The following is a 1,153,433-nucleotide window of genomic DNA, read 5'->3' on the forward strand; positions in this document are numbered from 1 at the left end:
TGTAGATGTAGAATGCCAGCTGTAATGGTCGTGAGCGTTAGTTACCGTTGGGGCTTGGCGTGGTAGTTATGCCTTTAAAGCGACAAAGACGCCATTATCAATAACTCACTGAGTCTAAATGAGATCTTATCATAAGGCTACGACAAGCTGGATATTCCTTTTGCGATACTGCAAAAAGACTTGGCAAGAATGTAACCACTGTACGCGGTGGACAGGAGAAGATCGCAATCCGAACGGCTAGGTGGCACTGCCGACAGGGAAGACCGTTGTTTTCGTCTTATGGTTCTGGCGCATCCTACTCCACGGACAGCGTCGAACCAGACGCACTGTAGCGTCCATTCCAATGATCCCAAACCACTGTGATCTGCGATGTCAATGGTGTCAAATGAGAGCTCATTGGAGGGAAAGGTGGAGGTCTCTTGTATTTTCTGACGAAGACTGCTCTGCCTCAGTGCCAGTGATGGCCGCGTATTGGTTAGAAGGAGGCCAGGAGAACGCCTTCAGCCAACCTGTATGCGTTCTAGACACACTAGACTTCCATCTGGAGTTACTGTCCGGGGGGAGAGTTCGTATCTCAGCAGGAGCATTCTCGTGGTTCTCTCCACACGCGCTGACTGCAAATTTGTACGTCAGTCTAGTAATTCGACCTGTTCGTGCTGCCATTCATGAACAGCATTCCAGTAGGCGTTTTCCAACAGGATAGTGCTCGATTAAATACCGCTGTTGTAACCCATTATGCTCTGCAGAGTCTCGGCATGTTGTCTTTGATTACTAGATCATGAAATCTGTCTCTTATCGAGCAGTTATGAGACATTATCGTATGACAACGCCAGTTTAATCCACAAACGGCATTAACCGTCCCTGTATTGACTAACCAAGTGCAATAGTCATATAACATCATCCCACAAACTGACATCCGGCACCTGTACAAAACAGTGCATCTGTGTTTGCATCTTTACATTCAGTATTCTTGCGATTTTACCAGTTAGTAATGAGCCTGTGTGTCACATTTGCAATAGCTCACTTTGCACTTACGTTTACCTGTGATCTTGCACTGTTACTCACCTAAACAGTAACCTAGGCAAATGTTTTCCCGAAATGTTATTATTCTACATCAATTGTTTTGTGGTGATACGACTTTTTCTGACAGAATATAATTATGAGGAAAGCCACACGTCTGTACTCTTGTTGGTCAGACGCTGTCCCTGAATATATCTTACATCACCAGGACTGGTACCGATTACCTCCTGGTCGATGGTCTCCGATCAGTGTGCTTTAACGATCATTTTTGTGTTTGTGTGTGAGAGAGAGAGAGAGAGAGAGAGAGAGAGAGAGAGAGAGAGAGAGAGCGCTCGTGCGCGCTTGAGTGTGTGTTTGTGGATTAGTAGTGCTCGCTACAATAGCTACGGTGACAGTAGTCTAAGCTCCTCAGGTAGATGTAAGCTACAAAGTGTCTCGCAGAAAAAGGGACAGTTGTTTTATAAGACGGAACTGGAGATTATGTCACGTAGTGTTGTCACAAATTGCTGTACATAAACACGTAAACTAAGAAGAATAGATATGACACTTTTCATAATTATGTGTTGAGTAATATTGGCGTCAAAAGTAAGAAAATAACAGAACGACGTTATAAAATTCTGCGCTGTTCGGCATTTATTAATGGTAATAAGCGACATTCATTTCCGTGGCTACGTTAATTGTTTGTAAATAATATATAATTATCGAGGAAAGATAAAAAGGGCGGGCTGTATATAGTAAAATCCTGCAATTACTGCATTGGTACTTAAAACTAATGAATAGTGGTCCTAAATAAATGAATCATACAAATATTTAATCATAATTGTGTTTACATTGCAGTGGATTCATTATCGGCTCATTGCTGCGTATATATACATTTCTACGAAAAATAAACAAATGAGAAGCAAAAGATTAAAAGTGGTCGTTTTTTCCTGCTGATTTCTAACTAAACAGCTACCTAAATTGTTCAGTGAATAACATTATTCACCAAATTATTCCATGTTGGAAACAGGCTCTAGCGACAGGAAACCATGTAAGGCAATGGTTATCTCATAGGCAGGCATAAGTACTGTGAGTAATACAGGACGGTAAATTTATTGAATGGGATAATATCGACGAAAACATCGGAGCAGGTAGAAATGGGCCAATAAAATAAATAAAAGGAAACACCGTCTGAACAAGCCGTGAAGGCCCAGCGGTACCTACCGGCCACCGTGTCGTCCTCAGACCTTAAGCGTCACCGGATACGAATACGGATGGGCATGTGGTCAGCACGTCGCTCTCCCGGCCGTTCCCAGTATTCCAAACCAGTACCGTTACTTCTCAATCAGCTAACTCCTCAATTGCCTTCACAGAGGCTGAGTGCACCCGGCTTGCACTCCGAAGGTACAAACGGTGACCCACTAAGCCTGACACAGCTTATCGATATGATTATTTTTTTCAATAATGTTAGTTCAATGAATTTACATTGTAACCTGAACATGATAAAGCTATGACTATCGTTTTTGAAACTATCTCTCACTCATTACGTTATATTCTGTTGTATTGCAGTGTATGGAAGTTGGATGCTTGTATTTCATGTTCTGTTTACTCAAGGCAGCTACAAAAACCAAATATTTTAGCACCTTTCCCAATTTTATGTACCTGATATATTTAAACTGTCTTACAGTGACTGACATATCATAACGGACTCCATAAAGTGATGAAGGAGTACTGTTTCACCGGATTACTGGACAAGTGGAGCAAAAAATAAAAGATGTGTCTGCAGGAAAAAACGTTATAGTCTTTTCGGATAAGTCAGCCACCAGACTCCAACACATGAATCGTCAAATCACTCAGTCTAAATCTGATAGTGAAAGTTCCTCGAGGGTGCGGTAGTACTAGGTACTGACTTTGGCTCTTCTAATATCGTATTAAGAAATTACGCGTACATTATCGACAGTAAGGATAAACAGGAAGGGGACAGAGTGGGTTTACCGCTCAGTCGTCATCGAGGCCATTAGAGACGGAGCACAGCCTCAAATGGTTCAAATGGCTCTGAGCACTATGGGACTTAACTCCTGAGGTCATCAGTCCCCTAGAACTTACAACTACTTAAACCTAACCAACCTAAGGACATCACAGACATCCATGCCCGAAGCAGAATTCGAACCTACGACCTGTAGCGTTCCCTCTTTCTGTTTATTTAGGTTTGATTTGTTTGATTGTTATTCTTTATTTCTATTATTCGGAATCTTTTTTTTATTAACTTGAGCCTGAAACTTACGTAATAAATACTTCGCGTGAAGTACGATTTGCAGCATAAACAAAAATTAATTTCGGAAATGTAATCCACTGAATATTAAAAGTAAAGCTTTTGAACAACGCGCGTGACTGACAAGATACATTCAGAGGGTACGTACATTCGCGTGCGAGTGGCTGCGGTCTGACGAGAAATTGTCATTGTGAAATAATTTCGTCGTAACACACTCGGAGATTGCGAACGTACATTCAGAGTAGAGGCACGTACGTTCTATCATTCCCCGTGGCCTGGGTAAAAGAATGGCAATTATTTAAATCTAAGAGTATTTCTTTTGCATCGGACTAGTATTTTTATAAGAAAAAGAAGATTGCAGGTTCTGAATGTCTCGGCAAAACGAATCGGAAGTAATTTTAGCGGCCACGAAAGGAAAGTAGAGAGCACAATCACGTACCTCTATTGTTGAGCAGCGCCGTTTTGAAGATTTCGGTTCCATCTAAAACTCGCCTTCTCTGCTTAACATAAATACTCCATAGGCATGGGAATAAGGCTTGTTGTGCGATGAAAATAATATAAAACACATCTTGCGTCTTTTAACTCATTCATTTACCACACACACACACACACACACACACACACACTAGTAATTAGACAGTCCGACATCCCACCAGCCCATCAGAACAAAAAGTAGTCGTTCATACAAGAAATAAAAAACGAAGGGCGAAATTGTTCCTATGTCTCTCCAAGATAAAAAGTTTACCAGATATTTCTCTGGTGTGTCACTGGAACAATTTTTCAGCACCTCTGCGATTAAATCACAATATTTTCAGTTCCTTTACAGACTGTAGACGTCGCGCGCGCGGTTCCAGTCTGTAGCATAACCAGGGATGGTGTCAAGGATAGGGAAGGAAAGAGAAAGTATCCTTTCAAAGGAACATCCCGGCGTTCACCTGGAGAGATTTAGGAAAACCACGGAAAAACTAATTCTGCATGGCCGGCTACGGATTTGAACTTCCTCCCGAATGGGTGTCTGATGCGCTAATCACTGCTCCTCCTTGCTCGATAGTATGAACAATCTATCTTGGGAAGTAATAGTGAACACAGTGTCGGCTATTCGTTAGACAACCCACACGAGAAAGAAGTATTTGGAACCTTCTCTCACCGAAAAGAAGTGTCAGCTGTTACAGGGATGATGGTCTCCAATGACAAAACAATTATGAAGATAGATGTTGAATGATATTTTTGTTGAACAAATAGACCATCTACATTACCAAACTTAAAAAAAAACAAATGGATAAAAACAGTTCAAATGTGATAAATGCAAAACAGTTATGGCGTAAGCTCAAAGACATCATCAATCGCACTCCAGAAAAATACGTACCAAGTAAAGTAATACATGATGTGGTACGGTATAGGATTGGTAAGCAGGGCTCATGGGCTGCTGGAGTGGAATGCTGACCCTATTTGAGAATACAAAAATTCTGAGGATACAAAATCAAAACAGAACACGGGTAACAAACAATGGTTAATTAGTATTTGCAAATGGCAGTGATCTACACCGATTATTCAATTGTATAAAAGCAATGAGAATAATTCAAAAAAGTGTTCGTTTTTCCCGCGCGCTGTTAGGGAGTGGAATAGTAGCGAGATAGTGTGATTGTGGTTCGATGAACCCTCTGCCAAGCACTTAAATGTGAAATGCAGAGTAGTCATATAGATGTAGAAGTTGGAAGGAAAAAAAACCTTATGCCCCAACTTTGAATTCAGAAAGAAATTACCTTACACAAATATAACTTGAATATATCTACACATCTGAGCTCACTAGCCAATTATCAGGCCTTGTGAATATGAAAAATAACAATTTGTAAAAGCTATTACGTTTGAGAAAAATACTCAAATAGAAAAATCTCATAAATACGTGAATTAACGATTATGGCAAACATTCGGCAATACGAAGGTACGATAGCCTGAAAGTTTTACACAGCAATCAGAACAACCTCGACGTTTGGCGTTGACATCGGCCACGCGTCTGACTTCCGTGCTGGAGAGCTCAAGTGACATCAACAGGCAGGAAGACCTGAGCACACCAATAACGGCTTCTAGGACACACAAACCCATTATTAATACACATTTGACTAAAATACTAAAACCAACAGCCAAGTACTGAGGAGCGCCAAGTACAGGAAGAGATATTCAATGTTGTAGTGTAACAACAGCTGTTACTATTAAAGCAATAGTTCACTACATTATCTCCAATGACGTGAAATTTCACTTGATAAATTTATAAACCACAACTACTTCAAGGTGAAAATGACCAGACAATCTGCACACACCCTTAAATGCCAAAGCACCGTTTAACGGCGCAAAATTGTTACTATTATAGTTGGCAACCAAAAGGAAGTTGGCAATTCCAATTTAAACTGGCGGCTGAAGTTTTGTACAGGGAATAAACGTCGATTCGTCAAATAGACCACTTAACATATTAACAACAATAATAAAATAAGGTATCGCCGAATATCGGCCACATTTATAATGCAACAGAATCAGGGCACAGGGCAATTACATGGACTTGCAATACCAATTAACACCGACCCACCTCCAAGTGGTTTAAGAAATGACTAGCGAAAATCAAAGCGGCTACACGGAGCAGTGACACCCAAAACTTCCACCACAAAATGGCTCACGATTTAAAGTTGGTCTAGGAGCTCGCCGATAACGTACACACCAGGGTATACTCCCGCGCTCTCCTCAGGATTCGAGATAGACACGACTCTTGAAACAGATCCTATGTTGACCGGTGACTACTTCCGCACTCCATTTCCGCTGGCCGCCAGACCCAGGCGCCGGAATGCCAAAACCGTTACGTCATCACAGTACACCAAGCGCCGACTGACTACTCGCGATGCTTCGGCGCTGTCTTCCCGCAGCCACTGCCGCCAAGCGAGTCTCCGTCACTGTTCTGACCGAGTCTTCTCATTGCCTCACCAGCGGCGGCCGTCCTAAATAGATGGCGTTGGCCAACCAGTACGCCGCAAAGCACGTAACCTCGACAGAGAAACTATCCTGCTAAGAGCATCGCAGGAAGTCACGGCTCATGATGGTAAAGGCCCACCTTGGTCGCATGGTACCACTCGGAGGCCATTGGGAAATAGAGACTACTACACCTTCGTCACAATATAAATTCAGGGAAACTGTTAGAGTGTGTGTGATGTCCTTAGGTTAGTTAGGTTTAATTACTTCTAAGTTCTAGGCGACTGATGACCTCAGAAGTTAAGTCGCATAGTGCTCAGAGACATTTGAACCATTTCTTAGAGGAAACATAATGGCAATTTCTACAACATAAGCAATCCAAAGAATTTCCACCGTCAAATACGGTTGGAATGAAAACATCACAAAGGCCGTCGAAGAAATACATAGAGCCTACGAAAACCTCCTGCTAGTTATAACATATCAAACTGGAGAGGAGATGAGGCAAAAGCGGAACGATCCATCAGACATCTAGGAAAGCGTATCAAGAGTCATAGGTTCATTGTATAACTAAAGTACAACAGGATATAGATCAGATGCAAGCTTTTACCTATAAATTAATGAAACCATAAATAGAGCAGGTGGGAACTACAGTACCAAGTATAATCACAGAGCATCACTGTAAAGAATTTTATAAAAATAGGAGATTCAGAATTGAAGGAAGAGGATACTGCATTTTACACTGATCAAATTTGTCTAAGGAATAGGTAAAATATTGTAAATATAAAGAGAACTGCCCAAGTTACAAAAGTGAATGGAGGCAAATGTGAAAGTACTAGTTATCTGTCTTTTCACCAGGGTACCACAGCAACAAATGTATTTTTGTATTGTTACATTGGAAATAACGACGTTAGTGTGTTTTTAACATGGGACATTAGTAGATAATTGTGTAAAATCGTAATAAACTACTAAGAATAGATTTATTGATGGAAGAATGTCGACATTTAAAATGTGACGAAGTATTTAAGGCCACTGGCATATCTGAAAATGGCGGAACACAAGCTCATGGGGAACAGGTTCTAAATAAAGGAAGAGGTGTATTTCTCACGTCACAATTCTACGAGTTTCTTTACAAATCTCACGCTGCAATATTTATTTTGAAAAAAAAAGATAGAGTACTGTTACAAATTCATGTAACGAAATAACTGAATTTTGCTACAAACTTGTGTAATTATATGTGCATATGATTAGTTACGTATAAAAGATTAGTACAAAATTAACCTCTTATGACTTTCCATTATCAGGAAAAAATTTGTTGCTTGGACAGTTTTGAAGTGTGTATGTAGTACTGTGGATTCAATTGCAATAGAACAACTGCAAGTAGTTTTGAAACGCACGAAAAACAGGAAATGGAGTCGACCAGTCCCTTATATAATTGTAAGCTATTACACTTATACTGATCAGCCAAAACATAATAGCCACCCACCTAATAGCCGGTACGTCCACCTTTGGCACGGATAATAGCGGCGACGCGTGGTAGCATGGAAGCATTGACGCTTTGGTAGATCTTTGGAGAGAGATGGCACCACATCTGAACACACAAGTCGTCTAAATCCCGTCAATTCCGGGGAGGGGGCGATGAGCTCTGACGCCACGTTCAATCACATACCAGATGTGCTCGATCGGGTTCAGTTCTGGCGAGTCAGGGAGCAAGATCATCAATCGGAACTCGACACTGTGTTCATGGAACCACTCGATCACCCTCCTGATCTTGCGACATGGCGCATTACCTTTTTGAAAAATGCCACTGCCGTCGGGAAGCATGATCCCCGCGTAGGGGTGTACGTGGTCTGCAACCAATGTAAGATATTTTTGGCTTTCATGACTCCTTGCACGAGCTCCACTGAACACATGGATGCCCACTTAAAATGTCCCCCAGATTGTCATGTAGCCACCGTCAGCTTTTCTCAGTTCCCGCAGTACAGGCGTCAAGGAGCTGTTCCCCTGGAAGACAACGGATTCGCTCCCTCCCGCCGGCATGGTAAAGAAGGTATCGGGTATACTGATAATTTTTACTTATGGACCTTCTGATAGCAACTGAATAAAACACAATTTTAGTGCCATGCGCGTTTCGCCTTTATTTTCTGCAAGGCATCATCAGTGGCACGTTGCGTGGACAGTTTCTTACATATTACGCTCCTGTTGAATTTTTGGTGGTGTTCTTCTTCTTATGAATGCCAATTTGCGGTTTTTTCCCACATACCACGGGCATGGCACTAAAATTATGTTTTTTTCAGTTGCTGTCAGACGGTCCATAAGTAAAAATTACCAATATACCGTAATATTACGCGCAACTGAGGAAGACAGGACCGAAAAATGTTGAAGGTATCGGGATTTTTTCAGACCATGCAACGGCCTGCCCTGCCAGTGCGCCAGCGTTTAGTGTCGGTGGTCACGTGCCCATTTCAGTCGTAGTTACCGATGTCGTGGAACTAATGTCGACTCGAGCATGGGTCGTTGGCTACGGAGGCCCATTTTTAGGAGCCTCAAGGACTCAAGAAAGCCTGTAGCTATACTCTAAACTCATTTAATGTGTAATAAATATTTTTTTAAGAACAGAAGACAAGAAGCAAATTTAGATACACAGATTAATAGAAAGATTTTTTTTAATTTGGTTACTATTCTTATGCGTAGAGATGATGTAACAATTTCGGAAGAAAGTGAAGATGAATTACAAATGTGTGTGTGTGTGTGTGTGTGTGTGTGTGTGTGTGTGTGTGTGTGCGTGAAATCTTATGGGACTTAACTGCTAGGTCATCAGTCCCTAAGCTTACACACTACTTAACCTAAATTATCCTAAGGACAAACACACACACCCATGCCCGAGGGAGGACTCGAACCTCCGCCGGTACCAGCCGCACAGTTCATGACTGCAGCGCCCCTAGACCGCTCGGCTAATCCCGCGCGGCTGAGTTACAAAAAGCAATGTATAAATTATATGGTTAAGAATAAGAGAATATAATGATTGCATGACAAGAAAGAGAACTAAAATCATTGGTCATCATGGGAAATACACCACCCATTCAAATGCAATAATAAATAAAACTCCACTTGATCAGAACTGCAGTTTTAATTTTTTAGCATGTAACATGACCTATGACAAGGACAAGGATGTAGAAAATAAGCATAGCAAATATCAATCAGAATGCAGATTGATAAACAAAAACATTTCGAAACAAAGTATGGAAGGAAACACAATTAAAATTTTGTTAAACCATGACAACACCTTTATTGCTATATGGAATTGACAAGTGTGGGTAGGCTCAGCTCCGAGGATTCTGCACAGACTTAATTACACTGAAGCGCCAAGGAAACTTGCATAGCTATGCGTATTCAAATAAAGACATATGTAAACAGGCAGAATACGGCGCCGCGGTCAGGACGCCTGTCTAAAACAATACGTATCTGACGGAGTTGTTGGACCGGTTAAGATTTAAGTGAGTTTGAACGTGGTGTTATAGACGACGCACGAGCGATGGGACACAGCACCCACGAGATAGCGATGTAGTGGCGAGTTGCTCGTACCACAATTTCACGACTGTACTGTAAATGTCAGGAATCCGGTAAAACATCGTATCTCCAAGATTGCTGCGGCGGGAAAAGGATCCTGCAAGAGCGGCACCAACGACGACTGAAGAGAATCGTTCAACGTAACAGAAGTGTAACCCTTCCGCAAATTGCTGCAGATTTCAGTACTGGGCCACCAAGAACTGTCAACGTGCGAATCGTTCAACGAAACATCATCGATATGGGCGTTCGGAGCCGAAGGTCCACTCGCGTACAATTGATGACGGTACGACATAACGTTTTACACCTCTCCTGGGCCCATCAACACCAACGTTGGACTGTTGATGACTGTAAACATGTTGCCTGGTCGGATGAGTCTCGTTGTTTGAAATTGTATTGAGCGGATGGACGTGTACGAGTATAGAAATAACCTGATAAAGCCATGGACCCTGCATGCCAGCAAGGAACTCTTCAAGCTGGTGGAGGCTCTGTAATGCTGTGAGGCGTGTGCAGTTGGAGTGATATGAGAATTCTGACACGTCTACATACGACTCTGGCAGGTGACACGTACGTAAGGATCCTGTCTGATCATTTGCATACATTCATCGCCGTTGTGCATTCCGACGGATTTTGACAATTCCAACAGGACAATGTGACACATTACACGTCCTCAGTTTCCACAGAGTGGCTCCAGGAACACACTACTGAGTTTAAACACTTCCACTGGCCACCGAATTCTCCAGACATGAACATTATTCGGAATATCTGGGATGCGTTGCAACGCGCTGTTCAGAAGAGATCTTCACCTCCTAGAAGTTTTGCCGATTTATGAAAACAGCCCTGCAGGATTCATGGTGTCAATTCCTTCCAGCACTACTTCAGACATTAGTCGAGTCCATTTCACGTTGCGGCGCTTCTGCGTGCCCGCAGGATCCCTACACAATATTAGGCAGCTGTACCAGTTTTTCTGGCACTTCAGTGTATGTGTGTAGATAGTTTATCCATTCCAGGAATGGAGACTCTTGGCGATTTTTGCTTGTTATCATATCGATATTGCTATGATATCGGTTCTAGGAATTCCAAGACTTTCGAGAATGTTGTAGTTTTAAGCTTCAAGTTCAAACTTTTGTGGAACTCTGCTTTTGTTATAGCAATTTTTAATTTATTTTACTAATTTTGGAGTTACGTGAATTTGCTATGTAACTGGCAGTGGCAGCTGTTTGGCTTTGTCAGCTCTCATTGCTTTTGTGATTAGTGGTAAGATGTGACCGAGGTCCAAGAGAGGAAAACAGTAGAGCGGGCCATGGGTTATTGTTGTTACCTAGATGTCGATTTGTTTTGTGGAATGTTTGAACCGATATTTTATGGGATGTGAGAACTTCATCCCAAAAAATGGAGGTGGTATCCTGCATCAATTACCTATGTTAATTTGCTTTCAAATATTACAGATACTGTACTTGCTGCAGACGAAGACTGCCAGGGAATGTTTGTTTGTAGAATGCGCAGAATAAGCAGTTCGCGGAGGACCCACATGCTAGCGCTGGTGTGGCATAGTGGTCGAGAGGTCTTACGACTATCACTGCTAAATGGCAAGGGTGCTGTTTTCACAGCTTTAGGAGACATCAGTTCATTGTAGCTCATCCAATTATCGTGAAATATTTGTAAATTATATACACAAGCCCTCCTCGTGAATGACTCTATTACTGGAAACCAAGTCCAAATCCTCACAATAGTTCCTGAGATTTCTTTAATGGCAATAGCAAAATACATCATTTCCTGTGATATAATAATTTTCAGAGATTTTTCCTGTACTTCTACTGTGAAAGCTTGCTTCTTACCAAATTTCATGATACTAGCATAACGGAAAGTAGCTCACAGATTTCAATGAGTGAGTTCTCGAGTATTAAAAAAAATGGCGTATTTTTGGCTGCATTGACCCAGAAGCTTGGGTTTCTTACACCGTCAAAGAACCGCAGATCTTCGCATGTGATATAAATTTCAACGTCATACCTCTCTCTCTCTCTCTCTCTCTCTATATATATATATATATATATATATATATATATATATATATATATATATATATATATATATATATATATACGGGCGGACACCAAACGACAGAATCAAAAAATGCGTGGTAGAAGTAAGTTTCAAGCAGTAGAAAGTAGATTCGTCAGTAAAGTTAGAGGTGTTACCAGGGAAGATTATTTTAAGAAATGAGGATTAGGAATCAATTAGATATTCATAATATTAATCAAAAGATGAAGAAAATATAATATTATGGAAACATCACCCACAGAGAATAAGTTTAAAGAGAATCCCACATGAGGCTGTGCTATACCAGCAAAGAGGAAGAAGGGAAGTAGGAAGACCTAAAACGATGTGACAGTGGACACTGAAGAACAGACAGAAGTGACTAACGACGAAGAGCGTGAGAGGAAGAAGATGTTACAATGATCTATTATGCTCACGAAAAAGAAAAATAACCCGATGTAATCCAATATAAGTTAGTCGACTTTCGCAATATCTGAAAAGCGTCACGTGGTTTAAAAAAATAGCACAAAGAAGCGACTGAAGAAAGTATAATGTACATTTTGTAACAGTGAAGTCAAATAAAGGGATGATAGGTGCCTGAAAGGTTCTAGGTATGTGCGGTACATCTGTAAAGGTATATCACAACAGTGCACAAAACACTAGCGCGATAAACTGTGGAGGACTTCTTCTTTGTTTGAATTCATTATGAAGTCGGAATGACCGCAGAAACAGGATAAATCCTGTGCCAAACTCTTTTTGCAGAAGCAGGCGTGAAAGTGTAGCAGACATCCTGTGTGAACTTAAATGGGTATGTGTGAAAGAAAGGTGACATTCTTTTAGAGAAAACCCCTTGGATAGATTTAAAGAGCCAAGACTCAAGCAAGAGAGTACGAAATGTCTGATACCATCGTCACATGTCGCATGTGGTGATCAAGATAATACGAAAAGAAAAATCGGGTAGTGTACAGAGGCAAAAATAGGACTCACTTTTTCTTCACTCCATGAACGAATGAAATAGGATAAAAAGTGCTAATATCAGTACAAAGTACTCTCCACTACCCACAGCAGCACGGATTTCTACGCATATACGTAGACGGAAGTCGAGGTAGGTAATAGTTTCATACAGCCCAGTGGCCCCGTGCTAGTCTTTCAATTGGAGGCCACCTCGCTGAGTTGCGTTTCTGTAATCTATCCCAGCTATCCTCCCATAGAAAGCGGACCTACAGTTTAACATGAAATTCGAACCACGTGTCGTTTCTAGCGAATCTACGGGATTTGATTTCGCGATCTTTGTTTCCAGGTACGCCCTTTACCGATAGACCTGACAGACGTAAGTAAAAATGCAAGAAACTATGGGATTTCTTAAAAATCAAACTCAGCGGTCAAGTCTCAATATCTATACATATTTGGGAACTGTTAAAGACAGAGAAGTGTAGTTTGTTGTAAACGCTTAGCAACTCTCAAAATTATTTTTCTTTTACCTTTTGTTGCAGATTTGACTTGGAGTGCATCAAAATGGCGACAGACCAGGAGAAGGCGCACTGTCTCATCCGGTATGCAGAATAAAAATGTGTGACAACGGTACTGAGATATTATCTCCGCCAGTATGGGAGGGCACAACCGGTAAGAACAAGCATAATGCGGTGGTTCGAATGCTTTGAAGAGATAGCTTAAGTCAGAAACCTTGCTCTAAGTGGAAGTCCACCTGTGTCTCAAGCACTTACTGACGGAGTACAAGCTGCATTTCAACGCAGCCCCCAGAAATCAATTCATCATGCATCACATGAATTGCGAGACTTATAAAGTGTCAATAAAATATTACATAAGCGGTTACGCCTTTTTCCATACTAAGTGCAAAATGTCCAAGCATTGCATCGAAACGACCTTCCTCAGCTAGTTCTATGCTGGCTGCCACAGACGTTGACAAGGTCTACCTGAAAAAGTGCCTGTTTTCATATGAAGCAAAATTCCACATTTCTGTAAGTTTGAATCGTCATAACGTTAGGATTTTAGGCTCCTAAAACCCAAAGAACTCACATGAACAGATCCATGGTAGCTCAAAACATAATATTTGGTGTAGTCTAGTGTACAGCAGGTTGATAAGCCAATTTTTCTTTGCAGAGGAAACAATATTGGGCAATGTTTGCAGGTATATGCTCGGACAGTTCCTGCTACCACAGAGCGAAGAGCTGCATCCGTCCATCATCTTCCAGCATGATGGAGCAACCACATATTGCATTGTGAGTGTACAGGATGTGTTGAATGGCACGTTTCCTAGAAGAGGGATTGTTCGTGTTAGTCGTATCACATAGCGCTCGCGCTCTCCCAGTGTCACGTCATTGGACTACTTTCTGTGGGGTTCGGTTGAGGATCTCGTGTATCTGACTCCATTACAGCCAATAATATTGTTACCCTTCGTGGAAAAATGAATGAATCGATCCGAACTGTTGATGCGGCAATACTGAAATGTACATGGGTAGAACTCCAATAACGTTGATGTATGAGCAATGTGTGGGGCATACACTGATATTGCGACGTAACGGATAAAGCTTTGACAACTGATAAACATTTCACAACAAACCATGACGCTCTATCTGTAATACACTCATGACAATAAATTAAGAATAGCTGCAAAATGTGGTGCCGCCACACAAAACTGGCGCTAATTGCATAGGCACATAGGGAAAAAACAAGACACAGATCTGCAAGTCAAAGGTATTGGTGATATATTGAGAAAACCGTCCCGAAACACATATGCTACAAAACGCTACTGTTTCCTGCGCATGTAACCCGACATCAGTATGAGATATGATCACCATGCACATGAACACTGGCCGCACAACGGGTTGGCGTACTCTGGATCAGGTGGCCGAGCAGGTGCTGGGGTATAGCCTCCCATTCTTGCACCAGTGCCTGTTGGGGCTCCTGAAGTGTCCTACGGGTTTGAAGACGTGCAGCGATACGTCGACCGAGAGCATCCCAGGCGTGCTCGATAGGGTTTAGGTCTGGAGAACAGGCAGGCCACTCCATTCGCCTGATATCTTCTGTTTCAAAGTACTCCTCCACGATGGCAGCTCGGTCGGACCGTGCATTATCATCCATTACGAGGAAGGTGGGACCCACTGCACCCCTGGAAAGGCGGACATACTGGTACAAAATGACGTCCCGATACATCTGATCTATTACAGATCCTCTGTCAAAGACATGCAGAGGTGTACGTGCACCAATCATAATCACACCTCACACCATCAAACCACGACCTCCATACAGGTCCATTTCAAGTAAGTTAAGGGGTTGCTATGTGGTTCATGGTTCACGCCGGATGAAAACCCGTCGAGGATCACTGTTCAGCCTATACCTGGACTCGTCTGTGAACATAACCTGGGACCACTGTTCCATTGACCATGTACTGTGTTCTTGACACCAGGATTTACGGACTCTCCTGTGACCAAGGGTAAGTGGAATGCACCTTGTAGATCTCCGGAAGAATAATTCATGTCTGTTCAGTCGTCTGTAGACTGTGTGTCTGGAGAGAACTGTTCCAGTGGCTGCGGGATGGTCTCGAGCATGGCTACCTGCAGTACTCCGTGACCATCTGCCAGCATTGTTGGTGAGATATCGGTCTTCTTGTGATGTTGTACACTGTGGACGTCCCGTACTGTAGCGCCTGGACACGTTTCCTGTCTCCTAGAAAAGTTGCCATAATCGTGAGATCACACTTCGTGGCACGCGGAGGAGGACCCGTGCTACGACCTGCTGTGTTTGGCCAGCCTCCAGTCGCCTCAGTATTCTACCCCTCTTAATATCATCAATATGTGTTCTTTGAGCCAATATGTGTTCTCAGTCACCATTAACAAGTCTGAAAACGTCTGCACACTTACTCGCTGCACCGTACTCTGACATGCACCCACACACCTCCGCGGATGTGGACTCCTGACAGCGCCACCCTGCGACGCCCGCTGGTCAAATGCACCGCATGGTCATACCCCGAGGTGATTTAAGCCGCAAACCGCCACCAGAGCGTTGTTTCACCATGTATCAGCATCATCCTTAATTTATGAGCATGGGTGTAGTTTCCAAGTTACTATCTTTTTAAATGATAGTGGGTCTTTATGGACACGCTCTAATATGTACTGCGGTTTCTTACCGTTCCATATGCGTATGAAGCATAGAGAGACCGTAAAATTCTTAAAAAGGAATCCACAGTCTTGCCTGCACAGCCACTTATTAGAAATATGACCAGTTTCGGTATCCAGTAGTATGCCATCTTCAGATGATGCACCATCCGGCTGATGGTAATGCCGCTTGGAACAGCTCTGCAGTTTTGCGACTGTGACAACACAGCTGTGCGAAACGTAATTATCCCCAGCCAAATGGCGCATTATCTGAAGATGGCCTACTGCTACTATCTCTAATAAATGACTGTGCGACCAAGATTGTTTTTTACTATACTTAACTGATAGATCGCTGTTAAATCCCAATAGAGTTATATAAAATTATGAAAATAGGAATGATTGCTTAAACGCCTCTGTGTGTGCAGTGATTAAACTAGCCAGTTTGGTCTCTGCAGGAGAGATACGTAGGAGGCTGTTGTGTATTCCTGTATTACTCAAAATCAGTTCTAGAAATTCTGGAAGCACTCTAACGAGGGGCGGATGACAACCTAAAATCCCTAGGCACATAATCAGAACACTGTTCTGACGACTGTTAACGTCAGATCTTTTAATCTGTAACCATAATTCCTTCTCCCTGAACATCAGATGTTGTTCTCCCGAGACTGAATACACTGCAGTTTAGACCATCATAATGGAGAAAAATTTTGGTTAGTGGCAAATAATCGATCCTTCGTCCTCCATGTAGCTGTTAGTCAAACGTATTGCTCAGCTACAAAACTCGACATACTATTTGTTTCATCTGAAATTATAGTAACAAGAGCTACTTGTAACTTGCAGCATCTGATGTTGTAGAAAGTCTCATGAACTAGTAAACCAAACTCAGCATTTTCAGTAAAGATGATCTGTTTCTTGTAACATTATTGGAAATAAAATAGGTAAGGACCATAATAACATAAAGATTCGTCTGAAAGAGCTTGAATAAAGGGAATTGGATAAGAGGATGCCACTGTAGGGCAGTGTGTTGTACCTGGAGAGATTTGAGGCTTTCTCCTCTAGCCAGCTCTGTAACGGAAGTTTAATATTACTTCATACTCAATTTTTAAATAATGGAAATTGCTTTTTGTGTGCTGCAGTTTTTGTTTCTAATTATGAAAACTGTTCCGGAAAATTAAGATTTTCCCCAGTGCGAAACTATGTTTCAAGGTACAACATGGTCATGTACCTAGGAACACAGTATTGAAATTTAAATGCGTTATAATGGAGAAAATCTTACCAGTACTGCATTTAGTCGTCTACATTTAACATTATTATTCTACTATTACATTATTATTCCACTACGTACCAATAATAATCAGTAAGTGAAATCAAGTGAAGCAGACGTATTATCAAAAAGCAGTTACAAGTTAAAATCATTTTGAAACAGAAGCTATCCGCAACCAACAAAAAAAATTTAAGACAGGTAAGATTGTTAAAATATTAACAGGCAGTTTCATGGCCATATATATATACATATATATATATATATATATATATATATATATATATATATATATATATATATATATACATGGCAAATGTGCCAGCACACAGTAAGTCAGTTTATTGATCAATAACACTAACGACTGCAACGTGATTATTTTTTATTTCAGCATTTCTTCTCGTTTTAGTGGGTATTATGTTGAACACAAAGCGATTTAACCGGAAAAGAACTTTCTGTACGATTATGATACCGACATTTATCGTTTCTTTCTAAGGTAATTTTACTCATAATGCACTGACTGTGAGTGGCGGGTCATGCAGAATTTCTGACCTCCAGAGGCATAACATTATTAAATGCACACCTGGAAATATTAATTAAGTTGAAAGCAGAGTTTAATATCTGTCCTCAGTCACAGTTTTTAATAATATGGTTCTGCGGTTTGCGCTAGAGGAAACATGAAGCGGCTCGTTGGATGAAAGCAAAACAAAGACAAATGGCGGCTGAAAGGAATCGCCGCAGATGGGATCCCAGGGTGAGAAAGAGTGAGCCGTCCCAGCCTGCCGAAGAGAGATTTCACGACGGAGGACTCTGCTCAAAGAGTCACTGGTTCAATGCCCCACGGCCAGATCACAATGGGGACGCAGTGAAAGGCGACCACACGACAAAGGAAACCCCCGTGATGAGAACGGGTATGAAAGGTGCCTCTCGATGCGCTGAAAGCTGGCTCTGTGCGTAATCGTTGCCCTGAAGAGCAACAATACGCCACAAGTACACATTTTTGGAAAAACTTTTAAACTCCTCTAATTACTATAGGTACTCCATCCATTCCACGATATAATTCTCAGAAAATTTACAGCTTTTAATTAAAGTAGCTTTTTTTTTACAGCATAAACTTACGTGAATGAACTTTCACAAGGACGACGTAAGATTGTGCAATATCTTCAAAATGTTAAGAAAAAATGATATATCCTGTAAGGAAAGATGGGTGATAAACAAAACGTACTTTTAACCAAGAAAAAACAATAAGAACAGGAGCCAAAAAACAAAGTTCTTACCTTAAAATGTTCTAAGATGTCTCCCTCTCTCATACAGTTCAATTTTTACGTCGAAGAAGTAGTGAAGTAAGTAAAAGATTCAAGATTGGAATTAAAATGCAGAGTCAACGTATATCAATGAGAAGATTCGCTGATAACATTGCTGTCCTCACCGATAGCGAGGAATTCGGGAGGACGACGGTTCAATCCCGTCTCCGGCCATCCTCATTTAGGTTTTCCGTGATTTCCCTAAATCGCTTCAGGCAAATGCCGGGATGGTTCCTTTGAAAGGGCACGGCCGATTTTCTTCCCAATCCTTCTCTAACCCGAGCTTGCGCTCCGTCTCTAATGACCTCGTTGTCGACGGGACGTTAAACACTAACCACCACCACCACCGATAGCGAGGCAGAATTACAGAACATACAGAAGGGAATGAATAATCTACTGAGTACAGTAGACGGACTGAGAATAAACCGCAGAAGGAAGAAAGTAATGAGGAGTAGCTGAAATCAGATTACTGAGAAACTTACTATCAATCCTAGAAACTGCGAAGTTGCCAAAGTGATAGGATTGTACTACCTTAGACGCAAAACAATGTATGACAGTCGAAGCGGGGAGGACACAGAAAGTGAACTAGCCCAGACAAAGAGGGCATTCCTGAGGACAATAAATGTCTTTGTATCAAACATTGGCCTTAATCTGACGAATAAACTTCTAAGAATACACGTTTGGAGCGCAACATCGTATGGTATTGAATCATGGACTACGGGATAACCGAAAACGGACACAACCGAAATGTTTCAGTTGGAGTGCTATAAATGGATGCTGAGAATTAGATGAACTACACTAAAGCGCCAGAGAAGCTGGTATAGGCATGAGTATTCAAATACAGAGATACTTCAAAATGCAGAATACGTTGCTACGACCGGCAAAGCCTCTATAAGACAACAGAGGCTCTGTAATAGTGTGGGGAATTGCAGCCGAAACGTCTCTGACAGGTAACATGTACGTGGCCATTCTGTCCCACCACCTGCATCCATTCATGTCCATTGTGCATTCCGACGGTCTTGGGCGATTCCAGCAGGACAATGCGACACCGAACACGTCAAGAACTGCTGCAGAGTGGCTCTTCTCAGTTTAAACACTTCCGCTGGTCATCAAACTCCCGAAACATGAACATTATCTGGGATACCTTGCTGTTAGGAAGATATCTCAATCAGCTCGAATTCTTACGGATTTATTGACAGCCCTGCAGAGTTCATGGCGTCAATTCCCTCCAACACTACTTCAGACACTAGTCGAGTCCATGCTACGTCCTGCTGCGGCTCTTCTGCGTGCTCGCGGGGGCCCTAAAGGCCTTTAGGCAGGTGTACCAGTTTCTTTGGATCTTCAGTGTGTTAACAAATGAGAAGACGACCAAATAATCGGGATGAACTGAAATTTGAGGAAAACACTCCCAGGAAGAAGGGGCAAGATGAAAGGACCTGTGTTAATGCATCTGGGAGTATCCTCCATGATACTACAAGGAGCTGTAGAGAGTAAAAACTGTAGAGGTTAAAAACTGTGGTGGAAGACAAAGATGGGAATACATTCTGCGAATAACAGAGGACGTATGTTGTAAGTGCTACTCTGAGATGAAATGGGAAAAAAGTATGAGGTCAGCGACTGTATTACAGAATTTATAAGGCAGTCTTTCTACTTCAGTCACTTTCTACTAATATTTATTAGCACAACATGTTTCGAGAGCGCGCTGCCATCATCAGATAGAAAGATAGATCCCTTATCATTTAGCTACAAAATATCAGGTCAGCAACTGGAAGCAGTTAATTCCATAAATTATCTGGGAGTACGCATTAGGAGTGATTTAAAATGGAATGATCATATAAAGTTGATTGTCGGTAAAGCAGATGCCAGACTGAGATTCATTGGAATAATCCTAAGGAAATGCAATCCGAAAACAAAAAAAGTAGGTTACAGTACGCTTGTTCGCCCACTGTTTGAATACTGCTCACCAGTGTGGGATCCGTACCAGATAGGGTTGATAGAAGAGATAGAGAAGATCCAACGGAGAGCAGCGCGCTTCGTTACAGGATCATTTAGTAATCGCGAAAGCGTTACGGAGATGATAGATAAACTCCAGTGGAAGACTCTGCAGGAGAGACGCTCAGCAGCTCGGTACGGGCTTTTGTTAAAGTTTCGAGAACATACCTTCACCGAAGAGTCAAGCAGTATATTGCTCCCTCCTACGTATATCTCGCGAAGAGACCATGAGGATAAAATCAGAGAGATTAGAGCCCACACAGAAGCATACCGACAATCCTTCTTTCCACGAACAATATGAGACTGGAATAGAAGGGAGAACCGATAAAGTTACTCAGGGTACGCTCCGTCACACACCGTCAGGTGGCTTGTGGAGCATGGATGTAGATGTAGATCAGATGCTTTGGACGCAGTTTACGTACACACTGAATTAAATTAATCTTTCTGTATGGGAATAGGTCACTGGGACATCAAGAAAACAGAGATCATCACTCGTCAAGATCCATCTATGGTAAAAAACTTAACGCAGGTATGACTGTAAGGCTCTCGAAGAAGCCAGTGCGCATGTAAATATGCTGGTGTCCAAAATTAAAGCAATAAATCGCTATTTCCCCTTCCTGTGTCTAATTCACGATACTATCATACAAACTGTATGCAGATCTCCGAACGCTCATGATCTGCAAGGAAGATGGCATTTCAGTCAACGGAAAACCACGCCAATGATGACGTTAGGGCACCTACACTATGTGATCAAAAGTATCCGGATACCCCCGAAAGCATACGTTTTTCATATTTGGTGCATTGTGCTGCCACCTACTGCCAGGTAGACCATATCGGTGACCTCAGTAGTCATTAGACATCGTGAGAGAGCAGAATGGGGCGATCTGCGAAACTCACGGACTTTGAACGTGGTCAGGTGATCGGGTGTCACTTGTGTTATACGTCTGTACGCAAGATTTCCACAGTCCTAAACATAGCTAGGTCCACTGTTTCCGATGTGACAGTGAAATGGAAACATGAAGGGACACGTACAGCACAAAATCGTACATGCCGACCTCGTCTGTTGACCCACAGAGACCGCCGTTGAAGAGAGTCGTAATGTGCAGTAGGTAGACATCTATCCAGACAATCACAGAGGAATTTCTAACTGCATCAGAATCCAGTACAAGTACTATGACAATTAGACGGGAGGTGGGAAAACTTGGATTTCATAGTCAAGCGGGTGCTCATAAGCCACACATCACGCCGGTAAATGCCAAATGACGCCTCGCTTGGCTTAAAGAGCGTAAAAATTGGACGACTGAACAGTGTAAAAATGTTGTATGCAATGAAGAATCACGATACACAATGTGGCGATCCGATGTCAGGGTGTGGGTATGGAGAAGTCGTGTTATAGTGCCAACTGTAAAATTCGGAGGTGGTGGAGTTATGGTGTGGTCGTGTTTTTCGTGGAGGAGGCATGCACCCTTGTTGTTTTATGTGGCATTATGATAGCACAGGCGTAGATCGATGTTTTAAGCACCTTCTTGCTTCCCAATGTCGAAGATCAATTCGGGGATGGCGACTGCATCTTTCAACACGATCGAGCACCTGATCACAATACACGGCCTGTGGCGGAGTGTTTCCACAACAATAACATCCCTGTAATGGACTGGCCTGCACACAGTCCTGACCTGAATCCTACAGAACACCTTTGGGATGTTTTAGAACGCTGATTTCGTGGCAGGCCTCACCGACCGGCATCGATACCTCTCCTCAGTGCTGCACTTCGTGAATAATGGGCTGCAATTCCTCAAGAAATCTTCCAGCACCTGATTGAACGTACCCCTGCGATAGTGGAAGCTGTCATCAAGTCTTAGGGTGGACCATCACCATACTGAATTCCAGCATTACCGATGGAGGATGCCACGAACTTGTAAGCCTCTTCATAAAATGGTGTGGGTACCGGAAAGGTTTCATTGCTGTCATGTATCGTGACGAGATCTTGGAGCTCATGTACGGTTGTTGCGAGGTGCTGTGCGCCCAGCATTCGTTTTGATAGACGATAATGCTCGATCTTACAGAGGACCCAGTGTTTGCTGTTTTCTTGGAAATGGAAGATACTGCACGCATGAAATGGCCTGCTCACTCTCCCGATTTGAATCCCACAGAGCATGTCGGGGGTGCACTAGGGAGACAGGTTTCATCACGTCAACATCCACCAACCACTCTCCAAGACTTGCGAGCAGCTCCGGAGGAAGAATGGGCGTTATTGAGTCAACATGACACTGATGACGTTATTCACAGCATGGTCCGTCGTTCTCAGGCGTGAACTACTACCAGAGGTGGTCACATCCGACAATGAGCACATGCAATTGTCGGAAGGTGCGCACATCTCTGTAAAGTTGGAAAAACGAGCATTTTTGTCTGTTGTTATACATGTTGTAGTTGTTTACATTCTGTGTAGCTTCCATTGTTTTTACTTTACTATCACCTGTTTGTACTTGTTTTGTGGCAAAATAAACGCAACCTGGCAAAACTTCAGTTTGTTACTTTAATTTTGGGATGCCAGCGTATTAGTAAAATGTAGCTGAACAGGAAAAATTTGTTTGTAATAAATCACGGCTCTATAATTGTAAATAGTAAGATACCTTAAACGTATTGCCAGGTAACACTACGTGTCGCATATTAAAAGATATATAGTAAAATAATTGTCTTTTATTTTACTGAGATTGACTAATATGAACAGAGGAGAAATGTTTTGTTAAAAAACATAATAAACATTCGGTTGCAAAAGACGGATAATATTTGTTCCAACATGTTAAAGGTTATTGATGTACTATTTGTGTATCTTAAGAGAACTGTGATTGCCATGAATTTGTTATTTATTTTGTTGCTAATAGAAGCTTGTTATCATTAACGTCAAGAGTCGTTTCTGGAATGTGCAGCTGGAGTCAGTCCACACAAATACCGCCTATCACGTCTATCACGCGGCGCCCAGCCTCAGAATAAGCGTCGGTTTGTTTCCCATTACGGACAAAATCATTTTTAAAGCGGAATTTTACGTGCCTGTTCAACAGAACGGTCCCAATTTGATCTAGTGCGATACTGGATTTATGGACGTGTATTAACAAGGACAGTAAAACATGACAAATAACGAGTTCTCCAGAGGCAACAGCATCGCCCTGGCTCTCGTTAGTTACTACAGCTATGAAATACAGCAGCTTAATTGCTGCTGGAGTACTAGTTATTCTGAGTGCGATGCTATCACTGTTAATACATATTACTAAAACACATATCGCTCTACACTAATCTGAGACCCTTATTTCGAATGTGAACGTAAAATTACACATTATAACCATTTTATTTGTAATGGGGAACAAACTGACACTTTCTGTCGACATTGGGCGTTGCATGAAAGACGCGGTAAACAGTCCTTGTTTGGGCTGACTCCAGCTGCACATTACAGAAACGAAATCGAAAACTTCTGACGGAACACCAGAAAAAGTGCACCTGATGGTTCTTAGGAGACCCACGCCAGATACCGGATCGTTGTAATGAAACTGACTGTGTTCCGTGTGCTACAGCGCAGGCTGTATACACAGCAGGACGTTGAAACATCCTAGACATGGTCATAATTCGGTGCGTTCGCTAATTATGCTGAAAAATACTAGCTCAGCGTTCTGCCACCAGGTGAAAAAATGGTTCTGTAAGCTGTCAAAATGTGAAATGTCACTTGATGAAGTTGCTGCAGCTATAGCCGCCCCTGCAGCACATAACTCAAATTATGCAGCCAGTGCTCGAGATGTGTCACGTTAATTCTCTCCCCCGGTTAACATTTCAAAGAGTTTTGCGGCGCGTTTTACACTGGTATCGGTACAAGATACGGGATGAGCACCAAATGAAGCCCCGAGATAGGCTACAGCGCAGTGACTTTGTCATTGGATGTGCACCAAATGAAGCCCCGAGATAGGCTACAGCGCAGTGACTTTGTCATTGATTTTTCGTCAGGCATGGAAATGGATAACATGTGGCTGGGGAATATTGTTTGGACGGACGAGACACATTTCACGCTGCACAGTGTCGTGAATGCTCAGAACTGTTGCATATGGCGCTCTACTCAGCCACGTGTTGTACAGGAATATCTACTGGGCTCAGCCTAAGTTACTGTGTGGTGTGGTTTCACAAGCTCCTTCACTCTCGGTCTACTTTTCTTGAGAGATGAAACCTCGCGTGCCTGTTAGGTGCACAGTGACGTCTGCACTGTGCAACACGTAGTTTCAGCTCAGCAAAGACGCAACTGTGTCCACATCATTATTTTCACCCAAGATGGGGCGATACCAATTGTCACTTGCTGGATGAAAAATTTGCTCCGAGAAAGGTTCGGTAGTGACTGCATCACCTCTAGGCAATTTCAAGATGTGTGCACTTCCAAATCTCCCGACTTAAATCCATGTGACTGGGGATATCTAAAAGATCGTGTCTGATAGATACAATCTTTCAGATATGTATCCGGGCTCTTCCTGATCAGAAGGACAGTATCCGACGACGTATCACACTGATTACACCCGATATGCTGCGAGCAACTCTCGACCATGCCGTGTTAACGATGCAGCATGTTGCCGAGTCAGTAGACCACGCATGTTGTTGTTTGTGACCACATCCCAATAAACGAGCCAGAACCACAGTTATCGAGTGTTTAATCGCTACTCCCCTTTTCATGCACCCACATTCCTTATAATACCATATTTTCATCTGTTGGTAGCTGAGTGGTCAGCGCGACAGACTGTCAATCCTAAGGGCGCAGGTTCGATTCCCGGCTGGCTCGGAGATTTTCTCCGCTCAGGGACTGGGTGTCGTGTTGTCCTAATCATCATCATTTCATCCCCATCGACGCGCAAGTCGCCGAAGTGTCGTCAAATCGAGAGACTTGCACCAGGCGAGCGGTCTACCCGACGGGAGGCCCTCGTCACATGCCATTATTTTATCTGTTGGCAAGTAGTGGAACTATTACTTTTCACATATTCGTCGAGTGCACCGATTTATGAACTTACTTACGATGTTTCAGCATCATGCGAAGTACACAGACTGCGCTGCACCACTCGGAACCCTGCAGCACAAGGTAGCCTGTCATTTTCATTATAACCACCCAGCATGAAACTCATCTGCAGTTGTCTGTCTGACTTTCTGCATGTGATACTAATTCCCGCCACTCTGATAAAAAAAGTAACAAGCACGGAACTCAAAAATATCGAAAATAATTGCAGAAGATAGCAGCTTTCACGTTTCACCTGTCGATAGCAACTGTTGCATTTCCCCGCATGGGAACTGAATGAGCAATTTTTAATCTTTGCTAAAGTCAGTAAGTTTCTGCTATGTAGATAAGCCAAGGGATATGTGCCTGTCTCTGTCTGAACCAGCGTGTCGGAAAAAGTCGCTTTTCCGCTCTCCTTAACGTTTCTCTGTAGAAAACTTGGGAGAGAAAATATTGGGAATAGTACACAGCCTGTGCCATCTCGGAGACGACCAGATTACACGATGCCAGCGGGCGATCCTTTGTTACTGCGATAATAGCCTCTTCGTTACGCTAGCACTTAGGAGGAACTTGAGACGCCAGTCGCTGCTCCCCATATAGGGGAGGCAACAATTTGGGCTCCGGACTGGCCAGAGACACTTCCAGGCACGTTGCTCTTGTTTAGAAGGCGAGAACTATTGTCGGCCATGTTCCAAGTTAGTAAGAAGCTCAGCCGACAGGCTGTTGGCACGCCGATTGGTTACAAACAGGCTCTCTCTTGTTGCGTGTATCATCTCCAATGACCGCGCTGTCGACGGGACGTTAAACTCTAATCTTGCTTCTCATCTTTCTTGCGTGGGAAGGTCCACTTTGTTATTTTCAAAATTTCCTTAGTAGGGGATTTTGGAGAGTCGATCTCCACTCAATCGTTGAGCACTGGTTACATGTTTTAATTGGCTGTTACATGTCACTATTACATGTCTAGGTACAGTTTTCTGCAGAGAAACGTTAAGGAGAGCGGAGAAGCGACGTTTTCCGACACGCTCGTTCAGACTGAGACAGGCACACATCCCTTGGCAACGGTTTCCGCCGGGCGCAGTCTCTGCTTTCAACTCTGATGGCGACTCGTAATTTACAAGCGTTGCTTTGCTCTGACGGTTGAGGTGAAAGGGAGGTTGACAAGACGTGTATTCGAGTAGGCGTTATTAATACTTAACGGATTCTGAGGGGACGCGTAATTTACTCAGTTCTTAAATAATTCTTTCCTCTGATTAGCAAGTGGACGTTAGCTTGGTGAATTGAGTCCACACGTTTTCGAACTGTTTCTCATACTGAGTCACATCAATAACGTTAACGTCTTGCGTATCTGATTAACGTCCCCAATTATATAACATGGTCTACGCAATTATTTCTGCCCCCCTGGTAACGTAAATTTGACTGAGATTTTTAGCGGTGATAATTTTCATTTTGTTTTAGCAGTTCCCTACCGCCCACATGCAAGTGTTAACTGTATAATCACAATAATTATGTCATATGTTCATTAACGATTTTGTTTCTTTTTCATATTTAAATATTATTTACATATCTTTTCTCATTTGTGTGCTCGTGGGAAATATTAAACTTGGCAAATCTGTTCCTAATAATTCATGTAGGAGTGGCACACATCACCCATTGTTAATTTATGAGAGCTTTTCTGCGTTATGCGTTGCGCGAAATTTTTATATTACTTATCTGTGCACTTGGGGAGCGTTTTTATTCCCGAAACTCCATAATGGATCAAGTTAAGTGGAGGTCTACAACGGGGAACTTGCAATAACACATGTGCAGTAGCTTGATCCACGTCTAAACGAAACTAATACTAGTGTTGTACTAATTATCTATGGATTCAGAACTACTCCTTCCACAGCGCTAACACATTATTTGTAATGGGTGAGTGCATTTAAACACTTCAGCAAAATTTCTTTGCTCTGCTCAGTGTCACATGAGGTGACATCAGAAGGATTCTGCTGTGGAGAAAGTTACTGTGTAAAATATCTTCAGGTTGCTCTTCGTGGCGAGGACCACAAAGAGCACCGGAAAACAACCGATGCGGTGCATCAATAATAATTTGGATTCCCTCTCTCGGCGTCTGCTCTCAGTACCTGCCAATGACCATGGTCCACTTTCTTACCCAGTGACTACACTTCCCACAAAAAGCACGGAATAACAGCCTTTTATAGTGAATGTCGGTAGTCTTCAGCCATCCTGGAGCACCAATGGAATCTTGAGGAAGATCCCAGCAGAGGGATAGAAACGTCGATGAGTGAAGACGCTTTAACAGGAATGCGACGCGACGTAACGGTTCAGAAGATTTTATCATTAAAGATGCTTATCTCAATGAAAACACGATGGCAATGGGATGTACATTTAAAAACATAATGAGAATTAGGCGATGTGAGCTCTCAATAACTGTTAGTGTGGACTGGGACATGAGTTTTCGGGACGTTGTTGGATGGGAAAGGAAAGAACTGTGAGCTGACATAGGAAAGAACTGTTAGCTGAGATGCAGGTATTAGGATGGGAGTGGGATGCTAGCAGGGCCAGAAAAGGGCAGTTTGGATGGGATGGGTACGTTAGGTTATGGTTGGAAGGAGGTCTAAACCACTTGGGGATGAATTCACGATGTCGGAGGGGAAAGCGTTTAAAATTCCGTTGGGAAAAGATATGGAACGCATGAGGATGAAGGAGAGATGGGAGATGTTGATACAGGCCCTCTAGGTGGACAGCTTTCTCGAGGATGGGGGAAAAAAGTAAGGTTTGGGACTCAGCTTTACAGAAGAAGGGGCGGAGGTGATCCAGGTGTGTAAGGAAATGTGGCAATTGGTTAGCTCTTCCACTAGCAACCTTTATTATCCACAATGAAAGTCACTGACTCTTGGTTATTTTAATTAATGCCATGGAAATAACAACATGAAAAATATATCAACCGTCGATTTGTTTATGAGTCCGGGGAGGAGGGTTATTCATAAGTTATTCATAAGTACTTCTGTGGTTTCAGAAGACGGCTGTGCAAAAACTACGTGACATACGAAAAGCAGACGCCCACCAGCGTATAGAGTGTATCTCCAAATTCATAATTCACTCTACAGGTGCTCAATATAGGGACATTCGTGAGATGTGCATGCAGTTCATTGACACGAACGGTACGAGAAAGCATGACAGCATCCTGCTTTCCATATATGTTCATTGGGTTGCCTATCTGCTGGCGCAAACCAATTCGGTGCGAAAATATGGAGCGGAGTGGACCAGAGAGTTAAAAATGAAACCTGAAGACAGCATAACTTACTATCACTATCTGTAATAATACGTCCATGCATGCATGCAAGCATGTTCGAAGGAACATTGCATCGTAATCTGGAACACGCAGGCACTGCAGTATCGTTTTTATCTGTCGTAATTGTGCGTCGACACCGAGCAAGCGACTTTCAAGTAAAATATCTCGGGATTATACATAATGGATGTACAAATATATATTGTAGACACATGGTTGACGACATACGGAAGTTTAGGACTAGCCGCTCGCGATAAGGACGAAATCAGGATTCGAGTAAGGATCCGCAACAAATTTTCATTGTAGTGATTCCATTATACCGCTGATGGTTGTCTATATTCGCAACTCCGAATACGTTTCACACACACTAAAGCGCCAAAGAAACTAGTACAGGCATTCGTATTCAAATGCAGGGATATGATAATTGGCAGAATACGGCGCTGCAAACGGCAACGCCTCTATAAGACAACAAGTAACTGGCGCAGATGTTATGTCAGTTACTGCTGCTACAATAGCAGGTTATCAAGATTTAATTGGGATTGGACGTAGTGTTATAGTCGGCGCACTTGAGATGGGCACAGCATCTCCAAGGCAGCAATTAAGTAGGGATTTTCCCGTACGACTATTTAACGAGTGTATCGAGAATATCAGGAGTCCGGTAAAACATCATATCTCCGACATCGCTGCTGCCGTACAAAGATCTTGACAGAACGGGACCAACGATGACTGAAGAGAATCGTTCAACTCGACAGAAGTGTAACCCTTCCGCAAAGTGCAGAACATTTCAATGTTGGGCCATCAATAAGTGTCATCGTGCGAACAATTCAACGTAACATCATCTATATTAGTTTACGGCGCCGAAGGCCCACTCGTGTACCCTCGATCACTGCACTACAGAAAGCTTTACGCCTCGCCTGTGCCCGTCAGGACCAACACTGGTCTGTTGATGGCTAGAAACATGTTTTCCGGTCGGACGAGTCTCGTTTCAAATTGTATCGAGTTTATTGAACGCGTACGGGTATGGAAACAACGTTACAAATCCAAGGACCCTGGGTGTCAGCAGGGGACTGTTCAAGCTGGTGGAGGATCTGCAAAGGCCGGCCGGAGTGGCCGAGCGGTTCTAGGCGCTACAGTCTGGAACCGCATGACCGCTACGGTTGCAGGTTCGAATCCTGCCTCGGGCCTCGGTGTGTGTGATGTCCTTAGGTCAGTTAGGTTTAAGTAAATCTAAGTTCTAGGGGACTGATGACCACAGCAGTTAACTCCCATAGTGCTCAGAGCCATTTGAACCTTTTTTTTTTTTTTTTATCTGCAAAGGTGTGGGGTGCTTGCCGTTGGAGTGAAATGAGACCCGTGATACTTCTAGATACGACTCTGACAGGTCACACGTACGTAAGCATCTCGTCTGATGACCTCCATCCATTCATGTTCATTGTGCATTCTGACGGACTTGAGCAGTTACAGTAGGACAATGCGACACCCGATACGTCCAGAACTGCTACAGAGTGGCTCCAGGAACACTTTTCTAAGTTTAAACACTTCCGCTAGCCACCAAACTCCCCAGACATGAACATTGTTGAGCTTGTCTGGGATGCCTTGCAACGTGCTGTTAGGAAGTGATATCTATCCCGTCGTACTCTCACTGATTTATGGGCAGCCCTGCAGGATTCATGGTGTCAGTTTCCTCCAGCACTACTGTAGACATTAGTCGAGTCCATGCCACGCCGTGTTCCGGTACTTCTGCGTGCTCGTGTGGGCCCTACACGATATTAGGCAGGTGTACCAGTTTTATTTGGCTCTTCAGTGTATTTCATAACGGTTGTAGTCGCTGCACTGTCGGTTCCTTTTGACATGCATACATGTGCGAAAGAATATTGCATTATACGTCCGAGCAACACACGCACTACAATATCGTATTTATCCACCGACACCGGGCAATCCAGTTTCAAGTATCTTGACTGGTACGGGAACGTACATTATGGATGTAAGAGTACACGTTCTAGACACATGGTGGACGACATATGGAAGATTGGGTCTAGTCGTGAATCGTGCTGGGATAGCCTAATGGTAAGGCGACTGCTCGCGATAAGCGGGAAACCTGGGTTCGAAGCCCGGTTCGGAACAAATTTTCATCGTCTTGGTTCTATTATACAGCTGAAGGTTATTCATATTCACAACTGCGGATACAATACACGTAGTTCTGGGTAGTTTGAGCCGTGCGCCGGCTCCTATCGATATCTTAGTAGTGCAGTCAAAGACGATGTTGCTGATCCACGGCGCGATGTCTTCGCCGTGGCCCAATTAGAGGAACACGAGGAAGAAATGAGAGGCTTTAACGTTTCATGGAGGAAGGAGTTTTGATCGACGCGTCTTAGGCCAGAATGCGTGTTTTTACGCTTCCTTGTGTGGAAGAGTGTAGAGGCACCACGTATTACAGTGGAGGCGTTATACCGGCTGATTACCTGGGAGTGGTGCACCGCGAGGAGTGGCGTTAGCTAGAACTGGCGTCCGGCAGCTTGTTGTGTTTCTTGGATTGAAGATTTATGCCAGGTAAGATTTAAACTTCGCTGTGGCTTGCCGAGGCATAAGCGCGATGGTTTACACCCATTTCATCTGCTCAACAGCATCGTATTGAATCCGTCGAGCACTCATTCTGTTAATGTGAGCGTGTTACTCATTGTTTTCACTGTACTGTTTTCATTGTACTGTTTTCATTGTTCTGTTCCTGGCTGTGCTGTGGCGATATTAGAAGTATTTCTGCTCAACATTGTACACTCCTGGAAATGGAAAAAAGAACACATTGACACCGGTGTGTCAGACCCACCATACTTGCTCCGGACACTGCGAGAGGGCTGTACAAGCAATGATCACACGCACGGCACAGCGGACACACCAGGAACCGCGGTGTTGGCCGTCGAATGGCGCTAGCTGCGCAGCATTTGTGCACCGCCGCCGTCAGTGTCAGCCAGTTTGCCGTGGCATACGGAGCTCCATCGCAGTCTTTAACACTGGTAGCATGCCTCGACAGCGTGGACGTGAACCGTATGTGCAGTTGACGGACTTTGAGCGAGGGCGTATCGTGGGCATGCGGGAGGCCGGGTGGACGTACCGCCGAATTGCTCAACACGTGGGGCGTGAGGTCTCCACCGTACATCGATGTTGTCGCCAGTGGTCGGCGGAAGGTGCACGTGCCCGTCGACCTGGGACCGGACCGCAGCGACGCACGGATGCACGCCAAGACCGTAGGATCCTACGCAGTGCCGTAGGGGACCGCACCGCCACTTCCCAGCAAATTAGGGACACTGTTGCTCCTGGGGTATCGGCGAGGACCATTCGCAACCGTCTCCATGAAGCTGGGCTACGGTCCCGCACACCGTTAGGCCGTCTTCCGTTCACGCCCCAACATCGTGCAGCCCGCCTCCAGTGGTGTCGCGACAGGCGTGAATGGAGGGACGAATGGAGACGTGTCGTCTTCAGCGATGAGAGTCGCTTCTGCCTTGGTGCCAATGATGGTCGTATGGGTCTTTGGCGCCGTGCAGGTGAGCGCCACAATCAGGACTGCATATGACCGAGGCACACAGGGCCAACACCCGGCATCATGGTGTGGGGAGCGATCTCCTACACTGGCCGTACACCTCTGGTGATCGTCGAGAGGACACTGAATAGTGCACGGTACATCCAAACCGTCATCGAACCCATCGTTCTACCATTCCTAGACCGGCAAGGGAAATTGCTGTTCCAACAGGACAATGCACGTCCGCATGTATCCCGTGCCACCCAACGTGCTCTAGAAGGTGTAAGTCAACTACCCTGGCCAGCAAGATCTCCGGAGTTGTCCCCCATTGAGCATGTTTGGGGCTGGATGAAGCGTCGTCTCACGCGGTCTGCACGTCCATCACGAACGCTGGTCCAACTGAGGCGCCAGGTGGAAATGGCATGGCAAGCCGTTCCACATGACTACATCCAGCATCTCTACGATCGTCTCCATGGGAGAATAGCAGCCTGCATTGCTGCGAAAGGTGGATATACACTGTACTAGTGCCGACATTGTGCATGCTCTGTTGCCTGTGTCTAAGTGCCTGTGGTTCTGTCAGTGTGATCATGTGATGTATCTGACCCCAGGAATGTGTTAATAAAGTTTCCCCTTCCTGGGACAATGAATTCACGGTGTTCTTATTTCAATTTCCAGGAGTGTATTAACGCCTGTTCCTGTTTTGGAATCAGTGGTATTTTGGTTAGTTTCCAGAAGTTCATTAATTAAAAGTAAAAGCTAATCAGGCTCTGGCATTACAGGATGTGTGCCTGTGGATTATCATGTTCAGGGTACTGCCAAGTGCAGCTTCACTACTGTAATGTCTGTTCTTGGCACGCATTTCATCTGTAGTATTTCATAGCAATTATACTTCCGATGTATTAATCTTTATGCTGTATATTTAACTTTGCTTTCTGTTTGTTGTAGTCGAGTGACCCGTTGGTGCTAGCGGTATCCGTTACTTGTAAGGCACACACAGCAACTATACGGTGCCACTTTCATTTGCTGCGGGCCCTTGGTGTAGAGGGTCGATTGTGAATTGTTATTTGATATGAAATCTGTGGGTCTATAAATCTTGCTATAAACCAAATATTTAAATCTTTTACTTTGTTCTTTTACTCTTTTGGTAATAGTAATTGCTTACTTCAAGCTGTAACTTTAATAGGCAACATTTTTAAAAGCATTGTTTTAGGTTTAATTGATTGCTGGGTACACAAAAAGTAAAAATAATTCTATGTAATTGTATTTTGATTGTTTCAGAGTGTTTTGTTTAATCTGTATTTAACTGACTAATCTTTTTAATCAATTTGTCAATTTTCTACGTGGAAACCTCTCAAAACTAATTAATTAATTAGTTTATCGTATGGAAATCTATATACAAATATTACAAACCTAGTAAATGCCAACTTTTAGACACAGAACTTCAGCATAAAATAACACAAAAGGCAACAGCTATATACCAATATCAATGTCTTTTATACATTTTGTCGCACCAATCATCACTGTCAGGAAATTTTGGAAAAGACCCCAGGCACGTGCGGGATGTTGATGTAACATGAGCAGGTGTCTGCCGTTAGGTCACCACCGACACATGACGGTGCCGAAGTTTTGCCCCCCCCCCCCCCCCCCACTCCGCCCTTCCACGGCCCGTTCGGATGCAGCACAGGGTAGTCCAAATTGGCCAAGACTGGCAAAATCCACAGGGTTTCATTGGGTGCAGGGCAGTTTCAGCTATTGAAGAGGATAGTTCTGTTGCCAGCAGCGTTTCTGTTCATCGTTGATACTGAATGCAATTTCCGTGGGAGCATTGGCTGTTATAAGAGTGGTATATTCTTAGTTTTTTCCCAGGGAATACATCATTCAGTACTGGGAAGTCGGTGTTATCAGCAGTCTTCTGGTATTTACACAGTGGCACTCTCTTCTGATATCAAGAGGTGGAATGTGGCTCAAGACAGGTAACTAGTATGTGGGAGCAGATCGTGCTGACCCAGTAAAAATGCGCAAGGCTTCGTTAAGTCGTAAATGGCGGCAATGACTGTTCGCGCCCTTCATATTCTCTAACTCACATGTGTCCTGTGGGAGGTACACAACAGTTCATTTCAAGGCAAAAGCAGAGGAAGCAAAAAAAAAAAAAAAAAAAAGGCACTGAGCGCTATGGGACTTAACATCTTAGGTCATCAGTCCCCGAGAACTTAGAACTACTTCAACCTAACTAACCTAAGGACATCACAGACATCCATGCCTGGGGCAGGATTCGAACCTGCGACCGTAGCGGTTGCGCGGTTCCAGACTGAAAAATAAAAATTAATTATTGTACGAAAACTTTTTTCTACTGGAGCCTTGCACCTACCTACCACTCTCCTGCTTCATGTAGGTGGTACCATGACCCTTCACCATATCATGGCTTCTGAGCGTTGATTCCATCTTTGTGACCCAGAGTATATACAAGTCAGTTTAGTGTTTTAGCTAGGATGACTGGAGGATTGTCAACTGTGAGGTAAAAGTCCCGAGGCGAAAGGCTGGAGTGATTTTTAGCTTGATTACTACCTTCGTGCGGCTGATGGTTACACAAGGAGATGATACTGTTAAGGTGGATTTGGAGGGATTGTTGGGATGGTTCTTACTTTTTTTTCTGCTCCTAGGAGAGGAGGAGGCTGTATATTTCTCGGACACCATCCTTCATGGAGGACGTTGTCCCAGCCGAAATTAAAATCTTGTGTATATGTAACAAATTTAAGTGCTATGTGTGTGCGTGAGTCTCTGAACAGTGGTGGTCTCATTGAGTGAGAACTCCAGATACGCTGAGATGTCTCTGTACGTCTCTGGAATGAGTTCAGTGTCAGCAATGAGTAGTTTGCGGTGCGGTACAGTCTGACATCCCTACCTCTCTCTCCAGAGACAGAGGTGACGCTAGTCCTTCATCCTATTCCACCGAGGCGCGGCCGTTGCTCCGAGTTGTTATGAAACAGATCCGACTGCTTGTAGCACGACAATTTTACATGCAATTAATTACCCGCCCGCAGCCTCCGCGCATCTCGCGGCGGCGGCGGCGGCGGCGCGCGCGCCTCGCAGTTGGGCAGTGCGCCACCGGATGGCAGCAGCGTCGCGGGGCCGGACGCGGGCCTGCTCGAGCGCGCGCTCGCTCCCCCAGTAGCGGCGTGCTGCCTGCCGCGGACGTGCGTGGTGGCTGGTCGCGGGTGTCTGGCGTCCGAGAGTTGCCGGCGTCGCGGTCGCGTGCTCTGTGTGTGCCCGCAGGAGGGCGGTTGCCGACGCGCGGCACCTCTGCTTCCGGCCGACAGCGCCGTTGTCCAGAGCGACTGCGACGGCGCTCGATCCGAAAATTCCGTGTTATTGTCATCGTGGTTGCTACTTGTGTAAAATCCGAGGAGACAGTTGTTCGTAGTGGTGTCGTCTCGAAGCAGGTGCCGTAGTTGGTAATTTATTAATCTCGTGGCTGCGCCAGGGGATGTAACGTGAGGGAAGGGTGGAAGGAGTCAGTGGCGTGTGTTGAGAGAGTCGGTTCCGGTGTCGGAGAAGAGCGAGTTGCATCGGCGAGGGTCTTGCGCTGCGCGACTGCTTTTCGCGTAGCCGAGAGCGGCAGAAGCAGAAGAATAGGCTAGCCGGCGGGGGCGACGAGCCTAGGGCTATTTCTGTTGGCCGTGTCGCGTCGCGCCAGCGTTGCCAGAAGCGTAGCGTCAGCGTCGGCGTCGGCGTGGCCCGCGGGAGGAGACCGTCAGGCGGACACAGCCGGTGACAGCCGCCGCCATGCCGTCCAAGAAACAGTACAACCTGGTGCAGAACGATGACTACGACACCAGGATCCCGCTCCACTCCGAAGAGGCCTTCCAGCATGGCATCACCTTCCAGGCAAAGGTAGAATAGATTAGATTTACTTCACTCCCATTGATCCGTAGTGAGGAGGTCCTCCAGGATGTGGAACGTGTCAGAAAAACAACACTACATGACAATTAGTTACAACTAAAACAAAAAAGCTAATGTACCATTCCAGGGGTCCCAAGTGGAATGATTGTCATTTCTTAATGAACACTGTATGAAAGAGTCACTTTACATATACTAATGCACTGAATTTAAAATAAATATGTTTTTTATTTATTTATAAGGTAATAAACATGTAATACAACTACTATAATACTTATTTACAATGAACACATTACTGCACTGAAATGGTGCAGAAATTAGATTGTACTTACACACACACACACACACACACACACACACACATATTTACAATGAACACATTACTGAACTGAAATAGTGCAGAAGTTATATATTGGTTCTACTGAGAAATTCATCAATGGAGTAGAAGGAATTGGCCACCAATAAATCCTTTAGGCTTCTCTTAAACTGAATTTCATTGGTTGTTAAGCTGCTGGAAAGTTATTGAAAATGTATGTTCCTGAAAAATGCACACCTTTTTGTACAAGACTAAGTGACTTTAAATCCTTGTGATGATTGTTCTTATTTCTTGTATTGATTCCATGAACTGAGCTGTTGGTTTGAAAAAGTGACTTATTTCATTAAGGATTAAATACATTGGGAAGCAGTAGTTAGTATACCTAGTTCCGTGAACAGGCTTCTGCGTGATGTTCTTGAGTTCACACCACATATAACTCTTACTGCACGTTTTTGTGCCCGGAAAACGTTAGCTTGGCTTGATGAATTACCCCGAAAAATAATTCCATATGACATTATGTCAGCTTTTTCATTTTTATATCCCCTATGTCTGACAAAATTCGCATTGCAAACAGAGACTTGTTAAGACGCTTCAGCAGTTCTGTGGTACCAATTGTGTTATACCATCCATTTCTCTGGTTGGTTGGCTGATTCCGGGGAGGGGACTAAACAGTGAGGTCATCGCTCCGATCCCCATAGATAAGGATGGGGAAGGAAGTCGGCCGTGCCCTTTCACAGGGACCACCCAGCGTTTACCTGAAACGATTTAGGGAAATCGCGGAAAACCTAAATCAGGATGGCCGGACACGGGTTTGAACCGTCGTCTTACCGAACACGAGTCCAGTGTGCTAACGACTGCGCTCGGTCCAGTTCTCCGCTTTTCGAATGTAGTCGAATTAAGTCGGGTGATGCTGAGGGAATTAGATTAGGAAATGAGACACGTAAAGTAGTAAAGGAGTTTTGCTGTTTGGGGAGCAAAATAACTAATGATGGTCGAAGTAGAGAGGATATAAAATATAAGTCCAGTCACGGATCACAAATATTTTTTTTAGTCAGGCAGTTCATTTCTGGCACCTATGACCATGTTCGTAAATCATGACATTGATTATGTAGATGGTACAGTCACATTAATCAGCCACACAAGCTTCGTCATAAAATCTTGAAATTTTCTGAGTGCCGTGGGTACTGTTACGCCAGACATATTAACATTTTGAAGAGAGAAAATTAATCGAAAACCTTACAGCACACATTCGCAATTATCTCGCAAGCGACTTTACGGATCTATTTTTATCTAGAATGTTTTTGTTCCTATTATGGTATACTGTTAGCCATCTAAGTTTCCGCTGTTAGTCTGATGTGCATCAGTTCTCCATCTAGAATGCACCCATTAAATACGGGCGCGTTTTCGAAGCGGGGCTCAAACCCACGACCCCAACTGCACGAGGAAAGCACGCTGCCAAAGTATACACAGGATGAAACATATCTTCACCGACATTCAGATAATGAAGCATGGGTCAAATTAAAAAATGTTACTAAACATGGTTTCCACAATGCATACCTTAAAAACTATGAGCACTTTTTCATCTTCGGTTATGTGGTTATGTGAGACGTTTCTTCTACTGAAGAAAGAAAAATTTTCTTGTTTTTGTCCATACTACCTCCTACAAAGAAGAAAGAAGGCTTGCAGCATAGAAAAGGCATGTTTTAAGATGAACGAAGTGCTCATAGTTTTTAAGGTATGCATTCACAACTCATGTCTACTAGGCGTTTTTCTCTTGGTGTGGTCAATCGATGGGAGTCCTAGAAAATCTTTTCTTTTACTACAGTTCGATTTTTATTTGGAAGTGAAAAAAAGATAGAACAATCAACATGCTAGTAGCTTCAGGAGAATTTACTGTATATACCTGTTAGTATAGCGGAGCTACAGAGGTGGGGGAAGGCAACATTGGATCCGTCGTCGGTGTTTCAGGGCCCGCGGGTCGTCCTGTTTTAGTGTCTACATCGCTTCATCAGAATGCCAGAACGATTCCATCAGCAAGGTCAGTTCCGCTTCACTCCACCATCTTTGTCAAACCGATCCATTACTAAGTCTCAAATGACCTAGAAGAAAGTGAAAGTAAGCCACCGGAGCCCACGCTTTGCTCTATGCCAATTTTCCTCCACGCGGATATAAGGATTCCGCTTTCGCTCTACACTCGCTACGTTGCTTTTAGTGATAAGTTTTCCGTGGTTTCCTTAAATATTCCAAGTCAAATGCAGTGAAGGCTTCACTGAAAGAGGAACGGCCAATCCTTTTCCTCAATCTAACATCGCGTTCCATCTCTGATACAGTTGTCAACAGAACGATCAGTACTAGCAGTCCTTTGAATAAAATCCATTCCAGCGTCGTGCCCCCACATTTTGAATCCAAAATCACGATTAAAATCAGTATTTCGACTGTCCTCTTCAGAACTACTAGTTTCTATGGGTGGTTCTGTTTATACGTTACTTTTCTGAACGTCACTGGACACTTCAGAGTCAGGATGCTGTCGAGGGATGGCCGTAGGAAAGGAGTACTTCATGTATTATTCTAGGAGGTGATTGGCAGGTAACAGCGAACGGCGAATTCCTTCGTTCGTTTCGTAGTTATCAAGTATTTTTCTTTGGCTTCCAGGATAAAGTCCATGTTTCCTAGCGTAGAACAACAAAGGAGAACGTATTTAAGGTGGGTCAGTCATAGCCTGTACGGGTTAGGCAGCTCAGAGGGGCTATGTGTTCGAGGACGTGATGGGCCATACTAAGCTGTGTTGGAATCAGAGCACAACTTCCCGTACCTGCATTGAACAGGAGTAATGTCAGCTAGGATTCCGAATAACTTCAAAAGTTACGTGTTGACAAACATATCCGTCCACCGTAATCATTGGGTGCTAAAGGTAATTTCTATCGCTACAATTTCCTAAAATTTGACAAAGTGTGAACTCAACGTGCAAACTGAGCGTAACTTAATAAATTGATGAGCGCAACAAGGCTCAAGTCCATAAATATATCACTTTACTTTATCAGATGATATAAAACGAAGTGCAATAATACGACGAGGACATAGAATAATGCATTAGCGTGTTTCGTTTTTTTCTGCTTTTTATCTGATTTCTGTGAGTTCCCTCATAAATAACTTTGAATTCACTGATTATACATATAAATGAGGTGTCCATACATTTTCAATGATTACTGAATTTTTAGTCTGTGGAGGGTAATATCTTTGATATTTCTCGAGATAGTATAAGGGAGAAAGAAGATTATAATTTAAATTCGCCAGCGTTGTGGTAATTGTGGAGAGTACATGTTGTGTTTGAGTGGGAGGAGGAGGGAGGGGGATTTTTGGAACAGATGGTTGGTAGCTCATGTCTGTCGAATAAATTATTTCGGGATTTGTCTAAAGCTGTAGAAGGAAATAAGTTCTACATTAGAATGGCCGTGTGATTTTCTGCTCCGTTCTTCCTAAAAGATAAACTACTGGTAAAGCGCTGAGCACCTACGTCGCCCGTGTGTCGAGCTGATGTGCTGGAAGATAGACGAAGCTCTCTCATACAATTATCGAGGTGATACCACAGCATCGTGTTTTATATCAGAGTCAACCGTTCAGTGATTACATATTTGAATGAAGATATTTATTCGAACTCTGACTGTTGAATATGAGATTTTTTAAAGACAAAAATGCATTTTTTTTCTTTTTTTTTTGTCAGTCTGCTGACTGGTTTGATGCGGCTCGCCACGAATTCCTTTCCTGTGCTAACCTCTTCATCTCAGAGTAGCACACTGCAACCTACGTCCTCAATTATGTTCTTGACGTATTCCAATCTCTGTCTTCCTCTACAGTTTTTGCCCTCTACAGCTCCCTCTAGTACCATGGAAGCCATTCCCTCATGTCTTAGCAGATGTCCTATCATCCTGTCTCTTCTCCTTATCAGTGTTTTCCACATATTACTTTCCTCTCCGATTCTGCGTAGAACCTCCTCATTCCATACCTTATCAGTCCACCTAATTTTCAACATTCGTCTATAGCACCACATCTCAAATGCTTCGATTCTCTTCTGTTCCGGTTTTCCCACAGTCCATGTTTCACTACCATACAATGCTGTACTCCAGACGTACATCCTCAGAAATTTCTTCCTCAAATTAAGGCCGGTATTTGATATTAGTAGACTTCCCTTGGCCAGAAATGCCTTTTTTGCCATAGCGAGTCTGCTTTTGGTGTCCTCCTTGCTCTGTCCGTCATTGGTTATTTTACTGCCTAGGTAGCAGAATTCCTTAACTTCATTGACTTCGTGACCACCAATCCTGATGTTAAGTTTCTCGCTGTTCTCATTTCTACTACTTTTCATTACCTTCGTCTTTCTCCGATTTACTCTCAAACAATACTGTGTACTCATTAGACTGTTCATTCCGTTCAGCAGATCATTTAATTCTTCTTCACTTTCACTCAGGATAGCAATGTCATCAGCGAATAGTATCATTGATATCCTTTCATCTTGTATTTTTATTCCATTCCTGAACCTTTCTTTTATTTCCATCATTGCTTCCTCGATGTACAGATTGAAGAGTAGGGGCGAAAGGCTACAGCCTTGTCTTACACCCTTCTTAATACGAGCACTTCGTTCTTGATCGTCCACTCTTATTATTCCCTCTTGGTTTTTGTACATATTGTATATGATCCGTCTCACCCTGTAGCTTACCCCTACTTTTTTCATAATGTCGAACAGCTTGCACCATTTTATATTGTCGAACGCTTTTTCCAGGTCGACAAATCCTATGAACGTGTCTTGATTTTTCTTTAGCCTTGCTTCCACTATTAGCCGTAACGTCAGAATTGCCTCTCTCGTGCCTTTACTTTTCCTAAAGCCAAACTGATCGTCAACTAGCACATTCTCAATTTTCTTTTCCATTCTTCTGTATATTATTCTTGTAAGTAGCTTCGATGGATGAGGTGTTAAGCTGATTGTGCGATAATTCTCGCACTTGTCAGCTCTTAGCGTCTTCGGAATTGTGTGGATGATGATTTTCCGAAAGTCAGATGGTATGTCGCCAGACTCATATATTCTACACACCAAGGTGAATAGTCGTTTTGTTGCCACTTCCCCTAATGATTTTAGAAATTCTGATGGAATGTTATCTATCCCTTCTGCCTTATTTGACCGTAAGTCCTCCAAAGCTCTTTTAAATTCCAATTCTAATACTGGATCCCCTATCTCTTCTAAATCGGCTCCTGGTGCTTCTTCTATCACATCAGACAAATCTTCACCCTCATAGAGGCTTTCAATGTATTCTTTCCACATATCTGCTCTCTCCTCTGCATTTAACAGTGGAATTCCCGTTGGACTCTTAATGTTACCACCGTTGCTTTTAATGTCACCAAAGGTTGTTTTGACTTTCCTGTATGCTGAGTCTGCCCTTCCGACAATCATATCTTTTTCGATGTCTTCACATTTTTCCTGCAGCCATTTCGTCTTAGCTTCCCTGCACTTCCTATTTATTTCATTCCTCAGCGACTTGTATTTCTGTATTCCTGATTTTCCCGGAACATGTTTGTACTTCCTCCTTTCATCAATCAACTGAAGTATTTCTTCTGTTACCCATGGTTTCCTCGCAGCTACCTTCTTAGTACCTATGTTTTCCTTCCCAACTTCTGTGATGGCCCTTTTTAGAGATGTCCATTCCTCTTCAACTGTGCTGCCTACTGCTCTATTCCTTATTGCTGTATCTATAGCGTTAGAGAACTTCAAACGTATCTCGTCATTCCTTAGAACTTCCATATCCCACTTCTTTGCGTATTGATTCTTCCTGACTAATGCCTTGAACTTCAGCCTACTCTTCATCACTACTATATTGTGATCTGAATCTATATCTGCTCCTGGGTACGCCTTACAATCCAGTATCTGATTTCGGAATCTCTGTCTGACCATGATGTAATCTAATTGAAATCTTCCTGTATCTCCCGGCCTTTTCCAAGTATACCTCCTCTTCTTGTGATTCTTGAACAGGGTATTCGCTATTACTTGCTGAAACTTGTTACAGAACTCAATTAGCCTTTCTCCTCTTTCATTCCTTGTCCCAAACCCATATTCTCCTGTAACCTTTTCTTCTACTCCATCCCCTACAACTGCATTCCAGTCGCCCGTGACTATTAGATTTTCGTCCCCCTTTACATACTGCATTATCCTTTCAATATCCTCATACACTTTCTCTATCTGTTCATCTTCAGCTTGCGACGTCGGCATGTTTACCTGAACTTACGTTGTCGGTGTTGGTCTGCTGTCGATTCTGATTAGAACAACCCGGTCACTGAACTGTTCACAGTAACACACCCTCTGCCCTACCTTCCTGTTCATAACGAATCCTACACTTGTTATACCATTTTCTGCTGCTGTTGATATTACACGATACTAATCCGACCAGAAATCCTTGTCTTCCCGTGGTCTAGGGATAGCATCTTTGATTCATAATCAAAACGTCTTCGGTACCGGGTTCGACTCCCGCCACTGCCGAAAATTTTGATAAATAATCAGCATTGGCGGCCGAGGACTTGCGGCATAAGAAGTCAGCCTCATTCTGCCAACGGCCTTGTCAAAGAGGGCGGAGGAGCGGATAGAGGTTCAGGGCACTCTCTTGTCCTAGGGGTGAGAAATTGCCCCTAAAGGCGGAAGAATCAGCAATGATCAACGACATGAGGATGCAGAAGGCTATGGAAACCACTGCATTAAAGACACGTAACGTGTATCCACAGGACATGTGGCCTGTAGTTGAAGAAGTGTCATGATGATCTCTCCATTGGCAAAAGATTCCGGAATAGTCTCCCATTCGGATCTCCGGGAGGGGACTGCCAAGGGGGAGGTTACCATGAGAAAAAGATTGAATAATCAACGAAAGGATAATGTTCTACGAGTCGGGGCGTGGAATGTCAGAAGCTTAAACGTGGTAGGGAATCTAGAAAATCTGAAAAGGGAAATGGAAAGGCTCAATCTAGATATAGTAGGGGTCAGTGAAGTGAAGTGGAAGGAAAATGCAGTTGTGTGATAATTATTACGCATAATTCGCACTTTCAGCGGTACATAGCAACATTTCGACATTTGAATATGTCCTCAGTGGCGTGTGTCTGGGGCAGTTAACTCGGAAATGAAAGTTTGACTTGCACCTTGGGGGTTGAGCACAGAGTCAACACCTGTGCCTTGTAAAAATAATTTAACAAGGACTGCCACACTGCCATTACGCAGACGAATTGCGCCAAGGAAGGGGAGAAATAATAAAAGTAGGAGAATAGCTTGGCTTGGACGTTTTCTTAGACGGATACAGGAAAAACAACTAAACTTTTTTTAAATACAGACCAACTGGCAGAGAAGAACGCCACGAATGCGGTGGACAGACGATGTGAAAGAATACGTAAAATGTGTCAGCGGACGGCGGAGACAGATGGGGGAAAGAGGCTAAGACCCACGGAGGTATGTAACGCAGAGAGGAGGAGAAGAGGATGAGGAGAAGGAGGAGGAAAGAGAGGAATGCAGGACTACAAAATGCAGGCTCTGTTGGATGTAGGTTACCACAGTAATGCAGAGATGAAAAGGTTTGCATGGGAAAGATTACCGTGACGAGCTGCATTAAGCATGTCTTTAGCTGACTATAACAAATTTTAACGAACATGGGACTGAAAGCACGGATTTGGCGTCGCTAATCAGTATAATGCTATTTCAGAGCAGTCTTATGACGTAGAAGCACATGAGAGGCGCTTGTGCAACAGAAACATTCTCGTTATATTTTTTTTTTTTCCACAGTTGTTCAGAGCTTGCCGTGACATCACTGGTCAATTCATTGTTTTCCGCAAACAAAATCCTATTACGTCTCCCAGCCATTATAGAGCTTTGATGTTTTCTTTAATGATATCACATATTCTGCGGTCTACCTTACTCGCCTTACTCGCCAGGTTTTAGGATGAAGTTTCTTACACATATCTCTTGTTATTTCTCGTTATCGATCCTTCAGGTTGATAAACTACGTTTCCAGAATGTAGGTTCGCTACACAACGAGGCTGAATACGCCATGCAAGCTTGTCTCTTCTGCTGCTGTTGCCTATTTACCCCACGTAATCACTAACTAAGATTTCGAATATTCTACACATCACACACACACATACACACACACACACACACACACACACACACACACACACACACACACACACACTATTTGGTGGTGAACCAAAATAACCATCAGTCTGAAGATGTCAGAGATTAATAGAAATTATTTATTTCGCTCTTTAGTCAAGTATAAGCTACGATTAAAGTTTTTGGCATGTTAAAGTTGTGCGCCCTATCGTTACTCGAATATGGACTTAAGAGTTTTGTGGGCAGCGCTCTACAATTTCCACTGTCTGAGCACTGCCGGAGTTAGTCACAATCTGTGGCTCATTGGCTCCCCTCCTACTCTCCTGAACCAGCACGTAGCTAAATGGTAGGAGAATATCGTGTCAGTAACATCCAAGAAGCTTCGGTTAAGATGAGCTCTGAGCTATAATATTTGTTCGAGGGGTCCACTCTAGAGGTACAGTATGAGAGACTCTGTACAGCTTGTCTGACGTGCTGTTATTGAGTGACAGGTTTAAGCTTTGAAACGCTGTATGAGCCGTGCACAGACACTATACTAAGTGGTGCACAGCCTATGAAACGGGTTCGATTCCTAGTTCCGCATACAATCTTAACTTTAGTTTTCGGGCCAATGTATCATTTATAGGCCCTTGCCTTCTTCTCACCTGTGAACTAACGAAACGTCCCAGTTATAGACGGACCTACCCCTTCCACGGTGTAACTTTTTTAATATATTTTCCGCATAGAGAAATCGTTTTCTAGGCATTTTACTTCACCTCCACTCGTGTTCAAGAGCCGAGACAACAGAAGATAGTGATATTGGACGCTAGGATTTGGGGCGGCGTTCTAATTCATCCAAAAGGTGTTGCATTGGGTTCATGTAGGGACACTGGGCAGGTTAGTCCATTTCACGAATCTTATTGTATAAACCCATTGCCTCACAAGTGATGCTATATGACGCGGTGCATTGCCATGCTGATAGTCATGGTCTGCGTGCTATTCCTCTACTGCACGCAGTACACGATGCTGTAGAATGTATTCTTATCCTCCTGCACTTAATGTTTTCTGAAACATAACCACGAAAGACACACTCGAACCGTTAACACCACCTCCTCCTTACTGCACTGTTGGCACTAAACAAAGATAACGCTGCTCAAGCAATCGACAAACCGAAATCCTTCCATCGGGTTGCCACAGGGTATAGCGTGACTCGTTACTCAAAATCACACGTTTTCGGTCATCCACTGTTCATGGGGTTCCTCCATGCACTACCGAAAGGGTCGCTCAGCACTGACTGCGAAGGTATGTGGCTTATGAGGAGCTTTTAGACCGTTCTACCCCATTCTCTTTAACTCTTTACGCACCCTCAATGTACTAGCTGGATTTCTGGAAACACTCTGGGCCTTGCTAGTGATTCCTTCCCTCATTTTCATGCGAGTTTTTATAACTACCTTTTGCAATGTGTGACGATCTTTGTCCGTTAGTACATGAGGTCTGTCTGACTTTTGTTTAGGTGTGGTTGTTCCTTCACGTTTCCACTTCACAATCATTTAATCAGAAGCGATCAAATGTACTTGATCAATATTTTACGCTGATGACATCCATCGACTAGACTTTCTTGTGTGTGCGGCTGATCCCGGCGGAGGTTCGAGTCCTCCCTCGGGCATGGGTGTGTGTTGATCCTTAGTATAATTTAGGTTAAGTAGTGTGTAAGCTTAGGAACTGATGCCCTTAGCAGTTAAGTCCCATAAGATTTCACACACATTTGAACTTTTTTTTTAACTTCCTTGTGCGATTCATCCTGCTGTCACTGCTCCTCTACGGACATTATACTCGCCGCTTTCTTTTGTATTGGCGTGTCCGCCTCTCATGACATCTGGGGTCCAATTCTGCATTACGTAGTGGCGTTTGTAAACTTCTGGTCAGTGTAGCTTCCTGAATAGTTCATCGGGCGTGGGGCCTCCCGGTCAACAGTTCACTGGTTCGAATTGATGGAGGCAAACATATTAATTTGAATAAGCAATAACGTGCTATGTGTTTATTTTATAAACGAACAGAAGTAATTAATGTTTGCTTTCCATCTGAACCAAGGTAACTGGCATGTTGGCAGCAGTGCTACATTGCTAAACAACTTGTTTAACTGACGGCTACACCCAGCATTCCGACTCGTACGAGAATTATGCACCAACTAACTTTGTTATGGGTCTGTCTTAAAACACCACGAACTACGCCATAGTTTGCCCGCCCGGTTGGCCGAGCGGTCTAACGCATGCCTTTCCGGGCGGGAAGGAGCGCCGGTCCCCGGCACGAATCCGCCCGGCAGACTTGTGTCGAGGTCCGGTGAGCCGGCCAGTCTGTGGATGGTTTTTAGGCGGTTTTCCATCTGCCTCGGCGAATGCGGGCTGGTTCCCCTCATTCCGCCTCAGCTACACTATGTCGGCGATTGCCGCGCAAACAAAATCTCCAGGTACGCGCACACCACCATTTCTCTACCACGCAAACATAGGGGCTACACTCGTCTGGTGTGAGACGTTCCCTGGGGGGTCCACCGGGGGCCGAACCGCACAATAACCCTGGGTTCGGTGTGGGGCGGCGGAGAGGTGACGTGGACCGCGGTACAGGTCGTGGGGTTGCGGACCACTGCGACTGCCGCGGGGACGGAGTCTCTCCGTCGTTTCTAGGTCACCGGTTAACATAACATAACATAACATAACACCATAGTTTACATAAAATCAGTCTTAACCCGAAGGTTGGTTTCAACACCACAAAATAATCACATATGACGGTTGTGTGAGGATAATGGAATGTAGTCGAATTAAGTCGGGTGATGGTGAGGGAATTTGATTAGGAAAGTAGACGCTTAAAGTTGTGAAGGAGTTGTGCTATTTGGGGAGCAAAATAACTGATGATTGTCGAAGTAGAGAGGATATAAAATGTAGGCTGGCAATGGCGAGGAAAGCGTTTCTGAAGAAGAGAAATTTGTTAACATCGAGTGTAGATTTAAGTGTCGGGAAGTAGTTTTTGAAAGTATTTGTATGGAGTGTAGCCATGTATGGAAGTGAAACATGGACGATAAATAGTTTGGACAAGAAGATGGTTGGTTGGCTTGTGTGTTTAAGGGACCAGACAGCAACGGTCATCGGTCCCTTTGGACAATAAGATAAGAGAATAGAAGCTTTCGAAATTTGGTGCTTCAGAAGAATGCTGAAGATTAGATGGGTAAATCACATAACTAATGAGGAGTTTCTAAGGAGAATTGGGGAGAAGAAGAGTTTGTGGCACAACTTGACTAGAAGAAGGGATCGGTTGGTAGGAAATGTTCTGAGGCATCAAGGGATCACCAATTTAGTACTGGAGGGCAGCGTGGAGGGTAAAAATCGTAGAGGGAGACCAAGAGATGAATACACTAAGCAGATTCAGAAGGATGTAGGTTGCAGCAGGTACTGGGAGATGAAGAAGCGTGCACAGGATAGAGTAGCATGGAGAGCTGCATCATACCAGTCTCAAGACTGAAGACCACAACAACAACAACAATGACGGTTGTCTGGGACGAACCGTTAATTGGAAAGAATTTTCTTCTGTCGAACAAATTGACACTCTTCCTTCGCAAACTGTGCCCATTTTAAGTTTAGGTGTTCTGTTTAGGTCACTATAGTGTGTGTATAATGTAGAGTCGATTTTATATTGTATGATAATGAGATACGTACGAAGATGGAACCGAGAGCTTGCACATAGCCTGCTTCTCTTGAATTCCACCAAGGTGACTGCTATCTCCATCCGACGAATCAACTGTGGCCTATGTTGTTCCTCAATGAGACATTGTGAAAGGCTTTAAATAGTTATACTAATACTCTTTGTTTTGCATGCTTTAACTGACAAGTGTGACGTTTTAGAACCTTGGGTACGCTAGACGCGTTTTTTCGGCAGAGGGAGCTTTGTCAAGTCGGACCGGCATCGTTCCAACACATAACGTGCGGGCATGCGAGTTAGTCGGTGCTCCGGTCGCATCGTAAACATGGGGAATCTGTCGTCGTAAAAGTTAAAGACGGTGTCTAGGGGAACAACTGTCTTAAGAAGTCGAATAGTTTTTCATTAATAATTACTCAGACCGGAGTTAAAAAGAAGGAGTGAGAGTTAGTGTGACCCTTATTTTGAACGATGTATGAGGGATATTAGTAACGACCTTGCAGCTGTATTAAATTTATGAAATTTATTGACAACTGTAGAATCTTTCTGACATTAGCTGCATTATGTATGAAGATATTACCTGTCGGTGAAACATAAAAATTTGCTCCCGATCGGTACTCGACCCCAAATTTTCCGCTTCACACGAACGGTCGGCTTAATCACTTCTGCTATTCGAACACGTTTCCAGGACCGACCTAAACTTTCATAATATGTCATACTGTCAACGGCCCTATCGCTCACCGTAGACAGTATGACATCATGGAAATTTGGGTCGCCGCGCGGGATTAGCAAAGCAGTCTCAGGCGATGCAGTCAAGGACTGTGCGCTGGTCCCAGCCGAGGTTCGAGGTTCGAGTCCTCCCTCGGGCATGGGTGTGTGTGTTTGTCCTTAGGATAATTTAGGTTAAGTAGTGTGTCAGCTTAGGAACTGATGACCTTAGCAGTTAAGTCCCACAAGATTTCACATACATTTGAACACAAATTTGGGTCGGTCCTGGAAGAGTGCTCGCTTAGCCGAATTTGTTAAGCCGACCGTTCGTGTCAAGCGGGAAATTTGGATTCCAGTCCCGGTCTAGGAAAAAATTTTCATGTTTCGCCAATAGGTAACGTCTTCATACCTAATGCAGCTAACCGCAGAAATATTTCGCAATTGCGAATAAATTTCGTATATTCTTAGTGTGAGTGGAACTGAAGTGACTGTCCAGAATTTACTTAATGTAACGGCCTGTAGTAGACTATAGTAAAAGCAGAAAACTTTTGTCCATAAAAGAATTAAGGTCAAGTATCTACATCCATACTCCGCAAGCTACCTGACGGTGTGTGGCGGAGGGTACCCTGAGTACCTCTATCGGTTCTCCCTTCTTTTCCAGTCTCGTATTGTTCGTGGAAAGACGGATTGTCGGTAAGCTTCTGTGTGGGCTCTAATCTCTCCGATTTTATCATCATGGTCTCTTCGCGAGATATACGTAGGAGGGAGCAATATACTGCTTGACTCTTCGGTGAAGGTATGTTCTAGAAACTTTAACAAAAGCCCGTACCGAGCTACTGAGCGTCTCTCCTGCGGAGTCTTCCACTGGAGTTTATCATCTCCGTAACGCTTTCGCGATTACTAAATGATCCTGTAACGAAGCGCGCTGCCCTCCGTTGGATCTTCTCTATCTCTTCTATCAACTCTATCTGGTACTGATCCCACACTGCTGAGCAGTATTCAAGCAGTGGGCGAACAAGTCTACTGTAACCTACTTCCTTTGTTTTAGGATTGCATTTCCTTAGGATTCTTCCAGTGAATCTCAGTCTGGCATCTGCTTTACCGATGATCAATTTTATATGATCATTCCATTTCAAATCACTTCTAATGCGTACTCCCAGATAATTTATGGAATTAACCGCTTCCAGTTGCTGACCTGCTATTTTGTAGCTAAATGATAAGGGATTTATCTTTCTATGTATTCGCAGCACATTACACTTGTCTACATTGAGATTCAATTGCCATTCGCTGCACCATGCGTCGATTCGCTGCAGATCCTCCTGCATTTCAGTACAATTTTCCATTGTTGCAACCTCTCGATATACCACAGCATCATCTGCAAAAAGCCTCAGTGAACTTCCGATGTCATCCACCAGGTCATTTCTGTATATTGTGAATAGCAACGATCCTATGACACTCCCCTGCGGCACACCTGAAATCACTCTTACTTCGGAAAACTTCTGTCCATTGAGAATGACATGCTGCGTTCTGTTATCTAGGAACTCCTCAATCCAATCACACAATTGGTCTGATAGTCCATATGCTCTTACTTTGTTCATTAAACGACTGTGGAGAACTGTATCGAACGCCTTGCGGAAGTCAAGAAACACGGCATCTATCTGTGAACCCATGTCTATGGACCTCTTAGTCTCGTGGACGAATAGCGCGAGCTGGGTTTCACACGATCGTCTTTTTCGAAACCCACTCTGATTCCTACAGAGTAGATTCCTAGTCTCCAGAAAAGTCATTATACTCAAACATAATACGTGTTCCAAAATTTTACAACTGATCGACGTTAGAGATATAGGTCCATAGTTCTGCACATCTGTTCGACGTCCCTTCTTGAAAACGGGGATGACCTGTGCCCTTTTCCAATCCTTTGGAACGCTACGCTCTTCTAGAGCGTAGATACTAGGTTCAGCGGGGAAATTTTTGTATCAGTGAGGACTGCAAAATTGTAGGTGTGGATGGCATAGTTAGGTACATTCACTGTCGGAAACCAATGCAACAAGATTGTATACATCATGTTATCTTTTAAAACTCGTCCTGGTCAGGCGTAATTTCGAGTAGATGGCCATCAGTTACAGACACGTCACCTCGTGATCTGTTGTAAATTGTCAAGACTCGAAGCGATAGCTACACGTTAATTTAAATACAATTTTTAGAACGCCGAGCCTACAATGACCCGTCACAGTCGCATTGTAGCAGACACAGTACTGTCACAGAATGTATCCTAATGTAGTGGCGCAAAGTACAGTGATCAGGGGCGTAAACCACCATCTGTCCTCCCATCTTCGGCAAAATACCAGCAATGAAATCATTTTCTTCCACGAGGGTTCGAACAGGATACCTCAAAATTGAGAGCCACAGCACATGTATGTGCTGCGGACCCTGCCTACAAAGGCAACGCCGCAGTGACTTCCTATAGTTGCGGTATTCATTAGAATTGCGAACTGACTTATAAAGCAGTAACAAGGGACTTCATGGTTTATCACTGATACCACATTACGGAGAAGCTTGTCATTTTCCACATTTACAAATGATTGCCAAATATTCGAGAATCGGCACCTGACAGACAATTTTCTGAGATAGACTCAGGAGTGAAGACGAAAACTGTATCTCTTTTCCGACATCATTTAACCAAGCCACACTTGATAATAAATATATTATTATTTTCAAAAAAATCTGTTCTTTTAGTATGGAATCATTATTATAATTATTTGCGGGGACTCATTTTACAATTCGAACGCATAAGTATTGTTTACTTTTAAAATTAAAGTAATAACTTCCCTCCAATAGCTCAAATTTTCCAGAGTGTGTTGATTCGCATCATTTACATTTATTGAAAATTTATGGTGTTAAAATGCTCATGAAATTAATGTACGTGAAGTAATTTATGCCTCTTTTCATAAAATTCTGGTTCCATTCGTTTTCCTGTGCCTCATTAGTCTGACACCCTGATTCGTTTGCAACACCATTAGCGCTATTATACGTGTTATTACCAAAGTGACACAAAACAACCTACACACTAATCAGATGTCAGTTATGACGGAACAGGTTAATGAAGTGAACACAAAACCTATTATGTTGCCATAACATATCTATCGTGAAAAAAAAACAACACACGGGGTAGACCTTAGACTGGCTGCAGCCTACGAGGCAGAACGAGCAACGATCTATGACCGTTTGACATGTGATCAGCATGTTGTCAATGCTTTCAGCCGTTATTTCCACTTGATGAACCCTGATGATGGGGCTGCTTCTTTATCCTAGCACATCCTCATTTGGCCTCATGATACTTAACGGACCCCATTGCAGATATCCGTACCTCAGAAAAATCGAAGGAGGTACCAGGAATCGAGCCTAGGACCTTCTGCGCTGAAGGCAACAATGGTAACCATTCGCCATCGGAGGCGGTTCGTCATGGCTTTCAGTAAATGTTAATTGAATCAGTAAGTGTGCCTCCAGTAGAGGACGAGGTGTAATTTGGATTCACTTACAAGTGACTGCAGGTGGTAACGAACAACTGAGAAAATTACGAGGAAATTATTATTGTGTTGTCAGAAATACAATTGAAAGCTATGTGAAGCACTGCATAGAATTGTATAAAAATTCGAAGACATATTATTGTGCAGAAGTGTGTCAGATGTCGACCCTGTTCCTGCAGTCGATACTTGTTGCGAGAAAGTCAGCTTTCTGTATTCAAAATCCATTGCAGAACCTTATTACTAGCTACTGTCGCTTTTGTAATTGCACATCTGCCTCTGTATGCCACGATGATCTTCCCTAGGTTTTCTGCGGAGCTATATTCAGCAAAGGAAACAAGTGTCCCAGAATACACCACGATGGGAGCAAAGGGTAAGCTAACGTGTACGGCATAGAGTTCGTTTATTGGATGTTGTCGGGACAGGACGTCGTAAGTTTTCCGTTCGTGACCTGAAGCACAACTCGCGACTGCCGATTTTCGACCTCCCCCCCCCCCCCCCCCCCCCCCCGCTTCGGCCACCAATTCAGAAAAGACGTATATGTCGGCAGGCGACGAGAGAAGAAAACGTTTTCTGAAGCTGTAAGGACCAAAAATTCACCTTGCATATTTTTGGGTCTCGTCCTTTGCAATTTTAATATAAGAACTCCACTAGACATAGCTACGATTCATGAGATAAGGATATTTATACTGCCAGGAATAGGATTTGTCACAAGCTCATGGTGTTCTTGTGGCAAACATATTCATACTCATCTACTTTGTTTCCGATGTACGTCAGTAATCTAGAGCGAAATGAGTAGTGAAAGGGCTAAGCGATACTCTACGCTAGTTGCCTGGGAATTACTAAGACTCTCATCTCTATCAGTGCTTAACAGTTTGCGAAAAGAACGATACATATCGTAATTCGCAATCCACAGCAATCAGTGCCTGTCTCTCCTACCTCCCACAGATGTGCAAGAACTAGTTCAAGGTTATAGGACGACTCAGTTTAACAAACGACTATGGTGTTCAAACAACGTAGTTTATTTTTAAAAGCTTTAATTATTTTTATCGATTCTCGTGTTGAAAACATCTACATGCGGTTCATTGGTTTACACTGGAGCCATTATATAGGATAGTAACAGTGTTTGAAGTAGTTCGAATTATTGTCTGCTTTGTTCTGATAGACTTAAACATAGAGTTACGCTCTACCAAAACTATAGTTCGTCACGTACACCGCATAAATGATGTAGCAAATGGTAGAATTGCCGGTAGCGATTGGTAGGGAAGGAAACATAAATGAATGTGTAGGAAGGAAACTGGGAACCAACGACTTCTCTTTGCTTTTTGTTGGTCTGTTTGTTAGTTTGTTTCGCACGTAATTATAACCAGGCATCATTCACTGTCAGTCCATGATGTATTTTTCATTCTTACAGAATATAAATTGCGTACTGCAAGTAATGAACATTTATTGATTGTGTAACTTCTATGCTTTTATGTAACCAAAGCAGTTACTTTTGATGCAAGTTCAGTTTACATGCACAAACATAAAAATACATATAATCATTGTTGTTGTTTCGCAACCAATAGCACGTTCTTCATTATGAACAAAGGCAAGAGTTTCTTGTTATTATTGATAAATACTGAAGTTTTTTATGAGTAACAGAAATGTTTTATATAAGTTCGACAAAGTATTAAATCGATGTTTGATATGTTGTTTTGCATATTTATTTATTTCACTTTATTGTTAAGGAATTTGCGTTTTCTAGCGCTACACGGTAAATCTCTATTGTTTCCTTCATTTCCACTACAACATGCCTCTATTGCACGTTACAAATTAACAATTTTCGAATACTGCTCACTTTTAAGTAGCAGATAGGAGGAAAAGAACAAAAATGTTGCATATGTTACCCAGCCCTTTATGCATCCTCATTAAGTTTCTAAATGGTTCACGGCTTCCTGTTTTTGGGGTATCTAGTAAGACACTGATCGCATACGTAAAGAAAAAGATGAGTGTGAGGTAACGCCCGATAGGTATACAACACAGTTAGTGTGCGGGTAACGTGGGTGCGACCTAAACTGACCAAAGCTACTAGGAAAAGTACTGTAGTCTACGCTTACTTATGATAGTCTACGGCAGTCAATCATAGTTTTGTAATGTTATTTACACATCGCGAACGGGAAATGTGAAACATGTAGCATGAATTTGCTACCGACGGCTGTGGGTCGATAATTCATCGTCAGTAGCATAAGCATGCAAGATGCCCTCGTTTCTAAACTGACAGTATAACTGGTCAGCATTTCTACCCGGAATTTGCGAGTGTAAGTCGGACCTTCCTTGATGCGCCTTGGTGGGTCGTGTCGTCGGATTTCCTCCTACCTGTGCGCGGTTCAGCTCTCGTAAATGTTGTCCCGTGCAGATTCTTCATTGGCGCATTGGATGTCTCTGTCCGTGGAAGCTAATTATCTGAAATTGCTGTCGATCAACTTTGGGGTATCTATTTACTCGAAATTAACATTCAGAATGCCGTAAATTCACTTTTGTTCCTATTAGATCAATAATGAGACACTCATGTCACAAACTACTCGTAACCGAGAGCATGGCTACCATCGAACAAGTCAGGAAGAGCTTTTAACGCCGACCGCCGGCGTTGGCGCGCAGTTCGTATCTCATGCTAATTTCGTCACAGTTCGTGGATTTCCGATCAAGTTAGTACCTACTAAGATATGCATTTGTTAATGAACGGGTGTGAATTTTAACGAGGCAAAATTATGATAACTTGTTTTAAACATCCAGAGGCTCCTCCTAGTATTCATGTTGTGATAAATGACTTTAATTGTTAAATATAAATAAACAAAATCGGTGAATTTGGCGCCAAGATGGCAGTACTTCCTGTCGTATATATTTCCCAGGCTGACGCTTGCTGCTACGGTCCAGCGCCGAGCTCCACCTCACTACACGCAACACATGGTCGCTTCGTCACCTAGCCAGCCAGCGTGGGAAATGCTCTCCGACACATGGCCGGCTACGGACTACAACACTTCCTAACTATCGTGAATACATCAATAAGAGACAATAATTTACGAAAACTGGTAAAATGTCTTCCTCACGTAAGAGGCACCTTACAACCACCGCAAGTTAATTTGAGGAAAAGCTGCTGTGATGCTATTTATAAAAAAGAGGCTGGCAGGCGGAGGTGGAATGTGAACCGAATATTCATGAAGGAACAAAATGCAATCGGCATCAACGCGGTATTGAAATAGCAACCCTTTGGAAACCTGCTATGAGGAAGTGTTTCCTGTAACGCTTAAAGTTGCATTGTTTTAAATACGATCGCCTCATAATGAATATTCCTGAAATATGTTTGTGAAATAATCTCTTGGAATGCTACAGTCTTTCTAGCATCATGAAACACTATGTAGGCATTTCTATTCTAACGGTAACACTACATCTATGTCTACATCATTACTCTGGAATTCACAATTAAGTGTCTGGCAGAGGGTTCATCGAACCACCTTCAACCTATTCCTCTGCCGTTCCACTATCGAACGGCGCTCGGGAAAAATGAGGACTTAAATCTTACTGAGCGAGCTTGATTTCTCTTATTTTATCACGTTGATCGTTTCTCCCTAGGTAGGTTGCGACGAAAGACTATTTCCCCAGTCGGAGGAGATGTTGATGACTTAAATGTCGTCAGAAAACCGTCCAGCAACGATAAACGGCCTCATTTTCATAGCTGCACCCCAATTTACGTACCAAATCCGTAGCATTCTCTCTAGTATTTTGCGATAATACAAAACGAGATGCCTCTCTTTGAACTCAATCCCATCTGATGCGGTTCCTACACCGCACAGCAATATCCGAGAAGAGAGAGGACAACCGCAGTGTGAGCAACCAATTTAGCAGACCTGTTGCATTTTCCAAGTATTTTGCCAATCAATCAGTCTTTGGTTTGCTTTCCCCACATCATTATCTGTGAGCTAGTTATTTAACTTATTCACAGTTGTAATCTCTAAGTATGTACTTGAATTTACAGCCTTTATATTCGTGCGGTTAAGCGGGTTTCTTTTAGTATTCATCTGAATGGCTTTACATTTCTTATTTTTTACAGTTAATTACCACTTTTCGTACAACACAGATATCTTGTCTAAGTGTTTTTAGTATTGCTTTCGATCATCTGATTACTTTACAAGTCAGTAAATGACTGCATCATTTGCAAAATATCTTAGAGAGCTGTTGAGAATGTCGTTTATATAGGTTACAAAGAGCAGAGAGGCTATGACACTTCCTTCGGGAACTCCAGATACTACTTCTATTTTACTTGATGACTTTCTGTCAGTTACTACGAACTGTGACCTTTCTGACAGGAATTCCCTAATTCGGTGGCACAACTGAGCCGATACTCCACTGGGACGCAATTTGGTTAGAAGTCGCTTGTGAGTAACGCTGTCAGAAACCTTCTGAAAACGTGAAAACGTGGAGTCAATTTGACACCAGATGTAGATATGTCTCATTACCTCGTGAGAACAAAGTGATAATTGTGTTATACAAGAATGATATTTCGTGAATCCGTACTGACTATTTGTCAATAAATCTTTTTCTTCTAAGTAATTCATAATATTCGAACACAGTACGAGGGGCGTTTGAAAAGTCCTTCCAAAGTCCGAGAGATTGCACCACCGGCTCGTACCGTGGTTATGTTTAGTCAGTAGCATCTTTTTAAAGAAGGCACACCAAGTTTCAGCCATATTGGTCTATTTCTTTGTGTTTGGCATTCTTGTGAATCAAGGAAGTCGAGTGATTGTCAAAAAGTGGACGAAAAAGAATTTCGTGTGGTGATTAAACATTACTTTATGAAAGGCAAAATGCCTCAGGAGACTAGAGAGAGGGTTGATAAACGTTACAGTGACTTTGCACCTTCGATTAGAACAGTTTATAACTGGTTTCAAAATTTTCGAAGCGGCCATATGGGCACAAGTGATGCTGAATTTTCTAGACGCCCTGTGGAGGTTACCACTCCAGAAATCATTGTTAAAATCCATGATATGGTGATTGATGACAGAAGAGTTAAGGTGCGTGAGATTGCTAGTACTGTGGGCATCTCGAATGAACGGGTACATAATATTTTGCATAAACATTTGGACATGAGAAAGCTATTCGCAAGATGGGTTCCGCGATAGCTCACGCTTGACCAAAAACGGAATCGTGTGAAGTGTTGTAAGGATGGTTTTCAGCTGTTCAGGGAGAATTCGCAGCACTTTAAGCGTCCTTTCCTCACTGTGGATGAAATATGGATACATTATTATACTCCCGACACCAAACAATAAACAATCTAATCTGCACCAAAAAAAGGCATGACCATTCGTTCGGCCAGGAAGGTTATGGCGACTGTCTTTTGGGATTCGCAAGGGATAGTTCTCATCGACGATCTGGAATAAGGTAAAACTATTACGGGTGCATATTATTCATCGTTAGTGGACCATTTGAAAACCGAACTGCAAGAAAAACGCTGGCGATTGGACAGAAAAATGTCCTGTTCCATCACGACAATGCACCAGCACACACCTCAGCAGTAGTGGACGCAAAATTAATGGAAATAGGATTCCAATTGGCTTCACATCCCCCCTATTCTCCAGACTTGGCTCCCTGGGACTACTATTTTGTCCAATTTGAAGAAATGGCTGGCGGGACAAAGATTTTATTCAAACGAGGAGTTGATTGCAGTAACTAACAGCTATTTAGCTGACTTGGACATTTCCTATTATTCTGAATGGATCAACAAATTAGAACAGTGTTGGACGAAGTGTGTAAATCTAAAAGGAGACTATGTCGAAAAATAAAAAAAAGATGTACCCCAAACACATAAGTAGTTTTTATTTTTGTACGGACTTTTCAAACGCCCCTCGTAAATGTTTCACATCCTACTGCAAATGACAGTTATTGACGTGGATCTGTAATTCAGGAGGTTTATCACTATTTCGTCTCTTGGATAGTGGTGCAACTTGCGCAACTTTCCAGTCTTCAGGTACGGATAATTTGACGAACGAGCGGTTCTGCATGAACCATGACTATGGAGCTATTGTATCAGCCTACTCTGATTGGAACCTGAGTGGTATACAATCTGGACGGGAGACCTCGTCTTTGGGAAACAATGTAAGCTGCGCCGCTACACCTAAGGTGTCTACTTCATGTTGCTAATGTTGGCAGTTGTTCTAGATTCGAATCCTGGAAAATTTACTTCGGCTTCTTTAGTGAAGGAGTTTCGAAAAACTGTAATTAGTAACTCCTATTTAGTGGCATTGCCGGCAGTGACACCACCATTGTTATCGCGCAGTGAAGGTATTGATTGCGTTTTGCCGATGGTGTACTTTGTATATGATCAATATATGACCAGTATCTCTTTGGGTTTTCTGTCAGATTCCGAGATAAGATTTCGTAGTGAAAACTGTAGAAAGCATGTCGCATTGAATTTCGCGCTAAATTCCGAGCTTCTTAGCGCCCAGTGATTAGTTTGTACCGGAAAGTTATAGGGCTTTTATTTTCGTAAGTACTTGTGAGAAATAATGAGATAATAATATAATAACCACATCCGTCCCTCGGTGTACAGCGAACGCAACGACAGAGCACTTGAGACCGCATCGCAGGGAAGCAGGGTTCAGATCTCCGTCCACTCGTCCAGACTTGGCTTTTCCGTGTTTGCTCTAAACCATTACGTCGAATGCCCGTCCTTGTTCTATACGGTCGAAGTCTGAACGTTACAGTCAGTCATTGCTTGTCAGCACATTATGTCCGTACGGTGTGGGTGGCTGTGCTGAGTGTCTGCTGGTGTTGTGTTGGTGTTGTTAGGGACAGTTAGCTAAATGAACGGAAGGGAGAGGGTTAAATCCGGGCCCGGCACATAGTCCATCCCTTCAGATTAGCACCAAGGGAGTGCCGAGCTTAATGCCCCAATCTCACTGGAGGACCACCATCAACAGTGCCATATGCTCTCATCCCACAAGATACCGGAGACAACTTTAACATTTATGCCACAACGTGGGCGCACAATCTGATAATCAAGAACTGGACATCGCCACTTCTTCTCCCATTACTGAGGAGACAATGACGTAAATTTCGTCCAGAGTAAAAATTACTTTAATGTCTTGAAACAATTTTTCTGCGTGGATCATCCATTCGGCTGTTGGGTTTAATGTATCTTTGTTGGTTGTTCGTCAAAAGCCGTGGCTTACCTAGAAGTGCTGAATACGTTCCAAGCATTTTCAGAGCTGTTGATCCTTTGACTACAGTAACGAAACTGAAGAGCGAGCTCATCTTCTTATTCTTTTTCTCCTTTTTTTGCTTCAGAAATTTCTTTCATCCCTTCGTAGGTCTTCGATGTTTATGCTTCCCTATTGTTTAAGACCTTAAATCAATTTTGGAAAATCTTTTATTGACGATCCATTGTACGTGTTCACACCAGTTGCTGCGGTACTTGTTATTTTCTCCTGGACTGCTTTTGTCTCTAGTAATTACTTTAGTATTTCATACCTTGTAATTAATTTTCCTTTTTTTATGATGAATTCGAGTCCTGCGGTAAAACTCCTCCAGAAGGTTACACTGGCTTCTCTTCAGGATGAGTAAGTGATGGGATGGAGGCGAGATAATAGTGTCTGTACTTATGACGAAAGATTTTCTTGAAAATCAACTGCGAGTGTAAAGTGACCGAAAGTTTTCACTCAGACTTACTGATCATAAAATTTTGGGGATCACTGTAGTATCTCAGAACACTAAAAGCTCAATCTAAAATCATAAGAATGTAGAAAATAAAGGAACAAAACAAATATTAACAGCAGAAAGTTATACCATTCCTTTACGAAGCACCAAAAGCGCACTTTCTTGGGGCAGTCCAGTTTCTTGAATTCGCAACACTCGTCTGATATTGTCTTCTAGTGGTTGGAATAATCGGACTTTGCATCTACTTAACGGTTCTTTTAGCAGCAGTAAGAGCAAACGCTGCGTCCTGTGGCGAACGACTTACACAGGTGGTTGATCGTGCCATGTACTTAACACTCCGAACCAGTTCTGAAAAGGTACTCTGTACTGTTAACACTGAAACGTCCCCTTAGAAAAATTATAAATGACTGCTTAAACTGACACAATATTTTTAGCGCAACGCAATCTGACTTTCAAAAATCCCTACAAAAGAATGGCCCTGACTAACAACAACCTATACCTTTCATGAATCACTTACCTCACAAAAGTCTTCGTTACTCGAACTACTGCAATACAGCGAGTGTCACTGCTGCCAGCTAAACAAAAGATTCTAACTACTGAAGGCACTAACTACTGATAGGCATAGTTAGCAAATGAAAGATTTTGATGGAGAACAACTGTATTTGCCTTAATAATGTTCAAAAGTCATAATACATATCAGTTCATGAGATCCAGTCTTACAAATTTACCGTTTCTGATGGACACACGTCCAGATCATCCGCTCTCAAAACTCCGCTATCTCTTTCCCCACATCCACCACTGCTGGCGGATCACTTCAAACTGCGCAACGCTACGCGCTGTTAACAGCCAACTGCCCAACGCTACAATAGCAAACAACAATGAAAACCAGCCACAGACTGCACACAGCACAGTCAGTGATTTTCGTACAGAGCGCTACATGGCTTTACCAACATAAAAACCTAAACAGCCTACTTGCAACACCCCGGTGACTATGTAATCATATGAATGTGTTTGGAATGGTGATGCATTCCTATTTATTAAATTTCATAACGAGAAATATTTTCAGTATTAATTTTTAATATTTTTTATGCAAAACACTGTATCTTGCCCTAAAGGTGTGTCCATATACGTATTGCTCGCAAATGCTTATTACAAGATACAAATAAGGTATAGAATACATCAGTTTACATAAGCTCGACACATACTAAACACTTGTTTAGAATGTATCCACCATATGTAAACAGTTGCTTAGTGTGCGTCCAGCATATGTAATTGTATGTCGTATTTGTATCATGTAACAAGCATCTGTAATACTTGGAAGGAGAGACCGAATTGGTCGTATTTTGTTGTTTTATTAACCTCAAAATCGATTTTCTGTCACTAAGTGACCATCCTCAGTGCTGTAATATACAATTTAAATTGGTAGGCACTGGTGTCAACAAGCTTAGAGCGATCACGTAAGTTTATGTGATCGCTCTAAGCTTGTTGACACCATATATCACAGCACTGAGGATGGTCACTTAGTGACCGAAAATCGATTTTGCGGTTAATAAAACAAAAAAATACGACCAATGCTGTCTGTCGTTCCAAGTATATCCATTATCTGGTCGTGGTGCACAGGACACTACACGGAGTGGCCAATCAATAAGCATCTGTAAGTTATATTTATATGGGCATGGTATTTTGGACAAGCTGTTGTGTGTTTTTAAGTATTTTAGCGGTGACAAACGTCTATAATGTACTCCGTTTTATCCACTAGACATCTTGTGCCTGAGGTTCAGCGTCAAATGAACATGTTATACTACAAAAAATGTTTAAGACATTAAGATGACAAGATTGTTGAAACTGGTTGTCTGGAATAAAAAATACCTTGTGCGATCTCGGCTTTCCAATGGTTATAACAATTAAAACAGCTCGATTTGAATACACTGGTAATGAGAAAATTTAACATTTGTAGTATACAACGTCGAAACCCTTGGTCCCAGTTGACTGAACCTGTCTGTACAGGCTTGTGCTCGCAATTTTTGCAAAGTTAAAAATACGTAATGTTGTACAGGACAGCAAATGTTCAGCAGTATCAAATGTAGCGTAGGTTGAGCCGAAAGGAAGCGTAGTGGAATGGCTAACATTTTGAATATACATATCCACCTTGGTTACACGAGCGATTCGTGTGTGTGTGTACAGAGTGAGTCAGCTAACGTTACCGCTGTAAATATTTCGTAAACCACATCAAATACTGACGAATCGATTCCACAGACCGAACGTGAGGAGAGGGCTAGTGTAATTGGTTAATACAAACCATACAAAAATTCAAGGAAGTATGTTTTTTAACACAAACCTCAGTTTTATAAATGGAACCACGTTAGTTTTCTTAGCACATCTGAACATATAAACAAATACGTAATCAGTGCCGTTTGTTGCATTGTAAAATGTTAATTACATCCGGAGGTATTGTAACTTAAAGTTGACGCTTGAGTACCACTCCTCCGCTGTTCTTTCGTGTGTATCAGAGAGCACCGAATTACGTAGGGATCCAAAGGCAACGGTGATGGACCTTAGGTACAGAAGAGACTGGAACAGCACATTAAGTCCACATGCTAACACCTTTTTATTGGTCTTTTTCACTGACGCACATGTACATTACCATGAGGGGTGAGGTACACGTACACACGTGGTTTCCGTTGTCAATTACGGAGTGGAATAGAGTGTGTCTCGACATGTCAGGCCAATAGATGTTCAATGTGGTGGCCATCATTTGATGCACACAATTGCAATCTCTGGCGTAATGAATGTCGTACACGCCGCAGTACATCTGGTGTAATGTCGCCGCAGGCTGCCACAATACGTTGTTTCATATCCTCTGGGGTTGTAGGCACATCACCGTACACATTCTCTTTTAACGTACCCCACACAAAGAAGTCCAGAGGTGTAAAATCAGGAGAACGGGCTGGCCAATTTGTGCGTCCTCCACGTCCTATGAAACGCCCGTCCAACATCCTGTCAAGGGTCAGCCTAGTGTTAATTGCGGAATGTGCAGGTGCACCATCATGCTGATACCGCATACGTCGACGCGTTTCCGGTGGGACATTTTCGAGCAACGTTGGCAGATCATTCTGTAGAAACGCGATGTTTGTTGCAGTGCTCTCCGATACACAAGATCGAACAGCGGAGGAGTGGTATTCAAGCGTCAACTTTAGGTTACAATATCTCCGGATGTAATTAACATTTTAAAATGCAACAAACAGCACTGATTACGTATTTTTTTATATGTTCAGATGTGCTAAGAAAACTAACGTGGTTCCATTTAAGAAAAACGTAGGCTTGTGTTAAAAAACATATTTCCGTGCATTTTTGTATGGTTTGTATTAAACAATTACACTAGCCCCTCTCCTCACGTTCGGTCTGTGGAATCGGTTCGTCAGTATTTGATGTGGTTTATGAAATATATCCAGCGGTAACGTTAGGTGACTCATCCTGTATATTGTGGCTGAAAATTTTATTTTTGTATTAGTGTAATTCTGATTTTATGCTCATCAAACGGAGCATGGTGTCTGGAACTGTGGATAAACGTTCGCATTTTTATTCAGGCTATTGGAAACTATACTCCAGTACGTCAAAGCCAACGTTCTAGAGTGGTCTTTAACACAACACTATGCCTTTAAAATGACAAACTGTCGAAACTGCGGTAGGAATAAATATTTTTAATAGACATGAGCGCAATGACTACTTTCAGTAATTGTGACAAAGCTGTTGACTCAGTCCTCATCAAAATTTGTCGTTTATAAAGAAGACACATTATGACAAATCTGTACGTTGTAGGAAAAAAAACTGAACTGAGATATGTATTCAGTGAGCCGAACTGTAATGTTAAGCTACTGCCGAAGCAAAAAGTAGTGTGACAGGTATTTTCCGTTGGCCCGTGTAATCAGAACACAGTCTCACTCTACCTTTGCTCTTCCGCACCGTGTTCGCGGACAGAACACAAGTTCCCGACAGAGCCGCAGCCCGGCGCAGTTCTCTGCTGTGATTTGAGGATTTACGCCGACGGCTGTTGTCACGGGTCACATGCACGCAGTGAGAGAGCGAGAGATAGCTCTTAAGCTGTGATCAAACGGATCCAGAGTTTGTTTACACGCCGGCGCTGGATGCGAGCTGCTGCCGTAAAATGGCTCGATAGATTAACAGCACGCGACCGCCGACGAATCTGTTTCAAATGTTTGCGCAAACCGAAAAAGAAACCCGCCAACGACTCCTGCGCAGTTGAAAATAACTGGAAACGTACTCGGTAGAAGCAGGGCTCAATTCTACCCGGTCCTTTCATTCAGGAGCTTCATTTACTATATCATGATGGTAGAGGAATGTAATTCTTATGCGATCACAACACATCGAGAGATTGCGGCCATTATGCGCATTTTTCAATGCTTTATTTTCCTTTAATAATCCTTGTGTTAGTTAATTCCCTGCTTTAAACTTCTTGCATCTGTACACAGACCTCGCTAGTAATAGGTCTACGCTTAGACTCGACGCTAAAGCACTTAATTTGGTACTTTACTAATCATGTCTTATAAAATTCGATACATCCCTTCGACTGAAGAAAGTTTACCTTAGCTGCCGAATTTTCAAATCGCACTCTCTTCATGTCAGTATCTGCAGCATCCTGTATCAACTATGGTCCATTGTATGCTGATATTTTGACTTGCGACTCTGTACTCCATAATCACTTTAACCACTCATTCGGCGACCATTGAGTCATCAGCGAATCAGATCACTGGAAAAAAATACATTTCGCTGATGCGGCCGGTGGTTGATTTATTAAAAACTTTTCTTTATTTCTTGAAGTAACCACTTTTTTATGACACAGTCATAACCGGTTCCGGCCACAACAGCCATCTTTAGATGTTACAAAAGTTTTAAAAAAAGCTTATAGTGAAATCATAAAATAAATAACAATATTTTTACTAGGTCTGCTTGTGAGCAAGTAAAGCGCTATTGAAATACATGTATATCATACCTGGAAGAGACATTTTCGTGAACACATGTTCATCCATTGTCTAACTGGACGTCAAACAAAAAAATCTGGGATTTATATTTTCTTTCCATAATCTTTACGCTAAATGCGGTGTCCTCTGTAAGACAGTCTTTCCTTTCGGAAGCCATATAATGTGACAGATATAACAATAATATTTCGATAAGTTATTCATAAAATATAAAACCGCATTGATTGCCAAAAAAAAGCTATATCGGTCGTACAATCCTTTGACTTGAGATTTAAAGAGTATACCTATTCCAGTAATAAGACATTAGTCTTTAATATGGCCTACCGGGGTGGCCGAGCGGTTCTAGGCGCTACAGTCTGAAACCGCTCGACCGCTATGGTCGCAGGTTCGAATCCTGCCCCGGGCATGGATGCGTGTAATGTCTTTAGGTTAGTTAGGTTTAAGTAGTTCTAAGTTCTAGCGGACTGATGACCTCAGAAGTTAAGTTCCAAAGTGCTCAGAGTCATTTGAACAATTTCTTTAAAATGCAAAATAACGGACATAATATTGATATCGATGGCGGGCAGCTACAAATTTTACATAAAGTTGAAAAAAGTAAGCTATCAGACAAGTCAAAACAACTGGAAGTTTATATTACGAAGGGAAGGAATCAAACAAACTCGTCATGGAACAGAATGAGTTTCCAACAGATGCGTATTTTAATATTTAGGACTATCTGTTCAACTCAGGGAGTCGCTGCGTCCTACGTGCATACCCTACCTGATGATGAGGCGTCCCTGAAACGGAATGCTGCCCTGTGCAGTCCAAGGCGCGCTGTCACATGATAGCATCTGCCCAGCAAATATAAACACACCTCGCAGCCGCAAGAAGAAAGCTAGCGAGCTGCAGCAGAATTCTGCTCTTGTCTAGTCCGTATTGACTCGTCTGAGATATTGGGTAAACATCTAGCATGCAGAAGTGCAGTGCCATCAGCCGTCGCCAGTTTGTACCATAAGAATTGCTCCTTTGTTTCTTTTTCTGTATTTTCTGTTCTTAAGTATGGTATTAGTGATTTAACGACATCTACACTATTTTTACATTTTACGAATAACTCATTGAAATATTATTGTTATATTTATTTTAGGTGTTAAAAAGTAAGATTGTGTTATAGGGGATGGCCGCTTCAATAACAAAGAATAAGGAGAGGAAAGCGCCCTTGGTTGAACACACATACTTCCCTAATGTTTGATTTTGACAACGCATGAGTATGTGTTCACCAAATGCCCCATTGGGTATGATCCACACGTATTTCGATTACACCCAAGCAGACCTAGTAACAATAATGTTGCTCGCTGCAAGTTTTCAGTACACGCTTTCTCATTTTTTTAACGTCTGAAGATGGCCATTTCAGCCGAAACCGCTTATGATTGAGTCATAAAAAGGGGATTATGACAATTATTAAACAGAACTTTATAATCGTATCATTATTTGTCCGTGACAAACCACACATGGAGGTGGTCTTTTACTTCCCCCGTTGTCTCTTCGACATACAAATTCAATATGAACCATAACAATGAGCGACACTGTCATTTGCTAAGCACAAAGAGAATGGAACAGTGCCGGTAGTGCAAACCACAACGCGTGAAAATACGAAGAGAAAAAAGGTCTACGACACATTAGCAAAAGTCGTCTTCAAATCAGATTCAGTGTAGTTCCTAAACCTCCACTCTGTTTTTAGACGCAGTCATTCTGGAGTGCCCATATATCTAGTGAAACAAAATTAGTTCTCCCTTAATCTATTTTCAATATTTCTTTACTTTCTTAAGTGAACAATTCTCATATTTTATAGGCACATGATACTGGATTGTGTAGTAATATTTCTCATTTCTTCCGAAGCACTGTCTTTAGATCAGAGTGCACTTTGGCCAGCTGTGGTTGATTTATGGTTCTTACAAAATTTATAGCCGAACAATGGTTCATTTTTCTCTGTGATGCACTCCAATGTTCTAACCTACATACTTCTTTAATCTGCTCTAATTTTTAAGTTATATAGCTTAGAAATTTGAAAACTGCACTCGATGCAATGGCTTAATCTTTGTCGTTTTAGGTATAAGATAGACAGTTGAAGATACGCGAAGGGCAAACGTCGTGTCAAAAAACGACATTAATAAATGAGTTGATAGATAAAATACAAAAGGGAAGATTTTTATCTCGATAAGGAGGTTCTGGACATTACCATGCTAGCAAAGCATCTCCTCAAATATTATTGTCATTCTGTAACAGAATTATAGATTTTTATACTTACGCTTGATGACGTTTTTCAAGAATGAAAATTTCCTTTACATGATTCCGTAAGCAGAGATCTCGCAAAACACTACTCGCTTTGTTCGTCCATCAAATTCACGGTACTGTAGACGAAGGAGCTCAGGTTGATTCTGTTTTCCTTAACTTCCGGATGGCATTCTATACAGTTCCACATTGTCGCTCAGAGAACAAAGTATGACTATTAGACTAGCTCTGTGGCTAGATTCTGGACTTCTCAATAAACTTCTTAGTAGACAGAACTCGTAATATACACTCCTGGAAATGGAAAAAAGAACACATTGACACCGGTGTGTCAGACCCACCATACTTGCTCCGGACACTGCGAGAGGGCTGTACAAGCAATGATCACACACACGGCACAGCGGACACACCAGGAACCGTGGTATTGGCCGTCGAATGGCGCTAGCTGCGCAGCATTTGTGCACCGCCGCCGTCAGAGTCAGCCAGTTTGCCGTGGCATACGGAGCTCCATCGCAGTCTTTAACACTGGTAGCATGCCGCGACAGCGTGGACGTGAACCGTATGTGCAGTTGACGGACGGACTTGAGCGAGGCCGTATAGTGGGCATGCGGGAGGCCGGGTGGACGTACCGCCGAATTGCTCAACACGTGGGGCATGAGGTCTCCACAGTACATCGACGTTGTCGCCAGTGGTCGGCGGAAGGTGCACGTGCCCGTCGACCTGGGACCGGACCGCAGCGACGCACGGATGCACGCCAAGACCGTAGGATCCTACGCAGTGCCGTAGGGGACCGCACCGCCACTTCCCAGCAAATTAGGGACACTGTTGCTCCTGAGGTATCGGCGAGGACCATTCGCAACCGTCTCCATGAAGCTGGGCTACGGTCCCGCACACCGTTAGGCCGTCTTCCGCTCACGCCCCAACATCGTGCAGCCCGCCTCCAGTGGTGTCGCGACAGGCGTGAATGGAGGGACGAATGGAGACGTGTCGTCTTCAGCGATGAGAGTCGCTTCTGCCTTGGTGCCAATGATTGTGGTATGCGTGTTTGGCGCCGTGCAGGTGAGCGCCACAATCAGGACTGCATACGACCGAGGCACACAGGACCAACACCCGGCATCATGGTGTGGGGAGCGATCTCCTACACCGGCCGTACACCTCTGGTGATCGTCGAGGGGACACTGAATAGTGCACGGTACATCCAAACCGTCATCGAACCCATCGTTCTACCATTCCTAGACCGGCAAGGGAACTTGCTGTTCCAACAGGACAATGCACGTCCGCATGTATCCCGTGCCACCCAACGTGCTCTAGAAGGTGTAAGTCAATTACCCTGGCCAGCAAGATCTCCGGATCTGTCCCCCATTGAGCATATTTGGGACTGGATGAAGCGTCGTGTCACGCGGTCTGCACGTCCAGCACGAACGCTGGTCCAACTGAGGCGCCAGGTGGAAATGGCATGGCAAGCCGTTCCACAGGACTACATCCAGCATCTCTACGATCGTCTCGATGGGAGAATAGCAGCCTGCATTGCTGCGAAAGGTGGATATACACTGTACTAGTGCCGACATTGTGCATGCTCTGTTGCCTATGTCTATGTGCCTGTGGTTCTGTCAGTGTGATCATGTGATGTATCTGACCCCAGGAATGTGTCAATAAAGTTTCCCCTCCCTGGGACAATGAATTCACGGTGTTCTTATTTCAATTTCCAGGAGTGTAGATTGTAACGGGTGTAACTGCGGATATTTTTATAATTAGTACCTTAATATACACACACAGCGGTCTGTTGGTTGCTTTTTCGCTGCGTCGAGCAGTCTTCCCGCAAACATGGCACATACTTCAGGACTTTGTTTTCGGCCTAGTGGTACTGTAACAAAAAGTGTACTACGCCTGTCAGTATAGACTAACCCTTTTACGTCCATGCGTCCACACCTCAACACCTGACCTGCTGCCAAGAGGAAAGTAAGTATTAATAGCTTACTCTTGCCACATATACTTGTATGTACTAACCAACCTAATACATACGAATTGTAATGGCTTTAATTATTATTCTGTAAATGACGTAAATAATATTGATGTAATGTTGTTCAGTACACCGTCCACTCAACAGAAACATCTGCACTTATACACGTTACACCCTGTACCTTATCTTCAGCTCTGAAGACCGGTTTGATGCAGCTCTGCAACCTAGATGAGTTTTAAGCTGTTAACTGTACTCAAACCTTGGGCTACCTCTACAATTTCCCCCTCTCCCCAATTCACCCCCCCCCCCTCCCACCCCCCAGACGCACACTTTCTGCCAACACCAAACTTTCAATTCCTTGCTGCCTTAGGCTGTGTCCTATCAAGTGATGAAGTTATGAAACATTTTTTCCTTGCAGCTCGCTTTATTATTTCTTCATTAGTTATCAGATCTACCTATCTAATCTTCAGCATTCTTCCGTAGCATCACGTACCTCTTCATTAGTTATTCTGTCTACCCACTTAATCTTAGCTGAAACACATCTAATATTAGGCCATGTCTGGATTGTCGTAAATACCTTAGAATTTAAACGGATTAAAATAACGAGAGCCAGCCGGTGTGGCCGAGCTGTTCTAGGCGGTTCATTACGGAACAGCACGACCGCTACAGTCGCAGGTTCGAATCCTGCCTAGGGCATGGATGTGTGTGATGTCAGTAGGTTAGTTAGGTTTACGTAGTTCTAAGTTCTAGGGGATTTTTGACCTCAGATGTTAAGTCCCACAGTGGTCAGAGCCATTTTTTGAAAATAGCGAGAAACCTAGTTTTTGACGGATGTACCTCTTTCCAAGTCACATTATTCTGTAAATAGAGGAGCTTTTCAATAAAAGACACTCTTGTTAGTAAGTGCGGTTATATAAACTAGTTTTCAACAACGAATCAATAAGAAAGGTCAATATCGCTGAAGTAATAATTTTTTTCAATTTTTGAGACGCTTTAGTAATTGAATTTTCACATCCTAGATTTCTGTTTCTCTTTCTCGTGCAAAAATGATTATTTACGAGCGTTTCAGGGAGGCATTCGGACTGATAGCTTTTCGTGTTTGTTAAGAGACAGCGCCGATAAAGTGGCAGTCGCCATACACCAAAGAGAAGGATAAACAAGAGTGCTGCCTCCTCCTTTTCTTGGTGGGTTTAAATCTCCATAGCAGTTGTCTGCCTACCGACTCGTGTTATTTCCCTACGGTGCCTGGGCAGGTTGCTAATCACATATGAAGATTGCCGTTACTGCCAAATGTGGATAACGGAGGACTGATGCTCCACTCACTATGAAGTGGAATACCATAAAACTAGCCACGATTACCACTGCATCGTCACGTCTGACCCTGACTCAGTACTTCCGTGACGCACCTGCACAACAGTGTCGTAATGCAGTTAACTCACTACGTCAGGTGCGTGAGTAATGTCAGACTTTACCCATAACGATGATTTCATGTACGAGGCATTTTCCAGTAGAATTCCAACCCTTTACCACTAAATCAACGAATTAATGGACGATTTTTCACATTTTAATACGAAATATCGTTACTATATCTAAAGTTTCCCATTGATGGCTATGATGGCTGACAGTTGATCTCTTATATTTGTTAGTTAGTGACTATGATCACAGTGAAGAATGTGAGAGGTCTCGGACAGCGACATTAGAGCTTGGAAAAAAGCAATGGCGGAAGATGAAACGGATCAAATTTCAAAACTTTTATTTTATGGTTGACAGCTATTTTCTAAGGCTTTACCGGTGTCATTGAAGAAACCAAACAACTTTTGATCACCAAGAATAGAAAATCATTCGCATTATTCTTTAACGAAACGCACTTTTTTCTACTTTGAATTATTTTAGGAAAACTCTTGAAAGTAATACACGCCTTTTGAGAGTGGACAATAATTCATTTTCAGGAAAATAAATATAAAATAACAACAGAACAATCGAAAAAAGCGGGTGCTCCTTCGGTAGTTGCTTAAAAATACTGACATTAAGAAACGTAAGTAAATAGGACGTATAACACGTGGAATAAGATCAGATAATGACTAAATGGAAATGTAACGTGTGACACTGAGATGATTGCAGGATGAACGGCGCAACAAGTAACCCAAAGAACGACCGTGGGTGCATCTGTCCTAGCCATTGGGCTCGCATCTGCGGACCCATACTATCTCCCTGCTCTTGGCGACAGATGAAAGAATAAAACCGGTGCACTTCTTATGTTATTCGTGGACACATATCAGAGAAAGACTTCGACCCTATAAATATTCGAAGACCCAGGAGGAATCCGGTTAAATTACAGATATCGTAGGTCAAAGTACAACATCTTAAACAAATACTTAGTGGCATAACGACACTGGAAATGGAAGAAAAGGTAAACTCGTGTAAAGGAAGGCTTGGTAGCAACCCTTGCGTAACTTTACTTAATATCGTTATATGGTACCGTGCAAATCGTAACTGACATCTCCATTACTCTTCGCCACTGTAGTCTTTCTTTTATCTTTAATCAATTTGTTAACAAGTAAGAGGTTTTGGAACTTGTTGGCGGATTAGAACTATGGTCGGAGTGGGACTCGAAACTGGGACCTCTGCATTTCAAGGGCAATGGCTCTACCGACTAAGCTCTCCACCACGGCTCACAGCTCGTCCTCGCAGCTTTGCTTCCGGCCGTATCTCTGATTCTAATCAAATTAATTCTGGAAACAACTTTCCGGGCTATGGCTCAGCGACTGTTGCTCAGCCATGTGTCCCGCAGTATCATTTCTTCCAGGAATGCGGTCATCCAAGGAATGCGGGAGATCTTCTGTGGAGTTTTGGAAGATAGGAGATGAGGGACTGACAGAGGTACAGTCGTGCGGGAAGGCCGGAAATCGTGTTCGGATAACCCAGTCGTAGAACACTTGCCCGCAAAAGGAAGAAGTCCCAGGTTCCAGTCTCTCTCCGACACACAGATTTAATCTGCCAGGAAGTTTCGGATCAGCGTACAGTCAGCTGCAGAGCAAAAATTCATTCCGGAAATGGAATGTAAATTCCAGTCCATAGTTTTGAGGACAAAAGACGAACATTATTACAGAATAAGAATATTTCATCAGCAGGAATGTTATTGCGATATTAAATAACGATAGAGAACTTCGAAATTCTGAAAAGGAGGCAGCTAAAAAGAGTGCTATACGTGTGTGGAATGAGGGCTGTGGGAAAAAAATTGAGAAAACTGAGGCATTTTCAATCTGCTGTTAAAGAATCATGACTGAGAATTATAAAATAAAGAAGTCGAGCAATAAGGAGGAAAGAACAAGAAATTAATATCACAGCGCATCCCAAAATCATCACATTACGTTTCAATGTGCAGTAGAGGCTGAAGATAGTGTTGGCATATAAAGATTAAAAAATCTGAAACATTTAGAGAACGGTAGACTAGTAGGTAGCCAACGGTCTTTCCGCAGTGGTAACACCGGTTCCCTTCAGATCACCGAAGTTAAGCGCTGTCGGACTGGGCTAGCACATGGATGGGTGACCATCCGGTCTGCCGAGCGCTGTTGGCAAGCGGGGTGCACTCAGCCCTTGTGAGGCAAACTGAGGAGCTGCTTGGTTGAGATGTAGCGTCTCCGGTCTCCGAAACTGACATACGGCCGGGAGAGCGATGTGCTGACCACATGCCCCACCACATCCACATCCAGTGACGCCTATGGCTGAGGATGACACGGCGGCCGGTCGGTACCATTGTGCCTTCATGGCCTGTTCGGAAGGAGGCGAGACTAGTAGATAAGTGGGATAAATTTATCAGCATAATGTAAGAAAAAAGGGAAGCATGAAACAAATCACTGAACTAATGGAAAGTGTTTCTTCTGATTTGTTTGAATATGTTTGTATGCTGATGTGATAAAACGAGATTCAAATCATCAGTAATTTTTTGTGTTACTTGATAAATGCTGAAATCGAACCGCAATATATCAACGTCTGAAATGTGTGACCTATATACCCTCTAAACACAAAGTCATTTTTGACTGACATGTTGAAAACGTGGCATTAATTTGCCCGTTCTCAACTTTCTCCACTCTTCTATGGTCTGAAAACGTTTCAGAGGATGGTAATTCGTAGCGGGACGAATTTCATTAGCTGCTGATGACAGATTTGCTGCAATATGAACGGTATTTTTACAGCCTCACTTATGTATTGTCTTTTTACCGGGAAACAGGTAACTGTTTTGCATGGAAACAGCAAATTGCCTTTGCAAGTTTTACGACTTTTGAAGCTTCATGGTGGAAAATTGCTGTCTCGGAGTTTGCGCAGTAACCTCTTACTAAATCAGTGGTATCACTTAGAAGCACTAAGGCTTGGAAAATCGAGTAATACGCTCACCACTTTCACTGCAAATTCAAATAGTATTCCAAACCACAGTATTTTAGTTCCTTCCTTGTTAGGGTTTAAGCACTAATTTGCGTTACCTTCAGTGTCACTAAAGGAAGAATTGTGGCATTCCCTCAAAGTACCTTACGGAGTTCACAAAATATGTAAATAATAGTACCTACTACAGGATTCGAAGCCAAATCTGTCGAACACAAATGCACAGTTTTTTGGGCTACCTGACTGACTCATTTATAGTATAGTTCTACAAATAGCGACACAATAGGCATTTATAATTTTATTATTATTCATACAGTGCAGTCAGGATACATATTTCGTGATTCGTTGTAAACGGCTACAAAGGGAGAAGTGCTTCTCACAATGAACGAACACGTAAATGTTTGAAACTGGAGTCGCCTTAGACAATGACCAATAGTGTTGTATGCGACAGGAACGATCATTCGAAGCAAAAATGTCTAGTAAAAAGGGGTCTAAAATCCATACTGCGAGAGTTGTGAGTAATTCTTCATCTTAGATGCTGTGAAACACATCTTTTCTACTGCAAGCTGTTCGCTTTCCAGAATTTGAGAGCTTAGCACTATAAACTAAAATATAAAAACATAGGCTCTTAAGTACATACATTAAGAGCTATGAGAACTTGTTCACCAACGCTACTGTGAAACACACACCTTCTGCTAGATAAGTGCTCACAGCTCATAATTTATAACTTTTTGGAGTCTGTGTTTATTTGACAATCTTTTCTTGTTTTGGTTCATACTACCTCCTTCCAAAATGACAATGTATTGAGAGGGTTTCGTTTGTGGGGGCTTATGCAGTCTGGCAGGTGACGTTCTGATTCACGCGGATACTTTCTATATACACATTTTATTGGTTTTTTGCACTGACTAGTAGACGAGAAAAATCTGATAGTGTTGAAAATATGTCTCTGTGAAATGACAGAATGCGAGTTAGGTTTGGGTAGATAATTTTAGTCTGTTTATTCTAGAGGGTGGGGGTGGAGGGTGGCGGACCGACGTTGAGGTAGCCTGTGTTGTCTCTCGCTCGGCACGCATAATAAATGTATGGCAAAGCAACAGACCAACAATCACTACTACAGAGCACTTCGGTACACAGTGTGTTTCGGCAGCTGCCGCTAATACTAACTACAAAAAACTTAATCGTCCTGACGACATCAGGCTTCCTCCAATTCAGAGCAAGGGATGCCAGATTGGGACTATTGATATTTTCCAAACTATTGGGGATCCGATGTACTGATATTTTTTTTAAAAAAATGGCATTATCAACTCCTGACGTAACGAAGAAAGGTTTCCATATATCGATGTACAAAATATCGACGCACCTGACTATAGAAACATGGGCTGCACATTGTAAATATACTGCCGGTTTTAGAGCTTTATATTTAAATATTGATTTATTATTAGATATTCTGTACATCAACAAGCCAACAACCTGCCTCCCCCCCCCCCCCCCCCCGCCCCCTTTTTAGAGCAAGAATTGAAAGGGAACGAAGCGCGTTCGCGCTTGGCGATAACCACTTTGCTAACAATGGTAAGTCTATATACGTGGCACGATAAAAGGTGTCAGAGGGGTCCGGAGAACCTCATGTCGACTTCCCCGGGCTTCCATTTCTGGCAACGGCAGTGTCCTAGCAGTTTTAGTGTCAAAATTCCATGCTGAAGCTAAACGTTGCAATTTTTAACGCAACTGGTGTACTATTTCTTCACATCGGAAATCTTGTTATTCCACTCACATCGCCACACCCCTGTGCAGTCGGACGTCTTCTTTTGTGTCACGTGTACTTGCTTCACACAGTCAAAGAGACCGCCTGGACATGATAAAAACTCAAGAAGTAGTAAGACTCCTTGCCACAGTGGAAGAAAAGTTACGTTCACTACGATTTCAAAAGAACACCTTCAAATATGTACCGAAAATTGTGAAAAAATATAACATAAAATATAAATATTGGTAATCGATATTGCCATCTTGATAGTATATATAGATAATTATGGGAAAAGATTTCGCCTGTATATATCGATATTTTTATAGATAGTATGTCGACTTATCGATATATTGGCATTTTATCAACTGTCTGGACACTAGACGTCGAGAAAAAGTGAAGCGATATTAGGTAAAGAGGCAGTTACACAGGTACTTTCTGTTAAACCTGACTGCAAGTGCTAATTTTGCACTTCGTAGCAAGATGTAGATGAGTGGACTATTTGAAACATGCATTTTACACTCAGTTTGTTTTGTTCGTAGCTATACGCACTACATTCTCAGTTGCCTGTGGAAAGCACCGTTACTTACAAACAGTAAAAAAATAAAATAAAAAATACGCTGTGGAACTGTGAGTGTTGTAAAGGTGATCTGGTGTTCTTTGTTACTGGACAATATTAGATGTTTACATGTAGTAGTATCAGAACTGAGATTCCTCGATCCAGAGTAACGAGACAAGAAGTAGCTAACTGCTACTTTTAGCCATCGTCGTTAGGAAGGACGAAGATATTTTAATGGTAGTACAAGAAATTACTCGACTGTAAGAGAGTAGCTGAAAATTTGACACTGTTACCTCGGCACCTGTCTTCCTGCGAGAGACATTATACGCATGACTATACTAAAACGTCACGCTGTTGCGGTATATCATTAATTATTACTTTAAGAAGATGAGTTAAAGTGAGCTCTGTGAGGAAATACTGTGCGAGTTGGTGGCTGTGTCACCTCGTTCCAGTGAATCAAAATATTTTTTTTCTGTATACCACTTTGTATTTGAAGCTCTCCGCCTGCACTGGCATATGCAGTGATTTCAGTTTACAGCCTGACTGCAACTGCGCATTTTTGCGCACTGAGTGAACGTTATGATTGGCTATTATCAATAAATGCTGGCAATTTGTCAGATAGAAATGTAGCACAACAACACGAAATAAAACGGGAGCCAATTACAATGGGCTGCTGCGCGTGAATAATAACCCAAATATTTACAGCTCTCCGCAATGTTTTCGTTGTCAAAATTACGATGAAGATTTGGAGTTTTGTAGAAAAACCTCCAACAGCGAGTTGCAATTATTGGTATTGCCTGTGGGACTGCGTAGTCACGGACATTTTCGTGGCGCCACAGAATGACTGACAACAAAAGATACTCTGATGGACGAACTCAGCAAAGCTATACGGAGAATTTCCCTCCGACGTGACGTATCGCAAAATTTTCTCGTCCCGTGACAAATGATCCATTGTCTTTCAGGGTGAATATTTCAAGTTTGGTTTGCAGAACCGTTTCCCTTTCTCGCAGCTGAAAGTTGAGCTAGCCACGGAGAATTTTGCGGCTGTATGTACACGCACACAGGCATCAGCCTTATACCGACTGTTATTCATTTTTTTCTGTTACGAAGCAACATCTTACTAATTTGAAAAACCACTTTGGGGTGGTTGAATTTTCTTAAGATCTTCTAGGGCAGTAGTGTGGCCCACACAGAAATAACTAATGACCGCACCACCTCCACGGACATCTTGTCTGGCGTAGAGCTAATATGTCACACTGACCAGCCAGAATATTATGACCACCGAACTACTGTCGATATAGGGGTAACCTGGCGACGACACTAGTCAGACATACGCACGGTGCATGAAGTACCACTGAGCGTGTTGTTTGTTTGTAGAACGTGGAAGGCGCGCGATCCATCTGAGTTTGACCGCGGACAGATTGTGATGGCCCGGAAGCTGTCTGTAGCGTCTCGGTTCAAATGGCTCTGAGCACTATGGGACTCAACTTTTGAGGTCATCAATCCCCTAGAACGTAGAACTACTTAAACCTAACTAACCATAGGACATCACGCACATCCATGCCCGAGGCAGAATTCGAACCTGCGACCGTAGCGGTCTCGCGGTTCCAGACTGTAGCGCCTAGAACCGCACGGCCACTCCGGCCGGCAGCGTTTCGGAAACCGCACAACTTCTCGGTTGTTGGAGGAGTGCTGTAGTGATTGTCTTCACACGTGGCGAAACCAAGCCAAAGCCACGTCCAGACGTTGTGGGGTTGGGCGGGCACCTACGATGCTGTGAGTAGTGGTTCAAATGGCTCTGAGCACTATGGGACTTCACATCTATGGTCATAAGTCGCCTAGAACTTAGAACTACTGAAACCTAACTAACCTAAGGACAGCATACAACACCCAGCCATCACGAGGCAGAGAAAATCCCTGACCCCAACGGGGAATCGAACCCGGGAACCCAAGCGTGGGAAGCGAGGAAGCTACCGCACGACCACGAGATGCGGGCTGCTGTGAGTAGTGGTCTGAGACAATTAACATGATTCGTACAGCTCATGGTATCTCTATGGAAAGCCTCCACTGTTTCGGAAAGGCTTCATCGTCTCAGAGCGACTTTCGTAATTAACATCAAACGATCAAACACATTATTACGAGATGTAGCAGACGAGCTTATCCAAAAAATTCAGATTTTCTTTTATTTTTTTTTTTTTAATGTGGTAGAGGCACACCTTGAGTAGACTGATGATATGTAGAGCTAGCGTTTTAGTTGTATTTATTGTTCCAATTTCAATTCATTCATGCTAGTTTCACTTCAGTTTGTATTGGCATACGTTAAATAACTGTATAATTCTTGTACACTTAAAATTTTTTTTATAATTTTACTCTTTTTAACCATGTTTTTCTCCATAGACTTTACTACTGGCGCTAAAGCTCTCAGTGTCTTGCATCCACATAATTCTGTCATCATCATCATCTGTTTTAGGGATACAAATAGGTCTCTATAATGCAAGGTCGAGGAAAGAACTGCACATTTTCTCCGCCTGTTCTGAAAGTATACTTTTGTAGGCTCTTATGTTTCTGGTGCTCTGTACATTAAAGCACAAATTGCACCTTTTTTGTTTTGAGAGTTGTTAGGTACTAAAACAAGACCTCAGAAATGTAGTGATCAACGAGCAGGAGAAGCAACACTATTTGGACTGAAACACCCCACGGGAGGCTTGGCAAGGGGATGGGCTAGGCTGCCAGCAAGTGGCTCGTCGTTCCGGCCCTACGTCATCAGCGCCTTACGACAGCGACGCATCTACAGCACGTCATCTTCATAGGCGATGCGGAGCGAGTGACAAATGATTCACGCATCAGAAACGCGGGCCAGTGAGGTGTAAGCTGCGTGCTGCGTAACGCTGAGGACACGCCCTGGTCACAGTAAACAGGACGTTACTCATAGCTCTACGTTGCTTCCGGATCGAGACTGAAACTAGGTGTGGAGACATGCGTAGGGCCGGAAGCGTACCCTTGTGATGATTTTTGCTGGACTTGCTTACCTAAACAGAGAAGCCGAATGGCATAAAGCACATACAACTGTTGTTACTTCAGCATGTATCCTGTTAACCGATCTCTTGTTTTAGTCAAGTTGTACCTTAAATTTCTTTTCTTCTCTGTTATATACAGCACCTCTTTATTACTTATCCGATTTACCCATCTAACCATGAGCCGTCTTCTGTAGCGGCACATTTCATTTACTGTTTATCGTCTTCGTTTTACTTCCTTGTAAGGCTATACTGCAGACAAAGTAAAGGACGTCAGTCTCTCATACAGATGAGACATCAATCCCAGCAAGTCTCAAAGTCATGACTACTGATAGAGGTGCACAGATTCAACTCAAAGGTCGATTAAAGGATGTGATTTCGTAGACTTTCCCGGCGTAATAACTGCTGATATTCTTCACGGGTTTGCAGCCGGATCATTTCGTCCTCCAGACACAATATTTCGGCGGACCAGCTGGCCGCCATCCTCAGGTGAGTTAATGCTGGTGCACTGCCTCGCCGGAACTGAGTTCCGGCGAGGCAGTGCACCAGCATTAACTCACCTGAGGATGGCGGCCAGCTGGTCCGCCGAAATATTGTGTCTGGAGGACGAAATGATCCGGCTGCAAACCCGTGAAGAATATCAGTCGATTAAAGGAGCTTGGAAATCGTTCATTCTTTCGTCTATCTTGCATCTCCCATGTGTGACATGGGAAACTGTGAAGATGGGATAGGAAGGCGGATCACGCTAAGGCGAGTGGCTACGAAGCAGTTCAACAAGATCTGACAGAACAGAGCGATACCGAAAAGCGCCAAAGATTTGGCTTTGTGTTTTCCATCTTATGGTTGCGAAACAAGCAGTGTATTCACGCGTTTGAGTTTTGGTGGTGGTGCAGGATGCTGCGATTAAAACGGACGGAAAGAGGGACAAATGTGCCCATTGTTGAGAAACGCAATATCTCTAGGCGCCTTCCCGTATCAACCAAAGAATTTTCAAGTTATTTGGTAATTTCGTGAGGCAAGGTGAAGAAGGTGTGGAGGAACTACTCATTGAAGGTACGTTCGTGGCTAATGGGGAAAGCAGCGAACAGATGGACATTATAGAAACGAGAAGATCTCCAATCTACATTTTCAGCAGACTGCAAGGGAAGCTGGCAACTGTCTGGAATGGAGACGCTTGGATCATGCGGTCACCACTCTCAGCAATCAGCACAATGACTTGCGACGATGAAGAAGACAATACACTTGTTTTCGGTATTATTTGGTGTTTAGAAAGACAAAATGGATCAAGTCAAAAAGCGCTACGTATCACTTTCTATGAAATGAATATACAGGTTTTAAGGCGTTGTAGCATTTATTACTATTTACATACAGTTTAAACAATACATCATAATGGAATTTTTGCAACAATTATTTCTGACAAAGATTTGGGAAGGGCTCGCCTGTCGACTCGAGTTGTGGCGAACACTTGTAAGAAAAACCGTTTAAGTTGCTATTCCACATGATTTATTTACAGTTGTAAGTTGAACGTAGTATATGCTAAAAAGCCTTAAAAACCACACATTCATTTTGAAACATTTTGTGATTCTGTGAAATTTACCATACACTTTAGTTCCCTCATTCTGATATTACACGACCTTTTGCTTCATGGATGGTATCTCGTCAACTCATTTTCACTGTTCCAACTGGGCTAAGCGAAGAGACATTCCATCTAGTGCAGAGGTATCTAAACTGCGGCCCAAAGCAAGAATCAGCGCGGCCCAAAGAGTGAGCATCCATCACACGACCGGAAAAAAAAATCTGTAAAATTCCGTTCATGTGAAGTTACGTACTGAAATCTCGTAGAGAGAGAGGGTGAAAAAAAATTGCGCACTCGACCTTTGCAGCGCGCTTCCTCACATACTAGCAATTGGAAAATGTCTGTCACAAAAATTCGTTCTGCCCCTATTTCGGGCAGTAGATGGACGTTAGAGACTGGCAATCTGGCAACACTGTAATCATGTATATAGTAACTGCTTCTGCCAAGTTCTAGCAGTGCAGTGGGCACAGTGGATAGCGTCTTGGGCTCGTAGTTGGACGGTTCGATTCTGGGTCGAGGCTTATTTGTTTTTACTTGCTAAAAGTAGTATGTGTGTTACAGCATCTGACGTCTTAATCGTCATACAGCTATAACAGCGAGTCTTCTATAAAACATGTGCAGCTATGTACTACAAACACAGAAATTTTAATTCAATCGTTTTCATTGGTCAGCCTTTAAAAAAACCTTTTGCATCTTATAGCTACGTATTGTTTCGAACCACTGCATCTAGATTCCAAACTTGTATTGTGTGTACCCTGCCCAATTTGTTCCATCGATTAACACCAACCATAATTCTTGATACGTTCAGATGCGTTACATTTCGCTAGGGCCATACGTCACCTATAGGGCTAGCAACGCGCTTTGCAAATAATTCCGATATGACCGTGTGAACATGCGTATGCTTTCTGCTGGTTAACCCACAATCGAAGTCTCGAACCCCTGCATTCTAACCCAAAACGCTATCCAATGCACTAATTGCACAGCACTGCCCTATCTGCTGACAGAGCTAGGTACCGTACATGTGATAACAGTGTTGCCAGAATGTCAGTCTTTAATGTCCATTTACTGACCGAAAAATGCGCAGGATAGAATTTTTTGGGACACATTTCTGTATTGGTAGTATGTGAGGAATCGCTGTGGAGCCCGAGTGCACGAATCTTTCTTCACCATATATATTGTCAGCGCTTACAGGGTGACAATTACTGAATGATATGAAGAGAACATACATCGGTTACAAACTGCGGCGTGCACACTGGTCATTCAACATGTAAACGACACTAAAGGTGTTCGGATTTAGGTTATGATATGTATGATATGCCTGCTATCATTAGCGCAGAGGAATTGCGAAATTCTACGTGACCCACTGAAGTGTCGAAACATCTATGCTGTCGATGACCTTATGAAGTGCTGTTTTCAAGCTCAGCAATGGTTTTAGATTTATTGCTGTACACCTTGTCTTTAACACAGCTCAACAAAAATGAGTCGGATGTCTTCAGATCCGGAGAATACGGCGGACAATTGAGACCTATGCCCATGCCAGTGGTCCCTGGGTACCCCAGAACCAGAATACGGTCACCAAAGTGCTCCTCCAGGGCACTGAAAACTCTCCGCTGCGAAGGGGTCGAGCTCCGTCTTGCATGACCCACATCTTGTCGAAATCAGGGTCACTTCGTATAATGGGGATGAAATCATCTTCCAAATCCTTTCACGTAGTGTTCGGTAGTCACTGTGCCATCAAGGAATATTGGATCGACTATTCCGTGACTGGACACTGCAAACCACACAGTCACCCATTGAGAGTGAAGAGACTTTTCGGTCGCGAAATGCAGTTTCTCAGTCCCCCAAATGCGCCAATTTTGCTTATTGGCGAACCCATCCAAATGAAATTGGGCTTCGTCACTAAACCAAACCATGCGTGCTCATACTAATTCCCATCACGCCCCACGGACAATCGTGCACTTTCAACGTGCGACCAATTGTGTAGTTTGAGCGTCCTGACGAAAACCGTCCGTAAGTTATGACGATTCTATTTCATATAGTTCAATAACTGTCACCCTGTATTATTAGTGTTAAATATATTATCTGTGGTCCACAAATACTCTTCTTCTTTCAGTGTCGCCCAGGTAAGCTACAAGGTTGGACAACCCTGCTCCTGAACTCTTCTCCTTTTGACGGTCACGTTCTCTTCTGTAAAGCTGTCGGCACACAGACCGCGCATTCGAACGTTGAGCGTTGAGCGTGCCGAGTTTCTGACGTCATAGTGTGGAATAGAACTTTCGGGAATCTTTCAGAACGTGCAGTGCGATGTCTGGCATGTCAGATATTCTGAGCGTGCGTCTAAGCGTTGACCAATGAGATGGCACAACGCCACCTACGTCACACGCACGCCGTCTCCCTTCAGTACAGAGTTATGAGGCGCCATATTGGCATTCATTTCAAGCCTATATGTGTATATGCCGTTTCTGAGCACCAGCAAATTGAGAATCACTGGAAAACCCGTAGTTAGTTGTGTGATTCGTTCCAATAAAATAATGAGAAACATCATATTCGTGGCAAAAGAATTATTGTAACTAGGCTATTTGAAGGCAGCGACACACTGAAGATCCACTCAAAACGCATTGTTCTTGGTACAATTTGTTATAATTAAATTTCAATTAGTAATATAATTGCCTGCGATTAACGTTTTCAGTAAGGGCTAAGACAATATGATTACGTAGTGTGAGCATGTTGTTGGTTTGCCGTAATGAGCAGCGTCTCTATCCGATAGTGAGTGTTTGTTGAGGTAGTGGTTTGCGTCTCATAACTTCCAAATTTTTTTCCTAACATTCGCGTTTTTATTAAGTTCTGATACTTTATTATTACTTTAATATAAGCATTTGCTATAATATTTGATGAACCATGTAAATATAAGTTCACCTTTTTTTGAGGGGTGACTTTGTTCGATTGGGTTAACCTACAGGAGAGCTTGCGCTACTTGTATATAGATATTTTGCTCCTTTTTCTTTTACGCTTCGTAACTCACATGTTGCAAAGATTCTGCTACTGGGTAGGAACAGTGATCAAGTAAGACTGACCTTGGGGTTTTACTAAAATATGGGAATGATGAAATAATGTTTACCTCACGCGGAGAAGTATTCCAAATTTGTACCGCACTGTTTGTATTGGAACTTTTATAATTCTGTGTCCTTATTGATTGGACATGGTTGCTTTCCTTTCCGTGGACGATGGAGGAAATGTGCGTTTTAAGAGAGCTAACGTGGGAATTTAAGCACGCCCGTTGAGTGAACTGTGTGATTTACGAACTAGGAACGTCGCTCAACTGCCGCTGGAGTGCGTTGCGATCTCGTATGCCACGTTGGGGCCCACGTACCGTATGCACAAATAGCATCGTTCCTGACCGTTCAGTAGCACGTTGAACTTGGGACGCTCAACGTTGACGTTCGACAGCACGGTCCGTGTACCGACGGCTTAAGGATATTAGAAGTATGAATAGGCGCATCCTTCCTGTTGCTTAACCCTCTGCCTGCAAGGTGGGGACGAAAACCACCCGCTCGGTCTATTTGCCTTTGTGCGCTACGTAGTTCAGGTCTCATCCCCAGATATTGCAACCTTCTAGATTGTCACGTTCATAGTACTGGAGGGGTCACCTGTTTCGTGGCAGATACTATCCGGCTGGGATTCTATCCTCCCTTGTTAACGTCCTTCCAGTCCACCTCTACATCTACACCTACATCTATACTCCGCAAGCCACCCAACGGTGTGTGGCGGAGGGCACTTTACGTGCCACTGTCATTACCTCCCTTTCCTGTTCCAGTCGCGTATGGTTCGCGGGAAGAACGACTGCCGGAAAGCTTCCGTACGCGCTCGAGTCTCTCTAATTTCACATTCGTGATCTCCTCGGGAGGTATAAGTAGGGGGATGCAATATATTCGATACCTCATGCAGAAACACACCCTCTGGAAACCTGGACAGGAAGCTTGCGATGCAGAGCGCCTCTCTTGCAGAGTCTACCACTTGAGTTTGCTAAACATCTCCGTAACGCTATCACGCTTACCAAATAACCCTGTGGCGAAACGCGCCGCTCTTCTTTGGATATTCTCTATCTCCTCTGTCAACCCGACCTGGTATGGATCCAACACTGATGAGCAGTACTCAAGTATACGTCGAACGAGTGTTTTGTAAGCCACCTCCTTTGTTGATTGACTACATTTTCTAAGGACTCTTCCAATGAATCTCAACGTGGCACCTGCCTCACCAACAATTAATTTTATTTGATCATTCCATTTCAAATGGTTCCGTACGCATACTCCCAGATATTTTACGGAAGTAACTGCTACGAGTGTTTGTTCCGCCATCATATAATCATACAATAGAGGATCCTTGTTTCAATTACATTTGTCTATGTTAAGGGTCAATTGCCACTCCTTGCACCAAGTGCCTATCCGCTGCAGATCTTCCTGCATTTCGCTCGTGTGCGGTAGGATTGCTAGGGTATGACAGTGTTAAAGTGCGTGTAAAGCTACTTTAGGTTAGCTGCTCGGAGCTGTAAAGATGCATCTTACTGGACTATTTGCTGCTAGCAACCCGAAGGAAGACGCTGAAGCCTACAGCGAGTGTTTACAAGTACCGCCGCCGCTCGCTCCATTCTACTATGACGGCAGGCGACTGTGGGCAGGGTGGCGGCCGCCGTGAAGACCTTCCACGCCGCGCCTGGCCGGCATGCCGGCTGCGGGGGAACCGGTTTCCCAGAGCCGCCCAGCCTCTCTCCCCAGTCCGCCTTACCTGCAACGGGCCAGCAGCGGTGGCGCACAACGGCACCGCAATAGCTCGCTCCTAGCGTGCACCTCTCACTCCGACAGCATCGGATTTTCGTGCACGGTACCTACACAGTAACTATATCGCTGACCTACATGGGTCACAGCGGGTTGCATTACGTACTGAATTAAATATTGAAGGGTGTCTGTAGAAACTATGAATGGTATCTAGTAAAACTCCGCGAAAAATATTTGATTGTAATTTACGAGGGGGACAAGGCTCTCTCATTAAATAGGAGTGTGCATTCTGCTCGTATATGGCAGTCGATGTCTTCGTAGACTGTGTACTTAACAAAACTGATATTCTACTTTAAAAGCAATTGAGTAAATAGGTCTGCGTGCATTACGTAAGGGACAACGGTGTAAAATGTTTCCTGAGAAATAGAGATTGAGATAAGTGGGATAAAACATTAACAGTGAGATGTAGTTTAAACTGGTTTGAGCACGGAAACTTCCTGGCAGATTAAAACTGTGTGCTGGACCGAGACACGAACTCAGGACCTTTGCCTTTCGCGGGCAAGTGCTCTACCATCTGAGCTACCCAAGGACGTCTCACGCCCCGTCCTCACAGCCTTACCTCTGCCAGTACCTCGCCTCCTACCGCTTTACAGAAGCTCTCCTGCGAGGTAGGAGACGAGGTACTGGCAGAAGTAAAGCTGTGAGGACGGGGCGTGAGTCGTGCTTGGGTAGCTCAGTTGGTTCCGGTACGGTAGCTCGGCGTGTTCGGTCAGAGGGTTAGCTGCCCTCTGTAATAAAAAAAAAATGGAGTTAATGGATCAACGACGAACTGAAACGGGTGTCTTGCGACGTCCACCCCGAGCAGATGAAACGAACAAAAACGAACAAAATGAGATTAAAATAATAATTGAAAGAAAGTTGGTAGAGCACTTGCCCGCGAAAGGCAAAGGTCCCGAGTTCGAGTCTCGGTCCGGCACACAGTTTTAATCTGCCAGGAAGTTTCAGTGCTTAAACCAGTTTAAATTACATCTCACTGTTAATGTGTGAAATTGTCGTACACATTAAACAAAAACATTTTACGAGACAGGGTCCACATATCAATGGTGCTTATCACAAACTAGTGGACACATTGGCCCCTGTCGAGTAGCTCTATTGAATAACAGGATCATATACCAGTGCCAGCAGGAAACTTCCTTCTGCATGAGCCTGTTACGTAGAACGATACTGTACTTCCTTTCCAATTTATTTTCTTTCGGTCTGTGCCGATTGACACGCATCAGTAATAGAAAGAAGATACAACAGTGTATGTATTGGAGACGATTTTCCTTATCATTTACGACGATAAAAACGTAAGGATAACACAAAACCCAGTCTTTGAGGGTATAAAATCGCCTACCCAGCCCAGCATCGAACTCGGCCCCTCCGGTTAGCGATATGTCGCACTGATAGCGCAACTACCGAGACTGACAGCCGGCACGGTAGCTCAGCGTGTTCGGTCAGAGCTGGTTGGCCTCTGTAATAAAAAACCAAGTGGAAGGATCAACCACCGAACTTGAACAGGATGTCGTGCGACGTCCGCAACGACCAAACCCAACGATCAATAACGAACAAAATGAAAAAAAAAAAACAACCTGACGGATCATGTTACACTACACTTCGTAATGGCTCATCATTATCATCACCATAATAATAGTAATCATGATTCTACTAATGTGCTTCTCTACTGAAAATACTAGTCGGTACCTTTGATACTGGCTCGTCCATCTCTGGTGACATCTTGTGGTCGAATGCGCTTTACGTAGAGGTGTCGGTACCATTGATCAGACAGCGTGTTTGTCAGGTACGTCGTAGTCTCGCAACGAAGACGGACTAATTTAATTACGTCACCATGTACGATCACAATTTTCCCCGTCACTGTTTATTCGGTAGAACAGTGAGGTTTGAAATAACCTGCAGTGAGGACTAATTGTTGTAGCTTTTGTTCCGCTGTCAGGTTTTCGTAACCTTCACGTCCGCCGCTATTGTCTTTATCTCTCCTAGGGACTTCTTCAACGGACGCAATTCACGGTGGATAATGTCACGTAAATGTTGGTGTGAATTCCCCATCCTTCACGTCACTCAAAGCCGGTGCACAGTCATGACGTGGGCGCGTGGCGCAGTTCCGTTTGTTCGGGTCGCCTGTAGGGAAATACTGTTCTGACACGTCACTGGCCTACCTCCTGAGTAAAGAGATACGATGTGACGGTTGCGTGGCGTACTCTGAAACGAAAAAATAAAAATAAAATAAACAAATATCACGACACGATCCAGAACTTTTTTTTCACCCTCTTGGCTCTTTTCTGGCAAAAGGAAATGACGATACAACATGAAGGCCAATTTATTTATTTATTTTTCAAACAAAAGTGATGTTAAACAGCATTTTGCTTCGTCATATTATGATGATAAATTTTTTACTTGTTGCAGGTACATATATTTTCAAGTACATATATCATTCACTATATTTTTCAACTTTTCAGTCTATGGTCTGGTTTAATTATTTCCTCCATCTTTCCCATCCTAGAGCTGATCACTTTATTGCTAAATAAGTATGCTCCACACTGGAAAAAATTTGTGGTATACTTCAAAATATCGTGAAGAACCTGCTTTTGCCCGGCGTAGTGCAGCAACTCAACGTGGCGTTGACTCAAAACGTCGCTGTAAGTCCTCTGCAGAAAAATTGCTTGATGCTCCGTCTATAGCCGTCCATAATTGCGACAGTGTTTGCCGTTACAAGATTTCGTGCACTGGCCTCTCTATTACGTCTCATAAATGTTCGATGGAATTCATGTCGAGCACATCATTCACTCGAACTGTCCAGAATGTTCTTCGAACCAATCGCGAACGATTGTGGCCTTGTGACATGACATCGTTATTTGGGAACATGGAGTCCATGAATGACTGAAAATGGTCTCCAAGTAGCCGCACATAACCATTTACAGTCAATGACGGGTTCATTTGGGCTACAGGACCTAGACCACTCCATACAAACACAGAAAAGTAAGAGTCAAAAAATCAATTTTTCTCTTAAAAATTCTCTGTAGTTTCTTAGCGCGAAAAAGATTATTTAGAGGAAATTGTGTCGACGAAAGCTCCAAAATTAGAGGGATTTAAATGTGCCTGCAAACATGACGACTCCCGTATTTGGCGCAGGTAACTATGTTAAAATGGAACTTGTCTGTTTTTTATGGCCTTTTAGTCTCTAATGACTTAGGAACACAAGATTATTAGAGAAATAATTACCTGGTAGGACTCAAGCCCAAATGAGCGTTTTAACAACGGTTACCAAAAGCTGTTCTGGTAGGTCTAAATACTTTGAAAATATGTGTGCTGGATGCTCTGCTATGTTCAATGATCGTGCAGTGTCAAGGTCTATGGCCATGGGACTGATGAGAGCACATGGAAGATTAAATATGCTAAAAACTTTGTCACTGACTGCAGGAGACTATTCCAAGCAGAGGAATGAGTGTTGAAAGCTACCAAAGAAGCACGAAGAAGAATAAGTCTGAAAAAGAAAAGGGAGGGAGAACGAAACCAGAAACAAGATGATTATGGAGCTGGGATCCATTAGTATTATGCAGAGTCGGTAGAGAAACAAGCTTTAACTTGAATTTCCCGGACGTTTACGTTTTCATTTTCTGCTGCACATTCGTTAAAACCGGTTAGAAAGATGAAATGTTGTATACTATCTTAAAACATATTTTACTAAAAACTGTACTATTCGTAGGAATTAAATTTGAAAATTATAGAGATTTTAAAGAAAAACGATGAGTTAATTACTGAAAGATTTCATTATCATTAATAAAAGATTTTGAACCATAATTTATGACAGCAACATATTTTCAACAATCTGCTTTAGACGTAATAGGGTAAAGAACTTCCAGAAAAAATGAAGCTACTACTTTGTTTTTACTTCGCGATATGTACCTATACTGTACATATATAATCAACATGTTTTATTTCACTTGTAACACAGAATACAATTCAGAAACAAGTGTGAGAGCAAAAGCTGTGATTCACACATCAAATTGTTTTCAGAAGATATGTTAAAAGATAGTAAGCATTACTTGGGTTACAATTCTTACTCTTTGAGCTACTCTATTTAAAAAAAAAACTGACAACAGATTTTTCAAAATTCTCTCCAGCCCCCCTCCCCTCTCTGTGTTCGCGAGTCAGTCCTCTTAACAGTGTCTGATCATAACTGACTGGTCGAAGGCACGTCTGTTGTTTACAATTGTTGGTTCAAGCTGCCACGTAGTCACAACAATGACGTGCTTATTCTCCAAGAATAAAACCAGTCTTGGAACTTTATGGACGAATGTAGCACGCGCCAGCTACTGTTTTGCTGACAATCTGCGCTGCCAGCTCGGACTTTGGTAGCAGAGTCTGACCGCATTTCTCACAGCAGTACGACTAACTTGTGCTTTTTTCACGGAGTTGCCGTATTTCAGTGTTCATTCTTTGAGTGCCCTCAGTCAGCCATGAATTCGTATCGTGCACTCACTCTCAACCTGTACCGCACTTTTAATTATTTTTTATCTGTGTAGAAAACAGCCAAAGTTGCGAAATTCAGTTATTTCTATTTGGTTGTTGACTGCTTTCGGGTATCAGAGCCCACTGTGAAATATGTCATCAGTTAAATAAAAAGAACTGAATTTTGCAACTTTGGCTGGTAATCACATGTTTCGGTCCTGTTATTAACCCAGTGTACTGGCAATCCAATAACTACTTTTTTTGCTAGAGTAAACGAAACTGAAACATCGCTACAGCATCACCAGAATAAAACCTCCTTTTATGAGGTATCTTCAGGGATGGAACTCAGCTTGGAACATAATTACTTGAAGGAGGCATCTGTAACAACGACTTGCAGGATGACGATGCAGTTGAAATCTTTTAAAGTCAGAAAAGCTCCGTTGTGCCTGACGCTTTCATGGAGGATAATTCACCAGGCAGAAGATAACATGCTGAAGCCATGTCACCATGTCGTAAACTAAATCAGAAGACACTTCCTATTTTCACTACACAGATTGTCTGGAAGGGGCGTTATACAACAGATATGTTTAAATGGATATCATTTTGATCTTGTTCATCTGCTTTAGGTCACTAGTGAGTACTTACATGCTAATATTGATCCCGAAAAGTTGGAACTATTACATTAGGTGGTCCGTTATCGACTTGTGCCCTATGGAGACGAACGGTAACGTTACTCCGAACGTCAGAATCGCAGTTGGTTCATTTGTTGATTTACGAACAGTGTGTGTGGTTCAGTGACGTTTCCCGAGAGGCAGTAACTATCCGTAAGGGAAGGCTGCGGTAATTTTTCCATAAGTTAATCGGTATGAACGTGACAGCATGCGAACCTATTACGTTCCAAAACGCCGAGCATAAAAACGGGATTTTCTGGCGCTCATCCCTCGGATTCCATTGGTAATAAAAAGGTAGGGTTAAGTGTTTCGGATAGTCCTTGGTCTAGGGACTATTTTTATACCCAACAAAAGCATTGTCTATGTGTTATTATCCTACAGTACATGGCCAACGTATGAGTTCAAATGGTTCTGAGCACTATGCGACTTAACATCTGTGGTCATCAGTCGCCTAGAACATAGAACTAATTAATCCTAACTAACCTAAGGACATCACACACATCCATGCCCGAGGCAGGATTCGAACCTGCGACCGTAGTAGTCGCGCGGTTCCGGACTGAGCGCCTAGAACCGCGAGACAACCGCGGCCGGCAACGTATGAGTATTACACAGTTCCCCAGCTTAGGCAAATACAGAAAATTGGTTGGTTCTTTATGCATTTAACTTGGTCTGCAGTCGGCTTGATGGGACTTGTGAAGGCACCGTTAGTTCGTGGACGGTTCCTCAGAAAACCCCATGAAAAGGGTTTTTTTACACATTTTCGCCGTTAGCAGCAGACTAAAATCCAGCCGAGGATTCCAAGACTGCTATGCACAAAAAATAGATGAAATTTTTACAATATATTTTTACAGTATGATCCCGATGTCAAACAACCTTGAAAATATTTGTGATATCTTTTTCCGTTGGAAAGATACAGAAATTAAAAGCTATCTTACTTGTACATGTGAAACAAGCACTTACAATCCGCTGTGAAGCGAAAATGTAATTCCTCAAATGATTTTGCACGGATAAATATTCGTTAATTGTCTCCACTACCATCTGGGAACACCATGCTGTCGTACTGAAGCACATGTAAAAAATTTTCGCACTTAAAATCCGCTCTAAGGTGTAAAATTAGTTTTGCGTTATTTCAGTTTCACATAACAATTTAAATTTCACAGACGAGTACATTTCTATCCGTATGTTACATGCCGTACTTCTGCAGGAAAAGAAGGGACCAGCAAAAAAATATTCGAATCGGAGCACACAAAATGGGAATGTGTTCCTGTTTATTTAAAAGACTCTGACTGAAAAGTGGGTACCAGCTACCTCATTCTTCCTTCCTCAGCACCCTCAAAACTTTTCCAGAAGTTTTGACGTGCTAACACTTTCGTGATGTTCTACGCTGAGAGAGAAGTCAGTGACAGTTGCAAAGAGATGGAAAAAGTAATAAATACTGGAAGATACCATAGAAAGAGAGCAGGACACAGTGGCAATGTGAGAGAAAGAGAGGGACACAGCGGCAGTGGAACATACTTGACAGTGACAGAAAAGTGCTAGGAAAAGAGTGAAGGAGACAGTGCCAAGAGGAAGGGGGTGGGAGGAAAAAAGAGAAAGAAAAAGTGGAAGTGAGTGAGAGCCAGTGATAGTGGGAGACAGAGTCCATGACAATGACAGCGAGGTAGAGAGAGATAGTGTCAGTGGCAAGAGACAGCAGCAGACACCAAAAGTAAGAGAGAGCAAGATAGGGACAGTGACAGTGAGAGGAGACTGTAGTAGTAGGAGAGGAGACAATGACAGAGAACACACAAAGATAATGACAATGTGTTGGACCGAATGAATGAGTGAGAAAGAGTAATTGGGAGTGGATGGGTATGAGCGACACATTCGGCAATGGGCTAGTGAGTGTGGGTGAGTTACGGTTAGCAGATATTGTGGAAATTTGAGATGTCGCATGTTAAAATTTTTGGGACAATTTTTAAAGCTGCTGTCGAAGGTAGGAAAAGGCAGCTGGCACCCCACTTTTACGACACAGTGTTTTAAGTAAACAGAAGCTAATTCGCTTTTTTTGTGGTTCGACAGGAGCATTTTACTGCTGGTAAAAAAGAGAAACATAATTAAAAGAGTCAACATTTTTGAGTTCTCGACAACGGTATAAAAGAAATAAACGAGGTACAATATGTCACTGAGACAAATCGCTGCCTCTTTAAGTAACGAAAGGGAGAGTAATGAATTCCCGTCAAACTAGTAGTAATATCATCGTGGTGCAACGCAGTCCATCAAAGAAGGAACCAACTAAACAGAAATACACTCCTGGAAATGGAAAAAAGAACACATTGACAGCGGTGTGTCAGACCCACCATACTTGCTCCGGACACTGCGAGAGGGCTGTACAAGCAATGATCACACGCACGGCACAGCGGACACACCAGGAACCGCGGTGTTGGCCGTCGAATGGCGCTAGCTGCGCAGCATTTGTGCACCGCCGCCGTCAGTGTCAGCCAGTTTGCCGTGGCATACGGAGCTCCATGGCAGTCTTTAACACTGGTAGCATGCCGCGACAGCGTGGACGTGAAGCGTATCTGCAGTTGACGGACTTTGAGCGAGGGCGTATAGTGGGCATGCGGGAGGCCGGGTGGACGTACCGCCGAATTGCTCAACACGTGGGGCGTGAGGTCTCCACAGTACATCGATGGTGTCGCCAGTGGTCGGCGGAAGGTGCACGTGCCCGTCGACCTGGGACAGGACCGCAGCGACGCACGGATGCACGCCAAGACCGTGGGATCCTACGCAGTGCCGTAGGGGACCGCATCGCCACTGCCCAGCAAATTAGGGACACTGTTGCTCCTGGGGTATCGGCGAGGACCATTCGCAACCGTCTCCATGAAGCTGGGCTACGGTCCCGCACACCGTTAGGCCGTCTTCCGCTCACGCCCCAACATCGTGCAGCCCGCCTCCAGTGGTGTCGCGACAGGCGTGAATGGAGGGACGAATGGAGACGTGTCGTCTTCAGCGATGAGAGTCGCTTCTGCTTTGGTGCCAATGATGGTCGTATGCGTGTTTGGCGCCGTGCAGGTGAGCGCCACAATCAGGACTGCATACGACCGAGGCACACAGGGCCAACACCCGGCATCATGGTGTGGGGAGCGATCTCCTACACTGGCCGTACGCCTCTGGTGATCGTCGAGGGGACACTGAATAGTGCACGGTACATCCAAACCGTCATCGAACCCATCATTCTACCATTCCTAGACCGCCAAGGGAACTTGCTGTTCCAACAGGACAATGCACGTCCGCATGTATCCCGTGCCACCCAACGTGCTCTAGAAGGTGTAAGTCAACTACCCTGGCCAGCAAGATCTCCGGATCTGTCCCCCATTGAGCATGTTTGGGACTGGATGAAGCGTCGTCTCACGCGGTCTGCACGTCCAGCACGAACGCTGGTCCAACTGAGGCGCCAGGTGGAAATGGCATGGCAAGCCGTTCCACAGGACTACATCCAGCATCTCTACGATGGTCTCCATGGGAGAATAGCAGCCTGCATTGCTGCGAAAGGTGGATATACACTGTACTAGTGCCGACATTGTGCATGCTCTGTTGCCTGTGTCTATGTGCCTGTGGTTCTGTCAGTGTGATCATGTGATGTATCTGACCCCAGGAATGTGTCAATAAAGTTTCCCCTTCCTGGGACAATGAATTCACGGTGTTCTTATTTCAATTTCCAGGAGTGTAGTTTACATAAAAAGACCAGATGTGAGACGTTAAGTATTATGCCATATAGTGAACTGAATAACATACGGAGACTAGAAAGAGCAGGGAACCTAAAGGTGAAAATGAATTAGCAAAATTACACCTAAATAAAAGGTAATAAAATCAACGATTCCAATGAAGCCATAAAAATAGTACCCAACATTAATCGACTTGTATTAGCACACGAAAGTTGAAGAATCGAATTGAGATGCCTACGAAACGCCACTGGCGCGATGGCACTTCAACAGTTCGGCGCCTGCGCTCTCCCGGCTGTGGAATGTTCCACATGTCGGAATTCCAAGAACTGGTCGCAATCATATGTGCTTACATCACGAATCAAGCCCTTTCTTCCTTTATAGGAAGATTATAATTTAATGTCCCACCAACAACGTGGTCGTGAGGACCGGAGCTCAGTCTCAGAATGTTTCAAGGATGGGGAAGGAACCAGGCCTTGCGCTTTCAAAGGAATCGTCCCGGCATTTGCCTGGAGCGATTTGGCGTAATCACGGGAAACGTAAATCAGTATGGCCGGACACAGATATGAACCGTCGTCCCCCCGAATGTGAATTCAGTCCTCTAATCACTGCATCACCTCACACGGTCTTTCTCCGTTCGACTGCAGACCTAAAGACGTCGCAGTGAGGTGAATCCCTGCAATGCCGAGAGACATAAGCATTTACTGCTCAGCACAACAGACACCCCTGACTCCATTGTCCGCTAGTGTAATTTGGTTTGTAGACTTGATGAATGGAAGTGTGACTCACCTTTCTACCTCGCAGTTTGGCACACTGCTCGATTACATATGTCGAGAGAGAGAGAGAAGATAATAATAATGTGTTCAAATGTGTGTGAAATCTTATGGGACTTAACTGCTAAAGTCATCAGTCCCTAAGCTTACACAGTACTTAACCTAAACTATCCTAATGACAAACACACACACCCACGCCCAAGGGAGGACTCGAATCTCCGCCGGGACCAGCCGCATAGTCCATGACTGGAGCGCCTCAGACCGCTCGGCGAATCATGCGCGGCCAAAGATAATACTATTTGCAGAAGTTCTACTGAACAGTTCGCGATGACGCCTACGTGCTAAAGTGCCGTACGGTTTGTGCGGCATTCTTCTGGCTGGAATTCCCGGCTTGCTTACGGCGGAAGCGTCGTGCCGCTGTTCACGGAACGACCCGCCTTCAGCCAGAGAATCCTGTGTAGCTGTGACTCATGAATGATCGACCGGATGATAACACAGCCTATGCTGTGGAGAAATAACGTTGCGCACCAACCTTTTGCCATTCAGGAGTTAGGAGATCACGGGTTACGGATTCTGATATTCGTTTCACCGACATTTGTAGTGGCATTAGAAAAGCGTACGCGATGTGCAAATTTCTCTCGCCAGCTTCCCCCAAGGATATACGATTGGGCCTTCAGCTCCGTAAGCCCGCATCGATGATGTTTCGTTATATGGTCCGCACGCTGACACTTGGTGATGGTCCAGCATTGAAATCTGCAGCAATCTGCGGGAGGGTTGCACTTCTGTCACGTTTGTAAGTAGGCTGTTTAGGTTTTTTATTGATAACGCCGCTGCCACGTAGCGCTCTGTATAAAAAAATACTGGCTGTGCTGTGTGCAGTCAGTGGCTGGTTGGCATTGTTGTAATACTCGCAACTGTAGTGTTGGGCAGCTGGATGCTAACAGCGCGTAGCGTTGCGCAGTTGGAGGTGAGCTGCCAGCAGTGGTGGACGTGGGGAGAGAGATGGCGGAGTTTTGAAATTTGTAAGAATTGGTGTCATGAACTGATATATATATATATATATATATATATATATATATATATATATATATATATATATATATATATATAATGAATATTAAGGTAAATCCATTGTTTGTTCTGTATTAAAATCTTTCATTTGCTAACTATGCCTATCAGTAGTTAGTGCCTTCAATAGTTTGAATCTTTTATTTAGCTGGCAGTAGTGGCGCTCGCTGTATTGCAATAGCTTGAGTAACGAAGATTTTTGTGAGGTAAGTGATTTGTGAAACGTATAGGTTAATGTTAGTCAGGGCCATTCTTTCGAAGGCATTTTTGGAAGTCAGATTGCGTTGCGCCAAAAATATTGTGTTTCAGTTTAAGCACAGTCTTGTATAATTTTTCAAAGGGGACGTTTCATATGTCGACCCTTAGCCGAGGATACCTTACTGGAATCTTCTGATTTTTTTCTTGTAGTTTGTGTAATTAGTGTAGATTTTGTTTATTGCTAGCGCGTAATTGTAGAGAGAATTTCCTCTGTAGTTGTAATTTTTCATTGTTGTACAGTAAAACAGTAGTGGCATGCATGTAGATTTGCACCAAGTATTTCGCAGCTACACTTGCAATTAACTAGATCTTATTTTCTGTACTACGTTAATGTGTTCTCTTATTTTGCTCTTCAAATTGTGGTTTTCTCTGTTGTCGTGTGAAATATTGTGACAATAATGGCGTGTGAAAAACGTAACACTAGGCTCCAGAGAAAACTGACAAATAATAGTGACGACGAGCGTAGCTGACCAGCACCACTGTGTAATGAATTAACAGACATTCTAAGTAGTAATTTGGTAACTATGCATAGGGAAATGGAGCGGGCGTCAAATAATGGCGTAGACAGTGAAACAGGTAGTGAACAGGGAAGCATCATCGATCGATCGGTCGGCAACAGCTCGCCTCAGGAATCGGGAATGACAGGACACAATCTTGCAAATACTGCAGATTCAGGTTTTGGGTCCTCACCGTTTTCTAAAATAAGTCAAGACACATTCTCTTCTTCTCAAAATGTGAATGTTGCCGGTGCAACTTCACTGCCGAAAAGCACTGAGGAACATATTTCAGACACCAGTGCATTGTTATTACAATTAATGCAACAAATGGGACAAAAGCTTCAAAAGTTAGACACGATGGAACAAAATCTTCAAAAGTTGGACACAATGGAACAAAAGCTTCAAAACTTAGACACCACGCTTGAAAAAAACATGTGAAGATTTAATTAATGAGTTACATAACATTGAATCGAAATGTCAAAAAGTCTGTAATGACGTAAAAACACAAATTTGTGAGCATTTTCAACCTATTTTTTCCCGGCATGAAAATGCATTACAGAATCATCAAGCAGCCATAAAAGAACTGCAAACTATTGTTCGTGAAAATCACGACACCTCGCAAGCTAAAATGGACTCAGTTGCATTCACCGATTCGGTTACGCAACTTGCAAGAACTCAGGAAAACTTAAAGGACACAGTAGATTCGATTTCAACACAAATGGACACTCTGAAATTTGGTTCAGAAAAACACACTGAGCAAATAAATACACTATCGTAGAAAGTAGCCGAACTTTCGGATCAGTTCATTAACTTATCTGCAAAGGTAGATGATGATCTGAATGACACAGAAGAGTGCGAACAAATTAGTAAATTCAAACAAAATCAGAATCAAATTAAAACGCAACACCAAAGAGAAATCCGGGAAGTACAAGATCAGCTGACACAGGTAATACAAGAATTACGTATTTCAGAGGACACTCGTGCTCCAATACGGGAAGAGGAACATAGAAATACGCAAAAGCCACAAAATAATAACACAGGGAATTTTGGAAATTATGAAATAAATTAGCAAAGTGCACCGAATTTTGAGATGGAACAGCCGACACGACGTAACAATGACCTATATGCTACCCGCCGACACGATGATTTTGGCTATAAGCTGTTCATTACTGCACGTAAATTCAAAACATTTAAGAATGCTGGCAATGACATTCATCCACAAGCGTGGCTCCATCAATTCTCTCATTTTTTCCCCCAACTGGTCATTAGAGCACAGATTAGAATTTATGTGTGGCTACTTGGAGAATGAACCAGCTGTAAGAATGCGATCGGTCATTCACGATTGTCACAGTGAAGGAGAATTTTATCATGCCTTCCTCTCAGCATATTGGTCTCAAGCCACACAAGACCGAGTAAAACATTGCATCATAATGATGAAACATTTCGAACAATCTGAATTTTCCAGTCTTGTGAAATATTTTGAAGACATGTTGCACAAGAATCAGTACCTTTCAAACCCATACAGCCCCTCAGAACTCATCCGCATTTGCTTAATCAAATTACCGGAACATTTACGGCATATTATTTTGGCAGGACGTTGCAAAGACGACATTGAAGCTTTTCAGGGGCTCTTACAAGAATTAGAAATTGACACTGACAATCGCGGAACGCGAAAACAGGAACACAACAATTACAGGTCACATCCGTCGCAATTCCGAGATGAAGAAATAATAACTGGACACGACAAGGCTATTCTCACAATACAAATCGTGACCAAAACAGACACCACCCGTATGACAACCGTTGGCAGAGTAGTAATAATTACAGGGAAAGATCACCTCTCCGCAGTAACGAATATCACAGAGACAATCAGAGAAACAGACAATACGGGAACCAAAACAATTATTATCAAGGGAGACGGAATAACTTTAGACGCAACGGTCCAGCACGCAGTTACGATTCAGGCAGAAATTCTCCACCACGTGACCGACAAGAAATTAATTACAGAAGTTACCGACATGACGACAGACGATATGATCGTAACGACAGACGTGAATTGCATCAGAACTGCCGGGATTCAAACAGAGCAGAGCCCTCTCGGCAAGGTGAATTTGTAGAAGTTAGGTCTCCTAATCCCAATAACGACGCGCGCCAACAAAGAAACAGACAATGACTCGCACCGCAGGCAGCCGCGTGCGCCGGCTGGATCAGAGAAAAATAACATAAGCTAACCTTGAGCAAAATTCCAGTTTTCCTTACCGACGTAATCCCATGATAATTGCTTTTCAGTTGACAGTGTGCGTACTAGGAAGAGTAAAGGTTTACACCACATTTCACATGTAAAACCGTTTATTGAAATATAATCAGCTTTTTAACTTTGTCTTTGCCATAAAACATTTCACTTCACATTACTAGTATGCTTTGTCAGACTTATAATCTGTTAACATGCAACAATATTTGAAGTTAAATACCCAATCAAGAACCAAGAGAACTTATCTAAACAGAAATAACGAATGCATTGTTGCAGCGAACAGACGACACAGTGTTATTGTGTGTGTACATTCTTGGTTGTTAGCTGCACGATTACGTAACGACCATAAGGCTCACATACTTAGAACATATACTGCTAATGAGATTTTTATGCAATATTTTGGTTTACTTGAAAAGACATTCTTTATTTGAAGTACCTTCTGTGGGACTAAAGATGACTTAGCATTTGGTTTCTTTGATAGCTACACGATTATATCACGACGCTACTAATGTGTGACACAATTTACATTGTGGTTTTGCGGTGTATTTGTTTTATATCTGCACAGTTTTTCTGAATTCTTCTGGAAAGGAAAACATGTTTTAGTAGTAACTTAGTGGTATAGCTGTAATGAGACAGCCTTTTCTGTAGCACAACAATACGTTACAGTACAGTACTTCATCACGGCAATAGGCGTAGTAACTACGATATCTATACGCAAAGCATTTCACTTTTGTTTATCATGAGGTAAGTACATTGACTTCTGCAGAACTTAGCTTTGGAGGACGATAACTACAACACTTCCATAGAGATTATCTTACAAGACGCACAGTTTAGCGCTACAGTACACGTATCTGAGTGATTAATTTTGTACTTAAAACATTTATTTTTAAAGATATTTGAAGTACAATGATACAAAGGTTTTCCGTGATACATTTCATTCCATTGCTGTAATCTGCAACACCTGAGGATATAATTACATTAATCCTCAGAGGGGTAAACGCTTACTTTGTGTACCATGTGTGTGGCAAGCACAAGGAGCCCTAGCTAATATGGTATTTGCTTATACAACTTTACACATCAGTACCATATTTCTCTAACACATTAATTACACAGCTATCTGATCATTTAACTGAGAGACAAACATTTTTTTTTATTACGTCAGTGACACATGTTTAACACTTACACAGCTGGATAATTTCACACTTACGAAATTCTATTTTGTCTGTACTTTGTGAAATGTTCATATTTTTTCAGAACCATTGTGATACTGTGAGAGGTTAGAATGATGTATTTGGTATGCGATCATGATTTTTAAAGTACGTTTGAGGTACATGACACTTTTGACATCAGCAGAGAATTTTTTTTTAGTTTTTGAAATTATTGGAAGAAGCTACGACGATTTTGAGATTTGGCTGAGGTTTTATGATGTTATGATGAAAATGTGTATTACGCTTTTGCGGTATGTTTATGATCAATAAGCTGATGCTATATGACTTATTTGATTATGCTACGTATCTGTTGTGATGAAATATTGAAGAAGTGTCGACGAATAAGGTAAGGAATAATGAGTAGTGGTTAGGGACTCTGGTTTGTGAAAAAGGTGGTTGGAAACCAAGAATCTTACTTTAAGAGTTATGAAATGTATGTAAATGTGTGAATGTATTACAATAGGATTTTTTTCTACAGATGTGTAACGCAAATTCTTGACCTGTGAAATTTTTTATATGAGATTGCCACTGTAGCGGAAACTGCTGTCATAAATATTTCAGTAAGAAAGGTAAGTGACCTTGACGTAATGCGTTTTGGGCACCCGGCTGAGAGGTAGTCGTCTGATAACAGAAAGCCATTAGGTGAAAAAAAGGGCATTAACCTCGCTATTGACATTCCTTTGTAGAAAGCATCGGAAATACGACACGCCCAAACTTGAAAACATATGATTACACTGTGAAGCTCTTAATTTATGACATTTACTGAAATGAAATGATGAGAAACATTTTATATCTATTGTCTTTCTAGCTGAGAGGTTGCTCATTTTGTTTAATATCCACTTTCTACCTGCACTGCAGCATTGGTTAAAATAAAATTTAATAGATGTACTAATATCACTATTTTCTGTCTACAGACCCAGTAAAGAATCATTTTATGTTGTACTTGCTTAGAAAAGAGAGCACAAATAGACATTTCCCTTCACAGGAATTGCAAAAATATTTTTTTTACAGTTTGGTAACTTATCTGCTAGCGTATGTTCTCGTGATGCATCACTCTAGTGTTAAGATGTGACATAGGTATTAAACATTTTTACTGTAATATTTTTTCTGCTTCAGCTTTGTCATGTTTAGGTATAAGTTATTACATTTATTGCTGCTTGCTTTGCTTACTTGCATTTTTTGTCATTGCTGTTTGTGTTAATTGTTTTGTGCTGCTGCATTGCATCGTTCCTTAGTTTAGCATCTGAGCTCAGTAGGTTTAAGTTAGCTTAAGAGGGGGTAGACTATATAAGAAATTAACTATGATGAATTGGAAGGAAAGCATTGAGAAGCTATAAGAAAATGGTTTGGCCAAAAAAGTAGTGTACAGTGGAGAAACTATTCTGAAAGAGGATAGGAACAAAAAAGTATGGTTTAGGGACAACAGGTTTAGGTAGGATTTTCTTTGAAATAAATGATAAGGTAAGAAATATGTGAACATATAAATACAAAAAGCATGCTTGGATAGAATTTTTTGGTGGAAACAAATGTTGAAATAAGACGAAAGATCTATGGAATGAAGTTTTGGGTTGGACTCCAGTACCAAATGTTACACTGAAAACAAACCTGTCCTTTCCTTGTGTTATCCCACTATGTGTTTGTGTACCCTTGTGTATTTATGTTCTACCAGTCTTTATATGTTTATCTGATAAGACTTATGTTGCAGAATTTTTCTAATACTCAGCTACATGAACTATGATGAGGAATACTGTTATCCTCAAATATAATTTGCATTAATAATATGTTATTTACTTTGTAAAGATGTTTAGACATTATTTATCTGTTCTGTTTTGTTGCTCATATGTGAAGTTCATGTTTCAAAAGTTATTCTGATCTTTATGTATGTACTTATGTCATATTTCTTGTAATACTGATGTGCATGTTTATTTCTATTCTTTTGTAAAGCCTGTATTACTGTAAATGTTATCTGTACTATTATGTTCTTTAATGATATATTTTGTACCTTTGTTATTGTATTCTCATATTATAAAATTGTAATTGACACCAGTTCATCAAATTAAGTAACTTGTAAATTAGATTTAACTGCACACGTTTCTGTTGGTCTTAGTATATGGACAATATGTGAGAAGTAGGGACTGATAGTGTTTGCACATGTGTTAATAATTCAGCAAGGGACTGGATAACAGCATTGCTGGTTTTAAGGACATTTCAAACAAATTCTTTGTGATTGGACAAGTGGTGGTTTATGGACTTGCTATATTGTCCACAAGACTCTTTGATGGTGATTGTGCACCTGCACAGTCGCAACAGTTGGCTGCTATCCATCTCTACAAGGACTGAAGTGGGTCTACACCTTCGATGGCCCACCAGTACCATTATTTCCAGAAGGACTGCAGTGGGTCTGCACCTCTGGTTGCCCACCAATACCGTAATCTCTAACAAGACTACAGTGGTCTGCTCTGTGATGACCTACCTACCAATATTCTTCCAAACTTTGACTGACTCTGCTGTGGGTATGCTCTGTTGTGGCCCATTACCTGTCTGCATGTCAAGAGTCAGAACTGTCTTTCCGTTGGAAGGACAACACTACTCCGTCAAGACTGCATGGAAATCCACTACTTCCGTGTGCGTTCTCTTTTGCTGCTCAGACTTTGAGAAAAGCACTGCAGTTTTACTGTGATGAACGATCAGGACTGTCTTTGTGGACTGTGAGAAAATTTTAGCTTTTGACCAACATTGTATAGATAAGTGTGTGCATTTCATTTCTTTGTTATTGTAATTATGAAAAAAATTTTCAAATCTATTGGCCACTGGCCAAAACAATTTGTAATTTTTTTTGTGGGGAGCATGGGGGCTATGTAAGTAGGCTGTTTAGCTTTTTTTATTGGTAACGCCGCCGCTACGTAGCGCTGTGTATAAAAAAAACACTGGCTGTGCTGTGTGCAGTCAGTGGCTGGTTGGCATTGTTGTAATACTCGCCATTGTAGTGTTGGGCAGCTGGATGCTAACAGCGCGTAGCGTTGCGAAGTTGGAGGTGAGCTGCCAGTAGTGGTGGACGTGGGGAGAGAGATGGCGGAGTTTTGAAATTTGTAAGAATTGGTGTCATGAACTGATATATATATTATGACTATTAAGGTAAATACCTTGTTTGTTCTGTATTAAAATCCTTCATTTGCTAACTACGCCTATCAATAGTTAGTGCCTTCAATAGAATCTTTTATTTAGCTGGCAGTAGTGGCGCTCGCTGTATTGAGTAGCTTGAGTAACGAAGATTTTTGTGAGGCAAGTGATTTGTGAAACGTATAGGTTAATGTTAGTCAGGGCCTTTCTTTCGAAGGGATTTTTGGAAGTCAGATTGCGTTGCGCCAAAAATATTGTGTTTCAGTTTAAGCACAGTCTTGTATAATTTTTCAAAGGGGACGTTTCACGTTGAATGAGTCTCTTCAGTCGTCTTGGTTCCGTTCTTGCAGGATCTTTTTCCGGCTCAGTGATGTCGGAGATTTGATGTTTTACCGGATTATTGATATTCACTGTACACTCGTGAAATTGTCATGCGAGAAAATCCCCACTTCATTGCTATCTCTGAGATGCTGTGTGCCATCGTCGTGAGACGACTATAACACCACATTCAAAGTCCTTTAAATAAACTGCCATTGTAGCACCAGTAACCGATCTAACAACTACGCCAGACGCTTATCTTATATAGGCGTTGCCGACCGCAGCGTCGTGTTCTGCACGTTTACATATCTCTGTATTTGAATACCCCTCCCTATACCATTTTCTTTGGAGATTTAGTGTATATGTGAACCTAGAATTTAGCACAGATTCCGAATCATGCTCCGACTCAGGATTTTTGAGGGTAAGGAGGGAAATAATTCCTACGTCTGATGGAGATCCATTCTCTCGCCACAAAGAAAGGAGCGTGGTTGCACAAATTGAACACAGAGGTGAAAACGGGCAACGGATGAGAAAATACTCAGTTTAGTTCAACAACGTTTGTCACATTTAAGAAATAGAAGCTCACGAGTAACAGGAGATTCGTCTACTCACTACCACGTATTTCAACAAAGAAAAAGTTTCAAGGTGGCCCTACAAAACTGGGCACTATTTACGTTATGTTTACAAGACCCAACTAATTATCATTGTTGCCACCAAACACATGTTACTCACAGCAAAATTGATGACCTACACTATATAAACAGGAAGATTTTAGTCGACACAAATAAGATGAATTAATTATTCCTTCTTGAAATTTACCAAATGTGGTTAGTAATTCATTATATCGAAAGTAAGTTCCTACTTTCTCTGTCTTGTTCGCAGTAGTCGGACACGAATAAAATAATGAAAGGTAATGAACTGAGAAGAAGACTCAAAGCTCTACATTTTCGTCTACAGACGAGCATCACAATTGGTTGTGAATATCGTGGCATGGTTAATGATTGATATTGCTAATGGTCCATGAAAATACATTTTCAGATTATGGAATATCTGGTGAATGGATATTACGGAGAAGATTGAGATACTGAAGGGGTCATTATTATAAACAATAAGGAATGTATATTTATCTCATGTCTATGCTTAAGAAACACTCTAATTGTGAGGAAACACAGAACATACAATTCATCGAGGATGGTGGTCTGTGCCACACAGATACCTGCGGTAGTAAATAAGTTCCAAAAAATTGTGTATATATTACTGTTACTGAGTAAATGGTTCAGCCAAATAGAAATTTGTGAAAGATTAGTAAAGAAATAAGAAATCGTTAAGTATGAAGGTGGAAGTAACCTCAGACAATCGTTGCTTGAACCCATATCAAATGCGACTGCTAAATACTGAATGAATAATATGTTAATTGGGGCCTCTTTACCAATTCCAGTGAGTGATTTCAAAACATTTAGGCCAGTTTATTTCCTTACATTGCTCAGCTGGAATTGCCCCTAACGGAGGCGTAACTTTTCCATCATGTGTTGCACTGCACCAGACATAATTTAGCTTCTTTGTCCTTTCATTTTGTTATAGATAATAATTACGTCCAGTTAATAATGCAACAGTACAAACGCGTGAACGTTGTACAGTCCCACGGGCTATGGATGGCGAATAAGATGTTGTAAATACTGTTACCAGGCTGCAGTTAATCAAACAGCTGAACCGGAACAATGTACTTACTTATTCTAATTGGCGTAATAAGATTCGAGTTTTCACGGGCTAATTTTGAGATGCCCATGAAATAAACACTGAGTCAGTTCCCAAAATATTTCAGTAAACACATTATCCACATTTACTATTCACTATTAAGTATTAACAGTTTCACTGCACAACAGGGTTGGTCCGAAAAACTGAAGAAAGACCGAAAAATTTACTTCAGACTGTGAAGTTACAAGCTTCCACGAAGGAAAAACGAGAGGAAGACCGGAAACATGAGGAGAAAGCATAACAAGAAGCCATGAATAGCAGACTTCTGACGGATGGAGCATGCGCACGAGAGACTTTTGCCATGATGGATGTGGTCAACAGCGAATGCAATAAATCATCGGCCTGTACACACGTAATCCTGTTTGATGTCGACAGAGATAGTGCACACAACATTCTTCACGTCTCCCACAAAAATATATAAAGGAGAAAGATAAGTCTTGTTATACGTCTTGTTTAGACGTGCAGGTTGTTACCATAGTGCCCCCCGTTTATGTTTGTTTTCATCCCGTTGAGTGGTTTCTCTATAGGCAGTGAAAGGGTTTACTGAAGGACGATGAACTTCAAATAGCAGTATGTAAACACGTGTAAAATTGTAGGCTCGTAAAATATATTTTCGCGCGCAAGTGCTTCACTTTTGAAGCGAATTACATTACTAATCCGCTGTGGAACATAAGCTACTCCTGCAGATTTAATTGAATTACGCTTTTGAATTGCTGTTCACAAGTATCTTATCACCGTCCTTTAGGATTTAAGTCACGGAATTAACTTACCACAGCATATGCTATTCGTCTCTCGAAGTAATGTGTGACACATCATACATGCGCCCTTGGTTACTGGAGTAACTGCACGTGGTCGTTCGAGCGATTATTGACAACTATCATTGCACCGAATTATGCTTTGGTTACGATCTCCACAGTCAAATTTGCCGACTATATCATATCCTCTGCGATTTTCGCTATAAACTTCATGAGAGTTCCAATGGATTCTCCGTACGATAGGTTTAATGCAGGGGCAATTTACTCCAGTCCAGTGGTGGTTTCTTGTACGAAGATCATTTGGAAGTGCCCTACTTCGAATGTTAATATTGTGAAGTTCCCTTGGTTGCTTAAGTTCTGAAATCACTGAATACCGTCCTCTTCTGCGGACCTAGGAAGCAGCTCTTTACTACGCAAGATCTTTAGGCGCTCAGTATTGTATAAGACATTTTTCTTAGTACAAATCTAATTTACGGTAAAACGCGCCTGCTCCAGACATTGGAACACACAGCTGATGGTTTTACTTGATATACAAATTAGTTCAAAACCGTATGTATGCACCCAAATGTGTAAACGTCTTGTCGGTTGAATCTGCCTTACTGAAAGTACATAATCAGTTGAACTCTTCTGAATAACTTAATTTCTTTTGGCCATGACGGGTTTCAAGCGTTTTAACCTCATCTTTTAGTGATTTACACTCAACTCGGATAGTTCATGTGGGTTGTGCAAACTCTTGTTCCACTTTACGCTCGGTTAATATATTAATACGGAAAAAGAGGTTATATAGTAATAAATTTCGGCCATACAGTGAATAACAATCAAAACTTACGTCAACTTATTGGTAAAGTGTTCGTTCCACATGTATGTAACACAATATAAACACGAACATGTCCGCAACGAGGAGGTTATCGAGTAAGTTTAACGACGTTTTTTGCCAGCATTAATTTCTTTTAAATTGGTTAATTGCAACAAAACTGCGCACCATCTACGTAAAATGTTCGCATTAAATGGCACCCATCAGAGTATGAGCTTAAAAGCCGTCCGCTGTGGCCGAACGGCTCTAGGCGCTTCAGTCTGGAACCGCGCGACCGCTACGGTCGCAGGTTCGAATCCTGCCTCGGGCATGGATGCGTGTGATGTCCTTACGTAGTTAGGTTTAAGTAGTTATACGTTCTATGGGGCTGATGACCTCAGAAGTTAGGTCCCATACTGCTCAGAGCCATTTGAACCTTAGGTTAGTTAGTTTTAAGTAGTTCTAAGTTCTAGGGGACTGATGACCTCAGATATTAAGTCCCATAGCCATGGCTCAGAGCCATTTGAACCCATTTTTGACTGAGTGTCTGTGATGTCGATACCATCATTCGGGAAGCACCGAGACTGCAAATGGAAACATTGGAATTTTACGGGCGCTGATGATCACGACGTAGAGCGCCCCACAAACTATCATCATCATCAGTGTTGTGGTGTGAGCTCCAGCATACTCGCACAAACGGCTGTGCTGAACTGCTAGACTTCCTAGCGTGCCTGTACCTGTGAAAAGCCGCAGGCTCTGTGCAAGTGTCATTCCTTGCAAATGTCACTCCGTGCAAGTGTTCCAATCCCTAAATGGTCACCTGTTGGTCTGATTCACGGGAAGAACGTCACGAATTGCTGAAAACCCTGAACTGAGAAACGCCTTAAGACAACCACACAGCATTAGACCAGTCACAGCACACACACGGAGACATTTCGGCATTCCCCTCGCCCCCTCAGTACGCGGATAAGAGGAGGAGAAATTTTGTTATGTGGTACCCAGAGATTTGAACTCTGCTATCTGTTTTACAGTGGCTTAGAGTGTACTGGTGTTAGGTGTAGAGCCGGAGTCGCACTCATGTTAAAGAACCCCCAGTAGCCTATCGCTTCTCCTAATATGCCTCAGGACTCGTATTGCATTTTACGATCAGTAATGGCTCGGCACTCGGATGCCGGCTGAAAGAGTTTCCAGCCGCGCGGCGGGCGGACAGCGCCTGCCCGGCCGCATCGCTCCGGGTGCGCGGGTAGACGTGCAGCGCCTCTAGCGGCAGCTGCGGCCGACAGACGTCCTTGGCGGTTCCCGCCAACACGCCGGCCCGCGCGGCCCAGCGCGGGAACCTGTTGCCTCCAGCGTCAGCCACGTGCCCGCGGTACGGCCCGCTGCAGCCTCCGACTGTCTGCAGCCAAGCGTCCAGAACAGCCCCAGCTGCGCGAGTCGTGTGCCGCGCTGGACCTCACTCACCATTGATACTTTATGAGCTACAGCTGGTCCCCCTGTTTGTGTGGTCCTCATGAATGACTTAGCCCTTTGATTACGTATGTTTGGCGCCGAGAACACTACCTGGTAAAAATACAAATTTATCAGTTCGATCCAAAGGGGAGGCCATGGGAAGATGATTGGTGCGTCTTGAAACCTCATCCACACTCTTCCGTAACCCCCCCCCCCCCCAAAAAAAAAAAAAAAAAAAAAAAAACATTTTTCCTGAAAGGGTGTACATTTCTTCCTATATCGGTTTCCAATTTCTCCAGATAATTTTAGAAGATGAAAGTGGCATGAATGTCACTAAACAGAAAAGGAATTCTACTAAATCACAGGTTAAGTTTAAGACCGGATACGTCTCACTTGTGTGCCTGAGGCTCACCTAAATGCGTCTGCGTCCTGACCAGCTGTGGAGAACACTGCAGCCAGTAAAGGCGCCCATTACATGATGAACGTACGTATTCCTGACAGCGAATCCTGTACAGTTCATAAATTCATTAGTAAAACTGGAAAACCACAGGAAATTGTTTAAAGCACGACAGAAAGAGATAAATCTTTCAGTCAGGGAAAATGGTGGAAAGACGACAGAACGGAAACGACTACAGGAACCGTCATTCCCCCATAGATACAGGTTACAGAAATGGTTTATTTGTGTTGTTTTGAAAAGCGGAACGAATTTCATGTGCTGGTCCTATTTTGTAGAAGGTTTCCAAATGGCTCTGAGCACTATGGGACTTAACTTCTGAGGTCATCAGACCCCTAGAGCTTAGAACTACTTAAACCTAACTAACCTAAGGACATCACACACATCCATGCCCGAGGCAGGATTCGAACTTGCGACCCGCAGCGGCTGCACGGTTCCAGACTGTAGCGCCTAGAACTGCTCGGCCACTGCGGCCGGCGTAGAAGGTTTATGTAACAGCATTTTCCAGAGAGAACTGAACACAAACATCTGGTAATTTTGGCGCCGAGATTACGCTGGCTCCATATGCTTTCAGCTTCTATTGATCAGTTCATCAGAGTTCTCTTTTAAGAAAGATGACGAAAATTGTGACCGTTGAGGAATTGGCCCATGTGAGGTCCCGTTAATTGTTTATTTACTTATTTTGTTTGTTGCTTTATTTAACCTGGAAAGATTAGAGGCATCTGGCCTTCTCTTACATCTAACTCAGCATTCTACGCAGTTTACATCAAATACAGGGACTTAGATGACGCTGAGGCAAGTAATTTAAAAAAAAATGTATATAGGGCCACAAATGTCGGGAAATACCCCGAAAGTGAATGTCAACTGTTGAGCATGTGACTTTATCGGATGACGTCGCTCGTTGCACTTACAATGATTGGGCTCGTTGATCCTACCTACGCCGATAGAGGGCAGTGCTGCACATGGCTCCCCTACGCTACTCATTTTCGAATACCTTTTTGTAAATATTATATGTTGTAGACGAAGGAGCGGCAAAATTATTGTCCTCGATGTAAACTGTTCTTGTTTCTTGTTTCTTTCCCCCCTTTCTTCCCTCCTTCGCTTTGTTTACAGATTTCACTTACTAAAGAACATGTGGGTCATTTACGTCTAGCCATGCAATTCGGAAGCTTATCCTTATTTACTTGTGACGTAATATGGTTTTTGGTGTACTATATTTTTCATTTAACCAGTGCAGATCGCGAGAACGGAAAATAAAATAATAAAATTTATCTCAACGTAAACGCATAAATGTCTAACGCTTCAGTCTGGAACCGCGCGACCGCTACCGTCGCATGTTCGAATCCTGTCTCGGGCATGACTGTGTGTGATGTCCTTAGGTTAGTTTGGTTTAAGTAGTTCTAAGTCTAGGGGACTGACGATCTCAGGTGTTGAGTCCCATAGCGTTCAGAGCCATTTTTTTCTAACGCAGTGTATTATGTACGACTTCGTAAACAGTGGTAAGAAGAAGTGGGCTGCAGACTGGATTGCAACTGCATCGTAGAAAAGCTAGACAGGCGCAGAAATGATTAGCGAACAAGGTGACACAGTGAACAGAAGATTTACTTAAGTTATATTTCTCCAACTATACGAAGAATCTTTACAAATAATGCAGCAGGAAACGGAGTCCAAGTGATACAGTAACAACGAAGATGAGGCTATCGGGTCTAAACCACGAACAGTTGATTAGGAGCTGCGACTATGAGGCGTCTGCGTAGCATTATGTACTGAACGGAGTCCAAGTGCTAGTGAGCCGTATGGCTGTCACCGGCCGTCCTATGTTGCGACGGCAGAGGGCGCCCCTGGTACGGAGCCACTGGAGGCGTGGTTGAGTGGGCGTGCTCCATGCTTCATTTAGTCCGCCGGATCCAGCACGACCACTATCGGTTTTTGTCAGGTGGACACTTGCAGTTCAATAAAAACTTTGACGCCCTCGTGGTGATATCGATACACGATACCACATCGGGCACAAAAACACACTGTATTCCTGATGCAAGGCTTGAACCCTGATTTCCACGTGTTAAATCGCGCATGTAGGCCCAGAGCAAAACCGACGTGAATACCTCTTGAATTGGATTGGGATCATGAGGTGCGACAGACCGATAGGCTCTACCGTTACAGATCGAGGTACGTCATCTGGTGATATCACATGTTCAGCATTTGTGACCCACTTTTATGGTATTTCCCCACATTTGCGACCTCATGTGTCTTGCATATAATTACTTGTCTCTGTGTCATCTACGTTGCTTCGAGGGTTTTTAAAGGTTTAAAAGTATTACCATGTATATTGCGATAAGTGTATGACACTTACACCCAATACAGAATATAACATTTAGAAATTACGCTAGTGCAGAAAAATCACAGTTTAAGTTCGGTCATTCGGAGTACAACAACAGATACAAGTTACAGGAAGGATGATATAAACAACGAGCGGTCCAAAGTTGGACAAGAGGGAATTGATGTGGAGGTGCTTATGCAATGTTACACCCTGCTTGTATGTATTGTATGTTAACCGGGGACCTAGAAACGACGGAGAGGCTCCGTCCCCGCTGCACCCGCAGTGGTCCACAACCCCACGACGACTACCGCAATCCACTTCAGCCCTCCGCCGCCCCACACCTAACCCAGGGTTATTGTGCGGTTCGGCCCCCGGTGGACCCCCCCCCCCCCCTGGGAACGTCACACACACACACACACACACACACACACACACACACACACACACACACACCAGACGAGTGTAACCTCTATGTTTGTGTGGTAGAGTAATGGTGGTGCGCGTACGTGGAGAATTTGTTTGCGCAGTAATCGCCGACATAGTGTAACTGAGGCGGAATAAGGGGAACCAGCCCGAATTCGCCAAGGTAGGTGGAAACCCGCCTAAAAACCATCCACAGACTGGCTGGTTCACCGGACCTCGACACAAATCCGCCGGGCGGATTCGTGCCGGGGACCAGACGCTCATTTCCGCCCAGAAAGCCGTGCGTTAGACCGCACGGTCAACCGGACGGACTTACACCCTACTACTCATTGTTTTCTAAAGAATAGAGGGCAGTTGTACGTGAAATTCTGAACTTAATAACTTCTGATGGAATTATAAAATTACGATAAACGTCACTGAAAGGCCGACTCTGTGACTCCCATTAGCGTTGTTTAGGACAGCAGCTTCCTAGCTTTCTCTATTTCCTCTGCATGAGTTAATAGCAGTTGGAGGACAAAGTACAGGTCCCTGCAAGTACATTTTTTTTTCTTTCGTTTCGGGTAAATTGCTTATTACACTCCTTAACCACAGCAGAACTACAGTCACCTCTGGGTCAAAACAATACCGTTTCCGAAGTGAATATTCGTGTCAGTATTCACATCAAAGTCGCTGTTTCACGGATCCTGACGCCATGGTCTTTCACAACGAGCGCCTCCGCTTCTTGAATGCACTCAGGCTGCTCTTTCTGCGTCCTTGAGAGCCGTCGGCCGCCTCCTCGGTATCGTGACTTGCACTCTGTGGAGAATGCAGCACACCTGTCACCGGAAACAGCAGCTTTTTAAACTTGGAAAGTAAACACTTTGCCCCTTTTGCCAGGAGAACACTTCTGGTCGACGGACGTCACTGTCTTACGTATTAAAGCCGCTGACAGACTTAATCGGCTGGTTTTCCACACTTCTATAACGGTGCAGAAAATTTTAGCTATTACGAAACCATATTTTTAGGAAAATACGAATTTCAGTATTCAGTAATCACTGCGTTGTTCCATGTATGATGAAAGTCAGTGGGAGAGGTACAAGGTAAACAAGGAAGTTTGACTTGAACTTGTCAAAGAAGTTCATATTTCTCTGCCTATTAAAAGAGTCTGGTTGGGGAGGTGCGCCTGACAGCCTTGAGCTATTTAAATCAAGAGGCCTGTAACACTAATAGCTCCCCAAATTTTTGTGTCGTCCTGCTTGGACAAGTAAAATTCACTTACAAGGGGGGGGGGGGGGGGGGGGGTAAAAATGCTGAGTAACTTCCACATTTACTCAAGAAAGGTAACTATTTTTTTTAAATACAGGTTGAGACAAGACACTCGTAGGAGTTATTGCTGTGAATAACTTTTTTATTTATCATTAATTTTCGTTGATATTTCACAAAGATCAATGACAGGAGATTGTTTACACTACCCTGTATTTCATTCTGTGTGTAGAGAGGCGTGATAGAGTAATTTTCCTGAGTCACAAACCTTTCACCCAAATGCAAGCTGGTAGAGAGGCATGGGGCTCAAAAATAGTTCAAATAGCTCTGAGCACTATGGGACTTAACATCCATGGTCATCAGTCCCCTAGAACTTAGAACTACTTAAACCTAACTAACCTGTGAACATCACACAACACCCAGTCATCACGAGGCAGGGAAAATGCCTGACCCCGCCGGGAATCGAACCCGGGCGTGGGAAGCGAGAACGCTACCGCACGGCCACGAGCTGCGGACAGGCATAGGGCCATTTGGGAATATTTCTGAGTTTCATTTCGAGTTCCAGCATTTGCCTTTCGTGGGAAATCCACCGGAAACCTTGGTCAGAGAGTGTGTGTGTGAGTGGGGGGTGGGGGGTTAGGGTAGTTTAATTTTGTAAGCTTTCGGTAAAAAAAATTGTCTGCCTGTGTCAAAACTATGTACACTGCAATGAAATTTTCCCTCTGTAACGGAGTGTGCATTGATATGAAACTTCCATGCAGATTAAAACGGTTTGTCAGAGCGAGACTCGAACTCGGGACCTCTGCCTCTCGCGGCCAAGTGCTCTATCTTCTGAGCTACCCAAGCACGACTCAGGACCCTGTACTCGCACCTTTGATTGCGCAAGTACTCGTCTCCCACCTCCCAAACTTCACAAAAGCTCTACTGCAGACTTTGCTGAAGTAGCACTAGCGGAGAATTGGCTTTGCCGCAGCCTGGAAGATATTACCACATCGAAATTTTGACGCCTACTTTATGACCGAGTCATTCTAGGCGCTTCAGTACGGAACCCCGCTGCTACTACAATCACAGGTTCGAATCGTGCCTCGGGCATGGATGTGTATGATGTCCTTAGGTTAGCTAGGTTTAAGTAGTTCTAAGTCCTATAGTGCATAGTGCCATTTGAACCATTTTTTTTTTTTTAATTTTACTCTGCAGGAGACAAGGCACTACGGAATTAAAGCTGGGAGGACTGCTAGTGGGTCGTGTTTGCGTAGCTCAGACGGTGGAGCACTTGCTCGCGAAAGGCAAAGGTACCGAGTTCGCGTCTTGGTCCGACACACAGTTTTAATCAACCACGAAGTTTCACGTCAACCCACACTTTGTTACAGAATGAAAATTTCATTCTGGAAACATCAACCAGGCTGTGGCTAAGCCATTTCTCCGCAGTATTTTTTCTTCCAGAAGGGCGATCCACAATAATGGTGACAGAGTCCACAGCTCTCATGGTGCATTTGATTACTATCACGGATGTCCTGGTGAACGTGCACTCAGAGCTTAGAACTACGCCCACCGCTTTGGGTCGGTAGTGCGGAGCACGATTTAAAAACCCGTTCGCCTGAATGGACAACAGCACATCAGTAATTTCGTCATTTGCAGATTAATAACAGTCGTATGTTATTACAGTGAGCAGTAACCCCAAGAACATGTGGCAAGATCAAGTCCTTAATGCTTATTTTTCACTTGCCAGCAGGTCAGGTGTTAAAGCGTGGGCGTGCGAAAGCAAAACGGTCAGTTTATCCTGAAAGGTTTAGTCACCTAATTGTGCAGTTACGATTCTGCAGCTTCAAAAGCTGGTACAGGATACGGATAGGACAGGATAATCTCATAGTGGTCTCATATTGCGCTGATAACCCAGCCTGGCTATCCGGACAAGTTTGCTTTTAGGAGGTAAAGGCACCAGTGTGGCATTTCTGGCTCTGCCCTTGATGATGGAAGCAACATCCAAGGAAATTCTACAAACCTTCATAAGATTTGTCGATCTGTAAAAAGCATTCGTTAAAGTCAAATGATGATTTACATTCTGTGAAGAATACGAGTAAGCCATAGACGGGTAATCAACGGTATCTATAAGAACCATGAGGTAAGACTGAAAGACTAAGACCGTGCTCGGGAGATGAAGGGTGTACCACAGGTTTACAAGCCTCTCACTCCTGCTGTCCGATGTACACATCGTAGAAGCAATGAGAGAAATAATAGAAAGGATTAAGAAGGTACTACATTTCGTGGTGAAACATATAAGTCAGACTATTTGCAGGTGACATAGCTACCCTATGTGACAGTAAAGGAGAATTACAAGTGTAAGTAGGCTGTTTAGGTTTTTTTATTGGTAACGCCGCCGCCAAGTAGCACTCTGTATGAAAATCACTGGCTGTGCCGTGTGCAGTCTGTGACTGGTTTGCATTGTTGTCTGCCATTGTAGTGTTGGGCAGCGGCAGATGGATGTGAAAAGCGCGTAGCGTTGCGCAGTTGGAGGTGAGCCGCCAGCAGTGGTGGACGTGGGGTGGGAGATGGCGGAGTTTTGAAATTTGTAAGACTGGATGTCATGAACTGCTATATATATATATTATGACTTTTGATGATTTTAAGGTAAATACATTGTTTGTTCTCTATTAAAATCTTTCATTTGCTAACTATACCTATCAGTAGTTAGTGCCTTCCGTAGTTTGAATCTTTTATTCAGCTGACAGTAGTGGTGCTCGCTGTATTGCAGTAGTTCGAGTAACCAAGATTTTTGTGAGGTAAGTGATATGTGAAACGTATAGGTTAATGTTAGTCAGGGCCGTTCTTTTGTAGGGATTTTTGAAAGTCAGATTGCGTTGCGCAAAAAATATTGTGTTTAAGCACAGTCATGTATAATTGTTCTAAGGGGACGTTTCACAAGATCTACTGGACGGACTGACCAGACTAATGAACACGCACTTTGGAGTGGGGGTAAACCGAAGAAAGGCAAAAGTAATGAGAAGTAGCAGAAAAGGGAACAGCGAGAAACTTAACACCAAAACTGGTGATTATGAAGTAAAGGGCGCTAGCGAAATCTGCTGCTTTCTCGGAAGCAAAGTAAAACATGGACGAAGCAAGGAGGAAATACAAAACAGACTAGCCCTGGAAAAGAGGGCATTCATGGCCAAGAGAAGCCTACTAGTATCACACACAGGCCTTAATTTGAAGAATACACTTCAGAATGTACCTTTTGGATCATAGAAGTGTATTGAAGTGAATCGCGAACTGTGGGAAAATCAGAACAGAAGAGGATCAAAAAATGGTTCAAATGGCTCTGAACACTATGGGACTTAAATTCTGAGGTCATCAGTCCCCGAGAACCTAGAACTACTTAAACCTAACTAACCTAAGGACATCACACACATCCATGCCCGAGGTAGGATTCGAACCTGCGACCGCAGCGGTCCCGCGGATCCAGACTGCAGCGCCTAGAACCGCTGGGCCACTCCTGCCACAGAAGAGCATCGAAACATTTGAAACGTGGTATTGTAGAAGGATGTTAGAAATGAGGTGGACTGATAAGGTAAGAAATGAGGACGTGCTCTGCAGAATTCATATGTTAAGACGTCAACGAATAACCTCTAGCCGGCCGCAGTGGCCGGGCGGTTCTAGGCGCTTCAGTCTGAAGCCGCGCGACTACTACGGTCGCATGTTCGAATCCTCCCTCGGGCATGGATGTGTGTGATGTCCTTAGGCTTGTTATGTTTAATTAGTTCTAAGTTATAGGGCGCTGATGACCTCAGATGTTAAGTCCCATAGTGCTCAGAGACATTTGAATCATTTTGAATAACCTATATTGTACTTGACATTCTAATTCTGTCAGAGAAAGTAAAGGACTTGGAAGAGCAGTTGAACGGAATAGACAGTTTCTTGAAAGGAGGATATATCATGAATATCAACAAAAGCAAAACGAGGATGATGAAATGTAGTCGGATTAAGTCGGGTTATGCTGAGGGAATTAGATTAGGAAATGAGACACTTCAAGTAGTAAAGGAGTTTTGCTATTTGGGGAGAAAATAACTGATGATGGTCGAAGTAGAGAGGATATAAAATGTAGACTGGCAATGGCAAGGAAAGCGTTTCAGAAGAGGAGAAATTTGTTAACATCGGGTATAGATTTAAGTGTCAGGAAGTTGTTTCTGAAAGTATTTGTATGGAGTGTAACCATATATGGAAGTGAAACATGGACGATAAATAGCACGGACAAGAAGAGAATAGAAGCTTTCGAAATGTGGTGCTACAGAAGAATGTTGAAGATTAGATGGGTAGATCACATAACTAATGAGGAGGTATTGAACAGGATTGGGGAGAAGAGGAGTTTGGTGCTCAATTTGACAAGAAGAAGGGACCGGTTGGTAGGACATGTTCTGAGGCATCAAGGGATCACAAATTTAGCATTGGGTGGCAGCGTGGAGGGTAAAAATAATAGAGGGAGACCAAGAGATGTATACACTAAATAGATTCAGAAGGATGTAGGTTGGAGTAAGTACTGGGAGATGAAGAAACTTGCACAGGATAGAGTAGCATGGAGAGTCGCATCAAACCAGTCTCAGGACTGAAGACCACAACAACAACAATTGCACTAGGGGAAGATGTAGACGATAAAAACTGTAGAGGAAGAATAGATACAAGTAATAACTGACTGCACAGGCTGCAAGAGCTGCTCTGAGATGAAGAGGTTTGTACAGGAGGGGAACTTGTGAGGCGCACCATCGAACCCGTCAGAACATTAATGATTTCAAAAATAATAATAACAGGAAAAAAATTTGGCTATGGTGTCCAGAGATATTTTTGCACCAGCATAAATAAAAAAGAATAATTGTATAAAGTAAACTACTGGCGTGACGACTGCGTGCAACCTTGCGTACGTCTGATCAGAAGTGAATGGAACAGCCCATCTTCATCTGGCGGCTGCCTCCGGCAGAAACGCGGCCGACAACCTTTGCGGACGTAACAGGAATGAGTCTCCGCTGGGGCTTTGCGACGTAAGCCACTTGAATCCGGCTGCCGCTGTAGGTGGCTCAGCGGAACCCGGTCTCATTCTCGTCCGTACCGAGGGGAGGAGCTGCAGCTGAGAGTGGGCGCTCTGCAGACGTCATTTCGCAGAAACTATGTCCGCTTGTCAGAAGGGCGCCGCTGACTGTCTGATGCGTTCTCAGCGCTTCGTGCTGCCTACAGAGCTCGAGAAAAGGAAATGATTGTAAGAGGAAACTAAGTGTAGCATTACCTGTCCGTCTCTTGCAAGATAAGGAAGCGCAAAAAAAATACGCCAAATTAAATTATAATACCAAATGACTAATTTTGCCTTCTAGCAAAGCTCTCTAGGAAACTTTATAGGCGTGCCCTCTTCGAGCTGTGTTTGCAGAATCTGAAATTGAGTACCCGGGCGCAAGTTTCCTGAAGCAGTAAGTCGTATTTCTAAACAACAACAACAAAAGAAGACTCGAATAATTTGCTTTCAGTGTCATAATATTTCCGAGTCGTGTTAAGTGTAAAATATGTTTGACTTAGTAACATATTCATAGATACGTCAATGTGCAGCGAAATAGAATTCCAAAAATTAAGTTGCTTGTTTGAATCTTGCGAGAACCATATTTCTTTCTTACTTTTTTCTTAAATTCTACATTTACTAACAAACGACAATATTTTTTAAGAACTTGAATTGTGATTATTAATAAAAGTAATATCCTTTTCACTTTTAACTACCAACCGCAAGAAAACTCGAATATTCGCATTAAATTAAAATTTAGTACTAAAATTTGAAACATCAAATAGAAAATAAAATCCTTTTTTTCTTGTTTTATTTGTATTATTGACGTTTGTAAATCTTTTCATTTAACGAAAAGGTGTTTTGCCTGTCTATATCTAATTTTAATTTTATTATATATTTTTAACTGTGATTCCGTATTTACTGCTGACATTTGCGTTTTTAAATAAATCTAATATTTAAATAAAATTTAAAAAAAATGCTACTAACGAGATTCGAAGCAGCGATTTCATGAATGCAAACCTATTTTGCTACTTACTAAGCTAACAACAAATAATCAGGAAACATTTTCGGCTTAAAAGCACTCAGAATTCTTGTAATCTGAAAATGTGATCTTATCAAAGCTTTTGTTGAGAGGCACCCACAACTCAGATTGTTCACTACGCATGGGCAAGACCACATTTTCTTTTTTACTCAACGGCTTTGATCAACAAGTGACCATCGCACTGAATATGAATGGGGCACACATTATAAATTCTGGACATCATGACTACACACTATTCGAAGAACAAGACCAATCTTTTTCTGTTCACTATCTTTTTTATTCCGATAAATTATATTATCCTATTATTACATTTTATACAATAATTACACATGAGAAACTCCGCCCAGTGGGCATGGCTTTACATTGGTGATTCTCTATCTTATGGTCTCGTAATTGTCTAACGCTACAGTGCACTTTCTGGATAGAATGGTGGATCTTTTCCTATATCTCACACTTCGACTCTCACACCCATCGTCACGAAAGTTTCCTCCAGACCGAGAGGTACAACATGCAACATGCATAACCCACTGCCTCTGAACTTCTCTGCTACTCTCCCATGCAAACTACTCATACTTAAATTACATTAAATACATCACACTGGCAACATAGAATACAACACAAACAATAGTCACAAGGTTAGAATCACATCACTTTCAGCTTTCCCACTTCAATTAGTATTCATCCCAGTTTCACACAACACTGCCCCACTTCGGAACTTTTCTTTCCTACTACGAACTCTGGAGGATATATGCACGTCTTCCTGTGCAATGAGAGCCAAGTGGCGTTGCCGGATAGACGGCTGACTCACTTTGCTTCTCTCTCAGTGTATAAGAGTTTGATTCTAATGTCACACGGAAACGTAACACGCAAAGTAATATTAAGAATATATTCGTCACACACGCGAGTCCTCAACTGATACCATGGACGAGTACTTCTCTTTATCCTTTGTCTCATACATAGATTGAGATTCACACAGTACTCACCACGTGGAAGTACTAGTCTCTAATTTCAAGTCCTGCACACGCCATTTCTTAAATATTTCCAACTTATAATACACACGCCAGTAATTCAGCTTAACTTTAGCACTCGATAAAGCGACGTTCCTCCTTAGTGGAAAAGTCGACAGACAAAATTTTTGCATATGGGGTTTGGAAAATCCACATTCACCATTGCAACAGGAAAGAGACTCAGCGAAGATGAACGTGTTCTGTGCCGTATCCCGTACAAAGGTTTGTGGACCATTTTTCTTTGCGTAAAGAACTGTATATGAAATCACTCTCTGGATATGTTGGAGCAGTGGCTGTTTCGTCAAGATGGTCAGTAGATGGTCAGGACTTCATTTTCCAACAGGATGGAGCTCCACCCTATTAGCACCGCGATGTAAGAGGCTTATTGAACGACTCCCTTCCTCAACGCTTGATCGGTAGCAAGGCATTTGAGGACCTGGCTTTGTCATTCTGGACACCGAGCTCTCCTGATCTGACACCCTGCGACTATTTCTCATAGGGTTATGTGAAGGAAGCTGTTTACATCCCGCCTCTACCAACCTCTCTGAACGATCTGCGGAACCGGTTCACTGCTGATGTCCACTCAGTAACAGCACGTACGCTTTCGCGTTTGTGGGACGAGTTCGGCTGCCGCATCTATGTTTTCCGTGCAACCAAAGATGGCTACATTGAACATTTACAACACGTATCACAGTTTTAATTATTAAATAATTATTAAAAACTAAAATTATTAGATTAATGAAACTGATATCAAACAAAATTTTGAATCTTTCTCTTTTCATTGGTAGAAAGCTTGTTCATTTTGGATCTCTACTTGAATAAACACAAAGTTTTGAAAATGGGTCCATCATTTAGAATCACCCTGTATAACAACGTTAACTGCCAAGTAACTGAAAATAAACTGTTTTCCAGCCGTGGTGTTGTTAATATAAATGTACATAACATGAGGTTATAAACGTTTGATCCGTTGTGAATCAAGTGTAATTTCACAAAGCAAACTGAAAGTAATTAATGGTATCTGAACTGAAACTGCATGTGAAATAACTATGAGAACGTTCCTATTGCTATTTGCGTAAGTATATACGTCAAGTGTACCTGCAGAGTGTCAATATCGAATAAATCTTTAAACAAAGTTATCACAGAAGGAAAAATGAAATTTAAATACATTTACTGCTTCTCTCTCTCTCTCTCTCTCTCTCTCTCTCTCTCTCTCTCTCTCTCTCTCTCTCTCTCAAGAAAACAATGTTTAAGTGCTGGTATTTACACAGTGTGTATAGCTGCGAATGATGAGTCTGCGTTTTGCTGTAGCTCTTCAACACTTTACACTGCTGGTAACTGCTCACTACTATGAAGTTTCATCTTTAGAATTTTTTTTAACTAACCGAGTTTAAAAAAAAGATTATATAGACCTTGTCGTCGTGTAACTGCGAAATGGCTGCCATTTTGTTTCTGTTAAAACCAATGCAGTTTCGTACCTGGAGCTGCCGACTTTCCGCTGTCTTTCCTTGCTGAGGTAACGACCATATGGTTAGCACTGCTGTTCAATATGGCCATGACGGTATTAGTACTTTTGTAATCAGAGAAATTAGCTGAAAATGCTAATGAGCGAAACTATGCGTCTTCCACCCTGTTCGGTAACTAGAACTCCTTTAAACACTTTAGGTGGGGTTTGTAGATCGGATTTACTCGGTTATTTCGTAAACACGCTCCGTTAATTGCAACAATGTACCCCCACGCAATAATTTATTGGCACGGTCTGGCGTCTGTTTAGTCAACTTTTTCGTCCTCAAGGCCGGCCGGAGTGGCCGTGCGGTTCTAGGCGCCGAGCGTCCGCTACGGTCGCAGGTTCGAATCCTGCCTCGGGCATGGATGTGTGTGATGTCCTTAGGTTAGTTAGGTTTAATTAGTTCTAAGTTCTAGGCGACTGATAACCTCAGAAGTTAAGTCCCATAGTGCTCAGAGCCATTTGAACCAAGCCATTTTTCGTCCTCAAAACTAACATTTGCTAGGCCCTCTCAATAAATTACTCCCAAGCACAAAGGTGGATTAACATTCAGCGTCTGTTTACACCGTCCACTCATACGCTACAGCCCACTGGTTGTTTTCTTGTCTCACTATTAGTCAGATAAGTAACTCATCCTTCTTCACACACTGTCTCTGCTATTTTACCATTCTCCTACACTTCTTTGGCGAAAATCTACACAGTTCTTGTCCTGCCGATATCTTGATCTCTTCTTTCTCGATGACTTGGATTTATTCTTCTTTCTTTTCCTCTTCCCCTTCATCTGTTCGCTTCTCCGTCGAAATCGTTAAGACATCAGTGTTCCACTGCAAATGTTTAACGATCCATTATAACACTGACACCGTGATCAATCTATGGTAACATCTTCTTTAGATCGTTGCTGTTCTTCCAAGCCAGCTTCTCACTCTCCCAATATCTTCTACTATCCTCTCCACATTTTATCAGTCATCGTTTACGACTAAAATACTTTTTGCCTTTCGCAAGATACAAGTCGTTTCTCCCGATCAAAACTATCACGTCCCAACCCACCTTCCTATTCTCCACTCCCAATACCAACTGCCTCCCTCCTCAATGTTAATTACAAGAATAATATCACATTCTAAGTAATATTGCATAGAATTTGTATTAATTTGACTTAAAACACAAAATAAACATTTATTTGTAGGTAACATTTCCAACTTTAGGATATGGGTGGATAAAAATAATCGGTATTATATTTGATCAGCGTTAAAATCATTGTCCATCATTGTTCATAAATGAAAAGTTAACGTTTTAATTTACAGTGGCATAAAATCTCTATCACTAGTAATAGCTGTCTATGCTTTTCGATTTTTCCGTATAATGATTTTCTCATCAAAAACTTATAAATTTATCTAAGTAGAACTCAAAATCGTTTATTTCGACCAGAGACAGTGTTACAGCCTCAACAGATAAAATTTAATGTGTTGATGAAGTTCAGAATGTTTAACTTCCTTATTATAATTCACTGCATTTGTTTCTAAATATAAAAAATTAGCAATTTGTAAAAGAAATAAAATATAAATTTAAAGAAAAATTTCGTAATCGGCAAAGGACATTCCTAAATGAAATCTGGGCCATGTTAATACATACAGTTCTTGCTTAAAAGTTATATAAAGAGGACGTAAAGGAAAACTACAGGGTTTTATGCCAGTGCACAAAAGAAGTTATTTACTATAGCTACCACCATCTGCTCAGATACAGTTCTATTCCGAGACAGAGCCTATAAGCACCCCTTGCAAACTCCCCCCTTATCGAGCCGATCTGTAATTGCATAGTGCCGGAGTTCGCCACTCCGCAGAACATTTGTAGATGAGTTGAACTGATAACGGCGAAAGCACCTGGTCACAGAGTATGGATCAGCTGTGGTAACGCAGCTAAGGCTGGACGCGATAGCAAGTGTTTATTGTACTTCCCAGACTTCACAGCGAGGCATTTTCTCGATCTGAACCACGAATAGACAGCTTACCAGCATCAATTAATCCATGACTTGCTTCAAACGTGTGCCGTGGTCGTACACTAAAATCAGAAGTTCCTGCTCCCGAAATATGGCGTACTTTCTTTTTACGTAAATGAGAGTAGCGTGCTTGAAAATGAGAGGGAAGGTCAGTTAATAAGTTTTCATTATGTGGAAGAGATTGTGAATTAGCTAGCTAAACAAAGTCAGTTACGATACCTAACAACGTACTCCTCCAACGTAACTGAAATTTATGACAAGTAAATTCCCTTTTTCTTACACGTAAGACTCATTTACAACAAATGTAAAATATTGCTATCGCTCGCTTATTCCACTAGTATATAATCCTTCTGAAACTGTATTTTAGGATTCCTTAAGGAATATATATTCCGTATGTTTAAACCACGTTAATAAATCACCTCGTATTTTACTAGAGTGGATTGAAGTATCTATAGCAACTAAAGACCATAATAAGCAAATAGGTTTCCTGTGTGACCAACACGTTTGGCTAATTGTATCACATACGAACAAAGGTAAGTGCTGCCTGATATTAAAAATCAATTAAATGACTATTTTGAAAAATAATATTTACCAAGCAGCTGCTGGAGGACAAAGGTCGTGATTTACACATGTAGTATGTGATTAAAAGTACCTCGACACCGCTACGTAAAGCGGAAGTCATTGCGAAAGGCGGACCCGACAGTATAAAAAGAGTTAGTGGCGGATCAAGTTAGGAGATGGGTGGCTCAGTGATTTCGAACGTGGGCCAGTCACTAACATCACATCATTAACCGAAGCACCAAGGACATTTTAACGCTTCTAAATACGCCCAACTCTAATTTTCGCAGTGTGAATTAAGTGGAAACGCGAATGAACAACCCTAGCTAAATCAAGACCAGGCGACATGTACCGACACACGGTGAGGGGCCGTCAAACACTGCAGATTACGACTGTAAAACATCAGATGAAGTTAGCGGCAAGTGTGAGTCGTGTGTTCCCAAGTGCTACCAGCAGTCCATCTAGCACAATGGCTACGCGCAGGGAATTGCAGACAGTGGAGTTCAGCGGTCGAACAGCTCCTCATTAGTCACACGTCTCTGTGGTCAGTGCTAAGTGACGGTTGAGGTGGTGCAGAACTACTCCACTGGATAGAGGATGAGCGCAAACAAGTGAAATTCAGTGACGAATCACGCTTTACGCAATGGTGATCCAATAGAAGGGTTTGGTTTTTGCGAAAGTTCGAAGAACCTTATTTAGAGCAAACAGTGAATTACGTAGGAGTCGGTGTCAGGGTATGGACGTGTTTTTCGTAGTTAGTGTATGGTCCACTTATTGCGCTTAAGAAAATGCTAAATGCGGACGGATATTGGAACGTAAAATTTACACTTCTTTAACAGTCACCAAGAGCAATAACAACAAAACACAACAAAGGCTTGTAGTTCACAAAGATTTATTACACATATCCGCAAAACAGTTTTACAAAATCTTTTACAAAACCGGTTCTCCTATAGCCATCAACAGGAAGGATAATAAAGCCCCTAGAACTTAGAACTACTTAAACCTAACCTAAGGACATCACACACATCCATGCCCGAGGCAGGATTCGAACCTGCGCGGTTCCAGACTGAAGCGCCTAGAACCGCCCGGCCGCAGGGCCAGTTACCGTTAGATGTGTCATACACGTACAGACGAATGAATGATTACATTTTCAGAAAAAAATGGACGATTTATTCAAGAGAAAGTGCTTCACAAATTGAGCAAAACTAATATCACATTGTTCACCTCTGGCCCTTTCTCCGAGTAGTTATTCAGCTTTTCATAGATTGATTTGGTGCTGTCTTCCTGAGGGATATCGTGCCAAATTCTGTCCAATTTTCACCTTAGAATGTGAAAACACTGAGCTGATTGGACGGCCTGCCCATAACGCAACATTGTCGATTGGGAATTGATCCGGCGACGTTGGTGGCCACTATAGGGTTTGGCAAGCACGAAGATAAGCAGCAGAAATTCTCGCTGTATGCAAGTGGGCGATATGTTGCTGAAACTTAAGCCCAGAATGGCTTGCAGTGAGGGGCAACATAACGGGGCGAAGAATATTGTCGACGTACTGCTGTGCTGTAAGGGTACCACGGATGATAACCATCACAGCAGGTTATCGGACCGTATGGCAGTCAGGTTTTTACCCAAGCACTGATCGCGGTCCTTCCAGTCACGTCTTGGGCCCAGAATGTCATTGAGTGGAGTAGAATTTCATCAGTGGCGAATCCCGCTCGGAACTGATCCCCGATGTCGAATGTAGACCTTTGTGGAGACGGCCTGAACAAAGGTGGGATGGCATTCTGACTGCAGCCCGCCATACGAACTGACAACCGGTAGTGATGGTCTGGTCATTTCGTGCTTGGCCGGCAAGCTCGCCGGATCTCTCCCTAATTGAAAAATTTTGGAGCCTTACGGACAAGCCCTCCAACCAGCTCGGGATTCTGCCGATTAACGCGTGAATTGAACATAATTTCGCACGATATACAGGGTGGTCGATTGATCGTGACCGGGCCAAATATCTCACGAAATAAGCGTCAAACGAAAAAACTACAAAGAAGTGGGAAAGCAGATGGCGCTACAGATGGCCCAGTACATGGCGCTGCCATAAGTTAAACGGATATCAACTGCGTTTTTTAAAATAGGAACCCCTAACTTTTATTACGTATCCGTGTAGTACGTAAAGAAATATGAATGTTTTAGTTGGACCATTTTTTCCGCTTTGTGATAGATGGCGCTGTAATAGTCACAAACATATGGCTCACAATTTTAGACGATCAGTTGGTAACAGACAGGTTTTTTAAATTAAAATATAGAACGTAGGTAAGTTTGAAAATTTTATTTCGGTTGTTCCAATGTGATACGTATACCTTTGTGAACGTAGCATTTCTGAGAACGCATGCTGTTACAGTGTGATTACCTTTAAATACCATATAAATGCAATAAATGCTCAAAATGATGTCCGTCAACCTCAAAGCATTTGGCAATAGGTGTAACGACATTTCTCTCAACAGTGAGTAGTTCTCCTTCCGTAATGTTCTCACATGCATTGACAATGCACTGACGCATGTCAGGTGTTGCCGATGGATCACGATAGCAAATATCCTTCAACTTTCCCCACAGAAAGAAATCGTGAGATCCGGTGAACGTGCGGGCCATGGTATGGTGCTTCGTCGACCAATCCACTTGTCATGAAATATGCTATTCAATACCGCTTCAACTGCACGCTCGCTATTCGCCGGACATCCATCATGTTGGCAGTACATCGCCATTCTCTCATGCAATGAAACATCTTGTACTAACTTCGGTAGAACATAACGTAGGAAATCAGCATACATTGCACCATTTAAATTGCTATCGATAAAATGGGGGCCAATTGTCCTTCCTCCGATAATGCCGCACCATACATTAACCCGCCAAGGTCGCTGATGTTCCATTTGTCGCAGCCATCGTGGATTTTCCGTTGCCCAATAGTGCATATTATACCGGTGTACTTTACCGCATTTGGTGAGTGACGCTTCATCGGTAAATGGAACGCGTGCAAAAAATCTGTCATCGTCCCTTAATTTCTCTCGTGTCCAGTGGCAGAACTGCACACTACGTTCAAAGTCGTCGCCATGCAATTCCTGGTGCATACAAATGTGGTCCGGGTGCAATCGATGTTGATGTAGCAATCTCAAGACCGACATTTTTGAGATTCGCGATTCTCGCGCAGTTTGTCTGCTATTGATGTGCGGATTAGCCGCAACAGCAGCTAAAACACCTACCTGGGCATCATCATTCGTTGCAGGTCATGGTTGACGTTTCACACGTGTCTGAAGACTGAATGTTTCCTTAAATAACGTAACTATCCAGCGAACGGTCCGGACACATGGAGGAGACCGAGCAGCATACGTAGCACACGCCCGTTGGGCATTTTGATCACAATAGCCATACATCAACACGATATCGACCTTTTCCGCAATTGGTAAACGGTCTGTTTTAACACGGTAATGTATAACGAAACAATTACCGTCCGCACTGGCGGAATGTTGCGTGATACCACGTACTTATACGTTTGCGACTGTTACAGCGCCATCTATCACAAAGCGAAAAAGGTGGTCCAACTTAAACACTCATGTTTCTTTACATACTACACGAATATGTAATGAAAAATGGGTGTTTCTATTTTTAAAAACGCAGCTTATATCCCTTTTGACCTATGGCAGCGCCATCTAGCGGGCCAACCATAGCGCCATCTGGTTTCCCTCTTCAAGCTAGACGAGTTTCGTTCTTTGTATTTTTTTCGTTTGATGTTTATTTCGTGAGATATTTGGCCCTGTTACTATGAATGGACCTCACTGTATATTGACATTTTTACTCACTTTTAACCGTTCGAATTAGGGGATGCCCAGGTCAGAAACAGGAAAAAATGTTCGGAAAGGAGCATCCGCCAGCCAGCAGACACGGGACGACGACAGGTAGCGGCCCGCTAGGCGCAGCGCAGCTGGGAGCAGCTCGCCGGGCCGCCGTTGTGTGGGGTCAGGGGCGGAGCATGTGTAGGCAGGGTGGAGCGTGTCCGCCGACAGCCGCGCCTGCATCTTTCAGCGCTCCCCTTGCCGGCAGCTGCCCGCGCCTCCTCCTGTTTGCTAGACCGGTTCGTCTGCTATGGAGCCTTCTGACTGACTTGTTGTTGTTTCGTCTTTCACAAAATGGAAAGTCTAACAGTGAGCCCTACGCTTCGTTCGAGAATTTTCATCAAAACATGCTTTGAAACGTCATCTTTTTCGATGCTGAACTACGGCATATACATTCGACTTCGGCAGCTTCTTTTCCTTTTTGGACCAAACGTGCACCCATTGTTGTTTCCTCATCGCTCTGGGTAAATGCTGTGGTGCCGCTAGAGCTGCTCCTAGATACGTTTTGCCACTAGAGACTACAGCGAGTCCAAAAAATATTCGTCTAGCTGCATATCTTTTAGAAAACATAGTCTGTCTAACATTAAAAGAAATGTACACAAAATCTAAAGAGCCAATTGTGTAAGAAGTACCTCGGTAAAGTCATTTTTGTTGAAAAGCAAGGAAAAAAACATACATCCAAATCGGCAGCAAGGTTAACAAAATAGAAAGTGTAATACAAGAGCTAGTTCATAAAGTATTCGTCCAGCATCTGAACGTGCCGAAATTCTGCACGCAGTGATTAAACTATAACACTGACCCACGGCACACACTGGAGTCAGCCGTGCGCGACCCCACTCTATCGCCTGTTGTGGTTCTGAACGGCGCCGATACAGTGCAGTTAGCGCCATGGGCCGTAAGGGTAGCGACATGACGCTGATCGAAAGGAAACTTATTCTGCGGTTACATAATGAGCAAAAATCTTCTTAAGAGATTGCTAAAGTAGTCGGTAGACATAGATGGAGGATTCAGTCGATAATATATCGATTTAGCGTAACAAAATCATTAAGAAACCTACCACGTACCGGACTCCCTCACCCTTTGACAGATGTAGATGTGAGCTTTATTATGAGGGAAATAAAGAAGAAACTTAAAATCAGCGCTCGTAAGTTAGCTTGGAAGTTAAGAGTCTAGGGGAAAGAAGGTGTGTGCCAACACAATCAGAAATACCTTCAAAACGTATGGGTATGACGGCCAGGTAAGATGCAACAAATTTTGGGTTGGTGAACAGAATCGAAAGAAACGTCTTCATTTTGCGATAGAACATAGATTCAAAAAAGAAGATTTCTGGAACAGAGTAATATTTTCTGATGAGAGTAAATAAAACGTATTCGGGTCGGATGGCAGGCGAATGGTGCGGCGTAAGAAGAATGAAGAGATGTTGCCACACAATCTTGTGCCAACGGTTAAACACAATGTGATGGTGGGATGTAGGAGTGCTGCAGGTGTTGGAGATGGATCACCATATGTATATCAACATTTTAAAGGACAATCTGAGTCCTAGGGCAGAAAAATTAGGTCTGCAAGGGAATTACACTTTTCAAAAAGGTAACGACACAAAGCATACGGCTTGTAGGCTGTGGCTCCTGCATAATACCCCAAAACAATTTAACACCCCTCCTCAGAGTCCAGACATTAATTCTATTGAACACCTTTGGAAATACCGGAAGATAGCATCAGGAGAAGACACATTTCTAACAAGACAGATGTAAAAGAAGTACTTCAAGATGAATGGCACAAAATTCCAGCCTGACGGCAAACTTGTTCAAGTCGATGCCCAGACGACTACAAGCAGTAGCAGCTGCAAATGGAAACCCCACTAAATATTAATTTTTGTAATTGAAATCATATTTTCAAATTGTAAATTAAAAAAAAATGAGAAGACGAATATTTTTTGAAGTATCACTTGAATAAATTCTCAATTTTGTCAAATTTGCTATCGCTATGGATGCATTTATTTCCTCGTCCATCAATAAAAATGATTTACCAAGTTCGTTGCATATGACTAGATGTTCACATTTTATGTTCCCTTCCTTTCACGTGACGTATACTTAGTTTTTTTTAAAAAATACAACTAGACGAATACTTTTTGGACTCACTGTATATGACACCGATACCAGTTGGGGATGGGTGGCGTCAAATCATCGAAGACGATTTCGATTTCATTTTCCACGTCGTTTAGTCAATGGCGGATGATGACGAACTCAGAATAATCAATGTTTTTAACATTGATGTAAAATAATGAATCTCTCGAACGAAGTAAAAGGAAACACAGCTAAAATATTTATTAATCAATCCCGTACCATCCTCTTCATCTCAGAGTAGCATTTGCAAACAACGGCCTGAATTATTTCCTGGATGTATTCCAATCCCTGTCTTTCTTAACAGATGTCCTATCATCCTGTCGCTTATTCCTATCAGGGTTTTCCATACAATTCTTTCCTCGTCGGCTCTGCGGACAACCTCCTCATTCTTTACCTTACGAGTCCACCTAATTTTCAGAACTCCTTTGTGGTACCACATCTTAAAATGCTTCGATTCTCTTGTTTTCCGATTTTACCACAGTCCATATTTCACTACCATAATTCAACGCTCCTAACGCACATTTTCAGAAATGCCTCCCTAACAATAAAGTCTATGTGTGATTCAGTATAGTCCTCTAGCCAGGAATGCCCTTTTTGCCAATGCTAGTCAGTTTTGTATGTCCTCCTTGCTCCGTCTGTCATGGATTATTTAGCTGCCTAGTTAGCAGAATTTCTCAATTTCATTCACTTCGTGACTTCCTGGCCAGTCTCTCAAACTTCAGCTTTCCTTCATCACTATTAAATTGTGGTCTGAGTCTATAGCTGCTCCTGGTTACGATAATCCAGTATCTGATTTCGAAATCTGTGCCGTGATGTAATCTGAAATCTTCTCGTGTCCAGCGATCTCTACCGAATATAGCTCCTTCTCTTGTTATTATTGAACTGGGTATTCGCTATTACTAACTGAAATTTATTTTAGAACTCAATTAGTCTTTTTCCCCTCTCCTTCCTAGTAATAAGCCCATATCCTCCAGTAACCCTCTGTTCTACTTCTTCTCCTACAACCGCTTTCCAACCCCTCATGATTATTAGATTTTCATCTTCCTCTACTTACTGAATTACCCGTTCAAAATGCCTATATACTTTCTCTGCCTCATCATCTTCGGCTTGCAACTTCGGCATATAGGCTTGAACTATCGTTGTCGGTGTTGGTTTGCTGTCGATTGTGATGAAAATAACCACATCGCTGGACTCTTCACAGTAACTTACTTCTACCCTAACTTCCTATTCAGCGCGTATCTTACTCCTGTTATACCATTTTCCGCTGCTGTTGATGTTACCCTATACTAATTTGACCAGAAATCCTTGTCTTGTTTCCACTTTAATTCACTGATCCCTCTATATCTAGATTGAACCTTAGCGTTTCCGCTTTAAGATTTCCAGTCTGTTAGGTTTTTGATCAAGTGATACAGCATTTGAGAACCATCTTTCTGGAACTGACCAGGTGGCTATCAACATTAACAATTTACGAGCAGTTTCTGGTAGCTCTCAATATGTTGTACCAGTGATGTGATCCACACTTCCGATGGAACTTCTTTAAAATCTAAAAGACAACCCTCCAGACGATAAATGAACTATGGTGGTAGTTCCCTTTCTGATTCACTTTGCCAGTTCTTCTTTTCTTGTGGAATCTTATAATGTTCAGTCCATCAATTAGATCCAGTTTCTGTATTTTAATATAATGTATCACTGAAAGTCGTATTAACATCTCCAACAAATCTTTGATGACTTTCATTACCTTCGAACATGCTAAATCATCTCGGAAGCATATGTTTTTGAAGCTGGGATTGTGCAAAGTCCATATGACAAACATATTAACGTATTCAGTTGGTAGAAAACATTATTTGTACTCATAAGAAGTCGATATTTGATCTTTAAAGCAGATGTTTTATTTCCCAACATTGATAATCGAAAATCACTAATAACATAATTAAAATTATATTGATAGTATCAGAATAACAAATTATCAGAAGTACTGCAAGGTACTGATTTCTTTTTTGTGTATTTTAGAATTAACACAAAAGAATTTGCTTGCAATGCAGGGTGAATAGTGGAGATTCTGCTGTGAATGAACGAACTTGAGTATAAAATATTCTTCACCAGATGCAAAAGTAAGCAGATGCAGTTTTTCTCAGACCATTTATCCCTATGTTTTCAGCCGGCTTCAATTGTGAAATGCTCGTACTCCTCTTGAGTTGGGCTCCAGGACGACCACTGGCGTAAAAGTTGTAATAAGAAGTTTCCGAAGCAGGAGAGCGCCATTCCTTTACGTTGTTAACGCTTGCCTTTGCTTTCAATTAGTTCACATAAAGTTGCATTTCTGAAAACTGTCTCCAGACTACTGACACATAAGCACTGTTATTGGAAATTTTGGGACCATAAGAAATTGGAAAATGCGTTTATGATGCTGTGGATGACAAGCTGTAATTATGTACGTTTCGGCAACAGTGACACAAGGCAGAAGCAGCCGTCGCATAATGTAATTGTAATCGAAATGATCTATGTAGTAACAAAGCATAGTTGATAACCTCTCATGCCGGATGCCACATACGAGTAAATTCATTAGAAGGTACTGAAAGAAGTTCGAATTTTGTTCCAAATAAATAACGTAATAAGTAATTTTAAATACGTTAGAGAATCACAAACAATGTAACATCAACCGGTACAGCGAAGGGAACTATTTTTGTTTGCTAATGAGCCACATTTTCTCCCGCGTGATTTTTACATATTTGTTTGCTAATATGTAAGTGGGTTTGGACATTAAAGTAAAACGTTCCATTACGATTGCTTTCTAAGCTTAACACCTGTTATCAACAAATATAATTTACAAAATAGAACGTTTACAGTTTGTTCTTTTCTTTCTGAAATGGTGACCTTCCTCAATAATTTGCTTATTCGAGGCATGCTGCCGCGTTATGGTAGGTTCGAAACTCTTCAGTACTGAGGAAATTGGACAATGCAACTGAGACGGACGAAACAAAAAGTTATCTAATTTCTCCATTCCTCAATAAGCTTTCTTGTGGTGTAGGAGCCACGTGTGAAACAGTGCATTCATTTTCATATGTTCACAATTTCACTTTTATTTTTTCAATCGCTGTTTGATTTTCAACTTTATTTTCCCTGTGTTAGCAGTATCAAACAAGCAATTTTTCCTTGCCCTTCCCCGATTTCCCTCTGAAGTTTAAAGGCATATTTGTAAAGAAAGTATCGCTTCCAGCCCATTTCAGTCATTTTTTTTACCCTTGTAAACGTGAATGAAACACTGATGAATTTATTGTTGTCCTTCTTCACTAAATATAACTTCTCTTCGCAGTATCAAACACTGGTTCTTTTTTGCTCATAATAGTAGAGCCACAGTTTGCTGTCCTCGTCTTTACTGCACGAAAAGTTTTTCGTGAAACGTTCTTACCATCTTTTCTGTTTATCTCGAAGCCATTGAAAATGTGCCTTTAACCATGTAGTAGCTCAATTTGTTGTTGATTTAAGGATACTTGTTTTATTGCAAGATCTACTGTGAACTGAAGCTTTACTGTTTTTTTGTGTAATCCATCGGTTTTTGTAATTTCATTAAGGCACTTAAATGTGTTAAATGTCCTTATTGTGTTAATAACGACACAGATGAGAGTGGCAGCTCCTTCAAACACGGGAATTTCAGTACATACATCGTTGTTAGCTGCATTAGTAAATTAATTTCCCTGAGTAATGATATGACCTGATACTCAGCAGGATAGTAAATTACCAGGATATCTACAGATAGATTTCAAGCGTTTGATAAGTCCAGGGGCACATAACCGACAGAGTTATCCCTTAATACCATATAACGCCTCAGTATAGAAAATCCTTTGTGTGTTTCGTTGTCCAGCTTCATGCAGCTACTTTTGAGGAAAAATAATGCATCATTTACTCTTTGAAGTACGAAGAGAGTTGTTAACACCCTACATAAACTGCCCTGATATTCGAGCACATACATTTCGTCCGTCAGAGTCCTGTAACACAGTGCCAGGTTGTCACTAGATCCCTACCGCTGGTAAGGGCGCCTTGGCGCCCTAGGCGTGGTGCGGCATGCATGCCATACAGCTGGCGCAGGTCGTAAAACTTGACGATCTTTCGTTGAATCAGTATTTCAGATCTTTCATTCAACTCAGCACTTTGTGAGCTTATCGCCATCCAAGCCAAGCTCTTCCCTTCTCCAGAGTCTCCGAGACCACCCAGTCAGTTTCATACTCGTAAAGCTGACGCCTACGCCCTTGCCGACGTGTTTGTACTACGTTTCAGGATTTAAAGAGGCAAAAGGCGAAGTCCAGAAAGATAAGATGTTTCAGATGATTCCCACAATCTTCATATAGAGGATAATGCTTACAAATACTGATGATCATAAATCAGATCCCTTGGATTTTTACTGTATATTGTTAATTTTTACTTGTTGACCCTCTAACTACAACTTAATGAAACACAATTTTTTTGCCATACGCGTTTTGCCTTTACTCTCTGCAAGTCCTCTTCAGTGGCGTGGAATATGTACATATTTTTACTGACTGGTTTACATTTTGGCACAATGTATATATAGGGTATAAACAGTCATGGTGGCTGGTTTTTCAAAGGCGTAGTAATATTTTAAAATCTACTTACAGATTCCGTGGATTATTTTCTACATCTTGTGTTTTAGTTCCGTTTCTGGCGCTGTTCTTCTTCTTATAATTGAATTTTTTTTCCGCACTTCACAGCACCAGGAACTGAACATTTGTTCTGATGTTGTCTTTTTTTTTGGATATCTATATCTGATTGTGTCTGAATGTTTCTGTGTGAGGAGCAGAAGGCGGGAGGGAGAGAGGGAGAGAGAGATAGAGACAGATAAAGAAGAGAGAGAGGAAGGTATATATTTGTTTTAATGTGGCTGCATGTGCAAGAGAGATAATTTTTTTCTTATGATTTTTTTTGTTAATTGTTCCCTCATTTATGACGTTTGTTTTCAGCAAGGGCTTTCCGAATGTGAAAGTATTTTTGTACTTGTATAAGGTATTTGTCATCGTTGTTTATTCTCATTATTTTCATATTTTGTTCCATGATCGCAGGATGGTGGTTATGGTGTTTCAAGTGTTCTTCAAAGGTGGAATGTTTTTTTTCGTACTTCCAATACCTGATATCTTTTTTGTATCGTGTATTAAAGTTCCAGAACGTCACACCTATGTATCTTGCATCACAACTTTGCTTGTCAAATTTGTATATTCCTGATCCCTGGACTTTATCCGTATGGGTTGTTGGTTGCCTTAAGTTCGATTGGAGGGTTTGAACAGTTTTACATGCTATTTGGAAGCCCTGTTTCTTTAGTTTGTTTGCCACACTGTGTGTTAATTTATGTGTATAAGTCCAGGATACAAGATAACTAGCAAGCTAGAAATTCACAAACACGCTCAACACACACACAGAACGACAACATCACGCAGAAAAGGAACAGATGGTACACTATGACTTACAAACATAAATTAACACACAAAGTGGCAAAACATGCTAAAGAAGTAGGGCTTCCAAATAGGATATAATACTGTGCAAACCCTCTAATCAAGTTTAAAGCAACCAACAACCACGAGGGGTAAATTCCTGGCATCAGGAGTATACCAACTTGAATGTGAAAGCTGTGATGCAAGATACATCGTGACATGCTCAGATCACAGATATATCAAAAAAATAATTACACTCGAAAATTGGCAATAACAATTCGTTTTTGGTAATAACATTTCACATTCGGCAACACAAATCAAAACAAGCGTTCAGTTCTTAGTGCTGTTAAGTGTGTCCAACAAAAACCCAAATATGAAGCTTCCTGGCAAATGCTCTACCATCTGAGCTACCGAAGCACGACTCACGCCCGATACTCACAGCTTTACTTCTGCCAGTATCTCGTCTCCTACCTTCCAAACATTACAGAAGCTCACCTGCGAAACTTGCAGAACTAGCACTCCTGAAAGAAAGGATATAGCGGAGACATGGCTTAGCCACAGCCTGGGGGATGTTTCCAGAATGAGATTTTCACTCTGCAGCGGAGTGTGCGCTGATATGAAACTTCCTGGCAGATTAAAACTGTGTGCCCGACCGAGACTCGAACTCGGGACCTTTGCCTTTCGCGGGCAAGTGCTCTACCAATTTTGTGTGTTTTTTTACTCTCACTTTTTTTTGCTTTTGTTCGTTGCATCTGCTCGGGACGGACGTCGTAAGACATCCATTTATGTTCATTGTTGATCGAATGTTTTTTTATTACAGAGGGCGCGTATCCCTCTACTACCGTGCGGGCTGGACTCATTTTGATCGCTTTCGTTCGTTGCATCTGCTCGGGGCGGACGTCGTACGACATCCATTTTTAAGTTCGTTGTTGATCGATTCGCTCAGTTTTTTATTACAGAGGGCAGCTAATCCTCTAACCGAACACGCTGAGCTACCGTGCCGGCATCAACTGAGCTACCGATGCACGACACACGCCCGGTACTCACAGCTTTACTTCTGCCAGTATCCGTCTCCTACCTTCCAAACTTTACAGAAGCTCTCCTGCGAACCTTGCAGAACTAGCACTCCTGAAAGAAAGGATATTGCGGACACACGGCTTAGCCACAGCCTAGGGGTGTTTCCAGAATGAGATTTTCACTCTGCAGCGGAGTGTGCGCTGAAATGAAACTTCCTGGCAGATTAAAACTGTGTGCCAGACCGAGACTCGAACCCGGGACCTTTGCCTTTCGCGGGCAAGTGCTCTACCAAGGTACGCAGGAGAACTTCTGTAAAGTTTGGAAGGTAGGAGACGGCTACTGGCAGAAGTAAAGCTGTGAGTTCCGGGCGTGAGTCGTGCTTCGGTAGCTCAGATGGTAGAGCACTTGCCCGTGAAAGGCAAAGGTCCTGAGTTCCAGTCTCGGTCTGGCACACAGTTTTAATCTGCCAGGAAGTTTCATAGCAGCGCACACTCCGCTGCAGAGTGAAAATCTCATTCTAAAAACCCAAATGTTAATTATGAGAAGAAGAACAGCCCCGAGAACTGAACTAAAACACGACATGTAGAAAATCATCCACGGAACCTGTAAGTAGAAATTAAAATATTACTACGCCATTGAAAAACCAACCACCAGGACTGTCTACAACCTATATATACATTGTCCCAAAATGTAAACCAAATAGCAAAAATATGTACATATTCCACTCCACTGAAGCTGCTTTGAAGATTTTTTTTTTTTTATTATTATTTCGTTTGGCATCAAGGATACATTACTTGAATTGAACAGCAATGGTGTTACTGGTAACGCAATATGCATATACTACAAATAAAATAGATTACATTCATTTATGGTAATAAAAGTCTTAGATTAGATCGATAAATCAATAATATTCATATGGATAAAAACACTAGGATGAGTTACATGTAAAAGAGAAAAAGTGGTTTTTATAAACAGTAATACTGACAAACGGAGTTTCAAGTTGTAATAAAAACTATAGGTTAATATCTGAAGTATCCAGCCAGGAGATTGCTTCCTCAGAGACCTCATGTATGCTGGTCAGAGTTCCAGCATATTTCCGTAGGGGACACTCGGCGACTATGCGGTGTATTGTTTGTCGTTGGTGTCCGCAGTCACACTTGGCGCCTTCGGCGATTCCCCACTTATGCTTCAAGTCCTGGAATCTTCCGTGCTTGGTGCGTATGCGATTTAGGGTTGTCCACGACCTCCTAGGTAAGTGGAATCCAGGAGGGACTCGTGTAGGATCAGCAACGAGACCTGCAGAATCGGGATTGGCTGCGAACCATTCTTCCCGCCATGCTGTTTCTGGTTGGAATCCTTCAGAAGTAAGCCTTTTTCCAAGTCTCCAGGAGGGTTTCCTGGACTTAAGACGTTGCCTTTGAGTGGAATCACAGTCCTGGTGTAGCGGTAACTCGGGATTCTTGGAGCATTTCTCCCATTCCCTTTTCAACGCTGCTTGACGTCGTAACTTCGGTGGTGCAATATTAGACAGAACGGGTAGCCATTCTGTGGGTGTGGATTTTATTATCCCGGATACGCTTCTCATGGCTACATTCAGCTGCGTGTCTACCATGGCTGCCTTGAAGAGAATGAAGGTGAAACGCGCATGTCACGAAAATTGTGTTTTATTCACTTATAGTTAGACGGTCAACAGGTAAAAATTAACAATATACCGTAATATTACAAGCAACTGAGGAAGACAGGACTACAAAAGCTAAAGATGTTAGACTCTTGGATATGTCAAAGTTCTATGGCATTAATTTTAGAGTCAAAAAGCAACACTAACATATAAGAACTCTACTGAGAGCACATTGGATTTGTCAGTGTAATGACACTGGATACTAAGAACATTGATAACTTTTAACATTGCAGCGCGTCAGCAATCTTGAATAATTTAATGATTATAAAGAATCCGCCACGATTGCAAACTGAAACCGGGTATTGACCTAGGTTTCGGTGCGGATAACCGAGCCTTCTTCGGAACACATTAAAACTACAAACAAATGTTGGACCATGCCTCTTTAGGGAGTGTGTAGTTTTTGGTTGTTCCGAAGAAGGCGTTTTTATCCTCGCCGAAACCTAGGTTTATGGGTTGAGAGGCAACTCCTGATATTTCGTATTCTCGGCACACTCTTGACACCGTAGGTCTGAATACTGTATTTTCTTACGATTTCCGAAATAGTGTGTCCCATGCGTCTAGCTCCAACTACGGTTCTGCGTTCAAAGTATGTTAATTCCCGGTATGCAGCAGTCGTCAAGTCGGAAACCATTTCACATGAATCACCTGAGTACAAATGACAGCTCCACTTCCCTTTCACACCTTGTATACGCGATACTACGTCTATTCGTATGTGTACATATCGCTGTCCTATGACCATACGTGATTTAAAAAGTTAGTTCACCCACTCATTACACAACTACAGTCGCTGCACACACGTATAGACACTATCAGTTGACAACAGGCCCATGATGATGATATTTGGTTTCATTGTTCATACCGCACCTTCTCAATTGGTTTCCTGGAAACTGAATCATCATATCTCATTAATGAGTTAGCTGTTGAACTGACAAAGAGAACAGGGCGTTAGTAATATCTACTGCAGATGTTTTGTGTATGTTGTTATCCAAAAAGTAAACATTATCCCACGAAATTGTCTATAAAATCATTCTTTCTTATTTACTTGTGTTAAATGTTTTATCGCACTCCAGTTTTTTTGTGTCTACGTAAGCGTTCACTGTATACAATATGTGGCCTGACATGTACTTTTGGATTACCTTTTAAAAGAAGTTTCTTTTTGTAATCGTATTAGGTAATTTATTATACGATTTTATTCCGTCGTAGAAAATGTTGTGTACCCTTTTATGTCTGTTCTTTCTTGGTAAATTAAGTTCTGTCCTTATTTCACTGTTATGAAAGGAGCTGATTCTGCAGTAACCATCAAGGTTATTTTTATATGCATAACTGATTAGTAAATGTACTAAAATAGTGTACTAAAAACTACACCATTTTCAAGAGATCTTTACATGTACCTTGATTACTATTTTGGCTTTTTATTTCTTTTTTTAGTTTGAAGACTGCTTACATTTTGTGTATTTATTCTGAAAAAGAATTCCAGAACTAAGAATCTGAATCTTCATGTGAATAGTTTGTAAAAAAAGGCCTAAAGTCTGACAGAGACTCTAAGACAGTAAGGGCATAAAATGCTGATGATAACGTGTGTGTTCACTTCACTGCAACTCATAATCAGTATTCATTCCTAGAAATGGTGTGTCTGTTACCTTTGCGTAGAGGTGCGTTCCACATTTAGTTTAGGTTGGCGGAGGGGTACAGAGTAGAACTGTACAGGTCGGGAAGAATGGACTATGCAGTACGGGTTACATGTACAGTAGTTATATATCGATGAAAATTGTTGTATCGGCCTGAAATCATGGGGTCACGTACATCGATACCATAGACATCTGCGAAGTCTCCCTGAAATCCGCAATAACGAATGGGAGAGTCTGATGAGGAAGCCCTCTCCCCCCCTCCCCTCTCCTCACACAGAGGGCAGAGCATGGAAGCGCTCTTCGGAGTTCGTTTACTCAGCTGAAGCAGTCAACATCGTTGGGTGGGCTAACGCGTTTTTTAAGTCTCACATGGAAACGTACTATTGTAGCTGTTGATCATTGTACTTAAGAGAACAATTTATTAATTAGTGCAATAAGTGATGCTTTAGTAGTCAGTCACTCCTGTGGCAAAGGATGGTATCACGTTAAGTAAACCTTCTTATCATTCATTTAATAAAGCGGACTAATATTTCATCTGTTGTAGTTCTGATCAGCCATCACCCAGAACAGTCAAAGAACACAGAGTTACGGCTGGATTTCAGTTGTTTCTTCTGATCATAACAAAAACACTGTCGCAAGATACGAAAGGAGGAACGGAATCAGGTTAATCGAAATATTGTACTGTATGACTACTTATTAGACGTCGGCCTATTCAAACTCGTGTTGGCTATTGTTGGAAGAGCTAGAGCCTAGTTCTCGTCACACTATTCATGGTTCGCAGCACCTCGCTAACACATAAACGTAATGCCGTTACCGCAGATCTATTCCTATTAGCGCGGAGTCGGCAAACAAAGCGCTAACGGCCATCAAAGATCATTTGCGAGATCCGTGGCAGCTTTCGGATTGGATGAAATACTGATCGTTGAAATTTATGCGAGAGGGACTACGCCGTACTGTTGTACAGCGCAAATAGGTCGGACACACACACAAAAGGCTGGAAGCGGAACAGATAGCGGAAACCGCGCAGTTGCGTGACAATTTAATCTGGCCCGGTCTGCACGGCGCACCTGTGATGACGCCGTGCGCGCGGCTGGCCCACAAAAGGGGCGAGCCGGTGGCATACCGGCCGCGTTATCAGAGGCCGAGATGAATCTGCAATTGCACGCTACAAACTCGGCCAACCGTTGATGGGCTTCATTCAATGGTATTAGTGTACAGTACTGTGAACATATTAAGCATATTCGACGACCAGTTTTCACTGACTCGCACCAGGGCAGTGTTAGCTACCTCGACGTGTCGCTTCTCCATACGTATCCAAAATGCCTCTTTGGTCGATGAATCACTCCTTTTGAGTTAGACCATGGAAAACGAACCAGAAATTTGCCTCTGGTGTTTATAAATTAATCTGATCTTTACTCATGCCCTGAAAATTTAATAATAGCGTATCTTCGAGATAACTAAAACTCTCGATAGTAGTGTTATAACCAAGCAGCTGAGATTCGGAGTCAGGCATCTGTGGGAAGTACAGTCTGATGGCGCATGACTTCCTACTCTGACGAGTGAGCTCAGCAACGAGCTTGCGAAGCTTGTGGAAGTCATATTTAAGTTAATCGTGATTTTGGAACTGTTACCTGAGCCGTTCGCCTGGGAGTAATGAAATCTTTTATGCTCTAAATAATGAAACACTGCACAAATTCGTATCTTTTCAGGCTTAGCACAACGCGTTTCGAGAATTTATGCTAATTATCAAGTGCAAATACATAAATGAGTGAAAGGAATGTTTGTAGCTCCGTCATAAGTTGCAATGAGAAGTATCTTCTCTTTCAAATAAAATAAAAGCAATAAGAGCACTTGGTCGCAAAAATTAAGTCTCTTGACCTGCTTTCGGCACTATTATGAGTGCCCTCATCAGAAGTAAAACAATCAAACTAGCTTATAACATAAGTGCAAAAGTTACGGGAAATTTTGGTGCGCTGTTAGTCAATACTTACACTTATATTTAAAAAAAAATTCCAATAATTTTTGTATTACGTTATACGCTAGTTTGATTGTTTTACTTCTTATGAAGGCACTCACAGTAGTGCCAACATCAAGTCAAAAACCTTAATTTATACGACCGAGGGCTGTTATTGTTTTTATTTTACTATGTAAACGGTTGCTGATCACGCCGCCATATTTAACACTATCTTTTCTTTATTTCTAGATGGTGACCAATTTGGGACACCTGTGTCTATTGTAAAACCCTCCTACAAAGAAAATTGCAGTTGACATAACAATTTTATACGAACGAGGCACGTATTTGCAACACAATTATAAAGCACTGATTTGTATGTAACCTATTTGCCATGGTTATATAGTCTCACGAGTTGCTCTCTTAGTTTTATTTAGTATCGTGCCCCGGTAGTGGTGATCAGTGCGGTACTTTGGCGGACCTAACGAGAATAAACCGACCACATAGGATGTACATTGGAGAACTGGTAAGCAGAGGCACCAGTAGTTGCAGTCAACAACAGAAATTTAGAAATCCGTCTCCTACAGTGATCCAGTATTGTCTGTCAGTATACCGATGGTCCAAATCTAATGACTCGACATCGTCTGCCTAAGTCTATGTACAAGGGGCGTTCAATAAGTAACGCAACACATTTTTTTCTCGGCCATTTTCGGTTGGAAAAATTCGGAGTTTGTTTTGGGGTATCGTGGAATATTTCCGTTTCAGCCCCTATAGCTTTATGAAGGTCCGATAGATCACGGTGCTACACGTAGGCTCCAAAATGATGTCCGTTCCAAGCACAGAGCTGCTACTGAGTTCCATTTAGTGGAAAAGCACTGAAAATATTCATAGGTGTTTGCAGAATGTCTGCAGAGACCTGGCAGTGAACAAAAGCATGGTGAGTCGTTGGGCGAGGCGCTGTCCAATCTGCAGCGTGCCCACCCGCCGCATACAGCTGTGACACCTGCAATGTTCGAACGAGCGGACAGTCTCGTTCGAGGTGATTGACAGATCACAAAGGCCTGGCTGCTCGACTGAACGTCTCTGTTGGCAGTGCTGACACACACGTCCACGAGTTGGGGTACACAACGGTGTGTGTCCGTTGGATTCCTCGCCACCTAGCTAAAACCCATAAAGAGCAACGAAGGACCATCTGGGCGGAACTGCTTGCGCGTACGAGGCTGATCGTCACATCTTTTTGTCGACCATCCTCACAGAGGATGAAACGTCGGTTCATCACTTCTAATCGGAAACAAAACGGAAATCAGTGGAGTGGTGCTACACGATCTCTCATCCGCAAAAAAAAAAAAAAAAATTCAAAGCTTCAATACTCAGCCAGTAAAGAGATTCCGACGGCCATCTGGGACTATGCAGCAGTTATTTTGTTTGATGTCCTCCCTCATGATGCAACGATCATCCCGGAAGTGTATTGTGCTACCCTCAGAAAATTGAAAAAACGACTTCAACGTGTTCGTGGCCACAAAAGTGCAAACGAAGTTCTCTTTCTCCATGAGAACACAAAGCGTCACACAACTTTGCATACAGAGAGAACTTCATTGGACAGTTGCTCCTCATCCACCCTACAGTCCCGGATCTCGCACCTTCCGCCTTCCGTCTGTTTGGTCCAATGAAGGACGCACTCCGCGGGAAGTAATACGTGGATGATGGAAAGGTTACTGATACAGCAGACGTTGTCTTCCCGACGACCAGTTGAGTGGTAGCACTCGTACGTACTGGCCATTCAGTAAGTGACGTAACGCTGTCACAATGAAAGGAGATTATACTGAAAAACAGAATTTTGTAGCTAAAATAATGAGGAATAATGTGGTGTGTTGGAATCCTGAATAAAACCAACCTGCTTTCGGAAAATAATGTGTTACATTACTTATTGAACGCCAGTCCTAGAATAAATTCAGTCATGCATTAATTGTTATTTTACACGACATGACATTGTTGTTGTTGGGGTCTTTAGTCCTGAGACTGGTTTGATGCAGCTCTCCATGCTACTCTATCCAGTGCAAGCTTCTTCATCTCCCAGTACCTACTGCAGCCAACATCCTTCTGAATCTGCTTGGTGTATTCATCTCTTGGTCTCCCTCTACGATTTTTACCCTCCACGCTGCCCTCCAATACTAAATTGGTGATCCCTTGATGCCTCAGAACATGTCCTACCAACCGATCCCTTCTTCTGGTCAAGTTGTGCCGCAAACTTCTTTTCTCCCCAATTCTATTCAATACTTCCTCATTAGTTATGTGATCTACCCATCTAATCTTCAGCATTCTTCTGTAATACCACATTTCGAAAGCTTCTATTCTCTTCTTGTCCAAACTATTTATCGTCCATGTTTCACTTCCATACATGGCTACACTCCATACAAATACTTTCAGAAATGACTTCCTGACACTTAAATCTATACTCGATGTTAACAAATGTCTCTTCTTCAGAAACGCTTTCCTTGCTATTGCCAGTCTACATTTTATGTCCTCTCTACTTCGACCATTATCAGTTATTTTGTTCCCCAAATAGCAAAATTCCTTTACTACCTTAAGTGTTTCATTTTCTAATCTAATTCCCTCAGCATCACCCGACTTAATTCGACTACATTCCATTACCCTCGTTTTGCTTTTGTTGATGTTCATCTCATATATTCCTCTCAAGACACTGTCCATTCCATTCAGCTGCTCTTCCAAGTCCATTGCTGTCGCTGACAGAATTACCATGTCATTGGCGAACCTCAAAGTTTTTATTTCTTCTCCATGAATTTTAATACCTACTCCGAATTTTTGTTTTGCTTCCTTTACTGCTTGCTCAATATACAGATTGAATAACATCGAGGAGAGGCTACAACCCTGTCTTACTCCCTTCCTAACTACTGCTTCCCTTTCATGTCCCTCGACTCTTATAACTGCCATCTGGTTTCTGTACAAATTGTAAATAGCCTTTCGCCCCCTGTATTTTATCCCTGCCACCTTTAGAATTTGAAAGAGACCACAAGAAAGATCGCCGACCGCTGGGTTCTACGAACGCTCACCGCAACTCTGAAAGTCCGTGAAACTGATGCCGAAATGCTGCAGCTGTGTCAGACCGAATTTCTCCAGTCTATGAAGGAAAATTGGGGAAATAAATAGTTTAGGCCCAAATTTTTGTACAGTGGTAGGAGGGAGTGTCATCTGCAACCGCACCGGGGGTTTTCAGCGTGGAAGTGGGGGAAGATCTTTAAAAGTACTCTTTTTTTAGGAATTCGAAACCAGTGACTTCTAGCGAAACGTTTCCTGGTTATCATTAGACTATATTAAATTTCCTACAAAACACGTCTGATTTATTTGTCTCTACGATAAACAATTTCCGCGTTGCAGAGAATGGAAAAATCGAAGCTTGTTAAAATACTTTTTAATGGTAAAAAATTACTGCTTGTTATTAAATAAAGTGAGTCAAGAATAAATGTTAAATATATGTACCACTTCCAAGTCCAGTAGAGCATTTTTAAGTCATAAAATGTGTTTTGGTAGTGTGACGGGTTGGAGAGGGTGGAAGTGGATGGTAGAAGTGTGAAGAGAGGTAGGTCACGGTTTGTGGTCATGTAATTCCTTCCTTCATATGTCTGCAAACTAAAGAGCGAGGAGGTGATTCCCTACTACGTCATAAGAACCAATTACATGGCGTTTCAAATCATCGGCGGCACGGAACGCAGACTTTCCCGGGGATGTTTTATTTTCCACAAAGTGAGTTTACGTTAGATGGAATACAGGTATGAAGTACTTATAATACTAATAAATTTGGAAATTTGTGGTAAGTTCCTGTGGGACCAAACTGCTGAGGTCATCGGTCCCTAGGCTTACACACTACTTAATCTAACGTTAAAAGTAACTTTCACTAAGGGCAACACACACACTCATCCCCGAGGGAGGACTCAAACTCTGACGGGCGGAGCGGCGCGAACAGTGGAAAGGCGCCCCAGACGGCGCGGCTATCCCGCGCGGCAATACTAATTTAAGAGAAACACATATGGACAGAAACTAGGTAAATCTCGGCGCATTGTTCTGTACTTCAAAAGGGGACACTGATTCTTGATCTTCTTGTACAGCGGCTTTCTGCCGATTTCTGTTATGTGAGCAGGCAATATATCTTCAGTGAGCTCGTGTTTGTATAGTGATTTTCAGTTTATTAAATGAGTACTTATTTGAATGTACGCGAGCTATTACATATGTTCCTATAAACAATGGCTGAGCACTGTAAAATTTGTAATTATGTCTTTCTCAGTGACCTTTGTAGCGTTTTTGGGAAAGGGATTTGATTGGTAAATGTGGCATCTTGCTGCCGTCAGTCGTTGACTGCATATTATAAAGCAATGTAATTGTGTTGTGGGCACTTAGCAGTGAATTAATGAATGATCAAAATTTTACTGCACTTCTCTCGCCAATAACTGTGTTATCAGTAGATTGTATAAAGCTCTCCCACTCAGGAATTGCTGGCACCTGTAGAGCGGGCCGCAATGAGTGGAACCACTTACCATACGCCGACAGGATATCTTCGAAGGTCAGTCAGAATATGTTTGTTGGAATGGGATTGTCAAGTCTAGATCAATAATCTGCTGTAATGCGTTGCTTGACTTACGTTGAAATATCTGGAGTTCCATAAAATCTAAGTGGCGTAGATAATTTGCAGAAGAAGATAGTTTAAGCCCTTGGGCTTCTTCAGATGTTGGGAGAGAGGAGGCTGGAGTGATGCATCTGATAGCCCTCAAGCTGTGAAAAGTATTCCAGTCACCAATGCTGGGGACAATGACACCGCCATTGTCTAATACACTGGTGCCCAAAATTAAAGCGACAAACTGCTGTTTCCCCGACCTGCGTCTAATTCACGATATAATTATACAAACTCTGTTCTGCGCGGAATATGGCATTCCGATCAACGGACAATCATGCCAGCAATGACGTCAGGACACATATCAAGCGGGGTAGTGTTTGCAGGGTAGTACCACATCAACAGTCGCTGTGTACACAGTCACAGACGGTGCAGTATGGCACAGAGAAGACGCTTACAGACTCTCTGTTGTGGAGGGCCACAGGAAGAATGGAAGCAAGATAGTGGCAAACTAATGTGGCCCCATGGCTGTTCCTTCTCGGATGAGACGACAGTTTACAGAGACCGAAACTGTATTCCAGAGACCAGGACAGTGCTGACCATGTGTGACATCAGGAAGGGTGGACCTTAATTTGGCTGTAAAGCCACGATGGCACTGTCTTACTACTGCACTGCAACTGGCATCGGACCTCGCAGCTTCCACTGGGCGCGCTGTATCGAGGCAGAAAGCTTCAGCAGAGTGGCCTTTGTTGCCTTTTTACCTCTGGCGTGTCTTCACAGAAGGGAACGTCTAAAGTGGAGTCGTCAACATGTCACCTAAATGGTTCAGATGGCTCTGAGCACTACGGGACTTAACATCTGCCGGTCATCAACCCCTAGAACTTAGAACTACTTAAACCTAACTAATCTGCCCGAGGCAGGATTCGAACTTGCGAATGTAGCAGTCGCGCGGTTCTTGACTGAAGCGCCTAGAACCGCTCGGCCACAGCGGCTGGCAAATGCCACCTAGGCGGTCGAACTGTGGGCCAATGTTCTTTTCACAAATGAGTCCCGATTTGGTCTGGAGAACGATTCTCGACGGATTCGCATCTGGATTGAACGTAGAACACGATTTTGGGACACAAAAATTGTGGAAAGAGATCGGTATCGAGGAGGATCCATAATGGTGTGGACAGGGATGACTGACCATTCGAACACCTCTTCATGAAATTGTAAAGATGAATCAGTAATATTTTACTTCTGTCAGGTACCGTGAGGAGGTCTTGGGATATTACACAGAGTTGTTGCGAGGTGCTATGGATCCAGACTTCGTATTGAAGGACGGTAATTCTCGACCTTATAGAACACAGATGGTTCATGTTTTTGTGTAAATGGAAGATATTGCTCGCATAGCGTGGCGTGCTCACTCTAATGACTTGAATCCCGTAGAGCATTTCTGGGATGCAATTGGGAGATGGATTGCATCATGTCAGTATCCACCAACCACTCTCCAAGACTTGCGAGCAGCCCTGTAGGAAGAATGGTCGTTATTGCCTCAACATAGGATTGATGACATCATTCATAGCGTGCCTCCCGTAGTCAGGCCTGTATTACTGCCGAAGATGGTCACACCCTATAATAAGCACATTAACCTGTTGTCGGAATGTGTGTGCAAATCCGTTAAGTTGGAAAGAAACGAAGAAAATTTTTGTCTGCCGTTATGCATGTTGCAGTTGTTAACGTTCTGTATTCTTTACTTTATTTCTACTTTACAGTCACTTTTTATACTGTTTTGTTGCAAAATAAATGCTACATTCCAAAATTTCCGTTTGCTGCTTCAATTTTGGACACCAATGTACATACTGCAGCAAGTTACCCTTGGGAGAGGTTCTGCAGAGCGAGAGAAGGGTTGACAGATCCAGCTGTTGAACTTTTCGTACAGAAGAGTTCACTGCTACAAATAAGTTCTCATTTAATAAACTGAATTCAACTCCACAAAATAAACACCAGCCCAAGGAAGTAATTTTGTTGGCTCTCGTAAAAGAACGGGATAGGAGATTCTGTAGGGATACAGTCTGCCTGCAAAATGAAAATCGAGCAGCGCTTGTAGTAGGGGAAGCTGTGTTTACAGGGAGAACGTTACAGTTGCCGTACAAGATTACTAACAACCTATTTCCCTCAAGCTGTGTAGAACAGCGTGCAGAGATATGCGTAGAGTCTGTCCATACGCGTTTATTGCTATAGTATTGTTAGTAACCCATATTCGTATTTCATGCAGTGTTAACGCATTTTGTGGCAAAATAAACAGCCTCGGGCATGTGTGCACACTGCGTCGCCACAGGTTCGTAAGGCCATCTGAGGAGGGCTCGGTAAAACTTTATGGAGCACACCGTAGTTGGTTTTGTGGCGTAGGTTGGTAGAGATAATGGAGTTCTGCTTGATGGCTCTTCATTTTGCAGACGTATGAAGGAGGGAAATGCATGACCACAATCTGGTGACCTACTTTCCCTCACGCTTCTAACCTCCATCCCCGTACCGTACTCTGCCACACCCTTGGAACACAGCTTCTCCCTTACTACGGCCTACTGCACCTACACGTATTACACACGTTTAATATTTGTTCTCACCCCACTTCATTTACCAGTAAACATTAATTTTATACAAGTGAGGCAATATTTTTAATAATCTGCGATTTTTCCTTTACCTGTAATGAGAAAACAGAAAAAAAATGAATACAGCCAGTTTCATAGGAAATGTAGTGAGGTTTAATTTTGTACTGGGTATCATTTTCGCTTGAAACCGCAGTTTTCGAGTTTTTTTAAAAAAACATAAAGGTTGGTCTTTAAACACCTCTTCTTGACCACACACTCACACCCCTTTGGTGGGGATTTTTAGGGTTTTGTTGTTGACACTGTGCCCTACCACTGCACTGCGACTACACGATGTTGCCCCTAATCGAACTTTTTCCGTCTTCGTTGACTGGGCTAACTTCTTTAGACGCCTAATCACTATGGACGAGTGCTATCATTATGACACCGCGACAAGGAGTAAACCAAGCAACGTAAAGACGTGGATTCAGCACTTCCGAACAAGACGAAGACCCAATAATGAGGCAAAGAGATACTAAACCTTTTTGGGCTTGCCATGGCGTGGTCCGAATAGATTATGCTCACTAAGGGCAGGCCTTGACAGGAGTGTATTACCGAAATCTCCTGAAGATGCTACGTAGTGCTATCAAGAAGAAGTGTCACAAGAAGCTATCCGAGGAGGTGGTTTTGTTCCACCACAACGCCCCAGCTCATTATTCACAGAACAGAGTCTCACACCCTGCTTCTTCAGGCTATAAAATTTTGTCTCACTCTCTCGACATTCTTCTTGCCTGGCAACGGTGACTTCCCCGGTTTTCCTCGCAGGGAGAAACCAGTCATTGGAAGGCATATCCAGAATGACGACAAGGCTGTTTGCGGTGTGTAACATTACCTGAAAAACCGAAATGTAGAGCTTTTCAACCACAGACCGAATCGTAGAAAAGTACATGTACCGTAAACCGGTTAAACTTTGACCACCGTGATTACTTCGACCACTCATTCATCAAAAGTTTTGCGGGACTGTGATGGCTCTCAATTGAATGTTTAGTATATACTGTTTGGTGGTAAAGTTCCGCCTGTATACACCAAATAACTGCATATAGTACTGACTTGCTTGCGCAACTGTTGCCGAAGCTGTTGCGACTTACAATTCTATACAAAATCTGGTTGTGCAAAATCCACCAATATTATTTAACTGAAAACCGATAGTTTTTTTTTTCAAAATATATCATGTGCGTTTCTCGATTAATTCTCAAAAGAGACCACTAATTACTGTTTTGTTGACATTTTTAATTCTGTCACATAGATTACGGTTTCTAATGTTGTTTGCATGCTTTCTCTGTTTCGGTGTTACTTCGACCACTAGTTATTGTTCTCCCAGGATTACTGATACATAATGTAAGAAACAATGTTGACGCCAATGAGATTGTGGAACCAAGGAATACACACATTAACCACTGGTTTATTGACGAAGGCGCATTTGTAATTGTTACTGTGCCTGCAACTAAGAAAAAAGACTATTAGTCATATATTGCTCAAATTGCCAGCAGTTGATGTTCAGGCGGTGATTCAAGTATAACATATAATGCCAAATATTTCCGAAAACAGGGAATGAACTTTGTCTCGATAAACGAAGAACATATAACCTTAATTCTGACTGCAGTGGGTGTTTTGAAACTAGTATTTAGGTATAAGATGAAAGAAATTGAAGGTATTAAGCTCATCTTAATTTGGAACCATATTTTCTGTGCTCCATCGTAGTTGTTGTTGTTGTTGTTGTTGTTGTGGTCTTCAGTCCTGAGACTGGTTTGATGCAGCTCTCCATGCTACTCTATCCTGCGCAGCTTCTTCATCTCCCAGTACCTAGTGCAACCTACATCCTTCTGAATCTGCTTAGTGTATTCATCTCTTGGTCTCCCTCTACAATTTTTACCCTCACACTGCCCTCCAATACTAAATTGGTGATCCCTTTATGCCTCAGAACATGTCCTACCAACCGATCCCTTCTTCTGGTCAAGTTGTGCCACAAACTTCTCTTCTCCCCAATTCTATTCAATACTTCGTCATTAGTTATGTGATCTACCCATATAATCTTCAGCATTCTTCTGTAATACCACATTTCGAAAGCTTCTATTCTCTTCTTGTCCAAACTATTTATCGTCCATGTTTCACTTCCGTACATGGCTACACTCCATACAAATACTTTCAGGAATGACTTCCTGACTCTTAAATCTATACTCGATGTTAACAAATTTCTCTTCTTCAGAAACGCTTTCCTTGCCATTGCCAGTCTACATTTTATATCCTCTCTACTTCGACCATCATCAGTTATTTTCCTCCACAAATAGTAAAACTCCTTTACTACTTTAAGTGTCTCATTTCCTAATCTAATTCCCTCAGCATCACCCGTCTTAATTCGACTACATTCCATTATCCTCGTTTTGCTTTTATTGATGTTCATCTTATATCCTCCTTTCAAGACACTATCCATTCCATTTAACTGCTCTTCCAAGTCCTTTGCTGTCTCTGACAGAATTACGATGTCATCGGCGAACCTCAATGTTTTATATCCTCTCCATGGATTTCAATACCTACCCCGAATTTTTCTTTTGTTTCCTTTACTGCTTGCTCAATATACAGATTGAATAACATCGGGGAGAGGCTACAACCCTGTCTTACTCCCTTCCCAACAACTGCTTCCCTTTCATGTCCCTTGACTCTTATAACTGCCATCTGGTTTCTGTACAAATTGTAAATAGCCTTTCGCTCCCTGTATTTTATCCCTGCCACCTTTAGAATTTGGAAGAGAGTATTCCAGTCAACATTGTCAAAAGCTTTCTCTAAGTCTACGAATGCTAGAAACGTAGGTTTGCCTTTCCTTAATCTTTCTTCTGAGATAAGTCGTAAGGTCAGTATTGCCTCACGTGTTCCAACATTTCTACGGAATCCAAACTGATCTTCCCCGAGGTCGGCTTCTACTAGTTTTTCCATTCGTCTGTAAAGAATTCGTGTTAGTATTTTGGATCTGTGGCTTATTAAACTGATTGTTCGATAATTTTCACATCTGTCAACACCTGCTTTCTTTGGGATTGGAAATATTATATTCTTCTTGAAGTCTGCGGGTATTTCGCCTGTTTCATACATCTTGTTCACCAGATGGTAGAGTTTTGTCAGGACTGGCTCTCCCAAGGCCGTCAGTAGTTCCAATGGAATGTTTTCTACTCCGGGGGCCTTGTTTCGGCTAAGGTCTCTCAGTGCTCTGTCAAACTCTTCACATAGTATCGTATCTCCCATTTCATCTTCATCCACATCCTCTTCCATTTCCATAATATTGTCCTCAAGTACATCGCCCTTGTATAGACCCTCTATATACTCCTTCCACCTTTCTGCTTTCCCTTCTTTGCTTAGAACTGGGTTTCCATCTGAGCTCTTGATGTTCATACAAGTGGTTCTCTTTTCTCCAAAGGTCTCTTTAATTTTCCTGTAGGCAGTATCTATCTTACCCCTAGTGAGATAAGCCTCTACATCCTTACATTTGTCCTCTAGCCATCCCTGCTTAGCCATTTTGCACTTCCTGTCGATCTCATTTTTGAGATATTTGTATTCCTTTTTGCCTGCTTCATTTACTGCATTTTTATATTTTCTCCTTTCATCAATTATATTCAATATTTCATCTATTACCCAAGGGTTTCTACTAGCCCTCGTCTTTTTACCTACTTGATTATCTGCTGCCTTCACTACTTTATCCCTCAAAGCTACCCATTCTTCTTCTACTATATTTGTTTCCCCCATTCCTGTCAATTGTTCCCTTACGCTCTCCCTGAAACTCTGTACAACCTCTGGTTCTTTCAGTTTATCCAGGTCACATCTCATTAAGTTCCCTCCTTTTTGCAGTTTCTTCAGTTTTAATCTACAGGTCATAACCAATAGATTGTGGTCAGAGTCCACATCTGCCCGTGGAAATGTCTTACAATTTAAAACCTGGTTCCTAAATCTCTGTCTTACCATTATATAATCTATCTGATACCTTTTAGTATCTCCAGGGTTCTTCCATGTATACAACGTTCTTTCATGATTCGTAAACCAAGTATTAGCTATGATTAAGTTGTGCTCTGTGCAAAATTCTACCAGGCGGGTTCCTCTTTCATTTCTTAGCCCCAATCCATATTCACCTACTACGTTTCCTTCTCTCCCTTTTCCTACTGCCGAATTCCAGTCACCTATGACTATTAAATTTTGATCACCCTTTACTATTTGAATAATTTCTTTTATTTCATCATACATTTCTTCAATTTCTTCGTCATCTGCAGAGCTAGTTGGCATATAAACTTGTACTACTGTAGTAGGTGTGGGCTTCGTATCTATCTTGGCTACAATAATGCGTTCACTATGCTTTTTGTAGTAGCTTACCCGCATTCCTATTTTCCTATTCATTATTAAACCTACTCCTGCATTACCCCTATTTGATTTTGTATTTATAACCCTGTAGTCACCTGACCAGAAGTCTTGTTCCTTCTGCCACCGAACTTCACTAATTCCCACTATATCTAACTTCAACCTATCCATTTCCCTTTTTAAATTTTCTAACCTACCTGCCCGATTAAGGGATCTGATATTCCACGCTCCGATCCGTAGAACGCCAGTTTTCGTTCTGAGGATAATGACATCCTCTTGAGTAGTCCCCGCCCGGAAATCCGAATGGGGGACTATTTTACGGAGGACGCCATCATCATTTAATCATACAGTAAAGCTGCATGACCTCGGGAAAAATTACGGCCGTAGTTTCCCCTTGCTTTCAGCCGTTCGCAGTAGCAGCACAACAAGGCCGTTTTGGTTATTGTTACAAGACCAGATTAGTCAATCATCCAGACTGTTGCCCTTGCAACTACTGAAAAGGCTGCTGCCCCTCTTCAGGAACCACACGTTTGTCTGGCCTCTCAACAGATACCCCTCCGTCGTGGTTGCACCTACGGTACGGTTATCTGTATCGCTGAGGCACGCAAGCCTCCCCACCAACTGCAAGGCCCATGGTTCATGGGGCGGGGGGGGGGGGGGGGGGGTGTGTCTATCGTAGTACCTTTGTAAGTTTAATCCATCGTAGTACCTTTCATTAAACTTACAATTTTGATGATGGATCACTCTGTTTGATTTATATATTATACTAGGCTGCTTCTTTTTTTTTTAAAAAAAAAAGCTTTAGGTCAATGTATTTATCTCAAAGTGTCATTGTGTTTTTGAAACATTGACCACAAATGGAATGATAACTGACTATTATGCTGGAAGTGTTGACCGATCAATCTATCCCCAAATCTATGCTAACTTTGACCAACTACTTTTTTTCCACATTACTTCCTCTGCTGTTTAGAAACTGTTCTGTACTAACTAGTATGTAATCCACTCACACAAGCCCATATATTCGCTAATATAAAAAACACGGAAGTTAAAAAACAGTCATGATAATCGTATTTGAGCGTGAAAGTCGATCGAAGTATACCCGGTTTGAGGTAGCACCATCAAGTTCCATTGTTCACAGGATCTTCTTTATGTGATACTCGTAATTAAAACCTAATGAGTATCCCTGACGTTTTAGAAGCTGGTGAGACAAGTGTGACAGCACTTTCAAAATTAAGTGAAAAATCTAGCGTATACCGTAAATTATAAGGAAGAAGGTTTTAATGTGACGTGAAGGTGCCTGGCTAAGCAACGTCGTAGAATATACAGTTATGGTGAGCTAATTCAAAAGAGGCATAAATGATGTATAGGGAGCACCGGAGTAATAGTGGCATGCAAGTCAATGCCGACGCTGAACACCGCTGTAGTTAACAAGGTGTAAGACTCTTGTATAGATGTTAGTAGACAGTGGAAGACAGTGCTGCATCGTAGCGCATGATGTCAGAATCAGGCTGCAGAGGCGACGAGTTCTTGTAAACAAGAATCTTATTGTGGCACTAAAAATTAATATTTATTCAATTTTGGTGTATTTTTGGTTTTTTCTTCAACTGAGGTAAGCTTTTCAGTAGTTTTTTTATTGAAATAACTATAATGTTGGTAGACAGTATGTTTTCTAATGCGTCTTTCACCATGAGTAACGTAACTTTTCGATCATCAGCAAAGCCATTAGTGTGTGGTCTTCCCCATGGTCTCTGAGTAGGGTACGAAGGCCTGCTACTAATACTATGGCTTTTCTTATAGTTAAAACTGATATAGATAAATTCTGCTATTTTGGCATTAAACCTTGTACTTTACGTTATATGTGATGGAAATTGCGTAGCACCAACCTTGGGTTTTATTTTTCTGTGCAACTCTGAAATGAACATATCGTAAGAAAATAGCGAATTCACAGTCAAAGAGAGTCGTGGTGTTATTAAATATATCTATTTTAAAGGGAAAATGGCCAAAGAAATTTCTAATGACAAGTCTGGTACACTGAGTGGTATATCAAGAATTTGGTTGCTACATTCAAAACTGGACATCTCGGCACTGATGACGAAGAGCGTCCTGGAAGGTCAACTTCATTTTCTGGAAGCGTGGATGCTGTTCGTTCCGTGCCCATGGATATCGGAATATAACTGCTAAAAAGATGACAGAGACCTCGGGCATATCCCGTGAACGTGTGGGTCATATTATTCATGAGATTTTAGACATGAGGAAACTCTCAGCCAAATAAGTTCCCAAAAGTATCCACGCATACGAAAAGCATGAACGAGTGACTGCTTCACAGTCCATTTCGGTACAGTTTTTCCGGAATCTCGAAGGATTTTTCCGATTGTCTCGTCACCATGAAAGAAACATCGACGTTCACTTATGTTCCAGAGACTAAAAAACAATCCAAAAAATGGAGATACATTGGTTCTGCACGTCCCAAAAAGTGCAAAAACATACAAATCAGCAGACAAATTGTCCGCATCCATCTTTTGGGATAAACATTGAATATTACTTATGGACTACTTATATCAAGGCAAACTAATACGTAAAATGAACTAACAGTTGGTGTCCACACATAAAGAAAAGCTGAGAAAACGATTCTAGTATTTGCAAGACAATGCCTCAGATCGGAAAGGATTAAATCATAAGGTATGTGCAAACAGGAAATTAGTGTGTGGAAGATACGCGTATTCGTGTTGGAAATTCGTATCTATCTGATTTTAGCCGTTTGAGATTGTTTAGTTCCTTTTTCTCAGTGAAGTGTATTATTATGAGCTGCGCTAGTGTAGAAAGCTGTTGTTGTCTTTAATTAGCTTCATTCCTAACTTATACCTGTTTGCTCCTTTATCTTCGCCAGATACTTGCAAGCGAAAGAAAAAATTCCCGTTAAAAAAAAAAAAATTGGCACCAAAGCTTCGTAACTGTCGGCAATTCGTGGATGGCTACGGAAATTTATTCGTGAGACAAGCACGGCTGGCTGCTCTTCAACATTCTTCACATATTTTTAGACACTGAGACTTTACAGGGCCAAACCGCCATTGTTGGCATCGGATTACTCGTTCGTGCGAGCGCAGCTATCGGGGTTTAGTGTCCTGTTGACAAACAGGCTGGCAAAACTCCTGTCTGAGGTTTGGCAAATTGCATGACACAAAGAAGTGTGATAGCTAATTTCTTAGGAGATTTCCATATTTCTCACACAGTGTCAACGTCTCTGTGAAGTTTATTCATTTCTGTTTTCTGTGTGGCCACAGTTACCAGGTGTTCTTCCTCAAGTTACCCCACGGTTTAACTTCCTCACTTTTCAACGCAGTGTTCCGTTCCCTCAACACTGCTCTGTTAGTACGTGTAAGGAAATTGAAATTCGGCCACATATTCGTTACCACGGATGTGATGAAGACTTAAGCAGCAGACAATGACTGGTGTATTAACAACGGTAATTATTTCACCGGGAGTTGAGATACGATTTCTCAAAGTCTGATTGCAAAGTTCTCACACACATGGCCATATTTTCGAAAAAAATACAAACATTTTTGCCATTATAGTTCACATGAGCTTCGTATTTTTGGAACTGATACAGTGTATGTCGTTAATATTCGGTCACTTCACAATCTCTACCAGTATGTGTTTTATTTTCCGTATAGTATTAACAAACAACGGAAATTTCAACAGAAAAATTGATTCTTTTAATAAATATGAACTCTAGGTTATAATTTTAAGTAACATAAGGAGACAATATTTTATTACTTTAGAAATTGATACAAACTGCCTCTGTCGCAAAAACATATATTCTGTGGTAACCGGTTTCAGTCAGTTTTGACCATGCTCAGATCCTCATACCGTGATGGTTGACAGTGGTGTTAAATGGAGTATTGTAACTGAAGCTGACGTTCGTCAAGTTACACCTGCCCCACTCACCGACAGCGCTCACTATCATGGCACGACGGCCTCAGGATGGTCAAAAACTGACTGAAACTAATCTCCACAAAGCTAATTTTAAAGTACACCACTGTTCTCCACTCTAAATGTTCTCAAAAATTACTAATTTTTCTTAAACAGCGTTTTTCACCTTAGCACTATAACGTTCTTAATATTCGCTCACAGCATAGTTGTTCTTCAGTAGTTCGTGGGATGTCCCTTCTGCTTCGTAGCCGCTTTCAAATGCCATTGCAGTGCGCTAACGTCCAATAGTTCCCGTTCTACCTTCAGCTTCTTTTTCAGATCTTTTTTCGAGTTGATTGTGGTTCTCATGATCCCTATTTGGGGTTCGTCCCGTAGGTTCTCTGTAAGTTAAGGGTTAGCGATTGAGCTGGTGTTTGAACAGCTTTGGGACATTTTTTAAAAGGCTTGATGTGTGTTTCGGGTATTATTTTGGAAAAAAAATTGAATGTGGATCGAGACCCACCTTCCCATGCAACTTCAGGACGTTTAGATACGCTACTTGTTTAACGTGCTGTCAATAATATAAATATCCCACATCAGCTCACAAAATAGTCCCAAAGCAAAACACTGCCACTCTCCCCTCATGTTTTACAGTATATTGTAATCCATACAAACCTGAACTAATTTACTGAGTCATAACATCTAAATCAGGACAGATTTGCAATTATGGAAGATGATAATACACAGTTGGGAGATTACATACATTTGTAAAAAGTCCTCACACAAAATGTTGGAAGTGCCCTCCACCAGCATCTATGCACAACTGTACTCATTTGACCATATTCCGAGATTTTCTGTGAAGTGTATCCTCGCCACTGGTGCTTATTTCGTGTGTAAAGGCTTCCCGGAGATCTGCTGTTGTCCAAGGCCTATTCTTGTACAGTCGACTTTTAAGATACCGCACAAAAACAAAAACAAATCCAGGGCAGTTAGGTCAGGTGATCTGGGGACAAGGGTGCGCAGGAGGACGGCAATAATTTTTTGAGATTATTCGATCATCGAAGAAACTGGTAACGAGTTGCATGGAAACGTTAGACATGTGACACGTTGCTCCAATCTGTTGAAAATAACCTTCCGTAAATTCGACATCATCCAGCTGCTTCACTAATGTACTGAAGATACCCATACACTGACAAGCCAAAACATTATGATCGTTGCCCACCGTGACCTTGGATGCCTCTTGATGGCTTTGTAGACATGTGACGCGGCAGCAGAAGTATGTAAGCGGAACAGACACTGACGGGGGATAAGCCTAACGAAGGTGTTGACTGCAAATGGTGAAATCCATTGAGATAAGTGACTCTGATAAGGAACAGATGATTATTACTCAGAGCCTGTGCACGAGTATCTCGAAAACGACGAAGATGGTTGAATGTTCACATGCTACTGTCGTAAGCATACACTCCTGGAAATTGAAATAAGAACACCGTGAATTCATTGTCCCAGGAAGGGGAAACTTTATTGACACATTCCTGGGGTCAGATACATCACATGATCACAATGACAGAACCACAGGCACATAGACACAGGCAACAGAGCATGCACAATGTCGGACTAGTACAGTGTATATCCACCTTTCGCAGCAATGCAGGCTGCTATTCTCCCATGAGGACGATCGTAGAGATGCTGGATGTAGTCCTGTGGAACGGCTTGCCATGCCATTTCCACCTGGCGCCTCAGTTGGACCAGCGTTCGTGCTGGACGTGCAGACCTCGTGAGACGGGGGACAGATCCAGAGATCTTGCTGGCCAGGGTAGTTGACTTACACCTTCTAGAGCACGTTGGGTGGCACGGGATACATGCGGACGTGCATTGTCCTGTTGGAACAGCAAGTTCCCTTGCCGGTCTAGGAATGGTAGAACGATGGGTTCGATGACGGTTTGGATGTACCGTGCACTATTCAGTGCCCCCTCGACGATCACCAGAGGTGTACGGCCAGTGTAAGAGATCGCTCCCCACACCACGATGCCGGGTGTTGGCCCTGTGTGCCTCGGTCGTATGCAGTCCTGATTGTGGCGCTTACCTGCACGGCGCCAAACACGCATACGACCATCATTGGCACCAAGGCAGAAGCGACTCTCATCGCTGAAGACGACACATCTCCATTCGTCCCTCCATTCACGCCTGTCGCGACACCACTGGAGGCGGGCTGCACGATGTTGGGGCGTGAGCGGAAGACGGCCTAACGGTGTGCGGGACCGTAGCCCAGCTTCATGGAGACGGTTGCGAATGGTCCTCGCCGATACCCCAGGAGCAACAGTGTCCCTAATTTGCTGGGAAGTGGCGGTGCGGTCCCCTACGGCACTGCGTAGGATCCTACGGTCTTGGCGTGCATCCGTGCGTCGCTGCGGTCCGGTCCCAGGTCGACGGGCACGTGCACCTTCCGCCGACCACTGGCGACAACATCGATGTACTGTGGAGACCTCATGCCCCACGTGTTGAGCAATTCGGCGGTACGTCCACCCGGCCTCCCGCATGCCCACTATACGCCCTCGCTCAAAGTCCGTCAGCTGCACATACGGTTCACGTCCACGCTGTCGCGGCATGCTACCAGTGTTAAAGATTGCGATGGAGCTCCGTATGCCACGGCAAACTGGCTGACACTGACGGCGGCGGTGCACAAATGCTGCGCAGCTAGCGCCATTCGACGGCCAACACCGCGGTTCCTGGTGTGTCCGCTGTGCCGTGCGTGTGATCATTGCTTGTACAGCCCTCTCGTAGTGTCCGGAGCAAGTATGGTGGGTCTGACACACCGGTGTCAATGTGTTCTTTTTTCCATTTCCAGGAGTGTATATGGAAAGAGGTAGGACAGTGAAACTACCACTGGTCGCTAAATGGTCGGACACTCATGACTCTTCAAAGAACGTGAGGTTCGGAGGATTGTCTGCTATGTAAAGTAGGATAGATGCATGCTCAATTGTTTCGGAGTACATAGGTTCAAATGGCTCTGAGCACTATGGGACTTAACTGCTAAGGTCATCAGTCCCCTAGAACTTAGAACTACTTAAACCTAACTAACCTAAGGACATAACAAACATCCATGCCCGAGGCTGGATTCGAACCTGCGACCGTAGCGGTCGCGCGGTTCCAGACTGTAGCGCCTAGAACCGCTCGGCCACCCAGGCCGGCAGTACATAGGTCTCCGTACATCGTTGAACATGCAGCACCGCAACAGACCACCCCTACGTATTCACATTTGTTGACACAATGACATCGTCAACTGCGATTTCAGTGGTCACGGACCCATCGGGATTCAGCCATCGATCAATGAAATCGTGTTGGCTCTTAGGGATAATCACCTTTTTTGCTACCGCAGGCGCCATCCAAGTTCAGGAGAATGTCTCCCATAGCAGAGTACTACCCCCACCAGCGTACCTCCTAGAGGTGACCACCTCCAGAAGGTAGGCTGGTGGGGGTAGTACTCTGCTATGGGAGACATTCTCCTGAACTTGCATGGCGCCTGCGGTAGTAATCAAAGACACACTGAGAGCTGCGAACCACCTGAAACCCGTCATGCTTGATGTCATCTTTCAGCTGTATAATTGTCCGTGCTATAATGGTATCACCTGACAGAAGAAAAAGGATTGAAGATAGGAGAGATGGAAGAATTCTGCAGGAACCATGATCAGGTAGTCGAGTCGAAAGATTCAAAAGTTGTTACCCTTGCCTACAGTTGTGCAGGATGCAAACTCGTAAACAATATTCAGAGATGGAGTAGAACAGAAAAGCAGTGCTTATCAGGGCCATGTCCTGCAGCTGTGGGGAGGTACACCCGGTGTACAAGGGGGAGTCTGTGATCAAATGATTGAGATTTACAGGACATTCTCGATTATTCATTTACTTGATTTGGCACGTGTCAGTGCCTGGATACAGTACAGAGGTGACTGTGAAGCTCCAAAAGTACAAAAGAAGAACAGTTTAGATCTCGTGCGGTGCGGCATGTTATTGGAGAGGCGCTTTTTATTAACCTTCAGATCAAGAAAACTTCAATGGGTCTGATGAACTGCTACGAAACAAACGTTGCAGGTCAAGTAATATATCATGTGATGACAAACGGCTAGACGGATAGCACCACTGTCGATGATTTGACGACCGGCCGTTGCTACAGACAAACTAATTGAAAAAAAAAAGTTCAAATGGCTCTGAGCACTATGGGACTCAACTTCTGAGGTCATCAGTCCCCTAGAACTTAGAAATACTTAAACCTAACTAACCTAAGGACAACACACACATCCATGCCCGAGGCAGGATTCGAAGCTGCTACCGTAGCGGGCGGGCGGGTTCCAGACTGTAGCGCCTAGAACCGCTCGGTCACTCAGGCCGGCAACTAATTGCAAGAAGAGTACAAGGATGCGAGGTTTGAAGTCCAATAATTGTGTGCCATTGTCAAAAGACAGTAACTGCTTTCGTGAATATCATTGTGAAAAGTGATTTGAATGTGTATAAAATGACTGAAATAAATATAAGGCAGTCCTGACCCACGCAACTTTGTGGGTCCAAAAGTTTTGAGAAAATGAGAAAATAAAAACTTCTTACCAATTAATAAACCATTCTAAGAATATTTTTGTTGCAAAAACACATTTATTTCAAAATTTCCATTTGCAGTTCAATAAGGGGTCTGAAAGTGGTAGGTCACGGAGAACACAAAAAGTGATTAAAACTGAGTTTCGTGTCATACCATCGGGAGACAATACGTATCAGTTGGCCATTGCGGGCGACGCGTGGATAGATACGAAGCCTTAAAGCCGCACTGCTGCTCTTCCATCATTAAGCTGCTTAATCGAATGATTAGTCAAAGCAAAAGAAGTACCTTTCTCTACTGCGGGAGATGGGAAATGGAATAACAACATTTATCATATATTGCAACAACATGCGAGTGGCAACTTCTGGTCGGGGACCGCAGGCTGGATATGCACAGTGGTCAGGATGCTAGCCGATATGGGGCTGCTGTCCATAACAGCCCGCAGGCGGAAGCGAGTCTGCGGTCACCAGGCCCTGATCAGACGCGCTGCGGTCTCCCGTTGTTCAGACTGGCGGCCGGTGCATGACCGCAGATGACAATGTCATCTCTCTCTCTCTCTCTCTCTCTCTCTCTCTCTCTCTCTCTCTGTGTGTGTGTGTGTGTGTGTGTGTGTGTGTGTGTGTGTGTGAGAGAGAGTTTGTGTGAGGTGTGTGTGTGTGTGTGTGTGTTTGTGTGTGAGGTGTGTGTGTGTGTGTGTGTGTGTGTGTGTGTGTGTGTGTGTGTGTGTGTCTGAGTGAGTGAGAGAGAGAGAGAGAGAGAGAGAGAGAGAGAGAGAGAGAGAGATTTGAGCATCGTGGCACACAGGTGAGCTGGCAATACTTGGTTCCGGACTAGCAGTAGGCTGTTACCAATGTTATTTGCATAGCGTTGTGGCTCTCCTGTCTGTCAATAGCATCAAACTTTCTTAGCACATCGTGTGCGTAGTTTAATTCATAGATTAATGAACTTTTAGGAGACGTGGAAAACAGTAATGAGACTGATTTTTTTTTTTATCTGGCAGTGTTTACATTTTTTTCAAACTACGATACTGACGTTTCAAAGTAATTCCCTTCGGCAGCTTTACAATGGTGGTGTCATTGTTCCCAGTGTTTGTAAAACACTTGGTTGACAGTTGACCGCCGGCCGTGGTGGCCGAGCGGTTCTAGGCACTACAGTCTGGAGCCGCGCGACCACTACGGCCGCAGGTTCGAATCCTGCCTCGGGCATGGATGTGTGTGATGTCCTTAGGTTAGTTAGGTTTAATTAGTTCTAAGTTCTAGGGGACTGATGAGCTTAGAACTTAAGTCCCATAGTGCTCAGAGCCATTTTTGACAGTTTGCCCTGCAGCAAAAAATTGTTCATGCACGATACTCCTACTGTCAAGAAAGAAATCAGTATTTTTTTGATCTCTGATTTGCTCATTCGAGCTTAGTTTGGTCGAGGAGATGTCTCAGTGTGCCCCTTCTCACTTTGCCGCTTTATGTGAGGATCGTACACAGAAATCCAGGATTCATCACCTGTGATTACACAACTGAACCATTCGTTGCCATTGGCAATTATCTCAAAAAAGATTGACGCAAGCATTTCATTGATTATCCTTCTGCTCTTTTATGAGGTTTTTCGGCATCATTTTGGCACAAACATTTTGCATGTACAAAACTTCGGTCAAAAAATGGTCATCCATCGACTTCTTGCCACACGTCGGTCTGATTTCAAAAGAGTACGCGCACGTTTTCGTCGGCTTTTTGAAGTTGACGAACTCCCTGGACGATTTTAATCTCCAATGCATTCTCCGCCATCCAAAAATGATTTTTACCAACGAAAATTTGGTGTTATTGGTACGGAATATTACCCATACGCCTGTTGCAACTTCTCAAAGTCTCGTCCGCGGATTAACACAAAACTCGATGGCATAACGTTGCTCTAAATCACGCTGTTCCATTTTTGTAACGCACAACAAAAACACAACTTCACTGACAGCTCTCTCAAAAATTAAGCGATGGCTGTATGGAGCTAAAACTCTGACTGTGCATGTGGAAGGGATGATAAAACCTGTCTTCACAAGTAAAACGAGACATCGTTGCCAGATCGCTCGCATTTTTGTCAGTCTCATTACTTTTCTCACACACTTCGTAAGTCACGTGGCAGATTCGGAGCGACTGACTAGCCACATCGATCGCAAATGACAAGTTATAGGACTATACTAAAGCGATCACCACGATATGTACTCCTACGATGCAGGAAAGCACTGGCCGCAGCTGTGTTTGTGATTCTTGGAGCATGCCCCGTCTATATAACTGTGGATTATGAGGATGCGTCGTAAAGGTTACGGCTAGAAGACTATGATTATTACTGATGCTATTTTACTTCATACTCATTTGTGAGTTGTTGTGAGGCCTACTTTATGCTGCTTAGAGCATTTGTGTATTACGTATGGTCACGTAAACGTATTGTAAGTCTGAGAACTTTCAATTCATGTGGGTGATATATGAATTGCTTACATATCTGATGTACTGCTTTTTCGTGCTGTGATGACGTTAACTACGACCGAAACCGGTAGAGTATGAAGAATAGTTAGTATAGCTGGTTGCTGAAATGCAGTTCTTCAGTTAACCTGCGCAATGCTGTTCTTCTCTGAACAACCACTGCAACCTACATCAATTTCAACTTGATTACTGTATTCAAACCTTTATAGTTTTCATGCCTCACACTTCCTCCCATTAAAAAACTGATCTCTGAAGATGTGTCCTGTGAATCAATCCCTTCCTTCAGTAACATAATGCCACAAAAATCTCTTTCTCCCTATTCGATATGGTATCCTCTCATAACTTATTCTTCTCAAGCACCAGATTTCAAAATTTCTATTCTAGTCTGCTACTTGACATCTACATTTCACTTCTGTGCAAGTCTGAACTCCATACAAATACCTTCAAAAATGTCCTAACACTTACGTTTATGTTCGATAATAAGAAATTTCACTTTCTCATAAATTAATTTCTGGTTACTGCCAGTACGCATTTAAATATTCTCTCCACTTCGCCTGCCTTCTCCATGAACTGTAATTCCCTTTTCATATTTTGCGTTGGTTACCTGTACTGCTTGTTTAATACATAGACTGAATGACACTGGAGAGAGGCCACGCCTCTTTTCACTCTCTTCTCAACTACTGCTTCTCTGTGCATCGACACTGTTAACGGCAGTCTAGTTTCTGCTCAAGTTGTAGATAACTCTTCGCTCCTTGTATTTTATTCCGACTACCTTTAAAGTTTCAGAGTGTATATTCCAGTCAACAATGTGAAAACCCTTCTCTACACTGACAAATGCTTTTCTGTAGTCCGTCTAAGGTACGTGGTAGCGTCAGTACAGGTTAGCGAGTTCCTATATTTGTGCGGAACCTCAATTGATATACGCTGAGGCCGGCTTCTACCAATTTTTCCTTTCTTCTGTAAAAAGTTTGCGTTAGTGTGTTGCAACTGTGACTTATTACATACCTAAATAGGACTCTTTAAATTACAGGTTCCTGAATTAGGAAAGTAAACGGCTAGCAACGTGAGACGAACTTGCGAAAGTGAGAAGATTTTACGGCTTCAGGGAAAGACTAAAGCTGAATCACTTTAAACCACGTCGAGGCATTATTAATTACATGAGTAGTCATAGTCACTACCTGACGTACTTCTTTGAAATTGGGGAACGATGTTAGAAATGCGTCACTAAGGACAGGTTTGGGGGGGGGGGGGGGGAGGAGCATGTTGTACTAGTTTTCCCAAATATGGTAGCTCCTTCAGATAATTTGTATAACTTTCTGACACACGCGGATCTGTTGTTATAAGTATGCACCTGTTTCACTCAGCGGTATTATAAGTAGTTTGTCAGTGAGATACTAGAATTTTAAAATACCAGCACAGACTTACGAAGATAGAAATGGTGTCAGAACACGTAACAGGCAGAGATTTAGGGCATCCGGAGTTACTGTTTCACACTGTAACGGAGAGTGCGGTGTTTCGAAACTTCCTTGCAGATTAAAATTGTACGCTGGGCCGGGACTGGAACTCAAAACTTTCCTAGATTCTGAAATCGAGTGCCCGTGAGGCATGTAGTTTTAATCCGCCAGGAAACTTCAGCTGCAGTATTGCTACTACATCTCTCTCTGTATCAGTAGCCCGCAAGTCACCTGGCGGAGGGTACTTCTGGCACCAAAAACTGATCCTCCATTCTTTATTCCGCTCGTGAGAGGCGCGTGGGAAGAACGGTCCTGAGAAGGCCTCTGTATTAGCTCTATGTTCTCGGATTTTCACATTCTGGTCATTTTGGGAGAGGCATGTGGGAGGAAGTAATATATTGTCTGACTCTTCCCGGAATTCAACAGCAAACCTCTCCATGATGCACAACGCCTCTATTGTGTCGTCTGTCTTACTCTTCCCAGAAAGTACTTTCTCGAAATTTCATAACAAACCTCTCCATGATGCACAACGCCTCTCTTGTACAGTGTGCCACTGGAGTTTGTTAAGCGTCCCTATAACGCTCTCGCTGTTCGTTGGATCTTCTGTGTATCTTCTATCAGTCCTACCTGGTAAGGGACCAGACTAATGAACAATACTCCAGACTATGTCGCACAAGCTCCTTGTAAGGCACCACGTTTGTGAATGGGTTACCTGTCCTTAAGATTACTCTTATGAATCTCCGTCTGGCATCTGCGGTCATTCCATTTAAGGTCGCTCTGGATAGTTACGCCTATATATTTTACACGAATAATGTTTCTAGCAATTTGTCAACACCAGTTTGCTGTATAGTAATGGATATCTTTTCCTATGTACGCGCAATATGTTACATTTACTTATGATCAGCATCATCTGCCAGAGCCTGCACCATTCATCACTCCTCTGAAGTCATTTTGCAAATCGACACTGTCTTTTGGCGTTGCTACTTTCTTTTAGACAACTACATAATCTGCGTACAGTCGTAAAGAGTTTCCGACTGTTCCTGTTAGATCATTTACGTACATTGTGAATAGTAAAGTTTCTTAAAATGGTAAAGGTGCTGAACAAGGGGCGGGAAAGAGTTGAAGTCTTCTGTGAAAGTTGTATAGAACAGAAAAAAATTAATGCATAGACAGGGTTTGATTTCCTTTATTTAGATGGTCGAGGGTTTAAAACAATTCTTTCGATTTCATTTTAATTGTATTTATGGTACACATTCTGTTAAAATTATTAGTAACAACAGAATATCTTTATGATAATAATATGGCAATAAAGGATTGCGCCAGATTAACACTTGTGTGTTAAACGACCTACATTACAGATTCACGTACCAACTCTTCAGACTTGGCTGATGCGGCCGACCCAGATTCTTCTCCTATGCTAACCTCTTCATGTCAGAGTAGCACATGCACCCCCCACCCCCATGTCCATTATTTGTTATGTGTATCCCAATCTCTGTCTTGCCCTACAGTTTATATGCTCTACAGACCCCTCTGGTATCATGGAAGTTTTCCCTTGATGCCTTAACACATGTCCTGTTATCCTGACCCTTCTTCTTGTCAGTATTCGTCATACGTCTCTTTATTCGTCGATTCTGAAGACTTATGCTACTGTGCTATAACACTAAGGCCAAACATCTCACGAATTAAGCACCAAACACAAAAACTACGAAGAACGAAACACGTCTAGCTTGAAGGGGGAAACTAGATGGCGCTATGGTTGGCCCGCTAGATGGCGCTGCCATAGGTCAAAAGGATATCAACTGCGTTTTTTAAATATTCGTGTAGTACGTAAAGATATATGAATGTTTTAGCTGGACCACTTTTTTCGCTTTGTGATAGATGGTACTGTAATAGTCACAAACGTATAAGTACGTAGTATCACGTAACATTCCGTCAGTGCGGACGGTACTTGCTTCGTGAGACATTACCCTTGTTAAAATGGACCGTTTACCAACATCAGCAGTGATCTGCCTAAAGGCAGGTTTTCAGATGGTAGTTCTCCAGGCTGCCCGGTCTTCTGCCATCCTCTTCAGGTCTGCATAATTTCCTCTTCCCTTTATGTCATCTATCACCTTGTATCTCCTTCTTCCTCTCAGTCTTCTCCCACAAACCAATCCTTCCAAAGCATCTATTAGCAAGCACTCCCTTCACAATGAATGCCGCAACAAGTTCTTTTTCCTTTCTCTTACAACCTTCAGCAGACATCATCTCTCACCAACCCTTTCCAATACTCTTTCATTACTCAATCTTTCCATCCAACTTATTCTCTCCATTCTCCTCCATATCCACATCTCAAATGCTTCTAACCTTTTTTTTTCATCCTCTCGTCTCAGAGTCCATGTTTCTGCCCCATATAGTGCCACACTCCAGACAAAACATTTGGCAAGCCTTTTCCTTAGTCCTTTATCTAATTTGCCACATCAGAGTCTCCTCTTCCTGTTGAATGCCTCCTTCTCTACGGAAATTCGAGTTTACCAATTGTGGAAATGGTCGATATCGTGTTAATGTGTTGCTATTGTGATTAAAATGCCCAACGGGCGTATGCTATGTATGCTGCTCGGTATTCTGAACGACATCATCCAAGTGTCCAGACCGTTCGCCGGATAGTTACGTTATTTAAGGAAACAGGAAGTGTTCAGCCACATGTGAAACGTCAACCACGACCTGCAACAAATGACGATGCCCAAGTAGGTGTTTTAGCTGCTGTCGCGGCTAATCTGCGCATCAGTAAGATACAAATTGCGCGAGAATTGGGTTGAGAATGCTACATCAACACCTATTGCACCCGTACCATATTTCTATGCACCAGAAATTGCATGGCGACGACTTTGAACGTCGTGTACAGTTCTGCCACAGGGCAGAAGAGAAATTAAGGGACGATGACAGATTTTTTTGTATGCGTTCTATTTAGCGACGAAGCGTCATTCACCAACAGCGGTAACGTAAACCGGCATAATATGTACTATTGGGCAACGGAAAATCCACAATGGCTGCGACAAGTGGAACATCGACGACCTTGGCGGGGTAATGTATGGTGCGGCATTATGGGAGGAAGCATAATTGGCCCCCATTTTATCGATGGCAATCTAAATGGTGCAATGTACGCAGATTTCCTACGTAATGTTCTACCGATGTTACTACAAAATGTTTCACTGCATGGCAGAATGGCGATGCACTTCCAACATGATGGATGTCCGGCACATGGCTCGCGTGCAGTTGAAGCGATATTGAACAGCATATTTCATGACAGGTGGATTGGTCGTCGAAACACTATACCATGGCCCGCAAGTTCACCGGATCTGACGTTCCCGGATTTCTTTCTGTGGGGAAGGTTGAAGGATCTTTGCTATCGTGATCCACCGACAACGCCTGACAACATGCGTCAGCTTATTGACAATGCATGTGCGAACATTACGGAGGGCGAACTCCTCGCTGTTGAGAGGAATGTCGTTACCCGTACTGTCAAATGCAATGTGGTTGACAGACATCATTTTGAGCATTTATTGCATTACTGTGGTATTTACAGGTAATCACACTACTACAATATGCGTTCTCAAAAATGATAAGTTCATAAAGGTACATGTATGACATTGGAACAACCGAAATAAAATGTTCAAAGGTACCTAAGATCTGTATTTTAGTTTAAAAAACCTACCTGTTACCAACTGTTCGGCTAAAATTGTGAGCCATATGTTTGTGCTCCAACTAAATCATTCATATTTCTTTACGTACTACACAAATATGTAATAAAAAATGGGAGTTTTTAAAAAACGCAGTTGATATCCGTTTGACCTATGGCAGCGCCCCCCCCCCCCCCCCCCCCATGAACCATGGACCTTGCCGTTGGTGGGGAGGCTTGCGTGCCTCAGCGATACAGATGGCCGTACCGTAGGTGCAACCACAACGGAGGGGTATCTGTTGAGAGGCCAGACAAACGTGTGGTTCCTGAAGAGGGGCAGCAGCCTTTTCAGTAGTTGCAGGGGCAACAGTCTGGATGATTGACTGATCTGGCCTTGCAATATTATCCAAAACGGCCTTGCTGTGCTGGTACTGCGAACGGCTGAAAGCAAGGGGAAACTACAGCCGTAATTTTTCCCGAGGACATGCAGCTTTACTGTATGATTAAATGATGATGGCATCCTCTTGGGTAAAATATTCCGGAGATAAAATAGTCCCCCATTCGGATCTCCGGGCGGGGACTACTCAGGAGGATGTCGTTATCAAGAGAAAGAAAACTGGCGTTCTACGGATCGGAGCGTGGAATGTCAGATCCCTTAATCGGGCAGGTAGGTTAGAAAATTTAAAAAGGGAAATGGATAGGTTACAGTTAGATATAGTGGGAATTAGTGAAGTTCGGTGGCAGAAGGAACAAGACTTCTGATCAGGTGACTACAGGGTTATAAACACAAAATCAAATAGGGGTAATGCAGGAGTAGGTTTAATAATGAATAGGAAAATAGGAATGCGGGTAAGCTACTACAAACAGCATAGTGAACGCATTATTGTGGCCAAGATAGATACGAAGCCCACACCTACTACAGTAGTACAAGTTTATATGCCAACTAGCTCTGCAGATGATGAAGAAATTGAAGAAATGTACGATGAAATAAAAGAAATTATTCAGATAGTGAAGGGAGACGAAAATTTAATAGTAATGGGTGACTGGAATTCGAGTGTAGGAAAAGGGAGAGAAGGAAACATAGTAGGTGAATATGGATTGGGGCTAAGAAATGAAAGAGGAAGCCGCCTAGTAGAATTTTGCACAGAGCACAACTTAATCATAGCTAACACTTGGTTTAAGAATCATAAAAGAAGGTTGTATACGTGGAAGAACCCTGGAGATACTAAATTGTATCAGATAGATTATATAATGGTAAGACAGAGATTTAGGAACCAGGTTTTAAGTTGTAAGACATTTCCAGGGGCAGATGTGGACTCTGACCACAATCTATTGGTTATGACCTGTAGATTAAAACTGAAGAAACTGCAAAAATGTGGGAAATTAAGGAGATGGGATCTGGATAAACTGAAAGAACCAGAGGTTGTACAGAGTTTCAGAGAGAGCATAAGGGAACAATTGACAGGAATAGGGGAAAGAAATACAGTAGAAGAAGAATGGGTAGCTCTGAGGGATGTAGTAGTGAAGGCAGCAGAGGATAAAGTAGGTACAAAGACGAGGGCTGCTAGAAATCCTTGGGTAACAGAAGAAATATTGAATTTAATTGATGAAAGGAGAAAATATAAAAATGCAGTAAATGAAGCAGGCAAAAAGGAATACAAACGTCTCAAAAATGAGATCGACAGGAAGTGCAAAATGGCTAAACAGGGATGGCTAGAGGACAAATGTAAGGATGTAGAAGCTTATCTCACTAGGGGAAAGATAGATACTGCCTACAGGAAAATTAAAGAGACCTTTGGAGAGAAGAGAACCACGTGTATGAATATCAAGAGCTCAGATGGCAGCCCAGTTCTAAGCAAAGAAGGGAAGGCAGAAAGGTGGAAGGAGTATATAGAAGGTTTATACAAGGGCGATGTACTTGAGGACAATATTATGGAAATAGAAGAGGATGTAGATGAAGACGAAATGGGAGATACGATACTGCGTGAAGAGTTTGACAGAGCACTGAAAGACCTGAGTCGAAACAAGGCCCCCGGAGTAGACAACATTCCATTAGAACTACTGACGGCCTTGGGAGAGCCAGTCATGACAAAACTCTACCAGCTGGTGAGCAAGATGTATGAGACAGGCGAAATGCCCTCAGACTTCAAGAAGAATGTAATAATTCCAATCCCAAAGAAATCAGGTGCTGACAGATGTGAAAATTACCGAACTATCAGTTTAATAAGCCACGGCTGCAAAATACTAACGCGAATTCTTTACAGACGAATGGAAAAACTGGTTGATGCAGACCTCGGGGAGGATCAGTTTGGATTCCGTCGAAATGTTGGAACACGTGAGGCAATACTGACCTTACGACTTATCTTAGAAGAAAGATTAAGAAAAGGCAAACCTACGTTTCTAGCATTTGTAGACTTAGAGAAAGCTTTTGACAATGTTGACTGGAATACTCTTTTTCAAATTCTAAAGGTGGCAGGGGTAAAATACAGGGAGCGAAAGGCTATTTATAATTTGTACAGAAACCAGATGGGAGTAATAAGAGTCGAGGGGCATGAAAGGGAAGCAGTGGTTGGGAAAGGAGTGAGACAGGGTTGTAGCCTCTCCCCGATGTTATTCAATCTGTATATTGAGCAAGCAGTAAAGGAAACAAAAGAAAAATTTGAAGTAGGTATTAAAATTCATGGAGACGAAGTAAAAACTTTGAGGTTCGCCGATGACATTGTAATTCTGTCAGAGACGGCAAAGGACTTGGAAGAGCAGCTGAACGGAATGGACAGTGTCTTGAAAGAAGGATATAAGATGAACATTAACAAAAGCAAAACGAGGATAATGGAATGTAGTCAAATTAAATCGGGTGATGCTGAGGGAATTAGATTAGGAAATGAGACACTTAAAGTAGTAAAGGAGTTTTGCTATTTAGGAAGTAAAATAACTGCTGATGGTCGAAGTAGAGAGGATATAAAATGTAGACTGGCAATGGCAAGGAAAGCGTTTCTGAAGAAGAGAAATTTGTTAACATCGAATATAGATTTATGTATCAGGAAGTCGTTTCTGAAAGTATTTGTTTGGAGTGTAGCCATGTATGGAAGTGAAACATGGACGATAACTAGTTTGGACAAGAAGAGAATAGAAGCTTTGGAAATGTGGTGCTACAGAAGAATACTGAAGATAAGGTGGATAGATCACGTAACTAATGAGGAGGTATTGAATAGGATTGGGGAGAAGAGAAGTTTGTGGCACAACTGGACTAGAAGAAGGGATCGGTTGGTAGGACATGTTTTGAGGCATCAAGGGATCACAAATTTAGCATTGGAGGGCAGCGTGGAGGGTAAAAATCGTAGAGGGAGACCGAGAGATGAGTACACTAAGCAGATTCAGAAGGATGTAGGTTGCAGTAAGTACTGGGAGATGAAGCAGCTTGCACAGGATAGAGTAGCATGGAGAGCTGCATCAAACCAGTCTCAGGACTGAAGACAACAACAACAACATGGCAGCGCCATCTAGCGGGCCAACCATAGCGCCATCTAGTTTCCCACTTCAAGCTAGACAAGTTACGTTCTTTATAGTTTTTTCGTTTGACGCTTATTTCGTGAGATATTTGGCTCGGTCACGATCAGTGGACGACCCTGTATATACCCTAATATATATGTTTGGGAATAGGAAAGTCAAATCTCGGAGATATTACTGACTTATTGCCTCACAGATTCCAGGATGATCTCTTCTAATAGATTACAATTTACACCTTTGCCTACGCACCTCATTGCTCAGTGTATTGATATCGTCATCGATGGAACGTTCACCACATAAAAAGTAAAAATAATGTCCGCTATCTTAAATACGCTGCTATTCGCCAATATCTGATTATTCTGTGGGCCACACCGTACCACGATCAGATATCTTCTGATTTCATGTAAACAATAGCGAGAAATAGAGAGATTATAAATTCAAGAAGCGATAGCAAGAGACGCATGACAGTCGCGGACAATGGTATATGTCAGTAATCTGAGGTAAATTCTTTGGACGAAAGTTTTCTGTAACGTCTGTAATTCTTTCACTTTTTGCGCCGTGTGCGCTGTATTTCGTGTGTGTACTGTCGCGTGCCGTTCCGGGTTCAGATGCTTTATTGGGGCCTTCGAATTGGGCCCCCTGTCCGATGGAACACTTTGCTCCACCTTCGATCCCCCGCCTACATTCCGCCTCGATGCTGCGGGGCTGGCTAGCATTCCGGCAGACCAGAGCTTGCCTTGTCCAGCGCCCCAGGCAATGAGGCTTCCGGAGCGTCAATGTTGTTCCTCGATAAAGACAAACGCCCCCAGCAGCTCTTGCACAAGAGAGTAGGAGGACTGTTATCAGCGGTAAGAAAGAACCTTCAACAAATAGGTTGTTTTGCATAGAATTTGTGACGCTGTTGAAGGGCAGGAAAAATATTCCCTATTGGAACTTAGTACATAAGTAGCTCATTACCTGACACTGCTCGGTTATACATTCATTTCAACTCTGTGCTATTCAGTAACAGGAATTAAATCTGTCCGCTGAGCAAAAGCACGTAGCGACAATAATCGAAAAGGAAGAATGTTAGCATTGAGTTAAAGTTCTACATCTACATCTACATGACTACTCTGCAATTCACATTTAAGTGCTTGGCAGAGGGTTCATCGAACCACAATCATACTATCTCTCTACTATTCCACTCCCGAACAGCGAGCGGGAAAAACGAACACCTAAACCTTTCTGTTCGAGCTCTGATTTCTCTTATTTTATTTTGATGATCATTCCTACCTATGTAGGTTGGGCTCAACAAAATATTTTCGCATTCGGAAGAGAAAGTTGGTGACTGAAATTTCGTAAAAAGCTCTCGCCGCGACGAAAAACGAAGTTCTCGATGTGACTCCCATCACACCGACATCCTTCCTCTAAAGTTATTAAAGGCATCTTGTCCCGTTAGACTATCATATTCTTAGCAAGATTCGTTGAAGATTGTAATTTTTCTATACTTTCAACAGTTATGCTCAAATTTCATCCCACTCCTTCCCAATTCCTGAAAACTGAAAGGGTGTCTTACTCTAACAGTATATTTTTGCTAATACCAAGTGCAAATATTTAGCAAGTATGATTGCAATTACGCCCGGCGTTCAAGGGTTACTCTTATACGTCGCTACTGAACCGCCGCTACACCTAAGGATCATGGAGATGCTTTACCTCCCATTTCGTCACCCAACGGTAATTTTATTCCGGTAATAAGCCGCCATAGAGTGTACGTTAACACGGACATCACTTGAATACTTTCACACAAAAATACTGAATACAAAATTAGGTAATCATACGGATTCAGACGTGGGCAGTGCGAACCGATACCGTTAAATAAGAGAAGTGACTGAGAAATTTGGAAACATGGATAGACTTTCTCCAAGACTCCGTGGAAGAAGCTAGCATTATAGGTCATATACACTCACTGCGGATCCCAGATGTGGCAATGTCTACCGTTAAGAATCATCCCGTTGTAGAGAATTTGAGGGGAGGCTGAAGTCACTGGCACAGTTACGTCCGCGGAACTAAAACATCCTAGAAAGTAATAGTTGTCAACAATGTGGTCAGCTTAACGAACTCATGGGTGTTAACCGCGGCGTTTAAGATTTGGCACAACGAGGAAAGTTCTTGTTGTAAGATTCGAACATACCTAACGTTTTAAAGCACGGATACGTTGCAATGAAGAAGAATAAGAGAATAAGGAGAAGAACAATAGCAAGTCTAGTCATCACTGGCAGGAACTAGCTGAGTGGAACCTAAGTGCAATGGTGATTCTGATGTGGGCATTACGATGAAATGAAGATGGTATTGACTTGAAACAATTTGAGGACACTACTGAAAATGTATATTTGTATGGCAAATAAATGGAATCCCATTCGTTTCGAATATGAACATAAGTTTTCCCACCTTTATACGAAGAATTTGTTTCTCGAACAAAACACCAGAAATTTGGGAACTATTCACGGTTTGGGCAATAGAGCTGATTTGAGCTGTGATAGAAACATTATCTCCCACATACTTCGAATGCAGTATGCAATTCTGGCGCGGTAGCGACCTCGAAGCATGTGAAGGCCACCAGATCTAGCGTTACATTCTCCGTTAGTTGCTACACTGCCCACGCTTGGCAAGGATCGCGTTTCATTTACCCATTAGTAGCCTCAGTACTGCAACGAGACCGTTGCTGTGCTGGCTATAATGAACCCCAGGTCACCGAAGAGGCTTTGGTACGTGTATAATTAATTGTTTTGAAACTCTAACGGCTGTCATGTTTAAAAGCTAGGCAAGTACTACAGGACAGAACTATTAAACGGATTTGCTACGATACGTAGATCTCACAGTTTGTGTAAATATTTTCAGCAGTGCTTCCTAACAGTTAAGAGGTTAAGAATACCACCAATGTGTAACTGCTTTATTGTCTATATGCTGATTTCTAGTTATACTACCTTGGAATGCTCTTTCTGTTCTACAGTAAACTTTGCGTATATATATAAATTACTGTTAAAAATTATGTGCATCTCTTAAACGATCATGTCTCTGTCATAAATTTAAACGCGGGCAGATTATGTGCAATGGCTGTAGTATATCTCCGCTTCGGAGGAAAGAGGTAAATTAAGAGGGGACTCTAGAATTCTCTGAAGATGTTTATACGAAAGTATTTTTAAGTACATTTTTGTCGATTTGTGCACTAGATCCGTGTATACCTGTGCGCGGGGCACCGAAGAAGGTGTCGCGCGATGCATAAAAACCATTGTTGACTAGTGTAAGGATATCCAAACACTTGTTATTTAGTTCGCGTCTGTGCAAGTAATAGACCTGTACTGTTTCTCGTAAATGTAATTATATGACGGCATTTCGAAATACTTTCTTTATTTTTCTGGGTAATGAAACGCAGAATTTGGTGTTTAATTTTTTCCTTCATTTCAGGTAGTACACTGTATTACACTTGCAAACATTTTTCTGACTGAAACCATCTTCGTAAACTTCTGTTCAGCTGAAATGACATTCCTTTTCATTTGACATCCATTATTACGACAAGGTCGTAATATTGGCGATGTAGCAGGCCTAACCCACGATGTTTGTCTGCTTACACGTCGTCTCTAAATCACTACAATTGCAGTACCGTGTTGGTTCCTCCAGTGAAGGCGAAATCTGACGTCCCTCCAACGTTTACCGATTGAAATGAGGGGAATGGCAGCAAATTACATAATATTGTAAAAGGTAAACACTGCAGCTGTACCAAAATTAGGCATATTTCACTATGCTATTCTCCAAGGTAAATTATGTCCCAGGCGAGATGACTGGGAACTGCTACTCACATAATTTTACGTAATACTTACCTTCGTCCCTAAAGACAGTAAACACAAGAGCAAAACACCTGCTCCATCGTCCATCCATCATCTGTCTGCTGACATCGACGAAAGCAGAGGAAATATTACACCAGCTTACTACTTCCCATAATTCAGTACGTGCCAACCGACGTAACACTGCCTTCGCTCAACTGAGTAATTACAAATTGGAAATAACTATCAATGTGATAGCTTTCTCAGGGTGCATGGGAAATTACTTGTTCGTCCTGTAAAAGTTTCTGACGAATAAACAACCAATCTTTATAATTCTAATTCTTGAGACCATAGTTCCCAGTGAGGATATATACCCACTGCCTCTATTGAAAGTCGTTGTCATGTATTTAACAATGTGTGACAGTACACGGTGATGCGCAGGTCGAGTAAATGTCAATCATTTCTTTCTCATAACGGACGGTTACTGCTTTCCTACTGCGACAGAGAAAGTATGCGCAGTGTGGAGTGTGGTGATTCTCTCTGGATTTTGCCAATGGATGACGAATAAGCTGTGTAAGTGGACTCTGGTGTGACTACTGCTATCGAGTAGACATGTTACATTTTCTGCATTGTTACAATCAGCCATCTTGATAATGTTTTAATTCAGAAAGTTTAGCGATCTGCTAGAGTCGCAATACAATAGGTACAAGAAAGATTTGTTATTGTGTAAGAAGAACATATGAAAATACAGTATTCTTTAGATGTGAAGAGGTGAAGCCGGTTTCCATTCCAAGAGATACTGTACAGTATATAAGAGTCCCTACGTTTGGCTCGTCACGCTAAACATTCGGACGGATGGAATTTGGTAGCAGGTTTCTTCTAGGACTGAAAGTGCTTACCAGAATACATCTCTATTCTTGTCTTGCGTGGAAAAGTTCCGAACGATCTATCAGTAGCATTCTAACGTACAGTGAAGGAAAAAAGAATCGCAGCACTAAGAAGGAGTTGTGCGACATAAACGACAGTTGGCAGGCCTGCTTTTAGATATGAAAGATGATGTCTATTCAGATTTCGCTCCAGTCGCGTAAGAGGGTTGGGTTGTTTGGGGGAAGGAGACCAGACAGCGAGGTCATCGGTCTCATCGGATTAGAGAAGGACGGGGAAGGAAGTCGGCCGTGCCCTTTCAAAGGAACCACCCCGGCATTTGCCTGGAGCGATTTAGGGAAATCGCGGAAAACCTAAATCAGGATGGCCGGACGCGGGATTGAACCGTCGTCCTCCCGAATGCGAGTCCAGTGTCTAACCAGTGCGTCACCTCGCTCGGTGGTCGCGTAAGAATCGCACTAGTTGTGCCACTATGAAGATGCCATTATGAACAACACGGAGTTGGAACGAGGTCGTGTAACAGGGCTACGAGGATCTGCATGTTCCTTAAGCTACACTGTAGAAAGACTCGGCAGGAATGTGGACACTGCACCTGCCTGTTGGAGTGGTGGTCGCGGTAAAGTACGTCGTAAGAAGACCAGGCTCCGGATAGCCACGCGGCTCTAGCGAGAGGGAAGGCCATAGTGTTCGTCGTATGACTTTTGCGCATAGTACTGTATCTACAGCAGCAGTTTGAGCAGGAGTTAGCTCCACAGTGATACAAGGAACCGGTACAAAAATGGTTCAAATGGCTCTGGGCACCATGGGACTTCACTTCTGAGGTCATCAATCCCCTAGAACGTAGAACTACTTAAACCTAACTAACCGAAGGACATCATACACATTTCATGCCCGAGGCAGGATTCGAACCTGCGACCGTAGCGGTCGCTCGGTTCCGGGCTGTAGCGCTTAGAACCGTTCGGCCACTGCGGCCGGCGATTTTGCTTAGGACAACACAACACCCAGTCCCTGAGCGGGAAAAAATCTCCGACCCAGCCGGGAATCGAACCCGTTACAAATCGGTTACTTCGAGGACAGCTCCGCCAGACACCCTGAAGCGTACATTCTACTGAGCCCAAATTGTCGCAACTTCAGTGGTGCCAAGTGAGAGGGTAGGTGGAGGTCTGTTTTGTTTTCTGATGAAAGCTGGATCTGCCTCGGTCTGAGTGGTGGCCGCTTGTTGGATAGTATGAGGCCAAGTTGAGGGCCTGCAGCCAACCTGTGTGTGAGCTATACATTCGAACCGCACCTGGAGTTATCATCCGGAGAGCGATTTCGTATGACAGTCGGAGCACTCGTTGTTATCCAAAGCACGCTGATTGCAAATCTGTCAGTGTGGTGGTTCGACTGGTTGTGCCGCCATTCACGAACAGCGTTCCAAGGGGTGTTTACCATTAGGAAAACGCTCGCCCACATACCGATGTCGTAACCCAACATTCTCTACAGAGATTTGACGTGTTGCCGTGGCCTGCTCGACCAACAGATCTGTCTCCTGTCCAGCACATGAGGACATCGCCAGACGACAGCTCCAGCATGATCCACAACCAGCATTAAGCGTCCCTGTATTGACCTACCAAATGCAACAGGTATGGAATGCATCTCACAAACGGACATCCGACATCTGTACAACACAATGTTACACGTTTGCATATTCAACATTCTGGCTGTTACACTCGTTATTAATATACTAGCATTTCACATTTGCAATTTCTTACCTCTCGCTTACATCAACCTGTGATATTGCAATGTTAATTACTTAAGTAGGTTACCTAGACAAATGTACTTCCGAAATTTCGTTATTCTCCATTAATTATTTTTTGGTGCTGCGATTTTCTTCCCGTCAGTGTGTTTATGAGTTGTAGCCTACGACGACCTGACCAGCGAGACGTAGGGGAGCAAACGTTTATTTTCGCCGAAATGCAGGATTCTTCATAGCAATTCTCAACACTAGACAGGAGCATCACTTCACATGCGCAGTACTTCATACAATAAAACCAACATACAAGTCTTTCTGATTTCTCAACGAGAAATTAAAACATTATCGGAATCATTGATCAGAGGTTCAGTTCTTTGATCATTCAGAACATTATTCAGATTCAGGTTTCACATTTTACATTGAAGAGTCAAGTACACTGCATTTTGAGTCATATCAGTTTACAATATATAGAGATTACGTTTGGTATTTCAAGATCAGTAGTTCAATTAACTCAAAAATCAAAATATCGCATTTTAGTGTTACATGTCCTTTATCTTTAAGCGGTACTTAGTGAAATCAGTAGTAAGAGATTCTTTTCATGGGCACGCATTAGAAAGAATGGGTGTTCAAATCCACATCCAGACGTCCACAGTTAGGTTCCCGTAGTTCCACTAAATCTTTAATACCAAAGTCCGAGACGTTTCCTTTAAAGAGGGCACAGCTAATTAGCTTCCCTACCTTTCTTCAACCTGAGCATTTGTTCTGTCCGTAGAAATCTCATCGTCGGTGTAACGTTAAACCATAATCTTTGTTTCGTTCGTCCTATTTTTAGATAAAGGAAAAAGGATTCAGTGAGGCTATTGCTCCTGCACTAAATTTGCTGAATAACTCTGTAGAGCCTATAGATTTCGCTTGAAAGACAATATTGCAAGATAGGCCAAGTAGTTACACATTTTGCTGACTGGTCCCGCTCTATCAATAAAAAAGAATATTTTTTAGGCTCATTTAGATAAATATGTTACCTGATCCTAAAGAGGAACTATATACGGCTATATGTTAAGCGTTCTGAGAAGGACAGAGGTGCTCTTTCTGATTCAAGGATAGTGAAAATTGTGAACGGTATCAAGACGAGTAATACATTCCCGACACCCTTGAAAAATGATATTTCAAATATTACAGAAATCTACATCTTCATGGACAGAAACAAAATATCCATGGAAAACAATAATTTCCCTAAATTTGCCTGACTGCCAGGATGTGTCCTTGGAAAAATTACAGTCGATAGCTACTCGCATTCACCCCCCACCCCCACCCCCCCTCCCCAATTTTCAGCCCGTTTTTAATGACGGGACGTTAGACTAAAACCTTCCTTTTTCATTATTCCAGTTTCCAACAAGCGCAAAATTAATTTCCGCAAGGGATCCAAGCGCCCGCCCAATCCCAACCGACCGCTGAATCATCTGTCTCTCTGGGATGCAATTTAGACTCCAATGTGACAACGTACGCAGGTAGCATTGCAAGTCCCCCCAGCCGTTAATATCGGCCGTTCCAGACCGTCATATCTCGATCCTGCAGTTCCCAAATTGTATTCATGAGACTGGGGACACCTCGTTACAATGTTCCCGCCTCGGTAAAGGCAGTGGTGGCAAGCGAACCCAACTACCCCACGTGGCAGTTGCTCGTTGACTGTTCAGCTACGGAGACTGAACAACAGGCGTAGCCTTAGGAACGAATGAGTAGAGCTGTGTTTAGTGTTCGAGTTCACGTTTCAAGCTAATAATCGCTGTTGTTAAGTGCACAATGAGAGCAGCGTTATCTGAGCTGGCACCGGCACCGACAGTAATGAACAGTGTCACACCGGAAACTGTGAGGCCAATACAATGTGCTCTACGAGAGGTACCTATGGATAGAAGCGTCTTACGTATTGTGCCAGCAGAAAGAAGTATGCGAGAAAACATTTCGAGTCGACAATTTCGTACGAACAGTGCTCCACAAGCAACTACGAGTTTTAAATATAGTACTATCTCGTCTGTTTACGAAAATCAACTTACATGTCTTTCGTGGCTAATCCATTAAATTCTAAGAACTTTTTATATATCTTTTATTCCTTTTTCGTGAGATCTAGAATGGGAAACAATTTCAATATTAAGGAAGGAAATGAATGAGTAAATGACCATTAACGAAGAGGCGTGATATTTTCGCAGAGTTGTTTGTAGAAGGTTGGGTAATACCAGACAATGCTACGCGCCTGGTTGGAGACAGCAGCCTGTACTTAAAGTGACTGATGTCTCTGATGAGGGCAAACATTTAGCTGATGGCATGCCGTTATCTCACGACCGCAGAAAGAAGAGCATCGTCAGGCCATTCATAACACCGCGAGAAACGAAAAGAAAGAAGAAAAAAATTAAGGTCTCAGAACTTCTTAGTTATAAACTAAAGCTATTGAGCCAGAAAAGAGGAAAATGTGTAAACGGAATGTGAAGTTTGTAAACCAGATGAAGCAATTACAACGCTTTCGATACAGTAAATCTGCGAGAAAATTCAAACGTGAAGGTATGTTGGAGATCTGAGCAAAGTTCGTCTCAAATACCAGGTCATTGTCTTGACCATTGTGCTATAACTCTCACTTTCAGCAGGAGATTTTTATTTATTTTTTGCCTTTAATATTATTTCCATCCGTGTCAAAGAAATGTGCACTTAATTTTTCTTTACATAAAGTAGCAGTCACATGAAATACTATGGAAATACAGCCACGAAAATACTCTACGAAGGTCGCGTTCAGTAACGCATGCGTTTGGAGAATATACCTAAAGATTCTGTACTGCTTTGCCAAAGAAAAAAAGACTGTCTTAAAATTTGTTTTGTGCAACGACATAACGACATGTTACTAGGTTTCTGAACCGTAATGTTGTACTGGAGCAGTTTTTTATTTGTTACGTTACTGCTAATTGATATACTTGAGAAATAAAAAAAATGGGACAGTGCCGATTTAAGTTGAAAATCTCTCTTCCTTGAACACTTTAGTAACATTTGGTTACGTATGTCTATGTGTCTACAAATACCAAACAAGTTTTGTTTCATGTATTTTTATGTGATTGTTTTTAAACAATGGCGTGAACGGCACTTCATCGATAATTTTTTCATAATGGGGGGCCACAGTCATAATATATTTCTTTAAAGTCAGTATCGCCATTAGACTGTTTTTTTCTTTATTTGCAGTGTTACATTACACTACGTGATCGCGTAATGTAAAACTGCAAATAAACAAGCAGTCTAATGGCGGTACTGACTATAAAGAAAGACTGTAGATAGTCGCAGAGAACTTAGGTTATAGTATTATCACTGGCATTTCCAGATAAGTTCAGTTATTCTACTTCATTAGACTGGAATGTAATAACGAACCTTTCTGGCCTTCATAATTTTCAGGTCTTTCTCAGTGTGATTCGTTCTCCAAATCATAACAGTAATAGAACTCAGATGAAAAGATTTGTGAAATCGTTTCCTTTGGCTTACAGTGTTTCGTTCATCATTCTTTCAGCGGACAGGCGATGCATTCATACAAGTCCTACATGTTTACTAAGCCATTTGACCTCCAAGTGTTGCTGTGTATCGTAAACTGCGATCATCCCACCGAGTATGACAAATGCCAACTGTTACTTTTCATGAACACGTCTTTACATGTTCTTGCTAGTAGACACTGTGAAACAGAGGAAACGCCTTTTTCGGCCGCAGATCACACAGATCGCCCGCCTCGTTCTTGTAGGAGCGGACGCCGCGCTGGCCTTCTCTCCTCCTAATCTCATCTGCCCACCTGCACTTTCACCACCAATCAGTCGAGTTACGTCTTACATACTCTCACCTCTCAGGGTCGACGATGGAATTCCGTGTGTGGCAGCTAATCCGATTAAGTAGTTGGAACTGAATGAAACGTGACGTGATTATTCGCAGACGGCGCGTGTTTCTAACCTTGTTTTACAAACACTTATAGGGGAGTGTCGTAATTGATGAGTCAAAACATTATGACCATCTGCTGAATACCATGTCGTTAATGAAATTAACACAGCAAAGATTCTGCATAATCTGCATCTGAGAAGATCTCGGTCAGTTTCCGGATGTACGCCGTGCAAAATTTTTATGTAGCAGGCAGTCCCCGTAAATTGCAGGCCGATATACATTGGGCGCAGAGCTGGATTTCATCGGCTTCAGTTCACTATTATGCTCCTCAAACCACGCAGTACGATTCTGGCCGTGTGATACGGGCAGTTATTCTGCTGGAAAATGTTATCCCCACCAGAGGAGACACCAAGCGTGAAGCTATGCAGGCGATTGGCAGTAACACGACGTCCCCAGATGCCACGGTGTATTCGGTTACTAACGCAGATTCCGTGGTTGTTCGTTTGAGTGTCCCCATACAATAATACTGCCCTCACAGACCTATGTCTTGTGCGTGGCTTTGTGCCGCATAGTCAGTTTGGGTATGAACAGATGTGACACGGTTAATTTAAGGGGCGGACGTATGCCCTTCTTGTCCCTTGATCTTGCCATCAGTAGAATAATGTATTAAGACAATCAGCAGTAGAATACATTAATATAGTTAAATAATGTTCGGACACTTTCTTCATTCAGGTGCTATCCTCACGGAATTAAGATTCAGTTGCTCCTTCGCCTTCCAAATTCACAATCAGATCAGCAACAGTCAACGTAGGCAGCTTTAGAAGTGTCAAAATTTTCCTAATAGATTTGTTACTCAGGTGGTATCCAATGACAAGACCAAAATCGAAGTCACTTATCTCTCTTGAAAGACTCATTCTGTTGTTGTTGTGGTCTTCAGTCCAGAGACTGGTTTGATGCAGCTCTCCATGCTACTCTATCCTGTGCAAGCGTCTTCATCTCCCAGTACGTACTGCAATCTACATCCTTCTGAATCTGTTTAGTGTATTCATCTCTTGGCCTCCCTCTACGATTTTTACCCTCCGTGCTGCCCTCCAGTACTAAATTGGTGATCCCTTTATGCCTCAGAATATGTCCTACCGACCGATCGCTTCTTCTAGTCAAGTTGTGCGACAAATTTCTCTTCTCCCCAATTCTACTCAATATCTCCTCATTAGTTATGTGATCTACCCATCTAATCTTAAGCATCCTTCTATAGCACCACATTTCTAATGATTCCATTCACTTTTTGTCCAAACTAGTTATCGTCCATGTTTCACTTCCGTACATGGATACAGTCCATACAAATCCTTTCAGAAACGACTTCCTGATACAAAAATCTATACTCGATGTTAACAAATTTCTCTTCTTCAGAAACGCTTTCCTTGCCATTGCCAGTCTACATTTTACATCCTCTCTATTTCGACCATCATTAGTTATTTAGCTCCCCAAATAGCAAAACTCATTTACTACTTTAAGTGTCTCATTTCCTAATTTAATTCCCTCAGCATCACCCGACTTAAGTCGACTACATTATCCTCGTTTTGGTTTTGTTGATGTTCATCTTACATCCTTCTTTCAAGGGACTGTCCATTCCGTTCAGCTACTCTTCCAGGTCCTTTGCTGTCTCTGACAGAATTAGAATGTCATCGTCGAACCTCAAAGTTTTTATTTCTTCTCCCTGAATTTTAATACCTACTTCGAATTTTTGTTTTGCTTCCTTTACTGCTTGCTCAATATACAGATTGAATAACATCGGGGAGAGGCTACAACCCTGTCTCACTCCCTCCTCAACCACTGCTTTCCTTTCATGCCCCTCCACTCTTATAACTGCCATCTGGTTTCTGTACAAATTATAAATAGCCTATTGCTCCCTGTATTTGACCTCTGCCACCTTCAGAATTTGGAAGAGAGTATTTCAGTCAACGTTTCAAAGGCTTTTTCTAATTTTACAAATGCTAGAAACGTAGGTTTGTTTTTCCTTAATCTATTTTATAAGATAAGTCGTAGGGTCAGTATTGCCTCAAGTGTTCCAACATTTCTACGGAATCCAAACTAATCTTCCCCGAGGTCGGCTTCTACCAGTTTTTCCATTCGTCTGTAAAGAATTCGTGTTAGTATTTTGCAGCCGTGGCTTATTAAACTTATAGTTCGGTAATTTTCACATCTGTCAACACCTGCTTTCTTTGGGATTAGAATTGCTATATTCTTTTTGAAGTATGAGAGTATTTCACCTGTCTCATACATCTTGCGCACCAGATGGTAGGGTTTTGTCAGGGCTGGCTCTCCCTAGGCTATCAGTAGTTCTAATAGAATGTTGTCTACTCCCGGGGCCTTGTTTCGACTTAGGTCTTTCAGCGCTCTGTCAAACTCTTCACGCAGTATATACTATACACTTCTTTTTTTGGGTAGTGCTGATTTGGTCACCCTACGTATGCTGCACGTATGCCAAAATACCACACAGTGATCCATATTCTAGGTGTGCGGGTATGCATTACGTTCTGATGTTCTACTCGGGTTAAGACGTGGCCAGCCGCCGTGGTTCTCGTTTAATTCTAGAGGAGTGGCAGCCCCAGGGGAGGGAGAGGCTCAGAGAGGAAAGACAAGACAAGCCGCGCGGAATGCGGCGCCTCGAGGCCGCTCGCCGTGGCTCTCCGCCGCGTTCTGCTCTCCTGCCACCGCGGCTGCCGCTGCTGCTGCGGCCACAAGGTGGCGAGCAGTTGCCGGTCTCGGCTGCTGCCAGCGATGTGCTGCAGCTCAAGCGGCCAACCTCTCTTCCCGTTACGTAACCCAATACGTGTTGTTTCAAAAGATTCATCCGATTTCGTGATATCGCACCTTCTACATGAATGAACATACAATCGCACCAAAAACTATTGGCACACGTGCGTATTTGTCGTTGGTAGTTACAAACGCCGCACCTTCCGATACACAGCACATCTACGTACCTACCATTAACAAAGAAAGGCAGTGTTAAGGGCAAACATGTATCTCCTCTGCACACTAAAAGTATTGGCACAGAGCGTGACTTCTCGGTATATTGCTGGGTTTTCAGGAACCGGAACGCCATCTGTTGACGCAATAGGCACTGCGTTTTGTTGACGGCCCAGTCGCTAGTATGTTGCTGTATTGCGCGACAGTGGTCAGCATGGGGCCGAAGAAGAAGGAACACTGAGTGGCGTTGCGTGAGAGAGTGGGTTGCTCCATTCACTAGGGAGAAGCTATAGACAAATCGGGCAGAGGCGTCTGTTAGCTACACCACGGTAGAAGCCATCACTCATTAGTATTAAGAGACTGGAACAACAGTGAATAAGTGTTGTCCTGGACGTCCAAAAATGCTTACAACCCGAGAGCGTCGCCGTATCATCTCACTTGATCGGAAGGAATCCGCTGCAAGTGCAGCAACTATTGCTGAGGTTGTTCAGACAACGTCCGACAAGATGGTTAGAATTCAAACTATGCGAAATGTGTGAATGAGGCTGACATGCATGGAAGTTCTACCAGGAGAAAGCCCTACATATCGGAAAACAACCGGCAGAAACGCCTGCAGCTAGCTGATGGAGTTATGGAACACTGTGATATTTAGCGATGAATCGAAGTTCAGTGTACTCGGATTTGATGCAAGAAAGAAAGTTTGACTCAAGCACTTCGCACCTCGACATCAAGCACATGCATCCCACAGTCAAACACAGTGGGGGCGGTATCATGGTCTGGGGCTGTATGGCGGCGTCCGGAAGTGGAAATCTACCTGTAATCCACGGTACAATGGATCATACGAGATATATCGACGTGTTGCGAGGTAATTTACACGCTAGTGCACAGACATTGGGTCTTACTGGGGTGTTTCATTTCCAGCAAGACAACGACCCAAAACCTACCGCCATGATAACCCTGGAGTGGTTACTGTATAATGCTCTCAGAACGGTTCTAACACCACCTCAGAGCCCTGATTTGAACCCCATTGAGAACCTGTGGGCTCACCTTGACACACAAGTCAGAAAAAGGCGTCCGTCCGGTCAAAACGTCTTGGAGAAAGTGGTCCTGGAGGAATGGTCGAAAACTACCCCTGATATCACCCGGAATTTAATACAAAGCATTCCTAGGTGTTTGCGTGCTGTTATAGATGCTAAAGGGATGCACACTAGCTATTAGAAGGTGAACATCAATGAAGAAAACGAACACACTGCCCGATTCATACGTGTGTGCCAATACTTTTTTGGATGCAGAAGAGCGACGTTTATGTTCATAACACTGTATGTTACTTTACGGACAGGTGATTTAGACATATTTGTAACCTATGTAATGTAAGGTGGCAAGTGTCTGGGTTCTGTTCTGAAATATATGTTTCGTTTAACCTACAACCACTAAAATGTAACTGTGCCAATACTTTTTGGCACGATTGTACAAATGTGACGTGTTTTAAATTCAGATTCGAATCTAAAAGTTAGCCAAGGTACCGCTGTAAGGGCCGGTTAATGGGGCTGCTGATAGATGTCTCCATGTTGCATCTAGCTGTCTTGCTCAACATCCATTGCGCGCCAAGCAAAGATTGCAAACCGAGCGAGGTGGCGCAGTGCTTAACGCACTAGACTCGCATTCGGGAGGACGATGATTCAAATCCTCTTCCGGCATCTAGGTTTAGGTTTCCCGGGATTTCCCTAAACCGTTCAGGCAAGTGTCCGGATGGTTCCTCTGAAAAGGGGACGGCCGATTTCCTTCTCCATCCTTTCGTAGTCTGATCCCGCTCTCCGTTTCTTACGTAAGCGCTGTTGACGGGACGTTAGATCCTAATCTTCATTCCTTTAAAGATGGCGACAGTTCATGCATACATGGTGCGTATTATAAGAGTGTAATCTACTCCTACAGGAAATAGGATTGTAGGAAACTAGAAGGAATATTCCTGTAACGATACGTTTCGAAAGCAATGCTTGTAATGTGTGGGACAATCTATCCTCTCATTTCAATTTGTCTGTTACTTATTACTAAGACACTGTAGGCAGTGCCGCATGCGCTGAACGACGATCCTGACACATCCTTCAGCCCTTCTTGTCAGTGCGTCATGCTTTCAAATACAAATGACTTCGTTCGGACTGCGTCACATGTATTTGTCACACGTCCCTATACCGTGTGCACATTCTCGATGCGTTCGGCTTACACCAATGCGCCCGCATCTCGTGGTCGTGCTGTGGCGTTCTCGCTTCCCACGCCCGGGTTCCCGTGTTCGATTCCCGGCGGGGTCAGGGATTTTCTCCGTCTCGTGATGGCTGGGTGTTGTGTGCTGTCCTTAGGTTAGTTAGGTTTAAGTAGTTCTAAGTTCTAGGGGACTGATGACCATAGATGTTAAGTCCCATAGTGCTCAGAGCCATTTGAACCATTTTTTGCTTACACCAATGCATGTAAATTGCCTTTAGACACAGACATGACGGATTAAGGAAGGAAAATGGGAAAACCATGTTACTGGACCTCCTCGACCAACCTATCGATCACGAAACGTTGCAGCGATTTATTATCGTATAAAATAGGGTAGTGATCCGTCGTGTGTATACCACGTTCGTTGTCTTTCAATGGTAATGGTAGCGCTGCTAACTCACTACGCAGAACTCGGCTATACAACATCAACCTACTAATCTGTTTCGTTAAGTGTAGGGCCCTATGAATCTGTAACCAATAATTGATGCCCGTTTATTAATACCGAAGCAGTCCTAATGCCTTGCCTCCACGACTGCTTGATGATGCCACAAGAGAAAAGACTTACATCTCAACAGGTACTGGTTTCCGGACATATAACCGAATTTTTCTTCTAGTTTTAACTAATACTACCTCTTATGGGAATATCTGGCACGTTTTAAACAGACTGTAAGTTTCGACAGGAAGGAGCATCATCCTACTGTAACATACATGTAAGAGTATTTCCTAAAAGTGAGGTGACGATGGATAGGCCGTGAGGGACACACGTACATGACAACAGATGTTAAGTCCCATAGTGCTCACAGCCATTTGAACCATTTTTGATACAGCATTCTGGTATGTACTTCTGAGTAGACGCAAACAGGATGCTGAAGATGATCCTGAGTGATTGAAACATGTAATCTAATTGAAAATGAACAATAGAGACTGAACAATAAATAAGAACTATCTTAAATATCAATACAGTTGCTAATTCTCACGAGACGAAATGTCGGCTATAGTAACCCTCGTGTGCTATTGGCTATCGTTTCAATGCCATGTAATCATCACAACCTATCCTTTTCTCGATGCATTCCGAATAATACATCCCAGGGCGTTCTCTTTCTTTTTTTTTCCCCGTCACTTTCCGTTGAAGAATATTAGTGATGAAAATGTTCCTTCAGATGGCGTGTCTAATAAATTTTATTTTTCACTTTTCCATTCCCTTTAATATTCTTATCTCTTCGTTGCCTTTCCTGAAGATTTCCAAATTCCTTTTTCTTTACATCCAGCCCGTTATTGTCACTATCCACCATATCCATATTTCAGCAGCTTTAAGTTGATTCCTCTCCAATTTACGCACAGTCCAACTTTCACTTCCACAAAGCCGTGTACTCCATACAGATTATTTTGTAAAGGATTTTCTGATATCGTACTCATATATTTGCTAGTCAAAATGTTTTTCTTAGTGACAAACGCCTCTTCTGTCAACGCAATCCTTCCCTTCACTTCCATTATGCATCTACTACCGAGATATCAAAACAATTTCTCCATTAATACTGGTTTTAATTTCTCCCATATTTCTTCCGTACCACCATTACTTTTGTTTTCCGTTTCTTCACTTAAATTTCTGTAGTTTAACAGAGCTTGCCACATTCTGAACATTATTGAACTGTAACTATCACGATATCATCAGAAAACCTAATAAACGTATACTTTCACTATTACTTCCTTTGGCTTCTCCTTCTTGATTTGAATACTTTTCTCAATGAACTTAGCAAATAAATAATAACTCCCATTCCAATTCGGGCTTCTCCTCTATCTTATTGGTGTTCATTTTTGTGTTTTCGTTACATACAGTTGATTACTCATTATTTTATTCTTCTAGTAAAGTCCTACTACCAGAAGATGCAACTTAAAAGTTGCGAAACTGATTACGTGAGTCTCTAACCGACGTCAATAAATATGCCTGTTACGGAATATTGGACTGTTCATTCAGTTTTATGTTTCAAAAGTCTTAACACCTGTACGTAAACAATTGTGTTAGACTGTATGAATGGTCAATCCACTACATATCCTTTTCATTTCCGAGTTGCTCCCATGTCACATTGTCAAAATCTTTTCTAAATCAAATCCCATACACGTAAAAGATATGCTCTTTAAAACGGGGTGATTCTTTTGAAATTAAAATCTTTGTCGTCCCATGCGTAAGTTAAAATGTGCTTAAAGTTCCCGTCTTCATTCATGTGGAAAATATATTCTTATGGAACCCGATGAAGTTCTTTTGAAACACACTGTTTATCACAGTTTCAGTCGTTGGTTATCAACGCAACAGGTGCTGTACGACTGCGAGGATGAGGGGTTGCAAATTCATAAAAAGTTCTGAATTTCTGTGTGCTGCAGGGTAGTGTACTAGGACCAACACTGTTTAGGCATGCAGGATATCTAGAAGGTCTTTAGGGAAAAAATATTACATAGCGATATAAGTAGTAGAGCTTTTTACCTAAAATGTCCTGAAGAAATTGTAGTTTATGTAATGGCTTGAGCTCACTATTTTAACATTATATTTACCCTGACAAGTGGATAACAGTAATAAACTTGCTGAGAAACTCGTGTCATGAAAAGGCAGAGGGTTTTATTAGTATTAAACTCGAGACTTCAGGCACAGCACGTGTTCCACGTCTTTAATTCGTCATTAGCTGGAAAACTTCACACAAGATTGTTCCCAGAAAGAAGTTTCAAAGGTGTCAGGTTAGAGTCCTAGTCCGATACGCGGTTTTAACTTGTCACGAGCTTTTCAGCACCCACTCCGCTGCACAGTGCAATTTATTTTGGAAATTATAATAATGGGTCTCTGTTCAGAAGGGAAGCACTGACCAGCGTCCTGTGGGGGCCGAAGTTCAGGTGGTTGGCATCGTAACATACCTATAGCATGTTCAAACACTGTCATTTTTTTCTTCTACCTCCAATAATGTCAAAGTTCAGCTGGCACTGTTGTATCGACACCGTATATGAATTGTATGTTGTCATTTTCCTATTGGCTAATCATTGTTGTTCACGTTGTATAATAGTGGCGTCAAGACGATTCCTTGTGGCAATTCATTCTTCTTCATCATCAATTTACTCACCGTAGCATCTGAGGTAGAAGAATAAAGCGAACGAAGGAAGTCGCACGGTGGTCTCTGGTCACGTCTGTATTTAAACCCCAGCTTTTGGCTGTTCAGCATGACGTACGTAACTGTCAGATCGACGAAGGCCATTCTAGTAATCTAATTATGAGAAGTGACAGGTGTGGATATATGTTTCTGTTCTGGGGTGTGGGGGTGGCCAAATTTTGTCACTGTCTCCAACACCGAACGCTTCAACCCCTAAATAATTAGCTATGACCACCATTTTTAAGGTGCTATGGATACTTACAGTTTTCATAATAATCACAATAAAACATATAAAATGCTGATATATAATAGTGTCAGAAATAATAATTTGCGTGCGTTAATATTTAAGTGTAACTTTAAGAATATGCATTTCAGAAAAGTGCAGAATTTGAAAAACATCCGTACGAAAGTTTGAGAAGTAAGTGTGTTATGCAACTGATTGGAGAACTTTAATACCAACAATCCCCCACAACTTTAACAATATAATTTTTTATAATTTCCTCAATCAAATGAACTTAAACGGTATTCGGCGTTCTCAAGTACTTTTTAATGAAGACGTACATAAGTCGAAATTACGTAATGCTGTAATACACAGAAACAATTATTATATATCAAATCTATGTAATTATTGGATTATTTAAGATTCACTGGGTACATATTGGTATTGTCAGAACTGCATATTTCGAAAATTCGTATGTAGTCATTGAATATGTTGTTACTTTGAGCGATCAATAGTTATTTACATTTCAATATGCACGCCATAGCATGGTCTAAGTAAAATGAAATTAAATTTATTAACTGTAAATCAGTAGTTTTGACAATATATATACTAATATTGATTGACATGAGGCCGAGCCCCTGAAGTCGGTAGTCAGTAGTTAAAAGCTAGTGCCCAGTTTTTGGTAGCGTCAACGTCAGCTAGTTTGCTTTGTGTTTTAAAAAATTATGATTTTTTTAGGTAAAAGTTAAACGGTACATTCGAGTTTCCTTTGAAAGTCTTAAAAATGTTTCACATAATTAAAACCTGGAATGAATCCCTTCGCAGCAATAAGCAGTTCATACCCATTGTTAACGGTGAAATTTAAGTATCATGACTATTGTACGTTAATGCTACCCAACTTAATTTATGTGTCATGTCTCCCTTTTATCATTTGAAAGGAGAGTAACACAGTGTGATATACTCTTCACATTCATAGAAGAAATTGTTGCAAATCAGGACGATATCGCACAAATAGTTCACTCACTGATATGGGTGGTACACTTACTACCACAACTATGAGCGCAGATCAGTAGACTATAGCTATGCTAACTTGTAAATAAGGGATGCTGCTGGTGATTCATTTTATCTTATTTATTTATTTGTTTATTCATTTTTAATTTTAGTAGCGTATCTTTTCATTTCTATTACGACTTACTCTAGGTTTGCCGGTTGTGCTTGTGGACTCAAACAAGCTGTATAAGATTTTATTATTATATGTGTTGTGCCTGTCCTAAAGTCGGACGGTGTGGCCGTGCAGTTCTAAGCGCTTCAGTCTGGAACCGCGTGACGGCTACGGTCGCCGGTTCGAATCCTGCCTCGGGCATGGATGTGTGTGATGTCCTTAGGTTAGTTAGGTTTAAGTAGTTCTAAGTTCAAGGGGACTGATGACCTCAGATGTTAAGTCCCATAGTCCTCAGAGCCATTTGAACCATTTTGAACCTGTCCTAAAGAACAGACACCACACATTTCTTTGTTGTTGTTATGGCATCAGTCCGAAGTCTGGTTTGATTGAGCTCTCCGTGATACACTATCCTGTGCAACCCTCTTTATCGCCAAATAACTACTGCAACCTACGTCCTTCTGAATCTGGTTACATTCTTCATCTCTTGGTCTCCCTTTATGATTTTTACCGCCACACTTACCCCCAGTACTAAACTGGTGATTGCTTGATGTCTCAGAACGTCTCCTACTAACCGATAGCTTCTTCTGCTCAGGTCGTGCCATAAATTTCTCCCCCCCCCCCCCCCCAGTTCTCTTCAGTACATCTTTATTAGTTACGTGATCTACCCATCCAGTCTTCAGCATTCTTCTGTAACACTACATTTCAGACACATAACAATAGTAGTACTTACGGCTTGTTGCATTACATGATACCTTCAGTGTGGATGCACTCTTGGTCCGGCTTAACGGGGATAATGCGAGATGCTGCGAACAATGAAGAAAATGGATGAGGACGGGGGGAGGCTACGGAAGTAGGGTGCGACAAGTAGAGAATCTGGGTTGTACAGGAAGCGTGCTCGGATAGCCGGAACTGTTAAGCTGAGATACCCGAGTTCGAGTCCCGGTGTGGCACAAATTTTTCACTGGTATATTTCAGTGCATCTTGCTGCTGACATCAGTATTTCTCTTTCATCAATTAGCAGATTTGTTGATATGTTGTTGGCACAAGATACTTTTAGTTGTTGAATGGGGACCTTTACTTGGAAGTAACTTTCTCTGCCAGCGCTTAGTATGCAAGCCTGTTCACGCCGGAAAGAAGCTGAACTATCCTATGCCAAGCACAACTCACTGTTTCTTGCTTTCCTACCAAATTCGGGACATTTATTTTTCATGCTCTCTTATTCTCAGAAAGTCAGATAAATACATTTTAAATTAATATAGCCCTGTATAAGGATCTAAACGCTTTCACTTTATGACGCCCATGACCTTCCCCACAGAGCTGCACCTGGGTAGTCAAGGCAGGAGCGGACGTACTGCGTATGTTCATGCCACCCGTCAATTGGTAGTTCAGAATAAGCAGTAATCAGAATTCCACATTTTACCCTCTTTATAACAGGTCGTATTTGTCCACAAGAGAAGCTACGAACTCCCCACGCTCCAAGTTTTAAACCCGCCTATGTTGGTGGCCCACGGCCCTGCACTTTGGATACCCCTGTCCTACCTGTTCCTCCCCCGCGGCGGCGTCTCGACTCAGCCCCTTTGTGCCTCCTGTTATGCATTATCCGGTCGCCGCACGCCCCCGGCTCCAACAAGTTTCCACCAGCCGCCAGCCTCCTTAAGGCTACTAACATCAGAAAGCGCTCTGTTCCACTTAGCACTTCACAGCGCTGCTCGGTGATTAGCGGCTCACTTCCACGAACGCTTAGAACTCCCTGACACGCTAATATTCGCGTAATGTTGCGATAGGAACGCAGTTTCGAACCCACTTTGCCGCCTAACGCTCTGTACGCCAAACGTTATACGTCACTCCGACTTGATACTTTGACGCATGTGGTCGAGTTCAGACAAATCCGTACACAAGCTACTACTAACACCTCCGATGGTGTTTCAAACATCGCTACAGGATTCGTTACATCGTTTTTCGCAAGGGGAGTACCCCAGCCCTAAAGGCTAAAACCAAATAAAGAGATTTTAGAATACGTGTCTTTTCTACCGCACATTGAGTCCATTAATGTGTAAAACTAAATTTGTTTACAATCGATGCTTGAAGGTTAAGTAGAACAAGCCGCTCAAGAAACAGTACTGTGATACAGATGACCACCATCTCCACAAGAGTTATAAATATGATATTTATTGTACAGAAAAACGTAACATTGGTTTAACTGTATACTTTGACACACGCAGTATTCACAGAGTCGTATGTCCCAAACTAGAAGTTACTATAGTATCATGCGTTCTTCCTTCATTCGTCAGCGAAGTGCTAATGTGGAGTTTCAATGAAGCAATTGAAACACAACACAGATGAACAGGGCGTGGCAAAGATGAGGAAAATGTTATCACTATCGATTTTGATACTGAGCTGTGTTTTGTCGAACAAGACTCGAATCTCGACATATTACGCTTTTTTTTCTGCCATCGATGGAGTGGCAAAGTTTTTCAGGCATTGGACTCCGAAAGAAATGCAGTTCAGATTTAGATCGAACCTTGTGCTCATTTTTCTGATGACTACGTTGACTGTAGGACAATAATATTAATCTTACTTAATTTCCGTTAGCCTTCAGATTACATTCACTGTCATATTAACCTCCAGTGCTATGTAGAAACCATTTTTGCGGAAGTAGATCAATATGAAAATCTTTTTACTACCCTATCCAATAGTTTTGGACGAGTATTGAAGATAATAAACAAAACGAAAGGTTAATATCTCAACGCTATAAATACTGATCTAACACTAGGATCGCTGATATTTCGTCATACCTGAAACTGCGATAGAGCCACTCAGGACCCGGCTATTGTCCTGCGTCATTGGGCTATTGTGCCTACTAATGAGTCTGTTTCGAAGAGTGCCAGATATTTTATTATAAAAGCAACAAAATGTTGTAGCTTTTCACAAATTATCAAATACTGAATTTTCTCGGTATGAAAGTATTTAAAGGCGATCTGTTTTAATTGTTAAAAACCATGCAAAATCCAAGACCTCAAAAAATATTTTTAATTCAAAATAACCGGTTTCAACAGTCTTAGCTGTCATATTCAAATGTTAAACATTTTTTATAGTAAAAAAACGTTCATTTTACGCTGAAACCCGTGCAAAAGATGTCAAGCCGATAAAGCTCAGCATATTATAAACGTTTGTCATCCCTAAAATATTTAAAAACACACAGCACCTTGTGCAAAAGACCATGTCCACATACATATTTCCCACAGATGTATTACTACAAAAAATGTTTAAGACCTGAAGATGACAGCTAAGACTGTTGAAACCGTTTGTCTTGAATAAAAAATATTTTGTGCGGTCTTAGCTTTTGAATGGTTTTTAACAATTATCAATTATTGTTAAGAAAACTTACATTTCCTGGATGCCGTTACTGGCTAGTATCACATAATGAGCACAAATGATCTTCTTTTGATGTGTATTTGTTGCAACAGCTTTCTTTCACGTAAGACACTTTACAAATGCTTTGTTTCCAGGACACACAGACATTACAAGGCATCATGTTCACTATCCCACTATCTTTACCTCTCGGGAATATCTTCGGAAGTAACGCAGTAATGCAGGTTCTAGTGTTTTTTTTTTCTTTTTCTTTTTCTTTAGCTGTGTTCAGTGTCAGCTAAGTCCTCTCCTGCCTGCTGTATGAAGACCCTGCGTTTCAGCCTTTCCTCGTTCAGACCATTGTGGAATACCTAGGTACTTATCCCAGCCAAATGCAGCAAGCTGTAAAATGTGTGAACAGGCCAACGTTTGGATGATACCCTTATTTGCGAGCCATTTCGTCGACTAAGTCGCTCCATATATAGAGCAGTTATAAAAATTTATCTGGCTACTTTTTCAAACCAACTGCAGTTTTCACATAAGGATACATAGCGCTGAAAATCAAGCTATTCTTCCTCCCCCTTCTCTGATAAACAATCACTGTTGTATTTGTCAGTAATCGAAAGCACGACGACACTTGTGATCTATAGTGAATACTATTACGGACCACCTACGTGACATAATACTTGATAGTTTTCCGGGGCGTTTCCTAGCAGAATAACTTTACGCGTCAGAAGGCCAGATTTTCTATACAGTGGTTTGAATAATATGATCTTGAACTCACATTGACGTCTTCGCCACCAAATTAGACTTCTCTTAACCCAACAGAATACATCTGGGACTCTACTGAGTACCACCTCTTGATCTACGGAAATTGCGTGAAATGTATGTAAACATCCGGTGCCACATTCCCGCACAAACGTACCAAGGAATTTTTGAATTGGTGCCACGCTGAATCTCTGTTCGATTGTCTTCCAAAGGTAGACCAGCAAGCTATTAAGCAAGTGGGCGGAATGGTTAGGTTCACCAGTATATGTTTGTATTTACCTACGTATGTATGTTTGTATACCTGAAGCCACTGTCTGACTCTGGTAGAAATAGGCAGCTTAACGTTTCCCTCTCAATATCTTATACTGACGATGGTGTGAGCCCTGATCAGTTTCGACCGATCATCACCGAGCCCAGTCCAACGAGAAACGCTGGAAAGTGTGCTGTCCTTACAATGCCGTGCGCAGCTTGGACCGACGTAAGCCTTGTTTTATTCCACAGGACGTAATAATCTCGTCTTAGTACTGCCGAGCTCGAAACCTGTGACGAGGCACACTGGCGGTCTTCGGGACGCAATTTCCGAAGCAGACCGTGGACGCGAGGACAGAACATTTGATCACTCGAAGTAAAAGACGAAACAATAATACAGCGTCCACTGACATTCGAATCCCGCTTCGCTGGAATATCTTCAACTGCGCTCCCATCACAGACGCTATTGCTACGTATGCCTATCCATCGGACAGATCCTGGTGGTGCATTCTGGTAGTACAACGGGAGCGTTCTCTTCCTGCAGAAATGTTTCTGGTGCTAGTGCTTTTGATCGTTTTAGGCATTCATTTTCCAATGTGTGCCAGAATGAAGACAAGGAAAAAGACGAATCGAACACCAACGTTTCTAGACGACTGTAAACATGATAGAATTTGATCATGCCATGCATCATGCATTCTTCACAGTGTAAAATAATATTTTAACATCCATTGCCCCTTGGTCCTTAAAATTAAGGAAAAGACTAGACTGAAAATTCTCCCCAAATTTCCGGCTTTCCCTTTCAGTGAGGCAGTTATGTCTCAAATGTGAAACGTATGGGCCTCAAGATACGCTTCCTTTTGATGTTTGAAAATGCTGAATATTAACCCCTTAGCAAATACATTAGCTCGGCTCGGATTGATGTCATGCTTATAAACATGGGAACTCGAGTTAGTAAGATTAGTGATCATAACTGGACATACTTTCAACAGGAAGTTTGAAATAATAAAAACAACGATCTCTAGATGGAACGTAAGTCTACTGTCTTGATCAGATGGTGGTTATTTATTGCAGTACTACAATAGACTTCTCTCATATGGTATTAAAATTGTCGGTACAGTAAAACGGCAGGAAAGAGTCGAGTCAGATAAACCCCTATTTGTTCCATCATTTCTTTCATACAATTGTGGGCAGTCGTTTTCGTTCGGAAAAAGTAGAAAATGATCTTTTGAAGATGTAAACTCGTTCATTGTTTGTGTTGTCAAACCGAGGTATACTAAAAATCAGTCCAACGGAAACCCTTACGGACAAAATGTGATGATTTTTTCTAGCCTGGTTATGAAGTATATTGCTCGTATACAAAGTTTGTTTGAATAATACCCAGAATTATACGTACAGTTCCGCGGGCTGTATATTTCTAAGACGCCAAATAAAAAGCCACAGTAAACTAAAATCCGACGACAAGGTCGAAAAAGTTTAAAAGAAATTTATCAGCTAAATCTTGCCACATATTATCAATAATGGACCTGAGCAGAGTTATTAGTTTTTGGAGAATTTTTGACCAAAGACAGCTGATATTCCCAACTGTAAGCATCGATTCTAAACTTTACTAAAACGTACTAAGGGAACACATTAATAAGCTCGAACTAATCATATTTAAATATTTTTTTGATAATAACATCAATGTTTTGTCACTTTGATACTTCCAAAAAACCGTCTCATGCGACACTTGCTCAAGCACAACAGACATCTTACGGTCCCCCCTTCCCTCACCCTACTCTAGAGCACAAAATAATTTCCTGTCACTAATCGGGCATTGTCTTCCCCTCCCAGACCCTTCGGCAGGATATTTGTAACAAGACATCCGTCTCTGCAACCCTCCTTTAGTAAGCACTTTTACTTGCACAACATCTTTTTCTTTATTGTAAACGTTAGGTCACAACCAGGCTTTTAAGCAGACGTTTACTTATGGAATCTAACACTACCAGAAAATACAATAAGTTGATTTCATCTTCTGGTAAACATGAAGATAATACCAATCACCCTTATAAAGAAATAAAATTCCCGCTATAAGTCTCCCACACGTTTGAAAAAGGAATGTAAACTAAGTGCATATACTAACTGCATCGTGGAATTTAATTTCCTTGTTGAAATGGAGATCGTGGTGAGTAAAGCTCCGAAGAATCCTAGCCACGTCTCCCAAGTTTCTAAATGCGTATAGACCTAAGTTCTGTTACCAGCTCGCGTTAACATGCGAAATTTCTTATGATGAAATTCAACCGGAATGGAGATGTTTTTCCACATTGACATGTATGCAGGACATCCCCCTGATGCCGAAAGCTTTTCCCTATTTTCGTAACAACACACCACCTTATGAGGAGACCGTAACTTTCTTGTTATGATAATGAAATGCACAGCATTCAGCATCTCTCTTATATCATGCTACATGCTTCTTTTCCTGCCTTTCTGCTTGCAGTATAAAAAATCTAGCTTAATAGCTCTCAGTTTGTTCCACTGACTAACAGAAACCTTTTTCTTCTTTCCAGGTACGTGTCAATCCAGTGACTCCAATGGTTGACGAATGTGTGAGATCGTCTGTAAGGTATGTGGGCATTTAGAGAACTCCATGTCACTGTATGTACATTGTGCACGTAGAAATACTATCTGAACACAGTATCGGCTAGGGCGCGTCTGCACTCTGTGTACCCTACGCCGCTGTGGCCTTCCGCATGCCTGTTGCTTTGCGAGAGCTGAACCCTCAAAGCTGTCACTGCTGCCAGCCAAGGCGCTGGGAGTCGGAATTTTATAGCTGACAATGCCGTCACAAACACAGAAGAATTTTATTGGCAATAGCGATGTTAATTTTTCAAAGCCTTCTTTTGTTTGTTAGTATCAGTTGGAGCCAGTAATTTTACTTTTCAAGAATTTGTAAATCTGATGGGTTTGCCCGTTTCGGTCTACTCTTTCTACGCATTGTAAACGCGATTTTTGGGACTTGCTATAGATTTATGCATTGATTTTTGGGAGGTGTATTACTTTTATACGTAGCCTTAAAATTTGTCTTTTATGTCTATTTATTTCCAATTGCTGTTTTAATGTTATTTATTGGAAACTGTGTGTTTCTAACGCCAATAGTGCCACTGATTTTTTTCAGTTGCAGGTGAGGCATTTTTGATAGTTGGGACGCAGTTTCCATTTTCTGAAATATGAACTCAATGGCCTTTATGTTAAAATTTCAGTGCTCCATTTACCTAAGTATTTAAGTTCTTTGACACAGAAGTACTTTGTTATTGCCAGTATTTTTCTGTAACCTGGTCTAGAATGTAGTAGCCATATCTCAATATATTTGTGTCTCTGTATATGGAAGCAGCCTATTAATTCGATATGAATATTTTCCACACAAGTACATGTTATATTTACTTAATTTTAAATATTAAAAAACTAATTGCTGGGCAAAATAAACTAAACAACCTTATATAAAGAGACAATGGAAACCGAAGTGTAAATTCTTTATAATAAATGCCTCATGTGTCTCTACAAATACCAAGCTTTTCTATGACTTTCCATGACTTGAGATTCCTGTTCACGCTGACTGCATTAAGTCAAAGCTTTTCAATTCACATGCTACTTTCAAAGTGCAGTTTACTTGCCAGTTGATGACATTAAATCCTCTGCATTAAATGGACCCTTTTAAGAGAAAAAGTCCTAACAAGCATACTTATTTATAAAGGCAGGCTACTGTGTTGATTTAAAAGCATAATGAAAAAGTAATTTGTGTTTTTGACGTCGGTTTCGTAATTTGTTGCTGTGCGCAGCGCCAGTATTCGTCCGCCATTTTTTTCCCCTTTGTTCTATAGCCTGAGGATATTTGTCCGTGTATGGAAGCCTAAATAACATTTGTCGGATTCCGCAAATTTTTTCTTCTGTAACACCGTGCCTTCTGTTATTTATTTGGCAAGTTTAGGATTACGCTGTAGCCATGGGATCGAAGAGGCTGCAACGTATACTTTACAGCTATTAACGTAAAAATTTATCTTGACAAATGACTACAGATTTTATGATACTGCTTGACAGTGGATGGAAATATGTGCGTGACTGCTTACGTTTCAGGAAAAAAAAAAAACGCCATCTGCTGTGTTAAAACAGAGCTACACGATCAGAAAATAAAATAAAAACTGGAGAACACACTTTAACGATAAGTGTTTGATTCGTAATAGAAATTCCTTCTGTATAAAATGATTGAATTAGAAACAAAAAAAGATCCACTGTTGACATTTTAAGCCAAAGATTTAACCCGTTGCAATATCTCTCTCGTAGAAAGATATTACCCATAAATACTAGGTGTCGATTGATCTGCCTTGTGACAGCACGCATCTAATACGCATTTGTGAGAGATGTGCTGTATGTGACAGTCAATGCGTGGTAAATTTTTCTAATATTTGTTATCTTCTTCAGCTACCTACTGCAGTTTTACACTTCTTTGTATCACGTTTCTATTAATCACTTTTAATACAACGAATATTAAAGCCGTCTGCGGTTGCATGCAAACATTCATCTACATTCTGAGCTTGTGACAAAAGATCAAATGTTTACTACTTACTATTCCTCAATGATCGGCTTTCTTATCTGTGATCACTTTGTAATACAGAATAGTAGTTGTAAGGTACCGATGCCTGCATGACCCTGTCATCCCTTCTGGATAACCCTGTCATCCATGATACACACTAAAAAAACACAAGACAACAAATCTTTACTAACAGGGCTTTAACTCCGGCGAGGAGGCTGTAATATAAAACAGAAGAATCACGAAAAACTCTCACCAAAGGTTTATTTCATATTTCTCAGACAGGAGCAGAATGTTTTCCCTTCAGTATCATGAACTAGGAAATAGATTTCAATCTGATTAGGGTGCTGTAGCGAAAAGAGTGTTACAGGCTTTCGCTTTAGTTTTTTTACTATCTTTTCTTACTACTCATAAATTATCGGCCACTACACGTGAAAGATACACGTACTTTTATTTTTTGCAGGTGCTACAAGTGTTATTGTTTAAGATGTGGATGGCTGTATCGCCTTCAGGCCAAAAGGCAAAACAGAAAAAAGACGTGGGATGTCGTAGCAAAGAGAATGCTGCATTATTTCAATTCTTTGATATCAGATTATTGCTTAACTACAACACAACACATTAGAAACTTTTGATTCACTTAAAAGGTAAGCGTTACTATCACAGGCAGGTTCCTGGACTCAAGAAACTTACTTGGATGTAACATATGCAGCATCTTATGCAGAAAGTGCACGCTATTATACTCACTATAAGAGTTATCTCCAGTGTTACCGAGTGCGAGACGCTAAAGCCTATTGATTTTGTTTAGAACTACTTTTGATTTACTATATCGTATGGTATTATACTTTTGGGAAACTGGGTATCCGTGATGAATACTCCTTGTACGGAAAATGATGTTCAGAGTAATGCTGAAAATAATGTCGCTGACTCCTGTCTCTGAATTTACAGTTTTCTACTATCCTGCTGAAGTGTACACATCGCAATCCTAATAGAATTCTGATGTTCGATTCGTGTATAGACACGACAGGTTGCTTATGAAATTACATAGATATGTAGATAATCAAGTGTAATATACAACTGAAATGAAAAAACAAACATTATAGTTTCTTTTAAAGTTCATATGATTCAATAATTCGTTCTCGGCTAGCAAATGGCACATCCTGCAGCTAGTTTCGTGGAAGCGAAAGCGGTAGAGTGACATAAAGTACCAAGAGACTTCTTTTGTTACATAATAATATATAAAGAAGAAAGTCATTTTCTTACATACTGTGTGTCTTTCATTTTAAAAATATTTTATACGGCATTTTAAATGGAAGCAGACGACCAATAAAAAATGAATGACTATTTTCATGATACCTGATTTTCCCTTACTACACATGCAAGTCCGTATTTTATAGCTGCCTGACCGCCTGCCTGAAAATGAAAGTGAACGTATACGTCACTTCATAGAATGTACAATACTTCTCTCGCAGCAGCACCATTGGTCGCTTAATATGTATATATCTTCTTTTTTCTCATTATTTTTCTCGTGCCTTTGTCCTGCGTCAGCACAAAGTGGGCATGGATATGAACGGATTTGGATTGGTTAAGTTAAGGGATTGCCGGATGCACATGTCACCACTCCGTTAACCCCCTTGGAGTTAGTATATGTGCCCCAACAGTGTCGTTACAATGTTATTCATGTGAAAGTGAGGGAAAGTTTTCTGAATGTCTGCCAATCCTGTAATTTAGGCCGGGACCTGGGTACTAGCCAAGTGTTCACCTAGAATGACGTGAGAAACCACCTAAAAACCACATGCAGCACACCGACTCTCGTCGTTAATACCTGGGGAGCGTTCAGTCCAGAGCTGACGCATCTCCCCGTCCAGGAAAACAGTGCTTTAACACGCACCGCTATCCGGACAGATAATATGTGGACATCACAAACTGTTAAATATAACGCAATATTAACTGAGCAGTGGGTTTGAGGTCCAGTTTAAATATCTCTGAAAGCTCAAGTGCCGAGTCAACGCCCCAATAATATTGTTCGATGTAATAAAATAGCTATTTCAGGAGTAGCAATTAGGTTTGTTACTGCTCTTTTTAGATTACCTGGACGAGTGGCAACTGAATAATGAATTTCGAGTAACAGTCGGAATATGAATATATATCTGCCGTCGCTATTCGCAATGTTAACTACAGAGACGTAATGAAAATAATATCCTATTAAAAAGTCGACATATAACAGCAAGCACATTGAAATGGATACTACGAGGGTCACTCCAAAAGAAATACACACTATTTTTGTAAAAATACAGTTTTGATTCTGCATGTGGGAAAGTTTTACAGTGTGTAGATAGATCCTTCCCGCTTATTTCAAACTTGTTTTCAAACTTAGTTCGAGCTGTTCCCGTGAGTCTTCCAGATGGCTGCTACACTTGACGTTCGTCAGAAGCAACGTGCTGTCATAGAATTCCTGTGCTGTCAGAACGAGACAGTGGGAAACATCCACAAGAGGTTGAAAAAGGTGTATGGAGATGCTGCTGTCGATCGCAGTATAGTTAGTCGGTGGGCAAGCAGGTTACGTGATGAAAGCGGGTACGGCAATATTGAGGATTGTCCTCGCAGCGCCAGGCCTCGTACTGCACACACTCCAGACAATGCGCAGAGAGTTAATGAATTGGTAACTGCTGACAGAAGCATCACAGTGAACGTATTGTCGCGCTACGTTGGGGATAGGGGAAGGAAGTGTTTGCAGTATAATGAAAGTGGTGGCGTTAAAAAAGATTTGTTCCAGGTGGGTTCCAAGGGTGTTGACAGTGGCTCACAAAGAAACAAGAAAAACGGTATGCAGCGAACTTTTGGAACAGTACGAGAATGGTGGAGATGAATTTCTCGGAAGAATTGTGACAGGTGATGAAACATGGCTCCATCATTTTTCACTAGAGACGAAGAGGCAATCAATGGAGTGGCATCATGCAAATTCACCCAAGGAAAAAAAAATCAAAACCACACCTTCTGTTGGAAAAGTTATGGCTACGGTGTTTTTCGATTTCGAAGCACTCTTGCTTGTGGACATCATGCCAAGTGGAACCACCATAAATTCTGATGCATATGTTACGACACTTAAGAAACTTCAAGCTCGACTGAGTCGTGTTCGACCACATCGGCAAAAGCAGGATGTTTTGCTGTTGTACGACAATGCACGGCCACATGTCAGTCAAAAAACCATGGAAGCGATCACATAACTCGGATGGACAACACTGAAACATCTGCCTTGCAGTCCTGACCTGGCTCCATGTGACTACCATCTGTTTGGGAAACTGAAAAGTTCTCTTCGTGTAACAAGGTTTGAAGATGATGACTCCCTTGTGCACACTGTCAAACAGTGCCTCCAATAGGTTGGTCCAGAATTTTACCGTGCGGTTATACAGGCGCTGGTTCCAAGATGGCGTAAGGCAGTTGAGAGGGATGGAAATTATGTGGAGAAATGAAAATATTGTTCCTAAAGGATGTATCTACACACTGTAAAACTTTCAAACATGTGAAATAAAAGATGGATTAAAAAAAATAGTGTGCGTTTCTTTTGGAGTGACCCTTGTACAATAAGTAACTCAGGTATAAACCAAAGGCGCAGCTGGATGCGCACAATTTCTTATGCTCACACACCTAGCCGCAACGCCAAGTACGTACCCTCGATGCAGTATGGCAAGCGTCTTTTCCTGTGACAGAGTGGAGAGAATTCCGCAGCTGCTTTAAGAGGCGATATGCTGAGCTGAGGAGGACGTTAGCGGGGCGACGTCGTCATGATCTTTCACGCCGTCCTGTCACGCTCGGCGGGATCCTTGTATGAGACGGCACTTCAATAATGGCGGTGTTATCGTGGCAATAACCCCGCGTCCGCAGGCAACCATACCACGTGCCAAGTGCCTATAAACTGTGCCGTACCTAAAGGCTTCGGTGGCGTTAAATGAAGATATGCGAGTTACGATTTAGGAACGTTCGGCTCTCGAACCTGTGTTAAGGGGGTTAGGACGTCAAACGGGCCGACTTGGAGCAGGAGAGGCACCACAGGACATTTTAATTTCCATTGCCTATACTTTTACAAATAAATTCATAAAACTCTGACAGCATGACCAGGAAGGATTCAGGATTCATACTCATACTCATAGAAGTGGAAGCTCAAAAACGTAATAAAACACATTTTTTTTTTACATGTGAAACTTCATCGTTTTTTCACTTACCACTGGCTGCATTTGTTGCTATAGGTACACTTTTCTTTCTAAGTAAGAGAGATTCTTCGATGACTTTTGCACAGCTTACAAACCATAGTTACAGGTGTATGAAACTCTACAAGTTATTTACTTTGTGAAAAAGTGAATTAACTGTTACATTTTAAACTGCATGTTTATAAAAAACTCAAGTTTTATAGTTAATTATCTCAATTTTTCACAGATTTTTAATACATTTGGAAAATTATAGAGTTTCATAAGCCTGTAACTACTGTTTGTATGCTATGAAAAATTCATCGAAGAATCTCTCTTACTTAGGGAGAAAAGTGTACCTATAGCAACAAATGCAGCCAGTAATAAGTGAAAAAATGATGAAATTTCACACGTAAAAGAACTGCGATGATTGTGAGTTCTCAATCCTTTTCTGGTCATGGTGACAAAGTTTTATGAATTTATTTGTAAAAGTATAGACAGTAGAAATTAAAATGTCCTGTGGTGACTCTCCTGCTCCAAGTCGGCCCGTATGACGTCCTACCCTCTTTAAGCGATGCTGAATCTTTTTTTATATAAGCATAAAGCTATATCATGTGTCATTTTAATGAAGAAAATTTTCTATTTATAGTTTAATCCATTAAATAGAAAACTTGTTTTCAATATGACTTCAAACAGGGAAAATAAGTGCCGTTCCAGCTACTGTTCTAGATCCAGACGTAAATAAATAAATTCTTCCCACACTGAAAGCTACATGTGAAAAATCCAGTTAGAAGAGCAGTCCACACATAACTGCGGGAAAAAATTATATTGATGATGACATTATCGGAATTTGTCTCTATTAAGTGAAACGCACTTGTTCTGTGCTACTTTGCCCAAACAGCTTTTGGCAATTTTGTGCAATGATCGGAGGTCATTCCTTTATTTTAAATCTGAAAGTTTAAACTATCTTTGAATAATTAAGGCCATCGCGATGTCTGATGAAAATAAGGCGTACACGTTTTGCTCTAACTATTGTCATTTTTAAATTGCTTTTTTACATCAGTTACTAGCTGATTAATTCTTTCTCCGCGGGTAACCTGCCTTCGGAACAATGAGATTACTTGCGAATATGACACTTTAAAAAGCTCTGTGCTTGAGAAGTTACACAGTGAAGATAATAATTACACTGTGGTGAAAACATAATGATGAGAAGTTGATAGCCAAGAACTGCAATGAAATAAAGGGAAATGAGCTCGTAAAAAGGAGAAGAGAGTGCTTCTGAAATGTCACTCTGTTAATATTGGCAATTTCAGAACTCTGAGTCACCCTACTCTAATCTCCAAGAACGTATAGGAATAAGAGGACATCTCGCTGATTCTTCTTCCTTCTTTGTAGGGCTCCTCGCTCTCACACCCTGATCAAGCCTATGTATCAGAAATATTCAGTAGATGAACAGTCTCTAACTTTCTGATGCATTTCTGTTATTCAGTACTTAATTTCATTAACGAACTTAGAAAGAACTTTTATAATGAGATTTTCTCCTGCAGTGGTGTACTGCTTTCTCTCTCTCTCTCTCTCTCTCTCTCTCTCTCTCTCTCTCTCTCTCTCTCTCCCCCTCTCCCTCTATCTTTCTTTAAAAATCGCACACACGCACACAAAAGGCCCGCATATAATTTCATTATTAAATTCTTCAGTGGCCATCAGTTTTTTTATTTTTAAATTTTTTTTTAGTGCTGCATCACTGCATCTTTTTCTTAACCAAAATTTCCAGTTTACTTCAGTGTTACTTCCAAGATTCCACTTTTTCTCATGTATTCAGTCTGACAATTAGTATAATGACGTATTGTTTCCAGCAGGGGCGGATATAGAATTTTTATCCGGGAGGTTTTTAGGCTTTGTGAGCCTCATTTGCCGGCCGCTGTAGCCGAGCGGTTGTAGGCACTTCAGTCCGGAACCGTGCTGTTGCTACTGCCGCAGGTTCGAATCCTGCCTCGGGCATGGATATGTGTGATGTCCTTAGGTTAATTACGCTTAAGTAGTTCTAAGTTCTAGGGAACTGATGACCTCAGATGTTAAGTCCCATAGTGCTCAGAGCCATTTGAACCATGTGAGGAACCTTTAACTCACTTACACATGGACAACTGTATTAATAGAGTGCAGGCTTTAAAAACGGCAACATAAAATCATTTGACTACAAGACACACAAAGCACCAGTAAAAGCTCTGAGAAAATTTTCAATTTAACGGACACCATTTAACTAGGCCAAGTGAACTCGTCCACACCGTGTTAAGGTTCGACTATGAAAGTCTCACCATAATAATAAAGTTTAAAATCTCTGTGTGCGTCGGTGAACGTCTTACCCCATATCAGGTACACAATGCGAGGGAGCGGATTCCACAGCTTCACCGCTGCCCTTCAAATTTTGTTCCCAGCGAAGAAACAGAACTTGTATCTCCAAGCTGCCCATGTCGGCAAAACGCCCAACCAATTTCACACCACAACGTGTAACGGTCATCACGCTCGTTCGGCAGCCGTTGACACTCGTCTCCCCGGAACGTCACCAGATCTCGAGGGTTACCCGTCGAAGGCTAACAACCAACTCTCTTCGACTGCGAAGCCACGAAATAAGACACGCGAAAAGCAAACACAGCTTACCTCAACCACAATCGATCTCAACGATAGAAGAACAAAATAACAACAAAATAAGACTGGCACCAGCTCGCCACGGCTCAGACATGATGGATACGGATGGGTGTACGTGGTCTGGAACCGGTGTGCGATACTCCTTGGCCGTCGTGGTGCCTTGCACTAGATCCACTGGACCCTTGGGTGCCCTCGTGAATGTTCCCCAGAGCATAACGGAGCCGTCGCCAGGTTGTCTCCGTGCCACAGTACAGGTGTCAAGGAGCTGTTTACCTGGAAGAGGACGGATTCACGCCCTCCCATTGGCATGATGAGAAAGGTATCGGGATTTATCACACCATGCAACGCTCTGCCAACGAGCCAATGTCCAGTGCCAATGGTGACGTGCCCATTTCAGTCGTAGTTGCCTACGTCATAGTTTTTACACTGGCACATGCATTGTCGTCGGCTGCAGAGGCCCATTATCAGGTGCGTTCGGTGCACTGTGTGTTCAGGCACACTTGTACTCTGCCCAGAATTAAAGTCTGACGCTAGTTCCGCCACTTTTCGCCGCCTGTCTGTTTTACCAGTGTTCCCGGCCTACGATGTCCGATATTTGTAGTGTGGGGTGCCCGCCCAAGCCCACGATATCCAGACGTGCTTTCACCTTTGTTTCACCACGTGTTGAATACGCTTGCCTCAACACTCCTTGGACGAAAGACAAGTCGTGCAGTTTCCGAAACGCTCGTCCGTGCCTCTGGGCGACTACAATCTGCCCTGGCTAAATCTCAGATACATGGCACACGTTCCCCATTCCACACACGTGGAGCACGTTCGCTGATATAACATATACCGTGCGTATGTCTGATCAACAGTTATTCTGGAAATTAATCTTATTACAATCTTGGTATTATCACTAGCACGAGACTCTAATATTTGGCAGCGCCGTTACTCTTTTATAGGCCTCTACTAGAAACTTATTCATATTTTCGTCCATTTGTTGCCTAATTTCTACCTACAAACCAAGGAAGATCGTCTTTGCACTCCATAGTTCAGCACAATATGCTCTCGATCCTCATCATTAAAGTTGTGCGACGTCAGTTTTTGTAGGTGTCTGATTCTATGCAGTGGAGCTGTAGGTACTTTTAAAGACACTTCGTTTCAAAAATGGTCGAGAAAAGGTACGAACACTGACAAATGGTAATATTCTTTCACAAACCTTGTCTGAAAATTGGGTCTGTTGGTTTATTCAGAGCATATTGCTACGTAAATGGAGTGCAATCTGTAAGCATTTCCGAAATTTCTCAGTCGATTAGTAATAGTGTCTTTTGATTTACATATTCACCTAGCTTTTGCCCCCGGCTTCTTCCGCAAGTTGGTAGTATTGTTATGATGAATAAGTACCGGAGAAGAACAGTTCGCGATGTGCGCCGTCAACTCCGCAGCCGCAACGCGCGAAGTCAGGTGTTACAGTTTTAACGCTTTTCAGAGTTGGTGGTATCACAGCTCCGACACGAATGCATCGATTTCAATACATTTGTTTATTTATTTAAAGACTAGTTTAATTAGAATTGTCGTGACTTAAGTTTGATGAAAGTTTGTTCAACCGTTTAAATGTAGTATGTTATGCACACAGCGTTTGCTGGCAGAAACGTGTTGCCTATTCAATATGTGGTACATAATTCGATGTTATACTGAAATACAGATCTCAGTTTATCTTTCACCTACAACCACTGTTTTTGTGATTTCTTGCGGATTCACCACGCCAGGTGCGATCAAAAGACAAAAATGGTGATTATGGATGAACTGTAAGACACAAGCATATGTTCTTGTGAAATTCGTTTCCTTGGTTCAGACGTGGGAAGGTGAGAGACTGACATCTATGATATTGGTACCTACGAGCTACTCGTGCCTTTCAACAAGAACTAAAGGGCTATAGCATGACTGAAATACTCTGGCTCCTGATAAAAACGCCAAACAGGACACAAAATAGTATTTGGCAACAAGAGAACTTTGGTGAAATTCCGAGGTGCATAGAACAAACCAAATGTACTGACTGTATGACGACGGAAAATCGAAACGTGAAGCTTTAAATAAAATTGTTTATAGTAACTGGCGGCAGTACTAGGAAAAGAATTCATACACAACAAATATTTAACGAAAATGTATAAATTTGTGAGTCTGAAACGCAGCACTAGTAATTTACAAATTTCCAGCAGAATAAAAGATTTAACTTTACCTGCATTGCTAATGAAAGCTACACAATAGCTTGTTTATCCGATACCAGTCGTGAAACGATAATGGACGTCATGTTTCATTGTATTTTTATCGTAAATTCTGACAAAAAAGAAACAAGAAGCAATGAAATGGAGGCAAAACACACGTTCCGTTTATTCCAGGTCTTCTACAATTTTTAAATTCACAATTACGTCCTGCCCATAAGTAAAGACTGTGATTACACCGGTATTCACTCTCTCTCTCCCGCCCTCTCTCTCTCTCTCCCTCCCTTTCTCTCTCTCTCTCTCTCCCTCTCTCGTTTTCTATCGGACTGTATGAGTGGTGTGTAGAGGGATGGGGAGGGGGAGGGGGAAGAGAGTATAGGATTGCAGAATGTAGGAAACGTGCGAAGGAGACAAAGGAAACTTCTACAGCATATAACCCATTCTCAGCTAACCATCCGTGAAATATGTGTGTACTTTTTTCTGAACAGTGTTTCAATAAACAGTTGCACATTACGCATGTTTTTCTTGACAGAACGTCCACAACCGTTATGTTTATTGTTTATGATTGATAATATCCGTTACAGTTGTAATAGGATTTTATTTTCCATTAAAAGGAAAGAAAAATGAGGTTTGAGGACAACTATCCCATCTTCAAGTGTACAGAATATCCGTAAGAGTCAACTAACGGGGGTTAATATACTTCTTCTTTGGAGAGGTTTCCCGTTCCGACCTAGGAATACACGCACGAGACAGATTTCCTGCTTACATGCAACAGAAGTGCTATATTAACTCTGTTAGAAGGCTTGTATGTACATTCTATGCCTCTGAAAATGGGACGTCTAGAAACCTGGCTCTGCTTGCCTTCTGTTGAAAAATAACAATCTTTTTATTAATTCCTGTTAGATGGCTTGTATGTACATGAAGATTGCACTGTTGTCCTGTAACCTGGCTGTACTTTCCTTTTGTTGCAAAATAAAAATCTTTTACAGCTGTAGCGGATTTTATTGTTCACGAATAAGCTGAAAATTACCTTAGACGGATTTCGGTAAATACTTAATACCGTAAACACAACAACTTTGTTATTCCTTTCGGATACGTCGACAAGTACAGGCGTACCCAGCGAGGGCAAATGTCCAAGACCTTCTCCCCCCCCCCCCCCCCCAGCCATCCCTCCCTCACACACTGAAAAAAATAATTTAGGAACGTAACTAACACCACTGCGGTTCATTAGCTTTGTGTGTTACTGTCAAATTACTGTTATACTCTTATTTAATCCAAGAATCTCTTTCCCTTTATTATTCATTTGTTTTTGTCCAAACCTATTCCTACTCAGTCCCAGCCACTCGTGTTATCGATATCATGCAGTTTGTTGATGGTCTCATCAATGTTGGATTTGTGGTTCGCTCGCCAGCTGCTGTTCTCCGTGCAAAGTTATGGAGGGCACCGGCCCTCTGTGTAATTGATTACTTTTTAATCAATAATTTCTTAAGAAAACAGTGTCACACACCTGCGGGCGCTCGGTTTGTTTCGATTCATTATTCAGAGTGAGAATAACATTGCGAGCAGTACTTGTAAACAGTGTGTCTTCCTTCCTAACCATGCGATCTTGCTGTTGACAGATTAAGCCATGTGAACTAAAGATTTTGTTACAACAACAAAAGTTGCATAATGGCCTACGAGGTTGTGTCAACAGCCGCTGATACTGAAACCAGAGCAACAAAGTTAAAAGATACGAACAAAACTTTGTATTTTCCACAATTGGAAATATCATCGACTGTACACTCGAATGACAACAAAATTTGAATTTATTATCGAGACAGATTACATGGATCAACTCATTGTGTATATATGAAACAAAACGAAATAACTGAAAATAATATTTTCATTATATGTTTAACATAGCAATAGTATTAACAGAAAATAACGATTGCAATCAATACAATGTTCAAATGATTCTGCACTCTTCTTTCCTGAAAAAGAAATATTGAAACATTTGGTTCATTTTACATTGGGGTTTGAGTTTAGAAGGAGTTAAGATTGTTGGTGGCCTAAGAGGCTTGAATTTTAACTTCGTAGAGGTTGTAAAGAGCGTTAGAGATAGTATTTGAGCTTGATTTGTTTTCAGAGGACCTTCAGCACAGTAGAAAATATTTCTAGCAATTTATATAAGCACTTCAGTCGTCAGGAAGTTTGGTACTATTTAGTAGATTACACACTGTCAGTAACGAATAAAGTGCTCTTGACAACATTCAATATTTAGCAAAACCCATTCCAACCGTTTTTCTAAATATTATTAGAGCTAGAGGATCGTTAGGCACTACTTTTTATTTAAAGTGGGGAATGTTGCCAGCTCTCTGTCCATTATTCAAGGAATTTATAGGCACATTGAGGCGTATTAATTTAGATATGAATATTCTCGTGTATGATATTCCAGCAAGCCTCTAAATTCCTTTATGCAGGTTATGTATACGTATATATTCCCGGAGGGTGGGGTGTTTTTTCGGGTACTAAAATAGTTCTGTTCATAGCCTCGTTGTTATTTCCTGTGTGTTTCACGGTGTTAAAATAGACGCTGGCCACAATGCGCTGTTGCTGGAGAACGTGGAATACATAGAACGTCACGTTCCTCAGTTAGTATAGGCTTTTTAAATATGAAAATATGTTGACTTACGAACTACACAGTAATGAAGATAAATAATAAAAATTACAGCTTTAACTGAACGATTTTATGCGATTCATGTGGATACTCCCCCTCTCCCCATTCCCTCCTCCCTCCCCCCTCTCTCTCTCTCTCTCTCTCTCTCTCTCTCTCTCTCTCTCTCTCTCTCTCTCTCTCTCTGTACCTCCCACCTCCCTCTCTACCTCCCTCATTGTCTCATATGTTTTTCGGAATTTTGGCTGCAGCGAGAGTTTTGCTGATGTGATATTTACATGGTGTCAGTATTTTACAAGCTTTAGAAAAATATTTCTCAATAAGATGTTAGCAGCCTATCTCTAATTTAGAAAACCCAAATAACGAGTTAGCCAAAGACTGGAGATAGAAGCTCCCATCATAGAGGTGTCTGAAAGAGCAAGTTATTGTTCAGTGCGTACATGATGACACAGATGTTTCAGCTCCTTGAAGATGTGTGATTTTCAACAAACAGACTTACGAGCGCATTAGTTGTACCATCTACTCATGGTGTAGCTAGGTTATGTTATAGTATGTGGAGAGATTCAGCTAAGTGACTGGGGCAATGACACTCCAACATTATTTTGTTTTTGAAAGGGTTTCTGTCTATCAGAAGGTCAAAATTCACAATAAAATCACTAGATGACATCTGGCTACAACATTTTGGTGGACCCTAAAGCTTAAACTGAGCAAACGGCCTTGCCAAGTTGGTTCAAATGGTTCAAATGGTTCAAATGGCTCTGAGCACTATGGGACTCAACATCTTAGGTCATAAGTCCCCTAGAACTTAGAACTACTTCAACCTAACTAACCTGAGGACATCACAAACACCCATGCCCGAGGCAGGATTCGAACCTGCGACCGTAGCAGTCCCGCGGTTCCGGACTGCAGCGCCAGAACCGCACGGCCCCCGCGGCCGGAGCCAAGTTGGTCATTCCGGTTCACTTCACATTACCCAAGTTATAGGACTTAGGTATCACTTGGATGAGTGAGCGTCCAGGTCTGCCGAGCACTGTTTGCAAGCAGGATGCACTCAGCCCTTATGAGGCCAGCTGAGGAACTATTTGATTCAGAAGTTGTAGCACGCCCGTAAGTATAACTGTTGGTGGACCCTTAAACTGTATGTTCTCGCTTTGCCGCTCTTCTTTGGAACTTCTCTATCTCCTCTGTCAACCCGACCTGTTACGGATCCCAAACTGATGAGCAATACTCAAGTATAGGTCGAACGAGTGTTTTGTAAGCCACCTCCTTTGTCGATGGACTACATTTTCTAAGGACTCTCTCAATGAATCTCAACCTTACACCCGCCTTACCAACAATTAATTTTATATGATCATTCCAATTCAAATCGTTCCGCGCGCACACTGACAGATATTTTACAGAAGTAACTTCTACCAGTGTTTGTTCCGCTAGGGGAGCCACTCAACGCTAAACACAACCCTACCTCTGGTATGAACAATTATTTGTGAGACGATAGGGAAATCGAACGTTACATTTTTACATACTAAGTCGTCAGTGTTGATGCCAATTAACATTCTTGGTAATGTGATGAGAGGTCATAATTGTCATTCCCTTATTATGGTACAGTATTCTTGACGATGTTACTGTCTGTCACTATTCTACTTCACGCCGTCACACGTATTTCACTGTCTTACTCTAGCCGTAACTTCGGTGATAGATAGACGGGCAATGCTGACGATTATCTGTCCACAGCTACCACTTCGGTGAGCGTACGCGCAACCGACACGACGCTGGTGATGGTGCATGATCCGGAAGCAGAATGATCGAACGAAAGTTCTTACGCTCGTCACTACACACAGATATCTAGCACCAGTCTTTCTTGACACTTGTAGTAATATAACACTGTTCATAAACGTTAATTTACAGTTCTAGTTCTCACTTGTACGAGCGTGAGCGTAATCGTAGCGACCCGGCTGATTGTTGATGCTGCGGAAACGCGATGACCGAACACATGTTCCCACTCCCGCTACAAGACGCTAGCACTTGACTGCTCTCTTTTGTGGTGAACTCTTTTACGGATTCACATTAATTCCATTCCGGGAAGCTGAACACGACGCGGGTGACTGATGTTGTACAGTACGACACTCTAACGCGCGGATACACAAATACGTTATCGGTGACACTGCTGATAGTTGATTACTTCTTTACGCACTTTTCAGTGAATCCACTTCCATATCTCATTACCTCACAGTGATAGTACTTACAGCCACACTTGAACTTCGACAACAGTACCTTGCCCATTCAGAGCTACTCAGCAGACAACATAGCCGCTTCGTACCCCGTGCTCGCAAAGATACTCCGCAGCCAAGCAAGCGGTGTGACAATAGGATTACAAAGTGATGGCACTAGTCACGAAAATTGGCAACGGCAGTAAGACCGCTGTGCTGACAACATGCACATACCCACACCCAGTGACGCTTCTGGGTTGAGGCCCTCAGCGAACTAACAGATATGGCATTACTGAAGCGTGACAAAGCCTTGTATTACGTGTTTCAGTTTTTCTGTGTGGCGGATTGACTGCAGTAAAGTTCGATTATTCGGTTTTATAGCTTTTCCTAATAGTAATACATTGGTAAAGAAGATTAGTAAACTGAGTGTTCCCAGTACAAATACAAATCGAAGAAAGAAAACTTCTCTGAATTTGAGAAAAAAATGAATCATTTATGTATTTGTCTTAACTTTTATAGACCGAAAAGGTTCTGATAAGTTGTCTCGGAGTGACAGTTATTTGTCAAATACTGCTAAAAGCAATAAATAATAATTCTTGAACAAAATAATGAAGCAAAATAAATAACATTTTTATACATAGTATCTTTTACACGTAATATATTTTATTTGCTCAATAAGAACATGGCAGCCTAGTCACAAATTTCGTACATCTTCACTGCAACTTTATCTGGCTCGTCCCATGTGAGGACGACATTCTAAGGAGGAACTCCCAAGAGCGAAACACGTGAAACTTCATTCAAGTTAGAGGTGTAATAATTATAAATAAAAGTCAAGGAGTGATAAGTTAAGACACATCGGTAATTCACGTGTTTACATTACAGTGAAGACACTGGATTAAATACCAACTTGCACATCGAAGACATTACGCTTGAGATGTCAAAATATACGAAAAACGATCTTTATATTGACAATTATTCTCCGGAACACTTCGTGCAGTAACTAAATAAAGAAAAAGCGCGACTGGCACTTATGTTGCTGTTATGGTTTTCTGTCCGAAGTCTGATCTGATGTACCTCTCCATGCTACTCTATCCTGCCAGAGCCTCTTCATCTCCGAATAACTGATGCAACTTACATTCTTCAGAATTTATTTACTGTATTCATCTCTTGCTCTCCCTCTACCATGTTCTCCCCCACACTTCCCTTCAGTACTAGAGTGGCGATAACTTTATGTCTCAGAATACTTCCTATCAACCAATCCCATCTTTTAGTGAAGCTGCGGCACAAATTTCTCGTCTTTCCAATTCTATTCAGTAGCTCCTCATTAGTTACGCGTTCTAACAGCCTAATCTTCAACATTCATCTGTAGCGCCACACTTAGAAAGCTTGTATCCTCTTTTAGTCAAAAATGTTCAGCCTCCACATTTAACTTTCATACATCGCTACAGTCCAGACAAATACCTTCAGAAAAGATTTCCTAACACCTAAATATATCGGGTGATCAAAAAGTCAGTATAAATTTGAAAACTTAATAAACCACGGAATAATGTAGATAGAGAGGTAAAAATTGACACACTTGCTTGGAATGACATGGGGTTTTATTGGAACCACCCTATATTGCAGGACGCGTGAAAGATCTCTTGCGGGCGTCGTTTGGTGATGATCGTATGCTCAGCCGCCACTTTCGTCATGCTTGGCCTCCCAGAACACCAGACCTCAGTCCGTGCGATTATTGCCTTTTGGGTTACCTGAAGTCGCAAGTGTATCGTGATCGACCGACATCTCTAGGGATGCTGAAAGACAACATCCGACGACAATGCCTCACCATAACTCCGGACATGCTTTACAGTGCTCTTCACAACATTATTCCTCGACTGCAACTATTGTTGACGAATGATGGCGGACATATTGAGCATTTCCTGTAAAGATCGTCATCTTTGCTTTGTCTTACTTTGTTATGCTAATTACTGCTACTTTGATCAGATGAAGCGCCATCTGTCGGATATTTTTTGAACTTCAGTGTTTTTTCGGTTCTAATACAACCCCATGTCATCCCAAGCATGTGTGTCAATTTGTACCTCTCTATCTACATTATTCCGTGATTTATTCAGTTTTCAATTTTATACTGACTTTTTGATCACCCGATATATTCGATGTTAACTAATTTTTGTTCTTCAGAAATGCTTTCCTCACCATTTCCAGTCTGCATTTTGCATCATATCTACTTCATTACTTATTTTGCTGCTCCAATAGCAAAGCTGTCTGCACTTTACGTCATCTCTACTTCATTAGTTATTTTGCTGCTCTAATAGCAAAGCTAATCTACTACTTTTAAGTGTCTCGTATCATAATTGAATACCCATATCTGATGTACTTCGACAACATTCCATTATCCTTGTCTCCTTTCAAGACACTTTCCATTCCATTCAGCTTCTTTTCCAAGTCCTTTGCTGTCTCTGACAGGATTACAATGTAATCGGCGAACCTCAAAGTTTTTATTTCTCCGTGAACGTTAATTCCTACTGGAAATTCTTCTTTGGTTTTCCTTACTGCTTGCTCAATGCACAGGCTGAGTAACATCGAGGACAGGCCATAGCTTTGTATCAGTCTCTTCTAAACTGCCGCCTCCCTTTCATGCCCCTCGACTATTACAACTGCTGTCTGCCAGTAGCAAATGTTATTCTTGTTGTTATGGTCTTCAATCCAGAGACTGCTTAGATGGAGCTCTCCATGCTACTCTATCCTGTGCAAACTTCTACTACTGCAACCTATATCCTTCTGAATCTGCTTAGTGTATTCATCTCTTGGTCTCCCTCTACGATATTTACCCTCCAAGCTGCCATCCAATTCATCTCTTGGTCTTCCTCTACGATTTTTACCCTCCAAGCTGCCCTTCAATACTAAACTGATGATCCCTTGATGCCTCAGAACATGTCTTACCAACCGATCCCTTCTTCTAGTCAAGTTGTGCCTCAAACTCCTCCCCAATTCTATTCAATACCTCCTCATTAGTGATCTACCCATCTAATCTTCAGCATTCTTCTGTAGCACCTCATTTCGAAAGCTTCTATTCTCTTCTTGTCCAAACTATTTATCGTTCATGTTTCACTTCCATACATAGCTACACTCCATACAAATACTTTCGGACACGATTTCCTTACACTTAAACGTATACTCGATGTTAACAAATTTCTCTTCTTCAGAAACGCTTTCCTTGCCATTGCCAGTCTACGTTTTATATCCTCTCTACTTCGACCATCATCAGTTATGTTGCTCCCCAAACATCAAAACCCATTTACTACTTCAAGTGTCTCATTTCATAATCTAATTCCCTCAGCATCACCTGACTTAATTCGACTACATTCCATTATCCTCGTTTTGCTTTTGTTGATGTTCATCTTATATCCTACTTTCAAGACACTGTCCATTGCATTCAAATGCTCTTCCAGGTCCTTTGCTGACTCTAACAGAATTACAATGTCATCGGCAAACCTCAAAGTTTTTATTTCTTCTCCATGGATTTTAATTCCTATTCCAAATTTTTTCTTTTGTTTCCTTTACTGCTTGCTCAATATACAGATTGAATAACATTGGGGATAGGCTACAATCTGTCTCACTCCCTCCCCAACCACTGCTTCCCTTTCATGCCCCTCGACTCTTACAACTGCCATCTGCTTTCTGTACAAATTGTAAATAGCCTTTCGCTCCCTGTATTTTACTCCTGCCACCTTTAGAATTTGAAAGAGAGTATTCCAGTCAACATTGTCAAAAGCTTTCTCTAAGTCTACAAATGCTAGAAATGTAGGTTTGCCTTTCCTTAATCTAGCTTCTAAGATAAGTCGTAGGGTCAGTATTGCCTCACGTGTTCCAACATTTCTACGGAATCCAAACTGATCTTCCCCGAGGTCAGCTTCTACCAGTTTTTCCATTCGCCTGTAAACAATTCGCGTTAGTATTTTGCAGCCGTGACTTATTAAACTGATAGTTCGGTAATTGTCACATCTGTCAACACCTGTATTCTTTGGGATTGGAATTATTATATTCTTCTTGAAGTCTAAGGGTACTTCGCCTGTTTCATACATCTTGCTCACCAGATGGTAAGATTTTGTTAGGACTGGCTCTCCCAAGGCTGTCAGTAGTTCTACTGGAATGTTGTCTACTACCGGGGCCTTGTTTAGACTTTCAGTGCTCTATCAAACTCTTCACACAGTATCGTATCTCCCATTTCATCTTCATCTACATCCTCTTCTATTTCCATAATATTGTTCTCAAGTACATCGCCCTTGTATAGACCCTCTAACTACTGCTTCCACCTCTCTGCTTTTCCTTTTTTTCTTAGAACTGGGTTTCCATCTGAGCACTTGATATTCATACAAGTAGTTCCCTTTTCTCCAAAGGTCTCTCTAGTTTTCCTGTAGGCAGTATCTATCTTATCTCTAGTGAGACAAGCCTCTACATCCTTACATTTGTCCTCTAGCCATGCCTGCTTAGCCATTTTGCACATACTGTCGATGTCATTTTTGATACGTTTGTATTCCTTTTTGCCTGTTTCATTTGCTGCATTTCTATATTTTCTCCTTTCATAAATTAAATTCAATATTTCTTCTGTTGCCCAAGGATTTCTACTAGCCCTCGTCTTTTTAATTGATTCTCTGCTGCCTTCACTACTTCATCTCTCAAAGCTACTCATTCTTCTTCTACTGTATTTATTTCCCCCATTACTGTGAATTGTTCCCTTATGATCTCCCTGAAACTCTGTAAAACCTCTGGTTCTTTCAAAATCAAACGATTCCACGCAACCAGCCGATCGCTACCAACATAAAGTTACAAAACATGTTGGCTAAGTTTTCAGTTGGCTGCAAATATGGCGGCGCCTTGGGCAGTCTGTGAGTTTCGTGTAGGTGGTTGGTCTCCCCACTTGGGGAACGCCGGCGTTGGCTGCCAGCTGTTGGTTCCGCCGCTGCGCCTACCACCTTGCGCCCCTGCGTGGACACCAAAGGTGGACCCGCCGCGCTAGCGCAGCTGCGTCGACCTTGAGCACACGTAGCGCGGGTCACTGGACCCGTCCAAGGACACCCCACTGACCGAGCGGCACGCCAACTCGTCCCGTGCTTTGCTTTGCCTGGCCGCCTGCCGGCTACCACTCTCTCCCGTCGTGCTATCTGCAGCGCCAAGCAGCCGCATCGCCACATCCACGCCGCATATGAACTGCGGTCAGTTTTGAAGCGTCGGCCTGTGGAACCAGCTTCCCGCGTGGAATGCGCGAATGGCATTCCTGAATTAGAATTCCTCTGTTACGTCTCGTTTCGAATTGCACGAATTTCCGAAGCGGACGAGCTGACATACGGCGCGACTGGAATAGACTGATTTCCCTAGAGCCAATGCGTTCTCTATGCCCGTCTGCAGAGAGGTACTCTAAAGCGTACAATCACTAACAGGAACTCGTATAGCTCCGATGTCACTAAGGTACACGCGGTGGACAGAAATATGGAATTACCGAAAACGTAACACATTATCATTCCTACTACGGCGTAGAATAACTGTTGGCATTCGAAACAGTTTCCTGTCGTCTCACAACGTCTCTTAAGGGAAGGGGGGTACGACATCAAACGGGCCAACATGGAGACGGAGAGGCAACACAGGACTTTTTAACTTCCACTGTCTCTACTTTCACAAAAAATTCATAAAACTTTGTCAGCATGACCAGAAAGGATTCAGGATTCACAATCTTAACAGTGGAAGTTCAAAAACGTAATAATTTTGTTTTTTTATGTCTGAAACTTCATCGTTTTTCACTTACTATTGGCTGCATTTGTTACTGTAGGTACACTTTTCTTCATAAATAGGAGAGATTTTTCGATGAATTTTGCACAGCATACAAACCATACTTACAGGGGTATGAAACTCTAGAATTTCTTTCGTTTACGAAAAAAATGAATGAGCTGTTATATTTTAAACTTCATGTTTAGAAAAAACTCAAATTCTATAGTTTATTACCTAAATTTTTACCGCAGTTTTCAATAGATTTTGAAAATCCTAGAGTTTCGTACACCGGTGAGTATTGTTTCTGTGCTGTGCATAATTCATGGAAGAATCTCTCTTACTTATGATGAAAACTGTACCTATAGCAACACATGCTGGCAATAGTAAGTGAAAAATGATGAAATCATTCCTGAATCCTTCCTGGTCATGCTGACAATGTTTTATGAATTTTATTGTAAAAGTATAGACAGTATAAATTAAAATGTCCTGTGGTGCCTCTCCTGCTCCAAGACGGCCCGTTTGACGTCCTAACCCACTTAACGTTCTGTATGTTTTTCAAGGGAATCTTATACTACTCTCGCTGCAAAGTAGTGGCAGCGATTACGCGTCCTTCTCTCCAAAGTGGACCACAAAGGCTCAACAAAATTGAGATCTGGTGACTATGGTTCACCTACGTCTATATCTACATAGATACTCGGCAAGCCACGGTACGGTGCGTGCAGGAGGTACCCTGTACCACTACTTGTCATTTCCTTTCCTATTCCACTAGCAAATAGAGCGAGAGAAAAACGATGTCTTTTTGCGTCCTTATGAGCCCTAGTTTCTCGTATCTTAGCTTCGTGTTCCTAACGCGCAATGTATGTTGGCGGCAATAGAATGGTTCCGCAGTCAGCTACAAATGCCTGTTCTCTACATTTTCTCAATAGTGTTTCCCTAAAAGAGCATTGCCTTCCGTCCAGAGATTCCCATTTGAGTACCCGAAGCATCACCGTTAACAAAAAATAGTTCAAATGTCTCTGAGCACTATGGGACGTAACTGCTGAGGTTATCAGTCCCCTAGAAATTAGAACTACGTAAACCTAACTAACCTAAGGACATCATACACATCCATGCCCGAGGCAGGACTTTAACCTGTGACCGTAGCGGTCGCGCGGTTCCAGACTGTAGCGCCTAGAACCGCTCGGCCAACTCGGCCGGCCTCCGTTAACACCTGCGTCCTGTTAGAACATACCCGTAACAAATCTAGCAGCGCGCCTCTGAACTGTTTCGATGTCTTCGTTCACTCCGACCTACTGCGGATCCCAAACACTCGAACAGCACTCAAGAAGAGGTCGCACCACCTACCTACAGGCGGTCTCTTTTACAGATTGAAAGGTATATGCACAGAGTAAGATTTTACATTGAACCAGAGTTAGTCAAATATAGTATCGAGTGTGTAGTAGCGTCGATGCTGAAGAGCGATCGCTGGTTCAAGGTTTTATGGGTAATATTTTAGTGTAACTTTAGATACAGAGATGTATGGAGGGCTTTCAAGTGTAAAAACGTGTTGTATCTGATGAGTGCTGGATATACACTAACTGGCTATGGGCAGTAATGATTTTTGTTTTCAAGATACCATACTGGATACAATTAAGGCAAATAATGTTCTTTTGTTACCAATGCAATGCGCGTATTCATAATTGATGATTGTGTCAATGTATAGCACCCACGTCCAATAAGTTTGTAAAGCTAATTGTTAATGTATAATCAGTTTATTGTGTGTTAATTGTGACCATTGTTAATTTTCAAAGATTCAAAATACAAGTTTTGAAATTAGTGCCAAACTGCTACTTACCACGAGGCAATACGAGTTCCCAGATCCATGACGTTATTGATTAACTATTTTGCTCAAGACGTTATTGTCTCAGTTACATTCGATTTAATTAAAATGTCTGCTTAGCAACAGCATTGCACAACAGATGTATGCTAACTATACAATTTAAAGTGCTAACAGACAGCGTTACCATTGCGCAGGTAAAGGTAAGAAGTTATATTACTTCAGGAGTAGCGTTCGTTAAGAAGAGGGACCATTATTTTCAAATTGATCTAGTTTTGTTTTATTACCATGGCCAATTTTAAATCAATAGTGCTGGATCATATTCAGTCTTTGTGTTACGTAAATTCATGCAATTTTGGTTTGGTGTGAAGTTATTGACAGTTGGGACCGGTGTGGCCGAGCGGTCCTAGGAGCTTCATTCTGGAACAGCACGACCGCTACGGGCGCAGGATCGAATCCTGCCTCGGGAATGGATGTGTGTGGTTTTCTTATGTTAGTTAGGTTTCAGAAGTTCTAAGTTCTAGTGGACTGATGACCTTAGGTGTTAAGTCCCATAGCGGTCAGAGCCATTTGAACTACACTCCTGGAAATTGAAATAAATTCACCGTGAATTCATTGTCCCAGGAAGGGGAAACTTTACTGACACATACCTGGGGTCAGATACATCACATGATCACACTGACAGAACCACAGGCACATAGACACAGGCAACAGAGCATGCGCAATGTCGGCACTAGTACATGGTATATCCACCTTTCGCAGCAATGCAGGCTGCGATTCTCGCATGGAGACGATCGTAGAGATGCTGGATGTAGTCCTGTGGAACGGCTTGCCATGCCGTGTCCACCTGACGCCTCAGTTGGACCAGCGTTCGTGCTGGACGTGCAGACCGCGTGAGACGACGCTTCATCCAGTCCCAAAGATGCTCAATGGGGGACAGATCCGGAGATCTTGCTGGACAGGGTAGTTGACTTACACCTTCTAGAGCACGTTGGGTGGCACGGGATACATGCGGACGTGCATTGTCCTGTTGGAACAGCAAGTTCCCTTGCCGGTCTAGAAATGGTAGAACGATGGGTTCGATGACGGTTTGGATGTACCGTGCACTATTCAGTGTCCCCTCGACGATCACCAGAGGTGTACGGCCAGTGTAGGAGATCGCTCCCCACACCATGTTGCCGGGTGTTAGCCCTGTGTGCCTCGGTCGTATGCAGTCCTGATTGTGGCGCTCACCTGCACGGCGCCAAACACGCATACGACCATCATTGGCACCAAGGCAGAAACGACTCTCATCGCTGAAGACGATACATCTCCATTCGTCCCTCCATTCACGCCTGTCGCGACACCACTGGAGGCGGGTTGCACGATGTTGGGGCGTGAGCGGAAGACGGCCAAACGGTGTACGGGACCTTAGCCCGGCTTCATGGAGACGGTTGCGAATGGTCCTCGCCGATACCCCAGGAGCAACAGTGTCCCTAATTTGCTGGGAAGTGGCGGTGAGGTCCCCTACGGCACTGCGTAGGATCCTACGATCTTGGCGTGCATCCGTGCGTCGCTGCGGTCCGGTCCCAGGTCGACGGGCACGTGCACCTTCCGCCGACCACTGGCGACAACATCGATGTACTGTGGAGACCTCACGCCCCACGTGTTGAGCAATTCGGCGGTACGTCCACCTGGCCTCCCGCATGCCCACTATACGCCCTCGCTCAAAGTCCGTCAACTGCACATACGGTTCACGTCCACGCTGTCGCGGCATGCTACCAGTGTTCAAGACTGCGATGGAGCTCCGTATGCCACGGCAAACTGGCTGACACTGACGGCGGCGGTGCACAAATGCTACGCAGCTAGCGCCATTCGACGGCCAACACCGCGGTGCCTGGTGTGTCCGCTGTGCCGTGTGTGTGATCGTTGCTTGTACAGCCCTCTCGCAGTGTCCGGAGCAAGTATGGTGGGTCTGACACACCGGTGTCAATGTGTTCTTTTTTCCATTTCCAGGAGTGTATTTTATTGACAGTTTGCAGTCAGAAAAGTTCAATACATGACAAAGCGCGTAAGCGACGAGATAAAATACACGTTCGCTTGACATTCCCGTTCTAACAGATGTGTTGTATGTTACTGTCAGTTACGTCATTTCAAACGTACATGTTTCAAGGTGAACCACTGTTTGCTAACATTCTCCCAATAAACCGAGGTCGACCATTGGCCTTCCCTACGACATTTTTCACGTGCTCGTTCCACCTCACATCGCTTGGCAATGTTATGCTCACACATTTAAACGACTTTAGTGTGTAAAGCAGGACACCAGTAATACTGTAGCCGAATATTACGCCTTTGATTTTCCTACTCTTAAATTTTTCCATATTTATGGCTAGCTGCCATTCATCAGACCAACGGGAAATTTTTTCCAAGTCATCATGTATCTTCCTACAAATACTCAACTTGGACACCTTACCTTACACCATGGAATCGTTGGCAAACAACGGCAGAATGCTGCCGCCGTGTCAGCCAAATCATTTGTGTATTTAGAGAACAACAGCAGTCCTACCACACTTCCCTGGGACACTCCTGACAATACCCTTGTCTCTGGTGAACACTCGCCGTCGGCGACAACATACTGGGCTCTATTATTTAAGAAGTCTTCAAGCTACTTAAATATTTGTAAACTTGTACCATATGCTTTTTCCTTCGACAACAGCCTGCAATGGGGCACCATGTCAAAATCTCTCTTGAAATCTAGAAATACCGAAACTGTCTGTTGGCCTTTCATCCATAGTTTTCACTATATCATGAGAGAACAGGGCAAGCGGAGTTTCGAACGAGCGATGCTTTCTAAAATCATGTTGACTCGTGCGCATAAGCTTCTCAGTTTCAAAAAAGTTTATTATATTCGAACTGAGAATATATTCAAGTATTCTGCACAAAACAGAAGTTAGGGTCCGTTCTTTTGCCCTTCTTATACACAGGAATCACCTGCGCTGTTTCGCAATCGCTTATGACTTTGCGCGTGGGACTTTGTTGCCAGAGGAGATTCGACAATTCATCCTCGTGCTTATAAAACCAGTCTTGGATGCTACGAGGTGTGTGAACAGATGCCATGTCGTCTTGGAAAATGGCATCACTATTACGGACAAACACTGTACCATAGGACGTACCTGATGAGCCAAAATGGTCACATAATTTTTAGGAGTAATGCGACCCTGCAGAATAACTATGGAGCCATGGAATACCACGATATGACTGCCCGAATTATCACCGAAACCCCGATATGTTTCGCTATTGCGACGTAAACTCGACAAGAAGTTGGAAACAGTTGAAGCAAGACTCATTTTGGAATTCTAGCTCACCATGCAATTTCCTTCGTATAGAGCTCTCTTCAGTTCTGGAATGCAGTTTTCAGCAGTTCTCTTATTTTTCGTCACAATCCTCTTCCATGAAAGTCCGTCACAATTACTCAACATACACTTTCGTACGCATTTTGACTTCACCAATGATATTTTTCCGATTGTCCTGTACGTGCTATATATCTTCGAAATGTGGCTCTTGAAACTCAAAACGCTTCGGTTCCCTTGGTTATGGAAGCACATACCATACGAGCAAAGATTTCCTACGTTGGAATGCACTGAGCTCCAACACACTCGTCCGCAGTTCGTGGTCTAGTGGCGAGCGTTGCTGACTCTAGATCACGGGGTGCCGGGTTTGATTCCCGTGTGGGTTACAGATTTTCTCTGTCCGGGTACTGGTTGTTTGTGTTGTCCTCATCATTTCATCGTCATCATCATCATTCGTGATAGTGGCTAGATTGGATCGGGTAAACACTGTAGAGGAGATAACACCCTTGTCTAAACACTATGGCAGGAACAGTCGGAACAAACCCTTTCTGTCTTATGCCATCGCTCGGATGCGTTTACGAAGTCATTTCCAATAGCACGAACCAGACTCTGGGAACCCCGCTCATTGTATCAGGGAACTAAATAACACAATTAACGGCCCACAATGGTTCAAATGGCTCTGAGCACTATGGGACTTAACATCTATGGTCATCAGTCCCCTAGAACTACTTAAACCTAACTAACCTAAGGACAGGACACAACACCCAGCCATCACGAGGCAGAGAAAATCCCTGACCCCGCCGGAATCGAACCCGGGAACCCGGGCGTGGGAAGCGAGAACGCTACCGCACGACCACGAGATGCGTAACGGCCCACATACTGAGGAAAAAATATCTACCTTTGTCCCAGTACGCTCTTCTTACCTCATTACATTCTTATTTGCACGCTCTATGTGTGGCAGTCTAGCTAAATTTCTTTCCTCAGAACTCGCTATGTCAGGAAATATCAGTTTATTCAGCTATAAGTAATTTTTGCATCTGCCATTATCACTATTATCATTGTTATTAGTGGCGGCAGCAGTTAATTCTTAGCCAGCACTCTTTGTTCGCACTGACTGCATTCAAATGATTTATAATTCTATTAACACTATTTTACTAGTTTTTATACTTTAAAATTGTTGTTTCTTAGCAAACTATTATGTTAAAATACATTGTACCTGTGAAATGCAGGTCAGATGTAAGATATGGCCTTAAGACCTTAACCTGATGAAGTAAAACAAACAAACAATATTAAAATTTAACTTTATCATTCGAAATCTGTACTAGCACTTCTAAAAAATTTGACGATAATAGATTTGTTTCTACACTCTAAACACATTTGATCCCTTTTTGTAACAAATAGTAGTTTCGCACAAAAAATTAGTGGCTGATGTTGAGTAAGAAGTTAGTTCCGTTACCAAAGCGTAGTTAATTAATGCCTGTCACTGAACCCTACGTCATTATGCAATTTGTTATCTGTTTCAAACGTCTAAAAATCTCACAGGTGGAAGACTATATTTAGAAAATCAGACTTAAACATTAGGAATTGCGTTACCACCTTTCCATTAGCCACCTCCATTGTAAGTTTCAGCAGTGTCACCGTAGCAATGCGTTCTGGAATACCACGGGTGCCAGAATAAGAGTTATGTCAACATGTTTTGTGTATTTGAACAAAATGTATCCAGTGACAAGTTAAACTCTTCTTCTTCTTCTCCCAAAAAAAAAACTCTTCTTCTGTCTTCCAAAATCATCAAAACACTATTAAGTTCTAATTCATATTTACAGAAAAACGCATGGGTTCTCACACAGTGGAGTGGATCAAACGTAACTTTACCATCTTATTATACTGAATATACTAATGAAAATTTTCCTCTCATGTAGAGTTACGTACCCATTAAGACGCTAGTATTTGTGTTCAGAGCTACTCAGATTCTCGTTCTCCCGTTGTGGTTTCAGTGGTTTCCCTCGTCAGTCAACGTCTGATTCCTTCCACCGACCATGTCCTGTCCGAGCTAGTGGTACCTCCTGCATAGGAACAAGTGGTCCCCCTTTCATAGTCATAATCAATGCGACATCAATTTCTCATCTTCCTTCCTTTCTCCATTTTCATTGACGCCCTCCTTTCTTCACAAAATTGTGATATGCATTGATGGAAAAAGAAGTCTCTACACCAAAAAGGAGTTGTGCGACATAAACGAAATATTTTAGGCACATTTCGACATCTGAAAGATGGTTCAAATGGTTCAAATGGCTCTGAACACTATGGGACTTAACAGCTGTGGTCATCAGTCCCCTAGAACTTAGAACTACTTAAACCTAACTAACCTCAGGACATCACACACATCCATGCCCGAGGCAGGATTCGAACCTGCGACCGTAGCAGTCGCACGGTTCCGGACTGCGCGCCTAGAACCGCGAGACCATCGCGGCCGGCATCTGAAAGTTGATGTAATTTGAAATTGGAAATTGTGATAAGGACTGTGGGACCAAACTGCTGAGATCATCGGTCCCTAGGCTTACACACTAATTAAACTAACTAAAACTAATTTAATCTAAGGACAGCACACACACCGATGCCCGAGGGAGGATTGTAACACGGGGGGAGCCGTACGAACCGTGACAAAACGCTGTAGACTACACGGCTACCCCACGCGGCATGTACAGGGTGTTTCAAAAATGACCGGTATATTTGAAACGGCAATAAAAACTAAACGAGCAGCGATAGAAATACACCGTTTGTTGCAATATGCTTGGGACAACAGTACATTTTCAGGCGGACAAACTTTCGAAATTACACTAGTTACAATTTTCAACAACAGATGGCGCTGCAAGTGATGTGAAAGATATAGAAGACAACGCAGTCTGTGGGTGCGCCATTCTGTACGCCGTCTTTCTGCTGTAAGCGTGTGCTGTTCACAACGTGCAAGTGTGCTGTGGACAACATGGTTTATTCCTTAGAACAGAGGATTTTTCTGGTGTTGGAATTCCACTGCCTAGAACACAGTGTTGTTGCAACAAGACGAAGTTTTCAACGGAGGTTTAATGTAACCAAAGGACCGAAAAGCGATACAATAAAGGATCTGTTTGAAAAATTTCAACAGACTGGGAACGTGACGGATGAACGTGCTGGAAAGGTAGGGCGACCGCGTACGGCAACCACAGAGGGCAACGCACAGCTAGTGCAGCAGGTGATCCAACAGCGGCCTCGGGTTTCCGTTCGCCGTGTTGCAGCTGCGGTCCAAATGACGCCAACGTCCATGTATCGTCTTATGCGCCAGAGTTTACACCTCTATCCATACAAAATTCAAACGCGGCAACCCCTCAGCGCCGCTACCATTGCTGCACGAGAGACATTCGCTAACGACATAGTGCACAGGATTGATGACGGCGATATGCATGTGGGCAGCATTTGGTTTACTGACGAAGCTTATTTTCACCTGGACGGCTTCGTCAATAAACAGAACTGGCGCATATGGGGAACCGAAAAGCCCCATGTTGCAGTCCCATCGTCCCTGCATCCTCAAAAAGTACTGGTCTGGGTCGAAATTTCTTCCAAAGGAATCATTGGCCCATTTTTCAGATCCAAAACGATTACTGCATCACGCTATCTGGACATTCTTCGTGAATTTGTGGCGGTACAAACTGCCTTAGACGACACTGCGAACACCTCGTGGTTTATGCAAGATGGTGCCCGGCCACATCGCTCGGCCGACGTCTTTAATTTCCTGAATGAATATTTCGATGATCGTGTGATTGTTTTGGGCTATCCGAAACATACAGGAGGCGGCGTGGATTGGCCTCCCTATTCGCCAGACATGAACCCCTGTGACTTCTTTCTGTGGGGACACTTGAAGGACCAGGTGTACCACCAGAATCCAGAAACTATTGAACAGCTGAAGCAGTACATCTCATCTGCATGTGAAGCCATTAAGCCAGACACGTTGTCAAAAGGTTTCGGATAATTTCATTGAGAGACTACGCCATATTATTGATACGCATGGTGGATATGTGGAAAATATCGTACTATAGTTTCCCAGACCGCAGCGCCATCTGTTGTTGACAATTGTAACTACTGTAATTTCGAAAGTTTGTCTGCCTGAAAATGTACTGTTGTCCCAAGCATATTGCAACAAACGGTGTATTTCTATCGCTGCTCGTTTAGTTTGTATTGCCGTTTCAAATATACCGGTAATTTTTGAAACACCCTGTAATTTTAAATATCACGTCAGTATCTTAAGAATGGCGCTACTGGCACCAATATGAAGATGCAAATATGATTTGCTTTAAATCACGCGGTAACGGTTGCGAGCGTTAGATATCTTTGAGACTGGACGCAGTGAGTTGATGTTAGCGAAGAATGCCATTTATCAACACCTCACTGAGTCTGAAAGAGGTTGTGCAGTAGGGTTACGAGAAGCTGGACGTTCCTTCTGCGACATTGCAGAAAGACTTGGCAGGAATGTAGCCACCGTATATGATAGCTAGCAGCAATGGTCGCGAGAATGTACGGTCGCAAGAAGACCGGGCTCCGGGTGGCCACCTGGCACTACCGAGAGGGAAGACCATCGTGTTCGGCGTATGGCTCTAGAGCATCCAACTGCATCTGCAGTAACAATTTGAGGAGCAGTTGGAACCGCAGTGACCCAACGAACTGTTACAAATAGGTTACGAGGGGCGTTTGAAACGTCCATGCAAAAATAAGAACTACTCACGTGTTTGTGGTAAACCTTTTTTATTTTTCGTCGTAGTCTCCTTTTAGACTTGTACACGTCGTCCAACTCTGTTCTAATTTGTTGATCCCTTCCGAATAATAGGAATTGTCCAAGTCTGCAAAATAGCTATTAGTTGCTGCAATCACCTCCTCGTTTGAATAAAATAATGCAGAACCACACTCTCTAATATGGATTGTATTTTAATTTTTTAGTTCTGATTGTTACATTCCTGCTCCAAAAGATTGAGTTAAACATCCCAATTACTTTCCGTCCGCTACTAATTCTTTTATTGATTTCTGTCTCCGATTTTCCCTCGATTTCTAAAGTGGATCCCAAATAACAGAAAGTGTTTATCTTTCTGATTTTCTTTCCTTTAATGTATAGCTCATCTGAATCATTAGTCAAGTATTCTGTTTTTCGGTAATTAACCTTCAAACCCCAAGTTTTCTATGCTACTGCTAGTTGATTTTACATATAGTTAGCATACTACCCATCTTGTGCTGCGTCTACTTGATCATCAGCAAACAATAAATGATGTAGGTAAACTCCACCTCTTATTTCTAATCCCATACTATTACATTTACGAGACCACGTTCTAAGGCTGATAACTACATAAGTTTTAAATAATGTTGGTGACATTGGACAGCCCTGTAAAAGGCCTTTGATTGTTCTAAATATCTGTGAAAGTTTATTACCAACTTTCACATAGCAAATATTATCTTTAGCCATCTGTTGTATTATTTTAATCAAGGAAGGGTTTATGTTTGCCATATGTAGTGTTCTCCAAAGTAATTTTCTTGGAACAGTACCATACATCTTAAATGTGTTACCTAGACAGAAGTATTCCCGCGTATTCATTACTCTACATTAATTATTTTGTGACGTTGCGATTTTTTCCGGCAGTGTATTTACACAAAAATTTCCCTGAGTATCTATATTTTAAGTGCCGTATCTGAATGTAAATATTTATTGACTTAAGCTTCACGTTCCTCTACAGTATATGTGCTACTGCAGTAGGTATCCCTCTGTTATTCATAAATTTCTTGTAACTGGACGAAGAATCATCGGAATAATTACTGAAAATACCGTTGACTGGTTTCTGACGAACTTTTTGCTCTTTAGATTACGATATGCGGCTGAATCTAACGAGGGAGATTTATTTTGGTAACGCTGTGTACATGTATACATGGAGTTCCGGTCATAGTAGTAGATGAAGGGCACGAGGCCGATTCCATGTTCCTAGATTTCCGGAAAGCGTTCGACACTGTGCGCCATTACAGAATGTTGACGGAATGGTCTGAAAGACAGGGTGAGCAGCAGTGTGTGACTGTTTGCAGATGACACTGTGGTTTACAGGAAGCTGTCGTCTTTGACTGACACTAGGAGGATACAACATTACTTAGACAAAAGTTCTAGTTGGTGTGAGGAATTATAGCTTACCGTAAATGTATGAAAGCGTAGGTTAATGCAGATGGATAGGAAAAACACTGCTGTAAAGTTCTAATGCAGTATTGGTACTGTGCTCCTTGACAGAGTCCCACCCATTAAATAACTTTGCAACGTAATATGAAACGGAACGAGAACGCGAGGGTGGTACTAAGGACGGCGACTAGTCGACTTTCGTTTATTGGGAGAGTTTTAGGAAAGTGTAGCTCATCTATTAAGGAGACCGCGTATGGAACACTACTGCGACCCATTCGTGAATACTACTAGAGTCTTCGGGATCTCCACCAGGTATGGAAGCATTCCAGAGACGAGCTGCTAGATTTGTTACCGATAGCTTCCATCAACATATAACTATTATAGAGATGTTTCGCGAATTCAGATGGTAATCCCTGGAGCGAAGGCGGTGTTCTTTTCAGGAAACATTACTGAGGAAATTTGAAGAACCTTCTTTTGAAGTTGATTGCAGAACTATTCTACTGCCGCCAACATACATTTCACGTGAGGACTACGAGATAAGAGAAATTGGGGCTCTTAGGGAGGCTTATAGACAGGTCATTTTTCTCTGTTGTTGTTGTGGTCTTCAGTCCTGAGACTGGTTTGATGCAGCTCTCCATGCTACTCTATCCTGTGCAAGCTTCTTCATCTACTGCAACCTACATTCTTCTGAATCTGCTTAGTGTATTCATCTCTTGGTCTCCCTCTACGATTTTTACCCTCCACGCTGCCCTCCAATACTAAATTGGAGATCCCTTGTTGCCTCAGAACATGTCCTACCAACCGATCCCTTCTTCGGGTTAAGTTGTGCCACAAACTTGTCTTCTCCCGAATCCTATTCAATACGCCCTCATTAGTTATGTGATCTACCCATCTAATCTTCAGCATTCTTCTGTAGCACCACATTTCGAAAGCTTCTATTCTCTTCTTGTCCAAACTATTTATCGTCCATGTTTCACTTCCGCACATGGCTACACTCCATACAAATACTTTCAGAAATGACTTCCTGACACTTAAATCTATACTCGATGTAAACAAATTTCTCTTCTTCAGAAACGCTTTCCTTGCCATTGCCAGTCTACATTTTATATCCTCCTACTTCGACCATCATCAGTTATATTGCTCCCCAAATAGCAAAACTCATTTACTACTTTAAGTGTCTCATTTCCTAATCTAATTCCCTCAGCAACACTCGACTTAGTTCGGCTACATTCCATTATCCTCGTTTTGCTTTTGTTCATGTTCATCTTATATCCTCCTTTCAAGACACTGTCCATTCCATTCAACTGCTCTTCCAAGTCCTTTGCTGTCTCTGACAGAATTACAATGTCATCTGCGAACCTCAAAGTTTTTATTTCTTCTCCATGGATTTTAATACCTACTCCGAACTTTTCTTTTGTTTCCTTCATTGCTTGCTCAATATACAGATTGAATAACATCGGGGAGAGACTACAACCCTGTCTCACTCCCTTCTCAACCACTGCTCCCCTTTCATGATGTCCCTCGACTCTTATAACTGCCATCTGGTTTCTGTACAAATTGTAAATAGCCTTTCGCTCCCTGTATTTTACCCCTGCCCCCTTCAGCTTCTCTAGCTGTATTAATTTTTGCAAAGGGAATAGAAAAAGTAGATGGCTAGTAGTGGTAAAAAGTTCTTTCCGCTGTGCGTCATACGGGGGCTAACGGCGTAAACATATTAACCTGAGGCAAGGAATCCTTGTCTGTAAGCTTTTGAGTCTAAATTTACGAAACCAAACTTGTTGACGAGTAAGTATGCAGGTATACAATAAATATACAAAAATACACAATAACCTACTAATCGTCATTTGTACGATGTGATAAAAAATGGCTCTGAGCACTATGGGACTTAACATCCAAGGTCATCAGTCCCCTAGAACATGCCCGAAGCAGAATACGAACCTTCGACCGTAGTGGTCGAGCGTTTCCAGCTTGAAGCGCCTAGAACCGCTCGGCCACACCGGCCGGCTACGATGTGATAAACAGGTTTTTTGTGCACGTAGTTGCAAACATTTTAGGATATGCAAAGTCCTGTAATGCAGCTGCAAATGGCGTAATTTTCATATTGACACATTTGCCTTTCTCCATCACCATGTATCGTTATCTCGGATATACCCTGTGTTAAATGCTGTCCTCTCAAGTCAAGAGAATGACACGGGCCGGACAAAGTAAAACTAGCCCGGAGGATATTTACAATAAGACTCACTGGCACGAGTATGACCCTTGTTAATGAACATCGCGGCTTTTATTCGCTACAGCGCCGGTTTCGGGCCATTTTGCATTTCAGGCATTGTTAGAGGTTTGGCCAAAGCACGTCTAATCTTAAACTCTTATTCAGACAGTTCCGTACAAGTATTCCACGAATTGTCCTTCGTATAAAACTCGAAAATGAAAAGGCGTTTTTTCATCGTGAGCACAATTTTGTGTTGTACGAGGCCAATATTTTAAATAGGTGCTGTTTTTTAAATAAAAACAAAACAAGTAGTCTCTTGCTAGCGATTTTATTTTTACATGATAGGCTGTACTTTACTCCGCTTTCCTACGCAATTGCCACAAATATTCGGCGTGTTTACCTTTGTTTCTGCGTATTTGACTCCTCCGATTGAGAATCCCTCCGAATGTGAAAGAAGCGCTGCGATTCCTTTTCTTAGTGCTAAAGGCCAAAAAACAGGCTGAAATTGATCAGTGAAGTGTATAGAGAAAACATAATGAGCGATGCGATAGTATGTGAGTGAGTGAGAGCTTTTAAAGTGGACAGTACGAATTTGCATAATGAGGAACGAAGTGGGCGACCTTGCGTTTACTTACGATTTGTTGCAGAAAGTTGATGAAGAAGTTTGAGACAGGAGACGCTTCACAATTTCAATGTGGTGCGATGACTTTCCTCGAGTTCCAAGAAGTGTATATTCCTACGAGGATGGTTGGCATACAAAAGCTGGTTTTACAATACGATAAGTGCCTTAATGTTGGTGGGAATTATGTAGAAAAGTAGATAACATGCAGACTTTGATGTAAGAATAAAACTGCTAAGAAAAGTTTAATTATTTGACTTTTATTTCAAAACTGTTCTTACTTTAAAAAAGAAAAAAAACACGCCTCGTATTTAACTGAATACTAAATACGTCTGCTCCTCTCATTCACTCAAAGGTAATGATACACCAAAGTACTCGGGACAGAGCATGTGGGACATGTGCATGTGCAGACATGTGACAGCAACCCACTGGTGCATCTAGACGATGGTTTCCAGCATTTTCTGTAATGGTCAGTCCCCCTGTTCAGTAACAAGGGTCCATTTCGCATCAGTCTTAGAAATATAATCCGGGACAGTTTTATTTTGTTTCGGTAACACTGCCTACGTCGGCAGATAATTTGTTAATTCAGGGACAAAGCGATGCTCCTACGCCTCTGCAGTTGAGTACAGACTCGTTACTGTGTAACCTTGCCTCTGAATGATTAAGTATCGGTATCAAGATTAATGTTCTGCCTTCAGTAGTTGGAAAGGAGTAGCCGGGGCAAGTTTATTACACATCGATCTTCAGATGTTGCGAAATTATAGCTGTTGACGTTGGATCGTCTATTACAAACTTCTAAAATTCCTTGACGTGGCGTTCTAGCGCTCAATATTCAGTATGGCTTTAACAGTTAAAGACATTACGAATCAGTGGTAACACAATACATCGTACATAAAGTTGTACAGTGATGCCTAAGCTGGTCAAGCCCTGATATTCAAACGAATTAAAAAGTGTTCGTAGAAACTAGACAAAAAAAGTTGATTTAGTATAAGTAGCTGAAGCTATTCAATTTTTTCCTCACAAAACATGAGTTTGAATGTGTATGTAAATTCTTTGGTCGCAGCGTATACATCTCGACAGCGTATAAGTAAAAAACTTGCAATTGCTGGCTGTGTTGCCTTGTAATTTTGCAAGCAAACACACTTATGCAAGACAATGGTCTTCGTCCTCTCTGTGTCTCCCATGTCACACATCTAATTGCGTTCCATTCTTACGTAAATTCGGATAATTTTGGCTACTGTAAATCACTCCTCAGTTACAAATATTAAACTTCTGATCGTATCATTGTGAGACGGAGATCTTTCTTGAACACGTGGAAACCCCAACATGGTCGTGTTGCAGTGTTTGAGCAAAGCAGGTACTGCCACGTGTAAGCCCCATTCTGATTATTCCGCTTCGATAAAGCGACATGCATATTCGCAACTAGTCACTTAGGTAGCCACTCAAAATGAATCTCCGTTGGACAGCTACATTGGCAAAAATGTTACTCTGAAAGCCAGCGCTCTCGGTTGAGCAGTGAAGAGGAAATACACCGCGTTTTAGTGATGAAATATTTACTGATGATGAGATGCGTGGGATGAACTTCCGAAAGAGTGTTTGTCATCGAGTCCACGAGATGAGAAGATCTGTTCCCCAGATCACTACATTGTCGCTGCTCGTCTACTTGCTCTCTCATGCTAGGCTCAATCCCTACTCTGTGTTTCAATGCTCAATGACCTTTTTGATAAAGGTATAGCTGCGGCCATCCTCGTGGATTAGTAGCGAGGCTGGAAAGGATTCTGTCTGATGGAACTATTTGGAGATACGTCTGTTTACTGTTTGTAACGGGGCACTCTTTGTTGCACTAGTTTTCATTTGTTTTGCAATGTATATGCCGTCCTTCCGCTGTAACAGTTTCTTGCGGGTACTAACCTTACGTGTTACTACAGTCACTGAGAAATCAAGAGAACTCCTTGCCGAGAAAGCAAACGAAACTCTCAAGGAAGTTTGTGATTGGTCAATAAACAATAAAGTGACATTGAATAAAGAAAACTAATCCTATGAATTTCAGTTTGAAGAGGAAAAATGACAATGTTTATTTAAATGTAGATGAAACCTCTACATCTGATTCTCAGTTGACGTGGTGTGAACACACAAAGATACTTGCAAACTGAATTTCATCAGCATGTTATGCCCTAGAGTCTTATCATCAGTCGGTAACATGCATTGTCTTTCAGTTGCGGATTATTCATATGAACACTCAATTCTTAGCTATAGCATTCTTTTTTGGGGATCAAACGTACAAAATATGAACACAATTTTCAAACTCCATAAAAGAGCCATAACAATAATAACAACAATACTAGTCGAGCTCATTGTAAAGATCTGTTCAAAACACTAGCGATTTTAACTGCTCCATGTGAATACATTTACGAGTCAGTTGTAAACATCAAAAATAACATTGGTAATTACTGCACATAAAGCTCTGTCCATGGTCATGCAACAAGAGATAGACTCAACTCACATTTACCAAGAAAAAATTAGCATAAAACTGAAAACAGCATTTTCTACCAAAGAATAAAACTGTACAGTAAATTACCAAAAGAGATTAAAGGAACTGCAAAAAGACACTTACATAAAAAGGCAGCTAAAAAGGACCTGTTATGCAATACATTTTATACATCGAAGTATTACTTAGATAAAACAAAGTAGGGGTTTGATAAAAAATTTTCACACAAATAAATAATACTAATAATGATTATAAAATATCCAACAATCCACATAGCACCTTCACTTTATGTTTTTTTTCCTTCTTTTTTCCTTTCTAGAAATACTTACCCCCCAAAGCTATGCATAGCACAATATTAAAACCTCCTCCACTTTCTGAGCTCAACATCTCACTCATTATGGAGGGATGCTGACTCAGTTTTTCAGGATAGTAAATGGGAAGCTGCGGTACAGAAAATGACTCAGAGATCACAAGTGTGTGTGTGTGTGTGTGTGTGTGTGTGTGTGTGTGTGCGTGCGTGCGTGCGTGCGTGCGTGTGTTTAGTGAGTGAAGTGTTACGAAACAATGTGCGTATAGTGTGTGCACTGGCTGATAGTGAGATATGAGTAAACAGTGTGGCATTGTTGTTTTTGTGGTCTTCAGTCCTGAGACTGGTTTGATGCAGCTCTCCACGCTACTCTGTCCTGTGCAAGCTAGATCTCTCAGTACCTAATGCAGCCTACATCCTTCTGAATCTGCTTAGTGTATTCATCTCTTGGTTTCCCTCTATGATTTTTACCCTCCACGCTGCCCTCCAATACTAAATTGCTGATCCCTTGATGCCTCAGAACATGTCCTACCAACCGATCCCTTCTTCTAGTCAAGTTGTGCCACAAACTCCTCCCCAATTCTATTCAATACCTCCTCACTAATTATGTAATCTACCCATATAATCTTCAGCATTCCTCCGTAACAAGTGTGGCATTACATTATTTAAAAAGTTATGTGTAAAAAAAGGTATTGTATACCAGGAGTAAATCTAATGAATGTCTCTAACTAGAAGTCTGTAAATACATGTGTACACGAATTAGCTTATTTTAATCCCAAAGAAAGCAAGTGTTGACAGATGTGAAAATTACCGAACAATCAGTTTAATAAGCCACAGCTGCAAAACGCTAACACGAATTCTTCACAGACGAATGGAAAAACTAGTAGAAGCCGACCTCGGGGAAGATCAGTTTGGATTCCGTAGAAATACTGGAATACGTGAGGCAATACTGACCTTACGACTTATCTTAGAAGCTAGATTAAGGAAGGGCAAACCTACGTTTCTAGCATTTGTAGACTTAGAGAAAGCTTTCGACAATGTTGACTGGAATACTCTCTTTCAAATTCTAAAGGTGGCAGGGGTAAAACACAGGGAGCGAAAGGCTATTTACAATTTGTACAGAAACCAGATGGCAGTTATAAGAGTCGAGGGACACGAAAGAGAAGCAGTGGTTGGGAAGGGAGTAAGACAGGGTTGTAGCCTCTCCCCGATGTTATTCAATCTGTATATTGAGCAAGCAATAAAGGAAACAAAAGAAAAGTTCGGACTAGATATTAAAATCCACGGAGAAGAAATAAAAAACTTTGAGGTTCGCCGATGACATTGTAATTCTGTCAGAGACAGAAAAGGACTTGGAAGAGCATTTGAATGGAATGGACAGTGTCTTGAAAGTAGGATATAAGATGAACATCAACAAAAGCAAAACGAGGATAATGGAATGTTGTCGAATTAAGTCGGGAGATGCTGAGAGAATTAGATTACACTTAAAGTAGTAAATGAGTTTTGCTGTTTGGGGAGCAAAATAACTGATGATGGTCGAAGTAGAGAGGATATAAAATGTAGACTGGCAATGGCAAGGAAAGCGTTTCTGAAGAAGAGAAATTTGTTAACATCGAGTTTAGATTTAGGTGTCAGGAAGTCATTTCTGAACGTATTTGTATGGAGTGTAGCCATGTATGGAAGTGAAACATGGATGATAAATAGTTTAGACAAGAAGAGAATAGAAGCTTTCGAAATGTGGTGCAACAGAAGAATGCTGAAGATTAGATGGGTAGATCACATAACTAATGAGGAAGTATTGAATAGGATTGGGGAGAAGAGAAGTTTGTGGCACAACTTGACCAGAAGAAGGGATCGGTTGGTAGGACATGTTCTGAGGCATCAAGGGATCACCAGTTTAGTATTGGAGGGCAGTGTGGAGGGTAAAAATCGTAGAGGGAGACCAAGAGATGAATACACTAAGCAGATTCAGAAGTATGTAGGTTGCAGTAGGTACTGGGAGATGAAGAAGCTTGCACAGGATAGAGTAGCATGGAGAGCCGCATCAAACTAGTCTCAGGACTGAAGACCACAATAACAACAAATTGGTAAAAACTTGTAAATACTTTGACATTTCCTATATCCTTGTAAAAAGTTACTACTGCTACTACTACTACTACTACTACTACTACTACTCCTACTACTATTTGGGGTCGCCTCCCCCTTGCGTTCATCATCGTCGAACTCACAAATATGACTATTTCTTAGAAGAAAATATTATTTGAAGAAACACCGTAGGCAGCCCCTTGTTTTATACCTGTATTTTATTAAAAAATGTGATATGTTCTCTCGCCCATGTTCAGCACGCGTTGTATATGTATTACTTCATCAGAATCATACTTCCATTGACAGCATCCTGAATACTGCAGCTGCCTTCCGTTTAAAATTTTTTACTCTTTTTTCGCCTTGCAGACCTCGGGGAGGTTCAGTTTGGATTCCGTCGAAATGTTGGGACACGTGAGGCAATACTGACCTTACGACTTATCTTAGAAGAAAGATTAAGAAAAGGCAAACCTACGTTTCTAGCATTTGTAGACTTAGAGAAAGCTTTTGACAATGTTGACTGGAATACTCTTTTTCAAATTCTAAAGGTGGCAGGGGTAAGATACAGGGAGCGAAAGGCTATTTATAATTTGTACAGAAACCAGATGGCAGTCATAAGAGTCGAGGGGCATGAAAGGGAAGCAGTGGTTGGGAAAGGAGTGAGACAGGGTTGTAGCCTCTCCCCGATGTTATTCAATCTGTATATTGAGCAAGCAGTAAAGGAAACAAAAGAAAAATTTGGAGTAGGTATTAAAATTCATGGAGACGAAGTAAAAACTTTGAGGTTCGCCGATGACATTGTAATTCTGTCAGAGACGGCAAAGGACTTGGAAGTGCAGTTGAACGGAATGGACAGTGTCTTGAAAGGAGGATATAAGATGAACATTAACAAAAGCAAAACGAGGATAATGGAATGTAGTCAAATTAAATCGGGTGATGCTGAGGGAATTAGATTAGGAAATGAGACACTTAAAGTAGTAAAGGAGTTTTGCTATTTAGGAAGTAAAATAACTGATGATGGTCGAAGTAGAGAGGATATAAAATGTAGACTGGCAATGGCAAGGAAAGCGTTTCTGAAGAAGAGAAATTTGTTAACATCGAATATAGATTTATGTATCAGGAAGTCGTTTCTGAAAGTATTTGTTTGGAGTGTAGCCATGTATGGAAGTGAAACATGGACGATAACTAGTTTGGACAAGAAGAGAATAGAAGCTTTCGAAATGTGGTGCTACAGAAGAATACTGAAGATAAGGTTGATAGAGCACGTAACTAATGAGGAGGTATTGAATAGGATTGGGGAGAAGAGAAGTTTGTGGCACAACTTGACTAGAAGAAGGGATCGGTTGGTAGGACATGTTTTGAGGCATCAAGGGATCACAAATTTAGCATTGGAGGGCAGCGTGGAGGGTAAAAATCGTAGAGGGAGACCGAGAGATGAGTACACTAAGCAGATTCAGAAGGATGTAGGTTGCAGTAGGTACTGGGAGATGAAGCAGCTTGCACAGGATAGAGTAGCATGGAGAGCTGCATCAAACCAGTGTCAGGACTGAAGACAACAACAACATCCAAACCAATATCCCATGCCGAATGGGAGGGGCCACAAGACAGGTGTAGGAATCAAAATGCAGTCCTTACATAAAATAAATCTCTACTGAAATGCCGCAGCTTTCTTTATTTCTTAGCATAATTCAGTCCGCAGCTACGGCACTCAGTCAGTATTAATAGGAATAAATTAATGAAAATTGCTAAATTAATCTTGCTGTTATGATCGAGTCCCATATTTTCAACTACGAACATCTTACACTTTTACTTGTTCCCTAATTCGTATTTTACTCGACACTGGCGTAAAGTCTGGTAATGTTGTACTTCTACAATATAATCCTCACCTTGCTGGGCAAAAAGTTACAGGGAGAATTTTGTACCATTAACAGAATTCCAACCAACTGCACAAGGTTTAGGAAAAGGCCGTGATGCGATATCGAAGTATTATTATTCTCGAGAAATGCTCACACCGAATGAGCAATTCCAGGACATTTCTGCTTCCATCTACCAGTAACTCTCTCATACATCTCAAACTCTCAACAATATCAGCTTTATACCTTACTAGGACTCCAAGAAGGTTTGCAAAGAGCATTTCCCGGAAAAGCAAGGCACCGTGTTCGAACACCATCTCAGCATACAGTTTGTGTTACGAAGTTTCACAAGAGTGAAGGAAAGGCTTATTGAGGAAATATATAAGTCCTAAGAAAGAAATGACAGGTAATAGCATTTGACATTTATTTCATAGAAAGGGATGTCTGTATCTTTACCACAAGATGCGAATATTTAGTGGCTGATTGTGACTTATATAATTACTTTAATATTTCATGTCCTAAATGTTGCCTGTATTGACTGTAGTAACTTAAAACTTACTACTGCGATATATATTACTGAATAACTTTCGGGTTCTTAAATTTGCAAAAGAAATCCATTGTTGTCCAAAGAGTGTCCGCCTTCTTGAGTGAACACAAAGGGAAGGGGCGTTGAAGGCTGGGAGAAATAATCCAGTTCTATAAATACATATAATGGGTGCTTGGCTTGGGCAGATAATAGAACACACGCCATACAACTGAAATGGCCCGGAGTTACAAACACTGCGGCTTGAAGGGGACGTAACAGCAGACAGAGTCCGCGCCAAGCAGTGGGCTATCCACCTGAGGGGGCCGGCAGTCGACGCGGTAGCTAGTTTTGTTAAATGGTATGAGTTACTGTAAACATCTCTTGCTTGTTTTGTAAAATGAATCTCGTATATCGAAATGCATTTCATTAAATTTTGGTAGTGGTGGTAAAGTTAAGCTCAGCACAGCTGTTCTCATGCTTTTTGGACACGTTTTTTCAGCGTTTGGTACCTGAACGACGTATCGTCACCTTCAAGAAGTTCTCACGTGATGTAAATATAAAACTAAAGCTAAATGAGAACTTTTTGTTTCTTTTAATGAAAAACCGCTCCATTTGCAAGGAAGAACTTTATTACCTCCACAACCGGTTTCGTTCTTTTCAAGTGGATTCCGATACTTTCACTGTAAATGAGTAAGATGAATACAAATATTCTACAAAACAGGACATGTAAAACAAAGCTCAGATATGTACAGTATAAGTACAGAAAGAATACATAACTCATATTGTGCTGTAGAAAAGCAACTTCATAAGGTGAGAAAAGTAGAAGTCGCATAGCCTTAAAAAGGTATGTGTCCGATGTCATTGTTAGAAAAATGGGCGTGTCTTGAGTATAAAAACTGTGCAGTTTGATACAGAAACATTATTAGCACGCTTTACTTTTAATAAGAGGTGTATTCTGTTGTGTTCAAAATTCTAAACTGCATGATTTACTAACAAAATGCTAAAAGTTTTTTTTAGATTTACTAAAATTGTAAAACAGTTGCAGTGTTCGGTTTGTCCAAGGTGAGTGCAACGTCACGTACTCTGGAAGGCAAAAGATAAAATACAAGAAACTCTAGAAGACTCTCGCATAGCTTCAACAGACCGTGGACTGCTTAAAAAAGCATGTTTTCCAACATCTAGATACACCTAAGAACCAGCAGAGCATCTTTAAAGTAAGTTTTCAATAACGGAAACGCAGACGTCCAAGTAACTGGTGTTTCTCATTGAGCTTGTTTTCCTTTGATTTTTCAGTTTTTCCATTTATGTCCATAAAGTATCCCCTCTTGAAACTTCCTCTTGCTGGCAAATTAAAACTGTGTGCTGCATCGAGACTTGAACTCGGGACCTTTACCTTTCGCGGGCACGTGCTCTACCATCTGCCAGAGCACAATCCGTTGCAGAGTGGAAATTTCATTCTGGAAACATCCCCCAGCCTGTGGCAAAGACATGTCTCCGCAATATCCTTTCATCCTGGAGTGCTAGTTCTGCAAGTTTCGCAGGAGAGCTTCTTTGAAGTTCGGAAGGTAGGAGACGAGGTACTGGCGGAAGTAAAGCTATTAGGAGGGGTCGTGAGTCGTGCTTGGGTAGCACAGTTGGTAGAGCACTTGTCCGTGATAGGCCAAGTCCCGAGTTCGAGTCTCTATCCGACACACAGTTTTAATCTTCCACGAAGTTTCATATCAGCGCACACACCACTGAAGAGGGGAAATTTCAGTCTGTAAAAATCCCGTCTGCGTTGTATGGACAACTAAGAGTTGTTATTGTACTGTGCATCGTGTCACTGCTTTGTACGACGTGAGCTGCGAAGGTGTATTTACTTCCTACGCTTTTTCTTTGTAAGCCTGTTGTATGTTCCTTGCAGCGCGTTTTACAATTGCTTCCCGTTTGTCCAATGTAGCTAGCCTTACAATCAGAGCAGTATATTTATTATGTACCACCATTTGGTACACGTCTTGCATTGTGTTGATGTCCTAAATTAAAAGAGCCGGTTCAAGATTCAGTTACATAAACCATTATCCAACCCGCGATACTATATGACTGTGAGACGAGGATTATCCCAAAGCAGGACTTTCATAATTTTCTCGCGTCTGGAAGAAAATGTCGCGGAAGATCTTTGGTGTGATGCTGGACTCAAACATGGATGAATGGAGAATGAGACACAATCATGAGCAAGATGAACTATACCAAGAAGCCAATATAGCAGGAATCATCAGAGGTAAGCCATTATATTGGTATTGATATGTGGTTCGGATTCTAAACCCGCAGATAGGAGACCCCTGGGAAGCACGAGGAAGAGGAGGGAGGAGGGCCTCCATAAAGACTTGTAACAGTCAGCGATAGATATGGATGGATGGCAGAAGGCAGCGATGAATAAAAGTCGATAAAGAAGGAAACTTGTAGCAGCGCCAAGTCCGTTACTCCTGATGGCGTTAAAGTAACTAAATAGCACCCAAGGTTGAGATTTATACGCTATGAGTACGTTGTTTTTTCGAAAGACTACTAGGTGTATATGAGACGTGGCCATGCATAGGAGACGATACATATCTGGGTAATATAATTTTGGATATGATACCGCCTTTTATTAAGAACTAAAACAACCGAAATACCGACGTTTCGACTGACATTGCTATGGCCCTTTTTATGTAGTGGTAGTGTTGCGTCAGTTGGTTTCTTTTAGACTTCGTCAAATTTGACATGACCATGCTGTAAAGAAGGAAAGCCGTCGTGGATTTAATAAAATTTTTATTAGCAAATGGAGCTTCATCTCATTAACTGAATATACAGCTGTGCTATCCGCACCTTCGTAAGAGAGTAACTGATAACTTTCCGTTTTTGTTAATATGATTCAGACAGATTGTGTGAACACTGTAAACAAAGAAGTTAAATCTGTGAAAGAAATAAGCAGCTGGACAGAAGATAATAAGTCCTGGACTGTGGGACACAACAGGTCATTCTGCATACGACGTCAGTAGCTTAAAAGTTATATTGTTAGCTTACTGAGGCTTCAGCGTGTGTTAGATTGTTAGTAAGAACCACGAGCATTTTGTTTTTGATGTTTAATGATATTTAGTATCGTTGATAAAATACGTATCAGTACATACATACTCAGTAAGAATTTCGTTTTACAAACGCAGTTGAAGTGATTGCCCTTAACTTTCGACTACCTTCGTGGGAACAATTAGGTCCCTGGTTTTGCAGGCACTTTACGGTTTCTTGGTGGCATTGCCTGGCCATGGGCCCCCGTGGGCCCTGGTCGATAGTTCCACAATTGCTGATCGGTGGCTGAAAGTTCGTTTCGGTGTTCCAACGTCTTCAGTAGGTTAACGTAACCGTGTGCGTTGTCGCGGTTTATAGGTAAATCCAACTTTAAGACGGAAGATCGACTGACGACAGGCAACAGTTACCCAATTGTAGATATTTAGGAACTTAAGCATATTTTATGGACTGCCATGAACAATCGGGAAGTGTAAACGATAACCAAGTGGAGTAAGTTACGTGTCAGGAGAAACAGACTGTAAAGTTGCAGTTGCCGCCGACATAACCACCACCCGAAAAACTGGTCTACTAAAGTATCCTAGAAGACCCTTCCAGTAAAACTATGTTAAGATTTCTTAGTCTTGCCATTAATGGTGCAGGATTTATGCAGCGCAGTAGTGCCGTACAACAGCTGCAGCCGCGGGAGAAATGTCACGCGTGCGCACGTGAGAGATCTCGGTTCGCGATTCGCTGCCTTTGCGGGACTTGTTGCATGTTGCAACAGGAAAGTGCCGGCCGGCTTTTTGCCATGAGTCGTCTGGACTGACGTCCCGCCGCCTTTCGTCTCCCAAGGTCAGCACTAGCGTCACTTGACCACTAGAGTCATGAAACTCATTTAAGGGACGTATGAAAAATACGAATAATGAACTTGCAGAATGCCGTTTTAAGTGAAAACAGAATTTGATAATCAGTACCGCAGTAAGCGCATATGGTTGTGGCCTGCAAATATTTGGTGTTCGTCATAAAATAATGTCTTCTGTACGTGTACTGTATGACAGCAGCTTTGAATAGGTATCCCACTTCATTAATACGTTCTGGGGCGGATGAAAGAAATATTTAATGGAATGTGAGTGCCGTCTATTTATGAAAACCACAATGTCTTCTCATATTACTTTGTCACCCAAATGTGTTTCGGTACATTTGTGCCATGATCAGAGAAATTATATTTCAATAGGTATTTAATTTTAGTGTTTCTCAACAAACTGTTGACCAAACAAGCACTCCGTCTGCTACATACACACTGATATACCAGATGATGTTCTTGTAACAAACCTCCTACAAGTGACCAGTCGTTACTGGTGATACAGGATCGTTAGAAAGTGTATTTACAGATGGCTGACGCTAAAAGATATTCGGGATAAAACACTGAAAATGCGTCAATCTACTTGGATGTTAAATGAAAGAACATTTTCTGTTACATTGCATCCGTTGTTCAAAGGAACCGTATGGAGGGAACCAAGGAATGTGTAATGCTCTACTTTCCTCACACTAAATGTCTGCCTTACGTTTCCACACAAGGGCATGATACAAATTTATCGCTATGGGACAGAAAAATAGTTAAAACACACATTTTTGTTCAGTACCATTTACATCTTCAATCTGTACATCGAGGAAGCAATGATGGAAATAAAAGAAAGGTTCAGGAGTGGAATTAAAATACAAGGTGAAAGGATATCAATGATACGATTCGCTGATGACATTGCTATCCTGAGTGAAAGTGAAGAAGAATTAAATGATCTGCCGAACGAAATGAACAGTCTAATGAGCAAACAGTATGGTTTGAGAGTAAATCGGAGAAAGACGAAGGTAATGAGAAGTAGTAGACATGAGAACAGTGAGAAACTTAACATCAGGATTGATGGTCACGAAGTCAATGAAGTTAAGGAATTCTGCTACCTAGGCAGTAAAATAACCAATGACGGACGGAGCAAGGAGGACACCAAAAGCAGACTCGCTATGGAAAAAAAGGCATTTCTGGCCAAGAGAAGTCTACTAATATCAAATACCGGCCGTAATTTGAGGAAGACATTTCTGAGGATGTACGTCTGGAGTACAGCATTGTATGGTAGTGAAACATGGACTGTGGGAATACCGGAACAGAAGAGAATCGAAGCATTTGAGATGTGGTGCTATAGACGAATGTTGAAAATTAGGTGGACTGATAAGGTAAGGAATGAGGAGGTTCTACGCAGAATCGGAGAGGAAAGGAATATGTGGAAAACACTGATAAGGAGAAGGGACAGGATGATAGGACATCTGTTAAGACATGAGGGAATGACTTCCATGGTACTAGAGGGAGCTGTAGAGGGCAAGAACTGTAAAGGAAGACAAAGATTGGAATACGTCAAGCAAATAATTGAGGACGTAGGTTGCAATTGCTGCTCTGAGATGAAGAGGTTAGCACAGGAAAGGAATTCGCGGCGGGCCGCATCAAACTAGTCAGTAGACTGATGACAAAAAAAACCTTTACATCAATTTGCTTGCTTTGATTTGATCTGAACAAGGAGATAAAACCAACAGCGTTCCCACCATAACATTGTCCACTCCGCAACAGGTTTTATTGTGACGTTTCACTCCCTGCAATTCTAGTTAAGTCAACCAGGGCCCTTAAAGTGTAGTAGGACTCCATTTACGAGTTCTTTATTAGACACAATTTGTTCAGGACTTGATGACCCGAAATTCTCTGTCTTTTGATCTCTGTGCAGTTTCATCACCAGTACCACACAGACTACACCTAGGCGCATCTTTCTCGATACCCATCATCTGTAGGCCTTCCCTGAAGTTTCTATCGCCCGCCATTAGCCCCACCATCAGTTTAGTCTGTCTCCTCTTCAAGCCTAGGATTACAGAACTTTTCATAAAACATGGCTTGGGCGTCATTAGTTTACCATGTGTCAATGAGCTTTGTCAGATTTTTTTTTTTTTTTTCGGAGAATGGATTCCTTCCTGAAATACAGTTATGCAAGGTTCGCAAAATACTGGTATCCAGCTGATATAACCTCATCATTTGACTGTACACGTTTACTGTAGTAACAATGAAATAATTTCCTGAGTGATGTTTCAACGAATCGAGTGCTAGGGATCAGCCGCCAACGAACAGTACCTCTCTCTCTCTCTCTCTCTCTCTCTCTCTTTCTCTCTCTTTCTTTTGCGCCGGGTGCTCGCTGTGTTGCCTGTGAAATAGGCGCATCCAGAGCTATGTCAGGGGTGGCTGGAGGCACGCTGTCCACTGCAATCTGTCAATCGCACAATGTTTTTATTTGAGGTGTACGCACTTTTTTATTTTTTACATGCGGAACTAGGTAGAAGTCCGAAGTAGCCAAATCTGATGACCAGCATGTATGTTCCAAAAATTATTGCTTCAAATACTTCTACATTGAGATAGTACTGTGGGATGGCGCCTTCCTTCAATGAAAGATGATTTATTCTCTAATACAATCTTTGCTGATTTTCGTGCATTTATTTCATTCCTTTAGACTAGGAGATCTGCCTACCATTCGTCAGTTATATTTTTGCTTTCTGCAAGGTTTATTTTATGTAATCGCATGGCTAGGGCCCCCAGTCGGGCAGACAGTTCGCCGGGTGCAGGTCTTTCAATTTGGAGCACAGCATTGTATGGTAGTGAAACATGGACTGTGAGAAAACCGGAACAGAAGAGAATCGAAGCATTTGAGATGTGGTGCTACAGACGAATGTTGAAATTAGGTGGACTGATAAGGTAAGGAATGAAGAGATTTTGCTCAGAATAAGAGAGGAAAGAAATACATGGAAAACACTGACAAGAAGAAGGGAGAGGATGATAGGAAATCTGTTAAAATATCAGGGAATAACTTCCAAGGTACTAGAGAGGGCTGTAGAGGATAAAAACTGTAGAGGGAGAGAGATACTGGAATGCGTAGTTTGCAAGTGCTGTCCTGAGATGAAGAGGTTGTTGCAGCAGAGGAATTCGTGGCGGGCCACATAAATCCAGTCATGCAGTCATGAGACTGATGGCTAAAAAAAGAAAAAAAAGCGCAGTATGACCACCACAAAGTAACCAGCTAAAACACGCCCACAAAGCTCCCCATACATCACTGCTGCCACTACACATGACGGAAAGTAACGTTATGCAGGCATTTGCCAAACCTGAACCCTTTCGTCCGATTGGAACCGGGTAGAGCGTGAATCATCGCTTCAAATCACTAGTTTTCAATCTTTCATAGCCCCTCGGGATCGATCTTTACATCAGATGAAGCATGGCTTAGCACCTTCTATAGAAGTGAGTGTCTCATAACGAGCTACTTGAACACTGTACTCAGCTCTTTTTAACTCACTACATACAGTCGTTGTATTGCCTTGACTGCTGGTAGCACTTTGGAAATCATGAGTGACTCTTTCATCTATTTCATACGATTCTTTACGTCCACAATTTGCAGTGCTCGACTTTCCTGTCCGTCAGAACATGAGGTCTACCTGGTGATGGTTTAGCTGTAGTTGTTCCTTCGCGTTTGCACTTCACAGTAACATCACTAACAGTAGAAATGGGCATCTTCAGACGGGTTCAAATGTTCTTGATGACTCTGTTACTCAGGTCCTCGTTGGTGCCTACAAATGATTGATCATAAATGTCCTGTAGGAAATAACATCTGGAGGTGGTAACTTCGTCAAACTCATCGTTGGTGATCAAAGAGCAGAATCAATCCGCATGATCTCTACAGTGAGCCATTCTTAGCCCACTGCATCTTGAATGTTTGTAAGTGCAAAATCCACTCTGCCGCCACGGAAGAAAGGGGGGACCAAGTCACGTGACTCTACTGACCGACCCATTATGCTGGTACTGCTCCTCTGCTGACAACACAATACTCCCCGCCTCTTTTTATAATGGCGCTTCCGTGTTTCGTGACAAATTACGCATTAAAAACTGGTGTCCGTATACTTGTGATCAGATCGTGTAGGTATGTCTATAGCGTCAACTGTGTCGTAGACATAAGTTACAGTCCATTTACTAACATACTGTGCATATCTCCAAGTTATTCATGTGCGTTTGCAGTTTACGATCACCTTTCATGTGCCACAGCTTCAGTAGGAGTATGGCCACATTTTTAATTTGTCTGTAAGCGTTAAAAATTAAAAACCGAACTTCTTGAAAATTTTCCCAAACTTCGTCTGAATTTCCATTGATGAATAGATAATTTTACATTGGTGTAGTGGAAAATGGGAATGAAGTACAATGCTCCTTGACAGAGCGTAGGGGAACGATTGGTGTAGTACATCATTTTATTTGTTTGACTGTTATATGATCTGTGGGTGGCTGTTGTCCGTATCACACGGCCTGAAAATGAATACATACACTGCCCTCCATAAGTTTGGAAACGATGCTGCGTAGTACAACGGAGCAAGATGGAAGTGATCTGTGTGAGTTATTGGTTAGAATTCGGAATAGCAGGCTCAAATAACTGTTAATAAAGACACGTACAGTATTGTACACTTAATTATTGTACCTATATACACATATTGGAACATACAAATATTGCTTAGATTTATGTAAACAGCCGGCCGGAGTGCCGTGCGGTTCTAGGCGCTACAGTCTGGAACGGTCGCAGGTTCGAATCCTGCCTCGGGCATGAATGTGTGTGATGTCCTTAGGTTAGTTAGGTTTGTTCTAGGTGACTGATGACCTCAGAAGTTAAGTCGCATAGTGTTCAGAGCCATTTGAACCATTTTTTTATGTAAACCGACGTTACCTGTCCAAGCAGTTCTACTAACACGCCAGATGGTGCGAGTAGACCGCATGGCTATGTGGAAGTACGATGTTTACATTTCTGTTCACTTGTGGTTGAGTTTGCATAAAGGTATAACATGTCGCGAAAGTAAATGAAAATGGCCCCAAAGTGCCAGATTCCTTATGAATCATGGGTGATGATAATCACTTTGCACCAAGAAGGCAACAGTGTCCGACAAGTAGCAAAGAAACTGATGATTTGCATCAGCGGAGTTGTCAAAACCATACACCGGCATCGAGCAACAGGCTCCTATGGAAATCGTCCTCGCTCAGGAGCACCCAGGAAAATATCAGAACGCCAGGAAAAGTATTTGGTAGTGACCAGTGAACGTAACAGATTAAAAACAGTCCTTGAATTGACTGCTGAACTAAACGCAACGAGGGATACACCGGTGAGTGAGTCAACACTGAGACGACGCCTGGCAGACAACAACCTCCGAGGATGTGTAGCAACAAGGAAACCACTGTTGCGCCCTGTTAACAAAAAGAAAAGGCTTCAGTCGGCTAAGACACACCAACAGTGGACAGCGGGGAATTGGGAAAGAGTCTTATTCACTGATAAACCCAAGTTCGAAATATTTGGAAGTAAACGCCGTCAATTTGTACGCCGTTTACCACATGAACGCTTGAATCCTCAGTGCGTAATTCCAACTGTAAAGTACGGAGGGAGTTCTGTGATGGTATGGGGATCCTTTGGAGGGAATAAAGTCGGAGATTTTGTGAAAATACATCGAAAACTAAACCAAAAGGATTATCATGCCATTCTCCAGCGACGTACTAAGACATCTGGTTTGCGTTTGATTGGGAAAGGGTTTGACTTTCAGCAAGACAACGACCCGAAACATACGTCTCGCTTGTGTCAGAACTATCTGAAGTCACTAGAGGTTCCTAAAATATTGAAAAACATGGAATGGCCGCCCCAGTCCCCTGACTGTAACCCAATCGAGCTGCTATGGGATGAATTGGACAGGAGGATCCGAAAACGAGAAATCACGAGTGGGTCACAATTGTGGGAGGTCCTGCAGCAAGAATGGAGATTAATTCCTACTGAAATCTTGGCAAAACTGACGCAGTGCATGCCGAGAATGTGCAACGCAGTAATGAAAGCAAAGGGAGTCTATTCTGAGGAATCGAAAATTTAATTGTTGCGTCTTCCTGTGTGTTATTTGAGGTTAATAAACAATGGGGAAACAACAAAACGCCTTTTTATACTGTATTTCCTTTCCATTGTCTATAATTACCAGGTGTTTCAAACTTATGGAGGGTAGTGTAACAAAGTGTTATAATGGACCCGTTCGATATTTAGGTAATTGCTTTCGTCGGAGGGCCTTAGTGCAGTTCTTCAAAGCAGTCACATGGCAACGGAGAACACATTTACCAAACGTGGGGCAATACATAACAGAGTCAGCTGAGAAAAGCTGCAAGTCCTGTGAATCAGAGAAGTTATCGATGAGCTATCGAGACAGTCGTGAATTACAAAGCGGACGACGAATCAAAAGATGCTCTCCGGTTTGGCATTTCTTAATGTCGTAACAAAGTGAAGGCCGTGCAGTTACAGCATACCTAAGGAAACTGAGGCCAGGTTTCTGACGCAGAAATAACTATAGTTTCGCTGTCGTTAGCATCGTTAGCTCTGTATTTGGCTGAAGAGTATGGCGCATCGTAACAGCTGCACTTGGTCTGTTGCTGCGTTGTCTGATACACATGCACTCAGGAACACCTGAGGAACGCCACGTTTTGTAAGAAAGGTGCAGCGACTGCATTATTGTCACAAGATGTGGGGAATGACCGTGTGTTTCCTTCGGCCGTCGTACCTGTTCACCTTGGTGTAGTTGCCCATGTGACCGAGACTATTTCACAAGCTCTACTCGCTATAGTGTACATCGTCACGAAGCCGTACGGCACTGGAGAGAATTATACAACTGATGTTCGATACAGTTTGGTTACGTAGTGTGCTAAAGGATGATGGACGCGAAACTGGCTCCTGAAAAGTGAGTAAGTTGCAGTGTTATGCACCAACAACATACCTCCCTTATTAATTAAGAAGCATTGCTAAACTTTGTTTCTTAGTCTTACTCAACAGAATTGAGAGAGAACAGTTGTGGGAAAAGGACTTGTAAGTGGCACACGAACTACTTCGTGAGTATACTAACGGGTAACCTTCCGAGAATCTTCAAAAGAACAAAAATCACAGCAGTACTCAGTCATAGTAAACCATCGAATAAAGCTGTTAGCCATCATCCAGTCGCCCTTCTGAACTGCTGCTGTAACAGTTTAGAATGATTCATCATTAACGGAAGTGGTACATATGTTCATGAAGTTGCTCCGATCGAACAAGCTAGATCATTGGAGTTTGTCGATTTTACAGCTACCTAGGATACTGTATGGAAGACTGCTGTACAAACCAGCAAGTGCTATAGACTGCCAAACTGTAATCAGACTTATAAACATTTTGTCTGAGAGATACTTCCAAGTGGTCCTTGGCACAACAAACAGACAGAAGAAACTTCATAATAGTCTTCCTCAAGTTTCAGCTTACGTAGAGCCTTGGATGTTGGTCAATCGACATACAAGTCTTGTAGCTGTTGAAAAGCTACTCCTGCAGATCTAAGTACAATGCATGATCACTTCAAAAATGGAGATTAAAACCAAATCCAACGAAATCTCAAGTCAGCTAAGTTCTTATTAACATTAGAATGGCCAATGCAACGCTAAATGTCACCTTTAATTGTCAGGTCCCGCACAAAAATATTTATCTGTCATTCCTTATAGAACCCTGTCATACAAGAAATACTTAGAAAACATAGCAGTAAAGCTGAGCTTCCGCAATAATATCATACAGAAGCTGATACCTCACGAGACGCAAGAGCTACAACACTACGATCTTATTCGTTAGGACTCCTCTACTCTGCTAACGAATTCTATCATCCAGTGTGGCTTGATTGTTCACATGTGATAAAAATTGTTGTCATGTAAACGCTGAAGTTAGGGCAACAACAAGATGTATCAGGCCTACTTCTGCAGTTACCATCTCGCAGTACACCACCAGATCTGCGAAGACAGACCGTCCTTCTCAGGGCATATGAAAAATTAATTAAAATTCCGCAGCTCCTAATCCACGCTGACGTGCCTGCACTTGGAATGAACCGATTAAAATGCAAGCAGTTACCCAGCATATTGACTGAATCGCTGCAAGCCTTGGATTTCAGTATGAACAGAAAAACGGTCAGAAAACTGGTCCAACATTTCCCATGACTAATATCAGATTCTCATAAAACTTGCTACAAGACCAGCTGGCATGGACCTAATATGACATTCTTCGAAGACAGTTGCCAGGATGCTCACAGGCCATGATATATGTGTATAATAAGTCACCGCTGATGGAGAAAGCCTTCGACTTCTCAAAGTGACTGCGGCAGTGAACATCAAACTATCAAACACAATGTAACAGGCTGTAGAAGACGAGTTTAGTCTGGAAATCTAGCAGACTTCTTCGAATTTACAAAGGTAGCCCTTGAATGAATTGAAAATTTAGGAATTAAATTTTCTATTAGTGTATTAGTTCTGTTTATTTTGTAACATTATGCAACTCATGAATATTACTTGCTCTTCAGGTTGTATTGTCATACGGTAAATAAATAATAAAATATTCGATTCCTTTTCATGTTCCTCTCAAGTATATCTCGGTTGTTCAAGCGACGAATTGTCTGTAGCTCGTAATTAACCTAGAAATGCAATATTAATGTAAAAGAAATAGAAGATATTTGTTATTCATAGTTTTCTCTATTTTTAGAGAAATGTTTAGTGTGGGCCCACAAATGTTAATTTTCTTTTCTTTAGGAAATGCTGCTTCTACGTCTGCAGTATTTATTTATGTGCTAACTGCTAGCTGTCATGCTCGCTGCAGGCAGCAAACTGTTTCGCGTACCACCTGGCATCATCACTGGCTAACGATAGTCAGCAGCGTCGACCCCAAAACTAACAGTACACAATTACGAAGAAAAAAAAACAAAAAAATGCATCTCTGAAAGATTCATTTCCTGAAATTCCAGAATGTGATTCCTTAACTGCTGGGCACTTTGAATAATATTAGTCTGGGCTACATCTACAAACACGTCGAGAGAGAGGAATAGCACCTCAAAATGGCTATGAGCACTATGGGACGTAACATCTGTGGTCATCAGTCCCCTAGAACTTAGAACTACTTAAACCTAACTAACCTAAGGACATCACACACATCCATGCCCGAGGCGGGATTCGAGCCTGCGACCGTAGCGGCCACGCGGTTCCAGACTGAAGCGCCTAGAAGCGCACGGCCACACCGGCCGGCCAATAGCACCTCATTTGATCAAATGAGGGTTATAATGAATCGTGACGAAAACTTAAAGAGGCCACTAAATCTTTGGGGGAACGATCCTAATTCATTATCAGCAACTACCCGTAATTCCGAGCCTGGTCAGAGCAGTGTTTAAGCCGCGCACGTCACCCTCGACCCTTTCAAACCTGTGCTCAGTACGACTGAGGTCAGTTGACCCTACACGTGAACACTCGTGTCTGTCAAGGCTCCCTTGCACAATTTTTGTAAGTAGAATTTTCTCTTTACTGCATGTTATTTTATTTATCAGTTTTCATAACAACCAGTTGCGGCAATTGCCATCATCAGACCATTACGAAGAAGCAAATGACTGCGTAGTTACAACGTATTTCATCGCAGCCTTCTGTGAACATACCACTTATCAGTGAACAGTCAGGTACGCTGTTACGTTGCTAGAAGAAAATATAATTTTCTTGTAGGCTGTCTATCAGTATCTATGGTTCCGGTTACAACTTTATATTCTGGTTCAAAAGTCTGTAACAGATTACCGACAGTTATCAGATATATAATCGAAAATTTGTAAATACGAGTATTATAAAACAAAGTAACAGAATACCTTATCAGCTACTCCTTCTACGGTCTACCTAAGTATTTGGACTAGGAGATGTAAACAACGATAAAGTTTGTATTAAAATCTTCGCTTTGCCAGTAAGAAAGAAAAAGCTGATGGTTGCGTGTGTTGAGTTACATACATGCTTTGTCTGAAGTGTTTGGTAAATACTGCAAAGGAGTTGTGTACGACGAGGAACAATGGCTCTTCTCTGTCTCTGGCTATTTTCTCGCATCTTGATTGTGTTCCGATGTTGCTGCTGGCCGAAACAAGTCACACAGCAAATTTAATACTAATACATTTAGGGATCTGGGCAAATTTATACGTGTGATTGCTAAAAACTAAATCACATAAATTTCTATGGGAAGTATTGAATCTAATCACTGACGCTACAATGAATTTTCTTTCCTGTTACCGTCTAAATCATTCTTCTGCCATTCTGCACCAATGATTCACGTCACAAGCAGATACCTGTAGACGAACAATGGATGTACATCCGTGAACAGAAGGTTCCTGTATCATCCGCCCTTGAGAGACAATAGCACCAGAGGCTCAGTTACACAGCAAGCAAACATCTTCCATAAGAGAGTACCTTCATGACAAGTGTCGCCACATTTCACACCGTTTCCTTCTCACATTTCCTCGCAGGCCTGTGGGCGAACAGTAAGCATAGGCTCGTGCGAATGCCTTGAAAGCAATCTACTCAGATTCCGCCGTCGGCGTGCAACAACGTGTATCACTCTTCAGTCCGGCAGACCTTCCTCGGTGACTCGTGCGGCCAAAGGCGGTGTTCTAGAGGCCATGTTGACGTGTGTCTTCTTGCTTATTGAGACCAGTGTTTCACTTGTGTAACGTTGGTCTCCGCATCCCCTAACGGACAAGTGGTTCTAGATATTGTGATACCCATCGCTAGCTGTCTTCTAGCATTTAGGTAGCGAGAAGCTGCACCGTGATCCGTGTGACCTCTGTACTGACTAGGCTTCGACGACCTCTGACATCAAGAAGTTGTTTTCCACGACGCTTGTATCAGGGAGGGGTGTTTTTTCGTGCTACGGGCTACATCCCGTTACACGATAGTACCTCAGCTCCTCTGCCAACTGGAAAATGGACTGTACCAAATTTTGGGCACCCGTAATCAGCGACAACGAAAGAGCTGCTATCGCGCATCTGAACTACTCCGCGGTCGTCCCTCATGTCACGGGGACGGCCAGTAGGGCCCCCTGGTGCCATGCTACACTCTTGACGTATTGCAAAAAATGGCTCTGAGCACTATGGGACTTAACATCTATGGTCATCAATCACCCGACCTTAGAGCTACTTAAACCTAACTAACCTAAGGACATCACACACATCCATACCCGAGGCAGGACTCGAACCTGCGACCGTAGCGGTCGCGCGGTTCCAGACTGACGCGCCTATACCGCTGGTCTCGTATTGGATTCGTCCCGGCTATTTTCTCAAGACAGGGGGTATCTCTCCATCCAGTTTCTCATGCGTTTTATTCGATGTAAATGAAAGAGATTTTTCTATAACTAGCATTTTCGTAACAGGTTTTTAGTCTTATTTTTAGAGATACAAAAGTTTTTATCAAGATAACAAACAGTAATTTGTAATTATAATATCGGTAAAATGAAGGTAATTAATTCTTAATTCTTTCTTTCCGGTTAAGTGTCAGCAGTTCTGGTATACAATAAAAACCCCGAGCTTCAGTATTATAGCATGCAGCTACATGAGTGAGTACGAAACGGAGCAGTCTACTGATGTAGTGGGTTGTCTTGCGGTAAATATTTTTCTGTAATGAAAAGGGATCAACGCTGCGACCAACAATACTCAGTTGTTGAGAATACAAGACAGTAATGCACCACCATATGACACAGTGTTGAGTGGCGTGCACGCTTTGGAATGTGGTCAGGCATCCTCGTTGTCGACCCCGTCTGATCACCGCAAAGGAAGATCAGTACTACTGTGCTGCACAAACATCGTGAGCCTGTCATCTGAGAACAAACAATGGACTCACCGCAACATTGTGTCTCATCCCGCACCATAGGTGAGAGACCAGCAGCAGCCCGGCTAGGGGATTGCCGGCCCATGCGTAGATCACCGTTAGAACGACATCACAAAGGACTGCGTTGGGAGTGGCGCCGTGGGATGGAAGCATGAACTGCTGATAAATGGCGTCTCATTGTGAATCGCGGTTCTGTACTACCTTGGATGAACATGGTGGCACCATGGGGAGAGGTCCCCTTCTTTCAATGTTGGCGCATGCCGTGTTCTTCCTGGCGTCATGGTTTGGAGATCCATCATACATGATTTCAGGTCACGGCTGTTAGGGATTGAGGGAACTCCGAGGGCACAGTGGTACGTCAAGGACATCCCTCGTCCTCATGTGACAGTATCGTGGTGCATTTTTCAGTAGCATTTGCTCGTTCACACTTGCTGCGTGTCTCTATGAACTGTCTGCGTCACGCTGAGGTATTCGGGTGGCCAGCAATGTCGCTAGATCTGTTCCTGAAATAATACGTATGTGGTCAGCGGGAATGTCAACTTTGTCTGGTGCCTGTGTCCAGGATATCAAGACACGTTACAACTGTGGCACAGCTTGCCTCAGGATAGGATACAACGACTGTATCACACCGTTCCCAACCTAGCCAGTGCGTGCGTCCAGGCCAGAGGTGACGTAACGTCATAGTGACACGTGGGCTCCTAACGCCAAGTTCATTGCAAGTTTCCTCGGTTTTGACAGTCGCTGAAATAACAGCATCCTCTCAACCCGTGAAGTTTCTTTTCGTTTCCTCCTCCCCTTCTGGTGCTTCAGGTTTTTTTTTTTTTTTCAATCGGTGTACACCACTCGTTAAGTAGAAGTTCATCCCAGTGTAAACTGCCAAGAATGGTTATAGAACTACTTCCTCCCTGTTACATCATACTGTGAAAACGAGTTTCCGAATACGCTTTTATTACGTTAACTCACGGAGGTTGTATAAAAGTACGTAGCGAGTCACCCTCTGGAAATTGTCAAGAATTCCATCTCCCTCTGATACGTAGGCGTAAATGTCTATATAATTTATTTTTTAACTCTTTCTCTTTGGGTCATTTATTCCCGAGTCAACACGCTGACAGGAGAAAATCGACCCTATCTATATCGGCATTGTTGTTCTAGTAGAACGCTCCCACTCAAACTACATCGCCTCTGCCAAGCGCCCGCCACGCTTTATTTAGCAGCATACCTTCCATCGTAGGAACCACGAGCGTTTATACACACGCTTTCAGATGGGAGAACAAGAGCTATTCTCTTACTCCTCTCACGTGTTTTGGCTCGTTCTCATCTAATACTCTCTGAGTGGTGCATTGTTTACTTCAGCTGACGTTCTATTAAAGTTGTTATGTTCTTCTTACTAACCACTGCTCCTTAACATTATTTATTAAAAATTAAAAAACAATTATCTAACATTTTAAAAAAGCATAAAAAAGCAAAGCTTTAGAGAGAATCAGGTTGAAGTTAGCCTTATATATTAATTCTTTCTCTCTGACGTTCTTTCCAGTTACTCACATATGCCGGCCGCAGTGTCCGTGCAGTTCTAGGCGCTGCAGTCTGGAGCCGAGCGACCGCTACGGTCGCAGGTTCGAATCCTGCCTCGGGCATGGATGTGTGCGATGTCCTTAGGTTAGTTAGGTTTAATTAGTTCTGAGTTCTAGGCGACTGATGACCTCAGAAGTTAGGTCGCATAGTGCTCAGAGCCATTTCACCCATTTGAACAATACTCACATATAATCGTTTTTAAATTCTTAGAATTGGCGAATCGTTCCCGCCCTTCTTAACTTCTATACATTGTGTTTCGTGTGTTACAATTATTACATTTGACATTTTATCAACTCCCTATCTCTTATTACTTTTGTAATATTTATTTAAATTATTGGTCATCTTTTATAGCGTATGCTACGTTGTGATTTTCTTTGTAATCTTCTTCCGATTGCTTTATTTTCAGCAGGGGCTGTTTTTTTTCGGTGGAGTTTTCACTTCTCTTTGTAAGCCCCTGTTTAACTCCTAGCCAACCATCATTAACTCATTATTTGAGCCACCTGTATAATGCACTTCATGACTGCGTAGCACAACCAAATCCAAATAATGTACATCATTATTTCCTTCGGGACCGCCCAGAACGTAAACCATATTGCAGAATATTTGAGATTTTGCTTTTCAGCCTGTAACAGGAATATACCATGGAGAATGAATCATGCCAAAACAACCTGAGAGATTACAGGAACTAACGGTTGACAGAGCAGAGTTCATACAGCATGGGAGTGTATACGCGGAGGAAGTGAAGTAGTTTACTCAGTATAGGAATCTTCGCTTAGTCTCATCCTACCATTTAAAATTATCGCAGTCAGGCAGACCAGAAACACCTTGCCAACACAGCTAAGAAAGTCCAGAGACAACTGAAACTGGTGAAGAAGTTGTCAAGTAGTGGAAAGGGAACATCTCTTGCGTTGGTATTCTCTACGGAAGAATATTGTGCAACAATCCAGCTCCGCAGTTCGGCTTGTGAAGGATGTTGTCGTTCTTTAAATGCAGCCGTGAGAACCAATTGTGATACAGTCAGACCTCCTATTCATCTACTTCTGCCTGAGGAATATAATTGGGCGTGACACAGTACGGTAATTAGGTAACAATTCGAAAGAAAACATAACGAAACATCCATTTACCATTTAAGCGCATTTGTTTGTATTAATACGAAAACAGTACGTTTTTACATTATTCCAAAACAAAAACGAACCCAGCCAAATTACATACAGAACCGTACTGGTGCATCGCAACAGCGGGTCGAAGCGGTTACCATCAATGTTGTTACAGACACTGTAACTACGAAGCGTGTTGTGGTACACACTGTGCATCCCACCTGGCGTGTCTTCAGTTTCTATGGCAGCGGCCAGAACTCGTGCCAGTGGATCTTCCTCTGTCACTACAGGAGTCTCGTAAATTAAATTTTGCGTAAGACCCCACAAGAAGTAGTACATGTCACCCTCTCTACCCTATCGCGTTCTAGGAAAGCAACTCGGAGACATTTCTCTTTAGCTCAACAGATGTGGACGCATTACACATCTGAATTGAAACCGTCGTAGCTTTCGCTACAATAAGTATGCGGAGTAAGTCGTCAGTGGAGTGCCGAAGGAACCAAAACAGCAGTGAGAATATAACTCACATGAATGTACGACGCTTTGAACACCGCTCATCAAAAACAGGAGACAAGTGCCCGAACTGCTAAGTCACGTTGTTCCCCCGTTATGAAAGAAATATAATCTATTACTTTGTGTTATATATATAAGGTGTGTTCATTGCTTAAACAAGAGCTAACGTTTCTACACTACTCGCCATAAAATTGCTACACCACGAAGATGACGTGCTACAGAAACGAAATTTAGCCGACAGGAAGAAGATGCTGTGATACACAAATGATGAGATTTTCAGAACATTCACACAAGGTTGGCGCCGGTGGCGACACCTACAGCGTGCTGACATGAGGAAAGTTTCCAACCGATTTCTCATACACAAATAGCAGTTGACCGGCGTTGCCTGGTGAAACGTAGTTGTGATGCCTCATGTAAGGAGCAGAAATAAGTACCATCACGTTTCCGACTTTGATACAAGACGGATTGTAGCCTATAGCGATAGCCGTTTATCGTATCGCGACACTGCTGCTCGCGTTGGTCGAAATCCAATGACTGTTATCATAATATGAAATCGGTGGTTTCAGGAGGGTAATACGGAACGCCGTGCTGGATCTCAACGGCCTCGTATCACTAGCAGTCGAGATGACATGCATGTTATTTGCATGGCTGTAACGGATAGTGCAGCCACGTCTCGATCCCTGAGTCAACAGTTGGGGACGTTTGCAAGACAACAACCATCTGCACGAACACTTCGACGACGTTTGCAGCAGCATGGACTATCAGCTCGGAGACCATGGCTACGGTTACTCCTGAGGTTGCATCACAGACAGGAGTGCCTGTGATGATGTACTCAACGACGAACCTGGGTGCACGAATGGCAAAATGTTATTTTTGCTGATGAATCCAGGTTCTGTTTAAAGCATCATAATGGTTGCATCTGTGTTTGGCGACATCGCAGTGACCGCACATTGGAATCGTGTATTCGTCATCGCCATATTGGCGTATCACTCGGCGTGATGGTATGGTGTGCCATTGGTTACACGTCTCGGTCACCTCTTGTTCGCATTGACGGCACTTTGAACAGTGGACGTTACATTTCAGATGTGTTACGATCCGTGGCTCTACCTTTTCATTCGATCCCTGCGAAACCCTACATTTCAGCAGCATAATGCACGACCGCATGTTGCAGGTCCTGTACGGGCCTTTCTGGATACAGAAAATGTTCGACTGCTGCCCTGGCCAGCACATTCTCCAGATCTCTCACCAATTGAAAACGTCTGGTCAATGGTGGCCGAGCAACTGGCTCGTCACAATATGCCGGTTACTACTCTTGATGGACTGTGATATCGTGTTGAAGCTGCATGGGCAGCTGTACCTGTACACGCCATCCAAGCTCTTTTTGACTCAATGCCCAGGCGTATCAAGGCCGTTATTACCGCCAGAGCGGGTTTTTGTGGGTAATGATTTCTCAGGATCTACGTACCCAAATTGCGTGAAAATGTAATCACATGTCAGTTGTAGTATAATATATTTGTCCAATGAATACCCGTTTAACTTCTGCAATTCTTCTTGGTGTAGCAATTTTAATGGCCAATAGTGTATTCTAGTTTCGTCTTAGAAGACTAGCTCTCCTGTGTAATGATATGGAATTCCTTAAGCTTCCGCAGTATTCCGATAATGTGCTTAATTTTAATCACTCTTAACTTTTCTTTTAAGGGTTAATTGTGTCGTTATGGTCTATACAAACACAGAGAGAATTTTTCATGTTCAGTTTGACCTAAATTCACTCCGTCCCCTTTGTAGTAGCTTACGTGTGGAATAAAGCGGTACTTTGCTACAACGGCTTCAAATAAGAGGAGAACAGGCACTGTAATCCCTGGAGAACCCACATAATTTTCTACCAGCCCAGTCCCCTACGCAGGAGATTTTCATTTTAAGGCTTCGACTTTCCGCAGTTGTACGCCGTCCACCGTGTTAACTGCGGATTACGTGGGATCAGCACTATAGGGCTTCTCTGCAGAACTGCATGGAGCGCTGTTTCATGGATTTGTCCAACCACTTTGTTTGATTTCCAATTTGCTGTGAAACTACACCTGCAGAAAATTGCTTTCCCTTTCCTGAAATGTGCCAACTTTCTTTACCTATAAGAACAACAGTTTCCTCAGTGTAATTCACATTTCTTGGCAACTGACTTACCAGTTATGCTACAAATAATATTCTGATAAGGATACACTTCCAAGGAACTCCGCCCTGACCACTGCACTGCTGGGTTTGTCAACTGCTCACCGTCTTTCCTGGCAGTTCATGTAGGCCTCTGAAGCGGCACGAAGCAGATGAACCCTTGTGTCAGTCTACCCATGAAGGAAACTTCCTCGAGCCCGGAGTAAGGTTCCTTGTTAGATGACGATCAACTTGGTTTCATAAAAGATAAAGGCTCCAGTGAGGTAGTTCTTACATTGCACTTGGTAACAGAAGCAATATTCGAGGAAAAAACAAGACACGTCCGTAGGATTTCTCAGCCTAGAAACGCATTCGACGATGTGAAATGGTGCAAGATACTGAAAATACTCTGCAAAATATATGAAACTATAGGAAAACACGGGTAGTGTATAATATGGACAAAAATCAAGAGAAAAAATTAAGAAATGAAAACTAATAACGAATTGATATAGTCTTTGAACCCCACTGTTCAACCTATAGATGGAAGAAGTAGTTATGGAAATGAAGGAAAGTTTCAAGAGTGGGATTACATTCAGGGACGAAAGATACCAGTTAAAAGATTCGCTGATGGCATTGCGATATGAGTGAAAGAATTGCAGAACCTATTGAATGTAGTTATCACTCCAACAAATGCACACTCTGGATTTAGGTTATAGTGAAGAAAGAAGAAAGTAGTGAGGAGTAGCACCGATGTCATTGGACCACAAAGTGAAGTGAAAGACTTTGGAACCAAAACATGAATGAAAAACGATCCACAAGCTAAGAGGGCATTCCTCGAACAAATAAGGCTACTAATAACAAACATGGGCATTCATTTGAGGAAGAAGTATCTGAGAATGTACGTTGGGACGATGGCAGTGTGTGATAGCGAATGACGGACAATGGGGAAACTGGTAAGAAGAGATTGAAGCGTCTGAGATGTGGAGCTATGGCTGGATGTTGAAAATGCGGCGGGCCGGTAAGATAAGAAATGAGAATTACAGTAATGCGAAGCGCCTGACATGGGGAAAACACTGACAAGAAGAAGTAACAGAACGACAGGATGTGTGGTAAGAGATCAGGGAATAACCTTCATGGTACCAGAGGGCACTGTAGACCGAAAAAACTGTAGGTCAGATATTGGAATACATCCAAAAAATAAATGGTTACGCAGGGACACAGTTCTACTCTGATATGGAGATGTGCGTACAGGAGAGAAAGTCCTGGCGGGCGTATCGGACTATTCAGAAGAACAATGATCGAAAGTAATTATAATAATAATCCTTGTGCATGATAGCAATGTAAGCATGTAGTACATGCTAAGGTCTCCGAGCTGTCATCTGGACTATTGTTTCGGTTATATGTTAGCAACCCTGAATCCAAAATAGTAACACTACCTAAAATTAACGAGCGAGGTGGCGCAGTGGTTAGCACCCTGGACTCGCATTCGGGAGGACGACGGTTCAATCCCGTCTCCGGCCATCCTGATTTAGGTTTTCCGTGATTTCCCTAAATCGTTTCAGGCAAATGCCGGGATGGTTCCTTTGAAAGGGCACGGCCGATTTCCTTCCCAATCCTTTCCTAACCCGAGCTTGCGCTCCGTCTCTCATGACCTCGTTGCCGACGGGGCGTTAAACACTAACAACCACCAACAACCACCTAAAATTATGTGCACATGATCATGCACTATTTTTATAGCACTTGAAATAATAAATAACTGACATGATATTGTCTGTAATTTCAAACGTTTTAAGAATACATTCGATGTAATCGCATTTAATTGAACCTTCTCTTACGTATTACAAACCTAGACAAGAGTTAATATATATGGTTTGTTCCGCTGTTGTATGCTATCCATTATTACGAACTTGGGTCACAGTGTTGGTGACAGACATTATTTGCTTTACAATATTATCAAAGTCAGCTTAAAAGTAGTTTCTACATGTACCATCACACCAAACGACGCAAGCCGATCATTGCAGCAGTCAGACACTGAGAACACTTCCAAAGACTTACAACACACGGGTTTAAATTAAGGGGAATGATTACCTATCTCATTTGCTGCTACTGTTTTATGTTCTTTCCGCTAAATTTTTTGTTCAGATATAGACTACCTTTAAAATATGTTTCTCAACAAAATGTCAACGCACTTCTGTAAAGTTTTCACGCGTGCGCTAATGTACAATCCACACGCTTACGCCACTGTTCTCGTTCTGTCCCGCTGAATGTTGCTGTGTTAGGTTTTCAACTCCCACCACTAACAAAATGTAGTCAGACTTTCGCAGAAGGTGTATCACGCCCTTTCGTTGTGTGGGAGCAAAATTCTGGACCTCGCCGACAGCTACCGCCATACAGCAACCCCGCTGAGTCGCTGGTTGAGTACTGTTTATTCCTCGTGTTTTACTTTCAGTGTTAATACATATCGATAAAAAGAATATTGCACTAGACTAATTTCAGACCGCTTTCAGAATCATTGTCCTTGTAACGATAAACAACCTGACGCTTTCCGTCGCCAATGGGTGTCGCATGAAAGACACGATGAGCAGTATTTGCTTGAGCTGATTGCACCTGCGCATCGCTAAAACTAAATTGTAAATTCCTGTCGAAACATCAGAGAAGGTGCACCTGAGGACTCTTAGGAGGGACACCCTATCTATATATATATCACAAGTAAACCGTACCGTTTATCACACAAGAAATTTAACTATTAATCGGAATGAAAACGAACGGAGTATGATACGAAAACACTTCAACTGTAGTGGAGTCATGATAAAAAGCACCAACTGAAAATAACTATTTATCGTAAAAAAGAAGACTAAAAAACGATTAAATATTATTATTCTCTCAGAAAAAAACAGACGGTATTTTATATGAATGCGTGATGTCTGTTCTTTCGGGCATGTCCGAAAAAACAGACACAATGCATTCGTATAATTTATTCGCCTCGATGGGTAATAGATCCACTTTCTTGAGGGAGGATGCACAAGTACGGCCGACCTCATGGGGAAATCTCAGAGTAGCAAGCATGAAGGAAATGGACAGCGACTGCGGATAGGTGGCGTTCGGTGGGGATGTGTACCGGCTGTGAGGTGTGCGGAGGTAGTCCGTGCAATTGGGGTAAACCGTGTCCCGGATGGCGCAGCTGATAACACACCTGCTCAATAAGCAAGTGATCCTCGGTTCGAATCCTGGTCCACTACACATTCAATCGTCACCCCTGATCAGTAATTCTTTCCCTTTCCATTGAATTCTCTCCGTGCCCACCTTCAAGTTAAACAGTATTTTATTTCCCATACGCAGATAAGATTAAAAGTACAATTTCTGTCGTAATCAACCAAAATATAGCAAGAAACTCACACATGTTATAACAATAGATATGTGTGTGTGTGTGTGTGTGTGTGTGTGTGTGTGTGTGTGGCCGGCCGCGGTGCTCTCGCGGTTCTAGGCGCGCAGTCCGGAACCGTGCGACTGCTACGGTCGCAGGTTCGAATCCTGCCTCGGGCATGGATGTGTGTGATGTCCTTAGGTTAGTTAGGTTTAAGTAGTTCTAAGTCCCATAGTGCTCAGAGCCATTTTTGAGTGTGTGTGTGTGTGTGTGTTCCACGTCTCCTCCTAAACCAATGGACCGATTTCAACTTGGTACACGTGTCCTTCATTTTGAGCCAACAATGCTGTAGGGGCAATAACAACCTATCTGTCATAGTTCATGAGATATGGCGTCATAAACTATGAGATCCACGAAAAACTTACGCATCACGCATGGCGTTTAAATTTATAATTTCTCTACTATTAACTCTATTCGCAGCATATTTCGTAGACAGTATCCACACACGCCGCTGAATGTGCCTACAAAATTATACCACTGTGTGACGTATAGATCAGGAGATATGTCATCGTAAACCTTGAGAAGTGTGAGAAACTACCGCATCATGCATGATGTTTAACTTTATAACTTCTTTGCTACTAACTCTGGTCGCAACATATTTCTCAGTCAGTACTCACATATATCGCTGAATGTACCTACACATATACATCATTTACGTCACGTAGTTCAATAGATGAGCCAACGGCCTTGCCGCAGTGATAACACCGGTTCCCGTCAGATCAACGAAGTTAAGAGTTATCGGACTGAGCTAGCACTAGGATGGGTGACCATCCGGTCTGCCGAGCGCTGTTGGCAAGCGGGTTGCACTCAGCCCATGTCAGGCGAGCTGAGGAACTACTTGATTGAGAAGCAGTGGTTCCGGCCTGGTAAATCAACGTGCGGACGGGAGAGCGGTTTGCTGACCACATGCCTCCATATCCGCATCCAGTGACGCCTGTGGGCTGAGGATGACACGGTGGTCGGCCGGTACCATTGGCCCTTCCAAGGCCTGTTTGGGCGGAGTTTAGTTTTAGTTTAGTTCAAGAGATATGACGTCACTTGCCACTAAGACACTCCTGCAGTGGAGTCAATTCAAGGAAATCCCTGTCACTTGGGAATTCTTTTGACACTTTTGACTGCGAAGTGCAAACATCTGTAGGCGAACTATCAATAAGCGTTCCTGTAGAGGCACTTACAAATTCACTAAACACATGAATGGGCTTTAATTATACATTTATACATTACACATATTTCTGTCTACGATTGTTTCATAATTTCAAAGGTGTTTTCATAAACAAATTAAAATGAATTTTTTTCGACATTTCGCAACAGACACATTTGCTTTTTTTGTTCCCGTTTGTAACAAAAAAATCGACAAATGAATACTCGGGCAACGGCAGGTTTGTCAGCTAGTACCATTATAAAGAACATTAAACTAAAATGCACACCTATAAGTAACGCCACATTGGCAATTACCGTTACGTCACCGATCTGAGCCAACGCTTAGTATTGCAAAGTCCTCTTGACCCCGTCTATATTATTAAGATATCTATAAAACCGTAATAGAAGATTCTCAGTACGTTTGAACAGCATCTGTCTGCACTAGCGATGTAATGACACTCAGGATCTGAAGACCACTTAATCGCAAAGCAGCACAGTCAGCAGACTGAATACAATTTATGTTAGCGACGAAAGTTCTCTTCTAAAACATCTGAACGCTCACTCCATAGATATTCCTGCTGTATGATCACCAACGCATACTCCCCTGAAGACAGAAACCTGTCTGCTCTAAGAGCAGTCAAATTGTAAAGTGAGACACCTATGGTTGAGAACATTTAGGAAAGCGAAGAAGTTCCACAAGGCACGGAAATTACATCCATTTGTTTGGAGTGGATGAGAAAAGAAAGAACAAATTTATTGCTTCAGGAATCTTCTTATATTTAAAGCATCAACTAAGATATTCAAATAATGTAGTCATTAGTGCCAGGTCGCTCCGTAGCCAAAATGTTACCTGGAATCGTTGGAGCTGAAGGCTGCGTAACTCGTTTGAACCTTTCTGAACGTTCTTCGCCACTCACGGGTGATATGGTTCAGAGCGCAGATCATTACAACACGGCAGTAGCTTCAAGTCAGAAATGAAACTCATGCGGTAAGCTAATTTCTTTCAGTAAAATACCACATGCTTAAGCGTCTGTTGTGACAACTGCACAACACGACTGCTCGGAAATAAGTGGTTGCCCAGCGACAGCTTCCAGGTATTAGCAGAGAGTAACAATACTGCTAGTTTCTTCCTCTAACCAAAGATTATGTTTTAATTCTTACATGTTCTAATATAGAAAGACAAGTCGTTGTTTAACGTTGTTCCCAAAAATATCGATAACTTCTTGACAACTTTGCTTCAGACTTTTACACGGTACTCTAATGCACATTCGGGCGGACATAGACTGAATATACATATTTTAAAAAATGGTTCAAATGGCTCTAAGCACTATGGGACTTAACATCTGAGGTCATCAGACTTAGAGATACTTAAACCTAACTAACTTAAAGACATCACACACATCCATTCCCGAGGCAGGATTCTAACTTGAGAGCGTAGCAGCCGCGTGGTTTCGGACTGAAGCGCCTAGAACCGCTCGGCCACAAGACCGGCGACATATTTTATAAGCCACAATGCGCAGCTATTCTGTTCAAAGCGACTTAGAGAAAGAAAATCCTGTACTGTAATGTGAAAAATGTTTGGTTTCGAGTTCTTTCTCACTGGCACTTTCAACTACCATAGGAGGGTACGCAAATGATTAGAAAAATGTTTTGTCCCATGTACACTGATCACCCAGAACATTATGACCACCGACCAACTATCGATACAAAGTCGTCCAGACGATAGCAGGGCCAACTAGAGAGGAATGGCTGCCAGAACCACGCACGGTGCTTTCTGTATCATTGCCCTTGCTATCCGCGTGTAGAATGGGGAAGGCGCGCGATCTATCTGAGTTTGACCAAGGGCAGATTGTGATGGCCTGGAAGCTCGGCACGAACCTTCCGGATACTGTACGCCTTGTGTGGTCTTCGAGGAGTGCTGAGTGTCTTCAACACGTGGCGAAACCAAGGTGATAGCACACCCAGACATCTCGGCGTTGGGCGGTAACCCATCATTACAGATATCGGCCGTCGTAGGATGAACAAACTGGTTAAACAGGACTGGCGGTGAACTGTGGCGGAACGAAAATCAGACTTATTGCACGGAAGAGTACAAGTCGCCGGCCCTAGTGGCCGAGCGGTTCTAGGCGCTACAGTCCGGAACCGCGCGACCGCTACGGTCGCAGGTTCCAATCCTGCCTAGGGCATGGATGTGTGTGATGTCCTTAGGTTAGTTAGCTCTAAGTAGTTCTAAGTTCTACGGGACTAATGACCTCAGAAGTTAAGTCGCATAGTGCTCAGAGCCATTTGAACCATTTGAAGTACAAGTCTGTCTGAACACACGGTGCACCGAACATTCCTAACGATGGACCTCCGCAGCCGACGACCCGTGCATTTGCCAATGTTAACGCCACGAATCGGCAGCTACGGTTGAAATGGGCACGTGACAATCGTCACTGGACGATCGACGTTGGCGCAGAGGCGGAGCGTTGCGTGGTCTGATGAATCCCGATACCTTCTTCATCATACCGAAGGGAGGGTGCGAATCCGTCGTCTTCCAGGGGAACAGCTCCTTGACACGTATACTGCGTGGCGAAGACAAGCTAGCGGGGGCACCATGGTGCTTTGGGGAACATTCACTTGAGCATCCACGGGTCCATTGGACCTCGGGCAAGGCACCATGACGGCCAAGCGGTATCGTACACTGGTTGCAGACTACGTACACATCATGACTCTCCATGGTAGCGGCCTTCTTCAGTAAGATTACGCGCCATGCCCCAAGGCCATGAGTGTAATAGAATGGTTCAACGAACACTGTGGTGAGTTCCAAGTGACGTGCTAGCCCCCATTTCACCAGATCTCAGCCCGGCCGAACGCAACTGGGATGCGATTGAACGTGGCGTCAGAGCTCATCGTCCCTCTCCCGGAATTTGCGGGAAATAGGTGACGTGTGTATGCAGGTGTGAAGCCAACTCCCTCCAGCGACCTGCCAAGGCCTCACTACTTCCGTGCCACGACGTGTCGCGCGGTAAACTCTAAAGCAGCATTTATGGCATACCAGCTTATCAAGAGAATACTACTACAAAGTCTGAATCGTCTGAAATTTTCTCTTCCTACCCATACACAGATTCAAACTACGTCCAGTACTGTCATTAAACTACTATACTCACCGGTCCAGCAACTGGGGAGGTCTCTCTCATATCCCGTATACTAATTACTCCCAACCGATTTACCCATTCATTCCAAGCGACTTCGATTCTGCGATTCCCAGTTACGGTTTGTTTGCAGTAACGATAAACAAAGCTAGTCAGGAGTGGAGGAAGGGGGACGGACATAAAAAGGAGATGCACAGATAGAGATAGGGGAGGAGGACGAGATGATCAGAGAGGAGTAGGAGAAGATGGTCAGAGAGAAGGGGCGGAAATTAAGATGTACTTCCAATTCCCATACGTATTTAGCAGTTCTGAAGCATTCCTGTTTTCGCTAGTAATTACATAATATTCAGCATCATACCCACAGTAAAGAAAGTGGGAGAGTGTTGCCAAGTAAAAGTAATTAATGTAACGATAGAATTTTGCCATAAACATCACAGCTAAATTGCTATTTCGCTCGCTAATTTGCCCGTTGTTTCGTAGTCTCCAATTCGCAAATACCCACAGGGACAGCTTTAACTCTGTACCTTCCAGTGTGGAAATAACGTAGGTCCATTGGTAAAGAGAATAAGCAATTAACTAGTTTACTTTAGTACTGATACACTTGTTATTTGTTGAACAAACATTAACACTGAAACATTCATTTACTATCATTATTGCTCATTTTAAATCTGCCTGACACTCGGCCATTAGGTAATAACCTTATGCACTCCATACTGGGCTGTGTTCATCATATTTCCGAGGTTTATGACATAAAAGATAAATTAAAACAATTGCCTGTGTCAGTCAGTTTTATTTTCTCCCGCGACGCGTTTCGAGGGCTTACACCACCACCTTCAGAATGATCAGTGATTTACATTATAACTTTGTTTCCTGGAGTGTCCATTTATTTGTTTTGAATTTCACACAATGACCGTCGGGGTTCTTTATGGAGGAACATTATTGAAATTAAGTTCAAAACAGACAACAGTCTACATCAAGCAAATAGAAATGTAATGTAAGCCACTGACCACCTGAAGAATCCATGGAAATGGTTCACGGTAGAAAATAAAAACCTCTGCACAGATAAATGTTTCAGTTTATCTTTTACTACAAAATGTATTATTCCCATAAAAACTGAGTTGTAATATCTTGTCATCAGTACACAGAATTAGCTTCAATATTAAATTTACAATTGCTTCGTGTCTTTAGCTTTAAAATACTAAACTAGAAACTACATAAAAAAGTGTCAAAAGTGTATTTAGCTACGTAATGGAGTTTATAAGGTCTTTTATCCAAGATGTCAGAAGAGGAGACGGAGATATTGAGAAACGACAGCAAATGAACATCCGGAACTTAGGAGAAAAGATTGCTAGTCACAGAAATTGTGAATCCGGATACAAGTAGTATTCAATGAAAAAGTATCTGAATGAATAGTCTACTACCACACTGGAGAAAAAGCTAACGATGTTATACGAAACAGGAGATGGATCCAACGAATGCAGACTTGACGCTCCAACAGACCTAAGGATCTACTGCTCGACTGTTGAAGAAGAGGACCATCATCACAGATTCACTTCAACTATTATTTCTCCTGCATTCAAAACATCACAGAAGCCCTCCTGTGCACTTTGTGGGTACAGCATTCTTGGAAGAAAGAATACTGCGAAGAAATGGCTTATCCATAGCCTACAATATTGTATCTGGAATGAATTTCACTCTCTTGAAAGGTATGTAATAGGACCACTGTGATATTTGGAAGGTAGAAAAGTTTTTCTAATAGAAGTGAAGCTGTTAGGCTGGGTAGTAAGTTTTACTTGGATAGTTCAGTTAGGAGAGCACTTCACCGCGAAAGTTAGACGTGTCAGCATTGAGACCCATAATTGGACACTACGCTGCAGAGTGAAACTTAATTTTGGAAAGTACTAACTCCGAGACTGGAACATTATAGAATCTTTAAAAAAGCTAGTGATGATACGAACTCAAATATAAAGTAAAGAAACACCGTGTTTATCTTCGTTTATTATCTACTAAAACCAGCTTACTTTGTAAAAGTATTTATAGAAGATAACTTCATATAATCGTGTAGCACCTAGAATCCACGAAAACCGCATGAGCATAACGCTGAATAATGTGCATTGCACGAATCTACTCGTGCAGAACATATGACCCACATAAACCCTTATAGTTAGCATGCAGTCAACTCCATTATTCCTCCAGTCAGCTCCATTATTTCTCTGCCCATCAATTTTTCTTTTTCTTCCTTCATAATACAGCGTCAATTGTACAATAATCGGAAGAGTAACTTTAAGTGGGAGTGGATAATAACATGAAAGAGTTGCGAATCCACTTAATTCAGTGATCGTCAAACTTGTTTGCTCAAGTGCCATTACTGACATTGTGGGGCAGCATCTGGGGCAGCATAAGCATCGATCCTAATATCAATTGATAACCTACATATATATGGATTTTGTGAGCTGCCAACAGACTAGCTACAGTAAGAGAGCGAAAAAGTGGTCGCCGCCCCCCAGGTACTGATCGTTAAAAGTCTGCACAATTCGGAACACTTCCTATCGACTGTTCTCTGTTTCAGATGCTGCCACCTTCGGTGCCCCAATAGCTATTGCACTATAATGCTTGGTGATGTGTTGTGTTATCTGTGTAATCATATGAGTGATTAATAACAGTAATTGTACTTACATTTAAATTCAATATGCAAAATGAGACGCGTTTACAAACGTTTGCTACGTATTTCGAATGTCCTTTTTCTTCTACTCATTGCGTTGTATTAAAACAGCCTCAATTTATTTTCATATTTCTTGCGAGACGTGTGTACAACATTTTAAAATGTTCGCCTCTATAACCCATATTCACGAGTCCATGTTACTTCCCCGTCAATGTTTAAACATAGCAGGGGATCGGTACAATGCCCGTGAGCTGTCCACACTACGACACAAACAATAAGAAATTCCCCCTCTCACATCCTCTAACCCCGAAGCACCCGTGCTACTTACCCCTCTTGCCCTTCTTGTAAGCGGCCAACTTTGCTTAGCTCACGACCGAATTCATTAACGTCAATTAAAATTAAGAATGTTGTTTTAAAATACTACTGTCTGTAATTTTGTTCGTTATTGGGAGGGAACCTACGCTGTTAGGAATCTCTTGAAGCTAGTTGGCATTTTTTAATTCGGCTGTCCGTTGCTAGATGCATTTCATTATACAAGTAAAATCGGCTGAGAACCGCACGCCGCAGGAATAATAGTGATTCGGAGCGCATTTGAAGACCGCTGCCTTAATGTGCAAGGTAGTGCAAAAGTCACTGAATAACTGTTTAAAAGAAAAGTAACATTAAGACGTAGTACAGCAGGAAGTTTTAATCCGTTGTTATTACCAAATGGTGATAATCATGCCTTGGTATACAAATGCAATGACAAATAAGACAAACAGAATTATGAAACTTGTGAATTGTTGAAAGCGTGATCTGTGAGACGCGTTCATAGTTGTAGTTGTTGTTTTTAGAACTGTAACGATGTTAAAGAAAGAAGAAAGGATTTTCGTGTTAAAAACATTTTATAAAAATGTTGCTACTGCAGTTAGTAATAAATGAGTAAGACACCGTCTAGACAACAGTGTACGACATAGATTTGAAGAACATGGATTTGTTATGGATGCACCAAGATCTGGTCACCCATTAACAGTCACAACAGAGGCAAATGAATTGGGGGTATGTTTCGCTGTGACCCAAAGTCCGCGAAAATCAACCAGACGATTAGCAACTGAGCTAGATTAATCGCGAAGGTCGGTGCAAAGAATGTTACTCTTTAAAGTTTACATTCCACGTTTACTATATGGGTTACTTGAAGACGATCCAGGTCGACGTCTTCAATTTTGTGAATTGATGCTTGTTCAACAGAAACATCACCCTAACGTATTCAGTAAAATTGTGCGGGCTGCCGAGGCCAATTTTGAGTTGAGCGAACACGTTAACAGACATAATTGCACTCAGTGGTATACTGAAAAATCTTTTGTTAGAATAACAACTAAGTTAACCTCGTGTGAGTGTTCAGTGGGCATCATTTGGTGTACTTGGGCCACATTTTTCGGAAAGAACAGTGAAAGGAGATAACTATTTGGATATGATTCAGAATTATGTGGTACACTTACGACGTGTGCTGAAAATATTCAAGAAATTTAATTTCAACACGATGATGCTCCACAACATTATGCCACTGCCATCCACGATTATTTAAACGAAAGTTCCCGAAGAGAAGTGATTGGTCGAAGGCAGATTCTGACATGCCTCCACGTTCACCAGGTATCACGCCCATTGGTTCTTTCCCGTGGTCTGTCGCTAATTAATTTGTTTATTCTCAAAAGCCTCACATCTTAGCTGGACCAAAAGACTACAAACACAACGCATTTCGTCATTTGGACAGTGATACCACACTAAACCATAGAGTATTTAAAATCTTCCAACAGACTTCAAAGATGTAGAAATGAAGACGGAAAACAATTTGAACAAAAAAATAATTGTAGGTATTGTTTGTATTTGTAATGAAACATAAGTTCAATCTTTTGTTTAAATCAATGCTCAGTGTCCAGTAACTTTTTCCCCGCCCTGTATTTATTGCGGCGACGAGACAGATTTTAACACAGGCGCGTTGCTGTACGAAAATTACAGTTAGCCCACGATTCACAGCACAATGGAAAACATCTATGCAGTGTGCTATTTTTTTTCGGAGTCTCAAGAAAATGTACTGATGAAATCTTAGCTACTTGGACATGCAGTTTACTGACTAACGTGCTAGTGAAACACGTAATGTTTTACGTTTATGCTGAAACGTTCTTAGCTAATTCCTGCACATGGACCGCAATTATACATTTAAGAACACCCGTCCCATGCCTCAAGAGGGAAGAGATAATGCAGCAGTTGCCGCACACCTTGCGGTAATGACAACGGTACAGGCAGTCTTTACTGAGACACCGGGAAACATCACGCAGCGGTACACTCTTGGCATGCAGTCCCGACGGCGTTATTTCTTTGCTGAAGAGTGGCGCGGACCCCTGAAAGGCACCGCTTCCAGCAGTACAGCGAATCGCGTGTCCTGCACAGCGACCGAACATTCCATTGTGCGCCATGTATGGAATACTCTGTCAGGACGGTCAAGGCTGCCGTGTCCAAGATTTCCAGTGGAATTATGTCCTGAGAAAAGTTACTGAAATGCGCCAGCCACAGGAAGGACTTCACTGACATGTCATCTATGTTTCTGAATACAACAGAGTGAAAAGGGAGATGTGTGAACAACTATATAATCTGAGCAACTTTTCCTTCATTCATGTTAAAATCTAAGGTTTTGTAGGTTGTAGAAAAATTTACGCTACCAGCCACAATAAAAGATTATTTATTCGTCACACGACCGGTTTCGGACTTGTGCCCATCCTCAGGCCTATATGCATTCATGCACATGTTTATATGGCTGAATATCATTGTATAAATACGTACAACAGAATTATTTTCTAGTGACTAAACAGATACATGTAGAATAATTGTAAGTCATAAGCATTTTTTTTTTTTTTTGTATTTATGAAGTGATCTCTAACAATATATACATGTACATGAATGTATAAACACATGAAGATGAGCACAAGCCCGAAACCGGTCGTGTGACGAATTAATTATCTTTAATTGTGAGTGGCAGCGGAAATTTTTCTAAACCCTATAAAGGAACAGACACGGAGTTCAGCGGCGTCCACTATCGATAAAATTCGCTCAGAGCTTTTGTACTGGCTCTCCACTGGCTACTATAATATTGTATTTGCCACAGACATGAATGCAGTGATGATGCCAGACGAGGTTGCAGGTGGGCCGGCCGCGGTGGCCGAGCGGCTGTAGGCGCTACAGTCCGGAACCGCGCGACTGCTACTGCCGCAGGTTCGAATCCTGCCACGGGCATGGATGTATGTGATGTCCTTAGGTTAGTTAGGTTTAAGTAGTTCTACGTTCTAGCGGACTGATGACCTCAGATGTCAAGTCCCATAGTGCTCAGAGCCATTCGAGGTTACAGGTAACAGAGCCTGGCGTCAAACTGAAAAGATAAGTGCACGAAAGTGTTGCGTCTCTTTAAAATATCTGGAAGAAAAATTTATTTCATTAAAGACTGTAAATCTATAAAAATAATTTTTGTGAGGTTTATAAAACGATTCAAAATGATTTCTTTGTGCCCCAGTTCTGTTCCTACTGATGTTCACCACGTCATGTGTTTTACATAGACAGTGCAATGACAGGGGCTGTTGAGAGACATAATGCAAAGAATTCTGCGTTTATTATACTGATACGGTATGCACTGGTCGGTCTTACCTTCATGAATCTCATAAGCAACATGAGCGGATGACGAAAGGTAGAGATATTTGAAGGAAACAGTAACATTTTCAGGACTAAGTTGAAATAATACAGAGGCAGGCTAAGTCGTCTGCCCTGGAATTGATGTAAAACGCACCCCTCTCTGTGCAGGCAGGCGCGTGAGGTACTCTCATTTCCTCCCATTACCTCCTTCCCAGGCCCCCTGATTGGTTATGTTGATCCACCTTGCGTCTCCGTACGGTTTCGGTCCCTTATTGCTGCGCTCATGTACATTCACAATGCAAAATCATAAATTTCTCGACGTCGACGTTGAGAATGACAAATGGGATTGAACACTACATACATTATTTACACTGTGTGTCATACGCATCGTTATATCACTTCTATCAAATTACACGACGCAGCAATGAGGAACTTAAGTCATGTTCAACAGTAGCAGCTGTATTAGTCTTATTTTTTATAGTTCGCGTAGTTTCACTGGCTTGGTACCGGTCCTTTTTATGCGGCCACTAAGTCTCCAGTCACAACTGAACCTGCGTCAGAAGAAGGAACATCGAATTACTCACGTCGCTCGCTTTGTATCGCACTAATGATGGTCACACAGCGCAGCTTTAGAAGGTTTGCATCAACAGATGCTTGATCGATGTGTTACCTGAACATGACGTGGAGAGAAAAGAATGGTACCGCTGAAAACGTAACTGCCATAACATTGACAAACGCGCAGACTATTTTGTGTCGTTACTCCATCTAAAAGTAATCCATTATGTTCAATAAGAGCTACTCGATACGAAACAGCCACATGTTTGAGTTTCTCTCTCTCTCTCTCTCTCTTTCTCCTTTCTCTGTCTACGTACATCCCGTCGTACAGTGTCTCATGTTTTCTCGACTTGGCAACCATTTTATTTCGACTTAGTGGCAGGACTGCCTCCTGCAGCCACAGTCAATACAAGAGAGAAAGCTAGCGTGTGCCATCTGAATGCAAATCGCGCTGTGACAACCCGCTTAAGATATTTTTTGTCATTTGTTCTAACTACTATATCCCGAGTGCCAAGTCCCCTCTGCTGACGCTCCCGACTTTGCTACAACCTTGAGTTGTCACAGACGCGTAAGTTACATTCATAAAAAGTGCAGCAAAGTGGTACGTCAAGATTACCCACGATTACTTATAATGAAATTTTTACTGGTTTAAGAACTGATTCACTTATACTAATTTAGGAACCGGTTAACCGTGTTATAACACCCATCCATACTACTGCAAAGGCTGCCGTGTTTTTCCGAAGCGTCTAGTGGACAGTATTCAGGCGACTGTCGACAAAATTTTCACTAACGCTTCATTTATTGCCTGAAAGATCTTTAAGATAGCTTCATATTATCTGGTAAACGTTGATGATAGCGTTCATGGCTGGGGCAATAAACCCACGATACAGAAATATTTCTATAAAAATTGTGGACAATGAAAAACAATCGGAATTCCAGGAGGGAAAAATTAAAAATATTATTCGATCTCGACCAGAAGTCAAAGGTTGGACGTAGCATGAGGATTTACACTCTATTATAAAAAGATAAAAATCATTCCCTCCCTGTTCTTTCATTAATTTTAGACAGTATATAAATACACAGCAACATAATTGAATTGAATAACATACATACAATTACCTAAAAAGAAGTATTGACCTAAGACAAACTAGTGACAATGTTACGTTGACAACACTACAAAACACAATACACACCAAGAAGTACAGAAATAAAGAGTAAACAACGGTGTAAGAAAAAGTGTGCTGTTTAAGACGAAATTGCGCGTAGTTCTGCAGAGCAACGGAAAGTATCAGTGTCTAATGAAGAAAGGCACCAAAGATCTGGTAGCAGACGGCATTTTCTGAAGGAGGCGAGAATCCGAGCAGAAATCACAGTAACTAAAAACCAACAAAGTTAACGACTTGTTTCTCGATCTTAAAAAAATCAAACTGTAAATATCTTTTATTACAGACCATTGACGATGCTTTACCTCAATAAAGTGAAAAGCGTCTGGTGACAAAACACGCATTTTCTTGTAGTTTTAACGACGGAATGAAAACTGCGTCAGGAATTGTATAGTCACTACGGCCAATATGCCCACACAAATGAAGTATTTAAACTCCCATCTCAGTGAAAACCAAATTGATTCACGCAAGTTCAGTTTCAGCACTTCTCTCAGTCAGAACTACTAAATGTTTTCATACGGAAATGTAACTGTAAATCTTCAACTATTTCAAGTTACTAATCCAATCACATTTAAACTGAATTAAGCATGTAAACAATAACATTAAGACTGTTCATTATAGCTAAACAACTCTAGTAGCTGTCCTGTAATTTGCGGAAATTTTAGTAACTTTACTGAATTATTAGCAATTTAGCAATTAGAAAATAGAAATATGCAATATAAAGTCACAATACATATCTACATTTTGAAGAATGCACTCAAATATGTACAACAGTTACATTATTGGTGGCATATGGTTCGTCCAATGTAACAAAATGAAAGGCTGTTTTAATTGTGTCAGACGGGTTTCGCTTCCTTTCATTTGTGAAGTCTGTTCCAGAGGCTGATGCAGAAGCTTCATAAAAAAAGGAAGCGAAACGCGTATGGCACAAGTAAAACAACCTTTCATTTATTTCAATAGACGAACCACACCCCAAGAATTTAGAAGCAACTAAGAATCGACGGAAAACGTAAAAACAGACGGAATTAGTTTTCTGTTGAGTTATTAAGCAACGTATAAAATTACTTTCCAAGAAACAAATGACCAGGCTAAATACTGAAGGTTGAAGGAAATGATTAGTGCAGAATAATTTACAATGAGTCTTGAATACTTTAAAAAAAGTAGTTTACTTATCAAAAGGAATACGTCTATAACTGATCTTCCTGTTACAGATCTACATATATCAAAACGTTCTTGCCTTCCTAATGACGTACAGACCTGTGGGCACTAATCAGCCAACACATATTAGTATCTTCATGTATCTTACAGCAATCATACCTCCGGCTCGCCACATTGTTTTTCCGTAAGCGTCGTGCTTCTCCTCAACTTGTGGAACGGTCAACTTTAACTTTTGTAACCTCAAAAATCTTGAAAGTTTCTGGCAGATTAGAACTGCGTGCTGGACCGAGACTCGAACTCGGGACCTTTGCCTTCTGCGGGCAAGTGCGCTACCGACATTTTTCTTTTTGTAAATCATCTGATTTCGTTCGTTACTGTTCGTTGCGTTTGTTTGAGGCAGACGTCCCATGACACCCGTTGAAGTTCATCGTTGATCCATTCACTCAATTTTATTATATATATATGGTACAGCTAACTCTCTGACCGAACACGCTGAGCTACCGTGCCGGCAACCGACTGAGCTAAACAAGCACAACTCACACCCCTTCCTCACATCTGTAGTTCTGCCAGTATCTCGATCTCGTCTCCTACCTGAGCTCTATTGCAAACCTTGCAGAAGCTGTGCTTGGGTAGCTCAGGCGGTAGAGCACTTGCCCGTGAAAGGCAAAAGTCCTGAGTTCGAATCTCCTCCGCACACAGCTTTAGTCTATCAGGGATTTTGGTATCAGGGCACACTCCGCTGCAGAGTGAAAATTTCATTCTCAAAAACCTTGCATTCAGGAGAACAACACAAAAGAGACACTTGCTGCAGAATTTACATACTTATGAACCTTTTACAGGTCATTAAATGTCACCACTGCTTGTTAAGGGCATCTGTCTGCGAATTTACTTGACTGACGACTAGCCGCGACTGACTCGATAGGCGTGGGCAAGAAAAGGCTCCAAAGTAAAAGGTGTTGCATTGTCCCGACTTGAGTGGTATAAAACCACGTTCAGAAATAATGTAAAAAGCGATCAAATGTTTCGGTTTGAAGGCCACACTAACCCCTTTCACACATAAAAAAGTGCCCAAAGTCAGTCTCCGGATCTCTTTCCTTTAAATCAGTATATTGAAACAAATGTGTATTGAAATAAATAACAAATCAGTAGACTGAATCAAAACACTTCTTAACAATCAACGATCACCGTAACTCAATCAAGACGAATACCCCTAGTTCTGGTAAATCTTGCCTTGTCATTGCTTGTATACCCGCATCGAAGTCGCGCTGGGTTACATAAAAGCTTCAGAAAATCTATGAAAACCAAACTTTTTGATCGCCTTTTATCCTGTGTTATGATCCCTCAGTTAAAAAACATTACATTTTCTAGATTTGACAATGTTAACAAATCATTTCCTTATACTAAAATCATTAGCTTCAGAATATGACGACTAAGCTTTGAGGTCACATAATATATGCTCGAAGCATACAACCATTACCACCATCGTACCTTAACAGAAGATCTGTCAGGGGGGCCGAAAATATTCTGGTCCTATATAAACTCGCTAATTAGTCCTAAGGATTCCGTCCAATAACTAATTGAACAGTCCGATGTTGCAGTTGAAGGTAGCAAAACGAAAGCCGAAGTCTTAAATTTCACGTTCAAGAAATCGTTGAAGCAAAAGAATTGTACAAGCGTCCTGTCGTTCGACCATCGAACAGACTCCTCTGTGGACGACAGAGTAATAAGCATCCCTGGCGTGGAGAAACAACTGAAAGAGTTTTAAACAAGTAAGTCAACAGGTCCGTATGGAATCTCTTTTTCAAAGAGTTTTCTATGACATTGGCCCCTCACTTAGCTTGCATTTATCACCAGTCTCTCGCCCGGCGCTATGTCTCAAGGGTCTGGAAAAAAGTGCAAGCGAGTCCTTGTGTGTAATAAGGGCAAAAGAACGGACCCACAACATTGCTGACAAACATCCCTAACAACGGTCTGCTGCAGAATTCTTGAACATGTCAGTTCGAATATAATAAATTTTCTTGAGATCTAAAAGCTTATCCACGAATCAGCATGGTTTTAGAAAACATAGCTCGTGCAAAACTCAGCTTCCCCTTTTCTCACTTGATACGCTGCGCTCTGTGGATGAGGGGCAACAGACAGACTCCGTATTTCCAGATTTACGGAAAACGTTAAACGCGGTGCTCCTTTGCAGGGCCGACCTCTGTGACCGAGCGGTTCTAGGCGCTTCAGTGCGGAACCGCGCTGCTACGGTCGCAGGTTCAAATCGTACCTCGGGCATGGATGTGTGAGTTGTCCTTAGGTTAGTTAGGTTTAAGTAGTTCTAGATCTAGGAGATTGATTACCGCCGGCCGTTGTGGCCGAGAGGTTCTAGGTGCTTCAGTCAGGAGCCGCGCGGCCGCACGGTCGCAGGTTCGAATCCTGCCGTAGACATGGATGTGTGTTATCTCCTTAAGTAGTTCTGAGTCTAGGGGGCAGATGACCTCAGATGTTAACTCCCATAGTGCCTAGAGCCATTTGAACCATTTGATTGATTAACTCAGATGTTAAGTCTCATAGTGCTTAGAGCCATTTGAATCATCTTTTGCAGGCTGCTAAAGATGGCATGCGTACATGTAACACGTTCACAGATATATGAGTGGCTCGAAGACTGACTAAGTTATGGAACACAGTGTATTGTCCTCGATGACGAGTGTCCATCAGAGACAAGGTTATCGGCACAAGTGCCCCAGTGAAGTGAGATAGGACTGCTATTATTCCTTATACATATAAACAATATGACGCACAGGTTGGGCAGTAAATAGCGGTGTACAGTAAGGTGTCGAAATTGAGTGAGTGTGGGAGGATACAAGATAATTTAGACAAACTTTGTAGTTGATGCGATAAACGGCAGCTGGCTCTAAATGTGAAAAAATGCTAGTTAATGCGGATGACTAGGAAAAACTAACCTGTAATGTTCGTATACAGAACTAGTAGTGTTTAAATATCTGGGCATAAGGTTGCAACGCGATATGAAATGGAACGAGCATGTGAGGATTGTAGTAGGAAAGGCGAACGGTCGACTTCAATTTATTGAGAGAACTCTAGAAAAGTCTAGTTCATGCGTAAAGGAGACTGCACATAGGACGCTGGTGCGACTTATTCTTGAGAACTGCTCAATTGTTTGGGATCCGCAGCAGGTCGGATTGAAGGAAGACATTGAAGGAATTGAGAACAGGGCTGCTAGATCTGTTTCTGATAGGTTCGAACAACACGCAAGTGTTACGGAGATGGCTGGCCTTAGTGACCGAGCGGTTCTAGGCGCTTCAGCCAGGAGTCTCGTGACCACTACGGGCGTAGGTTCGAATCCTGCCTCGGGCATGGATGTGTGTGACGTCCTTAGGTTTAGTTAGTTCTAAGGGACTGCTGACCTCAGATGTTAAGTTCCATAGTGCTCAGAGCCATTTCAACTATTTGTTACGGAGATGTTTCGCGAAATCAAATGGGGATCGCTGGTGGGAAGGCGACGTTCTTTTCGAGGAACACTATAAGGAAATTTAGAGAACCGGCATTTGAAGCTGAATGCTAAACAGTTCTGTTGCCTCCATCATACATTGCTTGTTAGGAGCATGAACATAAGATGCGAGAAATTAGATCTCATTCGAAGCCATACAGACAGTCGTTTCTTCCCTCGTTCTGTGTACGAGTGGAACAGGAAACGAAATGAATAGTAGTGGTAGGGGGTACCCACGGCCACGCACTGTAAGGTGGCTTGCGGAGTATTGATGTACATGTAGATAATTGTTGTGCTGTTACGTTACAGTGTGAACGTAACGTTCCTTATTCGATAATAACCTACCAGCTGTAAACAATGATAAACCCCGTGGAGACGTCAGTGACCACTGCGTATTGGTTTTCAATACAGCGCAAAAACATCGATGAAGTCAGCACAGCTTTTTTGTGAAACATAAGAAGCTAACAAACAAATGGTTTATAGGCAGTGCTTATTCAATACCTTGAACCACCGGAACTATATCTTTTGAAAGTTTATTTCTCATCTCAGATGTGAAGGAGAGAGAGGATGGTTCAAATGGCTCTAAGCACTATGGGATTTAACATCTGAGGTCATCAGTCCCCTAGACTTAGAACTGATTAAACCTAACTAATCTAAGGCCAACACACACATCCATGCCGGATTCAGGACTCGAACCTGCGACCGTAGCAGCAACGCTGTTTCGGACAGAAGCGCCTAGAACCGCTCGGGCACAAAGGCCGGCAGCGGATGGTTCAAATTTCTCTAAGCACTATGGGACTTAACATCTGAGGTCATCAGTCCCCTAGCCTTAAAACTACTTATACCTAACTAATGCCGAGGCAGGATTCGAGCATGCGACAATAGCAGCCGCGTGGTTCCGGGCTGAAGCCCCTAGAACCGCTCGGTCACATCGGCCGGCGGAGAGAGGGGAGACAGTGCTGGCGATAAAGTCCGCAGCTCGTGGTCGTGCGGTAGCGTTCTCGCTTCCCGCGCACGGGTTCCCGGGTTCGATTCCCGGCGGGGTCAGGGATTTTCTCTGCCTCGTGATGACTGGGTGTTGAGTGATGTCCTTAGGTTAGTTATGTTAAAGTAGTTCTAAGTTCTAGGGGACTGATGACCATAGATGTTAAATCCCATAGTGCTCAGAGCCATTTTGAACCTGGCAATAAATATGGCAGAACGTGCAAGCAAAATGTAAACGCTGATAACGGAAGGAGGGACAAAAAGCTGACCGTAGCAGGAGGAAGAAGTTCACACAATAAATGTTCCACAGGAAATATCAAAAATGTCTTTTAGAGTGGTATTTCTTCTATATAATGAACAATGTAATTAAATAACTATTTTGTGGACACGTCATAGCTCTTATCTCAGAACAGGGCATCACATGTAGCAGTGAAGAATTAGAAAAATTGCTCTATCTTGAGTTTTGGTTTAAAATGCTGCGGACATAACGTGGACGTATGAATCTAATCACAGTGTTATCGCCCATTATAGTTTTAACGTGAATAAGTAGACTACGTATCCCAATTTGACGATGTAATTTGTTTTTCGACGTCCTACATGATGGTGTGCATACTTTTGTGAACCTGATGATGGTCAGACGAATGGAACTGTTAGTGGAAATAAAGTATTTTATCAGCAGATCAAAACCATAATACATTTCTCAAAATATAAGTCATCATTTGCAAACGTGCCTCGTCTCTTAAAAGGAATATATGCCATATTTCACAGAAAAAGTGGACCATCACAATTGAAGTAGCTACAATTTATACACATTGCACTGTAAATAAATGTTGTCGCAGTGAGAATGTGTGGGAATTATTGTCAGCAGGTCCGTTTTTAATTGTTGTGATTCGGAGGGCTTTGGCGCGTGGGCGAATAACGTTTGATAGCGCTCCACTTGTAAGAACACTGAAGTTAGGGACGAAAATAACTTTCGCTACTGCCAGTTAACATAGACCGATGAAATTTGAACCACATGTAGAAAGAACTGGTACCATATATTACAGAAGGTTATTGAAACAAATGCACAATGAGACGAACTGAACTGAGACATTTACTCAGAGACATTAGTTAGCCTTCGTGTTATATGATGGTACCCAATACACTACAAAATGCGAGACATGGCTGTCAATATAGTGTGTGATTACTACTGCATGGTATGCAACGCACTCAGATGCTGGCCACAAGGTAGGTAAAGCGTTTTTGTAGTAGGACCCTCCAGTAGCGCGATTGATAACTGCTCCGTACACTCATATGGCGACAGGTGGGAACACGTGATGTACCCAGGAACATTATCTGACGCCGTCGTTGTGGTGCTGCAGGTGTTATGGTGTGGGGAGGCATAAAGTGGCATGGGCCTACTGAACTCCATATCTCTGAACGTGGTACACTCATCGGTTAGCGCTGTCGTGACGATGTGCTCCGTCCCATTATTCGTCTCTCCAGGGGTGCATAAGGCTCTGACTTCATTTTTCTGGATGGCAGTACGCAACGGCGTCAGTCGGCGGAGGTAGAGAAGTACTTGGAACGAGAGGATATTCGGCGCATGGACTGGCATGCCCATGACCCCTACTCAAATCCTATCGATAACGTGTGGGATGAGTTGGAGATGCGTATTGCAGCACCTTCACACGCACCAAAGACCATACAGCAGATGCCAACCACGCTGTTGTAGGAAGGCAAAGCACTACCACAAGACCTCATTACCGACCTCTTCGCAAGCATGAGTGTTGTCAACAAATCAATGAGGATTTGCAGAAAATAAATGCGTGGTGTAATAACTGGCAGTTATCTCTCAATATTAGTAGGTGTAACCTACTGCGTATAACAAGGAGAAAATCCCCATTAATGTACGAGTGCAAAATAAATGACCAGTCTTCGGAAGCTGTAACATCCGTCAAGTATCTGAGTGACACTATTCAAAATGATCTCAAATGGAATGATCAATTTCGCAACTAACTCTAGATTGCGGTTTATTGGTAGAATCCTGAAGCGATGCTGTCCTTCAACAAAGGAAATTACTTACAATACGGTAGTTCGTACAGTGTTTGAGTATTGTTCGTCTGTATGGGACCCTTACCAGTTGGGTCTGATTCAAGAGATAGTGAAGGTCCAAACAAGAGCGGCACGATTGGTGACTGGTCTATTTAGCCATGGTGAGAGCGTTACAAATCTCATTGAAAGTTTGAAATGAGACAGACTTGCAGATAGACCACGCGCTAGAGGGAAGGGGCTGCTCACTAAATTCCGAAATCCGATCTTCGCCAAGGATGTAGAGCATATATTATTACCACCAACTTTCAAATCGCCCAATGATCACCATTCAAAGATAAGGGAAATTAGGGCTCGTACTGAGGCGTTCAGACAGTCGTTTTTCCCTCGTGCTATTCGCGAGTGGAACAGAGAGGGGGAAATGTAACTTTGGCGCGAATTGTGCCCTCCGTCACACACCGCTTGGTGGCTAGCGGAGTATATATGTAGATGTAAAAACCGTGTCCCGCCTTTTGCAATGTCCAGGGAGCATCATAACACGTGGTGACTTCAATGTAATTATTTTCTTTGAATAAAAATGTCATTTCTTTTCCTCTCATTTCGTATCTTTTTCAGTTATCTTCTGTTCTGTATTGTGGCAGTCCTTTCTACCTATGGTCCGTGTTTCATCGGGCTATTTTACCCGGCAGTGACGCATCGTGCAAATGTCTCTTTCTTCTTAACTTGTGCATACCAGTCTACAAACCCTTCTTGTTTGCCGGACGTTAACCCGAGAGTGCTACCGTCTCGAGCAGGCCAGGTAACAACATTCATCGAAAAATATCACATGTTACAGGTCGCCGTAAACACACGCAATGCAAAGGCATTTACTGATCTGGTTCTTGGCTGTAGAAAACCCGTGTTGAAATTCTCAGTGCACAATTTAGAACTCGCGTCGTGAATGATGTACCTCTTTGTTTGCTGCTGTATGGGCTTTTTCGGCTTTTGGGACGCACTGTTTTAAATCAAATTGTCTAGTTGAAATCTAGGACGACATGTGTATTACATTCCTGTTTTGTAACGGTTCGCAGCCAGCGCTCTCCTTGTTACATAGTAGCGAGCTTTCGTGGCCATTTGTCTGAATCTCCATATTTCTCACAGCTACCGAAGCTCAGTGCTCCTCTCGTGCGTTGACGTGTAGGTAATACACGTCAGCGGCAGAATGCGAAAGGCAATCTGGTGGATAATATTTCATCCACCTGATGCTTTACGGGCAATATGTACAGTAACATACGATGGTGGGCGAAACTCAAGTTAGCGTTATCCGCCCTATAAATTGCCTTTTCATTCATAGCTTTATAATGAAACAGACTGACATAACATTCCTCAATTCACTTCCGTAACAGTATAGTACATAGTGTGCTAACGAACTGGTCACAATTTGTGATCAATGAAAAAAGATTACCATCTTCTCCGCATTCACGTCTAATATGAATTTTACCGTTAACTGTTATTGAATAGTTCGCACTGTGGCTTCCACCAGTAATTCATAAACAAAGACATAGTGTGTTTCATTTTTCATTATCGTTAGTTACGTTTCACTCCTGTTATTACTGCTTTTCTGTGTTCCACTAAATCCTAGACTTTAGAGTTTCTAATAGCCATGGTCTCATCAATCAGCCGACCTCGTCAAATGCAGTTTTCCTTTTGATAGTAACTTTTCGAAATCACGATACTCACAGTTCGCCATCAGTCATTTTCAATAGCTTTACTTAAACGATGGGTTCTAGTAGGCGTGTTAGACAGTTCATTGCATTCTATCCAGACGCGAGGACACACTAGCGTTTGCATACCGATCAGCCGCCACTTCAGTTTAACATAAGAAGGGGTTTGGAGAACATTTTTATAGGATGTCTGGACTACTTTCTACCTTGCTACGAAGGACATTTAAGAATACTACAAAGGAGATGACGTTTCTTCTCGTGAAACGGAACTCGTGTTTCGTTTTGGTCTCCTTGTAGAATTACTTACAAACGTTTCCGTAGCATTGCTCTTCTGTTGTTTGGAAATTAACCCGTAATACCTTCACAACCTTACGCGTGGAATGCACTATATACACAGCTATACTCTGAGGCTACTGTGATTCGCAGGGCAGAGGTTACTTCACATTCTACTGTCTATTAGAGGTTCGTGTGGTCAGTTCGCGTACGGAACACTGGAAGAATGATTGCATGAATGCTTCTGTGCGCTGTCTAACCTTGGCTTCGCGATCCCTACAGCAGCTGTCCTTTTTTCCTTTTTGTATATTCTTAGATTCGTCCCTTAATGCTTTTTCCTGAAACTTTGTAGGTAGGCTTTATCTGCCAATTCAAGTTTTTCAGTCTTCAGGACGGTCAATCAAGGGCCAAACAAACCTGTTACCACTCGTGCAGCCATTCTTTGTGTTTTTTCAGTTGATTGATATGTGTCCCACGCATTTGAGCAATATTCTGTGATTTATCACACGAATGCTTGGTGAGCAATTTCTTTTCATTTTCCCAAAATCCTCCCTACAAACCAAGATCTGCCTTCCGCTTCACCTACGAATTAAATACTATTAAGAATCACAGGGAAGTATCTTATAAAAATCTCTGCACTTATACCAATAAGTAACTTTGAATCAAACGTTTCGCTCGATAATTTTTTTTAAAGAAATTCCGCCATTTGACTGTTAACTTTGTGGGGTCTCCATAAATACAGACCAGTTAACTGGAAAATAATATAAGTGAGGACGAGAGCCTTTTTAGAAAAATTATACGATACATAGTGGTTTACGTCTCCACTGCTTTTGGTGCACTCGAATTTTGTTTTCCGACGATTAACTCTACCTGTAATTTTGACAATTACTGCTGTCCTTGAGGCGTTCTTCGTGCGTGCTGTGTGGACTTTCTCCACGCCCCGGGACTGGAAACAACTGGTAGCCTCTTTTTTCTACGTCGAAAATTCAAGAGCGAACGCACATAATGGCTGTTCTTTGCTACAAACACCCCAACAGGAAGAGCGGCCGTGTCCCGTGTCTTTAACTACTGCTGTACTTCACGCTATTGTATGGGCGACAGTAAAGGAAACGTCCCTTGTTGCAGCAGTTTTTGTAGCAAAGGATGGGTAATGAAGGGGAAACCTGTGACAAGTTTAAAACTTTGAGAAGGACCTTGAGGTGTTCTCGGCTAGCCGCGTTACAGGAACATTTGCGGTGAAACCTGACTGCGTTCAAATTCCTGTCCAGTACAGAATTTTTAATTGTTAGACGAGCTTGAAAGATTTCACATTGTTAATGAGAAAGTTTTCTCAGAAACTTTTCCTATTTTTATGGATAGATTAACGATGCCGTTTACACAGCAAACTAGGTGTTGTTAAATTAGAAACGAATAACTTGCGTACCGGCTCTGTAAACTGGAAGAAACAATCTTTTTCAAACGGAAAACTGAATCTGGATATTCTTCGACAGCTCGCAGACCGTATCCAGCAAGGCACAGAAATATACATTCACACTATTGTCTCTAACCATTTTGCTCAATACAAGTTTACCAGACAGAAATGAAATTACAGGTAACAAAATTCATCAGTTTCTGATACGATGTTCTCAAACAGCTTTGCTACTGCTAAGCACATAAAAATAACGCTTGCACGAAGGTGAAGCGACTGTTGATATAGTTCGAACTATTGATTCTTGTATGCACACACTGCTGTACTGATGGTTTCTTAAACCATGTTTCATGGTACCCATTGTGCAGGTGGTATGCAACAAGACTATTCATGGGTTGCCGGCCGGAGTGGCCGTGCGGTTCTAGGCGCTACAGTCTGGAGCCGAGAGACCGCTGCGGTCGCAGGTTCGAATCCTGCCTCGGGCATGGATGTGTGTGATGTCCTTAGGTTAGTTACGTTTAATTAGTTCTAAGTTCTAGGGGACTGATGACCTCAGAAGTTAAGTCTCATAGTGCTCAGAGACATTTGAACCATTTTTAAAGAAACGTCTTTTCTTTACTTTTAAGAACAAGTAGACCACGGTTTTGACCGAGAAGTGGTTATAACAGACTGCACGTGGACAAAAAAGGGAGACACTGGATTTTTTATGGAATCTATGAAAGATGGCAAGAAACTATGTATGCTGTGTTAAAACTAAACTAACGTTATACCTACGTTCATGTGCTGCAAGCGATGATTGCATTATCTTTTCATTTTATTTCCTGTTTCTTTGTTTTCTTGTTCATTATTGGTTATTGTCGGCTTCACAACTAGATACTGTAATACGTAAGAACATACTGTATTATTTCATTTCTGAGATTGTTATCACATTGCACTGTATAAAAGTAAGTGGATACTGCAACCGGTTTAACTACTTTAAAGGCTGAAATGGAATATGGGGAAACATAATGTACCTAGAAGGAAGCCAATAAAAACATGCCGGCTGTGCGTGAAGGAACGTGAAGTTACCTGAGGGAACTGTTTCACAGTTTTCATATTGATTATTCACAAAATGTCACTAATATAGAACTGTGATAAATTATTTTGGGATAGCAGATTAGTGATTGCTTTTTATAGTGGAACGTACACTGGAAAATGTTCTGCGAGATGTAGAGTACATCGCGAGGCGAACGGTCGAAGTGGAATTATAACGTTGCGCGAGGTCTCATCGAAGTTTACTGAGGAATTGAAAAGCAGCACCAACTCTGCTGTGACTTGAAAGATTCATTCTGGAATCATCTCAAGTGGTGTCAGCAAACCATAGAAAACTCAAATAAGGATTTTCGGAAGGGCATTTAAACCCAGCTCCTAAGTACGAGTCAATTTACTTTCCACTACTCCACTTTTTCCGATTAAAATATTGGATCCTCAAACGGAAACAGTGCAACAGATTCGTTTCCGTAATTCTAAGACTCTGCGAATACTGGAGAAGATAGTCCCCATAGCAAAGTTACGGAGGACGGGTGCAGCTCTTCTGTGACAAACGTAAAGCTTAGTGCAAGACTAGGCCACAGTCTGCGAGCAGCGTATGTAATATGGAAATCTGTTAAATATTTTCGAACAACGTCCTTATACAAGTGATTTGTCGTTGTCTTTGATGAGAAACTGACACTCGTCTGTACGTTTTCTACGATTATTAACATTGCCTGAAATAAAAATTGTTCTGAATTATGTACAGGTTTTTATAAACTCATACTAAAAACATTTTAAGTTTTTCTCCTCGCCTAAAATTTGTATGAAAATATAAAACAGGCAGTGTGTCATAGGCTGCAGACTTCCATCGCCTAAGTGTAATACATTTTATACACGTAAATTTACTTACAGAAATGAGTAAAAAATTACTGATGATTATTAGTGTATTTTGTGAGACTGAACCATAAACAAAATTTATTTGAAAATATAATAAAACAAAAGGAAATTCTAATACAACATTTGCTAGTACAGTGGTACATAATAAAGTTAAAATGAACTGACCATGACAGAATTTGAAGCTTAAGAAATTCAGTCCTGGGCTGAACTTAATGTTTACTAATTAAACAATAGAAGAACTATTCTTTAAACTTGAATCAGAAAAAGATTTAGTTTTGTACTAAAACTTTAAAGCTGGTAGTAGAAGAAGAAAACAGGATATTGTTTCGTAACTGATTAGCAAAATTATTCTGCTCTTATACAAACCACTATAACAGACCAACAAAAAACACAAAACCGCATCTCTGAAGTTATATAGATTAAGTGCTGACTTTTCCGTGAAAAGATACTCGTCCTCTGTCGAAGAAGTGCCTGGCGTAACGGGATAAACAAGTGTCAGTTGGTAGAATGAATGTAACATTTCACGCTTCTGACGTAACAAAGCAGTTTAGCGCTGTGGACCACTGACTGAAAGACAATAAACATGCCACAGTGTGGGACGAACTTGAGGGGAACCCAAGGATAACAACTGCAAGCCGCCCGACTCAAGCAGACCGCGAGCGACACCATCAGAAACCGAGCACTACAATAGTAATTGAACACATCACTCGAGTAACAATGAGAAACTAGGAAAATCATCGAATACTCGTCCTTTCCTCCCTTCTCCAACTCTCATATCACTCTTCCTTCCTCCACTTTGCTTTCGTTATTTATCGCCTTCTACGTGTTTATAAGTATCTTAGTCTCTCTCTCTCTCTCTCTTTCTCTCTTTCTCTCTCCCTCTCTCTGTCTTTTCCCCATTTCATTTGACCAAAACACTCTCTCTATGGGGTCATTAACTCCCTTATAAATAAATACTTACCGACCGACGTGAAATGACATATTACACATACGGCAAAATATATATCAGGCAAGTAAATGCCTATGCGCGTGTGTGTAGTCTGTGTGTTTTTCTGAAATAGTTTCATGGACAGAAGTTCTTCTGTAGTAGGTCACCAGCATCAATACATGCATCGCATTGGCGCTGGAAACTCCACCGTGCCATTTGTAGGGTCCGTGGGGTGCTGTCTATCAATTCAAAGTTCTGCGGCTAATTTAATTTTTCTGTCCCCTGAGACGCCATAAATAAGTCAGCACGCGTGTCCCGTGTGAAGTGATAGTGGCTAGCCCGGCTGCGTTAGCAGACAGTCGAACACCGTCTCTTCAGCTTTAAGCAGACTTTTTCTGATCTGGTTTCCTCGTCCCTATGTATGGTTACACTTTCTAAGTGTTCTACCAATAAAATACAGACCTTGGCTCGCCTTCCCCACGACATTCTATATGTGTTCTTTCCAATTTAAGTTTTCAAAATTGTAATTCCTAGTGTTTACAGTTGAAAACAGTAATGCCCATTTTATTCTTCGTCCTCAGACTTGCATTCAGTACTGTCCTGATCCGTTTAGGGTTTGTTTTTCCAACAGTGTTAATTGTGCATTTTGACTGATACACAGCTGAGAATGGCTAGGTTCAGTGATGGATGACTGGCCGATACGCACCTTAGGTGTGGATTCACCGAATGCAGTGGAAGGGACGCACAATGACGCTGTTCCCGCTGCGAAGGGAACCACATTGCAGTTCTTTCGCACCTGTTAGAAAATATCGCCCCTCCGTGATAGAATTATTGGAAATTTAATTAGAGTAGCAAATCGAATAAAATGCAACTATATCAGTTCTCTGTAACGAGCCATCTGTGGCTCGTGTACCAAGAAATACTCAGAAAACATCCTTCAGCACCTCCAACATTTTATCGGTTGAGTCCTTGTACATTTAAATATATAATTAGCTGCTTTATTTTAATGCCCGAGGAGGCAAATTTTTCTTCCGTACTTATTATCTCACGCAAATTGTTCCCTGATCTGTATGTAATTTGGATTCTTGAAATACATTGAGTTTTATGGGTTGCTGGTTAAGTCCAAAAAGTGTCCTGTTTATAAACTAAAAAAATCCCTGAGCTTCGTCGTTTCGACCCTGTTGCAGCAAGCAGTTTCAAGACGAAGGCCCCAACAAGGGCGCCGAATTTTGGGCTCTAGCGGTTCTGGAAAGAATGACTTCAACAACAGAAGCGAATCCTGCCTCGGGCATGGATGTGTGTGATGTCCTTAGGTTAGTTAGGTTTATGTAGCTGTAAGTTCTAGGGGACTGATGACCTCAGAAGTTAAGTCCCATAGTGCTCAGAGCCATTTGAACAATTTGAAGAGAAGAGTATTATACCTTAAGGATAGTGTACCTAGGATCACATGATGCTTTCTGGGCGATGTTTAAATCTAATGACTGATTTTAGCACCATAGAAAGAAATGGGCACTAGAGAGCGCCATTAGTAGTTTCCAATATTTTCTTCGGCTTGTGTGGACGTGAGATATGTGGTTACGTTTTGTGCAGCACTTGTAAATATTATGAGCTGCGAACATTTAGATGTCGTATAACCAATTAAAGCTATCTGAAAAATGTTGTTAGTTATTTAACTGCCGCATGTCATGCTGAGTAAAATTCTATACATAGGGTAGCAGGGGCATAGCTGCAGATACTGTGACCTTAACATGTATACACTTTAGTGTGTTAGTTTGTTTTTCTCGGCGTTAAACAGGCTTCCCGCAAAGACGTCACACAATTTACTACTTCTGCACGGTTTCAACTGCATCACAAAGTGGAAGATGCCTGTTAGTACAAACTAACCGTTCTGCGACCACGTGCCTAGACTTTTAAGCCTAACATACAGAGCAGTTGGAGGTACTAACCAACCTAAAAACATACCACTTCTGAGATCTATAACTATTTGTCTGCAAATGAGGTAGATACGATGTAATGTTGTTCAGTACAATGTCCTCAGTCACCAACGAAAAAATCTGTACTATAAGTAGTTCCAAAATAGAAATTTGTGTTAGTTTCTAATAGTTTTTATTTCGAAATCTATTTAACATTTGTGTGTAGTAGACTAATAATGCTACAGAGTGATTACTAATCACAGCATTGACAACTTTTTTTTATTGCAATACCTTAAATCCCAGCGACCATTTCATAACTTGAAACTTTTACAAAAAACTTACTTTTCGCCGCGCGGGATTAGCCGAGCGGTCTAGGGCACTGCAGTCATGGACTGTGCGGCTGGTCCCGGCGGAGGATCGAGTCCTCCTTCGGGCATGGGTGTGTGTGTTTGTCCTTAGGATAATTTAGGGTAAGTAGTGTGTAAGCTTAGGAACTGATGACCTTAGCAGTTAAGTCCCATAAGATTTCACACACATGTGTGAACTTAATTTTCCGGAGTAATTTTTGGAATTTCAGAAAAAAACTGCAGCACCTACATAATTAATAGTATCAATTAAAAATATAATCAGAAAACGCATTGACCTCCCGTTACTGAGGCGCAAACCTAGAAAGTGTGCCACGGAACTACAGTCTATCCTATTTGAGAGGATGAGTTTTACATAAAGCCAATATATAACAAAAGGAAGATGGCAAGTTGGTAAAAAATATCCGAGAAGTAAAATATAGTCCGAAGCAGAGAGGTGACAACAATAATCAAAGGCGGTGAAAGAAATAGTTCTGGTTGCAACACCACAAACAACTATTAAGTTGCGTTTTGCACTACGTGAAACAGCCTCGAGTAGCAGACTCGCAATGTAATTCTTGCGTAGTGTAAACTTCCTACCGTGAAACGTGCTGCGCGAGGCTGTTTCGTGGTAAGCCAGACCACTGTCGGTTATTGGCTGCGAAACGGGTCTCGCTTCCCCTTTTTTGGAAATCAACCACCTGCTTAAAATTTTCAAACGTAATTTACTTTTATTAGATCCCAAAGAGAGAAAAGCAGATCACAATCAAGCAAAAGAGAGATTGTGTGGAGGAAGCGAAAGTGATATTTCAGCAACTATTCTCCAGTCTGAAATCAAGAATAAAAGCTTTTTTGGAGCCATACAGAAGGCTTTGTTCAAACATTTTTGTTACCATTAATTATTGTCAAGTAATATTTTATGAAACTTAATATTTTACATCGTTTTACTTTTATATGTAAAATTAGCCGTTTACTTGTATTTAAAATAACTTGCTTGTTTATGTATGTCCTACAGATAGAAAAAGCACCCCATCTTCAGGCCACAAGTGGCCCATAGGGACCATCCGACCGCCGCGTCATGCGGATAGGATGTACATGGGGGTTTTCTTTGACCGGGACCGCTGCTATCCGTCGAGTAGCCCCTCAGTTGGCATCACGAGGCTGAGTGCACCCCGAAAAATGGCAACAGCGCGTGGTGGCCCGGATGGTCACCCATCCAAGTATTGGCCACACCCGACAGCGCTTAACGTCGGTGATTTGACGGGAACCGGTGTATCCACTGCGGCAAGGCTGTTGACTATAAACAGATGTTGAGAAATATTATTAGAATTATGAGTCACAAAAAATCAATGTTTCAAATGGCTCTGAGCTCTATGACACTCAGTCCCCTACAACTTAGAACTATTTAAACCTAACTAACCTCAGGACGTCACACACATCCATGCCCGAGGCAGGATTCGAACCAGCGACAGTAGCGGTCGCGCGGTTCCAGACTGAAGCGCCTATAACCGCTCTGCCACACCGGCTGGCCACAAAAAATCAAATAAGTGTAATAAATCTTACCTTTTTATCTACATCTACATCTACATCCATACTCCGCAAGCCACCTGACGGTGTGTGGCGGAGGGTACCCTGAGTACCTCTATCGGTTCTCCCTTCTAGCTTTATGTTCGTAAAGTACGTAAATCAATGTATTACAAGCTGCTATGATAACTCCTTGTATCGTATTCTTTGAAATTTAAAGCAGATACTCGAAACTTCTTCATAAATCAGATGTCACAATGAATCTGGGTCACAGCTAACCTTAGTCAAACACGTACTACTTCTGTCACCTACGTACCAGTCCTTCTGATTTTCACTCTCTTGATTTTCAGAGCGATCAGTAATACAACGTGTTCAAAATGTTAGCCATTTATACTAATGAAGTACCCAATTGCATTGTCGATGGATTCCATGCTATTTCCCCCATAAGCTGCTTCTCGTATTAGCATTCACAACCTCGTTTCGTTTCCTTTTTCAAATACAGCATCGTTATGAGGGCGAACTCGCTTGCAACAGCCGCAGATACAACAGAACGCCCCGACATGGTTGTGTGGCCCAGAATGATGGCTCACCGTTTTCGTGTCTGTTTCGGGCCATTGTTCACTCTCTGCGAATGAAAGAGAGACAAAGAGAGAGAGAGAGAGAGAGAGAGAGAGAGAAGAGAGAGAGAGAGAGAGAGAGAGAGAGAGAGACACAACTGTGTCGCGAAACAGCCTCGCGATGTAAGTCTCCCACAGTGTGGTCCAAATGGCACTATGGGACTTACCTTCTGAGGTCATCAGTCCCCTAAGAACTAGTTAAACCTAACTAACCTAAGGACATCACACACATCCATGCCCGAGGCAGGATTCGAACCTGCGACCATAGCATCTCGAGGTTCCAGACTGTAGCGCCTAGAACCGCTCGGCCACCCCCCGGCCGGCTCTCCCACAGTGTAAACGCTCCTTTACACATTGCCTTATCACCAACTAGGAACCGTCAAAATCTATTTACTCTTGCTGATGTAGTACATATCTCGACACATATCCTCACCAACGAGGAACCGTCAAAATCTATTTACTCTTGCTGATATAGTACACATCACGTCACGTATCCTCACCAACTAGGAACCGTCAAAATCTATTTACTCTTGCTGATATAGTACACATCACATCACGTATCCTCACCAACTAGGAACCGTCAAAATCTATTTACTCTTGCTGATATAGTACACATCACGTCACGTATCCTCGCCAACTAGGAACTGTCAAAATCTATTTACTCTTGTTGATATAGTACACATCACGTCACGTATCCTCACCAACTAGGAACCGCTAAAATCTATTTACTCTTGCTGATATAGTACACATCACGTCACGTATCCTCACCAACTAGGAACCGCCAAAATCTATTTACTCTTGCTGATATAGTACACATCACGTCGCGTATCCTCACCAACTAGGAACCGCCAAAATCTATTTACTCTTGCTGATATAGTACGCATCACATCACGTATCCTCACCAACTAGGAACTGTCAAAATCTATTTACTCTTGCTGATATAGTACACATCACGTCGCGTATCCTCACCAACTAGGAACTGTCAAAATCTATTTACTCTTGCTGATATAGTACACATCACGTCACGTATCCTCACCAACTAGGAACCGTCAAAATCTATTTACTCTTGCTGTTATAGTACACATCACATACGTATCCTCACCAACTAGGAACCGTCAAAATCTATTTACCCTTGCTGATATCCCACACATCACATATCCTCATACATCGGGTGTTACTCATGCCTTCTCACTCAAAAATGCGCTACAAGGTATTTCATGTGATTGCTTGTACACAGTGAGGCCCCTGAAGCAAGAGCATAACTGCTGATGCAGCAGCGTCTCGTAGTTGACTTGCGACGCAGCAGGGTAGAGGGTATCCTAGTGGCCTCTGCAGAAAGCCATGCCGGTCTGGCACGGTCTCCTCCGCTGCCCCCCCCCCCCCCCCCCCCACGACAGGTGGCCTGTGGTTTCCGCCCGCCTCGGTCGCCTCTCATGTTTCGGGGAGGGGGACTGAGCTGAGGGCAGGGGTCCTAACCGCGACACACGTGCTGGCTTCCTGCCACATCACTTCATTTAGGATATTGCACCGATCCTGCACGTACTAGCGAAAGTAGACTAATAAAAAAGTTATCTTGTTACTCATTTCTCAAATCTTTATACAGCGTAATTACAAAACCCATGAAACTTTAAAAAGTCGGTATAGGTAAACATTGAAAAAATAGGTATAGATAAATTTTATGTTAGTTTTTCTCCAGAAGTTTGATAAACACAACAGATACACGTAACAGGAGACTTTCGTCATCAATAATATAGTCTTCTTCGCTATTTACAACAGTCTGCCGATGCTGGTCTGACTTTTCGATTCCGTGACTGTAGAAATTACATACTTTTGGGCGAAGAACTTCGTCGAGAAATATTCGGAGCTCATTTTCATCCGAAAAGGAAGTTCGCTGAAGGCTGTTCGATAGAGAGCGGAAAGACTGAAAATCCGAGGGGAATATAGTGGATGCGGAATGACTTCTGAGCCCAACTCCTTTACGGTGCTTTTTCTCAGTCTAGTAGTCGATAAAGTTATCTGTCTACTATCTTTGTCCCACTGGTTTAAACTTCACACTAGTTTCTGCCCGCCATCAACGTGGAGCACTTGTTGATCTCACCGCGGACTTCTAGACTGAGCCACAAACAACTGATTTCATCAAAGTGTACGGGCCTGAAGATGGCGTTGACGCAGCGCCGAAACTAGTAAATAAAAAATCTTAAGTACAGCTGGAGGAATTTTATTTCAATAAAAATTACACCACCTGTGTCCCACCTTCATCCAGTTTAAATATGGATGTACGAAGAAACAATTTTCTTGCCGTGCTCTAACCAATAGTACCATTCCCATACACGGCGCAAATGTTTCTGTCTAGCTCCACTGTTGTCTCCCTTCTTTTGAACTCAAAGAGAAGATTATGTAAAATTTTCTGATTTCTTCACTTGCCACTCCGTTTTATATCTTCCACATCTCCACTCATTGTTTCCAGATGACAAAATAACAATATGTAAACTAAAGCAGCAACAGTGAATTACAAATAAAAAGTAACTATCGATAAATAACCTCATGGCAACCAGGACATCAAAAACATAAAGCATGAAAAACATAGATCCTACGAACTTATACTCCAATATCAATAGCTAAACTAAACATGACAATTGCTACAATACTATGAAAGACAAAGTGTCAAAATTTTCTTATGAATCTGGTGCCGGTACGGCGGTTTGGAAAGCAGTTAACAGGGGCGACATCAACCGCAGAGTCTTAACGGGTTGGGTTGATTTAGGGGAAGAGACCAAACAGCGAGGTCATCCGTCTCATTGGTTCAGGGAAGGATGGGTAAGGAAGCCGGCCGTACCCTATCGAAGGAACTATCCTGGCATTTGACTGAAGCGATTTAGGTAGATTACGGAAAACCCAAATCAGGATGACCGGAGGAGGGATTGAACCGTCGTCCTCTCGAATAAGAGCCCAGTGTGCTAACCACTGCGCCACTTTGTTCGGTGAGGGTTAATGATGGTGGAAAATGAAGAGGAGGCGTTTTGTATGCTGTAATTTGTCACTTGCCAATCGGTAGTAAGCGTGCAAGGAGATTTCCGTTGCAAGTTTCACAGGACACCACCAGTTTACAACAGCACAGTGAAGAGATACTAGAAATTCCAGGACGATAGTTGTTTGTGAGATTAAAACGTTCGGGCCGATCACGTGTTAGAAGAGACAGTGGACCGTGTGACAGACGTGATATTGAGAAGTTCCACAAAGTGCAGAACTGAACACGCATCAGCCAACAGTGTGGAAAACGCTTCATAAAATGTTGAAGAGCGGAGCTGTACAGAATGCAGATCTTTCTAGGCATATGTCATGACGACAAATTGCGCGGTCTGCAGTTCTTCATTCATATACAGACCACATTGAAAATGACGACTTCGCAAGCTAATTAATCTTCAGTGACGAAGCAACTTTCCGTCTTTCGTGAAAGATTGACCAAACACAACACACGCATATGATGGAAAGAAATCCACATGCAACTGTCGAAGGCATCCGGGATAGATGCACGTATAAGACGGTGTCCAGTGGAATTTGCACCCAGTGAAATTTGCGGCTAGTGAAATCTGTACCCAGGAAACGCCTAGAAAAGGTCCATTACTGTTCCTGCCCGATCTCCGCAACTTGCCTGGCAGGCAGAAGAGCAGAGGGCTCTTACGTAGTGTACCGATGAACACACGTGGAGTGCTCGAACCCTAATGCCAAATTTTTTACACTGGGAAGTAAACATAATTCGTTTTAGTTTCTGTCGGACGCAATAATGTGGGCTCTGAACACTATGGGACTTACCAGCTATGGTCCTCCAGAACTTAGAACTACTTAAACTGACTAACCTAAGGACATCACACAACACCCAGTCATCACGAGGCAGAGAAATTCCCGCCGGGAATCGAAGCCGGGAACCCGGGCGCGGGAAGCGAGAACGCTACCGCACGACCACGAGTTGCGGACGGACGCAATAATGTTTTTACTTACAACGGTATCTTCAGAAACTACAGCAGAAAAATAAACAAAATTACAAACACAAATTTTCAAAATCTGTATGCCTTCTGTCTGATAAAAGATACTTTAACATAAATATAAAATAAAATATGGTCCAGGCGTGGATCACCATATGGTATACGTAATGTACATAAGACGTGTTGTTAAATTAACTAAGAGGCCATGGAGGGTTATGCATCTGTATATGTACAGAATATATATAAATATACCATAACACCTATATATTGCTTCTCCTCTTATTCTAGCTAAATGGCATATACGTAAGCATATAAATTGGACGTTAAGTACATATTTTGAAAGGACAGAGTACATGTCTTCAAGTACGTTGCGTAACAACAAATAAACAAAAATACTAAGCTGGCAATGCACAACGGTTTTTCACATTAGGACACAGTGTGTTTCATAATAGAAGTAAAAGTATTGTTTAAATTTAAGTCAACTAGAAACATTGCAATTTTCATATGTAAGAGGGCATATCGTAGAACCGTATCTCGAGCACATATAATATCTCTCTTTATTTGTCTGGAGTTTTCAAGCAAGAGACTTCAAAAATCAGACTGCGTGACGAATACCTTTTTTGTTTGCTCACTCAGAGTCCTATGTGTACTCACGCAGTTCCTTCCGGTCAATACTTTGTAGCAGACAATACAGGTTCTAACAATGCTTATAAGGTCAATGGCTCGTATGTGAAAGACGGCTTTATTCTCGACGCTACGTTGGTAATACGTAAGTGTTAACTGCTTATTGTATCGGCGACAATATGCTTGGGGTATTAGTAACCAGCTAATTCGGGAATTAACACCAGGTCTACGACGGACGCTCCTGGAAGTTTATGTACAACTACGCTGAAAGTCTGCGGTGTCGGACATTGAACTCTTCTGTAATCTTAGTGAGTGTTCCTGTCTGTAATCATCCAAGCTACATCGTCAACTGAACACATTCGGCTGCTCTAAGTAAATGGTCAAAAGCTGGCAATATGCCCATTGTTCCCAATGAGACAAAAAAAACTTCATCATTCGGTTACACAACCCATTCGAAAGCAGTCTTCACAGTCACGTTGCAAACGCTATCCATGTAACGTACTTTGGGGGGCCAAAGAGAAGTTCTCTGGGGATTTCAAGAATCAGGGTAAGTTCTACTTTAAAGCAACAAATCACTCACTTTGAGTGAGAATGAAGAGACGAGAAAACATGTGTTTTATACGTTTGAACCTTGTAGTATGTGTTGGTTCATTATTGTCTTAAACGTCTGGTTTAAAACACACGTCTTATAATTCCGAATACAATTTGGAAACAAACTGTGGGAAAGAACTTGCTTTTCATCATTTAATATTACACTTGATTTTATGAAAGTTCCGTTCAGTATGTAGTATCTATAGTAGCAACAAACTTTGTGTTGTTAACTGTGGATATAAACACGTCTAACAACCACATATGTTTGGCTATTCCTCTGAAAGTGATTTCACCAAACAACGTGTGATGGCAAAATTATACGGAAATAAGCCTTTAGTACAAGTCTTGCCTTAGTGGTTTGAGTATTAATGTGAGATTTTGTACTCAGCGCTCTCTCTGAACCATCAAAAACTACGCTTACTGACCGACAGTACTCTCAACATAATTTCTTAACATGCAATATGATCGAAAATCGTTCTAAGAACTCATGCACTATGGAAGTGTCCGTAAACACTCTCTCTTCCTTCACTACCCTCTGTCGTTGTATTGGTGACTAAGGCTGAGGAATAAAACCTTGATACACGTCCTATGGTGATTAATGAAAGGTATTAATAATTTACGTTAATAATATCATTTATGTCCGCTATGGGGATAAATTCTGTTTTTAATTCTCTGAGCGGTCAGCGCCGCTGACTGTCATGCTGATAGAAGAGCTACGCAAGATGCAGTGAAGAGCGCCAACTTTCGCTATGGGTCTGTTTTGTCGACCCGAGAGCGTTACAGAGATGTGGTCCATTGGCAGACGTTACAAGAGTGGTGTTGCGCAGCGTTGAGAGGGTTGCTATTGAAATTCCGAGAGAACACTTTCCAGGACCCTCTTATATCTTGCGTAACGAACACGACGAGAAATTTCGAGAAATTAGAGGAAATTAGAGCCAATCGTTCTTCCCACACACCATTCGCGACTGGAACAGGATACAGGGAGATCAGTTAGTGCTACGAGATGTACCCTCGGCAACACACCATTAGCTGGCTTGCGGAGTACGATGTGGATGTAGAAATAGCAATCACACATACGTGCGCGTGCAAACACACTAGCGTGCACACACACACACACACACACACACACACACACACACACACACACACACAAAGAAAATGGTTCAAATGGCTCTGAGCACTATGGGACTTAACTTCTAAGGTCATCAGTCCCCTAGGACTTAGAACTACTTAAACCCAACTAACCTAAGGACATCACACACATCCATGCTCGAGGCAGGATTCGAACCTGCGACCGTAACGGTCTCCCGGTTCCAGACTAAAGCGCCTAGAACCGCTCGGCCACTCCGGCCGTCCCAGGAAGGACTGCAAGCAGCCTGTTGTTACAGAAGATCTCTGTCGACCAGGGAAGCCAGCAATTCCAGCCTGCTAAACAAACACAGCAAGGGAGATGTTTGTTTGGATCTGCTAGGAGAAACATAAGTTCGTTGACGCTCTCGCTGTTGCTCGCATGTCAGAACTGGGTGGCACTCAACAGGCCTCGGTCTTCAAAAGCGTCTGAATTGACGCCATGAGACGCCTTTCAGTGACTAGGGTCATCGGTCTGACTCTCAAAAATATTTACATTTCGCATCTGGCTCAGCCAGAGTACTTTTTCTAGCGGTGCTGGTTATGTTAGAAGGCTACGCTCGGTATTCCTGGGCTGCGTGGTCGCCCCAGCGCTTGCCCTCCGCACCGAAAGCGTTCACTGCGAGTCGCGCAGCTGTTGAGCGAGGTGGACAGACACTCGAGCCGCTCAGATGAAACTCAAACACGGGCCGAGCAGCTGCTGCCCCCGTGCCTGCCGCCGAAACACCAGCGGCCAGTTCCGGCCCCACGGACGTCCATTACGCGGCTGTCGCTCGCTGTTTGTACGCGTCAACGGTACGCCTCACGCTTCCGCTCCCTCTGTCCATTTCAAACGTCCCAATAACTGCCCTTTTAATTGATGTTGCCTCATTTTCTTTTCATCTCCATTGCTGTTGCCTGTTTTCTTCTGTCTTCATCCATAACGGTTGGCTACCAATATAAGATGATCTTTTTTACTGTTTTCGTGTTTCTTCAACTCCGGTCGAACAATATAGGGTCTGTTTTACACTATCAAATATCATTGGTTGCCTACAATCTACGAGAATCTTTTTCCCTGCTTAGGGTTTTTTCAACTCCGCTCGAACAACATAAGGTCTGTATAACAATACCAAATTTCACAATTAATAAAATATTCCGGGCTATTATGCCATACTCGAGGGAATTTCACTTTAAAACTCGACGTTTCTTCCCCGTCTGCGGAAGACATTTTCAAGGGGGATCGTGGCTTTGTTGGATGTCCGATTCACGCCCTGGCTCGCTACTGAATCTGACATTCAACAAAGCTACACATGTAAACGTCGCAAAATATATTTATGTGAATAAACGTACTGGAAAATGAGAATAAATTCGTGAAATGCCTTGTGTTAAGTATGAAAAAACTAGTATCTGGTGCAGTTTTTATTATTTAAATAATAGAAAACTTCCTTTTTTAACTATTTTCGAGTTATTTTTAGTTCATCTTCTGTTCTCATTATCATATTTTCACTCTGCAGCAAATTAAAACTGTGTGCCGGAGCGAGTCTCGACCTCGGGAACTTTGCCTTTCGCCGGCAAGTGCTCTACCAACTGCGCTACCCAAGCACAACTCACGCCCTCTCCTCACAGCTGTACGTCTGCCAGTACCTCACCTCCTACCTTCCAAACTTTACAGAAGCTCGCCTGCAAACCTTGCGGAACTAACACTGCTGAAAGAAAGTATATTGCAGAGACATGGCTTAGCCACAGCCTGGGGGATGTTTCCAGAATGAGATTTTCACTCTGCAGTTTAGTGTGGGCTGATATGAAACTTCCTAGCAGATTAAAACTGTGTGCCACACCGAGACTCCGAAATACACTCCTGGAAATGGAAAATAGAACACATTGACACCGGTGTGTCAGACCCACCATACTTGCTCCGGACATTGCGAGAGGGCTGTACAAGCAATGATCACACGCACGGCACAGCGGACACACCAGGAACCGCGGTGTTGGCCGTCGAATGGCGCTAGCTGCGCAGCATTTGCGCACCGCCGCCGTCAGTGTCAGTCAGTTTGCCGTGGCATACGGAGCTCCATCGCAGTCTTTAACACTGGCAGCTTTCCGCGACAGCGTGGAGGTGAACCGTATGTGCAGTTGACGGACTTTGAGCGAGGGCGTATAGTGGGCATGCGGGAGGCCGGGTGGACGTACCGCCGAATTGCTCAACATGTGGGGCGTGAGGTCTCCACAGTACATCGATGTTGTCGCCAGTGGTCGGCGGAAGGTGCACGTGCCCGTCGACCAGGGACCAGACCGCAGCGACGCACGGATGCACGCCAAGACTGTAGGATCCTACGCAGTGCCGTAGGGGACCGCACCGCCACTTCCCAGCAAATTAGGGACACTGTTGCTCCTAGGGTATCGGCGAGGACCATTCGCAACCGTCTGCATGAAGCTGGGCTACGGTCCCGCACACCGTTAGGCCGTCTTCCGCTCACGCCCCAACATCGTGCAGCCCGCCTCCAGTGGTGTCGCGACAGGCGTGAATGGAGGGACGAATGGAGACGTGTCGTCTTCAGCGATGAGAGTCGCTTCTGCCTTGGTGCCAATGATGGTCGTATGCGTGTTTGGCGCCGTGCAGGTGAGCGCCACAATCAGGACTGCATACGACCGAGGCACACAGGGCCAACACCCGGCATCATGGTGTGGGGAGCGATCTCCTACACTGGCCGTACACCTCTGGTGATCGTCGAGGGGACACTGAATAGTGCACGGTACATCCAAACCGTCATCGAACCCATCGTTCTACCATTCCTAGACCGGCAAGGGAACTTGCTGTTCCAAGAGGACAATGCACGTCCGCATGTATCCCGTGCCACCCAACGTGCTCTAGAGGGTTTAAGTCAACTACCCTGGCCAGCAAGATCTACGGATCTGTCCCCCATTGAGCATGTTTGGGACTGGATGAAGCGTAGTCTCACGCGGTCTGCACGTCCAGCACGAACGCTGGTCCAACTGAGGCGCCAGGTGGAAATGGCATGGCAAGCCGTTCCACACGACTACATCCAGCTTCTCTACTATCGTCTCCATGGGAGAATTGCAGCCTGCATTGCTGCGAAAGGTGGATATACACTGTACTAGTGCCGACATTGTGCATGCTCTGTTGCCTGTGTCTATGTGGCTGTGGTTCTGTCAGTGTGATCATGTGATGTATCTGACCCCAGGAATGTGTCAATAAAGTTTCCCCTTCCTGGGACAATGAATTCACGGTGTTCTTATTTCAATTTCCAGGAGTGTATATAGGGTGTTCAGAAAATGTCTGAAACGCTTGTAGGGATGTTGCGGGGCAGATTTTACTGAGACATAAACGTTAAGAAAAAAATTCGATACTTTGTGCCGTTTCCGAGTTATTTGGCACTGAAGTCAGTCAATCAGGTCATCGCGCACGCAAGTTCAGGTTTCAGCTAACCAAACAAAGCACGCGTTGGGCGACACCGCCCCTGGCAGGCCGTTTGAATGTGATCGGGTGACGCCTCGATTGGCTACTTTCACTGCTGTATAACTCGAAAATAGCTCAACGTATCTAATTTTTTTCTAAACATGTATGTCTCAACACAGCCTGCTCTACAACATCCCTAGAACCGTTTCAGACCTTTTTTGACCACCCTATATATATGTGTGTGTATTAGAATATACTCTTCGAATACATTGCTCAAACTCTTCTAACGTAGAAGAGCCAGAAAAGTAAGATTCGTCTATACATGCTTTTGCGTAAGCAGTACGCGTAAGTTTGCGGCGCGAGCTGAAAATAGCCGTAACTGCGGAGCCGTTGAAAACAGAACATATGTTTGCATGATATTTCCCGTGAAGAGCAGTCCGTAATATCTGCAAGTGATTTACGCTAGTGATTCAGTAAGGAACAGATTTTCAAAAGCATCACGTATGTAACGAAAAAAAACCTTGAAATAACACAGTTTACAGTAATATTTTCTGTGATGTTACACCTCTCCCCTTAAGAAACTCAACGAATGCACGTACTAAGATAGAGCAGGAAACAAAATGAAAGGACTGCACAAAACTCGGCGTCGTATGCGAGCGTAAAAGGGAACTGCGACCGGTGTAGGTGGCGGAATGTGAGCCTTTTAGAATAATGACGCAAAGCTTTTTGGAAAGGTGACGTGAAATGTAATGAAAAAGTTGTGTACATGAAATATTAAATCCGTATGCAAATGGCGCAGGCAAAGAGAGCTTCCCCAGTTGCTCGCGGACCTTTTTGCCGCAGACGGAAGCCGGAAGCCAAAGAGGAATTACTCGAGCCGTCGAGATTAAAGGGGCCATAACTCTAGCCACCGGCCTCAAACACCTGGTGCTCGCCGAAAACGCCACAGGCAAACGGATTAGCTTTCTGGCCCTGAGGGCCCAAGGGCGGGACATTGCCCCAAGGGATGAATCTTTCAGCCGGCACTGGAGACATCCTCGCTTTAAAAGACGTCCGAAGTAAGGGCGAAAGGAAAGCTTCCAACTGTGTCTACTCTACCAACGAAAGCTCATTATTTTCCTTAAAGAAACCAAATACCGGCACAACTTGTTGCCTCAGAAACTTGGACACATCTTAACTTGTACTACACGTGTTGTTTTTCACAAAGGCTTGTTAAGGTGTTTAGTAAATGGAGTGGGTACCTTCTTATGCTCATAGTTTTTAGAGTTCCGTACATTATTCGGTATAAATGGAAATATTATAGTATCACTTTTTTGTCCGTCTCTCTGTCGGTCTGTCTCTGTCCGACTGTTAAAAACCGTTTGTCTCGTGAACGTGTAGACGTAACAAGTTGGAATTTATGTCACATACTAAAGTGCAAAAACTGAAGTGATATCAGGTGTTCCCCAGGGAAGCGTCCTGGGACCTCTACTGTTCCTGATCTATATAAATGACCTGGGTGACAATCTGAGCAGTTCTCTTAGACTGTTCGCAAATGATGCTGTAATTTACCGTCTAGTAAGGTCATCCGAAGACCAGTATCAGTTCCAAAGCGATTTAGAAAAGATTGCTGTATGGTGTGTCAGGTGGCAGTTGACGCTAAATAACGAAAAGTGTGAGATGATCCACATGAGTTCCAAAAGAAATCCGTTGGAATTCGATTACTCGATAAATAGTACAATTCTCAAGGCTGTCAATTCAACTAAGTACCTGGGTGTTAAAATTACGAACAACTTCAGTTGGAAGGACCACATAGATAATATTGTCGGGAAGGCGAGCCAAAGGTTGCGTTTCATTGGCAGGACACTTAGAAGATGCAACAAGTCCACTAAAGAGACAGCTTACACTACACTCGTTCGTCCTCTGTTAGAATATTGCTGCGCGGTGTGGGATCCTTACCAGGTGGGATTGACGGAGGACATCGAAAGGGTGCAAAAAAGGGCAGCTCGTTTTGTATTATCACGTTATAGGGGAGAAAGTGTGGCAGATATGATACACGAGTTGGGATGGAAGTCATTACAGCATAGACGTTTTTCGTCGCGGCGAGACCTTTTTACGAAATTTCAGTCACCAACTTTCTCTTCCGAATGCGAAAATATTTTATTGAGCCCAACCTACATAGGTAGGAATGATCATCAAAATAAAATAAGAGAAATCAGAGCTCGAACAGAAAGGTTTAGGTGTTCGTTTTCCCGCTCGCTGTTAGGGAGTGGAATAGTAGAGAGATAGTATGATTGTGGTTCGATGAACCCTCTGCCAAGCACTTAAATGTGAACTGCAGAGTAGTCATGTAGATGTAGATGTAGATGTAGAACTCTTAGCGGTATAATAAACGTAAGCTTCTAAGACAGTTCAGTCAAAAGGTACAGCCATTTATGTAACATTTTTATACTTTGAAATTCTCTCATCATAGCCGCGCGGTGTAGCCACGGGATCTGATGCGCCTTGTCACGGTCAGAGGTTCAAAAAAATGGTTCAAATAGCTCTGAGCGCTATGGAACTTAACTTCTGAGGTCATCAGTCCCCTAGAAGTTAGAACTACTTAAACCTAACTAACCTAAGGATATCATCCACATCCATGCCCGAGGCAGGATTGGAACCTGCGACCGTAGCGGTCGCGCGGTTCCAGACTGTAGCGCCTAGAACCGCTCGGGCACCCAGGCCTGCGGTCAGAGGTTCGAGTCCCCGCTACGGCATGGGTCTGTGTGTCGTCCTTAGCGTAAGTTCGTTTCAGTTACATTAAATAGATCGTAAGCCTACGTACCGATGATCGCAGTAGTTTGGTACGTTAGGAAAATTTCCAATTTTCTACTATCACAAACTATAGGTTATGTTATGTTAACTGTGGACCTAGAAACGACGGAGAGGCTCCGTCCCCGCCGCAGCCGCAATGGTCCGCAACCCCAACGACTACCGCGGTCCACTTCACCCCTCCGCCGCTCCACACTGGACCCAGGGTTATTGTGCGGTTCGGCCCCCGGTGGATCCCTCAGGGAACGTCTGACACCAGACGAGTGTAACCCCTATGTTCGCGTAGTATAGTAATGGTGGTGTACGCGTACGTGGAGAACTTGTTTCTTCGTGGAGAACCCCATCGGATCCCCCCCCCCCTTCCCTCCCTCTCAAAAAAAAAAAAAAAATGGCTCTTAGCACTATGGGACTCAACTGCTGTGGTCATTAGTCCCCTAGAACTTAGAACTACTTAAACCTAACCAACCCAAGGACATCACACACATCCAAGCCCGAGGCAGGATTCGAACCTGCGACCGTAGCAGTCGCACGGTTCCGGACTGCGCGCCTAGAGCCGCGAGACCACCGCGGCCGGCCCCTCCCTCTCCCGCCGCTCTCTGAGATTGTACAGGGGACAATCATGTTCTAAAATTGGGCTGCGTATCGAACTACTGTCTGCTCTCTAGGGCAGAGAACGAGGAAAAGTAAGAATACGGCACCTTGAGTACAGCAGTGACCTTGCCTAAACGAGTGGGTAGCACTGTAACGTCTCGTACCGAGTGGTATCGAACGCCGTTGAAGTAGCTGCGTTGAGTGATCTGTAGCACTCAAACCGTCGACCTGACGACGTTGCCGAACTATGCACGTGCTGATTGAAGCTAAATGGTGTTAAAGCGTATCTGGTTCAGCGGCATTAAACTGACAGACGCCACACTGCCTCAGACGGCACGGGTACTTCAGGAGACCCTTTGTGTGTGTAGTCGCGCTGGCAGCCTTGGTTGGTGGGGCTGTTTAACATTCCGGCCTGCTCCTCTGACGCTGTGTCTCATGCATGAGCTTCGAGAGCTGATTCACAAACAGTTTGCGGACTGTTACGTTGAAAGATACTGAGACGCTGTTGGCAAAAATTCTCTCGCTGTTTTCAGCAACACAATTCATTTGGACTTTGCTGAATCTTAAATTATGTATGGGAACTGCGAATGCAGTCAATAGACTACAGTGGGAGCTATTCAAATTCTGACGGTTGGAAATACATTCAGCACCAAGGAGTACAGAGACTGCTTCTTTCTACCATCTATGATAAATATTCGTAGAACGGGTGACCCGTAAGCACTTTCCTTCTCACAGTACAGAAAGATAGAAATCTCGAATGCCTTTCGCATTTTCTTAAATTACAATGTGAACGGAGGGAAAAGCTGACAGAGACTGGAAAGTATACTATTTGTTCACTTTAGGGACAACTGGATGACTTTCTTTATTGATTACTGCACCGTAACGAAGCAAACAAAAAATCTAACTCATGTTATTGTTAACAGCTGCCAGTTAGATGATGCCTTTAGGTGTTATTTAAATTAATTTGTTTGATGTATGAGAATATTAGTGCTCTGCATTCATTTCATAAAATAATAATTCCAGAGAGGTATGTATGCTATAAAACAGTTTATCTCTGCCATCAATACAGGTACCTTGCTCACCTTTACCAAAGATTATTTTATGCAGTTACGAATGATTTTTGCCTGAAAACTCATCTTCAGTACTTTTCTAAGTGAATATTTCTATTTTTTAAATAACCGAGAATGAACTCTGTATTCTTTTTGCTTGTATAATCTTCTTCTGAAGATCTCTAGCCCTTAGTTCCTTGTATACCTACTCAGCTGCTGGTTTCCACGCTCTGCAAGCAATACTAATATGTATCTCTTTCTATTTCAGGTATGTCTTCCTTGAAATGACTTGCCGAGGATTCCTTGCATGACTGTAAGTTCAACACCTTGTCTTTTTGGTTATTCAGATTACAAACACATGTCTTTTGTTATGTATTTGGCATCTGAAAATATTTCTGTGATCCTCAACATTTTTATATCGGCATGGACGTTATTTATTTAGTCGTGTCCAAGCCATAGACAACCCACGTATTACATACACACACAAATACAAATAGAATTCACATATGTATAAATAAAACAAATCCAAAATGGGGAGTCACATTACAATATAAAGACAAACATAGTATATGTATCATATCACGTCCCGCCAAAATTCAGCGCATTTAACTGCCACTGCCGTAGCGTTTGCCAGATCTTCTTTCCTGCACACTTGCCCCATATTGCTGCACTCCAGGAGGTGGTCCGTTGTTTGGGTCTGCCCGCACTGGCACGTGTCCGTCAATTCTCGGTCTCCCCATTCTCACATGTTTACGTTGCACCTGCCCACCCCAGTTCGAAGGCGGTTGAGGGTTCTCCATAGTGGCCATTTTAGTTCATTTCCAGAGGCCAATTGTTCGTTGGGTGAGATTAGAGGAGCCTGATCTCCCGTAGGCAGTGTTGATTGCCATTTTGACAATCTGGCCTTTTGTTTTGAGGTTTCGAGCGGTTGAACTGAGATGAGGAAACTCCGTCTTGATTTTAGACGTGTGTGTGGAGGGTTTTGTCGGAAGAGAGGACGGCGCTGGTCGCGCAGCTGCTTGAGGCGCTCTACTTCGCTTGCTATAGCTGGTCTGATGTTGGGTGGAGCTACGGCACTAAGCAAATAAAGTTGGCTGACCGGGGTGGGTCTTAGGAGTCCCGTGATTACGCGACAGACATCGTTCAGCAGAGGATCCACTCGTTTCGCATGCGCTGATCTTTCCCAAACTGGGGCAGCGTTTACAGCAACCGAGTAGCAGAGTGCAAGTGCCGGCGTGCGTAAAGGATGTGGGTCGGCACCCCATTTTGTGGAGGTGAGCTTACTCAGGGGGTTGTTTCTTGTTGATAGTTTGCTCCTGACGTTGGCTACATGATGTAAGTAAGTGTGCGATCAAGGGTGACGCCTAAATAACAAGGAGTGCTGCTGAACGCGATCCGTTGGTTGTTCCACGTGATGTTTAGGGTATGTTTGGCGTCTCGGTTTCGAAGATGGAATAGGTAGGATAATGTTTTTACTGCGTTCGGGCGTAGGAAGTTGGCTTCGTAGTATGGCGTTAGACCGTTGAGGGCATTCGTAAGGCTAATTTCTATGTCATTAAAGTTCCGACCCTGCACGGCTATTGTAAGATCGTCCGGGTAAGCAAAGCTCCCAGTCCCTGGTGCAACTGGCTGATCATTCACATATACGAGGGTCGGTCAAAAAGTAATGCCTCCCATTTTTTTCTACTTAAAAAAATTAAGTCAAGTGAAAAATTTGAATTTGGCGCCATTCCTCAAACCTTCTTTTGCAATCCACTGCAGTAGTAACTTTCTGTGTCAACAGGTGGCAGCACAGCAGAAGTTTGTAAGATGGCCGACATCGATGATCGTTTGAGACAGCGTTGTGTGATTGAATTCTTGAACGCAGAAGGTGAAACGCCCATACACATTCATGAAAGACTGAAGAAGGTGTATGGTGTTGTGACAGTGGATGTCAGCACTGTTAGACGATGGGTTCGTCGTTGTAAGGAAGCTGAAGGGCATACACCGTTGACTGACGAAAAGCGGAGCGGCAGGCCGGTGAGTGCAGTGACTCCACACAACATTCAGCAAGTTGATGACATCATTCGTGGTGACCGTCGGGTGACTGCAGATGAAGTGTGTCGCATTATTTCTCTTAGTAAAGGCAGTGTGATCACGATTATGGCAGATGTTCTTCTTTTGCATGACAATGCAAGACCACACACCAGTCGTCACACCTCTGACGAGATTGTCAAAATTGGATGGGAAGTTTTGCCTCATCCCCCATACAGCCCTGACCTGGCACCATCAGACTTCCATCTGTTCGGGCCACTAAAAGAAGCTCATCGTGGGATTAATTTTGAAGATGAGGAGGCCGTCAAAACATCCGTGCGTCAATGGTTTAGGAAGCAGAGTTGTGATTTTTACCGTGCTGGGATACATGCCCTTGTTCAAAGATGGACCAAAACTGTAGAGATGGTCGGAGATTACATTGAAAAATGACAAAATGATCCTCAATGTTGTGGTTTTCAACCTATGTAATTGCATTTAAATTTCCTGACAATTAAACGTAGAAAAAAAATAGGAGGCATTACTTTTTGACTGACCCTCGTATGTTGAAAAGAGTGGGTGCGAGGACACTGCCTTGGGGTAGTACATTTTTCTGGAGACGCCATTGGCTTCGCTTCCCTCCTAGGTTTACGATGAACCGTCTTTTGCTGAGAAGTGTTGATATAATTTGTATCAGTCCGAAATCATTAGTCATAGCGTATATTTTAGTGAGCAGCAGTTTGTGATTTACTGTGTCGAATGCGGATGAGAGGTTGACAAGTACGGCTCTAGTAATTAGAGGGTTCTCGTACCCATGCTCTATGAATTGGGTAAGATTCAAGACCTGTCCAGTGCAAGTTTTCCCAGGGCGAAACCCCGCCTGTTCCGGAATTATCTGATGATCAATATTAGGCACAAGTCGATTCAATAGCATGCGCTCGAACACCTTGTACAAGCAGCAAAGTAATGTTACCGGTCTGAAATTTTTTGGCTCGTCCAATGGTTTGCGGGTTTTAGAATGGATATGACTTTGCCTTTCTCCAGATTTTCGGGATGTTGTTCAGCCGGATGCAGGTACTGAAAAGTAGGAGCAGCCAGTTTCCGCGTACTCCCCAAATTTAAGGATCTGTTCATTCCTAAGGTCGTCTAGCACTGCTGCTTTGCCAGGTTTCAGAGATTTAAGTGCGGACTCCAGCTCTTCGATGGTAAATAGACGGATGTAGTAGTTCGTGTCACTGTAGCCACTTCTTATTGGGATGGTTTTTGCTGGAGTCTTCGTTTTCCCGTTAAGAACGAGTTGGTGCGCCATTTGGTTGGCTGTTACTCTTGGTGCTTCCGTTTGCTGCTTAGGGTCATTATTTAGCTTCTTAATTGTCTTCCAGGCAATCCGGCTAGAATGTTTCATGTCTACACATTCAATCAGATGTAGCCATTCTTCTCGGCGCTTCTTGATTAGCTGGTCGGTAAGTGCATTTGCAAGTACAGGAGTCCACAGCAGAAGCGCCCACGTCGCGGCCCTGGGAGGACTACTTATAGTCCTGCTGCTTCTGCTACCACCAAGGTATGGAGGTGAATGGACGTTACTAGGGAGAAAATAATAACACGACACTGATTAGTAAATAAGGGAGCACTAGATCATGTTAAATATAACGCACACTCAAGGCCTCTACCTGTGTCAGTAATGAATTACCTCATTGAACAGTTGAAATCAATAAAGATATAAACATAGTGCAGATCTGGAAGTGAATAGGATACAGTCATCCATGTGGTACGTCATCTTTTATGTACGTAAGATAGAGTTTATGCATGTATATATGTCCAGGATCTCCTCCTAAACCCTTGAATCGATTTCAGCAAAATTTGGCACAAAAACAATAGGCCTCGCGAATATGAGCACTGTGAAGGCTACAACTTCCTAATTCCAATAGCAGTGGAGACATGGGAAAATGTGTTTCTACTGCCCCTGCAAATGGTATGCCCTCACAATAGGTATGTTGTGCACGAACAGCATTGGCCTGTCAAATCAACCTGCTCTGCAGCACCATCTAAATTTCAGGGGCAAGAAGTGGTTTTCTGGACCCCAATGTGTTAGGTTGCCCAGTGTGACAGGTGTGTTGTGATGGAGTAGTATCGGCCAGTTTTATCCAGCTGCTTTGCGTGCCAGCCTGTACATCATGGACACACAAATTCTTTCTGAGCCCATAAAGTGTGGCCTGACCTGCATAACAGGGATGTTTTGGGGGTATTATTAGCCTACTTCGTTGAACTGTATTGCAGAGACTACATGTGCTGATGAGTGTGATGGGACTGGTTGTGATGGATAGAGGGGATGAACTGAATGAGGGATTGAGGATATAGACACAGAGAGGATGGGGGATGCATGAGACAGATGGAAGGTCTACAAGTATAGTGGGTGGGTGTAGAAGGAAGACAGGAAGGCGAAGATAAAAATGGAGGAGATAGAGAGGGAGGATGGGGAGGGTGAGATAAACAGAGAGAGGTAGATGTAGTCACAGAGGAACGGGGCAGAATGAGTCTTAAATATATGTATGATGTTCCAGCATGCTGGAGCAGCTTAGGTAACAACTTCTGTTGTTCAGTAAAACGAAAAACCGGTCCAAGCCGCTAATTTTACGTTTTATCCATTCGATTACTAGTTTCAAGTTGAAACCCATTTTCAAATCATCAGAACATGGTCGAAAATGTCATTTCCGAAGGTGCCAAAAATGTACAATGAACATTTACAGTTCATACATACGGTAATGTAGACATGTGTTGAACACATGCACGAGAGAAGCTGCTAGGAAAGGCTAGTATGTACAATAAAGTCTTCAATTGCAAAATGACCAGTGTGCATTTTCTTTGTGTTTCCATTTGTTCATTGTCAGCTCCAGGATGTTGATGACTAATGTTACCCTGGGTAATTTCACTATATGCTATTATGGGAGAATTAAAGTCACTTTTATGTTACGTTTTTAATAACGTCTTGTTTACATATCTGGTACTTTGTGAAACGTTTTTGAACAGGTCTTGAGGAGAGGAAGTGGGGTGGCTAACAAAAAAATTAGGTTGCTCCTTTAAAATAGATATTACTATTCAAATGCTCAAATTTTTTATTTTGCTTCCGGACAAGAAGTTATTGCAGTTGGCCAAGATAAATGGGACGCTTGTATATACCGTTCCGTGAGATTTTCTTTTTTTTTCCTTCAACTAGCATAACCCAAGTGTTGTTTGCATTGTGTCACCTTCCCATTCTACCCACAAGGAAAAAGATCTCATCCTACAACATCAAGCAGGACAGAATCCGTTTCCTGTAGGATAATAGTCTACATTACTGTACAACAAAAGCTCTAGAGGTTCTTCGAAATTAATAATGTTCTCTATTTTTTTTTTTTTTTGAAAATTTACATCACCGACATACACTTATGCATTTATGCCTGATGACTTGACTCCTAAGTTGAAGCTAATTCTAATCATATGAAACCCTGACTAAAGAGTTTCAAAAAATATTTTGTGACTGCTAGAATTTGTTGCGCTTTGAACTTCTCCACTAGATGTGCTACAGATATCTAGCAACTACTTCGACATGTCACAATATTAATCATATGTTGTAGATTTACGTCCCTAAAACAGGGTCGCTGAGTGTTTTGTAGATTTTTGCATCTGGTTTATAGCTTCACACTTCGGCTTCAGAATCGGTCTGGCAATGGCAGCCAGTTATATCTCTAATATTTTCACTCCTTAACACAATCACTCGTTGGTAATGACTCATAATGTTGCCTTAGGTGAATGGTACATATGTTTCTGTTCTTCATCAATCGCGGAATCTGTCTTGTCGACAAGAGGTCAAACTCAAATAATAACCACTACAGTGTGATGCATGTTTTTGCCATTCAGTAAGTAGACCTACTTGTATGTGAATAAATCGATCAGTGTTAACGAACAAAGCCTGTTTTCATATTTACTAACATTGCAATAGTGTTGTGCGATAAAAGTGAAACACTACCATAAGTAAGATCCTGAACTGTCAAGCTATGCTGTAATATATGAATACTTATGCCGCAGAAAACGCGATCTGCCCACAAATGTTTAACGAGATTGTCACAAACAACACACACACACACACACACACACACACACACACACACACACACAGAAACTCCCCCTCACTCTCTCTCTCTCTCTCTCTCTCTCTCTCTCTCTCTCTCTCTCTCTTAACATAGGAGCAAAATATATTAATTTTGCGTAACTGGATATCTAAGTGGGAGGTTCCCGCTGCAAAGAGAAATGATGTCCGCCCTAAATCATGTACCATTTCCGTGACATTGCCTTCCCTATTTACGATAATACAAAACGTGTTGCCCTTCTTTGAGCTTTCTCGACGTACTCCGTTAACGTAATATAGTAAGGATCCCACACCGCGGAGCAATACTCCAATTGAGGCTGGATAAGCGCAGTGTAGGCAGTCTCTTTAGTTCTGCCAATAAATCACAGTCTTTGGTTCGTCTTCCCCACAACATTTTCTATGTGTCCTTTCCCATTTGAGTTGTTCGTAATTATAATTCCTAGGTATGTAGTTGAATTTACGGCCTTTAGATATGGCTGATTTATCTGCAGCCTACACGGTCACAGAACAATCTGATTCAGACTGTCGACTCGGATCCGAACCAAAGTTCCGCAACTGATCCTGCCGACCACGCTACAGGTGATGAGTTCTTCATGGCTCTTCATGGCCTACGGAAGACCCGCTCCACGTCCAGAAAGGCTCCACCCGGTATCCACTCTCATTGCACTCTGGCTTTCTTCCCGTCCGTAACAGTCATGTCCCTAAGGTCCACATAAAGCGCCTAACACTGGAGCTCCCTACTACCAACAATCCCATCCTCTGAGGCTGACCGGATCTTGCAGACCGAGAGTTTTACTCTGATACAGGACAAGTGACTGCATCTGGTGAAGGGACAGTGTCAGCTATATACAGCACCTGGTGCCTGCTTGTCAAGGAGGCCTTACGTTCGGCTCCACGAGAAGTCTTTCGTCTCCCGCCATCCCAAAGTGTCCTCCCAATCGTCCACAGATGAGGGGTCAAACTCAATGCGAGCAGTGACTGGGCTGGCCAGCGGTGCGGACCGATAGGTGGACTCGTGTGTGGTGTCGTGCTGGACGTCCGTTGGATACCCATGACCAGTCCACAACAGTGATGGCCATCCATTCCAGTTTCAAGCCACGTAACCGAAGCAAATACAGCCTGCAGCTGAGAGCGAAATGTCATTTACTCTGCTCTCATCTGCACTAAGAAATCACAGTCCCTAAAGACCGTGAAAACCTACACTACACAGGCAAACAAACGACTATCGACAAGCACTGCGAAACTCTACTGTGCACACTGCAGAACTGTGTCTGATACACTATGTGATCAAAAGCATCCGGACACCCTCACAAACATACGTTTGCACGCACGCCATATCAGCGACATCATTAGTCATTAGACATTGTGAGAGAGCAGAATGGGGCGCTCCACGGAACTCACGGACTTCGAACGTGGTCAGATGATTGGGTGTCACTTGTGTCATACGTCCGTACCCGAGATTTCCACACTCCTAAACATCCCTAGGTGCACTGTTTCCGATTTGATAGTGAAGTGGAAACGTGAAGGGAGACGTACAGCGCAAAAGCGTACAGGCCGATATCGTCTGTTGACTGACATAGACCGCTGACAGTTGAAGAGGGTCGTAACGTGCAATAAGCAGACATCTATCCAGACCATCACACAAGCTTTCCAGACTGCATCAGGATCACTGGAGTGACGAATCACGGTACACATTGTGGCGATCCGATCGTAGTGTGTGAGTATGGCGAACGCCCGGTGGACGTCATCTGCCAGATTGTCTAGTGTCAACAGTAGACTGCCGCAGCGGCCGCGCGGTTCTAGGCGCTACAGTCTGGAACCGCGCGACTGCTACGGTAGCAGGTTCGACTCCTGCCTCGGCCCTTGGTGTGTGTGATGTCCTTAGGTCAGTTAGGTTTAAGTAGTTCTAAGTTCTAGGGGACTGCTGACCTCAGGTGTCGCATAGTGATCATAGCCATTCGCCAACATTAAAAATCGGAGGCGGTGGTGTTATGGCAGAACTAGCCCTCCTGAAAGAAGGCAGTTTTCCATCTGCCTCGTCGAAAGCGGGCTGGTTCCCTTTATTGCGCCTCAGTTCTCAGTTACATTATGTCGGCGATTGCTGTTGAAACACTTTCTCCACGTGTGCCACTACTCTACCAGGGGAGGGGGGGGGGGGGGCGAACCGCACAACCCTGGGTTCGGTATGGGGCACCGGAGGGGTGAGTGGACTGCTGTAAGCTGTTTTGAGGTTGTTGTGAAAAACTGAGGTCTACGGTGGGGAGAAACTTCTCCGTCGTTTCTACGTCCCCGGTTCAGTACACGACACACACACAATATTCCTTGAAATAAGGTGTCATTCTCACACCCACCCTTTTATCGTCTTTGTTGTTTTGTTAACAATTTCGCCTAAATCAATCACATTAAAACTCTAAAACAATCATTAGTAATAAAAAGCAAGGGAATCACAGCCTCCTATCTTTTATCTTTCAGTTAAGAAATTAGTCTGTTATTGCCATATGTAATCGCTTTCATTCTGATCACACACAAAAGAATGGCTCTTAGTACTATAGGACTTAACTGCTGAGGTCATCAGTCCCCTAGAACTTAGAACTACTTAAACCTAAGTAACCTAAGGACGTCACACACATCCATGCCCGGGGTAGTATTCGAACCTGCGACCGTAGTGGTCGCGCGGTTCCAAATGTAGCGCCTAGAACCGCTCGGCCACTCCGGCCGGCTGATCACACACACACATTTCAGTGTAAAAAAGACTTAATTACTACTGACACTAAATCAAAATATTGAACCCTTGGTGTTTGGTCAAAGACTGGTAGGGGTATAATCATTTTCGCACTAACGTTTCTATTTATATGTCAATTTCCCGGCAACATACTGTTCTAAGGGAAAGATAAAATTGGATTTAATCTCCTTTTACAAGTCATGATTCAAACACTCCAGCCATTGACGATATGTGTACAGAGCAAAGAAGCAGAAGAAAAGAAAGCAGAAAGAAAAAAATTCTCTCATAGTTAGAAATATCGTCAAAGTGGAAAGTCAGAGTACAAGGCATGATAGCTGCGTACTGCTTTACGGTTCCGAAAGCGAAAGACGACGATCCACGGTAGGAGGTAACAGGTCGCCAGTCCAGTTTAAACGGCCTCGTGACGAAGCTGCCTTGGCCTTTGAGGTTTGGCAGACTTAACGCGACACAGACGCAGGGGGCACTTACTCACTGGCTGCTGTTTATAAATGTGAGTGACCGACAGACTTCAAAGCACTCTGTCTCGAATTCTACGGACGTTATCCCAGCCACTCTTTGCTGCAAGTTTCCATTCACGTGTGCCCTGCTCTTTCTCTCTTTTGGCCTTTCGTGCCTTCGAGACAGTATATTACTGTCTTATTTCTCGATATCTAAAATATAATTTCGACAACGAGTAGACATTTTCAAAATATACCTTCTCTTGATAGCGACTGCAAACAAGTGAATATCCGTCCGAAGTCATACACCTTCTAATGAAACAGCTGCTCCCGTCTGCTACTGCCCCGTAACTCTCCATAAGGTGAGCAGGCAGTAGGAAGAACACGGGAAAAGTACCAACATTTTTTGGTATCGAATACTTTCATCTCTATACCGACGTTTTACTCATTACTTTTCAACTGATTCTTTTACTCGTTAACAGTAATACTAATCATCTTTCACCATGCACTGCACAGCTATGCGTATTCATATAATCGTCTCATGCCTCGTGAGACCATTAAAACGTGGCAATTACTGTTGCTGTAATCTGAGCCATTAGAATTATATTGCAGTGATTCTCTTTCCACGTAGAACAGCCACACGAGAGAAGTTTTATATTTGTGAAAAAAGAAAATCAAATTCGCAGGGAACAATAAGGTGGGAAGCCTATAACAAGAATGGTCGGTTAATGGAATTTATCGATCGGAAATTCTTGATATAACCCAGGTACTAAACCGAAAGTTGCTTGGATATGAAATTCATTAAAGCAGTATTTACAGTTTTATTGGCAGCGATATTCCTAGTCATATTCTCTGTTCTGCACCTAACTACGTGTTATCATTAACAACTGTCTAATTGATCTAACTGTGCGGAATTAGTATGAAACTCCGCAGCGAATGAACTGGACTCTAAAATCGAGGAGGTAAAGGACATCCTTTCCTCCTTGCTTTATGTTTCTTTTGCACTGCCAGTCATTAATTGCTTTCATATTTATTCAGCTGCTATTTTAGATAAACTAAAATGTATACTGCAAAAGGAACCAGAAAGCTGTAAGTTTAATTTTCTCTTACGACTTTCAATTAGGGAACCAAACTAGTGTTCCGGACATGTTTGCGAAACGATTCTAAGAGCTACTTGTTTCTTTTTACGTCTGACTGTGAGAAAAGTATTCCTGAAGGAGGTATTTGACAATGTTTCGTAGACGCTATGTGACTCAAACTAAAATGTTAATAGCAACAAACAAAACGCAAAACGTGCGATAATCAGTTGCTGGAAGCAGGATTATTTTATTGCTTTGGAAAAACCTCTAATTTTTATGCAAAAATTGAGAACTTTATCCAATTATAATAACCTTTACCAAATTCAGAAGTGAAAGACTTGTCTTAGAAATTGTCTTATAATTCTGATACATTTTTAGTAGTCTGTTTCCTTAGTAATTATCAGATTTATTTGAATTATTAGTGTAACAATTATTAGTGCAACAGTGATCCTGCTTGGGTTGAAAGCGATAAAAGACATCCATTTCTTTATGATATTTGAGCCCATGTCAACAGCTGATACCACACTGTCAAGTCACATTAATGTAACCACCTGTTAAAATGCTGAACAACCATCTTACCGCTGACGTCAAGGACGAAAGTCAATTATCTTTGTTAATCCCTCATGGACTGTAGGACAACGGCTGGCATGTATTTCTTGATGCAATAATTTACCAACAGCCGTATGTATTGTACAAATTTATTTTATGAACTTCTTATGTGCTACCAGTTTCGGCATTACATTGATGCCATCTTCAGGTACAGACTGTCGCCTGGCCACCAAGAGCGGTTGCATAGCGATTTGATTCACGGATCCAGTTGTATGGCGCCTTCCGTGTATAGCGATTTTACGACTATGACGTTTGGGGCCTGAAGATGGCATCAATGTAATGGTTCAAATGGCTCTGAGCACTATGGGACTTAACAGCTGTGGTCATCAGTCCCCTAGAACTTAGAACTACTTAAACCTAACTAACCTAAGGACATCACACACATCCATGCCCGAGGCAGGATTCGAACCTGCGACCGTAGCAGTCGCACGGTTCCGGACTGCGCGCCAAGAACCGCGAGACCACCGCGGCCGGCCATCAATGTAATGCCGAAACTGGTAGCACATAAGAAGTTCACAAAATAAATTTCTACAATACATACGGCTGTTGGTAAATTATTGCATTAAGAAATTCAGTTAGGTTCTGGAAGTTACCGACAGGGATGTGGGGTTATGGCGACTCCACTTTTGTGGTGCGGTCGCTAGCTACGCTAGGATTCCCGGTTGAGGTCCGTCGCGCCAATAGACCGATCGAAGCGGTCCCACAGATTCTGGGCTGGATTTACATCACGGAAATTTGGTAGCCAGGGGAGTATGATAAACTCATCCTGGTGCTCTTCGAACCACATACGTACCCTGAAAGCTGTGTGACACATTGCTTTATCCTGCTGGTAGGTGCCATCGTGCCGAGGAGAAACCAACTGCACCTGAGGATGGATATGGTCGCCAAGGATGTACCTTTCGGAATGACGAGGTTACCCAGGGAATGTCACGAAAACTTTCTCCAGACCGTAACGGTCCAGATTCTGGCCTGAGCCGATCGACGATTGTTGTAGGGTGTTTGCTTTCAGACGTTTCACAGCTTCCACACCAAAGGTCATCTTTCCGACGGAGCATGAAACGTGAGTCGTCTTAAGAGACCTCGTGTCACCGCTTAGAGGACAACGCCGGTGAACAACAGTCAGTTGTTGGCGCCTGTTGCAGTGGCCCATTCACGGCAGCATCCACATAACAATTGTTGAGGACACACTGTTGCTTCATCTTGGTGGTCAACTGGTCAATAGTTGCACGTCTGTTCGCACGTACACCCCGTCGTTCACCCCTGTCAGCTGTTCCCCGTTTTGCATCACTGTTGCCTCGCCGCCGGCTTTGGGTAGCGCCGTTTTTCCAGGCGCATCATACTTTTAACAACTCAGTCGTTTCGGAAATGCTTCAACCCCTGGCCCAAAAGCCAATGATCATTTCCATTTGGAGATCAGATTAATCGATGTTTTCCGTATTAATACGTCAACGTCAATTGCACTGTTTTCAACGCCCCCCTCCCTCCCCTCCGACACCCTTCATATGGCCTCCACTGATCACGCTGCTATCTACAGTCTGTGAGTCGTTACTGCTCGTTAACGTCGAACATAGTGGTTTGTGTGATACGATGTCTAAGACTTTGCTTCCGCCGTTTTTTCTCGAAGTTCGGGTCTTTATTGTGAAAAATTTACAAAAATATTATGATTCATAGTGTTGCCAATCGCTGCTCACTACATTCTTCCATCTTTCGGGTAGCATACGAAGCCAGTGGCGGAAGAACTGGGCATCTTTTGTGGGGAGCCATGAATTGATTCAATTTTTCACTTGTTCATATGATCGGAAGTGCTGGTCAACCATACTGTATGTCACTGATCGAAAACGATGGTAGTCAGAGAGAGTAATGTATGGAGAACACGGCGGGGGTATAGGACTTCTCATTTCAACGTCTCCATGTATATTTTGATGCGTTTTGCGACATGGGCTAGAGCACTGACCTGGAGCACAATTACCTTTACGTGTATATCTCTGTATTGTGACCGTCTGTGTTTCAGTGCTGGGTTCGAACGCATCAATTGCTGTCGATAATGATGTCCTGTGACTGTTTTCGTCTGTTTCAGTAGCTACGAAAACGTTCTGTCTTCCACCGCCATGCCCGTCTTCGGCATCAAAATCACCGTTCTTACGGCGTTGAAAACATTCTCTGCACGTTCTTCCACTAATAGTTAACTCACCATTGGTCTTACGCAGTATTTTAAGAGCCACAGCCGCAGATTTCTTCATGTTAAAGCAGGAAATTATAACTTTCCTCAAATGGCGAGAAATGGGTACGTAAGTAGACGTACATAGTCGGGAATAATCTTATGAGGCAATCACAAATCGACTAATATTTTTATGGAATTATGTTTACAGATGGCTAAGCTTATTGTATTATACCTATGACCAACCACCTGAACCACACTTGCCGCTACTGCCGTCTACTGCAAAACGGCGGAAGCAAAGTTGTAGATCTACCATAACGATACACTTTCCTGCCCGTCAGCAGCCCTGACTCTTGAAGACCAGAGACAGACTCGTCTTGTTTGCAGACTACTCTTGCGCGTTATTTACACGTATCATTTTATTGGCCGTGAAATATGGTGTGTTAAAAAAAACTGCCCTTAGAATTTACTAAATCCAAGTCAATTTTTCGAATAACAATAGACAGGAGGATGCCTACCACACCTAAAGTCCTGCAGAACTGGATGTCAGAACACACTGGAATACCTGTTTCGGCTACTGGAGTAGAAAGGTTAGCTCTACCTCTCAAGCCGCAAGATACGGAGCCCGTTACATTGCTGAAGGGAATAACACAATTTCTTCATTTGTGTGGCCCTAGTGTCCGTAGCTGCTTTACAATTCTTGTGAGTATTTTGTGGTATGTATAATTGTGTTGCGTAAAACATAAGAAATGCATAGTGCTCCAGAACAACTAAAAATTAGACCAAAATTATCAGTATCTAGCGCAGAAAAACAACGATGAGGGAGAGGACGCGTTTCCCGATATACGCTAGAAATCGAGCGAAAATCACCGTAAGTACAAAACAACACACTCTTACCGAACTGTTTCTCGATCTAAAAGCAAATCTAAATGTAAATAACTTAATTACATACCACTCATGAAGCTTTACCTCAATAAAGGGCAACGCGTCTGTTGAAAAAAATCACGCTTTTTTGTCGTTGCAACGGCAGGACAAAAATACCCTAAAAATACGAGGTTTGTCCAGAAAGTAAGTTCCGATCGGAAACCGTAGTGAAAATCAGAAACGTTTTACTTGCAACAGTTAGGTACACCTTCCACCTACTTCTCTACATAGTCGCCGCTCCAACTTCGTGTTTTGTCGTAGTGTTGTATCGATTTTCCAATACCCTTGTCACAGAAAGCAGCAGCCTGTGCTTTCGGCCTGTTATCTACACTGGTCTGCAACTCATTGTCTGTGGAAAAATTTTGTCTTCATAGCCAGGGGTTTTTGTGAGCAAAGATGAGACTCAGGGGGAGCCAATAACGGACTATATTGTGGGTGATCAAACACTTCTCATCGGAAACGCTGCAGGAGCGCCTTCATTGCCCCTGCAGTGTGCAGCCGAGAATTGGTATGAAGAAGGAACTGCTCGACAGTTGTGTTACGTGGGATGCATGACACACGCGAAATCTCTAACCAGGCCCTTTTACTTGGAGGGAGGCACTGGTCCCTACGCGTCTTACGTGCTCACTGTTCACTCAAAACTAAAAAGAGCGACACGACACGTTCACGATCGACGGGCATACTAGAGACACTGCCCAAAACATATGTGCGAAGCTTTACCGGATTTACCAGTGGTTTCCATTTTCCGACCGATCGGAACTTACTTTCTGGACAACCCTCGTAATATAATTTCTTTCACAAAACATTCACGCCCAAATTCTCTTACAGTCGACTGCATTTCCCTCAGCATGCGAATTGATTTCTTCCAGTTCGTTCTTTTCTTTAAAGGTCGAACTTGATTTTAGCGTTAACTAGCAATGGATCTGAAAGTTTATTACATGCACTTGTTCCGTAGTCTTAAGGACAGGACAAGAAAACAAGTCCATAAAGAAGACTATCGGCACAATCGATGTTATCAATTTAGTAGTTAGTGTTAAATTAGCACCTGTGGAGAATTATTGTGCAACTTGGGAAACTAAGGCTGCACATTTAGGTAGAAATACTTTATACTGGATACAAAGCATCTTTCTGTCTTGAAGGCACATACCTATCCTCTAATGGCTAGCTACGCTTAACATAGCTTGACCGCCAGTCATAACGTTTATGTACATACCATGTTTTCGGACGTTGCCACTCTCCCATGGCTTAGATAAGAGCTCGAACTTACTGAGTAATTCTCAAGCAGTCCGATTGACAACTAGAAACTAATGGACAGAGACAATGAACAACTGTCTGTATTTAGGTAGCGTTGCCTCTTCAAATATCAGTGCACGTCAAGAAGTTGGTAACACAACACAGACTAGTCAATAAAATTCTTCTGCGTATGTGAAGCATTGTCAACGTGTAAATTCTCCAAAGTTTCGGTCATTATTGCAAATGGCCTTCCTCAGGCCTCAGGAGAGCCATTTGCAATAGTGGCGGAAACGCCGGAGAATTTACGCATTGATAACATGGTCACATATCGAGAAGAATTTTATTGGCCATGACAATGGACACGGAAGGCTGGCTTACAGTGTAACGAGTTTCCCAATTTGACCGCATAGTGCGCCACACACTTAGAGCTATAAAATTTTTACAATCTTAAAAACTGAACTGGTACAAAAAACGTTTTGTATCCATACTGAGGAACGGGTTCGAGCCAGCAACAATTAGCGGCCCAGCGAAACTGACTAGGAAACAGAACGTTCATCCGTTTTTACCGACAAAAGACAAAACAGCGCATAATACGAAGAAAGAAGGTATCTGAGAATTGTTAGATTTGTAAAGACACCATCTTGAGAAAAACGGCTGCAGTATTTTGCTTACTTAAATTGAGTGAATCTACACTGGACTTCGCTTACTTTGGGAGAGCCTGAAGATGTTCAAGGACGTCAAGACTAGGTATCAGAGCTGACGTCAAATATACAACCAAGAACTGTGAATCAACAAAGCGTTAAGACTCTTGGAGTGAGAAATTTATGGTGGTAATGAATGAATTTGAATCGAGAACTTTGCCGTACTTAAAACTTGTTATTTTACGCATAGGTGCACCAGCTATGAATAAATCTATCCACTAGTTGAAACTAAACGTTCGTGTAGAATTCGATGTCGTCTGTGAAAGACATGACTCTTGGGTAACACCATGCTCTCCTCTTTCTAGTGGTTATAATGCAATATGGAACTGACAAAACTTATTTAGAAAGTCCATCCCTTTTGTGTACGTGGGACACAGACTGACGATATAAATCATGAAAAATGAAACACCACAGCCGTATTTTCAATTTGTTACTCAGATGACTAGTTTCAACGCTACATTTGCGTCATCTTCAGTTCCTGTTTATCAAAAAACAAATTATATAGTTAGAATGTCTTTGTCTAATAACCGAATTAAAAATAAGATACTACAACTCCTTTAACATCGGTAAAACGAACAAAACTCTACAGAAGTACACTGTGAGTGTAGACATCAGCACAGTATATATAGAGATAACATTATTTTTCACGAAATGAATAAAAGTACGTGAACATACAAACACACAGTGGAAAAGTGTATCATAATAACCACACGTGTGGTTATTAGCATATATGGAAAAGGTGGAACCTTGTAAGGTAATTATTGACTTTAAAACTATGACAGTATAAAACAACATAGTATTCAAGCATTCTAAATTTCAATTAGGGCAGAATATCAAACATGAACAATCTTTAAACTATACGGTGATAGTCAACAAGCATGATACGTAAAATGTTGTAGAAGTGGTGTGAGGTGCGTATAATGGCAGTTAGGAACGAACATGGTGCAGGTCAGCCACACGAAAGTATAAACGCATTTACACTTTTTTTTTAACAACAGACCTGAAGATAACGCAAATGCAGCGTTGAAACTAGTCGTCTGAGTAATAAATACTTTGAAAATACAGCTGTGGTGTTCTATTTCCTTTGCTTAACATGCCATCGTCGCATACTCTCCAGATAAATCTGTAAGAGAGGTGCTAGCTTTAATCGTTTTGGTATCTTGCTGTTTACATGCGACCATCTAACCTGTGCAGTACTCCCGCACAGAGCTTCATTCACAGCTCTCGTGTCGGAAACAGCAGCGGTGCCAGTCAACGGGCCGAAGCTTTGAGAGGCTGCCGTTCCACGGTGTTGGTATGTAACCAGCGGCGCGCCATTAAGTAGAGTGGGGGCAGCAGTCTGTAAACCTGTGAACGGTCGCCGGCCGCGGTGCCAATGTGCCCTCAGTGGATCACGCGCCGGCAACAAAGAGCTAATTAAGCTGAGCGCTGTCCACAAATACTCCTAATGAAGCTCTCGGCAAGAGTACTGCAGTCCTGGGTTAGATGCCGGTAGCCACAATGGTGACGGCAATAGTAGTAATAGCATTAGCATATCAAGTCAGGCATGTATACAGCTGCGATGACAGAGGAAATTATCTGTAGGATTGCAAACAGCTGTGGGCAATAAAGCCGGTTATTAGGTTTCCTGTCCACCTCTGTGGCCCAGGTAGAGTACTTGGGCACATTTCCTGGTACTGCCACCGATTTTTCCATATAGGGAAAGGGATTCGCTCAGCCTCGTAAGGAGCTATGTGAATGACAAGTAGTGGCTCTGTAGCCTGAGAAGTCGAGAATGGCCGTCAGTGTGGTGTGCTGATCTCATGCCACTCCTTCTGCTTATGACCTAGAAGCAAGAACAAAATCTAAGAATTGTACTGTTTTCATTTGAAATTCATAAAGGTGGTTTTATAACTGTATTTGTAATAGTTATGGGTACAGACAGCACGAACTGTACTCCGTTGAATGTGAAGGGCTATGATTAGGCACTTATTTTATTTCATGTATAGAAGCTGAGGTGTGTTATTCTCTCCAGCTTCTGAGAGTTCCCTCGATCGGAAAAAATACGTCCTTTCAACAACATATCAGTTGTGATAAGATGTTGAAGGAAGAACCAGAGGGATTTTAGAAGCACCAGCCTGGCTCTCAATAATGTTTGAACAGTTGTTCCCCATGCTTTCCACGCTGCGGTATGTCATTATGAACTTTGCAGAGAGTTACCACAGTCTCGAGTATGCAGTGAGAGCTCCCAGTCTATGAGATGACTTTGTGCCCCGCAGATGCTGTTAGTAAATTTTCATATTGGGAATTGACTGATAAAAAATGTCCGGAATGATATAACAGAACCGTATCGCACCAAAAGCTACCTACTCGAGCTGTGAAGAATTTGTTAAGGGATGTAATGGCAACTAGCTGCCTGTCAGATGTTAGGAACTTTCAAGAGTTGCCGTATAGTGCCTGTATTACCCACCGCGTGGTAAATGTGACTTTATACATTATTTACTTTACGGCATGCAAATTTCTACTGTACTCACTTGCCAGTATCTTTAAATTAATAGTCCCGTCCTGGGGAGACATTGTAGCCTTTTCAGTTCCAATAGATAAGAGATGCTGGTCAACGTTTGTTGTAAAAACTAAAATATTAGTCGAACCCCCTAAAGAACTTGTATAACTGAGAAAATATTTTGAATCAATGCAGAATTATTTATACTTAAACGAATTGTTTTTCAATTTAATGTGGTATGTTAGTCATCTTAAACCTGATTTCAGCCCCATTCTTAGACACGTTAAATCCGATTTCGCCTCTATTTTTATGTCAGTTGCGGTAGAACTAGCTATTTCTCTGCTCGGTGTCAGTTGACATCGAATTGTAAGTAATAAGGTATGAAATATTCTCTAGTTACCGACAAAACTAGTCCATTGGTCCCTGCTCAGCTGGTACCAAGAAAGAAATTGTCATTTACAGGTGAAAATACTCAAACCCGCCACAGGCACATAACATTAAACTACACCACATACCTTGTATAAAATCATCCAAGTGGAATACATGAGGATCTTTTCTTAAAACTTGAACAGTCTTTTATGTAAACATGAATAGGAAAATAGCGTATCGGGCACAGTGACCAATTATCCAGTTAAACGGACGATTGATGGTAATGGAGGGATTGTAATACAGACAAAATCCATCGTGCACCTTCATGTTTTTTTTCTGTTATGTTTTCCTCTTTTTTATGTACAGCACGGGAACTCAGATGAGTTGGAAGTTTCAGCCAGAACGGTGGGTAAGTTTCCATTGTACCGGCGAAGCGTGCTAAGACTGAGCAGAGTTTCAAGAGCTGTGCAGATGTATGGCGAGGGGGGGGGGGGGATGCGGGAGGGAGGAAGGGGGGAGAGGAATTGTATTGCGGTCAGCACTCCTACCGCTGGTGCGGAACCCCTTGCAGCGACTCCCAGATAGCTAACTAACTTCGACCCGGGCAGCCGGCCACGTGCCCCAAACAATCTGTGGTACTCCGGCATTTCCTATAAGCCAGGCTGACGGCCTCAAACTCTTCTCTCCTCCTGCCCGGCTAGCAAAACGGCAGATGCAATTGTCACGTAGTTGCCGATTATCAGAAAGATAGTGAGGCGCAGGAGGCAGCGCGACTGCTCCGTGTGATGTAGTCCACAAACAGAGATTAAACATTGATACTATACGGTGTGGTTCAAGAGGAACAGTAAATATTTCAGGAGCTGGTAGATACAGACTAATTCGAATAAAACTTTCCGTGTAACATGTGTCCAATTTTCATTAGTTACAGAGATACGACAGGTTACAGCGATAAGTTTTCAGTTCTTCTGCTGGTACTTCTGCTCCTATGAGTTTGTATATCGTCATTCTTAGAGTTCCGTATCTCGATCACTAAAAAAGGAATCCTGACAAGTTTACTTTGTTTTCCGTCTGGCAGTCTTTCACCGTCTGTCCGACTGTTGAGAACGCTTTTTCTTATAAATAGTTCGAGAATCAAGTTCAAATTTATGTCACATACTAAGGTCCATGGCCTCCTGTTAGCGTAAAAAATTTAAGCTTCTAAGTCAGTGTAGTCAAAAAATACGGCCATTCATGTCAAATATTTTGATATTCCCAAACTCACTCATCAAAAACCTACAGAATACGTCACAGTTACCTATAACCGAGAGATCTGGCAAGAAGCTAGATCTCACAGTACGACTGAAGGAAAGAATCCGAAAACTGATAAGTTTTAATTATATCGCACAAAAAATATCTTTGGTCATTGGAATAAACATTACATTCATCACCTGCCAAAAGCATAATACAAAAATATTATTGCATGCAAACTAAAATGTAAATTGTAATCAAAGAAGCAAAGAAAAAAATGTTTTATAGAATGTCCTCTTCTTCAACGAAAACTGAAGTCCCCTGCACGCATCTTTTTGTATGTCCACGCTAGTCTCTGGAACTACTAGCCTCAGGAGCTGCTGTAGAGATCTTGGTAAGTCTTGGAATTTCGGGACCGATGTCTTTTCAGAAACAATATCGATAACAGGCCACAGATTCTCGACATTCTAGATCCCAGGATGGAAAACTGTCGATATACATAACTAAGTTTGCATGGAACCCTCAGTGCACGGGTCCTACTCGCATTTGGCCAATTTTTGTTTTAAAGTCAAGTCGTGAAGCGTAAGAAGTATTTCATCACGTCTCCTCTCTCTACATACACACGATGAACAGCTGCCCCTACTCATGGGTTTTATGCGACCAGCAGTACATTCAGATATCGCGTGCGATGTTTTAATGTTCTCTCCCTTTCTATGCACAAACTATTTGTCCCACACAAAAAAAAAATTAACATAGCTTTTTCGCAGAAAATTTAATTTTTATCACATTTTGTACTAGAATACGTTTTCGCTTGAGGCCGTACTTTTCGGATTTTTCGTAAAAACGTACTAAAATGACCATTAAACTCGTTTTACTTGGTTAACTCGAAAACCGTGGTCTCCAGCTGAAAGTACCCCAGTACGAAATTTAACTGCATTAAATTTCTGACAAAAAGTTCCTGTTCATTTTTCATGTAGGAGTAATAGTTCATACATAGTGGGCGAGAGAACATGAAAATCTCCAGCGTGTTTTTTGAAATCTTTGCAATTTGCATAAAACCCATAGAGAGTTGCAGCTGAACCACTCTGTATAAGCTGAATTCTCCTGAATCCTAAATTTCGTGTCAGGGCTAGTCTCAGAACTTACTGAAGAGATTTTGTTACAGTCTTGACTTTACATAAATGAATCCAGCAATTGTGTTTGGCTCATTCTGCTGTACCGTTTAACCATATAGCACGTACAGTATGTGATCAAAAGTACCCGAACACTCTCAAAAACATACGTTTTTCATATTAAGTGCATTTGGCTGCCATATTCTGAAAGGTACTCCATATCAGCGACCTCAGTATCATTAGACATCATGAGAGAGCAGAATGGGGCGCTCCGCGGAACTCACGGACCTCGAACGTCGTCGTGTGATTGGGTGTCATTTGTGTCATACGTCTGTATGCGAGAGACCCACACTCCTAAACATCCCTAGGTGCACTGTTTCCGATGTGATAGTGAAGTGGAAACGTGAGCGGACACGAACAGCACAAAACCGTACAAGCCGACCTCGTCTGTTGACTGACAGAGACCGCTGACAGTTGAAGAGGGTCGTGAAGTGTAATAGGCAGACGTCTATCCAGAGCATCACACAGGAACTCCAGACTGCATCAGTATCCACTGCAAGTACTATGACAGGCGGGAGGTGAGAAAACTTGGATTTCATGGTCGAGAGGCTGCTCATAAGCCACACATCACGCCGGTAAATGACAAACGACGCCTCGCTTGGTGTAAGGTGCGTAAACATTGGACGATTGAAGAATGGCAAAACGCTGTACATAACGTACACCCCGCATTCACTGGAAGGTGAATAGGCAGAATCGGTCATGTTTATTGGACACCGACGTCCTTGGGCGATACTCCTTTGGATTTCTCCCTATGAGAAAAGTTTACAGCAAAGGAAAATCCCACAGCAGTGAAGGGGAGACACTGTAGTTACTGTAGTCAAGAAAGGAGACCGGACGAATCTTAAAAACCACAACTGGTTTTAAACTGTGTGTATAAGCTCACCTCAACCCAATCATATAGACTTTCTTCCTAGAGGAACGGAGCGGATTTCGCAAGGACAGGGGCTTTGCTGATGTTTTCGACATGAAAACAGGTAACAGAAAAGGGCAGTGGAGCAGCAACATCTACATTAGTACTTACAGACTATATTTGGAGCCTTTCACAGAGTACTGATGAATAAACTATGGTACTACATGGCAGATATATTTTTTTTTCTTTTTTCCTTTACAAAGCATAGGTATGTGTTAAGAAGAGGTCATGAGAAATTATTTCATGAATATGCACGTACAACAGGGGTACTCTTCGTTCCGAATTTATTTAATTTGTGCACCAACAGCGCCACCCGAGACTTGAAAGGGAAGGTTTTACGGTTATGTCTTGACAGTGACGTAAATTAGGGATATCTTTGTCTTAACTATCTTGTTAACCGAAGTCAAGATGACAGTTTCGAATTCTGAAGATTTACAGCGAGCTCTGACTGAGTTGAATCAAGTAATGGAATAGCACAATCCTGAAATTTCGCTGTATTATACAGTATAGAATAGCATTACGTGATCTATATGAAGTCAGTGCAAGTTGATTGTTAATGAGGAACTTCATATTGGCGAAAAAAAGGAAAAATTAATAGAATGTGGTATGATGATTAGAACGATAAGAAATGAAGTAAGGAACGAAACATTCTTGAAGTCTACAAGATTGTTTTTTTAATTTTTATGTTTTTTATCCTTTTATGGATCGTCGGCTGTTCAAGCGGCATATTCTTTTAAATGTTCGTAGTTAACACAAAACTTTGAGTGAAAGTAAGCGACATCAAAACCCAGTTTGTGGATAGTGCAGTGTAATAAGGAGAGTTAGTTAAAGTCACCGTTGTATTAGATACATGATAGACAGCTTGTCTTCAAGAAAGGTATGAAAAGGTACAATAGTTTGATTCTGCTTACATAGATATTAGCTCTTCACGAGAAAAGTTTGTAAAGGCACAACGCATTATTTCAACGATCATCTGTCTCCATATGAACCAAGTGGGCTTACCAAACAAAGTTTACATCTGTATAGCCGTTTCTGTTTCCATCTGTACTTACTTACATCGGGTTTTAGAGTAGCGCGGCCGGCCGCTGTGACCGAGCGGTTCTAGGCGCTTCAGTCCGGAACCTCGATGCTCCTACGGGCGCAGGTTCGAATCCTGCCTCTGGCATGGATATGTGTGATGTCCTTAGGTTAGTTAGATTTAAGTAGTTCTAAGTCTAGGAGACTGATGACCTCAGCTGTTAAGTCCCATAGTGTTTAGAGCCATTTCAACCATTTAGAGTAGCGCGGTAACAACAGTAGATAGGGGAAAACCTCTTCAAAACATGGTTCAAATGGCTCTGAGCACTATGCGACTTAAGTTCTGAGGTCATCAGTCGCCTAGAACTTAGAACTAATTAAACCTAACTAACCTAAGGACATCACACACATCCAGGCCCGAGGCAGGATTCAAACCTGCGACCGTAGCGGTCGCTCGGTTCCAGACTGTAGCGCCTAGAACCGCACGACCACTTCGTCCGGAGAAAACCTCTTCCACCAGTCTCCTGTACAGTACATCTTGTGTTGCCCCGTACTTTCTACATGGCACGACAATATTATATGGTTGAGACAGGCCTCGTCAGTTCAGTCCTGACGACAGTTTTGCAGAAATTAGAATTTTTATTAATGTAAATGTGTCAATAGTAGTCAACAGGACACATGATGAACCGAGGTGACTGAAATGCTAATCGTTTCTGCAGAACTCACGAATGTACATGTCCTGTGAATATGAACGTCCTATTTTAATTCGCTCAAGGTGTTCTGTTTTTCCCCCAAATTGAGTGTAATTATGAGAATATATTCCAACACTCAACGTACAGATATCATCTTACTATGACTCTATAACAAACGATAAGTCTTGTGCCCCTCACAATATCTTCTGCTTTACAGTATGGGGGCGCCAAAGAACATGCCATAAATAAGATGGCAAGATACCCCTAAGGACAAATCTTAACCGCGTACACAATAACCCAAGAAACAGCCCACCAAAGGCTAACACATCTCAGCTTAAAACAACTAATTAACAAGAGAACAGAACATAATTAATAGAACTGACCAATCAAGTTACCCACTGCTGACTATAACCCACAATAAATGAGAAAGCAATTCAGTCAACGTCAGCAGTAGATCAGGTCAAAATCTCGTATATATGCAATAAAATACACATCTAACAACAAGTAATTAAAAAGAGGACAGAGTACCTCTGTAAACCGATGTCTTTAGGTTTTAGCACACTACTCCCTACAGCGGCCTGACAATAGTGGGAATGTGACCTTTTGCACAACTTAAATTGGCCAAGCCAGTCGCAGTCGTCAGCTCGACAAAGATCTGCACTGGACAATGTCGACCCTAGCGCCTTAACCAAACACACACCGGAGCTAATAACAACTTGTGTCCTGGCATCACCACGCTCCTTGGATCCGGAAACCCAACCAGCGCCCGCTCGTCCAGACCAGAACCGATGCCCCCGTGTTGACAGCAAGCCACTACTAGTCCTGACTCCACCAGGCTGTCTCCCATGATTTGCTGCATGAATTTTTGCTAGTTCAGCTGACTGCACACTTAGATAACAGGTAGCTGTCGTGCCATCTGCTTGACCTCTTCATACCAGCATTTCTCTGCTGAGACCCCATGTAGCCCCCGCGTGTGGTTGTTCGCCATCTATCGTTGTGCTGTAGAAGAGGCCTGAGCAACTCCCTGACATATCATGCTGGACACGCCCCACCACCTGGCGGTAAAACAGTTATCCAAATGTAAGTATCAAGTCTGAAGTTCATAGCATGTTGTAGGGCCAAATTTATGATGGTGATGGTGAGGGTGATATATTGTTTCCATTGTGCTAATGCAGGGCTTCAACATGGCAGACCTGCTCTACGATCAGATCGTGAGTGCGGCCTGCGAGCAGCGATTACTGTACGCCACCCCATCGTTCCGCCATCACCCCCCCCCCCCCTCCTCCCAGTCATCTCAGGGAATAGGGTGAACCCTGTCTAGACTTGTGTAAACGAGGAAATCGATGATGAGGAAAATTCTTGGCGAAATCTAGACTCCCTGTAGAAGCTCTTTCGCAGATCAAAAACTTCAAGCTGCAGGTCAATGCGAAATGGGAACTTGAAGCGTTTTCAGTTGCGCTACGAATTCTGTCAAGAAGGGACAGGATGATAGGACATACGTTAAGACGTCAGGGAATAACTTCCATAGTTCGACAGTGAGCTACAGGGGGTAAAAACTTTATAGGTAGATAAAGATTTATTGAAATCCTTGACCACAGTTTCGGTATATCTAAATATACCTTCACCAGAAGCAAAAATACGCCTGAACAGGAAGACGCCTTCGTTAGCAAAAACCTTAGCAACATAACTGACATAGAAAAAAAAAGCACAAAACTTTTAGTGACTTACTAAAATCACATCTTGCAGTGCAGATGCATAAAACAATCGTGCCAAAGGCGTCGTTAGTAATTAAAATTAAAATATCACCTCCACCTGTACAGCATAACTATGCACAGGCGGTCGATGCGAACGCTTGCTATCAGTATTTAGCCTGAGAACTAGTGTGAAGAGGGTGTGGAAGCACTAGGGCAGACAGTTTCACCGAGAGAGGGCACTTGTGGTACGCGCGAGACACTCGCGCACATTAAAACCCAGGGATACCTACTCATGCGCGGCAAAATTTTAAAGCTTGTGCTAATTCAAACTCTCTGTCTTAATAAATAAAACCTATGAGAACCATTTAAAACACCTGCATACAATAGAAAATATGAACAATTTGCTTGTGTCCTAGTGTCAAACAGTTGCAGCTTGCGCTAAGAAACACATCTAACGAGAGAGGGTACTAATGTTATGCACGAGAATCTCTCACAAAAATAAAGGCTAGGAGACACACTAACGAAAACGAACAAAATGCTGTAGAAAATCGAAACCATCTGACATCATAAATAGAAAACACAACAGAATCATTTAAACCACACATACACATCAAAAACCGCGAATAATAATCATCAAAAATACGTAAAATCCCAACAAACTGGAAAATATCATCTCAACAGTGTCAACAGACGAGAATACTAGCTTCTAGTCAGCCAAACTATATTACGTTAGAGCAAGAAAGGGTTTGAAACTATCCATTTTTTTCTTCCTCTTCAGGTGTGTTTTCGTTTCTGTTGAAGTTATATTTAGATATACTGAAACCGTGGTCAAAGATTTCAATAAATCTTTATCCTGCAACTGTTTGGCTGTTATCATTTACCGTGAAGATTTTCAAACGTTGCTGCTTCAGCCATGTTTCAAAATTTGATATATATGAAGCATGAGACAAGAATACATCCAGCAAATGTTGCAGGACTTAGGTGTTGCGCTGGGTACTCTGAAAAGAAAAGGTTGGTGCCGGAGAGCGTGGTAGGCGTCATTAAACTAGTCAGAAGACTGATTTATTTACGAACATGACTGGTGTTGCGTCAGTATAGACATGGACTTATAAATTCCACGAGATATCCACATTTTCTAGGCTTTCTTCAACAGTGGAAAGAATATCACATCCATCTGTCTGTGTGCGATATCTACACTTTCATTGGGAGCTAAATAATATGCAACGACTCTTTACAACGATTTTGCAAGCTGGCTAAGAACGCCCTCTGCCATAACCTGTGGAAGTACACCACGATCGTCAGTTTTTGATGACGGCACCATGGGAAATTGTTCTGCCTGAAGTGAGCATAAATGTTCAGCTCCAACTACCAAACTTTCTTTTATTCAATCGCATCTGCGAAAGTGAGCGAGTACTTTGCTAAAGGACGCCCAATTTTGCATCTCATCCGAACGTCTCACTCACTTGATTTTGCTTTCTCCTCTTCAGAGTGGTTACTTTTGAAAGCTCTTTTATACGCTCAGTTCCTTCACGTTTCCCATTTTCATATTCTTTGACATGTTAAGAAATACAGTGCCATTGTAAACTGAACTCCTGGAAGTATTAAGTGGTGTGGCTGTGCGGTTTCTAGGCGCTTCAGTCTGGAACCGCGTCACCGCTACGGTCGCAGGTTCGAATCCTGCCTCGGGCATGGATGTGTGTGATGTCCTTAGGTTAGTTAGGTTTAAGTAGTTCTAAGTTCTAGGGGACTGATGACCACAGATGTTAAGTCCCGTAGTGCTCAGAGCCATTTGAAGTATTAAGTGTCTTATGATACACTAAACAATTTGCGAACCCACCTTTTTGCGTAAAAAAATAAGATTATTCGCATTGTGGATTGAAATGTGAAGACACTTTTGGTGTCGCGCAATGCCCACTCGCTATTCCTGCTATCAGATGGTATCAGTGTCGAAGTTGACTCGCCCCTGTTTCACATTTGGCACTTCTCCGGCGCTTTCGAGACAAGATGCTGCACGCACGTTTCCCTCGCTGCTCACCACGCCGCAGCTACTCAGCTCCAGAGTGAGGGCCTCAGCAAGTGCGAATGTTGACGCACATAATCGACGAGTTGTTAAACCTTGTGCTAATGTGAATAAAATTTATTTAATGTGTGACCATTTTTTGTATTTCCACAAGTAACGTAGTCTGATGATCAGCTTAGACACACTAATAAAATAAAGGAATTTTGTATGGAGTGGCAGCTTCTTCTAGTCGTTGCTATACGGCCGCCTCCGCTGAGATGGCTCCTGGTAAGGGTTCTCTGGAGCCCGGCCTGAGATGACGGCTGAGAGGGCATCCTTTACTTCCCACAGCAGCCGGCAGGCAGCAACACACGAGGTGTTGCCGCAGACGCGTCGCGTCTGCGTTGCCTGCGGCAGGTGGCAGGCTGCTGCTGGCTCGGCCCACGGGGTTTCGCTATATATGGTAATGCGGCGCCGCGGGCGCAGCTGCCGCCAAGCCACGCGTGTGATGACATCTCGCGACATAACGCCTGTCGGCGACGATTCGTGTCCTCACAGATACAATCTGAAATTCAACCTGCATGCATTCTTTGGTGTAAAGTGCTTAACTGCTGCCTGCTGCAACAGCACCTCAAGACCGTACCAAAATATTTACAATAGTTCCAGTGGCAGTTCAGTTAATGATGAAACATCCCCTCAGAAAAATTACTGAATTACTGTGCTGGTAAATCCCTTACGTTATTTGATTTTCAAACAGCTGAGCAGAACTGAATGTACTCAGACATTTCGCTCTTTACCTATTCTGATCAACACTAAACTGACACACAATATCTTTAGCGCAACGCAATCTGACTTTCAAAAATCCCTACTAAAGAATGGCCCTGAATAGCATTAACCTATACCTTTCACAAATGACTTACCTCACAAAATCCTCGTTACTCGAACTACTGCAATACAGCGAGCGCCACTACTGCCAGCTAAATAAAAGATTCTCACTATTGAAGGCACTAACTACTGATAGGCATAGTTAGCAAATGAAAGATTTTGATAGAGAACAAACAATGTATTTACCTAAATAGTGTTCAAAAGTCATAATATATATAGGAGTTCATGACATCCATTCTTACAAATGTACTGTTTCTGATGGACACACGTCCAGATCATCTGCTCTCAAAAATCCGCCATCTCACTTACCCACATCCACCACTGCTGGCGGCTCACCTCAAACTGCGCAACGCTATGCGCTGTTATCAGCCATCTGCCCAACACTACAATGGCGAATATTACACCAACAATGCAAACCAACCACAGCCTTCACACAGCACAGTCAGTGATTTTCATATAGAGCGCTACATGGCGTTTACAACATAAAAACCTAAATAGCCTACTTACAATGCAGAGTGATACGGCTGCCCCTAACTGTGTTTTTTATGCAACCAGCTACAGTAGAGCCCCTCTAATCCGACCTCGGGTGGTCCGTCACTCCGGTTAGTCAGACCATACTCAGGCTAGCGAGCCTGTGCCGACTTGTCACTGACTGGACGCCTGTCGGGGCATTGTTGCGGTGTTTGTCGCTGTGCATATTGTTATACTGTACGTTATTGTGCAGTCTTATCCCTTGTTGGGATTAAAAAACGTCGTTGTTTGCTTTATTCCCTGTTCTCTACAATACTTATTATTGTAGATTCATTGTGTGTACCGTTATGTGTTTTTCAACTTGTCTGGATTCAAACGTAAACACGCAGCTCTTTCACTAAACGAAAAATTAGCAGTGCTGCAAAGGCTGGGCGAAGGAGAACGTTCCAGAAAAATGCAAAGAAACCTCTTTTAGTTCTTCAATCGTTTAATTTTTTGTACTAAACGTCTTTTTATATTTCGTGCAATAAATAGTAGATTTTTCGGATAATCCGACCTTTTCTTTGTTTCGACCATGGTCCCAGTCCCGAAGGTGACGGGTTAGAGTGGTTCTACTGTATGTCTTAAAAAAACACTTGTGAAATTACCACATTATTTCACTCGCTACGAGCAAACTATTTGACCTACATAAAAGAATTACAGCATCTTCTTGTGGGAAATACAATGTAGTTAAAATTTAGACTGGGATCCGTTTTCGTTGGAGAGTAAAACTTTCGAGTTATTCCGAAAAACGCGTTTGTAGGTAAGTCTTGTATGTTTTTCTTGAAAAATTCTAAAATTATGGCCTCTAGCCGGCTCATAGTGAGCGACAGACTGTCAAAATTTTGCATGTGATATCTGAAGGCTCTGGGGGTTGCATAAAACCTATGGAGGTAGGCGTGGCTAAATCACCCTGTGTATACATACCTGTTGAAGTATATATATATATATATATATATATATATATATATATATATATATATATATATATATATATTTCAATGTGGTGCCTCAGTGTCTAGGATGGCAGCCCATTCTTCCTCAAGAGCCGAAAGCAGAGAAGGTAGTGATGTTGTGTTCTGTATACATTTATATGCTTCAACAGGTGCTGTGATAGTGCCACGAAAAACAGCAAGGGGTGCTAACACCCTCCATGAAAGAAAAAAAAACAACTGGCCGCTGTGACCGAGCGATTCTAGGCGCTTCAGTCCGGAACCTCGCTGCTGCTACGGTCGCAAATTCGAATCCTGCCTCGGGCATGGATGTGTGTGATGTCCTTAGGTTAGTTAGGTTTAAGTAGTTCTAAGTCCAGGGGACAGATGACCTCGGATATTAAGCCCCATAGTGCTTGGAGCCATGTCAACCATTTGAAAATCACGACCACACCATAACACCACCATCTCCGAATTTTACTGTTGGCACTACACACGTTGGCAAATGACGTTGAGCGGGCATTCGTCGTACCTACACCCTGCCATCCGATCGCCACATTGTGTACTGTGATTCGTCACTCGACACAACGTTTTTCCAGTGTTCAATCGTCCAATGTTTACGCTCCTTACACCAAGCGAGGCGTCGTTTGGCATTTACCGGTGTGATGTGTGGCTAATGAGCAGCCGCTCGACTATGAAATCCTAGTTTTCTCACCTCTCGCCTGTTATAGTACTTGCACTGGATACTGATACAGTTTGGAAAGCTTGTAGGATGATGTATGATGATAGATGTCTGCCTATTACACATTACGACTCTCTTCAACTGTCGGCGGTCTCTATCAGTCAACAGACGATGTCGTCCTGTACGCTTTTGTGCTGTTCGTTTCTCTTCACGTTACCACTTCGCATTGGAAACAGTACACCTAGGGATATTTAGGAGTGTGGAAATCTCACGTACACACGTATGACACAAGTGACACCCAATCACCTGACCACGCTGGCAGTCTGTAAGTTCCGCGGAGCGCTCCATTCTGCTCTCTCATGATGTCTAATGACTACTGAGGTCGCTGATATGGAGTACCTGGCAATATGTGACAGCACAATGCACCTAACGTGAAAAACGTGTGTTTTTGGGGGTGTCCGAGTATTTTTGATCACGAAGTGTATGTGGACAGAGTTAGGCACAAACCAAAACTGATACCTTACGAAGTAATTCAGCTAATGATTCTCGACGTCATCTAATTCCTGCAATATAGAAACACTTTAGTACTCTTATTGGCAATGGGTGCTCTTGCTTATTCCAGAGCGAAAGTATCATAAATCTTGTAGTTAGTTGTGAAGTCGTGGTCAACGTGCGATGGAAATTAATGTATTTTAACTTTGTAGCCAGAGACCCTTCCTTGCGCTACAGTCGTCAGTTAACGTAAGAGAGGACAGGCGTTTGTGGCAACTGTCTGTGAGACTTCTTTACTTGCACGTTATAAATCTTAAACTGTTTGTGTGTTGTATTTTCTCGGCTGGTGATGAAACATTCACCTAGGGAAGTGTAGGTTTAGGAAACCGCCCGAAAACTATGCTAGGTTTTGCCAGTTAACCAGACTGATGATCGTTCATCCTGCTCGCCGATTCGACTCGGTCGAGGCTTCTCTCCCAATCTCGTGAAGCTCCTCTTTCAGTATAGTAAACTAGCGCTCGGTGGGCTGAGCGTGACGAGAACCTCTAAAATAGACTGACTGATTCACGGGGAAGGTTTGTGTACATAATTTATTACCGCTGCGCCAGACAGGTCGTACGGCCGTAAATACACTGATGAACCAAAACATTACGACCACTGCCCACCACGACGTTGGATGCGGCCTTGTGACGTTGTTGGCATGTGACACGGTAACAGAAGTATGTAAGCGGAGCAGACACGGACGGGGATCATCCTAGCAAAGATACGTGCTGGAAATGGGGTTTGTGATTGTTCAAGTGCTATTGTTGTGAGCATCTACGGCAAGAGGTAGGAGGACAGTGAAACTGTCACTATGCTCTATATGGTTGGACGTCTACGATTCTTCACAGAATGTGGGGTTCGGAAGCGTATGTGTTCTGTAAAATAGGATAGATGATGATCTGTGGCATCCCCACCGAAAGAGCACAATGCTGGCGCGCGCACACACAAGTGTTTGGGATCACACCGCTCATCTTTCAATGTTGAACATGGAGCTCCGCAGCAAACCACTCCTACGTGTTCACATTTTGACTCAACGACATCGTCAATTGCGATTGAAGATTGAGATTCGACCGTCGATCAATGAGAAAGGTCGGCTCTTCGGGTTGAATCACATTGTTGCTACAATAGGTGGCTGGTCGTCTCGACAAACGGTGGCTCGAAACTTGCAGCGCGCCATAGACGTAGGCCAGTGCGAGCAATACGGGAGACATACTCCTGCGCGTGAGTGGAACCTGTGGTAGTAATCGAAGGCACGCTGACAGCAGCGAACCACCAGTATCTCTTCATGGTTGATGTGTTCCCCGACGTCAACGTCACCTTTCAGCGACATAATTGTCCGTGTTTCGAAGCCAAAACCGTGCTATAGTCGTTTGAGGAGCTTTATAGTGAACTTACAGTGACGTCTTGGCGACCAAACTCCCTAACGGTAATCGTATGGGACCAATCTGGGTCACCACGAGCGCTATCACCACGTTCACAAATCAGTGTCCCGTTATTTATGCGATTTACATGAGCTGTATTTAGACATCTAATGCCACATACCTCAACAAAACTACCAAGAAACTGTCGGATCTCTTACATGCAGAATCGGTGATGTATTTTGTTCCAAAGACGGACAAACGAGCTATTAAGCAGGTGGTCATTGTTTTGGCTCTTCAGTGTACTTATAAGTGTATGGTCCAGTCCGACGTGTCGAAACCTGACATGAAATTTTTCAACCAGGGAAAATACACCGAAAGACATGCAGTTTCAAAATTTTATCTTCTAAGGCTTACTGTAAGTATTTTTAACAAAATAAATTTACTCATCACGCCGCACGAAGAACCGCTTACAACAGCGGCTTGTGTAGCCCTTCCTGCCTTGGGCGTGGATCAGAGAATAATCATACTCAGCTGTAACACACAAACTTGCGCCGCATAGCGCGAAGTCCAAAGTGCACACACGCGAATTTTAAGCACTCAGATCATTTATCTTTTGAGTAACTCGCAGTTCATATTGTCAGGTAACTGTTGCAGATCTAATTGTTACGCAACAAACTCGCAGAGGAAAGAAAATCAAGCCATTGTATGATATTGCTTTACAGACGACTTCTGTCAGTCGGGAGTTTAATATGTTGGTATGAAATATTTTATAACAATATCTGTAGCACAGTTCCTATCATAACTTTAAATAATGTGTATTATAATACAATGAATGAGTTCATTAATTATTTCCAGCAGTCGTCACAAATATGCAATTGTCTGTTAAGTAACGAAACAAACATTTTCTTTACACCAGAAAGACCTGATAAAAGATAAGTTAATACATTTAAACACCTCATAGTAATTAAGAGTTTTGTTTGGACAGAACTGGCAAGGAGTAAGAAATGATCGTTTCTGCATATTGTGCTGCGTACCAGTCATACTTGAAAAAGTTTTTAAGACCTTGTGATGCAGTTTGACATTGCAGAAATGAATGAAGTTTAACGACACTATTGAGCTGATGATCCTAAAATGACAAAGAGCTGTTAGAAATTACTGCACAATAATTTTCTGAAGAAGTGTCGGAAAATTCTGTTATCGGGGGCTGAATCTTGTCGTCGCACTAAAGAGATTTGCGATATTAAGTGCAGTCCAACAGTCGCTGAATTATTTGCTGTAACTGATAAGAAGACGTTTCGGATGTAATACTGAAATCGTTCTCTCCCATTTTCCAGATTTTACTACAGCGATTACAATATTTTTGCAACCAAACAGTCCTTTTCTTTTAATGTTTGATCCTAATTTGCTTTGAGGTTCCTGAAGACAGGTATAAAGCCGCAGAAACGGCCATCCACTGACGCGTATGACTAGAATTGTTGTATACAAATATGGTAAGCATTCATCGACTGCACAAACGAATTAGTTTTTCTTTCGCTCGAAATGATAAAATGCGGTTTGCACGCAGCTGTTGCACGAAACCCGATTGACTGTCTTTATACACTGGATTTGAGGGGAAACAAGAGGCGTCGCCTTTAGCCAGTTACAAAGTTCTCTTTAGCATTCCCTGTTAACGACATCCGTTCTCACATTTACGTGAAGTAAACTTCGTGATTTTCCGACTTCCTTTACCATAAAATTTCTTTAATCTGTTTACCTATGCCGAAGAAACATGAGACTCACTTGCAATTCGGAGGGCCCAGTCACGTAGGTCTCCCTCGGCAACGATCTATTGACTCTGATGAGCAGTTCTAAATCTTCCGAATTGTTTATCTTTCACAATATTGAGAGTTTCATGTTTTCGTGCATTTGTATTTTGTGTAAATTGCTCTGCTTCTAAAGTTCGCGTTCAGATTTTACAAAACAGAATTGGCCTTACGCACTGCTTAACTTTAAGCGTTTTCTCCCTCCTTCGTCCAACCAAAAAATTTACAGCCTTTTTTTTTGTAAGTGAGAGCTAGTACCCTAAGGAAGATAATGTGTTTACGTTCTGGATTTTACTTAATACAACATTCATCCTTCGAACCACAATTCACGTAACTGTCAGCTATTCCTTGTTTCTTGTAGTGTTACCGCAACTTCTAACAAAAAGTCGACATCATTCGAACGAATGTAAAAAAAAAGTAACTAATAAATAGCACATTTGTAAGTTTTCAGAAGAAGTATATGATTTCCATTGTGTACGACGTCCTTCATACTTCATCCTTGCAAGACTGAAAATGTTAATAGGATTCCACATTACTGTGAAGCTCTGCAACATGCGCAAAGACAATTGCTATTAGTTATCCTGTAGGAAGAAAACACAAAGAACATTTATTCGGTTTTATCATCACTGTTAACGATTCCGCAAAGGCAGATGTAATTATTATGGATGTTAAAATAGTGGTAAATCCAAGAGAATATTAACTGTGAACAATTGTGTCAGAGAAACTGTCCAGGGAGACTGAAGTTCAGTTTACAAATTAAGATCCAGTTGTACCGTGTTGCTTTTGACTGATATGACGTGCGAAGCTATAGACCCGTCATATTGCGAATTGTCTGTCTGCCGCAGCTGCCTGACAAGCCACGAATTTGGGAATTTACAACATTTTTAAAAAATTTATTGACATTTGGTCTTAGCGGCTAATATTTTGACGTTGTGTTTCTTTTGGTGTATAGTTTCCGCGTAAAACATTTCGGAACATGTTTCGATACATCGGATTCGAGTTCCCTTGTTAGTGCTACCAGTGCGAAGCTAAGACAGGTCCCTAGCTATTGTGTACATGTTGTTTCTATTTACTTAAATGGAGAACAGAACGTGTTTACTTAATGCATGTTTAACATTTTTCATTTAATCATGTCTATTTTGCCCCCTTGAGATCTAGTAGGAAACAACTGATCTCATTTTTTTAAATATAAATAAATGATATTATATTTGAAAAATGAAAGCTGAGGGTATATCTTAACTACTTAAAACTTCACGCTTTTAACGGACTCCTTTGTCTGGTATAGCCAAGGGTAAAAGTACTGCACTTGCAATCCTAGGAAAAATAAGATTTTTAAAGCAAGAAAGGTTGAGGGAAACATCTAGTGCAATGCCACGACGTATCATTTTCAAACTCATAGTAATGACAGAGATCTGTTACTGAGTAAATGCTAAAGTGGTCGAAGCCTGTGTGTGAAGAAAACTAAATCAAGTAAAAATCTTATTTTATTAGACAACCTACACATCGGAAAAAAATCTGGAGATAATTACAGCACAATCGAGTATGTACATCAAAAAATAGTGAAATTAATTGAATTAAGTGACTCTGTAATTGCCAAATTAGAGAAAAGTTAATTCAAAACATTAAAAGTAGTTAAGAACACACGAAACGTGCACATTTGACAATTTAGCATTGGTTCAGTGTGTTTCTATATCGGCGACTGTACGGTGCTAAACCTACAGAACGGTTAGCACATTAGGTGCCAAGGACGATACGTTGCAGAAAATTGTAGTTGTTTCTATGGTGGATGGAAATACTGACTACCTCAGTTAACGTATAAAAAATGACAGATCGTGCAGGATGCAGCAATTTTGATGATACTGTGAAGACAGCTAACACGCAGTAGGGATGGGGAACTGCATCAGAGCAACATTAGGCTTAGTGACCGGTACAACAGCCGGGGTTTCGCAGCCCCTCCACATTCCTAGGAGCGTCATAACTCTTTCGTAGATCCCGTGGACGACGTCTAATAGTTGTGCGGTGATGCCTCCCATCTGCGTTACCAGAACACAACGCAGGACTTCATACAGGTGTACGATCAAGTTGAAATTCGCACACACTCCCACGTGAGGTTTTTGTGAAGATGTTAACTGTCATCTCTGTATCAACGCATTACTGTGCATCGCATCTGAAACGGCTTTTTATTCTACAGAAAATTTCAAAGATAATAGTCCCTAAACATAACAAAAAGGTATTATAAACATTTAATTTCTGCTTAGCACATTACAGAAGTATGGTATACGTTGAGATGGGTATGTACCGAAGAAAGTTGTGAGCTTTGGGAAACGTCTACCCTGGTTCGACAACCGTGTTAGAAAACTGCTACAAAAGCAAACAGAGCTTCACTACATATTTAAAAGTAACCAGCGCCTCATACACACAAAAAAAAAAAAAAGAACTGAATGAAGCCAAAATTAGCGCGAGCACAGCTTTGGGAGAAGCGTTCAACGAAGTTTTGGTCTGATGTTAAATCAGTGAACAAGTCGAAGCCATTTGACCTGTCTATCTGTGATCATAATGGCATCGAAACAGAGGGTGGCACAGAGAAAGCCGAAATACTAAACATCTCGACGGAAAAAAGGTAACCGAACCTGACGGGATACAACAACGATTGTACTATACAAAGGAACTTGCTCCTGTTCTAGCACAGTGCACCGTAAGTCACTGAAGGAGCGAAGCGTTCCTAATGATTGGAAAAACCGCAGCTCATTGCCGTATTCAGAAAGAGTCGTCGAACAGACGCACAAAACTATAGTCCTATACAGCTAACGTCGGTCTCTTGTAGAAATTAGGAACATATTTTATGCTTGCGTATTATGAAATTGCTAGAGACCGAATCAAGATGTGTTCCGGAAACAGCGACTGTGTGAAACCGAACTCTCTCTGTTCGTCCACGAGAGACAGAAAGCAGAAGGTACAGGCGCCCAGATAGATGCCTTGTCGCATGATTTCGCGCAGCCATTCGATACAATTCCGCACTGCCAACTAATGAACAAAGTACGAGCGTACAGAATATATGACCAGCCGTGTAGCTGAATTGAAAAGCTTTCGGCTAACAGAACACATGCCATCCTCAATGGAGTGAAATCTTCAGATGTAAAAGTAGCTGCATGCGAACCCCAATGTAAGCAATCCTAAGAAATACTTATCACACTGAAAAGGAAACTGAAAAAAGAAAATGACCAAGAGATTTTTCCTTCCCCTCATGGCAAGACAATATGAGGCGGTCTCAGTTGTTGTTTTGACGAGAAAAATCACGCCAGATAATGTCTCTTAGCAGCACATTGTTAATGGTATAGGCACAAAAACAGTAAAACTAAAAATTCAGATAAATAAACTCTCGGTTCATGATATTAGTTTTAGAGGTAAATACACTGAAATGTCACAAAATCTCTGCTATAAGTAATCATGAAGGAACTACATCTGCGAAATACCAATAATTCCCACCGCAAGTCTTTGGAACTTCCAAGTAGAAAACATCTTCAAACGTCTGATTGCTTTTTAAATGAGCTAACGTATTAATTATTCGACGTTGAACATGTAAAACCTCTACGGATGAAGACACAAATCTGTGATTATGTAGTTTTACAGCATTCACGTTATTTACCTGTCTGATAAATGGGTAGCGAATAGAGACAGTAGCAAAGGACAACATCATGTTTGATGGTCTAGTTTTGCGGCATAAACAATAACAATTTAATAAGCGATAATCTCTTTCCTATCATTATTTTCTGAGACTGTAAGTGGAAAAAGTTCGGATAAGATTTGAAAAGATCTTTAAAGTTCCTTGGAAGTGCTCTGATTATCAAACACTGAATGAATAGAGCCTGTGTAATTTGTGCTTTTTTCACGTGTCTCAATGTTTACGACGTCACATCTCCCCAACTTAAAGTTATAGAATGATACAATTTTGCATGTGCATTCTATGGTATATGAAGATAGTGTGCCGGCCGCGGTGGTCTCGCGGTTCTAGGCGCGCAGTCCGGAACCGTGCGACTGCTACGGTCGCAGGTTCGAATCCTGCCTCGGGCATGGATGTGTGTGATGTCCTTAGGTTAGTTAGGTTTAAGTAGTTCTAAGTTCTAGGGGACTAATGACCACAGCAGTTGAGTCCCATAGTGCTCAGAGCCATTTGAACCATTTTTTGAAGATAGTGTCAAAAAAATTGTTTGTGATCAGAGTTAGTAATAAAGAGACAATAAATTAAAATGTCATGCTTAATGCTGAAGCTATACTACATGAAAATGTGTAAGAGGCGATCGAGTACTTTGTTGCAGTGTGTATGCAAGCCAGTGCAAGTCCGATGTGGATATAGAACCACCAACATACAGGCAAGGGGTTAGTGAGGTCTTGGAATGGAAATTTTTGATAGCCCCTCATAACAAGAGACAAATTTTACTTCCTTTCATTATATTGTGTGTGCGTGTGCGTGTATGTATGGGGTGGGGGTGGGGGTGGGGGGAGGGGAAATGGTGTAGCAGCGAGGGAATGTTTCTGAAAGGTTTTTAATTGTGTGTAACATATGTTATATGCCGCTAACTGCTATCATTCTCAAATACTGGATCGGTATATTATTGACTGATTAGCACGCCTTGGCTAACAATACTTCAAGACAATTCACAGGTTTTTGATTTTAATATTTGATTTATTTGGCTCTGGGCACTATGGGACTTAACTTCTGAGGTCATCAATCCCCTAGAACTCAGAACTACTTAAACCTAACTAACCTAAGCACATCACACACATCCATGCCCGAGGCAGGATTCGAACCAGCGACCGTAGCGGTCGCGCAGTTCCAGACTGTAGTGCCTAGAACCGCTCGGCCACTACGGCCGGCCTTGATTTATTTCGTTAAGCCTTAGACGTAAGATTGTATCTCTCAATGAACATATTACGACAGCATTTTAAATTTCTAAATTCGGTCGATAATTAGATGAAATGCTAAAAATCAAAGTTTTTGCTCCTGGAAGCCTTTACCTGTCAATGTGATCGCACGACCGGAATTAGCCTCTCAGTAACAGACAAGCTTCAGTCGGAAGTGATACGTCACGAAATGCATTTCGTTACACATTCCAGCTGAATGTACATAATATTTGGTTGTATCATTACTGAGCTAAAAAAAGACAAGCGTAGTTAAGATCTCAATATTTCTAGCAAATTTATGTACCGGTGTCCAGCCAGTTGAAAAATGAAACTTTCGGCAACGTCTCACAGTTCTGGGAAAAGGTGTGTGATTCTTGCAACCGTCTTTCTTGCAAATAATGACAGGCCGTACATCTTTTCTCAGGGTAACACATTTGAAATTTTGGAGATCATCTTCCGTGCTCGACTATGTGATTGCGGTGTTCCCAATATTCTTACGCTGTTGTGGTTAGCACACAAGGAAGTGCCGCGCTGGCGATAATGTTAACTAGGATCTGGCTCCAAGGTAATGTTTTAATAACATTTACGAAATACCAGCTAAGTACCTGACATTTCTCTGGTATTACCTTATTCTAGTCTTTTGTTACTTCATCTCCTCCTCATTCTCCTCTTTATGTTCCTCAACCCCCTCTCCCTATCCTATTACTCCCTCTCTCGGCCCATCCCCATCTCCTCGTGCCCTCTCGCTGTCGATCTCCTCTTTCCTTTCTGTGTCCGTTTCCTTCTCTCCCCTCTGTCCATCTCCTTTCCTTTCTCTGTCGATTTCCTTCCCCACTCTCTCTATCCATCTTCTCCTCTCCTTTCTCTGTTCAACACTTCCTCCCCTTGTCTTTGCCTGTCACCTCCTCTTTCCTTTATCCATCTGCCCCTGCCCCAGCAATCCATTTGCTCCTTCACCATCTGTGCATCTTATCACCCACTTAAGTCTTTCGCCCCTTCCGTCTGCTCCTCGACGTATCTAAATCCATCTCCTCCTCTTTCTCTATTTCCTCCTCTGCCCTCACTCTTCTCCGTCTGCTCCTCTTCCCTTTCTGTCCACCACCCCCTCCATGTCTGTCCACTGCTATTGTGTTCATCTGCTTCGTTTTCCTGTCTGACTATCCATCTGCTCATACCCCACATTATAACCCCCCCCCCCCCCACTCCCCACCCAAAGGATGCTGATTCCTACTCACACACTATTTCTTTCCAGTGTACCAAGCTTGGTTGAAATCGGTCCAGAGCTAAGGAGTAGCTTTTTACCCCTGGCTCTGCCCGCAAACACATTTGTCACATATATTTATCGTATTTCACACATATTTGTACACATATTTCACCAATATCTCTATCGAATTTATAACGTCATATATTCTGAAATACTTGTACAATGATACAATTTTGTAAGTACATCCAGAGAAATACGTAGATCCGGTATGAGGAATTTGAACGAATATACTTAGTAGCAAATCAAAATATCATTTATGATGCGGAAGATTTAGTGCATGAACAACGAAAATATAGTAAGCAATAAACTTTTATTCTTTCATCATTTTGTGAGGGGTGTCAGCGAGAAAGTCTCGTAAAGGTTTCTAATTATGTATTAAGTTGCTTGCAAGTTACTAAGTACTCTCTTCACAAATACTGGATTTAACAACTTGCGCCATCCCTTGGGGAGATACACGTTTCTTACCCCCACAGCCGAACTTCCCAGACAGTAAGTGATACAGGTATCTTTCTCGGTTGGAATCGATCCGTTGGTTTATAAAATGTATGGCTTCCGTCAGCAATTGGAGCTGCATAGACATGTTAAAAACTGAACTACGCAGTATTAATCATTATCTCTCTCAGTGGATGGTAGAACGCATAACTATAGCCTGAGATTATTTTATTTATCGTTAACACAGTATCATTGTCCCACAATATGTAATTCTTATTTGGTCGTGAAATGGTTTACAGATTTCTAGGCCGTCAGACATCTCAAGTTTTAGTTTCGTTGCGTATTTTAAAAGATTATCCCTAGTAATCTACCTCCATTTATGGAGAAGATGTAGTGTAGTGAAATAGGGAGAAATTTTTTGAAATATCCTGCTTTTTTTCGAGAGACCTGACTCCTTCGCGACTATACGAGACCACCTTTGACCATAATTCGTATCAGCTGATGGAAACGATGTCAGTCATGGAAATGCTGTGATTAGAAATGGAAGCGTTATCGCCACGGTGTGTTCTGTATTGTATTATCAGTCAAGCCGGGAGAATCTCACCTAAGAATAGGTATAAAACGAAACCGGTTGTGATTTAAAAATCACCCTTATTTGTGACTGGCAGTGGATTTCATTCAACATTACCTCTACAAGAAGCTGTCCTGCAATGGAATGTTTTCTTGTTTTCAGTATTAATCACAGCATCGATAATTTTTGAGAAAATGAAAGTGTGTGCGAACGAGAGCTTGATCTTCCTCCCCCATGCGACATACGTCCTTGGAGAGCACACTTGTCACGACTCAGGATTGATAGTTTAAAACCCGGTAACGTTCACACCTCTTTCTGTTAAATATTTTGTTATGAGTGATTCTGTTAATATTTTAATATCTTTCATAGCACTGATAATAACAAAAGAGACATATTTCAAATTAATGTGTCTGGTCCTGTAAAGAAACCTTTTCGGCTTTCCCATTCGGCAACGTACATAAGCAGGACCAGGACACCAACCTGGCGACGCCAAATCTTTTCTTATATGAAGTTCTTCTGCCGTATGTGATGGTATATGCTCGTCACCAGCGCTGTTACCGCCAATTAAACGATCTAGCCGAGAGCATTCGGCAATCGGCTCCTTCGGAAGAAATTAGATTGCCCCTCATGGGCAGTAGAGTACCCAGCACGTCCATATATAAAAGCTAAACTGGGTTGCACTGTGTTATTTTGTGTCCGAGCCTTTGCGTGTGGCTGGAAGCCAACGAATTCCGTACAGCAACCAACTGTCTCCATTGGTCGACGATGTAATTGCGACTGGGCAGCATCGCGTGGTCCTTAGAGCTGGAACATAGAGTTAGTGAAAATAAAATTAACTGTGCCGGGACTAACTCTGCCCATGGGTGCTGTTTCTTTTGGTATGCAGCTCTGGTAGGTATGTGACGTTCTGACAGAGTCCACAAGCGTGGATGTGTGAAAGGATCGAAGACGTAAGGTCAGAACGGAACGTCCCGTCGACGACATCGTGGTTGGAGTTCACGCTAGGACTGGACAGGACGGAGGTAGGAAACCATTTAAGCTGTTATCAAAGGAGGTTTTAGTGTTTTAAGCAAAAACACGGGAACTTAAATCGAAATACACGGTGTTCGGATATTCCCGTTACAAATTTACATGACTTGTAGAGGCGAGTGAGTACATAATATTTTGAACAGCAACCCATGTACGGAAACGTCACCCAACGGTGCTACAGAGTGTCAAACTTAGAGGCGCCGGTTCCTGTAAATGTATGTACAAACAGGATGATTCCGTGATGATGTTACGAATTTTCAAGAATGGTGGAGAAGGATAAATGTGTCAATTTGTGGTAAGGACTGCTGTACAGGAAACTTGCGAGCGGAAAGTTGTAAGTGGAAACCGTTCTGATACCTCTGACAGTGGAACACATGCACCTGTACTGTTCTGCTAAGATTATAGTGCAGGCAGCTTTCACAGATGGCAGTATAGATGGTAGTATGGACCAAAACAAGGAAAATTTTTTAGTAAACATGAGCACTAAAATACATACCTTTAGAGTATGCATTTTAGAGCCCGTGTTTATTAGGTTTCTTTAAATTTTTTTTTTATCCATACCCCCCCTCCCCCCATGAACCATGGACCTTGCCGCTGGTGGGGAGGCTTGCGTGCCTCAGCGATACAGATACCTGTACCATAGGTACAACCACAACGGAGGGGTATCTGTTGAGAAGCCAGACAAACGTGTGATTCCTGAAGAGGGGCAGCAGCCTTTTCAGTACTTGCAAGGGCAACAGTCTGGATGATTGACTGATCTGGCCTTGTAACTATAACCAAAACGGCGTTTCTGTGCTGGTACTGCGAACGGCTGAAAGCAAGGGGAAACTACGGCCGTAATTTTTCCCGAGGGCATGCAGCTTTACTGTATGATTAAATGATGATGGCTTCCTCTTGCGTAAAATATTCCGAAGGTAAAATAGTCCCCCATTCGGATCTCCGGGCGGAGACTACTCAAGAGGATGTCGTTATCAGCAGAAAGAAAACTGGCGTTCTACAGATCGGAGCGTCTAATGTCAGATCCTTTAATCGGGTAGGAACGGTAGAAAATTTAAAAAGGGAAATGGATAGGTTAAAGTTAGATATAGTGGGAATTAGTGAAGTTCGGTGGCAGGAGGAACAAGACTTCTGGTCAGGTGACTACATGGTTATAAACACAAAATCAAATAGGGGCAATGGAGGTAGGTTTAATAATGTATAGGAAAATAGGAATGCGGGTAAGCTACTACAAATAGCATAGTGAAAGCATTATTGTGGCCAAGATAGATACGAAGCCCACTCCTACTACAGTAGTACAAGTTTATATGCCAACTAGCTCTGCAGATGACGAAGAAATTGAAGAAATGTATGATGAAATAAAAGAAATTATTCAGATAGTGAAGGGAGACGAAAATTTAATAGTCATGGGTGACTGGAATTGGAGTGTAGGAAAACGGAGAGAAGGAAACGTAGAAGGTGAATATGGATTGGAGCTAAGAAATGAAAGAGGAAGCCGCCTGCTAGAATTTTGCACAGAGCATAACTTAATCATGGCTAACACTTGGTTTAAGAATCATGAAAGAAGGTTGTATACGTGGAAGAACCCTGGAGACACTAAAAGGTATCAGTTACATTATATAATGGTAAGACAGAGATTTAGGAACCAGGTTTTAAATTATAAGAAATTTCCAGGGGCAGATGTGGACTCTGACCACAATCTATTGGTTACGACCTGTAGATTAAAACTAAAGAAACTGCAAAAAGGTGGGAATTTAAGGAGATGGGACCTGGATAATCTGAAAGAACGAGAGGTTGTACAGAGTTTCAGGGAGAGCATAAGGGAACAATTGACAGAAATGGGGAAAGAAATACAGTAGAAGAAGAATGCGAGGCTTTGAGGGATGAAGTAGTGAAGGCAGCAGAGGATCAAGTAGGTAAAAAGACGAGGGCTAGTAGGAATCCTTGGGTAATAGAAATATTGAATTTAATTGATAAAAGGAGTAAAAGGAGAAAATATAAAAATGGAGTAAATGAAGCAGGCAGAAAGGAATACGAACGTCTCAAAAATGAGATCGACAGGAAGTGCAAAATGGCTAAGCAGGGATGGCTAGAGGACAAATGTAAGAATGTAGAGGCTTATCTCACTAGGGGTAAGATAGATACTGCCTACAGAAAAATTAAAGAGACCTTTGGAGATAAGAGAACCATTTGTATGAATATTAAGAGCTCAGATGGAAACCCAGTTCTAAGCAAAGAAGGGAAAGCAGAAAGGTGGAAGGAGTATATAGAGGTTCTACACAAGGGCGATGTACTTGAGGACAATATTATGGAAATGGAAGAGGATGTAGATGAAGAAGAAATGGGAGATATGATACTGCGTGAAGAGTTTGACAGAGCACCTGAAAGACCTGAGTCGAAACAAGGCCCCCGGAGTAGACAACATTCCATTGTAACTACTGACGGCCTTGGGAGAGCCAGTCCTGACAAAACTCAACCATCTGGTGAGCAAGAAGTATGAAACAGGTGAAATACCCTCAGACTTCAAGAAGAATATAATAATTCCAATCCCAAAGAAACCAGGTGTTGACAGATGTGATAATTACGGAACAGTTTAATAAGCCACAGATCCAAAATACTAACACGAATTCTTTACAGACAAATGGAAAAACTAGTAGAAGACGACGTCGGGGAAGATCACTTTGGATTCCGTAGAAATACTGGAGCACGTGAGTCAATACTGACCTTACGACTTATCTTAGAAGAAAGATTAAGGAAAGGCAAACCTACGTTTCTAGCACTTAGAGAAAGCTTTTGACAATGTTAACTGGAATACTCTCTTTCAAATTCTGAAGGTGGCAGGGGTAAAATACAGGGAGCGAAAGGCTATTTTCAATTTGTACAGAAACCAGATGGCAGTTATAAGAGTCGAGGGACATGAAAGGGAAGCAGTGGTTGGGAAGGGAGTAAGACAGGGTTGTAGCCTCTCCCCGATGTTATTCAATCTGTATATTGAGCAAGCAGTAAACGAAACAAAAGAAAAATTCGGAGTAGATATTAAAATCCATGGAGAAGAAATAAAAACTTTGAGGTTCGCCGATGACATTGTAATTCTGTCAGAGACAGTGAAGGACTTGGAAGACCAGTTGAACGGCATGGACAGTGTTTTGAAAGGAGGATATAAGATGAACATCAACAAAAGCAAAACGTGGATAATGGAATGTAGTCGAATTAAGTCAGGTGATGCTGAGGGAATTAGATTAGGAAATGAGACACTTACAGTAGTAAAGGAGTTTTGCTATTTGGGGAGCAAAATAACTGATGATGGTCGAAGTGGAGAGGATATAAAATGTAGACTGGCAATGGCAAGGAAAGCGTTTCTGAAGAAGAGAAATTGGTTGACATCGAGTATATATTTAAGTGTCAGAAAGTCATTTCTGAAAGTATTTGTATGTAGTGTAGCCATGTACGGAAGTGAAACATGGACGATAAATAGTTTGGACAAGAAGAGAATAGAAGCTTTCGAAATATGGTGCTACAGAAGAATGCTGAAGATTAGATGGGTAGATCACATAACTAATGAGGAAGTGTTGAATAGGACTGGGGAGAAGAGAAGTTTGTGGCACATCTTGTCTAGAAGAAGGAATCGGTTGGTAGGACGTGTTCTTAGGCATCAAGGGATCACCAATTTAGTATTGGAGGCAGCGTGGAGGGTACAAATCGTAGAGGGAGACCAAGAGATGAATACACTAAGCAGATTCAGAAGGATGTAGATTGCAGTAGGTACTGGGAGATGAAGAAGCTTGCACAGGATAGAGTAGCATGGAGAGCGTCATCAAACCAGTCTCAGGACTGAAGACCACAACAACAACAACCCCAACTGACAGTTGCGTACCCACATTCTTAGCGTCAACAGTTCCAGTACATATATTCTTCTGTCAGAGTTATCAGAAGGGTTCTCATTTATTAGTTTCGACTCGTAAGTGCCCCTTACCTCAAACTGATACATTTATCCTTCTACATCATACTTTAAAGTCCGTAACATCTTCAGCGAATCACCCTATATAGGCCCCGGAGCCTCTAAATTTGACACTTCGTAACTTCGTTGGATAACGTTTCGGGACATGGGTTCCTCTTCAAAACATTATGTACTCAATCCCCTCTACACGTCCTAGGAATTTGTAACGGGAGTCTACGAATACGCTACATAACATACCTTCCACTGCGTTAACCACAGTGGTACATGGCTCGGAGCTACATCACAGAATCAGTAAACGGAAACCAATGTATAACCAAATGGAAAACCCCAAATTCTATCTTACTTTTATGTCTCGATGTAACAACGTACGAGGACGTCGTTGTAAGTTGAATCGTCATTTCCGTTTTGTTACACATTAAAATCCTGTCACGTTCAAGGAACAAAACAGACATTAAACAAATGTGATCTTGAAGAATCTATTGGAGGACGCAAGAGAGAGTCTGAAGAAGTATGTGATACTTAGCTTGCCGATTTCGAGTTCAGTACCTAATTGCCACGTTTCCCTCCAAATTCGAGAACTTTGTTTCTCTCACGTGGTGGAACGTAACCATTGACCATATTGTTTTTTCTGAGATCTTTAGTCCGAAGACTGGTCTGACGCGGCTAAAAACGCTAGTGTGGCCTGTAGAAGTCTCTCCATCTCATTCGTAACTGTCGACAGCAGTCGAGACTTGGTCTGTTGCTACAGTTTCGACTCCGCAAACTTCCCGTCAGTACCAAAGTGACTATTCCTAAATGCCTCTGTATGTGTCCCGTCAATATGTCTCTTCATTTAGTGAAGTTGTTCCATAATTCTTTTCCCTGAATTCGGTTCAGTACCTTCTCATTAGTCTGTCGATTTTCCCATCTAATTTCCGACATTATAATGTAGCATCACTTTTCAGAACTTTTATAATGTAGCTTCACTTCTCAGAACTTTCTTCTTGCCTAAACTATCTATCGTACACGTTTCCCTCTCATAAAGGAACTTGTCAGAAAACAATAACTTACAAACGTTCAAATTTGTATTCGATAACGAATCTATGCTTTTTCAGAAGTGATTTTACTCCTGCACCCAGCTGCATTTTATACGCGGTCTACCTCGCCCATTGTCACTTACTTTGCTGCCCAGAAAATAAAGTTTATCTTTCACGTTCCCTACTATTATTTTCTAAGCGTAGTATGGTTTAATTCCTCTACATTCCATTTTCAAACGAAAATGTAAAATACGTGCAATAATCACTTACGGCGGAACAACAGGTGGGCGCTCAAGTCGAATAATGAGGCAGTGTAGCCTCATTGGAATGTTTCACAATTTTATTAGAGGCAAAACAGTATTGCAGAACTGAAAAAAAATAGTAACGTCAGCGGATGTAATTAATTGCTGTTAGTTAATGAACTACTGATACCTAATTACTGATATTTAACGGGAATTACTCGGATAAACTAACTTTCATTAGCGTACAAATAGAAATGACTGTTTGACAGTTTATCAATCACACTTTCCTTTCTTTTTTAAATGCAGATATGAAATCCTTTGTAAATTGTGTTCCACAACCTGTGTGGAAGACTACTTTGTGAATAACTGCGACAAACCAGCGACGATGTCGTATGGCGGACTTTACTATTTTAATGTAGTGTGTGTCACGTCTGTAATTATAAAATATGTTATATCTATTCAGTGCTGTGTGACTTCAGACTTGAAATACACACGACTTTAAAATGTAAAGACTGTCAAACCCGTACATACTGCCGAAATTATTTGCAGAACCATTAAAGATTTTAGCAGCTTAGTGGTGCCAGAATGAACTTTGCTGTGTAGTGGAGTGTGTGGTGGGTTTGAAACTCCATACTGGACGGGAACTCGAACCTCGTGCGCCTACCTTTCTTTCAAGGAAAACTATCCCGCAAGGCATACAGGAGAACATTCGAGAAGTTTGAATAGTAGGAGGGGAGGTACTGGAGGAGCAAAGCTGTGAAGGCAGGCCTTGAGCCCTGCTTGGTTAGTTCAGTTGGTGGAGCATCTGTTCGATAAAGCAAAGGATCAAACATTCAGTCTCCGGTCCGGCAAACAGTTTCAGTCTTCCAGGAAGTTACACTTACATCAGCAACTGTCGAATTCGACTTCGGCAGCATATTTTCTTCTTTTTTTGGGGGGGGGGGGGGAGGGGGGGGGTCATCAGTCTTCTGACTGGTCTGAAGCGGCCAGCCACGAATTACTCCCCTGTCCCATCTCTTCGTCTCAGAGTATCATTTGCAACCTACGTCCTCAGTTATTTGCTGATGCTTTCCAATCTCTGTCTTCCTCTAAAATTTTTGCCTTCTACAGCTCCCTATAGTATTATGGTAGTCATTTCCGCATGTCTTAACAGATGTCCTGTGACCCTGTCCCTTCTCCTCATCAGCGTTCCTGTCCCTTCTCCTTATCATTATTTTCCACATATTCCTTTCCTCTCCGATTCTGTGCAGAACTTCCTCATTCCTTTTCACTCCACCTAATTTTCAGCATTCGTCTGTAGCACGATACCTGAAATGCTTCGATTCTCTTCTGTTCCTGTTTTCCCACAGTCCACGTTCCACTACTACACAATGCTCTACTCCAAACGTCCATTCTCAAAAATTTCTTCTTCAAATCAAGGCCTATGTTTGATAATAGTAGACTTCCCTTGGCCAGGAATAGCCTTTTTACCATTGCCAGTCTGCTTTCGATGTCCTTCTTGCACCGTCCATCATTGGTTATTTTACTGTCTAGGTAGCAGAATTCGTTGACTTCGTTTACTTCGTGACCATCAATCCTGACGTTAAGTTTCTTGCTGTTCTCTTTTCTGCTACTTCTCAATACTTTCGTCTTTCTTCAGTTTACTCTCAGTCCGCACTCCATACTCGTTACATTTTTCATTCCATTCAGCAGATCATATACTTCTTTTTCAATTTCACTCGGGATAGCAATGTCATCAGTGAATGGTATCATTGATATCTTTTCACCTTTAATTTTATTTCCACCTCTGAATCTCTCTTTTATTTCCAACATTGCTTCTTCGATGTACGATTGAACAGTAGGGGTGAAAGTCCACATCATTGTCTTACATCCTTTCTAATCCGAGCATTTCGTTCTTGGTCGTCCACTCTTATTATTCCCTAGTGACTCTTGTACGTATTGTATAGAACCAGTCTCTCTCTATAACTTACCCCTATTTTTCTCAGAATTTTAAACATCATGCACCATTTTACATTTTCTAACACTTTTTCCAGATCGATAAATCCTATGAATACGTCTTGATTTTTATTTAGTTTTGTATTGTATTGTAATGTATTGTATGGAATTTGGGACCTAGAAACGACTGAAGGGCTTCGTCCCCGCCGTAGCCCTCAGTGGTTCACAAGCCCACAATAGGCTACAGCAGTCCACGCACCCCACCGCCGTCTCACACCGAACCCATGGCTGTTAGGCGGTTCGGCCCCCAGTGGAGTCCCCGGGGAACGTCTCACACCACACGTGTGTAACCCCGATGTTTACGTGGTACAGGAACTATGGTGTACGCGTACGTGGAGAAACTGTTTGCGCAGCAATCGCCGACATGGTGTAACTAAGGTGGAGTAAGGGGAACCTTAGTCTTGCTTCCATTATTAACCGCAAGGTCAGAATTGCCTCCCTCGGACCTTTACCTTTTCTGAAGCCAAAATGATCCTCAACTAGCACATCCTCAATTTCCTTTTTGCATTCTTCTTTATATTATTCTTGTCATCTACATGGATGCATGAGCTGTTAAGCTGATTGCGCAATATTCTAGCACTTGTCAGCTCTTATAGTCTTCGAAATTGTGTAGATCATATTTTAAGTTAATGGTATGTCGCCGGACTCATACATTCTACACACCAACGCGAATAGTTTCTTTGTTGCCACTTCTCCCAATGACTTTAGAAATTCTAATAGAACCATGTCTATCCCTTCTGCCTTTATTAAGCCCTTTAAAGCTTTCCTAAATTTTGATTCTAATACTGGATCCGCTCTCTCTCCTAAATCGAATCCTGTTTATTCATCTTTCACGTAAGACAAATCTTCCCCCTCACAGAGGATTTCAATGTATTCTTTCCATCTATCCGCTCTCTCCTCTGCATTTAAGAGTGGAGTTGTAATGTTACCGCCCTTGCATTTATGTAACTGAAGGTTGTTTTGACTTTCCTGTATGCTGAGTCTGTCTTTCGACAATCATTTCTTTTTCGATTTCCTCACATTTTTTAATGCAGCTTTTTCGTCTTAGCTTCCCATCGCTTCCTGTTTATTTTATTCCTCACCGACTTGTATTTCTGTATTCCTGATTTTCCGGACCTTTTTGTACACTTCCTCCGGTCATCGATCAACTGAAGTATTTCTTCTGTTACCCACGGTTTTTTCGCAGTTACCTTTTTTGTACCTATGTTTTTTCTAACTTCTGTAATGGCCCTTTTTAGAGATGCCCATTTCTCTTCAACTGTACTGCCTACTGAGATATTCCTTATTGCTGTGTCTATAGGCATAGAAAACTTCAAGCTTATCTCGTCATTCCTTAGTGCTTCCGTATCCCACTTCTTTACCTATTGATTCTTCCTGAATAATGCATTAAACTTCAGCCTACTCTTCGTCATTACTATATTGTGATCTGAGTCTATATCTGTTCCTGGGTACGCCTTACAATCTAGTATCAGATATCGGAATCTCTGTCTCACCATTATGTAATCTAACTGAAATATTGCAGTATAACCCGGCTTTTTTCTAGTATGCCCCCTCCTCTTGTCATTCTTGAACAGAGTATTTGCTATTATTAGCTGATATTTATTACAGAGCTCAATTAATCTTTCTCCTTTCTCAACCTTTGCCCCAAGCCCATAATCTCGTGTAACCTTTTCTTCTACTCCTTTCCCTACAACAGCATTGCATTCCAGTCTCAGGCCACCTATGCAGATTATTAATCAAATTTAAACAGTGGCGTGATTCGAACCCAGAACCGAGGACTTTTTGATTACTAATGGAAGACGCTAACCCTAGACAACGGGTGCATTTAGCTCCCCGTTAGTGGGATTTCTGAAACATAATGCCATTCGTATCTTCTACTTGTATTTAACGCACTCGGTAAAAATAATGCTTTTACTCCATTTGACCTCAAAATACAGTCACTGGGGTCTCAGGCTTCTGCTACCCCAAGAACAAAGAACTGACTCACTTAGTTCGTTGTAAGCATTAATTTCCCAAGAGCATTTCAGAACTCCCGAATGTGTCACGCTGTCTCAGCCAGGAATGTATTAATCCCCTGAGTCCCAAAGTTTTTCCATTGTGAAACTCTTAAGAGCATCACGAGGTCTAATTGTAGCCCGCGCCTTCGACGTCGTTTGCGAAAACAGAACGAAGCCCACTGAATGTTACTTCATTATCATTGCTGACGTTCTCACAAGTAAATATACTGGTGACTTTTCTTGGAAATTTTGCTGTGTTACTAACCACTCTTGCTTCAACAATAGTACCAGCATCTACGAACGCGCCGCGCCGCAATCGTTGGAACTTAGCAATGTGGCTAGTTGACGAAAATATGTGGAACTTTCTAGCTAATGAGCAGTCGTTTTTACATTTATTTTCCGTATTTATTTTTTCATCATATGACAGTGCCAAGATACTGAAAAAACATTCTTTGAAATATGCCGCAGCCCTTTCTTCATTGTTCATAAGTTAAAATTTGTATCAGCGTAGAACATATATTAAAAGAATACACGGATTTCTTATATCGAATGTTCATATCGATTACGAAATTATAAGTCTTAGCGTTGCTAACACTATTTTTGCTACAAGTGATGTTTGTCAGGCAACAGTTTGTCGGTGAACCGCAAAAGAGCCTGCTATCAGTGATATTTCAAGTACTAAATTTTTCAAGTTTCGATGTAGCACAATTTTTTTTTGGACGATGGAAATGGTTTTGTCACTGCATTTACATTGACTGCATTTCACTGAAGTTTCCATGAAATATAAGTTTTAATTATCAAGTAATCGAATAGTTAGCGTGAACTGACCTTCCTTTTTCTATGCTATTATAAAGTTAAGCTATCCGCACTGTTACGTCAGTGACGCTTAATGAGTAATACGATCGTTTACAGTGTTTCGCCTGTGCTAATTAATGTGTTTTCTTACACGTGATAGGTAAAGTGATTGTGCATCGGAGTTCCCCTGGATTGCAGTCATTACTGTTACGACCTCCAGTTCTCAGTGTCACATAAATCATTACCTATTCCATTAGGTTGGACGTGTTCCCACAATGAAATTGTTCAGTAGCTGTTCGGTTATTGAACAGCCCATACTGTGGCGCTGTATTACTAATCTCCCGCACAACTGATAGCCACTGTTAATACGATCACGGTACAGTTCAGTGCCGAAATGACCAGTAGATCCTCCACTTCGCAAATGTGTGGGAGAATATCGCTATCGTACTAGAATGGCCTTCTGCAAACGCTCATAATGCCGTAAAATTGCTCTTAATGATGCCATGAACGCACAGCAGGTCAAATAAATTTGAGAAAGAGAGACATTTCTAGCCGGCAGCGGTGGCCGCGCGGTTCTGGCGCTGCAGTCGGGAGCCGTGGGGCTGCTACGGTCGCAGGTTCGAATCCTGCCTCGGGCATGGGTGTGTGTGACGTCCTTACGTTAGTTAGGTTTAAGTAGTTCTGAGTTCTAGGGGACTAATGACCTAAGATGTTGAGTCCCATAGTGCTCAGAGCCATTTGAACCATTTTTTTGAAGAGACATTTCTATTGTAATGGACATGTCAATGATTGTTCACATGCTTGTTATAAAAAGATTTTCTATTCCCGGCACTGTCTCACACAGTTTCACTAAGAAATAGTTTCGGCAGTCACTGGTCACCTTTAGATTGTAATGACCGAAACAATTGTCCATTCCGACCACTGAAAAGTCACAATGTCACAAAAAATTTATTCTGGGATAAAAGTTATCTTACTGTACGTGAAAGTGACCCACAATTTCCTGAGATGACGTAGTTCCTCCACAAGAGCGAGATGATGTTCTCTTGAAGTCTGCTGAAACAGAACCGACCACTAGAGAGACGCCAAAATAATAGTGATAGTACGCAGGTGATGCTGTTACTGTCAGAACGGTCATAGTAGGTTTCAGCTACTTTTTCGCTGTTGGAGGCGCTGTGAAACATTCCAAGGTATAAATTTCTGAAGATAAATTGGAGGTTGCCTGAAAATGTTTTATTTCACGTTCCCACACTCACCAAGGCATTTGAAAATGCCATACACTAAATTACACTGTATAGTAATGGAGGCCATGGATAGTTAGCCACAGTTTCTATTTTCCGGCGCCGTGAAATTACAGTGCTGCCATCTTGCTAGTGAGGAGTGTATGTAAAGGCGAAACATCTAGTTGAAAGGATCAGGACGGAATGTCCCCTGTTTCATCGATTTTCCGACTGGTGAGTAAACTGTTGCATCCTACATTTGTTTTGTTCTGGTTAACCTGCAAAATTGAGCTGAGGAGCTGCTAATGGTAGTCTCCTTAGAGAGGTTCACTGTTGTTGTATGCATGCGTTATAATTTGTTTTAGTTGTTTCGTTCAAAATGGTTCAAATGGCTCTGAGCACTATGGGACTCAACTGCTGTGGTCATTAGTCCCCTAGAACTTAGAACTACTTAAACCTAACTAACCTAAGGACATCACACACATCCATGCCCGAGGCAGGATTCGAACCTGCGACCGTAGCAGTCGCACGGTTCCGGACTGCGCGCCTAGAACCGCGAGACCACCGCGGCCGGCAGTTGTTTCGTGCTGTATGCCTGTTTCGTAATTGATATCGCCGTGGGGCTAGTTGCCGTAGTTAGGTATGGGTTCAGTTTCACACACCTATGACAAATTACCATACGCCTTTTCCAACTAAACCATCCATCGCTGTTCATTAAAAAAGAAAAAAAAATCTATAAAATATTTAAATACACGTCGCCTAAGAAGTAATTCCTATTTCCCATACAGTCGGACCACGACAGAAATCCATTCATGGCTGGAAAAAGGTACTAAATACTGTCGATATGATTTTTTCTGCGAATTGTGTCAGATATTAACTATGCAGGAAATGACAACAGCTTGGCCTTTCTAAATGATAGTTCAGAGGCTGAAGCTCCTCTCCGTGGCGTAGAGATTTCATCCTTATCCTCCTGCCTAGACGAAGGCGAACGTTCTCTTTCGACAGTTCTAACGAATGCTGGAGAACCAACGGGTCACATCGAACAGGTCCAGCGACTAATGCCCCCAATATCAAGGCCCTCCTGATCACCTTGAAATCCACGTGACTTTGTTTTGGTGAAGTGCCGTCCCCGCCTGTACCCTAGAAAGACTGTCGAAACCGAAGGGAGCGAGATTCGCGTGTCTTCCAAGATGAAACAGGGTAAAGCTGGAGATGGTCAGCAGAGGATGATTCAGTTTGATACGACCAAAGAAAAACTGTGCGGAAATTGAGCCCGCCTAAACTCTTACATTCGTTGTAGATTTAAAGCAATGACCTAATTCTATCTGAATAATTACAGGTAGTTTATATATTTCAGCAGACTTAATTTTTGTGTAAACGCCGTTTCTTCACGAGATATTTATTTTTTCAACAATTTATTCTTTGAAAAGGAAATTGTCCCAAGTTTTGATGAGATGAAACGCTTTCCTTCAGAAATTGTTTTGTTCTGTCTAAGTATTCCTATGCAGACCAGCTTAAGCCAACACGCCCCTTGATATACGCCAGCTAAAGCTGCAGCTGGGGTTAGTTGGTATGGGTGCAAGCCTTTAGGAAAGGTATTTATGGGGTTATGTAGGCACTCATCTAATTAAAGAGTCCAACATGGTTTTCCAGCTAAAATATTATGCTATTCGCAGCTGGCACAAAACAATACAAAAATCAAAAACCAATACCTCTGTCAACTAGCCTTGGTGTCCTTAAATAAAATGGTTTATGTGCGGGTTGTGTAGAGTTGTTAGAGGAGATAAAAAGAAACACTTTAGCTATGTGAAACAAATGCCGCACGTGCAAATTTCTCACTTGGGGTGCCTGAACGGCTTGTCGCTGGACTTTGCTTAGGCCAACGTTCAAATTTATTTTGAATGCTTGATGCAACACACCACCATTTTATTGTTAGTAACGTTTAGTAAGGGTTAGTATGCGAAAGTTTGCATCACTTTTAGCATATCCACGCCTCTAGATAACCACTTACATTATTGTTGCGTATGTTATATTAAGTTTACATGTAAGTTTTACTGATGTTTAGAAGTTCTTCACGGCTGAACAAGTTAACTGACATGGATCTCATTTTGGAGAAGCATGATGCAACCGTCGAGCAGCAAGGCGCCTGTCTGCATAACGATTCGCATTTGGAAGACCTGATGGCGCTGTTCGTGAAACGAGATCCCTTAGACGAGACCGACATGAAATCGGTAGGACTTCGCAGGGTGTGAACTCTTCAGTTTTATGTAGCTGTGTTACAGTGAATTGAGAACAATGCCAGCATTAGCAAACAGTCCACAGCCAAGCAACTAAATACCTCCGATCTCGGTGTGTGTAACGTCCTGCACGAGATGTCCGTGCGTCCATTCCAAGCATTAGAAGGACGAAGACCTATCAGCTGACGACTTATCCCAGGGCTTGGAATTCTGCCAATGGTATAAACGTCCCTCACATACAAATGTATTTGGTTACTGATGAGGTTACCTTCACAGTGGATGAAATATTCAGCCCCAATAACCATGTCTGGGAGTTAGAAAATCCTAAGGCAGATAGTGTGTTTCATCATCAACAGAGATTTACCACAAATGTGTTGGGTGATACTGTGCACGACTGGGACAAACTTTGTGACTAACACTTTCGATGGAAAAAAAAATACCGTATCTTTCTGCGTAAAGTACTATATGGGACGTGATGGAGAACGGTTCTACCATAATGAGACCCCACAACGCTTTGCCATTGATGTCAGACATCCTTTAGACAATGTTTTCCCAACTTTATTTTTAGTGGTGAGCCACTATCATGACCACCACATCCTCCCGAAGTCACTCCTATGGATTTACTTTCATGGGGAGAGACACCGATAGACTCCGCAGAAGAGCTGATTGCCTTTTTTGGCCGAAGGTCCAGCCATCATTCGTGAAACACCAGGTTGTTTAGAGCGTGTAAGACAATCGTTAACACACAGGTGCCAGACGTACATTAAAGTAAACGAACAACATTTTCAGCAACATCTCTGTAACAGTATTTATCACACGCCAATCTGAACATCGCCTCTGAACACAACTAGCGCCAAAACTTTCACGTACTCCCAGCGAGTTAACTAACGGTGCACCGCTGACATTATTGTCTCACGAAAAAACAGTTACTCTTCATCTCCTCTAAACACTCTAAAATTTCATCTAGGTAATTTATTACGCCCGGTATGTACACTGACGAGCCAGGATGTGGTAATCACTGGTCATCGCGAATCTAATTTCCCCTGGTGCTATTACGGGTAATTGACGAGTCATAAATCAATACAGTGACGACAGGGCTCGCAAATTACAGTGATGACTTTGACAAAGGCCGGATTGTAATGGCCTGGCGCTTTTGGACGAGCATCTCGGAGACTGCTAAGATGGTCGGCTATTTGCGTGGCACTAGCGTGAGAATCTGCGGAAGGTGCTGAAGGACAGTGAACTCACAAAGCAACAAGAAGCTGGCCTCATCGCAAAATGTGGAAGCCAGGTGCTTGTCCGTCCTGGAAATCAGGGTATGTGGCGATTTGTAACAGATATGAGGGCAAGGTACAATTCTGGAGCAGTCAATTGGAGCACACCGTTTAGCGCTGACTGCGAACGTGAGACTTACCAACTGATGAACCATCCGTGTTCCCATGTTAACTCAATGAGATCGTCAATTGTGGTTGCTGTGGGCATGGTATCACCGAGATTGCTGGGTGATCATTGGAAGTGTGTCACCTGGGCGGATGAATCACGTTTCTTTGTTACGCTAAGTCCAGAAAAACCGTTATCGCGAACGGCTGTCCTAAACACGGACGCAGGCTGGTGGGAATAGCATTATTCTGCAAGGGACGTTACCCTGGGCTTCGAAGGCGCCATGACAGCTGTGGGCCAGATGAAAATTATTACAGATTACCTGTATCCCCTCATGTTTCTTGTTTTTACAGGCAGAATAGCTTGTTCCAGCAGGATAACTGTCGGCGTCACAAGACCATAGTTGTGTTACAGTATTTTATGAATAAAACCGTCTAGATCGCTAAATCAAGGCACCTCGATTACGTATACTTTTCAATATTGACACAGAACCTTGTTTCGCAAGTTGATATCTGATGATGGCAGGTGCCGAAACGTCGTAATAACTAAACACATTTTATATAGCGAAATAGCAGATTTTATTCATAAAATAATCACGATGATCGCTTTTTGATACCGGCAGTAAGTTTCCTTTATTAGCGAGCTACAGCTGTTTGAGTTATTCACATGCACGACGAAATGTAGCAGGAATCGCAACCGAAGCCCTACAATACACACTCAGGGACTTACACAAATGGGGACAACTAAATGAATCAACAGGCCAAGTCTCCAAGGCCGAATTCTGGGTTTATAAACAATTAAAGGCATCGTAGCAGACGGCAAAGAAATGACTGGGTTAATGCAGATGAGGTCTTTCTGCTCCGACATCGACACAACACGCGAAGTACATGTTGACACTCAAGTATGACAGCATTATATACAGATCAAAACAGAGAGACAAACTTTAACAGGTATTCTTGGCAACATGTTAAACCTAGATTTTTTTCGACACATAGGTAGAATAAGACTGTTGTTGTTGTGGTCTTCAGTGCAGAGACTGGTTTGATGCAGCTCTCCACGCTATCCTATGGAAGCTTCTTCATCTCCAATCTACATCCTTCTGAATCTACTTAATGTACTCATCTCTTGCTCTACCTCTACGATTTTTACCCTCCACGCTGCCTTCCAATACTAAATTGGTGATCGTTTGATGCCTCAGAACATGTCCTATCAACCGATCCCTTCATCTAGTCAATTTGTGACACAAACACAGCCTCCGCAGTTCTACTCAGAACCTCATTAGTTACATGATCTACCGATCTAATCTTCAGCAATCTCCTGTAGCACCACATTTCGAAAGATTCTAATCTCTTGTTGTCCAAACTATTTATCGTCCATGTTTCACTTCCATACGTGGCTACACTCCATTCAATTACTTTCAGAAATGACTTCCTGACACTTAAATCTATACTCGATGTTAACAAATTTCTCTTCCTTGCCAAGACCAGTCTACATATTATATCCTCTCTACTTCGGCCGTCATCAGTTATTTTGCTCCTCAAATGGCAAAACTCGTCTACTACTTTAAGTGTTTCATTTACTGTTCTAATTCCCTCAGCATCACCTGACTTAATTCTGCTCAATACACAGATTGAACATCATCAGGGAAAGACTACAACCCTGTCTCACTCCCTTCTCAACCACTGCTTCCCTTTCATGCTCCTCGACTCTTATAACTGCCATCTGGTTTTTGCACAAACTGTAAATAGCCTTTCGCTCCCTGTATTTTACCCCTGCCTCGTTCAGAATTTAGAGTATTCCAGTCAATATTGTCATTTCATACCGTACCTTATTAACTACTGTAGAGAGCTGTCGGTTTCGAGGTCACGTTCCGAGACCTCCTCCCAGAGAAGTCCTGGTGAAGGCATCTCTGCTACTCAATCTATCCTATCCTCTTTTATCGTTCTTCTTAAATCAAAGTGTTTTCTTTTATAATTTCCTATTTCCGACATGATCTATAATAGTTTTTTAAGTACAATGCAGTTGCCATATACACAATGAAAGAGGACACATTATCTGCACGAGGTGCTGTATGGGCAACGGAGTCCACGGCCTCTGCTGCGTAGTGTGGGAGTTGCGCGCTGGGGGCTGTTGATTTCGGCTGACTGAATTATATGGCGGGCCCTAGTAGTCCAAAGACAGCATGAAAAAAAAAAAAAGGAGAAGAAGTTTGAGGGGTGTGAAATAAAGTTGATGTCTTGGCCGCCAAATTTGCCTGTTCTGAACCCAACGAAATGCATCTGGTTCGCGAGCTCCGCTCCAAGAACTGAATTTATCATAACAGTGTGATCCATGCCTAGACTTATGGTGCCATCTTTTTCGTCAATGCGTCCTGTGGCGCAAGTTAGTAATAATATGCAATTCAGCACTGTGAAACAGGTTCAAAAATGGTTCAAATGGCTCTGAGCACTATGGTACTTAACTTCCGAGGTCATCAGTCCCCTAGAACTTAGAACTACTAAAACCTAACTAACCTAAGGACGTCACACACATCCATGCCCGAGGCTGGATTCGAACCTGCGATCGTAACGGCAGCGCAGTTCCAGACTGTAGCGCCTAGAACCGCTCGGCCGCGCCGGCCGGCCTGTGAAACAGAAAATGTAAATAAAACTCTAATGTCACCCTGTAATTCGTAAAATGTCCTTTAGTGAATTACAATTGCTACGAATGTATTCATAAAACATTGTGAAATACACAAAAGTTTATGTCAAATACCTATTACGTTTAATTCTCGGAAAAACTACTCAGGTAGATACACAAAACCCTAAAGAGTTTAATTACTCTGATATCAAAATTACTGACAGCATTTGCTACGTGAGCTATTTGAGTAAACAGTCTCTGGTTCTGCTGTCTCTCTGTTCTAAGGGCTTTAAGTACATTAGAGTTATTCTTGAATTTTCTGTAACTAATGTACTCTCCTTCTTTGCAGCGTTTGAAATGTGAGAGACTTGAATGGATTCAACACTGCGGGTTCGCTTTCTGCTCAGTACCATCGCCAGAAAAAAGCCTTGCGGTGTATGAAGCCCTCCCATATGAATAACACTGCTGGATATCGTGTTTGATACCTCTATCCAGAGGGCGCGCTCAGCGCTGCGTATGACAGTCCTTTGTGGGATTATGGAGTGGGACAGTCGGAGTTATCACATGGGCGATTTTTGACGTGCAGCAACCTGGAGAGGGCACGGGCGTGCCTTTGACGGCTGGTGGCCCGTTTGTTGCTCTCTGTTTCCGTCCCGAGCAGCGTGTGTCTCGCTGAATGCCGGACACGCATACAGAGCATACTGCACGACCTTATGCTGGCAGACACTGCAGAAAGCTCAAACGTGAGCCACTGCCACCAGCGTTACACACTGTCGAGCCTCACCCTCATGAACGTCACTCTCTCTCTCTCTCTCTCTCTCTCTCTCTCTCTCTCTTCTCACACTCTCTCTCTCTCTCTCTCTCTTTCTCTTTATATCTTAACTCTCTCTCTCTCTCTCTCTCTCTCTCTCTCTCTCTCTCTCTCTCTCTCTCTCTCTCTCACCTCCGAGTGAACTAAGACATGTGTCCGCATTCGGGAGAACAGTGGCTTAAACCTCCGTCCAGCAATCAAGATTTCTCTAAACCTCTTAATATCAATGCTGAGATGGCTTCGTTGAAAAGCCAAGGCTGGTCTCCATTTCCATCCTTCCCAAATGCGAGTGAATCTTCCTTCCTCTGCCCTTTGCTTTCACCCTCAATGATAGTGGGTCAGCCCTGTAAACAATAACAGAAAAGGATGAGACAATTATACAAAGAACTCACCACCAAGTTGCACTGAACACATACGCAACCTAAAGTTCGGACAGGAAAACAAATCTACCCCTGCCGAACACAACTTAGCGAGAAAACATTTTCAATATAGGACAAGGAATTCCGCCTTATGCAAGACACGATTTTCAGTTCCGTTTCACCCAGATAAGTTTCAGCACTTTTTTTGCTATCTATTTTCTTACTTGCATGAAGCAATTGGGTATTTATGTTGGTAGCTAGTCTGCTACATTATCTACTAATCTAAGGTCATCACACAACACCCAATCATCACAAGGCAGAGAAAATCCCTGACCCCGCCGGGAATCGAACCCGGGAACCTGGGCGCGGGAAGCGAGAACGCTTTCGCACGACCACGAGCTGCAGCAGCATGGACTATCAGCTCGGAGACCATGGCTGCGGTTACCCTTGACGCTGCATCACAGACAGGAGGGCCTGCGATCGTGTACTTAACGACGAACCTGGGTGCACGAATGGTACAACGTCATTTTTTCGGATGAATCCAGATTCTGTTTACAGCATCATGTTGGTCGCATCCGAGTTTGGCGACATCGCGGTGAACACACATTGTAAGCGTGTATTCGTCATCGCCATACTTGCGTACCACGCGCCGTGATGGTATGGGGTGTCATTGGTTACACGTCTCGGTCACATCTTGTTCGCACTGACAGCAGTTTGAACAGTTGACGTTACATTTCAGATGTGTTACGACCCGTGGCTGTACCCTTCATTCGATCCCTGCGAAACCCTACGTTTTAGCAGGATAATGCAAGACCGCATGTTGCAGTTCCTGTACGGGCCTTTCTGGATACAGAAAATGTTCGACTGCTGCCCTGGCCAAGCACATTCTCCAGATCTCTCATCAACTGAAAATGTCTGGTCGGTGGTGGCCGAGCAACTGGCTCGTCGGTCGTGCGGTAGCGTTCTCGCTTCCCACGCCCGGGTTCCCGGGTTAGATTCCCGGCGGGGTCAGGGATTTTCTCTGCCTCGTGATGACTGGTATTGTGTGCTGTCCTTAAGTTAGTTAGGTTTAAGTATTTCTAAGTTCTAGGGGACTGATGACCATCGATGTTAAGTCCCATAGTGCTCAGAGCCATTTGAACTGGCTCGTCACAATACTCCAGTCACTACTCTTGATGAACTGTGGTATCGTGTTGAAGCCTCATGGGCAGCTGTGCCTGTACACTCCATCCAAGCTCTGTTTGACTCAGTGCCCAGGCGTATCAAGGCCGTTATTACGGCCAGAGGTGGTTGTTCTGGGTACTGACTCCTCAGGATCTATGCACCCAAATAGCGTGAAAATGTAATCACATGTCAGTTCTAGTATAATATATTTGTCCAATGAATACCCGTTTATCATCTGCATTTCTTCTTGGTGTAGCAATTTTAATGGCCAATAGTGTATGTTGGTAGCTAGTCTGCTACACTATCTACAACTTGGCGGCGGCGGCGAAAACTCTTCCCATGTTCGGAAATTCGTAAAAAGTGCGTTGTCAAACGACCGTAAGTCACAGAAATCAGCGTATTGAACTCGTCAAAACATATGAGAAAACTCTACAAGAAAAATGCCATGACAAGTTGTAGATTGTATAGCAAACTAGCCACCAACATAAATATCCAATAGCTTCATGTAAGTAATAAAATAAAATAACACACTGAAGATAGCAAAAAAATAGTGCTTAAACATGTCTGGGCGAAACGAAACTGAAAAAGGTGTCTTGCATAAGGCGGAATTCATAGCAAGAATGGACATAAGAAGAACTGCAACACCACGAGATGATTATTTTCGATATAGGAAAGACGTCTATCATCTGCTCGGCTTATGGTTTCTGGGAAAGCATTAATAAGGAGACAATCGAGAAACAAGTGTCGTCGAATTTTGTATACCAACCTAACGTAGCTGGACAACCAACGTTTGAACCAATAAAACGGGAAAGACAGCTGTCTTCACTATCGCGTAGGGCAGCGATGGTCAGTGGGCGTGAGACTACATAATCAATTGGCCAGACTGCTGTTAAGCTTTTGTTGTGGTTGGATGCCCTTCTGGTCAAAAACCACAACAACAACAAACAACAACAATAACTACTGTGGAGCGGCTGTTATGAGATCTAAATGCTAATAGAAGATACCTGCATACGGAGAGGGCTACAAGCAAACCGTGAAAATTTTTGCTACATAGACACTCCCCATAAACATTGTGAATATTGTCAGCATTTATGAACGTGTGGTGTCCGTTCTTTCGAAAGAACAGACACCTTGCATTGATATAATTAATGTGCCTCGATTTCAATGATTCCACAGCGTTCATTGCGGATGCACAGTTGCGTTGGACCTCCAGCGGGAATCTAAAATTAGTGAGCACGGAGGACATGGACGGAAATTGTGGATAAATGGTGGCTCTAGTTGGGAGAGTTAGTCATCCGAGGAGCATTTCGAAATAGTCTGCGCCTTTGCGGTAAACACTGTGCAGGGATGGCATTGCGGTCATGGCACCTGTCTAGTAAGGAGGAGATCCCGGGATCGAGTCCTCGACCGACACACATTTTTCACTCGCCACCGCTGATTCCTCATAAAGTCCCGATGCAGCAGATATCATCAGTTCCTTCCCTTTCCTTTCTCCCCCCGCATCTTCAATTTTATCACTTATTGTTCGTGTTTCTTGTACTCATTTTATGGTAATATGATAACTTTGGTTAGTTCGGAACTTCATCGGCAAAATTTCAGAGGCTGTTCAAGGACATTTTCTGAATATTGTGGTATCACGTGCTTGTGGCCTTCGTCGACTCTTTATAGGATGATTGCATTTCCTTTGGTTCCATCTAACTTTGTGTCTGCATTGCGCTCAACAGCTCTGCACAACTAGTGCAAAACTAGTCTCTTACGATCCTTGCTTTTGAAAACACTACTGCCGACTTTACTCTTTGATCTCCAGCTTGCATTCAGCACTTATCTGTTCTGTATCGAGAAATACATTAGGCTGTGCTTGTTGTACATTAATGGCGAAACACAGCAGTATGCATTTATAAAATTTGACTACAGCCGACACATTTGACGCAAGAAGAGCAACATCATTCATACTTTAAACATTTCTCATTTTTAATTAATGACGTGTTTCGATCTCTCTGCATCATCTTTACATTTAAAATAAAGTAACATTAAATATATACTGTGCATTATTTTGCAATTAGTGGTAAAATTGTACATAAAAGTAGAATTTACCTTTGTAGTTGCGCCAGCAACCCATCGTGTCTTTGTCATAACCTCATATCAGAGTACTGTACTTTGTAGCTGCAAATAGTGTTCCAATCACCCTTGCTCCAATTTTTTCCCTGTCCTCTCTCCCCTCTGCCCTTTCCCATCCTCTTACATATACCAGACATAGATTTAAAGCATGGGCCGAAGTTGCAAAACACAGTACTCTGATATAAAGTTCTGACAAATACACGACGCATTGCGGACGCAAACAGTTAAGTTCTGCATTTATGTATAACTCTTTTCTACTTATTGCAAAATAATAGGGAGTACATATTTGGAGCTAATTGTTTTAGATCTGAAGATAATCCAGAGAGATCGAAACATGCTGTGAATTTAAGAAAAAGTGTTGCTGACACTGAAAATTACATTTTGATTCTCGAAATTCTATATCAAAAAGAAAAGTTGATGAAAAGTAACTAAGATTTTTAGTGTAACTCGTTGCAGCATATTTTCAAAGCATTTTAAATGCTTAATTGACTTTATTATCATTGTTTCCGGACCACTCACACTGTCCTGTATTCTTCATCAGGACGAAATTGCAGATCTTTTGAGTGCATTTATGGATTCTGTATTTTGCAGGTTGTGAAAGTTCTTCTCCTTCTTCTTCCATAGTTCAAATATCAGATAAAACCTTTCTTAATCTTCTCCCTTCAGGCTGATATCTTTGTAGGTTTGAACGCCAGTCTCTTTCTACTTATTCTGTTAAAATGTTCATTTTGTTAAGTTTCGTGAAATAATTCTTTAATTCGTACATATTCAGTTCCCTTCCGTTCTCGTCATTCGTAATACTGTCAACAGTGCTGTACTCTTTTGTCGCTCTGGGGCAATTAATTTTTCTACCTAAATTCCACTCACTTTTTATTTATTAAAGACCCTTGACAGGCTTCCATGCAACGTAGGAACACTCATGGTCTTGTGACACTCGGAAAGTGAAACGATTAAAATTTTATTTTACGTGCACTTATATATTGTCTAAAATTTAACTGTAAATTTTGGCAGTTTTGTTTCTTTGTCCTTGTTATATTCGTATATGCAAGCTAATTTGTTGCTTTTGACTCAATCGTTCACTTGGCTTTTTGTTCTTTTATGCATCTTTTTGTTTCACACTTCAGATAATTTTGCGCAATGATTAAATTGTTTTCGTATATTACTGTTTTTTCCAGAGATGTGGAACCGTTCACACATAAGAAACAGTTTATAGTAACATGTGTACCTGTAAGGAGAACCTGATTTCAACTGAGTTTAGCACTGCATCGCCTAGATGTACTCTATGACTCGTTTAATTAACACATAAAAATATGCCACAACAAAATAATACAGACCAACTTTGCACGAAATAAAAATAGGGATTGCAATATTTCTCTAACGATAGCACCATCTAGTGTAAAGTGAATAATGCAACCATGCTGCCCTCTGTTATTTATGCGAATCTGGACGTTATTGTACCACTGACTGACGTTATAAACTGAGTTAATTTGCCACTTGAAACCAGAATCTTTATTAAATGTAACATGTATCTACTTTTCAAGGTTGCTCACAGAAGGTATTCTTTTGTTAACAAAATCAGTAGCTTCACAGAAATTCTATGAATTCCAGGCGAGTTTCTTCTTTAAATTCTCTTCGATTTCCGGATATTTCTTCTAGCACATATGCAGTACTTGTTTTAGATCTTCTTTTCCGAAACCCATTTGTTCTTCAGTGTCTATCATAAACATCTATTCTTAACGTAGTGTGTTGTGACGTATTCATGGCATGTACAACGACCAAAACCACTGAAATATTGTAATAGTGCAGCCTTTGACGTTCGAATCAGCGATGTATCACACTAACAGAAGCGTTTCAGGGTGTTTACGTAGCGCATGAAATGAGAAGAGGAATTTAAAAATGTCCATAAATGAAAGTAGTTGTTACTGAGATGGAAGTTAGGGTTGCCTTTTGCACAGGGGTTACAAAGTTATTCATACTTCAAATTTTTGGCAAAAAGTATTATTATTATATTAGTATTGTAATGGTAATAATAATTATTATCATTGTCATTTTACCTCTTTCTCAGATAAACTCAGTGACCTATGCTGCTAATCGTCAGCGTGAAACTAGGTCGCTGCAGGCTAAGTGCGGAGCCAATTACAGGGTTCGCTAGTTAACGAGAGTTGCTTATAGGACAGCATTCTCGGGAGACGAACTGCGTCTCGGTGTTTCAAACAAGAAACTAATTCTATTTGGCCTCCTTAGATCTTGAATCTTTCTGTGGCAGTAAAGAATGGAGCACTCTGCCCTGGCAGAAAAAGGAAACGGACATCCCCCAAATAGAGCTGCAAGTAATTGCTTACATTATCTAAGGATCGTGAGACTCTTCGCTTACGGTGTTTAAAGTTTCATCAGGTCCACATTTCGAGGACAGAGCTAATGCCATCAACTTTTGTTCCGTCCCAAATCCGACTGAAAGTGATACAATGAGTGTCGAATTAATTAAATTTGAAAGAAATCCATAGGACAGGAAAAACTGAAAGTGTATTTAAATATTGTAAGAAGAAGTCAAAAATCTCAGAGTGATTACTATTATGAATTCAGTGTAAGAAATATGAGTGAAGTTGTCATTGTTAAAGCATGAACAGAAATAATGTTCGAAAGGTAGGTCTATACCTTTTAATGTGTCGTTATCTAATGAAATATTATCACCAATACAATGGTAATTTGTATAGACATGAAATTTTTACAGACTTATACACTCCTGGAAATTGAAATAAGAACACCGTGAATTCACTGTCTCAGGAAGGGGAAACTTTATTGACACATTCCTGGGGTCAGATACATCACATGATCACACTGACAGAACCACATGCACATAGACACAGGCAACAGAGCATGCACAATGTCGGCACTAGTACAGTGTATATCCACCTTTCGCAGCAATGCAGGCTGCTATTCTCCCATGGAGACGATCGTAGAGATGCTGGATGTAGTCCTGTGGAACGGCTTGCCATGCCATTTCCACCTGGCGCCTCAGTTGGACCAGCGTTCGTGCTGGACGTGCAGACCGCGTGAGACGACGCTTCATCCAGTCCCAAACATGCTCAATGGGGGACAGATAAGAAGATCTTGCTGGCCAGGGTAGTTGACTTACACCTTCTAGAGCACGTTGGGTGGCACGTGATACATGCGGACGTACATTGTCCTGTTGGAACAGCAAGTTCCCTTGGCGGTCTAGGAATGGTAGAACGATGGGTTCGATGACGGTTTGGATGTACCGTGCAGTATTCAGTGTCCCCTCGACGATCGCCAGAGGTGTACGGCCAGTGTAGGAGATCGCTCCCCACACCATGATGCCGGGTGTTAGCCCTGTGTGCCTCGGTCGTATGCAGTCCTGATTGTGGCGCTCACCTGCACGGCGGCAAACACGCATATGACCATCATTGGCACCAAGGCAGAAGCGACTCTCATCGCTGAAGACGACACGTCTCCATTCGTTCCTCCATTCACGCGTGTCGCGACACCACTGGAGGCGGGCTGCACGATGTTGGGGCGTGAGCGGAAGACGGCCTAACGGTGTGCGGGACCGTAGCCCAGCTTCATGGAGACGGTTGCGAATGGTCCTCGCCGATACCCCAGGAGCAACAGTGTCCCTAATTTGCTGGGAAGTGGCGGTGAGGTCCCCTACGGCACTGCGTAGGATCCTGCGGTCTTGGCGTGCATCCGTGCGTCGCTGCGGTCCGGTCCCAGGTCGACGGGCACGTGCACCTTCCGCCGACCACTGGCGACAACATCGATGTACTGTGGAGACCTCACGCCCCACGTGTTGAGCAATTCGGCGGTACGTCCACCCGGCCTCCCGCATGCCCACTATACGCCCTCGCTCAAAGTCCGTCAACTGCACATACGGTTCACGTCCACGCTGTCGCGGCATGCTACCAGTGTTAAAGACTGCGATGGAGCTCCGTATGCCACGGCAAACTGGCTGACACTGACGGCGGCGGTGCACAAATGCTGCGCAGCTAGCGCCATTCGACGGCCAACACCGCGGTTCCTGGTGTGTCCGCTGTGCCGTGCGTGTGATCATTGCTTGTACAGCCCTCTCGCAGTGTCCGGAGCAAGTATGGTGGGTCTGACACACCGGTGTCAATGTGTTCTTTTTTCCATTTCCAGGAGTATATATATATATATATATATATATATATATATATATATATATATATATAAGTACCGTAAATTTAAAACGTTCCGCTTATTTTTAGCATAATGGGGAGCTGTTCCGTCCTATTGGAACCACATTCATTGCCTAGTTTCTAAATCAACATCTTCCATATACTCCAACAAATCATCGCGGAGAAGTTGTAAATAAGATTCCCCAGTAACATTTCGATCAAAAAAATTCTGTCGCATCAAGTAACTGTTTAAAATTCCACACCAGACCATTAACAACCATTTGTGTTGATTGTCAACTGGTCTGTGCCAGTGGGGATTGACAGGGGACCAATAATGACAATCATGACGATTTAATTCGCCATTGTTTCTGGATGTGGCTTCATTGGTGAATATAACGTATCTAAAAAACCATTGTCACCTTTTATCATTTCCAAGGCCCATTGGTGGAAATGCACGCGTATTTGCATATCTTTCGGCGTCATTGCCCGCGTCAGAGTGGTATGATACGCATGATATTTATGTGTCTTCATAATCCTCAAAACAGTTGATTTCGGTATTACAGTTTGTCTCTGAATCGCACGACCACTCATTTCGGTATCCAGTTGAACACAGGTGAGAACGGTAAGGGTACGAGCGTCATTTTTCGTGTTTTTGCGATGACGAGGTGGACGGTGCATGTATCCATTTCGAGCTCGTCGAGTGCAATTTCGAATATTGTTTTCGCTTGGATGTCGTCTGTTTGGGAAACGATCCGCATACAACTGCGCAGCTGCAGCATAATTGTTATGGCATTCACCTAAAATTAACATCGTATCAACAATCTCTGTAGGACGATAGTGAGACATGTTTCGCTAAAGAATAATTTAATTTCGTCAGCTGATGTTTACGGTTCACAAACTGAAAGTGAAGTGACGTCTGATAGAATTGCACCGACCTTTATAGTACTGTTCCAGAGGTAGGGGGTAGGATAGATTTTGAAGAAAAAAAAAGCTTAATTTGGCGTAAGGAAAGAATTGGTGCACATTTTGTATCGATTTGATGCGTCCTTTTAGGATCATTCTAAATAAATCAGAGTTCTTCCCCAATTTTAATTTTTCTCGATTTCATCGCCATCAGTCAATTGTTTAAAAAAATGTTTCAGCCAAAACTTGATTAATTTTTTATGGAGAATCCGAATCTGCAATAAAAAATGGTTGTTACCATTTAGGATTTAAAAATTCGCCCCCGTCCCATCCAAGGGGGCGGAGGCTGGGGGTCACATGTAGTATCATTTGATGTCCTCCCCTTTGAGCTTACGAACTTGTCTTACCCACTATTTTTACTCGCTGTATAGTTTTCGAGATAATCTCATCCGAAACTTCAGATGGATCACCCTGTAAATATATATAGTTGAAAATAACAAAATAAATGGATGATACAAAAATTAAATAAATTGTGCGAAACCTATATGCAAAAAACTGGCTCTGAGCACAATGGGACATAACATCTGAGGTCATCAGTCCCCTAGAACTTATACCTACTTACACCTAACTAACCTACGGACATCACACACATCCATGCCCGAGGCAGGATTCGACCCTGCGACCGTTACGGTCGTGCGGTTCCAGACTGTAGCGCCTAGAACCGCTCGGCCACCCCGGCCGGCATCTATATGCAAATGACAACATTGGTATAAATACATGACAAACAACACAAAATCGATAAAGGAAGCGATAAGGCCTGCATATCCATGAACTCCACAATTGCAGAGAAACCGTAACTTTTTTTCACATTAAGACTGCTAAATCAATAGTATCAAGGCCATCACCACAATGCCGCAGGAATAAGGCCTGAAGCAAAATCAAAAACCAGAAACTTTTATGCATAGCAGTCCATGATATTCTATTACATGCTCAGTGTGTTATTGGGACAGTGAATGAGGATGGTTTAAGCTAAAAAAATACTTCACACAAGATTAAAGCAAACAAGTTTTTCGAGGCAGAGGGTACAATGAGAACTAAAATAGTCACTGACAGAAAAGAAAGCCATGTTACAAGTGACGTTTGTAATATTTAGTGTGTGTAATTGGTCACAGGAACCATTTTCAAAAGAATGCAGTAAAATTTCAACCGCCAAGAGACGCCATACTCTAGGTATTGAAGGATAAGGAGGGGCCATGAATTAAATTTCCTATTTCTGTAGCAATGGTGCTCTCGATAAAGTTGAGTACAATAGTGTGTAACTAATATTTTTATGAGCAATAACAGGAGATGAGAGAGAAAAGAATCAGGTTGTACGATGACATCTCTAGAAGTATCAAGATCCAGGTATATAATAGTTTATGGTTCCCCTTCGACAATTTGAAAGAGGAGATTAAGGAAGACAAATGACGAGAATTCTATGAAATTCTATGAAGAGTGATCAGATTTCGAAACCATACAGATGAATATGATGGAGGGGGAGGAGAACAAGGAAGAAATGGCGGGGTCAGAACTCGATGACATACTCATATTTTTATTTTGCATGGGAATCCAGGAATGAAGTATGCTACTTTAAAGGAAGAGACGTTTTGGTTTTTTATTACAGAGAGAATATAGTATTATTGTAGCCAAAGTAAAGAATCTGATTCAAATCTGAGTCTCTGGAAATGTTTTCTTAATATTAATATTTGATTCTGTGAGAAAAAAGTAGACGAGATTAGGATTTGTGTAATGTTATCTACTTCGGCGTCACCTGGCTGAAATCTTAAAAGGTGTTGGAATAGTTTACTTTTTACTGATAAATGGCCATAAACTGGTAGTGTTAAGTAGGGCTCGATTCCACATGAGTTGCTTAAAAGTGTTAAGGTCTTTCTAAGACATTCATTTAAGTATTAAAAACTTAATTTCGACGCTATGGGAACCTGACCGTTTTGACTGAAATTAAATATTTCTTTATTCTTTGATTACAGAAAACTTATATTATACATTCATGGGTCTAAAAAGAACAGATTCGAAGTTGACGAATCTGTTCTTTTTAGACCCATGAATGTATAACATAAGTTAACGAATAGTAATCGCGATCTCATACCTATTGTGGTTATTTGAACAAGGATAATTTATCATAATAGACTAGGAAAATTATGAGAGAGGAAAAAGGATTTGTTTCATGTAATAGTTTGGTATGACTGACACTGTATAAAGGTGCTCTTGAGAGCAGAGTTCATTCTGAATTTAATCACGCGTTTCGCATATGGAATAGTCAGATCTGAACTGTATGTGTACATCGAATAGGTTCCTGTAGAAGAGAATATGAAACGTCCCCTTAGAACAATTGTACACGACTGTGCTTAAACTGACACACAATAGTTTTTAGCGCAACGCAATCTGACTTCCAAAAATCCCTACGAAAGAATGGCCCTGACTAACATTAACCTATACGTTTCAAAAATCACTTACCTCACAAAAATCTTCGTTACTCAAGCTACTGCAATACAGCGAGCGCCACTACTGCCAGCTAAACAAAAGATTCAAACTACTGAAGGCACTAACTACTGATAGGCATAGTTAGCAAATGAAAGATTTTAATACAGGACAAACAAAGTATTTACCTTTTTAGTCATAATATATATCAGTTCACGCTGTTAGCATCCAGCTGCCGCTGCCCAACACTACAATCGCAGACAACAATGCAAACCAGCCACAGACTGCACACGGCACAGCCAGTGATTTTTATACAGAGCGCTACGTGGCGGCGGCGTTACCAATAAAAAAACCTAAACAGCCTACTTTCAAATATACATTTGGTTGCATGTTTAAACAAAGTAACTGCTATTATTTGATAGTGAAGTTTTCTCACATCACTTTGACGTAACATTTAGTATATGTGTATGAATTGGTGCTGTCTGCTTTTTACTGCCCTTCTCAGACAATTTCGCTTGCGTTAGATAAATAAAAACTTCTCTGTAAGTTGTGCGTAATGGAAAGAAATAACATTGAGCATAAATGTGGAAATACAGCTTCATCAAAGACCGCTTATCCACATATATTTAAAAAATACTGATCACAATTTTCTTTTATAAGCATTTTAATCCTCAGCCACAGACATCAAACTCCATTACCATGGATAAATTAATGTTCCCCATATTTTAAAAAAGCTGCACATTGAGATAGTGCTGAAAAAAGTGCAAAGCAGGTTCCAGCGCTTTAAAATAAATTCTTTTTATTTATTTATTATGAGCTTTTCCTCATTAAGAGGCTTATCTCCAACATAATAATTTACTCGGAAATTACTGTGCAAAGAATAAACGTTCTTAAATTATATTTTCAAAATATTCCTCCATGTGTTTCGATCTTGTGTGTTCTCTTCCTATGCACCCATTCTCCTCACTGTGTGCTGTACATTATGGAGCCAGGTGGTCATAGGTCGTCTTGTTTTTCTCCCCTCTGGTTCCCACTCCAGTATCAATTTTTCCATTCGTCGTACATGCTCGTACCACTGTAATTTCTTCCTATCCATTACGTCATATATTCTTTCTTTTATTTCCATTCTCCTTATTATTTCGTTGTTCCTTATCAACTCTTTCCTGGAAATAAATTCTTAGAGCAAAAAATAGCCTAGTGACAAGTTGGGATATGAAGACAAAGCAGAGAAAACAAAACGGGAATAAATAAATGTTTTCCAATCCATACATGTACCGTTCCCAGAACAATGGCTGCATCAGACATATAACTGACAAAACTCTTCAGGATTTGAGAAGTTTTTTGCAAACGCAATACTTAGACCACCAGTCAAGGTTTGAGATGGTACCTTCATAAAACCGAGCAAATATCGTAACAAAAACAATGCTAAATCGACGAACAGTATCGAAGAGTATGCAGTATATTCGTCCTGAAAAACAGACGTTCTAAACTTATAAAGCATTTTAATAGGGGAAACATACAGCGCATTATTTAAGTTGACGTAAGACCGACGATAGGTTCTGTAACGATGCAGTGCAAGGCAGAATAGTGTCACTAAAAGGATTTCGGTATTAGTTTTTATTTATTTCTTTCTTTCTGAATCTAAAGGGCTAGTGCAAAATTTTATCCTGGCCGATAGCCAAAAAGTGCATTGTCACGCCATCCGTTGGTGACTGGAGCAAGTTGCCTGTTTCATTGTGGTTACAACTACTTCCGCGCCATCCGTAGAAAGGCAGAATAACAATTTAAATGATTATTTTTTTCTTTCATTATTCATTTTATATAAATATAAGCCTAAAAAAATTGTAATTCTTTCGAGACGTGATATGTAGTCATATTGCATTTAACTATTGAAAACATGTATGGAAAATTTCCGCTAAAATCTGTCAGTATCACTGTATTAGTAGTAAGCACACTCAGAGGAGAATGGGAAGGTTAACTCCTGATTTCGAATGTGAAAGTGGAAGTGTGTTTTACTGCTCGTCTGAGGGATGGATACTCTTACTATGAGCAAACATTACTGTATAAAAATATCCACATGTTGTACAAAAACATTAGCAAGTGCAGCGTGGAGTATATGTCGGAGCTTCAGGATTTGATCGTGAATGTATTTGCACTTTACTGCCTCATGTGAAAGATAGACACACTTGAAACACGGGATGAGAACTTCTCAGTACAAGTTGTTGCAAAAAAATGGATCCTTGCAATAAGTCATACACACAAAGAGAAGTTGACTGGTATTTTCCGAAATTAGAATATGTTCTTGGTAAACAAATAGAATGTTGTATGTAGCGGAAATGTTTCTGATTCTGTTCATCGAATACGAATTTTTTACTGTCAGTACAATTAAATGATAGGGATAACAACTACGAACCACTTAAAAATTGGAACAATGACATAATGTGGGAAAGGCGAAGCAACCACTGCTTAAAATAAGCAACCAGTCCTATAAAGACACAGCCTACTCTACGCTAGTGCACCCTGAGATAGAGTATTGGTGTGTGTTATGGGATCCGACCCAGACTGGGTTCACTGAGGACATCAGAAAAGTTGGAAGAAGTACAGCTCAATGCGTATTACCGCGAAAAAGGCGCAGGGTGTCACGTATATGATACGCGAGTGGGGATGGCAGTGATTAAAAGAAAGGCATTTTTCCTTGGGTCGAGACCTTTTCACGTAGAATTTACGATACCAGTTGGTACAAATTCGCTGTTTTCGCCAATCTGGTATTGTCAGTGCTGGGTATAGAGTGTAAAACAGTACATTTTGTACTTATTTTGTATTTTATATACTTCTGGAAATCTTATACGCCCTAAGGGAAAAAATGACGCAACACGAAGGAATTATCCAATGCTACGTTGTCGAATTATCCAAATGGAATGTAAATCGTTAGTTCTGATATACATCTAGAGTTAAATAAATCATTACAAGTTCAGAGAAAGGAGGCCATGCAAAATAAGTAAATATAAGCGTAGAAAAAGTTTTTGGACAAAGTTCCGGGACTTTTTGAACAGACCTCGTATGTGTCCTAAATGAACTGCTCATTGGTTGATTGATGGACGTAGGCCTACGGCTTCCGTTAGTTGAAAACGAAATTTAAAATAGCCGCTAATCAGAAGTTTCAGGATTAATTTAAGTAGAAATGTGAGCTAAAGCTAAATGCCAAGTAAAAATAGAAAAAGGAGAGATAAATATAAATACCATAAGGGAGCACAAACTATTGCTCTTCATCACGACAAAGCTTTAATATTAGAATCGAAGGAAGAAGACAAAAAATGTAATATTGTTTGAGGAGACGAAAACTGAAACTCGTAATGATGAAACATCTTTCTGGAGACTGTGCTATGTTAAACGTGATTTTCCGCGCCCCGCTCGTTAGGCGTGTTTAACATATGAAACAGATCCGCGCTGCGAACCGGCTTTTTACCAAATAGGCAGAGCGCCGGGGACGAGCTGATTCGCCGTCTTTCAGCGCCGCGCCCTGCTTTTGCCGGTGTGAATGGCCGGAACGGAAATTTATGCAAACTGTTTAAATTGGCGAGACTCGTCCAGAAGGAATAATGCCGCGACGCGTGCATTAAGAGCATTTGGGCGTCTTCCTTTTTTCTCTGACTGCGCCAGTCTTGTATTTTTTATTTTCTTTCCTTCGTCATGCAGAGAAGCAGCGTGCCGTGTCAACGCTACAAAGAATCTGAAGTAATTTCCAGGAAAGCAATATTAAAAATATTGACAGAGGCATTTGGAAACAAAATTTCAGCGTTTCGGCCACTTTAACCCTTTCAGACTTGAATATTTTTACTGTTCAAAGGGAAATTTCTCTTTATACTGTAACACTCTTGTGTGATTTTTTTATGATTTTAGACACAATTTTACACACAAGTATTCACTCCGTTTCAGATTTTATAATTTTTAGACTTGGATTCTTTTATGGACCAAAATAGCTAATCATGAAACACTCACTTTTGTAATAAATAAACTGATCTTTCACTATCACGCAAAAGAACAAAATAATATTCAGTTACAGTGAGATATAACTAACCAACCACTTCGGTGTATTCTTACTGTTATGAGCAGCTGCTCATATTTTTTAGTGATGCTCAACCGTTGACAGCACTTGGGCGTAATGGAAAGATTGGACATTCACAAATGTGTACATGAGGTTTCCATTGGGGACAAACATTTCTGCAGCGGCTAAGACACATTCGAATGTAATGTACACAGTTATAGCGAGGGGTCCTGAAAGTGTTAAGTATCAGTGCTCTGATACGTTCAATTTACGCTTGAAAGTAACCGAATGCTGTTGCTTTAGTGGTTATCCAGTTCTGCTTTACGACAACGACTGGACTTTATGAAGTAAATAACCTAGTTTCTTAACTGATGCTAATATTTCAGTTGGCCTGTTTTGATCTACATTTACATCTTCATCTACGTCTGTGCTCCGCAAACCACCTCTACGGTGTGTGGCGCAAGGTGTTTCTTGTATGATTGCTTCTATCCCACTCCTTTCAAGCCAGGCACGTGTGAAGAACGATTATTGATGAAGCTCCGTCTAACACATAAATTATATGATTGTCTTCTTGTGATCATTTGGCAAGACGTTTATGAGAGAAAAAAAGAAACGTTGCCCGACTCTTGTAAGACTTAAAGCTCTAGAATTTTCTACAGTTAAACCTCTCTAGCTGGTGCACAACACCTCTCTTTCAGCGTCTGCCACTGGGAACGCGCTGCTTTTCGTTAAATCGTTTCTATTTTCTGTATTAATCTAGCCTGGTTAGGCTGCCAGACTGCTGAACAATACCCAAGAAGTGGCAGAACAAGTTTTGGCGAGGGACTTATTTCGTGGATGAACTGCACTTCCCTAATCTCAGGCTGGCATCTCCTTATGCTAAAATTTGTTTTATGTTGTCATCCCATTTTAGGTCGCTGCGGATGGTGGTTACCATTGGGTATTGCATGGCTGTTTCTGTTTCCAATGATTTATCGTCAATAGTGTAATCGAATAGCTGTGGATCTCTTCGGCTGTTTATGCGCCATAAGTCACTTTTATTTGTCTCCAAGATGTCTGCACCAACTACCGATCCTCTGCACGACTTCCTGCTTTTCGCTTACTGCTACAGTCTCCTGGCGTTGTAGGCTTCCCATAGACAACAGAACCGATCGCGAATAGCCTCACGGAGTCTCCATCATTATCCATCATAACATTATTACAAATTGTAAACAGTTGCGGCCCTACGACGCTCCCTTGCGATACTCCCGAAATTACCTTTAGATTCGTCGATTTCACCGCTTTCAGAACGACGTGTAAGATGTATGTACAAGGAAGTCCTGCCAGAAAACAAACCCTGTGAATCACTAAACTCTCCATAGACAAACCATGCACTCAAACCAACAGTTTACATCCAACAAAATCGAACTTCTTTTCAAATTTTACCCTTCAACTGTCTCAAAATCTCTTTACAAGATCGGCCAGAAAGTTCATTCAACCAGTCCAAAATAAAATGTTTATTCTATTCAAATAACGTTTGTGTTTACCACTTTAGCCACATAATGGAATAGTTCCAGACACTTAATCTCATCGTTGTTATCGCTTCTTTTATAACTTTTATATCCATTGAGAATTATTGTCTGTTCTACGAGATTATGGAATAGGAGGCAAACTTTTGCAAGCAATTAAAGGTCTTTACATGGATAGTCAGGCAGCAGTTAGAGTTGACGGTAAATTGAGTTCATGCTTCAGAGTAGTTTCAGGGGTAAGACAAGGCTGCAACCTGTCTCCACTGTTGTTCATATTATTTATGGATCATATGTTGAAAACAATAGACTGGCTGGGTGAGATCAAGATATGTGAACACAAAATAAGCAGTTTTGCATATGCCGATGACTTAGTTGTGATGGCAGATTCGATTGAATGTTTGCAAAGTAATATTTCAGACCTAGATCCGAAATGTAAGGTCTATGGTATGAAGATTAGCATCTCCAAAACGTAAGTAATGTCAGTGGGAAAGAAATATGAACGGATTGAGTGCCAAATAGGAGGAACAAAGTTAGAACAGGTGAACAGTTTCAAGTATTTAGGATGCATATTCTCACAAGAATGGCAACATAGTGAAAAAACTGGAAGCGAGGTGTAGCAAAGCTAATGCAATGAGCGCTCAGCTACGATCTACTCTCTTGTGCAAGAAGGAAATCAGTACCAAGACTAAGTTATCTGTGCACCGTTCAATCTTTCGACCAACTTTGTTGTATGAGAGCGAAAGCTGGGTGGATTCAGGTTACCTTATCAACAAGGTTGAGGTTACGGATATGAAAGAATCTAGGATGATTGCAGGTACTAATAGATGGGAACAATGGCAGGAGGGTGTCCACAATGAGGAAATCAAAGAAAAACTGGGAATGAACTCTATAGATGTAGCAGTCAGGATGAACAGGCTTAGATGGTGGGGTCATGTTACACGCATGGGAGAAGCAAGGTTACCCAAGAGACTCATGGGCTCAGCAGTAGAGGGTAGGAGGAGTCGGGGCAGACGAAGGAGAAGGTACCTGGATGCGGTTAAGAAAGATATTGAAGTAATAGGTTTGACATCAGAAGAGGCACCAATGATAGCACTGAATAGAGGATCATGGAGGAATTTTATAAGGGGGCTATGCTCCAGACTGAACGCTGGAAGGCATAATCAGTCTTAAATGATGATGATGATGAGAATGATCGACATTTTCAAAATCGAGTAGTGTGGTGGGTGCTACAGAGGGAGCATTATTCTTGGAAAGGTAATTTTTAAGTAATAATGACCCGCTTCCATAGGCGATGTCATTAAACGATTATAATTTTCTCCTCATTCGTTTACAGGCGTTTGCATCTGCTGGTGTCTCGTAGACCTTGACGCGAAACATTCATGTGATGTTTATGAACATCAACTAGCCCTGTAGGTGAGGTGAGATTGCAGAAAAACTATACGTAGTATAACAGTAATTTCATCATCACATGTCGGGCGTGTGCTACATTTAAACGTTTATTTTCCTCTATAGAAAATAATCTTCCGTGGCCGATACTCGTTGCGAATAAAAACTCTTGTTTCATTTTTTCTATTGAATAACCAGAACGTTGTTGTACATCTCTCTTGTAGAAACTGCCTGACGGTACAGACACCTGTTTTTCACCATCTGTAATACTCCCACTGAAATATCGCACAATGTTTTACGGACCATCAGCGGGATGGAAAGACAACACAGCATCTATGGTAGCAAAAAGTTTGTAATTGATCCATCAGGCCTAATCAGAAAAACACGTCCAGATAAATCTCCTCTTTCGACTGAGGCCGCAATACAACTCCAGTTATCACTCCTGTGTGTGTGTTTGTGTTTGTGTTTGTGTGTGTGTGTGTGTGTGTGTGTGTGTGTGTGTGTGTGTGTGTGTGCGTGTGTGTGTGTGTGTGTGTGTGTGTGTGTGTGCGTGAGGGAAAGGTGACTGGCAGGTGAGAGGATAGGGTTGTTGCGGAGGAGGGGGGACGGGCTCAACTTCTAAATTCCGGGGTGGTTCGAAGATACCACTTCATTCACTGTAATTCAGAAACAATCAATATTAATGCTTTTAGTTTGCTCTCATTTTCTAGACTAATTAACTGTGTGACGACGGAAGGGGGATTGAACCAAAAGGTAAAAATATTACTCTATGAATAATTAATGTGATGTGTGGGTAAGCAATTAAATATCATGTGATAACATTCTTCAAGCATCGTAGAATTTAATTTCAGTTGGCATTTCACCTCGTTTAATTGCCTAAGTCGCTATATGCGAAGATTTCCAAAGGTGCGAGCATGTGTCTACAGATGGTCCGCCTCGTGATACTGTCTTTTGGCTGACACGCTGTAGGACCACACTAATGTTTCGCGGAGTTCTTTGTAGAGGCGGCCAGTCGAGGCTTAAGCGGGCGAAAGTTCCCCAGGGCCAGTTTTCTACTTTAAGGCTGGTGGAGGAGCTGAAGGGTTTAGGTCTAGATGATGCCACGTGTTGTTTTAATGGGTGAGACAGCACTCTTCCCCGCAGCAAGGCATTGTTATTGTAATTTTCTGCGTTAAGTTCACACTGCTTCTATGTTTCTTTTGTGCGTTGTAAACTCTCTCGCTTATGGTTTGCGCTAACCACAACTTCTTGTTAACGTTTACGTGTCCTCTCTCTGTTGGAAGCGGATCACTTAGACCAGTATGGTTTACTAGGTTTCTTTCAAACATTTGGGTAATCGCCCTTCTTTTCTAAATTGAATCTTACGTTTCAAATTATATGTACAACATTTCCTTGTCCCTTGCATTAACGTTACATGCACAACGTACACTATTGTAATTGTTGCGTTTTTTATAGCGTTAATTTCCGAGTCCACATAAGACAGTTTTGTAAAACATTACCGATAAAATGTATAAATTTAGAAGTGACCTCGTGCAGGTGCGAAAATCTACAAGAATTCTTTCCGTTTCCTTCGGTTACGATCTACCTCATGCTTTAATAACAACAGCCTTTGCTAAAAATATAGTGCTGTTTAACTGTGTTTTTCTCTCCTGATGTCCTGCATTAGTAGCTCTGTAGCTAAAATTTTGATCACCCCCAATTTGAGGCTCCGCTATGTAACTCGGAGAGCACTACATCATTCACTACAGGCAGTACATATCTTTGAATCGTAGTCTACTCGTCTCTGTACAGATCCTAAATTGATTTGATTATGATCTTCTGCCAGTAGGACATTCTCATCTGTTTGCTTCCTAACATATTCACACAGTTTTGTATTTATAAAGATGGTTCTCACATCTATATTTCATGGGAGATTCTGATAAGAAAGATTTCATGTTAACTGATTCTTGCGTTGGTTCCAGATAGAATAAAATTGTAATAAATGAAAGCACTATATTGCTTATATTATATAGTATTAATCTATTGCATTAACCGGGTTTCAGCTTACAAGGCCGTCATCAGACTTTAACTGACTACTGTCGCGGAAGAAGTTACAGTATTTGTAAACAATATTGGAAACGATTTTACACATCTAGACTGACGCACAAACATATAGTAAATGACATATTTGAAAGTGTAGTGGTAATGCAATTTAAAACGTAAAAACCTAAACAGTAGATAAATATGAAGCAACCAAACAGGAATTACATTAATACTATATTTGAAACCGTGCCTATATAACAGTTTACATTAAATAAACAAAACAGATCAAATAAAATTAGTACTCGGTAAGGCTACTTCAAGAATTGCTCGACATGTAAAGTGATCCAGAAACCAACTTAAAAAAGACCTAACAATTGTGACAACAGAATATATGGAGTACATAGGCAATCTCAAAATAAAATAATTCAATAAACATAATGGAAGAATATGAAGGAACAGTCTGTTAGGGAAGTGATAATGAACTGAGAGGATTACGTGAAGTTTAAAGCGGGGTAAGTATTAAGTTGTATTTGGCCATTTAAGATTGAGTCAGGCACGTGGGCTAGATGTTTTGCTGATTTCCAGGACCTTTGTTTGCTAAATAAAAGACATAGTACTGTATCTGGTAGTTGTGGACCTCACAACATGCTCAGCAAATGTGGAGTCAGTTCTGCAACCTCCAGATGTGTTCATATTCAGCCAACCTAGGTCTCTGCCTGATTGATCAACATAAAACATATCACAATTAGAACAAGTAAATTGTTCTGATCCCCTGTTGGCTAGTAATTAGGCCTTACATTTACTATTGAAAATATTCTGGGCTGTGGTGTTCTTCATATAGTAGGAAATCGTATAGTTGTACAGTAGGGTTTCATCGTTTTTATTACAAACTATGATACCTCCGGTTGATATAGTATTGTACACCACTACTTCCAGATAGTGGAAGGAGCAGCAAATGGCATATTGCGGAGGGGCATTATTTTCAGTTTTTGTTTCCTATGCAGTATGTGGTCAATCTGGAAAGGACTCTGGCCGTTGGTGGGCAATAAATTATATTGTATCTGGTTTGAAATATTCTTTGGATATGGGAACAAACATGTAGGACATGCCTTATAATTGAGTGGAAAACTTCATGTGTATGTATTACTGGGTTTTGTGAGAAAGACGGTATTACTTTGTCTGTAATTGTAGTTTTTCTATAAATTTTGAAACGATATACTGGTGTACTGATGTTAATGGTAATGTCAAGGATGTTTATGGATTTGTTGCCAATCTTCATTGTGAAATGAATCTTTTTATGTTGACTGTTTAGGTTATGTAAAAATATATTGAGATGTAATGTAGTACCAGTCCACCATCTACCTGTCTGAACCAATATTTAACATTTGCATTCAGTTGTTCTTTTTTTTATTTAAAAAAAGAAGTTGTTCATGAATATCCATGACTATTTCAGCGAAAGTGGACTAAGAGGATACCCCATAGCTAAGCTATCTTTTTATACAGAGTGCCTTCGAACTGGAATTAGTTTTTCGCTTAACATGTCTGTGTAGACTGTCTCAATAAATTCAGTTCCTGAAAAAAGAGTCTTCGAGTGCAAATATTAAAATACTGGTTGAGGAATGTAGATGACGTACTATGAATGTGGACAGACACTACAAGACAGCTCAACACACTTTTGCATAACCGAAACAGATAACATAAAAAAATATTCAGTTTATAATGGAGACACGCGACAAACCATTAACTTCCTAGATCTCAACGTTGAGATAAATACGGAGACACATTATTTCAAAATCTGTAGAAAAACTACAACTACAGACAAAGTAATGTCTTCTTTCTCGTAACACCCAGTAACACACAAACGTGGAGCTTTCCACTCAGTGGTGCACCTTATCATATCGTTTCCCATGTCCAAGGAAGATTTCAGACCAGAGCTAGACACAATACAGTTTATTGCCACAACCAATGGCTACAATCCTGTCCTGATTGATCACATCTTGCATACTATACAGAAATCGAAAATTATACTCCTTCCCTTCCGCCCCTTCCACTTTCAGCAGTAAGCGGTGTACAGTACTCCATCGAGGCGAGGTACCACAGACAATAGCAAAACCACTGATATACTACAATAATAGGATTGCCTACTATGTGAAGAACACCACAGCCTGTCGTATTTACGATACCAAAGATAAGGCCCAGTTACTAGCCAGTAGTGGGGGTACACAAAATTACACGTTCTGAATGTGATAAGTTCTATTTTGGTCAGACAGCCAGAGACACAGCAACTAGGCTGGCTGAACCTGAACACAGCTGGAGGTTGCAGAATTCGGATTCCTTGTTTCGGAGCGTGTAGTGAGTGAGGGCTACAACTGCCAGCTACAGTCCAGTGTCCTCCACTTAGACGAAGATGAAAAACTCATTTTGTTGGAAGCTCTGGAAATCTACAAACATCTAGCCCACATTCCTGATTTAATCTCAAATCACCAAACACAGCTTAATACTTCCCCTCCTTTAAACCCCACGTAATGCTCTGTTTTCCATTACTTCCCAAACAGTATGTTGTTCCATATGCCTCAATTTTCCTGTATGTTTCATTTCTTTGTTCTCATTGAGGTTGCCTATGTACTCCATATACTCTGTTACTACAATCGCTAATTCTTTTTTTAATTAGTTTCTGTATCACTTTACATGTTTAGTACCTCTTGAAGTAGTCTCGTCAGATACTAATTTATTTTATTTAGTTTGTTTATTTAATGTGAACTATTATATAGGTACATTTTTCTAGTACAGTGTTAATGTTCTTCCCGTTTGATCCCTTTACGTTTATTTCTCATCTAGCTTTTTATTTTTCAAATGACAGTACCACCACATTGTCAAAGATGATGTTAACTGTGTGTTCTCTCATATTCCTCCATTTTCCTGCGTTTATTCATTTCTTTTTATCTTCTTGAGATTACATATACACTTCATATATTCTGTTGTTGCAACTGCTAATTCTTTTCTATAATTGGTTTCTGTATCACTTTCCATGTTTAATAGACCTATGGCTTGAAGTAGGCTTCTCAAGTACTAATTTTATTATGTTTTATTGGGATTGTTTATTAATGTACACTGTTATGTCAACACGGTTTTTCAGTTTGGTGTTAATGTTATTCCTTGTGTATTTATTTTTTGTTCAACATTTTAAGTCTCAAATTTCATTCCATCACACTTCAAAGATGTCATTTATTGTCTGTTTGTACCTCAGTCTAGATGAGTAACACTTTTTTTTACAATTTTGTTCACGAACGTTGTACCTTCTTTGACGACAATAGTCAGATAAAGCGTGATGTGGGCCTTATAAGACAAAAACCGGTTAACGCAATGGCTCTGAGCACTATGGGATTTAACATCTGTGGTCATCAATCCCCTAGAACTTAGAACTAATTAAACCTAACTAACCTAAAGACATCACACGCATCCATGCCCGAGGCAGGATTCGAACCTGCGACCGTAGCAGTCCCGCGGTTCCGGACTGAGCGCCTAGAACCGCGAGATCACCGCGGCCGGCGGTTAACGCAATAAATTAATCCTGTAGAACATAAGAAATATTGCGCGTTTCATTTATTAGAAAAAAATCAGGTACATTTATGTTCCCCGATACAATATTGTAGATTTTCAGGATCGTGACTTTTCAATTTCAGCTAGTAATTCAGTAACATTAATCCTTCCGCTGGCTTACCATGCAAGAATTAATCATATCACATAATGTAAAGCATAATAATGTGTTTGACAGTGTCAATTATGAGTGGCAGAAGAAGTAGCTTTGTGGTGATCACCTTCAAATAATCATGTAAGTGCTGAACGCCCCAATTCAACCCCCCAACTACAATTGTCAATAGTGCTGGCGAGAGGCACGCAGAAGTAGCACGATCGCAGTTAGTGGTACGGTCGCAAAAGGTGGCGGAATTTCACCGCGCTTTTATCTCTGAAATTGTGGTAGGAGAGCGAAGTGGCTATTGATCGCTCACAATGTGACCGTTACTACATTCGTTACGAGAATGAAAGCTACGAATTCTTGGAAACGTATGAAGTGCCACAGTTGTGTAGAAATGGACGTACTAGAAGGACAGTTTTAGTTTAGGAATTGCGCAAAGTAATTATGTTCATGTTTCCAGATTTTTCCCAAAATACAGCTGGTGAAACTGTGTGGCCATTCTACCACAGAAATGACAATATCATGCGTTGTGGTCAAATAATATTTAATAGGAATTATAACGTTTTCGACGTACTTAAACAATATATCAGACACTATCAGCAGAACTATAATATTGTTCGCTGACGGTGGTGTTTTTACGTTAAAGTACCGTATTTCGAGCAATTTAACGAAATGTATAGAGAGATTTGGGCAAAATTTGCACTTTGTGTAGGAGAGAGTTGCGTAATTGTGCGCAGCTGATAAATGTCTGTATTCAGTATTTGAAGCTTAAGATAAACTTGGTGACTTCCCACTTATGCTTGCAGCTGTTACTGATTTATTTTTATGTAAATCACCGTCTCGCAAACGTAGCTAGAACAGGCTGCAATGAATAAGAGAGGAGGGAATCAAATGGAACCACGGACTGTGTTCAAGAACAAGAGTGAGACAGCGTTACATAGATGCTTTTTTAAAAAAAAAAAAAAAAAAAAAAAAAAGCTGGGACGTACTGGTTTTTATGCACTTTTGACAATGTTGATGACAATGACTGTGATAACCCGTTTGCTGTTGCACTGAAATCACGTAGTGAAGAAGAACCTACTCCGTTATGCTGCATCAGTTGAGAAGCAGAGAGCTCTTGTTGCGTGCTCCGTGAGGAATCATATTGCATGCACTGTAGAAAACGTGCCAAGACTAAGTTTGTGATAACTGCTTCTCCAAGGAATGATCATTCTAAAAATTGTTGGAATATGAAAATGAAAGTGATTATAAATTTCATGTTACTGTTAAAACAAATTCAGCATTCTAATTTTCTAACATAAATTGGAAAATCATTTAACCGGCGATTATTTTCACTCATATTTGTTTTACAAACTTCACGAGTGCATAATTACGCAGTCACTGTAGGTAATTACTCCATTACCCCATGGAGTAGGGAATTTTGCGCAATCACAGCTTTGTGATATTCACAGCTAAACGTCATTGTACTGACTTCTTAAATTTCAATTGACTTATTGTAGTAAAAATGGAGGAATTACAACAATGTTACATACGGTTGCTTATAGATTACCGGTACTTATTATGAGTTTGTCAAAATAGTTATTTTTTCTTAAGTGGATATCCATCCCCCACTTTCCCATAATGAATGGCAGCTCCTTTTAAATATGGATAAATGTTAGCTAATGTTTTCACCAAAGAGAAAGAACAGTTGTAAGATTAACGCGTCACAGCCTGTAAGTATTTAGGCGAAATCAAAGAAGCTATATGAAGTACGACGACCAAGTGAAATCATTGTGACGGACGGGGAATGAATGACTCAGATATGTTAAGACATTTATGAGCAAAATGCGACAGATGTGTAAAGGACGTCTCAAACAAGACTCTAGTGTGGCCACCTTTAGGGTACAGCTGCAGTGTTTCTAGTCATGTACGCGTGTCAAATGACGTCTAAGGAATTCAGGGCTGTGATGCTACAATCGTTAAATGCCCATATGAAAATGTAATACATATGATTGGTAACGTACAGTGTATGGAAATCTTAGGACGTATTGCGATGCAGTTTTCGCCAGACCCTTTTGGGTAAATTAAGAGAGCCTATATTCAAAGAAGAATGCAGTCGTCGTACTGGCGTTGTCTTCTATCCATTCCCCTACTAAACGTTTCAAGTCAACAGTTATTAGGCTTTAGTCTCCCTTCAAACACTAAATTACTCGTTCAGCATCTGGAAATCTGTATGCAGGCTGCAGCATGTGTACCTAACATGTTCCAAAAGGCGCGTAAAAACGGGGTTTCCGATGCTCATACCTCGGGTTCTGTTGCTGATAAAATGGTAGGATCCAGTGTTCTGGACCGACCTTGGGCTAGGGACCATTTGTATAACCAACAGAAAGATCGTCCTATAGTACTGGATCAAAGTATGAATATGATACAACTTCTCCGACTTAGGCAAATGTAGGAAATCAGTTACTTCGTTTTGAATTTGATGTAGTCTCAGTGGGTTTCAAGAGACTTATGGAAGAATCATTAGTTCGTATACAGTTCCTCGAGAAACCTCCCAGTAAAAAAATTTTGCTATATTTTCGCTGGCACCAGCGGATCAAAACACAGCCCTGAGGATTCCAAGACTGATACGCAGAGGAAATGGCTGAAATTTGTGCAACCTATTCCCAAGATCACGGAAACAAAGAACCATGAAATTTTTCTTCATGTCTTTTACCGTTTCCGAGATACAGAGGTTCAAAGTTAACCTACTTCTATACGTAGAATACGCACGTAGTCGCACAGAGTGATTTTGGCGTCATGTCACGGATTGCGCGGTTCCTCCCGTAGGAGGTCCGAGTCCTCCCTCGGGCATGCGTGTGTGTGTTGTTCTTAGCATAAGTTAGTTTAAGTTAGTTTAAATAATGTATAAGCCTAGGAGCCGATGACCTCCGCAGTTTAGCCCCTTAGAAATTCACGCACACACATAATACGCACGTAATGTCCGGTGTGAGGTTAGAACGTAGCTTATAAAGTGACTTACCACGGAGAAATATGTCATTAAATGTTTCCAATATAGTCTAGAAAATCCGTGTAGTAGAACTAAAGCACATGCATTTAATTCCGGTCTGGCGTGTAAAACTAGTTTTGCGTTATTTCAATTTCACGTAAGTAAACTATATAAACTTTACTGACCAATACTTTTTTTTCATAAGAGTTACATGTCCTTCTGCAGCACGGAAAAGAAGGGAACAAGCAAAAAAATACCCCTTTGAGAGCGCGAAAACGACGAATACGTTGCTGTGAAAAAGGTTCTTGCATGAAAAGTGGGGTACCAGCTGCCTCAGTCTACCTTCCCCAGCAGCTTTAAAAATGTTGCGAAAAATTTGGTATGTGAACAAATTCGAGCATTTTTACACTGAGAGAGAAGGGAACAGAGGTATTGGCAAAGGAAAGTAATAAATATTGGAGGACAGTAGACACTGGCTGTTATAGAAAGAGCGAAGGACACAATGACAGTGTGAGAGAAAGCGAGAGACCCGTTGACAGCTGAACATAGTTGACAGTGACAGAACAGTGCTAAGGAATGTGCCAGGGGAGGGGGAGGGAAGGGGAAAGAATAAAGAGAAAGAGATAGTAGAAGTGGATGGCAGCCAGTGGTAACGAGAAACGAAGTATTATGATAATGATAACCAGAAAGAAAGATATAGTGACAGTGGGAAGAGGCAGCAGCAGCAAGAAGGAAGGAATGGGACATTAACGTGAATAGAGAGCAAGAGGGAGAAAGTGACAGTGAGAAATTACTGTAGTAGTATGACAGAACAAAAACTACTGGCTGACGCAGAGGACAATGACAGAGAGCCACAAAGAGATAATGACAATGGGATGAGTTGGGCTGAATGAGAGACTGAGAAAGGGCAGCACGGAGTGAATGGGTATGAGCGACTTACTGCGATAGACTGTATAAGTGAGAGTGAGAGGAGTTTGTGGGAGTCTGAGGTGAGCTATACGTTAAAAAGAAGCTCGAATAAGTTCCTACGCCAAAATTGTTGGGAAAATTCTTAAAGGTGCTGGGAAGATAGAATGAGGCACATGGTACCACACTTTTCACAGTCTTTTAAAGAAACGGGAACATGATCGGAATTATTGTTCTCCAATAGGAGCATTTTACGACGGCGATATATATATACATGAACTACTGTTGTCAGCGGTGGTCTGCTGTCGAATCGGATAGGAACAATTCTATCACTAACAGTAGCTCAATCTCCCCAATACTTTTATATTCATAACCTGTCCTACACCCATTATAGCTTTTTACACACTTTTTGATATATTAGCTTACATTAGTATGTCCATAAATCCTTATTTTCCTTCCACTGACGCCACTATAGACAAAGCTTTTGCATTACATTTTTTAGATTTCCTAGCTTCCCTACCACGTTTAAATTTCTGACATTGCATTCTCCAACTCGTAGAATGTCACCCCTCTCGTTGGTCGTTAGTAATATAACAATGGGCTTTGTGTGTGCACCGAGCGAGGTGGCGCAGTGGTTAGCACACAGGACCCACATTCGGGAGGACGACGGTTCCATTCCGCGTCCGGCCATCCTGATTTAGGTTTTCTGTGATTTCTCTAAATCGCTCCGGGCAAATGCCGAGACGGTTCCTTTGAAAGAGCACGGCCGACTTCCTTCCCCGTCCTTCCCTAATCCGATGAGACTGATGACCTGTTTGGTCTCCTCCCCCAAACAACCCAACCCTTTCTGTGTGAAGGCCAATAAGTACATGAGATTATTGAGCGAACAGAGACATCTAAATAGCAATGTTCCCTCCTTCATTAGGTGAGTGGAATATGAAAAGAATAGATAGTATTGGCACGATGTACCCTACGCCACACATATTGTACAGTGGCTTGTGGAGTATATGTACGTAAATGTAAAACATGGGTGTGGTACTTCCTAAAAGAGGCATATTGCCTGCAAATGTTGTCAAGCTTAGAAAATTAGTTGTCAGTCAACCTCAATGTAGATGGAAAATTACACTAACTGATCAAAAGTATTCGAACACCTACTAGTGGAGATTAATATGGCGTATGTCCACTCTTCGCCTTTATGAAGGCTTGAAATCTGCTGGGGATACTTTCTGTCAGGTGTCTGAATGTCTCTGGAGGAATGGTAGACCATTCTTCCTCAAGAGCCGAAAGCAGAGGGTCGGTACTGACGTAGGACGCAGGGGTCTGGACCGAAGTCGACATTCTGACTCAAATAATAGGGGTTCCACTGTGTTCAGACAGGGTCTCTGGGTAGATCAGCGCATTTTAAGAATGTTATTGTCCGCAAATCATTGCCTCACAGGTGCAACCTTATGATAGTGTGCACTGTCTTGTTTAAACAAACATAAACTGTCAAGAAACTGTCCCCCTACTCTACACAGTTCACAATGCTGTAAAATGTATTGATATCCTTCTGCATTTGGTGCCTTATCTGAGGCAATAAGGTTACCACACACTAATCACGAAAAACAACCCCACATCGTAACACCACCTCCTCTCTACTTTCCTGTTGACACTACAACGATGGCAGGTAACGTTCTCCTGCCATCCGTCAAAAATACATCCATGACTTGGGGCTTAGTGTAGTTGAACTGTGGTGTCACCGCCAGACACCACACTTGCTAGGTAGTAGCATTTAAATCGGCCGCGGTTCGTTAGTATATGTCGGACCCGCGTGTCGCCACTATCAGTGATTGTATACCGAGCGCCGCCACACGGCAGGTCTAGAGAGACTTCCAAGCACTCGCCCCGGTTGTACAGCCGACTTTGCTAGCGATGGTTCACTGGCTACATACGTTCTCATTTGCAGAGACGATAGTTTAGCATAGCCTTCAGTTACGTCATTTGCTGCGACCTAGCAAGGCGCCATATTCAGATCCTATAATTACTTCAAGAATGTATTCTGAACAGATAATATTGTGAATCATGTACCGTCAAGAGCGACGTTCATCATTAATGGATTGAAGTTAAGTATCAGACTAATTACGTCCGCTTTCTGAATTCTCATTCCTTGTCATATTCCACACCTCACGTCAGTATAGTTCTTCCCTCCTCATGCTAGCCAGCTTGAGCTAAAACGCGTGCATTTCGGCCTCTACTCGTAACATGGTGTTGGCCCTTCTGCCAACACAAAATCAACATTCCAAATACGCGTTTCCAATCCTCTAGTGTCCAGTGATGTTGCTCTTTACGCCATGTCAAGATTCGCTTTGCGTGCCTTATAAGAACCTGTTCGAACATTGCACCCCTTTCTTTTAACACCCTAAGCTCAGTAATTCAACTAGCTGGACTGCTCTTTGAGGAATTCTCGAGTGGTTCTTTCCACTGTTATCATGAGATTTCTTTTTACAACCACCCTGCGCAATGATCGACGGTCCACGCCCATCAGTACGTAAGTTTTCTCAGGTATCGGTTTAGCTGCAGTTGTTTCTTCCCGTTTGCACTTGACAGCCACATCATCTGTGGACTTCGGCAACTTTAGAAGCGTTGAAATGTCCATGACGAATCTGTTATTCAGGTGGCATCCTATGTCTAGTCCATGTTTGAGGTCATTGCGTACCCCCACACACGCCATTCTGCTCTTGCAGCTCCTCTACTGACAACTAGAAACCTCTTAACTCCTTTTAAGATAGTGATCCCCTCCTCATGTTACCTAGTGGTGAATTCCACAGTACATACAGGTTTCTGTATATTTTTGGTTAGATAGTGCATATGGTTCGAGAACACAAAACAGCTCACCAGCAGTCAGTTTTCCCACACGTTACTCGCGAATGGAATATGAATGAGGGTATGTGATAAGGGTACACGAAGTACCCTCCACAGACACCATACTATGGGTTGTGATGTACATACAGGGTGTTGGGGATATATAAGTGCAGATATCTAGATTAGTATATTAGCGTAACCCACTGCAGTGTGTTAGTTGTTTTTCATCTGTGTGTTACAATCTTCCCACAAAAGTAACATAATTTACTACCGGATGTTTTGTGCATGGTCGTAACTACAGCTATCAAATAGACTAGCTGTTTTTCGTCCACCTGTCTGCACTTCAGCACCTGACCTGCTGCCCTGTGGTAGATAAGCACTAATAGCTTGCTCTTGACACATGTACTTGGAGGCACTTGAGTCGTGCTGGCCCCAGCTTTACACCGGTTTAAGCCATGACTGTTACTCTGCGTTTGGTTGCCCGTGGTTACTGCTGTTATGCCGTGGTTCTTCCCCTTTCTACATGTGGCAGCAGCGGTGTGTATCGATATTCGCACCTTGTACTATTTCTGGTCTGGTGCTTGTAGTTTCCGGCTAGCCGGTGTGCGGCATCCGGTCGGTTGGTGTGGATCAGCCAGGAAATCGCCGCGCGGCACAGTGTGCCGGACCCGCAGATGGTCTCTACGCAGTGTCAGAGTGTGTGGGAGCTGTTCCGATTGCTACGAGGTTCGTGACTCACCGACCCAGGTCATCAAAGTTGAGCGGTGATATAATTACCGAAGCCAGTCTTTTCACATTGTGCCGTTGGTTTTCACGGTTGGCTGCTGGGAGTATTCCCATGAGCAACAGAGTGTGTTCGAGTTGACGAAAGTTTGACTACCATCCGTTGGAGTTTAACTGTATTTTGGTTATTTGAATTTATTTGAGGTTATTTGAGTTTAACTGTATTTTGGTTATTTGAAGTCCCAAGTGTACCAGCTGAATTTTCTGCCTTGTGGCCGTTAGCTTTCCGGTTACCTGCCCTGGCCGCTGTCGTAAAATTCAGGCAGTGTCCTTTCCTCACCGTGTTGCCGCTGTCCAACACGTGTGTAGTTTTGACAGCTTATGCCTACTTGGTTGTGGGTGGCTACTCCTTTTACGTTTTGGTTTTGGAGTTCCTTGTGTACTGGTCGAGTGGAAAGCAAGTCGGTGGGTCCGTTGACTGTCTCTTGGTTGGGTTGCCGGCGGATCGTATACAATTGGGCCAACTACCTGTCTCCCCACCTTTTTTTTTTTTTATTTTTTAATCAGTCTACTGACTGGTTTGATGCGGCCCGCCACGAATTCCTTTCCTGTGCTAACCTCCACTAAGCGAACGTTAATATTTCAAGTGCAGACCGACCCCAGGAAACTTCTGAGCGCTGCTGGCTGTACTGCCTCTTTTTGCTGGTGTTTAATTGTGTATTTTAGTGGCTCATAGCCGATGGTTTGAATTTTTTTTAGTTGGATTTTAAATAACGGGCCTTGAGCGGCTTTAAAATTAAAAGTTCCTTACTTGTTAAGTTTTGAGGTGTTTTGGCCTTCAGCCTCATTTAAAATATTTTTTTTGGATAAAGCTTTGGGTCTTCTGTCTTTTCAAAATTTATTGTAGTTGTGTTTTTCAATCATGGGCCTTCAGCCGTTTTAAAAGTAAAATTCGTTATTGTTAAGTCTTAAATTGTTTTGGCCCTCGGCCTCCTGTTTTAAAATTATTGAAGGATAAAGCTTTGCGCTTTCTGCCTTTTGAAAATTTATTGTAGTTGTGTTTCAAATCATAGGCCTTCACCCGTTTTAAAAATTGAAGAGGTTGTGCCCTTAAGCTATAACTTTGTGTGACATATTCAGTCGATAGTTAAGCTCGGAAATTTGCGCTTTAATGTTTGGGCAACTAAATAAAGTTATATGTGTTCGAGTGTAACTGACAGTCGCTCGTTTTTGGCCCCTTTCCACAATTCCAACTACCTGTTGTGTCCTGCGAATTTAACCAGGCGTTTCAGTACTAACCGACTTAAAAACATATTACTCCTAATACGTAAAATTATTAGCCAGCAGATAAAGTATATACCGATATAATGTTGTTCAGGACACTATCTTCAGTCACGAATAAGAATATCTGCACTTATTCCCCTAACGCCTTCCATACAGATGTAGATAATGGTATTATATTCTTAACACGTGATGTCTGATGCTTGTAAGATCAGTGTGAAGTGGAACAACAATGACATCCTCGTGCGTATAATACAGAAAAAACTGAACAGCAAGCTCCACTTACCCTACAAGGCACTCACATTTTTTGCATATCGATCTGTTTTTTGCATTTTCGTATTGAGTGATTTAATTAGTATCTCATGCTGCACAATGCTGACATTCGACCACATCGCCAGGACGCGATGATAGTCACTTTCATCTAGGGTAAACTTTCCCTGTAGTCACCGAGAGGTGGTACGAACTGTGTGGATAAAGACACAGCTCTCCTCGGCTCTTGACGCTCATCTGAGAATGAGGCGCGCTCAAAAAGCGTCGAGTCGTTGTCGTCGTCTTGTCCTGACTGGCTGGCGAACGAGCCCGGCTGGCCAACACGACCACAACGCAGTCTTTCTTCGGCCCTCGCCTGCCCGGTAAACCTTTGTGCTTTGCTACTTTTTCAAAAGACGCGCTTGCAGGTTTCGTGCGGCCGACAGAAAATTAATGAGCCTTTTGTTCTGACTGCAACCGCGGCGGTGACAAAGGGAGGGAGGAGACGGGCGGAACAGCAGGCCTCAGAGCGACGCAGAGAAATGCGTTAAAAACTCACTCTCTGCTGTGGTGCCGTCTCTTGCGGTCTTGCGTAAGAGAGGCTCACGTTAGATCTTCGTATCGCAGCATTATAAATAACGTATTCCAAGTGATGTTTTTGTGACCAACTTTTTCGATTTTGAATATTTGCCCGCGGGACCTAAAAAGAGGTAACAATGTAGAACTAAACGTATTACGTGCGAGCCGCAAAAGACAGTGGAACCCAATACACATTCGCACATTGATGGAGCGCAACTAGAGTCTGAAAGATAAAAAACGACGCACCGCGAAGGAATTTTCCAAGTGGGACAGAAATCGGTATGTATGATGCACATGTATAGACAAACAGGTAATCACAATTTCAGAAAAATTGGATAATTTATTCAAGGGAAAGAGCTTCCCAAATTGAGCAAGTCAATAACAACGTTGGTCAACCTCTGGCCGCCGGCGGGAGTGGTCGAGCGGTTCTAGGCGCTGCAGTCTGGAAGCGTGCGACCACTACGGTCGCAGGTTTGAAACCTGCCGCGGGAATGGATGTGTGTGATGTCCTTTGGTTAGTTAGGTTTAAGTAGTTCTAAGTTCTAGGGGACTGATGACCTCAGCAGTTAAGTCCCGTAGTGCTCAGAGCCATTTGAGCCAAGCCAACCTCTTTTCCCTTATGCAAGGGCGTTGATTGTTGGAGTTGTTTGATTTCCTCCTAAGGGATATCATGCCAAATTTTGTGCGATTAGCGAGTATGTTCTTCAAAATCACCAGGTGATTGGAGGACCCAAACTAGTGTCCCAAACGTTCTCACTTCGGGAGGGACCCTGTAACCTTGCTGGCCCAGAGGGGTTTAGAAAGCACGAAAACAAGGAGTACGGATTCTCGCTGTCTGCGGGCGGGCATTGTCTTGCTGAAATGTAAACCCAGGATAGCTTGCCATAAAGGGCAACGAAACGAGTGTGGAATATCGTCGACGTACCGCTGTGTTGTAAGGGTGCCGTGGATGACAACTAAATGGGTCTTGCTCTGAAAAGAAATGACACCACAGAGGATCACTCCTGGCTGGCGGGCTGTATGGTGTGCTACACTCAGATTCGTATTCCACAGTCATTCGAGTCGTCTACAGACAAGTCTTCGCTGGTCCTCGCGGCTCAGTTCGAAGCGGGACTCATCACCGAAAAAAGTTCTACTCCAGTCAATGAGATTTCAGAGCGAATGTGCCCGACATCAATGCAAACGGGCTTGTTGGCGTACAGAGTGAATTGTAGCCGGCGCAAGAGACGCCGTGATCTCAGCCCACTTTCTATGAGACACCTATTAATGGCACTTGTGGACACTGAAGCACTATTGGCACGACGTATCGAAAACAATGACGAATCCTAGACTCTGAGCGCCTCTCTGACGATTTCTCCGTCCTCACGTCTCTCTAGACTCACCCCTTGCTTCTTGACGCTGTTTTCAGCCATGGTTAACCCATTCCCGCCAACATCGTCGAACACGATTACTTCAACCGCCTGTTTCTGCAACCCTGATGGTTAAAAAAAGTACTGGTCATTCCCGTTTTCAAGAAGGGTCGTCGAACAAAGTCAATCTGTTCAAGAATTTTGATACACGTTTCATTCTGGCGTATTATGAAATTTCTGGAGACAATACTGGTTCCGAAAACAACGATTGTGTGAAATCCAGCTTTCTCTGTTTGCCCACGAGACCCAGAGGGCTGTAGATACCGGCGTCCAGATAGACGCCGTGCTCCTGGACTTTCGTAAGGTGTTTAATACAGTTCGGCTTTGCCGCCTAATGAACAAAATACAAGCGTACACGGTAAGTGTGTACCGGATCAAAGGGTTCCTAGCGAAAAGAACACAGCGTGTTATTCACGACATAGAGAAGTTACTTAGCGATTAATCCAATGGAGTCCATTACTTGTCACACTATACTTAAAAGACCTAGTAGATAACGAAGGAAATTCCATGAAGATTTCTGCGCATGATGCTGTTTTATACAGAGAAGTCGCAACGTTATAAAAGAGTTGCTAAATGCAGGAAGACCAGCAAAGGGTCTGTGAGTTGTGCAGAGAGTGGCAGTGGATCGTCACTATAAAGAAATGTAACGTACTATATATAATGAGGTAGAAAGACCCTTTAAGTATGAATAGACGATTGCAGAAAAATCAATGGAGGCAGTTACTTGTATAAAATAAATATATCAATCGATTTAAAGTGAAACGACCGTATAAAATTCATTGCAGGGAAGGCAGATGCTAGACTGAGACTCAATGTTGGAGCCAGTTACTTGTATAAAATAAATATATCAATCGATTTAAAGTGAAACGATCGTATAAAATTAATTGCAGGGAAGGCAGATGCTAGACTGAGACTCAATGAAAGTCCATTAACAAAGGACATAACTTCCAAAACGCTTGTTCGACGAGAGATCCTTTCCAGATAGGGATGACAGAAGATCCAGAGAAGAGAGGCGCGCTTCGTCACAGGTTCATTTCTTTGAGCTCAATTACACGTCCTCTCTCAGTTGCTGACATCTGAGTACATTGTTCCCTTGCCTGTCTATGAGGCATAGTTACTGTCCAACTGTGTACACGGAATGATATTCTCAAAGATTTTATGGCCTGGTATCGAGATGCCCCTGTTTACTGTTCTTGTCAGCTGCGCGGTGAAGCTGCGCTGCAGTGTCACACATTCATCCCTCAGTCGCCAAAGTTTCAATTCCGTCGATATCTGAATATCAATTTGTGACCAATCTGCATAATTCCTTCTTGGTGCGTTGCGATTGAGCATAGTTTTAGGCACTTTCACCATAACTACTTAGGGAAATTCGTAGTGACTACCTTTGATCCTCTTCAGGAGCACAGCACATTTACTCTGCTGCTTCTTTCCGCTGGCTCATCAGACAGAAAAGACTTGTCTGACCTATACACTTTGTGCATTCACTTACGTACCTTAGAATCAAAAATGGTTCAAATGGCTCTGAGCACTACGGGACTTAATATCTGTGTTCAACAGTGCCCTAGAACTTAGAACTGCTTAAACTTAACTAACCTAAGGACATCACACACATCCATGCCCGAGGCAGGATTCGAACCGGCGACCCTCAGGCGGTTCCAGACTGAAGCGCCTAGAACCGCACTGCCACACCGGCCGGCACTTTAGAATCCATATTCTTACAGCACAATAGATGTATTCATTGTAAAAACATGTAGAGGGAACCTGAAGTACAGAAACAAGATTTCGAAAGTTTTTCTGGGATATTTTCTGAATATTCGTATGTTGCTGTAAGGCATCCGTAGACTCCAGCGGCTCTGAAACAAAGTTATAACGTTAGTCAGATTTACTCTGTTTATTACCCCAGTTGTATTAAACTGGGGACCTACAAACGACGAAGAGGCTTCGTCGCGCCATAGCCCTCATTGGTTCACAACCCCAGAACAGGCCGCGTCACTCCACCCACCCCGCCGCCGCCCCACACCGAACCCAGGGTTATAATGCGGTTCGGCCCCCAGTGGACCTCCCTTTCTTGACGGAACTACGACCTCACTTCCGCTTGCACCGCTTCGGTACCCTCAAACTAAAGTCCTAGAAGGTGTTCTCTAAGTTTTGGGAACACATGCGTCTATATCGGGGGACTGGTCAGAGGATCATCGATGACAGTGAACCAAAGACGTCGGATTGTTGCAGATGTCTCAGCGCCAGGCGGCTAAATGTGTAGAATTGAAGAATAAGAAGTGGAACGGCAATAAATCCTTCTTATTTGAAAAGTTTTAAGGCTTTTCGCATCAAACATTCAGAAGCATTGCTTTTCACCACGTCCTCGTAGACCAATTTGATGTTGTTTTCCGACTGGATGGATCGTAAGTGTCAAATTGTCGCTGTAGACCGCCCGTCCACCACATTATAAACAGCGGTCCTTCACACTCTGGATACCTTCCACATCAACTAACTCACGGCCTGATAAGCCAAGTGCACTGTTATCAAGCAAAGTGACACGACTTTCTCGTTTTCTTTCTTTCTTTCTTTCTTTTTTTTTTTTTTTTTTTTTTTAAGACATGTCCAGTATGACGCATGTCTCCCATCTCCCTTCTAACACCGACCACTCGTATTTTAATGGCAGAAAATCTAATAAATCTGACGCCAGCGTTCTTATTACATTGTTAAGAACGCAAGCAGCCCTCTCCTCATCATCTCTCCGCCATCTCCCCATCAGTAGCTAAATTATTCTACGTCCTGAGAATGTCGCTGTAGCCCAGCCAAGAAAAGTGTTAACGAGATTTCATGGTACGTTTACCGCGAAGATTTATTGTTCTACAACGTCAGGAGTTATTAATAAGTTAGCCTCACAGCAGATATCGTAGAAATTCGCAGCTGCATGGCCAGTATCCTAAGAGGTAGTGGTTCATACTATACTGTAACAGATATGGTCAGTTAGCTTAAAAACTCGTCTTCGAACTATAGGCGAGTTTCAAATTGGTTCAAATGGCTCTCAGCACTAAGCGACTTAACTTCTGAGGTCATCAGTCGCGTAGAACTTAGAACTAATTAAACCTAACTAACCTAAGGACGCCACACACATCCATGCCCAAGGCAGTATTCGAGCTTGCGACCGTAGCGGTCGCTCGGCTCCAGACTGTAGTGCCTAGAGTCGCACGGCCACTTCGACCGGCAAGCGAGTTTCAGCATCAGCGTTCTAGGAATAGCGTGAAACAATTCTTCAGCCTCCATTACGTATCTCGCTTAGAGAGCTCCACAGTACGAACAGAGCGTGCAAAGAATCATATACACAGTCCTATATCCATTGCTGCATATGGAAAAATACCAAGTCAGTCCCAAAAGTTTCGGGACTGGACCCACGTGTTCTACACACTTCTCCCAAAACAGTACGACGCACAGGACGCTCATACAACCATTTGAAACTGTCATAAAATTCCTTCTGGCTGTTCAACTCACTCGTCACATTGACATGAATGTGCCGGTGGCTGGTGGTCGAGCGGTTCTAGGCGCTTCAGTCTGGAACAGCGAGACCGCTTCGGTCGCAGGTTCGAATCCTCCATCGGGCATGGATGTGTGTGATCTCCTTAGATTAGTTAGGTTTAAGTAGTTCTAAGTTCTAGAGGACTGATGACCTGAGATGTTAAGTCCCATAGTGCTCAGAGCCGTTTGAACCATTTGGCATGAATGTAGGTTATGTCGTCAAAGCGTTGACACGTCATGTGAATTTCTGCATGTTATCATTTGAGGCTCATTCGTATCGATTACACCAAGTCTCGTTAACCATGATAATCTTCTTTCCACAAAAGAATTGTCAGCGTTTTGCTTGTCAGTCATGACGCGGCAGGTGTCAACGCGTCATTATTTTTGTTCAGGAGTCAAGATATATGGGACAAACCTTACCCAGACTTTTCTCTTCTTCAAAACACTGTCGTCTTGAACAGTTGTTACCTTCCGATTTGTGACACAGTAACGTTGACATACACACGTCAAACACTTAGCACTGCCTGTTCACAACCGATTGGTCGAATGCACTTCTGTTGTTTTCTTTTGTTAGTTCAAGCTGCCACTGTAGTTACTGCCCTCCTGTCGTTTCTACGCCAGGAATAAGCACAGTCTCGACACTGTTGGGACGGAGTGTGTAACTGGACGTAAAGTGGTTCCGCACTTAACTGTGAACTACGTAGTGAATCACCAAAATCTTGCACCCTTTATATTCCATGAACCGTTCGAGATATAGAACCGAGATTTTTGGCAAATGATACTACGCAGAGCGGGATATAATTCCCTAGTATATTTTACATCAACGTAGGCTGTTTTACAAAGTGGACGGTATAGTTTCTTAACGGCATACGAAACCTCTTAAAAACACAAGTGCAGTGATTAAATGCTCCTTTATAATGATGTAGAAATTTTCACTAAGGTATCCGAGAAACGTGTTACAGTTGAAAGTCGAGTCAGTCACAATCGGCCATTGCGTTTATATCTCGGTTTCAGCAACACCAAGCGTTTGATCCGTGTGTCAAATCCTGTCGATAGAGTTTTGGTACACTGCATTAATAACAGAGATAGTCCATGGTGAATGTTATACTCTTGCAGAATATATGCTGCATTTTAACGACAAAAAATTTGTTGACCGACGTAACTTCTGTCATTTAAGTAACCAAAGCAAATAATTTTGATGCAGGTACAGTTTACATGCTCAAACATAAAAAAATGTTTGTTAATAGGATGGTATTTTGTACTAAATAGAATATTCTTCATCACGATCAATCAGAGATCATTAATCAGAGTTTTGGTACACTGCATAAATAACAGAGATAGTCCACTGTGAATGTTTTACTCTTACAGAATATATGATGCATTTTAACGACAAAAAATTTGTTTACCGCGTAACTTCTGTCATTTAAGCAACCAAAGCAAATAATTTTGATGCATGTACAGTTTACATGCTCAAATATAAAAAAATGTTTGTTAATAGTATGGTATTTTGTACAAAATAGAATATTCTTCATCACGATCAAAGGCAAGAGTTTCTTGTTATTCCTTATAAATGGAACATTTATTTATGAACAACGGAAGAACGTTTTGTATAAATTCGAAGAAGTATTACAGTAATGCTTGATGTATTTTTGTTTTACAGTTTCTTTTATATTTACCTTTCTGTTGAGAAAATTGCGTTTTATAGCTGTATAATTTTATGATAAATCTGTATGTTTTATTTAGTTTTACTACAACATCCATTTGTTTCACATTGTAGCACGGCTTTTTTCGAATAAAGCCTGTATTAAACATAGTTTCAATTTCGCTATAAATACTATACTTTTCTCTTTTAAGATATAGGCAGGGAGATAATTATGTAAAACAAAAATGTTCCATTGATTATTTGACATTTTAAATATCCTTAGTCAGCTTATAGACTGTTCACAGCTCCCGGTTTTTAGAAAAATTACATACATATGTAAAGAAAGCGAAGGTTATGAAGTAACGCCTGACAGGTACGCAACACACCTAATGTATAGGCAACGCGTGTACGACCTTAACTGACCAAAAGTAATACACTCCTGGAAATGGAAAAAAAGAACACATTGACACCGGTGTGTCAGACCCACCATAATTGCTCCAGACACTGCGAGAGGGCTGTACAAGCAACGATCACACGCACGGCACAGAGGACACACCAGGAACCGCGGTGTCGGCCGTCGAATGGCGCTAGCTGCACAGCATTTGTGCACCGCCGCCGTAAGTGTCAGCGAGTTTGCCGTGGCATACGGAGCTCCATCGCAGTCTTTAACACTGGTAGCATGCCGCGACAGCGTGGACGTGAACCGTATGTGCAGTTGACGGACTTTGAGCGAGGGCGTATAGTGGGCATGCGGGAGGCCGGGTGGACGTACCGCCGAATTGCTCAACACGTGGGGCGTGAGGTCTCCACAGTACATCGATGTTGTCGCCAGTGGTCGGCGGAAGGTGCACATACCCGTCGACCTGGGACCGGACCGCAGCGACGCACGGATGCACGCCAAGACCGTATGACCCTGCGCAGTGCCGTAGGGGACCGCACCGCCACTTCCCAGGAAATTGGGGACACTGTTGCTCCTGGGGTATCGGCGAGGACCATTCGCAACCGTCTCCATGAAGCTGGGCTACGGTCCCGCACACCGTTAGGCCGTCTTCCGCTCACGCCCCAACATCGTGCAGCCCGCCTCCAGTGGTGTCGCGACAGGCGTGAATGGAGGGACGAATGGAGACGTGTCGTCTTCAGCGATGAGAGTCGCTTCTGCCTTGGTGCCAATGATGGTTGTATGCGTGTTTGGCGCCGTGCAGATGAACGTCACAATCAGGACTGCATACGACCGAGGCACACAGGGCCAACACCTGGCATCATGGTGTGGGGAGCGATCTCCTACACTGGCCGTACACCTCTGGTGATCGTCGAGGGGACACTGAATAGTGCACGGTACATCCAAACCGTCATCGAACCCATCGTTCTACCATTCCTAGACCGGCAAGGGAACTTGCTGTTCCAACAGGACAATGCACGTCCGCATGTATCCCGTGCCACCCAACGTGCTCTAGAAGGTGTAAGTCAACTACCCTGGCCAGCAAGATCTCCGGATCTGTCCCCCATTGAGCATGTTTGGGACTGGATGAAGCGTCGTCTCACGCGGTCTGCACGTCCAGCACGAACGCTGGTCCAACTGAGGCGCCAGGTGGAAATGGCACGGCAAGGCGTTCCACAGGACTACATCCAGCATCTCTACGATCGTCGCGATGGGAGAATAGCAGCCTGCATTGCTGCGAAAGATGGATATACACTGTGCTAGTGCCGACATTGTGCATGCTCTGTTGCCTGTGTCTATGTGCCTGTGGTTCTGTGAGTGTGATCATGTGATGTATCTGACGCCAGGAATGTGTCAATGAAGTTTCCCCTTCCTGGGACAATGAATTCACGGTGTTCTTATTTCAATTTCCAGGAGTGTAGTAAAGCTACTGTAGTCTGCGCTTACTTACTATTTTCTACAGTAGCCTACAGTAGTATTACAACACTGTTAGAGACTTTTCCCTGCGATACTCCTGACATTCTCGCCTAGCAACAAACCTTGTGTCTGCCCGATCGATCGCGCAACTTGCACCGCCCATCTGCTCTGAGAGTAGCTTCCGCTCGCTCTCAACCTATTTTGGAGTTTTCGTGCTGCAGCTGACCAGCGCAGAGGGCGCCTACCGAGCCACTGCATTCTGTCCACTGTTAACATCAGCCCATTGGAGGCATCACACTCGTTCGACTGCATTTGAAGAGACGTACTGCCGTCAAAAGGCACTCGCGAGTGTCAGACCAGGCTAGTGGCGTTCCTAATATTATTTGTAAAATGGCAAACCACTGTCATTGGATTTGTTTTGTGTTATGTTAATTATCTTGGTACTGGACCTGATTTGTTCTATGTTATTGAAGCCTTAATACCTTATATTTCATATTATGTATATACATTTACCGAAATACGTCGCAACACTAAGGACTTTTGTGATGTAAACGAAAGTTGGTAGGCCTGTTTCTACATCTGAAAGATGATGTCTGTTCCAATTCCGCATCAGTTACATAAGACTGGCGGTATCAGCGTCTCTAATAGAATGCAGATCAGCTTTGCCTTATATATTCGCTGTAACGGCCATGAGCGTTAATTGCCTTTGAGATTGGACGTGGTTGGTGGATGTTACTCGAGAACGCCTTTGAGACGACAAAGACGTCATCATCAACACCTCACTGACATTGAACGAGGGCGTGTAATGGAGCTTCCGCATGATTTCATGACGAAATGGCAGGACTGCAGCCACTGTGCATGGGTGCTGGCAGCGTTGTTCACGAGAATGTACGATCGCAAGAAGACCGAGATCCGAATGGCTACATCGCACCAGCGAGAGGGAAGACCATCTTTTTTCGCGCCTCTGGTGCGTCATACTGCGTCTGCAGCAGTTGGCACCGAAGTGCCACAACACACTGTTACATGTCAGGTACATCAAAGGCTACTCTGAGCCAGACGCTCTGTAGCTTGTATTGTACTGACCCAAAACCGCCGCCATTTGCGACCTTAGTAGTTCCAAGTGAGACCTCACTGGAGGGCAGGGTGGAGGTCTGTTGTGTCTTCTGTTGTTTTTCTGATAAACACTGGCGTTGCCTCGGTGCCCGTGATGAACGTGGGTTGGGTAGGAGGCTAGCTGAGAACCTGCAACCATCCTGTCTGCCTGCTAGACGCACTGGAACTATACCTGTAGTTATGGTGTGGCGTGCGGAATCATACGATAGCAGGAGGACTCTCATGGTTGTGCCACGCACCCTGAGTGCAAATTTGTACGTCAGTCTGGTTATTCGACCTGTTGTGCTGCCATTTGTGAACAGCATTCCAGTGGTGTTTTCCAACAGGATAACGCTCGCCCATGTACCGCTGTTGTAAACCAACATGCTCACAGATTGTCGACACTTTGTCTTATTACCAGACCGAGCTCATATGGGACGACAATTTCAGCGTCATCCACAAATAGCAGTAACCGTCTCTGTGCTGAGCGAAGAAGTGCAACGCGCTTGGAACTCCATCTCACCAGCTGACATCCCGTACGTGCACAGCATATTACATGGATGATTTCATGCTTGTATGAACATTTTGGCGGTTACACCGGTTATTAATGTACCCGCATTTCACATTTGCAATGGCTTACCTCGAGCTTGTAATGTCAGTCACTTAAATACGTTACCTAGACAAATGAGTTCCCGAAGCTTCATTACTCTACATCAACTAATTTTTGGTGTTGCGTTTTGTTTTCGTCGGTACAGATATATGTATGGTATTAATGGAAATTAAATATTTGGTTATTGTCAATTTAATCAGATTGTCTTCCGAATCTTGTAGTATAGTCAGATTACTGTGACGTCGAGATATTCTGAAGTTTGCCAGGTGGAGGGAGGATCCAGTCTTGCCGGCTACCACTGTCTCCTAATTGTATTTTTCCTGTTTTACCTCTCGTCGTATTAACTTTCTTATGTCGTTTTTATATACGTAATTCACTACTTGTTTTATTGTTAAGCTTTGTCACCATGAATATGTGTACTTTTTCTTATATTTTTTGTAGTACTGTCTTTTAAAATGAAAAATACATTTGCCACTTAAACAAATTTTCCTTAGTACAGTCCTTTCTCTTCTACATCATCCCCACACTATACCTCCCATCGTTATATCACTGTACTCGTTTTGCAAGGACTATCGAATGATGTTAAGAGCATCTCAGTGGTACTCATACAACTAATTACGTGCTCCTCTTCCCACTAATGTTTGCATAAACCTCATTCCGATATCTCGAACCAGTCGCGAAATAAAAGGGACGCAAGTTTTAGGTGACTCATCTTGTATATGTAGATACGGATTCATGGAGCCGGCCGTTGTGGCCGAGCGGCACTAGGCGCTTCAGTCCGGAACTACGCGACTCCTACGGTCGCAGGTTCGAATCCTGCCACGGGCATTGATGTGTGTGATGTCCTTAGGTTAGTTAGGTTCAAGTAGCTCTAAGTTCTAGGGGACTGATGACCTCAGATGTTAAGTCCCATAGTGCTCAGAGCCGTTTGAACCATTTGATTCATGGAGTTAACTATAAATATATTTGTGACGGTGATAAATTACTGCTGATTTTATACAAAATAATGAGGAACTCGTACAGTAACTAGCATCCAATAACTAGCATTCGCCCTGTGCAATGACGTTTCATATTATACTTAATTCTTATTGCTACAATAAGATTATTTATGGCACATAATTACTCCTCCTGTTCTTTGACCTTTACGTATATGCAAATTTTTAAAAATACTGGTAGTGTACAGAACACCAAATTAAAGCCAGAGATCTGTAGCGTAAATTTTTATTTACACACAAGGTATGTGGGAGGTAAATACACCCGGAAAATAAAGTGTGGAAGATTTCAAGAAGTTTCCTTTTTTCCAACAAACATTACTTTTAAGTTACCCGTCCAATACACCTTTCCGTGGTGAAAATACTAGACAGACGACATGTAATAGATTATATCAGAAGCAACGTATTCTGTCAGCTGCTCTCCCCTTATATCACATGAACACTGGCGCAGAACGACGAATATTGCAGTGGATACAGCTGTTTCCTTGCCAAATAGTCTGCTGAATCTGATATCTGCTGTATCATTGGAGCTGACCAGCATTTTCCGCTATTTACACGCGCCGTTAAGTCTCCTTTATGTACTCCTAGCCAATTTTATGAGCAATTGAACAGACAAATGAGATCTTCTGCGAGTGAAACAATTTGTTAACTATTACATTTAGTATTTATAAGTTGATTAAGCAACGATATAGCTACCAGAAGGCGGAGTGTTCTGTTGTGATTAATCTTAGGGTTTATATTTCATCAAATATTCAGGATTTAGAAAGAAAAACTAACTTTATGTACAGATCCAATAATCCGATTTTCACTAACAAGCTGTAAATAAATGAGTTCATAGAAAGAATAACATTTTTGTAGGTGAAAAAGCATCTAATCACTTAACGAAGTTTCTACGAAATATGACTAACAGCTAATAATGTTTACGTCTAATTTTCTCTCACGACTGTTACCGAAAAACTGCTTTTATTTTCACATTTTCAGAAAATTCACTGATACAGGTAAAGCTGTGTTAACACATGTAGCCGGCCGTTGTGGCCGACCGGTTCTAGGCGCTTCAGTCCGGAAGCGCTCGACTGCTACGGTCGCAGGTTCAAATCCTGCCTCGGGTATGGAAGTGTTTGCTGTCCTTAGGTTAGTTTAGTTTAACTAGTTCTAAGTCTAGGGGACTGATGACCTCAGATGTTAAGTGCCATAATACTTAGAGCCGTGTTTGAATAAAACGTGTTTATGCGAAAAACTTTTAGAAAACTATATTTTGCAGCAATAAGAAGCACCTAGCTAGAACGTAGAATTTGAAAAAACAAATTAGAATTACTGTCAGAGTTTAATTTCGCTGATGAATTCAGAGCTTCGAAGGATAGACTTTTTTTCAGATTGTGCCTGTATACAGGGAAGCAAATTCTGAGTCCGTAGGGGATCTGCTGAAAAGAAACAGGAATCAGCGATTTTTCCAAGCTGAAATCATGGTGTGCGGAGCTATCTGACGCTCGCCGTCACACTTTTGTCCCTGGCTGAAATCTTCGTACAAACGGTAAAATAGCTGATAGAGGAATAAATGACAGTGAGATAGAAAAGCAAATGAAATCGCTAAACAGAGGGAAGGCTACTGGACCTGATGGGATATCAATTCTACACGGAGTGTGAGAAAGAACTTGTCTCTGTTCTAACAGCAGTGGACCATAGGTCTCCGGAGGAGCGAAGTATTACTGATGATGTATATGTCTTCAGCGGTGAATGTAAATTACTACCACGGCCAGGACGCGAACCTATGAATCCTACTCACTAGGCAGAAACGCTGACCACTAAGCTGTCCTGGTGCAGTGACTTTGCTCACCTGCAGGGACTGCCTTAGCACGCTCCCTCCCAAGCCCAACTGGTATTCCTCCTAAAATCGAAGGGCACTGCGCAGGCTCTCCGATTTTATTAGAGTAGCTCCTCAGCATCGAAGGAAACGCGGATTCTACCTGAAATCACAACAAAGATATTTTAATCAAATGAAACTATATGATTTCAGAGATCTTTTCAAGACTCAGACATCTGTGACGCATATATTCGGACTGAAGCAACGAATCAAAATTCGTACCAAGGCTAGGTATCGAACCCGAGTCTCTTGCTCACTAGGCAGACGCACCGATCACAGTGCCACTCTCGCATAACTGCACGGACTACCCTAGCACGCCTGATGGTTAAAAAAATGTACAGGTCATTCCCGTTTTCAAGATGGGTCATCGAACAGACGTCATTCTGTTCAAGAATTTTGACACGCGTTTTATTCTCGCGTATTATGACATTTCTGGAGACTGAAACTCTCTTCCGTAAGAATCAATACGGGTTCCGAAAACAACGATCGTGTGAAATCCAGCTTTCTCTGTTTGCCCACGAGAGGGCTGTAGATGCCGGCGTCCAGGTAGATGCCGTGCTCCTTCACTTCCGTAAGGTATTTAATACAGTTCCGCCTTGCCACTTAATGAGCAAATTACAAGCGTACGCAGTAAGTGTGTACCGGATCGAAGGGTTCCTAGCGAAGAGAACGCAGCGTGTCATTCACGATAGAGAGAAGTCTTTAGACGTAAAAATCACTTAGGGATTACTCCAATAGAGTCCATTACTTTTCACGCTATACCTGAAAGACCCAGTAGATAACGTCGGAAATTCCATGAGGATTTCCACGCATGATGCTGTTTTATACAGAGAAGTCGCAACGTTATAAAAGTGTAGCGAAATGCAGTAAGACCAGCACAGGGTCAGTGATTGGTACAGAAAGTGCCACCGCCACTATAAAGAAATGTAACGCACTACATATAAGTAGGTATAAAGACCCTTTATTGCATGATTAGCCAATTGCAGAAAAATCACTGGAGGCAGTTACTAGTATAAAATAAAAATAGCAATCGATTTAACGTGAAACGACTATATAAAATTAATTGCAGGGAAGGCAGATGCTAGACTGAGACTCAATGGAAGCTCGTTAACAAAGGGCGTAACTTATAAAACCCTTGTTCGACGAGAGATCCTTTCCAGATAGGGATGATAGAAGATCCAGAGAAGAGCGGCGCAATTCGTTACACATAACACCCTCCGCAGCACATAGCAAGATAACTTGTCGAGTATAGTTGTAGATGCAGTTTATGTGGCAAGAACGCTAAACCGTTTTGACATACCCTTCAAGATCAGAGTACTAGATGGCACACTCTAGTAGGATAACGCTAGACACCAGACCGCAAGGGCAAGGAATGTGTGGACCCTTGACTGATCAGCCCGGTATTCTGAATTGTCGCCGACAGAGCATGTCTGGGGTGCTATGGGAAACGTATACATTTGTACCAGCCTCCACTGAGCAATTATTGTTAACTGATACGGCATACGTCTCAGGCGTAACAAGAAATTCTTCACGATGACATTTGCTTCCAAGTCGCAACGAATACTGGAGTGTATTTGTACCCATGCTCTCACGTATCGTATTGAAGATGATCATGCACATTAAGTCGGTTGTGTGATGTCCACAGAGCTTCGGAAATATTTGGCTGTGATGGGCATGACAACTTGAATCTCCCAGCCGTAATGTTGAATGAGGCAGCTGGACGATATAGGATATGCAACGGTAATCAGTATTATGGTTTCTTTATTTTTTCATTTCAGCAGCACTGGCAGTTTGCGTTGTTGGTGACCAGTTTCGAACATGTCTGTCCATTATTGAACCATTACCGACTAGTTTCGAACAAGTCCGTTCATTGTTGAACCATTACCTGAGTGGTTCTGAAATAATTAATGAAATAACATTTGTACATTTCTAGCTGTTCACTACTGTTCGGCGTCGTAGATTCTGTGTTCTTGATGTAAGTGCCTACGATACAGTGAGTCATCTGTTAACGAAATGTGGTAGGAGTATTTGACAGGAAGGTGGCGCCTGGCAGTTACGTAGGGACTTCATAAACTGAATTGCACGTACCGTCGCACACTAAGACCAGTGCCCAACAAGAGTGGCACATTGTCAGAAGAGACTGCGTGTCATGCGTTTCCTGTCTACACAGCTCTGCTGCGGTACGGGGTGGGAGTGAAATGGTGTGGCAACTGGAAACATACTTCAAATCTGAAACACTATTTTGGGAGAAACTTCTAAATTACACACTGATTCATCATGAATTACTAGCGATACATAGAACAAATGCTATTTAGCATCCAGGTATGGTGCAATTATACCAACAATTGCATCAAGACCTCAGAGACACGGTTTGTGGTGATCCACGAAGAAGGCCATCGATATCGAACACAACATCTGGGTGATCGAGCAACTGCCTGATGGCAATTGCAGGACGGACACGTGGCCGTTCTCGAATGGGTCCTGACCAAGGAGGGAATTTATACCGTCGAGGATTTCGACGATTGGTAGAACGTTCTGATCGTTATTTATAGAGGCTTGGTGACTCTCGAGCGTGATGTATGTGGGTTACTTCGACGTGTACTATAGCACTGAATAAAAGTTACTTGGCTTGCCATTACTTGGCCTCCCACAATAATGGTTTTTGAAGTATCCTTGCATATCAAAGACGCAGAATGTTGGAAGTTGAACATCTGCTAATAGGTAAAAATGTACAAATGTATTGCATTACTTATATCAGAAATGCTGAGGTAATGATCCGATAATGACTGCGGGAGTCGTCGTGGGGTTGTGGACCACTGCGGCTGCGGCGGGGACGGAGCCTCTCCGTCGTTTCTAGGTCCCCGGTTAACATAAAACACAATAAAATTGCCTGTATGCATGAACACCTGAAACTAGGCAGAACAAGGACAAACAGAATTTCAATGTGTGAAAACAAAAAGAAAAGTGACTGGTAGCAGAAAATACGAATAAGTAATGTATGTAGATGCTTGAACTATGCGTTCTGATGTGTAAGTTTTCGTGTTTCAAAATATGTGACATGAATGGCAGCATTTTTTGATTACATTAACTAAGAAGCGTAAAATTTTTACGCCGTCAAGGGACTGTAGACGTTAGTCTTTGACATAAATTTCGACTCGATACCTCTATCCACTTCTGAAAAAGTGTAGTCTTAATACATTTGACATAAATTTCGACTACATACATCTACACACTCTTGAGGAAAAGGGGCGTTAGGTGACGGATCAGCAGACAGACAGACAGACAAACAATAGATGGCAAAGTAAAATTTTTTGTGTGCATAATTACAAATTAACGATTTTCAGATTTTTTCCTTTATTTGCACTGTTAGACTTTTCCAGTTGCCAAATTTTATCATCCTAGGTCACAGTAAGTACTTAAAAGTTTTGAATTTTACACTGTCAAGATATTGTAGAGCTTAGTACATGACATACATTTCTCTTGATACCTCTAGGCTTCCGTGAGGAAGAGGGGTCTTAACAGTCAGACAGACAGACAGACAGACAGAGGACAACAATGAGGTCCGCTTCCTCCGGCTGTCAATTTAAACTACACTACTGGCCATTAAAATTGCTTCACCACGAAGATGACGTGCTACAGACGCGAAATTTAACCGAAAGGAAGAAGATGCTGTGATTTGCAAATGATTAGCTTTTCATAGCATTCACACAAGGTTGGTGCCGGTGGCGACACCTACAACGTGCTGACATGAGGAAAGTTTCCAACCGATCTCTCATACACAAACACCAGTTGACCGGCGTTGCCTGGTGAAACGCTGTTGTGATGCCTCGTGTAAGGAGGAGAAATGCGTACCATCACGTTGCCTACTTTGATAAAGGTCGGATTGTAGCCTTTCGCGATTGCGATTTATCGTATCGCGACATTTCTGCTCGCGTTGGTCGAGATCCAGTGACTGTTAGCAGAATATGGAATCGGTGGGTTCAGGAGGGTATTACGGAACGCCGTCCTGGATCACAACGGCCTTGTATCACTAGCAGTCGAGATGACAGGCATCTTATCCGCATGGCTATAACGGATCGTGCAGCTACGTCTCGATCTCTGAGTCAACAGATGGAGACGATTGCAAGACAACAACCATCTGAACGGACAGTTCGACGACGTTTGCAGCAGCATGGACCATCAGCTCGGAGTCCATGGCTGCGGTTACCCTTGACGCTGCATCACAGACAGGAGCGCCTGCGATGGTGTACTCAACGACGAACCTGGGTGCACGAATGGCAAAACGTAATTTTTTCGGGTGAATCCAGGTTGTGTTTAGAGCATCATGATAGTCGCATACGTGTTAGGCGACATCGCGGAGAACGCACATTGGAAGCGTGTATTCGTCGTCGCCATAATGGCGTATCACCGGGCGTGATGGTATGGGGTGCCTATGGTTATACGTCTCGGTCACCTCTTGTTCGCTTTGACGGCACTTTGAACAATGGACGTTACATTTCAGTTGTGTTACGACCCGTGGCTATACGTTTCATTCGATCCCTGAGATACCCTTCATTTCAGCAGGATAATGCACGACCGCATGTTGCAGTTCCTGTACGGACCAGCACATTCTCCAGATCTCTCACCAATTGAAAACGTCTGGTCAATGGTGATCGAGCAACTGGCTCGTCACAATACGCCAGTCACTACTCTTAATGAACTGTGGTGTCGTGTTGAAGCTGCATGGGCACCTGTACCTCTACACGCCATTCAAGCTCTGTTTGACTCAATTCCCAGGCGCATCAAGGCCGTTATTACGGCCAGAGGTGGTTGTTCTAGGTACTAATTTCTCAGAGTCTACGCACCCAAATAGCGTGAAAATGTAATCACATGTCAGTTCTAGTATAAAATATTGTCCAATGAATACCCGTTTATCATCTGCAGTTCTTATTGGTGTAGCAATATTAATGGCCAGTAGTGTATTAATTCCCACTCATGTACTCTTGATTCATTTAAAATAGGATTAAATTTGCAGTTCCATTTTTTAACGTTCTCGTTTGGCTGCCTCAACCTGTATTACGAGGTTATATGATGTGGCTGCTGTCAGCTGAAGCGCAGACATAACGCAAGTTGACCAGTCGCAGCTGGTCCAGCTGTTGGCGTGACGCAGTAAGGCGAGGGCGCAGCTGTAGCTTCCGGATGTTGCTCAACGCTCGACGTCACGCGCTGGGCTCCAGATGGCCCCTCATCTGAGTCTTGCGGCCGGCGGAGCAGAGGGCGCCAGACGCCCGCCAGACGCGGCAGGCCTAGCCGGAAGCTCCCCTCCCTTCCCCTCCACGCCGCGCCACCTGCGCGGGAGGGGCGCGTCGTCACGGCGAGTGACGTCACCGGCCTGGCTGCGCTCCACGCACCTATTTCTGCACGGGCGGCGGCGGCCCGCGGCCGCCGTTACGTCACCTGCACACACCAGTCGCTGGCGTGCGGTACAGCTAGAGCCGGGCGCCAGGAGTCAAGTCTCGCAGCGGACTCCACCCCGGCCTTCAGCGGTGCAGCCCTCTGCTACTAGCGGCAGTCTCCTTAACTCGCAATCAGAGTACCACCTGTCCACTTCAAATGTAATGAGGTCTCCGAGAGCTACACCTCGGAGTGCGTAGGATAACAGGCTCATGAGAAGAAGCGCTCAAATCAGTCTGGCGAGTGTAATTGAAGGTCAAAACTAAAATGGCGTGAGGCATCCCCAAAGCTAGCCAGACTGGGCACAAAAGAATAAAGTTCTACAAGGGTAGGTCTCTCTTTTACGCGAGGGAAAGACGAGTAACGAACTACAAGAACGAACGGTGAGGGGCGGGCTGCATTCAGATCTTTGGCATTCCGCACGTGGCCTGCGGGCCGCGGCCTGCCCATTCCTGATGTAGACGTTAAGCTGGACTTTTTTTCGGGAAATGTGTGAAACAATAAACAGAACACTTAACTACAAGATGCAAAAAGATAAAAAAAATTATGTAAGGATGATGCGATACTACCGTGTGGAAGCATTGCGACATATACACTCCTGGAAATGGAAAAAAGAACACATTGACACCGGTGTGTCAGACCCACCATACTTGCTCCGGAGAGGGCTGTACGAGCAATGATCACACGCACGGCACAGCGGACACACCAGGAACCGCGGTGTTGGCCGTCGAATGACGCTAGCTGCGCAGCATTTGTGCACCGCCGCCGTCAGTGTGAGCCAGTTTGCCGTGGCATACGGAGCTCCAACGCAGTCTTTACCACTGGTAGCATGCCGCGACAGCGTGGACGTGAACCGTATGTGCAGTTGACGGACTTTGAGCGAGGGCGTATAGTGGGCATGCGGGAGGCCGGGTGGACGTACCGTCGAATTGCTCAACACGTGGGGCGTGAGGTCTCCACAGTACATCGATGTTGTCGCCAGTGGTCGGCGGAAGGTGCACATACCCGTCGACCTGGGACCGGACCGCAGCGACGCACGGATGCACGCCAAGACCGTAGGATCCTACGCAGTGCCGTAGGGGACCGCACCGCCACTTCCCAGCAAATTAGGGACACTGTTGTTCCAGGGGTATCGGCGAGCGCTATTCGCAACCGTCTCCATGAAGCTGGGCTACGGTCGCGCACACCGTTAGGCCGCCTTCCGCTCACGCCCCAACATCGTGCAGCCCGCTTCCAGTGGTGTCGCGACAGGCGTGAATGGAGGGACTAATGGAGACGTGTCGTCTTCAGCGATGAGAGTCGCTTCTGCCTTGGTGATAATGATGGTCGTATGCGTGTTTGGCGCCGTGCAGGTGAGCGCCACAACGAGGACTGCATACGACCGAGGCACACAGGGCCAACACCCGGCATCATGGTGTGGGGAGCGGTCTCCTACACTGGCCGTACACCTCTGGTGATCGTCGAGGGGACACTGAATAGTGCACGGTACATCCAAACCGTCATCGAACCCATCGTTCTACCATTCCTAGACCGGCAAGAGAACTTGCTGTTCCAACAGGACAATGCACGTTCGCATATATCCCGTGCCACCCAACGTGCCCTAGAAGGTGTAAGTCAACTACCCTGGCCAGCAAGATATCCGCATCTGTCCCCCATTGAGCATGTTTGGGACTGGATGAAGCGTCGTCTCACGCGGTCTGCACGTCCAGCACGTACGCTGGTCCAACTGAGGCGCCAGGTGGGAATGGCATGGCAAGCCGTTCCACAGGACTACATCCAGCATCTCTACGATCGTCTCCATGGGAGAATAGCAGCCTGCATTGCTGCGAAAGGTGGATATACACTGTACTAGTGCCGACATTGTGCATGCTCTGTTGCCTGTGTCTATGTGCCTGTGGTTCTGTCAGTGTGATCATGTGATGTATCTGACCCCAGGAATGTGTCAATAAAGTTTCCCCTTCCTGGGACAATGAATTCACGGTGTTCTTATTTCTATTTCCAGGAGTGTATATTAGGAAAGGGTGAAAACGATTGAAAGACGGAGAGATACATTACATAAGAGGTTCATTAAAAATTTCACAGCTGTGCAAATTAAAACTCTGTGTTCCAAGAAATACTTGCCTTTCATTATCAAACATTTCATAAGAAAAAATTACTAAGCTGAATTATTGAAACCAGCAATAGCTCAAGATTGTTAAATTTCTCTAAACAATTTTTGATCTAACAGCAAACAAATTGACCTAATTAAAAACCAGCTTAGTAAACACTTACGCCGTCGGCACACTGACCGAGCTGTCGAACGTCAACGTTGAGCGTGCCGAGTTCAACGTGCTCCTGAACGCTCAGGAACGATTTGACTTTTGCACACTGTACGTGGGCCCGAACGTGGTATACGCGATCGCAACGCACTCCAGCGGCAGTTGAGGGATGTTTCTAGTTCGAAAATGACGCTGTTTACTCAACGTGCGTGCGTGAAATTCCCACGTTAGCTCTATTAAAAGGCACATTTCCTCCATCGTCCATGGAAAGGAATGTACCATGTTCAATCAGTAAGGATAGAGGCTTATAAAATTTCCATTACAAACAGTGCTTTACAAATTTGGGATACTTCACCACATAACATAAACATTATTTCATCATTTCCACATTTTAGTACAGCGCCAAGGTCAATCTTACTTGATCACTGTTCCTACCTAGTAGCAGAAACTTTGCTGCATGTGAATTACGAAGCGTAAAAGAAAAAGGAGCAAAATATCTTTATACAAGTAGTGCAAGCTGTCATGTAGATTAAGCCAATCGAACAGTCACCCCTGAAAAAAAGGTGAACTTATATTTACATAACATCAAATATTATAGTTTATACTTATATTAAACTAATAATAAAGTATCAGAACCTAATAAAATGAGAATGTTAGGAAAAAAAATTGGAAGTGTGAAGACGCGAACTACTATCCCAACAAACAATTCTGCACAGAACGGAGACGGTACTCATTACGCTAAGCGATTATGACGTCTGCTACCTCTAAATATATTGTATTTCCCCTTGTTGAAAACCCTAATCGTAGATATGTTACTGATTGAAATTTAATTATAACAAATTGTACCAAGAACAATGCGTTTTGGGCGGATCTTCAGTGGGTCGCTGCCCTCAGATAGCCCACTCTCATAATACGTTCGTTACAATAATTCTTTTGCCACTAATATGATGTTTCTCATTATTTTACTGGAACGAATCACTCACGTAACAACGGGTTTTGCAGTGATTCTCAATTTACTGGTGCTCAGAAACGGCGTATATACATATAAGCTTGAAATGAATGCCAATGTGGCTCCTGACAACTCCGTACTGAAAGGAGATGGCGTGCGTGTGACGTAGGTGGCGTTGTGCCATCTCATTGGTCAACGCTCAGGAAAGACTCCCGAGCGTGCTATTCCACGCTATGACGTCAGAAACTCGGCACGCTCAACGCTCAACGTTCGGATGCGCGGTCCGTGTGCCGTCGGCTTTACTCACACGAACATCAAGTAAGTGGTCTCAAGTGTAATAACAATACAAACAGCAGAATATTCACAAGTCCCAATCTTTGGATAACACAACTATACAGCTGCTAATTCTGCTGAGGTTGCAGTATTTAAAGAGAAACCCCACCATAAAAGTAGGTTTTCAAGTTTTCTTTTTTTGGGGGTCCATACCCTCAGGATGTTTTGGGAATGGAAACATGGATCAGATGCGCTGTATTCTTTTTCTTATCAGTGTGACCGGCCAGTTTCAACCCTAGGTCACAAATCTTAACCTTACAGATACCACAAAATGTCTTACACCCGTTGCACTCAGAATATCAACCACTAATGAGCATAATGGTACACTGAGACAATTCTGCCTACTTCATCTGACAGCCTGATTAACATTACGTATCATTATTATGAGCCAAAATTATCAGAAACGATTCCTTCTCTTTTGCAACGCTCGCTCAGTTTCCAGGCGCAGTTCATTACAAGCAAATAGTTGTCTGGCCGATTTCAAATTCAAGTGGCTCTGAGCACTATGGGACTTAACTTCTGAGGTCATCAGTCCCCTAGAACTCAGAACTACTTAAACCTAACTAACCTAAGGACATCAGCCACTTCCATGCCCGAGGCAGGATTCGAACCTGCGACCTTAGTGGTCGCGCGGTTCCAGACTGTAGCGCCTAGAACCGCTCGGCCATCCCGGCCGGCCCTGGCCAGCTTCCAAATCGTCCATACAGTATACAAAATATGATGGCAGTGGCCACCACTGAATAATAATAATAAAAAAAAAAAAACAGCCACAGTAATGAAGGTGAGCGTAACGGCATATGCGTTGATAGTAGTTAGCTTATATCATTTTACTCAGATTAGCAACGCACGATGAAGGCGATTATCATCAGAGCGAAACAGCAAAATGATGCGTCTGCACTCAAAGTGTACATTATAAAGCCTCACATGCAGCAACAAATCTAGCAACTTCTTCAGGAACAATTATAGTACCTGACGGGAAAAGCCATAACCTGCAACCAATGAGTCTCCAATACTGTTAAGGTAAACCGTTTCGACAAGTCTTACTCGTTTCAAAATATCAGTGCTCAGTACACTCGTGCCCAATATCCACAGTGAAGGCATTCGGCAGACGGTGTACGGTGCCTTCCGTCTAGAGTCAAGTGAAGGAGTTGTCTGCGCTCCCCTTGCTTACATCGAGAAGCGCACTTGTTGCTCACTCACCCTTACTGTACCGAGTCACTCACGTCTTTCTACCGCTACACTGACACGTATAAAGCCTCACTTCAGTCAGAGAGGTCACCTCAGCATAGATATAGAGAACAGCCAGCATAACTACAGTGCCGAACACTGCACACCAGTACTGTTCTATGGAAGCCATAAGTAGATGATAGCAAAACAAAAAAGCAAACTTCTATATATTTATTCCAGCTACGAACCACAATATTTTACACCAGGCCGTTAATTTCAGTCTGCCATGACCACCTACATAGACGAGTTCAAACACATCGAGCTAAAACTGAAAAACTGTTCGTTCTCTGGTCTGGAGATGGTCATAATAGATCGAAATTAATTACCTGGCGTAAAATTTTGTTGACTGTAACATATAATAGGTTATTGTGGATTTTTGATGAATCTAAATCATAACTCGACAAACAGCAGTGATGAGAATATTGAGGAAAGTGATATCAAGACGACATTTGGAGTTTATCTGCTTCCTGCTTCCGTGCCACAACGGATAGTTGTCACACACACACACACAAACACATAAATATACACACATGAGAAGGGAACACCTCTGACCACTACCTGGTCTTCGGTATTTGTGTGAAAACAACAGAACTGTATCATGGAACAAATTTCAAATAACCCGTCGCGTGGAAATTGCTTGGAATGAAAGACGTAAAAACGACATTTAATTCATTTCTTCCATCGAACAAGTTGTAAGTAGGCTGTTTAGGTTTTTTGATTGGTAACGTCACATAGCGCTCTTTATGAAAAATCACTGGCTGTGCTGTGTGCCGTCAGTGGCTGGTTGGCATTGATGTAATACTCGCCATTGTAGTGTTGGGCGGCTGGATGTTAACAGCGCGTAGCATTGCGCAGTTGGAGGTGAGCCGCCAGCAGTGGTGGACGTGGGGAGAGAGATGGCGGAGTTTTGAAATTTGTAAGAATTGATGTCATGAACACATATATACACTCCTGGAAATGGAAAAAAGAACATATTGACACCGGTGTGTCAGATCCACCATACTTGCTCCGGACACTGCGAGAGGGCTGTACAAGCAATGATCACACGCTCGGCACAGCGGACACACCAGGAACCGCGGTGTTGGCCGTCGAATGGCGCTAGCTGCGCAGCATTTGTGCACCGCCGCCGTCAGTGTCAGCCAGTTTGCCGTGGCGTACGGAGCTCCATCGCAGTCTTTAACACTGGTAGCGTGCCGCGACAGCGTGGACGTGAACCGTATGTGCAGTTGACGGACTTTGAGCGAGGGCGTATAGTGGGCATGCGGGAGGCCGGGTGGACGTACCGCCGAATTGCTCAACACGTGGGGCGTGAGCTCTCCACAGTACATCGATGTTGTCGCCAGTGGTCGGCGGAAGGTGCACGTGCCCGTCGACCTGGGACCGGACCGCAGCGACGCACGGATGCACGCCAAGACCGTAGGATCCTATGCAGTGCCGTAGGCGACCGCACCGCCACTTCCCAGCAAATTAGGGACACTGTTGCTCCTGGGGTATCGGCGAGGACCATTCACAACCTTCTCCATGAAGCTGGGCTACGGTCCCGCACACCGTTAGGCCGTCTTCCGCTCACGCCCCAAAATCGTGCAGCCCGCCGCCAGTGGTGTCGCGACAGGCGTGAATGGAGGGACGAATGGAGACGTGTCGTCTTCAGCGATGAGAGTCGCTTCTGCCCTGGTGCCAATGATGGTCGTATGTGTGTTTGGCGCCGTGCAGGTGAGCGCCACAATCAGGACTGCATACGACCGAGGCACACAGGGCCAACACCCGGCATCATGGTGTGGGGAGCGATCTCCTACACTGGCCGAACATCTCTGGTGATCGTCGAGGGAACACTGAATACTGCACGGTACATCCAAACCGTCATCGAACCCATCGTTCTACCATTCCTAGACCGGCAAGGGAACTTGCTGTTCCAACAGGACAATGCACGTCCGCATGTATCCCGTGCCACCCAACGTGCTCTAGAAGGTGTAAGTCAACTACCCTGGCCAGCAAGATATCCGCATCTGTCCCCCATTGAGCATGTTTGGGACTGGATGAAGCGTCGTCTGACGCGGTCTGCTCGTCCAGCACGAACGCTGGTCCAACTGAGGCGCCAGGTGGAAATGGCATGGCAAGCCGTTCCACAGGACTACATCCAGCATCTCTACGATCGTCTCCATGGGAGAATAGCAGCCTGCATTGCTGCGAAAGGTGGATATACACTGTACTAGTGCCGACATTGTGCATGCTCTGTTGCCTGTGTCTATGTGCCTGTGGTTCTGTCAGTGTGATCATGTGATGTATCTGACCCCAGGAATGTGTCAATAAAGTTTCCCCTTCCTGGGACAATGAATTCACGGTGTTCTTATTTCAATTTCCAGGAGTGTATATTATGACTATTAAGGTAAATACATTGTTTGTTCTCTATTAAAATCTTTCATTTGCTAACTATGCCTATCAGTGGTTAGTGCCTTCCGTAGTTTGAATCTTTTATTTAGCTGGCAGTAGTGGCGCTCCCTGTATTGCAGTAGTTCGAGTAACGAAGATTTTTGTGAGGTAAGTGATTTGTGAAACGTATAGGTTAATGTTCGTCAGGGCAATTCTTTTTTAGGGATTACTGAAAGTCAGATTGGGTTACGCTAAAAATATTGTGTGCCAGTTTAAGCACAGTCATGTATAATTTTTGTAAGGGGACGTTTCATAAAGTCAGGCCTGTCCTTTATGTCGCTCAACGTCCGTACTTTTAACCTCATAATGTCCACTTGGTTCGGTACAATAACGATTATTACATTCCACCATGTTGCACTCTTGGAAATCATGACAATGGAAAAAATGACTTTCGTAGTAATGCTTTTTCTGAGAGTGGAAGTTGTATTGCCTGAAATATTGGCTCCGCAATTCATTTTTGACCTGGTTAGCACATATTTCGATACTAGATTCACTTCATTCTCTCCAATTAAAATGATAATCTTGTAACATTTCTACTGGTCAATGGAACCATCGCAGTCTTTTACTCTCAAATGCAGTGATCACATTTGGTCTGTTTACTACAGTCCAACAGTTCGACAGTAATGAACCCTCATCGGAAGCAGTATTTTACGTCACAGCGGCGCCTAGCGCTTATCGCCATCGTTTAGAATTTGAAATGACCAAGGTGAGCTTTGCATGACTTGACATGTTAGCCTCTTAAAAAATAATGCTTCCTTTTCTTTCTTTAAATTAAGACAATATCAGTTTTAAAATTCTATTTAAAACCAATTAAGATGATCTCTCTCGTGAAAATCATCAGAGCATGTAAAAACGTAGTGAAAGAAACTTCATTCGTCAATTGCCGCAACAGGACATAAAGTATGAATAAACATCATCTGGCTAAGGTATCCGCTGGTCAAATATCTGATAGGAAGCGGAAAGCATATGTGCTAAGACCGGATCAGCATTGTGTACACAGCGTACGAACACGCACAGAAAATGTACGCCTCTAGACAGAGAATGTTCCGATAAACAGGTGTGCTAAGTACTACAGCCAAAGCTAGATACTATGTAGACACTACTTCCCATGATGACTCATTGTAGTCGAAATCGAATAACTGCAGTAAATGCTAAAATTTGATCAAAATGTTTCTGCATAAAAGACTATATCAAATTGATCAAGTGCTCAAATTTAGCAATGTCAAATGTCATTAACACGCTCAGGCGTGTATCACAGGGTGGCTCATGCTAAACCTTCCCATCAGGCGGTGTGTAAAACTTATGGTTCACGTTGGACTCCACCAATTAAGCTACCAGCAGTACACTAATGCAACATGTATTATCCATCAGCCAGGCGCAATGAACAGCTGTGACTACAATTTTGTGTGACTTTTCAACGAGAAAGCGTTCTGAACAAATGACATATCACATAATTTGCGATTAATATAGTGTAAAATAATTTTTTGTATCTCTCGTTGTTTTAAAACAATTAACTTTCAAAATAAACTTCACTGAGGTGACAAAAGTCATGGGATACCTCCTAATATCGTATCGGATCACCTTTAGCCCTGTATAGAGTGTAAGTAGGCTGTTTAGGTTTTTATGCCTGTAACGCCACGTTAGTGCTCTGTATGAAAATCGCTGACTGCGCCGTGTGCCATCTGTGGCTGGTTGGACTCATCGTTGGAATATTCGCTTGTGTTGTGTTGGGCAGTTGGAAGTGAACAGCGCGTAGCGTTGGGCAGTTGTAGGTGAGCCGCCAGCAATGGTGGATGTGGAGAGAGAGATACCAGAGTTTTTAGAGGTTACTATAACCGGACGATCTGAACCTGTGTCCACCAGAAAAAGGAAATTTATAAAGGTGGATCTCATAGATAGATAGATGTATGATGACTTTTTAACATTATTAAGGTAAATACATTGTTTGTTCCCTATCAAAATCTTTCATTTGCTAACTATGCCTATCAGTAGTTACTTCCTACACTAGTTAGAATCTTTTATTCAGCTGGCGGTATTGGCCCTCGCTGTATTGCAGTAGTTCGAATAACGAAGATCTTTGTGAGGAAGGTGATTCATGAAAGGTATAGGTTATTGTTAGTTAAGGCCATTCTTTTGTAGGAATTATTGAAAGTCAGATTGCATTGCGCTAAAATATTGTGTGTCAGTTGAGTGATGATCAGAATAAGCAAAGAGAAAACTGTTTGAGTATGTTGAGTTTTGCTCAGCTGTTTGAAAATCAAATAACGTAGAAGTTTACCAACACAGTCATTCTTAATTTTCCAAAGGGGACGTTTCAAGTGCAACAAATCGATATGGCGTGGACTCTGCAAGTCTTTGGAAGCCCCTGCAGAAATACTGAGCCATGCTGCCTCTATAGCCGTCCATAATCGCAAAGATGTTGCCAGTGCCGTATTTTGTGCACGGACTGACATCTCCATTACGTCCCCGTTCGATACGATTCATGCCATGCGATCAGGGTGGCCTAATAATTTGCTCTAATTGTCCAGAATGTTCTTCAACCCAACAGCGAACAATTGTGGCCGTACATGGTGCATTGTCATCCACAGAAATTCCATCGTTGTTTGAGAACATGAAGTATATAAATGGCTGGGACTGGTCTCCAAACAGCCGAGCATAAGCATTTCCAGTCAATGATCGGTTAATTCCCGCATAAACGTGGCCCACACCGTTATTGAGTCGCCGACCGCGGTGGCCACGCGGTTCTAGGCGCTGCAGTCCGGAACCGCGCAACTGCTACGGTCGCAGGTTCGAATCCTGCCTCGGGCATGGATGGGGCTGATGTCCTTAGGTTAGTTACGTTTAAGTAGTTCTAAGTTCTAGGGGACTGATGACCTCAGATGTTCAGTCCCATAGTGCTCAGTGTTATTGAGCCACCACCAGCTTCGTGGGGTCTGCGCCACACTAGAACCCTACCATCAGCTCTTACCTATAGAAATCGAGATTAACCAGGTCACGATTTTCCAGTCGTCTGTGTACCAACCGATATCGTCACAGATCTAGGAGAGGCGCTGCAGGCGATGTCGTGCTGTTAACAGAGGAACTCGCGTCGATCGTCTGCTGCCATAGACAGTTAAAGCCATATTTCACCGGACTAACCTAAAGGATACGCCCGTTGTATGTCTATTGATTTCTGGGGTTATCTCGCTCAGCATCGCTTTTCTGATAGCATTGACAATTGTACTCAAACGCCGGTGCCCTCGGTCGTTAAATGTAGGGCGTTGGGCACTCCATAGTCCGTGGGGAGTGGTAATGCCTGAACCTGGGTATTCTCTGCACACTCTTGACACTGTGGATCACGAAATACTGAATTCCCTAGCGACTTCCGAAATGGAATGTCCGTCCGCCTAGCTCAAATTACTATTCCGCGTTCAAAATCTATTAATTCCCGTCGTGCGGCCATAATAACGTCGGAAACCTTCTCACATGAATCACCTAAGTGCAATGGACACCTTCGCCAATGCACTACCGTACTGTACCTTGTGTACGTGATACAGTCGCCATCTGTAGGTGTGCACATCGCTATCCCAGGTGCAGAAAAGCATGAATACGCTCGCCGCTCCATAGCGAGAAACACAGTTCTCAGCGCCGGCGTAAAAGCATCAATTGTAGTCATTGTGGCGGCAACTTTGCTCTGTAATCTGTCGCTGCTACACGATGCGCTGGCTCTTCAGCAGCTACCGCCCTATAGTCGTAGATTTAAGTTCAAACTGACCATCCAAAATATAAGAGTGCAGCATTTGCTTTAAGTTCGCTACAAACTGCCGTGTACTTCTAAAGGATACGGATCAGACGTATGTTTTCCGTCCTTTTTTCTCCACAACAAAGTTACAGCACGTCTAAGTTTATACTCGACGAGAAAACAATGTGAAATATTTAGGTAGTGGTGTATCACTACTGCAGCAGCAGTAATATTTTCAGGAGACAATATAGTTTTCAGGATGAACGCTGGTTGGAGAAAATACGGAATAGTTTGAATTCCGAAGCAGAAATGTGACAATGAGTTACGTTAATAAGCACTATATACTGAATCCTAATTTTGACTCAATTCAAGGTAGTTAAACTTCAAATATTATTTTGCTCGAAGTTAGGTATACAGTTTTGAGTGGAATTTAAGTATTACATTTCTTGCACTACGCGATTCAGAAGGACTACACTGTCAGAAGCAAACAGGTTCTGAAAAATAGGTTGTTGTTGTTCACTGTAAAACATTATCCTACTGTACTAATGAAGTGATTACTCATGGCAGCTGTTAATGATCCGGGGGGAGGGGGGACATCTGAACATCTGAAAGTGTGTTTGTACTCTTGCAGTACCTCGTAAATTACTTCGTTCATGACTGTACATAGTGGAGCTTATGGTTGCTAGCAGGGTCGTTTTTCTAGGCATTAATAATTTCATGTGATTCGTTTGCATCTTGATTTTGTTAGGAGGCGTTTACTTCAAAATATTAAATGCCGCTTCGCCGATACTAGAAAAATTGTGTATATTTTCAGTGGTATCTTCCCAATGTGGAGAACTTTATTTTTTACGAACAGATACAGTGTGATTAAAAGAGAAAGCTAGTAACTTTTAAGATCCAGTCAATTAGCAGTTCGTTAGAGGCCCAGCACAAGCCAATATCGGACAAGTTGGGGGAATGAACTGGGACGTGTCCTTTCAGAAGAAATCATCCCAACATTTGCCTGAATCAATTTAGGGAAACCAAAGAAAAGTTAAATCTTCGCTTGCGGATGTTTGAGCCCTGCCCTTCTGGAACGCAAGCTCAGTGTGTCATTCAAAAGTATTGCAACATCTACGTTACTAAAGGTCAGTAACTCTACGTCGTACATAACGGACGTACTAGTCCAACAATAGCAACTAGAAAGCCTGTGACAGTAGATCTCAATAGATTTCCTTCCGGACGCTCAAGTGTACCTCAGGTGGCAACTGTCATAAGTGGCCTGAGGTTGATCTACACTCCTGGAAATGGAAAAAGAACACATTGACACCGGTGTGTCAGACCCACCATACTTGCTCCGGACACTGCGAGAGGGCTGTACAAGCAATGATCACACGCACGGCACAGCGGACACACCAGGAACCGCGGTGTTGGCCGTCGAATGGCGCTAGCTGCGCAGCATTTGTGCACCGCCGCCGTCAGTGTCAGCCAGTTTGCCGTGGCATATGGAGCTCCATCGTAGTCTTTAACACTGGTAGCATGCCGCGACAGCGTGGACGTGAACCGTATGTGCAGTTGACGGACTTTGAGCGAGGGCGTATAGTGGGCATGCGGGAGGCCGGGTGGACGTACCGCCGAATTGCTCAACACGTGGGGCGTGAGGTCTCCACAGTACATCGATGTTGTCGCCAGTGGTCGGCGGAAGGTGCACGTGCCCGTCGACCTGGGACCGGACCGCTGCGACGCACGGATGCACGCCAAGACCATAGGATCCTACGCAGTGCCGTAGGGGACCGCACCGCCACTTCCCAGCAAAATAGGGACACTGTTGCTCCTGGGGTATCGGCGAGGACCATTCGCAACCGTCTCCATGAAGCTGGGCTACGGTCCCGCACACCGTTAGGCCGTCTTCCGCTCACGCCCCAACATCGTGCAGCCCGCCTCCAGTGGTGTCGAGACAGGCGTGAATGGAGGGACGGATGGAGACGTGTCGTCTTCAGCGATGAGAGTCGCTTCTGCCTTGGTGCCAATGATGGTCGTATGCGTGTTTGGCGCCGTGCAGGTGAGCGCCACAATCAGGACTGCATACGACCGAGGCACACAGGGCCAACACCCGGCATCATGGTGTGGGGAGCGATCGCCTACACTGGCCGTACACCTCTGGTGATCGTCGAGGGGACACTGAATAGTGCACGGTACATCCAAACCGTCATCGAAACCATCGTTCTACCATTCCTAGACCGGCAAGGGAACTTGCTGTTCCAACAGTACAATGCACATCCGCATGTATCCCTTGCCACCCATCGTGCTCTAGAAGGTGTAAGTCAACTACCCTGGCCAGCGAGATCTCCGTATCTGTCCCCCATTGAGCATGTTTGGGACTGGATGAAGCGTCGTCTCACGCGGTCTGCACGTCCAGCACGAACGCTGGTCCAACTGAGGCTCCAGGTGGAAATGGCATGGCAAGCCGTTCCACAGGACTACTTCCAGCATCTCTACGATCGTCTCCATGGGAGAATAGCAGCCTGCATTGCTGCGAAAGGTGGATATACACTGCACTAGTGCCGACATTGTGCATGCTCTGTTGCCTGTGTCCATGTGCCTGTGGTTCTGTCAGTGTGATCATGTGATGTATCTGACCCCAGGAATGTGTCAATAAAGTTTCCCCTTCCCGGGACAATGAATTCACAGTGTTCTTATTTCAATTTCCAGGAGTGTATTACAGGAGGTGCTCCCAAGAGGGCACATATGCTACCAGTTACAACTTGTGTTACTAGACAGCAAAATTAGCTGTATCTGGGGATAGGTAGGTGATACTCAGACAGCCAGTCTTCCCTTCTCTTCTGTTTCTTAACATCGTAAGTGAACAGGAACCGGTTATACCTCAGCTTCTAAAATGTGGTTGATTCCCAGATATTCATCGATTTCTTCCACAGTTTGCAAAGTGTGTACGAAATCTGTAGAACATTTGTAAATATAACGTTATAAAATAGTCTGCATTGGAATTATTCGTCCACTGTTCAAGTGCAAAAGAGCGAAGGAACACGTACAAGAACTACGTGATACTGGATGCTCATAAGCGAGAAGTTATATACATAGAATCCTGCTTCAGCCAGCGATAATATGTAGCACAAAATGTTAGTCACATGTTTCGAAGCATATACGAACTAATCGTCTAGAACGACCCGAGGCTGATATTATTCCTGGGTACAAGTAATGTCAGCGCAATAACTACGGCACCACTGACAACTTTAAACGACAGATATGCATTCGACCAGTCAATTTTGTGCAAGCAACGTTAAGTAGTGTATGTGCGACTATAGTATGTCGAATGTTTGTGACAAAACACAATGGGAGCGCCTCTGAAGACATTCTGCAGAATATTTGAAGTTTGTACCTCACACCTTTACCTTGTAACAAAAACAGAGACACTTGGACGCTTGCCGCGACACGACTGAAATTCAAAACGTAGTTTTTTTCTGGAAAAAATCATGACGGGTGACAGGACTTAGTGTTATCAACATGAACCTACCATAAAACGACACAGAAATTCACCTTAAGGGCCAACGCTTTGATCACGCAACCGACATTCAGGTCAGTGTGATGCGCGAGTCGAACAACATGGTTTGTATGAACGTTCTGTGAGTTTTAGTGGAATAGGGTGAGACTACGTGGAACACCTGAAGTAATAAAACCACTATCTTAGTTATTTTCGATTTTTATTTCTCCAGCCTCTAAACGTTTTAGCCTGACAGTGTAGACAGCTGGATGTCAAAATTGCAAAATGCAAGGAGCTGAATTCTACATATATTGGGATACTGTGCAATAGGAAGAATGGAATATTAAATTTGTGCTGATTTGTGGTATACAAAAAGTGAAATTTGGAACACAGATATTCGACCTCTGGCAGCAAGAAAGGGATTAATCCACCAGAGCATTCTGTCGAACTGAGCTTAGATGCTGCTCCAACTCCGTGGCCATCTTCATGAATAGTAATGGCTGGTGAGTGGATACGTGCCAGTTTCTCAGCAACACATTGCTAGATGTTCTCAGCGAGTGATAGAGATGAAGAACGCGCCCAGTTAAATGAAGTACATAACTTATGCTATCTGAAAAAAGTCAGATATCTGTACTGAAACTATACTATCTCCACCAATTTCAGTATCTCTTCTTAGAAAATAAGTTATTTTTGTAACACTACCAACAAGTGAAGAATCTGCTGTGAAGAAACTACACCGCAAGTTACATCAATGGAAATGTTCAAGAAAATATGCAAAATAAAAGTAAGTTAACTGTTTAGTCACGTTTTGTATTCTCCCTCTTTCACATTTTATAAATGAATGCTTTCCCACTTCTCATTTATTGCCATATTTGAAGAAAAAGTTTAACTATAGGAAACAAGTATTCTCAGGCGTCTCATGTAAGACTTTTGTAGCAGGTTGTTACTGAAACATATTTGTGTCATCCGAAGTTAACGCATTTTGAAGCGTTCAAAATGGTTCAAATGGCTCTGAGCACTATGGGACTTAACATTTGAGGTCATCAGTCCCCTAGAACGTAGACCTACTTAAGCCTAACTAACCTAAAGACCAGAATGAGATTTTCACTCTGCAGCGGAGTGTGCGCTGATATGAAACTTCCTGGCAGATTAAAACTGTGTGCCCGACCGAGACTCGAACTCGGGACCTTTGCCTTTCGCGGGCAAGTGCTCTACCATCTGAGCTACCGAAGCACGACTCACGCCCGGTACTCACAGCTTTACTTCTGCCAGTATCTCGTCTCCTACCTTCCAAACTTTACAGAAGCTCTCCTGCGAACCTTGCAGAACTAGCACTCCTGAAAGAAAGGATATAGCGGAGACATGGCTTAGCCACAGCCTGGGGGATGTTTCCAGAATGAGATTTTCACTCTGCAGCGGAGTGTGCGCTGATATGAAACTTCCTGGCAGATTAAAACTGTGTGCCCGACCGAGACTCGAACTCGGGACCTTTGCCTTTCGCGGGCAAGTGCTCTACCATCTGAGCTACCGAAGCACGACTCACGCCCGGTACTCACAGCTTTACTTCTGCCAGTATCTCGTCTCCTACCTTCCAAACTTTACAGATGGTAGAGCACTTGCCCGCGAAAGGCAAAGGTCCCGAGTTCGAGTCTCGGTCGGGCACACAGTTTTAATCTGCCAGGAAGTAACCTAAAGACATCACACACACCCATGCCCGAATCAGGATTCGAACCTGCGACAGTAGCGGTCGCGCGGTTCGAGACAGAAGCGCCTATAACCGCTTGGCCACAACGGCCGGCTTTGAAGTGTTCAGAAAATGTCAAATACAATACTGTGAGCATACAATCCGTATGGTTAATAGATTCTGTTGCTCTACCCATCATCATTCCCGATCATGAATAACGAAATAAGCATTAGCATTTCTATTTCCCCCTGTGGTATTAAAACTCCTAACCAACTGCTAACGCGTGTTGCTGACCCCTGTAAGTGTGGCAACCATGCCAGCAGCATTGCACGTTGGGTTGCAGGTACGTAGGCTTGCGCTCACATAAAACAAAGCCAACCAGAGACTTTCATCAGATGCTACCTCAGATTTGCGTTGATGTAATTATCCTATCTTGTAAACAGCATTTGAAGAAAACATTTTACAGCAATGGGCAATACTTTTTTTTCTATTACATTCAGTTGTTGCTGTTTCCGACTTTGCTGGTACGTGTTACTTGTATCACTTAGATTACTGCACCTAAATGTCATGAAGCTACTCTCTGTTTTAATGAGTTATGTTAATCTCTGGAGAAATTGTTTTTCTAGACGAGTGCTTTAGGTCAGTAGTGGTAGTAGCTTTATTACACTAGTGTGGTGTAGTAGCTAATTACACTAAGATATATTTTAGGTCTGGTGGTCTCAGTATAAGGAGAGTCAGCATCAGTTGCTAATTAGAGTTTTACAAATATGGTGCTAAATCTTTGGAGTAACTCTTAGCGCTAGCAACTTTAATGATAGTACATTTCCAAAACTGATATTTCGTTACTGTACAGGGTTACGTCTTATTTGATAATTTGTTGTATGTCCATATTCTGGGTTCACTCGTCACTATCCGATGTAGAGCTGCTAAAGGAGAGTATGTCCTAACCTTATTCGTTAATCTCTTTTCTGATCCATTCATATTTTTAAAGGCATTCGTCAAATATACTATATTTTTAGTCTTTCTGAAATTTTAATGTTCTGTATATTATCATGTTACGCTTCCTTAAAAAACTTGTTCTACTTCTCGTTCTAGCAATTTAATACTTGCTAGTAATTACGATCAATTTTTTTTCGAGTTTTACTAATCCTGCATATCAAGGGTCTTGCGTACTGGAGAACTTATCTACAACTCTCTTTGTGTGTGAGAGATGTAGCGTTATTAAACAGGCAATATTTGACATTAAACATTCAGGAAAGTTGCTTATGTCGCTTCGGTCTTTATGTTTAATGGTATTTAGCGGTAGGAATCACGAGTTAATATTCATCAACTACATTCATACTGGTACGTTATTTCATGTAGCAGTAACAACTATTACTGTTGCATAATTATTGGGTTCACCTACTAACTGACATACACTGAATGTCTAATTTATAGATTTCCCATTATCAGTGTTTCAGCTTAGTTTCGGAATGTCTACTAGTCACCTAATACAATTTCCGTGTTTCTTGTCAATTACAACCTGGTCCCAAGTAGTGTCAGCTGTTTTTATCTTCGCTCAGAGCTAACGAGTTAACATCTAAAGCGAAGTCAATTTTAGTTAGGCATTTGTTTCAGAAATATACAACACTTAGCAAAAATCAATACAGACAGGTCTGCGTTGTTCGAAGTATATTGTGAAAATCAATACAAAAGTGGTTAACACGCGGAAGTTAGCACTGCAATGGACTAGGAAGTCCACTTCTGTTACGTTATAAGTATGTGGTAATGCTGCAAACACCTGCGCCTGGTCGTTCTTCTGTCGTGAATGATGAATGATTACATAGCAATTTACCTTCATCCGTTCGTAAGCAAAAAAATGGTTCAAATGGCTCTGAGCACTATGGGACTTAACATCTGAGGTCATCAGTCTCCTAGATATAGAACTACTTAAACCTAACTAACCTAAGGACATCACACACATCCATGCAGGATTCGAACCTGCGACCGTAGCGGTCGCGCGGTTCCAGACTGAAGCGCCTAGAACCACTTGGCCACACCGGCCGGCCGTTCGTAAGCAGAAAGACACAAGTTCATACATGGCACTACATTAACACACACCGATTGCTCGACATTTTGCTATCGTATGTCTCATCTCTCCAGGCGAATAAGTTATACCTAGAGATTTTCGGTTCTGATCATGCTCAAGATCTAATTGCTTTCCTTCTGCAGGAGCCTACATCAATATCACACCGGAGGCGATGCTGCCATGGATCGTGTTTTGCGTACAGCCACTGGCCCCGGTCGAGCGGCAGCTGTGTTATTCGGCCGGGTGTAATGAATGTCCGCCACCCATTCACTTACATTAGCTTCATATAATTAGGACGCGCGTTATGTCCGCGATTTACGACTGCGGCTGCGGCGCGAAGCAACGGACGCGCTCTTTGCGGTGATTTACTGTTGACGCAGAGATGGCAGTGGACGCCGTTTGGATCAGAGTACGACGCTGGGATCATTACGAGTTAGAATAACCGTGTCCGCGCAGGAGAAATTCTTCTCTGACCGTGTTATTCTCAGAAGTAATATTTTACATTTCACTGGCAGCGAACACGTTGACCTGCATTCATTTCTGACCTGCACTCATTTCTGAAATACCTCGCAGCTGTTGACGCCGTGCCTCAAATATAACACTGACATCTTTCTGTTTTTAACTACTGATCGCATAAAATGTAAATTGTGAAATGGGGCAGTTATGTACATCAATAATGCTGTCCAATTTTATTAACGAAGGAAGTATTTTACATTCTATCAGTCGAAGTTTTGTACCATGTTTTAATTTAATGTGAATACTTATACCTTCATGTGATTAGTAACTGAAAACAAAAACACTTTTCTTTATTAAACAATATGACACAAAATTTGTTAGATAAGACTTTCTTTACTTAATAAATATGATAACTTAAAGAAAACAAAAAAAAAATTGCTACCAACCAGATTCGAACCAACCGTAATACGACAACTAGATTTTTACGCTAGACATCCCCTCACCGGCAATATGTTAATAACTTTTAAATTTCTTGTAGTTGCCTGCCGGTGGCCGGGCGCTTCTAGGCGCTACAATCTGGAACCGCGCGACCACTACGGTCCCAGGTTCGAATCATGCCTCGGGCATGGCTGTGTGTGATGTCCTTAGGTTAGTTAGGTTTAAGTAGTTCTAAGTTCTAGGCGACTGATGACCTCAGAAGTTAAGTCCCATAGTGCACAGAGCCATTTGCTTATCCAAGCATGTACCACAGTGGGTGCCAGTTTCACTTTTGTCATACCACCTTCCAACAGCGTAAATAGCTGCCCCATAGACTTCACAGTGAGTGGAAGCCCCTCGCGTTAAGTGGGTCCCGTACTTTTTTTCGACGGCGGGGGGGGGGGGGGGGGGGGGGGGGGGGGAGGGAGGCCACTTTCTTTAATGATTTACTTAAAAGTGTTTCTTCTATTCATTTTAGCCTCGGAAACTCGTTAAGGAAAAGCGAATATAAATGTGCTGGCAAACATTTCGTGCCCTTTATTGTTTAAAAATAGCGATCATGCTACAGCTTGTGACGTCCAACAGTGTACTGATTCCAACAACGGTATTTTTCTACAGTCAGTGGACGGTATGCCACATAGCGCTCTGGATTGCTCATGGTACTTCGTTGCGTGTTTCCTTCTATTGGCGTTGACAACTAATTCTCTCCTATTAGCCGGCCGTGGTGGCCGAGTGGTTCTAGGCACTACAGTATGGAAACGCGCGACCACTAAGGTCGCAGGTTCGAATCCTGCCTCGGGCATGGATGTGTGTGACGTCCTTAGCTTAAATAGGCTTAAGTAGTTCTAAGTTCTAGGGGACTGATGACCTCAGAAGTTAAGTCCCATAGTGCTCAGAGCCATTTGAACCTCTCCTTTTAACGATCCTTTAAATTCGTTCATATGTTTGCGACGGGCGCTCTGCTACAGTACAAGTAAACTGCTAATAGAAAGTGACTCATACATTATAATTGTGTACATCAGTTGTCTCTGTAATGGAGTTTATTTTATAATCATTCGTTTGCATTAATGTAAAATGAATTGTTGGCTTTTTTAAGTGGTCTCATCTTGAAACATGGCATTAACACCACAATGTCTAGAAATAGATCTTATTCAAGCGATGCTCAAAAGAAAACGTTAGAAACCTGCTGAAACGAAGAAGTTGAAAAGATGATGATACATACCATTGTACAGACATCAGATACACACCCAGAATCTGTATGTACTAAAATTAGTCATGAAAGTGAAGTTTAAGAGAAGTCTGACGATTTATGAGTTGAAACCGGAAGTCACTTCAGATGTATAAATGTAATGGGAGAAGTTCCTGAGAGTTTTCAACTTCATAGAGGGCAGGATACCAACTGTGAAAATGAAGTGGGTGTAAATTCTGATGATAACAAATTTGAAAACGGACCACCTGCAGCAGACGGTAATTCACCACCAAGAGACTGTTTTCCTCAACCTCTTGATAATCAGCTAAATGCACTTTTTATCAGCGATGGAAGATTATCCCAAGGTAAACAAATTGAGGAGATTGAACTAAAAATTATTAACAGTAAGACATGCAAGTCTGATGGTGCTTTACCTAGGGACACTAAAATCAAAATATCGTTTAGCTGCGATTGTTATTGTAATTACAGAAAAACGGGTAAAAAATTGAACAATTTTTGCAATGCCGTTCTCTGCTTTCAGTGCAGTGTGTCTTGCAGCCTGCTGGTTGCTCGGAGACAGAGAAGATGTATGCAATGATGAACAGAGTAATGATTATATCAAAAAACGCGATTATTTAACTTTTAAGCTGGATTATGGTGTGTGAATGACTAATGTTTTCATATTTTTACTTCTAAGGTTTATTCGTGAAAAGGCCTCCTAAATTGATTTGCAGGGCTCCCTCCAAAATTCTAGTTATCCCATTGCCACTTTTATGATATACTTTTAATGGCAAGCAGTGGAACTGTGGGATTCCCCGATAGCGAGAACAGAAGAATGTCTCAATAATTTCTGCTAGTCAAGTATCACCCATTATTTCAGAACGAAGGACCCGGTCGTTGTGTGTTCTGTGATGACCATAGTTATGGCTTTGAACTATTCCCGAGGGTGTAAAAATCAAACAGAATATTGAACCATGTAGATGCACGCATAACCTTTCTTCCAAGTGGTTGCAAATTCGTTGTAAGACCTTAAGATGGCTGTACGTAAAGTGCAGAGACAATGGTAGCTCAGATAATTATGTCTGACCCGAAACTGACTAAAACTGAACAATCATTTGAAATTTAAATTGCACACAGAAAATCACACCCAGATTGAACGAATGTTGTGGTGCAGCTTCCTCACGAAATACTCCAGTTGAAGGTTATGAGGCAACAATTCTAATAACCCATGCTCATTTTGCTGTCGACTTTAATATAACAAAGGATGCGTTCACCTCCAACACTCGGAATAAATAGTTGAATACAGTACGACTGAGCAATAAAAGTTGATAATAATGATATAAACAGAACAAAATCATAAAATGCTTCTTGATAGCTACAACCCGTAGCTCAGAAGCTCATTGCTTACTTGAAGTTATAACCTATCTACCCCGTCCACTGCCCTGGAATTATCTGTAAAAAATGAAGTCCCCTCTGAGAAGACTGTTATCTAGATATTCACTCTGTTTGATGCTGTGTACACGGGAAAAATTAGCGAAAGAGTTTTTATAATTTTAAAACGTCAAATTTCTTGTCATTGAGTAATTAGTGTACACTTCCAAGCATGCTTATACAACTAACTGTAAGAACAAAAACAAATATTCCCCCAGATTTATATTTCTTAGAGTAGTTTATTATACGACATTGTACTGTATAAAGATTTTGTTCTTGTTGCAGGTACGTTCAAATTCAGCAGCTAGAGTTTCAAATTTGAAGTTCGTCGCCGTGACAGGTAGTGTGTTGCTGCCACATTCGTTTTTTTATTTGTGCCTCTTATATACTTTCTTTAGAATGAGATCGATTAAAGTTAATTCCAGCATTATGGGTAGTGTTATACTAACAGTATTATTATTACACTGCTTTTAACTGTTACTAACTTCCATACTGTGTTGTAATTGACTTGTCGGAATCGTATTAAAGTAAAATAGGACCCGTAGCATAATATTGCGATTTTTCAAATTCTATTCCCGTTGATTTTATCATAGTTCTCCGACGTTCATGAGTGCCTTAACCTTCTACGTTATACGTAAGTGCGAGGGTTGGAACTTTAATAGTGACAACTATTTATATACAGCTCGTACAAAATAGATAAGTGCTCCAAAGTTTTACTGACCTTCAGAGTAGTCACTAGCTTTGTGTAAAACGCGTTGCCAGCGATGTGGAAGTCGTAGGATTTTCTTAGCAGTGCACTTGTGTTGACATTTAGAGCGGCACGGTCTATTGTCCGACGAATTTGTAGCAATTCTGAAGCAAAAGCAGTGAAGTGTTTCCTTCAGTTTTGAAATCGAGTGGAACTCACTAGGGTTTAAGTCAGGGGAGTGCAGTAGGTGGTATAGCACTTATCAGCCCCACCAGTCAAACAAATCAGTAACAGCTTGCACTGTACCTGCTTGAGCATTGTACTGCAAAATGACGGTGAGATCCTGCAGAAAGTGTCATCACTTCTGTTTCTAAGCTGGTCGTAGGTTGTGTTCCAAAAACGAACAGCATAAAGACAGAAGTTATGACACCTCCTGCAGGACCTGACCATCATTTTGCAGGACAATGCTCAAGCACCCACAGTGCGAGCTGTTACTGATTTGTTTGACTAATGGAGCTGCTAAGCGCTATACCACCTACTGCACTCCCCTGACTTAAGCTCTCCTGAGCTGAACTCGGTTTCTAAACGGAAGGAAGCACTTCACGCTTCAGAATTGCTACGAATTGGTCGGGCAATAGACGGAGCCGCTCTGTCATCACAACTGGCACAGCTAAGAGTATCCTACGACTTCCACATCGCTGGCAACGGGATATACGCAATGCTAGTGACTACTGTGAAAGTCATTGAAACATTGAAACACCTATATATTTTGTACGAGCTGTAAATAAATAGTTGCCACTATTCAAGTTACAACCCTCGTATTCATGCTATGTACGAAACGACTGCAGCAACGTTCTAGAGTAACGGCTACTGCTATTTGTCATTGATATAAAGTTACGACACTGAGAAACTTCATGACTTATTATTTTAACCACCGACAGTATCGACCCGCGATCTGACCTACAGAGGATTGGTAAATAGTGCAGGCTCTAGCAGTTGATCCTGTTGAAATCTAACTACGGATACATAGAAAAGGAAATCCATCACTGTGCAACTACACTATTGATAATCAAAATATCCACGGGTGTACTGCCGGTCTATAGTGCCCAACGGGCACAATATTTTGGCGATCAAACACGTCGCCATCATCAGGTGAACTGACGGACTGAGCTCCTGTGAACGCGCCGGCACGGAGATCCGTACGCTATGGCTGCTCAGGGGGAACTGGGTTCGGTCGCGGCGGCGGCCGATTTAAATACCCTCCGCCCGCGGCGCGCTCCCTCCGTCGTCCGCGCCCCGCGCCACGGTAGCGCGGTGAAACAGATTGCGACGGCGTCTGAGATGACGTCGGTGTGATGGCTCTGTCCGCCGTGGTCGTCACAACTATGCGTTTGCTCGATTTACTCTTGATTAACCCAATCGCTGGTTCCCAAGCCTTGCTAAGATTATAGCCACAGTTAAATATCGTCAAATCACTACTGGTTGTAAAGAGAAATCTCCGGCCTGCTGCATGACATTACTGATACGACGGTTTACCAACTGGACTCGGCGGTGCTATGTGATTCGGCCATATTCCTCCTAGGGGATTCGTGTTCCGATAATGGTATACATTTCGCAATGAGATTCCTGGTAGTTTGGAATTTCTATTAAGCTTCAACGTACTTAGCTGTACTAAACCTCCATAATGTAATACGCCTTATAACAATCTGTCTTTGAGAATTACTGAGAGCCACCAGGGCTTAACATATGATGGTAACATATGTAAAACATATTAAGGATGGTATAAACTTGGAGGCAGTAGTAATTATTTTACATTGTCAAAAATAATCAGATCAAACAATAGAAATGGAACTAAGAACGCCGAGTGCCTAGAGAACTTGCAGCCTACGGATAGCTTTACTAGGAATACGGAATAAACATATGCTGCCTACCAAGGGACATTATCTACTAGTTCTTATGAAGGTCACACATTCTAATGATGAGTAATGGCTGATTTCGTATTCCATCTACGGGCGTTGTGTGGAAGTTCAATCTCAAATACTGAATCAAAGATAAGCGCAGGGACGCCAATCATTGTCATGGAGGGAGTATGGCGAGGAGTATGTGCTGCCAGAGAATATTAATGTTTAACGCTTCAGAGACATGATCTCAAATGAACGTTCTCGTTCTTAACATCTAACATACACGTAGATTAGGAATCTCTCCTTAAGGTATTCATCTCGAATTGTACGAAAGCGAAACGTTGTTGATATACGGTACAGGCAAGAAGAGAATAAAAGCTTTTGAAATACAGTTCTTTACAAAAATGCTGAATATTAGATGGACAAGTCGCTGAATCTAATTGAAGAGAAGAGAAATTTATGGCAAAACTTGAGTAATACCGGGTAGTTATAACGCAACTATGCACAGAGGTCCAGTGTGGGCTGTAATTGTCGTATGTCAGTGAAACTTGGTAGATGTTCTAATGATTTAATGCGGAATCGATTAAGCTGTAAAGAAATTGGTTCCAGTAGTAACCACCAGGTGCAAATATTGCGCTGTGAATGCAAGAAAGAATTATAGAAATGTTTCCATATGTGACGGATTAGAAATGGGACGTGGGCAGAAAAGGTCAACCAAGTGAGAGAGGCATGATGTTGATTTTGTTGTAAACCGCCGCTTACACAATTTGTTCAATATGAACATCGGAGAGGTCGGTGAGGTACTGTTCAGCGTCAGATTTACACCTTGTGGCCAAAGTTTGAAGTAATTTTTCCAGAGTAAATAGGTTCCGCATTAACGTATTAGCATATCTACCAAGTTTCGCTGCCGTATAAGGGATCGTTTGACAGGAGACGCCCTGACGCAACGAGGGAGAGCCATAATCAGTTTCGTTTAGTATAGGGAATGTTAGTTATTTTGGGGGGGGGGGGGCAAAAATTACAGAGGGAACCTACGACTGATGACAGTCGCAGTAAACTGGTTCGATTGTGTGTAATTTTCAGTAGCTATGCAGAGATGAAGTAACCAGCGCAGGATGGAGTAGCGGGAAAACTTCATGAAACCAGTCTTTGGATTGAAAACCACGTCAGTAACGGCAACAGCCGGTTATGGTCTCGCAGTGTTGAACGATCTGTTTCCGAGTAGCCATAGACAATATTTCGTAAATGACAAGTCTCTCTTTGTTTGTACTCGCTGCAGAATTAACCATAATATACAGCATTCTTAATTCAATGCTGTAGAGTGAGAAACATTATGGTGAGTAATAACTTTTGAAAAAATTTCTGGAAATTAACATCGATCTTATAGATAATTTAAATACTAATCGGTCTTGATCGCAAGGATTTATTAAAGTCTAATACCACACGACGGAATGGTAACCATTTTCAATTTTATCAGAATTCATTTGAGATCATGTCTCTGAAGCGTTAAACATTAATATTCTCTGGCAGCACATACTCCTCGCCATACTCCCTCCATGACAATTATTGGCGTCCCTGCGCTTATCTTTGATTCAGTATTTGAGACTGAACTTCCACACAACGCCCGTAGATGGCGGTTTAGCGTTCTTAGTTCCATTTCTATTGTTTGATCTGATTATTTTTGACAATGTAAAATAATTACTACTGCCTCCGACTTAGTTTATACCATCCTTAATATGTTTTACATATGTTACCATCATATGTTAAGCCCTGGTGGCTCTCAGTAACGTCATGCAGCGGGCCGGAGATTTCTCTTTACAACCAGTAGTGTTTTGACGATATTTAACTGCACTGGTGTCTTCCGACACCTACCAATGCTCCAGTGCTATGCCGTCGCCTCTGCTCAACACCTGATGGTATCAAAACTTTTTAACTTATTAAGTCTGTCTATCCATATTTATTGCGTAGGAGAAGTATGTAATTTCGACGCGCGTTTCCCTCTAAAAGATATTAATGTTTAACGTTTCAGAGACATGTTCTCAAGGCGATGTTTGATGAAATCGAAAACACTTACCATTTTGAGGTGCGATTTTTAGTTTTTAACACTTCCTTGCAATCAAGTCTGATAAGTATTTTCACTATGGTGAGTAATTTAGAAACTGTTTAATCTGAATAAGTGTGTGGAAGAAATATTAGTAGGAACAGGAATCTCACAGAGAAAATGATCAACGCTACTTTGCCATATAACGCAAGGAACATTCAGTGCTTTCCAGCACTAGCATGAAAACTAAATTGCTAATTAGTAGTTGACACGATGTAAATCACGGTGCAAAATTTACATGTAACTGGCAGAGAGAAATACGAAACTACAGTGAATTTTGGAGTTGAAATTTCGTTAACGAAATAAACGTGTAACGAATTCATTAACCCAGTTCCTCGACGACTGAGGGAGAAGTTACAACGGCGAGAGGAATACCGAATCAAGCTGTTAGGCTGATTGACCTAGTGGTACTGGATGCGTAAAAACAGAGAACTCTGGAGGTATTCGGGCGTGAACTGACAACGAATGAAGGCATTAAATCTACTTTGGCGATTGTTTCGAATATCAGCGCCGTTCATTCTTGTCATCGATGATTTGCTGCGTGCCTGTTTAATAATCTCATCTCAGTCTGTAGCGTACCTCAAATGAAACTGCAACCACGACAAGCAAACAAAGCAGCACACTCAGCAGCCTAATTTATCCATGTTATTGCCGTTGATATCCTTGGCTATAGATTCAAGAGTGTCGTTTAATAAGTAACACATTTTTTTTCTGAAAGCAGGTTGTTTTTATTCACGATTCCAATATGCCATATTATTCACCACTCTTTTTGCTACGACACCATCTTGTTGTTGTTGTTGTTGTGGTTTCCCGTCAAGAGACTGGTTTGATGCAGCCTTCCATGCTACTCTACCGTGCTCAAGCTTCTTCATCTCCAAGTAACTATTGCAACCTACATCCTTCTGAATTTGCTTGGTGTATTCATCTCTTGGTCTCCCTTTACGATTTTTACCTTCCACGCTACCCTCCAATACTAAATCCCTTCTTCTAGCGAAGTTTTGCCACCATTTCCTCTTCTCCCCAATTCTATTCAGTACCTCCTCATTAGTTACGTGATCTACCCATATAATCTTTAACATTCCTCTGTAGCACCACATTGCGGAAGCTTCTATTCTCTTCTTGTCTAGTTATCGTCCATGTTTCACTTCCATACATGACTACAATCAGAACAAGTACTTTCAGAAAAGACTTTATGACACTTAAATCTATACTCAATGTTAACAAATTTCCCTTCTTCAGAAACGCTATCCATGCCACTGCCAGTCTACATTTTATATCCTCTCTTTTTCCACCATCACCAGTTAAATGCTCCCCGAATAGCAAAACTCATCTATTACTATAAGTGCCTCATTTCCTCATCCAATTCCCTCAGCATCACCTGATTTAATTCGACTACATTCCATTATCGTCGTTTTGCTTTTGTTGATGTTCATCTTATATCCACTCTTCAAGACACTGTCCATTCCGTTCAACTGCTCTTCCAGGTCCTTTGCTGTCTCCGACAGATTACAATGACATCGGCGAACCTCAAAGTTTTTATTTTTTTCTCCGTGGATTTTAATTCCTACACCAAATTTTTGTTTCCTTTGCTGCTTGCTCAGTGTACAGATTAAATAACATCGGAGATAGGCTACAACCCTGTCTCACTCCCTTCCCAAACAGATTGTAAATAGCCTTTCCCTCCCTGTAGTTTACCCCTGCCACCTTCAGAGTTTGAAAGAGGGTATTCCAGTCAACTTTCTCTTAGTCTACAATTGCTAGTAATGTAGGTTTGCCTTTCCTTAATCTATTTTCTAAGACAAGTCGTAGGGTCAGTATTGCCACAAGTGTTCCAACATTTCTAAGGAATTCGAAGTGATCCTACACGAGGTCGCATTCTACCAGTATTTCCATTCGTCTACAAAGAATTCTTGTTAATATTTCGCAGACGTGACTTATTAAACTGGTAGTTCGGTAATTTTCACATCTGACAAGACTTGCTTTCCTTGGTATTGGAATTGTTATATTGTTCTTGAAGTCTAAGGGTATTTCGCCTGTCTCATACATCGTTCTCACCAGATGGTAGAGTTTTGTCATGTCTGGATTTCCCAAGGCAATCAGCAGTTCTAATCGAATGTTATCTACTCTGGGGGCCATTTTTTTTTAAGTTAGGTGTTTCAGTGCTGTGTCAAACACTTCGCGGAGTATCATATCTCACGTTTCATCGTCATCTGTGTCCTCTTCCATTTCCATAATATTGCCCTCAAGTACACCGCCCCTGTATGGACCCTCTATATACTCCTTCCACCTTTCTGCTTTCCCTTCCTTGCTTAGAACTGGTTTTCAATCTGAGCTCTTGATATTCATTCAAGTGGTTCTCTTTTCTCCAAAGCCCTCTTTAATTTTCCTCTAGACAGTGTCTATCTTACCCACAGTGATATATGCCTCTACATCCTTACATTCGTCCTTCAGCCATCACTGCTCAGCCATCTTGCACTTCCTGTCGAATTCATTTTTGAGACGTGTTTATTCCTTTTTGCCTACCCCATTTACTGCATTTTTATATTTTCTCTTTTCATCAATTATATTCAGTATCTCTTCTGTAACCCAAAGATTTCGACTAGTTCTCGTCTTTTTACCTACTTGATCCTCTGCTGCGTGTAGTACTTCATCTCTCAAAGCTACCTATTCTTCTTCTACTGTATATCTTTTCTCCGTTCTTGCCAATCATTCCCTAATGCTCTCTCTGAAACTTCCTACAACCTCTGGTTCTTTCAGTTTATCCAGATGCCTTCTCCTTAAATTATCACTTTTCGCAGTGTCTTAAGTTTTAATATACAGTTTATAACTCTCCGTCCCTGGTAGCTGAGTGGTTAAACCCGCCTGAATAGCTGAGTGCTTACGTGCTCGCCTCACATGCAGCGGGTCCGGGTTCGATTCGCGGCCGCCTTGGAGATTTTCTCTGCTCTTGGAATCGGTGTTGTGCCGGCACGGTACCTCAGCGTGTGAATGGATCAACAAAGGACTTCAACGGACGTCAGGGGACGTCCTCCACGAACAGTTGCAACGAACAATGACGAACAGAATGAGATAACAAAAAAATAAAGTGGTAGCGCGACAGGCTGTCGTACCTAACGATCCGGGTTAGATTCCTGGCTGGGTCGTAGATTTTTTTCCACCCAGGAAGTGAGTTTTGTGTTGCCCTTATCATCATCATTTGATCCCTATGAACACGCAAGTCGCCGAAGTGGCGTCAACTCGAAAGACTGGCACCAGGCGAACGGTCTAACTGACGGGTGGCCCCAGCCATAAGGCATTTCCACTACAGTTCATCACTAATAGAGTGTGGTCAGAGTCTGCCCCTGGAAATGTATTAAAATGTAAAACCTAGTTCCTAAATCTCTGTTTTACCATTATATAATCTATCTGAAACTTTCTAGTGTGTCCAGGCCTCTTCCACGTATACAACTTTCTTTCAAGATTCTTAAATCAAGTGTTAGCTATGATTAAATTATGCTCTGTACAAAATTCTTCCAGGCGGCTTCCTCTTTCATTCCTACGACTTTCCCTTCTCTTCCTTTTCCTACTATCAAATTCCGGTCCCCCATGATTTAAAGTTTCATCTCCTTTCACTATCTGGATAATTTCTTTAACTCATCACACATGTCTCCATCTCTTCGTCGTCTGTGGAGCTAGTTGGCATATAAACTTTTACTACTGTGGTAGGCGACGACTTCGTGTCTACATTTCCGTTCAATGAGGCAGCCTTACGTCACCTTACTGGGATGGCGTGTATGCCCACATGGCAACTTACTACTGGACGTCATACCCACCGTAGGTGTTTCCATCGTCCACGTACTGCTTCCTTGCGGAGTGCATCCTTCATTGAGCCAAACGTATACCAGTCGGAAGGTGCGAGATCCGGGCTGCAGGGCGGGCACACACCAACTGGTGGACGAGTGTCACCACTACCAACAGAGAAGTCAAGTTGTGCAGCGAGGTGTTTCACTGTGATCTGTCGATTTACTCCAGTGAGAGTGTCCACACGTTGCAACATTACAGGTCCGCAGGGGAACGATTTTTTATACTTATTCGCCACAGACACATTGTCTCAATATTGGGAATAATGAACAACTGAATTCCTGAGAAAGATAATACTTCAATTAACAGAAAATTATTTTGGCTTCTTCCAAAACAGGCATTATAAGAGTCACCATAAACTTATCAATGGATCACGCAGTCAGAATGATACTTCAATTCATCCTTTTAAACATTTAAGGAAAACTTTTAAAATTTTGTCCTTGCGAGTTTTAAAGCCTATAGAAAGTGACATAATGAATATTAACAGTGTAAGTTTTACAAAAAGTTCCCTTCATTTAGTAGGTGAGTTACCCAAATGCCCAACTCATAGGTAAACAACGAAGGCATTAACAGTATTAAATCGCACTTCACAGAGCTGAAAACAAGTACGTTTGGTTAATAATCAGGCACTGACATACACTCCCGTGCAATGTCGCTGCACCGCGAGTAGAATTGGTGCTTTACGTCGACGATGCAGTACTGGCCACTCGCAGCATGAACTTCCAGACATTTAGACGTCGGCTACAATTCTGGTCCAATGCATTGGGAGCATGGGCGACCAAATGGCGAATTACGTTCTGTGCCTCCACGAACCAGGCTGTAGTCTTCGCCCGAAGGTTGCTGTGGCCAGCTTCTCGTCAGCGTCGTGGGAGGCCCAATTCCATGGACGAAGATGGTGAAATACCTCCGGGTGATTCTCGACCAGAAGCTCACTTAGGCCCACCCAGTGCCTGACGGCAGAAGCAGAACAGAGGGGCGTCTCCACGCCCTGTACCCTCTCCTTAACCCTCGGTCGAACGCGTCCACCAATAACAACACAGGTCGACAACACGTTGATCTGACCTGCTGCAACAGGAGTTGTCTATGCAGCAGCCTGAGGACAACTCACTTCCACGTCACTGGAGGCCATTCTTGCTGCGAAGATAATTTCTCTACAGTAGCTTGAGGACAACCTTTTTACACCACCTGGCGCCAATCCAGCGTGTTTGGTAATCGTATCACAACATCGAGAGGTTCAGCAGGAATAACACTTTAGTGTTTAACCCGCACACACGCTGAGCGAGGAATTCTCCCGAGATAAGCGACTGGTGACTAGGCAGTGACATAAGGGGACCAGCTTCAGATTAGCCCAGACGTCGCTCTATCCCCTCATTCAGCTCAGAGTAGGTACTCTAAAGAGCACGAACGATAAAAATTAAGATCATTAGCCAACAGAAATGAAATACACACCGCACGCCGAAATATCTCATAAAGCCCTTTCAGCCCTTAATTATGAACACTGTAAATTTCTATATTTCGTCTCAGTAACGTTGAATAAAAAAATAATTGCAGTTATTTCACATGTAAGCGTTTAAAAAGGATCAAGGAATACAAAAGATTAATCTTTCGTGGCAGGTTTCACATACAGTGCTTTAAAAAGATAACAGAAACTAAAACCAATAATTTTTCTTATACTGAACCATTATTTCAGCAAATAATAAAAGAATATCGATTTACATTCAGGGCTAAGCCGAATACAATTCACTAATCAAAGCTAGGAAGTGTTATATGCGAGAATCTGAATTAAGCTTCTGCAACAAGGCCTCGCTCGAAAAACAGAGGTTTTAATGTGTCACAACCAGTATTTTAGCCACATGTGACAGAGGGTGCTCACAGCTTCCTTTCTGTGCCAGTACTTGAATGTATATCAAGTACTGGCAGATATGCACCTACAAACTAAAGCAGTAGAAGTGTAAAACCTGCAGACTCTGAAGACGCTGGATCACGACAACTAAGGCATTGGGAAGCAATAACGTCGTGAGCATAGTTTCCACAGGTATGGACGCCATTCATAACATGACGAACGTCTCTTCGTCCTCGGTGGACAACACTACTTAACATGCCGAACAGCAACGAGAACTCCCCCAGCAGAGAGAGTGCATGCTGTTAACTACGCTCGTCGAGTGGCTACGCTGCCTCTAATGGGATGCCAGCGAATCCGTTGCTATGATATGAAGTAGAATAAAGTTTACTGAGCGTTGAGTAACATACTAATGCACGCAATGCTGGGCGGTAATCAGCTATTTTTAAAGTTATTTCAAGCATCTTGCATTTTGAGATATCTGTAGCAGCAGCTACTTTTTGTATAGCTTTAATCTTATGGTAAGGCACCTGTCCTGGTTAACAGATGGGCAATCCACTTTTAGGTTCAGTGATGAGTCGTGGACATCCAGTACGTTCTCACTACACCTACGTTCAACTGGATCATGGTTGAAATGGTTCAAATGGCTCTGAGAACTATGGGACTTAACTTATGAGGTCATCAGTCCCCTAAAACTTAGAACTACTTAAACCGAACTAATCTAAGGACATGACGCACATCCATGCCCGAGGCAGGATTCGAAAATGGTTCAAATGGCTCTGAGCACTATGGCATTTAACATCTACGGTCATCAGTCTCCTAGAATTAGAACTACTTAAAACTAACTAACCTAAGGACATCACACAACACCCAGCCATCACGAGGCAGAGAAAGTCCCTGACCCCGCCGGGAATCGGACCCGGGAACCCGGGCGCGGGAAGCGAGAACGCTACGGCAGGACCACGAGCTGCGGGCGCAGGATTCGAACCTACGACCGCAGCGATCGCGCGGTTCCAGGCTGTAGCGCCTAGAACCGCTCTGCCACCCCGGCCGGCGTGGATCACGGGACGATGGCTGTGCGGATGACACCTTCAGTTGTATTTATAGGTCTTGTTTTTATCGCAGTCGATTTCGGCGTTCCATTACATAGTCATCATTATCTCTCATACACCAGTAGAAATCGATGTCTGCGATGCTGAGTCCGCTTTCAAGTTGATGGTTGGCTAGTTAATAATTAACTGAGCTCATACTTTAAAGGGGCAGTCTGCTGCCAGCAGAGTTGTGAAGCGGGCGTGCGCGGGGCTCTGTGCGGCGCTCCGCAAGCGGGCCGCTGTTTACTCGTGCGGGTAGTGGTTTCGTAGTGTAAACAGATCACCTCGAACGATGATGGCACTTTTGTATAGAAAGCCCCGATTAAATTAACGTTCCATGTCCAGTACGCAGGGCATCAGGTATACGAAGTAGATTATTTCCTGCGTGAAGTAATGCACGACGATCCACAGGAACTTCTCGATTATAGTGAACTCGATGAATTATTTTGTGACATACCACGAGAGTAAGCAATCAGGTCGCCCACGTTTGGGCGCCAAGATACAGCTAATTGCAAATTCCTTCCTCTCCGCTGTCGAACCTGAAATGACGAGTAGATGACTAATGAGATTGCCCCACATTAGGAGCCGACAGTTACTTGGTATCAGTAACAAAATGACATGAAACTTAAATGGTTCGTAATTAAGGGGTTCGTGTCTGAATATATAAGACTGTTTATATGTATTTAATTTCGTTCTGCTTACGCAAACAAAACAAAATTAGAAACCAAAGGGTCGATTTGACTGGGCGTGGACACGACTCAGTTATTAAGGGGAAGGAGGAGAGGACGGATCGTCTCACAATTATTCGTTATCGTTCCTTGTGTACTGCTGTCGGCGGCAGGCGCTGCGATGGTTCGGCGCTTTGCCTCGGGACTGTGCGGCATGAGTCGAATGCCCTCATCAGCAATCGTACTTTGAGGCGGGGCCCAGGTATGATCTCCACGTTCTCTGACAGTTGTCGGTCGCGTGGCCAAAGTTGTGCTACCACGGAGTCGGATGGCGGATGTTGGCGATGGTGGAAGAGTGCCCATGTCCTGTCGTTTGCGCAAGTGCTCCACGACTCCCTTATTGCTTCTCTTCCATCGATCAGCTCAAATCCTCTATGAAATATTCTTCCTTTCGGCGTGGTCACGGGCGGATGTGTTCAAATGTGTGTGAAATCTTATGGGACTTAACTACTAAGGTCATCAGTCCATAAGCTTAGACACTACTTAACCTAAATTATCCTAAGGACGAACACACGCCCGAGGGAGGACTCGAACCTCCGCCGGGACCAACCGCACAGACCATGACTGCAGCGCCTAGACCGCTCGGCTAATTCCCCGCAGTTCAGTCCCCAGAGTTCGTGGGCCCTATTTCCGAGCCACGACGACACGGCGTGCATCTTTGACAGAAGAGAGGAGGCGAGCATGAAGTATGCGGGCGAACAGTTTGTAATCCGAATTCACGAATGTCGGCGGCCGGAAGTCTTGCGGTCTGCACTCCTCGGTTTTGTTTTGGCACAGGGATGATCATGCCCTCCAAAAATGTGGGGGCAGGGGGGGGGGGACGCGAAAGTGGCACATCTGCCTTCAAACTTCCCTGTTAGGTCAATTCAAGCGGAAGACCATAAGGTCCAACGGATTTGTTCCTCGCGCCCCGCGACAATGCCATGCGTATTTCTTCCCACGTGATGGCCTCCAAGAATGAGGGATCACATTGCGCGCTACCCGGAGGTGGCAGGTCTAGCAGGACGTCCTCAACGTCATTGTCAGTCCGATGACCTGCTAGATAGAAATAATATGTGAGGACACGCGAGGTGGCGGTGTGTGTCTCTCTTTGTACGTTGCCCAACCGCTGAAATAAGTGCCGCGATGAGTTGCCTCCTACGATGTTTCCGTTCTCTGACGGCGTGATGAAGAGAGGCATGTTCCTCTGGGATGGAATCTCACAGTCTCTGTCGAACCCACGTCCCGTCCAATCTGTCAGCCGCGATCTGCAGAAGACTTGCGTGCGTCCAGTGGATAGCCGTTCGGCGCTCTGGCGAAGGATGTTGCGGTGCTACTTCTCGCAAGACCGTGTAGTAAAACTCACAGGTCGATCGGAGCCAAAGCGCCCTGTCTCATCCATACGCCATAAGCGTGCAGCGAATAGCTGGTTTACATCGGTGTGTCCACCAATCTGTCGTGGAATCATAGGTATGACGTTGTTGGTCACATTTGTGCCAGGTATCAGTGATGGCTACAGGGTAAGCCTATTCCTGAAGAATGTTGATATTAAGCGTCCAAGGTCCTCTAATGCGGCTCATCTCTTGTTGTGGCAGAGTCACAGTGGAGATGGAGGCCTGATGGTCGTTGAATTCTGTGGGCCACAGCTCGGCACCGACAGTCGCTGCCCTTAGACATCGGGAAACGTATATCCTGTCCAGCTGGCTGGCAGAATGGTTGATGAAGTGTGTACATCCGCGTCGGTCACCGTGGATTAGTGTCCATGTATCATTGAAAGAGAGGTCCCTAGCCACATCATGAGGGCTGGACGGACATGGTGAAGGGTCTGATCCTTAGGGCGTACCACAAGTGTTTTGTAGCGCCACCTCAGTAGAGTAATAGAGCGTTCGCTCTCGGCGCTTTGCAGCACCAGACGAGGCGTACAGATTCACAAGACGGACTGCGCCGATGGTCAGCACAACGCCTCGCACTGATGGCAAATACTGAATATCTGTTCGTTCTATGCCATCATCCAATGCAGTAGCAGATATAGACACAGATCAAAATTTAATGGGAATGAGGAGTAAGCTGAATTTTAAGAGACTACTCAGGAAGAATCAATACGCAAAGAAGTGGGGTACGGAAGTACTAAGGAATGAAAACGTTCGCTTGAAGTCCTTTAAGACTATAGATACTGCGACAGTTCAGTAGGCGGTGCAACTGGAGAGAAGATGTCTATAAAGAGGACTCACAGAAGTTGGAAAGAAAAACGTAGGTAAATAAGGTAATTGCGAAGAAACCGTGGGTAACAGAAGGAGTACTTTAGTTGATCGCTGAAATAAGGAGCCACAGAAAGGTTCAGAGAAATGCAGAAATACAGAAATACAAATCGCTTAGGACTGAAACAAACAGGAAGTGCAGGGAAGCTAAAACGAAATGGCAGCATCGAAAATATGAAGAAATTGAAAAATAAATGACTGTCGGAAGGACTGACAGCACACAGAAAAGTCAACACAACGTTTGGTGATATTTAGAGCAAGTGTGGTTACAGTAAAACTACTATGGGAATTGTACCATTAAAATCAGGGGAAAGAGTGGATAAGTGGAAAGAGTATATTGAAGGCTTGTCTGATGTGATTGACAAAGGGACAGGAATTGATACATTATTACAGTATTACAATCAGAATTTAAAAGAGCGTTAAAAGACCGAAATTGAAATAAAGCAGAAGAGATAGATTACATTCCATCAGAATTTCTACAATCACTGGGGAAAGTGGCAACTAAATGACTATTCACGTTGTGTGTAAAAAGTATCAGTCCGATTTTCAGAAAAATGTCATCCACACAATTCCGAAGACTGAAAGAGCTGACGAGTTCGAGAATTACTGCACAATCAGCTTAACAGCTCATGTATCAAAGTTCCTGACAAGGATCATGCACAGATGAGCGGAAAAGAAAATTGAGAATCTGTTAGAAGATGATCAATTTCGCTTTAGGAAAGGTAAAGGCACCAGACGGGCAATTTTGAAGTTGTGATTGATAATGGAAGTGAGGCTAAAGATATATAAGGACACATTCATAGGATTTTTCGGCCTGGAAAATGTGTTCGACAATGGTAAAAGGTACAATATATTCGAAATTATGAGGAAAATAGGGGTAAGCTGTAGGGAGAGACGCGTAATATACAACATGTTCAAGAGCAAAGAGGGAATAATACGAGTAGAAGATCAAGAACGAAGTGCTCGGATTGAAAAGGGAGCAAGACATAGATTACTCTTACGCTCCTATTGTTTATTCTGTCCATCGAAGAAGCAATGATAGAAAGAAAGAAACATTCAAGAGTGGAATTAAAAATCAAGGTGAAAGGAAATCAGTGATAAGATGCGCTGATGAGATTGCTATCCACACCGAAAGTGGGGAAGGGTTACAGTATCTGCTGAATACAGAGAACAGTCTAATGAGGACAGAATATGGACTAAGAGTAAATATTCGAAGAATATCGTGGGACTTCAACGATCGCATCCGGCTGGACACCCGAGAGCCCTTTAAACATTTCGGTCGTTATCGTAATACCGAAACGGAGTAATTTATCGGACTCCGAGAAGGGGATGATCATTAGGTTTTGGGACAAGGGTGGAAGCATTTTCGAAATGGCTAAGATGTATAAGGGAGAATACACGTGGAACTATCAAGGAACTGACCGCCCAGAAGAAACGAGGGGCTACCAACAGTGTCTCCTAAAGACTATGTAGCTAATTTTCTTGTTGTGCGTGTGTTTCTGTGTGTGTGTGTGTGTGTGTGTGTGTGTGTGTGTGAAGCGCGCGCGCGTCTCTGCAGCAAACGCCTGATTCATAGACCAATGCTGACCTCCAGTGAGTGGCGACATCTAAGCTTTTCAAATGAATCCCATTTTGTTCTCCATCGGGCCGTGGCCGGTGACGTGTACCGCGTGAAATGTCTGAAAGCAAAGACCCTACAACCAGAAGAGGGCGTTATGGTCCGGGAAATGTTTTCGTGGTATTCACAGAGTGATTTCGTCATTCTGGAAGACACAGTGGGTCAACAAAGAGACACGTCTACTATTGCGGACGATGTCCACCCTCACGTGGAGTATGTTTCTCCTTGGCACTATGGCATATACCAGCAGGACATGCATCGTGTCAGACAACTCGCATTGTTCGTGCGTGATTCGAAGAACACCAGGATGAGTTACTGTACTCTCCTGGCCATCAAATTCCCCGAATTTAAAGCTAATCGATTATCTGTGGAACCACCTCGATCGAGCTGTTTGTGCTTTAGATCCTCAACCGAGAAACCTAGCGCAGCTCTCAACCTCATTGGAGACTGGAGTCGGCAAGCCTCCACGTCCCTGTCCGTATATTTCAGGACCTCATCGACTCTCTTCTTGCGCGTCCCGCGCTGCAAATGGCGGTTATTCAGGCTTTTGACAGCTAGTCACATTGATATGATTGGTTCAAATGGCTCTGAGCATTATGGAACTTAACGTCTAAGGTCAACAGTCCCCTAGAACTTAGAACTACTTAAACCTAACTAACCTATGGACATCACACACATCCAAGCCCGAGGCATGATTCGAACACGTGACTGTAGCGGTCGCGCGGTTCCAGACTGTAGCGCCTAGAACCGCTCGGCCACATCGGCCGGCAATATGATTGGACAGTGTCTGTACAACATTTTTATTTATTGAATTCTGAATGTTGCAGCTGCATTTTGTGCTGTAATTTGTGGCACATTTTTACTCACAGTGAACCATCGTATTACTGGAATCATAATACGACTAGGTTGGGAATTTCCTCTGGCAGCCTGAGCGTTAATGGTATTTGCAGTATTGCGCTGTTCGTGGAAAGAAATGCATGGTAGTACTCGTAGGTGAGTAGGACGCCGTAATGGCGACTATTCCAGACACAATTACTGCCGCCCCATTGAAGCACATGCCGCGCTCACTGCTGTCAATGTTCCACTTCAGCCCCTCTCGGACCCGCACCGCGGCCGCCGGCACGGATGGATGTGTTGTGTATGCAACACGCCATCGGTGGCGAGCCCTCGTCTCGTTATTGACCGCTGCCTAGCGGCCGAAAAGCGAACCGCAGTAATTTGTCAGCGTCACCAAGGGCTGCGAGAAAAGAATGTCCTGTCCAGGCGATAATGCATTGAAACGCGGACGGCAGCTTCATGATAGAAGCACACAATCCATTCAGCTGACCTTGCAGTTGCCATTCGAGACCCTACTTGATGAAATTACTCAACCTCACACTAGACTGCTCTGCTTTTCTCTCGGTCACTTCTTAAAGCCAATACTTTCCACAATACTGCGCCAATGTTTTCCACAATCATGCAGCAGGAACGTATCAGACACCAGTCTTTCGAGACAAGTAATTAACGACAGTGATTTTAATTTTCTTAAAGTCTCCTAGATCCGACTTTAATATATCGAGTTAGCTTTAGTGGCTGGTTGGTGAACAGAACAGGATCCAATCCATGCGCAGATCTAAAGATCGACTAAATGGTTGCACCTGCAAACCTGATCTTGGTTCTAAACAGTCAACTGGTAGTAAATGAAGGTGAAAACAGTGAAGCACAGTAATATACCTTCGAAGAAATCAACCGATTTTATAAGGGTAAATCTTTTACAGCCATGCACTTGCAAACTTTGCCTCTGCAGCTCACGAGGAGAACACGGAAAGTGTCACTACGCAATTTCCCAGAAAATTCGCTCAGTCGAAGAGGAGTCTATATAAAGGAACATGTGTCTCACGTATCCGTAGATACCGGAACATTTCTGACAAAACTAAGGTTTTGTTTTCAATTATTTTATTTTATTTTCGTTTATCTACCCTTGTCCGTACAAGGTTATTACACGAATGTTTATTATAACGTTAGGGGATACAAGCGCGTTATATTAGTTGTAAAATTACGATAAGTGTCATACATTTCTTATATATATACAGGGTGTTACAAAAAGGAACGGCCATACTTTCTGGAAACATGCCTCACGCACAAAGAAAGAAAATATGTTATGTGGACATGTGTCCGGAAACGCTTACTTTCCATGTTAGAGCTCATTTTATTACTTCAAATCACATTAATCATGGAATGGAAACACACAGCAACAGAACATACCAGCGTGACTTCAAACACTTTGTTACAGGAAATGTTCAAAATGTCCTCCGTTAGCGAGGATACATGCATCCACCCTCCGTCGCATGGAATCCCTGATGCGATGATGCAGCCCTGGAGAATGGCGTATTGTATCACAGCCGTCCACAATACGAGCACGAAGAGTGTTTACATTTGGTACCGGGGTTGCGTAGACAAGAGCTTTCAAATGCCCCCATAAATGAAAGTCAAGAGGGTTGAGGTCAGGAGAGCGTGGAGGCCATGGAATTGGTCCTCCTCTACCAATCCATCGGTCACCGAATCTGTTGTTGAGAAGCGTACGAACACTTCGACTGAAATGTGCAGGAGCTCCATCGTGCATGAACCAGATGTTGTGTCGTACTTGCAAATGCACATGTTCTAGCATCACAGGTAGAGTTGTTGTTGTGGTCTTCAGTCCTGAGACTGGTTTGATGCAGCTTTCCATGCTACTCTATCCTGTGCAGCCCTCTTCATCTCCCAGTACCCACTGCAACCTACATCCTTCTGAATCTGCGTAGTGTAGTCATCTCTTGGTCTCCCTCTACGATTTTTACCCTCCACGCTGCCCTCCAATACTAAATTGGTGATCCCTTGATGCCTCAGAACATGTACTACCAACCGATCCCTTCTTCTGGTCAAGTTGTGCCACAAATTTCTTTTCTCCCCAATCCTATTCAATACTTCCTCATTAGTTATGTGATCTACCCATCTAATCTTCAGCATTCTTCTGTAGTACCACATTTCGAAAGCTTCTATTCTCTTCTTGTCCAAACTATTTATCGTCCATGTTTCACTTCCATACATGGCTACACTCCATACAAATACTTTCAGAAATGTCTTTCTGACAAATCTATACTCGATGTGTTAAGTTCCATAGTGCTCAGAACCATTTGAACATAGACCTGTTTATTTCTACAATGGTTTACATCAGTTCACATCAGTCCCCTAGACTTAGAACTACTTAAATCTAACCAACGTAAGGACATCACACACATATATGCCCGAGGCAGGATTTGAAACTGCGACCGTAGCAGCAGCGCGGTTCCGGACTGAAGCACCTAGTACCGCTCGGCCATTTTGAAATGTTATTGCTGAAGATTATATGGGCATTGAACCGGTCTGGGAATAAAGAAAAGCGTTCCACAGCTTCGTTAAAGGCGGGATCGGTTGTGGGACATTAAGAGACCATCATTTGAGTGCTGAAGGGGAGTGTAGCGACGAAGACTGTAAGAGAGCCGAAGAGATGATTCCTGTAATAAGCAGGTTCAGAAGGATGTAGGCAGCAGTAGTTATTTGGAGATCAGGAGAAGAGCTGCAGCAAACCAGCCTTGGAGCTGAAGACCGCAAAAATAACATCCAAATTAAGTGAAAAGAATTAAAGTCTGAAGAAGAACGAGATGAAGGAACATGATATATAGATTACAGCGAAATGGTGTTGTAATGCTTATACGTCACACAATCATGATTGCTAAACGGTTACGCAACAAACAGTAATGGCAAAAATAGTATGTGTGGTACAGATAGGAAACCTAAGGAGTGGACTTTCCTGAGGGAGACGGCATTTTGTTGTAAGCACTGACTGTTTACACGAAAGCCTCTTTCCCCGACCCCATTTCTTATAAGGCTCCACCTGTTGCTCCGCTCACAACTGGAGGTGCTAGGAAGACGTGGAATCGCAGGCTGTTTTCTTATTTTCTACAGTACTTTACCGTGCAGAGCTTTCCCACAGCTCAACGGCAACCTTTTTCTCCCTTTCTTGTAGTATTTAATAGGTAATTGTGAAAAATAGACCTTTTAAATGTGGCAAATCGAATCAAAGAAGTGCTCGCCACAATGTTTCTTAATCTGCACGAAACACGCCACGCGGATTTTACGTACAGCATGAAATGTTCACACGCGAATATCTCCTAAAATAAACGACTCACAAACCTCAATCTTTCACAAAATACTGAAAACTGTAGTCGCTTTTCGTCAGCGAAACTGTAATCAGTCAAACGCCCTAATTTCTTCATTTTGATCAAAATTTGATCAGAGCGGTTTAACATGGGTGTTTACCGGAAGACGACTCCGGAGTGACTATCTCGACTCTATAGAGCTGAGGCAGAAAGCCCTACTCGAAAGCGCGAGAAATGCTGAATTCCTATTGGCTAGTATGTTAAGCAATCAGTCACATCATCCCCAGCACTTCTGTACTCTCAGTATTTCTAGTTTCAACCAATTACCACAAGCAATTTAGATTGGAAATCTCGTAATTTCAAGACTAAACAAAATTTAATGAAAATGGAATACGAGTGCTTTCCACAAAATAAATTACTAATAAATTTAATACACAACACCACTTTTGGGTGTCTTCTACAAAATCAAGCTCACTTCGACACGTCACAAACTCTCCTACTGCACAACAACTTTATCTCATAGTTTTTGTAAAATACCACAGTCTCACTTTATTTGTGTACTCTATTTAATCTTTCTGTCTCTTCAAAACACGGTAAAATAATAATTTTCCAAAGCATTTGAGATCTGTGGTAATGAAACTAAATAAAATTTCAGAAAATTAGATTATATGAACCTTTCGTCTTGGTTGTAGCTTCAATTGGTAGTATAGATGAATACATTACAGTGCCTAACTCAGTGTCACAATTCCTGCTCTGTTATTAAGTTCAAAAATGGCTCTGAGCACTATGGGACTTAACATTTGTGGTCATCAGTTTCCTAGAACTTAGAACTACTTAAACCTAACTAACCTAAGGACATCATACACATCCATGCCCGAGGCAGGATTCGAACCTGCGACCGTAGCAGTCGCGCGGTTCCGGATTGAGCACCTTAACCGCGAGACCACCGCGGTGCTATTAAGTGTTTTGGGTACAAATTAATATCTGCGAAAGTAATGAAGTAACTCATTTGAAGTTTTAGTAGTATGGTTGTGTTATCTATAGAATTTGGAACACTTTTTATGAATGAGATTGATTAAGTTTCATAGTACTTCTTAAGATTCATGGAGAGGTTGGGCAAGTAAATGGCCCGCTCGGCCCAGTAGCCAGAGTCAGCTGTCCTAGCTTGAGAACCAAAATATGCTCTCCTCCCAGCACAAAGGCAAGCTACGTGTTCAGTGAAAGATGACAAGTCGCAACAGTTTGCTACGCTGCACCTGGTACCTGTTGTGCCGGGACACGAGCAGTTTGGGCCAAGATAGCAGGTATTCATCCGTTTCTGCAGGGCGTTTCGCATACAAATATCTTGATATAACACCAGAGGAAAATATCCAGAGGTTTGAGATCCGGCAATAGCGCTGACCACCGGACAGGACCTCCTCTTCCAGTCCAGCGATGAGGGTACGTTTTGTTCAGATGCTCGTGGACAATAGCATCCAAGTGGGCTGATGCACCATCGTGTTGAAAACACATCCTTCCTCGGCAACAAGGGGCACAGTCTCCAAGAACTGTGGCGGCACATCTCGCAGGAAATGTGAACCAGTCAATCTGGCGGTCGTCGCTTTGAACAGTTACTGTCAGTTACGTTGTTGTTATGCGATGCATGATCTGTATAGCTGTAACACAATGAATGCGCATTTCCGACCATTGATTCCCTATCCCTATATAATTAGTTCCGGACCCACCGTCAACCATTTCAGTACAACCTAAAATTTTTGTGACACCAGGTATAGTAAACCATACTTGCACAAAGTTGACAAAGCGTTAGTCTTGTTATTACCGCTTGTTGTTGTTGTTGTTGTTGTGTGGTCTTCAATCCTGAGACTAGTTTGATACAGATCTCCATGCTACTCTACCCTGTGAAGCTTCTTCATCTCCCAGTACCTACTGCAACCTACATGCTTCTGAATGTGCTTAGTTTATTCATCTCTTGGTCTCCCGCTACGATTTTTACCCTCCAAGCTGCCCTCCAATACTAAAGTGGTGATCCCTTGATGCCTCAGAACGTGTCCTACCAACCGATCCCTACTTCTAGCCAAGGTGTGCCACAAAATCCTCTTCTCCCCAATTGTATTCAATACCTCAGCATCCTTCTGTAGCACCACATTTCGAAAGCTTCTATACTCTTCTTGTCCAAACTATTTATCGTCCATATTTCACTTCCATACATGGCTACGCTCCATACAAATACTTTCAGAAACGACTTCCTGACACTTAAATCTATACTCGATGTTAACAAATTTCTCTTCTTCAGAAACGCTTTCCTTGCCATTACCAGTGTACGTTTTATATCCTCTCTGCCTCGACCATCATCATTTATTTTGCTCCCCAAATAGCAAAACTCCTTTACTACTTTAAGTGTCTCATTTCCTAACCTAATACCGTCAGCATCGCCCGATCTGACTACATTCCATTATCCTCGTTTTGCTTTTGTTGATGTTTATCTTATAACCTTATTACCGCTTATACAAGTTATATTATGTGAAAATCTTAACCCTATATGTCCAACGAAAAACTTTTGATTTTCGATAACGAAGTGTAACATTAACTCTCTGCATCCATTTAGAAGTTTCACAAGCCAAAACGTGTGAAACAGACTGATGATGAACTGAATTAGATATAAACGTAAGTTGTCTTATCTTCTGTGCACAGGGTATTACAACACCCACGAATTATTTTATGCAGATATACAGATATACAGATTAATAGCGAAAATAACAATGTAACAAATGAAACAGTATGTGACAGACAACTTTCAAAGTTCTTAATTTCATTTTTATTTTATTTTTTATTTATAAATGTTCTGTATGTGCGTACTTCGCCGCACGGCACATACATATATGGTAATAGGTAGTCCAGTTCTGCCCATACCCGACCAGCATATCAGGTGTGTTTGCTGCGACGTGGTGTCATGAGTCTTCGTTGTCGTGTCTTAACCTTTGAACACGAACGCTGTTCTTCTTGTAACCCCACAAGAAAAACAGCATGCCTTCAAGCCCAGCAACCGTGGTGGCCACTCGAGTACAGCCAGGTCAGCTGCTGCTAAACAGCCTATCCGGCGTCGTGGCAACGTCTCATTCAGCTAACCTCATACACAACTGTGGAAATCTGCAGGGGTACCATGTTGTTTTAAGACGAAATCCCTAGTGTAAGTTTCAAGTTGCGGCATGAGTCGCAATTGCAGCATGTTGGAAAGGTGATGAAACAACTGATAGTTCTGTCATTGAAGAGTCCATGGACTTTTGTAAGCGGCAGAAATCATGTTTAACTTCTCGGAATCCCGGACGTCTGACAGTTGCATGTGCATTCTCTGTCCTCCATATGAGTGTATTATGTCTGTTGACCTTTCACAGAAAATTGAGAATGGCCCCGCCATTGACGATTAATTTGTTTGCTAATTCGACATATCAATGCAGAACTCCAGACGACACAGATTGTCTTCGTGGAGTATTGCTTGTGGGAGCTGCAGTTCGTAAAGCTTCACTCTTGATCGCTTCCGATGGTGTTTTGTCACTTTTGGCCGAGGGATAGCCAGTCCTGCACTCGCTCGATAGGTCGACTTTCTGGAGCTTTGCAACATTACGTTCCTCAAGCGGTCCAATGTCTGTTATGACAGACCCGGTCAGTCGGAACGTTTTGCAACTCACAAACTGCCATCCTCCTTGAATTTCTAGCACCACTTCACTATGCTGCTGTAAAGTGCCATTGTCTAGTAAAACTTTCGGTGGAATGTACTTTGTCTACTCACTACCGATTTCAGCATGCAAAATAATAGCACACAAAATGCTCTCTCTCTGCCTATTTCGCAGCAATCTTCAGGAACTACGGTCGCTAGCACCCTTGTGAGCAGTCTTACGAACTAACTTGACCACAACACGTCTTTCATGTACCGCATCCTTTCCGACATCACGCTTATCCATTTACTTACTCCGACGGTTTCAAAACTTTGCATAGGAAAAAAGCACTCCGTCTTCAGGCCATGAGTGGCCTACCGGGAACATCCGATCGCCGTGTCATCCTCAGTCGAGGATGCGGATAGGAGGGGCGTGGAGTCAGCACACCGCTCTCCCGATCGTTACGATGGTCTTCTTGACCGAAGCCGCTACTATTCGGTCGAGTAGCTCCTCAATTGCATCACGAGGCAGAGTGCACACCGAAAAATGGTAACAGCGCATGGCGGCCTGGATGGTGACCCATCCAACAGCCGACCACGTCATACAGTGCTTAACTTCGGTGTACTCATGAGGACCGGTGTAGCCACTGCAGCAAGGCCGTTGTCCTTTAAAACTTTGCGTGGACTTTGTGATTGCACTGTATATTTCACATGACAAGTTGTGCTTGAACAGTCTGTTCATTGATTTTACTTTTCAGCTACTGTGTACATTGCCTATATTTGTCGGAAATGGCTGCCATTTTTGAGTTCTTAGTAAGTATAACATTATGACCTGAGCCAGGCTTGTGTTGCTATCACGAGGTCGAGTGAACACTGGAGGTGAGTGAGCTTGTGAAGTGCCAGGGCCCTTATGAAATATCATTCAATTAACAATCAGTTATTAGCGAGAGTAATATAATCATAACTGTCTTCTGCCCTGCGCTGCCTAACAGCAACTGTGCTGTCCGTGCTACTTGAAAGCGCGAGGTGGCGAGTCAGTGCCAAGCGAAGAATTTCGCTGAGCACTAGGTCTAGCGTTGTCTGTGGTCATTGCTGCGGCCATTCGTCTCTGTAGCGCAGCTTTGGACGTCGTTCGGAGCTTCAGAGCTCTCGATGAGTGAAGCTCCGCTTAGGCTCGTTCTCAGATTATTGCATAACAAAAAATGATTCAAATGGCTCTGAGCACTATTGGACTTAACATCCGAGCTCATCAGTCCCCAAGAACTTAGAACTACTTGAACCTAACTAACCTAAGTACATCACATACCTCCATGCCCGAGGCATGATTCGAACCTGCAACCGTAGCAGCCGCGCGGTTCCAGACTGTAGCGCCTAGAACCGTTCGGCCACAACGGCCGGCGGTTTAGGAGTCGATTTGGAACATGCATACGTACACACATACATTCATTTTTATCATGGATGCCTGGATTCAATTGACAATGGAATTAAGTAATGAAGTGTATGAAGCTTTTTAAGTGTTAATAATAACACTTGCAAACAATATTCGTGAACGGCAGATAAACAAAATTTAAGAAAGGTCTGTTTTCTCTTCATTGTAGCGTAGCTGTACGTGTGAAGGGTTAAGGCCACCGATGCCTGTGTGGAATGCGAAAGGCATCCACAACACGAACATCGACAGTGATGAGCTGGAAAGTTAGAAATGCCGTTTCACCTCAGACCTTACGCACCACTGCTTAATTTACATGAAACGCACTGTGGTTGCCTTCTGCAGGCTTAGCCGTCAGTTATTGGACTGCTGCGCTCAAAATCAGGGTAACCGGCCCTGGAAATTCGGTCCACAAACATACAGCGTGGGTGTCTGCTTTCCGACCGTGTTTATTCGCAAAGGCAAACTAAACCAGACAGACCTCGCAGCGCTGTTTAATATTTCAGTGAAAGTACATTGAATAATTATACAAATTGGTTCCATGATTCACAAACACAAGTTGGTACCGTTCCAAAATTGTACTGTGTTTCGTAGGTTTATTACAGCCATACTATCAGGGACGAGGTGAAAACCTTTAAAGAACGAAATATTAATTCAGAGAAACCGTATACCTTTGAGACAAACCACAGCTAACGTGGCTTGAAAAGCGTTGTGACAAGTGAAAATATAATACGCTACTAATACAATACAAACCGCCATAAATCAAGTACACTACTGTCCATTACAATTGCTACACCACGAAGATGACGTGCTACAGACGCGAAATTTATCCGACAGGAAGAAGATTCTGTGATATGCAAATGATTAGCTTTTCAGAGCATTCTAACAAGATTGGCGCCAGTGGCTACACCTACAACGTGTTGACATGTGGAAAGTTTCCAGCCGCTTTCTGATACACAAACAGCAGTTGACCGGCGTTGCCTGGTGAAACATTGTTGTGATGCCTCGTATAACGATGAGAAATGCGTACCATCACGTTTCCGAATTTGATAAAGGTCGGATTGTAGCCTATCGAGATTGCGGTTTATCATATCGCGACATTGCTGCTCGCGTTGGTCGGGATCCAATGACTGTTACCAGGATATGGAATCGGTGGGTTCAGGAGGGTAATACGGAACTCCGTGCTGGAAACCCTACATTTCAGCAGGATAATGCACGATCACATGTTGCAGGTCCTGTACGGGCCTTTCTGGATACAGAAAATGTTCGACTGCTGCCCTGGCCAGCACATTCTCCAGGTCTTTCACCAATTGAAAATGTCTGGTCAATGGTTGCCGAGCAACTGGCTCGTCACAATACGCCAGTCAATACTCTTGATGAACTGTGGTATCGTGTTGAAGCTGCATTTGCAGCTGTACCTGTACACGGCATCCAAGCTCCGTTTGACTCAGTTCTCAGGCGTATCAAGACATTATTACGGGCAGAAGTGGTTGTTCTGGGTACTGATTTCTGAGGATCTGTGCACCCAAATTGCGAAAAAATGTATAATATATTTGTCCAATGAATACCCGTTTATCATGTGCACTTCTTCTTGGTGTAGCAATTTTAATGGCCAGTAGTGCAGTTTTGTACACTATTTTCACTCTACAAACACGGGGATCTTCTGATTTGTGATTGGAAATCAAGTCTACTCTACATGCATACTCCGCAAACCACCGTAAAATGCATGGCAGGTTGCACTTCCCATGATACCACGTATTAGGGTTTCTTTCACTTCCACTGCCGTATGGAGCGTAGGAAGAACGATTCCTTAAATGTCTGTGTGTGCGAGGTCTATACATGTCTCCATGGTCCCTACGGGAGCGAAAAGTGAATATTGTAGTATATAAAGCTGGTTCTTGCTACTTTGTATGCGGTGTTTGCTGGGTACTTAGCCTCCATCTTCAAGTGACAGCCAGTTCAGATTTTTCAAGATCTCCGCCTCGCTCTCCCATTGGTCAAACAAACTTGTGGCCATTCGTGCAGCCTTTCTTTTTATACGTTCAGAGAAGGAGCGGTTCGTCACGGGCGTTCCTCCCGTATGTGGGCAATATTTTGTCAGAATCGGGCAGAATCTTAAGGAAGTAATCTTCCGGCCGCCTACAAAGACTTGTGCTCTTTGGTTCGGTAAAGGACGATGTTGGACTGCAGAGGGCTGGAGTCTACAGAATACCTTGTGGGAAAGCTTACGTTGGTCAAGCAACGTGCGCGGTGTGCGAAACATGATCGCTATACGCCTTTCGCAGCGCAGTAAGTCAACCATAGCGTTGAGTCTTGGCCTCGATGAGATGTTTCTAGGATTCAATTATTAACTAAACGAGATAGTGACTCTCAACTGGGATAAGGCGTGTGAACCGGTGAATTCTTTAATTTCTACAGGAAGAAAGTATTTTATGACTAATGACACGTCTAGCGGCAGTTAATTTTCATTCTGACAGTTGAGTTTTAACTTCATGAGCAAGCATTCCGACAGAGAGCGCGCATGTAAATGTCACCATTATGCATACACCTGCGCGTCATCGATGGAGCAATATTCTAAGTGGGCGCGAAATTCGACAGAGGTCGCTCACTTAGCGGCTTCCTTTCCATATGCGTCGCCGCACCAATTTTTGGTATGAAGTAATCTCCAGTGCAAAACACTCACATTAAGACAGCTGAATGGTTGTCAGCCGAAATACCGTGGCAAGAAGTCGACGTAATCCTGCTGCAACCTCGAAATTTCATGGAATGCTCTACGTAGGGAAAATTTGTAAGGTCAGATTCCTAATCAATGCATTACTCTTAAATACTATCAACACCTCACTGATCGTGCACCGTATTTCAGACAGTTCTTCATTATAGGTAACTGTTTCACCTGCAGGTAGGTTATTACTGTTAATATTGTCTGACAGGTCGTTTCAGCTATACTCTGTATTTTATTAAATATTGTTTCTACAACTTCCTCAAGGTCTCCGATATTCGTTTCAACGTGGACATCATCAAAGAGGTCAGGTAAGTTTATTGTCACTGGGCTTCAGAACTATAAACTGTTGATAGTTTTCAGAACAGACATTTAATACTGGTTCGTAGGATGCCTTGTCGCGCTCAGAACTTACAAAAACCGTAGTTTTACCAATCGATTATTTGACGACTACAACATCCCATAGCCATGACAGTATGATTTGGGAACATATGTATTAGCAAGCTTTGCTTTTCTACATAGTTTTTGGTATTATATGGGAGTGAGTGTGGTGGCTGATTATAAGTTCACCCTTGAAACTAAAGCAAATCCAAAACCCTTATAAAGAGGTTTAGTTTCAGTCTCGGTGGATCTGAGGTTATTGTCCACCTCCATTCGCCATTAACCAATCGTTTCGATGCACCTTTGGACTCGCCTAAAAAATCTCTCAGTCATAAATTATAGTTTTAGCCCACTATCTATACCGGGTATTACGTGAGCTTCACTACTTTTTAGAAGTGCTTCAAAATCTGATGCTTGAGTGCGAATGTTTCGGCAGTTGATTATTACGATCTTAATAGTCTCGTCTGTCTGGTCATTTCTCTGGATTATACACCAAATCTTACACCAACTGAGCTACTCTTATTATCATCAGGATTGGATGAACAGGGGCCTGATCTACATGAAAAATTATAAGCACCCCATATACTGTCAGCTACATGGGTAACAGCTTCCGTATTTGATGCGCTTTTGAAATATTTAATAGAGTCTTAACGTTTGTAATGCCGTAAATTTGGGAAGTCGCAGCCTCTCTTTTCACAGAACCTTTAAAGCCTCTAGTTCAAGTCTTCCACTTGATTAAAAACTAGGTTGGGGGGGATACATTATTTCTGGAATAATGTGGCACATCGTGAGCTAATTTGGAATTCCGTGCGCAAGACTGGTCTTCTAAACAGCAGAAATATTTCGTTCGTACCTGTATCATAGTGGGCAGCTGGTTGCACGCTGTTCTCTTAATGGGAGTCGGAACGGACCTCCTCATCATGTTGAATGAGACCCCCAGGCGTGTAGTGAAACAGCACAACATTTCCATCCTTTGCTGCCAGTTCCCTAAAGAGTAACATTATTCGCCGCAAGTTCGAATTGCCGATGGTTAACAGATCCTCACCTTTGGCGTTTGCTTTTTCCTGGGACGTTGCTGCTTCTGAATATATATAGGGTGTCTCATATGTTCAGTTTCAGTTTCGGTAGGGAAGAGCATCTCATTTTTGGGTAGGTAGATGTTCGTAATATCTTGAGCATTCCTTGTCCCCACCTGCCGTGGAAAGGGCCCAGGACTGACCACTTACACACCATCAACAGTTAAGCGATTGAAAGGTGGCTGACCTTGAAGATCGTGCAGAGAAGATATGATCCACGTGAGAGCAGAGCACTCGTACCTTTGACATCTCTGGAACGTCCACTCATAATGTCCTCATATGCATTAGCTTCGAATCACTTGACCGGAGAGCGATTTCCAGCTTGTTACAAACTTCAAATAGCTCATTCCATGCCCGAGAACAACATTCACAACGGGACTCTCCTGTGGCTAGTGCAGTGCTTTATAGAACAGTAAACAAATAACTGAACTTGCTGCTTCTCATGTTATGCTACAAGGATTACAAGTTTCTTGTAAGAACTGAAGTTATAAACATCTACATCTACATGACTACTCTGCAATTCACATTTAAGTGATTGGCAGAGGGTTCATCGAAACACAATCATACTATCTCTCTACTATTCCACTCCCGAACAGCGCGCGGGAAAAACGAACACCTAAACCTTTCTGTTCGAGCTCTGATTTCTCTTATTTTATTTTGATGATCATTCCTACCTATGTAGGTTGGGCTCAACAAAATATTTTCGCATTCGGAAGAGAAAGTTGGTGACTGAAATTTCGTAAAAAGGTCTCGCCGCGACGAAAAACGTCTTTGCTGTAATGACTTCCATCCCAACTCGTGTATCATATCTGCCACACTCTCTCCCATATTACGTGATAATACAAAACGAGCTGCCCTTTTTTGCACCCTTTCGATGTCCTCCGTCAATCCCACCTGGTAAGGATCCCACACCGCGCAGCAATATTCTAACAGAGGACGAACGAGTGTAGTGTAAGCTGTCTCTTTAGTGGACTTGTTGCATCTTCTAAGTGTCCTGCCAATGAAACGCAACCTTTGACTCGCCTTCCCCACAACATTATCCATGTGGTCCTTCCAACTGAAGTTGTTCGTAATTTTAACACCCAGGTATTTAGTTGAATTGACAGCCTTGAGAATTGTACTATTTATCGAGTAATCGAATTCCAATGGATTTCTTTTGGAACTCATGTGGATCATCTCACACTTTTCGTTATTTAGCGTCAACTGCCATCTGACACACCACACAGCAATCTTTTCTAAATCGCTTTGCAACTGATACTGGTCTTCGGATGACCTTACTAGACGGTAAATTACAGCATCATCTGCGAACAATCTAAGAGAAATGCTCAGATTGTCACCCAGGTCATTTACATAGATCAGGAACAGCAGAGGTCCCAGGACGCTTCCCTGGGGAACACCTGATATCACTTCAGTTTTACTCGATGATTTGCCGTCTATTACTACGAACTGCGATCTTCCTGACAGGAAATCACGAATCCAGACGCACAACTGAGACGATACCCCATAGGTCCGCAGCTTGATTAGAAGTCGCTTGTGAGGAACGGTGTCATAAGCCTTCCGGAAATCTAGAAATACGGAATCAACCTGAGATCCCCTGTCCATAGCGGCCATTACTTCGTGCAAATAAAGAGCTAGCTGCGTTGCACAAGAGCGATGTTTTCTGAAGCCATGCTGACTACGTGTCAATAGATCGTTCCCTTCGAGGTGATTCATAATGTTTGAATACAGTATATGCTCCAAAAACCTACTGCAAACTGACGTCAATGATATAGGTCTGTAGTTAAATGGATTACTCCTACTACCCTTCTTAAACACTGGTGCGACCTGCGCAATTTTCCAATCTGTAGCTACAGATCTATCGGTGAGCGAGCGGTTGTATATGATTGCTAAGTAGGGAGCTATAGTATCAGCGTAATCTGAAATAAACCTAATTGGTATACAATCTGGACCTGAAGACTTGCCCGTACCAAGCGATTTGAGTTGCTTCGCAACCCCTAAGGTATCTACTTCTAAGAAACTCATGCTAGCAGATGTTTGTGTTTCAAATTCTGGAATATTCCATTCGTCTTCCCTGGTGAAGGAATTTCGGAAAACTGCGTTCAATAACTCCGCTTTAGCGGCACAGTCGTCGGTAACAGTACCATCGGCACTGCGCAGCGAAGGTATTGACTGCGTCTTGCCGCTTGTGTACTTTAAATACGACCAGAATTTCTTCGGATTTTCTACCAAATTTCGAGACAATGTTTCGTTGTGGAACCTATTGAAGGCATCTCGCATCGAAGTACGTGCCAAATTTCGCGCGTCTGTAAATTTTAGCCCATCTTCGGGATTTCGCGTTCTTCTGAACTTCGCATGCTTCTTCCGTTGCTTCTGCAACAGCGTTCGGACCTTTTTTGTGTAGCACGGGGGATCCGTTCCATCTCTTACCAATTTATGAGGTATGAATCTCTCAACTGCTGTTGCTACTATATCTTTGAATTTGAGCCACATCTCGTCTACATTTGCATAGTCAGTTCGGAAGGAATGGAAATTGTCTTTTAGGAAGGCTTCTAGTGACACTTTATCTGCTTTTTTAAATAAAATTATTTTGCGTTTGTTTCTGATGGATTTGGAAGAAACTGTATTGAACCTAGCTACAACGACCTTGTAATCACTAATCCCTGTATCAGTCATGATGCTCTCTATCAGCTCTGGATTGTTTGTGGCCAAGAGGTCAAGTGTGTTTTCGCAACCATTTACAATTCGCGTGGGTTCGTGGACTAACTGCTCGAAATAATTTTCGGAGAAAGCATTTAGGACAATCTCGGAAGATGTTTTCTGCCTACCACCGGTTTTGAACAAGTATTTTTGCCAACATACCGAGGGTAGGTTGAAGTCCCCACCAACTATAACCGTATGAGTGGGGTATTTATTTGTTACGAGACTCAAACTTTCTCTGAACTGTTCCGCAACTGTATCATCGGAGTCTGGGGGTCGGTAGAAGGAGCCAATTATTAACTTAATTCGGCTGTTAAGTATAACCTCCACCCATACCAATTCGCACGGAGTATCTACTTCAACTTCACTACAAGATAAACCACTACTGACAGACACAAACACTCCACCACCAATTCTGCCTAATCTATCTTTCCTGAACACCGTCTGAGACTTCGTAAAAATTTCTGCAGAACTTATTTCAGGCTTTATCCAGCTTTCTGTACCTATAACGATATCAACTTCTGTGCTTTCTATTAGCGCTTGAAGCTCAGGGACTTTTCCAGCGCAACTACAACAATTTACATCTATAATTCCGACTGTTCCCTGATCCAAGCACGACCTGTATTTGCCATGCACCCATTGACATTGCAGCCCACGCCGTACTTTCCCGAGGCCTTCTAACCTAAAAAACCGCCCAGTCCACGCCACACAGCCTCCGCTACCCGTGTAGCCGCCAGCTGAGTGTAGTGAACTCCTGACCTATTCAGCGGAACCCGAAACTCCACCACCCTATGGCGCAAGTCAAGGAATCTGCAGCCAACACGGTCGCAAAACCGTCTGAGCCTCTGATTCAGACCCTCCACCCGGCTCCGCACCAAAGGTCCGCAGTCGGTTCTGTCGAAGATGCTGCAGATGGTGAGCTCTGTCTTCATCTCGTAAGCAAGACCGGCAGCCTTCACCAAATCAGATAGCCGCTGGAATCCAGAGAGAATTTCCTCAGATCCAAAGCGACACACGTCATTAGTGCCGACATGTGCCACCATCTGCAGCTGGCTGCACCCTGTGCTCTTCATGGCATCCGGAAGGACCCTTTCCACATCAGGAATGACTCCTCCCGGAATGCACACGGAGTGCACACTGGATCTCTTCCCCTCCGTATCCCTAAGGGGCCCCATTACGCGCCTAACATTGGAGCTCCCAACTAACATCTGACAATGTGACTTACGACATGACAGAACTAGAGAGTAGAAAAAATAGTGACAAAATTTCTAGGTGCTATGATGGTGGTTGATATTTTGATTCATGAGCTTTTGCTTTCTCAAGGTTGTTGTTGCACAGTAGAGTAGGAGATAAGCGCAGGAATAAAATTTTGATAAAAAACGACCGAAAAGTCGCTAAGTGGGGTGCGTCTGCCGGCTACGCAACGGTCTCATAACCGAATGTCAACAAGGGAGGCCCGAAGTACAAACCAGTTGGTGGCTCGTTTCATCAGACTACCCGAGGCGGAGGCCAACAATAACTGAATCATCATTTTCGCTCTATTGTAACGAGGTTGAATGTAGTTTCACCATGAGGTGTCATAAAAACGCCTTTCAGGATGCAAACATCACGTAAAGAACTCCACGAAACCTTGACGTTAAACACTAGAGCAGCCGAGATCGCTACCGTTACGCATGTTGCGGTCGCTTACGATCTGTATTCTTTACGTTGTTTCTCCTTCATCTGTTCATACTGTTATGTTGCAGAATAAAAGCAATTTTTAAAAATTTCCCCTTTCAGTACACCAGTGTATGTTAAATATATGTGGCAAGCGTGTACGTGGGCAAAGAGCTCCTCCTAAATCCTTGGATCGGTTTCAGCCAAACTTGGTAATCGTACTACTGCCCGGAGAGAAATACTGTGGGAATAAGAACCAGCAACCTTCTGCTGGGGAGGGGGTGATAATGTGAAAAGACAAGGGCAGGAGGAGATGGATAGAGGGGAGAAAGGAGGAGATAAGTATAGCTACGGGAGACGAGGAATGGCCAGAGAAAGGGGGAGGATAAGATGAACAGAGAGAGGGGAGAGGATAGGAGCAGATGCATAGGGAGATGGGGGAGGAGGAAATGGACTAAAAGTAAACTGGAATAAATACACACCCAGCCAACGCCAGGGACTCAGCTACTTATAATGTACAGTTAAGTGCTTTACCTTTTTTATTAGGCTTTATTTATTACACAAAAATTTATACGTTTACCACGAACAGCTGGTAGCCGTTATGAAGTACAGGTACAAATACGCAATTCATTTTATTCTTGATAATGTAAGCTTATGATGCCGGCCGTGCGGGCCGAGCGGTTCTAGGCGCTACAGTCTGGAACTGCGCGACCGCTACGGTCACATGTTCGAATCCTGCCTCGGTCATGGATGTGTATGATGTCCTTAGGTTAGTTAGGTTTAAGTAGTTCCATATCTAGAGGACTGATGACCTTAGATGTTAAGTCCCATAGTGCTTAGAGTCATCTGAACCATTTTGAAACACGTTGTTCAGTCTGCACATCCAGCAATCTATGGAAAAATCCAAGGATATATTTGGAAAGTGAACAGAAGTTCCAAGAGAGAAGGCTTGCCGGTTAAATTGTAATTCTGACACAGAAAACAAAGGACCTGTCTTGGAAAGATTTATAAGATGGTTATCAACAAAGCAAGTGTAAGCGAATTAAATCTTGTTAGGCTGAGGGGATCAGATTTTTACAAGGGTCAATCTTAAAGTAAGAACCGATAGCGTATCGTGTCCGTGCATCCTGTCACGTGAGGTCCATTCAACGTCGGCTCACTACTCCGCCATTATCTTTCACGCCTCTGTCGGTGTTGTTCGTATGTGTTTACTGTTTCGTTTGTCGCCATGTCAATTAGTAATCTCACTGATTGTGAAGTGCGCTCGGTTTTTCGGTTCTTAAATGCAAAATAAAGTCGTCCTTCTGAAACTCACCGGCAGGTTGTTGAAAATTATGGTGCATACGCGATGAATGATGGAAATGTGCGTAAATAGTGTAGGCTGTGTATTGAAGGAAGGACAAACGTTCATGATGAAGAACGATCTGAATAACTTACTGTCATGAATGAAGACTTCACACAAAAAATAGATGAGGCAATTCGCCTAAACAGTAACTTCATTATCAATGAGCTGCATCATAAATTTCCACAGGTTTCAAGATCAGTAGTTTACTACATTGTTACTGACCAACTTTACTACAAAAAAGCGTGTCGAGATGGGTGCTGGAAATGTTTGCAGAATCAAAGCGAATGTCACATTCTTCGTCCGTTTTGAAGCGCTTTCACAAGGACTGTGACAAGTTCTTCAGTAACATTGTGACCGGTGGGTTGTGCATTACACTCCAGAGAATAAACATCAGTCCAGTGAATGGCATTATTCTAACTCCACGACGAAACCACTAAAATTCAAACAAGAGCCTTCAACACTGGAAATCATGGCATTCTTCTGTTAGACTTTGCCAAGATGAATGACAGATACTGTGAAACATTATTAAAGCTTAGGCGCGCTATTCGAAATCGCCGGCCAGGACTTCTCTCTTAGCGCGTCGTTCTTCTTCACGACAATGATCGGCCTTACGTTGCGGCAAGATCAGAGACGCAGCTGGACATGTTCCATTAAGAATTATTGGATCGTCAATCATACAGCCATAATTTAACACTATCAGACTTTCATCTGTTTCCAAAACTCAAAAAATTTCTTGGTGGAAAGAGTTGGAGAAAATTATGATGAAAAGGTTGAAAGAAACTTTTACTCACTGGTTTAACGGTCAGGTGGCAGAGTCCTTTGATGCTGGGAATCAGAAGCTGGTGCCACGACTTGACAAATATTTAAACGTTGATAGTGACTTCGCTGCGAAGTGAAAAATGTGCATGTTGTTGTTTGTGATACAATTTACGTTCACAAATAAAGTTTCTCTCACTCCACTACAAATCGATTCTCACTTTAAAGATGATCCTCCTATGAACATAAAAGCGGTATATGAGTTTTTTTTTTGGGTAGCAAAATAAGTGACGATTTTCTGTTTGTGGAGGATATAACATGGAGACTGACGAAAGCAAGAAAAGTTTTTATGAAATAGGTAACGTGTAGTATAACGGTGTTGGGATGTCTTTTCTGAACGTTTTTGTCTGGAGTGTAGGTCTGTAGTCAAATGGGCGATATACTTAACACATAGGAAGAGGAAGCTTTTCAGATGTGTTGAACAGAAGACTATCGAAAATTAGATGCGTGTATCGAATAATAACTGAGAAATAATGGATCGATTTGGGAAGAAGCCTATGGCACGACCTCATCAAAAGGAGGGATAGGCTGAAAGGCCACAACCTAAGGCATGAACGAAAGCCTCTCATCATGTGTAGAAAATAAATATGAACCCTCGTCTAGGAATTTTCACACCGTGCTGCTTCTTTACAACTCCCCTAGTTAATTCTTCTCGTTAAATCAGTTCGAGCAATAACAAAGCATGATGATAACTACGAAATTAATTTACAGTAGCTTTTGGAGAACATACATTAATTCAGTACGCGTCATATCTTCCATTTCCAAAAATTAAAGTGAAGTGACTTCATTTCCATTTAACAAACAGCAATTTACGGGATACGGCCATGGGTGGACCAGTTTTGTACGATTATGAATTCACTCTGGAGAGATTTCTAGCTGAACGCGTTTGAATGTTGTCTGAAACAAATCTGCATTAGCTGAATGCACCGGCGCATAAATGTCACGCAGTTAGCGTTTGAACGATGTATCGCCGTTTATTTGGTGTGAAGCGCACCAACTCTACTAACTGTATTGCAGCATAATTAATTTCTACTTTTCAGTTCATTGAGACATGCACAGAAATTCGTTGATGAGGCAAAAAGGCTTTAACGATCACAACACTGTATCGTTTGCAAGCGGTTTACAACACGAAAGTTATTCATTTCAGTGAAACAAAAATATCGCTCGACACGTATCACGTGCTACATTTTAGATGGATGAAAACAGATATTTTATGAGGCATGAAAAACTGCAAATATTGTTATTAAGAATAATGTTTCTATATACGTCCACCAGTATGATCCAAGTGTGTGGCAGTTTCATTCTCAGTAGGACTCTACCATGCAGAAATGGTGCACGCATCCTACCTCTCTTGCCCTTGATATGTGGAAATGTCACACCAAGACTGACGGATTCTTTGTTGAATACCTTAAGGTTGACAAGCGAATAAATGTGTCACAAGGTTCATTACACTCTGGTTTCATTATTACTCGACGGATCATAGCATGGTAACTCAGATGAAAACGGTTAATGTTTGATAAAAATCGAACAGGGAGGGCATTGACTAGCATAGCATTCAGGAGGTTAGAGTTCCTGTATACCCATGTAGATTAGGTTTTCCGTGGTTTCTCATTATCTACTTGGGAAATGCAAAATCAAAAAGTTCAAATCTCCTGTTTCTTTTTTTTTCGTTTGTTTAGTAAAAAAAGACGAAAAGTGACGTAAGATGCCTGATACTCGATACAGTGTTTATGTTCGTTGTGCCAACGACCAACCACTTTTTGTGAACAAAAGAGGTCCCTTTATGCCGACGATTTAGCGTTTAGCGAGTCAAGGGAAATCTGTTGAGGATGTTGAAGCCCATCTGACAAACACATTGAGAAACTGAATGTGTATTACTCCAACAATCAACTTCGTCTGAATCCATTTAAGCACCATCAGGTACGTCGTACTTTGACGTAGAGACAGTATTGTGAGAATACGAGACTGGAGATAGAAACAAGAAGTAATATCCTTGGTGAGATCACTGCTAGCGGGTGGCGCTCTCGACCACAAACCCTGAGCGACGGCACTAGCTAAGTGTTACAGTGCTGCAGAGTATGCGTGTCTAAGATGAAGGCGTGTCCCCATGTGACAGACCAAAAGGAAAAAGTGTCGCCGGAGTGGCCGAGCGGTTCTAGGCGCTACAGTTTGGAACCGCACGACCGCTACGGTCGCAGGTTCGAATCCTGCCTTGGGCACGGATGTGTGTGATGTCCTTAGGTTAGTTAGTTTTAAGTAGTTCTAAGTTCTAGGGGACTGATGACCACGTATGATAAGTCCCAAAGTGCTGAGAGCCATTTGAACCATTTTCGAAGAAGTGTCTCCTCTGGACATGTAAGACGAAGAAGTTCCTCTCTGAAGATCTAAGACGAAGAAGATCTGAGATGAGGTTTGTATTTTCTCCCGTTCTCGAAATCTGATTGGTTCTACAGCACCGGCTTCTCACTAACAGTCACTGTAGACCTTCCGAGATCCAACCAACGAATGCCCCACCAACGAAAGTTCTCTCCCTTCTCCTAAAAGATCTGCCTTGATTAACCAGTAATACACACTTCTCTCTTAGAGTGGGACAGAAAGTAGAAATCTCTCTCTCTGTGAGAGTGATTTCTCGTTGCGTTTCAGGACAGCGGCTGTACGTACGCGGGTCTTCATGCCTACTCCGAAAATAATTTTGGTGAGCCAATTCAGAAATTCTTCACGAAATTTAAACATCGGCTACTGCTGGCCTCCTTTGAGTCCAACACATTCTTCTCACTATGAGTTCAGCTTGCTTCTCATCCCATTCCAGATCCCTATCGTTTTAGAAACCATTCCATTCCGCCGCTTCTCTCAATGGAATTTTACAGCCCGCCGAATGCCACTCCAGCTCTCTGCGAAGCTCTTATCTGAACTTGGAATACCGTCCCTGACAGCATCAGTCCGTTCACTGTGTAACCGCAACTGGCCCGGGACTCTGCCTTTAAGCGGTTTCGCATGTAGTTGTGCTCCTGCTGTCTTCACTCTCCCGCAGTCGTCCAGAGGACCCAGCTTACAGAAAAACGTTACACGTATATATCACAGCATAGAAATGAAACTGAGAAGTAATTATTAGATTCGCAATCATTGGTGATCTTTCAGATGCGTCCGCACTTTCATGTGTAGCTAGTAATTTGAATTGAGTCGGTAGTTTAAATTTAATAGTGAGTTATTCATTACGTTACAGAGCAGTTTTGGCAAAAAAAAACTGTCCGCTACCAAAGACACCCAATCGCTAGCTCCACTGTTGCATGGTGACTGCATGGGGATGACGTCTTTTCCAGACGATCACTACATTGTATTCCCTTGACATCCCCACATTCGAGCAACGTTTGTGATGGTGCCAAGAGAATAGGGCCTGGACCGGTAACGGCTGGGATCGCTTCCTCTTCTCGGATGAGAGCAGATTCAACAAGAGCAGTGATTCTGGACACATCCTCATCTGGCGAGAGGTGGAAACACGTTTTGCACCCAGGAACATTGTCGAACATCATTGGTGGCCCAAGTGCTACAGTGTCGGGAGGTGTAGTGTTGTATGTGAGTTCTGGCCTTCAAGTCTTTGAATACAATATACACACCAGTCACGCTGTTCCCCAAGTGCGACTTTTCAGGGGTGCATTCACCCTTGACATCTTGTCTAAGGATGACAATGCGCGAGCGCATCGAACAGCCAAAGTGGAGGAGCTCTCGGAAGGAGAGGATATTCAGCGAGTGGACTACCATACCAGTTTCCACGACATAAATCCCATCGAGCTCGTGTGGAATGCCATGAGTAGACGTACTGTAGCACGGGTACATACACCGCCGACCATCCACCACCGCCGGGCGAAGTGGCCGAGCGGTTCTGGCCGCTTCAGTCTGGAACTGCGTGACCGCTACGGTCGCAAGTTCGAATCCTGCCTCGGGCATGGATGTGTGTGATGTCCTTAGGTTAGTTAGGTTTAAGTACTTCTAAGTTCTAGGGGACTGATGACCTCAGGCGTTAAGTCCCATAGTGCTCAGAGCCATCTGAACCATTTTGAACCATCCACCACCAGTTGTCACCCGCGTTGCGGACAAGCTGAACGCTGCACCACAAGAACTTCCTACTAACTATGTGATCAGCAAGGAGACATGTTGCAGAACTTGTATTGCTGTCCGTGGTTATCACACACCTTTCATTATGTCTGCCGGACGATCATAAATCGATATGACACCTGTATAATTATTGTCTTTGAACAAAAGTGTTATTTCTGTTCGCCTCGTTGGGTATTTTTTATATTTCTCAGTTACTGCTGTGCTGTACTGTAGCAGCTCTTTCTACGTATGGTCCAAATTTAGTCGATACATTGTGCAAAAGTTACTTTCGTCGTTAACTTTTGCCTACGAGTGTAGAATGAAGCTATTTTTAAAAATTCGTCAACGAAGTTGAAGAACCAGTAAATAACAACAGTGATAATTTTACATCAAGCATGTGAGTCGATGAGAGTAATAACAACAGAGTTTCCTCATTGTCATAACAAAAGATACACATAGACATTCAATTGAATGTCTTGTACGCGCGGTAAAGTACCTGCATAGCAAAATTATTTATTTGTAAAATTCGGCTGTTAAGAAGAAAGCTGTTATCAAGAGCCGAGACTACATGATGTTTATCTCAGTAATTCAGTCTTAACCGCACACATACAGTGATTCTTTCAGTGCTTGTGTTATAATTGTTGCTATTCCTGATATGGTCTGTCTGGGGGCCATCCGCAATGTATGGCAACTCAGAAAAACTCTAAAACACAAAATCGCTAAGAAAGCACTTTTTTGGATGAACGGTTTCGTCAGAGCAATACTTTCATCATCGGATCTTATGTAAAAGTTCAAGAGCATAAGATCCGATGAAGATAGCATAGATTTGTTGAGATCATTTATCCAGTAAATTGCTTTTTGGATTTTAAGCTATTTTGAATTTTCTTCAGTTGCCAATTTTGCAATTCTGAGGTAGTTTATCTTGTTATCTATCTTCATTCTTCCAAACCGATGTCTTCTCACGTCGATGAACAGGTGTAATTTGTTGATGTTTATGTTTTCTGATCGAACGGTCAAGTTGACCGTTCGATCAAAAAAAGTAGCAACACTTTAACTACTAACCCAGTGATACGTTTCTTTCAATAAAACTAAACGAGAGACCGAATACCGTTTGACTCACGAACTCAGCCCGTGTGCCATATTTAACTCAAATTATCTTGTTTCAGAGATCCGCATGTCGAAAATTTGATGTCGTCAGCAGACTCATTTTTGTAAGGTTTCCATACATCGTTCTGAAAATTTATTGCAGCAAATAAAACTGAGAGGAAAGCGAAGTGCAGTTCTTTTACAAGTCACTGATGAAAGTTTCATCTTTGTACATCGAATAATGTTCGAATGTGAACAAGTGGAGTGAAATTTAGGATTATGCTTGTGTTCTGTGTGTATCGTGGCAAATTAGCTTCGAGCATCCACGTGTTCCTACGGAAATGGCAGTCCTAAAGTAGTTTTCAACATACTTCCGTCGGTGGAAGCATCTTGATGATACATCAATACAGCAACACAATCTATGTTTAAGTAGAGACTTATTAGTTACATGCATCAAGTGTTCCGTTACTCGGTTTCTGCATAGGCACTTAAGGAGCCCTTACCCCACGCCGATGCGCAAGGTAACCGTGTGAAACAAACTACGAAATTAAGTGCGTTATCTGTAGAACTATTGTTCTTTATAGTTTTAAATTACGTGTAATACAAACGGGTGACAGTCTGCAAGAAAAACGCTACTTTAATCTAGTCGATTATCAGCGGAAATTTTCATCATCGGAAATTTCGTTCACCTCTGGCGCAAGGAGATTAGTGCCGAAAAGGGGGATTTTATCCATCCACATGTCGGTGTCGGACACCCTATGCATATTTCACAGGAGGACGCGAAATAGGAGGGATGAAAAATGATAAACATCCTTTCCTGCAACAGATCGCATTCAAGTTTTCTCGGATGCTTTCGAATGGTCCTTAGTGGCTCCACCCAGTAAACCAGGGCAAAATTTGCGGTCACAACTCAATCTACAGTTGTCAGTTTACGTTCAATGAGGCTGCAGCCTCACGAGGAGGATTGATTTCTCCAGAATGTGTCAGCAGTGTCAAAAGTTGTCCAGAATGTCGTCCTGTAGCACATCGCACTGCAAACTGGCGTTTTCCTCCACAAGATGTGTGGAAATGCAATGCGTCATCTTCTTTAAATTTTCAATATTCGTACGTTATACACTGAAGCGCCAAAGATACTGCTATAGGCATGCGTATTCAATTACAGAGATATGTAAACTGGGAGAATATGGTGCAGCGGTCGGTAACGCGTATATAAGGCAACAAGTGTCTGGCGCAGTTGTTATATCGGTTACTGCAGATACAATGGCATATTATCAAGATTTAAGTGAGTTTGAACATGGTGGTATCATCATCAATATGGGCTTTCGAAGCCGAAGGCCTACTCGTGTACCCTTGATGATTGCACAACACTAAGCTTTACCCCTCGCCTGGGTCCGCCAACACCGACATTCGGCTGTTGATGACTGGAAACAGGTTGCCTGTTCGGAGGAGTCTCGTTTCAAATTTTATCAAGCGGATGGCCGCGTACAGGAATAGAGACAATATCATGAATCAACGGACCGTGCATATCAGCAGGAGACTGTTAAAAGTGTTGGAGGCTCTGTAATGTGGGTCGTGTGCAATTGGAGTGATATGGAGCCCCTGATACGTCTGGATACGACTCTGGCAGGTGACACGTACGTAAGCATCCTGCCGGATCACCTGCATCCATTCATGTCCATTGTGCTTTCTGAAGGACTTGGGCAATTCCAGCAGGACAATGCGACACCACACACGTCCAGAATTTCTACAGTGTAACTCCAGGGACATTCTCCTCATATTAAACATTTCCGCTGCCCACCAAAGCCTCAAGACATGAACATTATTGAGCATGTCTGGGATGCTTTGTAACGTCCTGTTCAGAAGATATCTCCACCCGCTGGTACTCTTACGAATTTATGGACAGCCCTGAAGAATTATTGGTGTCAGTTCCCTCCAGCACTGCTTCAGACATTAGTAGAGTCCATGTCACGTCGTGTTGCTTCACTTCCTCGTGCTAGCGGGGCCCCTAAACGATATTAGGCAGGGGTACCAGTTTCTGAGGCTCTTCAGTGTAGAATGTACTTCATAAGGACTGAGAATTCAGCTTCTACCTCTCTGTATCAATAACTTTTAAGTGCAAAAGTAACCATCGAAAACGTTACTTATAGAGATCTGAGTAAAGTTATCTCACTTGAACGAATACTTCATTGCATATATACCACTTACATTTACCTAGAATCACCCATAACATTTTCTTTAATATTATCTACCAAGACACCGATATTATTATCTCTCAGGCAGTACGCAAAAAGCAACGTAGTCACAACGTCGTTTTCAACAATACATCACACAGAAGAAAATCAGTTACACAAATACAATTACACATTGTGTTTGAAAAAAAAAAGTTTGCCATATGAAGTGGAATTTTGGAATGGTAACAAATTCAAGTTGGACTCCACAAAATTTCAGTAATACGAAATGTTGAGTAATTTAAAGAATAACCGAATAAGTCTCGGAAAAAAGTAAACACTTTACGTGAAATATTCAACAATCTCCTGAAATAAATGGTGTGTCTGAGAGAAAATGACAAGAGAAATGTGAATTTATGGATGTTATCTGATTGACGGCCTTGCTTAATTGGGTATCAGTGTCCTTTCGATCATGTAACCTTCTACATTATGTGATTAAAAGTATCCGGACAGCTGGCTGAAAATGACTTACAAGTTCGTGGCGCCCACCATCAATAATGCTGGAATATAATATGGTGTTGGCCCAACTTTAGCCTTGATGACACCTTCCACTCGTGCAGGCATACGTTCAATCGCATTCTGGAAGGTTTCTTAGGGAATGGTAGTCCATTCTTCACGGAGTGCTGCACTGAGGAGAGGTATCGATGTCGGCCGGTGAGACCTCGCAAGAAGTCAGCGTTCCAAAGCATCCCAAAGGTGTTCTACAGGATTCAGGTCAGGACTCTGTGCAGGCCAGTCCAGTACAGGGATTTTATTGGCGTGAAACCACCCCTACCCAGGTCGTGCATTAGGAACAGGTGCTCGATCGTGTTAAAAGATGTAGTCGCCATCCCCGAATTGCTCTTCAGCAATGGGAAGCAAGAAGTTGCTTGAAAACATCAGTGGAGGTCTGTGCTGTGATGCCACAAAAAACTGTTGGCACTACACACGCTGGCAGATGATCGCCGGGCATTCGCCATACCCACACCCTGCCACCGGATCTCCACATTGTGTACCGTGATTCGTCACTCCACACAACGTTTTTACACTGTTCCAATATTTACGTTCCTTACACCAAGCAAGGCATCGTTTGGCATTTATCGGCGTGATGTGTGCCTTACGAGCAGCCGCTCGATCATGAAATCCAAGTTTTCTCACCTCCCGCCTAACTTTCATAGTACAAGTATTGAATCCTGATGGAGATTGGAATTCCTGTGTGATGGTCTCGATATATGTCTGCCTATTACACATTACGACTCTCTTCAAATGTCGGACGACGAGGTCAGCCTGTACGCTTTTGTGCTGTACGTGTTCCTTCACGTTTCCATTTCATTGTTGTAATTGTAATCTTCAGTCCAGAAACTGGTTTGATGCAGCTCTCCATGGTACTCTATGCTCTGCAAGCTTCTACATCTCCCAGTACCCACATTCTTCTGAATCTGCTTAGTGTATTCATCCCATGGTCTCCCTCTACGATTTTTACCCTCCACGCTGCCCTCCAATACTAAATTGGTGATCTTTTGATGCCTCAGACCATGTCCCACCAAGCGATCCCTTCTTCTAGTCAAGGTGTGCCACAAATTTCTCGACTCCCTAATTCTATTCAATACCTCCTCATTAGTTATGTGATCTACCCATCTAATCTTCAGCATTCTTCTGTAGCACCACATTTCGAAAGCTTCTGTTCTCTTCTTGTCCAAACTACAGTCCTGGAAATGGAAAAAAGAACACATTGACACCGGTGTGTCAGACCCACCATACTTGCTCCGGACACTGTGAGAGGGCTGTACAAGCAATGATCACATGCACGGCACAGCGGGCACACGAGGAACCGCGGTGTTGGCCGTCGAATGGCGCTAGCTGCGCAGCATTTGTGCACCGCCGCCGTCAGTGTCAGCCAGTTTGCCGTGGCTTACGGAGCTCCATCGCAGTCTTTGACACTGGTAGCATGCCGCGACAGCGTGGACGTGAACCGTATGTGCAGTTGACGGACTTTGAGCGAGGGCGTATAGTGGGCACGCGGGAGGCCGGGTGGACGTACCGCCGAATTGCTCAACACGTGGGGCGTGAGGTCTCCACAGTACATCGATGTTGTCGCCAGTGGTCGGCGGAAGGTGCACGTGCCCGTCGACCTGGGATCGGACCGCAGCGACGCACGGATGCACGCCAAAACCGTGGGATCCTACGCAGTGCCGTAGGGGACCGCACCGCCACTTCCCAGCAAATTAGGGACACTGTTGCTCCTGGGGTATCGGCGAGGACCATTCGCAACCGTCTCCATGAAGCTGGGCTACGGTCCCGCACACCGTTAGGCCGTCTTCCGCTCACGCCCCAACATCGTGCAGCCCGCCTCCAGTGGTGTCGCGACTGGCGTGAATGGAGGGACGAATGGAGACGTGTCGTCTTCAGCGATGAGAGTCGCTTCTGCCTTGGCGCCGTGCAGGTGAGCGCCACAATCAGGACTGCATACGACCGAGGCACACAGGGCCAACACCCGGCATTATGGTGTGGGGAGCGATCTCCTACATTGGCCGTACACCTCTAGTGATCGTCGAGGGGACACTGAATAGTGCACGGTACATCCAAACCGTCATCGAACCCATCGTTCTACCATTCCTAGACCGGCAAGGGAACTTGCACGTCCGCATGTATCCCGTGCCACCCAACGTGCTCTAGAAGGTGTAAGTCAACTACCCTGGCCAGCAAGATCTCCGGATCTGTCCCCCATTGAGCATGTTTGGACTGGATGAAGCGTCGTCTCACGCGGTCTGCACATCAAGCACGAACGCTGGTCCAACTGAGGCGCCAGGTGGAAATGGCATGGCAAGCCGTTCCACAGGACTACATCCAGCATCTCTACGATCGTCTCCATGGGAGAACAGCTGCCTGCATTGCTGCGAAAGGTGGATATACACTGTACTAGTGGCGACATTGTGCATGCTCTGTTGCCTGTGTCCATGTGCCTGTGGTTCTGTCAGTGTGATCATGTGATGTATCTGACCCCAGGAATGTGTCAATAAAGTTTCCCCTTCCTGGGACAATGAATTGACGGTGTTCTTATTTCAATTTCCAGGAGTGTATTTATCGTCCGCGTTTCACTTAGATGCATGGCTACACTCCATACAAATACTTTCAGTAACGACTTGCTGACACTTAAATCTATACTCGGTGTTATCAAATTTTTCTTCTTCAGAAACGCTTTCCTTGCCATTGCCAGTCTACATTTTATATCCTTCCTACTTTGACCATCTTCAGTTATTTTGCTCCCCAAATACCAAAACTCATTTACTACTTTAAGCATCTCATTTCCAAATTTAATTCCCGCAGCATCACCCGACTTAATTCGACTACATTCCATTATTCTCGTTTTGCTTCTGTTGATGTTCTTTCAAGGCACTGTCCATTTCGTTCAGCTTCTCTTCCAGGTCCTTTGCTGCCTCTGACAGAATTACAATGTCATCGGCAAACCTCAAAGTTCTTCTTCTCCATGGATTTTAATTGCCTACTGCAAATTTTTCTTTTGTTTCCTTTAGTGCTTGCTCAATATACAGATCGAATAACATCGGGGACAGGCTACAACCCTGTCTCACTCCCTTCCCAACCACTGCTTGCCTTTCATGCCCCTCGACTCTTATAACTGCCGTCTGGGTTCTGTACAAATTGTAAATAGCCTTTCGCTCCCCGTATTTTACCCCTGCGACCTTCAGAATTTGAAAGAGTATTCCAGCCAACATTGTCGAAAGTTTTCTCCAAGTTTACAAATACTAGAATCGTAGGTTTGCCTTTGCTTAATCTATTTTCTGAGATGAGTCATAGGGTCAGTATTGCCTTACGTGTTCAAACATTTCTACGGAATCCTAACTGATCTTCCCCGAGGTCGGCTTTTACTAGTTTTTCCATTCGTTTCTAAAGAATTCGTGTTAGTATTTTGCAGCCGTGGCTTATTAAACTGATAGTTCGGTAATTTTCACATCTATCAAGACCTACTTTCTTTGGGATAGTAATTATTTTATTCTTTTTTAAGTCTGAGGGTATTTCACCTGTCTCATACATCTTGCTCACCAGATTGTAGAGTTTGGTCAGGGCTTGCTCTCCCAAGGCTATCAGTAGTTCTAATGGATGTTGTTTACTCCTGGGCCTTGTTTCGGCTTAGGTCTTTCAGTGCTTTGTCAAACTCATCACGCAGTTTCATATCTCCCATTTCTTCTTCATCTACATCCTCTTCCATTTCCATAATATTGATTTCAAGTACATTAACCTTGTACAGACCATCTACACACTCCGTTCATCTTTCTGCTTTCTCTTCTTTGCTTATAACTGGTTTTCCATCTGAGCTCTTGATATTGATACAAGTGGTTCTCTTTTCTATGAAGGTCTCTTTAATTTTCCTGTAGGCAGTATCTGTCTTACCCCTAGTGAGATATGCCTCAACATCCTTACATTTGTCCTTTAGCCATCCCTGCTTAGCCATTTTGCACTTCCTGTCGATCTCATTTTTGAGACGTTTGTATTCCTTTTTGTCTGCTTCAGTTACTGCATTTTTATATTTTTTCCTTTCATCAGTTAAATTCAGCATGTCTTCTGTTACCCAAGGATTTATACTAGCGCTCGTCTTTTACCTACTTGATCCTCTGCTGCCTTCACTATTTCATATCTCAAACCTACCCATTCTTCTTCTATTGTATTTCTTTCCCCCATTCCTGTAAATCGTTCCCTAATGTCCTCCCTGAAATTCACTACAACCCGTGGTACTGTCAGTTTATCCAGATCCCATCTCCTTGAATTCCCACTTTTTGCTGTTTCTTCACTTTTAATCTACAGTTCATGACACTTCACTATCACGTCGGAAACTGTGGTCCTAGGGATGTTTAGGAGCGTGGAAATCTCGCGCGCAGACGTATGACACAAGTGACACCGAATCACCTGACAACTTTCGCAGTCCGTGAGCGCCACATTCTGCTCTCTCACGATGTCTAATGAGTACTGAGGTCGCTGTAATGGAGTACCTGGTAGTAGGTGGGAGCACAATGCACCTCATATGAAAAACGTATGTTTTTGGGGGTTTCCGGGCACTTTTGATCACATAGTTTACGTGATTTCATGTCATTCAGCTACTGAATAAAATTGCAGCTCTTTTCACATAATTGTTACCGTGGTCGCGTTACCCGAAAAACAGTTTCAATACTTTCGTACTGAATCCTTCTGTTTTATATGCAAGAATTTTTAGCAAACTCCGTTTGTTGAAGGAATGTAACTATGTCTTCCGTTTCCCAGTCTACTCCACTTTGCAGACATTTCGTCTTTACAAGAGATTCGGTGTGACTCACTCTAGACATTGTTTGTTCTCCAGATTTATCTGATGTTTACTCGCAATGCAGGAGCGTCGTAGATATGACATATATAGTAACAGTTTTCTCCGATTCAGGGCCGCTACGAAGTGACACATTTTATTTTTATAGTCCCAACTACTACATATTTTCCTGTGACGTTTTTAGTAAAGATATCCATGATTCGTGAACAAATATCCATATTTTCATCTAGAATATTCTCCCCAAGTTTGTGTACGACTGTGCTAGCACCCCACTTACCCACTCGTCCATTAAAATATTATAAGACATAAAGCTCCTTCCCATTGCTAACTTCCCATTGCTAACACTACCTAGGAGGTTTGTCAGATCGTTGAAGAAATTATTCCTCTCAACATCAATAGTGTTGTCTCGGAGCGTATATGTTGCAATGATCGCTTCATCGTATCCTTTTAGGTTCATATCCACATGCATCATACATTAGTTCGCGTAGTCTCGTTTTGTAATGCAGCGATTCCAGTTTATGTGCATAGCAACAGATACTCTAGTCTTTGCGCAAGACTCTCCGTTCCCTGTAAATATGAACATAATAATCTATTTCCTCTACTCCTGTACGTTGATTTTCCGTTTCTACAAGTACGATTACGTATGCATTGCTACTACGGAGTTCTTTGATTACCCCTGTTTTCTTCGTTACGATGCCGTCAATGTTCCATGTGCCAAAATACATATACCTCTTTTGTTTGTTGGGACGATTGCGTTTAATTGCGATCTGGTTCCGAACCTTTACTGTTGGATTTTTTGCAGGTTGAAATTGGCCATGTGATCCTGCCAGGAGCACTGCTGCAGACAGCTTAGCTTAGTGGATCACTGAGACGCTTAAACATCTCCAGCACGTTAAGGATAACTGCCAGTAACAAAATGATACCCTGCTCTGTAGTGTACTCTTGACGCAGGACATAGGTTTCTTAGCAGGTGAAGTGAGTCTCACTTGTTCAGTTTCCGTTTCAGTGGAAGACACCACCTCTAAATAGGACCGAGCGAGGTGGCGCAGTGTTTAGACACTGGACTCGCATTCGGAAGGACGACGGTTCAATCCCGCGTCCGGCCATCCTGATTTAGGTTTTCCGTGATTTCCCTAAATCACTTCAGACAAATGCCGGGACGGTTCCTCTGAAAGGGCACGGCCGACTTCCTTGCCCATCCTTCCTAATCCGATGAGACCGATGACCACGCTGTCTGGTCTCCTTCCCCAAACCAACCAACCAACCAACCTCTAAATAGGTTAGGGGGACGAGCATAACACCTTCAAATCCCACCTGTCCCTGATTCCCTTGACTGGGCTCCTAGCCCCACCACTGACACGCATCTCACAGTGACTTGAGAGAAGCAATAGATTCCGTATTAATTGTAGAGGAGACAGGATCCGCAGGACAGTACTTCGATATCTCTGATACACAACTCATGGGGCTCCATGGACACACCCATTCGTAGCGCAGCACCGTTCAATAGTTTGACAGTTGTTAGGGAGACATCTAGCAGCTTACGAACGTCAATTAACTCATCCCACAGTCCGGAAAAGCAGTCAGAATGGAGCTACATTGTGACTTGTGCAATGTTTTGTGAAACAGTAAACAAACAACTTTAAAATAGACCTGTTATTGTCTTTTAACTTCTGGATTCCTGTTAAGCTAAAACCATTAGTAATTCAATTTAAGAACTGAGATTTCTGTCAAGGCAAAAGAGAAACCCGAGAGGAAAATTACTAATACCCTGAAACTTTTTTAAGGTTACAAAAACCTCGGAAATAGTGTAAATTTGTGATAAACGAAGACAATATACACATGTTGAAGGGAAAATAACATGCAACAAGTCATTACATACAACCAAATCACAAAACTCCCATTTCCTACGAAATGTGTTTTACACAGCACTCACGAAAATTCTCAGAAATGTACTTTTACTAATATTAATTTACACTGAAATTCGGAGTAAATGATGCTTTGAACGGGGAGACTACTGTGTGTCACCCCTAGACACCACACTTGCTAGGTGGTAGCCTTTAAATCGGCCGCGGTCCGTTAGTATACGTCGGACCCGCGTGTCGCCACTATCAGTGATAGCAGACCGAGCGCCGCCACACGGCAGGTCTAGTCTAGAGAGACTCGCTAGCACTCAACCCAGTTGTACAGACGACTTTGCTAGCGATGGTTCACTGTCTACACACGCTCTCATTTGCAGAGACAACAGTTTTGCATAGCCTTCAGCTACGTCATTTGCTACGACCTAGCAAGGCGTCATATTCAGAATGTATTCTGAACAGATATTATCAATCATGTACCGTCAAGAGCGACTTTCACCATTAATGGATTAAAGTTAAGTGTAAAACTAATAATGTCCGCTTTCTGAATTCTCATTCCTCGTCATGTTCCAGACCTCACGTCAGTATTGTTCTTCCCTCCTCACGCCATCCTGCGTGAGCTAAAACGCGTGCATTTTGGCCTTCACTACTAACACGGTGTTGGCACTTCTGCTAACACAAAATACTGTCAAACCTGTATAAAGCACAAATGTTGGTGCGAGTGACACTGCAGCTCAAACCAAATTTTTTTCCGCACACAGCATATACAAATAAACAATACAGTTGACTCTCGATAATCAGACAAGCGATAGTTTGTAACTCTCAATAATTTGAAATAAATGAAAAAAATCAATGTGCTTTGGTCCCCTCGGTAGTGTTGTAGTGGTGATAGCATCTCACCATCACTTTATAATCTGAAGTCTCCCGCACTCTCTATAATCTGAAGTCCCCTACTTCTGTGATTCCCAGTGCAGGTCCATACCACTTGTCATTTGCTTCTCAGACCTACATTCCATTGATTCCACGTTACATTTCATAGTTTGTTGTAGTCAAATCGTGTTTCTGGAAATTGTGAAACGCCATGAGTGCTAGAAGGAAAAAATGTCTTTCAGTTAATCTAAACAACTTGCTTTAAAAGCGGTGGAGCGTGGAATTTAGGAAAAAGACGTTGCACTACCGTTCGCTAACTTACCGTGTACATTGTCGATGATGTTAAAAAATAAAGATCGTTGCACTAGAATTGTCTTAGGCACAGGAAGAAAGAGGTCACCCTGTTAAGGCGTGCTTGCTCAAGCTAGATGAATCAATGTAGAGGACCAAACGTCCCTGCAGGTGGTTTCATGCTGAAGGAAAAAGCCAGGTGTTTCACGATTGAAGGATTTGAGGCAAGTGAGGGTAGCTCTCAAATTATGAGTGGCCGTGGAAAAAATTTAAACACACCCCCGCTCAGTCGACGACAAAAGCTTCAGAGGGCGGTTTTAAGGAATCTTCCTTGATTCCCACTCATTTCACGTTCGAGAACGGCAGCTCGCAATGCGATAAGCAACAGGATAACATTGTTTGATAGTTCGACACTGCTGATAAGAGATGGGGCGCATCCACGCCAGCACCAACGTGGTGACATAACCAAAAGTTCTACTGTCACCACCGTCAACATGTTAGTTGTCTCATAAGTAGATCACAGGATGCTGGGCTGTGATGTTATCCGTGCGTCTGGGTAAGCCTACGCATTAACACGGTCCATCAGGTGATAGATTGTGAACGAAAAGCAAATGAGGGTAGCGATTTGAAGAGCAGAGGGGAAAAAAGTGCCAAGGCTTGAGCAGAAGAAAAAAAATCTCAGCGACAGCCGGATGGCTAGTAAGAGCAGTAGTGGCTTACTAGCTGCGATAATTCATGAAAGGTTGGGTTCGTCAGTGTGGGTATCATGCATCATTAACGTGGCAGGCGATGGCGATCTATCCCGGTTTGCTGCAGCCGCTACATTCCTGGAACAATCAGGATCGTTATATATTTGTGGGAGATCGGCCAAAGATCATCTCACTGTGTGGGGTGTGTGTATAGCTTGTCTGCATGTAGTGTACGGTGCGGCTTCCCTGAGTGGTGGCAGTTTTTCGGCAAGTGTGTCCAACTGGATATCCAGTAATGGTGGCTGATAAACAGGAGCCCAACTGTACCGTTGTGTTTGCGTGTACTTGGCCAAGTACATAGATGTTATGTCCTTGCAGTATTTTTTTGGTTTTTATGTTTCCATCTATGGTTGTGGTCGTAGTTCCCCAGATTCAGAATAAACGGGTTCTGCGAATGTCTGTATAGTCTTGTGGTGAGTTTGTGGATTACCTCCGAGAGAGTCTCAAGTCGGCATTCCTGGTGAAGATCCGCGATGCGTGTGTATCGTGGAGCATTGCTTATGATTTTGAGTACTTTGTTTTGTAGGACCTGCAGACGGCGCAGACGTGTGAGCGCAGCTTATCTCCAGACAGGGGCTGAGTACGTCATCAGGGGTCGAATAAGTATCATGTACATGGACCTCTACACCCGTCTGTTCAGTGTGCTACGCCTGTTGAGCATAGGGTAGAGCTGTTTGAGCCTCACGCTTCCTCTGTTGGTCATGTGTTGTATGTGGTCCCCCCCCCCCCCCCCCCCCCCCCCCTCTCAGAGTAATTTTCGGTCCAGCCACACACCAAGGTATTTGACTTTCTCACGGAAACGTATTGGGCGTCGACACTGCTGCCACCCTCCAGGTGTTTGGACGCTGCTCGTGAGACATCGTGAGGCTGCTGCAACGCTATTGAAGGTGATCTGACTCCTTCGGAGTTTAATGCGACACCAGTTTTTACTCTTGAGTACGGGGTGAAACCACTAGGGATCGTCCAGTACCGTTAGGCAAAATTTTGACATGATGAGGAACAGCATTTTTGTTCGGTACCTTAAAAAGATGCCTGTCAAAAACCTTGGCACTAATTCAGCCTCGCGGCTCTTCTAGCAAATCCCACCTAGGGGGTGTCTAAGCGTTTGCTAGCGTTTCGAAAAAGTGATCCGTTAATTTCGTTGCTCAGCAAAGTTACGTCCTTTATGTAGCGTTTTTCACAATAACGCTTGTGTCACCTGCATTTTTGAGTCGCCTCTCATGCTTAGGTGGCAGATACAGACACAGACCAAGAAAAGAAACTGATCTGGAAGTCGGTCCCGGACCTGTCCACTTTTGATCACTCCAGTTAGATTCAAACCTTTTCCCTGTTTATTAACAAGTAACGGTGGAGGATAATTTTCTTCTTCTTACCAGAATGAGATTTTCACTCTGCAGCGGAGTGTGCGCTGATATGAAACTTCCTGGCAGATTAAAACTGTGTACGGGACTGAGACTCGTACTCGGGACATTTGCCTTTCGCGGGAAAGTGCTCTACCAACTTTTTTTTTGTTATTCATTTTGTTCTATATTGTTCGTTGACTTTGTTCGTGGAGGGCGTCGGATGACACTCGTTCAGGTTGTTCGTTGATCCGTTCACTCAGTTTTTTTATCACAGAGGGTAGCTAAACCCTCTGACCGAACACGCTGAGCTACCGTGCCGGCGCCAACTGAGCTATCCAAGCACGACTCACGCACCGTCCTCACAGCTTTACTTCTGCCAGTACCTCACCTCCTACATTCATACCTTCCAAACTTTACAGAAGCTCTCCTGCGAACCTTGCAGAACTAGCACTCCTGAAAGAAAGGATACTGGGGAGACATGGCTTAGCCACAGCCTGGGGGATGTTTCCAGAGTCTCGGTCCTGCACTCAGTCTTAATCCTCCAGGAAGTTTCATATCAGCGCACACTCCGCTGCAGAGTGAAAATCTCATTCTGGAAACATCCCCTCGGCTTTGGCTAAGCCATGTCTCCGCAATATCCTTTCTTTCAGGAGTGCTAGTTTTGCAAGGTTCGCAGGAGAGCCTCTGTAAAGTTTGGAAGGTAGGAGACGAGGTACTGGCAGAAGTAAAGCTGTGACGACGGGGCGTGAGTCGTGCGTGGGTAGCTCAGTTGGTAGAGCACTTACCCGCGAAAGGCACATGCCCCGAGTTCGAGTCTCGGTCCGCCACACAGTTTTAGTCTGCCAGGAAGTTTCTTCTTCTTACTTTCCAGGTAAGAGAATTCGGTTGAGTCGTGGTATAGTGTAAGTACATTCTTTTCTTGAGGGGTCTGGAGAAAATGCAAGTCAGTGGACTTTTATTCAGGAGGAGTGGATGGTCTTGTACACATTCCGACATTCTACATTAGAAATATTACGCTTGCGCAAGGAAAGTAGAGATGAATAACGATATGGTTCCCCTTAAAAGACTACAAGACAGCAGTTTTTGCGTATACGAGCAAGTGCTCCGAATCTCTGCGGCACGTTGAGCACTTAGCATTCCTCCCTTTAGATTTGCTCCACGACCCCTCTGTTGGCGGCAGCGGGGCTGGTGTTGGACAGCGGCACCTGTCCCTTCACCCCCCCCCCCCCCCCACGCTCCCTTGTCGCGGTGGCAGGCGCCCAGACAGCTGCTAATGAGGTAGGGGCAGAACTCCCCCCTGACCACCGCTCTCGGCTAATCGTGCCGCCCATTATTCGGGCTACTAATTCAATTCTCGGCCCTCTCTCGCCTCATTTAGCTTTGCCTGTGGTCGCCTCTGTCCGACGCTCTGCACAATGCGTGCGGCTCACACTCCTCTTTCACCACCTTGCTTGTTAGAATGCAGAAATCGCGTGACAATAATAAATCAGAGGCTGTCTAATCAAACGTCACATAATGAAAGGATATAATTACTTATACATATTATATTTATTAAAGAAAAGCATAGTAATGGACGAATGAATCTAGATCACGTTTTACTAACTCTTACGACCCATTACGGCCGAATTAAGCACTGAGCAAGCAGTAATTATAACGAAATAGGGGAGACAGCGCCGCAGACATGATACGTGAATTGGGGTGGAAATCATTAAAACAAAGGCGTTTTTCGTTCCGGCAGGATCTTCTCATGAAATTTTTATCACCAGTTTCCTCCTCCCATTGTGAAAACATTCTGTTGGCACCCACCTACATACGGAGAAATGATCATCACGATAAAACAAGAGAAATCAGGGCTCGCACAGAAAAATTGAAGTGCTCGTTTTTTTCCGGCGCGCCGTTCGAGAGTGGAACGGTAGGGAGACAGCTTCAAGGTAGTTCACTGAACTCTCTGCCAGGCACTTTATTGTGAATAGCAGAGTAATCACGTAGATGTAGATCTAGAAAAGAAACCAGGAATCAAGGAACTGTTGGTACTTTGTGGTAAGTTCCAATGGAACCAAACTGCTGAGGTCACCGGTCCCTAGGCTTACACACTACTTCATCTAGCTTAAACTAACTTACGCTAAGGACAACGCACACACCCATACCCGAGGGAGCACTCGAACCTCTGACGGGGAGAGCCGCCCGAACCGTGGCAAGGCGCCTAAGACCGTGCTACTACACCGCACGGCTGGATTCATGGAAAGGGACATAACGTTCAGGTAGAGTAAATAAAAGCGTTAATGTTTACCAGTGATGTAATTCTTCTGGAGACGGCAAAGGATTTGGAACAGCAGGTAAAAATCGCTGACTGGCAGAGGAAGAATAGCGTTCTTCAGCTTGGAATTTTAGTGTTAGCATAAGGCGTGGATTATAAATAGTTCACACAAGCTAGTGCTAGCATGGGGCGTGGATGATAAACAGTGTAGACAGCAAGAGAGTAGAAGCTTTTGAAATCCTGTGCTACAGAAGAGGACTGAATATTAGATGGGTAGCTTAAATAATTAATGAAGAGGTGCTGAATCAATGCAAAAAAAAAAAAAAAAAAAAAAAAAATAGCACAACGTGATTTAATGGGAGTCGGGTGATGGAACGAGTTCTGAGGTGTCAAAGATCGTTAAGTTCATGACAGAAGGAAGTACGGCGGGTAAAAATTGTAAAAGAAGACCAAGACATGAACACAGCAAGCAGGTTCAAATGGATGTAGGTTGTAGTAGTTAGCCATCCAGAGATGAAGAGGTGTGGACAATATAGAGCAGGGAGCTACGTCAAACTACTCTTCAGATTGAAGACCACAAAACAACAAGCTGTACAACTAAAATAGGGAGCTGTTGCTATCACCGGCGACAGTTGGTGTGGTACATTGTAAAAAAAAGCCCCCAAGTTGACGCCTTTCGTACCAATAATCGGATATTTCGCCATATAATTGCTTCTGAGAAATGAGATGTTCTCAACAACTGATCTTTGTAATGTTTGCGAACTATAGAAATTGTATGTTTACCATATGAAATGTTCAGTGGGGACCGAGCGGTTCTAGGCGTTACAGTCTGGAACCGCGCGACCGCTACGGTCGCAGCTTCGAATCTTGCCTCGGGCATGGATGTGTGTGGTGTCCTTAGGTTATTTAGGTTTAAGTAGTTCTAAGTTGTAGGGGACTGATGACCTCAGAAGTTAAGTCCCATAGTGCTCAGAGCCATTTGAACGTTGGTTTTTTTTTTTTTTTTTTTTTTTTTTGTTCAATGGGAAATGCTTGGAGAGAATATATATCTTGATCTATTAGTCTGAAAACTCCCAATCGATTGTACTGCTTATAATTCTGTCAGGATTCACGACAGTTACAATTGGGTTATGCGGGTAAATGGAATTGTTTTATTGAATCGCCTACGCGTTTAAAATTATTTTTCGCATTTAAGCTGTCTCATCACGTTTAATAAGATCATTTGAAATTCAAATCCACACGGAACGATTCACATAAAAAATCTCAGATTAAACTTCATATTGCGTATAAACCATATTGAACCGCACCTGGATCTTATTCTCCGGTATATCAGTCTCACTAAATGTGACTTTTAGGCTGTTTCTCTCGTGTATCTATGTTTGGCGAGTTCCACTGCACCTCAGAAGCACAACACGATCGCAGTTAATGTACAAGTATGCAAAAAAAGAACTTCTTAGACTACACTTCGACAGTAAGGAGAGTACCTTCAACGATAGGATTAAAAGAGATGTAATTCCCAAATCGTCGTTACGTTATTCAGTGTCAGCAGTGACGAGTAAATTTAGAATTTAGTAAATGAGGTTTTAAGACAATAGGTAACACCAGAAATGCTGTTTCTCAAATATGTAAAAGGTTGCAGGAGGGACGATGAGATAGAAACACTAGGCGCGACAGAGTCCACGTCATATTTTTATTTAATTTCTAGTTATTGACAAAAGGCATTCAGAGCAAATACCGCGACCGCTGTGTAGGAAATACTGGCTAGGCCTCAGACGGCAGTGCAAGCGGAACAACTTGCTAACAACCTTTCCTGTTCTACTAGAACTTCTTACAAACATAATTCGCCGTGCCTTGCCGCCTGTACAGCTCACACAAAATAACGTGGTACCGGCCCAGATATGCTTCCTCGGCGTGAGCACTGAGTAATTGCATGCCGTTGTTTCTCCAATCAACCTACACTTCGAACGTTCTCGTTGCTGTCTCTCCACTAGACAGCTTGGCGCCACAGCCATCACACAGCTTAACTGCAGGGGAAGTTCTCCGTAATCAGGCTTATGTGTTTACACGCAGGGCCACGAAATTTTTGTGGCAGGAGGCAAACGAGAAATCAGAAATCTCATTAAAGATTGTTGTTGAGAAGATTGCAGTAACCGGTAGCTGTTCCTATCACTTAATAAATAAAATAAAGAAAGAGGAAAGAGTTAGCTACAAGTACTGCGTAAGACTTCACTGCTTCCGACAGATGTGGAAGAAGAAGAAGAAAATCTCTCTCATTTCACTTACACAAAACACACACACACACACACACACACACACACACACACAAAAACCCCTCCTCCGTATCCCGCAACCCTCATAAATACCTACATAACATTATCATTAACTGAAGCCAACTACATACGATGTTCTGGTGTTTAGTCCAATAAACAATAATCAAAGATTATTAACCAAAACTAAACAGGTAAAGCGTAATTTTGTAGGTGAAAAATCATCCTGAGTTCTAGCAAACACGTGTCAATTTTGAAATAACGAATACGTGTTACTATCGTTATAGTGAATATCATATAAACCGGTATACATAAATTCTTTGAACATTAACTCTTTAGTCAGGCTTTTTGGCGTGTTTACGTGCTGGAAAGCACATGAGAGTTGCTGCCTGTGACAAAGTTTGTGTTGTGCTATAGGCTACACCTACTGGAAAAAAATTAATTATGTTTTCCTTAGTAATATGTGCAACAGGAATAAACCCATGGATTCCAATAACTGTAATTAATGCCAGATTCATTGCTACTTCTTCTGTTTTTCTATCTTGCCAGAGCTCCCAAATTCATTAAAATTGTGTACTGTCTGATGAGTTGCTAGGCGATTCGAAACAGATCATGATAAATAGAAACTGAAGCACCACGAAAGGTGACTGGTCACATTTATTTCTAGAAAACTTGAAGAAATTTTTATGTATTGGTAATAGTGCCGAACAGGTTATCGGAGGACTGACACATAATTCGCAAGAGACAAATGTCCTTTTTTTTTGCGATGTCAACGTTGTAGTAAGCGACAATGTCCAGCGAAATACATTTTTACTCCTTTTTTGTGGCACGAGGTTTGCTTCCGGAAGTGCACATTCGATCTTGATGTCTTTGGCTGGTCCTTTATTTATGTGTATATTTCTATTTGGCGAGAAACTATTGACTCTGAATGTTTGTTTTTCTCGAGTTATCGGTGGTACTGACATAACGTTTAATGCGACAGTTTGCAGAGTCGCAAACTATAGCTTACAAGTCATATACGTTTCTGCATGGCTTTCAGCTGTCGAACTGCACCTACGATATCTCCCGCACTGCTCTAGTTTACACTGGTGTCCCAACCACTACTGTTTTCCCTGTCCCTTACCCTGCTGTCTGCACAGCTACGGGCCGAATCAGTTTGTGCGCATTCTACTTTTATTCCTTCCCTCGCTTAAAGAAAAAATCACATTTAACCAATTTTTTCACTATTCCGCTGAATTTAAAATGGTCTTCCTGTCAGCATAGTCCTCAATTTGTTGTGCTATCTTTCTAGAACATGTGATGCGGAAACGGAGATGTGATCAACGTTTCACTGACTGATTTCTCCTTGTGTTGCAGTACATTGGGACCATGGATGTACCGCGGCCCAAGAGCCGAGTGGAGATCGTCGCCGCCATGCGCATGATACGGGTGAGTGATGCTTTTTGCTGATACGATGCGCTAACTGTAGCCTTAATGCACGGCAGGCAGAGAAGCTCCATCCGCCAAGGTCAGTCAGCTCTCGCAGTTGGCACAGGAAAGCTTTCCCTCATAACTCTGTAAGAAAAAGAAGTAAGTTTAGAGGGTGATTCTTACTAACGTTTCAAAACACACGAAATAATGTAGATGCCGATTAGATAACTAATTTAATGCACTACTGGCCATTAAAATTGCTACACCAAGAAGAAATGCAGTTGTTAAACGGGTATTCATTGGACAAATATATTATAGTAGAACTGACATGTGATTACATTTTCACACAATTTGGATGCGTAGATCCTGAGAAATCAGTACCCTGAACAACCACCTCTGGCTGGAATAAAGGCCTTGATACGCCTGGGCATTGAGTCAAACAGAGCTTGGGTGTCGTGTACAGGTACAGCTGCCCATGCAACTTCAACACGATACCACAGTTCATCAAGAGTAGTGACTGGCGTATTGTGACGAGCCAGTTGCTCGGCCACCATTGACCAGACGTTTTCAGATGGTGAGAGATCTGGAGAAAGTGGTGGCCAGGGAAGCAGTCGAACATTTTCTGTATCCAGAAAGGCCCATACAGGACCTGCAACGTGCGGTCGTGCATTATCCTGCTGAAATGTAGGGTTTAGCAGTGATCGAATGAAGGATAGAGTCACGGGTCGTAATACATATGAAAAGTAACGTCCACTGCTCAAAGTGCCGTCAATGCGAACAAGAGGTGTAACCAATGGCACGCCATACCATCACGCCGGGTGATAGCCAGTATGGCGATGACGAATACACGCTTCCAATATGCGCTCATCGCGATGTTGCCAATCACGGTTGCGACCATTGATGCTGTGAAGAGAACCTGGATTCATCCGAAAAAATAACGTTTTGCCATTCGTGCACCGAGATTCGTCATTGAGTACAGCATCGCAGACGATCCTCTGTGATGCAGCGTCAAGGGTAACCGCAGCCATGGTCTCAGAAGTGATAGTCCATGCTGCTGCAAACGTCGTCGAACTGTTCCTGCAGATGGTTGTTGTCTTGCAAACGTCCCCATCTGTTGACTCAGGGATCCAGATGTGGATGCACGATCCGTTACAGCCATGAGGATAAGATGCCTGCCATCTCGACTGCTAGTGATACGAGGCCGTTGGGATCCAGCACGGCGTTCCGTTCAAAATGGCTCTGAGCACTATGGGACTCAACATCTATGGTCATCAGTCCCTTAAACCTAACTAACCTAAGGACATCACACAACACCCAGTCATCACGAGGCAGAGAAAGTCCCTGACCCCGCCGGGAATCGAACCCGGGAACCCGGACGCGGGAAGCGAGAACGCTACCGCACGACCACAAGCCTCGGACGACGTTCCGTTTTACCCTCCTGAACCCACCGATTCCGTATTCTGCTGACAGTCACTGGATCTCGACCAACGCGAACAGCAATGTCGCGATACGATAAACCGCAATCGCGAGAGGCTACAATTCGATCTTTATGAAAGTCGGAAACGTGATGGTACGCATTTGTCCTCCTTACACGAGGCATCACAACAGCGTTTCATCAGGCAACGGTGGTCAGCTGCTGTTTGTGATTGAGAAATCGGTTGGAAACTTTTCTCATGTCAGCACGTTGTTGGTGTCGCCACGGGCGCCAACCTTGTGTGAATGCTCTGAAAAGCAAATGATCTGCATATCACAGCATCTTCTTCCTGTCGGTTAAATTTCGCCAAAACTGAGAAGCGATTGTTTGTGATGTCTTCTCAGTTTTGCTTATTGTTAACTTGATACCAGTGTCTGAGTTTAATTTGTACAGCACTGAAGATGATCACTATGTGATTCAAAATCGATTCTGCTATCAATAAAACATCAATATTACGGCCAACGCTGACCTTCCTTTTAATTTAACACACATGATCGTTGTGCACACAGCACTCCATGGAGTCGCCAAACCATAGCACTAACACTTAAAAACACAATGCTGTATTTCTGTCCTGATATTATCACAAATAAAAATTAGTGCTTCAGCATTAATAGTATTTGGAACAAAAACTTTATTCTTGTTATTTTGTCGCAAAACTGACTGTTTTGATACCTTGGCTGTGTACAAAGGACAATTTTATTCGTGCAAAGAAGGAAACAGCAACTATTCACTGTTAATAATGCTGCTTGTTTACAAAACAAAGCCGTTACCCGTTTCGTATTGACAGGTTCATCTTCAAAGAGCTGTCACGTTTAGATAGGGCGATTCAAAATTTCTATTACAGTCTTCTAAGGATTGTAGAGGGAACTTATCTGATGAAGTTTTGATAAGAAACACGTGACCGGAAATGTATAGTTAGGATGTAAGATAAATTTAAAGTCAGATCACTTTGAAATATCCCACCTCCCGGTACGCTGAGGAGAGGGCGCCGTTCCCAATCACATAACACGTCCGTCCGAGAACTTGGACTGTACTTGCAGAAATTTCTTGCCTTCGAAACGAGGAGGACTGGCTGTTGTGCTTCATGAAAGCTTGTTTAAGTATCGTATGGCAATACAAATACAAAGCTTGTAAAACTACTACGCGTTAACACCCCTCCAGCACAAAACTACACAAGTTATAACAGCTATACGTGGATATAAAGGTCTTTCATGTATTTTATAACATCACTCATCGCTATGAGGAAATCTTCGAAAGGACACCTGGAGGCACGTGGGGACATGTCGATACAACATGAGCAACTGTGTGTCGTTCCGCACCACAGTCACACGATGCTGATGAAGATTTGCTCCACTTGTGGAGAGTGTCTGTACATTATCCATGGTGCATTCGGATGCGGTTCAAGGTAGTCAGAATTGCCCGAGGCTGGACGAATCTAAGGTGTTTCTCCTGGATGTAACGCAGATTTAGGCGTTGTAGGGAACAGTTTTGTTGCCAGCAGCGTTTCCATTCATAGACGGTACTCGATTCAGTTTCCGTGAGAGTCCTGACTGTGATGAACTGGTGTTACCTTCGCTCCGCAGAAAATACGTCGTCCATTATTGGAACGTCGTTATTACTAGCACTCTCCTGGTATTCACGCAGAAGCGCTCTCTTCCGTCTGATATCAGGAGGTGGAATGTAGCTCAAGACAGGTAGCCAGTATGTGGGATTCGATCGTACTGACCCACTATCTTTTATACGTGTAGAGTGTTAAGCCAGAGAGGCGCACAGTACTCTGCTGCTGAGTATACCAAACCGAGTGCTGATATCCGCGGAGAGTGGGCTGTCGATCCCCAACGAGAGCCACAGAGCTTTTGGAGAATGTTGTTTCTGGTTTTGAGCTTGGCAGATCTTCGTGTCTAGTGCTTCTTGAAAGGAAGTGTCCTATTTAACGTGATCCCTCGGTATTTTGGATGCATATTACGACACAGTTTGTCTCCTTCAAAACAGACATCGAAGGCTCTTTGTGCCAGTCTATTGGATAGATGAAAACATGAAACTTCTGTTTTATTTGAATTTGGCTGTAGCCTCCATTTACGGAAATAGTGGCTTAAGATGTCTAGATCAGGAATTAGGATTTCTTTTGTATACGTGTATATAAAACAAGAGAGGAGCAAAGATGGATCTCTGTGGTAAGCCATTACTTTTAGATAGCTAGTGTCTTTTTCTGTAGTTACTGTAAATGTTCTTCCAGTTAACATGGTGTCAATTAGTTTTGTGGCCCATTTGCATGGGACAAGTTGCATTAGTTAATAAAACAGTCCATACCTTCAAACCGTATGATACGCTGCAGACCAACGAAAGTAACTGGTGTTTTCTGCTTCATTTGACTTGCTACTTCAATAAATGTTGTTAAAGCTAAGACTTGGTCAGAGCGCCTTCGTCCTGATCGGAATCCAGCTTGCTCAATAAGAAGGTTACGAAAAGTTACTGGACTAATCCAATTGTATAGAATTCTTTCAAGGAACTTATAATTAGCGCTAATTGGTGCTATTGGGCGATAGTTCTTAGGCTGCTCTGATGCCTTGCCGGGCTAGAGTATTGTTATGATTTTAGACAGCTTCACTGTTTGTGGGACTGAAACAGATTTCATAATGTCAGCCATCTTTTTGCGTAGATCCCAATATACAGAAGGGGATCTTCCCAGTGGTTTTAAAGTGTTAAGAGCAGCAGAAATTTCAAATATGGAGAAAGTTCTTGAGAAGTCAGATTGTTCATTAATGTTCTTTTTGAGCGATTCAAGTTGCGTCTCATGTCTCTTGCATGAACTTTATCCCTTAGTGCATTTGTTGTGGACAGCAAATGTGATGCAATCCTACTAGCTGGTATATGAGTTCTTTCATACTTTAACTTTGTTTCCAGTCAACTTGCTTAGTAATGACCATAGTCTTCTGCTTGATGCTTGAAAATTGATTCGACACTCTCTGTGCACCTAATGCGTCTGGCTGTGTTGAGGTTATGAAGTAGGTTACGTGCTGTCTCTCAGTCCCCGCTTCTTAGAAATTCATCGTAATGTTTCACAGCAGTTTCATTCCAACCTTGAATATATTACTTCTGGTAGCCCCTAGGTATTTCCTTCTTTGCTGTTCTTTTCATAGCTCCAACAGGACTCACATAGTTTCTTTGCTTTTGGGGAATTCAGCCAAATTTTTAGGAAAAGCATCCCACTTTACTTTTCTTAAGTTCCATCTAGGTCATGGAAAGCATGAAATGCATAAGTGGGACCATTGTCCCTGATTCAATTAAAATTGGACGGTGTTGACTGTATGGGAAGTCTTATAATATGAACCCCAAACTTTGGAGAGGTAATTTATTTTCATTAGTTGTTACAAATCACAGATCGAGATTGTACTACTGTCCACAAGCTGCCGATACGAATGTTCCTTTATCCTTTCCATCAAACTCCAAATATAAGCTCACCATTTTCATCACTTTCCTCATACTTCAGTTGAGTACGGTGGCTATTAAAATCTCCGAGGAATAAGGCGGTGTATTGTGATAACGGGATGGCCTATGGAGGCCAACAGATACCTGGGAGTTTGTACACATTAATTACTGTTAGTTCTCCTATTTTGACTGTAGCTCTGCGGATATCATTGAGATCAGATACAGAGCACAGATGTGCATTATTGACTGACAGTCGTACGTATGTTGCCGCTCCATAATCTCGATGGTACTTTGGTCCTAGTAATTCAAAGCCAGGAATTTTTTCTATCTCCTTCATGTGATCTTCATTATCCGTATATATTTCCCGAACAACAACAAAAACATCAATGTTATATTTTGATAACATCTTCTGTAAGACTTCGCATTTTGGTTTACTTGTGCCTTCAATGTTCATTTGACATATCTTGATAGCGGATGCAAAGTTTATACACTACTGGCCATTAAAATTGCTACACCACGAAGATGACTTGCTATAGACGCGAAATTTAAGCGACAGGAAAAAGATGCTGTGATATGCAAATGATTAGCTTTTCAGAGGATTCACACAAGGTTGGCGCCAGTGGTGACACCTACAACGTGCTGACATGAGGAAAGCTTCGAACCGATTTCTCATTCACAAAGAGCAGTTGACCGGCACCTGGTGAAATGTCATGTTGGCTCGTGTAAGGAGGAGAAATGGGTACCATCACGTTCCGACTTTGATAAAGGTCGGATTGTAGCCTATCGCGATTAAGGTTTATCGTGTCGCGACATTGCTGCTCGCGTTGGTCGAGAGCCAATGACTGTTAGCAGAATATGGAATCGGTGGGTTCAGGAGGGTAATACGGAAAGTCGAGCTGGATTCCAACGACCTCATATCACTAGCAGTCGAGATGACAGGCATCTTATCCGCATGGCTGTAACGGATCGTGCAGCCACGTCTCGATCCCTGAGTCAACAGATGGGGACGTTTGCAATACAACAACCATCTGCACGAACAGTTCGACGACGTTCGCAGTATTAGCTCGGAGACCATAGCTGCGGTTACCCTTGATGCTGCATTACAGACAGGAGCGCCTGCGATGGTGTACTCAACGACGAACCTGGATGCACGATTGGCGAAACCTCATTTTTTCGGATGAATCCAGGTTCTGTTTACAGCATAATGATGGTCACGTCCTTGTTTGGCGACATAGCGGTGAACGCACATTGGAAGCGTGTATTCATCATCGCCATACTGGCATATCACCCGACGTGGTGGTATGGGGTGCCGTTGGTTACGCGTCTCGGTCACCTCTTGTTCGCATTGACGGCACTTTGAACATTGACGTTACATTTCAGATGTGTTACGACCCGTGGCTCTACCCTTCATTCGATCCCTGCGAAATCCTACATTTCAGGAGGATAACGCACGACCGCATGCTGCAGGTCGTGTACGGGCCTTCCTGAATACAGAAAATGTTCGACTGCAGCCCTGGCCAGCACATTCTCCAGATCTCTCACCAATTGAAAACGTCTGGTCAATGGTGGCCGAGCAACTGGCTCGTCACAATAAGCCAGTCACTACTCTTGATGAGCTGTGGTATGGTGTTGAAGCTGCATGGGCAGCTTACCTGTACATGCCATCCAAGCTATGTTTGACCCAATGCCCAGGCGTATTAAGGCCGTTATTAAGGCCAGAGGTGGTTGTTCTGGGTACTGAGTTCTCAGGAACTATGCACCCAAATTGCGATAAAGTGTAATCACACGTCAGTTCTGGTATAATATATTTGTCGAATGAATACCCGTTTATCATCTGAATTTCTTGTTGGTGTAGCAATTTTAATGGCCAGTAGTGTAGCTGGAGGGTCCTAGGAAGAATCGTGTGAGCCCTTGTCTTGTAACAAATGTATTTTAGCTAGGGAATGCTTGAGACCATCTGTCTGGTCTGCTTCTTGGTTTTAGATATTTGGTTTGAAGTGACAGTCCTTGAGCACCACCCAGGGGACATGTGTGACTTACGAAACGCCACGGGCGCAAATAGTCATTTACCCGCACTACCCTCTCCAGCTTGAAGAGGACGTTCTTCGCCACGTAGAGGAGAGGCCGAGGACGAGTACCCAAAAGATTGCCCATGACATGTGCTCGTACAGCGCGCAGATCAGAACACACTGCCTTCGCTGTGTGTGCACCGCGAAGCGGGAGATTCCAAGGCGATCCGATTCTCAAACTGATTTATATCCAAACGGTACATTTCCGGATATGAGTTCCGTATCAAAACTTCATTTACTATGTAACCTCTATAAGCCCTAGAAGCATGTAACAGGAAATTTCGAATCACCCTGTATTACATTTGTTATTGTTTACATTAGTTGTTTGGAAAGAAGAGCTACAACTAATTTAAAAATCAAACAAATCTAATATAAATGTGAACAATCTGAAGATGAGCCTGTCGGTTGGAAGTGAATAACCGTGCAATTTGTACGAATTGATAATATTATAAATAGTGGGCTATTGTCACTTTTTTTCTTCGCAAGAATCAACTTGTAAAAGCTTTCTTATTGACACCTAAAACCAATCGTTACAACATTATTAATAAAGCACTTATTTTCTAATTTGTACCATTACTTTTGTAGTGATGCCTCGAGCAGCAAAATTCTGTATTATCAATAAACTTCCTCAGTTTTTTTGGATACATATCACTTACGTACGATCAAGGATACATCGACTTTTCTTTCTCTTGAGAAATGTCAGATTTGCCACGTACAACTTTTCCCATTTCCACTCTTCAATTGACGACTTTTGACTGTCACCGTTATGCATTTACCTTGTACTTGAAAACCACCTTGTCTTTGTGAACGGAAGAGACAGCGAAGATAATAGTAAGTAGTACCCTGTGAGGAATAATTAGGGCTTTTATCATGGGTGAGCGATTGTTTTCTTGATAGCAAAGTAGTTTCAACACAGATAGTCCTAAGAGCAAACCTCGGTGTTGCGTGTAAAACTGTTTTAGGACCATAAACAGTATACACTTCTCCATATTAATTTATACTCACTGTTTGACTGGGTAGTCTTACAAAGCTTATGTGATGATTTATGCAGGGGAAACCTTAAACGGAATTTTTGACTATCTGACAGTCTTCGGTTAAACGCGGTCAGGGGAAACCTGCTACGGACACGTTCACACCTGTTCCCAAGGGTAAATGAACGTCCCCTTGGCTACAGCTTCCCAGTGAAACAGGTGTATATTGTGCAGCGACATAGTAAAGCTGGAAGTAAGCTTATCTACCTGCTCCGGAACGATTGTCTAGGAAACGCTGGCACAGCGAAGTAAAACCGTCCGTAATAACATTTGCTACGAAGCGTATGCGGTACCTCGCGTAGTTATGGAATCATAACGGCTCCGGGAAGTCCGGGCTGTTATTTTGTGAACGCCAAAAGGATGTGAATTCTGAGCTACAAAGTGTTGCTCTGCTTTTGTAAGGTAATATTTGTGGCTTCTGGTCGACGGATATATCGGAAATTCACCTGGGAAACTCTAGAGAGGCAGTGTGAGGTGGCTCTGGAGCTGGGTGATCGGTGACAGTTCGGATTTATTTATTTTGGTGAGACAACCAATCAAAAGATAGACCCGGAAAACGAGTGGACAAGCATGAGGCGGTGGGTTGGAGGCGAATGGGTGGAGGGGGAACGCTGGCACTCGGAGTTTGTCTGTTGCGAGCGGGTAACGATTGCGACTGGAGAGTAACCAGCATGAAGAGAGAAGTTGGGAATTCTACCTGCAGCTGAGGAAAGCCGAGAGACGTAGTGTGATGGTGATTGGGATTTAGAAAATTTTCTTTGTCTCACGTGGTGAACTTTTTATAGTGATTCTGGCGACAGAGTTTTTAGCTAAAGGTCTTGGTTGGGGGGGGGGGGGGGGGAGCATTGTTGGAGACAGCCAAATTTCGGTACGTATATTTACGTGTCTAAGTAATTGTCATAATTCGTGTGATAAACTATGGCATGTATTGACTCTCGAATGTCCTTGTCTATGACGAAAATTACCTACATGTTTGTATTTTATGCAAACATCTAAATCGTTGGCAGTGAAGATGCAATTTACAATAGTTTCTGATGGAACAGAGCCTGTCTTTGTATAGATTTGTTTATTGTCTTTTGGCAAATAATTTCAGTTGTAACAAGGATTGATAGTATAGCTTACATTTAAAACAAACGTTTGATTTCACATGTTCACAGCATCTTTCGGACGCAGTTGTTTATGATTCAGTCCAAATATACATGTACATCAACATTGTACCTTTCAAATACCGGGTGATCAAAAAGTCAGTATAAATTTGAAAACTTAATAAACCACGGAATAAAGTAGATATAGAGGTAAAAATTGACACACATGTTTGGAATGACATGGGGTTTTATTAGAACAAAAAAAAGTTCACAAAATGTCCGACAGATGGCGCTGGACTGAAAAACTTCAGTGCTGCGCATGACAATCGTTTATAAAAGGAACTGTAATGAGAGAGAGAATCAGATGCGCCAGCACTCGCAGCATCTTGACGTTACCTGAAAAGGTGCTTTTAGTGAAGCTGTATTATCAGAATGGGGAATGTGCTAGTTCAGCGCTACGATCCTATCGCTATAGGAAGGGGATTCGAACGGGTAAAGGTCCGTTGACAAATGCAGTTTCGGCGGGAATGATTTCGAAGTTCGAGCCACGGTTTGTTTAGACGATGGACCCCGTAGTGGCCGATCGAGCACAAGGCATAAGGCCGCTGAGACAGTTCAGGAAGAAATAGAGACTGTAGCGGGTTCGTCTACGCACGTGGAAGTCAGCGCTCATGCAGTGCACGTCGCACCGGCATTCCATACACTACTGTTTGGTTGGCACTTAGGCATACCCTCCGATGCTATCCGCACAAAATCCAACGGCATCATGAACTGTTACCTGGCGATTTAGTGAAGCGGAGGGCATTTGCGGTGTGGGCGGAAGATGACGATTGGTTGAGTAAAGTGTTGTGGACCGAAGAAGCTTATTTCACGCCCCGAGGGTGTGTCAACCCTCACAGCTGCAGAATATGGGCTACCGAAAATCCTGGAACTGTCGTAGAAGCTCCAGTGCACGACGAGAAAGTCACGGTATGGGTTGGATTTACCACATCTACCGTTATCGGGCCCTTTTTCTTCGAGGAAATGTGTGATTCTGGTTTTGTAACTGCTACTGTGACAGGTACGCCGATATGATACAGAATTGCATCATCCCCAGCCTGACTGATAAACACCTGCTGGAACGTACGATATTCATGCAGGATGGCGCTCCATCCCATCTTGCTAGATTCGTGAAAGATCTCCTGCGTGCGTCGTTTGGTGATGATAGTGTGCTCAGCCGCCACTTTCGTCATGTTTGACCTCAGTCCAAGGCGATTATTGGCTGTCGGGTTACCTGAAGTCGTAAGTGTATCGTGATCGACCGACATCTCTAGGGATGCTGAAAGACAACATCCGACGCCAATGCCTCACCATAACTCCGGACATGCTTTACAGTGCTGTTCACAACATTATTCCTCCACTACAGCTTTTGTTGAGGAATGATGGTGGACATATTGGGCATTTCCTGTAAAGAACACCATCTTTGCTTTGTCTTACTTTCTTATGCTAATTATTGCTATTCTGATCAGATGAAGCGCCATCTGTCGGACATTTTTTGAACTTTGGCATTTTTTTTGTTTCTAATAACACCCCATGTCATTCCAAGCATGTGTGTCAATGATTCATTCAGTTTTCAAGTTTATTCTGACTTTTTGATCACCCGGTACATAAAATACTAACATTCACGAAAAGATAAAAAATACACAGAACTGCATTTTAACTATTATGCAGTTCTGTATAGACACTGACGGAAAAAAATCGGACCACCAAAAAATAATTAAAGTAGAGTAACGAAATTTTGGGAATACATTCGTATAGGGAACGTATTTAAGTGACTACCGTTGCAATATAACAACTTGACGTTACATCGAAATAAGCCATTGCAAATGTGACATGCTGTTACATTAATAACTGATATAGCCGCCAGAATGTTGAATGCAAGCCTGCAAACGTGCATGTAATGGTTTGCACAGGTGCCAGAACAGTTTGTCGGATGACTGCACTTCGTCGGTCAATACAGGTACGGTTATTCTGTTTGTGGATGACGCTGGAGTTAGCCGGCAGTTGTGGCCGAGTGGTTCTAGGAACTACAGTGCAGAACCACGCTGACACTACGGTCGCAGGTTGGCATGCTGTATCGGGCTTGGATGAGTGTGATGTCCTTAGATTAGTTAGGTTTAAGTAGTTCTAAGTCTAGGGAACTGATGGCCTCAGAAGTTAAGTCCCATAGTGCTCAGAGCCAGTTTTGAACGCTGGAGTTGTCGCCCGATAATGTCCCATATGTGATCGATTGGGGACATTCTGGTGATCTATCAGGCCAAGACAACATGTCGACAGTCTGTAGAGCATGCTGGGTTACAACAACGGTATGTGGGCGAGCGTTAACGTGTTGGAAAACACTCCCATGCACACTGCTCATGAATGGCAGCAAGACAGGTAGAATCACCAGATTGACGTACAGTTTTGCATTCAGAGTGCATGTGATGATCACGAGAGTGCTCCAGCTGTCATATGAAATCACACCCCAGACCATAATGTGGACGTTTAGTGTGAGCACGCAGACAGGTTGGTTGAAGGCCATTAACTGACCTCCTTCTACGCAACACGTAATCATCACTGGCACCAAGGCACACCAAAAACCACAACAAAACTGCACACACTCAATGAGCCTTGGCTTTACACCACAAGTCGTCAGTGATTTGGGGTTAGTGAAACGCACGCTGTAGAGCGTCTGGCCCTGAGCTGTCCTTGAAGTAACGAACTGTAACAGTTCGTTGTGTCACTGTGGTGCCAACTGCTGCTGATATTGCTGCTACGGATGCAGTACGATGCGCCAGAGTCACGCGCCGAAGGTGATGGTTTTCCCTCTTAGCAGTGGCATGTAACGATCCGGAGCGCGGTCTTCTTGTGACTGCAATATCTCAACCAGCTTCTTGTAGGCATGTTACACCACATCACCCAGTCAGTGAGGTGTTGATAGTGCTGTCTTTGTCGCATTAAAGGTACTGTTGGCTAACGCTCGCGGCCGTTATAGTGTGTATTTAAAGCACACATGATTTGCATCCTCATAGTGGCGCTACTAGGGCCATTCCTAAGCAATTGGTGCGAAATTCTGAATATCCATCATCTTTCTGGTGTAGAAACACGCCTACCAACTTTCGTTTACGTCGCAGAACTCCTTCTTGGTGTTGCGAGCTGTTTTGTCGCCATTGTATTTATTCATAAATCAGGTGTTGCCATCTCATGACCTGTAGTGAGCTGCGATTTTAATGATGACGATAAGAGACATTTCTAGTATCTGACGTCCCGAGTTTCCCAGCCCGGGTATGGAGGAATGGTAAGAGAACTGAGGCTTCATATCATGGTTCCTCCCGCAGCCGCTAACGTGTTACGTGATCCTTCCACTGAAGCGAGAGTGCCTACAAACAACGCGGCCCGACAGTTGGCAGGTACTTCACGCTATTCTGTGAAGCATTCGATACGCGCTATTAATAGTAGAGTCGTTGACCGCGTCTATGTTAAGTTTTCGATTCGGATTGCGCCCTGGAATGTTTGTGCACATTTACGACAATTTTCGCTACACTGTGAGCTTTGAATCTGGCTAGCCGTTCACATTGTGAACTTTGCTGCCATCGTCCAGATGCACTTTGAATTAAAGATGAACACCGTAAGGAACCAGATGATGAGTGAATGTTATAAATGCATGGTACGATGCCCATGTGACCAATAAAAACATGTAATGTGATTGGTTACAACTATAAACATGTAGCTACAGCATTCTTATTTTAGACATACGAGCATATCTAGGATGTTCCGTGCGTTTGATCACCTATTAAGGTGTCCCATAATTCATAATTAAGTTTGTGAGAGAAACATCATGATCGAGTTAACTATCGCGTTAATACTGATGTTGGTTACGTAGATACTGTGCAAAAACTGCTCTCTACGACGACCACTGTTTTTATTTGCATAAATTGCGTTGATGGAGTTAGTTCTGACACATACATCCAAAAATATCTGGTGTATGATGAATCATTCCCGCTGCACCCATAACTCGGGCCGCCAAGTCTGTCTCCTATCTCGTAAACCACTCTACTCATGTAGCCTCCTATAAAAAGACTGAAGGAGTCAAATGCGTCGACCTCGGAAGTCAAACACTAGAACGACCTTGACCTGTCGACGTTTCCCGCAATACTGTCGCAAGATTTTCTCACACGAAAACCACAAAATGTGGTGACACCCAGTCTTGAATCCTCGACTCTTCACGAGTGCTCAACGGAACACTCTCTATAGGAAAATTATCTGTTTCAGATCGTGGGGAGGGGAAGAAGGATGTACGGTTCAATGAAATCACTACCGATGATACGTATAGAGACTTCGATGTCAAAGCTGTTACTAGGATTCACATAAATGTTTACATGAGAGTTTATTTGAACCCGAATGTAGGCTGCCGTGTGCGACGACTTCGTAAGACCTATCAGTATTAGCACGAAAGGGAAACCGAAAAAGACACACATTTGTGTAATACGTGAATGGACCTGTTCCGGACATATATTGCTATGTACCACATCGCTTATTCCGTCGCTGTTGCGCACCTAGATTACAATAAGTATTGCGAAACACCCTACATACGATCAGTGGCGGCTGCTGGAAGAGCACAAGAGCATGTAAACACCTTAACTTTCGACACCTTGCAGTCTCGTCGGTTATTTTTCTTTGAATGCTGTTAAACTTGACATAGATGATGCAATCTGAAAGATACGGCACTTAAATCTACCCCGCTACTGCTCCTGTAGATTCCTTGAAACTTAGCATCAGGGTCGCGAGCACACGTTCAGTTGTGTACTTTTTAAGAAGATTTTGCGCAAGCGCAACTCGCCTGACGTAATTACCTTACGGGCCAAATACATGTGGATTTCATAAACAAGGTGCACGGTTGACGATGCGCACAGCTTGAAGTTTACGAGTGTCACACGGTGGTAGCACACTGTAGCATACTTTTATCCCCGTTCACTCGGCATAAATCCTGCTAGACGGTAGCACACTCCTCAGATATGCTAATTCACTCACTACACACTACAGTGACATTAGATTGGACATCAGCGTATGTTAAAGTTGTACTGACAGTAAACCTATTTTGAGAGTTTCTAAGTTATAGTGTATTAAGTTACGAATTTTATCGTATAGAAATCGAATAGAGGCGCTGAGAATCATAAGAGCCTAAAGCACATCGACTGTGAGATTGTAGCATTTATTCATTCTTCTGTAAGTTGTTGATCTTATGGTGCTGTGGGCCCACATTTCATATACGAAAATTCACGAAAAGCTGTATCACTGGTTTCTCTGATAAACACTTAAATTTAGGATCGACAGCGGTGTGCTTTAGGCCCTTGTGGATCTGTGCGCCTCATTTGTATTCTCGTCAAGTGACAATATTGGAATACATTACTGCTAGCGCTGTGAGGAGTGGTTGGGAGTCGTGCTTGTGTAGCTCAGTCGGTTGAGCACCTGCCTGCGAAAGGGAAAGGTCCCGAGTTCGAGTCTCGGACCGGCACACAGCTTTCATCGGCCATGAAGTTTCATATCAGCGTACACTGCACTCCAGAGTGAAAATATCCTTCTGGGAACAGAAAAGTAAATCACCAGGAAAAGCTAGCCGCAAAGGAACTAGGGCCTCCGACAACAGATTGTTTGATTGGGAGAAAGACGAAATCAAATAATCGTTACTACAAGGTAACATTTAACGAGAAAGTGTGCAGTTAGCACTAGTTGTTTTGTGGATACAGCGTAAGAATATCTCTTTTTCAGCCCGGAAGGGCCGGCCGCGGTGGTCTAGCGGTTCTAGGCGCTCAGTCCGGAACCGCATGACTGCTACGGTCGCAGGTTCGACTCCTGCCTCGGGCATGGATGTGTGTGATATCCTTAGGTTAGTTAGGTTTAAGTAGTTCTACTTTCTAGGGTACTGATGACCACAAATGTTAAGTCCCATAGTGCTCAGAGCCATTTGAACCATCAGACCGGAAGAGAATTCGCAAACTAATACATCTGTTGGAGAGCTTGTATATTTGCCCGAAAAAAATGGAAAAGCGCGAGTACCCCCATTCACACAAAAAAACGAAATGGAGAGCTGCGAACGCTTACACGTTATTGCTCTAATTGTACTTAATTATATACAAAACAACAAAATTCCACAAACACAATTCTTTCTGTTATCAGATAGTTGTACATCTTACTTCTATTATTATTGCTGTTGGTATTGTTGTTGGCAGTGGCTGTAGTTGTGGAAACCCGTTGATAAGCGTAATGCAGCAAACGCTATTAGTTTCACACTATCAACTTTACCTGAATCTAAATATTTGTGAACACCTAGAATGTATACTCACGAGCCGCTGCTGCATACGATGCTCTGTATCCTAGCGTAGGTGAATCATAGATACTGTAGAAGCAAACACAGTTTTTACGCCATTAATGGGCATCGTAAATACTGTGTGAATGTAACTCCTAACAGAATCAACGATTTACGTTCTGGTGTAACACTTTGCGTTTAATCATCGCTTATGAATCTAGTGTTTCGAGGCTTTTTTTTTGGGGGGGGGGGGGGGTGGAGGGTGGAGCGTGTCTACTGTTTATGGACGCATACTTAGTTACGCTAATTGAAAAGAAATAGTTTTGTCGTTTCTTGGATATAATTTTCCGTTCATGTTCTTAGGTTATACTCCAGTTTACAACGTGTTAACAAACCACACTTGCGTACGATACATGTAATGCCTGAGATTCAAACTCCACGTGAGTACGAAGAGCGTAATTGCAAATGCAGAGAAAGTATTTTAATTGGAAGCAACTGGTGGGACATAGCCCAACAAGTTTACTATTACTTATAACTTACATTTGTGCCGACACATGCACCAATTATTTGTAAGTATGGGTTTGTTAGCTCTTTCTAGAGTTCATTGTTCATTGTTGGTGTCTCCCCATTACAATTTCCTGCCCATTTGTTTTGTGCGTTTCTAGGTGCTTCGTAATGGGTAACGCCGGAATTGCATTTTTGCAGCTATAAGCGAACTATGATGTCCTTCCGATAATTCATAAAAGCTATGGACCCATTCACAATAAGTTAATGGACTTTTGTTTCAGGTCTCGCAATCAAAAGCTTTCTCCAAATCTACGAATGAAATGTATGTAACCTCGTTCTTCCTCTGAATCTGCTAGGGTTAACTGCCGCTCAACAATTACCATTATTCATGTCAGCTTTAATACTTACAAGTATTGACGTCAATGAAGTGTCTCTCTCTTCCTTTCCTAGCGTTTATCATGTCGTTCAGGTCCCACGGTTCTCGTGGTATTCGGGAATTTATTTATTTTAACGTTGTGTTCGGATGGCCTTCCTGTCGCCACATGCAACGCATGCAAGGAATTCGTGTGTGCCATCTGTTTCTGGATACTGTTAGTTTTTGTTCTTTGTGTTAGAGCATTTTAATTCTTCAAAAAAAAAATGGTTCAGATAGCTCTGAGCACTATGGGACTTAACTGCTGAGGTCATCATTCCCCTATAACTTAAACCTACTTAAACCTAACTAACATCACACACATCCATGCCCGAAGCAGGATTCGAACCTGCGACCGCAGCGGTAGCGCGGTTCCATACTGTAGCGCTTAGAACCGCTCAGCCACCCTGGCCGGCTTTTTATTCTTGTTTTTCGTATTTCCTAAAGCAGTTAGGATCCAGTCCAGTATTTAACTAAACGAGAGTGGGAGACCGCCTAAGAATCACAGTGAGAGAATGGCCAGGGTAACTGGTCAATTCGCCGCATGGAACTGGTATCGGGTCTGCAGCATGGTCCCCCCCCCCCCCCCCTTACTCCTACCTTACCCCCCCTCACACACACACACACACACACACACACACACACACACACACACACACACACACACCCGGCTCTTCTACCGTCTCGCAAGCTCGTGTGATGCGCGTTAGGATATATGAGAAGGTCCTGACGCCAATGAAGTAGTATACAATAATTCAAGATTCCTGACACCAGCACCTCAAAGCGTTGCTGAACTCCAAGCCCCAGTGGAGAAACCTCCAGACAGAAAAGAATCCTGACGCGTCTGCTTTGTCCTCTTGAGGCGCCGTCCATTGGAGCAGAAGTGGTGGATGCTTCACCCGGGGTTAAGAGCGGCCTTGGCTCGGCTGAAATATTTTAATATCTGCGCAGGCGCCCCCTGCTGGTAGCCTGGTAGCTACTGCCCGGAGCAAGGACTGTGACTGGGTCTGAGGTTGGGGCAGTAACTAAGGAGCCTCCTTCTTTGATGTGGCCCGCCGCGCCGGTGGCGTCGCTACGCGCCAGTAATTACGGCGCCTGCAGAAGAGGTGGGCGGGGCCGTAACCAACGCTTATTAGCCCTTTGATGTCTCGTTACACTCTGCCGGAAACGCGACGGAAAACTCCCTAGACATCAGTATTTTAATTACAGACACAGATAAGCTTTAGGTGTTGTGCGCCTTTAGTTCACTTACCGCGTTATTTTACGCTGTGCTGAATCTTTCCGATGATAACTACTTGGTTTTTGTGTACTGAAAACATCCACCCCTTTTGATAGGTTAAGTGTAGGTTAATGTTCTTCAAAGTACAACGGCCCGAGAGGTGTTTTTTTTCTTTATTGTTATTTTCAAACCTGTACAACAGGCAGGCTGTCAGCAGCATTCTACGCTGCTCTTCAGCCATATAATAGATAATGAGAAAGCAACAGAAAGAATAAACATAAGTTAAATAGCGGTGAGTAATAAAACAGTAGACACATAAATACAAACACGGAGCCGTTCACACTCGACGATAATCCACACTACAAACTGTTGACACGACGCACAAACACTGAAGATGTCGATGGCACAGGTGTACGATGGAGAGTGTGACGGTGAACACTGAACACTAAACACGACAGCTCACACGAGACACTAATGGCGATGATCTACAGCGGGCGAATGTCCACGTAGCGTGTGCGAGTCTAGGGATGTGCCAAGAGGGGAAGAAGGGTGAGCAAAGATGCCAATGGCTGAGGAGATGGGAGGAGGAGTAGAGGGACAGAGGAGAGGAAGCTCGGGGGAGGAGTGGGAAGAAATGGAGGAGGGAGGGAAGTGGGGGAGAAGGAAGGGAGGGTGCCCAAAGGAACTAACACAGGAAGAGGGAGGGAGGATCAAAGTTGGTGGGAGGAGTAGATGGAGGGGAGGAGGGCATCATCAGGGAAGGGGAGCCGGCAGAAGCCACCTTGGGAGAGGGTAAGGAGGGTGGAGAGATGGAGAGCAGGTTGGACATGGGAATACAAGCGCGGCAGTGGGCAGGGGTGGGAGAGGATGGGGCAGACAAGCGGGTGAGGAGGTTCGAGTTTACGGGAGATGTAGAGGATCTGTATCCTTTCAAGGAAAAGGAGGAGGTGGGGGAACGGAATGAGGTCATACAGGATCTGCGTGGGGGAGGTGAGATGGATGTGATAGGGGTGGCGGAGGGCATGGCATTCAAGGATCTGAAGGGTAAAGGTAGGGGGGGGGGGCGAAGATCCAGGCAGGATGGGCGTAACAGAGGATAGGGCGGACGAGGGATTTATAGGTGTGGAGGATGGTGGATGGGTCCAGACACAACGTACAGCCGGAAAGGAGCTTGAGTAGTTGGAGTCAGGAGCATGCCTTGGCTTGAATTGTCCAGAGATGGGGGGTCCAGGAGAGGCGACGGTCGAGGTTGACGCCGAGGTACTTAAGGGTGGGGGTAAGGGTGATAGGATGGCCATAGAGGATTAGATAGAAATCAAGGAGGCGAAAGGAAGGGGTGGTTTCGTCCGAGAGGTGCAACATAACTTCAAGTACTTCTGCTTATTGGATAGGCCAGCTGTACCATCATTTGTGACTTTTACATGTGCAGAAGGCTTCTGACACCGTTACTCAAAAGTAGCTAGTGATATAAACGGGTGTCTATGGAGTATCGTCTTAGTTGTGTGACTGGGCTATAGATTTCCTGTCAGAAAGGTCGCAGTTCGAAGTAACTAACTGGGTTGTCTACTGAAACAGAAGTGACGTCCGGCGTTATCCGAAGAAGTATTAAAGGTCCTGATATGTATATAAACGACTTATAAGACAATCCGAGCCTCTCTGCTAGATTGTTTTGAGATGATGCAGTCTAGTTAAGTCATCAAAAGATCTAAATCAGTTACGAAATGATTTAGACATCTGTGTGGTGGAGGACATAAAAGGGCGGAGAAGCGATGGCAGAAAGGGAATTCCTGGCCAAGAAAAGTCTACTTATATCAAACAAAGGCCTCAATTTCACGAAGAAGTTTCTGAGAATGTACGTTTGGAGCACAGCATTGTATGCTAGTGAAACATGGATGTGAGAAAACCGAAATTGGACAGAATCGAAGTATTTGAAATGTGATGCTAGAGAAGAACTTTGACAATTAGGTGAACTGATAAAGTAAGGAAAGAGGAGGTTATCCACAGAATAAGTGAGGAAAGCAATGTGTGGAAAACACGGACTAGACGAAGTGACATGGCGACAGAAAATTTATTAAGACATCAGCGAATAACTTTCCTGGTACTACAGGTAGCTGTAGAGGATAAAAACTCAGGCAGACGGAGACTGGAACATATCCAGCAAATAATAGAGGACATAGGCTGCAAGTGCTGCACTGAGATGAAGAGGTTTGCACAGGAGAGGAATTTGTAATGGGCCGCATCATACTTGTTAGAAGACTGATGACTCAAAAAAGAGATGCAAAAAGTGACAGTTTGACCCTAAACAACAAAAGGTGCGAGGCCCTCCAAGTGTGCAGCAAAAAAGTCCTTTAAATTTAGGTAAACGATATATCACACAAATATAAAGGTTCTCGATTCGGCTAACTACCAAGGGATATTAGTTACAAAAATGTAAATTGTAACCATCACAAAGACAATGGTGTGGGTGAGGTGAACCAAAGACTGCATGTTATTCACAGCAACTTGCAAGATGCAAAAATTTACTAAAAGGGCTGCCCACTATACACATGTTTGTCCTATTCTGGATTATTGTTGCACAGTATGCAATCAGTGATGAAGGACATTGAAAAATTTCGATCTCGTTTTGTCTTATGGCGAAATGGGAGAGAGTCACGGATTTGTTACTCGAATTTCGGTGGCAATCATTGAAGCAAAGGCGCTTTTCTTTGCGGCGAGATCTTCTCATGAAATTTCCATCATCAATTTTCTCCTCTGAATACGAAAATATTCTGTTGACTTCCACCTACCATCCTAATAAAAGGGAGAATCAGAGCCCTAACGAAAAAAGTTTGGTGTTCATTTTTTTCCACATGCAATTCATTAATCAGAACGTGGATCTACAAACACCATGCAAAACACTTAAATGTGAGGGATTGAATACGCAGGTATAAATAGTCGAAACAGGTATTGAGACACATATATGGGGAAAGTAGAGCTTTTACACCAGATTATGCTGGTCTAGAGGCAGGGGGGATGATTGGGCGTGCTGGATGGGTGCGAAACGTACAGCTGGTTTTCAGAGTTGGATGTATGTAGTAGAATGAAGACTGTCGCAGAGAAAGTAATTACAGGAAGCTCTGCAGATATTGGAGAAACTAAACAGCACTCAATATTACACAGGAATGCTTTTAGAGAGGCCCTTTCTTGGGCGGTGTTTTTGTCTTAACGTGAAAAAAAGAGAGCGTCATGCAACTTCAGCGAAACGTTTTAGAGAAAAGCTCGGCTGGCGAGAGAAAGAATTGGAGCTGGACAATACATAACTTTTGCAGAACGCTGGAGGAACGATACTGATAGTACTGGATGTCGCTGTTATTCCTCACGTGAGACTTTGTCTCGGCTGTCGAAATGTATTAATGTAAGAGGTGTGAACAATCCTATAAAAAGAAAGGAACTTTATTAAGAAGTAATTTTATTATTGTAAGAGTTGTGAAGAATGTTATGAAAAGAAAGGAACTTAACCACGAAGTTATACTAAGACAGCGCGCAGACACCGTCGGGCGACCCCCGGGAAGCGGGGAACTACATATGACGTGGGATAATATAGACCAGCTGAGAAAGCGGCCGTGCGGTAGCTGCTGGCGAGAGCGACACCGACGTGGTAGCCAGGAGGCGCAAAGGTGATGGCACCCAGCCGATGCAGCACCAACCAGAGCGTTCTATAACGTTCTGGAAAAAAGGTCAATCCATGGGAAGACCGTCAGAAGAGTCGGAGGGAGGGCAACACTATGAGAGAAACTCGTTCATGAGACTTGAAACATTATGTAAGCGACCAGCACTCAAGACCAAAGCCGACATTACCAGGAAGTGTTCGCAGTTAGTAGCTATCGGGAGCAATACCACGTCCGAGCGTCGAAATTGCTGTAGAGTGACACTTTCATGTTGCTGAAATAAGATGTCGAGCAGGTTATATTCTTTCGAGGGAGGACAACTGAGTTTCCGATAAGTATCCAGCGACAGCTATTATCCTGAGTTTTCTGCCTTTTAAAAAACAGGAAACACTACAGAGTTTGTCTCTAGTAGCAAAGAGTAATAATTTATATTTTTAGTGTGTCAGCTGTCTCGCACTTGATCGTAGAATGAAGGCTTTCACGACTGGATGACATAGTTAAACCTTTCGGGATGTGTGGTCCAAGAAACTCTTTTGTTCCTGTTTCGTCAAGACTAATGGAGGAGCGCCTCTGAGGATATCCAGCGCAGGACGACGATCTAACGTCGCGAAAGGTTTACCAGCAACTACGTCTCGCACTTGTTTCCTATTGTGAATACGCTTATCTGATTGCGTAAGTTACAATGAGTAATGGTCCTTTGTGTCAGAATATAAGGAAGAACCAGCACTGACTCGCTCTTCTTTTCACTTGAGGGTAAGGAATTTGATCATTGTCGGAATGAGTTGCAGGCAGGGCGCTCGCCTCGAACAGGGAAAGGTAGAACTCTGGAACCGGATGTTGCTGGAAAAGAATAATATACATTGTGGTAGGATGTACTCATTGATTTGTAAAGACGTACAATCACTGCAAGATAGCTCTGCTAGTAAGGTCCAAATACTGGGAAATGAATTGTTCTTAAACTGAATCCTTAACTGTTTGTATCCTTATCCACTCCCAACGAATCACATCTTGACATCCTCGTTCCATAATCACTTGTATTATGCATCCCAGGAGACTTTCTCCCTCTCACTACATTAGAGGTGACTTAGTAGACCTCAGTCCACAAGACTTAGCAGACCTCAGCCCACAGTGTTATCAGGATCCATGTTTTGCTAAACAGGCCACGCCGAGATAATACCTGTGTTGAGATGGAAGAGCTTCGCTGTTACATACACACTGCTGTTCAGACTTCACTCAGTCCTTCACTCTGTGTCAGCCATAGCTACCAGACATCGGTGTTTACTACACTGTTCTTGTTTTGATGCCATCACCGCCTCAAATCGATAAGATCAAAATGGTTGACATAGAAGAGAGTGCTAGGTGCTATGTCTGACAACAGCATCAGAGTCAGAGGACTAATTACTGAAAAAAACCTAACAAGTAAGAAATGTGCAATGAATGTCATCTGAATGACAGACAACACCAGTAAGTACTAATCGTTCTCCACACAAATAAAATAACCCATATATCAACACATATCTGTTTCCAGAAATATGTTTAAAGGATTTTTCGTCTAATGTCTCACACAAAAATACGAGACATTTTATTTTTAAACACCATGATGTGCTTGTAAGTCAGTCGTTTCCTTCATCGAGAGAGGTAACGCAGTGGTAAGACATTGGACTCATATTCGAGAGGATGCCAGTTTGAGTCCCTCTCAGCGCATCAAGCACTGCGTTTTTCATGGTTTCCCAAAATCACTTAAACTAAATTATTTTTTACGTCTGCATCTCCACACACATACTCCGCAAGCCGCCGTATGTTGCGTAGCGCAGGGTACTTTTTACCACTGCTAGTAATTTTCTTTCCTGTTCGACTCGCAAAGAGAGCGACATTCTATATGCCTCCATGCGAGCACTAATTTCTCTATTCTTATCTTCAATGCCATTTCGTAATGGCCGACTTCTGAACTGCTGAAATGTCTTACTGTAATTGGACCTAGTGCGGATGCCAAACACTCGAGCAGTACTCAGGAATAGGTCGCATCCTACATGCGGTCTGCTTTATAATTGAATCACTCTTCTTAAAATTCTCCCAATGCACCGAAGCCGACCAGTCGCCATCCATACTACTATAGTTACATGCAGGTTCTATTTCATACCACTGTGCAACGTTATGCCCAGATATTTAACTGATGTGACTGTGACAAGTAGCATGTTACTAATTATGGGTTTGTTTTTCCTACTCATCTGGCTTAACTTAACATTTCCCTGTATTTCGAACAGGCTCCCACTTTCATCATACACTACTGACCATTAAAATTGCTACACCACGAAGATGAGATGCTACAGACGCGAAATTTAAACGACAGGAAGAAGGTGCCGTGATATGCAAATGATTAGCTTTCCAGAGCATTCACAGAAGGTTGGCGTCGGTGGCGATACGTACAAAGTGCTGACATGAGGAAACTTTCCAACCCATTTCTCATACACAGACAGAAGCTGACCGGCATTGTCTGGTGAAACGTTGTTGTGATGCCTCGTAAGGAGGATAAATGCGTACCATCACGCTCCCAACTCTGATAAAGGTCGGATTGTAGCCTGTCGCGATTACGGTTTATCGTATCGCGACACTGCTGCTCGCGTTGGTCGAGATCCAATGACTGTTAGCAGAATATGGAATCGGTGGGTTCATGAGGGTAATATGGAACGCCGTGCTGCATCCCAACGGCCTCGTATCACTAGCAGTCGAGATGATAGGCATCTTATCCGCATGGCTGTAATGCATCGTGCAGCCACGTCTCGATCCCTGAGTCAACAGATGGGGACGTTTGCAAGACAACAACCATCTGCACTAACAGCTCGAAGACGTTTGCAGCAGCATGGACTATCAGCTCGGAGACCATGGTTGCGGCTACCGTTGACGCTGCATCACAGACAGGAGCGCCTGCGATGGTGTACTCGACGACGAACCTGGGTGCACGAATGGCGAAAAGTCATTTTTTCGGATGAATCCAGGTCCTGTTTACAGAATCATGATGGCTGCATTCGTGTTTTGCGACATTGCGGTGAACGCACATTGGAAGCGTGTATTCGTCATCGCCATAGTGGCGTATCACCCGGCGTGACGGTATGGGGTGCCATTGGTCTCACGTCTCGGTCACCTCTTGTTCGCATTGACGGCACTTTGAACAGCGGAAATTACATTCCAGATGTGTTACGACCCGTGGCTCTACCCTTCATTTGATCCCTGCGAAACCCTACATTTCAGCAAGATAATGCACGACCGCATGATGCAGGTCCTGTACGGTCCTTCCTGGATACAGAAAATGTTAGACTGCTGCTTTGGCCAGCAGCTGGCTCGTCACAACACGCCAGTCACTACTTTTGATGAACTGTAGTATAGTGTTGAAGCTGCATGGGCAGCTGTACCTTTACACGCCATCCAAGCTCTGTTTGACTGAATGCCCAGGCGTATCAAGGCCGTTATTACGGCCAGAGGTGCTTGTTGTGGGTACTGATTTCTCAGGATCTATGCACCCAAATTGCGTGAAAATGTAATCACACGTCAGTTCTAGTATAATATGTTTGTCCAATGAATACCCATTTATCATCTGCATTTCTTCTTCGTGTAGCAATTTTAACGGCCAGTAGTGTACGACTAAAAATTTTGTCTCATTCATCTTATGTCATCCTTTAGTCACTCAACGTCGACACCACCTCGTGCTTCCGTAGCTCGTGGTCTAGTAGCTCGCGTTGCTGCCTCTGCATCATGCTGTCCCGGCTTCGATTCTCTATGGTTTGGGGTTTTTCTCTGCCTGGGGACTGGGTATTTGTGTTGTCCTTATACTTTTATCATCACATCCTCAAGATCTGTAACAGCGTCTATATTGGATTGTAAAAGAAATTGACTGTGTAAGAATAGAAACTTTTTACGGGTGCTGATGACCGCGGAGTTGAGCGCCCCACCAACCAAACATCATCATCAAACAACTCCCCGCGCACTACAGCGTCATCAGGAAGTAGCTGCCGATTTCTGCGCGCCATGTCTGTCAGATAAGTATTCTATATAATGAATGGGAGCGGTCCTACCACACTACCATGGGGTACTCCTTATGATACCCTGTCTCTAATGAGCGCTCGCCATCGAGTGCAATCTGTTGGGTCCTATTATTTAAGAAGTCTTCGAGCCATTGATATATATGGTAGTCTATGGGTATACTCGTACCTCTGTTAACAGTCTGCCCTGGGGCACCGTGTTAAGCACTTTCCGGAAATCAAGGAATGTGGAATTTGCCTGCTGCCCTTGCGTTGTTATGTACTGGATATTCAGCTGAGTAGTTGCTCTCTCTAACCAGCATCCCATATGAGCAAACCAAATGCAAATTTGCCTCTGGTTACTCGTACTCCAGGTAACTGGGCTACACACGGGTCTGTGTTAATGTCGTAGGGTCGAGCCGCGCACGTCTGCTTTATGCCCTGCAGCGAATTCACTGCAAATGTAACTTGTACTGTGGTGCCGCAGTCAAATACACATTGGCTAGAAATGTAAATTAATAATACACAGAAACACTGAATATAAGATAACTGAATTATTAATAAAAAGCATTCTATTCTGCAATTGATGTTGACGACATCAGAAAATTATGCTGAATGATGTCTATTCAAGAAGCAACCTCAAATAAAAGGATAGAGGTCTTACATTTTGCAGTAGAAGAAAACAGACGGAAACACAGCCTTATTAAAATGCAACAATTTCCGTTGAGAGCGTTATGAGAATGGTAGCAAAATACAAAGCTAAATAGTCATCCAAGAGTAGCGAAAACTAAGTCCATGTCTGTTATTACGATACATGAAATATTCACCAGCTCAAAATAATTCAGAGTCGAGCATAACGGTTTACCCATTTCCACACGAGATAACGAGTAGTATCTATCGTCATTTCCAGAAAGCTAACGGATGGTCATTCCTGCCAAAAATACAACGATCTTGCGATATTTAAATACAGAAATAGAAATAATTCAAAAGCCAAGATCGCTTAAATACTGTTTACTGGAAAACCGGTTTCAACACATTAAAGGTGCCATCATCGGATCTCAATGCAGCTTAACATTTATAAACCATTTGGATATAACGACTAGCTGATATAGGATCATTGTCACAAGAAATATGAGCTAGTCTGCCTCATGTATCGTTATATCCAAAAGGTATATAAATGTTAAGCTACATTCAGATCCGATGATGGTACCTTCAGTGTGTTGAAACCGGTGATCCAGTAAACAGTATTTAAGCGATCTTGACTTTTGAATTATTTTTACAACAGAGTGATCGCCCCACCAGGCACTTTGAGTTCACTGCAAAATACAGAAATGTTATAAGCATTCCGTAACAGATTATTTATAATAAATATAAATAAACATTCGTCCATGAATAAATAAGCCAGCATTATCCGGCAGTGCACTCACTTCAAATGATGTCAAAATAATGTTAAATATTGCTTAAACAATTATTCACGTCTGCTTGATAGAAGCGTCATTTGGCAATTTTCAGTAGTGGAGGCAGCTAACACATATGAATGACCACTTCCTAGATATCGATTGTAAGCTTACGTAAACAAAGTTATTGGCAAATTAACAATATATGCATTAAATAATTACACAAGGATGAATAGATATGAGGTATTCATGCTGCATTCAGTTGCAGTATTATTGTGGAGAATACAGTGTTCTGACAGACATCTGCATTAGGAAACAGGTATAAAAACATAATTAATGAATAAATAAAATAGATACAGATGTGTAGCATTCAGGGATGGTAGCTACAGTACAATGTTATCATCTGAGATATCGTTTGTTGAAATTACTGGAAGCGTTTAAGAGTTGTTAAACCTAAAGATCATTGTGAAAATACTCAGTCTACTATGAAACATTAGGCCAACGGCCTTACCACCGTGGTGACGCCGGTTCCCTTCAGATCACCGAAGTTAAGCACTCTTGGCTTGGGCTAGTACCTGGATGGGTGACCATCCGGTCTGCCGAGCGCTGTTGGCAAGTGGGTTGCACTCAGCCCTTGCACGGCAAACTGAGGAGCTATACGATTATGAAGTAGCGGCTCCGGTCTCGTAAACTGACATTCGGCCGAGAGAGCGGTGTGCTGACCATATGCCCCACATTATCCTCATCCAGTGACGCCTATGGGCTAAGGACGACACGGCGGCCGGTCGCTACTGTTGGGCCTCCATGGCCTCTTCGGCAGGTTTAGTAATTTTGTAGTTTTTCAGATACTGAAATTTTATTGTGTATCATTGGATGCGCCTCAATTTCTGAGATCTCCGATTTATTCAGTTTTTCTTTGTTGTGTAACTGGGATTTATTACAAAAATTCTAAGAGTGGCAAGTGGCCATGTTTCAGACAGGCTTGAAGTCTGCCACTTCTGGTACGTATCCTGCCCCCCCCCCCCCCCCCCCCCCCCCTCCAAGTGAGCGACCGCTGTCCAAAATAACTGTTGTAGGATGTGCCCATTTCTGGAGACATGCTCCTCGCCTTTGTACTTTCCCGGTCGCGGCGCTTTGGCAGAGCCGACCACGCCTCGCCCTGGCCTCTAACCCCTCTAGCGTTCAGCACTACAACCAAATTCATCTCCTACGAATTCTAGGCGGTCGAATAACTAGCCGACATACGCGTAAATTTACACCCTTCATACGAAGGTCTGCAGGATACTTTGCGAGAAAAGAGCGGCCCTAGTTTCGCACAACCGAAGCTTTCTTAATCCTTGCTAATTAGTGGACTCAAACTGTCCAGTATATTCGAACTGACAATTTGTTCAGGAATTCTGCTGCAAACCGATGTTAAGGATATCGGTCGGTAATTTTGCGGGTCTGTTCTTCTACCCTCTTTATATACAGAAATCACCAGGGTTTTTCCAGTCGCTTGAGGCTGGGTGAGAGATTCGCGATAAATGCAAGCTCAGTAAGCGGCCAATGCCGCGAGTACACCCTGTGAAACGTAACTGTGTTCTGTCCGGACCTGGCTATTTATATCCAACACTCTAAGTTTCTTCTCTACACTAGAAACTCATATTATTATGTCCTCCACAAAGTAGTCTGTTCGGCAATCAAATTACGGCACGTCTGTACGATGCACCTAAGTGATTATTTTTTAAATGGAAGATTTAAAATGTGAAATGTAAACTTTCCTTTTACTCTCTTCTATTGTCACAGCAGATCATCAACGAGTGACTGGGTAGAACCTTCGACCCACTTTATGTAGGGCCATAATTTTCTCGTGTTCTTTTGCTGATATATATTGAGGTTGTACGCTTTCGGTATCGATCATTTACCAGACATACAAACATCTTCTAAGTTTTTTTTATGGGATTCTAACTGTCTCTGTTCCCTCGCCATTTTTAGAATTACATAGTCGGCATATATTTCTCCAGAGCACGATTTACAATCCATTTCAACTTTCCCATCATTCCTATACGTTAATCCAATTGCAATTACATGATGTCCATTCATCGTCTAAACGGGTTGCTAACAACTGCTTCTCTACTCTTTCTACCAAACTATGCTCCTAGGCTCCTTGATGGATTTATTGACTTTAGAAACCGTCGCTGTTTAAGACATCTTAACAATAATCACTGTCTCCATATTGAGACCGTCCATAATGTCATGCCCGTTTGTAGTTACAAGGTCTAAGATATTTTCAGTGTGTGTAGCCTGCCTAAGTAAATGCTCAATGTTTTCAGAAAATGAGTTCAAAAGTCCTTCACCGTACCACCTGGAGTGGTTCAACAAATGTCCCAGATATTCAGTATGTTAAAGTCGCCGCCATAATGCATGATCTGGGTATTTCCGCGCTGCTAATCATACTTGCATTGTAACCGTCACTATGAAATCGGGTATCGGGTCAAAACATCCGTTAATTTACTAGAGTTCCCCTTGTCTTGTCACATGCTTCTGATAACCTCATAGTCAGACTCAAAATCGTCTTCGATAGACAATATTTTTGTAGGCAGTAATTAACACTCCCACACTTTCATTTTTTTCTTTGATTATTATTATTATTATTATTACCGTCGTTGTTATTGCAATCAGTTTATCAATGATTCGCATCATATTTCTTGAGAACAACAGTACCGTAAACTGGGGCAAAATGGATCAAAATTAGAAGCTCAGCATGCAGATTTTAAAAATATGATCCGCTTTACCTCACTACTGTCAGTAAATTGCATCACTTACAAATGTTCGTGTTTAAATCACTCTACCCAGTTAAGGTGAAAAGTGGATGATTGTAAGAGTTTTTAGAACAAATGATGGTAAATATTTAAACACAAATACCTTCAACATTAAAATTACAGTTGAAAATACAGTTAAAGGACCAATACTTTTAACTCAAAAACAACAACGTAATAATGTCATAATGTCACATACGACAATTCTGTTTACTGCACATTGTTCATGTTAATGTCTAAGACATTATACCGGCCCCTCCCCAAATCTGACTCCTTCACCTTACTAATAACGTTTGATATGGAAACTGTTGGAATGATGGCAATACCAGGATATGGAAAATGTGCTTCTTGCCCCATATTTCCTCAAAAAACTGATCAAATCAGTGTTTTTATTTGCCTCTATAATTTTTCCTACATTTTCGTACATCTGTCTTCCTTTGTCAGTATCGAAGAACGCGACGACATAGTATTCTTTGTTACAATGAATTTCAGAAGCTTTCCGGCAAGTCATTTCATTGTTCTTTACTTCTCTCATTACTCACCGCAAATAGGATTCAGTATACTGTCTTTTCTGCTCTGCTTCAAGCTTCTTTATGTATTTTCGGGACGTGAACCACTTTACCCCTGACATAGAAAAAAAGGCCACGTTTGATGCAATAATGAAAAGGGAAACTATGCTAAAAAGGTGAACTTCACGTACATTGCAGATACTGTATTGATGTGGTACAGTTAAGCTGAAAAATAGATGTAGCTTCTCACTTGCAGGCACTGCAATAATTTTCGTTGAAATAACAAAGCTTTAAAGGCAGCCTTTATAAGAATAGCTAATGTTTGTCACAATTTTTGTTTCTCGCGTTGCCTATCACACAGGTAAGAAAAGTACAGGTCACAACTTTCTAAAAACGTCTCTCTTGTCACCCAGATGGCAGTGATTCCGTACACCAACGTGTCTCTGATCCGCTTAAATTACTACCGCTCTTTTAGACTGCAGACGCGGAAGAATGATACACACAGTTTTACATCTTTGTTCGTGTAGTTTGGAATTTTTATCTTTCCAAACATGAAATTCTATAAAATGGTACCCTCTGTGTTGCTGCTTGAGCCAGTCAAACTGTTTAATCCGAATTTATAAACGACCAATTTGTAAAATAATATTGTTGTTGCTGTCATTGTGTAACTTTACTTGCTTAATCTGAAGTCCATTTCATGACTCTTACACACTCCTTTGTGTTAATCCTGGTAACTTTTGTGATTTATAATAAAATAATTTAAAATCATCTTTTTGATTTAAAACATCTAACCGTAAAATCACCAAAGTTACTTTGATTACTCCTGCCTAAATATTAGCCATTACATAGTGTTACGAATGGAATGCAGTAAACGGTCGGCGAAAGCCAATTTGTCATGACAGATTCTTCATTACATTTTTTGAACAGTTTGCAGTATTGTTCATGGACAGATACATCATACAACGTATGCTTTGATATGAAGCGAAGCATCTTTATCTTCAAATCTACTTGAATCTAGAAACCATTTTTCAAATCTTCACAATCGTGAATATCTCCCAAGAATACAAAAATATAGTCTCCCCACTCATTACTTCCTAAGCACTACGTATTTCACAGTTTACGGGGAAATCTTTGGATAGTTTTAGTGCAGTTGGAGAACAATATTACTGAAAAATCATGTTTTGCACCATACCTGTATTTGATATCAAAATATAGGATTAGTGTTAAAATTTCAAAAGCATCAGCGAAATTTGCTATTCTTCTAACCATAACTTCTCAAAAGTACTTAGAAGCTGTAAGTCACTGCCTCCTTAAATTAATGTTAACGCTATTAAGACTGATATTTTGTTGACATATAAAATTACTAGAATGAGATTTTCATTCTGCTGCGGAGTGTGTGCTGATATGAAACTTCCTGGCAGATTAAAACTGTATGCCGGACCGAGACTCGAACTCGGATCCCGTACTGGACATCTCAGTTTTTAGCAGTACTGTTTCATGTATGATACGATATCAAAAACATGGCTCTAAGCGCTATGGGACTTAACATCTGAGGTCAGCAGTCCTCTAGACTTAGAACTACCTAAACCTAACTAACCTACGGACCTCACTCACATCCATGCCCGAGGCAGAATTCGAACCTGCGACAGTAACAGAAGTAACTGAAGCTCCAGAACCGATCGGCCACAGCTGCCGTCAATACGATATCATTTTGATATTCTATGATGTAGTACATCAAACATTTAGTTATGCAAATGGCCACAAGTGGAAACATAAAAATGTCCGCTATGTTTGTTTTAATTTGTTAAATTCATATTAAACGACGCGCTTCGGGGTTTTGCGCTTCATCTCATTCTGTTTTACATTTGTATTCCCCGATACGAAATACGATACATTTTTATGTATATGATCTGATAACGAAATAGACAACGCGGAAAATCACAATATGGTTAAAGCAGAAGGAATTTAACAAATAAAAATATATATGTGAATCATTATAACGATATATATCTACAGTTCCGACGGAATCATCGGAAATCTAGTACCAAGTATAACATCATGTCAATCGGACTGATTATGGACTGTGTTTAACAGGGAAGAACTCTGATGTTGCTATGGAAAGAATGTAGATCGGATCTCTTCGAAGTTATTATATTGTCGCTGACCTTCAGTCTGAAGTCATTCAAGCACTAGTCTTAAGCTAATTAATACTGCTCTAAATCATATGAAGGAGGGGGATATCAGACTCGATATTCTTTCTTATTAATGCTGTTACTTAACAGTAGCATTTCACCGCTAGACAGATCATTAAAATTTTTTTGCTAATTCTGAAAGCCAAATGAAAAAAGGTTAAGATATAATGTGGCGTCAACGAGGGGATCATTAGAAACAAAGCACAAGCTAGTATCAGGGAAGATTGTGGGAGACATCCGACCGTGTCCTTTCCATGCAACCATCCCAGCATTCACCTAAAACTGTTTAAGGAAATAACAAGAAGAGTACATCCGGATGGCTGGGCTGGAATTTGAACTGCTACCCTCCAGAAATTGAATCTCGTGTCTCACCATTGCGCCATCTTCTTTAGTTGCGGATTCTGTGATCTGTGTATGTTGCAGATGCAATTTCTTGTTTCCACATATCTGTACACTGAGGTGACAAAAGCCATGGGATATCTCCTAATACAGGATCGGACCTCCTTTCCCCCGGCACAGCATAGTAACTCGATGTGGCGGGGACTCGACAAGACGTTGGAAGTCTCCTGCAAAAATAGAGACCGATACTGCCTCTGCAGACGCTCATAATAGCGCAAGGGTTGCCAGTGTTGGATTTTGAGCACGAACTGACCTCTCGATTATGTCCCATAAATGTTCGATGTGATTCAAGTTGGTCGACCTGGGTGGCCGCTCGAATTCCCTATGATATTCTTCAAACCAATCACGAACGACTGTGGCCGGGTGATGTGGCACACTCTGATAGATAAAAATACCGTCGTTTTTTGGGAACATGAAGTTCATGAATGATCTCCAAGTAGCCCAACATAACCATTGCCAGTCAGTGAGCCAGCCGTGGTGACCGAGCGGTTCTAGGCGCTTCAGTCTGGAGCCACGCGACCGCATCGGTCCCAGGTTCGAATCCTGTCTCGGGCATAGATGTGTGTGATGTCCTTAAGTTAGTTAGGTTAAAGTACACTCCTGGAAATGGAAAAAAGAACACATTGACACCGGTGTGTCAGACCCACCATACTTGCTCCGGACACTGCGAGAGGGCTGTACAAGCAATGATCACGCGCACGGCACATCGAACACACCAGGAACCGCGGTGTTGGCCGTCGAATGGCGCTAGCTGCGCAGCATTTGTGCACCGCCGCCGTCAGTGTCAGCCAGTTTGCCGTGGCATACGGAGCTCCATCGCAGTCTTTAACACTGGTAGCATGCCGCGACAGCGTGGACGTGAACCGTATGTGCAGTTGACGGACTTTGAGCGAGGGCGTATAGTGGGCATCCGGGAGGCCGGGTGGACGTACCGCCGAATTGCTCAACACGTGGGGCGTGAGGTCTCCACAGTACATCGATGTTGTCGCCAGTGGTCGGCGGAAGGTGCATGTGCCCGGTGACCTGGGACCGGACCGCAGCGACGCACGGATAAACGCCCAGACCGTAGGATCCTACGCAGTGCCGTAGGGGACCGCACCGCCACTTCCCAGCAAATTAGGGACACTGTTGCTCCTGGGCTATCGGCGAGGACCATTCGCAACCGTCTCCATGAAGCTGGGCTACGGTCCCGCACACCGTTAGGCCGTCTTCCGCTCACGCCCCAACATCGTGCAGCCCGCCTCCAGTGGTGTCGCGACAGGCGTGAATGGAGGGACGAATGGAGACGTGTCGTCTTCAGCGATGAGAGTCGCTTCTGCCTTGGTGCCAATGATGGTCGTATGCGTGTTTGGCGCCGTGCAGGTGAGCGCCACAATCAGGACTGCATACGACCGAGGCACACAGGGCCAACACCCGGCATCATGGTGTGGGGAGCGATCCCCAACACTGGCCGTACACCTCTGGTGATCGTCGAGGGGACACTGAATAGTGCACGGAACATCCAAACCGTCATCGAACCCATCGTTCTACCATTCCTAGACCTGCAAGGGAACTTGCTGTTCCAACAGGACAATGCACGTCCGCATGTATCCCGTGCCACCCAACGTGCTCTAGAAGGTGTAAGTCAACTACCCTGGCCAGCAAGATCTCCGGATCTGTCCCCCATTGAGCATGTTTGGGACTGGATGAAGCGTCGTCTCACGCGGTCTGCACGTCCAGCACGAACGCTGGTCCAACTGAGGCGCCAGGTGGAAATGGCATGGCAAGCCGTTCCACAGGACTACATCCAGCATCTCTACGATCGTCTCCATGGGAGAATAGCAGCCTGCATTGCTGCGAAAGGTGGATATACACTGCACTAGTGCCGACATTGTGCATGCTCTGTTGCCTGTGTCTATGTGCCTGTGGTTCTGTCAGTGTGATCATGTGATGTATCTGGCCACAGGAATGTGTCAATAAACTTTCCCCTTCCTGGGACAATGAATTCACGGTGTTCTTATTTCAATTTCCAGGAGTGTAGTTGTAAGTTCCAGGGGACTGATGGTCTCAGATAAGTCCCATAGTGCTCAGTCATTTGAACCATTTTCCTGTCAATGATCAACGTAAACACAGCCCACATCACTATAGAGCCACCACCAGCTAGCACAATGTCTTGTTGACAACTTGGGGCCCTAACTTCGTGGGATCGGTGCCATGCTCAAACGCTTCCATCAGCTCTTATCAACTGAAATCGGTACTCGTGTGACCAGGCCATCGTTTTCCCATCGTCTAGGTGCAACAGATGTGGTCACAATTGTAGGAGAGGCGCTGCATGCGATGTCGTGTTGTTAGTTTAGGCACTCGCGTCGGTCATCTGCTGTCATAGTCCACTGACGCCATTTTCGCCGCACTGTCCCAGTGGATACGCCCCCACATCCCACATTGACTTCTGCTCTCATTTCACGCGGTGTTGCTTCTCTGTTGGCACAAAAAACTATACCCAAAACGCCTCTGCTCTCGACCGTTAAGTGAAGGCCGTCGGTCAGTGCGTTGTCCGTGGTGAGAGGTAATGCCTGTAATGTGATATTTTCAGCACGCTCTTTACACTGTGGATCTCAGAATACTGAACTGTCTAACGGTTTCCGAAATGGCATGTCCCATGCAAATAGCTCCAACTATCATTTAGTGTTTAAAGTCTGTTAATTCCCGTCGTGCGACCATAACCACGACAGAAACTTTTCCACATGAATTATCTGAGTATAAATCACAGCTCCGCCAACGCACTGCTCTTTTATAACCTGCGTGTGCGATGCTACCACTATGTGCACATGTGCATATCGCTAGCCCATGAGTTCTGTCACCGCGGTTAACGAATGCACTACAGTGCGCAAATGAAATGGCACAGCAGTTGGAAACGTCATTATTTAAATAATGATCACTGCGCCAGTTACTTAGTTTTAGGTGCTTAGCACAATACATTTCGAGAATTTACTCATATTCAAGTGCATTTGTTCATTTCTTTTCACATGAATATCGTTCAAATGGCTCTGAGCACTATGGGACTCAACTGCTATGGTCATTAGTCCCTTAGAACTTAGAACTACTTAAACCTAACTAACCTAAGGACATCACACACATCCATGACTGAGACAGGATTCGAACCTGCGACCGTAGCAGTCGCACGGTTCCGGACTGCGCGCCTAGAACCGCGAGACCACCGCGGCCGGCACATGGATATGTTTGGTGATGTTTCATATGTATCTGCCTCTCTCACGTCTTTTTGAAGTTAGACTGCAATCGTACAACGGGACTAAATGAATCTTTCAGTGCTTTAAATGATGAGTCTCATACAATGGATTTAATCGACGAACTTGCAATTTTTATACACCGCAAAAAGGAAGGAGAAGGGAACCTACTTCCCGAAAGTACCTTTTCCATTCTGTGGCGGTTGAGATGTTTAACCTATCCACTTTTGCTTGAGGAACTGAAATAGGCGTAATACAGTAGAGTTATTATTTGACAATTCACAAGGAAACATAACGAATCGTCTTTATATCACTTCAGCACATTTTTGAGTATTAAAACTGAAAATTACTTGTTTACATTAATCCAAAGCAAAAACGAAACCCAGCATACCGTACGTGTAGTAGATCGCCTCGATGTGGCGACCACAAACATTGATACAGGCATTGTACGAAGCCTGTTCTTTAACAGACTCTCCATTCCAGCAGGTGTCTCTTCAGTTTCTATCAAAGTGGCCAGAACTCACGGATCTTCCTCCTCTCTACAGGAGTCTCGTAAATTTAATTTTGCATATGAGGCCGTTTGACGTAGTACATGTCATCCTGTCTGCCTTATTGCATACCAAGACAAGCAACTCCAACGAGAATTTTCTCTTTCCCTCAGCAGACGCGTTACAGATCTGACTTGAAACGGTCGTAGAACGGAAATGGTACGTTCTCAGGCATTAGTTCCTATTCAGAGTATTATGTATATGTTCTAGAAGTTAACAGGAATTTTCTCAACATGTTGTATGAATTTATGTTGTTATCTTTGAATTAAACCAAACACAACCAAGTAACTATAGACGCGCTCTTATGACTTAGCACCTTCTTCCAACAACCTCTTTAATCAGTCTGACAAACTGAATGAAGCAGTTGCAGTTTGCGTGAATCAACTATCAACCATGTTCACAGATTCGAATATTGCATGATCCACTTGCTTTAGTTGCTAGATATAAGCGCCCGTTCCTCCTCTACAGAAGTGTTTTGTGAGCACAGAATTTATAATAAGACCCCAGAAAAAAGATATACTGCTTACAGGTACGGACAGGCTATAATAATAATCACGGCCGGTTCGAGAACATTTGTCTAAAGAGGGACGTATCATTTCTCGCCAGTCCACATCTTAAGCAATTACTTGTACTACCCTTGCCTCTGGACAAGACCTTCAAAAATTAATCTACACTACTGACCATTAAAATTGCTACACCAAGAAATGCAAATGATAAACGGGTATTCTTTGGACAAATGTATTATACTAGAACTGACATGTGATTACATTTTCACCCCCTTTTGGTGCACAGATCCTGAGCAACAGTACCCAGAACAACCACCGCTGGCCGTAATAACGGCCTTGATACGCCTGGGCATTGAGTCAAACAGAGCTAGGATGGCGTGTACAGGTACAGCTGCCCATGCAGCTTAAACACGATACCACAGTTCATCAAGAGTAGTGACTGCTGTATTGAGACGACCAGACGTTTTCAATTGGCGAGAGATCTGGGGAATGTGTTGGCCAGGGCAGCAGTCGAACATTTTCTGTATGCAGAAAGGCAAGTACACAACCTGCAACGTGCTGTCGTGCATTATCGTGCTGAAGTGTAGGGTTTCGCAGGGATCAAATGAAGGGTAGAGCCACGGTCGTAACACATCTGAAATGTAACGTCCACTGTTCAAAGTGCCGTCAATGTGAACAAGAGGTGACCGAGACGTGTAACCAATGGCACCCCATACCATCACGCCTTGTGATACGCCAGAATGGCGATGACGAAAACACGCTTCCAATGTGCGTTCACCGCGATGTTGTCAAACACGGATGCGACCATCATGATGCTGTAAACAGAACCTGGATCATCCGAAAAAATGACTTATTGCCATTCGTGCACCCAGATTCGTCGTTGAGTACACAATTCGCAGGCGCTCTTGTCTTTGATGCAGCGTCGAGGGTAACCGCAGTCATGTTCACCGACCTGATAGTCCATGCTGCTGCAAACGTCGTCGAACTGTGCGTGCAGATGGTTGTTGTCTTGCAAACGTCCCCATCTGTTGACTCATGGATCGAGACGTATCTGCACGATCCGCTACAGCCATGCGGATAAGTAGCTTGTCATCTCGACTCTGCTAGTGATACAAGGCCGTTGGGATCCAGCACGGCGTTCTCTATTACCCTCCTGTACCCACCGATTCCATATCTGCTAACAGTCATTGGATCTCGACCAACGTGAGCAGCAATTTCCGATACGATAAACCGCAATCGCGATAGGCTACAATCCGACCTTTATCAAAGTCGTAAACGTGATGGTATGCATTTCTCCTTCTTATACGAAGCATCACGACAACGTTTCACCAGGCAACGCCGGTCAAGTGCTGTTTGTTTATGAGAGGTCGATTGGAAAGTTTCCTCATGTCAGCACGTTGCAGGTGTCGCCACCGGCACCAACCTTGTGTGAATGCTCTGAAAAGCTAATCATTTGCATATCACAGCATCTTCTTCCTGTCGGTTAAATTTCGCGTCTGTAGTACGTCATCTTCGTAGTGTAGCAATTTTAATGCCCAGCAGTGAAAATCTAATGGTCGTAGTAATGCGTTGGATTTAGTGTTCCGTATCTCGATCGGTAAGAACAGAACCTTACAGTGATGCTTTTATTGTCCGTCTGTCTATCTGTTTGTGTGTCTGTCTGTCCCATTGTTAACAACCCTTTTCTTTAGGCATAGGATGACGTATCAAGCTGAAATGTATGTAAAAAATCTAAGCGTTTAATTCTTTGCAATAGAAAGATACGGCCATTTACAGTATGTCACATATTTTGATACCAGTAAACTCACTCATCAAAACCTAAACGGAACGTCCCATTGACCTGAAGTCATGAACTCCGGAAAGAAGCAAGTTTCCGGAGTATATTTGAAGTAAATAGTCCAGATATTGTTAATTTGTTATTGTACAGGGTGATTCAAAAAGAATACCACAACTTTAGGAAATTAAAACTATGCAACGAAAAAAGGCGGAGCTAAGCACTATCTGTCGGCGAATTAAGGGAGCTATTAAGTTTCATTTAGTTGTACATTTGTTCGCTTGAGGCGCTGTTGACTAGGCGTCAGCGTCAGTTGATGCTAAGATGGCGACCGCTCAACAGAAAGCTTTTTGTGTTATTGAGTACGGCAGAAGTGAATCGACGACAGTTGTTCAGCGTGCATTTTGAACGAAGTATGGTGTTAAACCTCCTGATAGGTGGTGTATTATACGTTGGTATAAACAGTTTATAGAGAATTGGTGTTTGTGCAAAGGGAAAAGTTCTGGACTGCCGAGAACGAGTGATGAAAATGTAGCACGCATCCAGCAAGCATTTGTTCGCAGCCCAGGAAAATCGACTCCCAGAGCTAGCAGAGAGCTGCAAATTCCACAATCAACTGTATGGAGAGTCCTACGAAAAAGGTTAGTCAACTACCCGTGGCGATGGATCGGCCGCCAGGCAGCCCGTGACAGAGAACTTCATCACTGGCCTCCAAGAAGCCCTGACCTTACCCCCTGCGATTTTTTCTTATGGGAGTATGTTAAGGATATGGTGTTTCGGCCACCTCTCCCAGCCACCATTGATGATTTGAAACGAGAAATAACAGCAGCTATCCAAACTGTTACGCCTGATATGCTACAGAGAGTGTGGAACGAGTTGGAGTATCGGGTTGATATTGCTCGAGTGTCTGGAGGGGGGCCATATTGAACATCTCTGAACTTGTTTTTGAGTGAAAAAAAAACCTTTTTAAATACTCTTTGTAATTATGTATAACAAAAGGTTATATTATGTTTCTTTCATTAAATACACATTTTTAAAGTTGTGGTATTCTTTTTGAATCACCCTGTATTACACCTAATTTTTTCTGGCTGTTGTTATACGATTGCCTGTTGGTCCGTTCGTTAAAACCCTCTTTTCTCAGGAACGGGCTCTCGTATAAAGCTGAAATTTATGGCACGTACTTATCTCTACGGTCCCTTGGTGTTGCAAAACATTTAAGTCTCTAGGTCAATGCAATTCAACATTACGGCTATTTATGTCACACATTTTGACGTAATCTCACTCATGTAAACGTATAGGTACTGTCCGTTGATCTAGAACCATGACATTCGGCAGAGAGCAAGGTTACAAAGTACAAGTGCAATGAAAACATCCAAAAATGTTAAATTGTAAATGTATCGCATAAAGATGGGTTTTTGCCAGTAGAACATACATTGAGTCCATCACCTGTAAACCGTGCGGTCTGTGGCGCCATGTCACAGTCCTTGCGGCTGCCCCGTTGGAGGTTCGAGTCCTCCCTCGGGCTTGGGTGTGTGTGTGTGTTGTCCATAGCGTAAGCTAGTTTAAGTTAGATAAGTAGTGTGTGGGCTTAGGGACCGATGACCTCAGCAATTTGGCCCCATAAGACCTTACCACAAATTTCCAAATTTTTCCATCATCTGTTAAAAGTATAACAGACCAACATTACAGCATGCAACTAAATGTAAGTTATAATCGTGTGTTAGTAAGTAAATAAAATACATTTTATGACTTCTTCTTTCTCCACATATAGAAACTCAGGTCTCTAGCTCGCTTCTTTTTGTGCGTCAATACTACTCTCAGGAACTATTGTAGATGTTGGAATTCTCGGGATCGATATCTTACCAGTATCGATACCGACAGCTGGCAAAAATCGTCGAGACTCACGGTTCCCGGAATGGATCAACTATCTCGTATATAATTAAGTTTTTATGGAATCCTCAGTGCACGCACTTGGCCAACTTTTCTCTTAAAATAATTGCTACGTAGACAATCAGGACATGATGTTTTCTTTATAGAACAAGAAATTGTCGTCGACATGGGAGACACAGGCGACCCACTATTTGAGTCAGATCAAATAAATCAGAAGCGACAGATAATAGTTTTTTTTTTTTTTTTGCTTCATCAATCTTCTGACTGGTTTGATGCAGCTCGCCACAAATTACTTGTGCCAACCCATTTATCTCAGAATAGGACTTGCACCGTCAATTACTTGCTGAGTCTACTCCGATTTCCATCTTCCCCTACAGTTTTTACACTCTGCAACTCTCTCTACTGACATGGAAGTATTCCCTGATGTGTTATCACATGTCCTATCATCCTGTCCCTTTTTCTTGTCCATGTTCTCCTTATGTTCCTGTCTTCACCGTTTCACCGGAGAACGTCCTCGTTTCTTAATTTATCCACCTAACTTCCAACATCCTTCTAACCATACCTCATACGATTTGATTCTCTTCTATCCCGTCTACTTTTTATTTTGTCCTTCCTTCGACCGTCGTTTATTATTTTACTTTCAGGGAAGTAGAATTTCTTCATCTACAACGTGATCCCCAAGTCTGATGTTACGTTTCCTGCTAATCTCATTTCCGCCACTCCTCATTACTTTCCCACTTTCTTCTGTTTACTCTCCACCCATTTTCCGTGTGCGTTAGGCGGGTCATTCCATTCCGAAGGTTAGGTAATTCTTCTTCACTTTCACTGAGGACAGGGATATCATTAGCGACTCTTATTACTGGTATATTGTCACCCTGAATTTCAATCGTACTCTCGACTCGAACGTTTCTGCAATTTCCCTAATTCCTTCAACCATATACAGATTGTACAGAAGAGACAGAGACTGCAACGCTGTCTTACACCTTTTTTAGCATGAACATTTTGTTCTACGTATTCCAGTTATTGTTCTGCATTGATTCTTGTACATATTGTGTATTACCTGTCTTCCCCTATATCATGGTCTTATTTTCTTCAGAAAATCTAACATCTTGCGCCATTTTGCAGTGTCGAACGTTTTTCCCCCTGTGTACAGGAAATTCAGTGTTTTTGCTTCATTTGTGAAGTGCAACGTCCGAACCTCCGCTCTAGTGCCTTTACTTTACATAATTTCAAATTGGACATTATCTAACAGATCGACCGTTTCCTATTCCATTCTTCTGTTTATTACTCCTGTCAGGATTGTTGAGATGTGAAGCTTATTGTACGATTTACAGGAAATGAATTCACACTTGTGAATACAACCAACCATCAGCATTATAAGGTAAGGAAATGACGATAAGGAAAATTTGTGCCGGACCTGGACTCGAACCCTGATTTCCCGCTGCAAGAGTGCGGTCGCGTTAATTGTCTTGGTTATCCCTGCAAGACTCAAGGCCAGACCAAGACTTGCGTGCACAGTTGTTCACAACCTGTACTCGTACTCACATTATGTAATTCCTGTTGAGGGGAGGACGATTAATCGGAAGTCGCCACCTGGTATCGGCAGATAAATATGATATTACAGGCCCAAATGCCCAAGGGAAAATTGCTTCGTTCTTATAAACGACAGAGGCACTGTAATATCGTAACTATACGGTTATTCTCACATATATCTACCGTTGCTGTCTTCGGGATTGTATGGATTATGAGTCAGGCGGTATGTCTCCAATATCATAGGCTCTAAACAGCCTGCCAAATCGAATACCGATAGCCGTTTGATTGTCACTTCCCCCATTGATTTCAGAAATTGTGAAGTAATGTTGTCTATCCCTTATGCGTTATTTGATCTGAAGCTCTGACGTTAATACGATTCCCTATGTCTTTCAGAACGATCACCATTATTGCTTTTATCACGTCATTTGACGTTCCCTCGGCCTCGTAAAGGCCTTTAGCGTACTCTTTCCACCAGCGGTCCCTCCAATTCCCATTGTCCTCTTAACATTGACGGCCTCCATATTAATTTTAGGAACACTGTTTTGACTTTCATATACGCTGAATCGTTTCTTCCGTTGATAATTTCTCCGTGTTCTTCACGTCATTCCTGCTGCCGTTGCGCTATGACTTCCCCTCGCTTCCTACTTATTTTATTCCTAAGTGATTCCTGTCTTTACCTTAACACTATTGTACTTCCTTCTTTCGCCGGTCAGTGGAAGTGTTTTTTCTGTTCTCCAAGGTTTCCTAGCAGTTATCTTCCTTGTACATAATTTACTCTCCCTTTTATCCGTGCTGTCCACTCATTTTAAAATGAACTGTCTTCTGTTCATTATCGCGCAGTGTCTACAGTTATAGCAAAATTCAAACGCATTTTAACATTCCTCTTTACTTCAGTATCCCATTTCGTTACACTGATTCTTCCGGACGATCTTGTTAAACTTTAGCGTATTCTTCATCATTACCAAATTGTAATCCGAGTCTGTATCTGCTCCTGAGTACGCTTTAAAATGCAGTATCTGATTTCTAAAGGTCTGTCTGATGATGGCGTAATCCTGCAGGTATCTTTTCGTGTTTTCTTTTCCAAAACAACCTCCTTCTCGTATGGCTTTTGAAAAATATATTCGTAATTACTAGCTGACATTTATTGCGGAACTTGATTAATATTTCTCCTCTCTTATTTCTACGACCGCACCTATTTTCCACCTAAACACTGTCTTCTATTTTTTCCTTTATAATCGCGTTCCAGTTCCGCTTAATTATTAGATCATCATCTCCCTTTACATACTGAATTCCTGGTTCAATATCCTCATATACTTTCTCTATCTCTTCATCTTCGTGACGTCACTATGTATACTTGAACTACTGTTGTTGACGTCGTTTCGTTGTCACTCTAATCATTCCACCGAACTGTTCACAATAACTTTCTCTCTAACGCAACATCCTATTCAAAACGAAATCTACTCCCGTTATATCATTTTCTGTTTCTGTTGATGATACCGTGACCGAGCGGTTCTAGACGCTTCATTCTGGAACGGTGCGACAACTACGGTCGCAGGTTCGAATCCTGCCTCGGGTATGGGTGCGTGTGATGTCCTTAGGTTAGTTAGGTTTAAGTAGTTGTAAGTTATAGGGGACTGATGACCTCAGAAGTTAAGTCCAATAGTACTCAGAGCCATTTGAACCATTTGTTGATGGTACCGTATATTCATCTCAACTATGTTAAGGCTTAAGCTTTGCATTTCCATCTTCTGACTTTCTAGCTTACCTATCGAGTTCAAACTTCTCACATTCCATGCTACTGCTCGTGGAATGTTAGCCTTTCGTTAGTTATACAATGTATTCCTCGTGGTTACCTCTCCCTTGGCAATCTCCTCCCTGGTGTCCGAATGGAGAACTAGTCCGAAACATTTTACAACTGCTGAAATCATCATGACTCGTTTTGCAGTTACGATCCACTTGTCTTGGGAAAACTCATGATGTGACTTTAATGCACTGGTTTCCGCTGCCTTCAGCACGCTCACGCCGTTGGTCATCGTTTACTGATGGCGATGATTTTGGTTTGTGGGGCGCTCAACAGCGTGGTTCTCAGCGCCCGTACAAATTCCCAGTCTTTACAGAGCCCACTCTCGCTATTTTGCCGAAAGATGATGAAATAATGAGGACAACACGAACACACAGCCGTCGGATGGAGAAAACAACCAACGCTGCCAGCAATTAAACCCGGGACCCTGTGATTTAGAGGCAGCAACGTTAACCACTAGATCACGAGCTATTGCTTATTGTTTCATCTTTTAGAACAGTTTCCAGACCCAACAGTAAGAGGGTGCGTCGAAACTCCCTCAGCTTCTCCACCCTCTTTTTGACAAGGCTTTTGACAGAAAGGGAGTGACTCCTAATACCGTAGGTCGCCAGCACCCATTGTGGGTGATTTTTATTTAGAATTTAAGCAGTGGCTGGGATTTAATTGAGGACCGGGGACGTTTAGCGTACTAGTAGAAAATTCTACTTCCAAACCACAAACATATCACATGTAACAGAAATAAACCCCCACGGGCTCAAGGTTCTTTCGTAAGTTCGTGCTTTGCTCAAATGGGCAGAGCTGTTGGGACCCATCCTTCCTTCCCAGGCTCCATTTCCTTTCCCGCGACCTTTCCTCCCTGTCTTCGCTCCTTCCCGTCTGCCCCCTCCACTCCTCTCTCGGTGTTCTTGCTTTTATCGACCTAGCGTTCCATCTGGTTTCTTGTATTCCTTCCGGTTTTTGTTCCCCTACGGCGGAGTTTCTATCCTTCTTCCTCATCCTCTTCCTTCCGCACAGTTGCCCCCCCCCCCCCCCCCAATCCCGGACTCTAGGTCACCAGCATGTATAGCCAGTTCATGTAGTGGAGCCGTTATCTAGCCATCTGGTTAAGCCCTCTGACACCAAAGCAATCGCCGGCCTGGGTGGTCGAGCGGTTGTAGGCGCTACAGTCTGTAACCGCGCGACTGAAACGGTCGCAGTTCTGAGTTCTAGGGGACTGATGACCTCAGAAGTTAAGTCCCTAGTGCTCAGAGCCATTTTTAAAGCAAAGCAATCACAATTCTGATACCTGGGCTGTTTCCTCATTGTGCATGCCCTGGAAGGTTTGCATGTCTTCCCTGAGCATTGCAACCAGGTGCAATGACCATCGTGTCAGACGACCCTTGCTGTAGCTGGATGGCGCCCACGGAGAGAGTCCCTGATCGGAATGGGTGGTATCAGAGAGGATGCTTTGGGTATGAAACATATTAAGTTCCATGAAACTGCTGTTGTTCTACGCCTTCTCTTCGGTTGGTAACGGATCATTTAATGCTGCTTCTTGGGACGCTGCATCCTTCCCTTTCCTGGCTACACCCTGGAGGAGGACCATGCTTATTGGTTAGGGGTACCGAGTCTGCTGTAAGACTGACGGGGGACACGTACACCCAAACCAAGCCGCTACTTTATGTGGAAAATATGGAAGACAAGTTTGGCGCAGTGGAGTCTCTCAGTAACATGGGGTCGTGTTCGCTGTTGATCAGAACTTCCTTTGCAACCCCATCTGCAGCCTTTCATGCTCGTCACCATCTTGGCGACCCCTAGTGTCGGTTACTCCTCACCAGTCCTTGAATATAGCGACGGGAGTCTTTTTTTCGTATGGACCTCATCCTTCAAACTGACTGAGGGACTCTGGGTCAATCTGGAACGACAGCACATGGTCAGGGAACAGTCAGTCGTCAGCGCCGTCTACCGCAGCAATGATAAATTTCCAGACACCTGTTCACACGATCTTTTCTGCTCCATTTCCAGTCAGGAATCCGTCCCTGCAGTTTGCAGGTTTTGTTAACGTCCATACTGTATTTCTCATGTTAAGTCGTCTCTTTCCAAGGGCTATAAGCAGATAAAGGCATATTGTGTAACCATGGGCAGCAGATCAGCTACTTCCTAATTTTATTACAAACAATGAATGAACTGTTACGTTCCTAATTTATTACTATTGCGACAACTGCCTTTCCCCCTTCATTATATTATAGAAATACCAGACAAATAATAAGCCTCTGTGTAAAATTTGGCCAACGGGTGTGGTCGAGTGGTTCTAGGCGTTTCAGTCTGGAACCACGCAACCGCTACGCTCGCAGGTTCGAGTCCTGCCTCGGGCATGGGTGTGTGTGCTTAGGTTAGTTAAAGTACACTACTAGCCATTAAAATTGCTACACCAAGAAGAAATGCAGATGGTAAACAGGTATTCATTGGACAAATATATTATACTAGAATTGACATGTGATTACATTTTCACGCAATTTGAGTGCATAGATACTGAGATATCAGTACCCAGAACAACCACATCTGGCCGTAATAACGGCCTTGATACGAATGGGCATTGAGTAAAACAGAGCTTGGATGGCGTGTACAGGAACAGCTGCCCATGCAGCTTAAACACGATACCACAGTTCATCAAGAGTAGTGACTGCTGTATTGAGACGACCAGACGTTTTCAATTGGTGAGAGATCTGGGGAATGTGTTGGCCAGGGCAGCAGTCGAACATTTTCTGTATGCAAAAAGGCAAGTACACAACCTGCAACGTGCTGTCGTGCATTATCCTGGCGAAATGCAGCGTTTCGCAGGGATCGAATGACGGGTAGGGCCACGGGTCATAACACATCTGAAATGTAACGTCCACTGTTCAAAGTGCCGTCAATGCGAACAGGAGGTGACCGAGACGTGTGACCAATGGCACCCCATACCATCACGCCGGGTGATACGCCTGTATGGCAATGACGAATACACGCTTCCAATGTGCGTTCACCGCGTTGTCGCCAAACACGGACGCGACCATCATGATGCTGTAAACAGAACCTGGATTCATCCGAAAAAATGACGTTTTGCATTCGTGCACCCAGGTTCGTCGTTGAGTACACCATCGCAGGCGCTCCTGTCTGTGATGCAACGTCATGGGTAAACCCTTCCATGGGCTCAGAGGTGATAGTACATGCTGCTGCAAACGTCGTCGAACTGTTCGTGCAGATGGTTGTTGTCTTGCAAACGTCCCCAGCTGTTGACTCAGAGATCGAGACGTGGCTGCACGATCCGTTACAGCCAAGCGGATAGGATGCCTTTCATCTCGACTACTAGTGATACGAGGCCGTTGGTATCCAGTACGGCGTTCCGTATTACCTTCTGCACCTACCGGTTCCATATTCTGCCAATAGTCATTGGATCTCGACCAACTCGAGCACCAATGTCGCGATACGAAAACCCGCAATCGCGATAGGCTACAATCCGACCTTTATCAAAGTCGGAAACGTGATGGTATGCATTTCTCTTTCTTACACGAAGCATCACGACAACGTTTCACCAGCCAACACCGGTCAAGTGCTGTTTGTTTATGAGAAGTCGGTTGGAAAGTTTCCTCATGTCAGCACGTTGCAGGTGTCGCTACCTGCGCCAACCTTGTGTGAATGCTCTGAAAAGCTAATCATTTGCATATCACAGCATCTTCTTCCTGTCGGTTAAATTTCGCGTCTGTAGCACGTCATCTTCGTGGTGTAGGACATTTAATGGCTAGTAGTGTAGTTCGAAGTTCTAGGGGACTGATGACCTCAGACGTTAAGTCCCATAATCCTCAGAGACTTTTGAAAAATTTATATGGTCGTTTTTCATCAATTTTTTCGTATGAAAAACCCATGTGTAGTGAAATAGAGTTGGTTTTTAGTGACAAAACGGAAAATGTTGCATAAACAAATACGAGCCTAAAAGTTAAATAGTAGGCAAAAAATAACATTTACTAGCTGTCATTACAGTAATTGAAGTTTCAGTAATGGATTAATAGGCATTAGGCAATATTAATTCTTCAGTGTGTTCAGAAATGTTGATTCTGTAATGTGTTGATTTGTAAGTTGACTAACTTCATCCGAAGCAATATCGTTCCAAGACGATATAAATTTTTCAGAAGACCCGTAACTTCCTACCAAAGTCGATTTTAGAAAAGGAAATTTATTTAAAAAACAAACAATCCAGTACCACTGCTATGGCAATATGATAAAGGGTTATCTGCAAAAAATAAAAATGCATGACATAACGGAGGCCAAAAAAGTAAAGTACCGAGAAATGGCTCTGAGCACTATGGGACTTAACGTCTGAGGTCAATCAGTCCCCTAGAACTTAGAACTACTTAAACGTAAGTAACCTAAGGACATCACACACATCGATGCCCGAGGCAGGAATCGAACCTGCGACCGTGGCGGTCGCGCGCTTCCAAACTGTAGCGCCTAGAACCGCTCGACTACCCCGGCCGGCAGTACCAAGAAATACCGGTTATTCAAAACTACAAGGTGCGACAATAAAGTAACGAGACTGATTTTCTTTGCAAGACGTGACAACCCTGCAGGCTTGCGTAGGCACAATATCTTTGACCTGGGTCTATAAGCTGCTTCTAGTGTAAGGGGCACATTGATGCAACTCCTCAGTCATGAGTTGTGCTGTAATAAGTTAACACATGTTTGTGTCTCTCGTCACGGAAATGGAACCACATAATATTGCGCAACGGTATGCCATTTCGTTTTCCGTTAAATTGGGTGAAGACGCGACGACAACTTACGGTAAGCTTCAGGAAGCTTTTGGAGAGAAGGTTATATCAAGAGCTCAAGTTTTTCGTTAGCAAAAAATATTGAAGTGAACGTAGAACGAATGTTGAAGATGAAGACCGCAATGGACGACCATCAACCTCACGGCCAGATGTCAACTTAGCCAGGGTGCGTGAACTCTTAGGATCTGATCGCAGATTATCTGTGAAAATGATTGCAGAAGAAGTGAAATCAAATGAGAAACGGTTCGTCGAATAATAACTCATGACCTTGGTATCAGAACGATTTGTGCAAAAATGGTCACTAAAAATCTCACACCACAACAGCGAGAAACACGGAAAAATGTGGTAGCCGATCTGTTAGAGCAAACGGAAATCAGTCCAGAATTGTTGAGCCGTGTTATTACTGGTGATGAAAGTTGCTTTTTCAGCACGATCCAGAGACAAAACGCCAAAGTTCGCAATGGTTCTCAAAGGGATCTCCCAGACCAAAAAAAGCTCGCATGTCAAAGTCAACAGTGAAATGCATGCTTGTGTGCTTCTTTGTTTCCAAGGGAATTGTTCATAAAGAGTGGGTGCAGTTAACCAATATTACTGCAAAGTAATTTTAGAAAGACTACGTAAAAGAGTTATTTGTGTCCGTGATGACATTGCTAATAATTGTATTCTGCATCACGAGAATACGCCATCCAATACTGATCTGTCAGTTTAGCAATTTTTAACCTCAAAACAAATTTTAGTAGTACCACAGCCACCTTATTCACCAGATATCGCCCCGTGCGACTTTTTTCTATTTCCAAGACTCAAAACAGTGGTCAACAATTTTCAAACTACACAAGATGTCCAAAAAGCAGTAACGAGGGTCTTGGAGGATATAACAGAGGATGAGTTCCAGAAATGTTACCATCAATGGCAGAAGCGCTGGAAAAAGTGGGTGCAGTCAGAAGGGAACTACTTTGAAGGAGACAACACTAAATTTGACTAACACGGTAAGCAACATTTTTTTTTCACAGCAGTCTCATGACTTTATTGTCGCATCTCGTAAAATACGGATATCAGTTTTAACCAATACGTTTTTACCGTACCTCCACTGCAGGGCGATTTTCGTACAGCCGACTCTAGCTGGCACGGCACTATGCGAGTCACTGCTCCGCAGTTGCTCTCCATGAGGTTTGTTGAGGAGAAGCGGAGGAGGAGATAAGCGGAGATCTCTTCTCGCTCAGATAAAGCGAATGCAGCGACTCAGGCGAGAAGGGAAAGGTAAACTGGAGGTGTGCGTAGGCAGGCTGTGTGGACAAGCCGCTGGGCAGGTGGTCGCGCCTCCATTTCGGCTGGTCCGGGCGCGTGCATCGATCAGCTGTCGATGGCGGCGACTGAGTGTTTGCTGTTTGCCGCCGTTGCGCTGCGATGTTTAAAGGCGAGCCGGCGACGAGCCGCTCTAAATCCCGTCAGAGCCCGCACCTGGCCGGCCGATCCCCTGACAACTTCATCTCCTCGGGGGATACGTTCCGCCGTGGCTGAAAAGAAAGGCCACAGCCGGCCACAAGAGTAATTACATACAAGACGCTCCTGGCGTAACTCAGTTCCAGAAAACGAGTGGTTGGGTTATTTCCAAAATCCGTGGACAGGTGATGAGGAGAATGTGGAAAATGGAGCTGGTGGCGAGCATATTGATCTTCTACCCGTGGAAAAACTAAAGTCTCTGATACAAACATCTAAAAATAGAAAATCCCCTGAGGAAGACAATCTCAATGTGGAACATGCTTAGTAATCATTATTCATAAGACTACTGAGTTTTGTAAATATTTGTTGGCAATACAGAAACATACCATGTTTATTCCGTTATCTAAAAAGGTGATTGCGGAAGATGTGACAATGATCAAAGTATTAGTCTACCGAACACAAGATGTATGTAAAACTAATGGCATATAGAGTAAAAGTACTTTCGTATACGGTTTTTATTCAAGAAAGGAATGGGTTTTGGATGGGATGATCTTGGTGACACAGTGTTTTCCAGTCCGCAAAATTATAGAAAATGGTTCTAATGGCTCTGAGCACTATCAGTCCCCTAGAACTTGCAACTACTTAAACCTAACTAACCTAAGGATGTCACCACACATCCATGCCCGAGGCAGGATTCGAACCTGCGACCGTAGCGGTCGCGCGGTTCCAGACTGAAGCGCCACTGATATACGCATGAGTATTCAAATGCAGAGAAATGTAAGCAGGCAGATGCGGCGCTGCGGTCGGCAACGCCTATAGAAGACAACAAGCGTCTGGCGCAGTTGTTAAATCGTTTACTGCTGCTACAATGGCAGGTTATCAATACTTAAGTCAGTTTGAACGTGGTGTTATAGTCGATGCACAAGCGATGGGACACAGCATCTCCGAGACAGCGATGAAGTGGGGATTTTCCCGTATGACCATTTCACGAGTGTTTTGTGAATATCACGAATCCGATAAAACATCAACTCTCCGAAATCGATGCGGCCGGAAAAAGATCCTGCAAGAACGGTACCAACGATGACTGAAGAGAATTGTTGAACGTGACACAATTACAATCGCTTCCGCAAACTGCTGCAGATTTCAATGCTGTATCAGCGTGCGAACCGTCAACGAAACAACATCGATATGGGCTTTCGGAGCCGACCCTTCTACCCTTGATGACTGCACGACACAAAGTTTTACTCTTCGTCAGGGCCTGTCAACACCGACATTGAACTATTGATGAACTGGAAACATATTGCCTGGTCGGACAAATCTCATTTCAATTTTTATTGAGCGGATGGACGTGTAGGCGAGATGGAGACAACCTTATGAATCCATGGACCCTGCATGTCAGCAGCGAACTGTCCAAGCTGGTAAAGGCTCTGGAATGGTGTGGGGTGTGTGCAGTTGGAGTGATGTAGGATGCCTGATACGTCTAGATACGACTCTGACAGGTGACGCGTACGTAAGCAGCCTGTCTGATCACCTGCATCCATTCATGTCCATTGAGCATTCTGACGTACTTGAGCGATTCCAGCAGAACAATGTAACATTCCACAGAATTGCTACAGAGTGACTCCAGAAACACTCTTCTGCGTTTAAACATTTCTGCTGGCCACCAAACTCCCCGGACATGAACATTATTGAGCATATCTTGGACGCCCTGCAATGTGCTGTTCAGAGGAGATCTCCACTTCCTCGTACTCTTACGAATTTATGGACAGCCCTGCAGGATTCATGGTATCAATTCCCTCCAGCTCTACTTCTGACATTAGTCGAGTCCATGCCACGTCGTGTTGCGGCACATCTGCGTGCTCACGGGGGCCCTACACGATATTAGGTAGGTGTACCAGTTTCTTTGGCCCTTCAACGTTCGAATACACACCAAAATCAAAGCACAAAAAATTGCCTTGTAGCGAACCGTCGAGATTATTTGAGCACGACTTCTACGGGACTCTTCTTCAGTGTTCGTTTCCTTCTTTGACTGGTAGCGCTACCAGCCACATTTGAGCACTGTAGTCTTCTGCGTCTCCGTTTGGATTTCTTATGTGCTGTGAAAACAGAAAAAAAAAACTTTCCGCATGGCTTCACGTGATTTCGCATAAGTGGCAAAGTAGTACGGCAGCGTACCGGACATCATCGGATATATATGGACGCATTTCATTGAGTAGATATGCACACTAATTCCTGTTACATAATTCTACGGATAATAGAGGAGACTTAGTATGTAAATTTCTGAAGAAGAATTCATGTTCGGGAATGTACAATTTGAATAAGGCATAAATTTAAAGATGGACCACTTTCAAATCTCCAGATCCACTGCAAGCATACGGTGCAGAGATGAGCTGTGACCTGTATGCTCTACGAGAATGGCTCCACGTAGTTACCCTGCTGTTCACTGCACGAGATGCAGTTGCGATGCAAGCGTCTGTGCACACGGTCCAGAAACCTGGGTGTTCATCCGTGGAGCACCACAGCCAACCCATCTAGTTACTGGCGTACTATGTGATGGACTGAGGTGATACAGAAAACGTTATCCATATAAGCGTTCTGCACTTCTATCATTACATACCTTATCTTGACGTGGAAGATTTTAAGGTGATCCAACAATCAAACTTGTTTTATACAAAAAACGGAACGTCTTCACTACTTATCAAAACTTGGAAATTAGACGCCAGTAATAAAAATTGTCAAGCACCCTGTATAAACGATTGATTTCCGAGATACATCTGGTAATGCAATTTTTATTCTGAAATGGACCATGTATACACTGTGAATGATCAACACAGTAAAGCTTTACACCTTGTAAAGAACCTAATGAGGTCACAGTGTGTCAACACACAAAGTCTGCGGATGACGATAATACATTTGCATCGGTTTATTTATGTATTGATAAACACTCTGAAGTGTTTTATGGTACGCAGCTTGTCTCTCATGGACGTTGTAATGAATCTTGCTTCCTCACAATTTTCGTACTTCAATTGAAATGTTCGATTCCATATAAATTTCCATCTAACTTAATTTTTGCATTTAAATTAAATATTCCGCATATGAAGGTAATTTTGCTTATATTCGATCGCCAAAGTACTATTTTTCTGATAATATAATTTTATTTTTCACATTGATCGATTTTGCAAAAACAATCCTGAACCATGGAAGTTAGCAATAATAATTGTTAACTTAAATGAGTTAAAAACTGCTTTACAGTGAAACTAATACTACTACGGCTTAGTTTTCGTGTAAGTAAATTTCTGTTTTCATTCCTAATTTTTCTAATTTTGCTCTCGGTAACTCAATCGACAGTTGTGCAAAAACAGGAAGCTGATAGTTTTTATTTTGTCCAAATTTGCAACGATCCATTTTAATTACTAGGAGCTTAATTCCTCATATAAATAATTATTCCCAGAAAATGTTATATAAATTAAATTTTGAAAAGGAATTTCAGTTAAGAGAATCATTATAAAATTCATTTTAACTATATATTGTACTACAAGATAGTGAAAACTACGTACGTAATATTTATAGAAATTTGATACATCACTTTCAGTTGTTGTCGAGATTCGTCAATGTAACTATCACGTTGTTTGTATTGTGTTGATGTGCTGCACAATGCATTTACTTAACAAGTGGGGTTGTAGTAAGAATTTATGAATAATTACTGATGTCAAACAGCAACAATGTTCCAGCGACTGTTACTAACAAGAAACCTTGGACCTGTTAATTGGAAAGCACAAATAGGAGCCGACACCCTAAAACAATGAGACCGCCATAGCTAGATAAGTAGTATTTATATATTAATATCATGTTTCTTCCCTTATGAAATGACATTGCTGCACTGGGTAGCCGTGCGGTCTTAGCCGCCTTGTAGGGTTTTCGCGGCTTCCCCTGTCGGAGGTTCGAGTCCTCCCTCGGGCACGGGTGCGTGTGTGCTGTCCGTACCGTAAGTTAGTTTACGTTAGTTTAATTAGTGTGTAAGCATAGGGACCGATGACCTCAGCAGTTTCGTCCCATAGAACCTTACCACAAATTTCCAAAAATAACATAAACGTTGACAGTACTCGAACAATTATTCAAAAGTAGGATAATTACATTCTCTACATCTACGAACGAAATTTTAGTGGTCTTGGTAAGCCATTTTTCCCGGTGCCATTGCATTGTGAGGTTAATGGTCTGGATTTACTTCTGTTGTATTGTCCGGATACTTGAGGTTTTGTTTTCCTGATTTGTTTACCTATGGTAGTTCTGTATCCGCATACGGGAAGAGAGTGGCCCGTTTCTTTTCCTCTCATTATACATGATGAGACTGTCGTTGAAGAAACATTAATCGGCAATCTTCATTTCTCTCGGTCTCCAGTGATCGTGGATTGGTGATAAATTAAATACTGATCATTTCTCCATGTATCTAATGAGACCTTCATTGCTCTGACATGAAAGTCTAATCTTCGTATCTCCGTATCTCTAATGACCACGTCGCTGATGGGACAAGCCTTAATATTCACTGCTAAGCAAAATTAAAATTCAGAGACTACTTCTCGGCGTGCGACGTACAGTTAACGTAGAACTGACAAAGAATTTCAATGTAACACTACCTTTTTCGTGAAGAAGTCCCTTTCCTATTAGTACAATGATGGGCTAGCTGCATCACGGAGAAGGAAAGTATAATCTTAACCGAGAACGACATTTAGGTCTCGGTGTAACAAACAGATTAAACCTCGTACACATTATTATGTTGGAGGAGAGAATTCTGTAGTAGCGCCAACCCCGCATACACTGTATTCGTTCTCCCATGGGTGCCTCTCCAGCGGTAGGCAAATAGCCCCTATGGGTACTGAAACGTAAGAGAGAACTGTAAATGTAACTCTGTCCGTGAGACGAACACAAAGTAGAACGTGCAATGCAAGTAAAGTTTCGTCCCATGTCATATCACTTCGTATTATCATCTCTAGATATTCAAATGTAGTGTCAGGCTCCAAACATTTACCATTAGTATTAGTTTCAGATAATATGAGCTGTTCCTTTTTTATCATACATGTTGTACAGCATTACACGTACGTTTCTTTGCAAAGCAGTCACCACGTATCTTCATGTATGTGTTGTTAAAGAAATTGACATAATATAGTGCCCAGACCAATCGGACAGTTAAAAGATACTTTTCTAGACGGTTTAAGATTGTTTGTGGATCTTGTGTTAAATTTATCTCTAGCTCTATTCACTTTTCCAGGCTTTTCATTTCCCTGATTATTCTGCATCGAAGTGTAAGTAAATTCTGTTGCACAAATCCTCTGAGCCCGCATCAGTGATATTTGCCTCCTTCCGGTTCCTTTGACATTCCCTTTTACAGGGGAGCACATACGCTAATTAGCATAAGGAATTATCTTCCAAGGAACTCCAGGCTGTTGAATAACTGAACACTACACCGTCGAGTTGCTCATTCGTTTACTTATTTAGTTATTCTTGGCCGGCTGTAGCTAGAAGATGAGAGATACATATACGCCCGTGTTCACACATAAGAACAAGAAACAGAAGCAAGTGTTAATATAGAGTCGCCCTCATATAGCTGTTGCAGCAAAGCAAAATAATTTTCCAAGATCAATTTCTTAACCAATCGTTCGATACAGAAATTCGAAGCAAAAGTTCATCACACCTATAATTGCCAGCAGTTGCGGTCTTGCGGCAGTTCACGTGAACAGTAATTATCGTGCTCTATCTTTGTACTTTATGATTCGATGGCGCCATGAATAAGAACAACTTTCTTTATAAACATTAAAAAATATATGTAAATGCGGACATAATGTCTGCAGGGAGATGAAGCAACTGTTTGTTTTATCTGATTATCTAATCCAGTCATAGGTACGGCATTATACAGCTGAACTTCATACCTGCTTTATTTTTGTATTTGCTACTGCGTGTCGCATCAGTTTCGTTACTGTTACTGTTGACTCGACATTAGTATTTTAATGTTTGGGCAGCTCGTAGCAAAGCTTTGGAAAATGTGATAACTGTGGCTTTTTAAACTGGCGTACTGTAGTGCTGATATACGTAAAATAATGCGGCTTGTCCATACGTTGCCCTTATCAAGTACGTATACAATTACAGTCCTCTATGGTTTAATCACTTCACTGAAACTTAACATTTACATTGCGATGACAAATAAAGGAAAAACTAAAGGAACGTATGACGCTCTCAGTACTGCATGTGTTAATCAGGAAGCAGAAGTTTAGATTTCTGCCATATAATACCTATGTATTGTGAATCTGCTGCTCATAACTGCATGTTATGCAGCATTGTTCCTTCGGCGAGTGAACGTCTGTAGTCTTTAAAAAAATTATCTTCAAACATCGACTGCACACAAATGACAACATTTACAAATGCATCATATAAATGGGTAGGAAACCAGACACATCATCCAAAATGTTTTTATTCGCTCTTAGTAGCTCAAATGGCGTACTGTATTTTTCCGTATTCAGCTGGAAGCAATGTATGGGATTAAGGCGGAAAGAAGTTAATACGGATAGACTGAGGTTTAGGAGTTTTACCCAATATGGAAGAATCGTTTTGAAAACCCGAAAATCTATCTTCGGCGACGGGGGAATGTCATATCCCCCTCACCTTGGCTACTGTGCCAATACACCGCCTGACAAAAAATTAAAGCATCGAGGAGAGGAGATCGAATGAAACTTCATGGTTTGGGTGTGATCTTATTTGGTGATTAACCCTTCAACCGAAGCATCTCTTAGATATGTGTAGCTAGAAACATGAGGTCTCATAGACCTCTTAATATTTTTTACCACATAACTCCACGTTAGCTGACTAAAGTGAAGTGAATAGTCAACTGTTTCATAGTATAAGCGGATGAAATACTATTCAGCGCTTCTACAGACGTCGTTGATTACATTATTTCAAATGAACTCGAAACAAGGTGAGTCTTGAAGTTACTGTTAGTATTGTTAGGCCAGTCATGATATTTGTGAGTATAAATTAAAGAGACTGCAGAAAATGTAAACGAAGGTAGTAATCAAATGAATTGAAAATATTAATTCACAAAATTTTTGCACATTCGACGTACATCTTCCAGCCATATTTCAGGAAAACTGGCTGACCACATTTGGTGAATTTATACCACTGTTTATACGGCATTTTCCTTTTCTCTGACGCAGGACTCTTCATACCGTTCTCCCTGTGTTCCAGTGTATCAGCTGGTATGCCTCTAACACTTCGTCATCAGATAATTGCCTTATATTCGAGATTTGGTAAGCGTTAGCGTCAAAATTCGGCTTTTGTGCTTTTAGTATAAGCATTCCTCTTTTCTGGATATTATGTTGAACTGCTTTTCTTGCTTTTAGTAGACTTTGAAAGTACCCACCTGAGATGATCATTCCGGCAAAAGGCTGTGTTTACTGTGAATAATTACCTGTGTACACGTTACAATTGGCTCTTCTTCCAATGAAGCATTTTCTTCACTAGTGTCACACTGTTTCATCGTGACCACCAGTTCAAATGGTTCAAACGGCTCCGAGTCCTATAGGACTTAACATCTGAGGTCATTAGTACCATAGAACTTAGAACTACTTAAACCTAACTAACCTGAGGACATCTCACACAGCCATACCCGAGCCAGGATCCGAACCTGCGGCCGTAGCGGTCGCGCGGTTCCAGACTGAAGTGCCTAGAACTTCTCGGCCATTCCGGCCGGCTGACCACAAGTTACCACAAGATAAGCATCAGTATCAATGTCATGTCATCGTCGTTCCCATTTTCCTCTTCACCTACTTAACGCAATTGCTATTACATCCAAGCTTCAAAAATTGGGTCAACTGCAGACATCTTAGAAAATCACTCCATCCTATAGCTGCATTACCGAATTCGCGCATGTCATAAAACACTACAAGAAATCCCAAAAATCAACTGAAAGGAAAATATGCAGTAATTATATACATGTGGGCTATTCGGCTTATCTAAATATCACACATAATGCGAAGTATGTGGTTAGACGGGTACCAATTTTGTTCTAAATAATATACATTACCGTTTGACTGACAAACTCAAGCTGATTGTTGAATGTTGCTTTACACTCGGCAAGCATTAAAGAGGAGATACTGAAAAAGAAAGAGGGTGGTTTTTTGCAGCGCTACAACATTCAATGTCTAAAATGAATTATGGGTCTGAGAGACCGTTGTTTCTCGTTAAGGCTTGAAAAACCGAATCGTATTTACAAACATCTTGGCAGTATAAGCCCACTCATTAGTATGACATTGGCCCGTCAGGCCAGTATGTATGTAGTGATTCAGTTGAGGAGTGTGGGTCCTTGATGCCCTAGATACCAGCACAAGGACGCAGTAGACGTCCGGGTTGGTGCCATAAATTTTCCATCGGATCAGATTTGGGGATGTTGCTGGGCACAGAAGTGCCTCAACATCTCGCAGACGTTTTGTAGAGATATGTGTCATGTCTAGACGAGCATTTTCCTGTTGAAAAATGTCATCATGAATGAGATTTTCACTCTGCAGCGGAGTGTGCGCTGATATGAAACTTCCTGGCATATTAAAACTGTGTGCCCGACCGAGACTCGAACTCGGGACCTTTGCCTTTCGCGGGCAAGTGCTCTTGCCCGCGAAAGGCAAAGGTCCCGAGTTCGAGTCTCGGTCGGGCACACAGTTTTAATCTGCCAGGAAGTTTCAATGTCATCATGGTTCTGTCACTTGAGAGCTCACCCACCTCTGTGTCGTCGGAATGCCCTTAGACACTACCGGTCTTGAGCTGAAGAAATAAACGATGGCTTCCCATACGCCAGGTGTAACACCACTGTGCTTTTCGAAACTATTGGAAGAGTAGGACCTCGCACGAAGTCGACGCTATGCTAGCCGACGATGGTGATCCGGGGTAACACAGAACCGCAATTCATCGCTGGACACTGTGTGACGTCATTTTTATCAGTCCATTATTCTCGTTCGTGGCACCACTCCAAGCGCAGCTGCCTGTGTTGTATTATTAACAGTATCTCACGATTGTAACAGCAATTCCTTTGTCCAGAAGCTGTTAGTTTTCGACCAGTAGTGAAGAATGTCACAGAATGTTGCTGGAAGCCCATTACTTGCTCTTGTTTGATAAGCGAAGACGTGAAGGGGCTACAATGTGCTTAATGCAGGATACAGCAGCCCTCTCGTGCGGTCCACTGAAGCTTTGATGACGGGTATGCCTACCCTCACGCTTCACCGGCCTTGTGGCCGAGCGGTTCTAGGCACTTCAGTCTGGAACCGCGTGACCGCTACGGTCGCACTCTCGAATCCTGCCTGGGGCATGGATGTGTGTGGTGTCCTTAGTTAGGTTTAAGTAGTTCTACGTTCTAGGGGACTGATGACCTCAGATGTTAAGTCTCAAAGTGTTCTGAGCCATTTGAACAATTTTTGAACTTGTTCCTCTGGCGAGCGTTCATGTGAAGGGGCTACAACGTGTTCAGTGCACAATACGGTGACGCTTTGCTATTGTGGTCAGATATAGTCCGCGAGAGCCTTGATGAAGTGCATGCCTGCCCTCACGTGCCCACGCAGTCTACCATCGTGCCCGTGTTATAGTTGAAGATCCCAAAAAATTCCGATACTGCACGATTCGAACATCCGTTCGACCAACCTGCCAACTGGAGACCCAAATGAGGCCTCTTTCAACCTTTCAGATGTTGATAACGCTGACTCAGAGGAGTACGCGCCACCTCCGCGACCTTCACAGTACAGACGCAACATCTGACGCTGTTCGCGACCCTTATTCACCGTACCAGTCCTGATAAGAACACTAAACACGAACAACACTAATGCACTCTGGGGCCGTCCTGTCTGTACCAGAGAATTGCAACTCTTATGATTTAGATATCCAGCGATGGCGTCTACGTGTACTAGGCACACTGACATCTTACGGGTGGTTCACTACTTATGTGCAGCAACGAGTTGCTTTACAGCTTTTTAGCCGGAGATGATGGAGGCAGCAGTCTTTTGTTATGCATAGTCTATGTTAACACATTACTTATTAAGAGCTGTTACAGTTTATAGGTATACTCGCGCCGCCGGTGTGGCCCTGCGGTTCTAGGCCCTTCAGTCTGGAACCGCGCGGCCGCTACGGGGACTGGTTCGAATCCTGCCTCGGACATGGATGTGTGTAATGTCCTTAGGTTAGTTAGGTTTAAGTAGTTCCAAGTTCTAGGTGACTGATGACCTCAGATGTTAAGTCCCATATTGCTCATAGCCATTTGAACCATTTTTGAACCATAAGTATGCTGTTGTCCAAAATTAAAGCAACAAACGGAAATTGCGTTTATTTTGCAACAAAACGGTATAAACTGGTGACAAAGTAGAAACGAAGTAAAGAATAAAGAACGTAAACAACTGCAATATGCATAATGGTGGATAAAAATGTTATTCGTTTTTTTCAACTTAACGCATTTGCACACACATTCTGAGAACTGGTTAATGTGCTCGGTACGGTGCGTGACCACCTCTGGCAGCAATACAGGCCTGACAAAGACAGGGCATGCTGTGAATGATGTCATCAGTCTCATTTGGTGGCAATAACGTCCAGTCTTCCTGCAGAGGTGCTCTTAGAGTGGTTGCTGACGAGCTTCAAGCCGTCTTCGTAGTGTACCCCAGACATGCTGTATGGGCTTCAAATTGGGAAAGCGACGCCATGAGTGCAGTGTCTTCCGTTTCCAAGAAAACACCCGTGAACTATGAGGTCGCGTATTATCGTCCATCAATTCGAAGTTTCGGCTCGCAGCACTTGGCAACAACTGTATATGAGGTCCCAAGATCTCGTCACGAGACCGACAGCAGTTAAAACATGCCGATTCATCAGTACAATGTGAGGAAGAGGGCTCCGAGTGGTCAACATAATCCCCATTAGGGATCCTCGTCGATGTCGGTCTTTTTCCACAATGTTTCGGTCCCAAAATCGTATTCCACGTTTCCTCTATATGCGAATCCATATTGAATCACTCTCCAGACTAAACTGGGACTCATCTGTGAAAACAACATTAGTGCACTTTTCGACCGCCTAGGTGGCTTGTTGGTGACTCCACTGTACACGTTCACTCCTATGAAGACGCGTCAGAGGTAGACATACATCAGGTCACCGACAATAAAGTCCACTCTGCCGAAGCCTTCTGCACACCACGTCCAGTGAAAGCTGCGAGCTCACATGCCAGTTTCCGTGCAGTATTAAGGTGGTACTGTCGTACCGTTACAGTCAAATAACGGTCCTCTCCACTGAAACACAGGTGGTCCGCCCTGCCCTGCCCTGCCCTGCCTTTAGGGATGCAGTTTCGGTCTCTGTACTCTGTCGCCCCATCCTAGGACCATTCACACTAAGCAGTCGAGCCACATAAGTCTTTGACTGTCCTCCTTCCTTTCTTTCTCTGGCCCCCCACCGCAGAGTTTATGGTAGGCACATTCTCTGTGCCATACTGCACCGTCTGTGACTGTACACAGCGATTTTGGATGTAGGACTACTCGGTAAAGACTACCTGATTTCATAGGTGCCCTGACATTATCGTTGGCGTCGTTGTCCGTTGACCGGAACGCCATCTTCCGTGCAGACTCGATCGTACGGACATCTGGTTGACAGTTCGTATAATTATATCGTAAATTAGACACAGGAAGGGGAAACAGCGGTTTGTTGCTTTAATTTTGGACACCAGTGAGTGTACTTCGGTAGCTCAGGCGTAGATTCCAAGATGGACTAAAGGTACCTGAGTACTTTGTTTGTGCATAGTGTTAATGCTTACGAATGTATTATCAAACACTTTGTTTCTGCATAGTGTTAATGCGTACGAATGTATTATCAAACAATTTACAACAGAGCTCGTCATTCAGCTGAAGCGGTGACGCGTAAAAGAGAACATGCACACAGTAAATAAAAATGATCTGCAGAATGGAATACATATAGGATAAGCGTAATGGAAACACTTCATTCAATTTAAGTGAAATCGAACATGTGCCATGATACAAGGCTGTGAAAATACGTGGTTCAGAGCAAACACGAACCTATCCGTATACATATTTCGTACAAAGAAGAACTAGTCCACTACGGGCATTATCAGACGCTGATTCCAGTGACGCTGTTTATATGTCAGTCACGGACAGACGTTCCCGCGCAGAGCAGCTGCTACCATCAGTTTGTGTTTGTGTGCTCCCTCGTTATAATACTGCATAGTACTAATGTTAACAGTTATTGTTACGAGGACACAGTTACTTACCTGCTGACCGGGTTTTCGAAAAGGTACGGAAACTTCAACAGAAATGGCCAACAATTCTAACAAAAGAGGAATATAATGAGGACTACAGAACATGGATGAAGTGAGTAATTTAGGTAAAGATTGGAGAGTGGTAGACGAGAAGCACTTATCTAAAGGCCTAGGAAATTTAGGCCACATAAGAGAAATGAAGTTAATATACGGGGTGTTTCAAAAATGACCGGTATATTTGAAACGGCAATACAAACTAAACGAGCAGTGATAGAAATACACCGTTTGTTGCAATATGCTTGGGACAACAGTACATTTTCAGGCAGACAAACTTTCGAAATTACAGTAGTTACAATTGTCAACAACAGATGGCGCTGCGGTCTGGGAAACTTTATAGTACGATATTTTCCACATATCCACCATGCGTAGCAATAATATGGCATAGTCTCTGAATGAAATTACCCGAAACCTTTGACAACGTGTCTGGCGGAATGGCTTCACATGCAGATGATTCTGGATTCTGGCGGTACACCTGGTCTTTCAAGTGTCCCCACAGAAAGAAGTCACAGGGGTTCATGTCTGGCGAATAGGGAGGCCAATCCACGCTGCCTCCTGTATGTTTCGGATAGCCCAAAGCAATCACACGATCATCGAAATATTCATTCAGGAAATTAAAGACGTCGGCCGTGCGATGTGGCCGGGCACCACCTTGCATAAACCACGAGGTGTTCGCAGTGTCGTATAAGGCAGTTTGTACCGCCACAAAGTCGCGAAGAATGTCCAGATAGCGTGATGCAGTAATCGTTTCGGATCTGAAAAATGGGCCAATGATTCCTTTGGAAGAAATGGCGGCCCAGACCAGTACTTTTTGAGGATGCAGGGACGATGGGACTGCAACATGGGGCTTTTCGGTTCCCCATATACGCCAGTTCTGTTTATTGACGAAGCCGTCCAGGTAAAAATAAGCTTCGTCAGTAAACCAAATGCTGCCCACATGCATATCGCCGTCATCAATCCTGTGCACTATATCGTTAGCGAATGTCTCTCGTGCAGCAATGGTAGCGGCGCTGAGGGGTTGCCGCGTTTGAATTTTGTATGGATAGAGCTGTAAACTCTGGCGCATGAGACGATACGTGGACGTTGGCGTCATTTGGACCGCAGCTGCAACACGGCGAACGGAAACCCGAGGCCGCTGTTGTATCACCTGCTGCACTAGCTGCGTGTTGCCCTCTGTGGTTGCTGTACGCGGTCGCCCTACCTTTCCAGCACGTGCATCCGTCACGTTCCCAGTCAGTTGAAATTTTTCAAACAGATCCTTTATTGTATCGCTTTTCGGTCCTTTGGTTACATTAAACCTTCGTTGAAAACTTCGTCTTGTTGCAACAACACTGTGTTCTAGACGGTGGAATTCCAACACCAGAAAAATCCTCTGTTCTAAGGAATAAACCATGTTGTCCACAGCACACTTGCACATTGTGAACAGCACACGCTTACAGCAGAAAGACGACGTAGAGAGTGGTGCACCCACAGACTGCGTTGCCTTCTATATCTTTCACATCACTTGTAGCGCCATCTGTTGTTGAAAATTGTAACTACTGTAATTTCGAAAGTTTGTCCGCCTGAAAATGTACTGTTATCCCAAGCATATTGCAACAAACGGTGTATTTCTGCCGCTGCTCATTTAGTTCTTATTGCCATTTCTAATATACCGGTCATTTTTGAAACACCCTGTACGTATACAAGGACGAAGCAATTGGAAACACTCATATTGATGTGGAGGCAACTGCAGTCTGGAGGTCCTGGCAAGATGAACAAGAGTTAAGTCTCTTTAGAAAGACGGATGGACCGTTACTATGCTCTTTTCTTAAGTACGAGCTGAAGCACTTCTCATCCATCCAATCTCAGATGACAAGAAGGAAGATGCTGATGGTGTAATGTAAACTCGCAAAATCGAGAGGACTTTAGGTGGTATACATACATCATTAACGATATACCAATACACAGAGGTAGAGAAAATCGCTTGTCAAGGTTTGGAAGAAGCTGTTTTATATGTTCAGATGTGACTGTTACCTCAAAGAATCGTACTCTGTTATGGTGACTTGGAATATTTTCAGTAAATGTGAAGCTACAATAAAATCAAAATATTCGGTGAAACACCGAATATCAATGTTACAGTTGCCAATTCATATTTTTTTTCATAATATACTTACGAAATTGTTACACATTACGTAATTTGGTATAGTATGGAAAGCATTATAGAATAAGATGAAGTTTTGAAAATAATTAAAAGCTGACCATGAATAAATGATTCATATAAATGAGATCATTCCCATATCTAAGTGCAGTGTTTAAAGGAATATTTTCATCGTATATTTGATTTACAGGTATGAACTGCATTTTGGCACAAAAATAAAATCGTTTGAACGCCCATGTGTTAATTTCATTCATACGTATGTCTGAAATAAGTTTTACATTTTAGTGGCCATGTTTGTCTTTGCATTCGATTCCTCAGTTAGTGCTGTTATGAAATCCCTAATATTTACGGAAAACAGTGTAACTAAGGACGATGGGCTGTGCGATAAAGACTAGAGGTGAAAAAACGAACATCAAGAAATGTCTATACTGAACAGTATAGGAAACTATACTTGTGAGCCAGATTACTAACAGCGATCATAAACGGATATACTGAGTAATGAATGTAAACGATTGGCTGCTGACGAAATGTAAGCTTCGACATCGAAACTGTTTCCCTGACGTATAAAACCCTCACATGTTCGTTTCTCTAAATCTTTCACGGTGCGTATGAGTTATTGGGTTTATAATCTTGCCACTGAGAGAGCCGGTTATTTATTTCCACGTTATCTCCCATGTAGCACGTACGCGAGGAGCTGCGTCGCGTATAAAATAGTTGTTAAATTTCCCCAGGGAAACTCGTTAATCCTGCGTGCTTTGGAGCCCTCTCTTTGTTTTGACAACAGAATGTTTCTCCTTAGTTGCTTCCCATAAATTGTCTCCTGCAAGACAGCCTTTTGTGGATATTTTTAAAGTTGGTGCACCTGGAAAGGCATTTTGCTGATCTAAATCAGCAAACAAGTAAACACAATTAAAGAGTAAAATGAGCAATCATATGAACGTATACTTATAATAAAACTGTAACTGACCGATGTCTGCACAGGAGATATTTCAGAAAACTTAATATGAGAGGTCTTGTTAACAGCAATAGAAGTCAAAACAATTCCCATAGGAGGTCAGGGAAACTGTTTTTAGGAACCTTTAGATGCTTTTTTGTTAAAATAATTTTGCATAATCTAAGTTTAGCATTTTATGTTTCGTGTGATGATCATTTTATTATACTGGAAGAAAAAAATCGGGACACAGAAAGTTTTCTACAACTAAGAAAAGCAGGATAACATGATAGAATATATAAAAATTTGTATTTTGGAACGTTTTATCACCATAACAACAACGTTAATAGTTCGTCCCGATATCCATAAACAGTCTTGAGTTCATTCTTGAATCGGTATAACTATTATTGTTGATAAGTTGGTCTAGTTGAGACTAAAAATCACTGTCGTACATTTCTTCAGAGGTTTTCATCTTGTCTTATCGATTAAGTGAAGTGATGAAATTGTTGTGATTTCGTATTAGGGTCTTCGTTCGTTTAACTTCTTCCATTCTTGAATTCATTCTTCAGTTGGTGTAATTATACTATTATCGTTGACAGTAATAATGCCTGGCCGACATGGATTTCGAACCTGCATGAATTTTGAAAAATCCTGAAGTTGAAGATGTCAGACAGCAACGGAATAGAACTGATGTGTCTGTAAGAACAGATTGTTTAATTTTCTTACTTTTTTTAAATTCAACGCGAATCTGTTCCCTATCCAGATCTATTGGTATTTCATACTTCAGATACCCGTATCTCCAAACAAACTAATTTCTAACTTAGTGTAATCTGAAAAAGTCTCTCTCTATTGAACTACACAAAGACATAATATAATTAGCTCAACAGTGTCTGCAAATTGAAGCTAAGTGTTAGTATGAAAATTTAGTACTACCCGGAATGTAAACTGACTTCGGACGTAAACGCGCAGCTTGACTCACAAAGAAATTTCTTGCCCTAAACTGTATTTTCACTGTATTTTCACTTACCTCGTGTCTTGACAAATATTTTTGGAAGTTTCTAAAAAGCAGCGCACATCATACGGAAGCAAAGCAACATTAAAAACTACGACTGAAAATTTTATACCACGAAATGCAACGTACTTACGTACATAACAAACTGAACTAAGGGAGGGAATTTTAACAGTTAAGAAACGATTACTAAAAAATTGAATATTCATGGATATTCACAATAGTATTTACATAACATGACTTTAAGTAACAACTTTAAGCAAAGGGAATCGCAAACCACCTATTAGGGCAATCCATATAACAACCATACTATCTGAGCTTCGTTGCTACAATATCAATAACACAAAACAATTCTATGCACCTGCTTGGTTACCTCAGTCTCAAAACATTCCAGAAAGACTCACAAATAATATCCTTGGCCTCTCTCTCCATAACTGCATCAAAAATATTCATACTCCAGTTCTCTCAAACTCATATCGCACTCATAAAGAAAATCTCCTGGCCATTCTTCAAAACCTTCCAAATTGTAATCCGCCTTTCTGTAGCTCCGGCTGTTGAAATCCCTTCTTACCACGAGCAGATAGGCGTAACAAGTTGAAATTTACACTAATCAGCCAAAATATGATAACCACTACCCACCGCGACGCTGTATATCGCCTGGTGGCATTGTGGGCAACAAAAGCACGTTAAGCGGAGCAAACACGGACGGGTAATCACCCTATGGACATATGGACTGCCAATGGCGATATCCATTGCAATAAGCGACATTGACATATGGCAGATTATTATTAAGCAGAACCTGTAAACGAGTATCTCGAAAACGGCGTAGCTGGCCGAATGTTCAATAGCTACTGTCATGAGCATCTACGGAGAGAGCTAGAAAACCAGGCGACTCTTCACAGTTCGCGCGTTCGGCGGCCTGTCTGCTCTGTGAAGCAGGACAAATGCTGATCTGTGGCATCTCTGCCGAAAAAAGCACAGCCGGCCGGTGTGGCCGAGCGGTTGTAGGCGCGTCAATCTGGAACCGCGCGATCGCTACGGTCGCAGGTTCGAATCCTGCCTCGGGCATGGATGTATGTGATGTCCTTAGGTTGGTTAGGTTTAAGTAGTTCTAAGTTCTAGGGGACTGATGACCTCAGATGTTAAGCCCCATAGTGCTCAGAGCCATTTTGAACCATTTTTGAAAAAGCACAATGCTGGGGCACGAACAAGTGTTTCGGAGCACACCGTTCATCGCACATTGTTGAACATGGAGCCCTGCAGCAGATCACCCATACGTGTTTACATATTGAACCAACGACATCGTCAATTACGACTGCAGTTGGCATGTGACCATGGGGATTCGACCGCCGATCAATGTAAACGTGTCGGCTCTCCAGGTGAATTACATTTTTGCTACTCTGGCTCGCTCGTCGTCTTCACAGACGCTGTCATCGAGGTGAACGGCAACTCGAAAAGTGCCTCTCGCCTCGGACGCAGTCTGGTGGGTACAGTATTACGTTATTGGAGACATTCTCCTGCGCTTGGATGGTTCTTGTAGTAGTAATGGAAGACCTCTTACAGCTGAGAACCACCTGCATTGATTTATGCTTCATGTCTTCCCCGATGGCGATGTCATCTTTCAGCAGTATAGCTGTCAGTGTCTCGGAGCCAGAACAGTGCTTCAATGGTCTGAGGAGCGTCACAGTGAATTCAAGTTGATGTCTCGGAGACAAAATCGGCCTGATGTAAATCCTATGTAACTCATCTGTGTCGCTGTCGGAAGTCATCACCGCGTACACAAATCAGCGGCCCGTTATTTACACAAATTACATGATCTGTGCGTAGACATCTTATGCATTCAACTCCACAAACTACCAACAAACTGTCTGATACCTAAAACTCGTAATCAGTTATGTATTTCGTTCAACAGATGGACAAAAAAGCTATTTAGCAGGAAATGTTTCGACTCATCAATGTATGTCACATACACTGTGTGATCAAAAGTATCCGGACACCCCCAAAAACACACGTTCCTCATGTTAGGTGCATTGTGGTGCCACCTACTGTCAGGTATTCCATATCGGCGATCTCAGTAATCATTAGACATCGTGAGAGCAGAGTGGGGCGCTCCGCGGAGCTCACGAACTTCGAATGTGGTCGGGTGATTGGGTGTCACTTGTTATACGTCTGTACGCGAGATTTCCACACACCTAAACATCCCTAGGTCCACTGTTTCCGATGTGATAGTGAAGTGGAAACGTGAAGGGACACGTACAGCACAGAACCGTACAGGCCGACCTCGTTTCTTGACTGACAGAAACCGCTGACATTTGAAGAGGGTGGTAATGTGTAATAACCCAACATCTACCCAGACCATAACACTGGAATTCCAAACTCCATCAGGATCCACTGCAAGTACTATGAAACTTAGGCAGGAAGTGAAAACACTTGTATTTCATTGTCGAGCGGCTGCTCACAACCCACACATCACGCCGATAAAAGCCAAACGACGCCTCACTTGGTGTAAGTAACGTAGACATTAGACGATTCAACAGTGGAAGAACGTTGTCTGGAGTGATGAAACACGGTACAAAATGTGGCGATCCCATGGCAGAGTGTGGGTATGGCGAATGCCCTGTGAACGTCATTGCCAGCGTGTATAGTGCCAACAGTAAAATGTGGAGACGGTGGTGTTATGATGTGTTTTTCATGGAGGGACCTTGCACCCCTTTTTGTTTTGCGTGGCACTATCACAGCACAGGCCTACATTGATGTTTTAACTATCTTCTTACTTCCCACTGTTGAAGGCCAATTCGGGGATGGCGATTGCATCTTTCAACACGATCGAACACCTGTTCCTAATGCACGACATGGGGCGGAGTGATTACACGACAGTAACATCCCTGTAATGGACTGTAGAGCTCAGTTTCCTGACCTGAATCCTATAGAACACTTTCGGAATTTTCCAAGTTCGTGGCGCCCTCCATCGGTAATGCTGGAATTCAATGTGGTGTTGGCCCACCCTTAGCCTTGATGACAGCTTCCACCCTCGCAGGCATATATTCAGTGACATGCTGGAAGGTTTCTTGGGGAATGACAGCCCATTCTTCTTGGAGTGCTGCACTGAGGAGGGTATCGATGTCGGTAGGTGACGCCTGGGACAAAGTCGGCGTTCCAAAAAATCCCAAAAGTGTTCTATAGGATTCAGGTCAGAAGTCTGTGCAGTGCAGTCCATTACAGGGATGTTATTGTCGTGTAACCTCTCCTCCCCACGTCGTGCATTAGGAACAGGTGCTCGATCGTGGTTAAAGATGCAATCGCCATCCCCGAATTGCCCTTCAGCAGTGGGATGTCGTGAAGAGCACAGGGCGCTGCCAACCTTAGGTGGTGGCTCATGTCAGTAACAATGAAATGTGTCACTTTGAATTCTCTCTTGTTTCGAGTAGCTGTCAGAAGTGGTAAAGGCTGCCAGTCTTGATTGCGAGGAAAAAGTAGAGCTCTTCTTGGCTTCACAGTCGACAGGACCGATTGTGGACGTCTGGAATAGAGCCTAGTGGAGGGATCTGAATCAGAGGCTCAGACAGTCGTGTGACCGTGTAGGCTGCAGATTCATCGATTTCCGCCATAAGGTGGTGAGGTTTCGGATTCCGCTAATCATATCAGGGCCCCATTCACCCACTAGGCGGCTTCAGGTGTAGCGGGGTCTGTGTGACGTGGACTGGCCAGTTACTTGGTTAGAGGGCCTCACGGAAATGCAATTAAAATTAAAAATGTACGTTTAGACCAGATATTGCTTAAATTCAAAGAAATAATATCAACTACAGTTGAGAGATTTGTACGAAATAAATTAAACGACGGAACTTATCCCTCATGGTGCACAAAACGGGTCAGAACAGCGTTTCAGAAACAACCAAAAAAGTATATGAAAGGTAAAAGAACGCAAAGCCTCCAAGACTACCGATCACTTACAGAAGCTCGAATTTACGGTGACTTCAGTGTGAGATGTTTATAAAAGTTTCCACAACGAAACTCTGTCTCGAAAGATGGCAGAAAATCCAAAGATACTCTGGCCGTTTGTAAAGTATGCTTGCGCCAAGACACAATCAGTGTCTTCTTTGCATGGTAGTATTCTATCGATGATAGTGCTGCTAAAAATTGTTAGTAAACATATCCTTCCAAAGTTCCTTCACCAAAGAAGACGAAGTAAATATTCCAGAATTCAGAGTGAAGAACAGCTGCCAACATGAGTAACTTAAAAGTAGATGTCCTCGGAGTAGTGAAGCAATTTAAATCACCTAAAAAAGGCCAATCTTCCGGCCCAGTCTGTATGGCAATTAGGTTCCATTCAGAGTATATTGGTGCAATATCTACATACTTAACCATCATATACAACTCGACGGAAGACCGGTACCCAAGGACTGGAAAGTTCCACAGGTCACGCCAACCTTCAAGAGAGTTGTGGACGTAATCCACTAAATTACAGGCCCATATCATTAACGTCAATATGCAGCAAGATTGTGGAACATATATTGTGTACGAACGTTATGAATTACCTCGAAGAGAACGATCTATTGACACATAGGAAACCCGGATTTAGAAAATATCGTTCTCGTGGAAGGTAACCAGTTCTTTACTCACACGAATTGTTGAGTGCTGTCGCCAAAGGATTTCAAATAGATTCTCTATTGATTTCCAGAAGGCTTACCTCACAAAAAGCTTGTAATCAAATTACTTGCTTATGGAATATCGTATCAGTTATCCGACTGAATTCAAAGGCAAATAAAAAGATTGAGTTTTATTGGCAGAAAACTTAGAAAATGCTATAAAGCTACTAAAGAGACTGCTTCCACTATGCTTGTTTGTTCTGTTTTGGAATACTTCTGCGCTGTGTGGGATCCTTACCATACAGTTTTAACGAAGTACCTCTAGAAAATTCAAAGAGTGTGTTTTCCAGCGACAGGGAAGAGACTGTCACGAATATGGTACATAATTTAGGTTGGACATAATTAAAACAAAGGCGTTTTTTTACAGTGACGTGATCCTCTCACGAAATTTCACTGACAACTTCCTTCTTCGAATGGGAAAATATTTTTCTGACTGCAGTCTACGTAGAGAGCCACGGTCATCATAATAAAGAAAGGGAAATCAGAGCAAGCACAGAAAGATATAGGTGATCATTTCCTCCATGCACTGTTCGAGAGTGGAATAACAGAGATTATTATGAAGATCGTTCGATGAACCTTCCGCCAGGCACATAAGTATGAATTGCAAAATGGCTTTGAGCACTATGGGACTTAACTTCCAAGGTCATCAGTCCCCTAGAACTTGAAACTACTTAAACCTAACTAACCTAAGGACATAAAAGACATCCATGCCCGAGGCAGGATTCGAACCTGCGACGGTAGCAGTCGCGCGGTTCCGGACTGAAGCGCCTAGAACCGCTCGGCCACCGCGGCTGGCTGTGAACTGCAGAATAGCGATGTAGATTGATGTAGGTGTAGATATCATGCGTTTTCTTCTTCATTGCAATTCGCGGCCGTACTCTGCAGAGACAATGAAGACGCTCCTCCAGTGTTTTCCATGGGAAGTGTTTGATCACCCACAACAGCCCGCAATTGCTTTTTCCCCCCTCTCCCCCCCCCCCCCTCCTACCACCGAATCCATCACTTCTCATATGAACCGCTGGCTATGAAGACAACATTTTGACTCGGACAAACTGTAGGTCAGCGTAGAGAATTGGCGAAAGGGACAGGCGGCTACCTTCTATGACCAGATCATTGAAATGTTAGTACAAGGCTGCGACAAATTTCTAAGTCAGACCGGCGACTATGTAGAGAAGTACCTAGAAGATGGAGCTAACTGTTACAAATAAAATATTTGTAAGTTTGGCAGTGGTTTCCATTTCGCGACAGCTGTACCTTACTTTCTGGTTAGCCCTCTCACTTCATCCACAATGGACTAACCGCTAACAGCTGCGACTGATTCGATAACAAACAAGATAATCATCGATTATCTGTATCAATCACTGTTAAATCATCAGTATCGTTTCAGTGATCAAGCATGAATAATTGGGTAGATTAAGATATTTTTACATTGCAGACTTAACTTTTGACATGAACACGTGTCACCTATTTGTCTTACGGCGATGAATCAATAAAGCTATGCATCATCTTGAACTACTGAAGAAACAGTAACATTAATTTTCAGAAATGAAAGGTGTTACACACATTTCTGCATGTGTGTGTCAATATACTGCGAATCAGGTGAAAAGTTGTGCTATATGCCGCCATAGCGCAGCGCATGCGATTGAAAGTACGTATTTCCAAACCGAAATCTTGCAAATGTCAGACTGATGTTGCACAGGGAAAAAATCTATCGTGGAAGCAACATGAACTTTATTATTTATCCCACAAAATTAAATGGCTCTAAGCACTATTGTACTTAACATCTGAGGTCATCAGTCCCCTAGACTTAGAACTACTTACACCTACCTAACCTAAGGATCAAGACTGAAGCACCTAGAACTGCTCGGCCACAGCGGCCGGCCATTTATCCAAAAGAAACGACATTTTCCACCTCACTTTATAGACAGTAGCTAGTAGTTTCAAATGACTGAAAACTAACCAGACTCTTAGTAATACCGCCAGAACGCCGCTTAAGTTGTTTCAGAGTGCTGCTCTTGCTAAAGCTTGCTGAGCTTTCTTTAAAACTTGGTTATAAATGAGTACAGACTGCCGGCACGTGCAATGTTTCCACTCTGTGCCATATTTCCCTGTTGTCGTTACATAAATGTCATGTTGAGTTAGCCACACGCAAGCACTCAGAGTAAAGAACTTAACAGCGATACTGCATTAGCCCAAAAGTACAGTCTTTTCGGTGTATTGTTTACACTGTTAGGTTTTTACACACACAAACACACACACACACACACACACACACACACACACACACACACGCGCGCGATGGATGGTTTTCAGTTGCTAATACGGAGGATGTTGCAGACACCTATAACTTAACATGAACTTACCATGAAATTAAATCTTTTGCTCATAGATTCACAATGACAGTTTAGTTACATTTTTCTTTAAATATTTGTAGTGTTTGTTACTTTCATCATATCTTAAAAAGATGTTTTCGTTGTACCTTTCCTGCTCTATTACACTTATATATTGTCTCAATAATTTTGCAACAGTGATTTTCGTCTGAAATATCTGCCCATTCCTTCAGTGATGCAAATACGCAATTGATAAAGTGTAATTTAACTTCGAAAAGTCCTCGCCGGTTCTCTTATATCGCGCCGCCACCCGCCACTGGAATGCAAGCCATTTCAAAGGCTGGGTGTGGCGTGAAAGCCCTGTTTTTCCTCACGTCAAGCCGAACAATAGTCAGACATATTGGCAATCGACTGCGACCGACAGCGGGGGGTATACAGCCGAAGTTTGAAGCTCTATCGTGATCGTCGAGGGCATAAATTAACGGTCACGTGTTATTTTTAAAACCGCTTTTCAAAAATCTGGAGCGTTTGATTTCCGGTGCTGTGGCTCGGCCTTCATTGTGTAACATTATTATTGTAGTTTCGTTCACTTTAAAATTAACGTCCATGTAAAACGCGCTGTTATCTAAGGAGTAACAAAAAAATTGTTTCCACTGATAACATGGTTTTTTTTTTTTAATCTACTGAAGAACATAGCATAAAGAGGCGAAAGAACTGTCCATTAAGCATAGGCGACAAATCCATACATTGTTAAACAAACACAAAGGTTTTAGGAATGAACACTATCAGCTAACATGAAATGATCACATAAATTTAATGGCAAAAACAATGCCATTAGCCTATTACATCCTTATGGTGTCAGGTCACCCGTTGCCTTGTGATGACGTACTATGCATACGTACACTCAGTTCTTTTCTGGGGATCGAAGGTACAAAACTTGGATACAGTTTGCAAACTGGAGGAAGAATAATAATAAGAATAATACCTGGAACAAGTAGCCTGCCTCACTTAAAAACATTGGGCATCCTTACATCACCAGCTAAGTAGGTACTACATCTGTTAATCTGTGGTGCATACTACGAAAACATACTACACTAATGGTTCAACACACAATCATGGAACAAGAGCAGTTTGGAATTCAATTACCCAGAAAAAATCTCAAAACAGCATTTCACATCAGGGACAAAAATTGAATAATAAATTGCCAAAGGAAATAGAAAGATTACTAAAAAGGCAGTAAAAAAGTTCTTCATAAATAATGCATACCACAAAATCGAAGATTACTTATAGTAATGAAAGGGGACAACACTTAGTCGCTTTCCAATGCATGATCATTGATCACTCTTTACTGCTTGCACAAGAAAAACATGTGTAAAGATGTAAAATGCATGATAGTAATGTCTGCTGACTTAGCTTTTTTAAATTGGGATTAAGAACATAGTTGAACTTCATGGCAGTGCAATCTGGAACTGTTGCGAGGAACAGCATCTTCACAGTCCTGGAGTCATCAGCGAGTGTCCTTAGTGTATGTGGCAATAAAGAGCGGAATCATGTTTTGTATTACAAGTTAACTGAAACATATAGCGTGTAAATCGTGGAATATTGTAGAATAGGGACTTTAGCGAATGAGGCAGTGCCGCTGCTAAGATACTGGCCTCATATTCTGGAGGATGGAGTTGGGTTATCCGACCAACTTTATTTGGGATTTCCGTGGTTTTCCTACATCACTAAGGCAAAAGCCGGGATCTTTTCTTCAACAAAGTCATGATCGACCACCTTTTCTACACTTAGGAACCATTTTGTGTATACTGTGTGATGTATGTTTTGACTCACTGGTTTGATAATCCTATATCATTGTCAGATCATCCTTGGATGAAGAAAGATAAATAAATAAAATTAACTGCAAGGGGTCTAAATACCTTAACATTACATCTAACAAATAACCAGTCGGGGAACAGCGAATTAACAGGACAATGAAAGGTCATGCACAATTACATAGTCTTTGGTGAAGCAAAGCCATCAGAAACGTATCAATGACAGAATAGAAAGTTCTGTTATTTTTCAGATAGCCTGACAGTGAATATGAATATGCACCAGGACTGGAGATAAAGGTGTACCGGAAGTCGAATTCCTTCAAGTTATAGGTATTCAGTCTTTGTTCCCTTTAAAGTACACCCCATCCTACAGGCATCCTAGATTAGTTCTGGCTTTGGTAAGCAGTCGTGGTAGGGTTCTTTTCAATTGTTTTTCAGCGTGCTTGACTAATTCATTTTTAATGCCATCAGCAGTATCAAAATACCTTTCTTTCTGCTCTGTTTTCGAAAGCAAAAGAGGAGTCGCGCAGAGCGCAACATGGAGAGTGGAGTGGTTCAATGAGCACAGTCGTATGATTTTTGACGCAAAATTCTCGAATGGACCAGGCTATGTGGGTACACTTGTCGTTTTGGCAAAATATCCTGAGTTGTCTTGCAGTGCTTGGCGCAAGTACTCGAAAGATATCATTCCGCCCCGCCGCTAACATAGTAAAAACGAAGAGTGTCGTTCTGCTACATTTTTTAAATTATTTATTTATTTATTTATTTTTTTGTTTGGTGGGGTCGGGGTGTCGTCCTCATTATGTTCAGTGAGTTTCTTGGAACTGTTCGTCCATCATCAAACAAGGAGCACACTTTCTGCAACTCAATGGCTGTTCGCTTTCTCATTTAGTATCTCATGACAAGATCCTATGGCGTTCCAACTTTCACCAAGTAGTTCCTAGAGATGTAGGCGACGTTGAGCGCTTGAGAAGTTCCAACATCTCTTCAATCTTTCTTTTCCATTTCCGCATTGCACCTTTGCTTACATAAATAACGGAAAGTAAACGAGATATCAACAGTGTAGAGCAATGAGGCTACTCGGAAGACTATGACAGTTACAGTATATGATCAAAAGTATCAGGACATCTATTAGAGGACACTAACATAGGGTGTGTCCACTCTTCACCTTTATGAAGACTTAAACCCTGCTGTGGAAACTTTAAGTGAGATGTCCCAATATGTGAGAAAGAATGACAAGCCATCGGCCGAAAGGTACTAATGTTGAACGATGGGGTCTTTTTTTTTTTGCATTTTGTTCGTTATTGATCGTTTTGTTTGGTCGTTGCGGACGTCGCAAGACATCCTGTTCAAGTTCGGTGGTTGACCGTTCCACTCAGTTTTTTTATTACAGAGGCCTACCGGCTCTCTGACCGAACACGCTGAGCTACCGTGCCGGCTAAAGGCCTGGAGCGAAATCAGCGTTCTAACTCTACCCAGAGGTGTTCCGTTGGGATCGGGTCAGGTTCTGGACAGATTATTCCGTTTCAGAAGTGTTATTGTGCACAAACCATTGCTTCACAGATGTTGCTGTATGACAGGATGCATTATCATGTATCTATCATTTCCAAACAGTTACTCTACTGTACGCAGTAGACAATACTGTAAATTGTTTTGATACCCTTCCGCATTTAATGCTTCCTTAACCGGAATAAGGTGATCACACCTTAACATGAGTAACATCTCTTTCACGGTACCATTACCGACTCCATACTTCATTGTTGTCACTGCACATCCAGGCAGTAACGTTCTCCACGTATTCGCCAAACCCAAACCCTTCCACCGGATTGACACAGGCTTAAGCGTGTTTCATCACTCCACGTCGTTCATTTCCAGTCACCCACTGTCCAGTGGTGTCGCTCTTTACAGCAATTAAAGAAAAATGTTCAAATGTGTGTGAAATCTTATGGGACTTAACTGCTAAGGTCATCAGTCCCTAAGCTTGAACCATGATTTATTTTCAAAGAATATTCTTAAGAATTTATTTTATTTACTAGCGATTTATCAAGAACATTAACACATTTAATCGCACTATGTAAACATGGAAGTACACTCAGTTCTTTTCTGGGGATCGAAGGTACAAAACTTGGATACAGTTTGCAAACTGGAGGAAGAATAATAATAAGAATAATACCTGGAACAAGTAGCCTGCCTCACTTAAAAACATTGGGCATCCTTACATCACCAGCTAAGTAGGTACTACATCTGTTAATCTGTGGTGCATACTACGAAAACATACTACACTAATGGTTCAACACACAATCATGGAACAAGAGCAGTTTGGAATTCAATTACCCAGAAAAAATCTCAAAACAGCATTTCACATCAGGGACAAAAATTGAATAATAAATTGCCAAAGGAAATAGAAAGATTACTAAAAAGGCAGTAAAAAAGTTCTTCATAAATAATGCATACCACAAAATCGAAGATTACTTATAGTAATGAAAGGGGACAACACTTAGTCGCTTTCCAATGCATGATCATTGATCACTCTTTACTGCTTGCACAAGAAAAACATGTGTAAAGATGTAAAATGCATGATAGTAATGTCTGCTGACTTAGCTTTTTTAAATTGGGATTAAGAACATAGTTGAACTTCATGGCAGTGCAATCTGGAACTGTTGCGAGGAACAGCATCTTCACAGTCCTGGAGTCATCAGCGAGTGTCCTTAGTGTATGTGGCAATAAAGAGCGGAATCATGTTTTGTATTACAAGTTAACTGAAACATATAGCGTGTAAATCGTGGAATATTGTAGAATAGGGACTTTAGCGAATGAGGCAGTGCCGCTGCTAAGATACTGGCCTCATATTCTGGAGGATGGAGTTGGGTTATCCGACCAACTTTATTTGGGATTTCCGTGGTTTTCCTACATCACTAAGGCAAAAGCCGGGATCTTTTCTTCAACAAAGTCATGATCGACCACCTTTTCTACACTTAGGAACCATTTTGTGTATACTGTGTGATGTATGTTTTGACTCACTGGTTTGATAATCCTATATCATTGTCAGATCATCCTTGGATGAAGAAAGATAAATAAATAAAATTAACTGCAAGGGGTCTAAATACCTTAACATTACATCTAACAAATAACCAGTCGGGGAACAGCGAATTAACAGGACAATGAAAGGTCATGCACAATTACATAGTCTTTGGTGAAGCAAAGCCATCAGAAACGTATCAATGACAGAATAGAAAGTTCTGTTATTTTTCAGATAGCCTGACAGTGAATATGAATATGCACCAGGACTGGAGATAAAGGTGTACCGGAAGTCGAATTCCTTCAAGTTATAGGTATTCAGTCTTTGTTCCCTTTAAAGTACACCCCATCCTACAGGCATCCTAGATTAGTTCTGGCTTTGGTAAGCAGTCGTGGTAGGGTTCTTTTCAATTGTTTTTCAGCGTGCTTGACTAATTCATTTTTAATGCCATCAGCAGTATCAAAATACCTTTCTTTCTGCTCTGTTTTCGAAAGCAAAAGAGGAGTCGCGCAGAGCGCAACATGGAGAGTGGAGTGGTTCAATGAGCACAGTCGTATGATTTTTGACGCAAAATTCTCGAATGGACCAGGCTATGTGGGTACACTTGTCGTTTTGGCAAAATATCCTGAGTTGTCTTGCAGTGCTTGGCGCAAGTACTCGAAAGATATCATTCCGCCCCGCCGCTAACATAGTAAAAACGAAGAGTGTCGTTCTGCTACATTTTTTAAATTATTTATTTATTTATTTATTTTTTTGTTTGGTGGGGTCGGGGTGTTGTCCTCATTATGTTCAGTGAGTTTCTTGGAACTGTTCGTCCATCATCAAACAAGGAGCACACTTTCTGCAACTCAATGGCTGTTCGCTTTCTCATTTAGTATCTCATGACAAGATCCTATGGCGTTCCAACTTTCACCAAGTAGTTCCTAGAGATGTAGGCGACGTTGAGCGCTTGAGAAGTTCCAACATCTCTTCAATCTTTCTTTTCCATTTCCGCATTGCACCTTTGCTTACATAAATAACGGAAAGTAAACGAGATATCAACAGTGTAGAGCAATGAGGCTACTCGGAAGACTATGACAGTTACAGTATATGATCAAAAGTATCAGGACATCTATTAGAGGACACTAACATAGGGTGTGTCCACTCTTCACCTTTATGAAGACTTAAACCCTGCTGTGGAAACTTTAAGTGAGATGTCCCAATATGTGAGAAAGAATGACAAGCCATCGGCCGAAAGGTACTAATGTTGAACGATGGGGTCTTTTTTTTTTTTGCATTTTGTTCGTTATTGATCGTTTTGTTTGGTCGTTGCGGACGTCGCAAGACATCCTGTTCAAGTTCGGTGGTTGACCGTTCCACTCAGTTTTTTTATTACAGAGGCCTACCGGCTCTCTGACCGAACACGCTGAGCTACCGTGCCGGCTAAAGGCCTGGAGCGAAATCAGCGTTCTAACTCTACCCAGAGGTGTTCCGTTGGGATCGGGTCAGGTTCTGGACAGATTATTCCGTTTCAGAAGTGTTATTGTGCACAAACCATTGCTTCACAGATGTTGCTGTATGACAGGATGCATTATCATGTATCTATCATTTCCAAACAGTTACTCTACTGTACGCAGTAGACAATACTGTAAATTGTTTTGATACCCTTCCGCATTTAATGCTTCCTTAACCGGAATAAGGTGATCACACCTTAACATGAGTAACATCTCTTTCACGGTACCATTACCGACTCCATACTTCATTGTTGTCACTGCACATCCAGGCAGTAACGTTCTCCACGTATTCGCCAAACCCAAACCCTTCCACCGGATTGACACAGGCTTAAGCGTGTTTCATCACTCCACGTTCATTTCCAGTCACCCACTGTCCAGTGGTGTCGCTCTTTACAGCAATTAAAGAAAAATGTTCAAATGTGTGTGAAATCTTATGGGACTTAACTGCTAAGGTCATCAGTCCCTAAGCTTACACATACTTAACCTAATTTATGCTAAAGACAAACACAAACACCCATGCCCAAGGGAGGACTCGAACCTCCACCGGGACCAGCCGCACAGTCCATGACTGCAGCGTCTGAGGCCGCTCGGCTAATCCCGCGTGGCAGCAATTGACTAGCTAGTCATTGTCTACAGAAATGTGTGGCGTATGACGTGTTGCTTTACCATTGTATCTCACTCTTTTAACTCCCTAAGCAAAGTCATTATGTCATTTTGAAGCGCATGACTGATTCCTTCCGCCGATATCACCCGATTTTTTATGATCACCCTCCGAAATGCTCGATGCTTCCAGTCCGTCTCATCGCGCAAACTAATCAAACTAAGTTGACACTCGACGCGGTGGCTGATGGGAGCGACCGTAAATGCATTTCCCATTTACAATCGCTCCCATCAACCACTGCGCCGAGTGTCAACTTAGGAAAGGTGAAGAGACTTCTCGATCGCGAAAGGCGGATTTTCAGTCCTCAAATGCGCCAGTTTTGTTTACTGACGAACTCATCCAAATAAAAGCGGGCTTCGTCGCTAAACCAAACGATACAGCGCATACCATTTCCCATCACTCCCCGCCGTCAACGGAGCAGTTTCATCGCCCTAACGCAAACCGTTCAGCAGTTATGACGATTTTATTTCATATAGTTCAACTATTGCCTTCAGCGTTGAACCATGATTTATTTTCAAAGAATATTCTTAAGAATTTATTTTATTTACTAGCGATTTATCAAGAACATTAACACATTTAATCGCACTATGTAAACATGGAAGTAGCTGCCAGAGAGTAACTGATGAAATCATAACCAAATTCCCTTAAACAAATGGGAATTTTATTCACTTTAATAGTGCCTAAAAGCTTTTTTTGTTAAAAAAAACAGATTTCAAATTGTAATCAGAAAGCACCCCCTAAATATCAAAGTTACAATTTATTCAGAGGCAGAAAGAAACAAGTTTTGAGTGTATGAACTTTCGGGCAGAGAACCTTGCCGCTCCCTTTTGACACGGCCGTACTTACGACCGCTCACAACAGCCTCTAAAAGACTACACTGGTGCAAATCTGCAGCTCACCAGTTAACTTTAAACTAAGAGTTTCAACAATTTACACAAGCACACAAACTATGCACTCCCCCGTAGGGGGGATGGAAATGGTACAAAACACTAACAATTGAAACATTAATCTTGCCACCGAAGGTGCAATTTGATTTTAGCTTCTAAGAAAAGTCTTAGGGTGAAAGGGTGGCAACTTTATACACCAAAATGGTCATTTAAATAAAAGCCCATGAAGTGCAATATTATATAAAATTCTACGATGTTGCCCAAACTATAGTTAAGTACACAGATACCGCCTCCCAAGATCATAGGCAACAATACCACAGTTTCCAAAGATCAAAACATATTACAGGTATTAAGCCGTTGCACTCCAAGCAATTAATTCGTTAACACACCAAATACGACAAACATGAAAGAGGCAGCTACTAACCTACGGTAGATTGATAGGGAGATTACCGAACAACCCGAAACGCAGGTTGCTCTAACCCGCCCCTACTCCTGAAGGGAAAAACGGACCGCCAATTTATAAACAACCACCTTCCCACGGGTGGGCAAACGGAGAAGAATGGTGGGACGACCCCAAAGCAAAACGGCTGGTGACCTCAGCAACCAAACAAGTAGAATTTAACAAGAGTAAATCAAACAACATATCACCAATCAACTTCTAATAACCAGCGATTTCTCGAGAAGACCTGCCGACACACCCCCAAATCCCTCTCCCGAACCGTCCGCTGCCAGCCGCACGAAGGCGCGCCGATCTCCCGTCTCACGGCGTGGCAGCCCGCACCGGCCAGACTGATGCCGTGGGTTGACTCCTGTTGCTCTCGTGTCGACCGCGAAGTCACTGCCCCTCGCTATACGCCGCGGCCCACTGGACTCACGTGTCGACCTCACATGCGCCGACGCTCAAGACGGACAAGTCACCTTGTGTCTAAGTGCGCGACCGACCAACCGATCGATCCAACCGCCTATGACCATTGCCAGAGCAAACTCGAGCAGACTGGCGGCCTAGACTGGCAGACAAGAAACAGATTAGCAAGCTGGGGACGAGAGACTGACCCAGACTGACTGACTGCGCCCCTTAATTGCCCGTGAACAGGCAACCTTTCCCCTTTCACACCAGAGGGAGACACCAAAGGTGTGATTGCCACCGCCAGAAAAGGAGGCCACCGCCAGAAAAGGAGGGCGACTGCTTCGCACTACGCCCTGCGGCGCGCTCTTCAAAACAGCAATTTTTACCACGGCTCAAGTGTATTCGTTGGTTGCACTTTATCCAACATGTAAACGTCATTACAGATATTCGGATTTTGGTTATGACATGCTCAATATGCCTGCCATCATTGGTGATGGAGCAGACGAGTAGCGATATTCTGCATTACCTCCTGAAGGGCTGTTATCAGCAACACAACTCACAAAAAGGAGTCGAATGTGTTCAGATTCGGAGAATATGGCGGCCAATCGAGGCCCGTACCAGTGGTTTGCGGGTAGCTAAGAGCCAGATTGCGGTCCCCAAAGTGCTCCTCCAGGACATCAAACACTCTCCTTCTTTGAGGGGGTCGAGCTACGTCTGGCATGAACAGCATCTTATCCAAATCAGGGTCACTTTGGATAATGGGGATGAAATCATCTTCCAAAACCTTCAAGTGCCGTTCGATAGTCACCGTGCCACAAAGGAACATCGCACCGTTTATTCCATGTCGGAACATTTCAGATCACAAGGTCACTTGTTGAAGTTGAAGAGACTTCTCGATCGTGAAATGCGGATTTTCGGTCCCCCAAATGCGCCAATTTTGCTTATTGACGAACTCATCCAAGTGAGAACGAGCTTCCTCGTTAAATCAAATCATACAGCATACTAATTTCCATAATTCTCCGTGGGCAACCGTGCAGTTTGAACGTCCTAAAGCAAACCGTTTAGAAGCTATGACGATTTTATTTCATGTAGTTCAATAATTGTCACCCTGTACCTGCCAATATTGATTTCATTAAGTATAAACAGTTTACTCGGGTAGATAAATCGGGTCGTTATAAGCCAATAATGCCCGAGAATGGTCAATCAAGATTCATTTCAAACAATTCCTACTGAGTCAGTAGTGAGACAGTGTGTGTTTCGGAAGTCAACAGAAGCCACGAACCCCCTTGAAGATGTCCTCCGCAGATGGGGACGAAACGTTGGGTTACAATGCGAAATCCATCAGACCACGGCATAATAGCCCGGAAAAGAATTTTATTAATCATGACAGTTCCGGCCGTGAAAGTTTACATTTTACGATAGGGCATCTGTTAAGACATCAGGGAATAACTTTCATGGTAGTAGAGGGAGCTGTAGAGGGCAAAAACTGTATAGGAAGACAGAGATTGGAATACATCCAGCAAAGAATTGAGGGCGTATATTGGCAAGTGCTGTTCTGAGATGAAGAGATGAAAAAAGAAGGGTGTGCTTGGTGGGACTTAGAGAGATACCATTAGTTAGTGGACAGTTCCTCGGGGAACCTCACATTTTTTAACAAAAATAAATTTTAGCCGGAACCAACGGACCAAAATCCAGCCGATGCGCAGCAAATGACTGAAATTTTTACGATATATTTCTAAGATTCCGTAATCGAACAACGTTGAAAATTTTCTTCATATCTCTATCCGTTTGCGAGATACAGCATTCAAAATTACATGTAAAGTAAGCCCGTAAAATTCAGTGTGAGGTGAAAAGGTAGACTATCGAGTCCTATCTTGTGGTACTGAAGTACATGGAAATTAATTTGCACTCAAAATCCTATCTGAGGTTTAACATTAGTTTTACACTATTTCAGTTTCACATAAGTAAACTATCCAAATGTTACTGACCAATACATTTGTTTCATATGAGTCAATGCTGCAGCAGGGAAAAGAAGGGAACTAGCTCGAAATTATCCTATTAGAGCACAAAAAATGTGAATATGTTCCTCTATATTTAAAAGATTCTGACTGAATAGTGGGGCACGAGCTGCCTCATTCAACCTTCCTCAGTATCTTTAAAACATGCCAAAAATTTTAGCATGCGTGGTAGAGAGATAGCATGCGATGCGAGGTAGAGAGAGAGCGAGCGAGCGAGAGAGAGAGAGAGAGAGAGAGAGAGAGAGAGAGAGAGAGTAGCACCGGAAAAAAGATGGACGAGTTGTAAATACAGGGAGATAGTAGAGAATAGTAGAGAATGGTTGTGTTATAGAAAGTTCGAGGGAGGCAACGGCAATGTGACAGAAAGAAAGAAACACAGTGGAATATAGTTGACAGTGACAGAACAGTGCTGGGAAAAGACTGAAGGAGACAGTGCTTGGGGGGAGGGGGGGGGGGGGGGGGTCGGCAGCTGTAGAGAGAAAGTGGAAGTGACAGTAGGAAGGAAGGGTTAAGACACTAGCAGTAAGAGAGGGCAGGAGGGGGACACTGACAGTGAAAGAGTAAGCAGAGACTGTAGTAGTACGATATAACGAAGGGGACTGTGGCTGTGACACAGGAGGCAATGAGAGAGAGACACAAGGAGGTAATGACGATGAGCTGGGCTAAATGAGTGAGTGAGGGTAACAGCGAGAGGATATCTATGGGCAACTTACAGCAATGGACTAGTGGGTGTGCTTGAGTTACAGCTAGGAGAGCTTTTGGGAGTTTGAGCTGAATTGCATGTTAAAAAAAAGCGCGAATATATTCGCATGTCAAATTTTTTTGGAAAACTTTGAAATGTGCTGAGGAAGGTAGAAAGAGCAGCTGGTATTTTAAACAACGAGGAACGTATTTAATTTTTTGTGCTCCGATAGCAGCATTTTTTCAGCTGGTTGTGATGGACATAGACTCATGATACGTACCAATTCATTTATTCGCAGTAGGGTCAGTAACAAATGAATAGTAACGTACTGAGATTATGCAGGCGTTATGTTCCACTTTTCCAACACGCGTTCGAACAGATGCGTCGTGTCTGCTGTCTGAGGGCGGGTTGAGGACGTGCTGCCACTGGAGTGCCTTGCATATTCACGACCATCCGCGCTGCTCTACCGGGAGACGTGTTGCACGGAGGTTGTCACCAGGTAACGCTGCGGCAGGCAGATCACGTCGATGTACAAGCAAGCCAACAAACAAACACAGCACATGAACAACGACGAGCAGTGTTTCCTGCACAGATGCAGAGCATCGTAGTGTAAAAGTCAAAGACACTTATCATCCGTGTATAATACTATTCTGCCAGTAGCTTTCCTTGTTATTCCTGGGACCGTTCATGGTTCAATGTTTTTACCTTGTAGTGTAAACAAAATATGTGTAGGTTCCGATATCCAGACGTTGGTACGAACTTTTCACGTCCCAAAACCGATGCGAGAAAACTATAGAGCACACTGAATATGACATACTAATTCATTCCATGTTCACTAAATTTTAGCAACGTCATTAGCAAGTTAAGAAAAGCTTTACAGTCCTTCTTTTTCAGAGGTAGTCGCATATTTCACTTTTCGCATGCAACAATGAGGTGCTCAAGAGATTAATTTTCTGGAATGTTTTATTTCATTTAAGCCAATTTTAGAGACAAGTGAACCACTTTTTGAAAAATATTGTTAACTTCTAAACTTATATCATTTTGCTACGTATATCATTGCCTGTTATGTGTTATCATACTTTGTATGCCATACCTTCAAGCGGTGGCGATAAAACTTGAGAGCTGTTTAGACTAAAGGAAGTGAAAAATCTGGAGGCTAAAAATAAAATTCACAAACTGCAGTAACTGATGAGTGAGCAAATCTGTATATCAATTTGATGTGTGATGCGAAGGCGGCTGAGAGACAGCAAATACTGTAGGTGATACATGGGTGTAGAGGAATTTTTCCCTGATCTTTTCCAATCGATGCCTATATATACTACAAAGATACTTATCATCGCCAGGCTGGCTGTTTCTGTTAAAACAATATGATAGTACAGAAACCTTCGTTCTTTCACGTGCAGACAGCAAGCAGCAAGATGACACTGGTCATTAGGATGTGCTAGTCCCTGGCAACTTAGCATCACCAGGAGAGCTCCAGAGGTCAGTTAGGCAGGACTTAAGTAGTAGATCCATTTTGATCCGTCGACTGTTTTCTCTGGTAACAAAGGTTTGAAACAGCACCCAAAACGAGTACGGTGTCTCTGCTTTTTGGACTATCACGAACAAGTTAACACGCGTTTCTGCGACAGGTACAGACAGCATCCAAGCTGTATGAGACAACAGTTTAGGCGACACTAAGTGCTGAGACCTCAAAACTACGAGTATTTAGTTGGCTACTCGTTTCAATGAGGAAATCATATAATCATCTTGTTGTTCACTCTGTGTTACAAAATAATTAATAAATATAATGATGGTAGGTCAAAAGAACCATCGCAACTGACCCTGGAAACGTCCATGCTACCATTCAGGTAACGCTAAACGTTCTGTTGCCACCATAGCATCATTTCACACATCTCTCTCACTATCCTTCATTTTCTAGAGTATTTCAGTGTTCACTGTGTGTGATTCTCTCCTGTGAACAAAGCAGTGACGGCCAGTCCCATACTCTACAATCGATGAACTTTTAAAGCACGCTTTGCCATTCATTTCAGTACTATCACGTTAACTGAATAAATTAACTTTTTGTATTTGAGGCTTTTATTCCATATGTCTTTTTATTTTAGTTTATCTACGACTATCATTTACGTATCTTTGTAATCTTCCCACCGGTCCATTATTTCTGTCAGTAGCTTGATCACGATTGCATCGATTAGGAGAGAAGTTTAATTATGTTAGCAAGTATGAGGGGATTCTGAGGCCGGGCATACGGTCAGGATGAGAATCTGTGGGGCAGGTGTCCATTATACCGAGAGAATGAAGAGTCAGGGGAGGGTTTAACACTTTTCTCAACAGCATTCGTTAACATGTACTGTTGCATCTTGTCTAATTTTGAAGCTCAGCTAACTAACACACTTCTCCCCTCTACTCTTAATTTCCGAGTTTGAGTTTTTATAATCATAATTTGAGCTTTCTTCTAGTACGTGTACCAAATCAAAAGCCGTCTTGCCTACTTTGAGTCAGAGGGACTGTCATCCGATAGCCGTGTTGCTGGAACATACCTTCTTGAACCTATCTTCACTATTTGTTCGACATTCGAGCTAAACCCTAAGTTTATAATTTCTCAATACGCTCTTAGCTGTCTCAATATTCCATATTCTGTTAGACAGACATTACTGGAATGCATATGTCACATGTTATTCGTCCGGGTCTATAATACATTTAATAACTTCTCAGGTCCTCAATCACTATAGATAAAGGTCAACCTCCTCGGCGAATTTTCATTTGGTTCATTCTTAATTTATCATTATTAACTCATTTATAATTATTAACTCGTCCTAAGTAAAGTTGTATTCCACATCAGTTCCTAGTACACACTACAGGGCGTTGTTAACTGAGTCCTGAACATTTGGCTAATCATAGCGTAACCCGTGTCACCTTTCTGCGTCTATATGTCATTTCTGATATAACATATTCTATTATAATTTTTAATAGGGATTTTCGTGAACCAGAATGAATTCTACAACCCTGAATGCCACTCGTTCGTCATGCCAGCTTAGATCCTAAAATATTTGTGTCTTCTTTTCCGTCTTACCACAGAGTTCAAATTTCTTAAGAATTCGTAAGTTTCCTTCTGTATTCGTTATAACATTCACAGCACTGTTGTATTAGCGACACTGGCAAGTACAATGGAGAACACATTATAGAACCCCGTTTCTGGGATCTGTATACTTAATAAATCCTGTCTACGTAACCATTTCCTCTTTTAGAGCTCTCATACGCTCCTGGAGAAGAATACTCCCCCATAATATGTACACTGAAGTAGAAAGGGAAGATCTGTGCAATGAAGGAACAAGAAATCACTGCTGGGTGCAATTAACCTCTTGTCAGCAGTGAGGAAACAGAGAACCGTAACTCAAAATACATATCAGTCCTTTGCGGTGCTACATAGCTAACTGTCATAGTTTCAAGTGATTTGCCTGTATAACTTATTCGATGAGCCGACAGACGGCAGATTGGGGATGCCCTACGTCACCCCAGAAGATGAGACGTCGTTGGGTGCAGGTGGGAAAAACCTGGCCGCTGAGACTCATTTGAGCTGTTCGAAGCCGAGTAAATGGCTGCTCTCGAACAGAATACAAAAATGGTGTAGCTGGTTTTTATATTGTTCACATTAGTTGCGATTATAAACTACGGTTAAGTATTTTGGTACAGTACGTAAATGACGCATTAAATGGTTGGATTACCAGTAGTACTGGTAGCATTGCTAGGGAAGGGAACATAAATGATGTGTGAGAGAGCAGCTGGGAACCAACGACTTCTCTTCGTTTTCTGTTTGGTTGTTTGTTTTGCAAAGAATTAGAACCACACATTGTTCAGTGTTAGTCCACTGTGTGTTTTATGTCCTTACAAATTATAAATTACTCTTTATAAGGAATAAAAATTAGCTGCTCGCGTAACTTCTGCGTTTTTCTATAACCTAGAAATTATTTCAGATGCAAATACAGTTTACATGTACAAATAAAAACAGTTGTATGATTATTGTTGTCACTGCTGTTATTACCGATAATAACAATATTTATCTAGCAATAACAGAAAAACAGGTTTCATGTGAGCTCTACGAAGTACTGAAGCGATGTTTGATATGTTTTTGTTTTGTTTACCTTTTATTTGAGGAAATAGCGATTTTAAGCGCTATATGATGAATCTTTCTTTTATTTTTGGTTACGACATTCCTCTGTTTCAAATTACAAATCAGCAATTTTCTAATAAAACCTCAATTAAACACAGAAATTTCAATTTTCCTATGAATTTTTTAAGTAACACAAGAGGATAATTAAGAAAAACAAATATATATTTATATATATGTCCTCACTCAGTTTCTAGATAGTTTACCACTTCCGGTTTCTAGAGGAATCGAGTAAGACACTGACAGCATACACAAAGAAGGCGGTCGAAATGATGTAACGCCCAATAGGTATGCAACACGTCTAACATATAGGTAATGCGGTTATGATGCGGTTATGATGTTAGGAGGCCACAGCTACTAGGAAAACTATTGTAACCTATGCTTACTTACCATAGTCTATAGCAGCCTACAGTAGTTTCAAATTGTAGTTGTGTCCTTTAAGGAAGGAATAAAGATATTAAACAGGCAAAAACGGCAAATTAAAGGTAAGGTTGAGTTGCTACTGCTGGTTATAAGTGCACTTTAATCCTACCAGCTCTCCGAGTGCTAGAGTTAATTAAAAACGTATCTCATTAATTAACTTTGGTATCAAAATTGATACCAGACTTATCAACACATTCAGATGAGAACTATGTATAAATATATTCACTTGCATTACTAATATGTTTGCTTAGCTGGCGGGAGACCATCACTAGTTGCAATATCTGATTACTTTCGGGAAGCTGCATAATTAACAGAATGTTACTCACAGCAGCATGCACTAGATTTAAGATATACATATTGGGACAATTGTAAATAAAATGTAAATGTCGCTGCTTTTACGTAAATAGAGATCAACATTAGATGATGCGTATTATTAATGTGAGTGATTATGCCGTAACCATAACGGCTACATGATTTCTGAGTTCATAATTGAAAAGAGGGAATTACTGCTATACTGCAGCGCCTGTGTTGTTAAAAAGAACGATGCACTGTTCCTTTGGACATGATGAAGGGATGAATAGATATGGAAGCCTGGGTCTGGCCGTAGGTCATGCACGGATAGCCAAAGTGTTTAAGACGACTGTTCGCCTAAAACGGGAAATCCGATTTCGAGTCCTGGGCCAGCACGAATTCTCATTGTCATCACTCTCTTATAGCGCTGTTGGTTGTTCATAGTTGCATCTGCGAATACATTTCACGCACAGGGATTATTCCTATATAGAAGAGGCCCTACGTATTGTCTCGTAAAATTAAGGCGTGTTTTCACTGCTAAAAACTCATACTTCATGAAAGTGCTAGAAATCGCGATAGCTTAAATGATATTTCAGTCAGACATGTAGTGTATAATTTCAGTTTGTTCAGAAATTAAATTTGTGTGTGAAGGTACATTTATTGTAAAAATATCGTGTGTTATTCTAAACAAATTAGTTTTTCGAGTCTGGTGAATCTAGACAGCTGAAGACCAATGGGGAGAGGGTGGCGAGGAGGAGGGAGGGGGGAAGAGGATCGTGTATATGTGCCCGTACATCAACCGGCAGGTACACGAATGTTATTGACACGTGTTGTTGTTTATGTGGCTATCTACTCTCATAATACTTGTAAAAAGGTGGACAGTACAAATGAAAAGAGAGTCGTTTAATACCGTGCAAACCACACACAGTAAACAAAAAGCTGTGTACTGTACGGGACCCGTTTCGGCTGTGTCGGTCAGCACGGCAGTTCAGCCTTGTTCACAAAGTATTTGCAGGAAAAATTGCGAAATTCATACTTGAGCTATCGAGAGCACTTGTTGTTTGACGCATGTTACATCATCTTTCGAAGGGCCTTTCCACTGAAATCGATGCTAGGCTTTATACCCAAGTCGTTGTGACTTAGAATAATTAGTCGGCGATTGAGTAACTTCGACGGGGCTTCCTAGAATTTAACTTGGTGACTCATTTAAGACCGACTGGTCCTACAGTTCGCCACACTCTGCACATACGCCTTATTATAGAAAACAATTAATTGAACTTTATATCATGTGCGTCGACTACTGCAGTTCTAAGTCAGCGCTATAATGATTTAGGAATATTTACGGGTGTTTCCGATGAACAATATTTTCAAGCAACGGAATGCGACGATGGTCAGAAGCCCCTTTGATACAAATGAGCGTTAAACCTCGAATACTTATCCGTGCATTGCTTTCCATTGCCGGAGTAAGGTCGTCGACATTAACAAATGTTTTTTATTTTAAAACTCCAGGTATGAGCAAGAATCTTCCAAGTTTACAAAATAAGGTCCGTCTCTCTGACGTACACAGCATTTTGTTTGCTGTGTGTGTTCAAATGGCTGTGAGCACTATGGGACTTAACATCTGAGGTCATCAGTCCCCTAGAACTTAGAAATACTTAAACCTAACTAACCTAAGGACATCACACACATCCATGCCCGAGGCAAGATTCGAACCTGCGACCGTAGAGGTTGCGCGGTTCCAGACTGAAGCGCCTAGAACCGCTCGGCCACAAGGGCGGCTACTGTGTGTGGTTAGCACGGAATTAAATGACTTTGTTTCCATTTGTACTGTTAACCTTTTTACAAGTATTATGGGAGTAGATACATACATAAACAACATCATTTGTGAATAACATTCGTATACTTGCCGATTGATGTACGAGCGCCTCTACACGCTCCAGGAACATTATTGTGACCACCTATCAGAAGCCTGAATAACCACTTCTTGCAGCGTGGACGTACATGAAGGGAGTCAGTCAGATTCTGGAAGGTACCGACGGCCATTTCTTCGATGGAACATATAGCGTGATTCATCTGGAAAGGGCACCTTTCTCCTTTCAGTGGACGTCCAGTTGGGGTATTGGCGTGCAAATTCCAGCCTTCGTCGCCAGTGAACAGCAGTCAGCATGGGTGCATGAACCAAGCGCCTCCTGCAGAGGGCTATAAGCATTACAGCTCGCTAAACGATCGTTGAGGAGACATCGTTGGTAGCCTCTTGCTTCATCTGAGGGGGCGGGGGGGGGGGGGGTGTCAGTGCTCAACAGTTGCCGTTACACGTCTTCGCAGCCGTCGTTCCGTCGTGTCGCTTGTCGCCCCTAGTTGTCTTTTGATACCGCTATTTTTCCATACACTGTATTCACAAACAGTTTACACATTTAGCTGTCCCGGAAGTGCTTTCACCCTTGGCCCGAAAGCCAATGTTGATGCCCCTTTAGACGCCATATAAATCGGCCGTTTCCACATCAGGACAACGAATCCACTGTTTTCCGCCTCCCCTGGACACGTTTTATACACCCTCCTTCTGTGAGTGGCTATTCCACGTCGACGTCGAGCATGGGCGGTGGTCACGTTAATGTGACTGTGAGTGATCCGTGTACTGTCATTGCCACCTGTACCACTGCTCCCCAATGAACAATTTCAGTGCAGGTAGTGTGTCAGGCCAACAATAGAGACTCTTTCGGCTCGCCAACGAAATTGCTCAACTTATTACAGAGATACCACTTTAAGCATTCAGTAGTATTCATTCCGTATTGCCAGACCTGATTCCAGTGTAATAGTGCTCTGTTACCTCATATAATGCCGGAGATAAACAGCTTCAAGGATCCTGTAATTCGCGTAAGGCAAGATGAAAAATTGTTTTGTTAATGCTTTACTGTGAAGATCATGGCAGATTTTTTTCCTCCCGTGTATAGACATGTTAGTGCCGGCCACTGTGGCCGAGCGGTTCTATGGGCTTCAGTCTGGAACAGCGCTGCTGCCACGGTCGCAGGTTCGAATCATGCCTCGGGCATGGATGTGTGTGATGTTCTTAGGTTAGTAAGGTTTAAGTAGTTCTAAGTTCTAGGGGACTGATGACCACAGATGTTCAGTCCCACAGTGCTCAGAGCCTTAAAAAAAAAAAAAAAAAAAAAAAAAAAAAAAAAACATGTTAGATGAGGAATTAATAAGCTCCAATAAGAGAAATGAATTAGCTGCAACAGTAGCTTCCGACACAGTATACATGCAGGCCTCTTCAGTCCTTCTTGTGTTTATTACCTTTGGTGGACATTTCAGTATGACTGTTCCGTATGAAACTACATGATCACTTAATTATCATGATTATTAATTTATTGTTTGCCACAGTTGCAGCTCGGAGATCGAATACAAAGTCAACCTATAGTTAAAGTTCGCGATCCGATGGCTTTCCGGTTTGCTCGCGGTGCGCTGTAATGCACAAATTAGGCGTTAAACACATCATATGGAATTGTTAATGCCGTCTGCGGCGTGCACTGCGCCGGCTGCCCCGGAACAAAGCGCCATTTAACTGGCGGAAGCTCATTAAATGACTGTTTGCGGTCGCAGCTGTTCACTCCCTCGTGTACCGCGGACATTTCAAACACTGTAACAGGATGAGCATCTTGTCTGTTTGTTGGTCCATTCGTTCACATTTCACATGCTACTCTCCGATTACAATTATTGCACAGCAGCGCACTATTCAGCACGTTGTCACGCGGACGTCTGATGCTTTGTTTCTAGCAGTATCAGCACTTTTATTTATTTATTTATTTATTTGTAATTTGGAAGCCTTGTGATTCCAAGCGTGTTAACGTAAAATTCCTCTTAAGTGCAAAGCGGTTCAAAAAGATCGACACAGTTTCATTTGGATATGTCTACTGTATTATAAGTTGGTGTTTAGGTCTGTAAATTACATTTGATTATCCGTGCGTGGAAATTTACAGATTTTCGGTATGAACTCCTCTGGCAGCACGGAGAACATCTATGCCGTAGCTGAATTTACCCCACAATCAGTGACGAATATCTTTCCTCACTGAGCTCACCGCCCCGTTAGCTGGACGGTCACCGGGTAGAATTGCCACGAACGAAAGCCTGGGTTCGATTGCTGGAAGGGGAGGGAGCTTTTCTCCCCTCAGGGACTGGGTGTTGTGCTATCCTCATCACCATTTCATTCCCATTGTCGACGCGCAGGTCGCCCAATGAGGCGTCGCACTCAGTAAGACCTGCACTTGGCGGCCGAACTTCCCGCCTGGGAATTCCCAGCCACTGACGCCATACGCTCATTTCCATTTTTTACGTCATTCAAATCCGTGGGAAGAGGTGGTATGTAAGCTACATCTTTCACGAACTTACACAATAAGACGTCGCATGGGGTGAGATTAGAAGACGTCGGTGGCCAAAAGTGAAGTGCTAGGTCTTCATTCTCCATGCGACCTCTCCGTCTTTGAGGTAGACAGTTATCCAGGAAACGTCGAAGATTCAGATGTCAGTGGGGTAGAGCTCCGCCATGCTGGAAAAGGTAATTTGCTGTATCTTCGTTCATTTGAGGATCAAGCCAGTTTTGCAGCATTTTGAGTTACATTACTCCAGTAACCGTATGGTCGTCAAAAAAGAAATTTCTATAAATTTGTGTCAACGATATGGGGAAAAACACTTTGAGTTTGGGGATTTTGTAGCCCCCTACATGTGGACTTCCCAATTTAGATGAAACGTAGCTTCATCACAAAAATTATAGCAGCAAAAAATAATTCATGTTCTTACATGTTTTGGAGCATAACGTCACAAAACCCTACACGCTTTACCATACCGTTTGCGAACGTGTATCACTTGTAGACGGTATAGTTCTGTACACTAACCGGCGCCTCAATATACGCCACACAGTTGTTGGCGGTAGTCCAAGTTCCCTTCTCGCTCAACAGTTTGATTTTGACCGCCTCGGTAGCTCCCTGGCCAGCGTGGCTGATTGTCAAGCAAAGAGGTCCGGATTCAATTTCCGGCCGGTCCGGAGATTTTCTCCGCTCGGAGAGTGGGTTTTGCGTTGTGGGTATAAATGCTTACGGGCTCTCCATACCGAGGTTATCAACGGCGTTGCGTTGTCCTTAGGTTCGATCGTCATAATTGACGTTCACGTTTGACCTGGCTGAATGGACACGTCCCGAAGGCAATAATATTAACAAAAAAAGATGAACTGATTTCTTCGGCTATGTTCAAAACTCACTTGAATGTGCTCTACTTGCTCCACCGATACAGGCGGTCGACCTAGGCTTTTACTTTTACACAGAGAGCCAGTTTCGTCAAAATTTTTATCCCAACAATCAATGCTCTTCCTCGTTGGGGGTTCAGTATTAAAGTTAACGCCGAAATGCACGCTGCAGACTCGGTTTTACTGAACTCACGAATGCAGTAACTCTTGCGTTGCATAGTAGCCGTCTCGCTTTAAACTTACGCGGTACATGCTATAGGCAGTGCGGTGTTCGAGCACTCTAGCGATGTTACTTGAACCTTTACAACGAACTCTTTCAGATGTACTTGACAGAATTCAAGTAGAACATATAGCGCAGGAAACACAGCCAACTGAAACTGTATCCATCTTTTTGAATCGCCCTGTGTATTGTGCCCTGCCCTTGTTTGCATATGCATGGTTATTTGTCTCTATAAATGCGAATAAGCAATAACAAATAACAACAATGAAACCGAAATCACACGTTGGGTCGTAAGTGAATAAAAGAGAATTACGGAAGGAGCTGAATAACGGACTGAAAGTATGGGTCGTACGTAACATACGAGGTCTGTCCAAAAAATAGCGGAACTTTGTCCACAAAATTTTTCGACGGTTACCTCTTACTTATTGTACATGGTCTCCTTCGCAATACTGTCTTCCACAGTTGATACACCTCTCTCAACACCGTTTCCACTTCCGCAAGGAGTCTTGGTGCGCCTCTTGCTGGACCACGCGACGCTCTGTCAGCAATTCTTTTTTTTAATCTCGCCTATTGTTGCAAATCTTCGTCTTTTCAACGAGATTTCCAATTTTCGAAATAAAAAAGTCCGCAGGTTTCAGGTCTGGAGGGTACGGAGGATGAGGCAAAACAGAGATTTCGTTTTTTGTGCAACAGTCACACACCAACAGGGATGAATGTCCGCTTGTGTTATCGTGATTCAAGAGCCATGAATTATCTCGCCCCGTCTGAGACCGTTTCCTTCTCACATTTTCTCGCAGGGGTCGCAAGACATCCCGATAGTACCATCGGTTAACAGTTTCTCCATGTGGCACGAATTCATGATGATCTAATCCTTCGGTAGTCATCCTGAACGACGGATTATCTTTAACTTTCGTCCGGCCTTTTTTAAACCGTGTAAGTCATCCATAATACCATAGGCTTCTTGCATCGTTCGGTGTATCTCTGTAAAAGCTTTCTTGAGTTTCACGCAAAATTTAATGCAGACGCGTAGCTCATCTTCCATCTCGGAATTCGCAGACTGTGATACCCAATATTCTACTCAACACGGCACTGAATAATAACTAACAGACATACAACAATGAAACTTCCAGCAGTTACACATTAAACAGAAGCGTGTATAGGGATGCCAACCGCATTTCTGTCCGAACACCATTGGCGTGAAATTAAGAATGTTCCGGAAATTTTTGAACAGGCCTCGTACAGGAAACGCTGGTGAGTCCCTGTTCCAGATGCGTCTAAAAAGCTTGTTACATGTTTCGTAAAAATAATTAACTTATTTATGCTGATTGTGAAAAACTATAGTGACAGAACATAACTGTAGCTAGCACATATCGATTGCAGAATACCTGGTCTTAAAACAGTGTTGACATCTACGTACCCGCTACACGGTGTTTCTCCTGAGTCATCAGCTGCATTTTCTCTGGTGTTTCACCAGATATTTGCAGTTTCGTTTTTGCACTGTGTAGCTGAAATCAGTCGAAACAAATAATACTCATCATGTTTTTCATGCGACACGCACTGTTGTCGGAAAGCGTCGGTTTGTTTCCCGTCACAAAAAAGATGACCTGAAATCGGAATTCTACGTACGCATTCGGTAGAGCGGTCTCGTATTAGTCTAGTGCGGTACTTGTTTTATCGATATGTATTAACAGGGACAATAACGCTCCAAGAATAACCAGTACTCCAACCAGCGACAGCACTGCTCTGGCCCGCACTGAGTACTATAGCAGGTATGCGGCATTACTGAGTCGCTGCTGGATATTTTATTCTTAGTGTTTTAACATAGCTGTTCACACACATCGATAAAACGGTCATCGAACTATACTAATATCGGGCGACACTGTCGAATTAGCACGTGAAACTCCTCTTTGTAAATAATTTTGCTTTTAACTGGAAATAAACTGACGATTTTAGTCAACATGGGCGTCTCGTGAAAACCGTGAGACAGTATTTGTTTGAGCTGACTCCAGCTACACGATGCAAAAACGAAATCGAAAATATTTGCTGAAACACTTGAAGAACTGCGACTGGCGGCTCTCAGGACAGACACGCTGTATATCATCTCAATTAATATTGTTTTTCCGTCTTAAACTTACTCCAGTTAAAGAGCATTTTTCAACATGCGCGTTTCGCTTTGATTCATAAAGCATATTCTGTGGTCATTGGTGGAAGGCTTTGGAACGTGTAAATAAGGGGCAAATTCACCAGAAGTTGCTCTGCGAATAAGAACACAACGCGTATGGTGAAGTGATACGATACCGACGGAAAACCAATATTAGTTTGATATCCAACAGCTGCTGTGGAAGACGGCCACACAAACAACATGTGCTGCGTGAATACAGTCCAGTTTAATCAAATAAGAATGAGATCAGTGCACAAGTTTGCGGAAGCTGCCACAACTACTTTGGAGCCAAAAACTGTTACATGTTGCAAATCTGATTTTTGGGTGGCTACTGCAGGGAACGTTACGTATTTGGTATTCTTCTAGAGATCATAAGGTGACAGAAAAGGAAGCAGACCGACCCTGAGGGGCAATCGTGTTTCAGAAGCATATCCTTTTATCAATAGTCGAAGGGTGATTCGTCCAGGCACATCGAACTACTTTTTGTGCCATCCAGACCTATCTGCATATCACACAAAGAGACTTACCAGATTACATTCAGAGTATCCAGAAAGAAGAAAATAAGAATGTGACAAATATTTACTAATATTTATCACAAGAAACTCTAGACGGGATCTCCTAAAAGCAAATACTAAAGGGCTTTCATATATAAAACACTGTCTTCTGCAACGAAATTACATTTTCCAGTTGTGAAGCTCCTCGTACATTTGTAAGTTTGTCCTTTGGTTTTGTATTTAAGAAAATACACCTCTAAATTGCTTCTGTATCGTGAGCTCTAATCATCGAAAAAACAAACAAAATGTTTAATGTATGGCTCAAGTCTTAACTTTCTGCATTCTGTTAGAAACGACATACAATTTTCTTTCTTGTCAACACAAATTTTATTTACCTGTAGTGCCAAGCGGAGAACTAGGAGTCGATTAAAACAATCAGTTACTGTAATACACGTGGTCCTCGTAGTGATCTCACTGACGCGAGAGAGAAAAATCGAATGGAAAATTTTCTTAAAGGATATTATATGCACCGTTAACTGTTGAATTATTTAGTTTACTACTGCAGTTTAGGCCTTTGGTCCTTTTTCAACCGGTGCTGCAAAAGCTAAAAAAACACGACAATGAAACATATAGTGTACAGCGCATATAGAACTATACAGATATTTTATGTGGACAGTAGTACATTAGAAAATTTGCCTGCATCTCGTGGTCGTGCGGTAGCGTTCTCGCTTACCACGCCCGGGTTCCCGGGTTCGATTCCTGGCGGGGTCAGGGTTTTCTCTGCCTCGTGATGGCTGGGTGTTGTGTGATGTCCTTAGGTTAGTTAGGTTTAAGTAGTTCTAAATTCTAGGGGACTGATGACCATAGATGTTAAGTCCGATAGTGCTCAAAGCCATTTGAACCATTTGGAACCATTAGAAAATTTGTGAAAATAATACATGACTTACATTTTGCTTCAGCAGATATCAGAATTTAAAATGCTCAGACTTGTATACGTGTCATCGTCGTACAGTGGAGCGGCTTACCTGAACTCACAAAAATGTATCCCACTCATTTTGATGCCATTCGTTATGCGCTACACAGGGTGAACATTAATAAAAACGATTACCTGCAGGGACGTATTCCTGATTGGAAATAGAGGAAAACAGGTCCTATGAAAACATGTCCGCAAATGCATCGTTGCTAAGCTAGAAGGCACTGACGAACGAAAGTTCATCTGACCATGTTCATTGTGTGTTGCAACTAGGTGATTGACGAAGTGTACTGTTAGCAGAAGAATGGTACGGTATTCACATCTGGCACAAGCCGACATGGTATTTGTTTACGGCCAAGCAGATGAAAACTGTCGAGAGGCGGAATCCGGTCCTCCATATTTGGTGTACGCACAGTCGGACCCTCCTTGGAAGTTCGTCTGTCTGGATGAACTCATGATCACACAAAAGCCAAAAATGGCTTGAGATGTTTTTTGATGTCGTTTGTGTTTGTGAGGATACTTGTTTTGGCATTGCTGTGCCATTTCTCCACCGTTTCCATCTGCTTGGCCGTACACAAACACCATCTCTGCTTGTTACGACATGAATAAGGGACCATTCTGCTGCTTACAGCACGGTGCGTCAATCACACAGCGTGCGAGATATGAGGAGTATATGGCACGTGATTAACGTTCATCTTGTATATACACAAAATTCTCCTACTTGAACGAAACATTGAAACATTTACCTTTACAAGCTACGTGCTAATACCAGCAATCCAACGCAGCTGATTGAACTACAATATATAACACGATCACACCAGCGAACGGTATGAACCTGCGTTATAAACACCTGTATGAAGGATAGAACACTGAGGAACAAGTTTAACGTGGTACCTCTTTACTTGAAGGCAGGTGAGGGCCTCGTATTTATCCTGTTATCCCCGTATACATTAGCTAAGACTGGGTGTCGATGTGGAAGACGTAGGGAATTCAGTACCAGAATATGAGACTTGGAGGACTAGATTAAATAAGGCGGAAGGCATACATAACATTCCTTCCGAATTTCTAGAGTAATTGGGGGAAGTGCCAACCAAACGGCTATTCAGCTTGGTGTGCTGAATCTATGAGACTGGGGACATACCATCAGGCTTTCATCAAAGTATCATCCACACAATCCGTAGCAGCAGATAACTGCGTAAACTATCGCACCATCAGCTTAACAGCTCGTCCATCCAGGATGCCGGCAAGAGTAATACATACAAGAATTGAAAAGAAAATTGAGGACATTGTTGGGTGACGTTCAGTTTGACTTTAGGAAAGGTAACGACTTTAGGGAGCCAGGTCTCCTCCCTGATAATGGAAGCAAGACTTAAGAGAAATCAAGACGCGCTCATGGGATATTTCGACCAAGGAGAAATGTTCGACATGTAAGTTAATGCATAACGTTCGTAATTCTGAGAAAAATAGGAGGAAGCTATAGAGAAATACGGACAATTTACAGGATGTATAAGAACCAAAAGGGAACAGTAGGAACTAAAGATGAAGAAAGTGCTCGAATTTAAAGGGATGTAAGACAGGCATGCAGTCTTCAGTCCCTACTGCACAATGTACAATGCAACGAAAATAAAGAAAATGTTCAAGAGAGGGGTTAAAACCCCGGGTGAGAGCCTATCAACAAAAAGAATTGCCCATGACATTGCTATTCTCGGCGAAAGCGAAGAAGAAATATATGACATATTGAATGGAAAGACAATGGTGTAGTGAGCACAGACTATTGACTCAGACTAAAGCGGATACAGACGAAAGTGATGAGGAGTAGGAGAAATGAGACTAGCGGTAAACGTAACATCAAAATTGAAGGGGAGAAATACTGAGACTTTGGATGCAAAATGACATATGATGGACGAAGCAAAGATTACATGACATGCACATGCAAAGAGAGCATTCATGGCCAAAAGAGGGCTACCAGTATCAAACACTGGCCTTATTTGAGGAAGAAGCACAGCATTGTGTGGACATAAATCATGGATTGTGGGAAAACTGCGAAAAAGAGAATAGAAGCGGCTGACATGTGGCACTGTAGAAGGATACGGAAAATTAGGAACACGGAAGTTCTTCACAGAATTGTCGGAGAAAGGAACATATGAAAAACACTGACAAGAAGAAGGGTCAGTCTGATAGAACATGTGTTTACACATAACAGACACAATGGAATAAACTCCATGGTTTTAGAGGAAACTGTAGAAGGTAAATATTGTGAGGAAAGATAGAGGCTGGAATACATACTACAAATTATTGAAGACGTACGGTGCAAGTGCTATTCTGAGATGAAAAGGGAGCATCAGACAAGAATTCGTGGCGCTCCGCATCAAACCAAATAGAAGGCTGATGACTAAGAAAAATTAGGATCATACACAAAACAAACGTATCGCACAAAGGAAAAAAATCGTCTGGATATCATTCTGTTAATGAATGAAAATTTGCGCCAGAGCAGGATTCGAACTCGGATTTCCCGCTTATCACGAACCATCTCCTTAACAACATCCAGGACCGATCAAAACTTCCATATGTCATGGAGCCCATAACCTTTACGAACAGAAATTTCGTGATGTCTGCATGGAGAAAAACAGATATTTTACCATATTTTTGCCCGCTGAGACATGGATACATTATGTGTGGTTACAGGGTCCTTATTTGTACAGTGTATGTTCACACTGCAGTGTCCTTCCTGATATGCATTCATGGCTGACAAACATTGTAATGGTAAGATACGGACACTATAAACGCAGACATTGTAATTAGTAATTTCACTCCTGAATGAACTTTTAATTCTTATTGGAACGAAGCTGCAGAAAATTATGAAAATCGGAGAAAAAACAATAAACTTCAGTTATGTAAATTTGTAGAGGAACTGGATTATACTCCCATTTAAGGAAAGAATTCTGAACACCATTTGTAATGTAAAGAGATTCATTGGGAGAGTCCTTAGAAAATGTAGTCCACCAACAAAGGAGGAGGCTTACAAAACACTCGTTCGACCTATACTTGAGTATTGCTCATCAGTGTGGGATCCGTACCAGATCTGGTTGACAGAGGAGATAGAGAAGATCCACAGGGTTATTGTGAAGCGTGGTAGCGTTACGGAGACGTTTAGCAAACTCAAGTGGCAGACTCTGCAAGAGAGCCGCTCTGCATCGCGGTGTAGCTTTCTGTCCAGGTTTCGAGAAGGTGCGTTTCGGGATGAGTTATCGAATATATTGCTTCCCCCTACTTATACCCCCCGAGGAGATCACGAATGTAAAATTAGAGAGATTCGAGCACGCACGGAGGCTTTTCGGCAGTCGTTCTTCCTGCGAACTATACGCGACTGGAACAGGAAAGGGAGCTAATGACAGTGGCACGTAAAGTGCCCTCCGCCCCACACCGTTGGTTGGCTTTGCGAAGTATAAATGTAGATGTAGAATACTACGACATCGTTTTCCATGTACATGCTTAAAAGAGGACTAGTGATACAGAATATTAGAGTATTTCTGAAATTTTAGGCAAATAGTCGTTTACCAATTCAAAATAGCAGTATAACTCTAATTTCCAGGCGCATTCTATCGCGAATATACTGATTATAAACATCACAGGCAGCTTCTTTGTTCCGAAACAGACGAATTTTTAATTAACTTTTTTTGTTCTCTACTAAATTTGTTCAAATGAAATATATTACGACTACGTTGCAGAGGAATAATAAACCCGTGTTTTATCTCCGAGGTAATGAACTGTATTTCTGTTTTTTATATATTACTGTGTTTATAGCAACATAGTCGATTTGCTGTCTGTTTTGTAATTCAAGCCACTAATTCAACAGAAAGATTGGTCAGTTAAAGTTAATTGATACCCTCCCTTTATTCTTATGTTTCAGTACGAGTTCAAGGCTAAAGGCGTGAAGAAAAAGAAAGTGACGCTTGAGATATCGGTGGATGGAGTACGTGTGACACTTCGGAAAAAGAAAAAGGTACGTTCAATTATAAGTATTGTAATTAAACAGAAAATAATGAGAAGCGAAGTATACTCATTATGATACTTCAGTACCGGAATCATTGCGGTTGTTCGATTTATAAGAAATACAGCTCGTTTCTCTGGACTGAAATATTTTTTTCTGACATAAACTGAAGGTTTCTCTGTGCATAAGAATATGTGTTCAGCAAAAACGAGTTAGACTTTCGCGTGAATGTGAATGCGCTCTTCTGTGTACCTGTGTGTTTGTGCGGAGCGTAGAGGAGGGGGGGGGGGGGGATTTGTAACAAAAAGATTAAAAGGCTATTGGACATAGGTGTTTAACAGTAGAGTAAATTATTTAATGGTGAACCTGGCCTAAGAAAATGTAAGGAAGGAACAGGCATCTACAGGAAAAAAACTAACGATATCCTATTCGGGACGACAATTATTCTCAGACACATAAATGAACAACGGTAATTTTAGAAGTGTCAACTAGCATAACTTCTCAATCATAAAATACGAAAAACTTTTAAAAATGCTACGACTAGACTGGAACTAAAATTGTGGATAGCAAAGTAAAAGCTGAAATGCTTACCTCCGTTTTTAAATGTTCCTTTTCAAAGAAATCCAGGGCTATTAACCAGTTTAATTGTCATATTACTGAAAAGATGAGTGAAGTAGATATTACTGTCAGTGCCCCTGAGAAACAGCTGAAATCGTTAAAATTGAACAAAACGCCAATGCCCGATGGAATGCCTGTCAGATTCTATATACAGTTTTCAGCTGAATTAGGCCGATGTTAGCTATAATCAGCGTAGATCACTCGCAAAAAAACCATGCCCAGTAGCTGGGAGAAATCACAGGTATCACCAGTCTACACGAGGGGTAACAGAAGTGATCCACAGAACTACCGCCAATATTCTTGATATCCATTTGTTATAGAATCTTAGAACATACTCTGAGCTCACACTTAAAGCGGTTTCTCGAAGAGAATGGCATCCTCCGTGCCAGCTAGCACGAATTCCTAAAACATCACTCATGTGAAACACAACTCACCTTTTTCTCAAAATACACACCGAAAGCCATGGATCAAGGCAGTAAGGTGGATGCAGTATTTCTCCATTTCCGAAAAGGATTTGACTAGTTCCAAATCTTAAGCTTATTATGAAAAGTACTAGCTCATGGGGTTGTCGTTGTTGTTGTTGTGGTCTTCAGTCCGAAAACTGCTTTGATGCAGCTCTCCGTTCTACTCTGTTCCGTGCAAGCATCTTCATCTCCGAGTAACTACTGCAACCTACATGTCCTGTCAACCGGTCCGCATCCACGCACCTTGTCCGCAAGCCACCATATGGTGCGTGGCGGAGGGTAACCTGTACCAGTATTAGTCATTTTCTTTTCTGTTCTACCCGCAAATAGTGAGGGAGAAAAATGCTGTCTATATGCCTCTTTATGGCCCCTAAAGTCTTTAATCTTATATTTATGGTACTTACCCGAAATACACGTTGGCGGCAATAGGATGACCCACAAACGCCAGTTCTCCAAATTTTCTCAATAGTGCTTCTCGAAAGGAACGTCGCCTTCCCTCCAGTGATTTCCAGTGATTTCCATTTGAGTTTCTCAAGCATTTTCGTAATACTTGCGTCTTATTCGAAACTACTGGTAACAAATCTTCCTCTAATCCGACCTGGTGCAGATCCCAAACACTCGATCCCTTCTTTTAGTCAAGGTGTCCCACAAATTTCTTTTCTCCCCATTTCCTCATTAGTTACGCGTTTTATCTATGTAATTGTCAGCATTCTTGCGTAGCATCACATTCAAAAAGCCTCTATTCTCTTCTTATCTAAACTGGTTATCGTCCATGTTTCTCTTTCGTACATGGCTACATTCCAGACAAATACTTTCAGAAGACTTCCTAACACTTGAAGCTATATTCTCTGTTAAAAAATTTCTCTTTTTCACAAAAGCTTTTGATGCCATTGCCATTGAACATTTTACATCCTCTCTACTTCGACCATCAGCAGTTACTTTGCTGCCCAAAAATATCCAAACCCATTTACCACTTTAAGTGTATGTTTCCTAATCAAATTCCCTCAGCACCACGTAATTTAATTCTACTACATTTCATTGTTCTGGTTTTCCTTTTCTTTATGTTCATATTTTGACACTGTCCATTCCGTTCAAGCCCTTTTCTTGTCTCTGACGGAATTACAATGTCATCGACAAACCTAGAAGTTTTTATTTCTTCCCACTGAACTTTAATTCCTTCTCCAAGTACTTCTTTGGTTTGCTTTACTGCTTGATCAATGTGCAGATTGAATAACATCGAAGATATCCTACAACCTTGTCTCACTCCCTTCTCAGCCATTGCTTTGACTCTTATAACTCCCGTCAGGTTTCTGTACAAGTTGTAAATAGCTTTCGGTCCCAGCATTTTACCTCTGATTCCTTCGTTATTTCAAAGAGGGTATTCAAATCAACTTTGTTAAAAGCTTTCTGTAGTTGACAAACGATATAAACGTAGGTTTGCCCTTCCTTAACCTATCTTCTAAGAGAAATCTTAGGGCCAGTGACTGGATGGATTTCCCTTGCTAAGGAGGGAGCAGCAAGTTATTTTGAATGGAGTCTCATCGACAAATGTACATGTAATTCCGGATTCACCCGGCAGAAGTGTGTTAGGTTCCTTGCTATTCATGCTATATATATTAATGAGTTTGCGAAAAATGTTAAGAGCAGCCTAAGGCTTTGCGCAGGTGATGGAGTTATTTATTATTTTATGTACAAATATTCAATGGGACCTTAATAATATTTGGAAGTGGTGCAAAGTTTGGCAACTTGCTTTAAATTATCAGATCTCTAAAACTGTTCACTTCACAAGACGAAAGCTCTTAGTATCTTTTGACTCAAACAATTACGAGTCACAGTAAGAATCTTTAAATTCATATAAGTATCTGGGTGTAACAATCCCTAGGGACATGACGTGGAACGATCACATAGGCTCAGTTGTGAGTGGAGCAAAAGTCAGACTTCGGTTTATCGGTAGATTACTAGCGAAATGCAGTCAGTATACAGAGAGGATTTCTTAAAAGTCGATCTTTCTACACGTCCTACAATGTAGCTGAAATGTGTGGGACCTGTGCCAGATAGCACTCACGGGATATTGGACGTATACAGAGAAGGGCGCGAATGGTCACAGGTTTGTTTGAGTCGCGGCAGTGTCACAGAGATGTTGAAGGAATCGAACTGGCAGGGTCTTGAAGATATACTTAAACTGTCCCGATAAAGCCTGTGTAGAAAGATCAGATCAATTACGGCACACTCAGAGGCATTTAAACTTTCTTACCGCGCTCCATACGTGAATGGAGGTGGAAGAAGCCCTAATAACTAATACAATGGGACGTACCCTCTAACACGCACCTCACAGTGATTTGAGGAATGTGGACGTAGCTATAGATGATATAAATTTCTTTTGTAATCACTTGGTCCAGAGCTGCAGGGTAACGACATCGTATTTCTGAGGCGATACGAAATGGCTGAAAAACAAATGAAAACTTAACGTTACGTTTGTTGATTATTATCAGAACAAAGAAAAACAATGTTGTTCCACCTCAGTATGGCTGTGGTAAGTGATTCCTGCCTGTTGCGAATCAGACATGCAAAGAGCCATCTAAGCTGTCACTCCGAACTAACGTAACTCACTGAAAACCTCTGTCAGAAATGTCCACCTTCTGGTGAGACAGCTTCTTTTATTATGGTTGTTCATGATTATCATTGATACAGTATCAAAAGTTATCGGAAGTATGATTCAGTGGATTAAAACAGAATTAGGGAATCGGCATAAACTTCAGATTTTGTTTGTATGAAAATATAGTTTAAAATATATTGATTTAACCAGGCTGACACGCAAGAGAAAAATTTCTGCGAGATGGGTCGCACACTTTTTGACTGCTAAAGGGAAGCAGAAACACCTGGACTCTGTAACCTTGCTCTAACAACGATTCGGCTGTGAAGGTCAAGGATTCTTATGTTGAATTGTCGTTACTGATGAAACGTAGATCATAGACTTAGAACTCGAGCTAATAACACAGTCAAATGAGTGTAGAGTTTCAGTCTATTCACGCCCAAAAAAATTTCGGTGCTGAAGCAAATGATGACTACTGCATATGCTCACCAAGACTCATGACAGAAAAGTTCCACGTGGAACAAGTGTCACAGCAGGGTATTATTGTAACTTCATACAAAAGTTACGCAGAAAAATGCACAAAACCCGACCTCAGTTGCTCGAGGCTGGGCTATTTATTCTCCACGACAGTGCTCGCCTGCATATCGGCGATGTTGTAACCCAAAAACTGCGCCAATACTTACGGTAAGTTTGCTGCATGCTCCTTACAGCCCGGACATAAGTACACCAGACTTCGCATTGTTCCCAAAGTTAAAAAAGCCTCTGTATGGATGTCGGTATCCTTCTGATGATGCACTTTCTACTACCGTTACTCGAGACATTCGACAAATGAATAGATGCGCTATCCTGGACGGAATAATATATCCTCGGAAACGTTGAGATTCATTTACAGAGTAACAAGAAGATTGCAATGAAGGACTGTAATGAGATACTGAAAAAAATCGTGGAAGACAAAAAAATTAATGTACATTATTTATGAAATGTTACTCTTATGTACGTTGGTAATGGGATTGGAATCAGCCTTTGATTTTAAAAATAACAGAGAAGTCAGTAGAATTATATTACATATGTAATGGTGGATAGGATGCCCCTATTTTTGCTAATATATTTTTCTTTTGTTTTACAGAAAAAGCAGTGGATGGATGAAAATAACGCCTTTCTAATGCACCACCCTATATATAGGTAAGGAATTATTATGTTCTTTGCGAAATTTATTTCCTTATGTGTTCAATATTCTTTCGTATATGTTGCTTCTTATTAGTGTAACGTGCAATGATTGACAAAGCAATTACAAAACTATGAGCTACATGTAAAATTACGAACTCACTCCTGTTCCTTAGAAGTTTTGTCTTACTTCAGCCAACTATATCTAATTTTAAAGTATCTGCATTCTTCCGATCTGGAAAAGCCACGCGAACTGTGAGTCAAACTGTGTGTACTACAGGTACTTAGAAACATAATGAAAATGACACATCGATTACTCTCCTGAGTCGTGCATGGAGAATCTGCTAGAAACGCGATGTTCACGTGACAATGTTTTATTTTTGCAATTCAAGATAATGTTTTATCCGCAAGGACATAATTCCTGCCGGCCGCGGTGGTCTCGCGGTTCTAGGCGTGCAGTCCGGAACCGTGTGACTGCTACGGTCGCAGGTTCGAATCCTGCCTCGGGCATGGATGTGTGTGATGTCCTTAGGTTAGTTAGGTTTAAGTAGTTCTAAGTTCTAGGGGACTAATGACCACAGCAGTTGAGTCCCATAGTGCTCAGAGCCATTTGAAGATAATTTCTAGCTTTCTATATTCGGTCGTTGCCTGTCAAATAAGAAAACTTCTAACATCAGCCAATTACTTCTGGTTTTTTTATTGTCATGATTGATATTTTGGAAGATTTTGCCTCGTATTTGAGTGATTTAATGAGAAAAAGCAAAGTAAAACTGAATTTTAAAGTGCAGTCGACGTCGAAATGAAAGAAAAGAAACATTCGGGTGCTAAGTCAGACGATAACGAGTTCATTAAGCCTAATACATACACGTTGACGTGATCTGCTTCTAGGCAGAAAGTATTACACAAAGCAAAGTTAAATATAAGTTAATTAGGTACTTTTATATGAGAAAAAATAAACATAAAGAAGCGCCAGGAATTTAAACAAAAAACTACGTCCAGAACTGTAGACAATAACGTCAATTATTGTACCATTGTTCCCGTCAGAAGAAGTAAATCTTTGTTGGTTGGAAGGACGGATTTAATCAACAAAATATCTGAAAAAATTAATAATAGTAAATAATAATGAAATCCGTCTCGAAGTCAGAGCGTCATCATGAAGACATTAGTAGTTATGTAATAACCTTAACTGAGATATCAACACGCCACAAACCCGTATCAGTAGAGATTTTCTTAGTTGGAATTGCGATATTGTGATCAAAAGATGTACATAATTACCGACGAACATATAAAGACGTAACATTCTGAATGTGCTGTGGACCAAAAGTAATGTTTTGATTTACGTATAAGAAAAAAAGCAGTTTGTATGAAACACGAAATTAGCACGCATGTTTTTACCGTATTAAACGTTTATTATTATCCAGTAAGTATAAACCTGCAAGGTGAGAGAAAACTGCGCTGAATTTTCCAGAAAATGAAATTTAAAAATTTGAGAGCAGAAGATGTCGTACACCTTATCTTGTTGAGAATAAATAGGCTAAGTTCGACAGAGATATCATGCTGTAATGGTTGACAAAACATACCTAATCAAAATCATCACCTTTCACTATGTCCATCTTTTCAGAGACGAGTGCGGGACTCGGCTGTTCGATACCGGATGTCAAATTAAACACATTTCAGCCGTCTGGTTCTGAATTCATTGTCAGTCTTGTCATTTAATATGGACCACAGTTGTAATATGGGCTTCTTCGTAATTTTGGGGGTTTCTAAAACGTCTTGTTCGCATATGTAATACCATTCACTTTATTTTCGTGTTGTCAGTTTTGCGGCCTGTTTTCTGAAGACGGTGAGTCTTGGTGATTTATAATTTTTTTATGGATTCTCCTCTCACTTCTTGGTAAAGCAGTTTCATATTTAAGGTTGAAAAACAAAACAAAGAAAAGGAAACTATCCATTTCCCACCTAGTAAGATTTATTGCGAACCGACTTCGAGGCTCAGTTTAGTCCCTATGATCATAATCATCTGCACAAACTTGTACCACATTATAATTGTAAGATAATGATGGAACGGAAGAAATAAATTAAAGTTTGTGCCACGGCCGTAACTCAAACGCGTGTCTTCTTGCTTTGTAGGCAGAAATGCTGACCATTACATCACCGTAGTACTGTGCTGGAACAGTACTGCACGAACTACCCAAGTCGGATGCCCTCCCCAGCACGAACTTCAGTTGATATCTTCAGCTTATTTTCCCCCTATGTTGTCACTATCGCTAGGGCTCTCCGGCACTGGGGTAGCACCCCAGCGTTGGACGTAATAGAGAAATTCTTTACCATAGGTGATCTTACAATTAATCTTTATTTCATTTCCTCAGCTTCCATCATTATTGTAGAGAAAGATGAGACTAAATGTCTCAGGGAAAATTTAATTATAAGATCCATACGTTCATTACAATTGTCATTACATTTATATCTTTGTTTCTCCAAACAACCTTTAATATTACATTCATACAATTTGCGTATTTTAATATTGTGTTTTTGGTATCGTATGCACTGTGCTTGATACTGTCCACCTTGTTAATTGAAATTTAACATTCTAATTGAACATGTGCATGACACCAGTGATGAGAGCTTGTTTCACATTTTCCCTTAATGTCATGATCAACGATTGTGTGTATGTTGTTAGCATTTTTGTTCCTAACTTTTGGCTGCCTAGACACGTTTCTTATGAACACTAGGTAGTTACAATACCCTTTCTTCAATGGGTGATAATTTTGCTAGGTTCGCAGGAGAGCTTCTGTGAAGTCTGGAAGCTAGGTGACGAAGTACTGGCGGAATTGAAGATGTGAGGACGGGTTGTGAATCGTGCTTGGATATCTCAGATGGTAAAGTACTTGCCCGCGAAAGGCAAAAGTCCTGAGTTCCAGTCTCGATCCGGCACACAGTTTTAATCTGCCAGGAAGTTTCATCCCTTGGAATGCTTTTCGTGAATATCAGCATAAGAGGTCGAATCACCAGACTGACATAAATTTTTAGTCTGAGAGCGTGGATAACCACGAGATTGATGCTGCTGCTGTCATACGAAATCGCACCCCAGACCATAACTCCAGGTGTAGGTCCAATGTGTCTAGCATGCAAGCAGGTTGGTCGCAGGCCCTTCTAACCAACATTCGGCCTTCACTGCCACCGAGATAGAACCAGCTTTCATCAAAAAACACAACAGAGGTGCACCTTGCCCTCCAGTGAGCTCTCGCTTGACACCAATGAAGTCGCAAATGGCGGTGGTTTAGGGTAGTGGAATGCCGCTACACGGCGTCTAGTTGGGAGCTGTCCTTAATGTGACCGATTTGAAACAGTTCGTTGTGTCACATGGTGCCAACCGTTCTTCAAATAGCTGCTGCAGATGCAGTACGATGGCCCAGAAAGATACTTCTCTCACGGTAGTGCCATGTGGCGTCCGCAGCTCGGCTTTCTTGCGACCATACATTCCCGTGACCATCGCTGCCTGTAATCACGTACAGTGGCTACATTCCTGCCATTTTCTGAAAAGTCGCAGAAGGAACATCCAACTTTTCATAGCCCTATCACACAACATCGTTCAAACTCAGTGAGGTATTGAGGTATTGGTAAAGGAGTCTTTGTCGCCTTAGAGGCATTCTTTACCAACATCAACTCACCTCGTCCAGCGTCAAACGCAACTACCGCTCACGACCGTTACAGCGTATCTGTAAGACAAACTTGATTTGCTTACTAGCGCCACTCTTATGCGACTGGCGCGAAATTTGAATAGACGTCATCTTTCAGTTGCTGGAACACACCTGTCAAATTTCGTTTATGTCGTACAACTATTTTTTGCTGTTGCAATCATTTTTTTCCAGTGGTGTATTTCCTGGCGAAATAAACATTAGTAGAACAGAACCACAATCTTTTTCTGATTTCCCGGCTTGTTGGGCCGAGCGGTTCTAGGCGCTTCAGTCTGGAAGTGCGTGACCGCTACGGTCGCAGGTTCGAATCCTGCCTCGGACATGGATGTGTGTGATCTCCTTAGATCAGTTAGGTTTAGGTAGTTCTAAGTTCTAGGGGACTGATGACGTCAAATGTTAAGTGTCATAGTGCTCAGAGCCATTTTTTTCTGATTTCAATCTCAAAATAGTTATTGTTTTGCTCGAAACGGAAAGTTACAGTATTCTTTGTATCTTCCCAATTTATCTGTTTCGAAAACTAATGCGTTTACATGAGCTATTTCTGAGTGATCCCCAACCGTGGTGTTAATGAGCACTGTCGACGGTTGTATTCTGTATTTGCAAGATTTGAAAATTAGTTTACTTCTATAAAAAAAAACTGCGAAATACACAAAATTTAAGTGAGGTTACTACTGATATTAGCTGCAGTCTCGTACTTACAGCGTCGTTACCTGTTGTGTACATGGTTCCGCGTAGTCAGCGCGTACACAACTTTCCCACTATAGCGCTCCCCTCTAAGCACAACAGCGCAGGCGCAGCGCTCGTCTGTCTCCACACTACGAGATGGCGCTGCCATAGAGACGGGACAAATTCTGCTTCCGCCGATCCGCGTATTAATATGTAACGCAGCCAATGAGATTGCTGCTAACGTAGAACTTTTTCTCCTCGCGGATCACACTTGCGCAGTGATACATGAACGTGCAAGGTATTATAACGAGTGTACAGACCTCCAATTAGTCAGTCTGCATTTGTCTGTACCAATCTGCATTAGTCTGTACCAGTCTGTACGAGTTATACATTTTTCTGTACCAGTCTATAGTCAAGTTTCAGTCTACGCCTAATAAGATTACCATTCCTGTACATAGCCATGAAGATAAATGTACAGACAGTTTTGTCAAGTATCAGAAATATATGTGAGAATAAGATTAATGAACCAATACCAAAGGAACTTCAGATTGTCAATTGTAAATAGCATCCAGAACCAAGTTAAGTAATTTTTATGCTTGTTATTATTTTAATAAATGTGTGTGAAAATTAATCAAGCTCTGATTAATAAAATTCTTTTCCGGGCTGTTATGCCGTGGTCTGATGGATTTCGCATTGTAACCCGACGTTTCGTCCCCATCTGCGGAGGACATCTTCAAGGGGGTTCGTGGCTTCTGTTAACTTCCGAAACACACACTGTCTCACTACTGACTGCAGCAAATTTTTGTTGTTTTCGCGTGCTCCCGCGCATAGGCGTGTCGTCACATGTTTTGAATACGCGAGCACAATTGGCCGTTGTCGGTTGCCGCCGTCCGCTGTTGTTATCATCCCATGGCGGAAGACTGGTACACATCTTCATCAGCACCGGCATCCAGATGTCATTCAATTTCACGCCCTCCTCCTTCCTATTAAAATTCCTGGGGTGTTTCATAAACTCTATAGCCTCTCTGTAAAGCCTTTCATGATATCCGCTTGTGGCTGCCAGTACTTGAGTTCTATCAAAATAAATGTGGTGGTCTCCTGACTGCAAAGCGTGTTCCGCAACAGCTGATCTATCAATCTCTCCCCTTCTACAATTGCCCTTGTGCTCTTCTAGTCGTTTTTTGACCGTTCTTTTTGTGGGGAGGTATATGTGGGTACCACCGTTGTTTTTGTGAATACGCGAGCACAATTGGCCGTTGTCGGTTGCCGCCGTCCGCTGTTGTTATCATCCCATGGCGGAAGACTGGTACACATCTTCATCAGCACCGGCATCCAGATGTCATTCAATTTCACGCCCTCCTCCTTCCTATTAAAATTCCTGGGGTGTTTCATAAACTCTATAGCCTCTCTGTAAAGCCTTTCATGATATCCGCTTGTGGCTGCCAGTACTTGAGTTCTATCAAAATAAATGTGGTGGTCTCCTGACTGCAAAGCGTGTTCCGCAACAGCTGATCTATCAATCTCTCCCCTTCTACAATTGCCCTTGTGCTCTTCTAGTCGTTTTTTGACCGTTCTTTTTGTGGGGAGGTATATGTGGGTACCACCGTTGTTTTTGTGTTTGGATGAATTCCCTGACTGCATCTAGGTCTTATACATTTATTGGTCCTAATTCCCTGGACAATGATGAAGTAAAAATTGCAGTCCATAGATTCAGTAGACATCATGAAACTAGAAAGTATGAAAAACCATGCGTTGTAGACTATGTAAATATAGATCGGGTAGACCGTTCATCGGGTGCAAGTCTTTCTATTTGACACCACTTTGGCGACTTGCGCGTCGATGAGGATGAAATGATGATTAAGACACAACACCAAGTCCCTGAGCGGATAAAATCTCCGACCCAGTTCGGGATCGAACCCGGGCCCTTAGGATAGACATTCTATATCGCTGACCACTTTTTTTTCTTTTTATTTTGTCATCTCATTTTGTTCGTTTTCGTTCGTTGTATCTGTTAGGTGTGGACGTCGGAAGACACCCAATTCAGTTCGTGGTTGATCCATTAACTCAGTTTTTTTTTTAATTACAAAGGGCAGGTCGCCCTCTGACTGAGCACGATTAGTTACCGTGCCAGCTAGCGGAAGTGGACATTGTATAGTATTAAAGCCTTAAAGCATAACTATTCACAATGGCAATGTACACTGAAGCACCAAAGAAACTGGTATAGGAATGCGTATTCAAATTCTGAGATATGAAAACGGCAGAATAAGGCGCTGCGGTCGGCAATGCCTATATAAGACAGCAAGTGTAGACAAAAATGCTACCCTTCCGCAAATTGCCGCAGATTTCAATGCCGGGCCAGCATACGAACCATTCAACGAAACGTCATCGATATGGGCTTTCGGAGCCAATGGTATACTCGGATACCCTTGGTGACTGCACGGCACTAAGTTTCACGCCCCGCCTGGGTCCGTCAACACCGACATGGGAGTGTTGATAACTGGAAACATGTTACCTGGTCGGACGAGTCTTTTCAAATTGTATCGAGCGGATAGACATGCATGGGTTTGGAGACAGCCCCATGAATCCACAGACCCTGCATGTCAGTATAGGACTGTTTAAGCTGTTGTAGGCTTTGTAATGGTGTGGGGCGCGTGCAGCTGCAATAATATGGGACCCCTGATAGGTCTAGATACGACTCTAACAGGTGACACGTACGTAATCATGCTGTCTGATCGCCTGCATCCATTTATGGTAATTCGCATCCCGACGGACGTGGACAATTCGAGCAGGACAATGGGACACCGTACACGTCCAGAACTGCTGCAGAGTGGCTCCAGGAACACCCTTCTGAGTTTAAACACTTCCTCTGGCTACCAAACTCCGTGAACATTATTGAGCATACCTGGGATGTCTTGCAACGTGCTCCTGAGAAGGGATCTCCAACCCCTCGTTCTCTTACGGGTTTATGGACAGCCCAGAAGGATTCACGTTGCCAGTTCCCTCCAGTACTCGTACTTAAGACAGTAGTCGAGTCCATGGCACATCGTGTTGCGGCACTTCTGCGTGCTCGCGGGGATTTTACACGATATTAGGCAAGTGAACCTTTTTCTTTGGCTCTTCAGCGTGGCAAATCATGAAAATATTTTATAGTGAGCCTGGTGAGACTAAAAACAATCTGGACGTGAAACGCGACATGTACTAAATTGTTCTTTCCTTGGACAGAGTTTGACCTCGTAAAAATTGCTATAGGGAGGTGCAAGCCACGCTCTGCTATGGAAGACATCGCGTACATAGCTGTGAACCAAGTTGAAATAGAACACTGCAACATAAATAGGAGTATGCGAAGCACAACAACAAGAAATTGGAGCATATATTATTTTTTTAATGTAGCAGGAACAAAGGTGCTTTTTTTAAAGTAATACTATATGGTAATACAAGTAGTTTAAGAGCAAGAGGTCTCAGCAGAGTGACAGCGTAGAGTGCAAATTATCTCTGCAGTATGACCGAGCGAGGTGGCGCATTGGCTAGCACATTAGACTCGCATTCGGGAAGACGACGGTTCAATCCTGCGTCCGGCCATCCTGATTTAGGTTTTCGTGATTTCCCTATCGCTCCAGGCAAATGCCGGGATGGTTCCTTTGAGAAGGCACGCCCGACTTCCTTCCCCGTCCTTCCCTAATCCGATGGGACCGATGACCTCGCTGTCTGGTCTTCTTCCCCAACGCAACACAACCCATCTGCAGTAGGTAACTGTAGGAGTGCTGCTGAAGGTAACAACATAGGAGTGCCGTCATTTATGAGAAAAGAGTCTCAACAAATTAAAAACGTAAAAGTACAATCATTTAAGAGAAAAAGTCACGGCAGAACTTTACATTGGTAAACACGTGGGCTAATAGTAATATTTTAAAGCATAGAATAATATTATGGAAGACAAGGGGTTGGTGCAAAATATAACAGGATGATAAAGCTTTTCTACATGTATGTGAAGTAATTTTTGCTATGTTACAGATGACAGCAAAGTCAGTATAACCCGGCTGTTTGCAAGTATGTAACTATTTAAGCTACCTTGTCAGTATAAAAATTTTACGAACTAGAACGCTGCTTCTAATTTCTCAAAATGATAAAATCCAAATCTAGTGGTTGTTGTTGTTGTGGTCTTCAGTCCTGAGACTGGTTTGATGCAGCTCTCCATGCTACTCTGTCTTGTGCAACCTTCTTCATCTCCCAGTACCTACTGCAACCTACATCCTTCTGAATCTGCTTAGCGTATTCATCTCTTGGTCTCCCTCTACGACTTTTACCCTCCACGCTGCCCTCTAATACTAAATTGGTGATCCCTTGATGCCTCACAACATGTCCTACCAACCGATCCCTTCTTGTGGTCAAGTTGTGCCACAAACTTCTCTTCTCTCCAATCCTATTCAATACTTCCTCATTAGGCATGTGATCTATCCATCTGATCTTCAGCATTCTTCTGTAGCACCACATTTCGAAAGCTTCTATTCTCTTCTTGTCCAAACCAGTTATCGTCCATGTTTCATTCCATACATGGCTACACTCCATACAAATACTTTCAGAAATGACCTCCTGACACTTAAATCTATACTCGATGTTAACAAATTTCTCTTCTTCAGAAACGCTTTCCTTGCCACTGCCAGTCTACATTTTACATCCTCTCTACTTCGACCATCATCAGTTATTTTGCTCCCCAAATAGCAAAACTCCTTTACTACTTTAATTGTCTCATTTCCTAATCTAATTCACTCAGCATCACCCGACTTTATTCGACTACATTCCATTATCCTCGTTTAGCTTTTGTTGATGTTCATCTTATATCCTCCTTTCAAGACGCTATCCATTCCGTTCAACTGCTCTTCCAAGTCCTTTGCTGTCTCTGACAGAATTACAATGTTATCGGCGAACCTCAACATTTTTATTTCTTCTCCATGGATTTTAATACCTACTCCGAATTTTTCTTTTGTTTCCTTGACTGCTTGCTCAATATACAGATTGAATAACATCGGGGAGAGACTGCAAACATGTCTCACTCCCTTCCCAACCACTGCTTCCCTTTCATGTCCATCGAGCCTTATAACTGCCATCTGGTTTCTGTACAAATTGTAAATAGCCTTTCGCTCCCTGTATTTTACCCCTGCTACCTTCAGAATTTGAAAAGAGTATTCCAATCAACATTGTCAAAAGCTTTCTCTAAGTCTACAAATGCTAGAAACGTAGGTTTGCCTTTCCTTAATCTAGCTTCTAAGATAAGTCGTAGGGTCAGTATTGCCTCTCGTGTTCCAATATTCCTACTGAATCCAAACTGATCTTCCCCGAGGACGGCTTCTACTAGTTTTTCCATTCGTCTGTAAAGAATTCGCGTTAGTATTTTGCAGCTGTGACTTATTAAACTGATAGTTCGGTAATTTTCACATCTGTCAACACCTGCTTTCTTTGGTATTGGAATTATTGTATTCTTCTTGAAGTCTGAGGGTATTTCGCCTGTCTCATACATCTTGCTCACCCGATGGTAGAGTTTTGTCAGGCCTTGCTCTCCCAAGGCCGTCAGTAGTTCCAATGGAATGTTGTCTACTCCGGGGGCCTTGTTTCGACTGAGGTCTTTCAGTGCTCTGTCAAACTCTTCACGCAGTATCGTATCTCCCATTTCATCTTCATCTACATCCTCTACCATTTCCATAATATTGTCCTCAAGTACATCGCCCTTGTATAGACCCTCTATATACTCCTTCCACCTTTCTGCTTTCCCTTCTTTGCTTAGAACTGAGTTTCCATCTGAGCTCTTGATATTCATACAAGTGTTTCTCTTATCTCCAAAGGTCTCTTTAATTTTCCTGTAGGCAGTATCTATCTTACCCCTAGTGAGATAAGCCTCTACGTCCTTACATTTGTCCTCTAGCCATCCCTGCTTAGCCATTTTGCACTTCCTGTCGATCTCATTTTTGAGACGTCTGTATTCCTTTTTGCCTGCTTCATTTACTGCATTTTTATATTTTCTCCTTTCATCAATTAAATTCAATATTTCTTCTGTTACCCAAGGATTTGTACTGGCCTTCATCTTTTTACCTACTTGATCCTCTGCTGCCTTCACTACTTCATCCCTCAAAGCTACCCATTCTTCTTTTACCGTATTTCTTTCCCCCATTCCTGTCAATTGCTCTCTTATGCTCTCCCTGAAACTCTGCACAACCTCTGGTTCTTTTAGTTTATCCAGGTCCCATCTCCTTAAATTCCCACCTTTCTGCAGTTTCTTTAGTTTTAATCTACAGGTCATAACCAATAGATTGTGGTCAGAGTCCACATCTGCCACTGGAAATGTCTTACAATTTAAAACCTGGTTCCTAAATCTCTGTCTAGTGGTATGAAAAAGAAACAAAAAAATCTTTTGCCTATTTCAGCTGTGCGTTTTTCCCGTTAGACCATATTTTTCAAGGAGCTAATTTTCGAAACCCTACTTACATCCCCGTATTACCACATGTATAAGTAAATATTTAACAAAGAATAACATGTTTACTGAATTACGCCCAGACACCCTAACGCGGCGATGTCTATTTAACCTGATATTTACTGCACTGTTGCAGTCGGCAGTGTGTCGTCCATCTCCACAGAACATCCAACATGGTCCGGACGGCAAATAGAGAACTGAGCGGCTGAAATCCAATTCTGCGGCTCGCGGTCCTCTTCGTAATCTCATTTTCTTCTCGTTTTACAAATTACGTGATAGAACTTGCGATGTCGCGGGACTCGGACGCTGGAGGCAGCAGCCGGGAGTGGAAGTAAGTGGCGTCTGCGGAAACTATCCTGTAGCGACAGAGGCAACTGAGGACTTGGACGGTGGCGTAACCTGGTTTCATATCGTCCGTATCGAGAGGTTCAGGCAGTACCGTGCTGACCACGAGACGTTCAAAATAAGATCAATCTCATCCGTCTCATAACTTGTTATTTATTTGACCTTCGGCGTCTAAGGTCCATTTAGCCAGCCAAAAGGCAAACAACTCGGATGCAGTACAAAACAAAGTGGCGAGATAATACGAGAACATGCAGATAAAAGATCAACAAAGGTCTTCAAGCCTACTGTTGATTGACACGGTTTGTAAATGTTCATGAACATTACACTGAGATGACAAAAGTTATAAGGTAGCAATGTGCACATACAGACGGTGGTAGTACCACTTATACAAACTATAAAAGGGCAGAGCATTGGTGGAGCCTTCATTTGTATTCAGGTGATTTAAGTGAAAAGCTTTCCAAAGTGACAATGGCCGCCGGACGGAGTTAACAAACTCTGAACGCGGAATGGAGTTAGACCCACGGGACATTACATTTCTGAAATCACTGGGCGGGGGGTTTGATATTCCGAGATCTACCGTGTCAAGAGTGTGCCGAGATTACCACGGTCAACGCAGTGGCCGACGGCTTTCACTTAACACCCGAGAGCAGCGGTGTTTGCACAGGGATGTCAATGCTGACAGACAAGGAACACTGCATGAAACGACCGTAGAAATCAGTGTGAAACGTACGTTGAACATGTTCGTTAAGACAGTGTGGCGGGATCTGGCGTTAGTGGGTTGCGGCAGCAAGACGACCAAGGTGAGTGCCTTTGCTAACAGCACGACACCGCGTGCAGTGCGTCTCCTGGGCTCGTGGCTGTATCGGTTGGACCTTAGACCACTGGAGAACCGTAGACTCGACACACGAGCCCAGATTTCAGTTGTTAAGAGCTAATGGTAGCGTTCTAGTGAGGCGCACACTCCACGAAGCCATGGACCCAAGTTGTGAACAAGGCTATGTCCAAAGTTAAAGTCTCACGGCTAAACAGGAATTTGCAGCAAATTGGCGATTTGTAACACTATGAAATATTGGTACAGACAAAATTCTTCCGTTTTTACTTTCCAGTACTAATGATTTGATCTTTATTCACCCTTGAGTAAATTAAAATACTGATTCAGATAACTATTCTCCGTGTCATAGGTCCTAGTACTACAGTCTCGTATTGAACTAGTTTAAAATAACCACTATGATCTCTATAAGCCGCAGGTAATGACTCAGACTGTTATCTATAAATCTTGTTTGTAGGAGAAATTTGCTCAAACAGAGTATACATTTAACGGATTGATACGCTACCGAATCTGTCTAGCACATTTAAGTATATGACCATACTATCATTTAAATTAGTCCTACGATATTAACTTTTTACAACATAGTGTCTCGATGGTAAGCAACTAAAGCTCCTCTTACCAGTACACCGGTGTCCATCCAAAATGCAACACCAAAAACGACCGGAGATATCATAGCCTAATTGATTTGGAAGATAACAGGTTGTACGAAGATCACATGATTGAAAATGTAGTGAAGTGAAGTGAGGAAGATGGTGGAACCATTACTGAGTGTTGCCGCCGTAGCGTATAACTGCTGCTAAACGCTTCGGCATTGAATCAAAGAGGCTCTGGACATGCTGTTGGAGTACAGCAGTCCGTGCTACTTCCATATATTTCCAAAACTGACCTGCTGTAGAAGTGGGTGCCAGTCGTTCCACAATCATCGACCATTTTCGAGAGGCGAGAGATCGGGAGAACGGGGAGGGGGGGGGGGGGGGGGGGACAAGGCAGCTATGGAATCCGACGGGCGGCGAAGAAATCTTGAACATTGCGTGAAACATGTCGTTGTGCATTATCCTGAAGGAGTATGTCTCACGGTAAGCTCCGAAGGTATCGGAGAACAGGCTCCAACAGAGATGTAACGGCGTCTGGTTAGTGTACCGCAAATGTGTACTAGAGGCGGTACGGGAATGAACTCCAATACCACCCCGAACCACAATACCGAGTGCAGGACCAGTACGATGATGCATAAGGCAACAGCTAAACAGTCTCTCGATACAGTGTCTCCAGACTCTAGTCTTACCCTCGTCGTAGTGCAGGTAGAATCGGTAAAATTTATCGCGAAAAACAATGTCATTCCATTCGGTGCCCATGTCCGTCGTTCCGTTACCGGCGCAAACGCCTGTGGCGTTGACTGTGTGGTAAACGCAGCAATGGACGCCTTTCCACTACGCTACAAACGCGGTCGAATGGTACGCACGAACACTGCTTGTTGCGCAACAGACCGAATTTGTTGTTATATGGTTCTTGATGTTGCAGATCGATCCATCACTGCCATGTGCAACGAGGTAGGTGCAATAGGTCCCGCCAGTCCGTCTGCATGGAGCCATTACAGATCCGCATCACAGCTGCTTGCTTTCGTCAGACACGATTACCGATTTCCCTGAAGGATAATCCGCAACCCCAATAGGCATCTATCCTACCTAGGTCGAACGCCGAAACGTGCTCGAAAGATGCTCGCCGTCTTCTACGAGGCATACTGAAGCTGCTTACGCAAAACAACGGCACGAGAGAACAATTGCTGTACATCGACACAGCCATCTGTTCCCCCTTTATACAGCGCTTGCAGGTCGTGGTACTGGCGCCCGTGACATTCGCCTGTGTTGAAATTCTAATCACGTGCACAGCTCGTCGCCGCAAATGCGTGCTGCAAATTTCACCTAATTTGGATGCTTCCTTCAGGGTGTTGTATTTTGTTTGGCCAGCAGTATATAATCTCCGTGGTACTTTTGCTCTTTTTACGAATTTCTGTTTTCTTTGTGTAGCAGCAAAAAATTCGGCTCTTGCTGTAACTACTAAATAAAGGCGTGGAAACAAGGGAAATAAGAGTGGTATTAAAGTTACGATTGTAATCAGTCTACTGTCTGAAAGTGACCGGGCAACCAGCGGTAGTACCCTGTTTAAGTGAAATTATGGCTTGTTTACAAACGAATTCATGACCCACTAAACAGTTTTGTAACTCAGTCCGATTTGACGATGAATAAGAAATTAACACAGCAGCTCACGGTTACTTAAATCACACAATGGATGAAACGTAGTCAAAGCTTTGTGACGTTATGAGCCGTAGGCTATGTTCATACGTTGACCATGCTGTGGAAGGTTTAATTGAGTGATACGTGGCTAGGTGCAGCGTAGTGGCCAGGCCAGACCGATAAGTAAGAACGATCACGTGCAGCGAGTGAGACCAGCAACCCTATTCTGTGTCGTGTGGTCACTTCGCCTATCGGTTCGGTAGGTGACTGCACTTAACTACCGAGTTACCAAGCATTCGTGCAATTCCACAAACGGTTCGGTAGTGAGTCAGTATGGCTACCGAGGTACCGAGGTGGGCCCATGGTGTGCTGCCGTCTCTCCTCATGTCAGCCTAAGATAAGTGACCACAGCCGTGGGAATGCTTATCCGATGACTGCGCATCCGGCACTGCCCACCGCACCCTGCACAGCGCCCGACACGCGAAGCAGCCAGCCGACAAACTACCAGACAGGTAGTCCCATTATTGTTTCGTAAGCTGTGTACTGGATTGTAAGGCGTACCCAGGAGCAGATATAGACTCAGGTCACAATATAGTAGTGATGAAGAGTAGGCTGAAGTTCAAAACGTTAGTCAGGAAGAATCAATACGCAAAGAAGTGCGATACGGAAGTTCTAAGGAATGACGAGATACGTTTGAAGTTCTCTAACTCTATAGATACAGCAATAAGGAATAGCGCAGTAGGCAGTACAGTTGAAGAGGAATGGACATCTCTAAAAAGGGCCATCACAGAAGTTGGGAAGGAAAACATAGGTACAAACAAGGTAGCTGCGAAGAAACCATGGATAACAGAAGAAATGCCTCAGTTGATTGATGAAAGGAGGAAGTACAAACATGTTCCGGCAAAATTAGGAATACAGATATACACGTCGCTGAGGAATGAAATAAATAAGAAGTGCAGGGGAGCTAAGACGAAATGGCTGCAGGAAAAATGTGAAGACATCGAGAAAGATATGATTGTCGGAAGGACAGACTCAACATACAGGAAAGTCAAAACAACCATTGGTGACATTAAATGCAACGGTGGTAACCTTAAGAGTGCAACGGGAATTCCACTGTTAAATGCAGAGGAGAGAGCAGATAGGTGGAAAGAATAGATTAAAAGCCGCTATGAGGGTGAAGATTTGTCTGATGTGATAGAAGAAGAAACAGGAGTCGATTTAGAAGAGATAGGGGATCCAGTATTAGAATCGGAATTTAAAAGAGCTTTGGAGGACTTACGGTCAAATAAGGCAGAAGGGATAGATAACATTCCATCAGAATTTCTAAAATCATTAGGGGAAGTGGCAACAAAACGACTATTCACGTTGGTGTGTAGAATATATGAGTCTGGAGACATACCATCTGACTTTCGGAAAAGCATCATCCACACAATTCCGAAGACGGCAAGAGTTGACAAGTGCGAGAATTGTCGCACAATCAGCTTGACAGCTCATACATCGAAGCTGCTTACAAGAATAATATACAGAAGAATGGAAAAGAAAATTGAGAATGCGCTAGGTGACGATTAGTTTGGCTTTAGGAAAAGTAAAGGCACGAGAGAGGCAATTCTGACGTTACGGCTAATAATGGAAGCAAGGCTAAAGAAAAATCAAGACACGTTCATAGAATTTGTCGACCTAGAAAAAGCGTTCGACAATATAAAATGGTGCAAGCTGTTCGAGATACTGAAAAAAGTAGGGGTAAGCAATAGGGAGAGACGGGTCATATACAATATGTACAACAACCAAGAGGGAATAATACGAGTGGACGATCAAGAACGAAGTGCTCGTATTAAGAAGGTTGTAAGACAAGGCTGTAGCCTTTCGCTCCTACTCTTCAATCTGTACATCGAGGAAGCAATTATGGAAATAAAAGAAAGGTTCAGGAGTGGAATTAAAATACAAGGTGAAAGGATATCAATGATACGATTCGCTGATGACATTGCTATCCTGAGTGAAAGTGAAGAAGAATTAAATGATCTGCTGAACGGAATGAACAGTCTAATGAGTACACAGCATGGTTTGAGAGTAAATCGGAGAAAGACGAAGGTAATGAGAAGCAGTAGAAATGAGAACAGTGAGAAATTTACATCAGGATTGATGGTCACGAAGTCAATGAAGTTAAGGAATTCTGCTACCTAGGCAGTAAAATAACCAATGACGGACGGAGCAAGGAAGACATCAAAAGCAGACTCGCTATGGCTATGGCAAAAAAGGCATTTCTGGCCAAGAGAAGTCTACTAATATCAAATACCGGCCTTAATTTGGAAGAAATTTCTGAGGACGTACGTCTGGTGCACAGCATTATAAGGTAGTGAAACATGGACTGTGGGAAAACCGGAACAGAAGAGAATCGAAGCATTTGAGATGTGGTGCTATAGACGAATGTTGAAAATTAGGTGACTGGTAAGGTAAGGAATGAGGATGTTCTACGCAGAATCGGAGAGGAAAGGAATATGTGGAAAACACTGATAAGGAGAAGGGACAGGATGATAGGAGATCTGCTAAGACATGAGGGAATGACTTCCATGGTACTAGAGGGAGCTGTAGAGGGCAAGAACTGTAGAGGAAGACAGAGATTGGAATACATTCAGCAAATAATTGAGGACGTAGGTTGCAAGTGCTACTCTGAGATGAAGAGGTAAGCACAGGAAAGGAATCCTTGGCGGGCCGCATCAAACCATTCAGTAGACTGATGACAAAAAAAAGCTGTGTTTACAGTGAAAGTCTTCATTATATTAGATTTTAGGGGGAATGATGGAAGAAAATTAAAAGATTAGTCAGGAGCAAAGCTATGACTGTAGCTCGTTGATGAGCTCTCATGTACTGCCCAATTCCTCAACCAAATTGCGGACCTCTCTTCCTTCTCAGTCTGTACATAGCCGTAAAGCTGCTCTCGAGCATTTCAGAAGGTCTCGTCTCCTACACCAGATTAAATTGACAAAGAGAATGGCACCGCATTTCCTCGAGCTGCTTCCCCACTTTGTTGTTCGTGCCTTCTCCTTAACGGTACCACGCACACCATGTCCACTTGTATGATTCTTGGCTGAAATGAATGCATTACAACTTTATGAACCCACTTTCCACTTGGATGCGTCTCTGTGATTCTTCAGTAAAACGTAATCACTATATCCAAAACTAAATATCACGTAATGACTCATTATTTTGAACGTAACAGATTGTCTCCACAATCGAAGCACACTGAACCGAATGAACAGCCTCACCGGCACCTCATCTCCTCTTGGTGCAATGGACGAAAAATCGGCAGGCGGGCCAATCGTTAACAGGTCTCAATAGCGTACAGAATAGTAACTTCGGCTACTGAACTGAAAATGACGTCACTGCCGAGGCTAACCTACGGAACCGAACGATGTGGATAATGCAGAATAGGGCTAGAGTGGGATGTCGTTTGGGTTTCGTGATAGGGTAGAGAAAGACCAAACGAAGGAGGAGACCACAGCAAGTGCCTATTTCCCTGAAACTTCGTTCAGTGGAGGAGGGTCACAATAAAAATGGTTCAAACGGCTCTGAGCACTATGGGACTCAACTGCTGTGGTCATTAGTCCCCTAGAACTTAGAACTACTTAAACCTAACTAACCTAAGGACATCACACACATCCATGCCCGAGGCAGGATTCGAACCTGCGACCGTAGCAGTCGCACGGTTCCGGACTGCGCGCCTAGAACCGCGAGACCGCCGCGGCCGGCAGGGTCACAATAAGCAAACACGTGTCTCATCTTAACTGTAGATATTCCACCATTTTTGAGAAAACGACAGCCAAATTTTTCGAGGTAATTACAAGTCTTTTAGCGAGTAAACACTACAACCAAAGCTATTGCATAGCGGCTAGCGTTGGGCAATTTCGCATCCACCATTCTAAACCAAATTATCATTTTCATTTCTGTTTTTCCATTTATCTACCAATGTCTGCAGAAGAAGACTACACGAGTGTTTACCAGTGTTTAGTGAAATAACACTGTTCTTATTCCTTTACTAATCGTATGTATGGCGAATGAATTTAAAAATAAAATACAAAAATAAATAAATGGAAAAGTTATTTGAAACTGTTTTCGGTGAAATTCCTGTAGTGTATCTTGATTCATTGTCAACTGCAAGCTCCAATTTTCGGAAAATGATCATTTAAGTGTGGTTAGCCGCGAAATTATGTCAACGTGTAAGACCTTGAGCTTTCCAACGACGTTTCTTTCCTGAGTAAGATTCATTCGAAGTAATGTCATTGCCTTCGCGCGGTATTCGCGGTGTTCGGAAATTTTATGTTATTAGTGTTTCTATGATCAGCAACGTGCAAGAAGATGCAGCAAATCATCCTGAAGGTTAACATTAAAATAAAATATCAGAAAAGTTCGTGTAGTAAATTTCTACGAACAAGGGTAGATAAGTAAAAAATGAAACAAAAAAATCGGGTTTCGAACACAGAAGAAGAAAGTGGGAGATACGACGCTCGCCACTGAGCCACCAGTTGAGCTGTGCTTGTTGCACACTGAGATGATCTAAATTACTCTGAAAACTTTCATGGTTATTTTCTAATAAACGCTCCTCTATCTATGGATAATCTAAGAGACATCTTCACTTATTTTGGCTCTCCTTCCACTGAGTGAAGTTTCTGGGAAATCGGGCTATGGCACTTGCCGTGTTCTCGTAAGTTACGACGTGGCTATGACGCTAGCAGGACTGCGAAGTTCTTACTGTGTCTAACACTAAAATATACCGTGTGTCCCTCCTAACAGTCGTTAGGAGCATTTTCTCTGGTATTTCGGCAGATGTTGGCAGTTTCATGTTTGGAGTGCGTAGGTGGAGTCAGCCCAAACAAATACTTCACGTGTTTCATGCGACGTCCAGCGTCGACAGAAAGGGTCATTTGTTTCCGGTTGCAGACAACATTATTTTTAGCGCGTAATTTTACGTGTCAGTTCGATAGAGTGATCCCATGTTCGCCTAGTGCGATATTTGTTTTATTCATATGTATTAGAAGGGACAGTAAAGCTCGAAGAAAACAAGTACTACAGCAGAAGAGACAGGCAGATGGTACATCTGTTAAGACATCAGAGAATGTCTTTCATGGTACTAGAGGGAGCTGTAGAGGATAAAAATTGTGAAGGAAGACAAAGATTAGAATACATGCACCACATAAATGAGGACACAGGGTGCAAGTGCTACTCTGAGATGAAGAGGTTGGCACAGAAGAGGAATTCGTGGCGGGCCGCATCAAACACTGACGATTCAGAAAACAAAAAAAGTTTGGCAAGTAAAACGTCAGAGGTTTTGAAACGTCCCCTTAGAAAAATTATTCAATTACTGTGCTGGTAAACCCCTTACGTTATTTGAACGTAGTCAGACATTTCGCTCTCTTCGACTGACTCTGCTGTGGGTTTGCTCTGTTGTGGCCCATTACCTGTCTGCATGTTAAGAGCATTATCTTTCTGTTGGAAGGACAACACTACTTCCGTGTGCATTTTCTTTTACTGCTCAGACATTGAGCAAAAACACTGCTATTTTACTGTGATGAACGATCAGGACTGTCTTTATGGACTGTGAGAAAATTTTAGCTTTTGACCAACATTGCATCAATAAGTGTGTGCATTTGATTTCTTTGTTATTGTAATTGTAAAAAAAATGAACTAATATGTATTGGCCAGTGCCCAAAACAATTTGTACATTTTTTGTGGGGAACATGGGGGCAATGAAGTAGGCTGTTCAGGTTTTTACGTTGGTAACGCCACGTAACGCTCTGTATGAAAATCACTGGCTGTGCTGTGTGCAGTCAGTGGCTGGTTGACATTGTTGTAAGCGCGTAGAGTTCTGCAGTTGGAGGTGAGCCGCCAGCAGTGGTGGATGTGGGGAGAGAGATGGCGGAGTTTTGAGAGCGGACGATCTGGACGTGTGTCCATCAGAAAGAGTAAATTTGTAATATTGGATATCATGGACTGATATATATTTTATGACTTTTGAACACTATTAAGGTAAATACATTGTTTGTTCTCTATCAAAATCTTTCATTTGCTAACTATGCCTATCAGTAGTTAGTGCCTTCAGTAGTTTGAATCTTGTATTTAGTTGGTAGTAGTGGCGCACGCTGTATTGCAGTAGTTCGAGTAACGAAGATTTTTGTGAGATAAGTGATTCATGAAAGGTATAGGTTATTGTTAGTCAGGGCCATTCTTTTATAGGGATTTTTGAAAGTCAGGGTGCGTTGCGCTAGAAATAATGTGTGTCAGTTTAGTGTTGATCAGAATACGTAAAGAGCGAAATGTCTGAGTACGTTCAAATAACGTAAGGGGTTTAGCAGCACAGTAATTCAATAATTTTTCTAAGAGGACGTTTCAGATTTGCTGAAGCCTAAGAAGTGCATGATAGTGGCCTCCTTGGCATCCATGGCGAACTTTACCTTTTATTGAGGCAGATGTTGTGCTGAAATACGTCCAAAAGTGCTTTTAGTCGCTATAGCATAAGAAGGTTTGGAACCTTTAATGGTTCATTCGTATCTGCGACGCTTAACTCGCGCCTGAGTGTTGACGGGATGCCCTCAGCTGTTTTGGCGACAGAGGGGGGCCGGCTCCCTCTCGAGGAACGGCCGCCTGAGCTCGTTAACAGTTTAATTAAGGCGGCGCCGTAATGAGTGGCGCGCCTGACGCCTGACGGCCGACGGCGGGCGGCTGTGCCACTTGACTCCGCCGCTGCCGACGCCTCCACCCCCACCGCCCCCGCCAGCTCACTCGCGCCAGGTGTCCGCCGCCGACAAGTGCCGGAGATGGCTCTTCATGGAGGTGGAGGCCACCTGAGCAGTCAAGTTGCAACACGTGCTCCGTTCGTATTGAACAGCCGGTCTTTTTCGGGGCTGTTTAAAAGAGGAGTGAGACATTTTGATGTAGAAGGCTAAGCAAAGATTGAGTGCAATAGGATGGTGGTATACAGTCTGACAGGATCTTTTTTTTTGCGTAATATTTAGGATGTCCCGGACGTAAACTGAATCCCATCCGCGTCAATTGTGTCTCAGGAACTTCACTGCCGGCCGTGGTGGCCGTGCGGTTCTAGGCGCTACAGTCCGGAACCGCGGGACTGCTACGGTCGCAGGTTCGAATCCTACCTCGGGCATGGATGTGTGTGATGTCCTTAGGTTAGTTAGGTCCTTAGGTTAGTTAGGTTTAAGTATTTCTAAGTTCTAGGGGACTGATGACCTAAGACGTTACGTCCCATAGTGCTCAGAGCCATTTTTGAACTTCACTCAGGGCGCGATTTCTACCCTGCCAGAGGGCACACAAGTGTATATGGTGTATTTCCAGTACCTACTTGTTGAGTGCGCTTGAAGAAAGACTGTCTGCATTGCTCCAGATATTCCCGAGTTTATCTAATTTTGCTGTTGCAACAAAAAAATGTCATGTGTTTCTTGTGTTGGAACACTAGCTGAACGATGTACGGTCTCCCGTTGATAAATCAATACCGTCCGAACAGGCCTTGACGCCCAACGGCACCGACCGGCCGCCGTGTCATCCTCAGCCCATAGGCGTCACCCGATGCGTCATGTGGTCAGCACACCGCCCTCCCGGCCGCTGTCATTTTCCGTGGTCGGTGCCGCTACTTCTCAATCAAGTAGCTCTTCAGTTGGCCTCCCATTTGCCAACAGTACTAGGCAGACCCGGAAGTGACCCATCCAAGTACTAGCCAAGCCCGACAGTGCTTTAATTTCGGTAATCTAGAAGCAACCGGTGTTTCCACTGTGGCATGGCCTTTGGCCCTTTGACACAAAACTGCTGACTTTAAGCTCACTGTTACACAGGTTCACTGAAACACTTTTTTCCCTCTTTTGAGAGAGATACACAGTCCTCTGGGGTTGAACATTGTACCTCTTATATTTTAGCGGCAATGGATTCATGGAGGAAATGCAAACGTATTGTTTCAGTTTTTTTCTGTTTCACCAAATGAGTAATCCAGATATATAGCTTATTGTGGAAGGATTAATTGCATTATGAACTCGAGCAATGCATAGCAAATGCTGCGTCTGATATGACGCTGGTTTCACGCAGAAACGTCTGTAAGCATGTAGCGTCTCTTTCTGTAATAGAATTAGACTTTCCACTATTGTCACATGTTATATGTTTTCCAGCTTTTTAATACTAATAAATAGTTAATGTCGATTTCAAAAGTATTCCAGAGGATAATTTTTAGTACCGTTTCGTGTTATTTGCCGAGTAAGGTGGCGCAGTAGTAAGATACTGGGCTAGTCTTCCGAAGAACGCCGTTTCAAATTCCCATCCCTAAGTCATTTACGACAAAGTAGGCGTCGACGGGATGTTAAGTCCTAACCTTCCTTCTGTGAACTTATTTTTATTTTTTTCGAAGCGTGCGTATTAATCGGGAATGCTCTTACACTTGTTTCCTTTATGCACATGCAGCTGAAAATATGTCTTATTCTACACTTTTTTTTCTCAGCACAAACCATAGACAATTCTGGGAGATCAAAATTTATTCTTTTTGTTGCAGGATATTCTACGTCTCTCACGACTCGCAGGATCTCAAGATCTTCAGCTATATTGCTCGGGAGGGTTCTAGCAACGTATTTAAGTGCAATGTCTTCAAGTCCAACAAGAAAGTGAGTACTGATCTGTTTACTAACCACAGATGACATTTAACGTAGCTCTGAGTATGAAGTGGAGACTTCAGTGCAAAATTATTAAGGTCTGAAGTGTCATATAACGTCAGAGGTTGTGGTAAAGCCATTCACTGTATATTTAAACACAACAACAAACATACTGTGAAGTGAATACTGAATAAATTGACATTCATTTACGGTAGTGAGTTGTATAACCAATTTTTTCCAAAAAATCTACTACAAATGAAAAATTATCTCAAAGGGTATTTAGAAACATACGAGGGGTACTTCTGTCTTTCCAAAATACCCACAGTGCCATGATTGTTTTTATCTTGTTTAATTTATCTCTCAGGCGGGAAAAACAATCACTGTGTGCACATTCGTACCGTAACCACGTAAATCGTTCTTATATTACGCCTGAAATATAAACGTTTAGAAAATGTTTATATGAAACAGGTTAGCATTTCACATTCTTTGTTGTAGTGACTATAACTTCACATCAAAAGGCGTCTCTTCTGCTGTATGCCGTTATTTCTCGAGTATGTTTTCTTTTCCTAATTTTTCTTCTAAACCATCCCGTCTATTGGAAATAAATTGATTACGAATCTAATTGTCGATGTCCACTTAACTATATTAGTTGGAAAAAGGTTTTCTTAAGCTGACAGAACTACTTTGCTTTGTTGAGATTGTTTTTTACTGATGTTTTACGGTGAAGGGACTTGAAGTAACATTATAGTATAGTGTAATGTTTGAAGATATTCGTAATTTTCTTCTGTCGATGCTTCGTTTTGGCTTTATATTTCACGAACATAGTTAGTATTTCATATGTACTCTATCATTGACTGCTAAAGTACTTTTTACATCGTAAAAAGAAACTTTGTCCGTCTTTCAGAAAACGCAGCTAATTAATTTACTAGACAGAGTCGTCAGGCGAACCTTGTTTCAAAATCTTCGGACTTAGTCACTCATAATGTCAACGACAGTTTCACAAATATTTCAGTTCTTCTGTATTTCGCACAGTTAATCAGCACACGTCTTCAAGATTTTAAATGCGCATATTCTTTACAAAGTTGGAGGGAAACAGCAGTGCGAGTATTAATTAGCCACCGCGCCGTTTAAATTAGTTCCCGCTTCCGGAAAGCTATAAACTGAGTTTGCGGAACTCGCCAAGACATTATTTCCGAGAGGTAGCTTTCATTCAGTCTGTTACTTTATTACCAAAGTTTAAGTGGAAATCAAGTTTCGTCAGCACCAGAGCAAAAGTCTGCCGTTTTTGTGTGCTTTTTACGGCCCTTCTGGGCGTTTCATTTAACCTTATTCAAGTCAGCAGGCTGTTTCGTAACGGCATAGAATAGGATTCTGAATGCTCAACAAATTTGACACGAAACCTGTTGCTGACAACTTATATGTTCTCCTTTTGTGTGTCCTGAAGTGACCCGTCAGAAAACTTGAGATTAAGTGGGAAACTATATAAGAGTTACGTCGTGCGCAGACTGGAGAACGTATCTGTACCAATATGATGCACAATCCAAAAACCGAGCGAGGTGGCGCAGGGACATTGGACTCGCATTCGGGAGGACGACGGTTCAATCCCGCGTCCGGCCATCCTGATTTAGGTTTTCCGTGATTTCCCTAAATCTCTCCATGCAAATGCCGGGATGGTTCCTTTCAAAAGGGCACGGCCGTCTTCCTTCCCCGTCCTTCCCTAATCCGATGAGACCGATGACCTCGCTGTCTGGTCTCCTTCCCCAAACCAACCAACCAACCACAATCCAAAATGGGAACCAGATTAATCACGTCTTTGACTGCCAGTGACAGACGAAAGTTTCAGAACTGCGGAAACAATTCAGTTCTATAAAACGTTGCTGTCCTATTCAATTTGCATCACATATAAACTAACTAAGAAAGAAACATGTGACTCTCAAGCTGCTACCACTCCTACAGCCTGCCTTAATTGAAAACCACTACTTTATTTCTTCTTTAAATACCTGCTTAGTTAACAATTTGGTAACGTACATTGCTTACTGCCAATAGGGTTGTCAACTATTTACATACAACTCTTGAAAAGCGAATATCAGATAAAAGCTCTGCTGTATGAATTTCTTATGGAGCACAATGTTCGTTTTGTATCCAGACCATACACTACTCACCTTTCATTATTCCATTAACATTCAAGACCTGTAACTTTCCAATGCTGAATAGTTTATGACTGAAATTATTTTCTTGAAATGCTATGCTGCTAATACCTAATTTCTTCCTCCACCTTGTGTGAATCTGTGAACTGAATATAAGAAATCTCATGCTCAACATACAGGGTCGTCCTCATATTCACTGGGCCCTGATTACATCCAAAACTCTACGCAAAGCGAATCACGATTACACAGTTTTGATTTCACCATTTTATCTTTACTCCATACTTCGAGGATCAATCAATTACAATCCAATCTCGTCTTATTTTAATATTTACTTTTCCAATGAAATTGTTTCTAGGGACCTTTTTGTGTCATTTTAACCAAATGCTGCGTACTTTTTAATGTAATAGCTATTTTGTCTTAACGTAATAGCTATTTTGTTGAAAACTGACATGGTGAGACTGTAACTCTGTGAAAACATAGGTTGTAATAGAATCATTTTAATTCATTTTCGGAGTCAATTAAGGTAAATTAACGGTGATATTTGTTCTTAATATATAGCACTAAGTGTTGTTTTACTTTATTGTGAGAATTAACCTGCATTTAATGTGACTGGCTGACGGTTGTGTACTTCCATTTTGTCTGCTTGAGCGCAAAATGAAAATTAAAGTTCAGCGAGAAGAAGCATGTTGTTATGGAATCAGATTTTGTATATATTACTGTCTCTCACTCCCAGCGTGTTAATAGTAGACTGCTATAAAATTCAAATATCTTTCATTACGCATCCATTAGCGTGTGTCGCATAATTAGTCCCGTAGATTTTTGCCTCTTGTGCAAAGTAGTGCTTTTGAATGTAATCGCGCCCGGTGAATTAGTCACAAGCCATAACACTTATCTTATCCTTCCCCTTTACTGTTTTGTTGCAATTTTTTTGTGACATCATAAATTTCATATTCGAATGAATTTGCTAAACTGAGCAAACAATTTCAGATCCTTTGTAAAAAAAAGATTCCGAAGGATTAATTCCAGTGACCAAGAAACAAACCAGTATGGCGATTTGGTGCCAAATTAAATGAAATTATTATTTCATTAACTAATGAATACGTTTCTGTTGAAACGTGATAATGGAAGGAAGTGTAGGGGTAAAGATTGTACAGGGACACTAAGCAATGAATACAGTAAATAGGTTCAGTGGATCTGGGTTGCGATAGCTTTTCGGAGATAATGATGCGTGTGCAGGATAGACTACTATTTAGAGCTGATCAAACCAGTTTTTGCACGGAAGACGACGACGGCAACAGTAACAACATAACAACAACGACAAAGAAAATGACTACATATAATCTACTTATATTCCTCTGCCCACTTTATGCTTAACAATGTTTTCCAACAGATTTTCAAAAAGAAAACAAAAAAAGAATGTAGAGGAAAGCCACTACACCAATGAAAGAAGCAGTGTTTCAGCAATATTTTTGTTACGTATGTAACAGAAGACGAGATAAAACTCGATCTTATTCAGCGTTGATTAACGTAATTTCCATAACTGCTTACTGCAAAAAGATGCAATGGACAAAACGAATCATTGGCATCAAAATTGTCGGGAATTTAATATTATTTAATTTAGTACAAGACGACGTTACTCGAGTTATGCATTGTTCTTTGGTTATAAGAAAAAAAATTTGGAAACCACTGAATTTTGGTTTTATATATATATATAATTCTTTTGTAGCTGCGTTTTTCCTGCTAAATGGGAAGCGACATGGTCTAAATTGATTATCAGCACCTGACAAACATATAAATGAGTAAATTTTCTAAACTTGTATCAAGGTATGTTCGTAAATCCACCACATTCCTTGACTATTGTCCGAGCGCCCGCGTGTTCTCACGGCTATGTGCGGTGGCGGCTTTTGTAGTACACGCAGCCACCGCTGAGTGGCAGCACTTACTGGTTACGAGAGCCGCCCATTCAATGGCGAGCGGCTGGCAAATACGTATGTGGCTGTGTCTACCGGCGTATTTTGCAAGTCACCGTGACTGTACTTGTACCGAAAACAGCTATTCTATCGATGTGTTTACCAATCCAGACTGGGCAAAAAATGTCTCGTTCATGTATTTTCCCTCTTTCAAGATGAGCAGGAGAATTAGCCGGGAAGTAGAGATACAAATGCACAATAATAATATAACATAACTCCTCCGGTTGGCGACTGTGCAACATTTTTCTGCTAACTGCACGGTGTATCACAAATTACCGCCTGTTTTGTACCATTGCTGCATTCAAAACGAAGAGAAGAAAAGCTATGTTTCAACAGATTTTACGGCGTTCGAATTTGTACACGGAACCAGATTCGTCTGTTGAAATTCCTCGTCAATTCTTTTCTATGGTGGGAATAGAGCAAAGATTTTGAAGAGAAAGAAGATGACATTCATGCGGAAAGGAATAGTGGAGCTTCCGTAGTATTCACCAGTCATCTATACTACTATGTAAAGCATAAGTAAATATATTTATGTATATGACATTACAGGGCAACGTTGCTAGCAAAAACTTTTTGATCGATTTACCTAATAATTTTCGCCGATGCAATAATGAGGGTTCGGAAGGTAGTAGGGGTCCACATTCTCTTAAAATTCGCGGTGTATGACAAAAGTGAAGTTTTTGCAAATAACTCGATAAATCTTTGCTCTATTAAGGTTAATAACTATCTCAAAAAATACCTAACCAAATTCTGAAACTGTCCTGAATAATGATGTACAGGTGTTCTGTTAAAACAGACTGCGCGAAAGAAAGTGTGCTATGTCATGCTGTCATAATATGTGTTTTCACATTTTTCCCGCAGCCAGTTTTAACGACAATATTTGGGCATTTAGGCATTAAAAATTTTTTTCTCCCATATATATTCTTTTTTTAACAAAAATTGTATACGCAACTATGTACTGTTCTGATTTCTTCCTCGAAGAAGGTTTTACCACAAAACAAAGAAGTTGTTTTTATGGCTTAACGGCTTATAATTAGAATACTACCACGGAATCTGAATCTACGGAAACTTTGTAATTCTACCCGTCACAGATTAAAACTTTCAAAATGACGTCAATAAAGTTACTCTCGTCACATATGCAGCAGCAACGGAGATTTGCCATACTCCGTATTCGATTAACTCATTCATTTTAAGTGACTTTCATTCCCAATCAAGGATTCATGGGCAATAACAATAAACAAATCTCAAGTTGAGAGAAAGGGCAGAAGGCGAAATGGACGAACGCGGGCGAGGAAATAGATACAGGGGGAATTGTGGATGGGGGGGGGGGGGGGGGGAGAGCGGGAGAAAATGGACAGAGAGAAGGGGAGAATTCCCACAAATATTTAGCAACTGCGAAGCTCTGCCTAATGTATCATCCGTTTTCGGACACGACTATATATAACTTTTACCTATATTTCGGCTGAAAATATTGCACCCATTGTTAAGGTTAGTCAGTGACTTGACTTCAGAGCGTAAATTCATTATCATGCATTTCCTGACACGCCATGCATATGTGAGGTAACAAATTACAACGAAATTCGAAACGCACACGTCACAGATCACGTAGCCAACAGAACAGCGCAACACTCGTAGATGGAATTTACATGGTTGGACAAAAAATCAGTTGTGGATGACACTTAGCATCCAGAAGAAAAAAACAAGCACAGAACTGCTTGGCAGAAGCTGCGAACAGTGATTGTGAAACCAGCGAATTCTGACTATCTGTAAAGGACCTCTCCACATAGAACTAGGAAAAGATCTGTGATCCAAATACATCCATGAGCCACAATATTATGCCCACCTGTACAACAGCGTGTTGGTCTACTCTTCAAACACAGTACATGAGCGATTCCGCTTGAAATGTAATCGATCTGCCTACACAACGCTCGTCCGTCCTGTTTTAGAATACTGCTGCGTGGTGTGGGATCCTTGCCAGACAGACTGACGGAGTACATCAAAGAAGTTCAAAGAAGGACGGCATGCCTTGTATTAGCGCGAAATATGGAAGGGAGTGTCACAGAAATGATACAGGATTTAGACTGGACGTTATTAAAAGAAAAGCGTTTTTCGTTGCGACGGAATATTCTCACGAAATTCCAATCACCAGCTTTCTCCTCCGAATGCGAAAATATTTTGTTGACACAGGCCTACATAGGGAGAAACGATCGCCACGATAAAATAAGGGAAATCAGAGCTCGTACGGAAAGATATAGGTGTTCGTTCTTTCCGCGCGCTATACGAGATTGGAATAATAGAGAATTGTGAAGGTGGTCCGATGAACCCTTTCCCAGGCACTTAAATGTGATTTGCAGAGTATCCATGTAGATGTAGATAGATGTCTACGATCAGGTCACTAAATTCCCGCAAATTATTGGATGGTGGTTTGGGGCACGAAGGTGGCGTCCAATTAGTGTTCCATTTGTTATTGATAAGCGTCATTTGCTGGCTAAGACGTTATTGTGAGTTCAGTATCACGTTCCTCAAATAATTGCAGCACGTTTCTGGCCTTGTGTGGCAGGAATTTATCCTGCTGGAAATCAATGTACTCCATAGCATAATTCTGCCCTCACTGCCCTGCACGTGTGGAGCGGTGCGTTTCGTGCAGCCATTCGTCTAGATGGCAACGTGTAAGATCGCAACCATCGATCTGGTGTAACGAGAAATAGGATTCATTCCGCAGGCGACACGTTTCTGTTGATCCACGGTGAAAAGTCAGTGATGCTATGCCTACTGCAATCGTAACCGACGATGTCGTTGGGTCATCACGGGAACACGGAGGAGTAGCGTGATGTGACGTCCATGATCAACAACGGCCTTTGAACGGTGTGCTCCAAAATATTTGTGCCTGCACCAGCTTTGTACTCTGTCATCAGATCGTACACAGACTGCTGCCTTTCATGGGTTACACGGTGGGGGATCTTCCGACCTCCATGTTCTGTGATGGGACGTGGGCGAGCAGTACCATACGGCCTAAGCGTTATTCCAGCAGCCTGCGACCCCTTTCAATAGGTGCTTGTAGCAGTACTACGCAAAACTGGCGACCAGCTTCACCATTTCAGAGATTCTTGTTTCAGGCCGCAGCGCCACAACAGTGTGCCCTTTGTCAAAACCGCTTATACCAGTGGATGACCGCATCTGAAACCCTTATCTTCGCTGTAATGATTGCCCACTTGTCTCCCTTCCGCTCAGATTCTTTCCTTATTGCGTCACGTGCCCAAAACAACACCAAGAGGCTTTCAACATTGCGGAGGGCAGTGGTCACAATGTTTTGGCTCGTCAGTGTAGTTATATGCCTCTGATCCGCAGCTAACTTAATGAGGGAGGGAAATGGAGTAACATTCTTCGTCGATCTTTCATTTGTGTCAAATAGGTTGTTCATCTTTTCTACGTAGGCGTATTTTGACGGCGAAATAGTGGCAATGCTTTATCTTCAGAGAGTACTACCATCTGGAATTGTTCGGGAGATTACGATGTGCATATCTTTCAGTCTTCATGTTCCAGTGAATTAATTCCATTGCTTCATTTCAGTGAATCGATGTAAATCCTGATGACCTTTCGCCAAACACGATTCCTCAGTTGTGCTGTTTCCGCATCCTCCATGTTTCAATGTGAGCGTGTAGTAAGTGAAATGATCGTGTGGCTTTGATGGCCGGGTGACCCCATCCGGGGCAGTTCGGCCGCCGAGTTGCAAGTCTTACATCGGGCGACTTGCGTGTGGGTGACGATGAGAGGGTGATGAGGACAACACAGCACGCAGTCCACGAGTGGAGAAAATCTCCAACCGGCCGGGATTCGAACCCGGGCCCGTTGAAGGGTAGGAGAACACATTGCCACTGAGCTTAGCAGGTCGACTCCAGATTGTAGTGTTCGGAACTAATATAAAATTTGACTCGAGACTAGAGGCGTGTCGAATATCGTACATACCTGTGACTATTATTTACGGTAAGATTTTCGATTCTCACAATATATTCTTCGCAGTTACTTTCGCCAATAATTAAGGATATACCACTGTGATGAAGCGATAAGCGACTACGTAAAACAATATTACTAGCTCCATCAGTGAAAGCTTTCAGAGAGAAAATCGATATTTAATTGGCTGTTCAAGAAAGGTATCATATTGGTGTCTGTTATAAAACAGTTACAGGTAAGTGAGAAAGACTTCTTAAGAATTTTAAATATATTTACTAAGCATTTTAGTGAGGAAATACTTACAGGGTACTATCTAAATAAACCAAAGAACTTCTCGTTATTCAAGAGAAGTGGGTGTATGTAGGTAGCAAGGAGAAGGGCACCGATGATCATAATTTGTTAACACCCCACCACTCCTACATAAACATAAACACACACTATTTATTTATTTATTATTTTAACAGCTATTTAGCTTCAAGGAAATAAATACCTGTTATTTATGCCTTATGGATGGAGGAAACGAAGTTGAAATCAAACAAAATTTTCATTAAACAGCATGAAAGTAATTATACAAAAAGTATCTCAGCAATCCGGGTGTTGTTTCCAATGTTTGGAAGTTTAATGCTACACAGTACCCGTGACAATATAACTCGTTGGAAAAAAGGAACTATTTTCGACTTATTCCAATCAGGGCACAAGGCACCTGGACAACATAGACATAATTGGAAATAACGAAGTTTGCATATGCGATGTTGGTGCTGGATGTGAAATATTGTGTCAAATGTGCACCTGTGCAACAGCTATTGGTGCGTATACGGTGCATGTGGAAGAAGTCATCGCCATTATTCTTTTACACGAACAGATATTCAATTATGCAGTAGGGTTACAATTTATTCATTTATCTACTTTCGTCAATTTGTCACAGAAATTAATTAAAGTTAGCTCCAGTTCTCTGTTTGCGACCAAAATTTTCCTCTCCCAAATATTATTCACATACGGGGTCCCTTCTGCCCCACTAACAGGATACCTAATAATCTGACTGAAAGTGACTGGGGTGGATTTCGAACAGTTATTTCTATCATTCAAACAAAATAATTAAAAGCTATCTGATGTTTTCCCTGGGTTTTTCTAAAGTGCAGAATATTCTTGTGTCCGCCCGTGTCAAGTCATAAGTTCTCAAAAGTGTTTCTATTAGCAGATTCATTACCATCTTCAAGTTTTTCGAGCCAGAAGTCGCCACCCCCACCACTGCCACCACACATAATGGTCACTGTTACTCCATTACGGCCAGAGGACATCGGCTGGTACGCACTTTTCAATTCAATATACTTTACCATCAGCCGTACTGCCACGCTTTCTTATGAATCAGCTGCACAACGATTGAAATTCACGATATCCAGTTTTATGGCGCTACACGATAAGTTCGTTGATTTGAAAAAAATGATATGGGGCCTGAAGATGGCAAAATGAAGTGCCAAAACTGATTGCTTTCAAAATAAGATAAAATATTTTAAAGTGTACAGATGTTGGTAAAGTTTATTGAATTGAAACACACACACACACACACACACACACACACACACACACACACACACACAATGGTGGTTGCGAAAATCGCAACAGAGGCGGAATGATGGAGGGAGTAATGGCCAACATACTCCTATAGGACGCCCAGAAGAGCGGAGCAGCAGTCATTAGAAATCACTAAAAGACGCCAACGAGTACACTGAAATATCGCGGAGAGCTGACGTGACCTGGTCGGACACCCAAGAATTGTACAGTAAAAAAATGAAAAGAATGAAAAATTAGATCCTGAAGTGCGGCAAAGTCTTATTTATGCTATTCTTACGTCTAAAGTGTTTGAGAAAACTGTTTTGTAGATGTATGTAAAATATGCTGAATGCTGGTCAGAAGTAAATACAGCAAGGTTTAAAAAAATTCAAAAAGATTTGTTCTCTGATTTCTTACTCTGGTTTTCAGACATTTGTTCCAATTAAAGCAAAAAATGGAACAGCACTGATAATAGTGTGGGCGAAAGCTGTTAACACAGCACGAAACGGATGGACCTGACTGAGTGAAAAAGAATCGTGGAAAAGCCTTGGTTAATCAAAGTAAAAACGTCGTCTTTCATTTACTCATTGTGATTACATACAAAGGTTTTTTGGTAATGGGAAAGGTAAGGTATGACTTATTGCAACATTAACCCTTTTCAACAGACTCGTAACCCACTTACTTCCACCTACTCTCACATCTGCCTGGCACCTTTGGAGCCCAGTGCAGTATTTTCGGCTGTCGTAGATGGCTGCGATATCAGTTTAATGTAATATGGTTGAAAATATTACAATTTTCCGTTGTGCATTATTCCACCTAGCCACTGATCTGCAGCACATAGTACAGGTGTGCGAAAAACATCGATAACAGATCACTAAGCAAAAAACAGGCTAAGCAGAACATTATTTATTCATTTTTTTTAGTTGGATTAACGATCGTCTAGTTTACATGCATTATTCTTTCATCCTTGTCCCTTGTTATTATAACTGCGGAAAATACGTAATGTTGGATTTTTTCCGAAATAAACCAAATATTTTTCCGATTTTGGTTATTTTATTGATTCAGATTACAGACGTCAGCTTCATTCAGTCAAGACGTTCCGACAGTCTAATTAAGCGAAGACTACAGGGAGACAAGCTACAGAATATCTGTACCGCCGCACAGATGGAGCTATTTACTGCAGTTACTAAACAGTACAAACGTAGTGTTCTGGAGTTACCATCCTTAACGTTAATTCGGAATTTACGTACCATTTTTTCTACATGGAAACAAATCGTTTTGCATCTGAGCGATGCTCTGTCATTAGTTTGAAACCATACGAATTTTAATTTTTACGATTATACTCGGATTATGGAAGTAATGTTCAGTTACAGTTTATAAAATGGACAAAATATTAAATCTGACTACTTGATGCTGTAAATTATAACAAAACACTGCAGTTGAAACTAACATTTCTGCACGATAGTTTTTTCTACTGAATTTATCATTTCTGAAATTTATTCATAACAAAGCTGTCTGTTTCTTAACAATACCCAACATCAAATGTGTAAATGGTATAACACTGTTGCAACCCAGCAAACTTAAAGGCATATATATAGCTTTCATGCCTAGTTTCATAATACACATTAGCAAAGCTGACAAGATTCCATCGCGCAATATTTAAAAATGTAATTTCAAATGGATTAATTACCGTGATTTTCTAGCTGGCCCATACAGATATAATATGTGTTCTAACGCTAATTTAAGAAATAATATGAATTTACAACCTAAGATACTCTTCACTGCTGTTTTAATTATTGTCTATTCGAAATTATCATCGGCTGGAAGGACTGTAACATGTATTATCATATAGTAATGAAATAATAATGTACTTGATTATCACTATGTTATTAAATGGTCAATGTCGAATTATATCACAGTGGATATTTCGCAGAACTTTGTGTTGGGTTTCAAGAAGGAAATTTGTTTACTTCTGAAAACTAAAAGAATTTTTACCTGTGAACAAAGTCTTACATTGTAAGACATGGAAAATTTTCTTTTTATCCTCGTATACGCTCCGTGTAACTCTCTACCGTGTCATTTACATAAAACAACAGTTATCTACAAATTTACTCGTTTTCCAGTGAAATGAAAACGTCGTGTTCGTTATACGTATTTTATTGCACGATAGACTGAAATAGGAGATACAGCTGGGCACTAATCGCAAATTCGATCTGCAGCATAACGTGAACTTTTTTCGTCTTACTTCCAGAAAATCGGTCCAGCGGTCGACTGCAACTGCTGTATAGCCTAATTTCGGAAGTTTAATGACTTCCGCAATGGCCAAACATTCGGCAAAGTTTACTGTTAGTGACGCAGCCCGCAGCGTCAGAACCGCTGCGTGATGTTGGAGATATGTCAAATTCATTTCATTTCTAGGAAACCTACAGAAACCTCTTATCAGTTCCAATCAGTACCATATGCCGCTTTTCGTATTCTCTCAAGATTCTGTGAAAAGATACAAACAGCATACCTGACATTTTTTTCCAAATTTGTTTCGTCTCATTTTAATAACTCCCTTATGCCCTCTTCTCGAGTACTAACTCAATTCTTATTTTGTGGTCCTGGGGCATACTCAAACACTGAATTACCAAGTCTCTCTCCTCAATTTAGCGTACTGTGTCAAACATGTCCAAGTGACAAACCAACAATAATGAGCAGCGCCAGACACTCTCGCTCCATATGACGTTAAGACGATGTGTCGAATATAAACCGGCATGTTTGCGTTTAGTCTCGTATTTGGGAACCGTGAACTGTCACCCGCGCTCCCATCTTTCGCCAAATTTTGAAGACGAAATTGTTTTATCCCTGTTATGGTTCAAACCGACGACTACCTGCTCCCGTGCATATGCAGTAACGCTCATCAACGTCATCGATTGTAGAAGAGGTAAACAAGTAAGAGCTGAAAACTCTTAAAAAGAATAAATTATGTATCAGCTGCAGACATTCGTGTTCATTTTACGCGTTAGTTAAAAAAATCTTGAAACCAATGCCGAGCCGAAAGAAATACCTAAAAGTTTGTAACATTCCTGCCATTATTCATAGTAAGTATGGAACATCTTACTGGAAGTGAAGTCGTAGCACTCATGGAGATTGTGACGTTTTAGGGCAGAACTACGTCCGCAGATTCCAAATTCTAGAAGAGCTCCACAGTTTTAATAAGAAACGTTAACTTCGTTACATTATTACATTTTCATTCATTATTACGATCAGTTCGGTCTTACAATAGACCGTTATAAAGCTGACTGTACGAAAAAAGGTTACACTGAAGCCGCAGGAATATACATTACCATTCTATGCAAAACATTGTCGTAGCGCAATTTTGCCTTCATACTTCTACAACATACCACAAAAACTTCTCTAGTAAATATAGGCCCAAAAACGCATGCCTTTAGAGCTATGAGCGGTTTTTCAGTAGGAGAGATATGTTTTACAATAGCGAAGATAGACAAGTGCACATAGCTCTTGAAGGTATGTATTTTACGGCTCATGTTTACCAGACTTTTTTGCTTCGAGTGATTGTTCCTGACATATCGCTGAATTTCAATAATTCTTCCTGAGACACCTCGTTTAAGTTTCATACATCACATTTGTTAGAGTTGCTTACAAGTGACAGAGCTATAATTGTAAGTAGGCTGTTTAGGTTTTCTTGTTGGTAACGCCACATAGCGCTCGGTATGAAAAAATCACTGGCTGTGCCGTGTGCAGTCTGTGTTTAGTCTGCATTGTTGTCTGCCATTGTAGTGTTGGGCAGCGGCAGCTGGATGCTAACAGCGCGTAGCGTTGCGCAGTTGGAGGTGAGCCGCCAGCAGTGGTGGACGTGGGGAGAGAGATGGCGGAGTTTTGTAATTTGTAAGACTGGATGTCATGAACTATCATATATATTACGACTATTAAGGTAAATACATTGTCTGTTCTGTATTAAAATCTTTCATTTGCTAACTATACCTATCAGTAGTTAGTGCCTTCAGTAGTTTGAATCTTTTATTTAGCTGGCAGTAGTGGTGCTCGCTGTATTGCAGTAGTTCGAGTAACGAAGATTTTTGTGAGGTAAGTGATTTGTGAAACATATAGGTTAATGTTAGTCAGGGCCATTCTTTCGTAGGGATTTTTGGAAGTCATATTGCGTTGCGCTAAAAATATTGTGTGTCAGCTTAAGCACAGTCGTGTATAAATTGTTCTAAGGGGACGTTCCATAATTACCTACTATTGTACGTCCGGAAGCTGCTGATATGAAAAAGAAACCACAGTAACGAAAAAACGTTGTTAGTACGTGAAATCAGAAAGCGTTTAAGTAAGCTACAATTCACCAGTGAGATTTCGACACTGAAGAAAATAAAAAGTAATTATGAAATAACAACACAAGTAATGCAATGAATCCTAAAATACTGAAATCAAAAGTTAGCAATAACAGAAAAATATCACGGAGCAGTTTGTAGAATGACATACACATATAAATGAGTAACACTGTTGATCTCAATAAAAAAATGGCTCTAAGCACTATGGGACTTAACATCTGAGACCATCAGTCCCCTAGAACTTAGAACTACTTAAACCTAACTAACCTAAGGACATCACACACATCCATGTCCGAGGCAGATTCGAACCTGCGACCGTAGCGGTCGCGCGGTTCCAGACTGAAGCGCCTAGAACTGCTCGGCCACAGCGGCCCGCGATCTTCTTCAAAATAAGCAAAGAAATTACATTCAACAGAGAGTAATTGCAATAGTATGTGAATATCTGCATGAAACCTTGAACACAGTATTCCAATACTGTATATCTCGACGGAGCTCTCTTGAGATGTCAGGAAGTATGCAACTTCATTGACGAAATATTATAACTACATAGTTCCAAGAACATAATAGTTGAATTACATAAAGAGTCACTATATATTAATAACAGGTAAATGAATTCCTTGGACACGAATTAACTAAAATATCTATAATCTATTACTTGTTTTTCAAATTCCTTGGACGCGAATTTACTGAAATTTCTATAACCTATTACTCGTTTTTCAAAAAGCTCTTTAAAAACTGAGCAGGCTTGTGACTGGATCGTACGGTCTCCCCTTGGTGCCTACCCTTACATCTCTGAGCAGTACTTACATCCTAGCCCTCAGGTATTTGTTAGCTATAATGTAAGGTAGTCTCTGTCTCCGGCCGGAGTTTTTACCCTCTGCATCTCCCTTAAGCTCCATATAACTGATTCCATTACGTATTAACACATGCCATATCTTTTTGTCCTTTCTTCTTCTTGTCAGTGTTTTTCATAATTACCTTTCTTCGCCGATTCAGCAGAGAACCTTCTGACTCATTAACAAATCAATCCACCTGATTTTCAACATGCTTCTGTACAATCACAAATCAAACGCTTCGTTCTTTTGTTTTCCGGATTTTCCACAGTCCATGGCTCAGTACCATACAATGCTGTGCTGCAAACATACATTCTCAGATTTTTCTTCCTCTGCTTAAGACCGATGTTCCTTCTTTGCCTGTGCTAATCTGCTTTTCATGTTCTCCTTGCTTTGTTCGTCATGTGCTATTTTGCTTCCGAGGTAGCAGGTTTCATCAACTTCGTCTGCTCTGTGATCCCCAACACTGATGTTAAGTTTGTCGTTAAACTCAGCCAGCTACCTCTAGTTATTTTCGTCTTTCATCGGTTAATTCTCAGTTCAAATTATATATTCACTCCACTGTTCACTCCAGTCACCTTGACCCGTAGTTCTTCTTCACTTTCACTGAGGATAGTAGTGTCATCAGCGAATCTTATAATTGTTGTTCTTTCGCCCTCAATTTTAATTCCACTCTTGAACCTTTTTTTATTTACGTCATTGCTCCGATGTATAGATTGAACAGCACGGGCGAAGGACTGCATCTCTTAGCCCTTTTCTTATTCTGAACACTTCTTTTTGAATCTTCCAATCTTATTGTTCCCCCCTAGGTTCTTGTACTATTGTATTTCATACTACTTTCCCTATAGCTTACTCGTAGTTTTTCCGCACTTTCGGACATTTTGTGCCATTTTCCGCTGTCAAACGCTTGTTCTAAGTCGGAACGTCCTATGAAAGTGTTTAATTTCTGTTACATTCTTCTGCATATTATTCCTGACACTAGTTTGGATGCATGAGCCGCTAAGCTGATTTCGTGATAGTTCATGCAGTTATACGTCCTTGCTATCTTCGAGTTTTTTATGGATGACAATTTTATGGAAGTCTGATGATGTGTTCCAGGCTCGTCGAATCTGGTTTGCCGCTTCCCCCAAATTTCAGGAATTCCCATGGAGTATTATCTATCCGTTTTCCCTTACTTGATCGCAAGTCTTCCAACGATTTCTGAAAATCTGACACTAATACTGAATACCAGATGCCTTCCATATCGACTCCAATTTCTTCTTCAATCACGTCATCAGAAAAGTCTTCCCCTCGTATAAGTCTTCAGTGTACTCAGTTGCACACTCTCTCCTGCTTAGCTAAGTGTTAACGTGGTTGCGTCCTATGCACTGGGACCGGGTTCGATTCCCGGAGATTTTCTCACCTCTGGGATTGCATCTTGTGTCGTTCTCATCATCATTTCATCCTCATCACCGGCCCATTGTGGTGTCGACTGATATAAGACATTCACTCGGTGGCCGAACTTCCCCGGATGGGCCTTCTCGGCCAACAATGCCACAAGATAATTTCATTTTCCTTACCAGTTAATTTCCAATTGCACTCTTAACCTTAACGCCCTTGCTTTTAATTTCATCGAAGGCTGTTTTGGCTTTTTGAATTAGTCTTTTGAATGACAATTTCTTTTTCAGTTTTTTCACATTTTTCCTGTAGCCTTTCCCATTGGTTTCTCTGCACTTCACATTTATTTCATTCCTGAGTTTTATTTCATTCCTGATTAAGCACCACCCACCTACTATTATAGGTAGAAAAGACATACGATGAACATCCCGGACCACTTAAGTACAGTGAGTGAAACAAACGAAATGAAAAATGCAGAAGTACAGCTCTGTCTCGAAAAGAATTGCCTCGGTATGACGCTGTTCCTCGTCACTTCTTACGTCGCAAACACCGATTTATTTTTATCTGACCCCCAGGAATTTAGGTTAACGGGAGGTCCCAGAATACACTCCCGTCTGTGTGTACAAGCTTTGTTCTCTCTCTATTTATAAATAACAATGCGCCGGGTTATGAAAGCAAACTTGCCGCTCTTTGTCTAAATGAAGACGGCGCCACACGAAGAGCTCTTCATCGCTACATTCGTACTGGTGGGGGATAGATTTCCTGATAGGCATACACAAAAGATGCCACGTACGACTGACTTTAATTTTACCTGATAGCCGACAGAGGGAAATGCACCGCAGGAGAAAAAAGTTTGTCACAAACGAAAATACATGAAATCAGTTAATAGACAATGGAAAATTTTCCCAAATAAATTTTTCTCCAGAAATTAAGTACCAAACAGGTATTTAACGGATGCGGTCTGTTTTAGGAGTAAGTTTATGAGGCACCGTTCTTCTTACACAAAGTTCAGATACAGTATCATCTACTGGCCGGTTCAGAAACAGGGGTTCCAGGATAAGAAACCGACGAAAGAACTGTACGCAGAGCAGACACGAGAATAAACAACATCAGCAAAAGAAGGGCAAATTCCTAATGACGCATGCATAGGATGAACGAAAACAGATTGATCAAAAAATTTTTAACATACTGACAACTAACAGAGAGAAAACCAGTTGAGTAAAGGAAACCATAGGAGACCTAAAAAAAACTGAATATCTCGGCAGAAGACATGACAGAGAAAAAATCAGGAAACAGAATATTCTGCAAATTTGCGGAGAAAAGAAAACAAAAGAAGTGGACTGAAGAGAGGAAGAAAAAACACAGTGAATAAATGAGAAGTTTTTGGAAAGAAAAAAAAAAAAGTAGAAAAAAATGGCATGAAAAGTGATTGTGTTTTAGCGCCTTCCTGAAGGAGGAATAATAATAATAGACATATAAAGACTAAACGTTGCTTCGAAAATAAAATACAAAAATCAGACGGACATAAATTACATAATTTCAATTAACATAGGTATTTTACAATCTATATAAAGCACACAAATGGGAAATGTTACCTGCGAGACACTCGGTAAGTTAGTAAGATTTCTAGACGACACTTAGTTCAACGATCAAGACTAATGTACTGGTTTTAAAGTAAAACAGATTGCGAGAAATGAAATGCTGCACTGTGCCTTGCAGTTTGGTTTAACAAGAAACAAGGAAGTAGTAGTTATGGCTCATGGGCTTATGATTATAATCCTACTACGGAATCCGAATCGACCGAAATTTGGTAATCCTTCCCGTTCGCAGATTAAAACTAAGCGAAATACTCTGATCGACGCTATTATCCTCACAAATCCAGCAACTGGAGAACTTTCTCTCATGCCCCTTATACCAATAATCCCTGCCGATATAAGCGCTCATTTTAAACAACTTCAGTAAACAGCTTTACGTTTAAATTTATGTACGTTTTTTAGAAATAGACGTTCAGATCTTATCATACATATAAATCGCTTCCCATTGGCTGACATCCGCTCTCTCTGTCACTCTGTTTAACCTTGAACCTGCTCAGCCATCACCTGCAGTTTGGCGACTGATGTCAACACAGCTGTTTCAAGTGTCAAAAACGTCAGCCGGGTGGACAAAGATTTATCCTTTTAGGTGTATTATTTTTAATGTCTTCTGAATTCCCTACGTAAAACAGCACTTTTAATTTTTATATTTACAGTGTATTATCGTGAACAGTTTTAGGCGCGTGGCCTGTCATCAAAAGGTGGCCGACAAAAGACGAATTTTGTGTGCTAGTGCCATTTTTCTCAAAAGATGTTCTTTGTATCTGATTGTAAAGGCACGCCCTGTTTGTCCTGTGTAGTTAGAAGAGCAGGTATCGCAGAAAATATTACAGACGGCAGAGTTTCCCAAAAGGTAACGAGTCCATTTTAAATTATGAATAAAAAATTTTCCAAATTATTATTGGTTGAAAAGGCAACATGACAGCTGCATTTCTTACGAAGAAGGCGATCAATCTGATAGTAGATGGGCCCAAAGAAAGGAATAGAAAAAAGCTTCTCTGGATTCGATTCAATGATAGAGGTGCCGAGTGTAGTAACTCTCTTAACAGTTTTCTTTTTAAGGATGTCATCCACTATGCTAGGTTCATATTTGTTATTAACTGCTTTCGATTTCATTAAATTAATTTCTTCATTTATTTTTTCTTTCGAGAGTGGAATAGAAGCAGCTCTATGAATAGTAGAGTGGAAGAAGGCGTTTTTATGAGATTGTGGGTGCATGGAAGACGCAGATACGATCTGATCAGTTATTTTTCTTCACGAACAACATTGAATGAGATTTTATTTTCTTCTACTGCAAGCGTCAAGTCAAGAAAGTTTCATTCACGACCCTCGTATTCGAGTCCGCTGGTGAAGGATATTTCCTCGTGAAGGTCATTAAAGAAATAGAAAATACGGTCAATACCATCGGTAGGCCCTTTGTAGATGACTAAAATATCATCAACATATCTGAATAGCTGAGAAACATTTGAAAAACTTTTCTTCCCGAGAGTTAATGAACATATCAGTAAGGATACCAGCTAACGGATATCCCATAGGGAGACTGTCGGTTAAATTCAAAATAGTTGTATTTGACTACGATTGTGATTAAATTCGTGAAGTCTGTGATTTATTCGTCTAAAAGTTCTTTTTTGAAATGATGTACATTTTGTTTCTACGAACCTAAGCGTCTCCTGTACGGGAACGTTTGTATAAAGATTTTTGATGTCTAGTGAAAACAACTTGGTATCCTGACTGCATTCGAAGGTAGGAGACGAGACACTGGTAGAAGTAAAGCTGTGAGGACGGGGCGTGAATCGTGCTTGGGTCGCTCAGTTGGTAGAGCTCTTGCCCGCGAAAGGCAAAGGTCCCGAGTTCGAGTCTCGGTCCGGCACACAGTTTTAATCTGCCAGGAAGTTTCAGTGAATAAATTTTTTGCGATGTTTAGAAACTCTCCAAGATTCTCTTTTTTAAGACACTCACTTAAACGTGGGATAGCCATAATTGTGCGGAAGATGGGTCACAGAACAGCTGAGTTTCATGAGCGACTTGAAGTGGAAGGCGAGGATTTTCTGAGCTCTGTTGTGACTGGAGTTGAACCGTGGTTGGTTCATTATAGGTCTGAGGAAAAACAGTCTCACCAATACTGCATCTGCCAAAAAATTCAAAGCCACAATTTTGGGCAAAAAATATCATTGCTTCAGTGTTTTATCGAGGATTCGGTCGAATTTCTGCGTTACGGAGAGACCCTAAATGCATAATGATGCTGTGAGATCTTTAAAAACCCAAAAGGACCATCCAAGACAAAAGAAGGGAGGGAGGGGAGGAGGAATCCTAATGAGAGAAGTGTACTTGTTGTTTAACACCCTACCTCAAACAGCCCACGCCCTCTTTGACTTATTTGGTTGCGTTCTTTTAAACTACTCTCGTTTTCCCCTGTCTTCGGGCCATCAAACTGTCATGTTTTCACTTCCATTAAGGAGCACATGAGCGGAATTAAATTTTCAACCGGCTGGCAGTTTATGAAGTGGCGGAAGGAGCTAGCGGGTAACTTCCTCGAGTAGAGTATAAAGAAGCTTGTGCCACGGCTTACCAGATGCATTAACGGGATGTAGATTATGTGCCAAAATACTCAACATGTGTATCAGTAGTAACCTGTAATTTGTTTATCAAATATATTTTTTTTCAGTCTAGTATACTTATTTTCCGAGGTATATCACAGCCACCAGCCTTGAAAGTAGTGCCTTTAAATTAAAGGTTATACGAACCAGAGAAGATTTTGTCGTGCACCCTTAGCACCCAGTATCTGTAACAGAGGTGCTGGGTCCATATGACCATGGCAAACGCCACCTGGCAAATATCGTTCTCCTTCTGACATTCAGACACGCATACATGCATCGTAATGCTATACGTGGAATCGAAAGTCTACTGAAGACGCGGCGCTGTGCCACTCCAGAGTCCAGTGTTGTCTTAGGACGCCCATGTCTTTGCTAGCACGTCAAAGCAGGTCGCAAACATGGACCCCCTGCTGACAGTTTGTGCTGTTCCGCACGTCGTCGCGCTCTCCATGTGGGTACTTGTCTTACTGTAAACAAACTCACAACGGCTCTGCGCCTGCTCGTCATCACCGATTTCTTCCACAGTTATGGAACATGCAGTGGCTGGCCAGAGATGAACGCGACAGAAGTGAGAGCTCCAGATGTCCAACCGCTTATGGGCGAAAATATTCTGGCTTGGGTCGTGTGAGAGATAAGCCATTTAAGCTAGCATAGGTTACACATTGTGGTTGGCGCAGCAAGAAAGGGTACAGAATTGTAATCAGAAGGCTGCGGCAATGAGTCCACATGAGGAATGTGTTGTTTTTTTTTTTTTCGACTTTTGCTTTACTTACACTGCTGATAAATCGAAGTAATGATGTATTTATTACAAGGAGCATTCAATCACACCATATTATAACTCTCTCTTTTGGATGCAAAACCTTATTTTGCAACATAATCTCCATTCGAGGCGACGTGCTTACACCACTTCACTGGGAGGTCCTACTTGCCAGCATGCTACCACTCTACTGGTCGACGTCGGAGCCAACGTCTTGCTGCATCAGTATCCTCCTCATCATCCACGTACTGTTTCCCGTGGAATGCATCCTTCATTAGGTCAAACGGATCGAAGTCGGAAGGTGCGAGATCCAGAATGTATGAAGCCTTGCGTCGACATGGAGAAGTTCGTTTGCATTTTTGTGGCGACGAACCCGTTGAAGCCGTTTCGACAGCTTCTTGAGGGCAACACAATACACTTCGGAGTAGGTCGTTGTACCACGAGCGAAGACATTAAACACAATAGCCCCTTCAGAGTCACAAAAGACCGTCGCCACTGCTTTACCGGCAGAGGATGAGGCTTTGAAATTTTTCTTCCGAGGAGAGATGGTGTGGCGCAACTCCGGTTCGAAATGATGAACCGTTGTTTCATCGCCTGTGACGACATTCCACACGCATTGCTGCCATGTGTAGGTTTTTGCCACACCGTATTGTTTAGTTGGCATGGTTGCATTGTTTGTCTTCTTCTCGTGTTCACTGACGCCACTCGGTTTCGTAAGCGTTGCCTGTCCGCTAGTGGCAGCAGCGGCGATTATCGATACGTAGTTCTGCTGCCCTCTCTTTGGGGAGACCTCGTTCTTCTTCCTTGCGTTGGGGACGGAGGAGCAGCGAGGTATACGCAGAGCGACAACACGCCGGGACCACCGGCGGCGTGTATGGAGTGCCGGATCGGAGGGCAGTGATCACGAGGGTGCACGACCTCGTCGAACCCGGATTTTGCATGTTTAAGTTGAGTGCATTGCAATTCGAGTAGAGAAAGCTCCACCATTGTGAAATCTTGCGATTCTCCAGAGACTTGGGCTCTTGTTGCTGCTCGTAGCGTCGTCGAGGCGAAAAGCAGCGAGTGGAGTACCTGGTGAAGGCGGATCTGATTAGCCTTCCCGAGATTCTGATTACTATTTACTATTTGTAGCTTCTAACATTGTTAAGTTCAACCATGTGTATTTTTCTGTGTTGTGGCCGCTAACGCCCCAGTTACCTGCCCTGGGGGTATGTAACGGCAGTTTACACTTCCTCGCCTTGCCGCCGCTTTCCGGTGAGGCTTGTAAGTTTGAGAGCTTCTTGATTGTAGGTTGGGTGGCGTTCTTCTACCTTAGTGGTAGTCATTCCTTCTTGGCCCGGGCGCTCTAAGCACAGTATTCTGTGGGTGGAGCCCAACCGCCGGTTCCGGCTTTGGCGTAATTTTACATCTTGCATTTGTTTTATTGGATGTCAGATAGCCTCACTGAGATTATCATTAGTCGCTCATTAGACTGCCACGAGTCCGAGTTACCATCTTGTGATCTGAATGCAACTCTTGGCTACCTTTCTCTTCGCTTGTGAAAGTGCTTTTGGTGTGACCTACTCAGATGTCGATTCCTTGAGCACAGTCTGTCACTGACCTTTGTATTTTATTTTATTATTGTATTATTAAGTTACCATCATTTGTCACACCTGTTGCTTTTTCAAATTAACGTCTGCTATGCCATTCGCCGTTTGATAGCATATTTTTTTTAAAAAGAGTATAATTGCCATTTTGGGCGTTAAAGGCCTTCAGCCGTGATTGTGGTTACTTGCCTTAAAATTCTGATTGCGACCACACTGGCTTGCTTTCGAAATTATTGGCTGTCTGTATTTTATGCATTTGTTAAATTTTAAATAATTGCCATTTTTCGCCTTAAAGGCCATCAGCTGTGATTGTGGTCACGTGCGTTACAAGTATGATTGCGACCTCATAGGCTTGTTTTCAAAAATTGTTTATTAAAATAAATGAGTGAAATTGCAAAACAAACCAATAACAAATGATTCGGGCCCCGTCCACAATCGTAACCCAATCCTGCCTCCCTTAATTGCCAGGTTTAAAAACTGTCACGATCAGCCTCGTGATTCGAAAGGAATTCCGCACAGATGGTCCTTCGTTGCTATTCATGGTCTTCTGTTAGGCAGCGTGACACGAGTGTGACAACGTTACCAACAGAGATGTTCAGTTGTGCAGCGTGGTGTTTGATTGTGACCCGTCCATCATTTCGAATGAGAATGTCCACACATTCCAGGAGCCGCAGTGTGTGCGGTCTTATAGACTCTTGAGCTTGGCGGTCATTCACGAGCTCAGAGCTTGGAAGAGGCGTGCTGGAGATGCCGTTCGTGACGTGTGGAGACGCGCGGTTTTCTTACACCCGGTGCCGGTCGTAAAGCGAGGTTCCGTTTCCTCGGCGGCTGTCTTGACGGAACCGCGGCCGCGCCTGTCCGCCGGCCCACAGTGCACACAAAGGGGCCGCAAATAGCCCGCCACGCCAGGCCGCTACTGGGAAGCGGCGCCGCGGGAGCGCAGCTGTGGGACCCGTGACGTCACGCGCCGAGCAGCGCAGGTGGCCGGCGCGGCCCTCTTCTGCCTTCCGGCGGACCTCCCGTCACCTCGGGCGAGCCTCTTCGTCAGCAGCGCTCTCCGTACACGTGTTGCTTCCTTGCCCCGCCCTCCAAGTGGCTTAACGTCTGCATTACGATGGCAAAATTCTACTACAAAACACATTTCGTGGGAAAGGCCATATACTCAATGGTTTAGGTTAAAGCCGTTCTGAGACGGGATGCGTTGCTCGTAACGAAGCACGCCAGACGTCTTCGTGGTACTTCCTGGCAGATTAAAACTGTGTGCTGGACCGAGACTTGACCACAGGACCTTTGCCTTTCGCGGGCAAGTGCTCTACCGTCTGAGCTACCCAAGCCCCTAGGAAATTTGATATCAGCGCACACTCCGCTGCAGAGTAAAAATCTCATTCTGGAAACATCCCCCAGGCGGCGACTAGGCCATGTCTCCGCAATATCCTTTCCTTCAGGTGTGCTACTTCTGCAAGGTTCGCAGGAGAGCTTCTGTAAAGTTTGGAAGGTAGGAGACGAGATACTGGCAGAAGTCAAGCTGTGAGGACGGGGCGTGAGTCGTGCTTGGGTAGCTCAGATGGTAGAGCACCTCCCCGCAAAAAACAAAGGCCCCGAATTCGAGTCTCGATCCGGCACATAGTTTAAATCTGCCAGGAAGTTTCATATCAGCGCACACTCCACTGCAGAGTGAGAATCTCACTCTGGAAACATCCCCCAGGCTGTGCCTAAGCCATGTCTCCTCAGTATCCTTTCTTTCAGGAGTGCTAGTTCTGCAAGGTTTCGCAGGAGAGCTTCTGTAAAGTTTGGAAGGTAGGAGACGAGATACTGGCTGAAGTAAAGCTGTGAGTACCGGGCGTAAGTCGTGCTTCGGTAGCTCAGTTGGTAGAGCACTTGCTCGCGAAAGGCACATGCCCCGAGTTCAAGTCTCGGTGCGGCACACAGTTTTAATCTGCCAGGAAGTTTCATATCAGTGCACACTCCAATGCAGGATGAAAATCTCATTCTGTATTCGTGGGAGTTGCTGCACGTTCTGAAACGACCTGCTGCATTTCACGAAACGTGCCTTTCATCGTGATATGTGATCTCAGCGCTTTCCAGCATTGCTCAAGCAGGTTGTCTTTTTTTTCCTTTTTTTACGAAACTGGACACGCGTAGAATGGTTTTATTAACTTTTGTTAGCAACTGTCGAAGAACTGCGGAGATATTCGCATTAACTGTTGTGAGCGACCGTCGAAGAACTGCGGAGAAATTCTCAGTGAGGATTCTGGGCTGGACTCGTCGATGGCTTGAATAGCGAGTTGCTACTCGGGTCACTCCAAAAGAAATGCACACTATTTTTGCCGCTTGTTTTCAAACTTAATTCAACCTGTCCCCTTGAGTGGCGCCGTCACAGCTTGTCTTCAAGATGGCTGCTACACTTGACGTTCGTCAGAAGCAACGTGCTATCATAGAATTCCTGTGCTGTGAAAACGAGACAGTGGGAAACATCCACAGGAGGTTGAAAAAGGTGTATGGAGATGCTGCTGTCGATCGCAGCATAGTTACTCGGTGGGCAAGCAGGTTACATGATGAAAGAGGGCACGGCAATATTGAGGATTGTCCTCGCAGCGGCAGGCCTCGCACTGCACACACTCCAGACAACGTGCAGAGAGTTAACGAATTTGTTGATTCAAATGGGTCTGAGCACTATGGGACTCAACTGCTGAGATCATCAGTCCCCTAGAACTTAGAATTAGTTAAACCTAATTAATCTAAGGACATCGCATACATCCATGCCCGAGGCAGGATTCGAACCGGCGACCGTAGTGGTCTCGCGGTTCCAGACTGCTGTGCCTAGAACCGCATGGCCAACGAATTGGTGACTGCTGACAGACGCATCACAGTGAACGAATTGTCAATCTACGTTGGGATAGGGGAAGGAAGTGTTTGCAGAATACTGAAAGTGTTGGCGGTAAAAAACATTCGTGCCAGGTGGGTTCTCAGGATGTTGACAGTGGCTCATAAAGAAACAAAAAAACGGTATGCAGCGAACTTTTGGAACAGTACGAGAATGGTGGAGATGAATTTCTTGGAAGAATTGGGAAAGGTGATGAAACGTGGCTCCATCATTTTTCACCAGAGACGAAGAGACAATCAATGGAGTGGCATTATGCAAATTCACCCAAGAAAAAAATTCAAAGCCACACCTTCTGCTGGAAAAGTTATGGCTACGGTGTCTTTCGATTCAGAAGGACTCTTCGTTGTGGAGATCGTGCCAAGTGGAACCACCATAAATTCCGATGCATATGTGACGACACTGAAGAAACTTCAAGCTTCACTGAGTCGTGTTCGACCACATCGGCAAAAGCAGGATGTTTTGCTGTTGCAGGACAATGCGCGGCCACATGTCAGTCAAAAATCCATGGAAGCGATGACAATACTCGGAGGGACAAAAAATGGTTCAAATGGCTCTGAGCACTATGGGACTCAACTGCTGTGGTCATCAGTCCCCTAGAACTTTGAACTGCTTAAACCTAACTAACGTAACGACATCACACACATCCATGCCCGAGGCAGGATTCGAACCTGTGACCGTAGCGATCGCACGGTTCCAGACTGTAGCGCCTAGAACCGCTCGGCCACCCCGGCCGCCTCGGATGGACAACACTGAAACACCCGCCTTACAGTCCTGACCTGGCTCCATGTGCCAAACTGAAAGACTCTCTTCGTGGAACAAGGTTTGAAGATGATGACTCCCTTGTGCACGCTGCCAAACAGTGGCGCCTACAGGTTGGTCCAGAATTTTACCGTGCGGGTATATAGGCGCTGGTTCCAAGATGACGTAAGGCAGTTGAGAGGGATGGATATTATTTGGGGAAATGAAAATATTGCTCCGCCGGCCGCGGTGGTCTCGCGGTTCTAGGCGCGCAGTCCGGAACCGTGCGACTGCTACGGTCGCAGGTTCGATTCCTGCCTCGGGCATGGATGTGTGTGATGTCCTTAGGTTAGTTAGGTTTAAGTAGTTCTAAGTTCTAGGGGACTAATGACCACAGCAGTTGAGTCCCATAGTGCTCAGAGCCATTTGAACCATTGTTCCTAAAGGATGTATCTACACACTGTAAAATTATCAGACATGTAGAATAAAAGATGGATTATAGCAAAAATAGTGTGCATTTCTTTTGGAGTGACCTTCGTACTTAGGAATAATACACTATGCTGCACGACGATCCGAAATACGTACTACTAGAGACTGTTCGCTGATTTAGTTGTATATCTATCAGATTTTTGGCTTTTCGCATGCATAATATTCTTAATGTTGTACTAACTGCCATAATTCCATAATAACATACTTGATCATACATGTTTAAAGCTCGAGAATAGTTTCATAATTTCATTAGAACAGAAGAGGGTATTTTTTTTTTTCGAAGCTGCCCACCGTCAATGATAAAGACATTTATTTAGCGGAAAGATACAAACACGAGGCAGTCCATAAAATGAAGATATGTTATATATATTTTACACCAATTTCCATAATAACAAAAACTTCCAGCGACTGACTTGTATTTACTTTTTTTGAAGTAGCTGACAGCCACCTTAAGATTTCATTAGTTATTCGCCTACACAACAAGAATTGCAACAAATACAGTATTTGTTATAAATAACATTGAGTATTGCAGATCATACATCTGTTCATTTAATAAGAACGTCTCAGAATCGTTTAGAAGATATGTGGTGAAAAAGAAGGAAGTTTGTTGATACCTTTCCCTTCGGACTTTGCAGTGCTACCAGTACGCTGTGGCTTGAACGTGACTACTGCATCTAAGCTACATGGTATAAAATTTCTACAAATGTCGAAAGACTGTAGCCAACTGTAACGAACTGTATCAAATAGACTCGCTATTGATAAATCATCATTGCGCCATAGATTTCGAACGGGACACTTTCATAGCATTCAAATTATAGTACAAAAATCTCTAGATACAAGAATCCTGTAACTACCTATATGCACTCGTACGAAAAACGACGCGTTTTCTAGAGATTCTCAATGTGCTTATGCTTTTAAACAGCTTACATTCATACCACGTAGGGTATAACATTAAACTCGCTGAGTGAGGAGTTCATTTCCATACGTCTTAAAACAATATGGCGTCTTCTAAGTTCTGCTTGTGACATAAAACCGGTGCTGCTGCTCATTCTCCACGCTCCTCTCCACGGAGCAAAAATCTGACGTGACAGTTCCTTGCTTTCATGCTTCACACTCTACTAGAACGTGGAATTTAACACCGTGACGTCACCTGCTTCTCGTTCATGAACTTTTTCACGGGTCGTGAAGGACGCCTTTAGGTTATATTTTGCAGAGCGCTACAGATACAGGTAAGAGTAAAACAACCCGACAGTAAAATGAGAGAGGAGGTCGAATCGAACGTAATTTTTCAGATATCCACACGTCGGAAATGCAACATTCAGGAACTACCTACTCTTACTTAAACAATTTAGCGCACGTAGCAGCGAGGAGAAGGTCCTGCACCCAATGAAACGTGTTTTATGTCGTGGTAGCTGCACCGCATAACAGATCCTCTTGAGCATATGACCGCTAATCTTCGAGCACTAGCAGTTCAAATGCTTTCAGTTACATCCCTCTTTGTTTTCGGATCGTCTACATTACGTAAGACGTGACGTTTTCCGAACGTATTTCTCAGTGTGACGTTAATTATTGGCAGCAGAAAATTTCTTTTGTAGAAATAATTTTCATTCAGTTGTGCGAAGGCGCTTCTTTTATCTGAGTGCTTAGACCATGCTGTGTAACATACATTTTTTTTCTTTTCCTTTTTCTTAAATAATCACATCTCAACTTTTTTTTCTTAATCCCAATTTGTGCTCAGCATTCTGACGATGACTATCAGCAGTATTAGTAACCGATTACTCTAGAGTTGTTGAACTGTAGTGAAATGGTAGGTATCGTACCCTCGACTGACACTATTCTCGAAATATGTTACGCAAGCTCTGTTTTTCTAATTCTGTGAAGTTCCCATTGGTATAGGAATGGTCTTTTCGTGTGCACGAGCAGAAATTTTGTTATAAGAAGAAAAATTCCCTGTTTTTTCAGGCAGTGAGATGAGGCACAGAACAACTACTTTACACTCTCTAAGTGATGAAGTCGAAGGTACTGTGAAATGACCCTCCTCTACTCCGAAAGTATGAAAGAGCGCTCTGCATCATTTACAATGTCTTTCACGTTATGTAGGCAGCAGGAAATTTCGCTATGTGACTTATTTGTTAGTAAATAGAACAAATAATTATCAAACATGGACAAAGATCGTAATTTCCTAGACATGTGAAAGTATTTTCTTAAGTATAGCCTGACTCGCTTAGGTCCTCAGGGAAAGGATAAATAATCACTCTTTTACATCGTGTTTTCAACCCCCTTTGCTCACAGGCCCTTGGTTCAGTACTAGACTGGAAATTATATACCTCTAACAGAATCCATTTAACTGGATGTTAACTTCCTTAAATTTTGCAAATCCTTCGAGTAACGGTTGTCATCAACCTACAACAGTCACATAAACCACTCTAAGGAAAATTTTACTCGAGGACATCAATATCTGTTTACCACTGACAACCTCGCTAAATTGGTTTCTTTACTTATTATCTTCTCGGTTGATAATTAGCTTTTCAATGTAGCACAGGCCAAAAAATCCCATATTTTGATAAAAGTACAGTCTTCTTTAGTGGCCCCATCCAAAGAAGTCACTCAGTAAACGTAATGTAACTTAAGTTTTATAGCAATTTTATGCAGTCTGTTTAGCTCTACTGACTCCTAGGGTTCGTGGTACGAACCACTACTATAATATGACGAAAATGAAAAATTGTTACAGAATCTTCGTCCTTCGTCATGCGAAGACACAATCTGTCTTCTGAGATCTGCAAGAGTCTGCAACGCACTATACTAATGTCTCCAGCACAACTCGATATACTGGTTGAACATTTTGCTTTTCAGCCCATCGATGCTGTTGATTGGCTTTCGCCCCGGCACAGGAATATCTCCGTTCATTCTATGCGTTCTTCTACTAACTACCTAACTGGAATTCTTTGTTAGGTACTGCGTTCTTTCAGGACAATTTATTACTGTAATTCACTACATAATGTTCAGAAAAGTTTCCACTGATGCTATAAGGTTCCCCTTTACGTAATAGGTCAGCCCGGAAAGCCCTGCAGCAGTATTCTGCAATCGATGCGAACTTTGAAGTCAACAAATGGCTTAGTACAAAATCCACTCACCTAGTAATGCTATTAAGACGAAAGATATGCTTAATATGGAAGGTGGTCCTAGTTATTTTATTGCCGACGACCACCAATGGGTCGTAACAGTAAACTTCTAAAGTTACTTTCTAACCGGGGAGGTCTCTCGTACCCCAACTTAACTACGCAAAACCACTCCCCAAATGAAATTCTCGATCTGACGACTAAAAATTATGGAATCGCATTCTCTACACGATCTGAAGGATAATTATAAAAAAGCTTACGATAATTTAGTCCATCACATTATTGGGTGGAGAGAACTGAACAATGCAACGAGACTATTCGTGGGAATTTGGAAAATTTTACGTAAAGAACTGAATATTTCTCAGTCAAAATATTTATTTCAAATGCAGCATTGCATTATCTAAGGTACATTGAGAATTTCAATGCTTATTACATCTCATCGAATGTTCGTACGATTACACCGAAATTTTATTGATCATCTTTAAAATACTGACACTTATTCCGTAAAGTTATTACCAGTGTTAGCATATATTACCAAGAACTCGCAAACTTATCAGAGACCACTCACATTATACTGGTATTACAACATCTGCAACGCATTTTTAATTAGATTTTGCACTGTTTATTGAAATTACATTGATGATCTACGCAGTGTGTATTCTGAGTCATAATATTACTGAAGAGGAACTGTGAATTTTTGGGTCTTGAGGCATATAATTCGATGATGAGAAACATAACTGATATTTTATATTAAGGGGAAGAAGTGTTAACCGATGTTCGTGGTGTTCGTGTCAGTATAGCATGGTTTTTAAAGCAGCTGCGCCCACTAATCTCTTTTAATATTACTGGATCTGCAATAACGTGTCTCCTTTTCCAAAGCATATAACTAGCAACTATCGTTCCAGTAGAAGCTGCTGCTAATTCTTGTTGTATATGGCAGACATCAAGAATTTTGCACTACGAAAAAAGGATCCGTATCTGTATGCGATTTCTAAACTGAGACTCAGTTCAGTGTCAAATCGTCCGTCGAGGGTGATCAGACATAAAGTGTTGTCATTCCATCGGTCCCTACAAAGGGTAGCCAATCAATGATCACTAAGATTCGTCCTCTCACCCCACTTATTTGCTGTCTGTCTTTACGTCTCCTGTCAGCGATTATGCGATGGTGTGGAAGGCTGGATCATTCTTGATATGAGATTTAGATAGAAACTATCGTAAAACCAATGTCATTAAAGCTTAAACGAATTTTGTCGTACATAATTGTATTGTCATTTTCATCTAGCACAAAGGCACCTCGTGCGTAAAACTATTGTGCGTCACTTATGAAAAAGAATCGAAGCTGTTCGTGCAGTGTTTGCCGGTAATGTATAGTTTAATGGCACAAATAACGCTGACAGTTCCAGCATTCTCTTAGGCGCGTGCTCTAGTGTTATATTCTTAGGTTTTCATCAGGTCTCACTGTAACGCAGCTGCTATGACTTGGCAAAAGCTGTGGTAGTGGACGAAAATCGTAGTCATGTGTTCCTATGTCCATCGTGTTAGTTCGGAGTGGTCACTATTTAAGAGATTTTTCATGCACTTCCTTCATACCTATATTAGCAACTTATTCTCTTCAGCCATCACACCGGTTCTTCTTAGGCTGTCGTAGAATTAAGTTAATTGGAGGAGAAGCTTTCCTCTCGTTTAAAATGTTCTTTTCATTCTATTGAGTTATCTGTAGCTGAAATGTACAACGCTTTTCTGAGTGAGTACGCTGCTCCAAACATATTCTATAGATAAAGGTTTTGGAACTGTGCGCCGCGGCCTCAGAAGCAGGGATGTTGCGGTGATTTCATAAAAATGATAATGTTGTCTATTTGCTTCTCAGTATAGGAAGTGCGGTAGTACTAATGGTATCTAGTTAGCCGGCGAGTTAAGTGTTGTTACTAAGGCGACATGGTAGATGGTAGCCGGATAGTACTGCGTGAGTCATTTGTTTCTATCCAATAACAAATACTTTATATGTGGTTGTTCGTCTACTGTGATTTGTGTTTGTCACCATGGACATTTTTTAAAAAATATAAGTCAAGCGCATGAATAGTCTAAAACGCAGTTAAATATAAAGACTGTTATTTGAATTTCGGGTTCTGCTTACCTCTGGAGAAGAAGAATGACCACAACATATCACTTCTTTCAAGGTTCTAGCTACTTCAAGGACGCTTCAGGTATAAAATTAAACGACATTTCGAGTGAAATCACAGCAGTTTGCTAGACAAACCGCGAGATCCCTTCTCCCAGAAGTTAAAAGAAATAGTACAGGGGAGCTAATATTCATACAAAGGCTCTTCTTTAATCTTAATTTAATTTTGTCGTAAGGTCTTATGGGACCAAACTGCTGAGGTCATCGGTCCTTAAGCCTAAACACTACTTAATCTAACACACGCCCATGCCCGAGGTAGGACTCGAACCTCCGACGGGGGGGGGGGGGGGGGGGGGGGAGCCGCACGGACCGTGACAAAGCGACTAGACCGCGCGGCTACTCCAAGCGACCTATCATTTTTGCTTACCATGTAGCAAACAGCGAGAAATGTCACACCATTTTACCGCCTGCTCTATAAATAGTCTCTACCACGACTGATGAGCCACCAGCAGAGCAAACGGTAAATGTGCCTCTTTCAGACAACATTTTTAGTCACCGAGCAGTCGATATGGCTGACGACATAAACATGCCTACTGGCGCGTGGTTAATGATCGATGTTTCACCGCCAGGCCGGGCAGGCACACATCGTCAAGCGTGCGATTCTGCTGTGTCGCTGGTGACCACGCGGCAGTCAGCATGTTAAGGATCACTTACTTGATAAACCGTAATGTGATTTCGTTATTCAGCTAGATGAAGCTACAGGCAACCACAATTATTGTTGCTGTTGTGGTCTTCACTTCGAAGACTGGCTCCTCACCATGCTACTCTATTCTATGCAAGCCTCCTCATCTTCAAATAACTACAGCAACTTACGTCCTTCTCAATCAGCTTACTGAATTCCTCTCTTGATCTTCCTCTAAGATTTTTTAACCCCCCACACTTCTCTCCAGCATCAAACTGATGATCCCTTGATGTTTCAGAATGTGTCCTATCAACCAATGCTTTTTTCTAGTCAGCTTGTGCCACAAATTTCTTTTCTCCCCACTTCTGTTCAGTACCTCCTCATTAGTTACGCTACGTAACTCTCTAATCTCCAGTATTCTTCGCGGCACCACATTAAAACTTCTATTCTGTTCTTGTCGAAACTGTTTATCGTTCATCTGTCGCTTCCATACATGGCTACATTCCATACAAATACTTTCAGAAAAGACTTCATAACACATAAATCCATACTAAATGTTAACAAATTTCTCTTCCTCTGAAGCGCTTTTCCTCCCATTGCCTGTCCATATTTTATATCCTCTCTTCTTCGGTCATAATCAGTTATTTTACTGACCAAATTCATTTATTATTTAAATGTGTCGTTTCCTAATTTAATTCCTTCAGCATCACTTGATATAATTCGACTATATTCCAATACCCTTGTCTTGCTTTTGTTGATGATCTTCTTATGTCCTTCTTTCAAGACACAATCCATTCCGTTCAGCTGCGCTTCCAAGTCCTTCGCTGTCTCTGACAGAATTACAGTGTCATTGGAGAATCTGAAAGTTTTTATTTCTTCTCCCTGGTCTTTAAATCCTACTCCATATTTTTCTTTCGTTTTGTTTACTGCTTGCTCAGTGTATAGATAGAATAATTTTGGGGTGAGGCTACAACCCTATCTCACTCTCTTCTCAACCACTGCTTCCATTTCATGCCCCTCGACTCTTATAACTGCCGTCTGGTTTGTGAACAATTTATGAGTAGCCTTTTACTCCCTGCATAGTTTAGCCATGCTATCTTCAGAATTTCAAAGAGAGTATTCTAGTCAACATTGTCAAATCTTTCTCGAAATCTACAAACCCTGTAGCCGAAAGTTTGCCTTTCCTTAACGTATCCTTTAAGACAATCGTAGGTTTAGTACTGACTCGCGTGTTCCTACATATCTCCGTAATCCAAACTGATATTCGCGGAGGCCAGCTTCTTCCAGTTTTTCCATTCTTCTGTAATGAATACGTGTCAGTATTTTGCAACTTGGCTTATTAAAGGGATAGTTTGGTTATATTCACACCTGCCAGCATTTGATTTCTTTAGATTTGGAATTACTATATTCTTCTTGACTTCTGACGGTATATCGAATGTGTGATACGCCTTGCACACCAGACGGAAGTGTTTTGTCATGGCTGATGCTCCCAAGGCTGTCAGAATGTCTGACTGAATGTCGCCTACTCCTGCGGCCTTTTTTCGGTTTAGGTCTTTCAGTTTCTGTCAAATTTTTCCCGCAGGATCATGTCTCCGATCTCATCTTCATCTATGTTCTCTTTTGTTTCTATAATACTACCTACAAATTCTTTTCCCTTATATAGACCCTCTACATACTCCTTCCACCTTTCAGCTTTCCCTTCTTTGATTAGGATTTGTTTGACACGAGCCCTTCGCGTTCATGAGCTTTCTTCTTTTCTCCAAAGGCCTCCTTAATTTTCCTCCAGGCGGTATCCATCTGTCCCCTAGTGATATATGCTTCTAAATCCTTACATTTGTCCTCTTGCCATTCCTGCTTAGCTATTTTGTACTTGTCAGTCTCATATTTAGGGATTGGCACTCCATTGCACCTACTTCATTCATGTCATTTTTATATTTTTTCCTTTCGTCAATTTAATTCAACATCGTCTGTGTTACTCAAAGATTTCCCCTTGGACTTTCTCATTTACCTGTTTGAGCCGGAGCTGCCTCAACCTATTAATTAAATTATGCTCTGTGCAAATTTCTACCAGGCGGCTTCCTTTTCCATTTCTTTCCCCCAGTCGATATTTACCAACTGTTTTTCCTTCTCTTGCTCTTCGTAATATCGAATTCCAGTCACCCACAACTATTGAATTTTCGTCTCTTTCAATTATTTGCATAATTTCTTTTATCTCATGATGTATTTCTTCATCATGTGTGGAGCAAGATGGCATATGGACCTGTATTACTATGGTTGGTGTGTGCTTCGTGTCTATTTTGGTTCAAATAATGATTATGCGTGTCTAATATATTACGTGCAGTTTACACATGAAAACATATTTCATGAATATTTTCTCTGCAGAAGAGTAACTACTGAAATAAAACCAGCAGACGTATTTGAAATACTGTGCTCTTTTATGGAAGAAAACGTTAACTGTAAAAATGATGTAGTCGTGTGAGCTGATGGAGATCATTGTATGGCTGGCTTTTATACAGTATTTTACGTTCTGATCAGTAATGCGGCTTCTCATGTTGTTAGGACGCAATGTTTTATTCACCGAGCAGGACGGGCATCAAAGACCATGCGCTCTGTCCATGAGGCGCTTCAGTCAGTGGTCTGAGAGGTGTACTTCATTAAAAGTTGACCACTTACGTAAACAGAGATATTTTCAACAAATGTGGGTGAAAAGGTTCTGTATACATTTCCCTAATTTAATACAATAAGTTTTGCTGGATTTCACGTCGTACGTCTTCAAAAGGAAGTATGAACTCAGAAATGAACAATACTCCACTTCAAGAGAACGGCTGAGTTGCGGGAAGTTCGTACACAGTGATTTTGTTTTGAAGGTGGCGTGCTTTGTGACATATTTGAAAAATTCAATTCATTGAATGTATCCCTTTAATAAGACGAACATTTTGCTACTGTCAAACAAAATTTCAGCGTTCATTCTATTTTGCAAGAAAAATTTGGATGATAATGATATACAATTTTCCTGTTCTTCATACAGTTTTGGAAGACGATGATTTTTACCTGAGTGAAGAGTTGAAGTCTTTGTTTCTGGGGTCATTTAACTTATCTCAGAGATTACTTTCTGCAGTGCTTTCCACAAGAAGTTGACTGACACAGCTGGATTGAAATTCTGTAGTGACAGTGGACACAGTGAAGTTTATCGAAACGCGAAGTATTCCAAGCCAGAGATGTATAATGCATGTTATTTGGTGTCCGCGTGACCATTATGTTCTTAATATTTTGTTTTTCCTTGGTTGTAATGTGTATCCAGAGATATCACTCACTCACTTTATCTTTATGCTACGTTTGTTAAATGTTGGAAATAAATATCGTGTTATAAGACCCAATATATCCTTTAGTATTTACCACTCAAAAAGGAGGGCTTTATTAGTATTTCTTCCGACTTCAGAATGAAACCGAAATTCGTTCATCACAGCTGGAGCTTAGTGAAGCAGACTTATCCTTAAGGAAGTCGCCATGTCCTACGACTTTTGACACCTTTTGCAACATCGCACTTACGCGAAGTAGTTTTTTCATTATTGGTAGTTATCAACACGAAAAATAGAACCTGAATGAATGTGGAGGAAGATACTCGAGTCAAAATTTCCAGTCTTATGCCGACATTTGCAGAACTGGCGATGAAGAAGCGAGCTCATCCCTACCATTAATTTCGCTTGGTGTAATAACGTTAAATTAGATTAAAATGCGTTATGTCAACAATTAATAAAGAAATAAAAACATTCCTTCATTTTTCCGGGACAAACTTTTTTACCCTACACTTCGAGTTGGATGTCATGTGTGAAAGGATTCGCGTGTGATTATGTTCAGGTCAAGGAAGCCGTGGAGCCAGAAAGTTTGAAAACCATTGCCATACGTCATATAAAGCAACCGAGGTGTTATTGGTGAATTTCTGCTTAAAATAATTTTGTTACAGATTATAGACTTCGCTTATACCTCAGTAAAAATAAATAGGTAACAATGTATAACATGGACTACTCACTTTCTTTGATTAAAATTGCTTTAATCGCTGCAAAATTATTTCATCAGTCATGTAAGTTTATGTAAAATCGGTTTTCCAAAAATGTCCAATAATAGTATTCCAAACATTGTGCTCATTCCTTCCTAAAATATATAATAAAAATCTTATGAATCCAATTTCTTGCACAGGATAGAGTAACGTGGAGGTCGGCAGCAGAGCAGCCTTAGGGCCTCAACAACGGCAATGACAACAAAACGGATACAACAAATATGGACTCTGGATCACCCAACCTTTCGTTAGCCTTGGCAATTATGACAACAGAGCTGGCAATAATATGGAAGGTACTCAAATATGCTAAAGGTGTCACCTTGATAATGCCGGACTCGGGCCATCTTTACCCCACCTAACAACTTAATGTAGTCGTTATGGTAATAATGCTTGTGTTTAGATAGTTGAAAGGAAACTGGAAGTTATTGGCCAGGAAGTTGTCCTCACATGGGAGGAGGAACGTTTCAGTATTGAAGGTAATGAGAAGGTACACCATTTTGCGTGACGAGCGTCACATGAACGGCACGCGCACGATACTATGATTTCTCAAATTGATATTTTCACATCGACCTAACAGAATACTAGCAAATATATAATTTAGGTAAAAGTCTGTGTTATAGACGCTTACGGTCCGAGACAGAAGGAAAAGAAATGAAATACGCCGACTAAGTGCTTCACAAAATTATCAAGAATAAATCGGGCCATTAAATTTAGCCACAGATTGTACAGGGTGTCCCAGCTATCTTGTCCACACAAAATATCTATAACAGCTATTGGAAACCGACTTTCACCGGTATCAATGTAGGGCTGGGATCCATGAATGTACATGTTTGGAAACAATCTAAAACGAAAGCATATGTGTTTTTTAACACAAACTTATTTTTTTTTAAATGGACCACCTATATTTTTGTCTTCAGCAACCCAAAGCATGGCAAAGCAAATACAGAATGGCTTTGATTGCATCGAAATATTCCCATTGCATCCCGAGATATGTAGACGCGAAGTTGACGCTTGAAACACCCGACATGCGCTGCTAGCGCACGTCCTGAGGCTCAGGCGTGAACCCCATGCCGCCCTTAATCGCGATGTGATTGACATGCGTAACCACACTTCCATACTTATCTTGATAAGTATGGAAGTGTGATTAAGCATGTCAATCTTGATAAGTATGGAAGTGTGATTACGTATGTCAATCACATCGCGATCACGGGCGGCATGGGGTTCACGCCTGAGCCTCAGGACGTGCGCTGGCAGCGCATGTCGGGTGTTTCAAGCGTCAACTTCGCGTCTTCATATCTCGGGATGTAATGGGAATATTGCGATGCAATCAAAGCCATTGTGTATGTGCTTTGTCATGCTATGGGTTGCTGAAGTAAAAATATGGGAGACCCATTTAAAAAAAAACATAAGTTTGTGTTAAAAAACACACGTGCTTTCGTTTTAGAATGTTTCCAAATATGTACATTCATGGGCCCCAGCCCTACACTGATACCGGTGAAAGTCGTTTTCCAATACCTGTTATTGTTCCAGAGATATTTTGGGTGGACAAGATAGCTGGGACACCCTGTATATGAAATATTATTTCCGCGTAGTTGTGGTGGATATGCCACATAATTACCGCGGTGAATAAGTTATAGATCCTCTTACTTGCGTGCAAAAGAAATTGACAAAACTGAGAAGTAAATTAGTAAAATTTCCCCTGAGCTCGAATTGTGCGCTAGCATCTTATCTGAGGCCATTATTAATACAGGTATCGATGGCGTATGAGATTACAAATCAGTATCTAATCATTTGAGAACAGTGTGTACGGGCGCGTGCGGGCAACGATGTGTGTGTGTGTGTGTGTGTGTGTGTGTGTGTGTGTGTGTGTGTGTGTGTGTGTGTGTGTGTGTGTGTGTGTGCTTTAGTATTAATAGTATAATAGTAGTAGTTATACAAACAAACTGAATGGCTGTATGGCTTGAAGCGAGAGATAAATTAAAGAAAATTAAGCTGACTATGATATTTTATCTAAGTGCTCCATATTCAAGAGTCCATAACGCAATGTTACCAACCAATGGGACTGTTTGTGTGTATGATGGTAACTTAAAAATCATCACATCAAGTTCAGTGCTACATGTACTTTTTTCCCCGTAGCTTAACACACCTTTCGAGTCCATTTCCTAAGTTATGCTACTTTAAATTAGCCGTAATTGGAGTAAAGGCAGTAATACGGTTCGCACTGGGACCGGCGAGCACTGTGTGTTCTCTCTCGGGTGTCGTAACTCAGCGCTCTAAGCTGCTGGCGGTAGCTGCACGCCGCTCGTGACGTCACGACAGTAGTGCCCGTTGTGGCGGTGACGGAGCAGTCCCTGAGTCGCACAACAGAGCCAACGTTTCCAGCGTCATCGGCGCTCGCAGGCTCACCGTGTGTCAGTCCAGTCTCTTACTGACGGCGTACTTTCTAAGTAATCATTACCAAAACTGTGCCTGCACACGTTTCCGACTAACAGCTGAAAACGCTGTTGCTGCAAACCCCCACTCTTGCAGATGTTAAATGTATGTGAATTCCTAAAGAACCAAACTGCTGTAGCTATCGATCCCTAGGCTTACACACTACTTAAACTAACTTAAACGAACTTATGCTAAGAACAACACATACACACGTGCCTGAGGGAGGACTCGAACCTCCGGCGGGAGGGGCCGTGCAGTCCGTGACATGGCGCCTCAAACCTCGCGGCTACTCCGCGCGGCCACTTTTGCAAACCGATAATTCGCGCACACAGCGCTGAATCAATGTTAACGATGACTACTTCTTGCGTATTTGGTTAGGGAAGAGATATTTTATATGTGGCATATTCGAAAGAACAGACACCATTTGGATCCTGCAACCACTATGAAACAAGACAAAAAAGAACGCAGGCTTTCTCAGAGAATCTCTATGATAAAATTTTCTCGGTTTGGCAGCCGAGTCAATGCGTTGCTGGAGAACAACGCATTGACTTAGCTCTCAGGTCGAAAAAATTTTATCATCAAGACACAAAGAAATTAAAGACATTACCCCCAGGTGGGGCACTGATTTAGCTCAATGAACCAAGATGAAAATTTGTGCCAGACCAGGGTGCGAACTAAGGCCTCCAGCTTACTAGGCTGATGCATTGACCAATCCGCCATCCGTACACAATGGTCAGCGCAACTGCGTGAAAAACACTAACACACCTCGCGTCAGACCCAAATTCTCAGTTTATCCACACACTACTGATGTAGAGCCCCTTGCCCAATATCCTCATTACTCGCGGTATTTCGCTGAATCCAGTAAGAATTCGAGCGTGGTGTGCATCCGCAATGAAGTGATCATCGTGGTCCGGCATAAATTTTCAACTTGCCCAGTTTATTTAAATCAATGCCCATTGACAGCTAATGTCTTTAAATCCTTTGTGTCTTGAAGTCACTGGAGTCGCTTATTACATCTCAGACAAATTAACATATTGAGGGTCAATTTTACTTTGGCCACCCTGCACATGTTCATTCTTGTCTTCTTAATTTATGCACCTTTCAGAGCTAATCCTTCTTGTACAATCTTGATCTCTGCATCGATTTTAACATGTTTGCTTTGTTCAGTCTTTGCTGTCTCTCTGTAGCTTTTACACCTCACAATTTTCTTCATTAGCAGACTGACAGTTGCTTCATACCTTAGAGTGCGTCATTCAACCGAGCCCTTCTTTTGGCCACGTTATGTCACAAATCCCTTTTCTAGCCCGATTTGCTTCAGTACCTCTTTTTCAGTTATACGATTCATCTGTCCACCTTTTGCTTCTGTTATCTTCTTGCCTGGACTGTTTAACACCCAGTATTCAGCTTGACAAGAAAAGTGAATCACCGAGACTTGGATGAAGAAATGAAATGAAGTAGCTGAGAGGATATATGATGTCATTTCTGTTGTTATCACGCGAAACTACTTTCGTCTGGCCATAACTGTATGTTGTTTGACTGCTTGCGGTGAAAGTTCATCAAACTAGAAAACATTAAATATTAATTCACTTTATTAAAAAAGTGAATAAAGATTTACTTAATTTTGCCACGGGATTTATTGATGATTTACAACTGTCACTGACTATAGAAGCATGCAGAGATTAACAAACTGTTCTCATGCACTACAAAATGCCTTACTAAAGTGTATTTTGTCTGAAACTTTAAATGTCACCGTCCTACGTATTAATTTTTTTCTACTGTAGCTGAGGCCTCGAACTGGGGCAGAGATATTGCATGCTCCATGCTACACTGATCTCAGCTTGAGGGCGATGCTATTCTGAGGGGGAGATCGTGTCTTTTTTAGCATGTCCTATGTGTGTTGCGGATTGCGAAAAGCCGTCGCTAATGTCTGCGGTATCAAACCACCTCAGTCTTTCGACGGGACCACAGTTTCATTGTTTACATTTTCGAAGGCCTTGGGTGTAAGAACACAATTACCAATATCACGTTGCACCCCCTCGGTGCTGGGTGCATGCACTGATTCGATTGGGAAGGGCGACACAAAGCCATTGTATCCTTTCCTGAGGTAAGCTGGCTGAGAGCTGTTGTTAACTAGTACTTGATATCCCAGATACTGACGGTGTCACACACGTTCTATCAGGGACAGATCTGGGGCTCTTGCTGCCTCAAAAATATGCAGACATTTCGTAGGTACAGATGACACGTGTGGAAGAGAATATCCCTGCAGGAAAACGGTGCCACGATACTGCTGCATAGAAGCAGAAGACTCAAGATGTCCATGGTGTACCATTGTGCTATGACCTGAAGTCCGAACCGACGGCTTCTCACACCATGACGACAACAATAAGACTGTGCAGTCTCTTCAGAACAACAGAAGAATGGTATCTCTTCCCAGATCACTGGCACGCTAATCGACGATAGTCAACCAAGGTAGTGGAGAAGCATCATTCAGCACAGAATACAGTGCAACGCCATTCACCATCCGTCAGTTCTGTGCTGGCATAAGTTGTTGCCAGCACAACGGTTGGCAAAGATGTAGCGCGAAGATCGATAGTAGGAGCTGGATCAAGTGCGCCTATCGCGAGAGAGGCCAGAGCCACACCAACAAGCAACACACCTCCAACGCCCTCTCCACAGCAAGCATTTAGGCCGCCACCACTGACTGGAGGTCCTCACTGACTCGCTAACTCACACTCCAATTTGGTGTCCGTCAGTCCACACGCGGAACGGGTCACAGTCTACAATACTACATAGCGACCAGAATTGTGATTATAGCAAGATTACTGATATTGTCCGTAAGAGGACTATTTCAGAAAAAGGTTGTACCACAACACATGGACTAAGGTTACGTATCCAGTTCCTGCAAATAAAGGACCTTATAAATCCATGTGTGAATTTGTGTTGTAGAAAGAGGATACTGGCCACCTTTAACATCCTCTCTCTTAATTCCCTAAGATACGACTCTACAAGTCTAGTCAGTCACGGCACCGAGCAAAACCTAGCCGTTTGTGTTTTGATGTTAATGACAGCCTACGCATGGGACGGTAATTCCCTAGTCTGGTTACTGCTAGTCTCCGACCAATGGTGAAGATGATACAGGTTGTTGTACGTAGTCCATTACTTGTCTCCGGATGGCAGGTACAGTTTTAAAGGGTGAATGATGTGCTGAAATGGAAAAGAGAGTTCGGCATTGAGGGCAGGGGAACTTCGGCCGCCGAGGGCAAGTACTCATTGCATTCTAGGCCACATTGGGCGACTTGCGCGTCGGAGATGGGGATGAAATGATGAGGACAACACAACACTCAGTCCCTGAGCGAAGAGAATCTCCTGCCCCAACCAGCAATCGAACCCAGGCCCCTTTGTATGACCGTCCGCGTCGCTAACGACTCAGCTAACGATGGCAGAGTATGATGTGCTAAGTGCACATGCAATACGGCGATCTACTATTGTTGTGATCACACGTGGAAGACCGGAACCTTGAAGACGAGAATGTCCACCCTCACGATTCGAAGCAGTCCAACATTGGATGACCATCATATCCGACTTGTTCATGTCTGCGTATTGCCCCATTCAATTAGATGGCCAAAAACAGACCCATAATGATGCTTCTTTTAAACTCTGTCTGGTGCTGTTAATACTTCCTCACATATGTTCGCAGGATCTCCGTGTCACTCTCAGTGATCACTAAATATCTGACTCTGTTCATGCGCGTTATATGGCGTATCAGGCCTGGTTCCAACAGAAAAATGCCAACCATATTTACGCACTCCGGTGGCAGCTACATCCGTTACACAGTATTATACTTCTAATCAATTACATAACGGTCGACAGTGTATAGATGTGTTCCATTGACAGACGGTCATATCTGCTGTGTGCTTAGCTTTCTTTGTTTAGGAATGTACACAACTGGCCATTAAAATTGCTACACCAAGAAGAAATGCAGATGATAAACGGGTATTCATTGGACAAATGTATTAATCTAGAACTGACATGTGATTACATTTTCACGCAGTTTGAGTGCATATATCCTGAAAAATCAGTACCCAGAACAACCACTTCTGGCCGTAATAACGGACTTGATACGCCTGGGCATTGAGTGAAACAGAGCTTGGATGGCGTGTACAGGTACAGCTGCCCATGCACTACAACACGATACCACAGTTCATCAAGAGTAGTGCCTGGCGTATTGTGACGAGCCAGTTGCTCGGCCACCATTGACCAGACGTTTTCAATTGGTGAGAGATCTGGAGAATGTGCTGGCCAGGGCAGCAGTCGAACATTTTCTGTATACAGAAAGGCCCGTACAGAACCTGCAACATGCGGTCGTGCTTCATCCTGGTGAAACGTAGAGTTTCGCAGGGATCGAATGAAGGGTAGACCCACGGGTCGTAACACATCTGAAATGTAATGTCCACTGTTCAAAGTGCCGTCAATGCGAACAAAAGGTGACCGAGACGTGTAACCAATGGCACCCCATACCATCGCGCCAGGTGATACGCGAGTATGGTGATGACAAATAGACGCTTCCAATGCGCGTTCACCGCGATGTAGCCAAACACGGATGCGACCATCATGATGAACATGGATTCAACCGAAAAAATGACGTTTGGCCATTCGTGCACCCAGGTTCGTCGTTGAGTACACCATCGCAGGCGCTCCCGTCTGTGATGCTGCATCAAGGGTAACTGCAGCCATTGTCTCCGAGCTGATAGTCCATGCTGCTGCAAACGTCGTCGAGCTGTTCGTGCAGATTGTTGTTGTCTTGCAAACGTCCCCATCTGTTGACTCAGGGATCGAGACGTGGCTGCACGATACGTTACAGCCATGGGGATAAGATGCCTGTCATCTCGACTGCTAATGATACGAGGCCGTTGGGATCCAGCACGGCGTTCCGTATTACCCTCCTGAACCCACCGATTCCATATTCTGCCAGCAGTCATTGGATCTCGACCAACGAAAGGAGCAATGTCGTGATACGATTACCCGTTATCGCAGTAGGCTACAATCCGACCTTTATCAAAGGCGGAAACGTGATGGTACGTGGTGCTCCTCCTTACGCGAGGGACCACAACGTTTCACCAGACAACGCCGGGCAACTGCTGTTTGTGTACGAGAAATCGGTTGGTAACTTTCCTCGTGTCAGCCCGTTGTAGGTGTCGCCACCGGCGCTAATCATTTGCATATCACAGCATCTTCTTCCTGTCGGTTAAATTTCGCGTCTGTAGCACGTAATGTTCGTGGTGTAGCAATGTTAATGGCCAGTAGTGTATATAACAGTAAATTCTAAATGCTCACAGCAAAGACTTCCTAACCGTTACACCCGTTAAATTTACTACTTTCGATCGAACAACAGACCATTCTCAGGCATAAGAAAGTACATTACTTAAAATACATACGTTTGATTATAGTCATACCACTTCTGTCTGGCCCTGTACTTCCCCCAGCTGACATATTGAGTAACACATAAATTTTGAAATTTTATGGTTTCTATCATTTTCATGCAGTTGACGCATAATGTTTATTTAGATAGAGATGGTATAGGCCTCACATATGTCCTGCAGTTAATGTCTTTTTTATGTCAGAGAATGGTCAGTTGTTCGTTACTACGAACGATTTCAAAGTCAGATATAGCTATTACGCCAAATCATAAATTTTCAAAAATATTTAAAAGTCTGTAAATCTTCCTTTCTTTAATATACTATGAACGTAAATATACATTTACTGTTAATATATTTCTGTATCTGAAAATAGATTCGTACAGCTTGTAGTTTGCTTTTTATACTTCTATACTTCTGCCATCGTCAGCTACGTTTCTATCCAGACAGCACTGTTAGCCACCTACTTTTAGCTTGTCTTTTTCCTATTTTGTTTTCCCAAGCCGGCCGGAGTGGCTGAGCGATTCTAGACGCTATAGTCTGGAGCCGAGCGACCGCTAAGGTCACAGGTTCGAATCCGGCCTCGGGCATGGATGTGTGTGATGTCCTTAGGTTGGTTAGGTTTAATTAGTTCTAAGTGCTAGGCGACTGATGACCTCAGAAGTTAAGTCGCATAGTGCTCAGAGCCATTTCAACCATTTGTTTTCCCAAAACCTTAAATCTATCACTTTCCATTACCCTTGTCATTATCAGTGACATTCTTCTTATGTTCCTTTTCCAAGACACTATCCAATTCGTTTAACTGATTTTCCAAGTCTTTTGCCGTCTGTGACATAACTTGCACACAAATGAACGAAAATGACCGTATAGCCGACACATGTCAATACTGTTAAGTATTTTATTTCAAGCAATTGACAGCCTATACGGACTTACGGTATTTTGCAAAAAGGAGTCGTTCTGGTGTGTGCGACTGATTTACAAAGACATATGGCCGTGACCATTAGGTTTTTTGGACGCTAGTTCATAGGAACAAGGCTTTCTGCCACTAGCTGTCGCAGCTCTAGTGCGGCACAGTAACTCACAGCTACGGCGTTCGCAACTCGACCTTGCGTCCGAGGGCGGCTGTCGTCGAAAATTGATGGCACGCAGCTCGGAAATATATTTGGCGGCCGGCGGCGGCGCCGCGCTGTGACGTAAATACTTTATAGTAGGGCGCTCCAGGAATTCGGCAGCGCGCTGGCCAACGCACCTGAAGCCGCGCCGCGCCGCGCCGGGCCGGGCCGGGCCGGGCCGCCGAGGCGCCGGTTTGTTGTCGGTGGTATTTCAGGAACTGGCAGGCGGCGGCGGCAGCGCCCGCCACAGACTCCTGTACGGCCCACGGCCGCACCGGAACAGCCCGCCGCAGAGAGGCGCTGGGCGCTGTCGGGGAGCTCCGAGACAACTGGGCTGAGCGACAAGCATCTACACTCCACAAGCCACCTTAACTCGTCCTCGCGTGGAACTTGTTTCACATCGCGAAGCCTGATGTACTTTCACAAATGACGTGCGCGATTTCAGAGATCACGTATCCATACACTCTGGTGAGTGGCTGTTCTGTAGCATGCATTACTGTTGTCCATTCAGTGTGTTCAGTGCTGTGCACAGCTCGTACTTCATTATATCTAATCTGCTGTCCTATAAAGTACGCAGCTCGTGGTCGTGCCGTAGCGTTCTCGCTTCCCGCGCCCAGGTTCGATTCCCGGCGGAGTCAGGGACTTTCTCTGCCTCGTGATGACTGGGTGTTGTGTAATGTCCTTAGGTTAGTTAGGTTTAAGTAGTTCTAAGTTCTAGGGAACTGATGACCATTGATATCAAGTCCCCTAGTTTTTTGGTTCTATAACCTACAGTGTGTCCCAAAAAGAATAACCCGATTTTAAATACAATTATTTATTAGGAAGAAGGGCTGAACACCAACAAAATACTAAATTACTCAGATAAGACAGAAGTTTATAAAAATCCATTATAAATTGGTTCAAATGGCTCTGAGAACTATGGGACTTAACTGCTGAGGTCATCCGTCCCCTAGAACTTAGAACTACTTAAACCTAACTAACCTAAGGACATCACACACAGCCATGCCCGAGGCAGGATTCGAACCTGCGACCGTAGCGGTCGCGCTGTTCCAGACTGTAGCGCCTAGAACCACTCAGCCACTCCGACTGGCCCATGATAAATGTTCAATATCTCCTCCATTCCAGAATTAGATTTTCACTCTGCAGCGGAGTGTGCGCTGATATGAAACTTCCTGGCAGATTGTGTGCTAGACCGAAATTCGAACTCGGGACCGTTGCGTTTCGCAGGCAGAGGTAGCGAGTTCGAGTCTGGTCCAGCACACAGTTTTAATCTGCCAGGAAGTTTCATGTCCTCCATTGGCTGCACGGACAACATCTAGCCGATAGCCGAATTCATCCCAAACTGAGCGTGACGTGTGTTCTGTCACTGAAGCTACACCAGCTGATATTCTGGTTTTTAGTTCATCAATGTCACGAGGTACGGGAGGAACGTAAACACATTGGTTAACATATCCCCACAGGAAGAAATGACATGATGTTATGTCAGGGGACCTGGGAGGCCAAGAGTGTAAAGCCTGGTCTCGCGGTCTTGGACGCCCTATCCAACGTTGAGGCACGTTGGCATTGAGGAAACTACACACTTTGTACCAGTGCGGTGGTGCTCCGTCTTGCTGATAGCACGACGCGTAGACTTGCGGGTGCTCCGCCGGGCGGGGTGGCCGAGCGGTTTTAGGCGCTACAGTCTGGAACCGCGCGACCGCTACGGTAACAGGTTCGAATCCTCCCTCGGTCATGGATGTGTTTGACGTCCGTGGGTTAGTTAGGTTCAAGTAGTTCTAAGTTCTAGGGGACTGATGACCTCAGCAGTTGTCCCATAGTGCTCAGAGCCATTTGAACCTTTTTTTTTCTTTCTTTTCGGGGGCGCCGCTCAAATGCTCGTCGGATTTGTTCCACTGTTTGTTCAGGAGCGCGTGATCGGCCAGGACTTTTGCCTTTACAGAGGCACCCTGTTTCTTCAAACTGTTTATACCACCGTCGAATGTACTTTGTTGATGGTGATTTAGCACGAAATCGAATATGGAACCCCCGCTGAACTGCGATCACTGACTGAGTACGACTGAATTCAGTAAGACAATATGCTTTCTATTGCGCGGACGCCATATTGCGCGAAACTGGCTGCACGCTCCAGGTCAGCGCTCGTAGCGACATCTAGCGGATTTTTTTCTGAAACTCTAGACCATGCCAATTTCATCTAGCGCTGTTTCAGTTACGTAGTGACATTTCTCTCAATATTGGTTCAAATGGCTCTGAGCACTATGGGACTTAACATCTGAGGTCATCAGTCCCCTAGAACTCAGAACTATGTAAACCTAACTAACCTAAGGACATCACACACATCCATGTCCGAGGCAGATTCGAACCTGCGACCATAGCAGTCGCTACTTAATATGGTTGAAGTATAGCGTCTAAGAGTGGTTTCCGCAAGCATCCTCTCGATGTTGCATTGATTGCCATCATTCTGAAGCTACGTACTTCTCGTAGGTTTCAAGATCGGTATTCGTTTATTTATTTCATACGACTGTTTGAACCATCGACGAGCGCAGAATCTTTTTCACGGTTTTCTTCACTCTTCTTCGACGATCGCTAACAGAGTTAATGCATCTACTTCATGTGCGTCCGTTTCGTAAACAAACTGTGCAATTTGTGCAGCCGGAGAGCGCAAATCATGATGAGGAGCCTGTGTTGTGCGATGCAGCAGGTCGTTTCAGGGCCCTCTCCAACCATGGCAGACACTGCTGTTTCAAGAACAAACACGATTTATAGAACGTAGTACTTCATAGAGTAGCAAGTAAGATATAATGAAGTACGAGCTGTGCGAAGCACTGAACACACTAACTGGACAACAGTAATATATATGTACTCACAATAGCCAAAATTCCAGTGAGTAAGTTGTGTTTACTTTCTGACAAAAGCTGGCTAGTCACATGAAGATTTACGGCTACTGTGGAAATACTCCAGTCGTTGGTCTAAGCAGCAAGATATTAAGCAAATACATTATTTATATAAGTAACATCGACTATTGCAGATAATACTCTTATTAAATTAATATGAAAGACCTAGAATATTTTATAAACCAAAAGGCTAAAAAAAATTGGATGTCGCTACATGCGGGTCTGCTATCTCTCCCTTTGAAGTTCACAACATTATCAACTACACTACGGCTTTGATATGGTGCAGGGCCTCATTTAGGTATAATATACACTTCGTTACGGCTATACGTTCAAACGCCATTATCTGATGTTTAACTATGATAAACTGCACCCGAAAAGAACATTATCGTGCCGTATCATTAAAACCGTATGCTTTCCTAGTACACCAGGTATTAATCTAAAAGCATCAAATACGAGAAGCCTTTATCCACTTATATGCCGTTTCCTGTCATTTTATTGTAAAAAACCATACCAAAATTATACATTCTCGAGAGATTCTCAATGTACTGCTGCTCTGAAGCAGCTTTTATTCGTAACTCGTCCGCTATAATAAAAATAATAATTATGGAGTTGAGCTCCATACAGTGTCCGCCTTAATAAGCGAAGGGGTCCGGGTTCTGTTCCCGACTGGGTCGAAGATTTTCTCCGCTCTGAGGCTGAGTGTTGTCTCTACGTTCGTACCGTCATAACTGACATACCACCATTGAGATGGCTGAATGGACAGGTCTCGAAAGCCAAAAAACTGAAAAAAAGTATAACTCTATACAACATGATATCTCCTAAGTACTGCTTGTGACATAACACTGATGTCTCATCTCATTGCCACGTTCCTCTCCACGAAGCAAAAATGTAACATGCCTGGTTCTTCATTTCAGACTTCGTAATGCAGTGGAATGTGGAATTTCACTATGTGACGTCACCAGGTCGTTTTCCACGCTTTTTCCCGTACTGTGAGAGAACAGCCTTAGGATGTATTGCTAAGGATCTTTGGCATATATGTTATGGCTATATGGCTGACGTTAACCTCTGGTAGAACTATAGAACGTTGAAACAGTTCAATTGGGAGTCTGTTATTTGCTTTTCTGGAGTTTGTACATGCTTTGGATGTCTAAAATGCTAATCGCCTTTTATTCGCGCGCAGGCTTTCGTCAGAGTAGCTCTGTCTACCCGACGGGAGGCCCTCGTCACACGACATTTCATTTCATTTCATTTCATTGGAAGATGTGTTTGTTTTGTCGTCACTGCTTAGCAGCGAGGAGAGTGGGAGTTCTGTCGTTTAAGTCGTAGTGAGACAGACGCCGAGCAGAGGGCGCGTGGCAACGAAGACGTGAAATTAAGGGCATCTACGCTTAAGTAAAATGATTTGTGTTTGAATATTGTGAAACAGAGAAGAAGGATTTGATTAGGTATTTAGAATGAAAAGAAATTAAGGCAATATTTTTATTTATTGGGACTGCAGTCGCGAGTAGTAGGAATTATTGTTGAATGAGACATCCGCGTCAGCGAAGTTCAGATTTATCATTGGAGATTTTGTAATTTTCACTGAAAAGCATTTTTTATGTTTATCAATTATTTGTCTAACATTTGTGGGCGTAAGGGTTTGATGTGAGTGTTGCCCTTTGTCAGTGTTCATAAGTGTTGTAACATGAATTTCGTACAATTAATAATACATCAGACAGTTTAAAAACAGTTTGTTAAAGGAATATTTCGCCTAAGAGCTTTGTCCACATCTACGATCTAAGCCAGTTTTTACTTAAGGAAATATCTCACTAAGATATGTGTATAAAATAGTTTGTATTGTATTGCGTGCTAACTGGGGGCCTAGAAACGACTGACAGGCTCCGTCCCCGTCGCAGCCGCAGTGGTCCACCACCCCACGACGACTACCGCAGTCCACTTCACCCCTGCGTCGCCCCACACCGAACCCAGGGTTATTGCATGGTAGTAATGGTGGTGTACGCGCACATGGAGAACTTGTTTGCGCAGCAATCGCCGACATAATGTAGCCGAGGCGGAATGAGGGAACCAGCCCGCATTCGCCGTGCCAGATGGAAAACCGCCTAAAACCATGTACAGACTGGCAGGCTCACCGGATCTCGGCACAAATCCGCCGGGCGGATTCGTGCCGGGGACCAAGCGCTCCTTCCCGTTCGGAAAGCCGTGCGTTAGACCTCACGGCCAGCCGGGCGGGCAACATAAAATAGTTTACTTGTTGCCTGGAGCACTGCGCTAATCTCACAGCAACTGTAGTTAGCAATTTGTAGCTGGCGCACAGAGAGCATCAGACAGGGCGTTGCCAAGCATTTACGTTACGAGGCAAGATATTTTCATTTCAGGATCAGTTTCCTACAAAAACTATCAACGCACAGGGACCATTTCATGAATACCATTATTAAGTACATCATTAACACACAGGGAATACTTTGTTTAATTAAAAAGATTTAACCAGTTTGCAAATTTTGCAGAGTGATTATAAAGCAGGACCAAAAATCATATTGTGTTCTCGCAGGCAGATGTATTTGGCTTCTCTCTCAAGTGGAAATGCGCAAAGGCACCCAAGGCTAAACAACAGCAAAGTTACAACCAACCTACCAAGTCAGTACTAGTTCAAGAAATTAAACGAACGTATAGAATTAATAAAAGAATCTTCAACGTATAGTATGGCCAACTATCATGACAACCGTCGCCGACATCCACAGCCAAGTTCGGTAAAGCATGCGTGTGCGGTAGCGCTCATCTCTCAAGTAAGCTGGTTCAGACCGTGCTAGTATTTAGTCGCAGAGAGGGAAAGACGTGTTGGCGTAAAGGTTACCAGTCTTTCGCCACTGTCCTCGAGTAAATTGCATGCATATCTGCAGCGTGTCATGAAGTGAGGGTGTGTGGTACTGCTGGTGGTGATCTATCTTTCGTGTTCGTTGGTGCTACTCGATATACCTCGGCCTCTCACAATCATCATAGAACACTGACACTACACTACACACTCGTCCGTTACACTCTACAAATATACATACAGCACAACTCTCAAACAACCGCAAGGAAAGGGGTCAATATGTGGAGAGGGAGAATATATACTAGGGTTAGAAATTAAATAGTGGCAACCATTTATTCACAACCGATACAAAAGAGTTACATGTTTGCACCTGTTACTGTCCTTCAAAGTAGTCAACAGCGTTGTGTAGATCCCGTTGACAGATATGTGGAAGGCGTAGCATACCGTTAGCAGAGCCTGTTCTGTTGATGGTGCGAATGGAGCGGTCTGCTGCCTGTCGAATCTATGGAACAATTTAGATGCGAATGACACGAAGTGGTTCCTTCATCTTCGGAATCAAATCAAAGTCTCACGTCGTATTATTGCTCGTTTTTTGGAGCATCACCTGCGACCAGCTTTGCGAAAGAAGCGGCGACACTTTCTGCGCAACCCACCCACGATTTTGCACGACAATGCGCGGTGCATATAGCGCAAGCTGTGGGTGCTCTGTTCGGTCGATGGGACTGGGAAGTACTGTACCATCCACCATACTCCCCGGACGTAAGTCCTTGTGACTTTGATTTGATTCCGAAGATGAAGGAACCACTTCGTGGCATTCGCTTCAGTAGGGTTCCAGAGTAGGCAGTAGACCGCTACATACGCACCATCGACAGAGCTACTAAGCCTTCCACATCGCTGTCAACGGGTTCTACACAACGCTGGTGACTACTTTGAAGGACAGTAACAGTAGCAAACATGTAACTCCTTTGTATCGGTTATGAGTAAATAGTTGCCACTATGTTCCAACCCTCGTAGATCGTTGGTTGCATGTGGATCGTGAAAATCGAGGTGGTCTGCCTGTCACCGTTTCCTCTAACATCAGCTTAGAGAGATCAGACCTGAGACACTTCTGCTCCCTGGACTGTCGAGTCATCGGGCCAGGGAACTGGCTGGTTTGCATTGTTGTCTGCCATTGTAGTGATGGGCAGCGGCAGCTGGATGTGAACAGCGCGTAGCGTTGCGCAGTTGGAGGTGAGCCGCCAGCAGTGGTGGATATGGGGAGAGAGATGGCGGAGTTTTGAATTTGTAAGAATGGACGTCATGAACTGATATATATATATATATATATATATATATATATATATATATATATATATATATATATATTATGACTAGTAAGGTAAATACATTGTTTGTTCTCTATCAAAATCTTTCATTTGCTAACTATGCCTATCAGTAGTTAGTGCCTTCCGTAGTTTGAATCTTTTACTTAGCTGGCAGTAGTGGCGCTCGCTGTATTGCATTAGTTCGAGTAACGAAGATTTTTGGTGAGGTAAGTGATTTGTGAAAGGTATTGGTGAATCTTAGTTAGGGCCATTCTTTTGTAGGGATTTTTGAAAGTCAGATTGCGTTGCGCTAAAAATATTGTGTGCCAGTTTAAGCACATTCGTGTATATTTGTTCAAAGGGGACGTTTCACAGTTCGTGTTCACGACAGGTCCGAGCTTATCTGCTCTTTGGTAACTGCACGATCTGCCACTGTCGCCCCTACAAAATGACGATTCTGGAGAGCTTCTGTGCTGCGTCGACGTCCAGAACCTCGTCTACGGGTGTGAAATGGTCACGTGACCACTGCTACTAGCATCGTTGCACAACTAACGGAGCATGTCCAGTGTGTGTGGCAATTGTCCGAAAGGATTATCCTGCAACTCTGAAAGCCACAATTTAACACCTTTCGGTATCTTTCACCTGGTTGTAGGAAGCAGTCCTACTTCGAATATCTTGACAAGAGCTGAACGGAACAGCGCATGATTGATTCCGTGGTGATGGAAACCAACACATTCCGCGAAAATGCGGCAGCTGCTGCACCACTGCTAGCTGCGAATTAGTGATGTGTACCAAGAACTAAAGCTAGAAAAAGATTCTAGTAGCCGGCTTGACTGGGGTTATGAATGCATATTTTGCTACGGCTGTCTGCCGTTGAGCAATTCCGCCCGCCTAATGCACACGTTGCTAGACCTGGGGTGTCGCCAGTTTTTAGTGGGAGGGGTCACTGTCCCTTCGCGGCACTTGTGTCTGGGCTAGAATTTGAAACTAACGGCCACTGTAACCTCTGCAAATTTACGTTATCTTATGTATTTTATGAATTAAATGATTGGTAGTCATAAAAACTGCTCATCCCCTGCCATTCAATAACTACAGTATGTATGAGGCAAACTATCAGTGGTTTACGTTGCGTGTAAGAATTTGCTTTTAACGTGTGAATTATCAGTTTAAATTCATTGTCTTTTTAATTAATTGGTGTCAGTCAAGTGCTTCCAACCACTGGTCTCATAATTGCATAATCAGTCCGAATGTATGATTGGAAATAGGATTCTGATTTTGTTTTACTCTCTCTCTCTCTCTCTCTCTCTCTCTCTTTCTCTTTCTCTTTCTCTCAGTGGACTAGGGTGGACACAGATTTCTAAGACTATACACGTTTCCGAAATGTCTCCATGTTAAATTTACGACAGGCGGCTGGATTCACGACGTAGGTTATCCCAGTCAAGAATTCCACAGATTTTCATTTTTTCCTATTATGACATTTCTTGGAGTACGAAAATCTCCTCTATGAAAATCAACATGGATTCCACAAACGGAGACCTTGCGAAGTTGAACACGCTCTTAGGTCGAACGAGCCGACGATATCAGCCCAGATCGATGCCGTGTTTCTCGACTTCAGGGAAGGGATTTAATGCAGTTCCTTACAGTCGTTTTGTGAACAGAATGCGAGCTTACTGATTATCGCAACAGACGTGTGAGTGGAATTCAGGACTCAAAACATCACTCACAGCGGAACAGACTCGACAGACGTTAAGGTAATTACAGGAATACCCCAAGGAACTGTGGTAGATTATTTATAAATTATCAAGTGGAGAGCATCGCTATCTGTTGTAGCGTTTTCGTAGGTAATGCGGTTGTCTATAATAAGGTAGCAACGGCCAGAAGACTAACAGAAAGACCTTAAGAGGATGGGTCCCTGGTGTAGAGAGTGGCCGTGGACTCTGAACGGGAAACTACACGATGCAGTCACATTAATGGGGTCACCGTCTATGTTCGACGTCATCGTGCAATAACCACTCACAGACAGAGGATGACTGCAGTACCACTGGAGGGTGTATAAAAAGTGTCGGGGGACGCGGAAAACATCGCAGTCGTTGTCGTAACACGGAGCGATTTGTCTGACGTCCCAGAGGGTATCAGTGGTTTTTGGTCACCATTGGAAGCATTTCCGAAATGGTGAGGCCTGTAAATTGTTTGCGTGATACTGGCGCCAGATGGCACTATCCAAAATCGGCGTCAAGACAACAGTGGTGCTCCACAGGCCAAAGATGACAGGGCTGCGAAGGTGCGCACGCAGACGTAAGTGTTGACTACTGGCCTGCCAGACGAACACTGGGCTCCCAAAAGCGCCCCCTCAACGATAGTTCGGTGAACGTAGTGTGTACAGGTCTCTGCAACAGGAACCTCGTTGATGGACCCATGCTGACTGCTTTCGTCGGCGACGAAAGTGAGCCGTGACTTACTGTTAAGCTCTTGCAGTTACGCGCTTTGCGGCGTCCTGGTTGGCTAGCTCCCTCTATTTAGGACGGCCTCGGCTCGTGAGGAGAGATTCGGTCAGGGCAGTGACGGAGACTCTGTCGGCGGCAGTGACAGAGGGAAGACAGCGCACGGAGCATCGGCCTTGGTGACATTCCGGCACCTAGGTGTGGCGGGAGGAGGAGGATGAGTGTTTAACGTCCCGTCGACAACGAGGTCATTAGAGACGGAGCGCAAGCTCAGGTGAGGGAAGGATGAGGAAGGAAATCGGCCTTGCCCTTTCAAAGGAACCATCCCGGCATTTGCCTGAAACGATGTAGGGAATTCACGGAAAACCTAAATCAGGATGGCCGGAGACGGGATTGAACCGTCGTCCTCCCGAATGAAAGTCCAGTGTGCTAACCACTGCGCCACCTCGCTCGGTAAGGGGTCTGGCGGCGAGCGGAACAGGAGTGCGGAAGCAGTCACCGGTCAACTTAGGCTATGTTTAGGAGTCGTGTCTATCTTGAATCCTAAGGAGAGCGCGAGAGTTTACCCTGGCGTGCATGTTAAGGGCGAGCTCCTGGACTAAATTCAAATGGTCAGCCATTTTATGGTGGAACTTTTGAATGTGGTTGCTCCGTGTAGCCACTTTGATTTTCGCTAGTCATTCCTTAAACCAATTGGGCTTTGGTCCGGAATACTTGATATTGCAAGTCCATGTAACTGCACTGTGCCCGTGTTCTGTTGCATCTATCCTGAATTACAATGGTGGCCGATATTCGGCGATTCATTTTTTGTTATTATTTTTTAATATGTTAAGTGGTCAATTTTATAAATTAAAGTTTATTCTCTGTATAAAACTTCAGCTGCTAATTTAAATTGGAGTTCCAAACTTCTTCCTTGTTGGCGACTATAATAGTAACAATTTTCCGCCGTCAAACAATGCTTTTGTATTTTAAAAAAAATCAAATGGCTCTGAACACTATGCGACTTAACATCTGAGGTCATCAGTCACCTAGAACTTAGAACAACTGAAACCTAACTAACCTAAGGACATCACACACGTCCATGCCTGAGGCAGGATTTGAACCTGCAACCGTAGCGGTCGCGCGGTTCCAGACTGAAGCGCCTAGAACCGCTTTTTACCTTTCTGTCTACATTATTCTGTGGTTTATTAAGTTTTCAAATTTATGCTGACTTTTTGATCACTCGGTATATGTGGGAGGTAGTAATATGTTGCTTCACTCATCATCGAACGTACGCTCTTCGAATAAAAAAAAAGTTTTTTAATCAAAATAGGTACTACATAGACATTCATCAGTAACACAAATAAGTTTGTCAGTGTTATTACAGTGTTGCTTATTAAAGAAGAAACTACTCAATTCCATTTGATGTAATTCCTGAGATATTCAGAAGTTTTTAGTGATACCACAAAGGACTTTATCTATTGTATTGTTATAGTTTTTATGAAAATCAGCTATTCGTTAAACTGAGTGGAAGGAATGAAAACATAAAATTTGTTGCTTCTTTAGCTTCCATCGGAAAAGGGTACGTTAAACATAAGACACGGTTTTATTACAAAAGTTTTTTTTAATTTATTTATTATTTTTTAACCTTCTGTGTTACACGTGAAAAAACTCACCAGTATCTACTTAAATTTTGGAAACTTTGTCATGAACGTAGTAGAGTACTGATAAATACAACGAAACACTATGTAGGCAGCGGAAAATGTAGGCTCAAATTAACGTGCCGTACGAAAGGGAATTGATTTACCAGTGGGTTCATATAGAATTCCTACAGTTATTCATTATACTAGTATTTACTGACGATTTTTCCTATTGGCACAAACAATATACAGGATTTTTTGTATGTTTAATTAAGCAAACTCTTTCAAAACAGAATGTAAATCTATTGCCTTCAATGTATCGCTTTCAGTGGCAGAAGTTGAAAGTCTACACAATCGTTCTTGACAAAGTTAAGGTATGCCTTGATCAACTTGGGTTTTGAAAAACTACTTGCAACACATTTGGTGATGTTGTTGTCTTCAGTCCGAAGACTGTTTTCATGCAACTTTCGGTTCTACTCTATCGTGTGCAAGTTCATCTCCGAATAACTACTACAAACTACGTCCTTCGGCATCTGATTACTGTATTCGTCTCTTGGTCTCCCTCTACAATTTTTACCCGCACACTTCCTTCCGATACTAATCCGGTGATCCCTTGAAGTCTCAGAATGTGCCCTATCAACCGATCCCTTTTTCTATTAGTTACGTGATGTACCCATCTAATATTCAGTATTCTTGTGCAGTACCACATTTCAAAATCTTCTGTGTTCCCTTCTTGTCTAAACTGTTTACCGTTCTTGTTTTATTTTTTTATATGGCTACACTCTAGACAAATACCTTCAGAAAAGACTTCCCAACAATTAAGCCTATATTCGATGTTACCAAATTTCCCTTCTTCAGAAATGCTTTTCTTCCCATTGTCAGTCTACATTTTTATCAAGTCTACTTCGGCCATCCTCAGTTATGTTTCTGCCCAAATAGCAAAATTCATCTGCTGTTTCAAGTGTCCTAATCTGATCCCCTCAACATCCCATTCCATTATCCTTTCCTTGCACTTGTTGAAGGCTCATCTTATATCTTCCCCTCAAGACACTGTCCATTCCGCTGAGCTGCTGTAGTAAGCCCTTTGTTCTCTCTGACAAAAGCGCCGTGCGGAAATGCCTTCGAAACGACACAGGCGCTTTCCTTCTCCATCCTTCTCTAATGCGAGCATGTGCTCCGCCTCAATGATCTCGTTGCCGAGGAGGCGTTATACACTAATCTGCCCTTCTTCTGACAGAATTACGATCTTATCGGCAAAGTTTTTATTTCTTCTTCCTGAGCACTAATTCCTTCTCCAAATTTTACTTTTGTTTCCTTTACTACTTGTTCAGTGTACAGATTGAATAACATCGGGGATAGGCTACAACACTGTGTTACTTCATTCTCAATCACTGCTTCCCTTTCACGTCCCTCGATTCTCATAACTGCCGTCTGATTTCTATGCAAATTGCAGACATCCTTTCGCTCTCCGTATATGATCCCTGTTGCCTTCAGAATGCACATGTATCGTACTAAAGTAGTAATGTACTTCCTTATAAGGTAGGACTTGGGTGTAATTTGAGACGAATGACATTGGGATTTTATCGAAAAGCCGACATTTCAAAGGCATTTGTACTAACACACACTTCCACCCGTATCAATTTTCGCAACTAATTTTGATAGAACCTGTATAGAAGTTATACACTTTTGGCAGCCTTTTCGGCTTAGCTGCCCAGTGGTTGCTTATATGGCTTGTGTCTTAAAGGTACGTTTCTGTTTACTAATCTGTCCCGCAACATGTTACACGTTGTGATACGACACACGTGTCCGAAATTTATTGAAATGGAAACAGTCTGTAAGATGCTGCGGCACAAGTGCCAAGCGATTTGTGCCATGAACAATGAAAACAGAGTGCAGTGCGCAGTAATCACAGTCCACATCTCCCGAGTATAACCTCTCTTGTTTGTGGTTGTGATATTTCACTCTTGTGTTAGTGATAAAGTTTGTTTTGTCATGGAGAAGCGTAAATGTAAAGTGCGGAAACTTATCGAACTATGTGCATAAGAGACAGTGATGTGAAGAAAAATACGGCTGAGGGTATATATTTTGTCGAGTATCTAGGTGAGACATTTAAAAAAAAATAAGATGAAAAAACTAAGGCTTTGATTCGCCACAGCCTTTCAACGATACATTTTTTAAGCTGAATGTCGAGGAACAGCAGGTCCATATCCTCAACTATTCCAGCCTGGAATTATAGGCTATGCTGGTTGACAATAAATAGTTAAGTAGCCAGTTACTGATGTGAATGATCAGCTCCATTCCAGCAACTCGTGTCAGGAAGTCGTTTCTGAAAGTATTTGTATGGAGTGTAGCCATGTATGGAAGTGAAACTTGCACGATAAATAGCTTGGACAAGAAGAGAATAGAAGCTTCCAAAATGTGGTGCTACAGAAGAATGCTGAAAATTAGATGGATAGATCATATAACTAACGAAGAGGTACTGAATAGAATTGGGGAGAAGAGGAGTTTGTGGCACATCTTGACTAGAGGAAGGAATCGGCTGGTAGGGCATATTCTGAGGCATCGAGGGATCACCAATTTAGTACTGGAGGGCAGCGTGGAGGGTAAAAATCGTAGAGGCAGAACAAGAGATGAATACACTAAACATATTCAGAAGGATATAGGTTGCAGTAGGTACTGGGAGATGAAGAAGCTGCATCAAACCAGTCTCTGAGCTGAAGACCAAAACAACAACCATCTACGGAGACGCAAGTCTAGCATTAACGAGTTCCAGACTCCTTCCGAATTTCTTCCACCTAGAAAACTTCTAATCTACCATATCAGTAGCTTTCGCCTTTGTTTTAGTAGTTCATAGTATGTGCCCGCCATTAGCACAAAAACTGAAGTAACTGAGCTGTCCATATTGCCATCAGACTCACAAAATGATGGAAAACGCTGGATATGATTCACTGTACAAACGGGCTTGCACTCCCGACCTGTATTAAAATGTCCCTGGTAACTGGGAATGGAAGACAAAATGACACGCAAGATGTGCCTGGAACTTGGCATGAGGGAAACGTAGCTTAAAGCGGTGCTGGCTGCGATGCAACTTGTTGCCGGCAGTAGCGTGGATTTTGGAAACTCGCGGGCTTCGGCCAACACGCTGCCGGTAGTGTTTCGGGTAGCAGCCGCCGAGCGTGGGGCGGCGCTTGCGTCGCAGGTGGCAGCAGCGTCGGCGTCCCGGACTGCAGCGGCCGCGGCGGCGGCGTCTGCCGTGCAGTGGCCGGCGGCGCGTCGTGGCGGCGCTGCGGGGGCGTCGGCGCGTGCAGTGAGTACAGCGGGTACAGGGCTCGGAGTGCACAGTGCGGCGCTGCGAGGCGGGCGAGGCAAGGCATGCTGAGGGGCCGCGCCGACGGCGACGCCAGCCAGCCGCGGCCGCGCAAGAAGCTGTCGTTCCGCGCCCAGCCCGAGATCATGGGCTGCTACCGGCGCACCGTCAGCGCCTCGGGCGCGCAGCGCGACCCGCCGCGCCGGCCCGAAGGGCAGAGCCAGCGAGCCGCCAGCGTCGAGGACCTGTCTCTGGAGGTAGGCAGGCGGGCGACCACGTGGCGCCGGCCAGACCGAGGGCGGCGCCGCGCCGCGCCGGTCCGGTCGATTAGTCGCGCCCTCTGCCGCCCACGCTCCGAGTCGCCCACATCATTAGCGTACTTACAGGGGAACCTCTCCATCGCACCCCCCTCAGATTTACTTATAAGTCGGCACAGTGGATAGGCCTTGAAGAACTGAACACAGATCAATCGAGAAAACAGGAAGAAGTTGTGTGGAACTATGAAAAAGTAAGTGAAATATACAAACTCAGTAGTCCATGCGCTAGATAGGCAACATCAAGGAAAATCTGCGCTCAGGAGCGCCCGTGGGGTTATCGTGAGCAGCTGCGGAACGAGAGGTCCTTGGTTCAAGTCTTCCCTCGAGTGAGAAGTTTACTTTATTTTCGCAAAGTTATGATGTGTCCGTTCGTTCATCGACGTCTCTGTTCACTGTAATAAGTTTAGGGTCTCTGTTTTGCGACCGCACCGCAAAACCGTGCGATTAGTAGACGAAAGGACGTGCCTCTCCAATGGGAACCGAAAACATTTGAATGTAAGGTCTTAGGTCAACCGACTCCTCCACAGGAACACACGTCTTATATATTCTATACGACACTGGTGACGACATGTGCGTCACATGACAGGAATATGTTGTCGACCCACCTAACTTGTACACGTGGCGAATGGGTAAAAAGATTCTTCTACCTTGCCCGATTTAGGTTTTCTTGTGAATGTGATAAATACTCCCAAAAAAGTGATCGCATCGGACGGACAGATAATAATTGTCTGAAAATAAAAAAAATTAAAACTTTTCACTCGAGGGAAGACGTTAACCAAGGACCACTCGTTGCACAGCTGCTCACGCTAACCACAGGACCACGGCGCTCCTGAACTCACATCCTCCTTGATGTTGCCTATCTTGCGCATGGACTACTCAGTTTTTATATGTTGCTTTTTTTTCATAGTTCCACACAACTTCTTCCTGTTTTCTCGATTGATCAGTGTTCAGTTTTTCAAGGCCTATCCACTATGCCAATTTATAACTAAGTCTGAGGGGGGTGCGATGGAGAGGTTCCCTTTTTAGTCGCCACGGCGGCTTCAGTACCGATAACAGCACCGTGTTTAGACAATTGCAATGATGAATACAAAATTAAAGGTTGTACAGAACCACATTTGGCATCCTAAAGTGCTTAAATCATCAATACCTAGAAACTATTAACGATGATGGGTAGCTAGACCAATAAATATAAAATAACCCTATTTCTTTGCAAAAACAGACTTAATACCAAACAGGATAGCAGCAATCAGTGAATTTTACAGTGTTACTTATAATCCGTATTGATTGCAAATTTTTTAAAATTCATATGACCGGGTTCTGTTCATCTAGAATCATCTTCAGATCTGTGAAAGTTGCTGGATTTCGACGGGTTACTCCTGCAACCGAAATATCAGATCTGAAGATGGTTCTAGATGAACCGAAAATGGTCATACGAATAAAAAAAATTTCAGTCAAGACGGATTATAAGTAACATTGTAAAACCATATTTCTGTCTGTTAATCTCTGCTTCTGTTATTTAAAAGTGACTATTTTCGTACACTGTCGCCCATCTTCAGACTTGTCAAACTATAGGCCTACATGGTGTCCGCCAATTACTTTTACAGACCTCTAGGATATGTAGACGGGAATAAGTACGCAACATTTTGATCAAGCACCCTCGCCCGGGAACGTATCGTTTACGTTCTACGACGGTTTCAGTTTGGATGTTTAGCTACCGTGCGGCTGGTCCCGGCGGAGGTTCGAGTCCTCCCTCGGGCATGGGTGTGTGTGTTTGTCCTTAGGGTAATTTAGGTTAAGTAGTGTGTAAGCTTAGGGACTGATGATCTGAGCAGTTACGTCCCATAAGATTTCACACGCATTTGAACATTTTTTGATGTTTAGCTCATCCACTTCTGCTTGAGGAATCGAATTGGACGCGACGCAGTACAGTTACTAGGAAATAATTCGAAAGAAAACAGAATGAGACATCAGTTTATCTCTTGAGCACATTTGTTTGCATTAACACTGAAACATTACGTGTTTACATCATTCCGAAACAGCATGTTGAACGTAAGGAACGTAATGTTTTAGTGTTCATACAAAATATGTGCTTAAGTGGTTAGTGGATGTTTCGTTATGTTTCCTTTCGAATTCTTATGCAATAATTGTACTGCGTCACACCTAGCTCAGTTTCTCAAGCAGAAGTGGATGACCTAAACAACTAAACTGAAACCGCCGAATAATGGAAAAGTTACGTGGTTGCAGTTCAAAATATTATGTACCCACTCCTCTCTACAAGTTCTAGTAGTTTGTAACGGAGATTTCCGAACACCTTGTATAAAAAAAATGGCAACACGGTTCTAATAGAGCGTTTACAATGTTACGGAAAATAATTTCTTTCTCTCTAACTGCAGAGTAGCATAAACAATTTTCGCTGGGAACATATTATGCATAAAGTTGCTTCTCAATAGGACTCTTCACTGAAGATAGCACGTCACTGTTATCCGAAGAACTGTAAGAGTGACACAGCAGATTCGTAGAACTCTTGCGGCATGATTGTGGGCACAAAATGTGTTATTGTGTGCCCAAAATCTTTTGTTCATACCTGACATGTTGCATCAAGTGATGAATTTGAAATCGCACCTTATCTGTAGTGTATTTGATTTTGGGTGCTGTGTTGACGAGAGATTCCAGACAGCTGCTGAATCGACAGGTATGACAATCTGTGACTCGCGAAATAAGTACTCGTAATTTCAATGAAACACAAGTAGTTACTTTAAATTTGTGCTCAGTATAGTCACTTTCTGAAAGAGAAATTAAATAACTTTTCACTAATAGGCAATGTCTTGTTCCTTTCCCTTTAAAGTATCCAGGTATTGTGCAGATACAATGTTTATAAACCACAGAGTAACGATCTGCTTTATTTGAGTGTTGTAATTAATTTCTACTTCTAAATCAGCAATCTCACTTCACTAAAGTAGATTTCTAGCAAACATTTATCAAAGTATCTTCAGTTAGGTAATTTCAAAAATAAATTACCAAATCAACAAATTTGTATTCTCTTCAATACTTGCAACAGATTTATCCACAGAGCAATATTCGCCCCATAATCACGTAATAAAATTATTATGAAAATGGTTCAAATGGCTCTGAGCACTATGGGACTTAACTTCTGTGGTCATCAGTCCCCTAGAACTTAGAACCACTTAAACCTAACTAACCTAAGGACTTCACACACATCCATGCCCAAGGCAGGATTCGAACCTGCGACCATATCAGTCCCGCGGTTCCGGACTGCGCGCCTAGAACCACTAAATTATTATGAAACTACAGCCGTAGTTTCAGAACTGTTACAATGGATTATTAACAGAATGCAGATTCGTAATTTTTTTCTTGTTACAATAACATTATCGCTGTCTTAACATGCTTCGAGACATCATCTTGCGGAGTCTGGCTGTCGACCATGCCGCAAACTGGTCCGGATTAATTTTTTCATCAAAATAGCGCCAGATAACGTCTCCACCATCACCACCACCCCGTGTAGAACATGAAACAAAATGAAAATACCAATTTTGCAGCGTGTATACGACATATCCTATGTCATAACACAGTTAACTATTTATGAAACAAACGTCATTAAGTTCAGTACCACGCACTTGGGAGCAGCGAACTTCGGAGTGAATCAACTTCCCAGCTGAAACACTTTAAACTGTCATGTTGTGCAAAGTATTTCGACACTAGAGACCAACATACGAGGTGCAATGCAGGATACATACTCCAGTCATTTAAAACTCTTCCAATTGAATGATACTTCAAAGTTATATATAATAATTCAGCAAGAAACAGGCTATTGTTCGATAAACAAATGCTTAATCGGTCAGACATGATTGTTACGCCAGCTATAAATCAAAATTTCTGGCAAAATAGGCGAACGGTCTGTTTGACAAACGTTAGGCAACGCCGCAGACTGCCTAATAATTTGACAAACTCATGAAGGATGATAGATTGTTTGATCGTCTACGGTGGCCTTTAAAACATGTTAGAGACAGACGACATGTCGTTATTAGTTAGAAGAACTCGTGTATCTCCCTCAGATAATTCTTCAGCCATCTCTCTCTCTCTTTTTTTTTTACAGATTTTGTAACGCATTTAAACTAACTTCCGATGAGCTAGAGACTTCAAAGAGTATGACAATGCAATATTACCTTAATTTCTTCTCCGATGTATAGGGAAGGGTATTCTGTACGTACGCGAATGGTTCGCACGGAAGGACAGTTGCTGGTAAGCTTTCATGTGATCTTAAATCTCTCTTATATTTACCTTCACGTTCTTTTCGTAGTTGCACCAGCTGAAGAGAAACTGAGATATACCTGACATTTACCGCATGTGCCTGTTGTAACCTAAAATCTGTGGAAAAATTCCACACGCACAACACAAAAAGCAGGAAATCGTTATTTAAGTAGAAATGAACTTTTAATATACCATAACGATACATCTGACTAAAAAATAATTTCTCCTAGTCCTATACACATTTCTAACCCCACATGCACATCCTGAAAATTTGTGAGTTCCTAATAACGATGAAAATACGAACGTCCAGAATGCTGGTATAGCTGTGGGTCAGTAACTTTTGTTAAGTAGAATGAAAAACCTGTCCAAAGTTGCAAATTTTACTTTTTTTATTCACTCGGCTACTAGTTTCGGGTCGAGACTCATGTTACGATGATTTGAAATTGGGTCTCAGCCCGAAACTAGTCATCTAGTGAATAAAAAAAGTAGAATTTGCAACTTTAGAGTGGTTTTTCGTTGGACAATGAAAATATTTGTAATTCTTAAAACAATAAACATGGCTACATGCAACAGATAACAGTGAGGAGATGACTCATTCATGTGTCACTTAGTAGCTGGTACATAGTAGAAAAGTGAACTATTCATGTATCTATTGTGTGCTGCACGTTCCCCATGTTTTTCGTTTTAGATCTTGCAAGTATTTTCGTAGATACTGAAAATTCACAATTACAAGTTTTTGAGAGGAGTGAGAAATCTGTGTGGGCCCAAGAGAAATTGTTTTATACTTTTCAGTCCGCATTAAAAATGTGACGTATTTTTATTTAAGTAATTATTTTCGATTAGTTTCTCCTTCCTCTCTGTGCACACGCCCTTGGCAGAGGCATATCTCGCGACATATATGTATGAGAACTAGAATTTCTTTTGTATCTTTAGAGGTACAAAAAATGGCACTTACTAACCATGCAGAAAATACCTGCCTGCACAAGTAATGTATAACCTTGTTTCCATGAATTGTATTATCTATGGAGAATTCGTGGTGCTAGGAAATCGTTTATTGATATCTCTTTATGGTTGTTGCAGCACGTAACGTGGGAAAGGATCGACAAGCGATTGAGGACAATTCATACATGCGAGAGGGAATCTACTTTATATCCGACGCAGGGGAAATGTAGCTTCTGGCAGGTTTATTCATGAGTAAATTTACAGCCATCAACCGAATACGTTCCTCACTAACATCTCCATTACAAGCTGATAATAGTAAGGCTGCAACGAATCTTGAGTGGTGCGTCACACAGTTCCCTCGCCATGGATGGATCGTTGTGGGCCTCTGACACAACCAGAAGAAAAGCTTCGTTAAATGTTACAATGCGCTACACGCTTTGCAATAATAATCGTTCAATATTTGTGGCATTTTTATTGCTGAACGTTTATGACATACATTCCTCCAAGAACGCTGGATTACTGGTAAACAAATGTATTATTGTCGAGTGCAATGGATTTACGTTGGATGTGGACAACATTTTGAGAGTTAGCTGCTGCACTATTCGGGCGGAATGATCTTACTCTTCAAAGAAGACGACAGAACATACATTACTGTAAGGCTCATTTCTACACTACTTTTTCTGGGGAAGACAAGCGACTTGGTATGAGGGTTACAGCAAGGATCTCGCTTTTGGGCGAAGCGCGATTGAAATAGATCTCTGCTCGTCCTTATTTAGGTTTTCCTTTTGTTCTGAAGTAATTTCAAGTGAATTCCAGATTGGTCTCTTCCAAGAACAACGGTTGTTTCTTATTACCGAAAAGTGCCATCTGAATTTGTACTCCGTTCCGAACGACTTTGCCTTCTGGGTAAGGTTGCTCTATAGCTCCCTCCAGCATCTGAAATTAATTTTCGCTGTGCAGCGGAGAGTACTCTGATATGATAGCGGATTGAAACTGTGTTCCGGACGGGGATTCGAACCCTTGATCGTAGTCTTCCGCGGGCAAGTGCTCTGTCAACAGAGCTACCCGTGCATGGCTCACAACCCGTCCGCCAGTACCTTATCTCCTACCTTTCAAACTTCATAAAAGTTCAGCGTAAATAGCTGGTCTGGCACTCCCTAAAGGCATGATATTGTAGATACGTGGCTTAGCCGCAGCCTGGCGGTTTGTTCCCAGAATGAATTTTCATCCTTAGCGGAATGTGCACTGATTTGGAGGGTTAATCTTCCAGGAGTTTCCAAATCAGAGCACAGCCAGCTGCAGAGTGAAAATTCCTTCTGCAAATGATCCACCAGGCTGTGGCTAATCCCTGTCTTTGTAATATCCTTTCCACCAGGAATGATAGTAACGCAATGTATGCAAGTTTGAAATATTGGAGACGAGGTACCGGCGGAAGCAAAGCTTTGAGGATGGGTCGTAAGTCGTGCATGGGTAGTTCAGTTAGTAGAGCACTTCCCCGCGAAAGGCAAACGTCCCTCGTTTGAGTCCCAGACTGGGAGGATGACAACGTAGAGACAGCCAACATTCAGTGTAAAAATAATACTAAAATGATAAAATAACACCCAATGGTTACTCGCTAACTGATAACTGACTTCCGTGTTTCATAAATGCTGTCTCCTTGTAGGAAAATACATATGACCTACACAGGGTGCTTCACAATTCATGTTATACTCTTTTAGAGGGGACTTAGTAGATCAATACTCTTGTAGAGTAGATCAACTTTTACATAAGAACCCATGTCCTGAAACATCATCCAACGACGCTAAAGAGCGTCACAGTTATAGGCGCCGGTACCTGTAAATGTAAACAGGGCGATTCTGTGATGATGTTTCAAACTTTTAAGGTTGATGGAGAAGGATAAATGCACCAGTTTGAGATGACAGTCCCCGTACCGGAAACTAACGAGTCGAAAGTTATAAGCGAAAACCGTTCTCATACGTCTGACACTGGAATACACGTATCGGTACTGTTGTTGCTGAGATTGTGAGGCAGGCTGCTTTCAGTGGTGGTAGTATGGACCACAACAAGGGGAAATGTCCAGTAAACATGGACTCTTTACTGCATACCTGAGGAGCTACGTGCACTTGTTCACCATTGCTAGTGTGAAACATCTCCTCTACTGAACAAGTACTCATAACTCTTAAGTTACACGCTTTAGAGCCCATGTTCGCTAGATCTTCTTTGTCGGTTTGGCCCAAACCCCCGGCTCTGAGAGTTGCCTGTCCTACAATCTCAGTAACAACAGTACCAGTACATGTATTCCACCGACAGAGGTACCAGAAGGGTTTTCGCTTATAACTTTCGAACCATTGTTTTCCGAACCAGTCACCTTTACCACAAATTGATACATTAACCATTCTCTATCATCCTAGAAATTTTTAAAAAATCATCACGGAATCACCCTGTATATACATACATTTACAGGCGCTGACGTGTACAATATCGAAGCTCTGTAGCATTGTTCGGTGACGTTCCTGATGTGGATTCCTGAGTAAAACTTCATCTACTAACTCCAATCTATAATCTCTAGAAGTGTGTAACATTAATTTTGAAACACTCTGTAGCGGACTCACTGGTTAAAACTGAATTGTCTACATAAAATACTTCTGTTTTCCGTCCAACTCCCCGAAAAATCGCGGTACCCACTCTTCCGCAATAAAGTCAGCTGCCGCAGTGTTTTTTGATCTTACGAACTTGTTTCAGTGTGCAAGAAGTGACAGCTGGTACTTTAAATGCCAGGACTGTAATAGTAACAGTGAAGCAGTGATTAACTGTATGTAAGAGTTTTCTCAAGAGGATAGCATATGACCATTTGCGGCGACTCCTAAGTCCGCTACAACAACTTCATGAACACTGTGACTATATATAGGAAGTTTCCTTCACACTGAATTTATAGATATAGTCTCTTGATAAGTCTGGCGAAACGGAACTTCAGATTGTACAGAGTGTAGCCTTTATAACAAATTCAGAGGATCAAATGGTTCAAACTGTTCAAATGGCTCTGAGTACTACGGGACTTAACATCTGAGGTCATCAGTCCCCTAGAACCTAGAACTACTTAAACATAACTAACCTAAGGACATCACACACATCCATGCCCGAGGCAGGATTCGCACCTACGACCGTAGCGGTCGCGCGGTTCCAGACTGAAGTGCCTAGAACCGCTCTGCCACACCGGCCGGCTCATAGGGTCAATCTAAAGATTGTTTCTTGTACCTGCATTTAGACGTCAGTTTGTGTGCGTGTGTGCGTATGTGTGTGTGTGTGTGTGTGTGTGTGTGTGTGCGCGTGCGTGCAAGTAAGGGGAGGAGAGGGAGAGAAAGAGGGAGGGGGAAAAATCTGCTTTGGCGGAAGTAGCTTCGTAGGCCATTTTGATGCACAGCTGATGTACTTGAGAGAGATTTATAGCCCTGTTTGAGCATCACGTCACCGTGATCTGCGGTACTGCTCTCCGCGCGTCATCCATCTGCATAATACAGAGACGTCCGTGTAACGAAAACCGAACAAAAATAAATGCGAAGTGGCTGCCAGCATCTGATGCCGGCCGGCCGTGGTCTTCCGATCGCGTGAATCACGTGTATCATTTGCGTTTAGGGAATAACAAGCGACGTAATTGATTTTTCAGAGGCTCTCACTACACAGACAAGTGCGTGAGATTGTAGAGGCCGACTTTCGCCAACATGGCACGCATCTTTGTGATGGCCACTGACCATGCGGGTGCTCCGTGCTGACTGCTCCAACATACCGACAAAAGTGAGGCTGAGTGACGCTATTGTGTTCTATTTGGCCCCAGCAAGAGACTGTCAGGAAGACACTGCACCAAAAAGAGAACAAAGTAAACCCATATAATTTCTAACCCCGGGAACAATACTAAATAAGTGGGATGGTAACTAAGGTCGTGGTCTACATGGGTGAGCAAATGAAAGATTGACATTGATTCTCGAACATGCAACAAAGTATTTCGCTTTGAACGACGCGTTTAACCTTGGGCACAAAGAAATGACATCTATAAAACACGAAATTCTGTAAACGAAACGTTACGTCGAAGGGCGCTCACAAGAAACAGCGTCACCATAAGTTTCAGTACGTCGCAGCGTAGAAATGGCCATCGTAATGAAACATTAACAAGTCAGCGAATTAACACCACGAGAATAGCAGGCAGGGTCCACGCGATGTGTCTAGACTCAGCGGTCCCGGAAACATAAGTGTGCCTTGTCGCCCCGACAACTTGGGCACGCTTGCTCTAATCTCAGTCCCGCTGACTCGGGTTTGATCAGTCAGTTACCGCCTCCGCAGCACAGCGTATAGACCTACAGGGTGGCCCAAATGTCCAAATGTCCGGAAATATCCTCATAAAATCCAGACGGAGTAGCAAACAGTAAAACAAAGCCCAGGAGAGGGAAAAACTCGTAGCCCATGTCACCAACGTGTCTGCCATCTTGAAAGCCGCTGTCTTCGATTCGACTTGAAAATATCCAATAGGAAGGTGGTCGTGTGGCATTTCAGACAGACAGAGAATTTCACCAGAAAAACGATGACGTTGTACTTTGAACACAGCTTTATTCATTCTCGAGTTATAACCAATTACGTGTGGCAACAGTGATACGCATGGCAGCGTGAATGTTACGCACCGAAAAGGCATTAAACCGTCATTATACAATCCCGAGAGAACACTAACAGACATAGGACAGTTCGATATGCTGAGGTAAGTGATTTGTACAAGGTATAGGTTAATGTTAGTCAGGGCCATTTTTTTGTAGGGATTTTTGAAAGTCAGATTGCGTTGCGCTAAAAATATTGTGTGTCAGTTTAAGCACAGTCTTGCATAATTTTTCTAAGTGGACGTTTCAGTGTTTATGAACCTTTGGACCACCCTCTAATTTAGCTATGTAGCCGAAAACTGTAGCATTCCTAAAAGACGAAACCTCTGCATACTCTTCACACCTCGCTAGTGTGTTAACTCGCATAAAGATAAATGATATGGAACGAACTGCTCTCAACCCGTGAAAAAAACTGATGACTTTCAGAAAACTGGAACTTGTAGCTTCGATCATCATCGAGGTTCTTTTGATGCAACTCTCCAGTACTGCCACTTGTGAGCTATCGCCTTGATTTGATCACAATATACGCTTAGGGATTTTCATGCGAACCATTACTTCCACCATCCTTTCTTCAATTAGAGATTTCAGTAATGATGTGTAAGAATGTTCCCAACAATATCTTTCTCCTTATCTGACTGTAGGATGACTTCGTGCCTTACCTGATAAAGCCATAGGAGACTCCAACATCCCTTGTTTAAAAAAGCATCCCATTACTAGCCTAAAGTTTAAGGAAAACTAAGGGAAACTTCAAATAGGATGCCGCGATAGCCATTTATAAAGCCAAACGTGCCTTTGCAAAACCTACCTATGCCAAGACAGTATCAAAATCTCTCTATACTTCACGAGACTAGACCAGACATACAAAAAGAAGAGAGCAGGTAACTTCAGTTTATACAGGGTGTTACAAAAAGGTACGGCCAAACTATCAGGAAACATTCCTCACACACAAATAAAGAAAAGATGTTATGTGGACATGTGTCCGGAAACGCTTAATTTCCATGTTAGAGTTCATATTAGTTTCATCAGTATGTACTGTACTTCCTCGATCCACCGACAGTTGGCCCAATTGAAGGAAGGTAATGTTGACTTCGGTGCTTGTGTTGACATGCGACTCATTGCTCTACAGTACTAGCATCTAGCACATTAGTACCTAGCATCAACGAACGTGGTTTTACTGTCAGTGCAATATTTACAAATGCGGAGTTGGCAGATGCCCATTTGATGTATGGATTAGCAATAGCCGTGGCGCGGTACGTTTGTATCGAGACAGATTTCCAGAACGAAGGTGTCCCGACAGGAAGACGTTCGAAGCAATAGATCGGCGTCTTAGGGAGCACGGAACATTTCAGCCTATGACTTGCGACTGGGTAAGGCCTAGAACGACGAGTACACCTGCAATGGACGAGGCAGTTCTTCGTGCAGTAGACGATAACCCTGATGTCAGCGTCAGAGAAGTTGCTGCTGTACAAGGTAACGTTGACTATCTCACTGTATGGAGAGTGCTACGGGAGAGCCAGTTGTTTCCGTATCATGTACAGCGTGTGCAGGCACTATCAGCATCTAATTGGCCCCCACGGGTACACTTCTGCGAGTGGTTTATCCAACAATGTGTCAAACCTCATTTCTGTGCAAATGTTGTCTTTACGGATGAGGCTTCATTCCAACGTGATCAAATTGTAAATTTTCACAATCAACATGTGTGGGCTGACGAGAATCCGCACGCAATTGTGCAATCACGTCATTAACACAGATTTTCTGTGAACGTTTGGGCAGGCATTGTTGGTGATGTCTTGATTGGCCCCATGTTCTTCCACCTACGCTCAATGGAGCACGTTATCATGATTTCATACGGGATACTCTACCTGTGCTGCTAGAACATGTGCCTTTATAAGTACGACACAACATGTGGTTCATGCACGATGGAGCTCCTGCACATTTCAGCGAAGTGTTCGTACGCTTCTCAACAACAGACTCGGTGACCGGTGGATTGGTAGAGGCGGACCAATTCCATGGCATCCACGCTCTCCTGACCGTAAACCTCTTGATTTTTATTTATGGGGGCATTTGAAAGCTCTTGTCTACGCAACCCCGGTACCAAATGTAGAACTCTTGGCGCTCGTATTGTGGACGGCTGTGATACAATACGCCATTCTCCAGGGCTGCATCAGCGAATCAGGGATTCCATGCGACGGAGGTTGGATGCATGTATCCTCGCTAATGGAGGACATTTTGAACATTTCCTGTAACAAAGAGTTTAAAGTCACGCTGGTACGTTCTGTTGCTGTGTGTTTCCAGTCCATGATTAATGTGATTTGAAAAGTAGTAATAAAATGAGCTCTAACATGGAAAGCAAACGTTTCCGGACACATGTCCACATAACATATTTTCTTTCTTTGTGTGTGAGTAATGTTTCCTGAACGTTTGGCCGTACCTTTTTGTAACTCTCTGTATATGTAGAGAGAGAAAATATAATAAAACATTTTATTTATTTACTTAAACATGACTGTAACTTACATTTTAAGTTTGGATGCAGTAATGTTTGTCTACCACGCTTTTGACGGATCATGAATACAATGTATGGTCAACATAATATAACGTGATATAATTACAGTTTTTCCATTTACTTGTACTATGAAACATTGCTTCTTGGCAAGTTTAATGATTCTAAGTCAACGGAAAGCGTTCTATAAATTTTGATGAGTGAGTTTTCATCAAAATATTAGACATGAATGGCTGCAACTTTTGACGTCATTGGCTTAGAAGCTTACAACTTTCACACCGTCGATAAACCGCCACTCTTTTTATGTGACATAAATTTGACCTCGATGCGCTACATCGTTCCAGAGAAAACGGATCTTAACAGGGAGAAAAGGAGACGGATTGACAGACGGCTAAAAAATGACAAAATATTTTTCATATTATGTAATTACAAATTATTAATTTTCGGATTTTTCCTTAACCTCTACTGTGAAGCCTTGCTTCCCAAATTTCATGGTTCTAGGTCAACGGAAAGTACCTTACATATTCTGAAGAGGGAGTTTTGAGTATGAAAATATCTCACATAAGTGGCCGTCTCTTTTGACTGAAGTGACTTAGAATCTTACACTTTTTACACCTCCAACAGATCATATGACGCAAATTTGAACTTGATACACCAAACTGTTCCTGTGGTAAAGGGTTCTTAACAGTTGGACACACACACACACACACACACACACACACACACACACACACACACACACATAAACACAAACACACACACAAACGCAGACGAACAACAAAGTGACGTTCCAAGGGTTCCGTTTTCACAGCTTGAGTCACGGAACCCTAAACATGTAAAGTATGGCGCTTACGTAAGAGGAAAGATCTGTTATTGTGTTTTTGCTATCAGAATAGTACTTGGAAACCATCATATTCGGTAAATGTCTAGAATTATGCGTATGGAGAGCTGGAAGTGGAAGGATCACATAAAAGCTATGGCAGGTAAGGTAGATTCCAGACTGAGATTCGTTAGAAGAATCCTTAGGGAGTGTATCCAGCCACAAAGGAGCTAGCTTACAAAATTCTCTTACCATCAATACATAATATTGCGTGTAAATCTGGAATCTATGCCAGATAGGGTTGATTGGCTCAGTCAAGGAGATCCAAAGAAGAGAAGCGCTGTTCATTACATGTTCATTTACTAACCACGAAATTATCGCGGAGATCCTCAGCAAACTCCAGCGACAAAGACTATAATAGAGGCGTCGTGCATCACGGCAGGTTTTACTGTTGCTATTCCGAGAGATGATTTTATTTGAAGAGTCAAGTAGTACAAACTCTTCCTACGTACATGTCACGGACGGGTAATAGAGGTACATCTATAGCGATTGACGTGAAGGCTTAGCAACAACCGTTCATGCCGCAGGCTATTCGCAACTGCAACAGGACAAAGGTGGATTTCGCTGTGGTAGACAGGGCGCTCTCGGTCACAAACCATTATATGGCTTTCAGAGTATATAAGAAAATGTAGAGGATGACAGTTAGTGAACTATATAAAAAAAACGTACATTAGTCACGTATTACGGCGTGCACAGTCTTTACTCAAAATGTGAACGTCACCACAGATATTCGGATTTAGCTTATGATAGGTTCCATACTCCTGCCATCGTTGGCGATGATGTGGCGCAGACGAATAGTGAAATTCTGCATGATCCACTGAAGTGCCGGAACATCGATGCTATGAATGAGCTCCTGAATAGCTGTTTTCAGCTCAGCAATGGTTTTGGGGTTACTGCTGTATACTTTGTCTTTCATATAGCCCCACAAAAAGAGCCACACGTGTTTAGACCCGGGGAGTACGGCGGCCAATCGAGGTCAATGCCGGAGGCCTCTGGGTACCCCAGAGCCAGAATGCGGTCCCCAAAGTGCACCTGAAACACTCTCTTGCTCAGGTGGGGACGAACTCCGTCTTGCAAGAACCACATATTGTCGAAATCAGGTTCACTTTGGATAATGGGAAGGAAATCATCTTCCAAAACCTTCACGTACTGCTCGGTAGTCACCGTGCCATCAAGGAATATCGCACCGATTATTCCATGACTGGACATTGCCCACCACAGAGTCACCCGTTGAGGGTGAAGAGACTTCTAGATCGCGAAATACGGATTCTCAGTCCCCAAATGCGCCAATTTTGATTATTGACGAACCTATCCAAAAGAAAATTGGGCTCCGTCACTAATGCACATGCCCATGCATGCACATGCAATTCCCATCATGCCCCTAGGGCAACAGTCCTAATGCAAAATGTTCATAAGTCATGACGATTTTTTTTCATACTGTATATTACCGATGAAAATTTTTCGACCACCTATCACAACTATGCATTCGTGATTAAAACAGGGATTCCGTTCTGAATGCTTTATCGCCTTGCCGTTCTCATAATAAAACAAGCGTAAACAGGCAGTGACTAAGCGCTTTTTTTCGCTTATTTGACAGGTTGTCTGCATAGAGAAGCGCTGATGAATATCCACAGCGATATTGAAGCGCCTTTACTTAAGACGGTTCCACTCGAATAGGCCTCGGTCCTTCATCCGTCTGTGTAGCAGTCAGTTGGCATGGTTTACAGTACATTGTGTGCCTCTAGCAGTATGTTTGTATACGTAAACATGTTCCTATCATATTACCTTTCAGTGGGACGGAAGCAGGAGATTCGAATTCAAAAATGTACTGTAATTGTAGCTCTGAATCAGAAAGACTATTCTAGTAGTCAACAGCAACAAAAGTTGGCGTAACCCCATCTACTGTGGTGTATACGTAGCAGCTGAGCAATACAAGTACTTCGCTATCTGAAAGACCCAGAGTTACATTCTACAGGAAAGATCAGTCCATATGTGTATAGCGTAGACGTTAGAGGACTCTTACTGTGCCTGATATTCGCTAGGAACTAATTATTATGTAAGCAGCTCCTATTTCTACCTCGACAGAGCAACGCCGTCTTGGTGAAGAAGGTTTAAAAGGCTGCATAGCGGCAAGAAATCCTTATTACCCAATCAAAACAACGTGGAAAAATTGCAGTGAGTACAGTAACAACAAAACTCGAGCGTGAAGCAATGGCCGAAGGTGCTATTCGTGGAAGAATTTAAGTCTGAAATATTTGGAAGCTATCGTCGAAGGTTTGTCGTAGAGAACGTATGAAGAGGCAGTATGTGATGCCAACGGTGAAGCATGTTGGAGAGTCGGTAATAGAGTTGCAGTGTCTTGCGAGTGATAAAGTCTGTCATCTAGTTAAAATTAATGGAACATTAAAGAATGAAGGATAACACAGAATGCTGATCAAACATGCGTTTATATCTGGCAAGAGACTTACTCGTCATAGGTTTGTTCTGCAGCAGGACAACGATCTCCAACGGAGGGTATGTCAATAGAAAAGAAAGATATGGGTAACTGAAGGATATGATTTGACCAAGTCAGTCACGTGACTTAAATCCCACTAAACCCTTATCGGATGAACGTGACAGGGAGCTCAGAAAAATGAAGTCATCTAATTTACACACATTTTTGACTGATATACCTACAAGAACGGGACAAAACCTTACCAACAGATTGCCAAGAGTTTGTGCAGCTTTTCTGAAGGTAAAGGGTGGATGCGTTCAAGACACTAAAATCTAAACCATATTGTATTGTACTTATTGATAGAGAGAGAAAATATTTATTTCGTTGATGTCTTTAGTTTTTACAGTGTGATTGTGGCTTAAAATAAAGTATATGGTTTTTATCATGAGTGATCGAAAACTTTCGACCGATAGTGTGGAACAGGTATTAAACTGTTTTTAGAAGATGGAGTGCTATCAGTTTGATGAAGATGAGCGAAACTCTTTGTATGTCTTCCCCGTCTGTTAGTTGTGCCATCGTCACGTTCGTGTACAGTACACAGCTTTCCAGTACAAAGAGGCCCCCAGTACCGCTTCTGCCGTGTTGTATATGCATTCCAGTGTTCAGAGACACCAAAGAGACTAAACGAAAAGATCTCATCGAGGAACAGATTCAGTAAGTGGGGAGATGTAAAGTGATGTATATCGATGAAGATCAAAGGGAGCAAGGGCACAGGCGGCTCTTGTCTCGCCGTAAATCACATACGGTGTCTCTCCCGAGTGCAGGCGCGCCTGTCATTTACGCCGTAACGTTCGTGTACGTTGGTGAGGTGTACTACGTCTCCCATCTACGTCGCCAGCAGGGCCTTGACTGGACTTGTATGACGTGCGCCCGGTGCACTTTGCCAAGATGGAAACCTTGCGGAATGTACTGCTATCTGACAATTTAGCTGCAACTGTAGTACCGAACGCCGAATTTAAAATAATAAAGACAGATAAAGTCGCCGGCCGCTGTGACCGAACGGTTCTAGGCGCTTCGGTCCGGAACAGCGCTGCTGCTACGGTCGTAGGTCCGAATCCTGCCACGGGCATGGATGTGTGTGATGTCCTTACGTTAGTTAGGTTTAAGTAGTTCTAAGTCTAGGGGACTGATGACCTCAGATGTTAAGTCCCATAGTGCTTACAGCCATTTGAACCATTCTGAAGAAAAACTCGCCGCCATTAAGCGGCAGATAGCCTACTACAACTTGAGAAAATAGTAACATTTTGCTTACATATTTACGGAGTCCTTAGCAACGTAGTCCTTGGATAAAAAGTTTTTGGTTAACCTTCCGCCTAAAATTCTGACAAAATTCCAAACATTCGATAGCTGCCTTAATGATAGACGTCAGAGGCTGAGACTATGAGGATGGAGGCAGTCAAGCAGTCTTCGCAACTGTTTGAGCAAAATGTTGTTTATTTATTAAGTTCCAGGCTACCAATCACCCTATATACCTTTACCTATTTTTACGATTCACAATGTCTCCTGTTAGTGCATACATTGTCGCAGTAATTGGAAGATCCCTTAACCCGTAAGAACTTGCGTATATATCCAGGGTGTCCACTCAAACCACCCTGATTTCAAAGATCCAGGGGAATAAAAGCCACAGTAGACATGACAATTAAAAATGCACCACATCGTAGAGCATCTCAAGAATTTATTTATCATCAATACACCTTTACAAGTGAACCATTTGTTGTACGAAGAATATCGATTCTATATTCAGTTTCTTGCCAAGTTCTTTGTAACATTTCCTCTGTTATTGTTGCAGTCGCATTAGTGATACGATGTCGCAACGTAGGAATATCGGCCACTTTGGTCGCATACACGCGGTCCTTCAGGAATGCCCACATAAAGAAATCAGGCGGCGTCATGTCGGATGAATGTGGGGCCAGGCAATGGGTCCTCCGCGTCCGATCCAACGACTACGAAATGTCCTATCCAGGAACTTGCCAACAGCCGTTCAGTAATGCGGCCTAGCTCCATCTTGTTGAAAAATGATATTGGTTTGCAAGTCTTGCATCTGAGAGTACACAAACTGCTCCGACATGTCCAGATACACTGACCCATTCACTGTTTTGTTCCGCAAAGAGCACTCCAACTATCCTGTCGTGCATTAGCCCGCGCCAGACGTTTAGTTTAGAGCTATCAGGAATGTGTTCAATAACAACGTGCGGATTTTGCGAATCCCAAATCCGAACGTTATGCCTATTCACCCTTCCTCATAGATGAAAGGTTGTCTCATCTGAGAATAAACATCTTTCCAGGAACCTGGCATCCATATCAATACTCTGCAGCGTATCCGCAGCAAATTGTTGTTCACGTGGTTGGTCATTGGGCGTAAGATGTTGCAAAATTTGCACTTTGTAAGCACACTTACGAAGACGCTGGTGAACTACACGATGCAATGTTGATCGAGGTACATCGAGTTGCCTAGATGATTGACGAATTGGCTTACGTAGGCTTCTGAGGAACGTTTGTCTGGTCTCCTCCACTGTCTCTTCTGAAACTCCGTAACGTGCACCACCAGAATGTTTCAGAACACTTACTGTTTCCAGAATCTTCCTATACCATTCCTTAGTTGTCTTCACATCAGGTGGATCACATTCATACACACGACGATAATTTCTTTGCTCACTAATCGGCGATTTTGTTTCTGAAAACCACACTACTGCACGCGCGTGCTCTTGTGGAATCGCATTTTCACTTCATGTTGCACTCTGGCGACGATACTTGGCAGTTCTGATGCAGGAATGTAAATTCTTTGAGATGTCCTCCAATGTGGTGCATTTTTCACTGTCGTATCTGCTGTGGTTTTTTTCTCCTGGGTCCTTGAAATCAGGGAGGTTTAATTGGAACACCCTGTATAAGCAGCTGTATGAATCGTTGGTAGTAAAGGGTGTTGAAAAAAGTGATGCAGTCTTACACGAAAATCGATGAGTTACAAAACTTGTGTAAAGTGGCCTGCATTATGCGATTCATGTAACTGAACACTCCCTCTAATGGTTTGTGTATTTTCAAGCGGAAATAATCGATATTAAATCTGCCGGTCTTATGTAACTGACGTGAAGAAAATAATTTTGATCTATTACGTTTTGAAATGATCGATGAACTGCAAATCGATCTATCGCCAAAATAAGAAAGGGTGTCGTCTCAATTAATAACCACTCCAGGTAGGAACACAGATACGTTAAACATTATAAATATTAACATTTAACTTTTAATTCGAACTCAGAAATCCCAAGTACGATGTATTATTTGAATGCTAATTCTTTAGTGAGAGGATCTCTGATAATTTAACGAAGTATTTTAAATTTCAAATTATTAACAATTTTGCTCTCATAGAGAACACAATTGACTTCTCTCTTCTCTAACAGTAAAGCAACAAGAACAAAATGGAGTTCTGCATCGGATTACAATTGTTTTATAAGTTTAATTACCCAGCTAGCTGGCCAACAAAATCACAGTTTGAGCTTTCCGCGTATTATTGCCTCACTAATATTCTGTAGTCACTGACAAAGACCGAAGACAGCGCGGGCCAGACTATAATATTAAGGTATGTCACAGTCATTGCATGTTTTTCCACACGTTGCAACGCCCGTTGAAGTAATAAAGCAACACCTCTTTCTTAAATTTGATGGTAGTGTGGGGTTGCGTTTCGTAAGCTGCATCTTCAGTTTTCAGAAGAAAAGGTCAGATTGTAATAAATCAAGAGACTGATGGAGCTACAGCACTTTGACAACCGTTTGACCATCCAAGCACTGATGCAGAAAAATCTTTTTGTTGTTCTCTGTATGCCCAGTAGCACTGTCCAGCTGAAATCATTTGTGCTGTAGCTGGTCTTCAGTTATACTGTCGCAAATCTTTATACGGCCTGTATGTTCACTGTTAATTGTGCCAAGGAACAATGCGATGAAGGTTCACCTACGCAGCACTGCACACACTCACTCACTGTTTAAACTGATGTAAATATTCGGTAGACAAAATGAGTGAATTCTGTGAATTCACATATCCACCGGGTAGGACCATGAACCCTCAGAACAAAATCAATTAGTGAGTTCTTACCCACCTTGGGTTAAGGATAAGATGAAGGCCGGCGAAAACATACATGTATTACACTGTCAGATAACAATCCATGAACATCACTGTTTCTGTTCGAATATATCCTTAAACAATTGAGCAATGCCACGTGGGCACTACCAATGGAAAGAAAGGGAAAAAAAACAGATTCGCTCAGTAGGAGTCATGCAGACATACCAGAGATCAGAGAATATATATCTCGCATGTCGATAAAGTTTTGTGGTGTTAGTGCTTTCGATCGATCACATTTGGCCGCATCTGCCACATTCTATTTCTTCTGAACGTGCTCGTACAGGCTTTTTTATTTGGTGTGACTTAACCAAATTTTTCTGCGTAGACATTTTGAGTATGGCTGTAACTAACACATCTGATGTACTTGACGACAACGAATACTCACCGCTATAATATTTAATCCATTTTACCCTCAACTAACCATGGATCGTATGTTCAACAGCTAAATAAACACTGTTCAGTAATGTTGAGTCGCTTTTTGGTCACTCTTAAGAAGGCTTCAAAAATACGGTGATCGCATAACATTATGTTGGTGTCGTTTAGAAGCTAATTATCGGAGAAGGCAGCGAAATTTACAGACCAAAGAGGAAGTCATAAAAACCTTGCATCCATTCAAAAATATTGTTGCCTTTTATGTTTTTGGTCATCAGTCTACTGACTGGTTTGATGCGGCCCGCCACGAATTCCTTTCCTGTGCTAACCTCTTCATCTCAGAGTAGCACTTGCAACCTACGTCCTCAATTATTTGCTTGACGTATTCCAATCTCTGTCTTCCTCTACAGTTCTTGCCCTCTACAGCTCCCTCTAGTACCATGGAAGTCATTCCCTCATGACTTAGCAGATGTCCTATCATCCTGTCCCTTCTCCTTATCAGTGTTTTCCACATATTCCTTTCCTCTCCGATTCTGCGTAAAACCTCCTCATTCCTTACCTTACCAGTCACCTAATTTTCAACATTCGTCTATAGCACCACATCTCACATGCTTCGATTCTCTTCTGTTCCGGTTTTCCCACAGTCCATGTTTCACTACCATACAATGCTGTACTCCAGACGTACATCCTCAGAAATTTCTTCCTCAAATTAAGGCTGGTATTTGATATTAGTAGACTTCTCTTGGCCAGAAATGCCTTTTTTGCCATAGCCATAGCGAGTCTGCTTTTGATGTCCTCCTTGCTCCGTCCGTCATTGGTTATTTTACTGCCTAGGTAGCAGAATTCCTTAACTTCATTGATTTCGTGACCATCAATCCTGATGTTAAGTTTCTCGCTGTTCTCATTTCTACTACTTCTCATTACCTTCGTCTTTCTCCGATTTACTCTCAAACCATACTGTGTACTCATTAGACTGTTCATTCCGTTCAGCAGATCATTTAATTCTTCTTCACTTTCACTCAGGATAGCAATGTCATCAGCGAATCGTATCATTGATATCCTTTCACCTTGTATTTTAATTCCACTCCTGAACCTTTCTTTTATTTCCATAACTGCTTCCTCGATGTACGGATTGAAGAGTAGGGGCGAAAGGCTACAGCCTTGTCTTACACCCTTCTAAATACGAGCACTTCGTTCTTGATCGTCCACTCTTATTATTTCCTCTTGGTTGTTGTATATATTGTATATGACCCGTCTCTCCCTATAGCTTACCCCAACTTTTTTCAGAATCTCGACAGCTTGCATCATTTTATATTGTCGAACGCTTTTTCCAGGTCGACAAATCCTATGAACGTGTCTTGATTTTTCTTTAGTCTTGCTTCCATTATTAGCCGTAACGTCAGAATTGCCTCTCTCGTGCCTTTACTTTTCCTAAAGCCAAACTGATCGTCACCTAGCGCATTATCAACTTTCTTTTCCATTCTTCTTTATATTATTCTTGTAAGCAGCTTCGGTGCATGAGCTGTTAAGCTGATTGTGCGATAATTCTCGCACTGGTTGCCTTAATTGCTCTAAATACTGTACAGTACAGCTGGAACATAGGAGAAAAAGTTGGTGTCGATATACGACGAACGACAGGACTGAGAAGGATCAAATCTATCCAATGGGGTCGTAAATAATACCTCGCATTTGCAAACAAAACAGGCTGTGTGAATTCCCAGTTTACTGGAGAGATACGTATTTGCTAAATGGTGCCCTTTGCAGCTAACTGGAGAGCCGCTCCAGTAATTTAATTTATGAACTGACTGTACCTCTTCCGTCTGGAATGAATTTCATTTGGGCGCTGCTTCTGCCGTCATTGTACTGGATTTATTTGCACAAAAGAATTATTGTTTGCCATTTGAGTAACGTTAAATTTAATTCCAATTTACTTAAACTAATTTTGTACTTTCATATTCAAAGCGAAATACTGTACCTGTCAAAAGCAGGAGACCTATACAGTCCTTGCAAGAGTCCACGGTACGCAGAACGAAGGGTTTCACGGAAAGGGACAATTGGAACAAATTAAGCTCTCTTTGTTTAGCTGTCACGGACATCATACAGTTGATACTGTATTGAGTTAATGGCTGCTTAAAATTAAATCATCAACCCAGCAAAGAGAAGTTAAGGATAACAGGTTTCAAAATTTATGTAGATTCAGTTCGTTAGACTACTGAGATAAGCGGTCTCACTCACCGTAAGTACTATCTGATGTGGCCAGATTAGAAAATATTTTCAGACTATTTGATTTCTGAAGATTTATTGAGACTTGTTGTTGTTGCGGTCGTAAATCCAAAGACTGGTTTGATGCAGCTTTCCATGCTACTCTATTCTGTGCACGTCTCATCATCTCCAAGTAGCTATTGCTGCCTACATCCTTCTGAGTCTACTTAGGGTCTTCATCTCTTCCTCTTCCTCTACGATTTTTACCCCCCCCCCCCCCCCCCCCCCACGCTTCCATCCAGTATCAAATCGGTGATGCCTTGATCCCTCAGACCGTGTCGTACCAACTGATCCCTTCCTCAAGTTGTGCCAAAAATTCCTCTTCTCTCCAATTTAGACCAATACCTCCTCATTAACTACGTGGTCTACCCATCTAATCAACAGTATTCTTCTGTAGCACCACATTTCAAAAGCTTGTATTCTCTTCTCCTCTAAACTGTTTATCGTCCATGTTTAATATCCATACGTAGCTACACTCCGCAGAAATACTTTCAGAAAAGACTACCTGATACTTAAATCTGTGCTCGATATTAACAAATCTACGTTTTTCAGAAACTCTTTTCTTGTCATAGCCAGTCTACATTTTATATCCTCTCTACCTCGACTATCATCAGTTATTTTTCAGCTTCACCTGATTTAATTCGACTACATTCCATCATCCTCGCTTTGCTTGCGTTGATGTGAATCCTATATCATCCTTTCGAAACACTGTCCTTTTCCTTCAACTGTTCTTCCAAGTCCTTTGCTGTCTACGCCAGAATTACAAAAAAAATGTTCAAATGTTTGTGAAATCTTATGGGGCTTAACTGCTAAGGTCATCAGTCCCTAAGCTTACACACTACTTAACCTAAATTATCCCAAGGACAAACACACACACCCATGCCCGAGGGAGGACTCGAACCTCCGTCGGGACCAGCTGCATATTCCATGACTGCAGCGCCTTAGACCAGTCGGCTGATCCCGTGCGGCGACAGAATTACAATGTCATCGGCAAACCTCAACGTTTCTGTTTCTTGTCCCTGGATTTTAATTCCTAATCCAAATTTTTCTTTGTTTTCTTTTAATGCTTGTTCAACGTACAGATTCAATAACATCTGGGATAGGCTACAAACCTGTCTCACTCTCTTCTCAGCCATTGCTTCTCTTTCGTGTCCCTTGACTTTAATAACCGCCTTCTGGTTTCTGTACAAATTGTAAATAGCCTTTCGCTCCCTGTATCTTACCTGTGCCACCTTCAGAATTTGAAAGAGACTATTCCAGTCAACATTGTCAAAAGATTTCTCTAAGTCTATAAGTGCTATAAGCATCGGTTTGCCTTTTCATAACCTAGCTGCTAAGATAAGTCGTACGGTCAGTATTGCCTCACATATTCCTACATTTCTACGGAATCCAAACTGATCTTCCCCGAGGTGGTTTCTACCAGTATTGAAACTACACTGTATGGCTCTCAGCACTATGGGACTTACCATCTGTGTTCATCAGTCCCCTAGAACTTAGAACTACTAACTAACATAAGGACACGACACACGTCCATGCCCGAGGCAGGATTCGGACCGTAGCAGTCGGGCAGTTACAGACTGAGCGCCTAGAACCGCTCGGCCACCGCGACCGGCTATACTGTATGAAAATTATGTTTTAATCATTATCGATGAACTTGCGCTCACAATTGCTAACTTTTTAATGACTCCATATAGACTGCAAGTATCAATCGTTTAGGTTTATTTTTCGTACTATCGTACACTTTCTGCCTTGGGCCGTCTTAAAACACCTAGATTCAGCTACTCTCTGCATCAAGATCAATCACAGCAAACGTTGCCGTATCTGCCTTTCAACCAACCAAATATATGGGGACCTACAGGTTAACGTGTATTTCACACCACAGCTAACCTTGGCATTTTTGCAGTTGTGTAAATAATTGTCAGTTGTAAGAAGCGGTATGTGATAACACTCGTAGGATGACTTTGATCTGAATCTCAAATTCGTAAACTAATGTGACTCTTAACCATCTAGTAACTGGGCCACACCGTTACGCATCGTCGTCCATTGCTTGCTGCTCCCCCATTTGAAGCATATCAATACATAATAGGCATCTATGGCTGCAATAGGCGCTTGACTATTACTTGGACGGGTGACTGTCAGGTTCTGCCGAGTGCTGTTGGTAAGCAGGGTGCACTCAGCCCTTGTGAGGCCAATTGAGGAGATACTTGATCGAGAAGTAGCGGCTGTGGTAGCGAGAGCTGACAACAGCCGGGAGAGCAGTGCAATGACGACATGGCCACCCACATCCGTATCCGCATCCAATGACACCTATCGATTGAGGATGACACCGCGATCGCTCGGTACCGCTGGGACCTCTGGGCCCTATTTGGACAGAATTTACTTGTTTTTAGATAAGTGTACGAACGGGCACTACCTTTGATTTCAGGATAACTTTGTCAAGAATTTGTTTGAAATTTATTGCGGTAACAACTACTTCAATGAAGCACATGTAAAAACCAATGTATAAACACATCATCCATCTGGGTGCGCGCTATCGGATTCTGGATTCGTCACGCTGGAGAAATATCGGACGGTATAGTGCGAGCAGAAAAACGACTAATATTGCAATGGAAATGGGCTGTGGGGTGTTGGAATGCCATTCCACCACTTTAACTAAAAAATCAGCTCACGTAGTTTAAACCAGAAACCCGCTGATACAATAGCTCCCTACTTAGCAATCATATACAACCGCTCGCTCACCGATAGATCTGTACCTACAGATTGGAAAATTGCGCAGGTCGCACCAGTGTTTAAGAAGGGTAGTAAGAGTAATCCATCGAACTACAGACCTATATCATTGACGTCGGTTTGCAGTAGGGTTTTGGAGCATATACTGTATTCAAACATTATGAATCACCTCGAAGGGTGATACGTAATCAGCATGGTTTCAGAAAACATCGTTCTTATGCAACACAGCTAGGCCTGTATTCGCACTAAGTAATGGCCGCTATCGACAGGGGATCTCAAGTTGATTCCGTATTTCTAGATTTCCGGAAAGCTTTTGACACCGTTTCTCACAAGCGACTTCTAATCAAGCTCCGGGCCAATGGGGTATCTTCTCAGTTATGCGACTGGATTCGTGATTTCCTGTCAGGAAGTTCGCAGTTCGTAGTAATAGACGGCAAATTATCGAGTAAAACTGAAGTGCCATCAGGTGTTCCCCAGGGAAGCGTCCTGGAACCTCTGCTGTTCCTGATCTATATAAATGACGTGGGTGACAATCTGAGCAGTTCTTTTAGGTTGTTCGCAGATGATGCTGTAATTTACCGTGTAGTAAGGTCATCCGAAGACCAGTATCAGTTGCAAAGCGATTTAGAAAAGATTGCTGTATGGTGTGGCAGGTGGCAGTTGACGCTAAATAACGACAAGTGTGAGGTGATCCACATGAGTTCCAAAAGAAGTCCGTTGGAATTCGATTACTTGATAAATAGTACAATTCTCAAGGTTGTCAGTTTGACTTAAGTTCGAATGGTTCGAATGGCTCTGAGCACTATGGGACTTAACATATATGGTCATCAGTCCTCTAGAACTTAGAACTACTTAAACCTAACTAAACTAAGGACAGCACACAACACCCAGTCATCACGAGGCAGAGAAAATCCTTGACCCCGCCGGGAATCGAACCGGGAAACCCGGGCGCGGGAAGCGAGAACGCTATCGCACGACCACGTGCTGCGGACTTGACTAAGTACCTGGGTGTTAAAATTATGAACAACTTCAATTGGAAAGACCACATAATATTGTGGGGAAGGCGAGCCAAAGGTTGCGTTTCATTGGCAGGACACTTAGAAGATGCAACAAGTCCACTAAAGAGACAGCTTACACTACACTCGTTCGTCCTGTGTTACAATATTGCTGCGCGATGTGGGATCCTTACCACGTGAGATTGACCGAGGACATCGAAAGGGTGCTAAAAGGGCAGCTCGTTTTGTATTATCACGTAATAGGGGAGAGAGTGTGACAGATACGGTACTCGGGTTGGGATGGAAGTCATTAAAGCAAAGACGTTTTGCGTCGCGGCGAGATGTATTTACGAAATTTCAGTCACCAACTTTCTCTTCCGAATGCGGAAATATTTTGTTGAGCCCAACCTACATAGGCAGGAATGATCATCAAAATAAAATAAGAGAAATCAGAGCTCGAGCAGGCGAGGTTAAGGTGGTAATTTTTCCCGCACAGGAGGTAGAGTGGAATGGTAGAGAGATAGTATGATTGTGGTTCGATGAACCCTCTGCCAAGCTCTTAAATGTGAATTGCAGAGTAATGATGTAGATGTAGATGTGTATAGAGGGATGTTCTGCAAGCGGTTTTGTTGAAATTAGTTTATTTTCAGTGTTGACCGTCTTGTGTATCCTGAACGATGTTGCTGCAACATTCTTCCGGCACTGTGTTTAATAACAAGGGAACCTCCCCATCGCACTCCCCCTCAACCCTCGGATTTAGTTATACGTTGGCACAGTGGATAGGCCTTGATAAATTGAACAAAGACCACTCGAGAAAACAGGAAGGAGTTGTGTCTAACAAAGAAAAAAATAAGCAATATATACAAACTGAGTAGTCCATGTGTAAGATAGGTAACATCAAGGACAGCGTAAGCTCCGGATCGCCGTGGTCCCGTGGTTAGCGTGAGCAGCAGCGCAACGAAAGTTCCTTGGTTCAAATCTTCCCTCGAGTGTAGAGTTTAATTTTTTATTTTCAGACAATGATTTTGCGAGGCTGCACAGGTACATGAAGCAGTATTGTTTACGTGATCGTGTGTCAATTATCAAAGTTCAGGTACTCACACATAATCAACTTCGCTCTCCAGAATTCCAGGACATGTTCAGATTTGCTTGGACATATGCAGGATTTCCCCCCCATGAACCATGGATCTTGCCGTTGGTGGAGAGGCTTTCGTGCCTCAACGATACAGATAGCTGTACCGTAGGTGCAACCACAACGGAGGGGTATCTGTTGAGAGGCCAGACGTGTGGTTCCTGAAGAGGGGCAGCAGCCTTTTCAGTAGTTGCATGGGCAACAGTCTGGATGATTGACTGATCTGGCCTTGTAACATTGACCAAAACAGCCTTGCTGTTGTGGTACTGCGAACGGGTGAAAGAAAGGGAAAACTACAGCCGTAATTTTTCCCGAGGGCATACAGCTCTGCTGTATGGTTAAATGATGATGGCGTCCTCTTCGGTAAAATATTCCGGAGGTAAAATAGTCCCCCATTCGGATCTCCGGGAGGGGACTACTCAAGAGGACGTCGTTATCAGGAGAAAGAAAACTGGCGTTTACGGATCGGAGCGTGGAATGTCCGATCCCTTAATCGGGCAGGTAGGTTAGAAAATTTAAAAAGGGAAATGGATAGGTTAAAGTTAGATATAGTGGGAATTTGTGAAGTTCGGTGACAGGACGAACACGACTTCTGGTCTGGTGAATACATGGTTATTAATGCAACATCAAATAGGGTTAATACAGGAGTAGGTTTAATAATGAATAAAAAAAATAGGCGTGTGGGTAAGCTACTACAAACAGCATAGTGAACGTACTATAGTGGCCAAGATAGACACGAAGCTCATGCCTACTACAGTAGTACAAGTTTATATGCCAACTACGTCTGCAGATGACGAAGAAATAGAAGAAATGTATAATGAGATAAAAGAAATTATTCAGGTAGTGAAGGGAGACGAAAATCTAATAGTCATGGGTGACTGGAATTCGACAGTAGGAAAAGGGAGAGAAGGAAACATAGGTGAATATGGATTGGGGCTAAGAATTGAAAGAGGAAGCCGTCTGTTAGAATTTTGCACAGAGCATAACTTAATCATAGATAACACTTACTTCAAGTATCATAAAAGAAGGTTTATACATGGAGGAATCCTGGATATACTAAAAGGTATCAAATAGATTATATAATAATAAGACAGAGATTTAGGAACCAGGTTTTAAGCTGTAAGACATTTCCAGGGGCAGATGTGGACTCTGACCACAATCTATTGGTTATGAACTGTAGATTAAAACTGAAGAAATTGCAAAAAGGTGGGAATTTTAGGAGATGGAACCTGGATAAACTGACAAAACCAGAGGTACAGAGTTCCAGGGACAGCATAAGGGGACAATTGACAGGAATGGGGGAAAGAAATACAATAGAAGACGAATGGGTAGCTCTGAGGGATGAAGTAGTGACGGCAGCAGAGGATCAAGTAGGTAAAAAGACGAGGGCTAGTAGAAATCCTTGGATAACAGAAGAAATATTGAATTTAATTGATGAAAGGAGAAAATATAAAAATGCAGTACATGAAACAGGCAAAAAGGAATACAAACGTCTCAAAAATGAGATCGATAGGAAGTGCAAAATGGCTATGCAAGCATGGCTAGAGGACAAATGTAAGGATGTAGAGGCTTATCTCACTAGGGGTAAGATAGATACAGCCTACAGGAAAATTAAAGAGACCTGTGGAGAAAAGAGAGCCACTTGTATGAATATCAAGAGCTCAGATGGAAACCCAGTTCTAAGCAAAGAGGGGAAAGCAGAAAGGTGGAAGGAGTATATAGAGGTTCTATATAAGGACGATGTACTTGAAGACAATATTATGGAAATGGAAGAGGATGTAGATGAAGATGAAATGGGAGATACGATACTGCGCGAAGAGTTTGACAGAGCACTGAAAGACCTGAGTCGAAACAAGGCCCCAGGAGTAGACAACATTCCATTAGAACTACTGACGGCCTTGCGAGAGACAGTCCTGACAAAACTCTACCATCTGGTGAGCAAAATGTACGAGACAGGCGAAATACCCTCAGACTTAAAGAAGAATGTAATAAATACAATCCTAAAGAAAGCAAGTGTTGACAGATGTGAAAATTACCGAACTACCAGTTTAATAAGTCACAGCTGCAAAATGCTAACGCGAATTCTTTACAGACGAATGAAAAAACTTGTAGAAGCCGACCTCGGGGAAGATTAGTTTGGATTCCGTATAAATGTTGGAACACGTGAGGCAATACTGACCTTACTACTTATCTTAGAAGAAAGATTAAGGAAAGGCATACCTACGTTTCTAGCTTTTGTTGACTTAGAGAAAGCTTTTGACAATGTTGACTGGAATACTCTCATCCAAATTCTGAAGGTGGCCTGGGTAAAATACAGGGAGCGAAAGGCTATTTACAATTTGTACAGAAACCAGATGGCAGTTATAAGAGTCGAGGGACATGAAAGGGAAGCAGTGGTTGGGAAGAGAGTGAGACAGGGTTGTAGCCTCTCCCCGATGTTATTCAATCTATATATTGAGCAAGCAGTAAAGGAAACAAAAGAAAAGTTTGGAGTAGGTATTAAAATCCAGCGAGAAGAAATAAAAACTTTGAGGTTTGCAGATGACATTGTAATTCTGTCAGAGACAGCAAATGACTTGGAAGAGCAGTTGAACGGAATGGACAGTGTCTTGAAAGGAGGATATAAGATTAACATCAACAAAAGCAAAACGAGGATAATGGAATGTAGTCGAATTAAGTCGGGTGATGCTGAGGGAATTAGATTAGGAAATGAGACACTTAAAGTAGTAAAGGAGTTTTGCTATTTGAGGAGCAAAATAACTGATGATGGTCGAAGTAGGGAGGATATAAAATGTAGACTGGCAATGGCAAGGAAAGCGTTTCTGAAGAAGAGAAATTTGTTAACATCGAGTATAGATTTAAGTGTCAGGAAGTCATTTCTGAAAGCATTTGTATGGAGTGTAGCCATGTATGGAAGTGAAACATGGACAATAAATAGTTTGGACAAGAATAGAATAGAAGCTTTCGAACTGTGGTGCAACAGAAGAATGTTGATGATTAGGTGGGTAGACCACGTAACGAATGAGGAGGTATTGAATAGGATTGGGGAGAAGAGAAGTTTGTGGCACAACTTGACTAGAAGAAGGGATCGGTTGATAGGACATGTCCTGAGGCATCAAGGGATCAGAAATGTAGCATTGGAGGGCAGCATGGCGGGTGAAAATCGTAGAGGGAGACCAAGAGACGAATACACTAAGCAGATTCAGAAGGATGTAGGTTGCAGTAGGTACTGGGAGATGAAGGAGCTTGCACAGGATAGAGTAGCATGGAGAGCTGCGTCAAAACAGTCTCAGGACTGAAGACCACCACAACAACGTGCAGGATTTGACAGTCTACACACGGAAATATCTGAAAACGTTAAAAAACATATGTTTTGACAGAGCACAGGGAAAACTGTGCGACTGTGAAACTTTTGCATTCATTTGTTGCAGTTTATGTGACAAACTCTTACGTTTTCGTGACTTTTTTAGGAGTGATTATCACATCCACAAGAAAACCTAAATCGGGCAAGGTAGAAGAATCATTTTACCCATTCGCCAAGTGTACAAGTTAGGTGGGTCGATAACATATTCATGTCATGTGACGCACATGCCGTCACCCGTGTCGTATAGAATAAATCAGACGTGTTTTCCTGTGGAGGAATCGGTTGAGCTATGACCTTGCGATGAAATATTTTCGGTTCCCATTGGAGAGGCACGTCCTTTCGTCAAGTAATCGCACGGTTTTTCCGGTGCGGTCGCAAAACAGAGACACTAAACTTATTACAGTGAACAGAGTCGTCAATGATCGAACGGACAGATCGTAACTTTGCGAAAATAAGGAGAGTAAACTTTTCACGCGATGGAAGATTGAACCAAGGTCCTCTCGTTCCGCAGCTGCTCACGCTGACCACGGAACCACGGCGCTCCTAAGCCCACAGTATCCTTGATGTTGCGTATCTTGCGCATGGACTACCCTGTTTGTATATTTTGCTTATTTTTTTCATAGTTCCACACAACGTCTTCCTGTTTTCTCGATTGATCTGTGTTCAGTTTATGGCCTAACCACTGTGGCAACTTATAACTAAATCTGAGGGGGGTGCGATGGGGAGGTTCCCTTGTAAGTGCTTTGAAAATGTGTCTCTTCCTGGCACGCGTGGCAGCCTTGCGGAACTTCATCGATCGTTTACAAAAGGACGAAGAAGTAATCTCGGTGACTAAACAGTCGAAATTTCTGTAACGCGTGATTACAGAAATCTTTACTTTCCTGTCGTTCATATTTACGAAAGCTAGAGGGACTTTCTCCAATAGTTTAACGCAAACATTCGAATGTGCAGCGGTGTCTCATCTTTGCTCTGTAAGGTTTTTATGTGTTTTCAGTCATTGTGAATAATATATCTTTATTATAATGGGACAAAGATGAATGCTCGCGCTGCACAAGTAGTGGATAACATGCTTGACTCTATGTTATGTAATCTGTGGTGCGCTTGATCGACAGTCAGTTGTACAGCGCTCTAGCATACTCGTTAGGGGCAGAGTAAAGAGGAGTTGAGTTTTAAAGGAGGATGTCTGATATTTGTGAATCTGGGAGAAATTATCAGGTATTGCTTATTATGGAGATGAAAACCTGGTTATAAAGCTATTTTATTGATCGTATTGTTGGGGTAGATTTTTGGACGAATATTTGAAGGTAATCCATGGAAGCGCTAGAAGGAAATGTTTGCTTGTCAGAACTGTCAATTGCAGGATATATTTGTTCCTTACATAGTTAATAATATTCAGATTTGTGTTAAACTGATCTCTTCCTTTTCATCATGTTACAGACTACGTAGTAGGTTGAAATGTCTATAATTTTCGTAATGAGAGAGTTTTGGAATTGTTAGTGTCTTTTATGTTATACAGTATTTTTTGACAATAATCAGAGTTTAATTTTTCGTGAACGATTTTCTTTACAGTAAAACTCTTTTCCTCCGTTCTTAGTAAACTTTGAAATATTTTGTTGTGTAAGATTTCTATGTAATTTATCTGTATTTTAAAATACAGAATGTCCTCTTATTTTTTTTTTAAAAAAAAGAAACTTTCTCCTCGTGTAAAGTGTACTTTAGATATCGTGTTCAACTGCTGAGCAATATTGATTGTACACTGGCCCTGTGTTGCGCATGTGAACGGTGTCGTGAAACAAAATTTTAATCTCGCTGTAATACTGAATTTGAAACAATGAAAATGAATCTATTTAAATCCCAAAAGAAACTAACTGTATACTCAGTGAAAACTCCTTAACTGAAACACAATACTGAAGTACATTATGAAAGTAACGTAACATGAAGTGCAATGTCTGACTTGAAAGACCTACGAAATCTCGGTAGAAAATAACCGCTTAAGATTATCTACACTGTTAGCTATAAATTAATCTGCTCACTTCACCTGAAAATTCCGACAGCAAAGTGTCTGCTCGCAAGAAAGCAAAGTGCGATCTGCTCTGAATTAAAAGTAAATTATCTCATGATCAGCATGCTGTTTTGTGTCTGGTGAACTGACATACTCGAAAGCAAATAGAAATCAGTAGCTTCAGCAGCTAAAGAAAAACAATCCACCCTAAATTTTTCCTTGCTTGTCAGAGACAGTCAGTAACTGCATGTGACGTAAGGTGCAATGCACACACGACAAAATATTTTAGCATTTACTAAGAATGATGGAGGAGGAGGGATTCTCGAAAAATGAAACTCATATTATTGTCAAAAAAGACTTTACAACATAAGAGGACTCCAACAATTACAAAATTCTCTCATCAGTCTACAAAAATTAGGCATTTCAAACGACTGCATAATTTGTGATGTAATGAAAACAGAGACCAAATTAACACAAATCATGATATTTAGTAGTTATCTAAGCAACAAATATTCCCTTTAATAGCTAATTCTGACAAACGAACATTTAATTCTTGCGCATGCATGGGTTATCTTAAAATATTCCTGAAAAAGCCTTCTTCATCAAAACAATCAATAAAACAGTTTTATAAGCATATTTTCATCAACATAATAAAGTATTCCAGGTAATTTTTCCCAGGTTCACAAGCAGCAGATCCCTTTTCTAAAAATCAACTGCACGCTACTATGCCAGTAATAATAATGCCATAGCTCCAAAAGTGACTAATGCCAAGCAGCCACAGATTAGATTAAAAACAGAGTCTAGGATATATTATCCACTACTTCTGCAACGCGCTCATGCATATTTGTCGCAGGACAGTAAAGGTGGATTACTTACAATGCCAGAAAACTTATGAAAACTATACAGCTGCTACTGACAAAATCTTAGAAGAATTAAATTACAATGAAATGAATACCCCTAGCTGCATAGAGGCGTTGGTATATGTGTGCCCCACACGGCACTCGATCCCGGGGTCTCCTGCTTACATGGCACACGCTCTATCCATCTGAGCCACCGTGAACATAGAGGATAGCGCGACTGCAGGGACATATCTCTGGCACGCCTCCCGTGAGTCCCTCATTCCCAACTTATTGTCCCGCGCTACATTGCTGTATGCAGCTCGGCGTATTCTTTTCATTGTAATTTCATTCTAACGAGCTGGATTGTCACCGGCTGCTCGCTCTCTGTAACAGAAAACAGTAAAGGAATCAACGGTCAACTTGACCGAATATCTTGTGACGTCCGCCCAGACCAAACGCAAAAAAAAAGGGCCATGTAGGCAGGAGATCCCAAGTTCGAGTCACGGTCGGGCACATATTTTCAGCTGCCCCGTTGACTTATTTCAAAGCCTGTGTGCAGCTAGGGATATTCATTTCATTTTAATTCATTCTAACGAGCTGCATGGTCACCGATGGTATCTTAGCTGCATCTCGGCAGTTCTCTTCCTTGTGCAATTTCTTCGCTATGGTAAAGTGCTAGCGGTGCACGGGGTAAGCCATACTACGAAACTACACTTCTTTTCTTATTGGTATTTATCACGTAATCCAGTTTTGCAACTGGAATTAATGTCTGTGTACACAATTATGCCTAAATTATTTAAATATTTAATGCCATTTGATACTCTACGTTGTGTAGTTATTTACTTAGCTCAAATTTGTTTGTGACAGGGAAAGGAATTTAATCTGTCTACAGTTTGTTTTCGGTTACTTTTACATGTCACCCCCCTCCATCCACTGACCCTCCTCTATCTGCCCAGCACCCGGTTCCATCACTAGGATTGTTAGTTCTCTCGTCGACCCACAGTATCTTTTTCTTCATGTATAGTGATATGTGTATTAAGGTTGATTGAAATGAATTGATTCATACGAACAAACCCCAAAACTTACTCTACATTGTTAAACTACGTTTTCGATTATTTTTAAATATCGCCCCTTTCTCACTCCTCACGCCTATTCCACCGATGACGTAATGAACTACGTTTGAATGAAATTACTTCCCTTGTTCCAAATTTCCAGAGCAACACACACGCACTCTTTCACATAGAAAGTGTGTGTGTGTGTGTGTGTGTGTGTGTGTGTGTGTGTGTGTGTGTGTGTGTGTGAGAGAGAGAGAGAGAGAGAGAGAGAGAGAGAGAGAGAGAGAGACGCACACTTTTACATAGAGAGTAAGGAAGAGAATAGCTAAAGTTTATAATCGCAGGCACTATAGTCAGATATGAGAATAAAGCCACAAAAGATTTTCCTAACTGAGATTGAAAATGATTTACAGTTTATACCAGGTACTACTTTGAAAGTCAATGCACAGTGCAGGATGCTTAGAAGGAAATGTGAAACTGAGTTAATCGGTAGCTAATTCGAAAAAAAAATGTATTATGAATTTTCTGGAAGCATGTGGAAAGTCTTAGACATCTTCACCTAATATCATGATGTTTTACCAGACCATACGGTCATCATATGAATAAACTATAAAGGCCGAAGAACGGGTGAACATACAGGAAGAAACGGCTGTATTATGATACCTTTAAATAATATGGGGATTTTTTCGTCTGGGCGGGAAACAGCAGACCGGAGGTAGAAAATTCGCTCTTGCTGTTTGTCTGATAGCTCTTCCCCCACACAGGACAGTCACATCCCCCCTGCAGTGAATAAAAAAAGATCCCTCCTAACAACGCAGTTTAATTAGAATGGCTGTCACCACTGATTAAAATGCATGTGATCTTACCTACCACGTACGGCCTCGAGGTTGAGAAAATTTATAGCAGAACTCTGTCTTTCTGAAAAATTTACTTTGTGGAACAGACACCGTTGTTTTAGATTGAGCAAAATCGTGAATAAATACAGTGGGCTTATTTACTTTTAGCTTATTTATCCCCTTTTGGATGTCCTGGCAATTTTAATTTCCGTGCTTGGTAAGAAAAAACTGGAGAGGAATTCCTGCTTGTGAAACTCTGTTTTGTAGTTTAATCGTCGCGACATATTTCATCTCTTTATATGCTATCTTCGGTGGATTTTCGTTTATTTTCTTTCTTAGAAATCGCTATTGCATGTCAACCTACTGGGTAGATAATATGAATTTTGATTCAAAAATATTTACATTTGTAAAAGCAGCGATTTTTTGACGTCAAATATCTTACATTAGTTTACATATGGTATACAGTTATGCCAAAGAGTTGAGGCATTATATGTTTTACGTTTGCCGGCCGGAGTGGCCGAGCGGTTCTAGGCACTGCAGTCTGGAACCTCGCGACCGCTGCGATCGCAAGTTCGAATCCTGCCTTGGGCATGGATGTGTGTGGGGTCCCTGCTGAAACGTCCCCTTAGAACAATTTATACACGACTGGTCTATATGAAACGTCCCCTTTGAAAAATTTATACAAGACTGTGCTTAAACTGACACACAATAGTTTTTAGCGCAACGCAATCTGACTTTCAATAATCCCTACAAAAGAATGGCCCTGACTAACGTTAACCTATACGTTTCACAAATCACTTACCTCACAAAAATCTTCGTTACTCGAACTACTGCAATACAGCGAGCGCCACTACTGCCAGCTAAATAAAAGATTCAAACTACGGAAGGCACTAACTACTGATAGGTATAGTTAGCAAATGAAAGATTTTAATAGAGAACAAACAGTGTATTTACCTTAATAGTCAAAATATATATGGTAGTTCATGACATCCAGTCTTACAAATTACAAAACTCCGCCATCTCTCTCCCCACGTCCACCACTGCTGCCGGCTCACCTCCAACTGCGCAACGCTACGCGCTGTTAGCATCCAGCTGCCGCTGCCCAACACTACAATGGCAGACAACAATGCAAACTAAACATAGACTGCGCACAGCACAGCCAGTGATTTTTCATACCGAGCGCTACGTGGCGTTACCAATAAGAAAACGTAAACAGCCTACTTACACTGCGTTAGTTAGGTTTAAGTAGTTCTACGTTCTAGGGGACTGATGACCACAGAAGTTAAGTCCCATAGTGTTCAGAGCCATTTGAACCATGTGTCTTGCGTTTACTCTTTGCTGAAAGGTTTTGGTCTTATATTAAATTTGGTAATAACATCATGGTACGACCTATTTTTTTTACTTAACTCACATGACATTAGATGTTTACGCTGGTAGCTTTACATTCAAAAAATGCTAAAATCTGTATGAATTCTTAAGGGATCAACCTGCTGAGGTCATCGATCCCTAAGCGTACACACTACTTAACCAAACTAACTTGCGCTAAGGACAACACACACGTCCATGCCCATGCCCGAGGGAGGACTCGAACCTCCGACGGGGCGAGCCGCCCGGACCGTGACAAGACGCCTTAGATCGTGCGGCTACCCCGCGCTGCTTTACATCTCATATCAAGATGATATAAACACTGCAGTTCACCACTGAGACATAAACAGATGAAAGACTCAATTTCATAGACCTAACCGTGCACGAGAGAAGCAACGAACATTAATTCACAATAGGGCCTATACAGGATACCTGCATTTACCAGTACATTTCTACACAACAAAACCCATCACTTTATAACCCGTAAACAAGCATGCCTCAGATGTTTACTACAGTGGCAGAGCAGATCATTTATGAACAAACAAGACTACATCGAATAACAAAACATGATAAAGGAAACTGCGCAGGAGAATGGGTGTGACGAAAAGAGAATAGATAAAATAAAGAACAAAATAAAAAAACAGATAATACATAAAAAACAAAAACAGGTAATACATAATCAGGAAACATGCGTACATAATAAATCAGCTGACAGTAAGCAACAAATGGTACATAATGCCATATAACAACAAAGTTACACTCCAGGTGAGTAAAATATGAACGAGAGACGGGTTCAACGTAGAATATTGAACTAAAAAACATAATGCAGAACAGACCTGGAAGACGAACCACCAACACTGATAAATATAGCCAATCTGATACATGCCAATTAACTTGTAATTGCTGTAAATCTATGTATGTGGGTCAAAAATTTAGGAATTTTAGAACCAGATATACAGACCTTCTGATAGAATCGAATAGTAATAGCTCCCATTTAAAATTTGTTGACCTCCTGAGAGCACAGTACCAGCAACCAACGAACACATAAACTGATGAAAAATCTTTTGAGACTAGTTACACCTTGTACCAAAAATCAGTGATAGGAGAGAAACATCGTGTCCAAAAATCAGTATCTCAGGAAAATCAAGTTCTAAATGAATAAGCATCACTGTGCAACAAAACTGTCTAGCGACAATGGAAGAACTGTGTAAATAGTTCCCCTCCCCTCCCCCCAAAATCTGCAAATTGGATACTTATGGCCAATGTCACCAAAGCTTTAAAATTGCACACCCCTCCCAAACAAACACGAAACGAAACAAATGAACACGAAATAGCTATAACAACGCGTGAAACGCCGGCTGAAACCATGTAATTTGCTGACAAATTATACAAAATGGCTGTGCAGCAGCAAGAAACAATAACAGCAAAAGAAATAGTGCTTAAAAACGTCACAAAAACGTGTCAAGACCACAACATCAGAATACCGTAAGTAACAAGCTGAATAACGGAGTGCATAGCGATTCTCAGTCGGAAATGAACGAGAAAAAGAAAAATAGAAAACAGTGCGTTGTTTGTAGTTGATAAGTTGTAGAATGCGTGATAGGTATACGAGCTACCATCATTTTTCTTTTTATCGTTCATTTCCGACTGCACTTTTATGCTTTGTTTGAAGGATTTGGTCTTACATTAAATTCGGTATATATGTACATAATTTAATGTAAGAGCAAATCCTTTAAACAAAGCGTAAAAGTTCAAAATATAATGTGTCACCTCTGTGGCATATAACTCTACATCTTATGCAAACTAATTTAAAGTATTTGACGCCTAATACTCGCTCCTGTTGAAAATGCAAATACTTTTGAGCCAAAAATTGATATAATCTACGCAAGAGGTTATCATGTATGAAACATTTTTGAGAATGACAAGAAACAAAATACCACCAAAGATTTGACATGAAGTGCCGAAACAAGTCGGGGTTATAACAAAACTACAAAACGGTGTTTTGATTAAGATGGAGTTTCTCTCCAGAAAAGTTATCAGATTTGTTCACTTCAGGCTTCTGTCAATCACTTTGAGGCCACTGAAAAAAAATTAAATTACGAGAAATGGGTAAAAACATCTGATCAGGTTAAACTGTATCTTAGGACGTACATATATTTGGACTAACAGTGATGAAGCCACATAATTCACAACGTAGTCCCATATCTAGTTTGAAGTCACCCATAGAGCGATTTGTGCGATGTTGTACTGAGATATCGCTGTCAAATGCCATTTCTCTAATATACGTGTAAATAGTTTGGCAGTTGTGCGTAGAGATCGTTGTTCAGATACATTTCGTTGAAAGGTAAGTAAGTAAGCAGTCATAGAATCCAACTAAGAGCATTGTAAGGTGGGATAGAAATTGTATACATACGCGTTAATGCTCGGAGCATAGTTTGTTGCATACATTCGCTGTAGAGGCCACTGCATTACTGCCACGCCGATAGTATTGCATGTAACATTACTGTTTACTACAGTGAATGTAGTTGCTAAAGAATTGATAGATTAGTTCTTAATAAGGCAATAAAATTATATGCACCCTATTATAAAAGCATTTTCGTAGAAACCTTTGTTTTCAAAACATTCGACTTGTGAACAATGCTTTAGTCATGACCCTCGCAATACCAAGGGGAGGGGAGGAGGGAGTGGCAGGGGTTACTTCATGGCTACCATTTGAAAATATTGTAATCTAGTAAATCACTTTATATTTTAAAATTTTGAAAAATATTCATTGTTTCTAATGATTTGTTATATCAGATTTCACAAATGATTTAAATTGTTTTGTTAAAAATCATTAAGAAATTTAAGTCTTACTAGTAGGTGTCATTTTCCACATGAATGTCATGTTCAGTATTTTTAAGTTCAGGATCGTACTTACACATCAATACCACTTCAAACAATACGTTCTAAGTAACTGTAGGCAGCAATTAACGAAATTTTATCTTTTTCAAATATTTTGTAATAGCCAAAAAGTAGCCCCAGCTTGATAGTACATGTTATGGAAAACGCGTTAATATAGCTATAAGTGTTTTGACAGATATTTCGGGGTTATGATCTCTGCGTACACATCAGTATCTCTTTAAAAAGTATGTTGTTAATATGAGACAACAAAAGATAACGAATTTTCCATTTTTTATTTTTTTAGGGTAGGTATAAAGTACCACCACCGAGGAAGCTCTACTAACGAACCAATCTATTCGAATAGTAAATTTAATTTGCGAATACCTTATCAAGGTGGAGGCTTGATATGTGGAAAACATTTCCCAAACAAGTCACAAGCATTACTGTAATTATTGTCAAGTATCCACCATGCTTGCAAAACAAGTACACGCTATTCTGCAAATAGTTCTCTGTTCATTATTTCTCAGATAATAACAAGCAACATAATCTCAGACTGCTACTGTTAACTGACTTACGGGTAATATGCATTTGTCAAGTTCACAGCTGACTACTATATTACTAAACGAGAAACGTTGATGGATTTCTAGTGGCAACTAGCTTATGGCCCTAACCGTATATAGTAAATAAAATTATGTATTATTAAATAGTTTCAATTTTTAAAAAGAGTAAAAACTAAATGTGTCTCAGGGGTTGGGAACTTCCCTCTATGATTAAGTAATATTTGGTGTCAAACAGACCATTACTTTATAACAACAGTCTGTCCAGCTTTTTGATGTAATACTGTGCTCAGGTAATAAAAAACTTTTGAGCTTCAGGCTTTTTTATTGATGATTTCGTTTTTTCTACATTGTTACTGACTACAATTTGGTCACGAACGTTCTTGAAGATATTTTATTTCCAGATTTCATCGCACTGGAAAACAACGTTCGTATGTTTCTGTCACCGAGAAGTACAAGACTATGGCCTGGGGCTTATTAATTATCTTACGTCTTAAGTATTTATTCTGTATCTTCTACTGGTGTCGTACTTCCCCATAATTTCATTCGTGTTGTTAGGAATTGCCAATTGTGCCATTCTTCCCATGACACCAGAGCTCAGCTAATGGTCTCACTGCATCACACGGAATGCCTCACGTTCCCCTTGGTCTGTGCCTTTGCTGCTCGTCTCATTAACGTGGCTCTCGCAACAAATGCCAGAAACAGAGACTGCAGCAGTTACGTACCCTCAAATTCCCTACCGATTATTCTCCACGTCAAGTAATTCATTGGACGATTGGGTCCTGATCTCATCGACTGTTTATTGCATTTCTACAGGTATTGAACAAGAATGTGGAAGCACCAGAAACACAACGTATTAGCCTGCTTCATACGTCGTAGGAAACTGATTGGCATTCAAAACAGCATCGAGTCGTGAAGGAAATGTTATACCAGGCTTCCTGCAAAATAGTGGCAAGTTAAGGTAACGGTGATAGAGCTAGATACCAATCACGCATGCTTCTCTCCAAAGTAGACCACAAAGGTTCATTAATATTGAGGTCTGGCGACTATGGTAGACAGGAGAGATGCGGAATATCATCCTCGTGTTCATAAACCCAGTCCTGGACGATTCCAGTTGCGTGAGCACGGGCTCTGTCGTCTGGGAGCAGAGCAGTACCATTGTGATGGACCTCTTCACCCAAAATGGTCACATCATCATTTGCTATAATGCGACCTTGCAGAGTACCCATGGACCCAATCGAATGCCACGATATGACTGCCCAAATCATCACCCAACCCCCACCATTTTTCACTCTTCGAACCCAGACTCGGCCAGAAGTTGGAAACTCATCCTAGCAAATGGCTTCCCTCCATTGCTCAGTAGTCCAGGTTTTATGGCTTCGGCTCTACGTTTTCGTGTTACGGGTATTTGCGTCACTGATGGGTGGTTTTGGAATTCTAGCTCGCTCTGTAATTCCCTGCTTATGGAGCTCCCTTCATGTTGTTTGATGCTGACCACATTCAGTCCTGCAGTGACTTTTGCAGCTGCCGTCCTCTTAAATTTCGTCACAGGCCTCTTCATCGATAGTCTGTGGCGATTATTCAACACACACATCCGTTTGCGATGTGTCTTAGCAGATGACCTTTTCGCGCTTTCCTTGTATGTTGTATAAATGCAAGATATGTGCCTCTTGGAACACCAAACACTTCGGCATCCTTGCTTACGGAACGATACACCATAGAGCACCATTAATTTGCTGACGTTCGAATTCACTTGGCTCGGACGTAATGCATTCACAACTACATTGTTTTGATAGCGACTGCCATTTGCACAGGTGCCGTTCGTGGCGAAACACAACAGCACAATCTGCTGGCTTGGCTCGCACCTGCATTTATGTTCAAGCATGCATTTCTCTCGGTGTGTGCATGTTTTTGTCCAACTCCAGTACTGTCGTGGTGTGCTGAAGCCAGTGGTTAAAATTTTTTCCCGTTGCGGCTGTAATTTCAGTTTTGTTATTTATTTCTTCAACAGTTTTAGCTTGGAAACGTCCTCATTTTACTTTTTTTCCAATTGTGATGAGTGGTTTTTTGCCTGTTTCATCGCTTCAGTTACGCCTGCGAATTGCTGAAAGATCCGATTAAGTGCTACATAACTGCTTTACATAGAAGGGGCTGTTGACTCATTATCTGCATTTAATGGAGACACCGTAATGCCCTATTCTACAACACACTTCGAAGCCGTTTGTAATTTACAGCTGTTAGCCGTTTGCCAACGCCTAGTTCTGACTGGGGGCGGCGGCCGCCTCCTCCCGTACCCTGCCAGCCAAATACCGATGACGAAAATTGTTTCTGCCGCTGGGATTCGAGCCAGGTAGCATAAGGTAGGTGCCAATGTACCAATGTGATTCATTTGCCGCCACAGTGAAGGAGAGCTGAAATTAAATATACCGAGGAAGGCGGCGGAGTGCTTAGCAGACTGTAGTAGCATTTGGAAGGGGCGAGCTTTCAATCACCTTCCGGCCAGCGGAGTTTAAGTTTGCTGCAGTTGCAGTAAATCGCTTAAGCTGAATGACGGACCTGTACCTTTCAAAACTTTATGGCCAAACTCTTTACTCATCCATGTCGTATCATTCTCTAATCAGAGCGTTGTTCAGGGACGGATCTAGAGTTGTGTTCTTGGTAAGGGGGGAAGGGAGGAGTGGTGGCGGGGGTGGAATGGATAGTCACAATCTGTTTCTTCCAGCCCCTCCTCACCTTCCGGTGTAGCTTGCCGCTAACATTACTTTTAACAAGCCACAGATTTTTTAGATGATGACTATATATCGTTATTACTGTATTGGCACAAGTTATGTACACTGACTGACAAGGAAAGTGAAGCACACAGAAGGGAGGAGGAAACTAAATGAAACTTTACGGGTTGAGAGGTATTTGATGTTATTTCAGTTTACATACAACTTGCCAGTATGAGACCACCCATCAGTGTGACATTACGTCCCCCTGGCCTGGATACTTGCAATGATTCCTTTGGGAAAGATCTTACAAAGTCGTTGTAACCTCTCCTGAGACAAACTGGCCCACAACTTTTGTAATTGGTCCTTGATATGTTGCATACTGGTACTGAGGCAGAATTAAGGTCCGAGCTGGACAATCACATACCGGGTGATCAAAAAGTCAGTAAAAAATTTGGAACCTTAATTAACCACGGAATAATGTAGGTAGAGAGGTAAAAATTGACACACATGCTTGGAATGACATGGAGTTTTATTAGAACAAAAAAAAAACCCTATTTCTAGACGCGTGAAAGATCTCTTGCGCGCGTCGTTTGTGATGATCGTGTGCTCAGCCGCCACTTTCGTCATGCTTGGCCTCCCCGGTCCCCAGACCTCATTCCGTGGGATTATTGGGTTTGGGGTTACCTGAAGTCGCAAGTGTATCGTGATCGAGAGACATCTCTAGAGATGCTGAAAGACAACATGTAACGCCAATGACTCACCATAACTCCGGACACGCTTTACAGTGCTGTTCACAACATTATTCCTCGACTAAAGCTATTGTTGATGAATGATGGTGGACATATTGAGCATTTCCTGTAAAGAACATCATCTTTGCTTTGTCTTACTTTGGAATGCTAATTATTGCTGTTCCGATCACATGAAGCGCCATCTGTCGAACATTTTTTGAACTTTTATATTTTATTGGTTCTAATAAAGCCCCATCTCATTCCAAGCATATGTGTCAATTTGTACCTCTCTAACTACATTACTCCGTGATTTATTCAGATTTCAAATTTACACTGACTTTTTGATCACTCGGTATATAGGGGACAGATCTGAGGATCTTACTGGCCATGGGAGTACCTCAGCATCTCGCATACAGTTCCTGAAGACACCTGCCACGTATGGATAGCGTCCTGTTGAAAATGGCTCCACGAGACTGCCCCAAGAAAAGTAACGCACGAGGACGCAGGATGTCCGTGACGCAACACTGCACTGTCAAAATTTAGTCAATTAGTACCAGCTGTGATCCGAAGTCACATCCCACAGCTCCCCACACCATGTCGCCAGCAGTAACACCGCCATGCCTCTCCAAAATATTTGAAGAATGTGACACCTATTCTGATCGGCACCATAATAGCCGAGATGGCCATCCGGAGTAGTGCAGAAACGTAGCTCATCGCTGAACACAAATGTGACACCATTCACCAGCAGTCCATACTTCCCGGTAACGGCACCACTCTAAACACAGAAGTTTGTAAGCCAGCTTTATCAGAACATGAGAGAGTTTCAAGGGAATCTCATTAAGGGTCTCCATTTGGCCGGCGCATCGCGTAAAGCAATATTCAGATTTGTCGGGCATTCGGATGTGACAGTGGCCCAGTGTTGGAATGCGCGGGAACATGAGAGCAGGCAGGTCGCGGTCCCAGCCGAGCACCTTTGACCACCACAAGGGAGTATCGCCGTATTGTTCACCATCATCATCATCATCATCATCATTTAAGACTGATTATGCCATTCAGCGTTCAGTCTGGAGCATAGGCCCCTTATAAAATTCCTCCATGATCCCCTATTCAGTGCTAACATTCGTGCCTCTTCTGATGTTAAACTTATTACTTCAAAATCATCCTTAACCGAATCCAGGTACCTTCTCCTAGGTCTGCCCCAACTCCTCCTACCCTCTACTGCTGAACCCATGAGTCTCTTGGGTAACCTTGCTTCTCCCATGCGTGTAACATGACCCCACCATCTAAGCCTGTTCGCCCTGACTGCTACATCTATAGACTTCATTCCCAGTTTTCATTTGATTTCCTCATTGTGGATACCCTTCTGCCATTGTTCCCATCTACTAGTACCTGCAATCATCCTAGCTACTTTCATATCCGTGACCTCAACCTTGTTGGTAAGGTAGCCTGAATCCACCCAGCTTGCGCTCCCATACAACAAAGTTGGTCGAAAGATTGAACGGTGCACAGATAACTTAGTCTTGGTACTGACTTCCTTCTTGCAGAAGAGAGTAGATCGTAGCTGAGCGCTCACTACATTAGCTTTGCTACACCTCGCTTCCAGTTATTTCACTATGTTGCCATCCTGTGAGAGTATGCATCCTAATTACTTGAATCCGTCCACCTGTTCTCACTTTGACCCTCCTATTTGGCACTCAATCCGTTTATATTTCTTTCCCACTGCACCAAGCACATCGAAATTCCTCCACATGTGGACCTGACATTCGACAACAAGTAATGAACTCCCTGCAACATTCTACACAATCGCACTCCATTGGTCGTAAACTATCAGCAGCCGGACTAGGTAATTACCGTCCAATGTGCAGGCTCATGATTCCTATACGAAACATGCGATGAGCGCAATAGAACTGTTCCACAGTCTTCCTCGATTACTGGTTCTCCAAATACATTCTACAAAAGTTAACGAGAACAATACCTGTCTCCTAGAGCAACCGTTGTACTTCTGTATAAGCTACTCTTATGAATCAAAAATTATGACAACTGCCCACTGCGAGACGGAATGAAACATGGTGGAGTTGCAGGCACGTGATAAGGTAAGGAAAGTGAATAAGTGGAGCAGAGACGAATGGGGAATTCATAATGAGATTTTCACACTGCAGTGGACTGTGCGCTGATATGAAACTTCCTGGCAGCTTAAAACTGTATGCCGCACCGAGACTCGAACTTGGGACCTTTGCCTTTCGCGGACGAGTGCTCTACGAACTGAGTTACCGAAGCGCGCATCACGATCCGTCCTCACAGCTTCATTTCTGCCAGTATCTCGTTTCCTACCTTCTAAACTTTACAGAAGCTCTTCTGCGAACCTTGCAGAACTAGCAGTCCTGAAAGAAACAATATTGCGGAGACATGACTTAGTCACAGACTGAGGAATGTTTCCAGAATGAGATTTTCACTCTGCAGCGGGGTGTGAGCTGATATGAGGTACTGGCAGAATTAAAGCTGTGAGGGCGGATCTTGGCCATGCTTGGTTAGCTCAGTTGGTAGAGCACGTGACCGCGAAAGGCAAGGGTCCTGAGTTCGAGTCTGGGTCCGGCACACAATTTTAATTTTTCAGTAAGTTTCGAATGGGGAATTGTTCCAGTGAGGATACGGGCCGCAAATGGGGAAATAGACTAACAAATGCGAGTTTTTATCAAAGGAGAGAATGTTTTGTGTCGGAGCCTGGGAACGAGCACCGCGAAAACAACGAAGCTGGTTGCCTATTTACGTGCTACTGTCGTGAGCGTTTGTGGAAAGTTATTGGACGCTGAAGCAAGGAGCAGGGAATGAGGTGTTGGGCTTTCACGTCTCATCGCAGAATGTAGAGGTAGGAGGCATGCCCGCCTTGTAAAGCGCGTTAGGCGGCGTTTTGTTGCAGATCTGACGTCAGGATACAGCGTTGCTGCAGGCCCAAGTGTTTCGGAGCACGCCATTCAGCGCAATTTGTTGAAAATGGAGCTTCGTAATTGACGTCTCCTAAATGTTCCAGTGCTGACCCAACGCCGAAGTCAGTTACGATTGCAATGGGCAAAGGATCGTCGAGACTGGGGGGGTGGTTCACTAAACGTTCACATGATTAGATGACTTACGTTTCCTGTTACACCAGCTCGATGGTCTTTCCCGAAAACGCCATCATCCAGGCGAAAGCTTGATGTCTTCCCCACCCCGAACGGTTCTAGGCGCTTCAGTCTCGAGCCGCGCAACGGCTAAGGTCGCAGGTTCCAAGCCTACCTTGGGCATGGATGTGTGTGATGTCCTTAGGTTAGTTAGTTTTAAGTAGTTCTAAGTCTAGGGGTCTGATGACCTCAGATGCTAAGTCCCATAGTGCTTGGGGCCATTTTTGAATTTGCACAAAACTCTCCCAGTCTTTACCTGTCATCGACGGTGGAACGCGATATATTCTGGTCTGTCATAAAAAAACATAAATGTTAGCTACAGTCTCAGCAGTGTGCAATGCTGGCCGTATTACTTTGAAATGTACATGAAATTCTGTTGGATGATAAACGAAAACATTTATGAAAAATCCAACGTCTTTGAAATATGACCTGGACAGGGAGGCGGCACTTATTGTGGTGAATTACTAATACTGAGTTTTTTTTTAGCAAAATTATGCTGCACATTAAGTTCGTCTTTTCAAAACCATCTGACAACTGAAGTTACTTTAGTTACAACTGATTAACAAACAATGACATTTGAGCAGCAAGTAATATCTAACCTCATTAATACAACATCAAAACAAATCATCAGATCACATATAGCTCTCTCAACAAATCTTAGAAGCATTACAAAAGTTAAATATCTAACTAGCCTTTTCATCAAATCAGTTTACGTATATTCCGTGCTTACTCAACAATTACAAATTATCAGCCAATTCGTCTACACTAACGCGCTGACAAAAACATCTTTACCAAGCTTGCATGAAGACTTCTACTTCCATGTTCAACAATATTGACATACCTACATTAATCTAACACTCGGTCGCTTCACACAGAACACCACAAAAACTGCCTACTCCATCGTCTTTCGCTCACAGACAGCTACCTACAAATGTGTGTGCGCCGAGCTCTCTCTTAGTCCAACAGTATAATTATCTCAGACCAGAAGCAGTATATCTGGGCCTGCGTTCTTACACAGTCAGCGATATACATCCTATCAAAGACATACATCATTTATAAAATCATATTCGGGTGCTATATACAAATGTGCCAAAGTAGACTCCTTTCACAGTCCCTTTATGTACTGAAGTACGCATTCAGTAACCTCATGTATTTTCTCTGACTCTTCATCTCCAGTTTGCGGTATCGGCACACATACCTGAACTATCGTTGTCAGTGTTGGTTTGCTGTCGATTCTGATAAGAACAACCGTATCACTGAACTCTTCGCAGTAACTCTCTCTCTGCCCTTCCTTGACAATATTATGAAAAGAATAGATTGGTATTCACCATATAGTGGAGATGTTGGATCACAAACAGGTGCAACGAAGACTGCTAAACATCTCCACCGCACGGTGAGTAGCAATCTGTCGATTTCATAATATTGTCCCGGATTTTCCATTGTTTGGCCTATCATCTTGTTCATAACGAATCCCACTCCTGTTATGACATCTCCTGCTGTTGTTCATATTACCCTATACTCATCTGACCAGAAATCCCTGTCTCCTTTCCATTTCACTTCACTGACTCCCACTATATTACTGAGGCTTAGAATTTTCCTTTTCAGACATTCAAGTTTCCCTTCAACATTCAAACTTCTGACATTCCATGTCCCAACTCGTTGGTTATTCGATGTTTTTTTCCTGGTTATCTCCCTGTTGGTAGTCCCCTCGCAGAGGTTCGAATGGGGGACTATTCAGGAATCTTTTGCCAATGGAGAGATCATCATGACAATTTTTCAATTACAGGCCATATTTCCTGTGGATACACATTATGTATCTTTAATGCAATGGTTTCCTTTGCATTCTGCACCCTCATGCCGCTAATCACTGATAATTCTTCCACCTTTAGGGGCAGCTTCTCACCCCAGGTGCAAGAGTGTGCTCTGAACCTCTGTCCGCTCCTTCGGCCTCTTTCACAGAGCCGTTGGCAGAATGAGGGTGACTTGTTATGCCTGAAGTCTTCGGCCGCCAGTGCTGATGATTTTTATTCAAAATCTAAGCGGTGGCGTGGCTCGAAGCAGAGGCCGTGAGCGTTTTTCATTACAAATGAAAGACACTACCCCTAGACCAGTGGTGCACAACTACGTCTGTAAAATTATGACCTGGTCTGGCAAGTCCTGATTTCAGCTGGTAAAAATGACAGTAATGTTTGAGTGTGGCGCAGTTCCTCGAAGCCATTAACCCACGTTGTCAACAAGGAACTGGGCACGCTGGTGGTGGCTCCATAATGGTGTGAGCTGCGTTTAAACGGAAAGGACTTGGATCTCTGATCCAACTGAACCGCTCATTGATCGGAAGGCCTCAGTTACTTAGAGTTCATCTGCAGCCATTTATGGACTTCATGTTCCGAAATAACAATGGGATTTTTATACACGACAAAGCGTCATGTCAGTGGGTCACAATTCTTTGCGATGGGTTTGAGTAACGTTTCGAGCGAAAGATTTCGCCACCCAGGTCGCCCGACATGAATCCAGTCGAAATTTCTGGGACATAATCGAGAGTCAGATCGTGCATAAAGTCCTTCACCAGTAAAACTTTCTCAATAACGTAATGTTGTAGAGGCAGCATAGCTCAATGTTTCTGTATGGAGCTTCCAACGACTTGTTGAGTCCACTCCAGGTTGAGTTGCTGCTCTACACCGGGATAAGGGAGGTACGGCACATATTAGGAGGTATCCCACGACTTCTGTCATCTCAGTGTATTTTAAAGAAACATCTGCATGCAAAGTCAGCGTACACATATGCAGAGGAAGATCGAAACAATTTCGAAGAACCTTTACCTAAACAGTGCTGAGGAAGGAAGAATATGGGGATATGGGGAGAGCCGATGTAATTAATAAACGATCGATCGTCCATTATAATACGAATAGTACCCGTACACAATATCTATCCAATATGGACACTCCAAAGTCAACTGCTCTGTATATGTTTGTTTCCAGAAACGGTTGTATTACAGCTGTCTATCACCTATAAATGTCAGCGATAACAAGTACAAATTTTCGCCATTTTCGAGAAAGTAGTGTTTCCGTACAGCTGGAGCGGGCAAAGATTGCAGTACTGGCTTCCATTCGCCATTAGGTAATAGTACCTTCCTTACTTGCATATTTGTTCATCGAAAAATATTTGCGGCAAACAGAGTTTTGAGCAAATGAACTACTGCATACGTTAGTTTAAAGTGTAATAAATAGTTGACATTTCAGTGTATAGGCTTCGTTATTTGATCTGGTGAGACAAGTTATTTATTTAGAACCAGTCTCACAGACGATATTAAAGAAATATTCAAACAATGGAAACTCCAGGGTGTAATGTCAACAATGAAAAGGACTGAATGCTATTAACCTTAAAGATGAAACACTGAATTGCAGAGAGACACAAGGTAAAAGGCTGTTACACATTGAGCTTTCAGCCAAAACGTACTTCAGAAATGAAAACAAATACACACACATGACCGCTATCTCCGATCTCTCCATCCAGAATGCGACACGGCTCAGTGGGTTTCTGGCCGCTCATGTGTGTGTGAGGTGTCCTTTCTTGTATGAAAGTGTGTGTGTGTGTGTGTTTTGGCCGAAACCTCATTGTATAACAGTCTTTTCGTTGTGCGTATCTGCAACTCAACGTGTTATCCTACAGGTGATTAGCAATTTATCCTTTTCATAACCTTATTAGAAAAACAAATGACTGACAGGATGTTAACAATTAATTTTTAGTACATTTCTCGTATTTCTGTCAATGTTCACAAAATTGTTAGATTCTTAGACCACAGGTTTCGGTCAGCGATGACCATTTAAAAAGTATATAATCCATATGTGTCCAAACGCTTCTTAAATGTTGTATACAGGGTGGTACATTGATTGTGACCGGGCCAAATATCTCACGAAATAAGCGTCAAAGGAAAAAAACTACAATGAACGAAACTTGTGTAGCCTGAAGCGGGAAACCAGATTGCGCTATGGTTGGCCCGCTAAATGGCGCTGCCATAGGTCAAACGGATTTCAACTGCGTTTTTTTTTTAATATGAACCCCCAATTTTTTATTACATATTCGTGTAGTACGTAAAGAAATAAGAACGTTTTAGTTGGACCGCTTTTTTCGCTTTGTGATATATGGCGCTGTAATAGTCACAAACATATGGCTCACCATTTTAGACCAACAGTTGCTAACAGGTAGGTTTTTTAAATTAAAATAGAGAACGTAGGTACGTTTTATTTCGGTTGTTCCAGTGTGATACATATGAACTTATCATTTATGAGAACGCATGCTGTAAGAGCGTGATTACCTGTAAATACTACATTAATGCCAAAATGATGTCCGTCAACCTGAATGCATTTGGCAATACGTGTAACGACATTCCTCGCAACAGGGAGTAGTTCGCCTTTCGTAATGTTCGCACATGCATTGACAATGCGCTGACGCATGTTGTCAGGCGGTGTCGGTGGATCTCGATAGCAAATATCCTTCAACTTTCCCCAGAGAAAGAAATCCGGTGACGTCAGATCCGGTGAACGTGCAGGCCATGGTATGGTGCTTCGACGACCAATCCAACTGTCATGAATATGATATTTAATACCGCTTCAACCGCACACGAGCTATGTGCCGGGCATCCATCATGTTGGAAGCACATTGCCATTCTGTGATACAGTGACAAATCTTGTAGTAACATCGGTAAAACATTACGTAGGAAATCAGCATACATTGCACCATTTAGATTGCCATCGATAAAATGGGGGGCAGTTACCCTTCCTCTCATAATGCCGCACCGTACATTAACCTAGCAAGGTCGCTGATGTTTCACTTGTCGCAGCCATCGTGGATTTTCTGTTGCGCAATAGTGCATATTATGCCGGTTTACGTTACCGCTGTTGGTGAATGACGCTTCGTCGCTAAATAGAACGCGTGCAAAAAATGTGTCATCGTCCCGTAATTTCTCTTGTGCCCAGTGTCAGAACTGTACACGACGTTCAAAGTCGTCGCCATGCAATTCCTGGTGCATAGAAATATGGTACGGGTACAATCGATGTTAATGTAGCATTCTTAACATCGACGTTTTTGAGATTCCCGATTCTCGCGCAACTTGTCTGCTACTGATGTGCGGATTAGCCGCGACAGCAGCTGGAACAACTACTTGGGCATTATCATTTATTGCAGGTCGTGGTTGACGTTTCACATATGGCTGAACACTTCCTGTTTTCTGTAAATGACGTAAGTATCCGGCGAACGCTGCGGACACTTGGATGATGTCGTCCAGGATGCCGAGCAGTACACATAGCACACGCCCGTTGGGCATTTTGATCACAATAGCCATACATCAACACGATATCGACCTTTCCGCAATTGGTAAACAGTCCATTTAATGTATCACGAAGCAAATACCGTCCGCACTGGCGGAATGTTACGTGATACCACGCACCTACACGTTTGTGATTATTACAGCGCCATCTATCGCAAAGCGGACAAAGTGGTCCAACTAAAACATTCTTATTTCTTTACGTACTACACGAATATCTAATAAAAAATGGGGGTTCCTATTTTAGAAAAACGCAGTTGATATCCGTTTGACCTATGGCAGAGCCATCTAGCGGGCCAACCACAGCGCAATCTGGTTTCACCCTTCAAGCTAGACGAGTTTCGTTCTTTGTAGTTTTTTCGTATGATCCTTATTTCGTGAGATATTTGGGCCGGTCACTATCAATGGACCACCCTGTATACTATGGTAGCCATTAATGAACAAAAAACCGAAGAAAATTGCGATGTTTGTGTGCAGACTGAAGCGAAAAATTAAAATTTTAAACGGGATTCCATTGGGTATGCAACACGGTCACCTCTTGTTTTTAAACTCAGTATTTTGGACAGCAGGCGTTACATTTCTGCCGTGTTAAGGCCGTGTCTCTGCCCTATTTTCGAGGTCTTTATGAAGTTATCATTGAACAAAATAACACAAGGCTTCGCAATATGTGTGATATATCTAACGATGTAAATATGTCTCCATGAATTGCCAAGACATGCAGACCACCACTCTCCAGCCACTACAATTGATGGCAGTTGAAGCGGAAAAGGATGATGTACACGTATCTAAGATCCAAACTCAGTAAGCAGATCAGCTAACCACTACGCCACCCTGACGTTGTGGCTTCGCATAACTGCAAGGACTACGTAATGTCAGCACGGCCCCCTCCCCACTCCAGCTTCCCATTCACCCCTCAGCTCACTTGGTATTCCCTAGTGGGGGGGAGAGCCAGGTTCGAATCCTGGCCTTCGTACATATTTTCAATTGTCGCTTCAGTCTGCATATACAGGGTGTTACAAAAAGGTACAGCCAAACTTTCAGGAAACATTCCTCACACACAAATAAAAAAAGATGTTATGTGGACATGTCTCCGGAAACGCTTAATTTCCATGTTGTAGCTCATTTTAGTTTCGTCAGTATGTGCTGTACTTCCTCGATTCGCCGCCAGTTGGCCCAATTGAAGGAAGGTAATGTTGACTTGGGTACTTGTGTTGACATGCGACTCATTGCTCTACAGTACTAGCATCAAGCACATCAGTACGTAGCATCAACAGGTTAGTGTTCATCACGAACGTGGTTTTGCAGTCAATGCAATGTTTACAAATGCGGAGTTGGCAGATGCCCATTTGATCTATGGATTAGCACGGGGCAATGACCGTGGCGCGGTACGTTTGTATAGAGACAGATTTCCAGAACGAAGGTCTCCCGACAGGAAGACGTTCGAAGCAATTGATAGGCGTCTTAGGGAGCACGGAACATTTCAGCCTATGACTTGCGACTGGGTAAGACCTAGAACGACGAGTACACCTGCAATGGACGAGGCAATTCTTCGTGCAGTTGACGATAACCCTAATGTTGAAGAAGAAGAGAAGTTGCTGCTGTACAAGGTAACGTTGACCACGTCACTGTATGGAGAGTGCTACGGGAGAAACAGTCGTTTCCGTACCATGTACAGCGTGTGCAGGCACTATCAGCAGTTAATCGGCCTCCACGGGTACAGTTCTGCGAATGGTTCATCCAACTATGTATCAATCCTCATTTAAGTGCAAACGTTCTCTTTACGGACGAGGCTTCATTTCAGCGTGATCAAATTGTAAATTTTCACAATCAACATGTGTGGGCTGACGAGATTCCGCACGCAATTGTGCAATCACGACATCAACACAGATTTTCTGTGGACGTTTGGGCAGGCATTGTTGGTGATGTCTTGATTGGGCCCCAAGTTCTTCCACCTACGCTCAATGGAGCACGTTATCATGATTTCATACGGGATACTCTACCTGTGCTGCTAGAACATGTGCCTTTAAAAGTACGACACAACATGTGGTTCATGCACAATGGAGCTCCTGCGAATTGCAGTCGAAGTGCTCGTACGCTTCTCAACAACAGATTCGGTGACCGATGGATTGGTAGAGGCGAACCAATTCCATTGCCTCCACGATCTCATGACCTCAACCCTCTTGACTTTCATTTATGGTGGATTTGAATGCTCTTGTCTACCCAACCCCGGGTACATAATGTAGAGACTCTTCGTGCTCGTATTGTGGACGGCTGTGATACAATACGCCATTCTCCAAGGCTGCATCAGCGCATCAGGGATTCCATGCGACGGAGGGTGGGTGCATGTATCCTCGCTAACGGAGGACTTTTGGAACATTTCCTGTAACAAAGTGTTTGAAGTCACGCTGGTACGTTCTGTTGCTTTGCGTTTCCATTCCATGATTATTATGATTTGAAGAGAAGTAATGAAATGAGCTTTAACATGGAAAGGAAGCGTTTCCGGACACATGTCCACATAACATATTTTCTTTCTTTGTGTGTGAGGAATGTTTCCTGGAAGCTTGGCCGTACCTTTTTGTAAGACCCTGTATAAGTCGTAGATACACTCCTGGAAATTGAAATAAGAACACCGTGAATTCATTGTCCCAGGAAGGGGAAACTTTATTGACACATTCCTGGGGTCAGATACATCACATGATCACACTGACAGAACCACAGCCACATAGACACAGGCAACAGAGCATGCACAATGTCGGCACTAGTACAGTGTATATCCACCTTTCGCAGCAATGCAGGCTGCTATTCTCCCATGGAGACGATCGTAGAGATGCTGGATGTAGTCCTGTGGAACGGCTTGCCATGCCATTTCCACCTGGCGCCTCAGTTGGACCAGCGTTCGTGCTTGACGTGCAGACCGCGTGAGACGACGCTTCATCCAGTCCCAAACATGCTCAATGGGGGACAGATCCGGAGATCTTGATGGCCAGGGTAGTTGACTTACACCTTCTAGAGCACGTTGGGTGGCACGGGATACATGCGGACGTGCATTGTCCTGTTGGAACAGCAAGTTCCCTTGCCGGTCTAGGGATGGTAGAACGATGGGTTCGATGACGGTTTGGATGTACCGTGCACTTTTCAGTGTCCCCTCGACGATCACCAGAGGTGTACGGCCAGTGTAGGAGATCGCTCCCCACACCATGATGCCGAGTGTTGGCCCTGTGTGCCACGGTCGTATGCAGTCCTGATTGTGGCGCTCACCTGCACGGCGCCAAACACGCATACGACCATCATTGGCACCAAGGCAGAAGCGACTCTCATCGCTGAAGACGACACGTCTCCATTCGTCCCTCCATTCACGCCTGTCGTGACACCACTGGAGGCGGGCTGCACGATGTTGGGGCGTGAGCGGAAGACGGCCTAACGGTGTGCGGGACCGTAGCCCAGCTTCATGGGGACGGTTGCGAATTGTCCTCGCCGATACCCCAGGAGCAACAGTGTCCCTAATTTGCTGGGAAGTGGCGGTGCGGTCCCCTAAGGCACTGCGCAGGATCCTACGGTCTTGGCGTGCATCCGTGCGTCGCTGCGGTCCGGTCCCAGGTCGACGGGCACGTGCACCTTCCGCCGACCACTGGCGACAACATCGATGTACTGTGGAGACCTCACGCCCCACGTGTTGAGCAATTCGGCGGTACGTCCACCCGGCCTCCCGCATGCCCACTATACGCCCTCGCTCAAAGTCCGTCAACTGCACATACGGTTCACGTCCACGCTGTCGCGGCATGCTACCAGTGTTAAAGTCTGCGATGGAGCTCCGTATGCCACGGCAAACTGGCTGACACTGACGGCGGCGGTGCACAAATGCTGCGCAGCTAGCGCCATTCGACGGCCAACACCGCGGTTCCTGGTGTGTCCGCTGTGCCGTGCGTGTGATCATTGCTTGTACAGCCCTCTCGCAGTGTCCGGAGCAAGTATGGTGGGTCTGACACACTTGTGTCAATGTGTTCTTTTTTCCATTTCCAGGAGTGTATTTCAGACGTGAAAATGTTTGTGACGATAAAAACTGATTTTTTTTTCACTATACATGCACTCCATTTTGCATAAATTATAAAAGGTACTCTAAATATTGTGTGTAGTTAGAATCTGTCGCCGTAAAATCCTGTGGTGGAGAATCCACGAACAATTGGCGGAGCACTGTGCTGACGCGTATATCAGCGCGGAGGTCGTGGGTGACCAGGTTTGTCGGACCGTAAAAGCAGAAGCCCTTACGCGCCCGTTGTTGCCGTCACGAGCGAGCGGCGCCCTGGCAGCCGGCGAGCCACGCCACGCCGCTGGCAGCCACGCGTCCTATTGTCGGCGGGCGGGCGGCCACTGCCAGGAATTCCGGACGGGGTCCCCGCGTCGTGCCTTGCGGCTATCGAGACGCGGGCCGCGAACCTGACGGGAGCCGGCACGCAACCGCGGACATGTGCTACAATCTACTTGCGGTCACGAACTAAACGGCACTGATGGACATTAAAATTGTAACACAATGCGGCGAAACGTCAAAATGACTCCAGTGTGCGACCTTCTTTGATACATTTAAACGCAATCGCACAAAGAAGCTAAGAGCAGTGCTATGTAGATTCTGTATGACACAAAAGTCTACGCACCGAATTTCTCATTCAGAAATAACAAACAAATGGTTCAAATGGCTCTGAGGTTGTGGGACTAAACATCTGAGGTCATCAGTCCTCTAGAACTTACAACTACTTAAACCTAACTAATCTAAGGACATCACACACATCCATGCCCGAGGCAGGATTCGAACCTGCAACCGTAGCGATCGAGCGGTTCCAGAGTGTAGCGCCAAGAACCGCTCGGCCACCCCGGACGGCTGCGTAGGCACTCTACATTTACATGACTACTACGAATTTCACAGTTAACTGTCTGACAGAGTTCGTCGGTGCACTGTCACTCTACACTAAGATGGCAAAAGTCACGGGGTAGTGATATGCATACATACAGATGGCAGTACTATCTCATACACTAAGTATGAAGGGGTGGTGTACTGACGAAGCTCTTCTTTACCAGGTGATTCATGTGAAACGGCTTACCATGTGATTGTGGCCGCACGGTGGGAAGCGGAATGATAGCTGGAGAACTGGACTGGCATTCGGAAGGACGACGGTTCAAACTCGCGTGCGGCCAGCCTAATTTAGGTTTTCCGTGATTTTCCCGTATTACTTCAGGCAAATGCAGGGATGGATCCTTTAAAAGGGCACGGCCGACTCCCTTCCATATCCTTCCCTACTCCAGTGAGACCGATGACCTCGCCGTTTGGTGACCTCCTCCAAATGTACCAACCATCCAAGGCAGTTGGAGTTAGGCTAATGAGACGTTCCATTTCGGCAATCATTAGCGAATTCAATATTTCCACATCCACAATGTCAAGTGTGTGCACAGGTTACCAAATTTCGGCCATTAATTCTAATTATGCAAGACGCAGCGGCCGACGACTATTACTTAACGACCGAAAGCAACGGTAAGTGTGTAGACATGTCAGTGCTAACAGACGAGCAACACTGCGTGAAATTACTGCAGAAATCAACGTGGGACGCACGACGAACGTATCCGTTAGGACAGGGAGGTGAAATTTGGCGTTAATGGGATATGACTGCAGACGACGGATTCGATAGCCTTTGCCAACAGCACGACTTCGCGTCCAGCGCCTCTCCTGGGCTCGTGATTTTATGGGTTGGACCCTAGACGACTGGAAAACCGTGGCCAGGCCAGTCAGCTATTTCAGTTGGTAACAGCTGACGGCAGGACGCAGACTCCAAGTTGTTATCAAGGCACTGTGCAAGCTGGTGCTAGTTCCATAAAGGTGTGAGCTGAGTTTACAACGAATGGACTGGGTCCTCTGGTGCAACTGAAGCTATCATGGCTATGTTTGGCTACTTGGACACAACCATCAGCTATTCAAGGACTTCATGTTCCCAAACAACGACGGCATTGTCACTGGCCCAGTGTTGTTTGTGATTGTTCTCAAGAACATTCTGTACAATTAGAGCGATCATCTGTCCACCCAGGTCGCCCGAATGGATCGCATGGAACATTTGGGGGATCTACTCGAAAGGTAAGTTAATGCACAAAGTCCTGCAGCGGCCACACGTCCGCAATTATGGACGGCTATAGAGGCAGCACAGCTAATTATTTCTCCAGGTCATTCCGAACGACTTTTTTTTTTTTTTTTTTGGTTGAGTCCATCCCAACGCCGAGTTGCAGCAGTACAACGGATAAAAGGAGGTACGACACGGTAATATGAGGTATCCCATGACATTTGTTACCACAGCGTATTGGTCTACCGTTTCGCTCTCGAACGGCGCGCGAAAAAAGCGAACACTTAAATCTTCTGTGCGACCTCTGATTTCTCTTATTTTGTTACAATGATCACTTATTCCTTTTCTGATTCGCGTCGACAAAATATTTTCGTATTCGGAGGAGAAAGTTGGTGCCTGAAATTTCGTGAAAAGACCATGCCGCAACAAGAAACTCCTTTGTTTCAGTCATTACCACCCCAACTCGCGTATCATACACGGGACACTGTCTCTCGTATTTCGTGATAATACTAAACGAGGTGTCCTTCAACGGACTTGTTCGTTGGTCTCTGTTAATCCTATCCGGTAAGGAAGTTGAAACGCCTGGTTAAATCAGCATGACTGAACAGGTAGTTGGAATGGTGGAAAGGGGGCAAAAATGAGCGGCTGTCAGTTACACTCGAACACATATAACTTTATTTGGTTGCTCAAATATTACAGCACAAATTTCCGAGCTTAACTATCGACTGAATATGTTACACAATCTTATGGCTTAAGGGCACAACCTCTTTAAATTTTAAAACGGCTGAAGGCCGATGATTCGAAGCACAACTACATAAATTTTTACAAGGCAGAAAGCCCAAGGCTGTATCTTTAAATATTTTTTTTTATGAAGAACTACAATAAATTTTCAAAAGGCAACAATTGCAAGGTTTTATCCTTAAATAATATTCCAAACAAAGCTGAAGGCCCAAATAGTCTAAGACTTGACAAGTAAGGAATTTTAATTTTAAGGCGGCTGACGGCCCATTATTTAAAACCCAACTAAAATCATACAAATTCAAATCATCGGCTATGAGCCATGAAAATACACAGTCAAACACAAATAAGAAAGGCAGCACAGCCAGCGGCGCTCAGAAGTTTCCGGGTTCCGGGGGTCGGGCTGCACTTGAAATATTAACGTTGGCTTGTTGTTGTTGTTGTGGTCTTCAGTCCTCAAACTGGTTTGATTCAGCTCTCCATGCTACTCTATCCTGTGCAAGCTTCTTTATCTCCCAGTACTTACTGCAAACGTTGGCTTGGGGGAGACAAGTAGCCGGCCCAGCTATATCCGATCCGCGGGCAACCCAACCACGAGACAGTCGACGGACCCACAGACAAGACGCCTTGCTTTCCACCCGACCAGTACACAAGGAACTCCAAAGCCAAAACGTAAAAGGCGTAGCAACCCACAACCAAGCATGCATAACCTGTGAAAATTACACTCACCTGTTGGACAGCGACAACAGGGTGAGGAAAGGACACTGCCTCAATTTTACGTCAGCGGCCAGGGCAGATAATCGGAACGCTAACGGCCACAAGGCAGAAAATTCCGCTAGTGCACTTGTACTTCAAATAACCAAAATACAGTTAAACTCCACCGGATGGTGCCCAAACTCTCGCTAAGTCGAAAACTCTCTGTTGTTCACGGAAATACCCCCAACAGCCCACCATGAAAACCAGCGTCACAATGCGAACAGACTGACTTCGGTAATTAAATCACCACTCAGCTTTGATGACCTGGGTAGGTGAGCCACGAACCTCGTAGCAATCGGAACAGCTCCCACGCATTCCGACACGGCGTAGAAACCACCAGAGGGCCCGGCCCACTGCGTCGCCAGGAGACTTCCTGGCTGATCCACACCAACCGACCGAGTGCCACACATCAACACGAAGACAGCACAAAAGTAACTGAGCAGTCGGCAACACAAGCTATACACCACTTCACGAACACTTGCACGATGGACTAGACAATATTAATTTCAGCGACTGTGCAATAACAAGGACGAATCACGAGTCGGCACACGCAGGCAACCCATAAGCGATCGCCGGCCAACATACACGTTGTCCGACAAGACGACCGACCGACGGCCAGCCAAGGTGGTCCGCACTCAAGTGATACGTATCGGCAGCCGTCGGGCGAGTCATGGCTGTCCGGACCTCACTGCAGGCGCGCCCCGACTGAACTTCTGCCGCGGCCCAATTCAAACACTGCCAGGTCGAAACTGTACTGCTAGCGCCTCCCAAATCACTGGCAGATCCGAACTAACTCCGAACGCACGACAACCGGGAAGTAATAGCAGTCAGCAAAGACAATCCGCCAGGGCTTTATCGATAAGCGCCGCTGCTGCCGCTCATGGGCAGGTAAGGCGGCAAGTCAGTGACACCAATAATTGAAATTAACATAACGAGGTGGTAGTACATCTACATCTGCATCCACATCTACATAATTACTGTGCAATTCACATTTAAGTGCTTGGCAGAGGGTTCATCGAACCACAATCATACTATCTCTCTACCATTCCACTCCCGATCAGCGCGCGGGAAAAACGAACACCTAAACCTCTCTGTTCCACCTCTGATTTCTCTTATTTTATTTTGATGAGCATTCCTACCTATGTAGGTTGGGCTCAACAAAATATTTTCGCATTCGGAAGAGAAAGTTGGTGACTGAAATTTCGTAAATAGATCTCGCCGCGACGAAAAACGTCTTTGCTTTAATGACTTCCATCTCAATTCTCGTATCATATCTGCCACACTCTCTCCCCTATTACGTGATAATACAAAACGAGCTGCTCTTTTTTGCACCCTTTCGATGTCCTCCGTCAATCCCACCTGGTAAGGATCCCACACCGCGCAGCAATATTCTAACAGAGGACGAACTAGTGTATTGTAAGCTGTCTCTTTAGTGGACTTGTTGCATCTTCTAAGTGTCCTGCAAATGAAACGCAATCTTTGGCTCGCCTTCCCCACAATATTATCTATGTGGTCTTTCCAACTGAAGTTGTTCATAATTTTAACACCCAGGTACTTGTACAATTCTCAAGGCGAGTAATCGAATTCCAACGGATTTCTTTCGGAACTCATGTGGATCACCTTACACTTTTCGATATTTAGCGTCAAATGCCACCTGCCACACCATACAGCAATCTTTTCTAAATGGTTTTGCAACTGATACTGGTATTCGGATGACCTTACTAGACGGTAAATTACAGCATCATCTGCGAACAAACTGAGGGATCTGCTCCGATAGTCACCAAGGTCATTTATATAGATCAGGAACAGCAGAGGTCCCAGGACGCTTCCCTGAGGAACACCTGATAATACTTCAGTTTTACTCGGTGATTTGCCATCTATTACAACCAACTGCGACCTTCCTGACAGGAAATCACGAATCCAGTCGCACAACTGAGACTATACCCCACAGGCCCGCAGCTTGATTAGAAGTCGCTTGTGAGGAACGGTGTCAAAAGCTTTCCGGAAATGTAGAAATACTGTAAAAACAGGATGTCAAATGAGATGTGGCACGAACACGAGCCGCGCCCTGCTCAGACGTCAAGGTCAGATCAGTTTTTAGCCTATCCCAGATGTTATTCAAATTGTAAATTGAACAAGCTGTGACGGAAATCAAGGAGAAATTTGGAGATCGAGAATTAAAGTTGCCACCGGGCTTCATTTTGTCGCTGGAAGGCGAACACAACAGAAGTATTCTTGGTTTCCACAGTGGAAGGCTGTGGAATGTTGGTAATGGCTAGAGCTGTCACTCCCAGTCCGCCGTGGGCTGACTTGTTGCGGAATGGGCTGAGCGCTGGCGGGCGGCGGCCGAGACGCGAGACGCCGGCCGCCGCGCGGCCTGTGTTTACAAACACTGCGTCCCAGCAGGCGCGCCCGTCGCGTCGCCCCCTCCTGTCTAACCCGGCAGAGCTCGCGCCGTCTGTAGTGGCGTAGCGCCTCGGCGCAGATTTCCCCACCTCGCCTTGCCCAACCCCAGCCCGGGAGATAAATCCAGCCGTTTTACGCTAACATTAGAACAGACACGTTTCCTCAAAGAAGAGGCTTTTATAATAACTCTTTCCGCTAATGTTGTCTCTTGTTGTGCTCTTCAGTCCCAAAGCTGCTTCGATGCAACGTTCCACGCCAGTCTGTGTTGTGCAAGACCTTCCATATCTGCATCACTACTGCAACCTACATCCATTTTAACCTGATTAATGTAGACGAATATAATAATTCCAATTCCAAAGAAAGCAGGCGTTGACAGATGTGATAATTACCGAACTATCAGTTTAATAAGTCACGGCTACAAAATTCTAACGCGAATGGAAAAAGTGTTAGAAGCAGACCTCGGGGAAGATCAGTTTGGATTCCGTAGAAATGTTGGAACACATGAGGCAAACTGACCCTGCGACTTATTTTAGAAGCTAGTTTTAGAAAAGGCAAACCTACGTTTCTAGCATTTGTAGACTTAGAGAAAGCTTTTGACAATGTTGACTGGAATACTCTCTTCCAAATTCTGAAGGTGGCAGGGGTGAAATACAGGGAGCGAAAGGCTATTTACAATTTGTACAGAAACCAGATGGCAGTTATAAGAGTCGAGGGACATGAAAGAGAAGCAGTGGTTGGGAAGGAAGTGAGGCGGGGTTGTAACCTCTCCCCAATTGTGTTCAAACTGTATATTGAGCGAGCAGTAAAGGAAACAAAAGAAAAATTCCTAGTAGGTATTAAAATCCATGGACAAGAAATAAAATCTTTCAGGTTGTAATTCTGTCAGAGATGGCAAAGGACTTGGAAGAGCAGTTGAACGGAATGGACGGTGTCTTGAAAGGAAGATATAAGTTGAATATCAACAAAAGCAAAACGAGGATAATGGAATGTAGTCTAATTGAGACGGGTGATTCTGAGGGAATTAGATTAGGAATTGAGACACTTAAAGTAGTAAAGGAGTTTTGCTATTTGGGGAGCAAAATAACTGATGATGGTGGAAGTAGTGAGGATATTAAATGTGGACTGGCAAAGGCAAGGAAAGCGTTTCTAAAGAAGACAAAATTATTAACATCGAGTATAGATTTAAGTGTCAGGAAGTCGTTTCTGAAAGTATTTGTATGGAGTGTAGCCATGTTTGGATGTCAAATGTCGACGACAAATAATTTGGACAAGAAGAGAATAGAAGCTTTCGAAATGTGGTGCTACAGACGAATGCTGAAGATTAGATGGGTAGATCACATAACTAATGAGGAAGTATTGAATAGGATTGGGGAGAAGAGAAGTTTGTGGCACAACATGACCAGAAGAAGGGATCGGTTGGTAGGACATGTTCTGAGGCATCAAGGGATCGCCAATTTAGTATTGGAGGGCAGTGTGGAGGGTAAAAATCGTAGAGGGAGACCAAGAGATGAATACACTAGATTCAGAAGGATGTAGGTTGCAGTATGTACTGGGAGATGAAGAAGCTTGCACAGGATAGAGTAGCATGGAGAGCTGCATCAAACCAGTCTCAGGACTGAAGACCACAACAACAACAACAACTGTAGTCAAGCACTGGTCTCAGTATACAATTTTTATGCGCCCCCTCCCCCTCCAGCACACACACACACACACACACACACACACACACACACACACACACACACACACACACTTTCCTCCTCGCCAAGCGGACGATTCCTTGCTGCATCAGAATCTTTCGCATTAGGTGGGCCCTTAGTTTTGTCTAGATGTGCCGTAAATTTGTTTTCTCCCCATTACCAGTCAGAAGTTCTTCATTAGTTAGCCGATCAACATATTTCTTAACCATTCTTCTGTAATAGCACATTTAGAAAAACATGTGTTTTGTTCTTCTCCGAACGGTTTATAATCTACGATTCATTTCCACACGAGCCTACACCCCAGACGAATACCTTCAGAATATTCTATTGCCAGTCTGTATTTGATATGTTTTCTACATCAGCCATCTTTAGTTATTTTACACCCGAGTAGGAAATCTCATCTTCTATTGTGTTGTTAACTAAAACAATCCCCTCATCATCGCCTTACTTAATGAAACTACGAGGGCTATTCGGAAAGTAAGGAACGATAGGTCGCGAAATGGAAACCACAGTGAAAATCAGAACTGTTTTATTTGCAGTAGTTAGCTACAACTTTCAGCTGCTTATCTCAATAGTCGCCGATCCGACTTAGTCGTTTGTCGTAGCGTTGTACCAACTTCCCAATACCCTCGTTATAGAAGGCAGCCGTCAGTACTTCCCGCCAATTTTCTACGCTGCCGTACAGCTCGTTGTCTGTGGCCAAATTTTGTCTTCATAACTAGCGGTTCATGTGAGCAGAGATGAAACTCAGAGGGAGACAATTACAGGCTGTATTGTGGGTAATCAAACATTTCCTACTGAAAACGATGTAGGAGCATCTTCATTGCCCCTGCAGAATTCGGCTGAGAATTGTCTTGAAGAAGAAAACGCACGACAGTTATGTAATGTGGGCTGCATAGGTTCAGGCGAAATTTCTCATCAGGCCCTCGTACTTGGCGGGAGACACTATTGTTCAGGTTTGTTTATGTGCTCTCTGTGTGCTCAGAAGTAAAAAGAAAGACGTGGTGCGATGGTCGGGCATACTACAGACACTGTCCAACACACCTGTGGAAAACTTCATCGGATTTTCACTGTGGTTTTCATTTCGCGACCGATCGTTCCTTACTTTCCGAATAACCCTCGTACTTTCCATTAACATTGTTTTGCTTTTCTTGTTATTCATCCTCTAAGTTCTTTTCAAGTAACTATACATTCCGTTCAACTGCTTTTCCATAAGTCCTTTGTCGGCTCTGAAGAAACTGCAGTGTCAGCAGCAAACCTCAGAAGTTTAATTTCCTCACTCTGAACTTAAATTCCTTTTGAAAGTCCTCTCCAATTTCTTTCACAACGTGTTCACGTTATTGATTTAATAACACCGGAGACCCTGTTTCCTCGACTATTACTTCCCTTTCATAATGGTGGTCTCACTCCGTGCAAGCTGTACATTTTATCCCTGCTAGATTCAGAATTTCAAAAAGTGTTTTCCAGTCAGCGATATCAAACCTTTTTTTTTCTCCAAATCTGCGAAAAAAAAATTGCGTTCGCTTTCATCAACATCTTGTCTGTTTAAAACCTCCCCACTCCTTTGCGATTCTCCTCAGCGTTGTGGATGACGAGTAGCATGCTGTCCTAATGGTAACCTCCATTGACATTTTCATTTTATTTGCAAATGTGGGTAGCGTCTTCTGATATCCATGATTTTCGTATCGTCCTGTTCTCCTCTTTTATTGTCGTTAGGATGTTGTAAATGATCGACCGAATATGTGTCCTTCTGAATTCCAGCATTGCCGATGGAAAGCGCCACGAACTTGTAAGTCATTTTCAGCCAGGTGTGCGGATACTTTTGATCACATAGTGTAAGTAGACATATGTAGAATGAAATAGATTATTTACAAAGTGAGAGTCGCGTAAGACTTAAAGTTCCAGGCAGCAGGTTAAAGGCACGAATAGTCTCATATACAGGAACCACAAAAGAACGGTCCCGCATAATTGCAGACCAATATGCTTAAATTCGTCCTGGTGCAAAATTCATAAGCAAGTGTGAAGATGATATTTGGTATGTGGGTCGCTGAGCTGCGCGATCGAACCCGAGACCCCGTTGTCTAGAGACAGCAACGCTAACCACTTTTTTATTATTTTTTTAAATCTCATTTTGTTGGATATTGTTCGTTGCATTTGTTCGAGGCGGAACGTCATCTGTCAACGTGTGTAGTGCTAACATTAAAGTTCGGAGACGGTGGCGTTATGGTGTGGTCTGGGATCTTATTTCCGCTCGGGGACTGGATGTTTGTATTGTCCTCATCATTTCATCATCATCTGGAAAAGTGGCGAGAGTGGATCGTGAAAAGATTGGGAATTTGTATGGGCGCTGATAACCGCGCCCATGACGCTTGTTCAAGTTCATCGTTTTTCCACTCTTCAATGTTTACGCTCTTTACAGCAGGCGAGACCTCGGCATTTATCAGCATGATCATGCGGCTTATGAGCAGCCGCTTGACCATGAAATCCAAGTTTTCTCACCTCCCGATTAACTCTTCATAGTACTTGCAGTGGATCCAGATGCAGTTGGCAATTCTTATCTGATGGTCTAGATAGATGTCTGCCTGTTAGACATTCCGACGATCTTCAACTATCGGCGGTCTCTGTCAGTCAACAGACGAGGTCAGCCTGTACGCTTTTGTGCTTTACGTGTCCCTTCACGTTTCCACTTCACTATCAGATCGGAAACAGTGGACCTAAGGATGTTTAGCAGTGTGAAAATCTCACGTAAAGACGTGTAAGTGAAACCCAATCACCTGACCACGTTCGAAGTCCGTGAGTTCCGGAGGAGCGTCCCATTCTGCTCTCTGTCTAAAGACTACTGAAGTCACTAATATCCAATACTCCGTAGTAGGTGGCAGCACGATGGACCTAATATGAAAAACGTATGTTTTGGGTGTGTCCGGATCCATTTGATCACATAGTGTATACACAAAGGCACGCTGCAAGGTAATGCCTCCGAATTCTGTATGTGAAAACTCTTAAAGCTTTTAAATTGAAATAGAAGTTACTGGTATTCTATACGCGTATTCTTCGTGTTTACATATGTATAGCCTACTGTCGCCTAAGGGCTCCGCATAAGGGTATAAAACATGGCGGTGTGTAACGTAACAATATCGGTGCATAGGAAACACCGTGTTGTAATGGAGTTTCGAATTCGAAGAGTTTTTGCACACGTGGCGCACCCTCTCCGTCGGCATGACAATAGCAGACCACACGCGAGCACTGCGACATCTGCAACGATCCAAAGCCTTGGGTTCACTGACATCAGCCATCCTCCATACGGTCCTGACTTGACCCCATCCGAATTTCATCTGTTTCCAAAACTTAAAGAGCACTGAGAACTTCGCTTTGATTGTGGCGAGGTGGTGCATTCGGATGATAAGTTGTGGCCCCGTCAACGACGTCAAACGTTCTACAGTGACGGTATCAAAAAACTGGTCTCTCGTTGAGACCAATGTCTTCGTCTCCAGGATGACTATGTTGAGATATAAGTATGCAGAGATGCAGAATAAATATGTAGGATGTCAATAGCGTTTATTTTACTTACAAGCGTTAAGAGTTTTCAGATAAAGAGTTCCGAGGCATTACTTTTCAGCACAAGGCCTATGATGTGGAAGGGAAACTCAGGGAAAATAGCAACTGCATTCAAAGTTAAAACATTTTTACAACACATTTATTTGACAACTGAAAAGCTTAATTTGATATAGCAACGTTAACTAATTACATGTATTTATGATAATGAAATCCTAAGAAGGAGAATTTTTTTCAGATCACACTCAGTTTGAACAATATCAGAGATATTTCAATTAATGATCTCTTAAAAAATCGAAATGAATAAAAGTAAAAATAATGATCTCCTTAAAGAAGATAAAAATGTTCTTAAACACAATGTATGATAAATAACTTCAACAAATTCCAAAAAAATATTCAGAATAATGAAATTTTAAGTAGGCCGTTTGGTTTACATTCCTAGCAGTTATTAAGGCCACCAACATCTTGAACTACCTCCAACTTACAGACCGCGTCCCAAAACGCAAGTCTAACAAATACCGACTTCAAGAAAATGTTTTATTAAATGTATAACATCAAGCATACCAACACAGGTAAGACCGCTAGACACTTCATTTCAGAAACAAAAATTCTCAGTACACGCAACTGACTATAATAGTAAAACCAACATTCAGTAGCTGCCTAGTAATAATTAACAGAGATTAAAACGTGATTAAGAGAATTTCATGCACTCGCACACAATGTAAGAAAGTACTGCTAACCACACACTTAAATACAGTACAGTTGCCAAGTGGCAAGCAAATTAAGCGAGACACTTTAACAGAAACCTTTAAACATATACTACAGGCCATTAAAATTGCTACACCACTAACATGACGTGCTACAGATGCGAAATTTAACCGACAGGAAGAAGATGCTGTGATATGCAAATGATTAGCCTTTGAGAGCATTCACACAAGGTTGGCGCCGGTGGCGACATCTACAACGTGCTGACATGGGGGCCGTTTCCACCCTCTTTTTCATACACAAACAGCAGTTGACCGGCGTTTCCTAGTGATACGTTGTTGTGATGCCTCGTGTAACGAGGAGAAATGCGTACCATGACGTTTCCGACTTTGATAAAGGTCAGCAACGTAATACGGAAAGCCGTGCTGTATCCCAACGGCCTCGTATCACTAGCAGTCGAGATGACCGGCATCTTATCCGCATTGCTGTAACGGATCGTGCAGCCACGTCTCGATCCCTGAGTCAACAGATGGGGACGTTTGAAAGACAACAACCATCTGCACGAACAGTTCGACGACGTTTGCAGCAGCATGGACTATCAGCTCGGAGAGCATGGCTGCGGTTACACAGGAGCGCCTGCGATGGTGTACTCAAAGACGAACCTGGGTGCGCGAATGGCAAAACGTAATTTTTTCGGATGAATCCAGGTTCTGTTTACAGAATCAGGATGGTCGCATCGCTGTGAACGCACATTGGAAGCGTGATGGTATGGGGTGCCACTGGTTACACGTCTCGGTCACCTCTTGTTCGCACTGGCGGCACTTTGAACAGTGTACGTTATGTTTCAGTTGTGTTACGACACGTGGCTCTACCCTTCATTCGATCCCTGCGAAACCCTACATTTCAGCAGGATAAAGCACGACAGCAGGTTGCAGGTCCTGTACGGGCTTTTCTAGATACAGAAAATGTTGGACTGCTGCCCTGGCCAGCACATTCTCCAGATCTATCACCAATTAAAAACGTCTGTTCAATAGTGGCCGAGCAACTGGCTCGTTTCAGTACGCCACTCTTGATGAACTGTGGTATCGTGTTGAAGCTGCATGGGCAGCTGCACGTGTACACGCTATCCAAGCTCTGTTTGACTCAATGCCCAGGCGTTTCAAGGCCGTTAGTACGGCCAGAGGTGGTTGTTATGGGTACTGATTTCTCAGGATCTATGCAACCAAATTGCGTGAAAATGTGATCACATGTCAGTTCTAGTATAATATATTTGTCCAATGAACGCCAGTTTATCATCTGCATTTCTTTTTGGTGTAGCAAGTTTAATGACCAGTAGTGAAATTACTTTAGCACTGCCGTCATGTACATATCTTTGTCGATAATAATCCAAGGCCAAGGCGCCAATACGATATCCCTTGTCACAGCAATATTACAGATACGGTTAGTGCATCGTGCAGTTTCTTTCCTCCATCAACGGATCGGCCCAAACCATTTGGACCGCCATAAACAACTTGAATTGCTTTCCCAATAACGTGGAGGGAATGACGACCAATTACAGGACCTAAGGACTAGTACATTAAATCAGACGTTTTCCGTCGCCGGAATTGGTTCCATCAGGCAGCGCAGAAACAAAGACCGTCGTAGCCGACCAAGGCAGCAGCAGCCGACAGACTAAGGACCTGTCTGAAGACCTCGTGTGGGCCCACAACACTCCTCCAAACTTCCTCTTACGATCGCCGTCCGCAAGCGTCTCCAAGTTATCGCCACAACCCAGACCTCTCTCACCTAGTTTTTCTACTCGACCTGTCGGAATTCTCGCACAGATTTTCTTGCCGAAGGAAGCCGTCCTACCGCCTTGAGCACCACGGGTCAGTCTCCATCTTTCCGATGCGTCCTTTGCCTTTCCAGCGATGCCTTTAATGTAACATTGCGCTACTGCAGTTACCTCGGAGTGAGACCGGCCGCCTCGTTTGTTGCAGAGCCAGGCGATGCGCATCGTGCGAACCGTGGGGCAGGCCTTCGAGGTGTGCCACAAGCTGTCGGCAGCGGCGGGCAACGCGGCCGACGACGACGACCAGGACCTCGCGGGCACGGCGTCCACGGCGGCCATGGACGCGGCCGAGGCCACCACTGGAGTGGCGGCGGGCGAGCGCAAAGGTAAACGCAGGCGCTGCTTCTGGTACCATGGCTGGCAGCTCCTATCTAAGATTTTTTTTTCTTTTTTTTTTCTTTTTTTTGTTTACAGTCATCAGTCTCCTGACTAGTTTGATGCGGCCCCCTCCACGAATTCCTCTCCTGTGCCAACCTCTTTATCTCAGAATAGCACTTGCAACCCACGTCCTCAGTTACTCCGATCTCTGTCTTCCTCCATAATTTTTGTCCTCTACAGCTCCCTCCAGTACCATGGATCTCATTCCCTGACGTCTTCACAGATGCCCTATCAACCTTTTCCTTAAAAGTGTTTTCCACATATTTGCTCTCCGATTCTGTGCAGAACTTCCTCATTCCTTACCTTATCAGTCTACCTAATTTTCAGCATCCCTCTGTAGCATCACATCTCGAATGCTTTGATTCTATTCTGTTTCGGTTTTCCTGCAGTCCATGTTCCACTACCACACAATGGTATTCTCCAAACGTACATTCTCAGGGATTTATTCCCCAAATAAAGGCCTATGTTTGATACTAGTAGACTTCTCTTGGCTAGGAATTCCCTTTTTTCATTTTGCTAGTCTGCTTTTGGTGTCCTTCTTGCTCCGACCATCATTGGTTATTTTGCTGCCTAAGTAGTAGAATTCCTTAACTTCATCTTTTTCGTGATCATAAGCCCTTATGTTAAGTTTCTCGATGTTCTCATTCCTGCTACTTCCCATTCCTTTCGCCTTTCTTCGATTTACTCTCGGCCCGTATTCTGTGCTCATTCGACTGCTCATTAGACTCAACATAGCCTGTAGTTCTTCTTCACTTTCCCTGAGGATAGCATGTTATCAACAAATCTTATCACTGACATCCTTTCGCCTTGAATTCTAATTCTGCTCTTGAACCTTTCTTTCGTTTCCTCGTTTCCATCATCACTTCTTCGATATGTAGACCGAGCAGTAGAGGTGAATGATTACATCTCTGTCTTACACCATTTTTTATCCGAGCACTTTGTTTTTGGTCTTCCACTGTTATTATTCCCTCTTGGCTCTTGTACATATTCTCCCCATAGGTTCAAATGGCTCTGAGCACTATGGGACTTAACTTCTGAGGTCGTCAGTCCCCTAGAACTTAGAACTACTTAAACCTAACTAACCTCGGAACTAACCTAACGAACCTGCGACCGTAGCGGTCGCGCGGTTCCAGGCTGTAGCGCCTAGAACCGCTCGGCCACTCCGGCAGGCCCCATAGTCCTAGGTGTACAGACAACCAGACCAGCGTTTATAAGAGTTGTAAATTTAAGAAACAGCATTTGACATTGTTGCTTGGAACACAATATGAGGCAGCGGATATAAAATACAGGGATCGAAACACGTACGTAAACAAGGATGAATTTGAGTTGAGTGATATGACACGGAACGAGTGCTTGAGAAGTGGGCAAGAAGTATTGTATTCTATCCTCTATCGCACCCTGACTACCTCAGAATTGACTAGGTGTGACCTGCATGACGCAGTCAGAACTTTAACGACAATGGCGGTGTAATCTGTGTTGAGCCATCTTGGATACAGAACAAAAGCTGATCACATATTTACCGAGGAAAAATCGCTAACAGACGTGTATTTTTAGAAGTTGTTATCTCACTAAGACAACCGTTTCGGCATCTCGTTAATGCCATGTTCAGGCTCCTATACACATCGTGAACAGGAAATCAGATACATCGATGCATGCGTAACTGGAACCGTCAATACCTGGATTCCGTGAATCTTTTGTGGAGTGTGTACTTCGAAGACTTGACAACAACTGACAGGTGTTGTTAAGTCTTCGATGTACACACACCACAAAAAAGATGGTGTTGATTGATATAGAAGATATACCGAAGCACCAAGGAAGAGTCAGTTTGCTAGTGGAAGATAGTATAGGCAGTAAAACGTTTAGAGGGATACCAAGTATTGACTACAGTAATCACATATAAACGCACGTAGGTTACAGTTGTTATGCAGAGCTGAAGATGCTTACACATGACAGGACAGCGTGGAGAGCTACATCAAACGATTCCTTGCAAGGAAAAAAGGAAGATTAAGGTTTAATGTCCTGTCGAAAATTAGGTCACTAAAGATGGCAATCTCTGGACTGAAGACCAGAGCAATAACAAAGGACTCAGCGATTAAAGTTTCCTTCTTTTTCTCGTTTGTGGCACCAAACTACGTTGGCTCCATAAAGCGACGCTTACGAGCAACGCAGGTCGCGGCGCATACGTCACAGGACGTGACACTGCAGGTCTTACTACCAGCAGCCGACTCCGGCGACAATGAGTGACTATTTCAGGCGAGTTTAACAATTCTTGTCTGCGCTTTTAAATGGATGCAAGTTCTCGATAGCACACGACAAAATTAAGCCCTTTAGTGGGTATCTTTTCAATTAAATATTCATTTCCTGTGTCCCATACATGGAGACGAGCTTTCGCCAAGTGTGGCGGACAAGCCGACTAGTGTGACGTCACAAATTCGTTGAAGGGTCCGTATATCTCGATTGTCCCGCAGGTAATGGAAGTAAATTTAAAAATATTTTCACACTGAGCTGACAGGTACTACATTTGTTATTGATTGTATTATAACTTTCTACTTAGTAATGTGCTAGTTGTCCATTCTTTTGTTTTTACCGAGTTAAGTGGTCTTTGGGACAGCAAGTGTTAACCGCTTGAAAACATGCATTCATTCTCGGCGTTCGACTGAAAGGACTATAGGCGTCTGCAGTGGAGTTTTTCTGAGTGATTAGTTAATGCCCTGTAAAACGCTGAACTCATGGTCAGAGGAAATATTTATCAGTTTCTCCATTGTCCTTGGCGATGGCATCTCGTACACACGCTGTCCAGATGTATTTTATTACGTGAAATATGCGAGAATTCCACAAGCTGCAGTGTACTGATGTTGACTATTAATACGACATACATGATCGATTTCGGTTCAAAATGATTCAAATGGCTCTAATCACTATGGGACTTAACATCTGAGGTCATCAGTTCCCTAGACTTAGAACTACTTAAACCTAACTAACGTAAGGACATCATACACATGCATGCCCGAGGGAGGATACGAACCTGCAACCGTAGCAGCAGCGCGGTTTCGGGATGAAGCGCCTAGAAACGCTCGGCCACAGCGGCCGGCGATCGATTTCGGAAAACAGTTCATTATCAGCTGACCTGTACATAATAACAGCGTCATAATCAAGCGCCGCAAAACGTGACTCATGCATATGATGCTTTTATTGCTTATAGGTCTACAGACATTATATGACGGACTTTTCATTCCAGTGTTTAGCAAGTCCGTTGTGCCAATAAAGGGCATCCTAAAGAAATCTGCATTCTTCCACATAATATAGATTATTCAGATCCTATGGCCTTAATAAATTACATGAATGAATGCTGAGCTGGTATTGTCAGCACGGTAACTTTCCAGTCCCAGTTCCCTGTCTCCACCTAGTGCTTAGCCTCTGATGACCACTATGTATGGGAAGCCATAACCAGCCAAAAGCGTTGAAGTAAACTGCTGCTGTTACTAGCAGTAAAATGCAGTCAAATACAGGTATAAGTAGCGGTCTACACCACAAGTTTTACAAAACTGCAGCTTTTACAGTAACTGAGGCCCGTACTCAAACTTGAATAGAAAACTACTTCGACAAAATTGACAATAATAAAACTGATTCCATTCCTTTAAGAAGAACCAAGTACACGAATGATGCAAACGGAACTGGCTCATTAAAACCCAAGCATCACATGGAGCACCTTACGTGGGCCTGTAAGGTACCACACGGCAATCTTTAGACACGGAATATAGATCGTTCGGTAAGGCTGCGCACACGTATCCATATATTAGACACTTGCCAGCTGAAGTAAGAACAATACTATTTTGGAGCTAAGCACACACTTAATAAGAGGCATGAAATGTCACATCACAGTCCTTGCAACGCTTTGCTGCCTCAAGAGCAATCATCATCATATTTCACTAGTTGTTGTTAGGACTTGAATTACTTAACTCGATGCCAGCTGTTGGATCGATGTGGCGAAGACACCAGACGCTGCTTAGTCCGATATTAACAGCGTGTTCTTTCACGGAAGCGAGCACATGCATAGCTTCAAGAGGTTGCCAAGAAGCCACAGCGCTGGCCGCTGTTACTGACCCAAGTACGATCAAGCGCTAACTGCCGCCCGTACTCAGGCATACCGTGCTCGATCTCGTCTCTCCAACGTCTCGCTAATACGCGCCCTTCGGCGTGCCGTGCCCAACGTTGTTGTCTATTTCCACTCCGTACTGCCCGCTATTTCCTGAGCCGGCCCAGGCTCCAAAGACAAACTTCTGCCGGAGGGAATCGATAGTGCGTAACCAAAGATAGCCCTGGCAGCACTCCCGCCACGGCTCAAGTACAAGAGAAGCATTTTGTATCTCGGAGAAGTTGAAAACTCGAAGATTACGGTCTAGGTATAGTCGGACAACATTTTAATTCCTCCCACAAACGTCCAGAAAAATGGCCAATACGAGAAAACTGGAGAAATTAGAACTCATAGAGGTAACTAGCGGAGTATATGTATTGATGTAAGACACGGTATTCAGATTTACACTGCGGAAGTAATTTTTCTGCTCTTCTCCTGCCGTCCTGGAAATGTTAGCTTCGATGTCGGCACTGCAGCCTTCGCTCTCAGCGGCAGACATTGCAAAATCTGTCAATGGGCCAGCTCGTCCGTGCGGAATCCCTAGCTAGAGAGATGGCGGTCACAGGTGGGCGAGCTTTCAGCATGCCAAATCTTGTTTCCTCGTTCTCTTATTTACGACCCGCTGAGGCATTCCTGTCGCGTAATAAATACTGGTTTTAACAGGACGCCGTTAAAAATGGCTTTCAGGATAACAGTAAAATTTAAATCGTGCGCACCAGTATAACAGGCTGGAGCACGAAATGCATCGATCTCCTTTCTGGGTATCTGATATGCTTCGCAACCTGTTGTAAAGTTTCGGCTGTGACTACATCGTTAGAATCACACCGTTCAGATGAATTATTACTGTTTGACACAAATTTCAGCGATTCAGTGTTTAAGTTCTCATTTTCAGATCCTCTGCGAGATAAGTCGACATTACGTTAAAATATTACATGCGGCAGCATGGTAACTTCTGGCAACTCATGTTTATTCATCGGTTCTTCTGTCCTGAGAATCTGAAGACGTAACACTGACGATGTAAACAATGTAGTGCTGAAATCCGTGTGTGGCAGTAATAATCTCTACCAGTACTGTGATTCTGACCATCTGTTCACTGTTAAAATCTCTATTTTCTGAAAACTTTGCAACACTTTTAGTTAGTTTCAGATATCTAGAAGATGGAACTATGAACTTTGGGCTCCAGCCAACAGCTTTTTTATTCAGACAATAAGTCATTCAGGTGTGTGTGTGTTTGTTTGTGTATGTGTGTGTGTGTGTGTGTGTGCGTGTATGTGTGTGTGTGTGTGTGTGTGTGTGTGTGTGTTGCAGCTTAACCGTAGAGCCAAATTTGGTACTGTTTAGATAAAAGATCCCTAAGTGTGTGACGGGAGTGCCGTGTAAAAGTTTTGAAAAATCTACGTTAACACTATTGAATCCATAGTTTTTGCGGTTGGTGGGCTGTTTGGCGGCTGTCACGATTTTGTCTCCTAGGTGTGTGATTGTGAGTGGATGTAATGTAAAAGCAATTCAAAACGGCAAATATTACGATCAAATCCAGTGTGACGGGGAAGGTAGGTTGGCATGCAAAGCCTAATTCTAGAAAACATGAAAAAATTTTCCCGAACTTCACATATTTGTCATTTATTATCTGGAGAAACAATGCGAATAATACAAGTAAATAAACTTGGTTTGTTGCTGCTCCATATAAAAATTTCATTGCTTCATTTCGTAATATATTATCGGCATAAATAAGTAAAGGGCAAACCTGGGTAACCTGCTGGTATATATATTTCTCCTCCGTGCATTACGATCTTCACAAATTCTCATATATGTTGCTATCTCCATGTTTACTAATGCCATCCACCCATCTTCCAGTAGATTACTGCAGACGTCTTTTTTTATTTCTTGAAATATTGGAAAGTGATTCCTTGGTGTTTCTTTCATCGCCTGACTACATCACTTGCCTTCTTGCAACACACCACTGAGGGCGAAACACGAACAGCCTCAGTGCATTATATCATTGGTTTTTTGCTTACAAATGTTCAACTGTCGAAAACTGCAATTATGACTTGTCCATTATCGTACACTACAAGACGTTTAAAACTGTTTGCAGGTTTTTATGTTATATTCCTATACTTCTCAAGATCACGAACATTTTTTTCATCTCACCTTGCCCGTATCGTTCTGTAGATCATAACACCACAACTAATGATTACTTTATCCATATTTAGATTACAAAATGCAACACAACAATTGTTTCCTTGGTACATTAATTTTCTCAGTCGAAACCGATGTCCGTCCAGTGACGCTTTCATATTTCATTTTATTCTTGTGTTCATTATTGAAATCAGAAATTTAGAAGCCTGAGATTTCAATCTGACCCACCAATAGCTTTCACATTTATACATCCCTACTATTCTACGTGGCGCATCTTAACGCTAGTATCATAGATAAAGGCTACCAGATCAAATAATGTAATCACTGCAGTTCCTGCTGGTCTTAGCATTTACCAAATTATATCTTTCAATATTGAAATTGTGGGTTAGAGGTAACTTTCTAGCACTATTCAGTCGTGTCACCAAAAATCAATGGATTTTCTGTCAATGTCTAACTGTCCCTAATGACTTTCTAGTTTCCTCCAAAATATTTTTCTCCTTTCAATCGCAATTCGAAACTGCTCTTCTGGTCTACAGGACTTCGGTACATTAACACCACGTATTTGGTTTTCCTTCTGCGTGTTATTATTTTCGTTTTTCATTTCCTGAAATAACGTTTAATATTGATGTCATGTTATTTTTTTTGACTACACTCATTTTCATCGTTTTCACGTGTTCTTTATTTTTTTTATCCTGATAACAATCACTCTTCATTTCCTGAAACAACGTTTAATATTCATGTCATGGTAATTTTTTTGTCTACACTCTTTTTCTGTGGTTTCACATGTTCTTTATTCTTTTATTTATCCAGACAACAATCACCAGTCACCCATCGTGTAAAAATCATTTGTAACCCGCGGTCATCGTCAGAACATATGAATCAACTTAAAGACCTTTGTGACACTTGAGGTTCATGTTTTGATACTGCCTCCTTACATAGCTTCATTAGGCTGTGGATGTACTAAATTTAGCTACTAGCTTCTACCAACAGTAATCAATTATAAACAGAGTTCAGTAACAAATATGATCGTCGACCGGCTGACAAGTGACAAATGTGAACTACTCTCACGTTTATACGGAGTACAATCAATTTAAGCGTTTGTGACTAAATTGTTTCGTCTGTTACGATTTTGAATTTCGAGTTCATCTGTTCTACTGTCTGCTGCCTACCGCCTAATGCCTGCATCTGTTTCCAGTCTCTCTCAGTCACATTTAGCAAGACATTCCTTCTATGGTTTCTATCCAGTGAATCTGACTGATCGAATGGCTGTAGCAGTTCCCATGGCGCTACGGTAGCGTTCTCTACTGCGCCCAGTCTGTGAACCAGCATGGTGCCAAACGCTTACGCAATCTCTCTGTCTCCGACTATAAATTTTTTCTTGGCTTTCTCACTCTCGTATTCACTACGCCGCTTCAAATCATAACAGCAGCGCATCGTCCTCGTGGTTTCCTCTTCTACGACAAAGGAGCTTAAAAGCTCACGAAAGGAATAAGAGGAACAGGACAGTTAATAATTTGACAGCACTTCGAAAACGAAGACATCGTGAAAGAATCATCCAGACATCAGCGTGAAGTTTGAGACGCCACTGCAGCAAAAGTATTAATGTGTAAGATCAATATGATTGATGTTTCCGATACGGCGTACGAAAAATACAGAATTAGGCTCGGCATCCGTCTCTCTCTCTCTCTCTCTCTCTCTCTCTACAGGATTCTTTCTCTCTCTGTCTATCCTACTACTATTCCTCTTCCTACACTCCGGTTTTGTTCAAATCGATAGTCTAAGTTCGCTGTTTCCGTATTTGAAACGAGCTCTGTCAGCTGGGTAATGGAGTGGATCTTTTTAGTGACGTCTTAGTAAAACCTGCAAGTCAATCAGCCTGTTTTGAGACTTTGAAATTATGTTGTCGAGTGATGTTTGTTATAAGTCTTTCAAATTGAGATGAATGTGCCATGTCATTAGAGTGTTATACGATCGTTTGAACTCCGTACAACAAATCGATGAATGTCACCGACAGAAACTGAATGGAAAGATTGTTTCGAAATACTGCTTTCTTGAAGCGGAGGTACCCGACTGTAAGCAGGAGCATTATTATGTCTGCTGTCACTTCCGTAATTAGACTGATCAACAAATGTCGAACTTTTACGTCTTGTTGCAAGTAAATTCAGTATTATTTTCTTTGTCAGATCGGAGAACTTATTATAAAGGGGAAGTTTAATGCTTAAAACAATTAATATACACATGACCCCTATATTTTACGACCAGTAACTTCTGTGCCTTAAGTTAACGTTTTTTTTGGTCATCAGTCTACTGACTGGTTTGATGCGGCCCGCCATGAATTCCTTTCCTGTGCTAACCTCTTCATCTCAGAGTAGCACTTGCAACCTACGTCCTCAATTATTTGCTTGACGTATTCCAATCTCTGTCTTCCTCTACATTTTTTGCCCTCTACAGCTCCCTCTAGTACCATGGAAGTCATTCCCTCATGTCTTAGCAGATGTCCTATCATCCTGTCCTTCTTATCAGTGTTTTCCACATATTCCTTTCCTCTCCGATTCTGCGTAGAACCTCCTCATTCCTTACCTTATCAGTCCACCTAATTTTCAACATTCGTCTATAGCACCACATCTCAAATTATTCGATTCTCTTCTGTTCCGGTTTTAACACAGTCCATGTTTCACTACCAGACGTACATCCTCAGAAATTTCTTCCTCAAATTAAAGCCGGTATTTGATATTAGTAGACTTCTCTTGGCCAGAAATGCCTTTTTTGCCATAGCGAGTCTGCTTTTGATGTCCTCCTTGCTCCGTCTGTCATTGGTTATTTTACTGCCTAGGTAGCAGAATTCCTTAACTTCATTGATCTTCAGCCTACTCTTCATCACTACTATATTGTGATCTGAGTCTATATCTGCTCCTGGGTACGCCTTACAATCCAGTGTCTGATTTCGGAATCTCTGTCTGACCATGATGTAATCTAATTGAAATCTTCCCGTATCTCCCGGCTTTTCCAAGTACACCTCCTCCTCTTGTGATTCTTGAACAGGGTATTCGCTATTACTAGCTGAAACTTGTTACAGAACTCAATCAGTCTTTCTCCTCTTTCATTCCTTGTCCCAAGCCCATATTCTCCTGTAACCTTTTCTTCTACTCCTTCCCCTACATTTGCATTCCAGTCGCCCATGACTATTAGATTTTCGTCCCCCTTTACATACTACATTACCCTTTCAATATCCTCATACACTTTCTCTATCTGTTTATCTTCAGCTTGAGACGTCGGCATGTATACCTGAACTATCGTTGTCGTTGTTGGTCTGCTGTCGATTCTGATTAGAACAAGCTGGTCACTGAACTGTTCACAGTAACACACCCTCTGCTCTACCTTCCTATTCATAACGAATCCTACACCTGTTATACCATTTTCTGCTGCTGTTCATATTACCCGATACTCATCTGACCAGAAATCCTTGTCTTCCTTCCACTTCACTTCACTGACCCCTACTATATCTAGATTGAGCCTTTGCATTTCCCTTGTCAGATTTTCTAGTTTCCCTACCACGTTCAAGCTTCTGACATTCCACGCCCCGACTCGTAGAACATTATCCTTTCGTTGATTATTCAATCTTTTTCTCGTGGTAACCTCCCCCTTGGCAGTCCCCTCCCGGAGATCCGAATGGGGGACTATTCCGGAATCTTTTGCCAATGGAGAGATCATCATGACACTTCTTCAACTACAGGCCACATGTCCTGTGGATACACGTTACGTGTCTTTATTGCAGTGGTTTCCATTGCCTTCTGCATCCTCATGTCGTTGATCATTGCTGATTCTTCCGCCTTTAGGGGCAATTTCCCACCCCTAGGACAAGAGAGTGCCCTGAACCTCTATCCGCTCCTCCGCCCTCTTTGACAAGGCCGTTGGCCGTTGACAGAATGAGGCTGACTTCTTATGCCGGAAGTCTTCGGCCGCCAATGCTGATTATTTATCAAAATTTAGGCAGTGGTGGGAATCGAACCCGGGACTGAAGACGTTTTGATTATGAATCAAAGAGGCTACCCCTTTTTTTAAAATCTCATTTTGATCGTTTTCGTTCGTTGTATTTGCTCGGTGCGGACGTCGCGAGACATCCGTTTATGTTCATTGTTGCTCGATTAACTCAGTTTCTTATTACAGAGGGCAGCTAACCCTCTGACCGAACACGCTGAGCTACCGTGCCGGCATCCCTAGACCACGGCTTACAGCGATATATTTTAATTTCTAGCATGTAGTTCTTCCTCACTTTTCACGGATGCTCTCTCGTTCTATGCATTAGGGACACCTCTTGCCTTACTTACAGTCGTCCACCCATTATTTTCACTATCCTTCCTACCAACGGGTTTATACAATACCTTGCAGTTCTTTTCGTGTATTCCTTTCCGTTTATAGAATATATCTGAATCTGATGATCTTCATCTCGGTACGCCTACAGCATTTCTGACTAGTCTTTCCGCTTTTAGCTGATTTTATCCTGGGGGAGTCAGTTTCTCGTTTAGGAAGGTGAACTATTACGTACAATGACAGACATGCAAAATTTTACTTTACAAGGAAGGAAGAATACAATTTAACGTTCAATAGACATAATTAGAGATGGGGCATAATGTCGGATTGGGAAAGAATGGGGAAAGACATCGTCTTTTTTGTTCCTGGTATTTGCATCACACGATTTGCGAAACACCAGAAAGCGTAGATCCGGATGGCCGGGCCGGTTCTTAAACCACCATCCTCCTGAACCTGAGTCCGGCGTCTTAATGACTCCGCTATCTCATAGTGTAATCATTATAGAATGTCAGACTGTTTACAAACAGTGTTATTCAAAAGTACATCCGGGGTTTCATAAGACACGCCACGAAAACTAAAGCACATACAGGAAAATGGTACGTATCAGTGTATAAGAAACATCTCCATCTGCCGCAATTGCAGAGCGCACCTTTGGGACAGGCGTGTCAGAACGTGGAGTATAAAGGAGCGATGCGTGCGTTTTGTATCGTTGAATTCGCTAAAATGTGAGTCAGTTGTGACATTTCAGCAACAAGTTCGTATCAGGCGTTGGGCAATCCGTGAGTCGTACAACACATTCCATGAGACTGGCTGGTGGAGAGTGTGCGTGAATCATTCGCCAAGATTCCGAAGACATCGACAGTATTTACGAGTGGGGAACTGCAGATATTGCAGTCAACAGTCTGACACATTCTACGCGAGCTATAAAACCATACCAGCTGCAATTGTTACAATCGCTGCGTGCTCGGGACAGAGAGCTCTGTTCTGACTTCTAAAGTAATTTGCAGCGGCTACTGGAAAAAGACAATTTTTCACAGAAAACGGTTTTCGGCGATGAATTCTTGTTCATGTGGCTGGAAATGTGAATCGTGCGTGCGTGCGTGTTTGCAGCGCGAAACATTCACACGTGATTGTGGGACACATCCGTGAGTCACGAAAAACTAATGTCTTTTGCGTCATGTTCTCTTCAAAAGTTCATGAGTTTTCTTTGCGGACAGAACTGTGGCTGGTTTCATATACCTGGAGATGGTGATATGATGGCTTGCACTACAATTATAGCCGGCCGGAGTGGCAGAGCCGTTCTAGGCGCTACAGTCTGGAACCGCGCGCCCACTACGGTCGCAGCTTCGAATCCTGCCTCGGGCATGGATGTGTGTGATGTCCTTAGGTTAGTTAGGTTTAAGTAGTTCAAACTTATAGGAGACTGATGACCTGATAAGTTATGTCCCATAATGCTCAGACCCATTTGACCCATTTTTGAACTACAATTATAGAAAGACAGTGAAGGCTTCATATCAGAGCACGGCGGTCCTCCACCACACTATTTTTGAAACTTACTTGAGTACTTCAGTGCTGAACTGTCTCACAATTGGATTCCAGCTATTTCTCATCACGATGTCACTGATCGCGTGTTCGTAACTGTATGTAATTTTGAAGAGTTGCCACTGATTTTTTGTTTCTTTGTAGAGGGGGGGATGGGGGCGGGAAATGGAAAGGACAATTTTAACCACGATACTACCACAAAAGTTTTTATTGTAACTAAATGACAAATACAAAGTTCTTTTACAAACATATATACACATTTCATCACAAAGCCTTTTCCCAAATTCAACAGCAAAAGTAAATACCCATGAAATGAGCATGTATAACTTTCTGCTAGCTGTGTTCATTAACAACCATTACTTTAGAATATTAGTACCATTATCAAACAATAAAAACTTTAACCGGCTTTATAAACCAATCACTCTTGTTTCAAGATAATAAATGAAATATAGCTCTACTTTTGATTCACTGCTGTTGGCGTGATCAGTCGACTGGCATCTTGAAATGGTATTAATAAATTTACAGGGTAAAAGATAATGCATTACTATAACAGGTAGAAAGAAACAGAATTGAAAACAGAATTTAGAGCATTGACACATCAATTTAGAGGCAGATAAAATCTGGCTACTAAATGCACGGGAGATGCACAAAGGTACTTGGCCAAAACTTCAAAAGATTTAATATTACAGAAGAATATAATCAAAGATAATTAAGGTTAAGTGTTATAAATTATATTCTGCTTTGGCACTCCAGAGATCAACGTAACTCAAAAATGAGAAAAAATAGTTGTATTAAAACAGGATTTCACAATTGAGGCAATTAAAAAAAAGGAAAACACAATATTCAACAGTTATCATGCGAGTTAGAGGAATATACGCGCTTGTTATCACCCAGATTAAAGTACACTGGTGAACACATACACGCAACGCCCACCATGGCAGATAGCAACTATTAAAGTTCACTATCAGTCAGGTGAGATCTGAAGAAGCCGTTTTTGACACAAGATTCTGACCAAAACAGTTTTCCTCTGTGACCGCCCTGGAGTAACTATTTCATAGCGGTCGGCCTCGTGCGTGAATGCTAATGCACTCTAAGTTCGTTCTTAAGGCACTCCTCGAAGTTAACAGCCCAGTCTGGACTGCGGGAAACGCACCAGAAACCAAGGGGCCAAGTTGAAGCTTCCCGCTCGGCCACAAGCGCAGCGCACCTGACCTACGCGTGGAGACACCGTCAGCACTTCCTCCAGCGCAGGACTGCGACGGCGAGGCCGACACACGCCCGTTGCGCGAGGTTGCTAGGAAGGTAAACACGTACTCGTGAATCTAGCAAAGACGCAGTCTCGTACACACGACATTGATTCCGGTCACTCAGACGAGTCAGCAAAGAAGAATATTTGAAGCGGCCGCTGATGTCGGCCATGAAGTGTTGGGACGTGTTTAACAATAGTGTGACTGTCGTATTGATGTTTTCCACGTCACAGACGGTGACCACATTGTGAGCCTGTAACGTAAGTTATAAACGTGGAGAGATACTCCATTTTACTGATGTGTGTCCTTTTTCTGTATGTCTTGTAGTTTTTCCGCAGTTGTCTTCTGACGCCCCAAAGACAAAGTGGCGCAGTATGTGAGACACTGGACTCGAATCCTGTCGGAAGGGGGTTCAAATCTCCGTGCGTTCGCCGATACATCTATTTTCTATAGGTCTTGAGTTTCACCAAGATGGCTTCTGTATATATGCAACAGTCGATTCACTTGGTACGTCTTGTCCTGATGTCCAAATAGCCATCACCAGTGACCTTTCCGTCGGCGAGATGTGACCTTGATCTTCCTTGTTTTGTAGGGTAACTAACGGTTAGGATATGTTATTATTAATTCTCTTACAATATGACCTACCTGTATTGGCCTGAACCTGCACTCTTTTCCTAAGAGGCAACTTAAAGACGTGTTCAAATGGTTCAAATGGCTCTGAGCACTATGCGATTTAACTTCTGAGGCCATCAGTCGCCTAGAACTTAGAACTAATTAAACCTAACTAACCTAAGAACATCACACACATCCATGCCCGAGGCAGTATTCGAACCTGCGACCGTAGTAGTCGCTCGGCTCCAGATTGTACAGCCTAGAACCGCACGGCCACTCCAGACCTTTTCAAGATATATCTTGAAATTAATATCCCTAATTAGTCAAAAATTTCTCATTTTGCATTTGTATCAGTGCACCAGCGGTTAAAAATCAGCGGAATTAACGTCTTTATATCCGGGGGAAACTGATACCCGTCAATTTATGTGGCGTGCAAGTCTTGGCTTCAGAAGTTGCTTACGATTTGATTTATTATGGACGTCAGTGCTATCTCTACTACAATGTTCGATACCATATTGATTTTATGAGGAAAGTGACTCGGAAGCATCAAATATATGAAGCAGTAACACAGTGACCTCTGTATATCGTCAGCATAGTGTGTAACGTTATACGCACTTCGGTACACCCTGCCGGCCGCGGTGGCCGTGCGGTTCTAGGCGCTCCAGTCCGGAGCCGCGCTGCTGCTACTGTCGCAGGTTCGAATCCTGCCTCGGGCATGGATGTGTGTGATGTCCTTAGGTTAGATAGGTTTAAGTAGTTCTAAGTTCTAGGGGACTGATGACCACAGCAGTTGAGTCCCATAGTGCTCAGAACAATTTGAACAATTTTTTGTTGTGCACCTTAGGTAAGTTTGACTGCTGGGATAAATAAGAGAATTAAAGAAAGGGGAACAATTTGCCAAAAATGTAATGTTTTTTAGTAACACAGAATCAATATTTCGTGTGCCCACCTTTTTCCCTTATTACTGCAGAAATTCGTTTTACTAGAGAGTACACTACCATTTTAGTCTTTGGTACTTCTGGCGTTCCACTCAAGGCATAGGTGGTCTTCTAATTCTTCTTTTGACTTAATTGGGTGCCACCTGACTTTGCTTGAATAAACCCCATAAATGCTCTATGGGGTTCAGGTCCGGTGATTCGGCAGCCCAGGACAGAAGCACGTAATTATTTTCCCTAACGCAATTCGTTGTGCGGACAGTTTTATGGAAGGCTGAGTATCGCCAAAAAGATTGTAAACGAAGGCAGTAAGCCAAATTCTTGGACGTCTCTATACTTAAGGCAATTCATGGGGCCTTCACATACGATAAATTGTTCCACTTCTGCAGCCCCAGATCATGACTCTCACTCTGCCAAGTTTTACGGTAGGCACCACACAGTCTGGGTTGTATTCCACGCCCATCCGGCGCCGGACATAGGTCACACCCGATGTGCCTAATATCTGAAATATGAATAAATAGTGAAGAGAATTCGTTCATCAGCTTTTAAATTAATATATTTTTTTTATCCAAACTGGTGCGTGTTGTTAGAGCATCAAGTTGACAAACTTACCTGAATGTTTACTTCGTCAGACTACACAATATTTGAACATCTTTGTTCAGTGAACGTTTTGTGTTATAGAGCCCATTTATACCGTGCTTTTCTTTTCTTGTCAGAGAGCTATGGCTTCTTCCTGGCTTTACAGCCTTTCAGACCAGCTTCCTGAAGTAGTCGACGAGTGGTGCAAGTAGATATTGTTTTGTTAAAACTTTCAGACAACTCAGCAGCGAGGTCCAAAGAGGTTGTCTTCTGTTTGCGTCTTGCTCTGGGCCTATCAACATGAGACCCGGTCACGGCGAATCGCTCAAAAGCGTAATCTACAGATCGGCGTGAACATTTCACAGTTTTCGAAATCCCCACCTACGATTTTCCTTGATCATGCAAAAAAAGCTTTATCTGTACACGTTTTTCAAAACTAAGTTCGTTTCTTTTAGACGTAATACAGCAGCATCACTGATGTCACAGACGTAAATAGCAAAAGAGCACCAGATTAGTGAAATGTTTCTGCAACTAGCGAATGTAGTGAATTTATTAGTCCTCAGAAAAACAGTCAAATGGCAAATTTTATTACACCAGGTGTTTTATTGGTGGCTTTGAGGTGAATCTTTATTGCCGGCCGGAGTGGCCGAGCGGTTCTAGGCGCTTCAGTCTGGAACCGCGTGACCGCTACGGTCGCAGGTTCGAATCTTGCCTCGGGCACGGATGCCTGTGATGTCCTTAGGTTAGTTACTTTCAAGTAGTTCTAAGTTCTAGGTGACTGATGACCTCAGAAGTTAAGTCGCATAGTGCTCAGAGCCATTTGAACCTTTATTTTTTGCCTTTGTCGATGCCGACAAACTACGTTTAAAACGAAAGAGTTACTTATTGTTGTTACACTTACAGCACACGCGAAAAATTTGTAGGGTGCTCAATACTTTTTAGCCAAGGGTGTATGAATTGCTCTGCTGTATGGAGTGGAAGGTTCGATATGAAAAGGAACCTTAGTAAACCTACTACAAGCTATGAAACTGAGGTTAAGCGGGAGAAATTGGTAAAACACAGCAGAAATAAAACAGTAATACTAAGTGTACTCTAAAAAGCAGAGATGCTGACTCTCATCAAATGCAGCTTGATGGCGTTCTAGGAACATGCGTTGCTTAACAAACAATACAAGCCATTACACTTCATTCTGAAATGTAGAATCTAAGATCGTTGAACATTAAGGAGAAGAAGGGTATGAAGCCTGAAACATATCTGATTGGTGTTGAACAAAAAAAAAAAAAAAAAAAGGATAATTCAGACAACATCGTACGTTTCAAATGGGACACGACTAGGAGACGAGAGCAATATTCTGGTTCTGGAAAAGGTGACACACTAAACGGGATTATAGGGTGTGAACTGTTACGCATTTTCGTAACATGCCTGTTCAACAGTCTTGCTCTAAGTGGGATAAGCGGGCTGCTATCTTGTTGATGTACAGAATATGTTACGATAAAATGTTCAAATGTGTGTGAAATCTTATGGGACTTAACTGCTAAGGTCATCAGTCCCTAAGCTTACACACTACTTAAGCTAAATTATCCTAAGGACAATCACACACACCCATGATGCCCGAGGGAGGACTCGAACCTCCGCCGGGATCAGCCGCACAGTCCATGACTACAGCGCCTAAGACCGCTCGGCTAATCCCGCGCGACTGTTATGATAGACCAGTGCTTAAATATAAAGTCTTAAAACTGGCCGTATATTTACAATGTGCAGCCGCTCTTATTTTTTTCCTTTCGCCAATGTGTCGATATTTTTCCTGTCGGTATACCAACACGTAGATAATTTTTTTCGCTGTATCGAAAATATCGATACATCGGAATCCCGATAGTATTGAAAATGTCAACAGTCCTAGTTAGGAGCCAGTTGAGGGCCTGCGACCAACTTGTCAGTATACTAGACACTCTGGACCTACACCTGGAATTATGGTGTGGCCGCGATTTCGTATGACACGGAACCTTACCACTAACTTCTACGTCAATCTGGTGATCCGACCTGTCGTGCTGCCATTCATGAACGTAAGACTAGAGCGTGTTTCTCAACAGGATAAAGCTCGCCCATAACCTGCTGTTGGAACCCAAATTGCTCTACTGAGTGTCGACATGTTGCCTCTGCCTGCTCGACCACCAGATCTGTCTCCAGTCCAGCACATGTGAGGCATCAACGGACGACAAGTCCAGCGTCATCCACAAACAACTATAAGCATTGTGTTATAAGCATGAAACTCCATCCAACGAACTGACATCCGGCATCTGTAAAACATAATGATGTATGTCTGCCTGTTTTCATTCAACTTTCTAGCGGTTACACCAGTTATTTTCGCTCTTACATCAACCTGTGGTCTTCCAGTATCAATCACTTAAATATGTTACCTAGACGAATATATTTCAGAAATTTCATTGCTGTGGTTGCTGTTGTGGTCTTCAGTCCTGAGACTGGTTTGATGCACCTCTCCATACTACTCTATCCCGTGCCAGCTTCTTCATTTCCCAGAAACTACTGCGGCCTACGTCCTTCTGAATTAGCTTAGTGTATTCATTTCTTGGTCTCTGTCTACAATTTTTAGCCTCCACGCTGACCTCCAGTACTAAATTGGTGATCCCTTGATGCCTCAGAACATGTCCTATCAACCGATCCCTTCTTCTAGTCAACTTGTGCCACAAACTCCACCTCAATTCTATTCAGTACCTCCTCAGTAGTTATGTGATGTACCCATCTAATCTTCAGCATTCTTCTGTAGCACCACATCTCGAAAGCTCCTATTCTTTTCTTGTGCAAACTAATTATCGTCCGTGTTTCACTTCCATACATGGCTACACTCCATACAAATACTTTCAGAAACGACTACCTGACACTTAAATCTATACTCGATGTTAACAAATTTCTCTTCTTCAGAAACGCTTTCCTTGCCATTGCCAGTCTACATTTTATATCCTCTCTACTTCGACCATCATCAGTTATTTTACTCCCTAAATAGCAAAACTCCTTTACTACTTTAAGTGTCTCATTTCCTAATATAATTCCCTCAGCATCACCCGACTTAATTCGACTACATTCAATTATCCTTGTTTTGCTTTTGTTGATGTTCATCTTATATCCTCAAGACACTGTCCATTCCGTTCAACTGCTCTTCCAAGTCCTTTGACGTCTGACAGAATTACAATGTCATGGGCGAACCTTCAAGTTTTTATTTCTTCTCCATGGATTTTAATACCTATTAGGAATTTTTCCTTTGTTTCCTTTACTGCTTGCTCAATATACAGATTGAATAGCATCGGGGAGAGGCTAGAACCCTGTCTCACTCCCTTCCCAACCACTGCTTCCCTTTTATGTCACTCGACTCTTATAACTGCCATCTAGTTTCTGTACAAATTGTAAATAGCCTTTCGCTCCCTGTATTTCACCCCTGCCACCTTCAGAATTTGAAAGAGAGTATTCCAGTCAACATTGTCAAAAGCTTTCTCTAAGTCTACAAATGCTGGAAACGTAGGTTCCCCTTTCCTTTTTCATTACCTTGCATTAAATATATTTTTGTGTTGCGACTTTTTCCTTCAGTGTATTTAGAAAATATTCGCACACGTTCAGATGAGGTGACACTAGAAGCAGACAGATAGGGTAACTAACATTGGCCGCGCGGGATTAGTCGAGCGGTCTGGGGCGATGTAGCCATGGACTGTGCAGCTGGTCCCGGCGGAGGTTCGAGTCCTCCCTCGGGCATGGGTGTGTGTGTTTGTCCTTAGGATAATTTAGCTTAAGTAGTGTGTAAGCTTAGGGACTGATGATCTTAGCAGTTAAGTCCCATAAGATTTCACACACATTTGAACATTTTTGAACTAATATTGTCCCCGGGGAGAAGTGTGGTGAGAGGAAGGGTAGTCTGCCAGCTTACACCACTAACATCACCAAACCAGGATTAACACGCCGATCCCGTATGGGTTAAGACCAGGAAAAAGAGCAAGACGTTGCATTCCACCTTCATAGTGTTGCGATGTTAACCGCCATTAGTGGAACGACGACGTGGAAGCTCGCGGTGGCTGTGCCCGCCAGCGGGTGTAGGTGAGGCGGCGCGGCACTTGGCTGCGAGTGTGCGCTCGCCGGCAGCAGAGCAGGGGCGGCTGCGGAGGGCCGTCGCGCCGGTGACACGGCGTGGCCGCCACTGGCCGCGGCTGTTATTCCTGCGCGCGTGACGTCAAGAGGCGGCCGCCTTGGCAGGCGCACAATGCGCTGCTGGCACGCTGCCGGCGGGGAGCGGGCGGCCGCAGCGCCGCACCGCCGCCCCGCGCCCCCCATTGTTGCTCTCCGCCGGCCGAGCTGTCAGCTGTCCTATAACAAGCTACGCGCAAGTATGTACACTTACTGAGAATACAGCGGTCTCGTCTTCTTCGACTCGTCACTGAACCACCCGACCGAGCCGCCGTCGCAAGATGAGGAATTTCTATTGTCAGAGGAGTGATTAAGGCGTCCCATACGGTTCAGTTTTGGCTCCACTCTTGTTGATTGTTCACCACCCGTGCAAAACGTTCCGAGCCATTTTATTTCCAGTGTTTATGTGACAGCAGCGGGGTAACTACGGTGGCAGCTTGAACTACACTACTGGCCATTAAAATTGCTGCACCACGAAGATGACGAGCTTCAGACACGAATTTTAACCGATAGGAAGAAGATGCTCAGATATACACTCAGGGTTGGCGCCAGTGACGACACCTAAAACGTAATGACATGAGGAAAGTTTCCAACCGATTTCTCATACACAAACAGTAGTTGACTGGCGTTGCCTGGTGAAACGTTGTTGTGATGCCTCGCGCAAGGAGGAGAAATGTGTACCATCACGTTTCCGACTTTCATAAAGGTCGGACTGTAACCTATCGCAATTGCGGTTTATCTTAGCGCGACATTGCTGCTCGCGTTGGTCGAGATCCAATGACTGTTAGCAGAATATGGAATTGGTGGGTTGAGGAGGGTAATGCCCAATGAGCCAGCGGCCTCGTATCACTAGCAGTCGAGATGACAGGCTTCTTATCTGCATGGCTGTAACGGATCGTGCAGACACGTCTCGATCCCTGAGTCATCAGATAGGGAAATTTTCAAGGCAACAACCATCTGCACGAACAGTTAGACGACGTTTGCAGCAGCATGGACTATCAGCTCGGAGACCGTGGCTGCGGTTACCCTTGACGCTGCATCACAGACAGGAGCGCCTGCGATGGTGTTCTCAACGACGAACCTGGGTGCATGAATGGCAAAACGTCATTTTTTCGGATGAATCCATGTTCTGTTTACAGCATCGAGATGGTCGCCATCCGTGTTTGGCGACATCGAGGCGAACGCACATTGGAAGCGTCTATTCGTCATAGCCATACTGGCGTATCACCCGGCGTGATGAAACCCTACATTTCAGCAGGATAATGCACGACCGCATGTTGCAAGTCCTGTACGGGCCTTTCTGGATACAGAAAATGTTCGACTGCTGCCCTGGGCAGCACATTCTCCAGATCTGTCACCAAATGAAAACGTCTGGTCAATGGTGGCCGAGCAACTGGCTCGTCACGATTAGCCGGTCACTACTTTTGATGAACTGAAGCTGCATGGGCAGCTGTACCTGTACACGTCATCGAAGCTCTGTTTGACTCAGTGCCCTGGCGTATCAAGGCCTTTATTACGGCTAGAGGTTCTTGGTACTGATTTCTCAGGATCTATGCACCCAAATTGCCTGAAAATGTTATCAAATGTCAGTTCTAGTAAAATATATTTGTCCAATAAATACCAATTTTATCATCTGCATTTCTTCTTGGTGTAGAAATTTTAATGGCCAGTAACAACAGTAAACAACACATGTGCATTCGAGCAGTCAGTTGTGAGCAGCCAGTCTTAAGTAGTGGACCTGCAGCCATGGTGTGTCTACGTTGTTGTGTCACAAATCACAGGGGGCGACGAATTGAACAAATAAACTGTTTCTGTTCTACTGATTTTTGTTTAGTTCTAGCTTAGGATAAAACTGAAGTAATGAATTAAAGTATGTGCCAAGGCCAGAACTTGAACCCGTCTCCTGCTTTACAGGCAGATGTGCAAACCACTGTATCAGCCTAGTAAGGAGGAGACCTGGCACAAATTTTAATACATTTTTGAAGCATTTATCCTTATCGAATGCCCAATGAGCCGGAAGATAGAGATCAACAAAAACCTGGAGAACAAAGACAGTTTACTTGTTATACAACTTTAAATACGAAATTGTTCTACAAAGAAGTGATGGAAGAATGCATAAATAAGAACTGAACATCTCTAAATCAAGTATTCAAGATATTTTCCAGAGTGTTTTAATGAAGAGAAAAGTATATCCTAAGTTCGTCCTGCACGCCATGACTTCTGAACAAATACAACAACGCGTGGACGCTTGCCATGTCTTTGTTACGGTAAAACGAAAACGGCGGGCATTTATACTCTGGAAAACATCATCACAGGTCACGAGACTTTGTGTTATCAATTCGAACCTGCCAAAAACCGATAAAGTGCAGACTGGTTCCTGAAGGTTCGCCAAGACAGAAGAAGTGGAAATGTGATGCGTAAATTGAAAAGCATACAAGGAGGGGGGGGGGGGGCAGGGGGCTGAGGGAGAGGAGAAGGGGGGGGGGACTATGTAGAACACCTAAAGTATTAAAAATCACCTTCTTAACCGTTGTCACTTTTTAAAATCCAGTCACGATACCTTTTGGACAGACGAGGTATATGCGAATGACACTAACATTCATCAAGCGCAATTAGTACTTTTCGCAGCGAAGCCAGTGTTAAAACAAATATCATTGGAAGAAAAGCAACATGATTTGTTGACGTTGTTTTTCATAGAATTAATAAAGTGAACTCTCTCTTAATTCTGAAAAAATTCGCTACAGTTCTGTATAAGGAACAGAGGTATACCAACAACTTATGTAGCACATAAGCAGGAGTCTACAAACAGGTTATAATGTCCCAAATTTTTTGTTGTACAAATTGATGAAAGTGTGAACTGGTAGAAACATATTACTGAGCTGCTCAAACAACTAAATTCAGTTATACTTGGTCTCCACATAGTTGATATCTTGGAAAGAAACGGATCAGTCTCGTAACGTATTTAAATATTTCCAGTCAACAGATTCTTACGGAGTAATTTTTTGGGGTAACTCGTCACTTGACTGTAGAAAACCGAACAGTAAGAATTATATGTGACGTCCATTAACAGTCACTTCGTAGCTACCGCGTCAGAGGAGTTAGGCATTTTAGGAGCACCTTCACAATAAACATATTTGAGAAAATTCCTGTGTCCTACGGCAGTAAAAGACAAAATGATTGTTATTACTCATTATAAAAGCTTCCAGTGGCCCAGATACTGGTTGTATATGCATCAGACTAACTTATTCATCATTTCTCGAGTAACATAAGAATTTAAAAATAGCCTAAAATCATTTCGTCTGAACTACACTCAGGAAATTGAAATAAGAACACCGTGAATTCATTGTCCCAGGAAGGGGAAACTTTATTGACATATTCCTGGGGTCAGATACATCACATGATCACACTGACAGAACCACAGGCACATAGACAAAGGCAACAGAGCATGCACAATGTCGGCACTAGTACAGTGTATATCCACCTTTCGCAGCAATGCAGGCTGCTATTCTCCCATGGAGACGATCGTAGAGATGCTGGATGTAGTCCTGTGGAACGGCTTGCCATGCCATTTCCACCTGGCGCCTCAGTTGGACCAGCGTTCGTGCTGGACGTGCAGACCGCGTGAGACGACGCTTCATCCAGTCCCAAACATGCTCAATGGGGGACAGATCCGGAGATCTTGCTGGCCAGGGTAGTTGACTTACACCTTCTAGAGCACGTTGGGTGGCACGGGATACATGCGGACGTGCATTGTCCTGTTGGAACAGCAAGTTCTCTTTCCGGTCTAGGAATGGTAGAACGATGGGTTCGATGACGGTTTGGATGTACCGTGCACTATTCAGTGTCCCCTCGACGATCACCAGAGGTGGACGGCCAGTGTAGGAATCGCTCCCCACACCATGATGCCGGGTGTTGGCCCTGTGTGCCTGATTGTGGCGCTCACCTGCACGGCGCCAAACACGCATACGACCATCATTGGCACCAAGGCAGAAGCGACTCTCCATTCGTCCCTCCATTCACGCCTGTCGCGACACCACTGGAGGCGGGCTGCACGATGTTGGGGCGTGAGCGGAAGACGGCCTAAAGGTGTGCGGGACCGTAGCCCAGCTTCACGGAGACGGTTGCGAATCGTCCTCGCCGATACCCCAGGAGCAACAGTGTCCCTAATTTGCTGGGAAGTGGCGGTGCGGTTCCCTACGACACTGCGTAGGATCCTACGGTCTTGGCGTGCATCCGTGCGTCGCTGCGGTCCGGTCCCAGGTCGACGGGCACGTGCTCCTTCCGCCGACCACTGGCGACAACATCGATGTACTGTGGAGACCTCACGCCCCACGTGTTGAGCAATTCGGCGATACGTCCACCTGGCCTCCCGCATGCCCACTATACGCCCTCGCTCAAAGTCCGTCAGCTGCACATACGGTTCACGTCCACGCTGTCGCGGCATGCTACCAGTGTTAAAGACTGCGATGGAGCTCCGTATGCCACGGCAAACTGGCTGACACTGACGGCGGCGGTGCACAAATGCTGCGCAGCTAGCGCCATTCGACGGCCAACACCGCGGTTCCTGGTGTGTCCGCTGTGCCGTGCGTGTGATCATTGCTTGTACAGCCCTCTCGCAGTGTCCGGAGCAAGTATGGTGGGTCTGACACACCGGTGTCAATGTGTTTTTTTTTCCATTTCCAAGAGTGTATTTCGTCTATTCTATGAACTATTTTTTATTTATGTCTGGTAGCATTTCACAACAAACTAGTTGAAAGTGTAGCTAGTAGGACTGAAAAAATTCGTTTATTCAGGTTAAATATAGGCCAGAGTGCCATTTGGGAACTTGTAAATGACCAGCATCTAGTTATTCAGAGAAACTAATCATGTACACATATCCTGTAAACTGACTTGTTCTACATAATTTAACTAAAAATTCGTTAAAATATGTAATGTGTGTGTAACTAACTAAGTAACTAGGTGCGATATGCGTTATCAAAAAAGGGGCCGACAAGGGGTAAGAGTAGCCATTTAATCTCTATAACTTGGGAATCGGGAGAAATACTCATACACCTCTAAAAAATCATTTTTTATGACTCCACCTAACCTCAAGTTTAAAGTATTATAGCAAACGTGGACGAGCACGTTGGGAAATAACTGTAGCTTCAGCAATCGCTGCATAATTAGTGCTTTTTCTGTTGTCACATCGTTCATGGGGAAGCTATACCGTTTCCTTCGGCGCGAGCCCGTATTTTCTTGCACCTTAACTCAAGACAGATCGAAATGTCTGCAGGAGAGCGCTACAGTTGAGTTCTAACCGGGCGCGCGGAGACGCTGATCAGTTTTACACGGCATTTCGATGGATTGGATCCCGAAGGAGTTGGGTTATACACTATATGTACTCATTGAAACCACAGCAACGCCTTTGTGAAAAGTCGTCATTCGTCTGAAGGTTAAGACGTATTATTTGGAACATATCACGCAAGTGTTTATGTAGCTGATCAGCCATAGTATGCACGACATCATCGATGTGCGAAAGCTTCAATTTTTCTGTGTTTCCAGAAACATCAGTCACTTAAAATTCGTTGTAAATTTTCCTTTATAATTTTGTATATGGTTTTCACTTTTTAAAAAGTACAGTAATTTATTTTTATGCTTTATGTAGCCATTTATACAGGCCAGGGGAGCCAGAACAGTGCCATCCGACGTGATTACAAAACGCACACTACAACCGTGTTAATGTTTTTTGAAAAACTGTAAATGACCCTAGAACAATAATTTCGACAAAAAAGGTTTTTTTTTGTAACACAGTTTTGCATAGTATGTCAAAGAGGAAATTTTGTTAACATCACAGTCGCTTTTGAGTGTAAGAGTGTTACTCGTTTGAACTACTGCAGTTCCGGCTGTGTGGTCGTTACCAAGTGATTAGCTGTGCCTTAGCACCTCCGAACCAGATTTTAGTCATATAGAAAAGTCAACTCATCCTTCGCTGAGAGCGTCAACATTAAGAGGGCAGGAGATAATTCGTTGTTAAACATAAAGGAGAGCGCTTATATGTGAAAATAATACACTGAAGGCATCTACGATGGGGAACACTTTTCTGCTGATGTGACATAAGGAGAAAGGCTGGTTGATTGGCAAGATTTAAGTAATGCAGTATTACTGTTAGAGTTTGACTTGCGATCAAATAACGCTGAAGACATGGAATACATTCCTTCTGAATTAGTAAAATAATTATGTGGAACTGGGTGTGTATAGTCAATGATGCTGGAGACATACCGTCAGACTTTCGGGGAAAATATCAGCCACACGATACCGGAAATGCCAAGGGCACGTAAGTGCGAGAATATCAGCCTAACAACTCCATGTTGCTGACAAGTATCCTCCAGAGAAGAATGGAAAAACGTTGAGGATCTGTTAGTTGTCTATCAGATTTCCTTTAGGAAGGATAAACGCCCCAGAAAGGCAATCCTTACGTCGCAGTTCTGTGGTACGACTAACATTTGATAATTCTTTCAAACCAGAAATATGAAATATGCCTCTATACGACACAATGTAATAGCATATAACAAATATCTTTGTATGCGTTATCGCACGCGGCGTTGGACAGCAGCACGAGAAATTTATTATTTAAAGTAAATTAACAAATGTGCTTTCTTAATTAATTAATCTAACTTAAGCGTGATTCTTTACCATGGATGTGCAGTATGGAGGTGCACTTCACATTATTTGTTTGCGAAATTAAAATATCAATCCAGAAAAGAAATACGTCTAAGTAGCTCTACAATGTCTACTTTTTTATTGTATTTAGTTTTATAAGTTGTATCTATTGCATAACAATGACAAAACTCCTTATTATTTTGTGAAAACGTGAAGCCGCTATCTGCTTTGAAAGACTAAAAAGAAAGTATTCCTTTTTTCTTTAGAAATAAGAGATTCTGGGCTTGTCAGGTTCAACAATACTTATATGAATTATAGTGGTCATCAACTTAGAATATTTCTCTTATTCGCTCTTTTGTTTGTTTTGTTGCAATAAACCGGTAATTCATCTTTTCCTCCATCACACTAGCGACGTCATTTCCAACCCACATTAAACATTAAATATAGGCGACAGGCATCATTTACATCCCCATTTCGTTGACTCTTACAAACAGTAGGAACTACAATCTGTCAGCTAGAACAAGTAATTATGACGTAGCTCTTCTTTTATCATTCCAAACAAAGCAAGCACGAGAGTGTTTTTTGCGGTAAAAATGTACACTTCAAAATCGAAAAAGATGCATTTCTAGACCAAGATTTTTGACACTTACTTGTTTCAGACTAATACATAATATTCAGTTATATAAGGTTCTTCTAAAATTTTGGTAATAATATTTTGTTACCTTTTTTACGCCACGCTAACACTCATACATACTACAATGTATCACAACTGTTGCCGACGTTACCGTCCCTAGAAGAAACCTTTTCCTCAACATTTGCTCTGCTAGATGCAGGTAATCCAGAGTTCATGATAATAATTTGTGCACGTATCAGAGTTTAAACACATTCGTTGCATATGACAAAAGTCAACAAAATGTAATTTTTTTACAAAAATTGATTTTTCCTTCAACATTCGGTATGTGGCCATAATTTTTAGCAGAGACACGCAACATTCCCGACACGGTGAGGGAATTAAAAAATATGACGAAAAGTATTGGTTTATAACAACTGGAGTCGAATAGAAACTGTTTTGCACGAGCTGGAGAGTCCACATTTCTACCACGCTTATGACATGCCTTCTCTAGCCCCTCGCTCCACATCACGCTTTGTCTAGCCTCTGGATAATAAGGAAGAGTGAACTTCAGCCGAGAAGCCAAGGATATTGCGTGGAAATTATGAAATACGTTACTTAATCAAAGAAATGTCACATGTCTTGTAATAAGTCTCAGTTAATAACAATTCTAATTCAAGTGTTTCGTAGTCGTGTTATTAACAGATTCCATGTAATGTACTCGATTTCTTGGTCACTACAACTTTCGCAATGATCGACTCGTTGCTTATCTCTACAATTACCTGTCAATTTCACTATCACCACTAGCCTACAAAAGTTTGAAAGCTGCTATTAGATGAACAAATATCATAAAAAAGAACTTTGACTCTTCGCATATTTTTCTGCAGTTACCAACAACGATCCACCTAGTCAGTTTTTTTATTGCATAATAAATAAAAATAATTAGCATGTGGCAGGCTACAGCTCCAATGCTAGACACCTAACGCGTCGTTAAATTAATTAATTTTGTTTTCTCTGGCAAACATGCCACATTACCAACTCATGTCCCTGTACGAACATTTTGCAATTTGTTTCTCTAATATCCAATTTTCCAGTTGTCGCAGCTCTCGTTTTCCATTAACCCTCGCGGCGTAAATGCTTTTTACGGGACTCGCAGGCGCATATGACATATTTCTTTTTCCATGTTTGTGATTGTTCGCCGCGGGCGTTTTGGGCAAGCACTGCTGTAGCCTCCGTTGATTGTAGTTTCTACAATTACTCTCCATTCCATAAATGCAAAAGAAGACAGCCGGTCAGCAACATCAAAGGTATTACTGAAAGTGTCGAAACAGTCACAGAATTTCACGGGCAACCCAGCGCCTCGTCAGATGCTGCACCAAAACAGATTAAGTGTTGTAATACAAGTTAGCTGCTAAATCCGTGTCGATGTGTAGTTCACATTGAGAAATGGTGGGGGAGCTATTTAGTGCAACATGATGTCGGGTGCTTTCCGCAGGGGCTTTTTTAAAGCATGTGACAGCGTAGAGAGTGAAGATTGAAGAAGGAACTGTTCAACCAGTCAAAAAACCGATTAATCTCTCTCAACTAAGGAAATCCTAATTCTGGGATTTTCTAGACTTCCATTTTGTAATGATGTCATCTCTGTAACTTTTAAAAAATTAGGGCATAAGCTACAACGTTGACGTACACTTGGGTGATGTAAATTTCTTCTGATAGCAGACTCAGTTCCACAGCTCTTCGCAGTGCCTCATAGAGTGATGGTGGTTTAGGCTGTTGATGGTGATCCGTTATTCAAACACCCAGATGCCCCTTTGGTGCTATCCGAGAGGGGTAGATTAGGTGCCAACACAAGGTTTCAGCCTCACCCTTTCTCTCCTTCATGCAACACAAACATGACGGTACACGTACAAACCCACGTCCGTAAGAGTCACCTACACCTAACAGATGCACTTAAAGACAACTCTCAAACTTCGTCAAATAAAGGTACCCCTGTGAGCAAAGGAAGAAAAGCCTTCCCTATTAGGCAGCAACTATTTCTCGGGGTCTACAAGCCAACCACGCCATAAAACTTCATTAGTGTACCATAGTAAGGCTTTTTCATTGCATCTGTATGATGGAGATGTTATTGTTGCTGTTTTCTTCAGTACGAAGATTGGTTTGATGCAGCTCCACTTTCTTATCTATGCATGCCTCCTCTTATCTACGTAACTAACGCAACGTACATTCATGGGAAACTGCTTACTGCATTGAAACCTTGGTCTCCCTCTCCCCCCCCCCCCCCCCACCACCACCACCACCCTCAAACCTTCCTTCCTTTATCAAACTGACAATTATTTCCTAACACTTAGATTGATATTAGACGTCAACAAAATCCCGTTTTCAGAAACTCTTTTCGTTGTCTTACCACGTCCCCTCATATTTTGCTGCCCAATTAGAAAAACTCATCTGCTAGTGTTAGTGTAGCATTTCCTGATCTAATTGATTCAGTATCATGTTATTTAATTCCACTACATTCCAATGCTGTTGTTTAACTTATATTTATGTTGATCCTATACTTGCATTCCAAGAATCATTCACAATTCATTCCATTCAACTGCTGTTCCAAGGCATTTGTTGTCTCCTTCACCTTTAATTTAATTTCCAAATTTCTACCTTGATTTACTTCACAGCTTGCTCAATGTGCAGACTAAATAACGTTGAGAAAAGGCTACAAAACTTTCTCACTCATTTCTTAGCCACTGTTTCCCTTTCATGTACTTCGACTCTTATAATTACAGCTTGGTTCGTGCACAAGTTGCAGATAACATTTAACTTCCTTTATTTTATCCCTGCTAGCATCAGAATTTCAAAATTTCAAAGATGTCATCCGATCAATATCGTGAAATTCTTTCTCTAAATCTACAATGAGAGATGTGTTAGAGGAAGACTAGTTTTTTCTGAAGGAAAGGTAAAGACACATGAGAGGCAATTGTGCTGCTGAGGTTGATAATGGAAGCAATATTTAAACAATCAAGAGACGTTCATAGAATTTGTCGACTTGGAGAAATCATTCAACATTTTGGAGTGGTGGAAGAAGCTCGAAACGCTGAAAAAAATTGGGGTAAGCTATAATGAAAGATGGGCGATATTCAATATGTATATGAGTCGAGAGGGAACAAGCAGACTTGAAACCAAGAAAGAAGTGCTCAGACTAAGAACAGTATAAGACAGCAATGTAGTCTTTCACACCTACTGTTCTATCTACGTACAGAGCGTCCATAAAGTCCCTTTACAACTTCAAGATGTTATTACGGCAGTTGTTGAAAAAATTTTAAAACATTTCTTTTATTGTAATCAGTGTTTATAAAAGTTTTTGACAGTGTTTAATAGACCTCTGTATGGTCACCTGTAGTTGCACGAAGCACATGAAGAGGGTACTTTATAGTGTCATCAGTTGTGGCAATGGCATTACAAATTTATTGCTTCAGGTCAGCAATTTCTCTTAACTGTGTTTGATACACGATATTTTTTACATAGCCCCATAAAAAAAGTCCTAGGGAGCGTTATCTGGCGAATGCGGTGGCAAGGAATTGGCCCATCCTTCCTAATCCATCTGCCTGGAAATGTTTCTTTGAGGAACCGACGAATATGCAGTCCCCAATGTGGTGGTGCACCATCTTGCTGGAAAATGATAGTTGGTAGTAAGTCAATGAGTTGTGGTGCTACATACTCGGTCAGAAGGTCGGGTAAACTTCTGCACTAAAAAACTTCCTGTGTATGAAATTTCGTTTTCTTTAAGATATTCTACAGGATGTCTTTTACTTCTTGACACACTTTCAGGTGTCACATTTTTGATGCGTGGAATGAAAAGATACAATATCATTTGTAATTAAAGTGTTTCTCTTATTTCGTTTAAGATCTACAGAGATTAAAGTTTTAATCCTTGGAAAAAGAGAAATATTTAGAAGATCTTACTATATCCACTGCAGTTTTAATGAGAAATAAAACAATTTTTCAATTATTAAGTATTTTAGGACATTCTGTTTTATTATTAAAATTTTCGTTGGAGAGTTTCCCATGGAATTTCATGTTGTATAGTTATAAAAATATTGCACTATCAAAGCTATATTCCTGTAATCTTTTAAGCTTTTCCTCTTCTTAATTTGTGTTTTGAATTTTCATACTACCATTAATGTAACAATATCCTAGAATTTTATGTTGTTTTTCTATTTGTTTTCATCTGACAACTTTCTTCCTCTCTAAATCTTCTGGAAATCTATTAGCTCCTTTGAATGATAGTTATAGTATGTTTCTATCCGTAAAGTGTTTGCGATACTAGCCCAGAGTTGTTTTCCATTTAACACTTCTATTTTGGAATCTTTAGGATACAAGTGTTTCTTTACATTTATATGGTTCCATTAAGTTTAATTTACTCTTGTAAAAAACCTCGTAAATTCAAATATTTTGCAATTTTGCATAATTCATAAATTCTTTCTTTGAAAGTTGAAACGTCCCCTTAGAAAAATTCTACAAGACTGTGCTTAAACTGACACACAATATTTTTGGCGCAACAGAGTCTGACTTTCAATAATATATAATTATAATATTTAGAGCAGTTCATGACATCCAGTCCTACAAATTTCAAAATTCCGCCATCTCTCTCCCCACATCCACCACTGCTGGCGGCTCACCTCCAACTGCGCAACACTACGCGCCGCTAACAGCCAACTGCCCAACCCTACAATGGCTAGTATTACAACAATGCCAACCAGCCACAGACTGCACACAGCCAGTGATTTTCAACAGAGGTGGTGTTACAAATAAAAAAAAAAACCTAAACAGCCTACTTACAAAGTTCTTCATTACATTCCTTGTCTTTTTTATATGTTTTAGAGAAGTTATTGTAACCAAGAACCACTTCTCTGAAATTGTTACCCATTTATATTAAAGAAAGTTATATTAAAAAGTTGTTTTTTGTGGGGGAACCGAATGGGATTCCCCATTATTTTTTATTAAAAGTTGAATCTTTGTAAGAGAACATCCTAGCCAGGTTTAAAATTACAACTGAATTTGGTTGAAATTTATTATATCGTTAATCAATTATTCACATGTATAGTCATCCAAAATACTAAGGTAATTATGTCAAGAAGGAATTCTCAGAGTTTCTTTCACTCACATATAAATTTACTGGATTAGAAATTTTTTATTTGTGTTCTAATGATGTAGTTAGCATAATCACATTCATCATCATTAATTTCAAAAGGACAAAAGCAGGTCTTAAATTAGGATCTTCAGTTTGAGGAAAAATATTTGGTAATATTGGTAATTTTCTTCTGTTTATTACATCTAAAGCCATATTAACTGTTTCACCAAATTTTTTATTCATTTTTCTCCAACTTCTTTATTTCCTATAGTCTTTCTATGCAATTATTTTTGTGTTCTGTTTTGTTTCTCTAGGGACCTGTCATTTCTTTTTTAATCTTATATTCTCCATGTTCACAAGTTTCTGGTAAAACTTCATGTCTGATCCATTTTCTGAATGATTTTGCTTCCAATTGTAACAATTTTATTTTTCCATTGTATTTATTAAATAATAATCTAATTAAACAAATTAAAATTTGGTCTCACTAAAAGGCAGTGTTCAAGAAGTGTAAAAAATCTGATGTGGAGAAGTCAATTGATAACTCTCATTTGGACATGTATGCAAAGGATAAGCTTTTGCATATTTGTAAATAAGGTAATAATAAATATCAAAAAATATTTAAAATAATCTTAATAGAGTTCTTTTTACATAGGAAAATGTATTGCATCTAAATATAATAGAATCAGTTAAAACAAATTTCATCTGATGAGTGTCTATGAAAACTGACAAATGTGATAATTCAACAAAAAAATGTATTGCTTGTCTAAAAATTCAAGAGTTTAGTTGCTTTTACTTGAATGCTCCATCTAGGGGCAAATTTTCAAGTAGTTGTAAGACTTGTTTTCGGGGTTATTATAAATAGCAATGGAAGTTAAATATAATTAATAGCACTTAAATGATGATCGACAAATAGGATTTAAAATATTTGTACACTGTCAAGAAATTAAATACCTCTGTTGTTTTTACTTAACCTGTACATATAGGCTGAAGCTCTCAATTAGATGCAAGATTTATCAACTGGAAGACAGAAAAAAAATAGTACATAAGCCTGGAAAAGAAATAGTTAAAAATAATCTCAAAAAGCATTTATCAGAGCCATGCACATAAATCTGACTAAAATCCAAGTTGTTGCAACATTTAATTTTTGCAAAAGTATAATGGTTTTTTAACCTAAGTAAATGGATAAGAGTTTGAGAGAGTTAACAGTCACTTAACGTTGTATTTGTTGTAGAAGGAATAATTTACGAGTATACAGCAGATTTAAAAAAGATGATTTAAATAATTTAGTTGTTTCAAATTATTTATCTATCCTAGCAGCATTCTTGATGATTTGAAAGTTTCAGAACTCATGTTGTTGTTGTTGTTGTTGTGGTCTTCAGTCGTGGGACTGGTTTGATGCAGCTCTCCATGCTACTCTATCCTGTGCAAGCCTCTTCATCTCCCAGTACCTACTGCAACCTACATCCTTCAGAATCTGCTTAGTGTATTCATTTCTTGGTCTCCCTCTACGATTTTTTCTCTCCACAGTGCCCTCCAATACTAAATTGGTGATCCCTTGATGCCTCAGAACATGTCCTAACAACCGAGCCCGTCTTCTAGTCAAGTTGTGCCACAAACTTCTCTTCAATTCTATTCAATACATCCTCGTTAGTTATGTGATCTACCCATCTAATCTTCAGCATTCTTCTGTAGCACCACATTTCGAAAGCTTCTATTCTCTTCTTGTCCAAACTATTTATTGTCCATGTTTCACTTCCATACATGGCTACACTCCATACAAATATTTTCAAAAATGACTTCCTGACACTTAAATCTATACTCGATGTTGACAAATTTCTCTTCTTCAGAAACGCTTTCCTTGTCATTGCCAGTCTACATTTTATATCCTCTCTACTTCGACCAACATCAGTTATTTTGCTCCCCAAATAGCAAAACTCGTTTACTACTTTAAGGGTCTCATTTCCTAATCTAATTCCCTCAGCATCACCCAACTTAATTTGCTACATTCCATTATCCTCGTTTTGCTTTTGTTGATGTTCATCTTATATCCTCCTTTCAAGACACTGTCCATTCCATTCAACTACTCTTCCAAGTCCTTTGATGTCTCTGACAGAATTACAATGTCATCGGCGAACCTCAAAGTTTTTATTTCTTCTCCATGGATTTTAATACCTACTCCAAATTTTTCTTTTGTTTCCTTTACTGCTTGCTCGATGTACAGATTGAATAACATCGGGGAGAGGCTACAACCCTGTCTCACTCCCTTCCCAACCACTGCTTCCCTTTCATACCCCTCGACTCTTATAACTGCCATCTGGTTTCTGTACAAATTGTAAATAGCCTTTCCCTCCCTGTATTTTACCCCTGCCATCTTTAGAATTTGAAAGAGAGTATTCCAGTCAACATTGTCAGAAGCTTTCTCTAAGTCTACAAATGCTAGAAACATAGGTTTGCCTTTCATTAATCTTTCTTTTAAGATACGTCGTAAGGTCAGTATGGCCTCACGTGTTCCAGTATGTCTACGGAATCCAAACTGATCTTCCCCGAGGTCGGCTTCTACTAGTTTTTCCATTCGTCTGTAAAGAATTCGTGTTAGTATTTTGCAGCTGTGGCTTATTAGACTGATTGTTCGGTAATTTTCACATCTGTCAACACCTGTTTTCTTTGGGATTGGAATTATTATGTTCTTCTTGAAGTCTGAGCGTATTTCACCTGTTTCATACACCTTGCTCACCAGACGGTAGAGTTTTGTCAGGACTGGCTCTCCCAAGGCCGTCAGTAGTTCCAGTGGAATGTTGTATACTCCGGGGGCCTTGTTTCGACTCAGGTCTTTCAGTGCTCTATCAAACTCTTCACACAGTATCGCATCTCACGTCTCATCCTCATCCACATCCTCCTCCATTTCCATAATATTGTCCTGTAGTACATCGCACTTGTATAGACCCTCTACATACTCCTTCCACCTTCCTGCTTTCCCTTCTTTGCTTGATAAATAGTACAATTCTCAAGGCTGTCAATTCAACTAAGTACCTGGGTGTTAAAATTACGAACAACTTCAGCTGGAAGGACCACATAGATAATATTGTCGGGAAGGCGAGCCAAAGGTTGCGTTTCATTGGCAGGACACTTAGAAGATGCAACAAGTCCACTAAAGAGACAGCTTACACTACACTCGTTCGTCCTCTGTTAGAATATTGCTGCACGGTGTGGGATCCTTACCAGGTGGGATTGACGGAGGACATCGAAAGGGTGCAAAAAAGGGCACCTCGTTTTGTATTATCGCGTTATAGGGGAGAGAGTGTGGAAGATATTATACACGAGTTGGGATGGAAGTCATTACAGCATAGACGTTTTTCGTCGCGGCGAGACCTTTTTACGAAATTTCAGTCACCAACTTTCTCTTCCGAATGCGAAAATATTTTGTTGAGCCCAACCTACATAGGTAGCAATGATCATCAAAATAAAATAAGAGAAATCAGAGCTCGAACAGAAAGGTTTAGGTGTTCGTTTTTCCCGCTCGCTTTTCGGGAGTGGAATAGTAGAGAGATAGTATGATTGTGGTTCGATGAACCCTCTGCCAATCACTTAAATGTGAATTGCAGAGTAGTCATGTAGAACTGGGTTTCCATCTGAGCTATTGATGTTCATACAAGTGGTTCTCTTATCTCCAAAGGTTTCTTTAATTTTCCTGTAGGCAGTATCTATCTTACCCCTAGTGAGATAAGCCTCTACATCCTTACATTTGTCCTCTAGCCATGCCTGCTTAGCCATTTTGCACTTCCTGTCGATCTCATTTTTGAGACGTTTGTATTCCTTTTTGCCTGCTTTATTTACTGCATTTTTATATTTTCTCCTTTCATCAATTAAATTTAATATTTATTCTGTTACCCAAGTATTTCTACTAGCCCTCGTATTTTTACCTACTTGATCCTCCGCTGCCTTCACTACTTCATCCCTCAAAGCTACCCATTCTTCTTCTACTGTATTTCCTTCCCCCATTGCTGTCAATTGTTCCCTTATGCTCTCCCTGAAACTCTGTACAACCTCTTGTTCTTTCAGTTTATCCCGGACCCATCTCCTTAAGTTCCCACCTTTTTGCAGTTTCTTCAGTTTTAATCTACAGGTCATTACCAATAGATTGTGTCTTACAATTTAAAACTTGGTTCCTGAATCTCTGTCTTACCACTATATAATCTATCTGATACCTTTTAGTATCTTCAGGGTTCTTCCATGTATACAACCTTCTTTCATGATTCTTAAACCAAGTTGTGCTTAAGTTGTGCTTTGTGCAAAATTCTATCAGGTGGCTTCCTCTTTCATTTCTGTCCCCCAATCCATATTCACCTACTACGTTGCCATCTCTCCCTTTTCCTGCAACCGAATTCCAGTCACTCATGACTATTAAATTTTCGTCACCCTTCACTATCTGAATAATTTCTTTTATTTCATCATATATATCTTCAATTTCTTCATCATCTGCAGAGCTAGCTGACATATAAACTAGTACTACTGTAGTAGGTGTGGGCTTCGTATCTATCTTGGCCACAATAATGCGTTCACTATGCTGTTTGTAGTAGCTTATCCACATTCCTATTTTCCTATTCATTATTAAACCTACTCCTGCATTACCCCTATCTGATTTTGTGTTTATAACCCTGTAGTCACCTGACCAGAAGTCTTGTTCCTCCTTCCACCAAACTTCACTAATTCCCACTATATCTAACTTTAACCTATCGATTTCCCTTTTTAAATTTTCTACCCTACCTGCCCGATTGAGTGATCTGACATTCCACGCTCCGATCCGTAGAACGCCAGTTTTCTTTCTGCTGATAACGACATCCTCTTGAGTAGTCCCCGCTCAGAGATCCGAATGGGGGGACTATTTTACATCCAGGATATTTTACCCAAGAGGACGCCATCATCATTAGCCATACAGTAAAGCAGCATGCCCTCGGGAAAAACTCATAGCTGGAGCAAAATAATCATGGTATTAGAGGATATAGTACATTAAACAAATCATAATTAATTAATTAGATTGTACTACATGAGTTCAACGTCATACTGAATTATTCCAAAACACTAGGACAAGGTCAAAATGTGTACCTAAGGTAAATTATTTTTACAGGTCTTATGATGATGTTGTTCACAAACTCGACCACCTAGAGAAGAAAGAATAGTGAGACTAGATCAAATTTATCCATTCAGTAGCAACTTATTTAATTTTAGTAAAGGAGATATGTTGAGTACAACATCCAAAAATACAAAAGTGTTTCTTCCTATTTTTGCAGGTTATAAACCATCAGGCAATACTCAACAATCGGTTCAAGTTTTATGCAATGAAATCAGAGATATATTAACACCTGTTGAGTCTATTGATATAGCAAATACCTCGTTTGACATTCAAATGTTAGTAATGTCTAGATGGATATGCAGTCGAGGTAAAAAATAACAAATGTAGCTGATGATAAAAGACGAAAACGTTTGTCACAAGAATTGATAATAATGATAATCTGTTTTATTTGAGAGCAATAATAGTTGCATTAACATTCCAGACAAATAATGTCTTATTCAGAGTACTTACTGCTGGTGAAGTTAAGAAAATTAGAGAAAGGGATAAATATAAAATTGGGAAAGAGTTAACTTAAATATTGTGTAATCAGATGGGCAAATACTATGAAGAAAGGTTTACTCTAGATTATATTAAACATGTTGAGAAACTACTAGAGATCGAAATAAATGTTGTATATGCTGATATTTTCAATTCCGTTATTAGTTGTGGTTCTGAGAAAGAAATATAAAGATATAAGTGTATAAAAATGAAAACCATTCTGATGTAATTAACAGTATGCAATCTTTCTTAGGATCATATTATTTCTGTGATAAATGTAACGAATGATGTAACAAGAAACACAAACATAAATTAAAACTACAGAGAAAAATCTGTATACTATGCGGTGGTCCAGAATAAAAAAGTGCAGAAAACATGATATACTGTGGAAACTGCAATAGTAATGTTATAATGAACACTGATTAAAAAAATCATCAAGAAGTTTTTGTCATAGCTTATAAATATCTAAAGAACATAAATGTGATTATGAACTATCTAGAAACTGTAAACTATTGTGAAAATTAAAAATAATGCATGTTAAATGCAATACAGATATACAGATTGGTATGGTGGTATTTGTGAAAGAAAATTGATAAGGATTTTACAGGTAAAGGTGGTCCAAATTGTAATAAATACAGTTGTTATACTAATGGAGAATTCTAAGACTATTGTATATTCCAATGCTGAGGACGCAGAAGAATAGTTGGTGGTAAACATTTTGAGTGTTGTGAAGACACATTCCATATGAGACTGAATTTTACCTATACAGAAAGATACATGTCGTTTGATTATATAAATCAACAAGAAACAGGTATACATATTTTGAATCTCATAATAGCTCACAATTTTACTTTTTATAAACATAGGATAAATGATGAATTCTGTAGTTGCACAGTATCTGATGAAAACAGGAACTATCCATTCATTGTTCGTTATGTTAAAGGATATGATTTATAACTCATTTTGAAGTATTCTGTTGAAAATACAAGAAAATCATGTATTATCTACACAGGAACTAAGGTGATGTTATTGGAGAGAAACAATTAGGTTTAACAATTATGGATAGCATTAATTTTGTACAAGGTCCTCTTAATAATTTTCCTAGAACATATAATTTGAAACAATTGACAAAGGACATTTTCCATGTTTATCGATGCACAGCAAAATGAAAATTAATTGGGGTGATTCCTGATGTCAAATATTATTGTGTTGACACTATGAAGCCAAAAGACAGAGAAGTATTTCTCAAATGGCATAGCTCCAGCATTAAGGAAAATTACTTGTTCAATATGAAGAAAGAAATTCATGAGTATTTTTGATGTAGATATATAAAAAGGGTTTCTATAGAACTGAGGAAACAATTTCTAGAAATAACTAATATAGACCCCTTCTCTTATGTAGCAATTGCTGGAGTTTGAATGGCTATTTACAGATGTAAATATATTTCTGAAAATAACATATATATATGTATATATTGATATATGTAGATTGAACTGCTTAATATCTGTCAGTCAATAGTTCTCTATTTACTATGACACGATTTATTTCCCTCATTAAACTTCCATTCCGGCGTTCGTGTTTCATGGTTGTAGGACGAGAACGAGTTTCTGTTAAAACAGATGACACCCCACTAATAGGTGTCCAGAGATAGTGTATGAGAAATAAGCAAAACTGAACCTGAGAGTCTCTTCGTTATTTCCCTGCTTTCACTAAATTTTATCTCCTTTCAACACTGATGTGCCTTCATTTGTTAACAAAATCATTTTACTCTTTGTCTGCTCCATTTGGGGCTTGTGTGGAAGGGGAGATTTCCGATACATCTTCGTAGAAGCCGAATTTTTACCAAATTTTTACCTTCTTATTCATCGCATGAGATTAAAGTTTCAGAAAGTCGTATGTTATTTACCAGTGCTGGAATGCAAGCTATTGAAAATTTGAGAGTAACTTTCTCTTTAGTACATGTTGCCTTTCCCTCAACATCTACCATTGGAGGTTGTTGGGGATTTCTGCAACGCGTTTCTGTGTTTGAACAAACCGGTGATGAAACGTGCATCTATTTTTCGAATGCTTTGTTTTCCTCTCTCTGTCTCTGTCTCTTTTCCTCTGGTTAATACAAATGATTTGTCTAATGAGATTTTTACAGGCGACCTCCGTCTTGGGTGGATTCTGTAGTTCCGGAGAATTTTCCCTTAAATCTCAATCTGTCATTCCTAGATTCATGTACTTTCATTTCATTTCAGCCATTTGTCATCAATTCTTTTGTCGAAAGTCATCCTATAGTTTTGTCTAATTACGCACATTCATTACATTTGTTTATGGTGTGGGTCAGCTGGGCAGTGTTTGCATCAGCATGGATTAAGCGACATTTGCGGAAGAGGCACCAAGCATTAAAGTTTCGTCTAGGCATGGAGTCACAGACCATTGTCATTAAATGCTCATAATTAAAGAGATGATTTTCATGTGGTACTGCTCAGATCAGAGCCATCTGCATTCCAAAAGAGCATGTAACACAAGATAAGCCATTCTTTTCTACCTGCACCCAAAAAATCCGCGGCAGGAATGCAGTAGAAATTATGGCCCGGAAATTTCCACTAGCACTATGTAAAGTCACTTGTAAAGCAATGACACTAGCGTCCGCTTAGCCGTTGGTTGGATGAGGTGACCCTGCAAGCCCACGCAATGCTAAAATATCACGCACTGCGACCCCGAGCAGAAGCAACGCGGCGAATCCAGGTCATGCAGTTTTGACTACCATCCGCATTTGTTCTAGAATATATCTAAGCCCATATGTTGCATGGTTCATATACCAGAAAAAAATTCATGCGGTAAGAGTAACCTTGGCAGTACAGAAATCTTACAGTACCTCGCTGCAACATTACGCATAGGGTGCACTGATGAGCAATAACTGTGACGAACTAGTTAATAGCGTGTTACTCCACCTTTGTACCGCAATAGCAGCGTTTCTGCGTACCATGGAATCGACAGCCGTTTGGTATGTTTCCGTATGGTTCGTCGGATGCTACACGCAGGTCACTCAAATACCGTAAATTACGGGCCGGTGATTTGCACACACTGGTCTGACGCCCATGAGTATCCAATGTTCCAGCGGGTTCAGACGAGGCGAATGTGGCGGCCAAGCCGTCAACGTGAGTTCAGCGACATAGCTCCCTAACCGCTGTAACATGATTCTGACCTTGTAACAAGGACTGTTATCTTGCTTGTGGAGTCCATCGCCATCCCTGTGAAAGGACGAAGGTGGTCAACATTAACGTTTACATAGTCCACAGCTCTTCTATTACTGCCACAGGTACCATGGAAGCCCAGATGGAATGTCCTACACAGCATAATTCTGCCACCACCGACCTGCGTCCGTGGTGCAGTGTTTGTTTCCAGCAGCTCTTGGCCTGAATGACCTACGGACTCGCTCATCGACCACTGACCTGGCGTCACAAGTAACATTATTCAAACGACGAGGCTATACATTTCATAGACCCACTGCACAATCTCGATGGTCCCGCACACACTCCAGTCGTAACTATGTAGTTGGATCAACATGGGAACAAGTAGCGAATGTCTGCCTCATGTTAAACAATGTGCTCTAAATGGTGTTACCCAAAACACTTCTACGCACACTAGCATTTGTACTCTGTTTTCCGGATATACCACAGATCTTCGTCTATCCTACTTCGCAAAGCGTGCAAGCATCCGAAATATGAAGAGCAGTCAAACGAAAACGGAACCCCCTAACAGCGGGACGTTGAATGGTTCAATTCAAAATTTATCATCTCACTCGTTAAGAAGTTTATCCTACTGGAAGACGAGACTGTCAATTCGTATTCCGTAACGATCGGCCGCTGAAGGGGCCACAATCGCTCCCACCCTTGCACTTCCTCGTCCGACTGAAACCGACTTCCACGCGTCTCTTCCTTCAGGTCGTCAAAGATGTGAAAATCACACTATGAAAGATTCAGGCTATACGGAGCGTGTTCCAGTGTTTCCCAACCTTATCATTGAAGCTACGAATTGATTGCTGTTCCTCCCTCGAAGAACTCGACGAGCAGCGGGAGTATCCTGTTGCACTGTTACTCCCGCCTCCACGCTGTCAATCGAACGAAGGATACAATTCAGCTATTTGGTTGGGAAACATTGCAACATCTTTCGTACAGTCCGGATCTTCCACCGTGTGATATTTCACGTCTTTGACGACCTGGTGAAATACGTGAACGTCGGTTTTATTCGGAGGAGAAAGCGCAAGAGTGGGTGCGGTTGTGGATCCATCAGAAGCCAACCGTGCTCTGCGGAAAGTAATTGATCCCCTCTCTCCCAGTGGGATAAATGTCAACGCGTGCGGTGATTAGTTTTTATGAGGGGCGTTTGAAAAATCCGTGCAAAAATAAAAACTACTTACGTGTTTGGGGTAAACCTTTTTTATTTTTCGACATATTCTCCTTTTAGACTTATACTCTTCGTCCAACGCTTTTCTAATTTATTGATCCCTTCCGAATAATAGGAATTGCCCAGGTCTGCAAAATAGCTATTAGTTGCTGCAATCACCTCCTCGTTTGAAGAAAATCTTGGTGCCACCAGCCATTTCTTCAAATTGGGTCAGAGGGAGCCAAGACTGAAGAATAGGGGGTATGTGAAACGAGCTGGAATCCTATCTCCATTAATTTTGCGACCACTACTGCTGAGATGTGTGCTGATGCATTGTCGTGAGGGGAAAAAGACTTTTTTGCCGTCCAATCGCCGGCATTTTTCTTGCAGCTCGGTTTTCAGACGGGTCAATAACTATGAATAATATGCACCTGCAATAGTTTTACCCATACCATGTAGTCTATGAAGATTATCCCTTGCGAATGCCAAAAGACAGTCACCATAACCTTTCCAGCCGAAGGAATGGTCTTCACCTTTTTTGGTGCAGCTTCTCCCTTGATAACCCATTGTTTAGATTGTTGTTTGGTCTCGGGAGTATACTAATGTTTCTTCCACAGTGATGAAACGTCGCTTTAAGTCCTGCGGATTCTTCTTGAACAGCTGCAAACAATCCTTGCAACACTTCACACGATTCCGTTTTTGGTCAAGCGTGGGCAATCGCCGGACCCATGTTGCGGGAAGCTTTCTCATGTCCAAATGTTAATGCAAAATATTATCCACCCGTTCATTCGAGATGACCACAGCACTAGCAATCTCACGCACCTTAGCTCTTCTGTCATCTATCACCATATCATGGATTTTATCAATGACTTCTGGAGTCGTAACCTCCAAAGGGCGTCCAGAACGTTTAGCATCACTTGTGCCCATATGGTCACTCCAAAAATTTTGAAACCACTTATAAACTGTTCTAATCGAAGGTGCAGTCACCATAATGTTTATCAAGGTTCTCTTTAGTCTCCTGAGGCGTTTTCCTTTTCATAAAGTAATGTTTAATCACCACACGAAATTCTTTTTAGTGCATTTTTTGACAATCACTCGACTTTCTTGATTAACACGAATGCCAAACACAAAGAAATAGACCAATATGGCTGAAGCTTGGTGTGCGTTCTTTCCCAAGATGCTACTAAATAAACATGACCTCGATACGCGCCGGTGGTGCCATCTCTCGCTCTTTGCATGGACTTTTGAAACGCTCCTCGTAATGAAACGATTGGACAGTCCCGTTGTGGTTCGTATTCTGCTTTCATCTGATACTCCTTATATACATCTTAGCTGCTCTCTCCAGATTCTGCAGTTAGCATTGATGTAGATGGGGGGCCGCCTGTGTGGCCGAGCGGTGCTAGGCACTTCAGTCCGGAACCACGCTACTGCTACGGTCGCAGGTTCGAATCCTGCCTCGGACATGGATGAATGTGATGTACTTAGGCTAGTTCGGTTTAAGTAGTTCTAAGTCTAGGTCTAAGTCTAGGGGACTGATGACCTCAGATGTTAAGTCCCAAAGTGCTTAGAGCGTTTTTTTTTTTTTTTAGTAATTTCACGCAAGAGGGTTGCTGAGTAACATTCAGTGTTAGCAAGAAGTTACAACGGCTCACCTAGCACGTGCGGCTATATTCCGACAAACATTTACAAACTACATGATATTCTGCTTTGGTAGTGTGTGGTGTCCACTCAGTTCGCGAGATTTAACAGGTCCGGGCTGTTTCCTCCGGGGTTATGTGAAGAAAAGGGTTTTCAACAGTCGTTTGCAGACAACTGGCGAATTATTAAAGACTGTCATATGGCGTGAAATCATCAGCATACCACAGGATACGTTAAAGTTTGGTACGGAAGCCTTTAGCAGTGATTTTAGGCAAGTGGGGGACATTTGGAGGTGTAATGGGGGTAAAGCAAGAAAAAATATTATTAATTTTGGTGCTGATAATATGCTACGATGTTAAAAGACCGCCGCTTCCCGTCTAACAACAGAACTCAGGCCGCGTATTCGCTGCTTTGCTCAGCAACCGTTAACTTCAGTAGCGTGCGCCACACCTCCACATATCCCCGCAGCCAAAAGTCCGATGTCTCAGGTTAACAGCGGGACACGCCAATGGGCGCGATCTGGGCAACCGATCCACCGCGTTGGGCATACATCCAAACAGAAGTGCGCTGCGGCCCGGTAGACCAAGAAGTACTATGCGCGCCGAGCTACTACAGGTACATTTGCTTGTATCACACGCATGTGATCATTAAGTCGTCCGTTTATCACGCACGGGTCAGTCAGGTGATCAGGGATAAATTCACATCAAATGATTGTTCATAATTAGCGACACTTACATCACGGGAATGAGTAGTGCCCTACGTGAAAGTTTATGGTGCTACGTTGTGCAAATGTGGCCTCGTTCGTGAACAAAGCGTGAAGCTGATATAAGGTATCACATACTATTGCGCGACACCTTTACTTCATCACCAACGTGTTCTGGGTATAATTTTTCTTTTATTCGTCCTAGGAATCATGCTATTACGGCTGTTATAAATCTTAACAACACTTTCTGGATTGTCAGATTCGAAGGGAGATGACGGAAATGTTAGTATCTCGGAAAAAGACTTATTCAATTGATAAGGCCGAGTACCACTACTTTACTGAAACGATTTATTCATTACAGTTTTGTCGAGGCTTTTTTGGTATTTTTTGACCTACTGTCTGTTGGCTTTGGTTTCGGGATCTTCGACAGACGTATATTTAATGATTTTTCTGCGGTTTAGAGAGCTGGAGTGCTGTAACTGTCGAAGGAGGACTGGTGTAGAGCTCGCGACCAAAGATTATATACGTTTCCATAGTTAAAATTTCACGTTCAAAACGCTGTGGAAAGAGAATTACTACTCAGAATGATGTCAAATTTGAACAGCATATATTACCGCGTGGGAAAACAGCAAGGAACAAAAAAAATGTAACGGAAATTTTACCAATTTTACCAATAGCCTTTACGTAAAAGGGGTCGGCTACAATACAACAAATGAATCGCAATACGAAGACTACGCACCAATATTCCATGTGCGTAACTGCAGAAGCTCGACAGTCAACAGTTGTGGCCCTATTAGATAGATAAGCCCATCAACCACAGCAAGGTCGTACCACATCGGATGGCAAAAATCGGTTTTAACTGTCCTGAGACCAAAAATGCCATAAAAAGGAAACTGACATCGGTTTTTAATTGTCATGAGGCCAAAATGCAAAACGACGTTGGTTTCTAACTGTCGTGAGATTGCCGCAAGATATATATTTAAATCGCTGTCCGCCGTTAATTGCCCCAGCCGAAATCGAGAAACAGAATCCACAACAAATCGCATTGTGTCGAACGTCATGTTCAGATTGCGTTGCGCAACGAGTGACTTCAGTCCAGTTACTTTCGTAATTGGGACGCACGTAACACCACAACCAGAAATCACACGGATTAAGATCAGTTCATTTAAACGGCCATGCTGTCCAGAAATGACTGCTGATATTTCTGGCATTTCAGAAATGTCTCTGTAACATCCGATTCACTGGCTGTGCAGTGTCCTAATCAGCGCCATTTTACATAAAAATGATTCTACCCACACATTCATGCTGTTGAAGGGTTGGAATCATGTTGGTGCGCAAAGACACTCACAGCATTCACCTGTCCTCAGGACCCATCCCCTCGATGAAATACGACCCTCCGGTAAGTGGTGCCTATACCGACACCACACAATCACCTTCACGGAATGAAGTGGCTACCGTAGATGTGGTGCGCATTTTCCATTACCCACATTCTGCATTTCTGCTTATTGACATGACCTTGTTGACATGTCCTTGGAGATGGAAATGGACTTCGTTTACCCACAGAATGTTCCATGGCCATTTGATGTCCACATCCATGTGAGTAAAAAATTTCTGAGCGAACATTTGCCTTACTGGCAGGCTCACAGAAGTCACTCCTAAGCATGAGTGATTTTAGATTTGTGATAAGGTGGGGCATTACAGCTGTCATATAATTGTATAACTTCATTTCAGATGGCGATCAGCTGTTTTTATGCTCAATGCTACCGGTTTCGATTAGTATACAATTATGTGACACAGAAGATGGTAACCAGCTTGTCACTAGAACATTTGATGTGAATAACTTCGATGTATGTAGAAAAACACGATTTCTGTTGAAACAACCTACATCTTAGGTATAAAATATTGTACTGCTAAGCTGGCTACTGTTTGCTTCGGCTCGATAATGATCTACTGATCGTAACTAATAGCACTAAGCATAAAAATAAACAGGTGATGGTCATCTACAATGAAGTTTCACAATGAGTTATTCTGTATGCATAGCAGTGAACGATGTTACGTAGAATTTTATGCATCGTGTTCGCAGGTATGTGCTTCGGACTATTCCCCGCGCATTGCATGTTTGCACACCATCTCTCGTACCCTCCTGCAGTGGTGCGGTCACATCTTCGACCGATGTCGGATTTATTGCTTTCCTCCCTCTGCTAAATTTCACTTGAAAAGGGCCTATCATTCCGTATTTTGTAATCTTTTTTTCCAGCTCCTTATCAGACATCGGACCTTATTTCATACCCTTGAGTGTTCAGGACTTCTGCAGGCTACTGGTGCACAATCATCGTTCTCGTAAAAGAACTTTATCACCAGCGCGCTATCCTTCCTGTGAATCTCGGACGTAAACTAATGACCAGTTATGTGCCGCGCTTGTATTGTGCATATTCTGACGCTTATTGGTCAAATTTTCGTTTTTTTTCCCATGATGCTTCCCCCTACATCATTAATAAGAGCAGTGGTCCTCTTTCCACAGGTTTTTAAACTTGAACTTTAATTGTGGACACCCTGTATATTTCGAAAACGTTCTGTCCACTTAGCATGTTGGATATTATTTACTTGAGCAACTTGTTTTTCTATTTGATTGAACATTTTCATTGTTTTATGAGCTATCACTTGCCTTTCGTAAGTATCGTCTTACATTACCTGTATAACCCTTCCTTCTCTGTCTTCCTCAAGCACATTTGTGACATCGCAACCTAAATGGCTAAGATGTTTAACCTGCTCTATTATTGTATTATTAATCATAATTTTTGTCCGTAGAGGTGACTTTCCTTTAAAAGCTGTTGATTTTATTTTATTTTCTGAAATCGTCAAATGGTACTTCCACCAATCTTACCTAATATACTGTCCTTTGTTGTTCATCTGCATTCTCAGTCTGCATATAAAGAGCAGTTAAGGCGGGAATTTCTGATAATCTTTATTCTCCTGTTAAAAATCACCTTCATTTTCGGAACGCATCCTTGGCATAAGAGTCTCTCCGTTGCTTGTTGCTGGAAGTGACAGAAAAAGGACATCTTAAGTCTTGTAGCTACACTTCGCCGCCGACGTGTATCAGTTTAATCAGGGACGCTGCCCTGAACCAGACATCAGGAGAAACTACTAAAATAATTGCGATTATATTTCCGATACACACATTCAGTGACACACAAGTAACTTCAACAGATCGTATATAATATCCTAACCTGTGGCAGTCCTGTTCCGAAGTTAAGTCCAATTGGTCAACACTAAAGTCTTCTCGCCAGAGAATGCACTGCCGTGGTGGTGCGATGAACTGGAGAGGTGGCGGCGACGACGACTCGAACTGTAAGTCCAACTAGCCCCTGCTAGAGCTCTCGCAGGAGAACGGTCTCCAACACGTCGGACAAGCCGCGGGACGCAGCTTATACCCTGGTGATACTAAGCTCTGCATTATTTGTTTCACGTGATGCGACGTCTGCAGCAAGCTGCAAGAATTTGCTGGCACACTCCCTTCGCCTGATGATTCGGCCGTCCTGCAGTGCAGAACTTACAGATCTTGAGGGAAGTCTAGCTTGCAGGAGTTGCGACGCATGGCCACAACTGTAAGGTTAGGAGAAAGGGACCAATAGGTCGCTGTACAAAACAATTTGGCCTGTCCGCCTTGGTGACCTTTCTGGTAGCTAAGGTACCGCCAACATATATCTCCGGATCCATAGCACGCAAATCTCCTCGCCTACACGGTTAGTATTACATTAAGGGAACGTCTCCTGGGAAGGGCGAAATTCTCTGTCAAAATGTTACTTGTAACTCGTGAAAATGGTATCCAACGATAGAAAAGATCAAAGAGGATTAGGATTTAGCATATTGTCGACGAAATGGTGATTAGAGACGGAGTACAAGCTTGTGCTCTGTAAATAAGGGCATGGAAATCGGCCGTGTCTATGTGAGAGGTATCATGCTGTCATTAAAAGATTTAAGGGAACTAGAGTGTAATCGGACGACTGTTTGAATCTCCGCCTTTCACGACGTGATTCCAGTGTATTAGCCAGTGAGTCACCTCACTAGATCGAAATATTTGGGCTGTTTCAAGTGGAGACAAAATAGCAAGATGAGGATTTTAATTTGTCCCAGCTCGAATGCTGTAGTTGATAGATCTTTGCATGCACATACAACGAATAGTTTAATGGTTGTATGACTGTGAACGACAAATTAATGACATTTTAAGTAATTTTTCTCATAAATTTTCAAGTAGCATAATTCGGCAGTAATGCAACACTCCTTTAAGGAAAATCAAATCATCTGCATGATTTCGTTGTATTACATCATAAATATCATGAGGTTACGACTGTTTCCTACTAATTCGATGAATGTATTAAAACTGGTCGGAGATTTTGGACTGTGGTGTACTCAAACCGCTTAAGTGGTCTTTTCAGATTAAATGTATGTCCACCGCCAAGATCATAAACCGATCCACGGAGACAATCGGATACTGATTGTGATGATTTCTCCAAATTAAAGGGGTGAATAATATACGAGAACACCAAGCACTTGTTTAATTTTAGCCAGTACGATTGAAATTCAACCTTATTCTCATTTTAAAGATAAAATTTTCGTGTCTAGGCACATACAAACATCTAAAAAATGTTCGAAAATTTATAAAAATGACGCACTATACCTATACATTTCTAAAAGTGGAATCGAACAACATTTTCTCGTCATCGTCACAGACTTCCGTAGAGTATCGTATTGCAATCTACAGACTCATTCTAACACTAACTGCGATGTGCACAGAGCAGGACGCTGGTTTGAGTAAACCTGCAAAAATGTAGTGCATATGTTGTTGAAGTACATACATGACCACTGCATAAAATTTTTGTGTATGCCAGCAGAATTTAAAATTTTGCTATTTTCTCAGGAAACTGCAATCGAGGTGACTGAAATAAGCTAACCACAGATTAAAACGTCATTCATATTTTTTTTTTGTTTACGTCACACATAATACTGGTACTTAAAGTGTGCTCTGTCTGCTTACAGTGATATCGTTGGCATTGATGCCGAAAGAAAATTCGATGTAATTAACTATCATCCCCAATTAACATCAAATTTTCCTATTGATGTCATTTAATGAAATATTATTACAGGTGTGGTATTATTTTCAGCTATCGTAAAAAGCCCTGTGTAAATGTACGATCACTTTCCTACAAGTTTTTTTAATTTTATTTGATGGTTTTTGGTTTCATAACCATTTACCCAACCAGAATTTACACATATAAATAAGAACTGTCTGTTCTGTTATCTGTGCACAAATATTTACATTTGTATAAGCCTATATAGCTATAATTTTTATAAAACTTGTATATAGGGACTACTCTTATTTATGCACAAATTTCTAAATTTTTTAGGGTTCCGTACCTCAGTAAGTAAAAACGGAACATTTATAAGACCACTTCGTTATTAGTTTGCCCGTCCGTTTGTCAATACCCCTTTTTCTCGGGAACGGGTAGACGTATCAAGTTGCAATTTAGGTTAAACACTAGCATCTACGGTCCCTTGGCGGCACAAAAAAAATTTACGCTTTTGAGTCAAAGATATCAAAACATATGATCCTTCATCTCACACTCACTGATCAAAATCTGTAGGATGCTTATCGCTGACCTAAAATCATGAAATTGACCAAGAAGTAAGATCTCACAGTAATAGTATAGGTAAAAAACGATAACTGTTAAATTGCAATTATATCACATAAAAATGTTACTTTACCATTTGTTGTCCATCTATTCGTCTGTCTGTCTGTTGCTGAGTTAAATCCACTTTCTCTTAGAAAAGGTGAAGATACTAGGATCTGAGATTCCTTGGATGTCAAAAAAAATAGCTATCTGTCAGAATAGTCAAAAGATACGGCCATTTATGTCACATGTTTTGATAATTGCAAACTCACTCGTCAATACAGATAAGTGGACTACGGGGGGCAGTCAAATGAAACAGAGACACAGGGAAATAAAGTAAGTAAATTGTTTATTGTTTGAAAAGTAATAGCCATAATTGTTAATACATTTATCCCACTGTGAGATAAGACGGTCAGTGCTTCATTGTAAAATGTTTGCGGTTGCCAACGTAACCATCATTGTATCCAGGAGAGCACCTCTTTGTCCGAAGCAAATCGATGACCAAGAATGTTTTTCTTCAGGGCTTCAAAAATATGGAAATCGCATGGGTAAAAATTGGGACTTAATGGAGAACGCATAAGACATTTCCAGCGAAATTTGTGCACGGCACTCGAAACAACCTTAGCAACATATGAACGGTCACCAGCAGGCCAAATGGAGACTCACAATGAGGCTCCAGTCAAATTCTGCCAGTTGCTGATATCGCTGTCTCACACGAGTACGTGGCGTCTCGGTACTCTTCGGGGCGATTTCTCCATATTCGACGCTGTTGGTCTATTTCCATCTCAATAAATCTATTTTATGGCGCTTTCTTCAAATGGTTCAAATGGTTCTGAGCACTATGGGACTTAACATCTGTGGTCATCAGTCCCCTAGAACTTAGAACTAATTAAACTTAACTAACCTAAGGACATCACACAAATCCATGCCCGAGGCAGGATTCGAACCTGCGACCGTGGCGGTCGCGCGGTGCCAGACTGAAGCGCCTAGAACCGCATGGCCACTGCGGCCGACGCGCTTTCTTCGTTGTTGTTGTTGTGTCCTTAGTCATGAGCCTGATTTGATGCATCTCTCCATGCTACTCTATCCTGTGCAAGGTTCTTCATTTCCCAGTACCTACTGCAACCTACATCCTTCTGAATCTGTTTGGCGTGTTCATCTCTTTGTCGCCCTCTACGATTTTTACCCTCCAAACTGCCCTCCAATAGTAAATTGGTGATCCGTTGATGCCTCAGAATATGCCCTACAAACCGATCCCCTATTCTAGTCAAGTTGTGCCGCAAACTCCTCTTCTCCCCAATCCTATTCAGTACCTCCTCATTGGTTATGTGGTCTACCCATCTAAGCTTCAGCATTCTTCTGTAGCACCACATTTCGAAAGCTTCTATTCTCTTCTTGTCCAAACTATTTATCGTCCATGTTTCACTTCCATACATGGTTACACTCCATACAAATATTTTCAGAAACAACTTCCTGACACTTAAATCTATACCCGACGTTAACAAATTTCTCTTCTTCGGAAACGCTTTCCTTGCCATTGCTAGTCAACATTTTATATCCTCTTTACTTCAACTATCATCAGTTATTTTGCTCCCCAAATAGCAAAACTCATTTACTAATTTACGCGTCTCATTTCCTAATCTGATTCCCGCAGCACCACCCGACTTAATTCGACTACAGTCCATTATCCTCGTTTTGCTTTTATGATGTTCATCTTATATCCTCCTTTCAAGACACTGTCCATTCTGTTCCCCTTTTTAAATATTCTAACCTACCTGCCGATGTTTGAGACCTTACATTCAACGCTCAATTCCGTAGAACGCCATTTTTCTTTCTCTTGGTAACAACGTTCTCCTGAGTAGTCTCAGCCCGGAGATCCGAATGGGGGACTATTGTACCTCGGCAATATTCTACCCAAGAGGACGCCATCGTCATTAACCCTACAGTAAGGCTGCATGCCCTCGGGAAAAATTACGGCTGTAGTTTCCCCTGGCTTTCAGCCGTTCGCTTTACCAGCACAGCAAGGTCGTACCTTGATTAATTCCCAAATACAGCTTAACATAATACTCATGATAAATTGATTTATAACTAAATATGTTATATACGTAACTAATGCACAAAATTTTCAAAGTTTCGTTCTTCTCACTGTGTAGAACGCTTGGTTAAACAAATAGCAGTAGCATACCAGCATTCAAGAGAGGGTGCTCATGAGTCACACAAAGATTCGCATGATACCGAAGAAACAGGCAGAAATTTTAGTCAATCAAAGTAAATAATGTGTAATTAGTACTGTCATTATAGTGCATTATAGTGCCATAAACTTAGTGCCCAATATATCTGTGATTATGTAGTTAACAAACGTGGTTGTCATTCGCGCTTTAGATAATGAATGTGAAGAGCGGACAAAGGAAACTATTGATTTCACAGACTGTCGAACAGCCTGTCTTTACCATCTCTACGTATAATACTTAATGTGAATGACATACAGGAGGAAGATACAATATATCCCGTTTATCCGTCCCTCATTAATCTGGATCTTCGGTTCACACGTATCATTGTCTTTTTATTTTATTATATTTTTTCTTTATAAAAATAGAGTAGCTCTACATTATTTGAGAGAACTGAATAGCGGGTACAGTTAACGACGATAGTCAACACGTTTTAAATTCAGATAACCGCTAAACATGGCTTGTACAGTATTGCATTATCCGGTTTGTTGCTTCTGTAAACTGACAGCAAAGAGAAAAAGGGTGGTAGTGTCCATTGGAGTAAAATTTGGTGCACTGCATAAAATGAATAAAGGGGAACTGATGAAGAAAACTGTTGCTGCATTTGATAATGGAACTTCAGCCGTCTCAGACTGGAAGAATAACACAGTCCCTGAGCGAAGAAAATCTCCGACCCAGCCGGGAATCTAACCCGGGCCCTGAGAATTGACATTCTGTCGCCCTGACAATTTTTTTCCTTATCTTTTTTCTTTTTTCCTAGCCACTTTTTTATTTTTCATTCTTAATTTTTGCTTTTTTTCTTTTTTAAAATTTTTCTTTTTTATTTTTTAAATTTTTTGCATTTATTTATTAAAATAAAAATAAAAATCGGTTCTCCTTCCTCCCCTTCAACCCGTCCTTTACGCTCGCCAATTTTTGCCCTCTCGACCCGGCTTCTCCGCCTTTAAAGAGAGAATGTAACTTGATGATGTGAGCTCGTGCTTCATCTGAACGACAAAGTAAGTATGCCCCTTCTGCTGCCTTTGTTTGAGACATGGCCTGAATAAAAATAAATGTAAATTCTATTGAGAAGGCATTAACATAATTGTTATGGAAACGTAAATGCATCTATAACTTTCTTTCTCCGTGTGTGGGAAAAGGGAAAGAAGCAAACTCATTATTGCTGATCAGTAAAAATCTCTTCTTCAGGAAGGTAATGAATTAAAGTAGGCTTGTGCTGCTTGATTTTACACACAAATAACATAAATATGTCTTCCTGTGGAAAGAAGGAAGGAAAGGAAGAAACTAAATAAAGGGACCACTCGGCCACCGGGGTCGGGCCTTAAGTGCTTGCAGAATGTCTACTGAGACCTGGGAGTAAACAAAAGCGAACTCTGGCGTTGAGCTAGACGTCTGTTATCATCGCCAAAAGGTCATGCAGACATGTACGATCTCCCGCGTGCCTACCGGCCGCTCGTAACTGTGATTCCTGCAATGGAATGTTGGAGTGTGCTGACAATCTCATTCGAGGTGATCGACGGGTGATAGTCAGACGCCTCACTGCTGACCTGGACATCTCCGTTGGTCTGCGCACCAGAGAGGGCTCTCAAAACTTCATTGGACTGTTGTCCTTGTGATGTTGATGCATTAATTTGTTCTTAAAGCTGTGCTGATATTCAAGACAATAAAAGCGGGTTAAAAGCCGTGAGCTATCTGGGGAAGTTAACCTTGCATTACTGAGCAACTGTTGCACCAGGTATCCAGTCCAGCTTACCAAATTCCCTAGCAGACTAACATTAATTATAATCTTTTAATAGTCATCTTATGACAATCGGTGATATATATATATATATGGGGAGGTTACTGATGAAGCAGCAAGACGTGTGGGGTGATTATATATATATATATATATATATATATATATATATATATATATATATATATATATATAAAATTTAAATAAAAAGAAATAAATCAATTTATTTTTGGACATTTATTTTAACATTGATGATCATTGTTCCGTTAAAATTTCAGCATATGAAACTTGATTCATAACTAAACTGATGTCTTATGTAGGATTGTGAAAATGTGAGTTTGTGATCCTCCAGAACACAAGAAATATAGAGCCAAGATTGAAAGACTGCATACAACACTGCATTCATAAAATAACACATGAAGAACATTGAAACGTATGCAAGAGGAAATTAACCACAACCAACCGATTCAATTTTCACCCAAAGAAGTTACGTTCGTTGCGCAATCCTGTCCGTCATGAAATTACCACACACAGGTATACTAAATTCGTACTAACTCTGTGTGACATCTTCCCGAAAAGAATAGCTGAGGGCTTCTTTGATGATTACACCACATGCTTCACGTGGTCAACTTGGTTTACAAAAAGAGTGTAACTCCACAATAATTTTGATAATTAAAATAAATTACATCGAAATACAAATTACAAAAGAAAAACCTCGAACTGGTTACTATCGTCTTAGTATTAACCTGATGGGTCAAACAATTGTATAAGCACGTGGTACTGGTCTCACAAAGTACACCCCACGTGTGTTGAACATAGAGAAAAGCTGCTATATTGAAAAATATTGTCAAGACGAGACGTTATAATCTCACGCACATTCGCATTTAAGATTCATGAACTTAGAGTTACGGATCATACACATGTGGTTCCACTTTACTCACAAAGTAGTGACAAAGCAACTACTGCAAGCTATTGTGAACTTCACACTCGAATTACGCTGCGTTGCAATTTAAGATAACATTAGATATTTTAGATCTAAACAAGAAATAAAGGTGATTAAATTTTCAGTTAGGCTGAACTTAAGAACTCCATTGTTCTACGGACTTAGCAGAGACGCGCTTAGCCGGAGATCTTACCACTTCAGACGCTCACCACGGACAGACTGCCCTGGGTCCCTACCGAGGGTGCTTAACGGATACAAACGGAAGTGACCAGAGAGGCAGCTTCCCATATCAACATGACAAGGGACGGACAGGACCATACTAAGAATAGAAACCTCTCTGCTTTTAGAAAGCGTAGCTACCTGTTCCGACGTTGGTCCTACTGTTCTCTAGCAGACAGGCTTGTCTGCTACCATAAAGCATGCAACTAGAAATACATTTGCTCATTCATCCTCTCACACAGGAGGCAAGGGGGATGACAGTATCGTATCATATAGAGTATATAAAAGAAAGCGGATGCAGGTTCCGTATGAGACTGTGTGACATGAATTACATATAAACTGTGTTTTAAAGTGTAGTAGTGTGACAGATCGTTCTTTATTATGTGTAAAAGTAACACGTTCCACTGCTCAGTCTTCTCCCAGTTAGTGAGAAACACCACAGTAAATTTAGAAGTGGAATGTATGCCGTAAATGACAACAGTTTTAAAAAATTAACATGAAAGGTATCCACCAGAGACCTTACATCCTCACCCACCATACAGCCCGATTCGGACCTTTCTACTTCCACGTGTTTGGCGCAATGAAGGATGCACTCCGCGGGAGACAGTACGTGGACGATGGGGAGGTTACTGATGCAGCAAGACGTGTTCTCCGACGTCGACTAGTGGGGTGGTACCATGCGGGCATACAGGCCCTCCCAGTAAAGAGGCGCAAGGCCGTCGCATTGAACAGAGATTATGGTGAAAAATAGGGCTTTGTAGCCAGAAGAGTGGGGAATAATGTGATGTGTTGGAATCCTGAGAAAAAAAAAAGTGTTGCATAAGTTATTGAGCACCACTCGCAGCTGGAAGCCCACTGTGAGTGCAGCATTAAAATTGAGATAATTTCGGAGATATTGTCTTGCGCAAATATCGGGAAAATAGTTGCTCTTTGGCACTGAGGTTACCACGGGAAACTTATTCTTCCATTGCTCAGACCGGTGGCTGCCTACGGCTGTTAAAACAGCGTGAAATATGCCGGTGCGTAGATTTTCCGCGTCCCCGAACACGCCGTGAGCGGTGATTTACGGCAGTTAGCTGCGTCTCGCGTCCATGGCGATGGCCATCCCAGTATTTATAACGGTCTCCCAATGCGCCTAAATTACTGCTCCGCACTGCCCTGCTCTGCCCCCGCCTGGTTGGCTGCCTGTCTCGCCTTTCGATACGAATTGTTTCTGCTCAAATCCCTGCTGCAGCTGCAGTAAACTACATTCCCTGTCCCGGCTGCTACCTCTGTGTAATTGGCATCGTCACCTCAGCGTTGAAATACATCGGAGAAGATATTCAGAAACCAGCGGTGGTTGTCTTCCGTGGGAGGAACAGCGGCCCTGAAGGACCAGGAACTATTTCCTCCAAACATCCATCTTTCGACACACCATGAAATGACTGCTGTTATCATAGCTTTATTTGATACGGACGTCACCGTCAGCTGTATTTATAAATCTTAAACTATGAATCGAACAAAAATTAGCGTCAGATCCGGTAACCTTGTTGATCAAGGCAGGGTTTGAAAAGCACGAAGACAAGCAGTAGAAACTCCCGTCGTGCACGGACTGGCATTATCTTGCTGAAATGTAAGACCAGGATGGTTTGCAATGAAGGGTAACAAAATGGCGCGTACCGCTTTGCTGCAAGGGTGCCGCTGGTGCCAAACAAAGAGGTCCTGCTACGAAAACAAATAGTACCCCAGACCATCACTACTGGTTGCTCGGCTGTATGGCGGCGACAGTAGGTTGATATCCCACGACTGCCCGCGGCCAGGAATGCTGTTGAAGGAGTAGAAATGTCTTCGGTGATGAGTCCCGCTTTCGACTGAGCCCCAACGAAGACGCATCTGAAAACGCGCCGCCCAGCAGTGGGATACCGATCTGACTGTCGTCCGCCAGACGGCCCGAAAACAAGGAGTGATGGCCTGGGGCGCCTCTGTATTCCACAGCACGACTCCTTTGGTATTCATCCGCGGCACCCTTACAGCGCAGTGGTACGTCGACGATGTTACCATTCATAACAACACTTCCTGGGCTTACGTTGAAGAAACGAAATACCCGCCCACATGCAATGAAAATTTCTACTGCTTGCCAAACCCTACATTGACCAGCAAGGTCGCCGGATCTCTCACCAGTTGAGAACGTTAGGAGCATCATGGGCAGTGACTGCCAACTAACTCGGGACTTTTTCGATCTAAACCACTTATTTGGCTGAAATTGGCACTACAACCCTCATGAGGACAACCAACAATCGTCTCAATCAGTGTCAACCCTAATAACTGCTCGAATAAGGGCCACAGATGAACCAAGGCGTTATTGACATGCTTAGTCTCTGAAGCTCTTTCACTTGAACAAGTCATTCCATTTTTAAGAAATTTTTAATCATTTGTTTGTGTATATACGTAGGTGACATCTAAACATCTACTGATTTCCGACTTAGTTGTGATAATTCCTTCGTGGCGTGTCGCTTTCTTTTCCTTTCCTTAGAATTCATTTTATATCAAACCGATTTCACTGTTGCATTACACAATCTTTAGGTCTGTCTCTGGTACAAGGTGATCACTTGGATACCGGGAGAAGGCCAGTCGTGAAACAGATGTTGATAGCCAGTAAGAATGTTGTTCCTAGTTTCTTTCGCTTCGTAAATAAAGATAGGCCATGTTTGTCTCATAGTAATTTAGAATTTATATTATGTGTAAGTGGCATTTTAAATGCACTTTTACGTAAATACCAGGCGTGGACCTCTAGTAGTGGGAACTATTTATTTACAGCTCGTACAAAATAGAAATGTGTTTCAAAGTTTTACTGACCTTCAAAGTAGTCACTAGCATTGTGTATAACCCATTGCCAAGGATGTGGAAGTCGTATGATACTCTTAGCAGTGCCATTTGTGTTGACAGTTCGAGCGGCGCGGTCTATTGCCAGACGAATTTATAGCAGTTCTGAAGTGAATGCCGTGAAGTGTGACCTTCAGTTTAGAAATCGAGTTGAACTCGCGAGGGCTTATGTTAAGGGAGTGCAGTAGGTGGTTTAGGACTTAGCAGTCCCATCAGTCAAACAAATTAGTAGGAGCTTGCACTGAACGTGCTTGAGCATTGTCCTGCAAAATGAAGATCAGGTCCTGCAAAAAGTCTCATAACGTCTGTCTTTATGCTGTTAATTTTTGGAACACAACCCACGACCAGCTTAGAGACTTTTCCGGCCCCAGCGATGCCGGAGTTTTGATGTTTTACCGGATTCCTGAGATTCACGGTACACTAGTGAAATGGTCGTACGGGAAAAACCCCACTTCATTGCTACCTCGGAGACGCTATGTCCCTCGGCTCGAGCACCGACTACAACACAACGCCCAATCTCACTTAAGTCTTAGTAACCTGCCATTGTAGCGGCGGTAACCGATCTAACAACTGCGCCAACACTTGTTGTCTTACATAGGCACTGTCGACCGCAGCACTATATTCTTCCTGTTTACATATCTCTGTATTTGAATACGCTTGCCTACACCAGTATCTTTGGGCTTCAGTGTAAATGTCTGAGACTGAGACAGCGGGTGAAACGTAGAAATCAACGTTCTCACAGATGTAATCGCCAACTAGCTCCTTTAGGGAATATGAGACTGTGAGGCTCTCTTCCTCACCGAACTGAGGTCATTTTCGAAGCCAAAAGCGGTGTTACACGGTATTAGTCTGATGTATCGTAGGGATAACAAGGTTTCTTTTTTGTACTGTGTGTTCATTAACAATAAGACTGGAAATCCATACATACGCTTTTCAAGAAACGTCAGGCCTCCTGTAGTAGCAGCTGAATTGAAGAGCCCATACCAGGACAACTGTAATTAATGTGGTTTTGTGTTGCAGACACGCTGTCGGATCCCATCAGCTGCGACACGCTGGCAGGCACTGTGGCCGAGGACGAGGCGTCGATACAGTCTGAGCCGGTGCACGCCACGGTGCCGACCTCGGCATCGGGCGGCGGTGGGGGCGGTGGAGGTGGAAGTGGAGCCGCACCCAGGCCGCTGCGACTCGACATCCTGCCTCCGCCCCCGTCCAACCCCCGGAGAACGTCGCCACAGGTACGTGTTCGCCTTGGGCGTCGTGTCGCTCATGTACGATACCCGCTGCATAAGGAAAATAAAAAGTAAGAAAGAAGGAAAATTCTTGGGCCTCCAGTCGCGTCATATGGTTAAAATGCCACGAACATGTATTTCTCGGCCGTTGTCAAGTGGAATGACTACGGATGAGCTACTGGTACGCTCTCATATGCTGTACGCCACATAGGAGCATACGTTGACTTTGCGTTCGATGCGCCCGCTTCCGCCTTGGGGTCGCAAGATCCCACGACATCCGAGCCGTAGGCCACCGTCTCTAAATAGAGTGTTGTCGATGACTCTGATTTGAATGACTTCTTCAACACACTGCCCCATAAACTGTTGCTGCGAGTCACGTTAGAGGTGTCCTCAGATTTGCTTGGTTGACCATTTTCTAGAGCACGCTCAGGTAAAGTACGAGGGTTGTCCAGAAAGTAATGCACCACTCTTATTTTCTCAGCCGAAAACAGCGCTACGAATGCGAAACGTTATCTGTGTATTACTTAAAATATCCTGAACGAGCCAGCCAAGTTCCCGTCACTTCCGGCAGATAGCGTAGCTGCAGGAGTTTAAAATGGCTTCCGTAGGTTATATACGTTACAAGCAACGTACCGTCATTGACTTTCTCACCGCAGAGAAAGAAACCATCGGGAATGTTCATTAACGCTTGTACAACGTCTATGGAGCATCTGCTGTCGACAGAAGCACAAGTAGTCACTGGGCACAGAGGGTGAGGTCATCAGAAGGCGGTTCGGCGGAGCTCCGCGATGTGCATCGGTCGGGGAGACAATCCACGGTTCTCACTCCTGACACACCTGACATGGCTCCCTCAGACTTCCACTTGTTTTGGCCATTAAAAGATGCCATTCGCGAAAAACATTTTGAGGACGAAGAGGTGATTCACAAAGTGAAGCTCTGGCTCCGCCATCAGGATAAAGGCTTACAGACCTTTGTTTCGCGTTGGAGGAAGGCCATAGAACTGGATGGTAAAATAGGGTGTGTAGATAAAATTTCATTCTCTCGGGTGTGTAATTCTCAATTGTTTAATAAAAAATTGTTGAAGAAAAAAGCGTGTGGTGTATTACTTTGTCTGCAACCTCATAAATTTTTAGGGTAGCAAAGTTTACGCGGTTCACAAACAAGTGGCGCATACTACCTCCTTTCCTTAAGTTACTAAAGACTTCGGCGTCAGAACAGGCATCTGGCTGCAAAGTTGAATAAAATAAAATTTTCAATGCCTGCCGGTGCGGCCGCTGTGCTAGATGGGATTGAAGCCGTCGGCACACGCACTTTGCATTCGAATGTTGAGCCTGCAGAGTTTCTGACGTCATAGCGTGGAAGAAGCACGTTGTGGAGTCTTTACGAACGTGCAGAGCAATACGTAGCATGTCATATGTTCTGAGCGTGCGTCTGAACGCAGTCGAGATGGAAGAAGGCCACCTACTTCACGTGCACGCCATCTACACACCTGGAAATGGAAAAAAGAACACATTGACACCGGTGTGTCAGACCCACCATACTTGCTCCGGACACTGCGAGAGGGCTGTACAAGCAATGATCACACGCACGACACAGCGGACACACCAGGAACCGCGGTGTTGGCCGTCGAATGGCGATAGCTGCGCAGCATTTGTGCACCGCCGCCGTCAGTGTCAGCCAGTTTGCCGTGGCATACGGAGCTCCATCGCAGTCTTTAACACTGGTAGCATGCCGCGACAGCGTGGACGTGAACCGTATGTGCAGTTGACGGACTTTGAGCGAGGGCGTATAGTGGGCATGCGGGAGGCCGGGTGGACGTACCGCCGAATTGTTCAACACGTAGGGCGTGCGGTCTCCACAGTACATCGATGTTGTCGCCAGTGGTCGGCGGAAGGTGCACGTGCCCGTCGATCTGGGACCGGACCGCAGCGACGCACGGATGCACGCCAAGACCGTAGGATCCTACGCAGTGCCGTAGGGGACCGCACCGCCACTTCCCAGCAAATTAGGGACACTGTTGATCCTGGGGTATCGGCGAGGACCATTCGCAACCGTCTCCATGAAGCTGGGCTACGGTCCCGCACACCGTTAGGCCGTCTTCCGCTCACGCCCCAACATCGTGCAGCCCGCCTGCAGTGGTGTCGCGACAGGCGTGAATGGAGGGACGAATAGAGACGTGTCGTCTTCAGCGATGAGAGTCGCTTCTGCCTTGGTGCCAATGATGGTCGTATGCGTGTTTGGCGCCGTGCAGGTGAGCGCCACAATCAGGACTGCATACGACCGAGGCACACAGGGCCAACACTCGGCATCATGGTGTGGGGAGCGATCTCCTACACTGGCCGTACACCTCTGGTGATCGTCGAGGGGACACTGAATAGCGCACGGTACATCCAAACCGTCGTCGAACCCATCGTTCTGCCATTCCTAGACCGCCAAGGGAACTTGCTGTTCCAACAGGACAATGCACGTCCGCATGTATCCCATGCCACCCAACGTGCTCTAGAAGGTGTAAGTCAACTACCCTGGCCAGCAAGATCTCCGGATCTGTCCCCCATTGAGCATGTTTGGGACTGGATGAAGCGTCGTCTCACGCGGTCTGCACGTCCAGCACGAACGCTGGTCCAACTGAGGCGCCAGGTGGAAATGGCATGGCAAGCCGTTCCACAGGACTACATCCAGCATCTCTACGATCGTCTCCATGGGAGAATGACAGCCTGCATTGCTGCGAAAGGTGGATATACACTGTACTAGTGCCGACATTGTGCATGCTCTGTTGCCTGTGTCTATGTGCCTGTGTTTCTGTTAGTGTGATCATGTGATGTTTCTGACCCCAGGAATGTGTCAATAAAGTTTCCCCTTCCTGGGACAATGAATTCACGGTGTTCTTGTTTCAATTTCCAGGAGTGTATCTTAGTGCAGTCTCGTGAGAGGTCATATTGACATTCTGTTGAAGCCTATAAGTATATCTGCCATTTCTAAGCACCAGTAAATTGACGATTTCTCGAAAACCGGTCATTACTCGAGTGATTTGTTGTAATGAAATGGCAGGAAACGTCGTATTGATAGTTAAATTCGCGTATTCCGTAAGTATGCTGCTTCAAGCAAACAGCACTTTGAAGACCACCTAACAGAAACGCACTGATCTTGATACAGTTTGTTATAATTAAACGCTGGAGCTTTACGAATTGCAGCCGTCGGGGAGGCCATCCACGGCTTCACACCTGACAGCCCTGACCGAGCGCCCTCGGACTTCCACTTCTTTGGGTCATTACAGGATGCCATTCGTGGAAGAAATTTTGAGGACGGTAAGGAAGTGGTTCACACATGAAGCACTGACTTCACCAACAGGACAAGGAGTGGTACCGACAGGGCATACACTCCTTTGTTTCGCGCTGGAGGAAGGCCGTAGAACGGGATGGAGATTACGTGAAGACTTCATCCTCCGTGCCCAGCGACTAGATGTAATTCTGTCGACGTTAGATGTTACACAGATTTTGCTCAAGCGTTTATGAATATTCGCCTTAGTTTCTTTCTCTGCAGTGAGGAATTCAATTACGGCACGTTGCTTGTAACGTACGTCACCTACAGACGTCATTTCTAAATTGTCGTGCAGCTACACTATCTGATGAATATGAGAGAAAGTTGGCACACTCACTTAGGAGACTTCAAATAATACATACGTAACGTTTCGCATTTGTGTCATTGTTTTCGGCTGAGAAAGAACGCAGTGCATTACCTTCTGGGCATCCTCGTAAATATAAAGCGCTATTCCCGAGGAGCGAGCTTGTTCCACTGGTTTAATTTACGAGACAGCATGCACTTCCTTGTTTTTAGTTTTGTATTTGGGATGATGATCAGATTCTGCTATTGACTAGGAACAGTGATCAAGTAATAACGAAGTAAGTAAGAAGTAAATAATTTGTATCTTTGCAAATACGCGTCGCACTATTTGTAATGGAACTTCTATAAGCCGATGTCGTTACGGAATGGAATTTGTACTTTCCTTTTTGCTTTATAACACGTTTAAAATATAGTTTTGTATACCACACACAAACCAACGTGACTAGAATATGAGCCAGGGAGGAAATTTGTATTTTAAGAGAACTAACGTAGGAAGTTTGCGGCCGTCCACTTTGTAAACAGTGTGATTTGAGAGCTAGATACAGGTGACAACTGCCACTGGGGCGCGCTTCGAACGCATGCACCACGTTGAGGCACACACACCATATGAACAAGTCGCATCGTTTCTGAGAGTTCAGGAGCACCCTGAACTTGGCACGTTCACCACTGTCGTTCGAAAGCGCGGTCCCTGTGCAGACGGCTTAAAGGTAAGTAAAAGAAAAACAAAGGGACGATGAAACTTCTCATACTCCCTCCTGCGATGTTCTATAGTACCTAATTATTCTACATTTGGCAAGGAGCACTTGGGCGCAAGTTCATAGAATTTTAGCCATTTGACGTGGCTGGAAATCCGAGAGCATTTTAAGATACGTTACCGCCGCCGCGTGACTCTGCATTTGTGAGCGACTGTTTCTCGAACCTTCAGCTGCTGTTGTTACACTGCAACAAGTTTCATAAAAGTACATAAACTCATTATCAGTGCACCAGCTACTTACAAGGGGTTTCCTTTGGACCTCTGCCTACATACGTGTGTATGTTTGATGCCAGGTAAACCAAACTGACGCTGAATAGAATATTCTCGATTTTTGAAGCCGGTACAATACTCGAGCTTTCGATAGCTGTTTCAAAAAAATGGTTCTAAAGGCTCTGAGCACTATGGGACTTAACATCTATGGTCATCAGTTCCCTTGAACTACTTAAACCTAACTAACCTAAGGACATCACACAACACCCAGCCATCACGAGGCAGAGAAAATCCCTGACCCCGCCGGGAATCGAACGCGGGAACCCGGGCGTGGGAGGCGAGAACGCTACCGCACGACCACAAGATGCTTTCGATAGCTGTCCCCTCCATCGTTATCAGAAGGAAATAGCATTGACTGCCGAACTGCCATTGTGTTTTGCTTATAAATCCCGACGACAGCGTCTGGAACTTTCCACGGAATGCCACAGTGAAACATGCACGGGAAAGCGGGCATCGGTCCGTCGTTGTATAGGGTGACATAACGCGAGGGGCACGTGCCATGTTTGAAACTTTCGCTCTTGACTCCTTAACATGAACCATACGTTCAATAAAATTTTTCTGTGTTGTTGACTGCATTGTCAATATGTGAAACTACCGACGTTTCGGTTCCTGTTGATAGTGACCTTCTTCAGGGTGTTTTTCATAAAGCCACGTTTATATTTAATCAGGCATCCGTCTTTGCTCCCGCTGGATGTCCAAATCCTACCTCTTTGCACTACTAAGTGTCCACCCCTCCTGTTAATCAAAACTGATGCATATTATTCTGGTCTCGTTTATAATGATGGCCCATTGTTATGATGCACGAGTCGAGACTCTTTCGATGGAGAAAACGAGATTCTTGCTTCATATCATTTCATACAGGGACTCAGCTACAAAGGAGGTAATTCTGGTTAGAGTAAAATGCAAAAATCTTAACCGCAGTCATGGGTACACATTTATTAAGGCATGGGGCCCGGCTTTAGACACCAATCGGAAACAAGGAGGGTTGTCAGACACAAGCAGAAACACGGGACAACCAGCTTCAAGGTTCGTTCCGCCTAACGTTACACGGTCCAAATCCGTCTTCCCACTCATGCGACACCATGATTCTCTCTGGAAACTTAGAAACGCTGATATCGCTCGTAGATAAGCACAACGCCGTGCCAGACCCAGCACTCATTGGTTTCTTAACTCCTCATGATGATGTAGGTGGTGGCTGTCGAAAACTCGAGTAGTTCATTCGAAATAACGCGGCTTGAAGATTTTATTCAGACATGTCATAATGAAAGACGCGAAAGACACAGAAAATTCGTGTATTAAAATTATGACTTTCATAGCTCCAGGGTGAAGGGGGGAGGGGGCATTGAAAAGTGATGATTCAGTTAAGCGTCATTGAACTATGCTTTCTGTAGATGGATTAATAAGCGTACATGTACATTTAAGCTATGCGCTTATGCGCTGCTTCCTGGACTCGGTTAGGCGCACTGGCCCCGGATCGAATCCGCCCTGTGGATTACCGACGAAGACCGGTATGCTGACCAGCGGTTTTCCACATCCCACTAGGTGAAATCTGGGCTGGTCCCCATGTCTCGCCTCAGTTACACGACTCGCAGATATCTGAACACGTTCGCACTATTCCATGGATTACATTAGATACAGATATTTGGGGTACACTGATTCAACTCTGAGAGGCACGGGGTGGCGACAGGAAGAGCATCCGGCCACCCTTTAAATTAACCTTGCCACATAGGACCCTAACCATGCCGACCCTACGAAACCGCGTGACAAATGCATAAGCAAAAGGAGAAGGTGTACATTTAAGCTATGGCCAATTATTTGCTGATTATATACTGGACGTTAGATGCCTTGGAATGGCACTAACAAGTTGATCTTTTCTCGAAACTAACGTGCAATGCATTCAGACAAAAGATTCACGAGTACATTGTGGTGCTAACGACATGCAAATTCTGAGTGGAAAGAAACAATGATGGGTTTGGGTTTCTGGATTTTTCTCTAACAAAAGGACCATTTACTCTGAAGAAGTCACACAGATCACATATAAATTGACGTTAATTACAACTGTATTTCCTTATGCAGTTAAATAACGTAATACCCGATATGAATTTGACACTCAGTGTGTTTTTCAACTGATACAGCTGCAGCGTTTCTAATGGTATCAGGAGAAAGAACTAAACTGTACGCGTTTTCGGTATGCAGCAGAATGTGCATCGATTTGAAACTTCCTGGCGGATAAAAATCGGAACTCGCACCTGGTATCCTTTCTTATCGCGAGCAGGTGCTCTACCGACTGTGCTGTCCAAGTATCGTTCATGCCCCCTCCCCCACACCTCCTCACAGAGCTACTCCTTCACTTCGTACTCTCCAGACTTTACAGGAGTTCTCCCGCATACCTCGCGGTACTAGCACTCCAGGAGGGCTTCTATAGCTCAGTCGGTAAAGCACTTGCCCGCAAAACGCAAAGGTCCCACGTTCGAGTCCCGTTGCGACACACAGCTTTAATCTGCCACGAAGTTTCAAGAACTACCTGGCCTGCTGCAGCAACTGATTGCTTAGCGTACGTATTCTACGAGCCTCTAGGCGTGTTTATTTCTCTGTCAGATCCACATAGTTTCGTCGATCGGCGCTGTCCATTGTTCATAATGTAACTTGTCATAGTCTCTCGACAGAACACCTTTCAGTTCCACATCTTGCAAAGGAATTCCCAGGCCGTTACTCAACAGACCGCAGGATCGTATCGTCTCACTCTCTCGTCCCTTGGCTTCTCTTTTTCCCATTGTTGGAGACGTTGATGCATAGCACCAGGGAGTGATCTTAAGACTGCCACCGATTGGTTGTTGCATCCTTCTTCTGGATGACGAAATTCCGTGTTGGTTCCAATTACATCCGTACAGTTTCCTGCCAGCACAAAGCGCACAACGGTGCTAGGCGATCTCTGGGGAACGCAGCTGCAAGCAATGTAATGAGCTGCTGTGGCGAAACTCTCTCTTGTGATGCCAAACGCAGGTCTTCTTCAGAGTACAACTTCCTCGTACACCTACAGCGCGCCGTTAGCAACGGACTGAAGTAGTGGGACAGTTTTCACGCTCTGTAGCTCACTCTGGAACTATTTAAGTTAGCCCTTGACGTCTTAACAAATGTCCTACAGTCCTATCTTCTTTTATTGCTAGCGTTTTCTACATATTTACTTCTCCGATTCTACGTAGAACCTTATTTCTTAACAGCTTAACAAATTTTCAGCATCCCTCGGTAGCACTTCATCTCAAACCCTTCGCTTCTTTTGTGGTTCAAGTAGCTCTGAGCACTATAGGACTTAACTTCAGTGGTCATTAGTCCCCTAGAACTTAGAACTAGTTAAACCTAAGGACATCACACACATCCATGCCCGAGGCAGGATTCATACCTGCCACCGTAGCGGTCCCGCGGTTCCAGACTGTAGCGCCTAGAACCGCTTGGCCACTCCGGCCGGCGCTTCTTTTGTTTTTCAATTGCGTCACAGTTCATGATTCTCCTCTATAAAATACCGTACTCCAGACGTACATTCTCAGGAACTGCTTTCTCAAATTAAGACCCATGTTCGGTTCTAGTGGACCTATTTTGGTCAGTGTAGTTCTCTTTGCTATGTCGTCCTTGTTGTCATCAGTCAAGTGCTATTTTGATTCCAAGGTAGCATAATTGTTTCATTTCTACTTCGTGATCCTTTGGTTAACTCTCACTCAGTATTCTGCACTCACTAGTCATTCTCGTTCAACAACTCTGTAATTCTTCTTCACTTTCACTGAGGATAGCAATATCAGCAGCATATCTTATAATTTTGTTTCACTCTGAATTTTAACTCACTCCTGAGGCTTTATTTTATTTCCATCATTGCCTCTTCCATGTATCCGAGCGCTTCCTCCATCGTCTTCCCTTCTTATTGTCTTTCCTTGGGTTTTCTATGTGTTATATATTAGACTTCTTTCTTTGTACCTTAAGCCTATGTTACTGCGAATTTTGAACACGTTTCAACGTTTTATGTTTAAAACGCTGTTCTACCTCGGCAAATTCTAAGAACATGTCTTGATTTTTCTTAAACCTTGTTTCTATTATCAAGCGGTACGTCATGGGTGCCCTTCTATTGTTTTTATCTTTTTTAAAGCGACAATTTCTTTTTCGGGGTCTTCACATTTCTCTTGCAGCCATTTTGCCTTAGTTTCTCCACATTTCCTGTTTATTTCATTGCTAAATGACTTAATTTGCTGTATCCATAAGACCTTTAAATTTTCTTCTGTCGTCGATCAGTTTAAGTACATCTGCTACCCAAGGTTTCTTCGCAGCTCCCTTTCTTCTATCTAACTTTGTCTGTGCTGCGTGTGTGAGTGCCCTTTTTAGTGATATCTGTTCCTCTTCAACTGAAATGCGCAATGTGGTATTCATTATCGCAGTATGAACATCTTCAAAGAATTTCAAAGACTTTACACGTATGCCGTTCCAGGAACTCCTGAATTCACTCCTTCCTGCTGTTTCCCTTGAGGCTAGGCAGGACCACCGAGCGTTTAACATTCTAGTTGAACACAAGAACACGTCTCTAAGAGACTGCTTATTTACCACCACATTTGAGTCTATACTATTTATTTTTGCACATGGACATAAGGTCTAGTTCTCTATTAAGATAGTGATTTTTGAAAATATATTTCTTTTATTTTTGAGATATTATTTTTAATTATATTTTTTTTTTAATTTTAGAAACTTAATGTATACTGTAAGTGTATTTTTAAAATACAAATTTTTAGTACATAATAATTTCACTTATAACTTAATTCAGCTTAAGTAATAACTCATGAAAATTTTACCCTTCCACTACTAATAGAATGTGGGAAAATGTAGCTTATGTGCAAAAAAATTGAGGGTTCGGGAAATAAGTTTTAAGTTCAATTCATTCCTGCTCCATAGCTAATATGATCAATTTTCTTCAACAGCTTTCCCTTAAAGTTTATCTCTATATCTATCTTTGAGTAGATTTTCACTGTTTCCTCTGAAGATCAGGGCGTTATTTCTCAAAATAAAGAATATCTTAATATCTTCTGTAGTCTGTTATCCCACCCAAAACCCCACCTTCCCCGAACATGTGCATTTTATTATGCTGCTCTGATTGAACGATGAAACAGCAGAGTACATTTCAATGTGAACAATGTCTTACCAATAAAAATAGATTTACATACTTTGTTCCGTATGATGTAGTTCACGCACTCCTTTGTACAGGGTGACAATTATTGAACTATATGAAATAAAATCGACATAACTCCTGAACGGTTTGCGTTACGACGTTCAAAGTGCACTGTCGGCCGTTGGACGTGATGTTAATTAGTATGGTTTGGTTTAGAGACGAAGACTACTTTCACTTGAATGGGTTCGTCAATAAGCAAAACCGGCGCATTTGGGGGACTGAGAATCCGCATGTTGCGATCGAGAAGTCTCTTCCCCGTCAAGTGGTGACTGTGTGGTGTACAATGTCCAGTCACGGAATAATCAGTGCGATATTCTTTGATGTCACGGTGACTACTGAACAGTACGTAAAGGTTTTGGAAGATGATTTCATTCCTATTACTCAAAGTGACCCTGATTTCGACAAGATGTGGTTCATGCAATGCGGAACTCTACCCCATCGATGCAGGAGAGTGTTTGATGTCCTGTAGGAGCTTACAGGAGATGGCACTCTCTCTTTGGGGTACCCAGAGACCACTGTTAAGGGCTTCGATTGGAAGCAATATTCTCTGAACAGATGTGACTCCTTCCTGTGGGGCTTTATTAAAGACAAGATGCACAGCAATAAACCCAAAACCACTGCTGAGTTGAAAACAGCCATTCAGTAGGTCTTCGACAGCATCGCTGTTCCGACATTTTAGTGGGTCATACAGAATATCTCTATTCGTCTGTGTCACGTCATTGCCAAGGATGGCAGACGTATCGAACACGTCATAACCTAAATCTGAATATCTGTAATGAAGTTTACATGTTGAATAAAATGTGTGCAATCCATAGTTTGTAACTAATTGACGTTTTTTTCATATAATTCAGAAGCTGTCACCGTGTGAGGAATTTTAGAGGGGAGATTCCAAATATTTAAAAAACGTTTTCCTCAAAAACAGAATTATTCACCGATATACACTTACAGTTAAGCATAATAAGACACCTGGTTAACTAGCAAAATGCCGAAACGTATAGCTGGCCGTTATGGCCGAGCGGTTCTAGGGGCTTCAGTATGGAACCGCGCGACCGCTACGGTCGCAGATTCGAATCCTGCCTCAGGCATGGATGTGTGATGTCCTTAAGTTACTTAGGTTTAAATAGTTCTACGTTCTAAGGGACTGATGACCTCAGCTGTCAAGTCCCATAGTGCTCAAAGCCATTTTTTTTTTCTCTCTGAAAAAAAAATCTTGAAAAATATACTTAGATCGTGATCAGATATCGAAATGGTGCAAAACCTGCAAACTTACTTTAATTTAGATACAAGTAAAATTGTGCACTTCATAATATGCAAACATGGAGTACAGTAAGACTACAATATAAACGAGTCTCAATTGGAATCAGTCATTCCATACAAATACCTCGGTGTGATAACATGTGAGGAGATGAAACGGAATGATCAAATAGATCAACGGTCGGAGGAAACGCAGGTGGCAGATATCGATACATTGATAGTTTAGCGGGAAAATGCAGTCAGTCTGCAGAAGAGATTACTTAGAAACCGCAATATAGAATATTGCTCAGATGTGCGGGACCCACACCTGATAGGACTAATGGGTGACACTGAACGTATTCGAAAAATGGGCGACACGAATGGGCACAGATTTCTTTGATTCACACGAGACTGTCACCCAAATGTTGCAAAATTTCAATGGATAGACGCTTGAAGATATCCGCAAATTATCCAACAAAAGCCTACTTTCAGAGTTTCAGGAATCTATATTAATAATTTAAAGGTTTTCTTCATCTCCTTACACATCGCTCGCGAAGTTAGTTAGTTACTTGTTCTGCAGATCATAGCTCGCACTTCCTACTATGATATGGAACGATTCAGTTTTAAGTTTATACTACATCTTCTCAAGATAAAATATGCAACATGTTGAGCTTAAATATAATTTATTATGTGTTTTATATATGCAACAGTGATGCAAATCATTCATATCTCTTTTTCCTCTCTTGATAAACGACACACATACACATGGAGAATAATCGTACTACTATATATACAGAAATTTTTCTATGTCATGGAATGGACTGTCAAGCAGATATTATAATACTTCGTATTTGAAGTTAATTTTATTATCCATCAAATTCTTCACATTACTGGTTACATCACATCTTTCTGTGGCGCCTCAAGGTCTAGTGATGGATAGTGTATGTCTCAGTTCGTTCTAGTTTTATATTTACCAATTTTACCGTTATTTTAAGACCATGATTGACCGTTCACAACAAACTTAATAAGGGAGTGAATGGAATGTGAGGCTATTCTTTAGTATGAGTAACTGTTTAAAGAACTGCGTACGAGAGATTCTACAGTGGGCAGCACACATTAATTTTATTACACTCTTCTGTGTAACAAACATTTCTCCTCAATGACGAGTTACCCCGACATACCATACCGTAAAATATTAGTAACTGAAAGTAGAAGAAGTAAGTTAATTTTTTTTTTTCATTTTCATCTCCAAAGTCTGATACTGTTCCTACAACAAAAGCTTCATACTTAATGTTCGAAAATGGCTCAAATGGCTCTGAGCACTATGTGACTTAACTTCTGAGGTCATCAGTGGCCTAGAACTTAGAACTAAGTAAACCTATTTAACCTAAGGACATCACACACATCCATGCCCGAGGCAGATACGTAATGTGCGATATTTGTGAATATAAACAGCTAAGAATTTTGAATGATCTGTTTTAGGTATTGATTAACTCACACACATTTGGTCGGCGATGTGGAGTAATGAATTGCATATACAGGGTGTTACAAAAAGGTACGGCTAAACTTTCAGGAAACATTCCTCACAAACAAATAAAGAAAATATGTTATGTGGACATGGGTCCGGAAACGCTTAATTACCATGTTAAAGCTCACTTTAGTTTCGTCAGTATGTACTCCAACGTGATCAAATTGTAAATTTTCACAATCAACATGTGTGGGCTGACGAGAATCCGCACGCAATTGTGCAATCACGTCATCAACACAGATTTTCTGTGGACGTTTGGGCAGGCATTGTTGGTGATGTCTTGATTGGGCCCCACGTTCTTCCACCTAAGCTCAATGGAGCACGTTATCATGATTTCATGCGGGATACTCTACCTGTGCTGCTAGAACATGTGCCTTTACAAGTACGACACAACATGTGGTTCATGCAATATGGAGCTCCTGCACATTTCAGTCGAAGTGTCCGTACGCTTCTCAGCAACAGATTCGGTGACCGATGGATTGGTAGAGGCGGACCAATTCCATGGCCTCCACGCTCTCATGACCTCAACCCTCTTGACTTTCATTTATGGGGGCATTTGAAAGCTCTTGTCTACTCAACCCCGGTACCAAATGTAGAGAGTCTTCGTGCTCGTATTGTGGACGGCTATGATAGAATACGCCATTCTCCAAGGCTGCATCAGCGCATCAAGGATTCCATGCGACGGAGGGTGGATGCATGTATTCTCGCTAATGGAGGACATTTTGAACATTTCCTGTAACAAAGTGTTTGAAGTCACGCTGGTACGTTCTGTTGCTGTGTGTTTCCATTCCATGATTGATATGATTTGAAGAGAAGTAATAAAATGAGCTGTAACATGGAAAGTAAGCGTTTCCGGACACATGTCCACATAACATATTTTCTTTCTTTGTGTGTGAGCTGTAACATGGAAAGTAAGCGTTTCCGGACACATGTCCACATAACATATTTTCTTTCTTTGTGTGTGAGGATTGTTTCCTGAAAGTTTTGCCGTACCTTTTTGTAACACCCTTTGTTGTGTTTTGTGTAAATTCAGTGACAGTCCATATACAGAGACCTATTTATTAATTTCGAAGAAACTATTAATTATAATTTCAAATTCTGAAGTTATTCACTTACCTTGATCATAATACTTACACTTCAGCAAAGAGAAGTATTTCTACGTATTCGAGATATGGCGGAACATCACTTACTCAGGATGTTGCAGGATTGTTGTTGCAACTTAGAGGTGCTGTACAGGGCGTCTTGAGAAACAAATTGAGGACAGAAACCGTGTCTGGGAAAGTCATCGTCATCCAACTATACTCCAGAGCGTCGAAGTAATGGTCTGTGATGGCTGCCACTAGGCCAACGTTTCAGCAGCAAAAGTGACCTTGCACACTGACAGTTTATTTTTCTCCTGTGCGCCGAAAAACATTAGGTATCTTAAAGGATTCCAGGAGAAAATAAACAGCAGGTGGAAACCTATCTCCAAAACAGTAATCCACTGAGGCCACACAGTTCTGCATTCTTAGGAGAGAAGGTCTGCCTACACATATTCTCCATCGGTGATTGTGGCAATCAGCGAATAAGAAAGAACGTTGCGAGACATTCTGCTAGTGGTTCGTCGGCATACTGTCACATTTGCTGCAGAAGGGGTTGCCTAGCGGCAGGCGCCAGCGGTTACAACTTCGACACCCTGTAGTGCCGTTGGATGACGTTTTCGGACATAGGTTCCTATCACGAATTAGTTCCTCCACAAGCCCTCAGCAACCACTAGAAATCTGTCCAAAATTTCTGGGCACCCTGTGCATTAGGAGAACAAGCACAGACTCAATATCGAATCACTTGTAGCGGTTATACCTAATTCTGAAGATCTTGTCTTTCTGTGTGCCCTCCCTGCGTTTTTTAATGCAGTTCTCTTTTTACTTAGGATGAAAACAAATTACCAGAAACCTCTTTAACTTGATAATATTCGAGCATCAGTAGGCGAACGCTATGAATTGCACGAATGCTTTTGATAACTCACAATAGATACCAGTCGTCAATTTTTCGTCATTTGTATTTTATGTTATCTGATTTGCGAACAGAAAAATGGCGTGTAGGAACCGCGAAGAGAAGATTACACCAATTGCAGTACAGGGAGAGGCATGTAAGCAGTCGGCGCTCTGATATTCCATACTGGGCCAGAAAGAAAAAGAAAAGAAAGTATCAGGCGATCAACACTATGTACACATTGCCATGCAATTCACAGTAGTTTGCAAAATATAATAGGTATAGGTGTAGAGCAGACAAGGCAGGTAGCAGTCGCTAAAGACAGCTCGGTGGTTTGGCAGAGCGGAAGCGGGAGCGGCAGCGGCGGCGCGGGTGACCTGTACGCCTCGCCTCCCGGCGGCGGCGGCGGCGGCGGCGGGGGCGGCGATGGCGGGCGCGCGGGCAGCAGCGGGCGCGAGACGGCGGCGGGCACGCCGCTCAGCGCGCACCACGAGCTGCAGCTGCTGCGCGAGCAGCTGGACCAGCAGGCGCACCAGACGCAGGCGGCGCTGGCGCAGGCGCAGCTGCTGCGCGACCAGCTCGCCGCCGAGACCGCCGCGCGGCTCGAGGCCCAGGTGAGCACATACATGCTGGCGTCGGCTGTTCGCTAGAGCTGCACTCCACCAAAACTGCTGTTCGGTAGTTTCGGTACACTTCATAAATGACGTAGTAAATGTTAAGATTACCGGTAGTACTGGTAGCGTTGGTGGAGGAAGAAACAAAAAAGAATGTGTAATAGAGAAAAAGGGAACTGACCACTTCCCTTTGTCTTTTTTTGTTTTTGTGTACATAATTAGAACAGCACATCATTCAGTGATAGTCGTAGCGTATTTTATAGCCTTACAGAGTATACTGTAAATTGAATTTTATATTTAATAAAAATCAGTTAAGGAATTAACTTCTGCACTTTTATGTAACCAGTGCAATTTACTTTTGATGCAACAACGATGTACATACACAAACATATGTATGTAATTAGTGTTGTTATTTTTCACTCAACGGAATGTTGTTTTATCATGATCAAAGGCAAGAGGTTTCTGTTTATTACTGATGAATACATGTTTTATGCAAGGTCAGTATTAATAAAACCGATAAACAGTAGGGACGGATTCCTGAATGGAAGTGGAGGAAGAAAGCTCCTCTGAAAATGTGTCGGCAAATGCAGCGTTGCCACGGCAGATGGTGCTGACGAATGATGGTTCCTCTGACACCTGCCGTGTTCCTTGTATGTTGCTGGATGTGTGATTAGTTTTTTCGGTAACAGGAGTTAACGTGGAGGGATAGGAGATAGGTAAGGTTAAAGACCTGGCCATCGGTGGAGAAGGAGGGCCAGAAACCACACTGTGTATTAGCGAGGAAGTGGTTTTCAATTAGGTGATGATGGATATAGTGGGAGAGGATGAACTGAAAGACCATACTGAACACAGAGATGAGGCATATGGAATCACAGGAGGTGGTGTCAGATTGTTTGTTGGGTATAAGGAATAACAGGATGTGGAAGGTCTTCCACAGGTCAGCATAAAAGCCAGTGGAGAGAATGGTGTTGTACAGAAAGGCAAGAGTGGCAAGCAAGGAGAGAAGGTATTCCTTGAGGTGGCAGTAGGTGATGCAATCGTGACCAGGTGTGGTGTTTCATTTGGAGTGGACGATGAGTTTCATGTCGGGTGCTGTAATAGGGGTGTCCAATTCTGAGGGTGGTAACTGATTCAAGTACAGGAAGCTACAAGCAAGTGGCGGGACAGTGGTATCGGTGTAGTCAAGGACATCAGGGATGAGGGAGTAATCAAAGTGAGGATAATTGAGTATAGAGAAGACTTCAGAGATGTGGAAAGCAAAGTGGTTAGCCTTACTGAGGTTGTCAGCGAAGGGACAGTTGTCTTGGAGTAGTGCGAAATGTGAGGCGGCATGGCTACCAGTACTTGAAGGATCTGACAGGGAGGGTGATGTCGAGTTGTGTGCATTTATGGCACCAGACCTAGCGTTTCTTTATGGCATAAGTTTTCGAATGTGTCTTTGTAATTGCCGGTGGCAGTGAAGTGTGTCCTGCTCCCAAGTGCAGAGGTAGGAAAAGTAGAGTTGGCGGGATTCTCGGAGGAGGATGGCTTGTGCAAGAAGGGTAGGATGGTGGGGTTGGAAAGGTTTAGAGGGTCCATGGGCTGCCACAGCGTCAGAGATGCTTTTCTGGAGGAAGGACAAGATGTGAGCAATGATATGAGGATCCGACTGGGTGTCAATGGATTTTTAGTAGGCATTACAGTCGGCACAGCAATAGTCGTAAACGACCTTGGGAGGGGCGACAGGTTGGGGAGCTGGGGGAGGGCGAAGTGTAAAGTAGATGGTATGAATGATTGGGAGGAGGTCACTGCCAAAGCGATATACCCAAGGAGGTTGGGGGAAGTGAGAACAACATCAGAAATGGTATTACTTTTGGGACAGGTATGCTGAGGGAGTGGTACAAGGTCGCCTTGGAGCATAGTAATAGTAGCCCAATCGATAAATTCTTACATTTGGAAGTAGGGTTTCCAACACTCTGGATGCACTGTGTGATTGACGCAGCATACTATAAGCAGCAGAATGATCCTATGTTCAAGTAGGGAACAATGGTGTTCGTCTACGTCCAAGTAGATGGAAACGTTCGAGGGACGGCCAAAGCAAGCACTCTCACAGACACCAATCACAACACACAACTTTTCATGTCCTTTTTGGGCATTTGTGTGATCATAGGTCCTTTCAGACAGACGAATGTGAAGGAAGGCAATGGACTGCGCGTACGCTAGATTTGGAAGGCCATGCTGACTATCGACCGTTCCCATCTGCTTGGCTGTGCACAAATGCCAAATCAGCTTCTACCCGACATGAATACCACTCCATTCTACTGCTGACAACATGCTGCGTGAATCAGGCAGCCTGCGACACACAAGGAACACAAGGCACATGGTCAGAGGAACGTGTATCCGTCAGCGCCATCTACCGTGGCAACGATGCATCTGCGGACACATGTTCATAGGACCTTTCTTGCTCCTTTTCCTGTCACGAATGTGTCCTTAAAAGTTTATTAATGTTCAGTCTGTGTAAGTTCGATGAAGTTCTGAGGCAGTGTTTTGCGGTTTCTTTCTATTTTAATTTTTTTTTTATGAGGAAATGGCGTCTTCTAATGTTATATGATAAATGTGTACGGTTTTCTTTATTTTTACTACATCAGTTCACGTTAAAAATCAATAATTTTCAAATAAAACCTGAATTAAACATTGACAGATTCAGTTTTGCTATACATACTGTTTATTCTTAAGTAAAAGATACAAGGATATCTATGTAGAACAATGTTCGAAAGGCTTAATATAGCCTCACTCAGTTTCTAGACGGTTCACCGCTTCCAGTTTTTAGGGGAATCTAGTAAGACATTAGTCTCATATGCAAAGGAGCGATCGTTATCAGGTAACGGCGGTATGTATGCGACACACTACCGTATAGGCAACGGAGGTACCGTAAATAACCAAGGATACTAGGAAAAAATACAGTGCATATTGTGTATTGAACCAGGGACATATAAATGACTGGGAGACTTCGTTCTGCCATGGCTCACAACCCTACAACAGTCCACCCACCCCACCGCCGCCGCACACCGAATCCAGAGTTATTGTGCGGTTCCGCCCCCGCCCAGGAACTTCTCATACCAGAGAAGTGTACCCCGAATGTTTGCGTGGTAGTGTAATTATAGTGTACGCGTGCGTGGAGACAGTGTTTGCGCAACAATCGCCGACATAGTGTAACTGAGGCGGAATAAGGGGAAGCTGCCCGCATTCGCCGAGGCAGATGGAAAACTGCCTTAAAAAACCATCCACAGGCTGACTGGTACATCAGACCTCGACACACATCAGCCGGGCGGATTTGTGCCGTGGACCGGCACGCCTTTCCGCTCGGGAAGCGGCGCGCTAGACCGCGCGGGTAGCTGGACGGGCAAAAATACCGTAGTCTGTGCTTACTTATAGTACTCCGCGGTAGCCTACGGTAGTTTTACGACTCTACTGTTGCACATTGTGCTCCCTTTGAGTATTGTAAGCTAACCTGATGTAACGCAACCCTCCTCAGTCAATAGGTTGACACTAATACACAAGATGATGGAAACTCATATTTCTGATAAAACACGTTTATGAAGCTGGAGTTTAGACAAACGGCAGTGCGACTGGAACACTAGAAGCACGGCAAGACACATTTCCGAGCGTTTGAAAGGGCTAGAACAAGACGCCTACTCGAGATATGATCCAACTATTAAAAGGCCATGGCCAAAATGCCCAACATCCACATCAAAAGGCATACAGGAGTACATCAAGGTGCACTTGTAGACGAGAAGGTTTCAAGTACCATTGCTTTTAAAATCCCGATAGAGAGGGAATGCAGACAATTAAATTGTGATTTCAAACAGTTGCAACAGATCAAAATTTATCCACTGCAGTGAATTTAGTTGCGCATAATATATATATAAAAAAATAATTTCTCCGCTATCAGTCTTTAAGGTCAAGTGGATTCTCTGAATATCATATTAAAACCAGCACATCCAAACAACAAAATAGAAGAATACGAAGTATTATCTTCATAGTGGGGAATGTTACACAACTAATAAGATGTTGTTGTTGTTGTTGTTGTTGTTGTCTTCAGTCCTGAGACTGGTTTGATGCAGCTCTCCATGCTACTCTATCCTGTGCAAGCTTCTTCATCTCCCAGTACCTACTGAAACCTACATCCTTCTGAATCTGCTTGGAGTATTCATGTCTTGGTCTCCCTCTGCGATTTCTACCCTCCACGCTGTCCTCCAATACTAAATTGGTAATCCCTTGATGCCTCAGAACATGTCCCCTACCAACCAATCCCTTCTTCTAGTCCAGTTGGGCCACAAACTTCTCCCCAATCCTCTTCAACACCTCCTAATTAGTTATGTGATCTACCCACCTAATCGTCAGCATTCTTCTGTAGCACCACATTTCGAAAGCTTCTATTCACCTCTTATCTAAACTACACTCCTGGAAATGGAAAAAAGAACACATTGACACCGGTGTGTCAGACCCACCATGCTTGCTCCGGACACTGCGAGAGGGCTGTACAAGCAATGATCACACGCACGGCACAGCGGACACACCAGGAACCGCGGTGTTGGCCGTCGAATGGCGCTAGCTACGCAGCATTTGTGCACCGCCACCGTCAGTGTCAGCCAGTTTGCCGTGGCATACGGAGCTCCAACGCAGTCTTTAACACTGGTAGCATGCAGCGACAGCGTGGACGTGAACCGTATGTGCAGTTGTCGGACTTTGAGCGAGGGCGTATAGTGGGCATGCGGGAGGCCGGGTGGCTCAACACGTGGGGCGTGAGGTCTCCACAGTACATCGATGTTGTCGCCAGTGGTCGGCGGAAGGTGCACGTGCCCGTCGACCTGGGACCGGACCGCAGCGACGTACGGATGCACGCCAAGACCGTAGGATCCTACGCAGTGCCGTAGGGGACCGCACCGCCACTTCCCAGCAAATTAGGGACACTGTTGCTCCTGGGGTATCGGCGAGGACCATTCGCAACCGTCTCCATGAAGCTGGGCTGCCGTCCCGCTCACCGTTAGGCCGTCTTCCGCTCACGCCCCAACATCGTGCAGCCCGCCTCCAGTGGTGTCGCGACAGGCGTGAATGGAGGGACGAATGGAGACGTGTCGTCTTCAGCGATGAGAGTCGCTTCTGCCTTGGTGCCAATGATGGTCGTATGCGTGTTTGGCGCCGTGCAGGTGAGCGCCACAATCAGGACTGCATACGACCGAGGCACACAGGGCCAACACCCGGCATCATGGTGTGGGGAGCCATCTCCTACACTGGCCATACACCTCTGGTGATCGTCGAGGGGACACTGAATAGTGCACGGTACATCCAAACCGTCATCGAACCCATCGTTCTACCATTCCTAGACCGCCAAGGGAACTTGCTGTTCCAACAGGACAGTGCACGTCCACATGTATCCCGTGCCACCCAACGTGCTCTAGAAGGTGTAAGTCAACTACCCTGGCCAGCAAGATCTCCGGATCTGTCCCCCATTGAGCATGTTTGGGACTGGATGAAGCGTCGTCTCACGCGGTCTGCACGTCCAGCACGAACGCTGGTCCAACTGAGGCGCCAGGTGGAAATGGCATGGCAAGCCGTTCCACAGGACTACATCTATGTAAACGAGCATTTTTCAAGTATTGCAGAGAAGTTACAGCAAAAATTCCCCAAAACAAATATAACACCTGCAAAAATTGTTGCACTAGATACAATGATGTTACTTCCAACCACAGAGAATGAAGTCAATAAAACTGTTCAAAAGCTAAAAAATAAAAAGTCAGAAGGCTTAGATGATGTACCAATGTGTGTACTGAAACAATGCATAGGGATTATACAAGGCCCATTAACAAATATAATAAATGAATCCTTCACATCAGGGACATTTCCAGAGCAGCTAAAACAGGCAAGAGTTGTACCTTTGCTTAAGAAAGGTAATGCAGAAGACATAGAAAATTACCGGCCCATTTCCCTGCTGTCAGCATTCTCAAAAATAATAGAAGCAATTATGAAAGACAGATTAATGAATTATCTGAATAAATACAATCTTTTAAGCAAATCACAGTTTGGTTTTCGAAGTGGCAAAAATACGGAGTCAGCCATAGTAGAATTCACAAAAGTTGTACTTAATGCTCTTGATAAAGATGAGTGTGTCACAGGCATATTTTTGGATCTTTCTAAGGCTTTTGATACAGTCGACCACAAGATTCTATTAAATAAATTAGAAGCATTAGGAATAAGAGGGGTAGCTAATGACTGGTTTCGATCATACCTAACAGATAGGGTACAAAGAGTAGAGATAACACATACTTCAAATAGATCTAAACATTTAGTAAAATACTTATCAGAACCAAAACATATTAATATAGGGGTTCCACAAGGTAGCATATTAGGACCAATACTATTCCTGATATACATCAATGACTTTCCCAGTAGTGTTACTCATGGTGAGAAAATTCTCTTCGCTGATGACAGCAATATTATAGTCACTGAGAGAACAAGAGAACTCCTTACCGAGATAGCAAATGAAACTCTCAAGGAAGTTTACGATTGGTCAATAAGCAACAAATTGACATTAAACATAAAGAAAACTAATGCCATGAACTTCAGTTTGAAGAGGAAAAATGACAATGTTAAATTAAATGTAGATGGCACCTCTATAGACTGTGTAACAAATGCAAAATTTCTAGGAATGAATATTGACTCTCAGCTGAAGTGGTGCGAACACACAAAGGTACTTGCAAACAGAATGTCATCAGCATGTTATGCCCTTAGAATTCTATCATCTGTGTGTAACATGCAGTGTCTTTTAGTTACATATTATTCATATGTACACTCAATTCTTAGCTATGGCATTCTTTTTTGGGGAACAAATCCACAAAATATGAACACAATTTTCAAACTCCAGAAAAGAGCCATAAGAATAATAACCAGAAATAGTAGTCGAGCTCATTGTAAAGATCTGTTCAAAACACTGGGAATTTTAACTGCTCCATGTGAACACATTTACCAGTCAGTTGTACACATCAAAAGTAACATTGGCAATTACTGCACAAACAGCTCTGTCCATGACCATGCAACAAGAGATAGACTCGACTTACATTTACCAAGAAAAAATAAACATAAAACGCAAAACAGCATTTTCTACCAAGGAATAAAACTGTACAATAAATTACCAAAAGAGATTAAAGAAATTTCAAAAATACACTTATTTAAGAAGGCAGCTAAAAAGTACCTGTTATGCAATACATTTTATACATTGAAGGATTACTTAGATAAAGCAGAGTAGGGGTTTGATAAAAAAAATGTTATACAAACAAATAATAATAATAATAATGATTATAAAATATCCAATATTCCACATAACACCTTCACTTTATTATTTTTCTTCTTTTTTCCTTTCTAGAGACACTCTCCCCTCAAGCTATGCATAGCACAATACTAACACCTCTTCCTCTTTCTGAGCTCAACATCTCACTCATTATGAAGGGATGCTGACTCAGTTTTTCAGGATAGCAAATGGGAACTTGCAGTACAGAAAATGGCCCAAGGATCACCTGTGTGTGTGTGTGTGTGTGTGTGTGTGTGTGTGTGTGTGTGTGTGTGTGTGTGTGTGCATGTAGTGAGTGAAGTGTTATGAAACAATGTGTGTATAGTGTGTGCAGTGACTGATAGTGAAATATGAGTGAATAGTGTGGCATTACATTATTTAATAAGTTATTTGTAAATAAATTATTGTATACCAGGAGTAAAATCTAATGATTGTCTCTAACTAGAAGTCTGTAAATATATGTGTATACGAATTAGCTTATTGTAAATTGATCTAAGCTTGTAAATACTTTGACATGTCCTATATCCTTGTAAAAAGAGATCTACGGATGAATAAAACTACTACTACTACTACTACTAGCATCTCTACGATCGTCTCCATGGGAGAATAGCAGCCTGCATTGCTGCGAAAGGTGGATATACACTGTACTAGTGCCGACATTGTGCATGCTCTGTTGCCTGTGTCTATGTGCCTGTGGTTGTGTCAGTGTGATCATGTGATGTATCTGACCCCAGGAATGTGTCAATAAAGTTTCCCCTTCCTGGGACAATGAATTCACGGTGTTCTTATTTCAATTTCCAGGAGTGTATTTATCGTCCTTTTTTAACTTCCATACATGGCTACACTCTATACATACTTCCAGAAACGAATTACTGACACTTCTCTTCTTCAGAAACGCCTTCATTCCCATTGCCAGTCTACATTTTATATCCTCTCTACTTCGACCATCATCAGTTATTTTGCTCCCCAAATAGCAAAACTCCTTTGCTACTTTAAGTGTCTCATTTGCTAATGTAATACCCTTAGCATCACCTGACTTAATTCGACTACATTCCGTTATCTTCGTTTTGCTTTTGTTGACGTTCATCTTATATCCCCCTTTCAAGACATTATCCATTCCATTCAACAGCTTTTGCCAGTCCTTTGCTGTCTCTGACAGAATTACAATGTCACTGTCTCTGACAGAATTACAATGTCATCGGCGAATCTCAAATTTTTTATTGTAAATAGCCTTTCGCTCCCTATATTTTAGCCCTGCCAACTTCAGAATTTGAATGAGAGTATTCCAGTCAACATTGTCAAAAGCTTTCTCTGAGTCTACAAATGCTAGAAACGTAGGTTTGCCTTTCCTTAATCTAGCTTCTAAGATAAGTCTTAGGGTCAGTATTGCCTCACGTGTTCCAATATTTCTACGGAATCCAAACTGATCTTCCGCTAGGTCAGCTTCTACTAGTTTTTCCATTCGTCTGTAAATAATTCGAGTTAGTATTTTGCACCCGTGACTTATGAAACTGATAGTTCGGTAATTTTCACATCTGTGAACACCTGCTTTCTTTGGGATTGGAATTACTATATTCTTCTTGAAGTCTGAGAGTATTTCGCCTGTCTGATAAATCTTGCTCACCAGATGGTAGAGTTTTGTCAGGACTGGCTCTCCCAAGGCTGTCAGTAGTTATAATGTTATGTTGTCTACTACCAGGGCCTTGTTTCGACTCAGGTCCTTCAGTGCTCTGTCAAACTCTTCACGCAGCGTCATATCTCCCATTTCATCTTCATCTACATCCTCTTCCATTTCCATAATATTGTCCTCAAGAAGATCGCCCCTCTATATACTCCTTCCACCGTTTACTCCTTCCACCTTTCTGCTTTTCCTTCTTTGCTTAGAACTGAGTTTCCATCTGAGTTCTTGATATTCATGCAAGTGGTTCTCTTTTCTCCAAACGTCTCTTTAATTTTCCTGTAGGCAGTATCTATCTTACCCCTAGTGAGATAAGCCTTTTCTTTTATCCTCTAGCCATCCCTGCTTAGCCATGTTGCACTTCCTGTCGATCTCATTTTTGAGACATCTGTATTCCTTTTTGCCTACTTCTTTTACTGTATTTTTAGATTTTTTCCTTTCATCAGTTAAATTCGATATTTCCTCTGTTACCACAGGATTTCTACTAGCCCTCGTCTTTTTACCTACTTGATCCTCTGCTGCCTTCACTACTTCATCCCTCAAAGCTACCCATTCTTCTTCTACTGTATTTCTTTCCCCCATTCCTGCCATTTGTTCCCTTACGCTCTGCCTGAAACTCTGTACAACCTCTGGTTTAGTCAGTTTTTCCAGATCCCATCTCCTTAAATTTCCACCTTTTTGCAGTTTTTTCAGTTTTAATCTACAGTTCATAATCAATAAATTGTGGTCAGAGTTCTCATCTCCCATGGAAATGTCTTACAATTTAAAACCTGGTTCCTACATCTCTGTCTTACCATTAAATAATCTATCTGAAATCTGGCAGTATCTCCAGGCTTCTTCCATGTATACAACCTTCTTTTATGATTCTTGAACCAAGTGTTAGCTACGATTAAGTTGTGCTCTGTGCAAAATTCTACCAGGCGGCTCCCTCTTTCATTTCTTACCCCCAATCAATATTCCCCTACTACGTTTCCTTCTCTCCCTTTTCCTACTACAGAATTCCAGTCACCCATGACTATTAAATTTTCGTCTCCCTTCACTATCTGAATAATTTCTTTTATTTCGTCATACATTTCTTCAATTTCTTCGTCATCTGCACAGCTAGTTGGCATATAAACTTGTACTACTGTAGAAGGCGTGGGCTTCGTGTCTATCTTGGCCACAATAATGCGTCACTATGCTGTTTGTAGTAGCTTACCTGCATTCCTATTTTTTTTATTCACTATTAAACCTACTGCTGCATTACCCCTATTTGACTTTGTATTTATAACCCTGTATTCGCCTTACCAAAAGTCTTGTTGCTCCTGCCATCGAACTTCACTAATTCCCACTATATCTAACTTTAACCTATACATTGCCCTTTTTAAATTTTCTAACCTATCTGCCCGATTAAGGGAACTGACATTTCACGCTCTGATCCGTAGAACGCTAGTTTTCTTTTTCCTGGTAACGACGTCCTCCTGAGTAGTCACGGCCCGGAGATCCAAATGGGGGACTATTTTGCCTCCGGAATATTTTACCCAAGAGGACGCCATCATCATTAGCCATACTGTAAAGCTGTATGCCCTCGGGAAAAATTGCGGCTGTAGTTTCCCCTTGCTTTCAACCGTTCGCAGTACCAGCACAGCAAGACTTTTTTTGGTTAGTGTTACAAGGCCAGATCAGTCAATCATCCAGATTGTTGCCCCTGCAACTACTGAAAAGGCTGCTGCCCCTTTTCAGGAACCACACGTTTGTCTGGCCTCTCAACAGATACCCCTCCGTTGTGGTTGTACCTACGGTACGGCTATCGCTATCACTGAGGCACGCAAGCCTCCCCACCAACGGCAAGGTCCATGGTTCATTTGCGGGGGGGTGTATCTAAAGGAAACTTAAAGGTTCAAAAATGGTTCAAATGGCTCTGAGCACTATGGGACTTAACATCTGTGGCTATCAGTCCCCTAGAACTTAGAACAACTTAAACCTAACTGACCTAAGGACATCACACACATCTACGCCCGAGGCAGGATTCGAACCTGCGACCGTAGCAGTCGCGCGGTTCCGGACTCAGTGCCTAGAACCGCTAGACCACCGCGGCCGGCTAGAAAAGTGTAGCCGGCCGCGGTGGTCTCGCGGTTCTAGGCGCGCAGTCCGGAACCGTGCGACTGCTACGGCCGCAGGTTCGAATCCTGCCTCGGGCATGGATGTGTGTGATGTCCTTAGGTTAGTTAGGTTTAAGTAGTTCTAAGTTCTAGGGGACTAATGACCACAGCAGTTGAGTCCCATAGTGCTCAGAGCCATTAGAAAAGTGTAGTAAAATAGATTTATATGCAGGTGTAGTTAGTCCGATGCCACCAGTAACAACTATTTCATGTTGTTTTCTATTTTTAATTACATGTCAGCATTCTGTTTTGTTTCTTCATTATATGTATAAAATAGTTATTTCTAACATACCTTATCGATATATACACTGAGGTGACAGATGTCATGGGTAGCGATATGCACACATAGAGATGGCGGTGGTACCAATCATAGTAGGTATAAAAGGGCAGTGCACTGGCAGAGACGTCCTTTATACTCAGGTGCTTCACGCGAAAATTTTTCCGACGTAATTATGTCCGCACGACGGGAATTAACAGACTTCGAATAAGGAATGGTACTTGGAGCTATATGCAAGGGGTGTTCCATTTCGGAAATCGGAAGGAAATTCAGTACTACGACATTCACAGTGTCAAGAGTTTGCTAAGAATACCAAATTTCATACATCACCTCTCACCAAAGTCAACGGAGTGGCCGACGGGCTTCACTTAACGACCGAGAAGAGCGGCGTTTACGTAAGAGTTGTTGGTGCTAACAGACAGCAACACTGCCTGAAATAACCACAGAAACCAATGTCGGACGTAGTACGAACGTACCCGTTAAGACAGTGTGGCGAAATTTGACGTTAATGGGCTACGGCAACAGGCGACCAACGCGAGTGCCTTTGCTAACAACACGTCATACGGTGCAGCGGTTCCCCTGGGCTCGTGACCATATCGGTTGGATCCTAGACGAGTCAAGCCTGATCAGATGACTCCCGATTTCAGTTGGTAAAAGCTTATGGTAGGGTCCGTATATGGTGCAGAGCCCGCAAAACTATAGGCCCAAGTTGTCAACAAGGAACTGTGCAAGCTGCTTGTGGCTCCATTATGGTGTGGGCTCCATTATGGTGTGGGCTCCATTATGGAAAGGACTGGGTCCTGTCCAACTGAACTGATCATTGACTGAAAACGGCTACGTTTGTCTACTTGGAGACCATTTTCAGCCAAACAACTATGGAGTTTTTGTGGATGACAATGCACCATTTCGTCGGGCCACCATTATCCGCGATTGGCTTGATGAACATGTTGGACAGTTCGAGCGAATGATTTGGGCATCCAGATCGCTCGACAGGAATTCCATAGAGCATTTATGAGACGTAATCGGGTGATCAGTTCGTGCACTAAATCCTGCATCGACAGCACTTTCGCAATCATGGAAGGCTGTACAGGCAGCTCGGCTCGATATTTCTGCAGCGGACTTCCCTCGACTTGTTGAGTGCATGCCACGTCTAGTTGCTGCACAACACCTGACAGTATGAGGTCCGACACGATAATAGGAACCATCCCATAATTTTTGTCACCTTATTGTATACAAGCACTGTTTATTTATTGTACTTACTAAGTATGTTGCACCTGATTAGAATTTCCAGAAAACAGATTCCAAATTTTTGGCAATAAATTAAATTAAACTGAACTGATTGGTACCACTTTTATGTGTACTGACATTCTGTTCCTGCGGTTTTTCACTGTAGTGTCCCTAATGAAAATTTGCGTCTTGCAGAGAAATTAAGACTGTGGGTCTATAATGGATAAGGCAACAAAATGAAGGTTCAACGAGGACACAGGTTTATTCGAGAAACATTATGTAGAATTTGAGGACAGAAAGGGCCAACAATATTACAAATAAACATATTCCAGGTAGTTAGAATAGTTATTAAATTAGTAAATATATATATTTTAAATTAACTTCTTCAGCTCAAAAACAAATAAAGCACTGAAAATTTTAGAAAGCGCTAAAGGAATATATATGTAGAACGATGAGGCACACCATTATGTCCATTGCCCAGAAAGAATGCCACCTGGCGGTGCTGCGCACATGTGATAAGACAAGGAAAGAATATAAGTTGCGAAGAAAAGAATGGCTATCATTCTAGTAATGGTACGGAAAGCAAATGGGAAAGTTCACTTACGTAAGGGACTTTGACAAGTGGCAGATTGTTACAGACCAATGCCAGTGCCTAGGAACAAGGATGTTGGGGATCGGCGAATCATGCCGGCTGATCTCGTACTGTTGTAGTGAGTGTCTATAGAAAATGACTGAAAGACGGTGAAATCAGGAGTAAGTGACAAGATGTTGGACGTCCACGCCTCATCACAGAGCATGGATGTCGTGCAGCAGACCGCCCCTACGTGGTACCGAGCTGAACCAATGTTGCTATTACAGTGGACAAGGAATCGTCGAGGCTGGACCGCGAATGAATGGGAACGTCTCGCCTGGTACCATGAATCTCGTTTCTTGTTACTCCAGGAAGATGATGGTGCCTGAATATGCCGTCATGCAGGCGGACGTCTGCTCAAAACAAGCACCGTGCCACAGACGCAAGACTAAATGGGACCCGTATTACACCATAGGGGGCCTTTACCTGAGTTCCATCGGACCTATGACTAGTAACTGAACGCAAAATAACAACTGTTGACTCTATGGACTATAACGCTTGATGTGTTCTCAGATGGCGATAGTATCTTTCAACAGGATAACAGTCCGTGTCAGAAGATCAGGATCGCGGTGCAGTAGTTTAAGTTGCATGATAGTGAATTCACGTTGATGTCTTGGCTACCAAATGCGCCCGATTTCAAACCAATGGAACACAGATGGGCCGCAATCTGGCTCTAGCTCCGTGCCTGAAAACCACTGGCCTATAATTTAAGGGATTGCGTGACTTGTGCGTAGACATCTTATGCCTCATAAGTGCTGGAACTTATCAAGAATGTGTGGAAGCCACCACTCTCAGAATGGTTGCCGTTTTGCGTTCTAGATATTGACTAACACGGTATTATGCAGGTGGTCTTCAGGTTTTGACTGGTGCATGTACTCATGTAAATTACACACTGAAATTACAAGACATTAGGATTCGCATGGGGTACTTGGACTCTCATGAGAGAGCGATGACGCAATCCACGGGAGAGAAACGCGTGGCGTCAGGTGGTTAGCTACACTAGGTTTGGCTTCATTCAGACGGTCGTAGTAACAGGCGGCGTAGTCGCCTCTTACTACCCTCAAGTTTCATGATGCTTTCTGTAAATATCATCAGTGAGAAAACGTAGAAGTGCCGCAACACGACGTGGCAATGCCTCGACTAACGTCTGAAGTAGTGCTGACGGGAACTGACACCATGAATCCTGCAGGGCTGTCCATAAATCCATAAGAGTACGAGGGGTGGAGATCACTTCCGAAAAGCACGTTGCAAAGCATCTCAGATAGGCTCAATAACGTTCATATTTGAAGAGTTTGGTGGGCAGCGGAAGTGTTTAAAAATAGTACAGTGTTTCTGTATCCATCCTGTGACAGTTCTGGATGTGTTGGATGTTGCATTATCCTGCTGGAATTGTTCAAGTCATGGACATGAATGGATGTCACCTGCCAGAGTCGTCTCTATACGTATCTGGGGTCCCATGTCACTCCAACTGCACACGCCCCACACCATTACAGAGCCTCCAAAGCGTGAACAGTCCCATGCTCACATGCAGGGTCCATGGATTCATGAGTTCGTCTTCATACGCCTACACGTCCACCCCTCGATAAAATTTGAAACGAGACTCATCCGACCAGGCAACAGTCAGAAAAAGTCAAATGTCGGTGTTGTGAGACCCACGCGAGGTGTAAAGCTTTGTGCCGTGCAGTCATCAAGGATACACGAGTGGGCCTTCGGCTCTGAAAACCCATATCGATGATGATTCTTTGAATGGTTCGCAAACTGACTCTTGCTGATCGCTCAGTACTGAAGTCTGCAGCAATTTGTGGAAAGGTTGCACTTCTGTCACGGTGAACGATTCTCTGAGGGTTCTTTCGCCCTCTCTTACAGGATCTTTTTCCGGCCATAGTGATGTCAGTGATTTGCTGTTTTACAGGATGCCTGATATTCACAGTACACTTGTGAAATAGTCGTACGGGAAAATCTCCACTTCATCGCTACTTCGCAGATGCTGCGTCGCATCGCTCGAGCGCCGACTATAACACCACGTGCAAACTCACTTACATTATTATCTTGCCACTGCAGCAGCAGTAACATATCTAACAACCGCGCCAGACACTTGTCTTATATAGATGTGGCCGACCGCATTGCCGTATTGTACCTGTCTACATATCGCTGTGTTTGAATACGCATGCCTATAGCATTTACTCTCGCGCTGTAGTGTATATCGCAGCCTCTGGCGTGATGATAAGTAGTGACTTCAGGGTAATCCCATCTGTTTGCAAATGACTTCAGTCCTATGTGAAGACGAGGTGCTGCGTGTGAGAGTCTCTGCGCTGACAATCTACAGATGACTGCAGCCACACACCGTGCATTTCATTATTGTTTATAGTTTTTAGTTTACGCTGCCACCATAGTTACACTGAAGTAGTTTGTACGCCAGAATTAAAATCAGTCTCTGAACGTTTTGATCGGTTAATGTATAAGAGGTACTGTTATGTTTGTAGTATCAGCTTCACCGTCCTTCAGAACCAGTAGATCTGCCAGGATCCTAGGGCTCTCACCGTGATGTCTATATAATAATGAATGCGTTCTAATTTTAGAGAGATGCTTTTAGCAACGATCGTTTTTGCTCGCTCCAATCATCAACGGGATTGTTAGGAATATATAAAACATTTCATTAAAGTTACTACCACAAGAGAACATCCTTTTATATCTGCATTATTGCTGACGAGAAATATAGTTTCCCACTTTTATTAAGAGTTTTATAGAGAGTTGCCTGTAACAGAGCGAGAAACAGAGTAAACGACATTTCCGTATTCGGCTGTTGTGTAGGCTGTCAGTGAGTATCTCCAGCTGTAAGATATGAACACTACCTGTGTTCTGAAAATCATTCCAGTCCGTTCCGAATCTCTGTAGCTCATTGTTATTCGCCTCGCATCTGATCCTCTTCACGGTCCGTTTTGACATAAAATAACAATATGTGTGCGAGCAGACGTTGATATCTGTCACCTTTGTATCACAGAAATTTCATACATTGTTTACTATTTTTTATTCTGAACAAATGCGCACATGTAAATACCATCGACTTTTAATGGAATGAGTATGCTGGCGATAGACAGTTCAAAGGGCCAGATGTTTCATATCATGGGAACGGAGTTGGCGGAGGAATATGTTTACAGCATACAAAGTGATGCAAGCCTTATTTGACGTATTACTAAGCTTTTACTGATGTACGTAATTGTGCGCGGAACATTCATATCGTGCTGCTGCTCCGTGTTACCCCAAAATATCTAATCGATGTGACGGGCGTCAGAAGGCGTAAACGGGTAATGTGGTTTCTTTCCTTTTCTTATGTGCATCATCTTACTTTTTTGGATGTGGAGAGAGAGCATTGTTCCACAGAACTGATTGGTATGATTGGACACTTCAGCACTTAATACTCGACGTCCCCAATTATTTGTTGGACGTAGTACAATCTCTGTGTTCCTCCAGCGTTCTTACCCTTTGCAGCTCTAGTACCACTAGTGTCTGTCCTTGATTTTAACACATGTCCTATCGTACCTCTTTGTCTGTGCTAGTCTGCTTCTCATGTCGATCATACGTTATGTTTCTTCCAAGACAGCAGAATTCCTTCACTCAGTGTTCTCCAAATTTGATGGTAAAATTTGCACTGGATTGTTTCTTCTACTTCTCATTACTTTCGTCCTTCCTCGGCTTACAATGGTAAGCCAAAACATTATGACCACTGCCCACCGCGACGTTGGATGCCGCCGTGTGTCGTTGCTGGCACATGACGCGGTAACAAGAGTATGTAAGCGGAACAGACACTGACGAGGGATCACCCTAGCGAAGATATGGGCCGAAAATGGAGAAACATATTCATATAAGCGACGTTGACAAAGGACAGATTATTATTAGGCAAAGCCTGTGAATGAGTATCTCGAAAATGGCGAAGCAGGTCGAATGTTCACGTGCTACTGTCGTTAGTATCTAAGGGAAGAGGTAGAAGGGTAGTGAAACTATTACTAGACGGTAAATAGTTGGACGTCCACGTCTCTTTACAGAACACGGGGTTCGGAGGCTTGTCCGCTCTGTGAAGTAGGACAGTTGGTGACCTGTGGCGTCTCTGCCGAAAGAGCAACATGCTGGTGCTTGCACAAATGTTCCGAAGCATACTGTTCATCACACACAGTTAACTTGGAGCTCCGCTCTTGCGTGTTGATATGTTGATTCAACGACATCGTCAGTTACTATTGCACTGGGCATGAGGCTATCGAGATCGACCGTCGATCAATGGAAACACGTCGGTTGTTCGGGCGAATCACATTTTTCTACACTGGGCCGATAGTCTCTACAAGCGCCGTCATCGAAGTGAACGGTGGATCGAAAGTTGCATACACAGGCTGGTGGGAGCAGTGTTATGCTATGAGAGACATTCTCCTGCGCTTGCATGGACCTGTGGTAGTAATCGAAGACACACCGACAGCTGCGAACCACCTGCATCCCTTCTTGCTTTATGTCTTCCCCGACGGCGATGTCATCTTTCACCAGGATAATTGTTCATGTCTCGGAGCACTGTCCATGTTTCAGTAGCATTACAGTGAACTCGGCTTATTTCTCGGCAACGAGATTCGCCTGATGTTTATTCTATGGGATCCATCTAGGTCGCTATAGGGCACTATCACCGCATCCAAAAATCAGCGGCCCGGTATTTACACGAATTATATGACCTGTGCGTAGACTTTTTATGCAACATACTCCCACACAACAAATTGTCGGATCCCTGATATGCGAAGTCAGTGATGTATTTCCTTCCGAAGACGAAGAAACAAGCTATTAAGCAGGCGATCATAATGTTTTGGCTCACCAGTGTATAACGTACCTAGAATACTGTTCATTTCATTCGGTATATCCTGTAAGTTTTCTAGGGTTTCAGCGAGGATAGCCAATGTCAACAGCGAGTCTTACTGATAGGCTTTTACTGATAGGCTTTTACTCCGAATTTTAATCGTACATTTGTCCACATTGAAGGAAAGCTGTCATTCCTCACATTTTGTCTGTCTGCTGTTTGTTCCTCATCTGTATTAGCTGATGTAATTACTGGAGCGTAACGAAATGTAACACTGCTTTTGTTAATAGGACTTGTCACTATTATAATTGCAATTCCATTATGTGGAGGAAGGTGTGGATGCTCTTGCCCTCCAAATTGAAAGACTACACGGCATTAGCGTGATGCTATTGGAAGTAACTTAATTACCCCAGTAATTACGGCACAGATGAATGTGATGCATTAACGCGCATACGCTGGTCCTCAGGCGAGAACGCATCAGTTGCTGGTGCACAACAAGGAGCTGCTGGACCACATAGCGGCGCTGGTGGCGGCCCTGCAGGACCAGGAGCGGCTGCACCACCACCAGCAGCACCAACAGCACCAACAGCAACAGCAGTTCCAGCAGCAGCAGCAGCAGCAGCCGCAGCAGCTGCAGCCTCCGCACGTCGCAATGATGCCACAGGTAAACCACCTACTGCTGCGTTGCTGCATGCTCAGTTCACGCTTGTTTGCACAACTTACCGCCTGAGTTGTTGCTGTAGCATTTGATAAGCTAACTGCCAACATGCTGCAATGCTATCCAATCCAAGCCTTTGGTGTCGAACAGTACAGCCTCCTCAAATTGTCCGAAAAATGAGAGATAATGTGCTAGGAACAACACAGACACGTGATTAATGTCTCACTAGAGGAAACTGATCCGAAAAGTTACTCGACACTTCAGTTGTAAAATTTACTGAAAGTCGTATTGAGCTGTCGAGAACTGGTGTCATGAATAATTTAATTTTGCTCTGATTTCTTTATTTTCGCCTCAGCTGTTGCGTACGGTTCGCGACAGCGTGATTGGTTTTCACAGATAGTTCGCTTTAATACGACTGAGATCTAAAAAACAACTGCATCTGTGTGTAGGCCAAATTGGCCCTTCTGCGTTCTTTAATGTTGTATCCTTTATCGATGGTCGTCAAGAACAGGAGGGAAAATCCGGTTTCTTTTCATTTGCCGTAGGTATCGTACAAACACTCTGTTTATATATAGGTAATACATTTTGTTACTTTTTCAGAGATACTCTTCGTCCTTCATGAGCGATTCGTAAATCTCCTTTCAATAATTTTAACAAGCAAATAATGCATCAAGACATATTTTATTACAAGAGAAAAAGTCGCTTCATTTTCGTATGTTATCATTGACTGGAAACGATCTCAGTGCAATATAATTTGTTTGTATCGCTATAACAGATATTATACTGAATGTTTGACTATGAGGGCTTTTCGGAAAGTAGTGTCCGATCAGGCGCGAAATGGAAACCACAATCAAAATCCAGTGACACTTTCCACAGATGTGTTGGGGAGTGTCTCCAGTATTCCCGTCGATAACGTGACGTCCCTTCTTTCAACGCTGAGCTCAAAGTGAGCACTTTAGGATACCCAGAAATTAGTGTCTCGTGGCACGTATTAGGGCCTGGTGGGATATTTTTCCTGATGTCATGCAGCCCACATGACACAAACGTCATGCGTTTCCATGACAATTCTCGGACGCACCCTGCAGGGGCAATGAAGATTCTTCTGCAGCGTTTTCGATGGGAAGTGTTTGATCACCCACCATAGAGCCCGTAAATGGTTCCCCCTGCGTTTCATCTCTGCTCACATGAACCGCTACTATGACACAGACAACGAGCTGTATTCCAACGCAGAGAATTGGTGGACAGCACAGGCGGCTGCCTTCTATGACGAGAGTATTGGAAAGTTGCTACAACGCTATAATAAATAAGTCGGAGCGGCGATTATGTAGAGAAGTATCTGGAAGTTCTAGCTAATTGTTGCAAATAAAATATGATTTTCACATTGGCTTCAGTTTCTGAACCGGTCGGATCTTACTTTCTGAATAGCCCTCGTATTATACAAGGGGCGATGAGAAAGTTTCCATTCTAAGGCCGTACAGTCAAAAATCGGTTTGCCAATAAGGAAAAACCGTAGTGAGCATCGAGAAAGTCATCACACCGACCCACCAGGTTGAAGATAAGCGTCTTGTAAAACCCCGTGTCCTGACGAGTAAAGAAGTCCGTAACTGCCTGCTGCACACCCAACAGGATTCGTCGACTTTTCAAGGCCTTTTGTAAAGGATCGAAGGCGTGTTAATGGAGTGATGAGAGATCGGGACTATAGGGCAGGTACCCGAATGTCTCCCTCTTGAGCTGACGTAATTTACACATTACAACATTTGCTACATGAAGAAGTGCATTTTCGTGACGCAGCACCACCCATGTCGCAGTTTTCCCGGAAGGTGATTTTCGTCAGACGTGCTGCCCAATACACACTCGTCATTCTGCGATGAATATCTACCGGTGTATGTCCTTCGGCAGCCAAGAAAAGAAAAATGACAGGATGGTCATACTTGGACGAATTTGATTATGATGTCGCCGTAGTTCACGTTTCCGCATTGACCGCGTGCTTGTTGGAAAGACACGAATGCCGCACTAGTTCCTTGGCTACATGTCGGTGTTTATATACGCGCATCGGAGTCGGGCTGCGTTGGATATACGCTGCAGCAACGCAGTCAGACGGAAACGTTTTGCTCTTCCCATATTACAAACGAAAACGGCAGGTAGTGGTTAATGAAACAAGCAAATAATTCGGGCTTAGATAGGTCTGGAAATCAGTGGTTACCGACGAAAGGTGTTTCGACTGAGTTAATGAACTCTTTATCGCAGAGTCCCCGGGGATCTCAACTCCACTTGACGTCAGACACATTAAATGAAGTGTTTTACGGGATCACCACTGATGTGAATCCAGGTGCAGGACGTCTCGTCATCGATAACCGTACATGTTAAAAAATCCCAGGCGTGTTCCAAAGACACTGACAACCGTAGACAACACGTTTCCGGATTAATCGACGCTGTAAATAGGAATGGGATACACTAAAATACCCCACACAAAAAAATCCATCGAATTCAAGTCGAAGGACCTGGCACGCAATGGTATTGTGCAAACACCCAATACACTTGTTATGATGGTTAAAAAAAAATTCTGGGTGTTGTATCGCGTCGTCGTATAACATACTTTCTTACTGTCGAAGATCTTTTTAAAGCTGTCGAAAAGTTGGTTTTGAGTTCATAACTAAAGTATTTTATTCAGTAATGCCTTTCAACACTCAAAAGAATTTTTAGCATTGGTTGCAGAAGACTACGAAGGTACACTTGTTGCCAAAGATTCGTGCTTCATATTCTCGAACAGCCGCATGAAAGCATGTTGGTGCGCCATCATGCATGTATCTCGTATCATCCAAACGTAACCTTAAACATTAACAGTGTTGTAGCATTGGTATGACCGCAACCCGTTGGTTTCGGACCAATGTTTATTCGCTCATTTGCTTGTTTCATTGTCCTACACACGTCCATTTTGCCGGTTCTTGTAAGAGTCAAACAACCTGTGACGTAATTTCAGTGCGTGTGTATTTGAGCATAACATAACAAGAAGTGAAGAATTTCGACATGTTACACGTTAGTCGTTCGATTTCTTAAATTCTTTTACAATGGAATTTCGAAATATACGATGGTTAAAGGTGTGCAGCAGTGAATTCTGGGGTCTCCTTGCGATGTATGGTCATTACTTAAGCTGTGGCAGTGGCCTGCTTGATGTCTATGGTTACTGCAGCGAAGATTCTGCCGTCGCCATGTTGCGTCGCTCGCGCAGTTGAAATGAAACAGGAAAATAAAAAACATTTTGGAAACACGTATTTATAAATAATATTGTAATGCACAAAAAAACCATGTACGTATAAAATCACTTTAACAGAGTCCTACATTGTATTACTTTTAATTCTTCTCACCTGCAATCAGCACCATGGAAGCTCGAGTATCTTGCCACACTACAGGTTGCAACCTTGACTCACAGAAATGCCCTACGAAACAATGCATTTTTGTAACCACATGCAAAAGCTGAGTTGGTAAAAAATATTTCCTAATCGTATGATAGCATGTTACGATTAAACAGACTGAAAATTATATTAATCGCAAGTGTTTGTGGTTCAAAACGATTTTTAGTAAATGCTGTTAATTTGTGGTAGCAATCTACAGAACATATCTGAAATGTTGTATTTTACCTGCAATACAAGGGTACCAAACTGAAGCACTGAGTTAATGCACAACTAACATTGAGTTAATGCACCACTAATTATTCAATATACTATGAAACATGCAATTAGGGTTCATTATTATAACGACTAGGTTATGTCTAGAGGAGCATATTGCATTCAGGGGCCCCAGAGTACAACAACCAATAACTGATTTAAGCGTTACATGAGACTAAAATAAGAGACACAGGACATGCTAGCAGCCTTTTTTTTTAATCAAGAAATGCCACATAGAGGCCGCCTCATACATTGTGACTATCCTTATCCTATAGAATTAAATTTAGTGTCGTATCTGTAATCACATTTTTTCTCTTTAACTTCCTATCGACTCTGTATCTCAGGCAAGTCACTCGTGTGGAGGTCGTGGTGATGGTGGTGGTGGTTGTGGTGAACATTGAAATGGTAGTCATTACAAAGATTGTTCTTCACTGTTATTATTGTTCGAATTGACTCACTGCCGTAATTCCGTTAGTCTCAAAAATATTTCTAGCCCATTTCCAGCAAAGAAATCATGCATATCTTCAGCTATGAGAGGTAAAAATCAACTGTTTCAGCAAATTGTTTAAGAATCAGTTCTATAACAGAGGATTACTAGAATATAAATTGATGTACAAACTATTTTAATATGATTGGAAAATATAAATCCTTTACATAAAAAAGGCATTTCTACAGAGACCAAGACGTAAAAATTATGCAGCACGCTTAGCGTATTAGCAGAAATTAAACAAACGATGCAATAATAGGTATTGAAAAGAGAGAAAAGGTAACATTATTTAGCCTGCGCTACACAAATTTTTATGTTACACATCGCACGATTCGTATACCAAGCCCATTTTCCTCTCGTTGATATTTCAAAGATGTTATTTACGTGAATGTGTTCTTGTCAAAGAAACAAGTTGGTAGTTCAAAATACATCAATATCATAAAATATACAACAAATAAAGTGATGATATGAGGCACGGGTGGACTAACAACTTAGTTAAACTACAGGTTATACATATAGTTTCACTCTGCACCATATTAACATCGGGGTGCTATTCCTGGCACAAAAGGTGTCAAGATTATTTCTGTCATTAGCAGTTGTGCATTGGTATTCAGACGTTTTTCCCTTTTCTTTTTTAAATATTGAAAGTGTCTATTCTCTGCAAATTGAGTGCAGTGTATCAAAATCTATGGAATATTTGTGGCCGCTTCCTAAGCAAAGCTGTGCAAAGATGTGTCCGTTTCCCGCATTTTCCAGCTTATGTGAGGTTCCTTCTCCCTTCCCCAGCTAGCCTCTGGTATTCAACTATAAATTTTGTTCAGATAACTCATCTGCAAGAACTAAATTTCTGAAGCAGCCTTGAGGTCTTTCATGTAGGGAAAAGTAACCTATTGTCAATAATGTGACCTGGGAAACTATATATTTCATCTATAATCTAAGTTTGATGCAGCACCACATGTTTCCATATCATCACTTAATTTCTTTGCTATATATTATAATGTCATGTTGTACACTCCTGGAAATTGAAATAAGAACACCGTGAATTCATTGTCCCAGGAAGGGGAAACTTTATTGACACATTCCTGGGGTCAGATACATCACATGATCACACTGACAGAACCACAGGCACATAGACACAGGCAACAGAGCATGCACAATGTCGGCACTAGTACAGTGTATATCCACCTTTCGCAGCAATGCAGGCTGCTATTCTCCCATGGAGACGATCGTAGAGATGCTGGATGTAGTCCTGTGGAACGGCTTGCCATGCCATTTCCACCTGGCGCCTCAGTTGGACCAGCGTTCGTGCTGGACGTGCAGACCGCGTGAGACGACGCTTCATCCAGTCCCAAACATGCTCAATGGGGGACAGATCCGGAGATCTTGCTGGCCAGGGTAGTTGACTTACACCTTCTAGAGCACGTTGGGTGGCACGGGATACAGGCGGACGTGCATTGTCCTGTTGGAACAGCAAGTTCCCTTGGCGGTCTAGGAATGGTAGAACGATGGGTTCGATGACGGTTTGGATTTACCGTGCACTATTCAGTGTCCCCTCGACGATCACCAGAGGTGTACGGCCAGTGTAGGAGATCGCTCCCCACACCATGATGCCGGGTGTTGGTCCTGTGTGCCTCGGTCGTATGCAGTCCTGATTGTGGCGCTCACCTGCACGGCGCCAAACACGCACACGACCATCATTGGCACCAAGGCAGAAGCGACTCTCATCGCTGAAGACGACACGTCTCCATTCGTCCCTCGATTCACGCCTGTCGCGACACCACTGGAGGCGGGCTGCACGATGTTGGGGCGTGAGCGGAAGACGGCCTAACGGTGAGCGGGACCGTAGCCCAGCTTTATGGAGACAGTTGCGAATGGTCCTCGCCGATACCCCAGGAGCAACAGTGTCCCTAATTTGCTGGGAAGTGGCGGTGCGGTCCCCTACGGCACTGCGTAGGATCCTACGGTCTTGACGTGCATCCGTACGTCGCTGCGGTTCGGTCCCAGGTCGACGGGCACGTGCACCTTCCGCCGACCACTGGCGACAACATCGATGTACTGTGGAGACCTCACGCCCCACGTGTTGAGCAATTCGGCGGTACGTCCACCCGGCCTCCCGCATGCCCACTATACGCCCTCGCTCAAAGTCCGTCAACTGCACATACGGTTCACGTCCACGCTGTCGCGGCATGCTACCAGTGTTAAAGACTGCGATGGAGCTCCGTATGCCACGGCAAACTGGCTGACACTGACGGCGGCGGTGCACAAATGCTGCGCAGCTAGCGCCATTCGACGGCCAACACCGCGGTTCCTGGTGTGTCCGCTGTGCCGTGCGTGTGATCATTGCTTGTACAGCCCTCTCGCAGTGTCCGGAGCAAGTATGGTGGGTCTGACACACCGGTGTCAATGTGTTCTTTTTTCCATTTCCAGGAGTGTATTTCGTATTAACTCTTAATTTCCTTGGACGTTGTACACTTTGTTTTATAATACAACATAAGACATAAGTAGTATCTTTGTAATAGTAACACCAGGACATGGGTTTGGTAAATGAGACCCACTGAGTGTAAAAGAAAGAAGTTGTACCTCGAAGCCAAAATGGAGAAAGTGTTTTCTGATTTAATAATAACACTGTTTTTCCAAGAACCCAAAGAAAACCAAATCAAAATAAGATTTAAAGTCGTACTCACATATTCTGCACTTGTTTCCGGCAAAGCATTGCAATAACATTTAGCGAGGCTGTGTTCTGAGCTAGAAGCAACTTACTGTAAATGGACCAATATGTTGAAACAGAATTATGTTACGCCTTTGCGAAGTATCCATTGTGAAGAATATGTGTTACATTTTAAAACTGTGTGCACATCTGGCTCGAATGCAGATACACATCTTTATCGGACAGTGCGCTACCAATCACGCTAATCAATTACGCCTCCACGATGCTGTGAAACAAGCATCTCTCAGAGAGCAATTTTACGTACTGGAGAGAAAGGTGTGGTAACTCGAAGCTGGGAATATCCCAAAAGAGTGAATAGGTTAGTGTCATTGGAAGCTTAGTTTCCGCAGAAGGTAGGTATCTGGATTTCAGTTGTTGTTTGGCACAGTAGTTCAGCTTAGCACATCACACTGAGGTAACAAAAGCCATGGGATAGCGATGTCCACATCTACAGATGACGGTAGCATCGCCTACACAAGGTATAAACGGACAGTGCGTTGGACGAGCATCCATTTCTACTTAGGTGATTCATGTGAAACGGTTTCCGACTTGATGATGGCCACAGGATGGAAATTAACAGGCATTTAATACGGAATGGTAGTTGGAGCTAGACGCATGGCACATTCCATTTCGAAAATCGTTAGGGAATTCAGTATTCCGAGATCCGCAGGGTAAAGAGTGTGCCAAGAAAATCATAGTTCATGCATCACCTCTCACTACGGACAACGCAGTGGCCGACTGCCTTCGGTAAACGACCAAGGGCAGCGGTGTTAGCGGAGCGTTGTTAGAGTTAACAGACAAGTAGCACTGCGTGAAATAACCGCAGAGATATGTGTGGGGCGTATGACGAACGCATCCGTTAGGACAGTGCGGCGATCTCTGGCGGGAATGCGCTATGGTAGCAGACGACCGACGCGGGTGGATTTGCTTACTGCACGACGTAGCCTGGAGCGCGTGTCCTGGGTTCGTGACCAAGTCTGTTGGACCCTAGATGACTGGAACACCCTAGCCTGGTCAAATGAGTACCAATTTAAGTTGTTAAGAGCTGATAGTAGGATTCGAGTGCGGCGCAGACTACACGAAGCCATGGAACTGTCAGCAAGGCGCTTTGCAAGCTGGTCGTGGTTCCATAATGGCGTAGGCTGTATTCACATGGGATCGACGTGGTTCTCTGGTCCAATTGAACCTATCATTGACTGCAAATGGTTTTGTTTGGCTAACTGCAGAACATCTGCAGCCATCCATGGATTCATGTTCCCAGGTAACGATGAATTTTTTATGGATATCAATGCGCCATGTCGCTGGACCACAGTCGCTCGCGATTGGTTTGAAGAACATTCTGGACAATTCGAGCGAATGATTTGGGGACACAGATAGCCTGACATGAATCCCATCGAACATTTATAGGATGTAATCGAGAGGTCAGTTGGTGCTCAAAGCCCTGGACCGTGCAACACTTTAGAAACTATGAAAGCCTATAGTGGCAGCATGGTTCAGTATTTCTTCAGGGGACTTCCAACGACTTTTTGAGTCCATTCCACGTCGAGTTGCTGCACTAACCTGGGAAAAAGGAAGGTCCGACAAGATATCAGGAGCCATCCCGTGACTTTTGTCACCTCAATGTGTATTAACCACTGATAGTCATGTGTGCAGCTTTCAGTGCAGGCTCATGCTTTTTATCACAGCAGCGAAATTCTTTTTGTGCATGCTATGATTTTCCATTCTAGTGAGCTTTTGCTACAGTCATCAACTAAGAAAATGTTCGATTGTGCTATGTATTCTTGCAGGTTCCTGAAACTTTAATAACTAGCAGTGTTACAACTGAAACACGAATTATTAATTTTGTTCTTTCCACTTTGAACCTAAAGCGATTGCTTACTGTGGATAATATTCACCCGTTTCTCTCATTCGTCGTATTCCTTTTGGAACCATATGGCACTCACAAATTTTTAAACAACGTATCACATGTACTTCAAACAAATGCACTTCAAATATCATAAAACCTAGCATCTCCAAAGCGCATCGTCAGTTCACAGCGCACCAGAACTTGCTTTTCTAGTTGGTCATCGTGTAGCAAATTGCTGTTTTCTGAAAACATTTTTAAACGTCTCTAAGAATTATCAAGTGAATGAGCAAATAACATATTAAAGGTCACTGTCATCTGTTGATCAACAAGCGTAAAGTAAACAGCAAATACAAATGTCTACTTAGCTCTCAAAAGACAAGTTATTCGGTATAATTACTACAAAAATAGCTTAAGAATTTATTTCACCTTTGTCTTCATCGTTGCTAAACCAACACAAATGCGTTTGTCACGAAATTGAAATATGTTGTTCTTGTAACAAATTGTTGTATTTTTTGTTGTGATTTGCAATGTTTTGCTCTGTGTGCACAGCACTGTTACTGTATTATTTTCTTTCTTTGACGTAGTGTAATTTGAATTTGTAATTTGGGTTTGTGTGACTTGTATTAAATCTGTCTGACAAAACCATGTTTTTGCTATTCTTTCCTTATTTGTTTTTAGACTTATAGCTTGATGCTGTATTGTACTTATGCATGTGGCCTTGTAGTTCTATTATTTTTTGAATAAAGATCTGCGAAAACGTTTGTTTGTTTTTTTTAAGTTGTGTAGTTTCTAACTGTGTTGTGAGATGTAACGTCCCGAGTGATTTGTAACACTTTTAACAGTAAAATTCGTAGTTTTGTGAAACAGAGCTCTCGTGTTGGTCAGCGTACAGCGAAGAATCTGTTCGACTAAGACAGCTGTGAGACAAACAGAAACAGTTGTTCCGCTGTCGTGAAAGATATACGCTGGTTTGTTGTGCGTCAGCAGACCTTGATTCTCATCCAAATATATTTAATTTTAACACGCTCCCAACTATTCCTTCCACTGCCGGGTCTATTCTCGACAAAGGTAACTGGTCTTTTTATAGCAACAACCAAATAGAGTTCTCCGCGAATAAGGCTGATGTAATCTCGCCGCTTTTGGATATGTTTTGCGGCACGTGAACCCTTTAAAGCAAACCGAAGTGGTAATTCAGGTGACTATGATCTTGCAGGCAACGGTGATAATTACGCCTGGCTAAGAGCGGAGTCACTGTTTCCAACAACCATGTTACTATATTTCTTTACCACAAAGCGGTTAATTAAAGTTAGTTACATGTAAATTTAATTAAAAGTAAATAATGTATCGACGATATAGTAAGTAACGTGTATTCTGCATCAAAAAAAGAGCTCTGTAGCACAATACTACAAATGTTTTTGAATCTCTCTCTGTAAATATTTTAAGCGTAGCGAAATGTGAACATGTGGTATAGAAATTTTTAGCACCTTTTGCCAATCGTAGCTTTGTTTATCAGGGTAGTCAAACAAGTTTTCCTATTGTTACAGGTCTTTGCAAAGGAAAATTTACTGGACTTTCAATCCAGAAGTAGCTCTTGATTTCCAAAGGAAAGTAACACTTCAGTACCAAAGAGACAAATATTGTTATGATCAGTTTGTGATGGATGCTATACCGCATGCGTAAAATTTTGTGTAGATGACTGTAGTACAAAATCAGGCCACAATCATGGCAAAAACTAAAACATTCAATTACAAACTGTGGAACTTAAAAGTGATTTAATTGACTGTAAATGTCTCTTGTTTTCGTGTAACATATATCATAAGATAAAGTTGAGTGTTTTGTGATAAAAGACTTAAGATGCAAGGTGTTAATTTCAGTATCTTGTCTACATCCAGTATTTTTGATACAAATTTTTGTAACTGAACTTACAAGCATTCCATGTACATAGATGATATTTAAAAATAGTTGAAAATTAAGTTTTATGATGTTGAAAGTTGATAAATGATATAAGTAACTTGCATGTTACTGTAGAATTCGAAGATATATATCACCCGTGCAGAGGTAAAAGTCACAAACTACTAGATGTCCTATATACATATACAGTGATAGAAAAATTAAACATGGTGCTTCCTGGATCACATAAGAAAGATTGTTATCATTTGTTGTGAAATATAGTAATACCCTCATTGTTTACATCCTTGACAGTTGAGAATGATTTTGGAAAAAGTAACACATTATTTCAGAAATGGTCTTTCGCAAGCTCCAATCATTATGGCAGCAAGATTATTAGCATATGTGCAACTGTATGAGACAGAATCGCAGTTAACACTTATTTAACCTGTTGTTATTCTTGTTCTTGTTCCTTGTCCAAATATTGGTTTGATGCAGCACTCCGCACTAGTCTGTCTGGGGCAAGTCTCTTCATCTGGGCATTACTAATGCAACTTTCATCCATTTGAACCCACCTACTCTTTTCATCCCTTTATCTCCATCTACAATTTTTACTGCCCACAATCCCCTCCATTTCCAAAATAACTATTCATCGATGTCTCGTTACTTGTCCTATCGACTCACCCTCTTTTTTAGTCAAGTTGTGTCATAAATTTCTGTTTACCCAAGTTCGATTCAGTACATCCTCATTAGTTATTCGGTCTACCCATCTAAGATTCAGCACCGCACTGTTGCGCCATATTTCAAAAACTTCTGTTCCCTTGCTGTCTGAATTGCTTATTTCCCATGTTTCACTGTCGTGTAAGACTACATTCCAGACAAATATCTTCGGAGAACGACTTCCTAACATTTAAATTAATATTATATATTAACAAATTTCTCTTTTTACGAACTGCTATTATTGCTTTTGAAAGTCTACATTCTATATGATCTACACTTCCGTCATCATCAGTTATTTTGCTACCCAGGCAGCTAAACTCATCGACTGATTTCAGTACCTAATTCCTCCAACATTGCCTGATTTAATTCAGCTATATTTCATTGCCCTTGTTCTATTTCTGTTGATGATGATCCAGTCTTGCCACTCTAGTTTATCCTACATTTCGCCATATATGCCCCTAGTGTCTACACCAATTTATTTACCTTAATCTTAATTTGTTTGTCTTCTTGCTTAAAATAGAGATGAAATACCAGAATTGCTTTTCTAGGTCTCTGTTTACTCTATTGTCTAATAAATATATGTTGCCTTAATGAAAACTTAATTTTCCTTATCTCTTTCCACCAATTTTCCCCTGATGTTGCAGATTAGGCATTCTTTTCCATTCATAATGGACCTTCTCCAGCGCCCTAGTGTACTTTTCGTGTCTTATACGATCGCATTTTACCTCCGTTTCTTCTCTTCGTCAGTTGTTTCATTTTCAGAATCCATTCCTTTGCTGATACCACGAAGTGTTGCCCATAGATTTTTGAGAATTTGTCATTCGTTTTATTTTTATGTGATTTTTGCCACACATTGAGTTGGGAAGATGTGGTTATGAAACACAAGTGTGAAACAATCCAATTCGCATCGTTCCCTCCGCTCCTACACTAGACACAATTTCTAAATTGTTTCAAATGAAAAATGATTACCTGCTATTAAAATACCTGTTATTATAATTTAATTTCCAGAATTGTAACTAACGTGATACTAAATATACTTTATTCTCTGGAAATATTTATTTTCTTAACAACTAGTTTCAGCGCACCATGAATTCAGCATTAAGTACTTTAACAAAAAAAGAAAGAGACTGGTGCCCCTAAGAGCCTATTAACAGCTTGGTGCAGAAAAACGGGAAAATGTGATAGAATTTAACAAAATTTCATTTGAGATTCCAGATATATTGTACAGAAATGGAAACTTTATTAGGCATCACCTTGTAAAGATTACATTGGCGAAATGCTTCTGCATACTTTGTCACCAGCAACCAGTAAGTCTCTGCTGTAGATTTGCTTTACTCGAGGCACTGTGTCACCTGAGTTGTTGGCCATTTCCTTTTCAATGTATGTCTCAAGTTCAGTTACAGTTCAGGGCATAGTCTGGTACTTGACACAGCTCAGATATCCCCATGAACAGAAGTCGCAGAACAAACAGTCTCAATAGCGTGGCGGCCAAGTGGTTTTCCTTGAAATTACAAGAGCCACTTATACACTTCTTACTGCGTACTGTCTGGTATTGTACGATATAGTTCCATCCTACTGAAACCAAATGTTCCGTCTGCCATGATTTGGAAATGTATGGACCCACTGAGCCAGAAACGTCTCAAGCGTGTTCACATAATTTTGAGATCTCATAGTGACAGGAGCAACTCGCTCATGACTGACGCCATGTCCTGGGAACCGTGGTCTGGGTTGCTATAATACGTGAAGGAACACCGTGTGTATCGCAGTTCCTTATATTAATGACTACCGGTTTCGACATACTCTACAGATTATATTCAGGTCCAAGCAGGAAAAGGAAAACAGAAGTGCCAACATATAAATTAGAAAAGCGACACAATATAAACCGTACTATTAAAGGTAACACAAACAACATCAAAACACGTAATGGGCGTCAAGGTCCTATTTGTCAACAGTGGTATGTATGGCATAGAAGTAATTTAAAAATACAAAGAATGTAGAGTGGAAAGGAAAGTATAATCAGTCATACGATCCGTGCAGAAGTCATTGGCTGGTACATTGCTACAAATGGTTCAAATGGCTCTGAGTGCTATGGGACATAACATCTGAGGTCATCAGTCCCCTAGAACTTAGAACTACTTAAACCTAACTAAGCTACGGACATCACACACATCCATGGATGAGGCAGGATTCGAACCTGCGACCGTAGCAGTCGCGCGGCTCTGGACTGAAGTGCCTAGAACCGCTCGGCCACCGCGGCCGGCTACATTGCTACAGGGTAAAGGAGGTTTTTCCTGCTTAAAATAATAAAAGATTATAAGATTAAAAATTTAGAAACGCGTTAATCTAATAGCGTTCAGTATATGCGCCGTATCGTAACGTGAAAGATAAAATAAGAACGTAGGTAACACACTAACAGTAAATAGTACATCGGACATTTTATTTCTTGTGTATCCATTTTGGAAGACAGTGAAAAATTAACAAACACTTGTAGTGTGCATTATTTGAGAACTCCATCTGTTATAACAACTTTAAGAAATGCTTTCATTTAATAAATAAAAAAATTTTAGGTCTATTACCGTACGATAAAAACTTGAAAAAGAAAATTGGTGTTAAAACCAACTACAGCTTTTAACTAAGAATATTACTGCATATTAAGAAGAGCGCTGCATTATTTTTATTTATTTCGTTGGACCATTTAGTACCACGTTAAGTCTTTTGGAAGTGATCTTTGCCCTCTTTGAAACCCAGATTTCATTCATTTTTTGTGAGTGAATTCGCTTAATCTCCTCCGTTCAAGCAGTTCCGTGTCTCCTTTTTAGCTGCTCTTCTAGGTGCAGCCCATCTGTCGCTGTCTTATTGCGGAAGAGATCCTGTTTTTATATCGGGTGATTCAATTGCCCTTAACTATGGGTTTTATGCACCCCACAACGCCTTCAAAAACCGCTCACGAGATTTTCATATTCTCTCGCTTGCTACATGGAAACTATTGGTCGTGGAGTTAAAATGGACAGGACCTTTTAGTAGGAAATTTAATGTAGTGTAGTTCGTACTGGGATACGTTGCCTCTGGAGGCCACAGTTTTCACGTTTTATAGGAAAAGAGCGTTGAAGGTCACTTTTGTACAGTTTTCTTGAATAATTCGAATACAAAGGCCTCTAGCGAAAACGTACGCCAGTACAGAATTTAACTACATTAAATATCCTACAAGAAGGTCCTGTTAATTTTTTTTCTGTGGGACCAACAGTTTACACGTAGCGAACGAGAGAATATGAAGATACTGCATGTGGCACTTGAAATCACTGCAAGTTGTATAAAATTCATAGGTAGAGACAGCCGAATCACCCTGTTAATAGGGTGATTCACAACTCCTATTACAGATTGCTAATGGTACTAAAGGAGACTTAGTATGTAAAGTTTTGATAGGTAACCCATGTCAGTGTTTGCATTCAGAACAAGTTTGAAGATCAGATCACTTTCAATGCTTCATGGTAAGACTAACCGCCGGCCGGTGTGGCCGAGCGGTTCTAGGCGCTACAGTCGAATCCTGCCTCGCGCATGGATGTGTGTGACGTCCTTATGTTAGTTCGGTTTAAGTAGTTCTACGTTCTAGGGGACTGATGACCTCAGCAGTTAAGTCCCATAGTGCTCAGAACCGTAATACTAACCTGTATGCTCTACAAGAGCCCATGGCACGGATGATGTTTTAAGTACTCGTTGTAGTGTTCTGTACTACTAAACGAAGGACGTCCTCGTCAAAGTCGAGTTTGAAGTGCGTCTACGGAGCACCACAGTCAACAGCCTACTTGCGAATGCAACATTTTCTAGCAGCCGTTGTTGAAGTCGGACAAAAATGGTATGTGATATCGTCTCAGTTTGTGTGCGTACTGTGAAGCGGGAGGTTTAAAAGTGATGCGAACTTCAAACTCATTTTACATCCGAATGGTACATTACCGGAAGTAGGTTCAGCATAAAAACTTTATCTACTAAGTCCCCTATATATCCCCTACAAAACTGTAATAGGAATTATGAACCACTCCGTATATTTAAAGATGATAAATCTTGATTTCTATCGAGTGAGGTGGTGCAGTGGTTAGCACAATGGACTCACATTCGGGAGGACGACCTTATCAATCCGCGTCCAGCCATCCAGAGTCAGGTTTCCCGTGATTTCCCTATATCAGTTAAGGCAAATACGGGGATGATTCCCTTGAGATGATGCAGCCAATTTCATTCCCCATCCTTCTTTAATATGATCTATTGCTCTGTGTCTAATGACCTGTCTGAATCATTCTTTTGTTACGTCATGTTTACAATTTTCAAATCATCCAGCACCTGAGAATTATTTCAATACATACACTGCCTGATGATAAAACAAATGACTATTCGATTTATTACAAAACTCGAAAATACGACTATAAAAGCTTTGGATAGTCAGGTACCTTCTTGCAGTGGGAAGCAAAGTATGAATAAGTGAATCCGGCTAGCATCTTCTACACATTATTAATCTGTTTGGAGGTAGATTAAACTGGATGTCACTGGATTAACACAATTATTTCACACTGCGACCTATAAGTTTGAAGCTTGGCTCAAAGGTGCCTACAACCTTCCTCTGTAATGATAGCATAGCACCCTGCAACTACACAATCGGGTTCGGCGGCGCTTCTAACAGCAAGACGCCGTCACATGCAAAAAAAGAGGCCAGGGCTGAGAAGTTCGAGTGACGTGTAACGTAGGTTACCCATGTCACATTGGCACCATATTCCAAACATGTGTCAGTGCCACACCCTCCCTTGATCGCATCAGAGGAAGGAGCCAGGCAGGAGGGCTGAAAAAGCATAAGAATCCTTTGCTGCTTCAAATCCCGTTAAAATTTCGTCGAATGGTTTTCAACGGTATCTTATTGTTCCGCACCGTACGCCAGATCAAAAATTGCGGCCGCGCTTCACGGACAGGGTTGAAGCGCCCGTGAGGTGACAGCAGTCTCAAAGATTGTTAAGGCGAACGATCATGTTCAGTGGGGTTGCTAGCCAACGATGTCCTTAGTGGAAGGTTGAAGCGTCCATGGGGTTTCAGCAGTGTCGAAGAAGGGGCCAAATAGGAGGGCTGAAAAAGCATAAGAACCCTTTGTTGCTTCGAATCGCATTATAATTAGTCGAACGGTTTTGAAAGGCCCCTGTTTGTTCCACACTGTACACCAGAGCAAAAATGGCGTCCACGCTGCACTCAAAAGGGGTACGATGATGATCAGTGAGATTGCTATCCCACGATGCCCTTAGTAGAGGGCTGAAGCGTCCGTGAGGTGCCAGCAGGCTCAAAGATTGTTAAGAATGTCGTCCTGTTGTAGAGCGCACTATGAATTTTCGTGTAGGATCGAAAAATGTGTATGAATCGATGCTGAGTTGGTTCCATTACGCCCTTGATACCACTCCTGGAGCATTTTCGTTCTAGTTCTGAGCGACGATGTGACTGAAACGTTTTCATTGGCCACACATAAGAAAACAGAGAGATTTCTGCGCTGGGCGACGTTTTTCTGACACCCATCGAGGAGGCGTCAGAACGGCTGAGATGTGAGCAAGAGGGCAGAATTTTTGTGAAATTTAGTGTCAGCGTGACATCATCAACCCACATTATACCTCACATGAACTTCTGAGTTCTGGCCTGATTTTTCGCATGTGTCGATACTTGCTGTTTGGAGTGTCGTAGAACCCTAGGATGACGTCACATAGTGCCACGCTATTGCATAGTTACTGAGGGAGGTTGTAGGCACCTTGGAACCAAATTTCAGCTTTATACTTCGCAGTGGGAAGTAATTACGGGGTTTCGAAAAAGTGACCCTGTAATTGGGTTGCGCACTTCATGTCCAGCAGCACGCAAGACACTGCAAGAAACAACATTCGATACGAATGCTGTAACATTACCTTTACAGTGTAGACGCACGCGGCTGAAAAATTATGCTGTTGGCCGTACTCCTCTGCACTTTGCCGCGGCTGACGGCAGTTCGTAGTTGTGTTCGCGAAAACCAGGGCGTCCACATTACGCCAAAGAAACGGCCGGACAGGTGCACACTTGGCAACGGCGTCTGAGGGCGTCTGCCACAGCCTGGCGCTTCGTCAGCAACACTGCTCTCCCGTCACACGCGCACATTTTACGCTAATATACACTCGTCATGTCGTTCCAGGTATTCCGCTTTTTTAATTTGTAACTTTGTTCCTTTCCTTTACATTCGGTACTTCAACACATTTTAGGTTACGGTGCAGGCCGAATAGCACGCAAAATAACAGTAAAACAGTTCATCAATCATATGAGACATTCCCATCACTGAGTAGTTTATAGTTTTTTTCTTTCCTTGCTGGGTTGAATATGAAGTTGTGGGAAAACAACTCTGAAAAGAAACTCCATTGTCGAAGCTGTTCCATCGAATATTCTTGGAGAGAGGATTGCAATGGTGTACGTTTGATGCGCGTCTAGCGAAGAATCCTGAATACGTGCCCTCTTCTTGCTGATAGTGTGTAGGCGTCTGTTACCTTGTGACCGAAAGACAGTTACTAACAACATGTATTCTTACAGTCGCCAAGTTATTTGCCATACTTTGTTTGTTTGTATGTATGTATGTATTGAACCGGGGACCTAGAAACGACGGAGAGGTTTCGTCCCCACTGTAACCCTCAGTGGTTCACAATCCCACAGCAGACTACAGCAGCACTCTCACTTCACCACCGCCCCACACCGAACCCAGAGTTACAGAGTTATTGTGCTGTTCGGATTTTTGAGTACTGCCATAGGTCCCACAGAAGCCAAACTCCATGTATCTCATAGCATAATTCGACTCTCACCGACCCACATCCTTGGCGCTGTGCACGTTTCAAGCAGCCCTTCGCCTGAGCGACGGTGTGTAAGGACCCAAAAACCGATCTGGTGTAACAAGAAATGGGATTCATTCGACAAGTGACACGTTTCTATTGATCCACGGTGAAAACTCGGTGATTCTGAGCCCTCTACAACCGTAACTGGTGATGTCGCTACGTCAACACGTTCACAAAGGAATCTTTTGATGTGGAGTTCCATGTCCAACAACAGTCTTTGAACGGTGTGCTCCGAAACACTTGCACTTGTACCAGCATTGTGGTCTGTCGTCAGATCTGACACAGATCGCTGCCTGTCCTGGATTACACAGTGGGGGATCCTCCGACCTCGACGTTCTGTGATGAGACGTGGTCGTCCAATATACCGTACGACCTACTCGTTATTTCACCGGCCGCAGCTCGTGGTCGTGCGGTAGCGTTTTTGCTTCCCACGCCCGGGTTCCCGGGTTCGAACCCGACGGGATCAGGGATTTTCTCTGCCTCGTGATGACTGGGTGTTGTGTGATGTCCTTAGGTTAGTTAGGTTTAAGTAGTTCTAAGTTCTAGGGGCTGATGACCATAGATGTTAAGTCCCATAGTGCTCATAGCCATATGAACCATCGTTATTTCACCACCCATCAACCACTTTCCATAGGTGCTCACTACAGCAGTACGCAAACAGCCGACAAGGTTCGTCGTTTCAGAGATACTCGTTTCCAGTCAAAGCGCCACAACAATGTGCCCATTGAAACTTCCTGGCGGATTAAAACTGTCTGCCGGACCGAGACTCGAACTCGGAACCTTTGCCTTTCACGGCAAGTGCTCTACCAACTGAGCTACCCAAGCACGACTAACGCCCCGTCCACACAGCTTTACTTCTACCTGTACATCGTCTCCTACCTTCCAAACTTTACAGAAGCTCTCCTGCGAACCTTGTAGAACTAGCATTCCTGAAAGAAAGGATATAGCGGAGACATGGCCTAGCCACAGCCTGTGGGACGAGATACTGGCAGAAGTGAAGCTGTGAGGACGGGCCGTGATACGTGCTTGGGTAGCTCAGTTGATAGAGCACTTGCCCGCGAAAGGCAAAGGTCTCAAGTTAAGGTCTTGGTCCAGCACACAGTTTTAATCTGCCAGGAAGTTTTATATCAGCGCAAACTACGCTGCAGGCTCAAAATCTCATTCTGGAATGTGCCCTTTGTCAAACCCGCTTAGTCTGGAACCGCGCGACGGCTACTGTCACAGGTTCGAATCCTGCCTCGGACATGGATGTGTGTGATGTCCTTAGGTTCGTTAGGTTTAAGTAGTTCTAAGTTCTAGTGGACTGCTGACCTCAGAAGATAAGTCCCTTAGTGTTCAGAGCCATTTGAACCATTTTTGAAACCCGCTTATGTCATTGCGGACATTTGCGGCCCGTATCTTCGCTATAATACTGTCCATCCGTGTCATTTCCACCTACATTGTTTCCTTACAGTATCGCGGGCCCGCAACACCACCAGGAGGCATTCAGCCCCGCGGTGGGCGGTGGTCACAACGTTTTGGCTCATCAGTGTACTTCCTATAAATAAAATAAATACAACATCGATCTCAGAAATAAATCCTCTCTCTCTACCTCAACGTCGTATTAGAAGATAATTTTTCACCGTGTCCTTATCCAGCTAACGCATTCTTGCGAATTTATCAGTTTTGTCACATACTTTCCTGTCTTCTCATAATTGAAAATGATCTTTGAATTCGTCGGTGTTTTTCATGAATGATCTGTTGCTGCTTCCATCTGTTCTGAAGATGACTGACGACGGCCTAAAATGGTAACTATTGTTGAAAATGCTGTGAGATTGTGTTAGTCAATAAACAAATAAAAGTATATTAATGATCACAGACAGGTCTAAATTACGACAAAGACCTTATTCTTTTCGAATTTCTATTCCCTTGAGTATTTAACTTCACGTGCTTAAATTATTGGCAAGTAGAAGAGCTAATTTTATTTCTGCAGGCAGGATGATGCTTTATTGTTTGTCTTTCCGTCGTAGTTTTCAAGGTTAAAAGGTTAAATCTACCACGTTTGTTACGTACTTCTGCACTGTTGCACTGTTATGGAAGCAGGGAGTTAGGCCCAAAATAATTGGTCCTGAGGTCGATTAAGTGTATAACATAATGTAATATTTATTTATCGTCAAATTACACAATAAGGACCAAAATATAAACGCGTTACAGTACAGTGTTATGACTGCAATTTATTCTAAGACTCTAAAAACAACAAAAAATGCAATGTCCAGAGTTATTACTTTTAAAAAACCATAATTCAATCATCTTGATTTATTCCCAAACCACAATTATGGAATCCATTGGCCTTGCCATTTAAGTGAGAACCAAGTAGATGAAGACCCTTTAACGGGACCATTTATAGGAATACGTAATTCTATACTAAATACAAACTTCCCTTTTGCTACAACAGGTCTCAAAATCTGAGCCTATCCTATCCAGTAATTCAACAACACAGAATGTATGTACGGCGTGTTTTCCTTTTACAGAAGCCACATTACATGGAGTTCATCGGCAGAGACCGTGCCCTCATTACATGTCTCTCTTAGACACTGGTTTCATTAAGCTGCAACAGGCGTATGTTAACCACTGGAAAAATAACATATCATCTACTTAACAAATAATATGCAAGCATCAGTAGCCTCAGACTGCTATATAAACTGTTAGGGAAACACCAGTCTATTACTCTGACGCCTTGTAAGGACGGATTTTAGTGTTCCTCTTAAAATACCATTGACACATTGAAAAGGATTGTCCACTGTTAACTTCAGCACCACGTCTCTGAACCACAGGTAGTATTTGGTATTGCACAAGAGACAGAACGCCACAAACAGCAGTGAACCGTTCCCAGAGGCTTATCCAGTAAACTCGCAGCAGAGGCACAGTACAAGCATACTTTAATGCAAATGTCTGTTCAGCGAGCGCTTACATCGGCACAAAATACAGTTATCTCGTTTTGCGATGAAGCTCTGATACTTCTGCAACAACACCGCTTGAGCAGGACACCGAGCAAACACTTATTCCCCGCCAGTTCTCTCGGCCCTCGAGCCACTCCTCGTCCGCCACTCTTCCGGCTCGCCCCACTGCCAGTCAAAATCATTCTCACTCGTCGGCCGACCACCGAAACTCGGAGCTTCAAAGACCGAATAGAGGTCATTGCCCCTTGACTCGGCTATCAACAAATGTCGGCATGGCACAACTGGAAACTACAGTTTCGGAAATAGATTTCGTCTGGCATTTCCTCTCAACTGTATCTCGTCACTCCCAATAATGCTACTATAGAAACGCCATCTTTATCCAACATAAGAACTCATTAGTAAATCGGCGATTTCCTCTTTCGGATGCCTTGAGCTAGTGATAATTCACATTATTAGACTGTGTCATTACCCATTGTATTCGAGCAGTCTGTTCATGATCGACATTCCTTTTTATCATCTTCCAGAAATCAACTTAGCTGCTCTATACCCACGGTGCGGGAATCACACGTTCATTTTATGTTCCGTTCTGAGAGGACACAAGAACACTGACATGTCATTCGCCATTTTCATGTTCTTTAGTCTTGTACACTGTCGTATCTGTTGTAAAAAGATAGTTCACATACCAAATAAAGGTCTCATAGAGTTACATATTACTTTTAAAACTCCAAATTCGACATTACAACCTGACAAGAAACGAAAATTTAACGCGCGATATTGTCTAAATTAGCTTCTCTTGGACATGGTCTGTACCTAATAATCTGACAATCTTAAGCGTCTGTCGATAGTTGCTAGGTGAACTTCAGTCAAAATTAAAAAGCTATTAACATCCACTAGAGGCTTGCTTCGGCCAACAGCCTTGAGGCAGTAACACCGATTCCCGTCAGATCACCAAAGTTAATCGCTATTCTGAGCTGGCACTTAGACGGTTGACCATCCGGTCAGCCGAGCGCTGTTGGCAAGCTGGGTGCGCTCATCCCTTGTCAGGAAAACTGAGGAACTACTTGACTGAGAAGTAGCGGCTCCGGTCTCGTAAACTGACATACGGCAGGGAAAGCGGTTTGCTGACCATATGCCCCAGTGATGCCTGTGGACTGTGGATGACATGGCGACATGTCGGTACGTTGGACCTTCGGATGGAATTTAGAGCCCTGCTTCGACTCTCAGGCCAGTGTCATAGTATGCAAGATCTTATAATCTGAAAAGCTCCAACCACGTGGATAGGTCCGAAAATGCCTGAGGGACACGAGAGTGTAACCAACAGTAAAATAACACCCGAAGATATACTGAAGGCTCTCAATCAGAATAGAAGAAATAAATGGCACTATCCACGGATGGATTGAATTTCATGCATACCATTTGCAAAGCATGGTACTTTGATACAGATCCCGATATTAAAAAAAGAAACGCACATGTAAATGCTAGTGCAGTTGCTAACGCGCTAATAAAAGTTTCAAAAAGTAAGCCCAATAATGTAGATAAACATACTGTAAAAAAGTGTATGCAAAGACATCTTGTTACCCTTGCTGTGCACGTCACTTTGACATAAATGAACCCAACTTAGCTCTGATCTCTCTGAATAATAAAGATTCTGTATTTGATGGGGTTTATTCGAAGCCCCTCAAGGCTGTAGGCCTCCAGATGAAATAAGAACTCACAGAACTATTCGGTGAAATGCCGTGAAAGCTAAAGTACTTGCAATTACGAAACCAGTACAAGAAGGAATTGCTGTGGTTAAAAATTGACCCATATCCCTATTCAGTCGCAGCCAAGGGGTCAGTGATAAAATAATCCCAGTCGAGTAGGGCGACATTCATAAAAAGTGGGAGGTGCTGTGATGCAGTTCTAACGCTTACAACATTGGCTGAATCTGAATTTCGTAGAGTCCTCAAATCAGCTGCAGCTTACGAGGCAGTATGGAAAGAAGACCTGATGCTCAAGTTTGTTCGTGTAAAATGAAATGTCCGATAAGCAATAATTTCTCGACTGTTAAAAGTCTCCAGGCCTGCTAAGGTATCAACTTTACCACCACATACTGCAGCCACAGTTCCCCAACCATTACCATGTCCAGTAGCGTCTGCGTTAGTAAGCGTATAATTCAATACACATCCACAAAACACTGAAAGGCCATGCAAAATCACTTGCGCACCTATACTATTCTTCATCCTATTAGCAATATTATCAACAGCTTTATACTCTGTCAGGCGCGAACGCCTTCTCCTCCTATAATAAGGCGGCATCTCTGGGCGCGATGCCTAGTAAAAGTAGAGGCAATGTTCCGGTTCCACCAACCTCCCCTATTGCCCCTCCGTCGAACAGCCGCGCTTGCAGCAACATTGAACGACTCTAATGAGATGAGGTCAATAAAAAAAGAGACTATGAGCACACAACAAATATAATTATGTAATATTTATTCGATTGTGCAGCATGAACTTTAAAGGTGGTTTTCTCAAAAAATTCGGGTGGGTTGCGAATCAAAATGTCTTAAGCAGTGCATCATTTGAGATGGTGCTCAGGCCGGCCGGAGTGGCCGTGCGGTTCTAGGCGCTACAGTCTGAAACCGGGCGACCGTTACGGTCGCAGGTTCGAATTCTGCCTCTGGCATGGATGTGTGTGATGTCCTTCGGTTAGTTAGATTTAATTAGTTCTAAGCTCTAGGGGACTGGTGACCTCAGATGTTAAGTGCCATAGTGCTCAGAGCCATTTGAACCACTTTTTACCCCAATTTTTGTCGAGCTATGATGCTTGACAGTAACACATACGAAGGTTCTTTTCGTCCTTCCGTTTCACACACTAGTGAATGTACGGACTGTTTCAAACGTCTAGGAGTGAGAGATTACGTCATTTGAAACAAATTTTCTTAAAGGCAAAGTGTTGGCTTACGCTTTCCGATGGCGCTAGACGTCTTTTGCTAGCGGTTATGCCCCTTAGAGGTCGCAGACCCGAGACACTCTGTAGTGCGCATATGCAACGTGGGTAGCCTATAACTCAGTCATCTGTTGAGAGTGGAAGAGGTTGGGAACAATCCTGATTCGCTTGTAAAATAGCTTTCTCCGCTCAGAAGGTTTCTTGCTGAAAATCACTCTGTCAATTTACTGGGATTAGTAGTATGTTTTTCAGAACACCTAGTTAGTAGACCCTTCTAATTCTGTGAAATATGTGTCAGAGCTGGCGAACTCAATAAAAAGATGCCTAGCAACACCCTAGTCACTCTTTGACAAAATTTGTTCTGCACTACGTGACCTATCACCCCTATCAGACTTTGTGTATACTTGGTAGTCAAATGAAAACGAGACATGTGTAAAAATGTGAGTTCAAAAAATGGTTCAAATGGGTCTGAGCACTATGGGACTCAACATCTTAGGTCATAAGAACTTAGAACTACTTAAACCTAACTAACCTAAGGACATCACACACATCCATGCCCGAGGCAGGATTCGAACCTGCGACCGTAGCGGTCACGCGGTTCCAGACTGAAGTGCCTAGAACCGCTCTGCTACACTGGCTAATGAAGATTATACAATTATGAAGATTATACAAGGGGCGTTCAATAAGTAATGCAACACTCTTTTTTTCTGAAAGCTGTTTGCTTGCTTTCAGAATTCACGACTCTTTTGCTTACAAAACCTTATTTTTCAACATAATCTCCGATCAATGCGACAGCCTTACGCCAGTTACATGGAGGGCCTGTATGCCCCCACGGTAACACTCTACTGGTCGACGTCGGAGCCAAAGTCGTGTTGCATTTTACTCCCCAGTTGTGCAACGAGGTGTTTGATTGTGATCCGTCCATCACCTCGAATGAGAGTGTCCGTACGTTCCAACACTGGAGCAGCTACAGTCGGGTGCGGTCGACTAACACGCCGCAGATCGAACAGGATTGCGCGACCTTCTTGCGATGATGATGGACGCCTCGTTCAATGACTAAACGTGATTTTGTTCATAGCCAGGTCACGAATAACTGCGACACTCTAGTTTTCTGCCAAAAGAAACTCAATGACGGCACTCTGCTCAGAAGGGAACTCCGTTACATATGTCATTTAGATGGCTACATATATCTACATCTACATCCATACTCCGCAAGCCACCTGACGGTGTGTGGCGAAGGGTACCTTGAGTACCTCTATCGGTTCTCCCTTCTATTCCAGTCTCGTACTGTTCGTGGAAAGTAGGATTGTCGGTATTCCTTTGTGTGGGCTCTAATCTCTCTGATTTTATCCTCATGGTCTCTTCGCGAGATATACGTAGGAGGGAGCAATATACAGCTTGACTCCTCGGTGAAGGTATGTTCTATAAACTTCAATAAAAACCTGTACCGAGCTACTGAGCGTCTCTCCTGCAGAGTCTTCCACTGGTGTTTATCTATCATCTCCGTAACGCTTTCGCGGTTACTAAATGATCCTGTAACGAAGCGCGCTGCTCTCCGTTGGATCTTCTCTATCTCTTCTATCAACCCTATCAAGTACGGATCCCACACTGGTGAGCAGTATTCAAGCAGTGGGCGAACAAGTGTACTGTAACCTACTTCCTTTGTTTTCGGATTGCATTTCCTTAGGATTCTTCCAATGAATCTCAGTCTGGCATCTTTTTTACCGACCATCAACTTTATATGATCATTCCATTTTAAATCACAACTAATGCCTACTCCCACATAATTTATGGAATTAACTGCTTCCAGTTCCAGGGCCGCCACCTGTCAGAATCTCATGAAACTGTGGAGGCTGAAGGGGGAATATTCTACTATGTCCCACAAACATATGGCTCACATTTTCAGTTGAATTTGATAATGTTGCATTATTTGTTGAACGGCCCGCTTATGTACCTGGTCCACATCGTAGACACGTCTTCATCCCAGGGCACAATGTACCACTGTACTGTCCACCTCTCAACTAATTTGTACTGCTCACAAATACTACTGCAAGAGGATCTCCCCACTGTGACATGGCCCAAATTATCTCTGCACGGTCCTGACTGTTTTGTAGTACTGAGTGGCATATGGCCAGACGAGCCGCCTGTGGCTAATCCAGACGATGTGTGTGTCTCTGTCCGTGCTCCTTGGGCTATCCAGCTGCCGCTGCCGCTGCTGTGCGACTACCTGTCGGCGCCGATGGCGGGCGACTACCAGGAGGCGGAGGCGGCGGCCGCGGCGGCGGCTGCGGCCTACCTGGGGGCGCCCGGCGCGCGTGGCTCTCTGCTGCAGGCGCCGACCACCGCCTTCGGCTCGCCGTACGGCTACACGCCAGCCGAACAGCAGCTGCTGCAGCGGCTGCAGGCGCTCAGCCGGTACCAGCAGCTGCTGTACCCGAGCGGAGCGCCGCCGTCGCCGCTGTTCGCGCACCACCAGCTGCAGCTGCAGCAGCAGCGCCTGTCGCAGCCGCCCTCCTACTCCGGCTCCCCGGTACTCGGCCACCGCCAGCCGCACCTCCCTTCGCAGCAGGAGTCGCTGACCCGCTCGTCGCCCTGCGCCGGTGACGACGACTCGTCGCCGCCGACGCCGTCGCAGCAGCAGCAGTCGCAGTTCATCAAGCCGCTGTCCCAAGTGGGCACGCTGACGACGACGGACGCCGACGGGCGGCTGCGAGTGATCGTGCCAGTCACCGCCGACGACGCTACCAACCCGGCCGGGAGTGGAGGCGGAGGCGGAGGCGGCGGTCCTTCCCCGACGGCGGGCCCGCGCCAGCTCTCCGCAGCGTTGGCAGCCCTGCGTGTCACTGACGACCAGAGCACCCCTCCGCCGCTGCGCCGACCGCTGGCCAACGGCCCTCCGTCCATTACCCGGTCCACCAGCGAGAAGGTGCCGCACCGCAGCGAGCTCATGTCGCAAGTGCAGCGGACTGCGTGGGCGCGACACACCACCAAGTGACCCCCGCAGCAGTGCCAGCTACCGGCTATGAAGGCCTATCCTCCGGCGCGTCGCGAACGTCGCTTAGCGTAGACTACGCGACAGCGCCGACGCTCGCTTCAGTGCGTTCCGAATATGTGCGCTGTCGCGCTCTCTACTGACACACTGGATTTCCCGCAGCTTTGGGGAGAAAATACATCGGGGTGCATCCAGTTCCGTTATCGGTAACCACAGTTACGGTCCGTGGTCACTGACAGCTTCCTCAGGTCTACTGTAAATTAGCTGTCCTCGTATTACTCTAGAGGTTATAAACATCATTCCAAATAGGAAAGGAATTGACAGATCGCTTTTCTGCGACTAGTATCACCAGATAACCCGTATATCCATAACTTTCACTCTATAATGTATCATACGAGATTACGAAACTTAAAGATACGCGAGGGGTGATGGATAAGTTCTCAGCCCACCCTATAAAGATTGTCAGTTATCCAAATGATTATGGCTATTTTTCAACGTAGCTCCTTTCTGGTGTTACACACTTTTGCCAGAGTTGCTTCAGGTCCATTATACTCTCCTTGTATGTTTCTTCAGCTTAGGGAACAGATTAAAGTCAGGGGGGGGGGGGGGGCAAATCGGATGGATAAGGTGGTTGCTGAACCAGTTCGAAGCCACAGTAGTCGATAATAGACATCGCAATGACGAATGTCAGTGTGGGTGCATTGTCCTGATGAAAGAGTACTCTTTTTGGTAACATCCCAACGCATTCCACTTCCATGGTCAACCTCAAACGCACAAACTGAGCAGCATAATATGCTCGATTCACTGTTTCACCTTCCTTGAAGTGTTCAGCCTTCATCAAATCCCTCCAAAAAAACAGTGACCATCATCTTGCCAGATGATGTGACTGACTTGAATTTCTTGGGGATGTGAGGAGGGCTGTCCCATTGTTTCGATTGACCCTTCGATTCGAATTGAAAATGGTGAACCCATGTCACATTCATTGTGGCAAAACATTGGGGAATATCACTCTGTCTGCCTCAAAAAGAATCGAATTTTCGGCATACATGGCGTTTATCTGGTGTTTCTTTTCTGCTGTCAACATTCTTGGGACCAATCGACGTGTGACCTCGTGCATGTCAAGTGCAACTCTTATGTCGTGTTCAACACGTTCCTGAGAAATGCCCACTCTTTCAGTGATATAACATTCTTTCACACACCAGTCTGCCAATATGATATCATGGACTGCAGTGACGTTTTCCTCCATTCTAGCCATTACTTATCTTCCACTGTGAGGTGCACCTGGGACAGAGGTGTCGCCCTTCTTGAATTCCGCCACTCACTTTTCCATTGTGGAACATGAAAGGAAATCCTCCTCTAATAATTTTAACCAACATATTCGGGAGATGTTACGGTTGTTGATCAATTAGGAAAAAAGACAGTCAAGGTAAATGAGAGATTCTGAGATCCTATATACATCGATCATCCTCCTCTAAATACTTTCATCATGTCATTATGAATCTCCTGTGCATCATTCCCTTTTTCAGCAACACTGGATAACCACACGCATGTTCTCTTTACCCATTTTTCAAAGTGTATGAACCCTACACACTTCAGACAACAATATCTGAAACAACAAAGAAAATATATTCATGCAATATTTTGTATGTAACCTAGCAAGGGAATGTACTATTAGCTGTCAAACTGACATTCGTCTACGACAGGTATTTCATGGATGGGCCGATAACTTCTCAGTCACCCTTAGTATTTAAACTGCGCCAGACAGCGAAATGCTTTCGTTAGTTTTCTCTTAGTCTTAAGGGCTGGCTTATACAAGTACGACTTGATGATTCACCCCTCTAGTGCTTTCTGTCGGAACAGTGCTTCCGTTCCTTTCGGTACAGTCTGAGAGATCGAATGGCAACACAAACACTTGGATGGCTGCGATTTCAGCAACAATGAACAATGTGAAGTATTGCAGGTCCGTGAATAAAGCTCAAGTCCGTCGTATTGCTACAACAAATCACAGCGCAGGTCGTCAACGAGAGGGTTGCCACTGTGTACGCATGTCAGCTGAACACGACACTGGCTTTCTGTTACTGTGCAGGTAGCTTCATCCCGATCACGTGACGTGAAGCGACGTGGCGTAGAACGGCGTACCTCCATTCCACTGCGGTGTGTTGACTGCTTTCTGCGAGTATGCGGCGCCGCTCGTTATGCACTTACCAGAGACTTTCAAGATTGCTTTGGTAATATGACTGCAACGGAATGCGTGCTTACATGAAACTTTCAGAGATGATATAACTCCATGTTGGGCGAGGTCTCGAACTCAGGCCCTGACCTTTCGCAAGCACTGCTTTTATGAGATATCTAGATATATCTAACGACCTGTCCGACACCTTCAACCTGCCAGAACATCTCTTCTGCTTTGTAAATTCGAGAGAGGTTCTTCTGCATATCTTGTTTTAGAATGTGGATCAAGGGTCTTGGCATGCCTCACTTAACGATAGCGGCCATGAGATACGGCTGGATATAAGGCACTGCCCCCAAAACGAAAGAATTCGGTTTCTAGACGTAGTCCGTCATTCAGCTATAATCAAAAAGCTTCAGAATGTGTATCTCCAGCGCCAAAACATCTGAAGTAAATAATGCACGTCTTTGTTACTGCGTACATAATAATGTACTGGACACACCACAGTAATATCTGGCACTAACAACAACACCATCATACAGGTCGACTGAAATTCCCATTAAGAGAGCACCGCGGTACATAATCTAAACATAACTCACAACTACGCGACGCTCTGAATCGACTATCACAGCTTCGATAACGAACTGTCAATCGCTTTCGTATTTGAAATGGGCCGTAAAGCAGAGTGACGTTCAGCGAAACCCTCTTTTCTCAACGTGATGAGATCCCACGAATTCGGAATGTCTTTTTTCCCGTCCGCGCTAGTTTAGATAGAGCTTGATATGTTATTTTTTAGTCCGGACAGCTTTTTGATGCTCACTTCAGTTGCTCATATTGAAGCTGCTTAACATTCCATCACTAGTATTTGTCAACTGACGTACGCATGAACACAGACAAGTCAGGAGACTTTATTAATCAGACTGTAACAGACCGTGATTACATCATTCCTAATGCGGAGGAACTGCTAAATATTGCGTTTTATTCCATCAGAGAGCAAGCTTTGTTTCTAATGAGTATTACCTCAGGCCAAATGAGGTCAGCCATACACAATGGCACATCACGAAATGTCACTATCGATAAGTAAACAGTACTCGAGTAGTCAGTTATAAAAACTACAAAATAGTATTCTGATGGGAAAGTTATGAAACTGCTGGATTCAGTCGCTTCCCTTATGTGAGACCATACAGTTCTGTAATTGATAACATATAGGAACTTCACACACAGTATGCCGCAATGTGTTACTGTTTTCGTTGCATTGAAGCAGTTCGTATTTTAATCGAAGGAGAATATCGTGATACCAAACAGATTAATGTTCATGTTTACTTTAGAATCAATCATAAAAACGTCGTGTTTCTATCAGTGGATCAGGGACAAGTAGACTGCAATGTTTTAAGAAAACAATAGCTTCATGTAACTGATTGTTACTGTTATAAATACATGTTCTGTATTAAGTTGATTACACAGTCCTGGAATCCACAAATTAAGACATGATAAGCACGTTTTAGATTTAACAGCCGGCTTAAACACTGGTCGATGCTGAAGCCTGCATACGTAAATTTTCAAAGACATTATTAGTTATTTTTCATGCTGATGTTGCTCTTCAGTATTCAGTAGCAATCATCAGGACATTTCAAGATGTTGCAGGCAAAAGTAACAAGAAGTTGCCGAAGCCACCGTTGCAGTGCAATACCTAAACACTCGAAAACAAAAGCAAGACGAAACATAACCAAAGGATTCTAGATACTGTACTGTGATTTCTGTATTTATTCACTTTTGTTTCCATTCTTACATTTTCATCTAAAAGAATTTAAGACACTGTGAGGCGCGAGATACTACATATACTGAATGGTAAGTTACTACCAAAGTGGAGACATAACTGAGCTACAATTTATATTATTGTTGTGACAGTTTCAAATTTTGACGTTAAAATAATGACAATATGAAAGCATACTTCTCTAAAATAATATGTGCTGATGCATCAGCATCATCAAATCAGACTTGTTCCGACTGAAGTTGATTTGTACGTTCCTTAGGCCTGAACGCTTTTGTATGTGTTGAATTTTGCCTACGTCACGTACTTTGTTTCATGTATATGGACTACAAGATAAATCTGTAATTCCTTTAGCTCTCTTGGCAAAATCTGTGGACCATATGGAGAAATTACTCGTTGTGAAATCGAAGTAATTTCTTTTCTTCTGTCTATATCTGGAATTTGTTTGTATCAACACGATGAAACCCACCTCCAAACCACCTATAATTGCTAACAATAAAAATAATATTTTTGTATTTGTAGTGTTATTGTGTCTTATTTCCCCTGACACCTATAAACTAAATTACACGTCAAAGTGTAATGAGCTCATTGTAAAGGGACTCTTACCTAGAGAACATACGGAAGTTATTAGGTGTTTTTGTGGAAGCTCTACCAGTTCTGTAGGTGTTCTCTTTGTGCAAATCAGTAATTGGACAAAAATGGAAATAAGGAATGGGTCACAACACCATAGTGTCGATACCGAAAACAATAGGCATAATAGAATGTATCTTTGTCAAAGCGAGAACTCTCACGCGAAAGTCCTAGCCCCGGACCTAATACGGTTAGAAGCTGCTGGGAATAGGAGAGACTGTGAGAAAAATGGCAACCATTTTCCATCGCAAACTAGGTATAGCGCAAGTATACCTATGATGCTCGATCTTTGGTCGTTTCAGTGACGAGAAGACACAACCGGAATGCTGAAAGACACTAGTCTGTTACGTTAATGTCCTCTCGAATTTCAGTTTTTTTATTTTCAAAATACGTACTATCACAAACTATTAAAAGTGGAAAAACAATTACAGCAATTAGTTTTTTTTCATTGATAAAGATAATATTTGTAAGACACAAATTTCATTTTCATTTCGCTTTAATAAATAAATTATGATAATATGACTAGCCAGAGGCAAAGCACATGCTGAATATTGAGCCTCTGAGGGAGGGGGGCAATACCTGTACTCTGGACTCGCATTCGGGCGTTCCAAGCTTGGTTTTTCTGTGGCTTCGCTGAATCGATTGAGGTAAGTGCCCAGGTAGTTCCTTTGAAAATGGACGTCACCGATTTCCATCCATATCCTCGCCCAGTCCGAGCGTGTGCTCTCTCTTTAATGACATCGTCGTCGGCTATTCCTTAACTCTTAACCTTCCTTATTCTCATCTTAAGTTAGTCATCATATTCGAGAGCCAATAACACTTCTGTAAGTTACCCAGTTCCAGTGCTCTTTCTAGTGTCCCACGTACGAGAGCGCGCTGAGAAGTAACACCTCCGGTTTTTCATGCGAAAACCCTTAAAGATTTTTCATTAATGCAAACTTTATTAGCGTTCTACATCTTTATTCTTCATGTCTACGTATTTATTTCTGAACAGTCGCCATGGCGACGAACTCATTTCTTCCAACGATAAACCAATTGTCTAGCACATTCACTTTAGAATATGTGACTTTTTGACGGAGCCACAATTTCACCTCTGCTTTCACCGCTTCATCAGTATCAAATTGAAGTCCTCGAAGGCGTTCTTTAAGTTTTGGAAACAGATGAAAATCGGATGGTCCAAGTCGGGAGTATATGGAGGATGATCCATGACAATGAAAACAAGGCGTTGGATTGTTGCAGATGTCGCAACGCTCATGTGTGGACTGCCATTGCCACGGTGAAGGAGAGACGGTGCTCCTTTTGTGGAAGTACTCTTCGAATTCGAGACGCAATTACAGCATGCTGTTTCTCACACATCGACGTTGTTGTGTTACACACCGACATGTTACGTGCTACAATTCGGAGCCCTCTAGCGGTAAAGCCTACACATATGTCGAAACGATGAATAAAGATGTAGAATGTTAATAACGTTAGTTTCATTTACGAGTAAAAAGCTGTACGAGTTTTCACTTACAGAATTCGGAGGCATTATTTTTCAGCACGCCCTAGTTATTCTCAGCATCTTTCTTCGTCTGTATTTTCTTCCATTTCTAATGCCGTCCATCTTCCATTTCTCTTCTTACCTCTCCCTCTCAGTCCTTCCACTTTTCCCTTTATAATTATTTGCTACAGGCATTTCCTATTTAGTACAGGTCCCAGCTAAGATTTTTTGCTCTTTATCATCACTTCCAATCTTCTTTCTCTCCCTACTTTATTCGTTACTTCTTCTTTTTTATTAACTGTCCATGATTCACTGCTACTAATACTACAATCCAGATATACATTTACCAAGTCTTTTCCTCAGCTTTATTGAAATTCTTCTAGCTGTTCGTAATTGCTTCACCTTCTGAAATGCTCTCTCTTCCGTACATATCCTTCTCCTATTTTTACTGTACAGCTTCTGTGGTACAGAAATGATTTTACGTGTTCTATGTTTTTTCTGTCTAAGAATATGATGACTGGCACTTCCTTAATGTTCATACTCATCTTATTTACCTTTCCCATATTTATCATCCTTCCATACACCTCAGCTATCCTTGCAATACTCTTCAACATCAGCTGTAGATCAAGATTCCGCCACCAATGACTCATCATCCGTGTACATATAGTCTTTATTCTTTCTCCTCCAGTTACAAAGCCTCTTGCGTCCTCTATGGGTCTTAGACGCCTTGCAATACTCATCTCTTCCGGTCCCTCCTTTCCAATTCTGCTACTTTCTACTTTGTGCACATCTGCTTCATTAACTTCCTATCTTCCCAGCCTTGAGTCCCACCTACAACGACCCCCACCCCGACCCCGCCTCTCCCCTTAGGACGAAAAACAAACATACAGCATTAAAATATCAAAAACTTACTAGGGATAAGTGGCGTGGTGGGCTGGGCTGATATAGATACTTATTGCACTTTTCGTTACACATTTTTTGTCAACTCCACAAGTGACCTTAAACTCAAGACAATATTGACTAATAAATTTTTGATCTGTTATCATCACAACAACATTTAACCGATTAACAACACCTAGAAGATCTAACATCTCCAAAATTAAAGTCAACTGCAAATCAAGAAAGAGTTATGAATTCACAAGTTCATTTAAACAGAATATTAATTAACATGTAATAGTTCAGACATTTAGCACAATAATCAATAATTCTCCAAAATAATATCTTTAAGTTCAAATTCTTGTAGAATATCAAATATCTCCGAAAATTCCAGACATGCTCCGGCATCTCCAATATGGTCTCCATGTAAATAATTATGAACAATGATTTTTGATAATATATTTGGACTAACACCGCTCTAAACTTAATTGTAATAAAATAATCAGCCTTTATTGATAATTGCCATCAAGACTTATTATTTTATCATTGTTGTTGTTGTTGTTGTTGTTGTCATCAGTCCTGAGACTGGTTTGATGCAGCTCGCCATGCTACTCTATCCTGTGCAAGCTGCTTCATCTCCCAGTACCTACTGCAACCTACATCCTTCTGAATCTGCTTAGTGTACTCATCTCTCGGTCTCCCTCTACGATTTTTACCCTCCACGCTACCTTCTAACGCTAAATTTGTGATCCCTTGATGCCTCAAAACATGTCCTACCAACCGATCCCTTCTTCTAGTCAAGTTGTGCCACAAACTTCTCTTCTCCCCAATCCTATTCAATACCTCCTCATTAGTTACGTGATCTATCCACCTTATCTTCAGTATTCTTCTGTAGCACCACATTTCGAAAGCTTCTATTCTCTTCTTGTCCAAACTAGTTATCGTCCATGTTTCACTTCCATACATGGCTACACTCCAAACAAATACTTTCAGAAACGACTTCCTGATACATAAATCTATATTCGATGTTAACAAATTTCTCTTCTTCAGAAACGCTTTCCTTGCCATTGCCAGTCTACATTTTATATCCTCTCTACTTCGACCATCATCAGTTATTTTACTTCCTAAATAGCAAAACTCCTTTACTACTTTAAGTGTCTCATTTCCTAATCTAATTCCCTCAGCATCACCCGATTTAATTTGACTACATTCCATTATCCTCGTTTTGCTTTTGTTAATGTTCATCTTATATCCTCCTTTCAAGACACTGACCATTCCGTTCAACTGCTCTTCCAAGTCCTTTGCCGTCTCTGACAGAATTACAATGTCATCGGCGAACCTCAAAGTTTTTACTTCGTCTCCATGAATTTTAATACCTACTCCAAATTTTTCTTTTGTTTCCTTTACTGCTTGCTCAATATACAGATTGAATAACATCGGGGAGAGGCTACAACCCTGTCTCACTCCTTTCCCAACCACTGCTTCCCTTTCATGCCCCTCGACTCTTATGACTGCCATCTGGTTTCTGTACAAATTATAAATAGCCTTTCGCTCCCTGTATTTTACCCCTGCCACCTTTAGAATTTGAAAAAGAGTATTCCAGTCAACATTGTCAAAAGCTTTCTCTAAGTCTACAAATGCTAGAAACGTAGGTTTGCCTTTTCTTAATCTTTCTTCTAAGATAAGTCGTAAGGTCAGTATTGCCTCACGTGTTCCAACATTTCGACGGAATCCAAACTGATCCTCCCCGAGGTCTGCATCTACCAGTTTTTCCATTCGTCTGTAAAGAATTCGCGTTAGTATTTTGCAGCCGTGGCTTATTAAACTGATAGTTCGGTAATTTTCACATCTGTCAGCACCTGCTTTCTTTGGGATTGGAATTATTATATTCTTCTTGAAGTCTGAGGGTATTTCGCCTGTCTCATACATCTTGCTCACCAGCTGGTAGAGTTTTGTCATGACTGGCTCTCCCAAGGCCGTCAGTAGTTCTAATGGAATGTTGTCTACTCCGGGGGCCTTGTTTCGACTCAGGTCTTTCAGTGCTCTGTCAAACTCTTCACGCAGTATCGTATCTCCCATTTCGTCTTCATCTACATCCTCTTCTATTTCCATAATATTGTCCTCAAGTACATCGCCCTTGTATAAACCTTCTACATACTCCTTCCACCTTTCTGCCTTCCCTTCTTTGCTTAGAACTGGGCTGCCATCTGAGCTCTTGATATTCATACACGTGGTTCTCTTCTCTCCAAAGGTCTCTTTAATTTTCCTGTAGGCAGTATCTATCTTACCCCTAGTGAGATAAGCTTCTACATCCTTACATTTGTCCTCTAGCCATCCCTGTTTAGCCATTTTGCACTTCCTGTCGATCTCATTTTTGAGACGTTTGTATTCCTTTTTGCCTGCTTCATTTACTGCATTTTTATATTTTCTCCTTTCATCAATTAAATTCAATATTTCTTCTGTTACCCAAGGATTTCTAGCAGCCCTCGTCTTTGTACCTACTTTATCCTCTGCTGCCTTCACTACTACAACCCACTACTACTACAACCCATTCTTCTTCTACTGTACTTCTTTCCCCTATTCCTGTCAATTGTTCCCTTATGCTCTCTCTGAAACTCTGTACAACCTCTGGTTCTTTCAGTTTATCCAGGTCCCATCTCCTTAATTTCCCACATTTTTGCAGTTTCTTCAGTTTTAATCTACAGGTCATAAGCAATAGATTGTGGTCAGAGTCCACATCTGCCCCTGGAAATGTCTTACAACTTAAAACCTGGTTCCTAAATCTCTGTCTTACCATTATATAATCTATTTGATACCTTTTAGTATCTCCAGGGTTCTTCCACGTATACAACCTTCTTTCATGATTCTTAAACCAAGTGTTAGCTATGATTAAGTTGTGCTCCGTGCAAAATTCTACTAGGCGGCTTCCTCTTTCATTTCTTAGCCCCAATCCATATTCACCTACTATGTTTCCTTCTCTCCCTTTTCCTACACTCGAATTCCAGTCACCCATTACTATTAAATTTTCGTCTCCCTTCACTATCTGAATAATTTCTTTTATTTCATCGTACATTTCTTCAATTTCTTCATCATCTGCAGAGCTAGTTGGCATATAAACTTGTACTACTGTAGTAGGTGTGGGCTTCGTATCTATCTTGGCCACAATAATGCGTTCACTATGCTGTTTGTAGTAGCTTACCCGCATTCCTATTTTCCTATTCATTATTAAACCTACTCCTGCATTACCCCTATTTGATTTTGTGTTTATAACCCTGTAGTCACCTGACCAGAAGTCTTGTTCCTCCTGCCACCGAACTTCACTAATTCCCACTATATCTAACTTTAACCTATCCATTTCCCTTTTTAAATTTTCTAACCTACCTGCCCGATTAAGGGATCTGACATTCCACGCTCCGATCCGTAGAACGCCAGTTTTCTTTCTCCTGATAACGACATCCTCCTGAGTAGTCCCCGCCCGGAGATCCGAATGGGGGACTATTTTACCTCCGGAATATTTTACCCAAGAGGATGCCATCATCATTTAATCATACAGTAAAGCTGCATGTCCTCGGGAAAAGTTACGGCTGTAGTTTCCCCTTGCTTTCAGCCGTTCGCAGTACCAGCACAGCAAGGCCGTTTTGGTTAATGTTGCAAGGCCAGATCAGTCAATCATCCAGACTGTTGCCCCTGCAACTACTGAAAAGGCTGCTGCCTCTCTTCAGGAACCACACGTTTGTCTGGCCTCTCAACAGATACCCCTCCGTTGTGGTTGCACCTACGGTACGGCCATCTGTATCGCTGAGGCACGCAAGCCTCCCCACCAACGGCAAGGTCCATGGTTCATGGGGGGAGGATTTTATCATTATTATGAACAAATTCTGACCGCTGACATACAGTGTGCTTGCAAAGATGTTGATCCAACCTTCAATAGCATTCAGTTTTCTTATTCTAATTCGATCAGTAATCCATCTCTAACAAAGTCAATTCAGGTTAACATTAACTGGCAATCTAATGTTAATAAGATGCAGCGATTACATAAATTTCCTATTCCTGTTAAGTCATACAGGAGGTGACATGTAGTCCACACACCTGATGTCTCCTGCGTGCATTAACATTCAAACAAATGGGAACTCATCAGCTAAACCGCACTTAGCGTGATAGCTTACACAGTATAAAACAAAGCGTCACTGCTTAACAGTTATCCAGGGGAGGCTTCTATTTAAAAGAAAAAGAAAGAAAGAAAGAAGTTGTTTGTTAAATAACCAATGCACCAACAGACATTAATGCCACACAACTGCACGGACAGCTTACAACGTGGAAGAAAGCAAATTCATTCGTTGAAGAGAGCTTAATAACTGTCCAGTGGGAACATGTTGAGTGACAACTGTGCACAGATTACTCCTGTGGCTTATGTCCCGCAAAACCATCCAATGTTGTTGTTGTTGTCTTCAGTCCTGAGACTGGTTTGATGCATCTCTCCATGCTACTCCATCCTGTGCAAGCTTCTTCATCTCCCAGTACTTACTGCAACCTACATCCTTCTGAATCTGCTTAGTGTATTCATATCTTGGTCTCCCTCTACGATTTTTACCCTCCACACTGCCCTCCAATGCTATATTTGTGATCCCTTGATGCCTCAGAACGTGTCCTACCAACCGATCCCTTCTTCTGGTCAAGTTGTGCCACAAACTTCTCTTCTCCCCAACCCTATTCAACACTTCCTTATTAGTTATGTGATCTACCCATCTAATCTTCAGCATTCTTAAAGCGCCGAATAATAAGTTGCAGCGCACATCAAGTCTGTAATATCTCTTACTCCTGATGGTGTGAAAACACCATACTTCTAACGACTGCATTCAACACGCTTTATTAGGAATAGCGTTCAAAACAGTGATACAGTGATCACAGTTAAAGAATGCAGAGTACAATAACAGTTCGGTACCTCGTAATTTGTAGCCGCAAGGCACAGTTTATGCCCCAAGAAAACTGACACAGTAAATACTAGTCTCCACAATGTCTTAGCTCGGCACCAAATGCAGTAAATCTTCCAGTCAGTATAATGTGATAAAAAAGTTCTTCTTTCCGTATATTGCCCACTCTCATCATCTCCATTACGAACATCGTTTACAACCACTGGAAATTTCAATTGCTGCCCTCAAAATAAAGCTGTATGGTACCCTGCAGCAAATTTACATATTTTCAAAAGCCCATGACAGCTGTCCCCAGTTTCACAGCTTATTCATCGAGCCCCGCCAGAATCCTCCCCCCCACCCACCCCCTCCCCCCGCCAAGCCCAGCCACCCACGCGAGTCCGTGTGCGCGCGCCACTCCCATACGCGACCTGCACGTACCTCCAATGCTCAGTAGATGGCACAGTAAGCACTGCCCTCTTAGACAGCCTCCATATAGGCTCTCTATGCCCTCTGACTATACAACCAGCGGCAGATTCGAAACGTGCGGGTAACGGGCATCAACTATGCCATCATCTTTTAAAATTCTCAGCAGTATACTTCAGGTGGTAGAACGAGCATAGTATGATGAAGACAGGAAAAGATGTGAGGTCCGTTGGCGTTACAAACTTATCACAGCGCCCTCAAGCATTGATATGATATGTTCACATCAATTGCAAGAACATAAATCTATATGTCCATTTCTATAATTTTTTCTCTAACAATCCTCAGACAACCTATAGCAGCTGTTGTCCTTTAACCCTTTATGAATCCGAATTTGTCTTCCCCAGTATTGTTCTCATTTTCTTTAAGTTCTCCTCATTAAGGAGTGATTTAAAATGGAATGATCATATAAAGTTGATCGTCGGTAAAGCAGATGCCAGACTGAGATTCATTGGAAGAATCCTAAGGAAATGCAATCCGACAACAAAGGAAGTAGGTTACAGTACGTTTGTTCGCCCAATGCTTGAATACTGCTCAGCAGTGTGGGATCCGCACCAGGTAGGGTTGATAGAAGAGATAGAGAAGATCCAACGGAGAGCAGCGCGCTTCGTTACAGGATCATTTAGTAATTGCGAAAGCGTTACGGAGATGATAGATAAACTCCAGTGGAAGACTCTGCAGGAGAGACGCTCAGTAGCTCGGTACGGGCTTTTGTTAAAGTTTCGAGAACATACCTTCACCCAAGAGTCAAGCAGTATATTGCTCCCTCCTACGTATATCTCGCAAAGAGACCATGAGGATAAAATCAGAGAGATTAGAGCCCACACAGAAGCATACCGACAATCCTTCTTTCCACGTACAATACCATACTGGAAAAGAAGGGAGAACCGATAGAGGTACTCAGGGTACCCTCCGCCACACACCGTCAGGTGGCTTGCGGAGTATGGATGTAGATGTAGATGAAGGGCCGGCCTAAGGGGCCGCGCGGTTCTAGGTGCTACACTCTGGAGCCGAGCGACCGCTACGGTCGCAGGTTCGAATCCTGCCTCGGACATAGATGTGTGTGATATCCTTAGGTTAGTTAGGTTTAATTAGTTCTGAGTTCTAGGCGACTGATGACCTCAGAAGTTAAGTCGCATAGTGCTCAGAGCCATTTGAACCATTTTGAACCTCAGTATAGCGGAACAGAAACTCAAGGTTAGCAAAGGACTGAGTCAAGGATACTGCTCTTTTTTTTAACGAAGCACTGAAAAATTGAAAAAGAAAGTGCGAAAACATTGAAATTAGAGTAGGTGATGACATCCTGTTCACCCTAAATTTCGTCTTCGATCTTCGCCGAGGGAGAAGAGGATGTGTCTTATATGATAAGTAAGTTTAAAGAAGAATATGAGCCGTGGGGTATGAAATTAACTTTTCAAAGACTGAATACTTGGCTATCGGAGGTACAAGAAGGGATCTGGTTATGGATGATGGGTCTACAGTAAAGTGTACTCGTTCATATTTATATTTAGGGACAATAATTTCGGATAAAATGGAAGCAACGATTAAATAAAGCACAGAATAGGAAAGGGGCCAATTAAGCAGTTACACTCCGTTAGTTCGAATGAAACGTCATAAATTTAGAAAGGAGCATATACGAAACTATGTTTGAGAGCATTGCTCTGTATGATGCTGAACTGAGGCAAGTTTCCAGGGTCAATGAGAAGAAATTAAAGGTAATATAAATGGAATTTCTGAAACGAAATTGTGAAGTAACGAGATGAGAAAAAATAAGAAATTAAATATTACGGGAACAGATGGGAGCTACAAAAGATATTGTAGCTACAACTGAAAATAAACGGCGAACATGGTATGTACGTCTTAGACGAATGCCAGAGAAGAGATGGTCCACTGAAATATGGGTACTGGAGACCTCCAAGACACAGAAAAAGAGGAAGATCCCGGCTACATGGGCGACACGTGTGATGCAGGACAGGGCCGTACAAGAACAAGACTGACAAGACAGAAGGAGATGGAAACTTGGATGCGGGAGACGTCGCAAGGTGTAGAAAACGTTCAGAAAGAAGAATAAGAAGTTTACAGCTCTTGTAATGTGACTGACAAAATTAATTGTTCTACAGTCTTCGATTCTTCTCCGGAACACTTTTTAGTTAAACGTACTGGAATGACCGTAAGTAGATGTTGGAGCTTAATTCCTGTCATAAATTATGATTACAACCCCAGTCTGGCTATTGAATTTTGGCTAAGACTTTCAGTGCCCTCAGGTGATGTTCTGTCACATCCCAGTGCTTCCGACTTCCTCCAAATTGTTATTTTTCCATTCCCTGTGCTCATTCATTTCATCCAACATACTTGTTGTTATACAATCGTTCCTTATTCTTCTTACCTCTCCAATTTCGGTTTCTAATCTTTCCAACATTGCATTTATAATGGTATTCCTCTCTTCAGTAACTGTTTCATTTCGCGTTACATGTTCCAAATTATTTTCGACTTAGTGACTGTACTCTTCCGTAATGTTTTCATTCCTCACTTTTGCAACATCCTGTTTCTTAGTCTAGCGTCTTTTCTTAACAAGCTTTAATGTGTGTCCTAGTATATGGACGTCTGTTCTTGGTAATGGTTTTGCGTTCCTAATACTGCTTTGAATCTGTGTTTGATTATGACAAAGCAATATGGTGGTGGTGTTGGTTAGTGTTTAACGTCCCGTCGACAAAGCAATATCACCTGGAGCTTTGCAAGTACATAATTTTCGTTGATAGTGTTTAAACCATCTATTAGCAATACAGGGATCAAAACGTCCTCATTAGGTTATCAGGTTTTCACCCCTTTCGTTAGTCTTTCCCTGTCCGCGGTGGCTTTCTCATTATACTGTTCCAGTCTCCAATCGTCACAGTTATTAGTATTCTTTCCAATTTTCTTCATAAGTTCCATGACCCTGTTCATGTATTATGTCCATTTCCTCTTCCTCACATCTGATGATGGCACGTAATCTGCAATAAATAGTATATCACCAGAGTTAATTTTTCATTTCACAGCTGACACCCTGTCACAAACTGAAACAACCATCGCTGTATTCTTATCTAGAGGTTTCCATCTATTAATCCAACCAAATTTTCCTTCCTTTCGGATACTTTGTAAATTATACTGTATCCTCCAGATTCAAATATTACCTCTCGTTCCCATCGAACCTCATTTCACCCTAAAAGACTGATGTTATATATCTCCGTTTTTCTCTTAGCGTATTCTAAATTTCCTTTGTTATTCACCGTCTTAATATTCCATGGAGCACCCTTTCGTGGGCAAAGCTCTCACCGATTGAATTACCCGTATAAGACTCTTAACCTTCCCTGTTAGTTTACTGTAGTTTACACTACCTACAAAACTCAATAACTTCCGTATGAGCAAAATAGTTCTCTTATAAAGCTGTCTAGCGTGACACGCAAATTCGACATTTTCTGGTGCAGAACACATGTTTTGGTTGATTTACTCTGTGAAGTATTTGACCGTCCATCCTCTAGCTATGACGTTATTGGAAATTTATTGGTATCTAATAATTCTTGTCCAGTACAAAAATGGTTAAAATGGCTCTGAGCACTATGGGACTCAACTTCTGAGGTCATCAGTCCCCTAGAACTACTTAAACCTAACTAACCCAAGGACATCACACACATCCATGCCCGAGGCAGGATTTAAACCTGCGACCGTAGGAGTCGCGCGGTTCCAGACTGTAGCGTCTGAAACCGCTCGGCCACTACGGCCGGCTGTCCAGCACATATTTTTAACATGATGAACCCACCTGTCGCACGTTAGTTCCAAACCTACGCGTCACAAATCTGTAGCACATGTTATAAACATTAATTCCACTGTATAATAAGTGTTTCAGCTCGAATGACTAGTATGGTAACAAGTACCCCAAAAATTACTGCATATGACCAAATAAATACTACCAACCACCTGTGTTTTCATGCTGTTAACAATCCAAGAGGAAGATATAGCTGAGAAAGTACCTGTAAAAGCGATTACGTTTCTAAAACCGATAGCTGCTCATTCCGTACTGCCCTGTGGAAGCTGTAAAACATGTACATTTAGGAAATGTAGCGTTGTAATTAGCTTAATTCTACACCTCTAGACGTCCACTAAGACGGGATTGAATAATGTATGTCAGAACTCAGTTTTGACTCAATGGAAAGTGCAATAAAATGTCTAAATGCCGCTTTAAAAGTGTCAGATTATCTCAAAAACATAATTTTTAAAATTATAGAAAACCAATTTTCAGTGAAGAATGTGCAGTTATCCTACAGTTTCGCGAATACTAATGACACATGAACTGTAAAATATTTAGATAAATCAAAACACTTATTAGTGAATGGTTTAACAAATAGCGCTGAATTCATAAATACTGCATAAGTCTTCTAATGTGAAATTTTAGGTCGTTTTGTCAGAAGATTCTATGCATGTTTATGCCCATCCTTACAAGAACAGTAATAGAAATCTCCCTATAATCTCCTACCTATTTTGTTTTCCGTAGCCGTTAATCTCTCAGCATCGAGATATGTTGGGGAAGAAAGAAGAGTGGCAATAGTTTTCGTGGATCAATTTTCACGAAGGCAGGCAGAGGAAAACTTCTTCCAAACAACGTCTACAATGGTTCGAGAACCTAATCCATATCCTTGTTTCAAAGAGTCACTCGGATGTAGCAACATAGTTAGTTATAGCAATAAACGTTAGAAATATAAAATTCTTTTGTCTCTATCACAAGGTATTTTCATTAATATTTGACCGGTTTCAGTACCTTATACATCAACATCGGGTATAAAATGCGGAGTGTGCTGTTTGTGATATGTGGCCGTGAGGTTCTAGGCGCTTCAGTCTGGAACCGAGTGACCGCTACGGTTGCAGGTTCGAATCCTGCCTCGGACATGGATGTGTGTGATGTCCGAAGGTTAGTTAGGTTTAAGTAGTTGTAATTTCTAGGGGACTGATGACCACAGATGTTAAGTCCCATAGTGCTCAGAGCCATTTGAACCATTTTTTCTTTGTGATACTGCGGTGCAAACTGACGCGCTTTTCCTAGCCTAGGTTGTTGTATCTGGTGTTCGTGAGTAAGTTAATGAAACAGTTAATACATCAATAAAATATTTTGCTATTGAGAGAGAAAATTCTCATATTAATATCAGATGGATAATTTGACCTTATAAAACATGTCTCGTTGAGGTGAACCTTTTAGGTGACTGACAGTCAAGACTTTGACAACACAGTAACTAGTGGAGGAACACCATTTTATATTTCATTACATAGATGAATACTTTGGTCCGTTTGTGCCTACAACATTGAAGTAAGAGGTATTGTCGCCAGGTGATGCTCTACTCATTGGTAGAAAGATGGACAGCATATCATACTCCACCGGAAAAGAACATAAAGTTAAGGTAAGAAAACAATCCATGTAGGCAGCTAGGAGATGTACCACCAGTAAAGATGAACCAAATTGTTACCGAAATGTCGCTTTATTTCTATGATGATCCAGTAAAGCTGAGAAACCATAAATAGTTATTCTAAGGTAACAGTGTACCCATCTGAATAATGGCCCTTTCAATTTCTTCTCCGATGAGGAAGTTCGAAGGGCGCAATGGTCGACAGACAAACATCTGAAACAGTACTTACTTTGATTCGAAGCAGCACATGTTCGAACATTGAGTTCCAACATTTGCTGTTTTCAGCGTAAGAGGAATCCAGTAAATAGGTAAAAAAATTTATTCGGGAAGCGATTTTTCAGCTGAAGAGCACTTGAGAATCCTTGCTATAACCTAATATGACTTTGCCTTATTCCTATATTTGTGTAATATCCCTCTCAATGGAGATTTTATACAGATCAATACCACCCTTTTAGATTAATTTACAGTGTAAACATAAAGTTTTAATTTCGGAACAAATATTTGTATGGAGACAATTTCTGACGTGATGAAAGCATAGGTAGGTCAGTCCTTAAGCTCGAGGACGGACTGTACTTGTCCTTCGTAAAATTTATCCCCATACTACATTTCGGAAACGAAAGCTGTGGCCGCCTTACATGTTGCATCGACACTGACCACGTTTACTAATCACGACATGATAAACTTTCCTTGTATGTCGATCTAGGCATACCCAATATATTGCCACAAAACATTCATCTTTTTCTCAAAAATATTTCACGCAACTCGTTAATTCAATGTCAGCTTTACGCATTCTAGCATCAGATTTCTCAAATTTTTCTGTTGGAAACAAGCAAAGAGTTGCTGAATGACAAACAATGAAGAAACGTCATAGCAAGGGAAGGGAATAAAGGGGTTTTAGATAGTAAATCACCATTCATATCGGACTCAATATAGACAGAACACTGCAATGTGATCTCTGTTTTGTTATAAACAGTATAAGTGGTACAATAATTAATAAGCAGTGTCTCGCCAAATCCCCATATTAGTCCCCCTAGTCTTTAATTTCGTGACAAGTTCCTCTTGTCAACCGCGATTCCCCATTATTTTCTTTGTGTTATCCTTCGAAGAACTTCGTGGTCTGTTGTATTTCCTTTTTCCAGGTTATCTCCTTTCGAAATACCTTCAGCCTTTTCAACAAATCTGTCTAACGATCTTTCTTCAGTATTTATCACTGTCCCATTCCTTTCGCATTTATTCTCTTACCTCCCGTCAGTATTTCTGTTGATTCTTAACATCCCTGCACTCCTCCGTCGATAATTAATTTCTACAGCTACCGGGCTTTTGTGTGATTAGCGTCGAGAATACGTAGTTTTGGTACACAATGAAACATAAATTCATTCATAGTCCTACTCACCCTTTTCTTATTTTCATTTCAAACTTTTTTTCTAATTCAGGCATATGGTTATGCTACGTTTTATTCCCGTACTTTCCATTACACTTTTCCAACATGAGTGTGTAATTTTTTCCCCATCACCATCACGCGAGAATACTATGACCGCCGTCGTAGCCTCTCGGTTTCGAACTTCCACCTCTTCATGGTTTGCCAGTCCTACCGGTAACTCTCTTCGGATAAAGTCATGAGGAAGGCCTTCAAACCAGCTTCCATCTGGTGATCCGCCCTACCTTCTTTCCTCTACTTCTCTGTTAATTGCCTCATCACATGACCTACGAGGGTGGTTTGATAAATCTGGTAAACCTCGATGAACGAATGAAACATTTTTGTTGCGACTTCATTGTCGGATTATTCCAAGGGTTGTGTACACAATTTCAGCAATGCACAGCGTACAGTTCGTTGTTGAAAGTCGTCTGAATTGGTCAGTACGTCGACTGGCATTGAAAATGGTGGAAACCAAGTTTCGTGCTGTTATTAAACACTTTCATTTGAAGGGTTGGACTTCCCTACAAATCAAATGTTCACGTGGACTCTGCATCATCACTGAAGTCAATTTATTTTTGGATTACTGGATTTAAACGTGGTCAGACAATCATCAATTATGAAGCGTGCTCCGACAGTCTAATTAGAGCCACCACAAAGGAAACCACAGACAAAATCCTTGTTATTATGCGACACTGCCAAATAGAAATTCATGAGTTTGCTGATACTGTAGGCATGTCAACTGAGAGAGCGAATACATAATATCCTGAACGGAAAATTGTCTTTGAAGAAGTTTTGTGCAAACTGAGTGCCGCTTTTATCACTGTCGTCCAAAAGTGCATCCGGCACAACACTTTAACACAACGTCTGGCAATGATTAATCGCAATCCGCAAGACTTTTTAGGCAGATTCGCGACTGTTGATGAAACCTGGATACATCATTACATACCAGAGTCAAAAGGCACTCAAAACAAAGGACAAATTCTAGCGACAGTGCACCGAGGAAGACAAAGACAATTTTGTCAGCTGGTAAGGTGATGCCCACTGTTTTTTGGGAGTCCCAGCTAATAATCCTAATAGATTACTTGCAACATAGGCAGAACCATGACAGACCCGCTTTGTTGGATCAATTGAAACTCGCGTTGGTTGAAAAATGACCAGACCTGGCACGCAAAAATGCGATCTTTCACCAGGTTAATCCACCGTTCCACATACTAGCGATAACAATGGCGAAAGCGCATTAACTGGACTTTGAACCAGTTCCTCTTCCACTCTATTTACCGGAGTTAGCCCAAAGTGACTTCTTACTGTTCCCTTACTCGAAACTTTGGTTTCATGGGCAGAAATTTTCATCAAATGAGGAAGTGATGGTTGCTGTCAACGAGTATATTGCCGTGTTTCACAGAACCTACTTTTCGCTAGAATTAAAAACCTGGATAATCGCTCGACCTAGTATATATCCATCAAACGACACTATGTCGAGAAGTTAGGTTGAACAGTTTACGAAACAAACATTTTCCTTGCTTTTTTGCCAGACTTATCAAACCATCCTAGTATAATGCATATTATGCTCTCGATCTTTTTACCCTTGCACCAGTACGGATTAATCATCTCCAGAACGTAATGGAAAAACTGTACACCATTCATGTGGAGTATCCTTCTTTCAGAATTTATTTTCCATCTTTGGAAAGACAATTTGTCTCGAATTGAACAAGATGGGCGACTTACTGCAGCCTTGTCTCAGTACTTTCGTTATATTAACAACTTTTGATATTTGCAATCCATTTTTATTATGCAACATAGTGTCTATGTGCATTTACGTGACCACTTGTGGTTCACGGTCTTCCGTATCTAGAACTAGCAAGAGTTTTCACGTAGCTGTTGACACAGCTACCGAGGTGCAGCGGCACAGATTGGGGTCAGCTACTCTGCCCTTCGCCCTTTACCTTCTGCCCTTTGGGTCATACCATACACACATAATGACCTGATGTCCGAAAGCTGCTCAAATTACCTCTGCACCTACTGATCGCTGATTAGCAATGGAATGTTAACTTTATACGTAGCAAACAAAAGTGCCCATTGCCACCAACAAATACAAAAACAAAATTTTTTATTGGTGTGTTTCATGTACAGGATGACCCAAAAGTCCGTTAACAATTGAAAATTCAGCACTTCAGGCAATAATATAGGTAGAGAGGCAAAAATTTACACACTTGCTAGAAATGACAAGAGGCCTTACTGAAACGTCCACAGAAAAGTCCACAAAACGGCCAACAGTTGGTACTTCATGTGATACAATAGCAATAATTAGCAGAACAACAGGTTTTTAGCAAAACAGAATGCTCAAAATGGCGGGTGTCACTCATCAACAATACCTATAGACGATAGACAATGTTGTGAACACCACTGTGTAGCATATGAGTGGGTATCGTGAAAAACTGCCGTCAGATGGTGTCTTTTGGCATCCCGAGTGAGGTCGGACGATCATGATAGAATTGCCACTTCAGGTGAACTGACAATCAATAACCAACCAGGTTGAGTTCTGAGAACTTGAAAGGACAGGCATGACGGACTTGGTGGCCCAGCACGCACTTCTCACTAAAAGATGTGTGCAAGAGATCTTTCAAACGCGTTGCAACATGGGAAGGAGGCCCATTCTGCATAGAAGTAGCTTAGTTCTCTCGTTATGGCCATGGTGCCAAGTTACAGCATCCAGAGAACATCCCTTTAACGTTTTGCCCGTAATTTTCTCTGTATAGTGTACAGCATGTTTACGTGGCGGATGGATGCCAGCGTCAGTAACAGGCTGCCGAGCGCATCGTTTCGCTCAGTACAACGTAATCAGTGTTGGACGTCAGCCATAAACAAGCTGAGAGATTTATGCTTCGCCAGAAGCCGAATTTCGAAGTACGTTCCATGGCAGCCATAGCGAGAAGCATCGGCTCTATCCTTTACTACTTGCCACTTCGAAGCGAAATATTATTTAAGTTTTGTGACCACGAGTTATCTCGGTGTGACTGGTTAACGGTGTGCTTGCAGGTGTTCAGCCGATCTGTTGACTCCATTTTATACACAATATTTTCATTACCGCCCACTCATCTTCAGGCGTCTCGAGTGGTGCCGTTATCTGTAGTAGCTATCTATATTCCTATTATTGGTGGTCTTGTGCATCTGTTCGGACAATGTGTGACAAAAATTATGGCTAGCGATATGTACACATAGAGAAGGTGATAGTATTGCGTAGCTGTCATTCGCAATCACGCGATTTACGTTAAAAATTTTCCTACTTGATTATGCCCACAAACTACGGACATAAACAGACTTTGAACGCGGAATGGTGGTTGGAGCTAGACGCGTGGGACATTCCATTTGCGAAATCGTTAGGTAATTCAATATTTCGAGATCCACGCTGTTAAGAGTGTGCTGAGAATACCAAATTTCAGGCATTAACTCTCACCACGGCAACGCAGTGCCCAACGGCCTTCGCTTAACTACCGAAAGCAGCGCCGTTTACGTAGTTGTTAGTGCTAAGAGACAAGCAAAACTGTGTGAAATAAGCGCAGAAATAAATATGGGACGTACGACAAATGTATCCGTTAGAACAATGCGGTGAAATTTGGTGTTAATGAGCTATGGCAGCAGACGACCGACGCTAGTGTCTGTAGCGCCTGACGTGGACACGTGACCAAAACGGCTTCACGCTACACAACTACAAAACCGTGGCCTGGTCGTATGGCTCCCGACTTCAATTGGTAACAGCTGATGGTAGGGTTCGTGTGTGGTGCAGACCCCTCGACGCCATGGGCCCAAGTTGTCAACAAGGCACCGTGTAGGCTGGTGTGGTTCAAATGGCTGAGAACCATGGGACTTAACATCTTAGGTCTTCAGTCCCCTAGAACTTAGAACTACTTAAGCCTAACTAACCAAAGGACATCACACACATCCAAGCCCGAGGCAGGTTTCGAACCTGCGACCGCAGCAGTCGCACGGTTCCGGACTGCGCGCCTAGAAACGCACGGCCACCGAGGCCGGCTCAGGCTGGTGTGGACTGTGTTTACATGGAATGAACTGGGTCCTCTCATCCAGCTGAACCGATAATTGACTGGAAATGTTTATGTTCGGCTACTTGGAGACCATTTGCAGTCACTAACGGACATCATGTTTCCAAGCAATAACGGAATTTTTATGGACGACAGGATTTCGTGTCAATGGGCCACACTGGTTCGTGATTGGTCTGAAGAACATTCTGTACAATTTGAGCGACTTATCTGGCAATCCACATCGCCCAGCACTGGATGAATCCCACCGAAGTTTTGTGGGACATAATCGAGATATCAGTTCTACATCTACACGATTACTCTGCAAGTCACATTTAAGTGCATGGCTGAGGATTCATCGAACCACAATCGTACTATCTCTCTACCATTCGACTCCCGAACAGCGCGCGGGAAAACCGAACACCTAAACCTTTCTGTTCGAGCTCTGATTTCTCTTATTTTATTTTGATGATCATTCCTATCCATGTAGGTTGGGATCAACAAAATATTTTCGCTTTCGGAAGAGAAAGTTGCTGACTGAAATTTCGTAAATAGATCTCGCCGCGACGAATGACTTCTATCTCAATTCTCGTATCATATCTGCCACACTCTCTCCCCTATTACGTGATAATACGAAATGAGCTGCTCTTTTTTGCACCCTTTCGATGTCCTCCGTCAATCCCACCTGGTAAGGATCCCACACCGCGCAGCAATATTCCAACAGACGACGAACGAGTGTAGTGTAAGCTGTCTCTTTAGTGCACTTGTTGCATCTTCTAAGTGTCCTGCCAATGAAATGCACCCTATGGTTCGCCTTCCCCACAATATTATCTGTGTGGTCTTTCCAACTGAAGTTGTTCGTAATTTTAACACCTATGTACTTAGTTGAATTGACAGCCTTGAGAATTGTACTATTTATCTAGTAATCGAATTCCAACGGATTTCTTTTGGAACTTACGTGGATCACCTCACAGTTTTCGTTATTTAGCGTCAACTGCCACCTGCCACGCCATACAGCAATCTTTTATAAATCGCCTTGCAACTGATACTGGTATTCGGATGGCCTTACTAGACGGTAAATTACAGCATCATCTGCGAACAACCTAAGAGAACTGCTCAGATTATCACCTAGGTCACTTATATAGATCAGGAACAGCAGAGGTCCCAGGACGCTTCCCTGGGTAACACCTGATATCACTTCAGTTTTACTAGATGATTTGCCATCTATTACTACCAACTGCGACCTTCCTGACAGGAAATCACGAATCCAGTCGCACAGCTGAGACGACACCCCATAGGTCCGCAGCTTGATTAGAAGTTGCTTGTGAGGAACGGTGTCAAAAGCTTTCCGGAAATCTAGAAATACGGAATCAACTTGAGATCCCCTGTCGATAGCGGCCATTACTTCGTGCGAATAAAGTGCTAGCTGCGTTGCACAAGAGTGATGTTTTCTGAAGCCATGCTGATTACGTGTCAATAGATCGTTCCCTTCGAGGTGATTCATAATGTTTGAATACAGTATATGCTCCAAAACCCTACTGCAAACCGACGTCAATGATATAGGTCTGTAGTTAAATGGATTACTCCTACTACCCTTCTTGAACACTGGTGCGATCTGCGCAATTTTCCAATCTGTAGGTACAGATCTATCGGTGAGCGAGCGGTTGTATATGAGTGCTAAGTAGGGAGCTATAGTATCAGCGTAATCTGAAAGGAACCTAATCGGTATACAATCTGGACCTGAAGACTCGCCCGTATCAAGCGATTTGAGTTGCTTCGCAACCACTAAGGTATCTACTTCTAAGAAACTCATGCTAGCAGCTGTTCGTGTTTCAAATTCTGGAATATTCCATTCGTCTTCCCTGGTTAAGGAATTTCGGAGAATTGTGTTCAATAACTCCGCTTTAGCGGCACAGTCGTCAGTAACAGTACCATCAGCACTGCGCAGCGAAGGTATTGACTGCGTCTTGCCGCTTGTGTACTTTACATACGACCAGAATTTCTTCGGATTTTCTACCAAATTTCGAGACAATGTGGTTATCAGTTCGTGCACAGAATCCTGTACCAGCAGTAGTTTCGCAATTCTGGACGGCTATAGAGGCAGCATGACCCAGCATTTCTGCAGGGAACTTCCAACTATTTGTTTTGTCATAGCACGTCGAGTTGCTGCAGTACGCCGGGCGAAAGAAGGTCCGTCACGAGGTACATGACTTCTGTCACATCGAAGTAGCTGAGTTGGACTCCCGACGGCTACTACGCTTTTGATGATGTTTCGTCTTTCAGAGCCCTCTCTGGTATTACTTGAAACGCACATCTCATCAGCGTGTTCCAAATCTGGTGGATGCGATGGCCGGCGAGGTCTTAATAGTTCGAGTGGCGGTTCCCAAGCCTTTCTTAAACTGAAACCTGTCTACCGGTTTTCTAGATTCTGCAACTTCGCTATTCCGATACAGTTCTTAATTACGGTGTACCAGAAAGTGGTATATGGACGTGATAAGACCTAATGTAAAGGCCAGTAAGGCCAAAGTCTTAGCCATCGAGATCCGACATTGCATCCGGTTGTAGAATCAGCAGACATCATAGAGTGCAGACAATATGGAAAGTCTAGGAAAACTAATACATTGTATTGGCCCAAATAAGAACCGAGAACAAAAAATTATTTACTGATTCATAAGAACACACTGCTCGCTTTGGCTAGCGTAATCGCGGCAGTGAAGTGGTGTGTATATGCTGGTCGGTTATGTGAGTTCAGCGCAATAAGATAGGTCAATGGGGAAATGTAACAGAAAGGAAGAGAGTATCTATCGTGTTAGTAAGTGCCAACGATCACCCTTTGCATGAAGATGCCCGATTTGGTTTATGTATTAACACGGACATTCCAGCGTGTTTATAAGGAATGGAAATGTACCACAAATATAAGCACGGTGATCGTAAAGAGTTCCTAACTGACAGAGATCGGACGAATGCTATGTATTGTCAACGACAATCGGTTTCAAGCCCCACAGGACTTCCTGGTATCTGTGAATTGAGGTCCATTTCAACCAGTTTCCGAGCGAACATTCCATGGGAAACTGCATGGAGTGGACATATGGCGTCGGGTACATATCAAAAGGCGATGTCTCACGACAACGCAGAACGCTGTACATCTTCATTGAGCCAAGCAAAACAGCAAATGGGCAGTAGCTGACAAAAGGGCTAGATGATGTCGTGCCGTACTTATGCCCACTTCCTTTCACAGCTTTAAACAGATATATAGCATATTTTAAAATTATGGGTACGTGATGAACACCATTTTAAAATTCTAAGGTCTGCTAGATGATCACATGCCATCGGAACTAGTTGCGGAAGAAAAAGAGGTGGCTATACATAAAAATTTAAGTAGATACCTCAATAATGGAAAATATTTTGTATTTACTTCCAAACTAAAGATGCCACTGCTCTCCGTTAATCTTGTACTTACTTATATATTCGTACATTCCTGCGATTTTCACTCTGTATTATACGGCTCTCGTTGTTCTTATTCAGATTTTCTGTACATCACTTGAACAAAGGAAGATTTCTTCCTGTAAGACCGCGCTGTGGTTTCTTCTAGCCGTGTAGAACACATGTACAGCTGTGTCGAAAGGTTAAGCATGATTTTAAATTGAGGAAATTGTAATAAGAAAGGAAAGGAGAATGAGTGTCAGTGTCCACAAGGACGCCATTTGGTCGCTATTTCCCAGGATAGAGCTCTTCGACGCTTTGGAACAGATCAAAGAGAGACCACAGTCTTAGTATTGTCGTTAAATGTGCCCCGTACTGTTATTCGAAGTCTTTGTCGGAGATGCCGAGATATTGGAAACGGTCGTCGTAGGACAAAGCTTATCAAGAGTAATCATTGCAGAATATATCCGAAACCTGGCTTGAGCTGCTCGACGAAATCCAACAACATCTGCAAGAGCATTGTCGGCACAGCCTACAATGGCAGCAGCTACCGTCTGTCATGCATCTGAGAAATGAGCTCCAGAGTAAACTGCCACCTGTTTCGTAGTTTGTGTTATTCACTCAAAGCAGATCAGGAATGTCTCGGTCTTTTGTGGGTCAACAGCACCGAGAATGGATCATAAATGAAAAGCAGGAATGTACTCTTGGCAGTGAGTTCCGAATATGTTTGCAGAGTGGTTATCTTGTAGTCGTCTGCAAGGTAAGTGATGGTAAAATTATAGGTACATTGTGAATGTTATTGTGGTGTAATGAGGTTGGTCCAGAAGTTCTGTTCACAGACGATACTACCAGTCTACATCGAGTGGCTTCGGTGAATAAATGTGTTGTAATTGACTTTAACTAGTGAATGGACTGGCCATTGAGATCGCCAGGTCTGAATCTTAGAAATAATGTTTTTGATGCACTGAGGAGACAAAGCGAAGACCGTAAACAACCAATGAATATTCCAGACACTCGAATACATACAGTTCTAATGAATGACATCAATAGTCGATGGCGCCCTTGAACCAACTCAGGTAGTACATGTCACACCATAGCTAAGCATATGTTAGCTCAATAGATGTAGAATCTAAGACTATAAATTCTTTCTCCCCTACCTGAAAGTTTTAGGAGAGATTATGTAGTCTTACATTTTTCAAATTTTTTATATTTCTGTTTCGGTCTGATTGTATGTTCCGGGCACGGTTGTTCGTCAAGTACCTTGTGACTGCGGTTATTATGTCCTCTGAGACGTCTGCACCATGTTCCGGAAGTACACATTATGACCAAGGCCCACCGCGACTTTGGATGCCGCCTTGTGGCGTTCCGGGCACAATCGGGGGATCACCTTAGCGAAGACATGGGCTGCGAATGAAGAAACCCGTTGAGATAGTGACTTTGAGAAAGGTCAGATTATTAATATGCAGAGACTATGAACGAGTATCGCGAAAATAGCAACGCTGGTGGCATGTTCACGTGCTATTGTTGTGAGCATCTACGGAAAGAGACAGAAGGACAGTGAAAGTACCACTAGGCGATAAATGGTTGGACGTTCACGACTCTTTACAGAACGTGGGTTTCGGAGGTTTATCTGCTCTATAAAGTAGGACAGAAGATGATCTGTGGCATCTCTGCACAATACTGGAGCACGCACAAGTGTTCAGAGTACGCTGTTCATCGTAGATTGTTGAACATGGAGCTCTACAACTTAACCCAAAGACAGCGTCAGTTACGATTGCAGTGGTTACGGTTTCCTTTGGGATATGGCCGGTGATCGATGTAAGTGTGTCGGCTCTTCGGGTGAATCACATTTCTTTTGTTACACGAGGTCACTGACCGTCTCGAAAAACGCCATCGTCGAGGTGAACGGCAACTGGAAACTTGCAGGCTAATGGTAGCAGTATTATGGTGTGGAGACACCCTGACAGCTGCGAACCACTTACATCCCTTCATGCCTAAATCTTCCCGGAGACAATGTCAGCTTTCAGCAGTTTAATTGTACGTGTTTCGCAGTCAGAAACATGCTACAGTGGTTTGAGGAGCATGGTAGTGAACTCACGTTGAAGTCTCGGCAACTAAATTCATCTGATGTAAATTCTTAGAAACCCGCCTGGGTCACTATCGGGCGCCATCAACACGTACACAAATCATAGGCCAGCTATTTACACGAAATGCATGATCTGTGCGTGGACATCTCATTCCAGAAACCTACCAACAATTTTGATGTGCAGAATCAGTTATGTATTTCGTTCCAAAGACGGACAAACAAGTCTTAAGCAGGTGATCAAATGCTTCAAATGGCTCTGAGCACTAAGGGACTTAACATCTGAGGTCATCAGTCCCCCAGAACTTAGAACTACTTAAACCTAACTCACCTAAGGACATCACACACATCCATGCCCGAGGCAGGATTCGAACCTGCGACCTTTGCGGTCAAGTGGTTCCAGACAGAAGTGCCTAGAACCGCATGGCCACACCCGCCGGCAAGCAGGTGATCATAATGCATTTGCTCATCAGTGTATATTTCGATTTCTTGGTTACGAACACAGTTCGGACGCTAGAGTGTCATCTGCAGATAACAGTATCGCTGTTTCCACCACGTTGGCCTACACTGGATAGCCCGCATCTCGTGGTCGTGCGGTAGCGTTCTCGCTTCCCACGCCCGGGTTCCCGGGTTCGATTCCCGGCGGGGTCAGGGATTTTCTCTGCCTCGTGATGACTGGCTGTTGTGTGATGTCCTTACGTCAGTTAGGTTTAAGTAGTTCTAGGTTCTAGGGGACTGATGACATCAGATGTTAAGTCCCATAGTCCTCAGAGCCATTTGAACCATTTTGAACGTACACAAATAAACATACGTATTGTAACAGCAGAAGGGACCTGAAGGTACACAGTTTAACGCACTGCACTGCGATTTGCTAGAGTGATGACCCATATTATTAGGAGTTGTTTTGAGCCAAAAACCAGGCCTGCTGGTCGTGGAGCATAGGGAGTCTCATTGGGAATACGTGGGCGGAGATTTCCAGTTCCCTCACTTGCCTTACAACCGACAGAAACCTCCCAAAAACGCTGGTCAGAGCCAGGGAATGGGAATTCTTTTAATTTAATTCCGGGGCTATTATGTATCCCACGCCAAAAGTTATCCTCTATGGATAACCTATGTTCTTCGAAGTTTGTCTAGAAGTTTCGTGGCGGGATCTTGCGACTTTCCCTATAGTCGAAGCTAAAGCAGAAGACTGAAACACATCGAATTAACGCAACTTTAGCATAGTTCCATAAATACGGCCCTCTCTCTTCAAAATGATAGTTAAAAAAAATAAGAACATAATATTTTTATCTCGTGGGCAGTTAAACTGCGAGGCGCCCGGATAGTTGCGCGCCTTGGCAAACAGTTTCCATGTATAAAAGGGGCGCACCAGGCCTGAATAGACTCAGCCCCTCGGATGACGGACGAGGCCTGAGCCCGGATGAGGCTTTTATACGGTTTATCGCATGCGACAGGGTGAATACCGATGTGGCACCCACATCTCGCCACAATTACACGAGCCGCAGACATTCCAAATTTCGAAAAAGCTCTCAAACCTTCATATTGACAACATTAGAAACAACAGCCACCCTATGCACCACTAACGTGCCAAATTCAAATTCCAATCCCAAGAAGGTACGGGAAAGAAGGCCACGAAAAACAAACTGGCCGTAAAGCTATGAAATAACGTGTTACTATGGTGGCACGAAGGTACATTTATAGAAAAGCTGTGATAAAAGTTACCATATTTCTACCGTAACAATTTAGAAACGAAGGAAATTCGGCTCACGCAGTCACAGACCGCAGCGACTGCGTTTCAAAGGAGCAGTAGCATGAACCTGATTTTTATTTTCATTGTCGACAGTATCACATATGTCAGTAACTAACAGCCTAGGTAAACACTAGCGAGGTTTTGTAATCTCGGCCTGCCCGTGGAAACACACAAATTAGCATGGGTCAAGAAACCTGTACACAAGACCGACGGAGAGAACTGATTTAGACTCTCGACCCAGTTCCTACCGAAGGTTGGCCATCTATTCTGGGAATGATGCTGTCAACCTGACGGTAACCGTAGTGGTTTCACTCATTTCACCGGATGCCAGGGGCAGTCGACTTCGGTGTCACTCAGAGCAGTAAACGTTTCTGGAACAGACGTAAGAGATGGGTTTTGGGCGAGTGCCCTGTATTCTGTCAAGTGCAGTCATGCCTTACCCTCCGTCAGCTTCTTCGGGATTTATGTTGATGAGTCTATTACAGTTCTTAGAAATGTAGGAGTATTTCTCAATTTCGTGCTGTAAATGTAGCAGTTGGTTTGAGTACCTTTCCAGAGATTTTTCGTATGGTATAGGCGCACCGTTATGTTGAAGTGGAGAAATCTGCAGCACCCGCAGTATGAGCGGGGACGTCGCCTGATGAATGTGGCACGAATAACAGACGCTCACAGCACGTCTTGGATCAACGCAATACAAAAATCCGGAAGTGTCCTATTCTTAGAAGTGTCTACAAATTGGGAAACACGGCGACTATAGGCAATTAAAAACTCTCCTGCGACTCTTTGACGTAGACGATCCAGGACTCTCTACCAAGAACCCTTTTAGCATTCGAAATCCTGAATCACTACAACCAGCAGCAACGGCGGAAACAAGAAATGGCGCCCCTGCCGTTATTGAAACAAACTGCGGTTTTAAAAGAACACAGCACGGGCGGAGTTCTCAAGGCTTCCACTGCAGACTTACTCTTAAAATGGCACTCACTGCCATTCTTCGAGGTCAAATAACACTTTCGTGCCGGCCGGTGTGGCCGTGCGGTTCTAGGCTCTTCAGTCTGGAATCTGGTGACCGCTACGGTCGCAGGTTCGAATCCTGCCTTGGGCATGGATGTGTGTGATGTCCTTAGTTTAGTTAGGTTTAAGTAGTACTACCTTCTAGGGGACTGATGACCACAGATGTTAAGTCCCATAGTACTCAAAGCCATTTGAACCATTCTGAACACTTTCCTGTGCTGTTAGACAATGTTTACTGAAAAACGATTTACAACTAATTTACGCTACCAAGCTAACGGTAGGTGGGCCATTTATAATGATTTAGATTTCATCGCTCTAGATATTCTTTTGCATTCAGGAGGACGACGGTTCTAACCCGCATCCGGTCATCTTGATTTAGGATTTCCGTGATTTCCCTAAAGCACTGGCCGACTTCCTTCCTCATCCTTCCCTAATCCGATGGGACCGTTGACCCCGCTGTTTGGTCCCCCCCCCCCCCCCCAAAAAAAAAAAAAATCAGTCAACAACCAACCAAAATATTCTTCGTCATGACATCCTCCGATATCGTAACGGTAACGCCCATCATGCTAGCTCGGACAGGAAGGTAAGGCAGACCAAGATCGAATCCACGCGCCAGGTGCTGGTGCACGGATCGGCCTGAGTGTGATTTTTAGGCTGTTTCCCATCTTCGTTAAGCAAACGCTTGGCTGATTCCCAGTTTCTGTCTCATAAAATACGGGACAAAAACACTCCACAACGATTATACAGAGAAAAAAGTTTATAAAATTCACAAACTGATGTCGCACAAAACTTCCTTCCCTTGCGTTATCATGACGACTGTGGCTCAGGAAGGGCATCCGACTCCGAAGTTAAGTAAAATAAATTTGTCAGATCCTGAGTACTTGAATACTAGCCAGGATTAACGCTTAGAAGAAGATTCTTCTGCGTAACTCTCTCAGATGGAAGGCTCTTTTTCCAGAACCAACGGGAAAGCATGGAGTAAAATTTCTTTACACCGTGACGAACTGCCAATAAAACTTCCGAATAAACGAAACATCCAGTTTGCTGGAAGCTGAGCCTAATGTTACTTAAGAAGTGCGAGTGGGGAAGCTGACACACCGCGACGTCATAAGCTGATCGCGACCCTATGATCTGCTTCACCAAATGTGACTGGCCCCTGCGAATCTGCATTGTTCACACTGGGCACGAAGCCTGTGGAGTGACCCTGCCTGAGTAGGAGCTGAGACAAGATCCGTTATGTAACTGCTATGAAACACTGGCATCGTCGCATAATATGCAGCTATGTGCACGCAGACTGTTTCCAGGTGACGGAAATGAGCATTGCACCATGCAGAAGGAATAGCTTTCTTGTTGGTTGATCCCATCAACGCTGTTACAGTTTTTACTTTTTATATTTTTTTATTTTCTTTGTTCTTTCAAATTTGTAGTGCGTTTTTCCCTTCGCTGACATCGGAATATTGTTCTTATGAAGGAATTTGGTGACAAGCGTATGTATTAATAATACAAACAATCTGTGGAAACATGTAAATTCACCACCACCGAGAAACACGAACATTCGCCCGTCATCGGGCAAGGTGATGCTGAGTGTTTTTGTGAGTACCATGGCGTGGTGTACACATATAAAACTCGTAGGGGACAAACCGTGACAACAGCTGTCAAACGGGATGTTTTTGCTCCATGACAACGCCTCAGCTCATTCTGCAAAGGTCACTCACACATATTGCTTCTTTGGATTATCAACTGTTGCCTCACACACCCTACTGTTTTACTGCATTTAACCTTACCTGCAAAACTCAGTAGCTTCTGTATTAACAAAACAGGACCTGTTCTGCAAGGTTCTTAGGCGTGACATCCAGACTTTTCGACATTGTCCGGTGCAAAACCCATTTTCTGAATGTTTCACTCTGTGAAGCGTTTGACCATCCATCCTCTAGCCCTGATCTCACTAGAACTTTATTGACCACTGAAATAAATCTTGTACTGTACATATTTTTAACACGATGAGCCCACCTGTCATACTTTAGTTCCAAACCTAAGCGCCACACGTCTACGGCAAGTCCATATTAAACATTAATTCCGCTATATAATAAGTTTTTCGGCTCAACAATTACTGTATTTCACCCAAAAAGTATTACCATTCACCTATGTTTTCATTCTGTTAATGATCCAAGGAAAACGTACAGCTGGGAAAATACTTGTAAAGGGGGATGCGTTTCTATTACTGATACCTGCACATTTTGCGCAGCGCTATGGAAATTGTGAAACATGTACAATCGACAAAACAAAACTATTCCCACGGAAAATGGCTAATTCCCACATCGGTAATACTCGGCTTGTACAGCAATGTCGCAATTTATGGTAACACTTTCGTTCCTTCAGTGCGCATGTTATGTTATAGTGGCAGCACATTATCATACCACTGAGGTGTAGTTTTAATAACACTGCAAGTTAGTACCAATTAAACACTTTGCACGGAAGTATAGGATATCGACAGTGCTCACGAAAAATGTAGTCATTTGATCGGCAGCACTAGATTCGGTCCGAAAGTGTTACAACGTGGATATAATTAAATTTTCGCTACTTGACAAGGCCGCCAAGAAAACCGGGTGATCGCAGGATAACGAAACTTTTTGGAAACATTTGTGGGCATGTGGAGGAAAAACGACGGATAAAATATTTAATTTCCATATGAGAGGGTAAATTTGTTAGATGCGTACCATATTTACGGTCCAGGTTACAAACGTCGCTCAGTGTGACGACCATCTGCATCCACGACAGCCTCGAAGAGAACCAGAGATACCATTTCGCAATTGTTCGAGAAGGTCTCGAATGATGGGCCATGGAATGTCCAGCTGCCACGACACAGCTCGTACACTGCTTTAAGGTCGCGCATTGCGTCCACCATTCTCAGCCACGGCAACAGTAACTTCTTCGATAATTTGTATCGCAATTCGCCGTCGCTTATCTCTGGAGCAATCCCCAAACTGCCAGATAATTCAGCTTTCGAAATACGCTCTTCAACTCCGGTGTGGAACGAGGACCTCCCTGTATTCCTTTAATGCGTCGATACTTGTGAAGAGCAGCAGGGCTATTGTTTTGATAAAACAGCTTTACAAGTAAAGCCCTGCTCACCTTTTCCAAATCTATGTTGACTGTCTGCACATGTAATGCACACTGATGCTTGAGTCTCAACCCTACATTAGTAACAAAGCAAATCCTGTAGTGTATAGTCTGAACCGTATTCCTATGAAGATGGGTACCCGTGAGGTAAATAGTTTTCTGTCTGCTCTGACTCAAGTAGTGAAAGTTTAACTATGACTACCCTGTACACGGCAAAGAGGAACTTCACTGTTTTTAAGGGATAATGCCCGCTCAAATCCATTGTAAGTAATAGGTACAAAACTGCTCTGACCAGGTTTGGTTAACAAACTCAGTGATATTATTATTGTTCTCTTACAATCTCAAATTACTCGCATGAGTTTCAGTCATATTATAAAGTTTTCCTTTTCATGATTATTTGCTCCCTGTGTTCTTTATTATATGATATCATTATTTCTTCTGGAATTACTAATTTGTACACGTTATATGTACACGGTTAGAAGCTGTATTTTTAGATATCAGATTTAAATACATGCCTGTGCTCATTAAGAGTGACTTTCGAGAGGGTAAGTAACCGAGTTAATAGGACATACTCCACTCACTGGAAACGACATATAGTCCAACATTAACATGCTATGCCCTCCAGCCCTTTTTTTCCTTTTTCTCTATTTGCCTTATAATTTAATACTGAGTTTACTGTAATGTAGACAGCGTTTGCTGTCAATCGCCGAGACAGAATAAATGAGATATGAAATAATGTATGGGAGTTCAAATTATCGATTAAGTCAACGTTTGTTAAACTTTTCTAATTGGCTCACACGATATACATACGGGGGTTGTCCAGAAAGTAAGTTCCGATCGTTCACAAAATGGAAACCACTGGTAAAATCCGGTAAAGCTTTGTACTGATGAGTTGGGCAGTGTCTCTAGTATAGCCGTCGATTGTGTCGCATCGCTCTTTTCGGTTCTGAGTGAACAGTTAGCACGTAAAGATGCGTAGGGAATAGCGTCTCCCGCCAATTGTGAGGGCCTGGTTAGAGATTTCGCCTGTGCTGTGCAGCCCACATAACACAACTGTCGAGAAGTTCCTGCTTCACGCCAATTCTCGGCCGCACACTGCAGGGGCAATGAAGACGCTCCTGCACAGTCCGTAATTTGCTACTCCTGAGTCTCATCTTTGCTCACAAGAACCGATGGCTACGAAAACAAAATTTTTGCACATACGGCGAGCTGCAGACCAGTGCAGATAACTGGTCGAAAGCACAGGCAGCTGCTTTCTATGACGAGGATATTGGAAAGTTGGTACAACACTACGGCAAAACTGGAGTGGAGACAATGAAGAGAAGAAGGTGGAAGGTGTACCTAACTGTTGCACATAAAAACGTTTCTGGTTTTCACTTTGGTTTCCATTTCTGCGACCTATCGGAACTTATTTTTCCGGACAACCCTTGAATAATCAGTATGGTCATACACAATGGCGTCTGCCTTCGTTTAAGTATGGACTCCAAAAGTAATTAATACAGATAACATTCATCTGTCCCCGCTATCGTGAATCGCAAAACTAAGTGGATAAATTTAGGTGGCATCCAGAGGAAATTTATTGGCAAAACCTACCACTATGAGTAATATTCATAATCTTCTTGTAATCACGTTTTACGTGCTAATTCTGATGCCCTAGAACATACGAGAATTGTCTATATTCAATTGACTGTTCTATGAGACACATACATAAAACATTTTTTATCTTGTATTATTTTGTTATGATTATTTATATTTAGTAGTAACAGTCAATACGTTCAAATAACAGATCTGCCTGCACATAAATATTTCATTGGATTTGTATACACCTTTTCTATGAGAGCCTGTTTCTGACCACCGAAATTCAGCAATAGTGTGATGTTTTGGTTTTCCTGCACAAAGAGAAAGAGAAGGATAAAACATTTTCATCGATATGTGCACCGTATCGATGATAACTGCAGAAAGACAATAATTAAAGTGGCTTTATTAATTATGTTTTATTCAATGAATTGTATTTATTTTATAACCTAATTTTGTGTCACGTCATTTTAATCATCGTATTAACATTTTTATTTGCCCACCACTTACAAATTGTTTCAAGAAGTCGGTCCCTCCCCTGTCCTTTTGATTTACCGAATATTTTATCAAGGCAAATGACTGCGGTAGTGAGCGCTTGCTACTAAGAGAAAGTGAGTATAACAATTTAAAAATCAGTCTGCTACAAACGATATTACAATAGTCGCCAACTAATTTTGCTTTGTTTTGTTAATAAAGAAGATATCAGCACTTGTGTATCTTGTTCCTCAAAGAAAGATAGAATGTGATTCTCCTGAAATAAATGATGAAAAGACTTCATGGTCCATTTCTGAGCGATAGTCCGACGTTTTGGGTTTTGATTCACACATAAGAAATGGACCTTAATGAAACCCATGTCACCGCCTGCATTCACAGTAATTCAGTGTAGAAGGGCACTTTTATTCGACAATGCTCCTCGCACACTGTCACTATCCATACACATCGATGATTGAATACTTCTTGTGGGCACCTCGCCTCTCCTTCTTTGGCGCAGAAGCTTGAATTCCACTCTGCTCGGCCCGCACGATAAATCCCTTTACTTTCTCATCGTCAACAAATTTAATCACGTACACTGCAAGCCTGTAGGCAATATTTTCTGCCCTCATCTTTCATGCTTGCACTGCAACGTAGCAACTCGCACTACTTTAATCACAATGAGACTGTACCTAGTCACGTGGCCACATTAGTTCCTGCTACTGCCACATTACTATTTCGCCTTTCTGGGTAATAACTACGAATTGCTCTCTGCGCTTTATTAGTGGATGTACGTGTTTGCAATGGTCAGAATTCGGTGGGTCACTGGAGAAACAGTGCGAGTGCACGATATCCGATTTGAACGTTCGAGGACTTGGTATACTTCCACAATTTAATTTGAAGTTAATGTTCGGTGCCGATATGAACTAACGAAACAGACTGTCATCCATATTAACAAAGGCTGAATTTATTGCTTCATGTTTCTGGATTTAAATAAACCGGTACGCTATCAACACAGAAATTATACTTTGAGCTGAACATTACTGAAGAGATATACGATAAAAATGATCAGTCCAGGACTGACCGCTGTTGCACTCCTGAAAAACCCAGGTCGCTGAAGTAGTTTTCAAATTACATCAGCGAAATAACTATAGATTTTAAGTGTTACTTCCAGTTAGTGGTATGTCAAGTATTGGGCTGAAGTCTAGTAGTATCACTATTTATGCGAGTCGCAAACTGGGATAGAGGCATCAGAGCGGCAGATGCCAGCCTGAATTGTATTTTCGTTTTCAACATATTCCCTTTGTAGGCTTCAATACTTATCCCGTCGTCGAGAGGGCGTTATAAACCTGCAACAAAGAATTCATACCTAACGAGTGGTCTCTCGGGAAATAACAAATACACTTGGTTCCTTAAATTGGTGAATTCGACGAGATCGGCGTATCCTGGGGGTAGCGAAATACCTTTAGACCCGAAACAATGTGCCTTCTCTTGATAAACAGAGCGGGCAGGACACTCCTTGTTCGTGACTTTTTTGTCCTTTGCTGATTTCCTGTATCAGATTGAACAGAAATTTCAATCAAATATACACTCCTGGAAATGGAAAAAAGAACACATTGACACCGGTGTGTCAGACCCACCATACTTGCTCCGGACACTGCGAGAAGGCTGTACAAGCAATGATCACACGCACGGCACAGCGGACACACCAGGAACCGCGGTGTTGGCCGCTAGCTGCGCAGCATTTGTGCACCGCCGCCGTCAGTGTCAGCCAGTTTGCCGTGGCATACGGAGCTCCATCGCAGTCCTTAACACTGGTAGCACGCCACGACAGCGTGGACGTGAACCGTATGTGCAGTTGACGGACTTTAAGCGAGGGCGTATAGTGGGCATGCGGGAGGCCGGGTGGACATACCGCTGAATTGCTCAACACGTGGGGCGTGAGGTCTCCACAGTACATCGATGTTGTCGCCAGTGGTCGGCGGAAGGTGCAGGTGCCCGTCAACCTGGGACCGGACCGCAGCGACGCACGGATGCACGCCAAGACCGTAGGATCCTACGCAGTGCTGTAGGGGACCGCACCGCCACTTCCCAGCAAATTAGGGACACTGTTGCTCCTGGGGTATCGGCGAGGACCATTCGCAACCGTCTCCATGAAGCTGGGCTACGGTCCCACACACCGTTAGGCTGTCTTCCACTCACGCCCCAACATCGTGCAGCCCACCTCCAGTGGTGTCGCGACAGGCGTGAATGGAGGGACGAATGGAGACGTGTCGTCTTCAGCGATGAGAGTCGCTTCTGCCTTGGTGCCAATGATGGTCGTATGCGTGTTTGGCACCGTGCAGGTGAGCGCCACAATCAGGACTGCATACGACCAAGGCACACAAGGCCAACACCCGGCATCATGGTGTGGGGAGCGATCTCCTACACTGGCCGTACACCTCTGGTGATAGTCGAGGGGACACTGAATAGTGCACGGTACATCCAAACCGTCATCGAACCCATCGTTCCACCATTCCTAGACCGGCAAGGGAACTTGCTGTTCCAACAGGACAATGCACGTCCGCATGTATCCCGTGCCACCCAACGTGTTCTAGAAGGTGTAAGTCTACTACCCTGGCCAGCAAGATGTCCGGATCTGTCCCCCATTGAGCATGTTTGGGACTGGATGAAGCGTCGTCTCACGCGGTCTGCTCGTCCAGCACGAACGCTGGTCCAACTGAGGCGCCAGGTGGAAATGGCATGGCTAGCCGTTCCACAGGATTACATCCAGCATCTCTACGATCGTCTCCATGGGAGAATAGCAGCCTGCATTGCTGCGAAAGGTGGATATACACTGTACTAGTGCCGACATTGTGCATGCTCTGTTGCCTGTGTCTATGTGCCTGTGGTTCTTCCAGTGTGATCATGTGATGTATCTGACCCCAGGAATGTGTCAATAAAGTTTCCCCTTCCTGGGACAATGAATTCACGGTGTTCTTATTTCAATTTCCAGGAGTGTAGTTCTAACAATATAAGAGGCGAATTTCGCTATGGACGTATTCTGCGAACAGTTGCTATGCTCACTAAAATTACGTTTTTCTGGTCGAGTACACACTCATAGAATGCCTGCCATCTTGGTCTGACTGCAGATCATTAACCATTGCCGCGGAATACTGTGTATCGCCGGCGCACGACATGTGCTGCCCCTTCAAGATACATATAGGCCCGAAATTTAAAACGACTTGCGGTATTCTATTGTCTGCGACTTATTTTTGACACACCCTTTAACAGTACCGCGTAGTGAAATTGGTTGAAATTCATTCGTCAAAGCAAAGCTGGCGTCTCGTATTTGGACATTTAATTGCATAATAGTACAGAAGATCAATACAGGTTATCCGATAAAGTCCCAGAATAAAATCGATGGAGCAATAAATTCAGCATATCCGGTAGTTTGACTTGCTTGCCGCTGATATCGAGCGTGTGGAGGCTGGTTGTGGCAGCGACTCAGTTTTCCTGCAACGTCCTCGAGGACGGCTAAAGTAACGTTTCACTTACTGTTAGTCGTTCTTTCCGCGAGCTATTCTTGAATGCAACATGAATTGTGAATGGGGAGGGAGGAGGAGGAGGAGGGGGGGGGGGGGGGGAATTAATAGCGGCACATGCAGTTCCTCACCGCCAAACACTGCCGGCACGGTAACTCAGCGTTTTCGGTCAGAGGGTTAGTTGACCACTGTAATAAAAAAAAAACTGAGTTAATGGATCAAACAACGAACTCAAACGGGCGTCTTGCGACGTCCGCACCGAGCAGATGAAACGAACGAAAACGAACAAAATGAGATTTAAAAAAAAATACACCATACGGTCGCTTGCAGAGTATGGTTAAAATCTTTAGATATCCCTCTATATCTATGTAATGCAGAGTTGAACACTATATGTCTCGAGTGACCGATCCACCAGTATAAAAGGAGGGCAATGCAATGTTGTCAATAGAGAAGCAGTAATAGCCACAATGCGAGAATGCGTCAGTCAGGACTGGCCTCTGACTTCGAAAGTGGACTAGCCACTGAATGTCACCTGAGTAACAAATAAAAAAAATGGATCAAATGGCTCTAAGCACTATGGGACTCAACATCTGAGGTTATCAGTCCCCTAGACGCAGATCTACTTAAACCTACCTAAGGACGTCAAACTCATTCATGCCCAAGGCAGGATTCGAACTTGCGACCGTAGCAGCAGCGTGGGTCTCGACTGAAGCGCCTAGAACCGCTCGGCCAGAGAGTCCGGCAATAACAAATCCATCAGGGGCGTTTCCACTCTTCTAAAGCTGAGTAGGTCGACTGTAGGTGATGTGATTGTGAAGTGGCAACGCGAAGGAAAAACAATAGACCAGGTAGACCTCGTCGAGCACTTTGGAGGGTGGTAATGAAAAATCGCATGATATCAGTGGAAGGAATCATTCACGAGTTCCAAAATGCCTAGTGAACGTTGCCTGCCATCATGTGTGGTGCCAGCAGTGAAGGACGGAAGGGGCGACGTACCTTTACTGTGCTTGAGAAAACTCTAAGTGCGGAAAGATACGAAAGCATCTTATAGCACTGCAGTAGAGCAACAATTCAGAGACGCTGATTGTTTGCATCAGCTTGGGAATGCACTGTGTCATAAAATAGCATCTGTGTGGCAACGGGCTGTGGACAGTAACGTTCCTGAAATGGACTGGCCAATCAAGAGTCCCTAGATGGTACCATCGGAACATCTTTGGAATGAGTTAGAAAGCGGCTTCGTTCCAGACACCAGCGACAAGCATTACTACCCTCTCCGGTTTCGGCACTTGAGGAACAATGGACTACCCTTCCTCTACAAACATTTAGCAGATTCGTTGAAAGTGTCCGCAGCAGAGCCGCCATAAAGGCGAGACATTTTCTGCGCTCATCTTCCATGCTTGCACTGCAACATAGCCACCCGTACTACTTCAATCTGAGTGTGACCGCACCTATTCACGTGGCCACATTAGCTCCTGCAGTTGCCGTATTACCACTTCGCCTTGCCGTGTACTAACTATGAATTGCATTCTGCGCTTTTATTCGTGGATGAGCTAAGACAGTTTACTCGTGTGAAATGCACTAAAGTTGGCGGGTCGTTTGTGAAACAATGCGAATCTCTTGCCCAGCGTGAAGTCCCGGGCGACTGGAAAAGAAGCGCAGGTGACGCCTGGGACGGATCCTCAAAATTACAGACCAATGTTCTTAACATCGATTTGTTGCAGGATTCTCGAACATAGTCTCAGTTCGAATATAATGAATTTCCTTGAGACAGAGAAGTTGTTGTCCATGCAGCAGCGCGGCTTTAGAAAGCATCGCTCCTGCGAAACGCAACTCGTCCTTTTTTCACATGATATCTTGCGAACCATGGATGAAGGGTAGCAGACGGATGCCATATTCCTTGACTTCCGGAAAGCGTTTGACTCGGTGCCCCACTGCAGACTCGTAACTGAGGTACGAGCATATGCGATTGGTTCCCAAATATGTGAGTGGTTCGAAGACTTCTTAAGTAATAGAACCCAGTTTGTGGTCCCCTATGGTGATTGTTCATCGGAGGTGAGGGTGTTATCTGGAGTGTCCCAGGGAAATTTGTTAGGTCCGCTGTTGTTTTATATCTACATAAATGATCTTTTGGATAGGGTGGATAGCAATGTGCGGCTGTTTGCTGATGATGCTGCGGTGTACGGGAAGGTGTCGGCGTTGAGTGACTGTAGGAGGATACAAGATGACTTCGACAGGATTTGTGATTGGTGTAAATAATGGCAGCTAACTCTAAATATAGATAAATGTAAATTAATGCAGATGAATAGGAAAAAGAATCCCGTAATGTTTGAATTCTCCATTAGTAACGTAGCTCTTGACACACTCACGTCGATTAAATATTTGGGCGTAACGTTGCACAACGATATGAAGTGGGACAAGCATGTAATGGCAATTGTGGGGAAGGCGGATAGTCGTCTTCGGTTCATTGGTAGAATTTTGGGAAGATGTGGTTCATCTGGAAAGGAGACCGCTTATAAAACACTAATACGACCTGTTCTTGAGTACTGCTCCAGCGTTTGGGATCCCCATCAGGTCGGATTGAGGGAGGACATAGAAGCAATTCAGAGGCGAGCTGCTAGATTTGTTACTGGTACGTTTGATCTTTCAAATTCAGAAGGTGGCAGGGGTAAAATACAGCGAGCGAAAGGCTATTTCCAATTTGTACAGAAACCAGATGGCAGTTATTAGATTCGAGGAGTATTAAAGGGAAGCAGTGGTTGGGAAGGGAGTGAGAAAGGGTTGTAGCCTATCCCCGATATTATTCAATTTGTATATTGAGCAAGCAGTGTAGGAAACAAAACAAAAGTTCGGTGTAGGTATTAAAATCCATGGAGAAGAAATAAAAACTTTGAGGTTCGCCGATGGCATTGTAATTCTGTCAAAGACAGCAAAGGACTTGGAAGAGCAGTTGAACGGAATGGACAGTGTCTTGAAAGGAGGATATAAGACGAACATCAACTAAAGCAAAACGAGTATAATGGAATGTAGTAGAATTAAATCGGGTGATGCTGAGGGAATTAGATTGGGAAATGAGACACTTAAAGTAATAAAGGAGTTTTGGTATTTGGGGAGCAAGATAACTGATGATCGTCGAAGTAGAGAGGATATAAAATGTAGACTGGCAATAGCAAGGAAAGCGTTTCTGAAGAAGAAAAATTTGTTATCACAGAGTATAGATTTCAATGTCAGGAAGTCTTTTCTGAAAGTATTTGTATGGAGTGTAGCCATGTATGGAAGTGAAACGTGGACGATAAATAGTTTAGACAAGAAGAGAATAGAAGCTTTCGAAATGTGGTGCTACAGAAGAGTGCTGAAGATTAGATGGGTAGATCACATAACTAATGAGGAGGTATTGAATAGAATTGAGGAGAAGAGGAGTTTGTGGCACAACTTGTCTAGAAGAAGGGATTGGTTGGTAGGACATGTTGTGAGACATCGAGGGATCACCAATTTAGTATTGGAGGGCAGCGTGGAGGGTAAAAATCGTAGAGACCAAGAGACGAATACACTAAGCACATTCAGAAGGATGCAGGCTGCAATAGGTACTGGGAGATGAAGAAGCTTGCACAGGATAGAGTAGCATGGAGAGCTGCATCAAACCAGTCTCAGGACTGAAGATCACAACAACAACAACGTTTGATCATCATGCGAGTGTTACGGAAATGCTTCAGGAACTCGGGTGTCTCTGGAGGAAAGGCGGTGTTCTTTTCGTGAATCGCTACTGAGGAAATTTAGACAACCAGCATTTGAGGCTGACTGCAGTACAATTTTACTGCCGCCAACTAATATTTCGTGGAAAGACCACAGAGATAAGAGAGATTAGGGCTCGTACAGAGGCATATAGGCAGTCATTTTGCCCTCGTTCTGTTTGGGAGTGGAACAGGGAGAGAAGATGCTAGTTGTGGTACGAGGTAACCTCCGCCACGCACCGTATGTTGGATTGCGGACTATGTATGTAGATGTAGATGTAGAGTGCATGGTATCACATTAACGTACACTAATGGGTATACGTATAGTTTTGGTCTGATAGTGTACGTGGAAATACAGAAAGACACTGTAAAGATTGCCGCACTGTATTGCTCAGGTTTCATTGGTCACAAACAGGACTAATTTCACCAGCGAGGAGTACGTCACTGCCGCTCGCAGTGCGGTGCCACCTGTTTGCTGCAGGGTTGGGAAGGCCGCGGCGGCGCGGGGTTAGGGCTGTGACGTCACGGCGCGGCGCGGCCCGACTGAGGCGGCGCCTGCAGCCAGTCGGGGACGGGACGGGCGCACTTGTAGGTCAGCCGTCAATGCGTGGGCCTCGGCGGCGTATATTTAGACGCGCCGCCGCCAGCTGTTCAGCTGTTCTGGCCGCCTTTATGCCGTCTCCCCCGTTTCTCATGGCTGTCCGCTTTGCTAACCACTTGTGCCATTACATTAGCACTTTACGCGTCACTTGTCTTCCCGACACTCGTGTATTTTTGCTCTTCAAAGCAAACACTTGGCATCCGTATGCGTTCGGGTCACCTAATATTGGGCGATCTTTCATCGACGAGCGCGAAAGGAACAATTTAGTCTACTTTCTGTACTCTTGCAGAAGACTGTTAAAATAATTGATGATACATATAAAGCGTCAGCCCTTCTTTATGAGAACGTTACTGTTGATGGGAAGCCTACAGTGCTGTGACGAATACAAATTAATTAAGTTCAGGAAGTAGCTGTAAATCAAATATACGAGACAGAAATTCTCAGGAGTAAGTCTCAGATTGTCACTTTCTAAACTTCTTCGACACTGTTGATTCCTCTACAAATTTACGAGAGACGATGAAAAAATTTGAAATAAATAAGCAAGTCGACCTGCATATGTTTACGTATAAGCAATAGAGAAACTACTTTTATAAACTCCATAAGGAGTAAGTAAATGAAAATTAGCTACGATAAATGACGAAGCAGCTGCCTCAAAAATAGTCCATCACCAAGAAAATTATGTTCAGTACCTGATGAGTGGAAAACGTAGCTAAATACAAGTTGAAGTGTGTCTTTTTCACTAATACTTCCGTTTCATATACAAATATTTATTTAAAAAGTTATTGCATGGATAGTGAACAATAACACCACACTTTTGTTTTTGTAGGATTTGAATTTTTTTGCTGTCATTTATACTCAGTTCAGTATGTGCAGAACGTAAGTGTCTGTAAACGATAATTATGATAAACAGTTTGCAAACGTACTCGTTCCATATCATTATGAAACACTGCATATGATCAGTCGAACACGCAGCTAATAATGTCGGTAAATAACTGATAAGTACGACTTCTGTTAACGCTAGATTGGGTACTGTGACTAGAAAGCGGGAATTCTTACTTCCATCAGTTTCCTGGACAACCAGCTGTGTTATTGTTAAATATTCTTCCGATATGTTGGCTGAAAATTGTGCAGCCAAGGAAGTGCTTACCACAAAAGTGGAACACATTATAATCCTACGGGAGACGGATTTGCACCAACAGAATAGTATAATTACACGGGAGACGGACTTGCACTAATAGAATATCCACTTCCGCCTCACAGCTATTTTTGTTCCTCTACTTTATTACTTGGTTTTCCGAAAGGACATGTTCGAACTACGGTCCACATCACATAGACAATATAAATTTTAAACTTCTGTCGAGAGGTTCTGTGCTTGTTTACATGCAACACTCGCACCGTTTCATCTTTGGTGTATTTTTTGTTGAGAGGCATACGTTATTTGTGTTATGTATCTCTTTGTGACAGCAGTCGTTCATGCATGTTCAGTTTGGCGTCAAAAATAATTAAGAGGCAGCACGAATTTATCCTCAGTGAGTCACTGACTCGCTTATACAATGTCAGTACTGTTTAAAGTCGCAGCAGCAAGACTAATCAGTCACCCAGCTGTATATGATTTTATCGATGGAACAGTCAGTTCGCTGCGAGAACTTAGAAAATGTATATCGGTAACACGTCACGCCCACAATGCAAGATCACGGTGTGATATTGGATCCGCCTTGTGATTGGCTTGAAGACTTTCCACTAGAATCAACACGTCGTTCATAATGGTGTGATCACTACACAGATAAAATTTATCGGATCGGACAAAGACACGCAGGTAACAGGCGTTGGTGCTAAAGCTGGTAGTAGTTGACCATCCACAGAAACAAATGTTAAATATCGCACATAAATAAATGGAAAGGCTTAGAGCTGGTACTCGTCAGAATTGTCTTTTGTTTCAGACATTAATGCATTTCTGACGGAACAGACACTGTAAAATCTTGCAAGCTCAGAAGGGCAAAACAACGATAATAACTTCGAACACTTAATATCATTCTCCCTATTGCGGAAGATCTAAATAACGTTGGGAGCATTAGAGGATGTAGACAGTGAGGCGCATGGAGGTTTGGGTCGGCCTGTGGAACGTACACGGATAGTCTAAGTCGTGAAGGCGACCTCTTCGAGTCCAGAAGAGCACAACTTCTCGTGTGTCACTAATAGGTTGTATGCCTATACCTAATACAACTGATGTCACAGAATTCACAATCAGGTAAGCTCGTAATAGATGGAAGGACCAGTTATTGTTCTATCACATGATTGGTAATCAGTCATCGGAAACAGCTACTCATTTGGCGAAAACGGATATAATTCTTTTTGTGGATAAAACCATCCGTATGGCGTAATATACACTCCTGGAAATGGAAAAAAGAACACATTGACACTGGTGTGTCAGACCCACCATACTTGCTCCGGACACTGCGAGAGGGCTGTACAAGCAATGATCACACGCACGGCACAGCGGACACACCAGGAACCGCGGTGTTGGCCGTCGAATGGCGCTAGCTGCGCAGCATTTGTGCACCGCCGCCGTCAGTGTCAGCCAGTTTGCCGTGGCATACGGAGCTCCATCGCAGTCTGGTAGCATGCCGCGACAGCGTGGACGTGAACCGTATGTGCAGTTGACGGACTTCGAGCGAGGGCGTATAGTGGGCATGTGGGAGGCCGGGTGGACGTACCGCCGAATTGCTCAACACATGGGGCGTGTTGTCTCCACAGTACATCGATGTTGTCGCCAGTGGTCGGCGGAAGGTGCACGTGCCCGTCGACCTGGGACCGGACCGCAGCGACGCACGGATGCACGCCAAGACCGTAGGATCCTACGCAGTGCCGTATGCGACCGCGCCGCCACTTCCCAGCAAATTAGGGACACTGTTGCTCCTGGGGTATCGGCGAGGACCATTCGCAACCGTCTCCATTAAGCTGGGCTACGGTCCCGCACACCGTTAGGCCGTCTTCCGCTCACGCCCCAATATCGTGCAGCCCGCCTCCAGTGGTGTCGCGACAGGCGTGAATGGAGGGACGAATGGAGACGTGTCGTCTTCAGCGATGAGAGTCGCTTCTGCCTTGGTGCCAATGATGGTCGTAAGCGTGTTTGGCGCCGTGCAGGTGAGCGCCACAATCAGGACTGCATACGACCGAGGCACACAGGGCCAACACCCGGCATCATGGTGTGGGGAGCGATCTCCTACACTGGCCGTACACCTCTGGTGATCGTCGAGGGGACACTGAATAGTGCACGGTACATCCAAACCGTCATCGAACCCATCGTTCTACCATTCCTAGACCGGCAAGGGAACTTGCTGTTCCAACAGGACAATGCACGTCCGCATGTATCCCTTGCCACCCAACGTGCTCTAGAAGCTGTAAGTCAACTACCCTGGCCAGCAAGATCTCCGGATCTGTCCCCCATTGAGCATGTTTGGGACTGGATGAAGCGTCGTCTCACGCGGTCTGCACGTCCAGCACGAACGCTGGTCCAACTGAGGCGCCAGGTGGAAATGGCATGGCAAGCCGTTCCACAGGACTACATCCAGCATCTCTACGATCGTCTCCATGGGAGAATAGCAGCCTGCATTGCTGCGAAAGGTGGATATACACTGTACTAGTGCCGACATTGTGCATGCTCTGTTGCCTGTGTCTATGTGCCTGTGGTTCTGCCAGTGTGATCATGTGATGTATCTGACCCCAGGAATGTGTCAATAAATTTTCCCCTTCCTGGGACAATGAATTTACCGTGTTCTTATTTCACTTTCCAGGAGTGTATTTCCTTATTTTTTATTTTTTCGGAAACTGTTATTGCCATATCAAAAATTACAACTTGTAAAAAAAATTGTCCAGTGCCAGCAGCAATAAAACTTGTGTTTAAGCTGTGCATTGGTCTATGATTCTAGTAAACTGCAGCACAATGAAGGCGGCACGCAACTAATAGCGAACTAGTAGTGCACTATTTGCATGGATATGCAAATGAGTAGTACCTCAGCGAATCTAAGAAAAGTTGACAGGAGTAACGCCATGTAGATTCTGTGTGCAAGAAAAAACCACGCTGAAGGTTTTCCACTCATACATCACATTTGAAAGTTGATTGTTCATGCGAGAAGTAGAGCCATCTAACAACACAGTTCGTATCTCCTCGAATCCTGCACGATCGTGGCCTACTGAGACAGATGTTTATCGTTCTGCAATAATGACAGCAATAATTTCGTGTAGTCGGACGGCTTGGTGAAAGTATTTCAACTGGTCGCTACTGCAGCAAGTACGTATATCTAACATATGCCAAAAGTCCTACTGGGAGAAGAAACCACTTGTCACTACTGGCGGATCTTCACATAATTGAGAGGGAAAGTCTAGGTCAAAGGCAGAGTGCAAAATTTTGGTGGTTCGACACGGATTGGATCCCTCCACTTTTCGTTTAGCAGGCACACACTTTACCAAAATTACTATTTTTTTAACCCCAAGACCACCAGGCGCAGTACTGCTCACATTCGTCGGGATTGCACGGTTGTCATGAAAATATGGAATCAACAGCTCAGGAAGGCCATACTCGGTGTCATGCAGAATCTTAACGACCCCATGCGGGTACTGCTCGTCATATACTGTATATTGTTTGTTCAGCCGAGTAGAATAAGTGTCGACATGGGCGATGAGAGGGCGTCTGCATCACCGCGGAGTGTCAGCATGGTGATCATTGCTGTGGCTTCCCCTCTCGCTGCAGCCAACAGAGGCGCTCTGACATTGGATCCCCAAAGGCAACACTGCTCACGGGAATGGGTACCTGTCATCTTTTCAAACGAGTCCCGATTCTGCACACGGCATCATGATGAAAGTATCCGTGTGCAGAAGATCAAAGGGCAACGGATATTTGGAGGACTGCAGTTATCGTCAATACAGGCCCACCACCCGATGGTGATGGCATAAGGTGCCAGTGTGTACACGACACGTTCAAATCTGGTAGGCACAGCCAGTAATTTAGACAAGAGCCGTTATATTAAATTTACAGTGTGTTAAAATTGGCGGTGGTCTAGCAGTTCTAGGCGCTCAGTCCGGAACCGCGCGTCTGCTACGGTCGCAGGTTCGAATCCTGCCTCGGGCATGGATGTGTGTGATGTCCTTAGGTTAGTTAGGTTTAAGTAGTTCTAGGTTCTATGGGACTTATAACCACAGCAGTTGAGTCCCATAGTGCTCAGAGCCATTTGAACCATTTTTTTTTTTGTTAAAATTGATGAATAATATTTTGAAGAATCAGTCTCAGTTGCGCAAATTTTCTGGTCTTTACCTGGTTTCGGCTAGATTAATCTAGTCTTCTTCAGAAGCATAAAATTACTACAACATGCTATAGTGGGGCACAGTCAACATTAAAATTAAAATCTATAGTACCGTGGTACCATGTCGAATTAAAACTACTTAAGTACTAAAGTAGTTTTAATTCGACATGACACCACGGTACTATAGATTTTAATTTTAATGTTGACTGTGACCCACTCTGGCTTGTTATAGTAATTTTATGCTTCTGTAGAAGGCTAGATTAATTTAGCCGAAACCTGATAAGGGCCAAAAAAATTGAGCAACTGAGGCTGATTCTTCAAAATATTAGTGTATCACAGTTGCTGGCGGGGCTGCAATATGCTAAAAAGTCTTAAAATTTGTGGTAGTACCCCATCTTTTAACAAGAAAACGCAAGACTGATCCATCCCGATATAGAGCGGGATCAAATGTTATTCTAGCCGGCCTCGGTGGTCTCGCGGTTCTAGGCGCGCAGTCCGGAACCGTGCGACTGCTACGGTCGCAGGTTCGAATCCTGCCTCGGGCATGGATGTGTGTGATGTCCTCAGGTTAGTTAGGTTTAAGTAGTTCTAAGTTCTAGGGGACTGATGACCATAGCAGTTGAGTCCCATAGTGCTCAGAGCCATTTTTTGTTGTCCTAGCCAGCACAATCTCTAGATTTCTCACCCACTGAAAACACCTGATCATCGGTTGCCAAGAGAATGGAATGCTATTGCTAACAAGCTACTGTGAATCTTGGCATGGAAATGAAGTCGCATGGAATGACGAACATGTATCTGACATCCAAGCTCAGCTCAGTTCGATGTCCGGTCGGGTTAGAGGTGACAGAGGGAGCATCATTAGAGACTAAATTTCTCTCCCTTTTAGCCCCAGAACACCTGCAAAATTAATAACGTAGTCTTCCTGCCATAGACCACACGCACAAAAGTGAAATTGCGTTACTTGTTACCCATCTGAAATGTGTATTCTTATAGGACAATTATCCAAGGAGTTCCACCCAATAATACCCAAACAGCAGACTCCGTGCACAATTTATTAAATTGCCAATACTAAACTCTTTTAAATAACAACAAATTCATATGACATACAAAACTTAACAAATGGTTAAAGAGTGAGCTTTAAAAACAATAACCGCGGCTTGCCACCATAAAATCAAGAACCTTGTACAATAGTGCTTTTAGAGTTTACCCAAAAGACAAAATCCAATTATAACTTGGCATTACAATTTAAAATGATTTATATAAAAAACTATGAGAAAACTAATGGGGCTTGGCACCATAAAATGAAAGAAGCGCAACACACAACCAAGAAATATAATAACAAAATAACAATTCGATACAACCAAAGGGCGAGGGCAACTCCCACTGAATCACACACGAGCGAGCTCTTAACACGTCGGAGCCTTCCCACTAGAAACAGTCCCCGAAATAAACCGCTGAGATCTCCCACAACTGCCCATCATTTACGCAAAAAAATGGTTCAAATGGCTCTGAGCACTATGCGACTTAACTTATGAGGTCATCAGTCGCCTAGAACGTAGAACTAATTAAACCTAACTAACCTAAGGACATCACACACATCCATGCCCGAGGCAGGATTCGAACCTGCGACCGCAGCGGTCGCTCGGCTCCAGACTGTAGCGCCTAGGACCGCACGGCCGCTCCGGCCGGCCTCACTTACGCACCTTGGTTATGTTCTAACACATCGGTTGCCGAATGTACCATACATGAACGCAACTCCGGGCAAGACTCCAGTTGAGCAAATAAATTAGTACCAACAAATATCGTAACGAGCCCCAGACACAGTAACCATTCCACATCAGAAAAGTTCAGAAACCGCTGCTGGAGCTTCCGGGGGAAAATCTGAAGAGCCAACCGAGCCCACACCCTAACCTAGCAGACGACTCCAAAAATCAGCAACTAGTTGTCTCTGGGCCAGAGTATCACAGGAGCCCACCGGACCTCCACATCAGACAGGCAGGAATAACAAGTACGCCGACTCCAATTAATCACCACCGCATGGCCAGCACAGCGGAGAGTCGCCTCCGCTCATATTGCGAGGCACTACAACCCTAGCAGGTCAGGCAGAGCGAACTTCACGTTCCGTACCCGGTAAACCAAATACCCTCTCGCTTTCCGCCGGCCACCGCAAACACACACCAACGACGTCGTAGCAAACCGTCACCGGAGCGCCACCCGCACCAGGACAGCGAACTATAATCGATTACAGGGCGCGCTCTGAACAAGATCACAGGATAGCGGCGCGCGCCATATCACCATCCTTGTGTTGTAATTCTTATCTCCAGAAGTGTATTTCCGAGATTGTTTTGACAGTCTGACGCAGCAGAGTGTGGAGTAACAATACCTTTCTGTTCCAGCTGACGATGATCGACAAGGTGAGCCGGTGGTTCGAGATGCTGGAGCCGCTGTCGCGCCCAGAGAGCGGCTTCGTGGACGCGGCCGGCGCCGAGGAGGACCCCTGGCCGCCAGCGCGGGCGCCGCCGGCGGCGGCGGCGCGCGGCCTGCGAGCAGCGCTCCGCGCGGGCCGATCCGTAACTACCTTCTGAGGCGGCGCGCGGCCGGCGACCGGCAGCTGTCGGCGCGAGTGATCTGTCTCCACAGCCACCAGCTTCTCAGGACAGATCCGCTGCTGCCAGCCTTGCAATCTACCTCCTACGTCACCGACGTCTGACGAGCCTAAGAGCACCGTTAACCATCCGCGTCCAGCCACCACGTGCGTCAGCAGCATTCGAAGGTTAACCGACGCCTCGTCAGCCGTCTCGTGTTGTTACTCTCTTAAGTGTGAATAGTACAAGCGTCCAACACTCGTTTGTTATGTACCCGCGATAGACTGCACCTCGATTAATTTCTGGTGTCATCAGTTTGCCTCGTCGCGATGTATTCCAAATACATTATAATAATTGCCTGAAGCTAAAACCGTCTTTATCTGCCGTTGGCTTCAATGTTCCAGGAAGTTTCGTCACGCATCCACATCCATGCGGTTCTTCCAACGCCATCATCAAATTTCGACGAATCGTTTTCAAGTCACTCTATATGGTTATCAATCAAGTGTGAGACTTTTCCAGTACTCTTTCTTCTCACTTTCATTTCACCAGACACTTAACCAATGTCGGACATTCCCATTGTGTAATACCATCCAGTGAAGGAGATTAGATTTTCTGTGACGTTTTCGTACAGGAACGAGTGAACTGTATGCAGTCCAAGATCGTAAATATCTTGCACAGATCTGAGTTCACAGTCTCCAATAATATTTTGAAACAAAACATTGTCCATAGTAGCTATGTAGTTATCCTTTATTTGTCGTGCGATTCCTCATAAGCAGTATGTTATGTGCCCTACGTGCTGTGGCATGCAATCGGAAAAACCATTCAATATATTCTTCCACACGTGGACTAGTACATCTGCATTCCAATCTGAGATCGAAAACATCGTACTAGAAGCAAACAACCGTTTAATTTCACGTGTAGACGACAAGACTTCCACGTTCAGAATGGAACACGTAGGACATACAGTGTACTGCTCATTGATAATTGCTGGAAAATGAGTCGGCCGGCCGCAGTGTCCGAGCGGATCTAGGCACTACAGTCTGGAACCGCTCAACCGCTACGGTCGCAGGTTTGAATCCTGCCTCGGATACGGGGGATGTGTGTGATGTCCTTAGGTTAGTTAGGTTAAAGTAGTTCTAAGCTCTAGGGGACTGACGACCTCAGGAGTTAAGTCCCATAGTGCTCAGAGCCATTTGAACCATTTTTAACTTAAGAGTCGAAACTGGCCAATTTCACAAAAATAAAAGATAAGTATACAGGCCCCTAGGAAAAATATTTTCTTTCACACAATCCAACATCGTTACGTCATTATCTTCCAAAGAAGTTTCTGATGTATCGCAGTGTTACAATTACTCATCATTTCTCTCACATTCTTCAGTCCACTACGAACAACACCCTTCCTCATCGCAGTTGATATATCCTAACTTATCTCTGGTTTCCTTCTGCGTTCTCAAAGGTGCTACTGTGTTTTCACCATCTTTCTTTTTCTTTGCACTTTCTATAGGTAACTTGGTTCGGGCAATTAATTATTTCTTAACTTCGTTATTTTTACTGTACTTATGCTCCTTGCGAGTATTTGCACGAAAGGTACCAAATGGTGGTACGTATAATTACCCTAGCCTCTTTGTGAGTAGGAACAACAGGTGCATAACGTAAAGCAGCGCTTTCCGCAGCTCCTTCCTTTCGTAAGACTGAGGAACATGGCTGTTAAGTAAAGACTGGTGCTGATGCAAATGCATTTATCATTTGTATGTATAAATACTCGTAGTGTGCGTAGATTTTTTACTGAATATACGTAGGTGTTAATTATTGTAACTGATTATGAAAGTGCTCTTGCACTATTCCTTCTCTACCGAAGTTGCACACAATCGTTTTGTGCATTATGCGCATTTATTAGTAATAATGTGGTGCTGAAAGTGTGTGCTCTAATTATATTTGTGCCAAAATAAGAGCCAGCATATATGCTCAACGCGAACATTCCTTTTTAGCACACATTGTCTAGGATTTACTCTTACATGTTTGTAATCAATGCAAACAAATGAGTTGGGAGTGATTCTGTGTGAAGTGTGAACAAGCATGTGTTTCGTACACGAAACGTATTTCTTGTATAACACTTGTAAGTAAGTGAAGAAACATTTGTTTGGTTTCATATGAAATCATCTGACAGGTGAATAAATGATACATCAAGCAGTTAAAAAAATATTCTTCACGAATTGTTTATTATGTTCAGACACTGTATAATATTTACTTAATTGTTTCAACAGTTAACTCAAGAGTAAAATTATAGATTTCACGTTGTTGTAAGTTGTCCTAGATTAACATTGAAATTTATATACGATTTCATAAAAATGGCTGGATGTTATCCGTGTAGTGAGTAGGCTGCCATCGGAATATTAAGAACAATTCACCTTACAAAATAAAACCCATAAATTTCTACTTTACAACCAGTATTCAGACTGGCTTTTGTAATTTGCTGAAACGAGCGTATACTTGAAGAACAAAGGAGAGAACAACAAGAATCGGTTAACATCTGATTCTCAAATTTTCAGTTCATCAACGAACTGCCAGAATAAACCATCACGCAATATGTGGAACTGAACTGGTATATTCAGCTGACGGCGTTCGTATATTCCTGAACAAGATTCGAGCAAACTTAAACCATATTATCTTCTGTATAAACCACTGGAAACCCCTCAGCATTTAAGAAAATGACAATATTTCCGCAGAAGATTTTGTCAAAATATCATGCATCATAGTATCGCCAACACTGAAGTCACATAATAAGGATTCAAATCAAAAAATTGTAATCAAAAACAGTAGTGATAAATTAATTTTAAGCTGTAAACGTAACATTATTGTAAACTCTGGCAATGTGATGCCACATATTCTCATAAAACAATCGTGAATAAAGAAAATTTTGTACCTTTCTTCATTTTGATATTTCATTTTATCTTTATAACAGCAATATGAATTACGGTGCTGAAATGATTATAGTAATAAGGTTCCAACGTAGTGAATAAACATCTTCGGACGACACAGCTTTATCCGTGCTAGGAAAAGTTTAAAATGTTGCTCAGGCGCCCATTGTTTAGCAGTTGTTGCGATTATGAGTTCTCTGGAACAGGCTGTTTTTAAACTAGCTCCTGATGCTACCGGGAAGATGAGGAGAGAAGCATTTCTTTGTTGACTTGGGCACGTTCGCCCAAGACTAGAATTACAACGGCTGAGTGGACTGATTTGAGTTCACTCGTGGTGGAGCCTAATGTCGTTACCATACTTTGCGACAAGGGAAAAGTTAGGTTGTGTTGGACAAGCGGAATTGTGTTCAAAAGATGCAGTGTTTACTATCTGACTCAGCTTTCCGCAGACTTAGTGGTGACCTGACGAAAAGGATTGAGAGGATAACTAACAACCGCTTGAAGGTGAATTCCTTGTGGAAAGAAATTATGGAGAGTGTTGCCTATTCCTGTGCTGGTCCCCTACATTTTATGGTCTTCGGAAGATCCACAAGGATGGGGTTCCTCTTAAGACTGTTGTCAATAACACTTATGTTCCGACGTGCCCTATAGCAAATCACCGCGGTACACTGTTGAACCTGCTATTAGGTTGGTTTGTGCAACGCATTAAGAACTCGCCCGATTTCTTACGTCGTTAAGAGAGACTGCGTGTGGGTGATCCTGATATTTGCTAAGTTTTGATGCGGCCTCTCTCTCTTCACTCACTTTACCCTGATTCATTTAGGTTAACTGAGGTTGGGTTTGTTTTGAAACAACTAACCTATTTCTACACGTGTTGACTTCCACTTAAACATTATCCGGTGGCCGGTTCTATCAATAAATACATGGAGTTTCGATGAGGAGCTCTTCTTATTTATTGTTGCCAGTCTGCTTATGGACGACTTCGAGGAAAGTGCGCTGACGTCAGCGGCATTGAAACCTGTGTACTTTTTTCCAAATAAGTAGACTAGAGTTTTGTTGTTTGATCTCATGCAATTGAGAATTTAAACAGCTATTTAGAACATCTGAACTGAAAGGATGTGAATATTCGCTTCAATATGAGATGTGAAAAGATGGCCGACTTCCTTTCTTGATGTGTTGGTGGCGACAGTTGGTGGTACGTTAGCACGTACCATTAATAGGAGGCCCACACAAACACTGATATCTCTCTTCAGACTGATGATTGTCACCATCCAGCTCAGTGTGATGGGGTACTTTGTAACTTGGCTCATAGAACCCACGTCTTCTCAGGCTGTAAAAGATATTCCGTTGAGTTAGACAACACTGAAGTGAAAGACAGATCAGACGCCCGTTGAGCTAACGACTGGATGGTGAAAATAACGGGATTGCACCAAAATCTACAGCGTTTGGGCCTTACGCAGGAGTCATTTCCAATAGGAGTGGTCGTATTCTGCGGAAACATGGTGTGAAGTGTGTTTTTCGACCAGCATTTAAGATGAGTTACCTTCAGAGTGTGTAAATAGTGATCTTGGTTTGCGTAAGGCGTGTATCTACCGAAAATTCTGTAGTTGTGGCGAGTCATACATTACTCAGACCATTGTGACCGAAGAGGTCCGGTGTATTGAGCATAAGCGCCATACACGATTACAACAACTCAGGAAATATGCTATTACGGTAGACTACCTTGGTACCGGTCGTCCTATGAAATATAACAACGCAGAGATTCTGTCGAGCACTTCCAGCCATTCAGATAGTATTACTGGCGAAGCTGTTGAATTAAATTAGCAAGTGACCTGATAAGAAGAGCTATTTGGTTAAATTCTACTTACAATCCTGCTGTTGTCAAACAACAGAGGGACATACGTAATGCTAGTTGATCACTCGTTGGTAATTAATCTTCAGTAGCGATAACTTCAGACCTTGGTCCTCTGTGGTAGTGTGGTGGCAGTAGAGGCTTACGGTGTGTGTGTGTGTGTGTGTGTGTGTGTGTGTGTGTTTGTGAGTGAGTGCGTGAGTGATTAGGTGAGTGGGAGGGTGGACGGGTGTATAGCTTTGTCTTTTTGCATCAACCTTATTTTTGATCAGCTTAGCCCCGTCTACTGAGGGTTTAAATTTCCTAGAACATCGCTCTCTCATTCCATTTGTGACATGAAAAGGTGAGGGTGTCCACTTGTGGAGACATAGAGGGTTGTAGAAGGCGCCATCTGGGTGCAGTCCAGTACGCTGAGCTGACAAAAGTCATGGGATACCCCCTAACATGTTGTCGGATCTGCCTTTGTCCGGAGTAGGTGTAGGAACTATGACGTGACATGGACTCAACAAGTCGTTGGAAGTCCCCTGCGGAAATATTGAACCCTGTGGCCTCTATAGCCGTTCATGATTGCGAAACTGCTGCACGAACTGACCTCTCGACTACGTCCCATAAACGTTCGATGGGATTCAAGTCAGGTGAACCGGGAGGCTAAATCATGCGCTCGACTTGCCCAGAACATTCTTCAAACCAATCGCGAACTACTGTGCCCAGTGACATAACAGATTGTCATCTATAAAAATTCCATCATTGTTTGGGATCATGACGTCCGTGAATGACTGCACATTGTGTCCAAGTAGACGAACATCCAGTGGACACACACCATCCCATGTAAATACTGTCCACACCATTATGGAGTCACCACCAGCTGGCGCAATTGTTTATTAACAACTTGCGTTGTCCGTGGAGAGAGGTAATGCCTGAAATTTGGTATTCTAGCTACATTCTCGCCACAGTCTATTGCGAAATATTAAATTCCCACGCGTCTAGCTCCAGCTACCATTCTGGGTTCAAAGTCTGTTAATGCTCGTCGTGCGGCCATAATCAAGTCGGAAAACTTTTCGCATAAATCGTCTGAGTACAAATGAGAGCTCCGCGAATGCACTTCCCTTTTATATTTTGTGTACACGACACTACCGCCGTCTGTATATATGTATTTCACTATCCCAAGACTTTCATCAGATCAGTATAAGTTGTCTGAACATTTTGTACGTCGGGACAAACTCAGGTTTTACCTGTCTCACACAACCAAGAATTTAAGTTATGACGTGCGAAGAACCTTCTGTTTGTCGATTACATTTAGATCGAGTAATCGAGTACTATCAACTGATCTTGGGCTTTGAAAAATGGAGAGTTCCACACAATATTTTGCAAATTTTCTCTAATATCTAGTCTTTATAATGGTACGATGCTGCTTTACCTTTGTATTTAACACGACAAGACACTCCTTAGATAATTTTATACATATGAATTAATTGCCTGCTGTACACAAACTTTTGATAGGAAGCGGGAAAACAGAATTAAGTGGTTAGGTGTCAGGCCATGAAGAGCATAGCTTGCACAAACAAATTTACTAGGTTAGCTTACTCCAGAAATTAAGTTTAACAACACAGAATTTCTCAAAGAAAACCTCAACATTTATAAAAGAAAAAAAAATCTGTAAGCAATGAAAATCTTCATATAGCTAACCGAATTAACTAACTAGCTATCACTGTTAGTATAACGTTCTGCAGTATTAAATTTCAGAACATAACATTTCTTTAAAAAGCAGATCTCACCATTTAAAAAAAGAAGAATATTTTGTAAGCAATGATGGTGTTGAATGAAGTACTAAAGTAATTAAATAACTTTTACTTCAACACTGTTGTGAGGCACTGACATAACAAGCCCACTGGTAACTTGTAATAGCAACAACAATTAGTCAGGTGAAAATTGATCCAGAACTATAACAGAGAAATAAACAAAACTCTAAAAAATTACTTTGTTAAAAGATTAATTTTTTGCTGAAAAATCAACAGGGAAGATGTTAAAAAAGATCCTCCAGCTGAGAGCTGAGGTGGTAAAACAGAACATTAAACACGGTTCTCACCATTTAGTAGCCGATACAGTAGAAAACGAACACAGAAGTACAAATAGGCCGTTAACCATGACAGGCAAAATATATAGATTTTCAGTGTCAATTTTAGGATGAGATCCAAAGGAAGTTTAACATAAAGTTACTACCGAATAGTCACTCTTTTGTGATCGTCCTGTAATAACGAAGTCATAACCTTCAACGTCTTGCGCCAAACTTAATGTAATTAGACTAACTCCGTTCCCAAGCCGCTCCACCCAGTTAACAGCCAGGTCTCGACTGCAGGAACGCATCAGAGGAAGAAATCCAGGTGCCTACGTGAAATTGCTCACTCTGCCGTAACGTAGAGTCAAGCGACAATGTATCACATCTAGGCTGTCAACGGCATAAGGCCACAAGTCACTCCAAGACACAACTGCACCCGGGAGCTAGAGTGGTCCGCTCAACCCTTTGAGCGCCAATGGTTTCTGCCTAACGCCACCATTTTATTAATTTTGTTTTGAAGTACCAGTACATTTCGCAAGAAGCCAAGGATGTAACTACAAGGCAGAGCGTCTTCATAGTGGTACACTGAGGTACTTCTACGAATGTAGTGCATTGCACCAGTCCCTTCCAGCATTCAAAGCAACAGTCAGCGTGGAGATAGAGCAAGCGTGAATGTAAAAGATTGTGACATTATGTTTTTTTATACTTATCATACTGATGAAAACACTGACAGTGAAAGTAAGTAGATCTGAAATTACTGTAACATAAATAAGATTCTGTACTACGGCGTCTCCGAGTGGCTTCGAAATGAAACCACTAGGACAAAATGTACTTTTGATAGATATTTATTAAATTTTAGGCCTGCCTTTCCTTGTTATTTAGGACTATATTTTGTTTTAGGCATTACGAGTTCGTGAAAGTATCAAGATGTGGGATTGTTCTTAGAATAAGTTAGCTTAAATTAGTTCAAGTAGTGTGTAAGACTGGGGACCGATGACCTCCGCAGATTGGTCCCGTAGATATTCACACACATTTGAATGTTTGAAGGAACGAGTATAAAGAATAACGTCACAGATATGTGAGTGGCTCGAATACTTCGTAAGTAATAGAAACCAGTAAGTTGTCTTCGACGGCGAGTGTTCATCAGAGACAAAGGTGTCGTCAGAAGTGCGCCAGGGAAGTGTGACAGGACCGCTGTTGTTTTCTGTATACATAAATTATTTGGCGGTCAGGATGGACAGCAATCTGCGGCTGTGTGCTGATGATGCTGTTATGTACGTTAAAGTGTCGTCGGTGAGTGACTGTAAGAGGATTGAAAATGCCTTAGACAGATTTTCCAGTTGGTATGATGAATGGCAGATAGCACTAAGTGTGGAAAAATGTAAATTAACGAGGATGAGTAGGAAGAACAAACCTGTAATGTTCGGATACAGAATTACTGCTTCACATAGTCAAGTCGTTTAAAAATCTGGGAGTAACGTTGAAAAACGATGTGAAATGAACGTGAACGAGCATGTGATAACTGTGGTAGGGAAGGCGAATGGTCGACTTCGATTTATTGGGAGACCGCATACACGATGCTGGTGCGACCTACCCTTGAATACAGCTCGAGTGTTTGGGATCCGTACCAGGTCGGATTGAAGGAAGACATCGAAGCAAATCAGAGGCGGACTGCTAGATTTGTTAACGACAGGTTCGAGCAACACGTAAGTGTTACGGAGACGCTTCGGGCACTCAGATGGGAATTTCTGGGGGAAAGGCGACGTTCTTTTCGAGAAACAATATTGAGAAAATTTAGAGGATCGGCATCTGAAGCTGACTGCCAAATGATTCTACTTCCGCCAACATACATTGCGCGTAAGGGCCACGAAGATAAGATACGAGAATTTAGGTCTCATACGGAGGCATCTACACAGTCGTTTTTCCCTCGCTTTTTTGCGAGTGGAACAGGAAAGGAAATGAATAGTGGTGGTACAGGGTACCCTCGCCCACGCACCGTACGGTGGCTTTTGGCGTATCAACGTAGATTTAGATGAACCCTCGGAGTTATGATATCATTTCTTATTCCCAGTGTACGGTATGCCAAGTTAACAGTTTCATCGCTCACGTTTTAATGAGAGTCCACGCACGGCTCGAGTTCATTTTGTCTCGTAGGTCTAAGAAAACAGATCTCTACAAAGACATACCGCCGTCAGGACTGTAGCTCACTTGGAATGCACATGCATGCGTACAATGCCACAGTAATTGCATTGTCGATGGATCTGGAAACTCTAACTACATTTCATATTACACTGCTATATCAGGCACCGCGTCCGTACGATATTGCCAACCGCTGTTCCGCGCAACCACATCAAAGCCACCTAGTAACTCACACTCGTGGCTGTATTTGCTGCTGGCGATGTTATGCTGCCTTACTCCTGTTACCGCGTAAATAAACCTCGACACACAATCTGTTCGAATAATTACGCCATATAAAATTTCGCTTTAGCAAATTGGGCAACATTGTATGCCAAGGTCAGTAACTCAGAGATTCTAGCGATTTGCACAGCGAGAGGCAGCCAAAAGCTACAAGCATGTTTTGTGGCTACTAATTGTTTCATTAATTGCAAGCTGCGGAAAATCCTCTCCAATCAGCTTGGGGGCACAGCTTACAACATGGAGCAGCCCATGGTTATCTATTGTATATGACAACATTCCATGAGCCTTCAGGAAGAATCAGAACCTTTAGGATAATGCGACAAACAGCTATGAATCATCAGTGAAACCACCTACTTAGCTACTCCAGTGATGGTACTTACTGTACCTATTGCCAGAATTTCTATATCAGATCTTAGAAGCAGTATTTGGCGATTATTATCCTCCTTCGATTCCAAACTCTAATAAACGTTCCCCGAGCAGTAGTACTCCGACAGCACAACGTCATGTTTACTACCGACTATAATGGATATTATTATTTTGGCGTTTGCTTATTCTTACAAGTTTCTCAACACAAATACGAGTATATTGCAAGATACTCTCCTTACGCTTATACTAATTTCATGGAAATAAATATAATACATTCACATCAGTAGTTAGTTAGTATTTATTCGCCCTCTTATCTTTCGTGGATAACATAGCCCAAGGCAGTTGGTGGCTGTTGGCCAGATTTTATTAAAAGGGGCAGTATATATTTCTGGTGACTAGATGAAAAATACCACATTATTCAAATTTCCAGTTGATGATCGATCACATTCATAACACACGGACTCACTGCCGTTAATTCTATGCAAATATCTATTTAATGAACAGAGGAGCTAGGCTTTCGAGCAAGGGCTGCCGGTATTTTTCACAATTGATATAATTTATTATTGATTCCACATGCTTTCCGCGTCTTGAAACACTGTTAATTTCAGTCCCTCATTGACTGAAATTATATGTTTGTGCTATATTTCTCTAGTCTCTCTAGCGGTTCTTTGAAATTTTTTTCCGTCAGTGGTCCCTTACCCACTTAAACTGTACCTGTTGCTTGATATCCAGAATGACTTCATGAGATGTCTGAAAAGACTGAACTGCACTATTGCTGTCTGACTAGAAACTTCTTGTATTATACTGCATATGTCTGCCTCTCGATTGGCATGTACTTCATCAGAGACGCCAGACATACTTTTGGAGGGTGAAAACGGCTGGTGGTAATCAAAGTTTCGACAGAAAATAGCACAGTCTACAATGATTGAGCGCGGACTTCAATGTGATGCGCTTTTAATATTTTCCACCACGACAATCTGTGTCGAAATTTGGCAGATAATCCAGAGAGATTCTTATCGTATGTACAGTACGCCAGTAAAAACATAACCAATACCTCATTCATGATGACAATAGTAATGTTACCATTAACGGCGCCATTAAAACGGATTTTCTAAACACAAATTTCCGAAATTTGTGCACCAAAGGTGATGTAGTAAATATTCCACGATTCAAATCAACAACAGCCACCAACGTGAGTAATTTGGAAGTAGATACTCTACCTGTACGGAAACAATTTACTTAATACAGGCAGGTGTTCTGGTGCTGACTGCGTGCCTAATGCATTGCTTTTGGAGTTTGGTGATGAAATATATTCAACTTCAGCAATCCTGTGTATCAACTCGCTAAACGAAAGATCCTACCTCAAAACGGGAAAGTTTCAGAGGTCACACTTGTACCCAATAAAGGGTATAGAAGTAATCTACTGAAATATAGACACATGTCATCGACATCGATTTTTAGTCGGATTATAGAACACATACTATCTTCTAACGTTATGAAATGCCGCTCAAATAGAGATCTATTGACAAATAATGAGCACCGATTCTGAAAATACCGTTCTTGTGAAATACAAGTGTCTCTTTTCATGTGAACGAAATAATTGATGCAGTCGACTGGGCATCTCACGTTAATTCCATAATACTGGAATACCAGAAGACTATTGACTTTGTTGGTGAGAAGCAGTTTCTATCAAATGGTGTGCCTCTGGATAGTCGTCTCAGTTGTGTGAATGGATTCGTAATTTTCTATCAGAAAGGTCACAGTTTTTAGTAGCTGCTGGAAAGTCAGGTATTGAAACTGAAGTGATATCTGTGGTTACCCAAGTAAGTGTTACAGGCCCTCTGCTGTTCATCATCTATACACCGAGGTGACAGAAGTCATTAGATAGCGATACATACATATACAGATGGCGTTAGTGACGCGTACACAAGGTATAAAAGAGCAGCGCATTGCTGCAGCTGCAATATCTACTCAGTTGAAGCATGTGAAAAAGCTTACTACGTGATTATGGCCGCAAAAGGAATTTAACAGACTTTGAACACGAAATGTTAGTTCAAGCTAGACACATGGGATATTCCAAAAGAATTTATATGTGTCGCGTTGAAACTTTCTGACAGATTAAAACTCTGCGCCGGACCGAGACTCGAACTCCAGACCTTTGCCTTTCTTTCAGGAGTGCTAGTTCTGAAAGGTTCGCAGAAGAGCTTCTGTAAAGTTTGGAAGGTAGGAGACGAGATACTGGCAGACGTGAAGCTGTGAGTACCGGCCGTGAGTCGTGCTTCGGTAGCTCAGATGGTAGAGCACTTGCCCGCGAAAGGCAAAGCTCCCGAGTTCGAGTCTCGGTCGGGCACACAGTTTTAATCTGCCAGGAAGTTTCGGTAACAAGGATGTCTCAGTCTGATACTACCGCAACTCGACAGGTGTGAGCAGCCAATAGTGGCTTGCCTCCTATGCTTTCTATTTTAAAATTCTGTGACTAAAGCTTTATCGCTTGCTATTTATTTTATACGTGACGAGTAAGTACTATTCCTTTTCCTTTTATACTGCTAGCAAGTACTTACACTTATAAAATGTTTTTTCCTAAAACTTTGTACTTATGTTATAGGCCAGTTTAAATGTTTTATTTCTGATGAAGGCGCTATTAGAAGTGGCCAAAACCTAGGTCAAAAAGTCCTCATTTTCTGACCGAGACCTGTTTATTGCTTTAATTTTATGGGAAATTCCATTTCGTAAATCGTTAGGGACTTCAGTATTCCGAGATCCCCACTGTCAAGAGCGTGTCGAGATTACCAAATTTCCAGCTTTACCTCTCATCACAGAGAACACAGTGCTCGACAGCCTCCATTTCACGACCGAGGCCAGCGGCGTTTGTGCAGAGTCGTCAGTGATAACACAGAAGCAACATTATGTGAAATAACCACGGAAATCAATGTCGTACTTCCGATGAACGTATCCGTAAGTATAGTGTGATGAAATCTGGTCTTTAAGGGTTATGGCATCAGATGGCCGACAGTGCCTCTTATGCGCTCCCGTACCCGTGGTGTAGGGGTAGCGTCTTTGATTCATAATCAAAGCGTCTTCGGTCCCGGGTTCGATTCCCGCCACTGCCTAATTTTTGAGAAATAATCAGCATTGGCGGCCGAAGACTTCCGGCATAAGAAGTCAGCCTCATTCTGCCAATGGCCTTGTCAAAGAGGGCGGAGGAACGGATAGAGGTTCAGGGCACTCTCTTGTCCTAGGGGTGGGAAATTGCCCCTAAAGGCGGAAGAATCAGCAATGATCAACGACATGAGGATGCAGAAGGCAATGGAAACCACTGCATTAAAGACACGTAACGTGCATCCACAGGACATGTGGCCTGTAGTTGAAGAAGAGTCATGATGATCTCTCCATTGGCAAAAGATTCCGGAATAGTCCCCCATTCGGATCTCCGGAGTGGACTGCCAAGGGGGAGGTTACTATGAGAAAAAGATTGAATAATCAACGAAAGCATAATGTTCTACGAGTCGGGGGGTGGAATGTCAGAAGCTTGAACGTGGTAGGTAAGCTAGAAATCTGAAAAGGGAAATGCAAAGGCTCAATCTAGATATAGTAGGGGTCAGTGAAGCGAAGTGGAAGGAAGACAAGGATTTCTGGTCAGATGAGTATCGGGTAATATCAACAGCAGCAGAAAATGGTATAACAGGTGTAGGATTGGTTATGAATAGGAAGGTAGGGCAGAGGGTCTGTTACTGTGAACAGTTCAGTGACCGGGTTGTTCTAATTAGAAGCGACAGCAGACCAACACCGACAACGATAGTTCAGGTATACATGCCGACGTCGCAAGCTGAAGATGAACAGATAGAGAAAGTGTATGAGCATACTGAAAGGGTAATGCAGTATGTAAAGGGGGACGAAAATCTAATAGTCATGGGCGACTGGAATGCAGTTGTAAGGGAAGGAGTAGAAGAAAAGGTTACAGGAGAATATGGGCTTGGGACAAGGAATGAAAGAAGAGAAAGACTAATTGAGTTCTGTAACAAGTTTCAGCTAGTAATAACGAATACCCCGTTCAAGAATCACAAGAGGAGGAGGTATACCTGGAAAAGGCCGGGAGATACGGGAAGATTTCAATTAGATTACATCATGGTCAGACGGAGATTCCGAAATCAGATACTGGATTGTAAGGCGTATCCAGGAGTAGATATAGACTCAGATCACAATATAGTAGTGATGAAGAGTAGGCTGAAGTTCAAGGCATTAGTCAGGAAGAATCAATACGCTAAGAAGTGGGATACGGAAGTTCTAAGGAATCACGAGATATGTTTGAAGTTCTCTAACGGTATAAATACACCAATAAGGAATAGCGCAGTAGGCAGCGCAGTTGAAGAGGAATTTACATCTCTAAAAAGGGCCATCACAGAACTTGGGAAGGAAAACATAGGTACAAAGAAGGTAGCTGCAAGGAAACCATGGGTAACAGAAGAAATACTTCAGTTGGTTGATGAAAGGAGGAAGTACAAACATGTTCCGGGAAAATCAGGAATGCAGAAATACAAGTCGCTGAGGAATGAAATAAATAGGAAGTGCAGGGAAGCTAAGACGAAATGGCTGCAGGAAAAATGTGAAGACATCGAAAAAGATATGATTGTCGGAAGGACAGACTCAGCATACAGGAAAGTCAAAACAACCTTTGGTGACATTAAATGCAACGGTGGTAACATTAAGAGTGCAACGCGAATTCCACTGTTAAATGCAGAGGAGAGAGCAGATAGGTGGAAAGAATACATTGAAAGTCTCTATGAGGGTGAAGATTTGTCTGATGTGATAGAAAAAGAAACAGGAGTAGATTTAGATGAGATAGGTGATCCAGTATTAGAATCAGAATTTAAAAGAGCTTTGGAGGACTTACGGTCAAATAAGGCAGAAGGGATGGATAACATTCCATCAGAATTTCTAAAATCATTAGGGGAAGTGGCAACAAAACGACTACTCACGTTGGTGTGTAGAATATATGAGTCTGGCGACATACTATCTGACTTTCGGAAAAGCATCATCCACACAATTCCGAAGACGGCAAGAGCTGACAAGTGCGAGAATTATCGCACAATCAGCTTAACAGCTCATGCATCGAAGCTGCTTACAAAAATAATATATAGAAGAATGGAAAAGAAAATTGAGTATGCGCTAGGTGACGATCAGTTTGGCTTTAGGAAAAGTAAAGGCACGAGTGAGACAATTCTGACGTTACGGCTAATAATGGAAGCAAGGCTAAAGAAAAATCAAGACACGTTCATAGGATTTGTCGACCTGGAAAAAGCGTTCGACAATATAAAATGGTGCAAACTGTTCGAGATTCTGAAATAAGTGGGGGTAAGCTATAGGGAGAGACGGGTCATATACAATATGTACAACAACCAAGACGGAATAATAAGAGTGGACGATCAAGAACGAAGTGCTCGTATTAAGAAGGGTGTAAGACAAGGCTGTTGCCTTTCGCCCTTACTCTTCAATCTGTACATCGAGGAAGCAATGATGGAAATAAAAGAAAGGTTCAGGAGTGGAATTAAAATACAAGGTGAAAGGATATCAATGATACGATTCGCTGAAGACATTGCTATCCTGAGTGAAAGTGAAGAAGAATTAAATGATCTGCTGAACGGAATGAACAGTCTAATGAGTACACAGTATGCTTTGAGAGTAAATCGGAGAAAAACGAAGGTAATGAGAAGTAGTAGAAATGAGAACAGCGAGAAACCTAACATCAGGATTGATGGTCACGAAGTCAATGAAGTTAAGGAATTCTGCTATCTAGGCAGTAAAATAATCTATGTCGGACGGAGCAAGGAGAACATCAAAAGCAGACTCGCTACGGCAAAAAAGGCATTTCTGGCCAAGAGAAGTCTACTAATATCAAATACCGGCCTTAATTTGAGGAAGAAATTTCTAAAGATGTACGTCTGAAGTACAGCATTGTATGGTAGTGAAACATGGACTGTGGGAAAACCGGAACAGAAGAGAATAGAAGCATTTGAGATGTGGTGCTATAGACGAATGTTGAAAATTAGGTGGACTGATAAGGTAAGGAATGAGGAGGTTCTACGCAGAATCGGAGAGGAAAGGAATATGTGGAAAACACTGATAAGGAGAAGGGACAGGGTGATAGGACATCTGCTAAGATATGAGGGAATGACTTCCATGGTACTAGAGGGAGCTGTAGAGGGCAAAAACTGTAGAGGAAGAAAGAGATTGGAATACGTCAAGCAAATAACTGAGGACGTAGGTTGCAAGTGCTTCTCTGAGATGAAGAGGTTAGCACAGGAAAGGAATTCGTGGCGGGCCGCATCAAACCAGTCGGCAGACTGATGACCAAAAAAAAAAAATCGATGTAGCATGGCTCAGTATTTCTGTTGGGGGCTTCTAACAACTTGTTGAGTCATGCCACGTCTGCACTTCCCAGGTCAAAAGAACGATATTAGGAGGTACATCTTGACTTTTGTGACGTCAGTGTATAAGCGATTTAGGAGAAAATATGGACAACCACCATGTTTGCCTATAAGGCTGTCGTTCACAGCCTAGTAAAGTCATCAGAAGATGAAAACAAATTGGAAAATGATTCTGATATCTGCCTGGTGCGAAAAGTGGTAGTTGACCCTATACAATAAAAGATTCGGGAGTACGATGTATCATCTTTGCTACACCACGATCGATACGAGAGCAAATGGAGCCGGCCGAAGTGGCCGAGCGGTTCTAGGCGCTACAGTCTGGAACCACGCTACCGCTACGGTCGCAGTTTCGAATCCTGCCTCGGGCATGAATGTATGTGATGTCCTTAGATTAGTTAGATTTAAGTAGTTCTAAGTTCTAGGGGACTGATGACCTCAGAATTTAAGTCCCATAGTGCACAGAGCCATTTTGAACAAATGGGAGTTGGTGTCAAAGCTCAGCATCGTCAATCTGCCATCTACACTAGCCACTGCCGTAATCCTGCCACGAAGCAGTGGATTGTGTCCAGTGTATGGCAGTCTGCCCTTGTTACTGCTGTGGATACATGCTGGGCCTGAGTCACTGTGTACGGGTATCCCACAATCGCAGGACACGAAGGGATGCCCCGCTGTCGTCGTCAGAAACTTGGCCGTCTGACAGGCAACTGGACTGGTGTTGGCCTGTATCATTATCGCAGGATGCTGACACGTGTAACTCTGCCCCGGAGCACTGCTGGCCTGCTGTGACGGAGTGAGGTGTATCTGCTCCACATTGTTAACGTTGTGATATGTAATTGAAGTCTAATAAAACATTTCTCTTCACCACGAGTCTGTTTCTGAGCCCCACTGGCCCACCACTCCACCGCTCACCCTATAGTGTTGCAACTTAAATCGACGTCACACCGTGCAGTGGACACGATCTTGTTAAGGTGCAGCCACTGACGTTGTAATAAGGACCTAAGGGCGCAAACACTCTTTGCTGGCGAGGTAACTGACAACTACCAGGTGCCTTATTTGACAATATTGTTTAATTTTCGTTTTGTGTTGTCAATTCTTCTCTCTTCTATAATTTAGATATACAAAAAAATGGTTCAAATGGCTCTGAGCACTATGGGATAACATCTGATGTCATCAGTCCCCTAGAACTTAGAACTACTTAAACCTAACTAACCTAAGGACATCACTAACATCCATGCCCGAGGCAGGATCCGAACCTGCGACCGTAGCAGTCGCGCGGTTCCGGACTGAAGTGCCTAGAACCGCTCGGCCACTTAGATCTACACCTGTCAACTTTATTCTTCTTCACTATCACAGCCAAGATCAAGAGAAGGCCGCAAGGTAAGTTAAGAGTGGAGAGAATAGCATGCTGACAAAAGAAGAGTAGATGCCGACATGAAATCATAAGAATATGTAAACATTAAGTAAGCATGACATAAGAATATCAAAACGTCACAGTTATAACCGTCTGTGACGATGATGCCTAATGCAGAAATGAAACATATTTTGAAACACTATAATTGGACCTGATACTACTGAACAGCTATAAGCAATATCACGTGTTGATTAAGAGAACATATTTCATTTTCTCACTAGTGGTAAACAAACTTACCATTGACTGAAGTAAGGCTGAAACAATCATGAATCAAACAACAGAGTGGAATAATTTTTTTCGTAGTATTCAAACCTATAGTTGCTCAAGATTAATTAATCAGCACAGTTTATCAACGAACACTTAAAAAATTGTAATATGATCATGGGCACTTAAGATATCATTTACAAAGAAAAAACCATTGTATAGTATTGGATAAGTTCGCTACTGCAGAAGAAGTGGATGCTGCAGATCGAGGTAAGTGGTCGTAATGAAATAACAAAGCTATTCAGTAAGTCTAATTTAGAGATGGTAACACAAAGTTTTACAGTACTGTCTCTTGGTCATAGTAATGTGAAGCTTGTATCAGATATGAACAATGGTATGCTGTTTTAGTGAGAGTGTAGTAGGCGATGTGTATATCCACGAATTTGATTTATGTTGAAGTTGTCAGGCATTGGTTGGTCCTGCCAGTGAGGTTTATTGTGTGTTAGAGATGTTCATAAGTTAACAGGTAAGTCTGCCGAAGAGAATCATGGTTGTGGAGATTATTGAAGGTAGCGTGAAAGTGGGCTAGCGACGTGGTTTTCGCCAGTTAGAAGTGACATGTGTAGTTGATAAGCAAAAGATACAAGGTTATTAATAAGAAGGCCACTAATGACACAAGACGTAGTATAAAAAGGATATTGAGAGTAATGCACAATGTAATGAACAAACAGGAAAGACATGCGTTTAACAAAAGTCACAAAGGATTAATGGGCGACTGAATTTAATTAGTCTCATAGGCTGTATCACACGTTTCATGCGAAAATATTTGTTGCAACTGAGACAGTAAAAAAGCGAGGGGAAATATTTTGAGAATTTGAGCTACGTGCACACATAAACACACAAAATTCATAAACAGGGTTCCACGATTTTTGAAACAAAGGTAATACGATAAATACATTATGCGTTTGAGAAAGTGATTGTAGACCACAGGTAACAGTACAGCAACAAGAATAAACCTTTAATTGTCGAATGAAAGCAAAGAATTATTACACTAGTAACTGATTTCATTTTTATCACATTATGAAAGCATATTACCACAAATTATTTGATGTACACAGCAAGGTTCTCTCTCAAAATAGCTATAATCACATTTGTTCATCTGTGTAGTTCGTTAAAAAAAAGTGCAATTGTTAATGACAAATATGTACAGACCACACCTAAGAAATTGTGTGAAACAAAAATATATACTCAGAAGTGACATTTTATACGTATTTGAGATAACGTTTGTGAAATTAATAAAATATTGACATGGTATTTTCATAAAAGTGATAGTCGAAGCAGTCAACTGTTTGCATAAAGCAAATCATATGGCGGAAGGCCATAAAACGAATTTAGACAAAGCCGATGTGGAGGTAGACCAGTGTATCCGCATGACTCATAAATAGCTATAGTCCAACACGATTTCTATACCAAGTGACTACTGCAAAAATTCACAGCAATTGGGAAGAGATGTAATAAAAGTTTTTAGAGCAGTTAATACAGACTACATTTTCCTTGGTGCTGGTTGCTTCAACAGGATACGGCGTGTTGGTTTTATTGCAGCTGGAAGAGGGCCTTTTGTCATGGCAATTAGCAATCTCAGCTGCGACAAAGAGAGAGACTGAATTCAGTCTCACTCCATCATGTCCATCAGTTGAACAGGCGGTGGTCGACCGCTGCTGGCGGCCAAGGTGTGTGATGTCCATGAGGTATAGAGTGCCGGCTGTGGGTAACAGGATCTCTCTCTCTCTTTATCTTTATGCCTACAGCTAAGTGTGATTCCACGATTGGAAGTTGTTATGATACATATCTGCAAGGCTCAGAAGCATCTGGCAGAGAGTTAGTTAATTGCATGTTCGACAAATCATTTGAATGATACTTTTTTGTAATGATGTGGAACGAGTAAGTTTACAGTACGTTTACACGTGATTAGTGTCAACATCAATGAACACATTATTTTTAAGTTCTATTCATGATACTACTTTTGAAAACAATTGTTTTTCTTTTGAGTAAATGGTCGAAATTTTTTTTCGCTACCTATTGAACTCAGTTCTGAGCCACTGGCAGTTTTAATAGTGTTTCGTTCTTGTGTTGCAGGTATGGACATCACTATTCTTCTCAAATTGTGATAGACTGTTTATAACGAACGTCGTTAGCGAAAATCTGAATAGTGATAATGCAGTAAAAATGCTTAATAGCTTGAAGAGGTACTACATGATGTCTGTGGATGAAGACCACATATCGTTCTTGCTGCTAGCTTTTATCGAATCGGTACCCTCTTTCTAAGTTATGAGTTAACCCATAAAAGTATTCCATAATACATTACTGACTCGAAATACACAAATTATTTCATGAGGCTGAGTCGCTTGTTTCATGAATTAGCAATTATACGTGGAGTGAAAGTAGCTGAATTGTTTGAGAAGCTCAGTAACAAACTTCTTCATGTTCAAGTTTTCATCAATATGTATACCCAAAAATTTGGGACATCTAACCTATATACTGACTCCTGCTCATGTGCTATATCAAGTATAGGTTTGACTGTTTTGTTGCACAGAACTGAACACAACGTCTTTCTCTTTTCAAGTTTTAGGAAGAGTCTATTTTCTGAAAACCACTTTATAATTGTTTGTAAATGTCGTTTACCATCTCTTGTGTTGCTTTCCCTCTAATGGGATTTATTATATCATTAGTATCATCCGGAAAATTTACCAATTCCGCTTATTGAATGTTGTGTGTAAAGTTATTAGCAATTCTAAGACACAGGGGTGGAACCAAAATTGAACCCTGTGGCAACAGTCACAGCAATTTTCTACCTTTCCGACATCGCTAGAATTATTCAGTACAACTTTTTGCATATTGTTTGCCACATATGGTTCAAACCAGCTATGCAGAAAGCCATCTATGTCCTAAACCTTGAGTGTTTATAAGAGAGTAATTTGATCTACACAGTAAAAAGTCTTGGAAAGATCACAGAGCACACTAACTGGCAATATTATATAGTTTAAGACTTGTACTGTTTCATGAGTGAATGTATAAATAGCGTTCTCAGTCGAGCAACACCTTTCGAATTCTAAATGTGACATGTTATGTAAATTGTTTCCACATAAGTGTGAGTCTACCCTTGAGTAAAAAAATTTTTTGGAAAAGATGATGGTATGCAAATTAGATGATAATTATTTGAGTTTGTGTTTTCACCTTATGAAGAGATTTAACAATTGCATATCTTAACCTATCTGGAAAAATCCGTGTGTCAGTTGTGAGGCGAGGAGTAATCATCAAAATGGTCATTACTTCTTGATGTCATTGTGAAAAGACACTTTAGTTGTCTGTGCATGCTTTACATCTACCTTTGCCATTTACAAGAAACTGGAAAGTACTTTTATGATAAGCGAGAAAGCGATTGAGAATACTTGCTACAATTTACAGTCTGCAAGTCCACATTACCCTTTGCACTCGCTCAAAGAAAATGCTCCTAAGGGCTATTTATTTAGCGGGCTTAGGAACTATGACTGTAAATAAAAGTTTACAATTTTAACTAGTTAATACAGTCTGTAAAAGTCCACACACCACAATATAATAATATCACTAACAACACTGTCGGAAACAGCACTATTACCATTTCAGAGGCGACCTCTACTGGAAGTTCCAACTAATATGGTCTACCAACCTGACTTGTAATCAAAGTTAATTACTCGTCTTAAAGGTGGAACTTGCCACTTGCCATGCAGTTTTGTCAACATTACAGGTGGCACAGAAACAGTTAGTTCCGTGAAATCTAAGAGATCCAGGATGGTGTACAGTTCTCGTGTGTTCACTTCCTAATTTTACCGAAAACGCTTTTAGTAGCTGTCCAGTTCTGACGTCATCTGAGGCACAGCCGTTCTAGATATAGGTGACAGTAACTAAATGGTCCCATTCTCGGACCCATAATAATTAAGATCTCTGTTATTTAACAGTTCGCGATCTTCTTAAGTTTTATACAATTACAGTTGAGTTCACTTTTCTACTGAAAAAGTTTGAGCTTGTCTGCATTTAGACCTTGATGGCTAGAATTTTCAGAAAAGAACTGACAGTACAACATTACCCCTGAACTGCCTCTTAAAGATTCCTTGTAAGCATAGTTATTTACAATAGAGTCATGAAACTTGGTGCACCTGTGTTATTGCGTTAATGAAATCTACAGCTGTAATAATAACATTACATGACAAATGCAAATCATACTTAATCTATCATGAATAATGCTGTTTTCACTCCAAATTTGGTTTTTAGTAAATAACTTGAAAACTAATAGCTGTAGCTTATAGATGTCTCAAATATAAGGTTTTTACATGTAACTGAGGTTATGTTCGAATTCTCATCTATCTGAGTCTAACATTTAGCTCCTTCAGCTTTTTATAAAAACGTCGATTTTGCGAAAATGTTGCTCTGATCATTCTGAGACTTCACACTGTTAACATTAATATACTTACGCATACACTGACGAGCTTGGGAAAGTTTTTAAAATTTTTATTTCACTCTTTAATTATGTCAAAATCCTTTGTATGTTGAGCACAGGCACATTATGATGACGTGGCGCTGGCAGTAGTGAACTGGTGTAAACCCCAGCACACTTGTTCGCCTCTACACCTCTTACAATGATACAGCGCTCGCTTCGCCTCATAGTTATGCTTTGCACATATCACTAAGGATGTTACTTATTATGCTGGAACAACTTTTCAGAATTCTGTATGAAATTCCATCAACATCACATGAGCTTTTATTTCTAATTATCTTCAAAATTCTATTAATCTCAGTGAATGATGTTGGTGCTACTCCTAATTGTTTAAAATTTTGTGGAAAAACGTTATTAATACATTCTCCTGCTTCTTAAACTAAACCATTTAATCTTTCTTTTGCTGCTAGATTTCGAAAGTGATTGTTAACAGAACTCCAAATTTATGAATTATCAGTTCTCATTTTGTTTAACTGTTATGGCAACATTTGACAATGTCTCATTGTAGTTCTTTGGGACAGTGGTGGCACTAGGCTCCAACATGTCAGTTTCCTGAGGCATATCTGACCATGGGAGACAATGATATGTGCAGTCAGTTACAAATCTTAGTTTGATTTAAATAAAGTGCGAATCATTCCTATCCAATGCCAATTATGGTGTTAATAGTTTACATTGTAAATTTAGGATGTGTAATGGGTAAATATACAGAGAAGGGTCTGTTCTTATTCATAAGACTACTACAGTTCTGTAGTGTCACACTTCTCTACGGTAACATTATAGAGATGTCATTTTTTTAACAGGCTAAAAGTGCAGGGGGCATTCCTGATAGACTGGGTGTTTATTTGTTGCAATGTGCTATTTGTTTAACCTAGAGATCAATGTATTTGTTTAAACCTTGCACTGTGCTGATTGTTCAGTCTTGTGTTTTTGTATGTGTCTTAGGAATACTGAGAGCAGATAGAGAAAACTGTAACAACTTGTAACTAACAATGTGAGTTACTCATACATTGATGTGCTTGCAGAAGGTGCGTACCTGAAGTGTATTCAGTTTTAAATAATGCATTGCAGAATTTGTTTAACTTGTATATCGATATAACTTTTTTTAAATATCACAGTGTGGTATTTCCTTAGTCTCGCGTTTAATGCGTCTTAGATTGACAGTGTAGAAAAGCGGGAGAAAATGGGTGAAAATTTTAAATGTCAGTGGTAAATGGCCACAGGTTGGAGTCCTTACATATTACGCCAAAACACAACTAGTTAATAGTAAGTGAGCTGCTTTCCAGTCACGCACTATAATATCATATATCACATAACATCAAATATCATATCATATATCAAATAATATCATATCATAAAATTTGCGTGAATATTTCCCATCATTTAGCAGATAACGCTGTGATGTCACTGAATTCATCTGTGTCTCCGTAATGTCGAACTGGTTATCATATAAATGGCAGTAGTATTGACCACCATTTTTAAGGAGGATAAACCTGCTGTTGATACTCCAGAGGACAAATCACGAAACTCATACATTTAAAGCAGAAAGTAAAGTGGGGCGACAAGGGGATGACCTGATTCCTATTTGTATAGAGACATACAAAGTGAGGGGGAGGGGGGAGAGAGGTGAAGGAAGTAGGCCTCCCTTTAGAAGATTATCTGGGCCAGAATGGGTGACCTTTATTTTCTCACCATTTTAATGTCACGTTTTCATCTATGCAATAAATTGAAGGCAGTTTCTTTATTGCCATACGTGTTTCGCTTCTTATATTTATGAAGCACATTGGTGGCCTGTAATACATGTTTCTTTTTATACATATAAGAAACGTGTTATAAGCGTGTTACAATATGTTACTGTGTTACATTCTGCCGTGTTTTCTCCTGTTTTTTAGATTATAATCAACATTTGTTGCATAAATTTCGTCATGTGCAACTATCGTTAGATTTTACGATGTCCAGCGCTGTTTGGTCGTGCTTGAGGTCCTGGAGACGTGTTCCAGTTGGCCGATTTCCGGAGTTATTTCATCCGAATTTGATTCAACACGTTCCATACATAATTTTCACCTTAAATTTTGTTAGTTAGTTAGTTAGTTAGGTGTTCCACTGAGCAGTCTCACGGTAACCATTACGATGTGGAACGTGTCAGGTGCATAAGAAATGCACCCACATGAATCGAGGACTTTTTTTCGCCTAAAATGTTTATGGCCTGCCTCAGTCCCTGAAATGACATTATACCTGTAGATTTATTTATTCGTGTTCAAGAATTCATCTGTGGTATAGAAAGAGTTGGCAAGGAGATATCATTTAATTTTATTTTTGAAACTTTTACTACTGCCTGTCAGTTGTTTCATTTCATCTGGTAATTTATAGAGAAGTTTTACAGCAGTATATTTTTACCCCCTTCTTTCTCAAGGATGGGTTAGGTAGAGGATAGTGTAAGTCCTTCATTCTTCTTGCATTACAATCATGAACGTCACTGTTTTTTTTATAGTGATCCACGTTGTTTAAAAAATTTCTATACTGAGTAAATGTACTGTGAATCTGTTATAAGAATTCCTAGTCTTTTAAACAGATGCCTATGAGATGTGCCACTATGAGCCCCCACATTATTCTAACCACTTTCTTTTGGTCAGTGAATACCTTTTGACCAAGTGTTGAGGTACCCCAAAATATTAGATATCAGAGAGTGAAAGCATACAAAGTATGTTATCTTAGTAATTTCTACATCCTCAAAATCGGCAATTATTCCACTCCCAAAGAAAGCAGGCGTTGACGATTGTGAAAATTACCGAAGAGTCAGTTTAATAAGTCACGGCTGCAAAATACTAATGCGAATTCTGTACAGACGAATCGAAAAACTGGTAGAAGCCGACCTCAGGGAAGATCTGTAGAAATATGGGAACACATGAGGTATTACTGACCCTACGATTTATCTTAGAAGCTAGATTAAGAAAAGGCAAACCTACGGTTCTAGCATTTGTAGACTTGGAGAAAGCTTTTGACAATGTTGACTGGAATAATCTCTTTCAAATTGTGAAGGTGGCAGGGGTAAAATACAGGGAGCGAAAGGCTATTTACAATTTGTACAGAAACCAGATGGCAGTTATAAGAGTCGAGGGACATGAAAGGGAAGCAATGGTTGGGAAGGGAGTGAGACAGCGTTGTAGCCTCTCCCCGATGTTATTCAATGTGTATATTTAACAAGCAGTAGAGGAAACAAAACAAAAATCGGAGTAGGTTTAAAAATCCACGGAGAAGAAATAAAAACTTTAAGGTTCGCCGATGGCATTGTAATTCTGTCAGAGACAGCAAGAGACTTGGAAGAGCAGTTGAACGGAATGGACAGTGTCTTGAAAGGAGGATATAAGATGAACATCAACAAAAGCAAAACGAGGATAGGGGAATGTAGTCGAATTAAGTCTGGTGATGCTGAGGGAATTTGATTAGGAAATGAGACACTTAAAGTAGTAAAGGAGTTTTGCTATTTGGGGAGCAAAGTGACTGATGATGGTCGAAGTAAAAAGGATACAAAATGTAGACTGGCAATGGCAAGGAAAGCGTTTCTGAAGAAGAGAAATTCGTTAACATCGAGTATAGATTTAAATGTCAGAAAATCGTTTCTGAAAGTATTTTTATGGAGTTTAGCCATGTATGGAAGTGAAACATGGACGATAAATAGTTTGGACAAGAAGAGAATAGAAGCCTTTGAAATGTGGTGCTACAGAAGAATGCTGAAGATTATATGGGTATATCACGTAACTAATGAGGAAGGATTGAATAGGATTGGGGAGAAGAGGAGTTTGTGGCACAACTTGACAAGAAGAAGGGATCGGTTGGTAGGACATGTTCTGAGGCATCAAAGGATCACCAATTTAGTATTGAAGGGCAGCGTGGAGGGTAAAAATCGGAGAGGGAGACTAAGAGATGAATACACTAAACAGATTCAGAAGGATGTAGGCTGCAGTTCGTATTGGGAGACGAAGAAGCTTGCACAGTATAGAGTAGCGTGGAGAGCTGCATCAAACCAGTCTCAAGACTGAACACCACCACAACAACAACAACAACAACAACATTCCGATTGCAAAAGTTGCTGAACCTAGCCGCTTTAGGAGACCCAAAATACGAGGTTTTCCTATTAAGATTATCATCTTTATGTACAATCAGCCTGCTTATCTGGGTGGCAACGTGCTTGCCTCCCATGCATTGTGCCCAGGTTCGATTCCAGGCCAGGTTGGAGATTTTCTCCACTCGTGGACTAGGTGTTCTGTTGTCCTCATCATCCCCCCTACCTCATCAATGGCCTCAAGTCGCCCAATGTGGCGCTGGCCGAAATAAGACTTGCACTTGTCGGCTGAATATGAATGAGACTTCCCAGCCAACAATGCCATACAATCATTTAGTTTCATCTATGTGTACAGCCAAGAACTTATTATGCTCTACCCTGGCTACTGACTTCTGTTTATGTGTTATATTTATTTGAGGAATAGTACTCCTTGCAGCATAAAATTGGATGTACTGTGTTCTTGCAAAGCTCAGAGTAAGCCCTTTCGCAGAAAACCAATTAATAACGTTTCCAAAGACACTATTTGTATCATTTTCTATTGGAGTTTCCTTTAGTGGCATAATAATGATGCTTGTATCACCAACAAATAGTTGTTTCAGATAACAGGAAGGTCATTAACATACATCAAAAACAGAAGGGGACCAATGATCGATCCCTGTGGAACAGTTTATGTAATTTCACCCCAGTTAGATGAAGTGGCAAACTTCCTTAAATCACTTAAACCACATAAAGAAACTTTTTTTCTTCCTGTTCTGTAGATGTGACTTAAAGCACTCATATATTGTTCCATTTATACCATGGAATCGTAATTTCTTCAACATACTGTTGTAGTTCACTCAATCAAACGCTTTTGATAGGTCACAGAACATTCCTATTGGTGACGTCTTAGTATTTAAAGACTCTGTTATGTAGGTAGTGAACTTGTATATTGCTGTCTCAGTGGAACACCATTTTTAAAATTCGAACTGTGATTTACTAGATACTCCATTACTGTTGAGGTGGCTAACAATCATGAGTACATTAGTTTCTCGACGATTTTTTAAAATTCTGTAAATATTGACACTGATCGGTAATTATTGATATCTGTGGTGGGCTCTTTTTTTGTAGAGAGGCTTGACAATGACTTCTTTAAACCTGTCTGGGATAATACCTTGAGTTAGTGATGCATTACATATATGACTCAGCACATCAGCTGTAACTGCTCCACATTGTTTTCATATCTTGTTAGAGATGTCATCTACTCCAACAAAACATTTATTTTTCAACGATTTTATGATTTTCCTAATTTCACAAGAGGTTATTAGGTGAAAATTAATCTAAAATTGTCAAAACGATTCTTCCATATACTGCTTGGCTTTTTCTTTGGAAGTATTCTCACCAATTTTTTCACCTACACTTAAGAAATAGTTGTTAAATACATCAGCTACTTGTGTACTGTTTGTTAAGATGATCTCGTTCTCTTTAACAGTAGTACTACCTACCTCAGTGGTTACTTTCCCTGGCTCCCTTCTAACAATATTCCACATTAATTTGATTTTATCACCCAAGGTGTTAATTTCATCACTAACATATATATTTCTTGATTTTCTGAAAACTTTTCTCTGCATGTTACAATAATTTTTATAGTGTAAAATTACGTCTAGGTTTTACTAATTCTTGCTCTTTCACACAGTTTTTTTCTGTCTGATAACACTTTAATTCCTGCAGCAATCCAAGGTTTCTTTGAAAGTTGTTTGGTGTTACATTTAGTAATTTTTTTTGAGCAATGCTGTTCAACAAGGGATATAAATTTATCAAGAAATACGTTGCATTTATCATTTGCCTCATTATATACATATCCCCAATTAACATTTCCTAAACTATCTCTGAAGTGCTCTATAGATACCAGGTGAAGCAACCTTACACTTTTACTTAATCGTTTCTGAACTGCACACCCTACTAAACTTTTTAAGTACTCTACATCATGATCTGAGAACTCATTTATCACTGGAAAAGCATGTGTTAGTTTTACATCCTGTTGCTGTACAAATACGTTATCTATAAGAGTGCTATTGTCTTGAATTATTCGTGTAGGGAAATTAATTTCTGATTCCACGTTATATGTGATTAACAACACTTCTAGGTCACTTTTCCTATCAGAATTGCTCAGAAAGTTTACATTGAAATCATCACAGATTAATAATTTGTTCTTTTCGTCCGACAGACAGCATTGTAGTGTGTCAAACTTTTTATGAAAGATCCCAGTCCCCTAATGGAAACATGTACAATGTTTCTAATGTCAACACTACATTTTCTAGTTGTAGTTCACTTATACAGACTTCAAATTGCTGATAGATACTAAATTTGCTTACTTCTACAGTTTTTGTTTATATCCTTGTTTTTTGTAAATCCATGCTAGATCTGCAACTGTAAGATGCTAAATTATACTCATTTATACTGACACTTTCCGTCCCCAAGTTCAAAGAGAAAAAGTGTATCAATCTCATTCTTATTTTTGAGATCATCTTAACATACTAACAGCCCATCTACTTTATTTTATATTCCTCTGATATTTAGATGAAGTAAATTGATACTAGACTTAGCTTTATCCCTATTTGCTGTACCTGAAGCTTCTTTTATTTTCTTTCATTTGATTGTTGTCTTTCTGGACTTTCGCTTTAATCTAAAAACCTGTCACCCATTCCCATTATCCACAGGGATCATCGCTTGTGTGAGTGTGATTCCCCTCATAGTATCTGCTATTAGCGAAGCTAACTTATCTTTCCCCTTCTTATTTAGGTGCAGGCCATGTGTAGTGTATCCCCAACTACCAACAGCATCAACTGGAACAACACATATGTGAGATTTTGCTAGTGTCTGGAACATCCTGTTCAGATCAGTGTCAATATGTCTTACAGCACTGTTTACCCAGGGAGAATAATGGCGCTGAAAAACCTCCACAAACCCCACATTGTGTTCAACATGTGTGTGTTTTCAGTGTGTAGTGATGCCAACTGTTGCTGTGTGTTAATTTGTAGTGTGTACGTATGTGTGTGAGCGTGTGTGTGTGTGTGTGTGTGTGTGTGTGTGTGTGTGTGTGTATGTGTGTGTGTAGAGAGAGCGAGAGAGAGAGAGAGAGAGAGAGAGAGAGAGGGAGAGGGAGGGAGAGGGAGAAGGGGTTAGAGGAATATCTTTGCTAATGTTCCTGATACTGGGGATCCCATTCGATGCCCATCTTCTTGTAAGTAAAATTCCTTTTTAAATTGGAGTAATTTCTGGATGTGATTGCTTTGAGGGTTTTAGTTATTTCATTAATATTGTCAGCAGGTAGTTTGCTATATGTCAGTAAGTTTTCTTCAATAAAATTTATTGTGTCTGTGGTGGGTATTGAGTTGCACATGTTCTCTGCATCAAGAGAGATGAGTAAGGCTGTTTGTGTGATGTGTAAGTCTTTTATTTCTGTTATGAGTTCATTTGTGTTTTTCACTGTTCTGCTGTTCTACACACCAAGAATGTAAATCAGTATATCTGCGGATGACAGAGATTGGAACTTCAAAACTAGGTATAAAAACATATGAGAAGTTGGAAATATTAAAATAGCCAGTCTACTTTCACTGAACACCTGATAAAGCATCTACATGAACCATCCAATATGTAATGTGACATAACAGTTATCAGAGAGAGTAATCGCAACAAAGCCTCTTAGATTGCAAGAAAACTTTCACATACAAAGAGCGACTGCAATGGAAAATAAGGTACTCAATGACTAAATCTATATACGTAATAACTCTGATCATGCTAGCCACCAAAACAATAACAAACAGAGATCCGAAGTGTAACCAGAATAAATAATTAATGAATCTTCCTCTAACGCCTTCTCTCTCTCTGTCTCTCTCTCTTCCCCCCCCCCCCCCCCCCACACACACACAAACACACATACACACAAAACAAACGAAAAATAACAAACCACACACACAACACAAACAAAAGGCGACGGACAAAAACACACAGCGACAGTTGGCAACACTACACACCGAAAACACACACATGTTGAACACAAAATGGAAAGTGCAAGTGATGTATGCGATGTGTTGTATAAAATGTGGGTGAAAGAACGCCGGATATCGGTCAACTGGAGCATGGAGACTAATAAACACATCTCCAGGATCATATGCATGAGCTGAAAGCGCTGAAATCGTAAGTAACAACGAACGAGAATTCCACATCACGAAACTGGTGCAACAAAAATTGATTCTAACCTAAAAAACAAGAGAAAAACATAGACAAAATGTAACATAGTAACACTTTGTAACTCCCATATAATACGTTTATTACACGTATAAAAAGAAACGTGTATTGCAGGCCACTGAAGATGCTTCACAAATAAAATAAATGAAACGCATATGGCAATAACAAATAGCCTTCAATTAGTTGCATAGACGGAACGTACATCACGAATTTTGAAGCAACTAAGGAACGGCAGTAAACAGAAAACATGGCGTTAATGTCACATATTTGCCCTACATGCAACGGGGACAGGGAGGGGGGGGGGGGGGGTATCAGGTTACATCCTGACCATGAATGCACCACACACAATTTCCCTAGAGGCGTGGGCAGTACATTGGCTTACACCTACATCTACATCTACATCTACATGACTACTCTGCAATTCACATTTAAGTGCTTGGCAGAGGGTTCATCGAACCACAATCATACTATCTCTCTACCATTCCACTCCCTAAGAGCGTGCGGGAAACACGAACACCGAAACCTTTCTGTCCGAGCTCTGATTTCTCGTATTTTATTTTGATGATCATTCCTACCTATGTAGACTGGGCTCAAGAAAATATTTTCGCATTCGGAAGAGAAAGTTAGTGACTGAAATTTCATAAAAAGATCTCGCCGCGACGAAAAACGCCTTTGGTGTAATGTCTTCCATCCCAATTCGCGTATCATATCTGCCACACTCTCTCCCCTATTACGTGATAATACAAAACGAGCTGCCATTTTTTGCACCCTTTCGATGTCCTCCGTCAATCCCACCTGGTAAGGATCCCACACCGCACAGCAATATTCTAACAGAGGACGATCGAGTGTAGTGTAAGCTGTCTCTTTAGTGGACTTGTTGCATCTTCTAAGTCTCCTGCCAATGAAACGCAACCTTTTGCTCACCTTCCCCACAATATTATCTATGTGGTCCTTCCAACTGAAGTTGTTCGTAATTTTAACACCCAGGTACTAAGTTGAATTGACAGCCTTGAGAATTGTACTATTTATCGAGTAATCGAATTCCAACGGATACTGGTCTTCGGATGACCTTACTAGACTGTAAATTACAGCATCATCTGCGAACAACCTAAGAGAACTGCTCAGATTGTCACCCAGGTCATTTATATAGATCAGGAACAGCAGAGGTCTCAGAACGCTTCCCTGGGGAACACCTGATATCACTTCAGTTTTAGTCGATGATTTGCCATCTATTACTACCAACTGCGACCTTCCTGACAGGAAATCACGAATCCAGTCGCACAACTGAGACGACACCCCATAGGTCCGCAGCTTGATTAGAAGTTGCTTGTGAGGAACGGTGTCAAAAGCTTTCCGGAAATCTAGAAATACGGAATCAACTTGAGATCCCCTGTCGATAGCGGCCATTACTTCGTGCGAATAAATAAAGAGCTAGCTGCGTTGCACAAGAGCGATGTTTTCTGAAGCCATGCTGATTACGTGTCAATAGATCGTTCCCTTCGAGGTGATTCATAATGTTTGAATACAGTATATGCTCCAAAACCCTACTGCAAACCGACGTCAATGATATAGGTCTGTAGTTAGATGGATTACTCCTACTACCCTTCTTAAACACTGGTGCAACCTGCGCAATTTTCCAATCTGTAGGTACAGATCTATCGGTGAGCGAGCGGTTGTATATGATTGCTAAGTAGAGAGCTATTGTATCAACGTAATCTGAAAGAAACCTAATCGGTATACAATCTGGACCTGAAGACTTGCCTATATCAAGCGATTTGAGTTGCTTCGCAACCCCTAAGGTATCTACTTCTTAGATACAGCTGTTCGTGTTTCAAATTCTGGAATATTCCATTCGTCTTCCTTGGTGAAGGAATTTCGAAAAACTGCGTTCAATAACTCCGCTTTAGCGGCACAGTCGTCGGTAACAGTACCATTGGCACTGCGCAGCGAAGGTATTGACTGCGTCTTGCCGCTTGTGTACTTTACATACCACATATTGAGTGCTCCATCTCCTAATGTTTACGATAGATAGTATGCTCACTAATACCCTAATTACAGTATCCATTCCGGTCAATTCTAAGTCTCCTGTCTCCGACAGCTTTATAGTACCATTGGATAATCTTACAGTTTTTATTTCTTCTTTCTAAATTTTAATTTCTTTTCTCATTTGTCCTTGCCTTCATATAGGTTTCGCCCTATTTTCAGGTCGAGCAATATAGGAGGACTCCTGCGTCACTCCTTTCCCATCTACCATCCCCGTATCATGTCCTTTGCCTCTTAGAACTGACCTTTGGTTGCTGTACTAAATTCAGACAAGCCTTCGCTCACTGTATTTAATCCCAGATAACTTCAACCAACAGTGCCAACAAATTGTTCTAAATATACAAATGTTAAACATTTGAATTTTTCTATCTTCTACTTATCTTGTAAGGTCAGTATTGCCTTATAGGAAACAAACTAGATGTTTCCCCAACTAGGCCTTTACCAGTTGTTCCACTCTTCTGTAGATTTGACAACGGTGAAGCAACCGAAACAGCTTTATAGTGAACAATAATGAATTTCCCAATTTCTCTCTACAGCCCTGGTGGAACAATAATTTTAACATTTACCAATTTCTTAGTGCCAGTGGAATCCAACATAAAAAAGAAAATGTTTGACCTGTGTGTGACCCTTCATTAGGTACAACATTGTGATATCAATAGAGCGACATTAAAATGGTAAAGACCATTGAATGTAACAAGTTCAACAAACAATGTTTCAAAATACCGGTTATTCAAAAGTGCAAAGCATTGAAAACTAATTCCTAGATAGAGATTACAAAATGTGTTAAAGCATTAATTTTCGTTGAAATGAAATCCAGGGCAAGTCCAAACGGAAGAAATGATAAATCTGTAACATTTATTTGTCCTACTTAAAATTAGCGAAGGTAATCTCATAAATAAAAGCGAATATTATTTTGAATTCACAACATCATATACATTATTAGTGATGAAGTCAGAATTAGATACGAACAGAAAACAAAAATATGAAAACCACTACAATTGTAATCATAGAAGTAGATGTGTCAGTAAGAGATTTTTTATTTTATTATTATTATTTTTTATTTTTTTGTTGCTTGTTGCTACGGGTTTATTTATTGATTTGTCATTTTTATTTGCAGTTTACTGATACGATTTGAGTTTAGATATTATCATTTTGAGATAGTGAGTGGAGCTGTGGACGCCAGAACGTGAAGTGCCATGTGGATAAATCGGACCATTTCCGACGTATTGTTGAGTTTTAGCTCAGTAGAGGGGTGACAGCACCGGAGGCAGCCAGAAACATTTGGGCCCTGCATGCGGATAATATCACTCCAGAGAGCACGGTAGGAAAATGTTTTTCCCGTTTTGGGGAGAGTCGGTTTGACAGTAGTGATTCTCCACGTTCAGAAGACCTTCGAGGTTTTATGAAGATCGTTGAAACGCGTTAGTCCAAAATGATCCACGTCAGTATACTCGAGAACTGGCAAATGTGATGAACTGTGATTATTACAACATCGTTCGACATTTTCATGCAATGGGGAACGATCAAAAATAGGGTATATGAGTACCGCATTCTCTAAACCCTAAACATAAAAATCAGCGGCTGCGCATATGTGCACCTATGCGAGCTCGTCATCAATTGGCTCGTGAACAATACCCCGACCATTCCTTTCCTGTATCGTTACTGGTGACGAGAGATAATATCATTGTGCTAACCTAAGGAAAAGATAGGAATGGTTAAGTAAAAAATAAGAAAAAAAACACAAACAGCAACACCTCGCACTAAGACCTGCTGCGCTCTTCCGCAAAAGACGATGTTATGCATCCGGTAGAACTGCGACGGGGTAGTGTACTACGAATTGCTTACTGCTGACACTTATTGTTAGCAAATAAGACGTCTTGCAGACGCAATCAAAGAACAACGACAAGGAAGCCTGCATAGAGATATGCTAACGACGATAATGCCCGCCTGCATTCTGTTAGATTGACGAAAAACACTATACAGAAGTAGAGTTGGGAAGTCATTCCGCACTCACATTACTCACCTGATATTGCTCCCTCAGACTTACCCGCTCTCTATCGAAAAACCTTCAAGGAACTTCCTTTACGGGTGAAAATGCACTCCGAAAATGTCTAGATAAGTTCTTCGCTTGTAAACTATATCACTTCTACAGTCGCTGAATCGAAAGTAATCCCATCGTTAGCAGACTGTTGTAAATAGCGAAGGGGGAGATATTATTGATAAATAAAGTCTTCGTTATGCATATCTGTTGTGATTAAAATTATGGGAAAACGCTAAGAGCTTGTGCACCAACCTAACATTATATTCACTAACTGATGAAATATGAATTTTCAGTATGTGCTTATGGTTCAAAAACTCAATGGCATTCAGAATAACGTCACTAAAAATATTATTTCAAAAGGGAGCTCTAAGTATGGTGCCTAGTCCAGTCATTGCAGTGAATAAATCCTTAGTAAAATCCCAAAAATTACTTATGAGTACATTAAATCCGAGAATATGAAGTGTAATGATAAAACTGTTAATGACAACGTTTTTGGGGACGTTAATGATATATTTGAAGCTCACAACGCTGCAGGTGTAAAATCAGTTTAAGATAACTCCCTCGGGCTCTTGTCTACAGTTGAATACGCTAAAGAGGCACAATAGTAGTTAAAAATCGATTATTTCGCTTAATTCACTAATAAAGAAAGCCCTTAAAAATAAAAACTTATTTTTCACATGAAAAGTAACCATCAGTATGAATCTTAGAACATCTTCTCTATGAAACAGCCTAATGTTCATAAAAGGATGAATCTGGTAGACACGCTGTAAAAATTATGTAGACAGTCCTGCCTATATTTTAAGTAAGAAGCTCAGTAAAATAATCAATGAATTATTGCCATGAAGCTCCCGGGTAATAATTACGCGAAGCGATAATATTTGACTGTAGTGCTCGGCGCTTGTGTAGAATCTTTGACTCAAATAACAAGCCCACTGTTACGATTTCTTAGATACTTGAAATTACGACCAGCTTGTAGGGAATTTGTTGTGGATGTGACTGTATTGGTTTTAACATTAATATTTCATCATTAATCAGTTAAACATCGATTGCGAACGACTAATTACTATTCTTGGTGAAGTAAATATCTCACGAAGGTCGACATTTCGGTTCAGCACAGTTATTTTGTGTAACGTCGTCTTCGTAACTTGATAACGATCTCAACACTCTACCGACTGTCGCCGATTTTTAGCCGAGGCCAAGTACAAATCAGACCAAATCATCAAGAAGAAGAGGCGTTATAACCTCAAATTGACAAACCAGTGACTCCTAAGATACGACTCGGCAAACGAATGGTAACGAGATGGGGAGCTATTAATATCAGTGGGGGCTACTCTGGGAAGAGGGTAGATCTGGCAGAGGCTGCAACTAAGAAGGCGTTGGACGTTTTAGCTGTTAGTGATTGGACGTTTTAGCTGTTAGTGACATTCGGGTAAGGGGCGAGAAAGAAGAGGAAGTGGGAGAATACAACGTCTACCTGTCAGGAGTAAAAGCAGGAATAGCACAACGGGGTGTAGGGCTTTACATCAGGAAAGAAATGGAACCCAGCGTAGTAGCAATAAGGTATGTAAACGAACGACTGATGTGTATAAACATGACAGTGTCTAGCAAGAAAATGAGGATTATGTCAGTATATTCGCATTGTGAAGGGACAGATCAAGATAAGATGGATAGTTCTTATGACGCACTCAGTGACGTAGTTGTTAGGGTAAAGGTCAAGGATAGTTTTCTGTTCATGTGTGATTTTGATGCCAGGATTGGAAATCGAACAGAAGGGTATGAAAAGATTATGGGTAAATTTGGAGAGGATATGGAGGCCAACAGGGACGGGAAACAACTCTTGGATTTCTGTGCCAGTATGGGCTTAGTAATCACAAACTCCTTTTTTAAACCTAAGAACATTCACCGGTATACTTGGGAAGGAAGGGGAACCAGATCTGTCATTGACTATATAATAACAGATCAGGAATTCAGGAAGGCTTTCAGGGACACACGTGTATTCAGGGGATTCTTTGATAACATTGATCACTATTTAATCTGCAGTGAAATTGGTATTGTGAGGCCGAAAGTGCAGGAGGTCATGTCCATATGTAGGAGGATAAGAGTGGAGAAACGTCAGGGTAAGGAAATCAGGCGCAAGTACATAACAGTGATCTCAGAAAGGTACCAGTTAGTTGAATGTTGTCAGTTACAGTCATTGGAAAAGGAATGGACAAGGTAGAGGGACACAGTACTAGAAGTGGCTAAAGAATGTCTTGAAACAGTAACGTGTAAAGGTAGGATGGAGCAAACAGCTTGGTGGAATGACACAGTCAAGGCAGCCCGTAAAAGGAAAAAGAAAGCATATCAAAAATGGCTACATACTAGAACTCAGGTAGACAGAGAAAGTTATGTTGAAGAAAGAAGCAAATACTAACTGATAATTGCAGCATCCGAGAAGAAATCTTGGGAAGACTTTGGAAACAGGTTGGAGACTTTGGGTCAAGTTGCTGGAAAACCATTCTGGAGTGCAAGTAGCAGTCTTCGAAAGGGAGGTAAGAAGGAAATGACAAGTATTTTGGACAGGTCAAGAAAAATGCTGGTGAATCCTGTTGATGCCTTGGACATTTTGAAGAGTTGCTCAATGTAGGTGAAAATACGATCTGTAATGTTTCAGATTTCGATGTACAATGGGATAGGAATGATGATGGAAATAGGATCACATTCGAGGAAGTGGAGAAAATGGTCAATAGATTGCTGTGCAATGAAGCGACTGGGGTGGATGAAATTAAGTCGGAACTCATCAAATACTGTGGAATGTCAGGTCTTAAATGGCTACACAGGATAACTGAAATGGCGTGGGAGTCAAGACAGGTTCCATCAGACTGGACGAAAGCAGTCATCACACCAATCTTTAAATATGGAAACAGAAAAAATTGGAATAACTACAGAGGTACCTCTCTACTCAGCGTTGTGGTTAAAATCTTCTCAGGTATTGTTGAAAGGAAAGTGCGAGTATTTTTTGAGGACAAATTGTATGAAAATCAATGTGGGTTTAGGCCTCTTAGAGGCTGTCAGGACCAGATCTTTAGCTTACGGCAAATAATGGAGAAGTGTTACTAGTGGAACAGGGAATTGCATCTATGCTTTATAGATCTAGAAAAGGCATATGATCGGGATCCTAGGAGGACGTTATTGTCTGTTCTACGAGATTATGGAATAGGAGGCAAACTTTTGCAAGCAATTCAAGGTCTTTACATAGCTAGTCAGGCAGCTGTTGGAGTTGACGGTAAATTGAGTTCATGGTTCAGAGTAGTTTCAGGGGTAAGACAAGGCTGCAACCTGTCTCCACTGTTGTTCATATTATTTATGGATCTATGTTGAAAACAATAGACTGGCTGGGTGAGATTAAGATATGTGAACACAAAATAAGTAGTCTCGCATATGCGGATGACGTAGTTGTGATGGCAGATTCGATTGAAAGTTTGCAAAGTAATATTTCAGAGCTAGATCAGGAATGTAAGAACTATGGTATGAAGATTGGCATCTCCAAAACGAAAGTAACGTTATTGAGAAAGAGATATAAACGGTTTGAGTGCCAAATAGGAGGAACAAAGTTAGAACATATGGACAGTTTCAAGTACTTAGAATGCATATTCTCACAGGATGGCAACATAGTGAAAGAACTGGAAGCGAGGAGTAGCAAAGCTAATGCAGTGAGCGCTAGCTAAGATCTACTCTCTTCTGCAAGGAGTAAGTCAGTACCAAGACTAAGTTATCTGTGCACCGTCCAATCTCTCGACTAACTTTGTTGTATGGGAGCGAAAGCTGGGTGGATTCAGGTTACCTTATCAATAAGGTTGAGGTTACGGATATGAAAGTAGCTAGGATGATTGCAGGTACTAGTAGATGGGAACAATGGCAGGAAGGTGTCCACAATAAGGAAATGAAAGAAAAACTGGCAATGAACTCTATAGATGTTGCCGTCAGGGCGAAGAGGCTTAGATGGTGGGGTCATGTCACACGCGTGGGAGAAGAAAGGTTACCCAACAGACTCATGGGTTCAGCAGTAGAGGGTAGAAGGAGTCGGGGTAGACCAAGGAGAAGGTACCTGGATTCGGTTAAGAATGATTGTGAAGTAATAGGCTTAACATCAGAAGAGGCACTAATGTTAGCACTGAATAGGGGATCATGGAGGAATTTTATAAGAGGGACTATGCTCCAGACCGAACGCTGAAAGGCATAATCAGTCTTAAATAATAATGATGATGATGGTACATGTTCCATGAACGTTTTTGTGAAACATAAAATACACAGGAAGGAAAAATAATTAATTCTTAAGGTTTTTTGTATTTACACGATCTTTTATAAAAGACCGGTGGTTAAGAAATGTATTTACAGCGAAAACTGTATTTTCTGTACGATAGGTGATTAGGAACAACAAGACACGAGTTATCCTTAAAAACTAAAATTAGACTTCTGTTAATTAGCATTGAATTTATGAATTTTATATTTAATTTATGTAAATGAATATTCGAACTGAATAGAAAGAAACAAAAGACAAACATCAATACGAGACTTTAACCAGAGATCACCAGTCTCGAGTGCTGCTGATTTCTTTCCATATTAATGTATTTTACCCATAACGGAATGCTTGCAGAACATGCACTCCGATTAAAAATTTTCAACAGTTAGGAATCGAAACAAAGACACGTTCATAACTGGTGACCATTTTATTACAAAGTCACGGTGCCCATCGAGCAAAATCGACCATATTTTACCATAGTAAGGGTTATAGGAAAAATTCATAGTCGATTTTCTCGAGACCTTTTGAGAGTTGCATCTACTTGCTATGGGTTATTGGTAGTTCTATTTGACTTCTGCAGTCCAAGTAGCATAAATATAAAATAACAAAAATCCCATTGCCACGTTGTATTCTTGCTAAGTGCTATGTTTGTGGAGCTGGACAGGTTGCTAGTCATACACTCCTGGAAATTGAAATAAGAACACCGTGAATTCATTGTCCCAGGAAGGGGAAACTTTATTGACACATTCCTGGGGTCAGATACATCACATGATCACACTGACAGAACCACAGGCACATAGACACAGGCAACAGAGCATGCACAATGTCGGCACTAGTACAGTGTATATCCACATTTCGCAGCAATGCAGGCTGCTATTCTCCCATGGAGACGATCGTAGAGATGCTGGATGTAGTCCTGTGGAACGGCTTGCCATGCCATTTCCACCTGGCGCCTCAGTTGGACCAGCGTTCGTGCTGGACGTGCAGACCGCGTGAGACGACGCTTCATCCAGTCCCAAACATGCTCAATGGGGGACAGATCCGGAGATCTTGCTGGCCAGGGTAGTTGACTTACACCTTCTAGAGCACGTTGGGTCACACGGGATAAATGCGGACGTGCATTGTCCTGTTGGAACAGCAAGTTCCCTTGCCGGTCTAGGAATGGTAGAACGATGGGTTCGATGACGGTTTGGATATACCGTGCACTATTCCGTGCACTATTCAGTGTCCCCTCGACGATCACCAGAGGTGTAAGGCCAGTGTAGGAGATCGCTCCCAACACCATGATGCCGGGTGTTGGCCCTGTGTGCCTCGGTCGTACGCAGTCCTGATTGTGGCGCTCTCCTGCACGGCGCAAAACACGCATACGACCATCATTGGCACCAAGGCAGAAGCGACTCTCATCGCTGAAGACGACACGTCTCCATTCGTCCCTCCATTCACGCCTGTCGCGACACCACTGGAGGCGGGCTGCACGATGTTGGGGCGTGAGCGGAAGACGGCCTAACGGTGTGCGGGACCGTAGCCCAGCTTCATGGAGACGGTTGTGAATGGTCCTCGCCGATACCCCAGGAGCAACAGTGTCCCTAATTTGCTGGGAAGTGGCGGTGCGGTCCCCTACGGCACTGCGTAGGATCCTACGGTCTTGGCGTGCATCCGTGCGTCGCTGCGGTCAGGTCCCAGGTCGACGACGGGCACGTGCACCTTCCGCCGACCACTGGCGACAACATCGATGTACTGTGGAGACATCACGCCCCATGTGTTGAGCAATTCGGCGGTACGTCCACCCGGCCTCCCGCATGCCCACTATACGCCCTCGCTCAAAGTCCGTCAACTGCACATACGGTTCACGTCCACGCTGTCGCGACATGCTACCAGTGTTAAAGACTGCGATGGAGCTCCGTATGCCACGGCAAACTGGCTGACACGACGGCGGCGGTGCACAAATGCTGCGCAGCTAGCGCCATTCGACGGCCAACACCACGGTTCCTGGTGTGTCCGCTATGCCGTGCGTGTGATCATTGCTTGTACAGCCCTCTCGCAGTGTCCGGAGCAGGTATGGTGGGTCTGACACACAGGTGTCAATGCGTTCTTTTTTCCATTTCCAGGAGTGTATATAAATCTTATATGGAGGTGAAAATTGTTCGAAATTTGCAGACAGGCAACGACTGTCTGGCAGCACATTCCCAACTACAGAATTTATCTAGCACTTGTCTCATAAATGTGTTATACGGTCACAAAAATTTGCCCCATAATATTAAAACTTTATTACTATGAATCTATATCTTTCAACATATAGGCTTTAAAGCGGCTACTACTAGTGTAACTAAAATAGTATATTTGCGGTACTTACCTACGAAAAGTAAATTTTCCCCCTTTGATGTATTTCGATTTGCATTCGTACAGCAGCAACTATTCACCGCATATGTTCCTAATAAATAAATGTGTACGAAAATCCATATAAGTGTTAATTTCAAGATTTTGTCATGGGGCAAAATGTAAAGAAACAGCGTTATACTGAATGATATAACAAATTCCGGCTTGATGATGGCGACATGCGCAGTACGTCATGCTCACTCAGTATCCATTTCTATCCTAGCTTAGAAACAGTGATAATTAGTGAAAACTTACATTCACCGGACTTACCAACAATGATCCAGGGTAAAAATTCTTTTTTAATACTAACGCACTCAGACACAAACAGTTAGGCCTACGCGTTCCTTCAGACTCATTTGTTGCTACTTTTTATCACACGTCCAAAGATCTTACAATCGCAACGCGTCCGAGATTATCTATAAAGGTAGGACTGTGTTTGAACATGATTCGAACTGTTCGAACAGGTTTCGTTACAGTTCAGGAAATCTCGGCTTCCTTACGATCTTTTGATTGTCCTGCGATCTAGTGACTTTTGTTGGTACTATGACAACGACCTGTCTTAGCGTTTACAATACACTATGGATTTTAATAATAGAAGTAGCAGTTAAACATGGACTGATGTATATTATAAAGTGTGTCATGTGTAACCAATAACAAAATAAAATATTGCACTCATAATTCAGTCCAATTCTCAAGGTTTCCCGCGATCTAGTGATGTTTGATGGTACTATCTCCGAGGCTTTTCATCTTTGTCTGTTAACTTTATTTAAAAATCAGCATAAGAGTTTGTATATCTATATATGCTTTTACTGCTTGAGAAATCGGAGTGTAAATTTGTTCAAAACCAATAGGAATTTAGCAGCGGTTGGATTTAATGTTATTTCCTCCAGTGTTTCACGAAATAATGAAATTCTAAGCAGAATCATAGCTTACTGCTGTGGCTAGTTCGTAGTTGCTTGCATATTCTTTACACTCACGCCGTGCGAAACAAATGTCACTTGATTGTTCGAACAAGCTCGATACTGTATCGAACGCTGCAGTGTAATGGGAAATCTCGAGTCCTTTCGTACGCGAGTATCGTTTGACCAACCCTACCTCAAGGCAATACACAGGGTATCTACTCATACTTGATCTTGTCTTCGCATATAAAAGTAAAGTAAATTTTGTTTGAAGGAAATACAGTACTAATTATGGCTTAGTTTCGCTGATGTGTGATGTTGGAGTAAGCAGTCTATTTGAATGTACAATGACGCAGAGGCATAAGGTTGCTGTACCTTCACATAGAATAGCGAATATTTAGGTTATGTATTAATTGTACTAAAGCAATGAGGAAAGAAATAAATGACAAATGACAATATTTGTTGCTGGTGCACTAGAACAGGATTTAGATCCTTTGTAATCTGACGCGTATATCATGCCCCTCCACTAAGAGACTCTCGTATTTTCCATTACATGTTACTGAAGTTTCTGCGTATATTTACTACATAAATAAGGTATTCAAGGTTATACATTCGTCCAACATTACTATGCGTATTCGTTACACTATTAGATGAAATTTAGAAGCGTTACCAAGGGTTCTACAGTCACATGCATTTGATATTCAATTAAAATGAACCTTGATAGCACACTGGAAAAAAGCCAAATTCTATTATGCATTTTAGATTCAGTTTTCAACCTTACGCTGAGCAACATGTGGCATGAAAAGTTACATCATCATTGTTATCCACTGAAAGCTCAAAAAGAAATATTTCCTACGAGTCATGAGTGAATTACTGCACTGTTTTATGTTTTTAATATTTTCTAGCGATAAAAGTGTGTAACAAGGAGAGGTCCCCAGCTGCGGGATAGACGTTTTGAAATCAAATATACTGTGATCTAGGCTAAGACCCCAGGTATCACATCCTGCAGCCATTCACCCTTGTGGTCCATAGTTTGCGAATTACTGACGAAAAAAGTTTGGAATTTTGTGTGATTCTCAATATCGTTAAAAAAAGTCGGCTTACGCATTTCGATTGCATGGTGGTGTAACTCTGGTTAGCAACGCCAACAACCATCAGTTTTCATGTAGTTCTCGAAAAATATTGAAAAATGTTGCGAATTTAGTATCAGTTCACCTCTAAAATGTGTTGCCGCGTGGTTGCGGCGTCAACACATCGCTGTGCAGTGCTCCGACAAGTGAGGGCGGCAGCAGAATCGGCGGCAACGCAAGTGCCTGCGGACGGCCGTTCGCTCGATCAAATACTTAAAACTCTTTCCAGAAAAACTGTGAGTAAAATGACGGCGGTCAACAGAGTAAATACCGCTAGAGCGTATCTCTGACAGGAATACAGTTAGACCCCCATCATTTGAAATACATGAGAGGATCTTTAAAGAACTTGTAATTGTAGTATGGGATATATTAGGTATTCAGTTGTATTTCATTCAGAATTCTGTGTTCATCATATTGAAACATGCTGAAAATTTTGACAAGCTCGTGACAGGAGATTCAAGCACCTTGGCGGATCTGTTAATAATGTTTCTGTAGTAAATGCTGGTTATGGAATTCGGAATATAAGAGTTTATACTGTATGTTTTGAGTTCCCAAATGAGGTGTTATCGCGGTACCTCAAACAGTACGTCACCATTTTGAAAATGGTCTTTCACATCCCAATATCAAGGCGACACAAGATGGCATTTTTGATGAAACAACGACGTCTTCACACGATCAGAGCACCAGGTGCTATTTGCGATGCGACCACAAAAGTCGATAGATATCCTCAGTGGTCGACACTGGGCGCGGGCACTTCAGGGTGACATCGCGGGTACGAATGCGGTAAACCTAATATTTACCACTATGTAAGATGGCGGACGTCAGTTTCAATTTCGTGATGTAATGAAAACGCCCTTCCTTTTTTTACCTCAATGGATACAACAGATTTCAATTGTTTGTTACAGTCGAACTATGAAAGAGAGAAACACGTTGTAGATGTCACTGGACAGAGAAAAGTCTAAAGGTTTACAGTTCACACACACACTGCAAGATACTCAACATGACCATCATGCGTTTCTCGAGAAACCTTCAAGGGCTCCGTCTGAATGCATCTCGGATACGCTCGAAATTTTCATCAGACGTGCTGTGGCCCATCAATGCTCCTCCCTTTGCATATGCAAATAACATTAAAGAATTTTGTATGCCATTCATAAATCTGATTGTCTAGAGATGGCTTCCTGCTAAATCGACGGTGTGATGCACGTTGTACTTTAACAATGGATTGACTTTGGACCGTCTTTCGAAACATTTCGTAAAATTTGGTATTTTTCGAGTTTGTGCCTCTCTGGTGGAATCGCTAGTTGTGTGGAATCTCTTCGCTAGAGAGGCTCACGGTGCGAGGTGGCCTGTAACGGGCAGCGACAGAAGTCTTGAGTTAGCAGCGGCACGAGGTAGGTGGCGATCGGGGCCTAGCGCTGGGAGCAGCCCGTGTATGTGCCGGTAAACGACTTGGCACCACCTGGAGTGATAGCGCGGCCTAGTTGTAGTTGAAAGCCGTCGTTTGGGAAGCAGTAATTTCGAAAGGAGCTCCCCTTCTGCATTCAAGAGAGTTTCGGTTGCACAAGATTGGTGTTGTCCGAAGGAGGTCGGCGGTTAAGGCGACGAGTAGAGGTCTGTACGGCTGTCACTGTACTGTCGCTGCGCCCTGGCTGCATTTACACCCGAATACTGGGAAACACCACGTGAAGCTGAGTAACTTTATTAGTGAGTACTTGCATATCTGTGTGTTTTAGCTGTTTATGTTGCAAAACTGTAATTGAGTGTGCCCTTGCGAAGCGCCATTATTTCCACTATTACGTGACTGGTCATTCGTTTGCTTTATCTGTTCATGTTACAGGTTGTCATTGAGTTTGCTCTTGTGGGGCATATTATTTGTATGCATATGTGTGGGACCAGTGGTAGCTGATTTGCGTTGCATGTCTTATCACTCCACTTTAATGATGTTTGTAATGTCATGCCAGGAAGGGTGCACAAGACTGACGTGTGAAATAAAATAAAATTGCAGGACTACGGCTCTGTAAACACACCGTTGTAGCAGCGGCTGAATTCTAATACTGCAGATTTGTTCTTGAGTTCAGTAATTATCTTTTATAGTTGAACAGTTCAGTCTCTTAATTTGGCGTTCATCTGAAGGACTACAGCACCTAAAATTGCTTTGAAATTGTTCGGTAGACCTGTACAGTACATGAGTAAATTTTAAACTGTGGCCCGATAAAAACTGTTGTGTGCAAAACTTGTGATGAGAGGGTCTTGATGTAATTTGTTGTTTATTTTACGTGTTTACATTGCTATCAGTTTATTATTATAAATTTCTTTAAAGGCTACTACATTCCTTTTTAATGTAGGATTTTAAATTATAATCACAAATTGCTATAGAGCTTGAGATGAAACTTTTAAATGATGTTATAATTGCTTTGGGCTAAAATTTGGCACTAATGTATCACCGATATTTAAGCCCTGATGTCGAATCAGTGTAAATATTATTAACAGTAAGCCTGGTAATGGATACCCATTTAAAAAAATAAAATAAAGGGGTCACACAATATGTTATAATAACCGTTGAGTAAGAATTGTTTGTTAATAAATTTGTTTTAAAGGGTGTCTGAATTCATATTAGTCAGGCACCTTACCGCTCCTTTAGTAGCTCCTACCATACCAGACTTTGAGCATGTTGCAACACAAAAACTGATTTCTTTTTTGGTGTAGTCGCAATGTGGCTACAAACAGCTAGCTGTGTCGAAAGTTTCAACTTTCCTCTGTACAGACACACGTGCTATGTGTCTTTTATAGTTTGTAGCAAGCAATTTAAATCCTTATCTTCCTTTCCAGTCACCCAATACATCCCGATTCTCCGCCCAAAGGAGTCTATTTCAGGGGATATTCCAGATTTCTACAGAACAAAATTAACTGTTTCAAAAGGAGTGCAAAAATACCACAGTTCTGCTGTACCACTTCAAAATTAGTTTAATGCGGACAATAGTGTGTCGATTAGAAAATTTATTCCACTATAATTCTTGTCACGTTTTACTAACTTATCCGTTATCTGGTGGAACAATGCCATGAAGTAGAAATCCCGTCTAGCCCACCAGAGTTGAGATTTCTGTGATTTCGTTAAATCGATTAAGTCGCAGGCTGTGATGGTCTGTTTGAAACGGCACTGTCAATTTCCTTCTCCAATCATCCCTAGTCCGAGCTTGTGCTCCATCACCTACGTGACTCCATGCCTTAAAATTACTTCCTTCCTTTGCCTCGTAAGCGAACTTGACATAGCACAGATGGCCCAGAAGAGACACCTCGTGAAGTCAGGATAGCTGTTTGGAACCAGTGAAGCGTCTTCGACGCCAGTAAAACATTATTAGGGTTCAGTTATTGATTCACAATGCTTACAGGTTGTCGTTCTGCCGCTTTAGCGTCGGCTGTTCCTCATTCTGCTGCGTGTTGGACTCTAGCTGATGCCCGTCGTATCAGCTCAGCGTGGCGGACTGCCGGCGAGCAGGTGCAGCTGTTTCGGACTGGCTGCTGGAGATTACTCGGTCCCACACCGAATCCTGAGATGACCGTCGATGATCCACCCTCGATGAAACTGGTGTCGGCAGTCGTGTCGTCATTTGATGTTCTCCCTGCCCTTGGTAGGTGTCAGCACCCGAAGGCGTCTAAGTGTTGATACAGATACGTGGGCTCTGTTGCTGGCTTCCGTGTGATGTCCAGACCTGGCAGCACTCTGCTATGCTGCGCAGTCGGAAGACTGTCAATTCCTCCATCAGTACACGGTAGGCGGCGAGCAGCATGAGTTTAATCAGGTGATAGCCACTATCTAGAGTCGTCTTCGGCTAGTTAAAAGACTGCACTGAGGCATCTAGGGCATAGATTGCTACAGTGTCATAATCATTAAATTCAGCGCTATTACTTTGACTGCCATCGAGCCCAATGATCAACTTATGACTAGAGCTGGAGAGGTGGCGTATATTAAGTGAGGCTATGACGCAAGAGACGGTTCGTAATGATCGAACGTGACCTCTTTATTCTGTTATACTCACTTAACCGGCTGTTAACTGCTGTGTCGGTCCTCCGCTATGTGCTCTTTTGAAAGAGATAGTCTCTTGCTGCTTGTCTCACGAGCTAATGAATGTGCTTGTCTCGCTTCCTGTGGTTTTCCGTAGCGGTCTACTTTGTGCTCAATGCATATCCCCACTCGGCAGACAGTGTCATCGACTTGCGACATATTGGCACACATTCTGTTCCGTCTCTGCCTCTGGCATGAGCTGAATTTGACTTTGGCAATGTGAGTTTTAGTAAAAATTTTCTAGTTTCTACCCCTTACTATTCTGTGACGTATCAATAGTTTGCTCAGACACACTACTTATGACAAATTACGAATGAACTGCGCAAGTGCCATTCAAATGCACACTGGCACCAAAAAGTGCAAGGACCCATATTTGACAATCTGAAGTGAAACATATCTATATATACTCGGATCTGACGTGATGCATTACCTGCCAGCATTTATATCGTCACTCATTATCATACACACATTTATTACAAATGTGGCAGTGTATTCTTCTCAACATACGTTATTAATATCCGCATTTTTAGTAAGAGAGTCTGCTAAATTTCAAAGGTCCCAAAACAATACTGTTGACAAAATCGAAATTTTAAGTCGTTACACTTGTAAAAGACATTGTAAAAATTGTATTGAACTAGAATGTTGCTACAACTTTTGTTGTTTTAGGCCTATTTAAAATCTATGACCGTCTTCAGGCTATCTGTAGGTAAATACGTTTAGATTTCTTCCAAAACGTTCTTTTCAACCCCTTTGGAATTATATGTAAGATTTTAATCACGTTTATTTGATTAGACTCACTTTTTTCTGTTCTTATGTGGTTAAAGGACTTGGTTTGGTTTGTGTCGCTGTTTATTGTGTGTTCTCTGTACCTAGTTTCGGAGTTTCTACCTGTTTGTCCTCTACAGAACTGTAATAGTCTTAATAATTGATTTATATATCAATGGTTGCATATGTAATGGTGGTTTTGTTTTTTTGAGATTATGTCCAGTTCTGTACACGAATTTAACTGTTGTCTTCTTTAGTGATGTGGTCACTTCATCCGATATATGTCCTATTACAGCATTATTCTGATTCAGTACTATTGCTACAAGGTCATTACAAGATATCTACCACGCTATGGGCCCGAGAGAAAATAATCTTATAAAGAAATAGCCTCTACTAGCAAATATTTAAAAAAAGACAAAGTTATTCAGTTTTTTAAACAACACTGCAAACGTTAGATGTAATTTATTCTTTTCAGACTAGAGCATGCACACTCCTTCGAAAGCTAGTAAATACTTCTGCTTCATGTTTTAGTACAGTTTCTACATCAGGAAGGACATAATTTCTCGTTTAGGCCAATGGAATGTCGGTGAAGGCCTTCAGGAATGCATAAATTCTTCAGTAGTATGTTCAGTGATAATACTAAAGTATATCAGATTGGAATATTAGCAAGATACATATCTTGATCGAATCAGATTTTCCTTTCAAAAATAATGCCAATTTATTTTTTAAATTATATTTCCAGCTGGGTTTCTTTTCACTAGTGGTCTTCCTTGGTCCAAAGTTCCATATACAATGTCATTGCTCAAAGTTGCAAAAACTTCTCGTTCCAGAAAGCATTTGAAATTCTGTAAATATGTTCTGCAGTGGCAGAGTGTGACTGGCCTACAGATTCTTAATACACTTCTCAAAACTTAACTTTGGTGACGTTAACATGACAAAATAGAAATCCTTCTGATAAAAATAGTATTTGATTCCCTGGGGGTCTGAAAATTTTCCTTTCTTGCTATTTTTTAACTGCCCCTCCCGTGTCACCAAATTCCGTATTTCCTCGGCTGCTTGCAAGGAATGATCACTCAGCACTCATACTAAAATCGTTTTTAATCAGACAGAAGTCTATAAAATGAAATTAATTTTTTTACAGGGCTGAGCAACTATAATTGCTTTTCTTTGGACGGATGAATGTTTTTTTTTTATTAAGTCTGTCATACTTCCTTGAATTTTTTTGACCAATGTAGACACGTCAAATGTAATCACACACTACTCATCTTCCATCTTCAGTATTTTTTAAACTGTAAAAGGATGTACATTGCAAGAGTCAGTTGTCCTGTGGTGTCACAGAAATTAAGAGAAGTTTTCATTGAAGTCCCTAAATACTGTGACTTCCTTTCCGTTATACGATTATTTGCCTTGTAATATTTGGAGACTTAGCAATGTGAGAATGTGGAAAAACTTCTCCCAGGTTGATAAAACATCCTGAACAAAGTAATTTGTGTACATTGGTCAGTAGAAATCCATTGATGAAGCTCAATCGTTTCATTTTCAATGGAAGTATTCAAGTAAATTTCCTAGGAAACATAATAGTGTTTCTTTTGGAGAGCAGTCATTACAGTACTGTAGCATATATACAGGTGTCGGCTTTTCAGAATACAAAACATTTTTGTGAGACATTTATAGCTTTCTTGAAGTTGTGCAGAGCTCTTTAGTGAAATGGTTCTCATAAGTGGTAACGACACATTGTATGTGGATACCACCAATATAAATATATATGTGTCGGTTTTAAGACTTAAGTAATTTATTGTATCTCCGAAACTATAATAGTTAGAATGCTGTAAGTTTTATGAGCTCTTCTACTGATTAACAAGAAGTAGTATAGCAAGTTCGGAAACAGTTGGTTAATATTTACTATAATTTATTTAGATTCGAAGGGTGTATGAATATACGGTCGTACTAGGTGACGCGGTAGCCCGTTAGCACGGCCACATAGCGTCAGCTGCGCGGTGATTCATAGCTGAGGTGTCTTCCTGCAGCTTCCTCACAGCCACCCACCGGCTCCAAATTTGCATATCTTACTGTCATAAGTGTTATCCCGTAATAATTATCCCGTAACAACTTGCGACGTCACAACCTGGTACTCACTCCCAACGCTTCCTACAACTACTGGCCCACACCTCTACCGTAAGATCTACCTAGCAGCAGAAACTTCTTTCTGATAGACTTCACAGCTGACACAGGCCTCCTAACTGTTCCATATAAATGTCCCCATGACTGGACATAGAACTGATGCAACAGTTACTAATATGCTACTTGAAAACTAATTCTGAACATTTACTTCAAATTCATGAAGCATATAAGATCCGCAGTCAGATTTGAAATATGTGTTATCATTAGCGTTCTACATAAATGTGTATGAGGTCTTGTTATATAGGAAATAATAAAACTTTTTTGGTTTAATGATATCATTCGGGAAATGTTCAGAAGAACCACTGTTAAATTCACGATAAAATGAGGATCTAGGGAAACCGACAGAGCAAATTTAATGGAAACTTTGGCAGTTGTTGGAAGGGTATTGCGTTAAGTCCAAAACACTTTCCATAGTCAGATCTTTCAGAAAATCCTATGATCTCAGTCTTTGCATAAAGCCAATGAATGGACTCAAACTGTCTCTTTCTGGTCGGTCAGTTGTTGATATTCAAGACAACAAACAAACGATATATGAAGTTTGGGTCTACAAATCCATTCATACATGAAGATCCTGTTACCATCAATGGGACAACCACACACATTCACAAATGAAACTGAAATAAACACTTCGGTATCGACAAATACTCGAAACTTAAGGTACAGCTTAGTCACGGCATAAGTTTATTATTATTTACTGTCATTGAGTAATTTATTCTGTTATACTTTATTAAGTCAGTTCATCCTTCCGAGGCGGCTCCTGAATCTCACTCGGCCCTGGCTGCTGTGAAGGTACATTTTTATTAGGTTCAGTGTGGTAACAAATAGTCATATTTTTTAGTAAGTCTGTTGATCGTTATCTGTGAACTTTCTACGCTATTTTGGGTGGTGCTGAACTCGAAATTAGTAACTGGATTAAATGTGCGTCTACTGAGGCAGTGAAGAACGAACCACAATAAAGGAGAGCTCAGAAAAAAAGTGAGGTATAATGTGCTTATGACATTTCCTCACGAAGGCAGCTCCTTTCCTACTCTACATTTATTGATAATCTCTCACCAGGCGAACAGTTCCGTGCATCTCGCGATCATAGAAAATAGTTAAAATAACTGTTGTACTAAATCACAGCTATGTATAGTCTGGTACTCCTGGTACATACATAGAGTTCTAATTTGTATATAAATAACTACTGTGATACACTATTGTTATCAGACCTTTGACTATAAAGTTCGGTAATATGGTGACGTCATTATGTGACGTACTCATTTTGTACACGCCCACCACACTGAATTCTGCTTAACCTGAGTTCACTTTCATCGCACATTATCTTCCTCATACGATTATACCGTTGCATGAATTCTTGGATTCTCATCCAATTATGGGTATTCTGTTTGTACTTTCCGAAGTTTTAACCAATACAACCAGTGCTTGTTTATTTTTAACTCTATTGATAGCTAGTGCCGATAACATATAGGGAATACATTTAGCAATAACTTAACACTGAAATTTTGAAGTGTTAAAAAGAGAATGAACTATGGTAAAATGTCGTCTTCCATGCTATTTGTGGTGATTGTGGACCACTGTGAAACAAAAATAACGAAAGTTAGAACATTACACATAATAAAGCTGTAACCGCTTCTTTATGGATGAAATTACTGTGACACCTCACTTGCACGCAAAATTTTGAAAACTCAGAATAAGAGACTGAGGCCAACAACGCCATTGTGTATCTTTTGCAAAACAATATTGTTTACCCTTGGAGCTTTCCTCCTGTTAGATAACAGAGTACGTGTACACTCATAACAGCATTATACTTTAGATGAATTTGTCTCTGACCTGTCAGCGTTTTGTATTGGAAGTGAATGAGGGAACGAGCCAATGCGACGCATTGGCTCTTGCCTTTGAGCAGTCCATAATGTGGTGATCCGGCCCCTCATTCCTTGGAAACGACATGGACGTTGATCTTCAGATTCAGAGGCCTCATTGTGGTGGCACGTTACGGCGTAGCCTGACTCTGTCGAGTTATTAACAACCTGTTTCATTTCTTCCCAGTAGTCTCGATTTCTTTTTACTTCTTGTTGAACACGACTTCTTCACTTCCGTGTCAGTAGCAACTGATTATCGTTTCTAGAAAAATGACTGACGCTGGCAACTGTGTTATTCTCCGCTGTTTTACGCCATATGACTCCAGACAGGCCGTTCAATGTATCTGTGGTACACAGTTGTGTAGTTGTGTGGCACCAACTTGGGCACCGAAGCGCGACGACAAAATTATAGGCTCGTTGTAGGTGCTTATTCTGTCGACATGATTGACGCATTCAACAACACGAATTAGACACATAATGGGCTTCAAGCATTTAGAGTATTCCAAGACAAATAAATACGGGAAATAAATAACTAGTTTTTTAAAAATTTAATTCTCATCGTTTCTCATCCACACCCCTAGGGGTTGTAGGGTTACCTTACTATACAGTATTTATATACATTTTAGGAGTCATGTATATACCAGATTTTATTAATATTGCCCCAAGCGTTTCTGAACTATGATTTTACCTTTCCCACATTGATGTTAGGTGAGTGGTGCCCACCCAGTGCTTCTTTCCCGGTATTGAAGTAGCAAAATTGTTTGACATCGATCCAGTGGTTTAGGATGGCATATGAACGTATATACTTTCACAGATACATTTCTAGCTGTATAGAAGATATAGGGAACGTAAGTATCACTGGAACAATAGCGACTAACACATTTAAATACGTCAGCAACACTGCATTCTAAATTGGATTGTAGTGTATACCTAAGAACAGTGTGAGTTAGCAAAAAATCTCAACCAATAAATAATGTTCTCTATATTTACAGTCAGTGTTTGTTTCACCGTCTATAATTAAAGAGAGAAATTTATACGCCTCCTGGCTCGCTGTGCTGTTCGTCGTGACGCTGTCATACTCCATGAAAATGGGAATAAATGCGTTGACCACAAAGAGTGCTCAAGCAGAGTGATACTCGCAGTAATATACTATTAGATAATGTAGGTGATATTGCTCAAAGGGTGTCACGCTTCACTCACACACGATGCTAAAAGGTCGCCCATATCATGCTGCCCAAAGTTGTGTATGATTACAAAGGATGCGCGGCCGTCAACAGCGAACACGAAACGGCCATTTGGGCCTGTTTAAACGAGGTCGTCTTTGCGGCAGGGCTTCACCAGGGGGCTTGATCGGAACGTCACGTAGATCACCATGGGCTCGGCAGCTTAACACAAAAAAAGCGTCACTACGGCTTCAGGCTATGTATGCAAACAGCAAACAACGGTAAGCTACCATTAGTGTCAACATTTGCAACATTCACTTCGCTTGCAACGACGTCTCTACCAGTTTTAAGGGGCGAATGTTAAACTCCGCAGAAATTTATCCGAGAGAGGGTGGAAATCTAAAATTGCCAGTTTTATATAAACGATTCAGTCAATGAACCGAGAAATGTATCGTGCGGTAAGAGCTAAATTTGGCAGGAAGTTCGCAAGACCGATTCCATCTGAAACAATTGATATGTATTCCCATTTGAGGTAGATTACTTTGGTACCTAAACGGTAAGCCTATTTCATTAGTGTATTCTACGTTTACCTTTAGTATTATTATCTCGAATGTAAAAGCAACATTTTTGATACAATGATCGGGAATTACATCCTCCTTATGATTAAGTCTACGGTATTCAACGAGTTATCCACAAAAACATTTTATTCATATGTCATTAATGCAAGCACCGTTTATTTTAATTTCAACATTCAGAAATAGTTTCGGGTCTCTTCATTCGTCATCCAGTACGTCGCTGTATAAAAAAAAAAACACAGCATGTTACCGTTACGAAACGGGAACTCAATGGTGTGAGCGTAAACAATGGAAATAAATTTACCTAGAAAAAATTTCCACACTTATAAAAATGGCAGCGTATTCCCATTATGAGACTTGCGTTTGTTTTGGCTTGCGTATTTAATTTTTCGTGATGATTTGAAAGGTCGTTGGTGAACATAAGGCGAAAAGAGTGCAACGATAAAGCGTTTCCAATTATACATGCACTCAAAACAAAGAGACACACTTAAAATTTATTGAAAAATACGAGTCCAAAACCGGCAATTTCAAAATTTACTTAGTACGTAGAGAATATAAATAATCGCACCTGTCAGTGTGGGAACTACGAATGGAATTGGTTATGATTAACCGAACACAGAATGTTGGTAAATTTAGTGAAGCACTTCATTTTGTAGTTCAGGTAATTCGTTGAGCCTATTGATTGATTTTTTAAATGACTAAGAATTAATATTTTTTCTAGCACATAAATTCCTACCATTTCTTTGCGTAACAGGTGATTTGGTGTTTATCCCTAATGTTTCAGGACGTGATTTGTTGCTTTTGATAAGTATCGCAAGTGCACTTGGATGGTTTCTTTTAGATTTCGTGTATGCTTGCAAATGAATCCAAAAATTCGTTCTTGCCCACTGTATATCAATTCACAATCGTTACTTCCAATTTTATATATTTATGATTTGTTTAATGATGCTGTTCCGAATAATGGTTAGAAGCAGAATCAGCTGTGTAAAAGAAGTCGTTTAAATAAATGCCGCCTTTACTTTATAATTCTTGTGAGCGATACTATCAAGAGGACGACTCGTAAGTCTACAATGAAATTTAAGCAATGAATTAGAATAACTGGAAAGCATTTTCGGACAGAAACAAAAGTAATCAGCAAAACTGCCACATTGAGCCTCTGCAGAACAGAGACACTGTAAATAAGTTCTAAACAAATGTCAGTTCAACTGTGATACAATAAATTATTTGCTTACAAAACTTTGCACCTTACCATCTAATGGATGTAACCATTTTTTCATGCCTCTTATTATTTAAGTTCACTACCATTATTATAGCTGAAACAAATGTGTTTTGAAAGATAGGTTTTTTGGGCTTTTGGGATAAACTGTGACCTACGGACAGCATTTAACTTTATAAATATGACATACCTCTTAAAAGTGTTCTGGAATAGACGGATAGGACCGAATTTCCTCATCCTAGGCCATCGTAGACTCCCCAGACTGACACCGTGCAGCCATGTCAATGTGATTGCAAGGTTCGCAACTGTAAGATTGCATGTTACGCTGTGTTTTACCTCATAGAGTTTGAGAAGGTTATACGTCTTTCTTATCTTGGAATTTCACACTATTTCCCTCTCTTCTTAAGTGATGAATTTAGATCCATTGAAGGCCACATTTACAGTATAACATAACCGAGATCCTACGTCTTCTTCAATAACTTAGTTGCGCAGAACAGAATACAGCTGTAGATTCAGTAAGCCGTCACCTGCCGTCGGTATCCACAGAAAAATGAAGTACTGCACAGGAAGACGGTTGGCGTTAGAATTCAAGACGGATGTTGGGCAGACACGCTGCCGCCATGGTTAACATACCTGGGAATTAGGGTAGAATCCACGCGGCAGATAATGTGATCTTCCGTTTTCTACTTCTTGACAAGGGCTCAACGCGAAAGCGACAGAGAAAATACTATACATTGTTTCACCTCTGTTCTGTAAAGCTTTGAGTGCAGCGGCGAAAAATTCGTTCCACTGTGAAAATCGCGTAGTATCCCGTGAACAGGCTTACAAATCCAAATTACATAGCAATTAAATGGCCACAGTATTCAGCATTCCGCTCGGCAATTTAGAACTGTGTCTGCTGTAGCCTTCTTCATTAGTAATATCATTTCTCTACAACTAACTATAAACTTTTTTGTTGTGACTGTTAAGAGCCCCAAGAAATCATTCCGAGGTATTCACCGCCAGCAACAATATGTGATAGGTCTACGATATCTTTTCTCTATGTCGATCTGTTGTGGATACGGGACAGAGGCAATTCAGATATTTCTCAAAGAAAAATCACCAAACAGCCATATGTTTCTGACGGTATTTTATTTATACGACCAGGTTAGACATCTCATTAAAGTCACATTCAGGTCCCCGCATCTTAAAAACGAGTATGCATGTAGTTGGTACACCATAAAATACCGCAGATGAAATTATAGAAATGAAAAGTAATAATAAAATCCGTAAAACTCACAAAATACATTTTGCAGAGTTAAAAAAGTACCTTCGCACAAAACGCACATCCTAGCCGAATATGTACACATACGGGTTAGCATAGAAACTATTTTGACATCACAGATTCATAACAGATCATGCCAAACATTACCAAAATACATATACAAAATCAGAAGCATGAACGAATAAATCTTATCTAGATTTTTTTCCTTTTCTTATCCTTTTTATTTTGATTTATTTTTATTTCAATTTTTTGTGCAAGAAACCTTGATTATTCTTATAGTTGAGAAACACCTTGGTTCTTAAGAAAACCTGTCCTCAAAATCAAAACTTACGGAGTTAACAGTAGGGTGCATATATATCGTTTAAGTATTATCACCGCTAGTGATACATCAGTAATAGTTGTCACAACATCACAAAACGCATCAGAAAACATATCCAACGGCTGATTAATTATTAGGGGTATAACGGTAGGTGAAGAACTAGCGGGGAATGCTCACAAAATAGATAGAGGGCATAATGTTATGTACGAAATTAAAAAAACAACAAAGGATATGACTGCGTGTCCCTTAAACATCAATTAATCGGCGAGCAAATACTAGGATGGTACAAACAAGAACCCTAAACACCGTTCTAACCAGGAGGGGTCATTTGAAAACCTCAATCGACTTGTAACTACTATTTCCTTGGGAATGTAAGGTCTGTTTGTAAAATGACGAAACACATCCAAACAGGAACTGGCACATAGCAAGCTGTATCGCCATAGGTAGGGTGGAGACGAACTGATAAAAAATTCCGTAATTGTGCAAAACCATCAAGACGTCAAAGTAAAATTTCACTAATTAACCAACATAAAGGCGCAAAAATGGGCAACATTTGTGAGGGAAAAAGGAGTTGTTAAATGACATCATACTATAAACCAACCATGAACGGAACAGTATTAAATTAAAGCCTTGTAATGAGGAAAACGAAGCCCATGGAACAATCAAGGCAGTAGCACAAGCCTACATATGCCACGAGTCTCGAGCCACACAGTACAATTTGTGACCCACACCAGAAGCACATAACATCCTCAAAACTCAGTTATCATGTTGTCAGCATCAATCCAACATCCTTAAAAATCATAAAAATTCACGTATATGGTAAGAGCATCATAAAATTCCCCATAATGTGTACAGTGAAGTGAAGATCACAAAAGAATAGCTATACTAGATCAACCAAAATGCAACTCGCGAGATACAGTCAAGAAACACCGAATACTCCACATGTGACCTCATTATTTAGAAAGCTGTTTCTCATCTTTAAGAATTATCAAAATTTTTATATAAAAAATTAAAATAAAAAGTAAGAAAATAAAAATAATAACAATGAAAAAATAAATAAATGAAAATGGAAGGGGAAAGGAAAGAATATACAAGCTTCATTCATTTGTGCTTCTGATTTTATATATTGTCTAGTTTTTGTTTTTTGTAATGTTTGGCACGTTGTATCATAATTTTGTGATGTCCGGACAGTTAGTTTCGATGCTAACCAGTATGTCTACATATTCTGATTTGTTGTGCTTTACTTGCAGAGGTACATATGTACTTATCTTAACGCTACAAATTACATTTTGTAGGTTTTAAGGAGTTTCAGTATTACACTTAACTTCAACAAAGTCAGCTGTGGTACACATTGATATACACTACATGTATAATCGTTTTTAACATGCAAGGACCTGAAGTTAGTATTAATGAGTTATCAAAACTGGTCGTCTAAATAAAATAACTTCTGCAGACGTGCGGCAACTTAACGAATTTCCTTTGCCAAAAATCTCTCCTCTGTCCTATCGTCTTTTTACTTTTTTCATTCAACTACAATTTTTTTGTTATTTTGAAAAAGTATTTATTTCGAATCAAACGTTGCACATAAAAACAAAAAAGTAAAAAAAAAGTTACAGACGAAAACTATAACATGTACGATCTGTTTTAAAATATCAGATACTAGGTCCCTAAATTTTCAATAAATAATTATTATCCTTTCTTCCAAGAGTGCAGTCTTTCAATTTCTGTGAAGTCTGGCAAATAGGGCAAGTGCTACTACGGAACAGCAACTGTCAGAGGAGCTCGTAAGTTGTCTTGGATAGCTCAGTAGGTAGAGAACGTGCCCGCCAAAGTCAAAGTTCTAAGTTCTAGGCGTCTGATGACCTTAGAAGTTAAGTCGCTTAGTGCTCAGAGCCGTTTGAACCATTTGTTCCCAACACTCGCCATATGAGTGTGCGTCCAGAATTATCGAATACGATCGTTTTGGTGGTCTAGGTGTTATTGTGTTGGAAGACACAATATTGCTTGGGTTTACCGATCTTCATTTGAACGGGGTACACCCGCCAGTAGACGTTAATATGACATTGTACTCCTTCCTCATGTGTGTCTTTTCAGAGGTGCATCCGGCCCTGACTACATTATTATTGATGACAATGCGCAATCTCTTCGAACAGCGCAGATGAAGGATCTCTTGGAACGGGAGGATATTCAGCGATGGACTGCCCTCCCAGTTTCTCACACTTAAATTCCATCGAGCACATGTGGGATGACTTGTGGAGACGTATAGGAATGAAGTGAACAGAAAGTTCAGGGAAGAAAGGCATAGGTCCCGAGTTCGAGTCTGGGTCTGGCATACAGTTTTAATCTGCCAGGAAGTTTCACGTCCAGGCAAGCTAAAATGAATGTTAAATGCAGAGGAGAGAGCGGATAGATGGAAAGAGTTTTTGGTTTGACGTCACGTGTACTGGACTGCTGTTGAAATTGCTAGTCAATATTTTATAAAGTTTAGTCTTCAGTTACATATTTTAAAGTTTGTGTTGATATTTGCTGTAAAAATATCTTATTAGGGGATTTTCATTAATGACAATCTTTCTTCCTGTGTCATTGACTCGAGTGTACTGTTATTCGTGAGTGTGCTTACGTCGTTCGTCTAAGTCTCACGCCTCAGTACTGGGTTTACATTTTGCGGCGTGCAGAGCGGCTGTAGCGGTTATAAAGCTAAGTACTGACAAACTTATTTGTGCACTGTTATATAGTTATTAAATTTAATAGTTTTCAGCCGTGTTTCGCGCGGTTTATGGAGAACTAACGATTTTATAAACTTATGAAAACGTTCGCTCCCTGTGTTGTGTAGAGTTTTCTCTGAGTTGAAGTCGTTTAGTGAATTTTGTGCCTTAGTTTTCAGTTGACGTTTCTTATTGTTTCTAGAGAAATATTTCAGTAAAATTTTCATTGAGTGTTTTAACTTCGTTGAATGTTCCATTGGCCGTTTGAATTTTTGGCTTTAGCTAATAATTTTTGGAAGTTATGTTGGTATTGGTATTCGCTGTGTTGTTGTAGCATTGATATAATTAGTTGCTTTCTTAGTAGGCAGAGAATTTCGAGACCGCTATTGTTAGTTATGTAAACAGTTTTACTGGTGCAACTGAACTTTGTTGACGTAGACGGACAATTTTTTTCACTAACTGTAAAATTTTACCAAGAGTGAGAAGTGTGCCTCTGTAGTAGGTTTGTGAGTAGTGAGTTACGATGTGGGAGTTGTTCAAAGTATTTTCATTTGGGGGAATACAGTGGAGAAACCAGTGGCCAGTCTAGCGAGATTCTCTCCTGGGAATGCAGAATCTGTAGAAGAAATAAGTTGATAGAGGAGCAGGAGCTTAAGGTATGTGCCCTTCAGGTGTAGTTACAACGCGCAAAGGAAGAACTAGATATGTCGAGGAGGGTGAAAGGTGGTGGGGAATGGGAACTGGCAGTTGGGAAGAAGACAGCTGAAAAGAGGAGGTATTCAGACAGTTACACTTTGCATATATATAATAGATTTGACCAACTGTCAGAGTTGAGTGGAGAGGAGCCTCGTGTAGTTGTAGACGTAGGGAACATGCAGCAGTCCTCAGCAGTTAGGAGGCCTGTGTCAGCTGTAAAGTCTATCAGAAAGAAGGTTCTGTTGCTAGGTAGATCTCGCGGTAGAGGTGTGGGCCAGCAGTTGTAGGAAGCGTTGGGAGTGAGTACTAGGTTGTGACGTCGCAAGTTATTACGGGACAATTATTACGGGATAACATTTATGGCAGTAAGATATGTAAATGTGGAGCCGGTGGCTGTGAGGAAGCTGCAGGAAGACACCCCAGCTATGAATCACCGCGCAGCTGACGCTATGTGGCAGTGCGAATGGCTACCGTGTCACCTAGTACGACCGTATATTCATACACCCTTCGAATCTAAATAAATCATAGTAAATATTAACCAACTGTTTCCAAACTTGCTATACTACTACTTGTTATTCAGTAGAAGAGCTCATAAAAATTACAGCATTCTAACTGTTATAGTTTCGGAGATACAAAAAATTACTCAAGTCTTAAAACCGACACCCAGTTTACAAAACTTTGTTAGAAATAATAACAGTTGGTATTTTATTATCATCTGAAATCATTACCAGACTTGTCAGGGTGTAAAATAACTAAATGGGATTTTTCCTTTTCAAAAACTTTAATTACTTTGCATTTCGTAGTACAAAATTCATGAAATATTTATATTTGGTTATTGTGTTGTTGTGTGAATAAATAGAAGTGAATGAGTGTGTATGTAGGACATACGTCAAAATTCAATATTATTTTCAGTACAACTTTTCGAAATTGGACCTTGGGAAATATGTATTTTACCCACATTGCTGATGACGTATTTCGAGGTGTGCGTGCTTTTGTAAGAGAATGCAGCCAGAATATCAGTTTGAAGCGTAATCGATTTCTAAATTAATTTCATGATTATTTTTTTCTGTCTTTTTATTAAATATTATATTAGTTTTTGGAATGATGTCAATGACTTTCTGTTTAGTGATTCGCTAAGGCAAGTTTTGCCGGCGAGAATGATCTAGAAGAATCATTCTGATTGGTCAGACTTATCAGCCAATTAGAATTTAGATGTTCCCGCACACAAAAACTTAGATATGCAGAGAATGGGGAGTAGCATCGAGAGAGTAGATCGCCAGCTATCGAACGCGGATGGTCATGGTAAATGTCACGGCGTTCATTATATGTAAAATGAAGAAATATTGAGTTCCGCGTTTAGTAGGAATCGTGACTAAAGCTGTCGCAATTACTACCATTTTGATGAAAGTTTGAAGTTTATGGATTGTTTTGTTGGAAAGTTACTAGCGTGTGAACTTTCGGCCTTAGTAAAAATTCCGCGTGGAATATTTTGCTTTCATTTATGGAGAATTTGGCGAGCACGTCTTTTATGTAAGACCACTGAAAGAGACCGAATGTAGAACTCGCAAATAGTGGTGAATTAGAGACTGTGAGATCGCAAACATGAACTGTTCGGATTTGTATAGAGTTCTGGCTGCTTTGTGGGTGAAATTTGTTTGAATGGGAACAGAGAATGATTGAATAGTACCTCACTACATGTGGACATAGCCATAAACGTGTGTTATTAACCAATAAACACAACTGGTTCAAAATGTCTCTGTCACTATGGGACTTAACTTCTGAGGTCATCAGTCCCCTAGAACTTAGAACTACTTAAACCTAACTAACCTAAGGACATCACACACATCCATGCCCGAGGCAGGATTCGAACCTGCGACCGTAGCGGTCGCGCGGTTGCAGACTGTTGCGCCTAGAACCGCTCGGCCACACAGGCCGGCACGGCTTTCACATTCTGATGTTTCAACATCTACCTCCTGCGAGCCTATGCTTTTCCTCCATACATAAGACCGCATTTAGACAGACGACACATTTCCCATTCACTGGGGTGAGGCGTCATTCCCGTACCTAAGGCTGGTAAGGACAAACACCTTCATTCCTGATACTCCCCCCCCCCCCCCCCCCCCCCCCAGTTTAGCATCTGCAAAGTGATGGAACGTGTAATGAATGGTGACTGGTGTGATGGCTTGAGTCGGGATCTCCTCACTAATGCCCAAGGTGGATTCCATAGGCACCGCTCTGCAATTGGTCATTTATTCATCTTATCAACTCTTTTTGCGGAAGTGCCAAACTGTGGCCGTATTTTTTGAATTGGAGAAGGCGTATGACACGTGGTGGAAGACAAGTATCCTCCATATTACGTACGAGTGGGGTTTCCGAGGCCTCCTTCCCCTTTTTATCCGGGAATTTTTAAAAGACAATTTTTAAGGTATGTGTGGGCTGAATTTGTCGGACGCTTTTATTAAAGTGAACGGAGCGCCTCAGGTTTCTGTGGTCAGCGTCGCCTTATGTTCCATAGCTATTGACCCTATTATGGATTGTCTCCCACCAGGTGCCTCAGGCTGTCTTTTCGTTGACAACTTTGCGATATATTCCAGCTGTCAATGAACCTGTCTGCTTGAGCTGCGTCTTCAGTGATGTCTTGATCGTCTTTACTCGTGGAGCATCAACAATGGCTTCCACTTTTACGCTGACAAGACTGTCTGTATGAACTTCTGGCGGGACCAGGAGTTTTTCACACCATCTCAGCCTGTTCCTTCTTCCGTCTGCTGACACAACGAAATTCTTGCCACTCATGTTTGATAGGAAGCTCTTCTGGCCTTCTCAGTCTCTTATCTGACAACTCGTACTCGCTCCATCAGTGTTCTTACTCGCTGCCCCAATGTTCTGTATGTTTTATAGGGTACGTGGTGGGAAGTGGATCGGACCATCCTTGTCTTGTCCTATCGAAAGTTAATTACGGGTTTGCCGTATATTATTCCGCAAGTTCGTCTATCTTATGTCGTCATAACACCATCCACTATTGCCGGATACGTTTCGCCACTGGTGACTTGCATACTAGTACAGCTGAGAGCCTTTATCCTGAGGCTGCTGACTTACTGTTGTGCTACTGGCGGGATGTTCTCGTCAGTCATTACTCGAGCCGTCTATGTCCGGTCACCTATCCCACACTCCCTTTTTTGACGCTTCCCTTCACAGCCAGTATGGGCTGCACCCGCCTCCTCTGTTACCTCCCTCAGTTCACTTTCGTTTGCTGCTTCGACAGCTTTCCTTTGCGTTCCCCATGGATGCGTGCTCTTCGCCGCCCTGGCTTCGTACAGAGGTACGTGCTCATTTCGGCCTCCATTCTCTTCCTAAGGACACTACGCCTGGCCTGGTGCATAGCAGCGAGTTTCTCGTCCTCGCACGTGGCTTGGGCACAGTGTCTTCAATTACACCGAAGGTTCCAATACCTACATTGGTGTCAGGTGGGCCTTTGTACTTGGTGATGATCGTTTTAAATATTGGCTACTTGACCAGTTCTAGATTTTTACCACTGAGCTCTAAGCCCTCTACCCTGCCACTCAGTACATTCGGCGATATGGTCTTCCAAATTGTGTCATCTGCTCAGATTCTCTGTGTTCTTCAGAGCCTTAGCGCGTTGTACACACTCCACCGTTTAGTACAATGGATCCAAGAATGCCTCCACTCTCTTACTGTTGGGGCGTCAACGTGATGGTCCTTTGGGTCCCAAGTCACGTCGGCGTGCCAGGCAACGAGGTTGCTGATGCTACTGCAAATGTAGTAGCTCACCTCCCTCAGCTGCTAGCCATTCTGTTCCCTTGCTGATCTTCGAGCCGCTGTCTATCGGTTTGGATTGCTCAGTGGTCTTCTCTCCAGGGTAACAAACTCAGGGACATTAAACTTTTCCCGGTAGTATGGTAGACTTCCTCTTGGCCCTCACGTTAAGATGTCATTCTAGCCCGGCATCGTATAGGACACTGTTGTTTTAGTCACCGGCGTTCATTAATTGGTGACCCTGCCCCACTCTGTGCCCACTGCTCTCAATCCTTGACTGAGCATCACTTTCTGATCCGGTGCTCACTTTTTATCTGTTTACGTTTACGTCTGTTTGCCGCCTACTTTGTCAGATGTTTAGCTGATGACACACGTTCTGTCGATTACGGCTTAATTTTTATTCGCCACAGAGGCATGGGGGAGCAAATTCGATCTTCCCCAACGGGGACTCCCGCCATTCCAACGATGTTTTGAGAAATTTCCCCTTGGAACGTCCTTGTCCTTATCTGCTCCTATTTTAAAGTTGCTTGATTGAGTTTTTGCCTTTTTCGCCTCAGGTTTTTATTTAGTACTGAAACGTCCCCTTAGAAACATTTTTGAATGACTGTGCTGATAAACCTCTTACATTAGTTGATTTTCAAACAGCTGAGCAAAACTGAACGTACTCAGACATTTCTCTCTCTACTTTTTCTGATCAACATTAAACTGACACAATATTTTTAGCGCAACGCAATCTGACTTTCAAAAGTCCCTACAAAAGAATGGCCCTGACTAACAATAACATATATCTTTCACTTACCTCACAAAAATCTCCGTTACTCAAACTACTGCAATACAGCCAGCTCCAATACTGGCAGATAAATAAAACATTCGAACTACTGAAGGCACTAACTACTGACAGGCATAGTTAGCAAATGAAAGATTTTCATAGAGAACAAACAATGTAATTATCTTAATAATGTTCCAAAGTCATCATCCTATATTACAAATTTACTCTTTCTGATGGACACACGTCCAGATCGTCCGCTCTCAAAATTCTGCCATCTCTCTACCCACGTCCACCACTGCTGGCGGCTCACCTCCAACTGCGCAACGCTACGCGCTGTTCACATCCAACTGCCCAACACTACAATAGAGAACATTTCAACAATGTCAGCCAGCCACAGACTGCACTCAGCACAGTTAGTGATTTTCATACAGAGTGCTACGTGGCGTTACCAACATAAAAACCTAAACAGCCTACCTACAGTACTTGTTTTCTCTTATGTTATAATACGGGCACTTACGAGTTTAGCAGTTTTGCGCCCTAAAGCAACAACCAACCAAACATCTGTTTGGTCGAATGAGTGTGCACTTCGCAGGAAGTAGTACGTGTATAATAGGGAGGTATTGATGCGGTAAGATGTGGTTCGACCTGTACAATGGTACCCTATGGTCATACAGGCCCTCCCAGGAAGGTTGGTTAGGGCCGTCACATTTAACGGAGATTATGTTGAAAAATACGGTTTTCAAGCAGAAATGGTGGGAGACAACATAGTGTAATGGAACCCTGAACAAAACCAACCTGCTTCGAGAAACAAGAGTGTTGGACTACTTATTGAACGTCGCTTTATATTGTGAATACTGAAACTCATTGTCTGACTGTTAGTCATCTTCAGAAAAATTCTATTAACACTTTCCGTTATTCAGACACATCGAAACTATGTGCAAGCAAGCACTGCAGCAACAACATTACCTCATTTCTTCATTTGTTAAATTAATCATTACCACCTCATAATCTAAAATTTATCTTCCTCTGTATCTTTATCTCTGTGCTCTGAAGCTATTTCTAGACTGGTCAGAAGCATGACCAATACAGGACTCATTCACTGGCTTCTCTTAGCCTACTAGAACAATGATTATGGTAACAGCGACCTAAAATCACACTGCTTATACTGAGAATCTCTATGGCGTAACATATGGAATATTGAAAACCTCTATTTGAAAAAATATCCAGTTTACAGATATGAAGTGCGACACATCGAATGAAACCACACCAAAAATATGCTGGAAACCTTACATAGCTCTGCAAAGCGCGCTAATTCTTCAATTGTGAACGGGACAGTAGAACTTGGGAACACTGTCAGGTTGCCTTTCAAGTTTAGCTTCTATGTGTATTGCCTCGTTACAGCAACAAGGATTATCTGCGCGGGAAGTTGCCCACTGAATTGGCATGAACCACAGTGACATAATGCGGACACTGAAGACCCGGAACATTGGTAGGCTACCTTGTAGTTGTCGTTTGTGGTCAACAACACTGGGTGATGTTTGCTACTTGCAAGATGTTGCCCGCTGTAATACAGCTCCGCACTGCTGTTTGGGGATAGCTCTGAGCACTGACGCAACAGGCTCCCCACAGTCAGCATTCATTAAGAATTACAGCCCCTCCCCCCTCCCCCTCTGCCAAAACAAAAGCTCCTAGCACCGTGGTGCTTTTAGAAGTGTGGAAATGATAAGCAAGCCAGACTAGCTGCATTCTCAGCCACCAGTGAAGCAGTAGCAACTTAAGTTGCTGTGCTTTTCGTGTCCGGTCATCTTTTCTGGATGTCCGTTTGTAGCTGAAAAGTTTCTCAACTTTGTTTTTCAGAAGTGGTGGTGGGTGTACTTTGCATCGTCAGTGTTACTTCAAAGTGCACGTTTACTATAACGGCGGTATCTCGCTCTCTTGATTCATTTTTCTGCAAGGCATAATACAGTTCAGTGTCCAGACTAGGCTGTGGCAAAACCAACTTAGATCATTGGCGTAAAGTATCACCCATATTCAATGATTAATATAGGATATTTCTATCATATTATCGTCGTACTAGAGAGTGGTGACCAAATACCAACACAGCTCTCAGCTAGACAAAGTTTCGGGTAGAAAATGGGGCAGTAATGTTTCGATGTTGTGTCGCGGACTGATGTCAGACACCTCTCCTCGCTACCGAGCGCTGTGTACTTAAACCCGTTGTCCAGCCGTACAGCAAAAACTTCGGCGATATTTTCAAGACCATTAGGCATCTGCCCGCTGTTCCCACCCCTCGAACCTCTTCAACGGTTTCCAGGAATCAATCGAATGAAATTGCCTGTATTATATGCCGAAATGAGCTCGACTCACCCTGCTTCGCACTAATCTAGATTTGCGGTATTTCTTCGCAGGACCCCTTCCTCATACAGCCTTGTACTTCAGCAGTCGCCGTCGAACAGTGAGACATGATGGAGCAGCAGTGTCTCGGCCATCTTGAGGATAGGACGCCGAAAAAGATCCGAGCACGTTCAGCAGCACAGGGTACAGGAACAAGGTATTCGGTGTCAGTCAGTAACACATTCTTTCTTTCATACTGAGAAAAGTGGCACAGTGGTTACCGCATTGGACTCACATTCTGGAGGACGATGGTTCAAGTTCTTTATCCGACCTCCCGAAGTCGTTCCAGGCATTGGCCTGGTTGTTTCCCTCCAAAGAGTCCTTTGAAACAGAGTTTGTGATCTATCTCTACTGACGCCGTTGTCAATGGAATGTTAAACCATAACATTCCTTCCTTCCATTTTTTTCCAGAAATGTACGCAACCGTATTCCAGTCCTAAAACCTGAGGTCAAATAACGTTACAACATCTGGAGTTAGTAGTTTTGATGAAGAAGCGATGTTCTCATCAAATTCATCTACTCAGACACGAAAAATGTACGATTAATAACCTTCCTGAAACTTGGCTTAACGCAGGAAAGCAGGCCTTCAAAGTGTCGTCTTGGTACACGCAACGCATTTCACTTGGACTGAAATCACAGGCACGTAATATATAGATTATTTAGTGCGCGACAGACTGGTTAAATCTATTATGCAGCAAAAAGACACGAAGGCAAAAACTATACAATACTCCATCCAACGTTTCCTCAGACGAAGGCCGGTCGCTGTGGCCGAGCGGTTGTAGGCGCTTCAGTCCGGAAGCGCGCTGCTGCAAGTTCGAATCCTGTCTCGGGCATGGATGTGTATGATGTTCTTATGGTAGTTACGTTTAAGTAGTTCTAAGTCTAGGGGACTGATGACCTCAGGTGTTAAGTGGCATAGTTCAAAAATGGTTCAAATAGCTCTTAGCACAATGGGACTTAACATCTGTGATCAGCAGTCCCCTAGAACTTAAAACTACTTAAACCTAACTAACCTAAGGACATCACACACATCCATGCCCGAGGCAAGATTCGAACCTGCGACCGTAGCAGTCGCGCGGTTCCGGACTGAGCGCCTGAAACTAACTGGCGTAGTGCTCAGAGCCATTTGAACCCAGACAAAGATGTTTTATCGCTCTGTTTCTAAGCGACTAAGCGGAGATGAGTGGAATAGCCATAACCACATATACAGATGGCAGTACCATCGCCTAAACAAGGTATAACACGGTAGTGCTTTGGCGGAGACTTTCAATAGTTTGAGCTAGATGCATGGAACATTCCATTTCGGAAACCGTGAAGGAATTAAATATTCCGGGATCCAGAGTGCCATTAGTGAGCCGAGAATACTAAATTTCAGGTATTATCTCCTACCACGGATAACACAGTGGCCAACGGACTTCACTTAACGAGTGAGAGACACGGCGTTTGAGTAGAGTCTTCAGTGCTGAAAGACAAGAAGCAGTGCTGAAAGACAGGAAACACTGCGTGAAATAACCGCAGAAATCAATGTGGAACGTACGACGAACGTAGCCGTCAAGACAGAATGGCGAAATCTGTCATTAAGGGGATGTTGTAGCAGACGACCAGTGCGAATACCTTTGCTAACAGCACGTCATCGACCGCAGCGCCTCTCCAGGGCTCGTGATCATATCGACTGGACCCTAGGCCACTGGAAAACTGTCGGCTGCTCAGACGAGTCCCGATTTCAGTTGGTAAGAGCTGACGGTAGGGTTAGTGTGTGTCGCTGACAGTACGAAGCCATGGACATCAGTTGTCAACAAAAAGCACTGTGAAAGCTCGTAGTGGCTCTGAAGCGGTTTGGGCCGTGTTTACACTGAATGGACTAGGTACTCTGGTCCAACGATAATTGGGTGTAAATGGTTATGTTCGGCTACTTGGAGACAATTTTCAACCGTTCATGGACTTCTTGTTCCCTAATAACACTGCAGCATGTCAACGGGCCACAGCTGTTCGCGGTTGATTTGAAGAACATTCTGGATAATTTGAGCGAATGGTCTGGCGAGCTATATCGCTCGACATGAATCCCAGCTGACATTTCCGCGACATAACTGAAAGGTCAGTTCATGCACAAAATCATGCATCTACACTCCTGGAAACTGAAATAAGAACACCGTGAATTCATTGTCCCAGGAAGGGGAAACTTTATTGACACATTCCTGGGGTCAGATACATCACATGATCACACTGACAGAACCACGGGCACATAGACACAGGCAACAGAGCATGCACAATGTCGGCAATAGTACAGTGTATATCCACCTTTCGCAGCAATGCAGGCTGCTATTCTCCCATGGAGACGATCGTAGAGATGCTGGATGTAGTCCTGTGGAGCGGCTTGCCATGCCATTTCCACCTGGCGCCTCAGTTGGACCAGCGTTCGTGCTGGACGTGCAGACCGCGTGAGACGACGCTTCATCCAGTCTCAAACATGCTCAATGGGGGACAGATCCGCAGATCTTGCTGGCCAGGGTAGTTGACTTACACCTTCTAGAGCACGTTGGGTGGCACGGGATACATGCGGACGTGCATTGTCCTGTTGGAACAGCAAGTTCCCTTGCCGGTCTAGGAATGGTAGAACGATGGGTTCGATGACGGTTTGGATGTACCGTGCACTATTCAGTGTCCCCTCGACGATCACCAGAGGTGTACGGCCAGTGTAGGAGATGGCTCCCCACACCATGATGCCGGGTGTTGGCCCTGTGTGCCTCGGTCGTATGCAGTCCTGATTGTGGCGCTCACCTGCACGGCGCCAAACACGCATACGACCATCATTGGCACCAAGGCAGAAGCGACTCTCATCGCTGAAGACGACACGTCTCCATTCGCCCCTCCATTCACGCCTGTCGCGACACCACTGGAGGCGGGCTGCACGATGTTGGGGCGTGAGCGGAAGACGGCCTAACGGTGTGCGGGACCGTAGCCCAGCTTCATGGAGACGGTTGCGAATGGTCCTCGCCGATACCCCAGGAGCAACAGTGTCCCTAATTTGCTGGGAAGTGGCGGTGCGGTCCCCTACGGCACTGCGTAGGATCCTACGGTCTTGGCGTGCATCCGTGCGTCACTGCGGTCCGGTCCCAGGTCGACGGGCACGTGCACCTTCTTCCGACCACTGGCGACAACATCGATGTACTGTGGAGACCTCACGCCCCACGTGTTGAGCAATTCGGCGATACGTCCACCCGGCCTCCCGCATGCCCACTATACGCCCTCGCTCAAAGTCCGTCAACTGCACATACGGTTCAAGTCCACGCTGTCGCGGCATGCTACCAGTGTTAAAGACTGCGATGGAGCTCCGTATGCCACGGCAAACTGGCTGACACTGACAGCGGCAGTGCACAAATGCTGCGCAGCTAGCGCCATTCGACGGCCAACACCGCGGTTCCTGATGTGTCCACTGTGCCGTGTGTGTGATCATTGCTTGTACAGCCCTGTCGCAGTGTCCGGAGCAAGTATGGTGGGTCTGACACACCTGTACACTCCATCCAAGCTCTGTTTGATTCATTCCCCAGGCGTGTCAAGGACGTTATTACGGCCAGAGGAGGTTTTTCTGGGTACTGATTTCTCAGGATCTATGCACCGAAACTGGGTGAAAATATAATCACATATCAGTTCTAGTATAATATATTTGTCCAATGAATACCCGTTTATCATCTGCATTTCCACTTGGTGTAGCAATTTTAATGGCCAGCAGTGTACCCAGACATGACTCGGCAATAAAAACGAGTACGTTTCAGAGAAGAAAGACGCTGCGAAAAACTTCGTTCTCTAGTCCAGGTTAAGAGAACTTCCTGGATGATCCCTACGAAAAGGAATCATTTACTTCTCCAAGCAAGGAAGTGGAGCGGTAAGACAGTGGACACTTTCCAGAGGACGGCGGTTCCATTCTCTATCCGATCATCAAAATTTTCTTATACCCCTGCACATATTTGCTTCATTGTGTGCTATAAAGTACATTGGTGAAGTTATTAAATATCATCTGTTTCTTCAGCGGCGTTGCATTATGTTCGGGAAGTGGTGTTACGTGCCGGATAGCTTCAGAGTTTTTGGGAGGAACGCTGTGACGGGTACAAAGTGCTACCGCCGACTGGAGGCTGTTCACCCCTGCGGTGGCGACCTCGATCTGGTGTGACGCAGTCCGGAAGCCGGCTAATGTAGGCAGGCGGACGGAGCTGAAGGCGGCGGCCTAAGGGAACAGCCAGGGAGGGTCGCGCGCAGAACGCTGAAAGCGCTCCACCGTCGGGACTCCGGACCTTCTATACGGCCTTTGTGTTCCCGCTGATCCGATATTTCATTAAAGCGCTCCGGCTGACCGTTGTATCTTATTACACACGGATATATCGCATCATGAACAGTCCATTAAAGCTATGGTTTAAGCAATTACACGCCTTTCCTTTACTTCTTGTCTCCTTTTCTACTACTTATTTTTATCAGTTTCAAAAGAATCCATACTGGACACTATTTTGCTGGTGTTGACTGTTGAAGGACTTGCTAATAACGGGTGATCTGGCATGTACTCTGTTTGCAACCGAGCGGACTAAGGTGCTGCAGTCATGGACTGTGCGGCTGGTCCCGGCTGAGGTTAGAGTCCTCCCTCGGGCATGGGTGTGTGTGTTTGTCCTTAGGATAATTTAGGTTAAGTAGTGTGTAAGCGTAGGGACTGATGACCTTAGCAGTTAAATCCCATAAGATTTCACACACATCTGAATATTTTTTCCTGTCTGCAACTCGTGTACTCTTTCCTCTTTTTTTTTTCAAGATTAAGTTTGGGAGCCAAGCCGACATTTGCCTGAACAGATATAATAAACTGTCTAAAAACAACCCCAGGCTAAACAGTATACCAAATTGGTGGACAATAGTAGTTAATTGGCTTAGCGAATTAGAACTGTGTCAAGTTCTCACCTACCTCTAACACATTAAGTATCCAGTATTATCTCTGTATTTATTTACTTGTCTCAGAAGTACCATAAAATGTTTAAGTAAGTAAGTATAGAAAGTACGGTAAAGAAAGATAAGACATGGACAACAATACCAAGATATTACGAAATACACGTTTAGGTATCTGCACTGCACGCCATTAAAATTAAAACTCTGGGAAGGATAGCAAATACCGAAATTTTGCGTGTTGTGCTTGTACAGCATAATAGCGAAATGTCTAGGCGACTTGCGGTGTACAGAATGCGAAATTTAGAATACACAGTTGCCGCGTCTGACAGAAGCGATGTCTTTAACCCCGCTGGGCATTGCGTTGAACAGAATTTGATACTATGGTGAGTCTCTCAGTAACCAACGACCAGATGTTATCAGTGAATGATTGATCTGGAGTACATGATTGGCAGTGACATCTATGAAGTATCTTCTTTGCCATGTTATATCAACAGTGCTGTGTAGTTTGCATTATGCTGTTTATAGATCGTCACTGAGACATCGAAGATAGAGCAAAGGCGCTGGCCTTAACACAATAGATAGTTAATTGCTTGTGGCTGAATTACCAGTAACACGAATTAGAGGCCACCATGTTATGTAAGCACTGAAAGACCTGAGTCGAAACAAGGCCCCCGGAGTAGACAACATTCCATTAGAACTACTGACGGCCTTGGGAGAGCCAGTCATGACAAAACTCTACCAGCTGGTGAGCAAGATGTATGAGACAGGCGAAATACCCTCAGACTTCAAGAAGAATATAATAATTCCAATCCCAAAGAAAGCAGGTGCTGACAGATGTGAAAATTACCGAACTATCAGTTTAATAAGCCACGGCTGCAAAATACTAACGCGAATTCTTTACAGACGAATGGAAAAACTGGTAGATTCAGACCTCGGGGAGGATCAGTTTGGATTCCGTCGAAATGTTGGAACACGTGAGGCAATACTGACCTTACGACTTATCTTAGAAGAAAGATTAAGAAAAGGCAAACCTACGTTTCTAGCATTTGTAGACTTAGAGAAAGCTTTTGACAATGTTGACTGGAATACTCTCTTTCAAATTCTAAAGGTGGCAGGGGTAAAATACAGGGAGCGAAAGGCTATTTACAATTTGTACAGAAACCAGATGGCAGTAATAAGAGTCGAGGGGCATGAAAGGGAAGCAGTGGTTGGGAAAGGAGTGAGACAGGGTTGTAGCCTCTCCCCGATGTTATTCAATCTGTATATTGAGCAAGCAGTAAAGGAAACAAAAGAAAAATTTGGAGTAGGTATTAAAATTCATGGAGACGAAGTAAAAACTTTGAGGTTCGCCGATGACATTGTAATTCTGTCAGAGACGGCAAAGGACTTGGAAGAGCAGTTGAACGGAATGGACAGTGTCTTGAAAGGAGGATATAAGATGAACATTAACAAAAGCAAAACGAGGATAATGGAATGTAGTCAAATTAAATCGGGTGATGCTGAGGGAATTAGATTAGGAAATGAGACACTCAAAGTAGTAAAGGAGTTTTGCTATTTAGGAAGTAAAATAACTGGATGGTCGAAGTAGAGAGGATATAAAATGTAGACTGGCAATGGCAAGGAAAGCATTTCTGAAGAAGAGAAATTTGTTAACATCGAATATAGATTTATGTATCAGGAAGTCGTTTCTGAAAGTATTTGTTTGGAGTGTAGCCATGTATGGAAGTGAAACATGGACGATAACTAGTTTGGACAAGAAGAGAATAGAAGCTTTCGAAATGTGGTGCTACAGAAGAATACTGAAGATAAGGTGGATAGATCACGTAACTAATGAGGAGGTATTGAATAGGATTGGGGAGAAGAGAATTTTGTGGCACAACTTGACTAGAAGAAGGGATCGGTTGGTAGGACATGTTTTGAGGCATCAAGAGATCACAAATTTAGCATTGGAGGGCAGCGTGGAGGGTAAAAATCGTAGAGGGAGACCGAGAGATGAGTACACTAAGCAGATTCAGAAGGATGTAGGTTGCAGTAGGTACTGGGAGATGAAGCAGCTTGCACAGAATAGAGTGGCATGGAGAGCTGCATCAAACCAGTCTCAGGACTGAAGACAACAACAACCAACATGTTATGTACCCAATAGTATCTTTAGGGTGACCACATTTCTCTGAAACTGTCTCCCAAAATACTTCAGAACATTCTTATGCTCATTTCCCTTGATTAAGTAGTCGATCTGCGATGCTGAATAAAAATTACAATCAATGTTCAGTACCTCCTTTCACTGCTTTTTGTTCACAGACTGCATGGTCAGGAGCCTATTAGCTGGCTGTCAAAAGACAAGTCTTTTCACGGGAGCAGGCTGTCACAAAAATATTCAGAGACCGACACGAAGACGCAGCCATAAGACACCCATTCACAGGCCGACGAGTCACTCAACCCCCTCGCCCGTCCACCCACTAAGCGTGCCGGCGACCTTACTAAGTCGGTTGACACACTGCAAATCGTGGCAGACCCTACTTGCATCCAGTCGCATGGCAGTTTTCACCATGCCAAAACAGAAGGGAAAAGGACGGAGTGTTGGTGACAGATAGAGATTGGGCCTAGCAAGTAGCGGTGCGCGGTTCGAGCCGTTGCACCCGGACCCTAGACCCAACCACTGTCAAGTGACACATCATAAAGGCGACTGTGTGGGGGCAGGCCAGCTCGGCAGGGGGTCTGTACAGTGATCGGCCTGTGAATGGAGGGCTTATGGTCAACACACCAGCATTAAGTTTTAAAAAAATGGTTCAAATGGCTCTGAGCACTATGGGACTTAACTTCTGAGATCATCAGTCCCCTAGAACTTAGAACTACTTAAACCTAACTAACCTAAGGACATCACACATGTCCATGCCCGAGACAGGATTCGAACCAGCATTAAGTTCCCCTGTGCCTTAGTTTCAGGGCAGGACATGGGCTGTCTCTATATAAAGAAACTGCTCGCCGTTGTTTATAGAAGCCTTTTAGCAAGGTAAAAGATCTCTAGCCAGTTGTCACTTCCCAGAGGTTAGTATGAGACTCTTCGTTACCTCAGAAGCGACGCCACGAAATAATGGTGACTGTCGCTATTTTCGCGGAACCTCTGCTGGTTTCTACAATCTTGGAAGCAACCACTGAGTGTTACAACAAGGCATCATCGAGACATTTACGGTAGAACACTTATACCGAATATAACCATGATTAAGACGCAAGTAACTGATTCGCACTGCGAGAAATCGGCATTATGATTAAATCAATGTCATAATGGTAAACTGTGTCGCCTACCCCTGTGTGTCTGCTTGCATCACTTGTCTGCTCATGGTTCATTACAATCATTTTTGATGATACATTTTGGGAATTCATCTCTGATTTCCTGATTAATACTCTTTCTAGGGACTGCGTTAGCTACCTGCGTATTTTCATGTACTTGCGGCTTGTTCCACAGCAAGTCTGCAAATCCCTGTTTAGTCCAAATTTGTAGACTGGCGAATTCTCATTTTCTTTGTAATGAAAGTACTTTGCATTTGTATGTGATATGAAGAATATAACTGCACATGCGTTTCGAATACTGGTCTGTAGTCTGCCCCTGTTCCCATCTTCAGTCCAGTATTTCACATTGGTAATCAAAGTCCCTGTTGTACAAGCAGATGTTCCACTTTTCTACTGTCCGGGCGTCAGAAAACTACCACATGCGATTCTTTTTAACGCGATGGTAGAGGAAACGGTGAGAGGCAGTTCACGACAGCCAGCCAGCTACAACACGAATAGGGTCGACCTTCCAAGATCGAACACATATCATACCTAATGCCTGAAAGCGGTCATGACATTGGGATAAAATCTTTATATGCGTACGGGTTGCTGTGTAAAATATGCTATTCAAACAAATATGAACTAGTCGTGCCTTGAACTGTACTAACATCTGGTTTAGAGCACATAATTGACTGTTCAGTACGATGATTCGATTGGCTGTCTTCAACCTAAAATAATGATGAACTGACAACATAAGCACTATGTGTATAAATAAGAAAGGCGATCCATGGTGGGTCGACAACACTCCTGGGTATGAACCAGCGGTAACAAGTATAACCGTAAAATACCTAGTAGGATCAGTCTGCAACGCCCTATAGCGTCTAAAACTAGTCGCAGCAAAATCTGGCGACCAACTGAGCTTTATTGCCAGAGTCTTGTGGCTGCAAGCTGACTGGATTGGCTAGTTGCTGCTGAGAATATTAATTGCATTGACGTGTTTCCTGGAATTTGCGATTTTACGATGACTGATCTGAGCACCGTTTCTGTATAAAGTTTTATTTTTTACTTTAGACAAATTGCTGCCATATCGCATCAAATATTGAACCTTTAGGTCAGACTGGTGTAAGTGTTTCGAAAACAAGCGATGTTACTATCATTCCGGTCGGTGGTGAACTGGCAGCATACCAGAAAATTTTTGAGAAGTGAAATACCTGATTCTGTGAGATCGTATACAGACCATGTAAGACCTCAATAGTGCCTTCGGAATAGGTAATGTTCATCGATTGTATTTTTTCAGGAGACTTGATTATCAGAATGACAGCGACAGAGTTTGCGCTATGCCTGCATTGGATTGATTAGTAACAGCGTCGTCTGTAAGTAGCTAAAACAACTGATTCAAGACAATATACACTTTATCAAAGGTTGTCCCCGATGACAGAAGTAGTTGCTTCTATCAGTAAGCAGTAGTCGTTGAATGGAAGTGCCCTTCTTTACCAGGATTTTAAAAAAAACTGGCCTAGAATTTACGTCAAAGCCAAAAGAAAGACTCAAATAAAAATATTAATTTCCACCGGATAATGAAATCTGAATCACTACTTGTGATTGTCAATACTGAACTATTTAGAATACAATTTCATATACCATCTGCATGCATAGCTAAATGAGGAAAAAGTGTGAAAGCAGATTGGACTCTACGAGGAGCGAGGAAAACGCAATAGAGCCAGGAAATCGCAGTCATTCATCCCCCAGTCCTATTCGCAGAATTGCCTCTCGCTCCCCGAGCGAAGGGAAATGCCAGGCACGTGTAGTGTTTCGTGGAACGAAGCCTCTCTGGCGACGAGAGTCCAAAACCTGCATCAACAGCCTTTGGCGATATGCAGGCATGATTCACATAGTCTGCCGGTAAAAAAATGGAACGCCTGGAAATACAACGTCGATTTTGATCCGATGACGGCACATGCCACATGGGGGATAGTAGATGTGCTGATAATGGTTTCAAAGTTGTTCGCCAACAGGTAGCGCAGTGGCATAGCTACCAGAACACCATCTGTATCTATCCTTTTGTAGGGAATGCTCACAGCCAGAAGGCTCAGGGTGATGCAAACTTGTAAAGCAAGCAGGCAACAAGGCCATGAGGACGCACTCGTGCTTCCTACAGCCAACCGAGTGAGTCTCAAAGAGATCGAATCGTGGTCTTCCGAGTGACGGGATGATCGTTTCAGAGAACTGCCACACACGTTTGACGTGCTGAATCAGTTGTGCAACGATGTTGGCATCAGCGATCGCATGAAGATTCTCACAGCCGCAAACAAGGTTCAAATGGTTCAAATGGCTCTCAGCAGAACTTAGAACTACTTAAACCTAACTAACCTAAGTACATCACACACATCCATGCCCCAGGCTGGATTCGAACCTACGACCGTGGCGGTCGCTGGGTTCCAGAATGTAGCGCCTAGAACCGCTCGGACACTCCGGCCGGCCGTAATCAAGGTTTTTGACGTCCATCCACCACAGACGCCTGCCGGGATATTGTAAAGGCAGCAGAGGCAGATAGTACAGCTACCACACCACAGGTAAGAGGGCATGTGAGCCCACATGTGTTAACACCAACTGTCGCGAACTGGTTGTTAGCACTGGGGCTACAGGCGCAAACACCTTTAGCCCGTCTTCCACTCAAGCTATATAATCGCCGTGCACTGCTCGACAGAGGCCGTCAGAGGATCTCTTGGAGGATGCAATGCCGCGACGTGGTCTTCACTCATGAAAGCAGAGTCTGCCTGTACGGGAGTGGCAGTCGTTTGCGCGTACGAAGCAGACCTAGTGAACTGTCTCCTAGAGTGCATACGTCTCTGTCCCATGCCTTACGATCTGGGGTACGATAAGCTACAACTCTCATTCATCTTTGGTGTTTCTGGAGGAGATGCTGACACACTGCCTGTGCAGCAACTTGCCTTTCCAGCACGGTCTCCTGACGTGTTTCCAATCGAGCATGTGTAGTATATGGTGGGAAGAGAAGTGACTCGTGTGACTCGTCAACCAAGAACTGTTACAGCAAGCGTGTCATGACGTATCGCAGGGCAGTATTCACCATCTGTACGATCGACTGGACGCCAGAGTCAGCGCCTGCGCCGGCCGCGGTGGCCGTGCGGTTCTAGCGCTGCAGTCCGGAACCGCGCGACTGCTACGGTCGCAGGTTCGAATCCTGCCTCGGGCATGGATGTTTGTGACGTCCTTAGGTTAGTTAGGTCTAAGTAGTTCTAAGTTCTAGGGGACTGATGACCTAAGCCGTTAAGTCCCATAGTGCTCAGAGCCATTTGAACCACTTTTTCAGCGCCTGCATGGTACCCCGTGGAGGATGTACCACGTACTTTATGGGTGTTTCAGCAAGTGTCGTTACCCACTACTCCAGAAACGCTTGCGCTACTGATTTGTAAATATAATCATTTTATGTACTCCATAAGCACTGTTGTATAAATACTTCTGGAGTGAAAAGGGAACCTCTACAACGGCGCACTAACTTTTTTGCAGCAGCGTATTTAAGCTCACGGATCGTCCCGTCACGTGACGTGACAGCACCGCCCCTAGTGCTCAAAGCACGAGTTGTAGCGTCAGTGTCGTTTACGTTCATGGGATAACGCACTGATATAAATGGTACCCCTCGCCCGCCACTTCATCCCAACAAATTAATCCTAAAAAAAGCGTTTCTCAGAGTACGTTGACTTTATGTTCACCCCAGATAATTACCTTTATTTACCAGTCATAGCATTTTTTTTTTATTTACTACCTTTTATGTCGACTGTCCTATAACTTCCCTCGCAAAATTCTTCAACGCTGTTAGTAAAGAAACAGTGTTCACGATATTTGCCAGGTGTTTTGAAATGTGATCATGGAAAACTAACTATAAAAGCAATTTACCGCAGCTAATTCATTATAAATTACCTTTAGTTTCGACAGTAGCATTGTGATAATACGTCCACACTAGACCAGAATTAATTACTAATGTTAATACGGAAAGGAATAGAAAAACAAAATATGGGAATGACACAGATAGGCAATCCTAGTCGACAAGCAATTACGGATAACTTTTCCAGTTCTGGCGACATGACGGTCGTTCTAGTATTTGAAATCTAGTGTGTTAAAATCAACAAACACTGTCAGCAAGATTTTTTAAATATTTGCCCAAAAACTATTTTTAATATTTGTCTAAAAATACTTTTAAGGACTGATTGCATAGGCACAGGTTATTCTATAACACCAAATACAACCATAATTTCTTTCTTAATTTGAAAAAGTGTAAACATCTGAATAGGTTCCGATTAGCTTAAAACAGCTGTATTGTGCCGAATCCAAATTGTCAAAATGTGAGAAAAGCGATAACAAATTGTCAAACTGATAATACTCACCCTCACACACTCCGGCAATAAATGCACATTCATATTCTTCCACAGTATTTACCTATCTCTATGCACTAACCTTGAGCAATGACAGTATGTCTCCTGCGAATGTAAATGTGTTGACCAGGTACATCTTCACTTGAGGCGTATTGGAGATCCCCTGTCGAAATTAGCCAAGGCATTAGTTAATTTATTTCAATGATTGTTGAGTTTGTTTAATCTGAGTTTCATTACGTATGTGTAATAAACGGAGTTCATTTAGATCACTGTTTAATTTCGTATTCAGATGAATCCTCTTATCATTAATTTGACGGATGATGATTTACTTGTGCCAGTTATCACAAGACCAAATTAATATACTAAACATTACAATTAAAGTACTCCAACGTCACGACAGGAAAGGGATATAAAGACACTGGTAAAATTTCAATGGTCATAGAAAGCTCGATAAGAGTGCCACTAGGTCCTTGTTGATATTTCTTAATGTTGACGAAAGTTCATAAAGAGTTCGTCCCTCTTGGTGTAACAGTCAATGAAGAATTTTATCGGATCTTCTAAGCCACTTCATGTTGTACATAATGAGCAAAAGGCCGCAGTTGAGTCGTAGAACCAACAGGGCACTCCGTCAGACAATGCACGACCACATGTGGCATTTATTATGCAGGAAATTTGACTAAATGCTAGATGGCAGTTGTTCCCCCACCCACCACACTCATCAGATTTCGGCCCGTGTGTCTTCTTTCTCTTAGCCAAGATGATAGTTATGTGAAAGGTTGCATATTTGAAACAGTGGATCAGACATAAGTGGAACTGGAGATGGTGTGACAAAAACTTTGGGACATGTAATTCGCTGCCAAGTCGTCTAATCTGAATATAATGGACCACAATATGATATACGTAAGATGAAATGATTGCGAATAATATACAAGATGAAGAAAAAATATCGCACTTAGCGCTCAGCATGCGACACTTCATCCCAGTTCAAGACAAAAGCGTATGTGGCAAAACCTAGCGTCGCCAATAGTTTTGGTAACAATGCTGTTTAAAAAACAAGTTTCCGGCAACGCTGCAACTGCGTACAGTGTGCTGCAGCTGTGTCATTAGCTCAGTGGGAGCAGTCTGCCTGCAGCAGCGACGATGCGCGGACTTACTGGAGTGCAGTGCGCTGTGGCAGAAAGTGTTTACGTCGGCGCGGTGAGTCGCGAACGTACAGCTGTCCCTTACCTGTATGTGTGACATTACCCCCCCCCCCCCCCTTTCAGACTAACATATAATAAAGGCCCATACTAACAGGAAAGATACGTTGAAGTTTACATTTGATATGAATTTTTGTAGACCAAATTCATTTGAAGTAGTCGTGTCAGAGAAAATCACTTTCGATGGTATTGTGGGGATTAATTTCTCTGTAGTAGTGCTGTTACGTTAAACTTACGAACTCTGACATGTGTGGCAAATAGAATCTAGTGGAGGAATTTTGAAATTTGAACAGAGAGATGGAAATTTCAGCCAGGTTACCATTATATGTGCTGGACTGGGAATCCGCGCAGTGCGAATTTTTGAACTTCTCTTCCGAGAGTAGGGCAGAGCAAATAAATTCGTGTTAATGCCTCACGACAAGGTCGTCAATAATTTTGCGGTAAGGTGGACGAAAGCACTCAAATTTCAGTGCTGAATGGGGTGATGCAGGTCAAGATAGCTTCGTATGTTAATATCGGTGGACACCGTGGTCTAGTGATACTCGATGGGCAACAGAAAACGTGCGCTGACTGTGGTGCTCCGGGCCATGTTCGTGTACAGTGCATGCAACGACAGATACCTGCCAGTGAAGATGTGAGTCTACAACCCGCACGTGGATCATGTTCCGACCAATAGTGGCTGTTGTGCCACTGTTGGTGGCAAATACACATGAGCGTGTCGCGTTTTGTAACCACAGGGCCCAGTACTTTCCTGAGTAATATTTATGACAAGTATTTTGTTGCTTGACATATTTTAATCGGAAAGTGTGCAGTTCACGACTTAGCAAAGAGATGACTTTTACTGTTGACCATGGTCTTATCAGTGGACGTGGTTTTTTATCCGTTGAGGAACGCTCAAAACGCCAAGTGTTACTATGCGACATTCAGTAACCTATGACATAGCATTTGTATTTGCACCAGAAGGTGCGACTCAAAAGTTGAGAAACCGAATGTGTTGGTTTATAGTGAACTGAACTAATACAACTACAGCGAACCAATGGACATTTCATTCAGTTTCATTTAAATAGCTTAAACTTTTTTTTTTTAAAAAAAAAAGGAAGTGTTCACCGCATGAAGTGTCAAGCATTCGTGTATATTCACAAGTGAAGCTAGATTCGTCAGTCCGTATCACGTTACTTATAAAGTGTTCGTTGTCTTTCAGTTGGCGTAAAAGCTATTCATTGAAGCGTACTCCTCGAATGCGGCTTTCTGGGCGCTGGTGTCGAGTTAGCGTGTGATGATATAGATGCAGTTCTTCATCGTGCAAAATTTCAGTAACCAGTCTTTGAGATACCTGGAACTGCCTTGCAATGTCACGAGTACTTCGTCCAGGTGATTGCTGACGTCGTCTGTTTGTGGAGTACGTCTACTCCATGGACGATCTCTGTCCATCACTTGTGGACGAAGATTACCAGTTTTCTAAGGGCGTAGCTCCAGGCGACGAAAAACATTCGTATTGAGATGGCGCCTTCGAGGAAACCGTGCACAATACGCACGGGCAGCATCATCTTGGTTATCGGAGGCATCCAGCACCAAAGGCATATCAACGTGTACATCGTTCGTGTACTCCATCGGGAAAGCCTTCCTACATAAACTTAACAGGACCACTTATGTCGTGCACTGCACAGTTGGTACACACATCTGCGCAGTTTCATGCATTCCACTGTCATGTTATAGGCTATTGTCATGTGACAAAATCACGGCCTGTTTGTAAACGACAAGATCTAGGGAACGAATGTCTAAATAATAAAGAAGGAACCACACGAGGATTCGAACCGTAGCTCCATGCTGGATGTTGGTTTTTAGGTCCCAGTAGTCTAATTTTTCGTCCTTTTTTCTCGTTGCGTGTTTCTTTCACATAGCTTCTGTAGCACAATGTAGTTGTTCTTCCTATGTATGGTCCAACATTCATTGAGCTTTGTTGCTTCTCACTGAAACGTCATCCATATGTTACATGCGTGTCTACTCAATGAGCTACGACGGCTGGTACGATAGTGCGGGATGATAAACGTTCCTCTATACATTCCGATAAACTGCACAAATCAAAGAGTTATAAGCTCCTCATTGTCATACATTTGTTTCCTAAATGCGCCCGATCTGATTTTGCTAGATAAACTTTTATCTCGAATCTGTATGAGGAATCGCATGTTGACCTCCAATTGCGGAATTTTCTCTTCCCCCTGCGTTTTGTCACCAAGAAATCTTTACAAATAAAACTGAAACGCACAATAAATAACCACGAGGGTGGAATTTAGAGTCTTGTATCTACAACACAAATAATAACTGTGGAAAACAATAGGTAGGACAGATGGTTCGCAATTTCCGTATCCGATTTAAAGAACATACGAACGTAGAGTTGCAGCTGTAGCGGCGCATCGAAAGCTAAGTACTGATTAATTGTTTGTGTATAGTGGTTTATTTAGGAACTTTAGTAGTCTTCAACCGGTGTTTTTTGTTTTCTGGTGAAATAATTTCAGAAGAACCTTTTGGGAACTGTTTTCAGCTTCGTTACTGTGTCTTTAGTCGTTTGATTCTCTTTCTGTATTAGTCTTTTGTTATATTCACATTTGTTGTTTATTAATACTGTTAATAATAGTAGTTACTTCCCTTGTAGAGTAAGTTTTTGATTATTGTAGTCACGTTTTAACATCTTATTGTAGTAGCGGAACTTAAAAAAAGTAAAATTTTACCATGAGTGAGAAGTGTGAGCTTTGCCGTAGGTTCGTGAGTAGTGGATTGCGGTGTGAGACTTGTTCGAAGTATTTTCACTGGGGGGAATGCAGTGGGGAAGCCAGTGGGCATTCTGGTGAGATCCTCTCCTGGAACTGTAGGTTATGTAGCAAGACTAAGTTGATAGAGGAGCAGGAGCGTAAGATCTGTGCCCTTCAGGTGCAGTTCAAAATCGCACAGCAGGAGCTAGATAGGATGAGGAAAGAGAAGGGGGTTGGGGAATGGGAGCTGGCTGTTGGTAAGAGATCTGCTAGGAGAAGGAGATTTTCAGATAGTTTAACTATTGGTGTTTGCAATAGATATTACCAACTGCCAGAGTCTAGTGGAGAGGAATCTCTAGTAGCTGTAGATATAGGAAGTATGCAGCAGACCTCTGTAGTTACGGTGGCTAGAACAGTTGCAAAGTCGAAGAGGAAGAAGAAGGTTCTGCTGTTAGGTAGTTATCATGGCAGAGGTGTAGGCCAGCAATTGAATGAAGTGCTGGGGAGTGAGTACCAGGTCACCAGCATTGTGAAGCCTAGTGCAGGATTGGCTCAGGTGACTGTTAGAATAGGGGGGTTATATAGGGATTTTACTGAAGAGGATCAGGTAGTGATTGTGAGTGGGGCTGGTAATACTATTGATAGGGATGGGGAGTATGACATAGATGGTGACCTGGAAAAGATAGCCACTCAGACTGGCAACACGAATGTACATTTCGTGTAACTGTTTCAGCGTCACGATCGGCCTCATCTTATTACAGCCGTCAGGCGTAATAACATGAGACATGGGGGTGCGCTGATGACAGAAGGCATGAGTCATATTTCAGTGGTGTCGGTGGAGTCTATCAGCAGGACGGGTTTCACTAGACATGGGCTGCACCTCAACAAGTATGGGAAGGGAAGGTTAGCAAAGCTTATAGGTGACAGCATAGGTGGGGCTGGTGGGATCACTCATGGGAAAATTCCTGCAGTAGTAGGTCTTAGAGCTGCACCTTTTTTAGATTGAAATCAGCTGATAGGTATTCCTGCTTAAGGGAAGTCTCTCTAACAAAGGAACCACTTTTGAAAAAGCTTAGATATCAGAGTAATGAGGGAATTAGTATTTATCATCAAAATATACAAGGTATTAGAGATGAAGTTAGTGAATTGCTTATAGATGTTAACTCTGAAATTACTGGTGTATCTGAACACTTCTTAAATAAGGAGATAATTCAGAGGCTTCCTTTACCAGGATACAGGTTGGCTGGCAGCTTTTCTAGGAACTCTTTGTGGTGTGGGGGAGTAGCCATGTATGTGGAAAACGGAATCCCATTTGAGTCAATTGATGTTTCAAAGTACTGCACTGAAAAGGTGTTTGAATGTTGTGCAGGTGTGGTTAAATTTAATGGAGCTAAACTTCTAACTGTTGTTATTTATAGATCCCCAGACTCCGATTTCACAGCATTTTTGCTAAAGCTAGAGGAGGTTTTTGGTTCACTTTATAGGAAATACAAAAAGTTAGTTATATGTGGTGACTTCAATATTAATTGTATAAGTGATTGTGCAAGGAAGAGGATGCTGGTAGACCTCCTTAATTCATATAATCTTATGCAAACCGTATTCTTTCAAACTAGAGTGCAAGGGAACAGTCGAACAACCATAGACTACATTTTTGTTCATTCCTCATTACTAGAAGGGCATTCTGTTAGCAAAAAGGTGAATGACCTTTCAGACCATGATGCACAAATTTTAATTCTAAAAGATTTTTGTGCTGCAACGCGTGTTAAATATAGTCATCAGCTGTTTAGGAAAGCTGATCCAGTTGCTGTAGAGACCTTTGTAAACCTTATAAACGAACAAGAGTGGCAAGATGTTTATAGCGTTGATACCGTAGACGATAAATATAATGCTTTTCTCAAGACTTTTCTCGTGCTCTTTGAAAGTTGCTTTCCGTTAGAACGTTCACAACATGGTACTAGCACAAACAGGCAGCCTGGGTGGCTGACTAGAGGGATAAGAATATCTTGTAGAACAAAGTGGCAATTATATCAATACGTTAGAAACAGTCAGAATCTAAATGCAGCAGCCCATTACAAACGGTATTGTAAGGTGCTTAAAAATGTTATTAGGAAGGCAAAAAGTATGTGGTATGCAGATAGAATAGCTAAGTCTCAGGATAAAATTAAAACCATATGGTCAGTCGTAAAGGAAGTGGCTGGTCTGCAGAGACAGGTCGAGGATATAGAATCAGTGCGTAGTGGGAATGTCCGTGTTACTGATAAGTCGCATATATGTACAGTATTTAGTAATCACTTTCTGAATATAGCAGGTGAACTAAATAGAAACCTAGTCCCAACAGGGAATCGTACAGCGCTCTTAGAAAAAAGTATTCCGAGACTGTTACCTGAAATGCTCCTCCATGACTCTGACAAGAGGGAGATTGAGTTAATAATTAAATCACTAAATACCAAGAACTCTTATGGATATGACGGGGTATCTAGCAGAATACTGAAGTATTGTTCTATGTATGTTAGCCCAGTACTTAGCCATATCTGTAACTTTTCCTTTAGGATTGGTCGTTTTCCTGACCGATTAAAGTACTCAGTAGTGAAGCCACTTTATAAAAAAGGAGACAGGGATAATATTGACAATTATAGACGTATTTCTATGCCATCGATGTTTGCTAAAGTTATCGAGAAGGTTGTATATACAAGGTTACTGGAGCATTTAAATCCACATAATTTGCTGTCAAATGTTCAGGTTGGTTTTAGAAATGGTTGAACAAGTGAAAATGCTATAGTCTCTTTTCTCTGTGAGGTTTTGGACGGATTAAATAAAAGGTTGCGAACGCTAGGAGCTTTCTTTGATTTAACGAAGGCTTTTGACTGTGTTGACCACAAAATATTACTGCAGAAGTTGGACCATTATGGAGTAAGGGGAGTAGCTTACAGTTGGTTCGCCTCTTACTTTAAGAACAGAAAGCAGAAGGTAATTCTCCGCAATATTGAGAGTGGTAGTGATGCTCAGTCCCAATGGGGCAATGTTAAGTGGGGCGTTCCCCAAGGGTCGATGCTGGGGCCACTGTTGTTTCTTATTTATATAAATGATATGCCTTCTAGTATTACAGGTGATTCAAAAATATTTCGGTTTGCTGATGGCACCAGCTTGGTAGTGAAGGATCTTGTGTGTAATATTGAAACAGTATCAAATAATGTAGTTCATGAAATAAGTTCGTGGCTTGTGGAAAATAATTTGATGTTAAATCACAGTAAGACACAGTTTTTACAGTTTCTAACTCACAATTCAACAAGAACCGATATTTTGATCAAACAGAATGGGCATATTATAAGCGAGACGGAACAGTTCAAGTTCCTAGGCGTTCCGATGGATAGTAAGCTGTTGTGGAAAGCCCATGTCCAGGATCTTGTTCAGAAACTAAATGCTGCTTTATATACCATTAGAACAGTATCTGAAATAAGTGACACTTCAACACAAAAAGTAGTCTACTTCGCATATTTTCATACGCTCATGTCGCATGGTATTATTTTTTGGGGTCATTCTTCTGATTCAAAAAGTGTATTTTTGGCTTAAAAACGGGCAGTTCGAGGTATATGTGGTGTAAGTTCAAGAATCTCTTCTCGACCCCTATTCAATAGTCTAGGAATTCTGACATTGCCCTCACAGTATATATTTTCTTTAATGTCGTTTGTTGTTTGCAATATTAGCCTATTCCAAAGAGTTTGCAGCTTTCACTCAGTTAATACTAGGCAGAAATCCAATCTGCATGTGAAATGCATTTCCTTGACTCTTGTGCAGAAAGGAGTGCAGTATTCTGCTGCATCCATTTTCAATAAGCTACCACAAGAACTAAAAAATCTTAGCAGTAGCACAAACTCTTTTAAGTTTAAACTGAAGAGTTTCCTTATGGCTCACTCCTTCTATTCCGTCGTAGAGCTCCTGGAAGATCTAAAAACTTAAGCAAATTCCTGTGTTACATTGTTGATTTTCTTTATTTAAACTTACTTGTCACCTGAATATGTTTTTTATATTTCATTTTATCTGTTTCTAATATCGTGCTATAATTTCGTGTATGGACTTGTTCCATGACCATGGAGACTTCTCCTTAATTTGGTCCCACGGAACAATAAATAAATAAATAAATCTTATAAACTGAGTACTCTTTAGGAATCACAAACAATTAAAAAAAAACTTGCGTAGTGCTCAAAGAAATTTCTAATTGGTTTATTTGGATGACATGGAACTTAAAGCCTGTAAAAGAATTCGCCTTAAAGTTTGTCGCCGAGCAAATGTACTTCGAAGAAGCGCATTTTTACAAGTTATTCTCTGAACTGTCAGTAGTGGAAAAATGTAGTTTCCTGTTTATAAATAAACATCTTATGTTTAGTAAACAGTATTGCTTACGGAATGCAGCTTAGGATATACTGTTAATGACACACAGATGCGTCGCTTTGTGCTGAGGTATTATTTTAGCAAAGTTTTTAACGAATAATTAGAAAGTATTAAATATAACATGACACTTTGAATAGTACTCGTATTTCATCAGCTCTCTGTAAGTAAATGACACGATTCGCTGGAGCCACTATTACACTTAATCGTAATGCGTTTTAAACTACGGTATTAATGCAGCAGCCTGTTAGTGAAAGCAAGTCTTTAGGTTGTGATTACCCGTTTCACTGACAACAGGTAATCGCCTAATGGCGAATACTGGACGGGACACTATCGGTAAGAGAGTGATTCCTCCTGCTACAACACTACAGGTCGACTTGTGTTTCCATGGCACAGTTGGCGTCCCCGTTAACAAAGGGACTTCTGTGCTAATGTCAATACAACCAAATGTTTAAACCATACGACGGATGGCAGTATTTCAATATTCTGACAGTCGCTTTTGGCTTTTTCCTTGGACTGTTTTTAAGTTCCAATACTAAAATAGTAGATTTTAAGCAACCTTTTGCTATGTTGGCTTCTACAACACGAGGTTTTCTTGATTTATACGTACAATATACATGATTTATGTGGATTGTTCCCTCGTGGCTGATTAGCTGTTCGTGACAGACAAAAATATGTATCACACAGCCGTTCTGTGCACTGGCTCCTGTCTTCACCTGACAAAAACATCATTCTATATCTTAAATAATGTTGCTTTTATTTTAAATTTGTAAGATTTACAACTGTGTCTCATATTTTATCCATTGTTACCTATCTTCTACACATCTATAAGCTAGCTTAGCGGCCGCTCCTTCGCTGTCGTTGACTACACACTCTGCGCAGATTCGCCGTCCCCCTACCACACTCTCTCAATCGAATTTTTGTGTTGCTCACAAACTGCAACATCTTCTAAACTCTGCACGCTGATTAAGCCCTTAGAAGCACGGTTTCTTTCGAATGTGCTTCTTAACAAAAAGCGATGTTGGCTGCTAGTAACAGAGGTCTTTTCTTAATCCTACCTTTTGAGTTCTTGTGGTGATATTTCCAAAGGAAAACTTTATTCCGTAACAAATATTTTGTATAATTCGAATTTTTTTATAGATTTAGATATTTTATTACAACGAAATAATTTCATAAAAAATTTCATCCCCCATTTCACGTCACTATTGAATTTCAAAGGACACTGAACCACGCATTTTTTTTTCTTCTAACTGGCAAGCGAAGTACAAATCTTCTTTGATTTAGCGTATAAATGCTTTCAGAATGACATATTTTCATAAAACCTTTCATCCGCCATTTTACCCTCTTAGGGGCTGAATTTCGAAAGACACTGAAACATGTATTTATTATTCCTAACCTAGAAGTCCAATACCAGTTTTCATAGATGTAGCTTTTAAACCGCCGTGTTAGTCCTTTAACAACCATTTATTTTTAAAAAATCCTTCTCCCACTATTTTACGAACTTAGTGGTTGAATTTCCAGAAATGTTGAAGCATATTTTATTTTTGGTTCCTGACCGACTAACCAAATATCAATTTTTGTAGTCCTAGCTTCAAAACTGTCTCAATAGTAAAATATTTTCAAAAAGCGTTTACCACATAGTCACCCCTGTAAGGGTAGAAATTTAAACAATTCCTTAGTAAACAATGCAAACTGTGTAAGACAAGCACCCTGTTCACATTTCAAATTTCTATCCTTAGCAGTGTAGGGTGAGTCAATGAATCAGTCAGGCCATATTTCACCCCTTGGTGGTTGAATTCCCAAAATCATTGAAACGTATTTATCTTTTATTTTCACCGGAGAAGTCAAGTACCAATTTTTATAGAACTAGGTTTAAAAATTGTTTATTAGTTATTAGTTCTTTGATAATGCTTCATTTCAAACAAACTTTCACCAACTATTTCACCTTCATATAGTTTAAATTTACAAAATTTTTGAAACACGAAGTTCTTTATTTCTGACCGATAAGCCAATTTTTGTAGTTCTACATTAAAAATTCCATTAATCTATGTCTTTTCAATAAACGGTTGATCCCATACTTAGAAATTTCGAAAAATCCCTACTTAAACAGTGTAACAGTATAAGATCATCACTTTCTCCAGACTTACCGATTCTATCCTTATGTTCCGGGCTGGGCGATAATGAGTCAGTCAATGGGAACATTACCTTTTATATGTACAGAGAAGATTAATACCTCACAGCAGTTTCTCTGTTTATGTTCGTCCTAATCTCAGAAACAACTGTAGGGATTTTGAAATAGTTTTCACTGATAGACTCATTCAAGGGGAGGATTTGTGTGCACAGGATAGGGATGTAAGGCTACTCAACTGTACCGCCAGTCCAACGCTAGCTGTCACTCTTGGGAGGCCATCGATATCCACAGCTTATTTCCCAAAAGACCAGTGTTGCAGGATGTATCAGATATTAAGCTGAAAAGAACATATTTTCTGGTATAGAGTCAATGTTGAAGGGGTGTGAAAGCAAATGCAGGAAAATATCACACAAAAAACATAGCTTGCGCTGGACTGGCACTGGAGTTGGGCGGCTAGCAAGTGGCAGTAGGTCACGCCGCGCTGGTGCTACGATCAAGCAACCAGCAAGCGGCTGCAGCTCGTGCATAAACTGGTGCTATAGTCGGATGGGTGGAGGGCGAAATACATCGCAGCTCCCAGCGTTGTCGTAATATGTCACTCTCAATGGCAATTAAATATTGGACAGAAACGCTCGTGGCTCCTGAGAATTTTCCTGGCGTGAGATGCTTAAATCGTTTAAGTTATATGAAAGTGGTGATAGTCAGTTACTTTGTGTTGTTCTCCCTATTTTAAACACAGCTATACTCAGTGGTCTATAAAAAAAAATCATCAATGCGAAGCTGAGGAAGGTCGCTTGTAATTTTGTGCGGCTCACTGTCCTTTTTTAACTAATTTGTGCCTGATTTTATTTTGAGAATCTCAGTAATGTATGTAAAAACTGTAATGTAAATTTGATTAAAAAAGTACTTGAAGTGAAGCGCAGCTGACAGCAGGATAAAGCGCGCAATCTCCGCAACGATAGTAGTTGTGAATCTTTGAGTATGGACTCTAAAAAAAGAGAATTGATTTATTAAAAAAAAGGACTGTTAATCTGTATCTTGTAGAAAGGGGACGTGTTGTTAGGCCGTCGCTCAGAACGTATTGTTATATGTAATGAAAATTGCTATTGTGGTGAAAAAACTGGGTAAAGTATGTGTAAGAGTTGCCAAATATTTAAGCATGCAAATTTTCTGGAAGCGAAGAATAAAAATATCTTGTTTTTGGAAAAGGAGGTGAACTTCATTGTCGTTTCCGTCTATCAGTCGACAGAATTGTATGTGTACAAAGTTCACTAAAATACAGGAAAGGAAATGCATTCTATATATATATTTCATTCAATATGTAACAACCTCTCATAATTTCTTAATTACAGTAACTGGATTATGATCTTGTACAATAGTATGTTGCTGAACTCCACTGACCAATTTTGATGTAGCAGGACATGTAGGTTGAAGGAATTTGTGTGCCAAGCAAACTCCTTTTCTCACGAAAAGCAGATTTGCTGTTTGATCGTATTTACTTACAACAGTGGTCCCTTAGGTACGATAAGCTACGAAAACTTCGGCTCAAAGCTATCCGCAATATGGCCAAGTAACCAACAGTCGTACTTTAAATCTTAGGCCGGCCGCGGTGGTCTCGCGGTTCTAGGCGCGCAGTTCAGAACCGTGCGACTGCTACGGTCGCAGGTTTGAATCCTGCCTCGGGCATGGATGTGTGTGATGTCCTTAGGTTAGTTAGATTTAAGTAGTTCTAAGTTCTAGGGGACTAATGACCACAGCAGTTGAGTCCCATAGTGCTCAGAGCCATTTGAGCCATTTAAATCTTAAAGAACAATAACTTCCCCCAAATTAAAATACATCACCAATTGGTGCAAAAGCTGATCATTTAAGGAGGCAACAACCAAAATTCAAGTACCAGTTACGACATAGTCTCAATCAAAATCAATCTCTCTCTCTCGAAACACATGTATAAATTTTCATATTATTAAGATAAGTCATTTTATAGGCTAATGCTACATTGCTCAGAAGAATGAGGGGAACATGACTTTGGGGGTCACCCGTTGTCCACTTAATTGAGGATTGGGTATGTTACCAAATTATACTTTTATATTTCAGAAGATAGGTAAACAACAAAGCATAATTACATCTTCGGTCGTTTACGTAAAAGGATCTTAAATGTCCTAGCAGTGTCGGAAACGAAGTTGAAACAATCGTTCTTTCTGTCATCCTGGGTGCTTTTAATGGGACTTTGACAGCTCCAGTAGCATGTATGCAGTACATGAACTTTATCGCTGACTGACACCTACGTGTCATCCTCCGTGTAAATATACCCTGTGGTAACTGTTCCTGTGAGAGTTCTAGGAAAGTCAGTGGCCCAAAACAACGATCATCAACACGTCTGTCAAATATTTTCCACGTATGAACGATGGGGTTGAGGTCTAGACTGACCGTCGGCCATTCCATTACTTCGATGTCCAGCCTCCGCAAGACACCGCAGCTGACGCCTGCTCCAGCATCAGAAACAATTTAGGGTCACCACCTTACGCAGCATCCACCACATGGGCCAACAGGATCTGTACATGGCTGGCGGTAAGGCTATCATGGACAACGACAAAATCTGTATGGCTGTCAAGATTGACGTCACCCTACAACGTCACAGAACTGCGGAAATCTGTCGATTTCCTGGACGACATTTGGCAGGTGCCGCTCGCCACGGGTCTCTGCAGACGGCCATCAGCTTGCATCAGAGTATATTTGGACTCGTCTGTGAATGATGCGTTTCAAAAAATTGGTTCAAATGGCTCTGAGCACTATGGGACTTAACTTCTGAGGTCATCAGTCCCCTAGAACTTAGAACTACTTAAACCTAACTAACCTAAGGACATCACACACATCCATGCCAGACGCAGGATTCGAACCTGCTATCGTAGCGGTCGCGCGGTTCCAGACTGTAGCGCCTAGAACCGCCTGGCCACCCCGGCTGGCGATGCGTTTCACCAGTGACGAAGTTTCCATGGGAACGACAGAACTGAAGGCGATATGCTAAATGTTGTCGTGTCCAGAAAGGCACTCGAGCTGTGATGTGACACAGATGCTCCAATCCTTCTGAGATCGTGTTGCAGTGCTCTGGCGGCATCCGTACGACGCTGTAACATAGTGATGTCCAGATATCAGACTTAATGGGGGGGTGGAATGCTTCGGCGACCTTGGTCAAATTGCCTTGTATACGATCTATCTTTCTGTAGCGTGTCCGCAACCTTTGGATGACACATTGACACTGGCTCCTGCTACAACACAACCGAAAGCCCATCCTGTTTGAATCAAACTTTCGCTGCATTAAGATGTCACCCTGCATGTGCTTGGATGAATACAACGTTCACAAATGACAAATGCCCTCTGTGTATCTCAGTAGAAAGCACTGCAACTCTGGTACTCACTTGCTTCTGAGAGGTCACATGGCACCGTCGTGCATGACACAGCTAAAAGATGCCGAAAAGATTTTAACTGTTGCCTACATTGAAAGCGAAGATCTCCAGCGATGCAGTAATACCAGAGGAACCACCTGATTCAAAATGGATTTAGTGCATCGGACGTTGATGCTCAAGTTCCCCTAATTCTTTTGAACAGAATATACATGCTGCCGGGAAAAAAGTAGTAAGCCGTTTCAGACGTTTGTAATTCAGTCAATATTTGTTGTTGCAACACTGTACATGAAGTACATGATATCATTACATTTTCAGATCAATGGCACAGGCAGTTCTGAGGTTCCAGGTTGCGACCCAAACTGAAACGCCGATATTAGTATGTGGTGTAGTCTCCACAGACAGCAACGCAGGAGCTGACTCTGGCGTCCGGTCTATCGTACAGATTTCGAATACTTTCTTGGGATACTTTGTGCCACGCCTGCACGACCTGCTCATGTAGATCTGTGAGAGTTGTTGGTTAACGAGTCACCCTTCGTGCCATCATATGCCACACGTGCTCGGTTTATCCGGAGATCCTGCTGGCGAGGAATGTTGCTGCATTTATTGCAGAGTACGTTGAGCTGCACGGGTTTTGTGTAGGCAAGCCCTGTTGGAACAACAAATCAGGTTCCTGCTACAAGAGCGGCAAGACAACACGTCCAACAACATTCTGGACATACTGAGCGTTGGTTAGCGTCCCCTCTAGGAACATCAAAGGTGAACTAGAGTTGTAGCTTACTGCACCACAGACGATAAGGCCTGGGATGGGGCACTGTGTCTCTGACGTATGTACTGTGCGAGACAGCGCTCACCAGGTAAACGTCGTATGCGCAAACGACCATCACTTGCGTACAGGCAGAATCTGCTTTCAACGTTCAGACCACAGTGCGGCATTCCATATTGCAAGTAATGCTCTGGCGCACCAGTCCAGCCGTGCACGGCGGTGATGTGGCGTGAGTGGACGAAGGGGCAGAGGAGTGCGTGCCGTTAGCCCACTACTAGTAACCAGGTAGCAACCGTTCGTGTTGAACGTTTGGGCTCACAAAACCTCATATCTGTGCTTTGGTAGCTGTAAGATCTGGCACTGCTACCCTTAAAATGCGACGATGCTTCCAGACGTCTCTGCTGCGTGGACTGAACCATGATTTATTTTCAAAGAATATTCTCAAGAATTTATTTTATTTACTAGCGACTCATCAAGACCATTGACACATTTAATCACGCTATGTAAGCGTGGAAGTAGTTGCCAGGGAGTAACTGATGAAATCATAACCAAATTCTTTTTAACAAATGGGAATTTTATTCACTTTATTAGTGCCTAAAACATTTTTTAGAAGAAACAGATTTAAAATTATAATCAGAAAGCACCCTCTAAATATGAAGTTACAATTTATTCAGAGGCAGGAAGAAACAAGTTTTGACTGCATGAGCTTTCAGGCAGAGAACCTTGCGCTCCTTTTTGACACGCCCGTAGTTACGACCGCTCACAACAGCCTCTGAAAGACAACACTGGTGCAAATCTGCAACACACCTGATTACTTTAAACTAAAGGTTTTAACAATTTACACAAGCACAAAAACTAAGCACCCCAGTAGGAGCGATGGAAATGGTACAAAATTAAAATATTAACTTTGCCACCGAAGGTGCAACTTGATTTCAACTTCTAAGATAAATCTTACGGTGAAAGGGTGGCAACTTTATATACTAAAATGATCATTTAAATGAAAGCCCATGAAATTCTATTTTTTAAAAATTCTACAAGGTAGGTCAAACAAGTTAAGATGCTCTACAGTACACAGATACCGCCTCTCAAGATGATAGGCAGGATCAAAACATATTTCAGGAATTAGGCCGTTACACTCCAAGCAATAAATTCGTTAACACACCAATTCCGACAAACAAACAGCTCCGAATGACAGATAGACACTAACTGCCTAACAAATGTGGACGAGAGTCAGACGAGAAAGCTAGGGACGAGAGACTGACCAAGAAAACAAGTAGAATTTATCAAGAGTAAATCACACAACATATCACCAATAACTTAACTGCTAATAATCTGCGATTTCTCGAGAAGATCTGGCGCAGCACCCCCAGATCGCTCTCATGAACCGTCGGCTGCCAGCCGCTTCAACGGACGCAGGAAGACGCGCCGATCTACCATCTCACGGGGTCGCAGCTCGCACTGGCCAGACTGATGTCGTGGGTTGACTCCTGTTACTCTCGTGTCGACCGTGAAGTCACTACTCCTCGCTACTACTCCGCGTCCCACTGGACTCACGTCGCGACCTCACATGAACCGACGCTCAAGACTGACAAGACATCTCGTGTCTCAGTGCGCGACCAACCAACAGATCGATCCAACTGCCAGTGACAACTGCCTGGGGAAACTCGAGCAGACTGGCGGCCTAACACAGATTCAGATGGAGGAACTAAGCCCCAGACCAGGCGACCACTCACTGAGTTCTCTTACTGGCAGAGTGGAAACACTCTCATTCTGCTGGCTTTAAAGGTTGATCCGAACAACAGACAGACTAGCACTTTGAACGAAAGACAGACACGACCTGTCTAAAAAATGTGGACGAGGGACAGACTAGCAAGCTGGCGACGAGAGACTGACCCCAGACTGACTCCCAGACTCACCAACTGGCGAGCTCATACCCCTTAAAAGCACGTGAATAAGCAACCTTTCCCCTTTCCCACCAGAGGGAGACACCAAAGCTGCGACTGCCACAATGACGCCACCGCCTGAAACGGAGTGCGACTGCTTCACACTGCGTGCTGTGGCAGGCTATTCAAAACAGCAATTTTTACCACGGCTCATGGACGTCCAGAACCTTGTCTACGGGTGTGACGACGCCACCACTGATACGAGCATCATTGCAGTACTGGCACAGTACGTCTATCTTGTATGGCACTTCTTTAAAAGGACCGTCCCGTCACGCGGAAGACAACTGTAAGACGTCATGGTCTCCTGACCTTCATTGATTACATATTCCGCCTTCAAAATCATATTCCGCACATAAAGACGCTTCATTCGAACCCAATCTCGATAAGATAAAGTCAAAGTTGTATGAATTCATCCAAACGATATGCAAATAACAAATAAATGGCAAGTGCACACCGAGGTTGAAATATTCGAGGCTGGCGTACACACACACATTCAAGACATGATGGTCACAAAAGCTTTTAGTTCAGGAGAGGCAAACCACACGCCAGGAGTCTCTTCAGAGGACACGTCAACCTATCTTTGTCGGCCGGCGACCACCCGCAGAGCAGACAGCGTTTGCCCGAGTGAAAGGGAGAATGCTCCCGTGTTCGGCTTAAAAGCAAATTCTGCTACATTGTTTGGAAGCGCCCAGCCTACGCATTTTTTACAAACATAGCACGCAGTTTCAGAGGTTTTCACATGGAGACAGCAAGCTCCAAACGCCGATGCTACAGATTTGCGGATTGGTCGCCTTAAACAAAACGTCATTCTCCAGTTTTAGAAGAGCAATGCTAATTGGCAGATGATATTCCTTATGCCTTGAGCTAAAGGAGTAATGGAAGAGACCGAAAGACAGACGAAAGGCATGGAGAGGGGCCGTTCCATTGTCGCTCTTGGAGCGCTAACATGTAACGAGAGCGTGTGCACTCATACGTGTACTCAAAGAGCGAGGAACAAGTCTCTCCTCAGTACTTTACTGGGAGAGCACCTCTGTCGAGAGCGAATCAGAGTGCGACTCAATATAGAGTCCTTGTGATTAAGTGTTGTTCACTGTGTTGGCCGCCACACTTATTGTGCGGTGTGAACAGACAGAGTTATAGTTAAAAGCCTGCGAGCGAATTTTTGAGTGGCATCGCGGTGGACTGGTTATCTGACCGGTGTTATACAAGGAGTGAATAGGTGTCCTTGACTTCATCAAGGCATAGGGAGAGTTTGATTGGTGAAGGTCAATCCAGACAGAACGAGAGTTATCTTATTTGTCAGCAGCGAGCGGCGCAGACAGCAGTCATTACAGCTTACGGTATTGTGCACTACAGCTCTTGCGAGCCCCATATTTCATCCGCAACAGTACACTTCACTGCATTTCACATGCCACACCCTCGACCATACCTAGCAACAGTCTACTGGATAATTATTCAAGTTGAGTAGGCACGGCTCTCAGCCATTCTACCAAGTCAATAACAATCTTAAACTTTGTATAGAAACTTCATTAGCGAATCCTATCCTTAAGAAGTATCTTGACATTCCGAAAAGAACCTGGAAATAACGTTTTCAGTTCATAATTAAAAGTGCCATTGTGATTTCTCATAATTTTTGCAAGAAAAATAATAATTTTCGTTAGTTTCATGTTTTTCTTACACTAACTAGCACTACTCCTATACCCAAGTATCCCACTACTTACGTAAGAAATTTCGTGAATTTTTGTGTCATTTCCTTACAGCGGAACACTCCAGAAGATATTTATTGCCGAACGTCTTTCAGGCATTTCTCTTTAGAACGTTAGGAGCGTCTTGTCTGTCTGACTACTGTAGTGGTGTGGGGGTGGAAATTGCATCTTGCAGGAGCCACAGGGTAAAGGGTACAGCTCAGATTAATCTGTTGTGCAGATTGACAGAATAGCACCCACACGTCACTCACACAACGATTTGACATGTCTCACACTCGCTCGGTTTCCAGCAGGAACAAGAGTGCGTCCCCATGGCCTGGTTGCCTGCCTGCTTCACACGTCTACAACATATTCTGCCCTCTGGTTTTGAGGCGCTGTTACATCTAAACCGCTACACTATCTGTTGGCGGACGACGTTGAAACCATTATCCGTACATCTAACATCCACCTGGTGGAAATGCCGTGTTTCCAGGTGTACTATTTTTTTTTCTTGTTGCACTGCATTTCAGAGACTTGGTCTGAAAAAGATGATAAATCGTAGTAGGTTACAAATATTGGATATAAAATACTGTGACTCTGAATACTTTTTTTTAGCCATCAGTGTTCTGACTGGTTTGATGAGGCCCACCACAAATTACTCTCCTGTGCCAACCTGATCTCAGAGAAGCACTTGCAACGTACGTCCTCAATTACTTGCTGGATGTATTCCAATCTCTATCTTCCTCTACAGTTTTTGCCCTCTACAACTTCCTCTAGTACCATGGAAGTTATTCCCTGATGTTTTAACAGATGTCCTATCACCCTGTCCATTCTCCTTATCAGTGTTTATCGCACATTCCATTACTCTCCTATTCTGCGAAGAACGTCCTGATTCAATACCTTATCAATCAACCTAATTTTCAACATTCGTCTGTAGCACCACATCTCACATGCTTCGTTTCTGTTCTGGTTTTCCAACAGTACATGTTTCACATCCATACAACGCTGTGCTCTAAACGTCCATTCTCCGAAATTTTTCCCTCAAATCAAGACCTATTTTTTCTACTAGTGGACTTCTTTTGGCATGGAATGCCCTTTTTGCCACTGAAACTTTGCTTTTGATGTCCTCCTAGCTCTTTCCGTTATTGGTTATTTTGCTTCCTAGGTAAAAGAATTCCTTAATTTTGATGTACTTCGTGACCATCAATTCTCACTGTTATCATTTCTCCTGGTTCTCATTACTCTCGTCTACCTTCGATTTACTCGCAGTCGTTGCTCTGCACTCATTAGACTGTTCATTCCATTCAGCAGATCCTGTAATCCTTCTTCACTGTCACTAAGGACAGCAACTTTATCAGCGAATCGTATCATTGATATTCTTTCACCTTGAATTTTGATTCCAGTCCTGAACCTTTCTTTTATTTCCATCATTGCTTCTTCGATTTACAGATTGAACAGCAGGGGTGAAAGACTACACCCTTGTCTTACATCATTTTTAATCCGAGCGCTTCGTTCTTGATCGTCCCCTCTTATCATTCCCTCTTGGCTTACGTGCATATTGTACATTACTCGTCTTTCCCTTTAGCTTAGCCCTATTTTCCTCAGAATTTCGAACATCTTGCACAACTTTACATTGTTGAACGCTTTTTCCAGCTCGACAAATCCCATGAACGTGTCTTGATTTTTCTTTAGTCATGCTTCCACTGTAAACCGCAGCGTCAGAACTCCTTCTCTGGTGCCTTTACCATTCTTCTGTATATTATTCTTGTCAGCAACTTGGATGCATGAGCTGTCAAGCTGGCTGTGCATAATTATCGCACTTGTCAACTCTTGGAGTCTTCGGAATTGTGTGGTAGATATTTTTTCCGAAAGTCAGATGGTATGTCGCAAGACTCATACATTCTACACACCAACGCGAATAGCCGTTTTGTTGCCGCTTTCCCCAATGATTGTTACCAATTCTGATGGAATGTTATCTGTAACTTCTGCGTTACTTGATCTTAAGTCTTCCAAAACTGTTTTAAATTCTGATTCTAATACTGGATCCCCTAACTATCTATCTATGTCCGGATCCCGCTCCAGCTACTGCCGGGTCTGGGTGCTGACGAGTCCTCTCCATTTGGCTCGGTCTTCCCACCACTTTTCTTCCTCCACTTGCTGCCAGGTCACACCTCTCCTTCCACACATATTCTCACTACGATTTTCCATCGTGTTTTTGGGCGCCTTCTAGGTCTTTTCCCATCCATCTTCAGTTCTGCCATAATTTTGGGGAGTCTCTGCCCATGCGTTCTCTTTACATGCCCATACCATCTTAATCTCTTTTTTTCAATTTCTTCTCTCATAGTTTCTTGTTTAAGGTCCTTTCTAATCTCTACATTACTCACTCTGTCCATTCTTGTTTTTGCCTTAACTCCTCTGAGAGATTTCATTCCGAGGCTAGTCAGTGTTTTGAAAGCTCCGGCCGTTGTGGCCGAGCAGTTCTAGGCGCTTCAGTCCGGAACCGCGCGACTGCTACGGTGGGAGGTTCGAATCCTGCCTTGCACATGGATATGTGTGATGTCCTTAGGTTAGTTAGGTTTAAGTAGTTCCAATTCTAGGGGCTGATGACCTCAGATGTTAAGTCCCATAGCGCTCAGAGCCATTTGAACCATTTTTTTTCTATTTTGAAAGCAATGTATGAAGACTTTCCTACTGGCTTGCTAGGCCTAAGGAAAGAAAGGATTTTCTGTTGGGGTTGTTTTCCTTAGCCTTTGGAGTTTCTCCTCCACCACAAGGCAGTGGTTCCCTTTTCATTTAATCCCCTGAAAGGAGGGTTGCCTCATCTGCCAGCTACGCCGTTCGGAAGTCTTCCTTCTCCGCCGTCGCTGCCATTAAGGTCTTCACCCGTAATCTTGGGCATGGGTTAAACCCCATGGGATTGGTTCCCTGCCTGAACTCAGCCACTAGCAGACAGGAATTATCCCAGTGGAGGAATAGGGAAGGGGACCCTACCTTCCTAGAGCCGGGTTAATGATTGTGTATGGTGCCGCAATCCCCTATCTCTTCTACATCGACTCCCGTTTCTCCATCTATACCAACGGACAAATCTTGCCCCTCAGAGATGCCTTCAATGTAGTCCTTCCACCTGTCCGCCCTCTCCTCTGAGTGATATTTATTGCTATATTTCGAGGAGTTTTGGGCACCTTTTCTACAATCGCACTCGGTAGCTCGCTCCAGCGCTGGTTGTTACCAGTGGTAAGAGCACAGCACAGCGGGCGGCGCCGCCCCGGATCCCCTCGTTACTGCCGGCTCTGTTTGTCGGCCGCCCTGATTGCGTGACGGCGCCGGCCGCCCTCCGCTGCTCTCTAATTGAGCCACGGACACCCCCTGCCGCCCCCTCTCCCTGCTGGCGTCTACTAATCAGGGCTCCGCCGGCAAGGTTTAGCACTGTCCGACCGTGTCCGCCACAGACTTCTCGCGGCGCAGGCAACAAAAAGAATTCAGCGCGGCGCCCGCTCGAAAACGAAGTGAATAGGAGAGACGACGAGAACTACACAGAACACCCCAGCAAGGACTGAGGACCACCAACACAAAACAGGTGCCTAGCACTCAGCAGTAAAAGCCAATCAAGCCCTTTCCGTGGTAGTAGTGGAGTCAGTATAAACATGAAGACAAAAAATAAAACCACGCGGCACGAAGAAATATTATAGATTGGTCACAAATTTATTTTCGTACAGGTATTGACGGAAAATCCCAAACTGTAATATTGGTTGCCGATGGATGAATGTATGACGCTGCAACGCAGTTTCACCATCCACCTGGCAATAATAGTAAACAGCAACGTGTCGATACCAGAGCGTAAAATCTTAGCAAATTGCATTCCACCGGCTCTTATAAACGCTGGTCTGGTTGTCTGTACACCTAGGACTATGGGGCCTGCCGGAGTGGCCGAGCGGTTCTAGGCGCTTCAGTCTGGAACCGCGTGACTGCTACGGTCGCAGGTTCGCATCCTGCCTCGGGCATGGATGTGTGTGATGTCCTTAGGTTAGTTAGGTTTAAGTAGTTCTAAGTTCTATGGGACTGATGACCACAGATGTTAAGTCCCATAGTGCTCAGAGCCATTTGAACCATTTTTCTGTACACCAACAAGCCTATTTTCAACGTTTTGAACATGAATACTTGGTTCAATGACCGTTTATAAATTAAAATTGAAACAAATGAGCCCTCGATCACAATTTTTTAGTCTTATTAACCAGCTTTCAACACTTCTAAGAGTGCGTTCATCAGAATTTAGACATTTAAAGTGGTCTATAACATAATTACAAATTTGCGGGAAGAAAATAATATCAGCGCACACTCCGCTGCAGAGTGAAAATCTCATTCTGGAAGAAAATAATTTTTTATATAAAAAATGTAAGTACTGACTAACTGTACATGACAGAGACAGTACTCACATGTCAAGTATAAAATAAATAACAGGCCAGAAGTCGCAAAATATTTAAGAGGAATGTGTGAAGGCGAGAATCTAAGGGCTGCTCATACCTGTACAGCCACAGGCATAAGCAGCCCTTAGAGGCCTGCCTTCACACATTCCTTTTAGATACTTTGCGACTAAAACCCTTCTGGCCCGTTATTTATTTTATACGTGACATGTAAGCACTCTCTCTGTCTTGTATCGTTAGTTAGTACTGACACTTTTTTATATAACTTTTTTTCTTCCCACAAATTTGAAATTATGTTATAGACCACTTTACATGTCTAAATTCTGATGCATGCGCTCTTAGAAGTGTTGAAACCTGGTTAATAAGACGAAACAATTGTGACCCAGGGCTCATTTGTTTCAATTTTAAGACTGTTTTCAGTGGAGTCGCACACATTCAGCCTGGAATCTCACTGGATGGAGTGTAGTTGTCTTCAGTGATGAATACTGGTTCAAAATGAGCCCGAACTATCAGAGAAGACGTGTGTGCAGACTCCCCGGACAGCAGTGGGATAACAACGTGACTGATGCCAGCCTTAGGCCTGACAACCCAGCAGTGATGACCTGCGGTGCCATTTCTTTTTACAGCAGGACCTCTTTGGTTACACCCTTACACCACAGCGATACGTATACGATATTCTACGTTCTGTTCTGTTGCCTTTCATTTAAGCCATCCTGGGCTTATCTTTTATAATTCCCGCCTGCACGCGGCAAGAGTGACCACTGCGTGCTTTCCAAAAGCTATCTTGGCCACCAAGGTCGCCGGATCTCTCCCCAGTTGAGAACGTCTGGAGCATTATTGGCAGGATCTTCCTATTAGCTCGGAATTTTGACGATTTAACGCACCGACTGGACAGAATTTGGCTCAATATCCCTCTATCTACTCTATCAATTAATACCAAGCCGAATAATTATTTTCATAAGGGCCATAGGTGGACCACCGCGTTATTGACTTGTTCAGGTTGTGAAGGTCTTTCTCTTTAATACATCATACAATTCTTAAGAAATTGCAATTATTAGTGTGTCTGTGCATGTACGTCACACTTACCGATTTCCGTCCTATTCGGATAATTCCTTCGGTTATAACGTTTTGTTGCATCAGAAATAGAGCTGTGAGCGTAGACCCCGGCATAAATCCTCCTCTACACATTCACCTTCAATGTGACGCATTTTCCCCAACACTGAACTGTTTGGTGACGTCTTTTGAAAGCGCTGATGCCAGTTAGAATTTGACCTGAGTGCATTGGTACTTAGCCCCGAAATGATTCCCCTTTCTATGAAATTTGATCCGTGGATAAACAGAAAAGCGATTTGACTACAGCTAATAAAATATAAGGTAGTGAGCAAATGATAATAGTGCATCGGAGCAATGAAGCAGTCTTGAATACAAATTAAATGAACCTGAATTGTAAACAATATTTTCAACTGTTCTTATCCAAATATACGGCACAAATGTGTTACTCCTTGTAGTATAAACCCGTGCAATGCAGATGTTACTGCATGCTATGTTCTAATACCTACCATAAAGGAAATGGTACAAATGGCTCTGAGCACTATGGGACTTAACATCTGAGGTGATCAGTCCCCTAGAACTTAGAACTACTTAAACCTAACTAACCTAAGGACATCACACACATCCATGCCCGAGGCAGGATTCAAACCCGCTACCGTAGCGGTCGCGCGGTTCCAGACTGAAGCGCCTAGAACCGTTAGGCCACACCGGCCGGCGGAAATAGTACATTAGAAATCAAAATCTGGGAGTATTCCCTACTGAAACACATGTCTCAATGTTCATCGTGACTTTCACTCAGTTTATTTCGCTGGAAATCATGCGTATATTCGTAGAAGAAGGGACTGCTTACGGCAGTTGACAGGAATATTCTGCATTCGCACCTGCTGCTAATATGAACTATGGGCCCATATGAAAACGAGCATGAAAGTCCGTAGGACTGAAAAATAACGTGGAGAGCAAAGTAATTTGTGAGAGATTTTAGCTTAGGAGATATTCACCCTTGTACATTCAAAGACGCGTTCTGAACAAAGAGCTAACCTTGATCACACTGAAACTTAAACTGCGAAAACATGTCCTGCTGGTGCAGCTAAAAATCAAGTAATACTGAATTAAGCCAGAGTAACCCAGCAAGAAACTGTCTCATCAGTAATCCTGAACGCTGCAGCTTATAAATCCGTAATATGCAAGACAAAATGTCTGATCTTAAGGGCAGATGTTGGACAAAACTGCGAAAAGATATGAATTTTTTTATTGCGTAATTTATTAGATTGATTCTTTAAGAATGACAATACAATAATGTACAACCGTTCGCTCGACGAAAGATCTGTACCCAAAGACTGGAAAACTGCACAGGGCACACGAATATTCAAGAACGGTAGTGGGAGTAATCCACTAAATTACAGGCCCATATAATTAACGTCGATATGCAGCAGGATTCTGGAATATATATTCTCTTCGAACATTATGAATTACCTCGAAGAAAACGGTCTACTGACACACAGTCAACAGGAATTTAGAAAACATCGTTCTTGTGAAACACAACTAGCTTTTTATTCGCAAGAAGTTTTGAGCGCTATTGACAAAGGATTTCAAACTGATTCCGTATTTCTGGATTTCCGGAAGGCTTTTGACACTGTACCCCACAAGCGGCTTGTAGTTAAACTGCGTGCCTGTGGAATATCGTTTCAGTTATGTGACTAGGTTCGTGATTTCCTGTCAGAGCGGTCACAGTTCGTAGACGGATGTCGTTGAGTAAACCAGAAGTGATTTCTGGCGTTTCCCAAGGTAGTGTTACAGGCCCTTTAGTGTTCCTTATCTATATAAACGATTTGGGAGACAACCTGAGCAGCAGTCTTTGGTTGTTTGCAGACTACAATGTTGTTTATCGACTATTAAAGTCATCAGAAGATCAAAACAAATTGCAAAACGATTAGGAAAGATGTCTGAATGCAGAGTAAATTGACAATTGATCCTAAATAACTAAAAGTGTGATGTCATCCATATGAGTGCTAAAAGGAATTCGTTAAACTTCGCTCACACGAGAAATCAGTCTAATCCCAAGGCCGTAAATTCAACTAAATACCTAGGTATTACAATTACGAACAACTTAAATTGGAAGGAACACACAGAAAATGTTGTGGGGAAGGATAACCAAAGACTGCGTTTTATTGGCAGGATACTTAGAAAATGTAACCGATCTACTAGAGACTGCCTACATTACGCTTGTCCGTCCTCTCTTAAAATACTGGTGCGCGGGGTGGGATCCGTAGCAGATAGAACTGACGGCGTACACCCAAAAAGTTCAAAAACGAGTAGCACGTTTTGAATTATCGCGAAACAGGGGAGAGAGTTTCACTGACATTGTACAAGATTTAGGGTAGACACCATTAAAACAAAGGCGTTTCTCGTTGCGGCTGAATCTTCTCACGAAAATTCAGTCATCAACTTCCTCCTCCGAATGTGAAAATATTTTGTTGACGCCGACCTACATAGGAAGAAACGATCACCATATCAAAATAAATCAGAGCTCGCACGGGAAAATATACGTGTTCGTTTTACCCGCGCGCTGTACGAGATTGGAAAATAAGGAATCATGAAGATGGTTCTGTGAATCCTGTGCCAGGCAGTTAAAAGTGATTTGTAGAGTATCCATGTAGATGTAGATGCAGAATAACATGGCAAAGTTTTTCAATCGAATAATGATTAGAAATATTTCTTTAAAAAGTTTATTTGGGCGTCTGCGACTGCCACGCCTTCATTTCTACGCTGTGATCCACACCTTCCGCACTCAAGAAATTTTTTTGTGCTTTAATTTTTCTTTCACAGAATCGAAACGAACTGCAGATGAGTCTGAGTCTATTAGGCCGCGAGAAAGATTACCTTTGCTTGTTCCTTAGTTTACAATGTTGTTTTTGTAGTAGTACGTACTACAAACCTATTTCAGTTTTTCTTTAAAACTTCTGTGTTTGCCTTATTTAGATTTGTCCGTTCGTCTTCGACTGAACTACCTACTGAGCTATTTCTAGTCGTACTGTCTATAGCCTCCGCGAACTTCAAGCGTATCTTTTCATTCCTTCGTACTTCAGTACTTACGTATCCCACTTTTTGACGCATACGTTCTTCCTGACTAGTCTCTTAAACTTCAGCCTACTCTTCATCATTACTACATTGTGATAGGAGTCTATATTTGCTCCTGTACGCCTTGCAATCCAATATCTGATTTCAAAAGCTCTGTCTGACCATTATATGATCTAACCGAAAACTTCCCGTATCTCCTGCTCTTTTCCAAGTATACCTCCTCCTATTATGATTCTTGAACAGAGTATCCGTTATTACTAGTGATAATGTATTGTAGAAATCAGTTAGTCTTTCTCCTCTCCAATTCCTACTACCAAGTCCATATTCTCCTGTAACCCTTTCATCCACTTCTATCTCTACAATCGTATTCCAATCTCCCCTGAGTATTATAGTTTTATCTCCCTTTACGTACGGAATTGTCCTTCCAGTATCCTCATTTTCTTCATCTGTCTCTTCATCTTCTGCTTGCGTCGTTGGCAAATTAGTGCCACGTTCAGGTAACGCTAATGACGGTGGATACCGAGCACCAACCCTTCTTTCCAAAGTGGACCATAAAGGCTCAATAATCTTGAAATCTATTGAATGTGGTGGCGGGGGAGATGCGACAATTCACCCTCGTTCTCACGAAACTAGTGCTGGACATTGCGAGCTGTGTGAATAGGCGCCAGCCTCTGTGGCCGAGCGGTTCTAGGCGCTTCAGTATAGCACAGCGCGACCGCTACGGTCGCAGGTTCGAATCCTACCTTGGGCATGGACGTGTGTGATGTCCTTAGGTTACTTAGGTATAAGTAGCTCTAAGTTCTAGAGGACTGATGACTTCAGATGTTAAGTCCCATAGTGCTCAGAGACATTTTGTGTGTGTGTGTGTGTGTGTGTGTGTGTGTGTGTGTGTGTGAGTGAGTGTGAATAGGCTCCTGTCGTCTTGGAACAAACCATCATCAACGGGGAAAAACATTGGGCCATCCGATGGAGTTGATCAGCAGAAATGGCCACCTAAACCTCGACAGTAGTGCGATCTTGCATAGTAACCAAGGCTCTAATGGACTGCCCGTATCATGACCGAACCGCCGCCATGTTTCCCTGTTGGTAGCAAACAGCCTACAACATAGACTTCGGGCGACGTACGCCAGACGTAAATTCGGTCAGAAATTGAAAATAATGTGAAACAATGGACACCTGATGAAACGACTTTATTCTGTTGTTCCATAGTCCAGATTTTGATTTTGGCGCCCCGTCTTCCTGTTACGGGTATTTGCGTCACTGAAGCGTTGTTTTAGTAATTCAACTCGGCCTGGATTTCCCAGCTTATGAAGATCCCTTTCGTTGTTTTGGCGGTGACAGAGTTCGCGAGTGCGACATCTAATTCTAGAGTGACTGCTGTCCTGTTCTTTTTCGTCACAGTTCTCTTCAATGACCGTCTGCTACGATCACTCAACAAACACCTTAGTCCCCATTCTGACTTAGTGGATGTCCCTCCTCTTCCCCTTTATGCTGTATAAACGTTCTATACGATGCCTGTTGAAACACCGAACAGTCTGGCTATCTTGGTTAAAGAAGGGCACTGACAATTTGCCCTCATTAGAATTTACTTAGCTCCAACATAATTCACATTTTTCAGTCCACTAATAACCCTTGCGACGTATTGCAGGCTTTACGTTGGTGCTGCTCGTGTTGAAATGCAACAGCGCCAACTGCAGTCTTAGCTAGCAACTGCATTACTCTTTCTATACCCATACTTTTTTCCAAGTCCTGTAATGCACTGCTTCACCATATTCAGACCCCAAAAATGCATCACCGTGTTTCATCGAAACATAATACTTAAGCAAGACACTGCTCCCTAAATTACAGACCCCTTAGTGCCCCGCCCCTCCTTCCATTTAACGAATTCAGAATATTGGCAACTTGGCAATACACTGTCACCAGATACCCAAAGGTCAGCAGAATGGCACAAGTCACTCTTATACATTAATTAAAACAAAAATACAAGGTGAGCACAAAGTCTTTCCTTGATTATAAAAATTTAGAACAGTATAACCGTTTGACATAATAAGATGTCGTTACACAGGTTAGTGTTACTAGTTTTTTTAAGACCACTTACGTTAGTAAACCTCAGTGTGTTCGCCCTTGGTTGCTCGGAGAATGTCGAGGCGGTATTCCAGTTCTCGTCAGGTGTTTAGAAACAGGTAACATGTGTTCTGTTGCAGTACCCACAGCAGCTTGTATCCTAGCCTTCAGTTCGTCGACGTCAGCAACCGGTGTGACAAAGACTCGGTCCTTGATACAGCCCCAGAAAAAAAGTCAAGGGACGTAATGTCTGGAGAGCGGGGTGACCAGGGTGTTGAGCCGTTCCTTCAAATCCACTTATCCGGACATTACATACCAGTTGCTGGCGTCGGCGAACTGAAAGCTAGGATACATGCTGTTGTGGGTACTGTGACAGAACACATGTTACTAAACACCTGTCGGGAACTGGAATACCGCCTCGACACTCTCCGAGCTCCCAATGGAGCACACGTTGAAGTTTACTAATGTAAGTGCTCTTAAAAAAAAACTAGTAACACTAACCTGTATAACGGCATCAAATGTAACTTATTACGTGAAAAGGTTTTACTGTTATAAATTGTTATAATCAGTGCAAGACTTTGTGCTCACCCTGTATATCTTCCAGAAATGCTTCCTGATTCCCACTGCCGTACCTTCTGACGTAAGGCGACAATGGTTCTAATGGCTCTGAGCACTATGGGACTCAAATTCTGAGGTCATTATTCCCCTAGAACTTAGAACTAGTTAAACCTAACTAACCTAAGGACATCACAGACATTCATGTCCGAGGCAGGATTCGAACCTACGACCGTAAGAGGACAAATACCGTCTGCTGTTCTAGCCAATCGATGCCTCACTTTAACAGCATTTCACTCCCAGTGTAGAGCATTCGCAACGCCTTGTTGCTTTCGCGCTATGCGCTCTGGTTCGAAGCGGCACTGTTGGGATTCCTACAGGATGTGTTCGCATTAAGCGGCGGATTCCCTCTCCCACTCCGAACTACTGCGGTTGCCTCGTCTGTTGATGACACGGCAGCACATCCTACGACTACCGAGAGCCGCAACCACACAGGCAGCTGCCTGGGACAGTCACGTCAATACAAAAAAAAAAAAAAAAAAAAAAAACGTATGGCGGAGCGCCAAGAGTGGCCTGTTCCACCACACCGAGCACTTGTCTGCCATAAGTCACGGCCCTCCGGGTCGTGGCTTGCACATGCTGTTGATGTCACCGACTCCGTCCCTGTCTTCAGATGGTCCCCAATGCCGTGCCACGTCGCTACGGCTAACAACGGTGTGGCGCTGCATCCGCCGAACTTGCGCTCCCAGCGGTGACGGACTGAAGAGCAGCGCTTTCGCCGCCAACAGGCAAGGAGCCAAAACAACCGTGCCGTGAATTACAAATTTACGGGAAACAATATTTCTTGTGCAAGACATCGTAAAGCTGTCTTGTTTTGTGAAACGTTCCGGATGTAAAATAGCTTCCTTGTTGTATCTTTGGGAGAAGCATCAAGAGAAGAATCAACCCATAAGAAGTATTGGGACTTGAAATGTTTGGAATTTGTTATAACCAGAAAAGCTGGAATACCTGAAGAAGGAAAATAAGATGAACCACAGGCATGTGATAAGCTTAAGTGAGATTAGATATGAAGGACAAAGTAAAATGAAATAGAACTATATATCAAATAATTTAGATATTAGTGCATAATAATTACAGGAATTCAGAGAAAGTCTCTCACGGACTATAAGAAGCTGACACTAATAAAGATTGTGTTCTTCTAATACAAATGAGATAAACACTGAAACAGTAAAGAAGTCATACAAAGTGAAGACATGGAACTCAAAAGAATGAGAGCATAAGTAATCAAAACACTGAGAGAGACTGTAGCCCAGACCATGAAAGAAGAAAATAAAATAAAGGAACAACTTGAAAGTCTTGTCAGGTTTGCTGCCGGATCTTAATATCAACATGATTTTATACGTCAACGATCCACCTGCCCGCCATCTTCAGAAGAACGCTGCTGCTAAAGTGATACAAATATCTGTCAAAAGCATCTCGTCCATGAGGCCAGTTAAAGAGTATCGTCTATATATCATATTAGTGGATCACTTCATTTACCTTCATCTCAGCATTAAATTTACCATGAAGGTCGAAATTGATGGGAGGCTTCCACTTTTGGATGTCACAGTTTACAGGTGGTACTCTGGGACGAAGTGTTCATCGAAAGCCGACACACACGGATCGGTAGCTATTTGCTAAAACTTACCATCCACTGTACCAACGCAATAGCGCCAGGACACTGGTAACAGAGCATATGCCATTGCGGACGCGGACACCTTAACCCAGGAACTTGCACATTTGATGGCTGTGATTAAGGAAAATGGACTCGCTGTGAAGTGAAAAGGTCGGGCCATCGAGTTTAGACCATTCCAGGTGGAACATGAAGACGAGTATAGATCAGTGGCCATTTCTTCCTTTTGGTGCGGCATATTGGTTTAGGCTGGAAGAATTTTAAGAAGTTTTAATGTTAGGAGTGTGATCCGTCCACCTTTGTGAAAGATGATTTTGTGTTTATGAAGCGTGGCTTACGTGAAATTCTGTGTCATTGTGCGAAGGCTTACATCGGCCGTTCGATTCGCACAGTTCAGGACAGGTGCTTGGGACATTGCTGTCGCACACGGTTACAACAGCCGGAAAGATCGGCGGTAGCAGAATATTGCCTAAACGGGGGACACGAAATGAAATTAGACAAGACTATAATTTTGTCAGTACTTTCGGTTTTTGAATCAGTATTGCCGGCCGCGGTAGTCTCGCGGTTCTAGGCGCGCAGTCCGGAACCGTGCGACTGCTACGGTCGCAGGTTCGAATCCTGCCTCGGGCATGGATGTGTGTGATGTCCTTAGGTTTGTTAGGTTTAAGTAGTTCTAAGTTCTAGGGGACTGATGACCACAGCAGTTGAGTCCCATTTTGCTCAGAGCCATTTTTTTTAATCAGTATTTACAAAGAGACAATTAAATTAGATTTGCAGACAATTTGATTAATAGAGACAATGGTTTTCCGGTTAGCAGGACGTGGATCCCTTTACTATTCCGCATCAAAACACAACGTTCTTCGGTGTAGCCAGTCCCCATGTTTAAAATAATTTTTGCCACCGGTGTTCTACTAAGGGTGGACTCACCAGCCCAGTCTTGGAAAGTGCCAACTGTGGTGGACAGAACATCCGCCGTGTACGGAACGGATGTCAACGTAGGACGACGATCCTCAGCCTTGGCCTCAGTTTTGCCGGAATGTTGGTTTTGGAATCCAACAGTAACGCAGCAAACCCGAGGAGACTGTCTAGAATTATTACGTAGGGAAAGCCTACGAGGCCACAAAGAAATTGAAAGCTGACTGATTCATTTGCGAACTTTAGCTATTCAATTATTTCGCATATTTACGTAACTATCTGGCGTGTTTACAGCAAAGATAGAATTATGTACCTACTTATCTACTTCTGCCAATGTAATTTGCCTTTAGAAAAGTTTATAAGGTGTTTAGGAAGGTCTCAGAATTTCTGTTTAGCAGACCGGTCAGATCCCAGCCCGCCTCTCGGTGAAGTCCATGTAGCGGCTTCGTTGAGGTGGTTTTGGCGTGCTTGTCTCGAGCTCTTGTTTGGAAATCTGATAGGGCGGTGGGTTGCACCTGTATGGTGTGGTAAGATGTAGTTTGGCTGTGTGCTGCGTGACCACGTTTGCCATACAAGGCAGTTAATCAATCACAGAGGTCGTGCAGGCCACGCGTATTATTGTCTTAGTTCGTATCGAGAAGTTTAAGGTAAATGATTTCAGTGAAATTTTCATGATTAGGAAGCATGTCTGTGGAGTTTTTATCGCTGCGTCTTTATGGCAGTACAACATTTTAAATAATCACGCTCCCCACCACTGAGATTTGCTCAACGTTTCTACTATGTATAGATTTTGCTTTCTTTCATTTGATCATGTGTCGAGAACTTCGTGTACTACGCGTTTCTGAATACTAATGTTGCACGCTACATCGCGGCTGTAGTACTGTCGGAGACAGTTATGTGGCCTCATATTCAGATATATTTTAAATGACTTATGTTTCCCATTCACCAGTTTCCTGCTCAAGCGAGTTTTTACCTTGTTGCACTTAGCAGTTGCCACACGATCACTTTCCTTCAGTAATGCTGGGAATTTTTGAGTATTCATACTACAATGAATCTCAAATTTAGAAGCAGTCACTATGTATATTGTACTTGCGTTCCCTTGCATGATTTTTAAGACCAAATCATCGATGCCAGAGCTCGACGCATGTGGCAGATTCGTAGTTTCTACATTTGATAAAGTGTGACTATTTGCTGTCTTATGTTTGTAATATAACAACGGTGTACTTCCATATGCCAGCGACTCGCTACAGTATTACAAACCCTTACATACACGGTCAGATTTTTTTTACGACTATTCAGGTTCACGGTAATTAAGATTTTCTTTGATATGTCCACTGCAGATCGTTCGTTACATTAAGTAAGCCTTTCCTGCCAAGTCCTTACTCTATAGATTTTGCAGTCAAATCGCGTTTCTAGTTTGATTCATGATTCTAAACACTGTCAAAGAGGAGGCATTTTTAATTTAGATCGTGTTGCAGACTTGATACTGTACTTAAACGTTTTTCAGAACCCGGTAGGAGGCTTACAAAGGGGAAAATAGCAAAGGAAGAAACAATATTCTTCCCAGGAAAGAGCGCGTAGAAACTATGGTTAATAACAGAGATGAAAAAATGGAGGAAAGAAGAAAATATAAAAACAAATGAGACTGGACTAGCGGTACAATGTATAAGATATTAAATAATCTGTTGCAGAGGAGACAGCGAAAACAAGGGAGAAGTGGTTAAAAGAAGAATGTGATAATATTGAAGACCTTGAGAATAAAGGGTACTATCAACTTTTATAAGGTTTGAGGAGTTACTTCGGATAAATAGACAATGAACTGCAGGGGAAAAGAGACTAGGATGACAACGGTAAGATACTGTACGAGGAAAAAGATGAATGAGATGAAAAAGGTGCAGGAAAAACATGTATAGAGCAAAGGAGAACGAGAATATAGAGGATGAGATAGAAGCAGGGGAATATGGACCTTTGAAGTAGAATAAATAACAAAGGAAATGAGGAGGTAAATGCGTTGGATTGCTTGGTATTTATATAGACCTTTTCAGTGTATAGATGAAAAGGACATAGCAGAAATTATAGATTTGTGCAATTCGACGTCATGCCGCCGAAAACCGTTTTAAAGGTATTGAATTGTTCTGGAAGAAAACGTGGAAGAAGAGCAATTTGACTTCAAAAAAGGGAGAGGTGTAAGAGATGCTATTGGACTAATAAGAATAATTGGTGGAAAACAAACAGGAAAAGGAAAAGCATGTGACTGAATAAAAAGGGACAATATGATGGAGATTCTAAAATTGAAGAAGGTTAACTGGAACGACAGGAGACTAATTAAAGAGTTATACACCAGGCAGAAAACAACCATGAAACTAAGAAATATGAGAGACTTGTTTGGAGTCGAAGACGGGCAAAGACATACTTTTTGCCTTTCATCAACTTGTTTTACCATACATATCGAAGACCTGATCATGACGACACTAGAAGTAAATAAGGAAGGAGTAAGCGTAGGAAACCGGAAGATCAACTGCATCAGATTTGCCGATGACGTAGTACGGCTGGAGATGAAACAATACATTTTCAAAGAAAGGTGTCCAGACTTGAAGAATGATGAAAAGAGTACAAAATGCATATCTACACAAAGAAAATTTAGATGATGAGAATACATGAAAAAAAAAGTTTTGAAAGTGAACGCCATAGCAGATAGTCAAATTGAACAGTTTCTGTGGCATATATATTTGGGGAACATGCTAACTCATAATTGAGCGACTGAAACAAAAAACATGATGCAGAAGTTGTACAGATTTGAAAGCTGGGTATTAAAGTAGAGATGTCGAGGCCGAATTTAAGTATTTGAGATGTGAGACTGGAGGTAATGGAGGAAATAAAATGGGTGGATAAAGTGCAGCACTGGAAAGGCTAAAGGAACAAAGAACTCACATAAACCTGGTTAAGAAATGAGAAGCAGAGTGTTGGGATATATACTGCGAGGGAAAGGAAGTCTGACAACATCTATCGAATGTACAGCGGAAGGACAGAAGGAAATATGGATAAGAATAAAAATGCTGGATAAAGTGAAAAGGGGAAGTTTCCAGGCTAGGAAACAAATAGCGAGGCAAATGGAGACAGCAAGGTTCTCAGGCAGAACAAATGTCGATGATGATAATGATGAGGACGACGTAGTATATTTTGTTGCTAATTTTGTTTCACAGTTAACGTGTATATTCCTTAAAATAATTTGATTATTGCGTGTGTTGGATACTTTCCGCCTGGTACGACAAACAGGTAATTATAAATAGACTGTGTTAGTTTATTTTTGTTTTATGGACCAGATACTAGTTATTCAGTTACAGAAATCAGGTAAGTACTTGAATAAGTGTTGTTGCTTCAGATGATTACAAGTGGTTATAGTATTAGGAAGTTTTCTACAAAAATTAGTAGATTGATAAAACTTATTTATTAAAGTAATAAATTTTCGAGATTATGAGATGGAATATTAATATTAGTGCAAAAGGAAAGTGTACTTGTTGCGTTACGTAAGGTCTCCAACTATTGGCGGTTACGTCTTCACTTGCTGCTGTTCGCTGATCAATTCTGGTTCTGCCTTCCAAGGCGACAGCCAAGTCTTTTCAGATGTCGCCGTTGGCCTCGCGTGACTCAAGCTTGCGTGGGTTGCACCGATGAAACACTCCTGTCTGACTCCCCGCTGCTGAACTAGGTCAGCTGACGTATCGAGCAAAGATACGACGTGATTACCATTGCTGCACGTAGTTACAGTATCGTGCTCTCTGCCTCTCTCTCCCTGCCCCCCCCCCCCCCCACCCCCCGACCCTCACTCCTCTGTGTGTGTGTGTGTGTGTGTGTGGTAAGAAAAAGAAGACTTACATGTTCCAGAGGTGGACTGTAACTCTCCCTTTAGTCCCGACTTTGTATTACGTTTGTAAGACAATTTGTTTTTACAAGTAAAATGTTCTCAAAACTAGTGTGCATTACCTTCCACTTTCTTTACTCTAGCGTCCTTCAACCCGTTGTGACAATAAGTCACAATATTACTTTTTTGCCGGCCGGAGTGGCAGAGCGGTTCTAAGCGATTCTGTCTGGAACAGAGCGACCGCTACGGTCGCAGGTTCTAATCCTGCCTCGGGCATGGATGTGTGTGATGTCCTTAGGTTAGTTAGGTTTAAGTAGTTCTAAGTTCTATGGGACCGAGGACCTCAGAAGTTAAGTCCCATAGTGCTCAGAGCCACTTGAACCATTTTCTTACTTTTTTCATTAAATTTTGTTTGTTACTTTCCTTTCGCATTTCGTTAGGGAGATTAAAGTCATCAATTTTAAATTTGTTAACAGCACAAATACGAGAATGCAAGCCATGAATATCGGCCAGTGCGGTCATTAACTGCTAAGCGAGTGGGGGACGATGTGTCCATGGTGACCACTGTAGCAACTTCAGTACACGCAAATCAAGTGTTTGCGAAACCATTGCAATTTTGTAGAGTAGCTCCATTTTTCATGGTAGCTAGGCGACTACTGAGGGCGAGGGAAATATTGGAGTCAACGACACGTTGACCACGATCTCACTAGAAATGTTTAAGCAATTTATGTTTGGAAATCGAGCGCTAAATACTTAAATAAAACCTTCTACTGCCATTAGTTGGTATACATCAGTGTTAATTATTTGAGAACGATACTGCCTGACAGTTAAGAGAAGGCCTGATAAACTTCATATTCTTGGATATGATTGTGATTCAGTAATATTATACTCACTGCTAAATTTAAGTCCCTCACCACGGCGATTTGCTCAGAACAGTACTTTGCTATCCTGCTATAGTAGTTTACACACTTCAACATTTCTCACTCCGTATATTGTGTGAGCAATAATAATACCTTTGTGTTACCGTGTGGCATTTACTCTGTTCTGTATAGAGAAGTTATTCCACGTGGAAAATCGGATGAGAGTTGTGAACCATTTAATACTTGAGGTTAAAGTCTTCTGGGTTGCTGGGCCGCGTCATATTTCTTCTAAACGATCGACGTTCAGATAGGATCTTCTCCAGGATCTTGTGAGGTCCACTATTGATTGAACAGTGTCTCAGTGCCATGGGGACTTTTCCCGCTCTTGTGCTGGAGAAATGGGATCATTGGGTAAAATTCTTGTGGCTTCCACTGGTGGGCCATCGTCATAGGATAATAAGTGAAGTATTCATGCACTAATGCTAAAGAATTGACGTTTAGGTTAAAACTATACTGACTGTCATTGGTGGGCTATCGTCATTGGTTACAACGGGATTTCCCCACCAGTTATATTGGCCAAGAGCTATTGGTTAAAATTCTTACGGCAGCTTTCGGTGGGACGTCATCATTGGCTAGAAGCGAACGGGAAGTGCAAGAGGGGGAATGATTATTATTTCCCCCAGAGATGGCTGCCAGAGCGTCCTTTGTATTGCTCGCATCCCGCGGTCGCCTATTCACTTCCTTAACAGCTAGGAGTCGTGATAACGGAAGCCCATAGCAGTCCTCACTGTTGAAGTTACATGCGTTCTTAGGAATTTGAATCACTTCTCTGATTTTCCTTCCATGAATGTCGGTTTCCTTAGCCACCACACCTGTCTTACTGAAATCAGTGTCAAGGCCACACTTTTCGTGATGTTCCGCTACAGCACAATTTCTTTCAGCCGCATGTGGCGTTCATGATCCGTAACCCGTTCTTTAACAGTACTTCCCGTTTCACCTATATATACTTTGCCGCAGCCACACGTTATTTCATACGCCCGCAGTGAGGACGTAATCAGGTTCATCTGTTGTTAGTCATAAGAAGTCTTTTATTTTGTTTTGACTGAAGAAAGAGGTCTGAAAATGCTTTTTTCCTGAGTATTCTGTTTTTTCGGTCAGTGACTCCAGAAAAAAATGGTAGCTTAACAGAGCGAGGACACAGCTCCTCTTTGTTCCTATTAGCATAAGTAATATTTCGCTTAAAAGTCCAATCTATGGATAAACCGTTATAGCCATTGACCTTCATTATCTTCTTTAAAAAATCCAATTCCGATTCCAAGCTATTGTCATCGCTGATACGGAAACCACATGAAGACAGTGTGTTGAGCACTGCTTGTTCTGGGATGAGTAGTGGTGAGAATTGGCATCTAAATATCTGTGTTAACAGGCTTTCTATACACTCTGTGTACTAGAGTGTATTCAGATCGTCTATAGATCAATACATCTACGTACTGGTGACAGACCTCATTGTCAACTTCGAAGGTAAATTTGATTTTGGGGTGTATTCATTTAAAAAATTGTCGAAACATATGAAGATCTTCTTCACCGTGTGGCCATGCATTGAATGTGTCATTCACATAGCGGAGCCAACAGGGAGGCTTTAAAAGAGCATTGCTTAATGCTTGTCGCTCAGAATGTTCCGTAAAAATGTCAGCTGCTGCTGGCGGAAAGGTTGAACGCATAGCGACACTGTCAGACTGTTCATAAAATTCACCGTTATATTTAAAATAGGTCGATCGAAGACATAACTCTATTAAGTCGCAAACATCTCGAGCAACTTTCTGCCTTATGATTTTTGTTGTCAGATACTGGGATCTTAGTAAATAAAGATATCACATCAAATAAAGATATCACATCAAATATCACCTGCGGATATCTTCACCGTGCCTATAATTTTCAAAACAAAGTTTCGAATCCTAGAGAAAACTTTTTTTTTCAAATATCACGGGCGTTCTGAAAGGAGGTTTGTTTTATTCAGGATTCCAACACACCACATTATTCCTCACTCTTTTTGTTAAAAAATCATTTTTTTCGATATAATGCCCGTTCAATGCGACAGCCTTACACCACATTAATGAGACGGCATGTGTGCCCGCATTGTACCGCTCTACTAGACAACGTCGGTGCCAACGGCTTTCTGCATCAACAACCGTAGCCATGCATTTACCAGCTGAGGGTGCGGCTTTGAACCTTTTTCCTCTGAGAAGAAGGGTTTTGGCACCACTTCGTGGATTGCCACGAAGTGCTGTGACGGTAGTCAACAAAAAATTGTGACGATCAGCCTATAACGCGAAAAGAATTCCCCACATATGGTTCTTCGTAGGTCGTCTCTTAGGCGGCGAGAGATCCAGCGGGCACGCACATCTCAGTACTCAAACTGGAAGACGAATGTGTCAACTCTACCAACAGAGACGTCTAGTTTTGTAGCGAATGAGGGTGTCCACACTGTGGAAGTTACAGCTGTGAACGCCCGGCTGGTGCGTTGGAGTTCGGACGCATTTGCGCGACCTTGTAGCAGTGATGACAGACGCCTCGCCCATCGACTCACCGTGCTTTTGTTCACTACCAGGTCTCCACAGGCATCTTGCAAGCGCCTTTGAATATCTGTGATGCTCTGATTTCCCATCAGAAGAAACTTAGTGGCACCTCTCTGCATGGAACGCACTTTCCTTCCAGGCGCCATTTTGAAGGCTACATATCGCGACGCCACCTGTCAGAACTTCATGAAATTAAAGAGGTTGAAGCGAGAATATTCCACGATGTCATGTCCCTCAAAAAATTCAGCATTTTTTAAATCGAAATTGGCTGAGGAAAAAAAAATTGTTGCGTTACTTATTGAAAGCCCCTCGAAGATGTCTCAGTTTTCAAGATAAATGACTCGCTAAAAGGAAAGTTGGCTAGTTAATCCCATTCACTATAGATATCTTGAGTAGTCCATATATTCTTCTTGCCTGTGTAGGAGCAGAAGCGTGCCCTAGGTGCTGCACAACGATGAAACTCTCCGGCATAAATTGTGTTACAGATCTCTAGTGGTCAGTTCCCTGTGGAAATACATGAGACGAGCATACACCGTAATGTAATACGCCACTGCACACATTTCCACTACCTCAGACGAGGGAATCTCTTAAGGACATGTTAAAGGTATATTCAAAAAGTAAAGGGAATTTTGTAATTTAGTCTATTGTATTATTCCGATGTACGACTTTTGTTGGTTTTGTTTTGGCAAACATCGGAAACATTTATTAGATAAGTTGAGTTTTTACAGAAAAAGCAATTCAGCAAACACATAATTTAGTTCTTATTTAAGAAACAGAATGCAGAAAGTTAGCCTAGGCTGTTGAGGTATTAAAAAGCGGGTCGCCACATCATCTGCATGGGGAGAAATTCTTGCTGCAGTACATTTCTTTCTATGTTAATGATCAGACATTTTATTTGAATCGAGGAAAAATTAGTCGTGCTTGCAGACTGTACAAGAAGTGTTGTGAAGCTGAGAACAGAAGCATCAACATAGAAAATAGTAAATTATGTTTTTGTGAAAATAACTGAATTGTGATATATTGTTGTAGCGCCGTCGTTAGATGCATTGAGAAGTCTCTCTTTTTATTTCTTGATGGCGACTAGTTTCCGACAACTGTGTTCATTTGCACACCATCCGTATCGTGTGACAATACAGGCATTAGCCTATATACAAAAACTGCCCCTAAAGTAATGATCAGAGCGGCACTATGGCCGACTCAGCTACAGAAAATAGACAACATAGGACGGTCATCAGAAACTATTTTCACCTGCAGCAAGCTGCAAGTTCGTAAAGTTACTGAATGGTTCCGCACGAATGAGTCAGCTTTAAACTTTGAAAAAACGAAGTTCATTCAGTTTCGTAAAGTAAAAGGCATTCCACTTCCTACTAACCTACAACCAACAAGAAACACTAAACGGGCTACAAAATTCTAAGTTCTCATGTGTGGATACAGGTGAAAGCTTAAACTGGAAAATCCCTGTAGGAGACCTGCAAAAACGTTTGGGTGATACAGAACTTTTTAAAGGCTTATAAATAGCATGGCCTGGCCGTAAGTAAGTAATATCTCAAAGAAAGAGGGCTAAATAAAATTAATTTCAAAATTCCAACCAAAGATTCTGGCTCCCTACAAAATTTCGTGCTTGTTGATAATAATCGCAGGTAAGACTGATCATTAATTAGAAAGTCATAAAACATAATACACATAAATCGTTGTAGTTACATTCATTTTCAACAGCCAGTGAATACTACAGACGGATAACCTACATGGAGGGCCATCGAATGGAGGAGCCAAATAATTTCCATATGCTCCATTTGTTTAAAGGCGAGAGTGCTGAAGATGGCGAAATTTATTAGAAGTTCGAGGACGTTACATTTGAATCCAAGTTGAAGCCACGGAGTAATCGGCTCCCGAACATCTGTCTCAACTTGAGACTTAAGAAGACAGAGCCACATCCAGTGTGATGCTGCACCAATTGTTGGTTTCCTCCCCCTGTCGTGTTGGTTGCGGGAACCTGTTTGTTGACTGAAGACGCGCGATATGGTGCAGGGATCAAGTTAACAAGTAGCTCGCGGAGCCAGTCTCTAGTCCAATTCAGTTGCTGATCTTGGACGAGTACAGATCGCAGACAGTAGGAGTGCGCCAGTTACCGCTATGTTGGTATTCAAGCGTTGCCGTTCATCATCTTCGGAGCAGTATTGTGTTGAGATCGTTCGATTGTCAGCATTTTCTCGTTAGGAAACGCGCCGCAGTTACGTTAGTTGCTTTCGTGCGATCACGTTTAAGAGTTATCAGTACTTGTTCGTTTCCGTCACTGTGAAAAACATCTCTTCTACTGAGCAAGTTCTCGTAGCTCTTTAAAGTGCGAGTTTTTAGAGCCCATTTTTACCTCACTATTTTTTTCTTTTTTTGGTCCATATTACCTACCCCTATAATATGAAAAGTAAAAGCTTGCCGTAGAAATTTATTTCAAGCTATCGGAGAGGAACAAGTGCTCATAGCTATTACGGTCTGCATTTTAGAGTCCACGTATTCTGGACTTTTTTGCTTCGAATGATCGTCCCTGTCATACCCCTGAATACTGACCATTGCTCCTGCATCACACTATATCTGTGTTTATCGCAGGTAACTAACTCACTATAAGCGTTATGAAGATGGCCTTGTAGATGTTGAAGATGACAAGCGCCCTGGATGCTCCAGTACAATAAGCGATGAAATCGTGAAAAAAATGAAAGAAGTAATAATGAACAATCGCAGATTCCCATCACAGAAGTCGTCGGTGATGTCGCCATATCATTTGGTTCATGCCAGGGAAGAGCTTGGGATGTTTAGAGTATGAAATCGGTGGGAAATAAATTTGTTCCAAAAATACTGAATTCAGAACTAAAACATCGTCGAATGCTTGTTGCGCATGAGTGCTAGATGAAGTTAATATCGATGGGGAACTACTGAAATGTGACATAATAGGGGATGGAACATGAATTTACTGATATGACGTGGAAACAAAATGTCATTTGTCCACGGGATCGAGAGATAGGGAAAAGCTCGAAAAGGGCGGTCAAATTTGAAGGAAATGTTCGCTGTGTTCTTCGATTTTAAATGCACGACACACCACCAGTCCACGCCACAAGGTCGAAGCATCAATAAAGAATACTAGTTAAAAGTTCAACGCTGTTTGTGTACAGAAATCCGGAAAAACGACCCGATATATGTTGAAACAATTCATGGTTTTACAACACGATAATGCACCCGTCCACCCATTGTTGCCTGTTGGCGGGTTTTTGTCCAAGCCAATACTGTAATGACGCTCCAATTACTGTATGGCCCATGTGATTTTTACATTTGTTCTTTTCCCAAAAATAAAGAAAACCTTGAAGGGCCGTTGTTCTGCAAGCACAGGTGACAAGAAAAGGCATCGCCAAGAATTAAAGTTATCCTAATATCCTAAAAATACAGAGTTCCAGAAGTGTTTCGGAGATTGTAAAACCTGCAAGCGTCAATGTACTGTATCTAATGTGGTCCAAGACAAAAAAAAAATAAACAAAGTTCTTTCCAGAAACAAAAATTAACATCGTTTTTTGAACATACTTGTGATACGAATCAGAGACTGCAACTTATTGTGAAATCAATACTGATCTGATGATCTGTTCACTTCTAGTCACATTATCAAGAATCTTTCCTCGTACCTTCATTGGCTGTGCAACATTTCTACTGGCCGTAGGCCGATTGTGAAGCTAAACAACGAACTGGAGCAGTAAAATATCATTACTCCGGCTAGAAGAGAAAACAAAACATCGGACAAGAGTTGTTTTTGTTACAGTTTTTCCCAAGGATTTGTTGTGTTTCGTTTAAGAAAGCTCGAACGAGAAGACAAATCGTGAAAGGAATACGCCTCACATATCTTTTCTTTCTGTACGAGTTTCCGTATGTGCCCTCACAATCACCATCTATGGCGATTGCCGTTGTTGTCAGTTATGAGCAGGCTGTGACGCTGTAATTCACTGCAACCAACACTCGGTAATTCAGTCACACAGCGCATTGCTATGCGTCCCTGATAACTAGTATAATAACAGAATTACGTAGAATTTGCAGCGTGATGCAATTTCACTCATTAGTTTACGCAGACCGAAACACTGTTATTCTATTTTTATGAGTCTGTTTATCGCGTTCCCGAAAAATTTTGATTAAAATCATCCGTCGATAGCCGCGCGTGATTAGCCGAGCGGTCTAGGGCGGTACAGTCATGGACTGTACGGCTGATCTCGGCGGAGATTCGAGTCCTCCCTCGGGCATGGGTGTGTGTGTTTGCCTGTAGAATAATTTAGGTTAAGTAGTGTGTAAGCTTAGGGACTGATGACTTTAACATTAAAGTCCATTAAGATTTCACACACATTTCACCATTTTTTTCACCCGTGGATAGACAAGAAGTTCACGCTCTATTTATAAAATTCTCCTTAAGCAACTTGTGATCAGAAGCTCATTCTAGATGACAAATTGACTGTAAAAGACTTGCTAATTTGCTTCTATCTAATATCACAATCCATAAAAACAGCTTTTAACCCATATTCTTTCTTGCTACTACGTTCGTCACGTTCCCTCATCGCTGTATTAGGGGTGGGACCTGTTCCAGCTTTAATTACAATGGCCAACAAATTAAAATATTTTCCTGCATTTGGTTTCTAAGTGGTCGGACTTACCTATCCAGAGTAAATAAATCCAGAGCTTGGTTCAAATGGCTCTGAGCACTATGGGACTTAACATCTGTGGTCAACAGTCCCCTAGAACTTAGAACTACTTAAACCTAACTAACCTAACGACATCACACACATCCATGCCCGAGGCAGAATTCGAACCTGAGACCGTAGCAGTCACGCGGTCCAGAGCTTGAATCTCATTTTATTTAGCACGTTACATTTCTGAAATACTAAACAATAATAAAATCTTGCTTTTACGTCCAGTGTCTGCTGGATGTTAATAAAAGAATGAATAACATTACCTAAAAATTATTCATACACAAATATAGAAAAGCAAAACACTCATAATGTTTTACAAATACTCACATATACCATCGAAACAGTAATCATATTTAGAAGTATTAATTTATTTCCTTGTTTAATGTCAATTTATTCCTTTTAATAGTTGTTTAACACATTTTCTTAATCCCTATTGAAGTTCGCAGCTCATGGTCTACTGGCTGTTGGCTTTCGGCACGCTAGGTGCACGGACGTCTTGTTTACGTCCTCGCCATGCAGCTCTCTCGCGGAGTTGTTTACGTGAGTCTGCCGTCTTAGAGCGCTGTATTTCCTTCGAAAGAGACTGGCTTATGCCCACAGAAAATCGACTGAAGATTATGCCCGGCCAAAAGCACTTGAAATCGAAAAGTTTATCAGAGAAGTAGTTGCAATGGTCTTCTGGGCATCCACCTGTCTATAGTGAGCAGAGTAGTATACGTGAAACTGATCAATGAATAAATGTGTGAAAAAGTTCTAAGGGCAACTGGAAGTGGTTTTAAGTTTCGTCACTCTGGTGTACACATCTGTGATGTAACTGTCCAACATGCAGGACTTCCACTGCGGACGATGCGTGTATTTGAACTCCCTTTCAAGTTGCCTTCAGAGGTAGTGGTATCTTCACTCTGCCCTTATGAAAAGATGATTAGTCATATAGCTGAAAAGTGGGTTCACTTCACCACATACCCGGTTCTCCATGGAGTACGACATATCTGCATAGAGCTAACCAAACATGTGCCTCAAAAAAGTTTTGCACCACCTCGATTCCGAGAGTTCCAGAACCTGTACAGAAAATTGGAATAGAGATCAACATAAACATCATTTCTGCCATTTTTATTGCTCATGAAAACCCCACATTGCATGTTTTATCACCATACAGTTAAACCTTGAGAGGTGGTGGTCCAGATTCCTGTACACATCGGTACCTCTAATACCCAGTAGCACGTTCGCTTGCATTGACGCATGCCTGTATTCGTCATGGCATACTATCCACAAGTTCATCAAGGATTGTCCCACTCCTCAACAGCGATTCGGCGTACATCCACGAGAGTGGTTGGTGATTCACGTCGTCCATAAACAGCCCTTTTAAATGTATCCCAGGCATGTTCGGTAGGATCCATGTCTGGGGAACATACTGGCCTCTCTAGTCGAGCGAGATCGATAACCTGAAGAAAGTTATCTACAAGATGTGCACAATAGGGCGCGAATTGTCTTCCATGAAGAGGAATGCCTCGCCAATATGCTGCCGATATGGTTGCGCTATCGGTCGGAGCATGGCATTCGCGTATCCTTCAGCTGTTATGGCGCCCTCTATGACCACCAGCGGCGTACGTCGGTCCCACATAATGTCACTCAAAACAGCAGGGAACCTCCACCTTGCTGCACTCGCTGGACAGTGTGTCTAAGGCGTTTAGCCTGACCGAGTTGCCTTCAAACATGTCTCCGATGACTGTCTGGTTGAAGGCATATGCAACACTCATCGGTAAAGAGAACGTGATGCCAATCCTGAGCGGTCCATTCGGCATGTTGCTGGGCCATTTGTATCGCGTGTCGTGATTTCAAAGATGGACCCCGTATCATGCAGCCTATTGTGCACAGTTTGAGTCGTAACACGACGTCCTATGGCTGCACGAAAAGCATCATTCAACATGGTGGCGTTTCTGGCTGGGTTCCTCCGAGTCATAGTGCGTAGGCAGCGGTCTCCACTGCAGTAGTAGCCCTTGGGTGGCCTGAGCGAGGCATGTCATCGACAGTGCCTGTCTCTAAGTATCTAAAAAATTGTTCAAATGGCTCTGAGCACTATGGGACTTAACATCTAAGGTCATCAGTCCAGTAGAACTTAGAACTACTTAAACCTAACCAAGGACAATATACACACCCAGGCCCGAGGCAGGATTCTAACCTGTGACCGTAGCAGTCACACGGTTCCAGACTAAAGCGCCTAGAGTCGCTCGGCCACCGCGGCCGGCTCTCTGTATCTCCTCCATGTCCGAACAACATTGCTTTGGTTCACTCCGAGACACCTGTACACTTCCCTTGTTGAGAGCCCTCCCTGGCACAAAGTAACAATGCGGCCGTGACCGACCCGCGGTATTGACCGTCTAGGCCGGTTCAGCACCAGACAACATGAGCCGTGTACGTCCTTCCTGGTGGAATGACTGGAAGTGATCGGCTGTCGGACCCCCGCCGTCTAACAGGCGCTGCTCATGCATGGTTGTTTACATCTTTGGGCGGATTTAGTGACGTCTCTGAACAATCAAAGGGACTGCTTCTGTGATACAATATCCACAGTCAACGTCTATCTTCAGGGGTTCTGGGAACTGGAGTTATGCAAAACATTTTTTTGATGTGCTTAATTTATGATGGCCAGCCGAAGAACCGAAGAAGTGGTCGGGATGTTGCCAAGAAGGACACCTCCGTTTCAGCTTCTGTAGCGCAGAATCACATAGTTACCGCCTGGGGACCTTAAGGACACGACGGCTCCGACGACGCTCCCGCTGATATAACGACCCCAGACCGTGATCATCTCTGGCTCCTACTACTGAGTCATCGTCGTCTCCGGTAATGCCTCAGGCTGTTGCGGACGAACCGATGTCACAGTGGTGAGCAACCTCTAGTGCAGGGTTGGCCCTTGACTCCATTGTTGTGCCTACCGATGCTTTTGTGCGTGACCTTCCGGATCCTAAGGCGTCTTCGGACACCGAAGATCATGTGCACAAGCAATGGTCGCCGTAGAGACGTCGGAAACGACGGATCGTCCCGACTGACACCTGCAGGGCGCCATCTCAAGATGATGATCACAACTCTCAAGACTTTACCCCGATGGACGATTCCGTGGTGCCGTGATGGACGCACCAGCCTCCCCCCTCTCCCTTCCCCGTCCCCCCGTAGGAGGTACAACCATCTTCGCATCCACCAGGCGCTGTACCTATGGACGTTCAACAGCAGCTGAGCGAGTACCACTCTTCCACCGCCGACGCGGTACCACATTCGGATTCGACAGTTATCTATTGGATGCACACCATCCATGCACCTTTGGGTGGTCTGACGATGTAGATGACGAAACATCCACCGCTGTGACAGCAGCGAATGCTGCTGCTCCAATCCACGACTGATAATCGACATGGTTACTGGATGGCGATGTGCTGCCTGCTGGGACGATGTTGATGTTCGCTGCTGCTCTTCGTGCCTCCATGAGCGTCCCAGTAACCCCAATTCCGCGACAAGCTTACAGGATAGGTTCCGTCAATGTCAACACCATTGGCACATCCGTCAAACAACAATTGCCCCGTGGAATGTTGAGGACGTCGGACCTCGATTGCTATGTTTCTCGCCTCACGCCGTGTGCTGACGGTGGCACGGCTGTCCTTTTAAAGGAAGGCATTGTGGTAGACGACGTGATTACTGCCATTGACTAGGGGTCTTGCTGTGACTTTCCGTGGGGTGCGAATCGTCAGTCTCTACGCTCCCTCGGGCATCGTCAAGCGACGGGAACGATCGCGATTCTATTCAGAACAGGTCACTCGTTTGTGGGCCGCTACGACCATATTATTCTTGGCGGTGACTTCAATTGGTTGTTATCCCAGAAGGACCAACATCCCCACTACACAACATGCCAGGAACTCAAGTTGCTCGTGCATGAATTGAAGTTCACCGGTACTTGGGATGCGTACATACGTACGTCACCAGTCATTCACCATGTCGTTTTTGACCCTGTCTACTTTTCCCATGGAATCGTAATTGCCACGCTTGACGCTGAGTTATGACCCACCGCCTTCTCCGACCACATTGCCTACATTGGCACTGTTTCGCTCCAGAGGCAGAAGGTGTGGCGCGGTCGAGCCCTGTGGAAGCTGAATGTCGCCCATCTCCAGGATCCGGAATGCAGGTAGGTCGTAGGGACGACGTGAAGCAACTTTGTGAGACGCCTACCAGCGTTGCCTTCAACACTCCGATGGTGGCTCGAGTGCAGCAAGCCTTCTTAGCGTCGTTCGATAATGAATTACTGTCATGACCAAATGCTGTGGCAACGACATACCATGGAATACTATTCCACAATTCTCCTCGAACTTTCAAGCCATGCCGCCTCTGTTCAACGACAGGTTGAAATTCAACGGATCAAGGGGAAAATAATTTCTCTTATGCGTCACCGCCTTGAAGACATAACAGTACGCGCACGAAGTCACGATTGTGTAGTAGAAGAACGCCCGTCCATGCATCGTACTATCCGAGAGTAGCAGCGGTGTCGGAGAAATCTGGTCAACGCCCTCGACGTGCCAGATGGTCGCCGACTGACGTCCTAGAATGATATCGCAAACGCCTTTGTGGATCACTACAAACAGTTCTATACAGCAGAGGACCAAAACATAGCGGTAATGAATGATGTCACCGGTTCGTTTACAGGTGCCCTTGACGGGTATGCTGCGGCTGATAACGTCGCTGTGGCCCCAGGTCCCGACGGGTTTCCGCTGGAGTTTTACCGCACATTCCACGACATCATGGCTTCACGCTGGACTGCGATGTATGAAGAACTGATGAACTCTCACCTTCCCCTCCCACCAGTATTCGGACAAGGCTTGTTTATCCCGCTCCCCAAGCCGTCGGGAGTTGGATATTATCGGCCGTTGACTATGTTAAATTATGGCTTCAAGATTTTCACCCGGATTCTTGCCGTTCGCTGTCATCCCTCAAGTCATCTCTCTGGATCAAACGTGCTTTGGTGGTGACAGTAACATTCAGGCGGCACTCACCGATTGCCGTGACGTCATAGCCCTGGCCACGACCTGCCGCAGTCACAGTGCTTTGTGACTGTGGACTTCGACCACGCCTATGATAGAGTGAGTCATGACTTCCCAGAAAACGTACTCCGACAGATGGCCTTCCCCCAGAGACTTCATCCTGCGGCTCCTCCTAGGTGCCACGTTTCGAGTGCTGGTCAATGGCCGTGTGGCGGGCCCTATTAATATCATGCGGTCGGTCCGTCAAGGACAATGTTTCTGGCTGCCTCTGCTGCTGTCACCCCTTTACTGAACTCAAAAAGAAGCCTATGTCGGAAATGTTTTGATTTCTCCACCTCGTTCTCCATTTCCTACCTTCCACATCTCCACTCACTATCTCCAGATGACAATACGTAAACTCAACTAACAGCAATAAACTACAAACAAAAATCGACAATCCTTAACAAAAACCATAGCAACCGAAACATGAACATGCATAACAAAAACGCTATGAACTTATGTACCAAACTAACACATTTATCCCAAACGCCATTCCACAGCAAACAATAGTATTTTGTGAAACCAGCCTGTACACCCCAAGCAGTGAGACCCTTTTAATTGAACTTTATATTTGACATCCTCTAGTAGAAAGATCACGCTGACGTATGTTTTTTCCTTGTGAACTGATTGAGGGAAATGTATGATTACCTTAATTTTGTTAGGAGTTCGCCTTGCTCTGTAAATCGGCACCAACATCCCATCATGTTCTGGCAAATAAAACTCTCCTGCCACCTAGCGACTGTTTTGAAACTCTAAATAAGTAACGCAAAAAATAAGAAAATAGCTTCAGTGTGACAGATTCTGTATTTTAAGGATAGGAATAATAAAATCGAATGAAAATGTAAATATAACACATAAATCTAAGCATCTTGACAACTTTCGATTTTACAACCAGTAACACGTAGCAACACATCGCAGGTAGAATGGTTTTTGACCACTATCATCAATATATTTTTCCACTTTGCTTTTTTTTCCACGTCTCCCCATGTATTTAATGTAGTAAAATACCGTCTCTAATTTAGTTTTTTTTCCCTTATGGCCCACATGATGCTCGAATGAAATTCTCAGTTTTATTTTTCCACCTGCCATTTTCAAAAAAATTGTTCAAATGGCTCTGAGCACTATGGGACTTAACTTCTAAAGTCATCAGTTCCCTAGAACTTAGAACTACTTAAACATAACTAACCTAAGGTCATAACACACATCCATGCCCGAGGCAGGATTCGAACCTGCGACCGTAGCGGTCGCGCGGTTCTAGACTGAAGCGCCTTTAACAGCTTGGCCACCTCGGCCGGCCTGCCATTTTAAATTGTGTCCGGTCACCTACTGACCAGACTCACCGTCGCTTCAAATTTTGTAGGATTCTGAGGCATTAACACTAGTTAACCGTAGATTTTGTTGTTCCTACATATTCCATTCATTTGGAAAACTTCGACTGCTATCTTCTCACATGAACCATCTTCATACCTGAAAATATCAGTCGCAAGAGCAACCCGTACAACTGATCAGAAAACAATGTTCCTCTGCACTTTTCACACCGTAAGAGAGAGCGTACGAACGTCTCTTAATGTTTCACTGAGAGACTGACAACTACAGAAACAGTGGAGACCACCTACGAATGCCAGTCAAACACAGCCGAAAGGCGTGTGCTCGCGCTTGCGTACCGTTTGCGCCAGACAGAATTCGCTTTCGAGGCGCTCGTTCGATTGTGTTGGCTCCATTGTAAAACAAGCGTAGCAACTGAAGGTAGTGAAGTCTGACCGTATGATCACCAGTATGAAGCGACTGCTGAGTGCATGCAGCCATTAATCTCTCCAACATTCCTTTGTTTCCCTTTTAAACATTTTTTTTACCTCGAATCTAAAAAGCTGTAAGGAGATGCAAGAAAACATTTGTTGTTTAGTCACTATTATCGTCATAGAATAAATATTTCATTTCTGATACAAGGGACAGTACGTTTTTACACAGAGTTTGTATTTTACATCTGATGTCAAGTTATGACAACAGTTATGGTGATTCAGGCCCACTTATTATGCAAACAACTATTATTCTTTTCATACACAGACATGGTCTAAAACTTCGTACCATCAGCAGGGGTCATTTTTTATTGCGAGTTGAGAAATTCGAATATGTTTAAGTAATACATATTCTGATAAAATTAGGCTTAAAAACATTTAATTCTGTTGTGATCTTTACATTTTCTCAACTTTTTAGGTGCTATATAAATCTCTTTAGCTATTATAAAGCTTGCAATATGCAACTAAATGATGTTAATGGCAGGTTGATTGGCGAGCTTAAAAGTCATATTTGCATAAATGCAAGTTTGATACGCTACAGTATTTCGTGACCACTTACAGTAGGTTTGTGAGACTTGTCCTCATATGCATCAACCGTAGAAACACATACAGAAACGTGTTTTTATTGAACCACACTCAGAAGTTCAGATTTATAAACTTTCTCATAGGCGCAAATCTTGATTTGTACTTCTGTGTCTGGTCCCGGTTGATACTTCCTTGTATTGACTGTACTTTTGGCAACTTATTATAACTTTATTTACATATTTCCTCTCTCTCTCTCTTTCTCTCTCTCTCTCTTTCTCTCTCTCTCTCTCTGTATCGCTCTCTCTCTCTGTATCGCTCTCTGAGCGTTTCTTATCTCCTTTTTTAAACTGCTGTTATGACGAGTGTTTGTACGAAGGTAACCGCTGGAAATATTTTAATATTTCTAGAAGTATTCATATCATTTAAAATGAAATCCATTACTCTCACACAGATTCGTTGATGTGTTTGGAGGCACAGGGCCGTCTGACTCACTCATTACCAAAAGGCTCGAGCCGATGTTGTCACGCACACTTTGTGTAATGTGCTGGCATTAAGCTCTTACAGTCAGCTGTTATGGCTCGCCGAACGACCGCGGCTGTGCTTCCTGATATGAGACTGTGCCATCAACACGCACATGATTCACCCGAAGTTACAACCACCTATACGCCTTGCTTCCCTTTGTTTCACAGCTTCTTGTTGGAAGATGTTGATACTGGCAAAGGCTTTCTGTGTTTTTAACTTCGTTGCCTAGTCTGTCATAAAATCATTGTGCACTAATATACTGATTATTTTCTTAACTAATTATACTATAAGGTGATTTCGATTTTCTCTGGTTATCCAAAGGTGTCCACGTTACCATTTTACTTAAGCTAATAATTATTTTAAGATCTATTCCACATAAATATGTTCTGGTAAACAAGGAACGGATTTACACTCATGTTCAGAAAAAAACCTTGAACGACTAGAGGCAGAACGTTCATATTCACAATACACGAACATTGATATATTCTGTATACATGATTAGCATTTCAGTCACCTCGGTTCAGGATGTGTCTTCTTGCCTAGTAGGCATAGTGTGTGCCATGGGCGCTGATAACGAGTGATGGCATCGACGCGTATAACACGAGAATGGGGTCCTGTGTTACAGCCATCGATACTGCATTCACCTGGTTCCGAAGTTCACCTGTGGTGGTTGGCATTGGCTCACAGCACTGCACCCGTCCTTTCAACCACACGCCACACATTTCCGATTGGCGACAAGTCTGGTGATCTGAGGGGCCAGGGGAGAAGTCTGACATCCTGGACACTAACATGGCACATGTTCGTGGAGCAACATGTAGTCTTTCATTGCCTTGCTTAAAAATGGCGTCTGTGGTTCTGTGATCCTGCTCCCCTTGTCTGCGGTGAACCAAAATGCGACCTTCATTTTGAAACAAACAGAACCTGGATTCGTCCGAAAACACCAAGTGCCATTCCTGTCCCCAGTGACGTCATTCCTTACATCATTCCCGTCTATCATATATCTGTACATTCGCCAAATGCAGGCCGACAAATGGAGGTCACTCACCTAACTCGTGCCGTAATAAACTGCAATAAACTGTCACCCTTGACAGTGTTCCACTGTTCCACTGTTGCCCCAGAGCCGAGGACGACGCAGATATGTCCTGCAATGCCATTCGGATGAGGCGTCGATCGTCTCTTGGGGTGGTCTAGATGATGCAAGCTGACCCACGCCATCGTGTTCTACGGCCTTCATTGACCAATCCTGCACACAAATTTTGCGCTGCCGAAACGCTTGGTCCCAAACGAGCAGCAATTTTGCTGGTGGGTGCATCATATTCTCTCATGCCAACAATGCCCCCTCCTTCAAACTCTCTGGTTTGGTTCATTTTGCACATACGTCGGCGAGCCATCCTGCACTTCAGCTCAAATCAGAATGATCCATTACTGTCGTTTTAAGGCAACAACGAGAGCCGCAGGCACATTTTCGCGGTAGGTGGTGTTGCGCCGCGGTATCGATATTCAGCTTGAACTCGCAGGCCGACATGATTCAAATGCGAATATGAACGTCCTATCTCTAGTCGTTCAAGGTGTTCTGCTTGACCTGAATGAGCGTAGTTCTCGAAGTTGTAAAATTAAAAATGTGAAAATTTTAAACATTTAGCTTCTATTACATCCAATAACGGCAAGTATGGCAAAGATATTGAGGCCGATGTAGAAACGTGTAAATGGGCAACAACGTCCCTGCGTGGTCTTATTTGGAATATTCTATGGGTCAGCAGACCAAAGTGGATATTGCATAGCCTTTTTGCAAATATAGTTGCCTTGGTACCGAAACATGTTGCTACGTGCGAATAAAAGAAAGGACAAGATCAAGGCAGCGGAATTAAGTTTTAGGAGAAAATGCATGAGCTTCACCCATGAAGATAAGGTCAAAACAACTGAAATATCGCCGGCCGGTGTGGCCGAGCTGTTCTAGGCACGTCAGTCTGGAAACGCGCGACCTCTGCGGTCGTAGGTTCAAATTCTGCCAGAGGCATGGATGTGTGTGATGTCCTTAGGTTAGTTAGGTTTAAGTAGTTCTATGTTCGAGGGGACTGATGACCTCAGAAGTTAAGTCCCATAGTGCTCGGAGGCATTTGAACCATTTTGAACAGAAATATCGGAAGAAATGGAAGTAACCCCACCCATAACGATTGAACTGGAGAGTAAGTCTTCCGTGGTTTGCGCATTGTAAAAGATATATTACACTGCACTCCTCACGCTCACTCAAACCAATGTCCTGAAACATTACGACGATCGCCCACTACACTGTTACGAATGCTGCCTGGGGGCGTTGAGGGAGCATATCGCACTATGGAAAGTAAGTAAGCGAAACAGAGACGAATAAGGAATCGTTCCAGCAACGATACGGTATGCAGATGGGGGAATCTACTTACATAAGAACCTTTAACAAAGCCTGCATTGTTTAGGTCCGGAACCAGGGAACGAACATCTCGGAAACCGCAAAGTTGGTCGGCTCTCCGCGTGTTACGGCCGTGAGCTTACATGGAAACGGTTGACGGACGATGAAATATCGAGTATGAGACAAGGTACTCGACGTCAACGTCTCTTTACAGAACGTGGTCAGAGTCTTGCCCGAACTGTAAGGCAGCTTAGGCAGCAATCTGTAGCAGATCTGATGACAGCGTACAGTGCAGGTGAAGGCACAAGTGTTTCGGCGCACACAGTTCAGCGCACACAGTTCAGCGCACACTGTTGAGCGTTGAGTTTGGGGCTCCACACACAGCCATTCCCTTTTTTATTCTTCTCGGGAAGGTGTGGGGGGGGGGGGGGGGGGGGGGAAGGCTCCAAATTGACTTGGCGGGGGTTCGGTGAAGATTTTGGCAGCCACACCGTGGTACTCCATGGGTTCGATTCCCGGCGTGGTGAGGGATTTTGTCTGCCTCATGATGGCTTGGTGTTGTGTGATGTATTTAGGTTAGTTAGGTTTAAGTAGTTCTAAGTTGTAGGGGACTGATGGCCATAGATGTTAAGTCCCATAGTCCTCAGAGCCATTTTAACCATTTTTTGAAAGTCACGTTACTGACAAGGATTATGTGACCAGTATGCTGATCAGGTCCATCCCATGGTACAATGTACGTCCCCCAGTGTTCAAAGAAGACAAGGCCCAGTTCACACAGCTCCCTTCGTCTAGGACTGGTTTTGTGAACACGAGGGATAAATTGTTGCATCTCCCCGGTCACCACAGTCACCGTATCTCAATGTTATTCAGCTTTTGCACTATACTCTGGACAGAAGGGTGCGTTATCGCTATCTACCTCCATCATCATCACCTGAACTTTGAACTGTTTTACAGGAAGAATGGTACGTATAAGTTTCCGCTGAAAACCATACAGAACTTGTATGTATCTATTCCGAGACAACTGGAATCTGTTATGAATGTCAACGGTTTTTCTACACCATATTAGGGATGGCATATGTTGTGCTTTTGGTTCAAAAATAGTTCAAATGGCTCTGAGGACTATGGGACTTAACATCTATGGTCATCAGTCCCCTAGAACTTAGAACTACTTAAACCTAACTAACCTAAGGACGTCACACAACACCCAGTCAGTGCTTTTGGTATTACCAAATTTTTGTCCATCTCCTTTACAGCACCTCAACATCTACATTTAACACTGTGAAAGCAAGTGGTTCATATTTATACAACATCAGATGCCATAGAAATGAGCGCAGTTTCTGATACAGACAAATGATTTCCGATCACGTCATCCGAGGTTTATGTATGTTAGGGAGGCTTACTTGTTGCTGAATGAGTGCCTTAGAGCTTTGTGTGGAAACATTCGCACTAGATTAGGCTTCTTAGGAGGTAGTCCACAGGGAAGACACTGTCATTTTTGATTAGTCTTCTTTTGTGCAAACTGGACGAGAGCTTCAGTTACTTTAGGAGCATCTACATCTACATCTACATGGATATTCTGCAAATCACATTTAAGTGCCTGGCAGAATGTTCATCGAACCACCTTCACAATTCTCTGTTATTCCAATCTCGTATAGCGCGCGGAAAGAAGGAACACCTATCTCTTTCCGTACGAGCACTGATTTCCCTTATTTTATCGTGGTGATCGTTCCGTCCTATGTAGGTCGGATCAACAAAATATTTTCGCATTCGGAGGAGAAAGTTGGTGATTGGAACAACGTGAGAAGATTCCGTCACAACGAAAAACACCTCTCTTTTAATGATTTCCAGCCCAAATCCTGTATCATTTCTGTGAGACACTCTCTCATATTTCGCGATAATACAAAACGTGCTGCCTTTCTTTGAACTTTTTCGATGTACTCCGTGAGTCGTACCTGGTAAGGATCCCACACCGCGCAGCAGTATTCTAAAAGAGGACGGACAAGCGTAGTGTAGGCAGTCTCCTTAGTAGGTCTGTTACATTTTCAAAGTGCCCTGTCAATAAAACGCAGCCTTTGGTTAGCCTTCCCCACAACTTTTTCTGTGTATTCTTTCCAATTTAAGTTGTTCGTATATGTAATACCTAGGTATTTAGTTGAATTTACGGCCATATATCTTATTCACCACTTCGAAAAAATAGAGTTAAATAATAATATACGTTTTAGTGTTCTGGTAGGGAAGAGCGTAGCGAGTAACCAATTTTATTAATTCAGGTGGTTTTCTTCTTTGAGCTTATTAAAAAACTTGTCTCTTATTGTATTGTAATTTACTTCTACCTCTTTTGCCTCTATCTCGTATCTACATTGGATTGTTAATGAAAGACGATGGCCTGATGTCCATCCTGTCACTACTCCGTTACCTACCGCTACGGAATGAGTGGTTGCTAATCGTTGCTTCTAGCGTTATCCATATGAAAGTCTCCGAACGTTTCTGAAATGTTTGCGAAACGTGTAACTGGGGCGAGACGTGGGTACTAGCTGAATGCTCGTCTAGTTGGATGTGCGAAATCGCCTGAGAACCACATTCAGGCCATTCGCCCTTATCAGCCGGGCGGATTCGATCCGGGCCGGCACGCCTGCCCGAATCGCGGAAGCAGCGAGCTAACACGCACGGCTATCCGAGAGGGTTCTTATTGTATTAGACCTGTCAGTAAAAATACAACCACAGTTATTCTGCCAGGTTTGACAGCTAACTCAAAACTGTGGAGTAATTAGCGCGGGTAAATACCGGAACACAGTGAAAGTTGCTGTCATACTGTGTAAGAGAGTACATTATTTATACAATGTAAGCTTTCACGGCCGTTATTGCCTTCACTTCAAACTTCCGGGCTGATAGACCATGGTCGAAGTATAAAACTCTCCCCTGACGTTTCGTCTCCGACTGCGGGACCACTGAAAATGTTAAAAGTGTCGCTGCTGCATGACGCGGGAGACGAAACGTCAGGGGAGAGTTTTATACTTCGACCATGGCCTATCAACCCGTAAGTTTTAAGTGAAGTACATTATTTAATTCAACATTGCTTTGCTTTTGTTACTGAATAATGTTGAATCAAAGGATTATTGTGTTGAAGATAATATTATTCTAGAATTTCCTCTGCCCGCACCCACTCTCTCCCTGTACCTAATGTGCGGCATTTTCAAATTTGCGACACTCTATTCAGTCATGCAGGACAATGCACTAGGCTTTCTTTGAAGTATTACTTTTGTTGCTTTAAATATTCTTGTCCCACCTTGTTTGCATCTTTATCAACTAACATCGGTGTTGTAGAAGAGATTATTAAAATTCTTGCCCTTTACGCACTGTGACCTTTCCTTCACATTGTGACCTTTCCTTCAGTAATGGTTTTAAATGGTAAATACTTCCGCAGTGTTTTGCCTTAGTAGGAGCAGCATTTGTGAAGGTTCTTCATTATCCGTTACCTGAAGTTCATCAGAATAATAATTAGGATTTTCTAGCGGGTTGGCTCTCAGATGCTGTGTCTTCATCTGGAGCATTCTCAGACGAGGTGCGGTCCGGTAACCTGAACACGAACTGTTGTTTTCGTTGCAGCAAAATGACCCTTTATTAAACTGAGTGGGAACATAAGGTTCAATTACACATTCTTTGAATTCATTAACTGTTCGGTTGACAACAGCTGTTTAGAAATAAGCAGTATTCAACAGGAGATAAGATTGTCAATTTGCTCCCATTCGCTTTGCCCTCGTTGGCTGACTTTTGGAAGAGCATTAACAAGAATAAGAAATGAATCAATAGTGACTGTGAAACACATTGTCTGTTTAATCATCTATATAACGAAGTATCTTGCCAGTTTTTCCACAAAAACTTGTGCCGAATGTCTTCAAACTAGGTATCTTCACACTTATTTCACAACAGCTTATGCTGAATGTCTTCACGCATTGTGCGCGACAGTTATCTTACATGCACCCAAGAGGCCTCAGCCATTTTAATGTGCGCGTTTTCAGTGCCTCATCAAGTGAAGTATTGGTAGTATATGTATGATGATGCTACCTAGAAGTATGAACTTAGGAACTGGTATACGGATGTGGTTTTTTTTTATCTCAGGCTGCTCTAAGATAGTAATCGCAAATTGTTCACACTAGGTCCCAATTTTCGTTGATAGTTACTGTCTGACAGTTACTTGCGGATACTTTCTGTGGTGAGTGTCTACCAGTCTTGTGAGAGCAGATGTCGGAAGCTTTTACACACAGCACGGTGCGAGTGTCTGTGAGAGCTGAGAAATCACTCTACAAGTATGTTAGATTTTTCTGTCGTAGTTCCGTGGGTGAAGGAAGAGGTTGCGATGCAAGAGCGTCAGGCTGCAGCGACACTTTTAATATTTTCAGTGGTAAAGAAAAGCGTAAATAATCATGTTTCTTGGATAAGAGAGTGGGCGGATCTCATTGCAGAGGCTGTGCTGGAAAATCCACAACAGAATCAAACTTTTACGAGGATGATAGTGATTGAGATAGAAAATTACCAATCTAGACACTATTAAGCGTAAATCAATCAATAACAGTGTAGTTGTTACTCTACTATTTCTAGCATCAGCTACGTTTATTCTCTTCAGTATTTGGATAAGTAGCAATTACGATGGAAGAACATTAAACCAGTTTCATCTTGACACCCATACACATTCAAAAGCCAAATATGGCGGATATCTGATAAATGAAACATTTCCAAAAGAAAGGAACGAATATTAGGGTTCAGCGTTCCGTCAATATAGAGGTCATTAGTGATGTAGTACATGTTCGAATTAGAGGAGGACAGAGAAGGAAAGCGGTATGCCCTTTCGAAGGAACCATCCGGCATTTATCTTGAGGGATTTAGGGAAACCACCGAAAATCTAATTCAGGATGGCCGGATGCTGGTTTAAACCGCCGTCCTCCCGCATACGAGTGCAAAGCATTTCAAGACATACATTTATTTGAACGTTTTTACTTATATTATCTTAAGGAACCACTCGTAAATTCTGGAGGGCCAGTTCTTCAACACACAATATAATAATTTAAGCAATAAATACCACACCATGAAAAATTAGAGATACAGCTGCGTTACTTGAGATCAAATTACTATTTTCCGAGTTCCAAAACGATTTCTTTCAAACAAAATTTCAATTGTCTCTCCATGTTAATTACTTTATGTTATAAAACTACATCTCATGATTCAAGGAATCTTGGAAATTCTGGTAAATTTCTTCTGTGTAGGTGCTAAAAAGTGTAGCCTTTCCAACTAGCAAACTTTGTTTCTTATCTCAATTCCTGTAATCCAGTCCACATTCCATAACATTGGCCTTTCCTCGTACACATTAATTAAATGCGCAACATCGTCCTGAGTCTACTTCCTGGCAGCTTTTCCCGTAACTCTTTTTGCCGACACACTGCTGACATTCACTCACAGTGGGTATCGACTACGAAAGTAGTCTCGATTGTCCCGACAGTGATAATACAAGTTTACAGACGGACTTATTGCAGTGATGGAGTGGCGCAGCGGGCAGCGCATTAAGGTTTCCGAATTAAAGTGGGCTCCAGTCTAATGAGTGAATTTTTTTTTACTCTCGTTTGTTAATTTACTTAAACTCATTAAAATGCAAACATTTTAGCCCATTGTCCCTGTTAGACTATTAACATAGTCAGTCACGTGGCTCCTAATAAAGTGCAGCCTAACTAAAAGCTTCCGACATTCTACCTATAAACAAATGACTACTATGTCGCGCAGGATCTAAATGACGTGCGGCTGTGTGTTCAAGCGTCTCAGATGCTACAAGAAATGCGTGAAGCTTTGCGTCCAAAATACGACGCGCTTGAGACTTTTCTAATGTCTCTTCATTTTTTAAGGCCGCATGACTCTCTGTATCTAAGTTCCGGCGGATATGAGGTTTGTCAATCGCTGCACGAGCTCTCTTAAACAGACTTATACGTTTGCGAAGCAAAGGAAAAACTATAATAACATTTGTGTGCTGGACCGAGACTTGTAAATCAGGACCTTTACCTTTCATGGGCAAGTGCTCTATCCATCTGAGATACCCAAGCACGACTAACGACCCGCCGTCACAGCTTCAATTCTGCCAGTACCTTGTCTCCTACCTTCCAAACTTCACAGAGGCTCTTCGTGCTTGGGTAGCTCAGATGGTAGAGCACTTGCACGCGAAAGGCAAAAGTCCCTGTTCGAGTCTCGGTCCGGCACACAGTTTTAATCTGCCAGGAAGTTTCATATCAGCGCACACTCCGCTGCAGAGTGAAAATCTCATTCTGTAAACATTACTAACATGTTTTAATGCTTTCTGATGTAAAAGTTATAAATGTGGTTCTCGGCCTTACCGTCTCATTTGCTATTGTATCTCCATGATATTTCGACATAAAAACTGTCCAGCTCACCATATTCTGTAGCAGTTCTTTTTAAGATTTCAGGAGCAACGCACGCTAGTAAACACTGGATTCTTTCACTGTCACGAAATAATCTATGAACTACAAAAAATCCCAGCAGCCGACCTCATCGCAAGCTTCGTCTACATCCCTCTCACGTATACCATATTTAACAGCCGACATAAAAAAGTATCCTATGTTCTTCCTCAGGATTCAGGCCATCTCCACACCACATGTCATCAAAATCTGTACAGCTGTTTTGCTGCGAAAACATAACATATAGCGTTACTTTCGAATTTACAACGTTATTATGGATTTTCTGCGTAGTATTGCCAAAGTCTGGAATTTCAAACTAGGCAGATTGCTCGCGCTGATCCTTTAGGAGATAAAGCGGGCGACTTCTTCGCTGAAAAAAAAAAAAGCCACGCAGTTTCATGGTTACTTTTATTTAATGTGCGCATGAGTTCGACAAAATACATCACAAAGGTGTGTTAGTATACGAAATGTGAAATATGGCTCGAATCTGGGACTAAGTACAGCCAGTCAGCACTCTCCGATACTATTAGTTCTCCCGATAATGCCGGTGTAGTTTTTCGTATCTGACAGCTCTGTTGAGCAGCTCTCGATAGATTGTGCTTGCCGTTTACATGAGAGGTCTAAACCCAGAGGCCGCACTCTCAGACACTGCCGGCGAGATGACTCTCGGCATGGCTTACGTGACACGTGTTACTCGCAAAAGATCTCTCGGAGCGAAAAACTCTCTAGCTTTAGACATGTCAGTCATAGTAGCCTGCTCGTTAACTTTCTCCAATCTACCCTGCAATCACCGCCACGCACCACTGTAGCAGGCCACTAGGCGAACGAAAACAAAATGGCGCAAACCATCTGTACGAGTACTTTATGATACAGTAGTAGGCCCATATAGTAACAACCGAAACAAACTAATAAAAAACTTATTACGTACCGCCACTTCTTCGAAGTTACAAGTAAAACTTTGACTGCCCTTGTAACGTCTCCTGGCAAAAGAAATATGTGGTAAAAAAATTAAAAAAAATTATTTAACTGGATGATTATTTCTGCATGGACAATGATTGTGTAAACTTTATGTAATAAAGAGAAACCATTGTGTGTCATGTTTTATACTTTTATAGAAATAAGTATCGATTTTTTAAATATATCTGTGTCGGCGAGTACTGGAACCTTCACAGAAGATACTTATTTAATTTCAAACAAAGATGTAAATGGATTAAACCGAGTATAAATAGTAGTGACCGAGCATTAACTTCTCTGTCGTCCTTTTGGAGTTACGTGAGTAGGAAGAGCCTTGACGCTGTATTGTATGCTTATGTAGCATTCTTTTGTCAAGATTGAATGAAGAACTCTATTAGGCATTGATTTATAAAGGCGTGTAAGAATTTAATCTGTCTGAATGTTTTGAATACAGTTACTTAGTGAAAACTGGCATTATGATTTGTAATAAGCTTGCCTGGTATTTTATCCCATCCTTTTAAGACATTTTCAGCTATTTAAATATTATTCGTGGTGCAGAGCTCCGCTACAAACGAACGAGCCGCTGCCGCGGCGCATTCAAACTGCATTAAATGAAACTAATCATACCGCAAAGAAGCGGCCAGATAACAGCGAACTAAAATTATTTCTTTCAGCTTTCGCGATTGCAGGGCAGAGCAGCAGATTTTATGATGTGTTTTACAGGTGGACGCGGGCTGCGGATGATATTATATTATTAACAGTGCAAAAAGATAATTTACCTTCATGACATAAAAGAAATCTTGTTGTGCATAGTTCTTGTCTCTCAAACATTATAGTAATAACATTTTTTCTCTGGTAATAGTTTCACGTTCTCGTGTTAGTCGTGGTACCTATTGGCGTTTTAATGTTAACAAAAATCCACTGCAAAATTTTGGTGTTGAACAAACATTGCCTACTGTAACATCAGAATTGAGAACTAAATAATGTTCAGTAAGCTTTTTCAATAACTGTAAGTTAAGAAAGATATGTTGAACTTTATAGTGGGGTTACAGTAACGAAACAATAAGAACATCACATATTTTGTTTTGTTGAAAATTAATGATCCAAAGAAAGTCACAACACAGCATCCCTAAAGAGTATTTCAGGGCTCTTTCCGTAGCAACATATTTTATCTCATCCATTTATCAATATATTAGTTGTTACGCGAACAATAACAAAGAGGGTGAAACCCTTCTCAAAGTTACGTGTAGCTTATAGCTAAGAATATGCTGATGAGATCAATACTTGCAGTTGCTTTGAAAGCAGTAGCAATGCAAACAACAATGCATCTACGAAGTTTGTTAACACCAGAGACATGATCACTTAATGCTAGTTTCACGCCGGTTTCGGGCACTAAACATTCACGTCCGAGCCTGGCAGCTAGAACCGCACATGGGTACTTTTCCACGATGTAATCGTGGACTCCGCAAGCGTGTTTTTCATTAAAGTAACAGCGTCGGCCTCCTGTGTTCTTCGGTGAACATCCGTTATCAGCTTACAAGCGTGCAGCGGCAGGCATTAACTGTCGCTCCGCACGTATCCATAGCGACTGGGGAGCGCGTAGCATACGCGGGCGTACGCAAGTGGCGGCAGTGCGGTGGTGGGAGGGAATGGTGGGTGCGGCCGCTGGCTCTGCCGCTCGTCCGTCACTCTGCCTGCGCCGCGGGTTTGCATAACCTGACCGCTACCGGGGCTGCGAAGCCGACACCAACCGCCACCGGCGCAACGTCCTAGCGGCAGCCAACAGGTACGTGCGACGTGGCGCAGATATAACGTACCGTTCTCTCCTCGCTTTTTCCTAAAACTTTTGTTATTAGCCACTACCCAATATTAACAACAATACAGACAGCTAACGCAACGGGTCCACAGATGTGTAGTCAGGCCCTTAAAAGTCGCCGACACACAATTAGGGTCCTTTTGCCTCCTTGCCAATTAAACTGTTTTGTCAAAGATGTTCTATATGCATTGATTCTTTGCATTATATACTGTGTAAACGCCGTTACAATCGATAGCAGTACAAACCGCACCCCCTTACGCATTGCTGGTTCTCAGGAACATTGAGAACTGAGCGCAACTTTCCCGACGGGAAGACTGTCCTTGCTCTTTCGCTGAACTATACCCGTGCGCTACCGTTCACACGTCTTTATGTGAGGTAAGGGCAGTCGATCACGTTTCGCATGGAACAGTCGTACGCAGTCGAGTTGCAACAAAATTAGTGAAAGTTTGCAGATGTTGATAAAATATGACTTTGGTAGTTTCCTGATGAATCGCAGGACAACAGTAGGTGATTAATAGACTTACTATTGGAAATCAGAAGACAAAAAAGTATTGTTATTCTGTCAGTAGTTTCCGTCAGCGGGTACCTTGAACTGTTACAGCGTGGTAGTTTAATTTGGAAAATCAGTAGCAGCAGTGACAAATTTCAGAGTTAAAGTTGTACAATATCTGTGTGATGAGCATGGTTGGGTTCACTTTTAAGTAGTGTGTTACTTACGAACTCAATAAAGTAAGTAAATAGTATGCATTATTACCACTTCAAATCAACATTTCCACTTACGTTGATGAACTGATGACTTTACTTCCTCGAAATAAACAGTCACTTTTTTATTTTAGGCAAGCGTTTTGTAGCTATTAAATATCTATTACCAGCGTTCAGTCATCGTAAAGGAAACAGTTTCAGTTAAGTGGGAGGAACGTTAAAAGTAAATAGCCATCACCTTTGATGGCATGCCGCTTACAGGAAATTTTTCGCTGACGATTCATATGACAATATCTGTTATGCGTAAATGACTTCCTTATATCCTAAAACACTATGGAATTAACTTAAACATCTTTCAGGTGTCAGCTGATGCTGTAGAATGGTATAGTAGCAGATAAAATAAGTTACTTTATGTTGTTATTTTCAACAGGCGATTGTCTCTGGTATGATTATCTATTTAATATATAATAGATTTCGGCCTGCAGCGTTTTACAGTTGTTTGTGAAGTGACTTAGAGCCTGTTACGGACTAAAACCAATGTGACATTAAAACCGATGTGACAAACATTTGACTTGTTCAACATTAGTAGCAGTGTACAGGAACATAAAATGTAGTGCGTAATGTGTCACACATGCACAAAGCTACAAGCGAAGAGCATTAGGCCTTCAGTATGATGTTCCATATATTGCCATAAGTGTTTTGAATTTAGCCCATAATGTATGGAGGTCGAAATCTACATAACAATAAATTTAATAACCTAACACAGGGAGTCATCTGGTGAAAATTTTGTCATTTAATAAATACAAAGTGACTGTGGCACCTACTAAAGTGAAAATATGTTGCAGTAAACCTTTCAGAGTTGTTATGGGCACAAGCAGAATGCCTAAAATCTCCGTTTCATTTAGCACCCTCAAACGTTATAAACTATCAAGCACTACCAGCATAAATTCTATGTTGCAAAAACGTCTTTCATTTTGTATGGGGCAAGAGAAAAATAATAACTGTATACGTTGCAGTAGATTACGAGTCACCATTCTGATTTTCGTTAAATCTTTTGTTACTTCAGTTCAGTGTTCCACTACATTGTTTGTTATGAAATGTATCATTTCGTCGTTTTGATACTGATCTCGTGATCGCAGAACTGTTACTTCAAATCTTCTCTCCAATTCAATGGTAGTTGTTGACTGTTGTTGTTCATGCCGTAATTATACCGTTGCTATTCTGCAAAACGATCGCATATTCGTAAGAGAAATCTATGATGAAACATAGAGTATTAACCCTCTAACACATAGTCTTGGAGAAATATGAATGTTACTGAAGCTGGAAAACTATTACATCCTCAGTATGTGGAGATCAGAGTGTCGCCGATTTCGAAATTTAAACCTTTTATTATACAGCAATAGTGAAATAACTCATTGTCTTATTAGCACCTGTGGCTACGTAATCTGTACGTAACGTAATTGCACTTCACATCGAGTCGAACCGTTTTACACTACTTCGAAGCAAACTGGGTTACTCTGTTCGATTTCTTAATACGAGATGAGAGGAGCAAAAGGACTCATGCATAGTGATAGACTGATTAATATTTTGTATACATATTTTCCTGGGTAATCGGTGTAGTTCTACACCCAAAGCTAAACTAAGAAGCTATTTTTATTTCAGTTATCAGCAGTGGTTGTTATGTTTCATTATTCCAATTCCTGCACAAAATTTTTGTAATAAAGACACATATGTTATGAAAATCATCAGTCACACTTGCACTTCAGACGACGTGAAATGCACAGATATTTTACTATGATTCTAGGTTATTCAAAAAAAATTATCACACTCAGCCCTTGGAAGCGTTAACCCTACCATTCTGACTTCATCTGTGCAAACGTGGCGGGTAAACCAGTAGCTGTGTATAAAAAAGTTGTTTTCAAGAAAGAAAATGAAAAATCATATATTCTATGATGCGATATCTGTTTCCGAAACAGTATAGAATATTTCGAAAAATAATCAGAGGAACGTAGATCGCAGCCATGAAGTTTCTCCACGGGATATTCCACTCCGGCACTTGTTGGCAGTGTTTTGTTGAGCTTCATTGCATGTTCCGTCAAGGGCGTCAGACAATGCCAGCAACAAATTAGGAAAATCCACAACTCAATAGTCACCGCTCCATCTAATAAGAACTTCCGTTAAAGCTGAGCATAAGTAAAGTGTGACTAATGCGAGAGAATATCTCAGGAGGATGTTCGATTTATCTGCGCATTGCGTGACGGAGAACATTCGCCAAACCCAGTCACGCGACAGGTCTTTGCACGGAAAGAGAGCCACCAGCTGCCCCTACTGTTTCTGCCCATTAGCTCTCTTAAAGCGAAATGAAAGCAAATGGAGGTGGCGCCAAGGACGGAAAGCGACGCGTAATATATTGTCCTGGCACCTGAGGCAGCTTTTGATCTTACTTTACCTTCCTCTCCGCAAGAAATGAAAGGCTTTCACAAATGGTTCACCATGTAATCAGCATGCAGTATCAAATTATTCAGGTCATAATAATGAATCAGTTCATGTGCAACTTCATTCAAAAAAATGTTCAAATGTGTGAGAAGTCTTATGGGACGTAACTGCTAAGTCCATCAGTATCTAATCTTACACACTACTTAACCTAAATTATCCTAAGGACAAACACACCCATGCCAGAGGGAGGATTCGAACCTCCACAGGGACCTGCCACACAGTCCACGACTGCAGCGCCTAAGACCGCTAGGCTAATCCCGCGCGGATGCAACTTCATTATCACACCCTAATTATACTACACACTCTTGGGCGGCATTTTTGTGAGATACAGTTAAATCATTCGACACAAATTATCAGCGATTGACGTCATTTTCGACGAGTCTCAATCTCCTGTACTGCCATGAGCAGTAGCACATGTAGTCACTGCTAGTTTCTGGTTTCCCAGCTCTATGTTTTTATCCCTAGATACTATTTTATAATATATGTAATTCTGTAGGGAAGTGAATTTCATTTCTCCCTGATATTGAAAGATTTATGAAAGATTTAGAAATAAAAGAACTGTTGTACTTTCAGAAACGTACATATACTGTGATAACACTTCTAATTTGGGTAGATATATACTGCAATCCATTAGAGTGTACCTTAGAGGGTATTTCGTACCGATACTTGCTCACTATCCAGTTTCGTCCGAATGTGAAGTGGAGGCTGAGTGGTTGGACCGTGTAACAGCTAACCCGTTTTGGCTTTTCTGGCATCATCAGATTTTAAAATATAAAAAAAAACAACGACACAGAGGACTGGGTGTTTGTGTTGTCCTCATCATTTCATCATCATTCATGAAAGTGGTGAGACGGGACTGAGCAAAGAGTGGAAATTTGTACAGACGCTGATAACCGCTCAAAAATTACTTAGAAGAACACTTGGTTATGGAAATTGCTTTGTTCATTTAACAACTGTTGTGGATATTATACTGTAAGTTACTAAAAATTTCAAGTCAAATGCATCCATGATTTAGGAACATCATAACAAATATGAAGGTGACAATTAATGCGCCTTACTTTATCCACATTAAAAATGCGAACCAAACGGTATTACTGTCTACTTTGGAATGTTCGATAAAGTGCACACGTCTGGCCTACATAAAACTTCTGGGAAGCGCTAAATTTTCAGTTTGTGTATTTATTATGAACTACTCTTTTTGCTATAGGCGACGGCCTTGCCGCAGTGGACACGACGGTTCCCGTCAGATCACCGAAGTTAAGCACTGTCGGGCGTGGCTGGCACTCGGATGGGTGACCATCCAGGCCGCCATGGACTGTTGCCATTTTTCGGGGTGCGCTCCGACTCGTGATGCCAATTGAGGAGCTACTCGACCGAATAGTAGCGGCTCCGGTCAAAGAAAACGATCATAACGACCCGGACAGTGGTATGCTGACCACACGCCCCTCCTATCCGCATACCTATCTGAGGATGACACGGCGATGAGATAGTCCCGATGGGCCACCTGTGAGCTGAAGACGAAGTGCTTTTAATGCCGTATGTCAGAGTCGGATGTTAGTACGGAATACTACTGTCTTTTTAATCTGATCGACGAGGTTCAGACGCTTTTCCCATATAATGAATTTATTTTTCCTACGTTTCGAGTTTATGATGTACACTGATCGTCTAGTTCTTAATTTTCTTAGGGAAGGCGATGATTCCCTTTGCTTTATAATCGACAAAACTACTTGTTTCAGTCTAAAATTGTACTTGTCTGTGTGTCATAGACCAAAAATACTCAACTTATGCTGTGTGAGATGCATCGACTTCTGATTAATGATAGCATCAGAACAGGTCAACTGTATTTATTACATTGTTTGCACATGACAAAATCTAATTCTTTTATTTTTTCATTTCTAATGTGAACTCGATTTTAAGGTGAATTGCAGTCTCAGTGGCGTCTGTTAAATTGTCTACCGTATCATCGAACAATATGACTGTGTCCTTGGCTTCTTGCAGAGAATCTTCGATTTCTGGAAAGAACAGAATCTTCCTTCCGACAAACTTCATCTGAATATGCTGATTCCGTAAGTTGTTTCCTAAGTGGAGCTGCATATGAAGGACGACGTTGGATCGACTATGACAGCATACCCTAACCGTCTGCAATCGGTGGTTCGCTGACTGTTGGAACAGAACCTTGCTTATCTCATATCTCATTGTCTCCATTGGAATTTTCCTCCACTGGTCGCGGCTTATAAGATAACTGTTTACAGCAGTGAAAGTTTTAATAACATAATATTAGAAATTATTATGAGAAACGGACCCCACGTTATCTATTTGTCCATTTTGTGTGAAATAAGGGAAAAACATGTTCCTGCTAACATGGTAAAGCCAAAGCCACGTGAGAGACTAAAAATCCGTAATTCAACGTCTCAATCGTAATGTTGAAACAACCACCGCAACTACCATACCTAAAAACGTCGCGCGAGGCACTTTCAACATTTACAGCAACTTTAAGTGCAAACGATAGCGTGTTTCTTCGATTACGAGTTACTCGCAATATTACCGAGCACCGAGCTACACTGCTTAATGAACATATCGAACGGTTTTTCACTAGCGTGCTCACGGCTCATTCCCATCAGTGATCGACCATTTCCACTGACATTCATAACAATAATGTGATTCATCTGTTTATCTTCCTAAAGATCTTTTTAACAAATTATATAGCAAATATGGAGAGTCAGTATGAGTGTTTTTTTTAACAAGTTATCTGTTAAGGCACAAAAGAGTTACAGACATCGGCTATGAGAGTGCACTGATTTAAATCAATTGCGTCAGACCGGGATTCGAAGTCGGATCTCCGACTTACTCGGCAGATTTGCTGACCACTGCGCCATCCGCACACAGTGATCGTCGCAGCTCCACAGACTACCCTGGCACGCCTCCTGTCAGACCCAAAATCTCAACTTATCCAATTACTAAGTAATGCCCCTTGCCCATTAACTTCATCTTCCGTGTCTTGATTCATAATGGCTGTGGCAGCAAACAGCATATATAGAATGGTTCACAGCAAATGGATTGTCACTGAATTTTGACAAGACCGAGTACATACAGTGTAGTACCTCACAAAGAATACCTGACCCTATAAGTATAATGTATTCAAACAATGAAATTACAGCTGTAGACAGCGTCAAAGTTTTAGGGCTACAAATTGACCACAAACTAAACTGAAAAGCTTACACTCTAGACTTAATGAAACGCCTTAGTTCAGCTACATTTGCAGTGCGCATGATAGCAGAAATAGGTGATTTAAAAATGAAGAAGTTAGTTTATTCGGCCTACTTGCATTCACTAATGACTTATGGAGTTACCTTTTGGGGAAATACCTCTCACAAAGAGAACATTTTTAAAATTCAGAAACGAGTCATTAGAATTATATCTGGTGTCAGTCCTAGATCATAATGCAGAGATCTCTTTAAGAAACTTGGTATTCTAACCACTACTTCTCAGTACATGTACTCATTGGCGTCCTTCGTCATTTCCTATATCTCTCTTTTTATACAAAATAGTGCAAAACTTGATTATAATACCAGAACCAAAAACAGTCTGTATAAGGACTATAAAAGCTTATCATTAGTACAAAACGGAGTCAAATACATGGGTACTCTTGTAGTCAATAACTTACCAGAGCATATCAAAGGTCTTGTAAGTGATAAAGATCGGTTTCAGAGTGATTTAAAGAACTTCCTGTTGGCCAACTCCTTCTATTCCATCGATCAATATCTTCACAAGTATTATAGCTCAATAACACTGTCTGCAAAAAGAAAGCCTTTGGCTCTTTCCAAATTCCAGAGACTCCTCTCCAAGGGATCCATGGAAAACGATAAATGTAATGTAATGGTTAGCAAGACCAATTGATCACTTCAGTGCACCAGGCTCGAAATGTTACGGGAATAGGCGAAGCGCCGTGAGTAATGAGGACAAGGGGCGTGGGGCACGACATTAGTATTGTGTGGATATGGTGAGAATTTGAGTCCGACGGGGGGCATGCTAGGGTAGTCTGGGCAGTGGCGATGACCACTGGCCTGCATGACACAGTGGTCAGCGCCTCTGCTTAGTAAGAGGGAGAGCTGGGTTCGAATCGCAGTCCAGCACAAATTTTCTACTTTTCTCACTGATTTTAATCAATGCCCACTCGCAGCCATTGTCTGTAATTCCCCTGTGTCTCAATTCATAGTGCCTGCTGGGTCAAAATGCTGCCTTTTCTTCCTATAATGGTAGATATCTTTTTTCCTAAAACAGGTTCTTCTGATAATACGTGCTGTTAACTCATTGCTCTTCTTCCAATTCTGCATGACAGGTTACCTTGTCGGCTGACGAAGTGAATCCTGTGTGCTAACGGCACCAGTATGGATAACAAACAACCCGTGGCAGAGCATCGGGTCGAGGGTGAATCACAGGAGCAGCATCAACGACCGCGGCGCAGCATCCTGCGCCTGGATCTCGGCAAGCCACGGCGCAGTTCCGGCTCTGGGGTGGAGTTCCGTGGACCCAGCCAGGCGCTCTCTCCGACGCAGGTGAGCGGGCGCAGCTGCCACTATCGCGCGTTTCCACGGTGTCACCGTCACTACTACGCAAGAAGAGTACTCGTTATTTCCTTACTGTAGTAACAAGGCACTCGAGCTCTGACGGAAGTGAAGCTAATTTTCAGAGTACTTCAAAACCAAACCAGTTTTCAATTGCAAATTCCTTTTATACACTTCAATAACCGATTTCGATCGTAATGATTGAAGTGTAATTTATTTTCAAAGAATATTCTTAAGAATTTACTTTATTTACTAGCGATTCATATAGAGCATTAACACATTTAATCACTCTATGTAAGCATGGAAGTAGTTGCCAGGGAGTAAATGATGAAATCATAACCAAATTTCTTTAACAAATAAGAATTTTATTCACTTTAATAGTGCCTAAAAAAAGAAACAGATTTAAAATTTTAATCAGAAAGCACCCTCTAAATATCAAAGTTAGAATTTATTCAGAGGCAGAAAGAAACAAGTTTTGACTGTATGAACTATCGGGCAGAGAACCTTGCCGCTCCCTTTTGACACGGCCGTAGTTACGACCGCTCACAACAGCCTCTGAAAGACTACACTGATGCAAATCTGAAACACACCAGATAACTTTAAACTAAGAGTTTTAACAATTTACACATGCACACAAACTATGACCCCCCATAGGAGGGATGGAAAAAACATTAACAATTAAAATATTAAACTTGAGACCGAAGGTGCAATATGATTTTAACTTCTAAGAAAAGTCTTACGGTGAAAGGGTAGCAACATTATATAGTAAAAAGATCATTTAGATAAAAGCCCATGAAATGCAATCTTATATAAAATTCTACAAGGTTTTCCAAACAATAGTTTCGATGCTCTACAGTACACAGATACCGCCTCTGAAGGTCATAGGCAATAATATCAGAGTTTCCAAAGATCAAGGCATATTTCAGGTATTAGGCCGTTACACTCCAAGCAATAAATTCGTTAACACACCAAATCCGACAAACATGCCAGAGGCAGCTACTAACGTACGGTAGATTGATAGGGAGATTACCGAACAACCCGAACTGAAGGTTGCTCTAACCCACCCCTACTCCACAAGGGAAAAACGGACCCCACGTTTTATGAGCAACCACCTTCCCGCGGGTGGGCAAACAGAGAAAGATGGTGGGACGACCCCAAAGCAAAACGGCTGGTGACCTCAGCAACAGAACAAGTAGAATTTAACAAGAGTAAATAAAACAACATATCACCAATCACTTAACTTCTAATAAACTGCGATTTCTCGAGAAGACCTGGCGCAGCACCCCCAAATCGCTCTCCCGAACCGTCCACTGCCAGCCGCTTCAACGGACGCAGGAAGGCGCGACGATCTCCCGTCTCACGGCGTCGCAGCTCGAACCGGCCAGACTGATATCGTGGGTTGACTCCTGTTGCTGTCGTGTCGACCACTAAGTCACTACCCCTTGCTATAGGCCGCGGCCCACTAGACTCACGTGGCGACCTCACATACGCTGACGCTCAAGACGGACAAGTCATCTTGTGTCTCAGTGCGCGACCGACCAACCGATCGATCCAACCGCCAATGACCATTGCCTGAGCAAACGGGCCTAACGCGCAGACTGAGATGCAGGAACTAAGCCCCGACCGGGCGACCACTCGCTGAGTTCTCTTACTGGCGGAGTGGAAAGACTCTCATTTTGGCGGCACTAAAGGTTGATCCGAACGACAGACAGACACTAACTGCCTAACAGATGATGACGAGAGACAAACTAGCAAGCTGGGGACGAGAGACTGACCCAGACTGACCGACTGGCGAGCTCATAGCGCCCCTTAAATGCACGTGAACAGGCAACCTTTCCCACCACAGGGAGACACCAAAGCTGCGATTGCCACAGCGGTGCCTCCGACAGAAACGAAAGTCGATTGCTTCACACTGCGCGCTGCGGCGCGCTCTTCAAAAGAGCAATTTTTTACTACGGCTCAATGATCATTATCATATTGACCCGTCTCATTGAACTTATTAAAGAAGGAGATAAATTTGTTGCATTTTTACTTTGAATACGACCCAAAATTAGCTCCTTTCTTCGCTAATATTTATCACAAATGGAGTGCAGAGAATTACAGACCAGTATCGTTGACATCTGTTTGTTTAATGGTCCTAGAACTTATCCTCAGCTCAAACACTGTGACATTCCAGAAGCGAAACAAGCTTTTCGCATTGTACTAGCACAGTTTCAGATACAAAATCTTGCATTAAACACAGCTGGCTTTATTGGTATACTATAGCAGATAAAGAGGCTGTTTCCATCTTCATTGATCTCGAAAAGAAATTTGCCATATCGACGATTAATTGAAATAAGACCATACAAAGGATCTACGCAAATATATGACTGGTGTGACGAATATTGGAATAACAGAACTCAGTAGGGGAGAGTGTTGTACCTTGGTACACTTCTCAGACTCGAGCTGATTGCCAGCCCTGTAACAGAAGACCAATATATATATATTTTATTTAATCTATTTTCTTACTCCATTTTGAAATGATCGCATTCACGTTTCATGTACTGCAGCCTTTTTATGAAAATATAAAAATTACTCCTTAAAATTAAGGTTTTCAAAATGTGAAAACATGGTCCAATGTGTAACATGGTCATGTATTATCAAATTTTACTTATTTTTGCAAACCGTTTCGACGGGCACGATACCGGAGAATTTCCCAGGCTGTCATAGTTACCGGATACGAAACGGAACTTTAAATACATCGAGAAACAAGTACTGTGTGGATTATAAAGCACTGTATATTAACTTACAGTGTGCGACGGGCAAAATATTAGTGAGAATATACATTTCTTTTATGTCTATTATGATTTTAAGTAGAAGAGAAAATCTTGTTTCACTCCAGTTACAAATATGGTGTTTACTTCAGTTTGATGACGGTATTAATATCTTCACAATAATGAAACAGCACTACTGCACTGACGCTAGTAATATTACTTCGATAATATACGGCAGAGGTAATGCAAGTATGTGCTTTCTTGTAAGGGGCCCTACTACGAGCATAACAAAAAAATTAAACACCAAACGATGAAGTACTGTGACCGCGATTTCGGTTATATGAAGACATGGCAACTTTAAGAAACCCATATACTTCTTATGTTACAGACTATTAACGTACAATTTCCACACTAAATAACGGGATGAAAGATTATATATGAGTGACATATGAACAATGATTGTATAGTAGCTCCTACACATTCCTAACTAATTAGCGTGAGATATGGAATGTTCGTGTCATGACAAACTACTGCCTCAGACGTCCCAACAGCAAAAGTTCTTTGTGAACCGTTGCATGTGGATGGTTAGATTGAGTAACTCACGAGAAAATCCCCAGCATTTCTCCCAAACCATAGCCTAGCGTGAGCTGGGGGAGATACGCTTACCTCCTATATTGCATAACTGTCTCATTGTCCCCACTGGATTTCTTCTCCGTCGGTCGCAGGTTCTAACTTGCATTCATTAAACAGTGAACCTTTGGAGTAGCTTGTGAGAATATTCGTTACAATAGTCAAAATATTGCGATACCACCTGACTTTTTTCACTTTTTTCCTTACAATCAGAGAAAACAGATATACTGTTCATTTTTAAGAGCCATTCTAGCATCAGAGTTTGGATGAGAGGTCGTGGAATCTAATTATCGCTTGTCAAGCACCGTAATAAGTCATCACACGAATTTGTCGACATGAGAAAGTGTACAAGAATGTTCCCGATACAATTTTAACCAACATTCACTATTGTGCCAAAGAATATAAAATCGTCTACACACACTGATGCTGCCTCTTGGAATACTAGTCGCAGACTGTTACGTAGCTGGTTTAAGCTGTAGTTCACTTTTAGATTATACTAGAACTTGTAATGCGCAACTACTATGAGAATGAAAACAATTCACGAACTGCGTGATGTAATACATAATCTGCGCGCATGCATTGACTCTACCAAACAGTTTTCTAGACTGCATAAGTGGATTAGCCTATAGTTTAGCACCAGCCTGCTCAACAAGTACTCAGGATTGGTCGATTCAGTGCACCAATGATAAATGACGTTCAGTAAAACCCTTAACTAACATTGTAGTGAAAAATTAGAGCTACTGAAATCAGAGTTAAAAAGTCAGCAGCGAGGATAAGGTCATCGGACTAGTTGGAACTCTACAGAAACATTCAAACAATAAATATAAGACACTAATAAATTTATGCACTTGGCGGTAACACTGACGGGTGAATCACAGTTTTCTCTGTGCAAACACGACATGGCCTCATCCCCACGCTCCCTGACAATCTGTCGCTTGCGGGATCGGGATACTCTATCAATCTTGCCTACTTCCTAATTCGCAGCAGAGCGAATCTTTGTGCACTGTACGATAAACTCGACAAACTATAAAACCAAGTGGGATGACATTGACCATCCATGCCAAAATTTGACACTGGAACTTAGAAACCTGCAACGTTAGACATTCTCAGACACACGAAGTTCGAATATTCTTTTCTGTGGCATTTAGATATATATCCAAAACATTTTCTAATACTACAGTGTGAACGAGAATAGGAGGGATATGTAGGAAGATTTTCGTTGGCGTAAATACAAATATTTACTGGAACTGAAACACAGTGTGCTTTACAAAATTTAATACATAGCTTAGTTTGAATGTGTTTCTGTTTCAGAGGTGCTTAGCGCAGAGTCTGTCAACAGGACTGTAATTCTCTGTGTACTATCATCGAAATTTAATAAAGCAAGTCATTGTGTAAGCTCCTGCAGGACTGTTGGCACAACTTAGAAACCTGCAACGCTGGATATTACAGCATGCAAGACAGCATCCAGTTTCGTTTGGATAATTTAACACGTTTTCCATGCGTATAGGAGAATAACAACATCACCAACATCTATAGTGCCAAGTAAATAATACATTCATGCCCTGCAAGAGCTTACACAATGACATGCTTTATCAAATTTCGATGATAGTACACTAGAGAATTACACTCCTGTTGACAGACTCTTCGCTAAGCACCTCTGAAACAGAAACACATTCAAACTTAGCTATGTATTAAATTTTGTAAAGCACACTGTGTTTCAGTTCTTATAAATAGTTGTATTTATTCCAATGGAAATCTTCCTAAATATCTCCCCTATTCTTGTTCACACTGTAGTATTAGAAAAAGGCTTGGATATATATCTAAATGCAACAGAAAATAAAATTCGAAGTTCGTGTGTCTGAGAATTTAGTAGTGTCCATCCTAAAATATTGATGATACAGCGGCCAATCGGCTTCGAATTGTGCCTTACGGCCAAAATACATAGTCGGTATTCCAGAATAATGGGTTCATATCAGTACATTTGTCATTCCTCCATGACAAAAAGCAACCATAAAATACGTTTACAATGCATTACCCTCGTAACTCAAATAAGTCTTCGTCGAAAAGGCCCGTTATGGTGGTGTGAGAGATTTCGCATAATTTCACGCATCTCACTACGTAACTGTCATGCATTTCCTGGTTCATGACTTCAAGAGAAGTGTTTGGTCACTCACCTTACATCTCGAACTTGGCTCCCTCTGAGTTTAATCTCAGCCCACATGAACCACTGGCTAAGAGGACACCATATTGGCACAGACATCAAGCTGCAGGTCAGCGTGGAGAGTTGGCAAAAAGCGCAGGTGGTTGCCTTCTATGACGAGGGCGTTTGAAACTTGGTGCAAAGCTACACTCAATGTCTCAGTCCGAGCGGCGACTGTCTAGGGAAGTAGCTGGAATGTGTAACTAACTGTTGCAAACAAAACATTTTTGATTTTTACTGTGGTTTCCATTTCGCGACTGACCAGACCTTACTTTCAATATAGCCATCACATGTAACAGTGTACACACTTGTAGTCCCTAATGTATTAATCTGAATATGAGATGGTGTATTTCATAGCTAGGGTCAGTTCTATCTTGGAGGAGATTGTCAGAAGCGATAAAATTGTAAAGTTTAGTTTTCACATTTTGACAAGAACCTTTTTCTATGAAACGAAACAATGATTATGCCTTGCGATGTGTTCTGATGAGCTGAGTTAGTATGATGCGAAACACTCATTGTGAATTTATCTAGCAAGAAATAGTCTCAATATGTTAAGTCGGTCATAGGGTAGTAGTTTTCAATTTCACCAGGCGGAAGAAATCGATCGGCGTTGACTTAATCTTCTCAAGTATTGGACTACTTGTTTCGGAACGAAAAAGACATTTCATATCAACGAAAGCGTGAAACCACGTATAAATTCTAAATAATTTGTCAGCAACAAATCCCACTTGCTGTATTTGAGTTTTTTCTATAATCAGACAAATTTGAGGCTACAACAACGTGCCCCGTGGAGGTAATAACGAATAGTATTAGTCAGTTGCTGAGCGGATATATACTTCTAGTTTAAAGGTACAATGTTAGACAAATTTAATCTATACACCTCTCAGTTTTACACACACACACACACACACACACACACACACACACACACACACACACACATCAATCCTGCATGCCACAGATGCTGAAATGTTTCCCTAAGCAGAACAGTAAAGGGAACTCCACACCAACATAGAGAAGATCCTGCTAAAAGTAAGACCAGCGTTTCAAAACAAACACTTTACAGCTACTAAAATAATACACACAAGGGCCAAAGCATATTAATTATGTGTTTCAAGGCATAATTTATTAACAGTACATAATCCACCTATTCGTGCTTCCCAATTGGCCGTATTACAGAAATGCTGTCATTACTTTGATTGCAATATAGAACAATGAATATCATAAATGATGTTCCTTCAAACTTATGTTATAGACTGACAGATCTTTATAATTGCATTATTCATAATAATGATGTTCAAATGAATGTCAGCCTTGTTGATGAATTCAGGTAAACGCCTCTCGGTATTAACATGGACAGCTCTTAAGATTTCTGCAGATACTGCAGAGCAAGTATGACGTATTCTTTCTTTTAACACATCTGGATTTTCCGGTTCCGTTTTGCAAGTCCTGGCTTTGATATAACCTCCTAAGAAAACCTCCAAGGGCGTTAAATCAGAAGATCTCCCTGGTCACCGAATGCAACCACCGCATCCTGTCCACACATTGTTGAGATATTTCCCAAGCCCTCTACAGTAATGGACTGTTGCACAATCGCGCTGAAACCAGTGCCTCACAGCTAACTGAAGTGGGATGTCTTCTAGGAGATGCCCAAGATTCATCTGATTCTGTAGGATTTGAAACAGCTGACCAGTTAATCTGGGGGTGAATAAAATGGTCCAACAATGTGATTTTCTAGAGAGGTATACCATACATTAACACCACAGTCCACTTGCATGTGATGTGGTCTCAACCAGTGAGCATTTGCAGCAACCCAGTAATGTAGATTGTGTCTGTGACAGTACGATCATTGGCGAAATAGCATTCATCTCTCCAAGAAATCTACCTGATGAAATCCGTATTTACGGCTATTTTATTTACGAGACGGCTGCAATCGAGATGTCGGAAATCTTGTTTATCCTAATTATTATCAGAAATATGTATTACTGGGCGAGTTGTAATGACTTTCATAATATTAAAAATAATGCCCATATTGTGATCATTATTATTAAAGGTACGAATAATACTGCGACGTAAATGAAATAGCATGATAGCACTTTCGTTTATTCTACATTGTACATGCACGTTATTTGCATTTAAGCTACGCTTACCGTGCGTGGGATGTGCTCCAAAGTACTCAAAAACGTTCCAGGCAGAATCGAAGGCGTCGCGGATTGGTCTTTCCACGACACGTTATACCTAGCAAGACGCACCTCTGTATATCTAAAAACAAGCGCAGAAGCTAGGCGTCGCGTTGGAAACGTTGTGAATACAGCCTTCGTCCCTCACGTGCATTGCGGTGCGTCTTCCTGTAGATCAGTATCATATCAGTATAGTCTTTGCTGGAGTGCGTTGCAGTTGTTGCCTGTTTGACTGTAAAACCTGACTCGAACTACAAGAAGACGGCCACGCGACCTCATCAGAGCGGAACAAGGAGGAAAACCCACGAAAATGGTTCGCTTGTAAGTGCACTTCCCCCTTTGGATAGCAGTGTAGAGGCAACCCTTCTTGCACTAACGTGTGCCGGAAACATACGACTATAGAGGATGGCTTGTGTGGACCACACTCTGTTGTGTTGACCTCTTCATCTCAAAGTACCACTTGCATCCTACGTCTTCATATCTGTTGGACGTACACCAGTATTTGTCTTCCCCCACAGTTTTCACTCTCTGCAGCTTCCTCTAGAACTATGGAAGTTACTCCCTGGTGTTTCATCACATGTCCTCTCTTTCTGTCCAGTCAACATGGTAGTGTTTACTATATGTTCCTTCTTCGCCGATTCTACAAAGAACCTCCATCGCTCCACCTAATTTTCAACATCTTTCTTATGCACAACGATTCAGACGCTTCTTTTGCGGTTTTTCCACAAGCCATGATTCACTTCCATGCGGTGGTGTACTCCAAATGTGAATTATTAGCAATTCTTTCCTGAAATTAAGGCTAAAGTTTAGCACTAATATTCTTTCAGCCAAGAACGCACCATTTTGTATATGCTAGTCTGCATTTTATGTCACACTTGCTTCGTCCGTTGTACGTAATTTTGCTTCCAAAGAAGCAGAATTCCTTAACTTTGTCTACTTCGTGTTCCAATTTCGTCTTTACGTCTTTCGCTATTGTCATTTGTTCTACTCTTCATTACTTTAGTCCCTTTCAGGTTCACTCTCAATCTATTTTCTGTATTCAGTAAGCTGTTAATGCCGTTCAAAAGATTCTGTAATTCTTCGTTACCTTCATTTAGGATGTTAACTTAAATTATCAGCTAATCTTATCAATGGATCACCCTGAATTTTAATCACAATCTTAAACCTTTATGTTATTTCCGTCATTGCTCCTTCGATCTTCAGACTGAACGCCCTTATCCGAGCACATCGTTCGTCTTCCACCCATACTGTGGTTGTTGTACATATTGTATACTAGCTATTACCCGCGGCTACGCGTGCTGATTAGTAATTTTGTTGTGATCTACATCTATCTACATCTACATCTACATTATTACTCTGTTATTCACAGTAAAGTGCCTGGCAGAGGGTTCAATGAACCACTTTCAAGCTGTGTCTCTACCGTTCCACTCTCGGACGGCACGCGGGAAAAATAGCACTTAAATTTTTCTGTGCGAGTCCTGATTTCTCTTATTTTATCGTGATGATCATTTCTCCCTATGTAGGTGGGTGGCAACAGGATGTTTTCACAATCGAAGGAGAAAAATGGCGATTGATATCTCATGAGAAGATCCCGTCGCAACGAAAAAACGCCTTTGTTTCAATGTTGTCCACTCCAATTCAGGTATCATGTCTGTGAGACTATCTCCCCTATTCCGCGATAATTCAAAGCGAGCTGCCCTTCTTTGTACTTTTTCGATGTCATCCGTCAATCCCACCTGATGCGGATCCCACACCACACAGCAACACTCCAGAATAGGGCGAAAAAGCGTGGTGTAAGCAGTCTCTTTAGCACACCTGTTGCACCTTCTAAGTGTTTTGACAATGAATCGCAGTGTTTGGTTTGCTCTACCCACAATATTATCTATGCGATCGTTCCAGTTTAGGTTATTTGCAATTGTAATCCCTAAGTATTTAGTTGAATTTACAGCCTTCAGATTTGTGTGACTTATCGCGTAATCGAAATTTAGATGATTTCTTTTAGTACTCATGTGAATAACTTCACACTTTTTTTATTCAGGGTCAATTGCCACTTTTCGCACCATACACATATCTTATCTGAATCACTTTGCAAGTCGTTTCGATCATCTGATGACTTTACAAGACGGTAAATGACAGCATCATCTGCATACAATCTAAGACGGCTACTCTGATTGTCTCCTATGTCGTTAATATAGATCAGGAACAACAGAGGACCTATAATATTTCATTGGGGAACGCTGGATATTACTTCTGTTTTACTCGATGACTTTCCGTCTATTACTACGAACTGTGACCTCTTTGACAAGAAATCACGAATCCACCGTACAACTGAGGCGATACTCTGTAGGCACGCAATTTGTGGGGTACGGTCAAAAGCGTTCTGGAAATATAAAAATATGGAATCAATTTGACATCGCCTGTGGATAGCACTTATTACTTCATGAGAATAAAGAGCTAGTTGTTTCACAACCACGATATTTTCTGAATCCGTGCTGACTAAGTGTCAATAAATCGTTTTCTTCGAGGTACTTCATAATGTTCGAAAACAGTATATATTCCAAAAACCCTGCTGGAAATCAACATTAGTGATATAGGCCAATTCAGCGGATTACTCCTACTTCACCTTTTGGGTATTGGTGTGACTTCAGCAATTTTCCAGTCTTTAGGTACGGATCTTTCTGTGAGCGACTGGTTGTATATAATTGCTAAATATGGAGGTATTTTCTCAGCATACTCTGAGAGGAACCTGACTGGTATACTGGACGGGAGGCCTTACTGATGGCTGATGGTGAGTAAATAGGCTAGTAATTTATAAATGTCTATGTATATAGTGGTGTAGAGACGTATGTATTAAAAATGTATGCATTGCCGGTGGGTACGTACTTAATTAATATGTTCTATTATTTTGCTGTATGTCGAATACTGAAAGCATGCACTATATTTTCTAATTATATTTAAAAACTCTCTAGTCATTAAATTCGTACGAAGTTGAGTTTCTAGGGGTACTGAATGTGAGATTTTTCCACCAGAGCACCTCATAAGAACCATTTTTTTCTCTCCATTTCAATGCATTATAGTGCCTACATTCTTGATCCCCCCTTCTGCGAGATAAAAAGACTAATTTATGATTAACGTAATCAGTTAATAGAGCATAATCAAATGGAGCCTCACCAAAAGCCTCCCACGTCCCCTCGTGTAGTTGTGATGTCTCTTTAAAAAATGCCGTCATTGTCAAACTTCAAGAGTCTCGGGAACTGTAAGTGACGCACAGCATCTGAAATGCGACGGGCTTGTGACTGTTCTAGTATCTCTGTGACTCTTGCGACCACCTGCAACTTCCGGTGGACCTGAGATTGTTCCTACGTCTGTTGGATTCGAGTTACTTTCCCATCTTGGGCTCTCTTACAACAGTGGGATATATCAGACTTAGGTTTGCGGGGCTTATAGTGTTAAATTTAACTGTGGTTCTCAGGCTTACCGTCATATTTCACTGGTGTTTTTCCATAAAAATTCTCCACCTATGCTACTTGGTGTAGCAGTTCAATATTATCAATCATGCCAACAACAGCATTGAGTTTTCATCGTTAAGGAACAATCTGTAAACACTCAGAGTCGCAGACCATCTACATCCCACTCATGCATACAGTATTTAAAATTTTAATAATACTCGAAAAGATACAAGTTTCTAAAGGAGTCTGCGATCTTTCTTCTGGCGCAAGATATCTTCTCACCAGTTTTCATCGGAATCTGTTCAGCGCTAGAGTGGTGAAAAAGCATCATACAGAGTTACTTTCGCTTTTAATAATATTGGTAATAGCATGGATGACACATGTTGAAACTTGAATAAGCGTTGTATGGATTACATTGAAGCATATTACGCAGAACGTAGCAAGCAATAAGAGTATATTCACAAACATGAAGAAGTTTGGAGATCAGAGTAAACAGCTTTTCCAAAGAGAAAATATTTTTCAGTAATTCTCGCAATTTACTGAAACTTCTTAATTAAATTTTTACTTGGACTGAAATAACTGGGCCGGTAAAACTTTTACATTTGTACTTAAATTCCTTAATGGAACGGAACCTTCTTAAACTGCTGTGAAAAATTTTGCGCACTGTCTCTTTGCTTGTGTTTAACATTTCATTTCTGACCTACAGAATTATTCCTGACAAATACAACTCAAACGCAATCTGACTGCTCAAGAATGATAACCTGACTTCAAATAATTAATACAAAAGAATGGCCCTGAATTAGAAGAAATCCTAACAATAACCCATACATTTCGTAAGTCACTTACATCACATTCTGCACTACACGAACTGCAGCAAAGCTGGAAGCACTAATACTGCCAGCTAAATAAAAGATTGTAACTACTGAAGGTTTTAAGTAGTAATAGATATGTGGTTAGCAAAGAAAAGATTTTGTTGCAGAGCAAACAATGTATTTACCAGATATTTGTCTTAATCAAGTGATAACGAGTTCAAAAAAATTACGTAATCATCAGTAATAAATCTCCATGACGGAAACACATTCAGACCGTCCGCTCGCGCTAATATTGAAAGCCTTTAATACTGATAATTATTAAGTTCTAACCTCCATCACCGCTGATTACTCACACCCAGTGCCCGTCACGGCTGGCTGTTCACCTGCAAGTGCGAGTCCAACCTGCCACAGAGTGTCTATTACAGAGTGCACACAGCGCTGTCAGAGTTATTAATGCAGAGCGCTAAATAGCGCTGCCAACATAGAAACACATAAACAGGCTACGTTCATAGCCCCCTGCTGCTCTCAAAAAATTTTACGAAGTTGTTTGGGCAATGGCCGAGACTAAATTGCTAAACATTTTTTATATTAACAATGCCAAATAGGTCAAATGCAGTCAATTAGCAATATACTGCTGGTCAAAAGCAAAAATTGTCCTCACAGTCCCTAAAGACAGTCCTAATCAACCATCAGAAGAGTTGTGTATGACAGTTTTATGCACAAAGTCTGAGCAGTAAAAGAAAATGCACACGTAAGTAGTGAACATCCATGCAATCTTGAAGTAGTAGTGTTGACCTCCCAATGGGAACACAGTGCTGACTATTGACATGAAGACTGATAATGGGCCACAACAGAGCAAGCTCCCAGCAGAGTCAGTCGAAGTGTTGCAGAATATTGGTAGAATTGGTAGATCACCACAGAGCAGACACACAGTATTTATTGTAGAGATTGTGGTAGTAATGGGTCAACAAAGGTGCATACCCACTGTAGTCCTTGTCGAGATACGATCTGGCCAGGAATCGAACTCATAACCCCATGTACTCATTAGTCACACATACAGACTGGATGTCGTATAAAGTAAAGCTTGTTAATTTTTTTGTTTGTGTAAGCTCATCGTGGAAGGACTTCCATCTCTAATAAATTCGTTGTCTACGGGAAGAATCACTGCGATGCAAGTTGTTCTTTTTTTCTACAAATATGGACCCCAAGTACACACTGGTAAAACACTAGTTCCACGATGAAATAAATAAGTCTTAGAAACTTACAAACTTCAGTAGTGGAAACTATTTATTTACAAATAATACAAAATATAAATGTTTCAAAAGTTTACTTGTCCTTTTAAGTAGTCGCCAGCACTATGTATAACCCGCTACAAGCAATATGGAATTCGTAATATACCTAAGCAGCTCTAGTAGTGTAGACAGACTGAAGGAAGTGATCTGTTACCCGATGAATCTCTGCAAAAGATCTGAAGTGAGTGTCACAAATAAGTTCTGTCATCCTAGGAATCAAGTTTTCCATCATATTAGGAATCAAGTCGAAGTCACACGATCTTATGTCTAGGGAGTATAGCACATAAACCTTAACTCCCACCCTCACCGATCAAACAAATCAATCACAGCTTTTGCTGTATGCGACCCAGCATTGTCCTTCTAAATTATGGGTGGCTTCTGCAGAATTTGTCGCTGTTTCTTTCCCAAAACTGGCCAGAGATTTCATTCAAAAATCAACAATAATAGAGCACACTGATCATTAGGGAATAGTATGTTTGTGACAGTATGAGAGGTTGGCTCTCGGTGCAAAGGGCAGTGGAGTGTTTCGACGGTTTACTGAAGCAAGTGGCGTCTGGGCGGCTAGATTTTGAATCTTGTGTTTCTAATTTTAATGATTATCATTATTATTATGAAAATATTAGTGGAAAAATTGTAAAATACCTGTTATGATATCAATTTTAAGATGATGAAGAAGTTATAAGACATTTTATCGTTACATTATTTCATATACTTAATAGAAGCGGGAAGGAATACAGGCAGGTGCGATCAACTGGAGGCCACGAGCGCGTTTTCCCAGGCGGTGGAAGCATTCTCGCTAGGCAGGTAGTGGAGGCAGCACAATGGAGGCTGAAAGTGGTTGAAATAACAGGATGAATATACGAGAAGCATTCAATAAGTAATGCAATACCTTTTTTCATCTAATTTTTTGTGACATATCGTGGAATATTTCCACTTCAGCCCCTATACTTTCATGAAGTTACGATAGGTAGCTGCACTGTACATAGCCTCCAAAATGTCGTCTGTAATGGAAATGCATTCCAAGCAAAGAGCAGCCATTGAGTTCTTTTGGCGGAAAACCATACCATCACAGGCATTCATACACTCTTGCAAAATGTCAACCGATAGCTGACAGTGAAAAAATGCAAGGTGAGTAGCTGGGTATGGCGTCTGTCAGCATTGAAGTAAAGACACGCAATCCTGTCCCATCTCCAGAGTGCCAGCCAGCCACACACAGGTGTGACTCTTGTAGCATTGGGACGTGCGGACACCCTCATTTGATGTGATCAGTACATCGCAATCAGACACCTCGCTGCTAAGCTGGAGGTCCGAGTTAGTAGTGTTGACACATTCGTCCATGTGTTGGGGTTCGTCTTCCTGCTGGGTCCCTCACCCCTTGAAAGAAGACGTTCTTCATGAACCATCTGTGCAGAATTGCTTGCACGCTACACGGTTAATCGTGACCATTTTTTGTCAAATATAATTAAATGTCATGAAACATTGATTCCGCATTTAGAATCGGAAAGTAAGTCGCAATTCATCGAGTGGCACCATGGCACCACTCTTCTGAAGAGAAAGTTCAAACCCACACCCTTAGCTGACATGTCATGGCCACTGTCTTCTAGGATTCAGAATGGGTTATTCAGTTTTATGTTCTCCGAAATATACTGTGCTAGCCTCAGGAAGCTGATAAAGCAACTTCAGCATATTTGTCGCCACAAAAATGCAAACGAAATGCTTCTCCATGACAGCACAAGGTCTCACACAAATCTGCACACCTGAGAGGAGCTATCTTCATTAGACCTTTCTTCCTCATCCACTTTACGTCCTGATCTCATATCTCCCTGATGAGAGGAGCTAACAACTTCATTAGACCATTCTTCTTCATCCACTCTACATCCTGGATCTCGCATCTCCCCACTTCCATCTGTCTGGCACAATGACAGACACAACCTAGGATGTTCATCACCTAAAATATCAGCAATGTGATTTGTATAAAACTATCTTTTCCTCCAATAATATTTTTATATCTCCAAGCGACTTCATGTATGTATATAAAGTTAATATATTTTAATTTTTAATTTAAATATATTTTTACATTATAAAATGAAAGTGAAAATAAGTTGAGATGTTCAGTTTGCAATGAAGAAAAGAATTTCATAAAGAAATTAAAAAAACATGATAATTTCTTTACCTTGAAAATCAGTCTGTAAATATTGTACAAGAAAAAACCAAAATCTTATTCACAGTTGATGTGTTAAAACATTTATTTGCAAAAAATATGGAAAGGAAATTAAAATTCTTCCAAAGATATCCATAACTGGGATCATTCAAAACATGAGACACTAGCTTTACATAGCAAAAAAATAAAGACACTGTGCAATAACTAAATGTGTTTGTTGAAAATTTGTTTTTAAAATTAATTTGAAAAGGCATCAAAAATTAACATAACATCAACTTTATTTATAACTCAAAATTTAAAAATTTTTTTACTTCATGTTCTATGCAAATGTTAAATTTGCACAGGAAATATTATCATATTTTATATTATTTGGATTTAATTTATAACGACCATATGGTAATGTATTAATTCCATTTTAAATTTCAATATGTACATCATCAGAAATAAAAACAATTTTATATATTAAAATCTATTTAATTCATGTTTAAACACTCTAATCAATTTCACTTTTTAATTTTTTTATTTTGTCAATTAATTACCTTCTGTAATCGTTGAAAGGAATTCGTTTTTCACTACAGTTTTCTTAAGTAATGTAAATTGTATTCATCCATTTCACCAACCTTTTAAACATATATTTTTGATCTAAAGCCATTCTAAGTTTTCTCCACAATTTTCATTTTCCCTAAAACTTTATTTACTTGCAAAAGATAATACTATTTATATTTCAGATAATCACTTATATCAAATTTGTGCATCATAGATTACGTATTTTTATAAAAATTTTCAGTTATTATATCATAAATGAAAATCAGTGTCTAGTTAAAATATAACATATATTCACATTATTCTCTTTCATAATGCAGCATAATTTTTATTTTCGAACTATCTAGAATACTCTTTCCAATATAATTTTTTAATTGAACATTATTTAAATGACTCCATAAGATGTGTTACAGGAGATGTTTATAATTTGGTTTTGAATATGTCATATTTTTTCTTGAACCTATCATGATTATAAAATTCTATCCACATCTATATTTTACATTCTTTTAGCAAAAACTGCATTATTCATCAACTTTTAGAATTCTTTTTCAAAATTGGGAATATTTCTGTGTTAAAATCAAACTATTTATTCAACCAATCAGATTGTTCAAATGTTAGTTTTTCTTTATTGTTTAAAGTTGTTAATAAGGTATTTTGTCTTTCTTTTCCTAATGGTAAATCTTTATGTAAACCATGTAATTATATTAATAGTCTTAATTAACTTGTAAAATATAACCATAATTACCATCATTTTACATTTTAACAATTTTTCCAGATTCAAACAAACTGAAATCTTTATATGGTGAGAACTGAGATATTTTCGAACCACATACATTATTTGCAGCTAAATATCCAGTACAATATGACTAAGGCGTGATATTTTTCACATATTTATTATTTGATTTGGTATATCTTTTAAAACTTTCCAAAAATCCCCCTCGAATTCCTTTATTAGGATAGAAAATCACGTTATAACCATTTAATAAATCTAACAAATTTTTGTAATTTGATGATCCAGGAAGTGTAAAACACAAAAATGGATCGAATTTATAAGATTTTCTACCTTAATCTCGATGATTTTTGAAAGTATCTGCTAAAATTAAAAGGCAATGTATATATTATATAATTTTATATATTCATCTAAATTTTTAGTTGTGAACTTTTACCAATCTGTTTCTGCTCGATTATAGTTTTCATCAAAATACTATCATCATCAAGTTTTGAAAAAATGTGTTTAAATTCATTTAATTTTTCTTGAGAATTCATGTATTCCTGAGAATAATCTCCTTTTTTAATTATTATATCTAATCGATCACATCCAAAATATCTTCATGTTACTCTAAATCGCTGACTTGTAAGATTAGAAGATAATTTAAAAGTACATAAAGCAATAAATATAATAGTATCTAAAAATCTACACTTCTATTCCTTACTCAACATGATTAATAAAAGAAAGATAATTTTCTTCATTATTTGGAATTGCATCAAAATTTTTACTTTTAATTGTTATTTCTTTTATAAACACATGAAGAAAATAAATTATTAACATATTAATATAAACTGGAATAAATTTAGTACATTGGCAAATAAGAGTGCAATAGTCCTGTACATTTCCTAAATATTTTCCTGTTAAAAGCAAAGATCTTTTATTTCCTTTGCACCAAAGTCCAGCAATTTCGCTTGATTCTTCTCCTAGCACTTCAATGAACATTTTTTTGCTGCCTTTTTAACTGGTTTCTTACAATTTCCATTAAAATATTTAATACAATAACTGAATAAAATTGGTAAAAGTTATTATTAGTTTTAATTTAAAATTTTTGTGGATTTATTTTCAATAACATTTAATAAACATTCGAAACCTCCATAAATTTCAAAAAGTGACTCCTAATGAGTAATGATAATTTTTAAATTCAATAGCCATTTACTTTGAAGGCATATAAGTTTTTCCTGCTTCAGTTTCTTTACAATCGTTTTCATGAATATCTATTATATCTTTTGAACATCTTTTGAACGTCTATGTCAAAGACAATTTTTTTTCATTATGATAGCTTGTCTGTGAACTACTTAATCAAGGAATGTACTTCAATCAACAAAAAGTAAATAATTTACATTTCTAACAAAAAGGAGATTAATATGTTTTTTATTGTTTATTTTGTGAATGGAGAAGAGGAAATAAATAATTTATAAATTTATATTAAAAATTGTTAGCTTATGCAGTTGATGACAAGCTAGAGAATCAAAAAATTATAGGTTGGAATAGTAAATGTACGTAAAATAAATCGTGTTGGTACTCACTGGATTTGTTATTATAAATGAAAAAATCTAAAATTAGTTTTTGAATCATGTAAAGGAAATACATTTAAAAGTGTAATAAATTATTTAGCAAAAAATGATTTACAATATTACACTGAAAGGGTGCAGAATTTTGCTGAAGGATTATGTGGAACTAAATGTCTTTTTGTTTTTAAAAATGTTATATATCAATTAGAAGTTTAATGTATTTTGAATTTAATTAATAGACATTTTTATAATTAAACAATATACTAAAATAAATAGCAATAGAAAAAATACGTTTTCAATAATTAGAATCTAAGAATTAAGAACAGTTGTTCACTGCCCTTTAAAAATTTTAAGAATTCAAATACAAAATATTAGACTATCAATAGACTCCAAAAAATAATTAATGTAATTAAACATTTCCAGAATGAATTAAAGACAATTATAAAGTAAGTAGAGGTTACAGCTTTTTTGAAGATAGAAGAATTTCGAATGTAACTATTCCAACATATGGAAAAGATGTGAAGAAACAGTATTTGCAGAGCGTGTTATCAAATCCTGTTACAAAAGATGAATACAAAAGTATTGTAAAATTTCCAGTGCCAGCAGTAGCAGGCTTAGGTCGTTGTCTACTTCGTTTCTTTTCCCATCGCAAACTATATCTTTTTTAATCTTCTAACTTTTTATCAGCTTTTTTCTTATCCTAAATGTGTCAGCAATACCTGCAAATCCATGAGCTAGTTAACCAAGAGCAATTAAATATGGTAATGCAGCCAGTAGTAAGTCCACCTTCATGTTTTGTTCCTTTGTTTTTCAGACGATGCACTGTTGATTTTTTGCATTTGGTATTGCTAAAATTATAGGTAAATTTCCATTAAGTTTCTTACCTCTCTTTCTTTTGTTTAGTACCAACAGAAAATTGATCAATATTATGTAGTGGTTAGTTAATGGCTCTACTTTTACTTTCTTTTGATTTATTTAAATTGCTAAACAAGAAATACGTAAAAAGGAAATTGGAGAAGTTATGTCAGAAATAGACTAAACTCCATGGGTAAGAATGTGGTTGATTCTTTTAAACATATATTAGTCAGAAAACGAAAAATATTGCAAACAGGTTATGGAAAAGAATTTTATAACAAAGAATGTCAAGAAGTAATAACTAAATTTTATAATCATCTTTGCCAATTTTTTGTGATTTAAAAGTATCTGTTGTTGATTTAATAGAACACTAAAAGAAATAATTTGAAAGAAATTTCTGTGAAGAGGAAATTATAAATGAGCCAACTTCAAATGAAAAATCTTATACAAAAATGTTTAAATATCAAGTTTACTAGATACCAATACTAACTGCAAATTTGGTGATTAAGTAAGAACAAGTACCTTAAAATAAATTTTAGGAACAGGATATACTGCTAACTAGTCGACAGGAAATTGGAGAAGTTATGTCAGAAATAGACTTAACTCCATGGGTAAGAATGTGGTTGATTCTTTTTAAACATATATTAGTCAGAACAGTGGAAAGTGGAAAGTATTCAATGGTGAAAAAATTAAAGAAGATTATTATGAACAAAAACTGCTGAAAACATAATTTCCAGGTGATTACCTAGTGGAAAAACGTTTGATAAAGAAAGGAGATAAAGTATATTTGAAATGGGTAGGTTTTGATAATTCATACAATAAGCTGAATGTACTTTTATTGCTTTTTTCCATTGCTAAATAATGACGATTTTTCAATACCTCCAATTTGAAATGGGCTATATATTTTTTAATAATAGTTTTCTAAGTAGGTGGAGTTTGTTATTGAAAATTGCAACTTAATTGTTGTCAAAGCATAATATTCAGGAAATTTACTGCTCATTAAAGAAGATAGAGTATAATTTTGGCATTAAAATGAAGGTTAACAAAAATGACTTAATGTCTGGAGTATTTGCTAATTTTAAATCTGAGTTAATGGAATCAGACGATTTTGATTCATTTTTGAATTATATGTAGACAAACAGTTTTATGATATTTCTTAGACTTTAACTATAACAAAGCTATTGGAAATTTAGTTTTATATTCTACAAAATTGTTATTTCATTAGTTATATCACTGTACAATTATTTGCATGAACAATTATCTGAAGTATTGTAATTATTTCAACATTGATTAATTGTTGAAGTTTCATTCATTTATTATTTGAATTTGATAAATTAGGTCCTCAATTAGTTGGTAAACATTTCTCAATTTGGATGTTTATTTCTAATAATAGTATCTATTTAATTTTGTTCAGTTTTAATTTGTGCTTGATTAACATAATAGTCACAGTTTAAAAGTTGGTCTAATTTAAATACCTAATTGAGGAACAACATTGGTAATTAGCTATTTATTCGTTCATTTCTCTTTCAAAATAATTTTTATATAAAAATATATACAAAAGATTTTATATAATTGTCCTTCATTTTGTTCAGTTGTTTTAAATGATTTTTTTGTCATTTAAAAAATTCTTGTACATTAATCTTTATTTCATATTAGCTATGCTTTCGAATTGGTGGTAGAACTTCTACATCAACCAAATCTTGTAAATTTTCATCTAAAGTCATTTGTGAATTCATAACCAAATAATCGAATCCAGCTACATTAATAAATTTTGAGTGAGGATGTTTCTTCAGTATTCAAATTTTCATATGTTTTACAGGAGTTTCATTTAATTTGTTGTAAAACTGAATCTGAACGATATTTATACCCTAAGATATCATCATCATTATTTGCATATAACCATGGATTATTACTTGATCAGTAATTACTTAAAGTTTTTATAGGTGTTATTGTAAATTTTTTATCTTTTAGATCTTCGAGTTACTCCATTTATATAAAATAATTTTTTTTAAGTCCAATAAATAATTTCTTTATAAATGACAAGGGCAATCAAGATAATGAACTTAATAAAGAAATAAAAATTACAAAATAAAGTATACTTTAAAAACTGGTTGTACTGATTATATAAAAACGAAAGAAAATACATAAATATTAGGAAAGTACTTTTGAACATACAATAGAACTCGTTAATACCTGTCATAATAACACATTTACATTCGAAAATTGTAAAAAAGGAATTACAAATTCTTGTAAAGATATTCGTAACTGTGATCAATAAAAAATTAGATAACAGCTTAAATTTATCAAAAACATAAATAATGAGTTGATCAATATCTGACTGCGTGTGTGGAAAAGTTGTTTCTAAAGTATATTGGATAAAAGTCAACATTACCAAATCATCAAACAATATTAAAAATTAATTAATTTTCTTATTTAAGCTTCTGTGCAAGTTTTTAGCACTAGTAAAAATTTTTTCCCATCATATATTGCATTCTTTATTGCACATAAGAAATACTTTTTTATTTGGGTTTGAATTATAATAGCCATATGATAATGCATTATTTCTCTTCTGTTATGTATCACATTTATCATCAGCACTTAACACTGTTTTATTACAATAAACTGTATACAATTCATATTATCTATATAAATACCTTTATATACTGTTTTATTTTGTTAACTAATAATTTTAATAATCTTAAATTAATTTCGTTTTTAACATCAGATTTCTTAACTCCTTTATTTTTCTTTCTTCTTTATCATGAACTTCATAGGCATATATTTTTGATCCTTAACCATAGTGCTGTAACATAATTTTTCCATAGATTTCACCTATCACTTTTTCTAAAACTTCTGTATTTACTTATGGGAGTTCTCAAATATGTAGAAAGGCGAGTACAAAAGTTTAAAGACACAATACAAATACAAAGGTAATAATAAAAATATACATGACAGAAAATAAGTACAAATTATTGTTGGATATAGATAGCTTCATAAGTACAAATCATTGCCCAACTTAAATATATCGTTACAACTATAGTATTCGCTAAATATTAAGGTAGACTCACAGTAGAGCACACTGCATTACATGTGTAGACTGTTAGTAGAGAGAGAAAAATAGAAGCAATAAAATACACATATGTACTACACACAGCAGTGCCTCAAGTGCAAAGAAAATGTTTATCACCACCCCAGATTGCAACACACATGTAAACTAAATGGCACAAAAAGTGACGTGAGGACAGTAAAACTTGTAATTAACTGCCAACCATAACTGTGTTGTGAAAGTATATCACACATCGAGGGAAAATCTTGCTGTGCCACAGACAATGACAGTATAAATATTATTAGTAAAGCACAGTGAAACAATCTTGAAAACCCACTGGCAATGTCATCAGAAATATTTGGTATAGTTGACCAGTGCAGGACAATCTTGCAATCCCACTGGAACAGTCATCAGAAACGTTTGGTAGAATTGACCAGCAAAAGACAAACTTGCAGTCCTGCTGGAACTGAAATCAGAAAAATTTAGTGTAGGAATTAATTAGAAGGTAGCAAGCTCAGAATGTGCTAAAGAGAGAGACTATCCAAACTGAACTCATTACAAACATATCTCCGTGAGAACATGTGCAGTATGTATAACTTTAAGTGCAGTACAGGTTAATTACAAGCCAGGGTATAAGTGTCTACAGCCTCTAATCAAATCAAATATGATAGTTAACAACAGCCCCAAATGTAAATATTTCAGTATCTGTGCATGCTGCAAATGAATTACAACACTTCATTTAAAACAAGAGGGTATGTCCAGGTAATGGTAATATATTGGCAAAAAAACCGTACACGTTACATTAATAAACAAAAGAGAATGATATTACCTTAAAGAGCAAAATATACCAGAATACAGTACATCTTAACACTAACAAAATGGCGTAAAGCTAAGCAAATTATCAAGGTAGCAATATCAGCAAGAAAAGAGTATACATGAATAACAATAACCATAGTACATACAAATGGCATGGGAGTATACTGTTTCATTCAGGGTAATATGGAAACTTAGTTGCACTATGACCAGAATCGTTGCATACAAAGTTATAGTGGTGTCATGTGAAAAACAGTTATCAAGAGGAAAGTATGTCACATTTAGTACCATGTGTATCATAGTTCTATAAAATAGTTGTTGTATACATTCAGGAAGTGTGCAAACATATTTGCTTTATGACAAGAAACTTTTCATATGACTTCAAGAACATCTCTATGTTAACATAAAAAATATTTATACTAATATCTAGGCTAACTATCTCTGCAGAATGGAAAAAATAGGAGTTCCACTAACTGGGGAACAAATTGGACATGAGAAGAAAAATGAAAGTTTGTATAATGCACTCTGCCTGTTGTACCTGTGGAAAAAAGTAATTTAAAGTCATTCATTGTGTTCAGCCAACATAGCTACAAGGAGAACTTGCCCAAAACAAAGAATATACATCTCACTTGACGAGATAAATATCACCACATAGCAGAAAAAGAGTAATCATCAGGCAGCAAGAATTTAGGTATCCAATCACAAATCACCATAGAACAAAAGAAATCAAGTCTAGAAAAGCAACAAATCACTTGAAAGTAGCCCTAATCTCACACCTTGTATACCAGGAACATAAATATCATCTTGAACTCCAAAGAAAATATCAGCGTCTACACAAAGCCTCTCCTTAGCACATCATAAAAAGAAATATGTCCTTAAGACTCATAACAACACTAGAAATACGTACACAATATTATAAACATCACATCATGTTCTGACAAAGGGAGAGACTGTCCTATTGTCAACCCAGTAAACGCTGTTAAAAATTTATTACTACAAAGTTTGCAAAACCATGATACATGGTTTGCCAAGGTGTCAGCCTAATCACCGTTACCTGAATGCCTATTATTTCTTCTGTAGATACCAAGCTGACTGTACTAAGCTGCTGACGATGGCAAAAAGCAAACATTTATTAGGACAAGGTGGATCTCCAACAGTTACGTAAATAGGGCTAAAATGTACTAGTGATAAAAAAATTGCAAGACTAGGGGTTCACCAAAAACATTAAAGAAAATATAAGTCGACTCTGTAATACAACTGTATATTGGTAATAAAGAAATTGCAAAGCACTCTACAATCTATCCCTAAATACCAGACAAATAAAGCATAATATGACTTACATAGAAGGAAAAACAAAGCATGAGGAGGATAATACACAAATCTGGTGTAGAAGTATCATTTTTGTGTGATTATGTCGTCTGGAAAGTTGTGTATGTGTTTCCTACTCATAGGCTCTTTGACAAGTCAGAAAATCAGGGAAAATCGAACATTATAAAACGATAATTAACAAAGTAGGTTGTGGTCATACCAGTCCGATAATCAACAAATTCTCAGTGTAGATATGTTGTCTGTAAAGCTGTTTGAGTGTGTACTATTCATGAAATTCTTTGACATTCATTATATGGTGTACACCAATATTACGTTTGGTTCTCAAACATTCCACTTCCAGTGCATCATTTGGATGACAAATATGACGAATTCTGTACGGTCCATTATAACAAAAAAAGAATTTCCTGAACAAGCGTTTTCCTTTATGAGACAATCAACAAAAGTATTGAGTGGCTTAACTTGAAATTCGTAAGGAATACCAAGAATAGAGTCAAGTACATTATAAAAAAACGTGAGCATGAGTTTGTAAAATTTCCTGTAAGTGCAGTTTCTAGAAATCAGAGGCGAATTTGCAGTTATCAACTTCGTTTTGAATCATGTCGAAAATATCAGTCAGTGTCGTCATTGTTGTGCTGATAGTATGGATCAGCTGAATTAAAATGTGTGGTGTAACAGTCGATATTTCTATTTGAAGAAAGAAATGCAGGCGGTTGATATCTTGCTCCTCGATAGAGAAACTATGATCAAAATTTGTAGATCATATTGTCGTCTATTTGTAATGTAATACAAGAATCGTTATAATCCAGCACTGTTTTATGTCTGTGTAAGAAATCGATGCTCAGAATGACTTCAGCTGTTAATAATGGAACGATAAGAAAGTGGGCGAAAATTCTGGGACCTTGCCTGGAAAACTATGAGTTTGAGATTTGGCTTCTACGCTTTTACAAGGTACAGTACCATTTATTTTGATTTTGGTGAGGGGTAGCACTGCACAATAATCATCAGAATTGTAACAGTTGAAAGCTGCATCACTTGTAACAGTAACCAGAGAACCAGAATGTAAAACTGCTTTTAATACACTTTTTGTCAAGTTGAATAGTAATAACGGGATGATAAAAATGTTTCAGAGGCTGTTCATTTCCACGTAACAGTAAATCCCCGATGTCTTCTAAGCAGATCATGTGCTCTATAATGTGTGCAGAATGCTATATACCCTGTGTTGGCAGGGCTTCTGCATCATCTGAAGCTGGGTCCGCTAGTCATTGTTGCGTAGCGTCTGTACTGTTCAGTGCATTGGTAGATGCAACTTCATTGGTTTGAACAGTGCACTGGGGTTCTGAATGATCCTGATTACCTTGCTGCAAATGAAAACGTAAATCAGGTTCATTAAAGTATAAAGACTGGTTGCTATTAAAGTACCCTTTATTCTTGTTATTATGATTAACATTTCTGTTTCCCTGCTTATTCCAACTGTGATCTTGAAAATACTAGGCATTGCCATAGGAGTTTTGCTCATATGGCTGCTATCTGTTGCTACGTAAATTATTCCTGGTTACAAGATTATTGCCAGAATCGTTTTGCGAAAATGATTGCTGCTGTGACATCTGTTGCGGCAAAGGCCGACGTATGTGTTGTCCTGAATTAGCATATTGCTGACTAGACTGTTGAAAATTGTCATTCTGCTGTTGGTAGTCATTAGAAAAACTTTGGTTCTCCTATAAATGCTGTTGCTGATTACTTCTAAAATTCTGATTGTTGTTGTCAAAGTCTTTCGTTCCCAAAATATTCACCATTATTGCGACTGAAAGACATGCCACCGTTGTGTTTGCAGTAAAAATTGCGATTGTTGTCATAAAAGTTATTATTATTATTCCGTTGAGAAAATGACTGATCAGTTTCAAGTAATTGTAAAACGTCACCTGCTCTTAACGCGCTTTTCAAATTTCCTGTAAGTTTTGAAATGCAGAGGTGAATCAAACCTGATGCGCTGAATGGCTCAATTAAATACTGCTTTTGGTGTACAATGTACTTGAAGTATTGTGCTAACGTTTCAAAATTCAAGCTGCTGAAATTCGGTAAATTTATGAGTTTGCATTTTACAGCACGCTGTGTAGTCTCAGACCAGTATGCTGTGAGGAAAGTGCTTTGAAATTCTTCAACTGAAAAACATTGGCTTACAATACGTCGCATTCTCGTAAACAGTTCCCCTTCCAAAAAGCTACAAATAAATTCTAATTTATGAGAAACAGGGAAGTTTGGTGGCAAAGAAGATGTAAATTGCTGTATCCAGTCTAAGGTCTGTAGATAGTTAGGACTATCATAAACACTTTGAACTTCCTGACAGATAAAAAATGTTTATAATCAAAACCATCGGTTCTAAAGTTATCAAAATAGCTCTATCAGTTAAAGAAGGTGCGTGAGTTGTCATATGCTTGTAAAAGGTCTCTTTCTCTGACTGGTTTCTGAAGCTGAGGTTGCAGAGAATATTTTATATTCTGATCGGTACAAGGTGTGGCAAAATTATGTGAGCAGTCCTGAGAAATGGTATCGTTCTTACTGTCACACAGGCGACTATTAAGTTATTTAAGGTCCTGTTTGATTTGGCGAATTATTTGCATCTGTCCCTGTCGAAAGTTTTCAAGAGACTGAAATTCTTCAGTCTCTGTGAAGTGTACTGGTTGTGTACTTTCAGAGTGATTGTCAGGATTTAGTTTGTGCTACTGTGTCAGGGAGTTCATCATATTCAGCTTTCATATTGTCGTATTGGTCATTCATTTTGGTAGTGTCATCTTTAAGTGACTGGAACTATACAGCCTAACTACGCGATTTCTTTTGCACAGTAGCAACAATTTCACTGGGTACCAACTTCCAAATTTAAAAAAAGTAGGGGTTTGTCTTCCCCCTGAGATTCAGAAACGGTATTACAGTTTTCATCAATGGCTACTTCTCTCTCCGAAATACGTTGATTAAGTATGTCATGACATGTAGTTGTTCTTGTTGTGGTCTTCAGTCCTGAGACTGGTTTGATGCAGCTCTCCATGCTGCTCTATCCTGTGCAAGCTTCTTCATCTCGCAGTACCTACAGCACCCAACATCCTTCTGAATCTGTTAAGTGTATTCATCTCTTGGTCTCCCTCTACGATTTTTACCCTCCACACTGCCCTCCAATACTAAATTGGTGATCCCTTGATGCCTCAGAACATGTCCTACCAACCGATCCCTTCTTCTAGTCAAGTTTGCCACAAACGCCTCTTCTCCCAATCCTATTCAGTACCTCCTCATTAGTTATGTGTTCTAACCATCTAATCTTCAGCATCCTTCTGTAGCACCACATTTCGAAAGTTTCTATTCTCTTCTTGTCCAAACTATTTATCGTCCATGTTTCACTTCCATAGAGGGCCACACTCCTACACAAACTTTCAGAAACGACTTCCTGACATTTAAATGTATGCTCGATGTTAACAAATTTCTCTTCTTCAGAAACGCTTTCCTTACCATTGCCAGTCTACATTTTATATCCTCTCTACTTCGACCATCATCGGTTAAGTGTCTCATTTCCTAATCTAATTCCCTCACCATCACCCGATTTAATTCGACTACATTCCATTATCCTCGTTTTGCTTTTGTTGATGTTCATCTCATATTCTCCGTTCAAGACACTGTCCATTCCATTCAACTGCTCTTCCAAGTCCTTTGCTGTCTCCGACAGAATTACAATGTCATTGGCGAACCTTAAAGTTCTTATTTTTTCTCCATGGATTTTAATACCTACTCAAAATTTTTCTTTTGTTTCCTTTACTGCTTGCTCAGTATACAGATTGAACAACATCAGGGAGAGGCTACAACCCTGTCTCACTCCCTTCCCAACCACTGCTTCCCTTTAATGTCCCTTGAATCTTATAACTGCCATCTGCTTTCTGTGCAAATTGTAAATAGCCTTTCGCACTCTATATTTTATCCTTGCCACCTTCAGAATTTGAAAGAGAGTATCCCAGTCAACATTGTCAAAAGGTTTCTCTAAATCTACAAATGCTAGAAACGTAGGTTTGCCTTTTCTTAATCTAGCTTCTAAATAAGTCGTAGATTCAGTATTGCCTCATGTGTTCCCGTATTTCTACGGAATCCAAACTGATCTTCCCTGAGGTCAGCATCTACCAGTTTTTCCATTTGTCTGTAAAGAATTCGCGTTAGTATTTTGCAGCCGTGACTTATTAAACAGATAGTTCAGTAATTTTCACATCTATCAATGCTTGCTTTCTTTGAGATTTAAATTATTATTGTTGTGGTTGGCAGGAGAGCCAACACCATTACTACAGGAGGCCGAAATGCACGTGTTTTATCTCACACAGGCTGGCGTGAGGTCTGGAACATGACAAGGGAATTAGAATTAAGAAAAACGGACGTAGCTGGTGGAATACTTAACTTTAATCCATCAATGACGAACGTCGCACTTGACGATACATGGTTTACAACGTCAATAGTACGGATACTGGCGCTTTGCTAGGTCGTAGCAAATAACGTAGCTGAAGGCTGTGCTAACTATCGTCTCGGCAAATGAGAGCGTAGAAGTCAGAGAACCATCGCTAGCAAAGTCGGCTGTACAACTTGGACGAGTGCTAAGAAGTCTCTCTAAGACTTCCGTGTGGCGGCGCTCGGTCTGCAATCACTTATAGTGGCGACACGCGGGTCCGACGTATACTACCGGACCGTGGCCGATTTAAAGCACCACACCTAGCAAGTGTGGTGTCTGAAAGTGACATCACAATTATATTCTTCTTGAAGTCTGAGGGTATTTCGCCTGTGTCATACATCTTGCTCACCAGAAGGTAGAGTTCTGTCAGAACTGGCTCTCCCAATGCTGTCAGTAGTTCTAATGGAATGTTGTCTACTCCTGGGGCCTCGTTTCGACTTAGGCCTTTCAGTGCTTTATCAAACTATTCACACAGTATCATATCTCCAATTTCATCTTCATCTACATCCTCTTCCATTTCTATAACATTGCCCTCAAGTAAATTGCCCTTGTATAGACACTCTATATACTCCTTCCACCTTTCTGCTTTCCCTTCTTTGCTTAGAACTGGGTTTCCACCTGAGTTCTTGATATTCATACAAGTGGTTCTCTTTTCTCTAAAGGTCTCTTTAATTTTCCTATAGGCAGTATCTATCTTACCCCTAGTGATATAAGCCTCTACACCTTTACATTTGTCCTCTAGCCATCGCTGCTTAGCCGCTTTGCACTTCCTGTCGATCTCATTTTTTGAGACATTTGTATTCCCTTTTGCCTGCTTCGTTTACTGCATTTTTATATTTCCTTCTTTCATCAATTAAATTCAGTATCTCTTCTGTCACCCAAGGATTTCTACTAGCCCTCGTCTTCTTACCTATTTGGTCCTCTGCTGCCTTCACTATTTCATTCCTCAAAGCTACCCATTCTTCTTCTACTGTATTTCTTTCCCCCATTCCTCTCAATTGTTCCCTTATGCTCTCCTTGAAACTCTGTACAACCTCTGGTTTAGTCAGTTTACCCAGGTCCCATCTCCTTCAATTCCCACCTTTTTGCAGTTTCTTCAGTTTTAATCTACAGTTCATAACCAGTAGATTGTGGTCAGAGTCCACATCTGCCCCTGGAAATGTCTTACGATTTAAAACCTGGTTCCTAAATCTCTGTCTTACTATTATATAATATATCTGAAACCTTAGAGTAACATGTAGTTAGTTTGCTTAAACGAGATTTGACATTGGTAACCTCTCTTGTAATATTACTTACACGATCTGTTAAGGCTTTTAAATTCATCAGAGGGTGCCTTCTGATTTTCAAGGAGAGCATCTAAAGATTTTTTTTTACTCTTCAAATTTATTTTGAAGCTCATCAAATTGAGTAGCCTGTGCATCAAAACGTTCTGTAAGAGATTCGTGAGCTTTGGAACATTTGTCATAAAGTTTTTGAAACTGTTTAATGAGAGCCTCATTACTGTTTTTAATTTCGTCAGCAAAATGGGTGAATTGTTCATCAAAACATTTTGTAAGTATCTTGTTGTCTTCTTTTTGTTCGTAGTTACTGTTTTTAAGTTCATCAAAACAAGTGGATTGTTCTTCAATATGTTCATTATTCTGTTTTTGCATTTCATGTAAGAACTAAAACAAACGATCGAACAGAGGTTGCTGCGAGAAATTCATATTGTATTTAGTCAAACGATGCTGTTGTGTAACAATTCTGCCAGAAAAATTTCGTAAGGGCTGGGTGTCCGATTTTGGCAAAGATAATGAATCTTCCATATTTATCTTTGTGTTGTTCCTGTTCTCATAAAGTAAAAGATCAGTATTATGGCAAATATTACTATCAGAATGTTCAGTTATGTCAGAATCAAGAGTGTCTACAATGTTCATGCATTAACTATCCATTTGGAAATACATAGCACCATATGTCACAAATAGGTTTAATATTAGCAATGACTGAATGATCAGCAAAAGTATTGGTGCTGTTAGTTCCATTTTGCAAATCAGATTTTTGTGAATTCATCGTAGAGTGTGATTTGCTGACAAACGTACTACACAGCATGATAACAGAGAAATGTAGAGACAAATAACAAATGTAAAAGACAACATCAAGAACAATAGTGTCAAAACTGAAAGACAAAACACAGTATTAGCAAAATATGCGTTGCACTGAAGTACAAGAATAGTTAAAGTAAGACAGAGCAGTATACAACTTCTGCTTCTCAAAATATTCCTACATCTTCCAAAGTGTACAAAGAAATTGACAAGGCAGTACTGCTTCTGATCGTAAGATCTGAGCTGCAATAATAAATGAACTGTCATAAAGAAAATAATACTCTTGTAATGAGAAGACAAATCTGCACAGTAATAATACTTAATTGTCGTAATTTAAAAGGAAGTCTTTCATACTGTAAAACTTCACAGTCTGACTGCAAGAACTTTGAACAGTATAAACTGCCAGAGTAATCAACTTTGACATAAAACCTACTATAATTAGTTTTGCAAAGATGATACCAGATCCCAGAACTAAAACTGATACACAACACAGAAAAATTTAACTGTCTCAGAATAAAAGAAGTTGGCCCTGACTGACTGAACACTTGAAAATATTTAAACATTACCACCACTGTTTGCAAATCTGGATAACAGGTAGTTATACTGCTCTGCCTTGCATGTCACTGTGCTAAATCTGAAAATTACTGTATCTACACAGGTGTAATAGGCTCTCTGAGTTGCAAATCGAAGTATTTTCGGTACCCACTTCGTTCTTTTTCTACTTCTGAAAAAAGAACATGATCAATTAAAAATTAAGAGAAAGTTAGGTGAAAAATGGAGTTGGAATAATAAAAGAGTGACTGGAAAAACAACTACCTTATAATTCCTCTTCACACAAATAAAAGATTCCATTATACTTCCTCCTTCTCAGATCAGTTACCATTACATAATTACCTCAAATAAACACATCGATAAATGGAGACTTTACATTTGAAACATAACATTATAACTGATTCCTCACATCAATACAGCTAATCACTGTCTGCTCCTCCACTTTCACTCAAATCAAAAATAATAACCTAACTTCTGTGATACAGCTTCACAATATCACTGTTCACTCATAGTCATTTCAGGTACCAAAGTTATGCATGACAGCTATTACTTTCTTACTAAATAATTGATACATTCGATCAGATCTTGTCTAGTTACATTTGAATAACCATTTTCTTTACACTCATTCTTTAGATCATTATCACTTAATCCCAATTTTCCTTTACCATAAATTTCTAATTTTTGAAACAGCTCAGATTTCGTGTTCATCTTATTTTGGTTTTATGTGTATAGAAAAAATATGATTTTTCAAAATTTGTTGTTAATATGTAACTATAGTTTTTTTAATTTATATTTCAGATGATGGTATAGATAAATGTTTGACAGATCTTAGATAAATGTAATAGATTGCTACTTTTTAAGTATTTCGGAATTTCGTTCTGTGGTTTGATGCCTCCTATTAAAAAAATATTAGATTTCTAAATTTTAAATGAGAATATGATTTTTCCAGTATAGAGAGATGAGGTTTGGTGGCTCTTATTTATAAAGAAAAAAATTTATTAGATTTTTAAATTTTATATGAAAATTTCTTTTTGTTGTTACAGATAAATTTTTGGTTTGAGGATCGCCAAAATTAGAATCCTGGTTTTAATATCCTGGAATTTTAATCCAGTGTGCTCTTTGAGCGAGAATAGGCATTCATATACTACTATCGTTATGTGGGTTCTGTGACAACAAGAGCTACACAAGGCCTTGTACTTCTCATCATTGCCCGTGCATGTGAAGTGGAAAGGGAAAGTCCATTTCTGTCGATACAATGTAGGAATATGTAATGAACGTGTGGCAAAAGCGACATTATTTGATTCCATTGCATTATGTCTCTATGGAAATGTTGCCACAAAGTTTCAATTCGTGTATTTAGGATTGTCGTTTAATTCGAGAAAATTACTATTAGTATTTATTTATTTATCGTATGGCCATCTGATATGCTGAAAAAATACATGGAATGTAGAGCGTAATCATACATCTAAAAAGGTATATATGTCCGTGTGAATGCGTGTGGTCATTTATTTTCCAAATCTTCTGCTACACCACTGGACGAATTTTAACCAATCTTTGTACACAAATACCTTACTGCCAGGCAACAATCTCTGTGGGGTAAGAACCACCTAGCTGTCAAGGGGTGGGTGTTAGTTAAGGGGGGGGGGGGCAGAGAAGGGTGTGTCCACCACACTTGAATTCTCAGACTTTATTAACGCATTGTTTGAAAATCAAAGCACTTAGCGACCTGCTACAAACTACACACACAATTTTAAATCCTCACAAATTTTTTTCTCGATGACAACCCCTACAAAGTTATGAACAGAGAAAAGTTAGTACTTTTCTGCTGTTCAGGCATGAGGTATGGCGTTATAATTTATTACTTCTTTACTACCAGCTGTGTTCGCAACTCATTTTGCAGACGGTATGGACATGTAGTACTAAACGTAGCTGCAAAATTATATCATTGTAGGACACGTAGTTCAGGAGATGTGCTGTCTTAAACATTGAGCACAAAGTTAGACGCTGCATGGTACCGGTCTGGACCCACAGCTATAAATAAATATCTGGGCAACGCCAGGTTACTGTTCCAGTTCCAGTAATTATACAAAAATCTTATAAGCAAACATATAGAGCATTTATTTTTTTAGATATGCATAATGTTTCTTATGGTCAGGAGATCGCAAGATTATCTGATCGCCAGTGTTTGCTAGTCCATTCAACGTTACTCAGAGTGCACGTATAGCCTCCTGTTAAGGATGCGGGCTAGCTTTATACACTTTAGTAATTTACACCTTACAAAGACTAAATTTATTTGTAAGATTATGAGTTTCACGAGCGAACCTCGGAACCGTGAAAAAAGAGATGCAAAATGTTCACAGATATCAGGGAGAAGTGAGTTTATTGCCATAGACATCTAGAAGTGTTTGGGGATCTATAGTAATTAAAAAATCTATCATTCGAAGAGAATCACACATGAATCCCTTATAAAAGGAGAGTACTGCAAGAAAACGATGCTGTTAAATGGCCTGAAAGTCGTGCACTACCTCTTGTGTAGAGCACATTTGTTAAAAAATCGGATGAAAAAGTTGTATATTGATCCAAGTGTAGTGAACTTCCTAACATCGACGTCTATAAACGTTTGGGCAACTGCTATACATAAAAATCTATCATTAGAAGAGAAGGACACATGTCCATCTCGTAAAAAGAGAGTAAAATCAGAAAACCAGAAAACGATGATAGTAGATGATCTGAAAGTAGGACGTCGTCGCATGTAGAGGTCATATTTGTTATAAAAACTGACACGTTCGTGTCGTATGCGACAGTGGCATGTCGGCAACGGGTATTCCATGTATTTGTAAATATTTCGTGCTGCTACTTGCGAAAGAATTTTACTGCGTCACAACAGTCCGTGAAGTGCACTGAAAGATGAGTAACCGCGAGTATCTGACAGTGGTCGTTATCAACTGTCGGCGTACGACAGCGTTGTCGAATCCGGCCCCTGGTGTGTAGCTAATGTGATTGCGAGAGCTAATTTATTAGCCGCGAAAATGAGAGCGGCAAGCGTACGCCTATACTCGGCCTGAAAAATGATCCAATCGCACTAAAACAGCGTCAAGCTTCACTTCGCCACGATTCCAGCCGCTGCGTGGCGGTCGGACAGGGCCCGTCTGCTGTGGTGTGTCGCGGACGAACGAGATCTGTCGCGACAACACGCCCCACCTACCTTCCAATGCTGTCGTCCCTGCACAGGAATGCGGTAGCAGTGTGTGTGTGTGTGTGTGTGTGTGTGTGTGTATGTGTGTGTTGTGTGACGGGCGTTCAAGGCTGGTCGAGAGTGTTGTATACACTACTTCATCAAAAGTATCTGAACACCAATTAGTGGGTATTAATATGTGGTGCGTCCACCCTTCGTCTTTATAACGATTCCTCATCTTTTACTTGGGCAAGGGTCGGCAATACTCCTGAATCCGCGGCACCAAAAATGCCCATAAAAGTCGGTGAAGCTTGGCTTGGCTGACTCTCATGAGACGGCCGATTTGTAATCTGCTAATTGCGATAATATGTTCACTTAAGTTTTCTGAGAGGTGGTTCAAATTGATCTGACCACTATGGGACCTAATATCTGAGGTCATCAGTTCCCTAGAGCTTAGAACCACTTAAACCTAACTATCTTAAGGACTCCACACACATCCATGCCTGAGGCAGGATTCGAACCTGCGTAGCAGCCGCGCCAAGAACCGCACGGCCACCGCGGCCGGCTTTGGGCAAGGTCATCAACCGTCTGGTTGATAACCTTTACTTGACCCTCGAGTACGCGTGGGTATTGTCTAGCTCAAGTTCATTGATTTCTTTCGGAAAATCTTTGTTTTGTTCTACAAGTTTCGAAAATTGTTGTTTCATCACAGCCAATTCTTGCGACAGATGTCACATGATAGCCTAATCTCGTTCTTCTAAAAGATAGTTTAATTTCTGAACAAGAAGAACATCGTACTGTTTCTCTCTTTACTCACGTTCGTTACGTTCTGATTGTAATACGTCTTTTACCTGGCGTAAAAGTGCTTGTTCGCGTTGTATGCGTTCTTGTCTGTCTTTTTTCTCGCATTGGCTGTCTTGGACATCTAATTGTACTACAGTTCAATTCTTTTATCTTGGCGGTTCGCGCATGCCCGCCCAGGCGCGAGAGATTGCTGCGCTGCCAGTTGCATGCACCAAGAGAAGCAGCGCCATAGTATAGTATAGTTCGCAAACTTACGTTTCTGGGGAGCGCGTAGTTTATGAAGTAAAGCCACCACGGCCGTATTATCCCTTTCGCTGCTACAGAGACGTGCTCCCCGCATTCCGCGTTGTGCGCGATTTTGTCATCACTGCACTGCTCGCCTGTGCAGACACATGGCATTCCGACTGCTTTGACATACTTATCATTCTATTTCTCAAAAACTATTTGGCCCAAAAATTTGATTTTTACACATCTTCTTGACTGATACCTTCCCCCGTAAATGACTTAATTTTGTTTCAATGTTTAACGCAGTTATTGTGCAGCATTAAATGTAGTAAACCATTGCATGAAATTTTGAAGAGTTTGCAGTGTTAAAAGTCGATAGCGTATACTTTCCGAATAAAATTCATGAAGTAAGACACATCGATATTGTTTTTAAATAAAAAAAATATTGTGCACCGATCAAGGTTTGAACTCAGAACCTGTCACTTAGCAGCACACTTTAACCATTACACTATTGCAGCTCGTCAATGAATAGCCTTCTTGGAGGACTTTCAAATATGACGCAAAATACCGACAAACACTGTTGGTATGACTATGAATTACTCATGTTTTGTCTAAGTACAACAGGAAATAAACAATTACCGCTGTTCTTTATTGCGAAAAAGCGGTTAGTCAGAATGATACAAACACCTTTCCTTGCTATCGCCTGAATTAGGAGGCTTATTACTTGTTTGGTTTAATTAATTAATAGAATATGAGGTAATTGGTGTAAGGAATGCTTTTTCCAAACTTTCTATAAAAGAAATTCTGCTATCAAGACATTTCTTTTGTTCAATTACTTCATTTATGAGTGAACGTTTCTAAAACTGAAGACACTCGTCTGGGCTCTGCACTGCAGTCGAGCTCTAGCAGCGTCGTTCTCTGTTCATTGGCTGACTGTGTTTTGTGACGTCAGATGCGCAGAACGAACTTAAACTCGGCTGCCGTCGCGCAATTTAACAACATCGTAAGAAAATCAGGACTAGGAACTGGTGCACCATCAGCTGATGCTCTGACATCAGACTTCGATTCTGGCCTAATCTCATGAACATGTGTGCTCACTTGAGCTTGTTCAGTATTTTCAGTAAAATCGTGGGATGTTGGTCTCAGTTCTAGTTCCTTTTCAGGAGTTAGCAGGTATTCTGCGATGGGTCAGTTATTTGGATCTCGTGGACATTATTGTCCACTTCCGTCTCAGATATAGCCTCACTCTCTATACGTTTCTCCCTGCGTGGCCTACATATGCTTATTCAGTGACAACACACACAAAAACACAAGAATTTTAACACACACCTTAACTGAAATTGTGTCACAATCTACCAATAAACACACAAAAATTTGAAACTTCTACTTAAATTCACTTTCTTTTAGTCATGTAAGCCTATCACTAACAAAAATTCTTTCAAATTAACTCAAAACTTGACTCTGTACAGGCATTGGGCTGGTACACCTATACAGAACTTCCTGCAACTGCAGTGCAAGTTTTACCTATACTGAATTGTTAATTATCAAAAATACTGCAAAATTATCTTGTGATCTATGCTCTGAAGTTACTTTTGTCGACACTTTACTTGAAATTACTTTATACTAAATCCGGCAATCAAATTCGTATGAAATATGCACTGTACTAAACTATCTACGTCAGACACTCAAATTGAACACTATCATTCACTTCTTTTAGTAGATGAATCGTTTTGACTTCACTGCAAAAATATACACATGTAAATTCACTAAAATATGTAGACAATTAAAAATTTTTCGTTGTGCAGAGTGCCTGGCTCCCTGCTCATTTATGTCTTGTCGTCCACCAGCCAGCAGTACCTGTATCTGCCCTCTTACCTTTTGTAGTTTTTGGTTTATTGTTCTGGTTATTTGTATTTTTCTCAAAGCTGCAGCTCAAAGTTCTGTTACTGCAGCCACTCGTCACACATGGATAGGTTGCTTGTAAGATTTTGACAGGAATGGTACATGAAACAGTTTATTTTTACAACGTTAAAATATGTACCACCTGGAATTTCTACATAAAAAAATATATACATTTACGTCTAAGATTTAATTTAGATTCTGAGTTTAACCAAAAATTAAATGCAGCTATATTTTTGTTTGCACATCTGTTCGGATATGTCTATGTAAGTGGTTCGAGCTGCACGTTTTGAGCTCCAGCTGTGGTGGTGCTTTAGGTGCCTCTACAACTGGCATATTTATCTAAATCGGTGGTTTGTGCCCCACGCTTGGACACCATTGTGGTGGTTCTTTATGTATTGGTTTTTATATATTATGAAAAGTTGAAGTTAATGTTACTGTGCCTGCTTCACAACTGGAATATTATTTACACAAGTGACTCCGTTATGGTGCTTCTCGCAGTTAATTAACCCACACGGTGTGTTTATATTCAAAGATGCCACCATGTACATATATATATGTAATAATACGTATGACCTACTTCCCTACTCAGGGCTCTAATCCCATTTGCCAACATACTTCCTGGTATTTTATTGTATTTGTAATTACAACAGAGGTTTGTTAATTATCCTTAACGAAGAACCGCTAATCAAGAGAATTCTCTTACATTTAATTTGCCTTTACTTGACAAAATTAGCGAGTACTTAGATATTTATTACGACTCTGGGCCGTTATCACTTACAACAATGGCGCTGACCTCTGCACCAATGTTCAACTACAAAATTTGCATAAAGAAATTAATTTTACTAGTTCATGAATACAGGAGTATTCATGAAACGTACACGTTTTCGTGCCTCGTCACAAAATGGCTTCTCACACTTCGAAAAAACAAAAGGGAAGAGAGATATCTTTTTGCAAAAAAAACAAAAACAAAAAAAAGATTGCAATTACATTTGCAGATCATATTAATTGATTACAATCTTTGTTATTTTTCTGAGAAGAGATAGTATTTATATTTCGTTACGACGTCAGTTTTGGTATATTTGCGAAGTTATTTAATATCATTTGTGTCACGTTATGTGGCGTACCGCCACAACACCGCTACAAAGGCTACTTCTTCTTCTGACTCATTTTGTTTAACTTGTTGTTCGGCTCATGAACTTCATCAATTCATCTACAATTCTCCACTCCTTAGTGTCTCGCTCTGGACATCCGTTTAAGACTCTGCAAACATTTCCCTTGGTAGTGTAGCTATCTGGTGTGCAGTGACCACTTCGGAGGGCTGAGGAAACATTCATCTGGTTTTTCAGGATACCGTGCAGCTCTCCCACCTTGATGTTGTGCATCCGGTGGTTTGACAATTGCTACGGGTCTCTTTAAGGTTTTCCACGGGTTAATGCGTGTTCGTTTTTGTATAAGTGTGGGTTCGTCAACGTTTTTCATTATTGTCGTAGAGTATTGAGCAACAGTGTATATCTACGCTATGTACAGCTGCGAGAAACGATGATTTAAAACAATGACAGTTGAAATATTTCACTCTAAGATGTTGTTTCTAGACAGATTAATATGCTGAAAAAGGCCGTTTATCTTGTTTCGTCGTTCGATATTTTGGGAGGATTTTTATCTGAACAAGGTAGGGTATAGCCTTGTAAATTGTCTTCCGCAGTTGGTATTCTGCAAAATTCAGTGCACCTGGCTGCAGATTTTGATGATCGGTATTTAATAGAGTTTAGTTGACCTAGAATCTTTTGCTATAACGTTGAGACGCACGTTTCCAAGACTGAAAAAAATGGACCGACGGTTCATCATAAACATGTTTATGAAGTGGCGGATAGACAGTCCATATCCTAAACTTACTGCTGTCGTAAACTGTTTTCAGTGTTGTTACTTGTCGTCAAGTCTTACTCTGAATAGATTTCTTTGTCTGTGTACCGTATATACCTAAATAACATTCGTGGAATTTGGTCTTGGATTAATATTGCTATCAGCTTATCATCTGCTCTTTCATAAGCAACACCATATCGAAATTTTCTGTACCTGAAAAACTTTCATTCATCCCCTGAAATTTTCTCATAATATCGGTATAGTCTACGCTTGATTAAATTAATAATTAATTTGTATCCAGGATTCGCCAGATTTATTTCTGTGCAGTTACGAGACCTTCCTCGTTCTGTACAGTTGTAGGTTGTTATCATGGTAGAGTTTTGGTCAAATCCTACACGGCTCTTGTCCACTCCAAACCATTTTTAGTGATGTAAGATATTGAGATCAAATGACTGCTTTAAATTTTCGTACAGTTATGTATATTTACGCCATATTCATCTGAAGCTTTGTTATTTTTCATATTACAATACAATATATTAAGTTAACCTAGTGAAAGTATTTTCTTCTGTGTTCGGATATCTGCATCGTTGGTGGAGAAGTGTCTCGCACCACAGCTTTTCATGACACTTTAGCCACTTGCAGTTCGATATTGATTTGAATTTAAAGTTTTCTATAGATATGCCATAAACATGATTTTATATATACAGAGTTGGAAGAGGGTGGAGAGCCTCTCATGCATTATTTTCTAAAAATTCTATGAAGTTTTCACAGTTCTCCTTGTGGTGTTTTTCAGCCTCTAGTTTTAAGATGGCTGTTTTCCGATGACAGTTTATTTTGCATTCCGCTTCCTTTGTGTTCCGATATTTCCTGTATTACTTTTAAAGTTTCATCCCAGTTTCTTAGTCCTGTTTCCCAGTGTCACTTCTTCTTTTTGTCCATTAAATGCTGCCTGTTTCAAAACATTTGTAATGTTCCTCCATTTTTGTTCCACTTCTTCCTTTAATGTTGTATGTGAAATTCATTCATCTAACCTTACCTTTTATAATTAGCTGTTGGAGCGGTCTTTTGATTAATGTGCTTTATATGACGTTTTATTTTATGATAGCTGATTTCGGTTTTCCTTTTGTTCCACCTAGATCTCATTTTGACAGTGAACAGGAGGAAATACTGGTCTAATTTTATTTCTGGTCGTCTAAAATAAAAGTTACCTACATCTGCAAATTTCGAATTGTTTTTGGCATAATAAATACTAATTTGAAGCCTACTGATTCCTAGCAAAAAGAAAGAGAGAATAGGAAAAATATGCGTCCACAACATTAACTTGCCTGTACGGAACAAAATCAAAGAGTTACTACTGCTATCATGTCAATTTTTGCGTTAACTTTTCCCATCAGTATGAGGTAATCATACTTCTTACAAGTTTACGTTAACAATTTTCATTTTCTCATTTATACATCGAATTGGCTCTAAAATACATGGGGGATCTACACATCAGATTAATAATTTGACGTACTTTGTGTAAATTCATTCAGTTGCATATGTTGCTTGAGCAAACATCTGTTTAAGCATTTGGGAGCATTATCCACAGCCACATGGGTTCTTTTATTATCTACTGAAATTAACTGTTAGGAATCCATTGGCGCTCAGTGATGTTCGCAGATACTACATTTCAAGGAAAACTGCAATTGTGGAACATAGAGACTGAAATGAACCTCTACAAAATTTTTCGAAAATCTGCCCACAGAAAAATGTGTTTAAGTTCAGAGCAACAATGATTTCAAGTGATGAAGTAGTTTCTCTTTAAGAACTACTTGTGTACGATAGAGTGCATGGGATGGACAAACTTAAGAAAACACCAAAAACAGACAGCTTCCAGTCACCTCGGAGTGGGTAAGTGTAGGTCCTGTATGATTTTCAGAAAAATGTGATCAAAAGTATCCGGATACCTGGCGCCCTCTTCGGGTAATATAGTGTTGGCCTACCCTTAGCCTTGATGACAGCTTCCACTCTCGCAAGCATACGTTCAGTCAGGTGCTGGAAGGTTTCTTGGGGAATAGCAGCACGTTCTTCACGGAGTGTTGCACTGAGGAGAGGTATCGATGTCGGTCGGTGAGGCCTGGAGTTCCAAAACATCCCGGCGGTGTTCTATAGGATTCAGGTAAGGACTCTATGCAGGCCAGTCCATTAAAGGGATGTTATTGAAGTGTAAACACTCCGCCACAGGCCGTTTATTGTCTCAAGTGCTCGGTCGTGTTGTAAGATGCAACCGCCATCCTCGAATTGCTCTTCAACAGTGGGAAGCAAGAAGGTGCTTTAAACATCAATGTAGGCCTGTGCTGTGATAGTGCCTCACAAAAGAACAAGGGGTGCAAGCCCCCTCCATGAAAAACACGACCACACCATACCACCACCGCCTCCGAATTTTACTGTTGGCACTACACACGCTAGCAGATGACGTCCACCGGGCATTCGCCATACTCACACCCTTCCATCCGGTCGCTACATTGTGTACCGTGATTCGTCGCTCCACACGTTTTCCACTGTTCAATCGTCCACTGTTTACGCTCCTTACACCAAGCGAGGCGTCGTTTGGCGTTTACCGGCGTGATGTGTGGCTTACGAGCAGCCGCTCGACCATGAAATCCAAGTTTTTTCACCTCCTGCCTAACTGTCATAGTATTTGCAGTGGATTCTGATGCAGTTTGGAATTCCTGTGTGATGGTTTTGATAGATGTCTGCCTATTACACATTAAGACCCTCTTCAACTGTCGGCGGTCTCTGTCAGTCAACAGACGACGTTGGCCTGTACGCTTTTCTACTTTTCTGCTATATACGTGTCCCTTCGCTTTTCCACTTCACTATCACATCGAAAACAGTGGAAATAGGGATGATTAGGAGTGTGGAAGTCTCGCTTACAGAGGTATGACACAAGTGACACCCTATCACCTGACCACGTTCGAAGTCCGTGAGTTCCGCGGAGCGCCCCATTCTGGTCTCTCATTATGTTTAATAACTACTGAGGTCGCTGATGTGGAGTGCCTGGCAGGAGGTGTCCGGATACTTTTAATCACATAGTGCCAAATAGCGGAAATTTCAGGTAACGATCAGGTTGGTGGATACCGTTCAGGCATCCTCCTCTTCAAAGTAGATCACAAAGGCACAATAATACTAAGATCTGGTGAGTGTGATTTCCAGGGAGATGCAATAATTCATCCTCGTGCTCACAACGCCATTCCCGGACAAAGCGAGCTGCGCTAACAGGGTCCCTGCCATCTTGGAACTCAGCATGAACATTGGGAACATACTTTGTACCATAGGAAGGAAATGATCAGCCAGATCGTTACATAATCCTTGACGGTAATGTGACCTTGCAGAGTAACCATGTGTCACATGCAATACCGGCTGCTGAAATTAATACCGGCTGCTGAAATTATCACTGAATCCTCGGCATGCTTCACTTTTGGAATGTAGGAAGTTGGAATGAACGTGAAGCTAGAGGCATCAGGCCAAATAACTTTCTTCCATTGCTCGTCACAGTTCTCTTCGATGACCGTCTGTCCCGGTCACTCAAAAAAATGGTTCAAATGGCTCTGAGCACTATGGGACTTAACATTAATGGTCATCAGTCCCCTAGAACTTGGAACAACTTAAACCTAACTAACCTAAGGACATCACACAACACCCAGTCATCACGAGGCAGAGAAAATCCCTGACCGCGCCGGGAATCGAACACGGGAACCCGAGCGTGGGAAGCGAGAACGCTACCGCACCACCACGAGCTTCGGACACGGTCACTAAGTACACATTTGTCCTGGGTTGTGACTTGGCGGATAACGTTCTTCCACTTTGATGCGGTGTCTCTTGAAATACCAAACACTTCGGCTACTTTGGATATGGAAGTACCCACTACACGACCACCAACACTTTTGCCCCCTTCAAATTCACTTAGCTCCGACATAATGCACTCGCAGCTACACTGTTCTCAACACGATAGACACGTTCAACATAACGAGAACATTGCACAGGTGTCGTTAGTAGTCAAATATAACCGCGCAACTTCAGGCTTGGCTAGCAAAGTGGTTGAAATGGCTCTGAGCACTATGGGACTTAACGTCTGAGGTCATCAGTCCCCTAGAACGTAGAACTACTTAAAACTAACTAACCTAAGGACATCACACACACCCATCCCCGAGGCAGGATTCCAACCTGCGACCGTAGCAGTCGCGCGGTTCCGGACTGAAGCGCCTAGAACCGCTCAACCACCGTGGCCGGCTGCTTGGTTAGCATCTGCATTTATATTCTAACATGCATTGCTAGGCGTGTTTCCATATTTTGTCCAACCCTGTAATACTCAAAAAGAGATATGTACTTAGGTATTATGATGTGTGTATGTGTGGGCCACCTTCGTTCAGAGTACATGCTCCAAGTCATAATATTTATCGTAAATATGATGTGTGATACACTTAACGAATTTAGCAGCAAAAGCCATGTTGTCATATTCTAATCCACGTGTCTCCAGACAACGGCCCGCGGACCAACACTGGGCCGCAGTCACCATCAATCCGGCCTACGGAAGCGGGTCATACATGCAAAGTATCTGGCCCGCCTTAGCTATCGAGTACCTTCCACAACGAGTGATTCGCACAGCGAGTAGAAGAAAATAGAAATTGACTCGCTTAACGAATCATGTTCTGCATAAGGTGTCTGTTTGGTGTTATTTTTTCAGTCATTAATAACCATTAGAAAAACCGCGCTCTGGCCATTGTAAATGAACACTAAGTGACCCGTTCTCCTGTAAACTATTGCTCTGTAAAGTAGAAGCTCCGACAACTCTGTATTCAGTGTGCTGTAGTGATCGCAGTGCTCTTCGAGCGCAATTGTCGCACGTACCACTACTCAGGATTCCGCGACGCGGTTGCATATTCTCTGTAACAGCGCTGCAAGATCTTCGTTGGCGCATGGTAATCCATTCCTGTGGAATATCTGTTTATGAATTCCAATTCTGGTTTGTCGTCGTTAACTAACACGAATTCATTATAGATGCCCATAATGCAGTAGCTATGCACTCTACGAATTAATAATAATGCTGTATCTCTTTTTATACGGATTCTGAAGGACAGCCATAAATAAATATCCAAAAAAGTACAAAATGGCTCTGAGCACTACGCGACTTAACTTCTGAGGTTATCAGTCGCCTAGAACTTAGAACTAATTAAACCTAACTAACCTAAGGACATCACACACATCCATGCCCGAGGCAGGATTCGAACCTGCGACCGTAGAGGTTGCTCGGTTCCAGACTGTAGTGCCCAGAACCGCACGGCCACTCCGGCCGGCCAAAAGAGTACAATACTGTGTTATAAATCTCTTTGAGTACCTTCTCTTGCAAATAGTACGCATTGGCCTATCGTACATGGATGCCCATTGAATACATCTACATCTGCATCATACTCCGCAAGCCACCTAACGGTGTGTGGTGGAGGGTACTTTTGCACCAATAACTGAACCCTCCATACCTGTTCAGCTCGAGAATAGTGGGTAAGAATGACTGTCCGTGAGCCTCTGGATCTAATTTCTCGTTCTCTTCGTGATCATTAACTGAGACTTATGTAGAGAGAAGTAATATGTTCTCCGACTATTCCCGGAAAGCGTTCTCTCGAAATTTCAACAGCATATCTCTCCGTGATGCACGGCACCTCTCTTGTAACGTCTGCCAATTGAATTTGTTGAGCCTCTCCGTAACGCTCTCACGCCGGCTAAACGATTCCGTGAAGAAACAATAGTCATCCAGTGAAACTGCTTTTACACGTTTTTTTTACGTGATCATTCCACTTAAGGTCACTCTGGATAGTTGATCCTAGATATTTTACGGTAGATACTGTTTCCAGTGGTTCGTCATCAACAGTTTAGCTGTACAATAGTGGATTTCTTTTCCTACGTATGCGCAGTGTCTTACACTTATTTACGTTCAGGGTCAACTGCCAGAGCCTGCGCCATTCATCAATTCTCTGGAGGTCATTCTGCAAATCGTCACCATCTTCTGGCGTTGCTACTTTGCTATAAACAACCGCATCATCTGTGAACAGCATTAAAGAACATCCGATGCTTTCTACTGGATCATTTACACATATTGTAAACACTGACTATCCTATCACACTTCCGTGAGATTCTCCGAAAACTACCTTCACATCTCTTGATTTTGTTCCATTAAGAGCGACTTACTGAGTTCTGTCTGCAAGGAGGTCTTGAATTAAGTCGCAAGTCTGCCCCCATACTTGATAAGCTCTTATTTTTTCCAGTAAATGACATTCCGGGACGGTGTCAAATTCCTTCCTGAAGTCAAGGAACATGGCACCAACCTGACCTCCGACGTCCACTGCACTGTGGATCTCATGAAGAAACAGAGCGAGCTGAGTTTCGCAGGATCACTGTTTGCCGAATCCATGTTGACTTTCACAGATGAGATTTCCATTCTCCAAAAATTTCAAAGTACTTAAGCATAGCCGGCCGGTGTGGCCGAGCGGCTCTAGGCGCTTCGGTCTGGAACCGCGTGACCGCTACGACTGTAGGTTCGAATCCTGCCTCGGTCATGGATGTGTGTGATGTCCTTAGGTAAGTTAGGTTTATGTAGTTCTAAGTTCTAGGGGACTGATGACCTCAGATGTTAAGTCCCATAGTGCTCAGAGCCATTTGAACCATTTGAACTTAAGCATAGAACATGTTCCATAATTCTACAACAGACTGACGTCAACGATATAGGTCTATAACTGTGTACATCTGTCCTGCTGCTCTTCATCTACATCTACATCTACATCTACATCTACATTTATACTCCGCAAGCCACCCAACGGAGTGTGGCGGAGGGCACTTTACGTGCTTCTGTCATTACCTTCCTTTTCTGTTCCAGTCGCGCATGGTTCGCGGGAAGAACGACTGTCTGAAAGCCTCCGTGGGCGCTCGAATCTCTCCAATTTTACATTCATGATCACCTCGGGAGGTATAAGTAGGGGGAAGCAATATATTCGATACCTCATGCAGAAAAGCACCCTCTCGAAACCTGGCGAGCAAGCTACACCGCGATGCAGAGCGCCTCTCTTGCAGAGTCTGCCATTTGATTTTGCTAAACATCTCCGTAACGCTATCACGGTTATCAAATAACCCTGTGACGAAACGCGCCGCTCTTCTTTGGATCTATCTCCTCCGTCAAACCGATCTGGTACGGATCCCACACTGATGAGCAATACTCAAGTATAGGTCGAACGAGTGTTTTGTGAGCCACCTGATTTGTTGATGGACTACATTTTCTAAGGACTCTCCCAATGAATCTCAACCTGGTACCGGCCTTACCAACAATTAATTTCATGTGATCATTCCACTTCAAATCGTTCCGCACGCATACTCCCAGATATTTTACAGAAGTAACTGCTACGAGTGTTTGTTCCGCTATCATATAATCATACAATAAAGGATCCTTCTTTCTATGTATTCGCAATACATTTATCTATGTTAAGGGTCAGTTGCCACTCCCTGCACCAAGTGCCTATCCGCTGCAGATCTTCCTGCATTTCGCTACAATTCTCTAATGCTACAACTTCTCTGTATACTACAACATCATTCGCGAAAAGCCGCATGGAACTTCCGACACTATCTACTACGTCATTTATATATATTGTGAAAAGCAATGGTCTCATAACACTGCCCTGTGGCACGTCTGTAGACGTCTCTCCATTGATAACAACATGCTGTGTTCTGTTTCCTAAAAACTCTTCAATCCAGCCACACAGCTGGTCTGATATTCCATAGGCTCTTACTTTGTTTATCAGGCGACAGTGCGGAACTGTATCGAACGCATCCGGAAGTAAAGGAAAATAGCATCTACCTGGGAGCCTGTATCTAATAATTTCTGGGTCTCATGAACAAATAAAGCGAGTTGGGTCTCACACGATCGCGGTTTCCGGAATCCATGTTGTTTCCTACAGAATAGATTCTGGGTTTCCAAAAACAACATGATACGCGAGCAAAAAACATGTTCCAAAATTCTACAACAGATCGACGTCAGAGATATAGGTCTATAGTTTTGCGCATCTGCTCGACGACCCTTTTTGAAGACTGGGACTACCTGTGCTCTTTTACAATCCTTTGGAACCTTTCGTTCCTCTAGAGACTTGCGGTACACGGCTGTTAGAAGGGGGGCAAGTTCTTTCGCGTACTCTGTGTAGAATCGAATTGGTATTCCGTCAGGTCCAGTGGACTTTCCTCTGTTCAGTGATTTCAGTTGCTTTTCTATTCCTTGGACACTTATTTCGATGTCAGCCATTTTTTCGTTTGTGCGAGGATTTAGAGAAGGAACTGAAGTGCGGTCTTCCTCTGTGAAACAGCTTTGGAAAAAGGTGTTTAGTATTTCAGCTTTACGCGTGTCATCCTCTGTTTCAATGCCATCATCATCCCAGAGTGTCTGGATATGCTGTTTCGAGCCACTTACTGATTTAACGTAAGACCAGAACTTCCTAGGATTTTCTGTCACGTCGGTACATAGAATTTTACTTTCGAATTCACTGAACGCTTCACGCATATCCCTCCTTACGCTTTGACATCGCTTAGCTTCTGTTTGTCTGAGAGGTTTTGGCTGCGTTTACACTTGGAGTGAGGCTCTCTTTGCTTTCGCAATAGTTTCCTAACTTTGTTGTTGAACCACAGTGGGTTTTTCCAGTCCCTCGCAGTTTTACTCGGCGCGTACCTGTCAAAAACGCATTTTACGATTGCCTTGAACTTTTTCCATAAACACTCAACATTGTCAGTGTCGGAACAGAAATTTTCGTTTTGATCTGTTGAAATCTGCCTTCTATTACTCTTGCTAAACAGATAAACTTTCCTCCATTTTTTTATATTCCTATTAACTTCCATATTCAGGGATGCTGCAACGGCCTTACGATCACTGATTCCCTGTTCTGCACTTACAGAGTCGAAATGTTCGGGTCTGTTTCTTATCAGTGGGTCCAAGATGTTATCTCCACGAGTCGGCTCTCTGTCACTCAGTATAATGTCACTCGATGCTCAGCCCCTACCACCCGTCCTAAACATCTGTGTGTCCCAGTGTAATCTTGTAAATTGAAATCTCCACCTAAGACTATAACATGCTGAGAAAATTTATGTGAAATGTATTCCAAATTTTCTCTCAGTTGTTCTTCCTAATGCTGCTGAGTCGGGATGTCGGTAAAAGGGGCCAACTATTAACCTAGCTCGGATGTTGAGTGTAGCCTCCACCCATAATAACAGGAGTAGTCCACTTCTACTTTATTACAGGATAAACTACTACTAACAGCGACAAACACGCCACCACCGGTTGCATGCAATCCATCCTTTCTAAACACCGTCTGTGCCTTTCTAAAAATTTCGGCAGAATTTATTTCTGGCTTCAGCGAACTTTCTGTACCTATAACGATTTCAGCTTCGATACTTTCTATCAGCGATTGAAGTTCCGGTACTTTACCAATGCAGCTTCGACAGTTTACAATTACAATACCGATTGCTGCTTGGTCTCCGTATGTCCTGACTTTGCCCCGCACCCTTTGAGGCTGTTGTCCTTTCTGTACTTGCCCGAGGCCATCTAATCTAAAAAACCGCCCAGTCCACGCCACACAACCCCTGCTACCCGTGTAGCCGCATGCTGCGTGTAGTGGACTCCTGACCTATCCAGCGGAACCCGAAACCCCACCACCCTATGGCGCAAGTCGAGGAATCTGCAGCCCACACGGTCGCAGAACCGTCTCAGCCACTGATTGAGACCCCCCACTCGGCTCTGTACCAAAGGTCCGCAGTCAGTCCTGTCGACGATGCTGCAGATGGTGAGCTCTACTTTCATCCCGCTAGCGAGACTGGCAGTCTTCACCAAATCAGATAGCCGTCGGAAGCCAGAGAGGATTTCCTCCGATCCATAGCGACACACATCATTGGTGCCGACATGAGCGACCACCTGGAGATGGGTGCACCCTGTACCCTTCATGGCATCCGGAAGGATCCTTTCCACATCTGGAATGACTCCCTCCGGTATGCACACGGAGTGCACATTCGTTTTCTTCCCCTCTCTTGCTGCCATATCCCTAAGAGGCCCCATTACGCGCCTGACGTTGGAGCTCCCACCTACCAGTAAGCCCACCCTCTGCGACCGCCCGGATCTTGCAGACTGAGAGGCAACCTCTGGAACAGGACAAACAGCCACGTCCGGCCGAAGATCAGTATCAGCCTGAGACAGAGCCTGAAACCGATTCGTCAGGCAAACTGGAGAGGCCTTCCGTTCAGCCCTCCGGAATGTCTTTCGTCCCCTGCCACACCTCAAGACGACCTCCCACTCCTCCACAGGTGAGGGATCAGCCTCAATATGGGCAGTATCCCGGGCAGCCACAGTCGTAGTCCGATCGGGGGATGCGTGGGACGAGCTGGCCAACCCCAACAAACTCCAACAGTTATCTCAATAACTGCCATTTCGACATTCGTACGAAGACTGAAAGGAGAATCCACGTTACGATCTTCCGCCGAGAAACAATTTCGAAAGATCGAATTCAGTATTTCGGCCTTCTCTCTGTCACCTTCCTTTTAGGTGCCAGAATGGTCAATGAGTGAAATAATAAATGATTTTGACCCATTCACTGATTTTACGTATAACCAAAGTCTCTTGGGGTTTTTGACAAAGTTTTTGTTTCTAAGTCATTGAACGCTTCTCTCATAGCTGTCGTTACATTCATTTTTTTTTTTTTACTAGCTAGGAATTTACTCCTCTTGAATCTGAGATGAAATTCTCTTTGTCTACGTAGCAGTTTTCTAACGCTGCTATGAATGCACGGTGGGTCTTTCGCATCCATTAAAACCTTGAAACTTCCTGGCAGATTAAAACTGTGTGCCGGATCGAGATTTGAACTCGGGACCTTTGCCTTTCGCGGGCAAGTGCTCTACCAACTGAGCTACCCAAGCACGACTCACGCCCCATCCTCACAGCTTTTCTTCTGCCAGTACATCGCCTCCTACCTTCCAAACTTTACAGAAGCTCTCCTGCGAGTCTCGGCCCGGCACACAGATTTAATCTGCCAGGAAGTTTCATATCATCTAACACTCCGCTGCAGAGTGAAAATCTCTTTCTGGAAGCATTAAAACCTTATTCGGAGCGTACTTGTCCAGGTCATATTGCACTACGCCTTTGAATTTTTCCCGTTTGTTCTCCACATCTTCATCTTCATCACTGAATATTTCATGCTGGCTGCTCAGATACTCTAAAATTTGTATCCTATCACTCTTGCTAAGCAAAAATATCTTACTACCTTTCTTAACATACTTTGTAAGACCCGTCGTCATAAATGCTACCAGAGCTTTGTGATCACCGATACCTTCCTCTACGTTAACTAATTCAAGAAGTTCAGGTCCTTTTGTTAATTGGTTCTCTCACCGCTCAAAGCAATTTTCGGACAAGACATGCAGAGCTATGCCACACGAATTCCTGTCTCTGGCACAAATTTTGCTAGCATGACACTGCCAATCTACACATGGTAAGTTGAAGTCACCCCCTAATACAGTGGCATGATCAGGAAAATTGCTAACGATATTCTGCAATTTCTGTCTGAAGCGCTCTACTACTAGGGCTCTTGACCCAGGCAGTCTATAAAAGCATCCGGTTACTATGTTTGACCGATCTTTGATACTTCACTTAAACTAATTCACATTCGGAATCCGTGATAACCATGCTAGATTTTATAGAATTCTTTACTGGAATAAACACGAAGCCACCATTGGCGACCAACCAATGCTGTCCTTAAATACTCCAATCTGAACTTAGGATTTCGTTGTCATTATCGTCCGGTTTCAACCAACTTTCTTTCCCTAAGACTATCTTTTCATTATAGCCTTCAGTAGGCGATACTAATTCCGCGACCTTTCTTTGGATGCTCTTGCAGTTTACTAAAATCATATTTACCTTTTGTATGTGTGATCTGCGACGATGAACATTCTCTGATGACAATGTGGCTAATTTATCAGGCAAATCGTATTTAATCCCAAGAGAGGGTTACTCTAACATAAAAAAGGCCCATGTGCACACCGCACGTACTCCACTGTCCTAGTAGCTGCTTCCTGTTTGTAATGCACACCTGACCTATTAAGTGGTGCCCTACAATTCTGCACCCGATAGCGGAGGTCGAGAAACTCGCATCCGATACCATCGCAGGGCCTCTGGTTTACACCTTCCACTCTGCTCCAAACCAGAGGACCGCGATCAACCCTGAGTCCAATGCTACAAATAGACAGCTTAGCCATCCGCTGAAAGCAGCCAAGGATTCCCACAGAACCCAAGCCTCAGCGTCATTTCTACCAACATGTGTCTCTATATGCCGCCATCTGCACCCAGTGCGCTCGATAACCGCTGGTAGGGCCTCCTCCACATCTGGCAAGCATACCCAGCGGACACTGGCATTCTTTCCTACGTTGCCTGCTGTTCCCCTGAGGGGCTACATCACCCGCCTAACACTAGAGCTGCCAATGACAGGAATACCCAACCTCTGCTCTATTCCGAATTGGGCAGAAAATCGGCCGCTGGCCCAACAGGAGAGGCCTCCCGTGCTGGCTCAGAGTTATCGTTGACACTGGGTAGCACATCGTACCTGTTGCTAAGGCGTAGGTGGCCAGCCGCGAGACCTGCTCCCTCTTTCACCTTTCGCCCAGTGGCATGCGAACTCACCACAGTCTGCCACCCACTCTCGAGTGAGGGCGGGACGATCAGATGTTGCGTATCACAAGATGCAGCGACACCCGGGTCACCAGGGATTCCAACGGCAACAAAGGTGTCTCAGGTCTCGTCACCAGCACCCCGATGTCGCCGCAACTTTGAGTATTTGCCAGAAGCATGTCGACGGTAGCAACGCAACTTCCAGCTGTTTACGGACAGCAACCAATTCACCTTGTGTCCGTTCACAACAAGCACAGTCCCTAGCCATACCACAGTGTGTAGAAAATATGAATGAGGTCTCAAATTGCGCTACTGGGTTTGGCATGTACTTAAAATGTAACTTGGAGAATAAGGAAACACTGAAAACTCTCTTCAGATTTCTTACTACACCCTGAGGCGGCAAGCTCTTAAACAGAAATAAATTTCTCTACTAAAGAGGATGTATCTACACTCACTTGTCACTAGAAACTCTGCTTTCCCAAAAACCATTGCACGATATAAGTATGTAAACTAGAATGCAGTGATCTGAACTATATTCTGTGCACCAGCACAAGATTTAAAGTTAGTGGCGCGATGTGGAGCTTCTGGAGGCGGGAAAATGACACTTGGAAGCCACCTTACACAAGGATTTGCATCAAGATTTACTCAAAAACAAAAACTCTTATAAAATTCCAGCATTGACGAATTTAAATATAAATCTTTATAAGAATCGCTAAACTGCAAATCAGCCATTTCCACTTGAAGTTCTGGGGTAAGAGTTTCTATATTGGCGTTAAAATGAGTTTGGAAAATCTTGGTATCGTTTCCTATTGCATCAAAAATCTGTGAAACGAAACTCAAAATTAATTTTTAAAGCACTCAAAGTTTCCACCGCGAAATCCATGGAAAATTGAATCTCTGACTGCTGACTGAATGTTTGCTATGTATTAAACACGTGAAACATTTTTTGTTCAGTTGAGATTTAAACAATTTTTTGTCGAAAGAATTTAATATGTATATACAATCCAGGCAGTAGCTGGTTTTTTCCTTGTAATTATAAATTAAGGCCGTTTATATATTTCGCTAAATCAATATAAAATATTTTTCGTAATCACTCAGTGTATTGTAATTCAGCAGAGGATGAGTCCTTTCATTCAAGAAAATTTCGATTTTTGTTCGGGACTCAAAAAACTGCATCAGATGGTTTCCCCAACTAAGCCAGCGAAGTGCTGTGTGATATGGTAAGTAATTTTCTTCAGGCCCTTCAATAAGCTCATGGAATTGACGATGACTGAGAGTATGTGATTTTATATGATTAATAGCTGACACAAGTAGCTTTAAAACTTCTGACACATGTAAGCATTTAATACACAAAGACTGTTGATTAATTATGCAATGTACGATTAAAGATTTTGATCCACTGTCATTTTCTATTGCCATTGACACAAGAACGACGACACCTTTTTGTTTTCCATACTTCTTTTTAATATCATCAGTTGGATACACCTTAAGTTTTTCCATTGAAGATTTTTTCCTGAACGCCATTTCCTTCTTCCGTGGCTGTGCCGTGAATGCTTTGAACGTCAAGACGTTCTTCATACATTTCATAATTTTTGCTAATCCCTCGAATAAAAAGTAACACCAGTGCAATAACTGAAACACTTGTTGAGTCACCCAGAGCCGATGACAACTACTCTAAGTGTTTAGTTTTCTCAGACAATTGAGTTAATACATTTTCAGCAATATCACTTGCTCTTCGAGCCACAGCATTTGCTGACAAACTGACGTTTTTAAATAAATTACCTTTCTTTGGACACATTTCATCACCTGCTGCAATCATGCAATCTTGATTTTTCATGTTTTGCTATTGAGTGAGCCAAGGGGAGACAATCACGTGTTACCGCTCCTTCTTCAGCATTTACTTCTATAAACAACGTTTTCTGATATTGCAAAGCGCATTTCAAAGACGCGTATATTTCTAACCGTTAGTTTCCGATAAATTTGAAGTAACTCTAAGAATGTGTAGTCTCACATGACGTTTTATATTCTGACTTTGATAACTGATACTGTTCCATTGTAAACCATACACGTTGCCTCATTACTTGACTCATCCACGACGAAGTACTGATGTCCCCATTGCTCCTCAAAATTTCTGCACTATCATTCGTTTTTTCCATATTTACACAAAACACAAAAGTGATGTAACTGCAAATCTAAATGATTCCAATTAATAGTATTAAGAGCAAGGATTCTGAGTAAAGAATTGGACTGGTTTTGTCTTTAGGGAGTTTCAACTGATTACTTATTGTTAACTCACTGTATTTTCCCAGAGAAACTTTAGTCACAAAACACATTAGTCCCTCTATATTTTGCTTTTCAGATCGCAAATTCTGCCACTATCAACAAGATAGTGCTGTACTACTGTACTTAACTTTCCACTCTCCGGAAGACGTCACTACTACACATTTAACATTGTCGGAAGAAGTCATAACAATTCGTAACACGCAATACGTGCACCAGCTATGGCCCCGGCCCTGTAATGAGTTGGACACTTGCCCGTAAGTGCAAACCGAAAATGCGGTGTGTAGTTTATGCACGCTGCCTGTGCAACAGACATTTCAATCACCGTCTAGTCCTGAAACGAAAATTTAAGTGTAATTCAGCACTACAGTATGTTGGTGTGACGAATTAAAATCTGCACATCTTTTCTTGAGCTACGTCACTCATGACTGCAGCGAACGAAGAGGTAACCGTATTGGCGCAGCATGGCGAGGAACGAAGGGGGGCGAAGCTACGCCGCAGTGCTGGTACCGTATGAAGCTCGCGCTCCGTTCTGACCAACTGCTGTAATGTTAGTAATACACGGAGGTAGCAAGGATTCGTGAAAGCGCTTTTCAGTGATCTTCACGAGTGATACTTGTCTGTAGCTATGTATATGAAATGAAATTAAGACCACAGCTCAAGGTCAAACAATAAGCACTTCACTGTGGAATGACTACTGCAGTGCCACTCACAAGGGGAGGCCACGACGTTTGGAACGTGGATTTAGTGCAAACTTCGTACACTCGTAGTACTCCATTAGGACAACAAAATGTGTAGGCAGTAGCGCGTACTTCTTGAGCGTTACTGGAAAAATCGTAAAATAATTTCTGTCGTAAAATGTGCGTGGCCATTTTAACCATGAAGCGCCGGCAGCGGAGCGCCGGCACGGTAGCTCAGCGTGTTCGATCAGAGGCTTAGCTGCTCTCTGTAATAAAAAACTGAGTGAATGGATCAATAACGAACTTAAACGGGCGTCCGGTGACGTCCGCACGAACAATAGAAACGAACAATAACGAACGAAATGAGATTAAAAAAAAGTTGGTTAGCTGCTCTATGTAATAAAATACTGAATTAACCGATCAACGACGAACGTAAACTAATGTCTTACGACATCCGCCCCGAGTAGATACAACGAACGAAAGCAAACAAAATGAGATTAAAATAAGTAAATAAATAAAAGTGGTTAGCGTTCAAGCCCCATAAACGCTGGATCGAGTCCCATTCGTCAGTCTTTTTTTTACTTCTAACACACTAATTTTCTTTACTATTTATAATACAATTGATATAATGGGAAAAATACGTGTTATCGGATGAACTTTTATTAAAACTACAATGTTATTTGGCGGTCTGCAAATTTTTATTATCACAGATAATATAATATTCATAACTATCGACTAGTAAACGACCAAATGCATAAAGTGATACGGAAAACGTATGCTGTATGCATGCCCATGATTTGAGAAAGCCCTTATACCTGGAAGGGGTCCAAAACGACTTGTTGCCTTCAAGTTTTCATCGGCAAAGACGGCTTTCGAAAGATGTGCAATTAATCGTCGCTTGGACATTGCGAGTACAAGTCGCAGGACGGTATTTTTCGCAAAAACATGGAAAACATGAAGTTAATCGGCACCAGCTGCATTGAATAAATGCTATGTTTCCGCATACGCAAGGTCTTTTGAGGTTTTCCGTGGAAAAACAAACTTCGTTCACACTTTCAAAAAGCTCTCTTTCACACGATAGTTTGGCAGCAAACCATGCATAACACAGCGTTTCCTTACATATCAGCGCTGATAATTGGTCTCGCAGTATCGAGTGTATTTTAATAGCGTCTTCACAAGAAGCAATTTCTCGTTCTCTTTCGATTAAACACGAACAATTTTGAAGACACGGACGAGCATTAATTTTTAGTATCACTTTATCCGTCTGGTCGTTTAGTAGTCGATAGTTATGAATATTATATTATTTGCGATAGTAAAAAGTTGTATACCACCAAATAACATTGTAAATTTAATAAAAGTTCATCAGATTACACGTATTTTCCCTATTATATCAATTGTAATATAAATAGAAAAGAAACTGCCAGTGTTAGAAATAAAAAAGACCTGCCGAACGGGACTCGATCCAGCGATTACGGAGCTTGAACGCCAACCACCTTTTTTTTCCGCAATCTCATTTTGTTCTATATTGTTCTTTGACTTTGTTCGTGGGGGACGTCCGATGACACTCGTTCAGGTTGTTAGTTGATCCGTTCCCTCAGTATTTTATTACAGAGAGTAGCAGAACCCTCTGACCGAACACGTTGAACTACCGCGTCGGCACCACTCAGCTGCCGCCGCTTCGTGGTAAAAAGGGCCACGCACGCAGGTATATATTTCACGAAATTATCTTGCTGATTTTCTCTATAACGCTTGAGAAGTACGTGCTACTGCTTACACATTTTGCTGTGCTCATGGAGTACTACGAGTGTACGAAGTTTGCAGTAAATCCGCGTTCCAAACGCCATGGCCTCCCCCTGTCAGTGTCAGCTCGTAACGACTGGCAGCGGTGGTAAGCGTCACGAAAACGGATGACTTGTACAGAGGAGTTCCGCCCAGTACTAGGGTATCAGGCCTCAAGAAAACTTAGACTATAGCAAGCTGTTGGCGCTTGGGGCTTAGTGAAAGAGCCCGTGAGGCGATTAGGGTAAAACGTTTGGAGACCCCTCTTCTAATCGAATCGTAACTGAAACGATTGAAGTGTCAGAAATAACCAGTTATTTGCATACAAAGCTGACATTGGCCAGGTCATGGAGATAAAACCACAACCTACGGAGTGTATGCATGTGACGTGAGTACGGTGCGTTAGCACACCGCAGCATGGCAGGGCATGCCGAGGGCTTGGGTAACACGGAGTCTTGCTGACACGCATTATAAGTCACGCACGTCGCTACGCTGTCCGGATTGCAGTCCCTTTACAACAGTAGCATCTCTGGTTAAGTAGTAGTAAACTTAAACGACAGCATCGGTTACAGCTAGTTACATACAATTTTGTACCTGTAGATAGTGACTCAGAACAGAATCTGTAGGTACAGGGAGGTAATAATTGAAGTGCAGCTACCCACAGAGTTCCAGTGAGGCCTTTAATTATCGTATGACACCTAAACTTTGTAGATATTCTAATGGGTTTTTTGGGAATCGATTTACGCCGAAAAAAATTAGACGAGTTTTGGACACCTGGTGTAAATCAGGCGCTGTGAATGCAAGAAAGACGTACAGAAATGTTTGCATATGTAATGTATCAGGAAAGTGACGTAGGCAGGAAAGGTCAAATAAGTGAAAAAGGCATAATGTTGATATTATTATTAGCTGTCGCTTTCACAATTTGTACAATATGAGCACTCGACTAGATGCTCTACAGCGGCAAATTTGCACCTGGTGGCCAAAGTTGAAACTAATACTTTTCCATCATAGATTGGTTTCGCGTTAACGAATTAGCATATGTAACAAGTTTCGCTGCCATATGATAATTACAGACCACACTGGACCTCTGTGAATAGCTGCACTTTAATTTTAATCACGCGGTACAAATGAAGACTGTGGCTCCCACAAAAGTAGTTAACTTCAGTTTTGTAGATGTTGTACAAGCCGTCTCAGAAGGAAAAATGAATGATTAAGGAGGTGGTAGCATAGACTTAATTCGAAAAGAAACACACATACGTTTCATACAACGCGCGTCAAATTTTTATTTGCTATAGAGATAAAGTCCTTAGAACGTATCCCAAACAAAATACTCACGGGAGGTGTTAAGAAAAGACAAATGATTAAGGAATTAACTTTCATATATTCTACCTATTTCAGCGCACTTTCGAATTCCCTTGTCGACACCACGTATACTCTCCCTGTGGAGGTCTTGGTGCTCATTCATGGAGGGAACACTATTCAAAATCCGAACGGACAGTTCGTCTCTTTATTTTACTTTTCCTCTGTAGATTTTAATTTGAAACCATCTCCACCGGAAAAACTCTAAAAGAGTAATGTCCACGAGCATTGGTAGCCAAGAAACGACAACAGTTCTGCGGATCTATCTTCTGGGGAATGTTAGATTTAAATAAGATGTCACCTGACGACTAGAACGTGTAGGGCCCCCGACTGCAGGATAAACATACCCATCCCTGTAGCGAAAGGAACGTCTTTCAGTAATGTGCGACTCTCGTTTTCAAGAAGAGAAGCTTTCCCACAAAAGTATGCAGGTTTTTGTTGTACCGGCTATGTGAGTTAAGAGTGAAAGCAGCTTCATCATGAAACAATATAAATGGGATTACCAGTCGATTTGTACTTAGCCAGTAACAAGATGATAAGGTGTTCTTGTATGGAAAACACCGCTACGTGTAGCAGTTCAGAGCGTACCTGCTGAACGACTACGTTCTACCGACAGAGTGATGTCTTCTACCTAGTCCACACTTTTTTCATTTGCACGTTCAGATGAATTAAGCCTGCTGACTATTGCACCAGTCTCTCACAGTTTAGCGAAGACCTTTGTACTCTGCGGTCAGGAAATCGTCTACCACATTCTCTGCAACAAACAGCAGCGTTTCCTTTGCGTTGCTTGCACCGAAATACCATAGTGATGTACTTGGAATTTGCAAATGCATCCAGCATTGTATATTTACTGTGAAGTGATACTAAAAAGGGAAACTACCCATCGTACCCCTTCACATTTCGTGGTAAGATGGCCCAGAGGACAGCCCGTCAAAAGCTGAACATAGATCAACCATAAAAACAGGAAGATGGTGTCGTGAACCGTAAAAAGAGAAGCAAAATCGAAACAGTGATCCGTCCATGTGCAAGATGTTGTGAAAAGACAAAAGTTTTTGAGTGCCGTCACGGACTTTCATTCGGTTCAACATATTAACTTAGCGGTTGGCAAGTATTAAATAGCTGATGTATGGTTGTAAATGTATGTACGTTTTGTAACTAAAGTCTCTAGGTGTGCAACTGTTGTAGAAAAGCGAGCTTACGACCGCGCTTGACAGAAGGAGCAATTTGCGGCCGAGTCTCCTTGCTCTGGCAGCACTTGACACCAGCTCTCCGAGCCAGAGATATCACGAAATCGAGCCGGCCACTATTCAACGAGGCGAGGGCCGTCGAAGAAATTACGTTTAGTTGTTACAAGCAATGGAATTTTGAAGTGATTGTCTAAATTGGTTCCCCTATGGTTTTCGGGATTTAGTTCAGTTCTGATACGAATCTTGCTAGGGAATTCTACGTTAGAGTTGGTAGGTATAAGCTCTAATTAATTATCGTGTCTAAAAGTCACCGGGAAAGACAATAGATCGCGGGTATACGTGGGATAGCGACTAATCCATTTCGTGAGAATACCGTCAAGAAGTTTTATTGAATTATTGATTCAGTATTCGGTCGGGGTTGTAGATCACAACTTAGCATGACCGATTTGTTAGACTTGTTTAGCAGCGTATCAGCTTCAATTTATATTGTTCTTCGAGGAAAAGTAGGTTACGTTAAAGTGACTGATTTGAGTTCATTGCCGGGCGCGGTGGTCTCGCGGTTAAGGCGCTCAGTCCGGAACCGCGCGACTGCTACGGACGCAGGTTCGAATCCTGCCTCGGGCATGGATGTGTGTGATGTCCTTAGATTAGTTAGGTTTAAGTAGTTCTAAGTTCTAGGGGACTGATGACCACAGATGTTAAGTCCCATAGTACTCAGAGCCATTTTTTTTTTAGTTCATTTTGTGACGTATCGCTGGAGAGAGTTTTGCTACAATCGTATGTATGGAGGAATTGGTTAATTGACGTTGTAATGGCGTGGATTAAGTTCATTAATAATCACAGTGCGTAGGAAGAAACGGGCTAGCATGCTTTTATGAAGTTGTGCTCTAATTTTGGTGAAACTGTGTTCCATATTTGCAGAAGTTGATGTTTGAAAGTGTTAGTCAGCCACTGAATTGGACTTAGAGTGCGATTCGTGGTATTACTGGTGCTCACAAGACTCTAGAAGTCGTTGTGGTTTAAATTGGTGACTGTAGTATTCACGCACGCTCTAAGACAATTGAGCGGTTGTGGTATTTATGTAATTTTGGACGCCCACTGTAAGGCAGTTGAGTGTAGAGCGGATTATGTAAGTGCATATTTTGAGTATGCACTGCCGAGTTAGTGGTGTAATAATTGTGAAGGAGGAAGGATCTGCACGACATACGTAAAAGAGAAAACTGTGATTATTGCCCGTAAATTGTGTGACTCCAATCTTTGAAGAAATAGGTATCCTAGCGGAACAAATTAACATTACTCGACAATATTCGATTACATTGTTTGATAGGATGGCGAGAGGCAAATTTAACGTAGGGACTGTTAGAGGGAACGCGACTGCCAACACCTGAAGTGGATAAGCCTTGATTGCTGTATTAAAGTTAGTACAAAAGTAGTAGTAGCACCTAGGATATTTGTTTGTGTTTTTGTTTTTTCTGCGTTATCCTAATCTGTGTGGGCTTCGAGATTTTTGAATGTCACTCGTTGACATTAAAGTATGCCAGGTACTAATTTTATTCCAATAAAGAAAAGTCAAACTTAATTCTGTGTTCAGAGTCTTAATTTTACAGTGGAAAGGATTGAATCCGCACTGAAAGATACGCAAGTGGTCGAAATAATAAAGAGCTACATTGATGCAAAGTAGTTAAAAACCAGTCTTGCAAAGATAATTCAGTTATTCCTGGTTTCAAGGAGTTAGACTCAAAGAATTAATGTCTTATTGAGACTTTATTACGATTTAAAATCAGTAATCACTGAAACTGGATTAATTAGATTTCATTTGAGAAAAGACAAAGATATTAAATTATTAATTATTATACATTATTTATTCATTTAACGGTTATTTGAAGGATTTAAAGCGAAAAAAATAAGGAAAAGGGACAATAATAAATAAAGTTTACAGATCGTAATAGAGTTAATAGTATCGCAGAGATAGCAACCGCTATACCGCTGGTTTGCAATGAAGTTTAAGTTACATTGATACGTTCGGAAGTGTCGTAAAAAGAAACGGTTTCTTAAATTTAACTGAACAAGGGTGTACAAAAATGAAATTTACCGTAAGTAACTGGGACGTTGGTCACGGTGAATAATTATTACGCGGTATTAGGTGATCTTGTTTTATAGTAATGAGTGAAAGGTTTTCTCGTAGTAAACTATACCGATCGTTAGCGTACATAGCAAGCAATAATTATAGTTATATCGGGTTATAAAGTTGTTTGCTATCATTAATACGTTTTAATTGTTTAAATCGTGAAATGTACACAATTTAGAGAGAGTTATTGAACTGTTGTCAATAGCAACCCACGTTACGACACATTGAACGAGTATATTTATGTTTCAGATAACCTGTAGTGAGCACAGGACCTAATAAAACCTCAGTTACTAAAAAGAGAAGTACCAGTACTAAAGTGTGTAGACCATTCACCACTTCAACGCATTTCAATAACATTGACGAGTGTAGTATTGACAGTGTGTACGATGTAATAGGGGGAAGTAACAAGTGTGCTTTTTTAAGTCAGGTGCATAGTTTGTGCAGAGATCCTGTTACATTCACACGATTAAACATCTTGGACTAAAATTTAACGATTTATGTTAGTACTGGGACGATGTGTGTCTAGGCGTCAAGGCAGGGCTGTTGTCAGCATAAAGACTAGAGTCACGTCTCTTCACCCCACTCTACATAGATCAAAGTGGCATAATACAGTACAATCTGCAACATCGGGAGAAGTTGAACAGTCAAGGCATTGTGGTCATGCGGTTACGGTGGTGGAATGCGGAGGTAACGATGCGCGTTCAAAACTCCCCTGTGCATTTCTTTTTTTCACAAAATTATGAAGCGTCCGGTCACTGACGAGTCTGTTCGGTGTATTTAAATTTGAGTCTGTGTCGTGGTGTAACGTCCGTTTGCAACAGCGAGGTGTAAGGAACGGACAGCCAGACGTACATACCTCTTATTTGTTGTACCCAAGTGCCGCA

At 42.3% G+C, this 1,153,433-nt stretch overlaps 1 protein-coding gene and 4 pseudogenes across 1 annotated transcript; 4 read left to right on the forward strand and 1 right to left on the reverse strand.

Annotated features, from left to right (window-relative positions):
* Positions 1–35,495: 35,495 nt before the first annotated feature.
* On the forward strand, positions 35,496–892,239 carry LOC126365874 (carboxyl-terminal PDZ ligand of neuronal nitric oxide synthase protein). The gene is made up of 10 exons (XM_050008564.1): positions 35,496–36,204; positions 506,270–506,341; positions 609,008–609,100; positions 613,890–613,945; positions 636,696–636,804; positions 767,295–767,472; positions 826,583–826,797; positions 841,713–841,985; positions 860,561–860,758; positions 886,992–892,239. The coding sequence occupies exons 1-10, from the start codon at positions 36,097–36,099 to the stop codon at positions 887,784–887,786; spliced, it is 2,097 nt and encodes a 698-aa protein (XP_049864521.1). The 5' UTR covers positions 35,496–36,096; the 3' UTR covers positions 887,787–892,239.
* On the forward strand, positions 72,930–73,047 carry LOC126268536 (5S ribosomal RNA; annotated as a pseudogene).
* Positions 297,257–297,374, reverse strand: LOC126268382 (5S ribosomal RNA; annotated as a pseudogene).
* LOC126268454 (5S ribosomal RNA) lies at positions 533,432–533,549 on the forward strand (annotated as a pseudogene).
* A 195,416-nt stretch (positions 892,240–1,087,655) lies between the features above and the next one.
* On the forward strand, positions 1,087,656–1,087,773 carry LOC126268451 (5S ribosomal RNA; annotated as a pseudogene).
* The last annotated feature ends 65,660 nt before the right edge of the window (positions 1,087,774–1,153,433 follow it).

This window comes from Schistocerca gregaria, chromosome 4 (genome assembly GCF_023897955.1).
Source record: "Schistocerca gregaria isolate iqSchGreg1 chromosome 4, iqSchGreg1.2, whole genome shotgun sequence".
Classification (NCBI taxonomy): Eukaryota; Metazoa; Arthropoda; class Insecta; order Orthoptera; family Acrididae; genus Schistocerca; species Schistocerca gregaria.

Bases quoted from the DNA above. Each gene is read 5' to 3' on its own strand.
- LOC126365874 (XM_050008564.1), top strand. From the start codon at position 36,097: ATGCCGTCCAAGAAACAGTACAACCTGGTGCAGAACGATGACTACGAC. The intron at 767,473-826,582 runs GTAAACGCAGGC...TTTGTGTTGCAG, and splicing joins GGCGGCGGGCGAGCGCAAAG to ACACGCTGTCGGATCCCATC. The intron at 826,798-841,712 runs GTACGTGTTCGC...GTGGTTTGGCAG, and splicing joins CCCGGAGAACGTCGCCACAG to AGCGGAAGCGGGAGCGGCAG.